The 1,153,433-nt window shown below is 42.4% G+C and overlaps 15 protein-coding genes, 1 long non-coding RNA gene and 1 pseudogene across 29 annotated transcripts; 9 read left to right on the top strand and 8 right to left on the bottom strand.

The window, feature by feature from the left end:
- Positions 1-40,457: 40,457 nt before the first annotated feature.
- Positions 40,458-42,253, bottom strand: LOC110501904 (claudin-10). The gene is made up of 5 exons (XM_021579760.3): positions 41,819-42,253; positions 41,444-41,605; positions 41,271-41,352; positions 41,000-41,107; positions 40,458-40,888 (listed from the first exon to the last, which is right to left on the bottom strand). Exons 1-5 carry the CDS (start codon positions 42,048-42,050, stop codon positions 40,687-40,689), a joined length of 786 nt encoding a protein of 261 aa, XP_021435435.2. The 5' UTR covers positions 42,051-42,253; the 3' UTR covers positions 40,458-40,686.
- Positions 42,254-46,383: 4,130 nt separating this feature from the next.
- On the bottom strand, positions 46,384-59,088 carry LOC110501905 (claudin-10). Of its 3 annotated transcripts, none has more exons than XM_021579762.3 (5): positions 58,678-59,088; positions 48,254-48,415; positions 48,094-48,175; positions 47,882-47,986; positions 46,384-47,765 (listed from the first exon to the last, which is right to left on the bottom strand). In XM_021579762.3, exons 1-5 carry the CDS (start codon positions 58,889-58,891, stop codon positions 47,609-47,611), a joined length of 720 nt encoding a protein of 239 aa, XP_021435437.1. In that variant the 5' UTR covers positions 58,892-59,088; the 3' UTR covers positions 46,384-47,608. The 3 variants fall into 3 exon arrangements, with proteins under 3 accessions (XP_021435437.1, XP_021435436.1, XP_090072373.1); XM_021579761.3 differs by lacking the exon at positions 58,678-59,088 and adding an exon at positions 56,145-56,514; XM_090216247.1 differs by lacking the exon at positions 58,678-59,088 and adding an exon at positions 56,134-56,456.
- A 106,286-nt stretch (positions 59,089-165,374) lies between these two features.
- LOC110501903 (transcription factor Sox-21-B) lies at positions 165,375-167,577 on the top strand. Its single transcript, XM_021579759.3, has 2 exons — positions 165,375-165,507; positions 165,715-167,577. Exon 2 carries the CDS (start codon positions 165,737-165,739, stop codon positions 166,460-166,462), a length of 726 nt encoding a protein of 241 aa, XP_021435434.1. The 5' UTR covers positions 165,375-165,507; positions 165,715-165,736; the 3' UTR covers positions 166,463-167,577.
- A 34,165-nt stretch (positions 167,578-201,742) lies between these two features.
- LOC110502158 (L-dopachrome tautomerase-like) lies at positions 201,743-202,690 on the top strand. The gene is made up of 2 exons (XM_090215079.1): positions 201,743-201,761; positions 202,383-202,690. The coding sequence occupies exons 1-2, from the start codon at positions 201,743-201,745 to the stop codon at positions 202,688-202,690; spliced, it is 327 nt and encodes a 108-aa protein (XP_090071205.1).
- A 10,292-nt stretch (positions 202,691-212,982) lies between these two features.
- Positions 212,983-218,708, top strand: LOC110501902 (L-dopachrome tautomerase). The gene is made up of 8 exons (XM_021579758.3): positions 212,983-213,541; positions 213,917-214,216; positions 214,473-214,573; positions 214,665-214,831; positions 216,343-216,528; positions 216,663-216,804; positions 217,800-218,001; positions 218,140-218,708. Exons 1-8 carry the CDS (start codon positions 213,223-213,225, stop codon positions 218,310-218,312), a joined length of 1,590 nt encoding a protein of 529 aa, XP_021435433.1. The 5' UTR covers positions 212,983-213,222; the 3' UTR covers positions 218,313-218,708.
- Positions 218,709-230,943: 12,235 nt separating this feature from the next.
- Positions 230,944-392,723, bottom strand: LOC110501901 (glypican-6). Of its 2 annotated transcripts, XM_036959354.2 has the most exons (9): positions 392,220-392,723; positions 362,225-362,383; positions 331,610-332,001; positions 323,914-324,079; positions 272,233-272,363; positions 270,769-270,915; positions 242,324-242,463; positions 236,026-236,201; positions 230,944-234,012 (listed from the first exon to the last, which is right to left on the bottom strand). In XM_036959354.2, the coding sequence occupies exons 1-9, from the start codon at positions 392,371-392,373 to the stop codon at positions 233,795-233,797; spliced, it is 1,683 nt and encodes a 560-aa protein (XP_036815249.2). In that variant the 5' UTR covers positions 392,374-392,723; the 3' UTR covers positions 230,944-233,794. The 2 variants fall into 2 exon arrangements, with proteins under 2 accessions (XP_036815249.2, XP_090072372.1); XM_090216246.1 differs by lacking the exons at positions 230,944-234,012; positions 236,026-236,201; positions 242,324-242,463; positions 270,769-270,915; positions 272,233-272,363 and adding an exon at positions 314,025-314,462.
- A 48,725-nt stretch (positions 392,724-441,448) lies between these two features.
- LOC149972875 (transmembrane protease serine 3-like) lies at positions 441,449-448,834 on the bottom strand. Its single transcript, XM_090215078.1, has 5 exons — positions 448,807-448,834; positions 447,694-447,794; positions 447,440-447,527; positions 446,804-446,956; positions 441,449-441,459 (listed from the first exon to the last, which is right to left on the bottom strand). The coding sequence occupies exons 1-5, from the start codon at positions 448,832-448,834 to the stop codon at positions 441,449-441,451; spliced, it is 381 nt and encodes a 126-aa protein (XP_090071204.1).
- A 4,399-nt stretch (positions 448,835-453,233) lies between these two features.
- Positions 453,234-476,046, top strand: LOC110501899 (pyridoxal kinase). Its single transcript, XM_021579756.3, has 11 exons — positions 453,234-453,793; positions 454,483-454,537; positions 467,857-467,961; positions 469,747-469,830; positions 469,954-469,988; positions 470,114-470,199; positions 471,135-471,180; positions 471,266-471,377; positions 471,464-471,600; positions 472,649-472,715; positions 474,468-476,046. Exons 1-11 carry the CDS (start codon positions 453,713-453,715, stop codon positions 474,578-474,580), a joined length of 921 nt encoding a protein of 306 aa, XP_021435431.2. The 5' UTR covers positions 453,234-453,712; the 3' UTR covers positions 474,581-476,046.
- Positions 476,047-479,794: 3,748 nt separating this feature from the next.
- Positions 479,795-508,542, top strand: LOC110501898 (1-acyl-sn-glycerol-3-phosphate acyltransferase gamma). 2 transcript variants are annotated; one of them, XM_036959352.2, is made up of 11 exons: positions 479,848-480,027; positions 492,723-492,809; positions 494,105-494,167; positions 494,745-494,976; positions 495,575-495,744; positions 495,946-496,107; positions 498,182-498,335; positions 499,690-499,792; positions 503,326-503,401; positions 503,593-503,791; positions 504,048-508,542. In XM_036959352.2, the coding sequence occupies exons 4-11, from the start codon at positions 494,799-494,801 to the stop codon at positions 504,137-504,139; spliced, it is 1,134 nt and encodes a 377-aa protein (XP_036815247.2). In that variant the 5' UTR covers positions 479,848-480,027; positions 492,723-492,809; positions 494,105-494,167; positions 494,745-494,798; the 3' UTR covers positions 504,140-508,542. The 2 variants fall into 2 exon arrangements, with proteins under 2 accessions (XP_036815246.2, XP_036815247.2); XM_036959351.2 differs by lacking the exon at positions 492,723-492,809 and having other exon boundaries at positions 479,795-480,027.
- Positions 508,543-527,385: 18,843 nt separating this feature from the next.
- Positions 527,386-538,351, top strand: LOC110501897 (major histocompatibility complex class I-related protein 1). 8 transcript variants are annotated; one of them, XM_090216241.1, is made up of 14 exons: positions 528,276-528,417; positions 529,086-529,362; positions 531,980-532,237; positions 532,336-532,614; positions 532,857-533,162; positions 533,499-533,573; positions 533,810-533,848; positions 534,089-534,121; positions 534,281-534,319; positions 534,522-534,551; positions 534,907-534,954; positions 535,963-536,020; positions 536,212-536,231; positions 536,368-538,351. In XM_090216241.1, the coding sequence occupies exons 2-14, from the start codon at positions 529,350-529,352 to the stop codon at positions 536,370-536,372; spliced, it is 1,203 nt and encodes a 400-aa protein (XP_090072367.1). In that variant the 5' UTR covers positions 528,276-528,417; positions 529,086-529,349; the 3' UTR covers positions 536,373-538,351. The 8 variants fall into 8 exon arrangements, with proteins under 8 accessions (XP_090072363.1, XP_090072366.1, XP_090072370.1 ...); XM_090216237.1 differs by lacking the exons at positions 528,276-528,417; positions 529,086-529,362 and adding an exon at positions 527,386-527,658; XM_090216236.1 differs by lacking the exon at positions 529,086-529,362 and having other exon boundaries at positions 528,166-528,417.
- Positions 538,352-543,291: 4,940 nt separating this feature from the next.
- LOC110502157 (uncharacterized) lies at positions 543,292-590,822 on the bottom strand. The gene is given in 13 exon segments (XM_036959348.2): positions 543,292-543,421; positions 543,424-543,464; positions 543,466-543,521; positions 548,166-550,425; positions 552,367-552,508; positions 558,499-558,608; positions 558,798-559,000; positions 559,312-559,442; positions 562,213-562,339; positions 564,160-564,249; positions 573,369-573,469; positions 588,085-588,272; positions 589,858-590,822. Coding segments are annotated over 13 exon segments (3,525 nt in total). The 5' UTR covers positions 589,899-590,822; the 3' UTR covers positions 543,292-543,386.
- On the top strand, positions 545,349-935,590 carry LOC149972874 (uncharacterized). 2 transcript variants are annotated; one of them, XR_016490678.1, is made up of 3 exons: positions 545,349-545,648; positions 546,017-546,078; positions 935,454-935,590. It is a non-coding gene; the product is annotated as an uncharacterized LOC149972874 (long non-coding RNA). The 2 variants fall into 2 exon arrangements; XR_016490677.1 differs by lacking the exon at positions 935,454-935,590 and adding an exon at positions 910,510-910,642.
- Positions 593,785-669,437, bottom strand: LOC110502156 (aryl hydrocarbon receptor). Its single transcript, XM_036959345.2, has 11 exons — positions 668,849-669,437; positions 644,098-644,285; positions 607,330-607,430; positions 605,097-605,186; positions 602,221-602,341; positions 601,888-602,027; positions 601,326-601,528; positions 600,964-601,073; positions 600,724-600,865; positions 598,734-600,600; positions 593,785-598,539 (listed from the first exon to the last, which is right to left on the bottom strand). The coding sequence occupies exons 1-11, from the start codon at positions 668,905-668,907 to the stop codon at positions 598,219-598,221; spliced, it is 3,342 nt and encodes a 1,113-aa protein (XP_036815240.2). The 5' UTR covers positions 668,908-669,437; the 3' UTR covers positions 593,785-598,218.
- LOC110502155 (26S proteasome non-ATPase regulatory subunit 12 pseudogene) lies at positions 678,981-679,961 on the top strand (annotated as a pseudogene).
- On the top strand, positions 680,920-692,547 carry LOC110501896 (NADH dehydrogenase [ubiquinone] 1 alpha subcomplex subunit 10, mitochondrial). Its single transcript, XM_021579753.3, has 10 exons — positions 680,920-681,080; positions 681,474-681,642; positions 681,909-682,124; positions 682,352-682,438; positions 682,672-682,793; positions 685,807-685,874; positions 685,996-686,050; positions 687,775-687,860; positions 688,025-688,133; positions 692,299-692,547. The coding sequence occupies exons 1-10, from the start codon at positions 681,006-681,008 to the stop codon at positions 692,365-692,367; spliced, it is 1,056 nt and encodes a 351-aa protein (XP_021435428.3). The 5' UTR covers positions 680,920-681,005; the 3' UTR covers positions 692,368-692,547.
- On the bottom strand, positions 753,442-793,832 carry LOC110501894 (glycophorin-C). Of its 2 annotated transcripts, none has more exons than XM_021579751.3 (4): positions 793,477-793,832; positions 790,666-790,918; positions 755,625-755,666; positions 753,442-754,498 (listed from the first exon to the last, which is right to left on the bottom strand). In XM_021579751.3, the coding sequence occupies exons 2-4, from the start codon at positions 790,745-790,747 to the stop codon at positions 754,302-754,304; spliced, it is 321 nt and encodes a 106-aa protein (XP_021435426.1). In that variant the 5' UTR covers positions 790,748-790,918; positions 793,477-793,832; the 3' UTR covers positions 753,442-754,301. The 2 variants fall into 2 exon arrangements, with proteins under 2 accessions (XP_021435426.1, XP_021435427.1); XM_021579752.3 differs by having other exon boundaries at positions 790,666-790,803; positions 793,477-793,813.
- Positions 920,493-1,049,246, bottom strand: LOC110501889 (contactin-associated protein-like 5). The gene is made up of 24 exons (XM_021579744.3): positions 1,048,748-1,049,246; positions 1,002,477-1,002,587; positions 998,332-998,525; positions 975,311-975,458; positions 967,501-967,704; positions 966,721-966,905; positions 964,803-964,946; positions 963,466-963,733; positions 962,241-962,384; positions 961,468-961,642; positions 958,272-958,378; positions 956,984-957,103; positions 956,269-956,469; positions 939,685-939,841; positions 939,312-939,439; positions 939,021-939,191; positions 936,775-936,993; positions 933,203-933,442; positions 931,919-932,143; positions 930,313-930,446; positions 924,844-924,931; positions 924,081-924,284; positions 923,647-923,706; positions 920,493-922,974 (listed from the first exon to the last, which is right to left on the bottom strand). Exons 1-24 carry the CDS (start codon positions 1,048,818-1,048,820, stop codon positions 922,733-922,735), a joined length of 3,942 nt encoding a protein of 1,313 aa, XP_021435419.1. The 5' UTR covers positions 1,048,821-1,049,246; the 3' UTR covers positions 920,493-922,732.
- Positions 1,049,247-1,153,433: the final 104,187 nt, after the last annotated feature.

The following is a 1,153,433-nucleotide window of genomic DNA, read 5'->3' as shown; positions in this document are numbered from 1 at the left end:
TATCTTGGCCAGGTCGCAATTGTAAATGAGAACTTGTTCTCAACTTGCCTACCTGGTTAAATAAAGGTAAAATAAAAAATAAATAAATACAATTGTTTGTCGTGTTTATGTCCAGACGCTGTTCCTGTTCCGTTGTGTGTCCGTCTATATTAAATGGTTCACTCCCTGTACCTGCTTCTCATTTCCTGCGTTGGGCGTTACATCATTAAAGAAAACCATCTGTGTTCTATTAGATAGATGACTCTTAATCTACAATTCTTCTTAGCATTTTCCTTCAACCAAATCATCAGTAATTTGTGTCAATGCAGTACTTGTTGAGTGCCCTGAAAGTCTGTTGTTAATTTGTTTACAGAGAAATAGCATTTTATCTGCTCATGCTGAGAACAATTTTTTTTCTCCAGACTCAGATACAAAATATGACAAATAAGAGTGGCAACATTGTCCACTACCATCCTCAGGAGCTTTCCAAGTTGTCAATACCAGGTGGTTTCTCATTATTGAGGGACAACAATCATTTTTACACCTCAACCACACTAACTTTACAGAATTCAAAATGACAATGCTTTTCTTTCATTATTAGGTATTTCATGCATGAATATGATGAGTCACAGTTTGCTTACTTTCCCTTACTTTCCCAATAAAATAGTGATTAACATAATTGGCAAAACCAAAAGGTTTTTGTGATAGATTAGCCATGTGATTCAATAAAAGATGGAGTTAAACTAGTCTTTCTGTATTATACATTGTCCTTCGTCTTGGTTTCATAGTACAATTTCTTATTCTTTTTGTGTAGTTTATACTTTCTCAGTTGACAGTAAGTTTGCAGCCATAATTATTCACCACTCCTTTTTTCTCTTCCCACCATACAGCTTTTCAATTCCTCATCGATCCACAGGGCCTTAACAGTTCTAAAAGTCTGTTTCTAAATAGGTGCATGCTTATCAATAACTGCATCAGGTGCAGCGTCTGGATGCTCCTCATTACACACATCAGACCAACAAATACTTTTTGTATCTTCAACATAGGAATCAGTACAAAACATTTTGAATGATCTCGTATACACTATTTTAGATCTAGCCTTTGGAACTTTGACTTTTCTAGATATGGCCGCTATATTGTGGTCAGTACATCCAATGGGAATACAGCTTTGGAAGCAGAGTTCCACAGCATTGGTTAAAATGAGATCAATATACATGGATGATATAGAGTGCATTCGGAAATGATTCAGACCCCTTGATTATTTCAACATTTTGTTACGTTACAGCCTCATTCTAAAATGTATAAAATAAACACAAATCATAAGTAATCTACACACAATACCCTATAATGACAAAGCAAAAGCAGGTTTTTAGGCATTTTAGAAAATGTATTAACAATAAAAACACGAAATACCTTATTTACATAAGTATTCAGACCATTTGCTATGAGACTTGAAATTGAGCTCAAGTGCATCGTGTTTCTATTGATCATCCATGAGATGTGTCTACAACTTGATTGGAGTCCACCTGTGGTAAATTCAAATGTATTGTGTGTAGATTGGTGAGGGGAAAAAATATTTAATACATTTTAGAATAAGTCTGTAACGTAACAAAATGTTGAAAAATAGAAGAGGGTCTGAATACTTTCCTAGTGCACTGTAGTTCCTGTGCTCTTTGTAAACACCCTGGTAGGTTGATTAATAACCTGAACCAGATTACAGGCACTGGTTACAGTGAGCAGTGGACAGCGGACCTCTTGAGTGGACAGCTTGATGAAAACCAGTCAACCAGAAAATAGATCTCTCTGTTAAATGTCACACACATTACCAAGCTTTACACACATATTATCCAGATAATGAATGTTAGCACTTGGTGACCCATAGCAGCACCCCAAAAGAATAGGCTTTACTGTAGATAATGATGTTAAGGCTGTATCATCAAAGGAAATAACTTAGTGAGTTTCAGAGATGGCCAATAAACAAAAAAAGGTTCAGCCTATAACACAGGGAAAACCAGCTCAACTACATAAAATAGGGGCTTACATTAGTTATTATAATTAGACTACGGTGTATAACTATTAATGTTATCTGATTTTAGCAAGTTATTGATTTGATAAACCTCATATGTAAGGCTACATATATCAATATGGTCTAATTTTAACCCTTTCTTGTGTAGCCTATCAGAGACAGACATAATATGAAGAAGACAAAAAACACACAAAGCATGACCTTGTTTGGTTAATAGTCAGTCACGTGTGTGTGTGTGTGTGTGTGTGTGTGTGTGCGTGTGCGCGAGAGAGAGAGATGTGGGGCTGAGGGAGGGTGGACAATAAGCCTGTCGTAGCACATGTAAGCAATGTTCTCTGGCAGCTTGCATGGCTTGGATAAATGCTTTCTAGTCCTCGTTAAGAAAGTTGTTGATTCACTCTTGATTCACTCTTTCTCCTCAGACACGGCCCAGTTCTATTGTGAAGACACTGGTAATGCCATCCACAACGGCATTATTCCTCCTGGATGAATCTGTTTACCCAGTCTAAGTTGATAATGAGTCATATACAGTGATGATGTCATCTCGCGTGGACTTACAGTTTGTTGTCATCTTGCTGCAAGTCTCGTTCAGGACATCCACCTCTCCCTGGGAGAACTGCAAACTGTTCTTAAGGTCTTGGGCCTCGCTGTTCAGATCGTCCATTATTTTGTTCTTTGAGTCCTTCAGTATTTGGACAAAGCTCTTGAAGCTATTTTCCTTTTGTTTCAGCAACTGCTCGTAGAACCCTTTTTGTTCATTTAAAAGATCTTCACCTGGGATTTGTATTTTTTTTATTTAACCTTTATTTAATTAGGCAAGTCAGTTAAAAAACAAATTCTTATTTACAATGAGAGCCTAGAGAAACACTGTCCTCTATGTTACTCCCACCGAATGTGGTTTGAACGCAGTTCCAAATAAGGCAGGTCGCAGAGGGCAGATGGAAACAGCAACAAACAGCATGGATTTAGACAGCCCAGGACAATCCGTGGTCCCAGCCACAAGGGCTAACTGTGTCGCGGGCTGTGTTCAAGCTTTCAGGAAACTTTGCTAGCTTGATAGCTAGTTAGCAGCTAGGCTAGCTGCTTGAGCAAAGCAGCTCTTCAGACTTTTGGTTGCCAGGATCCCTAGACCGATACAGCGGTCTCACGTTCTGTGATCCAAATTCAAAAGGTAGCTAGTAACAAAACCTTTTCAATGAAAATTGACTCAGTGGAATACATGGTGGTTCCGTTGACTCTATAAGAACACTAAAGCTTCGCCAGGGATTTAATTCACGGTATCGGCACATCACAAGAAAGAGAAGAATGACAACTCTTATTTGATGCGTGTTCATTAATTAAAAAAGTAATGATTTAATAAGGTTGACAATTTTACAAATTAGATGCGCTGAAATGATAGCAACGTCCAAAAATGAACACTCAGATTATAGGTATGTTATGGCTGATCTCGCAAACAATGTAAAGTATGTTTAGACAGGTATAATCTAGAGCCAAGCTGTGGATTTTTAATCCGAGGGTATCCTGCTTTTGACACACTTGTTAAATTATGCAAGACAACGTGACAACAACTGTAATTAATGAGGCAGTCTAGACAGTGCAGGTGAGTGCAGGTAGGGTAGACAGAGTGTTTGGTGGTTGTCGCCATGTCCCACCCCTTTATGTTAATATTTTAATATATGTAAATACACCCAGTGGATTTATGCAAATTAGGCACACCATTTTCTTTATTTTGACAAAAAAAATGTTTTAAAGAATACCTCATGCAATAACAAAATGTATATATGACTACATTCTAACAACAAAAAAGTTGAATTTAACAATAAATTGAATGCCTGAATTCCCACCTAAATCCCTGAACACCATTCATTATTAGTCCGTGCCAGTAAAATATTTTATGTGCTAAAATTCAGTCAATAACAGAGGAAATCTAAAATTTCGAAATGTCTGGAGTATCTTGAGCCATTGTCCAACTGTTGCATTAATAAAAAATTGTTAAAAAAAAAAAAAAAAACATTACAATTTCGATGACCGTTGTTACTGACACACCCTACTTGTGTGATGGGTCTCCTCACAGAATGCTTGCTGTGAGAAGTGTTTGGAGTACTTTTGAGAAAAAGTAGGACATGTGTTGCTGCACCCACTTAACCTGTCAGTTTATCATACTGATTAACATACTAGTGTCTTGTAAATATCGGTTGCTTTCAAGTCTCAGTTTCAGTTTTATACATTTTCTTAATATTCATGTCACATGCAGTTCAAGTCCCTGGTATAAAGGCTTTATTTATTGAACATTATATTTTCTCATGACAAAAATATGCTTTGACGTAGAGAGTTCTGCTAGCCATAGAACTGCCCACACACACAGTAGAGTGATGATATAGTGGATGTAGAAGAAAGTGAAATGCAGAGAGTTAAAGTTCAGCTCTGGAGTTCCTCTTGGATCCTGCTCAGTTTGTGGATGGATGGACAACACTCTGATGGTGGGGTTATCTGGTTCCAAACCGGCCCTCACCTGACTACCAATATAATAATACGTTATGGCATCTACTTTAACAAACCTAACGCAATGGTACATCTAAGGCTCAGGCCTCTATTTTAACAAACCTAACTCAATGGTACAGCTAAGGCTCAGGCCTCTATTTTAACAAACCTAACGCAATAGTACTTCTAAGGCTCAAGCCTCTATTTTAACAAACCTAATGCAATGGAACATCTAAGCGTAGGTGATAGCACTATAGGTTAAAGGGTGTGTCAGAAATATTTTTGCTATTTTCACTATCGCAATTATTGGTGCACTTGAACCCATTTGCAGTCCATGAGGTTCTAAGTTAAAAAAACATTGTCAATCAGTAAGATTACATTGATTATTGATAAGGCCTAAAAAGAAAACAAACCATTCTAATCAAATTCTAAACAAAAGAAGAAAAAATAACAGTGTTGACTTCTTTGCAATAGGCAGACAAGAAATTGCCTCAACTGAGAGGAGAGGAGGCTATGCTTGGTTATTACATGCACCAAAAGCGCATTAGGCTACTCTTGTTCCATGTGCAAATGGGCAGTGTGCCTCACCGATGGATAGGGTGCGTTTCAGCTGTCAAAACTCATGACATAAACAACTGCGTTACCGATAAAACCAGCTTTTGGTTGGTATTAAATATCCTTCTCAGCGCTGCCTGAAATTAGCACTTTGGATCATGTTTCTAAGGAAACACTTCAAATATTTCCACCCCGCCCATCTGAGCGCAAAGAGCTGATTTAACACAGGTAAATTGCCAAACCTGGCGCTAGGGCTGGGAAATGCCAGTGTTTCATTGATGAAATTGCAAACTAACATGTGTTTGACACTAGCACTTCCTTAACGCAAGACAAACATAGAGCACTATATATTTAGCAGACACTTTTGTCCAAAGCAACTTAGTCATGCATACATTTTACGAATGGGTGGTCCCAGGTATCAAATCCACTACCCCGGCATTATAAGCTCCATGCTCTGTCAACTGACCACTGAGGCACTCTGACCACTGAGGCACTCTCCCTTTCTCACTCCTGCTGTCTCACCCTCTGAATGCTCGGCCAAGAAATGCCAACTAACATTTACTCCTGAGGTGCTGACCTGTTGCATCCTCTATAACCATGGTGATTATTATTTGAACCTGCTGGTCATCTTTGAACGTTTGAACATCTTGAAGAACAACCTGGACTAAACTTGTTGGAGATAGGGGGCAGTATTTTCACTTTGGATGAATTGCGTGCCCATAGTGAACTGCATCGTCCTCTGTCCTAGATTGCTAATATATGCATATTAGTATTACTATTATATAGACAACACTCTGAAGTTTCTAAAACTGTTTGAATTATGTCTGTGAGTATAACAGAACTCATAGGGCAGGCAATCTTCCAAACAGGAAGTGAAATTCTGAATGCGGGTCTAATTTTTAGTCATTGCCTCTTCACTTCCAAATAAGAAATGGATCTGTTAGCTCTTCCTACACCTTCCACTAGATGTCCTAAATCAGTAGAACGTGGAATGGAGCCTCTGGTGTAAACTTGACCGAATTTGGAGGGGAATGAGTCACTGTCCCGACAGAATGCCATTTCCTGGTTGCGCATTTGTCTGTTGATATCACCATCGTTCCATTTGGCTGCAGATGAAAACGTATGCTCCGGTTGGAACATTATTGGATATATATGAAAATAACATCCTGAAGATTGATTCTCTACTTAGTTTGACCAGTTTATTCGACCTGCAATATATGTTTTTGAAGTTTTCGTCCGAGTTCTCCTGGACCAGCGTCAGCTTTTGGGCACGTGAGCTGAAAGTGCTAGCAAATACATCTAATTGGACACTAGTATTGGACATTATGGAACAAAACAATGATTTATTGTGGAACTAGGACTCCTTGCACTGCATTCTGATGAAAGATCATCAAAGGTAAGGGAATATTTATGATGTAATTTCGTATTTCTGTTGACTCCAACATGGCGGAGAAATATATTTACGTCTGAGCGTCGTCTCAGATTATTGCATGGTAGGCTTTTTTTGTAACGTTTAAAAAAAATCTGACACAGCGGTTGCATTAAGAACCAGTGTATCTTTAATTATACGTAGAACATGTATCTTTAGTCAAAGTTTATGATGAGTATTTCTGTTATCTGGCTCTCTGTGATTCCTCCGGATATTTTGGAGGCATTTCTGAACATGGCGTCAATGTAAACCGAGATTTGTGGAAATAAATATGCATATTATTGAACAAAACATAAATGTATTATGTAACATGTGATATGAGTGTCATCTGATGAAGATTATATATGTCATATGAGTGTCATCTGATTATTAAGATTATCAAAAGGTTAGTGATTCATTTTATCTCTAATTCTGCTTTTGTGACTCTATCTTTAGCTGGGAAAAATGGCTGTGTTTTTATTTTTTATTTGGTGGTGGTCTAACATGAATATATGTTGTTTTCGCTGTAAAACATTAAACAAATCGGACATGATGGGTAGATTAACAAGATGTTTATCTTTCATTTGCTGTATTGGACTTGTTAATGTGTGAAAGTTAAATATTTCTAAAGAATATTTCTGAATTCCCAAGCGCCACCTTTTCAGCTGAATGGGGGAACTCCTCGCCACATGGCCATGTACTCTTATAATCTCCACCGGCACATGCATAAAAGGACTGGCCACCCCACAGAGCCTGGTTCCTCTAGGTTTCTTCCTAGGTTCCTGGCTTTCTAGGGTGATTTTCCTAGCCACTGTGCTCCTATATCTGCATTGTTTGCTCTTTGGAGATTTAGGCTGTATTTCTGTAAAAGCACTTTGTGAAACAAATGTGCTGATGTACAAAGGGCTTTATAAATATATTTGATTGATTATCATGGGTCCTGCTGGAGTGGAGCGCTGCAGATGGAATTATCTGGCCTCATATTTGAGTCCACCCCTCGCCTTTCGCCCCTCCAGCCCTCAACCCTCCAGCCCTTCATAATGACAGACTTAGCACTGTGAGGCTGGCTCTTGTATGATAATGATGAAACAGTAGCAATGTGCTGGCTCTTGTATGATAATGACGAGACAGTAGAACTGAGGGTGGTTCTAGTATGATAATGAGACAAGGACAGATAGAAGTGAGGGAGAAAGCTTAGCGTTAGAGAGCAAGAGCGAGAGAGGCAAGCTCTAGCCTTGTGTGAGATGTAGAGGGCTGCAAGACAGGCTTGTGTGTGTGTGCGTATGCTTGTGTGTGTGTGTGTGTGTGTGTGTGTGTGTGTGTGTGTGTGTGTGTGTGTGTGTGTGTGTGTGTGTGTGTGTGTGTGTGAGAGAGAGAGAATAGGAAGACTTCTATTTTGTGAGAGATACAGACAAGTTGGGCAGACTATTGTTGGACCGGGAGAGAAAAATACAGGTTTCTACAATATTGTGTGTGAGAGAGGGCAGACAGATATAGACTTTCTCTCCCCTGTTAAATTCTATGCACTGGAGCCTGTGGGCTCTCTCTGTTGATGGAGTGTGGGAGGAGAGACACACTCAGAGGTGGTAATGGGTTTGCACTCAAAAGGATGTCGCACGAAGCTTACTTCATTATTCAATGTTTTAATTTGTTTTTACTGCATCAGGGATAGCGTACACAGATGTTTTGGCTTTACAGCCGTCTTCACTGTGTGGGTACAATTTTCTTTTAATTCAAAACAATATTTGTAAGTAACTACAGATGAGCAGCAGGTGGTTCTAATCAGGGTTGTCACTCACCTGCCAATCAGGGATGTGGCTTTTCTGCTATAACCGTAAACAAATTAGTCACAAAGAGATACAGAACTATAGGGTATGGGAGCGGTAATGAATCAATCCCCCCCAGGTGTCCACTCACCTAAATACATCACATCAATTCATGAGATAGCCTACCACAAAGAGAGACACACTCCCCTCATCAGCAGTCTGTTACAGAGGACGACACAGTTTGACTGACATCATTGCCCCAAGCACAGGCCCTGATTTGTTCCCACCAAATGTGCCCTGCATGATCCAATGAGTTTGGACAGTGCCTGGTTTGATAAACACATGCCTGGTCTGTCCTACTACCTATTATTTTAACAGTGTTTTTACAGTGCTTACACATGGTAATGATTTCAGTGTTTTTATACTACACACTATCAGATCACATTTAAGTTAGATTTTGCCCCTGGTATGGATATTGAATACAATCTGCATGCAGCACTTTCAACTGCATCACATTAGTGGAAACCAAGACTGTTCTCATGGCAGATCTGCCAGTTTTGACCAGCAGAAGTGACTTTTTAAAAATATTTTATTTGACTAGGCAAGTCAGTTAAGAATAAATTCTTATTTTCAATGATGGCCTAGGAACAGTGGATTAACTGCCTTGTTCAAGGGCAGAACGACAGATGTTTTATCTTGTCAGCTTGGGGATTTGATATTGCAACCTTTCGGTTACTAGTCCAATGCTTTAACCACTAGGTAAGGAGAATTAACGTGGCAAGTTTGGTGAATTAACATGGTTAAGAGAATTAGGTCAAGGTTATGAAAAGGGTTGGGGTTAGGGTCAGCTAAAATGATCCCCAACGTGTATCTAGCTATAGTATCTTGCTGCCCTGAGAACAGTCTTGATTTCCATGAATACAATGCAGCCTGCACTTCTCTTCTATGGCGGCTTCTGGGGTATCCAGTCTTCTGCAATACTCTGTTCACATGCCATGTCCAGAATAGATCCAGTTAGTCAATACATCCCAGAGGTCTTAGCCAGTTAATCAATGACTATCCCAGAGGTCTTAGCCAGTTAATCAATGACTATCCCAGAGGTCTTAGCCAGTTAATCAATTGCTATCCCAGAGGTCTTAGCCAGCTAATCAATGACTATCCCAGAGGTCTTAGCCAGTTAATCAATGACTATCCCAGAGGTCTTAGCCAGTTAATCAATGACTATCCCAGAGGTCTTAGCCAGTTAATCAATTACTATCCCAGAGGTCTTAGCCAGTTAATTCTTACTATCCCAGAGGTCTTAGCCAGTTAATCAATGACTATCCCAGAGGTCTTAGCCAGTTAATCAATTACTATCCCAGAGGTCTTAGCCAGTTAATCAATTACTATCCCAGAGGTCTTAGCCAGTTAATCAATTACTATCCCAGAGGTCTTAGCCAGTTAATACAACCGCTGTGTCAGATTTTTAAAAAACTTTACGGAAAAAGCAACCATGCAATAATCTGAAACAACTCTCAGAAAATAAATGACATTTTCCGCCATGTTGGAGTCAACAGAATACAGAAATCACATTATAAATATTCCCTTACCTTTGATGATCTTCATCAGAATGCACTCCCAGGAATCCTAGTTCCACAATAAATGATTGATTTGTTTGATAATATCCATTATTTTTTTATGTTTTTTATTACCTTTATTTAACTAGGCAAGTCAGTTAAGAACAAATTCTTATTTTCAATGACGGAACAGTGGGTTAACTGCCGGTTTACTTCCGGCGCCGACAGAGATGGCCGTTTTTCGCGACGCGGATCCTGTGTTCTGCTTTACAAACAGGACAGCGGAGTGGATCCCATGCAGCGACCCAAAAAAACTACTCCGAAAAAGAGGGAAACGAGGCGGTCTTCTGGTCAGACTCCGGAGACGGACACACCGTGCACCACTCCCTAGCATTTTTCTTGCCAATGTCCAGTCTCTTGACAACAAGGTTGATGAAATCCGAGCATGGGTAGCATTCCAGAGGGACATCAGAGACTGTAACGTTCTTTGCTTCACGGAAACGTGGGTCACTGGAGAGACGCTATCCGAGGCGATGCAGCCAACGGGTTTCTCCACGCATCACGCAGACAGAAACAAACATCTTTCTGGTAAGAAGAGGGGCGGGGGCGTATGCCTTATGGCTAACGTGACATGGTGTGATGAAAGAAACATACAGGAACTCAAATCCTTCTGTTCACCTGATTTAGAATTCCTCACAATCAAATGTAGACCGCATTATCTACCAAGAGAATTCTCTTCGATTATAATCACAGCCGTATATATCCCCCCCCAAGCAGACACATCGATGGCTCTGAACAAACTTTATTTAACTCTTTGCAAACTGGAAACCATTTATCCGGAGGCTGCATTCATTGTAGCTGGGGATTTTAACAAGGCTAATCTGAAAACAAGACTCCCTAAATTTTATCAGCATATCGATTGCGCAACCAGGGGTGGAAAGACCTTGGATCATTGTTACTCTAACATCCGCAACGCATATAAGGCCCTGCCCCGCCCCCCTTTCGGAAAAGCTGACCACGACTCCATTTTGTTGATCCCTGCCTACAGACAGAAACTAAAACAAGAGGCTCCCACGCTGAGGTCTGTCCAACGCTGGTCCGACCAAGCTGACTCCACACTCCAAGACTGCTTCCATCACGTGACCTGGGACATGTTTCGTATTGCGTCAGATAACAATGTTGACGAATATGTTGATTCGGTGTGCGAGTTCATTAGAACATGCGTTGAAGATGTCGTTCCCATAGCAACTATTAAAACATTCCCTAACCAGAAACCGTGGATTGATGGCAGCATTCGCGTGAAACTGAAAGCGCTGCTTTTAATCAGGGCAAGGTGTCTGGTAACATGACCGAATACAAACAGTGCAGCTATTCCCTCCGCAAGGCTATCAAACAAGCTAAGCGTCAGTACAGAGACAAAGTAGAATCTCAATTCAACGGCTCAGACACAAGAGGCATGTGGCAGGGTCTACAGTCAATCACGGACTACAGGAAGAAATCTAGCCCAGTCACGGACCAGGATGTCTTGCTCCCAGGCAGACTAAATAACTTTTTTGCCCGCTTTGAGGACAATACAGTGCCACTGACACGGCCTGCAACGAAAACATGCAGTCTCTCCTTCACTGCAGCCGAGGTGAGTAAGACATTTAAACGTGTTAACCCTCGCAAGGCTGCAGGCCCAGACGGCATCCCCAGCCGCGCCCTCAGAGCATGCGCAGACCAGCTGGCCGGTGTGTTTACGGACATATTCAATCAATCCCTATACCAGTCTGCTGTTCCCACATGCTTCAAGAGGGCCACCATTGTTCCTGTTCCCAAGAAAGCTAAGGTAACTGAGCTAAACGACTACCGCCCCGTAGCACTCACTTCCGTCATCATGAAGTGCTTTGAGAGACTAGTCAAGGACCGTATCACCTCCACCCTACCTGACACCCTAGACCCACTCCAATTTGCTTACCGCCCAAATAGGTCCACAGACGATGCAATCTCAACCACACTGCACACTGCCCTAACCCATCTGGACAAGAGGAATACCTATGTGAGAATGCTGTTCATCGACTACAGCTCGGAATTCAACACCATAGTACCCTCCAAGCTCGTCATCAAGCTCGAGACCCTGGGTCTCGACCCCGCCCTGTGCAACTGGGTACTGGACTTCCTGACGGGCCGCCCCCAGGTGGTGAGGGTAGGCAACAACATCTCCTCCCCGCTGATCCTCAACACTGGGGCCCCACAAGGGTGCGTTCTGAGCCCTCTCCTGTACTCCTTGTTCACCCACGACTGCGTGGCCACGCACGCCTCCAACTCAATCATCAAGTTTGCGGACGACACAACAGTGGTAGGCTTGATTACCAACAACGACGAGACGGCCTACAGGGAGGAGGTGAGGGCCCTCGGAGTGTGGTGTCAGGAAAATAACCTCACACTCAACGTCAACAAAACTAAGGAGATGATTGTGGACTTCAGGAAACAGCAGAGGGAACACCCCCCTATCCACATCGATGGAACAGTAGTGGAGAGGGTAGCAAGTTTTAAGTTCCTCGGCATACACATCACAGACAAACTGAATTGGTCCACTCACACAGACAGCATTGTGAAGAAGGCGCAGCAGCGCCTCTTCAACCTCAGGAGGCTGAAGAAATTTGGCTTGTCACCAAAAGCACTCACAAACTTCTACAGATGCACAATCTTGAGCATCCTGGCGGGCTGTATCACCGCCTGGTACGGCAACTGCTCCGCCCTCAACCGTAAGGCTCTCCAGAGGGTAGTGAGGTCTGCACAACGCATCACCGGGGGCAAACTACCTGCCCTCCAGGACACCTACACCACCCGATGTTACAGAAAGGCCATGAAGATCATCAAGGACATCAACCACCCGAGCCACTGCCTGTTCACCCCGCTATCATCCAGAAGGCGAGGTCAGTACAGGTGCATCAAAGCTGGGACCGAGAGACTGAAAAACAGCTTCTATCTCATGGCCATCAGACTGTTAAACAGCCACCACTAACATTGAGTGGCTGCTGCCAACACATTGACAATGACTCAACTCCAGCCACTTTAATAATGGGAATTGATGGGAAATGATGTAAATATATCACTAGCCACTTTAAACAATGCTACCTTATATAATGTTACTTACACTACATTATTCATCTCATATGCATACGTATATACTGTACTCTATATCATCGACTGTATCCTTATGTAATACATGTATCACCAGCCACTTTAAACTATGCCACTTTGTTTACATACTCATCTCATATGTATATACTGTACTCGATACCATCTACTGTATCTTGCCTATGCTGCTCTGTACCATCACTCATTCATATATCCTTATGTACATATTCTTTATCCCCTTACACTGTGTACAAGACAGTAGTTTTGGAATTGTTAGTTAGATTACTTGTTGGTTATTACTGCATTGTCGGAACTAGAAGCACAAGCATTTCGCTACATTCGCATTAACATCTGCTAACCATGTGTATGTGACAAATAAAATTTGATTTGATTTCAGGGGCAGAACGACAGATTTGTACCTTGTCAGCACGGGGGCTTGAACACGCAACCTTCCGGTTACTATTCCAATGCTCTAACCACTAGGCTACCCTGACATCTAGTGGAAGCCCTAGGAAGTGCAACTTCATCCATATCCCACTGTGAATTCAATAAGGCCTGGGTTGAAAATTGACCAATCTCAGATTTCTCACTTCCTGTTTGGATTTCTTCTCAGGTTTTTGCCTGCCATATGAGTTCTGTTATACTCACAGACATCATTCAATCAGTTCTAGAAACTTCAGAGTGTTTCTATCCAATACTAATAATATTACGCATATGTTAGCAACTGAGACTGAGGAGCAGGCCGTTTAGTCTCGGCACCTTTCATCCAAGCTACTCAATACTGCACCTGCAGCCATAAGAAGTTAAAACATGCTGGAAGTACAGACTCGGACAGGGAGAGGTTGAACATTTCCGTGAAGACACTTGCCAGTTGGTCAGCGCATGCTCGCATTACACGTCCTGGTAATCCGTCTGGCCCTGCGGCCTTGTGAATGTTGACCTGTTTAAAGGTCTTACTCACATCAGCTGCAGAGAGCATGATCACACAGTCTTCCCGGAACAGCTGGTGCTCTCATGCATGTTTCAGTGTTATTTGCCTCGAAGCGAGCATAGAAGTAGTTTATCTCATCTGGTACGCTCGTGTCACTGGGCAGCTCTTGGCTGTGCTTCCCTTCATAGTCTGTAATGGTTTTCAAGCCCTGTCACATCCGACGAGCGTCAGAGCCAGTGTAGTATGATTCGATCTTAGTCCTGTATTGATGCTTTCCCTGTTTGATGGTTCGTCGGAGGGCATTACAGGATTTCTTATAAGCTTCCGGGTTAGAGTCCTGCTCCTTGAAAGCGGCAGATCTAGCCTTTAGCTCAGTGATGATGTTGTCTGTAATCCATGGCTTCTGGTTGGGGTACGTACATACGGTCACCGCGGGGCTACGTCGTCGATGCACTTATTGAGGAAGCCAATGACTGATGTGGTGTACTTCTCAATGCTAAGACTCCCGGAACATATAGCAGTCTGTGCTATCAAAATAGTCTTCTAGCTTAGCATCTGCTTCCTCTGACCACTTTTTTATTGATCTAGTCACTGGTGTGCTTCCTTCTTTAATTGTTGCTTGTAAACCGGAATCAGGAGGATAGAATAATGGTCAGATTTTCCAAATGGAGGGAGAGCTTTGTATGCATTTCATAGTTTTCTGGGTCTCTATGTTTTGGTTGGATAGGTTTCTTATTTCATTTTTCAAATTTTTCAAATTTCTTTCTTAGGTTTTTGCATTCTTCATCAAACCATTTTTCATTGTTGTTAATTTTCTTATGTTGTCTACTTGAAATACGTAGATCGGATAGGGAATCTGAGAGGTCAGATATACTGTTTAGATGTTCTTCTGCCAAGTTTACATCTTCACTATTACAGTGAAACATTAATAGTGAGGACCAAGGTGCAGCATGGTATGTGTCCATATTTATTAAAATGAACACGGAAATAACAAAAATACCAAAGAGAAACGACCGAAAACAGTTCTGCCTGGTGGAGACACACAATAGAAAACAGAAAATAATCACCCACGAAACACAATAGAAAACAGGTTACCTAAATATGGTTCTCAATCAGGGACAACGATTGACAGCTGCCTCTGATTGAGAACCATACCAGGCCAAACACAGAAATAGCAAATCATAGAAAAACGAACATAGACAACCCACCCAATTCACCCCCTGACCATACTAAAACAAAGACATAACAAAATAACTAAGGTCAGAATGTGACAGAGTCTTTGGGTTGAGGTCAGTGATAAAGTAATATACAGTACTAATGTCCGAGGGATGAGCTGTAGGTGTACCTACCGTAACAGTCCCCTCAAAGCCTACCATTGACTATGTACAGACCCAGCGTGTGACAGAGCTGCAGGAGTTGTGGCCTGTTTTTGTTGGTTGTTTTCTCATAGTTGTGTCTAAGGGGACATATTTTGGAGGGAATGCTGTCACCTCCAGATAGGTGTTTGTCGCCCTATGTGCTAAGAGTGTCAGGTTCTTGTCCAGTTCTGGAATTTAGGTTGCCAAAGACTAGTACATGTTCCTAGGCCTGGAAATGGTTGATCTCCCCCTCTAGGACAGAGAAGCTGTCATCATTAAGTATGGTGATTCTGTTGGGGGGATATAGGGATATAGCACACAAGGCCATTTTTCCTCTGCTGAGATAATTTCCTTATTCATTTCTAGCCAGATGTGTTCCTGTTTTGACTAATTTAATAGAGTGGGTTAGGTCTGCTCTTTTCCAAATTAGCATACTCCCTGAGTATGTTCCCTGCTCTCTGTACTAGCTCTCTATAACCTAGAGGGCATCCAGTGGGTCCGTCTCCTTTATACCATGCTTCTTGTAGGATGACAATGTCTCTATTTCCAATTTCTTTGATGAAGTCTGTGTTCCTGCTATTTAGGCCAAAGGCAGATGACCTCAGAACTTATATTAGAGGATGAGATAGTAACATCTTTGTGTTCCATAGTGTCTACTCTCTCTCTCTTGCTCTCTCTTGCTCTCTCTCTCCCCCTTTCTCTGTCCCTCACGCTCTCTTCTGGTCTGGAGGCTCCAAGCGCCTTTTAGCTGTAATAAGCCCTCATTCTCTGAGACTTACTCCTTCCTTCCCTCCCTGTCTCTCGCTCTCCCTCCCTCTCTCTCTCCCTCCCTCTCTCTTTCTCCCTCCATCTCTCTCTCCCCTCATTCTCTTTCTTACTTTCATTTTGCTCTCTTCCTGTTCCAGAATAATGCTGCTGTCCGCCCTCTAGCACACCAAAACCCCTGTCAAGTTTTGGTTCCTCAAGAATAACCTCTCTCTCACCTTCAAGGTAACCGCCTCACGGCTTGACTCCATGCAAACTTTCTGCCTTCCTACCTTGTCGTGATAACTTTCTCCTCGCTCCAGCGCAACCCCTGGGAGAAATAGAATTGTTTGTGTTGAAGGATGAAAGGAATGGTGGGATGCCTTCTCCTCTCCTTCTTATCTGTTCCTCCTATAGGGATGAGTCCATATACATTAACGCCTACTAAGCTACATCATATGTATCTAAAATTAACAAGCCATGGGAAAGGGGGATTATTAGCAACATTTTCTGCATTTGGAGTGTTTCACTATTTATGAAATATTTTTTCAGATTCAAACTATTTAATGTCTTGAGGCCGTTGAGCTCGGTCCATGAAATGTTTATTATCAAGTGCTCAGCGTCTGTTTATATATTTCTACTGATCAAGTGTAGCCTATTTTCGAAGAATTCTGGATGTTTTTTTTAGGACCATTTCTCACAGTAATTATTTTCTAATACCAAATGGCAGCACATATTGTACATTTTCTCATACACCTGAAGAAGAACATTAATAACTTCTTCTGCAAGGGGCTATCAAATTTTCCTCATAAGAGGTTTGTGTCTACACAAATCCATACCTTACATGGCTCCAGCAGCAGACTGAGAAAGAGAGATTCTTCTGGGGATACAAGATCTTCTTCCTGGATGTTTTCATCCCCCTGGCTGTGCACAAAATCATATTTGTGGACACTGACCAGGTAACTGACGAGTGATACCAAGCTACTGCTGTACAAATAAATATATGTCACCTAGAATTGGACTTGCAGGATTTGTGCCTGTCAACCTGTTGGTTTTACTGCTGTCCTTTACTGTTGCTCCTTGTCCTCGCAGGGCAGATCTGAGAGATTTTAATCTGGAGGGCGCCACCTATGGGTACACTCCGTTCTGTGACAGCACTAAGGAAACGGAGGGCTACTGAGCTTCACACCTGGGGAACCGCACCAGGTACACAATGCTTCAATACCTACACTGTGTAAACACTGGGACTCCTGAGTGGCACAGCGGTCTAAGGCACTTCATCTCAGTGCTAGAGGCATCACTACAGACCATGGTTCAATTCCAGGCTGTATCACATCACGCGCTAGGTACGCACTGGGGCTCTCAAGTGGTGCAGCGGTCTAAGGCATTTAATCTCAGTGCTAGTGGCGTCACTACTGACCCTGGTTCGATTCCCCGCTGTATCACAACCGGCTGTGATTGGGAGTCCCATAGGGCGGGCACAATTGGTCCAGCATCGTCCGGTTTAGGGTTTGTCTGGGGTAGGCCTTCATTGAAAATAAGAATTTGTTCTTAACTGACTTGCCTAGTTAAATAAAGGTTGAATAAATAATAATAAAAAATACCTACACAGTTTGAAAATGTAATTTTGTAAGCGCTGTTGTGTGTGCCATTGAGAATGTCCACCAGCCACTGGATTTGCATTTTACAATGTTACTATTGCGTAGTAAGCACACATAATTTGATAATTCGTACCAGCTTGACAGTTATGGTATCCTCCTCTTTTTTCAAGGTATCAATATTGCACTTAAGTTATTCGCAGAAGAGATGAAGGAAAATACATTTCAAGGACAATGTGTTTCCTCTCAATGTATTCCGCAGAAGAAATGCATACATATGAAAGGTTTTTGACAGTGGCTTCTTTGAGTCGCGTATTGACTATCCAGAAAATGCATCAATTATTCCTTGTTCTTCACATAGAGTAACATCATGGTCCTCCGAGGGAAAAGTGGACGATGCAGCAGGATGAAATCGTCTCTGCATAAATGAATTATGTTTTCAGATACAACATTCCTTTTATCACAAACACTCACACCAGAATATTTACTACAGAATCACACCACTATAGTCTGCTTGGGGTTGGTCTTTGTTGACATGTTGTGTTAGTCGTTGTATTCTACGAGACGGAACCAAGAAAGCCATAGAATATGTATGTGGAGCACGACATTGAAGACACTTCCAAAAGAGATAAAATGTGTTTACTTGAGTCGCATTATTTATGGCCCTGTATCCGCATTACTGATCTATGAGGGGCAAATTCCAATTTAGGAATTAACGCCTTTCCTGCGCACTTACCAACTATGCAATTCTCAGTATTTGGTATTTGGTATTCAGAATTACTTTATTCAGCTGCATAATGCGCTCTGCAGGTGTGGCTACCTAGTGCTCTGAATACATTTCACTCAACCTTGGCCGACAGATTTTCAATCAAAAGGCTTTTCAAACACAGTGTACCATTTAGTCCCTTTAAACACAGTGTACCATTTAGTCCCTTTAAATACAGTGTACCATTTAGTCCCTTTAAATACAGTGTACCATTTAGTCCCTTTAAACACAGTGTACCATTTAGTCCCTTTAAACACAGTGTACCATTTAGTCCCTTTAAACACAGTGTACCATTCAGTCCCTTTAAATACAGTGTACCATTTAGTCCCTTTAAACACAGTGTACCATTCAGTCCCTTTAAACACAGTGTACCATTCAGTCCCTTTAAATACAGTGTACCATTCAGTCCCTTTAAACACAGTGTACCATTCAGTCCCTTTAAATACAGTGTACCTTTTAGGTAGAATTTTGTTTGACAGACTTGACTATGTGGAGAGAACGGCTTCAGAATATTAGGGAATATTAGGGATCAGTGAAAGAAAGCCATCTAAATATATGCATATTCGTCTCTCATATCCACCAATTGGTCGATTTTAAAATTACTCTGGTCTTGTAGGTTATTTAGGTTTAGGAAAGTATTTATGAATCATAAAAAACAGGTGTGGAGAGCCTTTACTGGTAATGTTGGAAGATTACTGTACATATAATTATAATAGGGACAATAGTTTACAATAGTAAGCTACAGTTCTTTCAGAAAGTATTCACATCCCTTGACTTTTTCCACATTTTGTTGTGTAACTGTTTAAAATTGATTATATTTGGATGCTTTTGACACTGGCTTACACACAATACCCTATAATGTCAAGGTGGAATTATGTAAAAAAAAAAATAATAATAATAAATAAAATAAAAAATGCATGAATTAATTTAAAATGAAAATCTGAAATATCTTATCAGTAAGTATTCAAACTGTTAGTTATGGCAAGGGTAAATTAGTTCAGGAGTAAAAATGTACTTAACAAGTCATATAAGTTGTATGGACTCACTCTGTGTGCAATAGTAGTGTTTAACCTGATTTTTGAATGGCTACCTTATCTCTGTATCCCACACACACAATTATCTGTAAGGTCCCTCAGTTGAGCAGTACATTTCAAACACAGATTCAACTACAAAGACCAGGGAGGTTGTACAATGCCTCACAAATAAAGGAACCTATTGCAGACATTGAATATCCCTTTGAGCATGGTGAAGTTATTAATTACACTTTGTATGGTGTATCAATACACCCAGCCACTACAAAGATACAGGCGTCCTTCTAACTCATTTGCCAGAAGGAAACCGCTCAGGAATCTCACAATGAGGCCAAATGTGACTTTAAACAGTTAGAGTTTAATGGCTGTGATAGGAGAAAACTGATGATGGATCAACAACATTGTAGTTACTCCACAATACAAACCTAAATGACAGAGTGAGAAGAAGGAAGCCTGTACAGAATAAAAACCCTCCAAAACATCCTGTTTACAACAATACACTAAAGTAATACTGCAAAAATGTGTTGTGTTTGGTAGCAAATCTGATACAACACATTACTGAGTACCACTCTCCATATTTTCAAGCATAGTGTTGACTGCATCATGTTATGGATATGCTTGTAATTGTTAAGGACTGGGGAGTTTTTCAGGATAAAAAATAAACGGAATGGAGCTAAGCACAGATAAAATTCTAGAGGAAGCCTGTTTCAGTCTGCCTTTCACCAGACATGTGGCCATGTAGTTCATTGTGCTGTGGCCATGTAGTTCATAGTGCTGTGGCCATGTAGTTCATTGTGCTGTGGCCATGTAGTTCATTGTGCTGTGGCCATGTAGTTCATTGTGCTGTGGCCATGTAGTTCATAGTGCTGTGGCCATGTAGTTCATTGTGCTGTGGCCATGTAGTTCATTGTGCTGTGGCCATGTAGTTCATTGTGCTGTGGCCATGTAGTTCATTGTGCTGTGGCCATGTAGTTCATTGTGCTGTGGCCATGTAGTTCATTGTGCTGTGGCCATGTAGCTCATAGTGCTGTGGCCATGTAGTTCATTGTGCTGTGGCCATGTAGTTCATTGTGCTCACCCTGAAAGTGAAAGGCAACTCTCCAGCCATGATGGATGAAGATTGAAGCCTCTCTCTTAGGGCTCACTGGTAGTTGAAGACAAAGCCTCTTTCTTAGGGCTCACTGGTAGTTGAAGACGAAGCCTCTCTCTTAGGGCTCACTGGTAGTTGAAGACGAAGCCTCTCTCTTAAAGCTCACTGGTAGTTGAAGACAAAGCCTCTCTCTTAGGGCTCACTGGTAGTTGAAGTTGAAGGGTCCAGAGTTGAAGGGGGTTTAAAGCCTTGGAATCCGCTGTGGAAGTTCTGAGGATGGTGGTGACCTGCCTGCTGGCTCTGTGTCCATGGCGTCCTCGCCATGGTCAAACGTCTGCCTCATCTCTGCACAGGCACACAGACAGACACAACAACAATGTTAAAGCTAGAATCCTTAATTGAAACAATAAAGGAGCTGTCACTCAGCCTCTGTTATGGAAAAATTGTATGATTTGGCCTGGAGAAATGTAACCAATTCCTAGACAACTCTATCAATTCATAGACCAAATTATAGTTGTAATCTTTTTTTGAGGCTATACGGTGTTTGATTACATTTACAAGTAAAACAAGATTATACTATTGTTTCTCATGAGGTGTGACAGTTGATCAAACCTCAAAGGCATTTATAAGTTATATTCTTCAAGAATCAGTGGATATATACCGTATAAAAAATAAGTCCAAATATGGATATAGCAGTTCATAGTGTCTTTCTTTATGCCGCACACCAGAGAGCATCAATGGACTGAGTGGAAATATTCAGCGTTTTAAAACTGTGAAAGTCTAGTTCAAAACACAGAGGTCGAGAGCAGTTAAGCTGCCTAGACAAGAGTCTAGACAGTTTATATGATATTAATTGAAAGGGTAGGTAGACAGCCTTGAGTCCTTACCAATAGCATGATACAAGGGTATTGCTAAATCAATACAATTCTAAAGCACAAATGAAATAACCATTGAGGTCTGACCATCCAGCAGGAAGTGGAAGAAAAGTGGTGGTTAAGAGGATTATACAATATGCAGAAAGAAGCGCTAGAAGTACACTAAAAGGGAAATTGGAATCTCATGACGTATTGGCTTGTAGATGAAGTATTAATATTTCTGCTGCTTTGAAAATGCACTATAGAGAACTAAGTAAGGAAGTAACGGTACACTTATTCCAATACGTACTGAACCCTTAAACTTGGGCCTGTACAGAGTTGTGAATGATGACCTGTGGTATATCAGATAGTCACTGGAACAGGTGTAACAGCTGCCAATGGGGAGTAACCCTGGCCCATATGACATTTACCTGGATCAGTGAGCACTACCTTGTCCTGGGCAATGACAATTAACTTCTTCTCTGCCTTCTCTTCAGAGTCATGGAAGTTGTCGGAGTGCCACTGCTGCACCATTTCCCTGTAGGCCTTTATGATCTCCTTCTTCTGAGGACTCCTGTGACAGGGTCCAACAGAGGTAATACATTTACATTCTGCTACACAGTATTTTACATGGTCTATACAGTGGTTCCCAAACTTTTTATAGTCCCGTACCCCTTCAAACATTCAACCTCCAGCCCCTGTATCGCCTCTAGCACCAGGGTCAGCGCACTCTCAAATGTTGTTTTTTGCCATCATTGTAAGCCTGCCACACACACACTATACGATACATTTATTAAACATAAGAATGAGGATGAATGTTTGTCACAACCGGCTCATGGGAAGTGACAAATAGCTCTTATAGGACCAGGCCACAAATAATAATATAATAATAATAATCAATAATTTGGCTCTTTATGTAACCATCTTACATCTAAAACCTTAATTTCTTCATTCAAAATTGTGAATAACTCAACTCAGGTGAAGGCTGTGCTTGAAAGGATGCACATAACTCTGTAATGATGGTTTGTATTGGAGAGACTCAGTCTTAAATCATTCTCTCCACACAGTCTGTGCCTGTATTTAGTTTTCATGCTAGTGAGGGCCGAGAATCCACTCTCACATAGGTACGTGGTTACAAAGGACATCAGTGTCTTAACATCGTGATTTGCCAAGGCAGGCTACTCTGAGCGCAGCCCAATCCAGAAATCTAAATACAATTTTCACAGAAACGCTTGTTGCAATTTCGATGAGGCTCTCTTGTTCAGATATCGGTAAGTGGACTGGAGGGCAGGGCATGAAAGGGATAACGAATGTGTCATCCGTTTCGGGAAAGAACCTGCGTAATTGCGCACCCAACTCAGGTGTTCGCTATATCACATTTGACATTGTCCAGAAGCTTGAGTTAATTTGCGCACCAAAAAATAATGCGATGTAAAGACCTGTGTGTTGTCCTTGTTAATGCAGACAACGAGCTCCAACTTCTTAATCAGTAGCCTCAATTTTGTCCCCCACACTGAATATAGTTGAGGAGAATCCCTGTAATCCTAGTTTCAGATCATTCAGTCGAGAAAAAACATCACCCAAATAGGCCAGTCGTGTTAGAAACTCATCATCATGCAAGCGGTAAGACAAGTGAAAATGATGGTAAGTAAAGAACATTAACCTGTTGAATCTAGGGGGCACTATTTTCATTTTTGGATAAATAACGTTCCCAAAGTAAATGGGCTATTTTGTCAGGACAAGATGCTAGAATATGCATATAATTGACAGCTTAGGATAGAACACACTCTAAGGTTTCCAAAACTGTAAAAATATTGTCTGTGAGAATAACAGAACTGATATTGCAGGCGAAAGCCTGAGAAAAATCCAATCAGGAAGGGACTCTTATTTAGAAAGCTCTGGGTTCCTATGCATCCCTATTGAGCAGTGAATGAGACATCAACCAGATTCCCTTTTCTATGGCTTCCCTAATGTGTCTAGTGTCACCATACATCGTTTCAGGCTTTTATTTTGAAAAATGAGCCTGAACGTCAACGTCAGTGGTCAGCTGGAGGCTCTCAGAACTACCACACCACACCTTTATCCACCCTACCCACCTCATCCTACCCTACCCCACCTCACCTCATCCTACCCCACCCTACCCACCTAACCCTACCCTACCCTACCCTACCCACCTAACCCTACCCCACCATACTTCACCACAGCCTACCCCACCTCACCCCACCCTACCCTAGCCATCTAACCCTACCCCACCACATACTACCCTATTCTACCTCACCCAAAATTACTCCACATAACCTTGCCCTTACCCCACCACAGCCTTCCCTACCTCACCACAGCAGACCATCCTACCCGACCACACCCTACGGTATCCTACACCACTCTAGACTAGAATTATTTACTCAATAGAAAAAAAATATATCTAATGCATTGTTGCATTGTGTTGTTATAGCCTATGTGTAATCCTTTTCCTGTTCCAGATTTTGGAGCTGTGTTCCCTGCGGGACCTGGAGTGCAGCCTGGGAAGCACACTGTCCTAGGTTACCTGTAATTTCCTAATGTCATTATAAAATGTTTTATGTTTCACCTTGAGAATAATTAATTGGGAATAGGCTATTGTCACTGCAGTATTAGGCCTAAAATGGGTTGCATACACGTCTAACTACAGTACCAGTCAAATAATATAAAACTAAATTCTAAATATAACATTGTTGCAAGTGGTCGCACAGGACAGGCGGAGAGATGAGCAAAGTGAAAAGGAAGATCCAAACTAATTGACAGTCGTTTGAAAAATGGAAATCACTTGCAAACCACTTGAGCAACGAGGCAAGCAATGACTCGATGTAAAAGGTGCTCAGGCTAAACAGAGTTTGTAGTTGAATTGCTATATTTAAATACGAGTTTTATATTATTTCTCATTACATGTCCGTTGAAGTATTATTTTCAGTTTTCACTATGACAATGAACACACCCTGAGTGTCACGTCCTGACCTTAGTTCCTTTTTTATGTCCCTGTTTTAGGTTGGTCAGGGCGTGAGTTGGGGTGGGCATTCGATATTTTTGTTCTATGTTTGGTATTTCTATGTGTTTGGCCTGGTATGGTTCCCAATCAGAGGCAGCTGTCTATCGTTGTCTCTGATTGAGAACCACACTTAGGTAGCCTGTTTTCCCACTCTTGTTTGTGGGTGGTTATTTTCCATTTCAGTGTTTTCACCATACGGGGACTGTTTCGGTTTTCCTTTATTCGCTTGTTCGTTTGTTTTCTGTGTTCTGTGAAATAAATAAGAGGAACACTTACCACGCTGCATATTGGACCGATATTTCCTACTCCTCCTCAGAAGAGGAAGACGACAACCGTTACACTGAGGCACTGAATGGTCCTGTTACCACCTTATTAATAGGCCTACAGTGTTGTAGGATGCATTAATAAGTTGATTGACAGGTGTAGCCTCCTGCTGAATGATAAACTGTCCACGGGTGTGGATGTCTGCCAGCTTTTATAATTATGTGTTATTGATCGATATAGTTATCATTCTAGTTATCGTCCTCGGTGTGGATGGATCTTGAGTATCTGCTCAAAATAATGGATCATCTGTGATCACACACGATAACTGAAATGTTAGTCACATGGGATATCTCAATTGGCCTAAGTAGGGGGGGTACTGCATCATTCGTGGGGGATGACATGTTTACTGTTGCCTTGGTTACTATTTAATTCTACATCCTTGACTAATCTTTCAATGATTTGTAGTGAGCATTTTGTAGTGAGAATTGTTTGTCTAACATAGCAGTAGAGTACATATCATGGATTTGAAAGTACACAGCTACACTGTAGCTATTCCAGAGACCATCGGTAAGGCTAATATTGACTTGTGTTCCACACAAGGACAATTCCACCCATCTTTTGGTATTTATTTCATTAGTCCGTTGTTGACATAGTCCCAAAATATTTTGTATGTCAGCTATCAAGTTGTCAAAATATGGCCTGGAGCAGATAGCTACACTAAGTGTGTGTGTGTGTGTGTGTGTGTGTGTGTGTACATGTTTTACTAGAAGAGCTGGAAGTCTTCACAAAAAATAGTAAACCAACTAAAATTCTGAGAAGTGTGGATTTTGCTGGTCCTCACTTGTAAAAAGGCTATTCTAAGTTTAGTGGTTAGGTTTAGAATTAGGGTTAGGGTTAAGATTAGGGGTTGAGGTTAGGGAAAATAGGATTTTGAATGGGAATCAATTGTTGGTCCCCAAAAAGTCCTCACAAGTAGACTAAGACATAGCTGTGTGTGTGCACGCGTGTGTGTGTGTTGGCACTTGACACTGCCACCATTGAATGGCTAGCGGCTTGATTAGCGTGTGGCTGTGCTTAACTTCAGCTGGGGAGGCAGCACAGCTATGTATCACACCAGGTTGGACTTCCTGCTTACTGGGGTCCAGACCAGAGGGGGAATGCACCCTCTGCATTTATAATGATATTGCTGTGTTTTTAACAGAAAGAAAACTAGTTAGGAGAACATTTTAATTTTATTGTATAAGCAAATCAGTGTTTCACGGATCATTTAATCCGAAATGGACGGACTACACATTCTTTCTCTGTTTCTCTTAATGGTAAAATAGTGCCCTCTACTGTCATCCTACAGAATAACGCATCTGTCTACAAACCCTAGACAACAATCAAGAAAAGCTACTGCCAAGACAATGGCGAACAGCACACCTGACAAGATTCCATTTTTGGGCATGTTGAATGGACAAGCCTCAACTAAGACAGGAAAAGGTCAGATGCCATTACATAAGAGTTGAGTTCCTCTCTTACTATTGTAAAAGTGCTTTATTAAGCAATGCAAAGTACTATATAAATCCATTAAATTATGAAATATTCATTAGATCTCACCTTCCCCGTACTGTTCATCCAGGAGGTAACCCTCAACACGTTCACATTCTGAGGGTCAGACTGAAGTACCGGACTGCACACTGTGATGGCTCTGCTCGCATCTTGCCGCCCAAACTCAGTCAAAATGCACAAATGTCTAGGTTCCACCTTATAACAATTGGTGTTCAACAATAATTATATTTCAAAAGCTTTATTGTCCTGTCAAATCTGATTTAGCTGGGATTTTCGTGACTTGAAGAGTTGGTTGAAGCTAACAGGCAGGCCAGACAGTGGAAGGTGCGCTCCTTGGTGTGACATGGTTGAAGGTGACAGGCAGGCCAGACAGTGGAAGGTGCGTGGTGTGAGTACTGGGGCACATATGGCTCTGTCTTCAGTATTGCATCTCCGTACCTACACGTGGGTTTGGGGTAAAAACAGATGTTTTAGTGACATCTTGTCAACAGAATTGCACTCTTATACAGTGTACACCGATGACATCACTACACCCACAGCTATACAGTGCGCTCGGAAAGTATTCTGACCCCTTGAATTTTTTACAAATTTTGTTATGTTATTCTAAAATAGATTAAATAGTTTTTCCCTTTTTTTTGAAAACGCATTTTAAAACACTGAAACACTCACAAGAAATGAACACTGAAATTTCACATTTACATAAATATTCAGACCCTTTACTCAATATTTTGTTGAAGCACCTTTGGCAGCAATTATAGCCTTGAGTCTTTTTGGGTATGACACTTGTCACGACTTCCGCCGAAGTCGGCTCCTCTCCTTGTTCGTTCAGCGGTCGACGTCACCGGCTTTCTAGCCATCGCCGCTCCATTTTTCATTTATCCATTTGTTTTGTCTTGTTCCCTGCACACCTGGTTTTCATTCCCCAATAAATCTACATGTAAGATTATTTGTGTTATGTGTGTATTGCGCCTGTTCACAAATCTCTGCTTTCCTCCACCTGACTTTGCTACCAGTACGCACACACCTGACAACACTAGAAGCTTGGCACACTTTCTCTGTAGATCCTCTCAAGCTCTGTCAAGTTAGGTATTTTCAGGCCTCTCCAGAGATGTTCGATCGGGTTCAAGTCTGGACTCTTGCTGGGCAACTCAGTGACATTCAGAGACTTGTCCCGAAGCCAATCCTGCGTTGTCTTGGCTGTGTGCTTAGGCTCGTTGTCCTGTTGGAAGGTGAACCTTCGCCCCAGTCTGAGGTCCCGAGTACTCTGGAGCAGGTTTTCATCAAGGATCTCTCTGTAAAAGGCACCTCGATCCTGACTAGTATGTCAGTTGCTGCCGCTGAAAAACATCCCCACAGCATGATGTGGCCACCACCATGCTTAATCGTAGGGATGGTGCCAGGTTTCCTCCAGACGTGACCCTTGGCATTCAGGCCAAAGAGTTCAATCTTGGTTTCATCAGACCGGAGAATCTTGTTTCTCATGGTCTGAGTCCTTTAGGTGCCTTTTGGCAAACTCCAAGCGGGCTGTCAGGTGCCTTTTACTGAGGAGTGGCTTCTGTCTGGCCACTCTACCATAACAACCTGATTGGTGGAGTGTTGCAGAGATGCTTGTCCTTCTAGAAAGTTCTCCCATCTCCACAGAGGAACTCTGGAGCTCTGTCAGAGTGACCTTCGGGTTCTTGTTCACCTCCAAGGCCCTTCTCCTCCGATTGCTCAGCTTGGCCAGGCGGCCAGCTCTTGGAAGAGTCTTGGTGATTCCAAACTTCTTCCATTAAAGAATGATGGAGGCCACTGTGTTTTTGGGGACCTTCAAAGTAGAAGTAATATTTTGCAGTTGTGTAAAGTACTCACAACAAGAAAAATACTTTAATGTACTACTTAAGTAGTTTTTTGGGGGTATCTGCACTTTCCTTTACTATTTATATTTTTGACAACTTTTACTGTTACTTCACCTCATTCCTAAGGAAAATAATGTACTTTTTACTCCATACATTTTACCTGACATCCAAAAGTTCTCGTTGCATTTTGAATGCTTAGCAGGACAGGAACATGGTCATATTCATGCACTTCTCAAGACAACACAGGGTCATCCCTTCTCCCTCTGATCTGGCAGTCTCTCTAAACACAAATGCATATTTTGTAAATATTGTGTGCCCAGGGCTATCCATACATTTTAAAAACAAGAAAATGGTGCCACCTGCTTTGCTTAATAGAAGGAATTTAAAATGATTTATACTTTTCCTTTTGATACTTAGGTATATTTAGAACCAAATGCTTTGAGTTTTACTCAAGTAGTATTTTACTGGGTGACTTTTACTTGAGTAACTTTCTATTAGGGTATCTATACTTTTACTAAAGTATGACAATTGAGTACTTTTCCACCACATATTTTTTGGTACCCTTTCCCAGATCTGTGCCTCGACACATCCTGTTTCTGAGCTCTACGGACAATTCCTTCGACCTCATGTCTTGGTTTTTGCTCTGACATGCACTGTCAAATGTGGGACTTTATATACACAGGTGTGTTCCTTTCCAAATCATGTCCAATCAATTGAATTTGAAAATAAAAGAGAGCTGCACACTCTAGAAGCTCAGATGCAAAAATTTAATTACCAACATTTCGACAGCCAAGCTCGTCTTCAGCTACCTGATGAAGACAGCTTGGTTGTCGAAACGTTGGTAATTAGATTGTTGAGCTCCTACAGTGTGGTTGTCGAAACGTTGGTAATTAGATTGTTGAGCTCCTAGAGTGTGGTTGTCGAAACATTGGTAATTAGATTGTTGAGCTCCTAGAGTGTGGTTGTCGAAACATTGGTAATTAGATTGTTGAGCTCCTAGAGTTTGCGGCTCTCTTTTATTTTCAAGTTTTTTACTCCTCTGGCCAACACCTCGCCTAAATAGGTGTGCGTTTCCTTTTCTTCTTGTTCAATCAATTGAATTTACCACAGGTGGACTCCAATCAAGTTGCAGAAACATCTCAAGGATGATCAAGGATGATCAATGGAAACAGGATGCACCTGAGATAATTTTAGTCTCATATCAAAGGGGGGTGAATACTTATGTAAATAGGCTATTTCCGTTTTGTTTTTTTTTAAATACATTTTAAAGAATCTGTTTTTACACTTTGTCATTATGGGGTAATGCAGGCTGTACCGTAACAAAATATGAAAAAAATGAAGGGGTCTGAATACCTCCTTGTATGTATTCTGAATAAAAATAGCAACACAACATATAAAGTGTTGGTCCCATGTTTCATAAACTGAAATATAAGATCCCAGAAATGTTCCATATGCACAAAAAGAGTGTTTTTCTCAAATTTTGTTCAAATTTGTTTACATCTGTCAGTGAGCATTTTTCCTTTGCCAAGATAATCAATCAGGTGTGGCATATCAATAAACTGCTTAAACAGCATGGTCATTACACAGGTACACCTTGTACCGGGGACAATAAAGAAAAATGTGCAGTTTTGTCACACAACACAATGCCGCCGATGTCTCAAATTTTGAGGGAGCCTGCAATTGGCCTGCTGACTGCAGGAATGTCCACCAGAGCTGTTGCCAGAAAATGTTATGTTAATTCCTCTTCCATAAGCCACCTCCAACATCGTTTTTAGAGAATTTGGTAGTACGCCCAACCGGCCTCACAACCGCAGACCACGTGTAACCACGCCAGCCCAGGACCTCCACATCTGCCTTCTTCACCTGCGGGACCAGCCACCCGGACAGCTGATGAAACTGAGGAGTATTTCTGTCTGTAATAAAGCCCTTTTGTGTGGAAAATCTCATTCTGATTGGCAGGGGCTGGCTCCTGTGGGTAGGCCTATGCCCTCCCAAGCCCACCCATGGCTGCGCCTCTGCCCAATCATGTGAAATCCATTGATTAGGGCCTAATTAATATATTGTAATTGAATGATTTCCTTATATGAAACTGTAACTCAGTATAATCGTTGAAATTGTTGCATGTTGTGTATATATTTTTGTTTAGTATACAACCTATGTACTTGAAAGACAGTAACACATTCCTTCAAAGGATGAACGCTCTATTGCAAATACACTTCCAATAACTTTAACTCTTAAAAGCTTTACCTATGATTCCTCTCCTTACTCAGTTCTGATCCCTGAACCCTTTCCCAATGATTATCTCCATCCTAATGGTCAACATCTCCATGATAGCAATCTTAGTTCATGTGACATACTTTACAAATAGAGTCGGCTATCTTATTAGTATTTTCTGCTAGCTCAGCCCTGGGAGGTGAGTGATTAATCACAGTGATGCAATAAACCATGCCTGTGTAATAGACTGCTGAGGCTGCAGGACAGCATGCACCTCTAGCCAGAGCCGTCGACATCATACTGGCAAAAATATGGTACAGATAAAACTGTACCGGTCCAAATGCATATTTCCCGGGCTCTGACTGTGACTATGGCCCAGCTCTGTGACTTTGGCCCAGCTCTAACTGTGACTATGGCCCAGCTCTAACTGTGACTTTGGCCCAGTGCCCCCCAACAGTTGAAGCATGAACATTGACTTAAATTATGAAGCTTTCAACACCTTAAACAGTCTGTTAAATCTACTTTTTACTAGTATTTTAAAATGCAGCATTACAGCAGTAGTACCACAGCATTACAGCAGCATTACAGTGGTCCCCCATTTGTACCTGCTTAGCCACCTGGAAAGTCTCTCTGAATATTCTATTTAAAGCCAGACATAAAAAAGCACGGACTATCTCCATAATTTCTATTCTAATAAAGGACATGATTTTGCCTAGTGCTACTTATTGCTTCCCCCGAATGTATCTGAAGAGGGATGTGTAAATGGAGAGGCTCTGTCCAGGAGAGACCCTGATAAACATGGCCCAATCCAGGAGAGACCCTGCTAAACATGGCCTAGGCCAGGAAAGAACCTGCTAAACATGGCCCAGGCCAGGAGAGACCCTGCTAAACATGGCCAAGAGAGACCCTGCTAAACATGGCCCAGGCCGGGAGAGACCCTGCTAAACATGGCCTAGGCCAGGAAAGAACCTGCTAAATATTGCCCAGGCCAGGAGAGACCCTGCTAAACATGGCCAGGAGAGACCCTGCTAAACATGGCCTAGGCCAGGAAAGAACCTGATAAACATTGCCCAGGCCAGGAGAGACCCTGCTAAACATGGCCAGCAGAGACCCTGCTAAACATGGCCTAGGCCAGGAGAGACCCTGCTAAACATTGCCCAGGCCAGGAGAGACCATGCTAAACATGGCCAAGAGAGAACCTGCTAAACATGGCCTAGGCCAGGAGAGACCCTGCTAAACATTGCCCAGGCCAGGAGAGACCCTGCTAAACATGGCAAAGTGAGACCCTGCTAAACATGGCCCAGGCCAGGAGAGACCCTGCTAAACATGGCCAGGAGAGACCCTGCTAGACATGGCCCAGGCCAGGAGAGGCCCTGCTAAACATTGCCCAGGCCAGGAGAGACCCTGCTAAACATGGCCAAGAGAGACCCTGCTAGACATGGCACAGGCCAAGAGAGACCCTGTTAAATAAGGCCCAGGACCGAACCTGATAAACATGGCCCATGAGAAACCCTGCTAAACATGACCAAGGGGGCTGCAGTACCTGAGCTGACACAACTGACAGTCAAACTTTACTGTAAGAGAAATTACTATATAAATGTTTTCTACCCTGGGTATACGCTATTCCCAGAGTAGTGCATGCAATATAAATAATGTAGCTAGTGCTGTGGCGGTCATGACATTTTGTTAGCCGGTGATTGGCAAGCAAATAACTGCTGCTGTCACCGTAATTGACCATTAATTAACATAAACATGTTTAGCATTTCCGGGCTTCCACACATAGCCTACAAGCCACCGATGCAGACCTACCGTACACCCACCTGAGAATACTCAGCCTGGATTCAAATAAATAAATGTAGAACTGCAATTGCATTTATCTCTTCTGGCAATGTTATGAGGCTTCGGGCAGAATGGTAATACTAATGGAAAATCTGTCAGTGATTTTAACTCTTTATCCTTAATGGGCACCTGAAAACTGTCCCTGCTGGGCAGAAGGTGAGCTAACTAGCCATCTAATTTAGCTTGAGTTGTACATGTAACTGCCAAAATAAAGGAAACATTGGCTTGCGAAAGTATTCACCCCAATTGGCATTTTGTTGCCTTACAACCTGGAATTAAAATAGATTTTATGGGGGTTCGTATCATTTGATTTACACAACATGCCTACCACTTTGAAGATACAAAATATTATTGTGAAACAAACCAGAAATAAGACGACAAAAAAACAGAAAACTCTTGGGGTATGTCTCTATAAGCTTGGCACATCTAGCCACTGGGACTTTTTCCCATTCTTCAAGGCAAAACTTCTCCAGCTCCTTCAAGTTGGTAGGGTTCTGCTGGTGTACAACAATATTTAAGTCATACCACAGATTCTCAATTGGATTGAGGTCTAGGCCATTCCAAGACATTTAAACATTTCCCCTTGAACCACTCATGTGTTGCTTTAGCAGTATGCTTAGGGTCATTGTCCTGCTGGAAGGTGATCCTCTGTCCCAGTCTCAAATCTCTGGAAGACTGAAACAGGTTTCCCTCAAGAATTTCCATGTATTTAGAGCCATCCATCACTCCTTCAATTCTGATCAGTTTCCCAGTCCCTGCCGATGAAAAACACAGTATTCCCGGGGTGATGAGAGGTGTTCGGTTGCGCCAGACATAGCGTTTTCCTTGATGGCCAAAAAGCTACATTTTAGTCTCATCTGACCAATGTACAATCTTCCATATGTTTGGGGAGTCTCCCACATGCCTTTTGGCGAACACCAAATGTGTTTGCTTATTTGGCTTTTTTCTGGCCACTCTTCCGTAAAGCCCAGCTCTGTGGAGTGTACGGCTTAAAGTGGTCCTATGGACAGATACTCCAATCTCCGCTGTGGAGCTTTGCAGCTCCTTCAGGGTTATCTTTGGTCTCTTTGTTGCCTCTCTGATTAATGCCAACCTTGCCTGGTCCGTGAGTTTTGGTGTGCGGCCCTCTCTGGGCAGGTTTGTTGTGGTGCCATATTCTTTCCATTTTTTAATAATGGATTTAATGGTGCTTCATGGGATGTTCAATGTTTCAGATATTTTTTATAACCCATCCCTGATCTGCACTTCTCCACAACTTTGTCCCTGACCTGTTTTGAGAGCTCCTTGGTCTGCATGGTGCCCCTTGCTTAGTGGTGTTGCAGACTCTGGGACCTTTCAGAACAGGTGTATATATGTACTGAGGTCATGTGACATATCATGTGACACTTAGATTGCACACAGGTGGACTTTTTTGAACTAATTATGCAACTTCTGAAGGTAATTGGTTTCACCAGATCTTATTTAGGTGCTTCATCGCATAGGGGGTGAAGAGATATGCACGGGTGAAGAGATATTTATTCAAATGTTTTTAAACAAGTTTTGGGGGGATTTCACTTCACTAATTTAGACTATTTTGTGTATGTCCATTAAATGAAATCCAAATTAAAATCAATTTAAATTACAGGTTGTAATGCAACAAAATAGGAAAAACGCCAAGGGGGAACCCCATTCTTCTACAAGGAATTCCATAATTTGGTGTTTTGTTGATGGTGGTGGAAAACACTGTTTAAGCCGCAGCTCCAGAATCTCCCATAAGTGTTCAATTGGGTTGAGATCTGGTGACTGACACACACACACACACACACACACACACCCTTTAAACCCCCTTTGCTCTTTTGTCACTGAGATCTCTGCTTTTACTGTAGCCATGGTAGTGCAAATGCATTAGGTCCATGTGTTCCAATAATTTCCCATGGGATGATGTACTTTACTATAGACTGAGCTGTTTCCACTGGACAATACTGACATCTCCTGGCTGCTGCTGCTCCTTCATTTTTCCATTGAACAAGTCACTTCCAGAGAGTGTTAATTTATATTGACATTACCGACCACTTTAATAAAACCGCTCTCTGCTTCATCTATTCTCCCCTGCTTCAGGAGTAGATTCCCTTTCCGAAGTCTGACTTGTTGGAAGAGTGAGATGACTGAGAGATGAGGTAAGTGTGTTTTTATTCTACTCTACACAAACATTCATTAACAGTTGTTTATTAACTCTAGGTTAGGGCAGCGCACAATTGGCCCAGCATCGTCCAGGTTAGGTTTTGGCCAGGGTAGGCGGTCATTATAAATAATAATTTGTTCTTAACTGACTTGCCTAGTTAAATAAAGGTTAAATAAATAAAAAAAATGTAATTATTAACAGTAATTTTTTAACAGTAGTTTGTTGTTTCTATAAGTATATGGTGCACTCACCGGAGTCTGGTTTGAGTTTAATTACTTTGTGTAGGACTCACCGATATGAAGTGTAGTTTGAGTTCAATGACATTGCTCAGGCCATGTAGTTCTTTGGGTCTCCATCTGAGGATGATCTAACACAAGCAATGGCAAAACAAAACAAGAAATATGCTGAACAAAAATATAAATGCATGTACAGTGTTGCATGTATAAAAATGCATTTAAATGCATGTATAGTGTTGTTCCCATGTTTCATGAGCTGAAATAAAAGATCCCAGAAATGTTCCATACACACAAAAAGCTTATTTCTCTCATATATGGTGCACAAATGTGTTTACATCCCTGTTAGTGAGCATTTCTCATTTACCAAGATAATCCATCCACCTAACAGGTGTGGCATATAGAAGCTGATCATTACACATTAAACATCATTACACAGGTGCACCTTGTATTTGGGACAATAAAAGGCCACTCTAAAATGTGCAGTTTTGTCACACAACACAATGCCACAGATGTCTCAAGTTTTGAGGGAATTTGTAATTGGCTTTCTGACTGCAGGAATGTCCACCAGAGATATTGCCAGAGAATTTAATGTTAATTTCTCTACCATAAACTGAGTCCAACATCGTTTTAGAGAATTTGATAGTACGCCCAACCAGCCTCATAACCACTCCATCTGACCACTTCGTTTGACCACTTCTGTATTGAGCATGTCACTGGTACTTCATGTTTGAGTTTTTGCTTATAAGCATGAATCAGGAGGATAGAGTTACACTTAGATTTGGCAAATGGATGTTGAAAGATAACTCTGTATCTGTTTCTGTGTGTGGAGTAAGGGTGATGTAAAGTTTCTTCCCCTCAGGTGACTTGCACAGGTGACAAGCTGGTAGAAATTACTTAAGACAGATTTCACTTTCCCTGCATTAAAATCACCGTCCACCAGGAGTGTCGCCTCTGGGTGAGCGTTTGCTTGTTTATTTATGGCCCTGTACAGCTCATTGAGTGTGGTCTTAGTGCCAGCATAATTTTGTGTTGGTAAATAGACAGCTACGAAGAAATATAGATGAAAACTCTTGGTAAATAGTATTGTCTAAAGCTTATCATGAGGTATTCTAACTGATGCAAGCAGAACCTCAAGACCACCTTAATATTAGAGATTGTGCACCAGCTGCTGTTAACAAAGACCAAACAAACCTCCCCCTTGAGCTACCTGACGCTGCGGTTCTGTCTTGCCGATGCATAGAAAAACCAGCTAGATATACACTACCGTTCAAAAGTTTGGGGTCACTTAGAAATCTCCTTGTTTTTGAAAGAAAAGCTCATTTTTTGGGGCATTTAAAATAACATCATATTGATCAGAAATACTGTGTAGACATTGTTAATTGTTGTAAATTACTATTGTAGCTGGAAATTGCAGATTTTTTTATGGGATATCTACATGGGTGTAAAAGAGGCCCATTATCAGCAACTATCACTCTTGTGTTCCAATGGCAAGTTAGCTAATCCAAGTTTATCACTTTAAAAGGCTAATTGATCATTAGAAAACCCTTTTGCAATTATGTTAGCACAGCTGTTCGTTCTGATTTAAGAAGCAATAAAACTGTCCTTCTTTAGACTAGTTGAGTATCTGGAGCATCAACATTTGTGGCTTCCATTACAGGCTCAAAATGGCCAGAAACAAAGGACTTCCTTCTGAAACTCATTAGTCTATTCTTGTTCTGAGAAATGAAGTGATTCTTCGAAGTAGCAACTCTTTGCATTGAGGACAGCTTTGCACACTCAAATCAAATCAAACTTTATTTGTCGCATGCGCCTAATACAACAAGTGTAGACCTTACTGTGAAATGCTTCTCTACATGCCTTTAACCAACAGTTCAAGAAGAGTTAAGAAAATATTTACCAAATAAACTCAAATGAAAAATAATAAGAAGTAACACAATAAGTAACAATAACAAGGCTATATACAGGGGGTACCGGTACCGAGTCAATGTGCAGGGGTACAGGTTAGTCGAGGTAATTTGTGCATGTAGGTAGGGGTGAAGTGACTATGCATAGATAATAGCGAGTAGCAGCAGCGTACAAAACAAATGAAGTGGGGGGTGGGGTCAATGTACTGTATATAGTCCGGTGGCCATTTAATGAATTGTTCAGCAGTCTTATGGCTTGGGGGTGAAAGCTGTTAAGGAGCCTTTTGGTCCTAGACCTGGCGCTTGCCATGCGGTTGCAGAGAAAATACTCTATGACTTGGGTGACTGACAATTTTTTGGGGCTTTCCTCTGACAACGCCTATTATATATGCCCTGGATGGCAGGAAGCTTGGCCCCAGTGATGCACTGAGCTGTACGCACTGCCCTCTGTAGCGCCGCACAGGTCAGGTCAGTTGCCAAGCAGTTGCCATACCAGGCTGTGATGCAACTGGTCAGGATGCTCTCAATAAACTTTTTAAGGATCTGGGGACCCATGCCAAATCTTTTCAGTCTCCCGAGGGGAAAAATGTGTGGCATGCCCTATTCAGCACTGTCTTGGTGTGTTTGGACCATGATAGTTTGAACTTGAAACTCTCGACCCGCTCCACTACAGCCCCGTCAATGTTAATGGAGGGCCAATTCGGCCCAGCCTTTTCCTGTAGTCCAAGATCAGCTCCTTTGTCTTGCTCACATCTTGGCATTATCTCAACCAGCTCATGAGGTAGTCATCTGGAATGCATTTCAATTAACAGGTGTGCCTTGTTAAAAGTAAATTTGTGGAATTTCTTTCCTTCTTAATAATGCATTTGAGCCAATCAGACTTGTTGTGACAAGGTAGGGTTGGTATACAGAAGAAGACCGAGTCCGTATTATGGTAAGAACATCTCAAATAAGCTAAGAGAAATTACATTCCATCATTACTTTAAGACATGAAGGTCAGTCAATCCGGAACATTTCAAGAACTTTGAAAGTTTCTTCAAGTGCAGTCGCAAAATTCATCAAGCGCTATGATGAAACTGTTCCTCATGAGGACCGCCACAAGAAAAGAAGATCCAGAGTTACCTCTGCTGCAGAGGATACGTTCATTAGAGTTACCAGACTCAGAAATCATCAATAAACTGCACCTCAGATTGCAGCCCAAAAAAATGCTTCACAGAGTTCAACAGACAAATCTCAACATCAAATCAAATCAAGTCAGATGTCATTGGTCACATACACATATTTAGCTGATGTTATTGCGGGTGTAGCAACACATTTGTGTTCCTAGCTCCAACAGTGCAACACACACAAATCTAAAAGTAAAATAATGGAATAAAGAAATATAAATATTAGGACGAGCAATGTCGGTGTGGCATTGACTAAAATACAGTAGAATAGAATACAGTATATACATATGAAATTTGTAAAGTAGTATGTAAACATTATTAAAGTGACTGGTGATTCCATGTCTATGTAAAGTTGATGTTGGAAGTTTACAAATACTTAGGTTGGAGTCATTAAAACTCGATTTTCAACCACTCCACAAATTTCATGTTAACAAACTATAGTTTTGGCAAGTAGGTTAGGACATCTACTTTGTGCGGGGGTGGCAGCATCATGTTGTGGGGGTGCTTTGCTGCAGGAGGGACTGGTGCACTTCACAAAATAGATGGCTTCATGAGGAAGGAGAATTATGTGAATATCTTGAAGCAATGTCTCAAGACACCAGTCGGGATGATAAAGCTTGGGCGCAAATGGGTCTTCCAAATGGACAATGACCCCAAGCATACTTCCAAAGTTGTGGCAAAATGGCTTAAGGACCTCAAAGTCAAAGTATTGGAGTGGCCATCACAATGCCCTGACCTCAATCTTATAGAAAATGTGTGGACAGAACTGAAAAAGCGTGTGCGAGCATGAAGGCCTACATACCTGACTCAGTTACATCAGCTCTGTCAGAACAATTGGGCCAAAATTCACCCAACGTATTGTGGGAAGCTTGTGGATGGCTGCCCGAAACGTTTGACCCAAGTTAAACAATTGAAAGGCAATGCTACCAAATAGTAATAGAGTGTATGTAAACTTCTGACCCACTGGGAATGTGATGAAATAAATAAAATCTGAAATAAATCATTCTCTCTACTATTATGCTGGCATTTCACATTCTTAAAATAAAGTGGTGATCCTAAGACAGGGAATTTTTAATAGGATTAAAGGTCAGGAATTGTGAAAAACTTCCGACTTCAACTGTACTGTATATAGGGCAGCAGGCTCTAATGTGCAGAGTTGAGTTACGGGTTGGTAGCCGGCAAGTGATGGCTGTTTAACAGTCTGATGGCTTTGAGATAGAAGCTGTTTTTCACCACTCCACCAGGTTCATTGTTGATAATCAAGCCTACCACTGTAGTGTCATCTGCAAACTTGATGATCGTATTGGAGGTGTGCATAGTCACTCGGTCATGGGTGAACAGGGAGTACAGGACAGGGCTGAGAACACACATTGTGTGGCCCTTGTGTTGAGGATCTGTGAAGTGGAGGTGTTGCTTTCGACCTTCACCACCTGGGGGCTACCCATCAGGAAGTCCAGGACCCAGTTGGACAGGGCGGGGTTCAGACCCAGGGCCCCGAGCTTGATGAGGAGCTTGGATGGTACTATGGTGTTGAAGGCTGAGCTATAGACAATGAACAGCATTCTTACATAGGTATTCCTCTTGTCCAGATGGGATAGGGCAATGTGCAGTGTGATGACAATTGTATCATCTGTGGATCTATTCGGGTTACTTCCTGTTCAGGGGAAACTCCGTGAATCAGGCATTCATGGTCGAATTGCTGCAAAGAAACCACTACTAAAGGACACCAAGAAGAAGGAGATACTTGCTTGGGCCAAGAAACACAAGCAATGGACATTAGACCGGTGGAAATCTTTCCTTTGGTCTTTGTGAGATGCAGAGGAGGTGAATGGATCTCCGTATGTGTGGTTCCCACCATGAAGCATGGAGGAGGAGGTGTGATGATGTGGCGGTGCTTTGCTGGTGACACTGTTTGTAATGTATTTAGAATTCAAGGCACACTTAACCAGCATGGCTTCAACAGCATTCTGCAGCAATACACCATCCCATCTGGTTTGTGCTTAGTGGGACTATAATTTATTTTTCAACAGGACAATGACCCCAAACACACCTCCAGGTTGTGTAAGGGCTATTTGACCAAGAAGGAGAGTGATTGAGTGTTGCATCAGATTACCTGGCCACCACAATCACCTGACCTCAACCCAATTGAGATGGTTTGGGATAAGTTGGACCACAGTGTGAAGGAAAAGCAGCCAGCAAGTGCTCAGCATATGTGGGAAATCCTTCAAGACTGTTGGAAAAGCCTTCCAGGTGACTACCTCATTAAGTCTGTTGAGAGAATGCCAAGAGTGTGCAAAGCTGTCATCAAGCAAAAGTTGGCTACTTTGAAGAATCTCAAATTCAAGATATATTTAGATTTGTTTCACACATTTTTGGTCACTACATGATTCCATATGTGTTATTTCATAGTTTGGATGTCTTCACTATTATTCTTCACTATTAAAGAAAAAGCCCTTGAATGAGTAGGTGTGGCCCAACTTATGACTGGTACTGTATATTTTATGGACGATGCACCATGCTTCCTTGTTGACTATATGACCAAGCGGCACAGATTACTGTTCAATTTGAGAAGGACGATCCTCCTTCACCGCTTTTGCCCATTCACGTCATTGACCATAGACAAATCCACAAATAGTTACAAAAAAATAGATATATTTGGCACACCAGTTGTGGGTCACTCTGATTGGACCATTTGTTGAATCCCCCCCCCCCCCCCCCCCAGAGTCGAGCCATGGCAGCAGAAAAGTAAGCAGCAGCTGCGTGTCATTCAAATATGGGCCAGAGGCTGTGTAAAGTGCACAACTGTAGCTCAGTCACAGTTCTATTTCATTGTGAATTAAAGTCTATATCACAAATTCAATATTTGCCTCTGCTGTACCCTAAACTGCTGATGATTGATTAAAGTTAATCGATTGATATGGGGGTGCAATGGAAATCAAGTATGAGGTTAGGTAGTATTTAGGTTAGGTAGGGTTTCATGACTAAAAACATAATAATTTGTTTGTGATCTTTTATTCACAAATAAAATGCAGGACAATACAAAGCAAACAATGGATAAAACAATGTAAGTACACAATTGTCAAACTTATGAGCTATGGAGCTATTATTAAATTGCAACTTCACTAACCATTCATTCACAGTCCCTTACAGTTTAAGGCTTTACACAGCAATATGGAGAGAATACAGAATAGCTTATTATGTCAAACTGTAGGCTACTTGAGCAGGTCACACATACGCGTTCAAACTGGAGAGTGTCTTGCTACTGCTCCCACTTCTCCTAGTCTCACTGCTGACTCTGCTGGTCTTGGACTCCCTGCTCTCTCCCCCCTCTGTGAGTGCTGTTGACACCGGTCTGTACGTCTGTTTAGCTGGAGGTGCCACGTCGGCGTCAGGGAGCTTGTAGACAGGCATGTGTTTATTCTTTGAGCTGTGAAGGTTGGATTGGAGATCGAACCATCATTAGATTCCCTTTATTATGCACATTAATTGAAATCTAGAGCATGTGATTTCTTATATGAAATGCATAGAAAAAACACACCTTGATTGACATGCTTCCTTCCCAGCAAATACACTGCAAATGAGGCCTCCAATGACCAGTAGGGTGGAGCCTCCCCAGCCAATGTACACAGCTACTCCAATTTCAAATCTGTCAAAATGAGACATGAAGTTGTCCCATTCATTTTCACTGTAAACACCTTACCATCCCTTATACCATAATAATTGTGAAATATTTTCATATATTACTGAATACAAAATCTAAACCCCTTTTTAAGCATTGTATCTACATAGAATTGATAAGTGTTACTCACTTTTGTGCCCTGAAATTGGGATCCTGAAATTCCGCTCTTATTTTGTTTCCATAATAAGAGAATGCAATCATGGAACACAACCCTGGAACAAGACAACTCGACTGTTAGACTTCACCCAGGAATCCAACAATCAGAATAACCACATGAACATCAAGAAAAATAAAAATGTTTACCAGACACAAGATAGTTCATCCCTCCAGCAAAAGTCACTCTTGCGTTTGCAACCTCAGATCCTCCTATCTTAGTGCACTTCATTCCGACTAGGACCAGAATGGCCCCGAAGAATCCCAAAATAATAGAGATGATGATCAGAGCCCGGCACATATGGATATCCCCTGTCCAGGAGGAGGAGGAAGGAGGTCATGGTTTGGTCATGAAAGTTTAAATTCACTTCTGCACAATACCTCATCCATTGTTCCACAGCCTTATGGTACCTGGGTACAGTTTCCTCTTGTCTCTCGAAGAACCTACTGCAGGTGTTTTATTATTTTGACATGCTGTTATAATTTTAAAAAAGACTCCTTCACCCACTTGAATTCTTCACTTACAGTTGAGTCCGAACATCGATGGGATACCCTTGCAATCGGATACTCCAGTTGAATCAGAAACGCAATCCTTCCAGAGGTTGGAGAAGTAGTTTGAACTGGTCAGAACGATGCTTTCCACCTCAGACCAGGTCCATATCTCAGTGGGCATTGTAGAGCAGACCAGGATCCATCCACTCACACAGACCACAAAGCAGCCAATCTCCATGTACATTACTACTGTCCTGTAATTCATGGCTGCCTCTGTGTGTGCAGACAACAGACAGGAGGGAGGAACGACGGCAGTAGAGCTGTTGCCTGCTCCTGTCAGAACCTAAACGGGGGAGAAATGTGAGCTAGTGTGGAGAAAGACGGCTCACATTCTACCTCCACCAACCCCCGCCCCTTCGCCACCGGCGAGTCTGTCTTTGTGTATATCATCACACCTACTTGCTCCACACTGATGGAAGAAGATGCAAGGTGTTTGCTGACCCATGTCTGACATGTTTGTTATTGGTATAATATCCAGGATCCTACCACCATAAAGTTAGTTTCGTTTATGCCTAAAAACACAGGTTGTGTTCATGTTATCGTCGTGATTTTCCATAGAGGTTTCAAGAGCCTGTACTGTATGTTTTACAAAATAGTAAGGTGACCGCAATCTCTGCATTCTTGCTATTGCATATCGAAAGGTTTATTTACATGAATTTATCAAAATCATGTACAATTTCAAACACTACATACAAAGATCACCTTTTTTTCAACCTTACCTAATCAAGTCAGTTATGAACAAATTCTTATTTACAATGCTGCCCAATGGGACTCCCATTCACGGTCAGGTGTGATACAGCCTGGGATCGAACCAGGGTCTGTAGTGAAACGTCTAGCACTGAAATACAGTGCCTGAGACAGCTGCGCCACTCGGGAGCCCCTTCTTATGTCTTGCTAGCATAGAAAGTCATTATTTTCTGGGTGCATCAACCATACAGACAGAAAACAGTGGGAAGCAATATACATTGAACTGAAAAGACAATATCAAAGTATGTACCTGGACAAAAAACTATGTTCATCATTTTCCATAATAGACTTCACGCCAATGGTATATGTGAACGACTGCCTTGATTTCGTCTTATTAGCTAAATTTGAAATTATGTTTTTGTACATTGGATAAAAGCAGAGACACAGAGCTACAAAATGATATATCATCCACTGCATTTGAGGAACAATGGGAAATAAATTCTGCTTTGAAAGTTGATAAACTTGTAAACTCACTTTTGAGAAAATGACCTTTGAATGTTGTGCTACCTACTGGAGAGCCCTTCTTTGTCTTCACCCATTCAGCATCGTTCATTACACTCTTAAGCTTTAGCCCCACCCATCTCTTTAAGGGTTGATCCGAGCGTTCTGTACTAACAACAGCAGTCAAGCACCCCAGCTAACTGCTAGCTATTTCCAAACACAGCTCACTGACCATTTTACTCGCCCTAGTGGGGCTGGTTAAGCTGTTATCCAGAACGTTGGTGACTGCAACTGTGCTTCTGGCAACAATTTATGTTTTTTTGCCAACGTTTACTGACACCAGCCATATTCAATGGGTGTTGAGCGTTCGTAAATGTGTCAGTTATTCTGCGCTCTGGCACACTCAGATGAGAGTGCTCTGAAATTGAAGTAGATAGCCAGAGCAAATTTACCAGCTACATCTATCAACGGTTTTCAGTCACATTCTACACTGCTCAAAAAAATAAGGTGATATTCTCCTCAATGCCATTGGATGAATCCCGGAACATATTCCAGTCTGTGCTAGCAAAACAGTCCTGTACCATTGCATCCGCATCATCTTACCACTTCCGTATTGAGTGAGTCTCTGGTCCTCCCTGCTTTAGTTTTTGCTTGTAAGCAGGAATCAGGAGTGTAGAATTATGGTCAGATTTGCCAAATGGAGGGCGAGGGAGAGCTTTGTATGCATCTCTGTGTGTGGAGTAAAGCTGGTCTAGAGTTTTTTTTCCTCTGGTTGCACATGGGACATGCTGGTAAAAAATGTTTACACTCTGGTATTACTGTGTAACCCTAAGCTTTAGTGTCTATCTCAATGCATGGAAAATAGCTTCCACGCCAGTCACCAAATGCTTTTGCGAATGGGAGGAAAAATTAAGGACAATGTTTAAGTTTAATTCAATAAGAGAAAAGCTGTGAAATGGAGAGTTGAAAATAAAGATAAGGAATGGCCAGGAAAACAGTGTTTAAGAAAGATTTATTGAAGTGGTAAAAGAGGATGATAGCAGTGAATACTATGTGTGATGATTGTGAAGTGTGAGGCGCTATACAAATTCAGGACTGGGCCATCAAATAGGCCTATGACACTTCAAGGGAACTGTAGCCTACTGTTCAGATGGGTTGAATGGAAACTGAAATCTGGAATCTGAATGTAGGTCTATAACCTCTCACTTAGCCTTAATATTAACTCCTGCTGAATTAAGCATTTCTTGCAGTAAAATGATACACCAAATGTATTTGTTGCAGATAGGGACCATCTGTAGAGGTGTTATCTTTATCAGCATCATAAAAGCTGATAGTATTTCAACCACAAAAAATATGTATCCAAGCCACACTGTTATCTTATCAGAAACATTTTGGGTCATTTTCTATTTCCTTAAAACCGGTTAAACTGATGTCATTTGGATATTTTGAAGAGAAAATCTTTCTTTAACTCTGGGATAGGCGTCAGTGGGACACCTGTCGACAACTTCCGGTGAAATTGGAGGGCGCGCAATTCAAAATAAATAATCATAAAAATGATGGATATTAAACATCTAGGTATATAGAAGTGTCTTATATCGGTTAAAAGCTTAAAGTCTTGTTAATCTAACTGCATTGTCCGATTTACAATAGGCTTTACAGCGAAAGCATGCCATGTGATTGTTTGAGGACGGCGCCCCACATCAAAATATTTTTCAACCAGCACAGGCTTCGTAAAATGACAAATAGCAATTAAATATTCACTTACTTTTTTGAAAATCTTCCTCTGATTTGCAATCCCAAGGGTCCCAGCTACAACATGCATGGTCGTTTTGTTAGATAAAATCCTTCTTTATATCCCAAAAAGTCAGTTTTGTTGGTGCCATCGATTTGATAATCCACTCGTTCAAATTGCAGAGAAAGGAATCCGAAAAGCTACCGCTAAACTTTGTTAAAACAAGTCCAAATACGTTTCTATTTAATCCTCAGGTACTCTAACGTGTAATTAAACTATAATATTTTATACAGAAAGAAGTATGTTCAATAGAAAAGTAAAATTAGCAAGTGGGCGTCCTCTTCGTGTCACGTCCTGACCTTAGTTCCTTTTTTATGTCTCTGTTTTAGTTTGGTCAGGGTGTGAATTGGGGTGGGCATTCTATGTTGTGTATTCTAGGTTTTGTATTTCTGTGTTTGGCCTGGTATGGTTCCCAATCAGAGGCAGCTGTCGATCGTTGTCTCTGATTGAGAACCATACATAGGCAGCCTGTTTTCCCACTATGGGTTATGGGTAGTTGTTTTCCAACTCTGACTCCCAGTACCAAAACTCAAAATCCTTCCTCATTTGGGAAGAAACAAGCCTGAAACCTTGAACATAGACTGTTGACATCTAATGGAAGCCATAGGAATTGCAATCTGGAGCTGGAATTGCATAGGACCCATAGCTTTCCATTGAAAGAGCATGGGCTCTCAAAAAAAAACAATTCCGGTTAGTTTTTCTTTGGATTTTCTCCTACCATATCAATTGTGTTATAGTCTCATACATTATGTTAAAAGTGTTTTCTATCCAACTGTACCAATTATATGCATATCCTGGCTTCTGGGCCTGAGTAACAGGCAGTTTACTTTGGGCATGTCAGTCAGACAGGAAGTGAAGAAAAATAGACCCTAGCTTGAAGAAGTGTTAAAAAATAAGTACAAATTCCCTGGTCCCCAAAAGTCTTTGCTCTGCGAAAGAAGCAGAGATGACAAGGAACTTTACCGATGTCATATAGATTGAATCATTTATTTCATTCTATCGATTCATTAAATTATTCTGCCGAGCAAGGGTTTATTTAGTCCTCTAGGGCAACATATAATGACTGAAGAGAAGCTGCATGTATCTAATTACAGACAAGTTGACAAACAAATAGACTACCAAAATGTAGGAAATTCTCAGCAGAAACATCTAAATTAGGCAAAAAACTAAAAACCCTGAACCCTCTTCAAAAAATCATTTGGCCATCTCTGACTGTAGCCTGAAGCACATTTTCTATGTTTGCGGTATAGGGTCGGGTGCGGGCCTTTTATATACATGTATATCTGGGCATTTATTAATAATTGCAGGCGGGCGCGGGTGAACAAAAAGATCACCCACGCACCACTAGTGTGCTAACCCATCACACTGCTCCTATAGGAGCTCAGGACACTGCTGCAGGATGTCTATGCTTGTTGTGATATCAGGTGTCTCTGGACTGGATGACATGATGTGTATAGAGAAGAGTGTCGATATGGGCTCTGTGTTGAAACCAAGGTGGAATCTGTTTACTGTAAACTGTAATGAGCATGGCTCCAACAACACTGACAGCTTTGAGTCGTGCCTGTTTAATCAGTTTATTTAATTATATAACATTCCAAAACAACTATTATTATAGAATGTCTATATTTAGTGTAAGAAATTTACTAAATTGTATGAGTGACATAATTTTAAATTTTTGTAATTTAGCAGACACTCATATCCAAATCGAATAATGGTGAATACATGGGGATCAAACACACAATGACCACATAATAAGGACCACATAATAATAATGATTATAATGATTATTATTATTGTTACCTTTTATTTTTACGGGGAGAGGAGTCATTCAAACAAGCAAAAAAACCACATGATTTTGTTATAGGCTAAATAAAAAACTAAATGATTCTCTGAAATAGTCACCCGTTGATTTAATTTAATAATGTGTTACCAAAATATATGAGTTACTGTAAATTGATAGCAGTTTTACACATACTTGTACTGTACATACTGTACTGCACATACTGTACTGTAGTTAAAGGTTATGGTAGATCAAAAACATGACGTGTCCAGAAATCGTTTAAATGTTTTGTCATTATTGATTAACAGCATTTTAATGAGTGTCTTAAAATTAAAGAGACGTTCAAGAGAAATAGCAACTCATATACACTTTAATGTCAAAAAACAAAATCTATTCAAGTGTGTACAAAGGGCTTCATGTTGATGCTCTATTTTAATGCTCTCACATATTGTATTTTTCAAATTAATAATATATTAAATTTCTTGCATAAAAAAAATCTAAGGGCTGGAGAAATGTAACCACTCCCAAATTCACAGACAGAGCTATGGATGACTGATCTTTAATGATAACAACAATATAGTTTTTTTACCATGTTTCGAGGCTGGGTTCTGATGGGGTTAACGACAGCTGAGCGAAGCACATGAGGCACTCAGAAGTTATTTTCTTCAAGACGTACCATTCATTTATAAGTCAAAAAATGGATGGAGCAACTGCAGATTGCTCCTTTAACTTCTGTCACGAGAATGTCAGACGAAAAATATCAGCTCTATCTCTTGTGAACTAACAAAAGGCTATGATTACCATTCAACTCTGAATGGAAATGAATTCCTTTATAAATAGGTGGACAGCAGGATCCACTCCAATATCCAGTGATTTCTCTCTGGGCAATCGTGATTTGTGACACAATGGGCCAGCCAGTCACGTAGCATATTCTTTCTCCCCTTTTAACTGGAGTGGCGATGAGTCTTCCTCTGTTCAAGATCTGCATTTTCCCTATCATCCCTTACACATAGGCATTCTTATCAAAGTGCTGTGCTCTGGAGGAGCTGCTGTATTTGGGTGGAGGCCGCTGGCTCATGGGCTGTGCATGCCCTCTAGGGTGGGAAGAGACATGGGAGGTGGAGGCAGGTCCTCCATAGGCATAGCCTGTGCGACTGGAGCTGTGAGAGAGAAAGAGTGAAAGACAAAGGGAGAGAAACTTAGTGAAGTAAACTGATAATGTAATTTACCAAATGTCAATTACATGTATGCACATCATCATTGATATGTGACTCACCTTCTAGTGGAACTATCTACTACGGAGAAGCAGAATATCCCCCCTCCCAGAACACACAGGATAGATCCTGCCCAACCAATGAACAAGGCAACTCCCAGTTCATACCTGGAAAACAGGAGACTGGTTAATGAACAGCAACATTACTTCACATCCAGGATCATGTGAGTCACTCCAATGTATGTCTGGTCCTATACGTCAAATGGGTTACTCACTTCTGAGCAACAAACATGGGGTCAAAAAACTCAGATGTTATTCTGTGTGCATACAGGGAGCATGCGGACAACGAGCAGAGACCTGCAGAGAGGAAAATAATGTTCAGTTCTGCATACTACACCATTATTGTACATCAACGGCTGTGACATGTCAAGTTACCGCTGAGTATGAAATTGACCCCGGCGAAGCAAGCCGTTCTGGCTTTGCTTTGGTCTGATCCCCCAATCTTGGTGCACTTCATTCCGACCAGGGCAAAGACGGCACCAAAGAAGCCCAGGCAGACAGCAGCGATCATCAGACCCCTGCAGGCCTGAATATAACCTGGAAGAAAGAGCACATACCATGTGAGATATATGTTACACACCTTTAGACAGGGCCGGCCCGCTCATTAGGCAGCTAGGCATCCGCCTATGGCGGCAGATTGAAGAGGGCTGCATTTTCTGATCTAAACTGACCAAGAAGCACCTGCAACAACACATTAAACCTCACATAATTATGCCCCAAACAATTACAATTTCTCTCTCAACCAGTGGCATATGAGCTTTTTAAGTGAGCGCTGATTCCGCCCTGTGATAAGCAGTGCCCTCCTTGTTGAAGGCAGAACCCCTCTCCAGGGTGCTGTTGAAGAGACAGCGCTCCACCAACATTCCATCCCAAAAAATTATCTAACATAAATCATGTACTGTAGCAGATATAGCATATGGTAGAAATAGTATTTGGCCTTTTCTGTAGCCTACAGGCTGTATGACATTGTAATGAGACAGAAACGTTTTACATCGTGCAAGTTTCTCCGATCAAAATAGCCTGATCTAAATGGTGCCCAATCAAATAAAACATGTGCTCACATGTTAAAACAAACATATCCTAATAACAGGACAGGTCAAAGTAAAATGGACAATACGGAATGGATAATCAGGCTACAATACTTCTGCATTTCCAACTGTGTAAACGCATTGCAAATGGGTTCAGGATAACTCCTCCTGATTAAGTTGGGTAGCTGATATTCAGAGCTTCAATAGCACAGGAATTAGGACTAATAAAGCCAATGCAACAAACTGTTTTACAAACGATGGGCCTACCACATGGATGGGCATTTCTAAAATTCCATTGCGAGCCGACATGGTAGGCTACACTCCAGTAAGCATGGACAGACGCTGACTTCTTTTATACAATTTATTTTGGTCCTGTCCAAACCGTCCGTCTTTTTTGTGCAGACGTCTGTGTTTAGTTCAGGTTTTGTCCGGTCTGGACCAGCCTTGATTTGGCCCAAACATACATGTCTATAAAATTTATTTTCAACTTTCATTCAGAACCCGAAAATGAACATGATTTCAATGTCGGAAAATGTGTATTTTCAAAGTCTGGAAAAATAAGTATTTTAGACATCTTTTCAAGTTAATTTTGCTTACTGGAATATTCTAGTAGAGGAGGCCATTTTTGCTCTCGCATAGGGTGGCAGAATGGCCAGGACCTGCGCTTCCTTTTAGGCAATGCTTCTTGATTTTATGTAGACCTATAGTCAGCAAAGTCTATGGTTCTAAGCATTAGCTAAATGTCCCCCAGCCATTTCCTCCAATGCCCTCCACATCTCGTTCCACTCACAAACCATACAGGATCACAAGACCTTAATTGGCTTGGCTAACTGAGCAAGCAACTAATTGGTTCAGTATGAGAAAACAATCATTTGTTATGCTAAGGTCCTCACAGTCTTGGCATTGGAGCTGCCTTTGAGACGTGATTTACAGGCACATATTAGCTTGGTGGTTAACCCCTAAAACTAGCCAACCATGGAAAATCAGCCCCAGGCTCCCAGTAAATCTAATTTATAGCCTCCCATGATGTTAGGCTAAACATTGACATCTCTGAAGGTAGATGAGTTGTCCCTGGGAGAACACTTGCATTGTGACTTCCCCACAAATCTATTAGCACTGTCAAGCTCCGAGCACTATATCTTTCCAAGTAATGAGAAATTGAAACTGTGGCGCAGTTACAGTGAGGTGGCGGATCCACTGACCCTCATCTGAGACCGACGATGAAACACTGCTAGTCTGCAGACTCTGCACTTTTGTTAACGTCTATGAAATCTAATACAACCCATGTAACACGTTTGTACAGCTAGTCCATGCCTACTGAATGCATTGAGATGTAATTGCTTGATCTACTGGATCAAAAAGTATATATTTACACAATGAGGGCGTTAGAATCACAATCATTTTCTGTTTGGTTAAGGCAAAACTGAATCGGGTTGGCTTAGAATGTTGACAGCGTGTAAGCTATATTTATTCTCCAATGTTTATTGAAAGCATAAGTAAATTTGCACAATGAGTCACGCTGGTTTCAATGATTCGGGAGACAAGCGTGCATAATGAAAGTTCCTGAGGGATCAGTGACAGTACCAACCCCCCGCCGAAGTTGTGTCAGCGTCAGACGGGCTAGTAGTAGTGGTGTCGGACGGACCATTCCCGCTGTCTCCCTTAATGGTCCATTATTCTGTCAAGCTGGTATCAATGATTTGGGAGACAGGCGTGTGTAACGAAAGTCCCGGAGGGATCCGTGAAAGAGCACTTGTTGTCTCTTAACCCTCCTCTTGTGTTCCGATCGAATTGGACCAATTTACAAGGTTTCTCTCTGAAAAATGTAGTTAATTTAATATGATTGTCATAAGGTTCCATGACTTTGTCCCCACAAGGCATCTGAACACACAAAATACATTGTGATGATTTTCTTTACATTTTGGGTTTTATTTAACTTTTGTACACCCGTGGTGTTCCAGGTCAATAATGACCGGTCATTAGAAATATAATGGGTGAGACTACAATTAGTGTATCAAATTGAGTTCAGGCACATGCCCATTCATCAGATCGACACACTTCCTCTCCCAGACTCCCACATGCATGTGTGTTTGAGCACACACACACACACACCTGCCTCCCCTTCTTGGCTTCCATGGCAACCCCCACGGGAATCTTTCACCCCATGGGAACCACACCTGTTGGCATTTTCACAAACCATCGCAGCATTGTTTCAATAATATATGGACATTTTCTCGAAGCTCTAGTATATAAAAGCTTTTTTGAGGCCTTGCTCACAATTCATTCTGTGGCAGCACATTGACCAAATTATATACTGTATGTGAGGCTCTTCATCATATCTTTGACCATGACACTGGTGAGGAGGAGAGAGGTCAGGAAACTGACAGTGAAGATGCATTAGAGAAGGAAGTGTCAGAAGTTGAAGACAACACAGAATATGATCCAGACCAAGAGACAACCGATGTGGAACCATCCAGTGATGAGGAAGAGGAACCTGCTGAGATTGTTGTTACATTCTGGTCAAAGAATGGGAATTTGTCCTGGTCTTCATCCCCATCTGAGAGGAGAGGTCGGCTGTCGGCTGAAAATGTTATCAGGGTGTCCCCAGGGCAACGAGATACGCCATATCCCGGGTTGATGACATAACATCCTGCTTCGAACTGTGCTCTGTGCTGACAGAGTCAATCAAAATTATAGTGATAAACATGACCAACTTGGAGGGGAGACGTGTTCACAAAGACAACTGGAAGGAGGTAGACCAGACACACGTCCAAGCATACGTGGGTCTCTTGATTTTGACTGGTGTGTTTTATTTATTTTACCTTTATTTAACTAGGCAAGTCAGTTAAGAACAAATTCTTATTTTCAATGACGGCCTAGGAACAGTGGGTTAACTGCCTGTTCAGGGGCAGAACGACAGATTTGTACCTTGTCAGCTCTGGGGTTTGAACTTGCAACCTTCCGGTTACTAGCCGGTTACAACGCTCTAACCACTAGGCTACCCTGCCGCCCCACGTCATGTGTGTACAGATCCAGAAACTAATCTGCCACCAGTTTATGGGATACATAGTCTGGTCGGGCATTTTTTTGTGCCACTGTGTCACTCCAGACATTTCACGTGTTGTCCCGGAGGGGTTATCTTCAACAACCGTGATACAAAACCAGACCGCTGACAACAAGACAAGCTGGCAGCAATCAGCGAGGTTTGGCCCAGTTGGTGGAGCACTTGCCACTCATCTATAACCCAAGCCCAGACATCACAGTGGATGACCGTCTGTTCGCTTTTAGTGGAGGCTGCACATTCTAACAGTACATGCCAAGCAAACCTTCTAAATATGGAATAAAGGTATGGGAAGCATGTTATTCCAGGACACGTTACGCCTGAAATATGCAGGTTTACACCAGGAAGCCTGCTGACGGTGTTTCCGAAGGGAACCAGGGGAAGCGGGTGGTCCTGGAAACGACTGCAGGTCTCCAGGGGAACAACATGACGTGACAATTTCTTCACCTCATATGGTCTTTGTCAGGAGCTGCTCCAAAAAATATATCATAGTGGGGACGGTCAGAAGGAACAAGCCTGAGTGGCCTCCTGCCTTACTCACTACCAAGGACAGGGATCGGTTTTCCTCTTTGCCTTCACCGATACACACACTCTTGTGTCCTACTGCCCGAATGTGCTCCTGATGACAACTCTGCACAGGGATGCCGCTGTGAGTACCAGGGAGGACGGGAGGCCCAACGCTGTCCTGGATTACAACAGGAGCAAAGGGGGAGTTGACAACCTTGATTGTTACTTTTTATCTCATGTACTTTTTGTTCTATTACCAGATTAGTTTTATCTGCACCATAAAAATAAGACATGTTGTTGTTTGGTGAAATGCTCATTGAATTTGTGAACAATATGGAGTCAGTTCTCTTCATTTGAATATGTAAATACGTTTTAGATGTGATAAATTAAAACACCACGTTGATGTAATTTTTCACGTTACATGCAAGACATGAAGTATCACTTGTACGTACTCATTATTGTATTTACTGATTGTTGCGCTTTGCAGGTTACTGGCACATACTCTTGTAAGAGAATGACGACACGTTGGCCCATGGTGATGTTCTTCAACATCCTAGATGTGTCGGCCTACAAGGCGTTTGTGGTGTGGATGGAGGTGAATCCACCTGGAAGCAGGGATTCTTCAAGAGGAGACTATCCCTAGAAGAGTTGGAGAAAGCCATGGTGGCACCCCTCATTCAAAGGCGCCAACACCTTCCTCCAACACCATCTTCAGCTGAAGCGATATACACGGGCCAGAAGCAAGGTCTACGGCCGCCAGAAACAGAAGATGCAGAAGGAAGAGGTGAGATCTGTGTGCACCAAGAGATGTCAAAACGAGCATTATGTTCCATAAATGTAGTGCATATATTTGCAAGGCACATGCAACAACCACCACGTAGGAGGGTTAAATACATTATTACAGTTGTACTTAGCGAATTCTAGCCATAATTGTGTTGACTTGAAATCAGTCACCGCACCTCAAAACAAGACATGGTGTTACGCCCTGGCCATAGAGAGGCTTTCATTCTCTATTTTGGTTAGGCCAGGGTGTGACTAGGGTCGGCATTCTATGTTCATTTTCTGTGTTTTATATTTCTTTGTGGTTTGGCCGTGTGGTTCTCAATCAGAGGCAGCTGACTATCGTTGTCTCTGATTGAGAACCATACTTAGGTAGCCTTTTCCCACTGGGTTTTGTGGGTAGGTAATTTCTGTTTTGTGTTTTTCACAATGCAGGACTGTTTCGGGTTTTCCCTTTGTTGGTTTTGTTAATTCAGTGTTCAGTTCAATAAAGAAATATGAACACTTACCAAGCTGCGCTTTGGTCCGACTACTCTTCCTCATCTGACGAAGAAAGCCGTTACACATGGTAACAAGAACAAGATAAAACTGGTTCTTGTTGCCAGGTGTAACATGGCAGTTACTTGTCATTGTTCTTAGCAACAGTATCTGGCCATCCAGAAACACAGCAACTCACAGACTTCTGCCCAATTGAAGCGTGCACATCGTTTTCCTGCCGTTCTCAGTTAATCCTTCTATAAGGAGTTCTTACATTTTAAAAGCTGTATTGCAGGGGTAGGCAACCCTGTTACTGAAGTGCCACAGGCACTGCAGGATTTTGTTCCAACTAGGCAGCACACCTGACCCAACTGAGATAATTGATCAGTTCAGGGATTGCCTAAATTCAACACCCCTGGTCTGCCAGGTTGGTTCAATCAAAAACATGAAGTGGCCATCCAGGACCAGGGTTGTCCCTGCAGTTTTGTAGGACAGTAGGCCAGGAGATAAATAGGCCAGTAAGCCAGTAGACCAATAGACCAGTAGACCAATAGGCCAGTAAGCCAGTAGACCAATAGACCAGTAGACCAATATTTCAGTAGACCAGTAGGCCAATAGACCAGTAGACCTATAGGACAGTTGACCAATAAACCAGTAGACCAGTAGGCAGTGGTGAAAAAAGTACCCAATTGTCAAACTTGAGTAAAAGTAAAGATACCTTAAAACCTCTTGAATCTAGGGGGCACTATTTTCATTTTTGGAAAAATAACGTTCCCAAAGTAAACGTGCTATTTTGTAAGGACAGGATACTACAATATGCATATAATTGACACCTTAGGATAGAAAACACTAAAGTTTCCAAAACTGTATCAAATATTGTCTGTGAGTGTAACAGAACTGATATTGCAGACGAAAGCCTGAGAAAAATCCAATCAGGAAGGGACTCTTATTTAGAAAGCTCTACGTTCCTATGCGTCCCTATTGAGCAGTGAATGAGATATCAACCAGATTCCTTTTTCTATGGCTTCCCTAATGCGTCTAGCGTAAAAATACATAGTTTCAATATTTTATTTTGAAAAATGAGCCTGAACGACAACATTGCGTCAGTGGTCAGCTGGAGGCTCTCAGAGTGTTTTGTGCGTAAAAGACAAATGCGGCCATTGTTTCTCTCTTTCCTACTAAGAAGCCACCTGTCCCGGTTGATATATTATCGAATAGATATTTGAAAAACACCTTGAGGATTAATTATAAAAAACGTTTGCCATGTTTCTGTCGATATTATGTATCTAATTTGGAATATTTTTTGGCGTTGTCGTGACCGCAGTTTCCGGTGGATTTCTCAACCAAACGTGAAGAACAAACGGAGGTGTTTCGGCTATAAAAATAATCTTTATGGGACAAAATTAACATTTGCTGTCTAACTGGGAGTCTCGTGAGTGAAGCTCATCAAGGGTGAACGATTTAAATTGATTGCTTTTCTGATCTTCGTGACCAAGCTGCCTGCTGCTAGCCAGGCATAATGCTATGCTAGGCTATCGATAAACTTACACAAATGCTTGTCTTGCTTTGGCTGTAAAGCATAATTTCAAAATCTGAGATGACAGGGTGATTAACAAAAGTCTAAGCTGTGTTTCAATATATTTCACTTGTGATTTCATGAATGTGAATATTTTCTAGTAATATTTTTTGTCCGTTGCGTTATGCTAATTAGTGTCAGTTGATGACAATTCTTCCGGATCCGGGAGAGGGAGTTCCAAGAGGTTTTAATAGAAAATGACTCAAGTAAAAGGGAGTCACCCAGTAAAATACTACTTGAGTAAAAGTCTAAAAGTATTTGCTTTTAAATATACTTAAGTATTGAAAGTAAATGTATTTGCTAAAATGTACTTAAATACAAATATAAATAATTTCAAATTCCTTACAGTAAACAAAGCAGACTGTCACATTTTATTTTCTTTTTATTTACGGATAGCCAGGGGCCAACTCTACTCCAACTCTAAAATATGATTTACAAATGAAGCATTTGTGTGTAGTCTGCCAGATCAGGGGCAGAAGGGATGACCAGGGATTTTGTCTTGATAAGTGTGTGAATTAGAACATTTTCCTGTCCAGCTTAGCATTAGCATTAAAATGAACGAGTACTTTAGGGTGTCATGGAAAATATATTACAGTAAAAAGTACATAATGTCCTTTAGGAATGTAGTGAAGTAAAACGTTGTCAAAAATATTAATAGTAAAGTACAGATACCCCAAAAAACAACTTAAGTAATACTAAAGTATTTTTACTTAAGTACTTTACACCACTGCCAATAGACCAGTAGGCCAGAAGGACATTAGACAAGTAAACCAGTAGGCCAATGTTGCTAAACAGAAACTATAACACACAATGACAAAAAAGTTACTTTGAGCAGACCGTCCAGTGCCAGCATGGATGGAAAGTCCTTGCAGTTGGAGACTCCTGTTGAATCAGTGACACATGCCTTCCACAGGTTGGACCAGTAGGTAGCTGTGGTGATGACTGTGCCGTCGAGAGAGGACACCTTCCAGTAATCCGTGGGTATGGTGGAGGAGATCAGGACCCAGCCAGATGTGGTCAGAATAAAGGCCAAAATCTCTGTCACCATGTCACTCATCGTGTACAGTACACTAGCGCTTACTACTGAAGTTGGTGAGTAATGCAGAGGTCACGGAAAAGTAGCGATGTGACTGACGGTCCACTGGCCAATGAAGCTTGTTGAAGACAATCTCAGGCATGGGCTCTGGAGCTGTAACTCAGGTTAAATGGCCATGGTGGGATTGATGGTTAATATGTTCTGGAATGTTTCCTATTCATCAGGGAGGGGTTTAGCCCTCGTTGTCAATGACTGACCAATGGTATCTAGCTTCCTCCACCCCCTCACTTCACACACATCACTCACTGTGATAGAGTTGATGGGAGTTAACTGTACAGAAAGGTCAAAGGTGGAGGATGCACTGTCATGATGTGTCAAAATGTGTCATGATGACTTCATATATGATGCCTCACATAACAAGAGGATAAATATACGTGATTCAGAAGATTTCGGACTTATAGGCCTAGAACTTAGATGACGTAGCACAACCAGCCTGCACATCTCAAAGGGGATCATCACATTTAGCATGGGGGACATGATACAGACACTGTCGACTCTGTTGTCGTAACAACCTGCTCATAGGGGAGTTATTAAGTATTAAATAACAAGAAAATGTGACCGAAGGTTAAAAGTAGAATAATACTGATCACTCATTAACCTGCACCATGGACTGATGCTTCAGAGAGAGAGAGAAAGAGACATAGAGAGAGATGTCATTCAATGACATGGTAGTTAAAAATGAAGTATCATCACATCTGATTTGACAAACAATGGAAAGGAACTAGTTAACAAAACAGGAAGGAACTAGTTAACATAACAGGAAAGAACTATTTAACATAACATGAAGGAACTAGTTAACAAAACAGGAAGGACTAGTTAACATAACAGGAAGTAACTAGTTCACATAACAGGAAGGAACTAGTTACCAAAACAGGAAATAACTAGTTCACATAACAGGAAGGAACTAGATAACAAAACAAGCAAACAAATGGCTATACATAGTCATAGATCCTATAGTACATAGGGATACAGAAGGAATACTTTCTTCCTAACAATTTTTTACAGTTACGTTAGTGGTCCATCTAGTGGTAAACTATTGTACATGTGCACAGTTTGAAACACCACCACATGAGGGAGTTTTGAGAGATCAACGTGCACTTGACATGCACAGAATGCAGCCTTAAAAAGGCAGTATCAAAAAGCGCTACATTTCTTAAGTCAACGTTTCCAAAGTAATGATCCAGAAACTTGGCATATGATGATTGCCTGTGTCACTGGGAATGTATCCTTTATAGTCTCTGTACTTTGGGACAACAGAGAGATATCATGGTGTCAATTCCCTTTTCAATGTCCTCAGAAGAGATTGAACGCAGCTGAATAATATATCTCAGCAATGTTATAACTACAATTACTAGTTCTTCTCAACCAAGCCTATAATGGTCACTGCATTTGGCAGAGCTATGTCTCTATTTTTACATGTTGTCCTGTACACTGGCACGTGCCTCATACAGGAGCCACTGTGATTCAGTACGTGTACCGCCTGTTCTCTCAGTCTTTCCTGAGGATTACACATTGGCCATGGCAAAATCACCTGGAACATAAATATGTAAGAACATGAATTGTTCTTATAGATTATATTTAAACTTCCACAATGTGATCAAATCCACTAGTGGTAAACTATATTTAACAAATATAACAAACTGTAACAACTGTCAAAATACTTTCTGTCAACGAAGAACAACATGCTCCAAATGGAATGATCTGATACCCTCCAAAATATTTTCCATAAGATAATGTATTTTTATCTGACAATTTGCATTTACAAAATCAGTGGCATTAAAACATATGGACAAGGACTATTGGATATACGAATGTTGCAGTTTTGTGTTACAAAATGTTGCTGTTTCATTTTAGTTTCTTCTTTTTGTAGAGCGCATCACCTGTAGGCGCAGTTTATTAATGAATAAAATGCATATTATGCACGTATCATATGATTGTCAGTCAATTCAATTTAATGTACTTAACAACTTTTGCACAGTATGATCATACTAATAAGACAGGAGCATGAAACACAGTAAAGAAAGAATACTCGTGAACCAGGATATTTTTCATTCTGTGAACCAGGATCTTTTTCATTCTGTGAACCAGGATGTTTTTCATTCTGTGAACCAGGATCTTTTTCATTCTGTGAACCAAGATGTTTTTCATTCTGTGAACCAGGATGTTTTTCATTTAGTCAACCTGCATAAAATAATGCCACAGGTCGGTCCCTTGTTGGTTGTCACCTTACATGATCTCTGTGTGATGTGGATGGAGGGACCCTCCTCACCCTACCTTCCAGTTTGAAGATAGTGTGGTGTGGTCTGCAGTGCAGGGCTCCAATGGCGTTTCCAGCACAGTTATTCCACAGTCCCTGGAGGACCCATGTGGCCGTGATGACAGAGGAGGCTCTGCTGGTGGTCCTCCATTCGTTGGACAACGTGGCGCAGAAGGTGGCACCAAGCCCAACCAGGCCGCCCAGGAAAGCCAAGATCTGGATGCCTGACATTTTGGAAAAGGGTGAATTTAAAGTTTTTTTCAAAGCCTTTCAGCAGATTAAAAAATGAGAAGAAATTAAATGCCCAGGCGAGCAAATTACACAAGGGACATGTGTTCATCAGAGATGATTTACACTGAGGACATCTAGTCTCGCACCATTTACTGAGCAGAGGGATGGACAGAGTGAAAGAGTAAATGAAGTCAACTGACAGTTAGTTATTCAGGCAGCATTTGAAAAGGTTTTCCTTTTTTTGTATCTTTTGTGCTCACCAGATTTGGTCTGGTGTCATATTAACATTAAAGAAATAAAGGACTAATCAGTAAGCCATAAGACAATCAGCAATGTGACAAAGTTCAGTTACTAGTTCAACTATTCCTGTTTACAGAGTTGGCCAATTTACGATAAAAATAGCTTTTTTTTTACCTTAGAGAAACTTTGGATGGACTATAAACTCAATCTTATACAATGTACATGTGTGACACAAAGATCCCCCCCAAAAAATGTGTTCTGGAACAGGAAACGGGAAGCTGTAGACACATACCGCAGCAGTTGTCCCAAAGACTAATCTCCCTTTTTTGTGTATTGACATCTGAACTCGACCTTAAGTATAGGTTCAAGGTATTTGACCTAGAACCTATACTCATCTTACCTAGAGTGCTTCAGCCCAACACTATCGAATGCAGTGAGAATGTTTGCAGTGGTACTTTATTTGACCCTGCTGGTCATCTGTGAACGTTTGAAAATCTTGGCCATGTTCTGTTATAATCTCCACCCGGCACAGACAGAAGATGACTGGCCACCCCTCAGAGCCTGGTTCCTCTCTAGGTTTCTTCCTAGCTTCCTGCCTTTCTAGGGAGTTTTTCCTAGCCACCGGGCTTCTAAAACTGCATTGCTTGCAGTTTGGGCTTTTAGGTTGAGCTTCTGTATAGCACTTTGTGACATTGGCTCATGCAAAAAGGGCTTTATAAATAAATGTGATTGATTGATACTTTATTTGTCACTATGTGTACAGTATTGAGGCTACAACTAGCTAGGAGGGGAAGCTGGTTCGAGTGGGGGACAGGGTTAGGAGAACTCCTAATCCACCTGTTAATTGTTAATTAAGTTCAAGCCTGTGGAAAATAAAGCTGCGTTCATACCTTAACACCTTGACTTAATCCACATTTTGTTGTGTTATAGCCTGAATTCAAAATGGATTAAATATGTTTTGCCCATCTACACACAATAACCTATAATGACAAAGTGAAAACACGTATTCAGACATTTTTGCAAATGCATTTAAAATGAAATACATGTATCTAATTTACACAAGTATTCACACTCCTGAGACAATACATGTTAGAATTACATTTGGCAGTGATTACAGCTGTGTGTCTTTCTGGTTAAGTCTCTGAGAGCTTTACACACCTGGATTGTACAATATAAGCACAGTACTCTTTTTTTAATTCTTCAACCTCTGTCAAGTTAGTTGTTCATCACAGCCATGTTCAAGTCTTGCCATGGCGTTTCAAGCTGATTTAATTCAAAATTGTAACTAGGCCACTCAGGAACATTCAGTGTTATCTTGGTAAGCAACTCCGGTGTATATTTGGCCTTGGTGAATTTGTCTCCCAGTGTCTGTTGGAAAGCAAACTGAACCAGGTTTACCTCTAGGATTTTGCCTGTGCTTAGCTCTTTTCTGTTTATTTTTATCCTAAAGATGTCCCTAGTCCTTACCGATGACAAGCATACCCATAACATGATGTATCCACCACCATGCTTGAAATTATGAAGAGTGGTACTCAGTTATGTGTTGTTTTGGATTTGCCCCAAACATAATGCTTTGTATTCAGAACATAAAGTTCTTTAGTGCCTTGTTTCAAACAGGATGCATGTTTTGGAATATTTGTATTCTGTACAGGCTTCCTTCTTTTCCCTCTGTCAATTAGAATGTTGTTGATCCATCCTCAGTTTTCTCTTCTCACAGCCATTCAACTCTATAACTGTTTAAGTCACCATTGGCCTGGTGAAATCCCTGAGCGGTTTCCTTCCTCTCCGGCAACTAAGTTACGAAGGACACCTACCGGTATCTTTGTAGTGACAGGGTGTAAAGGGTCCAAAGTGTAATTAATAACTTCACCAAGGGATATTCAATGTTGTTGTTTTTTACACCAATAGTTTTTCTACCAGTCATTGGAAAACTTCCCTGCTCTTCGAGGTTGAATCTGTGTTTCAAATTCATTGCTTGACTGAGGGACCTAATTGTATGTGTGGGGTACAGAGATGTTAAACACTATTATAACACTATTAAACTCATGTTAAACACTAATATTGCACACAGACAGTCCATGCAACTTATTATGTGACTATTACTCCTGATTTTTTTTTTTAGGATTGCCATAATAAAGAGGTTGTCAAAACTTGTAAAAAATTATAAAATGACATTATGGGGTACTATGTGTCGGCCATTTTGAATTCAAGCTGTAGCGTAACAAAATGTGTAAAAAGTCAAGGGGTGTGAAAACTTGTGGACCACCCAGAGGTGGGTGACAGTGTACTGTAGACACCATCCGCCACACATGTCCTGTCTGATCCCCTGGGAGAGCACACAGCTTCCTGTTCTGTCTTGTTTGTCAGAATAATTCAAGAGGATTATATCTCAGCGGTAGCTTCCTGAAATGGCACCCTTTCCCTTTATTTCTTTACTTCTGAACAAGGCCCATAGAGCTCTGGTCAAAAGTATTGCACTAAATAGGAAATACCTCTCGTCAAAAGTAGTGCACTAAATAGGAAATACCTCTGGTCAAAAGTAGTGCACTAAATGGTGAATATGGTGCCATTTGGAACAGAGACGGTCTGTATTAAACCAATGAGAGCTGTTAAGTTAGTTGAACACGGTGTTCTTTACAAGGTAAAAACTTTTGTCTGCTGCTTCCTCTTTGCTCCCACTGGAGGGCAGTATATATTCTCAGTTTGTCTACCTTCACACTCGGCCTACATATAAAGAGTAACTCAATGATTTTGCATGACTATTTGGGTGTATTTTAGCCCGTTAGCAGGTGCTAACATCCTGGTTCTCCTGGCCCCGGTTTTCCTCAATCTCCTGTCAATGGCTCTGCAATTACATGTGACACTAGAACATATTCACGCTATTTTAATGTTATTTTTTAAGTTGGGGTAGCTATATATTTAGCATTTTCAAAAATAGTCTAAAGTGAGAGAATAATTATTATAACTACTATAATGTGAAAGTGAGTCCTAATGTGGATTTTCATATGTATTTTCTAGATCAAATATATTCTCAAGAGCTGGTGGCTGGCTTACTGGTGAGAAATGTTTTGAATCAGTGAAAACCTATGTTCAGTTGCTGAACAAAATAATATTGACTTTCTGAACATTATAACATGTTTGCTTACAAATTAATGAAATAATTGGTCTGAAGTCGGAACCTTGTTAGAAGTCATGATTCGTTTTCTTAAATACAACAGATCAATGTTATTTCTTTAAGTTGATGATGTGTTGTCATTCAGGTTGACCCTGTATCCCGGATCAGGAACATATTGCTTTGTACTCTACATCCAGCTTCCTGCTTTCTATTGATGGAATTGGTGTTTATTTGTCCTTGTGGGTTTGATTCCTTTGTGCCGGGCAGAGCCTCTGAACAGGAGCGCCTCAATGTGACAGAGCCCATCCTCAATGACAGCAGTGCCACTCTGCAGCTGGACCTTGACCTTTCCTTGGGTGTTTACGCAGGTGAGTCACAGTGAACGCAGCTCCCTTTGTCTGCCATTGAGACTCCGCACAACCCAGCCATTCACTGAGCACATCCCCGGGCTTTGGCTGGAGCCCAAGGCCTTCAAGGCCCAGTGTCTATACTCTGTGTTTACAGGGCCTCAGCTGCTAGAAAAGATAGGAGTGCTTTTCTTGTCTTCTAGTGTTGGCTTGCTCTCAGGTCTGATGTGATTGTCTTCCCATGACTACTCACCTCTTCAGTTTCCCACTCAACCTGTGTTCACAGTCCATAGTCAACTATTGGCAGCTCAACCTTTGAGAATAAAAAGTGAATCACTGAGGGAGAGATTGATGTGGAATCTAGCCCCATTTTGAGTTTTCAGGCCCAACAATGGTACAGTGAAGTCTACAGCTGACCTACCTGGAGCAGGAAGATGGAAAAGTGTTACTGCACTCTCCTGGTATGTTTATTTCACCTTTGTTTGTTGGTATGTAGGCTTGACAGGTGCCACCATCATATTTGCCTTCCTGCATAGTCTTGTGTTCTTCAAGAACCTGCTGAGCTCAGTCCAGCCTCCACAACTGCATGTTGACCGCGATCCTCTACACCCCTGTTCGCTATTTTGACTTCATATCCAATTGGTAAGGGGCCAGGCCATGTCAATAATATACTTTCTTCATGGACACAGTATGACCACAAACCACATCTGTTGTAACCACAAACCACATCTGTTATAACCACAAACCACATCTGTTATGACCACAAACCACATCTGTTATAAAGACAAACCACATCTGTTATGACCACAAACCACATCTGTTGTAACCACAAACCACATCTGTTGTAACCACAAACCACATCTGTTATAACTACAAACCAGATCTGTTATGACAACAAACCACATCTGTTATAACCACAAACCACATCTGTCATAACCACAAACCACATCTGTTATAACCACAAACCACATCTGCTATAACCACAAACCACATCTGTTATGACCACAAACCACATCTGTTGTAACCACAAACCAGATCTGTTATGACCACAAACCACATCTGTTATAACCACAAACCACATCTGTTATAACCACAAACCACATCTGTTGTAACCACAAACCACATCTGTTAAAACCACAAACCACATCTGTTACGACAACAAACCACATCTGTTGTAACCACAAACCAGATCTTTAATGACCACAAACCACATCTGCTATAACCACAAACCACATCTGTTGTAACCACAAACCACACCTGCTATAACCAGAACATGTTAATGTTTCAAGGCCAGATAGCATCATTACTTTTTTAGTTTAACATTTACGTGTGCTTACATTTTGGTGTACTCATCTTAAATTACCATTCTGTCCACTAGAGTGCAGACTATTCCTGGGACATGCCAACTTCTGCCTTGGCAGCAGCATACCACCCTGCAGTCCACTGCTGGCTTGCCTCTGAAGCCTAGCAGGGTTAGTCCTGTATGGGAGACCAGATGCTGCTGGAAGTGGTTTTGGGGGCCAGTAGGAGGCTCTCTTTCTTTTGATCTAAGCAGACCCAATGCCCCAGGGTAGTGATTGGGGACATTGCCCTTATTTGGGTGTTGTCTTTCAGATGGCAATTTAAACAGGGGTCTTGACTCTCTGTGGTCACTAAAGATCCCATGGCACTTATTGTAAGGGGTGTTAACCCCGGTGTCCTGGCTATATTACCAATCTGGCCCTCATACCACCATGGCCACCTAATCATCCCCAGCTTCCAATTGGCTCATTCATCTCCCCTCTTCTCTCCTGTAAAAAAATGTGTTCTCAGTCAAATAACCTGGTAAAATAAGAGTTGAATTACCAATCCAGTAGACCAGATACATACTTATGTCTGTCCCCACTTAACAATTACCCTCTGCTGAGGTGAACAAAATACACCTTTAGACAATGGTTTTGCATCTGTTAAAACTCCAATAATTTCTCTATAATATATAATATACATGCACTAGTCTTAGTAATATTTGTTACCTATTTGTGTAAATAAATCATTCACCTAGTAATACACCTGCTAGAATGACAGGAATATGCAATGCTCATTTAGGACTGTAGCCCTCTCCTGCAATCAAATGACCTAGTGGCATCATGGCTGGAATGTTATTCGGATTTTTTAAAGTATAATTTCTTAATTAATAAACATAAATTATTTCAACAAACCCGCCAGAAATCCGGTGTTTCAATTTCAAACGGTTTTGTTATATTTCATTCTTCTGTGATGTATAAAGTATAATCCTGGGATGCAAACTCAAAGCATAACACATTTTAACTCCATATCTGACATGGTACAGGTGTCTTATTTTTTTAAGCCCATAACCATGTGTGTGAGCTGTATACTTTTGTTTCAAAGTAGATGTGTTTAAGACTACCAAGAAACACTCTGTGCGACCTTGATTTAGCCCAGTTCAGAAAAGGTCATAGAGTTATGTGCTACTAGTTTGATGGGTATTGTTTGGGGTTTTTGGTACAGCACTACATCGCAGAGTCCATTTAGTTTAAAAGAAGCTTCATATCAACTGAAATCATCAATCGTCGGTGAGTGTCAGAGCTCCAAGTCAATAACATGTGAAATGAATCTACTGTATATTTAGGTGTAACATCTTTTAGAAATTAGTGAGAAGAGGGTTATCTATGAACCGTGAGCCTGAACAAAAAAAGCAAACAATGGTATTGAATGAATATTGTTTGCTCTAGATCTTGGAGTAGTGTGGTATTTGAACGACAGAGCTGACCAAACACAGGTTGATTTGCCTTGTGCACTGTATCAGAAATCTTTGATTATTTCACTAGCTTTGTAGACTGTATATGTTTTGAACAGAGCGGAGTGGGCAGATGGACATGACCTTAAAACTGAACAAACAATACAAAGATGATCTGCTCTAAAGGAGACTTGTGTTTTAATTACAAGGCTGCTTCACAATACACCTCCATATTAAGGTGATTTAAACAACTGACTTCTGTCTACTTATTTATTTATTTTAATTTGAAGACGAAAATGAATTCTTCCCAATTAAATTGGACAATTCTTAAAACAATTGTTGCCATTTCTGTGGTAAAAATCTGTTTCCAAATGTATGTTTAGTTAATATGACGTCATTGTCCTTTTTCATTCATAACCCAAGTCAAATGTCAAATGGGCCTCATTGATAACTAGTGTTTTTCTAGGCCTTTGTTCACCTGTCAGCACATAATTACTCAGGCTAATCTCTCCATAGTGACATGCATGTACAGCACAATCAGCACGGTTGGGAATGTTCTCAATGAAGGACTTGGATCAACTTGGATCAGTATAGTGAGTCATAGTAAACTTGTAACAAAACTACAAGTATGATTTGAGGGTGTTCTTCGGTAGCTTGTGGTTTCTGCTGACATTAGAAGTGGGTGTAGCGTGGAGGATGTGTTTGGTTGGAGCAAACACTGTGGGTCTTAATCTTTGAGTTTTGTTTTTACTGCTGCCGTTCGGTTGTGTGTGTCTACGTTACGGCTTATCTTGCCGCGTACCTCCCTGGTAATCTACACATAGGAGGAGCACAAACAGTTTGAATAATGTAATCATCTGTTTAATAGCGCAGTAAAGGCGAGGTTTAACAGACGCCTTATCTGATTGCTGTTGTGCTGGTATCAGGAACCATTGTAATAACGGTCCAATAATTCCGTCTTCGGCCCTAGAATCCAAACACCCCACTATGTCTGACACAACAACGTCACGTCGTTTAAGAACTTTGGTTCACCTGTGGTAAAGGGCATTACAAACAAACCAAACCACAATAACAAGTATTTTTTATTTTACCCTTATTTAACTAAGCAAGTCAGTTAAGAACACATTCTTATTTTCAGTGTTGGTCTAGGAACAGTGGGTTAACTGCCAGACAGATTTTTACCTTGTCAGCTCAGGGATTCAATCTTGCAACCTTCCGGTTACTAGTCCAACACTCTAACCACTAGGCTACCTTAATGCTCTTTTGAATGGGATTCCCAAGTTTTTTTTCTCATTCTGTCATTTTATAAAACTAGGCAAGTCAGTTAAGAACAAATTCTTAATTACAATGACGGCCTACCCCGACAACTCTTGGCCAATTGTGCGCCGCCCTATGGGATTCACAGCCAGATGTGATACAGCCTGGATTCTAACCAGGTAATAGAGTGACGCCTCTTGCACTGAGACACAGTGCCTTAGACCACTGCACCACTCTGGAGCATATGTTATGTAGTTACGTAGTCTCCTGAATCATGCTTTTCTTTCCCCGTGCTGTAACTAAGAAGTGCGTACTCTCCTCGATTTAATAGAACAGGTGATACACAGAGGTATTATCATTAGGGTCATTGCCAGCTCTGCTAGTACTGCATCTCTGTTCTATTTCTTTCTCAGAGGCTTTTTTTTTTCTCAGCTAAATTTCTGTGTGACATTCCCTTGTGTTGCCAACACAAGTGTGAGTGATGCACTTGTAAATGTGCATGCGTTGTTATTTAAATATTTGAGAACTGTTTGAGAATATGGCTGCTGCTGCTGAACAGGCCCTGTGTTTGGTACGGTCTTGGCTGCCACACGGTCGGTCGTACTGGGAGTTAAATATCACCCTGTCATGCTCTAGGTTTCTACTAACAATTGAACCAATCATGGATGGATTGTGATTGATGAATAGATTTTAAAGATAGGTCCTGTAGCTCTGTAATACTATATGTTTGGCTGAATGACTTCGATGGGAGATTTTTTTTGTGTACTGCAGGAGTTATTAATTTGTTTGACAATCATAGAATTTATAGTTTGGATAGAGTTTTGTCCAGTTATGATGTGTAAAATAGGACAAATGCTACTGTATGGGAACAACCAACAGGATAATTATCAACATGTTTTGTGATTTATCACTGTGTTCCATTGGGAGCAGCAACACACAGCAGGGGATGTGTTCGGCTGACGTTGATCCCTGTAATTTAGCTAGTGTCGTTGAGTGGGCTAATCCCCTCTGAGACTGCAGGCCCGGGCCTCAGCTCATCAGCACTGTAGCATAGTGGAGTATCAGTGATCACACACATGTGCAGGCACACACACACAGACAGAGACACACACGCAGACACAGACAGACACAGACACATGAATGCACACGTGCAGGCAGACTGGCAGACACACACACACACACACACACACACACACACACACACACACACACACACACACACACCATCTTTAACCTCTGCCCTCACATATCAGCCCAGGTAGGTCACATCCGTGCCAGGTGTCAGTGTCTGTTATTGACTCAGAGAAACGGCAAAATGTATATCTAACATGTATATGTACATATATGTATATGTAACAACAATCTAATTGAGGGAATGCTTTTTAATGTCTATATTTGGACCTTCAGTATCAGTGTAGCAGAGAAGTGGTAAAAGTACCGCAGAGAGGACCAAGATATCGGAGTGTGCAAATTGAATGTGGAGATGGTGCCGTGTGTGCAGTGGGGCTGATAGGGCTCCCCTTTGCTCACCACTTCCACTATTTAATTGCATGAAAGGGAAGTGCAGGAGATTGCAGGACCCTGGTGTGTGAACGGAGAGAATGGATTTAGAATGTATTAGTATTGGCAGCAAGGTGCCTGTGGTGGGGTGGGGAGGCAGCCTTGGCCCCATGCCTCTGGGTCTTTATGAGAGTGCAGGTGAGCTGGAATCCCAGTAGCCCACCACCTCAGCATCCTCCAGCCACAGCAGCAGTCATCCTCAGTGAAAGGCTGGCCCAACAGCAACAGGGCCTATGTTATCTAGATGTTTACAGGGAACAGAGATTTGTCACAGTCCCCTGCTCCAGCTCCAGACCACACTGTTCCTCTACTTCAAGTCTGATCGCAGAGCCCTGCCTACCTAATGTCACCACCCAAGGGGCCACCTCCAACCAGGTTGGGAAGGCCTGACATTTCGGCAGCCCCCACAAAGTGGAGCAAATCACCCCCGGAGACTAACACCATGATTAATGTGTTTATATTAATGCTACTGATTTCTTGAAATGTCTATCCCCTCTACCACACAATAGGCAATATTGTTGACAGCAACCAGTGGTGATTGAAGGCATTGTCCCAGACCTGTCTTAACTCACAGACATTTCCATGACCTGAATGTCTTTGTGTAACCACATCACTGTAATGGATCCTGCCTAATAGTTTGTGGAGGGATTTTACCTGATTACAGTAGAAACAGTGAGCTGCTAGTTAAACAGCTGATGCCTCTGTGATGCTCTCTGGTGCCAACCCCTTGAATCCATGGTGTGATGTAACTTGGGGTAATGTATCCTTTACCTGTATGCTTTGTGTATTGATTCACATGGATTACAGGTCCTCTATGGTTAAGACAAATTATAGGGTCCTCCACAAACACAGTTTGACAATAACTCACTCCCTCCTGAGAGACTATACCCACACAGGAAAATAACAACCGTGAGCCGGTGTTATTCCCCTCTTGGTGAGAGGCCTCCCTTCAGGAAGGCTGCATGCTAAAGGGACACTCACACTGTGAATAAGATGAGTCTGCCCCAGTGTACAACATGCTTACGCCACTTGACTTTGAATCAGTGCTGATTTGGAAGCATTGCTGGTTTGTAAAGGGGAATAATGCTCCGGCTGAGTTTATGCAATGACTGCTTTTCCTGCATGCACATTACAGGGACTGGCAGTGGTGGTTTTGGATGAAGCTGTAAGCTGCTTACGGCCTTGGAGAGAAGTGATTACAGGGCCCACCACCATGGGACCCTCTGGGAGCCACCGAGACAACTTTTAGGTCAGCAACCTCGACTCCGCCGCTGTGCCTCCAAACACAATACCTCCACATCCTGCCAAACCTCCACTCCATCCTTCCTACCCTCCTATAGTCTCAGCTAGCTTCCTCCCCACCTTCTTATAATCTCGGCTAGCTTCCTCCCTACCTTATAATCTCATCTAGCTTCCTCCCTGCCTTTATATATTCTCATCTAGCTTCCTCCCTACCCTCCTATAGTATCAGCTAGCTTCCTCCCTTCCTTCCTATAGTATCAGCTAGCTTCCTCCCTACCTTCCTATAGTATCAGCTAGCTTCCTCCCCACCTTCTTATAATCTCAGCTAGCTTCCTCCCTACTTTATAATCTCAGCTAGTTTCCTCCCTTCTTTATAATCTCAGCTATCTTCCTCCCTTCCTTCCTGTAGTCTCAACTAGCTTCCTCCCTACCTTCCTATAATCTCATCTAGCTTCCTCCCTGCCTTTATATATTCTCAGCTAGCTTCCTCCCTGCCTTCCCATAGTCTCAGATAGCTTCCTCCTTGCCTTCCTATAGTGTCAGCTAGCTTCCACCTTGCCTTCCTATAGTGTCAGCTAGCTTCCTCCCTACCTTATAATCTCAGCTAGCTTCCTCCCTGCCTTCCCATAGTCTCAGATAGCTTCCTCCTTGCCTTCCTATAGTGTCAGCTAGCTTCCACCTTGCCTTCCTATAGTGTCAGCTAGCTTTCTCCCTACCTTCCTGTAGGATCCGCTAGTTTCCTCCCTGAGTTCCTTTAGTCTCAGCTAGCTTTCTCCCTGCTTTCCTATAATCTCAGTTAGCTTCTTCCCTGCCTCCCTATAGTCTCACCTACAGTGTTTCCTCCTTTAAAAGTGAATGAAGCCTATGGATAGAGTAGAATAGAATAACTTTATTGTACCAAGGGTGCAAGTCTTATATACATGCACTGTAGGTATTAACATGTGTGAGATCCCCACATTGTAGCCTGTACATTGAATATATTCGCATATCATGTACTCTTCCTTAAAGGTGCGGTTCAGGTATGAATCTCTGTGAGACATTATTTTTAAGTCATATCCAATACCAGGTATATCAAACTCCATTCTTTGAATGATGCTGTTTCTGCGGGTATGTATTACAATTATACACTTCAACAGTGTTTACCACCCCTGCACCTGGGACATCGATGATTACACATTGAAAGTATGCAATAAACTAGAAACATGATTTAAGTAAAGGCTGATTTGTAATTCATATACATAGAAGAAAAACAGTACACTAAACTTCCTGTGCATATCTAACTCTCTTCATCTGCGTTAATCTGAGGACACAGGATAGGTCCTCTTTTCATTTTCCTTTGGATTTGTCTTGTCTTGTATAACACCTGATTCCAATCCCATTCATTACGTGTTATGTATTTAACCCTCTGTTCCCACTCATTGTCCTTGTCGGTGATTGTTTGTTTGTAAGCTATGTGCAAGATAAGTTCTGGTGTGAGACGGGTTTTGTATTTTCGTTTTTGGAGTATTTCATCACTTATTAAACTGCTCCGTTTTATACCAAGTTCGATCTCCTGCGACTGACTTCCCTGCCACCAGCACACACCCTTACAGAAAGTATGGAGTCAGCAGGAGCAGGTAACCCGGTTATAGTGGTGGAGGAGCGCGTCCGGGAGCATGCAGCAATGTTTCACCATCTAGGCACCGCCATGGACCGCGTTGTCCAGACTATGGACCGGTGGGAGAGACAGGGAGTTCTTCCAGCGCCTCCACCAGCACAACCGGGGTCTTCTCAAAGCGTCCCTTTTCCACCTGGTTCCAGTGGGTATCATCTCTCCCTGCCCCAGTAGTACGACGGAGAGGCTGCGAACTGCCAGTTCATGCTTCAACTGGAGCTATACCTGGCCACCGTCCACCCGGCTCCATCAGGCGGGGAGAGGGTGTCCGCCCTTGTCTCGTGCCTCACCAGGAAAGCCATGGAATGGGCCAACGCCGTGTAGAGAGAGGGAGATGCGGCATTGGACCAGTTTGAGGAGTTCACCAGTCTTCGACAACACACCCGAGGGTAGAGTGGCGGGTGAGCGCCTCTTCCATCTGAGGCAGGAGACGAGGAGCGCCCAAGAGATTGCCCTGGAGTTTAGGACCATGGTTGCCGGAGGCGGGATGGAGCGACAGGGCCCTGATCGACCATCACCACTGCAGTCTGCGCGAGGATGTCTGTTGGGAGTTGGCCTGCAGAGACACCACCCTCACGTTCGAACAGCTGGTAGACTTGTCCATCCGGCTGGACAACCTGCTGGCTACCCCCGGACGTTCTGATCGGGGTCAGGTGGTTCCATCCTCCCGAGCCCCCCCTACGGTACCCCATGAGCTGGGAGGGGCGGTGCGCAGGGAGACCCACTCTTGCACCATCTGTGGCTGCAGAGGTCACACAGCCGGTCGGTGTCGGGTTGGTTCCTCTGGGGATCGAGGCAGCAGGCAGGGTGCCCTGGCGTCACCCTGGCGTCACCCCAGGTAAGCCGGCACCATTCTCACCCAGAGCCCTCTGTTGCACATATGTTTGTGTGTGTCATTTTCCCTGAGTTTTCCTCGCATTCCCAGCATAAGGCGCTCGTCGATTCAGGCACAGCTGGGAATTTTATTGACAGAGCTTTAGCTTAGTTTAGGGATCCCCATCGTTCCCGTGGATGTGCCTTTCCCCATTCACGACTTAGATAGTCAACCATTAGGGTCAGGGTTGATTAGGAAGGTCACTGCTTCTTTGGACATGGTGATGCAGGGCCGTCATACGGAGAGAATTAGTCTCTTCCTGATGGACTCGCCTGCATTTCACGTGGTGCTTGGCCTACCCTGGTTAGCTTGTCATAACCCCGGTTTTTCTTGTCCACAGAGTGCTCAGGTAGGTGTTTAGGGGTTTCCGTTGGTGCTACTACAGTGGAGAGTCCAGTCCAGGTGTCCACCGTGCGCATTCCCCGTGAATATGCAGATTTGGCTCAATTACCTCATCGACTGGGCGATTGTGTGATAGATCTCCTGGAAGACCAAGCACTTCCCAGGAGTCACGTGCAATCCCCTCTCACAGGCGGAGATGGAGGCTATGAAAACACATGCCTCCGAATCCCTGCGTCAGGGATTCGGTCCTCTACTTCACCCGCCTCCTCAAGTTTCTTTTTTGTGAAGAAGAAGGAGGGAGGTCTGCAGTGTATTGACTATCGGGGTTTAAATCAGATCACTGTGAGGTATAGTTACCCGCTACCGCTCATAGCCACAGCGATAGAGTCAATGCACAGGGCACGCTTCTTCACCAAATTAGATCTCAGGAGTGCTTACAACCTGGTGCGTATCCGAGAGGTAGACGAGTGGAAGACGGCTTCAGTAGCACCTCTGGGCACTATGAGTACCTTGTCATGCCGTACGGGTTGATGAATGCGCCACCAGTCTTCCAAGCCTTTGTAGATGAGATTTTTAGGGACCTGCACGGGCAGGATGTAGTGGTGTATTTTGATGACATTCTGATATACTCCGCTACTCGCGCCGAGCATGTGTCCCTGGTGCGCAGGGTGCTTGGTCGCCTGTTGGAGGATGACCTGTACGTCAAGGCTGAGAAATGGCTGTTCTTCCAACAGTCTGTCTCCTTCCTAGGGTATCGCATTTCCACCTCAGCGGTAAAGATGGAGAGTGACCGCATTGCAGCCATGCGTAATAGGATTTGGTCAGGTAGTGGCTCCCATTACCTCACTGCTGAAGGGGGGCCCGGTGCGCTTGCAGTGGACAGTTGAGGCAGACAGGACTTTTAGTCACCTGAGGGCTCTGCTTACCTCGATTCCCGTGCTGGCTCATCCGGATTCCTCTTTGGCGTTCATAGTGGAGGTGGATGCGTCCGAGGCTGGGAAAAAAGAGCTATGCTCTCTCAGTGCTCGGGTACGCCACCGAAGCTCAGCCCATGTGCTTTCTTAACGAAGCTCAGCCCGGCGGAGCGAAACTATGATGTGTGGGACCGGGAGTTGTTGGCTGTCATCAAGGCCTTGAAGGTGTATAGACATTGGCTTGAGGGGGCTAGACACCCTTTTCTCATCCGGACTGACCACCGCAATCTGGAGTACATCCGGGCAGCGAGGAGACTGAACCCTCGCCTTGCGAGGTGGGCCATGTTTTTCACCCGTTTTGTGTTTACCCTTTCTTACAGACCAGGCTCACAGAATGCAAAGGCAAACGCATTGTCCCTGCCGTATGACACAGAGGAGCGGCCCATGGATCCCACTCCCATACTCCCCGCCTCCTGCCTGGTGGCGCCGGTAGTGTGGGAGCTGGACGCGGACATTGAGCAGGCATTACGTGCAGAGCCCGCTCCTGTCCAGTGTCCCGCTGGGCGTCTGTACATCCCGTCTGCTGATTGGGCCCACACGTCACCCTTCTCTGGTCATCCTGGTATCGGTCGGACAGTGCGCTGTTTGAGCAGGAGGTACTGGTGGCCTACCTTGGCTAAGGACGTGAGGGTTTGTGTTTCCTCCTGCTTGGTGTGCGCCCAGTGTGCGCCCAGTGTAAGGCTCGTAGGCACCTGCCCAGAGGTAAGCTACACCCCTTACCTGTTCCAAAGTGGCTTTGGTCGAAAATCGGTGGATTTTCTTACTGATCTTCCACTCTCACAGGGTAACACCCTTGCAATTTTCTACATTGTAGAATAATAGTAGAGACATCACAACTATTAAATAACACATATGGAATCAGTTAAGAACAAATTATTATTTATTTTCAAGGACAGTTATTCTACCTCCCCTCCCCATCAGGGAATTACCCGGTCTCCCGCGTGCCCGCATTCTCTAGTACAGTCATTATTGAAGGTACTTGAGGTAACCGAGAAGGTCTGGACATGGACATGGCACTTTCCCATGTTGTAGGCTATGTTTACTTGTCAGACTGAACAGAAACCTAATAAACAAATGCACCTGGATTCGCGCTGCTCTGAGACAAGCATGGGGACTGGTCTTGATAAATCAATGAGATTTTTATTTTCACTGACTCTCCCTCCATTTTGGTTTTGGTTACTACACTACAATTCGGGTGTGGAAATGTTATGCACCTTAGATATTAATTTAGAATCCTCCAATCCTCTTATGCCCTAGCCTACACCTGACCGTCTGTTACGACTTCCTCCGAAGTCGATCCCTCTCCTTGTTTGGGCGATGTTCTGCGGTCAACGTCACCGGTCTTCTAGCCATCGCCGATCCACGTTTCATTTTCCATTTGTTTTGTCTTGTCTTCCCACACACCTGGTTTCAATTCCATCAATTACATGTCGTGTAATTAACCCTCTGTTCCCCACATGTCCTTGTCCGGTATTGTTTATTATAACTGCTTATGCACATTATGTCTGGGGTTTTTGTCCCATTGTATATACTGTTTTTGTTCACAGTGATTTTTATCATTAAACTGCATTGTTGTAACACAGTCTTTGCTCTCCTGCGCCTGACTTCTCTACCACCAGTACGCACTTCTTACACCGTCATGTTGTACAGCAACATATTTTCCATTCCATCCTAACGGAAACTCTTAGGGTTTTGTTTTTTGTTTTTCTCGGAATAGAAACACCAAAATAGTAATCAAATGAATTAAGCCAAATTTCATAAAATCAATCCCATATACTATGCTATTACAAAAAAAGGATTTAAATTCTCTGGTAATGCCAATATGGAAGACTATCAAATGCTTCTCAAAGATGCCCTCTGGTGGTCAAACTAGCACTAACTTGCATTAACAGAGAAAATGGCTACCAATTTAAATAACTTGCCACAGAATGCTGCAGCAGCCCACAAGGTGTGCTGCAGTATGAAGCAACTTTTAAAGGAGGAATCACTGTAGCTTCTTAACTGGCTGCTCTATCGGAAGTGGCAGTGTGTTTGGAGAATAAAGCTCACCCAGGGAGGTTAGGCCCTGAGCACTAGAGGCCTGTCTAGCATACACTTCATATATGAGGCAGAAAGTACTGCAGGTAGCAGCTGTCCGGCCACACTATTCAATCTAAAGGTTTCTTTCTCTATGAGAGCATGTCTGTCTGTCTGTCCGTCTGTCCGTCTGTCTGTCTGTCCAGCCTATCTGCCTGTGGCTTTGGGATAGGCTATGACTGGGCTCAGCAGTAATGTGTGTGCGTGTGGTGTGTGAGTAATCTTATGTGCTCGGGGATCAGGCTGGGGAGCCCTGCTCCCTCCGTCTTCCTCCTACTTCAGGATAATGAACACCTGAGCAGATTGGACGCAACTCTATTCAACGTCATTGACACTGGAAGTCTGGACAGAAAGGCCGGTACAGAGGTTCTGTTACCCCTTTGTTCCCAAACAAAAGGGTCCCCAACGTATTCAGTCTAGAGTAGGGCAGGCGTTATGCAACCCAGACCAAATAATGATTCATTGTTTGATTTAGATAGGCCTCTCTATTTGTCCATCTGATATCTCCCTCTCAATACACCATGCTATCATTATAGCAACCACTTTTTAACAGAGATTAATTTACATGAAAGTAGCAACTGACTGTTGAAAAAAAATTCTAAAACATTTTTGAGTAACGTCTTACATTGTGTGCAGAGTCTGAGAACAGATTAGCCCATGGATTAAAAATGTTATGCTCTTTTGATATGCGGTTTTGTTCCTCCCAATGTACGACAAGCTCACCTAATGGTGCGCTTCAACAGAAGTCGAAATGAGTCATGTGTTTGCACTCCTCCCTGTAAATATACCGACTTGGAAGTTTTAGACATGATCAAATCAAACTTTCTAATGTTAAACTGACGGGATGCTCAAATAATCAAAACACCATTTTTCCATTTTATTTTCGTTCTTGTTTTTTTAACTCTAATAATAAACAACTTCACTCATCATAGTGAAACTACAAACTACTGCACACACATGGTGCAGAATGCCTAATCTATAACCTACGTGCTCCATCTCCTGTTGTGAAAAACACTCAACTAAAGCAGGAAGTACCAGTGACTCGCTCAATAAGGAAGTGGTCAGAGGACCCAGATGCTAAGCTAAATGACTGTTTTGCTAGCACAGACTAAAACATGTTTTGGGCATCTTCCGATGGCATTGAGGAGTACACCACATCAGTCGCTGGCTTAATCAATAAGTGAATCGATGACGTCGTCCCCACCGTAACCGTAACCTTACGTACATTCCCCAACCAGAAGCCATGGATTACAGGCAACATCCGCACTGAGCTAAAGGGTAGAGCTACTGCTTTCAAGGAGCGGGTCTAACATGGACGCTTATAAGAAATCCCAGATATGCAGTCCTTCGAGCCATCAAACAGGCAAAGCGTCAATACAGGAATAAGATTGAATGGTATTACAACAGCTACGACACTCGTCTGATGTGGCAGGGCTTACAAACTATTACAGACTACAAAGGGAAGCACAGCTGCGAGCTGCCCAGTGACACGGGCATTCCAGACGAGCTAAATAACTTCTATGCCCGCATTGAGGCAAGTAACACTGAAGCATGCATGAGAGCATCAGCTGTTCCGGACAACTGTGTGATCACGTTCTCCATAGCCGATGTGAGTAAGACCTTTAAATAGGTCAGCATTCACAAGGCCACAGGGCAAGACGGATTACCAGGACATGTGCTAAGAGCATGCGCTAACCACCTGGCAAGTGTCTTCACTGACATTTTCAACCTGTCTCTGACCGAGTCTGTAATACCAACATGTTTCAAGCAGACCACCATAGTCCCTGTGTCCCAGAACTCCAAGGTGACCTGCCTAAATGATTACCAACCCATAGCACTCACGTCTGTAGCAATGAAGTGCTTTGAAAGGCTGGTCATGGCTCATATCAATACCATTATTCCAGAAACCCTAGACCCACTCCAATTTGCATACCACCCCAACAGATCCACCGATGATGCAATCTCTATTGCACTCCACACTTCCCTTTCCCACCTGGACAAAAGGAACACCTACGTGAGAATGCTATTCATTGACTAAAGCTCAGTGTTCAACACCATCGTGCCCTAAAAGCTCATCACTAAGCTAAGGGCCCTGGGACATAACACCTCTCTCTGCAACTGGATCTTGGACTTCCTGACAGGCCGCCCCCAGGTGGTAAGGGTAGGTAACAACAATCTGCCACGCTGATTCTTTCCATGGGGCCCCTCAGGGATGCGTGCTCAGTTCCCTCCTATACTCCCTATTCACCATTGAGCCAAGCATGACTCCAACACTATCACTGACAACGATGAGACAGCCTATATGGAGGAGGTCAGAGACCTGGCAGTGTGGTGCCAGGATAACAACATCCCCCTAAACGTGATCAAGATAAAGGAGATGACTGTGGACTACAGAAAAAGGAGGACCGAGCAAACCCGTTCTCATCGACAGGGCTGTAGAGGAGCAGGTTGAGAGCTTAGAGTTTCTTGATGTCCACATCACCAACAAACTATCATGGTCCAAACACACCAAGACAGTCATGAAGAAGTCATGACAAAGCCTATTCCCCCTCAGGGGACTGAAAATATTTGGAATGGGTCCTCAGATCTTCAAAACATTCTACAGCTGCACCATCGAGAACTGGTTGCATCACCACCTGGTATGGCAACTGCTCGGCCTCTGACCGCAAGGCACTACAGAGAGTGGTGTGTATGGCCCAGTACATCACTGGGGCCAAGCTTCCTGCCAACCAAGACCTCTAAACCAGGCAGTGTTAGAGGAAGGACCAAATAATTGCCAAGGACTCCAACCACCCTAGTCATAGATTGTTCTCTCTGCTTCCCCACGGCAAGCGGTACCAGAGCGCCAAGTCTACTTCCAAGTCTAGCTTCCTAACAACTTCTACCCCCAAGCCATAAGACTCTTTCTTGAACAGTTAATCAAATGGCTACCCAGACAATTTGCATTGTCACGACAGAGCCTGGGCGCGAACCCAGGGACTCCCCACCCACATTTTTATGCTGCTGCTACTCTCTGTTTATTATCCATGTATGGTCACTTTACCTCTACCTACATGTAAAATATTACCTCAAGCTAATGTGTTTTATTGTTGCTCCTTAAGTATTTATTATTTTTCTATCATATATTTTTTTTCTTAAAACTGCATTGTTGGTTAAGGGTTTGTAAGTAAGCATTTCACTGTAAGGTCTACACCTCTTGTATTCGGTGCATGTGACAAATACAATTTGATTTGATTTGATATAGGAAGAATCCTCAATAGGTACTTTAAGGATAACTGTCACCTGGACTCTGCTGCCCTGCACCTTGTGAACTTTATCCAGCTCAGTCTCATCTCACCAGGATCCTACTGCCTTTCTCTCTCTACTACTGCATGGGGAGGTTCCTACTGACTTCAATCAATCAATTAACTTCTGACTTCCTCTCACTGCTACTGCATGGGGAGGTTCCGTCTGCCTTCCTCTCACTTCTACTGCATTGGGAGATTCCTACTGCTTTCCTCTCACTGCTACTGCATGAGGAAATTCCTACTGCTTTCCTCTCACTGCTACCGCATGGGGAGGTTCCTACTGCTTTCCTCTCACTGCTACTGCATGGGAGGTTCCTACTGCTTTTGTCACGACTTCCGCCGAAGTCGGTTCCTCTCCTTGTTCGGGCAGCGTTCGGCGGTCGACGTCACCGGCTTTCTAGCCATCGCCGATCCACCTTTATTTTTCCATTTCTCTTGTCTTGTTTTCCTGCACACCTGGTTTCAATTCCCTCAGTATTAGACGTGTATATAACCCTCTATCCCCCAATGTCTGTGTGTGGAATTGTTTGGTGTTTTGTGTATGTGCACGCTAGACTGGATTGCGCTGGGTTATGTCAACCCATATTGTGTTTAGTATTCTTAGTGCCGTGTGTTTGTCTACCCAACTTCTGCTCTCCTGCGCCTGACTCCCTGACAGCCAGTTACGCATACCTAACAGAATTCCACACCCAACCATGGAGTCAGCAGGAGCAGGTACCCCGGTTATAGGAGTTGAGGAGCGCATCAGAGAACACGCGGCGATGCTACAACATCTCGGCGACGCAATGGATCGCTGAGAGAGACAGAGAGTCCCTCCAGCGCCTCCACCAGCACAACAGGGGTTACCACTACTCGTCCCTCCTGTACCTGTTCCCAGTGGGATGCGTCTTGCCCTTCCCAGGGAGTATGATGGGACGGCGGCACGGTGCCAGGGTTTCCTGCTATAGCAGGACTTATACCTGGGCACTGAGCATAACGGGCAGGTGGAGAGAGTTAACCAGGATGTGGGTAGGTTTCTGCATTCTTATTGCCAGGACCAGCCAGGAGAGTTGGCGGCGTTCGTGCCCTGGGCAGAGATGGCCCAGAACTCGCTTCGCCACTCCTCCACTAACCTCTCCCCTTTCAGTGCGTACTGGGGTACCAGCAGGTTCTGGCTCCTTGGCATCAGAGTCAGACCGAAGCTCCTGCGGTGGACGACTGGTTCCAGCGCGCAGAGGAGACATGGGACGCCGCCCAGAAAGCCAGTGCAGACCGTCATTACAGTGAGGACCTGGTGTTTGCACCGGGGGACCTGGTCGACAAGAAACCTGCCTCTCCGCCTGCCCTGCCGGAAGCTGGGTCCGTGGTTTGTGAGGCTGTTCAAAGTCCTGTGGAGACTGAACAGGTGTGTTACAGGTTACAGCTCCCCCCGATTACCACATTAACCCCTCGTTCCATGTGTCTCCCCTCAGGCCGGTGGCGCACCTCAGACTCCAGGAGTCTGAGGTGCGGGAGGTTCCTCCGACCCCTCTGGACATCGAGGGGGCCACGGTATACATCGTTCGCTCCATACTGGATTCGAGACGTCGGGCAAGGGGCCTTTAGTACCTTGTGGAGTGGGATTGGTACGGTCTGGAGGAAAGATGCTGGGTTCTGGTGGAAGACGTGTTGGACCCTTCAATGCTGCGGGATTTCCACCGTCTCTGTCAGGACCGCCCTGCACCTTGCCCTCCGGGTCGTCCCCGAGGCCGGTGTCGGCGCACTGCTGGAGCCGTGCGTCAAGGGGGGGGGGGGGGGGGGGGGGTACTGTCATGACATCCGCCGAAGTCGGTTCCTCTCCTTGTTCGGGCGGTTTTCGGGGGTCGACATCACCGGCTTTCTAGCCATCGCCCATCCTCCTTTCATTTTTCCATTTGTCTTGTCTTGTTTTCCTACACACCTGGTTTCAATTCCCTCAGTATTAGACATGTATATGACCCTTTTGTCCCTCCATGTCTGTGTGTGGAATTGTTTGGTGTATGTGCACGCTAGACTGGTTTGCGCTGGGTTATGCTTTATTGCATAGCTCATATTGCCTGACTCCCTTACAGCCAGTTACGCATACCTAACAGCTTTCCTCTCACTGCTACTGCACGGGGAGGATCCTACTGCTTTTCTCTCACTGCCTCTGCATGGGGAGGTTCCTACTGCCTTCCTCTCACTGCTACTCCATGGGGAGGTTCCTTTTGCATTTCTCTCACTGCCTCTGCATGGGGAGGCTTCAAACTGCCTTCCTCTCACTGCTACTGCATGGGGAGGTTCCTACTGCTTTTCTCTCACTGCCTCTGCATGGGGAGGTTCCTACTGCCTACACAGATTTAATACATGTGCCCAGGGAACGTGTCAGGACACCAGCAGAGTGATTGGAAGAAATAAATAAATAATGGCTACAACAGGTAGATGTGGTAGCTGTTGATGCGGTAGGAAGGGGAAGGTTGGAGGATCTCTGGAGTGGCAGAGGGAGAGTGAGTAACATCCATGTAATATGTGACGGATGGATGGATGGATGGATGGATGGATGGATGGATGGATGGACAGAGGTGCTGGAAGGAAACAGCAGAGGAGGACTGGAACAGGTCAGTCTCCTGTAATCCTGGTAGCCAAGGGCCACCCTAATGCATAGTCTAATAAAGATACTACAACCTACAACACGCCACCCTGATGCATAGCCTAATAAAGATACTACAACCCACAACACGCCACCCTGATGCATAGCCAGGTAAAGTTACCCAACGCCATCACACAGCAGCGTAACAATCATCTCCCAGGAGAGAAAGGCCCGTGAAGATGGGCCCGCTCATGCACCTAGCACCACAAAGGAGGGAATGTTCGCCACACAATCCAGTTTTGGGCAACAGACGTGGCTCCCTGGTTAGGTTCAAAGAAAGGCAACAAAGCGGGACTGAAAATGAATCCCTCCTCCACAATGCCCGAGTGATGTTTGTGGCAGATACCCATCTCACAATAGACAAAAGCCATCTTAAATGGTGAAAGCACAAAAGATCATACGCACAAAGGCTTTTTGTCCACCATAGTTTCCCCATTTTAATAACAAGGTGGATAATGGGCAGAGTAAAATAAGAACGTTGCGGAAAGCCTTTAGCACCAACTGATAAAAAAATGGTGAAGGCTAGTCTAGGTCATGACAGAACAGAGGCTGTGTCTCAATGGTTATCCATCTGTTATTGTAGAAACACAACAGAAGTTTAATTAACAATACGCAAATAACATATATTATCTTTTAATTATTGTAATTTGTTCATCATTGTTTTTGCTGTGAGAAAAATCTGTGTAGCCTAGGCAACCCATGTTAGAGCTGGGCTTTTGTTGATTTGAACTAGCTGGTCAAAACTAAGATCACATCGCAGATACTGTGCTGGTGCTGTATGTAAAAACAATGTGGTCTTTTGGTGCAATAGAAAATGGAAACTCATTGTGTGAGGGATAAAGATGGCATCATTTGGACAAAGGGATTTTGTTTGCCAGCTCTTTCTGCCCTTGTTTGCAGGTGCCTTTTATGTTTCACTCTTTAATGCTTTCAGGAAAGAAGATTTTCAGTCTTTTTCATGAAAGTATTAGCTGGACCGATAAGCTGCTGATCCTGACCATTGTTGCTCCTTCTCAGAGGGACATTTCCCCACTGTCGTTGTTTCAAATCAAATGTATTTATTTAAATTGTTGTAAGGGGGGTCATAAAGGTAAACTCCATAAACAATGGCCAAACTGGTTTATCTCCCTCTGTCGGGAGAGGCCACCTTTGTGTGGGGATTTGCGTCAGAGCCGGGTCCTTAATGGTGGACGGAGCACTTCACAACCATCAACACTCCCCCATACACTCCCTAATAGTGGGACTCCTCAACTTGGGGAAACCAGTTACATCTCAAAGCTATATTTTTTTCACAGGTCTCATTTATGCGCAATTTAGTATAGTGAAAAAAGTGCCCTTTTCTCTTCCCTCTTTATGTTAGAGGGACAAAGACAGAAATGTCAATTAAAACACCTCAGGCAGTGGGGATGGCTGGCTTTTGTGTGGACTTGACCTTCAAACCCTGGGTTGCCTGTGCTTTGAGTGAGGGGGAAGGACAATACAGGGCCTCTGAATGGACCCATTCCTTGTTAAGGCTCTTGACCAAGTTACCACTAATTGTAGACTCCCTACATTCATTGGCCGTCAGTTAAAATTGAGTTTGTCAACAGAAACCTGCTAAGAGACCAAGTCTGTTTGGACCATGGTGGAGGACTATTCCTCAAGTGACTTCAGAGGGATATTGGGCATTTAGTATGTAGATATTCTATCCCTAAATTTTGCGATGTTTGAATTTTGTCCAAATACATTTTCCAATTATTAATTTTAAAAAACATGTTTTGGGGGGGGCTGTTCCTGGTCTGACCCTGGCCTCATCCTGGCTTTACCCTGGCCTCACCAGTGTTAGTTTGAGTGAGGTTGACCTTGGCCTCACCAATGTAAGTTTGAGTGAGGTTGACCTTGGCCTCACCAGAATTAGTTTGAGCGGGGTTGACCCTTGCTTCACTAGCGTCTGTGGGGTAACAAACAGAGACCAAGGCAGCCCCATGTCATAAACTACAGCAGTGTTGGTCTGGAGGAGGGAGGAGAAGAGTCTTTCTGGGTGTAACACAAACACCCTGAAGACACACAGGGCAGTGGATGGTCATTGTTTTGAAACACTGGCGGGTGGACCGGTGATCGCTGTGTGATACTGTATATTGTGGCACATTGTGTGCCGGGCCTCTTCTGTGGCTTTGTGGGATATGACGTAACTTTGAGTACTCTGTAGGATGGGATTTCACCGGCTCTCGCTGGTGCCTTTACCAGCCGGATGACAAAGGAGGGGAAGAATGGCTCCAGGCACAACACACACCAGGTTAGGCAGAGAAACACTAGAGAAGGATCCACTATGGAAATATACATTGTTATCTGACAGGACCATTGTCTTGCTGCGCATGGTGGAAAAACACAAGAATGAGGCCAAAAACATTCAGTGAGATATCTTTTTTTGTCTTTTATTTAGTTGTTGCACTACATAAAGTCACTACACTTTTATTGTTTATATGTCTCTCTCTCTCTCTCTCTCTCTCTCCCTATCTCAATTCAATTCAAGGGATTTATTGGCATGGGAAACATATGTTAACATTGCCAAAGCAAGTGAAATAGATATTGAACAAAAGTGAAATAAACAATACAAATTAATCAGGGAAGTTACAAAAGAATAAAGACATTTCAAATGTCATATTTTGTAGAGATATGCAAATAGTTAAAGTACAAAACGGAAAATAAATATATATATAAATATATATATATGTGTGTGTCTCTCTCTCTCTCGTGGGGAGGGGGGGGGGGGGTTGTAACTCCGATCCAGCAGTGCCACTGGTGGTCATGTGATGGCGGGTAGGCACTGGCTTCCTGTGAAAAGATCCCACAATGCCTGTGTGGCCTGGGCGCCCATGGCACTGCGGTCTGGCACCTCTCCTGCCTCAGCCAACCACTGCTATGAGCCTTAGAACTCAGATCCCACACCCTAGTCTTTTCCCCTGAGACAGCTCCAACAACTCTGGAGGAGAATGACACAAATGATGGCTTTGACTATGAAGTTGCTATTTTGTTTATTGACCTGCATTGTGGTTTGCTTCCTGTTTCTAGGGAAATGCTTGTCTGTTGGAGTTTATGGGTTTATTGATGAGAGAGAGAGAGAGAGAGAGAGAGAGAGAGATGGAGAGAGAGAGTAGGTGTGATTGTATAGCTTTTTGGTGGATGTTGGTGATTTGTAGGAGAGAGAGAGAGAGAGAGAGAGAGAGAGAGAGAGAGAGAGTGAGTGAGTTTGGGGGTGAGTGTATGGGTTTTTGGTGGATGCGAGTGATTTATAGAAGAGAGAGACAGAGAGACAGAGAGACCGAGAGAGAGATAGACAGCATCAAAGCTTTTCTCTTATTTCCAAAATGGGGGGGGGGGATCAGCAGCTTGACTGAGCTCAAATAAGTGACTTCTCTTAACTTTTCACAGCACACAATGGCCTAATCCTGGGACTACTTGAGCCACCTATGTAGACAGTGACCGAGACCACCACAATATGTGTCAGGCCCCCTTCACCACACACAAAACACATTGACTGCAGCTTTATGAAGTGAAAATGGCCCAGAAAGGAGGTGTCCACAGTCATTTCAACCAAAGAAAGGCCCCAGCATCTGGGTCTTTAGGGGTAAAATAAAGGCCCAATGCAGGGCAGAATGAATTGGGTCACTCCTATTGTCTACGTGCCCTAGTGGAACGGCCTTGCTTTGTTTCAGTAGCACTGACCCCTACATGTTATTGTGCCTGTTCTATCAGGGAAACCCTAACCCTATTCTGTCAGGGAAACCCTAACCCTACTCTGTCAGGGAAACCCTAACCCTACTCTGTCAGGGAAACACTACTCTGTCAGGGAAACCCTACTCTCTCAGGGAAACCCTAACCCTATTCTGTCAGGGAAACACTAACCCTACTCTGTCAGGGAAACACTAACCCTACTCTGTCAGGGAAACCCTACTATGTCAGGGAAATCCTATTCTGTCAGGGAAACACTACTCTGTCAGGGAAACACTACTCTGTCAGGGAAACACTAACCCTACTCTGTCAGGGAAACACTAACCCTACTCTGTCAGGGAAACACTACTCTGTCAGGGAAACACCAACCCTACTCTGTCAGGGAAACTCTAACCCTACTCTGTCAGGGAAACACTACTCTGTCAGGGAAACACTAACTCTACTCTGTCAGGGAAACACTAACCCTACTCTGTCAGTGAAACACTAACCCTATTCTATCAGGGAAAAACTAACCCGACTCTGTCAGGGAAACCCTAACCCGACTCTGTCAGGGAAACACTACTCTGTCAGGGAATCACTAACCCTACTCTGTCAGGGAAACACTAACCCTACTCTGTCAGGGAAACACTAACCCTACTCAGTCAGGGAAACACTACTCTGTCAGGGAAACACTAACCCTACTCTGTCAGGGAAACACTAACCCTACTCTGTCAGGGAAACCCTAACCCTACTCTGTCAGGGAAACACTACTCTGTCAGGGAAACACTAACCCTACTCTGTCAGGGAAACACTAACCAGACTATGTCAGGGAAACCCTACTTCGTTAGGGAAACACTACTCTGTCAGGGAAACCCTATTATGTCAGGGAAACACTACCAGACTATGTCAGGGAAACCCTACTCTGTCAGGGAAACACTACTCTGTCAGGGAAACATTACTCTGTCAGGGAAACACTAACCCTACTCTGTCAGGGAAACCCTATTCTGTCAGGGAAACATTATTCTGTCAGGGAAACCCTACTCTGTCAGGGAAACACTACTCTGTCAGGGAAACACTAACCCTACTCTGTCAGGGAAACCCTACTCTGTCAGGGAAACCCTATTCTGTCAGGGAAACCCTATTCTGTCAGGGAAACACTACTCTGTCAGGGAAACCCTAACCCTACTCTGTCAGGGAAACACTAACCCTACTCTGTCAGAGAAACACTAACCCTACTCTGTCAGAGAAACATTAACCCTACTCTGTCAGAGAAACACTACTCTGTCAGGGAAACACTAACCCTACTCTGTCAGGGAAACACTAACCCTACTCTGTCAGAGAAACACTAACCCTACTCTGTCAGAGAAACACTAACCCTACTCTGTCAGAGAAACACTACTCTGTCAGGGAAACATTAACCCTACTCTGTCAGAGAAACACTACTCTGTCAGGGAAACACTAACCCTACTCTGTCAGAGAAACACTACTATGTCAGGGAAACACTAACCCTACTCTGTCAGGGAAACACTAACCCTACTCTGTCAGGGAAACACTACTATGTCAGGGAAACACTAACCCTACTCTGTCAGGGAAAGGGTGTGGTTAACTATTTTTCTACTTTTTGTTTGTGTTTTTTTCCCCAGCGGCCTTCTCTCTCTCTCTCAAAAACCCTACACACTGTCCCTAAATTACGGGAGGATGAAAAAGTGTTCTAAAGAAGCATGCATAATCCTCATGTCTGGAGGGATGTTTAATTGTCGGCAAGTGTTTATGTTCCACTGTGGAGCAACAGTCACTATCAGTGCCCAGCACAAATATAGCAATTAACTTCAATTTTCTACATTTATTTGGACATCAAAGACCTGATGGTATCACCTCCAAAATAAAGAAATTAGTGGTCAGTATAGATGTGAATGGTCTTTGGGCCCAGCAGTGTGACTGTTGGCCTGAATGGGATGCATGGCATCGCATGCCTACAGTAGCTTTTTTCTCTGGCTAAATATCAAATAAAGGTAATGCTTTATTTAAACTGTTTATATACAAAAGCTTTTATCCACTTTCATGTGCAGTGGGCTATGGCTCGCCTCGGACCGGCAGAGGAAGGGGATAGGTTTGTGGCTATGTGATGTGGATATGGACAGGGGCTTGGTGGGGAGGGTGTGGGTCTGTGCTTATCGAGGCTTATCTGTGCGTAGTTTGGGTGGGGGGGCCATAGATTTCGCTGATGATGACGTGATAAGAGGCAGACCAGGCTGAGATCAAACAGCTAGGGCCTTGGCGACAGTGTTGCCCAGGGGAGAAGGAGAGGCAGTAAGCAGGGGTCCTCTCTCTCTCTCTCTCTCTCTCTCTCTCTCTCTCTCTCTCTCTCTCTCTCTCTCTCTCTCTCTCTCTCTCTCTCTCTCTCTCTCTCTCTCTCTCTCTCTCTCTCTCTCTCTCTCTCTCTCTCTCTCTCTCTCTCTCTCTCTCTCTCTCTCTCTCTCTCTCTCTCTCTCTCTCTCTCTCTCTCTCTCTCTCTCTCTCTCTCTCTCTCACAGATCCTGCTTCATATCTCCTTCCTCTGCCTCAAATGACCCTACTGTCAGACATTCATACTAGACAGTAGTGTCCACTGGGAACAGCAGCAGTAGACCAGTAGATGTTCTTCAGACATGTGAAAAGGACTGTGTTACATGCTACTGTACATCATGACTTATCACTGTGGTGAAACACAAAAGAAAAGTTAGTTGAAATAATGGCCATGTCCGAATACCCACACTTGCATTCTAAATAGTAAGCATTTGGGGTCTTTTTATAGTTTTATAGTATGTAAAAATGTAAACATTTTAGTATGCTACGATGTCGTACATATTTCGCCGTTTCAGAAGTCGTTGCACACTGTAGCTGGCAACGTCACAGTAAGAAGTGTGCAATGGGGCAGAAGTCTGTGAGTTGCTGACCATCCATTTCCGGAGGACGTCGGGAAAGGCCTTCAAAACCGTCCACTAGGGGCAACAGTGAGCACTATTACCATCAAGTAGGCTTGGGTTTTGCTAGGGCGTTGTGGACGGGGGTGGTGGATGTAATCCCATGACTCTGGATCAGAAGCGTTTTGGGTCCCAGACGTGGATACTGTTTTTTTTAACCCTATCCTAAACCATGAAAACAAATCAAATCAAATCCAATTGTATTAGTCACATACACATGGTTAGCAGATGTTAATCTGAGTGTAGCAAAATGCATGTGCTTCTAGTTCCGACAGTGCAGTAATATCTAACAAGTAATTAAAAATGTCCCCCAACAACTACCTAATACACACAAAACTAAAGGGGTGAATGAGAATATGTACATATAAGTATATGGATGAGCGATGGCCGAGCGGCATAGGCAAGGTGCAATAGATGGTATAAAATACGGTATATACATATGATATGAGTAATGTAAGATATGTAAACATTATTAAAGTTGCATTATTTAAAGTGGCATTGTTTAGTGACTAGAGATCCATCTATTAAATGGGCCAGTGATTGGGTCTCTCAACCCTTACCTTAACCATAAGAATGCCTAAACATAACAATTAACTTTTAAATTTAAGGTTTGGAGAAATGGAACGATAGAGAGCAGCAGAAGCAACAACAACCAGTGCTTGACTTGGGCAGTACCTCACCGAACCTGAATAGCGGCACCTCAAATGTTCTACTGCTTGAGCTCCTGTTCCTCTTATAGAGTATTATCTCAAAAGTATTGTTGAGCTCCTGCACCTAAATGTAAACAACACCAGCACCCAAAATGAGTACTGGCACCTATTTCAGTCCAATTCAAACACTAACAAAAACACTTTGATAATTTGACGATTGTAGCAGCTTTGAAATGTGATGTTTAGAGAACGTGGATGAACGTCTAATTCTGCAGAAAGACTGTGGGAGCTTGTTGCCCTCCGAGTGAGTTGGTAGGGATGGCATTCACCGACTCAGTGTGAGCTTGGATAACATGGGGTAATAGTATGTGTCACTCCCATCTCACTTTGCAGTCCGGTAGCCTTCCATCACGGCCCAGATTGAAACTGATGTACTGTGAAATTCTCGGGATCAGTTGTGCTCAGTAGTTTTCACTCACTGTTTGATTGTGTGTGCTGCAGCGCGGCTATGGTGGCGCTGGTAATACCCTCTTATCTGCACTGTAAACGGAATTGAGTGGCTTTTCATCATAAAACGACATTGAAAGTGATCATGCTTAAATGTGCGCTTAAACGCCCGATAACATCCGTAATTAAGGTGCTAAATGAAATGTTCATCTGGGAGTGATAGTTTGAGACCATAGAAGGTAACAATCTGATCCTAACCTGTTCCTCTCTTAGAAGTCATCTCGGATGTTGTTTCTAATTTCAGGGAGTGAGGTTACCATTTTATCAGCAATCTAGTGAATATAAAATATGCGTTGGCAGTGTATCTTTAGGTATTAGGTCTTGAAGGACCTACTACCTCATAATTCAATCTACGGACTTAAACGGTTTAGTTAAAATGAAATTGTTTTCAGATTGAATTGTATTATTGTTTGTACTTTAAGAATACCACGATCTATGCAATGGTCATATTTGTGACTAGAGTACGGTGTACTCTATCCACAAAGTTAAAACAATGACAGTCGTCTGATACACAGTACAGCGAAATCATGCACTGCAATGCTCTCACTCTCCTGTCGTCGGCCAGAACACAGATGTGTCTGTAGCCGCCAGGGTTCCGGTGCTGCTGTGTCACCACCTGCAGTCCCTCTCGTTCATGCATCAGATTGCATATGGCCAGTGGTCTACTTGTGTCAGGTGGCCATTAACAAGAGTGACAAGTCATTGTGTGTTATTGAGGCCTATATGAGGGCTCTGCGGCCGGTGTATGCTGCTGTATCAGACACCAAAAGTGTGGTTCCCACAGCTCTCAGCCTGTCACAGTGATTATACGATGCCTACTGGCTGGGGCCACAGCAACTCGTCAAAGGAGGCTGAAACCTCAGGTGTTGAAGGGAAAGCCCCTGGGGGTTAGGGAGGTGAGTCACAGAGGAAGAACTCCCCAGATCCCCAGATAGCACATGAACATGTCGGTTGGGGCCCCCCTGGAGGTCGAGGTCCCCCCAGATAGCACATGAACATGTCAGTTGGGGCCCCCTGGAGGTTGAGGTCCCCCCAGATAGCACATGAAAATGTCAGTTGGGGCCCCCTGGAGGTTGAGGTCCCCCAAGATAGCACATGAACATGTCAGTTGGGGCCCCCTGGAGGTTGAGGTCCCCCCGAAATAGCATATGAAACCGTCATAAGCCACAGCAAAATGTGTAGAGTTGGAGGAATTAGCTTAAAAATTACAATTTTTTCTCTCAACCATGTAAAAAAAAGCTTGAGATTAGCTATAACACACAATCTCTGCCACAATCTTGGCCAGTGTTCTTTTGTTCTCCCAATTTGTAATACCTAACCATTAAATGCCGTCCGCATTACATCCTGAGAGAATTCTCTTCATCATCGTCAAGGTCGTGCATATTCCCCCTCAAGCCGTCACCGCGACGCCTCTCAAGGAACTATGGACTTAGTACAAACTGGAAACCGCATATGCTGAGGCCGCATTTATTGTAGCTAGGGACTTTAATAAAGCAAATCTGAGGAAAACACTTTTATCAATACATCTCCTGCGCTACATGCTCATTGAGAACTGTTGACCATTGTGCTTCTGCTTCGCCCCTTCTATAGACAAAAATTAAACAGGAACTACCCGTGGTAAGGACTGTTCAATGTTGGTTTGATCAATCAGAATCTATGCTTCAAGATTGTTTTGTTCTCGTGGACAGGGATATGTTCCCGGGTTGCATTTGAGAAGAACATTGATGTATACATTGACTCGGTGAATGAGTTAGTCAGAAAGTGCATAGAGGATGTTGTTCCCAATGTGATGATAGAAGACAGCATTCGCACAAAACTGAAAGTGAGAACCAGTGCATTTAACCACGGTAAGGTGACTGGGAACATGGACGAGTATAAACAGTCCAGCTATGTCCTCCGTAATATATCAAACAGGCAAAACATCAGTACAGAGACATAGTGGAGTTGCAATTAAACGGCTCAGGCACGAGAGGCAGGGACTCTCGTGCCTGGGGGACTCCAGACAATCACAATTATAAAGGGAAAGCCAGCCACATTGCGGACACCAACGCCTTGCTCCCAGACAAGCTAAACAACTTCTTCACCCGCTTTGAGGAAAACACAGTGTCGCCGACACGTGCCACCACCACTCACAAAGACTGTGACATCTCGTTCTCCGTGGCCGTCTTGAGTAAGACATTTAAGTGCGTTAACCCTGGCAACAATAGGCGGCATCCCAAGCCGTGTCCTCAGAGCATATGCAGACCAGCTGGCCGGAGTGTTAACAGACATATTACATTTCTCCCTATCCCAGTCAGTTGTCTCCACTTGCTTCAAGATGACCACCATTGTTCCTGTACCCAAGAAAGGGAAGGTAACTAAACAAAATAACTACAGCCATGAGTCAGCCATGAGTCTTTCTGGGTAAGTCTCTAAGAGCTTTGCACACCTAGATTGCACAATATTTGCATAAAAAAACACTTCAAGCTCTGTCAATTTGGTTGTTGATCATTGATAGACAGATATTTTCATGTCGATTTAAGTCAAAACTATAACGAAGCCACTCAGAAACATCAATGTCGTCTTGGTCAGCAACTCCAGTGTATATTCGGCCTTGTGTTTTTGGTTGTTGTCCTGCTGAAAGGTGAATTTGTCTCGCAGTACCTGTTGCAAAGCAGACTGAGCCAGGTTTTCTTTTAGGATTTTCCCTGAGATTAGTTCTATTCCATTTATTTTTATCCTAAAAAACTCCTCAGTCCTTTCCGATGACAAGCATACATTTGCACACACTGTATATTGATTTTTCTTTTGTGTTATTGACTGTACGTTTGTTTATCCCATGTGTAACTCTGTGTTGTTTGTGTCGCACTGCTTTGCTTTATCTTGGCCAGGTCACAGTTGTAAATGAGAACTTGTTCTCAACTGGCCTACCTGAATAATATATATTTTTTAAATACCCATGACATGATGCAGCCACCACCATGCTTGAAAATATGACAAATGTTACTGTGTTGTGTTGGATTTGCCTCAAACATAACACTTTGTATTTAGGACATCAAGTTCATTTCTTTCCAAATGTTTGCAGTTTTACTTTAGTGCCTTATGTTTCAGAATATTTTTTACGCTGTACAGGCTTTCTTATTTTCACTCTGTCACTTAGGTAGGTAGTATGGAGTAACTGCAATGTTGTTGATCGATCGTCAGTTCTTTCCTATGACAGCCACTAATCTTTTACTACAGTGGGCTAAATCATGGTCACACAGAGTGATTCTTGGTAGTCTTAAACAAATCTACTTAAAGTATACATCTCACACACATGGTTTTGGGCTTAAAAAAAGGAGACACTTGTACCATGTCAGATATAGAGTTAAAATGTAATTAATTTTGAGTTTGCATCCCAATATCCCACTTTATATACAGTACATCACAAAAGACTGAAATTTAACAAAACTGCTTGACATAGAAACATCGGATTTTCTGCTGGGTTTTTAAATAATGTATATTAATTATGAAATGATTAACAATATGAATAACATTCCACGCATGGGGCCACTAGGTCATTTGACTGCAGGAAAGGGCTAAACTTTTGTTAATTTAACTGCTTTAATTTAAAGTCACCATTGGCCCAATGGTGAAATCCCATTACGGTTTCCTTCCTCTCCGGTAACTGAGTTAGGAAGGACGCCTGTGTCTTTGTAGTGATCCCCTGGATCCTGATAGGCCAAAGGCACACAGAAGGACAGGTATGAATGTAGCCCTTTCCTTCAGTCAGTGACCAAAAGCCTCCTATTTGGCCTCTTGTGTGAAATCCTAATAATGTGTTTCAGAATTAATGAAGGATTATTTTTTTAAATTACAATGAAAATCCGATGTTTCTCTGTCAGTTTTGTTATATTTCAGTCTTCTGTGATGTATATAAAGTGTAATATTGGGATGCAAACTCAAAATTGAATACATTTCAAGTATATATATCTGACATGTACAGGTGTCTTCTTTTTTTTAAGCCCATAAACATGTGTGTTAGGTGTATACTTTTGTTTCGTGGAGTAGATTTTGTTCAAGACTACCAATAATCACTGTGTGACCCTTATTTAGCCCACTGCAGTACATTTAGTACTGAGTGGGCCTGGCTGTTTGGGGCTGTGTGGGCCTGGCTGTTTGAGGCTGTGTGGGCCTGGCTGTGTGGGCCTGGCTGTGTTGCCCTGGCTGTTGAGGCTGTGTGGGCCTGGCTGTATGGGCCTGGCTGTGTGGGCCTGGCTGTTTGAGGCTGTATGGGCCTGGCTGTGTGGGCCTGGCTGTTTGAGGCTGTGTGGGCCTGGCTGTGTGGGCCTGGCTGTGTGGGCCTGGCTGAGTGGGCCTGGCTGTTTGAGGCTGTGTGGGCCTGGCTGTTTGAGGCTGTGTGGGCCTGGCTGTGTGGGCCTGGCTGTGTTGCCCTGGCTGTTTGAGGCTGTGTGGGCCTGGCTGTGTGGGCCTGGCTGTGTGGGCCTGGCTGTTTGAGGCTGTATGGGCCTGGCTGTGTGGGCCTGGCTGTGTGGGCTTTGTGGGCCTGCTATTGTGGGCCTGGATGTGTGGGCATGGCTGGGTGGGCCTTACCCTCATTGGGATGTTCCAGTCCAGAGTCAGACAGAGAGGTGGAGAACATGGTACAAACTAATTTACTGAAACGTTGATGCGTTGACGTACCTGGTTAAAGAATAGTTCTAGAAATACAAAGATAAAACATTCAAATAATATGTGAAATGTCACTCTAGTAGTTTCTAGTCATGCTAATGTATAGCTGATCCTGTTCATGGCCACAGAATAACACTGGTTCTGTAATAATGTTCTGACTGTCCAGATGATATCAGTGGAGAGGGTGCTGGAGTACACAGAACTGGAGAGTGAAGCACCCTGGGAGATGGACAAACATCTCCCAGGGTGATTGAGCCAGGCATGGCTTCATCACCTTCGACCGGGTCAACTTCTCCTACAGCGCGGACAGTCCTGTGGTCCTGAAGAATATAGTCGCGGTCTTCAGATCCAGAGAAAATGTCCCAGGTAGCAATTTCCTGAAATGTGTCACATTTTGATGACCGTACACACACACACACACACACACACACACGCACACGCACACTCACACTGACACACACACGCACACTCACCCACACACAAAAACACACACACCAGTGTAATAGGTGTGGTGTTGTTCCTCTCTGTGTGTCATTATTTTTCAAATCAATTATTTAGGGACACCTTATTGGCCCGCTGATTCCTGGGCAATATACCCTTTGTGATTCATGGAATACAGATCATGTAATAAAGACTGGTCATTTGTTCTGATATGCATTCTAGGAGACCTGACGGTGACAACTCTTTATTCACTATATGAGAGAGAGTAGAGGAGAAGAGAGGGAGTGGAAGAGAGAGAGAGAAGAAGAGAGGGTGTGGAAGAGAGAGAGAGAGAGAGAGAAGAAGAGAGGGAGTGGAAGAGAGAGAGAGAGAGAGAGAGAGAGAGAAGAAGAGAGGGAGTGGAAGAGAGAGAGAGAGAGAGAGAGAGAGAAGAAGAGAGGGAGTGGAAGAGAGAGAGAGAGAGAGAGAGAGAGAAGAAGAGAGGGAGTGGAAGAGGGAGAGAGAGAAGTGGAGATGGTTGAGGGTGATTGAAACCCAGCGTTTAATGCAGAGGGTGTATTCTGCATGGCCACGGTTCACCAGTGTGGTTGATTTCACAATGGATGGGTTGATAAGTGCAGAGGCCTTAGGTCTGACAGCACATGGGAGGGATCCTCACCCGATGCCGCGGGCCTGAACAGGTTTTGTGCATCCTGACAGTCCCCCTGAGACAACACTTTCACAGGAAACCAATACCTATCTTTCTCCACACACGCACACGCACACACACACACACACACACACACACACACACACACACACACACACACACACACACACACACACACACACGAGGCCAGAGATACAGACTCAGAGAGACACATGATTCAGTACAGCAGGAACACACCAAAGGACTCAAGACCTTCACTAGTTGGCCTGACTCTTGACTTAATATTCTTACATTTCTTCATATACAGTTTCCATACTTGCATGTCGTGTATCCACAAGGTGATTTCTAGATTGTATTTAGATAGCTTTTTATATTCTTTGTTTCAATGTAATATTTCTGACTAGTTAGAAGCTTATCTTTGGGAATCTGAAAATCAAGCATATTGGTTATAGTGGGATGGGAATATGTGATTGATCAATGTGGAACATGGTTGATCAGACAGACACTGAAATGCATTACGTTATGGTAGCATCTTATACCATCATGTACATTTTTGCGGAATTCTGCTGTTTTAATATCATACGGCTTGTGGGGCTGTCACGTTAACAACTGATACCTACTAGACAGGAAGGAACATCTCCACAAACATAATCTTTCTCTCTCTCATTCTGCTGGAAAAGTGAAAGGCAAAGGACATAGATGATTCAGTTTACAATGACACAATGGGAAGTGAAGTAAACCTTGAATTTAGCACTTTGTTCAATGAAGTGGTAGGTCTTGGCTAATATGTGTTGAATAGTGTTATTCAAGTTCTGTAGTAGATAAATTATTTCAGAGTAAAAAAACGAATTACAACACTAATAAAATACAACACTAACTCTCTGAATGTTTGACTCTAGGTTGGCATCGTTGGGCGGCTTGGCGCTGGTAAAATCTCCCTGATACAACGCTAATAAAATGCAACACTAATTCTCTGAATGTTTGACTCTAGGTTGGCATCGTTGGGCAGCTTGGCGCTGGTAAAATCTCCCTGATACAACGCTAATAAAATGCAACACTAATTCTCTGAATGTTTGACTCTAGGTTGGCATCATGGTGCGGACTGCAATGGTAAAAGCTCCCTGAGCTGTGCTCAATTCCGCCTGGCTGAACCTGAGGGCAGGATATCCATCGAAACGTTCTTGCCTCAGAGATCGGCCTGCATACCCTGCCTCAGAGGATCATCCTTCTGGTATCTACATTGTTTGCTGCCTAGTGTAGTCTAGTTGCTAGGCAGCACTGTGTAGCACAGTTACTTCAGCATCTTCCTGTACATCCATTAGTGATCCACTTACAGTACACATGATTATGTAAGCCTTAGAATCACTAAAGCTTGTTGAATCATTATAAAGCATTGTGTAAAACAGTTCAAGGTTGAATGTGTAGTGGTTCAGGATGGTAAGGTGTATAGTGCTACTGACTTGTCTCCTAAGGTGACTTGACTGAGGTGGTCCCTGACGCATTCTATAAGGTTACATTATACAACGAAACAAGTCCTACGGGCCTTAGTTTTATCACACGGTCTACTGCCCAGTTATATGGTAATGTGCCAGAAAGAAGAACATAGGCAAATTCCAGTTGGCCCAGAACAGAGCAGCACAGCTGGCCCTTAAATGTACGCGGAGGGCTTATATCATAATAACATGCATGTCAATCTCTCCTGGCTCAAAGTAGAGGAGAGTTTGACTGCATCACTACTTGTCTTTGTGAGAGGTATTAAACGTGTTGAAAGCACCGAACTGTCTGTTCAAACAGCTAACCCACAGCTCAGACACCCATGCATACCCCACAAGACATGCCACCAGGGGCCTCTTCACAGTCCCCAAGTCCAGAACAAACTCTGGGAAACGCACAGTACTACATAGAGCCATGACTGCATATAACTCTCTTCCACATCAAGTAACTCATGCAAAAGATAAAATCTGATTTAAAAAACAGATAAAACAACACCTCACGGTACAATGCGGACTGTAAAGAGACACACACACACACACACACATTGTAATGATGTGGTATTTTTGATTTTATATTGTAAATGTGTGATATTAGAGTAAAAGTTTATTGTATGACGTATTATGTTATTGATGATGTAGTTTGTGATTGTGTTTTGATGTGATATAACCGTTTTAACCCTGTTTGGACCCCAGGAAGAGTAGCTACTGCAGCAGCTAATGGGGATCCTAATAAACACTACAAATATGTCTTTAGCATTCCCCAGACATGTTGCACAGTCACTGATTAGGTGGATTATTACAGTCGTCGGATTTTGGAAAGTGAGGCAAACGGATGCCTTGAGACAGTTTAACTTTATTTTTGCTAGTTGAAAATTATATGGATTTAGGAAAATGCCGTCCCGCGGGTAAGTGTCAGTGCTCTGCGGCGATGAGGGGAAAAGACTCCCATGGCCCAGCTCTGAGAGGAGAGCAGAGTAGAGCAAATCCACTCCCTTTCCCTTCAGTGAAAGGAGATTAGCCCTCCACCCCCGAAACATCAGCAAAGCTGCTTAGGAGACTTCTCTCTTCTTCACCACCCCCATCCTCACAGTCCCCCATATAGTCCTACCAACATCATTTAGCCCATGTGTTGAACATTTCATACACTGCAGCCAAGATGTCTCAAAGCAAGTGAATTATTAATTGAAGGTTTTTGTTATGATGGCTATGATGGGTTTTTGGTATCAATAGCCTACCAGATGAAGTTTCAATCCTGTATTAACACTGTTTTCATTTTCTGAGTGATTATGGAAGAGATGTTTTCATTTTGAGCACTGCTCTGTCTGACAGGAGTACAGGCAGTTGTATCTCCCGACCCCTCCTGTCTCAACCTCCAGTATTTATGCTGCTAGTCCGGGGGCTAGGGTCAGTCAGTTATATCTGGAGTATATCTCCTGTCTCAACCTCCAGTATTTATGCTGCTAGTCCGGGGGCTAGGGTCAGTCAGTTATATCTGGAGTATATCTCCTGTCTCAACCTCCAGTATTTATGCTGCTAGTCCGGGGGCTAGGGTCAGTCAGTTATATCTGGAGTATATCTCCTGTCTCAACCTCCAGTATTTATGCTGCTAGTCCGGGGGCTAGGGTCAGTCAGTTATATCTGGAGTATATCTCCTGTCTTATCCGGTGTCCTGTGTGAATTTACAGTGGGGCAAAAAAGTATTTCGTCAGCCACCAATTGTGCAAGTTCTCCTGCTTAGAAAGATGAGAGAGGCCTGTACTTTTCCTCATAGGTACACTTCAACTATGACAGACAAAATGAGAAAAAAAATCCAGAAAATCACATTGTAGGATTTTTAATTAATTTATTTGCAAATTGTGGTGGAAAATAAGTATTTGGTCACCTACAAACAAGCAAGATTTCTGGCTCTCACAGACCTGTAACTTCTTCTTTAAGAGGCTCCTCTGTCCTCCACTCGTTACCTGTATTAATGGCACCTGTTTGAACTTGTTATCAGTATAAAAGACACCTGTCCACAACCTCAAACAGTCACTCCAAATTCCACTATGGCCAAGACCAAAGAGCTGTCAAAGGACACCACACATTTGCCTAGCAGGGTCTTGTAGATGACCTGGAGCCAGTGGGTTTGGCGACGAGTATGAAGCGAGGGCCAGCCAACAAGAGTGTACAGGTTGCAGTGGTGGGTAGTATATGGGGCTTTGGTGACAAAACGGATGGCACTGTGATAGACTGCATCCAATTTATTGAGTAGGGTATTGGAGGCTATTTTGTAAATGACATCGCCGAAGTCGAGGATCGGAAGGATGGTCAGTTTTACGAGGGTAGGTTTAGGACCTTGAGCGTGGCTGAGGTGCACCCATGACCAGCTCTGAAACCAGATTGCATAGCGGAGAAGGTGCGGTGGGATTCGAAATGGTCGGTAATCTGTTTGTTGACTTGGCTTTCGAAGACCTTAGAAAGGCAGGGTAGGATAGATATAGGTCTTTAGCAGTTTGGGTCTAGAGTGTCCCCCCCTTTGAAGAGGGGGATGACCGCAGCTGCTTTCCAATCTTTGAGAATCTCAGACGACACAAAAGAGAGGTTGAACAGGCTAGTAATAGGGGTTTCAACAATTTCGGCAGATAGTTTTAGAAAGAAAGGGTCCAGATTGTCTAGCCCGGCTGATTTGTAGGGGTCCAGATTTTGCAGCTCTTTCAGAACATCAGCTGACTGGATTTGGGAGAAGGAGAAATGGGGAAGGCTTGGGCAAGTTGCTGTGGGGGGTGTAGTGCTGTTGACCGGGGTAGGGGTAGCCAGGTGGAAAGCATGGCCAGCCATAGAAAAATGCTTATTGAAATTCTCAATTATAGTGGATTTATCGGTGGTGACAGAGTTTCCTATCCTCAGTGCAGTGGGCAGCTGGGAGGAGGAGTTCTTATTGTCCAGGGACTTTACAGTGTCCCAGAACGTTTTTAAGTTTGTGTTGCAGGAAGCAAATTTCTGCTTGAAAAAGCTAGCCTTGGCTTTTCTAACTGCCTGTGTATATTGGTTTCTAACTTCCCTGAATTGTTGCATACCACGGGGGTTGTTCGATGCTAATGCTGAACGCCATAGGATGTTTTTGTGTTGGTTAAGGGCAGTCAGGTCTGGAGAGAACCAAGCGCTATATATGTTCCTGGTTCTAAATTTCTTGAATGGGGCATGCTTATTTAAGATGGTGAGGAAGGCATTTAAAAATAATAATAATAATTACCAGGCATCCTCTGCTGACGGGATGAGGTCAGTATCCTTCCAGGATACCCGGGCCAGATCAATTAAAAAGGCCTGCTCGCTGAAGTGTTTCTGCGAGCGTTTGACAGTGATGAGTGGAGGTCGTTTGACCGCTGACCCATTACGGATGCAGGCAATGAGGAAGTGATCACTGAGATCTTGGTTGAAAAAAGCAGAGGTGTATTTAGAGGGCAAGTTGGTTAGGATGATATTTATGAGGGTGCCCGTGTTTACTGCTTTGGGGTGGTACCTGGTAGGTTCATTGATAATTTGTGTGAGATTGAGGGCATCAAGCTTAGATTGTAGGATGGCTGGGGTGTTAAGCATGTCCCAGTTTAGCTCTGAAGATAGATGGGGGGCAATCACTTCACATATGGTGTCCAGAGCACAGCTGGGGGCAGAGGGTGTTCTATAGCAGTCGGCAATGGTGAGAGACTTGTTTTTAGAGAGGTGGATTTTTAAAAGTAGAAGTTCAAATTGTTTGGGTACAGACCTGGATAGGTAGGACAGAACTCTGCAGGCTATCTCTGCAGTAGATTGCAACACCGCCCCCTTTGGCCGTTCTAGCTTGTCTGAAAATGTTGTAGTTAGGGATGGAGATTTCAGAGTTTTTGGTGGTCTTCCTAACCAAGGATTCAGACACGGCTAGGACATTCAGGTTGGCAGAGTGTGCTAAAGCAGTGAATAAAACAAACTTAGGGAGGAGGCTTCTAATGTTAACATGCATGTCACCAAGGCTATTACGGTTTCAGAAGTCATCAAATGAGAGCGCCTGGGGAATAGGAGTGGAGCTAGGCACTGCAGGGCCTGGATTCTCCTCTCCATCACCAGAGGAACAGAGGAGTAGTAGGATAATGGTACGGCTAAAAGCTATGATAATTGGTTTTCTAGGACGTCTGGAACAGAGAGTAAAATGATGTTTCTGGGGGCGATGAAATAGCTTCAAGGTATAATGTACAGACAAAGGTATGGTAGGATGTGAATACAGTGGAGGTAAACCTACGCATTGAGTGATGATGAGAGAGATGTTGTCTCTAGAAACATCATTGAAACCAGGTGATGTCATCGCATGTGTGGGTGGTGCAACTGAAAGGTTGGATAAGGTATAATGAGCAGGGCTAGAGGCTCTACAGTGAAATTAGCCAATAAACACTAACCAGAACAGCAATGGACAAGGCATATTGACATTAAGGAGAGGCATGCTTAGTCGAGTGTTCATAAGGGTCCAGTGAGTGGTGAGGTTGGTTGGGGTCACGGCGATTAAGACAGCTAGCCGGGCCATGGGTAGCAAAGTGGCAGAGGATGGAGGTCTGTTTTTAGCCACCTTGTGCGTTTCCGTCGGTATATTAGTGGGGTTCCGTGTGGTAGAGGGGATCAATCCAATTGATATAGATATAGTTATAGTGACCCAAGAAAATTGTCCGATAGACCTATTCAGATAGCAGCCGATAAGACAGCTAACGATTAGCGGACCGCAGATGGGCGTTCGGGTAACGTCGCGACGGAGGGGCCAGTTGGATAACTCCCTCGGGCAGATAACGTCGGTATTCCAGTCGTGAAGGCCCGGTGGGGCTCCGTGTCGGCGTGGCTGATGTAACTCTTCAGCTGGCTAGCTCCAGAATAATATATGTTTGCTCCGGGGATATGCTCCGGGGATATGGAGAGAAAATAGGTCCAGTATGCTCTGGTCTGAGTCGCGTTGTACAAAACTGCCGATAGCTTTTCGAGCTAAAGGATAGCTGATGGCTAGCTTCTGGCTAGCTTCTGTTGTGGATTTCAGATTTGAGGTGAATAATACTTTTTGATATAAATAGATGAGGGGCGGGTTGCAGGAGAGTGTTTTGAAGTTGAGTTTTTAGAAGAAAAAAATATATATATAAAATATATGCGAAGAAAATATGTAAATATATATATGCAAAGGACATCTGACTGCTATGCCATCTTAGATGCAAAAAATAAAATAAATAAATTATAAATACATTTGATTGATTGATATCATGGGTAAAGCATCAAACAGGGCGGGATGGGATGGGGGGTATTAGATGACTTCTGTTCTAAACTCGTAAGTGACGTGACTTAGCTCAGAGTAGCAGCACTCCTTCTGTACACATACAGAATAGAGATGATCTATGGGTAAAGATTCTTGACTTATTTTCCTCTGTAAAAATCATTGTTTAATTAACTCAGGAACCACACCTGTGTGGAAGCCCCTGCTTTATTTTTTATTCAACCTTTATTTAACTAGGAAAGTCAGTTAAGAACAAATTCTTCTTTACATTGACGGCCTACGCCGGCCAAACCCAGACGTCGCTGGGCCAATTGTGCACTGCCTTATGGGACTCCAGATCACAGCCATTTGTGATACAGCCTGGATTCAAACCAGGGTGTCTGTAGTGATGCCTCTAGCACTGAGATGCAGTGCCTTAGACCGCTGTGCCACTCGGGAGCCCAAATATACATACTTTTATCCCTCATTTAATAATTTGTTTCCTTTATTTTTGCAAGAATAAAATACACGGAGTATGATTGGTAATACCAAGATTGGATTTATTCTGCCTATATTTACATTTTTTTACATCGTCCCTTACAAACGGAAAAGGTTGCATTTACAAATGTACATTTGAAATTAGTTTTTAATATATCAATCAAATGTATTTATAAAGCCCTTCTTACATCAGTTGATGTAATCACAGTGGCTGTAGAGGGTGCAACAGGTCAGCAACTCAGGAGTAAATGTCAGTTGGCTTTTCATAGCCGATCATTCAGAGTATCTCTACCGCTCCTGTTGTCTCTGGAGAACCCCTGCCATATCTCCTAGTATAAGTGATATTCACTCAGCCTTTCAAATAGAAAATAACTTGATATAAGATGCTTGTGGCCATGATGTGGAATCTTCAGATTCTGATATGTATTCCATAAATTGCCAATGAGGACTTTTATTATTGTCTAGCTTCCCTCAGATTCGATTATGATAAACTTGTATTAGTATTGAAAAAAAGCTGTTTTTCCAACGTAACATTGAGTATAAAACCAGCTTGAATTGGGACCTGAGCTGGCTTAATGACAAGGCTGTCTGCTGGTGGCAGGGGAAAAGCTGATTGGGAGTAGAGAGGTGGGACCATTTTCAGGGTATAGAGGGAAAGGGATGAACTCCTGAATGCTTCAAATTCACAGATCTGTTTCCAAGGGATCTGCTCAAAGTTGAACACTTACCATGGGTTTGTCAAGACTGACACAAAAGTTTGTTGACTTGTGTGTGTGTGTTTGTGTGTGAGCGCGTGTGTACATGTGTATACACAAATTCTATCTTGCCGTTTCAGGTGAACATTCTTATCTTAAAATGAGGTCAGATTAGCATCTGGAGTAAGCTTGATTTATTATGGTCTTCCCTCCACTGCATTGTGGATTGGGACAGTTTCTCACTGTCCTCCTCCCTCTCTACTGCTCCTGCACAGGCCGAAACATACTCATTAAGGGTTTTTAAATGGTCTTATGACTATTAAAGCCCCAAATACTCTGTTGTGTGTCACAGAAGAAAGCCCTAAAGTATTTTGTGATAAAATATTGAGGAAATTACCTTGTTATCTAGCCTTTTAGTGTTGGGGAGTAGTGAACTATATGTAGTTCAACTAGTAATTTAACTACATTTTGCAGTAGCTTGGAGGTAGTTGAACTAACTTCTAATCTAGATTGTGTTTTCAGTAGTTAATTTCTGTTCTACCGTGTAGTGATGTAGCTAACTACTGGCATCAGACCTCCCTAATTCTCACTTGAAACATTTTTGTGTCCCTAATTTTCACATTTTGTTTTTACTGTAATATGCTAAACTCTACATTCTGTTAACATCTGACTACAGAGTGATCTGTTTCTGCAATCTGTAGTTTATGACATTCCAGACGTACATTTTTCACTAAGTAGTTTGAAACTTGAGTTAAGTAAACTATATTTTTCTTAAGGGCAGCTTTAGTGTAGCTTGGTAGCTTGGTAGACTACAGTATATTTTCAGAGTAACTTCCCCAAAACTGCTACCTTTATAGTGTTCTGTGAATGGCCTGATGTAATTCTTATGGCTGGAAAGGAGAGTCCACTGTAAAAGTTCTGTAGATCACTTCTACATTGAAGCAGGATTTCTGAATAAATATATTCTAGGAGGCTTGACATGATTAATTACATTTAGCCATGCTCCTGTTTGCCAGGTTACAGCAAACACAAGGGCATGCTGGAACAATGCCTTCTGAGTGGCGAGCTGTTTTGACTGCATTACAATAAAGAGCTGTATTTATTCTTTTAAGGGTGATTGTACAACTGAACCTTGATACAGGTGGGTAGCTCACTGTAAACACACAGAGCTCACTGTAAATACACACAGAACTGCTCCAAGCTGCATTTTACAGCCTGGAGAAATGTCAACCAAGTGAAGGATTACTTCTTTTTACTCATGCACACGTACAGGTAACTGCCCAAATAAAGGAAAGACCAACATAAAGTGCTTTAATAGGGCGCTGGGCCACCACAATCCACGAGAACAGCGTCAATACGCCTTGGCATAGATTCTACAAGTGTCTGGAACTCTATTGAAGGGATGCGACACCATTTCACAAGAATTTCCAAAATGTGGTGTTTTGTTGATGGTGGTGGAAAACACTGTCTCAGGCCCCTCTCCAGAAACTCCCGTAAGTGTTCAATTGGGTTGAGATCTTTTAAATATATATTTAATTTGTATTTTATTTAACTAGGCAAGTCAGTTACAAACAAATGCTTATTTACAATGACGGCCTACCCCGGCCAAACCCGAATGACACATACTTTGTATCCCTCATTTACTAATTTGTGTCCTTTTTTTTGCAGCCGGTACCTGTATTTGTCAACTAAAAACAAGGGAGTTTGAAATAGGTTTTGAACTGTAATTTCGAGAGAGCATCTATCTTCGTGTGCTGTATTTGATTGAACATTGCTAATTTTCTTAATTCTATAAAATGTACTTTTGAGCCGAGATATGTTTTTTGTTTGCTTTACATTGACTACATGATGGTATAGTTTACCTTTAGGTAATTTGACAAATACTTGTAAAATGTTGTTTGATTGCAAACATTGTAGCTTGTACACTTTTCTACATCTGGATAACCTCTATGCACCCTTTACTTCCAACCAAGACCACAGCACAAACTACAGTATTCCAAAGTAAAAAGATCAACTTAACGTTGCATAGTGTGCCGGAGGCCAGCATTGAATGGGGCTCCTGAGTGTGGCACTGCAGGCTCCATTGTGAATACCTCTCCCTCACACACAGCGCTGCTCTATGAAGGCTGTCTTAACCCTTTCAAATGTCTCCCCCTAATCATTATCCTAACTGGCCGTGGCCTTCTATTTCTACATTCATCCACCCCCATGCAGGACCCGGTCCTCTTCACCTGGACCCTTTCAGTCAGCACACAGACGAGGACCTGTGGAATGCACTGGAAGAGGTGCTGCATCGTTGTGCTCAGAATGCATCCCCCTCGGCGACCCGTTGGGGGATCCCTCATTCCAGCTGCACAATGCTGCCATTCAGCCTGCCTGCTCGCCACAAGACAAGGGGGGGAAATCCCATTAGGGCCATGGGGCCATGTCAATGTGCGGCTTGTAACTGGGAGCCATTCAAAGTCCTGGGGAGAAGCTGTGTTGTGCTGTGATGTGTTGGGAGAAGGGGATGAAGGCAGGCTTCCCCCACAGTGAAGAGCTCCAGCTCCTGGTCCCCAGTCTCCCGGCTCCTCAATGGGTTTGCTGGCTTGGATAAAAGCAAGAGGTAGTGGCCAAGGTCATCCATGGACCTGGCCCTACATTGTGCCAGCTGGTTAATGGTGTGTTGGATGGCTCTTTAAAGAGATCCCCCCCGGGAGGCCTTTCTCCAGGGGTAATGGAGGGTCCCTGCTCCCTCTCATCTCTTTGAAGGTGCAGTTGAGGGCCGTCGTGGAGAAGCTACCTGCCAGGCTGGTGACGGTATTGGCTGTCAAGCGGCAACTTCAACGTGGGTCAGAGGCAGCTGGTCTGTCTGACCAGGGCCATCCTCAGTTGGAACTGGATCCTTATCATGGATGAGGCCACCACTAACATGAAACCCAGGATAGAAAACTGTTAACCTGAACCCCAGGTTAGAACACTGTTAACATAAACCCCAGGTTATGACACTGTCAACATGAACCCCAGGTTATAACACTGTCAACATGAACCCCAGGTTATAACACTGTCAACATGAACCCCAGGTTATAACACTGTCAACATGAACCCCAGGTTATAACACTGTCAACATGAACCCCAGGTTATAACACTGTCAACATGAACCCCAGGTTATAACACTGTCAACATGAACCCCAGGTTATAACACTGTCAACATGAACCCTAGGTTAGAACACTGTTAACCTGAAACCCAGGATAGAAAACTGTTAACCTGAAACCCAGGATAGAAAACTGTTAACCTGAACCCCAGGATAGAAAACTTTTAACCTGAACCCCAGAATAGAGAACTGTCAACATGAACCCCAGGTTATAACACTGTTAACATGAACCCCAGTTTAGAACACTGCTAACCAGATCCCCAGTTTAGAACACTGTTGACATGAACCCCAGGTTATAACTGGAAATACGAAACCCTGGTTAGAACAATGCTAAAATGGACCCCAGTATAGCACACTGTTAGCATGAACCCCAGCTTAGAACACTGTAAACATGAACCCCAGGATAGAACACTGTTAACATGAACCCCAGGTTATAACACTGTTGACATGGACCCCAGGTTAGAACACAGCTAACATGAACCCCAGGTTATAACACTGTTAACATGAACCCCAGGTTATAACACTGTTGACATGGACCCCAGGTTAGAACACTGCTAACATGAACCCCAGGTTATAACACTGTCAACATGAACCCCAGGTTATAACACTGTCAACATGAACCCCAGGTTAGAACACAGCTAACATGAACCCCAGGTTATAACACTGTCAACATGAACCCCAGGTTAGAATACAGCTAACATGAACCCCAGGTTAGACCACTGCTAACCAGATCCCCAGGATTGACCCTCATGTTTCTGCTTGTTGTCACTGTAATGTTGTGAGTCGTGTTGTAACTTGTGTTGTAACATTAGTCCTTCCCATACATTCCATTTTCCCTTCATATGACAAAAACATAATGAACAAAAAGATCAAACTAAAACCTTAGTGCATAAAGCTATGGCCTCTGGTACTCTGTGACAGTGTAACTCTATCCTGTGAACGTCAGTACAGCTGCACATACCTGGCTAAGGATTAGCCATTGTTTTGATGTGTGAAGTAAAATCCCTGCCCAGGGGTAATGGAAGACAGTATTGTTTCTGTGTGGATGCTGAGATATTCTCTTTCCCTGCTCCTGTAGAACTTACTGCCTCATCCAGCAGACCATTTGGGAGACTTTCAGAGAGTGTACTGTGCTCAACAACGCCCATTGACTCAACACCATCAACATTGAATGTGACCGGATCTCGGTGTGGCTTGGAATGCGTCTGCACATCTTCTTAGGCAAAGTCATAGCCCTTCTTCATCTTCACTGAGTCACTGACAGTACTGTAGATACAATTGATAGTAAATAGCTTGCAGACATTTATTCTTCCTAATGTACAATACAATATCAAAGAATAGCTCAGGGTCAGACTTTTACAATCAGCCATTTAAGCAAATTACTACACAGAGTTTGACTGTAAGTGTTTAGTTTAGTTTATTAATTGGACCATTTTAAAAAACAAGCACACATAAAACTTGAAAAAGCCATGCATGCACATGAGAAAAATCATCGAAGATAACACACAATAAAGTCTGGGACTTATGTCCATTGTGGTCATCTTAAAAATAGATGGCTAGGTAAGATCCAACATGGTTGAACACAGTATGACAGCGAGATAATAAAACATAAAAACAAAGAAGAAGAACATCTATCTTATCGTTGCGGTTATATCGCAGAGGCACAGCAGACATCAAAGAGTTTTTTTAACTTATTTTTAAGCTGCCCAGATAGGACATTGTTTTTATGGGCAGAGGCAACTCATTCCATTCTGAGTCACAAGTATATACAGTGCCTTGCAAAAGTATTCATCCCCCTTGGCATTTTTACTCTTTTGTTGTAGTACAACCTGTAATTTAAATAGGTTTTTGGGGGATTTCTTATAATGGACATACACAAAATAGTCCAAATTGGTGAAGTGAAATGGAAAAAAAAAAAAAACGGAAAACTGGTGCTTGCATTCACCCTCTTTGCTATGAAGCCCTGAAATAAGATCTGGTGCAACCAATTACCTTCAGAAGTCATATAATTAGTTAAATAAAGTCCACCAGTGTGCAATCTAAGTGTCACATGATTTGTCACATGATCTCAGTATGTATACACCTGTTCTGAAAGGCCCCAGAGTCTGCAACACCACTAAGCAAGGGGCACCACCAAGCAAGTGGCACCATGAAGACCAATGAGCTCTCCAAACAGGTCAGGGACAAACTTGTGGAGAAGTACAGATTAGGGTTGGGTTATAAAAAAATATCAGAAACTTTAAACATCCCACGGAGCACCATTAAATCCATAATAAAAAATGGAAAGAATATGGCACCACAACAAACCTGCCAAGAGAGGGCCGCACATCAAAACTCACAGACCAGGCAAGGAGGGAATTAATCAGACAGGCGACAAAGAGACCAAAGGTGACCATGAAAGAGCTGCAAAGCTCCACATCGGAGATTGGAGTGTCTCTCCATAGGACCACTTTAAGCCGTACACTCCAAAGAGCTGGGTTTTGCGGAAGAGTGGACAGAAAAAAAGCCATTGCTTACAACAACAAAAAAGAAAACATGTTTGGTGTTTGCCAAAAGGCATGTGGAAGACTCCCCAAACATATGGAAGAAGGTACTCTGGTCAGATGAGACTAAAATTGAGCTATTTGGCCATCAAGGACAACGCTATGCCTGGTACAAACCCAACACCTCTCATCACCCCGATAAATACCATCCCCATGGTGGTGGCAGCATCATGCTGTGCTGATTGTTTTTCATCGATAGGGACTGGGAAACTGGTCAGAATTGAAGGAGTAATGGATGACGCTAAATACAGGGAAATTCTTGAGGGAAACCTGTTTCAGTCTTCCAGAGATTTGAGACTGGGACGGAGGTTCACCTTCTGGCAGGACAATGACCCTAAGCATACTGCTACAGCAACACTCGAGTGGTTTAAGGGAAAACATTTAAATGTCTTGAAATTATCTAGTCAAAGCCCAGACCTCAATCCAATTGAGAATCTGTGGTATGACTTAAAGATTGCTGTACCCCAGCGGAACCCATACAACTTGAAGGAGCTGGAGCAGTTTTGCCTTGAAGAATGAGAATAAAATCCCAGTGGATAGATGTGCCAAGCTTACAGCGACATACCACAAGAGACTTGCATCTGTAATTGCTGCAAAAGGTGGCTCTACAAAGTATTGACCTTGGAGGGGTGAAGAGTTACGCACAAAAAAGTGTTTGTGTCACAATACAAAATATTTTGCGTCTTCAAAGTGGTAGGCATCTTGTGTAAATCAAATGATACAAACCCCCCCAAAAATCTATTTTAATTCCAGGTTGTAAGGCAACAAAATAGGAAAAATGCCACAGGGGTGAATACTTCCGCATGCCACTGTAAGACATTACCTTTCCCAGCATTACTCCTGAACCTGTATAAGCACACATTATCAACACCTGATCTGGTGCTGTGATTGTGTGCATCCCTAACATGGGGAAACTTTTCAGTTAGATATCTGGGCGCAAAACCATAAATACTCCTGTCAACCAAACCCAGTCTATTCTGGGACACCCTAGCCTCAACAGGTAGCCAGTTGAGTTCCTGAAAGAAGCTACTGCCTATGTGAGTATGTGGACTCACCTTCAATGAGGGCAGTGGCTAGCACTCTCATGGAGTCCTTATCAAGCAGCTTGGACTTTCTCGCCAAAAATGTAGTCCTGGCATTATCCTTCCCTAGCACCTTATTGGCCATGCCCACACCTCCCAAGCTTCCAATCAAGGATGCATCCCAGGTAGCTAACAGAGGTTTTACGTGACAGCCGGACCCATTACTTCTTTGTCATACCCTCTCTTAGTGAGGCCAGATGGGAAGAGAGGTACCCAGGCCAGCCCCCTCTTAGTGCGGCCAGATGGAAAGAGAGGTAACCAGGCCAGCCCCCTCTCAGTGAGGCCAGGCGGGAAAAGAGGTACCCAGGCCAGCCCCCTCTCAGTGAGGACAGGCGGGAAGAGAGATACCCTGGCCAGCCCGTGGCCCCTGTGCCACTTTGGCCTCTTCTAGCCCACTGCCTGCAGAAGTGCCAATTAGTGCTGTTTGTGGCAGCATTTGTTTCCTGTCTGCCAGGACATTGGCTGGCTGGCCATTGACAAGGGCGAAGAGAAAAGCTAAATGCCACTCGCCAGGGACATTTCCTCAACAATCCCCATGTCAAACGCCCCGCAGATTGTCACGCTGTTTGGTAGAACAGACTTGGGACACACCTGAATTGCCTCATCCAAATGATTAAGCTGCACCCCTGGTGAGTTTTCTTGAGTAGGAGGCCTGCATGTATTCTATGGAGCTAGCTAAGGCAGAGATACTGTGTTCTGTTGTTGATGACACTGGTTCTATGATACTATGTGTTACTGTTCCTTAATGAGTCTTAAGATGTTATAGAGTGGGCATTGTCTGTTGTACCTTGTTTAAAGGTAGCCAGCATGTAATTCTAGGCCTTTATGGACATCCTAGAAAACAAGCTACTCTTTACCTGGTTTACGCTGTGATGTCAGACACATGATGGTAATTTTCTTAAGTGTGCTGAAGGTGCGATTGTTGCCTTTGACACAGTTGAGGACCACCCTTGCGGTGCTGAAATGCATGCATGGATAACAATGCTTAGGCCTGATCTTCTGTCTGACACTCTTTTACAGCATCAACAGGGAATGTTTACAGCCCTGTCAGGCAGAAACAAACCCTGGTGTTTGGTGTTGGCGTGAGTCACATGAAATGGATGGTTCTGAGACAGTAGAGAACTACTGTTTCCCACTCACCCTCTATTGTCTGTGTGGATCACTCAGCAGTGAAACAGCTGAAATGTTTGTTTTTAAGCAGTAAAGTATATAGGCTGTGTGGCCCTCGCCCTATTACTCTCCCTTGTTTCTGATTGCAGATTCTAGATCCTGGGAGGATCCAGGACTTTGATGAGCCCTACGCTATGCATCAGAACCAGGAAGGAGTGTTATACCACATGGTCCAACAAACAGGCAAGGCAAAGTCAGCCTCCCTGGTCCACTCAGCCAACCAGGACGCAGCCTACCTGCTCCACACAGCCAAACAGGAGGCAGTCTCCCTGCTCCACATAGCCAACCAGGAGGCAGCCTCCCTGCTCCACACAGCCAAACAGGTAACCAACCCAACCAGGAGGCAGTCTCCCTGCTCCACACAGCCAAACAGGTAACCAACCCAACCAGGAGGCAGTCTCCCTGCTCCACACAGCCAAACAGGTAACCAACCCAGCCAACCAGGAGGCAGTCTCCCTGCTCCACACAGCCAAACACATTTACAGTCACACTAATGCTTGTAACATACTCAACAACTGGCCTCCATTATTTTCCCAAAACAACACAGTCAGTCATACACACAACAGTGTGTGTGTGAAAATGTTAAGCGAGCTCTATTAATATTTCTATTAAAAGTGTGTAATCGTATACTGTATATCTAGATGTATTTCTATATTCTATACTATAAGTTTATTACATGATAAAACCTAGCCTTTTTGTCATTTTGCATGACTCGTTTTACATTAATCGTCTGCTTAATCTATTTCCCAAAACTACATTTTCAAATAATTTCAGAGACCATTCCAGAAAGGCAGCTTTCTTTGCTTTAAATCTATTGAGAGATATTGGGTTTTAACTCTCTCGATTTGGGATCAACTTTCTATGGTGATTACAGTAATAGAGCAACTCCTTAAATGTGTATATATATTTCCTTTGATATTCATTTGTGATGTACAGCACCAGTCAAAAGTGTAGACACACCTACTCATTGTCACGTTCTGACCTTTATTTCCGTTGTTTTGTATTTATTTAGTATGGTCAGGGCGTGAGTTGGGTGGGCAGTCTGTGTTTGTTTTTCTATGTTTTGGGGCATTTCTATGTTTTCGGCCTAGTATGGTTCTCAATCAGAGGCAGGTGTCATTAGTTGTCTCTGATTGAGAATCATACTTAGGTAGCCTGAGTTGCACTGTTTGTTTGTGGGTGATTGTCTATGTTGATGGCTTGTTTCAGCACAGTCCATATGATTTGCTTCACGGTTGTTATTTTGTTTACTGGTTTTGTATAGTTTTCAGTGTTCACTACTTTCTTTATTAAAGATTGACCATGGACACTTACCACGCCGCGTATTGGTCCTCAGATCCTTTTCACCTCTCCTCTTCAGATGAAGAGGACGACCGTGACAGAATCACCCAACTACCAAGGACCAAGCGGCGTGGTAGAAAACAACGACGACAGCAGCAACAGCAACAGCGGCCGGTATCACAGGACTCCTGGACATGGGAGGAGATACTGAACTGAGTGGGACCCTGGGCACAGGCTGGGGAATATCGCCGCCCCAAAGCAGAGCTGGAGACAGCGAAAGCTGAGCGGCGGCGATATGAGGAGGCAGCACGGCAGTGCGACAGGTACGAGAGACAGCCCCCCAAAAAATGTTGGGGGGGGGCGCACGAGGGGTGGAGCTAAGCCAGGTAGCAGACCTGCGCTCACTCCTCGTGCTTATTATAAGCAGCGCGATACTGTGCAGGCACCGTGTTATGCCTATAGCCCGGTGCGCTATAGGACAGCCCCCCGAGAGTGTCATGCGAGTGCGGGCATCGAGCCAGGGCGTATGGTGCCTGCTCAGCGGGTCTGGTCGCCGGTATGCAGTTTTGGTCCAGGGTATCCTGCGCCGGATCTGCGTGCTGTGTCTCCGGGGCGCTGGGAGGGTGCAGTGCGTCCTCTGCCTGCGCTCCGCTCGTGTCGGGCAAATGTGGGAGTGGAGCCTAAGGGAGAGGTGCGTGTAGTAAGCACTAGATCTCCCATGCTTACCCACAGCCCGGTTCAACCTGTGCCTGCACTCCGGAGGGTCCGGGCTAGAGTGGTTATCCAGCCTGGGAAAGTGGTGCCAAGGTTGCGCACCTGAGCTCCAGTGCTCCTCCACAGCCCGGTCTTTCAGGTGCCTCCTCTTAACCCCAAGCCTCCTGAAGGTCTCCCCAGCCTGGTGGGTCCTGTGGCAGCCCCACGCACCAGGCTGTCTCTCTGTCTCCTCCCTGCAGGTGTGCCTGTCTGTCCGGCGCCGCTGCCGCAGCCTCCCGCCTGTCCGGCGCCGCTGCCGGAGCCTCCCGCCTGTCCGGCGCCGCTGCCGGAGCCTCCCGCCTGTCCGGCGCCGCTGCCGGAGCCTCCCGCCTGTCCGGCGCCGCTGCCGGAGCCCCTCTGTCCCGAGCAGCTGTCCCACCTCTGTCCCAAACAGCCCCTCTGTCCAGTGGGGTCATTGAGTAGGGTGGCCATGGTGAGAAAGCCACGGAGGCGGACAATAAGGCGGACTAAGACAATGATGAAGTGGAGTCCGCGTCCCGCGCCAGAGCCGCCACCGCGGACAGACGCCCACCCAGACCCTTCCCTATAGGTCAAGGTTTTGCGGCCGGAGTCCGCACCTTTGGGGGGGACTCCGGCTGTCACGTACTGTACTGATGTACTGTCACGTTCTGACCTTTATTTCCGTTTCGTATTTATTTAGTATGGTCAGGACGTGAGTTGGGTGGGCAGTCTGTTTGTTTTTCTATGTTTTGGGGCATTTCTATGTTTTCGGCCTAGTATGGTTCTCAATCAGAGGCAGGTGTCATTAGTTGTCTCTGATTGAGAATCATACTTAGGTAGCCTGGGTTGCACTGTTTGTTTGTGGGTGATTGTCTATGTTGATGGCTTGTTTCAGCACAGTCCATATGATTTGCTTCACGGTTGTTATTTTGTTTACTGGTTTTGTATAGTTTTCAGTGTTCACTACTTTCTTTATTAAAGATTGACCATGGACACTAACCACGCCGCGTATTGGTCCTCGGATCCTTTTTGTCTCTCCTCTTCAGATGAAGAGGACGACCGTGACACTCATTCAAGGGTTTTTCTATGTTTTTACTATTTTCTACATTGTAGAATGATAGTGAAGACATCAAAACTATGAAATAATACATATGGAATCATGTAGTAACCAAAAACATGTTAATCAAATCAAAATATATTTCATAATTTAAATTCTTCTAAATATATATACAGTGCCATGCGAAAGTATTCGGCCCCCTTGAACTTTGCGACCTTTTGCCACATTTCAGGCTTCAAACATAAAGATATAAAACTGTATTTTTTTGTGAAGAATCAACAACAAGTGGGACACAATCATGAAGTGGAACGACATTTATTGGATATTTCAAACTTTTTTAACAAATCAAAAACTGAAAAATTGGGCGTGCAAAATTATTCAGCCCCCTTAAGTTAATACTTTGTAGCGCCACCTTTTGCTGCGATTACAGCTGTAAGTCGCTTGGGGTATGTCTCTATCAGTTTTGCACATCGAGAGACTGACATTTTTTCCCATTCCTCCTTGCAAAACAGCTCGAGCTCAGTGAGGCTGGATGGAGAGCATTTGAACAGCAGTTTTCAGTTCTTTCCACAGATTCCCGATTGGATTCAGATCTGGACTTTGACTTGGCCATTCTAACACCTGGATATGTTTATTTTTGAACCATTCCATTGTAGATTTTGCTTTGTTTTGGATCATTGTCTTGTTGGAAGACAAATCTCCGTCCCAGTCTCAGGTCTTTTGCAGACTCCATCAGGTTTTCTTCCAGAATGGTCCTGTATTTGGCTCCATCCATCTTCCCATCAATTTTAACCATCTTCCCTGTCCCTGCTGAAGAAAAGCAGGCCCAAACCATGATGCTGCCACCACCATGTTTGACAGTGGGGATGGTGTGTTCAGCTGTGTTGCTTTTACGCCAAACATAACGTTTTGCATTGTTGCCAAAAAGTTCAATTTTGGTTTCATCTGACCAGAGCACCTTCCACATGTTTGGTGTGTCTCCCAGGTGGCTTGTGGCAAACTTTAAATGACACTTTTTATGGATATCTTTAAGAAATGGCTTTCTTCTTGCCACTCTTCCATAAAGGCCAGATTTGTGCAATATACGACTGATTGTTGTCCTATGGACAGAGTCTCCCACCTCAGCTGTAGATCTCTGCAGTTCATCCAGAGTGATCATGGGCCTCTTGGCTGCATCTCTGATCAGTCCTCTCCTTGTATGAGCTGAAAGTTTAGAGGGACGGCCAGGTCTTGGTTGATTTGCAGTGGTCTGATACTCCTTCCATTCTGGAGAGAGTTTGCTGCACTGAAAGTAAAGGGGCTGAATAATTTTGCACGCCCAATTTTTCAGTTTTTGATTTGTTAAAGTTTGAAATATCCAATAAATGTCGTTCCACTTCATGATTGTGTCCCACTTGTTGTTGATTCTTCACAAAAAAATACAGTTTTATATCTTTATGTTTGAAGCCTAAAAGGTCGCAAAATTCAAGGGGGCCGAATACTTTCGCAAGGCACTGTATATTTTTCACATTTATTTAACCAGGTAGGCCAGTTAGGCAAGTTCTCATTTACAACTGCCACCCTTTGCTTTGATGACAGCTTTGCACACTCTTGGCATCTTCTCAACCAGCTTCACCTGTAATGCTTTTCCAACAGTCTTGAAGGATTTCCCACATATGCTGAGCCCTTGTTGGCTGCTTTTCCTTCATTCTGCAGTCCAACTCATCCCAAACCATCTCAATTCAAAATCAAATGATATTAGTCTCATTCCCCGAATAGAACCTTACAGTGAAATGCTTACTTACAAGCCCCTAACCAATAATGCTGTTTAAAAAATACGAATAAGAAATAAAAGTAAGAAGTAGTTAAAGAGCAGAAGTAAAATAACAATAGTGAGACTATATACAGGGAGTCCCGGTACAGAGTCAATGTGCGGGGAACCGGTAAGTCTAAGTAATTAAGGTCATATGTACATATAGGTACAGTTATTAAAGTGACTATGCATAGATAATGCATAGATAATAACAGAGAGTGGCAGTGGCGTAAAAGAGGGGGGGCAATGCAAATAGTCTGGATAGCCATTTGATTTGATGTGCAGGATGTGATGTGTCTTATGGCTTGGAGGTATAATGCTGTTTAGAAGCCTCTTGGACCTAGACTTGGCGCCCCAGTAGCGCTTGCCGTGCGGTAGCAGAGAGAACAGTCTATGACTAGGGTGGCTGGAGTCTTTGACAATTTTTAGGGCCTAATTGGGTTGATTGGGTTGTCGATGCCAGGTCATCTGATGCAGTACTTCATCACTCTCCTTCTTGGTCAAATAGCCCTTACACAGGCTGGAGGTGTTGGGTCATTATGATAGTCCCACTAAGCGCAAACCAGATGAGATGGCGTATCTCTGCAGAATGCTGTGGTAGCCATGCTGGTGTGCCTTGAATTCTAAATAAATCACCAACAGTGTCACCAGCACAGCACCCCCACACCATCACACGGAGATCATCCGCTCACCTACTTTGCGTCTTTACAAAGACATGGCTGTTGGAACCAAAAATCTAACATTTGGACTCATCAGACCAAAGGACAGATTTCCACCGGTCTAATGTCCATTGCTCTTGTTTCTTGGCCCAAGCAAGTCTCTTCTTATTGATGTCCTTTAGTAGTGGTTTCTTTGCAGCACTTCGACCATGAAGGCCTGATTCATTCAGGCTCCTCTGAACAGTTGATGTTGAGTTGTGTCTGTTACTTGAACTCTGTTTAGCATTTATTTGGGCTGCAATTTCTGAGACTGGTAACTCTAATGAACTTATCCTCTGCAGCAGAGGCAGGGTTTTTATTTTTACTATTTTCTACATTGTAGAATAATAGTGAAGGCATCAAAACTATGAAATAACGCATATGGAATCATGTAGTAACCAAAAAACTGTTAAACAAATCAAAATATATTTTAGATTTTAGGTTCTTCAAAATAGCCACCCTTTGCTTTGATGAAAGCTTAGCACACTCTTGGCATTCTCTCAACCAGCTTCACCTGGAGTGCTTTTCCAACAGTCCCCAGCCACAAACTAAAATAGGTAAAATGCTGATTTCAAAGACTCAGAACACTGTCGTATTATTTGGTATCGTCTACCCCTGCACCGTAGCGGATTGGTAGAGACATTGTTCAGGCCCTTATGTCTCCTTTCTTTATTGTGGACTGCTCTCTCAAGATCAGATTACTCCACCTCCCAGAACCGTTCTCTAGCGCCACTCCTTAAGTACTGAGACGTCTCACAAACTGAGTGTGAGCTTTCTATAGTTGTCAGTCAAGTTTTAAATACATTAAATCATCTGATACCAAGCTCTCGCTCCTTTGTCCGAGGTGATTGAGAATCCCTGGGAGTATATCTGATAGTGTGGCTAACGTTGTCACCTGTTTTCCCCTCTCCTTATGCATTTGTGTTACCAAAAATACTTGGCTTGTCATAGCCTCTTTATGCCGGCTGGAACTAGATAAAAGGACACCTTTGACTCTCTGCAGAAAACAAAAACATTTATGTAGTCATGTTGAATGAGCGTTTGTATGTATCAAGTTCATCTTGAAAGTGGTTGACGTAAGCAGGATCTTCATTTAGATCGTGGATCCGTGCAGAACAGTCACGTTAAACAGCATAGAGTTGATTAGAAACCAGTGTGTTGAAGTCTACATTGTTGTTGTGATTATTTCAGAAGAATTTCAGAGTTCTTACGAGACCAAAATAACCCCTTTGCATGCTCTCATGCTCCTGTGGAAGACAAATTCCTCATTCCAGCCTGAGATCTATCCTAAATCAGCCATTCACAGATTACTCCTCGGATTCTAGTGTGGCTTGTGTCTATTTGTGACACTGCTTTCCCGATACCCTTTCGGGTACATATGAACAAAACACATTCCAATGTGACTAACTGACCGGAGTCCGTGCGAGGGGAGCTGTGTCATCTTTGAGACGGCCCTGTGACAGACCGCACACCATTGCATGACTTTTGACCCGTGTACTGTGGCCCTCTGTGCTGTCTACAACATGAGGATAATATACTGTATGCCATTTTGCAGAAGCTTTTATCCAAAGTGACTTACAGTCATTCGTGCATTCATTGTAATGTGTTGGTGGCGCCCGGGAATCAAACCCACAATCTTGTCATTTCAAGCGCCATGCTCTTCCAACTGAGCCATACAGGACCAATGATGCCTCATGCACTGTTCCAGAACTGACCAAATATCATCCAGCTCTCGATTTCACAATTCCTTGTTCAAGACATCGTAGGTGCCACGTGTGGTCGGCATAAAAAGGCGGTGAGTCTGAATAGTTTTAAGTCAAATTAATGTTGTACTCATTTTACATAATTTAGCAGACACTCTTATCCAGAGAAATTAGGGTTAAGTGCCTTGCTCAAGGGCACATCGGCAGATATGTCATCTAATCGTCTCGAAGATTCAAACCAGCAAGCTTTCGGTTAATGGCTCAACGCTCTTAACCGCTAGGCTACCTACAGCCTCGTGTTTACTTGTATTTGAAGACAAGTAAGGCCAGAGAGGATACACCTGTCTCAATGTTTTCATCATTCATTGTGCTTTGATCAGAATAGATTTATATATATATATATATATATATTTTTTTTTTACCTTTATTTAACTAGGCAAGTCATTTCAAGAACAAATTCTTATTTTACAATGACGGCCAAACCCTAACCCGGACAACGCTGGGCCAATTGGTCGCCGCCCTAAGGGACTGCATCATTCCTTTGTAATTGCACTGTGTTCATTGATTGTCTTATTAAACCAGATAGAGTAGGACTATATCGCTACCTCTTTTCTTGGATAAAGCTATTGAATGAAAAGCAGATCAAAAGTAGATGGATTATGTGCTAGCAGGAATAGCAGATGACCACTCAGAGGCTATAAAATGATGTGAAAGGCATGAATGCTTTTGAAGAAATCAAGTTTGTGACCTATCAACATGTTTTTCCCCTGATCATCATGCTGCTGTGTGTTTATAATAGAATTTCTCATCAGCTGTGGAATTTGACTCTAGGTTTGAATGGATTCTATCACTACTCTCCTCATACTGAGAACAAACGGTAATCGTAACACATTTGGAGAGGGGTGTCAGTAAACTGTTATGTCTAAATGGCGGTATTTAGCCTTGGTTAAGTAGGCTATAGAAAGCGGCTGAGACGTGGGTCGTGAACTGCAGGCCATTAGGTACTTTCAAAGCGGCCTGATTTACACAACTCATTAACGCCAGTGAAATTTCAGCCTGCATCATATTAAATGGTTACTTACTCTCAAATAGCCTCGGGGGAGTTGAATTGTTGGGTTGCAAATAGATTAAAGTTTATATTGAAAGAGAAATTGAATTGAGAGGTAATCAATAGCATAATGGGCCAGTGAGAGGAGCCGGCTGCCTGAAATGAAATTACCATATTTTTAATCTTAATTTTCCACTCTGTTTATCTGACAGTGTGGATGTGCAATCCGAACAGATAATGAGAGAGTGGGATATTGACACGGGGATCCTCTGGAGTGCTTGTTTCAGTGATTAAATGCTGTGATCTGTGATTACTTTGTGTCGGGTGTCAGGCTGGTGGCCAGGGCCCTGGGAGGGTTGAGGGAGGGCTGAGGCACACAGCAGCTGGAGCAGCCTGGCTCTGCGAAGTGCTAATACACCTGACACAACGTTGACAGCATTCGCAACCTATCTGGGACTGCAGTGCATGCCACAATGGGAATACTCAGGGCATAATCTACAATCACAGTCGGCATCTATCCTCCCTGCTCGCCCCTCGATAAGGCCTGCTGTGAGAATGGAAATAAAAAAGTTGCCACAATAAGTATTATTAACCTGATACCTTCCACGTTTCTCATAATAGGGCCACTTTAAGACATATCTGAATAGGTGGGAAAATAGCGAAGCTGTCAACATAGTGCTGATGGAGCTCCAATAAATAGCCGTCTAAGCAACATAAAGAGAAACCCAGACGGCCACGGCCACACAATGAGTGAAGAAATAAAATGCAAAATGAATCAGCACAATGGGGAAGCAACGAATGACATGATGGTTGAATTCAGACTTTTGTCAGTCTGCATTTTAAGAGACGTGACATGGTGCTGCTGATTCTTAAGAGGTGTGTGTATAAGCATTCTATTCTGTAAAAAAAAAGGTGTTTCATTATCAATTGAGTGAACACATAATGCAACGACAAGTATCCATAACGAGAGAAGGTACTGCATATTGTGAATGGTTACTTTGTTAGGGCTAATGAAGAGCTAGTCATGTGGCCCTTTTGGATTGATGGGGCAATGTTTGTTTTTTTTTTACTTTTTATTGTGCCAGCATTTTCTTTTGTGGAGGATAATGCTGTTTGACAAATGGAAACAAATTGCATGGTGTAGGGAAGTGAATGGTAGGGAGTTGTGTTGTGTCAAACTTTGTGCTGAAAGACGACGTAGCGAGAGCCGCAGGTTTTTGTGGGCGGCTCAGACCTGACTGATCCCAGCATAAAGTACTTGTTGAAGTGAGGGAGAAAATGAAAACAAGATTTCGACAGGCTGCAGTGAAATTAGGAGAAATGACTATGGGGGCTTTGTTCTTGTCTGGTGACATGGGGGAGAGATTGGGAATCTTGAGTGATTCCTCTGAGACTGTGTGCTCAGCTTTTGTAAAGCACCGGCAAAATGAATATCTGACAAGTTCCCAAGTTCCCAACATGACTGTCTATCTTTAAGAGACTTGCTCTGACACTGGATGAAATGTGATATAAAGGGGTATTATATCTTGTTAAAAATAAATCTTTGTTTTTTTTGTCTTGTAAGACTTGATTTATTACAACAAATTTGTTTCTTTTCCCTGAAAAGTTCAACTCAAGTGGAACAAAAAAAAAATGGGAGAACTATGTGACTTTGAACTTTTTCTTTATTTCTTCTGCAATCAATAAGAAAATGGTTTGTCTTCTCTCCACACTTTGAATCAAATTATTTGTATTAGTCTTGTATATAAGGAAATAGAATCCAAAAAGGTTGACAATATTGAAAAATAGTTGGCATTAACACATATTCTGACTTTATTTATTAGCCCCCAAAAAAATTGTTAATGCCACCCCTTTCCATTCTATTGGGCATATCATGCTCTCAGCAGTCCCTAGCTGACTTACTAGGAACTGGATAATAGTTACACCTCTAAGTATATAGCTGTGGCATATGTACTTGTCTGGAGTGCAAGGTAAGCTCTCTTGGCTGCTATATGTCCCATTACCCTAAACTGTCTTCAGACAGAGCCTAACTGTCAAATGAAGATTAGTCATCACAATTGCATGTAATCAATAACACATAATTGTGAAAGTCCAGGAATGCATGATTTGTAAATATACCTTCTGCTCAACATGTGAGAGATCATAATAATGACTTAATTTGACAAACATAAAAATATATTATTTGTATAATATTTTTTCTCTCCAAACTAGCCACATAAAAAATGACAAGCATCTATTAATGATCTGTTACATTTCAAATATGGCATGCCGTGTAAAAAAAAAAACAGGGAGATACTTTGGAAAAATCAACGGGCTTAGTGAGGCAGTGATCTCAAACTGGTCCTGTTGTTTTCAACTGGCTAAGCCTGTGGCAGTGTGAAAGGCCACCAGATAGGAAATCCTTTGTATGCTTTAGCTCTGAATCCTGTGCATGCTCCGTCACCTTAGCAAAATGCTGTTTGATTCCTCAGCTGCGAGATAAAAGAGCAAAGTGGAGGGCTAGACAATAGGGAGGGCTTATCTCATCAGTAAATAACGTTACTTATTGCTTAAAGCTTAAGGAGGGAATGCTTATTGGTGATGTCATCTCTTTGTCAGAAGATTGATGGAGCTTGAGGCAGGGGCCATTTGTGTGTGTGTGTGTGTGTGTGTGTGTGTGTGTGTGTGTGTGTGTGTGTGTGTGTGTGTGTGTGTGCAAGTATTTCTGTCCATGTATGCATGGCCCCATGTGTGTGTGTGTGTGTCACAGAGTACAAGTTTTCCCTGTTAAACTTGAATTGACTTTAAAAGTGTGAAATGTATTTTAACTTGCTTTTAAAATGAAAGGATTTCCTGGGGGGGAAAAAATGAAATTTACTTTAAAGTTCCATCTGTCCAGGGGGGGCTTTTATCCAGGGTCATGAGAGTGGTGATGTTCTGTGCATGTTAACGTGCAGCATTGGGTAAAGGTGCAGACATCTTGTGTCCCCCGTTATTGTTGGCCTCCATTTACGTAGGCCCAACTGCACGGTATGTCTTCTGGGGTGACTCTCTCATAATTTGTCCTGATGTAGAGACCCACAGGCATGGTGGCAGGCCCACAATGGCGTTGTTGTATGGTTACTGTCAGCTCTCTCAAATAAGGCTTCCTGTTCATCAGACCTCTTTTCTCCTCCGCACAATGTGCCGGCTTTGCTGCAATACTGAGTCAACGCCCATCTCTTCAATGCCATGTGGAGGGTTCTACATAGTGTTTATGCAAGCCATTGTTGTCTTTTGTACGGTCAGTCTTAATGCACAGTGATTCGTCTGGTTTGTTGCCTGGGATACATTATCTTGCCTGTGAGGCTTCAGATGCGTCCCTAGCCTTTCAGCCAGTAAACAGTCAGTCTTTAAGTGAACTCCCCACGGACAATAGTCTAGATGCCTGATAAAGTGGAACTGAGGATACTAACTGGGCTGTTTTGTGTTTCTCTACAGTTGCTTAAAATACTTCCGTTTGTCAATTCATTACTATTTTATACTGTGTTGTTTTGTTACGTTATCTCTTTTCGTAGGACTTCTCACATACTTATTTGTGTTTGATTTATTTGGAGAAAGATTTAACGTAGTGAATTATGTTGGTGCTTTCTTTTTTTCTTCCCACTGGAAATTACGTTTGGTTTTCTTATTCCAAAAAATAAATGTCACATTGTCCATCCTTGCTACAAAAGAAACAGTCTAAAACCTCAAATCACCCAAGGAGCTTATTGCCTGATAATGTCAAAATAGTAGTCTACATTTGTTATAAACTGAAAGTTAGAAGCTGAGAAAATGAAGTAAAGCAACAACTTAACGTTTGCTGCTTTTCTCCGACACCCGTCTTGTGTTGATATCACTTTGTGCTGTTGTTGCCAGTTGAATGACCTCCGTTTCCCCCAGTCTCCTGGGTTTGACACAGTAAACTGAACTAGCCATGTCCTCGGCTAACTTTGTTTGTTTAGCCCACAACGTGGTGGCCTGTCATCTGGGTTTGTGCGCGACACTTGGGATTTTTTTGTGCTCCTGCAGACCGGCAGTCCTATCCATTCTCTCCTCGTAGAGATTCACAAAGGCAGAAGATCTCCGCAGCACGGATGACAATATACCCAGTTCAAAAGCATTCGTTGAAAAAGTATGAGGGTGTCCCCTCCATTGAAAAAAATGCTTTTAATGCTGGCCAATGATTACAGGTGAGAGATGTAACTGATGTTCATAGCCATTATTATAGGGAGATGTGGTGTGTTTGACCCCCTGCAGCATCCTGCTGTCTGGGTATTTACAAGCTAACCGGGACCAGCCAGGCCCTGAGGAAAGAAATGTTATGATTGCTCTCAGTGACTTAATGGACACTGATACAGTAATGCCAGCATATACACCTAGTTAGTCTACTCACAATATACACCTAACTAGGCTACTCACAGTATGCACCTAACTAGGCTACTCACAGTATGCACCTTACTAGGCTACTCACAATATACACCTAACTAGGCTACTCACAGTATACACCTAACTAGGCTACTCACAGTATACACCTAGCTAGGCTACTCACAGTTTACACCTAGCTAGGCTACTCACAGTATACAACTAGCTAAGCTACTCACAATTTACACCTAGCTAAGCTACTCACAGTATACACCTAGCTAAGCTACTCACAGTATACACCTAGCTAAGCTACTCACAGTATACACCTAACTAAGCTATGCACAGTATACACCTAGCTAGGCTACTCACAGTATACACCTAGCTAAGCTATACACAGTAGACACATAGCTAGGCTACTCACAGTATACACCTAGCTAAGCTACTCACAGTATACACTTAGCTAGGCTACTCACAGTATGCACATCACATTGTATGATTTTTTAGTAATTAATTTGCATTTTATTACATGACATAAGTATTTGATACATCAGAAGAGCAGAACTTAATATTTGGTACAGAAACCTTTGTTTGCAATTACAGAGATCATACGTTTCGTGTAGTTCTTGACCAGGGTTGCCCACACTGCAGCAGGGATTTTGGCCCACTCCTCCATACAGACCTTCTCCAGATACTTCAGGTTTCGGGGCTGTCGCTGGGCAATACGGACTTTCAGCTCCCTCCAAAGATTTTATTTTGGGTTCAGGTCTGGAGACTGGCTAGGCCACTCCAGGACCTTGAGATGCTTCTTACGGAGCCACTCCTTAGTTGCCCTGGCTGTGTGTTTCAGGTCGTTGTCATGCTGGAAGACCCAGCCACGATCCATCTTCAATGCTCTTACTGAGGGAAGGAGGTTGTTGGCCAAGATCTCACGATACATGGCCCGATCCATCCTCCCCTCAATGTGGTGCAGTCGTCCTGTCCCCTTTGCAGAAAAGCATCCCCAAAGAATGATGTTACCACCTCCATGCTTCACGGTTGGGATGGTGTTCTTGGGGTTGTACTCATCTCTTCCTCCAAACACGGCGAGTGGAGTTTAGACCAAAAAGCTCTATTGTTGTCTCATCAGACCACATGACCTTCTCCCATTCCTCCTCTTGATCATCCAAATGGTCATTGGCAAACTTCAGACGGGCGCTGGCTTGATCAGGGGGACCTTGCGTGCACTGCAGGATTTTAATCCATGACGGCGTAGTGTGTTACTAATGGTTTTCTTTGAGACTGTGGTCCCAGCTCTCTTCAGGTCATTGACCAGGTCCTGCCGTGTAGTTCTGGGCTGATCCCTCACCTTCCTCATGATCATTGATGCCCCACGAGGTGAGATCTTGCATGGAGCCCCAGACCGAGGGTGATTGACCGTCATCTTGAACTTCTTCCATTTTCTAATTATTGCGGCAACAGTTGTTGCCTTCTCACCAAGCTGCTTGCCTATTGTCCTGTAGCCCATCCCAGCCTTGTGTAGGTCTACAATTTTATCCCTGATGTCCTTACACAGCTCCCTGGTCTTGGCCATTGTTGGAGTCTGTTTGATTGAGTGTGTGGACAGGTGTCTTTTATACAGGTAACGAGTTCAAAAAGGTGCAGTTAATACAGGTAATGAGTGGAGAACAGGAGGGTTTCTTAAAGCAAAACTAACAGGTCTGTGAGAGACGGTATTCTTACTGGTTGGTAGGTGATCAAATACTTATGTCATGCAATAAAATGCAAATGAATTACTTAAAAATCATACAATGTGATTTTCTGGATTTTTGTTTTAGATTCCGTCTCTCACAATTGAAGTGTAGCTATGATAAAAATTACAGACCTCTACATGCTTTGTAAGTAGGGAAACCTGCAAAATCGGCAGTGTGTCAAATACTTGTTCTCCCCACTGTAGCTAGGCTACTCACAGTATACACATAGCTTAGTTACTCACAGTATACACCTAGCTAAGCTATGCACAGTATACACCTAGCTAAGCTACTCACAGTATACACATAGCTAAGCTACTCACAGTATACACCTAGCTAATCTATGCACAGTATACACCTAGCTAGGCTACTCACAGTATACACCTAGCTAAGCTACTCACAGTATGCACCTAGCTAGGCTACTCACAGTATACACCTAGCTAAGCTACTCACAGTATACACCTAGATATGCTACTGTGGGTAGGGTCATGCAAAGATGTGCTCCCCAATCAAAAGGTTTTCACAGTAATGTCTGATTTCTCATACCAGTTAATTGAAGAGGGCTGCACTACATACTAATGCTATGTACAACTGAATAATCCCAGACAAGGATCCTGTCTCTTTTATGTCCCTCTCAAAACCCTCTTAATTACACTAAAATTAACCAATATTAATTGAAATGTGAGTACCCCATAGTTGGAAAGTATAAAATCAGTAATGTTTTGTTTTGTTCAACTATGATCTGTTATCTATGGCCACTTCGCAGATGGATCATTCTTAGTGAAGCAGATGGATCATTCTTAGTGAAGCAGATGGATCATTCTAATTGAAGCAGATGGATCATTCTTAGTGAAGCAGATGGATCATTCTTAGTGAAGCAGCAGGAATACAATAGGAAGAAAATCTCTTTACCGTGGCTACACTGAGGAGACAGTGTTTACAACCCCTGCATTGATTTGGACAGTGGCATTAATATTCACACTACTCCAGATAATCATAGGACTGTCTACTTGTTTTATTTTCATTGATTCAATTACATTTTCCCAGCTCCTCACATCATGTTTATTAATATTGTTTACATTGCTATTATTTCCGCATTAACAACAATTCCACCAAGTGGGAGAAATTACAAGACATGCAAAATAGCATCACCTCTAAGGTGGGGAAACCTATAGCTTTAATCAGAGTCACCTTTGATCCAAAATCATTATCACTTGAAACAATCTTTATAGACTTTTAGCCATATGTATGTTTGAACAGCTTGGTTTTAAAGAGGCATTACCACACTGTTAGGAGTTTGGCTAAAAGTTTTGCAAATTGCTAATCATTGGTGGCATGGCAATGAGGTCACATTGCCAAGATCACTTTGCTATGCAGGACATACTACAGCTTAGGATGCCTCACAACAGTAGTCAGCTGGTTGAAGGTTTGATTGATGCAGGTATCATGTGATATAGTATACTGGAAACAACTCTGACAGTTGTGGCTTTTGCAGTAATAGTGCACAAACAAGCACATCACGTACATGCTCCATACTGTAAAACTGTCTATGGTCTGGGAGGGAGATAGAGAGTGGGTTGTCTTTGTAGTCTTTACATCTCTGAAGGTGTTGTTCTAACATTTGTCCCAGCCTGTCTGTTGTTATTTACATCTGATATATAATTCTGACATATTCCTAAGATCAGCCTCCTACAGTGGCGCTCCCACCACCCTGCAATGATGATTAGCTGTCTAACCAGAAGACACACAAGCCTGATGTAACACAGTAAAATGCCAACCTCTTCTGAGATGTTTCTCTATTTACCCCACACAATGGAACATCCTGTTATGTTCTATCAAGGCTTATTTACCTTATGACACCTGGCAACAAGGACACATCCAATTTGTTGTTATTGTTTTGCTCCTTCCGGTCCATTCACAAACAAACAAAACGTAGCTAAATGTGAATTACATTTGTCAAAACTGTTAAATAGCATGCACAATCCTTTTTAGTTATATGTTGAGGAAAATATAGAAAAAAATGTAAACGTTTGTTTTCACATAGTATGAGCACTCGGAATCCAACGCTCATTAGCATTAGAATTCCCATAGAGAATAGCTGGCGGTGCTAGTTAGCTTTGTGGCACAACAGATTGCATATATCCTAATGTTATCTACGTAAAACATTTTGCCTTTGATATTCTGTGTCTAACAACATTGCCATTTCAAGTATTGATCTTTGATTGAAAATGGATACAGCCTGTATGGAATACCACCATTACATACAGTCTAATATGCTAAACTAGGTAACACCGCCAGTCATTTTCTATGAGAATGCTAATGCTAACGAACGTTAGCTTCCGTGTGCTACTTGAAAAGAAACATTTACATTTTTTCAATAATTTTTCTCGTCGTAAAATGAACATATTGTGCACGTTATTGAATTGTTTTGACAAATGTAATTCATATTTACCAAAGTTTTTCTTGTTTTGGAATGGGTCAGAAGGAAGAAAACAATCACGTTCGATCAGGAACTAGGTCAGGTGGGCAGGACATTATAAGGTGAATATATCAAGACTTGTATTGTTACTTTTATGCTGGAGATGTTCTTACTCCTTATAAAGTCATGGCTTTACTTTAAGTGTCATTTCCTGTGTGGCTCAGTTGGTAGAGCATGGCACGTGTAAGTGTCTGATAAAATGTAACCAAATATTGGAAGGAATTCGCTTTCCTCACAATGTCTGGCTCTTTTATCAGCAAGTCAAACGTCTATGGGTTTTCGTCACCACTTACACTGTACAGAGTAACTTGTACAGAGAGAACATATCTGTCAATATGTGTTGTGTTTTTCCATTGTAATAGATTTTTGAAAGAGGTTCTGTAAAGGTGAAACTACACCTGATTTGATCGTTTACGGTAATCTATAACAGTAATCCTTTACAATAATCGAAAGGAAACGCTTTCCTCCATGAAGGTAAAGTGTACCGGGAAGACTATCAGGGCTGTCAGAGGCAAAGTGGTTTCAGATAATCAAACGGAACCATGCGGCTTTCTATGTGTCTTAAGGAGTATCAGTAGTAGTGGTGTTGTGAGAGGCAGAAGGTTATCAGTAGCATTAGCCCCTCGTGCGTAAAGCCGACAGATTCAAGTAATCACTCTGACCTTCTGTCTGTTCAGGCTTGTTATCATTGGTCAGACCGCAATGGTTTCTATGGGGATAATGAAAAAAAGATGGCTGTGAGCTGAATACTTTAACACTCAGAGATACAGGTTGTAAAATAGACTAGCTACACACTTGCATAGGAATACAAACAATTGTGAACATAACAGGGCCACAGAAGAGCGCAGTACTATTTAGAGAGGAAGAGGCTAAAAGTGACAGCATGTACTGCATTGTGGTTTAATTACCACAGAGTAATGCATTTAAATTGTAACGTATCTTGTCTGTACTGTCTTTTTCCTTATATGTCAGACACCACAGTAAGACTAGCTGTTGCCATTGGCGTCAGCTAATGGGGATCCTAATAAATCAAATCAAGTGCACAGAGAGGATGGAATAATTCAAGTACAAATCCATATTATACAGTCTGTGTGTTCAGCGTGGTGTACTTCACCTGGTACTGACCTTATGGAGGAAACGGGTCTATCGGATCAGCCTCTGGTAGGAACGAAGACTAGCATGGCGGTAAAGGAACCTTATCATTAACATCTAAAAGTACAGAGGGTTTTGTGGGAAATGCCTCAATTTCTACTTAAAGATTTTTCCAACAGACCAAACAATCTGGTCTCCCAACTTCTAAAAGCATTGATCATCAGGGCATAGCCAATATGAAGTATAATCCATTCCAGAGTTTATTCTATGAGCTTCTTATGGAAGCATATTTGCTTAGGGCACTCATGCAAATGATTACTTACTGCCCTGTAAGCTGATAACTGAAATTAGATACCCATTAAAGTCGAACTAGGTATATAGATATTTTTTTTTAAAGATGGCAAGTGATACGTGAAAGGAACCTTGTGTCATAGTATTAAATATGCCTCATGCTTGCAAACTTTAAAAGTGGGAAAATATGTTTCTCCCTGGCACTATAGATGCATAATGGCAATTTCCAATGCACAGAGGCAGCTGCTGAGTGGAGTGTTATCACTGCATGCTTACGAATATAAATTATTATACGGCCTGGGAAACATACAACAACCAGCGACACACAATTGTTCTTAAGTCATCAACCCTGTCGATGTGCATATCCGTCCACAAGGGATAACCCTCAAAGTTCAAAATGTATCTAGTATCAGACAACCTATGTTTAGGGTTATGACACATGCACATTCTCACGCATATATTTATTGGTGTGTTCTAGTCTTGTATGTGCTTTTTGTAGAATTGACACAAATGTGTTTAGGAGAGTTTCTTAAAAGTTTCTCTTTTCCTTTGAGTTTAAGACCTGACCTGAATTCAGGTTTGAGACATGAACAATGGACCTGTTGATTGGATCCTTCCACCTGAGGGGCCTGTGAAATCAGTGCTCTCCTCTGACAGCTACACCACGACTCCACTAGGCCACCACCTGCACACAGTCACACTCCTATCAGATGTACCACTTTAATTAATGTGCCTGCTACAAGTTCTCACAGAAGTGGCTGAGTAAATGTAGCGCAGGTTTAAAAGGTGGCTGGAGATCTGGCAACATGGTACTGTGTGGTGTTAGACAAGAAGGGCCCAGTGCCTCAGGGCCTTGTGAATACTATGTTGACCTGACTGTTGTTTTATTTTCTCCCTTTTTGCTCCACTGGCTCGATGACAGTTAGGGATTCATCTTAAAGCCTCCCTTTTGTTCAAGGGACGGCGGAGTCAGCAGTTATTCTCCAATTCAAGACTTTGAATGTGGTGCTGTGAAGGTGATGAAGATGAAACACAAAGGAAAATTAAGGGTACAAAAACACTCGCCGTTGTCCCATTGTTGAGGATCAAAAATCGTTGAGTAAAAGCAACACAGCGTGGTCAAAATGTATTCGCCTCCATCCCTCTCTCCCCCCTCTATCCCTCTCTCCCCCTCTACCCCTCTCTCCCCCTCCATCCCTCTCTCACCCCTCCATCCCTCTCTCCCCCTCTCCCCCTCTCTCCCCCTCCATCCCTCTCTCCCCCCTCCATTTCTCTCTCCCCCCTCTCTCTCTCTCTCCCCCTCTATCTCTCTCCCCCCTCCATCCCTCTCTCCCCCTCCATTCCTCTCTCCCCCTCCATTCCTCTCTCCCCCTCCATTCCTCTCTCCCCCCTCTATCTCTCTCTCCCCCTCTATCCCTCTCTCCCCCCTCTCTCTCTCCCCTCTCTATCCCTCTCCCCCCTCTATCCCTCTCCCCCCTCAATCCCTCTCTCCCCTCTCTATCCCTCTCCCCCCCTCAATCCCTCTCTCCCCCCTCTATCCCTCTCACCACCTCCATCCCTCTCTCCCCCCTCCCTCCCCCCTCTCTTTTTATATTCATTAGATTCATTATAGGCCACAAAGGATTGCCAACAAAACAGCTTGTGATTTTAGTTGAATCCATCCCCCTTTGAGGCCTTCGGGGAAATTAAAGTAGGTGACTACCACTGGAGGAGGAGCAGGCTTGACACATTTGAAGCTTTCAGTGATGCTAATAGCCAAGCGTATCCAAAATACACAAGAGCTGACCCCAAACAGATTGTGGAGGTTTAAATCATTAGTTTGTAAATTAAGCAAAAAAGTAGATACGGTGAATGTAAGAGTCAGCCCCCTCTGAACCTTTGGTTAGTGTTTGTAAACTCCCCTTTCTCTTCACAGTCTCCTGCCCACACCCAAATTCACAAATTAATAAAGGAAACATAGCAACACTTTGGAGGGGAAACGCTTGCATCTCAAGCACCTGTTAAACAAATGCACTTAAGGCTGGAATCAAATTGCAGGCAGGTTCAAATTTCTGTAAAATCCTCATTTAGATGATGTCCCCCGGGCCCTGCTTATTACTTGAGATTTATATAGCATTAGTTCTGCCAAATGTGCTACCACCATTCCAACTCACTGAAATATGAAGTGCTTTGATGAAGAGCTACGACAGATTCTCTTAAAAAAAAAAAAAAAGTAAACCTTTTATAGATCCATTAATTGAACTTGTGGCGTGCAGCACTGACACGCTGAGAGCTCTCCGCCTGTGCCTTTGGGCTCTGTACAGTGTAGGATGATTCTGTTAGGAGGATGCTGTGGCTCATCTGAAGAGGATTTGGAAAGCAGCAGTAGACTGAAAATCTACAACCTCTACACTGCTCCTTGGATCATATGTCGTTGAGGCGCTTCTGTTTATCAAATAACACATCTGAAATTAGTTGCACAATTTAACTACTTTAGATACTGAGTGTGTGGCATCATACCTTCTGCTTTGTAGTCTACATTTTAAGTTTGACGCAAGAAAACGAAACAAGATTAGCAATGAACTGCTATGTTGGTGTGAGTGGCTCGATTCAGGGTGCGAAGAGTAAGGGAAGCACCATAAAGGCATTCCAATTGTAGGAGTCTCCCGATTGAGTCTGTGGGTTTCAGTCACCAATCTGTTTTGTTCAGGATTCTTTTCAATTTGTTTACATTTGGCCGCTGCCGGAGAGGGACAGTGTATTGATTTATTGTCCGTGCTTCCTGAGAGTGGGGTTAAGAGTAGTCTCTAGACCCTGCTCTGTCTCACTCCTCCTGCATTGTGTCCCAGAGAGGCCCTACCCAAGTATCACAGGGACCCCACAAGAAAAGGACCGCAAGCTATAGGCCTAAGAGAAAGTCCCCACACACAATGTAGCCAAATCTGAAAGGGAGATTCCACGGATTGTTTGCTTCCCACGGAACACTGTGTTTTCATTCTTCAGGATGGGGTTCATATAAATGCTCACACCAGAATGTGGATGTAGTAATTTGGGTTGTGTGTCTAGATTCTATAAATATATTTCTCATCAGCTATTTGTATGAACTGTTTCTGAGTTATAGTAAAAATACAAACACATGTTTATTTTATTGATAAAGGCAGCCACAGTAATAGACCTATATTATACATATTTATCCTGTGTGGTTGATATTCATATTCGATGAATATCTCCTTTCGCAGATCGATATTCACTTTGAAAAGCACCTGCCTCAAAATGGTAAAAAAACAATTTTTGAGAGTGAAAATAATCATTTCAGATGAAAGTTAAAATACTATTGTAAATTTGCCTTTTCTCTCCTCCTGCTTGAAGTTAAACAATTTCCCATGATTATACGGCAGGGTACCTATCTCTTACCAAAATCGGAACGTGTCCCATACTGAACCTGTTGTGGTCTATTAAAATAAGTCTTTCCCCGTGGCAACCATTTTGCAGGTTTCAAGTAGGTACATGTCTTCCAGGAGGGATAAGAATGCATTTCTACAAAACTGCATTAAAGAGTAAAGTTTTTCAACGACTCAGATAAAAACGTCACAGTCACAATTATTTTTTTGTGGCGGATAATGCATTTGCAATGCACAAAGCTGATTGGTCCAGTGAGGCTGCCTACAGGTTAGAAGGCCTCATTTCCAATCTCTGACAGCAATATGTGTCACAGCCCGCTTCATCCCGATTGCTCATGCTCAACACAAACCCTGGTCACTCTATATATGGAAATCACTGTCTTCAGGGCGAAAAAAATTAAAAAGGTGAGATTGGCACTTTAACCTCCATGGCTCCCTGCAAATATGTTCTAGTCTGATACATTATACTATTGCAAATTATTTATCAAGAAGATACAAGCTTGAAATTTCTCAAAAAATACTGAGATGTTCAGGTGGCAGCTGGAATGTTCTGCTCCAGCGAGTAGCATCTATGAGGTATACATGGTGGGCTGGGACACACCATGCTGAGAATGTGAAAGAGTGGAATACACTGTTTGGGTGGCATCCGACCCAAAAGTTTGGAATGAAATATTGCTTTGTGACCTCGGTTTAACTCTTTTTTTCAGAACAGAAGAAGCCAGACACATCCATGCGCTGCATTTACAATGAACGATTATCATAATTCACCTGCAATCCAGGGCAAAACATGAAGAATTAGCAACATTATTGTGGGAATACTTGTTGTGAAAGGATACTCGGGGTTGAGAATTATGAATTTAAAAGCAAAAATGTCATACACTACTTTAGAATTGAAAGGACTCCATCTAAAGATGCCTCGGTGTTAAATCTTCTGTGAGAAAGTGTTGATCGCTCACAACATGAGCAAAGCAACATAGGGATTCAAAGGTGACAAGCCAAACAAATATTGTTTTATCAAGCTGTAGTTGACAGAGACCACCTTTCAACAAAACAAATCACAAAGAAAAATCAGGAATAGCGATCAATTCACACACCTTTTGAATCCAATTGATGTGCGTTTCCCTGCAGATGATTCTGTTATAATAAGGAACCGGGCTGGCTATTGTCTTTTGGGGGACATGAGCCAGATTTGGTTGGGGGGACCCCCTACCCTTCTTGATTACGTTTTAAAGTGACATTTCTGCAGTTCTACAAATTTTGCCATGGGGTGGAGAGAAAATGTAGCAATTTTACAACAAATTACATGCAATTCTACTCATTTTGTCATCGGACATATGCAGTTTTAGAGCAAGTTTTCTGCAGTTCTAAACATTTTGCCAAGGGGGCGGAGAGAAAATGTAGCAATTTAGAAAAATGTCCTGCAATTCTACTCATTTTTCTATGGGGCAGAGATATGTTTTTGCAGTATTAAAGCACATTTTCTTTCATTCTAACAATTCTGCAATGGGATGGAGATACATTTGTGCAGTTTTTTAAGCTAATTTCATGCAATTCTACTCATTTTGCCATGACTTATGCCATGTTAATGATATCTGAGTGAGAGTGACTAACAAAATCAATGGGGCCCCCCCAAATTGTTGCAACCCCTATTACTAGCCTATTCAACCTCTTTCGTATCATCTGAGATTCCCAAAGATTGGAAAGCTGCCGCGGTCATCCCCCTCTTCAAAGGGGGTGACACTCTAGACCCAAACTGCTACAGACTTATATCTATCCTACCCTGTCTTTCTAAGGTCTCCGAAAGCCAAGTTAAGGGCCCCCTGGAGGTCAGGACCCCCGGTCAGTATCCGGCAATGATTACTGCAAGTTTAGATAACTGGCTAGACTAACTTACCAATCTAAAAAGTGTTAGCTGGCATGGCTAATTGATTGACTGTCAGTGAGAAAACTGCTGATTCATAACCAAATTTTGTACTCGCACCTTGTGTATTCTACTATTCTTAGTCTCAACAGTAAATTGAGACCCCCCGACTGAGTTCCTAATATGTATACACTGAACAAAAATATAAACGCAACATATAAAGTGTTGATCCCATGTTTCGAAAAAAATACACGTTCCATATGCACAAAAAGCGTATTTCTCTCGAATGTTGTGCACAAATATGTTTACATCCCTGTTAGTGAGCATTTCTCCTTTGCCAAGATAATACATCCACCTGACAGGTGTATCATATCAAGAAGCTGATTAAAAAGTATGGCCATTACACCTTGTGCTGGGGACAGTAAAATAGCACTCTAAAATGGGCAGTTTTGTCACACAACACAATGCCACAGATGTCTCAAGTTCTGAGAGAGTGTGTATTTGGGGCGGCAGGTAGGCTAGTGGTTAGCACATTGGACAACCGAAAGGTTGCAAGATCGAATCCCTGAGCCGGACTAGTAACCGAAAGGTTGCAAGATCGAATCTCTGAGCCGACATGGTTAAAATCTGTTGTTCTGCTCCTGAACAAGGCAGTTAACCCACTGTTCCTAGGCAATCATTAGTTAGTTAGTTAGTTAAATAAAATAAATAAAAAACTTTGCCTAGTTAAATTAAATAAAAAACTTGGCATGTTGACTGCAGGAATGTCCATCAGAGCTGTTACCAATGAATTGAACGTTAATTTCTCTACCATAAGCTGCCTCCAATGTCATTTTAGAGAATTTGGCAGTACGTCCAACCGGCCTCACAACTGCAGACCACATGTATGGTGTCGTGTGGGTGAGCGGTTTGCTGATGTCAACGTTGTGAGCAGAGTGCCTTATGGTGGCGGTGGGGTTATGGTATGGGCAGGCATAAACTACGGACAATGACGACAATTGCATTTATTGATGGCAATTTGAATGCAGAGATACCATGAGGAGATCCTGAGGCCCATTGTCATGCCATTCATCCACCGCCATCACCTCATTTTTCAGCATGATAGCACACGGCCCAATGTCGCAGGGATCTGTACACAATTCCTGGAAGCTGAAAATATCCCAGGTATTCCTTTGCCTGCATACTCACCAGCCATGTCACCCATTGAACCTGTTTGAGATTCTCTGGATCGACGTGTACGACATCGTGTTCCAGTTTGCGGCAATATCCAGCAACTTCGTACAGCCATTGAAGAGGATTATGACAACATTCCACAGCTCACAATCAACATCCTGATCAACTCAATGTCAATGAGATGTGTTGCGCTGCATGAGGTAAATGGTGGTCACACCAGATACTGACTGCTTTTCTGATCCACGCCCCTGCATTTTTTTAAAGGTATCTGTGACCAACTGATACATATCTATATTCCCTGTCATATGAAATCCATAGATTAGGGCCTAATGCATTTATTTCAATTGACTGATGTCCTTATATGAACTCAGTAAAATGAACTTAGTACTGTAACTCAGTAAAATGAACTTAGTACTGTAACTCAGTAAAATGAACTTAGTACTGTAACTCAGTAAAATGAACTTAGTACTGTAACTCAGTAAAATGAACTTAGTACTGTAACTCAGTAAAATGAACTTAGTACTGTAACTCAGTAAAATGAACTTAGTACTGTAACTCAGTAAAATGAACTTAGTACTGTAACTCAGTAAAATGAACTTAGTACTGTAACTCAGTAAAATGAACTTAGTACTGTAACTCAGTAAAATGAACTTAGTACTGTAACTCAGTAAAATGAACTTAGTACTGTAACTCAGTAAAATGAACTTAGTACTGTAACTCAGTAAAATGAACTTAGTACTGTAACTCAGTAAAATGAACTTAGTACTGTAACTCAGTAAAATGAACTTAGTACTGTAACTCAGTAAAATGAACTTAGTACTGTAACTCAGTAAAATGAACTTAGTACTGTAACTCAGTAAAATGAACTTAGTACTGTAACTCAGTAAAATGAACTTAGTACTGTAACTCAGTAAAATGAACTTAGTACTGTAACTCAGTAAAATGAACTTAGTACTGTAACTCAGTAAAACCTGTGAAATTGTTGCTTATTGCATTTATATTTTTGTGTGCTCTCCTGTGCAGTCATGTCATGTTTCATATTAGTTCCTCATAATACCTTCACAAATGTAAGACAACTATTAGAAACAGATGAACGCCTATTTGTTTATTTGTCTTCACATGTGAGAACACGTTTCTGCAGAGCTATAGTTCCCAATTGTATTATTTAACTCTTATTAAAAATGTTTTAAATAACCTGTTATCTTGTTAGACATTTTTGGATAAACCTTTTATCTTAATTGTCTCACTTCTAGTCTGATAGCCAGCTCTTGGCCCAAAACAAATATGTGCCATATATCAAAAATATCAGGCTACCATATGATACTTTTCAACTTGTTGATTTAGAACATTAAATCAAACGACGGAGAAAGAAATGTATTTTATTTCAGACAGTTTACCTTCCCTCCTTAACTGATTTCTATTCGTTTTGATTTATTTCACCCTCCCGGAAAATCCCATTGCTTTTCAGGGCCCCTTTGTTCTTGGTGAAGGGCCCTTTTATTTTGGAGAAATCTCCCATCTCAGACCAGCGCTTTGCCTTAACGCAGATCTTCATTAATCTCCCGGGCCGCTGTGGGCCTCTGTGGCAGCCAGCCGTTTTGATGGGTATTGAATTTGATACTGCTTTGTGGCTTGTAGGGATGCTCACAATGGCCTGGGTTCCTTTCTGTGTCTGAGCACAATCAGAGAGACCCAATTAAATAATTTGGTCCAATAAAGGGGGGATAAAAGGATACGCAGGCCTAAAGTGAGGCCTGCAATATTTGCATTCTACCCTGTTCTGTATCACGTTAATTAATTTGCTTTGATACCACAGGGAGAAAGTACAATGTAAAACACAACAGCTCAGTGAAAGTGGTGTATGTTATAACGGAAGATGCTTTACATTCAGGTGATGTGCTAAATCAACATTTTACATATGCTCTCTATTTCTCTGGAGGACAGATAATGCTATTGAAGTGGCACAATAAGGTATAATTTAAATGCTGTTGCTATTTGTCTGTTTATAATTTCTATGTTGCCAATGTAAGTTTTGCACTTTGAATTATCACATTAATGAAATATGCCCACATTTACAGCTTACTTTATTCATTGTCTGTTTTGTGCAGTTCTTGAGTGGTTTAAAATGGGTATTATTTGTTCGATCCAATGTCTAAGTTGGCTGGATATTCTAATTGGAAATACATGTTGTTGTGTGATAAGGTGTGGAGAGGACTTTTATCAGAATATCTGATAGTGGTAAATGATGACACATTTGGCTGTTATCATATGATCACATGTGACTGCTATCTGGAATGCCTCTGAGAAAACATGACCTAAATTATAGAATATTAATCCTGAGATAATGTTTACAGATGGTATGTGCACCCATTTGTCATCTCCAGTGAAGGCTGTATGAAGTGTAGCTATATGAATAGCCCCTGAGTGTGATAAATGTGTAGGCTACATATGTCTGTGGCCCTCTGTTAGGCTCACCTGGACCAGCCAGTGAAACTGAAAGAAATGAGCCATGGAACTGACACATTAGTACTTTCCCAAGAGACCTCATGGGGCTCAGATACAGCACACACACACACACACATATACAGTGGCTTGCGAAAGTATTCACTCCCTTTGGCATTTTTCCTATTTTGTTTCTTACATCTTGGAATTAAAATGTACTTTTTGGGGGGTTTGTATCATTTGGTTCACATGCCCACCACTTTGAAGATTCAAAATATTTTTTATAAAAAATAAGAAATAAGACAAAATAACAGAAAACTTGAGCGTGCATAAATATTCACCCCTTGAATTACAGATTCAAGTCTCTTGGGGTATGTCTCTCAATAAGCTTGGCACATCTAACCACTGCGAGTTTTGCCCATTCTTCAAGGCAAAACTGCTCCAGCTCCTTCAAGTTGGATGGGTTCCGCTGGTGTACAGCAATCTTAAGTCATACCACAGATTCTCAAATGGATTCAGGTCTGGGGTTTGACTAAGCCATTCCAAGATATTTAAACATTCCCCCTTAAACCACTCGAGTGTTGCTTTAGCAGTGTGCTTAGGGTCATTGTTCTGCTGGAAGGTGAACCTCTGTGCCAGTCTCAAATCTCTGGAAGACTGAAACAGGTTTCCCTCAAGAATTTCCCTGTATTTAGTGCCATCCATCATTCCTTCAATTCTGACCAGTTTCCCAGTCCCTGCCGATGAAAAACATCCCCACATCGTGATGCTTCCACCACCAGTCTTCACTGTGGGGATGGTGTTCTCGGGGTGATGAGAGGTGTTCGGTTTGCGCCAGACATAGCGTTTTCCTTGATGGCCAAAAAGCTCAATTTTAGTCTCATCTGACCAGAGTACCTTTTTCCATATGTTTGGGGAGTCTCCCACATGCCTTTTGGCAAACCACAAACGTGTTTGTTAGTTTTTTACTTGAAGCAATTGCTTTTTTCTGGCCACTCTTCCGTAAAACCCAGCTCTGTGGAGTGTACGGCTTAAAGTGATCCTATGGACAGATACTCTAATCTCTGTTGAGGTGCTTTGCAGCTTCTTCAGGGGTATCTTTGGTCTCTTTGTTGCCCTCCTTTTATGGTCTGTGAGTTTTGGTGGGCAGCCCTCTCTTGGCAGGTTTGTTGTGGTGCCATATTCTTTCCATTTTTTAACAATGGAGCTCTGTGGGATGTTCAAAGTTTCTGATATTTTTTATAACCCATCCCTGATCTGCACTTCTCCACAACTTTGTACCTGACCTGTTTGGAGAGCTCCTTGGTGCCACTTGCTTAGTGGTGTTTCAGACTCTGGGGCCTTTCAGAAGAGGTACTGCAATTATGTTTATTTTACCTTTATTTAACTAGGCAAGTCAGTTAAGAACAAATTCTTATTTTCAATGACAGCCTAGGCAGAGTGGGTTAACTGCCTTGTTCAGGAGCAGAACGACAGATTCTTACCGTGTCAGCTTAAGGATTTGAACTTGCAACCTTTGCGCTTACTAACCCAATACTCTACTTTAACGAATTATGTGACTTTTAAAGTTAATTAATTGCACCAGATCTTATTTAGGGGCTTCATAGCAAAGGGGGTGAATACATATGCACGCACCACTTTTCCATTTTTTATATATATAATTTTTTGAAACAAGTTATTTTTTTCATTTGACTTCACCAATTTTGACTATTTTGTTTATGTCCATTACATGACATCCAAATAAAAATAAATTTAAATTACAGGTTGTAATGCAACAAAATAGGAAAAACGCCAAGGGGGTGAATACTTTTGCAAGGCACTGTAGATTGACAATGGCTAGTTCCTGTTTACAGTAATGGGTGAACAGACGTTGCCGTCCATCCTCAGGAGGTCATCTGGCAGTTAGTTCTGTAGAAAATGCAAGAATATGATGTCATTGTTTGTCATTGTCTTTTACATGCTGTACTGTCATATTGTACATAGTAACATCAAAACTGTATTACATCTTTTTCACAGCACTATACCTATTTTTTGGTTCACTGAGGAGCATAGACCTATTATTGTAGGACTACATTGTATTGTACTGTGATGCAGAATGATGTGCAACACAAAAGAGATGAGCTTACCTGAAGTCAATTTGTAGTGCTAAGGCTCAGACTAATTGGTGTAGAAATGTTTTCATGTGTGTGCTTGGGCGTTGCCAATTTCCGGTATGTTTTGCATTTTGAATAGAAGTGTTTTCCCAATGATTGCAAGATATTTCATTTTTGACCGAAGTGTCTAATGTAAGAAACAGTGTGTAGTGTTTTTCAAGTGTGTTGCGCAATTGCAAACAAAGTGCAATGTGTGTTGCAAATTGCAAAGCAGAAAATGTGTTTGTACTTTTGATGCCTTTGTTTAAATGTATGGTTACAAAAGTTATGGTTTTGATGCTTTTGTCTAAGCATTCACTTTCAGTGTGTAAGCAATGGACAAAAACTGTATACACAACAATTATGTTGCAAGTGAGAATTAAGATGGTCTGATGCTGAAAAAGAAATAAAATTCTTCCCTACTTTTCCATTTTCTTTTATTTTTGTTCCAGTATTTAGCTATTTAGCTTTCCTGGCAAAAAAATAAGTAGTTAACTACTGAAAACACTACCAAGATTTTCATTTAGTTCAACTACCACCAATCTTCAGCAAAATGTAATAAAATGACTAGTTCAACTACATAGTTCAGTAATCCCCAACACTGCACAGTTTGCAAATTATATTAGCCCAGTAGCTTCAGCACACGTACTGGTATGGCTGGAGTAAGCCAGCTCCAACAGCACCCAATGAGAGAGAGAGAGAAAGGCAGGGCTAAAGATTCAGGACCTGGGTGGGTCTGGTGGAGGCAGGGCTAAAGATTCAGGACCTGGGTGGGTCTGATGGAGGCAGGGCTAAAGATTCAGGACCTGGGTGGGTCTGGTGGAGGCAGGGCTAAAGATTCAGGACCTGGGTGGGTCTGATGGAGGCAGGGCTAAAGATTCAGGACCTGGGTGGGTCTGATGGAGGCAGGGCTAAAGATTCAGGACCTGGGTGGGTCTGGTGGAGGCAGGGCTAAAGATTCAGGACCTGGGTGGGTCTGATGGAGGCAGGGCTAAAGATTCAGGACCTGGGTGGGTCTGATGGAGGCAGGGCTAAAGATTCAGGACCTGGGTGGGTCTGATGGAGGCAGGGCTAAAGATTCAGGACCTGGGTGGGTCTGGTGGAGGCAGGGCTAAAGATTCAGGACCTGGGTGGGTCTGATGGAGGCAGGGGTAAAGATTCAGGACCTGGGTGGGTCTGATGGAGGCAGGGCTAAAGATTCAGGACCTGGGTGGGTCTGATGGAGGCAGGGCTAAAGATTCAGGACCTGGGTGGGTCTGATGGAGGCAGGGGATAATGAGAATCTGCGCTGCAGCGAGTTAATCAGCTCATCCCTTTCCCCAACACTTCCATTTATTTGCTGTTTATTCCCCAGTCTACGGCCCCCAGGGGAGGGCTGTCTGTGAGAAAACCCCTGCAGCCTACATGCTCCGTGATTTAGGGCTGTAAACGCAGTGCCTGGAGTAGATTATGCTGGACAGTGATCAAACCTTATTTGCAATGTGATTAAACTGCTCCCTGCACTGGCCAGACTGAAGCAATCCCCCTTTAGTAATGTTATACGGCTGGCCATGGTATAAATGATTAACAGTGACGTGGCAGCCGGTCGGTCACAATATCCCTGCAGCACTGCCCGGGTCCTGGGAGTAGTCTCACTCTCTCTGATCACATCATTTATTAACTTTGTTTGGACACACTGTGTATAGATAAACTTAACTCAATTAATCTTCAGGACATTCAGAAGAAATAACATATAGTGCTATATGTGTATTGATATACATGCACATTTAAAGAGCTGTAGGCCTATTTCTTTTGGTCATATTGGTGGTTTGGAGATAAACTGTTCCCACTTCATAATCATCTCTATGCAATGTTTGGTGGATATTGTAGGCTACAGACAGGAGCAGGGAGGCAGTGGAGGCTCCTCAGAGGAGGAAGGGGAGGACCACACACACATACACACACAAATAAAAATAGTGAAACATTAAAAAGGTTTCCTTTTTACATAAAACTATACTAAATATATGCACGTCACCAAATAATTGATTAAAACAAAACTGTTGTTTTGCAATCAAGGTCAGTAGGCTCAGCAGTACTCTTAGCTGGAGGACAGCTAGCTTCTGTCCTTCTCTGGGTACATTGACTCCAAAACAAAAAATTGTTCTCACCCCCTTCCATAGACTTACACAGTAATTATAGCAACTTCCAGAGGACGTTGTCCAACCTATCAGATTTCTTGTAGCATGAACTGACATGTTGCCCACCCAATCAAAGGGTCAGAGAAGGAATCTAATACTGAAAGCATAACCTACAGCTAGCTAGCACTGCAGTGCATAAAATGTGGTAGTTAACTCAGAGAGAGAACAGTCACAATAGTTGAACAGTTCTGAACAAATTCATTTCTTCCAAAATTAAGGAAAAGAAAGAGAGGGCAAGAGAGAGAGAGAGAGAGAGAGAGAGAGCTAGCTATATTTCGTAGTATATATATATTTTTTTTCACTTACTTAGCTAGTATCAAATTAAGCTAGCTAGTTTAGCCTACTCAAACACTCGGCTCAATCAAAGAGGGATGCTATGTTAGCTGGCTGGCTATAGCTCTTCAACACTGGAACTCTTCCAAGTCAAGATAAGTTTTTAACTTTATTAATTTATTGCCACCGGGGCCCGCCGGTGTAACGGCTAAATTGATTGCTGCTGACTACACTGTTCTGCATGATTGTAGCAGGTTTACTAATGCCTTAGTTCTAGTAGCTATGTTGACGATTATGTGACAACAATGGAGGCTGTCTGTAGCAGTTAGCAGTCATGATATGAAGGTTTGGCTTGGAAAGGTCTTTTCGCCTTTTCACCGACAGCTGATTTGTTCTGCACTGAAGTCCACAAGTGAAGGGAAAAGGTGAGAGGAGGAGTGTGCATAGATAGATGCGAGAAGGAATTATATACATCACGATCTGTTTGTATGTGGCTGCTATGAAAGTGAACTGTGTTTGTATGTGATCAGGTGTGTCTTCATTGCGGCGATTCTATTAAAAAAACGTTTCTTCAACTGAAGTAAAAGGAACAAAAACGGGGATAAACATAACTGCATTTTTTCAATAGAAACTCTCATTTGCAACTGTTGGACTAATGACTACACCCTAAATCAGCTAGATGCAGCCAAGAGCTTGCAAGGCGGTCTGTCACCATGATTACTCAAATTTCACTCGACCTGTGCACCTACGTTGTAAACATTCATTCATAGGCTAGATTGTAGCAACCTCATGATGGTTACAGGGAAAATTTGAGTATCGTGTAGTAACCTAAACTTATCAATGTTACGTTGACATTCATCCAATATACTGCATTAGAAATAAGGCCATGATCATAAACAACAAAAAATTATTATTCTCTCTTAAATGGCACCAACCGCCACTGCAGGCAAGATATAGTGGGCTGCAGAGTGGAGCAGCCAGTATACAGTGGACTGCAGAGTGGAGCAGGCAGAAAACAGTGAACTGCAGAGTGGAGCAGGAAGGATATAGTGGGCTGCAGAATGGAGCAGGCGGGATATAGTGGGCTGCAGAGTGGAGCAGGCAGGATATGGGGGATTGCAGAGTTGGGCAGGCAGGATAAGTGGACTGCAGAGTGGAGCAGGCAGGATATAATGGGCTGCAGAGTGGAGCAGGCAGGATATAGTTGGGTGCAGAGATGAGGAGGCAGGATATAGTGGGCTGCTGAGTGGAGCAGGCTGGCCACCCAGTCTGTGTGTGAGAGATAGAATGACTCTCAGGGACTGGCTGAGTCAATAGGACGCTGGTCCCTTTCACCTCTCAATGCTGCTGAGACCAACTAACCTCTCACTAACTAACCTCTCACTAACTAACCTCTCACTAACTAACCTCTCACTAACTAACCTCTGATATTAGAGCACTTCCTGGGCCAAACAAAAGCACACCAAGAGGCCATTTCCAGTCAGAAACACTGAAACCTTCTTTACATGGATCCCATTGGAACAGGAGATCTTCCAGACCACGTGACCTGATTAGGAAAAACTCTGGATACTAAATAAATGAATTCCATTTCATTACAATTGGCCTATAGAGAGTCTACTGAAAACGGGCCCACAAAGTCTACTGAAAACTGGCCCAGTCTACTGAAAACTAGCCCATAGAATCCACTGAAAACATCTCTTCATGGCCACATTTTTGTTGGTAGCTGTGTTCATGTCTACCATCTCAACGACTCTAAACCTTAATAATCCTATGAGTCATTCAAAACTAATATGACAATAATACAAAGTAAAAGAGAAAAATACAAGTTATGATTTCAGCAACTGGTTCCACATAGGATGTTACATTGCATAAAGCCTGTGGTCTTCGAACATGAAGTCCCTCTTCAATACTCACTCACACACACACACAAAACCACACCACACACACACACACAAAGCAAACAATATCTCCTGTAACCTTCATATATGTATGGTGCTTAGAGGACTCTCTGCCACTGCATTCTGAACAGAAAGCACTCCAGCAATGACATAGTACAGCAGATGTCTATGCGTCAGAGCCACACAAAAGCCTTCCTCTTTCTACCCAATGATCAGGTTATCTTAAACATTTCCACTGTGCACTAGAGTCTGAATAGATACAGTGTCTAGTGCCCTGGCAAGATCTCTTTTCTTTCACCTGCCTAAAGAAGTATTAAAGAAGCAGCGTAACCTGGATCTTCACCCATAATGCCATGCAACAGTGTCCCTTCATTTCTAAACAATTTATTCCCCTAGCCGTGTTGCAAAGCGCATTTTAGAAAAGGCGCTGAAAGACGGCGAAACAATGTAGCATTATTGTGGCGGCATTATTGGGGTGGCAGGTAACCTAGTGGTCAGAGCATTGGGCCAGTAACCGAAAGGTTGCTAGAGCAAATTCCCGAGCTGACAAGGTAAACATCTGTCGTTCTGCCCCTGAACAACAGCAGTTAACCCGCTGTTCCTAGGCCGTCATTGTAAATAACAATTTGTTTTTAACTGACTAGCCTAGTTAAATAAACAAATAGAATAGAGGGTGGGTGATGTTCATCATAGAATCTGAAAGCTTTCATTGTTTCTAATTTTCTTTTCTAAATAACTTTCACTTTTCCAGATACATCCTTGGGTGAAAATAAAGTGCATTCATGCTACCTGAAAGGGGCTTTTAAAGTTGAGTACAGCTAGCGCTGGCCTGAGAATGACTCAATGTTTATAACCTTACCAATGTTTATAACCTTACCTAGAATACAAGACGACTGATAAATGGATGAATACTCTCCACCAATTAATTGAAACTGGGTCCAGAGCATATCCAGAGCATATAGTAACCAAACCACAATGCCAGATTTAGTTGGAAGTAGAATATAGGCAGAAGTGTCCTACTCATAGGGGGCACGTGCCCACACAGATTTGTCCTGTAAAATGTTTACATATGTGTGTTTTTGTTTGACTTTTCTCTGTAATATTACTAGCCACTTTATGGAGTTGGCTTTTAACTAGACCAGACAGGTTCCCAACCTCCCAACCTCATATGTAGCTACCAAGAAGTCATTTCAGGTTATCACTCAAGCTAGCTTGCCTAACTAACTATCTTAGCTGGCATACCTGCTGGCAAAATGAATAGTCTTTAGAAAAGAAAGCAATAACTAAATGTACTGAATAAGACTCCTTTCATTCCTTTCAATATTTTACCCAGATTTTAGCAGAGATGTAGAGAAGCATATTTTTTTTTTTTTTTTTTTAAAGGACCACCAGTCAGGAGGATACAGACAGCACAAGAGGTATGCTTAGATATTCAGAAAAATATACCATTTTTTTACATAGCATAATGATTATGGCTCTAGAATGTAGGGAAAAGCTGTTTCAGGTGTTTGAAAAATGCAGCCTTCCTCATGTACTTTGTGCCCCCTCCGGTATTGGGACTGCATGACACCCTTGAATAAAGGTGATTTTTACATAATTATCTTTTGGAGGGAAATCTTTCTCAAGCATATTATTGCAGTATTTTATTATTGATTTGGAAGCTGAAAAGCTATGAATCTTGAAGATGAAAGTACATTTACGATAAGATACATAGAGCCTTTTTCTCTTAGCTGTCAGCCCCCTTCCCATAGTTCACAGACCCCTTCTCACTTCATTCCGCTAACTGGTGCTCCAAGCTTCTCCGTCGCTGACCAGGCATCAGCCTCCCTGCTCTGATAAATGGGCTTATTTGAATTGATGGTAGATAATGTAGACACAGTCTTCATTTCTTGTCACTCAATTAAACTGCAATTATCCCAAGTAAAGGAGAGTAAAAAAAAAGTGGAAAGAACGGTCAAAGAATGAAGGACTGAAGCTCCCTGGGAGTCTTTCTGTCAGACACATTAGCCCAGATTGGCTCCATTCTGATAAAAGACCATTCCTCGCACTTGGCAGTGTACAGCAAGGTGCAGACTAGCAGCAACCTGCGGCTTAGATTAGAATTCCTGTACAACGTTTGTGCCATGCCTCAAAGTGGCTGGGAAGAAAAATACCTAAATGTATACAGGTTGTCTTTCAGCTAAAGCAATATGGCATTTAGATGGGAGCCCTTTGTGCCTTTAGTGAAGCTGAGCGCATCAAGGTTTTAGCCCCAAATAGTCCCCATGGACTTTTTTGTTTTATGATGCAAATGCCAGGGACACGTTGTCGGGAGCAACAAAAGTGTGTATTATGAGAAACCTTTGTCGTCACTATATAGTAAGTGACTGATCAATGTAAGAACCCTGGAGTGGACTACACAGGGGTTCACAAAACTACTCATGATCCCGGTGGCGAACTAAAATCTGCTTCGACCCTGAGTGTGCCTACTGTTCCTTCACAGAACCAAAGAGAAACTTTCTTCTTTCTGCCTGCAGATGAATCAGAAACACATGAGACCCTCCACTGGCACAAAATCTAAGCAGTAAATGAATGCTTTTTGTAATTACTGTTCCTTGTAGTAATTATCACTTGGGACAATTTATGGATCTCCTTATTGATTTGACTTGAACCTTGGCAGAGCTTAATTTGGATCACTAAGACAGACACTCTGGGGTGTCAGATGCCTTATAACAGCTCTGTGGGGCTGTAGGGAAGCTAAGCTTTATGGACGTTGCTGTCACTTGTGTATTTAGCCGATGAACATCCCAAAGGATCATTCAATGTGCTGTGTGAGGGTGCAGCTAACCCTAACCCTTCGGTGTAGCCAGCCGGTTGGGGTGTGGCTCTGCATGGGTATCGACTTTGGAAACCAAAAGGAGCGTTCATAATGACCCCACTTTAATCCTGACGCAACCGATTAGTGCTTTGAAGTCTTTGATTTGTAAATGCCCCTGTTCCTCTGCATCACAACTCCTACCTCTCAGGCTCCATAGATAAACACAAATAAACAGATTATTTAACTCATTAAGCAAACATTATCTTAACGCCCAAATACAGCCTGCCGTAGAAGGCTTAAGCAATAAGGCATATGAGAACACAAGGATTATCGTGTGACAACTCCCAACTAAGGGCTGTTCTTAGGCCCGTAGTGAAACTGAGATTACCAACATGCTTTCATTAAAAACGTTATCTTAATGAGTACATTTGTTTTATTTCATCTGTTCAACAGACTATATAGACAGGGCAAAAGCCAGTTGTTCATTCTGAGGTTCTGAAGTTGCTAACCAAACAGTGTGGTCGTTCATTCTTCAGGGATGCTTTGACCCAGTCGTTCATTGCATTCATTCCACATTGCTATGCTAAGCAAATCATTGGCATGTAGATATAGTAGTAGCTAACTAGCAAGCAGAGGTTAAATGATGACAAGAGACAAGAACTTCAATAAATAATGATTGTAAAAGTAATGTATACAGTAAATAGGCAAGAATAATTAATAAAATAATGATTTTATGAATAATGCATAAATTGGCAAAACACAGCTTACTTTCAAGTCAATAGTTGTGGAGGATAGCTAGGCTAATGTTGTTTCTCCTTTGCTACCTAGCTAGCCAACTATACCCAATCACATCAAACAGCTGAAATGACAGCAAACTACGTGCATTTTAGTTTGTTTTTTCCTTCGTTTCTGTATTGCATTTCTTAGGATATATCCATTATAAACATCCTGATAAAACCTGGCTCACATTCAGGTGCATGGCACATTGGAGATTAGAAAAACTGCAACGTCAAATCAAATCAATTTTTTTGTCACATGCTTCGCAAACAACAAGTGTAGACGATCAGCGAAGTGATTACTTTACGGGCCATTCCCAACAAGGCAGAGAGAAAGAAAATAGAGAAGTAATAGAAAAGTAAAACACGTAATAATACAAGTAATAATAAATACACAATGAGTAATAATAACACAATAACTTGGTTATACATACGGCATACCAGTACCGAGTTGGTGTGCAGGGGTACGAGATAATTGAGGTACAGTAGATATGTAAATATAACTAGGAATAAAGGGACAGATGATAAACAGTAGCAGTAGCATATGTGATGAGTCCAAACATTTAGTGCAAAAAGGGTCAATGCAGATAGTCCGGGTTGCTTATTTGGTTAACTATGTAACTAACTACTGTTTAAAAAATCCTTGGCATTTAGCTAACTAGCTAGCAGAGGTTCAATGATGATGAGACACAAGCACTTTAATAAATAATGATTGAACAAATAATTTATCGATAGTTAGTTATGGAGAATAGCTAGGTTGATTCCCAGCTAGCAATGAGGAATCTGCCCAGAAGCCGATTGAATCGGCCCAGAATCGGGTGTCGGACTCGGCCTGGAATCAAAATTAATGACCGCCCAGAATCGGCCCAAGGACATCCCGGCCAGCTACCCTTACTTGGACGATGCTTGGTCAATTGTGGGTTGCCTCATGGGTCTCCCGGTCACTGCAGGCACAGGTCTCAAACCAGCATCTGTAGCAATGCAGTTTGCACTGCGATGCAGTGTCTTAGACCGCTGTGCCACTTGGGAGGTTCTATCCACAAAGTTTTTAATGTTTATCAGTTGCCTTGCATAAAGTATCAAAAATACTTAAATACTACACAGGACTCTTAAAGAATTTCATTTAAATGTTAATTGTATTTTTTGATCACAGAAACAAATATGGAAAAATAAATAAATAATATGTTAATTTTATAAAGCAGCCCCTGTAATCATCTGCCAGAGAGTAGCCCCAATCGGCCCGACCCCCAAGTAATACATTTCTGCCAGATAACTCTCACTGGAATCGGCCCGGGCCCCAAGTAATACATTTGGGCCAGACAACTCACACCAGAATCGGCCCGAGCTCAATCCCCGCATCCTAGCCATAAGTACTACTGCCAAAGGCAGCCCAGACTCAGGCCACATGACGTCGGCCGAGTCTGACTGTCAGCCGAGGGTCCCGACTCTCAGCCGGAATCGGCCCAGATCCACTGTGCAAGCTGGGTGTTAACTTAACTTGTCCTTTGCTAGCTAGCTAACCAACAAAAGCTAGCACACAATCATCAAGCTGCTTAAATGACAGCAAACCATGTGCATTTTCATTTGTTTTACCTTAATTTCTATTGCCATTCTTTGGATATATCCATTAAAATGACCCTGATAAATTAATTTGCCTGGATCAGAGAAACTGTCAGTCTCATCACATTCATCACATCACATTCATATGAATGGCACGGTGGGCTGTGGGACAGTGGATGCACATTGATAAATCTAATGGAACTGTTAACAGGCATTACCTGTGGAATGCGGGGATTGTGGTGCTATCAACCAATCAGCATCCAGGATCCAGGATTCAAATAACCCGTTTTATCATCATAAGTATAACCCCTTCTGCCGAAAGGAACTAATAAAACTGCTGCAGTGTGTGCTGCTCTGTGCACAGTAACAGCTCCTACAGTAACAGCTTATGGAGAGGAGAGTGTACTCTGTCAAAATGTGATCAATAATTCCCATAAGTGTCTCATGTGTTTTGCATGGAGAACGGGCTGAATAAGCAACATCTGAGGGGTCTGTGTGACTGGAGCCTCTCCACTGATGTGTCCATCAATTAATGAGATCACCTGAGACAGCCACTGTCACAGCCCCTTCACACAGGACTTAGTAACAGGACACATGCCCTCCCATTGATCAAACTGTCATTCAAACCCCCCGATCCTCTGCTTAAACACACACACATGCTCTCACCCACACACACATACAGTAGCAGTCAAAAGTTTGGACACCTACTCAACCATGTTTTTTTTTTTTTTTACTATTTTCTGCATTGTAGAATAATAGTGGAGACATCAACAATATGAAATACCACAAATGGAATCATGTAGTAACCAAAAAAGTGTAACTAAATATTATAGATTTTAGATTCTTCAAAGTAGCCAACCTTTGCCTTGATGACAGCTTTGAACATTCTTGGCATTCTCTCAACCAGCTTCACTTGGAATGCTTTTCCAACAGTCTTGAAGGAGTTCCCACATATGCTGAGCACTTGTTGGCTGCTTTTCCTTCACTCTGCAGTCCAACTCATCCCAAACCATCTCAACTGGGTTGAGGTCGGGTGATTGTGGAGGCCAGGTCATCTGATGCAGCGTTCCATCACTCTCATTCTTGGTCAAATAGCCCTTACACATCCTGGAGGTATGTTGGGGCGACCCCTCCTGTCTCAGCCTCCAGTATTTATGCTGCAGTAGTTTATGTGTCCGGGGGCTAGGGTCAGTCTGTTATATCTGGAGTATTTCTCCTGTGTTATCTGGTGTCCTTTGTGAATTTAAGTATGCTCTCTCTAATTCTCTCTCTCTCTTTCTCTCTTTCTCCCTCTTCTTTCTCTCTTTCTTACATTCTTTCTCTCTCTCTCTCTCAGAGGACCTGAAAGAGGACTACCTGGCCTGATGACTCCTTGCTGTCCCCAGTCCACCTGGCCATGCTGCTGCTCCAGTTTCAACTGTTCTGCCTGCGGCTATGGAGGTGCTACATTTCCCAGACCTGCTGTATTCAACTCTCTAGAGACAGCAGGGGCGGTATAGATACTCTGAATGATCGGCTATGAAACGCCAACTGACATTTACTCCTGAGGCGCTGACCTGTTGCACCCTCGACAACCACTGTGATTATTATTATTTGACCCTGCTGGTCGTCTATGAACATTTGAACATCTTGGCCATGTTCTGTTATAATCTCCACCCGGCAGAACCAGAAGAGGACAGGCCACCCCTCATAGCCTAGTTCCTCTCTAGGTTTCTTCCTAGGTTCTGGTTTTCTAGGGAGGTTTTCCTAGGCACCCTGCTTCTACACCTGCATTGCCTGCTGTTTGGGGTTTTATGCTGGGTTTCTGTACAGCACTTTGTGACATCAGCTGATGTAAGAAGGGCTTTATAAATACATTTGATTGATTTGATTGTTGAGTCATTATCCTGGGAAAAACAAATGATAGTCCCACTAAGCGCAAACCAGATGGGATGGCGTGTCACTGCAGAATGCTGTGGTAGCTATGCTGTTTAATTGTGCCTTGAATTCTAAATAAATCACTGACAGTGTCACCAGCAAAGCACCATCACACCTCCACCTCCATGCTTCACAGTGGGAACCACACATGCGGAGATTATCCGTTCACCTACTCTGCGTTTCACAAAGACACGGCTGTTGGAACCAAAAATCTCAAATTTGGACTCATCAGACCAAAGGACAGATTTCCACTGGTCTAATGTCCATTGCTTGTGTTTCTAGGCCCAAGCGAGTCTCTTCTTATTATTGGTTTTCTTTTAGTAATGATTTCTTTGCAGCAATTCGACCATGACGGCCTTATTCACACAGTCTACTCTGAGCACTTGAAGAAACTTCCAAAGTCATCAAGGCAAAGGGTGGCTACTCAAATATAAAATATATTTTGATTTAACACTTTTTTGGTTACTACATGATTACATATGTATTATTTCATAGTTTTGATGGCTTCACTATTATTCTACAATGGAGAAATAAAAATATATCTAATCCTCTGAACGAGTATGTGTGTCCAAACGTTTGACTGGTACTGTGTATACATCAGAAATATAAACACAATGCAGCAGGTAATATAAGAAACTGTGTTGGCCTCCATGTTATAACCCAGAAAAAACATCCCAGTCTTCTCAGGAATACGTTTTGTCACTTTGTCAGGCACCATCGCTATAAGAGGTTTATCTTGAGAGATGTGACATTCAGCTGCAACAATGAGCCGTCTGCAGGAACACTCTTATTTCACTCTATTGAAAAGAGGCAGTTTTTTTCTCTCTCAATGACATGGTTATTATCATGATGATCACTTTTTCTCCTCAAATAAGATTGACTTCCATTTTCAAGCAGTGTTAGGGCAGCTCTGTTAGAAAGCATCCAGACCCTGGGAACCATAGTCAAGGTTCCAATGCATCCTCACAATTTCTTCATTTGCTAGAGGTCACAGCTACTATGGTTGCTCCCTTGACATACTGATGGCCAAACATGCAAAGGCTTTTTCATTGTTATAACTGATTGAGAAGAGCAGAAATACCTCCGCAATTCATTCCAGGAAGAGATATGGGTTTGTGTGTGTCATATAAATGCAAATTGTCTTTATTTAAGACAATCTGGTGCATCTTGATAGACATGTGGATGACAATAAGGAGATGGTCACCTTGCTATAATTCTGTGATGTTATTGTTTTACAGACAGTGGAGGTGACCATACAAATGAGCTGTTTTTGTTCTTACTTTCATTCACAATTCATTCAATTTTTGCCAAGTGACACTGGCAAGACATAATTATAAATTATGTATTTATGCTTGCAAATCCATCACAAGTTATCCTTATACATGTTATAAAATAGCTCTTGAAATGTTGTGTGCTGGATATTTTGAGTAATCGTTTGAAGTTATTGGCCTACATTAGCTTGTGAGCCATGCGTGTACATTTTTATAACATTTGTGTACCGGTCCCGTTTCAGGAAACTAAGTGTATGTCACGGGGTCACTACATTGCAGGAGAGACGTTTGAACATAAACTTTTTTTTCATCAAAATGAATTTGTTTTTGTTGCAAAAATGCCTTCCGGAACATGTGAACTTTCATGTGCCTTAATAACAAACTTGTATGCCATCTGTAAATACGAATAAAATTGTTAAATTATGAGCCTAGTTGGTTTAGCCACATAAAAACACAGCAAACTTCCCAATAGCCATTGTTCGCTGAGATAATGAGTGGGCTGGACATGCAGAGAGATGAGTTTGGATTGGCCATATAGCACGCTACTATTTATTTGAGCTGGTCAGTATGTCTAGGTAATCCTGTCTAATGCGGCTTTTTTATTTTATATATCGTAGTGTAGTAAAACTGCATAAGTTTTGCTCTCCACTTTCTGGAGGACCGAGTTTTGAAATCAGTGAAATTTGAGTGTGATAGCTAAGGAGATCGAGAAAACAGCTGTCTCCGGATTACATCTTCAAACTGAGGGCAACCATGGCATTCGACAGGAGACGCGCACCATCCATGATGTATACGGGTAATATAGTCTAACTAGCTACATTTTCAGATATTACACGCTTCTAATTTTGACAGAATGTGGTTTCATTTCAAGTTAAAGTGTACTGTTAGCTAGCTAAAGTTAGCTGGCTGGCTTGCGAGCTAACGTTACTTGTATAATCTTATTATTCGTATCTCAGAGCAATTTGCTTGACTAGCTAGCTAACATTGAAACTAGTTGGTTAACTACCTGCATATTCATGCAGGGTAGTAATGTCATGATTTTGGATTATGGTTCATTGTTTAGCTAGCTAGCTACTTGTCTTAACAAAAGACTCCACTATGCAAGTAATCATTTCGGGTGTGTTCGTAAATTCAGTCTGGACATTTACTACGATTTCAGAGCACTCGTGTCTGAGTTTGCCAGAGCGCAGAATAACTAATGAATTTACGAACGCTCAACACCCATTGAATATGGCCGGTGTCAGTAAACGTTGGCAAAAAAATTGTAATTCAATTGTTGCCAGCACCACAGTTACAGTCACCAACACTCTGGATAATATGAAAACAGCTAACCACATCTGCTAGGGCGAGTAAAATGGTCAGAGTGGGGTGTTCTCTCATTTGTGTCTGGAAGTAGCTAGCAAGCTAGCTAATGTTAGCCAGTTAGCTTGGGTGCTTGACTGCCATTGTGAGGTCAAAATGTTCGGATCAACCTTACTCATCGGCTAGAGCGTCCATAGTGGGCTCTGAACGCTCCAGGAGCGAAACGCTCTGAATTCATGAACCGACAATCTGACACCACAGTTGCAGTCACCAAAGCTCTGAATATCGTAACAGCCTAATCAGATCTGCTAGGGCGAGTAATGTTCAGTGAGCTGTTCTCTCATTTTTTGTCTTGAAGTAGCTTACAAGTTAGCTTAGGTGCTTGACTGCTGTTGTTAGTGCAGTATGCTCAGATCAACCCTTAAAGAGTTGGGTGGGGCTAATGCTTAAGAGGGTGTGAACGATGCTGAATTGGTGTAGACAAGGAAGGGCTCTCCCGTAGTAGTACCAAAACATTCAAAGGCCATTTTCTCAAAGGTGAGTTTACAAGTTTAACAACTTTCAATGCAGAAGTACTTTCCCATCGTTCCTCAACTGTAGTGTATGATATACCATTTTCTAGCTCTGTCTCTACAATTATCCAATGTAAAAAACATAATTTAAAAATGTTCTTTAAGACCGATTTGAGCCGGTCGGTCAAATTTGTTCCAATACTTTGAGTCACATCCACACATCTAGACTTAGGTAGTTTTAACTTAGGTGATGTTGTGACACATGTGAATACAGCTGTTCAAGGCTCTATTTTCAGGTCGAAAGTGATGTCAACTAAAAGTATTAATGAAACTCAAAGGTTGAACAAGAAAGATGTACTTTCAACATTTACATAGAAGTGCCAGCAGTCTCTTCTCTGCTTGCCTTTGAGCTTGTATACAGTGTCATCGATGAACAAGGTACTCACTCTCGTTTGCTGAAGGACAATGGTACAATATGAAGGCCCGAATAGCATGTCAGTGCACTGCTGCAGGTTCAAGGGGATTGGATCACTTTTTGTGTGCCGAATGGACTCAATTCTACCTCCACAGAAAAGCGGAGTGAAACTGGAAGAGAACTGAGAAAGAACAGACTTTGTGGGGGCTAAGGGAGAGGGTGGATGAAAAATTGTCTTGTTGCATTAGTTTCTCTCTGATCCCAAATGGAACTATACATGTATCTGAGAGATGAGCTGTCTAACTACAGTATGGCGGGCTGTGCTACAAGCAGCCGCTGTCTACCTACAGCATGGTAGGCTGTGCCACAAGCAGCCGCTGTCTACCTACAGCATGGCAGGCTGTGCCACAAGCAGCCGGTTTCTTCCCTGTGTGCCTGTGCTGAGCTGGCAGGACCTGGTGATAAAGCTGATGGAGGTGGTGGTATCAGGTGGCAGGTTGGATAATTACAACTCTCTATATGGGCTGTGCAGCGATCCTGGGCCCGATAAGGAAAAGGGGGCAGCTTTAATGCACCCGCTAAATGTTGGGAAATAGTGGATAATGGCAAAGTAATCTCAATGCCTGCAGGGACACAAGTGTCTTCTTATTGATTTAAAGCACAGGACTTGGCGAGAGAGAAAATGTGGGTGTTTTATTTTAAGCAAAAAAAATGGTGCCCTGTGGAAGGTTGTAGGGATATCTGACTTTATGACAAAAGGTTAAAGGTTGCTCTATAATGATTCAGGAAGTCTATTTAGCCACCGCTGTTATTTAGTTTTGCCTAAAGATGTGGAGATATCCTTCAATGAATGATTATATGTGAATCACTGACAAGACTTATCAACCTCGGAGGTCTTATCAACCTTGTCACAAGACTTGGAGGTCTTATCAACCTCGTGATTTTCTTGTGCTACAGTGGCATGCACAAGTATTCAGCCCAATTGGCATTTTTCCTATTTTGTTGGCTTACAACCTGGAATTAAAATTGATTTGGGGGTGTTTGTATCATTTGATTTACACAAGATGCCTACCACTTTGAAGATGCAAAATATTTTTTATTGTGATACAAACAAGAAATAAGACACAAAAAAACAGAAAACTTGACAGTGCATAAATATTCACCCCCCCTGCCCAAAGTCAATACTTTGTAGAGCCACCTTATGCAGCAATTACAGCTGCAAGTCTCTTGGGGTATGACTCTAAAAGCTTGGAACATCTAGCCACTAGGATTTTTTTCCATTCTTCAAGGCAAAACTGCTCCAGTGTCACGTTCTGACCTTTATTTCCTTTGTTTTGTCATTATTTAGTATGGTCAGGGCGTGAGTTGGGGTGGGCAGTCTATGTTTGTTTTTCTATGATTTGGGTATTTCTATGTTTCGGCCTAGTATGGTTCTCAATCAGAGGCAGGTGTCATTAGTTGTCTCTGATCGAGAATCATACTTAGGTAGCCTGGGTTTCACTGTGTGTTTGTGGGTGATTGTTCCTGTCTCTGTGTTTGCACCAGATTGGGCTGTTTTGGTTTTTCACATTTCTTGTTTTGTTAGTCTGTTCATGTGTAGAGTCTTTATTAAAGAACCATGAATAGAAACCACGCTGTATTTTGGTCCGCCTCTCCTTCAAGTCAAGAAAACCGTTACAGAATCACCCACCACAACAGGACCAAGCGGCGTGGTAACGGGCAACAGCAACAGCGGCGCAAAGAGGAATGGACATGGGACGATGTATTGGACGGCAAGGGTTGCTACACATGGGAGGAGATCCTGGCGGGAAAGGATTGCCTTCCATGGGAACAGGTGGAGGCAGCTAGGAGAGCAGAGGCAGCCGGAGAGAGGAGCCCGCGATATGAGGGAACACGGCTGGCAAGGAAGCCCGAGAGGCAGCCGCAAAAATGTATTGGGGGAGGCACACAGGAACTATGGCGAAGCCAGGTAGGAGACCTGAGCCAACTTCCTGTGCTTACCGGTGGGCGAGAGAGACCGGGCAGGCACCGTGTTATGCTGTGAAGCGCACGGTGTCCCCAGTGCGGGTGCATAGCCCGGTGCAGTACATTCCAGCTCCGCGTATCGGCCGGGCTAGAGTGGGCATCGAGCCAAGTGCCATGAAGCCGGCTCTACGCATCTGGTCTCCAGTGCGTCTCCTTGGGCCGGCTTACATGGCACCAGCCTTGCACACGGTGTCCCCAGTTCGCCTGCATAGCCCAGTGCGGGCTATTCCACCTCGCCGCACTGGCAGGGCGACCGGGACCACCTCCACGCACCAGCCCTCCGGGGGCAGCCCCCCGCACCAGGCTGTCTCTCCGTCTCATACTTACAGGTGCTCCCGCCTGTCCAGCGCTGCCGGAGCCTTCCTCCTCTCCAGCGCTGCCGGAGTCTCCCGCCTCTCCGGCGCTGCCAGAGCTCCCGCCCCTTAGTCCAGAGGCGCCAGAGCCCCTCATTCCAGAGGCGCCAGAGCTCCTTAGTCCAGCGCTGCCAGAGCCTTCCTCTCCAGCGCCGCCTGAGCCACCCGCCTGCCCAGCGCCGCCTGAGCCACCTGCCTGCCCAGCGTCGCCTGACCCAACCTTCTGCCCAGCGCCGCCAGTGCCGCCAGTCTGCCCAGCGCCGCCAGTGCCGCCAGTCTGCCCAGCGCCATCTGAGCTATCCATCTGCCCAGTGCCGCCAGTCTGCAAGGAGCCGCCAGTGCCGCCAGTCTGCAAGGAGCCGCCAGTGCCGCCAGTCTGCAGGGGGCCGCCAGTGCCGCCTGTCTGCCAGGGGCCGCCAGTGCCGCCAGGCTGCCGCCAGTGCCGCCAGTCAGCCAGGGGCCGCCAGTCAGCCAGGGGCCGCCAGAGCCCCTCAGCCCAGAGGCGCCAGAGCCCCTCAGCCCAGAGGCGCCAGAACCCCTCAGCCCAGGTCCCGAGCTGCCCCTCTGTCCCGAGCTGCCGCCCCTCTGTCCAGTGGGGTCATTTAGAGGGGTCACCGTGGTTAGGAGGTCACGGAGGCGGACAATGAGGCGGACTAAGACGATGGAGAAGTGAGAAGTGTCCCGCGCCAGAGCCGCCTCCGCGGACAGACGCCCACCCAGACCCTCCCCTATTAGGTTAAGGTTTTGCGGCCGGAGTCCGCACCTTTGGGGGGGGGGGGGTGGTACTGTCACGTTCTGACCTTTATTTCCTTTGTTTTGTCATTATTTAGTATGGTCAGGGCGTGAGTTGGGGTGGGCAGTCTATGTTTGTTTTTCTATGATTTGGGTATTTCTATGTTGCGGCCTAGTATGGTTCTCAATCAGAGACAGGTGTCATTAGTTGTCTCTGATTGAGAATCATACTTAGGTATCCTGGGTTTCACTGTGTTTGTGGGTGATTGTTCCTGTCTCTGTGTTTGCACCAGATTGGGCTGTTTTGGTGTTTCACATTTCTTGTTTTGTTAGTCTGTTCATGTATAGAGTCTTCATTAAAGAATCATGAATAGAAATCACGCTGCATTTTGGTCCGCCTCTCCTTCAAGTCAAGAAAACCGTTACATCCAGCTCCTTCAAGTTGGTTGGGTTCTGCTGGTGTACAGTAATCTTTAAGTCATACCACAGATTCTCAAATGGATTGAGGTCTGGGCTTTGACGAGGCCATTCCAAGACATTTAAACATTTCCCTTTATACCACTCGAGTGTTGCTTTAGCAGTATGCTTAGGGTCATTGTCCTGCTGGAAGGTGAACCTCTGTCCCAGTCTCAAATCTCTGGAAGACTGAAACAGGTTTCCCTCAAGAATTTCCCTGTATTTAGCGTCATCTGTCATTCCTTCAATTCTGACCAATTTCCCAGTCCCTGCTGATGAAAAACACCCCCACAGGACTACCTGCCACCACCATGCTTCACTGTGGGGATGGTGTTCTCGGTGTGATGAGAGGTGTTGGGTTTGCGACAGACATGGCGTTTTACTTGATGGCCAAAAAGCTCCATATTAGTCTCATCTGACCAGAGTTCCTTCATCCATATGTTTGGGGAGGCTCCCACATGCCTTTTGTCGAACACCAAACGTGTTTGCTTATTTTTTTCTTTAAGCAATGGTTTTTTTCTGGCCACTCTTCCATAAAGCCCAGCTCTGTGGAGTGTACGGCTTAAAGTGGTCCTATGGACAGATACACCAATCTCTGCTGTGGAGCTTTGCAGCTCCTTCAGGGTTATCTTTGTTCTCTTTGTTGCCTCTCTGATTAATGCCCTCCTTGCCTGGTCCGTGAGTTTTGGTGGGTGGCCCTCTCTTGGCAGGTTTGTTGTGGTGCCATAATTCCGTTTTTTTATCATGTATTTAATGGTGCTCCGTGAGATCTTCAAAGTTTCTGATATTTTTTTATAACCCAACCCCGATCTGTACTTCTCTAGAACTTTGTTCCAGACATGTTTATATAGCTCCTTGGTCTTCATGGTGCCGCTTGCTTGGTGGTGACCCTTGCTTAGTGGTTTTGCCTACTCTGGGGCCTTTCAGAACAGGTGTGTATATATACTGAGATCATGTGACAGATCATGTGACACTTAGATTGCACACCGGTGGACTTTATTTAACTAATTATGTGACTTCTGAAGGTAATTGGTTGCACCAGATCTTCTTTAAGGGCTTCACAGCAAAGAGGGTGAATACCTATGCATTCAACACTTTTCAATTTTTTTTTTTACATTTTTTTTTTTCACTTCGTCAATTTGGACTATTTTGTGTATGTACATTACATGACATCCAAATAAAAATCAATTTAAATTACAGGATGTAATGCAACAAAATAGGAAAAACGCTTGTCTTGCTCCATAAATGTGCTTTCAAACTTTAGCCATTTTGTGTTGTATCTGCCAGTTCTCAGGTCCTCAAGACATGAATTGACAAGCCCCCCCCCCCCCCCCAAAACAGGGCACATGACATTTTTAAACCCACGACAAAATATTAACTTTGCTCACATAAATTATGTATTTATTCCAAGCTCGATATGACTATTTACATGTAATGCAGGAGACCTTATTGTTGATTTGCTAAACCTGTCATTATGTATCTTGACACTTGGGGAACGTCTACTAGGCATTGTACAAACACGGAAGACATGGGACCAAATGACTTCTAATCTAAATACAACAACAAACATCTTTAAATAGTAATCAATTGGATTTTACACACGACTGAACTGTTCAAGGCATTAGCTTTATCTATGTATTAAGATACGAAACGGAAGCAAATGGTATTCAATGGATGCAAAAATGTACTTCTTTCAATAGCGTCTGGCTCAGGGGATCATGCAGAGAACATTCACTCCTCTATGTTTAATTGGATTAAATTGAAATTGAACAGCTTTCACTGCTGTCATTTTTTTTATTTTAAAATGTAAAGAATATCGTCATCATTTCTAATAGATGTTTTTTTGTCATTGTCCCGTTATTCTCAATTCACAGTAGTGCTCAATGCTTAAACCACAGAATTGGCTATGTGAGGAAAGCTGATTGAGCTCTCGTGTGTTCATGGAGAAGAGAATATCGAGCATGTTAGCACAAAGATAAGAGCTATAAAATAGGAACAATAGGGATGGTTTGAAACGGGTTAAAGAACCTGACTACCTGGTTAAAGAACTTGACTACTTGGGGTTTAATGGTTTCACCCTCCTCCTAGTGATCTACTTGGCAAGACTTGCAGTATTAATATGTCCTTAATCTCTTCCCATAGAAAGCCTGGTTCAGTCTTTAATCTCTTCATATAGAAGGCCTGGTTCAATCTGGTCCTTAATATCTTCCTATTGAAGGCCTGGTTCAGTCTGGTCCTTAATATCTTCCTATAGAAGGCCTGGTTCAGTCTGGTCCTTAATCTCTTCATATATAAAGCCAAGTTCATTCTGGTCCTTAATCTCCTTTTAGAGAAGGCATAGTTCAATCTGGTCCTTAATCTCTTCCTATAGAAGGCCTGGTTCAGTCTGGTCCTTAATATCTTCCTATATAAAGCCTAGTTCAATCTGGTCCTTAATCTCTTCCTATAGAAGGTCTGGTTCAGTCTGGTCCTTAATCTCTTCCTATAGAAGGCCTGGTTCAGTCTGGTCCTTAATCTCTTCCTATATAAAGCCTAGTTCAATCTGGTCCTTAATCTCTTCCTATAGAAGGCCTGGTTCAGTCTGGTCCTTAATCTCTTCCCATAGAAGGCCTGGTTCAGTCTGGTCCTTAGTCTCTTCCTATGTAAAGCCTGGTTCAGTCTGGTCCTTAATCTCATCCTATAGAAGACCTGTTCAGTCTAGGTGTCAGGAAGGGGGATGAAACAATAGGGCAGAAGACAGAAGGCAGGGCTGTGATCAGGCAAGCACAAAGAAAATATCACCACATCAGGTCAAGCCCCCCAGATATAGGGATTTTACTTAAGTAAAACAACCAACTTTTGCTGCTATGTCTGCAAATTATCTCACCTCTTGAGCTTCCATTTCAGACTATATTATGGCTAGGCTTTGGAGTGAACCGTATGAGATCTCTCCATAAAAATGTCCCCTGTGGGCTTGTTTTGCTGTCTGCCTTCCAAATGCATGATATTTTTCTTGTCAGCCTTATCACCAGTCAGTGTGCTGTGAAGTAGGAGGGCTCTGCTCCCTCCGTCTCAGAGGATGGACCCAGGCTTTATCACCAGGTAATTCTCCCACTCTCACCAGCCCATCTTATTCCCACTCTAACCTCAGCCCCGGGAGAAGGAAACAGAACACAACAGAAAGGGGCTGAAAAAACACTAATTTACATCAATTTATTAGATCTTAATTACATGTGTTGGCCAAGCTGGCAAATGGTGTTACTATTTCAGTAAATAGAAAAGGCAGTGAATGAATCATTGATAAATCAAATAGGAGTGAGGTTCAGGTGTGGAAATACTAATTGAATTGAGGGTTTAATCAGCAAGGCTTTATCATCAGGAAAGTCAATCTCAGGGTGCACACTATAATCTGCTGGTCATGCTTCAGCAACAGGCTATTATGAAACAGTTCTTATACACAGGATAAATGCTGCTGAGTTCAGAATTAAATGTGTTTAATTTTTTTACCCAACAAATGTCAATAGTGGGGAGTAACATTTATGAAGTTCACGATTATGAGAAGATGAAAAGCATCTATTTTTGTGCTCAATGGACTGTACACTTACTATCTACAGCTGATAACAACTTTTCCCTTAACTTATTCATATAATTCATAGCTATTTGCGTGTTTGTGTCATAAAAGGAGATGCTCTTCACAGTGATTCGCGTGGTTCTCTGCTGGAATGTTATCTAAAGCAATGACAGCCCAACAATAGGAGCACAACGTAGTGTTGAGAGAGACGCGAATACTTTCAGTTGAGGCTGCAGCTTGTCTCTCTCAAAACGTCAAGGTGCACTTGTCAATCAGCGGCCGGTCATTTTTACTCGCATCATCTCCTGACGATCAGGCTCCCTCCAAGTTGAGACAATGGAGCAGTTTCAGTGACAAGGCCACTATTTCCCGGCCGCAATGAAACAACATTAGCGTTACTCGTTTAGGCTCATCAAATTGCGAAAAGTAAATCACACCAACTAGAGGACGGACAACTACAGCAGTCAATGGAGCTGTACGTCCCATCTAAGTAGCGCATCCTATTGAGTTCATCCAATGTTCCAATGTCATTCAATCAAATAACTTGTTTTCTTCATTAATTATTTTTCCTGCATTATGTATTTTTTTGAACCTTTATTTAACTAGGCAAGTCAGTTAAGAACAAATTCTTATTTTCAATGACGGCCTAGGAACAGTGGGTTAACTGCCTGTTCAGGGGCAGAACGACATTGACATAACACATTATATCTCAACGTATCCCATCAACCCCTCCTCATCCTGTATCACTGATTATTTCAACACTGTAATGGCTGATGGGATGGCATGGGCATGAGAGTTTTCATGAGAACTAATTGAAATTACGGAAAGGCCACGACTTTAGGACAAGACCTAGTATGCGTATGCACTAATAATAGTAATACTACTACTAATATGTAATAATAATCGTCATAATACTCATACTAATATGTAATAATAATTATAATGATAATAATAATAATATAGAAAAGACGGGAGGAAGGAAGACTCAATATTGACACTGTTCAGTCGGCTACCTGTCTTACCAGCTGAGTTGTCATAAATTCATACTCAGGTACAAATGCAAATCATTCATGAAAGACGACTTTATATTTAATTCAATTTGGCATTAATTCATACACTATATCAAATTAAATGCAGGGACTACAAATCGCCATGTCAATTGTTTGATGCAGCCTTTTTTTTCACTTTTTCATTTTAATAATTATGCACAACCGAGAAGGTGCGGGAACAAACCACTTAAACAGACGATTTACTCAACGAGTCTTTCAGATAACTGTAATTGCTTAGTTGAATATTCGACAACCTAATTTCGGTTGTCGATTCTCCGCCCTTGGGAAAGTCCTTTGAAGTGAAAGTGAAAGGGGAAATTCAGGAAAATAATTAATTTCACCAAACGCGATTAGAGACACTCTACCGTCGTCAATATTTAGGCGTATTTATGACAAACTGCTTTTCACAATATCAGAAAATTAAAGAAGACATTCTTTACTTAGCTATCTTGCGTCTAGGCATGTACCATTTCTATAATACCAGTGCCACCCATGGAGCAAGGAACAGGAAAAGCCACTCAGGAAGAGATGATCGACATTATGCTGTGGATTTAAGAGCCAGTGCAGAGTAGCCTACAACAGTAGGATATTTAGATCAAATAAAAAGTAAAGACCATAGTTATTTAGAAATAAAATAGCGTGCAGTTCAAGCTTTAATGTCACATGCGCAAGTGAAATCACTTTCTTGCCAATTCCAAACCCAACAATGCAGTAATCAATATCTATGTAGCACCAACAATAATATAAGGTAGAACAAAAACACAAAAAGTAAGAAGTTATATACAGGGTCAGTTCCAATACCATATTTACAATGAGCAGTGATACTGGAGTGATAGAGGTAGGTATGCATAGGGGTAAGGTGACTAGGCATCGGGATATATGATAAACAGAGTAGCAGCAGTGTAAATGATGACTGTGTGTGTGTGTGTGTGTGTGTGTGTGTGTGTGTGTGTGTGTGTGTGTGTGTGTGTGTGTGTGTGTGTGTGCTTGAGTGGAGTCAGTATGCATGTGTGTGCATGGTATGAGTGTGTTGGAATGTCAGTGTGTGTGAGTGTGTAGAGTCATGTGAGCGTGTAGAGTCCTGTGAGTGAGTAGAGAGACTGTGTGTGAGAGTGTGTAGAGTCCTGTGAGTGTGTGGAGTCCTGTGAGTGTGTAGAGTCCTGAGAGTGTATAAAGTCCTGTGAGTGTGTAGAGAGACAGTGTGTGAGAGTGTGTAGAGTCCTGTGAGTGTGTAGAGAGACAGTGTGTGAGAGTGTGTAGAGTCCTGTGAGTTCGTAGAGACAGTGTGTGAGAGTGTGTAGAGTCCTGTGAGTGTGTAGAGAGACAGTGTGTGAGAGTGTGTAGAGTCCTGTGAGTGTGCAGAGAGACAGTGTGTGAGAGTGTGTAGAGTCCTGTGAGTTCGTGAGAGTGTGTAGAGTCCTGTGAGTGTGTAGAGAGACAATGTGTGAGAGTGTGTAGAGAGTCCTGTGAGTGTGTAGAGAGACAGTGCAAAAATAAATACAAGGGTCAACTCAGATAGAATTGGGTAGTTGGGGATGAGAGAGAAAAGAAACAGACACCATTGTCAATACAACCCATATTTATATTTATTAATTTTCCTTTTTGTACTTTTAACTATTTGACACAATATATGACATATGACATGTCTTTATTATTTTGGAACTTTTGTGAGTGTAATGTTTACTGTAACTTTTTATTGTTCATTTCATTTTTTTTTAATTATCTACTTCACTTGCTTTGGCAATGTTAACATATGTTTCCCATGCCAATAAAGCACTTACAGTGAAACATTTAAATGAATTGAGAGAGAGACAAAGTAGCCTATTGACGTTTCCATGTTCACTGCTCATTACCTCTGTCATTGGGCGGCATGTGCAATCAATTGTTTTAAAATAAGCCTTTTATTTAATTTACCCAGTGTTCGGAGAGATCTTAAACTTACTGTGCATTTTCAACGTACTCTTAAGAAAAGCCTAGACTTCTCGGGAACAGTTTGGTTACAAGCCCATTACGTTATTTAGCGTCTATACTAAAATTATATATATTTTAAATAAAGGTAGTCTTACTAATAGTATTATTAATATATTATAATATAATAATATATCGTGACAATAATAGGTTAGTCATGATGATCCATATGATAATATGCTATATAGAACTACACTATTAATTTCACTATGAAGGACATATGCCATGAGATGAGGGGATATAGCCAAATATACAGTGATGCGTTTTCTTCCTAGTCCGTCAGTGTGTGTCAGATGTACTGCGCATGCTCCTGGAGCACTTTCACTACATGCCTCTGAAAACCTTATTTCACATGGGGCAGCCCGGAGTTATCAACCATTTGAGTAAACGCTGGATTCAAGTGCTGAGTGGTGGTTAACAGTCTGGCGATAGTAGCAAAACAAGATAAGAACTTCGCTAGGCATATTGCCTTCTCTCTTCTATGCAATATTGATTTTACTCGTCGGACATCAACATGCATCAGAAAACATAACTTTTACTGAGTTTCTCATCAGGACGCAGCGCATTGCTCTTTTCCAAACGGATATCTTACAACGGTGTGATGAAGCATTGAGATTTAACGTACGTTAATGAAATATGTTATTTTAAGCATTTTATCTCACATAATTATTGTTTCTCTGCTAAATGTAATTTAATTAGATTACTTAGTTGTATCATATATGTAGACCTATGTAACTGTGATTTGCGTTGTTAGGCAACCTGAGGCTTTACTGTCACTAAATACTAGAAAGAGACTTGACATATTGTCTGTGATATTTCCTTTTTCAGACCATAAGTACTTTGTACCAACATGTCTAAACCAATGGATCACGTAAAACGACCGATGAATGCCTTCATGGTTTGGTCCAGAGCGCAGAGAAGAAAAATGGCTCAGGAGAACCCAAAAATGCACAACTCCGAAATCAGCAAAAGATTGGGAGCGGAGTGGAAACTTCTCACTGAGTCGGAGAAAAGGCCATTCATTGACGAAGCTAAACGACTGAGAGCCATGCACATGAAGGAGCACCCTGACTATAAATACAGACCTAGGCGAAAGCCAAAGACTCTGATGAAAAAAGACAAGTTTGCCTTCCCAGTGCCCTACAATCTTGGGGAGCACGACGCGCTTAAAGTTAGCGGTTTATCTCATGGAGCACTTTCCGAACACCTATTAGGGAACCCCGACAAGGCGGCAGCGGCGGCCGCAGCAGCGAGAGTCTTTTTCAACCCGTCCATGTCCACGAACCCCTATTCGTTTTTTGAGCTCGGATCGAAGATGTCAGAGCTATCCTCGCCCTCGTTTCCTTACCCATCTCTGGGCTACCCTGGTGGCACGGCTTTCTCTGGAACTGGCGGTGTCGGTGGAACTCACACCCACACTCACTCTCATCCAGCCCCGGGCAACCCAGGCTACATGATCCCCTGTAACTGTACGGGCTGGCCCTCTGCGGGTCTCCAGACACCGTTAGCCTACATCCTACTCCCCGGGATGGGCAAACCTCAACTTGACTACCCTGCATATGCAGCGGCATTATGATAGCCTATTGGACTTAGAAGAAGTTTAAATGTGAAAAAATATTCATGCAAGAGTTTATTATGCATGCACAAACTTGTACATGTGATAAAGTGCTCGTCGTCTCAGATATCACATGTGTATGTATATTGATTAATGCCTTTATCTAAGGTAGGGCCTAATGCTTATTTAGAGAACTCACGAAACTAATATTCATCTGTCAAATCCCAGAGGGACAGAACAAAAGGATTGCAGGAATACAGAGAGCAAAGGGCCCTTGTCAATGTGAATTCTAATTTGAAAGGCACCATGTCTGTTGCTAAAGCACCTGCTTTACTGGCTTGTTATCAAGTAGGCAGTTTACTACATCACACAACAAATCAGATATAAACATGAACTGGTCATACTTATCTTCATATATTTTATCTGATAATTAAATATTGTTTAAGAAATATAAATCACTTGCTTTTATATGATTTATATTGTTGGTCAAGAAGGTTTGTTCATTTCTTGTGCTTCTGGCTACGCTCGTGTTGCTTTATTGTTTCAATCAGAACGGCATAAGCCTGTAAATGTGTACAGCTAGCGTAAATGGTGGTAATATTTAATTTGCCATTTGGCTAGTATTTGAGATGTGGTCTGGAACTGACTGGGTGGTTTGGCTCAAAATCCAGTTGATATTTTAAGTTTTCAAACACTGTTTTATAGATGTCTGTAATATTTATTGTTTAGTGGGAATCATTATGCTGACCCGGTTGATTGAACAGTGGACATACCTTGTCCTGTAACATTTGCACAGGAAATATTAAGTGCTTATGGGATGTAATTTATTTAAAGGAATCACACTGCCAAGTATGAAGAGCCTAAAAGTTTTTTTTTTTTAATTCGACAACAATCCGTATCCTTTCTTTCAACATTGGCAATTCACCAAATTGTCATTTATTATTTTTTGGTTTCTTGAGACCTTCGCATTTATGTGCGTTAGGTGCAGCACTCGTTTTTACTAACTCTTAATTAATTAAGTTGTATGTTTTGTGTTTTATTTAAACACCACTTACATGTACTTTAAACTCGTAAATGCTATTATGTTCATTTGTTGAACAAAGGGTTATAATAAAGCTATTGCGGACAAACAGAAAGAATCGCGCTGTAGTTCTTGTTGAATTGCTAACAAGATTTTTTATCTGAATTGCCCTGACATGGTCAGCCCAGGTGGAGTGTAATATATCCTCCAAAGGCCGTTTTTGTTCCCGCTGTGAATATCATTACTCGGAAATCTAAATCCACCCATTGTAATCAAGAGCCAAAACCTGATTTATCACAATTTTAATCGTGAATAGGAAGGAAGATAAAACTGAGTGAGTTTCTTTAAGCCCTCCCAGTAAAAATGAGCTCTTTAAGTCTGTAGAACAGAAATCTCTATGAGGTTTAAAACAGGGCCTGAATTAGGTGTCAGCTTCCAATTACAAAACACAACTAATTGCATTGTATTTCCTGTATTTTTGTTATATATACTTTCTTCAACATTCGTCACTATGTTACGGTTTGTGTGTGTGTGTGTGGGGGGGGGGGGGGGGGGGGTGGTGCTCGTGCGCGTGTGTGTTGGTGATATCTCTGAATTTATGTTCATATTATGACATGTAATACATTGGACATGATATTTAAGCAAACTACCCCTCCTAGATTACATTAAGAAGTTAATTCATATGGATCAGAGCGATTATGCAAAACTAATTTGGACTGTCCAAGGATAATTATCATCCGACACGGTTAATTAGACCCTTTCACCATTCTGCATTCTCTATTGTAACACCCCGATCACTTCTTTCAACTGAACTTTCTGCTTAGCCCTGGAAATAACGCACAAGTGGCCTTGTTTCATTCAGTATAAAATAAAAAATATATATAAAATTCAACATTTATCCTCCCAACATTATTTCTGCGCATTTTAAAACAAACGAAGTCAACGATTCACGGGGGACTTTTCTCTGTGTCTTTGGTCCCCATTCTGACACCAGTGTTTTATAACCAGCAGTTTGGCCTTGTTGGAGAATAGCCTACATACACATCAGTAGAGTACGCTAGGTTATTATGGGATATATATTTTTTCGAAAACAGAAAGGATATTGATTTTTGATTTTTGTTTTCTTGAAGGTACCACTTATTTGATCGTTTTTGGTAGGAAGTAAAACAGAGATTGTTAAAGGGTAGTCAACAGTTGGCTGACCGAAACGCCTGAGGTCGCCAGGTTAATAAAAGAGGCGCATTACCATCTCAGTGAAAAAATCCCTCTCTTTATGTGGCCTTGTATTCTATATTTTACTTAAGAAAAGGGGGAGAAATCTGAAAGAACTGTTTCTTCACTGGGAGCGTTTAGACGGTCAAGGAGGTTTTGTCTGGGAACAAAACGTGGGTTGGGAGGTTTTTGTGAGAGTGTTGTTTGTTGAAGTGGAGCTCAGCAAAAGCGTCTGCTTTCCTTCATTGTGATGAAAGCAATCAGTGGTATTTGGAAAACTGTTAGCATTGTGCAGTTTTTCTGTGTCCATTGTGGAGGATTTCTTTTCACAAGGTTTTTTTTTTCAGCCTATCCAGCTGGCCGGAGTGAATAGCACTGCAATGTGTACACGCTTTGTCCCTCGAAGCCCTTCAAGTAGCCCACATTGAATAGAGTGAGTTGACACTGCATGACAGTGAAACAACACAATAAAAAATACATGGGCACGTGAATAGAAGCAGGAGCATAAATAAATAAAATGGGTAGCCAAAACTGGATAAACTGAATGACAAAACGGTGAAAGGAGGAACTAAAATATATTTAACACGCTAGATTAGCATTAGAATGCAATCTACAAGGCTGAACAATTGGTGAATAGGTTTACCGGCCAAGAAAGAAATGGACTAAATGCCTTTTGAATAGATAAGCCGATGCTTTTTTTTTCTCCTTGGTAGAAAAGGGGCCTCAATGGGAAAGGTGGAGATGCAACTATGCAAATAACTGGGAGAAAACTTTTTTCTTAGAATTGTTTTTTTCCAGAGTTTGATTCCAAGATAGGCAGGTCATAGAAATTCAGCCATGTCAGTGTCAGTATTGAAAATGACCAAAACCTTTTCAACAATCATGCTCATAAGCAATATTGAATTTCATGATCATTTCATTTTCATGTTTTTTATTTAAACTGGATGCATGGAGACTGAATGATGATCACTGTCAAATCCCTCAATCACATCTCAAATGTCTCTGATTGCTTTAGCCTCCTAGCCAATACCAGGGCCCCCAAAACAACATATTTGAATATTTATACTAGTAATTGAAATAAACCTTTTCACCCACACATGCCCAGGCATGTCTTGGAACATCTTAATACACATATGCTTATGGAAATGAGTGAGGTGCCTTGTGTTTTGTATTTAGTATTTATTTATTATGGATCCCCATTAGTACATGCCAAGGCAGCAGCTACTCTTCCTGGGGTTTATTATGGATCCCCATTAGTACATGCCAAGGCAACAGCTACTCTTCCTGGGGTTCATTATGGATCCCCATTAGTACATGCCAAGGCAGCAGCTACTCTTCCTGGGGTTTATTATGGATCCCCATTAGTACATGCCAAGGCAGCAGCTACTCTTCCTGGGATTTATTATGGATCCCCATTAGTACATGCCAAGGCAGCAGCTACTCTTCCTGGGGTTTATTATGGATCCCCATTAGTACATGCCAAGGCAGCAGCTACTCTTCCTGGGGTTTATTATGGATCCCCATTAGTACATGCCAAGGCAGCAGCTACTCTTCCTGGGGTTTATTATGGATCCCCATTAGTACATGCCAAGGCAGCAGCTACTCTTCCTGGGGTTTATTATGGATCCCCATTAGTACATGCCAAGGCAGCAGCTACTCTTCCTGGGGTTTATTATGGATCCCCATTAGTACATGCCAAGGCAGCAGCTACTCTTCCTGGGGTTTATTATGGATCCCCATTAGTACATGCCAAGGCAGCAGCTACTCTTCCTGGGGTTTATTATGGATCCCCATTAGTACATGCCAAGGCAGCAGCTACTCTTCCTGGGGTTTATTATGGATCCCCATTAGTACATGCCAAGGCAGCAGCTACTCTTCCTGGGGTTTATTATGGATCCCCATTAGTACATGCCAAGGCAGCAGCTACTCTTCCTGGGGTTTATTATGGATCCCCATTAGTACATGCCAAGGCAACGTCTACTCTTCCGGGGGTCCAGCAAAATTAAGGCAGTTATACAATTGTAAAAACATTACCATAGATTTCACAACAGTTTTTTAAAAATCTGATTCTACTGCTTGCATCAGTTCCTTGATGTGGAATAAAGTTCCATGTAGTCATGGCTCTATGTAGTACTGTGCACCTCCCATAGTCTGTTCTGGACTTGGGGACTGTGAAGAGACCTCTGATGGCATGTCTTGTGGGTATGGATGGATGTCTGAGCTGAGTGCTAGTTACAGTATGGTTATGGTATGGTTATGGTCCTGTCTTTGGGTTCGGGGATGACAGTTTGTGTATTGTAGCTTGTTAGCTGCTGGGAAAAAGGCCCTGCATCTTTTAGCCTTCGCATGTCTGGGATCACTGACATTTCAAAGATACTGGGACACCTGCTGTAAGAGAAAAACATATCTTCCACCTTCAATGAGGTGGTTATTATTACACACCAACTCAATAGACACTACATGTGTGTTATTCAGCATGCTTAATGTGGGTTACTGCTACAGTAGCCATTAAAAAAATAATGATTACATTTAACCTTTATTTAACTAGGCAAGTCAGAGAAGAACAAATTCTTATTTACAATGACGGCCTACACCGGCCAAACCCGGACGACGCTGGGCCAATTGTGCGCAGCCCTATGGGTCTCCTAATCACTGCCAGTTGTGATACAGCCTGTGATACAGCCATAATATATCATTTTTCATTTATATGAGTGTTAGTATGCTGGCTATTACCATTGTCTTGGGCCTAGTGGTTAACTAATGGCTGTTGGAAGTTTTGCAGGGGACGTTTTTGACAACATCTAGCATGGTGAACCTGTGCAGTAAAATGATCCCCCCTTTACTCAGAATGACACAATCACCTTGTGCTAGCAGAGTTGTATTTACGTAATTTCCACAGTGTATTTGAAATAACTATACATCTTTCCAGACGAGGGGCGGTCACACAAGATCAATACAGTAAAGCACTATGATTTCCCACAGATAACATTCATTATAGTTTACTCAATATTTAGTTTCATTTACCCATTATATAACCAATTCATTTAACCATTATATTAGTCCCATTATACATAATATTGGGAATATATATATATATATGTGTGTGTGTGTAATTGTTTGTCATTTAGCAGGCACACTTATGCAGAGTGCTTTACAGGATGTGCTCAAGGCGCATTTGAACCAAAGATGTTTCAGTTACAGCCCAACTCGCCAAACCGCTAGGCTACACCCAGCCCATATCATACACATCATATTTAGTCTCATCATTGTCAACATATGCAAATGATTTTTCTAGTTTCATATTATTTTTTTTTAAAAAGTATATAAATAATGCATCTGCGTTACAGTAGATCAAGAGGCAACGTAAAGGTTTCTCTCATGATTTCAAGCCTTGGACTGTCTCAGATTTTCATAAACCCTTTTATGTGCCTGTAAGACATTTGTAGAGGAGAGATTAGGCAAATGAACATGCACATGTAGCACTGGGTCAACTCTGACCTCGGATAGATATACAGACGTTCTACATTCCTAATTTGCTCGGGGCTACCCCACAAGGGCTTGGATTAAAGCCTGGCTTCAATGGTTTAGTTGGATCAAATTTAGCATTTTTCTCAGAGATGAATACTAATAAACCATCATCAGCTCTTTGTTGTGTTTTATTTCATGAATTTAAATACTTGGGACACATTTTTTTAAACAGATCTGTACATTTTATATTGAACAAAAAATATAATTGAACGTGCAACATTTTTAACGATTTCACTGAGTAACAGTTCATGTGAGGGAGTCAGTAAATTGAAATAAATTCATTAGGCCTTAATCTATAGATTTCACATGACTGGGCCCACCCACTGGGAAGCTAGGCCCAGCCAATCAAAATGAGTTTTTCTCCCAAAAATGGCTTTATTGGTCTCAGATGATCCTGCAGGTGAAGAAGCCGGAAGTGGAGGTCCTGGGCTGTCGTGGTTACATGTGGTCTGCGGTTGTGAGGCCGGTTGGACGTACAGCCAAATTCTCTAAAATTATGTTGGAAATGGTTTATGGTAGAGAAATGAACAATAAATTATCTGCCAACAATTTTGGGGAACATTCCTGCAGTCAGCATACCAATTGCACACTCCCTCAAAACTTGAGACATCTGTGGCATTGTGTGTGACAAAACTGTTAATTTTAGAGCTGCCTTTTATTGTCCCCAGCACAAGGTGCACCTGTGTAATGAGGTTGCTGTTCAATCAGCTTCTTGATATGCCACAACTGTCAGGTGGATTGATTATCTTGGCAAAGGAGAAATGCTCATTAACAGGGATGTAAACATATTTGTGCACCATATTTGAGAGAAATAAGCTTTTTGTGTATATGCACATTTTCTGGGATCTTTTATGTCAGCTCATGCAACATGGGACCAACACCTTACATGTTGCGTTTATATTTTTGTTCAATATAGTATGGGTGGAGAAAGAGAGATCTAATGCTATAGGGCAGGTTTCTCTGTTAAGAACCTCAAAGACATCGCTGACTTCTCCAGCTCATTTCAGGCAAATCAAAGTGTGAAAATGTCCTTTCCTGGAGCAATCTCTCCATCATCTGGTTGCGTCAAGAATGTTTATGAAGGCTATGCGCCGTATTACCTGTAATCTCCAGAGAAGGACCGGCTCCATTTCTTACTTCTCTTTGCTCACAGGAGGGGAAAATGCCCCCAAAATATCTTCATTTGCACCTTTCCGACCAAACCTCCATGTCTCATATCAAAGGCTCCAAAGCATACATGTCACTGTGCCCAAGGTGACCAGAAGAAATGAGAAAATCTCTACAGTACATTCCCATAAACATGCCACATCCTCTGAAGTCTAGCTTCACTTTCAGGAAGGTCCAAGTTTGTTTAAAAGTACATAATGCAATGGTATATGGACTCCTGCTGGGGCTCAGGGAGGCATTCTGAAATTAGGAACAGGGGGGTGAGCAGAAGGTGTCTCCTCTTGCCCAGGTGAGTGCATGGTGGAGAACATATCATTTATCACATTTCCGCTAACATTATCCACGGGTAGCTCTGAAATATTTGAAGTGTATATTTGGTCAAAGACCAAATATTACTTTTACAAATCCATATTATTGAAGGCCACCACATCATAATTACATTTTTTACTCAAATAACTGGGTTAAATTCCAACAACTTGACTTATGCCTGTGCTGTCACTGTGGTACATTTCTTTGTTGCTGCAGGAGGAAATGGTGAAACTACTTCTTCGTTCTTGTGTTTGTAGAACATTATGCTTCGGAGTCACTAAGGAAGGATATCTTAGATTATCTGTAAGTATTGTTGGCATAACTATACACAATTGCTCAGGGAAGGTTTGTTCTGCGTTTGTATGGTCATCAAATGACTCATAGTTTTCCCCCCAGGCCAAGAATTCATCCAATGAAGTCAAGCAGTTACACAAGATATTATGAGGGAGAGGACTGGGATTTCCATGTGATCTTTGCATGAAAAGGATTGAAATTGTGATCTACAGTAGATAAAGTGGTATCAGTTGTCTCAGCGGTCAGTTCTCTTGTGTTATGTGGCCTGCCAGAGAAAGCTTGCTAGGTCACATCGTAACCATTTCTAGAGAACAACTTGACTTTATTGACAGTATCAAGGATAGACTCTACCTGTAGAAAGTATTCATTACCTTTTGCGAATAGTCGTGCTACGTCACAGATAGAGTATAATTCAAAATGGTGTATTTAGTAACCCTTTCCTGGAGTCAAATAACCAAATCGTCTTATATTGGCCTCATGGATGGAATGTTGTTAATATTTTTAATAATTTCATAATTAATCATCATTATTGTTGGCTCCCGAGTGGCGCAGTGGTCTAAGGCCTTAAGGCCATCTAAGGCCATCGCAGTGCTAGCAGGCGTCACTACAGGCCCTGGTTTGATCCCGGGCTGTATCACAACCGGCTGTGATTGGGAGTCCAGTACGGCAGTGCACAATTGGCCCAGTGTCGTCCGGGTTAGGGGAGGGTTTGGCCGGGGTAGGCTGTCATTGTAAATAAGAATTCGTTCTTAATTGACTTGCCTAGTTAAATATTTCAAAAAACCTGCTGAAAATCTAGTGTTTCTAAGTCAAAGGTTTTTGTTATATTTCAGTCATCTGTGATGTATATAAAGTGTAATTGTCACGCCCTGACCTTAGAGAGCCTTTTTATTTTTCTATTTGGTTAGGTCGGGTTGTGATTTGGGTGGGCATTCTAGTTTTTCAATTTCTTTGTTGGCCGGGTATGATTCCCAATCAGAGGAGGCTGTCTATCGTTGTCTCATACTTAGGCAGCCTTTTTTCCACCTTTAGTTTGTGGGATCTTGTTTGTGTGTAGTTGCTTTCTGCACTGCATGTAGCTTTACGTTCGTTTTTGTATTTTGTTGTTTTTTCGGTGTCATTTAAATAAAATAAAAATTTACGCCTACCACGCTGCACCTTGGTCCAATCCATCTTATAACAATCGTGACAGTAATATTGCAATGCAAACTCAAAATTGAATGCATTTCAACTCTATATCTGACATGGTAGAGGTGTCTTTTTTTTGTCCATGACCATGTGTGTGAGGTGTATGCTTTTGTTTAAAATATATTTGTTTAAGACTACCAAGAAACACTCTGTGTGACCTTATTTAGCCCACTGTAGTAATAACTGTATAATAGCATGTCTAATGTCAAAATCAAGCACAAATTACTCATGGGAGTAAGAGTATTTGAACATGAATCAATTTGCCATAGCTGTTAGAGACAGGTAAGCTTTAAGATACCAGGTCTACAGATGTAGGATCTTAATTTGATCACCCTGTTGCAGGAGAACCTTCCTGCAATGCAGGAAATGTAATTTGTAAATTGTTTAGTGTATTTGAGGTTTAAAAAGTCTTCTGAAGTTTGTCATTTGCACTTACTGAAAATATATCAACCCCTACTATGTTGGTACCACTTTGCTTGACACCCAGCGTCATAACACATTATGACACTGTCATAACCATGTCATAATATGTCATAAAAGCTGACATAACTGGCCATAACCTGATATAATATGGTAATAACACTGTTGTGCCACATATATTTAAACCTGTTGTGACATTTATTATGTTATTTTATGGCTGGTAATGACACCTACATAAGACTGTCAAAACACACAAAACATACAACACAAGGCAAAACAATCCATTACAGCCTACATGTCAACAATAAGTTTATGTTTTTTTTTATATATATATATATATTTTTTTTTTTTGGAAAACCATGTTAAATTATCATTGTAATTGTGCACACATTGATGTCAGACATGTACCTACCCTCAATGCTCTGTTGCTGATGACCGGGATGAATGCAGAAGGAGATTTTAGGAGCAGGACTCTCTTTTCGACTGATAACTGATATAAGTGCATGTACGTGATAGGCTTATCCAGCTTGTATGATTCTGATGGTCACAATGCTTCTCGACAGTGTCATGAAGTGTATTTTCTTAGTCCAAGAAAGTGACAAAGGACTGTCATAATGCTTCTTGATAGTGTCATGAAGTGTATTTTCTTAGTCCAAGAAAGTGACAAAGGACTGTCATAATGCTTCTTGATAGTGTCATGAAGTGTATTTTCTTAGTCCAAGAAAGTGACAAAGGACTGTCATAATGCTTCTTGACAGTGTCATGAAGTGTATTTTCTTAGTCCAAGAAAGTGACAAAGGACTGTCATAATGCTTCTTGATAGTGTCATGAAGTGTATTTTCTTAGTCCAAGAAAGTGACAAAGGACTGTCATAATGCTTCTTGATAGTGTCATGAAGTGTATTTTCTTAGTCCAAGAAAGTGACAAAGGACTGTCATAATGCTTCTTGACAGTGTCATGAAGTGTATTTTCTTAGTCCAAGAAAGTGACAAAGGACTGTCATAATGCTTCTTGATAGTGTCATGAAGTGTATTTTCTTAGTCCAAGAAAGTGACAAAGGACTGTCATAATGCTTCTTGACAGTGTCATGAAGTGTATTTTCTTAGTCCAAGAAAGTGACAAAGGACTGTCATAATGCTTCTTGACAGTGTCATGAAGTGTATTTTCTTAGTCCAAGAAAGTGACAAAGGACTGTCATAATACTTCTTGACAGCGTCATAAAGTGTATTTTCTACAAGTTGTTTAAAATATGATGAAAAAACATGACTGTAAAGAATTTATTACGACAACAACAAAGGATTTAAGAAACAAAGTTTCAAACAAAAGGAAACTCCTTCGCAGGGGAAAAAAGATAGGGTTTTGACACTCTTATGTAGATGTCATAACCAGCCATAAAATTACACCATATATGTCACAACAGGTGTAAATATATGTGATATGACCATATGACCATATCATCACAGGTTATGACAAGTTATGTGAGCTGAAATTACATATTATGACATGGTTGTTAAATGTTACGAAACTGGGTGTCAAGTAATGTGTTACATAAAGGTCAGCATAATTCACATTTCCTATTGCTGCAGGATTATTTTCCTGCTGTAACAGACTTGTTCAAATTATGATCCTACATCTGTATTCCATTGCCTTCATTCCATTACTGTGCACTTGTGTCCCTTCTTAAACAGCACTTTGTGAGGCAAAGACTCTCCCCTGTCTTTACTGTAATAGGCTGTATAACACTAAAGCTCCCACTATGGTCTGGAAGAAATTAGTACGCTGACAATCTCTCCCATCAGAAACAGTGGAGCAGAGCTGCTTGATGATTCTAGATCAGTGGGATTCAAACTTTTTCAGTGAGAAACCCATTTTTTTTCACCAGAATTTTTGGGGGACACCATTAAAAATATATATTTTTTAATTACATTTTTGGCAAACCCATTGCAATTCCCCCCTTACCAAGACTTTGAATACCATTGTTCTAAATTGTGTAATTTAAGTTCAGGCACCACACTCGAGTAGCTTTTTTCTTCTCTTCTCTTAATCATATCACAATCAATGTTCACCTGTTGAATGTAGACACACACACACGTATTTAAATTTGTCTGAAATATTATACAAAATATGCAAATGAAGTGATGTTGTAACAGTCTTCTTCCTCCTCTGACGAGGAGCAGTAGGAAGGATCGGAGGACCAATGCGCAGCGTGGTAAGTGTCCATAATGATATATTTAATAAATCAACTGAACAAAATAACAAAAGTACAAACAAACAACTGAAACGGTCCCATATGGTGAAAACACTAACACAGGATACAACCACCCACAAAACACAATAGAAAACAGGCTACCTAAATATGGCTCCCAATCAGAGACAACGACTGACACCTGCCTCTGATTGAGAACCATACTAGGCCAAACACATAGAAATATAACAACAGAACAAAACATAGAAAAACAACATAGAATGCCCACCCTAACTCACACCCTGACCAACTAAAATAAAGACGTAAAAAAGGAACTAAGGTCAGAACGTGACAGATATTTAATTAAATAAGTCCATATTTGCATATACTGCAAATTCCTTTTTCTGGACACTGGATGCAGTCAGCCTAAACGTATTGGTTTAATGTTTGTTAAGACACTCCAGGACCGGACTTATTCAGACTCGATTATGGATAAATATGTAAGTAAAATGAATCTTTGGCACATTTTTCAAAGCAAACATTATCTAGAATATTTCTTTTTACAACGTATCAAGTCTGAAGAACATAACCACACAAACACTGGTGAATGCAGATGCTTCTGAAGCTGAGAAAAATGACGTGTGGGAAGAGTCTGTCTTTCAGGAAATGGCAGTTAAAGACAAGTACATTGAATTTAGACTCCCAGTTGCTAAATGCCTATTTTGACCCAATCGCCATCTCTTCAAAGTAAGTTACTACATATAGTCCAGTTTGTAACATTCTCTATGAAATGGGCTTTAAAATGATGTGTGATTCAATGTACTGAACTTTTAAATGATGTATATATATATATATATATATATATATATATATATATATATATCCATTTAAAAGTAGTTAAAAAGCATGAAATGTTGATGCCACTAGTATGGCAAACTAAAGAAAATATACATTCACATTATGTTTTTGACATTTTTATGTTTACATTTAAAAAAAATAGTCATATTAAAGGACCAAACTACCAAACATCTCAACATTTATAAGTAGATACAAAAATGTCATTTCATCGTGTGGTACCTGGCCTCATTTCAGTTGATGAATCCTAGTGCTTGGGTCCATGGTGCAGTATGAAAGCCCACTGACACAATGTGACTCCTCCTGAGTGACGACTCACTCTACTGGTTCACTGTAGGAATTACTGCTCGATTAGTCAATGTCTAGGATTACTGGGAATTGTCAATTCAAATGTAAAATAATGCTAATATGATAACTCTAATATGATAAGTATAATATGATAAGTATAATATGATAAGTATAATATGATAACTCTAATATGACAAGTATAATATGACAAGTATAATATGATAACTCTAATGTGATAACTCTAATATGATATGTATAATATGATTACTCTAAAATGATAACTCTAATATGATAAGTATAATATGATAACGCTAACATGATAACTCTAATGTGATAAGTATAATATGATAACTCTAATATGATAAGTATAATATGATAACTCTAATATGATAACTCTAATATTGTCACACCCTGACCTTAGTTCCTTTTTTTTATGTCTCTATTTTAGGTTGGTCAGGGCGTGAGCATTCTATGTTTTGTTCTATATTTGTATTGGGAATTCCCATACCATACTTAGGCAGCCTGGTTTCGCCCTTGAGTTGTGGGTAGTTATTTTCTGTTTAGTGTGGTTTGCACCTGACGGAGCTGTTTCGGTTGTTTCCGTTGTATTTAGTGTTCAGTTTAGTAAACTAATGTTGAATACTTACCACACTGCATCTTGGTCCTTACCTTCTTCCACCAACAGTCGTTACAAATATGATAAGCATAATATCTCTAATAACTTTAGTATGATAACTCAAATTTTATCTTAATTTAACCAGGCAAGTCAGTTAAGAACAAATTCTTATTTACAATTACGGCCTAGGAACAGTGGGTTAACTGCCTTGTTCAGGGGCAGCATGGCAGATTTTTACCTTGTCAGCTCGGGGATTTGATCTAGCAACCTTTGCGGTTACTAGTCCAATGCTCTAACCACTAGGCTACCTGCCGCCCAGTTGAATGTAGACATATATGATACCTGCCACCCAGTTGAATAATAACTCTAATATGATCACTCTATTATAATAACTCTAATATGATAAGTATAATATAATAACTAATATGATAAGTATAATATAATAACTCTAATATGATAAGTATAATATAATAACTAATATGATAAGTATAATATAACTCTGATATGATAAGTATAATATAATAACTCTATTATGATAAGTATAATATAATAACTCCAATATGATAAGTATAATATAACTCTGATATGATAAGTATAATATAATAACTCTATTATGATAAGTATAATATAATAACTAATATGATAAGTATAATATAACTCTGATATGATAAGTATAATATAATAACTCTCTTATGATAAGTATACTATAATAACTCTAATATGATAAGTATAATATAATAACTCTAATATGATAAGTATAATATAATAACTCTATGATAAGTATAATATAATAACTCTATGATAAGTATAATATAACTCTGATATGATAAGTATAATATAATAACTCTATTATGATAAGTATAATATAATAACTCTATTATGATAAGTATAATATAATAACTCTATTATGATAAGTATAATATAATAACTCTATTATGATAAGTATAATATAATAACTCTAATGTGATAAGTATAATATAATAACTCTAATATGTTCAAGATCCATACATGGTTCAGTAATATACAGAAACAATTTAGAAACTTCTATGAAGAGGTCAGTTTTTTACATTATGTGGTCTTTCACCTTAAGACATTTATAGTCAAATAAGAGTGTGATTTGGATTGGATTAAAGATGATGAAATATGATGTATTTTCTTGTGATGTGATGAGATTATCTATGATCTGACTGATGGGAGACATGACCGATAAGTACAAATGAGTTTAAAAAAATAAGATCCCTCTCATGAGCCATTTAAAAAAATATATATTACTTTTATATAACTAGATAAGTCAGTAAAGAACAAGTTCTTCTCTACAATGACGGCTTACCTCGGCCAAACCCGGAAAATGCTGGGCCAATTGTGCGCCGCCCTGTGGGACTCCCAATCATGGCCGGTTGTGATACAGCCTGGAATCAAACCAGGGTCTGTAGTGATGCCTCTAGCACTGAGATGCAGTGCCTAAGACCGCTGCACCACTCTGGAGCCAAACATGTATTTATGTAAGCACAATCCTATTGTGAGGCACAGTCAATCAATTGACAAAGTTAGACTTTGTTGAAATATTCCATTCTAATAGTGCTCAGCGTGTACCAAGAGCATCCACTCTCCCCTTAAAAAAAACCCAAAGTGTCTGGCGTGTGTAGGATTACTTTTTGAATCCATCAATAAATTAAAATAAGATGGAAGGTGTACAGTTTTAAAAAATATTCTGTCAACTGACATGACATTTTTTGTTCCATTTCCAAATGTCCGCTGGCAGAGATTGTTAGCTCTCATATTAAATTCTCAGGTTTTTAGGGCAAACTCTATCTATCAGAAAGAGAAACGATGAACTTGAAGAGCTGATGCCCTGAGGAGCAGTCACAAAGAATTATATCCTTCTTTAAGACACAGGCAGTTGGCACACACTCTGCTGCATGTGCCTATCAATAAAACAGATTATTTTCACTGGTTATTACATTGGAGATCTGGGGGGCTCCTGATTGCACCTTTAATGAGAAGGAATGATTCCTTCCCACACTCTCCACAACAACTTGAAGTGAGATGTAATGCCATTTTTTTTTCTCCATTTCTCCCTTCACTTATTAAAATGAAATCTTGCCCACATTAATGTATAGGTTTTTATTTATTCACATTTGAACAGGATTATGATATGCAAAGCTTGATTTGGGATTCACTCGGTGCATTGTGATATCATGGCTCTGCACACACATTCTGCATACTTGCTTTAATTAACAACCGCAGCAAAACAGATCATTGCCAAATGATACGTTGCTCCATGACTAATCTCAATGTTCTGAAATGTTAGAAGCCTCAGCCCCCACTTTAGTGGATGTGATAACTTTGGCTTTATCAGTGGAATGAGGTGCACCACCTGGTTTATATAGCTCCTCTGCAGAAGAGCTTCCGTCAAGATTGGATTCTAAAAAGCAAAAGGTGAATTTAATCCCGATTTCCTGATGGCTGTTTATGTTGTTATTATCTTGAATCGCTCATGGCATCATCAACAACAGCCCCATGTCTACTGTGACAGAAACACTTTAAACTATTTTCTGCCTTTACGCGGTCTCTGTAGATAGTACAGACTATTTACATATCTAATATGTAAATGTAATATCTACATGGAGGTTATCATTATTTATTTATTATAATACTTAAAATTGTATATAGATACCTTTGTACAGTGCCTTCAGAATGTATTCATACCCATTGACTTATTCCACATTTTGTTGTGTTACAGCCTGAATTCAAAATGGATTAAATATACGTTTTTTTTCTCCCTCATTTACACACCATAATGACAAAGTGAAAACATGTTTTCAGACATTTTTCCAAATTTATTGAAAATGAAATACAAAAACAGAGTATCTAATTTACTTAAATAGTCACACCCCAGTCAATACTATGTAGAATCACCTTTGGCAGCGATTACAGCTGTGAGTGTTTTTGGGTAACTCTATAAGTGTTTTGCACACCTGGATTGTATAATATTTGCACATTGTTCCTTTTAAAATTCCTCAAGCTCCGTCATGTTCATTGTTGATCATTGCTAGATAGCCATTTTCAAGTCTTGCCATAGATTTAAGCAGATTTAAGTCAAAACTGTAACTAGTCCACTCAGGAACATTCAATGTTGTCTTGGTAAGCAACTCCAGTGTAGATTTGGCCTTGTGTTTTAGGATATTGTCCTGTTGAAAGGTGAATTTGTCTCTCAGTGTCAATTGGAAAGCAGACTGAACCAAGTTTTCCTCAAGCTCTACTCCGTTTCATTTTGTCCTAAAAAAAACGCCCTAGTCCTTGCAGATTACAAGCATACCCATAACATGATGCAGCCACCAGCATGCTTGAAAATATGAAGAGTGGTACTCAGTGATGTGTTGTGTTAGATTTGTGCCAAACAATGCTTTGTATTCAGGACAAAAAGTTCATTTCCTTGCCACATTTGTTGCAGTATTACTTAAGTGCCTTGTTGCAAACAGAATGCAGGTTTTGGAACATATCCCTCTGTCATTTAGGTTAGTATTGTGGAGTAAATACAATGTTGTTGATCCATTCTCAGTTTTCTCCTATCATAACTATTAAACTCTAACTGTTTTAAAATTACCATTGGCCTCGTGGTGAAATCCCTGAGCGGTTTCCTTCCTCTCCGGCAACTGAGTTAGGAAGGACACCTGTATCTTTGTAGTAACTGGGTGTATTGATACACCATCCAAAGCCTAATTAATAACTTCACCATACTCAAAGGGATATTCACTGTCTGCTTTTTATTTTTTGACACATCTACCAATCTGTGCCCATCTTTGCGAGGCATTGAAAAACCTCCCTGGTCTTTGTGATTGAATCTGTGCTTGAAATTCACTACTCGATTGCCAATAATTATATGTGTGATGGGTTAGTCATTCAAAAGTCATGTTAATTACTATTATTGAACAGTTCATGCAGCTTATTATGTGATTTGTTAAGTACATTTTTACTTCTGAACTTATGGCTTGACACAACAAAGGGGTTGAATATTTATTGACTCAAGACATTATTTGCTTTAAATTTATGAATTTCTAAAATGTTCTATAAACAAAATTCCACTTTGACATGATGCGGTACTGTGTGTAGATCAGTGACACAAATCTCAATTTAATCCATTTAAAATTCAGGCTGTAACACCAGAAAACGTGGAAAAAGTAAAGGTGTGTGAATACTTTCTGAAAGCTCTACTCTCGCTTCCCCTCTCCGGCGCTCAACGACCGGTCCTGGCAACCCATCCTTACACACACCTGGCAATCCTCATTACCCACACCTGCGCCTCATCATGAGGCACACCTGGACTTCATCACTACCCTGATTACTTCCCCTTCATCCAGCACTCCCCAACATCCCTCTTCAAGCAGTATTGGCTCTGTTTCCTTGTCAGACGTTTCACTTGTTTTGTATCGGTCTACGTTCACTATTATTAAACTCATTAACTGTACCTGCTTCCTGACTCCCCGTGTCAACGTTACAGCTCTGTATGTCCTGTATGTGCTTCCATAGTGCATTGATGATCATAACTGTTATGGGAACAATGTCATATTCAGCAGCAAATGCACATTTTCAATCTTTAAACATGGTCAGTGGATGAAGCACAACGTTATGTTGACCTCATTGAGAGCATGACTTCATACCTTAATTGGAAAATGTCAAGGTCTTCATAGCAAATCTATTATGACTGGTCCACTCAGATTTCACGATGCCGTGTGAACAAATCGAGCACAGAGCATCTGTGGTAATGTCTGTTGCTCTTCGTGACAGAGCTTTATAGAGTCGTAACGACCTTAGTTTTTAGGTGTTTTGAAACCGTCCTGGATGTCACATGTTCATTGATTCAGCACAGGTCAGGAGGAAGAGAGAGGGATCAAAAAAAAAGGGAGAAGGAGCGAAACAAAGTAGGAGAGAAAAAGGAAGAGAGAGCGAGGGACTAATCAGAGGTCTGTCTATCCGCCCTCGTCTCATTGTGATGACTCGACTAACAGCAGCATCACAAGGCTCGACATGACATGTTAGAGGACCTGTGGACATTCCTCGTTCACGTCTCAGTCAGTGAGAGGCCCTTCATTTGTCAGAGTGAGTTGAATAATGTTCAGGCTTTTTTACATAACTTAGCCACTTGGTCTCATTCGGCCCAGGTGCGGCCTTAAAGTGAGTGTGAAATAGCTCCTATGTAAAGCTGCCAATAGTAACATGAAGGTTAGTTATTTGGGCCAATGGGAGCCTACCGAGTGGCAGAACTGCTTCTGTGGTCTGAGGCCACATATTATACTTCCCTAGGTGGAAAAGGACTGAAACTGCCTGTACACAAAGTTGTTCAAGCAAAATAGCTGTTTGTTATAATCTGAAATGGGTCTTGTGTTTTTTTAAGTGCTATTTCAATACAGGTAGAATGACTTCACGAGCAACATAACTTTTTCTTCTGAATGCTATCCATGGAAAGTGTCACGGGAGACACACAAGGAACTTGAATGAGTTCAAACCAGCTCCAGACTAGACTGACAAGATTAAGGAAGGAAGGTGTACAAAAGACACACAGTTGCCACAGAGCACTAATGTACATAGATTTATCGACACTACAGCTCAAAAGTTTGGGGTCACTTAGACATGTTCTTGTTTTTCAAAGAAAATATAATTTTTGTTTATTAAAATAACATCAAATTGATCAGAAATCCAGTGTAGACATTGTTAATGTTGTAAATGACTATTGTAGCTGGAAACGACAGATTTTTTATGGAATATCTACATAGGCGTACAGAGGCCGATTATCAGCAACCATCCCTCCTGTGTTCCAATGGCACGTTGTGTTAGCTAATCCAAGTTTATCATTTTAAAAGGCTAATTGATCATTAGAAAACACTTTTGCAATTATGTTAGCACAGCTGAAAACTGTTGTGCTGATTATGGCGGTTTTGGAGCAGTGGCTTCTTCCTTGCTGAGAGGCCTTTCAGGTTATGTCGATATAGGACTTGTTTCACTCTGGATATAGATACTTTTGTACCTGTTTCCTCCAGCATCTTCACAAGGTCTTTTGCTGTTGTTCTGGGATTGATTTGCACATTTCGCACCAATGTACGCTCATCTCTAGGAGACAGAATGCGTCTCCTTCCTGAGCGGTATGACAGCTACTTGGTCCAGTGGCGTTTATACTTGCGTACTATTGTTTGTACAGATGAATGTGGTACCTTCAGGAGTTTGGAAATTGCTCCCAAGGATGAACCAGACTTGTGGAGGTCTATAAAAAATTGTCTGAGGTCTTGGCTGATTTCTTTTGATTTTCCCATGATGTCAAGCAAAGAGGCACTGAGTTTGAAGGTAGGCCTTGAAATACATCCACAGGTACACCTCCAATTGAGTCAAATGATGTCAATTAGCCTATCAGAAGCTTCTAAAGCCATGACATCATTTTCTGGAATTTTCCAAGCTGGAATTTTCCGAGGCTCAGTCAACTTAGTGTATGTCAACTTCTGACCCACTGGAATTGTGATACAGTGAATGATAAGTGAAATAATCTGTCTGTTAACAATTGTTGGAAAAGTTACTTGTGTCATGCACAAAGTAGATGTCCTAACCAACTTGCCAAAAGTATAGTTTGTTAACAAGAAATTTGTGGAGCGGTTGAAAAACGAGTTTAAGTGACTCCAACCTAAGTGTATGTAAACTTCCGGCTTCAACTGTACCACGTTTTGTTTGTTGGTTGGTGTACAGCGTGTAGACATGTTGGAATATGTCTCTCTAATTTGATGTACAATGCATCTTGACTGCTTGGGTATTTCAGGTAGATGGATTCTTAGCACAATCAGTTTTTTCATGCAGTTTCATTCCCCCAGTGAACAACGTTGCCTACAAAATGGGTAGTAGTCATCCCATTATGTTATCAAGATGACCCTTTGACTTAGTGATCCATTCATTCATGTTCTATTTAGTCCCATATCTGTATCACTCATCTCTGACCCTATCTGACCTCTTCTTCACCCAGCCCCTTGGAACCATACAATAAATAATGTGAAGACCTATTCCACGCCCATCCTCCTGGAACAATATAGTAAATATAGTGAAGGCCTATTCCTCACCCAGCCCCCTGGAACCATACAGTAAATATAGTGAAGGCCTATTCCTCACCCAGCCCCCTGGAACAATATAGTAAATATAGTGAAGGCCTATTCCACGCCCATCCTCCTGGAACAATATAGTAAATATAGTGAAGGCCTTTTCCTCACCCAGCCCCCTGGAACAATATAGTAAATATAGTGAAGGCCTATTCCTCACCCAGCCCCCTGGAACCATACAGTAAATATAGTGAAGGCCTATTCCTCACCCAGCCCCCTGGAACAATATAGTAAATATAGCGAAGGCCTATTCCTCACCCAGCCCCCTGGAACAATATAGTAAATATAGTGAAGGCCTATTCCTCACCCAGCCCCCTGGAACCATACAGTAAATATAGTGAAGGCCTATTCCTCACCCAGCCCCCTGGAACCATAAAGTAAATATAGTGAAGGCCTATTCCTCACCCAGCCCCCTGGAACAATATAGTACATATAGTGAAGGCCTATTCCTCACCCAGCCCCCTGGAACAATATAGTAAATATAGCGAAGGCCTATTCCTCACCCAGCCCCCTGGAACAATATAGTAAATATAGTGAAGGCCTATTCCTCACCCAGCCCCCTGGAACAATATAGTACATATAGTGAAGGCCTATTCCTCACCCAGCCCCCTGGAACAATATAGTAAATATAGCGAAGGCCTATTCCTCACCCAGCCCCCTGGAACAATATAGTACATATAGTGAAGGCCTATTCCTCACCCAGCCCCCTGGAACCATACAGTAAATATAGTGAAGGCCTATTCCTCACCCAGCCCCCTGGAACCATACAGTAAATATAGTGAAGGCCTATTCCTCACCCAGCCCCCTGGAACAATACAGTAAATACAGTGAAGGCCTATTCCTCACCCAGCCCCCTGGAACCATACAGTAAATATAGTGAAGGCCTATTCCTCACCCAGCCCCCTGGAACAATATAGTAAATATAGTGAAGGCCTATTCCTCACCCAGCCCCCTGGAACCATACAGTAAATATAGTGAAGGCCTATTCCTCACCCAGCCCCCTGGAACCATACAGTAAATATAGTGAAGGCCTATTCCTCACCCAGCCCCCTGGAACAATATAGTAAATATAGTGAAGGCCTATTCCTCACCCAGCCCCCTGGAACAATATAGTAAATATAGTGAAGGCCTATTCCACGTCCATCCTCCTGGAACAATATAGTAAATATAGTGAAGGCCTATTCCTCACCCAGCCCCCTGGAACCATACAGTAAATATAGTGAAGGCCTATTCCTCACCCAGCCCCCTGGAACCATACAGTAAATATAGTGAAGGCCTATTCCTCACCCAGCCCCCTGGAACAATATAGTAAATATAGTGAAGGCCTATTCCTCACCCAGCCCCCTGGAACAATATAGTACATATAGTGAAGGCCTATTCCTCACCCAGCCCCCTGGAACCATACAGTAAATATAGTGAAGGCCTATTCCTCACCCAGCCCCCTGGAACAATATAGTAAATATAGTGAAGGCCTATTCCTCACCCAGCCCCCTGGAACAATATAGTAAATATAGTGAAGGCCTATTCCTCACCCAGCCCCCTGGAACCATACAACAAATATAGTGAAGGCCTATTCCTCACCCAGCCCCCTGGTACGATACAGTAAATATAGTGAAGGCCTATTCCTCACCCAGCCCCCTGGAACAATATAGTAAATATAGTGAAGGCCTATTCCTCACCCAGCCCCCTGGAACAATATAGTAAATATAGTGAAGGCCTATTCCTCACCCAGCCCCCTGGAACAATATAGTACATATAGTGAAGGCCTATTCCTCACCCAGCCCCCTGGAACAATATAGTAAATATAGTGAAGGCCTATTCCTCACCCAGCCCCCTGGAACAATATAGTAAATATAGTGAAGGCCTATTCCTCACCCAGCCCCCTGGAACCATACAGTAAATATAGTGAAGGCCTATTCCTCACCCAGCCCCCTGGAACAATATAGTAAATATAGCGAAGGCCTATTCCTCACCCAGCCCCCTGGAACAATATAGTACATATAGTGAAGGCCTATTCCTCACCCAGCCCCCTGGAACCATACAGTAAATATAGTGAAGGCCTATTCCTCACCCAGCCCCCTGGAACAATATAGTACATATAGTGAAGGCCTATTCCTCACCCAGCCCCCTGGAACCATACAGTAAATATAGTGAAGGCCTATTCCTCACCCAGCCCCCTGGAACAATATAGTAAATATAGTGAAGGCCTATTCCTCACCCAGCCCCCTGGAACCATACAGTAAATATAGTGAAGGCCTATTCCTCACCCAGCCCCCTGGAACAATATAGTAAATATAGTGAAGGCCTATTCCTCACCCAGCCCCCTGGAACAATATAGTACATATAGTGAAGGCCTATTACTCACCCAGCCCCCTGGAACAATATAGTAAATATAGTGAAGGCCTATTCCTCACCCAGCTCCCTGGAACCATACAGTAAATATAGTGAAGGCCTATTCCTCACCCAGCCCCCTGGAACAATATAGTAAATATAGTGAAGGCCTATTCCACGCCCATCCTCCTGGAACAATATAGTAAATATAGTGAAGGCCTATTCCTCACTCAGCCCCCTGGAACAATACAGTAAATATAGTGAAGGCCTATTCCTCACCCAGCCCCCTGGAACAATATAGTAAATAAAGTGAAGGCCTATTCCTCACCCAGCCCCCTGGAACCATACAGTAAATATAGTGAAATCCTATTCCTCACCCAGGTACCTGGAACTACAGTGCCTTGCAAAAGTATTCGGCCCCCTTGAACTTTGCGACCTTTTGCCACATTTCAGGCTTCAAACATAGAGATATAAAACTGTATTTTTTTGTGAAGAATCAACAACAAGTGGGACACAATCATGAAGTGGAACGACATTTATTGGATATTTCAAACTTTTTTAACAAATCAAAAACTGAAGAATTGGGCGTGCAAAATTATTCAGCCCCTTTACTTTCAGTGCAGCAAACTCTCTCCAGAAATTCATTGAGGATCTCTGAATGATCCAATGTTGACCTAAATGACTAATGATGATAAATACAATCCACCTGTGTGTAATCAAGTCTCCGTATAAATGCACCTGCACTGTGATAGTCTCAGAGGTCCGTTAAAAGCGCAGAGAGCATCATGAAGAACAAGGAACACACCAGGCAGGTCCGAGATACTGTTGTGAAGAAGTTTAAAGCCGGATTTGGATACAAAAATATTTCCCAAGCTTTAAACATCCCAAGGAGCACTGTGCAAGCGATAATATTGAAATGGAAGGAGTATCAGACCACTGCAAATCTACCAAGACCTGGCCATCCCTCTAAACTTTCAGCTCATACAAGGAGAAGACTGATCAGAGATGCAGCCAAGAGGCCCATGATCACTCTGGATGAACTGCAGAGATCTACAGCTGAGGTGGGAGACTCTGTCCATAGGACAACAATCAGTCGTATATTGCACAAATCTGGCCTTTATGGAAGAGTGGCAAGAAGAAAGCCATTTCTTAAAGATATCCATAAAAAGTGTTGTTTAAAGTTTGCCACAAGCCACCTGGGAGACACACCAAACATGTGGAAGAAGGTGCTCTGGTCAGATGAAACCAAAATTGAACTTTTTGGCAACAATGCAAAACGTTATGTTTGGCGTAAAAGCAACACAGCTCATCACCCTGAACACACCATCACCACTGTCAAACATGGTGGTGGCAGCATCATGGTTTGGGCCTGCTTTTCTTCAGCAGGGACAGGGAATATGGTTAAAATTGATGGGAAGATGGATGGAGCCAAATACAGGACCATTCTGGAAGAAAACCTGATGGAGTCTGCATAAGAAGGAGATTTGTCTTCCAACAAGACAATGATCCAAAACATAAAGCAAAATCTACAATGGAATGGTTCAATAATAAACATATCCAGGTGTTAGAATGGCCAAGTCAAAGTCCAAACCTGAATCCAATCGAGAATCTGTGGAAAGAACTGAAAACTGCTGTTCACAAATGCTCTCCATCCAACCTCACTGAGCTCGAGCTGTTTTGCAAGGAGGAATGGGAAAAAATGTCAGTCTCTCGATGTGCAAAACTGATAGAGACATACCCCAAGCGACTTACAGCTGTAATCGCAGCAAAAGGTGGCGCTACAAAGTATTAACTTAAGGGGGCTGAATAATTTTGCACGCCCAATTTTTCAGTTTTTGATTTGTTAAAAAAGTTTGAAATATCCAATAAATGTCGTTCCACTTCATGATTGTATCCCACTTGTTGTTGATTCTTCATAAAAAAATACAGTTTTATATCTTTATGTTTGAAGCCTGAAATGTGGCAAAAGGTTGCAAAGTTCAAGGGGGCCGAATACTTTCGCAAGGCACTGTATATAGTAAATATAGTGAAGGACAGCAGCAATTACAGAGGTAACATGAACCCTTTGATTAGGGCAGGGTTATTTTTTACATCACATGCGACCAAACTAGTCCTGACAAGCTCTGGTTTTTTCTCATCTTGTCTATTGCCCAGTTCTATGGTCAAGGTGCGTGTGGAAAAATGACCTAAAAAAGCTGCAGCTGGCCTAGAACGGAGCAGCATGTCTGGCCCTCAAATGTACGCGGAGGGCCAATGTCAATAACATGCAGGTCAGTCTCTCCTGGTTAAGAGTGGAGGACAGATTGACTGCATCACTGCTGGTCTTTATAAGAAGCAGGGTTGGGGTGGCTGTAATCAGATTACAGATACTTTTGAAAAAACAGATGATTACTTATTGTATTACTTTTAAATTCAGAGCCGATGTTTGCGAGAGAGAAAAAAAATACATGATGACACTTTTCTGTTTTCTCAATGACGTTCAAATCAGCATTGAAAAAACGCGCAAGTTCTAGTTTGTTCTGCCGTGAGAGTCTGTCCACAAGTCAGAGGCCTGTAGCGGGGGGGGGGGGGGGGGGGTTAAATACACAACAAGTAAATGAGGGAATTGAAATCAGGTGTGAGGAAAAACAAGACAAAACAAATGGAAAATGAAAAGTGGATCGACGATGGCTTGAAGACCGGCGACACCGAGCACCGCTCAAACAAGGACCCGACTTTGGAGGAAGTCGTGACAAGACCACTGTGAGGACACACAAAATGTGCTTTATGGATCCCTTTTGTCTTCTTCTAGTGTCTCTTAAGGGAAAGTAATTCAAAAGTTAATGAAAGTAATCAGATTACGTTACTGAATTTGGGTAATCCAAAAGTTACACTACTGATTACATTTTTGGACCGGTATGTAGCGGATTACATTTAGAAAGTAAACTACCAAACCCTGGAAAAAATATTGGTGTGCTGAAAGTACCGAATTTTCTGTTCAGCCAGTTAACACACAGATTCAAAACACATACATACCCCACAAGACAAGCAATCAGGGTCTGTTCACAGTCTCCAAGTCCAGAACAGAGTCTGGGAGATGTACTGTATAGAGGAGCATTGACTACATGGAATTCTCTTCCACCTCAGGTAATAATTTTTTAAAAGCGGAAAAAACACCTCAATGAACAATGCGGACTGTGAAAAGACAGACACACTACACACACATTATTCTTAGTATTTTTAATTTATTCGTTTTTCTTGTTATTTTTTTTTCAAGTGGTCATGGTGTTCTTAGTTTGGATTTGTGTTGCTGTTCCTGTCCGTCAGTGTTCTGTGTTATGTCATGTTCTGTGTTATGTCATGTTCTGTGTTTTGTCATGTTCTGTGTTATGTCATGTTCTGTGTTATGTCATGTTCTGTGTTATGTCATGTTCTGTGTTATGTCATGTTCTGTATTAGGTCATGTTCTGTGTTATGTCATGTTCAGTGTTATGTCATGTTCTGTGTTATGTCATGTTCTGTGTTATGTCATGTTCAGTGTTGTGTCGTGGTCTGTGTTACGTCACGTTTTGTATTATGTCATGTTCTGTATTATGTCATGTTCTGTATTAAGTCATGTTCTGTGTTTTGCCTGGACCCCAGGAAGAGTAGCTGCTTCTTCTTCAGCAGCTAATAAATAAATAGAAAATCTAATCCTGACTTGCTCCAGGGCTGACATTTCAAACATAACATCACTAAACAAAACATACCTTAAAGGAGAATGGCAGAGCAGGGGGTTTAAGCAGAAACCTGAAATTCAAGTTTTAGCGAAGACAGCGGACCCAAATTTCCTGCCCCTTCTTCTTGGTTACGTGCTTCTGCAAGCCTGGGCCCGGGGGGTGACATCGTATCCCTTACACAGGGATTGCCAGTGCATTTACATAGCATGGTTAATGGGAGATCAACACCAGGAAAGCGTCTGGAATATAAAGCTTTCTTGTAAAAAAGAATGAGCGAGTGATTGATCCATACTCAAACAAACCGGTTTGCTGAGTTAATACCAAAAGCAGATTAAAGCCAGTGCCAAAAAGTGCCCTGGCATGCAATGCCTTTCGCTTAGGTCTCCAAACTTGTCATCACATTAGCTCAAGGTCAAGGAGTACATCCTACCACTCTCATAATCTGCTTTCCTGCACAATTAACCTTCTATAATAAGGAAGAAAGAGGAAATCACTGAATCTTTACAGGTGACCATCTTTTAGTTCTTCAGAAACGTAGAGGCTAAGGTTATTTTTTTCCCTCTTACTTTCCCACTTGCTGTGCTGCTATTACGTGTGAAAGTTACGACAACACGGAGAAACTGCTGTTTTATTGTGCAGAGACTGCTGGCTGGCCACTGTACGTTAACGAAGCCAGACAGAAACAGACATGAAGAGATAAAGCGAGAGACAGACAGGACGACTCCAACCAGACTGGGTCTTTCCTTGCCCCAGAAATCTGATGTAAGAGAGGGTCTGGTGGCAAAAAAAAAAAAAATTCTGAATCAAATAATTTATAATTTCATTCTGACAAAGAGAGAAAACTATGGGAAAGAGGAGAAAAAAAAGCAGGACGGTATGGAGAAGTGACGGGCTACGAAAAGAATAAGGAGAATTCAGTGCTGCTTCTTCAAGGGAAAAGAAGAAAAAAAAACATTGATGACACCCGGTTCCATTCTTCCGCTCTCGCCTTTCTCTGCTCTTCGCCTCACAGCACGGCGGGCTAAGCTGGGAGCTGTAATGTCATTAAATTGCAAATGCTTTTTTTTCTCTCCATTTTTTTTTTTCATTTCCGACACACACTGTTTACTTATCTGGCAAAAACATATGTTGGAAGGAATCCGTTCAATTCTGCCCATTGCCTTGGGTGAAAGTACAATAGATATGTGCCCACTGAGCTCCTTCTGTCCTCTCCTGGTACCACTTTGCCTTATCTACAAGGCTGCTTAGCAGCAAACTGGCGAGTTCAATGAAAAAAAGGGAAGATACAGTGCTAGATAAGGGAAGAACAGTGAGGGGAGAAATGCTTGGAGAGAGAGAGAGAGAGAGAGAGGGTCATCCCATTGCAAATGATTTCACTCCCCTCCATCTGCATAAAGGACTATTTTTAAGGCATCTCCAGCTGCTGTATATTTTTCTCACTCTGCCACACATTTAATTTCGCGCCCCGTGTTCTGAATATGCTTAAATGCATATCTCTGATACACCTTTAAGACGGAGGAAAGAGGATGGGGGGGAGGGGAAAGCAAAATGAAAGATAAATGGTGTGATTTGCACTATAAGTCTATTACATTATGGCATTTACATATAGTTTACCTCTGCAATTCAAATATTTGTTCAACCACCTTCCTATCAGCATTTGGGCTTGTTAAAATATGTATAAATCTCTGTTGAGGAAAAAAATTGAATTCCCAGCTGTAGTGGAAAGTTTTTGAAAGGTGCCCCATCTTCCCTCCACTTGTCCCCCTGCTCTCACCGGTAAAACCTACGGCAGACACAATGAGGCTGGCCCCACAAAGACACAGGTATGGACCGCTTTGTGCCTCGTGAGATCCCAGTAGTCCCCCCCTCAATGTTGAGACAGAGAGGAGAGATGGTCTGGGTCTGGCTCAGAATGGTAAAGACTGGCCGTACAGCAGCATGATGATCCATCTCAATGCACCCACTGAACAGACCACACTGCAGCAACATGGTCTTACGGGTTGACATGAATAGTGTCACAAAAAATACTATCAAGTGCAATAACAGATGTACTCTATTACAGTTTCAATGCCAGCAAAGTGAAACATTCAATAGTGCCTAGATACATGTCAAATATAGCCAGGCTGTCAGATGGCTGTGTTTATTCTACAGTGTTGCAATGGGGAAGTTTGATCTGAGAGAGGAAAGCCTGCCCCTCTGAGTAAGGAAGAGGCCTTGGATTGTCCTAGGAGTGAAAGGGGGACAGAGAAGGGTATTCAGAGCATGGTTCTTCTCATTCATCATCTGGCCCCTTACATTTGAATACTCTCACCCTGTGCAGCTGAGAGAATGCTTCAGTTTTCACATTGTTGCTGAGAGAATGCTTTAGCCTTCGCATTGTTGCTGAGAGAATGCTTCAGCTTTCACATTGTTGCTGAGAGAATGCTTCAGCTTTCACATTGTTGCTGAGAGAATGCTTTAGCCTTCGCATTGTTGGCTTTCTCTTCTTTTCGATCGGCAATTAAATGCATTTCAAATTGAACAACTGTACAGAAAGCAATTATGGTGAGAGAGAAATCCATTGCTTTTAACCTCCTTTGTTAATGTTTTGCATTTTGGGGCAAATGTTTTATTATGTGAATTTCACAATCAAAAACATATTTGTAGAGAAGATTCCACACAACTTAATAAAGAGTTATTCATTTGAAATGTAAATGTTTAAAAGAAAATATCATTTTAGTCTCTTATTTCCCTTCTATTTTAAAAGCAGAGCCTGTGTTTCTTGTAGCACGGGAGGTTGGTGGCACCTTAATTGGGGAGAACGGGCTCGTGGAGCGCAATAAGTGGAATGGTAACAAATACATCAAACACATAGTTTGCAGGTGTTTGATGGTATTCCATTTGCTCCGTTCCGGCCATTATTATGAGCCGTCCTCTCCTGAGCAGCCTCCTGTGTCTTGTAGGTAACATCCGACAGTAGGCTGGTTGTCCTTTGTTGTGTCATAGTCTCCACCCGGGTCATGTGATCAGTCGATTAGCATACACTGTCATCTGGTCATTTTCAGCTTAAACACCCTCCACATGTGTAGTGTTAGCTTTATGTACAAAGCATCAACTGCAAAACCAATCTCTTCCCCCAGCCATGCATTTTTAAATAACTGTAAATAACTCCAAAACCTCTTCTTACGAGGTTTACCCCTGGAGCACTTTGTAACTTATCAGGGCCGCCTTGTGCCTCCTCTAATGCCTGCATTATGCTCAAATGGGAATCAGTAAGCTGCAGGAAGCAGTTGGGCGGGAAGCACTGGAGAAAGAATCACTGAATGGTCTAGCCAATATTCCGATTGGCATAGTGAAAAATAGTAATTTTGTTTTCAGCAGTCAATTGCAAAACAATATACCATATTTTATTCCCTTGTTATACTGTAATTGTTGAACAATTCTGTCTGCGCTTGAAAGATCCTGAGACCCGGGACAGAGGAACAGAGGTTAAATGCTTACTTAAAGAGGATCATGCGTTATAGGATTTTGACAGGGCTTGTGAGAAGAGCATTAACAGCCAAGCACTTTAACCACTCAACCCTCTTTTTCTCCCTCTATAATGCAACTTTAATATATTCTGATTGAAAAGTGCCCAAAGTCTTTTTTGTATTTCTAATTTCCATCTCTAACAGTACAAAGGGGCAGATGACTAATTAGGCCCTTTATATGCATGTAATGAGCATGTATGCTACTGTAGGTTCCCCATATACAGAGCATTCTGTATATGTCCTTATTACGTCCTTATTCTAAAATGGATTAAAAATCTATTTCCCTCATTAATCTACACACTATACCCCATGATGACAAAGCAAAAACAGGTTTTTAGAATTTCTTTCCAAAAAATAAAAAATAAATGAAATATCACATTTAAGGATTATGGTTTAAGATGTTATACTGGGCCCCTATATCTATAGGCTACGCCACCCAGTTCAATGTATAGGCAATATAGAGTAAATCATTACCTGGCATGGTTGGAATTTGACCAATTTGGCAGTTTAAGTACAAAGCTTTACATACCCAGGTTATTTCATGGTGTGTTTGGCTTGGTCGATCATGCCTCTGAACAAAGACCAGAAACACAATACTGCCCCCTGAAGTCAATTAGACGTACTGCAACCAGCCCATTAGAGGGCTGGTTCAAATCAAAGGACACAGCTGCTCCTCCAGTTAGACTGTAGGTGCTGTATTTATTATTGATCTCCATTAACTGCTTCTAAGGCAGCAGCTACTCTTCCAGGGGTCCAGCAACATTAATGCAGTTTATACAATTTCTTAAAACATTTGAAACATTACAATATTACAACACACTGTGCGCTCTCAGGCACCTACTCCACCATTACCACATATCTACAGTACAAAATCCATGTGTACGTGTGTGTATATAATGCGTATGTTATAGTGTGTGTGTATGCATGTGTCTGTGCCTGTGCTTGTGTTGCTTAACAGTTCCACTGTTTTATAAGGTGTATTTTTATCTGTTTTTAAATCAAATTTTACTGCTTGCATCAGTTACCTGATGTGGAATAGAGTTCCATGTAGTCATGACTCTATGTACTACTGTGAGCCTCCCCTAGTCTGTTTTGGACTTGGGAACTGTCAAGAGACCACTTGTGGCATGTCTTGTCTGTATATACATGGGTGTCAGAGCTGTGTGCCATTAGTTGTAACAGACAGCTCGTGCATACAATTAGTGATGAAGTCAATCTTTCCTCCACTTTGAGCCAGGAGAGATTGACATGCATATTAATAATATTAGCTCTCTGTGTACATCCAAGGGCCAGCCTTGCTGAACAGTAGTCCAGGTGCGACAAAACTAGGGCTTGTAAGACCTGCCTCGTTGATAGTGCTGTTAAGAAGGTAGAGCAGAGCTTTATTATGGACCGACTTCTCCCCATCTTAGCTACTGTTGTATCAATATGTTTTGACCATGACAGTTTACAATCCAAGGTTACTCCAAGCAGTTTAGTCGCATCAACTTGCTAAATTTCCACATGATTTATTACAGGATTTAGTTGAGGTTTAGGTTTTAAAGTAGGATTTGTCCCAAATACAATGCTTTAGAAGTTTTAGAAATATTTAGGACTAACTTATTCCTTGCCACCCACTGTAGAACTAACTGCAGCTCTTTGTTAAGTGTGGCAGTCATTTCAGTCGCTGTAGTAGCTAACATGTAGTGTTGAGTCATCCGCATACATAGACACACTGGCTTTACTCAATGCCAGTGGCATGTCATTAGTAAAGATTGACAAAAGTAAGGGGCCTAGACAGCTGCCCTGGGGAATTCCTTATTCTACCTGTATTATGTTGGAGACTTCCATTAAAGAACACTCTCTGTGTTCTGTTAGACAGATAAATCTTATCCACAATATAGCAGGGGGTGTAAAGCCATAACACATATGTTTTTCCAGCAGCAGACTATGATTGATAATGTCAAAAGCCGCACTGAAGTCTAACTAAACAGCCCTCACAATCATTTTTATCATCAATTTCTTTCAGCCAATCATCAGTCATGTGTGTAAGTGCTTGTTGAATGTCCTTCCCCATAAGCATGCTGAAAGTTTGTTGTCAAATTGTTTACTGTAAAATAGAATTGTATCTGGTCAAATACAATGTTGTCCAAAAGTTTACTAAGGGTTGGTAACAGGCTGATTGGTTGGCTATTTGAGCCAGTAAAGGGGTCATTACTATTCTTAGGCAGGGGAATGACATTTGCTTCCCTTCAAGCCTGGGGGCACACACTTTCTAGTAGACTTAAATTGAAAATATGTCAAATAGGGGTGGCGATATCATCCACTATTATCCTCAGTAATTTCCCATCAAAATTGTCAGGACCCAGTGGCTTGTCATTGTTGACAGAGAATATTATTTTTTACCTCTTCCACACTCACTTTACGGAATTCAATATTATAGTGCTTGTTTTTCATAATTTGGTCCGATATACTTGGTTGTGTAGTGTTTGTTGCCGGCATGTCATGGCTAAGTTTTCCAATCTTGCCAATGAAAAATCATTGCCTAAATTTACACTAATTACCACAGCCACAAAGTAAAAATGGTCTAAATCGTAAAAATTTATGAAAACAAAAAGTTGCTTTTTGGTCTTAATTTAAGGTTATGGAGGCATACGGTTAGCAGTGTGTTTAAGGTAAGGATTAGGTTTAAAATCAAATTTTCTGAAAATAAATTGTAGAAATATGCAAGGTTTATGACTTTGTGATTGTGGTAACTTGTGATGACCAGGCACAACTCTGATATAAAGTTGTGGTTGTTTTTTCAAAGATGCCAGGTTGTCACGCATCCTTCTTATATCAGTAGTCTTGTAACAATCTTATCACTACGAAACTTCTATTCGATCAAATAAGCCCTTAAATATTTTGTCAAACAAATTCGACACTCTCACATTGACCTCCATACAAAAACTCCTCTCTTTGGTGAAATAAAAATTTAAGAACCCCATTTGCTGGAGAAGACAGATTTTGTCCTCAGTTATCTCTCCTCTCACTTCTTCCTCTCTGTTCAGAGTGCTGGTTTAAATCAGATGATTCAGCTGCTGCTCCAATCAGTTCTTCCCGTTTTCAGACAACTGAGCTCTGTTTTCAATGAATGAAGCTGTGCTCTCCATTACCATTAGAAAAGACCCTCTTTCTCCCAACCAACACATTATATTCCTTGAAATGTGTGCAGAGCACAACACATAATATTCACATAGCCATTAAGGAAATGGGTACATTTTGCCATCAACATGGTAATGAGTAGATCATTTCACAAATTAAACACATTACCTCCTGTGATATCTTTTGAAATGTTATTAAAGGAGAATGTCAATTTGCAGCACTTCAAAGGCTGAGCAGCACTTTCCCTTCACGCAACGCTGGCCTTTCATTTGGAACTTTCCATTTTAGAACTGTGCCACTTCCATTGGGGCTGATGCAGAGGACTCTCGACACAACCGGGCAACATTGTCTCCCAAACAAAAGACGACAACACACTGCATGCATATTCCACGCCGGTGCAATTAGCAACTCGAAAAATCAACAGCGCTCAAATTGTTCTCATACAATGTCCAATCACTCAGTGCAAAATCAAAGGGTAATAATAAATTAATAATGGGAATTCGGTGGAACAAATGGAAAGGATAAAACCAATACTTCCTCATCTACAATTTTAAAGGGGATTCGCATATACACAATAGAAGCATGCTTTTTGATAGAATGGAGTATATGTATCCCAAAAAAAGATTGTGAGCAGAGGGAGACCAATATAAGGGCCATACTAGGTTTTCTCTGTCCAAATGCTTATGGAATCTTCCTTTTCATATGGCAGATGATGTTTCAATTGCACCTCCTTCTGCTACTTTTCTGCCGCAAAAAAACGAATGAAAGACACAAGGCGTGATTTTCAAGAACTGATCATTCCATTTCTAGGAATCATCATCATTCTTGTGCTCATAATAGGTCCTAAAAACACTTTCTGAGTATTCCTGTGTTTTCTTAGAATTTTGTGTAACGTCAGGACATCAGGGACAGTTTAGGTATCGGTAGGTGCCAAATCTCAGAAAAACAACGTATACAATTTAAAGTTTGAATAGAACCCATTTACCTGCATCTACTGTTACTTTCTAAAAGCTATAGGGGGTGGCAGGGTAGCCTAGTGTTTAGAGCGTTGGACTAGTAACCAAAAGGTTGGAAGTTCATATCCCCGAGCTGACAAGGTACAAATCTGTCGTTCTGCCCCTGAACAGGCAGAACCCACTGTTCCTAGGCCGTCATGGAAAATAAGAATTTGTTCTAAATTGACTTGCCTAGTTAAATAAAGGTAAAATAAAAAATAGCAGGACAAAATGACTTCATATTACCTTGTAACAATGAAGTGCTGGACTACAGTGACAAGCAGCACATAAGAATTCACTCATACCACTGTACATAACCACAAATACTTGTTTTCAAGAACACTTGCCGCCAAGGAGCTGATTCTGCCCCAAAGATGGCTCTCTAGCACCCCCATGTGGAGGCTTCGGGGGTCTATGTGACACAAAGTTCCCATTTTACGACAAGCTTCAGTCGTAATTCATTCAAAGATCTATTGAAATGAAAACCAGCAGGATTTATTGATGTTTTTTTGGGCCAAGAAAATGTGATTGTTTTTGGAGAGATATATCTTGAAACTGTACTTCTAGATGTAAGGAAATTGGTAATGCATTTATAAACAGCATATAACTGTATGAAAAGATACACAATGAGAAACATATACACACAGTCTAAAGTTGTTTTGTTAAAAAAGTGCATACCCATGGAGGTTTGAGGAAACATTCAGTTGAACACATGATTTCAAAAGAGCTCCTTAGGGTTCTATGAGAGGATTCCAGTGTGACTAGTCCCATACTGTTGTAGAGTACAGTACATTAAAGGTCAGTCATCCATTGGATGATGTCAATTGTAAAATCAAACAAACCCTTCCTCAGATATTTACATGTACAGTTCTATATGTTAAACAGTGAAGACCAGATAACAACCAGATAACAGTAAACAGAGAAAGGTAGACCTAGATGATAAAAGTTTTTTCAAACGTTCAAATTGTTTATGATGAAACTCCTACTGAATTATGCATTTTTGCAGTAAAGGCACCAAAGTTGAGGTTGAAGTTCATACCTGTTACCAGAGGGCAGTCTTAGAAAGCAGTGGTAGAGTTGAGCGTGGTGTGAATGGTGTAAAATAGCTCGCTACTGTGGTATCTCTGTGGGTGGGAATGGATATCAGATTAATGATATGAGAAAAAAAATCACAAATTGTCATGGAGGGCCAATATTTTTTTATTTTTCTGTTACTGTGCATCTCATCTGCTACAACGTGATTTTTATTTGAGGGCGAGCATTGTGCAAACATACTGACAACATTGTGATCTGGGCTCTTAAAGACACTGTGTGGGTATTTGTATCACTTGTCCCTAGAAATCTTAGTTGGATAATTATTCCGGGAAAGAGCGGTTTAATTTCTTGTAGGCCAACAGCCCACTGTCAATGCTATCTGTCATCAAACGAAATGGATCGGAAATTCCAAAGTGAACCTTGAAGTTTCATTTTCTGGAAAATGGGAAAGACAAACACCATCAACTCGAATTAGTTTAATCTCTGTGTCTTATTGGAACTTATTGACCACATCATTGCTGGGAACTGGTGTACAAATACATTTTTTAGGGTGAAAGTAGAAGATTACAGCAGTGTGAAAGAGACAATGAGAGCTCTTGTGCTAGGGTTGGTCTGTTTTGTGGCATGGCCTGGTTCTACAGAGGCTCAGTTTCCTCGAGTGTGTAGCACGGTAGAAGGGATCGTCTCAAAGCAGTGCTGCCCTGCCCTCGGGTCTGATCCTGCTAACGTGTGTGGACTTTTATCTGGATGAGGACACCAAACCCTGGGGTGGACCAATTCCAACGAGAAACTGAGATGACCGTGAAAGGTGGCCAACTACATGTTTTAATCAAACTTGCAGGTGCTTCAGTAACTAATGAAATTATAACGTTGAAAATGTTAAACTGTACACTTTTAAGATATCTGCATTTTATTACATTTCTTACACACGCATGACATTTCTAACTTCAAGTTAAAATTCAATGTAAAAAGTGTATTAGTATGTTTTGCAGTATAGCTATAAACTATGCTCTATATTCCCTCCCTGTGTCTAGGTAACTTTGGTGGCTTCGACTGTGGTCAGTGTACGTTTGGCTGGACAGGACCAAACTGTGACGTGCATAAATCCCCAGTGGTGAGGAAGAACATCCACTCTCTGACTCCAGCTGAGCTCCAGGAGTTCCTGGATGTGTTGGACCTGGCCAAGAATACCACCCACCCAGACTATGTCATTTCCACACAGCACTGGCTGGCCCTGTTGGGGCCTAATGGAACCCAGCCCCAGTTCGCCAACATCTCCATCTACGACTTCTTTACATGGCAGCACTACTACTCTGTCAGAGACACTCCTTGGGGAATGTGATCCATCACACATAAATAAACAAGCAAACACAAACAATATATTATAATGATAATCATTTTCATGTGTACAATGTTGAACAATTTAACTTCTATGGACATGATTGCACTTCTAAGACTAGAATGTTCCATCTGGATGTCTATCTGGATGTAGATCCAAGCACATTGATTCTCCCATAAAGGACCTGTCTTCATAACTTGGCACAGATACCACATACTCAGTCTGGAGAGAAACCTGCAGTTAAGAGTGTAAAGGTAAATTAATTGTTGTATTTGTCTTACAAAATATGAATATGCACTTGGGAAAATGTCAGCTTCCTTGAATGAGTGTATCTGAATAGTTTATCCTCTGCAGAGACTGACTGGCAATGAGAACTTTCCTGTTCCATTCTGGAACTTCGCCACAGGGCAGACTGAGTGTGACGTCTGTACAGACTCTCTCCTGGGGGGGCACAACGCAGATGACTCCTCCCTCATCAGTAACCAGTCCAGGTTCTCCAATTGGGGGGTGGTGTGTGACAGGTCTGGAGCAATTTGTGTCACAATATTGAATGTATGCATCTTATCTGATTACATAAATAAATGTGTGTTTTGATTGGTACTGTTTCTTAACCCAGTAATGCCAAATTCAGCGTTTCATCAAATATTTGTTTCATATTGTTTTGATACCTTAACGGGTCTTAAAATTCAAAATCAAATAGCTAGATCCTTGGTATGACCATCTTAAAACAATTCCTTATGTTAGCTTAGACTCTAGAGCACGATTTCCCAAAACTCGGTGCTCGGGACCCCAAGGGGTGCAACGTTTTGTTTTTTGCCCAAGAACTACACAGCTGATTCAAATAATCAAGATTAGATATACGAATAAGGTGTTTGGTGTTAGGGCAAAAATAAATATCTATGTGCATCCCTTGGTGTCCCCAGGACCGAGTTTGGGAAATTCTGCTCTAGAGTCTAAGCTAACATGAGGAATTGTTTTAAGATGCTCATACCAAGGATCATTTAGCTATTTGATTTTGAATTTTAAGACCCGTTAAGGTATCAAAAAAAGATGAAAAAAAAATACTTGATGAAATGCTGAATTTGGCATTACTGCTATTAGCCCATAGAAATGCATTGAATAACAGATTCACTACATTGGAACAACAAGATAGTCCTTCAACAAAAAGTTAAGGAAGTTTGTTTTGAAGTGTTTGTCCTACAGTTTATCTGAGCGATACAAGAAAGATCAGAAAACACATTATTGTAAATGTATTTAACCCCTTTTGTAGGCACTAAACTATCTCCATGTATACTTCTATTATTTTTTTTAAACGGGTACCGGGGGACCATCAGAAGAGTATTGTGAGGCTTGTGGGTGTCCTAGAGCAAAACAAATCAAAAGCACAATCAAATCAAATGTTATTTGTCACAGACATTTTTAGCAGATGTTACTGCTGGTGTAGGGAAACAGCTTTCTTACTGTAAGTAAGTATTCCTCTTGTCCAAATGGGATAGGGCAGTGTCCAGTGCGATGGCATCGTCTGTGGATCTATTGGGGCGGTAAGTAAATTGAATTGGGTCGAGGGTGTCAGGTAAGGTAGAGTTGATATGATCCTTATTAACTAGCCTTTCAAAGCATTTCATGATGACAGAAGTGAGTGCTACGGGGCGATAGGCATTTAGTTCAGTTACCTTTGCTTGCTTGGGTACAGGAACAATGGTGGACATCTTGAAGCAAGTGGGGACAGCAGACTGGGATCAGGAGAGATTGAATATGACCGTAAACACTACAGCCAACTGGTCAACGCATGCTCTGATGACGGGGCTAGGGATGCCGTCTGGGCCGGAAGCAACGCTTAAATGTCTTACTCTCGTCGGCCACGGAGGACGTGAGTCTACAGTCCTTGGGAGAGGGCTGCATCGGTGGCACCATGTTATCCTCAAAGCGGGCGATGAAGGTATTTAGCTTCTCCGGGAGCAAGACGTCAGTGTCCGCAACGTGGCTGCTTTTCTCTTTGTAATCTGTGATTGTCTGTAGGCCTTGCCACATACGTCTCGTGTCTGAGCCGTTGAAATGTCACTCCACTTTGTCTCTATTATGACTGTTTGATTGTCTTACGGAGGGAATAAATACACTGTTTGTATTCAACCATTTTCCCAGTCACCTTGCAATGGTTAAATGGGGTGGTTCGCGCTTCAGTTTGGCACGAATGCTGCCATCTATACACGGTTTCTGGTTTGGGTGGGTTTTAATAGTCACAGTGGGAACAACATCCCCTGTACACTTCCTAATGTACTCAGTCACCGTGTCCGTGTATAAGTGAATGTTGTTCTCAGAGGCTACCCGGAACATATCCCACTCCACGTGATCAAAACAATCTTGAAGAATGGATTCCGATTGGTCAGACCAGTGTTGAATAGACCTTTGCACGGGTACTTCCAGTTTGAGTTTCTGCCTACAGAAAGGGAGGAGCAAAATGGAGTCGTGATCTGATTTGCTGAAGAGAGGGCCCTGTAGGCATTGGGGAAGTAGCAGTGGTTGAGTATTTTATCAGAGTGAGTACTACAGTCAATGTGTTGATAGAACTTCAGAAGCATTTTTCTCAAATTTGCTTTGTTAAAATCCCCAGCTACAATAAATGCGGCCTTAGGATATCTGGTTTCCAGTTTGCATAAAATCAAGTGTAGGAAGCCAAGTGGTTAGAGCATTGGACTAGTAACCGAAAGGTTGCAAGATTGAATCCCTGAGCTGTCAAGGTAAAAATCTGTCGTTCTGCCCCTGAACAAGGTACTTAACCCACTGTTCCTAGGCTGTCATTGAAAATAAGAATTTGTCCTTAACTGACATTACTAGTTAAATAAAGGTTAAAAACATGTAAATGTTCCTTGAGGGCCGTAGTGGTATCGGCTTGAGGGGGAATATACACAACTGTGACTATAACAGTCATTCTCTTGTGAGGTAATACGGTCGTCATTTGATTGGGAGGTATTCTAGGTCGGGTGCACAAAAGGACTTGAGTTTCTGTATGTTACCACAATCATTACTAGTTAATCATATAAAGTTAACCAACACCCTTCTTCCCGGAGAGTTCTTTATTACTGCCTATGCAATGTACTGAGAATCCAGCTGGCTGTGTGGACAGAGACAGTGTATCCCGAGAGAGCCATGATTCTGTGAAACAGAGTATGTTACAGTCCCTGAAGTCTCTCTGGAAGGAGATCCTCGCTCTGAGCTTGTCTACTTTATTGTCCAGAGACTGAACATTAGCGAGTAATGTTCAAAGGATTACATTCGGGAAAGTCGTATTCCTAGTCTTAATGCTGGTGAGTTACCGCCGCCCTGATATCCAAAAGTTATTTCCGGCTGCATGTAATAACACACAAAAACTTTCTGGGCTAATAATGTAAGAAGTAACACACAAAAAATACTGCAAAGTTGCTTAGGAGCTAGAACCAGAGCTGCCATGTCTGTTGCTGCCATCTTACTTGTACTGACATATACAGTACTTGTTCGTGAGAGACTCACCATTCCACAGAGGTGTGTAGCCCAAAATTGTTCGGACGCTACAGACAGGAGTTGGCAGAAGAGGCTGTACCGAATTCAGATCAGTCCTGTGAAGTCTCATCTTTCCACAGAGGGGTCTGGTGGCACCTTAATTGGGGAGGACGTGCTCATAGGCTGGAACGGACAATATGAAATGGTATCGAACAATACAAACACATGGTTTCTATGTGTTTGATACCATTCCATTCCAGCCATTATTATGAGCCGTCCTCCGCTCAGCAGCCTCCTGTGCATAATAGTTTTGTAGGCCAAACTGTTCGGATGCTTCAGAAGTTTTTTTGTGAAAAGGCCAATTTTCAGTCACATGTTCTGACAAACACCGCTCTAGCGCCACCTTTCACCTCAGATGCGGAAGGGTGATATCGACTGAATTTTGTGGATTGAGATGCAACCCATGAAAAAAACTGATACACTACACGACCAAAAGTACGTGTACACCTGCTCGTCAGACATCTCATTCCAAAATCATGGGCATTAATATGGAGCTTGTCCCCCCTTTGCTGCTATAACAGCCTCCACTCTTCTGGGAAAGCTTTTCACTAGATGTTGGAACAATGCTGTGGGGACTTGATTCCACAAGAGCATTAGTGAGGTCAGGCACTGATGTTGGGCGATTAGGCCTGGCCCCGCAGTCGGCGTTCCAATTCATCACAAAGGTGTTCAATGGGGTTGAGGTCAGAGCTCTGTGCAGGCAATTTCTTCTAGACCGATCTTGACAAACCATTTCTGTATGGACCTTGCTTTGTGCAAGGGGGCATTGTCATGCTGAAAGAGGAAAGGGTCTTCCCCAAACTGTTGCCACAAAGTTGGAAGCACAGAATCGTCTAGAATGTTATTGTATGCTGTAGCATTAAGATTTCCATTCACTGAAACTAAGTGGCCTAGCCCAAACCATGAAAAATAGCCCTAGACAATTATTCCTTCTCCACCAAACTTTACAGTTGGCACTATGCATTCAGGCAGGTACCGTTTACTGGCATCCCCAAAACCCAGATTCGTCCATCGGACTGCTATATGGTGAAGCGTGACTCATCACTCCAGAAAACGTGTTTCAACTGCTCCAGAGTCCAATGGTGGCGAGATTTACACCACTTCAGCCGATGCTTGGCATTGCGCATCGTGATCTTAGGCTTGTGTGTGGCTGCTCGACCATTTCATGAAGCTCCCGACAAACAGTTCTGTACTGACGTTACTTCCAGAGGCAGATTGGAATTTAGTAGTGAGTGTTGCAACTGAGGACAGACAAAAAAATGGACAGTGCCACTGAGCTCTTCAGTAAGGCCATTCTATTGCCAATGTTTGTCTATGGAGAATGCATGGCTGTGTGCTCGATTTTATACACCTGTCAGCAACAGGTGTGGCTGAAATAGCCGAATCCACTCATTTGAAGGGGTGTTCACATACACTATATATACAAAAGTATCTCTAGCTTAAACAGATGGATTTTGATGGGGATTTATTTATTACATTAATTAGATTTCCGGGGCCTCCGGAATGGCACAGTGGTCTAAGCCACTGCAATGCTAACTGTGCCACTAGAGATCCTGGTTTGAGACGAGGCTCTATCGCAGCCAGCCGCGACCGGGAGACCCATGGGGCGGCACACAATTGGCCCAGCATTGACCGGGTTAGGGGAGGGTTTGGCCGGCAGGGATGTTCTTATGCCATCGCGCACTAGTGACTCTTGTGGCGGGCCAGGCGCAATGCACGCTGACATGGTCGCCAGGTGTACGGTGTTTCGCTGACACATTGGTGCGGCTGGCTTCCGGATTAAGCGGGTGTTGTGTCAAGAAGCTGTTCGGTTTGGCTGAGTTGTGTTTCGAAGGACGCACTGGCTCTCCCGAGTCCATACGGGAGTTGCAGCGATGGGAAAAGACTAACTACCAATTGGATACCAGGAAATTGGGGAGTAAAAGGGACACAAAAAAATCTATCAATTATTTATTTTGAATCAAAAATAAATTAAAAGTCATTAAATTAAAATACAAAACATTTAGAAAAAGTTTATTTTTATATTTTTACATAGCATAATTTGATTTACGAAATTGTAGGAGAAGGGTTAAAAATGTGTATTTGATTGTTGCTGTTTCTTAATCTACAGCAACTTTCCTGTTATGGTGTGTGGGTGTGTTGATGAAAGTTAGTTTCCTTGACTCTGCCTTTCTATGTTGTGTGTGTGTGTGTGTGTGTGTGTGTGTGTGTGTGTGTGTAACAAGTTCTGTCTCATGTTAGAATTTCTCTCAAAATGTCAAATTTCGAGGTGTCTAAGGTTAGGTTTAGCCATTAACTCCACATTTTAAGTTTAGGGTTAAGATTAGTAATTAACTCAATAATCTTAAGGTAAGGCATTAACTTAAAATGGTTAAGGTAAGGGTTAAGGTTTGGGATAGACTTAAAACTAAAATCTCAAAAAAACGTTATGTCGCTGGATTCGAACATGCAACTTTTGGCTCCAGAGGCTGATGCTTATGCCACGTGATGCATCAGAACAGCCCTTAGCTGTGGTATATTTCCTGTTATAAACTGGGTAGTTTAGGTCCTGGATGCTGATTGGCTGAAGCAGCATTTCAGCCGTGTGTCTATCAGACAATATACTGTACCACGGAATGATGCAAAAATAGTTGTTTACTGTTCTATTTATGTAGGTAACTAGTTTATAATAGCAATAAGGCACCTCAGTGGTTCACGTTACATGGACAATATACCACATCTGTATCCATGCTGTATACTCGCATTGTGTCGTGCTTAAGAACAGCTATTAGCTGTAGTATATTGGCCAATATACCACATGCCCTCGGGCCTTATTGCTTAATTCATTTCTCGTGGACAGACTATGTAAGCATACATGGTACCATAGATCTGTCATGATACAACGGGATGCGTGAGATAACGAACTGCATCAGTTCCAGGGCATTGGACAAACCAGGATTTCACAGGTGTTAGCATCTTTTGAATTTCGGAAAGGGAGGGGACATTTGGCCCATAGACTTGCCCTTAACTTGCAAAGAGAGAGTGGAGGTCTTCATTCGGGTTCTGAATAAAGCATCTGACCAATTACGCAAGACTTTAGTTGTGAGTTAACTGAGATTAATGGGCTATATACCACAAACTCCTGAGGTCCCTTATTGCTATTATAAACTGGTAAATAGAACAGTAATTTTGTATTTTTCATACCGTGGTTTATTGTCTGATATACACACAGATTAAATGCTATTTTAGCCAATCAGCATCCACAAATAAAAAAAATGATAATTAGGTCTTTTCTCCCAGCATGGATGAAAATAATCGCCTGGTCACTCTGTGTAATGGAACTAGTGAGGGACGTATAAGGAGAGGTCAAATAGGAGGACCAACATGCTGCACCAGCGAAGACAGCATGGCTTTGAACCCTTAATACAATGGAAAGTACACAGACAACTCTTGAACTAAAGCCTAACAGGAACTAACAGTAAGCCTACAGTTTCTGATTATGCCTCTATGCAATGTTCATGTTATTGTAATAAATGGTCCAACTGAGAAGATCAATTGAAACATAACTCAGGAAAGTACTGATATCTTCAACATAAAATCCTGAGGGTAGAACGTTTGAGCACAGTCATTATGTCTATCCAGCTAATAATAATAATAATAATAATAATAACAACAACTTAGGGATAAACCTATACAGAATAATGAATACATACTGATCTTTACTAAAGCTAGTGCCTGTAATTTTCAGTGCCTGTTCCATGAATGATTTCGGACAAAAATGTAGTCTGTTTGAGATTAAAGTGAATTCGACATCCTTTCATTCTATAGTATTGTCACGTTCGTCGTAATGATGTGACCAAGGCGTGATAAGAATACATTCTTCTTTAATAAACAAAGAACTTAAACTAACAAAACGACCTTGAAGTTATCATAAACCGAGTCCTGACATGCAACTACACATAGACAATAACCCACAAAACCAAAATGGACAATGGCAACCTAAATAGGATCCCCAAACAGAGACAACGATAAACAGCTGTCTCTGATTGGGAACCAATTCAGGCCACCATACACCTACCAAAACCCCATAGAATTACAAAAAAATCTAGACAAAACAAAAAACACACATACCACCCTCGTCACACCCTGACCTAACCAAAATAATAAAGAAAACAAAGATAACTATGGTCAGGGCGTGACAGTACCCCCCCAAAGGTGCAAACTCCCGGCCGCAAACCTAAACCTATATGGAAGGTTCTGGGTGGGCATCTAACCTCGGTGCCGGCTCTGGTTCTGGACACTGCCCCCTTCTTTACCCTGGGTTCGCTCTTGTAGCACTGTCCCGTGGCCCGTCGCTGGAGACCCCGGGCTGTGGCCCGTCGCTGGAGACCCCGGGCTGTGGCCCGTCGCTGGAGACCCCGGGCTGTGGCCCGTCGCTGGAGACCCCGGGCTGTGGCCCGTCGCTGGAGACCCCGGGCTGTGGCCCGTCGCTGGACGCTCTGGACTCCGAGGTGCACTGTAGGTGCACAGGGTGAGTGCGGGGAGGAGGAACAGGACGTACTGGACCCTGGAGGTGCACTGTAGGCCTGGTGCGTGGTGCCGGAACTGGTGGTACCGGGCTGGGGACACTCACCTCAGGGCGAGTGCGGGGAGGAGGAACAGGATACACTGGACCGTGGAGACGCATTGGAGATCCAGAACATAGAGCTGGCTCAATACGTCCTGGCTGGATGCCCATGCGAGGAGCTGGAATAGAGTGCACCGGGCTAGAATAGCGCACTGGAGACACCATGCGCATCTCTGCATAACACGGTGCCTGACCAGTTACACGCTGCCCACGGTAAGCACAAGGAGTTGGCTCAGGTCTCCGACCTGACTCAGCCAACCTCCTCGTGTGCCCCCCCCCACAATATTTGTATTTATTGGGGCTGCCTCTCGGGCTTCCGTGCTAGCCGTGTACTTTCATATTGTCGCTGTTCCTCTATTCTCTGGTATTTTTCCTCGTAGTATCGCCGTTACGCTTTCGCTGCCTCTAACTCCTCCTTAGGACGGCGATACTCCCCCGGCTCTGTCCAGGGTCCTGCTCCATCTAATATCTCCTCCCAGGTCCATTTCCCCATTAAGCGCTGTTCCTCCTTTTCACGCTGCTTGGTCCTGGTTTGGTGGGTTATTCTGTCACGTTCGTCGTAATGATGTGACCAAGGCGCCAGGTGATAAAATACATTCTTCTTTAATAAACTAAAAACACTTAAACAAAACAACCGTGACGCTATCATAAACCGGGTGCTGACATGCAACTACACATAGATAATAACCCACAAAAACCAAAATGGAAATGGCAACCTAAATAGGATCCCCAATCAGAGACAACGATAAACAGCTGTTTCTGATTGGGAACCAATTCAGGCCACCATAGACCTACTCCCAGGTCCATTTCCCCATTAAGCGCTGTTCCTCCTTTTCACGCTGCTTGGTCCTGGTTTGGTGGGTTATTCTGTCACGTTCGTCGTAATGATGTGACCAAGGCGCCAGGTGATAAAATACATTCTTCTTTAATAAACTAAAAACACTTAAACAAAACAACCGTGACGCTATCATAAACCGGGTGCTGACATGCAACTACACATAGATAATAACCCACAAAAACCAAAATGGAAATGGCAACCTAAATAGGATCCCCAATCAGAGACAACGATAAACAGCTGTTTCTGATTGGGAACCAATTCAGGCCACCATAGACCTACATATACCTAGTACATACTAAAACCCCATAGATAGGTCAGGGTGTAGTATATTATATATATTTCTTCATGACAATAATTAAAGGTGTTACAATGCTAGCATATTGTTTCTACGAGCTTACATTGAATTATGTAATTTTTCGATTTAGGATATTTATTTTTTCAATTCAGTTTTAGATTTAAAAAAAAGAAGAAGTTTTATCTCATTCCCTTCTGGCAGTATATGTGTGTAGCTATTGTGTGATTGGCAATGTAACTTTTCACTCACCATTCAACAGTCACATGCCAGATCATAGGTAACAGGGGGTAGGGAAAGTCTAGCTAAATGACACAAGCACAAAGCATATCAGCTATTTCTGCACTGACGTACAAAACATCATAAGTCTTCATTGATGTGTTTGGTGCTCCTCCCACAGAACAAAGAACGCTTGTTTCTCAGAGGAATTCAACAATCAGTTGATGACTTTTTCTCAGTGGAGAATGAGAAAAATTATTATTAATAAAACAGTATAGACACACGATATGATTAGGCTATCATGATTTAAATGATTTAGGATTATATGTATCATATGTCATGTGATAAAGAGGGAAGCAAACAGGAAACCAAATATCCTATCTGTAATTATGCAAATGTCTATCAATCAGTCTACTGTGGATTTAATTTCTAGCAAAAACAACCTTATGAGAAATTACTCTCAAATACTTAAAAAAAATATTATTCATGGGACTAACGTTGTGAGCTTCACATTAGATGGGTGGCAGGTAGCCTAGGGGTTAAGAGTGTTTAACCAGTCATTGAAAGGTCACTGGTTCAAATCCAGAGTCAACTATGTGAAAAATATGTTGATGTGCCCTTGAGCAAGGCACTTAATCCTAGTTGCTCTGGATAAGAGTGTCTGCTAAATGACTAGAATGTAAAAATGGACCTGTAGATAGCTGATGGTCTAACCAACACATTATGTATTTTGGCCTGAGGTATTTCTCTGTTAGGAGTCAAGCTCATAGTTGCCTGGTGTCAGGTGATTACCACGAGACCGTAATCTGTTCTGCCCAGACTTAAAGAGAGCACATGAATTGGAGGCTTTGTTAAAGTTGATGAGACCGACTGGAACACAGTCTACTCTCAGGCTGGCTCTTAGTTAACATTTATGACTGTAGCCAAATGTTGAATACACAACTTTGGAGCGTTACATATTTAATTCCTTGCGCTTTTGGAGAAATTAACTAATTAAGCATTGATGTGAACTGGTATACAAACTGATTTGCTAGTGGACAGACATGGACAGAAGAGGACCAGAGGTGTTGAAGACGATGAGGGCTCTTGTGCTAGGGTTGGTCTGTTTTGTGACATGGCCTGGTTCTACAGAGGCTCAGTTTCCTCGAGTGTGTAGCACGGTAGAAGGGATCGTCTCAAAGCAGTGCTGCCCTGCCCTTGGGTCTGATCCTGCTAACGTGTGTGGACTTTTATCTGGACGAGGAAACTGCTCCGACATCAGAGTCAGTACCAAACCCTGGGGTGGACCGTATAGGTTGAGAAATGTTGATGATCGAGAAAGGTGGCCGACCAAATTCTTCAATCAGACATGCAGGTGCTCAGGTAAGTAACATATTAATAAGGTGTTACATTTAAGTGTTAATAGCAAAAAAAGTGTTTCAAATTTAATAAAATATGTTTTGTTTAGACCACATTATAACTCATTGTTAAATTGTGATTATTAGGAAGACGTATGTAAAATATTTCAAGACTGTTGGGTGAACGTAACTTTGAGACCATTTAGTTACCCTAATGTTGGTGGCTGAACTACAGGTATTTGACAATAACATTTCATCAAATAAATGTATCATATTAATGTATTAGTTTCTAAAATGTATTCCAATAAGATTTATTTACAGAAACCACAATTCTTGGCCATTCCCATAGTCTTGACTTGGTTTGGTTTATATTTTGTTTATATTCCATCCCTGTATCTAGGTAACTTTGGTGGCTTCGACTGTGGTCAGTGTACGTTTGGCTGGACAGGACCAAACTGTGACGTGCATAAATCCCCAGTGGTGAGGAAGAACATCCACTCTCTGACTCCAGCTGAGCTCCAGGAGTTCCTGGATGTGTTGGACCGGGCCAAGAACACCACCCACCCAGACTATGTCATTGCCACACAGCACTGGCTGGCCCTGTTGGGGCCTAATGGAACCCAGCCCCAGTTCTCCAACATCTCCATCTACGACTTCTTTACGTGGCAGCACTACTACTCTGTCAGAGACACACTTTTGGGTAAAACACCAATGCATTATTTTCTGAAGTCATAAGTTTATAGATTCAAAAAATAATATCAATACATTATTAAATTATATTCAACCTTCAAACTAATTCCTTTTTGGTTGAAAATGAAAGACAAATGTTATAAATGACTCACTTGCTACGTTACTTACATGTTCTGAGTTATATATGACTCTCCATGTACTAGAAAGCTAGCAGAAGAGAACATTCAAACGTTGCTCATAAACCACCTGATTTGTTTCTTCTGTAGGTCCAGGTCGTCCCTTCAAGGCCATTGACTTCTCCCACAAAGGACCAGCATTCGTCACCTGGCACAGATACCACCTCCTTAGTCTGGAGAGAGACCTGCAGGTAAGAGTGGATTTGAAAGCTGAGGACATGAAGAACAAAATAGCTTCAAACATTGAAGAAAATAAAAGTAAAACGATCCTCTCTGCTGCAGAGACTGACTGGCAATGAGAACTTTGCTGTCCCATTCTGGAACTTCGCCACAGGGCAGACTGAGTGTGACGTCTGTACAGACTCTCTCCTGGGGGGGCACAACCCAGATGACTCCTCCCTCATCAGTAACCAGTCCAGGTTCTCCAATTGGGGGGTGGTGTGTGACAGGTGCGCTGTTGGACAGAAATGTGTTTAAAACATTGTGTGAAACAGATTAAGCCTAGTCCTGAACTAAAATGCATGTTTACTGAAGGATTTCCATTGAAAGTGCTTTTTAATCAGTTGTAATTCATGTCTCCGAAACCAGCCCAGTATGCACACTACCACTTAGAAATGTCAAATCAAATCAAATCAATTTTTGTGTTTTTGAAAGAAAAGCACATTTTTTTGTCCATTTAAAATAACATCAAATTGATCAGAAATACAGTGTAGACATTGTTAATGTTGTAAATTACTATTGTAGCTGGAAACGGTTGATCCTTTATGGAATATCTACAGTACATAGGCGTACAGAGGCCCATTATCAGCAACCATCACTCCTGTGTTCCAATGGCACGTTGTGTTAGCTAATCCAAGATGATCATTTTAAAAGGCTAATTGACCATTAGAAAACCCTTTTGCAATGATGTTAGCACAGCTGAAAACTGTTGTGCTGATTAAAGAAGCAAAAAAACCTTCTTTAGACTAGTTGAGTATCTGGAGAATGTGTGGGATTGTTTACAGGCTCAAAATGGCCAGAAACAAAGGACTTTCTTCTGAAACTCATCAGCCTATTCTTGTTCTGAGAAATGAAGGCTATTCTATGTGAAAAATTGCCAAAAAACTGAAGATCTCATACAACGCTGTGTACTTCTCCCTTCACAGAACAGCGCAAACGGGCTTTAACCAGAATAGAAAGAGGAGTGGGAGGCCCCGATGCACAACTGAGCAGGAGGACAAGTACATTAGAGTGTCTAGTTTGAGAAACAGATGCCTCACAAGTCCTCAACTGTCAGCTTCATTAAATAGTGTGCGCAAAACACCAGTGTCAACGTTTTCAGGTTCTTGGCAATTTCTCGCATAGAATAGCCTTCATTTCTCAGAACAAGAATAGACTGATGAGTTTCAGAAGAAAGTCCTTTGTTTCTGGCCATTTTGAGCCTGTAATCGAACCCACAAATGCTGACGCTCCAGATACTCAACTAGACTAAAGAAGGCCAGTTGTATTGCTTCTTTAATCAGCAAAAAAAAATTCAGTTGTGCTAACATCATTGTAAAAGGGTTTTCGAATAATCAATTAGACTTTTAAAATTATAAACTTGGATTAGCTAACACAATGTGCCATTGGAACACAGGAGTGACGGTTGCTGATAATGGGCCTCTGTACGCCTATGTAGATATTCCATAAAAAGTGTGCCGTTTCCAGCTACAATAGTCATTTACAACATTAACAATGTCTACACTGTATTTCTGATCAATTTGATGTTATTTTAATGGACAATTCATTCATTTTTTCTTTCAAAAACAAGGACATTTCTCAGTGACCCCAAACTGTTGAACAGTAGTGTATATAATATACCTGTGCTGGTTATGCTTGGTGCACGTATGCTATTTGTTATACTACTGGTTACATGTTCATCATGTGTTTTGTACCAGACTCATTGTCCTTAAATGTTGCTTGAATCTTTTCCCCTCCCCAGCTTGGATGAATATAACCGCCTGGTCACTCTGTGTAATGGGACCAGTGAGGGACGTATAAGGAGAGGTCAGATGGGAAGAGCGAGAACCAACATGAGTCTGCCGACCATGAATGATGTCAGGAGCTGTCTAAACCTCAGAGACTTTGACAACGCTCCCTACTATACTAACTCTACCTTCAGCTTCAGGCAACCTAAACTGTTCACATTGACCTGGGACCTTACACATTCACCTACATGGTGAAATTCTATGAGGTCAAGTCAAATTAACTCTCTAAATAGCATTGTTTCTGACTTCCAAATATACTTTGTCTCCTATACAGGAATGCTCTCGAAGGCTATGACAAGCCAGATGGCGAGGCAGAGCTTGACTCCACAGTTAACAACCTGCACAACCTGGTCCACTCCTTCCTCAGTGGAACCAGCGCTCGGTCTCACTCTGCAGCCAATGACCCCATCTTTCTGGTAATTATCTATTTCAAATCAAATCAAATCAAATTGTATTTGTCACATGCGCCGAATACAACAGGTGTAGACTTTACAGTGAAATGCTTACTTACAAGCCCTTAACCAACAATGCAGTTAAGAAAAATACCTCAAGAAAAATAAGAAATAAAAGTAACAAATAATCAAATCAAATCAAATCAAATCAAATGTATTTATATAGCCCTTTGTACATCAGCTGATATCTAAAAGTGCGGTACAGAAACCCAGCCTAAAACCCCAAACAGTAAGCAATGCAGGTGTAGAAGCACAGTGGCTTCGAAAAACTCCCTAGAAAGGCCAAAACCTAGGAAGAAACCTAGAGAGGAGTGGCCGGTGGGGTGGCCGGTCCTCTTCTGGCTGTGCCGGGTGTAGAATATAACAGAACATGGCCAAGATGTTCAAATGGTCATAAATGACCAGCATGGTCCAATAATAATAAGGCAGAACAGTTTAAACTGGAGCAGCAGCACGGCCAGGTGGACTGGGGACAGCAAGGAGTCATCATGTCAGGTAGTCCTGAGGCATGGTCCTAGGGCTCAGGCCCTCCGAGAGAGAGAAAGAAAGAGAGAAAGAGAGAATTAGAGAGAGCACACTTAAATTCGCACAGGACATTGGACAGGAGAAGTACTCCAGATATAACAAACTGACCCTAGCCCCCCGACACATAAACTACTGCAGCATAAATAATCAAAGAGCAGCAGTAAAATAACAATATTGAGGCTATATACAGGGGGTACTGGTACAGAGTCAATGTATGCGGACACCGGTTAGTAATTGAAGTAATATATACATGTAGGTAGAGTTATGATGTGGTTGCCTATGAGTCTATGTATTTGACTGTCATGTGAGATAATGTAAAGAATTGGTAGTTGGTCAGATCTGTGCAGACAATGCAACAATGTTTTACAGTTACATAACTCTCTCTCTCTCTCTCTCTCTCTCTCCTCTCTCTCTCTCTCTCTCTCTCTCTATAGGTGCTCCATGCTTTCACTGACGCCATTTTTGATGAGTGGATGAGAAAGTCTGTTCCACCCAACTCCAGCTTCCCAGATGAGATGGCTCCCATTGGTCACAACAGACATTATAACATGGTGCCATTCTTCCCTCCTGTGACCAACGAGGAGATTTACGTGGCTTCTGATCAACTGGGATATTCTTATGCCATTGAACTCGATGGTTGGTGATTTCACAGATAACTTTTGCAATTAAATAATCGTCATCGACTTGTGCTTGTTTTATTAGCAGGTCAATGAAATGAGAACACTTTGATAAAGATCTTGTTGCATTAAATCTCTTCTTCTCTCCCTTCCTCAGCTACAGACGGTGGAATCGTGTTTGTGATGGGCTCCAGTCTGGGTGGTGTTTTCCTGGGTGCCCTGGTTCTTCTACTCGTCCTGGTGCTCTACTTGCAACAGTGTAGGAAACATAGCTTTGAACCCCTTATCGAAGCAGAGTTCACCAACAGAAAGTACACAGAGGAAGCCTAGAGACTGTAGGTACATTTTGGCAGTGTTCTGCACAACTACATAGAGTAGGCAACCAAATAGAAAACGTAGCCAACCAGGCATCCCCGAGTCAGGGGGTCTGGGGGTGCTTGCTCTCCTGGGCTACTTTTTTTTCCCAGAAGGACCTCTATTTTGGTACATTCTAATGACTTGACTCCATCTGAAATACACAGTGAAATGATTGATTACTTTTTCGAGTTTACCTCCAAGTTGGAAAAATTAGTTGTGGTATAGACTTTTACAATTTGTATTGCTGAAAATGTATGAATTCAATGTATTGTTAGTTGTTTTGGATATTGTCTATGTCTATGTCAGAGAACATTAAAACTGTTTTAACATTCTCTTGAGATTAAAGTCGTATTTACAGTTTTGCTGCAAGATATGAATTGCCACAATGTTTGTTCTTCAAATTATATATTTCATTTAAACAGACAAATTAAGTAAATAGCCCACATTATCTAGAAAAAATAATTAAAGGTTTTGGTTTTCCAGTTCTCTTTTCCCATTTTGTTTCAGGTTTTCGCTCTCAAAATCACATTTCTTTTAACCCTTAAAGTCTAAGCCATAAATGCTACATGTAACAACTTAAAAGATTTTACTGAGTTACAGTTCATATAAAGGAAATCAGTGAATTTAAATACAGTCATTAGGCCATAATCTATGCATTACACATGACTGGGAATACAGATGTGCATCTGTTGGTCACAGATACCTTAAAAAAAGTAGGTGTGTGGATCAGAAAACCAGTCAGTATCTGGTGTGACCACCAGGCACCAACTGAGTGCCTCATGCAGCACGACACATCTCCTTCACATAGAGATGATCAGGCTGTTGATTGTGGCCTGTGGAATGTTGGCCCACTCCTCTTCAATGGCTGTGCGAAGTTGCTGGATATTGGTAGGAACTGGAACACGCTGTCGTACATGTTGATCCAGAGCATCCCAAGCATGCTCAATGGGTGACAAGTCTGGTGAGTATGCAGGTCATGGAAGAATGGTGACATTTTCAGCTTCCAGGAATTGTATACAGATCCTTATGACATGGCAGTGCATTATCATGCTGTAACATGAGGTGGTTGCTGCGGATGAATGGCACGACAATGTGACTCAGGATCTCATCACGGTATCTCTATGCATTCAAATTGCCATCTATAAAATGCAATTTGTTTCGTTGCCCGTAGCTTATGCCTGCCCATACCAGAACCCCACCATGGGGCACTCTGTCAACAACGTTGACATCAGCAAAACGCTCACCCACACGATGTCATACACGTGGTCTGTGGATGTGAGGCCGGTTGGAAGTACTACTAAGTTCTCTAAAACGACGTTGGAGGTGGCTAATGGTAGAGAAATTAACATTAAAATCCCTGGCAACAGCTCTGGTAGACATTCCTGCAGTCAGCATGCCAATTGCACGCTTCCTCAAAACTTGAGACATCTGTGGCATTGTGTTGTTTGACAAAACTAGCCACTTTAAACAGTGCCACTTTTATGTTTACATACCCTACATTACTCATCTCATATGTATATACTGTACTCTATACCATCTACTGCATCTTGCCTATGCCGTTCTGTACCATCACTCATTCATATATTTTTATGTACATATTCTTCATCCCTTTGTTGTTGTTGTGGAAGTGTTAGGTTAGATTACTCGTTGGTTATTACTGCATTGTCGGAACTAGAAGCACAAGCATTTCACAACACTCGCACTAACATCTGCTAACCATGTGTATGTGACAAATAAAATTAGATTTGAAAACTGTGAATTTTATAGTGGCCTTTTACTGTCCACAGCACAAGGTGCACCTGTGTAATGATCCGCTTCTTGATATGCCACACCTGTCAGGTGGATGAATTATCTTGGCAGGGATGTAAACAAATTTGTGGACAAAAATGTAGAGAAATATGCTTTTTGTGTGCATGGAAAATGTCTGGGATCTTTTATTTCAGCTCATAAAACATGGCAAAAACACATTACATGTTGTGTTTATATTTTTGATCAGTGTATATGGAATTGTTTTAAAATTGTCAAACCATGGACTATTTAGCTATTTGAATTGTATGACCCCCGTAAATATTATTATAATTAGTCATAAGGAATAAGGTTATGAAATGTCTCTCCTATATCTAGGAAATATAAGAATTCTCAGGAATATATACATTTTGGAACACATATTTAACCCCCTTTTTTTGATTGCACAAAACCACTTACATACTTTCATTCTTTAAACCGGTACCAGGTTACCTTCAGGCAAGTGATGCTTCTCGGGCTCCCCGACTGGCAACAGCGGGCCGAATGTGGCTTGTGGGTGGTATTACTTGGCCCCCCAAGTTTTCGGGAACAATTTTTTTATTTAATTGTACACAAAATACTCTAAAAACACCAGGAAATCAGTTACAAGTGATGTTCATTTTTGAAATCTATTCCCAAAAATTCCCACACATAATAAAGAGACACGTGATCATATACAAATGTTAGCAACATTTGAAATGATTATGTTTTAGTCAAATATTATATCTGTTTGGGCTGCTTGCGGCCAATTGGCAGTCAACAAACTATTACGTTCTGGGCCGCGACCATCCGCTCAATAATAATATCATCCCACTGCTGAATCTAGTTGATGATCCCTATTTGTAGATCAAAACAGAGAACACTATCGTGTTCATGACAGTAAGGCTCATATTAGTTTGTAGACCAAACGGTTCGGGCGTTACAGGTAGATGTTGGCACATCAGTGGTACCGTGGGGCCAAAATAGTTAATATGCTACTTTGTACACCAAACTGCTCAGACGCTACAGACGTTTCCGGGAGGAGACATATTTTGGGGATTTCTCCTGGTCTGACAAACAGTGCTGTAGTTCTGCCACATTTTTACAGCAGATATGGAAGGCTGACATAGGCGGATGCAATGGACTAAGACTCAGCCCATACAAGAAAACAGATACAGGGCCTTCAGAAAGTATTCACACCACATTTTGTTGTGTTACAGCCTGAATTTAAAATGGAATAAATTGAGATTGTGTGTCACTGGCCTACACACAATACCCCATAATGTAAAAGTGGGATGTTTAAAATAAAATAAAAATCTAAGTAATAAAAAGAAAAAAAAGAAAAGCTGGAAAGTCTCTTGGGTCAATAAGTATTCAACCCCTTTGTTACAGCAAGCCTAAATAAGTTCAGGAGAATAAATGCGCCTAACAAGTCACATAATACGTTGCAAGGATCCGCCCATTTTTTTTCCACCGAAAATGATATACCCAAATCGAATTGCCTGTAGCTCAAGCCCTGAAGCAAGGATATGCATATTATTGGTACCATTTGAATGGAAACACTTTGAAGTTTGTGGAAATGTTAAAGAAATGTAGGAGAATATAACACAATAGATCTGGTAAAAGATAATACAAAGAAAAAAAAAACTTTCTTATGTACTTTTTTTGTACCATCATCTTTGAAATGCAAGAGAAAGGCCATAATGTATTATTCCGGCCCAGGTGAAATTTAGATTTTGGCCACTAGATGGCAGCAGTGTATGCATAAACTTTAGACTGATCCAATGAACCATTACATTTCGGTTCAAAATTTTGTATCAAGACTGCCCAAATGTGCCCAATTGGTTTATTAATAACTTTTCATATTCGAAATTGTGCACCCTCTTCAAAAAATAGCATGGTATTATTTCACTGTACAAGCTACTGTAAATTGGATAGTGGAGTTAGATTAACAAGAATTTAAGCTTCAGCCCATATCAGATATGTCTATGTCCTGGAAAATGTTCTTGTTACTTTCAACCCCATGCTTTAGCCTATGTTAGGTTAACCGTCCCGTGGACGGGACAGATCCCTAATTAACATGATTTTTGAATGACTACTGAATCTCTGTACCCCACCCATAAAATTATATGTAAGGTCCCTCAGTTGAGCAGTGAATTTCAAACACAGAATCAACCACAAAGATCAGGGAGCTTTTCCAACACCTCGCAATGAAGGGCACTTATTGGTAGATGGGTAAAATAAAATAAAAAGCTGTTGAATATCCCTTTGAGCATGGTGAAGTTATAAATTACACTTTGGAAGAGGTATCAATACACCCAGTCACTACAAAGATAAAGGCGCCCTTCGTAACTCAGTTGTTGGAGAGGAAGGAAACTGCTCAGGGATTTCACCATGAGGCCAATGGTGACTTTAAAACAGTTACAGAGTTAAATGGCTGTGATAGGAGAAAACTGAGGATGGATCAACAACGTTATTGTTACTCCACAATAATAACCGAAATGACAGAGTCAAAAGAAGGAAGCCTGTACATTCCAAAACATGCATCCTTTTTTCAACAAGGAACTTAAGTAATACTGCAAAAAAATGTGGTTAAGAAATGTAATTCATTTCCTGAATAGAAAGCGTTATGTGTGGGTTAAATCCAACACAACACAACACTGAGTAGCATGGTGGTGGCTGCATCATGTTATGGTTATGCTTGTCATTGGCAAGGACTAGGGAGTTTCTTTTTTGGTTGATAAAAAAAAAGCACAGACAAAATCCTAGAGGAAAACCTGGTTCAGTCTGCTTTCCAACAGACATTGGGAGACACATTCACCTTTCAGCAGGACAATAACCTAAAACACAAGGACAAATCTACACTGACGATGCTTACCAAGATGACATCGACTGTTCCTGAGTGACATAGTTACAGTTTTTACTTAAATCAGCTTGAAAATGTATGGCAAGCCTTGAAAATGGTTGTCTACCAATGATCAACAATCAATTTGGCAGAGCATGAAGAATTTTAAAAAGAATAATGTGCAAATATTGTTCAATCCAGGTGTGCAAAGCTATTAGAGACTTACCAAGAAAGACTCACAGCTGTAATCATTGGCAAAGGTGATTCTAACTTGTATTGACTCAGGGGTTTGAATGTTCATGCAATCAAGATAGTGTTTTATTTGTCATATATTTTTTGCATATGTTTTGACATGAGTATTTTGTGTAGATCTATGACAAAGAAAAGACAATTAAAATAGTTTAATCCCACCTAAATGTGGAAAAAATCAGTGAGCAGCTCACATATCACTGCACCTGTACATAGCCCTTCTGTGAACAGCCCATCCAACTACCTCATCCCCATAATGTATTTATTTATTTATCTTGCTCCTTTGCACCCCAGTATCTCTACTTGCACATCTACCATTCCAGTGTTTAATTGCTACATTGTAATTACTTCACCACCATGGCCTAATTATTGCCTTGCCTCCCTTATCTTACCTCATTTGCACTCACTGTATATAGACTTTTCTTTTATTCTACTGTATTTTTTGACTGGGTGGGTGAATAATGCAAACGTCTAGCAACCCAAATGTTGTGAATTCAAATCTCATCACAGGCATCTTTAGCATTTTAACTAACTACCACTTTTTTAGCTACTTTGCAACTACTTAGCATGTTAGCTAACCTTTCCCTAACTCTAAATGGAGTGTGTCATGTATTTACATATAGAATAATACTAAATGCTCTGAGACCATGATGATGAGGGATCTAATCATCATATTTTGTTCCTGCAGTGATGATTCACCATCTTCATCTAATGTTTCATAGTTCATCTGCAGATAATCGCCAAAAGCCTTGGCCTACCAGTAGCCTATGCAAATTAGGGAGCCAAATGAAATCTCTCTCACCGAGCTTCGGTAGGCTATACTAGCTATGTTTCCATTAACTTGTCCAGTGATATTTTTGTCAACATCTATAAAGTTTCCATAGAAAATATATGCGACAGTCGCCCGCTAGGATGCGTTTCCTTTTAACTATCGTGTAGAAAATAACTGCTGGACGTAATTATGTCACATCTAAAAAATTCAAAAATTCACAAAAACCTACAGTGTCAAAGACATTTTTTTTGTGGTTGAAGTGTTTCCATTACTCATTTAGGCAAATTGTGTTAATTAATAAATTGCCGACAACTGTCCGCCCTCCCACTTATCAGTTTCATGTCTCAGGTAGCCCGCAAAAGCCAGAATGGATTGAATGCAATAATTTACTAATATTTGCCACATTCTAATTCTCATGTGCCTAACATATCCTGATTGGCTGTCCAGGCAAGTCCGTCCCATGTTGAAACTTGCACTTCTGGTTTACTTGCCCCGATGTGATACCACGGCATGGACGTATAACCACTTTGCATGATCCATGAATGGCAAAGGGATATGGATATTCAGCTAGCAGGATATACGCTGCACCAGCAAGATAGAACAGCACACTCTGATAAGACAAGTGGGGGCGGCGGTCTGTGCATATTTGTAAACAACTGCAGGTGCACTAAATCTAAGGAAGTCTCTAGATTTTGCTCGCCTGAAGTGGAGTATCTTATGATAAACTGTACACCACACAATTTGCCAAGAGAGTTTTCATCCATACAGGAAAAGGAGGACCGAGCGCGGCCCCATTCTCATCGATGGGGCTGTAGTGGAGCAGGTTGAGAGCTTCAAGTTCCTTGGTGTCCACATCACCAAAAAACTAGAACGGTCCAAACACACCAAGACAGTCGTGAAGAGGGCACGACAAAGCCTCTTCCCCCTCAGGAAACTAAAAAGATTTGGCATGGGTCCTCAGATCCTCAAAAGGTTCTACAGCTGCAACAGAGAGCATCCTGACTGGTTGCATCACTGCCTGGTACGGCAACTGCTCGGCCTCTGACCGCAAGGCACTACAGAGGGTAGTGCGTACGGCCCAGTACATCACTGGGGCTAAGCTGGCTGCCATCCAGGACCTCTACACCAGGCGGTGTCAGAGGTAGGCCCTAAAAATTGTCAAAGACTCCAGCCACCCCAGAACAACGTAAAACCTGCAGGTAGCACTGTAAAGTAATGAAGAACAATGTAAAACCTACTGATAGCACTGTAAAGTAATGAAGAACAATGTAAAACCTGCTGGTAGCACTGTAAAGTAACCAGGAACAATGTAAAACCTGCAGGTAGCACTGTAAAGTAATGAAGAACAATGTAAAACCTGCTGATAGCACTGTAAAGTAACCAGGAACAATGTAAAACCTGCTGATGGCACTGTAAAGTAACCAGGAACAATGTAAAACCTACTGATAGCACTGTAAAGTAATGAAGAACAATGTAAAACCTGCTGATAGCACTGCAAAGTAACCAGGAACAATGTAAAACCTGCTGATAGCACTGTAAAGTAACCAGGAACAATGTAAAACCTTCATGATAGTACTGTAAAGTAATGAAGAACAATGTAAAACCTGCCGATAGCACTGCAAAGTAACCAGGAACAATGTAAAACCTGCAGGTAGCACTGTAAAGTAATGAAGAACAATGTAAAACCTGCTGATAGCACTGTAAAGTAACCAGGAACAATGTAAAACCTGCTGATGGCACTGTAAAGTAACCAGGAACAATGTAAAACCTACTGATAGCACTGTAAAGTAATGAAGAACAATGTAAAACCTGCTGATAGCACTGTAAAGTAACCAGGAACAATGTGAAACCTGCTGATAGCACTGTAAAGTAACCAGGAACAATGTGAAACCTGCTGATAGCACTGTAAAGTAACCAGGAACAATGTGAAACCTGCAGATAGTTCCTGAATACTTTACAGTGCTATGTAAAACCTGCAGATAACACTGTAAAGTAACCAGGAACAATGTGAAACCTGCAGATAGCACTGTAAAGTAACCAGGAACAACGTAAAACCTGCAGGTAGCACTGTAAAGTAATGAAGAACAATGTAAAACCTGCTGATAGCACTGCAAAGTAACCAGGAACAATGTAAAACCTGCTGATAGCACTGTAAAGAAACCAGGAACAATGTAAAACCTTCATGATAGCACTGTAAAGTAATGAAGAACAATGTAAAACCTGCCGATAGCACTGCAAAGTAACCAGGAACAATGTAAAACCTGCTGATAGCACTGTAAAGTAACCAGGAACAATGTAAAACCTGCTGATAGCACTGTAAAGTAATGAAGAACAATGTAAAACCTGCTGATAGCACTGCAAAGTAACCAGGAACAATGTAAAACCTACTGATAGCACTGTAAAGTAACCAGGAACAATGTAAAACCTGCTGATAGCACTGTAAAGTAACCAGGAACAATGTGAAACCTGCTGATAGCACTGTAAAGTAACCAGGAACATTGTGAAACCTACTGATAGCACTGTAAAGTAACCAGGAACAATGTAAAACCTGCTGATAGCACTGTAAAGTAACCAGGAACAATGTGAAACCTGCTGATAGCACTGTAAAGTAACCAGGAACAATGTAAAACCTGCTGATAGCACTGTAAAGTAATGAAGAACAATGTAAAACCTGCTGATAGCACTGCAAAGTAACCAGGAACAATGTAAAACCTACTGATAGCACTGTAAAGTAACCAGGAACAATGTAAAACCTGCTGATAGCACTGTAAAGTAACCAGGAACAATGTAAAACCTGCAGATAACACTGTAAAGTAACCAGGAACAATGTGAAACCTGCAGATAGCACTGTAAAGTAACCAGGAACAACGTAAAACCTGCAGGTAGCACTGTAAAGTAATGAAGAACAATGTAAAACCTGCTGATAGCACTGCAAAGTAACCAGGAACAATGTAAAACCTGCTGATAGCACTGTAAAGTAACCAGGAACAATGTAAAACCTTCATGATAGTACTGTAAAGTAATGAAGAACAATGTAAAACCTGCCGATAGCACTGCAAAGTAACCAGGAACAATGTAAAACCTGCTGACAGCACTGTAAAGTAACCAGGAACAATGTAAAACCTGCTGATAGCACTGTAAAGTAATGAAGAACAATGTAAAACCTGCTGATAGCACTGCAAAGTAACCAGGAACAATGTAAAACCTACTGATAGCACTGTAAAGTAACCAGGAACAATGTAAAATCTACTGATAGCACTGTAAAGTAACCAGGAACAATGTAAAACCTGCTGATAGCACTGTAAAGTAACCAGGAACAATGTGAAACCTGCTGATAGCACTGTAAAGTAACCAGGAACAATGTGAAACCTGCTGATAGCACTGTAAAGTAACCAGGAACAATGTGAAACCTGCAGATAGTTCCTGAATACTTTACAGTGCTATGTAAAACCTGCAGATAACACTGTAAAGTAACCAGGAACAATGTGAAACCTGCAGATAGCACTGTAAAGTAACCAGGAACAACGTAAAACCTGCAGGTAGCACTGTAAAGTAATGAAGAACAATGTAACACCTGCTGATAGCACTGCAAAGTAACCAGGAACAATGTAAAACCTGCTGATAGCAATGTAAAGAAACCAGGAACAATGTAAAACCTTCATGATAGCACTGTAAAGTAATGAAGAACAATGTAAAACCTGCCGATAGCACTGCAAAGTAACCAGGAACAATGTAAAACCTGCTGATAGCACTGTAAAGTAACCAGGAACAATGTAAAACCTGCTGATAGCACTGTAAAGTAATGAAGAACAATGTAAAACCTGCTGATAGCACTGCAAAGTAACCAGGAACAATGTAAAACCTACTGATAGCACTGTAAAGTAACCAGGAACAATGTAAAACCTGCTGATAGCACTGTAAAGTAACCAGGAACAATGTGAAACCTGCTGATAGCACTGTAAAGTAACCAGGAACAATGTGAAACCTGCTGATAGCACTGTAAAGTAACCAGGAACAATGTGAAACCTGCAGATAGTTCCTGAATACTTTACAGTGCTATGTAAAACCTGCAGATAACACAGTAAAGTAACCAGGAACAATGTAAAACCTGCTGATAGCACTGTAAAGTAACCAGGAACAATGTAAAACCTTCATGATAGCACTGTAAAGTAATGAAGAACAATGTAAAACCTGCTGATAGCACTGCAAAGTAACCAGGAACAATGTAAAACCTGCTGATAGCACTGTAAAGTAACCAGGAACAATGTAAAACCTGCTGATAGCACTGTAAAGTAACCAGGAACAATGTGAAACCTGCTGATAGCACTGTAAAGTAACCAGGAACAATGTGAAACCTGCTGATAGCACTGTAAAGTAACCAGGAACAATGTGAAACCTGCTGATAGCACTGTAGAGTAACCAGGAACCATGTGAAACCTGCTGATAGCACTGTAGAGTAACCAGGAACCATGTGAAACCTGCTGATAGCACTGTAAAGTAACCAGGAACAATGTGAAACCTGCTGATAGCACTGTAAAGTAACCAGGAACAATGTGAAACCTGCTGATAGCACTGTAAAGTAACCAGGAACAATGTGAAACCTGCAGATAGTTCCTGAATACTTTACAGTGCTATGTAAAACCTGCAGATAACACTGTAAAGTAACCAGGAACAATGTGAAACCTGCAGATAGTTCCTGAATACTTTACAGTGCTATGTAAAACCTGCAGATAACACTGTAAAGTAACCAGGAACAATGTGAAACCTGCAGATAGCACTGTAAAGTAACCAGGAACAACGTAAAACCTGCAGGTAGCACTGTAAAGTAATGAAGAACAATGTAAAACCTGCTGATAGCACTGCAAAGTAACCAGGAACAATGTAAAACCTGCTGATAGCACTGTAAAGTAACCAGGAACAATGTAAAACCTTCATGATAGCACTGTAAAGTAATGAAGAACAATGTAAAACCTGCCGATAGCACTGCAAAGTAACCAGGAACAATGTAAAACCTGCTGATAGCACTGTAAAGTAACCAGGAACAATGTAAAACCTGCTGATAGCACTGTAAAGTAATGAAGAACAATGTAAAACCTGCTGATAGCACTGCAAAGTAACCAGGAACAATGTAAAACCTACTGATAGCACTGTAAAGTAACCAGGAACAATGTAAAACCTGCTGATAGCACTGTAAAGTAACCAGGAACAATGTGAAACCTGCTGATAGCACTGTAAAGTAACCAGGAACAATGTGAAACCTGCTGATAGCACTGTAAAGTAACCAGGAACAATGTGAAACCTGCAGATAGTTCCTGAATACTTTACAGTGCTATGTAAAACCTGCAGATAACACTGTAAAGTAACCAGGAACAATGTGAAACCTGCAGATAGCACTGTAAAGTAACCAGGAACAACGTAAAACCTGCAGGTAGCACTGTAAAGTAATGAAGAACAATGTAAAACCTGCTGATAACACTGCAAAGTAACCAGGAACAATGTAAAACCTGCTGATAGCACTGTAAAGTAACCAGGAACAATGTAAAACCTTCATGATAGCACTGTAAAGTAATGAAGAACAATGTAAAACTTGCCGATAGCACTGCAAATTAACCAGGAACAATGTAAAACCTGCTGATGGCACTGTAAAGTAACCAGGAACAATGTAAAACCTGCTGATAGCACTGTAAAGTAATGAAGAACAATGTAAAACCTGCTGATAGCACTGCAAGGTAGCCAGGAACAATGTAAAACCTACTGATAGCACTGTAAAGTAACCAGGAACAATGTAAAACCTGCTGATAGCACTGTAAAGTAACCAGGAACAATGTGAAACCTGCTGATAGCACTGTAAAGTAACCAGGAACAATGTGAAACCTGCTGATAGCACTGTAAAGTAACCAGGAACAATGTGAAACCTGCAGATAGTTCCTGAATACTTTACAGTGCTATGTAAAACCTGCAGATAACACTGTAAAGTAATCAGGAACAATGTGAAACCTGCAGATAGCACTATAAAGTAACCAGGAACAACGTAAAACCTGCAGGTAGCACTGTAAAGTAATGAAGAACAATGTAAAACCTGCAGATAGCACTATAAAGTAACCAGGAACAACGTAAAACCTGCAGGTAGCACTGTAAAGTAATGAAGAACAATGTAAAACCTGCTGATAGCACTGTAAAGTAACCAGGAACAATGTGAAACCTGCTGATAGCACTGTAGAGTAACCAGGAACCATGTGAAACCTGCTGATAGCACTGTAGAGTAACCAGGAACCATGTGAAACTTGCTGATAGCACTGTAAAGTAACCAGGAACAATGTGAAACCTGGAGATAACACTGTAAAGTAGAACTCCTATGTATATGTGATTCATATATATTTTCATGCTTTAGCTGTTATTCATGATAGAAACTTGAACATACTCGCACCCTGTCATACAAGACATTGTTGATGGGAATTTACAGTACAATGTTTACAGTGCTTTGCTTATACTTGCAGCTACGGGTGGCAGGTAGCCTAGCGGTTAGAGCGTTGTGCCAGTAACCGAAAGGTTGCGAGATCGAATCTCCAAGCTGACAAGGTAAAAATCTGTCTTTCTGCCCCTGAACAAGGCAGTTAACCCACCGTTCCCCCGGTAGGCTGTCATTGTAAATAAGAACTCGTTCTTAACTGACTTGCCTAGTTAAATACAATAGGTAATACAATTAAAAATGATTTAATAATAGGATACTGTCACCTAAATCTCATGAATCAGTTTTCCAATTCTAAGCAACAGATATCATGATCTTCTTTTTGTTACAATAGCCTGCAGACAGCCTGTAAGATTGACATTATCATGTCATTATATTATTATTATTATTATATTATTATGTTTTTCCCTAATCTGTTATAATATACTTAAAAAAAAAAAAATTGTATTATGCATTTCAATCATTTTTTTCTTGAAATTACAAATGTAAGTCAACAAATTCCAAAGCTGTTACAATCTTTTTAATAAATATTTATTTGCAAGAAAGAGTAACAAAACACAGATGCAACCATTTTAATTGCATTAAAAAACTGTAAGGCATTTTTGTTTGTACGGTCTTTATGTTAACTAGATCGTCAACCTTATTGGCTTGAATCAGTTTTCCAATTCTAAGCAACAGATATCATCATGATCTTCTTTTTGTTACAATAGAATGCATTTGACTGTATGATATGTTGATGAATAATGTTTCGGAAACATTTGTTTGACATTAATTTGCTGATCCATAAACATCAATTTTCAAGACAAAATATTGCAAATATATTACCATTAAAAGTGCAATGATACACAAAATAAAAAAAACAGCATCCTGCAAGATAATTATTCATATTAAAGAATCTTATTTTAAGGACACACTGACAAAGGGACAAAATGTTTTGTTCTCCATAATTTTGCACATCATAATTTTGCCTTACATTCATACAAGATGAACACTAATACTGGTTTATCAAGAGGCAACGAAGCAAGCTCACACAATTTATATGCTGCACTGAGTCCATTAAGAGACCATGATAAAAGCTGAAGGATTTTAATATAATCCTAACTCCCTTGTTATGTAAGCTTAGCTGGCCTTTTGTGGTTTACTGAGTTGACCGGCTGGCCCTCTGAGAACACCGAACACAGACTGGTTTTGTTGGCTAGCGTTTGAAGGGGGGGGAATACAGAACTCTCCTTTCAGTAATACCGATCCTCTTCCTAGTCTCTGTAGGCATGCTCTACTGCCTATCCTCACTGGAGCATTCAACCCTGTCCAGACACTCTCTACCTTCTATAATTCTAATTTCACAGGTGTCTGTGGTCGGCATTGAGCCTGTCACTGCAGATAGAACCCCTCAGGCCCCAGAGATAAATGCAGGTGTCTTTTTTGTCTTCTGCATTTTTAGCCTTCAATGTGCTTTTAACCTACTACAATTTGGCACGTCATCTTGTTGATCCTCAGTCATTATTTATTGTTTTTAGTAATGAATGAATGAATGCAGACAGTCTGGTTTGAATCAATGTTATGTGTACTGTACACGAGAAAGGGCTTGCTAGAATTTTTAGAACAAGGTGTCTTCCTGTATCAAAATGTGCCTTTATAACGACAGATGGGAAGTTCAAGACATCACATTGTTGGAAATGAAAACCCTTTGCAAGGCAGATGACCATGCAGTATTCTTATGAAGTTAAGCATGTGCAATTAAAGTTGAATTAACAATAAAAACATCATTAAAAACATAGCAATCCTGAGTTATCAGGTAAAGGTTCATATCAGAGGATATAAAAAAATAGTGACACTTAAAAGGGACTAAATGAATGTATGCCTTCAATGACCTCCCACCAATACATTTCAGGTGGATAGTTTGCACGTTTGACCGTTCTCTTACTCTTTTCAATGATTAGAAAATACATAGTGGATATCACCATAGAACATAAAGCAATATTTCTGATGAGGTTCTTTGTGATATGATAACATTTGCACTCAAAAGAATAGAACGCAGTAAATGGTATAAACTCATATCAGATATGAGCAATACACAGTGTTGGGGAGTAGTGAACTACATGTAGCTCAACTAGTAATTTAACTACATTTTGCAGTAGCTTGGTGGTAGTTGAATTACATTCTAATCTTGGTAGTGTTTTCAGTAGTTAATGACTTTATACCATGTTGTGGTGTAGCTAACAACTGGAATTACACATTACTCTTTTTGCAAGATACGGGTAGGAAATCATTTCCTTTCTTTTTCGGCATCAGACCTGACTAATTCTCACTTGGAACATTGTGCTTGTGTTTAATAGACAAAATTACACATTCCGTTAACATTTTATCCCAAGATGCAATTTGTAGTCTATGACATTTCAGATTTGCATATGATCATTCATTTTTGAAGTAGTTTGGATGCAGTGAAATACTTTTTTTTAATATAATATATTACAATATATATAGCGTTAACATTATTAGGGTAGCTTTTGTGTAGCTTAACTTCTTCCAGTTTGAAGTAATTGGTAGCTTGGGAAACTATATTTTCAGAGTAGCTTCATCAACACTGGTAATAGAATATCTTACCTTACCTGAATAACATTAACAACAAACATGTTTCATTGGTATCATTTACTGTCAATGTAGATGTAATCAATAATATTTAAAGCAGAGGAAACAAGGTAGAAACCAACAATTATTGTGACAGCCGTACTGTTTCTAATTTTTTATTTTAAATATGATTTTGTGGTCGTCTGAGGTTTGTTATTTGAATGAAGAAATGCACTTCTAACCTGTCAACAAGTAAAAGACCTGTCAACTGAGATCACCTCATAGTATAATGTGGTATAACAGTAAACCAGAGTAAACATGTTTTAGCTGTGACTCCTGGTCACCTCTAGGTGTAACCTCTCCACATACTCACAGTGAAAAAAACATAACAACCTTCTATATCATTGAGAAAAATTAAAAATAAAATAGGACCAAAAGTGCAAGGGCTTTTTCTCATGGAGACCTAATAACATCTGCCTTGTGCCAGACAAAAGTAATTCTTGAACAATGTTTAACAGGAGATCATCTGTTTCTATCTTGGAGTGACTGCAGTCATGTGAAGCCCTGCCTAAGGATGGAATCAACAACCAGACACTCTTTGGGAGGAGGAAAGGGGAACCAGGATGCATGACTGCTGTCTCCAGAGCAGAGTAGAGACCCCTCTATCTATCCGAAAGGCCAAGGCTGCCTGAATACTGTCTGCTTGACTGTAGCTCCAGTCTGTTTGGGTAGAAAAACACAGCGTAGAGAGAGATCCTACTGTCCACGTTGGGTGAGTTCCCCCAGCATTATCTCCATAGTCTGTGCAGTGCCAGGGCTGAAAGGGCCAGGCTGGCCAGCAGGGCTGCTGAGGGGGCAGGGTGTTTGGCTGCTGCTGAATCCTCCATCGGGCCACTCCCGCTCCGGTCCGCTCCCACCACCGGGGCCTCGGTGCTGGCAAAGTCAAACTCAGTGACGCAGGCCTCCGTGCAGCCGCTGCCACTGCCCGAGCCACTGCCCTCGTCGCCTGGACAACAGCACAGGAACACACAGAGCACAATGAGCAGTCCAAAGATATACAGGGAGAGGAACTGACAGAGAACAACTAACAGAAAGAGCAACTGACAGAGACTATTGATAGACAATACACTTTGAACGTTAAAATGAAAACATGAACACAGAAAAAATTATTGCAGATTTTGAATATGAAAATGTTTAATAATATAAATGTATACAGTACCGGTCAAAAGTTTCAGAAGACCTACTCATTCGAGGGTTTTTCTTTATGTTTAATATTTTCTACATTGTGTAATAACAGTGAAGACATCAAAACTATGACATAAAACATATGGAATCATGTAGTAACCCAAAAAATGTAGTAACCAAATATTTGAGATTTGCCTTTGCCTTGACAGCTTTGCACACTCTTGGCAAAGCTGTCATCACACTCTTGAACAATCTAATATATAAAATGTATTTTGATTTGTTATACACTTTTTTTAGTTACTACATGATTCCATATGTGTTATTTCATAGTTTTTATGTAGAAATGTGCAAAATATAGAAGAACCCTTGAATGAGTCGGTGTGTCCAAACTTTTGACTGGTACTGTATATACACAGTGCATTCAGAAAGTATTCAGACCCCTTGACTTTTTCCACATTTTGTTAGGTTACAGCCTTATTCTAAAATGGATTAATTTAATGTTTTTCCTCATCAATTTACACACAATACCCCATAAGTGAAAACAGTTTTTTTTAATGTTTGCAAATATATATATATATATATATATATATATATATATATATATATATATATATATATATATATATATATATATATATATATATATATATAAATACAAAAAAATACCTTATTTACATAAGTATTCAGAACCTTTGCTATGAGACACGAACTTGAGCTCAGGTGCATTCTGTTTCCATTGATCATCCTTGAGATGTTTCTACAACTTGATTGGAGTCCACTCGTAGTAAATTCAATTGATTGGACAGGATTTGGAAATGCACACACCTGTCTATATACAGTGCCTTGCGAAAGTATTCGGCCCCCTTGAACTTTGCGACCTTTTGCCACATTTCAGGCTTCAAACATAAAGATATAAAACTGTATTTTTTTGTGAAGAATCAACAAGTGGGACACAATCATGAAGTGGAACGACATTTATTGGATATTTCAAACTTTTTTAACAAATCAAAAAATGATTCTTCAGCATTGAAGGTCTAGAACACAGTGGCCTCAATCATTCTTAAATTAAATAAGTTTGGAACCACCAAGACTCCCTGCCAAACTGAGCAATCGGGAGAGAAGGGCCTTGGTCAAGAACCCGATGGTCACTCTGAAAGAGGCCCAGAGTTCCTCTGTGGAGATGGGAGAACCTTCCAGAAGGACAATCATCTCTGCAGCACTCCACTAATAAGGCCTTTATGGAAGAGTGGCCAGACGGAAGTCACTCCTCAGTAAAAGGCAAAGTACAGAGAGATCCTTGATGAAAACCTGCTCCAGAGCGCTCAAGACCTCAGACCAACAGGACAACGATCCTAAGCACACAGCCAAAACAACAAAGGAGTGCCTTCGGGACAAGTGTCTGAATGTCCTTGAGTGGGCCAAGCCAGAGCCCGGACTTGAACCGGACTACAACATCTCTGGAGAGACCTGAAAATAGCTGTGCAGCGAAGCTCCCCATCCAACCTGGCAGAGCTTGAAAGGATCGGCAGAGTAAAATGGGAGAATCTCACCAAGTTTGTAACGTCATACCCAAGAACCCTCAAGGCTGTAATCGTTGCCAAAGGGTCTGAATACCTATGTAAATGTGATATTTCCGTTTAAAATTTTTACTGAATTAGATTTTTTCATAAATACCTGTTTTTGCTTTGTCATTATGGGGTTTTGTGTGTAGATTGATGATGGAAAACTTTTAGAATAACCATTTTAGAATAAGGCTGAAACGTAACAAAATGTGGAAAAAGTCAAGACGTCTGAATACTTTCCGAATGCACTGTATACGTGGAGTGTTACTTACTTGAGTCTTGAAAGTAGATATCATTGCCATTGTAGGCATTTTTTAACTTGTTTGTCATCACTCTCAGAGCCATGATCTGCTGGCGAATGAACGTGTCCGGCCTGGTGATGTCCACGCCCACCTCAGGGTTATTCACCTGATTGGTCAATCCGTCTTTCAGAACCTCTGGGAAATACCTGCCAGGCCAGACAATAACCATTCCTTTTCATTTTCATACATATTAAAAAGAGTTCCCATAGTTACCAATGCAACTGTTTTTTAAAGAAATCATGTCTTCTGCACACCGAGGCAAACACCAATTTGTTAGACAATTAGTAGAACATTTCATGTGGAACATTGGTGCAACACAGAGACTTCGGGTGAATGAGAGTAATGGCAGAGCAGTTAATGACACTCGACAGCCTCATTATAGTCTGGTCTGGCCTCCCCTGCATGCTGTGTCTGTCAAACAGAATTCTCCGGAACTGAGGCTGTGGGCTCTGCACCCTCCAGTTGGATAAGACAGGACAGAGACAAAGGCTGGACCCGCCATGTAACTCTCTACAGTGTTGTTTTTGTCCTCTGCTCTCCTTCTGACAGGCTGGAATAGCACAGGTCTGTCAGGGGTGACCAGGGTGAGTAGAGTGAGCTCTTGAAAGGCACTTGTCTAGGGATGTTTTGACATACTTTGAAGATATTTCTCCAGGGAAATTGTTACAGGGGTCACTTGCTATTTATTATTTCACAACTCAGTCACCGGTGCCACCCATCCAAGGCTGTGCAATGTTTCCCCACATCCACCAGTCTGTGCTGCTCTGAAACAGACAGCTTCGGGTAACAACACACCAAGAGGTATACTTTTTTAAATTATTTTTTAAATCATATTTTAACTAAAACCTGATTAAAAACCTAAACTCTGAAACAAGACCTGGGCTGTTACAAAAATCTGTTCTCCTACCAATTACTAATGCAAAAAAACCAACAACAACGACATAATAATACGCTTTCTAAACATCTGACAATTTACTTGGAACACCCACACAACCTATCACAGGTTATACTGGTCAGGCAACAAAACCGACGATAGTTGACATGGTGACAGTGCCTTCAGCATCTTCAGTTATGTTTGTATCTCAACCTTTGGGTGTTCAAACCCGTAGAAAAACCAGTAAGGGGGAAGTATGTTTCCGCATCTAGACAACCTGGCATATCAAGAAAGACGGGGAAGAGATCACAATTCAAGAACGCTGGGATAAATGCAACCTCTATGTAATTATCATACACAATTAAATATTACATTCATAATGACTCATTTAGTAATGAGATAGTCACATATAATTGATCTTTAGATGGTTCTTCATATGTCTGTGATGTTAGATTTTCTAAAAAAAAACAAACAAAAAGTGAAACAAATGGAAAGAAAGAAAGTTGGATTGAATAAACCCATTTGAACTTGGTACTAGAAGGTTATATCTGCAATCCAATTACAAGCCTGAACAAATACCGATGGACCAATCCGAACACATCTTTGCCATGTCCGTCTAAGTATGGTCTAGGCTAGACTTGCCAGCAATAATGGCACGGAAGCAAAATAACAACGCAGTCAGAAATCTTAAAGTAAATGTTGTCACATCGTTGTTCAGTGATGATAGTAATTTGACTGATGATCATAATACACGGCTTAATATATTTGATGATGTGTTCGGGCTCTATCTTAGTAAAACAGTGTTATTCGATCAGTTATGCATTCAAATAGCTGCAGTAGTCTTAAAAACTGAACAATTGTCAGAAAGAACGTTATGGCTGAACACAGATTGACATTTCAGTGCCATAAGGTTGTATATGTGATTGCACCCTCCTAAAAAAAACATGATTTACAAGCATCTCAGGAGTTTGATACTCTGCACTTTAGGTACCTTTAAGGTGAGAACCTTAATGGGTTATGAAATAAGAATTCACTACAAAACAGTTTTGAGATCTGGGATGTAAAAACATTGATTCTCAATATCTCAGAACTATGCTTTGCGCAGATAGAACTTAAAGTCCTAACGTCACTAAGTAATATGCACATAAAAGTACAGGATGTATTATGACCTTGGAATAACAGTAGTTTATTAGTCTCCCCTTTTGGGACAAAGCAGAATTTAACTTCAGTTTACAAACATTTTGGCCGCTAACGCAATTAATTCCAGCAACGAGGCATTATGCTGGTTATAAAAAGACATCAAAGCAAATTAAAACCAACATTAAAAATGGAATCAGCTACTTCTAAGAGAAAAGGAAGAGAGACAAAAGACTGCTCAATCCAGAAACCAGATAATCATTGGAATTCATGTTGAAAGGTGGAGAGCATTGAAAGGTTAGAAGTGTGAAGCTGAAACTGCCACCCTTCATATGGACTGGTTTTTAGTCTACTTGCTAAATTACCTGCTAACCTTAGTGTGTGTAAAGTTCAAGCTAGCTAACATGGCTACTTAGCTAGCTAGCTAAGGTCCTCTGTATTCTGACTGTTTTGTACTCAAACTAATCTAACGATAGCTGCATCATGTAGCTACACTGCATAAACTCCACAAGATGGCCAAATGCCTTTATTTCAACTAGCTAACACTAGCTATCTAGCTAAAGCTTGATATGCAGATTGTTGACATCACAATTTAGTGGGTTTGGTTTGTAGATTATAATGATAGCTAGCTGGGTGGTAAACAGCATTTCAGGCCCAGGACCACCCCAAAAAAGTGCATCAGCTTTTACATCCGGTACAGTAACATCACAGAAACATGCATTTCTCAGGGAGATACTGGTGAAGACAATCTGATTTAGAGGGAACCTGGGGCTGTACAAGTTGTGGTGCAAACCCTAACACTGAAAGAGAGGTAAGAAATTCTATATGCATTTTTTTTTATTATGCTTCTTGATTCAATAATGATATGGTTGCTTAATCGACCAAAATAGTTAGCTATGTTTGCCTGTTCAGCACATTGCCTGCCTATATACAGCATTGATTCCTACATAGCAGTGTTGGGATTAGTTACTTGAAAAAGTTATATATTACTCGTTACATTTAACAAAAGTAACGAGTTACTTTATAATATCACTTTGTGTGGAAAATAACGCATTATATTACTTTGCATTACTTAAATGAAAGAAATCTAAATCTGCCAGAGGGAGCAATGCGAGCCATGCACACTCTACCAAACATATGCTTCTTACTAACAGAGGTTAGATCACTAGTTTCTCCTTTCATCTGTGCCGCTGCTTTCCTGCACTAGTATGCAAGTGCTGCGCTATCATGTGGGCTCCTTAATTAGCCATATACAGTACCAGTCAAAAGTTTGGACACACTTACTCATTCAAGGGTTTTTCTTTATTTTTACTATTTTCTACAGTGTAGAATAATAATGAAGGCATCAAAACTATGAAATAACACCTATGGAATCATGTAGTAACCAAAAAAGTGTTAAACAATATTTTATATTTCAGATTCTTCAAAGTAGCCACCCTTTGCCGCAATGAAAGGTTTACATACTCTTGGCATTGTCTCAACCAGCTTCACCTGGAATGCTTTTCCAAAAGTCTTGGAGTTCCCACATATGCTGAGCACTTGTTGGCTGCTTTTCCTTCACTCTGCAGTCCAACTTATCCAAAACCATCTCAACTAGTGACCATATCCCCCGTGCATCCCACAAATGCAGAGGTGTTGCTAACATTCGCGATAGCAAAATTCAATTTACAAAATAATATTAAAAAACAACAGCATTTTCGTCTTTTGAGCTTCTAGTCATGAAATCTATGCAGCCTACTCAATCACTTTTTATAGCTACTGTTTACAGGCCTCCTGGGCCATATACAGCGTTCCTCACAGAGTTCACTGAATTCCTATCAGACCTTGTAGTCATGGCAGATAATATTCACATTTTTGGTGACTTTAATATTCACATGGAAAAGTCCACAGACCCACTCCAAAAGGCATTCGGAGCCATCATCGACTCAGAGGGTTTTGTCCAACATGTCTCTGGACCTACTCACTGCCATAGTCATACTCTGGACCTAGTTTTGTCCCATGAAATAAATGTTGTGGATCTTAATGTTTTTCCTCATAATCCTGGACTATTGGACCACCATTTTATTACGTTTGCAATCGCAACAAATAATCTGCTCAGACCCGAACCAAGGATCATCAAAAGCCGTGCTATACATTCTCGGACAACCCAAAGATTCCTAGATGCCCTTTCAGACTCCCTCCACCTACCCAAGGACGTCAGAATACAAAAATCAGTTAACCACCTAGCCGAGGAACTCAATTTAAACTTGCGTAATACCCTAGATGCAGTCGCACCCCTAAAAACTAAAAACATTTGTCATAAGAAACTAGCTCCCTGGTATACAGAAAATACCCGAGCTCTGAAGCAAGCTTCCAGAAAATTGGAATAGAAATGGCGCTACACCAAACTGTCTTCCGACTAGCTTGGAAAGAAAGTACTGTGCAGTATCGAAGAGCCCTTACTGCTGCTCTATCATCCTATTTTTCCAACTAATTTGAGGAGAATAAGAACAATTGAACATGTATTTTTGATACTGTCGCAAAGCTAACTGAAAGGCAGAATTCCCCAAGAGAGGATGGCTTTCACTTCAGCAGTGATAAATTCATGAACTTCTTTGACGAAAAGATTATGATCTTTAGAAAGGAAATTACAGACTTCTCTTTAAATCTCCGTATTCCTCCAAAGCTCAGTGTCCTGAGTCTGCACAACACTGCCAGGACTTGGGATCAAGGGAGACACTCAGGTTTTTTAATACTATATCTCTTGACATGTTGATTAAAATAATCATGGCCTCTAAACCTTCAAGCTGCATACTGGACCCTATTCCAACTAAACTACTGAAAGAGCTGCTTCCTCTGCTTGGCACTACTATGTTGAAAATAATAAACGGCTCTCTATCCATCGGATGTGTACCAAACTCACCAAAAGTGGCAGTAATAAAGCCTCTCCTGAAAAATCCAAACCTTGACCCAGAAAATATATAATAAATGACCTTTTAATGGCGTCAGGCCGAGGCTCTGCATCTGTCCTCGTGCTCCTAGATCTTAGTGCTGCTTTTGATACCGTCAATCACCACATTCTTTTGGAGAGATTGGAAACCCAAATTGGTCTACACGGACAAGTTCTGGCCTGGTTTAGATCTTATCTATCAGAAAGATATCAGTTTGTCTCTGTGGATTGTTTGTCCTCTGACAAATCAACTGTACATTTCGGTGTTCCTCAAGGCTACGTTTTACGAACACTATTGTTTTCACTATATATTTTACCTCTTGGTGATGTCATTTGGAAACAAAATGTTAACTTTCAGTGCTATGCATACGGCACACAGCTGTACATTTTGATGAAACATGGTGAAGCCCCAAAATCCCCACCACCTGGAAGCCTGTGTTTTGGACATAAGGAAGTGGATGGCGGCAAATGTTCTACTTTTAAACTCGGACAAAACAGAGATGCTAGTTCTAGGTCCCAAGAAACAAAGAGATCTTCTGTTGAATCTGACAATTAATCTTGATGGTTGTTCAGTTGTCTCAAATAAAACTGTGAAGGACCTCAGCGTTCCTCTGAACCCTGATATCTCTCTTGACAAACATATCAAGACTGTTCCAAGGACAGATTTTTTCCATTTATATAACATTGCAAAAATCAAAAACTTTCTGTCCAAAAATGATGCAGAAAAATTTAACAATTTGTTTTATTTTGTTATGTAGAACAGGAGTACTTTGGCCATTTCTTATTCACTCTTCCAACTTTTCAAAAGGATGCCCAATGTAATGTTTATCCGGACTCTGGATCAGTCAGGATTGGAGTAGCCTTTTACTATTTTTTTTCCTCTTTTGTGGTCGAGCTGATTCAGATCCAAGAACCGAGGATGATGCTTCTTTCTGCTCAGGGCTAGACCCCCATGTTTTCTTTCAAAGTGAAAAAAACAACAGCAGAACTGGGGTTGCCCACAGTCTGCGAATTTCAGCTTTAAAGGGCGTCACCAGGGAAGGCATCTGTTAAGACTCTGTTTGGTCGGGTGCTTTTATGTCTCCAAACTCCTCGAACTTACGAGTGCATAGCAGTGTTTCCACTTGTTTTGCAATGCCTCAGCCAGAAATGTCAAGGCTCTCCAATAGCAAACTGCCATATTTGGGCCAGCGCAAAATACATAATCAGAATGGTTCTTAATTCAGGGACCAGACATATTGTGGAAGTAATTTAGTGCTAGTTTACCCAAGTGTTTGGGGTAAGCAGCTTGTGTTCAGGTGCGAACACTTATTGTAGTCGAATCTTACCTGCCCTTGGTGTGCCCATTCCAACACTGGTCATCATCGGTGGCATTCCCTGCTGTCAACCTGTGTGGCTTGCAGATGTCCTCAGGCAGGTTGGACCAGAACTTCTTGAACAGCTTCAGTTTCTCCTTGATGTCAATCAACTGAGCATGTGAAAGAATGAGAGGTAGATTTAACATCACACTGACTTGAGGATGATGTTACGCAAACTCATCAGGGAGGGAGGGGTACATCATATTGGGATAAAGACTGCAGTGTACACTTGCCACTTTATCATCCCATGGAACACATATATTGCAGCTAAAATAATGGTACAATTGTCAGTGTACATTCTGAGAGGATACATGTTTAAAAATGCATTTTGCCCAGAGCTCAAGGAGACAAATAACATGTGCCCTATAAAGAACTGATAAAGGCTAATGTTGAGAAAAGCTTAGTCCAGACCAGAGATACAATATTCTGTATCTCTCTCTATGGTCCAGCCCAGCACCCCACAGAGTCATCCTCAGACACATGTATATAACAACCACAACATGCTTAGTGACTTGCACCATAAACTTTGAGGGTCCTTCTAAACCACTCAAGGCAATAGAACGGCAGGACCTCAGCCATTTCACCAGCTGTCATCATTGGCAGCTCTATGGTGAGAAACATCTCGGTTCCGGGGCAAAAACCCTGTGCTACCCTGGAGCATGAGTACAGGAAATTACAAGGCATCTTCCTACCGTTTTACGACTGCTGCGGGGGGCTGGCGCTGGCGCAGTCCATGTGGGGTCAAACGGCATTAGGAGGACTAGCTCAGAACTGCTGAAAATGTTTTTTAAAGAACTGATTCTAGCTTTGAAAGATTCCAAAAAGCGGCCAATTATTTCAGGCCAGGTACCATCGCTGGGTCACGGCTGTGAAAGATTCAGCAGGCTACTGGCATTACACAGCTGGCTAAAAGGTTACTGGCATTACGCAGCTGGCTAAAAGGCTACTGTAGCTCTGTTGGTGTAGCTTTTATAGATAACTTTGTCACCCTTTGGAAACGGAGTCCATCCAAATCATCTTGGCTCATGGATCCTGTCCGTATATTTCAAGGCTGCGTTGAGACAATGACTAATCTGTGACCCAAGCCCTGCTCAGATAATCCCTAACATTGTGCCGTTGATTAGTCGTAGCGCTGCTGCAAATGTACATTGTCCCAGGGGTGTTGTCAGTCATATTGTAAGTAACCTAATGTATGTCCCTCCAACTCCCCTGAATGCTTATGTCAATCCTACAGCTATTGTCAGCAGTAATCAATCACCTACGAACCTGAGATATACTGTTAGCACTGAGGTGGTTTGCCCTTGTAGGAAGTCCACTGTCAGTCAGCTCAAACATAAATATCACTGTCATGTCTACCTCTGATAAGCCTCACAGTAAAGCAATAAAAACAATCAAGAATCGCAGAAAAGAGCTAAAAGTAGCCCACATTAACATATGTAGCCTTTAATTTACAATCTGCAGAAACTATGAGAATAGAAAGGTTCAGAACATTTGTGAAACAGCACAGTTAAAAATATATGGCAAATACAAAATCAAAACTGGATGGTATTCAGGGATAGATGGAAGGGGTTGAGTGGAGCTGAAGGATGGGACTAAAAACAACAAGATAACTAATGTAAAATATACTGTGTCCATAAAATGTATATAAGTTCAGAATTTATGTGAATCGGCACAGTAAAGAATATATGGCAAATAGAAATCAAATCTGGATGGTCTTCAGAGATGGGATTCAAAACATGCAAACGATAACTATTGTGAAATGGGGGGGGGGGGGGATAAAAATATATATATGGGGGTTGGAAATGATGCAGACAATTACATTGATGAAAGCTAATCTATCCACAATATTAAAGCTGATCTACCCACTAAAAAAAACACAGAAACATATGTAGCCTAAAAAACAAGGTCCATGAAATCGATAACTTGCTAATAACAGATAACATCATTCATCACAAAGCCCACTGATACTGCCAACTACTTGAATTATTTTTTTCCTTGGCAAGATTAGCAAATTTAGGCATGACAACAAATTCTGAACCTACACATCCATGCATAACTGACCAAATTATGAAAGACAAACATTGTAATTTTGAATTCCGTAAAGTGAGTGTGGAAGAGGTGAACAAATTGTTGTCTATCAACAATGACAAGCCACCGGGGTCTGACAATCTGGATGGAACATTACTGAGAATGATAGTGGATGATATTGCCACTCCCATTTGCCATCTCTTCAATCTTAGCCTAATGGACAGTGTGTGCACTCAGGCCTGGAGGGAAGCAAAAGTAATTCCGCTACCCAAGAATAGCAAAGCACCTTTTACTGCCTCAAACAGCTGACCAATTAGCCTGTTACCAACCCTTGTAAAAAAAAGTAAACTTTTGTGTTTGACCAGATACAATGCTATTTCACAGTAAACCAATTAACAAAAGATTTTCAGCATGCTTATAGGGAAGGGCATTTAAGATGTAACCACTTACACAAATGGCTGATAATTGGCTGAGGTAAATAATAAAACGATTGTTTTGTTAGAGTTCAGTGCAGCTTTTGACATTATTGATCATAATCTGCTGCTAGAAAAACATATGTGTTATGGCTTTACATCCCCTACTCTACTGTGGACCAAGAGTTACCTGTCTAACAGAACACTAGGTGTGTTCTTTAATGGAAGCCTCTCCAACATTGTCCAGGTAGGGTCAGGAATTCCCCAGGGCAGCTGTCTAGGCCCCTTACTTTTTTCAATCTCTTCTAATGACCTACCACTGTCTCGGAGTAAAGCCTGTGTGTCTATCTATGTATGCTGATGACTCAACACTGTACACGTAAGCTACCACAGCAAGTGAAATCACTGCAGTCAGTTTCAGAATGGGTGGCAAGAAATGAGTTAGTCCTAAATATTTCTAAAACTAAAAGCATTGTATTTGGGACAAATCATTCACTACACCCGAATTATGTGGAAATTGAACAAGTTGAGGAGACTAAACTGCTTGGTGTAACCCTGAATAGTAAACTGTTGTGGTCAAAACATACTGATGCAAAGGTAGCTAAGATGGGGAGAGGTCTGTCTGTGATAAAGCGCTGCTACAGCATGCCTTCTTGACATTGCTATCAAACAACAAGTCCTACAGGCCCTAGTTTTGTGGCACCTGGACTTACTGTCCTGTCCTATGGTCAGGTGTCACAAAGAGGGACATACGCAAATTACAATTGGCCAAGAACAGAGCAGCACGACTGGCCCTTAAATGTACACGGAGATCCAACATGAATAACATGCATGTCAATCTCCCCTGGCTCACTTTATCACATTATTTGTGAGAGGTATTGACGTGTTGAATGCACCGAGCTGTCTGTTTAGGCGACTAGCACACATGCTCAGACACCCATGCATACCCCCACAAAATATGCCGCCAAGGCCAATACACAGTACTACATAGAGCCATGACAACATGGAACATTATTCCATATCACGTAACTCAGGAAGGCAGTAAAGTCAGATATTTTTTTTAAATAAAACTACACCTTGTGGAACAGTATGGACTGTGAAGAGACACACACAGGCACAGACCCACGCGCACACACACACACACGCTAACACACGCACTCTATACACACGCACATTTGGATTTTGTATTGTAAATATGTTGTAGTAATGTGTAGGGAAGTGTAATGTTTTAACTCTGATGTAAATTGCCTTAAAATGGCTGGACCCCAGGAAGAATAGCTGCTGCCTTTGCACAAACCAATTGGGGATCCATAATAAATCCCAGGAAGAGTTGCTGCTGCCTTGGCAGGAACTAACAGGGATCTATAATAAATACAAATAGCTGGATGTTGTTTTTAAAATGTTTGGATTTACGTGTTTCACAAAAGCTGAAGGGAAACCTGATAACATCAGGGTGTTCCCATTATCTGTCTGCAGGTTAAATTGTAGTGAACCTGTAGTTGAACATGAAAAGGTGCAGAACTTACAGTGGGGTCGCCGCCACTGCTTTTGAGGTGTTCATCCTGTCACACGGATGCCAAAGCACTTTAGCAGCTCTGATACTGCTGCCCAGAGGGGTCAGGACTCCACTCAGAGCACTAACATCACTGGCCATATTTAACTACACCACACAACTGACTGCATCAGGATAGCACACTTCTGGTTACGACATGATGCCATGTGTGTTATTTCATAGTTTTGATGTCTTCACTATTATTCTGCAATGTAGAAAATAGTAAAAAAATAAAATAAAGATAAAGCCTTGAATGAGTAGTTGATCTAAAACGTTTAGTGTTTATATATCTGCGTCATTGTATGTTACAAAGGAGAGGTAAACATCGATCTCATGTGATCCCAATTGAAACAAAAAACAGAGATTACATTGACATACCACTGACTCCTCCCCCATATTAAGTGGACCACGATTCCCTTGTGACAGATGATCTGAGGAACTGAACGGGGCTGTGTTGGTGAGGGCCTGTGTGGCGAGGGGCTGTGTTGGTGAGGGCCTGTGTGGCGAGGGGCTGTGTTGGTGAGGGGGCTGTGTGGGTGGCTGGATGGTGTAAAGAGGAGATAAGAGATTAATTTTGTCCAGTCTGTATTACAGAGCTTTGACAATAAATGAGGGCTTTAGCTTTATGTTCTGTAAAACAAAAGCAATTAATGTGTTTAATGGGAGTTTAATGGCATAGACATGAAAATATGACAAGGCTCCAGATTTAACTGGCTTTTAGAGTAGTTAGATATTCTTATTGATTTAGGGGGTGATATAGTCACACAATTCAGTTTCATAACAAAATAACTGAATACATTAAGTATGTATTTATTTTATATAAATGTAAAGAGATTGCAATGTCGTATCTGTCCCATTATAGCGTCTGGGAGCATACGGGCAGTGACATTGAGGCCATCTCCATTTTGAAGTAGTCCATGTTCTTCTTCTATTACTACTTGGAGTTGGTAAACAAACTGTAAGGGTGTGCAGTATACTGCCATCTAGAGAGTGTTGTTGGAACAGGTATAAAGCCATTGTTGGCTATTTACTACCACCTGCAGTTATGGAATGTTTGCTCACGAGTATAATTCATTGGCTGACTCTGCTGATAACCGAGATGGGATTATGTAATCCTTCCTTAAACCATAGGAAGTCCCACCAAGTTGACTACTTCAAAATGGTAAAACTGGCTTTTGGGCACTAGAGTACTCTATGCATCTCTATGATTTATTGATAGCCCTCATTCTAGGAACATTTCAATATATAACTGATATTCCTACAGAGCGAACAAAGACCATCTCCAGAGAGAGAAAATGTCCTTTTATACCATCTAAATGGAATTTGACTTTTATTTTCTACCTCACCTTCAAATAATTCAGCACACCCAAGGAGTGAGAATAAATAAAGAGGAAGGGAGAGTGTGCTTTTTCACAAGTAGACCAGATGCAATTTACTTCTATAAGCTGTTTTTGGCTATCTGAGTCAGTCTCCATCTTTATTCTGCATTCCCTATGAATAAATAAAATGGTATGAGGACTGCATCAATAAGCTGATACAGGCAGGCTGGCGATATGACCACTAGATGGCAGTCCATCTCTGAGAAATTGAAGGTGTGTGTGTGGCAGTGTTTCCCAAAACTCGGTCCTCGGGACCCCAAGGGGTGGACGTTTAGTTTTTTTACAATAACACTACACAGCTGATTGAAATAATGAACTAGTCATCAAGCTTAATGCAGACAGTATTAAGCAAAAAACAAAATGTGCACCCCTTGGGTCCCGAGGACCGAGTTTGGGAAATGCTGGTGTGTGTGAGTGTTAGAGAGTGAGACCATCTAAACCTAACATACTGTACCAGACATTATATATTACTGTATACACACATGCACACACATAAACACAGGTACGCGCACACACACACACAAACAAACAAATAATCAATTTTAAAAAGTATGGATTATGCAAATGGTATTCATAGTTAATACTCATGCAGAAAAATAAACAAGACCACACTTTAAACTGTTCTGCCTCTTGCCCTGTTAATATGCCATGGGAATTGGAGTATCTGGACCAGCAAGTGATAAAGCATATGTAACCAATTTGTATTATGGCAAAAATATCTTTAGGTAAAATGCAGAGATACATAAAGATCCTCAGCATGTAAAGTAGAGCACATCATCTCAGCTCTCCATAGCGCCACAAACACTGGGGAGGAAGTTTGTATTCTCTAGTGTATGCAAAGAAAGTGGAGGCTGAGAAGCACTGACTGACAGGTACAGTATGTGCAGGTTGTCAATGAGGAGGGAATATTGAGAAGAGATAGAGAGAGAACGAGAGAGACTGTGATCGAGAGAGAGACAGAGAGACAGAAAGACAGAGAAAGACAGAGAAACTAAGATTATGTTCACAGTAGGAGATATTCCCATTCAAATCAAAAGCGTACAAACTAACATGGCAAACATCCTAGAAGCATCAGGTTGTTGAAATAGATGAAAATACCCCTTGGGAAATTAACACTTTCTGTCTTCTCTAACATCCACCACCGACAAATGTGTAGCCACAGGACATTAAAGGCGTGATTATTAAAACTGGTCCTCTGATTAGGATTGAGAAGTGATCACAGTGAAGACAGACTTATGTTTATCTACTCATTTCCTTTTATTTGCCACTTTTATGAGCACAATTACATGTTGCACTACAAAAAACGGAAAATGTGCCATTATATATGAGCTGGGTGTTAAATGGATAGCTGGCAGCATTCCCTGTCGAGGAAATAAATACAGTGCAAATCGCAGGTTGACATTTATTGTCATGAAACTTGCCCTGGAGGCAGAGCTGACTGATTTCCACTTGATGGGCCGGCTGCAGACTCAAAATTGGCTATACTGTAAAAATTCATGATATTTAAAAAAATATTTAAAAAAGTATAGCTTTTTCGTCTTAATTTAAGGTTAGGTTTAGGCATTAGGATTAGCAGTGTGGTTAAGGTTAGGGTTAAGGTTAAAATCACATTTTATGGCTTTGTGGCTGTGCTAGCTAGAGACCACTCTGCAGAGCTGCGTCTAGAACAACATTCATGATGAAAAACGCTAACCTGTGTACAAATCACTGTAGACTTCATTTGCCAACCTACAGTCTGATTTATGGTGGTAATAATGTCCAGGGTATTTAATAAAGAATATATCATAACAGTCATCAAGAGAGTACTGTTACTGTTCAGAGTTTCTGTATTTTACTAGCTAATCTCACTGTGGGGTCTTTTTTTAGGTAAAAGAAAACCCAGGACTACCCTAACAAAGAGCCTGGGCTTGTCTCTCTGCTTCTGAACTAATATGTACATTCTGTTTAATGCATCATGCCATCTATAATCCATCGCTCTTCAAAGCACAGAGCAGTCCTTTAAGCCAATGACAGAATATTTAGAATACCTCCAGAGGACACATGCGTGCTGATTGCACCGACATGCAGGGATGGCCACAGAACCTGACAAACAGGGAACAACTTCATTGGGAAATGTGAAAGTGTTTCAGGATTGCTGGGTACCGAGGCTTTCTGAATTTCAAATGACATTTCAGGTATCACTTGTTTGTATTCATATAGTGAAATAGCATACCGTTGCCACCAAGCTTTTCACATAAAGGTCATGTTAAAAAAGGAAAGTGTTATGGTTTGGACAGAATAATGTGCGAAAACATTGAAGATGAAACATGAAATTAAACAGAGAAGATCAAATGCTGCAGCAGAGTCCAGCCTTGTCTGCTGCCTACTCTCCCTCCCTGTCCTGAGTCATACATCTCTCTCTCTACAATTCTCTCTTCCACTCCCTCTCCCTGCAGCTGTCTGCAGGCAGATTACCAGTGGGAAACCAGCAGGTCTAACTAATGGATGTAAACAGCAGTACTGGGGATTAATCCAGCTGTAAACATGATTAAAAAGGAGGCTGTAATGTGCTAATGTTGGCTGTAAATAACATACACACTACCTGTCATCCAGGGACATGACTTTACTTTTAAACTCAACTAAAGTGCCTTCAAAATTCAAAGCAGTGTGTTCCAAATCAAACATGTCGTACAGACTCTATTTTCTCATTGTGGGAAATAATTGGGCGGACAGAATACTTACAGATGATTATCACTACCTAGGCTACAACGGTAAAAAAATAAAATGTAAACTTAGAATATCTGTGTGTATTGATAAAAATGACACCTGCCTTATCACTCTTCTGTCACCTCTGTTGGGGGTGTTCAGATGCCCTTGCCTCCAGATCTAAATCTGACGTTTCACCGGCTCCGAAGCCAAAGTCCCCCTCCTCCCCTGGCTGCTGTACAATGCTGCCAGGCCTCATAACCAATCTCTAAACTGTCTACTGGATGAAGAAAGACCAAGGGGACTAAACTACATGACCAAATGTCAATGTCCACTGGCTGTCAGACTGCTGAGGTCAGATGTGTTAAAAGGGGTCATGCCCTCAAGTGATTCAGCGCTGCGTTAATTAAACATATTTTCGTTCCAATTTTCTCATCTCTAAACCCTTAGTGTCTTTAATGTCACTTACAAAGTCCACATTGATGATAAATCAGCTGTTAATTATGGGTTTTCTAAATGAATAACAAAGGATGTCATCAACTGCGTATAAAAGCTATCGTTCAGTCACAACACTGCTAGTAAATGAGTCTAATCATAGCCTGTACAGAAGGTCTGGCCGCAGAAACAACAAGGGGCAGAGAACACCATGATCAAATTATTTTCCATGGCAACAGTCGCTACTGTCTGCATTTAAATAGGTTTTCATTTTAAATGCTGTATTCTAGCTGCATCTCAATTACAGTACAGAGATGACGGAGTCTGCTCTCTCTGCACCTGCTATACACATAGTCTCTGACTATGACCAACACTGAGATGGAATGGTTGCCCCCCTGACACACATATCTCTGTCCACAGCTAAATTAATATTTCAGCTTGCTCATCAGACTCTACGCTACTGCATTGGGCAACACTGCTGGTTCTATCTACCAGTAGAGACTGATTCAAGCCTGGGATAAGGGCTGAATTAGACAGCCCTGCCCTTTGACAAGGTTGCTAAAATATATATTACAGTACCTGTTACAGTACCGTATTCAACAAAAGTGAAATCTAAACAATCTTAGAAAACCATACCTATGCTTTTGAAGACTGCAGATGTCCTTGTCCCCTGTTCCCTAGTCATTCTCCATTCTCCGCCTCCAGTGTTAGAGAATGGTGGCGGTGCTGTGAGGCCCTGTGGGTGTGTGTCCCTCGACACGGCTATTTAATCACTGGTGTCTATCACCTCATAAACCCTTCCTCCTGGGCCTGGGTATCCTCATAAACAGCACAGCTTCTCAACCACGACACACCATCTGTTCCCAAACCCACTCTGCATATTAAAAATCTAGAACAAAAATAATATTGGCACCCCAAAAAATACACATACTGAGTAAATGACCTCTGTGATTGTGTTTTGAACAAGACTTTCCACAATAAGAGAGAGAGTGTGTGTGTGTGTGTGTGTGTGTGTGTGTCCTTGAAGGAGAACTGCTGTATCTGACAGGTGACAGGGTTCACTGCTTAGAGCAGGCAGTGGATGTGTGGGGCTCATTTCACCCTAATCAATAACAATCAACAGAGGGCAAATATAAACATGTTTCCCCTCTGTGACCCCTAAAATAGAACAAACAGCTGTTTATGCTTCCAGGTTATGCAGAGACAGGATGGATACACCTGAACAGTTCTTCAATCCTACTCGAGTCAGGAAATGACACGGTCACTCTTTACAGTAACTTCAAAGGGTCGTTTGTATCATAAAACTATAGCCTACTGCAGTACACTCACTTGCAAGAAACAAAATGAAACTTCCAAATCACAAAAAAACTGATGCCATTGGCAAACGGCCATCCATTATTGTAAAGAGAATATCTTGGTGAGTAATATCATAACTGTATTTCGGGAAACAATAGGGAGAAAGTTAGCTGTCATCCGCAGCATTCTGAACTTGTCGCATTGTATCAGCAGTACTCTGAAATTGGATTTGAATAAAGTGCTTCAATCAATGCCAAACTGTGGCGAATTTGTGGTACTCTGGTATACTGTTTTCCAATGGCTACAAGATAAAAGCATTTGGAAGCCATTGACTATTTATCCATGCTGCAATAGGTGGAGGCCTATCATCCTGCAGCTCCAGCCCTCTAGCTCCTGCCACACCCCCACAATTCAGTCTCAGCAGCCCAAGTCCTACCCCCCGGCTCCAGCCATGAACCCAGCTGCCCTAAATCCGAGTAGCCCCAGCCCTATGCAGCCACAGCCCTATGCTGTCTCAACCCTATGCAGCCTCAACCCTATGCAGCCTCAGCCCTATGCAGCCTCAGCCCTATGCAGCCTCAGCCCTATGCAGCCTCAGCCCTATGCAGCCTCAGCCCTATGCAGCCTCAGCCCTATGCAGCCCCATGCAGCCTCAGCCCCATGCAGCCTCAGCCCTATGCAGCCCCAGCCCTATGCAGCCCCATGCAGCCTCAGCCCCATGCAGCCCCATGCAGCCTCAGCCCCATGCAGCCCCATGCAGCCTCAGCCCTATGCAGCCCCATGCAACCTCAGCCCCATGCAGCCCCATGCAGCCTCAGCCCTATGCAGCCCCAGCCCTATACAGCCCCACCCCCATGCAGCCTCAGCCCTACGCAGCCTCAGCCCTATGCAGCCCCAGCCCTATGCAGCCCCAGCCCTATGCAGCCCCATGCAGCCCCAGCCCTATGCAGCCCCAGCCCTATGCAGCCCCATGCAGCCTCAGCCCCATGCAGCCCCAGCCCTATGCAGCCCTATGCAGCCTCAGCCCTACGCAGCCTCAGCCCTATGCAGCCCTATGCAGCCCTATGCAGCCTCAGCCCTATGCAGCCTCAGCCCTATGCAGCTTCAGCCCCATGCAGCCTCAGCCCTATGCAGCCTCAGCCTTATGCAGCCTCAGCCCTATGCAGCCCCAGCCACCCTGCCTCGGTTCCCTAGAGTCCTGATTACGTCTCTGGATTAAATCTGCCACGAGCGGAAGGCTATGATTTAACACAGAGATCCCAGCATGGGGGTGGTGTGTCCCGCCTGTGTATCATTCCAATACCTAAGAGTGATGGCACCATGCGTCTGTGACAGCCCCGTCTTTGTGACTGTTATTACAATGCTTCCCGGCAGCAGCACATACTTGACGTGAGGGCGAGAGTCTTATTGTCATTCAAATGGACCTATTATTTTGAGGTTGATTTGATTTAACTTTGGAACTGTGGGGGAAAAAAATGAAGCAGGATGTTTCTCAGTGTTACGGTTGAGAGGATAAAACAGAGACAAGCAAGGCTACAGAACAATGGACATGAAAACTGTGTTACCACTCACAAGGTCTCCACATACTGTATATCAACTCTTGGGAATGTGCAATCCTCCAGTTTCGTCAAGGGGATAGCACCCGTAGAGCAACGGTGAAACAACAACTCATATCTACAGAATAACGGCGATCGACTTTGACCATGATCCAGTGCCTCTTCAATTACAGTAGAAGAAACAAACAGTACAGTTATGACTGGTGTCAGGTGTTATTTATGGTGACAATAAACTGCTGTTTTGATTACATTTCCAAATATATATTGAATTGTGGCGTTTATTTCTAAAATACCTTGAGGAGTTTTTACTCTATTCAACACGTCAGTATACTTGCATGAGATAAATCCTTTAAACATCATTTCATGTTGCTGTGTTTCCATCTTGTTACTTCTCTAGATCCTGAAATAGCTGTGATAGTGCCGTTTCAGGGGACGCATAATTACCTGTTAATGGCTTCTCTCTCAAAGGGATCATTTGCTCAAGTTCCATCAAAGACAAATCAGCCTTCTCTCTCTGAGGGATAATTTGTTCAAGTGCCATCACAGACAAATCAGGCCGCTTCTTTCTCATCTCTAAACCTTCACGGATAGATAATAACGCTGAGAGGACAGGACAAGACCAAATGCATACTGCCTGAAGAAACCAATGCTTTACAAGGTAGTGTGTTATAGTGTACCATGTTCAACTAATGAAAGAAATACAGTATGTTTGTGCTCTGAAAATATAGCACCAAACCTACTGTATTAACATACAGTATGTCACTGTGCAGTAAACGTTGCTCTGTCCACTCTGTGTAAAGTACCCACGTTGTTCATCCCTCTTGCTTGCAGGTTCCAGGGGGAGTGTATTAACAAAGGGGGGCGAACAGGAACCAACAACCAAGTGACTTCTTTCAATTAGTTGCTGTTATCACAGCTATTTTACCCACAGTCAAATTGACCCAGCATGCCGTATTCAGAGTAGCCCCATTATACATATCCTGCCGAATACCCTGGGCTCAGTCCCTGAGCGACTAGGCAGTTAGGCAATATACTTTATCATGGTGCACTCCATTTATCAAACAGGGATCCCTTGGGGAGGTAAAATGACAGAATATTGATGAAATGGTTGTAAGTTTGTGGAAGAGATTTGCCCTAGGCTAGGACTGGAGAAGTAGTTAAGCGAGAGGAGATGATTAAAGGGAAACTCGGAGCAATCACGGGCCGTCCCTTCCCCGGCTGGGCCGTCCCTCCTCCGTCTGGGCCGTCCCTCCTCCGGCTGGGCCGTCCCTCCCCCGGCTGGGCCGTCCCTTCCCCGGCTGGGCCGTCCCTCCCCCGGCTGGGCCGTCCCTCCTCCGGCTGGGCCGTCCCTCCCCCGGCTGGGCTGTCCCTCCCCCGGCTGGGCCCGACTCCCCCGGCTGGGCCGTCCCTCCCCCGGCTGGGCCGTCACTCCCCCGGCTGGGCCGTCACTCCCCCGGCTGGGCCTTAACTCCCCCGGCTGGGCCGTCCCTCCCCCGGCTGGGCCGTCCCTCCCCCGGCTGGGCCGTCCCTCCCCCGGCTGGGCCGTCCCTCCCCCGGCTGGGCCGCCCCTCCCCCGGCTGGGCCGTCCCTCCCCCGGCTGGGCCCGACTCCCCCGGCTGGGCCGTCCCTCCCCCGACTGGGCCGTCCCTCCCCCGGTTGGGCCGTCCCTCCCCCGACTGGGCCGTCCCTCCCCCGGCTGGGCCGTCCCTCCCCCGGCTGGGCCGTCACTCCCCCGGCTGGGCCGTCACTCCCCCGGCTGGGCCGTCACTCCCCCGGCTGGGCCGTCACTCCCCCGGTTGGGCCGTCCCTCCCCCGGCTGGGCCGTCCCTCCCCCGGTTGGGCCGTCCCTCCCCCGGCTGGGCCGTCCCTCCCCCGGCTGGGCCGTCCCTCCCCCGGCTGGGCCGTCCCTCCCCCGGCTGGGCCGTCCCTCCCCCGGCTGGGCCGTCCCTCCCCCGGCTGGGCCGTCCCTCCCCCGGCTGGGCCGTCCCTCCCCCGGCTGGGCCGTCCCTCCCCCGGCTGGGCCGTCCCTCCCCCGGCTGGGCCGTCACTCCCCCGGCTGGGCCGTCACTCCCCCGGCTGGGCCGTTACTCCCCCGGCTGGGCCGTACCTCCCCCGGCAACACCATTAGTTAAGATGAAGGAATGATCCACAGATGGAGATCCAGCTAACAGGAGACCAGGAGGAACTTGGTGTGAAGATGCACCAAAATGAATCATGCCAATCTGTTCCGCCAAGTATTACATTAAATATCTGCATATTAATAGCCATATTTATTTTTCAAATTACATGCAGTTAGTTTCAAGTTATGTGCAGAGGTTATTGGTACTGTCCAATTCAGGGCCCCCTGAGTGGCACAGCGGTCTAAGGCTCTGCATCGAAGTGCTAGAGGCGTCACTACAGACCCTGGTTCGATTCCAGGCTGTATCACAACCGGCTGTGATTGGGAGGCCCATAGGGCGGCGCACAATTAACCCAGAGTTGTCCGGGTCAGGGTTTGGCCGGGGTAGGCCAACTTGTGTTTGTGGTAGGTGGGTGGTAGTGGTGGTAGTGGTATGTTTGTCTGGAGATGGGAAGGAATGTGTTATTTGGAAACACTCCTATGAGAACATAACTGTTCACATCTCCAAACAGAGTGGCATCCTGACATGGTTGTGGAGCCATGGCTGTTCAGCTGTTCACGTCTCCAAACAGAGTGGCATCCTGACATGGTTGTGGAGCCATGGCTGTTCAGCTGTTCACATCTCCAAGCAGAGTGGCATCCTGACATGGTTGTGGAGCCATGGCTGTTCACATCTTCAAACAGAGTGGCATCCTGACATGGTTGTGGAGCCATGGCTGTTCACATCTCCAAACAGAGTGGCATCCTGACATGGTTGTGGAGCCATGGCTGTTCAGCTGTTCACGTCTCCAAACAGAGTGGCATCCTGACATGGTTGTGGAGCCATGGCTGTTCAGCTGTTCACATCTCCAAGCAGAGTGGCATCCTGACATGGTTGTGGAGCCATGGCTGTTCAGCTGTTCACATCTCCAAGCAGAGTGGCATCCTGACATGGTTGTGGAGCCATGGCTGTTCACGTCTCCTAGCAGAGTGGCATCCTGACATGGTTGTGGAGCCATGGCTGTTCACGTCTCCAAGCAGAGTGGCATCCTGACATGGTTGTGGCGCTATGGCTGTTCACGTCTCCAAGCAGAGTGGCATCCTGACATGGTTGTGGAGCCATGGCTGTTCACGTCTCCAAGCAGAGTGGCATCCTGACATGGTTGTGGAGCCATTGCTGTTCACGTCTCCAAGCAGAGTGGCATCCTGACATGGTTGTGGAGCCATGGCTGTTCACGTCTCCAAGCAGAGTGGCATCCTGACATGGTTGTGGAGCCATGGCTGTTCATGTCTCCAAGCAGAGTGGCATCCTGACATGATTGTGGAGCCATGGCTGTTCAGCTGTTCACATCTCCAAACAGAGTGGCATCCTGACATGGTTGTGGAGCCATGGCTGTTCAGCTGTTCACGTCTCCAAGCAGAGTGGCATCCTGACATGGTTGTGGAGCCATGGCTGTTCAGCTGTTCACATCTCCAAACAGAGTGGCATCCTGACATGGTTGTGGAGCCATGGCTGTTCAGCTGTTCACGTCTCCAAGCAGAGTGGCATCCTGACATGGTTGTGTAGCCATGGCTGTTCACGTCTCCGAGCAGAGTGGCATCCTGACATGGTTGTGGAGCCATGGCTGTTCACGTCTCCAAGCAGAGAGGCATCCTGACATGGTTGTGGAGCCATGGCTGTTCATGTCTCCAAGCAGAGTGGCATCCTGACATGGTTGTGGAGCCATGGCTGTTCAGCTGTTCACGTCTCCAAGCAGAGTGGCATCCTGACATGGTTGTGGAGCCATGGATGTTCACGTCTCCAAGCAGAGTGGCATCCTGACATGGTTGTGGAGCCATGGCTGTTCACGTCTCCAAGCAGAGAGGCATCCTGACATGGTTGTGGAGCCATGGCTGTTCATGTCTCCAAGCAGAGAGGCATCCTGACATGGTTGTGGAGCCATGGCTGTTCACGTCTCCAAGCAGAGTGGCATCCTGACATGGTTGTGGAGCCATGGCTGTTCAGTTGTTCACATCTCCAAGCAGAGTGGCATCCTGACATGGTTGTGGAGCCATGGCTGTTCAGCTGTTCACATCTCCAAGCAGAGTGGCATCCTGACATGGTTGTGGAGCCAAGGCTGTTCAGCTGTTCACGTCTCCAAGCAGAGTGGCATCCTGACATGGTTGTGGAGCCATGGCTGTTCAGCTGTTCACATCTCCAAACAGAGTGGCATCCTGACATGGTTGTGGAGCCATGGCTGTTCAGCTGTTCACCTCTCCAAGCAGAGTGGCATCCTGACATGGTTGTGGAGCCATGGCTGTTCACGTCTCCAAGCAGAGTGGCATCCTGACATGGTTGTGGAGCCATGGCTGTTCACGTCTCCAAGCAGAGTGGCATCCTGACATGGTTGTGGAGCCATGGCTGTTCACGTCTCCAAGCAGAGTGGCATCCTGACATGGTTGTAGAGCCATGGCTGTTCAGCTGTTCACGTCTCCAAGCAGAGTGGCATCCTGACATGGTTGTGGAGCCATGGCTGTTCACGTCTCCAATCAGAGTGGCATCCTGACATGGTTGTGGAGCCATGGCTGTTCACGTCTCCAAACAGAGTGGCATCCTGACATGGTTGTGGAGCAATGGCTGTTCAGCTGTTCACATCTCCAAACAGAGTGGCATCCTGACATGGTTGTGGAGCCATGGCTGTTCACGTCTCCAAGCAGAGTGGCATCCTGACATGGTTGTGGAGCCATGGCTGTTCACGTCTCCAAGCAGAGTGGCATCCTGACATGGTTGTGGAGCAATGGCTGTTCAGCTGTTCACATCTCCAAACAGAGTGGCATCCTGACATGGTTGTGGAGCCATGGCAGTTCACGTCTCCATGCAGAGTGGCATCCTGACATGGTTGTGGAGCCATGGCTGTTCAGCTGTTCACATCTCCAAACAGAGTGGCATCCTGACATGTTTGGGAATAGAAATAGCTTTCTTCCCTCTGTCACTAGACACAGTTCTGAGAGTGCATGGTGCCATGCTGTCTTTCTGCTGTTTGGCACACAGCTCATCCCCTCCCCTCGTTTCACAATATCATCAATTAGTGGATAGCTAATTCAATAAATAAAATACAAGAAAACACCACAACTATGTTGTAGAGGAAATGATATTATATTATAAACTATTATAGAGTATTATAGAATGTGTATACATTTGACTATTTGAATTCTGAATTCTACAATGAGAGACAAAAGACTAGTATCCCCCATCTCCTCATCTCATCCTGTGATAGAAACATGGTGATAGTACCACGCTGGTAGAAACATGGTGATAGTACCACGCTGGTAGAACCATGGTGATAGTACCACGCTGGTAGAACCACGGCGATAGTACCACGCTGGTAGAACCACGGCGATAGTACCATGCTGGTAGAACCACGGCGATAGTACCACGCTGGTAGAACCACAGCGATAGTACCACGCTGGTAGAACCACGGCGATTGTACCATGCTGGTAGAACCATGGTGATAGTACCACGCTGGTAGAACCACGGCGATAGTACCACGCTGGTAGAACCACGCCGATAGTACCACGGCGATAGTACCATGCTGGTAGAACCACGGCGATAGTACCACGCTGGTAGAACCATGGTGATAGTACCATGCTGGTAGAACCATGGTGATAGTACCACGGCGATAGTACCACGCTGGTAGAACCATGGTGATAGTACCACGGCGATAGTACCACGGCGATAGTACCACGGCGATAGTACCATGCTGGTAGAACCACGACGATAGTACCACGGCAATAGTACCACGGCGATAGTACCACGGCGATAGTACCACGGTGATAGTATCATGCTGGTAGAACCACGGCGATAGTACCACGGCGATAGTACCACGGTGATAGAACCACAGCGATAGTACCACGGTGATAGTACCATGCTGGTAGAACCACGGCGATAGTACCACGGTGATAGTACCATGCTGGTAGAACCACGGCGATAGTACCACGGTGATAGAACCAAGGCGATAGTACCACGGCGATAGTACCACGGCGATAGTACCACGGCGATAGTACCATGCTGGTAGAACCACGGCGATAGTACCACGGTGATAGAACCACGGAGATAGTACCACGGTGATAGTACCATGCTGGTAGAACCACGGTGATAGTACCATGCTGGTAGAACCACGGCGATAGTACCACGGTGATAGAACCACGGCGATAGTACCACGGCGATAGTACCACGGCGATAGTACCACGCTGGTAGAACCACGGCGATAGTACCACGCTGGTAGAACCACGGCGATAGTACCACGATGATAGTACCATGCTGGTAGAACCACGGCGATAGTACCATGCTGGTAGAACCATGCTGATTGAAACATTTGCTAACTAGTCACCTGTTTTTTTCATCCTCATTTCCCTGGAAACGGCCTGGCAAATTATTTAGCATACAAGTGGCTCTAAAGGCCTTGAAGAAAACACTAAACCACTTGTGTCAAACCCATTGTGATTCGCAATATTCTGAATGCAGTCTCGGGTGGTTATCCAAGATTGCTGGTATTTGTCAGGCTACCATTTTTCAACCATTACATTTGTATGCTTGAGTACCGCCCTCCGTTCAGAGATTCCTAAATACACTGTCAAATAATAGGACTATCCATTTTTACACTGTTTATTTTCATGTGGTTTCGGTAAAAACTAACAATTATGTTAGAATCTGTGGAATCTACATAATAGCATGGCTTAGCCTAGAGTGGACAAATACAACCACTGGATATGTGGACTGGCCAACTTAGTTCCACTAAGCCGTATCCAAAACAAGAATGTTTCAGTGTCTAAGTGATTCTGGACTGCAGATGGTTTATGTATGGGTCAAGTCTTTGGAGAAGGAGAGGATGAAGGCTTCCTGGCAGTGGTATAACCCAGGCCACCACACTGGTATTTCACATGTGTTCCAATGCGTATTGGCTGCAAATAACACAGGATATGTATAGTTGTTTCAAATGAATGAGAGACTTAATTCTATGAGTTCCAATTCTACGAGAGACCTAAATCTACTATGCTTCAGAGAGAAATGGGTAAATATAAGTAATAAAATATTATTGGTATAACAGGTAGCATATAAAACACTAAGAAGAAGCAAAACTTCAGCTCAGAGGGCAGAATATAAGATTCAGCTGCATCAGACTGTTGTTGTGTTCCAAGATGATGCTCATCTAGCTAATGAAGATAGACTGTAGTGTGGTATCTATGGCACTGATCTGAAGCTATCCAATTTCTTTTACTGCACATGAGGCGCCACATCCATGCACAGCTAGAGGACTTTAGTCTCCCAAAAAGCAATCAATGAGTCAGGCACAATTAATTTACATCCACATAAATGTACTGGCGATGGAGAGCACACAGATTTGCAAAAACATGGAAATGGACATCACCCTATCGAGTTATAGAAATCTGAAGCCAAGAGTATAATTGCACAGAAATAATTTAACGGGGTTTATCAACCTGTTGCGACTTCCACATTCAGTTGTGCACCAAATTATGCAGAGACTGGAGCAATACCTAAATCCAAAATGTTTTTATGTGCATACATTTCTAACTAAATGGTTGTAAATAGCAACAAAACATTATTTTATAATTCAATCATTTAACTTTTTTGCTTCCTGCTTTTTCCTGTGATTGAAAAATTATATTGGAATAAATTTCCCATCAAATCCTGATAAATCAGGTAAACAGGTTGTGTATCCATGCAGTAAACAGGTTGTGTATCCATGCAGTAAACAGGTTGGGTATCCATGCAGTAAACAGGTTGGGTATCCATGCAGTAAACAGGTTGTGTATCCATGCAGTAAACAGGTTGTGTATCCATGCAGTAAACAGGTTGGGTATCCATGCAGTAAACAGGCTGTGTATCCATGCAGTAAACAGGTTGGGTATCCATGCAGTAAACAGGCTGCGTATCCATGCAGTAAACAGGCTGCGTATCCATGCAGTAAACAGGCTGTGTATCCATGCAGTAAACAGGTTGGGTATCCATGCAGTAAACAGGCTGTGTATCCATGCAGTAAACAGGTTGTGTATCCATGCAGTAAACAGGCTGCGTATCCATGCAGTAAACAGGCTGTGTATCCATGCAGTAAACAGGTTGGGTATCCATGCAGTAAACAGGTTGGGTATCCATGCAGTAAACAGGTTGTGTATCCATGCAGTAAACAGGTTGTGTATCCATGCAGTAAACAGGCTGCGTATCCATGCAGTAAACAGGTTGGGTATCCATGCAGTAAACAGGCTGCGTATCCATGCAGTAAACAGGCTGTCTATCCATGCAGTAAACAGGTTGTGTATCCATGCAGTAAACAGGTTGTGTATCCATGCAGTAAACAGGTTGTCTATCCATGCAGTAAACAGGCTGTGTATCCATGCAGTAAACAGGCTGTCTATCCATGCAGTAAACAGGTTGTGTATCCATGCAGTAAACAGGTTGTGTATCCATGCAGTAAACAGGTTGTGTATCCATGCAGTAAACAGGTTGTGTATCCATGCAGTAAACAGGTTGTGTATCCATGCAGTTAACAGGCTGTGTATCCATGCAGTAAACAGGTTGTTTATCCATGCAGTAAACAGGTTGTGTATCCATGCAGTCCAGACAAGAACGCGGCAAGAGAAGACACTGAATAAAACTAGACCTTAACGTATACTAAATGGTACAATAAAGGGCCGCCATATCATCAAACATCAGCCATTAAAGGCCCTCTCAGCCTGACACTCTGTAGTGTCTTCATCTCCCTTTGGACATCCAAAATATCCATTCCTCTCTCAGGACTGTGATGGCGGATGGTGACAGGATGTCAGGCAATTAAGCAGTCATTACTCATGGAGCTGGAGCCTGGAGGTATGCTGGCTCCTCAGGGCTCCCACATAAACACTGCAACGCAGCCAGACGACGACACACAGACAGAGACACTTCCGATGTCCCAGCCATCCCAGGCTCGGCTCCCATCTTTTGGTTGGCTAATTCAGCGATGAAGTCAGACACTAACTCTGAATCAAAGGACACCTTAGCTTTTCATACATGCGATATCACCGAGAGTGTAACTGATAATGATGATGATAGAGAAGTTAAAGGAGGACGGTGAGCGGTGTAACTGTGGAGGAGGCCTCCCACAGTGAACCCAGACAGCTCTGATGATGAATAAACAGACAAGAGCAGTGATAACTGCTGCATCTGTGGGAGACTGCAGCTACAGTAGGAGAAGCCACAGGATCCTAGTTAATAACTGGATGCTACTTGGCAGCTGGAGGTGGGCTGCAGCCTGGCAGCTGGAGGTGGGCTGCTACCTGGCAGCTGGAGGTGGGCTGCTACCTGGCAGCTGGAGGTGGGCAGCTACCTGGCAGCTGGAGGTGGGCAGCTACCTGGCAGCTGGAGGTGGGCTGCTACCTGGCAGCTGGAGGTGGGCTGCTACCTGGCAGCTGGAGGTGGGCTTCTACCTGGCAGCTGGAGGTGGGCAGCTACCTGGCAGCTAGAGGTGGGCTGCTACCTGGCAGCTAGAGGTGGGCTGCTACCTGGCAGCTGGAGGTGGGCTGCTACCTGGCAGCTGGAGGTGGGCTGCTACCTGGCAGCTGGAGGTGGGCTGCTATCTGGCAGCTGGAGCTGGGCTGCTACCTGGCAGCTGGAGGTGGGCTGCTATCTGACAGCTGGAGGTGGGCTGCTATCTGGCAGCTGGAGGTGGACTGCTATCTGGCAGCTGGAGGTGGACTGCCATCTGGCAGCTGGAGGTAGGCTGCTTCTGGATGAGCAGACACCCCCACAACCCCAAGCCTAATCCAAACTGCAGCAATCTACAGTATTGCCTCCTCTATCACATTTATCACGCCCCCTTCTGGATTCATATTTTCGTAGTCTGATCATTGATTGTTAAAGTTAACCCTTTACTTAGGTGGACTAAATATGGGTCACACAGAGTGTTTCTTGGTAATCTTAAACAAATCTACTTTGAAACAAAAGCATCCACCTCACACACATGGTTATGGGCATTAAAAAAGAAGACACCTGTACCATGTCAGATAAAGAGTTTAAATGTATTACATAACACAACTGTTTGACAGAGACACACTGGATTTTCGGCATATTCTTTTTTGTAATGTTCATACATTATGAAATTATGAAAAAATATGAATAACATTCCACCGATGAGGCCACAAGGTAATTTGACTACAGGAAAGGGCTACAGAATGATGCAATTACATTACCATATGTCTGCACTATATCCTTACAGTTTTTTTTTTTTTACACTGCTTTAATACCCCCTATAACTCATACATCAATGAAAATACATTCTGACATACAAAATGCATTTTGTATTCAGAAATAGATTCTTTAGCAGAAATTCATTTCTCTGTGGGCAGTGTGATTATTTTAAGACAACGTCCAGCTTCACATTTCATGCTAATGACGGGCTTTGCATAAAGAAAAGCATACCCGTGTGTCTGTTTAACATTCTGGCTCTCGCCGACACCACAACAGCTCCTTGCATTATTATCGAATGAACTCTATGGCATCATGAATCTGAGAGGACGGCTGACTATGGAAAGCTACAGTACTGTAGTAACTCAAACTTTTTATGGAGCCAGGAAGATCTATGAACCAACCAGCACAGCAGAGAACTAGACACCCCCTGACTACAGTGCACATGGATGCTCATAACGGATACCCTCATCAGGTGTCCTTGTCTAGCCGTCACATGTCCATAATCAGCCTCTGTCACTCACCTCAACATCTAAAGGGAATCTCCAAGCTGGCTAAATGCCCAGTTATTTATGAGGCAGTCTGGAGGCCTCATTTCACTCTGTCTGCCATTTGAGCAGCCACCCAGATGACGACTGCCACCCCCGGTGGTACACCTGACAACTATCTACAGCACCGGTCCTGGTGGTACACCTGACTACTATCTACAGCACCGGTCCTGGTGGTACACCTGACAACTATCTACAGCACCGGTCCTGGTGGTACACCTGACTACTATCTACAGCACCGGTCCTGGTGGTACACCTGACTACTATCTACAGCACCGGTCCTGGTGGTACACCTGACTACTATCTACAGCACCGGTCCTGGTGGTACACCTGACTACTATCTACAGCACCGGTCCTGGTGGTACACCTGACTACTATCTACAGCACCTGTCCTGGTGGTACACCTGACAACTATCTACAGCACCAGTCCTGGTGGTACACCTGACTACTATCTACAGCACCTGTCCTGGTGGTACACCTGACAACTATCTACAACACCGGTCCTGGTGGTACACCTGACTACTATCTACAGCACCTGTCCTGGTGGTACACCTGACAAGTATCTACAGCACCAGTCCTGGTGGTACACCTGACTACTATCTACAGCACCTGTCCTGGTGGTACACCTGACAACTATCTACAACACCAGTCCTGGTGGTACACCTGACTACTATCTACAGCACCGGTCCTGGTGGTACACTTTACAACTATCTACAGCACCGGTCCTGGTGGTACACCTGACTACTATCTACAGCACCGGTCCTGGTGGTACACCTGACTACTATCTACAGCACCGGTCCTGGTGGTACACCTGACTTCTAATACAATGTTTAACAGCCAATGTTGTTACAGAACACCATAAAATACAGAGGCCCCGATTAAGGTCTCAACAGCTCCAAAAATGCAATGCTTTGTAATCAAACGCAGAACACTCTGCAATAACATAAACATGTTACTTAAAAGAGTACTCTTATTGGAGTAGCTTCTGAGACAGTGGCTGAGATGGTGGCTGAGATATATACACTGCTCAAAAAATAGGGAACACTAAAATAACACATCCTAGATCTGAATGAATGAAATATTCTTATTAAATACTTTTTTCTTTACATAGTTGAATGTGCTGACAACAAAATCACACAAAAATGATCAAGGGAAATCAAATGTATCAACCCATGGAGGTCTGGATTTGGAGTCACACTCAAAATTAAAGTGGAAAACCACACTACAGGCTGATCCAACTTTGATGTAATGTTCTTAAAACAAGTCAAAATGAGGCTCAGTAGTGTGTGTGGCCTCCACGTGCCTGTATGACCTCCCTACAACGCCTGGGCATGCTCCTGATGAGGTGGCGGATGGTCTCCTGAGTGATCTCCTCCCAGACCTGGACTAAAGCATCCGCCAACTCCTGGACAGTCTGTGGTGCAACGTGGCGTTGGTGGATGGAGCCTTCAATGCCTTCCTCTTGCAGGAACTGCTGACACGCTCCAGCCACATGAGGTCTAGCATTGTCTTGCATTAGGAGGAACCCAGGGCCAGCCGCACCAGCATATGGTCTCACAAGGGGTCTGAGGATCTCATCTCGGTACCTAATGGCAGTCAGGCTACCTCTGGCAAGCACATGGAGGGCTGTGCGGCCCCCCAAAGAAATGCCACCCCACACCATGACTGACCCACCGCCAAACCGGTCATGTTGGAGGATGTTGCAGGCAGCAGAACGTTCTCCACGGCGTCTCCAGACTCTGTCACGTCTGTCACACGTGCTCATTGTGAACCTGCTTTCATCTGTGAAGAGCACAGGGCGCCAGTGGCGAATTTACCAATCTTGGTGTTCTCTGGCAAATGCCAAACGTCCTGCACGGTGTTGGGCTGTAAGCACAACCCCCACTTGTGGACGTCGGGCCCTCATACCACCCTCATGGTGTCTGTTTCTGACCGTTTGAGCAGACACATGCACATTTGTGGCCTGCTGGAGGTCATTTTGCAGGACTCTGGCAGTGCTCCTCCTGCTCCTCCTTGCACAAAGGCGGAGGTAGCGGTCCTGCTGCTGGGTTGTTTCCCTCCTACGGCCTCCTCCACGTCTCCTGATGTACTGGCCTGTCTCCTGGTAGCTTCTCCATGCTCTGGACACTACGCTGACAGACACAGCAAACCTTCTTGCCACAGCTCGCATTGATGTCCCATCCTGGATGAGCTGCACTACCTTAGCCACTTGTGTGGGTTGTAGACTCTGTCTCATGCTACCACTAGAGTGAAAGCACCGCCAGCATTCAAAAGTGACCAAAACATCAGCCAGGAAGCATAGGAACTGAGAAGTGGTCTGTGGTCACCACCTGCAGAACCACTCCTTTATTGGGGGTGTCTTGCTAATTGCCTATAATTTCCACCTGTTGTCTGTTCCATTTTCACAACAGCATGTGCAATTTATTGTCAATCAGTGTTGCTTCCTAAGTGGACAGTTTGATTTCACAGTAGTGTGATTGACTTGGAGTTACATTGTGTTGTTTAAGTGTTCCCTTTATTTTTTTGAGCAGTGGTATACCGTTGAGGCTTTAGATGTCACTGTGCTTGTTTACAACAGTAGTTGCCAGGAAATACACAACCCTATCTCGTCTGTACAGATGTCAGAACTTAATTTGATCCATCACGTCGCAGGAGGAAAATAAGATTCCTGCAGCAGGAGGATTTTAATGAATATTTAATATTTAAAATCACTATAGCAGCGTGGGCAACTAGCAATTCACTGAACAACTATCCCAAAATGGAAATATCTGACACGAATTAAACAAGCAACCAAATCGATCTCCTCAGTACACGTTAGTGTAGTCAACACAGATCAGAATAATTATCCTACGTTATAGGGTCCTCCTCTCACATATTGCTTGGTCTGCTGCTCCATCGGTGTGGACATGACAGGTAAGCTTGTATGCATGATATAATACAGGCTACGATTTTTTGAAAATAACCTATTTTACTGACTTTTTAAGAATGATTAATAGCCAGAATAGTGGTGTTTCACTGTGAAGATAATATATGTACATTTATTATTAAATGACACCAATACTCAAGATAAAATTGATTTATATTTGTTGATAACTAATATTGAAAAGTGATGAACCAGAAACTTGTGGAGACATCAACACTTTGAATAAATGCTAACATTTGTATTGTTTATTCCTATATCTGTGCATTAGTCCTTAAAACACAATCAATTGTACAAATACGTCATTCCCGAGTGAGGGACATGTCAAGGAGATGAACCTCCAACATTCATAAGTTTGTTCAGTACATGAGGGCAAATTTAATCATGACAGCCACAGTATTCTTTTTTAAAGACAGGACAGGAGTTTACAGGTTGTTGTTCCAGCCCTTCACTAACACCTAATTAAACTTATTGTAATCTAAATTTAAGATTTGCACACAGTGCAATCACCTGTGACAGAAATCAAGTCTGTATTCAAGAATGAGATTCATAGGTTACAATGTCCTGACAAACCTGCATGATAAACAATAACATGGGTAAATCTATTTCTATCTAACATTGTGATGTTAGATAGAAATATGGTGATTATCCTTGTGACTGGGAAATTCACAACAAGTTATTTACATCTGCAGGGTGTCAGGGTGGGACGTCCTTCAACCTAGAACATGCAGAGATAAGGGGGGAGGAATTAACCACACTGCTCAAATTTCTATGCTGGTTCAAGTTGCTGAAGCCACAACTACCTTCATTCAAGTACAATCGTTTTTATTACAGTTTTGCATATTTTTAAGCTTGGTCAAGTTGTAAGTGTAGAATAACTTAGGCTCTAATTTTGTTTAGTAACGATAGGGGAATGAAAAGTGGCAAGAGAAAGTTAGCTAACGTTAGATAGGCAACGTTAAACAGACACTGCTTGCAGCTAGCTAGCAAAACAGGCTCATCCTCAGAAAGCATTAATTATTTGGCTGGCTTGCAAGCCTAGATTGAACAGAGGACCGCTGGCTAAATTTCCTATGTTATTCATCAGATGTTGATAAAATGTCTTACCTCCAAAACGAGTTAGGCAGGACTGTTTTCTCCTGCCAAGCCAATGCAATGGAGTGAAACGTGACCAGGTGCCAAACTTTAGTCCATCCTCGGCGAAGGATACATTGGATTGGCCAATTTTGACGTCCCGCCTAGAAATTCTGCCTCAAAAGGTAGCATCCTTATTATCGCCAGCTGATGTCTCGTTAAACCATCAATACATGCTAAATCCATCCGCACCGCTGATCTCAATTACAACCATTACTGGTCACCTAATTACCACTTCCTAAAATATTATGTCCGTGTCCCGCCCTCTGGTTGGTATTGTCATCGCAACAACTTAGTAATTTTGAACAGACTAAGGGCGATTTATCTATACTAAACAAAAATATAAATATAATAAACACTTTCAACAATTTTATTCAAAAGTGGTATGGTCATTTCTTCTCAATATTGGGGGTAAAATAACCTTGGACTGTCCATATTTGAAACTACATGAAGTCAATCAGGAGATTTAGTTATTTGTGCCAGAAGGGCGTGGGTCGGAATCAAACCCACGCTGACAAGGTAGGCCTATATGTGCGTCCTAACCGCTAGACCACCCCAGGCCAAGATTGAACTCAATTTTGACATTTCATCTGTAAACTTCGGATACACTAGACACTTGTATGTCGTAGCCTAGCGGAGAACAATATCTATCTTGTGTTATTTAGCTATATAAAACAACGGGTGTTGATGTGTAGGGCTGCATTTCATGTTTAATTTATTTTACATTTATTTGAACGATGCAGTAATAGGACCTAGGTCTATAGCGTTTGAGCGAGTGAGAGAAAACTTTATTTTGATAGCAAGCCCTGATCCCAAAGACCTGACTGCCCCCGCATGGAGAGAAAGAGAACTGCTCATTGTCAGCCACTCAAGGCTCATTTGAATTTCAAGATGAATCAGGAAAATTCTCAGTGACAAAAGAGGGATCAAGTTAAGATCTGTAATTCTTATTTTTCAGTGACAATACATTAGAGAGTAGGGCATAGGAGACAATAACATACAATAGAGTCCCAGACAAAATTATAAATGTTAACAGTAGAATTCATAAAGCTTACACTGTGTTGCATCGCACTCCAGACAATCCTCTGGTAAGCAGCATAGAATAAGAAAGAGAAGCACTTTAATTAAATAGAGCAGGAAGAGGGAGGTACACACAAATGACATCCAAATGCATTAATCCGAAGACATCAGAGTCCTTCAAAAAGAGTTAAGAGGAGGAACAAAGTTAAGGAAAATAATAATTACTATTCATTAATTAAATAGATGGAAGAAAATGTATATTTTCTTATAATGGTATTCTGGTTTTAGCATGAAGTCATGCATAACTTCATTTTCTCAATCCAGTTATTATTTTCCTGTGTTACAAAATAGAGTTGACATTCAATTGAGTCCATAATTGAAATACCGAATGAAAGGAAGGTCTGTGCGTAAGTTGAATACTGTTCAACTTGCAGCTACAAATGTTATTCATCAAACAGACGCATATTGAATAGATAAACACATTTAGAATACATTCAAAATGAAGTGCTTGAGGATTATTGAGAGAAACACCTTTAACCTCAAGGTTTTTGTTCTCCTACAAAAATAGCACTGCACGATAGAGACAGACTTTTGAAATCGGTCAATTTGACAAGCCTTAACTCCTGGCCTTCACATTACCCTCTGCATGCAGACAAAGTGACTGGACATGTACAAATAATAAATGCAGATACATTTCTCACACCTGAATTGGACTGTCAGCTATATATTGAGCTTAGGATCCTAAAGCCTACCCTTACCAAAACACCAAGTTAATGTCACTGTGATAAAAATCAGACCATGATTCAATGATTCAAAACAAAGCTAATCTGATCGAAAGTAAAGGTTTACTTTGTACAGCAAACACCTGCCTCTGTCAATCTCTCAAATTCTATGAATCTTTTCTTTCTCATTTGTGAGATACACAAAGACAGGAAAAGCATGGGTTGCTGGACACTTCTCTTTGCACTACCGGGGTAAAGCTGATGATTTGTTAACAAACACAGATCGATAGAGAGAGGGAAAGAGGGGCCTGAACGGAGGGCGTTTTAATCAACAGTGTCAAGACAGAAAGACAAATTATGTTTACTCTGAGGCAGTGGCTCTGTGGGCTGTGTGTCTCTGCTTCTCCTTACCAGTCTGTCCAGGCTGGTGCCAGCTGCAGTGGTGGGCCGCTCCTCTGGGCTGTAGGGCCTGAAACGGGCGTTGAACACATCCGAAATGCCGCGGGTAGACCTGCCACCCATTCCTGAGGGCTTTGGCTGGCCGCAGCCTTGAAAAACCTGCAATTACACAGAGAAGGACATCGAACTGCTGGACTGCGAGAGAAGCTAGAATTACCTGGGATGTGGAAAAGATGGAAAACAAGATGTTTTGATAAGGCTTTGTGGATCCTAAAGCCTTGTGGATCCTAAAGCCTTGTGGATCCTAAAGCCTTGTGGATCCTAAAGCCTTGTGGATCCTAAAGCCTTGTGGATCCTAAAGCCTTGTGGATCCTAAAGCCTTGTGGATCCTAAAGCCTTGTGGATCCTAAAGCCTTTTGGATCCTAAAGCCTTGTGGATCCTAAAGCCTTGTGGATCCTAAAGCCTTGTGGATCCTAAAGCCTTTTGGATCCTAAAGCCTTGTGGATCCTAAAGCCTTGTGGATCCTAAAGCCTTTTGGATCCTAAAGCCTTGTGGATCCTAAAGCCTTTTGGATCCTAAAGCCTTTTGGATCCTAAAGCCTTTTGGATCCTAAAGCCTTGTGGATCCTAAAGCCTTGTGGATCCTAAAGCCGTTTGGATCCTAAAGCCTTGTGGATCCTAAAGCCTTGTGGATCCTAAAGCCTTGTGGATCCTAAAGCCTTGTGAATCCAATGGCCTTGTGCATCCTAAGGCCTTGTGAATCACGAACATGACAGTGCTCAAAGTCACATTGATCTAACCAGAGCTGATAGGTTTTTCAAATGAGCATAACCAGTTCACTTTTTAAAGGATTATGGGCAATTCACCACATATATTGTACTTTAAAGATAAACAAATTTGTATCATGAGAAAGCTATTGTAGTATTTATCCTTGAACGAGAGCAAGCATTCAACATGTAGCCTTGGACGAGAGCAAGCATTCAACATGTAGCCTTGATCGAGAGCAAGCATTCAACATGTAGCCTTGAACGAGAGCAAGCATCCAACATGTAGCCTTGAAAAAGAGCAAGTATTCAAGCCTGTGTAGACTGAAAAATCTCCTCACAACCACTTCAGTTTATTCTTGCAATGACTACAATTTTGTGGGCAAAGTAAAATGCCGTAAAACACAGGAAACACATTAACTTCTGTTAGTTGAACTAAGATTATCTAACCAATGGGGAACATGTAATTCAAATACAAAGACCTAAAATTGGATATAATGAGAATGGTTTGCAATACTCACCTAAAGCACGATTCAGTTGGTTTTAAAATATAAACTGTACCTGACAGAATACAGCTGTGCCCTACTGTCCTTACAGACTTAATATGGGAGTACAGAACAAGTAACGCCATACACTTTTAATGTGTGTTTTATTGGACTCTAGACACTTTATTTGCTTCTGGGAATCAGTTTGATTAATTTGGTTGACATACCTTGTAGGAGAGCTGGACGCTGTTGTCTTGCATATTCATGATGGCCTCTGAAATCTTCACATCAATGGGCTCCATGACAGACTCAATGTTGAAGGGTCCCTCCAGCCTCTGTGCCACCAGCAACATGGCATCTGTCACGGAATAAAGAAAGGAGAGAACTTTAGCCACAATGTCTTCCAAAAGCTTTGCATGAGTTTGAGGATGTATGGGTGTCCAGAGAAAGCAGATTATCCCCATTTGCATTCAATGCTTTACCATGGTATCAATATGTAAATTCATGTATCTCTTCAGCAAAATGTACAGCGGCGTCAGAAAATATTCATTCCCCTTAACGTATTCCACATTTTGTTAAATATATTGTTTGTTCTCACTCACCTACAGAATACCCCATAACGACAAAGTGAAAACATGTTTTTCAAAATGTTTGCAAATGTATTTATAATCTAATGCAGAAATATCTCATTTCCATGCCAAGAGTGTGCAAAGAATTTGAAGAATCTAAAATCTAAAACATATTTTGATTTGTTTAACACTTTTATGGTTACAACATGATTCCATACGTGTTATTTCATAGTTTTGATGTCTTCACTATTATTCTACAATGTAGAACATAGTAAAAATAAAGAAACACCCCAACATTTTGACTGGTACTGTTAGTATTCACACCCTTGGCTCAATACATGTTCGAATCACCTTTCGCAGTGATTACAGCTGTGAGTCTCTCTCCCTCTCTAAGAGCTTTGCACACCTGGATTGTACAATATTTGCATATTATTCTTTAATTTATCCAAGCTCTGTCAAGTTGGTTGTTGATCATTGCTAAACAGTCATTTTCAGGTCTTTCCATAGATTTTCAAGCAAATGTAAGTAAAAAACTGTAACTAGGTCACTCAGGAAAATGCAATGTTGTCTTTGTACGCTTTGTAAGCTTTCTGTTTTAGTTTATTATCCTGCTAAAAGATGAATTTTCTTCCCAGTGTCGGTTGGAAAGCAGACTGAACCAGGTTTTCTTCTAGGATATTTACTTTTTTTCAACAAAAAACCCAACCTAGTCTTTGCCAATGACAAGCATACCCATAACATGATAAAGCCACCACCATGCTTCAAAATATGAAGAGTGGTACTCAGTGATGTGTTTGCCCCAAACATAACGCTTTGTATTCAGTACATATAATGTTACTTTAGTGGCTTATTGCAAACAGGATGCAAGTTTTGGAATAGTTTTATTCTGTACAAACTTCCTTCTTTTCACTTTGTCATTTAGGTTAGTATTGTTGAGTAACTATGATGTTGTTGGTCCATGTTCAGTTTTCTTCTATCACAGCCATTAAAGGGATACTTCAGGATTTTGGCAATGAGGCCCTTTGTGTACTTCCCAAGAGTCAGATGAACTTGTGGATACCAATTTTATGTCTCTGTGGTAGTTTCGCGAGCCAATTCTAACTAACATTAGCACAATGACTGGAAGTCTATGGGTATCCAAAGTGTACAAATAGACTTCCAGTCATTGCACTAATGCTAGTTAGCAATTGAGCTAACTAGCACTAGTTAGCAACTTCCTTCAAACTGCAAGCAAAGACATAAAAATGGTATCCACAAATTCTTCTGACTCTGGGTCAGTAGATCAAGGGCCTCATTGCCAAAATTCCAATGTATCCCTTTAAACTCTAACCATTTTAAAATCCCCAATGGCCTCATGGTGTAATCCCTGAGCGGTTTCCTTCCTCTCCGGTAACTGGCAAGTAAACTAAGAAAATGGGGAAGAGAAATACATTTCAATAGTATGCAGTCTGTATTTTTGTAGTGACAGGATGTATTGATACACCATCCAAAGTATAATGAATAACTTCACCATGCTCAAAGGTATATTTAATGACTGCTTTTTGTGTTTTTACCCATCTACCAATAGGTTCCTTCTTTGCGAGGCATTGGACAACCTCCCTGGTCTTTGTGGTTGAATCTGTGTTTGAAATTCACTGCTTGAATGAGGGACCTTACAGATAATTGTATGTGTGGGTACATAGATTAGGTAGTCATTCAAAAATCATGTTAAACACAACTTATTATGTGACTTGTTAAGCCAATGTTGAATACTTTCTGAAGGCAGTATACAGAATATAGTATATACACTGAAAAATATAAACAGAAAATAGAACATTGTTATTGTTCATATAAGGAAATCAATCAATTTAAATAAATGAATTAGGCCCTAATCTAATGGATTTCACGTGAATGGGAATACATACTTTTGCCTTGCAAAAGTATTCGGCCCCCTTGAACTTTGCGTCCTTTTGCCACATTTCAGGCTTCAAACATAAAGATATAAAACTCTATTTTTTTGTGAAGAATCAACAACAAGTGGGACACAATCATGAAGTGGAACGATATTTATTGGATATTTCAAACTTTTTTAACAAATCAAAAACTGAAAAATTGGGCGTGCAAAATTATTCAGCCCCTTTACTTTCAGTGCAGCAAACTCTCTCCAGAAGTTCAGTGAGGATCTCTGAATGATCCAATGTTGACCTAAATGACTAATGATGATAAATACAATCCACCTGTGTGTAATCAAGTCTCCGTATAAATGCACCTGCACTGTGATAGTCTCAGAGGTCCGTTAAAAGTGCAGAGAGCATCATGAAGAACAAGGAACACACCAGGCAGGTCCGAGATACTGTTGTGAAGAAGTTTAAAGCCGGATTTGGATACAAAAAGATTTCCCAAGCTTTAAACATCCCAAGGAGCACTGTGCAAGCGATAATATTGAAATGGAAGGAGTATCAGACCACTGCAAATCTACCAAGACCTGGCCGTCCCTTTAAACTTTCAGCTCATACAAGGAGAAGACTGATCAGAGATGCAGCCAAGAGGCCCATGATCACTCTGGATGAACTGCAGAGATCTACAGCTAAGGTGGGAGACTCTGTCCATAGGACAACAATCAGTTGTATATTGAACAAATCTGGCCTTTATGGAAGAGTGGCAAGAAGAAAGCCATTTCTTAAAGATATCCATAAAAAGTGTCGTTTAAAGTTTGCCACAAGCCACCTGGGAGACACACCAAACATGTGGAAGAAGGTGCTCTGGTCAGATGAAACCAAAATGGAACTTTTTGGCAACAATGCAAAACGTTATGTTTGGCGTAAAAGCAACACACCATCCCCACTGTCAAACATGGTGGTGGCAGCATCATGGTTTGGGCCTGCTTTTCTTCAGCAGGGACAGGGAAGATGGTTAAAATTGATGGGAAGATGGATGGAGCCAAATACAGGACCATTCTGGAAGAAAACCTGATGGAGTCTGCAAAAGACCTGAGACTGGGACGGAGATTTGTCTTCCAACAAGACAATGATCCAAAACATAAAGCAAAATCTACAATGGAATGGTTCAAAAATAAACATATCCAGGTGTTAGAATGACCTAGTCAAAGTCCAGACCTGAATCCAATCGAGAATCTGTGGAAAGAACTGAAAACTGCTGTTCACAAATGCTCTCCATCCAACCTCACTGAGCTCGAGCTGTTTTGCAAGGAGGAATGGGAAAAAATGTCAGTCTCTCGATGTGCAAAACTGATAGAGACATACCCCAAGCGACTTACAGCTGTAATCGCAGCAAAAGGTGGCGCTACAAAGTATTAACTTAAGGGGGCTGAATAATTTTGCACGCCCAATTTTTCAGTTTTTGATTTGAAAAAAGTTTGAAATATCCAATAAATGTCGTTCCACTTCATGATTGTGTCCCACTTGTTGTTGATTCTTCACAAAAAAATACAGTTTTATATCTTTATGTTTGAAGCCTGAAATGTGGCAAAAGGTCGCAAAGTTCAAGGGGGCCGAATACTTTCGCAAGGCACTGTATATGCATCTGCTGGTCACATATACCTTAAAATGAATGTAGGGATGTGAATCAGAAAACCAGTCAGTATCTGGTGTGACCACTTTTTGCCTCATGCAAATGAAATAGAGTTGATTGTGGCCTGTGGAATGTTGTCCCACTCCTCTTCAATGTCTGTGAGAAGTTGCTGGATATTGGCGGGAACTGGAACACGCTGTCATACACATTGATCCAAAACATCGAAAACTTGCTGAATGGGTGACATGTCTGGTGAATATACAGGCCATGGAAGAACTGGGACATTTTCCAGGAATTGTGTACAGATCCTTGTGACATGGGCATTATTATTTTGAAACATGAGGTGATGGCAGCGGACAAATGGGCCTCAGGATCTCGTCAAGGTGTCTCTGTGCATTCAAATTTACATTGATAAAATACAATTGTGTTCATTGTCCATAGCTTATTCCTGCCCGTACCATAACCCCACCGCCACCATGGGACAGTCTGTTCACAACGTTGACATGAGTAAACCACTCACACACACAAAGCCATACACAAAGTCTGCGGATGTGAAGCCATTTGGACGTACTGCCAAATTCTTTAAAACAACATTGGAGGCGGTGTATGGCAGAGACATGAACATTCAATGCTCTGGCGACAGCTTTGGTCGACCTTCCTGCAGTCAGCATGCCAATTTCACACTCCCTCAAAACTTGAGACATCTGTGGCATTGTGTTGTCTGCCAAAACTGCACATTTTGGAGTGGCCATTTATTGTCCCCAGCACCAGGTGCACCTATGTAATGATCATGATGTTTAATCAGCTTCTTGATATGCTACACCTGTCAGGTGGATGGATTATCTTGACAAAGAGAAATGCTTACTAACAGGTAAATGAAACATTGGACCAACATTTTACATGTAACATTTTTGTTCAGTATATTTAGGAATCACGCAAAACACATGGTATTGGCCAAAATTCATCTGTCATACTTGACAATAGTGTCTCATCATAACAAATTGTTATGTGGGTTTGACACATTAAATGAATTACCGCATCTCATTGCAGCAACACATAATTATGTAGCATGAACACTTCTGGGAGTAAAATTGCATTTCTATGTAGATTAACTCAATAGAGTCAATATAATTTAGTTGTACAAAATAAAACGAACAGCGCTGATGAGTCATTGTTTTAATAGAATTTCTCAAAGCGAAGCACTTTGAGGTCTTACATTTACATCCGCCCAAGGCACGGACACTATAAAGTCACTGAGGTCTTACTTACAGACGTAGCCAAACGTTTTGAGAATGACACAAATATTAATTTTCACCAAGTCTGCTGCTTCAGTGTCTTTAGATGTTTTTGTCAGATTTAACTATGGAATACTGAAGTATAATTACAAGCATTTCATGAGTGTCAAAGGCTTTTATTGACAATTACATGAAGTTGATGCAAAGAGTATATTTGCTGTGTTGACCCTTCTTTTTCAAGACCTCTGCAATCCCCCCTGGCATGCTGTCAATTAACTTCTGGGCCACATCCTGACTGATGGCAGCCTAATCTTGCATAATCAATGCTTGGAGTTTGTCAGAATTTGTTATGTTTTGCTTGTCCACCTGCCTCTTGAGGATTGACCACAAGTTCTCAATGGGATTAAGGTCTGGGGAGTTTCCTGGCCATTGACCCAAAATATCAATGTTTTGTTCCCCGGGCCACTTAGTTATCACTTTTGCCATTTTTCATTCATGGCTGTGTTCTTAGGCATAATTGTGAGTAAGCCCACTCCCTTGGCTGAGAAGAAACCCCACACATGAATGGTCTCAGGATGCTTTACCGTTGGCATGACACAGGACTGATGGTAGCGCTCACCTTGAACAGCTTTTTTCCGGATGTCCCAAACAATCGGAAAAGGGATTCATCAGAGAAAATGACTTTACCCCGGTCAGCAGTCCAATCCCTGTACCCTTTGCAGAATATCAGCCTATCCCTGATGTTTTTCCTGGAGAGAAGTGGCTTCTTTGCTGCCCTTCTTGACACCAGGCCATCCTCCAAAAAGTATTTGCCTCACTGTGCATGCAGATGCACTCACACCTGCCTGCTGCCATTCCTGAGCAAGCTCTTTACTGGTGGTGACCCGATACCGCAGCTGAATCAACTTTAGGAGACGGTCCTGGCGCTTGCTGGACTATCTTGGGCGCCATGATGCCTCTTTCACAACAATTGAACCGCTCTCCTTGAAGTTCTTGATCATCCGATAAATGGTTGATTTAGGTGCAATCTTACTGGCAGCAATATCCTTGCCTGTGAAACCCTTTTTGTGCAAAGCAATGATGACGGCACATGTTTCCTTGCAGGCAACCATGGTTGACAGAGGAAGAACAATGATTCCAAGCATTCCTCCTTTTAAAGCTTCCAGTCTGTTATTCGAACTCAATCAGCATGACAGAGTGATCTCCAGCTTTGTCCTCATCAACACTCACACCTGCGTTAACGAAATAATCACTGACATGTCAGCTGGTCCTTTTGTGGCAGGGCTGAAATGCAGTGGAAATGTTTTTGGGGGATTCAGTTAATTTGCAGGGCAAAGAGGGACTTTGCAATTAATTGCAATTCATCTGATCACTCTTCATAACATTCTGCAGCATATGCAAATTGCCATCATACAAACTGAGGCAGCAGACTTTGTGAAAATGTATATTTGTGTCATTCTCTAAACTTTTGGCCACAACTGTACATCTGCCCAGAGCATGGATGCTATAGAGTCACTTTGAGATCTTATTTACATCCTCCGTGGGCACGGGCACTATAAGGTCACTGAGGTCTTATTTACATCCGCCGTGGGCATGGACGCTATAGAGTCACTTTGAGGTCTTATTTACATCCTCAGGGAGGCACGAACACTATAAGGTCACTGAGGTCTTATTTACATCCTCTGTGGGCACGGACACTATAAGGTCACTGAGGTCTTATTTACATCCTCCCTGAGCATGGACGCTATAGAGTCACTTTGAGGTCTTATTTACATCCTCCCTGAGCATGGACGCTATAGAGTCACTTTGAGGTCTTATTTACATCCTCCGTGGGTACGGACACTATAAGGTCACTGAGGTCTTATTTACATCCTCCCTGGGCATGGACGCTATAGAGTCACTGAGGTCTTATTTACATCCTCCGTGGGCACGGACACAATAAGGTCACTGACGTCTTATTTACATCCGCCGTGGGCATGGATGCTATAAGGTCACTTAATATCACTGAGTGGACTGAAACCATATGCTAACGTCTGAACTGTATAACTTCATCACAACACTGCATTTACTTACAGCACTTCAATCACTGGTCTGGAACAAAAATAACATCATGTGACCCATGAACCAAAGAGATGTCTACTTCAGAAGAATTCAGAAGAAATACACATCTCATCCTCTTTCTTATTAATTGTCTACTGTATAAGACAATATTCTGCGTGTCATTGCTGTCTAGAATCGCTTAGCGAACCAGAGATGCCCTTTAAAGTAAGAAATTGTAATTAACTTGTTAGATAAATAAAGGTTAAATAAATATTTTAAAAATATATAGATATATACAGTTGATATATATGTACAGTTGAAGTCGGAAGTTTACCAACACTTAGGTTGGAGACATTAAAACTCGTTTCGTTTTTCAACCACTTAAATTTCTTGTTAACAACTATAGTTTTGGCAAGTCGGTTAGGACATCTACTTTGTGCATGACAAGTAATTTTTCCAACAATTGTTTACACACTTATAATTCACCCTATCACTATTCCAGTGGGTCAGAAGTTTACATACACTAAGTTGACTGTGCCTTTAAACAGCTTGGAAAATTCCAGAAAATGATGTCATGGCTTTAGAATCTTCTGATAGGCTAATTGACATCATTTTAGTCAATTGGAGGTGTACCTGTGGATATATTTCAAGGCCAACCTTAAAACTCAATGCCTCTTTGCTTGATGTCATGGGAAAATCAAAAGAAATCAGACCACAGAAAAAAATGGTGGACCTCCACAAGTCTGGTTCATCCTTCGGAACAATTTCCAAAGGCCTGAAGGTACATATATATATATATATATATATATAATTTTTTTAACAAGAGCCATGGGTTATTTGTTATTGTCATGGAGCAGAGCTACTGGAGTCCTGGGGGGATATATAATGGTAATGTGGGACTGGGACTGTCTGTGGAATTACAGGAGTGGAAAATCTACAGTCACAAGGGGACCTGGCTAGCTAGCAGCCCCAGAGGCATGTTGGCATTTATAGTCATGAGTCTTGACCTGGAGAGCGGTCAATAGCTGGCACAGCCATAAAGTCAGAAAATCTGACTTTAAACCTAATTCTTACCTTCATCACTCTGATAACCCCCGATGCCTAACCTTAATTTAAGACCAAAAAGCACATTTTAATTTTCTTTTCAAGATTTAGCCAACAGCTGGCCCATCTAGTGGAAAAGGCTCAGTTCTGCCTTCAGGGCAAGTCTCATGACAATAAAAGTCAACCTGCACTCCAGAGGGGAACACTGAGACCTAAGTAACACTAGTCTAAGGCTCCCTTATCATGGAAAACTCCTCAGCCATACCAATTCAGAGTTCTTGTCTACAGCCAGTAGACCTCCCAGGAGGTCACCACACATACACAGTCAAAATTACTAGTTACTACTAATTATTAGATACGAATTAAAATTAACAATTATCATCACTCTATCATTACCACCCTACTGAATGAAGTAATCATTTAATTTAGGGATCGGAAAAAACATTGACTACTAGTAATCTGCATTAACATTGACCACTACGCTACAGATGACGCGGATGCTACGCTACAGGACTGTTTTGCTAGCACAGACTGGAATATGTTCCGTGATTCTTCCAGTGGCATTGAGGAGTACACCCCATCAGTCACTCGCACACACAGATGCGTAAACATCTCTCCCTCTATTTGGCAAATCTGACCATAATTATATCCTCCTGAATCCTGCTTACAAGCAAAAACTAAAGCAGGAAGCATCAGTGACTCGGTCAATAACAAAGTGGTCAGAGGAGACAGACGCTAAGCTACAGAACTGTTTTGCTAGCACAGACTGGAATATGTTCCAGGATTCTTCCGATGGCATTGAGGAGTACACCACATCAGTCACTGGCTTCATCAATAAGTGCATCAATGACGTCGTCCCCACAATTATTGTACGTACATACCCCAACCAGAAGCCATGGATTACAGGCAACATCAGCACTGAGCTAAAGGGTAGAGCTGCCACTTTCAAGGAGCGGGACTCTAACCCGGAAGCTATTAAGAAATCCTGCTATGCCCTCCGACGAACCATAAAACAGGCAAAGCTTCAATACAGGACTAAGATCGAATCGTACTACACCGGCTCCGATGCTCGTCAGATGTGGCAGGGCGTGCAAACTATTACAGACCAGAAAGGGAAGCACAGCCACGAGCTGCCCAGTGACACGAGCCTACCAGACGAGCTAAACTACTTCTATGCTCGCTTCAAGGAAAGTAAAAACATGTCTGAGAGCATCAGCTGTTCCGGACGACGGTGTGATCACACTCTCTGTAGCCGATGTGAGTAAGGTCAACATTCACAAGGCCGCAGGGCCAGACGGATTACTAGGACGTGTACTCCGAGCATGCGCTGACCAACTGGCAAGTGTCTTCACTGACATTTTCAACCTCTCCCTGTCTGAGTCTGTAATACCAACATGTTTCAAGCCGACCACCATAGTCCCTGTGTCCAAGAACACTATTTATTTTTTATTTTATTTTATTTCACCTTTATTTAACCAGGTAGGCTAGTTGAGAACAAGTTCTCATTTGCAACTGCGACCTGGCCAAGATAAAGCGTAGGAATTCGACACAACACACAGAAATAAACAAAACATACAGTCAATAATACAGTAGAATAACAGAAAACAAAACGTCTATATACAGTGAGTGCAAATGAGGTAAGTTAAGGAAATAGATAGGCCGTGGTGGCGAAGTAATTACAATATAGCAATTAAACACTGGAAAGGTAGATCGGCAGAAGATGAATGTGCAGGTAGAGATACTGGGCTGCAAAGGAGCAAAATAAATAAATATATACCAGTATGGGGATGAGGTAGGTAGATGGGCTGTTTACAGATAGGCTAAGTACAGGTGCAGTGATCTGTAAACTGCTCTGACAGCTGGTGCTTAAAGCTAGTGAGGGAGATGTGAGTCTCCAGCTTCAGAGATTTTTGCAATTCGTTCCAGTCATGGGCAGCAGAGAACTGGAAGGAAAGACGACCAAAGGTGGAATTGGCTTTGGGGGTGACCAGTGAGATATACCTGCTGGAGCGCGTGCTACGAGTGGGTGCTGCTATGGTGAGCTGAGATAAGGCGGGGTTTTACCTAGCAGAGACTTGTAGATAACCTGTAGCCAGTGGGTTTGGCGACGAGTATGAAGCGTGGGCCAACCAACGAGAGCGTACAGGTCGCAATGGTGGGTAGTATATGGGGCTTTGGTGACAAAACGGATGGCACTGTAATAGACTGCATCCAGTTTGTTGAGTAGAGTGTTGGAGGCTATTTTATAGATGACATCACCGAAGTCGAGGATCGGTAGGATGGTCAGTTTTACGAGGGTATGTTTGGCAGCATGAGTGAAGGATGCTTGTTGCGATATAGGAAGCCGTTTCAAGATTTAATATTGGATTGGGGATGCTTAATGTAAGTCTGGAAGGAGAGTTTACAGTCTAACCAGACACCTAGGTATTTGTAGTTGTCCACGTGTTCTAAGTCAGAGTCGTCCAGAGTATGATGCTGGACAGGCGAGCAGGTGCAGGCAGCGATCGATTTGAAAAGCATGCATTTAGTTTTACTTGCGTTTAAGAGCAGTTGGAGGCCACGGAAGGAGAGTTGTATGGCATTGAAGCTCGTCTGGAGGTTAGTTAACACAGTGTCCAAGAAGGGGCCAGAAGTATACAGAATTGTATTGTCTGCGTAGAGGTGGATCAGAGAATCACCAGCAGCAAGAGCAACATCATTAATGTATACAGAAAAGAGAGTCGGCCCAAGAATTGAACCCTGTGGCACACCCATAGAGACTGTCAGAGGTCCAGACAACAGGCCCTCCGATTTGACACACTGAACTCTATCAGATAAGTAGTTGGTAAACCAGGCGAGGCAATCATTTGAGAAACCAAGGCTATCGAGTCTGCCAATAAGAATGTTGTGATTGACAGAGTCGAAAGCCTTGGCCAGGTCGATGAATACGGCTGCACAGTATTGTCTCATCGATGGCGGTTATGAATTCGTTTAGAACCTTGAGCGTGGCTGAGGTGCACCCATGACCAGCTCTGAAACCAGATTGCATAGCGGAGAAGGTATGGTGGGATTCGAAATGGTCAGTAATCTGTTTGTTAACTTGGCTATCGAAGAAATTAGAAAGACAGGGTAAAGATAGATATAGGTCCGTATTGGTCTGGGTCTAGAGTGTCTCCCCCTTTGAAGAGGGGGATGACCGTGGCAGCTTTCCAATATTTGGGAATCTCAGACGATACGAAAAAGAGGTTGAACAGGCTAGTAATAGGGGTTGCAACAATTTCGGCAGATAATTTTAGAAAGAGAGGGTCCAGATTGTCTAGCCCGGCCTAAATTATTACCGACCGGTAGCACTCACGTCTGTAGCGATGAAGTGCTTTGAAAAGCTGGTCATGGCTCACATCAACACCATTATCCCATAAACCCTAGATCTACTCCAATTTCCAGAACACCCCAACAGATACACAGATGATGCAATCTCTATTGCACTCCACACTGCCCTTTCACACCTGGACAAAAGGTACACCAATGTGAGAATGCTATTCATTGAATACAGCTCAGCGCCCTCAAAGCGCATCACTAAGCTAAGGACCCTGGGACTGAACACCTCCCTCTGCAACTGGATCCTGAACTTTCTGATGGGCCGCTCCCAGGTGGTAAGGGTAGGTAACAACACTGATCCTCAACATGGGGGCCCCTGGGGGTGTGTGCTCAGTCCCCTCCTGTACTCCCTGTTCACTCATGACTGCATGGCCATGCACGACTCCAACACCATCATTAAGTTTGCACGCCCCCATTCTCATCGACGGGATTGTAGTGGATCAGGTTGAGAGCTTCAAGTTCCTTGGTGTCCACATCACCAACAAACTAACATGGTCCAAGCACACCAAGACAGTCATGAAGAGGGCACGACAAAACCTATTCCTCCTCAGGAGACTGAAAAGATTTGGCATGGGTCCTCAGATCCTCAAAAGGTTCTACAGCTGCACCATCGAGAGCATCCGATGGGTTACATCACAGCCTTGTATGGCAACAGCTCGGCCTACGACCGCAAGGCACTACAGAGGGTAGTGCGTACAGCCCAGTACGTCACTGGGGCCAAGCTTCCTGCATCCCAGGATCTCCACACCAGGCGGTGTCAGTTTTATTGGTATATAACTGTTATGAAAGTTGTATTGTCAATTTTGTTTTGTATTTAAAATGGCACTTTAAACATGTACATTACACTGCAACAAAATTTCCTTATGGGGACAATAAAGTCAGTAAGTAAGAAGGCCCTAAAAATTGTCAAAGACTCCAGCCACCCTAGTCATAAAATTGTTCTCTTTGCTACCACTCGGCAAGCTGTACCGGAACGCCAAGCCTTGTTCCAAGAGGCGTCTAAACAGCTTCTACCCTCAAGCAATAAGACTCCTGAACATCTAATCAAATGACTATTTGCATGCCCCCCCGCCTTCCTTTACGCTGCTGCTTCTCTCTGTTTTTTACCTAGTCAGTTTAATAACTCTACCTACATGTACATATTACCTCGACTAACCCCTTGTTAGCCTCCACATCGACTCTGTACCGATACCCCTTGTATATAGCCTCCACATTGACTCTGTACCGGTACCACCTGTATATAGCCTCCACATTGTCTCTGTACCGGTACCCCTTGTATACAGCCTCCACATTGACTCTGTACCGGTACCACCTGTATATAGCCTCCACATTGTCTCTGTACCGGTACCCCTTGTATACAGCCTCCACATTGACTCTGTACCGGTACCACCTGTATATAGCCTCCACATTGACTCTGTACCGGTACCACCTGTATATAGCCTCCACATTGACTCTGTACCGGTACCACCTGTATATAGCCTCCACATTGTCTCTGTACCGGTACCCCTTGTATATAGCCTCCACATTGACTCTGTACCAATACCCCTTGTATATAGCCTCCACATTGTCTCTGTACCGGTACCCCTTGTATACAGCCTCCACATTGTCTCTGTACCGGTACCCCTTGTATACAGCCTCCACATTGACTCTGTACCGGTACCACCTGTATATAGCCTCCACATTGACTCTATACCGGTACCCCTTGTATATAGCCTCCACATCGACTCTGTACCGATACCCCCTGTATATAGCCTCCACATTGACTCTGTACCGGTACCCCCTGTATATAGCCTCCACATTGACTCTGTACCAGTACCCCCTGTATATAGCCTCCACATTGACTCTGTACCAGTAAACCCTGTCTATAGCCTCCACATTGACTCTGTACCAGTAAACCCTGTATATAGCCTCCACATTGACTCTGTACCGGTACCCCCTGTATATAGCCTCCACATTGACTCTGTACCGGTACCCCCTGTATATAGCCTCCACATTGACTCTGTACCGGTACCCCCTGTATATAGCCTCCACATTGACTCTGTACCGGTACCCCCTGTATATAGCCTCCACATTGACTCTGTACCGGTACCCCCTGTATATAGCCTCCACATTGACTCTGTACCGGTACCCCCTGTATATAGTCTCCACATTGACTCTGTACCGGTACCCCCTGTATATAGCCTCCACATTGTCTCTGTACCGGTACCCCTTGTATACAGCCTCCACATTGACTCTGTACCGGTACCACCTGTATATAGCCTCCACATTGTCTCTGTACCGGTACCCCTTGTATACAGCCTCCACATTGACTCTGTACCGGTACCACCTGTATATAGCCTCCACATTGACTCTGTACCGGTACCACCTGTATATAGCCTCCACATTGACTCTGTACCGGTACCACCTGTATATAGCCTCCACATTGACTCTGTACCGGTACCACCTGTATATAGCCTCCACATTGTCTCTGTACCGGTACCCCTTGTATATAGCCTCCACATTGACTCTGTACCAATACCCCTTGTATATAGCCTCCACATTGTCTCTGTACCGGTACCCCTTGTATACAGCCTCCACATTGTCTCTGTACCGGTACCCCTTGTATACAGCCTCCACATTGACTCTGTACCGGTACCACCTGTATATAGCCTCCACATTGACTCTATACCGGTACCCCTTGTATATAGCCTCCACATCGACTCTGTACCGATACCCCCTGTATATAGCCTCCACATTGACTCTGTACCGGTACCCCCTGTATATAGCCTCCACATTGACTCTGTACCAGTACCCCCTGTATATAGCCTCCACATTGACTCTGTACCAGTAAACCCTGTCTATAGCCTCCACATTGACTCTGTACCAGTAAACCCTGTATATAGCCTCCACATTGACTCTGTACCGGTACCCCCTGTATATAGCCTCCACATTGACTCTGTACCGGTACCCCCTGTATATAGCCTCCACATTGACTCTGTACCGGTACCCCCTGTATATAGCCTCCACATTGACTCTGTACCGGTACCCCCTGTATATAGCCTCCACATTGACTCTGTACCGGTACCCCCTGTATATAGCCTCCACATTGACTCTGTACCGGTACCCCCTGTATATAGTCTCCACATTGACTCTGTACCGGTACCCCCTGTATATAGCCTCCACATTGTCTCTGTACCGGTACCCCTTGTATACAGCCTCCACATTGACTCTGTACCGGTACCACCTGTATATAGCCTCCACATTGTCTCTGTACCGGTACCCCTTGTATACAGCCTCCACATTGACTCTGTACCGGTACCACCTGTATATAGCCTCCACATTGACTCTGTACCGGTACCACCTGTATATAGCCTCCACATTGACTCTGTACCGGTACCACCTGTATATAGCCTCCACATTGTCTCTGTACCGGTACCCCTTGTATATAGCCTCCACATTGACTCTGTACCAATACCCCTTGTATATAGCCTCCACATTGTCTCTGTACCGGTACCCCTTGTATACAGCCTCCACATTGTCTCTGTACCGGTACCCCTTGTATACAGCCTCCACATTGACTCTGTACCGGTACCACCTGTATATAGCCTCCACATTGACTCTATACCGGTACCCCTTGTATATAGCCTCCACATCGACTCTGTACCGATACCCCCTGTATATAGCCTCCACATTGACTCTGTACCGGTACCCCCTGTATATAGCCTCCACATTGACTCTGTACCAGTACCCCCTGTATATAGCCTCCACATTGACTCTGTACCAGTAAACCCTGTATATAGCCTCCACATTGACTCTGTACCGGTACCCCCTGTATATAGCCTCCACATTGACTCTGTACCGGTACCCCCTGTATATAGCCTCCACATTGACTCTGTACCGGTACCCCCTGTATATAGCCTCCACATTGACTCTGTACCGGTACCCCCTGTATATAGCCTCCACATTGACTCTGTACCGGTACCCCCTGTATATAGCCTCCACATTGACTCTGTACCGGTACCCCCTGTATATAGTCTCCACATTGACTCTGTACCGGTACCCCCTGTATATAGCCTCCACATTGTCTCTGTACCGGTACCCCTTGTATACAGCCTCCACATTGACTCTGTACCGGTACCACCTGTATATAGCCTCCACATTGTCTCTGTACCGGTACCCCTTGTATACAGCCTCCACATTGACTCTGTACCGGTACCACCTGTATATAGCCTCCACATTGACTCTGTACCGGTACCACCTGTATATAGCCTCCACATTGACTCTGTACCGGTACCACCTGTATATAGCCTCCACATTGACTCTGTACCGGTACCACCTGTATATAGCCTCCACATTGTCTCTGTACCGGTACCCCTTGTATATAGCCTCCACATTGACTCTGTACCAATACCCCTTGTATATAGCCTCCACATTGTCTCTGTACCGGTACCCCTTGTATACAGCCTCCACATTGTCTCTGTACCGGTACCCCTTGTATACAGCCTCCACATTGACTCTGTACCGGTACCACCTGTATATAGCCTCCACATTGACTCTATACCGGTACCCCTTGTATATAGCCTCCACATCGACTCTGTACCGATACCCCCTGTATATAGCCTCCACATTGACTCTGTACCGGTACCCCCTGTATATAGCCTCCACATTGACTCTGTACCAGTACCCCCTGTATATAGCCTCCACATTGACTCTGTACCAGTAAACCCTGTCTATAGCCTCCACATTGACTCTGTACCAGTAAACCCTGTATATAGCCTCCACATTGACTCTGTACCGGTACCCCCTGTATATAGCCTCCACATTGACTCTGTACCGGTACCCCCTGTATATAGCCTCCACATTGACTCTGTACCGGTACCCCCTGTATATAGCCTCCACATTGACTCTGTACCGGTACCCCCTGTATATAGCCTCCACATTGACTCTGTACCGGTACCCCCTGTATATAGCCTCCACATTGACTCTGTACCGGTACCCCCTGTATATAGCCTCCACATTGACTCTGTACCGGTACCCCCTGTATATAGCCTCCACATTGACTCTGTACCGGTACCCCCTGTATATAGTCTCCACATTGACTCTGTACCGGTACCCCCTGTATATAGCCTCCACATTGTCTCTGTACCGGTACCCCTTGTATACAGCCTCCACATTGACTCTGTACCGGTACCACCTGTATATAGCCTCCACATTGTCTCTGTACCGGTACCCCTTGTATACAGCCTCCACATTGACTCTGTACCGGTACCACCTGTATATAGCCTCCACATTGACTCTGTACCGGTACCACCTGTATATAGCCTCCACATTGACTCTGTACCGGTACCACCTGTATATAGCCTCCACATTGTCTCTGTACCGGTACCCCTTGTATATAGCCTCCACATTGACTCTGTACCAATACCCCTTGTATATAGCCTCCACATTGTCTCTGTACCGGTACCCCTTGTATACAGCCTCCACATTGTCTCTGTACCGGTACCCCTTGTATACAGCCTCCACATTGACTCTGTACCGGTACCACCTGTATATAGCCTCCACATTGACTCTATACCGGTACCCCTTGTATATAGCCTCCACATCGACTCTGTACCGATACCCCCTGTATATAGCCTCCACATTGACTCTGTACCGGTACCCCCTGTATATAGCCTCCACATTGACTCTGTACCAGTACCCCCTGTATATAGCCTCCACATTGACTCTGTACCAGTAAACCCTGTATATAGCCTCCACATTGACTCTGTACCGGTACCCCCTGTATATAGCCTCCACATTGACTCTGTACCGGTACCCCCTGTATATAGCCTCCACATTGACTCTGTACCGGTACCCCCTGTATATAGCCTCCACATTGACTCTGTACCGGTACCCCCTGTATATAGCCTCCACATTGACTCTGTACCGGTACCCCCTGTATATAGCCTCCACATTGACTCTGTACCGGTACCCCCTGTATATAGTCTCCACATTGACTCTGTACCGGTACCCCCTGTATATAGCCTCCACATTGACTCTGTACCGGTACCCCCTGTATATAGCCTCGCTATTGTTATTTTACTGCTGCCCTTTAAATATTTGTAACTTTTTAAAAAAATATTTTTTTAGGTATTGTTCTTAAAACTGCATAGTTGGTTAAGGGCTTGTAAGTAAGCATTTCACTGTAAAGTCTACACCTGTTGTATTCGGCGCATGTGACAAATACAATTTGATTTGATTTGATAATAGTTTCTAGGCCAAACCGTTCGGACGCTACAGACGTTTTTGTAAGAAAACCGATTTTCGGGATGTCTCATGGTCTGAAACACCGCTGTAGCTCAGTCACCTTCCATCGCAGATGTGGAAGGCTGCCATAGGCAGATGTGGAAGGCTGCCATAGGCAGATGTGGAAGGCTGCCATAGGCAGATGTGGAAGGCTGCCATAGGCAGATGTGGAAGGCTGCCATAGGCAGATGTGGTGTATTGATTTTCGGGATGTCTCTAGCTTAAATTGACACATTTTTATGGCCATTTTTTTTGTGACTTAGATTGATGCATTGGTGTGTCAATAGACTCTTAAGGATTTTTGACCCTAATTTGCTCCATGGGCGCCATACTACTATGGCTGACCCTGTAAAACACCACATTTCACTGCACCTATCCGGTGTATGTGTGCACCTATCACAGTGTATCCACTGTGTGACAATACCAAAGTTATTTTTTTTATGTTTATGTTTATATTTTTTTATGCACCAGGAGTGCAACCGTCCCAACATCACAGTTCCAGTTTGTTCAAATACAATAAATATTGGTTCTATGATGTGGCTTTGTGTTGTAATTACAAACCCTGTTGGCTTGCTGCCAAAGTCTCGCCTTCATCATTCAATAAGCAATTTTTGAGAACAGTTGGCTTTTGATTGCCATGAACTAGTGCAGACAGAACAAGGGGAACAATTTGTTAATGCGTTATTGTGCATTGAAACATTGAAATTCCTCGTTTGAAAATCATAACTTGCAGGTAGAAAATTATATAGAGTGGAGCTTTGATGATTTCAAAGAATTTACAATATTTTTTTTTTTAATGTACTAATCAAACTACACACCCCATAATAACAGAGCAAAAAAACGTTTTTTAGAATGTTTGAAAAAAATGTTTTTTAAATAAAAGATCACATTTACATAAGTATTCAGACCCTTTACAGTACTTTGTTGAAGCACCTTTGGCAGCGATTACAGCCTCAAGTCTTCTTGGGTATGGCCTTACGAGATTGGCACACCTTTATTTGGGGAGTTTCTCCCATTCTTCTCTGCAGATCCACTGAAGCGCTGTCAGGTTGGATGGGGAGCATCGCTGCACAGCTATTTTCAGGTCTCTCCAGATATGTTAGACCGGGCTCTGGCTGGGCCACTCAAGGACATTCAGAGACTTGTCCCGAAGCCACTCCTGAGTTGTCTTAGCTGTGTGCTTAGGGTCGTTGTCCTGTTGGAAGGTGAACCTTCGCCCCAGTCTGAGGTTTTGAGCGCTCTGGAGCAGGTTTTCATCAAGGGTCTCTCTGTACTTCGCTCCGTTCATCTTTCCCTCAATCCTGACTAGTCTCCCAGTCCCTGCAGATGAAAAACATCCCCACAGCATGATGCTGCCCCAACCATGCTTCACCGTAGGGATGGTGCCAGGTTTCCTCCAGACGTGACGCTTGGCAGTCAAGCCAAAGAGTTATATCTTTGTTTCATCAGACCAGATAATCTTGTTTCTCATGGTCTGAGGGTCCTTTAGATGCCTTTTGGCAAACTCCAAGCGGGTTGTCATGTACCTTTTACTGAGGAATGTCTTTCGTCTGGCCACTCTACCATTGGTACTGCTGAGATGGTTGTCCTCCTGGAAGATCATCCCATCTCCACAGAGGAACTATGGAGCTCTGTCAGAGTGACCATCGGGATCTTCGTCACCTCCCCGACCAAGGCTCTTCTCCCCCAATTGCCCAATTTGGCTGGGCGGCCAGCTCTAGGAAGAGTCTTGGTGGTTCCAAACTTCTTCCATTTAAGAATGATGGAGGCTACTGTGGTCCTGTGGACCTTCAACGCTGCAGACATGTTTTTAGTACCCTTCCCCAGATCTCTGCCTCGACACAATCCTGTCTCGGAGCTCTATGGGCAATTATTTCAACCTCATGGCTTGGTTTTTGCTCTGACATGCACTGTCAACTGTGGGACCTAAAGACAGGTGTGTGCCTTTCCAAATTAGGTCTACGATTTCTTGTTAGATATTACTGCACGGTCAGAACTACAAGCACAAGCATTTCGCTACACTCGCATTAACATCTGCTAACCATGTGTATGTGACCAATACAATTTGATTTGATCAATTTAATTTACCACAGGTGGACTCCAATCAAGTTGTAGACACATCTCAATGATGATCAATGGAAACAGGATGCACCTGAACTCAATTTCAAGTCTCGTAGCAAAGGGTCTGAATACTTATGTAAATAAGGTATCTGTTTTAATGTATTTTTAATACATTTGCAAACATTTCTAAAAACCTGTTTTTGCTTTTTCATTATGGGGTATTGTGTGCAGATCGATGAGGGATAATTATTTTTTCATCCGTTTTAGAATAAGGCTGTAACGTAACAACATTTGGAAAAAGGGAAGGGGGTATGAATACTTTCAGAATGCTCTGTATAATAGTGAAACTCCCAGTGTCCCAAAACTAGGCTAGACAATTGCAGAATATGGATGACAGTGGTCTTTGGGGACTTGCTATCATTCATGGCAGGGAAAGGAGCTGAGAAATGGCTGGGCAATGTTACCTCAGTCAGTTCCGGTACCATTTCCTTTATGTCTGATGCCAGCGCTTTGACGAGTAAACTGTTTGTTTACACTGAGGCAGCAGATAGCCTGTGACGTTCTGTTAGATATCCAGCAACACAGCTGAGGCCAGGGACTAGGCTGGATCTTGTGGTTTCCTACCTCCTGTCTGTGAAGTGGCCACGAGCTCAATGAATTGTATATTGCCAAAGAAAGGGGAATTACACTGAGCACAAAATTAAGATTCAAATTGTATTTTCATATGATTATGCAGATCTGAAGACAATAACCTTGTACTTCAAAGAATGTACGTCAACAAAGATTTACGTACACATAATCCTTTATCAGACAGTGCCAGTATCCATGTTGATAATATACATACAGTATAATCTGAACGTATGCAACAGGCCTTAGGAATGTTGTAGGGACAAAAAACAATTCCAGAACTCAAAGAAACAGTTTTTCAAAAAGTGACAATTCAGGTCAGAGCAGTCAGTGGTGAGGTCCTCCTCTGATCTCTAATGCAAAGAGTGAAAGGAACTGCCGTCAGCAGCACCAGGGAAGATGGCAATCTTTCCCAGTCGTGTGGAGTTAAGATAAGTTTAATCAGATGGGCACTACAAACACAGGGAGCCCAGGATGCAGCGCCCACAGAAAGATAGAAGGAAGGTAGTGTCGAAACCTACTAAAAACCAAATCCAATACCTCCTAGACACCTTCCTGAACAAAATGTTTCCCTGCAATAGTGAAGGTGTAAACTTAGCAGTAGGAAGCCTGAACAGTATTTTTGACATATCAGCTAACATATCACATTTAAATTCAAGCAGAAAACCTAAGAAAACAAACAACAATGAAAAATGATTTGTTGAGGGATGCAAAAACCTTAGAAAGAAATTTAGAACCCTATCCAATTAAAAACACAGAGACAGAAAACCTTAGCTTACGCCATCACTATGAGGAAACACTAAGACAGTACAGATATACAGAAAAAAGAAGGAACAGCATGTCAGAAAATAGCTCAATGTGATTGAAGAATCCATAGAATGAAATTACTTCTGGAACACCCTAAACAAACAACAACAACAACAAAGGGCTATCTATCCAAAATGGAGATGTATGGATAAACCAGTTCTCCAACCTTTTCAGCCATATAACAAAGAATCAAGAGCAAAAACATACACATGATCATTACAAAACTTAGAATCAGTTATTTAAGACCACAGAACACTTTGGAATCTCCAATTACATTGGAGAATCCAAAATGTCTCACTAACTCAGAGGAGGCTGCTGCCTACATTGAGACCCAATCACTGGACACTAAATGGACCACTAGTCACTTTAAACAATGCCACTCTGAATAATGCCACTTGAATAATGTCTACATATCTTACATGACTCATATCACATGTATATACTGTATTTTATACCATATATTGCACCTTGCCTATCCCGCTCGGCCATCGCTCATCCATATACTTATATGTACATATTCTCATTCACCCCTTTAGATTTGTGTGTATTAGATAGTTGTTGGGAATTGTTAGATTGCTTGTTAGATATTACTGCACTGTTGGAACTAGAAGCACAAGCATTTCGCTACACTTGCATTAATGTCTGCTAACCATGTGTATGTGACCAATACAATTTGATTTGATGAGCAACAGGACAAAATACACACCTTCCTACCCAAAAAAGCCTGTTGTGTTAATGGTATACTAAACAAAATGATCAAATATATAGACCACTAATTCAAATGGGCTATTCTTAAACTTTTCAACATTATCCTCAGTTCTGGCATCAACTCCAATATTTGGAACCAAGGTCTGGTCACACCAATTCACAAAAGTGGAGATGTATTTGACCCCAATAATTACTATGGAATCTGCATCAACAGCAATCTCTGAAAAACTCTCTGCAGTATCAACAGCAGACTCTAACATTTCCTTAGTGAAAACAATGTCCTGAGCAAATGTCAAATGTCTTCTTACCAAACTAGTATATGACAGACCAAGTATACACCCTGCACACCCTTATTGACAAACAAACAAACCAAAACAAAAGCAATGTCTTCTCATGCTTTGTTGATTTTTTAAATTTATTTTGACTCAATTTGGCATAAGGATCTGCTATACAAATTGACAGAAAGCAGTGTTGGCGAAAACATATAACATTATAAAATCAATGTACACAAACAACAAGTGACACAAACAACAAGTGTGCATTTAAAAATTGGCAAGAAACACACAGATTTCGTTCCTCAGGGCCGTGGGGTGACACAGGGATGAAGCTTGAACCCAACGTTCTTCAACATATATATCAATGAATTGGCGAGAGCACTAGAACAGTCTGTAGCACCCGGCCTCACCCTACTGTTTTGCAGATGATCTGGTGCTTCTGTCACCAACCAAGAAGAGCCTGGGCCCTGACAGTAAAAATCAGTAAGACAAAAATAATGGTGTTCCAAAAAATTTCCAGTTGCCAGGACAACAAATTCAAATGATATTTATCTAGACACCGTTGCCCAGGAGCAGGTATTCCCAAACTGGGGTACACGCAATGCTGTCGGTGGTACGCCAAATAAAAATGTGATTCACGGGCCTCGATACTTTTTTTAAACATGAGAGTGAGTTTTTGTCACAACCCGGCCCGTGGGAAATGACAATGAGCTCTTATAGGACCAGAGCACAAATAATAATATTATAATAATCAATAATTTTGCTCTTTATTTAACCATCTTGTATATAAAAATTGTAAATAAGGGCCCCCCGGGTGGCGCAGTGGTTAAGGGCGCTGTACTGCAGCGCCAGCTGTGCCATCAGAGACTCTGGGTTTGCGCCCAGGCTCTGTCATAACTTATCCCTTTTTCTCCCCAATTTCGTGGTATCCAATTGTTTTTTAGTAGCTACGATCTTGTCTCATCGCTACAACTCCCGTACGGGCTCGGGAGAGACGAAGGTTGAAAGTCATGCGTCCTCCAATAGACAACCCAACCAAGCCGCACTGCTTCTTAAAATAGCGAGCATCCAACCCGGAAGCCAGCCGCACCAATGTGTCAGAGGAAACACCGTGCACCTGGCAACCTTGGTTAATGCGCACTGCGCCCGGCACGCCACAGGAGTCGCTGGTGCGCGATGAGACAAGGACATCCCTACCGGCCAAGCCCTCCCTAACCCGGACGACGCTAGGCCAATTGTGCGTCGCCCCACGGACCTCCCGGTCGCGGCCGGTTACGACAGAGCCTGGGTGCAAACTCAGAGTCTCTGATGGCACAGCTGGCGCTGCAGTACAGCGTCCTTAACCACTGCACCACCCGGGAGGCCCTTATTTACAATTTTTATATACAAGATGGTTAAATAAAGAGCAAAATTATTGATTATTATAATATTATTATTTGTGCTCTGGTCCTATAAGAGCTCATTGTCATTTCCCACGGGCCGGGTTGTGACAAAAACTCACTCTCATGTTTAAAAAAAGTATCGTACTGTGTGTGTGTGGCAGGCTTACAATGATGGCAAAAAACAACATTTGAGAGTGAGCTGACCCTGGTGCTAGAGGGGGTACACAGCTGGAGGTTTGAAGGGGCACGGGACTATAAAAAGTTTGGGAATCATTGCCCTAGAGCACACAAATAATTATACCTATCTCAGCCTAAACATCAACACCACAGGTAACTTGTCAGGCTGTGAACGATCTAAGAAGGCAAGAAGGGCCTTCTATGCCATCAAAAGGAACATAAAACTCGACATCCCATTTAGGATCTGGCTACAAATACTTCAAATCAGTTATATAACCCATTGCCCTCTATGGTTGTGAAGTCTGGGCTCCACTCACTAACCAAGTATTCACCAAAATTTGACAAACACCCAATTGAGACTGCATGGAAAAAATATACAATGCAAAACTAAACAATACATGCAGAGCTGAATTATAACTTAACTCACAAAATAGCTGTTCTATTCTACAACCACCTAAAAGGAAGCAATGCCCACACATTCCACAGCAAAGCCCTCACCTACAAAGAGATTAACCTAGAAAAGAGTACCTTCAGCCAACTGGTTCTGGGGCTCAGTTCACGAACACAAACAGACCCCATAGAGCCCCAGGACAGCAACACAATTAGAACCAGCCGAATTATGAGAAAGCAAAAGATACTGTAACTATTTGGCACACATGAAAGAAACAACCAAAAAACGAAGCAAATTAGAAATCTATTTGGCCCTAAACAGAGAATACACAGTGGCAGAATACCTGACCACCGTAACTGACCCAAATTATGAAAATACTTGACTATGTACAGACTAAGTAAGCATAGTCTTGCTATTGAGAGATAGCCTGTCTTCTCTTGAGAGCCAGGTCTGCTTATGTGTATACTGCCCACAAAATGAGGTGAAAACTGAGCTGCACTTCCTAACCTCCTGCCAAGGAGTGTATGACCACATTAGATATACATATTTCCCACAGATCACACAGACCCACAAAGAATTTCAAAACAAATCAAACATTGACAAACTCCCATATCTGTTTGGCAAAATCAGACAATGGGCAATCACAGTAGCAAGATTTGTGGCCTGGTGCCATGAGAAAAGGGCAATCAGTCGAGCACAAACAATATTGTAAATACCACCAATATGTATTGGTTTATTTATCTATCCCCACTATTCGTACTACAACAATTTCCACATTGCTAAAACACTATAGCTGATTATATAACACTTGAAATGTCTATCTTTGTTTAACCTTTTTGAGCTTAAATTTGTTCCTTCTCACTTTTGTTATTTTCACTTGCTTTGGCAAAGTAAACATATCTTTCACATGCCAATGAAAGCCATTTCATTTGAAATTGAATTGAAAGAGAGCGAGTGTGAGAGCGAGACAGACAGACAGAGAGGGGGTATTGAAGAGAGAGAGAGAGACGGAGAGTAGAGAGAGGAGGGGGAAGAGAGAGAGCGACTCCTGAAGCAGGCCCGGGTACAGTGCACGCTGACCAGGTCACTAGGTGCACTGTGTTTCCTCCGACACATTGGTGCGGCTGGCTTCCGGGTTGGATGCGCGCTGTGTTAAGAAGCAGTGCGGCTTGGTTGGGTTGTGTTTCGGAGGATGCATGACTCTCGACCTTCGTCTCTCCCGAGCCCATACGGGAGTTGTAGCGATGAGACAAGACAGTCTCATCGCTTTATTTAAAAAATTATAATAATAAAAAAAGAGAGAGAGACAAAGAGGGGGAGGAGAGAGAGCAGAGAGAGTAGATGGAGAGGTGGGATTAAAGAGATAGACGGAGAGTAGAGAGAGGAGAGGGAGGAGAGAGAGAGCAGAGAGAGTAGATAGAGAGGGGGGATTAAAGAGATAGATGGAGAGTAGAGAGAGGAAGGGGGAGAGAGAGCGAGCAGAGAGAGTAGATAGAGAGTGGGGGATTAAAGAGATAGACGGAGAGTAGAGAGAGGAGGGGGAGAGAGAGAGCGAGCAGAGCGAGTAGATAGAGAGGGGGGATTAAAGAGATAGACGGAGAGTAGAGAGAGGAAGGGGGAGAGAGAGCGAGCAGAGAGAGTAGATAGAGAGTGGGGGATTAAAGAGATAGACGGAGAGTAGAGAGAGGAGGGGGGAGAGAGAGCGAGCAGAGCGAGTAGATAGAGAGGGGGGATTAAAGAGAGCGAGACGGAGAGTAGAGAGGGGAGGGGGGAGGAGAGAGAGAGCGAGCAGAGAGAGTAGATAGAGGGGGGATTAAAGAGAGAGCGACAGAGAGTAGAGAGAGGAGGGGGGAGGAGAGAGAGAGCAGAGAGAGTAGATAGAGAGGGGGGATTAAAGAGAGCGAGATGGAGGGTAGAGAGGGGAGGGGGGAGGAGAGAGAGAGCGAGCAAAGAGAGTAGATAGAGGGGGGATTAAAGAGAGAGCAACAGAGAGTAGAGAGAGGAGGGGGGAGGAGAGAGAGAGCGAGCAGAGAGTGTAGATAGAGAGGGGGGATTAAAGAGAGAGACGGAGTTGAGAGAGGAGGGGGGAGGAGAGAAAGTTAAGAGAGGGAGAGATGTAAATAAGACCTCAAAGTGCTTCGTTTTGAGAAATTCTATTAAAACAATGACTCATCAACACATGCTACATAATATTGTGTTGCTGCAATGAGATGCAGTAATTCATTTCGTCTGCCAAACCCACATAACAAACCCACATAACAATTTGTTATGATGATACACTATCGTCAGTTAGTGTGTTGCATAAATATAAACACAACATGTAAAGTGTTGGTCCCATGTTTCATTTCATGAGCTGAAATAAAAGATCCCAACGTCATTTTAAAGAATTTGGCAGTACATCCAACCGGCCTCCAACCGCATACCACAGTACGGCGTTGTGTGGGCGAGCGGTTTGCTGATGTCAACGTTGTGAACAGAGTGCCCAATGGTGGCGGTGGGTTTATAGTATGGGCAGGCATAAGCTACAGATAACAAACACGTTTGCATTTTATCGATGGCAATTTGAATTCACAGAGGTATCGTGACGATATCCTGAAGGCCATTTCCGTGACATTCATCCGCCACCATCACCTCATGTTTCAGCATGATAATGTGTCACGCTAATTCTAACTTCTTATCCACACCCCTACCTTTTTTTAAACCCCCTAAGGTCGCGAACATCTAATTAGCATAATAAAAACATCTCCATAAAAATCTGTCAGTTTAAGCAAAGATATCTGTTGTTTTACATTGGATCCTGCGGTGAAAGGTGGCAAAGATAAACTCAGCAAACGTCCCCTTTTCAGGACCCAGGCTTTCAAAGATAATTAGTCAAAATCTAAATAACTTCACAGATCTTCTTTGTAAAAGGTTTAAACACTGTTTCCCATGCTTGTTCAATGAACCATAAACAATTAATGAACATGCACCTGTGGAACGGTCATTAAGACACTAACAGCTTACAGACGGTAGCCAATTAAGGTCACAGTTATGAAAACTTAGGACACTAAACAGGCCTTTCTACTGACTCTGACAAACACCATAAGAAAGATGCCCAGGGTCCCTGCTCATCTGCGTGAACTTGCCTTAGGCATGCTGCAAGGAGGCAGGGAGACAGGACGGACAGCTGATCATCCTCGGAGTGGCAGACCATGTGTAACAACACCTGCACAGGATCGGTACATCCGAGCATCACACCTACGGGACAGGTACAGGATGGCAACAACAACTTCCTGAGTTACACCAGGAATGCACAATCCCTCCATCAGTGCTCAGACTGTCCGCAATAGGCTGAGAGAGGCTGGACTGAGGGCTTGTAGGGCTGTTATAAGGCAGGTCCTCACCAAACATCACCAGCAACAACGTCGCCCATGGGCACAAACCCACCGTCGCTGGACCAGACAGGACCGTCAAAAAGTGCTCTTCACTGACAAGTTGCTGTTTTGTCTCACCAGGGGTGATGGTCGGATTTGCGTTTATCATCGAAGGAATGAGCGCTACACGAGGCCTATACTATGGAGCGGGATCGATTTAGAGGTGGAGGGTCCGTCATGGTATGGGGTGGTGTGTCACGGCATCATCGGACTAAGCTTGTTGTCATTGCAGACAATCTCAACGCTGTGCGTTACAGGGAAGACATCCTCCTCCCTCATGTGGTACCCTTCCTGCAGGATCATCCTGACATGACCTTCCAGCATGACAATGACACCAGCCATGCTGCTCGTTCTGTGTGTGATTTCCTGCCATACAGGAATGTCAGTGTCCTGCCATGGCCAGCGAAGAGCCCGGATCTCAATCCCATTGAGCACATCTGGGACCTGTTGGATCGGAGGGTGAGGGCTAGGGCCATTCCCCCCAGAAATGTCCGGGAACTTGCAGGTGCCTTGGTGGAAGAGTGGGTTAACATCTCACAGCAAGAACTGGCAAATCTGGTGCAGTCCATGACTAGGAGTTGCACTGCAGTACTTAATGCAGCTGGTGGCCACACCAGATACTGACTGTTACTTTTGATTTTGACCCCCCATTTGTTCAGAGACACATTATTCCATTCATGTTAGTCACATGTCTGTGGAACTTGTTCAGTTTATGTCTCAGTTGTTGAATCTTGTGTTCATACAAATATTTACACGTTAAGTTTGCTGAAAATAAATGCAGTTGACAGCGAGAGGACGTTTCTTTTTTTGCTGAGTTTAGAGCGGTGTTGGTTAGACCATGGGACATCCTGAAAATCGGTCTTCTCACTAAACCGTCTATAGCGTCCGAACGGTTTGGCCTACAAAACTACCATAACCCATTTATGGATCTGTTGTTCCATGTAGTGAAGTGAATATGATATGCAATGCGTTTGCATGGGCTAATAGCAGTAAGGCCCAATTTATTTTTCAAAACATTTTTGGGGGGATATATATTGTTTTTGAAACTTCAAGGGGTCTTAACATTTTAAAATAAATAGCTAAATGATCATTTGGTATAACTTTCTTAAAACAATTCCATATAGCTTAGCAAAACATGTTGATGACGGTAGTATGATAAACCAAAGAAAATATACATTTTCATACATTTTTGACACACTAATATTAATGGAGCAAATCTCAAAATTGATAGGTTGATGCAAAAATCTGCCTGTGGTGCCTGGCCTTAATACAGATCATCAAAACTCTGCTTTCACACACAATTGCATAGCCTATAGAAATGGTGCACAATGACTGGCCTTATAAGAACACTTATTTAATTTCATGCATCAAACAGCTATTTGAGGAGCTGGCTCACGCTGTGACAGTTGATATTCAGCTCAAACTCTGAATGCTCTCCAACCCTGTTCCTGAAGATCTACCCTCCTGAAGGTTTTCACTCCAAACTCAGATGTTACTAACCTGATTCCTCTTATTAACCAACTAATTACTAGCCTCACATCCAAAATGTACCAAATGGCTGTAGCTGTGTTTGAAACAAGATCTCATTTGCATTGATTTCAAAGAGATAAGAGGGACAGTAGAGCGCTGACCACCAGGCAATTAGCGACTTGAGGGCAGTTAGCAAGTTTGGTAGGCTACTGACAACCATCAGCTGTAGTGGAGCAGGTCGGGAGCTTCAAGTTCCTCGGTGTAAACATCACTAAGGAATATACATGGTCCACACACACCAACACAGTTGTGAATGAGGCTGAAAAAGACTTGGCATGGGCTTTAAGATCCTCACACATTTCTACAGCTACACCATTGAGAGAATCTTGACCTGATGCATCACCACTTGGTACGGCAACTGCTCAGCATCCGACTGCAAGGTGCGACAGAAGGTAGTGCGTACGGCCCAGTACATCACCGGGGCTGAGCTCCCTGCCATCCAGGACCTATATACCAGGCGGTGTCAGAGGAAGGCCCAAAACCCTGTCAAATACTCCAGCCACCCAAGTCACAGACTGTTCTCTCTGCTACCCCCTGCAAGCGGTACCGATGCACCAAGTCTGGAACCAGCAGAACCCTGAACAGCTTCTACCCCCAAGCCATAAGACTACCAAATAGCTACCTGGACTATCTGCATTGACCCTCTTTGCACTAACTCTTTTGCCTCATCACATACGCTGCTACTACTTATTATCTATCCAGTTGCCTAGTCACTTTACCCTTAACTATATATACATATCTACCTCAATTTCCTTGTACCCCTGCACATCGATTCAGTATTGGTACCCTGTGTACAATATATAGCCAAATTATTGTTACTCATTGTGTATTTATTCTGTTTGTTTCTATAGTTCTCTCTCTGCACTGATGGTAAGGACCCATAAGTAAGCATTTCACTATTAGTCTACACCTGTTGTTTTACGAAGCATATGACAAATAACATTTGATTTGATTAATTTGAAGAGTGCCATTTTGGAGAAGCCCAGTTACAGTGACTCAACGGTCACTTGTAATTACACTGCAGGCCTGACTGCTGGTGTGCTGGTAACGCGGTCACCGTAACAGCCCTAGTCAGGGCAGTTATCTGTTGTTAGCCACAACGCTACCTCCCTGAGGAGGAGGCAGCACGTAGAAACATTCTCTACCTACACGGAGAATGAATAAGTCTTATTTTTATGAGGAGACCACAGAATCTGGTCCACTGTGACTGAGCTGCTGCGAGCCAAGCTCAGCTCTCCCAGTCATCACCGTTGCAGTTTGGAGATAGGCCACCGACCAACAGGATGAAATCTGGTTATCATCACCACACAGCAAATCTTGTCCTATTTTGAGGCGAGAGACCAAAAATTATGATGAGGGTGCTGCTAGCGACAGTAGTTTCATTCAACATGAACAAACTTAGAAAGAAAGACGAAGTATCTTTCTGAAATTGGATGATAAACATTTTTTAGATGTCATTTAGCCAAATGTATTCGAACACTCTATTACAGTATGTTGTAATACAGCCACACAAAAAGCCCGTCCTATAGACATTCTCCTATCTTCAGCTATCGAAACGGTTGCCCTCGAAAATAGAGGCCATCTGCTATAAAACCTCCAGCAGACAAGGACAAATACGGAAAGTGAAAAGGCCCATCTACGGGTCTGAAGAAATCCCTGGGATGAAAAATGGCTCTTGTGTAATTTGGATTCTGTAAAGCATAGCTCATCTGCAGTTCACTCAGCCAACGAATGGTGCAGTATGGCACTGAAAAAAAATGGGCATATTGTTCCTTGTTCACAATTTGTCCTGATAAAAAAAAAGTCCTTGAGCACACATACTTGCACACTCTCTCTCACACACACACACTCACTCTCTCTCACACACACACTCACTCTCTCTCACACACACTCACTCTCTCTCACACACACTCACACTCTCTCTCACACACACTCACTCTCTCTCACACACAAACTCACTCTCTCTCTCACACACTCACTCTCTCTCTCACACACTCACTCTCTCTCTCACACACTCACTCACTCTTACACACAGACCAGAGATTAACAGATGAGACAATCCACTGCTCTTTTGAAACATTTATAGCTATGATACACATAAAAAAGACAAATGGATGAGTTTAATATTTTTCTCTCAAGCCTTACATGCTTTGTGCACATGGTAATTTCCTTTCTCAAACAGAAATGTATTTCCTAAAAAGCTCTCTATTCATTCACATAGTTAGTTTCCAAACGGCCACATCACACCAGAGAGTAGCATATTCCTGATACCTTTCTCTGGAGACTTGTTCTTTCTATTCTCCCAGAAAGATCAAATAACAGACAGTTCATTTTCTTTCTGATTCATAGATCTAATGAGGCAAGCTTATTTGACTTGCAAAGCATACAATTAGTCAAACAAAATGAAACATGCAAGAAAGTATTTATTGCTGGTTTACATGTACAGTATATGTCTGGAGAAGACTGAAATGCTCACATCTGATAGTGAGAACCCAAATACTGACACCACTGGCACTTGCATCATGTTCAGCTGGAGAAGCAGCCGATGTCTGACACAGCTTGCCTTTAATCTCAGGATAACACTGGGGAAATAGCCTCGTTTTAAACACTGCCTTGAATATTTAATTTACAGATAAAACGATCTGCATAGATGACGTCCTTTCCCAGCTGAACGACGAGGGGAAACAAAAGGAATTCCGACCAGAGTTAAGCGTGCATAAACATTTTTAATGCACTTTTCTCTCTTACCGTATTCTGACCTTGAATTTAAGCATGAGAATAGCGTGATATTCACCCAATATTCATTTGGGGTATAGATTTAAGAAATAAAGGTGTGTGGGAGATGTGTTTACGTAGGGCTGTCCCCGACTAAAAAAAAATCTTGGTCGACCAAGAGTCATCTGGTCTTTTGACCAATTGATTGGTCAAAGTGTTAAAACGTGTATTTTGTCATATATAGACACACCCTATCTATGTGTTTGAATAAAATCATATGTATGTAGGCTACTGAGTGATGCTTAAAGCATGGCAATTAAAAACTAAGACACAAATTACTAAAGAGGAAACCAGAGATCAATGTAGCCTAACCAGAAGAAAAAAACCTGTTCCCGACCTTCCTCCTCTTCGCAGATTCTGCTATTAAGCTCATGAAGTTGCCAGCAATAGGCTACACCAGCGGTCGGCAACCTTTTCCATTTGGAGTGCCAAGTTATCGTACCGTATCGTTATTCTACTAATCTGCATGCCAGTTATGATTTTCATATGCACATTTTCGTGGAACAGTTTCAATATTATTTATAATATAGTCTTCATACAGTATCTCAAAATCATGAGGTCAATCAAAATTCTATCTAAATGAAAACACAAACCTAAAAAGTAACTTCTATTGCCATTGCCAATATGTAAAAATAGCCTACATAAAGCCAACAAATTAAAATATTGCAGCCCACAGGTAGAAAATATCCTAATAAAAATAAACCTATAAATCATATGCCTGTCTTCAAGGAACTTGAAACATTGTATCAACTTTTAACTTGGTTGTGCTAGCAAACTTGCTACATTGTATCGACTATTAACTTGGCTGTGCTAGCAAACTTGCAACATTTTATCACTTGGTTGTGCTAGCAAACTTGCAACATTGTATCAAATATTAACTTGATTGTGCTAGAAAACTTGCAACATTGTATCAAATATTCTGGAGCCTCAGAGTTTCTCTGCCAGTGAGCTCTGGAAAGACACAGCCGTAGGCTATTTTCACAAAGGATAAGAAGTAATCAAGTAGGCCTATTTTATGACATTCCCACGGGATCAGAGCATGACATTTTTTTCCACTTTCATGCAGAGTGGTTATCGAAAGGAGCGAGCTGTAAAGATTTTTCGAATAGGCTACGTTGAGGAACTATTGTCATTCGCAATGGACGTAAAAACAGAGCCAGAACCAACGGCAGCCAGTTGGTGCATGGTGTTTCCTCCGACACATTGGTGCTGGTTTCCGGGTTAAGCGAGCAGTGTGTCAAGAAGCAGTGCGGCTTGGCAGGGTCGTGTTTCGGAGGACGCATGGCTCTCGACCTTCACCTCTCCCGAGACTGTGTGGGAGTTGCAGCGATGGGACAATACTGTAACTACCAATTGGATATCACAAAAATTGGGGAGAAAAGGGTAAAAGTTTTTAAAAAGTATAATATTGAAACTACACTATTGAAATAGTGCCATTGTAAATTAGGAACAAAGTCATTGGCATTTCACCAACTTTTCTAGCATTTACGCACAATTTATGTGAGGTTAGTTTTATCTGATAACGGATCAATAGAATAAAATTATTATGTAGAAACTGATTATACCTTTTGAGTTGTGCTATTATTTTTATGTAGTTCTTAAATATAGTCCTACGTACAGTTGAAGTCAGAAGTTTGCATAGCCAAATACATTTGAACTCAGTTTTTCACAATTCCTGACACCTAATCCTAGTAAAAATTCCCTGTCTTAGGTCAGTTAGGATCACCACATTATTTTAAGAATGTCAGAATAATAGTAGAGCAAATTATTTATATACGTTTTTATTTCTTTCATCACATTCAATTAGTATTTGGTAGAATTGCCTTTAAATTCTTTAACTTGGGTCAAACGTTTCGGGTAGCCATCCACAAGCTTCCCACAATAAGTTGGGTGAATTTTGGCCCATTTCTCCTGACAGAGCTAGTGTAACTGAGTCAGGTGTGTAGGCTTCCTTGCTCACACACACTTTTTCCGTTCTGCCCACACATTTTCTATAGTATTGAGGTCAGGGCTTTGTGATGGGCACACCAATACCTTGACTTTGTTGTCCTTTGACACAACTTTAGAAGTATGCTTGAGGCCATTGTCCATTTGGAAGACCCATTTGCGACCAAGCTTTAACTTTCTGACTGATGTCTTAAATACATTTTGATGCCATCTATTTGTGAAGTGCACCAGTCCCTCCTGCAGCAAAGCACCGTTGGGATGGTGTTCTAGGATAAAGGACTAATTTTACTGTGGACATAGATACTTTTGTACCTGTTTCCTCCAGCATCTTCACAAGGTTCATTGCTGTTGTTCTGGGATTGATTTGAACTTTTCTCAACAAAGTACGTTCATCTCTAGGAGACAGAATGTGTCTCCTTCCTGAACTGTATGACGGCTGCGTGGTCCCATGGTGTTTATACTTGCGTTCTATTGTTTGTACAGATGAATGTGGTACCTTCAGGCATTTGGAAATTGCTCCCAAATTGCTCCCATTGTTTTCTGAGGTCTTGGCTGATTTCTTTTGATTTTCCCATGATGTCAAGCAAAGATGCACTGAGTTTGAAGGTAGGCCTTGAAATACATCCACAGGTACACCTACAATTGGCTCAAATTATGCCAATTAGACTATTGGAAGCTTATGAAGCCATGACATCATTTTCTGGAATTTTCCAAGCTGTTTAAAGGTACAGTCAACTTAGTGTATGTAAACTTCTGACTGGAATTGTGATACAGTGAAGTTAAATAATCTGTCTGTAAACAATTGTTGGAAAAATGACTTGTGTATTGTGTTTTTTGTGTATTTGTATTGTGCACAAAGTAGATGTCCTAACTGACTTGTTAACAAGACATTTGTGGAGTGGTTGAGAAACAAGTTTAATTGACTCCAACCTAAGTGTATGTAAACTTCTGAATTCAACAGTAGGCGTGTATCGCCCTCATCAACACAGAACAGCAATGTATACTTCCAAACATTACACTAGTAGATTAGGATGTGCTCACATGACTGCGGAACTTATACAAAACAGGGAAATGCTGCATGCATTAATCAGATTTTTCTTAAGATCCAACATGTGATTATCACTTGTACAATAGCTGACAATAGGCATAGTTTTGCTATAGGAAACCAGTATGCTCTCTGGGGTACCTGTGAATGCACAGAGCAGCTAAGCCTAATGAAACTCTGCAGCAGAACCCAATAGTGAGGCATTCTCCAATGGATCCTGTTACTAATGGGGTGAGGGATGTCATGGGGATTGTCTTTTGATCAAAGCATCTGTCCACAGATATTTAATGCAAGCTGACAGGGTTGTTTCAATAATTTTGTCCACAAATATGTTGAGGAAATCCTTGTTTCCAGTCAACATCCATTTTCTCCTCGTAAAACCACATGTTTGGGAACACATGATGACCACAAAACCCAACATAATCTACACCCAGTCCCACCAGCTGGACTGCTCTGAAATCAGAGAAGGAATGTGACCAATGCAATGAAAAGTTTTTTTCAGACGCAATGACTACAGCAGGCACACGGCATTATGACACCCATTGATCTCTCTATATAGAAAGAGATTTTGAAGATTTGCAAAAGAGCTTCCATATATATATATATATATATATATATTAGTACCAGTCAAAAGTGTGGACACACCTACTCATTCAAGGATTTTTCTTTATTTGTACTATTTTCTACATTGTAGAATAATAGTTATTCTGCCCTTGAGTTGCGTTCCCATGCAAAACTAAAGACATCAAAACTATGTATAATAACACACATGGAATCGTGTAGTAACCAGAAAAGTGTTAAACAAATCAAAATATATTTTACATTTCAGATTCTTCAAAGTAGCGATCCTTTGCCTTGATGACAGCTTTGCACACTCTTGACATTCTCTCAACCAGCTTCACCTGGAATACTTTTCCAACAGTCTTGAAGGAGTTCCCACATATGCTGAGCACTTGTTGGCTGCGTTTCCTTCACTCTGCGGTCCAACTCATCCAAACCATCTCAATTGGGTTGAGGTCAGGTAATTGTGGAGGCCAGGTCATCTGATGCAGCACTGTTGAAAAACAAATAATAGTCCCACTAAGAGCAAACCAGATGGGATGGCGAATCGCTGCAGAATTATGCGGTAGCCATGCTGGTTAGGTGTACCTAGAATTTTAAATAAATCACTGACAGTGTCACCAGCAAGCACCCCCCATACCACCTTCTCCATGATTCACGGTGGGAACCACACATGCAGAGATCATCCATTCACCCACTCTGCGCTCACAAAGACACAGCGGTTGGAACCAAAAATCTCTCATCAGAACAAAGAACAGATTTCAACGGTCTAATGTCCATTGCTAGAGTTTCTTGGCCCAAGCAAGTCTCTTCTTCTTATTGGTCCTTTAGTAGTGGTTTCATTGCAGCAATTCGACCATGAAGGCCTGATTCACATAATCTCCTCTGATCAGTTGATGTTGAGATGTGTCTGTTACTTGAACTCTGTGAAACATTTATTTGGGCTGCAATCTGAGGTGCAGTTAACTCTAATGAACTTCTCCTCTGCAGCAAAGGTAACTCTAGGTTTTCCTTTCCTGTTGCGGTCCTCACGAGAGCCAGTTTCATCATAGAGCTTGATGATTTTTGCAACTGCACTTGAAGAAACGTTAAAAGTTCTTTTCCGGATTGACTGAACTTCATGTCTTATAGTGATGTTGGACTGTCGTTTCTCTTTGCTTATTTGAGCTGTTCTTGCCATAATATTGTCACGCCCTGACCTTAGTTATCTTTATTATTTTGGTTAGGTCAGGGTGTGACGAGGGTGGTATGTGTGTTTTTGTCTTGTCTATGGGGTTTTGGTAGTGTCTAGGTAAATGTAGGTCTATGGTGGCCTGAATTGGTTCCCAATCAGAGACAGCTGTTTATCGTTGTCTCTGATTGGGGATCCTATTTAGGTTGCCATTTTACATTTTGGTTTTGTGGGTTATTGTCTATGTGTAGTTGCATGTCAGCACTAAACTGACTTGCCAAGTTAAATAAAGGTTAAATAAAATGTTTTAAAAAAAACTACAGATAGGCTCAAAAGAATTTCCACAAAATAAACTTTAAACAAGGCACATGTTAATTCAAATCAAATCAAATGTTATTTGTCACATACACATGGTTAGCAGATGTTAATGCGAGTGTAGCAAAATGCTTGTGCTACTAGTTCCGACAATGCAGTAATATCCAACGAGTAATCTAGCTAACAATTCCCATGATCTTTTTGGCCTTCCTGTGACATAGGGTGGTGTAGGTGTCCTGGAGGGCAGGTAGTTTGCCCCCGGTGATGCGTTGTGCAGACTTCACTACCCTCTGGAGAGCCTTACGGTTGTGGGCGGAGCAGTTGCCGTACCAGGTGGTGATACAGCCCGACAGGATGCTCTCGATTGTGCATCTGTAAAAGGTTGTGAGTGTTTTTGGTGACAAGCTGAATTTCTTCAGCCTCCTGAGGTTGAAGAGGCGCTGCTGCACCTTCTTCACTACGCTGTCTGTGTGGGTGGACCATTTCAGTTTGTCCGTGATGTGTACGCCGAGAAACCTAAAACTTTCCAACCTCTCAACTACTGTCGATGTGGATAGGTGGGTGCTCCCTCTGCTGTTTCCTGAAGTCCACGATCACCTCCTTGGTATTGTTGACGTTGGGTGTGAGATTATTTTCCTGACACCACACTCCGAGGGCCCTCACCTCCTCCCTGTAGGCCGTCTCGTCGTTGTTGGTAATCAAACCTACCACTGTAGTGTCGTCTGCAAACTTGATGATTGAGTTTGAGGTGTGCATGGCCACGCAGTTGTGGGTGAACAAGGAGTACAGGAGAGGGCTGAGAACGCACCCTTGTGGGGCCCCAGTGTTGAGGATCAGTGGGATGGAGATGTTGTTACCTACCCTCACCACCTGCGGGCGGCCCGTCAAGAAGTCCAGGACCCAGTTGAACAGGACGGGGTCGAGACCCAGGGTCACAAGCTTGATGACGAGTTTGGAAGGTACTATGGTGTTAAATGCTGAGCTGTAGTAGATGAACAGCATTCTCACATAGGTATTCCTCTTGTCCAGATGGGTTAGGGCAGTGTGCAGTGTGATTGCATCGGCTGTGGACCTATTGGGGCGGTAAGCAAATTGGAGTGAGTCTAGGGTGTCAGGTAGGGTGGAGGTGATATGGTCCTTGACTAGTCTCTCAAAGCACTTCATGATGACGGAAGTGAGTGCTACGGGGCGGTCGTCATTTAGCTCAGTTACCTAAGCCTTCCTGGGAACAGGAACAATGGTGGCCCTCTTGAAGCATGTGAGGACAGCAGACTGGGATAAGGATTGATTGAATATGTCCGTAAACACACCAGCCAGCTAGTCTGTACATGCTCTGAGGACGCGGCTGGGGATGCCGTCTGGGCCTGCAGCCTTGCGAGGGTTGACACATTTAAATGTTTTGCTCACGTCGGCTGCAGTGAAGGAGAGCCCGCAGGTTTTGGTAGCGGGCCGTGTCAGTGGCACTGTATTGTCCTCAAAGCGAGCAACGCAGTTGTTTAGTCTGTCTGGGAGCAAGAAATCCTGGTCCGCGACGGGGCTGGTTTTCCTTTTATAGTCCGTGATTGACTGTAGACCCTTGACCCAAATTATTCTATATGTGTTATTTCATAGTTTTAATGTCTTCATTATTATTCTACAATGTAGAAAATAGTACAAATAAAGAAATACCCTGGAAGTAGGTGTGTCCAACCTTTGAGTGGCACTGTATATATACACATATTCAGCAACTCTCCTACAAAAGTTCACATTTTTGTTCAAAATGATGGTGAAAAAGTAATTTATTTCAGGTGAATTATGGTAATATTTGAGTAACAGGCTCACAACTACTGTTTTCACTACGTCTTTATTAAAAAACAAATGTTTCTGGTCTGCCTTCAATCTGGTGACAGATTAGGTAAATACATTTTTCAAAGGCTCAGCCTACAGTCCATCAGGAATATATTCTTAATGTATTTGGGATAATGTTCCAGCAAGGAAGGGCTCATTGCCATTTCTTCTAACAGCTTTGACTATTCAACCCTTACCTTTCCCCACACCTAGGGACATGAATGGATTCCAGGATTCTATCAACTGTGGTCACATATCACAAAGGATATAAGATGACTTATTTGTATTTGCTTAACCCTGTGTCCCTGTGTGGTGAAACCGGCCACAAAAATTTGTCCAAGAGCAAACATCCATTATAAATCCATTTAGCAGAGGTTCCAGTGGTGGGGTGGAATAGCATTGGAAAAAGACCTTGCTAAATCACACACACACACACCCCTCCATCCCTCCCTCCCCCCCTCCCCATCCCTCCCCCATCCCTCCCTCCCCCATCCCATCCATTCATCCCTCCCTCCCCACCCCCCCCCATCCCTCCCTCCCTCCCCCCATTCCTCCCTCCCTCCCTCCCCATCCCTCCCTCCCCCTGATTGCACCTTCATCTGTTTATTATTAGATACATTATCAAATTGCATGTCATTTATCTGCCTTTCTTCTAAGCAGTCAAGCTAAGACTTAGACACGCTGCGGAGTGAACAAAGCAGAGAATCCAGATAGGGAAGATTCACTTCTTCTGTCAAAAAGTCATTGTCTGCCAGATACAAAGACAATTACAACCATCATAATTATCCATTTAGTACTGCCGAGTGTTGCTTCATATTCTGCATCTGGTGCTTTTGTCTTTCATTCAGATCCATCTCAAATTATACGTGACTCAAGGTTACATTTGTGAAAACAAGAGTCAAATGGTGAACACCAAGATTGATATTTCTCTGAGCGACAGAGACATATGAAGCCTAAAGGCACAGTCATCCTATTTCCAGACAGAGACATATGAAGCCTAAAGGCACAGTCATCCTATTTCCAGACAGAGACATATGAAGCCTAAAGGCACAGTCATCCTATTTCCAGACAGAGACATATGAAGCCTAAAGGCACAGTCATAGGCACAGTCATCCTATTTCCAGACAGAGACATATGAAGCTTAAAGGGAAGGCACAGTCATCCTATTTCCCAGACAGAGACATATGAAGCCTAAAGGCACAGTCATCCTATTTCCAGACAGAGACATATGAAGCCTAAAGGCACAGTCATCCTATTTCCAGACAGAGACATATGAAGCCTAAAGGCACAGTCATCCTATTTCCCAGACAGAGACAAATGAAGCTTAAAGGGACAGTCATCCTATTTCCCAGACAGAGACATATGAAGCCTAAAAGGCACAGTCATCCTATTTCCAGACAGAGACATATGAAGTTAAAAGGGAAGGCACAGTCATCCTATTTCCAGACAGAGACATATGAAGTTAAAAGGGAAGGCACAGTCATCCTATTTCCAGACAGAGACATATGAAGCCTAAAGGCACAGTCATCCTATTTCCAGACAGAGACATATGAAGCCTAAAGGCACAGTCATCCTATTTCCCAGACAGAGACATATGAGGCTTAAAGGGACAGTCATCCTATTTCCAGACAGAGACATATGAAGCTTAAAGGGAATGCACAGTCATCCTATTTCCAGACAGAGATATATGAAGCCTAAAGGCACAGTCATCCTATTTCCAGACAGAGACATATGAAGCTTAAAGGGAATGCACAGTCATCTTATTTCCAGACAGAGACATATGAAGTTAAAAGGGACAGTCATCCTATTTCCAGATAGAGACATATGAAGCTTAAAGGGAATGCACAGTCATCCTATTTCCAGACAGAGACATATGAAGCTTAAAGGGACAGTCATCCTATTTCCAGACAGAGACATATGAAGCTTAAAGGGAATGCACAGTCATCCTATTTCCCAGATAAATAGTCTTAGAGTGACAAAAAACGTCACCCATAATATTGTTTCCCGATAAAAATTCACCTGAATTTGAGAAAATGAAACCTCTCTCTCATCTTTGACTATCAGAGAGGCTGTTTGATTTGAGAGCAGAATGTATGAAATATGATCCATAATGGAAGTTGAAGTTGAAATGGTGCTGGAATAGTGGAGGCAGTTCCTATTTTCTTTGTGACTTGAGGTAACTCTCTGTGGTTCTAAATCAATAGTTGTTTAGCGGTCTGAAAATGTTGGAAACATTAACTTACTCGACCATGCTGTAGGTCAGGCAACTGTTTGTTACATGCAAAATGCTTTGTGGACTTCACCGTACAGAGGCTGTTATCTGGTTTTGTGATGAAACACAGGTGTGGTTGAAAATATTCTGTCACTGTGTCTTCTTATTGTGTCAGCCTCAGGCCTATATATCACGGTGGCAAGGCATTTGAATTAAGAGGATGTAGGGCAAACAACGCAATTATCACAACACAGGTTGTAATATGGCTTTTTATTATTTTTAAGGGGGGGCTTGGCTACCCTAGTGATTTTACCCACGCACCGCTACTGGCTAGATAGAAGTTTGTTTTGCTCGGCAGCATTCTCGGCATGGATGATGGTGAGCCAACCCCTATTCGGAGGGAGACCTGTGATTCAGGGCAAAGAAGGATTCCCATTGGTGTATGCACATTTATGAACTGGTGACGTGACTCGTTCGACCAATAGGCTGCTCCCCCTGAACTCGTTCATTTGACCGAGGCGTTTTCACACTGGGTTTTATAGATGAGCCAACAGTTGTCATTTTTCAGACGTTATTGATTGTACTTTCACCTGGCATCCTCCACACATGACATGATGAATAACGCGAGTTTGACTGTGCCTGACCTTTAATAAAACCCTGTTGCATTAGGTCCCTACTGACGGACTTCATTAGCTGCTGTGGTGTTGAGGCAATTAATTAGATCAATGTTTAAACAAATGTAAGGAAAGGACACACAATTAATCAACAATATATTCACTATTTCAATTCCCTTTAGTGCAGTGCCTTTGCAGAAGAGGAAAATCTTTTAGCCAGTTTGTGAGGTCTAATTCTCAGCCAGTCCTTCAGTGGTGTGCTGCTGGGAGTTTCTTCCCTTCCTCTGCTATATTTTATTCATGAGGACATCTCCACAAAGGACAGGAAATGTTGTTGGTTAGAAATGTCATGAATAGTGAGGTTGTGGCTGTCTCCGGTTACCCCGGTGAAACAAATCACACAAATTAAAAATAAATTAGCAAATAAAAATCAGTGTGGTGACATACGGCCTCCAGAGAGAACAACACTAGTCAATATCACAACGAAGCCAAATAATTGAAGAGAAAACTGTGAGTCAAGGACAATGGGTGGTCTTGTTGTGTGCACTGCAGTAGTCGAGCAGGAAGGAAAATCGCTTACTATCCATCGGTTTCAACCACCTGTCAACACAAAAAAAATGATAATGTCACGTGGGGTGTAAAATAGAGAGGGCCACATTCATCACCACAGCAGGTGACGGATGTTCCAACGACATAGGCTGATCGAGACATCAATTCTCTAGGACAGCCCAACAAAAACCTCTTAAAAAAAAAAAGTTTTTTACAAAATTTGGCATTTCAAAACATTATTCAAATGAAAAGGACAATTCCCTATACAAAAATTCAAAGGCACCTCAAAGACATGTAATTATAACCAGCCAGAACACAAACTGAGTCTATGGAATTATAACCAGCCATTACACAAACTGAGTCTATGGAATTATAACCAGCCATTACACAAACTGAGTCTATGGAATTATAACCAGCCATTACACAAACTGAGTCTATGGAATTATAACCAGCCATTACACAAACTGAGTCTATGGAATTATAACCAGCCATTACACAAACTGAGTCTATGGAATTATAACCAGCCATTACACAAACTGAGTCTATGGAATTATAACCAGCCATTACACAAACTGAGTCTATGGAATTATAACCAGCCATTACACAAACTGAGTCTATGGAATTATAACCAGCCATTACACAAACTGAGTCTATGTAATTATAACCAGCCATTACACAAACTGAGTCTATGGAATTATAACCAGCCATTACACAAACTGAGTCTATGTAATTATAACCAGCCATTACACAAACTGAGTCTATGGAATTATAACCAGCCAGTACACAAACTGAGTCTATGGAATTATAACCAGCCATTACACAAACTGAGTCTATGGAATTATAACCAGCCATTACACAAACTGAGTCTATGGAATTATAACCAGCCATTACACAAACTGAGTCTATGGAATTATAACCAGCCAGTACACAAACTGAGTCTATGTAATTATAACCAGCCATTACACAAACTGAGTCTATGGAATTATAACCAGCCATTACACAAACTGAGTCTATGGAATTATAACCAGCCAGTACACAAACTGAGTCTATGGAATTATAACCAGCCATTACACAAACTGAGTCTATGGAATTATAACCAGCCATTACACAAACTGAGTCTATGGAATTATAACCAGCCATTACACAAACTGAGTCTATGGAATTATAACCAGCCATTACACAAACTGAGTCTATGGAATTATAACCAGCCATTACACAAACTGAGTCTATGGAATTATAACCAGCCATTACACAAACTGAGTCTATGGAATTATAACCAGCCATTACACAAACTGAGTCTATGTAATTATAACCAGCCATTACACAAACTGAGTCTATGGAATTATAACCAGCCATTACACAAACTGAGTCTATGGAATTATAACCAGCCATTACACAAACTGAGTCTATGGAATTATAACCAGCCATTACACAAACTGAGTCTATGGAATTATAACCAGCCATTACACAAACTGAGTCTATGGAATTATAACCAGCCATTACACAAACTGAGAGTATATTCTCATTGACGAGATTTAAGGAGAATTTTGAGAGATTCTCAAGAGGTATCGAGAGAGACGTAACTGTAATGTAAGCTGGCGTTTTCCTTACATGTAGAACGCTACCTCTGGAGGTCACGCGTGACACTCTCTGTACCTTTAAGACAGGGTGTTATTCCCCACCTTGGCTGCTCTGAGCCACCGTCCAGGCAGGATGCATGCAGCAAGAAGCTGATTAACTCACCAGGGGAATTATCAACATTATCAACTTCAGTCACAATTTTGCATTTGCCTCATATAATGACTTGTACAGTATAATGAGATATTGATGGTTTTTGTTTTAAGGTAACTTTAATACGCTGAAATTGTACTTTTATATTCATATGAGAGGGGTAAACATTCACGTTTACAGCCGCATGGGGAAAAACAAGATTAAGTCATGACAGAGGTGGGGGTGTTCGTTTAATTTAGGGGTTAGTTAAATTAGCATTATTTAAAGACCCCCCCCCCCCTCCTCCCCCCAAGTTTTCCCTTCTTGGATTTAGGGGGACTCACGTCTCATTCAGGGGGTCTGAGACCACCCTTGTGCCCCCCGTAATTTGCACTCTGTACTAAAACTTTGGTTGGTGAACGCAGCATATGTTCAGTGAGGAGTAATAAGGTGTGGACTGACAGATGTTCATCAGTTAGCTTCCTCAATGCTTCAGATATTTCATCCTATCAACAAAAAAATATACATATATAATCTCATCTAATCTTACTTCACATGACTACTCAGTTTTTCTATTACTGGATCAAATCAAATGTAATTATAAAGCCCATTTTACATCAGCAGATGTCACAAAGTGCTTATACAGAAACCCAGCCTAAAACCCCAAAGAGCATGCAACGCTGATGTGGAAGTACGGTGGCTAGGAAAAACTCAATAGAAAGGCAGGAACCTAAGAAGAAACCTAGAGAGGAACCAGGCTTTGAGGGGTTGCCAGACCTTCTTCTGGCTGTGCCGGGTGGAGAATAGAAGAGTGCATGTTCTTACTGGCGTACAATATGAACAAAGTTTTTTGTAAAACCCCTGGAGTGAAATGATTCACATGCATGCCATAATTCATAACGCAGCTTAAATAAAGGATGTCTGCCTCCTGTTTCCATCATTCATAGACTGAGCCATTCTTGTTGTTTTTTCATGCAGGGGTCAGCATGGATTTCTCCTGCAATGGGAACAAATGGATTTGACACTGTCCACTCAGTGGAACCAATATAATCCATGATGTATTGCTTCTATTTTAATTACATGATTAAGAAAAACGCCTTTAACCATTTTGCTTGAATTCAGCCGACAGATTAGCACATTTAAACATTTGTCATTTCTACTGTCTGATTCATGTTAAAACAGCGGTAGGCATATGTTCGATGTGCAGACAGGTGGCATAGATAAAAGCCTCTGAAAATGATCTTCAATGCTGTAATGTTTAATCTGATACGTTTTAACCACTGGCTTTAGTCTGGAAATGTTTTGGTGTCTAATATGTTATGTGTGTGATAACTGCATCATGACCTTTACGATTAATCAATCTCTCGTGTCTGAGCTGTTGAATTGCGACTCCACTTTGTCTCTGTGACGTTTTGCCTGTTTGATTGCCTTACGGAGGGAATAACTACACTGTTTTGTATTCAACCATATTCCCAGTCACGTTGCCATGGTTAAATGCGATGGTTTGCGCTTTTAGATTAGCGCGAATGCTTCCATCTATCCACGGTTTCTGGTTTGGGTGGGTTTTAATAGTCACAGTGGGTTCAATCAATCTTTAAAAGGTACAGCACCTTTCCCACTCAGCCCTTTTCTTAATAGTTTGAAATGCTGAAATTAAGCCGTGCTTATTTAAGCAGTGAATTCTACTAGGTTCACTGAATATTTGACATTTTGTTCTACGTGAAATAACTCAGTCATTTGTCATTCGCTTGGCCCATTTGTTTCCCGCCCAAGGCAAGAAAAGAGAAAGTGCAAACTTGCTAGTCTTACCAACTGACAGACAAATAAAACAAACAACATTTTCTTTGCATAAATAAATTACTGAAAGCAGGTTCCCGCAGGGGTATATCATTTGGGTTGGGTTGGCCGTGGGGGTTGGCTACGAACTCCTTAATAGCCATATATCTCTCCTCACCTCTCCACCTGATAGCTGATGTGTGGTCAATGCTCTGGTACAAAAATGGTCACCGTGCATCACCCAGGTGGGTGCTACATGTTGGTGGTGGGTGAGGTGAGTTTCCCCCTACTATGTAAAGCGCTTTGAGTACCTCAGTTGGAAGAAAAGTGCTATATAAATCCAATCAATTATTATTATTACATTAACACATGCAAAACCACATAACTGAACTGATTTGTAGTGCCACTCAACCACAGCCGTCTGGTGGCGCCTTAATTGGGGCGGCAGGATTGCCTAGTGCTTAGAGCGTTGGACCAGTAACCGGAAGGTTGCAAGTTCAAACCCCCGAGCTGACCCCCGAGCTGCCCCTGAACAGGCAGATAACCCACTGTTCCTAGGCCGTCATTGAAAATAAGAATTTGTTCTTAACTGACTTGCCTAGTTAAATAAAAGAAAAAAAATTATCAAAACAAATGGGTCAGGACGGGTGGATAGCAATGGCTGGAATGTGATCCCAGTATGAATCACAGTTTCCATGTATACTCCATTCCAGCTATTATGAGCCAGCCTCTTGTGCTCAACATACTAATGGTTTACAGTGCATCTGCCAAGCTTTATCTAAGCCCTTTGATATGCTAACGTTACTAGCTAAACATTTCATTTAACAGTATTTTTTTAATTATTAACTTTTAATTTGGCATGAACACAATCAGTCATGATGTTTTCATCTTCTTGTCAAGTAAATCACTTCAAAGAAACTAGGCTACCTGTGGATGTTCGTCTACTCTAACAATTGCACCTCCGCTAAGCTGATCCTCAACACGGGCGCCTGCTCAGCCCCCTCCTGTACTCCCTGTTCACCCATTACTGAGTGGCCACACACGTCTCCAACTCAATCATAAAGTTTGCAGTCGATTCAACAGAGGTAGGCCTGATTACCAACAACGACGAGACAGCCTATAGGGAGGATGTGAGGGCCCTGGCGGAGTGGTGCCAGGAAAATAACCTCTCCTTCAACAAAACCAAGGAGCTGATGAACTTTAGAGCGAGCATGCCCCCATCCAGTTGAGACGGTGAAAAGATTCAAGATCCTCGACGCAATGACAACCTGAAATGGTCAATCCACACAAACAGAGGTGCACTTGCTGTACTCACTTCATACAGTATGTACAGTTGAAGTCAGAAGTTTACATACGCCTTAGCCAAATACATTTAAACTCAGTTTTTCACAATTCCTGACATTTAATCCTAGTAAAAATTCCCTGTGTTAGAACAGTTAGGATCACCACTTTATTTTAAGAATGGGAAATGTCAGAATAATAGTAGAGAGAATGATTTATTTCGCCATTTATTTCTTTCATCACATTCCCAGTGGGTCAGAAGTTTACATATACAAACTCCAATACCTTGACTTTGTTGTCCTTAAGCCACTTTGGAAGTATGCTTGGGGTCATTGTCCATTTGGAAGACCCATTTCCGACCAAGTTTTAACTTCCTCACTGATGTCTTGAGATGTTGCTGCAATATATCCACACAATTTTTCCTCCCTAATGATGCCATCTATTTTGTGAAGTGCACCAGACCCTCCTGCAGCAAAGCACCCCCACAACATGATGCTGCCACCCCCGTGCGTCACGGTTGGGATGGTGTTCTTCGGCTTGCAAGCCTCTCCCTTTTTTCTCCAAACACAACGATGGTCATTATGGCCAAATAGTTCAATTTTTGTTTCATCAGACCAGAGGACATTTCTCCAAAAAGTACGATCTTTGTCCCCATGTGCAGTTGCAAACCGTAGTCTGGCTTTTTTATGGCGGTTTTGTAGCAGTGGCTTCATCCTTGCTGAGCGGCCTTTCAGGTTATGTCGATATAGGACTCGTTTTACTGTGGATAGAGATACTTTTGTACCCGTTTCCTCCAGCATCTTCACAAGGTCCTTTGCTGTTGTTCTGGGATTGATTTACACTTTTCGCACCAAAGTTCGTTCATCTCTAGGCGACAGAACGCGTCTCCTTCCTGAGCAGTATGGCGGCTGCATGGTCCCATGGTGTTTATACTTGCGTACTATTGTTTGTACAGATGAATGTGGTACCTTCAGGCATTTGGAAATTGCTCACAAGGATGAACCAGACTTGTGGAGGTCTACATTTGTTTTTGCTGAGCTCTTGGCTGATTTCTTTTGATTTTCCCATGATGTCAAGCAAAGAGGCTCTGAGTTTGAAGGTAGGCCTTGAAATACATCCACAGGTCCTCCTCCAATTGACTCAAATGATGTCAACTTAGTGTATGTAAACTTCTAACACATTGGAATTGTGATACAGTGAATTATAAGTGAAATAATCTGTCTGTAAACAATTGTTGGAAAAATTACTTGTCATGCACAAAGTAGATGTCCTAACCGACTTGCCAAAACTATAGTTTGTTAACAAGAAATTTGTGGAGTGGTTGAAAAACAAGTTTTAATGACTTGTGTATGTAAACTTAAGTGTAAACCTATGTGTATGACAACCTAAGTGTATGTAAACTTACGACTTCAACTGTATATACTCTATACTAGTCAAGGCTGATCCTACTGTAGTATAACTACTGCTGTGCATAACTTTTGTATCCATAATGTCTATACACACACACACCATCATATACACACAGCTATTCTGAGAAGAGATGGATATTTAAGCATTACATATTTAGCTAGCTTGACTGAATGAATGGAAGCAGAATCACAGTTGCATTGAATGAACATCTGTTTTGGACTGCTCAAGGCCGTGCTACCAGAGTCCCTCCTCTAACCCCCCACACACTGAAGATAAATGAAGGTCAGGCTGAGGGTAATGTGAATGACTGCCCTCTTGTCCAAGTTCTGTCAGGAGTTCCTATGCACGGTGTCAAAGAGTGAAATTTCCTGCTGGTGGAGTTCTATCAACGAGGAGGTGCTGAGGGAAAAATCGTTGCTATCGGGAGCTCAGCTTCCAGCTGAAAAAAGATTTTTCAGTCCTTGGTTGAATTAGCTTTTCACCTCTCCGGTATCTCGTCTAGTCAGTGGAGCAGACACTGTTGGGCTGGATAGATGCCACTGGAATCAAGATGAATATCTTTACGTACCCCTATACGGGTTGGAAAATGGCAGATTTGGACAATGATAAGCACCTACATTGTGGCTGTACAGTAATATGCTGTAATGATGTCAGAGCTCTGGCTCTGCGCTTCACAGCTCTGTATGGGTTTTGACTGACAGCCGTTGTGAACTTGAACACCACGCGTGACAGGAAGTTGCCCTTATCCCTCTAGCTAATTGGGCAACTTTTGCAAATGTTTTAATGTCCGAGTGAGGGAAATGCTGTAACTTACGAGAATTCTATGTATAAGATGAGATGTTGAGGGTTATAATAAATACTGCTTTGATGTCATACAAGCAAGCAAAAACACCCGAGAGTCCAAATGTGCACATAAAACTCATGTAATACACAGTGACAAAGTTTATAATCACGGTGTTTGATGTAGAGTTACAAAATGACATGGCGTCATACCCTGGGTTGTCCTGAACAGAATGAGCCTGTTTGTTGTATTGTGAAGAACGTTTGTCGTGGCATCTGAATGCACTCCAGTCTGCGTAGTAAAATGACCATCTGCTTCTCTGAATTGCCTTGTGAAAGCCTAACACTAAGATTCTATTTTATCATTTAGTTAGTCATGTTGGCAATAAAACAAGCTTTCAAATGATGCCCACCTGACCCATATTCCGATTTATAATGGACCGTTTAGGATTGCGTATTTTGGATTGCGTAGACAACAACAGTAATTGTGTAAAGGTGGGGATGCAGGGCTATGTTCCAAACAAAACAACAACTGTACATGTGTGCTTGTTCTAGTTCCTCAACGCCATAGCTAGGAGAGCTTAAAAAAAATAAAAAACGTATAGTTGAAGACTCTTCTTTGAGTCATAAAAGTGCATTGAAATGACTTAGGAACTGTGCCCACTTTGCAGAGGTTTATAGCCACTTGGAAACCCCAGTTAGACCCTCACTCAAACCTTTGTCGTTTTTGTGTCTTATGTTGCACCTACCCCAAATTTTCCAATAATATTATTTTAATGTTACTGAATGTATCAAGACTATTTTCAGATTTCGTTATCAACAAATGCAGCAAAAAGTACAGTAAATGTCAAAAGCACATCAAATCAACAGTGTCATGTTTGGATTCAGTCTTGTGTCAGGTCAACTGTTTTGTCCAAACCTTTAATCTCATAATTTTCTAATCTCATAATAATCTCCAAACTGTTAATTGCTACCATGGTTATGCATATGCTTTCCATATTTCTTCTGTAAAACACATTTTAATTTAGCCCTATCCATATAGGCCAATTTCCCACAAGTGTAAGGGGTTCCATGCAAGTTCCATGTCGGTCAGGGCTTTTGTGATCTATTTTCACTCAAAACCCTGTAGTCACCAGCTTCTCCCTTCTATTCACAGCAACTGGAATAGCTGGTTTTCATGTGAGTTTGATGTACATTACTACACTGTGGTCCTATTCGTGGATGGAAAAGAATGATGTATGATAATCCTACATTGGTTTGTGAGCTCGTATGCAAACTAAATGGATTTCACCATCACAGCAGAAACCATCAATGCTAGTGTTATTACAGATAGCAGTTAATTATTTGAGCAGTTTATTATTTAAAAAAAAAAATCTAAACTACTTAAAGAACAACGAGAAGCTCAGGGGACATCTGGCAGACATGCAATCACTACTGTAAGCTCTGAAAGCAGGATCGATATCTCTTTGTGGTTGGACCTTGAGCTAATTGAAAATCTTTGAGCCTATAATGAATATGAAATGTCAGAGAGCCAAAAGATATGAAACTGACATTTACTCTACACCCTGGGAACAATCCTCCATTTGAGAGTATGAGCAATTCAAACCTAGAAAAAAAAAAAGACTATTTCAGTTAGGTTGATCAACAATTTGTGCAGCAGTGTTGACCACCCAATTTCCAAATAGAAGAACATAAAAACACACCATGACGAAAGGTTTCTATAATACACTTAGACAAATCTTATAATGAAGTAGTTCAGTGACAAGTACTGCTGGACCATTCACTGTAGTGACTGATGTAGCCTACAGCAGGGAGCCTGTGAAGTGGCCGAGCACTGTATCACGGCATCAGACAGTAAAACACACACCATCAGCTTAGGCCAAGTAACAAGGTTCTAACAGTCAACCTTGATTTTTACCATTGAATATTCATCTGACGCACGTTACGCTGCTCCACCAACATCTCAGTGCGCTGTACTTTACATTGGACCTCTGCTCTTCTGACATGAAACAACTATCCAGAGAGCTGTGGCCCCGTTTCAACTGCTAGTTTCTGACAGTGGCATTCTTGACATGCGTCTCTAAAGTGCAGCTCACAGCTAGCCTGCTCTGCTTTAGATCACTCCAGCAGTCCTGACATGAAGGCTCCAAACCGAATAAGGTATTCTAATAAATAAATAACGTCCATGTTATATTCATGTTTGTAATCTCCCCGAGCTGAACAAGCTGCTGTTGAACTGCTTTTCACAAAGCTCTGCGTTCCTCATAGTGCCTAGCTACCACACTGCAAGTGCTCATTCAATACAGCACGAGCCCACCAGCCAATAAATAATGGCGTTTTCATCCAGAATAAATTGTCAAAGGTAAAAAGAAGGATTCAAACAGTAAAAAGCACCTTATCACAGCGCCCAAGTTCTGCCCGTGGAACTAAATGCAGACAAATGACAACACTGAACAACAATTCAAGACAAAATGCATTTTTTATACGAAGCAAAGTCAGAACAGTCCAAATCACAGTCAGGGAGGGAGGGAGGGAGGGCTCTTACCGATGTACTGGTTCCACTCTGGGTCCAGATCAGCCTGGTTGGCGAGGCAGCCCTTCATGACGTTCAGACAATAGTTGTTGCAGGGCTTCACGGAGGGCATGGCTTGGCAGTATGGGCAGTACATCATCTTGGTCAGAGCTCGGATACACGCTGGGGTGCTGCTCACCTAGTGGGTAGATGTGACAACAAAGGCCAGCTATACATCAGATACAACATAAAAGGCTGTTCAACACATGGAAATTAATCCAGTAAACGGTATGTTTCCATGTTTCATGTATATAAATAAATGAGCTGGCTTAAAAAGCATCTAGCTCCGCTGTAATCCATCTAGCTCCGCTGTAATCCATCTAGCTCCGCTGTACTCCATCTAGCTCTACATACAGCTTTTACATCTAGCTCCACTGTACTCCATCTAGCTCCGCTGTACTCCATCTAGCTCTACATACAGCTTTTACATCTAGCTCCACTGTCCTCCATCTAGCTCCACTGTACTCCATCTAGCTCCACTGTACTCCATCTAGCTCCGCTGTACTCCATCTAGCTCTACATACAGCTCTTACATCTAGCTCCACTGTACTCCATCTAGCTCCGCTGTACTCCATCTAGCTCTACATACAGCTTTTACATCTAGCTCCGCTGTCCTCCATCTAGCTCCGCTGTACTCCATCTAGCTCTACATACAGCTTTTACATCTAGCTCCGCTGTCCTCCATCTAGCTCCGCTGTACTCCATCTAGCTCCGCTGTACTCCATCTAGCTCTACATACAGCTTTTACATCTAGCTCCGCTGTCCTCCATCTAGCTCCGCTGTACTCCATCTAGCTCCGCTGTACTCCATCTAGCTCTACATACAGCTTTTACATCTAGCTCCGCTGTCCTCCATCTAGCTCCGCTGTACTCCATCTAGCTCCGCTGTACTCCATCTAGCTCTACATACAGCTCTTACATCTAGCTCGGCTGTACTCCATCTAGCTCTACATACAGCTCTTAGATCTAGAGCCACTGTCCTCCACCTAGCACCACTGTCCTCCACCTAGCACCACTGTCCGCCACCTAGCTCCACGGTCCTCCACCTAGCTCCAGTGTCCTCCACCTAGCTCCAGTGTCCTCCACCTAGCTCCAGTGTCCTCCACCTAGCTCCACTGTCCTACACCTAGCTCCACTGTCCTACACCTAGCTCCACTGTCTTCCACCTAGCGCCACTGTCTTCCACCTAGCGCCACTGTCCTCCACCTAGCGCCACTGTCCTCCACCTAGCGCCACTGTCCTCCACCTAGCGCCACTGTCCTCCACCTAGCGCCACTGTCCTCCACCTAGCTCCACTGTCCTACACCTAGCTCCACTGTCCTACACCTAGCTCCACTGTCCTACACCTAGCTCCACTGTCCTACACCTAGCTCCACTGTCCTCCACCTAGCTCCACTGTCCTCCAGCTAGCTCCACTGTCCTCCACCTAGCTCCACTGTCCTCCACCTAGCTCCACTGTCCTCCACCTAGCTCCACTGTCCTCCACCTAGCTCCACTGTCCTCCACCTAGCTCCACTGTCCTCCACCTAGCTCCACTGTCTTCCACCTAGCTCCACTGTCCTCCACCTAGCTCCACTGTCCTCCACCTAGCTCCACTGTCCTCCACCTAGCTCCACTGTCCTCCATCTAGCGCCACCGTCCTCCACCTAGCGCCACCGTCCTCCATCTAGCTCCACTGTCCTCCACCTAGCTCCACTGTCCTCCACCTAGCTCCACTGTCCTCCACCTAGCTCCACTGTCCTCCACCTAGCTCCACTGTCCTCCATCTAGCTCCACTGTCCTCCATCTAGCTCCACTGTCCTCCACCTAGCTCCACTGTCCTCCACCTAGCTCCACTGTCCTCCACCTAGCTCCACTGTCCTCCACCTAGCTCCACTGTCCTCCACCTAGCTCCACTGTCCTCCACCTAGCTCCACTGTCCTCCACCTAGCTCCACTGTCCTCCACCTAGCTCCACTGTCTTCCACCTAGCTCCACTGTCCTCCACCTAGCTCCACTGTCCTCCACCTAGCTCCACTGTCCTCCACCTAGCTCCACTGTCCTCCATCTAGCGCCACCGTCCTCCACCTAGCGCCACCGTCCTCCATCTAGCTCCACTGTCCTCCACCTAGCTCCACTGTCCTCCACCTAGCTCCACTGTCCTCCACCTAGCTCCACTGTCCTCCACCTAGCTCCACTGTCCTCCATCTAGCTCCACTGTCCTCCATCTAGCTCCACTGTCCTCCATCTAGCTCCACTGTCCTCCACCTAGCTCCACTGTCCTCCACCTAGCTCCACTGTCCTCCACCTAGCGCCACTGTCCTCCACCTAGCTCCACTGTCCTCCACCTAGCTCCACTGTCCTCCACCTAGCTCCACTGTCCTCCATCTAGCGCCACTGTCCTCCATCTAGCTCCACTGTCCTCCATCTAGCTCCACTGTCCTCCACCTAGCTCCACTGTCCTCCACCTAGCTCCACTGTCCTCCATCTAGCTCCATATACAGCTCTTACATCTATGTTGCTGAACAGAAGCTCAGCAACAATACAGCAACAGAAATGTTTTAGTCAATAATGCAAATATCCACACCCTTTTGTTTAAAGTCAGACTCCAAGGTAATGGCTAATGGCTTCATCTCTTTTTCAAACACAGACAGGTTCTTAAATAGTTTCTTAACCTTATTCTGTAGCTCAGCCCTCTATGAAATAGCTATTCCCTGACCATCATTTCTGTCAGTGCTTCAGTTTGCTTTCGTTTGTGTGTGTGTTTCTACATGTTTTATGCATTTTATTAAGTGTCTGAGATTCTTGTTACTCTGGCAAAAAAATCGATAACATAAAAACATTCCCATTTCATGAGAGTATTTTCCAATTAATCTCAACATCTTTAAAATAAAAAGAAAACACCTAGTCTTTGTTCTGAATTTCAAAAAATAAATGAAAGTACAATTTTACACAGGGCTCAAACTACTTTGTGTATTTCAGAACAAATCCAACAAAGGTAGAGGGAGGAGTAGGGATGTACCAGTGGGGAGAAAGGGAGTTGTCAGGTACTGGTCTGAACTTTCCAAAGTACCCAGACACTGCACGCATGAGGTGAGAGAAGAGCCGCAGCTCGGCTGGAAGTCAGTGTTTTGAGTGGCTTCTGAGCTGTCTTCATGTTTGATATGATTGGACCCCTGCTTCTCCCAACCCACCAGTGAGGATTGCTGAGGAAAAGAGGAGGTGGAGGCATCATCAGCCGCCTCCACAGAGTCAGGCTAGTAGATCAAATAATACACTACCGCCGATGGACTGATATGCCTCAAACATCTACTGCTAGCTTCCTTCGTCATTGGCTTGATTTAACACACAGCCTGATGCTGATCACACACAATGTCATGTTCCCACTGACACCCCCACAAATTCACATGTTGCGAGTAGCGAGTTTAAGCTATCAAGGGGGTAATCTCTGGTACCTGTCGTCACTATAATCTCTGGTTCCTGTCGTCACTATAATCTCTGGTACCTGTCGTCACTATAATCTCTGGTACCTGTCGTCACTATAATCTCTGGTACCTGTCGTCACTATAATCTCTGGTACCTGTCGTCACTATAATCTCTGGTACCTGTCGTCACTATAATCTCTGGTACCTGTCGTCACTATAATCTCTGGTACCTGTCGTCACTATAATCTCTGGTACCTGTCGTCACTATAATCTCTGGTACCTGTCGTCACTATAATCTCTGGTACCTGTCGTCACTATAATCTCTGGTACCTGTCGTCACTATAATCTCTGGTACCTGTCGTCACTATAATCTCTGATATCTGTCGTCACTATAATCTCTGGTACCTGTCGTCACTATAATCTCTGGTATCTGTCGTCACTATATGTGCCTTCAATATTTGTGAGATTTCTGATTGCTTTGTTCTGCATTTGCATAGAAACTGTTGGTAAACACAATTCATACATTTCACATTGACACTAAAACAATTTGTCTTTTTCAGATTCCAATTTCATTCATTTGAATCTGAGATGCACTTTATTTTAAAATACTCCACTGACAGAATCCTTAATGTGCATTTCCGTACAGTAAGATATGGTATAGCGTTGCTTCCTCCTTTTTCAATTTGCAGAACTGACACCTGACAAATGCTTTCTTCCTCCACAAATGGCTTTGGTGCAGACCAGCACTCAGTAAGTTGCCATAATGTCTGCATGACTCTCCCCTTATCTCCCTGGACTGCTGGCTTCTTTGAGTGCATTACAGCGTTTGCAGAGCATGTATTATTCTAATGATTCGAGCTCATCAAAAGAGAGTCCTATTATTAGAATCAATCAATAGCCACATCACCGCTTTCCAAAACTGAAGAATAGAAATACGCTGTGTGCCCATAATGACAATGTTGGAGCCTTGATATATCCCTGGGCATATTTTTTCATTTCAGAGGTTTAGAAAATGGGAAAACATTAGTCCATGCTGGTATTTATGCAGTAATAAGTGTAACTGAATGCCAAACTCTGATGGACCATGGATAAGCTCTGATTGACCATGGATAAGATCTGATTGACCATGGATAAACTCTGATTGACCATGGATAAGATCTGACTGACCATGGATAAGATCTGACTGACCATGGATAAGATCTGACTGACCATGGATAAGCTCTGACTGACCATGGATAAGCTCTGACTGACCATGGATAAGATCTGACTGACCATGGATAAGATCTGACTGACCATGGATAAGATCTGACTGACCATGGATAAGCTCTGACTGACCATGGATAAGCTCTGACTGACCATGGATAAGCTCTGACTGACCATGGATAAGATCTGATTGACCATGGATAAGATCTGACTGACCATGGATAAGATCTGACTGACCATGGATAAGATCTGACTGACCATGGATAAGATCTGACAGACCATGGATAAGATCTGATTGACCATGGATAAGATCTGATTGACCATGGATGAGCTCTGATTGACCATGGATAAGCTCTGATTGACCATGGATAAGATCTGATTGACCATGGATAAGATCTGATTGACCATGGATAAAACTCTGACTGACCATGGATAAGCTCTGATTGACCATGGATGAGCTCTGATTGACCATGGATAAGATCTGATTGACCATGGATGAGCTCTGACTGACCATGGATAAGCTCTGATTGACCATGGATAAGATCTGATTGACCATGGATAAGCTCTGATTGACCATGGATAAGATCTGATTGACCATGGATAAGATCTGATTGACCATGGATAAAACTCTGACTGACCATGGATAAGATCTGATTGCTGATTGACCATGGATAAACTCTGATTGACCATGGATAAGCTCTGATTGACCATGGATAAGCTCTGATTGACCATGGATAAACTGACCTGACCTGGGATATAGATAGGCAGTGTAGTAGTGTCTTAGTCATAAACTGTAAACTGCTGTGATGTGAGGTAGTGCAGCAGCTCCTGGAACTCAATAAAGCCCCTTAGCAGCACTAGGCATAGATGTCACATGTCACACCCCTCCTCTGGGGTGTCCTATTCCATTATGCTTACACCCAATCTCTCCAGATGAGTTGAGGCCCCTTGGATCAAAGGGCCGTGGCCCCGCCACATGACCCGTGTCACAGGTCCCTGGGTAATGTCAGAGTTGAGGTGGGGACACGGCGGCTGCCAGGGAATCCAGGACGTGTGTCACTACCACAGACAGTAACAACTCATCCTCATGAAGAGGGTTTCATCAGGCAGCCCTGGCTGGAGTTCACCATGCTTGCCGGTAATGAATGACCAGCAGTGGAAAGATTGAGTTTGTTCTATGTTCGGGGGTTATACATGTGATTCTCCCCTTGCAGCCTATTGCCTTGGGTTTCCTTGTGCCTTTGACCACTCATAGCTGCGCTACAATCTGCATGATACACACCCCATCGTGAATTATGGTGAACATAAACTCATTGGCCAGCAACTGTTGCAAAAGGACGCCATTTCCAAACAGTATATTTAACTGTTTACTAGCCTTGATGTCCAGGCTTCTCCTCTGACAACACAGAACAGTGTACACACATTACTATTAACACCAATAACGGAAACAAACACATACAATTCAGATAAATTGCTTGTGAGCACGAGGCTATGGAAGCAAACTTGTTCTACAAGTCTAGCCAGTGTTCTAATGTTGATATCAACCAGTGGTGTAAAGTACTTCAGTAAAAATACTTTAAAGTACGACTTAAGTCATTTTTTGACGTATCTGTACTCTACTATTCATATACTTTACTTTACTAAATTCCTATAGAAAATATTGTACTTTTTACTCCATACAATTTTCCCTGACAACCAAAAGTACTTGTTACACTTTGAATGCTTAGCGGTCGTTACACTTTGAATGCTTAGCGGTCGTTACACTTTGAATGCTTAGCGGGGCAGGAACATTGTGAAATTCACTCATTTATCAAGAGAACACGTGGTCATCCCTACTGCCTCTGTTCTGGCAGACTCACTAAACACAAATGCATCCTTGGTAAGTAATGTCTGAGTGTTGGAGTGTGCCCCTGGGCTATCCATACATTTTAAAAACAAGAAAATGGTGCCGTCTGCTTTGCTTAATATACGTCATTTTAAATTACTTACATTTTTCTACTTTTGATACTTAAGTATATTTAAAACCAAATACTTTTACTTAAGTAGTATTTTACTGGGTGACTTTCACTTTTACTTGAGTAACTTTCTATTAAGGTATCTCTACTTTTACTCAAGTATGACAATTGGGTAATTCTCCCACCACTGATATTAACTGAAAACAAGACATCTAGAAAACAGCTGTTGTTGAGTGGAGCCAATGTCAAGCATACATCTCTTGCTATGCCTTTAAATGTTCCTTTGCATACGATCGAAAGTACACAGTCCCAAGGCAATGATATACAGCAAAAGCAGCTAGCAGCATTAACATTACATCAAACAGAATACTCACAGCAAGATTAATGGGGATGGTATACAGACTTTAAAAATATTGGGTGATAGAGATACAAACATCCATAGCAAAAAAATATATATATATATTCCCATAGCTTGGAGCCAGATAGTCTTCCCATGCTTGAGAATTCCTCCTGAACAATGGGAGGCCCCACCAGAGGTCATTATAGAATCCTTGAAAAGGCAGCCCCGAGCCTTAACCCAACAGCCCATAGGCCCATACAAAGAGATGGTAGTGGTGGGAAGGCAGTGGTAAGTCAGTCAGAAGAGTGTATGATCGAAATACCAGCCTGTGGGGGATCTCCTGGGAGAAAAGAAAACCCAAAAAGCAAAACAGAGACCTTCAGCTTGTTTAAGAATGCGTTGGATACACTGTTAGATTATGTTGTACTTCTCTCTACACCAGCACAATCCATCCAGCCCCAAACACCAACAAAATACTCTGTTTTATGATCTATGAGGTTTTGAAATATAATATTGATATGTGATAATGATGGATCCAACAAAATCTGTCAATTGTTCAATTCTGGGGAAATTGTTGATATAAATTTATGACATTAATTTTACATGATCAAATTGGGTGAAAGGTTTCAGGGGAAAATTCCCATTGGGCAAGTGGTATATATTCCTTATTAAAATGACCATCATCCCCTGCTGCACAATAGCAGCAAATTAGCCCAAACTAAAATCACTCAACCCAATTTGCTTATGAATGGCAGAGACGAGGGCTTACCTTGGACACCCTGCTGGCCACCTCTCTACCGACCGAGAGGCCCTGGACGAAAGTGCGTGCCACGATGAAAGCCCTGGTAACCTGAGCCTTGAGCTTCTTGGGAACGTCTCCAAAGGGCTTGAGCTGGTCCGTGTACTTACTGATGCACTCCAGATAGTCCTCAGTGATGACGTACTGGGAGTTGAGCAGCGTGAACATGCGCTCCAGCAGCCGCGACCAGAAGTCGTTGAGCATCTCCTCCAGGTTGACGTTGCCTCCCGTGTAGTAGCGTTTCAGCTCGGCAAACAGGTTCTGGAACACCTCCGAGTTCTGCATGTACGGCTTTCCGTAGGTCCGCACGAACATCTCGTTCAAAGACTTCTCCGTGTTCTCCAACAACTCCAGGAAGAACTCTGGGTCAAGAGGAATAGGAGACAATTAAAATATTGTTCATCATAGCCTATGTAGGCCTACATCTGTCTTCAAATACGAGCACTCTGATGCTGTTAAGATGGGCATGCAATTATAATGAGATGCCTATTGACTTGAGTCAACATTTGTATTCTTTAAAATGTAAAGACACTGTACATCAGTTTTGTCTTTCATAGATGAAACCTTCCATGAGGTTTTTACATTACACTGTTGCTAAAATTAAACGGAGAACAGACAGACGTTTTCAGGTTAACACTGAGTGTTTATTCACACCAATACTACCCATCTTCATATTCTCCTCTAGACTTCAGAAGTGTTAATGATTAGTAATCCTATACTGCCAGTCACTCTTTATAGGCTGGCCCTATTCAAGCATACTTGGACTTGCTACTGTACATACTGCTTCAGCAATAAGAATCTGTATTGCTCACGTTGATTTGTAGAAATGCAGTGGAGTTGGCAGTGTGACTTTGCAGTAGAGGTTTGTATATTCATACATTCAATACAGCCATTGATATGTGATAAATGAAAAGATTGTTGCATGCAAATTGCTATAGTTACTTGTAACTATTTCTATAGTGGTGAAAATACACAATGTATTTTCCCAGATAGCTTGGTTTTGGGAATGAATAGCATTTGCTGTGGATATCAAGAATATCAGAACAACTGAAATACCAGAACAACCAGAATACCTGAACAACTAGAATATTCAAAACAAACAGAATACCAGAACAACCCGAACAACTAGAATACCAGAACAACCAGAATACCAGAACAACCAGAATACCTGAACAAGTAGAATACCCAAACAACCTGAATACCAGAACAACCTGAATACCAGAACAACCAGAAAACCTGAACAAGTAGAATACCCAAACAACCTGAATACCTGAACAAGTAGAATACCCGAACAACCTGAATACCAGAACAACCAGAACAACCTGAATACCAGAACAACCATAACAACCTGAATACCAGAACAACTAGAATACCAGAACAACCAGAATAACAGAACGATTAGAATACCAGAACAACTAGAATACCAGAACAACCAAAATACCAGAACAACCAGAATACCTGAACAACCAGAATAACAGAACGACTAGAATACCTGAACAACAAGAATATCTGAACAACCAGATTACCAGAATGACTAGAATACCAGAACAACCAGAATGCCTGAACAACTAGAATACCAGAACAACCAGAATACTTGAACAACTAGAATATTCAGAACATCCAGAATAACAGAACAACCAGAAAAACTAGAATAACAGAACAACCCAAATACCAGAACAACCAGAATACCTGAGCAACCATAATACCAGAACAACCAGAATACCAGAACAACCAGAATACCAGAACCTGAACAACTAGAATACCAGAACAACTAGAATACCAGAACAACCCGAATACCTGAACAACTAGAATACCAGAACAACTAGAAAACCTGTACAACTAGAATACCAGAACAACCAGAAGTACTAGAATGCCAGAACAACCTGAATACCAGAACAACTAGAATACCAGAGAAACCCGAATAACAGAACAACTAGAATATTCAGAACAACCAGAATACCAGAACAACCCGAACAACTAGAATACTAGAACAACTAGAATAGCAGAACAACCTGAATAGCAGAACAACTAGAATACCAAAACAACCAGAATACCAGAACAACCAGAACAACCAGAATACCAGAACAACCAGAACAACCAGAATACCAGAACAACCAGAACAACCAGAACAACCAGAATACCTGAACAACCAGAATAACAGAACGACTAGAATACCTGAACAACAAGAATATCTGAACAACCAGATTACCAGAATGACTAGAATACCAGAACAACCAGAATGCCTGAACAACCAGAATACCAGAACAACCAGAATACCTGAACAACCAGAATAACAGAATGACTAGAATACCAGAACAACCAGAAGTACTAGAATGCCAGAACAACCTGAATACCAGAACAACCAGAACAACTAGAATACCAGAGAAACCCGAATAACAGAACAACTAGAATATTCAGAACAACCAGAATACCAGAACAACCCGAACAACTAGAATACTAGAACAACTAGAATAGCAGAACAACCTGAATAGCAGAACAACTAGAATACCAGAACAACCAGAATACCTGAACAACTAGAATACCAGAACAACCAGAACAACTAGAATACCAGAACAACTAGAATGCCAGGACTACCAGAACAACCAGAATACCAGAACACCAGAACAACCAGAACAACTAGAATACCAGAACAACCAGAACAACTAGAATACCAGAACAACTAGAATATTCAGAACAACCAGAACAACCTGAACAACTACAATACTAGAACTAGAATACCAGAACAACCCGAATACCTGAACAACTAGAATACCAGAACAGCCAGAAGAACTTGAATGCCAGAACAACTAGAATGCCAGAACAACTAGAATACCAGAACAACCAGAATACCAGAACAACCAGAACTAGAATACCAGAACAACCAGAATAACTAGAATACCAGAACAACCAGAATACCAGAACAACCAGAATGCCTGAACAACACAACAACTAGAATACCAGAATAACCAGAACAACTAGAATACCAGAACAACCAGAATAACTAGAATACCAGAACCAGAACAACCAGAACAACTAGAATATTCAGAAAAACCAGAATACCAGAACAACTAGAATACCAGAACAACTAGAATACCAGAACAACTAGAATACCCGAACAACCAGAATAGCTGAACAACTAGAATACCAGAACAACCAGAACAACTAGAATACCTGAACAACTAGAATACCAGAACAACCAGAACAACTAGAATGCCAGAACAACCAGAACAACTAGAATACCTGAACAACTAGAATACCAGAACAACCAGAACAACTAGAATGCCAGAACAACTAGAATACCAGAACAACTAGTATACCAGAACCACTAGAATGCCAGAACAACTAGAAAAACATAACAACCAGAACAACTAGAATGCCAGAACAACTAGAATGCCAGAACAACCAGAATGCCAGAACAACCAGAATGCCAGAACAACTAGAATGCCAGAACAACCAGAATAACAGAACAACCCAAATACCAGAACAACCAGAATACCTGAGCAACCATAATACCAGAACAACCAGAATACCAGAACAACCAGAATACCAGAACCTGAACAACTAGAATACCAGAACAACTAGAATACCAGAACAACCCGAATACCTGAACAACTAGAATACCAGAACAACTAGAATACCTGTACAACTAGAATACCAGAACAACCAGAAGTACTAGAATGCCAGAACAACCTGAATACCAGAACAACTAGAATACCAGAGAAACCCGAATAACAGAACAACTAGAATATTCAGAACAACCAGAATACCAGAACAACCCGAACAACTAGAATACTAGAACAACTAGAATAGCAGAACAACCTGAATAGCAGAACAACTAGAATACCAAAACAACCAGAATACCAGAACAACCAGAACAACCAGAACAACCAGAACAACCAGAATACCAGAACAACCAGAACAACCAGAACAACCAGAATACCTGAACAACCAGAATAACAGAACGACTAGAATACCTGAACAACAAGAATATCTGAACAACCAGATTACCAGAATGACTAGAATACCAGAACAACCAGAATGCCTGAACAACCAGAATACCAGAACAACCAGAATACCTGAACAACCAGAATAACAGAATGACTAGAATACCAGAACAACCAGAAGTACTAGAATGCCAGAACAACCTGAATACCAGAACAACCAGAACAACTAGAATACCAGAGAAACCCGAATAACAGAACAACTAGAATATTCAGAACAACCAGAATACCAGAACAACCCGAACAACTAGAATACTAGAACAACTAGAATAGCAGAACAACCTGAATAGCAGAACAACTAGAATACCAGAACAACCAGAATACCTGAACAACTAGAATACCAGAACAACCAGAACAACTAGAATACCAGAACAACTAGAATGCCAGGACTACCAGAACAACCAGAATACCAGAACACCAGAACAACCAGAACAACTAGAATACCAGAACAACCAGAACAACTAGAATACCAGAACAACTAGAATATTCAGAACAACCAGAACAACCTGAACAACTACAATACTAGAACTAGAATACCAGAACAACCCGAATACCTGAACAACTAGAATACCAGAACAGCCAGAAGAACTTGAATGCCAGAACAACTAGAATGCCAGAACAACTAGAATACCAGAACAACCAGAATACCAGAACAACCAGAACTAGAATACCAGAACAACCAGAATAACTAGAATACCAGAACAACCAGAATACCAGAACAACCAGAATGCCTGAACAACACAACAACTAGAATACCAGAATAACCAGAACAACTAGAATACCAGAACAACCAGAATAACTAGAATACCAGAACCAGAACAACCAGAACAACTAGAATACCCGAACAACCAGAATAGCTGAACAACTAGAATACCAGAACAACCAGAACAACTAGAATACCTGAACAACTAGAATACCAGAACAACCAGAACAACTAGAATGCCAGAACAACCAGAACAACTAGAATACCTGAACAACTAGAATACCAGAACAACCAGAACAACTAGAATGCCAGAACAACTAGAATACCAGAACAACTAGTATACCAGAACCACTAGAATGCCAGAACAACTAGAAAAACATAACAACCAGAACAACTAGAATGCCAGAACAACTAGAATGCCAGAACAACCAGAATGCCAGAACAACCAGAATGCCAGAACAACTAGAATGCCAGAACAACCAGAATGCCAGAACAACTAGAATGCCAGAACAACTAGAATGCCAGAACAACTAGAATGCCAGAACAACTAGAATGCCAGAACAACTTTGTGAAAAATTAAGAAAGTCATAAGGACCGTGTTTGTGGTGAAGGTAGAAACCAATAAGGACTGTGTTTGTGGTGAAGGTAGAAACCCAAGAGGACTGTGTTTGTGGTGAAGGTAGAAACCAATAAGAACTGTGTTTGTGGTGAAGGTAGAAACCAATAAGAACTGTGTTTGTGGTGAAGGTAGAAACCAATAAGAACTGTGTTTGTGGTGAAGGTAGAAACCAATAAGAACTGTGTTTGTGGTGAAGGTAGAAACCAATAACAACTGTGTTTGTGGTGAAGGTAGAAACCAATAAGAACTGTGTTTGTGGTGAAGGTAGAAACCAATAAGGCCTGTTATTGCAGTGAAGGTGAATCGTTATGTGTTTAAATGACACCTGCCATGCTCCAAAAACTGTCCAACGCACGTTAATGGGAATGACAACGCACGTTAATGGAAATGACAACGCATGGAGCACATATTACATATTACAACAACAAAAAATTCAAGTGACGCTATAAAGAACAGAGGGAATGCTTGACCCACTCACTTATTATTCACTTCCTACTCACAGCTTATTGTTTACCGAATGGCCTCTATGGGTGGTCAGTAACAGGAATGAGGTGATTAGGTCTTCCCACCATCTGCTATGGATGATGATAGCCTTGCCTCTCAAGGAACCAGATTCAATTTGAATAGAGCTCATGCCACTCTCTCCAAATTAGGAGACAGGGTGCAACAGTTTAAGACTAATCATAGCAGACATGTCCATTACAGGCAAAATATCAAGATTTTCTTATCTTCTTAAATATAACAGTGTATGATATAGGAAGTTATACCCTGGGCAGTCTTTGGTGCAGTTCATGCTGGGTCACATGCTGTTCAGCCAGGAGCCCAGAGATGCTCTCCTCTCACTTATCAGGCCAGAATCAAAAGGGCCTTGTTCAAACTGTAATGGCTCTAAGTGTTCATTAGCGCTCTGCAAAGCTAGTGAAATTAAATTACATTAGGAGCAACACATTAGCGAGACTCTAAACACCAGAGAGAAAAGTTCTATGGGAAATCTGATCTGAAATCCTGTAATGCTGAATCGTATCTGTTTCAGTATCTCTTGCTGGAGGATGTGCTTGTCTCTTCATTCAATGCATCTGCATTTAAGAGATGCTCAAGTTGTCTTGTGTTGCTCTCTATTTCTGTCTTCCGTCATTAATGACCCAACCTGAAGATATCTAGCTCCTGCAACTCCATGTGCACCCTTCATCCAACTACATGTACTATGTTCTTGGTGCATCAAATCGACACCATTGCTCTTTTATTTTTATCAATTCAATTCACGGGGCTGTCTCACACCTGCCCGTCTGTAACTGAAGACATCCTTGATTATTTACACCCTTGTCTCTTAAAATAGATTGCTTCAGATTTACCAGCAGTTTGTTGCTACTCAACATGGCTCAGTATTTAACACATCTAAAGCCCGCTGAGAGGAAAGAGATGAGCGGTACTAAATCAAATCAAAGTTTATTGGTTGCGTACACAGATTTGCAGATGTTAATAGCAGGTGCAGCGAAATGCTTGTAAAAAAAATTAAAAAATAAAAATGTAATACTAAAATACTAACGAGGCATACAGCTGTTATCTTGGTCCAAAAGTGTATTAAGGGCTTTAGTTATACTAATAGTAATGCAGTATGCTGAAAGAGTGTGGTGGTTGACTGCTTTACACTTCTCTGAGGCATGACAGATTGAAATGTCAGAAAAGATGGGTGTTTGTACTATGGAGTGTTATTGGCATGTCTGAATTCACGTTTTCACGTTTTCAACAAATCCTTTGTTATTTCTGTTTTTTTACCAGTTCTTTAACGTTACTGCTGTTAGACTTCAGTGACATGTTTGTGTCCCATGGGACGTAATTACATCAAATTATCTTCCCAGACCTTTACCATTTACCAGTGTGACGTGTTCACAAGAAATAATCATGAGAAAGAATGGCATCATTTAATTCAGTATATTTACTTGTTTATCACTTCCTGAAATAAGTGGCACTTCCTTAGAACTTCCAAACAACTTCCTGAATTAAGTAGCATTTCCTTAGAACTTCCAAACGACTTCCTGAAAGTAAAGTTTTGTCTTCAGTGAATTATTTAAGTAAAAAGATTTGTGTTTTAAACTACTTGTCTTGTGCTTATTAGAATTGGCTTCATTAATACAACATCAGAGTCCATGGCACCCAGTGACATCCTTTCTGATTAATGACAGCTTTGAAACTGAATTGAGGATAAGAATTATCAGTGCAGTCAATTCTTCTCCCTTCCAGATAAGCTCGGCTATTAATCAAATATAAATCAACATAATTGAGGTGGGATTCATTTTAAATATAGTCTGAATATTTGATACAATGCCAAGCTCTATTTCAGTACAATTAGGAGGAATAATGAGCACAGACATTATGGGGTGACCACAACACAGTTTACATTTAGTGAAAAAGACAACTTAGTATAATTACAGAAAATCCATGAATAGGATCATATTTTTCAAAATCTGGTATTAAGGGGTATGGCAGAAACTGCAAATTCAGAGTAGATCTCACGTAAGGCCTCAATTACATAGCAGTAATTAATAGATCTACCCAAAATGAAAGGCTGTGACCCCGAGAGAACAATGAGGCAGAAATGTTCAGACTTATAACTGGCACAGAGTTCATTACTTTCAGCAGATTAAGCTCAATATGGCCACCTACTCCTCACACAGAGCACACTCTCTCTGTGTAGAGTCACTATGAGGTCAGCCAGTCTCTCGCCAAAGCATTCTGAAGAACGTCAAATCCGTTCTAACAAAATCTAAATATTTGTATAAGAGAATATACACAGAGAGAACAGGCAAAAACATGCTTTTCACAACTCTTTGGAAACTAAGATTTATTTTAGAGACGCTCAAGTGTCTCGATCTTTATTTTGAAGAAAATTGGTTCCACCATCTACCCTTCAGCAGCAGATGTGCATAGCGATGACAGTGAGCTGCTTTGGGACATTGTTCAGGGCCACAGTGTAGAGCTAGGCCCTGCGGGGCTATAGTTAATTACAGCCACTTCCCCCCGAGACATGACCAGCAGTAACTCTCACTACAGGGCTTTGTAAAACAACACAGCAGCCGTGTAATTGTGATTCATGAAAGCTACGGGACAAATCAAAATCACAGAGATTCCCAGTGATCTAAAGCCTTCTGCACAAAAAGAAACAACAAATAAAAAATATCCCCACTCTTCGAAACTACACTTGAGTTGCAGCATTCACCGAGTGACATTGTTGATCCTAAATGCAACCCAGAATGTTCTGATGTTTCTGCCGTGAGAGATTATTTGCCTTCAAGCAAATACGCAGAGTCACAAGCGTTTAAACTGACAGTCAAAATGTGGACGTTACATAATTCAGGCAACATACCTTGATAACAGGAGACTATTTCAAAAATGTCATTAATCACCATACGGCAGGTCATTTATAACAGCCTCGACGTTAAAGATATACAGCCCCTCAACATTGATCTTACATGACCATCAGTTGGCAGCATGGAGCATCAGAGTTTGAGCATGCAGAATTCACAAAGCGGGTCTCTTTGAGTGAACCTCATGACGTCCACTCACAGCAGGATGGAACAATAGATCACACCACAAAAATGATCAAAGGATCATGCTTTTCAAATAATGCTTGAATTGAATAGATCCATAAATTATCGTCAGAGTTAGCTAACAGCTGGGTATATAATAACGTTTTGGGCAGGTTTCTATCATGTGATAAAACCCCTAAATCCACACCTCATCCATAGATAAAAAAAGCTACACTCGTTCATACAAGAAAGTCATTCAAGAGTACTGTATCCACAAAGTTCCCCATTGAGTTTTATCACTTAATAAAAATAACATTGCCAGTTATTTCTGAGCATAGCACACACACCATCTTATCTCCACCTATTCTACCCTGCAGGAACAAAGCCAGTCAACAGAAGAGCTCTCTCTCTCTCTCTCTCTCTCTCTCTCTCTCTCTCTCTCTCTCTCTCTCTCTCTCTCTCTCTCTCTCTCTCTCTCTCTCTCTCTCTCTCTCTCTCTCTCTCTCTCTCTCTCTCTCTCTCTCTCTGCATGCTGGGAGTTTTTGGAGTTTGAGTGTTTGGTGTGGAAAGCTCTATCCTAACTAACTTTCTTGATTATTTTATTTACATGTTAGTTTTTTACAGACGGGCAGGTGTGAGACACGTTGTTTCGTTCAGGAGGCAAGTGTTTATGTTTCTGAACAATAATGAGCAACAGCTAAATGTGCATTTTAAAGTGGGGCATGGGGAGGGGCTCTATGCCGGTTTTGCCAGCACAGATAGTCTACGGTGTTTTGAATGTGGGGATTTGGGGCACAAGAGTTTTGCGTGCCCACATAAAGGCCATAGACAAGGTGAGGGTACAAGCGCAAGTGGGGGAAATCGAGGTCAAAATGCAGGGGGTAAGGAGATGCAGATAGCAGAGGCTGGGCATAGTCAGTCTAGAGATGGTGGTGTAGATGAGGCTGGGCCTAGTCAGGCTAGAGATGGTAGGGTAGTGGAGGCTGGGTCTAGTCAGGCTAGAGATGGTGGAGAAGCAGAGGCTGGGTCTAGTCAGGCTAGAGATGGTGGGGTAGCTGAGGCTGGGCCTAGACATGCTATGGAGGGTGGTGCAGATGATGCTGGGCCGAGTCATGCTATGGAGGGTGGTGCAGATAATGCTGGGCCGAGTCATGCTATGGAGGGTGGTGTAGCTGAGGCTGGCCCTAGTCATGCTATGGAGGGTGGTGCAGATGATGCTGGGCCTAGTCATGCTATGGAGGGTGGTGTAGCTGAGGCTGGCCCTAGTCATGCTATGGAGGGTGGTGCAGATGATACTGCGTCTAGTCAGGTTATTCTAGTGGATGAGGAGAGTATAGTGGGGAAGTGTAAGAGATTAGGGGGGGAGGAGGAGGTTGTCAGGACGAAAAGGAAAAAGGGTGTGGACAAAGGCACCATGGAAATGTTGCCTGTTGCTGTGGGTGAGGCCCTAACCAGAGAGAAAGGGCAGGTGGTCAGGGTGGGAGATAGAGAAGAGGAGGAAAGTGAGTCTGAGGAAGAGGAGTTATTTTTTTCAGACTCCTCTTCAATTGGCCCGGAGCTGACAGCCAGTCAACCAGAGGGGTCTAAGTACACGTTGAGAGAACTGACAAGGTTCCTGAATGAGACTAAGGGGAAAAAAGTTAATCTTGAGGCTTTTTTTCCTGATCCTAGAAAGTTTGTAAGATCAGTACAACATGCTATGAGAAATGAGGGGCATGGTGTCCTCTCACCCAGGAAACGGTTTAGGTTGAGGAAGTGGGTCACAACAGTGCGTAAAGGTTTACCTTCAGACACTGTTTAAATGTTTAATTTCTTACTGACACTGGGGCTTTTTGAGCTTTGCTATTGGTCTATTTCTCTGCTGCCTTTTCTCCCACGTCTTATGGAGACTCTTCGGGTAGGCTCGCTCAATATAAATGGCGCCAGAGATGCGGGAAAGAGGAGTGTGTTGGGTGAATATGTAAAACAAAAAAAAATACAGGTGTTGTTTCTGCAGGAGACGCATAGTGATGTGGTGAATGAAGTTGATTGGGGGCTCTGGTGGAAAGGGGCAAGTGTGTTGAGCCATGGGACAAATCTTAGTGCAGGGGTGGCAGTCCTTTTTGCACCGGGTCTGGCTGTAAAAATGTGCTCCTCAAAGGAGGTGTGTAGGGGTAGGTTGCTTGTTGTTAAAGCAGAAATGAACAACATGTGTTTTGTCTTTATAAATGTGTATGCGCCTAACACAGGGAGAGAAAGAGGGGTTCTATTTGGGAGTCTTAGACAGGAACTCTCACAAGTAGCGCCTGAGGAGACGCTGGTGATCGGAGGTGACTGGAACTGTACAATGGATTTTACAAAAGACAGAAATGGGGAAGAGCCTCATTCAGTGTCAGTGGGAGTGTTAAGGGATATCTTTAATCAGTTTGACCTAGTGGATGTTTGGAGAACTAAACATCCAAACACAAGACAGTATACGTGGGTGAAGGTTTTTGGGGCTAGGGTGAGTGCAGCTCGACTTGATCGTTTTTACATGTCCAGGAATCAGAGCAATAGGCTGCTGGGTGCTACCATTCTCCCAGTGGGGTTTTCGGATCACCACATAACCATGGCTCGGCTGTCTATTTCACCAGGGCCCCGGCAGGCATCTTATTGGAAGTTCAATGTAAAGCTCTTACAAGATGCCACTTTTTGCTCAGGTTTCCAGACTTTTTGGGAAAGATGGGGGCAGCGAAGAGAGGAGTATGAGTTTCTGAGTCAATGGTGGGATGTGGGGAAAGTGCAAATTCGGCTTTTCTGTCAACAGTATACTGCCCTCTCATCCTCAGAGGCTAGGAGAGTATTGGGGGAACTAGAGCGGTGTATTAGTGAGATGGAGGTAGAGATGGTGGGGCAAGGCAATGTAGGCCTCCAGGCTAACTTAGCCGAATTACGTAGGGACCTGGGCAGTTTTTTCCAGGTTAAAGCAAAGGGAGCACCTGTAAGAGCTAGGTTCTCCATGCTCAAGGAGATGGATGCCCCCAGCTCCTTCTTCTTTGGTTTGGAAAGACAGAGCAGTGAAGCCAAGGGTATGCATTGTCTACGGCTATCTGATGGGCGGGTGACCTCTGTGGTGGGGGAGATGCGGGAGCGGACTGTGGAGTTTTATACTGAATTGTATAGGGCAGAAATGTGTGATCCTATGTGTGCTCAGGTCTTGTTCGCAGGACTCCCTAAGCTCTCTCGGGCACAGAGGGATGAAATGGACATTCCTCTGTTGTCACATGAACTGGCAGAGGCAGTAACCCAGATGTCCCCCGGTCGTGCACCTGGGGTCGATGGACTTCCAGTGGAATTTTACAAAAAATTCTGGGGAACAATTGGACAGGATTTCTTTCGCGTGTTGCGTGAATGCGTCGGGGTAGGAGAGTTGCCGATGAGCTGCCGTCGGGCGGCTCTGACTCTCCTTCCTAAAAAAGGGGACTTGTGTGAACTTAAGAACTGGAGGCCTGTGGCATTACTCTGTGCGGATTACAAGATTTTTGCCAAGGTCCTCTCTAACAGACTGAAGTCCCATCTGGACTCTATAATACACAAGGACCAGACATATTGTGTACCGGGACGCTCAATCACGGACAACTTGTTCTTGATTAGGGACATGTTGAACTTGTCGAGAGGTTCTAATGTGAACTTTGGACTGGTCTCTTTAGATCAAGAGAAGGCTTTTGATAGAGTGGATCATGAGTATCTGTTTAATGTGATGTCTGTGTTTGGGTTTGGGAAGAGTTTTGTGACCTGTGTGAAGCTGTTGTATGCTGGGGCGTCATGTATGGTTAAGGTGGGAGGGGGGCTCAGTAGGCCAGTCTGGGTGAGACGGGGCATTAGACAAGGATGCCCTCTATCTGGGCAGCTGTACACACTAGCCATTGAGCCTTTTTTAGGACTGCTACGCAGGAGACTGCGGGGAGTGTGTTGGACAGGCATGGATGTGGTGACAGGAATAGCAGTCTCAGCATATGCAGATGATGTTTATGTGATGGTCAGGGATGGGCAAGATATGCAGGAACTAGAGACCAGTCTGAAGGTGTACGAGGGAGCTTCATCAGCTAAGGTAAACTGGGGAAAGAGCAAAGCTCTGTTATGTGGGGCATGAGGGGATAGGGTTCCTCCTCTGCTTCCAGGGGGTTTGCAGTGGGGTTGTGAAGGGCTTAAAGTGTTGGGGGTGTACCTGGGCTCGGAGAGGTGGGTCAGCAAGAACTGGGAGGGGCTGTCACAGGCAGTGGTGTCAAGACTGGCCAGGTGGAGGTGGCTCCTGTCCCAAGTGTCATATAGAGGGAGGGTGCTGATAATCAACAACCTGGTGGCATCTTCCTTGTGGCATAAACTGGCTGTCCTCAACCCCCCCGCCGGTCTGCTTGCAGACCTGCAACGCAAGCTGGTGGACTTCTTTTGGTCGGGACATCACTGGCTGAAGGCAGCAGTTTTGTACATGACCGTCCACGAAGTAGGACAGGGCCTGGTGGAACTGGAGAGCAGGATGGCTGCTTTCCGACTAAAGGCGGTGCAGAGACTGCTGTACCACACTGATGTTGGCTGGAGGGAACCAGCATGCGCGCTGCTGAGGAGAGCTGGCGGATTAGGGTTGGATCGGCAGCTGTTCCTCATGAAGCTGGAGAGGCTGAGTACAGCAGGTCTCTCAGAGTTTTACTCTGCGGTGCTGAGGGCCTGGCAGCTGCTAAGGCCCACACGAGAAGGGGGTGTGGAGCCTGGGCAGTGGGTGTGGGAGGAGCAAAGAGGTCAGGGGACCTCCAGTGGAGGGTTCTTCATGGAGCCCTGGCCACTAACAGCTGGTTGGCACGGGTTGATCCGGGAATTGGGCAGGGGTGTCCTTTCTGTCAAATGAAAGAAACTGTAATTCATGTGTTTTCTGTGTGCACCAGGTTAATGCCATTAATGTCTCTGTTGGAATGTCTGTGTGACAGGTTGGGGGTGGTTTTTGCTGTTGGGATGTTTATAATGGGATACAGGTATTCGAGTAAGGAGAAAGAAAAATGTGTTTTGTTGAATTTTCTGTTTGCTCAGGCAAAGTTAGCTATTTGGCTAACAAGGAGGAACAGGGTTAAAGGTGGGGGTATAACAGACCCTTTACTACTGTTTAATGGGATGGTCTCTGCGCGCCTTAGGGTTGAGTTTGAGTTCTATAAAATGATCAAATGTGTGGAGATGTTTGAGGAGATATGGTGTGTTGGGGGGGCTGTCTGTATTGCTGGGGAAGATGTTTTGGATATACGGTTGTAGGAGAGGGTTTTTGTGTATGGTGATTTGTATCATGTGGTAGAGGATATATTTTTATTTTTTATTTTAGGGGAGGGGGGGGGGGTGAGTTTTAAATGAATTGAGAATGTTTCAATAAAGAAAGACCAAAAGTCAAAAGTCTCTCTCTCTCTCTCTCTCTCTCTCTCTCTCTCTCTCTCTCTCTCTTTCTATCAGTCTCTCTCTCTCTCTCTCTTTCTATCAGTCTCTCTCTCTCTCTTTCTATCAGTCTCTCTCTCTGTCTCTCTGTCTCTCTCTGTCCCCCTCTGTCTATATCAGTCCCTCTCTCTCTATCAGTCTCTCCCTCCGCGTCGCACTCCCTCCGCGTCCCACTCCCTCCGCGTCCCACTCCCTCCGCGTCCCACTCCCTCCGCGTCCCACTCCCTCCGCGTCCCACTCCCTCCGCTTCCCACTCCCTCCGCGTCCCACTCCCTCCGCGTCCCACTCCCTCCGCGTCGCACTCCCTCCGCGTCGCACTCCCTCCGCGTCGCACTCCCTCCGCGTCGCACTCCCTCCGCGTCCCACTCCCTCCGCGTCGCTCTCCCTTTAAAGTCTCAATTTGGTGTTTGTCCCATTTTGTGAAGTCTTGGTTGGTGAGCGGACCCCAGACCTGAAGACCATAAAGGGCAATGGGTTCTATAACCGATTCAAGTATTTTTAGCCAGATCCTAATTGGTATGTCGAATTCTATGTTCCTTTTGACAGCATAGAAGGCCCTTCTTGCCTTGTCTCTCAGATTGTTCACAGCCTTGTGGAAGTTACACATGGCGCTGATGTTTAGGCCGAGGTATGTATAGTTTTTTGTGTGCTCTAGGGCAACGGTGTCTAGGTGGAATTTGGATTTGTGGTCCTGGCAACTGGACCTTTTATGGAACACCATTATTTTTGTCTTACTGAGATTTACTGTCAGGGCCCAGGTCTGGTAGAATCTGTGCAGAAGATTTAGGTGCTGCTGTAGGCCCTCCTTGGTTGGAGACAGAAACACCAGATCATCAGTAAACAGTAGACATTTGCCTTCAGATTCTAGTAGGGTGAGGCCGGTTGCTGCAGACTGTTCTAGTGCCCTCGCCAATTCGTTGATATATAAATTGAAGAGGGTGAGGCATACCTGCCTCACCCCACGGCCCTGTTTTTTGCCAATATTAACCGCACAGTTGTTGTTTGTGTACATGGATTTTATAATGTCGTATGTTTTTCCCACAACACCACTTTCCATCAATTTGTATAGCAGACCCTCGTGCCAAATTGAGTCTAAAGCTTTTTTAAATCAACAAAGCATGAGAAGACTTTGCCTTTTTTTTGGTTTGTTTGTTTGTCAATTAGGGTGTGCAGGGTGAATACAGTACGTGGTCTGCTGTACGGTTATTTGTTAAAAAGCCAATTTGACATTTGCTCAGTATATTGTTTTCGCAGAGGAAATGTACGAGTCTGCTGTTAATGATAATGCAGAGGGTTTTACCAAGGTTGCTGTTGATGCATCTCTCTCTCTATCCCAGTCTCTCTCTCTCCATCCCAGTCTCTCCCTCTCCATCCCAGTCTCTTGCTTTCAAACCCATTTTCTCTCTCTCACCATCCCAGTCTCTCTCTCTCTCTCTCTATCCCAGTCTCTCTCTCTCTCTCTCTCCGTCCCAGTCTCTCTCTTGCCATCCCAGTTTCTCCCTCTCTCCGTCCCAGTCTCTCTCTCTCCATCCCAGTCTCTCTCTCTATCCCAGTCTCTCCCTCTCTCCGTCCCAGTCTCTCTCTCTCCATCCCAGTCTCTCTCTCTATCCCAGTCTCTCCCTCTCTCCGTCCCAGTCCCTTGCTTTCAAATCCATTTTCTCTCTCTTGCCATCCCAGTCTCTCCCTCTCTCCGTCCCAGTCTCTCTCTCTCTCCATCCCAGTCTCTTGCTTTCAAACCCATTTTCTCTCTCTCACCATCCCAGTCTCTCTCTCTATCCCAGTCCCTTGCTTTCAAATCCATTTTCTCTCTCTCTCCATCCCAGTCTCTCCCTCTCCATCCCAGCCTCTTGCTTTCAAACCCATTTTCTCTCTCTCTCATCCCAGTCTCTCTCTCTATCCCAGTCTCTCTCTCTCTCTCTCCGTCCCAGTCTCTCTCTTGCCATCCCAGTCTCTCCCTCTCTCCGTCCCAGTCTCTCTCTCTCCATCCCAGTCTCTCTCTCTATCCCAGTCTCTCCCTCTCTCCGTCCCAGTCTCTCTCTCTCCATCCCAGTCTCTCTCTCTCCATCCCAGTCTCTCTCTCTCCATCCCAGTCTCTCTCTCTATCCCAGTCTCTCCCTCTCTCCGTCCCAGCCTCTTGCTTTCAAACCCATTTTCTCTCTCTCTCATCCCAGTCTCTCTCTCCATCCCAGTCTCTCTCTCTCTCTCTTCATCCCAGTCTCTCTCTCCATCCCAGTCTCTCTCTCTCTCTCCATGCCAGTCTCTCTCTCTCATCCCAGTCTCTCTCTCTCTCCATCCCAGTCTCTCTCTCTCTCCATCCCAGTCTCTATCTCTCTCCATCCCAGTCTCTCTCTCTCCATATCCCAGTCTCTCTCTCTCCATATCCCAGTCTCTCTCTGTCTCTCCATATCCCAGTCTCTCTCTGTCCTCTGTCTCTCCATATCCCAGTCTCTCTCTCTCCATATCCCAGTCTCTCTCACTCTCCATATCCCAGTCTCTCTCTCTCTCCATATCCCAGTCTCTCTGTCTGTCCATATCCCAGTCTCTCTCTCTCTCTCCATATCCCAGTCTCTCTGTCTGTCCATATCCCTGTCTCTCCATATCCCAGTCTCTCTCTGTCTCTCCATATCCCAGTCTCTCTCTCTCCATCCCAGTCTCTCTCTCTCCATCCCAGTCTCTCTCTCTCCATCCCAGTCTCTCTCTCTCCATCCCAGTCTCTCTCTCTCTCCAACCCAGTCTCTCTCTCTTATCACAGTATCTCTCTCAATTTCAATTCAATTTAATTCAAAGGGCTTTATTGAATTGGGAAACATTTACATTGCCAAAGCAATTGGAATAAACAATAAACAAAAGTGAAATAAACAAGGGGAAATATATCAGTAAACATGACACAATGTTATATGATTGGCTACCGTGTTGTAACAATGTCATATGATTGGCTACCGTCTTGTAACAATGTTATATGATTGGCTACCATGTATTAACAATGTTATATTATTGGATACCATGTTGTAACAATGTTATATGATTGGCTACCATGTATTAACAATGTTATATGATTGGCTACCGTGTTGTAACAATGCTATATGATTGGCTACTGTGTTGTATCACGGTTGTATTATTGGCAATGTTGTAACAATGTGAAAATAGTTGAAGTATGAAAGTGAAAATAAATAACAATATAAATATAGGTTGTATTTACAGTGGTGTTTGTGTTCCACTGGTTGCCCTTTTCTCATGGTAACGGGACACACATCTTGCTGCTGTGATGCACACTGCTGTATTTCTCTATCTCTCTCTCTGTCTCAATCTATCACAGTCTCTCTCTCTCTCTGTCTCTCTATCACAGTCTCTCTCTATCTATCACAGTCTCTCTCTGTCTATATATCACAGTCTCTCTCTGTCTATCTATCAGAGTCTCTCTCTATCTCATTCAGTCTCTATCTATCACAGTCTCTATCTATCACAGTCTCTCTCTATATCATTCAGTCTCTATCACAGTCTCTCTCTATATCATTCAGTCTCTATCTATCACAGTCTCTCTCTGTCTCTGTCTCTATCTATCACAGTCTCTCTATATCATTCAGTCTCTATCTATCACAGTCTCTCTCTATATCATTCAGTCTCTATCTATCACAGTCTCTCTCTCTACCATTCAGTCTCTATCTATCACAGTCTCTCTCTCTACCATGCAGTCTCTAACTATCACAGTCTCTCCCTCTATCATTCAGTCTCCATCTATCACAGTCTCTCTCTATCTATCACAGACTCTCTCTCTATCATTCAGTCTCTATCTATCGCAGTCTCTATCTCTCTCTGTCTCCATCTATCACAGACTCTCTATCATTCAGTCTATCTATCACAGGCTCTCTCTATATCATTCAGTCTCTATCTATCACAGTCTCTCTCTCTATTACAGTCTCTCTCTCTATCATTCAGTCTCTATCTATCACAGTCTCTCTATCTATCTATCTATCACAGTCTCTCTCTATATCATTCAGTCTCTATCTATCACAGTCTCTCTCTCTCTATCACAGTCTCTCTCTGTATCTATCTATCACAGTCTCTCTCTATCATTCAGTCTCTCTCTATCATTCAGTCTCTATCATTCAGTCTCTCTCTATCATTGTCTCTATCATTCAGTCTCTCTCTATCATTCAGTCTCTCTATCATTCAGTCTCTCTCTCTATCATTCAGTCTCTCTCTATCATCACTGGGGCGGCAGGGTAGCCTAGTGGTTGGATCATTGGACTAGTAACCGGAAGGTTGCAAGTTCAAATCCCCGAGCTGACAAGGTACAAATCTGTCGTTCTGCCCCTGAACAGGCAGTTAACCCACTGTTCCTAGGCCGTCATTGAAATTAAGAATTTGTTCTTAACTGACTTGCCTAGTTATATAAATTCAGTCTCTCTCTATCACTCAGTCTCTTTCTGCCTCTCTCTTTTGATCTCTCTCTCACTCCATCGCAGTCTCTCTCCATCCCAGTCTCTCTCTCTCTATCCCAGTATCTATCTCTCTCACAGTCTCTATCAGTCTCTCTCTCTCTATTAGTCTCTCTTTCTCTCTCTCTATCCCAGTCTCTCTCTCTCTCTATCCCAGTCTCTCTTTCTATCAGTCTCTCTCTCTCTATCAGTCTCTCTCTCTCTATCCCAGTATCTATTTCTGTCACAGTCTCTATCAGTCTCTCTATCAGTCTCTCTTTCTCTCTCTCTATCCCAGTATCTATCTCTGTCACAGTCTCTATCAGTCTCTCTATCAGTCTCTCTTTCTCTCTCTCTATCAGTCTCTCTCTCACTCTCTCTCTATCAGTCTCTCTATCAGTCTCTTTCTCTCTCTCTATCAGTCTCTCTCTCGCTCTCTCTCTCTATCAGTCTCTCTCTCTCTATCTGTCTCTCTCTCTCTATCAGTCTCTCTCTCTCTCTATCAGTCTCTCTCTCTCTCTCAGTCTCTCTCTCTCTCTCTCAGTCTCTCTATCAGTCTCTCAATTCAATTTGCTTTATTGGCATGACATAACAATGTACATATTGCCAAAGCTTACTTTGGATATTTAAAATAATAAGATAATAAGAATCAAAATTGTAAATGGGACAATAGTAATAACAATAGCCAAAAATAGCCAAAAATAACCATACATTAAACAATAACAATAAGTATACAGTAGAGGACATGTGCAGGTTGATTGGTATGTTAGACACTGTCCCTAACATCTTATGGCAGGCAGCAATGTAGTTCGCTGCCAACCCACAGCTCTCTGCATCCTCCCCCAAAAGGACGGGTAGCCTACTCTCATCAGAGAGGTCTTTGAATGAGGGTTTCAAATTTGGGGAAATTACACTCTCTAATTGTTTTACATTTTTGACATTTTGTCAGGAAATGCAGCTCTGTCTCAGGTTCTGCGATTTAGGCCCAGATAGTACTGCATTTTGCTTTGTGCTTCCCAATAAGCAATGTAGTTTTGTTTTGACTGTTTTGTAATTTGTTTTATTCTGATTGATTAGATGTTCTGGTCCTGAGGCCTGAGGTTCTGGTCCTGATGTTTCAGTCCCCGGACCAGCTGGATGAGGGGACTCTTTTCTTGGCTCAGCTCTTGGCATTGCAGGACTTGGTGATGATATGAGAGGGTCACTGTATTTCAGATGTTTCCTAAATGTAATTCCTATTTTTTTATGCTTATTAGTGGATATTGGCCTAATTCTGCCCTGCATGCATTGTTTGTAGTTTTCCTCTGGACATATAAGGGAATCTTACAGAACTCTGCATGCAAGGTGTCAACGGGGTGTTTGTCCCATTGGCTGAAATCTTGTTTTGCAAGTGGACCCCACACCTCGCTGCCATAAAGTGCAATTGGTTCAATGACATATTCAATTCGTTTTAGCCAAATGTCATTCACTGCATCATTAAGGTGTCCAGTTGAGCTTATTTTTAAACCTAAATAATTGCAGTGTGTGCAGTACTCCATATATTTTGTACAGAGAGAGAGACAGAGAGAGAGACAGAGAGAGAGAGACAGAGAGAGAGAGACAGAGAGAGAGAGAGACAGAGAGAGAGAGAGAGAGAGAGAGAGACAGAGAGAGAGAGAGACAGAGAGAGAGAGAGACAGAGAGAGAGAGACAGAGAGAGACAGAGAGAGAGAGACAGAGAGAGAGAGACAGAGAGAGAGACAGAGAGAGAGACAGAGAGGGAAACAGAGAGAGAGACAGAGGGAGACAGAGAGAGAGATAGAGAGGGTGAGAGAGAAAGAGAGAAAGAGAGAGAGACAGAGGAAGAGAGAGGGAGAGACAGAGGGAGACAGAGAGAGAGAGAGAGACAGAGACAGAGAGAGAGACAGAGGGAGAGACAGAGGGAGAGACAGAGGGAGAGACAGAGGGAGAGACAGAGGGAGAGACAGAGAGAGATAGAGAGACAGAGAGAGACAGAGACAGAGACAGAGAAAAAGACAGAGAGAGAGAGGGAGAGAGAGAGAGAGAGAGAGAGACAGACAGACAGAGGCAGAGACAGAGACAGAGAGAGACAGAGAGAGAGACAGAGGGATACAGAGAGAGAGATAGAGAGGGTGAGAGAGAAAGAGAGAAAGATAGAGAGACAGAGGAAGAGAGAGGGAGAGACAGAGGGAGACAGAGAGAGAGAGAGAGACAGAGACAGAGACAGAGGGAGAGACAGAGGGAGAGACAGAGGGAGATAGAGAGAGAGATAGAGAGACAGAGACAGAGAAAAAGACAGAGAGAGAGAGAGAGAGAGACAGACAGACAGAGGCAGAGACAGAGACAGAGAGAGACAGAGACAGAGACAGAGGGAGAGACAGAGGGAGAGACAGAGGGAGAGACAGAGGGAGATAGAGAGAGAGAGAGAGAGACAGAGACAGAGAAAAAGACAGAGAGAGAGAGAGAGAGAGAGAGAGAGAGAGAGAGACAGACAGACAGAGGCAGAGACAGAGACAGAGAGAGACAGAGACAGAGACAGAGAGAGACAGAGAGGGATACAGAGAGAGAGATAGAGAGGGTGAGAGAGAAAGAGGGAGACAGAGGGAGACAGAGGGAGACAGAGAAAAAGAGAGACAGAGAAAAAGAGAGACAGAGAAAAAGAGAGACAGAGAAAAAGAGAGACAGAGAAAAAGAGAGACAGAGAAAAAGAGAGACAGAGAAAAAGAGAGACAGAGAAAAAGAGAGACAGAGAAAAAGAGAGACAGAGAAAAAGAGAGACAGAGAAAAAGAGAGACAGACAGACAGACAGACAGACAGACAGACAGACAGACAGACAGACAGACAGACAGACAGACAGACAGACAGACAGACAGACAGACAGACAGACAGACAGACAGACAGACAGACAGACAGACAGACAGACAGACAGACAGACAGACAGACAGACAGACAGACAGACAGACAGACAGACAGACAGACAGACAGACAGACAGACAGACAGACAGACAGACAGACAGACAGACAGACAGACAGACAGACAGACAGACAGACAGACAGACAGACAGACAGACAGACAGACAGACAGACAGACAGACAGACAGACAGACAGACAGACAGACAGGCAGACAGACAGGCAGACAGAGACAGAGAAAAAGACAGAGAGAGAGAGGGAGAGAGAGAGCTCTCTGGAGAAAAGCATCCTAATTCCACCTGTCAATCAAAGGCTGGCATTACCGAGAGGAAAGGATCCTGCCATCAGTCTAATAGGGAGGGTGCTGTCTGAGGGACAGGAATGAGTCTGAGAGGAGGACCTCTGTTACTGTGGAGAACATGACAGCCTGACCTTTTACACCAGGCACGCCTGGGGTTTATTCCTCTGCGGTTGCTGTTGTGTCGCTGCTGGGTGAGATGGCTGTGGGAGTGGGCCCTGTCAAATCAACTGGTTCAACAAAAAAAATTGAAGAAAAATTAAACAGTTTCATATTTCCCCTCTTCTCCTTGAGTGGGTATAATTGTTGTGGCATAGTGTTCACCCGCATGAGGGGCAATGGTAACCAATATGATCTCAGGCCGGTAATATGATAGACAAACGCCTCTTAGTCTTTAAGAAGCCCAATTCAAATCACATTGACCTATTAGTGTGGAAGAGAAACACAACTGGAATAAACACTAACTCTTGACGCCATGATCACATGATGACAGACCTTTGTCAGAGCAAAGATGGTTACCACAGAGCAGACAGACCTTTGTCAGAGCAAAGATAATTACCACAGAGCAGACAGACCTTTGTCAGAGCAAAGATGGTTACCACAGAGCAGACAGACCTTTGTCAGAGCAAAAATAATTACCACAGAGCAGACAGACCTTTGTCAGAGCAAAAATAATTACCACAGAGCAGACAGACCTTTGTCAGAGCAAAAATAATTACCACAGAGCAGACAGACCTTTGTCAGAGCAAAAATAATTACCACAGAGCAGACAGACCTTTGTCAGAGCAAAAATAATTACCACAGAGCAGACAGATCTTTGTCAGAGCAAAAATAATTACCACAGAGCAGACAGACCTGTCAGAGGAAAAGGCGGTGAGGATGGACGCTACTCATCTCTATGTGTGAAAAACGAAAATGTCCAAATGTTCAGCTAAAAGCACTGCACCACAGGCATAGGGCTGTTTAAGAGTCCGCAGCTCTAGATGGAATCGATCGTACCGGTCTCACTACATTAATATTCTGTGTAGATCGGCAGCACCATGGTGTTAGTGGTCAGCGGAGAGCTAGGACATTGATTAGTAATTAAGACCCCCACCTTAGCATTTAATGAGCTTAACGGGAGAGAAATCTGCAGGCCTGTTCTTTCTCTAATTTCTCAGAGCACAACAGTACTGTTTCCCAGGGTCCTGGGATATGGATTGGAGCCAAGTCACTGAAAATTATGCTACGTGGTACGCATGCATAAATGATCCACCAGAACCGAGGAAAATCCTAATAAATCCCACTAATAGGAGCCATGTTGGTGACATGGATAGTTGAGATGATGGCCTCTATTCTCTCTTGTAGGTCTTGTGTTACAGCTGGGCTCACTGACAGAGTAGTCTAGATCTTTTGGGGGTGATGCGGGATACCTCTGCCTGGAACAGCTTGGCAGAGGATAGCGACAGTGTCCTCTCACTGTGGTGGAAGTGACACGTAGGCAATGTTGTCAAGATATGCGTAGGTTGCTTTGTCAGCTACAGTAAAGATCATGGGCCCCACTCCACACAGACTGTAAGAAATACATGAACACTTACTCTATGTGGGTGGGACTCCACAAACAGGTGTTAAATTCATGGTAAATATCATTTAAATGAGACAGCGAGCGCTGCACAGTGGTGAGGCTTACTTGTTCAGTGTCCTCCGACTCAATGAGTACGTTCACATGCACACTAATAATTTGATATTACACTGACAGTGGGCAGATTATCCAATAGTAATGTAAACACCTTACTCTGCTTCACTTAATATTGGAGTAAGGTCAAAATGGAAGTAAGCGCACACCAGGGGTGAAAGTAATCCGGTCCGGAAGCAAAATAAACAGTGGTGGTGGTACGCCGCCGTACTGGTAAAACATGAGCCTATTACAAATGTTTTTATCATCAAGAAAACTGTAGGCTATTACGCCACTATTTATCATTACATCATGTCAGAGACGTGATACATTTGCGAATGGACTTGAAAACAGGTGGTGTATTCTACGCTCCAAAATGCAATGTGGTTCCGCGAAAACACAGACATTTTTTGGCCAAGGCAGAAGTGATTTGAAGTGATTATTTGACAAATCAGATGCAAACATCATCATGGCTGGTTGTTTTTATTCCACAATAAAAAGGTCATACAATTAAAAAGTGAAATGACAAATCTTTAGGACGAGGCCCCAGAGATCCTATTAAATGAATAGGGATTCTACACTGAGTATATCAAAAATGAGTAACTTTCTAATATTGAGTTTCATCCTGGCTGGATGTCCTTTGGGTGGTGGACCATTCTTGTTACACACTGTTGTGTGTGAAAAACCTAGCAGTGTTGTAGTTCTTGAAACAAACTGGTGCGCCCGGCATACCCCGTTCAAAGGCACTTAAATCGTTTGTATTGCCCATTCACACTGAATGGCACACGTACAAAATCCATGTCTCAAGAGCTTGGATTTAACAAGAGACATCAATAAGGGATCATAGCTTTCACCTGGATTCACTTGGTCAGTCTATGTCATGAAAAGAGAAGGTGTCCTTAATGTTTTGTATACTCAGTGTGTATGTAATTCTACGATTAAGCCCATAAAAATATAGGAGGTCCTGTACCCGGAAGAAATTCATTCTACTTTCACCCGTCATGCGCCGAGCTAGCGCCAGCCGAGAGCCTCCCTCTTTAGAGCTATCGCCAGCCGAGAGCCTCCCGCTTTAGAGCTATCGCCAGCCGAGAGCCTCCCTCTTTAGAGCTAGCGCCAGCCGAGAGCCTCCCTCTTTAGAGCTAGCGCCAGCCGAGAGCCTCCCTCTTTAGAGCTAGCGCCAGCGGAGAGCCTCCCTCTTTAGAGCTAGCGCCAGCCGAGAGCCTCCCTCTTTAGAGCTAGCACCAGCCGAGAGCCTCCCTCTTTAGAGCTAGCAGCAGCCGGGAGCCTCCCTCTTTAGAGCTAGCACCAGCCGAGAGCCTCCCTATTTAGAGCTAGCACCAGCCGAGAGCCTCCCTCTTTAGAGCTAGCACCAGCCGAGAGCATCCCTCTTTAGAGCTAGCACCAGCCGAGAGCCTCCATCTTTAGAGCTAGCACCAGCCGAGAGCCTCCCTCTTTAGAGCTAGCACCAGCCGAGAGCCTCCCTCTTTAGAGCTAGCACCAGCCGAGAGCCTCCCTCTTTAGAGCTAGCGCCAGCCGAGAGCCTCCTTCTTTAGCGCGAGTGAAGTGAGTTCGGAACAACTGAACGTATGCGTCTCAGAAGTAGTTCACATATAAACTTATATGTCTGAAATCAGAATCAAATATGCTTCCCAAAAATAACATGATCGCTGTGGTAGAACCTTTATTTTGATTGGTGATTTTCAGCATTTATCAGAGCGCGATCAGGTTGCCTGATTTCAGATGTGTCCATGTTAACAGGATTTTTAGGGAAATCGTTCTTTTCCGAAGCAATTAAACGTTTAAATCAAACTATTATATTAATCTGACTATCCACAATAATTGTCTTATTGTGTGCATGTGACCATGTGGACACAATAATTGTAGCCTGGTTAAACTCTGTTCTCACCATTCAAATAAATCAAATCAGTTAAAGATACACTTATTTTTTTAATAGAAATAGTGACAGTAAAAAAAAATTACAAAACATTGTTTCACTTCAAACAAATGGTGAGCCGTTTAACCAGACTCATTTCCCTGGTGTTGACTTTTTCATCACATACTGTACAATACTTGGTCTCTGATTCCATCCTCCTAACACTAGCTGGTAAAACCCAGTGCTGTTCCTAATATACCTTGGTGTCCAGGGCGGTGACGGCTGACCTTGCCAAAACAACTCCAGAAATTCTCCAGGCTTGAACATTTCTCCAATGTGATTGAATGTATAGATAACCAACACATAAATTAAATCAGAGTCCAAACAGGAATGTCTCATGTTTCCTGTGTTGCCAGTCAGCAGAGACCCTCTCCAGACTCCGTGTCTCCTGTAAAGCTCGCAGCCAGCAGAAACCTGCACACAGCATCCATCCTGACACTGATTAAATTATGGAGAGTGGCAGGAGGCCCCTAGAGAAACGTGGGTGCCTGGAGTCATGGACGTAAGTGCTGCTGGACAAACCCCATTTACTTCCCCCATCTTCATCCTTGGAGCCCTCCTCTCTTCTCCCTAACAGAGGCCGATCAAAATATACACTTGTTTATTGATGCATGCTTGCTTCCAGGAACGGCACATGTGCTAAAGATTTTGTTTTCCTGGAAAAAAAGAACACACTGACGTTCTGACATTGAGTTTCTGTGCAACTATCCGATCATTTGAGAGTTATAGGCTGTAATTCAATAGCCCCAGATACGATGAGGAACAGTTTAAAAGGAGTGGGCATGGTGAATCATGACACTTGCTGCTGGGAATTGGGCTGAAATCCGAAAACACTCAAAGAGTTGTCTGAAGTTGCAATTATGTTTGGTTTATAAAATGTGTGAAAACAAAAAAAAAAGTGACAGTTGTCTTGAGTGAAGGTAAACTCTGGTCTTCTAAATAGAGGGCTATTGGGCTCAAAATACAGAGATTCATGCAGTTGTGTTTTCAAATCAAATCAAACTTTATTTGTCACATGCGCCGAATACAACAAGTGTAGACCTTACCGTGAAATTCTTACTTACAAACCCTTAACCAACAGCGCAGTTCAAGAAGAGTTAATAAAATATTTACCAAATGAACAATAAATAATAAATAACACAATAAAATACCAATAATGAGTCTATATACAGGGGGTACCGGTACCGAGTCAATGTGCAGGGATACAGGTTAGTCAAGGTAACTTGTACATGTAGGTAGGGGTAAAGTGGCTATGCATAGATAATAAACAGCGAGGAGGAGCAGTGTAAAAACAAATGGAGGGGGCGGTGCGGGGGGGGGGGGGGGGGGGGGGGTCAATGTAAATAGTCCTGTGGCCATTTGATTAATTGTTCAGCAGTCTTATAGCATGGGGGTAGAAGCTGTTTAGAATCCTCTTAGACCTGGACTTGGCGCTCCGGTACCGCCTGCCGTGCGGTAGCAGAGGGAATAGTCTATGACCGGGGTGACTGGAGTCATCGTGAGATTTTCAAAGAACTTAGGTTGTAGTTTACTACGGTGAGAGCAGGTTTAATGAGGACATCTCACATGGAGAGGCATTGAACTTGGTGTATTATAATAAAGTATGAGATGACAGTGGAAGAACAATATCAACAGCATAAGCATTTTACAATAAACTTGGGAAAACAGAAGCAGAAGGAAATGCATAATTTGGACTAAATTATTCATAGCTAAATATATAGCCATAAATTTAAACATTTGCTTACTCTTAACTTTTTGGGTCACCTTGCCAAATAAAGGTCAGTTGACAACAGTAGCAACAGTAAACTTGTAACGAGTTGGTAATAAAACATATTCATCGTCTTTTGTGGAATCATTATAAATATTAGCCTATACTATTTTGCTAGTGTATTCCAACAATCAGTAGTGGCCCTAATGCTGTTTGTTACTGGAGATGTGTAGTGATACTCCTACTGCATCGTATTGCATTTTCAATCGTATTGCATCGTATTTTCAATTTTCGCCTAAATTACATACCCAAATCTAACTGCCTGTAGCTCAGGCCCTGAAGCAAGGATATGAATATATTCTTGGTACCATTTAAAAGGAAACACTTTGAAGTTTGTGGAAATGTTAATTGAATGTAGGAGAATATAACACAATAGATCTGGTAGAAGAAAATATAAAGAAAAAAAAACAGCCAGTCTTTTTCTACCACCATCTATGAAATGCAAGAGATAGTTATAGCCATCACTCTGGTTGTAATTCCAATAGTGTCCACAAGATGGCAGCAGTGTATGTGCAAAGTTTCAGATGGATAACTTAAAAATGAGTGAACAATAAGACTTTTAGTGTGAAGTCCCCAGGTACATTTGGGCAAATTGTGAAGAAGACACTCGCATTCATATTCCCCTTTTCTGCAAAAATATCGCCAAATCTGTATACTTAAACTTTGATTTAGCTGTCCAAGTATTAGTAGCCATATTATAAGCTCAACATTTGCAAAACAACCAGTTTTCATAACTTCTTAACTCTGAATATCCTCATAATTTTTGTCCCAAAATGAAAAGGCATGCTGTCGTACAAAGTTAGAAGGTACATTTTATGACATATATGGTTTACGGATACTTCCGTAAAGCACAGCTCATTGGCTATCTAGCTAGCTTTGTTTGACCCCGATTGGTGCTTATTTGACAAAGATACAGTTGTTGCAAGTGATGGCCGCACGCGTCATCGGCGTGCCATGAAGGCGTCGCTCTCTGACCAAATATGGTGTTCTATAGGATATACTACACCCCTAATGAAATAGTTAAGTCTTGTTACCTTCTAGGATCTCTGAGGAATAAATACGAATGTGATCTGACTCGTTCAAAACAACGTTTCACAGATTCCTTTCTTTGAAAATTGAACGAGTGGAAATACAAAATCAATCGTGCGTGGCATATGGACCTTTTTAAGATATTAAAAATTATTTTATCTAACAAAAAGATACTTCATGTTATCTCTGGGACCCTTTGGGTGATACATTCTGAAATCTTGCTCTGATTTAAGTACACATTTCACCTTCAGAGGTGAATTTATCAAACCTATCGCGTTGAAAAAAAGTGTTTTGTTGTTAGGAGCTCTCCTCAAACAACGGCATGGCATTTTTTTCGCAGTAATAGCTACTGTAAATTGGACAGTGCAGTTATATTAACAGGAATTTAGGCTTTTAAGCTTAAGACACTTATATGTACCGACACTTGTTGTTACTCTAAAATCTGCGATCTTGATATAACGCGCTGCATGATTTTACAACTGTCCTATTGACGGAACGCAGATCCTTAAGAAACGGAATCATTATAAATATTAACCTATACTATTTTGCTAATATATTCCAACAATCAGTAGTGGCCCTAATGCTGTTACTAGAGATGTGTAGTGATACTCCTATTGCATCGTATTGCATGAAAAATGACTCTGCTTTAACTCTCAGGTGCAGATGACTGCAGCATTTAACATGCACTACTCTCCATTGAATAATTGCGGGGCCTGTATTCAATATATGCTTTTTCAGCACTGCTCTCCGATTTGAGGCACTTACTCAAGAGCTTTAGCTCATTTTTCACATCCCACACAATAAACATCAAAGCAGTGTTTGCCCTAGACATTAGATGAATGTATTTTTTCTAACAAGTGTTAACAGTCAAAAGTGTAATACTATTTAATCATAAAGCGTTTGGCTTAGTTGTGCAGAAAGTGGGGAGATTGAAGTGGAGAGAGAGAGGGAGAGAGGGAGAGAGGGAGAGAGGGAGAGAGCGAGAGAGCGAGAGAGAGAGGGAGAGAGGGAGAGAGGGAGAGAGGGAGAGAGGGAGAGAGCGAGAGAGCGAGAGAGAGAGAGATCATTGTTATTGAGAGAGAGAGAGCTCATTGTTATTGAGAAGCATTGCACTGACACTGTGGACTAATCTGTGAAAGCCCTTAGCTCCTCACACTGGAGAGAGCACTGTTGAATCAAGGCCACTGCTTGGCTTAACGTTTACAAACTCCCTGAATTCCCTGTGTTAACAGTGAGCCAACTGAAACATATCCAACCCAAAACAGAAGCACAATATGGTTTTGGTTGAACCAAATAAGGTTAAAAGAAGCCCCATCTGGAGCAGGGAGAGCCAGCACAGACACTTTCTCCACAGAGTTTCTCTAACATAAATCACATAATAAAATTATATTTTATAAAAAGCAGCTGACTGAGATGTGACAGGAGGATGGATGGCTGTGGGATGACATCCCATAATTGACATGATTTACCCCCATCTCCTCTATCTCCATAGTCCTGATGAGCAGCTGCTGCCCATACTGCTGAGGGTGCCATTGGAGAGATTTGTGTTATTGCTCATTAAACCATAACAAGCAGGGACTCACTGGGAAGAGGACGATCAGCAGGAAGTGTGTGTGAAAGTCAAGGCCGAGGCGTAAAAACAAATATATCTCCGCAAAGAGAATCTCCGGTCTCTGAGCCGAGGGCGGTCAGTAGAGGTTGTCAGAAGAGTCGCTGTGGAAGTCAGGATCCTACATACTGCCGCAGCAGACCTGCTATAGGAGATGTATTAGAGGAGGAGGATGCTCTACGCTACTGGTTCCAGCTGTCAATATGTGGTGCAAGAGGCCATGCTTGTCTAACCCAAAGGAGGTACTCACAGTCTTCATGATGATTTATAATTCAAATGCCCTTCTGAGCAAGTCAACTAAATTGCAAACACAACAGTAAGCAAAACTGAAATAGAAGTCAACAGAACAAACTTTGTTCAGGGATCCTCAAGTAGCTGTATAGAGCACAGGAGGTTGGTGGCGCCTTCATTGGGGAGGACAGGCTCTTGTTAATGGCTGGAGGGGTATGAGTGGACTTGTATCAAATACAACAAACACATAGTTTCCATGTTTTCCATGGTTCCAGGTGTTTGATGCCAATCCATTCGCTCCGTTCCAGCCATTACTGTGAGCCGTTCTCCCCTCAGCCGCCTCCTATAGGTGGCTCAAAACGAAAGAATACGTAGGTGTGCAACAATTGAGAAGAGAGTATTGCGGATAAACAAAAGCAGAGTTTTTAGAAACAACACCAGAAACGTGTCTTACCGTCAAACTTTTTATGTCTGGAGACAAAGGTGCTTCGTAATTCATGACTAGTTTCATCGACCAGGTTCTCCAACTCCAGCTTGCTCCGTTGGCCAAACTTGTCCTCCATTTCAGAGGTGCAACAGGTGCTCCCTTGAGGACATACACGAAGATGGTCGCCTGGAAAAACACAGAGATGCTATTCAGTCACACAGATCTATCATGTTATAAAACAGCAGACCAAAACTACAAACACATTTATAAATCATATTCAACTAACACAAGGAGGGTTGATTAATAAACTACGGCTCTTCTCTGACAAATGGGATGCTGATTTTACTATTTTTTTTTGTAATAGAGTAATATCAGTGATTTCTCTATAGATTGAGATCACTGATTAAAAATAGAAATACGTTTTAAAAATCCTCATCTTTAGACATCTGAAGTATTGTTGATGCTCTAACAACGCCGTGCACTTCTCGTTCACTGTCAATGTGCAGTCACTTTTCATTATTTCATTATAAAAGAAAGTCATATTTGTCAAGCTGTGCTACTCAAAACATGATAATAAAGTGTTGTCAATGTCTTTAACACAAAGGAGAGGGAGCCTAAATCCACAGTATCTCCACAGGCCAGGGGTTAGCTGCTTAAAATGACTGGATCAATTCTAATAACAGCTTTTTATTACACTGTGTTCTCAATTTGAACCAGTCTCTGCATGCAACCATTACTGAATTTAATTAAAGAGGCTGAACTGCCAGATAATTTCAGGTTTACCGGTAAGAGAATTACATTATATTTTGAGGGCCTGTAACGAAGCGCTATGAGAGTGAATAAAATACAACGATTTAACATCTAGAGGTGTTGATTCCTCTAGTGCAGGGTTACGGTTCCCCAACTGTTGGCCCGTAGGCAGAATTTGGCCCGCGGGTGATTTTATATGGCCCCCAACTTCTCTGAGCAAATAATAAATAAACATGGGGGGCATAAAATAAATCAGCTCCAATTGATTTTCATTTTGGAAATCTGTGCCAAAGTATTACCGCGTATAAAATAGTTATGTATGTGATTGTATACAAACGCAAGCTATGTTTGAAGTGATTATGTTTTGGATTTGAATTATTTAAATTATTTGTAATTATGTTCCTGCCCCCTGACCATCCGCTCAAGAAAAAATTATCCCGCAGCTGAATCTAGTCTATGATTACTGCTTTACAGTGTTTCTGTGTTTCTGTTTCAGTGTTTCTATTGACTCTTCATGTTAAATGTATTAATGTATTAAAAGGGATGAGGGGGTGCCTGTGAAATGTACTGTAGGACATTCTCCTGCAGAACAAAGTCTGTTGTGCCTGATGGGAAAGGAGAATGGGAGATACCTAGTCAGTTGTACAACTGAATGCATTCAACGGAAATGTGTCTTCCACATTTAACCCAACCCCTCTGAATCAGAGAGATGCGGAGGGCTGCCTTAAATCGACCTCCACGTCGTCGGCGCCTGGGGAACAGTGGGTTAACTGCCTTGCTCAGGGGCAGAACGACAGATTTTTAGCTTGTCAGCTCGGGGATTCGATCCCTCTATGTGAATTAGCCATGGTGCGTGACTGTGAAGCCAGCCATTAAATCATGCTACAGCACACCTCAATCCAAGGCAGCATTAATACGTGCAGCATTTATCAGCACTAGCTAGTGTAACAAAGTAAAGGCCTTGAAAACATAACCAGAAATAGTATATAACAGTAATCTTAGGTCTGGTTGGATGAGACAGTGGCAGACACGGCTTCCTATCTCTCTCACGTACACACACAGGTTTGTCAGAGTTGTTCCCTCTACCCATGCAATCATTCCGTTCTCACAACTTTCAGCCAGCTCCCTATGTTGGTAGAACACAAACAAATTAAATTAAAATTGCCAGCAGCCCAGAGATGAAATTCATGCCAGGATTAATTTATCACTTGAGGACAAAGACATGTGTTTCTCTGCTGGTTATCACCATGTTTCTCTGCTGGTTATCATCACGTTTCTCAGCTGGTTATCATCATGTTTCTCTGCTGGTTATCATCATGTTTCTCAGCTGGTTATCACCATGTTTCTCTGCTAGTTATCACCACGTTTCTCTGCTGGTTATCACCACGTTTCTCTGCTGGTTATCACCATGTTTCTGTGTTGTTTATCATCATGTTTCTGTGTTGTTTATCATCATGTTTCTGTGTTGTTTATCACCATGTTTCTGTGTTGTTTATCATCATATTTCTGTGTTGTTTATCACCATGTTTCTGTGTTGTTTATCATCATGTTTCTGTGTTGTTTATCATCATGTTTCTGTGTTGTTTATCATCATGTTTCTGTGTTGTTTATCATCATGTTTCTGTGTTGTTTATCATCATGTTTGTGTTGTTTATCATCATGTTTCTGTGTTGTTCATCATCATGTTTCTATGTTGTTTATCATCATGTTTCTGTGTTGTCTATCATCATGTTTCTGGGTTGTTTATCATCATGTTTCTGTGTTGTTTATCATCATGTTTCTGTGTTGTTTATCATCATGTTTCTGTGTTGTTTATCATCATGTTTCTGTGTTGTTTATCATCATGTTTCTGTGTTGTTTTTCTTCATGTTTCTGTGTTGTTTTTCTTCATGTTTCTGGGTTGTTTATCATCATGTTTATGTGTTGTTTATCATCATGTTTCTGTGTTGTTTATCACCATGTTTCTGTGTTGTTTATCACTATGTTTCTGTGCTGTTTATCACTATGTTTCTGTGCTGTTTATCATCATGTTTCTGTGTTGTCTATAATCATGTTTCTGGGTTGTTTATCATGGTATTTCTGTGTTGTTTATCGTCATGTTTATCATACTAGGAGAGCGTTCAGAAACATTCCTGGTGGTTTTTCCCAAAAATATTTACAGTAAATGAAGGAATCATGAGAACTGATATGACATTGGCTATAGGATTTACACTTGTATGGGACAATAGGTGATTGTCTAATGATATTTACAACTTGTCCAATGTCCTTAGATCATAATGTATTAATCAACACATTCCATGTCTTTCTGGCTTCTATTTTCTACTATTTTTCATAACGTAAATGTTAATATTGCCAATAAGTATTCTGTGTGTAGCCTGTAGAGAGAACAGGGTTATTGCCATTCAGATGAAAATCACATTACTATTGATGACATGCATGAAAAGCTGAACTGAATTACAAGTTAATGATCTACATCCCCATTCTATGTTCCATGGACAACGCTGATTCAGCTTTTCCTCTGCATGTCACACTATGACAACTGCAACATCACTTTGAAGACCAAATGTGGAGAAATATTCTAAAATCACGTGATGACGAACCAATGATTCTTGACATAAAAAATGTTGAGTGTGTTGTGTATTTTTTTTTGTTAAAAACCTAAAAGCAACCAAGCAAGTACCCCAGTCAGCCCTCTGAAAATGCGCTAATTTCAGAATTTGCCTCGCCCTCTCACTGCCCAAATAGAATTGAGATGTTATTTAGTCAGAAAAATGCAGGTTAACCAAACTTTGTGAATCAGTTCAGCTTCCTCTGGTAGGAGCTGATTTGACCTCAGCCATAAAGAAGGTGGTTATGTGAGGAGATTATGTGAGTAGGTTGACGTTTATTGGGTAAATCTCGTCCTGGAGGTGGAGCTGAGCTATTTCTACTAGATGGGCAGTGGCAAAGTCAGCGTAAACATTGATAAAGGAAAAAAAATACTTTGGGGCAATTCCACCACTTTTAAATCTAATTTTCATTATATCCAGCACAATCTCAATCGCATTCCACACTGCCCTTTCCCACCTGGACAAAAGGAACACCTATGTGAGAATGCTGTTCATTGACTACAGCTCAGCGTTCAACACCATAGTGCTCGCACAGCTCATCACTAAGCTAAGGACTCTGATACTAAACACCTCCCTCTGCAACTGGATACGGGACTTCCTGACGGGCCACCCCCAGGTGGAAAGGGTAGGCAACAACACGTCTGCCACGCTGATCCTCAACACTGGGGCCCCTCAGGGATGCGTGCTTAGTCCCTTCCTGTACTTGCTGTTCACCCAAGAATGCATGGCCAAGCACGACTCCAACACCATCATTAAGTTTGCTGACGACACAACAGTGATAAGCCTGATCACCGACAACGATGAGACAGCCTATAGGGAGGAGGTCAGAGACCAGGCAGTGTGGTGCCAGGACAACAACCTCTCTCTCAATGTGAGGTGAGCAAGACAAAGGAGCAGATCGTGGACTACAGGAAAAGGTGTGCCGGAACAGGCCCCCATTAACAACGACGGGACTGAAGTGGAGCGGGTCGAGAGTTATGTTCCATGGTGTCCATATCACCAGCAAACTATCATGGTCCAAACACACCAAGACATTTGTGAAGAGGGCACGACAAAGCCTATTCCCCCTCAGGAGACTGAAAAGATTTGGCATCGGTCCACAGATCCTCAAAAAGTTTGACAGCTGCACCATCGTGAGCATCCTCATCACCGCCTGGTATGGCAACTGCTCGGCATCTGCTGTAAGGCGCTACAGAGGGTAGTGCGTACGGCCCAGTACATCACTGGGTCCAAGCTTCCTGACATCCAGGACCAATATACTCGGGGGTGTCAGAGGAAGGCACGAAAAATTGTGAAAGACAGTTATAGACTGGTTTCTCTGCTACTGCATGACAAGCGGTACCGGAGCACCAAGTCTCGGTCCAAAAGGCTCCTTAGCAGCTTCTACCCCCAAGCCATAAAACTGCTGAACAACTAATCAAATGGCCACCCGGATTATCTGTTGGATTCTAGCTTGAAATATACTTACTCATGTCACCACACTAGAACTTATTGATTACTTTACATATATAAGGAATGTATGTGTTGGGGTCAATGGAGGGTGGATAACAACTAAGTTACAGAGTGAGACAAAGGGGAGTGCAGGAAGTTTACATTCTGTCAAAACATGTTATTGTAAAATCTCATGGCTCCTAAGGAGAGAGGCAAAGGGCAAAAGTCAGGTTTCAGTCACTGATAAGGTAGGACAGTCGTGGATTAGGGAGAAGTGAGGAATTTTTCCCGAGGTCAGGTCTGATGAAGTGAGAAGGAACAGTGGTATCCCACACACATCCACCACCTGAAAAATGTTTCTAGCGTGAGGCAGGGCCATGACTACACCAGTGAGAGGAACCAATTAAGTTCCTGACTAGCAACAGAGATGCATTGGCTGTCTAGATGTGCAAGGAGTGGACGTCACCTAGTCGGAGGGTATACATAGACATGTTTACAGAAGCACATATAGTATATGTATATTTGCAGCTGTATGACCCAGTGGGTGAATAAACTTGGTTTGAGATTTTCCTAATCGTCCGTTTGAGTTTTTACTCTGTTTGTTCAGAACCTAACAGAGTTCAGGTTAGGTCTAAAATCAGATTTTATGACTTTGTGGCTGTGCCAGCTAGTGACTACCATGCAGAGCTGCCTCCAGTACGTGAGTCATCCAAGTAAATGCCAACCTGCATTATGTGACGGCATGAGGTTTGAACCCACGCACAGTTTGTTCAGAGCTATTTTTTATTTTTATTTTTTTCCCCACAGCTTATGACTGCACCATAAACACTGCTTTTGTTTACTTCACAGGTCAAAAGAAAACTCAGCTTTAGGTAGGTCACTGACGGTCTATAAAAGGAAACATTTGACATCCAGTGTGAACACTCTAGTGAACACTTTAATGGGCCAAAGGTTGATGGGAGTCAGGGTGGTCCCATTGGTCAAAGGTCTGAGTGCAGCTCTCCATCAGCGACGTGTCACACACAAAGAGGTCCTCAAGTAGACCCAGCAGTGGGTTCCCGCAGTCTCAACAGAGAAAAACAGCACTTAAAAGGAGTCTACATCCCATAAGGAGCTTTCAAGGGACCTCTCCACTCAAACAAGGTGCCCTCTGCATGTGCTACATGGCCAAGGTTGAAACAGCACCGTGGACACAAAGATATGTTTCCGTTGGTACACAATGGAATACAATAAATTCCCCATTAGCCAGAGAAGAAAGAGTGGTACAGACGGCATACTCTTTGAATAGCCTTTATTTTTTTTAAGGCCTATCTTTAGAGGAACACAGAATATGCCAGCAGTATGATAAACACATTTATTATATTCCTTTCTGGTGAAAGGAATATATTTTTTTTAGTATTGCTGTACAGATTGCAAACTACTCTCACCGCATGTCTGACTATAGTGCAGAATACTGTTGGATGAATGTAATCGTGAGTGAACCTGGGCTCTGATGGCTGAATGTGATCCTGAGTGAACCTGGGCTCTGATGGCTGAATGTGATCATGAGTGAACCTGGGCTCTGATGGCTGAATGTGACCGGAGTGAACCTGGGCTCTGATGGCTGAATGTGATCATGAGTGAACCTGGGCTCTGATGGCTGAATGTGACCGGAGTGAACCTGGGCTTTGATGGCTGAATGTGATCCAGAGTGAACCTGGGCTCTGATGGCTGAATGTATCCTGAGTGAACCTGGGCTTTGATGACTGAATGTGACCGGAGTGAACCTGGGCTCTGATGGCTGAGGGGGACATTATTTCCTGCTAATATCCTGGCATCAAAGTGTTTCTCTGGCAGTCATCTAATATTAAGAGGGCTGTGATGGTGAAATCAAGAGATGTGTCCCAATGCAACCTCACATCAGCACTAGCCCAATCCCTGTCCACTCAGTTGGTTATCAGAGCTGTCAGGGTGCAGAACAGGGCTCCACTGCTTCCTGCTTTCCCCAGACACAGCACATTTCACACATGCATGCAAGCATCTGCTTGTCCTCACATTGTCATGTAAGTGAATAAAACAAAAAAATATATATATATATTGAATGTCATTGCAGTGATTAGCATACTGGTGAGAGTGAGTCAGATCCTGAACAATAACGTTCATGTCTGGGGAATAGGCTAAACTTACATGTTTCTTCAAAAGGCACAAACTAAAAGGTGAGTGGGGGGGGGGCATACAGATTTCTCATTGGCACACTGTAAACAGGGTTAGGAAGTTACTTTCTAAATGTAATCAGTTACCAGTGCATTACCCACACTCAGTAACGTAATCTAGTTATTTTACATTACTTTCCCTTCAGAATAAGACAGATGAATATTACCAATTGAATGACATCTATTGCAGGACAAATCCATGGATGTTGCAATTTACTTTACGTTATGGGTTATATGTAGGCTTCTTCTAACCCTTTGCCTTCTACTTCAATATAGATAATATGATTAAGCTATATCTTTACATTAAAAACAAGTCTGACAGATTTCCAGTCATTCCTATTAATTTAATACCCTCTACATCTTCAAGAATAGGACTTCGAAATACGGAAATATAGATAAGACAATTTTTTTTTACCTGATCATGACCGCAAAACCAAGGATTTATTAGCCTCTCTGTAGTTTATGATTTTGTTTTCATGGAGGGCCGATTGGGCTCATTGCTTCGAGGGGAAGAAGAAATGCTGCTCTCACGGAATGGAATGCTTTGAGCACTACCGGAAAATACTATATGCATTAGAGGTTGACCGATTATGATTTTTCAGCGCCGATACTGATTATTGGAGGCCCAAAAAAGCTGATACCGATTAATCGTCCGATTTATTTATTTATTTGTATAATGACAATTACAACAATACTGAATGAACACTTATTTGAACTTAATATAATACATCAATGAAATCAATTTAGCCTCAAATAAATAATGAAACATGTTCAATTTGGTTTAAATAATGCAAAAACAAAGTGTTGGAGATGAAAGTAAAAGTGTCATGTAAAAAAACAAAAGTTTAAGTAACTTGCTCAGAACATGAGAACATATGAAAGCTGGTGGTTCCTTTTAACATGAGTCTTCAATATTCCCAGGTAAGAAGTTTTAGGTTGTAGTTAATTTATAGGACTATTTCTCTCTATACTATTCGTATTTCAAATACCTTTGACTATTGGATGTTCTTACAGGCACTTTAGTATTGCCAGTGTAACAGTATAGCTTCCGTCCCTCTCCTCGCCCCTACCTGGGCTCGAACCAGGAACACAGCGACAACAGCCACCCTCGAAGCATCGTTACCCATCGCTCCACAAAAGCCGCGGCCCTTGCAGAGCAAGGGGAACAACTACTCAAAGTCTCAGAACAATTGACGTCACCGATTGAAACGCTATTAGCGCGCACCCCGCTAACTAGCTAGCCATTTCGCATTGGTTACACCAGCAGCCTAACCTCGGGAGTTGATAGACTTTAAGTCATAAACAGACTCAATGCTTGAAGCACAGCGAAGAGCTGCTGGCAAAACGCACAGAAGTGCTGTTTGAATGAATGCGTATGAGCCTGCTGCTGCCTACCATCGCACAGTCAGACTGCTCAATCGAATAATAGACTTAATTATAACATAATAACACACAGAAATGAGCCTTTGGTCATTAATGCAACTGCTGTGTCAGATGTCAAAAAAACTTGACGGAAAAAGCATAATCTGAGAACGGCGCTCAGAACCCAATCCAGCCAGAGAAATATCCGCCATTTGGAGTCAACAGACGTTAGAAATAACACCATAAATATTCACTTACCTTTGATGATCTTCATCAGAAGGCACTCCCAGGAATCCCAGTTCGACAATAAATTACTGATTTGTGCCATAAAGTTCCATAAAGTCCATTACTTATGTCGAAATAGCCACTTGTTGTTAACGTGTTCAGCCCAGTAATCCATCTTCATGAGGAGCAGGCACTTCGTCCAGACAAAAACTCAAAAAGTTCCATTACAGTCCTTTAGAAACATGTCAAACGATGTATGAAATCAATCTTTAGGATGTTTTTAACATAAAACAACAATAATGTTCCAACCGGAGAATTCCTATGTCTGAAGAAAAGCACTGGAACGAGAGGTAACTCTGTCGGGAGGGCGCGTCATGAGACCAAGGCACTATGCCAGATCACTGACTCAAACAAGCCTCATGAGCCCCTCCTTTATAGTAGAGTCCTCATTCAAGTTTCTAAAGACGGTTGATATCTAGTGGAAGCCGTAGAAAGTGCAACTTAACTCCATAGACACTGTGTATTCAGTAAGCCAAGCTTTGAAAAACTACAAACCTCAGATGTCCCACTTCCTGGTTGGATATTTCTCAGGTTTTTGCCTGCCATATGAGTTTTGTTATACTCAAAGACATCATTCAAACAGTTTTAGAAACTTCAGAGTGTTTCTATCCAAATATACTAATACTATGCATATATTAGCAACTGGGCATAAGTAGCAGGCAGTTTACTCATCCAAGCTACTCAATACTGCCCCCAGCCATAAGAAGTTATTAACTGACTTGCTTAGTTAAATAAAAGGTGTCCTAACATACCGATTTCTGATTGTTGTGAAAACTTTAAAATCGGCCCTAATTAAATCTCTAACCTCCACCCTACCTGTCACCCTAGACCCATTTGAATTTGCTTATCACCCCAATAGGTCCACAGACGATGCAATCGCCATCACACTGCCCTATCCCATCTGGACAAGAGGAATACCTATGTAAGAATGTTGTTCATTGACTATAGCTCAGCATTCAACACCATAGTACCCTCCAAGCTCATCGTTTATCTTGAGGCCCTGGTTCTCAACCCCGCCCTGTGCAATTGGGTCCTGGACTTCCTGATGGGCCCCCAGGTGGTGAAGGTAGGAAACAACACCTCTGCTCAACTGATCCTCAACACTGAGGCCCCACAAGGGTGCGTGCTCAGCCCTCTCCTGTACTCCCCGTTCACCCATGACTGCGTGGCCATGCACGCCTCCAACTCAATCATCAAGTTTGCAGATGACAACAGTAGTAGGTTTGATTACCAACAACGACGAGACAGCTTACAGGGAGGAGGTGAAGGCACTCGGAGTGTGGTGTCAGAAAAATAACCTCTAACTCAACATCAACAAAACAAAGGAGATGATCGTGGACTTCAGGAAACAGCAGAGGGCACACCCCCATTTCCACATCAACGGGACAGCAGTGAAGAAGGTGGAAAGTTAAGTTCCTAAGGGTACACATCACAGACAAACTGAAAAGGTCCATCCACACAGACAGTGGGGTGAAGAAGGCGCAACAGTGCCTCTTCAACCTCAGGAGGCTGAATAAATTTGGTTTGTCAACCAAAACCCTCAAACTTTTACAGATGCAAAATTGAGAACATCCTGTCGGGCTGTATCACCGCCTGGTACGGCAACTGCACCGCCCACAACCACAAGGCTCTCCAGAGGCTGGTGCGGTCTACACAAAGCATCGCCGGGGGCAAACTACCAGCCCTCCAGGACACCTACAGCACCTGATGTCACAGGAAGGCCAAAAGGATCATGAAGGACATCAACCACCCGAGCCACTTCTTGTTCACCCCGCTACCCTCCAGAAGGCGAGGTCAGTACAGGTGCATCAAAGCTGGGACCGAGAGACTGAAAAACAGCTTCGATCTCAAGGCCACCAGACTGTTAAACAGCCATCACTAACACAGAGAGGCTGCTGCCTACATACGGACTTGAAATCATTGGCCACTTTAATAAATTGATCACTAATCACTTTAATAATGTTTACAAATCTTGCATTACTCATCTCATATGTATATACTGTATTTTATACCATCTATTGCATCTTGCCTATGCCGCTCTGTCATTGTTCATCCATATATTTATTGTATTTATTCTTATTCCATTCCTTTACTTAGATTTGTGTGTATTAGGTAGTTGTTGTGGAATTGTTAGATTATATGTTAGATATTGCTGCACTGTCGGAACTAGAAAAACACAATTTTGCTACACTCGCAATAACATCTGCTAACCATGTGTATGTGACCAATAGCATCTGCTAACCATGTGTATGTGACCAATAGCATCTGCTAACCATGTGTATGTGACCAATAACATCTGCTAACCATGTGTATGTGACCAATAACATCTGCTAACCATGTGTATGTGACCAATAACATCTGCTAACCATGTGTATGTGACCAATAACATCCGCTAACCATGTGTATTTGACAAATAACATCCGCTAACCATGTGTATGTGACCAATAACATCCGCTAACCATGTGTATGTGACCAATAACATCTGCTAACCATGTGTATGTGACCAATAACATCTGCTAACCATGTGTATGTGACCAATAACATCTGCTAACCATGTGTATGTGACCAATAACATCTCCTAACCATGTGTATGTGACCAATAACATCTGCTAACCATGTGTATGTGACCAATAATATCTGCTAACCATGTGTATGTGACCATTAACATCTGCTAACCATGTGTATGTGACCAATAACATCTGCTAACCATGTGTATGTGACCAATAACATTTGATTTGATGTGAATGTCATTGGGAATACAGAAAGGTGTCAATGTATTTTTTCAGAAACACTGTTTCAGAATTTTAAAGTAATCCTAGAAGTAATCTAGTTTCTCAAAAGTATTTGTAATCTGATTACAATATTTAGCTGGTAACAGTTTACAGTTACAGTAAGTGACTCCTAATCTGTGACTGACTGGATCTTTTATTTCTGAGGCTTCGTATCCGTGAGTTCGCTAATTCTCGCAGTATCTGGGGGAATTTGCGACTTCACTCATTTTCTCATGTCGAAACCTGACAACATACATACTAGTTAAATCAGAGTTAAATGCCCAAAAAATGAACGGATTACATGCAATCCCTTACTCCCCAACCCTGACTGTAAATGTGCAAATGCAGTGGTGAAGTAATGGAGAAGGGCCTATGCATACATTCAGTGTTTCATCAACAGCTAGATGAGCTGCCTTCATGAGTTGCAATACTTCCTGTCACTCCAGTGTCTGTAATCAAGCAGTGTCAGTCAGATCACCCCTCCCATTATCTGTGCTGATGAATCCTTTCCCGGGGCCTAATACAGGAAGACATTCATATTCCACACACTCCACCACTAAAGGTCTTCTCGTCTTGACTTTGCATACTCAATACCAGGTAGTAAGAAAGCTTCTTACTGGCACTTACACATGAATTTACTCATGGATTGATTCTGATTCTAACTGTGCTATGATTTTAGTGCTCAGAAGATCACAGGTCAGCCATGACAGAAACACAGACGCCCGTACATATTAGTCTAGAAAATCATCCTGTAATCTACATGAAGACCTTTGTGCAATGTTCTTAAAAACAGTCAGCTAAAAAAGGACAGAAAATTATACTGCTAAATCAAGTCATGGCAAGTCACTGTGTAAATCAAATTTTATTCTTCACATGCTTCATAAAAATGGTTGTAGACTAACAGTGAAAGGCCCTTCCCAACAGAACAGAGCTAAAGAAAATAGAGAGTTAATAAAAAAGTAAAAGTCATAAAAAATACACAATGAGTAATGATAACTTGGCTATATACACTGGGTACCAGTATTGAGTCAACGTGCAGGGGTAAGAGGTAATGGAGATACAGTGCCTTCAGAAAGTATTCATACCGCTTCACTTATTCTACATTTTGTTAAATTACAGCTTTATTCTAAAATGGATTAAATAAAACAACATCTTCATCAAGCTAAACCCAATACCCCATAATGACAAAGCAAAAACAGGTTTTAGAAATGTTTGCAAATGTATTGAAATAAAAAACAGATATACCTTATTTACATAAGTATACAGACCCTTTGCTTTGAGACTCGAAATTGAGCTCAGGTGTATCTTGTTTCCACTGATCATCCTTTAGATGTTTCTACAACTTGATGGGAGTCCACCTGTGGTAAATTCAATTGATTGGACATGATTTGGATAAGCACACACCTGTCTATACAATTGTCTGGAGAGCTCAGAGACAGGACTGTCAGGGCAGAGAACTGGGGAAGTACCAAAACATTTCTGCAGCATTGAAGGTCCCGAATAACACAGTTTTCTCCATCATTCTTAAATAGAATTAGTTTGGAACCACCAAGACTCTTCCTAGAGCTGGTCCACCGGGCCAAACTGAGCAATTGGGGGAGAAGGGCCTTGGTTAGGGAGGTGAGCAAGAACCCGATGGTCACTCTGACAGAGCTCTAGAGTTTCTCTGTGGAGATGGGATTACCTTCCAGAAGGACAACTATCTCTGCAGCACTCCACCAATCAGGCCTTTGCGGTTAAGTAGCCAAACGGAAGCCCCTCCTCAGTAAAAGGCAAATAACAGACCACTTACAGTTTGCCAAAAGGCACCTAAAGACTCTCAGACCATGATAAACAAGATTCTCTGGTCTGATGAAACCAAGATTGAACACGTTGGCCTGAATGCCAAGCGTCACTTCTGGAGGAAACCAGGCACCATTCCCCACGGTGAAGCATGGTGGTGGCAGCATCATGTTCAGCGGCAGAGACTTGGAGACTAGTCAGGATCGAGGGAACGGAAAACACTCTGAAGTACAGAGATCCTTGATGAAAACCTGCCCCAGAGCGCTCAGGTCCTCAGCACACAGGCAAGACAGGAGTGTCTTCGGTACAAGTTTCTGAATGTCCTTGAGTAGCCCAGCCAGAGCCAAGACTTGAACCCGATCAAACATCTCTGGCGAGATCTAAAAATAGCAGTAAAGCGACGCTCCCCATCCAACCTGACAGAGCTTGAGAGGATCTGCAGAGAAGAATGGGAGAAACTCCTCAAATACAGGTGTGCCAAGATTGCAGCATCATACCCTAGAAGAGGCTCGAGGTTGTAATAGTTCATTTATTTTGTATTTTCAATACATTTGCAAAAATTTGTGCTTTGTCATTATGGGGTATTGTATGTAGACTGATCAGGGAAAAAAAATTATTAATACATTTTAGAATAAGGCTGTAATGTAACAAGGAGACTGAATACTTTCCAAATGCACTTATAACTAGGAAGAGTGACGAGGCAACAGGATAGATAAACAGTAGCAGCAGCGGATGTGATGAGACAAAAAAAGCTAGTGCAAAAAAGTTAGTGCAGATAGTTAAATAGTTAACAAATAGCTACCAGGACTAACTAACTTTAACAGTCTTATGGGTTGGGGGTAAAAGTCATTCAGGGTCCTGTTGGTTCCAGACTTGGTGCATTGGTATTGCTTGCCGAGCGGGAGTAGAGAGAACAGTCTATGACTAGGGTGGCTGGAGTCTTTGACCATTTTTCGGGCCTTCCTCTGACACCGCCTGGTATAAAGTTCCTGGATGGCAGGGAGCTTTGCCCCAGTGATGTACTGGGCCTTACACACAACACTCTGTACCGCCTTGCAGTCGGATGCCAAGCAGTTGCCATACCAAGTGGTGATGGAGCCAGTCAAGATGTTCTCAGAAGTTTTTGAGGCCCATGCCAAATCTTTTCAGCCTCCTGAGTGGGAAGAGGCGCTGACGTGCCCTCTTTACGACTGTGTTGGTGTGTGTGTAGCATGACAGAACCAACATGATGTGGACACAGAGGAACTTGAAGCTGGCGACCTGTTCCACAACAGCCCCTTTAATGTGGATGGGGGCGTGCTCAGCCCTCCATTTCCTGTAGTCCACAATCAGCTCATTTGTCTTGTTGACGTTGAGGAAGAGGTTATTGTCCTGGCACCACACGGACAGGTCTCTTACCTCCTCCCTATAGGCTTTCATCGTTGTCAGTGTTGCGTCGTCAGCAAACTTAATGATTTTGTTGGAGTTGCGTGGGTGAAAAGGGAGTACAAGAAGGGACTAAGCACGGACCCCTGTGGGGCTCACGTCTTGAGGGTCAGCGTGGCGGATGTGTTGTTGCCTACCCTCACCACCTGGGGGGGTGGCCCGTCAGGAAGTCCATGATTCAGTTGCAGAGGGCTGTGTTCAGTCCCAGGGTCCTTAGCTTAGTGATGAGCTTGGAGGGCACAATGGTGTTCAACGCTGAGCTGTAGTCAATGAACAGCATTCTAACTCTTCTCCAGGTGGGAGACGGTAATGTGGAGTGCAGTATGGGGCGGTATGCAAATTTGAGTTGGTCCAGGGTGCCTGGGATGATGTTGTTGGTCTGTGCCATGACCAGCCTTTCAAAATAATTAATGTTACAAATGTGAGTGCTACGGGGCAATAGTCATTTAGACCGGTTACCTTGGCGTTCTTGGGCACAGGGACTATGGTGGTCTGCTTGAAACATGTAGGTATTACAGACTGGGTCAGGTTGAGGTTGAAAATGTCAGTGAAGACACTTGCCAGCTGGTTAGCGCATGCTCTGAGGTTTTGTGAATGTTAACCTGTTTAGAAAGGTCTTACATCGGCTACGTAGAGCATAATCAGACAGTCGTCCGGAAACACATGGTGCATGGTTCACTGTTGCTTGCCTCAAAGCGAGCATGGCAGGCATTTAGCTCATCTGGTAGGCTGGCGTCACTGGACCGCTTGTGGCTGGGTTTCCCTTTGTAATCCGTGATAGTTTGCAAGCCCTGCCACGTCCAACGAGCATCAGAGCCGACATAGTAGGATTTGATCTTAGTACTGTAGTTGACACTTTGTCTGTTTGATCTGTTTGCTCGTCGGAGGTCATGGCGGGATTTCTTATAAGCGTCAGTATTAGTGTTCCACTCCTGGAAAGCAGCAGCTCTAGCCTTTAGCTCAGTGCGAATGTTATCTGTAATCCATAGCTTTCAGTTGGGATATGTACAGTACGTACGGTCACGATGGGGACGACGTCGTCGGTGCACTTATTAATGAAGCTGGTGACTGATGTGATATACTCCTCAACGCCATCGGATGAATCTCAGAACATATTCCAGCCGGAGTTAGTGAAACCGTCCTGTAGTTTAACATCCGCTTCATAGGACCACTTCTACATTGAGCGCATCACTGGTACTTCCTGTTTGAGTTTTTGCTTCAGGAATCAGGAGGATAGAGTTATGGTCAGATTTGCCAAATGAAGGGTGAGGGAGCACTTTGTATTTTAACCAGTTTTTCTGTGTGGGGAGAAAAGGTGATCTAGAGTTTTGTCTCCTCATGCTGGTAGAAGTAAAATACATTTCAGTTTCCCTGCATTAAAATCATCGGTCACTAGGAGCGCCGCCTCTGGATGAGCATGTTTCTGTTTGCTTATGGCCGTATACAGCTCATTGAGTGCTGTGTTAGTGCCAGCATCGGTTTGTGGTGGTAAATAGACAGCTACAAAGAATATACATGAAAACGCTCTTGATGCACCTCCGCCACACTCAAGGTACTAAACGATATCAGAACCGCCATCGATAAAAGAAGGTACTATGCAGCTGTATTCATCGACCTGGCCAAGGCTTTCGACTCTGTCAATCAAGGTATTCTTTTCGGCAGACTCAACAGCATTGGTTTCTCAAATGACTGCCTCGCCTGGTTCACTAACTACTTCTCAGATATAGTTTACCGTGTCAAATCGGAGGGCCTGTTGTCTGGACCTCTGGCAGTCTCTATGGGGGTACCACAGGGTTCAATTCTCGGGCCGACTCTTTTCTCTGTGTATATATCAACGATGTCGCTCTTTCTGCTGGTGATTCCCTGGTCCACCTCTAAGCAGACAACCATTCTGTATACATCTGTCCCTCCTTTGGACTCTGTGGTAACAAACCTCCAAACGAGCTTCAATGCCATACAACACTCATTCCGTGGCCTCCAACTGCTCTTAAACGCTAGTAAATGTTTTCAACCGATCGCTGCCCTCACCCGCCCGCCCGACTAGCATCACTACTCTGGACGGTTCTGACTTAGAATATGTGGACATCTACAAATACCTAGGTGTCTGGTTAGACTGTAAACACACCTTCAGGACTCACATTAAACATCTCCAATCCAAAATTAAATCTAGACTCAGCTTCCTATTTTGCAACAAAGCCTCCTTCACTCACGCTGCCAAACATACCCTCGTAAAACTGACTATCCCACCAATTCTCAACTTCGGAGATGTAATTTACAAAATAGCCTCCAACACTCTACCCAGCAAAACTGGATGCAGTCTATCATAGTGCCATCTGTTTTGTCACCAAAGCCCCATATACCAACCACCAGTGCAACCTGTATGCTCTCGTCGGCTGGCCCTTGCTACATATTCGTCGTCAGACCCACTTGCTCCAGGTCATCTATAAGTCTTTGCTTGGTAAAGCTCTGCCTTATCTCAGCTCACTAGTCACCAAAACAACACCCACCCGTAGCACGCGCTCCAGCAGGTATATCTCACTGGTCATCCCCAAAGCCAACACCTCCTTCCGTACAGTTCTCTGCTGCCAATGATTGGAACGAATTGCAAAAATCGCTGAAATTGGAGACTTTTATCTCCCTCACTAACTTTAAGCATCAGCTATCTGAGCAGCTTACCGATCGCTGCAGCTGTACACAGTCCATGTGTAAATCGCCCATCCAATCTACCTACCTCAACCTCATCTTGTATTTAATTACTTTTTTGCTCTTTGCACTCCAGTATTTCTACTTGCACATCTATCACTCCAGTGTTAATTTGCTAAATTGTAACTACTTCGCTACTATGGCCTATTTATTGCCTTACCTCATCACGTCATTTGCACATGCTGTCGATAGACTTTTCTATTGTGTTATTGACTGTTTCTTTATTCCATGTGGGGCGGCAGGGTAGCCTAGTGCGTTGGACTAGCAACCGGAAGGTTGCAAGTTCAAACCCCCGAGCTGACAAGGTACAAATCTGTCGTTCTGCCCCTGAACAGGCAGTTAACCCACTGTTCCTAGGCCGTCATTGTAAATAAGAATTTGTTCTTAACTGACTTGCCTAGTTAAATAAAGGTAAAATAAATAAAAATAAATAAAATGTGTTGTTGTTTGTGTTGCACTGCTTTGCTTTATCTTGGCCAAGTTGCAGAACTTGTCACTGGTTAAATAAAAGGTGGAATAAAAAATAAAAATACACAACTACCTGATAGATTTAAAGGAATGGAATAAGAATATATACCTATAAATATATGGATGAGCAATGACAAAGCGTGACAGGCAAGATGCAATAGATGGCATAAAATATAGTAAATAAATGCTTCACAGAGTTCAAGTAACAGACACATCTCAACATCAACTGCTCAGATGAGACTGCGTGAATCAGGCCTTCATGGTCGAATTGCTGCAAAGAAACTACTACTAAAGGACAACAATAAGAAGAGACTTGCTTGGGCCAAGAAACATGAGCGATGTACAGTTTATTAGACCGGTGGAAATCTGTTCTTTGGTCTGACGAGTCCAAATTTGAGAATTTATGTTTCTAACCGCCGTGTCTTTGTGAGACGCAGAATAGATGAACGGATGATCTCTGCATGTGTAGTTCCCACCGTGAAGCATGGAAGAGGAGCTGTGATGGTGCTTTGCTGCTGACACTGTTTGTGATTTATTTAGCATTCAAGGCACACTTAACCAGCATTGCTACCACAGCATTCTGCAGCGATACGCCATCCCATCTGGTTTGCACTTAGTGGGACTATCAATTGTTTTTCAACAGGACAATGACCCAACACACCACCAGGCTGTGGTTATTTGACCAAGAAGGAGAGTGATGGAGTGCTGCATCAGAAGACCTGGCCTCCACAATCACCCAACCTCAACCCAGTTGATATACTTTGGGATGAGTTGGACCACAGAGTGAAGGAAAAGCAGCCAGCAAGTGCTCAGCATGTGACCGACCGGCTCAAATCGTTCTTATGTAGAAAAATTTGAAATGGTGTTTTTTACATTTCAGAGCTACAAATTGGTATATCATACACTACAGTTGAGGAACAATGGGGAAGTAATTTTGCTTTGAAAGTTGATAAACTTGTAAACTCACTTTTGAGAAAATGGCCTTTGAATGTTTTGGTTCTACTACGGGAGAGCCCTTCTTTGCCTACTCCCATTCAGCATCGTTCATTACACTCTTAAGCTTTAGCCCCACCCATCTCTTGAAGGGTGAATCCGAGTGTTCTGTGCTAACATCAGCAGTGAAGCACCACTGTAAAGACCTTCATTATATACAGATTCAAAATAGCTAGTGATAACCAATGTGTATTTTGTGGTTGTGACCCAGAGACTCTTGACAGTTCATTTTTTTGAATATTTTTATTATAAAAGAAACTACTATTAATGTTAAAGACTCTGATAACATGTTTTATTTTGATCCAAATTAAATGGACCCTGATTAACCTTTCATTGTTAATTTGTTTATTTTTCAGTGCAGATTCTTTATCCATAAAATGAATTGGATAGAGAACAAACCACTAATTTTGAAATAATAAGTCAGTGTAAAAACAAAAAAGGAATATGTACCATAAAATTTATGACACATTGAAAATGTATCTCGATATGTAAAACCCTTGTCTGTTATGTTTATGTACTCTTGTTTGTATATTTCTGTTTTTGCATTTGTTTTGTTCATAATAATAAAATATATATAATAATAATATAACTATATATATATATATATATATATATATATATATATATATATAAAACTGACTTGCCTAGTTAAATAGGTTAAGGTTAAATATAACAATTACAAACAAAACAAAATACAGCATGCATGTTGGTACAAATGCCAAGTTAGAAAAACAATATTTTCCTGTGGCACAATATTTATGAGTGAGACAGTAAAGGTATTATGGTAAGACCAGCAAGAACAAGAGAGATTTACCACCCATTAATGTCAGAGCACTTTCCCCCTCATTTTAATATTCACACATTGCAGCAACTTCAAATGTGTCCTTGCGAATTATTAAGATGAGATACCACAACGTTCTAAATAAAGTGATTGAGGTTAGGGAGAAGGAACTTGATCGTGCCTTTTTCAGTGTTATCCCAATTCAATATGCACTGGGTGTTGGAGGTTTTAACATTTACGAAAAGTGAAAATTGCCTTCAGTGTTTTCCTCACTACCCGAGCCTCATCCTTTTTTTAACAATAACCCATGTGTTATTTAGAACAGCAGATTCTAGCTAGGACATCAATCAATACGGAATGACATTGTATTCCCCAAGCACACTAGACCATGCCAAGACTTCAGATGAGAGGGATGTCCAATGTTTTTTTTTAGGTTGGCACAGCAAACGTTTAAAAACAAACATGAGAGGAAAAAAATATATGCTTTTCATCATCAGGTGACATGGGTACGCCGCCAAACGCAATCTCCTCTGTGGTGCTGAAGGTTTCTCTCAAGAGGTATTTTGAGTATACACTGAGTATACAAAACATGGCAGAGACTGACCAGCGGAATCCAGGTGAAAGCTTTGATCGCCACTTGTTAAATCCACTTCATTCAGTGTTATAGAATGATTTTTTTAAGCCTTGAGACAATTGAGACATGGATTATGTGCCATTCCGAGGTTGAATGGGCAAGACAACAAGTTAAGTGCCTTTGAACGGGGTATGGTAGTAGGTGCCAGGCGTACCGGTTTGTGTCAAGAACTACAAGGCTGCTGGGTTTTTTCACGCTCAACAGTTTCCCGTGTGTATCAAGAATGGTCCACATTTCGACACCTTGTAGAGACCATGCCCCGATGAATTGAGGCTGTGCTGAGGGCAAAAAGGGAGGGGTACAACTCAATATTAGGACGGTGTTCCTAATGTTTGGTATACTCTGTATGTTCTTATATGAATATTGAACATGTCCTCAGAGAGAGGTAAAAGCAGCACAGTAGGTCTACACATGACAGTGTCACAGTGTACCTTCAACACAATGACATGGTGGTCTGCGTCCTCAGGAGAGTCAAATATGATGGCATATCAAAATGTTAATATCTAAACCAATGTCACAATGATGAAATGCCATTGTCGATGCATTTCAAAATTGTGCCACAAACTCGCAACTCTGTCATTGTAGGGGTGTGTGGCAAGAATAATTGATTTGTGAGCGAATTCATTCTCATTAGAATAAGATGTTTCATTGCAAGGGAAAGAAATCACCTAAGGGAATTCACACAAGCAAGAAAAATAATTTTAAATTAGGCTAGTCCCTCTGCTACTGCACAGAAATGCTGTTTCAAAGACCATATTCATGTGCCTTATTCTCAGGTGTATTTGAAAGGGGCTTGTAGGTAAATGAGCTCTCTAGCCAATATAACGCACTTTCAGGATCTGTTGATTCTGCCACATACAGAATATAGCCATTCAATGACATTTGAAATCTGGCCCAATCCATTTTTCTAAAGGCCCTCATGCTGCAGCTGAGGTGACTCGTACGTCCTAGATCGCCCTGCTGTGGACTCCCTTAAAGTTCAAGGCTAAAGGTTCACTGTCTAAAAAAAGACATCCCAAAAGTATTGTGGAAGTCACTTCAAAGTAACACAACGGGTGTAGACTTTACTGTGAAATTCTTGCTTACAAGCCCTTCCCAACGATAGCGTTTTTAAAAAAAATATTAAAATGAAAAAATAAAATACACAAGAATGAAGCTATATACAGGGAGTACCAGATCAATGTGGAGCTATGTACAGGGAGTACCAGATCAATATACTGCTATATACAGGGAGTACCAGATCAATGTGGAGCTATGTACAGGGAGTACCAGATCAATATACTGCTATATACAGGGAGTACCAGATCAATGTGGAGCTATATACAGGGAGTACCAGATCAATATACTGCTATATACAGGGAGTACCAGATCAATGTGGAGCTATATACAGGGAGTACCAGATCAATATACTGCTATATACAGGGAGTACCAGATCAATATACTGCTATATACAGGGAGTACCAGATCAATGTGGAGCTATATACAGGGAGTACCAGATCAATATACTGCTATATACAGGGAGTACCAGATCAATGTGGAGCTATATACAGGGAGTACCAGATCAATGTGGAGCTATATACAGGGAGTACCAGATCAATGTGGAGCTATGTACAGGGAGTACCAGATCAATGTGCTTCTATATACAGGGAGTACCAGATCAATGTGGAGCTATGTACAGGGAGTACCAGATCAATGTGGAGCTATGTACAGGGAGTACCAGATCAATATACTGCTATATACAGGGAGTACCAGATCAATGTGGAGCTATGTACAGGGAGTACCAGATCAATATACTGCTATATACAGGGAGTACCAGATCAATGTGGAGCTATGTACAGGGAGTACCAGATCAATATACTGCTATATACAGGGAGTACAAGATCAATGTGGAGCTATATACAGGGAGTACCAGATCAATGTGCTGCTATATACAGGGAGTACCAGATCAATGTGGAGCTATGTACAGGGAGTACCAGATCAATCTGGAGCTATGTACAGGGAGTACCAGATCAATGTGCTGCTATATACAGGAAATACCAGTACCAGATCAATATGCTGCTATATACAGGGAGTACCAGATCAATCTGGAGCTATATACAGGGAGTACCAGTACCAGATCAATGTGCTGCTATATACAGGTGGTACCAGTACCAGATCAATGTGCTGCTATATACAGGGAGTACCAGTACCAGATCAATGTGCTTCTATATACAGGTGGTACCAGTACCAGATCAATGTGCTGCTATATACAGGGAGTACCAGTACCAGATCAATGTGCTGCTATATACAGGGAGTACCAGTACCAGATCAATGTGCTGCTATATACAGGGAGTACCAGTACCAGATCAATGTGCTGCTATATACAGGGAGTACCAGTACCAGATCAATGTGCTGCTATATACAGGGAGTACCAGTACCAGATCAATGTGCAGGGGTACAAGGTATTTGAGGTAGATATGAGATAGATAATAATAAGAGTAAAATAAAGATGATTAAATGTTGGATCTGGAACCAATACCATAAATCTGACTGGGATAGCACCTCATTGGATAAGAATGTCTATGATGATACCAGAATAGCTACCTTCAACAATGATACACACAACTAGATGACATACACTGGAAATGGTAAACCTATAGAGGATCCCATAAAGAATGGTAAACCTATAGGAGGATCCCATAAAGAATGGTAAACCTATAGGAGGATCCCATAAAGAATGGTAAACCTATAGGAGGATCCCATAAAGAATGGTAAACCTGTAGAGGATCCCATAAAGAATGGTAAACCTATAGAGGATCCCATAAAGAATGGTAAACCTATAGAGGATCCCAAAACACCATGTACATTACAGTATGGAATAACAAGCTATGCATAATCAGCATACGTACAACCATGTCTGGCTTTGATATTTATTGGGGACTACAGTATGTAATAAAAGGAGTGGTGCAGGAATGGAAACACGGCTGAGGACATTTGATATTCATGGGCAGCGGGCCTAGAAGTGTGACTCTTCTGCATCAACTTGCTAACTGGAGCATGGCTAAGGACTTACAGCCAGGTAGCAGCTGGTGGCTGAGACTAGACACTAGGAAGGCCCTAAGGCCTGTACTGATCATTACCTTTCACTACTCATTTACAGCTTACTACAGTACCGCAGCTCTGGTCTTCATTAGTGCCCTGTTACTCTTCTGGTATACCTCCACTCTGTGGCCAAGTGGACTGAGAGGAGCGCTCAATACCTCCCCGATGGCCGCTTACGTAACACACAACCTCGTTGGCCCCTGCCCAGGAGCGGTGAAACGGCCCTCCTACAGGTACACATGTCTAGTCTGTTGTCAACAGGACTGACGTGACAGACATGGGGCTAAAGATAGATCCCAACGGTGACGGCTAGGTATTCAAAGGGGCTTTGTTTTTTGATGGCTCACTGTTTTGACAGGCTGAGGAGGAATAGGGAGATATAACGTATGTATGACTGAACATTGTTGCTGTAGACACGGTCCAGGTTGTTTTTGTTAATCCAAGAAGATCCACTGAGTCACCGGGGGTGTACGTAAGTGATCAGTACTATCAGAGTTGTATGAAAAGTTAAGAGTTGACTAAACGTTACACACATTTTCACTGCTGTGGGCTAAGGTGACTGACTATACGTGAGTTTCAATTTCCTAAAATAGTTCTCTTTCACATAGGTTTCATATCACTCCAATCAAATAATCTTCAACAAGATCCCCAACCAAAACCATATATTCATGTCGGATTATATTAACATGACAAAGCAATTGAATAACTTATTCTCCATAGCTTCTGGTTCTATTTTAAGTGGATAACTCTGACAGATTCTGAACGACATGGATTCCATTCCGACAGTGAAAGCATATTCTTTCAACACAACAAAGTAATGATGACTTGCGTTTCACGAGAATCACTGGTATTTCTTGTAAATATGTATGATATATATACTTAATTAAACCGTGATGAGACTGTCAGACATGTATGATTTATTAATGATGTATCATTATTAGTGCCAAGGAGCATGCCCCTCCTGACAATGTGTCAAATCAAATCAAATCATATTAGTCACATGCTCCGAATACAACAGTGAGATGCTTACTTACAAGCCCCTAACCAACAATGCAGTTTCAAAAAATACAGATAAGAATAAGAGATAAAAGTAACAAACAATTAAAGAGCAGCAGTGAAATAACAATAGCGAGACTATATACAGGGGGGGTACCGACACAGAGTCAGTGTGTTATCTTCTCTGAGATTACATGAGAGAGATGACAAGTCTAACTTAAATAATAATGAAAATAATTTAGTAAACCCTCACACTATTGGTCGAGACCTTCAAGTTCAAACAGTGACAAGGACAATTATATATATATATATATATATATATATATTGTTTTATATAAATGGAGAGACATAACCAATGACTATTAAGGGATCTATTATGGCGTGTATTCCTTATTAAGACTAATATAAAATCAACAAGTGTGCAGAGAGCCTAAAACAAAGAAAAGATGCTTAGGAAAGATACTCGAAACTTGTGCTAAAAATCAACTACAGGGGTGTAATGGTACAGAAATTAGCCTTTCATCTTCCAAGCTCCGTATCTAAAGATACCTCCTTTATAGTGTGAAGTATAATGACACTATAACCGTATCTAAAATTGTACTGTTGGGAATATGATCAAAACAGTAGCAAGCGTGAACAAACAGTGAGCTATACAGCCTAGTGGTTAGAACGTTGGGACTAGTAACCGAAAGGTTGCTTAGATCGAATCCCCGCGCTGACAAGATAAACATCTGTCGTTCTGCCCCTGAACAAGGCAGTTAACCCACTGTTCCTCGGTAGGCCGTCATTGTAAATAAGAATTTGTTCTTAACTGACTTGCCTAGTTAAATAAATTACAAATATCAACAAGAACCCTAGAATGAACAATGAAAAATAGATTGAGAATGCAGCAGTTTGAGAAATGCTCTTACTATTTACTGTACATTTTTTATTGTTTATTTGACTTTTGTTAATTATCCATTTTCACTTGCTTTGGCAATGTAAACATACGTTTCCCATGCCAATGAAGCCCTTAAATTGAATTTAATTGAAATGCTCAATTACACATTTGTATCCAATATAAAAGAACTAAAGACAAAAGTGGAGGAGAAAACAGTGTCCCCTTGACAGCTTAATTTCTTGACAAAAGATACTGGCACCAGCGTCTACGCTGCAGGAGCTTGTTGATATGCTTTGAGCTACTACCCCGTTATTCTGTTATTCTCCCTGCGAGGATGAAACAGCAGCAGACAGACCGGAGTCATTCCTCCTGATCCAAGAGAGAAACCCCGTCATGCAGCCCATTTTAGTATTCATGAGCATGATTATTGGCATGGAGATAGAAGAGGCGTTTGAGAAATCCACTTTGGAGAAAAAGACTGTTTGGGTCCCTGGCTTTCCTGACGATACATGATTAAATCTACAGTCTATAACCCCAACACCCCTACCCCGCCAACACTGCTATTTACAACACTTCCAATCACTGCCAATCCCAACAGTCCAATCAAGAACAATTCCATCACCATCCTTTTTATGAGTTGGCCATTGAAATGCAGAGGGTTACCACCACCACACCATCACATGTGATCCTTGATCCATCACCTCAACTGTGTTTAGTGGGGGGGACACAATAATCTGATAATGCAGCATAGTAATACGGATGAATCATGCCAGAGACCAGCACATTCACTTGGCTGTTCTCTCTGCTGGCCTGGCTCTCCCATTTAGCTATTTTCAATCCATTCCACACATTACACGGCTCAGCAGAGAACATTTGGCTGCTTGTATATGCAGCCATGGACCACATCAAATATCAGCACCGTTATTTCTGTCCCATTCCACTGCTGGGAACAGGAAGGCTGAGCAGGACGTGAAATGATAGGGTGGAGCTGGGACAGCTTGAGAAGTTCCACAGACACCGTTTGGACGTGTGTGTGTGTGTGTGTCTGTGTTCCTAATAACACACATCTACCAGGAAAGGTCTAGCAGTCTGTCTGACTCATCTTCCAAGTCCCCCTGTCGTCGCTTCTCGGGCATTGGGTAATTCATTGGGTCAGTGAATGGAACCTGAGACAGATCTGTCACAAGCCTGCGTGCAGGGTTAGTCTTTCACCAGGGCAGTGATGGGCTTGGATTAAGGAGGTATATAACTGAACTCACTGACCGATTTATTTATTTTTTTAATACAGAGTCAATAACCTGTAGAGGAGAGCTGGAGGAGCACCAGACAATTTTAGCTGCGCTGACAGTCCAATGATGAAGGACATAAAGTGCACTGTGCATCCGGTCCACTTTCCCAGTCTCTCTTAGTTTTTAAGCCTTCGCCACTGTACTTTCTGTCAACTTGGACCAGGGCCTATTGAAAATGCACAGGCCAGGGCCCATGGTATTACCGTTCCAACCGGGCCTGCAGGCTTTGACACATAGCAGCATTTCTGTCAATAACGCTGACACCCCTGCTGACATTCTACATGACCTGGCTGATTCTGACCACACACTCTGGTCAAAACCTGGCTGCTCCAACTGAGTCCCATAAACCCATTCCATATGAACCACTGGTCTGAAACAATAGGAGTGGAATAGCATGCTAACTGTGGATTAGACTCTCTTGAAAGTAGCTTTGAACAAGCCTAATCACTTTCAATAATCCTAAATTATCATTCACATCTTGTTTACCTTGACATTGTTAATGCTAATAACCTGTATATTCATGTTTTCACAAGAAGTTGTGCAGAGACACCACCTGGTTAAATGAAGGAATTACAATCAAATGAAGCTCTTTAAACCCCGAATGAATTATAACTAGACGTGCGATACAAAGAAACGGGGTTGAGACAGTGCCACGGACATCTTTCATTCACTCCAAAAGCAGAGCACAATATTCAGGCACTAAAGACAGTCAACAGAGCTCAATTAGCCTATACCGAATAAAAGTCACATATGTTTGCATATCAGACACCACTGAAAAAGAGTAGAACCACGTACAATATGAAGCCAAAGGGATTTTGTAAGGATATGAGGGTAATTCCGGTGCCTTCGATATAATTTGATGATGTACAATATCGTCAGTCTCTGAGGTGTCAGACATCAACCCATCTCTATTTGACCACAACTAGAAGTTGACGGGCCTCCTCTTGGGGACGTGGCCAAAAGCAACAGACCTCAACTCAACTGATTATGCAGTGAAGAGCTTTGGACAGGATTCAATCACAACGTAAAACGATACACAGAGCTTCCTGCTCTATACCACGGTTAGAATTCACATTAAATATTTGAAGGATTGGCTTCACACCAATAGGCTAGCGAATGAAAATATCAACCGGATTATACCAAATAGAGACTTGTTTTTTTTTTTTCATCTCAATTGTACATTGAATCAAAACTATAACACACTCTTAGAAAAAAGGGTGCTATCTAGAACCTAAAAGGGTTCTTCAGCTGTCCCTATGGGAGAACCCTTTGAAGAACCCTTTTGGGTTCCAGGTAGAACCTTTTTGGGTTCCATGTAGAACCCTCTGTGGAAAGGGTTCTATTTGGTATAATCCGGTTGATATTTTCATTCGCTAGCCTATTGGTGTGAAGCCTGAAACCAAAAAGGATTACACCTGGAGTTCTCCTATGGGGACAGCCAAAGAAGTCTTTTGGAAACCGTTTTTCTAAGGGCATGCTCAGCTCTGTATGGTCTGACTGGCATGCTGGTTGTACAAGGCTATTAGATGAGAAAGCGTTTTTCTAAGGGCATGCTCAGCTCTGTATGGTCTGACTGGCATGCTGGTTGTACAAGGATATTAGATGAGACACCATTTGCACCAGTGGCAGTGACACAGAGATGTTTACATCACTATTATTAATAAATAAAGGATATGTACACAATTGTGTCGGCTAAACAGACCATATGCACAGTGCACAAATCTGAAATATGCACTCTCTCAGACTTTCAGCAATCAATTTGCTGAGGTGTTGACATTGCATTAAATCAGTCATTGCCATTCCTGAAGACAAATGGGGTCAACACCCATGTGGATGTGATCACAGTGCTTCCATACAGCTGCATCACTCAGAGATGACAGACTGAGCTTTTCATTCATTTGGAGATTAGACGTCAACGACAGGAGCGTGCCGACATCAGAGGGATTAAAATCAGGTAGATCTCCAAGCCCGTCTATGAACAGGTGTGCTTGTTATCAAATACACAACCTTTCACCGGTGCCAGATTTCTGTCCAACCACAGAATTATGGGATCATGACATCATGAAATGAATGGTCTGGGCGGGCAAAGTTTATACTCATATGAGAAGGGAAAGAGGAAACAACTATTTGATTCACTTCATGCATGCAATCGATCATCATTACCTAAACTAAATAATTCAAATGTTCCTTGTGACAACTCTCCTTTTGCAAATCTACCCTTGTGAATGCTGGAGCAGAACACTGAAGCAAAAATGTAGGCTCTGACTGAGCCAGTCACAGTTTCACTTGGGTGGGTCTGAAAAATGCAAGCCTCCATGGCCTGAAATAGGAAAGTCCATATAAATATTATCTGAAGACCAGCAGGCTACCATTATGTATATGTTATACATTACATATGACAAGAACCATCATACTAGCATCATGCCAGCATTACTCTGTGGTTGACACACATATGAAGGAGAATGGATATTGGTTGGATAATTTAATTGCACTGATGTTTGCAATGACTTGAGGTAGCATTACATGACGGCTTCATTGTCACGTTATTAACAAGACAGAACTCAATCCGGTGAATGCATGGCTGACGATTCTGAATTATTTCGACACAGAGGCACAAAGAAGACAGAGACCTCTACTGGACACACCAACACATCTAACGCCAGCATGTTTATTCTGCTGCTGCCATTTACATATTATTCAGAGCGTTAGATAAACAAAGAAATTGACATTATTTAGTCAAATATTAAATGACATTATGTCCAGGGCTACTTGTATTATATTTTAATGTAGGCTAATGGATATATTTAGGATTAACTTTGAAACAATGAACGAAAGTATCACGAATGGGAACGTTATAAACTGGGCTACTGTGACATTTCTGCATTAGGCTACTTTGTTTAGGAATTAATCGAGGGTTTTAAGTTGCTACAGTTTTATTTCTAAGGGGTTTGTATTGCTCCTGAGTTGCGCAGCGGTCTAAGGCACTGCATCTGAGTGCTTGAGGCGTCACTACAGACACTAGTTCGAATCCAGGCTGTATCACAACCGGCCGTGATTGGGAGTCTCATAGGGGCGGCACACAATTGGCCCAGTGTCGTCCGGGTTTGGCCGGTGTAGGCTGTCACTGTAAATAAGAATTTGTTCTTAACTGACCTGCCTCCATTAAACAAATTGTAGGCCTAAAGTGTGTTCAGTAATATTCTGGCTACCTTTATATCACAAATGCATTTCCTTCATTAGGCAAAATCAACCACAACTTCATGGATGACAGGCGAGTATACCCTTCATTCAACAGCAACAATACTTTCATATGGCTGTGCATTATCATAATAAACAACTATATCCCTAAATAAAATGTATGTGCTTTGTAGCCTAAAGCCAAGGCGCCGGTTATCAAAATGTCCATTCACGCACTATAGTAGTCAGTGATGTAAATTAGAACATTACAGTTTTGCATAATACAGAATTACATTTGTTCTTCTTATCCACTTGATATGGTTTATTATGCCATGACTATACCCACTTAACGACTGTGTTCAATACATCATTATATTGACAGGTAGCACTGACATTTTACATTCCCTTCTTACCTGACGTTTCTTGCAGAGGAACATTTTCAAAGCTGAAGCCTTTTGCGATAGAAGCTTGTCTAACCTCACTGCAGTTATGTGCTTTAAAATCTGCTCCAGTGACAACGGACAGCGCCACAGATAAAGTCCATAGGACGGTCCGTATTCCCAACATCGTGCACTTCCGTGATTAATCCTTCTTTAATCCTCTGCAGATTCCCGTTTGTAGAGGAACTCCCACTGCAGTGCATCCGGACGTAGTAGGTACTAACAACTCAATATCTATTGGTTACCACTTTTCTACAACTGTCTATCATAACATCTTTCTCAATCAAAATCTGTTTATTTTTGCCAACGATGGTAGACGGTCCTGCGTTGACGCAAAAACAGATTGTTGTTGTGAGTCCAGGTAAAACCACATGGATCCAACAGAGAGCGGGCTCTCAACGTGTTCACTCAACTTCACTCAGAGAAAGCGCCGTTGGGTGTTATACGTTACTGTAGAAAGTCAAAATGCTCAGAACTGGAGAGGAGGGAGACACCTATGATGCGTTAGTAAATCAGAGAGGGTGGGAAAACACGGAGTGGAGTCAGTCTCGCCAGACTGTCAAACTAGATTTCACATGGCTTGGATTGCTCCTGAATGGGTGATAAAGCCTACAATTGTTTTAGTGGCAGTTAAAGGGATGTACTGTCCTGGTTTAACAGCATTTAACAGCAATAACAGCATTTCTTTCATATGTCTTTCTTCATATTACCCCATGTTATATGTTTATTACATCATTACATTGCTTGACCAACTCAACAGCCAATAAATAAACCCCATTAGTTTACTGCCTACTGTCCATGACAGTGGTTCTCTATGAGAGAACGCTCCATTTCAGAGCCTGTGTTGAACAACGGGGCTGTGCTTGTATGTGGAATCGACTGAATCAGGACAAGGTGACAATGATCGATGGATTTGGTCAAACCTGACATTGATTATCAGTAGATTTTATGACTAGCTCAGGAGTAATCTTCTTACAGCCGTAGTGTGACTGAGGTGGTACTGGTATATTGGCTGTGTTGTGTGGAGACCATGCTTGAACCTTTCAGTGCTTTAATGATTTTTTGAGCAGCTTTAGTAGCGGAGTAGATCAACAGTGGATTATCATCATGGCTGCAATAGCAGCTACACTTCCACCTCCGTTAGATGTCAGAGTTACATGTACGGTTCCATTCAGACTGACTGGCGCACAGTGTTCAGGGGTGTTAACACAGCATACTGTAGCCAATATCATTACACTTCCAGTGACAGGATATTTTCTTCATAGTCCGACGTCATTACACTTCCAGTGACAGGGTATTTTCTCCATAGTCCGACGTCATTACACTTCCAGTGACAGGGTATTTTCTCCATAGTCCGACATCATTACACTTCCAGTGACAGGGTATTTTCTCCATAGTCCGACATCATTACACTTCCAGTGACAGGGTATTTTCTCCATAGTCCGACATCATTACACTTCCAGTGACAGGGTATTTTCTCCATAGTCCGACATCATTACACTTCCAGTGACAGGGTATTTTCTCCATAGTCCGACATCATTACACTTCCAGTGACAGGGTATTTTCTCCATAGTCCGACATCATTACACTTCCAGTGACAGGGTATTTTCTCCATAGTCCGACATCATTACACTTCCAGTGACAGGGTATTTTCTCCATAGTCCGACATCATTACACTTCCAGTGACAGGGTATTTTCTCCATAGTCCGACATCATTACACTTCCAGTGACAGGGTATTTTCTCCATAGTCCGACATCATTACACTTCCAGTGACAGGATATTTTCTTCATAGTCCGACATCATTACACTTCCAGTGACAGGGTATTTTCTTCATAGTCCGACGTCATTACACTTCCAGTGACAGGGTATTTTCTTCATAGTCCGACGTCATTACACTTCCAGTGACAGGGTATTTTCTCCATAGTCCGACATCATTACACTTCCAGTGACAGGGTATTTTCTTCATAGTCCGACATCATTACACTTCCAGTGACAGGATATTTTCTTCATAGTCCGACATCATTACACTTCCAGTGACAGGATATTTTCTTCATAGTGAGCTAAAATGCGGCATTTTAACCAAATACTGCATTACTGACCCTTTGGGGTGTGATAACCAATTGTGGATATTTGACAAACGGGAGATGAACTGATTGTATCTAGGCACAGCAAAATGTTCTATGTCAACAAAGCATTGATATTACCTTGGCTTTGCTACATATTGTGTAAGACACATTCATTATTTAATTCACATGTGAGGTAGGCTATCCCCCCAGCTTATTTCCAAGGCTTAAAGGGATTCTCTGGTCCTCTTGTATACGTTTTAGCCAGCAGTTCTGAAAGTAGCACTCATGAACCAAAAGTGTTCCCCGAAAATTGTGTACTACGTCACATGTGCAGATATGTGCACCAAGTTGTTAAGCTCTCTCTCTCTATCTTTCTCTCTCTGTCCTCTCTCTGCTGTGTCCACTGAGCCGTTGAGCCAGCCCTGCAACCTCATTGGATAATGCTGGGCAGGCCTCTTGCTAACTGTCACTCAAATGCGAGGGGCTCAATTTCATTGGTTAGAACTCGAATTGCTAGGGGGCTGGCCCACGTGGGGGGGCAAATGTAGGGAAAATGTTGCGGCACAGCTTCAAGAAAACAGTCACTGTCAAATTAGGGATTTTGTGGCTAATTGAGGTAAAACGGTACTTCTACTCATAGATTATGCATGTGTGAACTACACATTGACGCATCCAGCCCAAAGCAGAAGGTTTAAAAAATGCTCAGTAGTCGCCAAAGTTACGGGAAAATGTCTTTAACAAATAGCTCTCAAAGTTTGTTTGGAAACAGTAACGACAGGAATCTTATCATAGAATATGGGAGATGGAGAAATATACGCCACAATGTATAGTGGTCTGTTGAATATATTCATTGAATGTCAAAGACAATTGCTCATGTGCTAGATGTCTTCCAGGCAACTCTCTTTTCTGCAAGAAGAGAATAGGAGTGTAAAAGCATGGTCAGAAAGTTCCCCACGTACATTCTGAGATTCCTGAGGCAAGTGAAGACATTTACAGTGCTCACCCCTCCCTCACGTTCAGGAAATTCCTCATCGTGTCAGACAAACACGTCCTTGGGGTATTTTTGACTCTGAGAAATTAAGCTACTGAATAATAAAAAGTAACAACAAACAGTATGCAAATACAGTAAGAAATAACAACTGTATTAATGTTCTCCTTGACAGACTCTGGCTTTTGATTTAATTCAATAGCAGAACAATGATATTCAATGTAGTCACGCACCAGTGGAAAACCATGGTTTAGTTGTCAAAGACAAACGGACAGGTTGAGAATTCAGATATGTTATGATAAGTGCTAAAAAATCATTACCCTTCCTGCTCTTTCTAAAAGCAAAATCTAAACTCCTCCACAGGACCTGTCAACTTTACAAACCCCAATTAGCATAATTATGTTAACAGCGATAGCATAGCAGGATCATCTGAATGTAGCCAACCCTAAGCAGGGAATTCACCTGACACAGCCTGTGGACCAGCAGCAAACAGCCTGGTGAAGCAATACAACTGGGTAGATTAGGAAATAAAAGTAAATGCACTGCCATTGCATTTTACCATTTCAATGATCTACTGTATCTCTGGAGTGCATGGGTCTGAAATAATTTAGTCATGGCTGAAATTGTTATGACATTATTGTTCAAGGATGGTAGACAAGACCCCATTACTGTGTCACGGAGGATTGCTGTTATCTAGGTTGCTGCTGTTGTAGTTTGGCTTTTATATGCACTGCGACACACACCCCCCAAAAAATCATTACTGTCTGTAAAGCTGTGATAGTCAACCACTATTTCAAAGACTTGTCGGAGATGTCTTGGGGAAAGACATCATGGATAAATAAATGTTTGTTTTTTTTAATTCATTTACATTTGCTCTGCAAGACTTCTTTCTATCTTTGTTTTTTTGCATCCTATTGTGCATCTCATGCTGACTCATCTGGCGCAAGGAGGAATCAAGGACGAAACAAGGACAAAACCAAACGCAGATTTCTGATTATAATGAACATTAAACAGTACAGACATCAAATGCAGAGAATTATACATTAAAATGTTGTACATCGGTTCGATTAGGTCCAATTGAATCATTAGCTAGATAATTGTGTAATTGTGCCAAATCTTTCAATAGCGTCACTGTGCATTTTAGTTGATTGAAATTCGATATTGTGATGTGCCTTATTGTGGTATGAATGAGTTAACCTATGCTTTGGATGCTTCAAGATAATTGTTTTTTTTTATAGTACATGACTTAACATATCTGAGAATCACTCCCTGATAAAACACAACTTTTTCCCTAGGAAGATTGAGACCTACAGTAGGGATGATACCCTGACCTCCAGACTTAATCCGCCCCGCAACATAGCATCCTGCTTGGTTTAATTCAAGCTCTGGGACCAAAAAGTATCTCACACTGGTAAATGGCTAGATTTAATTTTGTCACGTGTTCCCTTTTCAGTCCTCCAGGAATAAAGACAGGGGAAAGCATTCGTAGAATTCGGACCATGACTTAATTCATATGAATATGCACTTCTGACCTCCACATCCTCTGGCATTAGGGGATTTCTGAGTGCTTAGTATGAATGATGCCTGTGGATCAGCCACAGGGCAGTGGGAAGAAAACTGTCGATGTAAGCAATCTGCTGAATAAATATATAGGAAACATGGTGGCACATTCATTTCAGATCAAAAATGTTTTTTTGCTTTTTTCTGATTTCAAATGAAGCCACGATCTAATCACGACAATCTGCGGCTAATGGCGACAGACATTGACTCTATTTTCGGGGGAATTAGGAGCATTTGCAATACTTGTATAAGATAAGTGTTAATGAGTGGCTTTTACAATAATTACTCTTAGAACTTTATGAAGTCGTGAGACGTGATACTTTAGATCGATCCACTAATGAGTGGCCTCAAGGCAGTTACAGGCAGTTATCACATCGAGCACATTGAATTACAATGTTGATTGTAAACCTGCAGAAGAGTCATTGGGGCTTGTTCGACTTTGCACACTGATCTACAAAGAACCTTGCATCATAAATAACTACTCATTATAATTTGCAGATCAGTCACAATTTACCCATGATGCATTACGGTTTTGATTGCCTTGAACATGGCCATTATGTTGACATTCTGCACACCACTTGAAAGAGTTTCCACTGTGTCGATGCATCTAATAACCAGCGAAGGGTCATGGACAGTTGTCGCTGTCTGAAATCGTCGGCGTGACAGCATGTTGCCTGTTCTAATGAAGGATTAAAAGAAGGATTCTGGTCCTGTTGTCAGATCCTCAGACATTGAACATTTACATTTACATACCTTTCCCACAGAGTATTAGTTGTATAACAGCGAACTGCTGTATCATTCATTTTCTCCAGATGTGGGTTCTTTGATGTCTTTGTCTCTGCAGATTTCCAATGAATTTGCATGAATGTTAAACAGGACAGGTTTAACGTGCAGGCAGTTTAAGCAGCCTAAGCAGAGCCTTTAAGCTGTGAAATATATGGTCTCCCCTGTGGTTAATTTACCAACGTGGCATTAACCAATAGTCCAATCAATATATACTGCCGGAACATTGCTCATAACAGTGGGTCATATCAACCAGACAATCCTGAAACTTTTGTCAGTACATTTCTTCTAGATTTACAGTTTACAGGACTTGTTTGTGTACTAATGAATTAAGCTCTTGTTTTAAATGTCAGCAGAGTCGACATAGACATGCACTGAGCTGACTGATTGCTTAATGTCAATGGATTATAGCAGCAACAACAATATCATCCACGTAATATTCCTGAACGGATTGATGCTACACTAATCATATTCAAATGTCAGGACAATAAAACAGTACGTTGTTCAAAATCAATAGGCTTTAGGGTAAGATTAGCATGATCTCCTCTTTCCCTCTTCACACTATTTCCTGCACCGTCATAGCTGTCTGTGCACGCTCCGAGACGTGTAGTCATCATGTTTTCCGTCATAGCTGTCTGTGCACGCTCCGAGACGTGTAGTCATCATGTTTTACGTCATAGCTGTCTGTGCACGCTCCGAGACGTGTAGTCATCATGTTTTAAGTCATAGCTGTCTGTGCACGCTCCGAGACGTGTAGTCAGCATGTTTTACGTCATAGCTGTCTGTGCACGCTCCGAGACGTGTAGTCATCATGTTTTACGTCATAGCTGTCTGTGCACGCTCCGAGACGTGTAGTCAGCATGTTTTACGTCATAGCTGTCTGTGCACGCTCCGAGACGTGTAGTCAGCATGTTTTACGTCATAGCTGTCTGTGCACGCTCCGAGGCGTGTAGTCAGCATGTTTTAAGTCATAGCTGTCTGTGCACGCTCCGAGGCGTGTAGTCAGCAGTTTTAAGTCATAGCTGTCTGTGCACGCTCCGAGACGTGTAGTTAATATTTTACATCGTAGCTGTATGTGCACGCTCCGAGACGTGTAGTCGGCATGTTTTACAGTAATTCACATTAATATCGACACTTGGAAATTGTGAATGATGGAGTGATCTCAGATTTTTTTAGAGGTGAAAGAACATTTAAAATTGGTCCTAGCCGTTACTTCTAATTTAATCTAAGGTATGACACCTAGTAATTCATATGTTCTAGACAGAGTGAAAGACCAGGACATGACTCATAATATAGCCAAGTCATTTTAATGCATGTAGAGGTCAATGTTAAAAACATCAGTCTGTTAGAAAAAGTCCAAGCTTCTGGCATCTCCCAGTCAAGAGCAAGGGCGAGTAGCCAAGGGGTTTAGCTGCACCTAGCTACAGGTTTGAATCACAGATGTAGCCATTGGAAGTACCCCAGAGAAATGTCAGCCACTTTATTACTTTTTATAGACTTGGGATAAAAGAGACCATTGAATTCTGCAGTCAATACACTGACAGATTGACACACATAGAATCGCTTTTATAGGCGATACTAAACTCACCGGTAGCCTCGAGGTTAGAGAAGCGGGCCCGTAACTCGCCTGTAGCCTCGAGGTTAGAGAGACGGTTTGAACCACTGTGCGTCCTGCTGGGGAATCTGCAGGGAAAGACCCGGCTGTCGGAGGGTTACCGGCTTCAATATCCCTGTGTATTATCTACCACCGTTGTGCCCTTTACTTAAGCAAGGCACTTTACTTAAGTGTTCCAGGGGTGCTGCTCTGGGATCTATGTGTTGTGTGTCAGGTTGGTTAGTGTGACAAAAAAAAAAATAATATCCGGGCAAATGGACCAATAAAGCACTTCTAGTCTGAAGAGACAAGATCAAAGACCATGGTAATGATAACAGTCATGTCCAGCCATTAAGATGCCAGACCCAATCCTCCACACAAGAGCAGCCTGTTCCCCTCTCCTGTCCTCTAAAGGAGACCATGACTGCTTCCAAGCCATTCCCATGGCAAGTCAAGCAAAAAACGTATTTCTCATACCTCCACATGAGCTAACAGCACATAATAGCTTTTCTCAGGTTACCCCAGTATTTTTACCCTTCAACGACCACCAGGGCATCCATCCTGCTTGTTCAGTCATGAACAGGAGCCGGATAGACGGATCGATACGACCCAGTTAGAACCACTGCATTACTCAAATCAAAAGGCCCCAGTCTCATCTTTAGAATCATCCTGCTAGACAATGTGTTGTTAATAATGGATCCAGTTGTTCTGCTATCTGCTGATCACACAGTGAGACACACTACCTGCCACACTATGTGTAAATAATAATAGGCTTCCATTGTTATTTCTCTGATGCAATCAATTCTAATCTAGAGCCAGTGGTCAATCACTTGACACTGTAACAGGAAGCCTGCAGATGAGGACAGGAGAAGATGGAGGGTCAGCTTGGCATTGCTGCTGATGTCCCACAGTCCTTCTCTCTCCTTGGGGCTGGGCTGAACGCCCTGGCTCTGCTTGGTAAATAAACAATAGAAACAGGCAGACCTTCTCCTGACATCCTCCTTGGCCCTCCTCTTTAGTTTAATCTGCTTCTATGTACCTGCCAGAGACAATAATGACTTGGAGCATTCTAGGGGCCTGGAAGATGCTCTGAAAACATATTCCAAGTTAAATTACCAGAGGGACTGTGTAGGACACTGCAAACCTGATGGTGTATAAACACTGATAAGGGAAGATGGATGATGCAGAAAAAGGATGGGGCAGAGAATGGGCACAGAGACTTAAATAGTTATGGCACCGACATGGCCAGGCTACTACTGTACACCATACACTCATACACCCATATAGCACCACCAGGCTACTACTGTACACCATACACCCATATACCCATATAGCATCATCTGGCTACTACTGTACACCATACATCCATATACCCAAATAGCACCTCCAGGCTACTACTGTACACCATACATCCATATACCCATATAGCACCTCCAGGCTACTACTGTACACCACATATCCATATACCCATATAGCACCATCTGGCTACTACTGTACACCATACACCCATATACCCATATAGCACCATCAGGCTACTACTGTACACCATACATCCATATACCCATATAGCACCTCCAGGCTACTACTGTACACCATACACCCATACAGACTTTCATGATCATACGTTTTGTACTGGAGACAATCTTGTGTTGAAAAGCTAAAAGTATGCTGCGTCCCTAACCAATGACCCATGTGAACAGTACAGGGTTACTGTGAAGATATACTTTGTTCTCCATAGAACTCACTGGTATTTATCAGTAACATTTTAGCCAACTGCAGAAACATCAATCAGTTACATTACCGTAACGAAACAGGTGATCCTCTTCATGTGAGTGGTTCTAATAGCAGCTGAGTATACATGATAGAAGGGAATGAACGGGAATCGCTGGGGCCTGTTTAAAACAGTGCATCTGATCTGGGGCCTGTTTAAAACAGTGCATCTGATCTGGGGTCTGTTTAAAATGCTGCGTCTGATCTGGGGCTAATTTAAAATGCTGCGTCTGATCCGATAATAGCTGCACCATTGAGAGCATCTTGACAGGCAGCATGAAAGCTTGGAATGGCAACTGCTTGGCATCAGACCACAAGGCGCTACAGAGGGTAGTGCGTACGGCCCAGTACGTCACCACAAAGTTGGTTGGCCCTCTGTGATGTTACGTAGATTGATACATTGCTATGTTTTCATTTATAAAGCCCTGTTACAAAAAGTCCCACTACACCTAACGTCATCGCTAAACTTCATCATACATAGGAGTTACTTTTGGTCTCTACTGAGTTAGGTCAAATCAACTTTGAGTTTTCTTGCACCTTCTTTGTAGAACAAACTTCAAAATGTTCTTAAAATGTTCTGCTGCCTCTAGGTCAACTCAGAAAGCTGATTGAGGACCTTATTACTGATGAAGGTGTTTGTTATGCTGCCTCTAGGTCAACTCAGAAAGCTGATTGAGGACCTTATTACTGATGAAGGTGTTTGTTCTGCTGCCTCTAGGTCAACTCAGAAAGCTGATTGAGGACCTTATTACTGATGAAGGTGTTTGTTCTGCTGCCTCTAGGTCAACTCAGAACGCTGATTGAGGACCTTATTACTGATGAAGGTGTTTGTTCTGCTGCCTCTAGGTCAACTCAGAACGCTGATTGAGGACCTTATTACTGATGAAGGTGTTTGTTATGCTGCCTCTAGGTCAACTCAGAAAGCTGATTGAGGACCTTATTACTGATGAAGGTGTTTGTTCTGCTGCCTCTAGGTCAACTCAGAAAGCTGATTGAGGACCTTATTACTGATGAAGGTGTTTGTTCTGCTGCCTCTAGGTCAACTCAGAAAGCTGATTGAGGAGGACCTTATTACTGATGAAAGTGTTAGTTCTGCTGCCTCTAGGTCAACTCAGAAAGCTGATTGAGGACCTTATTACTGATGAAGGTGTTTGTTCTGCTGCCTCTAGGTCAACTCAGAAAGCTGATTGAGGACCTTATTACTGATGAAGGTGTTTGTTCTGCTGCCTCTAGGTCAACTCAGAAAGCTGATTGAGGACCTTATTACTGATGAAGGTGTTTGTTCTGCTGCCTCTAGGTCAACTCAGAACGCTGATTGAGGACCTTATTACTGATGAAGGTGTTTGTTATGCTGCCTCTAGGTCAACTCAGAACGCTGATTGAGGACCTTATTACTGATGAAGGTGTTTGTTATGCTGCCTCTAGGTCAACTCAGAAAGCTGATTGAGGACCTTATTACTGATGAAGGTGTTTGTTCTGCTGCCTCTAGGTCCATTCAGAAAGCTGATTGAGGACCTTATTACTGATGAAGGTGTTTGTTCTGCTGCCTCTAGGTCAACTCAGAAAGCTGATTGAGGACCTTATTACTGATCAATGTGTTTGTTCTGCTGCCTCTAGGTCCATTCAGAAAGCTGATTGAGGACCTTATTACTGATGAAGGTGTTTGTTCTGCTGCCTCTAGGTCAACTCAGAAAGCTGATTGAGGACCTTATTACTGATCAATGTGTGTGTTCTTTATGACCGTGTTTTTCTTTCTGCTTGCATTATGTATTTATATTGGATGTGGGTATTTTATGTCATTTGTCATTCAGGGCTCATCTGTAAAAGAGACATTGGTCTCAGTATGACTCCCTGATAAAATAAAGGTTAAATAACATTTAACAAATCACTGTGGCCGAGCTCCCTGACATCCAGGACCTCTATACCAGGCGTTGTCAGAGGAAGGCCCTAAACATTTTCAAAGACTCGACGGGGCTGCAGTGGAGCAGGAGGAAAGAATCAAGTTCTCTGCATCCACATCACGAAGGATCTATCATGGTCCACACACACCAACACAGTTGTGAAGAGGGCACGACAATGCCTCTTCCCCCTCAGGAGGCTGAAAAGAATTGGCACGGGCCTCAAAAACCTCTGAGAGCATCTTGACTGGATGCACCATCGCTTGGAATGGCAACTGCTTGTCATCCTACCGTAAAGCTCTACATAGGGTAATGTGTACGGACCAGTACATCACTGGGGCCAAGCTTCCTGCCAGCCAGGAACTCTATACCAGGCGGTGTCAGAGGAAAGCTCTAAAAATGGTCAAAGACTCCAGTCACCCAAGTCATAAACTATTCTCTCTGCTACTACACGGCAAGCGATACCGATTCACCAAGTCTGGAACCAACAGGACCCTGAACATCTTCTACCCCAGGCCATAAGAGCTGCATTGACCCTTTTCGCACTCTCTTTTGACTCATCACATACCCTGCTGTTACTGTTTATCTGTCCTGTTGCCTAGTCTCTTTATCCCCATCTATATGTACATTTCTACCTCAATTACCTCATACCCCTGCACATGGACTTGGTACTGGTACCCTGTGTATATAGCCAAGTTATCATTACTCATTGTGTACTTATTCCTTGTGTTATAATTTATTTATTTTTTTCACTTTTTTTCTCTCTCATTGGGAAGAGCTCGTAAGTAAGCATTTCACTGTTAGTTTACACCTGTTGTTTACCAAGCACGTGACAAATAAACTTTGATTTGATTTGAATCACTGCGGCTTGTTTAAAACACTATGTCTGTTCTGAGGCCTGTTTAAAATACTGCGTCTGATTCACTAATCACTGGGGCTTGTTTAAAATACTGCGTCTGATTCACTAATCACTGGGGCTTGTTTAAAATACTGCGTCTGATTCACTAATCACTGGGGCTTGTTTAAAATACTGCGTCTGATTCACTAATCACTGGGGCTTGTTTAAAATACTGCGTCTGATTCACTAATCACTGGGGCTTGTTTAAAATACTGCGTCTGATTCACTAATCACTGGGGCTTGTTTAAAATACTGCGTCTGATTCACTAATCACTGGGGCTTGTTTAAAATACTGCGTCTGATTCACTAATCACTGGGGCTTGTTTAAAATACTGCGTCTGATTCACTAATCACTGGGGCTTGTTTAAAATACTGCGTCTGATTCACTAATCACTGGGGCTTGTTTAAAACGTTGCATCTGACCCTGTAATCACTGGGGCTTCTTTAAAGCGCTGTGTCTGACCCTGTAATCACTGGGGCTTGTTTAAAACGCTGTGTCTGACCCTGTAATCACTGGGGCTTGTTTAAAACGCTGCGTCTGACCCTGTAATCACTGGGGCTTGTTTAAAACGCTGTGTCTGACCCTGTAATCACTGGGGCTTGTTTAAAACGCTGCGTCTGACCCTGTAATCACTGGGGCTTCTTTAAAGCGCTGTGTCTGACCCTGTAATCACTGGGGCTTGTTTAAAACGCTGTGTCTGACCCTGTAATCACTGGGGCTTCTTTAAAGCGCTGTGTCTGACCCTGTAATCACTGGGGCCTGTTTAAAACGCTGTGTCTGACCCTGTAATCACTGGGGCTTGTTTAAAACGCTGCGTCTGACCCTGTAATCACTGGGGCTTCTTTAAAGCGCTGTGTCTGACCCTGTAAACACTGGGGCTTGTTTAAAACGCTGTGTCTGACCATGTAATCACTGGGGCTTCGTTACAGCGCTGTGTCTGACCCTGTAATCACTGGGGCTTCGTTACAGCGCTGTGTCTGACCCTGTAATCACTGGGGCTTGTTTAAAGCGCTGTGTCTGACCATGTAATCACTGGGGCTTCGTTACAGCGCTGTGTCTGACCCTGTAATCACTGGGGCTTCGTTACAGCGCTGTGTCTGACCCTGTAATCACTGGGGCTTGTTTAAAGCGCTGTGTCTGACCCTGTAATCACTGGGGCTTCGTTACAGCGCTGTGTCTGACCCTGTAATCACTGGGGCTTGTTTAAAACGCTGTGTCTGACCCTGTAATCACTGGGGCTTCTTTAAAGCGCCCTCTTTGCTTGATTAACTCTGTAATCCATGAACTATCCCTAAACCCTGCAGTAGAGGATCCCCTTACCCCTGCTTTGTAGTAGACCAGAAGTGGATGATATATTGTAGGGGGCAGAGAATGCCCCCTCTAGGAGAGCTGTCAGAGGTACCCAGGAGTATGGGTGGGTGTGTATGTGTTGGTACCATAGGAGGCTGGTGAGGCTGGTGAGAGGAGGATGGCTCAGAGTAATGTCTGGAATCGAATTAATGGAATGCTATTAAACACATGGAAACTATGTGTTTGATACCATTCCATTCCAGCCATTACTTTCAGCCCATCCTCCCCAATTGAGGTGCACCAGCCACCCGTGGTGGTTACGTACGTGCCTTCATGAGTGTGTCTGTTCAGGAAGTTCAGGAAATTGAGTGTGATAACTAGATTTATTTGAACTTAGAAATGAGGGTTAATCATGGGAAAACAAGATAAACTAATAGTTTACATTAGTGGGAAATGAAACTCAATGAAGGTACACTGAACCAAAAACAACCTGTCATATTCATTCAGAAATTATTTTAAAAACAGCTACTGGTTTAAAAGCTTTGGTGCTATGTGTTGAATTAGTAATAACACGAAAACTCTCCTCCGTCATGACTGATAATATGCTGCCACCCCATTGTAAGTTTAGCTTGCTTTTTATTTGGATGAATATTTTTCGGGATATGTTTTCATTTCACCAGAGACATCTTGAAAGCTCTGTGCCACAAGACAACTGTGGCGCAGCGGTCAAAGGCACTGCGTCTCAGTGCTAGAGGCGTCACTGCAGGCGTCACCTGGTTTGATCCCGGGCTGTATCACAACCGGCCGTGATCGGGAGTTCCATAGGGCGGCACACAGTTGTCCGGGTTAGGGGAGGGTTTGGCCAGGGTAGGCCATCATTGTAAATAAGAATTTGTTCTTAACTGTCTTGCCTAGTTAAATTAAAAAAATAAAAAACTGTGAAGCACTGTCACGTTCTGACCTTAGTTCCTTTGTTTTGTCTTTAGTTTTAGTATGGTCAGGGCGTGAGTTGGGTGGGTTGTCTATGTTAGTTTGTCTATGATTTTCTATTTCTGTGTTTGGCCTGGTATGGTTCTCAATCAGAGGCAGCTGTCAATCGTTGTCCCTGATTGAGAACCACATTTAGGTAGCCTGTTTTCCATTGTGTTTTGGTGGGTGGTTGTTTTCAGTCTTTGTGTGTCTGCACCAGACAGAACTGTTTCGGTTGTTTCTTTGTTGTTTTGTTGCTTTATTAAAAAGATGAACACGTACCACGCTGCGTATTGGTCCTCACCTTCTTCCCACGACAGCCGTTACAGGCACAATAAAATGCGTTTCTCTTTCTTCAATACACAAAAGTCCAGAAGAATACCACTCCATGCAATGCACCCATGAAAACTAGCAGTGAAAAGCTATTGTAACCTCAAGTTACCTAGAAAGTCATACAGTAAGCATTTTGACACATTTCCAATATATTTCTTATTGTAAGACATTTGCACTGGTAAGACTGGATTGTTATTTCTGTAAATAACAGGGATTCACGCATGCTCCTAAGGCTTACCAAACACATTGTTTTAGGAATACTAATAATACATAACTTCTTCACAGACAAGGCATTATCGCAATGAAAGTAAATCATTTGTTTTCAGTATGCTAATTGTCGTTGACCAACCTTGCGACTTTGCCAGTGTCTTGTGAAATACAGAGCCAACCCCGAGCCTAACCCAGAAAAACAAATCAAACTGCTGTGAACAAGTCAAGAGGGGATGCTGAAACTTCTGATTAAAGAGAATTTCCATCAAGGAAGTGCCACGCTCTGAGAGTGCTGAACCGTACCACCACCCTGTAAGGGTCCCAGCACCTCAGAGACCCTTACCATTTCAGATCCAATTTCAGACATCAGACTGCTTGCAACATAAATGAAAACCCATTTGAATGAAAATCAAGGAATCATCATTCTGTTTGACAAGTTTTGGAGCCACTGTCTGATCCACTGTTCTAAGCTAACATACAGTACCAGTCAAAAGTTTGGACACATCTACTCATTCAAGGGTTTTTCTTAATGTTTTACTATTTTCTACATTGTAGAATAATAGCGAAGACATCAAAACTATGAAATAACACCAAAAACAAGTGTTGAACAAATCAAAATGTATTTTATATTTGAGATTCTTCAATGCAGTGCTGTATATGGCCATACAATTGATTGGTTGGGAGAGAAAAATGGGACATATTCGTTGCATTTTAGGAAATTGCATTATGTTTAATTCAGAAGTCATCCAGTCCTGGACAACAACAATACATTAACAACTAGATTTGTTCCCACATGTTTATCCAAGCAGGGAATTAGGGCCAAAGGCTTTATATTCTTAAGTGTACCAGGATGGTTTGAACAAATGCTTTTCTATCATACAGTACCTGTGCTACACACCCCATAAGTGCAGAGCTCAGAAATTAGACTGTGTTATCCTGTGATTTGTTGACTCAGATTTGTATAACGGTTTATTATCGTGCCATCAATTGTCCTCTTGCCAGGCAGACAAAAATGTAAATAACACTCAGTATTACGTAACAGAGTTCAGACGCAAATGTATTGTTTGTAATGAGTAGCAAACAAACAGCACAGTCCATAGAATAATGCATTCAGGAAGAATTGCTGACTGGAAAATGGAGACTGAATGTGTGATAGATGACTTTCAGCTCAGCAACTGCACTAACTGTGTATCAATGAAAAAGCACTTACAGTAGGATAATGCTTAATGAACACATGACTGATATGCTTTTTTGCACTGTCAGCCATTGTTATAATAGCTTAAACAACTGGGCAGGGAGTCAATATGGATTGGAGTAATGGCAGGGACCAGGGTGAGGGTTTGGATACAGCTGAAGCTGAAGCTAGGACACGTGTGAGTCTGATAATATAGCACCACTTCAGTCAGCGGCACACTCTCACTGACTGAAGCAGTGCTACATTATTATTACTGGGCTAAATCAGAGTGTAAAATATCTGGGTGTAGCTGGCGCAGAGGAGTCAAGCGCAGGACAGCAGAGATGAGTAATCAACATAACTTTACTCAAAATACCAAATACATGTAGTGTATACCAAGCCCACACAAATAGGACCGAAATACATAAAACAAATACACACAAAAACCATGGGAAAACAGAGGGTTAAATAATGAACATGTAGTTGGGGAATTGAAACCAGGTGTGTAAAACAAAGACAAAACAAATGGAAAATGAAAAGTGGATCGGCGAAGGCTAGAAGGCTGGTGACGTCGACCGCCGAATGCCGCCCGAACAAGGAGAGGGACTGACTTCGGCGGAAGTCGTGACACAGGGTCACACAGTGTTTCTTGGTAATCTTAAACAAATCTACTTTGAAATAAAAGTCTACACTTCACACACATGGTTATGGGCATTATGAAAAGAAGACACCTGTACCATGTCAGATATAGAATTTAAATGTATTACATTTTTGGTTTTCATCCCAATATTACACTTTATGTACATCACTTTATATACATCACAGAATACTCCAATATAACAAAAACCCGTTTGACATAGAAACCTTTTCAAATAAGAAGTTATTTAAATAGATTAGAACTAAATAGAATTGAGTAGAGTTACCAGAGGCGGGATCTGGGAGATTATGCTGTTGGGCAGGCTGTTTTGTTGGCTCTCTGTGGTGACCTCATAATTACCAGACTGATTACTGCTGCGTTATCACGGAATCCATGTAGCGAAACAGAATGTAAACTTGTCTCACAAGTTGTACGGGGTTAGTGATCTCGGTCCGGGTGGCCTGGGATTCGCTGATGGGCCAGGACCCATGACAACCGCCACAGGAAGTTGCCCATACATAGCACCATCAGATTCTCAGGCTTGGTCCACACTTTCGGTAGCCATGGAGCTACAGAGAAAAACGGGAATAACCATGGTGAAAAATACTAGTCTGATGTATCTCTCTGACATGTAGTCTTGGAATAATATAGCTACTGTATGGGCTAGTGTGGGAAGAAATTAGTCACTTTGAATAAATAAGGCAATAGTCTACATTAATATGAGAAGAAGCTTTTTTTCAATAAGTTTGTGGAGAGCCTTGGAGTCTGTTACACCATGATGCATGAGAAAAGAGTTTGCTTATTTGAATAAACACAGTCTCAGTCAACCTGACGTTGTAGCAAGTTAATAATAATATGAAAACAATGCATATTACATAAACCTATTATTGCTACTTTTTCCTATGATCTGCTGTGCATTACTTAAAGAAAAACGTATGATTTAGTCTAAATGGAGGTCTATACATCTCTATCCAATGACAGGTGCTGGGGATGAAGGTAGAGGAGATTTAAACCTTCAAGTTATCACCTGTTAGTCTAATAATTTATAGACTTAGGCTCTCATTTGAACTGGTAACATAGACCTCAGACACAATGGTTCACCACGGGAGGGAGGGAAAGTGACAAAAGAAAGTAGTAGCTAGCTAGACAATGTTACAATGTCTTACCTCCAAACCAGTTGGAAGAGTGTCCTGCCAATGGAGTGAAATGAGCGCATGTCCTCTTCACACTGTAAGAACATGTTTTGCTAGATTTGTCATTAGCTGGCTAGCAAGTTCACCAATTTAGGATTTACAAACTGTCCAGTTTTTCCTAATTTACACAATCATGAATTCACAATTAGCTAGTTAACATTATTTTAGTTGTCCATCTAAAGCCCTGATTCAGATGTGATCAGTTGCAAACTAGCTGGATCATGTCAATTGTTAGTGGGGCAAACTGGGAATTGTATGTAAAAATTAGTGCATTCAAAATTCATATGAAAATAATTAGTTGAACATTCTAACATTAATTTGGTGAGTAAATAAATGTAATACTCACATTTCATGAAGTTATTTCTCATTCTTCTGGAAATGTTTCTCAGAAGCGGGACTTACGTCCGCCATAAATTTAACGGACCTTGTTTTTTTTTAGCTAGCTAAGTCGTAAGATGTTATGGGATATCCTACATATACATATTCTAAGAGATATAAGAAATATACTGTATCTAATTTTATATCAGCTATCTTATATATTTATAAGATATTTATCTTCAATTTTTGAGGATACATTGGATGATGACTTCAGAATCGCAGGAATTTTTACGTCCTGAAATGGTGCCTCCAAAGGCAGGGTCCTTGTCGCTTGGAAAACAGCCAAAGATTCAAACCTTGTCCTAGGATCAGGTAGAGCCAGGTAACCTTCAGAACAGCCATCACAGCAGCTGACCCAATCCACAGTGATGGCTGTCTCTCTGGGGGATGAGATTGAACTTCTTCCAGCATCCAATCTGACAGCCATGACAGGTTCAGTGTCAAAACTCTGAGACCAGTAGGCCCTGTCTCCCACCTTCACAGAGTTCCCATGGAGGAGACCATGGGGCAGAGACACCGCTCACCTCTCACCTCACAAGTGTGAAGTGGATCTGTGACAGCGGATAAAAACACTGAAATAACAGGCCTATGCAGGTGCTTGACATAAAACAAGTATATGTACTTTGGAGGACAAAACCAACCTCAACACTTACAGGTTGTTGTTGTTGTTGTTGTGCATGATAATGTGTTTTCAATTCCATTGCTAATATTATTAAGGTCCAATAAATAGATATCGACTTGATTCTCATTCGAAATATGACTTAAATATCAGTGAAAATACATGATCGGTAACAGCACTTCTGGTGATGTCAGTCTTAATGAGGTTTGCCGCCACTGTCATGTTCAACATTGCCTTCAGGAGTACAAGTGTCAATGTGATCTTCTGACAGAGTCAAACCAACAATTCAACAACCGAATGAAGAATGGTGTGACAGATAATTACTTGCAGCTTTACTTTGTAAACTTCATGAGAGGATAAGGCTGAAGTTAGATATTCTAATTAATGCTGAGCTTCTGATTGTAGTCCGTGTAACACTGGCTCAGAGGGGAACCACGTGCTGATAGGGGAATTATATGCTTAACTTGGTGGACTGTAACAAGACTGGTTAACTGCCTTGGGGCAGAACAGCAGATTCTTTACCTTGTCAGCTTGAGGATTCGATCCAGCAACCTTTCGGTTACTGGCCCATCTAACTACTAGGCTAGCTACCGCCACAAACTGATGAGACCGATAGATTCGATCCAGCAACCTTTCGGTTACTGGCCCATCTAACTACTAGGCCAGCTGCCGCACCAAACTGATGAGACCGATAGATTCGATCCAGCAACTGGCCCATCTACCTACTAGGCTAGCTGCCGCCCCAAACTGATGAGACCGATAGATTCGATCCAGCAACCTTTCGGTTACTGGCCCAACTACCTACTAGGCTAGCTGCCGCCCCAAACTGATGAGACCGATAGATTCGATCCAGCAACCTTTCGGTTACTGGCCCATCTAACTACTAGTCTAGCTGCCGCCCCAAACTGATGAGACCGATAGAACGAGGAGCATCACATTAGCTGGATTGCATTTGCACATCTAGATCACACACATGAGTTGTCATTAGCTCAGATTTCAGGGTGACAAGAAAGGTCTAATGGGACTGACTTTCTGCCTTAGCAGTTTTCACACCTGATTTGCTATGTTGCTCTCTTTTCTTAAACTAACAAGGACCATACCATGTGTATTGACACTTTAATTGAATCACAGTTTCTCATCCATGAAATGGAATAGAGTGAAAATTAATATCTCAGATTCCTTCCCACTTAATTGTGGGCTTTGGTGCAGCCCCTTAGTAAATGACGCTGCTGACAGAATACGATGTTATTCAATTGAAATCACAGGATTCATTGGCGTTATTGCTCAGATTGTCCTTGCTACGCTACACATGTATTATCTGGGTGAAGAATTCCTTCCTTCGATGAACTAGTTAGGCTTATCCTGTGAGACACCTATAGTGCTTCCCTGTCTCCGCCATGGGACTAAATCACCACAGTGTTACATAACGCCTTCGCCCCCTGAGACAACCTATTAATTAATGAGAACCTGCTAAGAGGCCCCAGACTTCTTCCTCTCCTTGGATTTCCTTGCAGGAAATCAATTTTATGTCATTTTAGCTGCCAATAAATCTCACCGACAAGTTTTATTATATCCCTTCCCTCAGTGAGTCAAAGGCTTACAGTGCAGTACACAGCGCTGAGATGGAGCAGCTGAAACTGTCAGAGGATTAGGAACCACTTCCTGTCTGTTCACTTTGTTTTGAACATTCTAGCAACACTCTGAGCTTGTTGAGGCTAAGGGAGGAGGTTGAGGCTTAAGGGAGGAGGTTGAGGCTAAGGGAGGAGGTTGAGGCTAAGGGAGGAGGTTGAGGCTAAGGGAGGAGGGAGGAGGTTGAGGCTAAGGGAGGAGGTTGAGGCTAAGGGAGGAGGTTGAGGCTAAGGGAGGAGGGAGGAGGTTGAGGCTAAGGGAGGAGGTTGAGGCTAAGGGAGGAGGTTGAGGCTAAGGGAGTAGGCCCATACGGATTGTAAACCTACTCCCACACCTTCCCTCCTTATGTTAGGATCTACTCTTCACTGTGACAATGTGGCTGGCAGATGATATTCTGCTGTTAGAGAAGTTTGAGATTTAATGGAAATAAAGAGCCTGTCTCAAGAGGGCTTATGTCCTAGAAGACAAGGGATTTTCTATGCTGGTTCTGCAACAAAACAAGCTCCTTTTCCTCAGTTAGCTCTGGAGTTGTGATATGCCTCCAGTGAGATAAAGCTAAGGCTGCCATCATGGGACAACCAACTCTACTGAAATGAGCTGCCTCACCATATCAGCGGTATAAAGTAGAAATTGCTACATGATATTTGAAGAAAACAACAAAACCTTCCCAGTGAAAATCTCACTTTTAAAAGTTCAAATAATGTTGTTGACTCATACTATACTTGTATTTGTGGCCAAAGCATAAATTGGAGAAAAAACACAAACAAAATCCCCACCTCAAACTTGTATCTCAAACAGACCGTTTAAAAAATGCTTGCTATTTCCTCATTGAGGATGATGTCTCTTGCGGAGGTTCAGCTGGCCAATCAGCGGCCTACTTGCATGAATTTAGTTATTACCGGTATATGCCCACACCACTCTGTTGTTGGGGAATGCCCACACAATTCTGTTGTTGGGCCACGCTCACACAATTCTGTTGTAGGGGCACGCTAAGACACTTCTGTCATTGTGGCATACTCACACCATTCTGTTGTTGAGATATTCTCACACCATTCTGTTGTTGGGGCACGCTCACACCATTCTGTTGTTGGGGCACGCCCACACCATTCTGTTGTTGGGGCACGCTCACACCATTCTGTTGTTGGGATATTCACACACCATTCTGTTGTTGGGGTATTCTCACACCATTCTGTTGTTGGGATATTCTCACACCATTCTGTTGTTGGAGTATTCTCACACCATTCTGTTGTTGGGATATTCTCACACCATTCTGTTGTTGGGATATTCCCACACCATTCTGTTGTTGGGTTATTCTCACATCATTCTGTTGTTGGGGTATTCACACACCATACTGTAGTTGGTGCACGCCCACACCAATCTGTTGTTGGGGCACTCTCTCACTCTCACACAATTCTGTTGTTGGGGCACGCTCACACCCTTCTGTCGTTGGGGCACGCCCACACCATTCTGTTGTTGGGGCACGCCCACACCATTCTGTTGTTGGGGCACGCTCACACCATTCTGTGTTTGGGGCACGCTCACACAATTCTGTTGTTTGGGCACGCCCACACCATTCTGTTGTTGGGGCACGCCCACACCATTCTGTTGTTGGGGCACGCTCACACCATTCTGTTGTTGGGGCTATTCTCGCTTCACGTTCCTAGGAAACTTTTTTACGTGTTATTTCTTACATTGGTACCCCAGGTAATCTTAGGTTTTATTACATACAGTCTGGAGGAACTACTGGATATAAGAGCAAGGTCAACATCATTACGACCAGGAATACGACTTTCCCGAAGCGGATCCTGGTTATGCCCACCACCCAGGACAATTGATCGGATCCCAGCCAGCGAACCAAAACAACAATGCCGTAAAAGGGGCAGGCGAAGTGGTCTTCTGGTCAGGTTCCGGAGACGGACACATCGCGCACCACTCCCTAGCATACTACTCGCCAATGTCCAGTCTCTTGACAACAAGGTTGATGAAATCCAAGCAAGTGTAGCATTCCAGAGAGACATAAGAGACTGTAACGTTCTTTGCTTCACGGAAACATGGCTCACTCGAGACACGCTATTGTTGTCAGTACAGCCAGCTGGTTTCTTCACGCATCGCACCGACAGAAACAAACATCTTTCTGGTAAGAAGAGGGGGAGGTTAGCCTTATGATTAACGAGACGTGGTGTGATCATAACAACATACAGAAAAAAAGTCCTTCTGTTCACCTGACTTAGAATTCCTCACAACCAAATGTTGACAGCATTATCTACCAAGAGAATTCTCTTTGATTATAATCACAGCCGCATATATTCCCCCCCAAGCAGACACATCGATGGCCCTGAACAAACTTTATTATACTCTATGTAAAGTGGAAACCACATATCCTGAGGCTGCATTCATTGTAGCTGGGGATTTTAACAAGGCTAATCTGAAAACAAGACTCCCTAAATTCAATTAGCATATCGATTGTCCTACCCGGGCTGGTAAAACCCATTCACACCATTCTGTTGTTTGGGCACGCTCACACCATTCTGTTGTTGGGGTATTCTCACACCATTCTCTTGTTGGGTATTCTCACACCATTCTCTTGTTGGGGTATTCTCACACCATTCTGTTGTTGGGGTATTCTCACACCATTATCTTGTTGGGGTATTCTCACACCATTCTGTTGTTGGGGTATTCACACACCATTCTGTTGTTGGCGTAGTCACACACCATTCTGTTGTTGGGGCACGTTCACACCATTCTGTTGTTGGGGTATTGTCACACCATTCTGTTGTTGGGGTATTCTCACACCATTCTCTTGTTGGGGTATTCTCACACCATTCTGTTGTTGGGGTATTCACACACCATTCTGTTGTTGGGGCACTCTCACACCATTCTGTCATTGGGGTACGCTCACACCATTCTGTCATTGGGGTACGCCCACACCATTCTGTTGTTGGGGCACGTTCACACCATTCTGTTGTTGGGGTATTCACACACCATTCTGTTGTTGGGGTATTCACACACCATTCTGTTGTTGGGGTACGCCCACACCATTCTGTTGTTGGGGTACGCTCACACCATTCTGTCATTGGGGTACGCCCACACCATTCTGTTGTTGGGGCACGTTCACACCATTCTGTTGTTGGGGTATTCACACACCATTCTGTTGTTGGGGTATTCACACACCATTCTGTTGTTGGGGTATTCTCGCACCATTCTGTTGTTGGGGTATTCTCACACCATTCTGTTGTTGGGATATTCACACACCATTCTGTTGTTGGGGTATTCTCACACCATTCTGTTGTTGGGGTATTCTCACACCATTCTGTTGTTGGGATATTCACACACCATTCTGTTGTTGGGGTATTCTCACACCATTCTGTTGTTGGGGTATTCTCACACCATTCTGTTGTTGGGATATTCGCACTCCATTCTGTTGTTGGGATATTCTCACACCATTCTGTTGTTGGGATATTCACACACCATTCTGTTGTTGGGATATTCACACACCATTCTGTTGTTGGGGTATTCTCACACAATTCTGTTGTTGGGATATTCACACACCATTCTGTTGTTGGGATATTCTCACACCATTCTGTTGTTGAGATATTCTCACACCATTCTGTTGTTGGGATATTCACACACCATTTTGTTGTTGGGATATTCACACACCATTCTGTTGTTGGGATATTCACACACCATTCTGTTGTTGGGATATTCACACACCATTCTGTTGTTGGGGTATTCTCACACCATTCTGTTGTTGGGATATTCACACACCATTCTGTTGTTGGGATATTCTCACACCATTCTGTTGTTGAGATATTCTCACACCATTCTGTTGTTGGGATATTCTCACACCATTCTGTTGTTGGGGTATTCTCACACCATTTTGTTGTTGGGGTATTCACACACCATTCTGTTGTTGGGGTATTCACACACCATTCTGTTGTTGGGATATTCACACACCATTCTGTTGTTGGGGTATTGTCACACCATTCTGTTGTTGGGATATTCACACACCATTCCAACACAGAAAAGCTGCTTTTGAACATGCTCAATTCACTTTTATTTTTAAGGAAAACAATTTCACTCATATTGTGTTTAAATGTGGGTCATATTTCATAGAAATCTGGAAACACTGGACAGTTCCTTTAACCATTGGTATATTCCTTCATTTTTTTACCATGCCTTTGCTTTGTGAATGTTTCATGTTACTCCTCAAGGAAATGTCTAAGTGACCCCAAACTTTTGTATGGTAGTGTATATACGTCTAGACCATGAATGGGTGCTGAGGGATTTGGTAGGCTACATTACCATATTACTGTAGCTGTGATTGATGGCAATATCTCAAAATGTCTTATAAAAACATGGTATAAGCCCATTTACTAAACTGTGATGGATTGGCAGGTGTTAATGGAAATTCTAAAATCAACATAGTGACTCATTTGATGGATTTCAAAAAGTGATCGAAAAAGAGAGCACACGGACATAAATCTGTTCCCCAGCACTCACAATGTACAGTACTTTCATTCACCTTTATTGTGGGTTTATAACCTCTATAACCTTTATTGTGGGTTTATAACCTCTATAACCTTTATAACCTTTATTGTGGGTTTATAACCTCTATAAACTTTATAACCTTTATTGTGGGTTTATAACCTCTATAACCTTTAGAACCTTTATTGTGGGTTTATAACCTCTATAACATTTATAACCTTTATTGTGGGTTTATAACCTCTATAACCTTTATAACCTTTATTGTGGGTTTATAACCTCTAAAACCTTTATAACCTTTATTGTGGGTCTATAACCTCTAAAACCTTTATAACCTTTATTGTGGGTCTATAACCTCTATAACCTTTATAACCTTTATTGTGGGTTTATAACCATGTAATCTCGTGAAGAAATAAGAGAATAATGGCTTATTAGCATGATTTCGTACCGTTCTCAGAACTTACTGGCACTTCAATACCTGTTATAATGTTTGCCTTACGATATTTTTCGCTTGTGTTTGCCTATTGGCCTAACAGATTTTTTTTTTAAAAGGCTGCAACGATCCGTCAGTAATTATCATGTCAGTCAGGTTCAAATCTATTTTGACCCACATGGGAAAACAAACAAGCATCAGTTTTATTTAACTGAAACAGATCACTCTGAGGTGTAATTCACTGTGCCATAAGACAGTGTTCTGTGGTAACACAATGTGGAATGGTCAAACAGACTATATTTTCTACTCGTGTTATCTACTCAATGTACTGCACAGTACATGCACATAACACTTATGTTTTCCATTAAATATGAGGGAGCTTGATATTGATAGACTTATTTTCTCCACATTTCGTTCAAAAATTGGCACATAAAACATGGCCCTCATGAGTTAACATTCTCCCCTCATTTTTTCAACATACTTTAATGTCATCACATTGCATCAACCTGACTAGTTGATTGAATGAATCATCGACGTGACTGATTGACTGAATGAGTCATCTACCTGACTGGTTGATTGAATGAGTCATCGACGTGACTGATTGATTGGATGAGTCATCAACCTGACTAATTGATTGAATGAGTCATCGACGTGAATGATTGATTGAATGAGTCATCGACGTGACTGATTGATTGAATGAGTAATCTACATGACTAGTTGATTGAATGAGTCATCGACGTGACTGATTGATTGAATGAGTCATCAACCTGACTGGTTGATTGAATGAATCATCGACGTGACTGGTTGATTGGATGAGTCATCAACCTGACTAGTTGATTGAATGAATCATCGACGTGACTGATTGACTGAATGAGTCATCTACCTGACTGGTTGATTGAATGAGTCATCGACGTGACTGATTGATTGGATGAGTCATCAACCTGACTAATTGATTGAATGAGTCATCGACGTGAATGATTGATTGAATGAGTCATCGACGTGACTGATTGATTGAATGAGTAATCTACATGACTAGTTGATTGAATGAGTCATCGACGTGACTGATTGATTGAATGAGTCATCAACCTGACTGGTTGATTGAATGAATCATCGACGTGACTGGTTGATTGAATGAGTCATCTACGTGACTGGTTGATTGAATGAGTCATCGACGTGACTGATTGATTGAATGAGTCATCTACGTGACTTATTGATTGAATGAGTCATCGACGTGACTTGTTGATTGAATTAGTCATCTTTATTTAACCAGGTAGGCTAGTTGAGAACAAGTTCTTATTTACAACTGTGACCTGGCCAAGATAAAGCAAAGCAGTGCGACACAACCAACAACACAGATTCACACATGGAATAAACAAAACATACAGTCAATAGCACAATAGAAAAAAAGTATATATACAGTGTGTGCAATAGTAGCGAAATAAGGACAATTTAGCAATTAAACACTGGAGTGATAGAGACTGGAGTGATAGATGTGCAGAAGATGAATGTGCAAGTGGAGATACTGGGTTGCAAAGGAGCAAAAAAATAAATAAATAAATAACAGTATGGGGATGAGGTAGTTGGATGGGCTATTTACAGATGGGCTATGTACAGGTGCAGTGATCTGTGAGCTGCTCTGACAGTTGGTACTTAAAGTTAGTGAATGAGATATGAGTCTCCAGCTTCAGTGATTTTTCAATTCGTTCCAGTCATTGGCAGCAGAGAACTGTAAGGAAAGGCGGCCAAATGAGGAGTTGGCTTTGGGGGTGACGTGTGAAATATACCTGCTGGAGTGCATGCTACGGGTGGGTGCTGCTATGGTGACCAGTGAGCTGGGCTTTACCTAGCAGAGACCTAGATGACCTGGAGCCAGTGGGTTTGGTGACAAATATGAAGCGAGGGCCAGCCAACGAGAGCGTACAGGTCGCAGTGGTGGGTAGTATATGGGGATTTGGTGACAAAACGGATGGCACTGTGATAGATTGCATCCAATTTGCTGAGTAGAGTGTTGGAGGCTATTTTCCCATTTGCAGCAACGACCTGGGGAATAGTTACAGGGGAGAGGAGGGGGATTAATGAGCCAATTGTAATTGGGGATTATTGACCATGATGGTTTGAGGGTCAGATTGGGAATTTAGCCAGGACACCGGGGTTAACACCCCTACTCTTACGATAAGTGCCATGGGATCTTTAATGACCTCAGAGAGTCAGGACACCCGTTTAACGTCCCTTACGAAAGACGGCACCCTACACAGGGCAGTGTCCCCAATCACTGCCCAGGGGCATTAGGATATATATTTTTTTAGACGAGAGGAAAGAGTGCCTCCTACACCACTTCCAGCAGCATCTGGTCTCCCATCCAGGAACTGACCAGGACCAACCCTGCTTCAGAAGCAGGCCATCAGTGGTATGCAGGGTGGTATGCTGCTGGCAATTTTGACATAACATTGAAGGTTGTGCAATGTAACAAGAATATTTAGACTTAAGGATAAATATACCGAACGGTTCCGTATTTCACTGAAATAATAAACGTTTTGTTTTCAAACTTATAGTTTCCGGATTCGACCATATTAATGAACAAAGGCTCGTATTTCTGTGTGTTATGTTATAATTAAGTCTATGATTTGATAGAGCAGTCTGACTGAGCAATGGTAGGCAGCAGCAGGCTCGTAAGCATTAATTCAAACATCACTTTTGTGCGCTTTGCCAGCAGCTCTTCGCAAGCACAGCGCTGTGCTTCAAGCTTATCAGCCTAATGGCTGGTGTAACCGATGTGAAATGGCTAGCTAGTTAGCGGGGTGCACGCTAATAGCATTTCAAACATCACTCGCTCTGAGACTTGGAGTAGTTATTCCCCTTGCTCTGCAAGGGCCGCGGCTTTTGTGTAGTGATGGGATGTCCAGGACCAACCCTGCTTAGCTTCAGAAGCAAGCCAGCAGTGGTATGCAGGGTGGTATGCTGCTGGCATTTAAGAGCAGTTGGAGGCCACGGAAGGAGAGTTGAATGGCATTGAAGCTCATCTGGAGGTTAGTTAACACAGTGTCCAAATAAGAGCCAGAAGTATACAGAATGGTATCGTCTGCGTAGAGGTGTATCAGAGAATCACCAGCAGCAAGAGCGACGTCATTGATGTATACAGAGAAAAGAGTCGGCCCGAGAATTGAACCCTGTGGCACACCCACAGGTGAACGAGTCATCAACGTAAACATACATCTAACCTAGATTTCACAAATCATTGATGAAGTTACAAAATGTGATTTATTTCAAATTAAATTCCCATTTGTTGACAACTCAATCTCATCCCAAATTTGAGATCTATCTGACATTTTTACCCTGTGCAAAAGGAAAACTATTTTCTTGAAGCGTTAGCGGAGAAGAATGATTCTTCTCAATCCTCTTCGTGTCAGATGTCCTCTGCTCTATCAGCCTCACCATACAATGAAATGGTATAACACACTGTGCCAACAGAACGTGTTTAGCAGTTTCCACAGGGAACCCACACTGTGCTGCCCGAGGTGTTAGTTGGGCTTCAGAATAATGGTTGTACCCTCTGGCTGTTGATGCTCCAGCTGCGTTGTCCTCTGGCAGTGTTTGTTTCTCTGGGGGAGCTCAAATGAATAATGAGAATTGGGTAAAGGGAAGCTTACTAACTTCAGTTTACTGGTTTGCTGCTTTGAGAGACATGGAGAGTCAGGGGATGATTGTGCTGTGGGCTTTGTAGAGCTAATCAACCAGCACCAAAATGGGTTTGTGCACACTGAAAATGTGTGTAGCGAGAATATGAACTAATCGGAATTCACAATAACCTTAAAGTAAAGGAAATGTGTATTATGTTCCAGGACATCTGTTCTAAACCATTGTTAAGCCGTATTTGTCAGTTTAACTTGAGATTTATTTTTAATAGGTTTAGACTAAACCTAACCTTTCACTTATTCAGTATTTCTACATGTTACCTGCACAGTAAATATGGTTTTGGAATATCAGCACAACTCCCTTTTATAATTTTCTATAAGGCTGAGCACAGCCCCAGATGTACACTTTGGATGCTTTACCCTGCATAATGCTGATAAAATGCACACAGATGTCTGCCCGTCATTTGCCCGGTGTGGCCTCTCCAACATTCAGTCCCCAGAGTGAATAGCCAATTTCATCTCCACCAGAGAACCTCTTAGAAATCCATCAGGAGACAAGACTTGTTCCCCAACACTGTGCTTCAGCCAGATACATCTCCACGGCGACAGCTGCTTTATTAGATGCTGGTCCAAACTATTTGATAGCGTTGAATATCCACTGTTTAGGACCTACATTATTGATGGTAAATATTTAAATCTCATCGGGTTTCTGGATTTACCGGGACACAGTCATTTTACAGGCAAATCCCCCGCCATCATCTCTATGACATTTCTGCTGGAATTGTCTCCCTCCTGAGTGTCACGGGCCAGAACAGCTGTTGAGAGCAGTTGGTGCTTCAACATCTACAGAGCTGGAATCTCTGCCAGATTCATCTAGGAATACTGGCAGGTCCACTGGAAGTCAGTTGAACAGTTGAAAAACAATGAGGAAGGTTAGTGAGCCAGAGATAGACTGTGATTGTCTCCCTACAGAGCGTTGCTGGGTCTGAGAGACATGGGACAGCAAAAGATACAACCAAAAGATCCTCAGTCAGTGGGGACATTACGTAACACGACTGGTCAGTTATTTGACTGAATATATAGTGGCAAAAGTCTATTATCATTACTAACTTCACAAACATACATACATACACACAGACACACACACATTCACACACGCACACACGTACATACACAAACATGCTCACTATTTACTTGCAATTTCAGGACAGAAAATTCATTAAAAAATATGCTGCAAACAGAAAATCATAAATATGTGATGTTTTGGTCATTAAAAAGTCATTTTTAGCCAACCTACCAATGCTAATCAGTGTCTGGGCTTCTGTAATTCCAAATTGCTTTTTGCTCTGCAGCACTGCACACCGTACAAAAGAGACGTTTGCTTCTCTCCTGACAAAAAATAAAGGTTTTAACTCCTTTGTGGGTATGACTGCTTTATGGGATACAAAAGAGGTAAAAGAATTGTGCAGAAAATAGATTGAGAAGAGAAAGAACCCTTCACAAAGAATACTGCATTCATACTTATCGTTAGCAATCACTTCAAGATTTTACCTTGAAAACTATTTCCATTGAACTTATCTTTTAACAAATCAAAAAAGGAAAATTTAACAACTTACATAACAATAGCTTTACTTAATCATAGGAATGTCAACCTGACATGCTTGTAGCTGATCTAACGGAGGCTTTAATTGTAGTTGAGACGCAGAAGCAACTAAATGTATGAGGAGGCTGTCGAAAGGTGTCTTGATTTCTACTTAACACTTGGCAAGAGGCTTATTCCAGAGCTGCCACTTAACTTCAGCAGATAGCAGAGCAATAGGCTGTTACTGTCATGCTGAAGATGCCATCCAAAGTACAGCACGCCAGGCCGAATTTAGAGATGTATTTTAAAGTCCCTCGTTATGTTAGGTTTATGTCATAAGAAGAAAAAGAGATTTACAGGGAAACTGTTGTCATGACGTTGGCCTGGGGGTAGGTCTATGACAGATATAAATACCTCTTCCCCCGTTTTTCCTCTCTCTACCCTACTGATGTTACATTTGCAAACCCCTTTGGTTAACATAGAGATTCTGGGAAGGTGGGGGGAAATTAACTATATTCTGGTAATCCGACCAATTGAACATATGCGGTGGTACTGTACTTAATGAATATGATGTCAGTTCAGTTGTCATCTGAGACATTCTCATCAATGATAAGATGACATAAACTCTACAGTGGAAAGTCTACACATCAGAGTTATAGGATTCACATGAAATTGTTGTTCAATTTAAATGTTTGAATATGAAATTATTTGTGATGGGATGAAATGTGATTTTAGCTTCTAAAATGTGAGATTTGGGTTTTCATAAGGTTAGGGCTATGCTCAATCATAGGCTATAAAACTTTTCAAACACGCCCTCCTCTCCCTTCCTATATAAAGCCTTGACGACAATGTAACCTGTTCCGAGGATGTGAGGACGACGGTCCGATGTCAGAATGGTTCAGATAATAACTACAGAACGAAGCCAACATCAGCGTGAGCTTTGGTTGCGAATGGTATGAACTTTGAACTCTTATTCACTACAGAAGTGATACCTCCTAGCCGTTGAGTTAGCAACAGCAACTGCAAACAAGGGTTAGGAAGGAACAGACAGAGTATCCTGTCTATCACACAACGACGTTACTACAACGTACGCAATTGACCACCTTCTTCAAAGGACAAAGGACTTGGTTTGGCAAAACGCTCTTCCATCTACCACCAACCTACTGAAGAGCAGCTCAGAGTAAATATTGATTGCATTTTCCTTTTCCAAATGGGCGGTAATTTAGAATGCATAAGATACTGTATTTACGATAGCACAGCTTCTTCCCTTTGTTCCTCAGTCTTCCCGCTCTTTCACTCAAACCCAGCCCTTTTCTTTTGTGTAACAAGCTGTCATATCTGTTTCTCCCGCAAGGGACGTTTTCCTTTATGACGTAATTTGTAATCAAGTTATGATTAATTATGTGTGTGTGTGTAATTCTGTGTGATTAGTTAGGTATTTAGTAAATAAATAATTAAACCCAATTTTGGATTGCTGATTCAACTTGTTAGCCAGGGTTCGTGAAGATAACCAAGAATTTACAACTTTCAGATGAGACTGAATTAAGATGAGGATTAATATTGACTGCTATTGATGTAAAATATTACTAGGTCTTTAAGAGTTTATTCGGAAGATAACAGCTCTATAAATATTATTTTGTGGTGCCCCGACTCTCTAGTTATTTACATTTACATGATTAGCTCAATCAGGTAATATTAATTACGGATAAATTATTTTATAGAATAGCATGTCATATCACTTAATCCGGCATAGCCAAAGACACGACACTGTATAGATCCATCCAGAAACTAAATAAAATAATTAAGTAGTATTACTTTTAGTAGCCAACTACTTGTTTATTTTGAACTTCATTACATCCAACTATTGATACACAAACAGACAGAACTGGTACCATAAATCGTCTGGGGAATTTCTGACATACCAGTCCATCAGAGCGAAATGGGCCAGTCCACTAAAATACTCTGGGCCGGTGTCTGTGAAATTGGACAGCAGGCCATTAGCCAGAGAAATCATAATAACATTTCTTATCAGGCCCATTTTTTTTTACAATAAAAACATGTAATAATTCTCTACAATTTGCCCTAACTGTCCTACGGCAGGTACATTTCTGCAAACAGTTGCGAAAAGAAAGACATGCAAACCACAACTGTCAGATCAATGAACTAACCAACTCAAGTGATTACTTGCTGGAATATTAGCTACATTTGCAAGACCTTGTTTTAATCTTGGGCACACTTCCACTTGAATTCTATCCATGCCTCTGCCTCACTACCCACAAAGTCAGCTAGTGTTCTGACACAAAAGATTGTGGTAAGGGTCATTGTGAAAACTCCTAATCAACTCTCTGAGAAAATTAATTGTTTTCCATGGCTAATTCGAGGGGCATTGGCATAAATTGACAGCTGGGATGTGCCATATGCATACGTAAATTGGTGAGTTAATTTCTAGGTCGTGTGGAGTCCTAGACATTGAGGTACAGTTAGCTCACAGAGGTCAGATGAAGGAAGCGACCCCCATCAGCATGGATGCCAGCAGTGGAGTGCCACTTCAGCATCCTGGCTGATCCTGTTTGTTAGCAGAATTGCACAACCCCCTGGGACACAACATCAACACAGAGACAAGGTCCCTTCTGAATCTTTAATTAGGCCATGGAGATAAATAACCAAAGTTTACCACATCTCCACAAAATCAATGACACTCTGATAACTATGGACACCCAGTACATGACAATGCTCGCTGGTGATATAGAGCTCTTCAGGTTATGCGGGTGTGTGCTTGAGGGTATGGGTATGAGGCTGTGGCTATGAGGCTGTGTGCTAGAGACTGTGGGTATGAAACTGTGGGTATGAGGGTGTGGGTATGAGGGTGTGTGGGTGTGGGTGTGAGTATGAGGGTGTGCGTGTGGGAGTGTGGGTATGAGGGTGTGGGTGTGTGGGTGTATAAGAGTGGGTATTTTGATGTGGGTATGAGGGTGTGGGTATGTGGATGTATGAGGGTGTGGGTATGAGGGTGTGGCTATAAGGCTGTGTGCTTGAGACTGTGGGTATGAGACTGTGGGTATAAGGGTGTGGGTATGAGGGTGTGTGGGTGTGGGTATGAGGGTGTGAGTATGAGGGTGTGGGTGTGGGAGTGTGGGTATGAGAGTGTGAGTGTGTGGGTGTGTGGGTGTGAGGGTGGGAGTATGAGGGTGTATGAGAGTGGGTATTTTGATGTGGGTATGAGGGTGTGGGTATGAGGGTGTGGCTATGAGGCTGTGTGCTTGAGACTGTGGGTATGAGAATGTGGGTATGAGGGTGTGGGTATGAGGGTGTGTGGGTGTGGGTGTGAGGGTGTTAGTATGAGGGTGTGGGTGTGGGTATGAGGGTGTGAGTGTGGGAGTGTGGGTATGAGGGTGTGGCTATGAGGCTGTGTGCTTGAGACTGTGGGTATGAGACTGTGGGTATGAGACTGTGGGTATGAGGGTGTGGGTATGAGGGTGTGTGGGTGTGAGGGTGTAAGTATGAGGGTGTGGGTATGAAGGTGTGAGTATGAGGGTGTGAGTGTGGGAGTGTGGGTATGAGGGTGTGTGTGTGTGTGTGTATGAGGGTGTGAGTATGAGGGTGTATAAGAGTGGGTATTTTGATGTGGGTATGAGGGTGTGGGTATGTGGATGTATGAGGGTGTGGGTATCAGGGTGTGGGTATGAGGCTGTGTGCTTGAGACTGTGGGTATGATACTGTGGGTATGAGACTGTGGGTATGAGGGTGTATGGGTGTAGGTATGAGGGTGTGAGTATGAGGGTGTGGGTATGAGGGTGTGAGTATGAGGGTGTGAGTGTGGGAGTGTGGGTATGAGGGTGTGAGTGTGTGGGTGTGGGTATGAGGGTGGGAGTATGAGGGTGTATGAGAGTGGGTATTTTGATGTGGGTATGAGGGTGTGGGTATGTGGATGTATGAAGGTGTGGGTATGAGGGTGTGTGCTTGAGTCAAGGAATGAGACTGTTAGTAGAGATAAAGAGGAGTTTTGTTTAATTTGTGTTTAATTTGTGTTTCAATGCAGTCTTTATTTCCAATGAAACAACACTAGTTACTTTGCTATAGGTTGCAGCATTGACCTTGAAACAAAGATAACAAGAATCTAGGTCTACAGAGATAGGGAGAAAACAGAGAGCTCTTTATCCACAAATGGTCTGTCAGACTACCCATACCAAGACCTGTAAAACTGGGGTTAGAGGTTCTCCATCCCTTATGTTTTTAGTTGTTATATTTACAGATTTTCAGGAACGTCTAAACCACATTACCAAAATATATATTGAATAGTGAGCATGAATCTCCTCGCTTGCCCAATCTTCTTTGTAATTGAACAGAGTTGGTCTTTGTAGCAGGGCTAACCTTTAATAATGATGCAACCAAGTATTTCCAATCAATGGGAATCTATGAGACATGAAGATATATTGATCATTGTTGTGTTAGAGTTGTGTTATTACTCAACAGTTCTGTTAAAGTTGTGTTATTACTCAACTGTTCTGTTAGGGTTGTGTTATTACTCAAATCAAAATCAAATCAATTGTATTTATATAGCCCTTCGTACATCAGCTGATATCTCAAAGTGCTGTACAGAAACCCAGCCTAAAATCCCAAACAGCAAGCAATGCAGGTGTAGAAGCACTGTGGCTAGGAAAAACTCCCTAGAAAGGCAAAAACCTAGGAAGAAACCTAGAGAGGAACCAGGCTATGAGGGGTGGCCAGTCCTCTTCTGGCTGTGCCGGGTGGAGATTATAACAGAACATGGCCAAGATGTTCAAATGTTCATAAATGAGCAGCATGGTCAAATAATAATAATCACAGTAGTTGTCAAGGGTGCAGCAAGTCAGCACCTCAGGAGTAAATGTCAGTTGGCTTTTCATAGCCGATCATTAAGAGTATCTCTACCACTCCTGCTGTCTATAGAGAGTTGAAAACAGCAGGTCTTGGACAGGTAGTACGTCCGGTGAACAGGTCAGGATTCCATAGCCGCAGGCAGAACAGTTCAAAATGGAGCAGCAGCATGGCCAGGTGGACTGGGGACAGCAAGGAGTCATCAAGCCAGGTAGTCCTGAGGCATGGTCCTAGGGATCAGGTCCTCCGAGAGAAAGAGAGAAAGAGAGAATTAGAGAGAGCATACTTAAATTCACACAGGACACCGGATAAGACAGGAGAAGTATCCCAGATATTACAAACTGACCCTAGCCCCCGACACATAAACTACTGCAGCATACAGGGCCAAACAGGAAGGATATAACCCCACCCACTTTGCCAAAGCACAGTCCCCACACCACTAGAGGGATATCTTCGAACACCAACTTACCATCCTGAGACAAGACAAAGTATAGCCCAAAAAGATCTCCGCCACGGCACAACCCAAGGGGGGCGCCAACCCAGACAGGAAAATCACGTCAGTGACTCAACCCACTCAAGTGACGCACCCCTCCTATGGACTGCATGAAAGAGCACCAGTAAGCCAGTGACTCAGCTCCTGTAATAGGGTTAGAGGCAGAGAATCCCAGTGGAGAGAGGGGAACCGGCCAGGCAGAGACAGCAAGGGCGATTCGTTGCTCCAGAGCCTTTCCGTTCACCTTCACACTCCTGGGCCAGACTACATTCAATCATATGACCCACTGAAGAGATGAGTCTTCAGTAAAGACTTAAAGGTTGAGTCTGCGTATCTCACATGGGTAGGCAGACCATTCCATAAAAATTGAGCTCTATAGGAGAAAGCCCTGCCTCCAGCTGTTTGCTTAGAAATTCTAGGGAAATTAGGAGGCCTGCGTCTTGTGACCGTAGCGTACGTTTAGGTATGTACGGCAGGACCAAATCAGAAAGATAGGTAGGAGCAAGCCCATGTAATGCTTTGTAGGTTAGCAGTAAAACCTTGATATCAGCCCTTGTCTTAACAGGAAGCCAGTGTAGGGAGGCTAGCACTGGAGCAATATGATCAATATTTTTGGTTCTTGTCAGGATTCTAGCAGCCGTATTTAGCACTAACTGAAGTTTATTTAGTGCTTTAACCCGGGATGCTGGAAAGTAGAGCACTGCAGTTGTCTAACCTAGAAGTAACAAAAGCATGGATTAATGTTTCTGCATCATTTTTGGACAGAAAGTTTCTGATTTTTGCAATGTTACATAGATGGAAAAAAGCTGTCCTTGAAACAGTCTTGATATGTTCGTCAAAAGAGAGATCAGGGTTCAGAGTAAAGCTGAGGTCCTTCATAGTTTTATTTGAGACGACTGTACAACCATCAAGATTAATTGTCAGATTCAACAGAAGATCTCTTTGTTTCTTGGGACCTAGAACAAGCATCTCTGTTTTGTCCGAGTTTAAAAGTAGAAAGTTTGCAGCCACCCACTTCCTTATATCTGAAACCCAGGCTTCTAGCGAGGGCAATTTTGGGGCTTCACCATGTTTCATTGAAATGTACAGCTGTGTCATCCGCATAGCAGTGAAAGTTAACGTTATGTTTTCGAATGACATCCCCAAGAGGTAAAATATATAGTGAAAACAATAGTGGTCCTAAAACGGAACCTTGAGGAACACCGAAATATACAGTTGATTTGTCAGAGGACAAACCTTTCACAGAGACAAACTGATATCTTTCTGACAGATAAGATCTAAACCAGGCCAGAACTTGTCCATGTAGACCAATTTGGGTTTCCAATCTCTCCAAAATAATGTGGTGATCGACGGTATCAAAAGCAACACTAAGGTCCAGGAGCACGAGGACAGATGCAGAGCCTCGGTCTGATGCCATTAAAAGGTAATTTACCACCTTCACAAGTGCAGTCTCAGTGCTATGATGGGGTCTAAAACCAGACTGAAGCATTTCGTATACGTTGTTTGTCTTCAGGAAGGCAGTGAGTTGCTGCGCAACAGCTTTTTCAAAAATGTTTGAGAGGAATGGAAGATTCGATATAGGCCGATCGTTTTTTTTATATTTTCTGGGTCAAGATTTGGCTTTTTCAAGAGAGGCTTTATTACTGCCACTTTTAATGAGTTTGGTACACATCCGGTGGATAGAGAGCCGTTTACTATGTTCAACATAGGAGGGCCAAGCACAGGAAGCAGCTCTTTCAGTAGTTTAGTTGGAATAGGGTCCAGTATGTATCTTGAAGGTTTAGAGGCCATGATTATTTTCATCATTGTGTCAAGAGATATAGTGCTAAAACACTTGAGTGTCTCTCTTGATCCTAGGTCCTGGCAGAGTTGTGCAGACTCGGGACAACTGAGCTTTGAAGGAATACGCAGATTTAAAGAGGAGTCCCTAATTTCCTTTCTAATGATCATGATCTTTTCCTCAAAGAAGTTCATGAATTTATTACTGCTGAAGTGAAAGCCATCCTCACTTGGGAAATGCTGCTTTTTAGTTAGCTTTGCGACAGTATCAAAAATAAATTTGGGATTGTTCTTATTTTCCTCAATTAAGTTGGGAAAAATAGGATGATAGAGCAGCAGTGAGGGCTCTTCGATACTGCACGGTACTGTCTTTCCAAGCTAGTCGGAAGACTTCCAGTTTGGTGTGGCACCATTTCCGTTCCAATTTTCTGGAAGCTTGCTTCAGAGCTCGGGTATTTTCTGCATACCAGGGAGCTAGTTTCTAATGACAAATATTTTTAGTTTTTATGGGTGCAACTGCGTCTAGGGTATTGCGCAAGGTTAAATTGAGTTCCTCAGTTAGGTGGTTAACTGATTTTTGTCATCTGACGTCCTTGGGTAGGCAGAGGGAGTCTGGAAGGGCATCAAGGAATCTTTGTGTTGTCTGTGAATTTATAGCACGACTTTTGATGATCCTTGGTTGGGGTCTGAGCATATTATTTGTTGCAATTGCAAATGTAATAAAATGGTGGTCCGAAAGTCCAGGATTATGAGAAAAACATTAAGATCCACAACATTTATTCCATGGGACAAAACTAGGTCCAGAGTATGACTGTGGCAGTGAGTAGGTCCAGAGACATGTTGGACAAAACCCACTGAGTCGATGATGGCTCCGAAAGCCTTTTGGAGTGGGTCTGTGGACTTTTCCATGTGAATATTAAAGTCACCAAAAATGTGAATATTATCTGCCATGACTACAAGGTCTGATAGGAATTCAGGGAACTCAATGAAGAACTCTGTATATAGCCCAGAAGGCCTGTAAACAGTAGCTATAAAAAAAATGATTGAGTAGGCTGCATAGATTTCATGACTAGAAGCTCAAAAGACGTCATTTTTTTTAACAGTTCTGTTAGTTGTTATGTTATTACTCAACAGTTTTGTTAGTTGTTATGTTATTACTCAACAGTTCTGTTAGTTGTTATGTTATTACTCAACAGTTCTGTAGTTGTTATGTTATTACTCAACAGTTCTGTTAGAGTTGTGTTATGTTATTACACAACAGTTCTGATTGAATTTGTTGAATTTGTGAGTTCTGCTGTGTTACAACAATCGCCTTTCAAGGTGATAAACCTATTTATGGAGAGAGTGCGGATGGGGCTTCAGTGAATACAGATAAGGGAGGAATAGGTCTGTCGGGTAGAGAACACAATCAGCTGCAGAGCAGAAAGCACCAATGCCTCACTAGAGACATGCCTCCATTGTACTGTAAGAGACAAGTCTTAATTGTGCCTTTGAATGACTTGAGAAAGGCTGTCTGGCATCTGCAAAGAGACAGGCATTCCTTTCCCAAAGCCATGGCTAATAGTTTTAATGATCAGATGTCCTTTTGTTCTCTCCAAAATATTATGATATTTTCCAAAGCAACACAGTTAAAGTTTAGACTTCTATGAGCATGACATGAATGGTTTTCATCAATTCAGTGCAATTTCCCTTTATTGACTGACTGACTAACTGACTACCTGCCTGACTGACTGGCTAACTACCTGACTAACTGACTGACTGATTAACTGACTAACTAACTGACTGGCTAAGTGACTGACTGACTGACTGACTAAGTGACTGAGTGACTGACTAAGTGACTGACTGACTAAGTGACTGACTGACTGACTATGTGATTGACTGTCTGACTGAGTGACTGACTGACTAAGTGACTGACTGACTAAGAGACTGACTGACTGACTAAGTGACTGACTGAGTGAGTGACTGACTAAGAGACTGACTGACTGACTAAGTGACTGACTGAGTGACTGACTGAGTGAGTGACTGACTGAGTGAGTGACTGAGTGAGTGACTGACTGACTAAGAGACTGACTGACTGACTGACTGACTAAGTGACTGACTGACTGACTGACTAAGTGACTGACTGACTAACTGACTGACTCAGAGTCTCGTTCCTCTCTAGGTTTCCTGACTAACTAACTGACTGGCTAAGTGACTGACTGACTGACTGACTATGTGATTGACTGTCTGACTGAGTGACTGACTGACTAAGTGACTGACTGACTAAGAGACTGACTGACTGACTGACTGACTGACTAAGTGACTGACTGAGTGAGTGACTGACTAAGAGACTGACTGACTGACTAAGTGACTGACTGAGTGACTGACTGAGTGAGTGACTGACTGAGTGAGTGACTGAGTGAGTGACTGACTGACTAAGAGACTGACTGACTGACTGACTGACTAAGTGACTGACTGACTGACTGACTGAGTGACTGACTGAGTGAGTGACTGACTGAGTGACTGACTGACTAAGAGACTGACTGACTGACTAAGTGACTGACTGAGTGAGTGACTGAGTGAGTGACTGACTGACTAAGAGACTGACTGACTGACTGACTGACTAAGTGACTGACTGACTGACTGACTAAGTGACTGACTGACTAACTGACTGACTCAGAGTCTCGTTCCTCTCTAGGTTTCTTCCTAGGTTCCTGCCTTTCTAGTGAGTTTTTCCTAGCCACGTGCTTTTACATCTGCATTGCATTGGGGTTTTGGCTGGGTTTCTGTATAAACACTGTGACATCTGCTGATGTAAAAAAGGCTTTATAAATACATTTGATTTGATTTGACTGACTGACTAAGTGACTAAATGACTGACTGACTCATTGAAACAACATATTCTACATGTAGCAAATGGGGAAGAAAACAGGGGACTGACTTGAACATATTTCACTCTGAGAAAAATATTACAAGACCAAAACATTTTGGGGACAGCTTTATGTCCCTCAGCATTGAATGACATGCATCCACAACATGGCCATTACGTTTTGTTGACATCACAGTAAATAGAGGTTGTAAGAGTAATCAGCATAGTCTGACAAGCAGAAATGCTTTGTCTGGACACTTCTCATTTATCTTGGCTGTCTGATAAAGGTCAGCATTGGGAGAGGTCAGAACCCCAGTAAACAGGTCAGCTGTGTCACCACAGAAACGTTCAACGGGCGCCAATAAAATAACGAGATGACTAAACTGAGACGGTCATCAAGAATTGAAGAAAGAAAGAAAAAAAGGCTTGGTAGGTATTGCGTCACAGCAGATAAATTGAAATACGGGTTATTTTTGATACCAGTCTCTCCTCAAGCTGTATGATACAGTAGCCTATATGACCATGTATGAGTGCTGCCAGTCCTCATCCTCAATCAGCCAACCACAATTGAAAAACAAATGAAAAAGTGACAAAAAAACGTTTTTGATTAGCCTAAATGCAAATGGAAAATGTACAGAATCACACACAAACACTGTAGCCTCAGCGATAAGATGCAAACAATGTGCCCAGAAATGTGCAGTTCAAGGAAATTAATTAAAAAATACTGATTTCTAACAAATCCGGTTGAGTAAATACACCAAAGAACATGAATTAGATAAGTTTAGCCACTTTCCTTATGGAGGAGTAGACCTATCACAAAATGTATGATACCTGTATCTAATACATTTTGAATGGTCAGAACGAAGCACAGGCTCATGGCCGTTTGAGGTTTTCTTGAAACATCTCTTTAAACTGTGAATTACATTTTAACTATGTATGTGCTTCCATCTGCTGGATACAACTATAACTACATCATAACCATTCATGTGCTTCCATCTGCTGGATACAACTATAACTACATCATAACCATTCATGTGCTTCCATCTGCTGGATACAACTATAACTACATCATAACCATTCATGTGCTTCCATCTGCTGGATACAACTATAACTACATCATAACCATTCATGTGCTTCCATCTGCTGGATACAACTATAACTACATCATAACCATTCATGTGCTTCCATCTGCTGGATACAACTATAACTACATCATAACCATTCATGTGCTTCCATCTGCTGGATACAACTATAACTACATCATAACCATTCATGTGCTTCCATCTGCTGGATACAACTATAACTACATCATAACCATTCGTGTGCTTCCATCTGCTGGATACAACTATAACTACATCATCACTATGCATTCCATGTCAAACTCCAAATCAAATCAAATCCAAGTTTATTTGTCACGTGCGCCGAATACAACCTTACAGTGAAATGCTTACTTACAGGCTCTAACCAACAGTGCAAAAATGGTATTAGGTGAAAAATAGGCAAGTAAAGAAATAAAAACTACAGTAAAAAGACAGTGAAAAATAAAAGTAGCGAGGCTACATACAGTAGAGAGGCTATATACAGTAGAGAGGCTATATACAGTAGAGAGGCTACATACAGTAGAGAGGCTACATACAGTAGAGGCTACATACAGTAGAGAGGCTATATACAGTAGAGAGGCTACATACAGTAGAGAGGCTACATACAGTAGAGAGGCTATATACAGTAGAGAGGCTACATACAGTAGAGAGGCTACATAGAGAGGCTATATACAGTAGAGAGGCTATATACAGTAGAGAGGCTATATACAGTAGAGAGGCTATATACAGTAGCGAGGCTATAAAAGTAGCGAGGCTACATACAGGCACCGGTTAGTCGGGCTGATTGAGGTAGTGTGTACATGTATGTATAGTTAAACTGACTTTGCATATATGATGAACAGAGAGTAGCAGTAGCGTAAAAGAGGTGTTGGCGGGTGGCGGGACACAATGCAGATCGCACATTGGCTAAACGGGCTGGGGCAGTGGTTGGTCGGGCCAACTGAGGTAGTATGTACATGAATGTATAGTTAAAGTGACTATGCATATATGATAAACAGAGAGCAGCAGCTGAGTAAAAGAGGGGTGGGCGGGCACACAATGCAAATAGTCCGGGTAGCCATTTTATTACCTGTTCAGGAGTCTTATGGCTTGGGGGTAAAAACTGTTGAGAAGCCTTTTTGTCCTAGACTTGGCACTCCGGTACCGCTTGCCATGTGGTAGAAGAGAGAACAGTCTATGACGGGTGGCTGGGGTCTTTGACAATTTTTAGGGCCTTCCTCTGACACCGCCTGGTGTAGAGGTCCTGGATGGCAGGCGGCTTAGCCCCAGTGATGTACTGGGCCGCACGCACTACACTCTGTAGTGCCTTGCGGTCAGAGGCCGAGCTGTACTGGTTGCTCTCGATGTTGCAGTTGTAGAAACTTTTGAGGTTCTGAGGACCCATGCCAAATCCTTTTAGTTTCCTGAGGGGGAATCTGTTATGGGTGTAAGATGGCACAGTGATGCCATCTGTTGGTAAATGTTCATTACTGCAACTCTTGTGTTTTACCGGGGTGCTTCAGATACCCGGATGTGTTGTGATGTACTGAACAAGACTGGTTACTCGCATCAATGCCTCTGTCTCGTCATTTAACATTCAAACATGGTGTCAGAGTCGGATAACTAACCATGCTTTCCGCAAATTAGAGTCACCTGCTCTGGTTTACAAACAAATGCTTATTTGTGTAAAATTTCGCCCGGAATTGGCCTTAAGCTAGAGTGAGTTTGCTAGTTAGCTTCAGTGTTGTTAGCACCGGTTAGACATGGCAGCGAACATTCCCCCTCCCGCCGTTATGAAGCTCAGCGGGGATTGGAGCACGAACTGGGATACGTTTAGAGGTGAATGGGAGGACTACGCGCTAGCAACGGGACTTCTGGAAAAGGAAGATGAGGTAGTGGCTGCCACTTTGAGGACTATAATGGGAACTGAATGCCGACACGTATACAAACACAACCTGAACCTAACAGCAGCACAGCAAGGTAACGCTATAGCTATTCTTGATGCTCTTGAACATTACTTTACGCCAGCAAAGAACGTCATCTACGAGCGTTATGTTTTCGGTCATTGCAAACAGGAGGACGGGGAGTCCATTGACAGCTTTGTCACTAGGTTAAGGGAAAAGGCAGCTACATGTGACTATGGTGCTTTAAGAGATGAACTGATCAGAGATACGATTGTGCTTGGCAGAACGGATGAGGGCACCCGCAGACGTTTGCTGAGAGAACGTGACCTGACGCTGGCCTTGGCAGTGGAGACATGCCGTGCAGCAGAGCTTACTGATATACGGATGAGGTCCATGGAGCTAGAAAGGCAACATACGGACAATGTAAATGCTACATTCAGGCAGCCAGTAAAGAAATGCCCCTTTGCCACAGCTAATGCTAATACTACAGCCAACTCTGCAGTAGACAACCTCAATACATGCCGATATTGTGGCATTTCTCATGGACGAGGAAAAGAACACTGCCCAGCCTATGGAAAAATATGCAAATCCTGTGGTACAGCTAATCACTTCGCAAGGGTCTGCATGAAAAGCAAGAGAAAGGAGGGTAAAGTGCACTCCATGGAAACAAACACAGATGAATGGAACGACAGCACAGAGGATGTACATGCTAGCGAGTGCATAGGGGCAGTGAGGGCAAAAGGACAAAAGTGGTTTGTCACTCTGCTACTTAATAATAAACCACAGCAATGCCAGCTAGATTCAGGGGCCACATGCAACGTTATGAGCCTTAAAGACAAAAGGAGGCTCGCGCCCAGAGACAAACTCACACAGAGTAGCACCAAGCTGAAACTGTATTCAGGCCAGTTCATGACCTCTTTAGGCCTGTTTGTGACAGAGTGTGTTTTACGTGGCCAGAAATACACCCTTGAGTTTGAAATAGTTGAGGCTAGTCAACAGCCATTACTGTCAGGTTCTACATGCGAGCGCCTTGGACTTATTAACTTCACCATCCCAGCTGATCTTAACATTATAGACAAAGTCCAGGCTGGGCCCCTGAGCAAGGAGACACTCCTAAGCAAGTACCATGATGTCTTCAACGCACCGGTCGAGTCAGTTCCTGGGGAAGTCCACTTTGAGTTGGACGCAGCAATCCAGCCTGTCCAGTGTGCACCCCGCAATGTACCAGTGGCCATGAAAGCAGCTACGAAGGCTCAGCTTGACAAATACGAAGCAGATGGCCACATCATATCCGTCACCGAGCCTACGGACTGGATAAGTAATATGGTTATCGTCAAGAAACCAGACAAGCTACGGATATGCATTGATCCTAAACACCTCAACCGGGCTCTGCGACGTTCACATTACATTATGCCCACGTTGGAGGATGTTCTTTACAAGCTCCCAAAGGCCAGAGTCTTCACGCTCGTGGATGCCAGAGATGCCTTTCTGCAATGCAAGCTCGACGAGCCCAGCAGCTACATGACCACCTTTTGGACACCCTGGGGCAGGAAGAGGTGGTTGAAGCTTCCGTTTGGTGTCTCCGTTGCTCCAGAGGTGTATCAGTGGAAACAGCATGAGCTGTTGATGGGACTCAGTGGCGTGGAACCCATAGCAGATGACATTCTTGTAGTGGGCTGTGGGGACAGTGATGAGGAGGCAGAATGTGACCATGATGCCAAGCTGCTGGCCCTGATGGTCAGATGCAGACAGGTCAAGCTAAGGCTAAGCATAAAAAAGCTTCAGTTTAAAGTGCCAGAGGTCCGCTTTCATGGGCACATCTTGTCCTCCACCGGATTGAAGGCGGATCCTGAAAAAGTGAAGGCTGTCTTGGAAATGCCCCACCCATCTGACGTGAAGGGAGTGCAGCGCTTCGTCGGATTCGTCACCTACCTGGCCAAATTCCTACCGCGGCTCTCTGAAGTGTGTGAGCCACTGAGGAGGCTCATGGACAAGGACACCATCTGGCATTGGCTCCCAAAACATGACGCAGCGGTGAGGGAAATAAAACAACTGGTCACCCAGACACCTGTACTGCGATACTACAATGTGTCAAAACCTGTCACGATTCAGAGTGACTCAAGCCAGTATGGACTTGGCTGTTGCCTCATGCAGGAGGGCCAGCCTGTGGCATTCGCCTCTAGGGCACTCACCCCAACAGAGCAGAACTATGCCCAGATAGAGAAGGAGTGCCTCAGCATTGTGTTTGCATGCCAACGCTTCCACCACTACCTGTACGGGCGCGACAATATTACCGCAGAGACCGATCACAAGCCCCTTATTGCTATATTCAGCAAGCCTCTCCTGAATGCCCCAAAACGACTGCAGAGCATGCTACTGGCCCTACAAAACTACAACCTCAAGGTGGTGTATAAGCCAGGGCCAGAGATGTATGTGAGTGACACGCTCAGCAGGGCTACTGCATCAGGCACACACACACGCTCCATGCATGAACAACACGCAGTGTGCAGCTTACAAACAGAGCAAGTGGATGTTGAACACATCAACCAGGCTGACTACCTTAATGTTACGGACCAGCGCCTTATACAAATCAGACAGCACACAGACAGGGATGGGCAACTCCAGGCATTGAGGTCTGTGATTATGATGGGCTGGCCCGACTGCAGGGAAGAAACTGCTTTAGCCGTCAGAGAATATTGGCCAATCAAAGAGGAGCTCAGTGTTCAAAACGGAGTAATATTCAAGAGTCAGAGAGTCGTTATTCCCCGGTCTCTGCGCCCTGAGATGTTGGCACGCGTGCACTCAAGTCACATAGGAGGTGAGGCCTGTTACAGACAAGCACGTGACACACTGTATTGGCCAGGAATGCAGAGTGAAATTAAAGACTATGTCAGTAAATGCACAATCTGCAATGAATATGCCATTGAGCAACAGAGAGAGACGATGATGTCCCACGAGCTACCGATGCGCCCCTGGCAGATAGTAAGTCTAGATCTCTTCCAGCACAGTGGCAAAGACTTTCTGCTGGTAGTCGATCATTACTCAGACTTTTGGGAGATTGACCTCCTCCCCGACCTCTCAGCAGAGACAACGATCAAACGCTGCAAGGCTCAGTTTGCCCGCTATGGCCAGCCAGATAGGGTAATTTCAGACAATGGACCCCAATTCTCCGGAGTTGAGTTCCGAAAATTTGCTGCAGGATGGGAATTCGAGCACGTCACTTCATCACCACGACACCCAAAAGCTAATGGGAAGGCAGAGTCCGCAGTAAAAATCGCAAAGAACCTCTGCAAAAAGGCTCTGCGAGAGGGCAAAGATGCTTGGAAAGCAATCCTGCAGTGGCGCAATACCCCGACAGAAGGCATGGACAGCAGCCCGGCACAGCGCCTCATGGCACGGCGCTTAAAAGCAGCTCTGCCAGTAGCCAGCACTCTCCTGGAGCCATGTGTGGTGACAGACGTGCTGGTGAAGCTACGTCACAGAAGACAGGTCTCCAAGTTCATCTACGACAAATCAGCAAAAGACTTACCTGAGCTCAGGGTGGGTGAAACGGTGCGAATGAAGCCACTACCAGGGGACCGGACAGGCCTCTGGAGACTCGGATCCTGTGTACAGAAAGTGGCACCACGCTCCTACTTGGTCGAAGTGAATGGATCACTGTACCGTCGTAACAGGGTTGACCTTCGGATTGCTGAGACAGCACCTACTCAGAACCCTGATGGTCAAAGGGGTCGCATGACAAAAGACAGAACCCCAGCAAGTCACATGGGGCCTGAGGCACTGGGCGAAGAGCCAGGGGATCACAGGTCGGCCGCTCCCTCACCCATCAATTCTCCCCTTAGACATTCAGGTGACACGCCTGTGCGGGAACCCGCAGTCCTCGCAGACAAGCCCCCTGTCTTTTCACGATGCGGGCGTCTGTCCCAGCCACCAAAAAGACTTAATCTGTAGGTTTCCCATCAGGGATTGTTGACAGAGATAAAAGTGAAGAGAATATCAAAATGTGTTGTTGTTCTGGAAAAAAAAAAATAATAATACTAAACTGTTCATGTTGGAAATTGTTACTAGGTTTGTTTTGTTAGTGAATTGACACCTCCTGTCCTATTTTATTAAAGGGAAGATGTTATGGGTGTAAGATGGCACAGTGATGCCATCTGTTGGTAAATGTTCATTACTGCAACTCTTGTGTTTTACCGGGGTGCTTCAGATACCCGGATGTGTTGTGATGTACTGAACAAGACTGGTTACTCGCATCAATGCCTCTGTCTCGTCATTTAACATTCAAACAGAATCAGCTTTGTCGTGCCCTCTTCACGACTGTCTTGGTGTTTTAAGACCATTCTAGTTTGTTGGTGATGTGAACACCGAGGAACTTGAAGCTCTCAACCTGCTCCACTACAGCCCCGTCCATGTGAATGGGGGCGTGCTCAGTCCTCCTTTTCCTGTAGTCCACAATCATCTCCTCTATTCTGCCCTTCTCTGATTCACATCCAAAAAATACATTTAGCCTCTTGACATGATAAATGCCACAGGTTATGCAATATTCAGTAAATGGTTCAACAGACACCACAAACACACAACCCATGGCTCAGGTGCAAATTGTACATGGCACTATGCTGCTTGCAGTTAAAAGTAACTGCATCAAAATCAATTGAAAAGACAGGCCTATGTCATTACAGGCCTATGGTAATTCAGTCTACTCAGTAAACATGATAATTATAGATAGGAAATATTCTAGCCTACACACACATCTTATGTCAGTGTTAGGTCAGATGGATCAACTTGCTGGCAATGAGGATGCTGCTGTTTACAGGATCATTATTTTACTCTACATGTAGTTAATATGGTTATTTAATGCTTAAGTCACACACACGTTAAACGGTTTACCGGAGCACAACCACAAGACATACGGGATCACTTCTGATGTTCCTCTACTGAACAGTGTGCTGTGTGTGACTAGTTTCATTTAAGAAAACATGTTTATTACGTATTCTATGTTTTTGTATAACATTATTGAAAGTTTCAACAGACAAAAAGAATGGAAGCAAAAACAAATTGCGAAGTGTTAAAAAAAGATGACACTGAAGCAAGTTTGTACTCTCCGTTAATAAATAGTGCATTTTTTTTTTTCATTTACAGTTTTTCTCATTTGTGTTTTTTTGGAACTGTAGTTTAACGTATCAATAGCAGAACAGCCATGGTCAAATGATTAAATACATTTGTGGACTGATCATTTTCTCGCCTTTGTACCTGGATTGCATGTCTTAAACCCACTTTTGCAAAACTGTAAATACAATTGTCATCAATGAATACAAAATTCACTGTAAAGTGAATAAAGTCTAAGCCTTTGTACAAGTATTGAACACATTGACTTGAATTGTGAGGATGCTGATGAATGATTTCCTGTTGCTGCTTGCCGATGTAAAGTCTAAGCCTTTGCACAGTATTGAAAACATTGACTTGGATTGTGAGGATGCTGATGAATGATTTCCTGTTGCTGCTTGCCGATGTAAAGTCTAAACAGTATTGAACACAGACACATGAATGATTCCTGCACACAATGTGCTGATTTTCCTTTTTTTTAATGTGAAATAATATTGAATTTGATGTGTATGAAATTGTTTTGTGAAATATGCATAAAAGGTGAGCAACTTTCCAAGCTGGTTGAGAGAATGCCAAGAGTGTGCAAAGTTCTCCTCAAGGCAAAGGGTGGCTACTTTGAAGAATCTCAAATATAAAATATATTTTGATTAGTTAAAAAATTTTGGGGTTACTACATGATTCCATAGGTGTTATTTTATAGTGTTGATTCATCAATGTTGAAAATAGTTTTTAAAAATAAAATAGGTGTGTCCAAACTTTTTACTGTAGTTTTAATGAATGTATTTTGAGAACAAACTACATTTAGAAAAATGCATTTACTGTTGATAGCTGTCTTGAGAACACCTTTGAAAATCGACAACATTAGTAAAAAAAAAAAATGCTTGTTGGTGTATGAGAAAAACTGTCATCTCTTTTTCAATGCCAACACTTTGAAGTTGTATCAGTAGTCGCTTTGTTCACTTTGCATGCCAGTGTCTGAGTAGATGTGCGCACTCTGAAAATGACTGACTCCCAGGCTTTCACACAGGCCCTGTGGGAGAAAAAAAAGAGAAGCTTAATTTAAATACAAACATAAGCAGTATGTGTTTTTTTGTGGTCTCTTGTTTTTAATGGAATATTTATGTATAAAATGTTTGTTATTCAAGCTAACAGCTTTGTTTTCCAGGGTCCGATTTAAGTTTCCTAAATATTGAAGATGACAAATGCATTTTTTTTTATATACACTAACATTCAAAAGTTTGGGGTCACTTAGAAATGTCCTTGTTTTTGAAAGAAAAACGTTTTTTTTTTTGTCCATTAAAATAACATCACATTGATCAGAAATACAGTGTAGACATTGTTAATGTTGTAAATGACTATTGTAGCTGGAAACTGCAGATTGTTTAATGGAATATCTACATAGGTGTACAGAGGCCCATTATCAGCAACCATCACTCCTGTGTTCCAATGGCACGTTGTGTTAGCTAATCCAAGTTTATCATTTTAAAAGACTAATTGATCATTAGAAAACCCTTTTGCAATTATGTTAGCACAGCTGAAAACTGTTGTTCTGATTAAAGAAGCAATAAACTGGCCTTCTTTAGACGAGTTGAGTATCTGGAGTATCAGCATTTGTGGTTTCAATTACAGACTCAAAATGGACAGAAACAAAGTCCTTTCTTCTGACCGCAACACCTGTGCGTGTCTCGATTACGAGAATGTGAAACCTCTAGATGACAGAGCCAAAGCAGGTTGCTAAAAACCTCAAGCGTTTTTGAGTTACGGTCTTCCATTGTCTGTGATCTCAAGAACAAGCAATGCATGTACCGTGTTTTTTTGCAAAGTGTTGCTATGAGGAAATAGAGCTGGCCCTACCTGAAGAGAATGCACAGATTTTCATGGCAACAGCAGCAAAGGGAGAAATCAAGCAACGGGGAAAGTTTTGTGAATAAAAACAGAGATGGGCCCGTGGCTCGATCTGGTTAAACTTCAACGAGAAAAGGGATGCTCTTGTGAGGCACCACTTTAGCTGGCTGCCGAAATTATTGTTATTGCTGAAGGAATCACATTTAATCAATATTTGTGGGCAGTAGTGATGTGTCGTTCAGGGTAACAAAATACTGTCATACATTATAACACCAGTATTTTATATTAAAATACAATACATTTGTTTTGTTGGCTCAGAAAGACCAAAACAAACCTCAAAGGATGAAGCGAAAGATATTTTCATAGATTTTTACAACTCAAAACACATTTTGAGTTGTACACATGACATGTCAAATATGTGATATTCAAAATAAAATGTCATTTTTTTCTGGGTTTTTTCTAGTTATATTTTTGGCAGTCTAGGCATGGATATAAACACAGCAAAAAAAATAAATGTCCCTTTTTCAGGACCCTGTCTTTCAAAGATAATTTGTAAAAATCAAAATAACTTCCCCGATCTTCATTGTAAAGGGTTTAAACACTGTTTCCCATGCTTGTTCAATGAACCATAAACAATTAATGAACACGCACCTGTGGACTGGTCGTTAAGACACTAACAGCTTTGAGATGGTAGGCAATTAAGGTCACAGTTATGCAAACTTAGGACACTAAAGAAACCTTTCTACTGAAAAACACCAAAAGAAAGATGCCCAGGGTCCCTGCTCATCTGCATGAATGTGCCTTAGGCATGCTGAAAGGAGGAATGAGGACTGCAGATGTGGCCAGGGCATTAAACTGCAATGTCCATGCTTTGAGACACCTAAGACAGAGCTACAGGGAGACAGGATGGACAGCTGATCATCCTCACAGTGTCAGACCACATATAACAACACCTGCACAGGATCGGTACATCCGAACATCAAACCTGCAGGACAGGTACAGACAGGATGGATACAACTACTGCCCGAGTTACACCAGGAACGTACAATCCCTCCATCAGTGCTCAGACTGTCCGCAAAAGGCTGAGAGAGGCTGGACTGAGGGCTTGTAGGCCTGTTGTAAGGCAGGTCCTCACCGACAACAACGTCGCCCATGGGCATAGGACTGGACTGGCAAAAACTGCTCTTCACTGAAGAGTCACAGTTTTGTCTCACCAGGGGTGATGGTCGGATTCACATTTATCGTCGAAGGATTGAATGTTACACCGAGGCGTGTACTCTGGAGCGGGATCGATTTGGAGGTGGAGGGTTCGTCATGGTATGGGGCGGTGTGTCACAGCATCATCGGAACTGAGCTTGTTGTCATTGCAGGCAATCTCAACGCTGTGCGTTACAGGGAAGACATCCTCCTCCCTCATGTGGTACCCTTCCTGCAGGCTCATCCTGACATGACCCTCCAGCATGACAATGCCACCAGTAATACTGCTCGTTCTGTGCGTGATTTCCTGCAAGACCGGAATGTCAGTATTCTGCCATGGCCAGCGAAAAGCCGGGATCTCAATCCCATTGAGCACATCTGGTACCTGTTGGATCGGAGGGTGAGGGCTAGGGCCATTTACCCCAGAAATGTCCGGGAACTTGCAGGCGCCTTGGTGGAAGAGTGGGGTAACATCTCACAGCAAGAACGGGCAAATCTGGTGCAGTCCATGAGGAGGAGATGCACTGCAGTACTTAATGCAGCTGGTGGCCGCACCAGATACTGACTGTTACTTTTGATTTTGATCCCCCCTTTGTTCAGAGACACGTTATTCCATTTATGTTAGTCACATGTCTGTGGAACTTTTTATGTCTCAGTAGTTGAAACTTGTTATGTTCATACAAATATTTACCCAGGTTAAGTTTACTGAAAATAAACGCAAATGACAGTAAGAGGACATTTCAGTTTTTTGCTGAGTTGGGCATAAAACTAAAATGTATATTTTTTTTTAAACACTTGTTATAGTATAACACAGTGTTATACTGAATTATGTTTTACTTGGTTACATTCATATGAATCACAATAAAAAATGAATTATTGCCTTTATTCTTGAATATAACTAATATAAGTGCATAGGTGACACTCCAATGAACATAAAAAGCCTTTTAGGGAATTGTAATTGCTGTTACATTTTTTGCAACTTTTTTAAATTAATGTTTTATTTCACCTTTATTTAACCAGGTAGGCCAGTTGAGAACAAGTTTTCGTTTACAACTACGACCTGGCCAAGATAAAGCAAAGCAGTGCAACACAAACAACAACACAGAGTTACACATGGAATAAAGGTAAGACAATAAGAAGGTAAGACAATAAATAGTAAGACACATGGAAGGTAAGACAATAAATAGTAAGACACATGGAAGGTAAGACAATAAATAGGCCATGGTGGCAAAACAATTTAGCAATTAAACACTGGAGTGATAGATGAGCAGAAGATGCATGTGCATGTAGAGATACTGGGGTGCAAAGGAGAGAAAAATAAATAAATAACTATATGATCAAATCAAATTTCAAATCGAAATGTATTTATATAGCCCTTCGTACATCAGCTGATATCTCAAAGTGCTGTACAGAAACCCAGCCTAAAACCCCAAACAGCAAGCAATGCAGGTGTAGAAGCACGGTGGCTAGGAAAAACTCCCTAGAAAGGCCAAAACCTAGGAAGAAACCTAGAGAGGAACCAGGCTATGTGGGGTGGCCAGTCCTCTTCTGGCTGTGCCGGGTGGAGATTATAACAGAACATGGCCAAGATGTTCAAATGTTCATAAATGACCAGCATGGTCCAATAATAATAAGGCAGAACAGTTGAAACTGGAGCAGCAGCACGGCCAGGTGGACTGGGGACAGCAAGGAGTCATCATGTCAGGTAGTCATGAGGCATGGTCCTAGGGCTCAGGTCCTTTGAGAGAGAGAAAGAAAGAGAGAAAGAGAGAATTAGAGAGAGCACACTTAAATTCACACAGGACACCGAATAGGACAGGAGAAGTACTCCAGATATAACAAACTGACCCTAGCCCCCCGACACATAAACTACTTATGCTGCAAAAATACTGGAGGCTGAGACATATAAGGAATAAGGAATAAAAATAGCAGATCCGTACCACATTGAGTGAGGCGGGTTGCAGGAAAGTACATTTCGTTCGTAGATAGAAAGTGAGATTAAGATGTATACGATAAAGACCGGCTATTTACAAGGGATAAGACAAGGGATAAGACGAAGACAGATATACACATCCTACTCCGCTGCCATCTTGGATTGTCAATTTTTTAAAGTCTTGAAAACCTTTATGTCTTTAACCCTAAAAAGATCTATGAAATCACATGTACTGTACAAATATGAACCATGTTCTTAATTAATACCATCAATAGAATATCAAAATCCTATGTTAAAAAGGATGTTCAATGAAAAACCTTGTAACATAGTTCAATGAAGGAGTCAAATGGCTATTTAATCTGACACAGAACTGATTCATGATTAGAAAAAAAACAGACATATTTCATACAGTATCTCCATATGAGGATCACAATGCAAAAGCAAGGAAAGGGAACATCAGGATTGGATGTCGTGCAGTCTATATATTTGCTGTGCCTCCGCTGTCAGAAGATGAAAATTAACTAATCATACAGTAGCTAGCCACAGAACGCTAGCGAGGCGCTAACTTTAGCCTGCTAGCAAGCTGGCAACCTGGCAAGCTATCTTCGTCATAATACCTCAGGAAGACAAACTTGTAAAATCCTGACACCACACAAAGACATCGTTTACACTGTATGTGACCAATATTGTTATGAGTATAGTACGTTTTCAGAGGTTACAATGTCCATTGAGTGAGTTTTATACATTTAAAAAGGGGAGGGCGGGAGAGAACACAGCCTACCTCGTTCAAATGGAAATAGTTCTGAACGAGCTGGAGAGCGCAGTGCCGACGTCACACACAGAGCTCAACAAAATCAGATCTACTTTAAACCAATGTGCAACACACTGGACTTAGATACAATTGTAATGAATAGAGCTGAAATGATTTATTCCTTCATGTGTCATTTAATATCTAGCCTTGTACTTTACTGCACAGCCAGCTGCTGGACTTGGGGGATGGAAGGCACAATGTTTGAATAAAACACAGCTGTCCATCTTAGTTCATTGAATATATGGACAGGAGAACAACTGGGCTCGTGAAACGGAATTTGAAAGACAAGCAGGGGAGGCTCAAGCATTGCACTCTTTCTCTCCCTCAACCGCTGCATTGCCTATGGTTCAAGTCTCTCTGGTTCACTGTTTCAAGTAGTCTGTGCTTTGTTGAACACCCACTGAGGAATAGTTATTTGCTCCTTCATTAATTAATTATTTAATTCCAACTCTCTGGCTTTCTCCTCACTAACCCCTGATTAGAGTTCTTGGTCAGGACAAAACTCCCGCCCTTCTCATAAACCCTAAAATACCTATGCTCACTAAACCCTGCCAGCTCCAATCCCTAACCCCTGCTCCCCTTCCTAACCTCCATCTGTTTGTGGATCCACTTGAGGGACTGGGGTGACGCGAGTGTACACCCCAGGCTTGTTCCTGTCAACACGGCCCTGACCCCAGTTAATGGCCTCTACCAGCTTCCATACTGACGAGTCCTCACAGGCCAGAGGAGCCCCGCTGTTCCCTGGGGACCACAAACACAACAGTAAAAATTTTGCCAATATAAATGTGCTCAACATCCACTGAAGTAACTAGCAAGTTTACTAGATAGCTTCAGTAGTTACCGTGGTAACCAAACAAACAGGCTTGCTAGTTTAGCTAACCGAACCATCAAACATAGCTTGCTATTATGTAAAAACGAATTCAACTTTTGTTCAATTCAACTTTTGCTTTCAAAAGCAACTCAAACAAAACATTTAAAAATGAACTGTTGCCATTGAATTCTACCATGCAAAAATACAGTGCGCTGTAGGGAAGTAATACACACTCTAGAATGCCCTTCAAGCCAATCAGAAAAGAGTATTCAACAATGCCATGGTATAAGTATGTTTAACAACAACTATTTAACATTCATGAAAACATATGTATATGTATGTGTATATTTAACACCAAATTGACAGAAATGTTCCACTCTGCACTAAGGCTCACCACCATGGGCTTACAGTACCTGGGAGGAGTCTGTTTCTCCCTCCAGGTAACCTGCACAGATTATCCCGGGGGATATATTGATGGTAGACCCCTGGAGTGCTGCACACCTTAGTGGAGAGGAAAGCGACCTGGACAGAGAGTAATAAATCCCTAGCAGACTACACTCAGACAGAGCTTAAATTTATGAAAAACATTATGACTCTAAGACTGACTACTGGTCTGTAAGTGTGAATAAAGAAACAACATGTGACATGCTTAACAGCCTTGACTCACCTCCATACGAAGTGCCCCCCCCCCCCAGCCTGAGATCCAGCACATGGTCTCGTCCTCAAAGTCCTCCCCAAAGTTAGGTAGGCAGATGGGCTCCACTACACCTGGAGCAGGGAGGGAGGACAGTTCAGAGAAACAAACTAAAGTTCCCAGAAACACCTGGGTTTAAAATAGTGATAAAGTGAGAGTTCACTGAGACTATTGACTACTTACTATGGACCTGATTCTTATTCCTGGGGCAACTAACACATGGCTACTAAGCAACGCATTCAATAGTGAGAAGTGAGCTGGAGCTGAGATGCAGGGTCAAAGGGAAACAAGAGTATGGGTGTAGATGAGCCTTGTGGCCTCAATCACAGACAGACCATACACATAATGGCATGTCACTGTCAGAGCCCAAGCGACCCTGAGAGCCCAGGGGACCCTGAGAGACAGACAGGTGACCAGAGAGAAAAGGGGGTGTGTCAGTTTAAAATAAAGAGTGGGCAGTGTGGGAGAAAACCAGGGTTGGAGGGAAGGTTGATACAGAAACAAAGCCTCCATCCCTTCATAAAGACACATGGAGAGAGATCAGAGAGTATGTCTAAAGACAGCGGGGTCCCTTACCTATCATTAAAGACAGCGGGGTCCCTTACCTACCATTAAAGACAGCGGGGATGTTAAAATGGTGGACACACTCATCTCATCAGTGGATCTATAGTTCTGTTTTCCTCCTCTTTTGTTTAAGTTTGCTGTACAGTAAGAGTACTAGGTAGGGAAGGCCCGATCTCTCAAGGTGACCGCAAAACCAAGGTTAATGTATTTTAATATCTGATCATGGCAGCCTGGCCCAGACACAGTTACATAATATACAGATATTTATCTTAACAAAGTGACCTCAGTCACAGCAGTTAAAAGCTGTCTGGCAGAGAAATTTCACAGCAGGTGATTGATTGTTCAACCTTTGAACTTCCTAATGAACAAACTTCTAAGAATAATCTGCTGCTGGTAGGGAGGTCATTATCTTACAGTTTCTAGGGCCAAGAGTTTACAGGAAAAACTCTGGACCTGGTAATAACATTGGCCTCTTGCAAGAAGGCACAAGATTCTTGATATTTCATCCCATGCTTTTCTCACCTTTGGTTATCTGCTTTGAGTCTTTCATAGACAACCTCCATAGGCCTCGCAGTCGACTGCCCTGGTCCTTGTTTGTATCTGCACAGTGATAATCCATACACACAGCCAGTGTACACACAGCCAGTGTACACACAGCCAGTGTACACACAGCCAGTGTACACACAGCCAGTATAAACACAGCCAGTATAAACATAGCCAGTATAAACATAGCCAGTATACACACAGCCAGTGTACACACAGCCAGTGTACACACAGCCAGTATAAACACAGCCAGTGTACACACAGCCAGTATAAACACAGCCAGTATAAACACAGCCAGTATAAACACAGCCAGTATAAACATAGCCAGTAACATCATCATCAGGCGGGGCACAGCTGGTGAGCATCATTAGATACAAATCAATGGGCACCAGTTCCATTTTGCCATGTTGACTGCAAAGCCCCGCTCAGGGACAGTGAAGTTAGGCACGCACACTGTCCCTCGGTTTGGCCCACTCTTTTAACAGACCCACCAGCCAAATTGTGTTGTTACGGCTGTTAAAGTGCATCCAGCCCTTGATACTTGGTCGTAGTCAATGTGGTTGATAACACTCCCTTGACTCCCTTCCAGAGATTATTTTGAACCATCCTCCCCTCAGCAGCCTCCACTGCTTCCCATGTGACTAATTGTTTAAATCCAGATTAACCTGATACAGTGTTTCATGTTCAGAGATAGACCATTAGAATGCTGTAATCCTAATCCTGATTTTAGTTGGTATAATATACTTTTTTTTTTAAAATACGTTTATCAGGGAAAAGTATGGATACAGATAAACCTAATGACGTTGTTTGGGTCTGCGTATTTGTGTCAGTTTGTCTTTGACATATATACAGTAGGTGTTTGACATTGTGTGATCCAAAGGCAAAACAGTGCCTTGCAAAAGTATTCCTCCCCCTTGACATTTTTCCTAGTTTGTTGCATTACAACCTGTAATTTAAATGGATTTGTATTTGTAATTCATGCAATGGGACATACACAAAATAGTCCAATTTGGTGAAGTGAAATGAAAAAAAGAACATGATTAAAAAAAAACGGAAAAGTGGTGCCCTTAAATAAGATCTGGTGCAACCAATTACCTTCAGAAGTCACACAATTAGTTAAGTAAAGTCTACCTCTGTGCAATCTAAGTGTCACATGATCTGTCACATGATCTCAGTATATATACACCTGTTCTGAAAGGCCCCAGAGTCTGCAACACCACCAAGCAAGCGGCACCATGAAGACCAAGAAGCTCTCCAAACAGGTCAGGGGCAAAGTTGTGAAGTACAGATCAGGGTTGGGTTATAAAAAAAATATCAGAAACATTTACTATCCCACGGAGCACCATTAAATCCATTATTAACAAATGGAAAGAATATGGCACCACAATAAACCTGGCGAGAGAGGGCCGCCCACCAAAACTCACGGACCAGGCAAGGACAGCATTTAATCAGAGAGGCAGCAAAGATACCAAAGATAACCCTGAGAGCTCCACAGCGGAGATTGGAGTATCTGTCCATAGGACCACTTTAAGCCATACACTCCACAGAGCCGGGCTTTACGGAAGAGTGGCCAGAAAAAAAAACATTGCTAAAGAAAAAAATAATCAAACACGTTTGGTGTTCAAAGGCATGTGGGAGACTCTAAAAACATATGGAAGAAGGCACTCTGGACAGATGAGTCTAAAATTTAGATTTTTGGCCATCAAGGAAAATGTTATGTCTGGCGCAAACCCAACACCTTTCATTACCCCAAGAACACAATCCAACATGGAATGAGACATGGTGGTGGCAGCATCATCCTGTGGGGATGTTTGTCATCGGCAGGGACTGGGAAACTGAAGGAATGATGGTTCTCATTTACAACTGCGAACTGGCCAAGATTAAGCAAAGCAGTGCAACAAAAACAACACAGAGTTACACAGAAACAAACTTTCCATCAATAAGACAATAGAAAAATCTATGTACAGTGTGTGCAAATGTAGAAGAGATGGGAGGTAAAGGCAATAAATAGGCCATGAAGGCGAAATAATTACAATTTAGCATTAACACTGGAGTGATAGATGTAGATGATAATGTGCAAGTAGAGATACTGGGGTGCAAAAGAGCAAGAGGATAAGTAACAATATGGGGATGAGGTAGTCTAGTGTGCTATTTGCAGATTGGCTGTGTACAGGTATAGTGCTCTGACAGCTGATGCTTAAAGTTAGAGAGGGAGATGTAAGACTCCAGCTTTAGTGATTTTTGCAATTTGTTCCAGTCATTGGCAGCATAGAACTGGAAGGAAAGGCAGCCAAAGGAAGTGTTGGGTTTGGGGGTGACCAGTGAAATATACCTGCTGGCGCGCGTGCTATGGGTGGGTGTTGCTATGGTGACCAGTGAGCTGAGATAAGGCAGGGCTTTATGGAGCATAGACTTATAGATGACCTGGAGCCAGTGTGTTTGTGTGTGTGTGTGGGGGGGGGGGGAAGCTGACGGAGCTGGAACAGTTTTGCCTTGAAGAATGGGCAAAATTCCCAGTGGCTAGATGTGCCAAGCTTATAGAGACGTACCTCAAGACCTCAAGAGACTTGCAGCTGTAATTCACAATAAAAATTTTAAAAAATGGTATCTTCAAAGTGGTAGGCATGTTGTGTAAATCAAATGATACAAACCCCCCCCAAAAAATAAATTTTAATTCCAGGTTGTAAGGCAACAAAATAGGAAAAGTGCCAAGGGGGTGAATACTTTCGCAAGCCACTGTATATACATAATAAACTACAATATTTAAGAACACAGGGAAGATGAATGGTTTATCAGATCAAAAGAATACAAAGGTGGGTTATATCACTCATCATCATTCTCTGCCCACCAGACATGTTATATCACTCATCATCATTCTCTGCCCACCAGACATGTTATATCACTCATCATCATTCTCTGCCCACCAGACATGTTATATCACTCTGCCCATCAGACATGTTATATCACTCTGCCCACCAAACATGTTATATCACTCTGCCCACCAGACATGTTATATCACTCTGCCCATCAGACATGTTATATCACTCTGCCCATCAGACATGTTATATCACTCTGCCCATCAGACATGTTATATCACTCTGCCCATCAGACATGTTATATCACTCTGCCCAACAGACATGTTATATCACTCTGCCCACCAGATATGTTATATCACTCTGCCCATCAGATATGTTATATCACTCTGCCCACCAGACATGTTATATCACTCTGCCCATCAGACATGTTATATCACTCTGCCCACCAGATATGTTATATCACTCTGCCCACCAGACATGTTATATCACTCTGCCCATCAGATATGTTACAGTGCCTTGCGAAAGTATTCGGCCCCCTTGAACTTTGCGACCTTTTGCCACATTTCAGGCTTCAAACATAAAGATATAAAACTGTATTTTTTTGTGAATCAACAACAAGTGGGACACAATCATGAAGTGGAACGACATTTATTGGATATTTTAAACTTTTTTAACAAATAAAAAACTGAAAAATTGGGCGTGCAAAATTATTCAGCCCCCTTAAGTTAATACCACCTTTTGCTGCGATTACAGCTGTAAGTCTATGGTATGTCTCTATCAGTTTTGCACATCGAGAGACTGAAATTTTTCCCCATTCCTCCTTGCAAAACAGCTCAAGCTCAGTGAGGTTGGATGGAGAGCATTTGTGAACAGCAGTTTTCAGTTCTTTCCACAGATTCTCGATTGGATTCAGGTCTGGACTTTGACTTGGCCATTCTAACACCTGGATATGTTTATTTTTGAACCATTCCATTGTAGATTTTGCTTTATGTTTTGGATCATTGTCTTGTTGGAAGACAAATCTCCGTCCCAGTCTCAGGTCTTTTGCAGACTCCATCAGGTTTTCTTCCAGAATGGTCCTGTATTTGGCTCCATCCATCTTCCCATCAATTTTAACCATCTTCCCTGTCCCTGCTGAAGAAAAGCAGGCCCAAACCATGATGCTGCCACCACCATGTTTGACAGTGGGGATGGTGTGTTCAGCTGTGTTGCTTTTACGCCAAACATAACGTTTTGCATTGTTGCCAAAAAGTTCAATTTTGGTTTCATCTGACCAGAGCACCTTCTTCCACATGTTTGGTGTGTCTCCCAGGTGGCTTGTGGCTGAATAATTTTTTTAAAAAGGGGCTGAATAATTTTGCACGCCCAATTTTTCAGTTTTTGATTTGTTAAAAAAGTTTGAAATATCCAATAAATGTCGTTCCACTTCATGATTGTGTCCCACTTGTTGTTGATTCTTCACAAAAAATACAGTTTTATATCTTTACGTTTGAAGCCTGAAATGTGGCAAAAGGTCGCAAAGTTCAAGGGGGCCGAATACTTTCGCAAGGCACTGTATGTTATAATCAGAGAAGTAGCAATACTGAATGTGCAGTGTACGTTAGGCTGACCCCTGCTGACAGCCAGTGGCAGTAGCAACAGCTTGCAATATAAATTAATTTCTAGTTCAAAGGACCACACTTCTGTATCCCTGCCTTTCTATTATCATGTGTTTGACTCCGACCCTATGTAAACCATGATTGAATCAGGTTGGATGTCAGTTTACATTGGGATAGTTTGTGTGAATCATTTATTTGTACTAGAAACTTAAATCATTATCCACTTTAAGGCGCCGGTGACTTTTCTTAGGTGTCCATATAGTTGCCTGCGATATTTCAGCCAGTCCGTCTTCTTGAATCGTCAATGCTGTGTCGTGTCCTTATTGTAGCCTACAGTTGAATACAGCGGGAGTTTTCGCATACGTTCGTGTTGCCTACAGGATTGTTTGCTTAGTGAGCGTCGTTAGCTCGTGCACGGAACACATCTTATTCCACAGCCCTCGTAGCTTCATTTTTAACTTCATCCTTGAAATGGAGTGTCGTGTGTTATCTATTCAGAGTCATGTTGTCAGGGGATACGTCGGGAATAAATCGGCAACATTTCCATTGCAGGTAAGAAATTAATATGTTTACGTTACTTGCTGGGCGGGGGTTTTCAATGTATGCACGTTCGACCACTCTGATCGAATAGCCTGGCTACATGCTGAGAAAGAGGAGATACAGTATCCAAGGGTTAGGAGAGATTCGCAAAACTGATTAGATTAGCAGAATTAGCTCTATTACATGGGTGCACAGTAACCTGTAGTGTATTTAGCGAATAGAAGAGATTGGAGAAGCTCTGAATAACGTTAGTCATTCAGAATAACAATAGTGCAGCCTATACTTGTCAGAGGATTTTATTTATTTATTTTATTTCACCTTTATTTAACCAGGTTGGCCAGTTGAGAACAAGTTCTCATTTACATTTGCGACCTGGCCAAGATAAGGCAAAGCAGTGCGACAAAAACACTGGTATACTGGGTATAAACACTGGGTATAAACAAACGTACAGTCAGTAACAACAATAGAAACATACAGGATACAGTGTGTCACAAGCCTCTTATAATGGCGTGTCACTTCTCTTCCACAGACTGTTCATAGTGCCTCAACCAACCATGCAGACATAATGAATCAATGCAATGGGGTTTATGTTGTTGTACTCAAATGATTGTGTGTGTTCATGAAGAAAGATATTTCATAAACCCACAAAAGTGATGCAATATTTTCAAGCATTGTTATGATTTACTTGTCTCCCCTCACAGGTGCTTGGGTTCGAAGTGGACTCCATCAACTCAGTGCAATTCTCCAATCACACAGGTGTGTGCAGTGCAGTAACTCCGTGCTAATTTTTCAATATAACATTTGACAGAAACAGCTGAGGCAACAATAGGCTATGTATAAGAAGTACACTAGAAGAAAATGTTATCAAGAATGAAATCCTATCCCACACAATTTGGTATTATGTAGGAACATTAGAAATTGTGTTGTCTTTATATTGGATAAAAGTAAAGACCATGTAGAAAATGGTACATCATAGACTACAGTTGAGGAACAACGGGAAAGTAATTCTGCTTTGAAAGCTGATAAACCCCACTTTTTGAGAAAATGGCCCTTGAATGTTTTGGTATACCTACTGGAGAGCTCTTCTTTGTCTACACTCGTTCAGCATCGTTCACACCCTCTTAAGCCTTAGCCACACGCATCTCTTCTTAGGGCTGCAATCCCGTTAACGGGTTCGATATGACAACAGCCAGTGAAAGTGCAGGGCACCAAATTCAAAACAGAAATCTCATAATTAAAATTCCTCAAACATACATGTATTTTATACTGTTTTAAAGGTAATCTTGTTGTTAATCCCACCACATTGTCTGATTTCAAATAGGCTTTACAGCGAAAGCACCACAAACGATTATGTTAGGTCACCACCAAGCCACAGAAAAATACTCATCATAAATGTAGATGAAAATACAAGTTATACACATGGAATTATAGATCTACCTCTCCTTAATGCAACCGCTGTGTCAGATTTAAAAAAACGTTATGGGAAAAAGCAAACCATGCAATAATCTGAGACAGCGCGCAGATTATGCACAATGTTGAAGTCAACAGAAACCAGAAATAACATTATAAATGATTCCCTTACCTTTGATGATCATCATCAGAATGCACTCCCAGGAATCCTAGTTCCACAATAAATGCTTGATTTGTTCGATAATGTCCGTTATTTATGTCCAAGTAGTTACTTTTGTTAGGGCTTAGGTATACAAGTCCAAATGCTCGTGCAGGTCCCGCATAACTTCGGACAAAAACTTTTAAAAGTTATATTACAGGTCTTAGAAACATTTCAAACTAAGTATAGAATCAATCTTTAGGATGTTTTTATCATAACTCTTCAATGAAGTTCCAACCGGAAAATTCATTTGTGTGTAGAAAAGCCATGGAACGCAGGTCGATATCATGTGAAATGCGCGTGACCAGGAAATGGCTCTCTGACAGTAACCTGACTCATTCAGCTCTTATTCAGCCCCACAACACAGTAGAAGCCTCATTCAAGTTTCTAAAGACGGTTTACAGTGGAAGCCCTAGGAAGTGCAACTTTATCCATATCCCACTGTGAATTCAATAGGGGCTGTTTTTTTTTTTTTTAAATCGACCAACCTCAGGTTTCTCACTTCCTGTTTGGATTTCTTCTCAGGTTTTTTTCATCCAAGCTACTCAATAGTGCCTCCGCAGCCATAAGAAGTTACGGATTCACATGTGAGGCCATGTAATAAACAGAGTGAGTAAGGTAGTGTAGTGAACAACCAAAGATTTCAAGACTAAAGACTGATTTAATACTATGACTATCGATATGTCTGTATACAGTTGTCACAGTGACATCATGATCATTGTCGGACAACAGTAGAAAAGTATAAACACTCAAATGACAGGCTGCATGACATCAGCAGTCTGGTGGTCCAAAATAGCATATCTGGTGTATTTTAACACCAATAAACCAATCAGTTTAAAAATGAATTTAGTAAATGTCAATCTAGCAAACCAGGCAACTATAAGCATCTTTCTAAACAATGTTTTGGTTCGTTTCTAGCTTGTTAAGTTAGCTAGCCAGGTCAAATAATGACCATACCGTATAGCTGACAATGCCTTAACTTTAGATCATTTGTATTCATTATTACACACAAATAAACTCACAATAAGGTCATTATTTACAAGTTAATGGCGAGATAATTCCAGAAAATAGTTTACGGTTATGAGTGTGACAAAATAAAAGCAGGGCATTGTCTCGTTGGCCTAACGTTATATCCTAATTTCACTTTGGTGACGATCATGTTATTCTTCACATTACTGTCTCTGGTAAACGCACACTATATCAAATAAAATCTACGTTTATTTTTCACATGCACATGATACAGAAGGTGTAAACAGTACAGTGACATCATAAACATTCTTTTGAAATGGTTACTTGCATAATGGAGTCTTTTGTTTACACATCTAGCTAGCTAAACAGTGAACCATAATCCCAATTCATAACATTATTATCCTGCATGAATCTACAGGTAGCTGAAACTAACCAATCATGTTCAATGTTAGCTATCTAACATTAGAGTATAACTAGCAGTACAAATGGCTCTGAGATACGAATAATATTACTACACAGATCCTACACGTAACATTAGCTAGCTAGCTAACAGTACGCTTTAACTTGCAATGAAAATACATTTCTGACCATTTTAAACCTATAATATCTGAAAATGTAGCTAGCTAGACTCTAGCTAGATGCTTCTCCCTCTCTGTCACGGATGCCATGTTTGCCCTTAGCTTGAAGATGTAATCTGGAGACAGGTGTTTTATACAACAACTTTCTGTGAGTTCTCTTTTCGACTCCTTCTGCATATTTGCAAACAAACGCATGAATTCTCCATCCCTTTATACACTGCTTCCACTGGGCATTCCACTGATTTCAAACCTCTGTCCTCCAGAAAGTGGAGAGCATTAAACACTTTTGCAGTTCTTTGTGATATCGCTCAAAAAAGCAGCATTACAAAGGATTACTTACACATACAGCGCAGCTTGTGTTATAGACAGAGGCATGCTACATGGCAGACCAATCCAAACTCATCTCTTGGCATGTCCAGCCCACTCATTTCAGCCAATCATGGCTAGCGGGAAGATTCCTGTCTTTTTCCGTGGCTAAACCAAGTAAAATCGGCATTTAATTTGTTTTATTTGTATTTTCATATGGCATACAAGTTTGTTATTAAGGCACATTATAATTTTTATTTATTTTATTTAACTAGGCAAGTCAGTTAAGAATAAATTATTATTTACAATGATGGCCTACCAAAAGGCAAAAGGCCTCCTGCAGGGATGATACATACAGAGAGCCCTAAGACAGCAACATAGCAAGGCAACACGTGACAACAACGCATGGTAGCAACACAACATGACAACAACATGGTAGCAGCACAGAACATGGTACAAACGTTATTGGGCACAGACAACAGCACAAAGGGCAAGAAGGTAGAGACAGCAATCCATCAAGTAAAGCAACCACAACTGTCAGTGAGAGTGTCCATGATAGTCTTTGAATGAAGAGATTGAGATAAAACTGTCCAGTTTGAGTGTTTGTTGAAGTTCGTTCCAGTTGCTAGCTGCAGCGAACTGAAAAGACGAGCGACCCAGGGATGTGTGTGCTTTGGGGACCTATAACAAAATGTGACTGGCAAAGTTCACATGTTCCAGAAGGCATTTCTGCCCCCCTCCCCCAAAAAACATATATGTTCAAATGCCTCCTGTGCGGTAGTGACGTGCCTAGTTTCCTTAAACGAGTCACTTATGGAATGTATCCCTGGTTGTGGGATTCTATTTGGCCCATATCAGTAGCCAATATTATCTCGGCCCACATTCAAGATTCCAGTGACTGTATTTAGTAATCACAGTGTGTAGCACTAGCCTCACCCTCTTCATTTTTGGTGAGCCCAATTGTTTTAATCCCTCCCCCCAATTTGAGGGTTTCCACCCATCTGTTGTAAAGTTCAACAGTGTTCACTCGGAGAGAAGAATTGAGCCTTTTGTGCTTATTCAAAATGTGGTTTTGGCTCTAACTAGTGCAATCCCAAAACAATTTTTCTAAAGTTAAGTCATGAAAGACAATGTTTGGAGTGAAATGATGAGGCAGTGAACTTGTACATTACCCTGCAGTCTGTAAATAATTATTATTTCGACTTTGCATTGCATGAACTCAGAGAAAGTACTTTTGTATCTGAGCAATTGCACTTACATTAAATACAGTAAGGTGTTGGAGATAGTGCTACAGTTAATGATTGATAATCTGTTAACTGTACAGAAAGAAGGGAGATACTGAAAGAAGGGAGATACTGAACTGTTAAGTAATGGGTTCATAGAGTACATGCCATTCACTCAGAGATTGAACCCTGGGATGTTTGCATTTTATCTTCTAGTTGGCTACATGATCTACGTTAGATCATGACTTGACCTCCCAATATGGGGCTTGGTAGTGGATGAAAAGTTTTTTGTTGTTGTTGCCATGAATCCTTTGATGGTGAGACGTTAAGATCAATGTCAAGTTAGGCCTACAGCCCTCAGCCCAATCTGTTTAATGGAACAAGCTAAAGAAGGAGCCCTGTTGTTCCTCTACTGTTCCTCCCCACAGCCAATGTATTAAGAATTTAAAAAACTGATATCACATTTACGTAAGTATTCAGACCCTTTACTCAGTACTTTGAAGCACCTTTTGGCAGCGATTACAACCTGGAGTCTTCTTGGGTATGACGCTACAAGCTTGGCACAACTGTATTTGGGTAGTTTCTCCCATTCTTCTCTGCAGATTCTCTCAAGCTCTGTCAGGTTGGATGGGGAGTGTCACTGAACAGCTATTTTCAAGTCTATCTAGAGATTTTCGACTGGGTTCAAATCCGGCATCTGGCTGAGCCACTCAAGGACTTGTCCCAAAGCCCCTCCTGCATTGTCTTGGCTGTGTGCTTAGGGTTGTTGTCCTGTTGGAAGGTGAACCTTCTACCCAGTCTGAGGTCCTGAGGGCTCTGGAGCAGGTTTTTGTCAAGGATCTCTCTGTACTTTGCTCTGGTCATCTTTCCCTCAATCCTGACTAGTCTGCTAGTACCTGCTGCTGAAAAACATCAACACAGCATGATGCTGCCACCACCATGCTTCACCGTAGGGATGGTGCCATGTTTCCTCCAGACGTGACGCTTGGCAGTCAGACCAGAGAATCTTGTTTCTCATGGTCTGAGAGTCCTTTAGGTGCCTTTTGGCAAACTCCAAGCGGGCTGTAATGTGCCTTTTACTGAGGATTGGCTTCCGTCTGGCCACTCTACCATAAAGGTCTGATTAGTGGAGTGCTGCAGAGTTCGTTGTACTTCTGGAAGGTTCTCTCATCTCAAGAGGTACTCTGGAGCTCTGTCTGAGTGACCATCAGGTTCTTGGTCACATCCCTAACCAAGGTCCTTCTCCCCCAATTCTCAGTTTGGCTTGGCGGCCAGATCTAGGAGTCTTGGTGGTTCCAAACTTCTTCCATTTAAGAATGATGGAGGCCACTGTGTTTTGGTACCCTTCCCCAGATCTCTTCCTTGAGACAGTCCTGTCTCAGAGCTCTACAGACAATTCCTTTGACCTCATGGCTTGGTTTTTGTCTGACATGCACTGTCAAGTGTGGAACCTTTATATAGACAGGTGTGTGCCTTTCCAAATCATGTCCAATCAGTTGAATTCACCACAGGTGGACTCCAATAAAGTTGTAGAAACAACTCAAGGATGATCAATGGAAACCGGATGCACCTGAGCTCAATTTCGAGTATCATAGCAAAGGGTCGGAATTCTTATGTAAGTAAGGTTTTCTCTTGTCATTATGGAGTCTTGTGTGTAGATTAAGGATATTTAGATAAATAATAATTTAATCCATTTTAGAAATAAGTCTAACGTAACAAAATGTGGAAAACGTCAAGTGGTCTGAATACTTTCCGAATGCACTGTATATACCAATTATTTGATGGTCCGACCGTATTCTCTCCCCTATCAACACACTTAACTTTTGGTACCAGCGAAAATGACATAGGAAAGTAGTCAAGACGACTAGCTTCATTGAGCCTCCGCCATGTACAGTTGAAGTCGGAAATTTACATACACCTTAGCCAAATAGATTTAATCTCAGTTTTTCACAATTCCTGACATTTAATCCCAGTAAACATTCCCTGTCTTAGGTCAGTTAGGATCACCACTTTATTTTAAGAATGTGAAATGTCAGAATAATAGTAGAGAGAATAATTTATTTCAGCTTTTATTTCTTTCATCAAATTCCCAGTAGGTCACAAGTTTACATACACTCAATTAGTATTTGGTAGCATTGCCTTTAAATTGTTTAACTTGGGTCAAACGTTTCGGGTAGCCTTCCACAAGCTTCCCACAATAAATTTGGTGAATTTTGGCCCATTCCTCCTGACAGAGCTGGTGTAACTGAGTCAGGTTTGTAGGCCTCCTTGCTCGCACACACTTTTCAGTTCTGCCCACAGATTTTCTATGGGATTGAGGTCAGGGCTTTGTGATGGCCACTCCAATACCTTGACTTTGAGGTCCTTAATCCATTTTGCCATAACTTTGGAATTATGCTTGGGGTCATTGTCCATTTGGAAGACCCATTTGTGACCAAGCTTTAACTTCCTGAGTGATGTCTTGAGATGTTGCTTCAATATATCCACATAATTTTACTGATGATGATACCATCTATTTTGTGAAGTGCACCAGTCCCTTCTGCAGCAAAGCACCCCCACATCATGATGCTGCCACCTCCGTGCTTCACGGTTGGGATGATGTTCTTCGGCTTGCAAGTCTCCCCCTTTTTCCTCCAAACATAACGATGGTCATTATGGCCAAACAGTTCAATATTTGTTTCGTCAGAAAAGTACGATCTTTTTCCCCATGTGCAGTTGCAAACCGTAGTCTGGCTTTTTTATGGCGGTTTTGGAACCGTGGCTTCTTCCTTGCTAAGCGGCCTTTCAGGTTATGTCGATATCGAACTTGTTTTACTGTGGATATAGATACTTTTGTACCTGTTTCCTCCAGCATCTTCACAAGGTCCTTTGCTGTTGTTCTGGGATTGATTTCCACTTTTCGCACCAAAGTACGTTCATCTCTAGAAGACAGAACGCGTCTCCTTCCTGAGTGTTATGATGGCTGCGTGGTCCCATGGTGTTTATGCTTGCATACTATTGTTTGTACAGATGAACATGGTACCTTCAGGCGTTTGGAAATTGCTCCCAAGGATGAACCAGACTTGTGGAGATCTACACATTTTTTTCTGAGGTCTTGGCTGAGTTCTGATTTTTCCATGATGTCAAGCAAAGATGCACTGAGTTTGAAGGTAGGCCTTGAAATACATCCACAGGTACACCTCCAATTGACTGAAATTATGTCAATTAGCCTATCAGAAGCTTCTAAAGCCATGACATCATTTTCTGGAATTTTCCAAGCTGTTTAAAGGCACAGTCAACTTAGTGTTATTAAACTTCTGACCCACTGGAATTGTGATACAGTGAAATAATCTGTCTGTAAACAGTTGTTGGAAAAATTACTTGTCATGCACAAAGTAGATGTCCTAACCGACTTGCCAATACATTTGTGGAGAGGTTGAAAAACAAGTTTTAATGTCTCCAACCTAAGTGTATGTAAACTTCCGACTTCAACTGTATATCTCACTAGATCAGGATTTTTAAGACTCCATATATCCACTAGTTCCCTTATAGCCATCATATTCAGGATTTCCTAAAGTGCATAAGGGTGATAGTTTGAAGTGGGATTTCCTTTACTGTCCATTGAGGTATTTAAAACCGTATTATAATCTCCCACCATAATAATAGTCTTATGTTGCTTGAAGGCTTTATACATTATTAAATATATTTTCAAATAAGTGTGGATCATCATTATTTGAACGGTATAGATTAATGAGCCAAATCTGTTTATGGTCCAATAACATATTTAAAATAATCTATTCATCTTGCAGATTGTTTTGAACAATTTGCACATTCGGATCAAAATGATTGTTAATTAATATCATCATCTGTTTTGAGTTTCTTTGCCCGTGGGAGAGGTATGTTTCACCTCCCCCAGTCCTTTCTCCACAACTTCATCTAAAATAGTTGAATGACTTTCCTGTAAACAATAGACATTTATATTCCTTCTCTTTTAGCCAGGTAAATTCTGATAATAAGAAAAGACTATCTGCTAACCCATTACAATTATAACTGTCTATTATTTATTTCACCATTTACTATAATGATATAGAAGTTTCAATTGTATTTATCATGATATTTGTTATTACTTTAATAAAAATAACTATAGTGATATTACCATAGCTATACCATGGTATTCACACTGCTACTGAGTAAACCTCCAATTGTTCTCCACTATTCCAACCTCTAACCCCCCCCCCCCCCCCCCCCCCCCATCCCAAGTTGGATTGTCGTCCCAGTGACTGGCATACCATCCTTGTCCACCTGGATCCCAGGGCCTTCGAGAGATTGGGACCCATCCTTTATGAAGAGCGCACACAGTGCCACCCACCGAACAGAATTAACTGCCAAAAGCATTTCCAACACAGTCATCTCGATTGTATTGCATACAGTTATTTAAAAAATATATATATGCACTACCAGTCAAGTTTGGACACACCTACTCATTCAAGGGTTTTTCTTAATTTATATTTTTACTATTTTCTACATTGTAGAATAATAGTGAAGACATCAAAAACTATGAAATAACACATATGGAATCATGTAGTAACCAAAAAAAAAAAGTGTTAAACAAATCAAAATATATTTTAGATTCTTCAAAGTAGTGTTGATGTTACTCTTCAACCCCAAAGCAAATCAGGGGGCGGAAAATAGGTTTATTCAAAGAGAACAAATCATGCGGGAGGTAGATGGTAGATGTTCATGCTCCCCTGTCCTCAGTGATTCTCTCCACAGAACAAAGGGACAGTTTCATGACCAATTAGAATTCCTAGAATTAGAATACTACATATGTGTTATTTCATAGTTTGTCTTTACTATTATTCTACAATATAGTAAAAATACAAATTTAAGAAAAACCCTTGAATGAGTAGCTATATCCAGATGTTTGACTGGTACTGTGTGTATATATAAAAAAATCTTGCATATCTTATCTTATTTCCACAATTAACTAATAATATGCCTCATAATGTTGGCAGTTCATTCGAAAGATTGTTACCTATAACCAGGATTGTTACCTATAACCAGGATTGTTACCTATAACCAGGATTGTTACCTATAACCAGGATTGTTACCTATAACCAGGATTGTTACCTATAACCAGGATTGTTACCTATAACCAGGATTGTTACCTATAACCAGGATTGTTACCTATAACCAGGATTGGCATGACAAATTACATTTGGCAAGCAAATATTATTTCGGCAAACAATTATTGTGATTCATCCTGTATTGTTCCTAACATCATTACCCTTAGCAACAGATGTGGGATACACACACAAACACTCCCTGCCCTTCCCCCTCAAACAACCACAAGCTCAGATGTTCAACAGATGTTCCATCCCCAGGCCAATTCAAGAGAAGACTTGATGTGCGAATGCATATACAGTTGTAGTTGCTTGAGAAGGCATGCTAGAATGGTGAGATTTGATTAATCAATCTCAAGTTCTAGCTGATGGCGCTCACACACACACACTGGTCCCCTGTTGTGACCATTTTCCCAAGCCTCTCTGTGCAGTCAGACCTTATGATTATTTTGTGCCACTAGGGACACAATAATTTGCCCCTTCTCTGATTGTCCGAGTGTGACCCACTCCCCATGGGTTACTGCAGCTAGTGTTGCCAGCACTGACACTACCAGGGTGGGGGGCACCCCACCGGAATCCCCACCTGCTAGGTATAAGGTCATCAAGGTTCTCATTAGCAGCTTTGAGAAATTCCTCATTATGCTCACCCATCAGGGGGCTTTGGCTTTGTTGTACCAACCCTGCCAGGCAGGCTCAGACTCTTGAGAGCTAAGTACTGCTTTAGTGGGTCTCTGACAGCGTTTATCTTTCTGTCTTGGCTGCATATACTTGCAGTAGGCCTATAAAGCAGATAAGGATTTCTCCTTCGTGTATGGGTCGCTCAGGTGGGTGACGAGGGTACAGGCCTGGGGACCGCTCCATCATGATAAGACAAATAAATAAACTTTATTTATAATCTATTTTTAAATGTATATCCCATATCGGCACAACATTAAAAGCTCTCTCTGTCACAACTCCTGCTCGCAGACACACATGGGCTCTGGCATTTGCAACCATTTTCTTTTTTCACTCACTTAACTCCAGACTTTTCCAAACACAAAAACACACACCCCACCTTCCATCACAATATACCCACATACTGTGACTTCTTCTGTCCTCTGTTTGCTGTTTTTATCCCTACCATGCTGATTCCTACCTCATTTCAGGCATTTAAGTACTTTGTTTTCCTGTTCCTTATATTTGAAGATTTATTATTTCAATAATTATCCTTTCTTCTAATGCTGTCTTTTATTTATTTATAAATACTATGAATAGAAAGTCAAATATGATTTATTTGACAACATTCCCTATCTTAAATGGTATAGTGTATTTGTGACTCGTTTCAGGAAACTCTGCGTATGTTGCCCGTCACTACTTTTATATGTATGTATGAATGTAAACTTAATTTCTTTTATCAAAATGTGTTTTTTTTTGGGGGGGGGGGGCAGAAATGTCTCCTGGAACATGTGAACTTTCATGTGCCTTATTAATAACAAACTTGTATGCCATATGTAAATACCAATAAAAAATTGTTAAATTACGAGCCTAGCCACGAAAAAAGTGACGCAACCTTCCCGCTAGCCGTGGCTGACAAAATAAGTGGTCTGGACATGCCGAGAGATGAGTTCGGATTGGTCTGCCATGTAGGTAATCCTTTCTAACACTGACTTTTTTTTTTAAAGATATCATGTAGTAGAACTGTATAAGTGTTGCTCTCCACTTTCTGGAGGACCGAGTTTTGAAATCAGTGGAATTAGAGTATGATAGCTAAGGAGATGGAGAACATTCTGGCGTTTGATTGCAAATATGCAGATGGAGTCGAAAAGAGAACACACACAAGGCTTGTATAAAACACCTCTCTCCAGATTACATCTTCAAACTAAGGGCAACCATGGCATCTGCACATCAGCACAGCTACAGTCACAAATGCCATGGATAACATAAAAACTGCCTAACCAGCTCTACTAGAGTGAGTAAAATGGTCACAGTGAGCTGTCCTCTCATTTGTGTCTGGAAGTAGCTGGCAAGCTAGCCAACATTAGCCAGTTAGATTGGGTGCTTGACTGCTGCTGTTAGGTCAGAACACTCGGATCAACCCTACTCCTCAGCCAGAGCATCCAGTGTGCGCTCTGAACACTCCAAGAGTGAAACGCTCTGAATTTACAAATTAAATTTACCGGTTTATACTACGGGTGTGTTAGTAAATGTATTTTTTTCTCCATTGTCACATGTTTTTAAGTACTCGTTTCGAGGCTCTCCTTTAAGTCTTTACTGACACTGTTCAAGTATGCCCAATTTGATCATTTATTGACTTTAGCAGGTGGGTTTCCACTCTTACCGTACCAGGTGGTGAAAATCATTAGTGTCTGATGAGGAATCTCGTAGTTTTCACATGGAGTTTGGTTCTGTTTTTTTTTTTTTCATGGTTCCTCTCAGACATGTTTTGACCTCAACTGCTTCCGTAATATTTATCAATTAACTTCTCTAGCCTTGTACATTTTGGGGGGTTGTTATCCAGCTTGAATATTATTGCCAGGAGTAAATGGTGTAGTGCTACTATTTAGTTTGTTTTAGAGATGATGAATATTGAGATGTCTCATGAGGCATTCTGTACTGCCATCTTCAGTCCGCCATCACATCTGGGATGGTTGCATTTTAACTATTAGTAGGCTACATTATCAATGTTAAATAATGACTTGACCTCCCAATGTGGGGCTTGGTAGCTGATGAAAGGGCAAAATGTTCTGCCATGAATCCTTTCATGGTGAGAAGATCGATATCAAGTTAGGCCTACAGCCCTCAGCCCAATCTGTTTAATGGAACAAGCTATAGGAGCCCTGTTGTTCCTCTACTTTTCCTTTTCACCCCAGAAGTCCCCCTTATCTCTCTGTTCTTGGATCTGGGCCAAAGGGGCCTCCACTAAACTCAGTGGGAAGCCTGTGTGTTTCTTGGCTGAAACATTTATTTTTCCCCTCATGCATTCTTAATGCTGGAATGTCTCTTCATGATTCAACAAAATAGGCCTAGCTTGTGGTCACCATATTTGTTATCTTGCACACAGTGTAGTTAGTATCTAATTTGATAGTTCAGTGAGTTGCTCTCCTGTCTGTTTAATGTTTTATAGAGTTATCCGGTTATCTGGCTGAAGTGAAACCTGAATGTGTGTCAGTGAGTTCACTACCTACAGGGAGGACTAACAGAAAGATGTTGGGGAGGACTAACAGAAAGATGTTGGGGAGGACTAACAGAAAGATGTTGGGTAGGACAAGGAAGGAGTGATATTGTGGGATAAAAGCAGACAGACATTTTGTAGCCCAAACACTTCACTTTGGCCTCAATAAGGTCTGCTCAAACCTAGATTCCTTTGTGTGCAAATCACTTATTGCCATCAACAAGTGATTTGGGTAGTGGTGTAAGTGCAGCATTTTCTTGGAGTTTCACCCCACTGTGTCCCCTCCCTGTCACAAACGCTAGCACAGGCACTCTACACACGTACATGTTGTATTGTAGATATATAGTGGTGTAATAATATTACATGATGTAATGTTTTATTTTATGTGATGTAGCTGCCTTGGCAGCATTTTCATGGGAATCCCTAATAAATACAAATGACTGACCAACTGTTTAAGTCCTAGGGGGTGCTCATATTAACTATAATTTCCATTAAAATGTGTTCAACTCATGTTCAGGGTTAGAAGTGAATAAACACATTCCTTAGACGTTTGAACTTTGAAACCCGAGACTGTATTATTTTTGCCCCAGCAGGGGGTTTATTAGAATTGTTTAGAGATTAGATTCGTTGCTGGGCCTGTTTCTTGGCTTGTTTTCTTCAATGAGCTGCTATGTCCTCAGCCCAATGTCAAAGGGAGAGATGCTAGTGAATGATTGATGCACGTAAATGAATGTCTAACAATGGAGATTGTAATCAGTCTTCCTCTGTCAGCATGTTTGATTGTCTCTCAGCCTCTTTATCTCTCCCACAAATCTACCAAATCCATACCTGAATAACTGCTTGCTGACTTCTACTTCACGTTGCCTGCTGCTGGTCATAAGAAGAACTGATCACATACAGACGATATATTGATTGATGACTGAGAGATCAGTTTTTCCATAATTACCTCAGCAACCAAATCTACCTCTGGAATTCCTTACAAAAAACATCTTGCCAACTTACCAGTCTACACTCTCCCTCCATAAACAACAGCCCCCTTTGAAAATAGCAGGCATCGGCAGACTTAAGTCTGTTGAGTATGCTTTATGTCTTAAGGTGATCCCTCACCTCTGACACTTAACCTCTCTTGTTTCCAAGGTTACGCTCACTGGAAAGGGCAAGTGCTGACGGCAGAGGAGCTTAACGTTCTCTATGAGGGTATCAAACTCAACAACGTCAACCATTATGACTACATCCTCACGGGTGAGACTGTTTCTATTGTCAATAAGGTTCTGCCATTTATAAGCAGTTTTGTAAAATAACATTTCTAGGATAGTATGTATGATTGTTATGGCTGTGTTGATATTTAACCCCCTAAGGTCGATGGCCGCACCCCCGCGGAAATCAAATTAGTTTAATACAAACAAATTCCCGTAAAAATGTTTGTTTTTTTGCATTGGATGCGCCTCAATCCACCACATCCGCCTATGTTGCCCTTCCGCACCTGCGGTGACAGAGCTAGAGTAGTGTTTGTCAGACCATGAGACATCCCGAAAACCGGTCTTCTCACAAAGTCATCTGTAGCATCTTAATGGTTTGGCCCAGAAAATATAATGAACCCAAACATGATGGTGTTCTCCGTTTTGCTCTGACGCCCACAAGCGTCTTGGGACTCGTCTGAAGTCGGTACAGCCGATCTGCCAACTTCTGTCTGTAAGGTACGAACAGTTTGGGCTACACATTAATATGACCCCCTCGGTGCAAAGGTGAGACTCACGAACACATTGTTTTGCTCTAGTATGCCCACAGGCCTCACAAGATTTGTCTGATGGTGAACATATGCCAGTTCAAAACATAAATGGAAGTATAAATGGAGACTGTTTAGTATGGGATTAAGGTCTGGGGAGTTTCCTGGCCATGGACCCAAAATATCGATGTTTTGTTCCCCGAGCCACTTAGTTATCACTTTTGCCTTATGGCAAGGTGCTCCATCATGCTGGAAAGGCATTGTTCGTCACCAAACTGTACCTGGATGTTTGGGAGAAGTTGCTCTCAGAGGATGTGTTGGTACCATTCTTTATTCATGGCTTGTTCTTAGGCAGAATTGTGAGTGAGCCCACTCCCTTGGCTGAGAAGCAACCCCACACATGAATGGTCTCAGGATGCTTTACTGTTGGCATGACACAGGACTGATGGTAGCGCTCACCTTGTCTTCTCCGGACAAGCAATCGGAAAGGGGATTCATCAGAGAAAATGACTTTACCCCAGTCCTAAGCAGTCCAATCCCTGTAATTTTTGCAGAATTTCAGTCTGTCCCTGATGTTTTTCCTGGAGATTAGTGGCTTCTTTGCTGCCCTTCTTGACACCAGGCCATCTTCCAAAAGTCTTCGCCTCACTGTGCGTGCAGATACTAGGCCCCTTTAGTTCCAGTGAAGGGAAATCTTAACGCTACAGCATACAGTGACATTCTAGATGATTTTGTGCCTTTCCTGTTTCATCATGACAATGCCCCTTTGCACAAAGCGAGGTCCATACAGAAATGGTTTGTCGAGATCGGTGGGGAAGAACTTGACTGGTCTGCACAGAGCCCTAAACTCAACCCCATCAAACACCTTAGGGATGAATTGGAATGCTGACTGTTAGCCGATCCTAACCGCCCAACATCAGTGCCCAACCTCACTAATGCTCATGCCTCAATGGAAGCAAGTCCCCGCAGCAATGTTCCAACATCTAGTGGAAAGCCTTCCCAGAAGAGTGGCTGTTATAGCAGCAAAGGGGGGACCAACTCCATATTAATTCCCATGATTATGGAATGAGATGTAGTGTAGCAGTAAGGACAAATATAATTTGTCATCAAATAAGAATTATTATTACTATTATAAAAAAAAAAATTGTTACTTCAAGGGATCTTAAAATTCCAAATCGCCCAGCTTAGACTCTTACGGGTAAACCTATGCTCTGTAAAGATTGGAATACGTTTATTTATTTTTTAAAGTTTACACATGAGGTTTGTGACCTTTGTGTAACTCAGATCTCTTCTTCCCCAAGGGTACACCAGGGACACCTCTTTCTTAGAGACAGTGGTGGACATTGTTCAAGAGCTGAAGAGGTTGAATCCCAAACTGGTATATGGTGAGTAACTATTGCTACACAGATGTGTATCCCATACACTGTAGCTACGCTCAGCAAGGTTGTGGATGGGATGTAGAGCTTGGGTGTGAGTGTATTCTATATTTTCTTTCTTTGTGTTATCAGTGTGTGATCCAGTGATGGGAGACCAAGGCTCTATGGTTAGTATCCATGCTTCTATAGCACTTTTTATTATAGATTTATCCATGTGTATAGTCCATTCTTATTATTATTGTTCTAGTCCTGTTCAAACCAACCATGAACATTCTACCCTCTTCTTTTCCAGTATGTCCCTGAGAATATACTGCCTGTTTACAAAGACAAAGTCGTAGCAGTGGCTGATATCCTCACACCCAACCAGTTTGAGGCTGAGTGAGTACAGTGACTGATATCCTCACACCAACCAGTTTGAGGCTGAGTGAGTACAGTGACTGATATCCTCACACCCGACCAGTTTGAGGCTGAGTGAGTACAGTGACTGATATCCTCACACCCAACCAGTTTGAGGCCGAGTGAGTACAGTGACTGATATCCTCACACCCAACCAGTTTGAGGCTGAGTGAGTACAGTAACTTATATCCTCACAACCGACCAGTTTGAGGCAGTGTGAGTACAGTGGCTACTAGGATACATCGGGTTACATGCATTAAGTTGCTAAGTGCTACACAACATGTCATAATGTAGCTGTTACAGTAATGGGACCATCAATGCTTACTACAGTCGTACTACCTCAGAGAAAAACTTGGTTGCTGTTCTTAGCCCTTTGTAAAGTGAAGTAGTAAGGCCCAAGGGGGTGTGGTATATGGCCCATATACCACGGCTAAGGGCTGTTCTTATGCACGACTCAATGTGGAGTACCTGGATACAGTCCTTGTATGGAATGCTGACCACAGACATGGTATGTTGCCCATATCCCACAAGTCCCACGAGGGGCCTTATTGCTGTTATAAACTGGTTTCCAACGTAAGTAGACATTTTTTTTTGTCATGCCCATGGTATGCGGTCTGATATACCACAACTTTCAGCCAATCCGCATTCAGGGCTCAAAGCACCCAGTTTATAATAACTCTTATAGGTCACAAACTCTTTCTTCCCTAATGTTTTATTCATAAAGCAGCAGACCAAACCTTTCCCCAACCCTTTAAGGGAACTGTGTCCTGGTTTATGTATTCAGAATCGCACATAGCTTGACTTGATTTGCCTGCAAAATACACCCTCTGGACTAATGTGAATTACAATGGGCATGTGTGCAAGTATGTCTAGCACTTCTGTGCCTGTACTGTAACCTCTCTGAGTGTGTCTCTTAGGCTGCTGACGGGGAGGACGATCAGCACAGAAAAAGACGCTCTTGACGTGGGTTCCATTGTCCATTATAGAGCTATTACACATGATGATGGTTTTAATCTTGACTTATAATGAAGGCTTCTTGCCCTCTCAGGTGATGGAGCTGCTCCATCAGATGGGTCCTGATACGGTGGTCCTCACCAGCACAGACCTGACCTCTCCTCATGGGGACCAGTTCCTGGTGGCCCTTGGGAGCCAGAAAATGGGTAAGGCAAGGGCTGGGAGGGAGGGGGAAAGTTTAACTTGCCAACATGTTAAAGGGTAACAGACTCCTACTGTGTCCTTTCCTCAGTTAGGACAGATGGGAGCAAGTCCACCCAGAAGATTCGTATTGAGATGCCCAAGGTGGATGCAGTGTTTGTGGGCACGGGGGACCTGTTCACTGCCATGCTCCTTGCCTGGAGCCACCACCACCCCAATGACCTGAAGGTCAGTAATACCCCCAGCAGGGGGTTTATTAGAATTGTTTAGAGATTAGATTCGTTGCTGGGCCTGTTTCTTGCTCAGTTGTGAATGGCTTGTTTTCTTCAATGAGCTGCTATGTCCTCAGCCCAATGTCAAAGGGAGAGATGCTAGTGAATGATTGATGCACGTAACTGAATGTCTAACAATGGAGATTGTAATCAGTCTTCCTCTGTCAGCATGTTTGATTGTCTCTCCCAACAATGTACCAAATCCAAACCCTGAGTAACTGCTTGCTGACTTCTACTTCACGTTGACCCCTGCTGGTCATAAGAAGAACTGATGAGACTATATTGATTGACTGAGATCAGTGTTTCTATAATTACCTCAGCATCCAAATCTGCCTCTGGTATTCCTTAAAAAACATCTTGCCAATTTACCAGTCCCACACTCTCCCTCCATAAACAACAGCCCCCTTTGTTGTTGGAACTTTTTATTCAGGATAATAGCAGGCATCGGCAGACCTATCAATCTGTTGAGTATGCTTTAGGTCTTAAGGTGATCCCTCACCTCTGACCCTTAACCTCTCTTGTTTCCAAGGCTATGCTAGTTGGAAAAGGCAAGTGCTGATGGCAGAGGAGCTTAACATTCTCTATGAGCATATCAAACTCCACAACATAAAAATGTCAGTTTTAAGATAGAGATGTTTTTTTTGTGCATTGGATGGGTATCAATCCGCCTATGTCACCCTTCCGCATCTGTGGTGAAAGGTGATAGAGCTGGATAGGTCAGACTACGAGACATCCCGAAAAAACAGTCTTCTCACAAAATCATCTGTAGTGTCCGAACGGCTTGGCATAGAAAATATTATGACCTCTCTTCGGAAAGATGAGACTCTCACGAACACGATGGTGTTCTCTGTTTTGCTTTAACTACCTGAAGGTCAGTAATACAGGGGACTGGGGAGGTTATCAATGCAGAGATAAAAACCAAGCTACATTATCCTTAATAATGTAATACATGTGGTTTGATCCATGGACTAGCCTATCTTTTCTAAGATACATGTCTCTCTTAGGCTGCCTGTGAGAAGACTGTCTCAGTCCTGCACCATGTTATCAAGAGGACCATCACCTATGCCAACGGTGAGATGATATACAAGTCTCTACTTGCCTGTTTGTATGACTGTCTAATCTACACAACAAACGCAACATGCAACATTTGAAGATTTTACTGAGTTCCAGATCATAAAGAAATCGGTCAATTGAAATAAATGAATTAGGCCCTGATCTATGGCTTTCACATGACTGGGAATACAGATACGCATCTGTTGGTCACAAATACCTTCAAAAAAAAAAAAAAGGTAGGGGCGTGGATCAGAAAACCAGTCAGTATCTGGTGTGACCACCATTTGCCTCATGTAGCACGACATATCCTTCACGCTGTTGATTGTGGCCTTTGGAATGTTGTCCCACTCCTCTTCAATGACTGTGCAAAGTTGCTGGATATTGGCAGGAACTGGAACACACTGTTGTACACGTCAATCCAGAGCGTCCCAAACGTGCTCAATAGGTGACATGTCTGGTGAGTATGCAGGCCACTGAAGAACTGGGACATTTACAGCTTTCAGGAATTGTGTACAGATCCTTGCGACATGAGGTGATGGCGGCAGACGAATGGCACGACAATGGGCCTCAGGATCTCGTCACGGTAACTCTGTGCATTCCAATTGCCATTGATAAAATGCAATTGTGTTCGTGGTCCATAGCTTATGCCTGCCCATACCATAACCCCACCGCCACCATGGGGCACTCTGTTCTCAACGTCAGCAAACTGCTCGCCCACACGACGCCATGCACGCTGTCTGCCATCTGCCCGGTACAGTTGAAACCGGGATACATCCTTAAAGATCTTACTTCTCCAGCGTTCCAGTGAAAAGAGAAAGGGGGATACCTCGTCAGTTGTACAACTGAATGCCTTCAGCTGAAATGTGTCTTCCGCATTTAAGCCACATCTGAATCAGAGAGGTGTGGGGGGCTGCCTTAATCGACATCCACGCCATCAGTGCCCAGGGAACTGTGGGTAACTGCCTTGCTGAGGGGCAGAATGACATGTTTTTACCTTGTCAGGTCGGGGACTTGATCCAGCATCCTTTCGGTTACTGGCCCAACGCTCCTACCCGCCAGGCTACCTGCCGCCCCCCGTGGCCATTGAAGGAGAGCATTTGCTCACTGAAGTCGGTTATGACGCTGAACTACAGTCTGGTCAAGACCCTGGGAAGAACGATGAGCAAGCACATGAGCTTCCCTGAGACGGTTTCTGACTGTTTGTGCAGAAATCCTTCGGTTGTGCAAACCCAGTTTCATCAGCAGTCTTGGTGGCTGGTCTCAGACGATCCCGCAGGTGAAGAAGCTGGATGCTGAGGTCCTGAGCTGGCGTGGTTACACGTGGTCTGCAGTTGTGAGGCTGGTTGGACGTACTGCCAAATTCTCCAAAACGACGGAGGCGGCCTATGGTAGAGAAATGAATTACATTCTCTGGCAACAGCTCTGGTGGACATTCCTGCAGTCAGCATGCCAATTGCACACTCCCCCCAAAACTTAAGACATCTTTGACATTGTGTTATGACACAACTACACATTTTAGTGGCTTTTTATTGTCCCCAGCACAAGTAGCACCTGTGTAATCTGTCAGGTTCGGTGGATTATCTTGGCAAAGGAAAAATGCTCACTAATGTAAACAAATTTGTGCTCAACATTTGAGAGCTTTTTGTGCGTATGAAACATTTGGGGGATTTTTTAAAAATGTTCATTTCATGGGACCAAGTCTTTTTACATGTTGCGCTTTATATTTTTGTTCAGTGTATATTCCAGTCTAACATCTCTCCTCTCCATCAGAGATGGCCGGCCCTGGCAAGAGACCCAACCCTGCTCAGTTGGAGTTGAGGATGGTCCAGAGCAAAAAAGACATTGAGGACCCGGACATCGTAGTGGAGGCCACCATCTTATAACACCCAACGCCTCGTAAATAGACATATAGGACTTTTACATCATGAGGTGTCATCTTGCCTTATAGGATCTTGTAGAGAGCACTGTTTTCATGATAGACATCACACTATTTGGCCTGCACACCACACACACACTTACTTAGTCACTGCCGTGTGTCTTTACTATGACCCGAGCATTGTCACCCATTTGAAAACATAGATGGTCTTAGAGCAGGGTTGTTTAACTTTTCTCAGCTTGAGATCCAGTTGAGAAATTGACCGTCCTTCCGTGACCCAATTAATCCTCTAACGACCCAAATTAAGAATAGTGTGTGATTTTTATAGATGTATTCTCATAACCCACAACCCACCTCTCACATTACCCAGGGCCTACTTTGGGTCCCGATCCATAGTTTCAGAAACCCTATCTTAAGAGGAACACACACAGGTTGTGGATATTACCATACATCAGAATAGTGAAGTGACTGTATGGATTGGCCCTCAATACGGCATAGGTATTTTCATGGGCCCTGAATTTCCCCTGACAATGTGAGCTGACCAGGAAAATCTCTGCGCTTCGGTTATGGGTTGGTGATACATCATAGGCTTTTATCAGATCCAGTGACGCATTATATTTGTGCTACCATGAAGCATGTCATGCAGTACTAATCCACGTTTGATCATCAGATTTTCAATTGTCCATTTTTTTAAGATATTTTAGGCAGAAAGTATAATATTTCATAGATTGACAATTGTACGTTTTTGTTTTCATACTTTTTAATGATGTGAATGATACATACATGTATTGGACTATTAATGTACTTTGTCCTAATAATAATGCTTGTCATTCTTAAATGTCTTAACACATTTCTAACTGAGGTAACAATATTTGCACAGATAAACATGTTTGTTATTAATGTTAATCATTGAATGCTTTTCATGGTCTTGATTGTCTTACTATTTTCATATCGTTACTAGAACACAGGCCTGTGTTGGTATGAAAAAGTAACATTTGGCCTTAGTGGAGTCGTTTAGAAGAATACCGTTGTTGAATGTTTTCTATCTATGCCTGCAAAGGTCATGAAATAAATATTTATTATACAATGTTAGAAAGATAAGTGCCAAAGCTGAAGCTCTGATAAATGATGATGAATAATAAAATATTTTAATTAAACCCACCGGTCTCTGTAGTTGGGCCTCTATGCCTCATGTTCCTGTTGCTATGTGTCCCTTGAGTGGGATTACAGTGAGATCAGTAGTGTTCTGTTCTACAGTCCTATTAGAGAGTGTGAATAGGAGCAGGCTTTAGCTTCGTTTTGCACTATTAATTGATGCCACAGGTATTGGTGCCTGGAAATGAATGATTTATGCCACCAGTGAGTCTCTATTTTCTATATTATTTTGTTTGTGCTTATACTAATGGAAATGACGATGCCACAAAAGGTGAATGTTGGAGATGAAATAAATTGGAGGAATATTACAGAGAATCATTTTACCGTCTGGGTGGGGGCCTGTATTCTGGTGAGATTATAGGGTCAGGTTTCACAGCATCATAGTTCGCTGCACTAATCCCAATGTGGATAGCCTGCAACGACCCAAATAAACAGGCACGCCAAGTAAAGACGATCACTCTGCCTTGTCAAGGGAACTCCAACCAAAATGACGAGTCATGCTTTTTGATTGGGGTGTCTGCCCAGCAACAACACTGTCTGTAGTTACACCACCAACACCTGAGCCCCACTGGATGTAGAGGAGGTTGTGGTTAGTTACAGTAACCAGCAGAGGGCCTCTGAGACACAGTTATCTCCCTGATCCATCCCTTGCTACTCAGGCCTGGACTGTACAGAGGACCATCAATAATCATAAGGGGATAGCATGAATCTTGACTGTGGCTAACAATGAAGCAATACAATGCAACATTCCCAGAATTGTCTTTTAAAAAGTCTCTCTCCATTTGTCTGTATCTGAACTGCTGTGTCTCAGTTCATGGGAACTGCTAAATGATAGGGACCGGACAGGAAGTTTGATATCTTCTCTGCTCTTTCTTTTGAGGGAGGGATGGTGCTCTCTAGTGATGGGTCGTCGATGCTTGTCACCATTGCTTTTTATTTACACTAGATGACTGACGTGGCGCTGTTTTAAGCCACCGTGCCTCCATCTTGGCACTCTGCCATTGTAAAATAATATTTTGTAAGCTGTCGAAATGCATCTATTCATGTATACATTTGTTTTTGCCACTTTTATTCTATTACAGACACCTTAAAGCATAATTTTAAATTATATGTGAGATAAACAAAAATAGATAAACATATCTTTTTTTTTTAAGTTCTGTTACTTTCCCCCCTACTAAAAAATAAATAATAATAATTAAATACATGTAGTTTCATTTAGTTTTTTTCCCCTCTGGTTGCACATGTGACATGCTGGTAAAAATGTGGTAAAACTGATTTAAGTTTGCCTGCATTAAAGTCCCCGGCCACTAGGAGCGCCACTTCTGGATGAACATTTTCTTGTTTGCTTATGGCCTTATAGAGTTGGTTGAGTGCGGTCTTAGTGCCAGCATCGGTCTGTGGTGGTAAATAGATGGCTACGAATAATATAGATGAGAACTCTCTTGGTAGATAGTGTGGTCTACAGCTTATCATAAGGTACTCTACCTCAGGTGAGCAATACCTCGAGACTTCTTTCATATTAGACATTGCGCACCAGCTGTTATTGACAAAAAGACACACCCCCACCCCTCGACTTACCAGACGTAGCTTCTCTGTTCTGCAGAAATGCTCACTAACAGGGATGCAAACAAATTTGTGCACAAAATTTAAGATAAATACGCTTTTTGTGTGTATGGACAATTTCTGGGATCATTTATTTCAGCTCATCAAACATGGGACCAACACTTTACATGTTGCGTTTAGATTTTTGTTCAGTATACATTGATTTGCTTTGGAATGTCTAGCCAGCGTATTATGATAGCTAGCTAGATGTTGGTTTAGATAAACAAATGTAGCTCGCTAGCTAGTTAGCTAAGTTAGCTACGTTACCGCTGCTCGAGTTCTTAGCAAGGTAACCGATTAAATGTTGCCCCAGCAGCCTGTGCTTGCTTGTAGTTTGCACATCCAAGAACTGAGCACCACACCACGACTAAACTTTACTGTTATCTACACAAAAGAAAGTAAATAGTGATTCACAAACTGATGTTTTATAAACAAGTTACTGGTCCAGTGAGTAACGCTAGCTACCTGTTGACACCCATTCTCAAAGGGATCCACCTCGACAAGGGCGTTACTACGTCCTGAAAATCACTAAGAATTCTGGATATTGTGGTTTGCTTACAACCAAGAAATGTAGATTGCCCATTTCTACCGTGAGGTAGTGAGGTCTGCACAACGCATGACCTACCTGCCCTCCAAGAGATCTATCTACACCACCCGATGTCACAGGAAGGCCATAAAGATCATCAAGGACAACAACCATCCGAGCCACTGCCTGTTCACCCTGCTATCATCCAGAAGGCGATGTCAGTACAGGTGCATCAAAGCAGGGACCGAGAGACTGAAAAACAGCTTCTATCTCAAGGCCATTAGACTGTTAAACAGCCACCACTAACATTGAGTGGCTGCTGCCAACATACTGACTCAACTCTAGCCACTTTAATAATGGAAAAATGTATGTAAATATGTATCACTAGCCACTTTAAACAATGCCACTTAATATAATGTTTACATACCCTACATTACTCATCTCATATGTATATACTGTACTCTATACCACCTACTGCATCTTGCCATCTTTATGTAATACATGTATCACTAGCCACTTTAAACAATGGCAATTTTATATGTTTACATACCCTACATTACTCATCTCATATGTATATACTGTACTCGATACCAAATACTGCATCTAGCCTATGCCGTTCTGTACCATCCCTCATTCATATATCTTTATGTACATATTCTTCATCCCTTTACACTTGTGTGTATAAGGTAGCTGTTGTGAAATTGTTAGGTTAGATTACTCGTTGGTTATTACTGCATTGTCGGAACTAGAAGCACAAGCATTTTGCTACACTTGCATTAACATCTGCTAACCATGTGTGTGTGACAAATAAAATTTGATTTGAGCATCGGCTCTCGCACCAACCAGTTCCGAGACAGCTTCTACCCCAAGCCAGAAGACTGCTAAATAGCCAAACTACTAAAGAGTGAATTATTGGTACCCAAACTATCTGCACTATCTTGCACTGACCTTAAGCACACTCACTAGACTTTATATACACATTCACTTACACACACTGTCACTTCCACACACATTTAAACACTACATGCATATGGGGTGGCAGGGTAGCCTAGTGGTTAGAGCGTTGGACTAGTAACCGAAAGGTTGCAAGTTCATATCCGGAGCTGACTGTGCTTGCTTGTAGTTTGCACATCCAAGAACTGAGCACCACGACTAAACTTTACTGTTTTTCTACACAAAAGATAGTAAATTGTGATTCACAAGCTGTCGTTCTGCCCCTGAACAGGCAGTTAACCCACTCGGCTGTCCTTAAAAATAAGAATTTGTTCTTAACTGACTTCCCTGGTAAATTAAAAAAAGATATATCAACACAAGCAAACATACTTTTACACTCATCAATTGCTGCTACTCTGTTATTTATTTTACACTTCTTAGTATCTATCCTGATGGCTAGTCACTTTACCCTGCCTTCATGTACATATCTACCTCAAATACCTTATTATTATCTATCCTGATGGCTAGTCACTTTACCCTGCCTTCATGTACATGTCTACCTCAAATACCTTATTATTATCTATCCTGATGTCTAGTCACTTTACCCTGCCTTCATGTACATGTCTACCTCAAATACCTTATTATTATCTATCCTGATGCCTAGTCACTTTACCCTGCCTTCATGTACATATCTACCTCAAATACCTTATTATTATCTATCCTGATGGCTAGTCACTTTACCCTGCCTTCATGTACATGTCTACCTCAAATACCTTATTATTATCTATCCTGATGTCTAGTCACTTTACCCTGCCTTCATGTACATGTCTACCTCAAATACATTATTATTATCTATCCTGATGTCAATTTTATTTAGAAGGTCGGGGGGAGGGGGGGGGGGGGGTTCATGCAGGAACCAATGGGATGCTCGAGGAGGATGTTCATACAGGAACCAATCGGATGATCGAGGTGGGGGGCGTTCATGAAAGAACCAATGGGATGCTCGAGGGGGGGCGTTCCTGCATATGCAGGAATGCCCACATGCTTGAACGCCCCGTATTGCGGCCCGCAATCACACACTACTAGAGCTTCAACGACTAAACAATAGCAACCATCCTGAGTGAATTAGCTAGCTACAGAGAATAATTTATATAGGAATCAAGGTGGCAGCACTAGTGAAAATCCTAGCATCTGCAAAACTGAAACAAATCCGGAGATCCAACCCACGGCGAAATCAGGTAACGTCAACTTTAGCTAGCGTTTCACCCCGTATTACAGCAAGGGTTACAATTAACGTTAGCTAGCGTTGTCTTGCTGTTGGGTAGCTAGCTAACGCTATATAGTTAGAATAAAAACATGTATTGTGAAGTTGTATACCTTCCATGCTACAGCAATACAATTTCGTATTAGTTTCCTAGACGTCTAGCTAACTAGATTGGTCTCCTCATGCATCATGATTTGATGTTTGTAGTTACGTTTGCTGACCAATCATCTAGCTAGTGAGTTTCAATGCAGCTAAGGTTTTTATGTGCATTGATGAAGAATTCGCAAACTGAATATCACAAACATCTTCGTGATAAAATAATATGCAATTCCTGATACACTCTCTGGGTTCCGGTGACACGGCATGTGTTCTTCTGTGTCAGTAGCGCTGACTTGGCATGCGTACGTTGTCGTACCACCTCGGGGTTACTTTAGTGCAAACTCTCCTGCGTGCCTTTGCGGTTCTGAACGGTGTAAAAATCCCCTTTATGCTATTGCACCAGTAAAAGGAATCTCCTTGAGTGAATTTAAGAAACACATTTCAAAAAAGTGCTAACTAAGAACATTCTGTTTGTGTTTTAACTATTAGAAACATCACCATGTGGATGGATATATTCGTAAGTATGTACATATTAAAGGTACTTAGTTTTATTGGTAGTTGTAGCCCTTGATCGTGACTCTCATACTGTTTTCACATAGGATTTATGGCAATTTTGCTTTAAAAGAAATGTGGGCATTGTTTACGACACCCTTTCAAATAGGCCCATTTTTACCCCGTTCTTGCCCGCATACACATTTTTGTACCGCCCATGCCAGAATGCAGGTGCTGCTGAGTGGTAATAGTGTTGTGCAGATGTGGGTGAGTGTTTTATTTTAGTAAATCCATTTAATATACACCATCAAAAATATTAATTTGTTGTTTGTTAGGTTGCTAAGAAGGTAGGCCATCATTGCATATAATAATTTGTTCATAACTGACTTGCCTAGTTAAATAAATGTTAAATAAACATTAGGACTAATAAAATGTATTTTCGTTTTTATTGAGATTTAAATGTTCATTTCAAACAATTCAGTTAGTTAGCAAGGTGGGAAAATCATCCGTTCTGCCCTTGAGCAAGGCACTTAAGTTTAAATTAATAATTTTTATTGGTCACATACACATGGTTAGCAGATGTTATTACAAGTGTAGCGAAATGCTTGTTAAAAAACATTTTCCTAAGGACTAGAAGAAGTGAGGCAGCCCTCGGTCAGCACCATCTTCTGTTATCTTACGTAATTGTCCCAATTGGGTGACAACTATACAACCGATATACACATAACATGAAACAATGAGATCGATTAAGAAAGGATTAATCAGTCTGCAAAATTGCAGCAATAAATATGCATTTCATGTACAGATTCAGAAAATGTATGGCCTGTGGGATAAACGTGTTCCTGTATCTGTTGCTCTTGACTCGGGGAAGTCTAAACCGATGACCCGAGGGGAAGAGTGCAAAATGGTCTCGGAGAGGGTGACCAGGACAGTCTAGGATACTGTTAGCTCTCCTCACCACTTGCTTTCTGAATGAGAGCTGTGCCTGTTGCAACCCGATGACCTGGCCGGCCACCTTAACCACACCGTCCGACCTATTTCTGTCGCAAACATTAAGATTGCCAGGCCACCATCGATAACATCAATACGGATTCAATGAAACTCCTGTAACAGAGTGCCCTCATTGTCTTACTGACATAAGACAAGTTCATCTTTTAAAAAGAAAGTCACTGCTGTCCCTTACAGGTGGCATCTGTGTTCTCCTCAAACGTCAATACGTTGTCCAACACTGTTCCCAGGCACTTGTAGGTACTGACCAGCTCAATGCCATTTCCCGTAACCACAGTGGGTGTGGGGTTCAGTGGCTGCCTTCTAAAGTCATTGGCCATGTCTTTAGTTTTGGAGACATTCATTTGGAGGAGGCAGTTCTCACACCATGACACAGTCATCTACCACAGGCCATGCTCCCCCGTGACACAGTCATCTACCACAGGCCATGCTCCCCCATGACACAGTCATCTACCACAGGCCATGCTCCCCCATGACACAGTCATCTACCACAGGCCATGCTCCCCCATGACACAGTCATCTACCACAGGCCATGCTCCCCCATGACACAGTCATCTACCACAGCCCATGCTCCCCCATGACACAGTCATCTACCACAGGCCATGCTCCCCCATGACACAGTCATCTACCACAGGCCATGCTCCCCCATGTTTGCTACGCCAGTCATTAGCATGTACAGTAGAGGAGAGGGCACACAACCTTGTGGGGAACCGGTGGACACGACCCCATTTTAAAACAGGCCTAGCGTATTTTGAGTTAACTTAATTTGGATGTAACATAATTTATTTTGTTGAACAGACAAGACACACCTACCCCAATCAGTCAACACACATTTATTTTATAGTAAGAATATAACAGAATAAAATTCAAATCATATTTTTTCCCATTTAATTGTCACAAGAACGTGTGGAATCGCTGTCATATCAAAAAGTGATGTGACAGGAAGGGAGGGAAGGGTCTTAATACCGATAGAATTGCTATTCATTTCTATTTTCGAAAGCATTTGATTCCCGTGTTCATTTCTCACAACCTTCAAGGGCTTTTGGAGTTACCTACAATCACAGGCTTTTGGTTGGGAGTAGGCTAGGCTACTAAGCGACTGAGTGAAGAGCAAAATAAATCACTTGTTAAACTACATACATATGGCAAAATGTTCTGATAAATGTGCCAACATGTTTAAGGAAAACAGACGGCAGACAGTGTGCTATTTAGCTATCTGTGACTCCAAACACCTGTGTAAACAGAAGACGGACGCCACAAACGTGTTGTCACTGAAAAATGTATATTTTGCACTTGTGAAATTATTTTGATGTGATACGAAAGGAGAGGGTTTTATGTTTCTAGAACCAGAATCGATTCATGTTTAGATGGAGCATTTGGTGTTTTGGCATCCAGAGCCAATTCACCTCTAAACAGAACACATAAGGTCCTTGGACAATAAGGACTAGTGTTAGACTCCTTTAGTCCATTAATGGGCTAGCCTATTAGTAACATTTGTTGTACAACAATGTTTTGTTGTTAATCATGTATGTTGTTTTATTATTATTAGACAGTAGTTGCCATATTTTTTTCATTTGGACATGTAGCAACAGCTGTACAGTAGCAACAGCGGTATCTTAGCAACCTTCGATTTTCTGTCCCCATAATTTTAGATTACATATCTTGTTCATATGCACCTTCTCACCCCCAAAAAACTTCAAGCATCATCTACGGGCACATCGTGACGTTTTTGACACAGCAGTCTCCCCCACAGGGGCACATATGGCAGTCGGAAATAAAACAACGATTAAAAAATACTCAAATGTTTTAGGTGGAAAGGTACCTATTTCCTGACACAAAACTGATAGTACTTTTGACAAAAGTACCTCATTTGACTTTACGCTTTCAATAAAACAACTAATTTGTCCACACTTAACAGATTTCTGAATCATGAGTTCACTGGCAACGGAGCAGAGCGACGCTTGCATCCAGCAAGGGTCAGAGTGCAAACTCCACGGAACTACTTTCAATGTATGGAATCACTTGGTAGTTTCTGGATTTTGTGTACACTTCTCTTTTGACTGAAGCTACAACCTTCAGGCTATATTTCTGGGATTGCAGGGTGTGTTACACGCTGAACATGTCATGGTAGCACTGAAAAGGACTTGGCACAGAGTAAAGTAACATTGAGGGAATGTTTAATTAGTCAAACGTTTCCACTTTAGCATTGTCATTGCAGGAGAGGTGGCCGGACCTACGGAGAAGGACTTGGAGGGGGATAGTAAGACCAGGCTTAATCCCATTACCCTTGAGAAGTGAATGAATGGTGACTGGGGGTAGACCAAGGCAACTCCAAGGTCATCACTGAGCTCAGGTCCCTGGGACAGAACACCTCCCTCTGCAACTGGATCCTGGACTTACTGACGGGCCTCTCCCAGGTGGTGAGGGTAGGCAACAACACATCCGCAACACTGACCCTCAACACAGGGTGGGGCCCCCCCTCAGGGGTGTGTTCTTAATCCCCTCTTGTACTCTCTGTTCGCGCACAACTCCAACACCACCATTGTTTGCTGACTACGCAATGGGGACATAATCACCGATGACGATGAGACAGCCTGTAAGGAGGAGATCAGTGACCTGGCAGTGGTGCCAGGACAACAACTTCTCCCTTAAAACCTGTTAGATCTCTAGGGGCGCTATTTCATTTTTGGATAAAAAACGTTCCCGTTTTAAGCGCGATATTTTGTCACGAAAAGATGCTCGACTATGCATATTCTTGACAGTTTTGGAAAGAAAACACTGAAGTTTCAGAATCTGCAAAGATTTTGTCTGTAAGTGCCCCAGAACTCATTCTACAGGCGAAACCAAGATGATGCATCAACCAGGAATTAGCAGAATTTCTGAAGCTCTGTTTTCCATTGTCTCCTTATATGGCTGTGATTGCGCAAGGAATGAGCCTATACTTTCTGTCGTTCGCCCAAGGTCTTAGCAGCATTGTGACGTATTTGTAGGCATATCATTGGAAGATTGACCATAAGAGACTACATTTTCCAAGTGTCCGCCTGGTGTCCTGCGTGGAATTCGGTGCACAATTGCCAGCTGCTCGTACTTTTCCATTTGATATAGGGGAGAAACCATGTGTCCAAGAACGATGTATCAATGAAGAGATATGTGAAAAACACCTTGATGATTGATTCTAAACAACGTTTGCCATGTTTTCAGTCGATATTATGGAGTTAATTTGGAAAAAAGTTCGCGTTTTGAGGACTGAATTTTCAGATTTTTTTTGGTAGCCAAATGTGATGTATAAAACGGAGCTATTTCTAATACACAAAGAATCTTTTTGGAAAAACTGAGCATCTGCTATCTATCTGAGAGTCTCCTCATTGAAAACATCTGAAGTTCTTCAAAGGTAAATGATTTTATTTGAATGCTTTTCTGTTTTTTTGTGTAAATGTTGCCAGCTGAATGCTAATGCTAAATGCTACGTTAGCCATCAATACTGTTACACAAATGCTTGTTTTGCAATGGTTGAGAAGCATATTTTGAAAATCTGAGATGACAGTGTTGTTAACAAAAGGCTAAGCTTGAGAGCTAGCATATTTATTTCATTTCATTTGCGATTTTCATGAATAGTTAACGTTGCGTTATGGTAATGAGCTTGAGTCTGTATTCACGATCCCGGATCCGGGATGGGGAGATCAGAAAGGTTAATGTCAGCAAGACAAAGGAGCTGATTGTGGACTACAGGAAATGGAGGGACGAGCACGCTCATATCCACATTGACTGTAGTGGAGCAGGTCGAGAGCTTGAAGTTCCTCTGGGTCCACATCACTAAGGAATTAACATGGTCCACACACACACACACCAACACATTTGTGAAGAAGGCACGACAACACCTCTTCCCTCTCAAGTCTGGAACCAACAGGACCCTGAACAGCTTCTACCCCCAAGGAATAAGACTGCTAAATGGCCCGGATAGCTATTTAGTTAAATAGTTAACCATTTGCATTGCCCCACTTTTGACTCATCACATACGCTGATGGTTCTGCTTATTATCTATCCTGTTGCCGAGTCACTTTTTCCCTTCCCACACTACCGTTCAAAGGAATGGGATCACTTTGAAAAGTCCTTGTTTTTGAAAGAAAAACACATTTTTTTGTCCATTTTAAAATAACATCAAATTGATCAGAAATACAGTGTAGATATCGTTAATGTTGTAAATTACTATTGTAGATGGAAACGGCAGATTTAAAAAATAATCATAATTTAATGGAATATCTACATGGACGTACAGAGGCCCATTATCAGCAACCATCACGCCTGTGTTCCAATGACACGTTGTGTTAGCTAATCCAAGCTTATCATTTTAAAAGGCTAATTGATCATTAGAAAACCCTTTTGCAATTATGTTAGCACAGCTGAAAAATTCTGATTAAAGAAGCAATAAAACTGGCCTTAGACTAGTTGAGTATCTGGAGCATCAGCATTTGTGGTTTTGATTACAGGCTCAAAATGGCCAGAAGCAAAGAACTTTCTTCAGAAACTCGTCAGTCTATTCTTGTTTTTAGAAATGGAGGCTATTCCATGCGAGAAATTGCCAAGAAACTGACGATCTCGTACAATGCTGTATCCTACTCCCTTCACAGAACAGCACAAACAGGCTCTAACCAGAATAGAAAGAGGAGTGGGAGGCCCCGGTGCACAACTGAGCAAGAGGACAAGTACATTAGTGTCTAGTTTGAGAAACAGATGCCTCACAAGTCCTCAACTGTCAGCTTCATTAAATAGTACCCGCAAAACACCAGTCTCAACATCAACAGTGAAGAGGTGACTCTGGGATGCTGGCCTTCTAGGCAGAGTTGCAAAGAGAAATCCATATCTCAAAGTGTCTAGTAAAAATAAAAAAATTAAGATGGGCAAAAGGACACTTTCTGTACATTTGTACCTCGTACCCCTGCACATTGACCCAGTACTGATACTATAGCCAAGTTATCTTTACTCATTGTGCATTTATTCCTTGTTATTTTTCTATTATTTCTCATTATTTTCCTCTGCAAGTAAGTATTTCACTGTTAGTCTACACCCGTTGTTTACGAAGCATGTCCTTGTGGTGAATTAGAAAGCACACTGAAAGGGTGAGCCAAGACAGACAGCTAGCCTGTTCACTGCGCTCTAAGACGTAGACACACAAACACAGGGCGGGCACAATAATCCTATCGTCTCGTAACCAACAGTTATGGACAATAAAGGTAAAGACACACTCCAGCTATTTCTGAACTTTTCCTGTTTTTAAAACAATATCTCACTAATGACTACAGTAATGTGCACTATGGTGAAATCGCTCTGCCATTTCCCGGTTGCTAGCATTTTAATAGTTCGGCTATTTTCAGTTTTTGACAAAACAAGCAACCATAGTGTAGAAAATCATTGCAGCATCTTACCCGCTGTGAAATATATTTTCCATAACCAAAAATGTTGTATTTTTCAGCTGTTTTGAAGCTGGTGTACACATCTGAAAGTAAAAGACGCAAAAAATACATTTTAAGAACGGGAAATAGAGCACAGAACAGACCTACCACTTCTTAGACTTTCCTTCAATGAGTGACTGATCTATAACTCACATTTCTATGTGAATTTGATCGGGTCGCCCAAAAAGTTACGTATTTCAGCTTTCATGGCGACAGGTAGCCTAGTGGTTAGAGCGTTGGGCCAGTAACCGGAAGGTTGCTAAATCGTACCCCAGAGCTGACGAGGTAAAAATCTGTCGTTCTGCCCCTGAACAAGGCAGTTAACCCACTGTTCCCCGGTTGACCGTCATTATAAGTAAGAATTTGTTCTTATCTGACTTGCCTAGTTAAATAAAAGTGTTAGGGTAGATAAATGTTTTGAGCAAAATTAGTGTTTTTGGACACAACAGCAAGCCTCAAGGAGTGGGCCAAGGCGTTTGTCTGACAGTGCCCATCTCCCCACGTGTCCCATGTCATGAGGATAACTGAACCACCTATTGAGGTGTGCATCACATCAGTGGTACTTTGACAGGCTTTCTGTCTCTCGCCTCCTGCTTGTGTGAATCATAATTTGACACGGGTACTGTATGTTCAACCCAAGGAGTTGCTCTGCTCTCTCTGCTTAGTCTGACTATATGATGAGCCTCCTTTACTTTGAATAGCTTAGTAGGAAATCAACTGAATGTATTAGAAAATACATAAAATACATACAAGTTAATCTATTACTTTATTTAATTGACTGATTTATTGAAGTTAAATTGAAGTAAAATGTATTGAACTAAATGTGTTGAAGACATGAACAAAATGCATCAGTGATCTGTATTTTCCTGCAACTTTCTGAAGAGGTGTGGGTGTGTGTGTCTACCACGTTGTGTAGCCGTTAGCGATGATGCTAATGTCATAAACAGTCTTCTGGTAGATGGAAATGTTTCCCAAAAGCCTATGCCTACCTGGCAGAACGGAGTCATGATTATTTGCATAAAACCAGTGGTCATTTGTTTTGCAAACTCTGCAATCATATGAGTGCTACAGACATATTGCTATCCAGACCAGCCAGTCTCTGGCACAGTTGAATTAAAGGGTAACTATACCCAAAAATCAACATTTCTTACATTGGTCAACATTTCAGAAGTGGTGTCCTGATGTGGTTTAAGCATTGTTTTGGAGAGCATTTTTTTTTTGTAGAGCGGAAACCTGAAAACCGGGGGGAAAACAGACACCTGGGAGAGGAAAAAAACAGTGATGAACAGACCTACAATGTGATGCTTTGAGGGTAGTCCTGAGGCAGTGATAACCAACCCTGGTCCTGCAGATGATCCTGGAACAAGGTGTGTTACATTGTTCCCTTTCAGTCCTAGTTGACTTGAAAGACAGACTGATGGAGAGAGGGAAAGAGAAACTGGAAGCTAAAGATGCAGAAAGATCACATATAATACCCATAACCCTAGTGTGTTACACCGGGGTCTGTTACCATGGCAACTATGTGATAATATGGCCCTTTTGAGGATGTCAAAGGGGGTGGATTCTTTCAGGTGATCCAATTATTATTATTTAATTTTTTCTCACTGTAAGTGCACAAATGCACACCGGAAGCATTTTATTCCAATATTTATTGCAGCGAGTTGGAAAATAAATAGATCCAGTGGTCACACCTGAACTCTGTGTGTGAGAGAGAACGTGCTCTTTACTTTCTCTTACCTCAAAGCACATAGCCTTGTCCTTTGGTCTCAGTTGGAAGCGTTGACTACAAGGATACACAGGCAGCTCTCATTCTGATACTCTCTGGTTAATGCCCTAAATGTAGGTGATTTTTATTACTGAATTTCAATGCCTTTCTATTTTTCACCTGGTGGGACGTGGGGAGATTCCCTCCCAAATGATGTCTCTCTCAAAGTGGCTAGGAATTGACTTGTTTGGCTACCTGGTCCCAGTCTTGTGTCTATTCCCAACCACGTGCTTTCTTTATCCCACTGGTTTGACTGGCAGTTTTTCACAGATGCCCAAAATCCACCCCTACATCTGCCTGGACCATCTGGGCCTTACCACTGAGATTCCAATTTGGCCCACACACATACACACAGTCCTAATGTTTGGACACCACTGGGCTCGACCTTTCCTGTAGGCCTATATCTGAGATGATTGGGTGGGGGTAGTCCTAACCAATATGGCATTAACATGATTTTTATATAGAGCTTTTCATAGAATCTCAAAGTGCCTCGAGCATCAAAAAAACAAAGCAATACATCATGAGAGGTCAAGTCATTGAAAGCTGCATCCTCTGAAGATGGAAAGGGTCATTTCGCTAAGGTCACCTGTTGTAGTCATGAAGTCCTAACCAACTTTGTAACCCCACAGAATGTGTAAAAAGTCCATGGGTGTGCATGCTTTCTGAATACATTATCTATAGCACATGGTTTAGAAGTGTCTCAGGATTGGGGCTAAGGGATCATTTCAGACTGTGTGAGAGAATAGTCTGTCTCTGTAACAGTATCCCACCACTCTCCCTTCCTCTGGGGTCATGGTCGTAAGTCTGTTTGTTCCAGATGGTGTCTGGCCAGCCAGAGCGAGACGGGATCTTCAGATAGGCTGTGACGATACCAGTATCGCAATGTTTTTTTCCCCACGGCAAAAACGAAAACATAAAGCAACTCTCTTTTTTTTTTTTGGTTCTTTAAAACCCTGTTATATGTAAAAATATTTTGTTCTATAGCCTGGAAAATGAATAAATGTTGACTCTGGATGACAACAATGTCAGGGCTGTTTCCCTAAAGGAGTTACATATACTATGTGTCTTGTTTCCTTGACACGATGCTAAGGAATACTGCGGTACTGGCATGGGCCCGGCCCTACACAGCAGCTGTCCGGTGTAGTCCGCTAAGGAGTTGGCTCGGCTACCTCCTGTCTGAAGAGGGGGAACCAGTACCAAGATTCCTCCTAGTGCAAAGGGCCAGCTGGCTACTGATGTGAACGTAGCCTACTATTAATTCATTATGAGGAATTGAAAGTATTAAGGAATCCTATCAGTGAAGAAGCCAATCCACTATGGAGTATGTGGACTAGTCACTCAGTAGCCTATGTGAGCTGCTCACTAAGGAGTATTTTTTTTACTAGAACCCCTATTTACTGTTGGGTTATTTTATTGCCATGGTTTAAATAACGAACAGACACTTCTGGGTAGAGCAGACACACTAAATCAAATGTTAGTTATTTGTCACATGCGCCGAATACAACCGGTGTAGACCCTACAGTGAAATGCTTTGTCTTGATCACATTGAGGGAGAGATTGTTGTCCTGGCACCACACGGCCAGGTCTCTGACCTTCCTGTAGGCCTACCACTGTTGTGGCATCTGTAAACTTAATGATGGTGTTGGAGTCGTGCCTGGCTGTGTAGTCATGGGTGAACAGGGAGTACAGGAGGGGACTGAGCACGCACGCCTGAGGGTCCCCCCCTGTTGAGGATCAGCGTGGCGAATGTGTTGTTACCTACCCTTACCACCTGGGGGTGACCTGTGAGGGCACTTGTTGAATGCTGAGCTGTAGTCAATGAATAGCATTCTCACATAATGTTCCTTTTGCCCAGGTGGGAAAGGGCAGTGTGGAGTGCAGTAGAGATTGCATCATCTGTTGGGGCTGCATGCAAATTGGAGTGGGTCTAGGGTTTCTGGGATAATGGTGTTGATGTGAGCCATGACCAGCCTTTCAAAGCACTTGAGGCTACAGACGTGAGTGCTACGGACCGGTAGTCATTTAGGCAGGTTACCTTAGTGTCTTTGGGCACAGGGTCTATGGTGGTCTACTTGAAACATGTTGGTATTACAGTCTCCGACAGGGAGAGGTTGAAAATGTCAGTGAAGACACTTGCCAGTTGGTCGGAGCACACGTCCTGGTAATCTGTTTGACCCTGCGGCCCTGTGAATGTTGACTTGTTTAAATATCTTACTCACATCGTCTGTGGAGAGCGTATTCACACAGTCGTCCGGAACAGCTGATTCTCTCATGCATGTCTCAGTGTTACTTGCCACGACGTGAGCATAGAAGTAATTTAGCTCGTCTGGATAAAGATAAACTCTCTTGGTAAATAGTGTGTTCTACCTCAGGCAAGCAAAACCTTGAGACTTCCTTACTATTAGACTTGGTGCACTACCTGTTGTTTACAAATATACACAGACCACCACCCCTTGTTCTACCTTGCCGATGCAGCGTAAACCCCACAAGCTGTATGTTATTAATGTCGTTGTTCAGCCACGACTTGGTGAAAAATAAAATATTACAGTTTTTATTAATGTCCCGTTGGTAGGATATTTGTGATCGTAGTTAGTCTATTTTGATTGTGGTGTACTCTAATAGGACTGATGGTAGTGGCACATTACCCACTTTCCGTCATCCTTACAAGGCGCCCTGACCTACGTCCCCGATATCTCTGTCTCTTTCTCCTGCGAATCTCTGGGATTTGGGCCTTGTCGGGTATTTGAAGGAAATCCTTTAAACAGCCTCGTTAAAGAAAAAGAAAACGTTGTCCATTACGAGGTGAGTAGTCGCTGTCCTGATATCTAGAACCTCTTTTCGGTCATAAGAGATGGTGGCAGAAACATTATGTACAATATAAGTTGCAAATAATGCAAAAAAAACCACACACAATAACACAATTGGTTAGGAAACGGTAAAACGGCAGCCATCTCCTCCGGTGCCATTATTCACCTGTTAGTAGTCCCCTCCTGATCTACTAGAATGACAGACATTCTATTGTACATTCCACGGTATCTAGGCCTATCCCTGTGATCCAAGCTAAGCCAATTGTGAGGGTAACACTTAAGTCCCCTCCCAGACCTTTGTAAGCCACACAAAAATTAGCCTTGAGTTCCCTGGTTGTTTTGAATTTGTTTACGGGCCAAATGGCACCATGACCTGCTGCGTAGTGGACAAACCTCAACATGGAGCTTCACACTCGGTCAGTGATGTTTTTTGTTTTTTTAACCTTTATTTAACTAGGCAAGTCCGTTAAGAACAACTTCTTATTTTACAATGACGGCCTACCCCGGCCAAACCCTCCCCTAACCCGGATGATGCTGGGCCAATTGTGCGCCGCCCTATGGGACTCCAGATCACAGCCGGTTGTGATACAGCCCGGCATCGAGCCAGGGTGTCTACAGTGACGCCTCTAGCACTGAGATGCAGTGCCTTAAACCGCTCCGCCCACCCGGGAGCCGGTGGTTCAATACAGCAAGTAGACCTGCGACCTTCTCAGAGCTGTGAGAAGACAACCTGCGACCTTCTCAGAGCTGTGAGAAGACAACCTGCGACCTTCTCAGAGCTGTGAGAAGACAACCTGCGACCTTCTCAGAGCTGTGAGAAGACAACCTGCGACCTTCTCAGAGCTGTGAGAAGACAACCTGCGACCTTCTCAGAGCTGTGAGAAGACAACCTGCGACCTTCTCAGAGCTGTGAGAAGACAACCGATTCTTAGAACCTGTTTGTACTGAGGAAGGAACCGTGTTTGTGATCTAGAGACTCTGGGGTCATTTCAGCAGGCCATGACAAACCCACCATCTCAGATTGTTCTGAAATCATTTCTGTATTTAGAAGTCTGATTTAGCTGAAGCCAGGAGCTGAAGGTGATGATGATATCTCTCAGGGAAGAGGAGAGCTAGACTACGCAGCACTAGCAAGGTACTATATATATATTTTTTTATTTTTTTATTTAATGAATCCTATCATATATAATGGCCAATTTGGGTGCAGCCAGATTAATTTCTCAGAGATCTAATTATATTTAAACAGATTAATGTTGCAGGAATGTTTTATCTTGTCTGTTTCTAACAGAACAGTCTGAGATGGTGGGTGTCCCCTTTCTGATGCTTTTTGAGGTGGAATGACCATCTGCTATTTCTGCCACTCGTTCAAATGATTCTACACACGAACAGACATACATATCATCACACTTGCACACAATCTCTGTCTCTCTTCCTCCCTCTCTGGCTAGCTGGTGTTTTTCGTCCCTGAGAAATGGAGACGACATGGTTGTCCTGTCCTGTGAGGGAACAAAATACTTTTCCCCTCTCGGAGATATACTGATATACTCACTGATACACACCTTCACGCCACATTGTATCCCCTATGAGATGAGAGCATGCAGCCTCCAGGCATTGTCTGGTCTTATAACCCAAACCAGAGCTTAAACACCTCGGAGAACAGAAGGGAAAAGATGAGAGACAAGTGAAGAGATGGAGAGGTAATGGAAAGTTGAATGTGAGATTAGAGGGATGAAGGGGAGGATGAGTAGGAGTTAAGAAGTTAGTCGAATAGAGGAATGTAATATAATGAAAAGGAGAGGTGGAGTGTGCAGAGGAAGCTCTTGGTATTCAGGGTTGATCCTGTCTTCAGTGCATGAAGACTGATCTGTTTCTGATTTCAGCTGCATAATGGAATTGTCTTGGCAATGACAGGGGAGTACAAACTGATCCGGGACCAGGCTAGCCTGCACGGGAGGTCACGGTGGACTGGAGGGCTGTGTGATGTTGTGACTCAGTGCTCTGTTTGAGTGAGAGTTGGTCTAAATCACAAAGACTGATAGTCACTGTACTCACACACACACACACACACACACACCGAAACGCATGCATTTGCTGTGACACAAAATGTAATCCTCCTTGTCTGTCAAACACTCAGTCACTTCAGTCTGTGATGGACCTATACTCATACTCTTCTGTGACACGCACGCACGCACACACACACACACACACACACAATATAGCACATTCTCTGCCAGAAAGATTTAGTGAGAAACTGTATGTTTCCCCTCTGGTCTCTGATAGCTTCCAGTTCAGTAGATTCTGGTTGGTAATGAGGTTGGCTACACCAGCTTCCTGGTTACCTCTTCCTGTTGTGCAACCGTACTGTATGGTTTACAGTAGACTTTTTCTGTCTCCTGTCCTTATATTAACCTCTGACACTCTCTGTCTCAGATCTGTAATACTGACTGAAGGGCCGTGCGAGAGGGACTTATAAAAGAGAACCCACCTTGCTTGGTAAGAATAAAAGAAACGTTGATGTCTTCTCAAATCACTCTCAGAACCAACCACACACATCCTCCCTTTTTTTAAATGGATTTCTTTAATCTTCTCTCTGAGCAACCACATCTAGCAACCTGGGCTTCATTTCTGCATTTACAACCACATCTAATGTAGCAACCTGGGCTTCATTTCTGCATTTACAACCACATCTAATGTAGCAACCTGGGCTTCATTTCTGCATTTACAAACACATCTAATGTAGCAACCTGGGCTTCATTTCTGCATTTACAACCACATCTAATGTAGCAACCTGGGCTTCATTTCTGCATTTACAAACACATCTAATGTAGCAACCTGGGCTTCATTTCTGCATTTACAAACACATCTAATGTAGCAACCTGGGCTTCATTTCTGCATTTACAAACACATCTAATGTAGCAACCTGGGCTTTGTTTCTTTTTTGACCAATTTCTCCTCTTCTGTTCTTTTTTAATGTCTTTCTTTCTCCATGACACCTTTTATCTTACCTACCTTCTCCTCCCTGCCTCTCTCCTTCCTCCTGCACCCACCCTCTTCCTCTCCCCTCCCCCAGGTTGTCGTAGTGTGCAGAGGAGAGGAGTGCTCCTCAGTAGTAGTAGCAGCAGCCATGGGCCTGGTAGCTTACCTGAAGACCCAGTTTGTTCTGCAGCTCCTCCTGGGTTTTGTGTTCGTGGTGAGCGGCCTCCTCATCAACTTCATCCAGTTGTTGACGTGCGTCCTGTGGCCCATCGACAAGCAGCTGTACCGCAGGATCAACACCAGGCTCTCCTACTCCCTCTGGAGCCGTGAGTCACCACGCTGCAATTGTCCCATGTCTGTGTAAGATCCTGATGTGTTTGTGTGTGGGTGTGTGTTTGACTAGGTATTTGTGAGATCCTGGTGTTTGTTTGTGGGCGTGTGTTTGACTAGGTATTTGTGAGATCCTGGTGTGTTTGTGGGTGTGTGTTTGACTAGGTATTTGTGAGATCCTGGTGTGTTTGTGGATGTGTGTTTGTCTAGGTATTTGTGAGATCCTGGTGTGACCTCGTTAGTATGTAATGCGTTGTGTGTATAATATGAAGTCTATTTGTCACACCTCAAAGGGAGAACTTGTAACAGAATGGATCTTGTGATATTGACAACTGTGACTCAGTTGACTAGTAGAGGCAATAATTTATATTTGTGGCCTTGGAGTTGTTTGTATGAGACTGTGTAATAGAAAGCAAGTTGTGGCCTGATGTTGACAGAGTAGATTTAGTGGTGACAGAGTTCATACTGAATAACCTCCCAACTAGCACCTTTTTTTATGGACAATGTTTCGATCCAACAAGGATCTTGGTGGGGTAAAGTTGGCCAGAGAGCTGTGAATAGATGTGACTGTGTTGACCCTGTTGTCCTGTACAGAGCTGGTGATGCTGCTGGAGTGGTGGTCGGGAACACAGTGCACCCTCTACACAGATCAGGCCACGGTGGACAAGTTCGGCAAGGAACACGTCATCATCATCCTCAACCACAACTATGAGATTGACTTCCTGTGCGGCTGGACTATCTGTGAGCGATACGGAGTCCTAGGGGTCAGTAATGATCTCCAACCCTCACTGGCTCGCTCCAATTCTCTGTCACTCTATTGGCCTGTCCTGTTGACTTGTCCCTTATTTTCAGTGCAGATAAACAGGACAGTAGTTGAGTGAGCCACTGTAGACCATTGAGGTGGACCGGCGTTCTTCACATCTCTCCCTTTTTTCTGACCTAATGATCCATCTTTGTTTACCCAGAGTTCCAAGGTGCTGGCCAAACACGAGCTGCTGAAGGTGCCTCTGATTGGCTGGACCTGGTATTTCCTGGAGATCGTGTTCTGTAAGAGGAAGTGGGAGGAGGACAGAGAGACCGTGTTCAGAGGGCTAGAAAGACTCAGAGACTACCCTGAGTTTATGTGGGTGAGTATAGCTCCTTCATTATAGGGCTACATTTCTCTATCCTGGCCCAGTGTACTCAGGCTCCTTAGTCATAGGGCTACATTTCTCTATCCTGGCCCAGATTACTCAGGCTCCTTAGTCATAGGTGCTACATTTCTCTATCCTGGCCCAGATTACTTAGGCCCCTTAGTCATAGGGCTACATTTCTCTATTCTGGCCAAGATTGTTCAAATTCTTCTCATTCAGTCGGCTCTTAACAGCCATTTGAAACACTGAAAATACATTGTACATTAGGCTCAGATGGCAGTGAATCTACACATAGAATTTATCCTTGAGCACCTAGCTTCAGTCTGTTATAACAAGTCATTGGACTAGGTCCAGGAGTTCAGTCTTGTCCCGATCAGGTCTGGTTACTGTATCTCTGGTGCTATTCAACTGGCCGAGACACCACGGGAATATAGGTCAGTGTGATTCTGGCCTTCTTCCTAAAGGCCCTCTTTAGAGAGGTTTAGACACGTGCTGTCGCTCGGGCTGCAAGATTCCACGTCTGACGCTCGTTACCGGTTACCGGGAACTACCAGAGGGCTTCGGCTAATTTAGTGGTCTGATCTGATTTTTAGTGACCCCTCGAAAACCCCCCACCAACTCGACTCTGACACGGGGACAGGTCAACTTTGACACGGGGACAGGTCAACTTTGACACGGGGACAGGTCAGCTCTGACACGGGGACAGGTCAGCTCTGACACGGGGACAGGTCAACTTTGACACGGGGACAGGTCAGCTCTGACACGGGGACAGGTCAGCTCTGACACGGGGACAGGTCAGCTCTGACACGGGGACAGGTCAGCTTTGACACGGGGACAGGTCAGCTTTGACACGGGGACAGGTCAGCTCTGACACGGGGACAGGTCAGCTCTGACACAGGGACAGGTCAGCTCTGACACGTTGAGTGTTTACTGCTTCTTTGAAATGGGACACAATGACTGTCTGTCTGAATGAGGATGTCTAGTCTGTTAATGCTGTGCCCAAATGGAGTCCTTGGGTCTGTTAATGCTGTGCCCAAATGGAGTCCTTGGGTCTGTTAATGCTGTGCCCACTCTAAATGGAAGACCTTGGGTCTGTTAATGCTGTGCCCACTCTAAATTCAAATGTATTTATAAAGCCCTTACATCAGCTGAAAAACTCCCTAGAAAGGAAGAAACCTAGAGAGGAACCAGACTATGAGTGGTGGCCAGTCCTCTTCTGGCTGTGCCGGGTGGAGATTATAACAGAACATGGCCTAGATGACCAGCAGGGTCAGATGATGATAATAATCACAGTGGTTGTAGAGGGTGCAACAGGTCAGCACCTCGGGAGTAAATGTCAGTTGGCTTTTCATAGCCGACCATTCAGAGTATCTCTACAGAACCTGCTGTCTGCAGAGAGTTGAAAACAGCAGGTCTGGGACAGGTAGCATGTCCGGTGAACAGGTCAGGATTCCATATCCGCAGGCAGAACAGTTGAAACTAGAGCAGCAGCACGGCCAGGTGGACTGGGGAGAGCAAGGAGTCATCAGTTCAGGTAGTCCTGAGGCATGGTTCTCAGGTCCCCCGAGAGAGAAAGAAAGAAAGAGAGAATTAGCGAGAGCATACTTAAATTCACACAGGACACTGAATAAGACAGGATAAATACTCCAGATATAACAAACTGACCCTAGCCCCCCGACACACAAACTATTGCAGCGTTAATACTGGAGGCTGAGACTGGAGGGGTCGGGAGACACTGTGGCCCCGTCCGACGATACCCCCGGACAGGGCCAAACAAGCAGAATATAACCCCACCCACGTTGCCAAAACACAGCCCCCATGGAGATTGAGATAAGATGAGGAGTAGATTTTAATGGAGATGCACTTGATCTGTAACTCACCCTGGCCCTGCTGGGGAGTTTGATAGGGACAGAGATGAGAGGAGGCCACCTTTTAACGGGAGTGTTGTCTAAACCTGTTGTTTGCGTCTTGTCTGTTTGTATTTTTAAAACTTTGTTTCTCTTAGTGTGTTTTTTTTTTTTTTAAGCTCAATGTATCTCGCTCTCTCTTTCTTACTCTCTCTCTGTAGTTCCTGCTGTACTGTGAAGGCACTCGCTTCACAGAGAAGAAGCACCAGATCAGTATGGAAGTGGCAGAGAGTAAAGGCCTGCCCAAGCTCAAATACCACCTGCTGCCCAGAACCAAAGGCTTCACCACCGCACTCAAATGCCTCCAGGGCACAGGTGTGGCATGCATTCAAGCAAACACACACACACACACACACACACACACACACCAGGGTTCTCCCCAAAGAATGGAAGACGGGCGCCGTGCCCCCTTGTGATGTCTGGCCGTGCCCCCTTGTGATGTCTGGCCGTGCCCCCTTGTGATGTCTGGCCGCGCCACCTTGTGATGTCTGGCCGCGCCACCTTGTGATGTCTGGCCGCGCCACCTTGTGATGTCTGGCCGCTCCACCTTGTGATGTCTGGCCGCGCCACCTTGTGATGTCTGGCCGCGCCACCTTGTGATGTCTGGCCGCGCCACCTTGTGATGTCTGGCCGCTCCACCTTGTGATGTCTGGCCGCGCCACCTTGTGATGTCTGGCCGCTCCACCTTGTGATGTCTGGCCGCGCCACCTTGTGATGTCTGGCCGCGCCACCTTGTGATGTCTGGCCGCGCCACCTTGTGATGTCTGGCCGCGCCACCTTGTGATGTCTGGCCGCGCCACCTTGTGATGTCTGGCCGCGCCACCTTGTGATGTCTGGCCGCGCCACCTTGTGATGTCTGGCCGCGCCACCTTGTGATGTCTGGCCGCGCCACCTTGTGATGTCTGGCCGCGCCACCTTGTGATGACTGGCCGCGCCACCTTGTGATGTCTGGCCGCGCCACCTTGTGATGACTGGCCGCGCCACCTTGTGATGTCTGGCCGCGCCACCTTGTGATGTCTGGCCGCGCCACCTTGTGATGTCTGGCCGCGCCACCTTGTGATGACTGGCCGCGCCACCTTGTGATGACTGGCCGCGCCACCTTGTGATGACTGGCCGCGCCACCTTGTGATGACTGGCCGCGCCACCTTGTGATGTCTGGCCGCGCCACCTTGTGATGACTGGCCGCGCCACCTTGTGATGACTGGCCGCGCCACCTTGTGATGACTGGGCGCGCCACCTTGTGATGTCTGGCCGCGCCACCTTGTGATGTCTGGCCGCGCCACCTTGTGATGACTGGCCGCGCCACCTTGTGATGACTGGCCGCGCCACCTTGTGATGTCTGGCCGCGCCACCTTGTGATGACTGGCCGCGCCACCTTGTGATGACTGGCCGCGCCACCTTGTGATGACTGGCCGCGCCACCTTGTGATGACTGGCCGCGCCACCTTGTACACATTTTTTTTATTTTTATATAATTTAAGGCCAGGCACCATACCCTAATAGGTTTGGGGTTTTTTGCTTTAGATTGCAGAAAATGTCAGTTACGGCTGTTCAAAAACGCCGTACTTTGCAGCACCACCTTTTAAAAACATCCTGGGGAGAACCCTACACACACACACACACACACACACTGATGTTCTGTTCTTGTGTCTGTCATCTTCTGTTTTTAGTGTCTGCTGTGTATGACGTCACACTGAACTTTAAAGACCACCAAGTCCCCACTCTGCTGGGCATCATCAACGGCAAGAAATGCATGGCCGATATGAGAATCAGGTGGGAACAGATCAATAGATACGACCCTGTGATTATTACTGGGACTGTTTAGAATGGAAGCCCATGATGCTCTGTTAGCCCCGTTGGCACTGTTCCAAGCACATTGGTGTTTATCAGAGAGAGACAATGGACTGCTTAACTCAGCTGGAGTCTTGTGCTGCTGGGGTAGTCATGTTCTGTCCTAACCAACACACATGGGTAATGCTGCTGGGGTAGTCATGTTCTGTCCTAACCAACACACATGGGTAATGCTGCTGGGGTAGTCATGTTCTGTCCTAACCAACACACATGGGTAATGCTGCTGGGGTAGTCATGTTCTGTCCTAACCAACACACATGGGTAATGCTGCTGGGGTAGTCATGTTCTGTCCTAACCAACACACATGGGTAATGCTGCTGGGGTAGTCATGTTCTGTCCTAACCAACACACATGGGTAATGCTGCTGGGGGTAGTCATGTTCTGTCCTAACCAACACACATGGGTAATGCTGCTGGGGTAGTCATGTTCTGTCCTAACCAACACACATGGGTAATGCTGCTGGGGTAGTCATGTTCTGTCCTAACCAACACACATGGGTAATGCTGCTGGGGGTAGTCATGTTCTGTCCTAACCAACACACATGGGTAATGCTGCTGGGGTAGTCATGTTCTGTCCTAACCAACACACATGGGTAATGCTGCTGGGGGTAGTCATGTTCTGTCCTAACCAACACACATGGGTAATGCTGCTGGTGTAGTCATGTTCTGTCCTAACCAACACACATGGGTGAAGACCGGAAGGGTGAGAGGGAGAGAAAGGGTGGAGAGAGGGCAGTGAGGTCACAGAAAAGCTTCGTTGGACTAGTAACCGGAATGTTGCAAGTTCAAACCCCCGAGCTGACAAGGTACAAATCTGTCGTTCTGCCCCTGAACAGGCAGTTAACCCACTAGGCCGTCATTGAAAATAAGAATTTGTTCTTAACTGACTTGCCTAGTTAAATAAAAGTAAAATAAAAAATAAAAATAAAAAAATTCTGCAAAATTAAATGAAAATTAAATCATTAAATTAAACCATCTAAAATATAATTTCCACTTCAAGAAATGGGCCTCAATATGCATGTCAGTTCAGTGCACACAGCGTAACAGAGAAAATACAATATTTGAGAATACATTTATTTATCTCCAAACCAGTATTTTCATTGCAGATCCACACAGATCTCCAGAACCTCTCCAGAACCCATATGATGGAAATACGTTGCAGTGACGGAGAACTTTAACCCCTGCAAATGGCTCTCTGTAATCTTACAGTTTAGTCTTATTTTATTTAACCTTTATTGAGCTGAGCAAGTCAGTTAAGAACAAATTATTATTTACAATGACGGCCTACCCCGGCCCAATCACGGCCGGTTGTGATACCTCCTGGAATCGAACCAGGGTCTGTAGTGACGCCTCTAGCACTGAGATGCAGTGCCTTAGACTGCTGCACCACTCGGGAGCCCCCCAACTCCCTGTAAGAGTTGAGGTAATCTTACAGTGTAGTGGATGTTGTAACAGAAGCCTGATACCAACCCTGGTATTTAATGATGGTCTCCGACTAATTTTCATTTAATTTTGCAGAATTTTTTATTTTTATTTTTTATTTTACTTTTAAAACACAACTGAGTTTCTCAGTCCTTCATAAAAATGATCCCGGGGAAGACCCCGTGATCAAGGGACGGGAATTGGCCAAACTCGCAGTTTGATACATGCACAAAATGATCCTCTTTGCCTAAATGCATGATGGTCATGACTTCCTGACATGAAAGGGGAGGTTATTAACTTGAGCCCAGACGATTGATCTGAGATGAAGTTTTCAGTCATGGGATTTATTTTCTTCTTTCAGCCCTGCATATGTCTAATTGCGTCATGTAAAAGCAACACTTTTCAGTCATAGAAACCATTTGAATAACAACATTGAGAGACCTTCAAAGGCTCTGTTTCATTGCCTTTTTTATTAGATGGCTGATCAAGACACCTCCCCTGCATGAATGAGCCCTGTGTGAGGTTAAACAGGAAAAGTAGCCTGCATGAATGAGCCCTGTGAGGTTAAACGGGAAAGGTAGCCTGCATGAATGAGCCCTGTGTGAGGTTAAATGGGAAAGGTAGCCTGCATGAATGAGCCCTGTGAGGTTAAACGGGAAAGGTAGCCTGCATGAATGAGCCCTGTGTGAGGTTAAACGGGAAAGGTAGCCTGCATGAATGAGCCCTGTGTGAGGTTAAATGGGAAATGTAGCCTGCATGAATGAGCCCTGTGTGAGGTTAAACGGGAAAGGTAGCCTGCATGAATGAGCCCTGTGTGAGGTTAAACGGGAAAGGTAGCCTGCATGAATGAGCCCTGTGTGAGGTTAAACGGGAAAGGTAGCCTGCATGAATGAGCCCTGTGTGAGGTTAAATGGGAAATGTAGCCTGCATGAATGAGCCCTGTGTGAGGTTAAACGGGAAAGGTAGCCTGCATGAATGAGCCCTGTGTGAGGTTAAACGGGAAAGGTAGCCTGCATGAATGAGCCCTTTGTGAGGTTAAACGGGAAAGGTAGCCTGCATGAATGAGCCCTGTGTGAGGTTAAACGGGAAAGGTAGCCTGCATGAATGAGCCCTGTGTGAGGTTAAACGGGAAAGGTAGCCTGCATGAATGAGCCCTGTGTGAGGTTAAAACGGGAAAGGTAGCCTGCATGAATGAGCCCTGTGTGAGGTTAAACGGGAAAGGTAACCTGCATGAATGAGCCCTGTGTGAGGTTAAACGGGAAAGGTAGCCTGCATGAATGAGCCCTGTGTGAGGTTAAACGGGAAAAGTAGCCTGGTGTGGCAAAATCAGATGCTTGTTTTATGGCCCAGTCCTACTTTTACTGTATGAGGAACCCCCATCTGAACCTTGAGTCAGTTTGCTCCCTGGTGGTGAGATGTTGCTACAGCAGACGCTCATTCTCCTGCATTCTGTTGCCACAGCAGACGCTCATTCTCCTGCATTCTGTTGCCACAGCAGACGCTCATTCTCCTGCATTCTGTTGCCATAGCAGACACTCATTCTCCTGCATTCTGTTGCCACAGCAGACGCTCATTCTCCTGCATTCTGTTGCCACAGCAGACGCTCATTCTCCTCCATTCTGTTGCCACAGCAGACGCTCATTCTCCTGCATTCTGTTGCCATAGCAGACACTCATTCTCCTGCATTCTGTTGCCACAGCAGACGCTCATTCTCCTGCATTCTGTTGCCACAGCAGACGCTCATTCTCCTGCATTCTGTTGCCACAGCAGACGCTCATTCTCCTGCATTCTGTTGCCATAGCAGACGCTCATTCTCCTGCATTCTGTTGCCATAGCAGACGCTCATTCTCCTGCATTCTGTTGCCACAGCAGACGCTCATTCTCCTGCATTCTGTTGCCATAGCAGACGCTCATTCTCCTGCATTCTGTTGCCACAGCAGACGCTCATTCTCCTGCATTCTGTTGCCATAGCAGACCCCCCCTGCTATCTCCTGCATTGTGTTGACTGCCTGTCTCCTCTTCTCTGGCCTGCAGGCGGTTCCCTGTAGAGGAGATCCCAGAAGATGAGAAGGAGTGTGCCAACTGGCTTCATAAACTCTACCAGGAGAAGGTAAGGCTCTTTTGGTGCTTGTGGTTTAACTGAATAGTGTTAAATGTAGAGACGCTTTCTTTCCTATAGAAGTCAGACATATAAACTGATATCAGATGAGTTACACCTACTTTTATTTTGAAGTAACAGCACAATGTTTTACCAGGTTTGGTAGTAGCCACCTACTGTACCTTGACATTGTCTCTCTCCAGGATGCTTTGCAGGAGCACTACCATAAAGAGGGCACGTTCCCGGGTCCCACCATCACCCCTCCTCGCCGGTTGTGGACGCTACTCAACTTCCTGTTCTGGGCGGCCCTGCTGCTCTCACCCCTCATCAACTTCGCCTGCGGGGTGGTGGTCAGCGGCTCCCCCCTCCTCATCCTCGGCTTCAGCCTCTTCCTCATCGTAGGTGAGTAGAGGGTACACAACAGCCGCAAGCACTTCCCCTCCACTGTTACCTGGGCCTGGGACCCTGATCCAATAACAATGAGCTTTATGCAGTAGCTAACTCCAACATACACATGAATGTAACTGAAATGTTGACTAATGTGTATAATTCCTGACAACAAAGTTACATGTAAGTAAATATTATAATTTTGTGAGTGTTTTTTTCTTTGCCTCTTGAGATTTGGTCCATCTGTTTTTTTCTTTTTGGTCCACTTCAGCCTCCATAGCCATCCGGCGCCTGATCGGTGTCACCGAGGTAAAGAAGACAGGCTCCAGTTACGGCGACGAGGGGTCCAAGAAACAGAACTAGACCTCTACCTCCCCCCTGTTGGTTGCTGTACGGTCCTCCTGCGGTTCCCCTCCCTCTATTCTGTTGTCCTGCAGGTGCAGTCAGCATGCCGGGGAGGGGGCCAAACCATTACACCTAGAGATAAAACAGATCTGGATGGGACCAAACCATTACACCTAGAGATAAAACAGATCTGGAGGAGGCCAAACCATTACACATAGAGATAAAACAGATAGATCTGGGTGGGACCAAACCATTGCACCTAGAGATAAAACGGATAGATCTGGAGGGGGCCAAACCATTACATCTAGAGATAAAACAGATAGATCTGTAGGGTGCCAAACCGTTACACCTAGAGATACCACATATAGATCTGGAGGGAGCCAAACCATTACACCTAGAAATAAAATGGATATATCTGGAGGGGGCCAAACCATTACAGATAGATAAAACAGATCTGTAGGGGGCCAAAACATTACACCTAGAGATAAAACAGAGAGATCTGTAGAAAGAAAGAGAGAGAGCGTTATGACCATGGAATGAGTGTGGAGAGGGAGAGAGAAAGGAAGACGGTCTGGAGCCAGCTCTCTGTGGAGTAGGAGAGGGCAGAAGGAGAGGCTATTGACCAGGCTCTTTGCCCCCTTAACAACTCCCTCGGATGTCCCCGGCCACGCCCACCCTTCACCTCCTGACCACTGGGGTCCTCACCACCGGACAACTAGTCAGCTCACCACACAGAAACAAGCCCACTTCCTGTTCTGAGCTAACCACTTCCTTTTCCTGTCACATGCTCTGGTCCTTTTTTTTTGTTCTTTTTTTTTTTGAGGTGGTGTTACTCGTGTTCACCTCTTGTAACAACATACAGTACATCTCCCCCTCGTTTTACCAAATGACTGGACTTCAAATGGGAACCAGTTTCTTGAGGCTCAGCCTGGTTTCCACTTTGCTTTTAACCTCTAAGAAAAAGGTGTTTATTTTTTCACTGTGCTTCCTATCTCTGCTGTGGGAGCCCGCCCCCTTTTATATTTGTTGTCCAGATTCCAAATCAAATATAATGGGGCGTTTCCATGATTCTACAAGTCTATGCATTCTGGTCACTGTTGAATATTACCACGGCACTTATTTTCATCTGGGCTATGTACAACAGCAGAGATGGGACTTCCAGTGTTTTAAATACTGAGGCAGGTTTCTGTGTGTTAAGACTACAGTAAAGGGCTCTGTATTCATTAACTACACACTAATTAACTACTTACTAACATTTTGTTATCTTTGACATGATATTTGACTCCACTGTTCCAACGCCCTCAAGTTCTGACTAATTATTATTTTATATAGGCTTTTTTCCCCATTCTCCCATGCTTGCTCGCAAGTAGATGTCTGCACACACATTAACATGCCATTTTATGACTAGCCAGTTCCTGAGTGAACTTCTCTTCTTCTGTTGTCTCCGCTCTGTTTTTACACAGCTCAACCACCCCTGGTGTCTTTACACAGCTCAACCACCCCCGGTGTCTTTACACAGCTCAATCACCCACGGGGTCTTTACACAGCTCAACCACCCCTGGTGTCTTTACACAGCTCAACCACCCCCGGTGTCTTTACACAGCTCAACCACTCCCGGTGTCTATACACAGCTCAATCACCCACGGGGTCTTTACAGAGCTCAACCACTCCAGGTGTCTTTACACAGCTCAACCACTCCAGGTGTCTTTACACAGCTCAACCACCCCCGGTGTCTTTACACAGCTCAACCACTCCAGGTGTCTTTACACAGCTCAATCACCCACGGGGTCTTTACACAGCTCAACCACTCCAGTTGTCTATACACAGCTCAATCACCCACGGGGTCTTTACACAGCTCAACCACTCCAGGTGTCTTTACACAGCTCAACCACTCCAGGTGTCTTTACACAGCTCAACCACCCCCGGTGTCTTTACACAGCTCAATCACCCCCGGTGTCTATACACAGCTCAACCACCCCCGGTGTCTTTACACGGCTCAACCACCCCCGGTGTCTATACACAGCTCAACCACCCCCGGTGTCTATACACAGCTCAATCACCCCCGGTGTCTTTACACAGCTCAATCACCCCCGGTGTCTTTACACGGCTCAACCACCCCCGGTGTCTATACACAGCTCAACCACCCCTGGTGTCTTTACACAGCTCAACCACCCCTGGTGTCTTTACACAGCTCAACCACCCCCGGTGTCTATACACAGCTCAACCACCCCTGGTGTCTTTACACAGCTCAACCACCCCCGGTGTCTATACACAGCTCAACCACCCCCGGTGTCTTTACACAGCTCAACCACCCTCCATGTCAGTGTGACTCTTATAATAACCAATTCCAGTCAAAACAGACTATAACCCCACCTACCCTTTTATAGTTGAAATGCACTAGCTACTGATTCTCTCCAGCTGTAGACTCTAGTAATGTTTGCCTCTGCAAGGGTGACTGTTTGATTGGTTACTAAGTTCTCATCGGCTAAGGTGATTGTTTGAGTGGTTACACCGTTCCTATCTCTTAGGCTAGGGTGATTTGATTGGTAACTAAGATCCCGTCCTACCTCATCTCTTAAGCAAGGGTGATTTGATTGGTTACTAAATTCCATTCCTACCTCATCTCTTCCTCTACTAAAGTCTTGGTGCACTGTGGGTAGTTGAATATTCTCCATGTTAGTTCTGGCATGTTTATTAGGCCCTGATGTATGTTGACATGGTGCAGGAGCAAAAGGATCTTATTGAATTGCAATTACATGTGTCATTTAACAGAAGCTCTAATCCAGAGCAATATACAATACCGTCCCTAACAGTACTGTTCTACATCTCAGTAGCCAGCGATATGTTACTAAACGCTGCTTCCAGGTCCTGAGCTGCACAGGAAGGAGGTTTTTGCCCCGTTGTTTATTTTCTTGCTGCTATTCCCTGCATGCTACAGCACCACCCTGAGCTCAGGCACTGCAACTGCACTTGCTTTCCAACACACCTGCACTTGCTTTGAACACATCGCACATTGTTTATCTATTTACACTCCGATGAGTGTAAATGGGAGGGTGCTGACTTTCCTTTACAAACTGGGATTGGCATGAAAGCAGGTGTCAGATTACAGGTGACTGGTATTTCCTGAGTGCAACATGCAAACATAGCAGCAACACGTCGTCGTCATCCCTTGTCTGGAGACGACACCCAGTCTGTTACAACATCACCAGCTTTTCACCGTGTGTTGTTGATGTCCTTTGTTCCTATTTTATTTTATTGTAGCGTTTAAATGTTTTTTTTTTAACCAGGACAGATTCATGCAAGCCTTAACAGAGTGCAGCTTCATTATATTGTGTGAATTTAGGCAGACCACGCTTCCTCAGACCCCTTATAGTACATTTGGATTGGCAAGTGGTGTGGGAGACTGAATTAGTAAGGTTCACATACATCTGCCCTCTGTTTAAAAAATAAAAATAACTCCTGTTTATTTCTCAATATAGAATCCTGGAAACAAGTATTTTTTTGGGGGGGGGTTAATGTTAAGGCTGAAGAGATGGGGGTTCCATGAGAATCTGCTGATTGTTACAGTAATAGTTAAGAGGGCCCCATTTTTAGTAATAGACTCCGTGTCCCATGATGCTTCTGTGTTCGATACCTCTTACAACTCCTGTTAAATCTCTCAACTGTCAATACAATTGCTTCAGTAGCTTTAGAGAGATCTGGGCCCACATCCACAGAGTCTAACAGTAGGAGTGCTGATCTAGGATCTTTCCATATATTCTTATTAATTCTGATCTAAAAGGCTAAACTGATCCTATATCAGTCCTCCTGCTCTGAGAGGCTTTGTGGGTATGGGCCCTGTTCTAAGTTGTGGGGCATACGTTTTATATCATCTTCAGTGTCCTTCCCATACTGTAATTCCAAACTACAGTACCCATCAGGCACTGGTGCAGTCCCACCACTCCCTCAGGTAACTATCAGTCAACAGTGTTTACACAGGCAGCCCAATTCTGATATTTTTTCACTAGTTGGTCTTTTGACCAATCGGATCAGCTCTGAAACAGATTTGATGTGAAAAGGCCAATTAGTGGAGAAACGACCCAAATTGGACTGCCTGTGTAAACGCAGCCTATGGTGTATCTATTCCAGAGCAACAGGACAAATGCAGAGAAGTTAACACTATTTGACATTTTCTAACACTGGAGGTTTGTACTGCAAAAAAATCCCACTAATTTCTGATTTTCTTATTTTTGTTAAAGTTCTCGAAACTAAAGAAACAAGTAACGGTAGAAATTCATCACTGAAATTTGAACCTTTTTTGGCATGAAAGTTGTTAAAGTTGCATCTCGACTCAACTTACATTTGTCTTTTTTCTAAGTCTATTTGTATCTGTTGTTTCTTTAAGTAAACAATTAAGAATATTAAAGGATTTAATCAGGCAATTCTTATTCTTTCAGTTTGTTTGAATTATGCAGCAGAACCACACTGTCTTCAGACCGATGACGTCGTTCTAATGAGACAGCGGTGTCATTGTCTTAGGTCAGCTGATAGTTAATGGCAGAACCACACAGAGCAGGCCTTTTAGCTGCGTTTACACAGGCAGCTAATTCTGATCTTTTGTCCAATTGTTGGCGAAAGAGCTGATCTGATTGGTCAAAAGACCAATTAGTGGGGGGTATAAATCAGAATTGGGCCGGCCTGTGTAAACACGGCTATAATACAATATAGAGCAGAGCTCCACTGTACAGTGGCTATAATACAATATATACTGTACAGTGAATTTGGGAAAGTATTCAGACCTTTTGACTTTTTCCACATTCTTACGTTACAGCCTTATTCTAAAATTGATTAAATAAAACATTTTCCTCATCAATCTACACACACTACCCCATAATGACAAAGTAAAAACAGGTTTTTAGAAATACTTGCAAATGTATAAACAACAACTGAAATACCTTTATTTAGAGAAGTATTCAGACCCTTTGCTATGAGACTCGAAATTGAGATAATGTGCATCTTGTTTCCATTGATCATCATTGCGATGTTTCTACAACTTCATTGGAGTCTACCTGTGGTAAATTCAATTGATTGCACATGATTTGGAAAGGCACACACCTGTCTACATAAGGTCCAACGGTTGACAGTGCATGTCAGAGCAAAAACCAAGATCTGGGGAAGGGTACCAAAACATTTTGAAGGTCCCCAAGAACACAGTGGCCTCTATCATTCTTACATTGAAGACGTTTGGAACCACAAAGGGTCTTCCTAGAGCTGGCCGCCTGGCCAAACTTGAGCAATCGGGGGGGAAAGGGCATTGGGAGGTGACCAAGAACCCAATGGTCACTCTGACAGAGCTCCAGAGTTCCTCTATGAAGATGGGAGAACCTTCCAGAAGGACAACCATCTCTGCAGCACTCCACCAATCAGGCCTTTATGGTAAATTGGAAGCCACTCCTCAATAAAAGTCACATGACAGTCCACTTGGAGTTTGCCAAAAGGCACCTAAAGACTCTGACCATGAGAAACAAGATTGTCTGGTCTGATGAAACCAAGATTGAACTCTTTGGCCTGAATGCCAAGCGTCACATCTGAAGGAAACCAATGGTGAAGCATGGTGGTGGCAGCTGTGGGAATGTTTTTCGGCAGCAAGGACTGGGAGACTAGTCAGGATTGAGGGAAGATGAACGGAGCAAAGTGCAGATAGATCCTTGACAAAAACCTGCTCCAGAGCGCTCAGACTGGGGCGAAGGTTCACCTTCCAACAGGGCAACGACCCTCAGCACACAGCCAAGACAACGCAGGAGTGGCTTCGGGACAAGTCTAAATTTCCTGGGGTGGCCCAGCCAGAGCCCGGACTTGAACCCGATCTAACATCTCTAGAGAGATCTGAAAATGGCTGTGCAGAGATTCTCCCCATCCAATCTGACGCATCTTGAGAAGATCTGCAGAGATTAATGGGAGAAAGTCCCAAAATACAGGTGTGCCAAGCTTGTAGCCTCATACCCAAGAAGACTCAAAGCTGTAATCACTGCCAAAGGATCTTCAACAAAGTACTGAGTAAAGGGTCTGAATACTTATGTAAATTATGTTTCAGGTTTTTATTTTTAATACATTTGCAAACATTTCTAAAATTGTTTTTGCTTTGTCATTATGGGTTATTGTGTGTAGATTGAGGGGGAAAAAACTATTTAATACATTTCAGAATAAGGCTGTAACATAACAAAATGTGGAACAAGTGAAATGTATATGTACATTAATAAATGACTAATGACATCACACTTAAAACATGTCTATAAAGGCCTATAAACACAACATCAATATACACCTCTTAGAGAGGGAAACCAATTACTTGGAACAAATTCTTATTTACAATGACGGCCAACCCTAACCCAGACAGCACTGGGCCAATTGTGCGCCGCCCTATGGGACTCCCAATCACGGCCGGTTGTGTTATAGCCTGGAATCGAACCAGGGTCTGTAGTGAGGCCTCTTGCGCTGAGATGCAGTGCCTTAGACCGCTGCGCTTTGTGAATTATTTTATTTAAAAATATGTATTTGGATTTTTAACGGTTGTGCTGCAGCACCCTCAGCACACCCATGGTTATGCCCATAACATGAAACAGACACCCCCATACTGTAAAATATGAAGAGTGGTACTCAGTGTTGTGTTGGATTTGCCCCAAACATAACGCTTTGTATTCAGGATATAAAGTTAATTTCTTTGCCACATTTTTAGCAGTTTTACTTTAGTGCCTTATTTTAAACTGGATGCATGTTTTGGAAATGGTTAATTCTGTACAGGTTTCCTTCTTTTTACTCTGTTATTTATGTTATTATTGTGGAGTAACTTTAATGTTGTTGATCCATCCTCAGTTTTCTCCTATCACAGCCATTAAACTCTGTTACTGTTTGGCCTCATGGTGAAATCCCTGAGCGGTTTCCTTCCTCTCTGGCAACTGAGTTAGGAAGGGCGCCTGTATTTCTGTAGTGACTGGGTGTATTGATACAACATCCAAAGCCGAATTAATAACTTCAATGTCTGCTTTTTTATTTTACTCATCTAGCAATAGGCGCCCTTCTTTGTGAGGCATTGGAAAACTTTCCTGGCCTTAATGGTTAGATCAGTTTTTGAAATCCACTGCTCGACTGAGGGACATTACAGATAATTGTGTGTATGGGGTACAGAGATGAGGTAGTCATTCAAACAATCATGTTAAACACTATTATTGCACACAGAGTGAGTCCATGTAACTTATTATGTAACTTGTTAAGCATATTTTTACTCCTGAACTTAATTAGGCCTGCCATAACAAAGGGGGTTGAATACTTATTGACTCAAGACATTTCAGCTTTTCATTTTGTATTAATTTGTGAACATTCTAAAAACATTATTCCAATTTGACATTATGGGGTATTGTAACACAAAATCTCAATTTAATCGTTTTTAAATTCAGGCTTTAACATAACAAAATGTGGAAAAAGTCCAGGGGTGTAAATACATCTGAAGGCCCTGTATGTGTCAGTCCATGCAATTTGCTGTGTAAAGAAATAGTTAGATATGTGTTATCTTTAATGGAAAATAAATTATTGCATTTCTCAGCAACGTGGTTGGCGTTTATATTACAGTCAGGAGAATTTGGATCTTTGGCTATTGAACGATCACATGAAAGGACATTGAAGAGTGTAGACAAAGCTTGGGGGGTGACCGTTTCCTTGGATACTGAGCCTAAATGAATGGAAGTGATAGCCAGGTTGAATGAGTATACTTCAGGGAAGTCCAACACCAGGAGAGAGAGGGTCTAAATGGCTTCCAGACACAATGGTCAGTTACTGATTTATTTCAATGCTTTTCAGCGTATTGTTTTTAGTTGTCTCACATTGTATTTATATTTGTTTATTGTTGACTTCCTGAAGCAGAGAAGGGAACACGCCTCGATCCACATCAACGGGACTGTGGTAGAGAGTGTCAGCAGTTTTAAGTTCCTCAGCAACCACATCGCCAAGGACCTGACATCGACCAGCAACACCACTCTTGTCAAGAGGGCTCAACAGCGTCCCTACTTCCTAAGGCGGCCGAAGAACATACTACCACTGCACCATCGAGAGCGTCCTGACCGGTTGCATCACGGCCTGGTACAGGAGTTTCTCCACCCACAACCGCAAGGGTCCGTGTTCACAATGCCCTCTAGTACATCGCTGGGTCCCTGTTCACAATGCCCTCTAGTACATCGCTGGGTCCGTGTTCACAATGCCCTCTAGTACATCGCTGGGTCCGTGTTCCATCCATGACATCTACTTGAAATGGTGCCCAAGGAAGTCCCGCAACATCATCAAGGACCCCACACTCCCCAGCAATGAGCTGTTCTCTCCATTATTGGAGCATGAGGTCTGATACCAACAGGCTGAGACAGTTTATATCTACTAGCCATCAGACTGCTGAACACTTTAAACAGACTGATCACCTGCTATGATTCTTCTCACCTTAGCACACCCTAAACCTAACACTAGATCCTAACACTAATTCTAACCTTAACCCTAACTCTAATTCTAACCTTAACCCTAAACCTAACCCTAGATCATAAACCTAACACTAATTCTAACCTTAACCCTAACTCTAATTCTAACCTTAACCCTAAACCTAACCCTATATCAGAAACCTAACACTAATTCTAACCTTAACCCTAAACCCAACTGGTTGTTTTTTGACTATTCTTGTGGGGAATTCATAAGTGTAGCTAAACACTCTCACACACACACACTGGATCTCTGGGCTCTTGAGTGGTGCAGCAGTCTAAGGCACTGCATCTCAGTGCAAGAGGTGTCACTACAGTCCCTGGTCCATACCCATGATTGGGAGTCCCATAGGATAGTGCACAATTGGCCCAGCGTTTTCTGGGTTTGACCACTTGGGAGCAAAAGTACTACTTAAGTAGTTTTTTTGGGTATCTGTACTTTACTATTTGTATTTTTGCCAACTTTTACTTCACTACATTCCTAATGAAAAAAATGTACTTTTTACTCCATACATTTTCCCTGACACCAAAAAGTACTTGCTACATTTTGACAGGAAAATGGTCCAATTCACACACTTATCAAGAGAACATCCCTGGTCATCCTTTCTGCCTCTGATCTGGCAGACTCATTAAACAGAGAACATCCCTGGTCATCCTTTCTGCCTCTGATCTGGAGGACTCACTAAACAGAGAACATCCCTGGTCATCCCCTGCCTCTGATCTGGAGGACTCACTAAACAGAGAACATCCCTGGTCATCCTTTCTGCCTCTGATCTGGAGGACTCACTAAACAGAGAACATCCCTGGTCCTCCTTTCTGCCTCTGATCTGGAGGACTCACTAAACAGAGAACATCCCTGGTCATCCTTTCTGCCTCTGATCTGGAGGACTCACTAAACAGAGAACATCCCTGGTCATCCTTTCTGCCTCTGATCTGGAGGACTCACTAAACAGAGAACATCCCTGGTCATCCTTTCTGCCTCTGATCTGACAGACTCACTAAACAGAGAACATCCCTGGTCATCCTTTCTGCCTCTGATCTGGAGGACTCACTAAACAGAGAACATCCCTGGTCATCCTTTCTGCCTCTGATCTGACAGACTCACTAAACAGAGAACATCCCTGGTCATCCCTACTGCCTCTGATCTGGAGGACTCACTAAACAGAGAACATCCCTGGTCATCCCCTGCCTCTGATCTGGAGGACTCACTAAACAGAGAACATCCCTGGTCATCCTTTCTGCCTCTGATCTGGAGGACTCACTAAACAGAGAACATCCCTGGTCCTCCTTTCTGCCTCTGATCTGGAGGACTCACTAAACAGAGAACATCCCTGGTCATCCTTTCTGCCTCTGATCTGGAGGACTCACTAAACAGAGAACATCCCTGGTCATCCTTTCTGCCTCTGATCTGGAGGACTCACTAAACAGAGAACATCCCTGGTCATCCTTTCTGCCTCTGATCTGGAGGACTCACTAAACAGAGAACATCCCTGGTCCTCCTTTCTGCCTCTGATCTGACAGACTCACTAAACAGAGAACATCCCTGGTCATCCTTTCTGCCTCTGATCTGGAGGACTCACTAAACAGAGAACATCCCTGGTCCTCCTTTCTGCCTCTGATCTGACAGACTCACTAAACAGAGAACATCCCTGGTCCTCCTTTCTGCCTCTGATCTGACAGACTCATTAAACACAAATGCTTTGTTTGTAAATTATGTCTGAGTTTTGGCGTGTGCCCCTGGCTATCTGTCAAAAAATATATATATATATATATATTGTGCCTTCTGGTTTGCTTAATATAAGGAATTTGAAATGATTTATACATTTACTTTTGATACTTAAGTATATTTAAAATCAAATACTTTTACACTTTTACTCAAGTAGTATTTTACTGGGTGACTTTTCACATGTTCTAATTAAGGTTTCTTTACTTTGACTTTTTCCGCCACTGTCCACTGCAGCATAGAAGCCAGGATGTCCATGTGTCAACCAGGTCCCCGTGCCTTTGTCATGGTCATCCCTGTAAAGTCACACAAAGGCAGGGAGTGGACAGTAGAGGGCCTCCTCGAGCTTCTAAACCACAGTGTGGAGGCACATGACACTGAGGGGCAGGTCACTAGATGAGCACATAGGGAGACATGGGTTTTCTCCAGGAGATGGGGGAGAAGTGTGGAAATAGATACCATGCTATAAACACCAGAGCAATGCCTGGGACCAGTGGTGGATTTAGGTATAGGCAACATGGGCAGCTTCCCAGGGCGGCATCTTGCCGGGGGCAGCACAGGGCGCCCGCACAATTTAAAAAAAATATATATTATATTATAATATTCAGAATGGTGACATTTGCGCGATCGGTTTTCTATTGCTCATTTGCAAGTCACGTCAATGGTATCATGTCACCATGTGGGACTGTGGGTAAATTAACCTTGCCGGAGTGGACGCCCTGATTCTAGTTTGTGAGCTAGGCAGGCTACTGCCTGGGAAGGTCTCCCACTCAGAAGTACGAGATGGGGAGGGGGGCGGGGGTAGGTTGACCTCAGGTCTCCCCACTGGAAGCCCGAGGTAGGGGTAGCGGGGGATTCTATCAAATAACACACCTCTAACTTTGTACAGTACTAATGCAATTAGTTGTGATTTTTTTAAATTTATTTGTATTTTTTTTTATTTAACCTTTATTTAACCGGGTAGGCTAGTTGAGAACAAGTTCTCATTTACAACTGCGACCTGGCCAAGATAAAGCAAAGCAGTGCGACACAAACAACAACACAGAGTTACACATGGAATAACATGGAATAAAGAATAAACAAGTCAATAGCACAGTAGAAAAAAATAAAGTCTATATACAGTGTGTGCAAATGGCGTGAGGAGGTAGGCAACAAATAAGCCATAGTAGTGAAGAACTACAATTTAGCAGATTAATACTGAAGTGATAAATGAGCAGATGATGATGTGCAAGTACAGATACTGGTGTGCAGAAGAGCAGAAAACTAATTAAAAACAGTATGGGGATGAGGTAGGTAGATTGGGTGGGCTATTTACAGATGGACTATGTACAGCTGTAGCGGTCGGTCAGCTGCTCAGATAGCTGATGTTTAAAGTTGGTGAGGGAAATATAAGTCTCCAGCATCAGCGATTTTTGCAATTCTTTGCAGTCACTGGCAGCAGAGAACTGGAAGGAAAGGCGGCCAAATGAGGTGTTGGCTTTGGGGGTGACCAGTGAGATATACCTGCTGGAATGTGTGCTACGGGTGGGTGTTGTTATCGTGACAAGTGAACTGAGATAAGGCGGAGCTTTACCTAGCATAGACTTGTAGATGACCTGGAGTCAGTGGGTCTGGTGACGAATATGTAGTGAGGGCCAGCCGACTAGAGCATACAGGTCGCAGTGGAGGGTGGTATAAGGTGCTTTGGTAACAAAACGGATGGCACTATGATAGACTGCATCCAGTTTGCTGAGTAGAGTATTGGAAGCTATTTTGTAGATGACGTCGCCAAAGTCGAGGATCGGTAGGATAGTCAGTTTTACTAGGGTAAGTTTGGCGGCATGAGTGAAGGAGACTTTGTTGCGAAATGGAAAGCCAATTCTAGATTTGATTTTGTATTGGAGATGTTTAATATGAGTCTGGAAGGAGAGTTTACAGTCTAGCCAGACACCTAGGTATTTATAGTTGTCCACATATTCTAGGTCAGAACCGTCCAGGGTGGTGATTCTAGTCGGGCGGGCAGCGAACGGTTGAAAAGCATGCATTTAGTTTTACTTGCGTTTAAGAGCAGTTGGAGGCCACGGAAACAGTGTTGTATGACATTGAAGCTCGTTTGGAGGTTAGTTTGCACAGTGTCCAAAGAAGGGCCAGAAGTATACAGAATGGTGTCGTCTGCATAGAGGTGGATCAAGGAATCACCCGCAGCAAGAGCGACATCATTGATATATACAGAGAAAAGAGTCGGCCTGAGAATTGAACCCTGTGGTACCCCCATAGAGACTGCCAGAGTTCCGGACAACATGCCCTCCGATTTGACACACTAAACTCTGTCTGCAAAGTAGTTGGTGAACCAGGTAAGGCAGTCATTAGAGAAACCAAGGCTATTGAGTCTGCCGATAAGAATAGGTTGATTGACAGAGTTGAAAGCCTTGGCCAGATCGATGAAGACGGCTGCACAGTACTGTCTTTTATTGATGGCGGTTATGATATCATTTAGTACCTTGAGCGTGGCTGAGGTGCACCAGCTCGGAAACCGGATTGCACAGCGGAGAAGGTACGGTGGGATTCGAAATGGTCAGTGATCTGTTTATTAACTTGGCTTTCGAAGACTTTAGAGAGGCAGGGCAGGATAGATATAAGTCTATAGTAGTTTGGGTCTAGAGTGTCACCCCCTTTGAAGAGGGGGATGACCGCGGCAGCTTTCCTATCTCGGACGATACGAAAGAGAGGTTGAACAGACTGGTAATAGGGGTTGCAGCTCTTTCAGAACATCTGCTATCTGGATTTGGATTTGGGTGAAGGAGAAGCTGGGTGGGCTCGGGCAAGGAATTGAAGTGGGGGGGGGGGGGCTGTAGGCCAGTGTTGGTGTAGCCAGGAGGAAAGCATGGCCAGCCATAGAGAAATGCTTACTGAAATTTCCGGTGGTGATGGTGTTACCAAGCCTCTGTGCAGTGGGCAGCTGGGAGGAGGTGCTCTTGTTCTCCATGGACTTTACAGTGTCCCAAAACCTTTGGAGTTAGAGCTACAAGATGCAAATTTCTGCTTGAAAAAGCTATCCTTCGCTTTCCTTTATGTGTTCTTAACTGTTTTTTCTATTTGTGTGATATAGGATTTGTGCAATTTAGTTTTATGTTAGCAAAGGTGTATTTAAAAAAAAACTAGGCAAGTCAGTTAAACCTTTTTGGGATAGGGGGCAGCATTTTCACTTTTGGATGAATAGCGTGCCCAGAGTGAACTGCCTCCAACTCTGTCCCAGATGCTAATATATGCATATTATTATTAGTATTGGATAGAAAACACTCTGAAGTTTCTAAAACTGTTTGAATGATGTATGTGTGTATAACAGAACTCATATGGCAGGCGAAAACATGAGAAAAATCCAACCAGGAAGTGGGACATCTGAGGTTTGTAGTTTTTCAAAGCTTGGCCTACCGAATACACATTGAGATATGGATAAAGTGGCACTTCCTACGGCTTCCACTAGATGTCAACCGTCTTTAGAAACTTGAATGAGGATTCTACTATAAAGGAGGGGCTCATGAGACCTCTTTGAGTCAGTGGTCTGGCATAGTGCCTTGGTCTCATGACGCACGCTCCTGACAGAGTTACCTCTCGTTCCAGTGTTTTTCTGAAGACAAAGGAATTCTCCGGTTGGAACATTATTGATGTTTTATGTTAAAAACATCCTAAAGATTGATTCCATACATCGTTTGACATGTTTCTAAAGGACTGTAACGTTTTTGTCTGGATGAAGTGCCTGCGCCTCATGAAGATGGATTACTGGGCTGAACACGCTAACAATAAGTGGCTATTTGGACATAAAAGATGGAACTTTATGGAACAAATCAGTCATTTATTGTCAAACTGGGATTCCTGGGAGTGCCTTCTGATGAAGATAATCAAAGGTAAGTGAATATTTATGGTGTTGTTTCTAACTTTGTTGATTTCAAAATGGCCGATATTCCTGTTTTGGCTTCTGAGAGCCGTTCTCAGATTATGCTTTTTTTTTTTTATCTGACACAGCGGTTGCATTAAGGAGAAGTCTATCTTTAATTCTGTGAATAACACTTGTATCTTTTATCAATGTTTATTATGAGTATTTCTGCAAAATCACCGGATGTTTTGGAATCAAAATATTACTGCACGTAAAGCGCCAGTGTAAACAGAGATTTTTGGATATAAATATGCACATTATCAAACAAAACATACATGTATTGTGTAAAATGATGTCCTATGAGTGTCATCTGATGAAGATCATCATTTTATCTATATTTCTGCTTTTTGTGACTCCTGTCTTTGGCTGGAAAAATGGCTGTGTTTTTTTGACTTGGCTATGACCTAACATAATCATATGTTGTGCTTTTGCTGTAAAGCATTTTTGAAATCGGACACAATGGGTAGATTAACAAGATGTGTATCTTTCATTTGCTGTATTGGACTTGTTAATGTGTGAAATATTTTTGAATTTCGCTCGCTGCCTTTTCAGCGGAATGTTGTCGCCCTGCGCTAGAACAAATTCTTATTTATAGTGACGGCCTAGAAACAGTGGGTTAAATGCCTTGTTCAGGGGCAGAACAACATATTTTTAACCTTGTCAGTTCAGAGATTTGATCTAGCAACCTTTCAGGTATTGGCCCAACGCTCTAACCACTAAGCTACCTGCTGCCTGTCTTTTGTGATTGGATTTATATACTACAATTTGTTTCCATTTGTCTTTGTTACTTCTTTTTGTTATTTATGAGTCTTATTTTTGTATATTTTTATATTTAAATAGTTTAAAATGTTAGGATTATTTATTTGTGTTGTTCCACATGTCTGAATAAAAATTAGAGTTAGAGCAGAATGGTGCTTTTTTTTGGCGGAGGGAGGGGCGCTGAAAGGGGGGATTTGCCCAGGGAGCCATACAAGTTAGACCCGCCACTGCCAGGGACAATATCATCACTCAGGACCTAGAGCTGCTGAGGATGATAGATGAAATGGTGGAAGGAAACAGTGAGGGCAGTGGTCTTGGTTATGTTGTCATGAATTCAATTTTTTCAATGGCCTTTGAGGTAAAGAGATCGGCAGAGGACGAGCCTGAGACGGATGAAGGTGCAGAGACAGAGGGACACACTCAGATCTTTTTACCAGATAATTTCCCCCAAAACCTCTATCCTTACATTTTAATTGGCTCTGTGCCATATATGAAATCATGCAAATAGATTATATGAGCTGGGTCTGTGAGGGCTCCACTAAGGACAGCAACAGGGACTGCTAATGGAGCTGGTTCTGTGAGGGCTCCACTAAGGACAGCAACAGGGACTGCTATGGGAGCTGGGTCTGTGAGGGCTCCACTAAGGACAGCAACAGGGACTGCTATAGGAGCTGGGTCTGTGAGGGCTCCACTAAGGACAGCAACAGGGACTGCTATAGGAGCTGGGTCTGTGAGGGCTCCACTAAGGACAGCAACAGGGACTGCTATAGGAGCTGGGTCTGTGAGGGCTCCACTAAGGACAGCAACAGGGACTGCTATAGGAGCTGGGTCTGTGAGGGCTCCACTAAGGACAGCAACAGGGATTATTACTATATGAGCTGCAGCAGGGACTCTGCCGGGGAGTTTTCTGATATGATAGGAGGCCAGAGAGAACAGAGTGGAGTCACATTAACAAGGACCTACATGGAAGATAAACTGGGATTGAGGAATAAACATTACAAGCACAGACTCAGTTCAACATTCAATTTAATTACAAATTCAATGTGGAATAAACCAAACCAATGCAGCTGTTTTTATGTCAATATTACATCATTTCTGGGTAACAATTAAGTACCTTACTGTGATTGTTTGAATGAATTGACAAAAATGGCGAAGAATAGTTTCTCAAGCAATAGTTTTTCTAGGACTGTCTGGGAGCAATCTAGCTGTTATTGGAAGATAGGTTTGGAACTCTTTTTCTTATTGGTTTATTGACAAATTTACTGCCTGGTGATGTCACCAGGTATTTAAAAATAGGTTGAAAGGTCAGGCAGTCCTTTCAAACATCTCTTACACTAGAAGGGCATTATCATGTTCACAATTTCACAGTATTATTCCAACCTCATACTGTGGAAATATTAATAAAATCAAGTTTCTGATTGCACAGCGCCTGGAAAATACTATTGATCAATGATCAAGATGTGCATGGCATCAAATGGTGTGATTTGAGCAAACATTTATAAAATGGAGCAAATGCTTCCCATGACACTTTCAGAAACAGCACTTGGGTTTCTATGATTTAATGTACTGTGTTCAACTAATGTTTTCCATGAGATCAACATTACTTTGGATAAAATATTGTTTATTTAAAGTAATAATTTGTTTTTAACAATGTAATGACAACAAAAAAATATGACCAATAATGGCTCCATTGGTTATGATAAGAGTAAAAGTAGCATTACTTTTCATAGATATAGAAAAAAATACTCATATTCAAAATCAAAATGATACAAATCATATATTTACTGCGGGGGATGGTCCAACTCAAGGTGTCATAAAAAATAAATGCCCCCACCTCACAAAGTATTTTTTTTTCACATGACCCTCCACTTGTACTCTAAAATTAATTGAACACCCTCCCCCTCATAGAATTAACTCAAAATGATGTTTACGACCACAAATAACAATACTGTAGCGACCCTGTGTTTATAAACTTGGATATAAACTTCAACACTTCAGCATGTGTTTGTGGCACTGTCAATGCCATGCAGGGCTACAGGCCAGAAGTTTGAGGGTTTGATGACCACCACAGATGAGCTCACTCTCCCTGCCTATTTCATTACACTACGATCAGAGCCAGTTGAGGACAATGATTAGCTAGGGAGAAATCAGATTAGCTAGGGAGAAATCAGATTTTCAACATTTTGAAACCATATTTCTAATTATATCCAATATATGCAACAAAGAAAACCCCCCGCGGGCCAAATTCGACCAGCAGACCGCCAGTTGGGGAACCCTGATTTAAGGTGTCTTATAGCCAGGTTTCTATTCAATTGGCGACCGATTTTCATGTGAATATTCTAAAATCTTCATAAAAACAATATGACTGACCTTCATGTCCTTTAGTAAAAAATAGGCGCTGGACAACATGACAGGGAAGATTTACATTTACCAGACATTTGAGAATTGTAATGGACATCCACATGCATTCAGATCCAACCTGGTACAGCCTAACATAATAATTGTCCATCTCACGGTTCAGTTGTCAGTTATTTGAACACTAAAAGTATCAGAGGATTGAATGCAAAGGCCTATTGGTTTATATGCCCACTGATATTAATATTTTAATATAAATACATTACCAGTCAAAAGTTTGGACACACCTACTCATTCAAGGGTTTTTCTTTATTTGGACTATTTTCTACATTAAAATATATTTTATATAACAGTCTTGAAGGAGTTCCCACATATGCTGAGCACTTGTTGGCTGCTTTTCCTTCACTCTGCAGTCCATCTCATCCCAAACCATCTCAATTGGGTTGAGGTTGGGTGATTGTGGAGGCCATGTCATCTGATGCAGCACTCCATCACTCTCCTCACAGCATGGAGGTGTGTTGGGTCATTGTCCTGTTGAAAAACAAATGATAGTCCCACGAAGCACAAACCAGATGGGATGGCGTATCGCTGAAGAATGTAGTCGTAGCCATACTGGTTAAGTGTGCCTTCAATTCTAAATATATCACAGACAGTGTCACCAGCAAAGCACTCCCACACCATCACACCTCCTTCTCCATGCTTCACGGTGGGAACCACACATGCGGAGATAATCTGTTCACTTAATCATATTGAAGATGAGTCTTCAATAAAAACTTAAAGGTTGAGACCGAGTCTACGTCTCTCACATGGATAGGCAGACCATTCCATAAAAATTTAACTCTATAGGAGAAAGCCCTGCCTCCAGCTGTTTGCTTAGAAATTCTAGTGACAGTAAGGAGGCCTGCGTCTTGTGACCGTAGCGTACGTTTAGGTATGTATGGCAGGACCAAATCGGAAAGATAGGTAGGAGCAAGCCCATGTAATGCTTTGTAGGTTAGCAGTAAAACCTTGAAACCAGACCTTGCCTTAACAGCAAGCCAGTGTAGAGAGTCTAGCACTGGAGTAATATGATACATTTTTGGGGGTTCCAGTCAAGATTCTAGCAGCCGTGTTTAGCACTAACTGAAGTTTATTTGGTGCTTTATCCAGGTAAAGCCGGAAAGTAGAGTATTGCAGTAGTCTAACCTAGAAGTGACAAAAGCATGGATACATTTTTCTGCATCATTTTTGGACAGAAAGTTTCAGATTTTTGCAATGTTACGTAGATGGAAAAAAGCTGTCCTTGAAACAGTCTTGATATGTTCATCAAAAGAGAGATCAGGGTCCAGAGTAACGCAGAGGTCCTACAGAGTTTTATTTGAGACGACTGTACAACCATCAAGATGAATTGTCAGATTCAACAGAAGATCTCTTGGTTTCCTGGGACTTAGAACAAGCATCTCTGTTTTGTCCGAGTTTAAAAGTAGAACATTTGCCGCCATCCACTTTCTTATGTCTGAAACACAGGCTTCCAAGGTGGGCAATTTTGGGGCTTCACCATGTTTCATCGAAATGTACAGCTGTGTGTCGTCCACATAGCAGTGAAAGTTAACATTATGTTTCCGAATGACATCACCAAGAGGTAAAATATATAGTGAAAACAATAGTGGTCCTAAAACGGTGCCTTGAGGAACATCGAAATTTACAGTAGATTTGTCAGAGGACAAAACATCCACAGAGACAAACTGATAACTTTCCGACAGATAAGATCTAAACCAGGCCAGAACTTGTCCATGTAGACCAATTTGGGTTTCCAATCTCTCCAAAAGAATGTTGTATTCGATGGAATCATAAGCAGCACTAAGGTCTAGGAGCACGAGGACAGATGCAGAGTCTCGGACTGATGCCATTAAAAGGTAATTTACCACCTTCACAAGTGCAGTCTCAGTGCTATGATGGGGCCTAAAACCAGACTGAAGCGTTTCGTATACATTGTTTGTCTTCAGGAAGGCTGTGAGTTAGCTTTTTCACATTTTTTTGAATGGAATGGGAGATTCGATATAGGCCGATAGTTTTTTATATTTTGGGGGTCAAGGTTTGTCTTTTTCAAGAGAGGCTTTATTAAAAAACATCCGATAGATAGAGAGCCGTTTATTATGTTCAACATAGGAGGATCAAGCACAGGAAGCAGCTCTTTCAGTAGTTTAGTTGGAATAGGGTCCAGTATGCAGCTTGAAGGTTTAGAGGCCATGATTATTTTCATACAAGAGATATAGTATTAAAAAACTTGACTGTCTTAATTGATCCTAGGTCCTGGCAGAGTTGTGCAGACTCTCAGACAACTGAGCTTTGGAGGAATACGCAGATCTAAAGAGGAGTCCGTAATTTGCTTTCTAATGATCATGATTTCTTCATCAAAAAAGTTAATGAATTTATCACTGCTGACGTGAAAGCCACCCTCTCTTGGGGAATTCTGATTTTAAGTTAGCTTTGCTACAGTATCAGAAATACATTTTGGATTGTTCTTATTTTCCTCAATTAAGTTGGAAAAATAGGATGATCGAGCAGCAGTGAGGGCTCTTCGATACTGCATGGTACTGTCTTTCCAAGCTAGTCGGAAGACTTCCAGTTTGGTGTAACGCCATTTCCGTTCCAAATTTATGGAAGCTTGCTTCAGAGCTTGGGTATTTTCTGTATACCAGGGAGCTAGTTTCTTATGACAAATGTTTTTTGTTTTTAGGGGTGCGACTGCATCTAAGGTATTACGCAAGGTTAAATTGAGTTCCTCAGTTAGGTGGTTTACTGATTTTTGTACTCTGACATCCTTGGGTACGTGGAGGGAGTCTGGAAAGGCATCTAGGAATTTTTGGGTTGTCTGAGAATTTATAGCATGGCTTTTGATGATCCTTGGTTGGGGTATGAGCGGATTATTTATTGCGATTGCAAATGTAATAAAATGGTGGTCCGATAGTCCAGGATTATGAGGAAAAATATTAAGATCCACAACATTTATTCCACGGGACAAAACTAGGTCCAGAGTATGACTGTGACTATTATCTGCCATGACTACAAGGTCCAATAGGAATTCAGGGAACTCAGTGAGAAATGCTGTATATGGCCCAGGAGGCCTGTAAACAGTAGCTATAAAAAGTGATTGAGTAGGCTGCGTAGATTTCATGAGTAGAAGCTCAAAAGACGGAAACGTCGTTTAAAATGATTTTTTATTGAAAATTGCTATGGTAAATGTTAGCGACACCTCCGCGGGGGATATGGTCACCAGCGCAACCAGGGTATGAGGCCTCATTTAACACAGTAAATTCATAAGGCTTAAGCCATGTTTCAGTCAGGCTGATCACATCAAGATTATGATCAGTGATTAGTTCATTGAGTATAACTTTCTTGGAAGTGAGGGATCTAACATTAAATAGCCCTATTTTGAGATGTGAGATATCACAATCTCTTTCAATAATGACAGGAATGGAGGAGGTCTTTATTCCAGTGAGATTGCTAAGGTGAACACCGCGCCGCCAACTAGGATGGAGTTGTCACTCCTCAGCAGGCCAGGCTTGATCCAAAGGACAGATTTCCACTGGTCTAATGTCCATTGCTCGTGTTTCTTTGCCCAAGCAAGTCTCTTCTTATTATTGATGTCCTTTAGTAGTGGTTTCTTTGCAGCAATTCGACCACAAAGGCCTGATTCATGCAGTCTACTCTGAACAGTTGATGTTGAGATGTGTCTGTTACTTGAACTCTGTGAATCATTTATTTTGGGCTGCAATTTCGGAGGCCGGTAACTCTAATGAGCCTCTGCAGCAGTGGTAACTCTGGGTCTATCTTTCCTGTGGTGGTCCTCATGAGTGCCAGTTTCATCATAGCGATTGATGGTTGTTGCGACTGCACATGAAGAAACCTTCAAAGTTCTTGAGATTTTCCGGATTGACTGACCTTCATTTCTTAAAGTAATGATGGACTGTCGTTTCTCTTTGCTTATTGGAGCTGTTCTTGCCATAATATGGACTTGATATTTTACCAAACAGGCCTATATTCTGTATACCACCCCTACCTTGTCACAACACAACTGACTGGCTCAAACACATTAGGAAGGAAAGAAATTCTACAAATGAACAAGGCACACCTGTTGATTTAAATGCATTCCAGGTGACTACCTCATGAAGCTGGTTGAGAGAATGCCAAGAGTGTGCAAAGCTGTCATCAAGGCAAAGGGTGGCTACTTTAAAGAATCTCAAATATAAAATATATTTTGTTTTCTTTAACACTTTTTTGGTTACTGCATGATTCCATATTTCACTATTGACTGGTACTTATATATATATATATATATATATGTATATATACACTGCTCAAAAAAATAAAGGGAACACTAAAATAACACATCGTAGATCTGAATGAATGAAATATTCTTATTAAACACTTTTTTCTTTACATAGTTGAATGTGCTGACAACAAAATCACACAAAAATGATCAACGGAAGTGTGTGTGGCCTCCACGTGCCTGTATGACCTCCCTACAATGCCTGGGCATGCTCCTGATGAGGTGGCGGATGGTCTCCTGAGGGATATCCTCCCAGACCTGGACTAAAGCATCCGCCAACTCCTGAACAGTCTGTGGTGGATGGAGCGAGACATGATGTCCCAGATGTGCTCAATTGGATTCAGGTCTGGGGAACAGGCGGGCCAGTCCATAGCATCAATGCCTTCCTCTTGCAGGAACTGCTGACACACTCCAGCCACATGAGGTCTAGCATTATGTTGCATTAGGAGGAACCCAGGGCCAACCGCACCAGCATATGGTCTCACAAGGTTCTGAGGATCTCAGCACATGGAGGAGGGCTGTGCGGCCCCCCAAAGAAATGCCACCCCACACCATGACTGACCCACCTCCAAACCGGTCATGCTGGAGGATGTTGCAGGCAGCAGAACGTTCTCCACGGCGTCTCCAGACTGTCACGTCTGTCACATGTGCTCAGTGTGAACCTGCTTTCATCTGTGAAGAGCACAGGGCGCCAGTGGCGAATTTGCCAATCTTGGTGTTCTCTGGCAAATGAAAAACGTCCTGCACGGTGTTGGGCTGTATGCACAACCCCCACCTGTGGACGTCAGGCCCTCATACCACCCTCATGGAGTCTGTTTCTGACCTTTTGAGCAGACACATGCACATTTGTGGCCTGCTGGAGGTCATTTTGCAGGGCTCTGGCAGTGCTCCTCCTTGCACAAAGGTGGAGGTAGCGGTCCTGCTGCTGGGTTGTTGCCCTCCTACGGCCTCCTCCACGTCTCCTGATGTACTGGCCTGTCTCCTGGTAGCGCCTCCATGCTCTGGACACTACGCTGACAGACACAGCAAACCTTCTTGCCACAGCTCGCATTGATGTCCCATCCTGGATGAGCTGCACTACCTGAGCCACTTGTGTGGGTTGTAGACTCCGTCTCATGCTACCATTAGAGTGAAAGCACCGCCAGCATTCAAAAGTGACCAAAACATCAGCCAGGAAGCATAGGAACTGAGAAGTGGTCTGTGGTCCCCACCTGCAGAACCACTCCTTTATTGGGGGTGTCTTGCTAATTGCCTATAATTTCCACCTGTTGTCTATTCCATTTGCACAACAGCATGTGAAATGTATTGTCAATCAGTGTTGCTTCCTAAGTAGACAGTTTGATTTCACTGAAGTGTGATTGACTTGGAGTTACATTGTGTTGTTTAAGTGTTCCCTTTATTTTTTTGAGCAGTATATATATATATATATATATATATATATATATATATATATATATATATATATATATATATATATATATATATATATATATATATATAACTTTGACAACCCTCCCCTATTTTGGATCACCCCTAGTAAATTTGGATCTGTCTCTTAATTAATTGAAGTTACTTGAACATTTTGCATTAATTACTTTCAAGTAAAGCAATTGAAAACATGTTTTATTTTTTTATTAAAGTAGTTGAAAAACGCGTTTCATTTCAAGTAAGCATTTGGAAAATGGGTTTCGTTTCTTGTAAAAGAGATTAACAACGCCGTGACAGAGTGAATGTTTATGGACATGGCAGACTCTGCCTAGTTACATGTGACAATGTTAAACCCGTATTAATCATTCGCTAAATTTCTATGCGCCCAAATCTATTTTATAGGAAACGATAAGGAAATAGGTCTACACTTTGTGGATTTGGTGCAGAAGAGCCTACCCTGCGTACACCAGCGATTGCGGGTACAGTTGCTACCAACCATGGTATTCCAAATCCTGGTATTATGGTTGTGTCTCAACCTGCCTACAGCAAACTCAGGTGAGAGCCTTTCCTTAGTTTGGTTAGACTTAAAGCCCTAAATCAAACGCCGTTTTGAAAGTAAAAATAACAACCATCCAACAACGCTATTTTCGTTTCAACTTGAATGTGATAATGTAGGTTGGAGTTCCGTGGTTATCGCCAAAACTGAGTGTCAGGATCTGCAGCCAGGGAAGGGTTGATGATGATATATACAAAATAAACAAACGTAATCGTAGTTAATATGTGTTTTGTCCCAAATAGAGAAACAATATTTTATTGGGAGGCAAAACCAATGAAGAGCGTACACAAAGCAGGCTACTTTAGACCGCTAAGGCAAGCACACTCATTGTTTAAAGAAATGCACCTTTTGTTGTAGCTAAATCTCTTAACACTAGGCTACAATCACCTCCCCTGAATATCTTACTAAATTACCGGAACACAATATTACTGTTTAAAAGTCAATGTAACCTTTTTTTATATTCAGGGTCAGTATGGCGTATTGTGTCTCGTCCGTGATCTCGAAGTGACTTTCATTTATAACCTGCACCAGTACAGTCTGCCTGGATATAAGTGAGGATGTGTACAACGGGATTTTTCAGCCAATCGCGCTTGTCCAAAGTTGATCTCGTTCCCTTAGATTGTTTTTTCTTCTATTGAGGTAACCAGAAGTTACTGCTAGGCTATGTCTGATTGTTTTAAATATGTATACCGTTTCAAATAGGATTGTTCATATTTCTACCTTATTGGTAACGTATTTTATTCCCATGACATGCGCAGGTGAGTCATTTTTTTTCCACTCAGAGGGTAATATCACATCAAATATAAATATTTAACCTATGACTTGATTTGAAATAATATAATTAGGGTACCAAGGTACTGAATGTGCAATAGGCCTAGTCATTATGCCCAGTGGACATTTCAATTAATTATAATAATAGTTGATTCTTGAAGAATACAATTCTTCATAAAGTTAGTTAAACGTTACCGTTTTACCCAGATTGGCTATACCTGTACTTCAAGGCTTTGGTCCATTGTTTCCATTTGTTTTTGTAAACAAACATACCTGATATCAAAGTAGGACTCGGTTGTCAAAAGGCTAACCATCTTCACTGTTATGCTATTAGTGCTAACATGATTTTAATAAGTAATTATGCGTGTGTTTACATCCGTTTAATTCTAAAACCTAATTTTACGTCTTGTGTTCAAATAGAGAAACAGATTTGGCATTATTTATATTTTCTAAGAGGCAAAACACGGAGCGTACACGAAACAGGCTACTTTAGACTGCTAAGGCAAGCACACTCATTGTTTAAAGAAATGCACCTTTTGTTGTAGCTAAATCTCTTAACACTAGGCTACAATCACCTCCCCTGAATATCTTACTAAATTACCGGAACACAATATTACTGTTTAAAAGTCAATGTAACCTTTTTTTATATATTCAGGGTCAGTATGGCGTATTGTGTCTCGTCCGTGATCTCGAAGTGACTTTCATTTATAACCTGCACCAGTACAGTCTGCCTGGATATAAGTGAGGATGTGTACAACGGGATTTTCAGCCAATCACGTGTGTCCGATGTTTATTCATCTAGTTTCCTGGAAATTGGATTGTTTTGCATCGACTTCAGATTTTAAATGACTTCTAAAACTAGGCTATTTCTAATAGTTTCAAATATGATTGTTCATATTTGACCATTATTGGTATTCCCATGACATGCGCAGGTAAGTATTTTTTTTCTTACTCAAATGGTACCTAAAATATTGTAATATATATAGCCTACTCATTGATTTAAAAGAATTTGACCTATAAATAGGATACCAAGGTATGTGCAATACGCCTAGAACTGTAGTCTAATAGACACCTAAATTAATTGTTATGGAGAGTGAATGAGGACCCAAAAGCGAACTAACTTAAACAGAGCTTCTTTAATAACCAAACATAGGTAGGCTCAGATAGACCGGCAGATTCCGACAGGACAGGACAAGGTTACAGCAAACATGACGATAGTCTGGCTCAGGCATGAAACACAATCAAGGAATCCACGCTGGAAGGAACCTCCCGGGAGAGAATCTCATCCTTTACCTCTGCGCGGAAACCCTCCAGAAGACGAGCGAGCAAGGCCGGCTCGTTCCAGCCACTGGAGACAGCAAGAGTGCGAAACTCAATAGAGTAGTCTGTTATGGATCGATTGCCTTGACATAGGGAAGACAGGGCCCTGGAAGCCTCCTCCCCAAAAACAGATCGATCAAAAACCCGTATCATCTCCTCCTTAAAGTCTTGATACTGGTTAGTACACTCAGCCCTTGCCTCCCAGATTGCCGTGCCCCACTCACGAGCCCGTCCAATAAGGAGAGATATGACGTAGGCGACACGAGCAGTGCTCCTGGAGTAAGTGTTGGGCTGGAGAGAAAACACAATATCACACTGGGTGAGGAACGAGCGGCATTCAGTGGGCTCCCCAGAGTAACACGGCGGGTTATTGATTCTGGGCTCCGGAGATTCGAAAGCCCTGGAAGTGGCCGGTGGATCGAGGCGGAGATGGTGAACCTGTTCTGTGAGGTTGGAGACTTGGGTGGCCAGGGTCTCAACGGCATGTCGAGCAGCAGACACTTCCTGCTCGTGTCTGCCTAGCATCGCTCCCTGGATCCCGACGGCTGAGTGGAGAGGATCCGAAGTCGCTGGGTCCATTCTTGGTCGGATTCTTCTGTTATGGAGAGTGAATGAGGACCCAAAAGCGAACTAACTTAAACAGAGCTTCTTTAATAACCAAACATAGGTAGGCTCAGATAGACCGGCAGATTCCGACAGGACAGGACAAGGTTACAGCAAACATGACGATAGTCTGGCTCAGGCATGAAACACAAACAAGAATCCGACAAGGACAGGAACAGAAACAGAGAGAGATATAGGGACCTAATCAGAGGGAAAAAAGGGAACAGGTGGGGAACGGGGTGAATGGGTAGTTAGAGGAGACAAGGGACAGCTGGGGGAAAGCGGGGGAGAAAAGGTAACCTAACACGACCAGCAGAGGGAGACAGGGTGAAGGGAAAGGACAGAGACAAGACAACATGACAGTACATGACATTAATAGTATTTAATCATTGATTCTTGAACACATGCCTTGTAAGTACAACTGCCTTACCCCATTAGACTATACCTAAATAAATATAAAGTTGTCCTCCATTGTTTCCATTTGTTTTTGTAAACACAAAAATGTTCAAGGTCAAGTTTTATTTGTCACATGACACCATTCCCAACAGAAGGATTATTCAATATAAAACAAAGTATAATAGGAACATGAACATAAAACATGAGATAAACAGAAGAGGCAGCTACAGAGTCAATGCCAGTACCAAATGAACAATGTGCAGGGATACTGGAGTACTGAGGTAAATATGTACATGTAGGCAGGGACTGGGAGAAAGTGACTTGTAGCACGATAAATAATATTATAATAAACAGTATGGCAGCAGTATAAGTGGTGTGACTGATTGTGTGTAAGAGAGTCAGTCAATGTATACCTGATCAAATCTAATGTTATTTGTCACATGCGCCGAATACAACAGGTATAGATAGACCTTACTTACTTACAAGCCCTTAACCAAAAATGCAGTTTTAAGAAAAATATGCGTTCAGTAAAAAATTAATAAGTAAAAATATAAATTAAAGTAACAAATATTTAAAGAGCAGCAGTCAAACAACAATAGCAAGGCTATATACACGGGGTACCGGTACAGGGTCAATGTACAAAGTGGGGGGACACCGGTTAGTCGAGGTAATTGAGGTAATATGTACATGTAGGTAGAGTTAAAGTGACTATGCATAGATAGTAAACAGAGAGTAGCAGCAGAGTAAAAGAGGAGGGGGACAATGCAAATAGTCTGGGTAGCCATTTGATTAGCTGTTCAAGAGTCTTATGGCTTGGGGGTAGAAGCTGTTGAGAAGCCTTTTGGACCTTTTGGATATCAATGTCCCAGGTTTTAACAGTTGACCAGGTAGGTCATAAATGGCCTGTTCACTGTTATGCTACTAGTGCTACCATGATTATTATACTGTTATGCTACTAGTGCTACCATGAGTATTATACTGTTATGCTACTAGTGCTACCATGAGTATTATACTGTTATGTTACTAGTGCTACCATGATTATTATACTGTTATGTTACTAGTGCTACCATGAGTATTATACTGTTATGCTACTAGTGCTACCATGATTATTATACTGTTATGTTACTAGTGCTACCATGATTTCAGTAATTGTGTGTGTTTATGTAACAGTATTGCTTCCGTTTCCATCCATTAATTCATACCTGTGCTTGTTTTTTTTTTCTTTTCTAGCTACCCATTCCCTGAAGTATTTCTACACAGTGCTCCCACAGTCTACTGGCCTTCCAGAGTTCAGCGCTGTTACTTATCTGGACGAGGAACCAATTTATTTCTATGACAGTTCTACAAAGGAAGTGGTAGCTCGACAGGAGTGGGTAAAAGAAGCCGTGGATCCAGACTTCTGGAGAAGAAATACACAAATTCTTAAGGAGACTGAGAAGGTGTTAAAAAACAACATGGCCACTGCAAGAGATCGCTTCAACCAGACAAGTTAGTACGCCGTCATCAGAGCATGTTTTGATAGATGGCTAACCGTAAACACTCATTGAATATTGAAGGATCGATGTTACTATGTTGTTCCCTTTTAGGTGCCCGTACATTGCAGGTAATGTACAGCTGTGAGTGGGTTGAGGAAACTGGTGCTACAGAGGGACATGAACAGTATGGATATGGAGGAGAGGACTTCCTGTTATTTGATCTGAAGAATGAAAGATGGATTGCACCTGTTCGGCAGGGACACATCACCAAAATAAAGTGGGACGCTAATGTTCCTAAACTTAAAGCCAAAATTCACTATCTAACCCACACATGTAATGAATGGCTGAACAAATATGTTTCCAATCGGAGACGCATGCTGCAGAGGACAGGTATTGTTGTTATTGTTACGACTTAGTTTGTTTTTACACAATTTTAGTAGGTTTACTATTTCCACGTCTTGGAGATTCTAATTACATGTATACATACAGTTAGATCTTTCAAACAAACTTGTCCAGTAGCCTTCCTCTGGAATAGTGTACAGCCAGATAACGTCATCTGAAGAACAAAATAACACTATAGAGATGTATGTATTTGATCAATATCCTGATGTTTGTATATTTGCTTTCCACAGTCCCACCGCAGGTAACTTTGTTTCAGAAAGAACCCTCCTATCCTGTGACCTGCCATGCAACAGGCTTCTATCCGAACGCAATCATGATATTTTGGAGAAGAGATGGGGTAGAAGTCCATGGTGATGTGGCGCATGAAGAGACCCTGCCTAACGGGGATGGGACGTATCAGAAGAGAACCCATCTCGCTGTGTCCCCTGAAGACCTACAGAAGAACGACTACAAATGCACTGTCAAACACAGCGGCATTGATGTGGTTCTGTCTGCTAACAGGGACAGCATTCGTGGCAACAGCAGGAATACTCAGGGTTAGTAGTACTCCTATTATCTAAGTCAGTTTTCAAGGACCCTGGGAATTCAGGATTTTGTTTCTAAATATTACATCTAAATGTTATGTCCTAGACTTCTATATGTTATTAATCTATTAGCAAACCAGTTGTATATGGCAGCCTCTTTTCAAACGTGCATTCTTATTGGCCACTGTGAAAAGTGATGTTGTCATCCTCTGCCCCTAGAGTCTGATCAGTTTTAATCACAATTAACACAAAACTTGATTAATTGTCTCGTCAATGTCTTCACTAATAGTGTGATGTGTGTCATGAAATCAAATGTATTCACAATGAGCAATTCTTCTTTGATCTCAGGGGTCTCCATCATCATCATCATCATCACTATCAATATGGTCTTGATGTTGGTCATATTGGCCTTCATTGTTACTGGTACGTCAAGCCCTCTTCACCACAATAGACACCAGCAGACACACAAATGTGGCAACAACTTAAAACGTCCAGTGCATCAGTACATTTGAATGTCAATAATACACAACACCATAGTGTTACATGTATGTTGTTTTGTCATTGAAATGATTGAAACAGATTGATATGATTTAGATTACCAATGATGATGAGAGAAGGTATTAACTAATTGCCACATATTTTCTCTCCTATTATCCAAGTGCTTGTCTTAAAGAGAACGAGGGTCTGCAAAGGAAAAGGCACGTTCCCACCTATTCTTTTAAGCACTATGTCCCTGTTGATAATAGTGCAACATGAGGGGTTTGAAACGACTTTACTCAATTGCTGCAGTGTCTACTAAACAATACAGTGATCATTATATTGAATTTAACAAATATTCTGACATTTAACTCTTAGTTTTCAGTCTTACACGGGGAAAGGTTAGTCAGTTTTGAAATTCTGAAGCTATAATAGTGTTAATCTTTCGACTATCCTTCTAGAACCAACAACTGGAAAGGAAAAACAATGTCCAAGTGAGTACTGAACTGTGTTGTGCTGTATGAATTAGAGGAGTGAATCCTTTACGAAGGATTTCATATCAGTCAGTAACCTACTCAACTATACTCAACTTTCCTTACTGAAAAGGTGAGGTGGAAGTTATTGTGAACTGTTCTTTTTTTCCCAATTCTCAGTAAGTCGCCTGGAGAAGAATGTTCTTCTGCTCAAGAATTGTGAGTATTCAGATTTCAATTTTACTCAAATATGACCTTTCGGCAGTTAAGAAATTCAGTCTGGTAGTTGTTTCCCTTTTCATTAAGAGTATAATTTGAGGAGTTGGAACATTAAAGAGCTTTGCAAAATGTATGTAAATAATCCGTCAAGGCATTTCCTCCAATACTGATTGAAATAAAGACTATATTTATTTCCCCCTAGCAAAACCTGCTGAAATGGAGAAATCAAAATGCGAGTACTGCCAGGCAGAGTTATTGTCAGTGATAATACATTTTATATTGATAAGTGGCCCCCCCCACTCACTTGTATGTCTTCAATGTACTTTCCGTACTGAAACCTGGGAAATTAAAGCAGGGAAGTACAGACTCAGCAATATGACATCACCATACACGGTGAGGAGCCTAGATGGTCTGTGGTGGAGAGACTTCATAAGTCACCCAACTATTCTGGTGATGTCCTATCACTAAGTCTTCCAGTAATGCATTCTTGTTTAAATGTCCCCGGTGTCAGTAGGGAAAGTAGAAACCTATGTGATTTTCACAGTTTAATGTTGACATGTTAAAATAAGAAATATGTTGCTTTTCAGTGAGCCATTCAGCTGATACTCTCCAGTGCCCGACTCAAGATACGACAGGTAACAATATTTATTCCTGTATTTGTATAGCTTCATAGTTGGAGTTGAAAACGGGTTCTTCAATGAACAATCTGAAACCAGTCAATGAATGCAAAGGAATCTAAATGTCACTTTAAATGCACCAATGACTTGATGCAGACTCCCCTTCAAGGTATTTTGTGGACCTGAAGACACTGTAGAGTTTTGAGTTTATTAGTCATCCAGACCTCTTATAGGTTCTTAAAAATAGTCTGGATGGTGGCCTCCCCCCATAAATTATTTTCAGTTTGTTGTTTATTTATCCACACGTCACATGTACAAATGTAGCTCTGTTATTTTTATTTTACCGTTGTTTTACCAGGTAAGTTGACTGAGAACACGTTCTCATTTACAGCAATGACCTGGGGAATAGTTACAGGGGAGGGGAGGGGGATGAATGAGCCAATTGTAAGATGGGGATGATTAGGTGACTGTGATGGAATTTATCCAGGACACCGGGGTTAACACCCCTACTCTTACGATAAGTGCCATGGGATCTTTAATGACCTCAGAGTCAGGACACCCATTAAACGTCCCATCCGAAATACGGCACCCTACACAGGGCAGTGTCCCCAATCACTGCCCTGGGGCATGTTAGTTGCTTGTGCATGGCGTTTGCAATGCCAGGGTTGTGGGTTTGATTCCCACGGGGGAGTAGTAGGAAGAAATTATGAAAATGAATGCAGTCACTACTGTTAGTCGATCTGGATAAGAGTGTCTGCTAAAGGACTACAATGTGAAGCATAATCATGGAGGGTGAGGGAGATAAAAATCAGATAGCTTGTGGGTGGGGGGGGGGATCTTACTCAAACGCACACAATACTGTGAATTGTGTCAATAGATTATGTTAATTTACAGGATATGCTGTTTACATGCTATGAAAAATATCCAACTAATATTGTAGTGCAATCCATTGAAGTAATTAATCTTCCGCTGTTTTAAGGTGAATTTTGTTCAGGAAAGTTCAGGATGAATGTTTTCATATTTAAGGTTCCGACAGAAGCAGAACAATTTCCTCAAGCTCTTCTGATGACTCTGGAGACTCTACGTAAGTATCCATTGTGTTGTGATCCTTTTATTGAATAAAATCTGCATGTCAAGTAAATGTTTTGAATCCTGTGTGACAGATGAACTTGTGCATTGATTTTGTACATGGATATAACTTTGGAAGTGCTGTGCTTTGTTCTCTGATTTCATTAAAAAAAAAAATAATAATAATAATCTATGCTTTCCCCCTAGAACTCCTTTTGTCAAGAAACGTAAGTTGGGATCTGTTTAACATCTTATTTGCTGTATGTTCTTGAATAGTTTTAATATGTTTTAATTACACAAATCTGCTTTAATAACATATCTGCTAATAGTGCTGATAGTATATTCTCTTTCCTATGTTTTTAGTCTAGCTCGACTGCAGTTGGAAGGCTGTCTTCTTTTGTGATCTTGGACACCTGAATTATCCGTGGAGTTACAAAATAGAGTGTTTGGAATTTGTTATTTCAGTATATTGGCTACCATACAAAGCTCTCAAACTGCTAATGTATGCAAAAGGTGTGTGGGGGGGGGCAGTGTAAATTGTTAAGGACAACCAACCCAATTGGCAATTGTATCGGGACTCTGAAGTAACTCCCTGGCTATTTTAATTGAATGTTCAAATTTGACTTTGTGTGTTGTAGTGTATCATGACAACTTCAACTATAAACTGTTACAGACCTATATCCATCCTGCCCTGCATATCTAAAGTCTTCGAAAGCCAAGTCAACAAACAGGTCACTGACCATCTCGAATCCCACCGTACCTTCTCCGCTGTGCAATCTGGTTTCCGAGCCGGTCACGGGTGCACCTCAGCCACGCTCAAGGTACTAAACGATATCATAACCGCCATCGATAAAAGACAGTACTGTGCAGCCGTCTTCATCGACCTTGCCAAGGCTTTCGACTCTGTCAATCACCATATTCTTATCGGCAGACTCGGTAGCCTCGGTTTTTCTGATGACTGCCTTGCCTGGTTCACCAACTACTTTGCAGACAGAGTTCAGTGTGTCAAATCGGAGGGCATGCTGTCCGGTCCTCTGGCAGTCTCTATGGGGGTGCCACAGGATTCAATTCTCGGGCCGACTCTTTTCTCTGTATATATTAATGATGTTGCTCTTGCTGCGGGCGATTCCCTGATCCACCTCTACGCAGACGACACCATTCTGTATACTTCCGGCTCGTCCTTGAACACTGTGCTATCTAACCTCCAAACGAGCTTCAATGCCATACAACACTCCTTCCGTGGCCTCCAACTGCTCTTAAATGCTAGTAAAACCAAATGCATGCTTTTCAACCGTTCGCTGCCTGCACCCGCACGCCCGACTAGCATCACCACCCTGGATGGTTCTGACCTAGAATATGTGGACATCTATAAGTACCTAGGTGTCTGGCTAGACTGTAAACTCTCTTTCCAGACTCATATCAAACATCTCCAATCTAAAATCAAATCTAGAATCGGCTTTCTATTCCGCAACAAAGCCTCCTTCACTCACGCCGCCAAACTTACCCTAGTAAAACTGACTATCCTACCGATCCTCGACTTCGGCGATGTCATCTACAAAATAGCTTTCAACACTCTACTCAGCAAACTGGATGCAGTTTATCACAGTGCCATCCGTTTTGTTACTAAAGCACCTTATACCACCCACCACTGCGACCTGTATGCTCTAGTCGGCTGGCCCTCGCTACATATTCGTTGCCAGACCCACTGGCTACAGGTCATCTACAAGTCCATGGTAGGTAAAGCTCTGCCTTATCTCAGTTCACTGGTCACGATGGCAACACCCACCCGTAGCACGCGCTCCAGCAGGTGTATCTCACTGATCATCCCTATAGCCAACACCTCATTTGGCCGCCTTTCCTTCCAGTTCTCTGCTGCCTGTGACTGGAACGAATTGCAAAAATCGCTGAAGTTGGAGACTTTTATCTCCCTCACCAACTTCAAACATCTGCTATCTGAGCAGCTAACTGATCGCTGCAGCTGTACATAGTCCATCTGTAAATAGCCCACCCAATTTTACCTACCTCATCCCCATACTGTTTATGTATTTACTTTTCTGCTCTTTTGCACACCAGTATCTCTACCTGTACATGACCATCTGATCATTTATCACTCCAGTGTTAATCTGCAAAATTGTAATTATTCGCCTACCTCCTCACGCCTTTTGCACACAATGTATATAGACTCTCTTTTTTTTCTACTGTGTTATTGACTTGTTAATTGTTTACTCCACGTGTAACTCTGTGTTGTCTGTTCACACTGCTATGCTTTATCTTGACCAGGTCGCAGTTGCAAATAAGAACTTGTTCTCAACTAGCCTACCTGGTGAAATAAAAATAAAATAACGAATACATGCTCTATTGATCCTCACTTGTTAAGGATATGGTTGCATATGGCTCAGGTTAATGTATCTAGCCTTCCTAACAAAATACATGAGCTTTTTAACTTGGTCAACATAAATAATATTCATATTTTGGCTTTGACCGAAACACATTTAGATACATCTGTAAATGATGGGCAAATGAACATTCATGGATATAGTTTACTGAGAAGAGACAGGAATAGGAATGGTGGAGGTGTAGCACTGTATATTCAGAATCATATACCTTTTAAGAGGAGGGATGACCTTAATGTATGTCAAGTAGAGGCACTATGGGCTCAGGTACATCTGCCTCACCAGGCAGCAATATTGGTAGTGTGTGTGTATAGACCTCCTAGCTTTAAGGTGTCCTATTTGGATGACTTATGTACTGGGTTTGACCAGGCCACAGATAGCAACAGAGATGTATTTATCTTGGATGATTTTAATATAAATTGGAAGGATCACAATAATTTGAATAGAACAATTGATGAGATATGCCAAGAACTGTGGTTTGAAACAAATTATAATTAATCATTAATCATCATTAAGTAATGATACTACTAGATCATCAATTAAGTTGAGTCATCGTTCAGACACATGCATTGATCTGATTTTCTGTAATATACCATTGCGATGCTTAAAAGCCAGATCAATTCCAGTGGGCTGGACAGACCATAATATTGTGACCATAACCATGAACACCAAGATTCCAAAGAAACCCCCTAGGATTGTGGTCAAAATATTTTAAACATTTAATCATGAGTTATTTCTAAATGATTTGGCTGCTGTACCCTGGGAGCTGATTTATCTAGAGGATGATTTAAATCACACCACAGAATGTTTTATTGATTTGCTCACTGAGGTAATGGACCATCATGCCCCTATAAGAAAGAGTACAGTTGCTGCTCATCCATCTCCATGGATTGATGATGAACTGGGTGAAGCTTTTTCTCAAAGAAATATGGCAAAAATCTTAGCAGCCAAGTCAAAATTAGAAATTGATGAACAGAATTATAGAACATTACGTAATTATGCAGTTAAATTGAATCGAAGGAAAAAACGTTATTTTACAACAATGCTTTTACTGATTGTAAAAATGATTGTAAAAAGGTATGGAACACAGTTAAGGGCTTACTTACTTGGTACATCTATCTCATCATGCCCATCTAGTGTGGAGGTTGGCGGGAGAATAATAACAAAACCAGTTGATATTGCCAATCATTTTGCTGATTTTTTTACAAAGAAAATTAATTTACTGAGCAACAATGTAAACATACATTCTTCCAAACAAGCTATTGTCCAGTGGATTTATGATCATATTATGATCAGTGGAGGAGGTGTTAAACCTACTGAAGTCATTCCCTGGTGGTAAATCTACAGGTTATGGTCTTATGGACAATTTTTGGCTTCGCTGTGCTGCTCCCCAGATTGCAGTTCGGAGCTCGGAGCTTAAGAATTTCACAGTACCCTGCAATTACATATGTGACCCTGTGCATGTAACTAATAGACTCTAAACTAAAACTCCTTCCCACTCCACCCACATGGCGTTTGTTCCCCTCTGGCGGACCTCTCGCTGATCACAAAGCATCATGGTGAGTACTGTGGGCCGAGACGAGGCTCCTCAGTCTGGGTCATTCCACTATTAAAGCTGAAACAACAACAACGATAAAAGAAGCCTCGTCAGCGAACCCAAATTTATATTTTGTCTTTTGAAAAGCCCCGAACAAGCCAAGGGCTGTAGAGGCTACTGGGCACAGAAAGATGCTACACACACACAATAGAAAGCAGCATGCTCAAATATTGTAGTCAGCCCCCCCCCCACCCCCCACTCTGTCAGTGACATCTAGTAAAAACTCGTATTTTACCGAAATAATTAAAGAGGACTAGAGCCATCCTTTTAAAATAAGGGGTCTACTCAAACTTACCATGTCTGGTTTTAGGCGAGGATATGATGGGGGGAAAAAGCAGCCCTGGCCAACTCTGAACTCTTATTAAGAAGCAGAGAGAGAGCGGTCTGGCCAAATAGCAGTATGAGTATGGAGGGGAGAGGACAGTGAACAGGCCATGCCTTTAAAAGCCTGTCTGAATACTTCTAAACCATCATAAAGAGCTATTTTAGTCTGCCTCTTTCATGTGATTCATGCTTTTCATATTTGTCTCCATTGGACATAGTAATTTTTCAGATGACTCATATTATTATCATATTATAATAATAATACATGGGATTTATATAGTGTTTTCATGGACCCCAAAATGCCTACCATGCAAACTTGTATTCAAACTGTCAGACTTCATTTGGCCTAATAAAAAAATGTATCAACCCCTACAAAAATCTGCATTAATTCTAATTAATTCTAATCCACAATAATTAACATTTCCTGTATCAATGTGATTGCAAAAATCCTTTATTTCAAAGGACCAAAATAATAAATTTGAAACAAGCAGTCAAAGGCCTTGGGTCAAAATGTATCTCATAACAACTACATCGGTTCCTGTTCACATGTTAAAATAAATTCAATGTGACTGAGTAAAAGACTCAAAATAAAGTTCTCAATATGTTAAATGAATTGAGTTTCAGTAGTATGGCACCAATTTCGAATATCAGAAGAGTCCAACTTTTTTTGTGACGTGAGAGTACAAGTATTCAGACCCCTTCACTTTTTCCACATACTGTACAGCCTTATTCTAAAATGGATTAAAATGTTATCTTTCCTCATCAATCTACTCACTATACCCCATGACACAGCATAAACAGGTTTGAAAAATCACCTTTACATACTGTACCCGTCCAAAAATTTGGACACACCTACTCATTCGAGGGTTTTTCTTTATGTTGACTATTTTCTACCTTGAAGAATAATAGTGAAGACATCAAAACTATTAAATTACACATATGGAATCATGTAGTAACCAAAAAAGTATTAAACAAATTAAAATATATTTTATATTTGAGATTCTTCAAAGTAGCCACCCTTTGCCTTGATGACAGATTTGCACACTCATCATCCATTTAAGAATGATGGAGGCCCCACTGTGTTCTTGGGGACTGCCAATGCTGCAGAAATGTTTGGTACCCTTCCCCAGATCTGTGCCTCGACACAATCCTGTCTCTGAGCTCTACAGGCAATTCCTTCGTCCTCATGGCTTGGTTTTTGCTCTGACATGCACTGTCAACTGTGGGGCCTTATATAGACAGGTGTGTGCTTTTCCAAATCATGTCCAATCAATTGAATTTACCACAGGTGGACTCCAATCAAGTTGTAGAAACATCTAACGGATGATCAATGGAAACAGGATGCACCTGAGCTCAATTTCGAGTCTCACAGCAAAGGGTCTGAATACTTATGTCAATAAGTATTTTTTTGCAAACATTTCTAAAAACCTGTTTTCACTTTGTCATTATGGGGTATTGTGTGTAGATTGATGAGGGGGGAGAAAATGTCATTCATTTTACAATAAGGCTGTAACATAACAAAATGGGGAAAAAGTCAAGGGGTCTGAATACTTTCCCGAATGCACTGCACGCATAAAGCAAATGGAGTCAACACAAGAGTTCGATAAGCAGCAGTGTTTTAAAACAAGTGAAATGACGCAGAACTTTACATACCTGTACTTCTCAAAACCATTGCTGTTTGTTTACACTTAAAAAAAAAAAATCATATTGTTAATAGGCCACATCAATCATATTAAATATATCAAACATTTTAATAGTAAAAAAAGAAAGGGGAAAGAAACCAAGTTGATTCTGAAACCACATGTGTATCACATTTCAACTTAAAACACAATAAATGACAATAATGGTAATAATAACAAAAATAATGACGATAATTATTGTAACAACTACAAGGAAATCTCTTTTCAGCATCTCCATGATGAAATAATTATATTTAGCACTACTGCCCAAATGATTTAGTATTTACATAAAACATTCAACATGGTATCCTTCCAGAAGAGATCATTTGGTTTTCAGATTTGTCAGTGAACTGTCATTAGATCAACATCATAAGACTGGAATAGTTGCTGGCAACGTTTAGTATCTGACGATATACAGTACTTCCCATCTCATCAAGATGGTATGTTGTAAGGTATGTTAGAGGAATGAATCACAAATGAATAAATACTGAATTCAAAGCAGCCTTCAGCTAGTTCAGAGTCAGTTGACCTTAGTATTGGACAAACTCTCACAGAGGTACAAGATGTCAACGACAACAACAACAAAATGATAATTCAAGTGAACAAAAATATGACAATTGTACAGAAGTGTGAGGACATCAACCGATCACCTGAAATATAATACCGCAAAAAATAGAACAAAAAGACAATTGTTACAGATTTCCCAACCTCAAATATTAAAAATGTAAAAGAAGGTCCATCTCTGTATCATTTTTTAGGGGGACCTAAATAACCCTAGTTTCCCTGACCGACTACCGTATCTGCATCACTGGGTGCTTGAAATAAAGTGCAGGATATTCTAGACCTGTTTTTCCTTTACATGACTTAATGTTCCAAAACAATTAACGTTCCCCAATAAGAGGAATCTCATGAGCACTGGACGTTGCATTTGAAGGTTCCATTCCTGTTGTATGACAACTCATGACACCGATCATGATGTCACGTGTCACAACAAATCATAAATGTGATGGTGCCGTAAGCATCTATACATGCAGGGTTAGGTGGTGTCTCCATGACTACCAATGACCATGTTGTACTTCCACCAGGACTAAAAATATATATATATTTGTTTTACATTTAAAAACAGAAACAACAATTCTAAGACTAAGATCATTTTCTTCTGAGTTATTTTAAAAACAGAATAAAACTCAACTTTAGCGCTCCGACGTCATATTGTAAACAAAGGACTCAAATTATAATTATGTTATTATGAACCATCAAACCCAACCAAACAAAAGTACCAAAAATATTTAGGCCTAAGTGTTGCTTTTGTTGTCAACTAGAGTAACAAGCTGGTCCAGTGGTAGGGTGGGACCCTCCAGTCAGTTAGTGTCCCTTGGAGGTCCCCAGTCAGAGGTAAAAGCCTGAGGTCTGGGGGTCTGGAGAGTGTCAGGGCAGGGGAGTTGGCCGTTAGAGGGCACCACTCCTATTGGGCAGAACACAGCCTCCTGAGTAGGTCCCGTTAAGAATGCAGCCATTTTCCATCTGAGAAAAGAGGAAGAAGACATGGAGACAATGAAGGGAACCTGCCTTTCAGCTTGTGAATGGTATGACGTTGATGGTTGACTACCAGCAGCAGATTGACACCTGAAATACCAATGACTGCATTGTCAGCAATATTGGCAATTTTACTTCTTGGTGACAGGGGGCAGTATTTTCACGTCCGGATGAAATGCATGCCAAATTCAACTGCCTGCTACTCAACCCCAGAAGATAAGATATGCATATTATTAGTGGATTTGGATAGAAAACACTCTGAAGTTTCTAAAACTGTTTGAATCATGTCTGTGAGTATAACATAACTTATTTAGCAGGCGAAACCCCGAGGACAAACCATTCAGATTTTGTTTTGAGGTCACTCTTTTCAATGGGCTTTCATTGGGAATCCAGCTTTCTAAGGGACCTTCTTGCAGTTCCGATCGCTTCCACTGGATGTCAACAGTCTTTAGAAATTGGTTGAGGTTATTCCTTTGTGTAATGAAGAAGTACGGCCATCTTGAATTAGGGTCACTTGTAGTGTACTGTTAGATAGAGGCGCGTGACCAGAAAGCATGCTACAGTTTGTTTTCCTCCTGTATTGAACACAGATCATCCCATCTTCAATTGTACCGATTATTTACGTTAAAAAATACCTAGAGTTGTATTACAAAAGTCGTTTGAAATGTTTTGGCAAAGTTTACAGGTACAGTGCCTTGCGAAAGTATTCGGCCCCCTTGAACTTTGCGACCTTTTGCCACATTTCAGGCTTCAAACATAAAGATATAAAACTGTATTTTTTTGTGAGGAATCAACAACAAGTGGGACACAATCATGAAGTGGAACAACATTTATTGGATATTTCAAACTTTTTTAACAGATCAAAAACTGAAAAATTGGGCGTGCAAATGGTGGGGATGGTGTGTTCAGCTGTGTTGCTTTTACGCCAAACATAGCGTTTTGCATTGTTGCCAAAAAGTTCAATTTTGGTTTCATCTGACCAGAGCACCTTCTTCCACATGTTTGGTGTGTCTCCCAGGTGGCTTGTGGCAAACTTTAAACAACACTTTTTATGGATATCTTTAAGAAATGGCTTTCTTCTTGCCACTCTTCCATAAAGGTCAGATTTGTGCAATATACGACTGATTGTTGTCCTATGGACAGAGTCTCCCACCTCAGCTGTAGATCTCTGCAGTTCATCCAGAGTGATCATGGGCCTCTTGGCTGCATCTCTGATCAGTCTTCTCCTTGTATGAGCTGAAAGTTTAGAGGGACGGCCAGGTCTTGGTAGATTTGCAGTGGTCTGATACTCCTTCCATTTCAATATTATCGCTTGCACAGTGCTCCTTGGGATGTTTAAACTTGGGAAATCTTTTTGTATCCAAATCGGGCTTTAACCTCTTAGAGCTCTAGGGGCGCTATTTCATTTTTGGATAAAAAACGTTCCCGTTTTAAGCGCGATATTTTGTCACGAAAAGATGCTCGACTATGCATATTCTTGACAGTTTTGGAAAGAAAACACTCTGAAGTTTCAGAATCTGCAAAGATTTTGTCTGTAAGTGCCCCAGAACTCATTCTACAGGCGAAACCAAGATGATGCATCACCCAGGAATTAGCAGAATTTCTGAAGCTCTGTTTTCCATTCTCTCCTTATATGGCTGTGATTGCGCAAGGAATGAGCCTACACTTTCTGTCGTTCGCCCAAGGTCTTAGCAGCATTGTGACGTATTTGTAGGCATATCATTGGAAGATTGGCCATAAGAGACTACATTTTCCAGAGGTCCGCCCGGTGTCCTTTGTCTACATTTGTGCGTAATCTTCAGGTGCGGTCATTTTCTCCTGGGATTCAGGAGAGAAAGCATGTGTCCAAGAACGATGTATCAATGAAGAGATATGTGAAAAACACCTTGAGGCTTGATTCTAAAAAACGTTTGCCATGTTTTCAGTCGATATTATGGAGTTAATTTGGAAAAAAGTTTGCGTTTTGAGGACTGAATTTATGGATTTTTTTTGGTAGCCAAATGTGATGTATAAAACGGAGCTATTTCTAATACACAAGGAATCTTTTTGGAAAAACTGAGCATCTGCTATCTAACTGAGAGTATCCTCATTGAAAACATCAGAAGTTCTTCAAAGGTAAATGATTTTATTTGAAGGCTTTTATGTTTTTGTTAATGTTGCGTGCTGGATGCTAACGCTAATGCTAACGCTAAATGCTAACGCGAAATGCTAACTCTAGCTAGCTACTTTTACACAAATGATTGTTTTCCTATGGTTGAGAAGCATATTTTGAAAATCTGAGATGACAGTGTTGTTTACAAAAGGCTAAGCTTGAGAGATGGCATATTTATTTCATTTCATTTGCGATTTTCATAAATAGTTAACGTTGTGTTATGCTAATGAGCTTGCTGATAGATTTACACAATCCTGGATACAGGGGTTTTTTCATAGCTAAACGTGACGCAGAAAACGGAGCGATTTGTCCTAAACAAATAATCTTTCAGGAAAAACTGAACATTTGCTATCTGAGAGTCTCCTCATTGAAAACATCTGAAGTTCTTCAAAGGTAAATGATTTTTTTGAATGCTTTTCTGTTTTTTTGTGTAAATGTTGCCAGCTGAATGCTAATGCTAAATGCTACGTTAGCCATCAATACTGTTACACAAATGCTTGTTTTGCAATGGTTGAGAAGCATATTTTGAAAATCTGAGATGACAGTGTTGTTAACAAAAGGCTAAGCTTGAGAGATGGCATATTTATTTCATTTCATTTGCGATTTTCATGAATAGTTAACGTTGCGTTATGGTAATGAGCTTGAGTCTGTATTCACGAACCCGGATCCGGGATGGGGAGATCAGAAAGGTTAAACTTCTTCACAACAGTATCTCGGACCTGCCTGGTGTGTTCCTTGTTCTTCATGATGCTCTCTGCGCTTTTAACGGACCTCTGAGACTATCACAGTGCAGGTGCATTTATACGGAGACTTGATTACACACAGGTGGATTGTATTTATCATCATTAGTCATTTAGGTCAACATTGGATCATTCAGAGATCCTCACTGAACTTCTGGAGAGAGTTTGCTGCACTGAAAGTAAAGGGGCTGAATAATTTTGCATGCCCAATTTTTCCATTTTTGATTTGTTAAAAAAGTTTGAAATATCCAATAAATGTCGTTCCACTTCATGATTGTGTCCCACTTGTTGATTCTTCACGAAAAAATACAGTTTTATATCTTTATGTTTGAAGCCTGAAATGTGGCAAAAGGTCGCAAAGTTCAAGGGGGCCGAATACTTTCGCAAGGCACTGTAACTTTTGAGATATTTTGTAGTCACGTTGCGCAAGTTGGAACCGGTGTTTTTCAGGATCAAACAAGCCAAATAAATGGACATTTTGTATATATATCGACGGAATTAATCGAACAAAAGGACCATTTGTGATGTTTATGGGACATATTGGAGTGCCAACAAAAGAAGCTCGTCAAAGTTAAGGCATTAATTATATTTTTATTTTTGCGTTTTGTGTAAGATAATAGCATTGTTTGCTTTCGCCGAAAAGCCTTTTTGAAATCTGACATGTTGGCTGGATTCACATCAAGTGTAGCTTTAATTTGCTATCTTGCATGTGTGATTTAATGAAAGTTTGATTTTTATAGTAATTTATTTTAATTTGGTGCTCTGCATTTTCCCTGGCTTTTGGCCAGGTGGGACGCTAGCCCACATATCCCAGAGGTTAATAAAGAGCTGTTGAAAGATACATTCTCAATATCAAACATCATCAATCTAAAAAAATAATTTAAACTTACGCTTATTCATTTTGTGATTTGCAGTATTAATTATGGAAGTTATTTGTGAATGAATGGCGATTGTAATTTATCTAAACACATTGTGGCCCTGAATAGCACCTCCCGTCCTGGTGTGAACTATGGAACCTTACTGTCTCTACAGAACCCGTTGTCTTAAATTTACAATCAAATGCTTGTCAGTTCCCTTTAAATAGTGGCCATTAATTAAATGCTACTCTTAGAAAAAAAGGGTTCCAAAAGGGTTCTTCAGCTGTCCTCATAGGACCACTCTTTTTGATTCCAGGTAGAACCCTTTTTGGTTCGAGGTAGAACCCTTTTGAGTTCCATGGAACCCAAAAAGGTTCTACCTGGAACCAAAAACGGTTCTACCTGGAACCAAAAATGGTTCTACAAGGTGTCTAAAGCGTTCCATAGGGATGCTGGCCCATTTTGACCTTAATGCTTCGCACAGTTGTGTTAAATTGGCTGGACGTCATTTGGGTGGTGGACCATTCTTGATACACATGGGAAACTGTTGAGCGTGAAAAACGCAGCAGCATTGCAGTTCTTGACACAAACTGGTGCACCTGGCACCTGCTACCGTACCCCCGTTCAAACGCACTTAAATCTTCAATCCTCTGAATGGCACACACACAATTCATGTCTCAATTTGTCTCAAGGCTTAACTTTCCTTATTTAACCTGTCTCCTCCCCTTCCTCTACACTGATTGAAGTGGATTTAACAAGTGACATAAATACGGGATCATAGCTTTCACCTGGATTCACCTGGTCAGTCTGTGTCATGGAAAGAGCAGGTGTTCTTAATGTTTTGTACACTCAATGCATGAATATATAATCCCTGGGGTCTCACCTTACTGTGGTTGGGGTGGTGAGGGATGTCAGAGGTCACGATGCCATTGGCCTCCAGTGAAGAGTGTCCAACCACAAGGATCTGCTCTACTGTAGCAGAGGGAGGAGGGCACTGCACCTGAGCCAAGGGAGGGGGCAGCTTCTCCTGCTGCTGCTGCTTGTGGTTCATCCTCTGGTAGGACGAAACGGCAGCCCCGGTCCCGTGGTGCTGCCCGTTCCCCCCATATGTACATCTGTTGATGGTACAGTCCATGCCGGGAATATCAGCCATAGTGTAATTCATACAAGCGGCTACGGTGGTGTGTGTGAGGAGAGGTACCTGGCCATCGTTAAGGCAGGGGTTGCTGTTCAGGATGGTTTCCCCAGAGGGGTTGCTGTTCAGGGTGGTTTGCCCAGAGGGGTTGCTGTTCAGGGTGGTTTCCCCAGGGGGGTTGCTGTTCAGGGTGGTTTGCCCAGAGGGGTTGCTGTTCAGGGTGGTTTTCCCAGAGGGGTTGCTGTTCAGGGTGGTTTTCCCAGAGGGGTTGCTGTTCAGGGTGGTTTCCCCAGGGGGGTTGCTGTTCAGGGTGGTTTCCCCAGGGGGGTTGCTGTTCAGGGTGGTTTGCCCAGGGGGGTTGCTATTCAGGGTGGTTTGCCCAGAGGGGTTGCTGACCAGGGTGGTTTCCCTAGAGGGGTTGCTGTTCAGGGTGGTTTGCCCAGGGGGGTTGCTGTTCAGGGTGGTTTTCCCAGAGGGGTTGCTGTTCAGGGTGGTTTGCCCAGAGGGGTTGCTGTTCAGGGTGGTTTGCCCAGGGGGGTTGCTGTTCAGGGTGGTTTGCCCAGGGGGGTTGCTGTTCAGGGTGGTTTTCCCAGGGGGGTTGCTGTTCAGGGTGGTTTTCCCAGAGGGGTTGCTGTTCAGGGTGGTTTTCCCAGAGGGGTTGCTGTTCAGGGTGGTTTGCCCAGGGGGATTGCTGTTCAGGGTGGTTTGCCCAGGGGGGTTGCTGTTCGGGGTGGTTTCCCCAGGGGGGCAGTAGCTATAGTCCTGCCATTGCTGTTTGCCAGCTGGGAGATGCTCTGTGTGTGTGTTTGGAATGCCACACACTCCGTTGAGATTAGCGCCTGGATGTTTGGCATGGCTGTGAGGGAGCGGTATCTGGACCAGGGCCTGCTGCTGCTGGAGGTAGTGTTGACGTTGGTGGGCTTGCCGCCAGTGATGGTCCCCATCCGGCTCTGACGCCTTTCCATTTAACAGAGTCTGGGGGGTGTGACAGTCGTCAACCGGTACCCCTGTATTGGCTAGAATGTGTAGGGATGTCCATTCTCCGTTGTGTATTGGCTGACTCTGCCCCTGCAGTCCATTCACCACTGGATGGGGCAAGTGGTTGCTATGCTGGACCCAGTCTTGGACCGCCCTCCTTGGCTGCATGTTGAGGTGCTTCTGCATCTGCTGAACTATGGGGGCATTATGGGGAACGTACTGAGGGTACACATTGGTGGCAGAAGTGGGATTACTTTCAACAGGAGCCTTTGTTGTTTTTGTGGTGGTTTCTGGGGCATTTGTTCCTGGGATCGTGGAGGGTACCTGGTCCCCGTCCTCTGCCCCATCTGTATTTGCCTCCAGGGAGTCGTGGATGTAGGACAGGATTTCATCGTTGGTCAGCAGGTCATCCAGGGTGGGAACCCGCTCGGGGTCCATCTCCACCCGGATCATCCTCTCGTCCAACAGCAGCAGCTCCAGGTCCTCAGCGCTCAGTCCCAGGCCCTCCAAAGCCCCAAATAGTTCCCCGTTGGAACAGTTCTCCCCATTTCCTCCATCCCCATTCCGGTCCACCCCACCCCCCGGACCTCCCAGGGACAGGGAGTCCAGGGTCACCAGCAGAGGGTCGAAGCTCGACGCCGGTTCTGGAAGGCCCGTACCCACCACTCTGTTGGACGACTCATCCCAGCCCTGGAGCAGGGCGGTGGGGTCGGAGTCAGAGAAACCGACCCGGTCTCCGAACAGACTGCTGTGGAAGGACAGCTGGGGCTCCAAGGCCGGCTGGCAGACATATACAGACTCAGCCTGACTCATCAGCGCCCCCAAGAGGGAGCCCGGGTCCAGGCCATCCCTGGACACCCTGTCAATCCGGCCCTTCTTGGACTTGTTGCCGTTCTTCTCGGAGCCCTGGGTGCTGTGGTTGAAGCGTCCAATTGGATGGCTGGACTGGTAGAGCAGGGCCTCTCCCGTGGCGAAGGTAAAGGGGAGGTGCATGGAACGTTTACGTAGGTGTTCGCCTCCTTCCTCCTCCCTAAAAGGATAGGAAACAGACAGTTCTCAGACTCTTTCTCGAACCCACTACCCTGGCATTACAAGTACCATGCCTACTAACTGAACTACAGAGCACCATGTTCTACTAGAACTGCTACAGAGGACCATGTTCTACTAACTGAACTACAGAGTACCATGCCAACTAACTAAACTACAGAGAACCATGTTATACTAATTGAAATACAGAGAACCATGTTCTACTAACTGAAATACAGAGAACCATGTTTTACTAACTGAACTACAGAGGACCATGTTCTACTAACTGAAATACAGAGAACCATGTTCTACTAACTGAACTAGAGGACCATGTTCTACTAACTGAACTATAGAGGACCATGTTCTACAAACTGAGCTACAGAGGACCATGTTCTACTAACTAAACTACAGAGAACCATGCCTACTAACTGAACTACAGAGGACCATGTTCTACTAACTAAACTACAGAGCACCATGCCTACTAACTGAACTACAGAGCACCATGCCTACTAACTGAACTACAGAGGACCATGTTCTACTAACTGAACTACAGAGCACCATGCCTACTAACTGAACTACAGAGCACCATGCCTACTAACTGAACTACAGAGCACCATGCCTACTAACTGAACTACAGAGCACCATGTTCTACTAACTGAATTACAGAGCACCATGCCTACTAACTAAACTACAGAGGACCATGTTCTACTAACTGAACTACAGAGCACCATGCCTACTAACTGAACTACAGAGCACCATGCCTACTAACTGAACTACAGAGCACCATGCCTACTAACTGAACTACAGAGCACCATGCCTACTAACTGAACTACAGAGCATCATGCCTACTAACTGAACTACAGAGCACCATGCCTACTAACTGAACTACAGAGCACCATGCCTACTAACTGAACTACAGAGGACCATGTTCTACTAACTGAACTACAGAGCACCATGCCTACTAACTGAACTACAGAGCACCATGCCTACTAACTGAACTACAGAGCACCATGCCTACTAACTGAACTACAGAGCACCATGTTCTACTAACTGAATTACAGAGCACCATGCCTACTAACTAAACTACAGAGGACCATGTTCTACTAACTGAACTACAGAGCACCATGCCTACTAACTGAACTACAGAGCACCATGCCTACTAACTGAACTACAGAGCACCATGCCTACTAACTGAACTACAGAGCACCATGCCTACTAACTGAACTACAGAGCACCATGCCTACTAACTGAACTACAGAGCACCATGCCTACTAACTGAACTACAGAGCACCATGCCTACTAACTGAACTACAGAGCACCATGCCTACTAACTGAACTACAGAGCACCATACCTACTAACTAAACTACAGAGCACCATGCCTGCTAACTAAACTACAGAGCACCATGCCTACTAACTGAACTACAGAGCACCATGCCTACTAACTAAACTACAGAGTACCATGCCTACTAACTGAACTACAGAGCACCATGCCTACTAACTGAACTACAGAGCACCATGCCTACTAACTGAACTACAGAGCACCATGCCTACTAACTGAACTACAGAGCACCATGCCTACTAACTGAACTACAGAGGACCATGTTCTACTAACTGAACTAGAGGACCATGTTCTACTAACTGAAATACAGAGAACCATGTTCTATTAACTGAGCTACAGAGGACCATGTTCTACTAACTGAGCTACAGAGGACCATGTTCTACTAACTGAGCTACAGAGGACCATGTTCTACTAACTGAGCTACAGAGGACCATGTTCTACTAACTGAGCTACAGAGGACCACATAATCCCTTCCTCCATCTGTGTTGTCTGATGTCATAACTGTGTCCCTACATCTATGAGGACTGAGTATTTTCTGGCCAGGTGACCTGACAAGGAAAACGACTGTTCCTAGACAGTGACAAGGCCCAGGGGAGTGCACGTACATCAGAGGCCTCTGTGTGGCGATGATGTAGTCTGGTTTTCCATTCTTGTACACCAGCCTGGCGTTGGCCTGGACCCACTTCCAGAGGTTGTCCTTGGTGAGGAGCCTGAACACGGTCAGACCGCTCTCCCCTGTCTTCATCACTGGAACCACATGACACAGTTGTTTAGGATGGGAGGGTACACATTCACATTCAATTCAAGCTACAGCACTAGTAGGCAGATGTGGCAACGAGTACAGTAGATTAGGAATCAGGTTCATGGTTCAACTCTGAAGATATCTAACTAGGTACCATTGCCTGTTATATTTACTCTGTACTCTGGAAAGGAGTATAAGGCAATGGAGTATAAGGCAATGGTAGCTAGAATCTAGAGCAAATTCCATAAGGCAGAGGGGGTAACTAGATGTACCCTGTAATATTGTGTTGGTAACTGCACTATATATACAAAAGTATGTGATCATCCATTCTTCAAATGAGTGGATTCGGCTATTTCAGCCACACCCGTTGCTGTCAGATGTACAAAACTCGAGCACACAGCCATGCAATCTCCATAGACAAACATTGTCAGTAGAATGGCCTTACTGAAGAACTCAGTGACTTTCAACGTGGCACCGTCATAGGATGCCACCTTTCCAACAAGTCAGTTTGTCAAATTCCTGCCCTGCTAGAGCTGCCCGGTCAACTGTAAGTGCTGTTATTGTGAAGTGGAAATGTCTAAGAGCAACAACGGGTGAGCCGCGAAGCAGTAGGCCACACATCTGGTTAAAAGATTACCGTAGCTCTGTTGGAATCACTTTTATAGATACATTTGACACCTTCTGGAAACAGAAGACAGGAATGACGGAGTCCATCCAAATCATCTTGGTTGCTGGACGTATTTCAAGGCTGTGTTGAAACAATGACTTATCAATGACCCAAGACCAGCTCAGTTAATTCCTACCATTGTGACAATGAGTCGTCATAATGCTGCAGCAAATGTACATTATCCCAGGGGCGTTGGCAGACACAATGTAAGTAACTTAATTTATGTCCTCCTAATTGCCCTGAATACTGGTTTATCCTACAGCTATTGAAGGCATTAATCATGTGCCTATGAATCAGAGTTACACTGTTAGCACTGAGACGGTGTGCTGTAGTAGGAAGTCCCGTTTGCAGCTCACTGTGCACTATCAGCTCCAATATAAATAACATGAACAAGTCTACTTCTGATAAGCTTCTCAGTAAAGCATTAAAAACAAATCAAGCAACCCATAAAAGTGCTAAAAATAACCCATGTTAACATATGCAGCCGAAGAAACAAAGTTTGTGAAGTTAATAACTTACAGTGCCTTGCGAAAGTATTCGGCCCCCTTGAACTTTGCGACCTTTTGCCACATTTCAGGCTTCAAACATAAAGATATAAAACTGTATTTTTTTGTGAAGAATCAACAACAAGTGGGACACAATCATGAAGTGGAACGACATTTATTGGATATTTCAAACTTTTTTAACAAATCAAAAACTGAAAAATTGGGCGTGCAAAATTATTCAGCCCCCTTAAGGTAATACTTTGTGGCGCCACTTTTTGCTGCGATTGCAGCTGTAAGTCGCTTGGGGTATGTCTCTATCAGTTTTGCACATCGAGAGACTGAAATTTTTCTCCCATTCCTCCTTGCAAAACAGCTCGAGCTCAGTGAGGTTGGATGGAGAGCATTTGTGAACAGCAGTTTTCAGTTCTTTCCACAGATTCTCGATTGGATTCAGGTCTGGACTTTGACTTGGCCATTCTAACACCTGGATATGTTTATTTTTGAACCATTCCATTGTAGATTTTGCTTTATGTTTTGGATCATTGTCTTGTTGGAAGACAAATCTCCGTCCCAGTCTCAGGTCTTTTGCAGACTCCATCAGGTTTTCTTCCAGAATGGTCCTGTATTTGGCTCCATCCATCTTCCCATCAATTTTAACCATCTTCCCTGACCCTGCTGAAGAAAAGCAGGCCCAAACCATGATGCTGCCACCACCATGTTTGACAGTGGGGATGGTGTGTTCAGCCGTGTTGCTTTTACGCCAAACATAACGTTTTGCATTGTTGCCAAAAAGTTCAATTTTGGTTTCATCTGACCAGAGCACCTTCTTCCACATGTTTGGTGTGTCTCCCAAGTGGCTTTAAACAATACTTTTTATGGATATCTTTAAGAAATGGCTTTCTTCTTGCCACTCTTCCATAAAGGCTAGATTTGTGCAATATATTGTTGTCCTATGGACAGAGTCTCCCACCTCAGCTGTAGATCTCTGCAGTTCATCCAGAGTGATCATGGGCCTCTTGGCTGCATCTCTGATCAGTCTTCTCCTTGTATGAGCTGAAAGTTTAGAGGGACGGCCAGGTCTTGGTAGATTTGCAGTGGTCTGATACTCCTTCCATTTCAATATTATCCATTTCAATATTATTCCATTTCAATATTGCACAGTGCTCCTTGGGATGTTTAAAGCTTGGGAAATCTTTTTGTATCCAAATCCGGCTTTAAACTTCTTCACAACAGTATCTCGGACCTGCCTGGTGTGTTCATTGTTCTTCATGATGCTCTCTGCGCTTTTGACGGACCTCTGAGACTATCACAGTGCAGGTGCATTTATACGGAGACTTGATTACACACAGGTGGATTGTATTTATCATCATTAGTCATTTAGGTCAACATTGGATCATTCAGAGATCCTCACTGAACTTCTGGAGAGAGTTTGCTGCACTGAAAGTAAAGGGGCTGAATAATTTTGCACGCCCAATTTTTCAGTTTTTGATTTGTTAAAAAAGTTTGAAATATCCAATAAATGTTGTTCTACTTCATGATTGTGTCCCACTTGTTGTTGATTCTTCACAAAAAAATACAGTTTTATATCTTTATGTTTGAAGCCTGAAATGTGGCAAAAGGTCGCAAAGTTCAAGGGGGCCGAATACTTTCGCAAGGCACTGTATTTGTAACAGATGACATCCATATTCTGACTATCTCTGAAACTCACTTAGATAATACCTTTGATGATACAGTGGTAGCAACACATGGTTATAACATCTACAGAAAATACAGAAATGCCAACGGGGGAGGTGTTGCTGTTTATATTCAGAACCATATTCCTGTAAAGCTTAGAGATGATCTAATGTTAAATACTGTTGAAGTAATATGGCTACAGGTTATTCTGCCTCACCTAAAGCCCATTCTTGTGGGAAGCTGCTATAGACCACCAAGTGCTAGACCACACATGGATAACATGTGTGAAATGCTTGATAATGTATGTGATATCAACAGAGGTATATTTTCTGGGAGAGGTCATATAATACGTTTTGTGGTGATTCTTATGTTGATGATGTAAATCAAATTTGTTGGTCTGTGGTGTGTAATTAGGAGCAACCAGATGCTGCACTTGACAAATGATGTGACTAAACTAAATAGAAAGAAACTACACTATGACACAAAAATTAATTATATAAAGAATGATAGTAAAAAGCTTTGGAGCATCTTAAATAACATTTTGGGAAAACGGCAAACTCGGCTCCATCATTGATTGAATCAGGTGGCTCATTCATCACAAAACCCACTGATTTTGCCAACCACTTTAATTACTTTTTCATTGGCAAGATAAGTTAGGCATGACATGCCAGCAACAAAAGCTGACACTACACATCCAAGTATATCTGACCAAATTATGAAAGACAAGCACTGTACTTTTGAATTCTGTTAAGTGAGTGTGGAAGAGGTGAAAAATTGTTGTTGTCTATCAACAATGACAAGCCACCGGGGTCTGACAATCTGGATGGAAAATTACTGAGGATAATAGTGGATGATATTGCCACTCCTATTTGCCATATCTTCGATTTAAGCCTACTAGAAAGTGTGTGCCCTCAGGCCTAAAGGAAAGCAAAAGTCCTTCCGCTAACCAAGCCCCCTTTACTGACTCAAATAGCCGACCAACCAGCCTGTTACCAACCCTTAGTAAACGGTTGGAAAACATTTGACCAGATAAAATGCTATTTCACAGTAAACTAATTGACAACAGAATTTCAGCATGCTTTAGGGAAGGACATTCAACAAGCACAGCACTTACACAAATGGCTGATGATTGGCTGAGAGAAGTTGATGATAAAAATATTGTTGGGGCTGCTTTGTTGGACTTCAGTGCAGCTTTTGACATTATTGATCATAATCTGCTACTGGAAAAATGTATATGAACCCTTTGGAATTACCTGAATTTCTGCATAAATTGGTCATACAACTAGATCTGATCTTCATCTAAGTCACAACAATAGACACAGTCTGCTTAAACTAATAACACACAAACAATTATATGTTTTCATGTCTTTATTGAACACACCGTGTAAACATTCACAGTGCAGGGTGGGAAAAGTATGTGAACCCTTGGATTTAATAACTGGTTGACCCTCCTTTGAACCAGGGTGTCTGTAGTGACGCCTCCAGCACTGAGATGCAGTGCCTTAGTCTGCACCATTAGGGAGCCCAAAAGTGGGGAGAAGCTAAGATGGGGAGAAGTCTGTCCATAATAAAGCGCTGCTCTGCATTCTTAACAACACTATCAACAAGGCAGGTCCTACAGGCCCTGGTTTTGTCACACCTGGACTACTGTTCAGTCATGTGGTCAGGTGCCACAAAGAGGGACTTGGGAAAATTGCAGTTGGCTCAGAACAGGGCAGCACGGCTGGGCCTTACAAGTACACGGAGAGCTAACATTAATGACATGCATGTCAGTCTCTCATGGCTCAAAGTGGAAGAGATATTGAATTCCTCATGACTTGTTTTTGTAAGAGGTGTTGACAAGCTGAATGTACAGAGCTGTCTGTTTAAAATACAAGCACACAGCTCGGACACCCAGTAGCACAGTACTACATAGAGCCATGACTACATGGAACTCTATTCCACATCAGGTAACTGATGCAAGCAGTAGAATCAGATAAAATATTGTAGTATTTTGTATTGTAGATAAGTAGTGGTGTAATAATTTTATATGATGTACTGTTTTATATTTTGTTTTATATGTAATATAAGTGCTTTAATGTGTTTGGACCCCAGAAAGCAGCTAATGGGGATCCATAATAAATACAAATACACAAGATAACAGAACGGGACAGCGGAGTGCCGAAGCACGAAGCGCGTAAAAAATCACCTGTCCTCGGTTCCAACACTGACTACCAAGTTCCAAACTGCCTCTGGAAGCAACGTCAGCACAAGAACTGTTCGTCGGGAGCTTCATGAAATGGGTTTCCAAGGCCGAGCAGCCGCACACAAGCCTAAGATTACCATGAGCCATGCCAAGAATCGGCTAGAGTGGTGTAAAGCTCACTGCCATTGGACTCTGGAGCAGTAGAAACGCGTTCTCTGGAGTGATGAATCACGCTTCACCATCTGGCAGTCCGACGGAAGAATCTGGGTTTGGCGGATGCCAGGAGAACGCTACCTGCCCCAAAGCATAGTGCCAACTGTAAAGTTTGGTGGAGGAGGAATAATGGTCCGAGGCTGTTTTCATGGTTCAGGCTCCTTAACTCTGTAGCATACAATGACATTCTAGATGATTCTGTGCATCCAACTTTGTGGCAACAGTTTGGGAAAGGCGCTTTCCTGTTTCAGCATGATAACCCCATCGAACACCTTTGGGATGAATTGGAACGCCGACTGCGAGCCAGGCCTAACATCAGTTGCCCGACCTCACAAACGCTTGTGGTTGAATGGAAGCAAGTCCCCGTAGCAATGTTCCAACATCTAATGGAAAGCCTTCCCAGAAGAGTGGAGATTGTTATAGCAGCAAAAGGGGGACCAACCCCATATTAATGCCCATGATTTTGGAATGAGATATTCGACGAGCAGGTGTCCACATACTATTTGTTGTAGTGTATATGGATTATTGCTGCTGATCATATAGTGTATCTGTGGCCTATCCTATCCTCTAGCAGCTCTGCGGCTTTGCTCAATCTGCGCCGTAATCCACTGGGATTACTTGGGAAAGCTGTCCGAACTCTGTGACCACCATCTTTGACCTGGTCATACCCGGCCTCACCAATGTTTTGAGGACAGAACCAATTCAACCCAATCCAAAATAAATACTCCCATCTTTGTATTTTTAGGTAGACATAATGGAGATGAGGCTTACTTCGGACATGGTTCTCAGCGCAGTACAACATATCCGCCGCATGGATAAACTGATACCCAGAGCCTCGCACCCGAAGTTCAGCTTCAGTATACCCAAGCACAATTTTCCCCCTGCAAAAGGGATGATGTCAATAAACAATTATTTCACATCATATAATAACCAGTACTACATAACAATAGCAGTATGACTGACAAATGACAGTCTATTCAATACTATTGTAATAGTAGTCTACTTATTTTGATGATTGCAACTGTCACCACAACATTATCATAATAACAAGGAAGTCAAAGTGAGCGTACTTTGCGTCGCAGGCCATGGGGGTGAAGTCCAGCTTGTGTTTGGTTCTGAAGGTCATGTTCTTGGTCCTGATCTCCAGGATGGAGGGGGGCTGGAGAGGCGTAGCGATGGCAAACAGGGCCAGCTGGGGCGGCGCCTTGACCCTGTTTTCCTGCCGCTGGTTCTGACCACGCAGGAACTTCAGCCTGCCCTGCAGACTCAGGGCCTGGCAGGGGGGAGGGGGGGGAAAGAACACAAACATTTTGTCTTAGACATGTATCTTTTCGTCTTTGATTGTCCATGTGTTTGAATATCTGTCCAAAGTCTATCCAACAACAATCTGATTTACATCCATCAAAATTGTATTTCAACGTGTATTTCACGTCACCCTATGTCAATGTGTGAGCTTTCCTCTGAGTGAGCTTAAAATACTAATAGACCAACACTATTGGGAGGTTGTAGGCATTCGGTTGGGGTGAGGTGTCAATAACACCTACCAGGAAGCTGCAAGACTCACCAGGAAGCTGAGAGACTCACCAGGAAGCCAGAGGAGTTGTCCAGGAGGCAGCGGAAGCGACATACGAAGTTCCTCTCCAGGAAGGAGGAGTTCTCTGGTGGGAGCTGCTCAGGGTTATAGGTCACAGTGGTGCCGCTCTCCGGCTCCACATCTATGGATCAGAAGATAAGACATGTTCAGACCAGGCTTTTATCATCAAAATCATCTAACCACCTATTGCACTATATTTGGAAACGATCCTCAAGATTACAGCATACAGTTCAGTCATGTAGAAACAGAACAAAATGTGTGCAACTTCTCTAAAATGGTCATACAAACAGGTAATCAGTGACAACCCGATTATGTAATCTCATGAAATAATAATTATTTGTATGATAGTACAGGAATTCATCAACACAAAAAGCTAAATGAATAACAACATTGTTGACTGTGTGTTGACATGAATGTTTGGGCTTGAAAGAAAAGCTGACGTGAGGTGTCTGGCTTGGGTGTCTGCTGAGAGATGTGTCATGACACTTTAAACAAAGACTTATTCAATATCCCTCAGCACATTCTAAATGCTAACTGTTCTGCTTCTGTTCTTTTCTGTATTCTGTTTTGACCCGACTGTGTGTCCTGTCCTCAATGGGCGTGGTCTCCTGGCTCTGTTGAAAATACACTTATGTAATTAGCACCAGAGGCTAATGTCGTCTTAGCTCGACATGTGATGGCTTCCTCTCTTGCAGGGGAAGAACAAATGTGCAACACCACCCACTATTGGATAGTTTAAGTCAGTACAGAGGCCTGAGCCTTTCTTGAATGTTTATGAGCATTTATTAATTATAGATGTTTTATATAATGCATAATAATGAGTTATTATATACTTATGTAATGCATTACGCATACTTCATAAGGTGTTATAACTGCATTTGTAATGCATTATGCAGAGGGTATTCATAGAAAATGCTATTGAAAGTTCTGCATTAATTTCTATGATTGAATCTCTTAATGTTTTTTCATTGACGGAGGTGGTGTTTCAGGGTCTAACAGAGAGGTGGTGTTTCAGTATTCTAACACGGAGGTGGTGTTTCAGGGTCTAACAGAGAGGTGGTGTTTCAGTATTCTAACACGGAGGTGGTGTTTCAGGGTCTAACAGAGAGGTGGTGTTTCAGGTTCTAACAGAGAGGTGGTGTTTCAGTATTCTAACACGGAGGTGGTGTTTCAGGGTCTAACAGAGAGGTGGTGTTTCAGGGTCTAACACGGAGGTGGTGTTTCAGGGTCTAACACGGAGGTGGTGTTTCAGGGTCTAACACGGAGGTGGTGTTTCAGGGTCTAACAGAGAGGTGGTGTTTCAGGGTCTAACACGGAGGTGGTGTTTCAGGATCTAACAGAGAGGTGGTGTTTCAGGTTCTAACAGAGAGGTGGTGTTTCATGGTCTAACACGGAGGTGGTGTTTCAGGGTCTAACACGGAGGTGGTGTTTCAGGGTCTAACACGGAGGTGGTGTTTCAGGGTCTAACACGGAGGTGGTGTTTCAGGGTCTAACACGGAGGTGGTGTTTCAGGATCTAACAGAGAGGTGGTGTTTCAGGGTCTAACACGGAGGTGGCGTTTCAGGGTCTAACACGGAGGAGGTGTTTCAGGGTCTAACACGGAGGTGGTGTTTCAGGGTCTAACACGGAGGTGGTGTTTCAGGGTCTAACACGGAGGTGGTGTTTCAGTATTCTAACACGGAGGTGGTGTTTCAGGGTCTAACAGAGAGGTGGTGTTTCAGGGTCTAACACGGAGGTGGTGTTTCAGGATCTAACAGAGAGGTGGTGTTTCAGGTTCTAACAGAGAGGTGGTGTTTCATGGTCTAACACGGAGGTGGTGTTTCAGGGTCTAAGGCGGAGGTGGTGTTTCAGGGTCTAACACGGAGGTGGTGTTTCAGGGTCTAAGGCGGAGGTGGTGTTTCAGGGTCTAACACGGAGGTGGTGTTTCAGGGTCTAAGGCGGAGGTGGTGTTTCAGGGTCTAAGGCGGAGGTGGTGTTGCAGGGTCTAACACGGAAGTGGTGTTTCAGGGTCTAACAGAGAGGTGGTGTTTCATGGTCTAACAGAGAGGTGGTGTTTCATGGTCTAACACGGAGGTGGTGTTTCAGGGTCTAAGGCGGAGGTGGTGTTTCAGGGTCTAACACGGAGGTGGTGTTTCAGGGTCTAACACGGAGGTGGTGTTTCAGGGTCTAAGGCGGAGGTGGTGTTTCAGGGTCTAAGGCGGAGGTGGTGTTGCAGGGTCTAACACGGAAGTGGTGTTTCAGGGTCTAACAGAGAGGTGGTGTTTCAGGGTCTAACAGAGAGGTGGTGTTTCATGGTCTAACACGGAAGTGGTGTTTCAGGGTCTAACAGAGAGGTGGTGTTTCAGGGTCTAACAGAGAGGTGGTGTTTCAGGTTCTAACAGAGAGGTGGTGTTTCATGGTCTAACAGAGAGGTGGTGTTTCAGGTTCTAACAGAGAGGTGGTGTTTCAGGGTCTAACAGAGAGGTGGTGTTTCATGGTCTAACACGGAAGTGGTGTTTCAGGGTCTAACAGAGAGGTGGTGTTTCAGGGTCTAACAGAGAGGTGGTGTTTCAGGTTCTAACAGAGAGGTGGTGTTTCATGGTCTAACAGAGAGGTGGTGTTTCAGGTTCTAACAGAGAGGTGGTGTTTCAGGTTCTAACAGAGAGGTGGTGTTTCAGGGTCTAACAGAGAGGTGGTGTTTCAGGGTCTAACAGAGAGGTGGTGTTTCATGGTCTAACACGGAAGTGGTGTTTCAGGGTCTAACAGAGAGGTGGTGTTTCAGGGTCTAACAGAGAGGTGGTGTTTCAGGTTCTAACAGAGAGGTGGTGTTTCATGGTCTAACAGAGAGGTGGTGTTTCAGGTTCTAACACGGAGGTGGTGTTTCAGGGTCTAACGCGGAGGTAGGAAGTCACCTGAGGAGGACTTTCCCAGTGTGTCCATGATGGTAGGTGGGCTGAGGGCCCAGTGGAGGTTCCTCCTCAGCTCCTGCTGGTCCTCAGTGTGGACCAACTCATACACACTCTGATGCATAATATCAGTCTGAAAGAAAGAGAGAGCGAGGAAGAGGGGAGAGAGAGGGGGTACGAAAGGAAGGTGGGATTATAGAGACAAACAAAATAAAGATGGACATATCCATCACATGGAGGCAGTTAAAATAAAGATGGACATATCCATCACATGGAGGCAGTTAAAATAAAGATGGGAAGCATGCACAATACAGACACAAACAATGTCTAAACGATAGATCCTTATGTAAATTACATTATGGGAACTTCAGACACTATACTGCTACAGTGCATTCGGAAAGTATTCAGGCCCCTTCACTTTTTCCACATTTTTTAAAATGTTACAGCCTTATTCTGAAATGGATTTAAACAATCCTCATCAATCTACACACAATACCCCATAATGACAAAGGGAAAACAGGTTTTCAGAAAACGTAAATAAAACAAAAATACCTTAGACTAAAAATTGAGCTCAGGTGCATCCTGTTTCCATTGATCATCCTTGAGATGTTTCTACAACTTGAATGGAGTCCACCTGTGGTAAATGCAAAAACCTGCTCCAAAGCGCTCAGGACCTCAAACTGGGGCGAAGGTTCAGAACAAGTCTCTGAATGTCCTTGGGTGGCCCAGCCAGAGCCCGAATTTGAACCCAATTGAACATCTCTGGAGAGACATGAAAATAGCCAACCCCCCCCCCCCCCCCCCCCCCCATCCAACCTGACAGAGCTTGCGAGGATCTGCAAAGAAGAAGAATGGGGTAAACTCCCCAAATGCAGGTGTGCCAAGCTTGTAGCGTCATACCCAAGAAGACTCAAGGCTGTAATCGCTGCCAAAGGTGCTTCAACAAAGGACTGAGTAAAGGGTCTGATTACTTATGTAAATGATGATATTGGTTTGTCTTTTTATAAATTCGCAAAAATTTCTAAAAACAGAAAAAAAATGTGGAAAAAGTCAAGGGGTCTGAATACTCCGAATGCACTGTTTACTGAAGGAGTGACGTTATGAGAACATCGCTGTACTGAAGGAGTGACGTTATGAGAACATCGCTGTACTGAAGGGGTCTGTGATATCTCTCCAAGAGTGTGTTGAATTACCAGTGTCTCAGTGTGTGCTGAATTTCTCCAGAGCCTGAATGTCATACAGCAGACTGCATAATGTGTGAGAAGTGCTTCAATCCTTTGTGCCTCTTCACTATATCCCCCATCCCCCGCCATATTCCCATCCATCTCTGCAGGGTCTGTGATGCTGTGGTGCTGGTCATGGCTGCTGCCCACTGCCCACTGCCCACTGCCACGGCTGGTGGTCTCTTTCCACTAAAGGCCAAGCTATTAATAGACTGGTCTCACCCATTCTCTCTCTGTGGACCTGCTGAGCAGAATCAGACTCCTCACCAAGCAGGTAGGGCCCAGACAACGGCCCCTGACAGTTCGCAGCAGACACCGCACGCAACCCTCAAACCCAACCATAACTCCAATGAATATTATTTTAATTTAAAATCAGGTTTATACAGATTAGTCTCATTGAGATCAAATCTAACCAATTATTTGATGCCATAGCATCTATAGGCAACCGTCTTTACAGGGGATCATTCTATGTTTGTATTGCAAGCAATTAATGATAAAAACCTCAAGCAGAGATGACCATGTGTCGATGGAGGATTATGCTTTAATGTTTGCAAACATGCATGTGAATGCTGCTAGGATCAGCCAGGATCCCAGAGACGATCCAGCTGCCTCACCAGATGCCTGCTTGTCTATTATGAATGAGCTGAGGCACAGAACACCCTGGTCATGCTTTAGGAATAGAACCTTCACTGGGGGTACGGAAAGGGAGGAGGGACAATCTGTACGGTACCTGGTGGAAGCCCAGGTAATCCTGAATGGTGTGAGAGGAGTAGAAAATGGTCCCGTCATTAGTGACCACCAGGACGAAGCCGTTCAGAGCCTGTATGTCAAACATGCACAAGATAACAAAAGATTGTTATACAACACAATACAACTCACTGATGACACTGAGTCAGGAAAAAGCAGCTTTTAGTTTGTTTGCTCTCTAAAATTGGATGGTGGTGCCCCTATGGCAATTCAAATGGCAGACTGAGGACTCTTTTACTGAAGAATGTGTTTGTTTTCTATGATTGTGTTTTGCTTTTCGTGTATTGAAGTGTACTGATGTGTATATTGATGTGTACTGATGTGTATATTGATGTGTATATTGATGTGTACTGATGTGTATATTGATGTATATATTGATGTGTACTGATGTGTATATTGATGTGTACTGATGTGTATATTGATGTGTACATTGATGTGTACACTGATGTGTATACTGATGTGTATATTGATGTGTACTGATGTGTATATTGATGTGTACTGATGTATATATTGATGTGTACTGATGTATATATTGCTGTGTATAGTGATGTGTATACTGATGTGTACTGATGTGTATATTGATGTGTATACTGATGTGTATACAGGGCTCAACAGTAAAAGAGACCTTGGTCTCAGCATGACTCCCTGCTTTATATACACTTCGGTTAGGCTTAGTCTTTCCATTAGGCTTAGTCTTTCCATTAGGCTTAGTCTTTCCATTAGGCCTAGTCTTTCCATTAGGCCTAGTCTTTCCATTAGGCCTAGTCCTTCCATTGGGCTTAGTCCTTCCATTGGGCTTAGTCCTTCCATTGGGCTTAGTCCTTCCATTGGGCTTAGTCCTTCCATTGGGCTTAGTCCTTCCATTGGGCTTAGTCCTTCCATTGGGCTTAGTCCTTCCATTGGGCTTAGTCCTTCCATTGGGCTTAGTCCTTCCATTAGGCTTAGTCCTTCCATTAGGCTTAGTCCTTCCATTAGGCTTAGTCCTTCCATTAGGCTTAGTCCCTTCCATTGGGCTTAGTCCTTCCATTAGGCTTAGTCCCTTCCATTAGGCATAGTCCTTCCATTAGGCATAGTCCTTCCATTAGGCTTAGTCTTTCCTTTCTTAGCAGACCCAGTTCCACAACGGGGTAAAGGGGGCTTAGCCCCCTCAGTTGTGTCAGCACTGTGTCAGCACAATGGGCAGAGCGTGTTGCTGTGTTTGTAGGGGCGGTTATGGAAAGCCACGGGGCAGTTTGGTAGGGCTCCTTTGTGTTTCCATCTGTGGTAGGCTCAGTGAATAAAGGGATATGCCTCCGCCTGTTATTTTGTATGTATTTATAAAGGGCTGGGTCAAGTTTACCATTGAAGCTGCTTCCCTCAACTCTGCCTCACCATTACAGAGTTTAGTTAGCTTCTTAGCTAGCTGTAAAAAGCTTTAGTGTTATTAGCCTTAGCCTATTTAGCTAGCTCAAACCAGCTAATTTCACAGTGCCACAATGGATATCAAAAATTGGCTTCGCCAAAGTACCCAAACAAAAAAAGGAGAGAGATGAGCAGCAGCATCAATCCACCGAAGCCGCCACCATGCCGATGCCATGATGCTGCCGAGCGGCAGCTAGCTCTGCGGGCAGAGCCTACCCACCATTCCGCAAGGATAATGGCTCCACAGCGCGCTCCACCTCCCGATTCTTCCTAACGATCTTAGAACAAAGGAGCCAGCCCAGGTTAGCCTAGAATCATCATAACCTAGCCGCAGGTTCTCTGTCCAAAAACATTCATTAAATAGCAACTGGTTCATAGGAAGAGAGTAGCTGGAATACTCAGTTACTGCAGAATTCAATATAATTCCAATGCAAGAACCCAAATGAAGCCCCTGGGTATAGCTACATATCAGTATGTTTCATCATAGAAATAGATCCATTCTACTATGGTTTTCTTGGTAGCCTAGGGGTTTTTGTGGTAGCCTAGGGGTTTTCTTGGTAGCCTAGGGGTTTTTGTGGTTGTAAATGGTTTTTTGTGGTTGTAAATGGGGTTTTTGTGGTTGTATATGGCGTTTTGTGGTTGTAAATGTTTTTTTTGTGGTTGTAAATGGGGTTTTTGTGGTTGTAAATGGTTTTTTTTTGTAAATGGGTTTTTGTGGTTGTAAATGGGGTTTTTGTGGTTGTAAATGGGTTTTTGTGGTTGTACATGGGGGTTTTGTGGTTGTAAATGGGTTTTTGTGGTTGTACATGGGGGTTTTGTGGTTGTAAATGGGGGTTTTGTGGTTGTAAATGGGGGTTTTGTGGTTGTAAATTGGGTTTTTGTGGTTGTAAATGGGTTTTTGTGGTTGTAAATGGAACTGGACGTAATAGTAGGCTGGCATTGCTTAATTGACTACGAGTAAAATGTGATGCACAGAAATGTATTGTCCCATACTCATGAGCAGCATGGTTCTCCAGGTTGAAAGTGGGCTTATAGGCCTTTTTGTTTGGCAAGACAGCTGTGCATGGCTGTATCTCACTGTAGGAGGCTGTATCTCAGGGTAGTAGGCTGTAGGCTGCATCTCACTGCAGTAGGCTATATCTCACTGTAGTAGACTGTAGGCTGCATCTCACTGTAGTAGACTGTAGGCTGCATCTCACTGTAGTAGACTGCATCTCACTGTAGTAGGCTGTAGGCTGCATCTCACTGTAGGAGACTGCATCTCATTGTAGTAGGCTGCATCTCACTGTAGTAGACTGTAGGCTGCATCTCACTGTAGTAGACTGTTGGCTGCATCTCACTGTAGTAGACTGTTGGCTGCATCTCACTGTAGTAGACTGTAGGCTGCATCTCACTGTAGGAGACTGTAGGCTGCATCTCACTGTTGTAGACTGCATCTCAGTGTAGTAGACTGCATCTCACTGTAGTAGGCTGCATCTCACTGTAGTAGGCTGCATCTCACTGTAGTAGGCTGCATCTCACTGTAGTAGACTGTAGGCTGCATCTCACTGTAGTAGACTGCATCTCACTGTAGTAGACTGTAGGCTGCATCTCAGTGTAGTAAACTGCATCTCACTGTAGTAGGCTGCATCTCACTGTAGCAGGCTGCATCTCACTGTAGTAGGATGCATCTCACTGTAGTAGGCTGTAGGCTGTCTCACTGTAGTAGACTGTAGGCTGCATCTCAGTGTAGTAGACTGCATCTCACTGTAGTAGGCTGCATCTCACTGTAGTAGGCTGCATCTCACTGTAGTAGGCTGCATCTCACTGTAGTAGACTGCATCTCACTGTAGAAGGCTGCATCTCAGAGTAGAAGGCTGCATCTCACTGCAGTAGGCTGCATCTCACTGCAGTAAGCTGTATGCTGCATCTCACTGCAGTAGGCTGCATCTCACTGTAGTAGACTGCATCTCACTGTAGCAGGCTGTAGGCTACATCTCACTGTAGTAGACTGCATCTCACTGTAGCAGGCTGTAGGCTGCATCTCACTGTAGTAGACTGTAGGCTGCATCTCACTGTAGTAGGCTGTATCTCACTGCATTCAACTGTAGGCTGCATCTCACTGTAGTAGGCTGTAGGCTGCATCTCACTGTAGCAGGCTGCATCTCACTGTAGTAGACTGTAAGCTGCATCTCACTGTAGTAGACTGTAGGCTGCATCTCACTGTAGTAGACTGTAAGCTGCATCTCACTGTAGTAGAATGTAGGCTGCATCTCACTGTAGTAGGCTGCATCTCACTGCAGTAGGCTGCATCTCACTGTACTAGGCTGGATCTCACTGTACTAGGCTGCATCTCACTGCAGTAGGTTGTATGCTGCATCTCACTGCAGTAGGCTGCATCTCACTGTAGTAGACTGTAGGCTGCATCTCACTGTAGTAGACTGTAGGCTGCTTCTCACTGCAGTAGGCTGCATCTCACTGCAGTAGGCTGCATCTCACTGTAGTAGACTGTAGGCTGCATCTCACTGCAGTAGGCTGCATCTCACTGTAGTAGACTGTAGGCTGCATCTCACTGTAATAGGCTGCATCTCACTGCAGTAGGCTGCATCTCACTGTAGTAGACTGTAGGCTGCATCTCACTGTAGTAGACTGTAGGCTGCATCTCACTGTAGTAGGCTGCATCTCACTGCAGTAGACTGTAGGCTGCATCTCACTGTAGTAGACTGTAGGCTGCATCTCACTGTAGTAGACTGCATCTTATTGTAGTAGACTGTAGGCTGCATCTCACTGTTGCAGGCTGCATCTCACTGTTGCAGGCTGCATCTCACTGTAGTAGACTGTAGGCTGCATCTCACTGTAGTAGACTGTAGGCTGCATCTCACTGTAGTAGGCTGCATCTCACTGCAGCAGGCTGTAGGCTGCATCTCACTGCAGTAGGCTGCATCTCACTGTACTAGGCTGGATCTCACTGTACTAGGCTGCATCTCACTGCAGTAGGCTGTATTCTGCATCTCACTGCAGTAGGCTGCATCTCACTGTAGTAGACTGTAGGCTGCATCTCACTGTAGTAGACTGTAGGCTGCATCTCACTGCAGTAGGCTGTATGCTGCATCTCATTGCAGTAGGCTGCATCTCACTGTAGTAGACTGTAGGCTGCATCTCACTGTAGTAGGCTGCATCTCACTGTTGCAGGCTGCATCTCACTGTAGTAGACTGTAGGCTGCATCTCACTGTAGTAGGCTGCATCTCACTGTTGCAGGCTGCATCTCACTGTAGTAGACTGTAGGCTGCATCTCACTGTAGTAGGCTGCATCTCACTGTTGCAGGCTGTAGGCTGCATCTCACTGTAGTAGACTGTAGGCTGCATCTCACTGTAGTAGACTGTAGGCTGCATCTCACTGTAGTAGACTGTAGGCTGCATCTCACTGCAGTAGGCTGCATCTCACTGTAGTAGACTGTAGGCTGCATCTCACTGCAGTAGACTGTAGGCTGCATCTCACTGCAGTAGGCTGCATCTCACTGCAGTAGGCTGCATCTCACTGTAGTAGACTGTAGGCTGCATCTCACTGTAGTAGGCTGCATCTCACTGCAGTAGGCTGCATCTCACTGTAGTAGACTGTAGGCTGCATCTCACTGTAGTAGACTGTAGGCTGCATTTCACTGTAGTAGACTGTAGGCTGCATCTCACTGTAGTAGGCTGCATCTCACTGCAGTAGACTGCATCTCACTGCAGTAGGCTGCATCTCACTGCAGTAGGTTGCATCTCACTGCAGTAGGCTGCATCTCACTGCAGTAGACTGCATCTCACTGTAGTAGACTGTAGGCTGCATCTCACTGTAGTAGACGGTAGGCTGCATCTCACTGCAGTAGGCTGCATCTCACTGCAGTAGGCTGCATCTCACTGCAGTAGGCTGCATCTCACTGTAGTAGACTGTAGGCTGCATCTCACTGTAGTAGGCTGCATCTCACTGCAGTAGGCTGTATGCTGCATCTCACTGCAGTAGGCTGCATCTCACTGTAGTAGACTGTAGGCTGCATCTCACTGTAGTAGACTGTAGGCTGCATCCCACTGTAGTAGACTGCATCTCATTGTAGTAGACTGTAGGCTGCATCTCACTGTAGTAGGCTGCATCTCACTGTTGCAGGCTGCATCTCACTGTAGTAGACTGTAGGCTGCATCTCACTGTAGTAGATTGTAGGCTGCATCTCACTGCAGTAGGCTGCATCTCACTGTAGTAGACTGTAGGCTGCATCTCACTGTAGTAGGCTGCATCTCACTGTTGCAGGCTGTAGGCTGCATCTCACTGTAGTAGACTGTAGGCTGCATCTCACTGTAGTAGACTGCATCTCACTGTAGTAGACTGTAGGCTGCATCTCACTGTAGTAGACTGTAGGCTGCATCTCACTGTAGTAGACTGTAGGCTGCATCTCACTGTAGTAGACTGTAGGCTGCATCTCACTGTAGCAGCCTGCATCTCACTGTAGCAGGCTGCATCTCACTGTAGGCTATGTTCTGGTTATCTGGATCTCCTTTCACCTATTGTTTACTGTTAATGTTACGAGCCTAAATGTAGATTGTGTCATGTCTTAAATCTGATATGTTATTTACTAGGCCTACTACTTAGTACCGCTGCTTTATTCTGTTCTCATTCATTCGTTTGCATCACAGTTGTGTCAGTATTCTAAGCCAAACTGCTACTCAGTATGTTTGTTTCGATGCATGAATAACTCGGCTATTACTTTCAGCATTTAGTTTGCATTATTTTGGTAAGACAGCTGTGTGTACGGCTGTATTCACATAGGCACTTTGTAATATGTGAATTACCCTATCTATCCTGTAGCCTATATTCATTACCAAAACGGCGTGTGGTGTGTAGGCCGCAGTCCATTGTGCTGCTACAGATTTCGCACTATCCTGTCACTTAAAAAACACTTAACCAATGGTCTCAGAGTCTGGGCATTTGAACTTTATGTTCATTGTGAAATAAGCAGAATTCAATACAATTCCAATGCAAGAACCGATTTCAACTGCCCCCTTAGTCCCTTTATCCTGGTGCCTTGTCTGGTTCTTCCTGAGTATTTTCATATCTCTGGGTTCTGTTCCAACATGCATCTCAAACAGACTTAGATATGTTTTATATTTACTGAATTTAGCTTAACGAGAAATGTTTTGATTACTGAAGCAACATGTGACGGTAGTGGTTGTGAGGTGTCTAACAGGGATATTGGTGGACTCTGCACCCTGGAGTGGATGAGGGGTTGTCAGTGTGCTACATGCAAGAAGGGTTTGTTCTGAACTGGAGAGATAAACAAATAATGTCAGGAAGAAAAGATAGATGGATTAGTCACTCATTTGTTTTATCCCAAACAGGAACAGCTGGTCCCATGTTTCCACCCCACTAAACACACTCCCACTCCCTCGTACACAGGAACATTTTGTAAACAAATGCACAAACAGGCATACAACCATGTCTACCTTACTCAAACAAAACAGACATTAGCATGTTCATCCATCACATGATTTGTTAACACACACACGCACACACAGTGCAATGGGTGCATCCACAGAAAGTACCCCCAGTCTTCCCAGGGGCTGAACCATGACTAAGGCATGTCATGTTGCTCTTTTACTAATAATCCTTGATTCACCCCAATTATCTACAGCACATCCTCTCTGTGTGTAAGCAGTCTAGTGAAACATAAACACTATCATGTCAGCTTGGATGGTTTGTACACCATCTTGTAAGTAAATAGCCAACTTCCAGGGCCTAATGTACCAGGCAATCAGCAACTACACATTGTTGAAGTGAAATAAATGTAACAAGCCCCTAGTGGCAGATCCCATATGAACACAGTTGAACTCTTGAAATCATAGAACCACAATGTGTGCAAACTAGGTTATAGACTCTCTGGTTGAACAGAAAAGAGACCAGAATCCCAATCGCTTTGCATTTTTGCATGCTGGTACAGTACCAAAATTTACAGGATCTGTCTGCATTCTGCAGAACTACTTTCCCACATGGTGGAGGGTGTCAGGCTACTTTCACACATGGTGGAGGGTGTCAGGCTACTTTCCCGCACTGTGGAGGGTGTCAGGCTACTTTCCCACATGGTGGAGGGTGTCAGGCTACTTTCCCACATGGTGGAGGGTGTCAGGCTACTTTCCCGCACTGTGGAGGGTGTCAGGCTACTTTCCCACATGGTGGAGGGTGTCAGGTTACTTTCCCACATGGTGGAGGGTGTCAGGTTACTTTCCCACATGGTGGAGGGTGTCAGGCTACTTTCCCACGTGGTGGAGGGTGTCAGGCTACTTTCCCACGTGGTGGAGGGTGTCAGGCTACTTTCCCACGTGGTGGAGGGTGTCAGGCTACTTTCCCACGTGGTGGAGGGTGTCAGGCTACTTTCCCACGTGGTGGAGGGTGTCAGGCTACTTTCCCACATGGTGGAGGGTGTCAGGCTACTTTCCCACGTGGTGGAGGGTGTCAGGCTACTTTCCCACGTGGTGGAGGGTGTCAGGCTACTTTCCCACATGGTGTAGGGTGTCAGACTACTTTCCCACATGGTGGAGGGTGTCAGGCTACTTTCCCACATGGTGGAGGGTGTCAGGCTACTTTCCCACATGGTGGAGGGTGTCAGGCTACTTTCCCACATGGTGGAGGGTGTCAGGCTACTTTCCCACATGGTGGAGGGTGTCAGGCTACTTTCCCACATGGTGGAGGGTGTCAGGCTACTTTCCCACATGGTGGAGGGTGTCAGGCTACTTTCCCACATGGTGGAGGGTGTCAGGCTACTTTCCCACATGGTGGAGGGTGTCAGGCTACTTTCCCACATGGTGGAGGGTGTCAGGCTACTTTCCCACATGGTGGAGGGTGTCAGGCTACTTTCCCACATGGTGGAGGGTGTCAGGCTACTTTCCCACATGGTGGAGGGTGTCAGGCTACTTTCCCACATGGTGGAGGGTGTCAGGCTACTTTCCCACATGGTGGAGGGTGTCAGGCTACTTTCCCACATGGTGGAGGGTGTCAGGCTACTGTGGGACTACTTTGAGAATAAGAGGTGGTCTGAGTCTATTTTCAACAATGACAGTGAGAGGTGAAAACTCTATTTTCCCCCTCCTCTCCTGATGTAAATAATGGATGACCTCACAGCTCCTCTACAATTCACTACTAAGTGTCTGATGTCGAAACACAGAGAGAGAAATCTTCACCGCTCCCCTTCTCCGCTTCTTCCCCTAACCTCGCCTTTTCGTCCCGCCTCCCTGTCTTTTAAAATGTCCCGTGGCTGTTATCTCAATCTGAATAAAATATTTCCTCCTCCCCGGAATGAGCTTTCATGTGTTAGTAATGAGCTTCATTACTAACACATTGGAGAGATGTAGGTTTATCATAATAATAAAACTTCGCTCATAGGGCAGGGATGTCTGGCAAACTGTTTCCTCTGTTCTGCTCTGGAATTCCACTGTGCTGCACATACAACAAGGGGAACTGGACTGGAAAATCAATGACTCTGGCTTATCCAAAAGAGATCTGGCAGCCAACTAGATCACTCTCCACTCAATCACACATACAGAGAAACAAAATGAAAATAGCTCCCTAGAAATTGTGATGGGAGTATTACGGTGTATTATGGGAATCTATAACCGGAGATACAAACAAGCTGTTACATTTTTGGATTTAAGACAAAGTGAGCCCAGTGAGTTATGGGGTATATCCAACACTTCATCACTGGATATTAAACCTTGTAATTAATTACCAAAAGCAAAGACAGTTGTTTTTATCTTTTAGAAGATTCCACATGCCTTTTAGCACTGACCTGCAGCAACAGTTCTCCTTCAGGCAGCCAACTGTCCTCCAATCCTGTGGCTTTGCTGTTGTCAGCGCTGCCACCGCTGCAAGTACAGTTCTTCAGGGCAACTGCAGACAGAGAGACACAGAGAGAGAAAAAGAGAAGAGGAAAGAAGAGGGAGGGAGAGAGAGAGAGGCAAGAGGGGAGGGAGGGATAGAGAGACAGACGCTTTAGTCTTGTAATAATGTTTACAAAGCACTGCTGTGAATGTCAGAAAGCTTTATGTTCAGTGCACTGTATGCAGGACAGGATTGCAGCTCATTAAAGTTTCATCAAATAGCATCTTAAAAATTCCGATCCACATCCAGGCCTTTTATCTTTGCCTAACCTGGTTACGTCATAATGGCTTGGGAACCAACACGTCAGCAAGTCCATGTTTTAAAATAAGAATGTGAGGTCATCATGCTCAGCGTTCTAAACAGACTCTGTTCTGCGAGATGGGACCTCCTATAACAGGATGCATGGAGCTTATCGCCTATTCTTCACAGTGTGATGTTTCACCCATATGTTTTGTGGTCTTTCACCTCAAGACTCATGGTATGCCCCTACGTGGTCTGTCACCTCAAGACTCATGGTATGCCCCTACGTGGTCTGTCACCTCAAGACTCATGGTATGTCCCTACGTGGTCTTTCACCTCAAGGCTCATTTCAGTTGAATGCATTCAGTTGCATGACTAGGTATCCCCCTTTCCCTTTATGTGGTGTTACAAACATATTCAATCACTGATCTGTAACTGTTCTAAAACTAGTCTTTCAGTAGCAGCACACAACAAAAGTCTTTGGAAAATTCTAAGTCGTCCAACAGTGGGGAGTGAAATTAAATTCAAATTGAAACATCTTCAACACGCAATGATATTCAACAAACACACACTGACACCTAATTTATTGTGAATACTGTAGCAGAATTTAGAGAAAACACACACGAGAGAGAGAGAGAGCGAGCGAGCGGGAGCAAGCGAGAGAGCAAGAGACAGCGAGCGAGAGACAGAGAGAAAGAAACACAGAGAGAGACTGAGAGACAGAAAACAGCATTGCAGGAGAAACAACATACAGAGAGAGACAGATTCGCATTAACGCTGCATCAGAGTGAAATGAGGTGACAACTCCTTTGCACTTCACTGCTCGCCAAGCTAATCCCTCTCTCCCTTCTTCCCACTCCTGTGCTCCTCCTTGCCACTTCCCCTCACCCACACTCTCTCTCAGTTCATCTATCCTCATTGGCTCCAGCAGCTTAGTGGTTCCAGAACCGATCTGGAGGGGCAGAACAAGCATTAAGCACAATATGATCCATTGCAATAGCTCGCCAAACACTTGTCTCAACTCCACGGTCACATTAAACTGAAGAACCATGCAGAGAGCTTATGCAGAAAGCTGAGACACTGAGTACATTGAAGACTGCTGGGTGTGTGGTTGCGGCTACAGTAAGTTAAAACTAAAAGTCAGAATCGCTGAGCACCGTAGAACCTTTAGGTGTAAAAACTTGACATACCCAGATGCTGCCCACTTTTTTAGAAGCGATCCACCTTATTTCGCCCCTTCGCTATATTGGCATCGAACACGTCCCCCTCCCTAGGACAGGGTTGACCTTGACAATTTATTGTTAAAACAAGAGACCGCATGGATGTTTAATTTAAAGACCTTCGCTTCCTATAGTCTGAATGTTGAGTTTAATCTGAAACCATTTCTGCTATCTTTTCTAAATCAATGTGTATACTAGGCTATTTATGATGAAATTGTAGGCCATCTGTGATCATTGTATATCCATTTGTGCATTTTTTTCTCTATATTATCTGTATATTGACCAATGATATCAGGCCATAGCCGGCCATGATTATGAACACCTATCAAAACCTATAGTGCAGTGTATTCAAACCCTGATGAAGACAACTTGCTGTCGAAACGGTGGAAAATACATAATTGCATCGGAACAATTATTATGAGGTGTTTCCTTTTCATTTAAAGTACAGCTACAGTTGAACAGGTCATGACAGCTATAGATGAACAGGTCAGGACAGTTATAGATGAACAGGTCAGGACAGCTACAGATGAACAGGTCAGGACAGCTACAGATGAACAGGGCAGGACAGCTATAGATGAACAGGTCAGGACAGCTACAGATGAACAGGTCAGGACAGCTACAGGTGAACAGGTCAGGACAACTATAGTTGAACAGGCCAGGACAGCTATAGATGAACAGGTCAGGACGGCTATAGATGAACAGGTCTGTCATGTATTGTCATGTTGTGTCTTGTCTCTGTCCTTTCCCTTCACCCTGTCTCCCTCTGCTGGTCGTTGTTAGGTTACCTTTTCTCCCCCGCTTTCCCCCAGCTGTTCCTTGTCTCCTCTTGACTACCTCGTCACCCCTTCTCCCACCTGTTCCCCTTTTCCCTCTGATTAGTCCCCTATATCTCTCTCTGTTTTTGTTCCTGTCCTTGTCGGATTCTTGTTTGTTGTGTTTCATGCCTGAACCAGACTGTCGTCATGTTTGCTGTAACCTTGTCTTGTCCTGTCGGAATCTGCCGGTCCGTCTGAGCCTACCTATGTTTGGTAATTAAAGAAGCTCTGTTTAAGTTAATTCGCTTTTGGGTCCTCATTCACGCACCGTAACAAGGTCAGGACGGCTATAGATGAACAGGTCAGGACAGCTATAGATGAACAGGTCAGGACAGCTATAGATGAACAGGTCAGGACAAAGTGGGGGGACTTAGAAGTTGGCCTGACTTCTGGTCTGATAACCTCATAAGGTTTACTGTTAAGCTATAACCCTATACTTACTAGTCTTATATTCAATGGGCCATGCCATGTTCTACACATTTCTACAGAAGAGACACAGAACTGTGTTATTTCCAAGCAAAAACCATGATGTTTCAGCTTCAGAGAGCTGTCTACTCAATCAATCCATTGAGTCAGTGTCTCATTGATTTAATGACCGAACCCAACAAACAGAGAATAAATAACGGCAGAATTTAAAAGAACCCAACGAACAGAGAAGAAATGGGAGAATGAAAGAAACGTCTGGAATACTGATGATGTCATGGGAATAGGACCTTTACGACGACCCGTACTGTGACCTGCAACAACCTCTGACCGCTAAGGCGATGTCTTGACATGACTGGGTAAACGGGGTCAGGTCAGGTCTTTTGTTGTCTGAGGGGTCAGCAGAGAGCAGAGTAGGAGAGGATTGGACGCTATGCTAAGGCCAGACACCTGATGGGGCTTGTCCCCATCACACGGGGCTTGGGTGGAGGGCGTTGAGTGGACACCCTGACCTAATTCCCAGACCAATCTCTCTATCAGGGGTTTGACATATCATATCAGACATATTATCGGGACTGTGAGTATTTGTGAGTTTAAAATATGTCAGCTACAGTATATCTCGTCTCAGTAGTTCTGGCCAATGGCCACGCCCTAGATTTTGTTGCGTTACTGTACCAACTCAAACGAGCATCCATTTACCCTAAAGACAAATAGTCTAAGTCCACTGTCACATCAACGCTACAAACTTGCTTGCAGAAAGTAGAAAGCATCTCCTTCCATAATACGTAACCATACATTGATATTCAGACCTTGAGCAATAGTAGCCTTTCATGGTCTGTTGACATCCATTGCGTAATGGAGCGTCTCAGTATGTGGCCAGTGGTATTACCCCAGGTCAGTGTCGTGTCCTTTGGCCTGAGCGATATTTTGCCAGCCAGTCTGCTAGGGTAAGCTTTGTTGTTATTGATCCCATTGTAGTAGGTCACTGCGCTTTCTGGTACTGGTCCGTCACGTGGTCCATCCAACGCATCCATGAGGAAAAAGGTACGCCTCCAAACTGATTACTGAAGCCCTACTGGTGTTGCCTGGGATTTGTTGTCACTGATGAACTCAGAAATTATAGATCAACTCAATAGATTGACATTTGTATAGCGCTCCAGCAATACCTGAGGGCATGAATTTAGCCGAAGCTGAATGTAACAGCTCAGCTTGGCCAAATACACTTAACTGAGCATAATGGAGAAATAATGTATTTAGACATAAGTGAAATGTTCCATTTATTGATAAGACAAGGAAACAAGCAATAAAAACATAAAAATACATGCTTCATATTTCACAGACTGCCCAGTCCTACCACTGCCCAGTCCTACCACTACCCAGTCCTACCACTGCCCAGTCCTACCACTGCCCCGTCCTGCCACTGCCCCGTCCTGCCACTGCCCCGTCCTGCCACTGCCCCGTCCTACCACTGCCCCGTCCTGCCACTGCCCAGTCCTGCCACTGCCCAGTCCTGCCACTGCCCAGTCCTGCCACTGCCCAGTCCTACCACTGCCCAGTCCTACCACTGCCCAGTCCTACCACTGCCCCGTCCTACCACTACCCAGTCCTACCACTGCCCAGTCCTACCACTACCCAGTCCTACCACTACCCAGTCCTACCACTGCCCCGTCCTACCACTACCCAGTCCTACCACTACCCAGTCCTACCACTGCCCAGTCCTACCACTACCCAGTCCTACCACTACCCAGTCCTACCACTACCCAGTCCTACCACTGCCTTGTCCTACCACTGCCCAGTCCTACCACTACCCAGTCCTACCACTGCCTTGTCCTACCACTACCCAGTCCTGCCATTGCCCAGTCCTACCACTACCCAGTCCTACCACTGCCTTGTCCTACCACTACCCACTACCCAAGTAAATTATTACTTGTTTTAAAAAAAATAGCCAATAGTTAACCTGTAATGCAAAGAGCACTGGCGGTAGCGTGGAGAGCCCTACCCAGTCCTGCCACTGCCTCGTCCTATCACTACCCAGTCCTGCCACTGCCTCGTCCTACCACTACCCAGTCCTGCCACTACCCAGTCCTACCACTACCCAGTCCTGCCACTGCCTCGTCCTACCACTACCCAGTCCTGCCACTGCCTCGTCCTACCACTACCCAGTCCTGCCACTGCCCCGTCCTACCACCGTTTCCACCCAAAACCATTGAAGGATCTCCAGATGAGTGTCTGTGCTTTCTTTGAGAGGGACACATTACAACCACTACTACTTGATATTTCCGTGCCTTATGAATAAATGGAACATTTCAGTTAAGTCAAAATACATTATTTTAAGCTTAAATCAGAATATGAATTATTGATTGGCTGTCAGACTTATGGCTCCACCAATGTACTTCGGAGGCACTAGCGATAATGATGCAGCACTTACAACACTACCACTGAATAGAAATGCTCCTTTGGAACGGTAAACTGCTGCTGAGCCAAACTGCACAAACCCCGCAGCCTTCTTTTATAAAACTGTCTCTGGGGAAGTTCTCATTTTTAAAGCCTATAGGCTACAGCAATACTAGACAGAACCGGCCTTCTATCGCCACCCTCTCCTCATGTGTGAGGCTGAGGCAGGCTGAGAATTTGATGAAGCAAACCTGACAAATAAGCAGTGACCCTGAAAATCTGACAGCTTGTGAAAGGGCAATGGACTCTTAACTTGTGTGGTAGGAGAAGGGGGGTGGGGGGTGGGAAGTGGGTTGAAGTAGTGGTGAGAGCAGCGAGGTAGAAATATGGTTCTATACTGCTGAGGTACCTGGGACTGAGAGACGAGCTCCAACTATGGGCATCAAACATCCCCTCCCCCATCCCCTCTCTGGACTGATGGGTAGAAGCCATATTGGGAGCGATCCAAGCCATCCGCAGGGAGGCATCACATTGCTTACTGACACTTTCTGTGGGAGAACAGCTCATGACCTGATCCAGCTATGTTGTTTGGGATTTGTCCGACAGAGAGGCAGGCTTGCTTGCAGCAAAACCGTAGGAACCCATTTCAAAACACCAACAATATTTAGCAAATGTTTGACGATTTTTAATGAGCTATTTACAAGTGGATGATAGGGACGTTGTATTAGTCGTATATACGGGATATGCATGATATACAGTACCAGTCAAAAGTTTGTTTATTTTTAATTTATTTTTGACTATTTTCTAAATTGTAGAATAATAGTGAAGACATCAAAACTATGAAATAACACATATGGAATCAGGTAGTAAGCAAAAAAAAGTGTTAAACAAATCTAAATATATTTGACATTTTAGATTCTTCAAAAAAAACACCCTTTGCTTTGATGACAGCTTTGCACACTCTTGGCATTCTCTCATGAGAATGCATTGAAATTAACAGGTGTGCATTTTAAAAGTTAATTTGTGGGAAAGAAAATGCATTCTTAAAACCTGTTTGGGAAAGGCTAGTGGGACACCTCGACAACATCCGGTGAAATTTTAGAGCGCCAAATTCAAATTACAGTATTATAAATATTTAACTTTCATAAAATCACAAGGGTAATATTTCAAAAGAAAGCTTAACTTCATGTTACTCCAGGCCCTGTGTCAGATTTCAAAAAGGCTTTACGGCAAAAGCAAACCATGCGATTATCTGAGGACAGCGCCCAGCACACAAAACCATATAAACATTTTCCAGCCAAGTAGATGAGTCACGAAAGTCAGAAATAGCAATAAAATAAATCACTTACCTTTGATGATCTTCATATGGTTGCACTGACAAGACTCCATGTTACAAAATAAATGTTTGTTTTGTTCAATAAAGTCCCGCTTTATGTCCAAAAACCTCTGTTTTGTTGGCGCGTTTTGTTCAGTAATCCATTGGCTCAACGGCGGTCACAACAGGCAGAGGAAAAATCCAAATAGTACCAGTAAAGTTCGTAGAAACAGATCAAACGATGTTTATAATCAATTGTCAGGTTGTTTTTTGTATATCCTAGCTTCTGGGCCTGAATAACAGGCAGTTTACAACCCAAGCCATAAGACTGCTGAACCACAAATCAGATGGCTACCCAGACTATTTGCATTACTATTTGCTGTTTATTATCTATGCATAGTCACTTTACCCCTACCTACATGTACAAATTACCTCAACTAACCTGTACCCCCGCACATTGACTCGGTACTGGTACTCCCTGTATATAGCCTCATTTTTTATTTTATTGTGTTACTTATTTTCAATGTTTACTTTAGTTTATTTAGTAAATATTTTCTTAACTCCATTTTCTTAAAACTGCATTGTAGGTTAAAGGGCTTGTAAGTAAACATTTCACTGTAAACTCTACTACACCTGTTGTATTCTGCGCATGTGACAAATAACATTTTGATTTGATTTTAAATCAAACACATTTCAGTACAGATGTAGCCTATAGCAACACGTGAAGCAAAAGCGCTGACCTAATCCATATTGAACTCATTTCAACTGTTTACATACAGCAGCATAGAATTCTACTAACTACTATTTTAAACGAGAATGCATACTACACGGCTATCCCATTGGAGGATATGGCTATGATCTGGATCTCTGTCCTGATCCATGGAGAGTCGCATAACGTCCTCCTAGTTCTACATGTCCATTAGTATTGCTGCCTGTGTCTATTTCTATACTAAAGCCACTCTAAGCTTGTCTTTGGATAGAATGGGCCACCTACATGGACATGTATTTGATATCCTCTCAGCCATTCATTTATTGTTTTCTCATGGTTTACCTATCTAGGGAAGGGGAAAAGGGGGATACCTAGTCAGTTGTACAACTGAATGCATTCAACTGAAATGTGTCTTCCGCATTTATCCCAACCCTTCTGAATCAGAGAGGTGAGGGGGGCTGCCATAATCGGCATCCAAGTCTTCGGCGCCCGGGGAACAAGTGGGTTAACTGCCTTGCTCAGGGGCAGAACGACAGATTTTTACCTTGTCGGCTCGGGGATTCGATCCAGCAACCTTTTGGTTACTGGCCCAACGCTCTAAGCACTAGGCTCCCTGCCGCCCCTATCTACATACTGAATGTAAACTCCTGTATTTTTGCTCCAAAAAGAGGGAGAACTGAACACATGACTTTATTTTTCAAGCATTATTTTCCGGCGCGATCCACTAAGCAACAGACCAGGATTCAAACCTATCCTACTCAATAGTACTTGACATCTCTTTCCTTCACACTACTATGCTGAATCAGAGGCGAATAGTTTTATTTATATAACTGAGAGGATATTAAGGAGTAAGGCCTTTGACATCAATCAGAACCTTTCGCTGTGGTGAACATAGGAATGACCTCAATAAGAAAAAAATAAAAGAATTGCGGCCGTTCAAGAGAGACCCTCAAGATATTCTTACTAACCCCCCCCCCCCCCCTTTTCTCATTGTTGAAAGTTGAGATAATGATTTTAAAAGTAGTGATTGAGAAGCGATGCATGGAGCAGAAGTAACTTGCTAATCCAGTATTAGTCTGAACAAGCTGGCGAACAACCCTCCAAAGCAAACAGAACCATTTCAGAATTCACAGAGATGATTCATTCTAATCTCAAATCTATATATACAGCAATTATAGGCCAAAGGTCAGAGTGCAACCATACATATCCCTATGATATTGTAATTGGATTGCATCGGTTATCCTGAACCTGCATACCTAACACACATGTCTCTTTAAGCAGATTTTGATAAGAAACAGCTAATTGTTGAGATGTGTAAATTGCACATTCCATTTTAGATTTATGAGTGTTGGTCATGATGTCAAATGACTACACTGCACATAAGGCTCTCCAGAGGGTGGTGTGGTCTGCCCAACGCATTACCGGGAGCAAACTACCCGCCCTCCAGGACACCTACAGCACCCGATGTCACAGGAAGGCCCAAAAGATCATCAAGGACATCAACCACCCGAGCCACTGCCTGTTCACCCCGCTATCATCCAGAAGGCGAGGTCAGTACAGGTGCATCAAAGCTGGGACCGAGAGACTGAAAAACAGATTATATCTCAAGGCCATCAGACTGTTAAATAGCCATCACTAGCACATTAGAGGCTGCTGCCTATAGGCATAGACTAGAAATCACTGGCCACTTTAAGGAATGGAACACTAGTCACTTTAATCATGTTTACATATCTGGCATTACTCATCTCATATGAATATCCTGTATTTAATACTATTCTACAGTATCTTAGTCACTTAAGGTTTACAAATCTTGCATTACTCATTTCAAATGTATATACTGTATCTTAGTCCGTTCCGCTCTGACATCGCTCGCCCATATGTATATAGTCTTAATTCATTCCTAATTAGATTTGTGTGTATTGGGTATATGTTGTGTAATTTGTTAGATATTACTTGTTAGATATTACTGCACTGTCGGAGCTAGAATCACAAGCATTTCGCTACACCTGCAATAACATCTGCTAATCACGTGTATGTGACCAATAACATTTGATATTACTAAGCTTCACAGTAAAAATCACATGACTCCATTTAAAAAGGGACTGGGTCATTAGCTAGCTATGGACCAGGAAGTTGCGCAACAGAGAGCAAATGGTAGGAAGAAAAGGAAGAGGGCTCATGCTTCCTGGTTGGTTGCTGGTAAAGACAGCTCTTCCAGGAATCCGAGGAGCGCTCTTATTAGCTTAGTTATTGGCATTTTCCACCTCACAGGAGAAACGTGGTGATAAAGGTGGCACCTTTCACCCTTCCGTCTTTACAACAGAATAACTCACAATGGAAGGGCCATTCCTCGCTCCCAGGGGGCCCCTAAACCTCTTTGTAAAAATGAAGAGAAAAAAAAAAAGAAAAACATTGAATGATGGAATGAACAAAACTGTGGTGGAAGCAAATGTAGGGCATTGTGTTGTTAAATAGTGTCATACAAAATGTGGAGGGCGGTTTCTAATGCTGGGGGTTGATACACTGGGGGGTTGTGTAATGTCAACAGAGTTAATCAGCCTTCTATATAGTTCAGCCTTCTTATTGTACCATCTAAATGAAGGGCTTACACTTTTACATTGCACAAAATATTATGAGTGCATTGGATTTGTGTCCTCATCTATGTTTATAATCTGACTGCCTGCCAGCCAGAGGGAAACACAACTGGAGCTTGGCTTGTCTGTGGTTGTTAGTGTGGGGACCTCCATCACAGAGGGAGTGGCCCATTAACAGAGGAAACACTGGCAACATTAGAGACCAGAGCCAGAGCTCTGAGAGGGCTTCTTTCAGAACAGATACACACTTCTTATCGCTGCATTCTTACAGCAGCCGTGGAAAGCCATAGTGTGTTTTTATGTTACTGTGTGTCACAATGATTCCCTCCCCCACACATGTGGGAAAAGTATGCAATTGTAATTTTTTTGTAAAATGTTGATTTTAATAGCAAATGACTCAAGTAAAAGTCACCCAGTAAAATAATACTAGAATAAAAGTCTAAAAGTATTTGGTTTTAAATATACTTAAGTATCAAAAGTAGAAATAATTTCAAATTCCTTACATTAAGCAAACCAGACGGCACTATTTTCTCGTTTTATTAATTTATGGATAGCCAAGAGCACATTCCAACATCATTTACAAACGAAGTGAGTGAGTCCGCCAGATCAGAGACAGTAGGGATGACCAGGGATGTTCTCTTGATAAATGGACCATTTTCCTGTCCTGCTAAGCATTAAAATGTACGAGTAGTTTTGGGTGTCAGAGTAAAAAGTACATTATTTTCCTTAGGAATGTAGTGAAGTAAAGTACAGACACCCAAAAATCTTAAGTAGTACTTTAAAGTTAATTGTATTTAAGTACTTTACACCACACACACACACACACACACACACACACACACACACACACACACAGGGGGAAAAGATTGCACAATAGCTGACTAATAAGCATATAATTGATTCTCCAGGGTGAATTATCCACAACAATAATACACACAGACGCGAAGTTTCCAGCTCGAATAGAGATTTGACCTCCCTGAAAAAAAAAGTTCCAAAGCCACCAGCAAAACTATGACAGTATGAGAGTGAAGCGTTTACGTGTCACGAATACCACCGAAGGTGGCTCCCCTTCTTGTTCGGGTGGCGCTCGGCGTCGCCGGTCTACTAGCTGCCACCGATCCTTTGTTCTGTGTTCGTTTGGTTTTGTCTAATTGGTTTCACCTGTTCATTGTTTGGTCGTTAGGGTGGGGTTATTTAAGTTCGTTTAGCCCGCTTCTGTTTGTGCGGGCTTGTTCTTCTGTATTTGTGAGAGGTGTTAGTGTTTTGTTGGGTTTTCTCGCTGTCCTGGTATTTTACCTAAGGGTACTATTTTGTTTTTATAGTTACGCCTGTGTTGGGTTAATACTATTTTGTTCCTTTGATTTTTTGGACATTAAAGCGTGTTTTTTCCCGCATCCTTTGCTCTCTGCGCCTGACTCCACACCCATTCACTCATTGAGCGTTACATTACGCTGCAGTAAATATCTAGCACAAGACAATGCCATCAACAGAAGTGCATGACACATTACACAGAAACACATTCTGTGGACACTAACATTCAAACAAAATCCTGATTACCGAACATACCGACTACACTGGTCACGCACGTTGATTTTGTCTGTCCCCACCAGACGCGATCATCACACGCAGGTTAAACTATCAAAACCAACTGTGAAACAACTATACTAATTTGGGAGCAGGTCGAAACACACATTTAGCTAGCTTGCTGTTGCTAGGAGATGAACATTGGGTTGTTCTTCTACTTGACATTCATATGGTCCTTTTTTTATCTGGTTCTTTGTAGAATGTTGACCCAGAGTCATACAAAATGTTGTGTTGATCTACTCCGACGATTAATCCACAGATAAAAAGAGAAACCTAGTTAGTTATCTTTAATTATTCTCACCTCGTTGGTCTTTCAAGTATCCACGTGGGTCTGTATCTTCCTGATATCCAATAGAGGACTTGCAGAACGGCTCAAACAGAACCCAGTTATATTTTAGCGCCTGGCTACGCAGACGCTCGTTGACGCAGACGAGCGAATGGCTGAAATAATTTAACAACATTTATTTTGCAACGTTCCCGCACCCAACATTTGCGCGTGAGGCCGCCATGGTGTGTCACATGGACCCCAGGGTCACAGAGCTCACACAGGTAGCATGCCAAATGGCACCCTATTCCCTACATAGTGCACTACAAGGCCCATAGGGCTCTGGTCAAAAGTAGTGCACTACATAGGGAATAGGGTGCCTTGTTGGACACAGAACAGCCTACCCACTGGACACACACACGGTTGAATCAACGTTGTTTCCACATAATTTCAATGAAATTACGTTGAACCAACGTGGAATAGACATTGAATTGATGTCTGTGCCCAGTGGGCAGCTGCCTCCCATCAGAGACCAGGATGTTATAGCCTCCCATGATTCCCTGTGATGAGATCCTGATGGTTGTATAGTGCTCATTCCCGGGTTACTGATAATCCTGAGAGTGAATTGTTGTACATGTAACCGGCTAAGTACAGGGGGCATGGTGCAGGATAGAATCTCCTCCTGAAGCACCCAGGACATTTGGACCAGAACATAGAGTGATGTCCTTGTCTGAGGCATTAGCATGGAACAAACCAAATACTGTCTAATGTGGCTTTGCCTATCGGGGAGAAATGCCTATGCATACTGTACAATTATCTGGTATTTACTGTGCTTTAGGTTTTAGGCACTCCTGCTCTCATTCCTTCAGGTTGGCAGAGGACGGATGCCTGTAGGCCTGAAGACGAGGAGGAGAGGAGGCAGCTGGGATGGATAATATTGTCAGACGGATTAAACAGGCTCTGATAGGCTTTGTTCAACTTGTACAAGACATGTAATTCCACACAGAGCAACAACACTGGCCTATGGTACAACACACCCAGATAAATAAAGAGACATATTACAATAGAGGGCATCTGAAGTATTCTTAAAAAATACAGAACATAGTGTCCCTACCAGAGCACAATGCTAGTTCACTCCGGTTGTTAAACCAACACTACACAGCATTCGGTAGGCAAACTCAGCTAATTAACAGCAAGTGGTTGGGTAATGATGGTGGTGGCTAAATGGCCTACTAGCCACCATAGAGACAGAGACCTGGACGGTTAGGCAGAGCTGAGCCACCTCTTCATAAATCACCCGTCCAACACTGTACCAGGGCCTAATCCCAGCGCACTGAGCAGCAGCTCTGTTTACATACAACAAATGATGATGGGAGACACAGAGACGGAGGCCATGGGCCCGCCCTCAGGCAGTCAGACAGGCAAGCAGGCATACATGATGGGCTGATAGGGGTGTTGATGAGGCTGCAGGTTAAGGCTCACTGTCTCATCATGTACTTCCTGAACGTGAGGCCTGTTAATTACTCACTGTTTGTGCAGTCAGGGAAGGAACTAGGCTAATGCAGTAACACAACAAGGACACGAGGGCTTGGCAGGACACTTTGACCTGTGACGCTGCAATACAATATAAACAATATATTTTGACAGGGTGACGAGATTTGTTAACACAAAAATCAGTTATATTCATAGTGCCAATCATGAGATTTCAAAATCAAGCAAAGTCACACAATTTCAGAGACGAATCAACCCTTCGACGACCCAAGAAATTACTACATTTATCAAGGTTAAAATGTAAAAACAAAGTAATATATATATATATATATATATATATAATAAAAATAATATAGTCCCATAGAACTAAAGACTGGATTCTCCCCCCACCCCTTTCCAGCATCTCCATTCCTCCCCACAGAGTATTTGTACATGTCCTCTCTCTTCACACCAAAAAAAGCCACGCATTTGCAATATCTCCCCCCAACACACTGGTATCACGGGCCCCGGATCTAGTACGGCGCACCCCAAACAGCCATTTCAAGAAGCCACAGTCTTAAACAAACACTGTCCTCCCTCCATTTCATAAATTCTTTAAACTCTGGGGTTTCTCTTAATTATTAATGCTTCGAGAGTATCCAACGGCCGCATTGCAGCATTCTCTTTTAAAGAGCACTGCCTAAAATAACGTATTTTCCCCACAACATAGGAGAGAAAAAATACAAATCCGTCCTCTTTGCACGCAATTATTTTGTTCCCAAACACACTCTCCTCTGTTTTTAACGGAGCCCTTGCTTTCTCTTCCATCCTTAACTACAAATGAAGGCAGAGTCACAGCCTCTATGACAAAATTGAGGCCCCTTCTTCTCCAGGATGAAATAATGGGCTGGCTGACTGAGGCTGTCTGGCTGAGTGAAGTTGGCTGGCTGGCTGGCTGGCTGACTGACTGACTGAGGCTGGCTGAGTGAAGCTGGCTGGTTGAGTGAAGCTGGCTGGTTGAGTGAAGCTGGCTGGTTGAGTGAGGCTGGCTGAGTGAAGCTGACTGGTTGAGTGAGGCTGGCTTTCACAGCTGATTAAATGTACTTTGAAGGTGTCAGGAAACACAGGCCATGAAAGACGTAGGTTCTCTACTGTTTTGACATCTTCATAAGAGTTCTAGGGATGGAAGCTTGGCTTATAAAGTCCCAGTGGCTCCTCACAGTGCTTCCCATGACTATGCATAGCAACTACCATACTGCTCTGTTCCATCTACTAACTGTACAGACAAGTCAGCACAGGGATGCTAGAAGGGGATCAGGCTAACTGCTTTGATAGCTCCCTGCTCCTCTTTAAGTAGAGCATATTTTTAGGATAGGCTTCAGCTACATACTGTACTGGCCGTCTGCTATGCTAACACACCCTTGTGCTGTACACAGTGAGGGATTATTGGACCTCTGTTTACAAAACAAGGACCTTATGTCTACACAGGAAGCACAACATTTCAGGAAGCACTCTATTGAGGACCTCAAACTAAGGGCCCTATTCAAGCAATAGTTCCAGAGCAATAATAGGGTTCTTTGTGGACCACTTCTTACCGGTGAAGAAGTTCTTGGCCCGGAGGTAGCTGACACTAAGGCGGAGGATGGAGAGTTTGTCCAGGCTGGTGGTGACCTCCTCAGGGAAGGGGAGGAGGCTGGCCAGCCTCTCCAGCTCTCCATTCAGACGGTCCCGGTGGCGCTTCGAGGGGTTCGACTTGGCCCCTTCTGATTGTGGCGGTTTTACGCTGCAAGGAGAGAAGAAATCATTATTTTTAACTTGACATTTTTACATAAAACTCAAGGGTCTTCGGTTGATTATAGTTCTCATTCATTATAGGCATTATTACTACAAAAGTATAATTTGTAATGATACCTGTAATATAGGTAAATTAATCATTAATAAAATACTTCAACAAGTAGAGTAAAATTGAAACGATTATAACAGCCAAAAAATAAATGCTAAATTTAAAACCTGATTTGTGTCATGAGAATAACACCATGTTTTTTTATTTTATTTTAAATTGTAAATATGTTTTGAGTCATAATTTATAGAACTCCTTCAACAATTCACTCATGAGTTAACAAATCATGCCAATAAATGCCCCAGAGCACTGAATGCACTTCTGGCATTATGTCATAAACATACACATTCTCCACTGACAACATACATACTGTTGGTTTAACAAAGATATATTTATGTAAACACATGTTAGATACATTTTCACTAGTGAATTAGAAAATTATAAAATAGGCTTATTTCAAAATAATAATACACAGGCTAAAAATGAAAATGTAATAATAATACTATAATTATTACATAATAATACTTCAAAGCCGTTTGTTTTGAACATTTTAATGGTTTTACATCCGTCCAGTGTCCTTTCAGCAAGTGCAAGGTGATTGCGCTCAAATATCAGAAAGTGTTGGCCTTATGCACCTGCGACCCACCAAACATTGGACACAGTCCCAGCCATTTGTTTAATTCAAAAATGTCTGTTACACAGTCAATAAAAGGGCGTGTTGACTAACCTAAAATGGCGCAGCATATTTGCGGCTATGTGGTAGAATTGCATTATCAACCAATTGGATGTATAAACATGATTTCAAAATGCAAATGTTTACGTTGGTTTAAATTGAACAAAAATAATGAAACGACGTTAACAGTAAATTCTGGCTTCACGTGATAACGAAATAACAAACACAGCAACTATTTTTGACGACAAGTGCAACTTTGGAGCGCACGCAACTTACTGCGAAATAATTTTTTAAAACACGATCACACAATAGTTGTACTATTGATTTAAGGTAGCCTATATATATATATATATATATATATATATATATATATATATATATATTTATATTATTTCACAAATTAATAATCTTATAGTCAAATAAACTGTTTTACAAACAGGGCGCGAAGGAACTAGTTCATCCACAGATGGGTAACTTCAGTCCTCCGGGGCCGGAGTGGTGTCACACTTTTTCTCCATCCCTAGCAAACACAGCTGATTAAACTAATTGCATACTAAACTGCATATCATGATTAGTTGATTTTTGAAAGTCAGGTGTATTAGCCTGGCTTGGGCAAGTGTGATACCAATCAGGCCCCTGACGACTGGAGGTGTCCCACCTGAATATGTGTCCTATCGTGTGTCATCGACATTATCAATTTAATTCAGGTGAAATATGCTATTTAAATTTGCACAAATATAAGATGAGTGGTTGAGCGATAAAAGGGGCGAGCTGGTGGGGATGCAGGGCTTTGAACATTTGGCTATTTCTGTTTGCGAAAAGGCCTTTCAATTCATGTAAATAAACTGTACTTACGCTCTCTGGACTGGTTTTCTCCTTTTACGTCCAGCATACATGATATGGCTTTTTTGCAAGTCCGATGAATCTCCCCAAAAATATTGGTGAAGGCTACAGTTCCCTTCGAGCTACATAGGCTACAGTCGACAGTTAAACTAATCCATCAGATGAAACACGTAAACACATTAGCGAGAGGACAACGACAAAAACAACAAATAGTCGCACTTTTAGTTTATTTTATCCTTCAGCTGTGCGGAGATCCAGAGATGGGCTAAGAAATATAATTTATATAAATGAATGGCATTGTTGCGTACTCAGAATATCATCCGTTGAAATGCATACAATTTGCAATACTGTTTACAGTCCATCGAGATGCTAAATTAGTCTGCAAAACAATGCTTCAACCCAATATAAAACCCAAGTAATTAATCTCATCGTCTAGCGGAATGGTGGTCTAGATGTGTAGTGCCGGTGCGTTTTGCAAACCGCAATCCCCTTCCATGGTAGCTTGCACCTTTCCAATTCTTCCCAGGCTATTTTTTCATATTTTACCCTGACAATAATGTGACAAACGTTTGGACAATTATTGTATCTACTGTATTAGTCCTATGCTTAACGTCCTCTTTTCCCAATTATCTCGTCAAATTCGGCCACGCGCATCTCCCTGCTTGAGTCCAGATTTGGGCGGGCACGCGCACCAGAGGTCAACGGGGAACCGAAAATCTCCTGGAAACACATGGGAGCGCGGCAATGTTTGCGAGTTCCCGAGCGGCCCGTTTCGTCCAATCAGAGTGGAAATGAGAGCGGTTTCTGTTGAGCCTTGTGTCCTCTGCTGTATGTGGGTCAGAGGTTAGAATTTTAAATAATGAAACCATTCTGTTCTAAATTAATGGTTTAGCATACCCTGGTGTTGAAATGAGTTTTTAATAGTTTTTTTCGGCCATACACGTTTGTGCTCTATAGCCTACATTTGATTAGGAGGGCTACCAGGACCCCTCTTTAACGCTGCAGCTACTCTCTGCCTACTTGTACATAATGCTATTGTTATTTTACTGCTGCTGTTTAATTATTTGTTACTTTAATTTTTAATTTTATTTTTTTACTTAAAAAAACTATTTTTCTTAACTTCTTTAAGCGTTGTTGGTTAAGGGGATTGTAAGTAAGCGTTTCACTGTAAAGTCTACTACACCCGTTGTATTCCGCGCATGTGACAAATACAATTAGAATAGGCTACGGAAATGGATACAGACCTGCTGATACATGACAAAACCTAAACATAGGCCTACCTCTTTGCATATATATATATATATATATATATATATATATATATATATATTATTTACAAGGCTGCAATCATGGGACACACACAGTATGGATAAATGATCAGTAGTCGACAGGATATAAATAGCACTCCCACAGCAATTTTCCATAATTCTGGTGTATAATATACTAACAAAAAAAACTATAAAAATGTCTATCAAGTCATTGTGATCGTATAGTTGATTTAACAATTTCTAATAATGAATCATTTACTAGTAATAAAAATATAATTGTTTCCATGTGTAATCTCATATTTACAACATCAGAATATACTATCACCCATTTTAGTATTCAAAATATATCGAATTAACCTGAAAAATTACTCAATGTCACACTCTTGTGGCAAATAAATATAATACATCTACAACGCACCGCATATTTAAACTAGGCTAATGCGCTGGTTTGTGCTCATGAGATTAAAAAACATATACTTTATACATTTGTCATAAATTACCTGCAATGACGGGACACACACACACAGTATGGATGAATGATCAGTACTCGACAGGACATAAATAGCACTTCTAAAGAAGATGCATTTTTCAGTTAGCTAACTGTTACCAACTTCAAAGAGAGAACTTTAGCTAACATAAAACCCACATGAAAAACTGAGATTCGGCAAACCCAGACGCTAAACCAACAACGGTAGTTACTAATAACATAAGCTGATAATGCACAATGTAAAATGTGGATTTTATGATGTAATGTCCACTTTATACATTTCTATCCTGGGACCATTCCATTTTCAACTCACCCACAGCATTTCTCCATAAATCTACTGCGGATTACCCAAAATCCCATACCTTTATCACTGAGTGTATTAGACAATGTAAACACATGAATCTACCAGGAGGTGGCATAATATCTGTTTTATGCAGGAATTTAACAGTTTATTTACACCGTTACATATATTCATGATTCATCTGATTACTATTCTATTTTTCTATTGTACACGTTTGTAATAATTTGCCAGGAACTGTGTCCGAATAGGCCCTTTTAAAACACTGTTACTGCTGAAAGTCAGTTGACTCTCACAATATAAACAAAACATATGGCTCAAGTGAATGCTCTCACACAGTAGACAAAGGGAAATGTATACAACTATGATAATGCATACATGAAGTCGTGTGACAGTTGAGCCCACAGGGCTCTATATCCTATGCTGGGAGGGAGCAGGGCCTATATCCTATGCTGGGAGGGAGCAGGGCCTATATCCAGTGGTGGAAAAAGTACCCAATTGTCATACTTGAGTAAAAGTATAGGTACCTTAATAGAAAGTTATTAAAGTAAAAGTGAAAGTCACCCAGTAAAATAGTGCTTGAGTAAAAGTCTACAAGTATTTGGCTTTAAATATGCTGAAGTATCAAAAGTAGAAGTAAAAGTATAAATAATTTAAAATTGCTTATGTTAAGCAAAGCAGACGGCACCATTTTCTTGTTTTTAAAATGTATGGATAGCCCAGGGTACACTCCAACACTCAGACATGACTTACAAAGGATGCATTTGTTTTTAGTGAGTCCGCTAGGCCAGAGGCACATGTTCTCTTGATAAGTGAGTGAATTTGACAATTTTCCTGCCCTGCTAAGCATTCAAAATGTAACAAGTATTTTTGGTTGTCAGGGAAATTGTATAGGGTAAAAAGTATAATATTTTCTATAGGAATGTAGTGAAGTAAAAGTAAAAGTTGTCAAAAATGTGAATAGTTAAGTTCAAATACCTTAAAAAACTACTTAAGTAGTACTTTAAAGTATTTTTACGTAAGCACTTTACACCACTGCCTATATCCTGTGTTATGTGAAGAAGACAGAGACATATAGGATCATGTATGTGGGGGGGGGGGGGGGGGGGGTCTGTTTTGTAACAATACCCTCTCTCTAAATTCAATTGAATGGCTTTATTGGCATGGGAAACGTGTTAAAATTACCAATACAAGTGATGTATATATTAAACAAAAGTGAAATAAACTCTCTCTAAATTACATTTTTCAATTGAATGGCTTTATTGGCATGGGAAACGTGTTAAAATTACCAATACAAGTGATGTATATATTAAACAAAAGTTAAATAAACTCTCTCTAAATTACATTTTTCAATTTAAGGGTCTTTATTGGCATGGGAAACATATGTTTACATTGCCAAAGCAAGTGAAATAGATAAGAAACAATATCTCTCGCTCTCTGTGATTAATGACTGAGTAGTAACTAATAGTCAGAGCCTGCACCGGGACTGTAATGTGAGTGGTACCTACGGGCCGGGCCGGATAGCCCTGGTTGGTATGGTATGATTGACATTGGCTGTGTGCCAACCTGTGGCTGCAGTGCCATGGAAATCTCATCAAAACCGGCTATCTCTGTTTCTTATGTCTCTGCCACAGCACAGAAGCCCTTATCCCTTCATTATAAAACCATACCTGCACTAATTCACTGATTGATGATAGAAGTCCTTTCGCTGTAAATTCAACTCACGCAGATCCATAAAGAGGGGTTTTGGATGGGCAGTGTGGGGTGATATTTGTTTACATAGGTAATTGAGATTATATTATTCAGTCAGCAGTAAAAAACAAATATGTGCCCTCCAGTGTCCAACAGAAGTATTGCACTTTAATAATGACCAAGTAACACATTAGTAAGTTATTAGAAATCTTTTTTTATATGAGAATTAATTTTACAATTGAGAATATAAGGTAACAAACATAAGCTGGTAAATATCACTACATTGCATCCGCTATACTTGCCTAAATACAAGTGAACTACACTAAATTAAATATTTATGTGGAGACAAATATTTCCAAGGAGAACAAATGTCTAACAGATGTTTTAAGGCCACGAGACATAATAACAACATGAAATAACCAAACATACGACAAACAAATGCAAAAAACTGAAATATTCATAATATATTGATGCTGATCTCTGCCACTGCCTGATGTCGGAGACCGTTGAAGAGTAAGCTTAACGAATAGATATACAGCAGGGGGTGGATTAGGGTGGCAAAATTCTGGGAACTTTCAATAAATTCCCAGGTTTTTCCCTGAAATCCCAGTTGGAGGATTCCCGGAATCAGGAAGGAATAAGCAGGAAATCTGGAATCCTCCAACCACGATTTCTGGAAAACCAGGAAATGTATTGAAAGTTCCTGGAGTTTTGCAACCCTAGAGGTGATATATAATGTATACCCTTCCCTTTCTTTCATATCAACTTTGATACAAGGAACTTTATTAACATTTCAAGGCAGGCGCTTTGAAAACTTGCCACCCATTATATTATAAATCAGCTCGGTGAAGCAAAACGCATGAGAAAAGTTGCTAAATATAATTCAAAAGCAAAGCTAAATGTGAATAAACCCAATACATATAACAGCTCCCTTTGCTATGTGTAACTTCCTCTGCCTTATTGAGCTGAGAGAACTGAATCAGTGAGAGCAGTTTGGCAGGAGAGGCCCTCTAGTTGGCCGGGTTTAGTTTCCGCCATATAGGAGAATATGGCGGAAACCTGCCTTGTCTTTTCATATGAGCAGAATGAGGAAATAGGTCAAGGGAAATAAAAGGTGGGCAGCCATATTGATTTAGCCTCAGATGCCTTTGAGGGAGGAGTCGGAGTGATGACGGGAGACTTCAGTGTCAGGGGGCTTTTACAACGGGAGGACCTGCCATGTTACTGTAAATCATCAACTGACATGGGACTAAATGGGAAGTTCCATTTGTCGAATATGCTGATCAACATGTGGACTCGTGGGAAGTTCTACTTCCAGTCCCATGTCTATAGTAACCATGGTTACTACACTAGACTTCTAGGACCTACAGTGCCTAGTGAAAGTCTGCACACTCCATCACATTAAAATGTTATCTAAAAATTGCATTACACACTTTTTCCTATTGATGTACACAACCTACGCCACGTTTTCAAATTGAAAAAATAAATATAGAAATGTTCCTAATTAATTACAAATAAAACAAAGATGTCTTGATTGCGTATGTCTTCACATCACAGAGTTGGTAATTGGTGGAAGCACCTTTGCCAGCCATTAAAGCTGTGAATAAGATTCTACTACTCTTAGGGCAACATACTGCATATCCATTGTTTTTGTCAAAATTGCTCAAGCACAGTACATTGAGGTGGGAATCATTGATGCGCAGCAATATTCAAATCTTGTTTCTGATTTGAGCAGGTTTAAGTCAGGACTGAGACTGGACCATTCAGGACCACTCAAGACCTATTGGAAAGGCATACTGGTGTGTCTTTGGCATTTGACTTGTCATGGCAGAAATGTTAAAATCTATCCCAGGGTTAGGTATTCAGAAGACTGAGGCTGGTTTTCCTCTAGCTTTTTACCTGGGCTTTGCTCCTTTTATATTTATTTTGATCCTGACAAACTCCCCAGCCACTGCCATGACAAGCATACCCATAACATGATGCTGCCACCACAATACTTGAAAATACAGAGGATCAACGACATTACATTCACTCCACATTACTGGCCTGTATGATAAGGTGAAGAGAAGGAAGCCTGTGTTACAATATCCATTACAAATCATCCATTCTGGTTGCAACAAGGCTCTAAAGTAATACTGCAAGACAACACGGCAAATAAATCACTTTTTGGCCTCAATAAAAAAAACTACAGGCTTTTGTCAAATCCAATATAAACCGTCTGTATTTTCAAGTATTGTGGTGGAAGCATCATGTTATGGGTATGCCTGTCACTAGTAGGGACTGAGGAGTTTGTCAGGATCAAAAGAAACATGAAAAGAGCAAAGCCTAGGTAAAAAGTTGAGGAAAACCCTGGAATAGAGTTTTATTTTCAGCGGCACAGTTAGAAAAATGTTAATGCCAAAGACACCAGAATGGCTTGAGTGTACTTGAGTGTTTCTTAGCCTTGACTTAAATTTGCTTGACAATCAGAGACAAGGTTTGAATATGGCTGCCGATCAATGACTCCTGAACAAATTTACTGACCTTAAGCAATTTTGACATAAACAATGAAAATATGTTTCTCTAAAAGTTGGTATAATCTTTTTCAAAATAATTCACAGCTGTAATGACTATCAAAGGTGCTTCCACCGGAGACTCCCAAGTGGTGCAGTGGTCTAAGGAACAGCATTGCAATGCTGAGGCGTCACTACAGCCTCGGTTTCGTTCCCAGGCTGTGCCACAGTCAGCCGTGACCGGGAGACCCATGAAGCAGCGCACAATTTGCCTAGCGTCGTCTGGATTAGGGGAGGGTTTGGTCCAGTGTCGTCCGGGTTCGGGGAAGGTTTGGCCGGCTGGGATTTCCTTGTCTCATCGTGCTCTACCGACCTCCTTGTGGGAGGTAGGGCACCTGCAAGCTGACATCGGTCGTCAGTTGGAAGGTGTTTCCTCCGACACATTGGTGTGGTTGGCTTCCGGGTTAAGCGAGCAGTGTGTCAAGAAGCAGTGCGGCCTGGCAGGGTCGTGTTTTGGAGGACGCATGGCTCTCAACCTTTACCTCTCCCGAGTCCATAGGGGAGTTGCAGCAATGAAACAAGATTCTAACTACACATTGGATACCACGAAATTGGGGAGAGAAAAATTACAACAAAAAGGGGTCTTCCATCAAGTATTAACCCGTCGGCTGCGAAGATCAAAACATCTTTGTTTCGTATTTCTTTTTTCTACATTTTTCTTTCACTTTGAAAATGTTGTTTAGATCGGTAGGAAAAAAATCCCTTTTCAGATTTTAAGGTAGCAAAATGTGAAGACTGTGCAAGTGGTGTGTCGACTTTCACTAGCGACTGTATGTCTCCTGAGTCTCCTTAACATGCAGTACACCTTCCTCCACAGATGATATTATGAATGAAAAACTAAAGTAAACAAATTGCCACAAGTTAGCATATGGCTCAGTGAAGTTTAGATAAAACAAAGAAACAACTATAAATGGATTGAATACTATTGATATAGCATTATCAACGTACTTTAACAGACTATTGTTAAATTGTAATGACATTTGGATACCAATAGCATTACAAGGAGTACAATCTGAAAGCACATAATTTGGTTTTTGATAGCCTACTCTGCAACCAATGCAGACATTTCAATGAAATAAGTTGCTTTTTCCTCAGAAATTCTATTTGTACACTGCTTCATTCATTCTTCAGAACAAGCAAACACAAACAGGAACACACCCCGTGTGCACACAGTCATATTCATCACAGCCATAACACACTCACATAATAAAAACAATAATATCTTTATAATAATATAGAGGCCATTTCTGTATTTACACTTCATTAGGGTTGCAGGAACATTCAATAAATTCCCTGGTTTTCCCTGGTTGGAGGATTCTGGATTTCCTGCTTATTCCCTGATTCCTGATTCAAGGAATTCTCCAACTGGGATTTTGTAAAAATTAGGAAATGTATCTAAAGTTCACAGAATTTTGCAACCCTACACTCCATATATAAATTGAGGATGCTATGCCTTTATTTTTAATCTCTGAGTACAATATCAGTTTTTTGTTTGTTTCTCCACGAGTGAAAACTTGAATGGTGTCCTGTCACCATCCAACTATAATGTAAGAAGAAACAAACGTAAAAAGAAATGAATATGGCCTGCTTCATTAATATATTATAAATTCATTTTGGGAATTGGGCATGACCCTAAAAAGCCATTATAACACAAGCCAAATTCACCGGTGAGGATTCAAACTTCATTCATATCATTGAAGTTGTGACAGATACTGTTTTTCCACAGTAATAAAACCAAAGACAAGGCAACAACAAACAAAAACAGAAGACAACCCAACAAAAAAAGAAAGAAAACCAGTTCCATGTAAAGTTGCTGCTTTTTTGTTCCATTGCTGACAGAAGTGACAAGTGCTTAATCAAAAGAGTCCTTGTATTTCCTGTAAACACTGATATGCGGAGATGAATGGTGTGTCTGACTAGGGGATGGCTTGTCATCACGACACCCTCCCTGAGGCAGCTCTTAAGGCAGTGTGTTATCTTTGAATGTGTACGGATGGATGGATGGATGAACAGATCCATGGATGGCTTCCTCCTCTTTTTGTCCATAATGTTTACAGAGTAACGTGTGACTCGTGTTTAGAAGTCGCAATAGTTGGTTTGGTTGTGGTCTGTAAAGCACATGGTTCCATTGACAAGTGGGGCTGAGGAGAATGTTCCATTGACAAGTGGGGATGAGGAGAATGTTCCATTGACAAGTGGGGATGAGGAGAATGTTCCATTGACAAGTGGGGATGAGGAGAATGTTCCATTGACAAGTGGGGATGAGGAGAATGTTCCATTGACAAGTGGGGATGAGGAGAATGTTCCATTGACAAGTGGGGATGAGGAGAATGTTCCATTGACAAGTGGGGATGAGGAGAATGTTCCATTGCTGTCTACTACACAGAGGCTTGGGATCTGTTGGGGGAAAAGTATGACAAATAGACCCTGGCTTGTTTCATAAAGTAACAATTAATAATATCAATAAATTACTTCATAATTAGTTAGGGCCCTGAGTTTTCCTAACCACGTGACTTGACCAGTAGAACCAGGTTATGTGGTAAGGAAAAAGTCAGTGCTCCATCCACAACAGAGAGAGGGGACATAGTTACCTGTGTCTGTCCGACTCTGTTGCGTCCAGAAAGGTACTGCTGCATGGCCAGTAGGCTCTCGGGGGTGGTGATGTTGGCCACAAGCGGGCGAGCCGGGAAGCTGATTCCGGTGTTGTCCTGGATGATGGCTGACGTGTCCACCACCGGCTCACTGGGGCCCCACTGCAAGTAGCTCTGGTCCTGGGGGTCCACCATCCTCCTCTGGCATACAGACAAGGGGGGAGGCAGAATGGTGCCATCCACGTGGCTGTTTCGGTTCGGGAGGGGGGGTGAGACGTTCTCAAACATACAGCTGCCGGATGGAGCAGGCTGGCCGTTGGCCAATCGCCTCTGCTGGGGTTGGTGGTACAATCCGTTGGTGTTCTGTGGCCAAAGGCCTGTGAGAGGGACTCTTTGGGTCTCTGTGGCTTGACTGTGACAGTCTGGGATTAATTGGTGTCCATTTTTCATTGTGCTGGCGGGTGGTGGTAGCTGATGCTGCTGGTTCTGGGGCCACTGCTGCACTTTCTGGGTTTTTAGTGACTGAAATGGTGCACTGCAGGCAATCTGGGGTGAAACAAAGCCATTACTGGGAATCAAAGATGGCCAAGCATCCACCAGAATAGGTGGTAGATGTTTGGACTGTGGAACAGAGATCTCCTCTGGTCTGTTTGGTTCCATTGCAGCTGGCAAGCCATTATGAGGGAAACACTGTGGAGGTGGCTGGTTAGATTGGACCTGGCCAGCGATGATCTGAGGGCTTCCCATGTGGTTGTTTGGTGCCTGAGCACAGGATCCAGCCATGCTAGTGCTTAACGTGACAGACTCATTCTGGCCTGAGCTATGTGGGTTACTGAGCTCGGGGAGCTCCAGAGAGGGGGTGAAGATGTCGTTGAGCTGTAGCTGCTGCAGGATGGGGATATTCAGGCCCGTCTGAGGAATCTGGGGGCCGAAGTGGGAGAGCCTCTGGGTGCTCTTGAACACCTGCTGTGGTCCTGCCTGGTTCTGTCCTCCATGGTTCTGTCCTGTCTGGTTCTGTCCTGCCAAACCAACTACTCTGTTGCCTGTTACCTGACTGTGGCTGATACCATTTAGATCGTTCCCTGGGGAGCCATTTTGGACAAAGCTGAATTTGTCAAGCAACCCGGGCTTGCACTGTCCGGCACCTGTAGGGCTGACCACTCCTGTGAATGGTCCACCCTGGTTGTTGTTGTCGAGCACCCCTGTGAACAGGTTAGGGTCGTTGTTGACCATGGTGGAGCAGTTGGGCTCGTTACCGCTCCCCTCGCTGCTCTCCTTGAACAAGGCTTCCTCCACGTAAGAGAAGATGTCGTTGGTCATGATGTCATCCAGCTCTAGGGAGGTGTCCCCGCTCCCGGTCCCATTGGAGTTCTGGCTCAGCCTGAGGAGGGTGTTCTCCCACTCCATCAGCTCCGCCGTACCCACGTCCATCCCCTGCAGAGCCGCACACAGGTCCCCATCCTGCGCCATCTTCTCCAGGGCATCGATCATGGCTACCAACGCCCCCTCGTGCTTGACCTCCCTGGGGCTATCACCATCATCAACCCCGTCGGGCCCCTGGGGCTCCACGCTACTCTGCCAGGAGTTACAGGCCACGTTGGTGAGCGCTCGGCTGTCCATGAACACCTGGTCTATGGGTAGCTGAGGCTCCTGGGGCTGGGTGTAGACGGATTCGTCCTGCTTTAGTAAAGAGCCCAGTAGAGACTGGGGGTCCAGAGACTCCACCTTGCAGATTTTTGGGGGGTTGGTTTGGAACTCCGTGGCATCCAGAGTGGGGCCGGTCTCGTACAGCAGGGCCTCCCCGGTGGTGAAGCTGAAGGGCAGCTGCATCTTCCTCTGGCGTAGATTCTCCTCTCCCTCAGAATTACTAAAGGGATACAGAGAGAGAAAATCATATGAATGAATGATACAATCATATATTTTGAGACGCAATGAAATGACAGTCAATGATGATGCAGACAGATTGTACATTCAGATATGAATTACTCACAGTAAAGCTCTCTGGCGTGCGATGATGAAGTCAGGTCTTCCTCCTTTGTAGACAAGCCTGGCATTGGCCTGGACCCAGACCCAGCACCCAGTCTTCTGCAGCAGTCTGAACGTGGTCAGACCACTCTCTCCTGTCTTAATCACTGAGGGGAAAATATTCATATTATTAGATAATCATACAAAAAATAATGATCAAACAAATAATTGCTAAATAGTTATTATGAACCCATTGTAAACATACTTCTGACATGGCTATCTGCACAGTACATCATATCAGCTGCGTGGATGAACTGATACCCAGAGCCTCTCATACACAACTCAATCTCTGAGTATCCCAGGACAACCTTCCCCCTGTAGAGAGACAGGCCACACCATGTTAGCGTTAGTGGAAAGTACAGCACATTACACATCATGTTCACTTGTGAAGTCATCCCTCAAACATGTTGAATAGAAAAGTGAAATAAAAACAGTTCCATTTTGATCAAGTCCTACATTTGATCAAGGCACTTAGATTAAATGGTAGCATATTTCCTTCCTAAATGTAAGCCTGACAACAATTTTTTTTGGACCCAATGAGAATTAGTTTCAGGCCTTTAGAGTCACCTGGCATCGACACCCGTGGGGGTGAAGTCAAGCTTGTGTTTGGTCTGGAAGAAGATCGTCTTGTTTCTGATCTCCAATATGGACGGGGTGTGGACAGGGGTGGCGATGGTGAACAGGCCCAACCTGGGCTGGCTGTGCGTCCCGTCATCCCCCAGCATGCTCTGGCAATGGAGGAACTTCAAACGCCCCTGGAAGTTCAGAGCCTGGATATGAGAACAAAGGTATGTTAGACTCTTAAACTTAGCTAGTGATTGATCTGAAATGTAGCTAGTGATAGTGATTGATCTCAAACTTAGCAAGTGATTGATCTGAAACGTGCCTAGTGACTGATTGTATAAAAAGTTTTGCCAAACTTTGCCAAGATCCACCACTCACATCGTACTGTCAAATTAATCAACAGTGCTGGTATGTGTTCATTTGACACAATACAGTGTATGAAGTACTTTCTGGTGACAATACAAAGTGGATGTTTTCTCTACAGCCCTATAGATGAGAGACTCACCAGGAAGCTGAGAGACTCACCAGGAAGCTGAGAGACTCACCAGGAAGCTGAGAGACTCACCAGGAAGCCAGAGGAGTTGTCCAGGAGGCAGCGGAACCGACACACGAAGTTCCTCTCCAGGAAGGAGGAGTTCTCTGGTGGGAGCTGCTCAGGGTTATAGGTCACGATGTTCCTGGTGATGTCACTGCTGCTCGCCATGCCTGAACATAGAAATGTGGTGAAAGATCGTAAAATGAGAGCTTATCATCAAAAAACATGGGCCAAATCATAAATTGAAATAAACACACCTAGCTCGAGCATGCTCCCATTGACATCAATCGATGACTTCCACTAAAATCCACTGAAAAAAAATGACCCAAACTGTCCACAACCCCTTCCCTCGAGGTCACTCACCATCTCCTCCCTGCTCTGGGTCAAAGGGCTTGGGGTTGAGGGCAAAGTGAAGCTGTCGTCTGAACGTGGCTCTGTCGTCTGTGTGGATCAGCTCAAACACACTCTGGTGGACCACGTCTGACTACAGACAGACAAAGAGACAGGGCAAACCAAAGTTAAATCTAGTTTATGACTATGGCTGTAGCCTCCATTGTTATTGTAGAGGCATGATAATAATGGTGTCTACAAGCCGTATCAGGGCTTCTTAATGACATGGGTACTTCACTTGTAGCCTCCATTGTTATTGTAGAGGCATAATAATAATGGTGTCTACAAGCTGTATCAGGGCTTCTTAATGACATGGGTACTTCACTTGTAGTCTTCACTGGAATGGACAACTAATAGGACAACTAATAGAACAACTAATAGGACAACTAATAGGACAACTAATAGGACAACTAATAGAGCAACTAATAGGACTTTAGTAGGACTTGCAACTGTGTTGCCCACCCCTGAAAAACTATAACGACAATGTAATGGACCGGAGCTTATGAAGTCTTACAAAAGCATGTGTGTGACTAAGCAAACCAACCCTGAAGCCACAAGTCTGAAGTGGGCCCTGGACACTGTTTGTTCCTGGTTTCATGTGATTCACTTGTTACTTAGAAGTTTCTCTCAGAACAAAAGGAACTATGAGGTTTGTGGTCAAAGCCAAAGCGGACTCTTGGAAGTTGGGACCCGACAGAGTAACATCACATTGCCACATAGCCCATCAGTCAGACGGCACTCATACATTTTGCCTCGGTCAAACTGTATTAACTGAAACAAATGAGCGAACCATAACCCTAACTATAATCTAACAACTATAAACACTGTTTGCCTTGTGATTTATGGCCTAAGTGGGAAACACAGTAAGCTCTGGGTGTGTCTGTTGTGCTGATCACCCGGTGGAGACAGTCCATGAGTGACAACTCATAAAGGGTCAAAGTAAACTACAAAGCAGGGTATGAAAGACACATAGTTACCTGTTAGCACTGAAAATACCCTATAGTGTATAACTGTAATGAAGGGGACAACCCCAGAATTATATGACGTCCAACTGGCATGATGACTCCTTGCTGTCCCCAGTCCACCTGGCCGTGCTGCTGCTCCAGTTTAAACTATTCTGCCTGCGTCTATGGAACCCTGACCTGTTTACCGGACGTGCTACCTGTCCCAGACCTGCTGTTTTCAACTCACAGATGTGATGTTGTGTTATGTTACAGATGTGGTGTTATGTTACAGATGTTATGTTACAGATGTGATGTTGTGTTATGTTACAGATGTGATGTTACGTTATGTTACAGATGTGATGTTGTGTTATGTTACAGATGTTATGTTACAGATGTGATGTTGTGTTATGTTACAGATGTGATGTTACGTTATGTTACAGATGTGATGTTGTGTTATGTTACAGATGTGATGTTATGTTACAGATGTGATGTGATGTTGTGTTATGTTACAGATGTGATGTTGTGTTATGTTACAGATGTGATGTTGTGTTACAGATGTGATGTTGTGTTATGTTACAGATGTTATGTTACAGATGTGATGTTGTGTTATGTTACAGATGTGATGTTACGTTATGTTACAGATGTGATGTTGTGTTATGTTACAGATGTGATGTTGTGTTATGTTACAGATGTTATGTTACAGATGTGATGTTGTGTTATGTTACAGATGTGATGTTACGTTATGTTACAGATGTGATGTTGTGTTATGTTACAGATGTGATGTTATGTTACAGATGTGATGTGATGTTGTGTTATGTTACAGATGTGATGTTGTGTTATGTTACAGATGTGATGTTGTGTTATGTTACAGATGTGATGTAATGTTGTGTTATGTTACAGATGTTATGTTACAGATGTGATGTGATGTGATGTTGTGTTATGTTACATATGTTATGTTACAGATGTGATGTGATGTTGTGTTATGTTACAGATGTGATGTGTTATGTTACAGATGTGATGTAATGTTGTGTTATGTTACATATGTGATGTTGTTACAGTTGTGTTACAGATGTGATTTGATGTCCCATTTGGCTCAGTTGGTAGAGCATGGTGTTGGTGTTGGTAGAGCATGGTGTTGGTAGAGCATGGTGTTGGTAGAGCATGGTGTTGGAGTTGGTAGAGCATGGTGTTGGTAGAGCATGGTGTTGGAGTTGGTAGAGCATGGTGTTGGTAGAGCATGGTGTTGGAGTTGGTAGAGCATGGTGTTGGTAGAGCATGGTGTTGGAGTTGGTAGAGCATGGTGTTGGAGTTGGTAGAGCATGGTGTTGGAGTTGGTAGAGCATGGTGTTGGAGTTGGTAGAGCATGGTGTTGGTGTTGGTAGAGCATGGTGTTGGTAGAGCATGGTGTTGGAGTTGGTAGAGCATGGTGTTGGAGTTGGTAGAGCATGGTGTTGGAGTTGGTAGAGCATGGTGTTGGAGTTGGTAGAGCATGGTGTTGGCAGAGCATGGTGTTGGAGTTGGTAGAGCATGGTGTTGGCAGAGCATGGTGTTGGCAGAACATGGTGTTGGAGTTGGTAGAGCATGGTGTTGGTAGAGCATGGTGTTGGAGTTGGTAGAGCATGGTGTTGGCAGAGCATGGTGTTGGCAGAACATGGTGTTGGAGTTGGTAGAGCATGGTGTTGGTAGAGCATGGTGTTGGAGTTGGTAGAGCATGGTGTTGGTAGAGCATGGTGTTGGTAGAGCATGGTGTTGGAGTTGGTAGAGCATGGTTGTGGGTTCGATTCCCACAACCCTGGCGTATGCACTCACTACTATAAATCGCTCTGGATAAGAGTGTCTGATACATGACTAAAATGTCAAACGTAAACGTAGTTACAGTTATGTTACAGATTATATTGTAGTTACCTGATGGAAGCCCAGGTAGTCTTGGATAGTAGGAGAGGAATAGAACACATGTCCCTCAGCTGTGACCACCAGCACAAAGCCATTCAGAGCCTGCAAGACCAGATACAGTGTTAATACAGTAACGCACACTCTCACTATATAACATTTAATTTCACTGCTCCAGACGAGCTTCAAAAACAAACGCATTAATGACAGGGTTGCATTAAAGATGACATTTTGTTCATCTGGGGGTATTATAATCTGGCAACCTGTTTATTATGGGGTATTATAATCTGGCAACCTGTTTATTATGGGGTATTATAATCTGGCAACCTGTTTACTATGGGGTATTATAATCTGGCAACCTGTTTACTAGGGGGTATTATAATCTGGCAACATGTTTACTAGGGGGTATTATAATCTGGCAACCTGTTTACTATGGGTTTATTATAATCTGGCAACCTGTTTACTATGGGGGTATTATAATCTGGCAACCTGTTTACTAAGGGGGTATTATAATCTGGCAACCTGTTTACTAAGGGGGTATTATAATCTGGCAACCTGTTTACTAGGAGGTATTATAATCTGGCAACCTGTTTACTAGGGGGTATTATAATCTGGCAACCTGTTTATGACGTGGGTATTATAATCTGGCAACCTGTTTACTATGGGTTTATTATAATCTGGCAACCTGTTTACTATGGGTTTATTATAATCTGGCAACCTGTTTACTAAGGGGGTATTATAATCTGGCAACCTGTTCACTACAGGGGTATTGTAATCTGGCAACCTGTTTACTACGGGGGTATTGTAATGTGGCAACCTGTTTACTACAGGGGTATTGTAATGTGGCAACCTGTTTACTACAGGGGTATTGTAATGTGGCAACCTGTTTACTACAGGAGTATTGTAATGTGGCAACCTGTTTATGACGGGGGTATTATAATCTGGCACCCTGTTTACTATGGGGGTATTATAATCTGGCACCCTGTTTACTATGGGGGTATTATAATCTGGCAACCTGTTTACTATGGGGGTATTATAGTCAGGCAACCTGTTTACTACATCGGTATTGTAATCTGGCACCCTGTTTACTACAGGGGTATTATAATCTGGCAACCTGTTTACTACGGGGGTATTATAATCTGGCAACCTGTTTACTACGGGGGTATTATAATCTGGCAACCTGTTTACTACGGGGGTATTATAACCTGGCACCCTGTTTACTACGGGGGTATTATAACCTGGCACCCTGTTTACTACGGGGGTATTATAATCTGGCACCCTGTTTACTACAGGGGTATTATAATCTGGCAACCTGTTTACTACGGGGGTATTATAATCTGGCAACCTGTTTACTACCGGTGTCACGCCTGCTCCAGCTCCCCGGCACATGAGGGCACCAGGCTACACAGCATTGTGCACTCCTGCCATCATCATTACACACACCTGCCTTCTCCCCGTCACGCACATCAGTGATTATTGGACTCAATAACCTCTGTCATTACCTCCCCTATATCTGTCTGGTTCCCCGCTCTGTCCCCTGCTTCTGCATTGATTGTCATATGTCCTTGTTTACCCGTGTGCTGACGCTGTTCCTCATTAAAATGTTCAACTTCTCGTACCTGCTTCTCAACTCCGGCGTTGGTCCTTACAAAGGGGATATTATAATCTGGCAACCTGTTTACTGTCTATCACAGTTCCCTCTGCATTGACTGATGATCATACCAGCCTCCATCTTGAGAGAGGAATCTCAAACATGCCAGTCATCGCTTGGTGTGAAAATGTACCTGACATCTGAGAATGAGAAAACAGCGTGCTAGAGCACTGGGGGAGCGTTCGCTTTGTTAAGCGTAGTAAACCGTGACCAGGCCTTGGCATGAAGTACCAGGACAACCTATTTCACCTGTCAAAACTTCCTGCTAAATGGATGGTCCTGGATTATAACTCAATCCACCTGGATTAACAAACGCATGAACAGTGTCTGGGTCTTTACCTACTCGTCTGCCAGCCAGTAGTCTCTCATGACTTTTAACATTCAAAACTGGCCCAGCGCCCACAGAAGATTTGGTTCCGGGAGCTGAAATGTCTGTCAGTCAATCAAGACATTTAGACACTATGGGCCCATCCCAAACTGCTCTGTCTGTCTGTCTGTCTGTCTGTCTGTCTGTCAGTCAATCAAGACATTTAGACACTATGGGCCCATCCCAAACTGCTCTGTCTGTCTGTCTGTCTGTCCTGTGCCATGTTGTACCTGGAGAAGTAGGTCCCCCTCGGAGAAGGTTGGGGCGTTCATCCCATTCATGTTCAGGCCACCCCCCCCAGGAAACAGGACACTGCTTTTCTTCATGGTTGCTGCAGACAGAGAGGGAGAACAACAAGCTCACATCAGCACGCTATACTGAAAGCAATACACACAGGAATCTGGGGTTTCTGGGGTCTGGATATTTGGAACTTTCATCTGCCAACTCTTCTGAGTTTATGTTCCCATCAAGTGGCCTAGCCAATCACCAGACCTGAACCCAATAGAACATCTTTGGAGGGAGCTGAAAGTCCGTATTGCCCAGCGACAGCCCCGAAACCTGAAGGATCTGGAGAAGGTCTGTATGGAGGAGTGGGCCAAAATCCCTGCTGCAGTGTGTGAAAACCTGGTCAAGAACTACAGGAAACGTATGATCTCTGTAATTGCAAACAAAGGTTTCTGTACCAAATATTAAATTCTGCTTTTCTGATGTGTTAAATACTTATGTCATGCAATAAAATGCAAATTAATTACTTAAAAATCATACAATGTGATTTTCTGGATTTTTGTTTTAGATTCCGTCTCTCACAGTTGAAGTGTACCTATAATAAAAATTACAGACCTCTACATGCTTTGTAAGTAGGAAAACCTGCAAAATTGGCAGTGTATCAAATACTTGTTCTCCCCACTGTAGGTAGCACACAGGAGGACATTTTTCTGTTTAGATCATTTCCTTTTGAATTTCAAGATAAATGTAAAATGTTCCTGTTTTGATTAATTTAATAGAGTGAGTTAGGTCTGCTCTATACGAAATTAGCATACCCCCTGAGTCCCTTCCTTGTTTCACACCTGGTCGTTTTTGTGGATGGGACTACCAGCTCTCTGCAACCTAGAGGGCAACCGGTGGGTCCGTCTCTTCTATACCATGTTTCTTGTAGGATGACAATGTCTGTATTTCTGATTTATTTGATGAAGTCCAGGTTCCTGCTCTTTAGGCCAAAGGCAGATGACCTCAGGCTTTGGATATTCCAGGATGAGATAGTGAAGGCTTTGTGTTCCATAAAGTGTCCAATATTGTTGGTCGGGTGGTTTGGCCTCATGCCAGTAAGTGTGAGCAGAGCCTGCTGAGCATCTGGTATATTCCATTAGCTTGGGCTAGTGTAAGAGTAGGGCCTGTTTGCCCACTCACGGCCTGGGAGTATGTGTAACTTTCATGTTGAGGCACTCTTTGCGGGAGTAGGGGACATGGGTGGGCAGGAGGGGCATAGGACTGATCTGAGGAGGCCTAAATGGGGTGTAGGCATGGTTGACTTGGGGGGGGGGGTGTTGATTGGTGGGGGTGGGTGGACCTGGTCGTAAAAAATCTGAAATCCACAATAGAAGCTAGCCAGAAGCTAACCAGAAGCTAGCCAGAAGCTAACCAGATGCTAGCCAGAAGCTAACCAGAAGCTAGCCAGAAGCTAACCAGAAGCTAGCCAGAAGCTAACCAGAAGCTAGCCAGAAGCTAACCAGAAGCTAGCCAGTTTACTGGCTAACGTTAGTATTCAGCTAACCACGGTTTGTGGTCATCAGCTATCCTTTAGCTCGAAAAGCTATCGCTAGTTTTGTACAACGCGACTCAGACCAGAACATACCGGACCTATTTTTCTCTCCATATCTCCGGATTTCAACCGCAAGCTCTGGACATTTACACCTGGATCTCGCAGCTAGCTAGCTGCTATCCGTGTGACTATTGGCTTACGTCGATCCCGGAGCAAACATCAATTATTCTGGAGCTATCCAGCTGAAGAGTTCCATCAGCCACTCCTGGGCTACAATCACCTATCCGGACCCGTTTTACTGCCGACGCGGAGCACCACCGGGCCTTTACGACTGGACTACCGACGTTATCTGCCCGAGGGAATTATCCAACTGGCCCCTCCGTCGCGACGTTACCTGAACGCCCATCTGCGGCCCGCTAATCGTTAGCGGTCTTATCGGCTGCTATCTGAATAGGTCTATCGGACAATTTTTTCTTGGGTCAGTATAACTATATCTATTTTGCCAATTCGATTGATCCCCTCTACCACAGGGAACCCCACTAATCTACCGACGGAAACACACGAGGTGGCTAAAAACAGACCTCCATCCTATGCTAGCTTGCTACCGATGGCCCGGCTAGCTGTCTGAATCGCCGTTACCCCAACACACCTCACTACTCACTGGACCCTTATGATCACTCGACTAAGCATGCCTCTCCTTAATGTCAATATGCCTTGTCCATTGCTGTTCTGGTTAGTGTTTATTGGCTTATTTCACTGTAGAGCCTCTAGCCCTGCTCATTATACCTTATCAAACCTTTCAGTTCCACCACCCACACATGCGATGACATCACCTGGTTTCAATTATGTTTCTAGAGACAATATCTCTATCATCATCACGCAATACCTAGGTTTACCTCCACTGTATTCACATCCTACCATACCTTTGTCTGCACATTATACCTTGAAGCTATTTTATCGCCCCCAGAAACCTCCTTTTACTCTCTGTTCCCGATGTTCTAGACGACCAATTCTCATAGCTTTTAGCCGTACCCTTATCCTACTCCTCCTCTGTTCCTCTGGTGATGTAGAGGTGAATCCAGATGACTTCTGTAACCGTATTAGCCTTGGTTTCATGCATGTTAACATTAGAAGCCTCCTCCCTAAGTTTGTTTTATTCACTGCTTTAGCACACTCTGCCAACCCGGATGTTCTAGCTGTGTCTGAATCCTGGCTTAGGAAGACCACCAAAAATTCTGAAATCTCCATCCCTTACTACAACATTTTCAGACAAGATAGAATGGCCAAAGGGGGTGGTGTTACAATCTTGCAAAGATAGCCTGCAGAGTTCTGCCCTACAGAGGTCTGTACCCAAACAATTTGAACTTCTACTCTTAAAAATCCACCTCTCTAAAAACAAGTCTCTCACCGTTGCCGCCTGCTATAGACCACCCTCTGCCCCCAGCTGTGCTTTGGACACCATATGTGAACTAATTGCCCCCCATCTATCTTCAGAGCTCGTGCTGCTAGGCGACCTAAACTGGAACATGCTTAACACCCCAGCCATCCTACAATCTAAGCTTGATGCCCTCAATCTCACACAAATGATCAATGAACCTACCAGGTACCACCCCAAAGCCGTAAACACGGCCACCCTCATAGATATCATCCTAACCAACTTGCCCTCTAAATACACCTCTGCTATTTTCAACCAAGATCTCAGCGATCACTGCCTCATTGCCTGCATCTGTAATGGGTCAGCGGTCAAACTACCTCCACTCATCACTGTCAAACGCTCCCTGAAATACTTCAGCGAGCAGGCCTTTCTAATCGACCTGGCCGGGGTATCCTGGAAGGATATTGATCTCATCCCGTCAGCAGAGGATGCCTGGTTATTTTTATTTTTTTAAATGTCTTCCTCACCATCTTAAATAAGCATGCCCCATTCAAGAAATTTAGAACCAGGAACAGATATAGCCCTTGGTTCTCTCCAGACCTGACTGCCCTTAACCAACACAAATACATCCTATGGCGTTCTGCATTAGCATTGAACTGCCTCTGTGATATGCAACTTTTCAGGGAAGCTAGAAACCAATATACACAGGCAGTTAGAAAAGCCAAGGCTAGCATTTTCATGCAGAAATGTGCTTCCTGCAACACAAAGTTCTGGGACACTGTAAAGTCCATGGATAATAAGAACACCTCCTCCGAACTGCCCACTGCACTGAGGATAGGAAACACTTTCACCACCGATAAATCCACTATAATTGAGAATTTCAATAAGCATTTGTCTACGGCTGGCCATGCTTTCCACCTGGCTACCCCTACCCGGTCAACAGCACTGCACCCCCCACAGCAACTCGCCCAAGCCTTCCCAATTTCTCCTTCTCCCAAATCCAGTTAGCTGAAATCTGGACCCCTACAAATCAGCCTGGCAAGACAATCTGGACCCTCTCTTTCTAAAATTTCTGCCGAAATTGTTGCAACCCCTATTACTAGCCGGTTGAACCTCTCTTTCATGTCGTCTGAGATTCCCAAAGATTGGAAAGCAGCTGCTGTCATCCCTATTTTCAAAGGGGGAGACACTCTTGACACAAACTTCTACAGACCTACAGTATTTCTATCCTACCCTGCCTTTCTAAGGTCTTCGAAAGTCAAGGCAACAAACAGACTACCTGTCATGTACTGTCATGTTGTCTTGTCTCTGTCCTTTCCCTTCACCCTGTCTCCCTCTGCTGGTCGTGTTAGGTTACCTTTTCTCCCCCGCTTTCCCCCAGCTGTCCCTTGTCTCCTCTAACTACCCATTCACCCCGTTCCCCACCTGTTCCCTTTTTCCCTCTGATTAGGTCCCTATATCTCTCTCTGTTTCTGCTCCTGTCCTTGTCGGATTCTTGTTTGTTTGTGTCATTCATGCCTGAACCAGACTGTCGTCATGTTTGCTGTAACCTTGTCCTGTCCTGTCGGAATCTGCCGGTCCATCTGAGCCTACCTATGTTTGGTAATTAAAGAAGCTCTGTTTAAGTTGATTCGCTTTTGGGTCCTCATTCACGCACCGTAACAGAAGAATCCGACCAAGAATGGACCCAGCGACTTCGGATCCTCTCCACTCAGCCGTCGAGATCCAGGGAGCGATGCTAGGCAGACACAAGCAGGAATTGTCTGCTGCTCGACATGCCGTTGAGACCCTGGCCACCCAAGTCTCCAACCTCACAGAACAGGTTCACCATCTCCGCCTCGATCCACCGGCCACTTCCAGGGCTTTCGAATCTCCGGAGCCCAGAATCAATAACCCGCCGTGTTACTCTGGGGAGCCCACTGAATGCCGCTCGTTCCTCACCCAGTGTGATATTGTGTTTTCTCTCCAGCCCAACACTTACTCCAGGAGCACTGCTCGTGTCGCCTACGTCATATCTCTCCTTATTGGACGGGCTCGTGAGTGGGGCACGGCAATCTGGGAGGCAAGGGCTGAGTGTACTAACCAGTATCAAGACTTTAAGGAGGAGATGATACGGGTTTTTGATCGATCTGTTTTTGGGGAGGAGGCTTCCAGGGCCCTGTCTTCCCTATGTCAAGGCAATCGATCCATAACAGACTACTCTATTGAGTTTCGCACTCTTGCTGTCTCCAGTGGCTGGAACGAGCCGGCCTTGCTCGCTCGTCTTCTGGAGGGTTTCCGCGCAGAGGTAAAGGATGAGATTCTCTCCCGGGAGGTTCCTTCCAGCGTGGATTCCTTGATTGAACTCGCTATTCGCATTGAGCGACGGGTTGATCTTCGTCACCGAGCTCGTGGAAAGGAGCTCGCGCTCTCCGTCGCCTCCCTCTCCGCATCACTACCATCTTCCTCTGCCGGCTCGGGTGCTGAGTCCATGCAGCTGGGAGGTATCCGCATCTCGACTGAGGAGAGGGAACGGAGAATCACCAACCGCCTCTGTCTCTATTGCGGTTCCGCTGGTCATTTTGTCACTTCATGTCCAGTAAAAGGCCAGAGCTCGTCAGTAAGCGGAGGGCTACTGGTGAGCGCTACTACTCCTGTCTCTCCTTCAAGATCCTGCACTACCTTGTCGGTCCATCTACGCTGGACCGGTTCGTCAGCTTCCTGCAGTGCCTTAATAGACTCTGGGGCGGAGGGCTGTTTTATGGACGAGACCTGGGCTCGGGAACATGACATTCCTCTCAGACAGTTAAAGGAGCCCACGGCCTTGTTCGCCCTGGATGGTAGTCCTCTCCCCAGGATTCAGCGTGAGACGCTACCTTTAACCCTCACTGTTTCTGGTAATCATAGTGAAACCATTTCTTTTTTAATTTTGCGTTCACCTTTTACACCTGTTGTTTTGGGCCATCCCTGGCTAGTTTGTCATAATCCTTCCATTAATTGGTCTAGTAATTCTATCCTCTCCTGGAACGTCTCTTGTCATGTGAAATGTTTAATGTCTGCTATCCCTCCTGTTTCCTCTGTCTCTTCTTCACAGGAGGAGCCTGGTGATTTGACAGGGGTGCCGGAGGAATATCACGATCTGCGCACGGTGTTCAGTCGGTCCAGGGCCACCTCTCTTCCTCCACACCGGTCGTATGATTGTAGTATTGATCTCCTTCCGGGAACCACCCCCCCCCCGGGGTAGACTATACTCTCTGTCGGCTCCCGAACGTAAGGCTCTCGAAGATTATTTGTCTGTAGCTCTTGACGCCGGTACCATAGTCCCCTCCTCCTCTCCCGCCGGAGCGGGGTTTTTTTTTGTCAAGAAGAAGGACGGGTCTCTGCGCCCCTGCATAGATTATCGAGGGCTGAATGACATAACAGTGAAGAATCGTTATCCGCTTCCTCTTATGTCTTCAGCCTTCGAGATCCTGCAGGGAGCCAGGTTTTTCACTAAGTTGGACCTTCGTAACGCTTACCATCTCGTGCGCATCAGGGAGGGGGACGAGTGGAAGACGGCGTTTAACACTCCGTTAGGGCACTTTGAATACCGGGTTCTTCCTTTCGGCCTCGCTAACGCTCCAGCTGTCTTTCAGGCATTAGTCAATGATGTCCTGAGAGACATGCTGAACATCTTTGTTTTCGTTTACCTTGACGATATCCTGATTTTTTCACCGTCACTCCAGATTCATGTTCAGCACGTTCGACGTGTCCTCCAGCGCCTTTTAGAGAATTGTCTTTTTGTGAAGGCTGAGAAGTGCACTTTTCATGCCTCCTCCGTCACATTTCTCGGTTCTGTTATTTCCGCTGAAGGCATTAAGATGGATCCCGCTAAGGTCCAAGCTGTCATTGATTGGCCCGTCCCTAAGTCACGCGTCGAGCTGCAGCGCTTTCTCGGCTTCGCGAACTTCTATCGTCGTTTCATCCGTAATTTCGGTCAGGTGGCAGCTCCTCTCACAGCCCTTACTTCTGTCAAGACGTGCTTTAAGTGGTCCGTTTCCGCCCAGGGAGCTTTTGATCTCCTCAAGAATCGTTTTACATCCGCTCCTATCCTTGTTACACCTGACGTCTCTAGACAGTTCGTTGTCGAGGTTGACGCGTCAGAGGTGGGAGTGGGAGCCATCCTTTCTCAGCGCTCCCTCTCTGACGACAAGGTCCACCCATGCGCGTATTTTTCTCATCGCCTGTCGCCGTCGGAACGTAACTATGATGTGGGTAACCGCGAACTGCTCGCCATCCGGTTAGCCCTAGGCGAATGGCGACAGTGGTTGGAGGGGGCGACCGTTCCTTTTGTCGTTTGGACTGACCATAGGAACCTTGAGTACATCCGTTCTGCCAAACGACTTAATGCGCGTCAGGCGCGTTGGGCGCTGTTTTTCGCTCGTTTCGAGTTCGTGATTTCTTATCGTCCGGGTTCTAAGAACACCAAGCCTGATGCTTTGTCTCGTCTCTTCAGTTCTTCAGTAGCCTCCACTGACCCCGAGGGGATTCTCCCTGAGGGGCGTGTTGTCGGGTTGACTGTCTGGGGAATTGAGAGGCAGGTAAAGCAAGCACTCACTCAAACTCCGTCGCCGCGCGCTTGTCCTAGGAACCTTCTTTTCGTTCCCGTTCCTACTCGTCTGGCCGTTCTTCAGTGGGCTCACTCTGCCAAGTTAGCCGGCCACCCTGGCGTTCGGGGTACGCTTGCTTCCATTCGCCAGCGTTTCTGGTGGCCCACCCGGGAGCATGACACGCGTCGTTTCGTGGCTGCTTGTTCGGTCTGCGCGCAGACTAAGTCCGGTAACTCTCCTCCTGCCGGCCGTCTCAGGCCGCTTCCTATTCCCTCTCGACCGTGGTCTCACATCGCCTTAGATTTTGTCACCGGACTGCCTTCGTCAGCGGGGAAGACTGTTATTCTTACGGTTGTCGATAGGTTCTCTAAGGCGGCTCATTTCATTCCCCTTGCTAAGCTTCCTTCTGCTAAAGAGACGGCACAAATCATCATCGAGAATGTTTTCAGAATTCATGGCCTTCCGTCAGACGTCGTTTCGGACAGAGGTCCGCAATTCACGTCTCAATTTTGGAGGGAGTTTTGCCGTTTGATTGGGGCTTCCGTCAGTCTCTCTTCCGGCTTTCACCCCCAGTCTAACGGTCAAGCAGAACGGGCCAATCAGACTATTGGTCGCATCTTACGCAGTCTTTCTTTTCGCAACCCTGCGTCTTGGTCAGAACAGCTCCCCTGGGCAGAATACGCCCACAACTCGCTTCCTTCGTCTGCGACCGGGCTATCTCCTTTTCAGAGTAGCCTCGGGTACCAGCCTCCGTTGTTCTCATCTCAGTTCGCCGAGTCCAGCGTCCCCTCCGCTCAGGCTTTTGTCCAACGTTGCGAGCGCACCTGGAAGAGGGTCAGGTCTGCACTTTGCCGTTATAGGGCGCAGACTGTGAGAGCTGCTAATAAGCGTAGAACTAAGAGCCCTAGATATTGTCGCGGTCAGAGAGTTTGGCTCTCCACTCAGAACCTTCCCCTTAAGACGGCTTCTCGCAAGTTGACCCCGCGGTTCATTGGTCCATTCCGTATCTCTCAGGTCATTAATCCTGTCGCAGTGCGACTTCTTCTTCCGCGATATCTTCGTCGCGTCCACCCGGTCTTCCATGTCTCCTGTGTTAAGCCCGTTCTTCGCGCCCCCGCTCGTCTCCCCCCCCCCCCTCCCATCCTTGTCGAGGGCGCACCTATCTACAGGGTCCGTAAAATCTTGGACATGCGTCCTCGGGGCCGTGGTCATCAGTACCTAGTTGACTGGGAGGGGTACGGTCCTGAGGAGAGGAGTTGGGTTCCCTCTCGGGACGTGCTGGACCGTGCGCTGATTGATGATTTCCTCCGTTGCCGCCAGGTTTCCTCCTCGAGTGCGCCAGGAGGCGCTCGGTGAGTGGGGGGGTACTGTCATGTACTGTCATGTTGTCTTGTCTCTGTCCTTTCCCTTCACCCTGTCTCCCTCTGCTGGTCGTGTTAGGTTACCTTTTCTCCCCCGCTTTCCCCCAGCTGTCCCTTGTCTCCTCTAACTACCCATTCACCCCGTTCCCCACCTGTTCCCTTTTTCCCTCTGATTAGGTCCCTATATCTCTCTCTGTTTCTGCTCCTGTCCTTGTCGGATTCTTGTTTGTTTGTGTCATTCATGCCTGAACCAGACTGTCGTCATGTTTGCTGTAACCTTGTCCTGTCCTGTCGGAATCTGCCGGTCCATCTGAGCCTACCTATGTTTGGTAATTAAAGAAGCTCTGTTTAAGTTGATTCGCTTTTGGGTCCTCATTCACGCACCGTAACACTACCGACCATTTTGAATCCCACCATACCTTCTCTGCTATGCAATCTGGTTTCAGAGCTGATCATGGGTGCACCTCAGCCGCGGTCCTAAACGATATCTTAACCGCCATCGATAAGAAACAATATTGTGCAGCCGTATTCATTGACCTGGCCAAGGCTTTCGACTCTGTCAATCACCACATCCTAATCGGCAGACTCGATAGCCTTGGTTTCTAAAATGATTGCCTTGCCTGGTGTCGTGGCAGAATCAGAATTCTTTAGGTAACATTTATAAATAAGATATTTTATTCATTTTCATAACCATGCTTATGTGGTAAAAAAGTTGCTTGGGCCCAGAGAGGGGAGAGGTCGGATTAGTCTTATCTGTGAATGTGTCTGTAAACTATTCCTAAACCATGTGAAGGGACGGTGAGATTAATGGGGAACCCGTTAGGTGGCTCCACAATGTCTGTGTGCCAGTCACATCGCTCTGTGATCTTGTCCGGGGGGGGGGGGGGGGGGGGGGGGTGTATTTGATATATGCCATTGGATGAGGTAATGTTTTTGGTCCTAAGTGGTACCAAGAACGAGATAGGAACTTAGTTTAGGAGACCAAACTGAACGATCATTTATAGCCAATGATGTCTGGCTATGTGTGTCTTTGCTATAAAGGATCTCAGTTGCCAATATGTAGGCACTTTCGGAGAATTCATTTATAGACACTGAATTGATCTGAGAGTCACAGGGCTATGGTGAAGCTCATATAATTAAAGATGGACTTTATGATAACTCTGACTTGTGTGTGGTTTGCTCTCTCATGATTTGGTAATACAGGACATTTCCACGACACTGGTTCACCAACTACTTCTCTGATAGAGTTCAGTGTGTCAAATCGGAGGGCCTGTTGTCCGGGCCTCTGGCAGTCTCTATGGGGGTGCCACAGGGTTCAATTCTTGGACCGACTCTCTTCTCTGTATATATCAATGATGTCGCTCTTGCTGCTGGTGAGTCTCTGATCCACCTCTACGCAGACGACACTATTCTGTATACTTCTGGCCTTTCTTTGGACACTGTGTTAACAACCCTCCAGACGAGCTTCAATGCCATACAACTCTCATTCCGTGGCCTCCAATTGCTCTTAAATACAAGTAAAACTAAATGCATGCTCTTCAACTGATCGCTGCCTGCACCTGCCCGCCCGTCCAACATCACAACTCTGGACGGTTCCGACTTAGAATATGTGGACGACTACAAATACCTAGGTCTCTGATTAGACTGTAAACTCTCCTTCCAGACTCACATCAAACATCTCCACTCCAAAGTTAAATCTAGAATTGGCTTCCTATTTTGCAACAAAGCATCCTTCACTCATGCTGCCAAACATACCCTTGTAAAACTGACCATCCTACCGATCCTCGACTTCGGCGATGTCATTTACAAAATAGCCTCCAATACCCTACTCAATAAATGTTATGCAGTCTATCACAGTGCCATCTGATTTGTCACCAAAGCCCCATATACTACCCACCACTGCGACCTGTAAGCTCTCGTTGGCTGGCCCTCGCTTCATACTCGTCGCCAAACCCACTGGCTCCAGGTCATCTACAAGACCCTGCTAGGTAAAGTCCCCCCTTAGCTCGCTGGTCACAATAGCAGCACCCACCTGTAGCACACGCTCCAGCAGGTATATCTCTCTGGTCACCCCCAAAACCAATTCTTCCTTTGGCCGCCTTTCCTTCCAGTTCTCTGCTGCCAATGACTGGAACTAACTACAAAAATCTCTGAAACTGGAAACACTTATCTCCCTCACTAGCTTTAAGCACCAGCTGTCAGAGCAGTTCACAGATTACTGCACCTGTACATAGCCCATCTATAATTTAGCCCAAACAACTACTTCTCCCCCTACTGTATTTATTTATTTATTTTGCTCCTTTGCACCCCCTTATATCTATCTCTACTTTGCACATTCTTCCACTGCAAATCAACCATTCCAGTGTTTTACTTGCTATATTGTATTTACTTCACCACCATGGCCTTTTTTTGCATTTACCTCCCTTATCTCACCTCATTTGCTCACATCGTATATAGACTTGTTTATACTGTATTATTGACTGTATGTTTGTTTTACTTCATCTGTAACTCTGTGTTGTTGTATGTGTCGAACTGGTTTGCTTTATCTTGGCCAGGTTGCAATTGTAAATGAGAACTTGTTCTCAACTTACCTACTTGGTTAAATAAAGGTGAAATAAATCAAATAAAAAGGCTGTTCAAGTCCAGGGTGGAGTGGTGGGCCAGGAAAAAATGTGGTTGTCAGGCACAGTCACGGGAATACTTGCGTTTACCCGCTGTATGGTAGCAGGGTGGAAGTATTTTCGTGGTAGCAGGGTGGAGATAACCACTTGTGCGTTGGGGAAAGTAGAAGCTTTTTCTATCACTCCCTTTCCTGCTGTGCTCTCAGGTCGTTTGTGCCTGTGTGTATTATTATGTGGCTAGGTTAACCTAGTTGGTCCTCAGACAGAAGGTCTAGGGTGAGCTGGATGTTTGGACACCAGAGTTTAGACACTGTGTTAGGGGAAAAGTATTTTTTCTTGTATATATTTTCCCGTTTGAGTCCGTAAGGAGAACAATCTGTGTCTTGTGTATGTCCTCAGTGGGTGTGTGTGTGTGTGTGTGTGTGGGTTGGGGGGGGTTGTCAGGAGGGCTATCAGGGTGGCTGACGGGGGGGGGGGGGGGGGGGGGGGTTCAGAGGGGGTGAGATCCCCTGGGCTTGGGGTTCTTCATTTGTCTGTACCAGCTGTGATTTTGAGGCTATGGTCAGGGGTGGACTGTTCTGCTATGGTGTCAAGACTTTTGTCGGGAGCTGAGATGGGCTGTTCTGCTGGCTTCTCTGTGGGGGTGGCCACCTCTCTAGTAGGTTGTTCTCTGTCACAAGCCATCCCCCACACGAGTTTTGGAATTGTTAGTTAGATTACTTGTTATTACTGCATTGTCGGAACTAGAAGCACAAGCATTTCGCTACACTCGCATTTACATCTGCTAACCATGTGTATGTGACAAATACAATTTGATTTGATTTGACACCCTCTCCTCCAGCAGTCTGATCCTCTCCTCTAGTGCTCTGTTCTTCTCCTGATCCTGCTCTTTCTCCTGTTGAAGTTGTCTCACCTCAGTCCAGAGTGCAGATATGTCTCTCTCCACCTCCAGCTCTCCAGATCTAGTTAAGGGGGTGTTGTTGTGCTGGACCGTTGTCTGGATCTGTGCTGACTGGAGTGTAATCACCTGCTGTTCCAGCTCCACCTGCCTTACCTCCAGCTGGGTGAATTTATCCTTCATTTCAATGAGGGAGTACTAATCTGTGCTGTGAGGTTGACTTTCCACTTGGGTTGCTCGTCTGTGGGGTTATATAATGAAGAGGTCTAGTCTGACCCGCTTAGGATTGGGGTATCTTTCTCAAGGGAGAGCTTTTCCAGCTGAGCTAATTATTTGATTAGGTGAAAGTCCACCTGAAACTGTTTGGGGTTACCAATACTGTTCCAGATTTATAGAGATTTATATTTCTGACTCAGAGTCCTCATTGTTCAATATCCTGAGTTTCCACCCCTCGTTAACACCCCCCCCCCCCCCTTAACAGAGGGGTAGTGTGTTAATATAACACTGTGCCATGCCAGGGGATGGTCTGTGTTAATATAACACTGTGCCATTCCAGGGGATGGTCTGTGTTAATATAACACTGTGCCATGCCAGGGGATGGTCTGTGTTAATATAACACTGTGCCATGCCAGGGGATGGTCTGTGTTAATATAACACTGTGCCATGCCAGGGGATGGTCTGTGTTAATATAACACTGTGCCATGCCAGGGGATGGTGTGTGTTAATATAACACTGTGCCATGCCAGGGGATGGTCTGTGTGGAAGATTAAGTTGCTAATGTTCCCAATTTTTTAACAGTCAGCTAAAAATATCTCTTGATTTTCCATAATGAGCTCCATTTTGTACTCTTTTCTTAGCTTATCATTTTTTTATATACCGAGGGTACTGTATTCTAATGACCTCTGATCAGTGGGAGGCAGCTTCAAAGGCCTCTGCATTTGGTTTGGAGTAGCCGGTTTGATTCTCCTGCCGTTGTTGGGCTAAAGGGATCTGACTCCTCTCATCTGACACGTCAGTGCTAGTTGAAGCTGTATCTCCTTGTCCTAGCAGGCTTGGTAGTCCATCTCCTTGTCCTAGCAGGCTTGGTAGTCCAACTCCTTGTCCTAGCAGGCTTGGTAGTCCAACTCCTTGTCCTAGCAGGCTTGGTAGTCCAACTCCTTGTCCTAGCAGGCTTGGTAGTCCAACTCCTTGTCCTAGCAGGTTTGGTAGTCCATCTCCTTGTCCTAGCAGGCTTGGTAGTCCATCTCCTTGTCCTAGCAGGCTTGGTAGTCCATCTCCTTGTCCTAGCAGGCTTGGTAGTCCATCTCCTTGTCCTAGCAGGCTTGGTAGTCCATCTCCTTGTCCTAGCAGGCTTGGTAGTCCATCTCCTTGTCCTAGCAGGCTTGGTAGTCCAACTCCTTGTCCTAGCAGGCTTGGTAGTCCATCTCCTTGTCCTAGCAGGCTTGGTAGTCCAACTCCTTGTCCTAGCAGGCTTGGTAGTCCAACTCCTTGTCCTAGCAGGCTTGGTAGTCCATCTCCTTGTCCTAGCAGGCTTGGTAGTCCAACTCCTTGTCCTAGCAGGCTTGGTAGTCCATCTCCTTGTCCTAGCAGGCTTGGTAGTCCAACTCCTTGTCCTAGCAGGCTTGGTAGTCCATCTCCTTGTCCTAGCAGGCCTGGTAGTCCAACTCCTTGTCCTAGCAGGCTTGGTAGTCCAACTCCTTGTCCTAGCAGGCTTGGTAGTCCAACTCCTTGTCCTAGCAGGCTTGGTAGTCCAACTCCTTGTCCTAGCAGGCTTGGTAGTCCAACTCCTTGTCCTAGCAGGCTTGGTAGTCCAACTCCTTGTCCTAGCAGGCTTGGTAGTCCAACTCAGTATTCAGTCCCCATAAAGTAAAATATATCATTGTAATGTATTTTTCTTCTTGGCTATTTAATATCAAATCTAGCTTCAGACTAAACATTACTCACTTAGTTCCAGGTTGGATGGTGTTTTCAGTTTGTTTGCCAGAGCATTTGCTGTATAGCTTGGGCCTTTCAGGTAACTCAGTAATGGGACCCTGACGAAAAATCTAAGTTTATCTAACTCCAAATCTATATTTTTCCAAGAACATGCCGAAAGATGCAAGAGCTCATCTGCTCATGACCTCTCTCCCTCCCTCTCACTGGCCCAACTCCCCCTCTCCCGCTCACTGGCCCAACCCCTCCTCTCCCTCTCACTGGCCCAACTCCTCCTCTCTCCCTCTCACTGGCCCAACTCCTCCTCTCTCCCCCTCACTGGCCCAACTCCTCCTCTCTCCCTCTCACTGGCCCAACTCCTCCTCTCTCCCTCTCACTGGCCCAACTCCTCCTCCCTCCCTCTCACTGGCCCAACTCCTCCTCCCTCCCTCTCACTGGCCCAACTCCCTCCTTCCCTCTCTCTCACTGGCCCAACTCCCTCCTTCCCTCTCACTGGCCCAACTCCTCCTCTCTACCTCTCACTGGCCCAACTCCTCCTCTCCCCTTCACTGGCCCAACTCCTCCTCCTCCCTCCCTCTCACTGGCCCAACTCCTCCTCTCCCCCTCACTGGCCCAACTCCTCCACCCTACTCCGCTCAGCTATTCTACTGGTTTCCTTCCCCGTCATACCTGCTTCACTCATCTGCCAATCATCTCTCTCTCATGGCCTGTTCTGTCCTTCTCTTTTTGTCAATTCTCTACTCTGTCATTACTCATTGAGCCACCACACACCCCTATCTATGTCCTGTCCTCTACTGGACAGAAACACAGAGTTGGTCTCTAAAACGAGGCTTTACGTGATTCTACAGGACGCAATAATTCCTGTCTCGTATTGCTCTTCTGTCCCTGCAGTGTATTTCTTCATGTCATCCCTACCCAATCCCTGTCCCCGTCGGATCCCTGTGCCTATCCCATTCCTATCCCTGTCCCCGTCCCATCCCTGTCCCCGTCGGATCTGTGTCCCCGTCTGATCCCTGTACCTATCCCATTCCTATCCTTGTCCCATCCCTGTCCCCGTCCCATCCCTGTCCCCGTCTGATCCCTGTGCCTATCCCATTCCTATCCCTGTCCCATCCCTGTCCCCGTCTCAACCCTGTCCCCGTTTCATCCCTGTCCCCGTCTGATCCCTGTGCCTATCCCATTCCTATCCCTGTCCCTGTCCCATCCCTGTCCCCATCCCATCCCTGTCCCCGTCCCATCCTTGTCCCATCAATGTCCTTGTCCCCACCCCATCTCTGTGCCAGTCCCCGTCCCATCCCTGTCCCATTCCTGTGCCAGTCCCTGTTCCCATCCCATCCCTGTGCCATCCCATGCTAGTCCATGTCCCCATCCCATCCCTGTCCCCGTCCCATTCCTGTACCCATCTCCGTCTTATCCCAGTCCCATCCCTGTGCCAGTCCCAGTCCCCGTCCAATCCCTGTCCCCATCCCATCCCTGTGCCAGTCCCTGTCCCATCCCTGTGCCAGTCCCTGTGCCAGTCCCTGTGCCAGTCCCCATCCCACCCCATCCCTGTGCCAGTCCCCATCCCATCCCTGTGCCAGTCCCCATCCCATCCCTGTACCAGTCCCCATCCCATCCCTGTACCCATCCCATCCCTGTGCCAGTCCCTGTCTCCATCCCATCCCTGTCCCCATCCCATCCCTGTGCCAGTCCCTGTCCCATCCCCGTCCCTGTACCACAGCCAAACATTAGGAGACGCAGAGTGAACAACTGGCATGTGTAAGATCACGAGAGATGGTTCTGCTCTCACTCGATGGGTTTGAAGCCTTGCCACTGACTAAATCTACTTTTTTCTAAATTACAATATTGGCTGCCAGTTCGTACCAAAAACATGGGCTATTTATGTTCAGTCTAACTCCTTGTTAAAAATACCTTGATCAAAAGGTTGAACAAGTCAACTCGCCAGGTTTTCACTGAAAAACAGATGGACACCAGCTTTAAGGAGAATGCCTCTCTTTACAATATTAATTATGAATATTTTGTAACAGGCTTTATGGAACTGTGTAATATTGATGCAAGACAAAAGCGCTCATGATTTTATTGCAGCATGCTTGTGCACATTATAGGTGTAGCATCCCATTAGAAAGACAGACTGAAGAGTTTAATAATCCATATCAGATCAGAGCATAATTCATCACTGTAAAACTAGTTGATTTCTATGAAAATCCTTTTCCATTAAATAAATGGAACTGTGAAGCACCTGCTGTTGCTACAAAACAACTCCTCATATTTCTGGGGCTTCACAGATATGTTGACTTGCTTCTGGCAAAACATGTAACCCTATACAAACGACTTTTATTCTACGCAATTAAAATGAAAGAGAACATACAGTAATAAACTGTAGAGAGGGTATTCCCAAGATCGCCAAACAGATAGGGCATGTTTACATAGAGGCTAGCAGTTATAATGATCACAGTTGTGGATACGCTCTCTGTGTGAAAGGGTTCTTCTTTAGACAACATGAAACACAACCAGTCGAACCGGGCATTCTTCTCAGAGAAGAATCGTTCACAAAAACACAGCAGCAGATTCCCAACAGGAAAAATACTAACACATTAAACTGTATATCAGTGTTTGAAAGGGGTTAAATATGCGTAAAAAAATATAGTATGTGTATTTATTTACATGACAATGAGAATGGTATGATTGATGTGTGTTGACTGACTGTATGTGGCAAACGGCTTTTAGGCTCTCGGATGAACATTCCCTGGCTTTACCCTACCCTACCCTACCCTACCCTTACCTTACCCTACCTTACCCTACCCTACCTTACCCTACCCTACCTTACCCTACCCTACCTTACCTTACCCTACCCTACCCGGGCAGACTTTCAGAAGAACGAGAACTAAACAGCCCAAATATGCCATTCGTATGGTTAAAAAATACATGAAGGGTTTCATGACATGATCACCGGTCTGGCTGCAGTTTTACATTTAATCCTGAAAGGAAAAGCTTTGCATTGGTGTAAAATGTTGGAAGCACTTCTAGCAATGGGAAAATCAAAAGCTATTGTACCTGTGGATATTGGGTAGTATCGTATAATCCAAGTCAAATATTTGACAAATAAACCTTAAATGTATTTTTTATTGTGTAGAATTAAAACTTTTACAGACAAATGTCTCAGATCGCTTTTATGAAAGGTGTCTACGACATTCTATGCCATCTTTTTCACATCATTATTTGAGGAGTCAGACTGTAGCAGTGTTTATCTGTGGGTACACATTGACTAACATTCTAGGGGATTATTCAGACAGAATGTACCCCTCTTGAAACTGTAATCACTCTTCATTTACACAACCAACGAGGTTGATTGACAGGTGATGTGAAATGGGAGTGATGCCACTGGTCTGTACCTGGAACACTGTGTGTCATCGCCGAAGAGCTACGAAGCCTGTTTAGACAACCACTTCCATTGAAGGGATTATAAAAGACGGGTTTTGGCACAGCCCCAGTTGTAAAAGGAAGGCTGAGATCCCACTGCTTATGTTGCTAATGGTACACATAACGCCTCGGGCGAGAGGCAGCAGGGAGTGTGTAACTATTTTATTACTGCACAGCGCCTGGCATTTATGGAGAAGAAAGAGAGAGAGAGAGACAGTCTTTACCAGGCTCGACTACTGGCATTTATGGAGAAGAGAGAGAGAGACAGTCTGTGCCAGGCTCATCTACTGGCATTTATGGAGAAGAGAGAGAGTCTTTACCAGGCTCGACTACTGGCATTTATGGAGAAGAGAGAGAGACACTCTGTGCCAGGCTCGTCTACTGGCACTTATGGAGAAGAGAGAGAGAGAGAGACGGTCTGTGCCAGGCTCGTCTACTGGCACTTAGCTTGTCTGTTTGCTTTGGCTGTGAGATTTATGGAGGAGCGAGAAAGATGCCCCCTTTGCCAATGTGAGTGAAGCGCTCCATCGGGAAGTTGAAAAGCTCTCAGCAAGATGGTAGACCACTGAAACTTGCCTCATTTTCCACCTTTGATCGTCTGACTGTGGTATTATACGGTGAAAGCTGTCGCGCCAATTTGTCACTTCATGTCATTGTTTCAAAGAAAATGAGAGAAGCTCACTTTGTCTGTGGTTCCAACTTGTTGTCACGTTCACTGTCTTCAAACTCCCTGTCATAGATGAGCCAAGGCGCAGCGTGCATTTAATTCCACCTTTATTTTAATCGTAATGAAACCTTCACAAAAAGAACAGGTAAACAGAAACAAACATGACGCAACCGTGGTGCACACAAACACACACAGAAAATAATAATTACCCACAACCTTAGGTGGGAAAAAAGGCTGCCTAACGATAGACAGCTGCCTCTGATTGGGAACCACACTCAACCAAAAAAAAAGAAATAGAAAACATAGAATGCCCACCCAAATCACACCCTGACCTAACCAAATAGAGAAATAAAACGGCTCTCCAAGGTCAGGGCTTGACAGTACTCCCCCCAAAAGGTGCGGACTCTGGCCGCAAAACCTGACTCTATAGGGGGGGGGGGGGGGGGGTCCGGGTGGACATCTATTCTCGGTGGCGGCTCCGGACTGCAGACCACCGCTGGAGGCTTCATGCCATGGATCATCACTACAGGCTCCAGGCCATGGATCATCACTGGAGGCTTCATGCCATGGATCATCACTACAGGCTCCGGGCCATGGATCATCACTGGAGGCTTCATGCCATGGATCATCACTACAGGCTCCGGGCCATGGATCATCACTGGAGGCTTCATGCCATGGATCATCACTACAGGCTCCAGGCCATGGATCATCACTGGAGGCTTCATGCCATGGATCATCACTACAGGCTTCAAAAAATGTTTTTGGGGAGCTGCCTCTCGGGCTTCCGTGACCGGGTCTTGTCTCCTGCCATAATCTCTTCCCCGTCCAGCTCGTCCTCCAAGTTGGCGCACACTGCTTGGTCTTTTTGTGGTGGTTAATTCTGTCACGATCACCGTCTTCAAACTCCCTGTCATAGATGAGCCAAGGCACAGCGTGCATTTAATTCCACCTTTCTTTTAATCGTAGTGAAACCTTCACAAAAATAACGGGTAAACAGACACAACCGTGACGCAACCGTGGCGCACACAAACAGACACAGAAAATAATAATTACCCACAACCTTAGGTGGGAAAAAAGGCTGCCTAAGTATGATTCCCAATCAGAGACAACGATAGACAGCTGCCTCTGATTGGGAACCACACTCGGGCAAAAAAAAAAAGAAATAGAAAACATAGAATTCCCACCCAAATCACACCCTGACCTAACCAAATAGAGAAATAAAACGGCTCTCTAAGGTCAGGGCGTTACACTTGTAATATTTTCTTGTCACACGTCCCCGTCTGCAAAGGGCATCGTCTTCAAAACAGAGCCCAATCTATTTCCGTCTTTCCCCTAAAAACATGCCCAATCCTAGTGACACACACGCTCACACACACGCATGTACTGTACGCACACACACACCTCAGCCCTCCTGAGCCCACCCAATCTGTGTGAGTTCAAAGCAAGTAAATCCCCACAGCTGAATGGAGTTTTGGTTTCTCCCTTGGTGTCTGAGTGGCGTGCATCATCAGTCGATAAGCAGGTTCTGACCTGCAGAACAGCTTTAGAGAGAGAGAGAGAGAGAGAGAGAGAGAGAGAGAGAGAGAGAGAGAGAGAAAAGGGGGAGTGTGAGAGAAAGGGGGGAGTGTGAGAGAAAGAGAGAACGAAAAGGGGGGGAGGGGGGAGAGAAAAGGGAGAGAGAGCGAGAGAGAGCGATCTAGCACTACTATGTGTGATATGAGTTGTAGTAATATACTGTGTACTCATGTGCTGCACAGCATGTCTGAGTGAATCAGCATAGGAGTTAGAATAGGACAAGATCACAGTTTACTACAATGACTGTTCCCTTTCTGGGGAAGCATATTAAACCTTGTTTGTTTTTCTTTGAGGTGGTTTTTCCAGCATTAGGGCCTGCAGCGTTCTTGTGTAATCTAAACTACTGTATATTTACGGATGTCCTGAAACATATGGGCCTTTGGACTCATACAGTATAATATTATCCAGCCTGGTCCTATTGGGTTCACTGGGGGACTAGCCTAGTCCTATTGGGTCTGGTTCACTGGGGGTTAGCCTGGTCCTATTGTGTTCACTGGGGGTTAGCCTGGTCCTATTGGGTCTGGTTCACTGGGGGACAAGCCTAGTCCTATTGGGTTCACTGGGGGGGGCTAGCCTGGTCCTATTGGGTTCACTGGGGGTTAGCCTGGTCCTATTGGGTTCACTGGGGGTTAGCCTGGTCCTATTGGGTTCACTGGGGGGCTAGCCTGGTCCTATTGGGTTCACTGGGGGTTAGCCTGGTCCTATTGGGTTCACTGGGGGACTAGCCTAGTCCTATTGGGTCTGGTTCACTGGGGGGCTAGCCTGGTCCTATTGGGTTCACTTGGGGGCTAGCCTGGCCCTATTGGGTTCATTGGGGGACTAGCCTGGTCCTAGTGGGTTCACTGGGGGTTAGCCTGGTCCTATTGGGTTCACTGGGGGGCTAGCCTGGTCCTATTGGGTTCACTGGGGGACTAGCCTGGTCCTATTGGGTTCACTGGGGGACTAGCCTGGTCCTATTGGGTTCACTGGGGGACTAGCCTGGCTCTATTGGGTCTGGTAAACTAGGGGACTAGCCTGGTCCTATTGGGTTCACTGGAGGACTAGCCTGGCACTATTGGGTCTGGTTCACTAGGGGACTAGCCTGGTCCTATTGGGTTCACTAGGGGACTAGCCTGGTCCTATTGAGTTCACTGGGGGGCTAGCCTGGCTCTATTGGGTCTGGTTCACTAGGGGACTAGCCTGGTCCTATTTGGTTCACTGGGGGACTAGCCTGGTCCTATTGGGTTCACTAGGGGACTAGCCTGGTCCTATTGGGTTCACTAGGGGGCTAGCCTGGCTCTATTGGGTCTGGTTCACTAGGGGACTAGCCTGGTCCTATTGGGTTCACTGGGGGACTAGCCTGGTCCTATTGGGTTCACTGGGAGCTAGCCTGGTCCTATTGGGTTCACTGGGGGCTAGCCTGGCCCTATTGGGTTCACTGGGGGACTAGCCTGGTCCTATTAGGTTCACTGGGGGACTAGCCTGGCTCTATTGGGTCTGGTTCACTAGGGGACTAGCCTGGCCCTATTGAGTTCACTTCGGGTTAGCCTGGTCCTATTGGGTTCACTGGGGGGGGCTAGCCTGGTCCTATTGGGTTCACTGGGGGGCTTGCAGTGTGTGTTTTGGATGCTCCAGATTTAGCCTTGGATTGGCCTGTCTTGCAGTGTGTGTTTTGGGTGCTCCAGATTTAGCCTTGGATTGGCCTGTCTTGCAGTGTGTGTTTTGGATGCTCCAGATTTAGCCTTGGATTGGCCTGTCTTGCAGTGTGTGTTTTGGATGCTGATGATCTGGTGTTTTGTCTGTTTGGTTGTTTGACACACTGCTTTTTTTTGCCTGGGAGTTTGTTCAGAGACTTGAGCCTGAGCAGCGTTCAGTATGTGTGTGTGCTTGTTAATGTCTGTTTCTAGATATGCATGAATTTGTGTGAGCGTGTTTACATTCACCTATGTGTGGTGTGTGTGTGTACTGTGTAGGCGCTTGCCAAGAGGAGTCAGGCAGGGGGGTGTGAGTTCCCCCTAAAAGCATTGCGTGACTAGAGTGGATGGACGGCCTGGGGAGAGGCCACATCCTGGGATTTTCCTGCGGCGGCTGCTCAGATAAGGGAATCGTTCTTGTCGGTATTGCTTACAAAAGCCCTAGGGGCCCATGAGTGAGGAGGGTGTGTGTGTGTGTGTGTGTGTGTGTGTGTGTGTGTGTGTGTGTGTGTGTGTGTGTGTGTGTAAGCTGCTATATGTTTGCAATACGAAAACCTGTCTTTGGAACAGACTCAAGGTTTAACACAATCAACAGCCGACACTGCCAGATCGGCTGGACTGTTTGGTGGTCATCCAGATAGTTCCAGAACCTCACAGCTCCTACACTGTTCTCTCTGTATTTGTTATTTCTCAGTTCAGCAGTCATTACAAAATGATGTACTACGAATACATGTAGGGAATGCAGGAGATTTAAAATGTGTAGTGTATTTTGAAGTTTCAAAAGGATTCTGAAGTTTCTGAAATTACCACTTCCACATTTCCCTTATGAAAAATGTATCAACTCCTACAAAAATGTCCATGAATTATAATCCACATAACAATTCACATTTTCTGTTGCTGTAGGATTATTTTCCTGCTGTAGCAAACAGTCTCAAATTAAGATCCTACATCTGTAAAAGACATGCATTTTCATGCTGTAAAAAACCTACATTGATTACTGATAGGACTCTTATCCTTCACACAGTCAGCTGGTTATGCAACACCTTGCCATAATGCCAGCATTCTCTTTTACGATCACAGACGAGCCATGAAACAAAGACAAGCTCGCATCAATTTTCTCATGAAAACTTTGAACAAAACCCACAGCTGATTTGAAGACAGAGGCTTTTCAAAGAGCCTGAATGGGGCCTACATAAGGCCTCTATTATCTACAAGGAAAAGCAAAAGACGTCTGTTCACAGTCCATTATATATGTTTACTCAGTATACACCTCAATTCACAGCCCCTGGTTCATTCCTGTCAGCATACATTCATGCGTACTACCAGGTGATTCCGTTTATATAACAGTAAGCAAATACATGATTAAGTTAAAGGTTTGGGCAGCAGTTAGACCGTAGAATAGCTAACAAATAGCTAACAAATCAATCTCCCTTTCCACCCTCCAAGCGTTACTAAAACAAGCAGCAGAAGTGTCTGATTTGAATCCATATGTTTTATGAGTATATCTGATATCATCATCCACCCAATGACATTTGACTAGAGAGAATAGGATGTTTTGACCCTATTCTACCATGGCTGATTGTCCATGTCAGTGTTTTTCAGTATGCCTGGCTATGAAACCCGACGCCGCTCTGAGAGAGCCTTAATAACTAGCAGCCCACTGTGGCCTCCTCTGTCTGTCACAAACACCATTAGAGGATTCTAGAACTGTAGAACAAGCTTTTGATGTTTGATGTTTCCTCGATGTGATTCCCTCCAGGCAAGAGGAGTGACTTCCTTTCATTCAGAGTAGAATGAACTGCCGTAGCCCTTATAGAAGTTGACATATTTTCAACAGTATTTAATTAACTGAAAGAGGGGGAGGTAATACAGCTGGTTTGGCTATTTAGGAGAGCTACAGATCTACAGTGTATTATGTACATGAAAGACATGACTTAATAGCCCATCAAGGTAGTGCATTGTGTTCCCTGAATACACTGATTTCATACTTAAATCTGGACCTCCGAGATAAGAAAGTAGATTTATGTAAGAGAGACGGTGCTAGCCAGAAAGAGAGACGGTGCTAGAAAGAGAGACTGCGCTAGCCAAAAAGAGAGACTGCTCTAGCCAGAAAGTAAGAGGGTGCTAGCCAGAAAGAAAGAGGGTGCTAGCCAGAAAGAAAGAGGGTGCTAGCCAGAAAGAAAGAGGGTGCTAGCCAGAAAGAAAGAGGGTGCTAGCCAGAAAGAGAGATGGTGCTAGCCAGAAAGAGAGACCGTGCTAGCCAGAAAGAGAGACCGTGCTAGCCAGAAAGAGAGACCGTGCTAGCCAGAAAGAGAGACTGCGCTAGCCAGAAAGAAAGAGGGTGCTAGCCAGAAAGAAAGAGGGTGCTAGCCAGAAAGAGAGAACGCGCTAGCCAGAAAGAGAGACCGCGCTAGCCAGAAAGAGAGACCGCGATAGCCAGAAAGAGAGAGCGCGATAGCCAGGGAGACCGTGCTAGCCAGAAAGAGAGACCGCGATAGCCAGAAAGAGAGACAGCGATAGCCAGGGAGACCGTGCTAGCCAGAAAGAGACACTGAGTACCAGCTCTTACAAGACTGAAAGGAGCTCTAAAATAGAGAATAACAGAGAAAATGTTTAATGCAGTTGACAGTCAGATGAAAGTCAGATTGTGCAAGAAAGTGAGTTACTGAGAATAAAGGAAAGTGCAATATGTTGTCATAGAGACAGAGAAGGGGCTGGCAGTGTAGTGGGGGGAGGGGGTTGGCGGCACAGCGTCAGAAAGAGGGAGAGAAATGAAACCATGCCAGCTATGCATACGGGAATATTATCTTGATTTGAAAACATTTAGTTCTAGCAAATCTAGAACACAGATCTCTCTATTCTCACGTAGGTGTGCAGGAAAGGGTGGGTATAACGACACAGAGAGAGCCAATGGTGTGAGCCAGCTTCCCTATAAGGCCATCCCTCATTCGTTCACTTGATTAATGTTCCTGTTACTTCCTGTTATGACGGGAGGGAAAGGAAACATCTTCTGTTACTTCCTGTTATGACCGGAGTGGAGGAAACATCTTCTGTTACTTCCTGTTATGACCGGAGGGAAAGGAAACATCTTCTATTACTTCCTGTTATGACAGGAGGGTAGGAAACATCTTATGTTACTTCCTATTATGACAGCAGGGAAAGGAAACATCTGTTACTTACTGTTATGACCAGAAGAACATGAATCATATTTTGTTATTTCCTGTTATGACTGTAAGGGAAGGAAACATATTCTGCCTTTTATCACAGTGGCGTATAGTCCTTGACTTTTTCCACATTTTGTTATTTTGCAGTCTTATTCTAAAATCTACACACAAAAACCCCATAACGACACAGCAAAAACGGGTTTTACATTTTTTTTTGCAAATGTATTAAAACTAAAAACAGAAATACCAGAACTATTCAGACCGTTGCTATGAGACTCGAAATTGAGCTCAGGTGCATCCTGTTTCCATTGATCATCCTTGAGATGTTTCTACAACTTGATTGGAGTCAACCTGTGGTAAATTCAATTGATTCGACGTGATTCGGAAAGGCACACACCTGTCTATATAAGATCCCACAGTTGACAGTGCATGTCAGAGCAAAAACCAAGCCATGAGGTCTAAGGAATTATCTGTAGAACTCCGAGACAGGATTGTGTTGAGGAACAGATCTGGGGAAGGGTACCAAAACATTTCTGCAGCATTGAAGGTCCCCAAGAACACAGCGGCCTCCATCATTCTTGAAAGGAAGAAGTTTGAAACTCCCAAGACTCTTCCTAGAGCTGGCCGCCCAGCCAAACTGAGCAATCGGGGGAGAAGGGCCTTGGTCAGGGAGGTGACCAAGAACCCGATGGTCACTCTGACAGAGCTCGAGAGTTCCTCTGTGGAGATGGGAGAACCTTCCAGAAGGACAATCATCTCTGCAGCACTCCAGCAATCAGGCCTTTATGTTAGAGTGACCAGACGGAAGCCACTCTTCAGTAAAAGGCACATGACAGCCCGCATTGAGTTTTCCAAAAGACATCGAAAGACTCTCAGACTATGAGAAACAAGATTGTCTAGTCTGATGAAACCAAGATTTAACTTTTTGGACCGGAATGCCAAGTGTCACGTCTGGAGGAAACCTGGCACCATCCCTACGATGAAGCATGGTCGTGGCAGCATCATGCTGTGGGGATGTTTTTCAGTGACAGAGATTAGTCAGGATCGAGGGAAGGATGAATGGAGAAAAGTACAGAGAGAGCCTAGGGGGCGGCAGGTAGCTTAGTGGTTATATCGTTGGGCCAGTAACCGAAAGGTTGCTAGATCGAATTCCCGAGCTGACAAGGTAAAAATCTGGCATTCTGCCCTGAACAAGGCGGTTAACCCACTGTTCCCCGGTAGACCGTCATTGTAAATAAGAATTTGTTCTTAACGGACTTGCCTAGTTAAATTGAAAAAAATAATCCTTGATGAAAACCTGCTCCAAAGCAATCAGGACCTCAGACTGAGGGCAACGGTTTGGGACAAGTCTCTGAATGTCCTTGGGTGGCCCAACCAGAGCCCGGACTTGAACCCAATCGAACGTCTTTGGAGAGACCTGAAAATAGCTGTGCACAACACTCCCCATCCAACCTGACAGAGCTTCAGAGGATCTGCAGAGAAGAATGGGATAAACTCTCCAAATAGAGGTGTGCCAAGCTTGTAGGGTCATACCCAAGAAGACCCGATGCTGTAATCACTGCCAAAGGTTATTCAACAAAGTACTGAGTAAAGGGTCTGAATACTTATGTAAATGTGATATTTAAGTTTTTAATTTTTAATAAATTAGCAGAAATGTCTAAAAACCTGATTTTGCTTTGTCATTATGGGGTATTGTGTGTAGATTGATGAGGGATAAAAGCAATGTAATTCATTTTAGAATAAGGCTTTAACGTAACAAAATGTGGATAAAGTCAACGGGTCTGAATACTTTCCGAAGGCACTGCATATGTCCTGTCTACATTTAGCCCCTCTGATCAGATTGTGATGGTGGTGAGTAATAGTGGTTGATGCTTGATAGGGTGTGAGTGGTAATGGTGGTTTATATTCCTTCTGTGACCTTCCCTTTCAGAGAAGAGAATGGGGTCAATGTGAGCCATGTTAGATTGTTACATTTACATTTTAATAATTTAGCAGATGCTCTTATCCAGAGCAACTTACAGGAGCAATTAGAGTTCAGTGCCTTGCTCAAGGGCACAGACAGATTTTTCACCTAGTCGGCTTGGGGATTCAACCCAGCGACCTTTCGGTTACCTGCCCAATAACCTTAAATAGCAGGCATAAATGCCTGAAACTAGATCCCCTACATACTGGTCTTGACCAGAAGAAGAAAAAAAAACTGTCAGGGGAGGTTCTCTTCAGCACTGTTTGAACCAATCCGGTAAATGTGGAGGAGGAGCTAAGATGGAGTGTCACCTTGTTTAATGTCCATAAGCGGAAGTCAAGTCACAGGCCTGTTTTCCATTTTCCATGAAAACCGGAACATTGTTGGGCACTCGGCAGAGGCTACTGGCCCAACGCTCTTAACTGCTACGTAAACTCCGCGACCTCCATGGCACCCCCACAGCCACATCAGACAAAATATAACCATTCTCCCAAAACAGGGTCTCCTTGTTATGTCATGCTTGTTAGCATCACAAAATGTTGTTTGTTTTGTTCTGAATTCTTTGCTGTTCTAAAGGAGGGGGAATTGGTGTCATCTTGCCTAGCTTGTATTTTGTTGTTGATATTTCACAATTCTTCAATGCCCTGAGAGATATGACTCACAGAAAGACTAATGCATCCTCCATGTTTCTCATTGCCTGACAATTCTCTATAAAGCTCTGAATTGGGTCATAGTCTGTTGATTATAGCTTTAAAAAACAACAGAGTGATCATCAGTGGAATTTGTTAAATGTCAGAGTATAAACCATGGTAGCAGGCCAGCCTTGAAAGAGCAAAAAACAACACACAGGCAGACAATGAGAGGGTGAAGGAGGACAACGGCAGTGAGAGGGTGAAGGAGGACAACGATAGTGAGAGGGTGAAGCAGGACAACGATAATGAGAGGGTGAAGCAGGACAACAGCAGTGAGAGGGTGAAGGAGGACAACGGCAGTGAGAGGGTGAAGGAGGACAACGATAGTGAGAGGGTGAAGGAGGACAACGATAGCGAGAGGGTGAAGCAGGACAAAGGCAGTGAGAGGGTGAAGCAGGACAAAGGCAGTGAGAGGGTGAAGCAGGACAACAGCAGTGAGAGGGTGAAGCAGGACAACAGCAGTGAGAGGGTGAAGGAGGACAACGACAGTGAGAGGGTGAAGCAGGACAAAGGCAGTGAGAGGGTGAAGGAGGACAACGGCAGTGAGAGGGTGAAGCAGGACAAAGGCAGTGAGAGGGTGAAGGAGGACAAAGGCAGTGAGAGGGTGAAGGAGGACAACGGTAGTGAGAGGGTGAAGGAGGACTACGACAGTGAGAGGGTGAAGCAGGACAAAGGCAGTGAGAGGGTGAAGGAGGACAACGGCAGTGAGAGGGTGAAGCAGGACAAAGGCAGTGAGAGGGATCCAAAAAAAAGGCAGAAAAAGGGGGTATGGTGTCAGCAGTGGGATCAGAACACCAAATTCGGTTAGTAGAGATGAAAACATAATTAAAACGATGGATTCTCATGCTATACTGAAAGGCAAACCACCGAGTGAGTGGAATAAAACCTGTCACTTCAATAAAATGGCCTCTCTTGGATATGTTGATATTGGGTTGACAGGTGAATTACAACTGGAGTTTAAAGAGTTTTACACAAATCAGGACTGGACTGATGATCAGTTAATCATGATTCAATAACAAACGACAAGACCTCTCCAAAACAAAGGCTCTTGTCTCTCCCACGTAGCAGGCCTTTAGAGGTCACAGGTTCTTGCCTCGCCCAAGTAGCACATTTTGTTATGTTAGAGCCTTATTTTGAAACAGATTAAATAATCCCCCCCCCTCATCAATCTATACACAATACTCCATAATGACTAAGCAAAAACAAGGTTTTTCAAAATTTTTGCAATTTATAAAAAAAAAACAGAAATACTTTATTTACATAAGTATTCCGACCCTTTGTATGAGACTCGAAATTGAGCTCGGGTACATCCTGTTTCCAGTGATTATCTTAGAGATGTTTCTACAACTTGGGAGTCCACCTGTGGTAAATTCAATTGATTGGACATGACTTAGAAGAAAGGCACACACCTGTCTAAATAAGGTCCCACAGTTGGCATGTCAGAACAGTTAACTAGTCCAACGCAATTAACGACCTGCCTCTCTCTCATTGCACTCCACAAGGAGACTGCCTGTTACACAAATACAGTAAGCCAAGGTAAGTTGCTATCTAGCATTAAACTTATCTTGTAAAAAACAATCAATCATAATCACTAGTTAACTACACATGGTTGATGATAGTACTAGATATTATCTAGCGTGTCCTATGTTGCATATAATCTGACTGAGCATACAAGCATACAAGTATCTAAGTATCTGACTGAGCGGTGGTAGGCAGAAGCAGGCACGTAAACATTCATTCAAACAGCACTTTCGTGCGTTTTGCCAGCAGATCTTCGTTGTGCATCAAGCATTGCACTGTTAATGACTTCAAGCCTATCAACTCCCGAGATGAGGCTGGTGTAACTGAAGTGAAATGGCTGGCTAGTTAGCGCGTGCTAATAGCGTTTCAAACGCCACTCGCTCTGAGCCTTAGTGTGGTTGTTTCCCTTGCTCTGCATGGGTAACGCTGCTTCGATGTGGTGGCTGTTGTCGTTGTGTTGCTGGTTCGAGCCCAGGGAGGAGCGAGGAGTGGGACGGAAGCTATACTGTTACACTGGCAATACTAAAGTGCCTATAAGAACATCCAATAGTCAAAGGTTACTGAAATACAAATGGTATAGAGGGAAATATAATAACTACAACCTAAAACTTCTTACCTGGGAATATTGAAGGAAAGGGAACCACCAGCTTTCATATGTTCTCATGTTCTGAGCAAGGAACTGAAACGTTAGCTTTCTTACATAGCACATATTGTACTTTTACTTTCTTCTCCAACACGTTGTTTTTGCATTATTTAAACCAAATTGAACATGTTTCATTATCTACTTGAGGCTAAATATATTTTTATTTATGTATTATATTAAGTTAAAATAAGTATTCATTCAGTATTGTTGTAAATGTCATTATTACAAATTAAAAAAATAATAAATCGGCCGATTAATCAGTATCGGCTTTTTTGGTCCTCCAATAATCCGTATCGGTATCGGCGTTGAAAAATCATAATCGGTCGACCTCTAATCTGTATACTACATGTATGCCTCACTATTGTGCTCCTGCGATGCTAAGATAAATATATTATATAATGTTGTATTATATAATGGTGCCATGTGTAATGTTTTCACCAGAAAACATACAATGAAAACGGCTCATGATTCTTTTTGCTACTGTTCTAAGTGCATACTCTTCTGTGATCGCTGACCCCTTTGAGATATCCAACTACACTACATAACACAATACAATACCGCGGTCTCTGGGAATTCAACCCGTCCGACGGAAACATAAGACAATGAACGACATCACAATGAACGACATCACAATGAACGACATCACAATGAATGATATCACAATGAACGACATCACAATGAACGACATCACAATGAATGATATCACAATGAACGACATCACAATGAACGACATCACAATGAATGACATCAAAGCTCTTTGGTTACTTCACAGCTGGGACCATAAGACAGTGCGATGTGCGATGATGTAATCTGATATTGCCAAGTGTATAAATGACCTTGCGTCCATTGTTCTCTCATATCAAATTAAGAATGAAAATCAATGCAACCGAGACCCTTTGAGCTCTGATTAAAAGTTGACCAGCCTGGTCGTTAAAACACCATGTCATGCAAGGCTAAATTGGCATGGACACTATGCTCTTTAAACTTGTTGACCGGCTGGGGCTGAGACAGGTGTGCTTCGTTTCAGGTGTAGCTTGTCCACAACCTGTGGATGAAATAGGAGGGTCAAAGTGTTTGGGGTAACATTGGCATGTGCTGTATGACCATAAACATGCCACTCATAGCAGTATGGGAATGCCGCTGCATCGCTGTGGTGTCACCATCTGTCTGTTCCTCCAGCAATGATAATAACGGGGAAGTAGCCTCACAGTGTCAGGAGAAAAAGAACCTGACCGTTATATACGGGACGGGTCCAGTGCCCTTGAAGCTGCTATTGCACAAATGTATGCTGACATTGGATGTGTGTGTGTGTGTGTTTGTATGTGTGTGTGTGTGTGTGTGTGTGTGTGTGCTTATCTGTCTGTGTCGTTGTGTGTGTGCTGTAAAAGATCCTCCCCGTGGACGAAGGCACATAGTGCCAGTAGAAGTGTGTAGGGCGTTGTGGGTCACACAGTGCCAGTAGGAGTGTGTAGGGAGGCGTGGGTGACACAGTGCCAGTAGGAGTGTGTAGGGAGGCGTGGGTCACACAGTGCCAGTAGGAGTGTGTAGGGAGTTGTGGGTCACACAATGCCAGTAGGAGTGTGCAGGGAGTTGTGGGTCACACAGTGCCAGTAGGAGTGTGTAGGGAGGCGTGGGTGACACAGTGCCAGTAGGAGTGTGTAGGGAGGCGTGGGTCACACAGTGCCAGTAGGAGTGTGTAGGGAGTTGTGGGTCACACAATGCCAGTAGGAGTGTGCAGGGAGTTGTGGGTCACACAGTGCCAGTAGGAGTGTGTAGGGAGTTGTGGGTCACACAGTGCCAGTAGGAGTGTGAAGGGAGGCGTGGGTCTTTCATCCAGTCACATTACTATTTAGGGAGCAGAGTGTGCAGGAGGAACCCACACAAACACGTCTATCTTGGCATAACTCTGATTTGACAAAGAAATATCAGCTAGCTATCATTAGATAGGCTAGCCAGCTGCAGCTAGCTATTATCCTAGCTAGCGGCTGTCAGCTTGGTAAACACAAGGTCAGCGCCGGCTTAACTTTCTGTTAACTTCTTATTCTCTACTTTAGCCCACATATAACCGAATTAGCTATTGTTTGGTGTGATGGAATGGCAAAGACACACCCCAAAATACCACCCACATGAAACCACATCCCAAAGACAACTCTTGTTTGCCCTCAGTCATGGCCGCTAGCAACTTTTAAATTAGCACTGATGAAAAACGAGGCCAAATCAGGAAGTGCAGTTCTACTTTAAAAAAGTGAAAAAGAAATGACAGAGGAACAACACACCTCAGAGACAGACAGATAGATAGAGAGACAGATAAAGAAAGAGAGAGAGAGAAAGAGATAGGGCATAATCTCCCTCACAGACATATTTATCATTCTCCTCTCTATCCACCTCAACAGACCAGAATCATACTTCAATCCTTCATAGCTCATCTGTGAAATTAGACATGACTAGACATGTATGAATCACCAAGTCACACACTTACCCTATGCAAAGGTGAGATAAGAACTTGTCTCTGAGAATGAGCCTGTTGGCGTGACTGTCTCTTGTGTGGGAGCGAAAGGGGTGAGAGGGCACTAAGATGTATGGGCAGGAGTCAACTATCTTTAGGAATGTAATCTCCTCTGGTTGAAGATGAGCTGAGCTGCACTCGTTCAACACTAGCGACGCCTACCCATTCTTAACATCAGCAAAGCCTTGTGCTGTACACAGCCCAGGCATATTTCTGAGCTAAATACAGTGTGGGAAGAGAGGGATAGTTCTAACACCTCGTAAACCATTGCCCAGCCCCCTTCAGCACCTCATGTTGGTGCCTATGGCAGTAGAGGTTGAGTTACTGAGGATTCAATGAGAATGTGAATAAACAAGCCATTGGTTGTTTGTACAGATATAACTGCCCATATACAACATCGTCTAGAGTTGTGCAGGGTTGAGAGTGGAAAAGGACATGGAGACTGAGAGGATATGGTGGCGGTGCCAGAGGTGCCAAGATAACTGACTCAGCAAGTCATCTGCCAACACTCCGGCTTTGATGTCTGTTAACCCTTAATGGCTGACATGTTGAGGGTGTTGGAGTTGGTTTTTCAACGATGAGTCATCTTATGAGTCACTGGACATTGTTCTGTATAATTTAGAACCAAACATTTGGTTTATGTCAGTGTCTTGGTCCTAGTCACAGGATAAGTGTGTGTGTTTATGGGGGGGGGGGGGGGACAACAACGACATGGAAGGGTCACAAAAGGGTTCTTCAGCTGTCCCCATAGGAGGACCCTTCTTGGTTCCAGGTAGAACCCTCTGTGGAAAGGAACCCAAACCCATACCTAGTACCAAAAATAGTTATACAAAGGGTTCTCCTCTGGGGACAGAGGACTTTCTCCTATCGATTATCATCAACCGCAACAACACATGGTAAAAAAAAAAAAGAGTTAAAGATTTGATGATCGGAAATTCATAGAAATGGTTAGATAGAAGGACCATTAAGACATGGTTAACCATGTAAATAAAAAGCATCATATTTTGTGGTCTACTAACCAAGTGCATTACTGGAGACAAGTTTGTTGTGGTCTGATTTGAAAGTAAAAATGAACCCAGAGGCTCCAAACATTTGGGTGACTCAGGTTAGACACCCAACATCTTGATGTATCCCTTGTGTCTTAAGGGTCAAAAAATAACCCACCACTATGTGTAACAGCAGAGAAAACCCCCTAAATAATATTTTTTCAACTTGAAATTTGATGACTTTTCCTAGAGGGTACAAAGATTGTCTAACACGGAACCCAAACCGGCTGCGAGCGTGCGCCATCGTGTGCCATCGTGAATACATTTATTTTGTCCCCACCACACCAAATGCGATCACGACACGCAGGTTAAAATATCAAAACAAACTCTGAACCAATTACATTAATTTGGGGACTGGTCAAAAAGAATTAAACCTTTATGGCAATTTAGCTAGCTAGCTTGCACTTGCTAGCTAATTTGTCCTATTTAGCTAGCTTGCTGTTGCTAGTTAATTTGTCCTGGGATATAAACATTGTTATTTTACCTGAAATGCACAAGGTCCTCTACTCCAACAATTAATCCACACATAAAACAGTCAACCGAATCATCTCTTGTCCTTCTAGGCCTTTTCTTCTCATGACTTAATATTGCGATTGGCAACTTTGATAAATTAGGTGCATTACCGCCACTGACCTTGTTTGTCTTTCAGTCACCCATGTGGGTATAACCAATGAGGAGATGGCACCTGCTTCTATAAACCAATGATGAGATGGAAGAGGCAGGACTTGCAGCACAATCTATCTATTTTATCCCTTGGCAATGCAGACGCTCGTTGGTGCGTGCGAGCAGTGTGGGTGCAATCATTTAATAATATAGATTTCTACATTTATTTTGCAACGCTCGTGCATGCTACTTGAGTGGTGTAGTATGCCTGTTAGGGTAATTTTTGACCAGGCAGTTATAAAATCATTCACACACCACAAAAACCACAGACACACACACACACATGAGAAATTGAGATTGTGTGCGCTACTGATTGAAATCAGACAAAACTAATGTGCAGCATCTCCCCTCCACGACCCCACACATGACTCAAGTTCACAGACAAAATAAACAAAATGTCAGACAAAATAAATATTTATTGAAAGCATTGTTTACTAATGGGGAATGCAGTCAGAGACTATAAAGGTGCTGCAGATGACAGTCCCCCCAGTTCTCTCTTTGCTGAAGCAATGAGTGCATGTTTCAGTGCCCAACAGGTTGTAGATCTGATTTATTCAGATGTCCAGGAGGAAAAAAAGAGGACAATGATTTTGAAGAGGAGGAGGTATTTGAAGAAGAAGATGGGGAAGAATACAACCCAGAGAACAATGCATCATCTTCAGATGAAGAAGAAATAACCCAAGCTGAAAGAGAGACATTTTTGAAAAAGAACAGCATAACAACATGGTCCTTGTCACCATATGACAACCAAGGCAGGACGGCAGCACAAAATGTCATAAGGATGACCCTAGGGCCCACAAGACATGCATTTGCCCATGCCCAGGACATCGACTCAACATTTTACATGTTCATCACACCAGCCATCAAAAGAATAATCCTAGAGATTACAAATTTGGAGGGTTTAAATAAATATTTAATAAATGTGAGTCAAGACCTGCAAGACGTGTGAGAGACAAACTGGCGGCCATAAGAGAGATCTGGGAGAAGTGGGTGGAGCTTCTGCCATACCTCTACAACCCTGGGCCTGAAGTAATGGATGAGCAACTGGTTCCATTCAGAGGTAAGTTTTTATTTTCATATCTGTAATGTAAGTGATTTATGTGATTGTTTTTTGTGACACGGATACTCCCTTTCTGGGAGTATATGCCCAGCAAGCCAGCGAAGTATGGCATCAAGATATGGGTGGCCTGTAATGCACAATCCAGCTACGCTTGGAAGATGCAAGTCTACACAGGGAAGCCGACCAGCGGAGGCCCGGAGAAGAACCAGGGGATGCGGGTTGTGCTTGATGTGACAGATGGACTGAGGGAGTCACGTATGACAATTTCTTCACCTCTTATGAAGAGGAAGATCACCATGGTTGGCACAGTTAGAAAGAACAAGCCTGAGCTCCAACCTCTCAACAAGGGGGAGAGAGGCCTTTACAGCTGGGAAAGGCACTTTCAAAAAAGGGAGCGCCTTGCCCGCACAGCAGCCTCTGCAACGCTTGTGAAAGCTATTCAGGGAGCTGAATCTTGTCCTTATCCACCTGAGGCTGCAGCTGGGGCATGCAAGAGGAGGAGATGCCAATTCTGCCCCCCAAAGAAGCACTGTAAAACAAACACTATGTGCTGCACGTGAGGAATATATCTGCAAAGTTCATGCACACACACACTTGTATACTGTCCTACATATGCTAAATAGAGTTGATTGATTTATGTTCAGCATGTTTTTGTTTTGTATCTATTATCTTATTTTATTCTTATTTATTGTTGTTGTTTATTAACCTCGTGGGTGGGGGCAATGGTTCAAAAAATGTGAGAAGACTAGTATTTTGTAGTTGGATTCCTCATTGTACAGTATATAAGAATATATCACAATGTTGTCAAAAAGTACAAGACTTATTGTTTCCCTTCAATAAAATGAATTAAAAACAACTTTTTTCACATTTCTGGTACTTTCTTAGGCTATACAAGTGCTATCTCTTGCCTAAAAATGTATGTTTATATCTATGCAGTGCCTTGAGCAATAATAATAATAACAATAATAAAGTAATAGGAAAGAAAACAATTATGACGGGTGTGTTGTAATAAAAATGAGTGGTGTCCACTGATTAAATGCATTCTTTCTGCATTGTGAAGAGTGAAAACCCAGATATTTACAAAGTTTGTGACGAACGACAGGTTGTTTCTTCATGCAAAATAGATTTGGGGTTTAAAATTCAATTAAGCTGCTTTATTTTAGGGTTTTAGTGAAGGCGGGCCATTTTTTACCCTTAGGACAAGGGGAGTATGCAGAATGCTAAGACTACACAAGGGTTATTCATGTCTGCGCTCTGTTGCTGTCCTGCTGCCCACCCACTTGTCATTGTTGTCATGTTTACATGTCCTGGGTCAGCTGATGCTCTGCTAAATACTGTAGTCTACTACACAACATTTCCTCAAGAGGCTTTAGTTTCTTACTGCATCTGTCTATTCTCTTTGGGTTATTTTGTCACTGACAGGACATACTGTACACAACACCATTTATTCACCAAGTTCTCTCCTTAACTGCTTTGTAATCCGTAGACTGCACTGATCTTTGATGAGAATACAAGTTGTTAATTGCCTGGTTGATTAACTTCTCTAGGGTAGGGGGCAGCATTGGGAATTTTGGATGAAAAGCGTGCCCAAATTAAACTGCCTGCTACTCAGCCATAAAAGCTATAATATGCATATACAGTGGATTTGGATAGAAAACACACTGAAGTTTCTAAAACTGATTGAATGATGTCTGTGAGTATAACAGAATTCATATGGCAAGGAAAAACCTGAGAAAAAATCCAACCAGGAAGTGGGAAATCTGAGGTTTGTAGTTGTTTTGAATTTGGCGCCCTATAGTTTCACTGGCTGTTGACGAGGTGGGACGCTACCATCCCACGTACCCTAGAGAGGTTAATTTGGTACTTGACTGGTACTTGATATGAAACTCACTTTTGAAGAAGCTCTTCACCTTCAGGTAGCCGACGCTGATGCGTAGCACAGAGAGTTTGTCCAGGCGAGAGCGCACATCCTCAGGGAATGGTAGGAGGCCTGTCAGCCTGTCCAGCTCCCCATTCAGCCGATCCCGGTGTCGTTTGGATGGGTTCGACTTGACCACATCTGGAGCAGGAGATTTCTTGCTGAGGGGAAAGGAGACAAGATTATTATGGTTAGTTAGACAATAGGTACTTATTGTGCTGATTCTAAATTACTACAGTGGTCTCTGTAGAAGGAAATCTGATTGTGATCATTATTGTTGAGAGATGATGTACCTTGTTGTAAAATGAATGTGTATACCAGCATTACAGGTAAACAATCTTTGGATGACAACACTTTACTGGATGACAAGCTGCATACTGGACCCTATTCCAACTAAACTACTGAAAGAGCTGCTTCCTGTGCTTGGCCCTCCTATGTTGAACATAATAAACGGCTCTCTATCCACCGGATGTGTACCAAACTCACTAAAAGTAGCAGTAATAAAGCCTCTTGAAAAAGCCAAACCTTGACACAGAAAATATAAAAAACTATCGGCCTATATCGAATCTTCCATTCCTCTCAAAAATGTTAGAAAAAGCTGTTGCGCAGAAACTCACTGCCTTCCTGAAGACAAACAATGTATACGAAATGCTTCAGTCTGGTTTTAGATCCCATCATAGCACTGAGACTGCTCTTGTGAAGGTGGTAAATTACCTTTTAATGGCGTCAGACTGAGGCTCTGCATCTGTCCTCGGCTCCTAGACTAGAGGTCGACCGATTAATCGGATAAAAAAAAAAAAAAATGTATACCTTTATTTAACTAGGCAAGTCAGTTAAGAACACATTCTTATTTTCAATGACAGGCCTAGGAACGGTCCGTTAACTGTCTCGTTCAGGGGCAGAACGACAGATTTTCACCTTGTCAGCTCGGGGGATTCAATCTTGCAACCTTACGGTTAACTAGTCCAACGCAATAACGACCTGCCTCTCTCTCGTTGCACTCCACAAGGAGACTGCCTGTTACGCGAATCTTGGCCATGTTCTGTTATAATCTCCACCCGGCACAGCCAGAAGAGGACTGGCCACCCCTCATAGCCTGGTTCTTCTCTAGGTTTCTTCCTAGGTTTTGGCCTTTCTAGGGAGTTTTTCCTAGCCACCGTGCTTCTACACCTGCATTGCTTGCTGTTTGGGGTTTTAGGCTGGGTTTCTGTACAGCACTTTGAGATATAAGCTGATGTAAGAAGGGCTATATAAATACATTTGATTTGATGACAACACAACAGCAACAAAGACTGGACACATCATAACTTTAGACAGCTTAGCCACAATATGGGTCTGTGACCTAATGCTATTATAGTTACAGTTCATTAGCTTGTAATGCTTGTAACGCCTGTTAAGAGTGACATCCACTGAAATAAGAAGCCTGCATCATGTAACAATGGAATAATTTCCTAACACTGAAAGAAGCAAAGGGGAACAGGAAGTTTTTAAAACCATGCTACAGACTCCAGTCACCCAAGTCATAGACTGTTCTTTCTGCTACCACACGGCAAGCGGTACCAGAGTGCCAAGTCTAGGTCCAAAAGGCTCCTTAACAGCTTCTACCCCCAAGCCAGAAGACTGCTGAACAAATGGCCACCTGGAATATTTACATTGACCCCCCCACTCTCAATTTTTTAAAATTGCATTGTTGGTTAAGGGCTTGTAAGTAAGCATTTCACGGTTGAATTTGGCGCATGTGACTAATAAAATTTGATTTGAACCCAGGCTGAATCACTTCAGTCACCCTGGCTAGCAGGCCCTGCATGAGCATGGCTTCCTCTGAGTTGGGTTTATGACACACGCTAATAAAAACATGAATGGTTTCGAAACCCAGTGAGCAATAATGGTGCACCGCTTACAGTACTGAAACTCCAGCTTGAACGCAGGAAAGACGAGGCAACTCGTAAACATGACTAATAAACACAGTGAAGCACACTGTTTTCTAGGGGAATCATTATACACGGCTCAAAAAAATAAAGGGAACACTTAAACAACACAATGTAACTCCAAGTCAATCACACTTCTGTGAAATCATACTGTCCACTTAGGAAGCAATACTGATTGACAATACATTTCACATGCTGTTGTGCAAATGGAATAGACAACAGGTGGAAATTATAGGCATTTAGCAAGACACCCCCCAATAAAGGAGTGGTTCTGCAGGTGGGGACCACAGACCACTTCTCAGTTCCTATGCTTCCTGGCTGATGTTTTGGTCACTTTTGAATGCTGGCGGTGCTTTCACTCTAGTGGTAGCATGAGAGTTTACAACCCACACAAGTGGCTCAGGTAGTGCAACTCCTCGCATTGATCTGCCATCCTGGATATGTGGCAAGAAGGTTTGCTGTGTCTGTCAAAGTAGTGTCCAGATTATGGAGGCGCTACCAGGAGACAGGCCAGTACATCAAGAGACGTGGAGGAGGCCGTAGGAGGGCAACAACCCAGCAGCAGGACCGCTACCTCCGCCTTTGTGCAAGGAGGAGCAGGAGGAGCACCGCCAGAGCCCTGCAAAATGACCTCCAGCAGGCCACAAATGTGCATGTGTCTGCTCAAACGGTCAGAAACAGACTCCATGAGGGTGGTATGAGGGCCCGACGTTTGGCATTTGCCAGAGAACACCAAGATTGGCAAATTCGCCACTGGCGCCCTGTGCTCTTCACAGATGAAAGCAGGTTCACACTGAGCACATGTGACAGACGTGACAGTCTGGAGACGCCGTGGAGCACATTCTGCTGCCTGCAACATCCTCCAGCATGACCGGTTTGGCGGTGGGTCAGTCATGGTGTGGGGTGGCATTTCTTTGGGGGGCCTGACTGCCATTAGGTACCGAGATGAGATCCTCAGACCCCTTGTGAGACCATATGCTGGTGTGGTTGGCCCTGGGTTCCTCCTAATACAAGACAATGCTAGACCTCATGTGGCTGGAGTGTGTCAGCAGTTCCTGCAAGAGGAAGGCATTAATGCTATGGACTGGCCCGCCCGTTCCCCAGACCTGAATCCAATTGAGCACATCTGGGACATCATGTCTCGCTCCATCCACCAACGCCACGTTGCATCACAGACTGTCCAGGAGTTGGCGGATACTTTAGTCCAGGTCTGGGAGGAGATCCCTCAGGAGACCAGCCGCCACCTCATCAGGAGCATGCCCAGACGTTGTAGGGAGGTCATACAGGCAAGTGGAGGCCACACACACTACTGAGCCTCATTTTGACTTGTTTTAAGGACATTACATCAAAGTTGGATCAGCCTGTAGTGTGGTTTTCCACTGTAATTTTGAGTGTGACTCCAAATCCAGACCTCCATGGGTTGATACATTTGATTTCCATTGATAATTTTTATGTGATTTTGTTGTCAGCACATTCAACTATGTAAAGAAAAAAGTATTTAATAAGAATATTTCATTCATTTAGATCTAGGATGTGTTATTTTAGTGTTCCCTTTATTTTTTTTGAGCAGTGTACATTATTAGCCAAAGGAGATAGGAATCAGTGGAGGCAGTCGCAGCATCTGAGGCCAGAGGGATTTCCTGCTTTGAGGAGCAAAGTGTACAAAGCGCTACAGTCCGGCTGCTAGCATATACTATACATCACTCCTATCTACAGTTTCTCCAAGACTAAACTTTCTGCAATAGAAAAAGCCTGTATAGTGAAAAAAAATATGTAAATAAAATGGACATATGTTAATCTGTTAACAAATAATGTCTGTAAACGTTCACATCTATAGAATAAACACAATGCTCTTTTGTAAATGTTCACTGTCAAAACCGAGTATTTTCAGGCACAACGGAGGCTATCAGAGGTCTTTGTTTTGTTTTGCTCCCTGTGGTATTTCACTTCACAGGCAACTGGGTGATAATGTCTTGGGATAAAACTCTTGTTGAAGGCCAAAGTCAAGTTTATGAGTCTCTTGCAGACACATGTCATTAACTGCAAATCAGACACACGTGCTCAGGCTTAAGCCAAGCTTGCTGGGACTGTAGTCCGGAGGCTCTAACTCCCCTCGCACCCGCTGGAGCAAGAACAGAACCCAGGCTCATTTCTGAACTCAAGTGCACGACTTCAATACACCATTTCACTTTTTCAAATGTGGGTTAAGGGTTGGGGGACTGGCAGCTGCTATTTATCTCAAGGGCATTGTTTAAATGGCATCTGTTCCAAAGTTTGAAGTTTAATAGCAACAGGATACAACAGCTGTAAAACAGTATAGTGAAAATGTTAACCTTGAGAGCTCTTTCCCTACACTGCAGTGATAGTAATAACTATAAAATAATTAAATTAATTAAAATAAAATAAAAAACACACAACAAGTACGCTATAAGCTGAAGAAACACAAGAATACAAGTATATTCAGGTCAGTGTCAGTACCTTTTTCAATGTGCAGGGTTACTGGAGTATGTTTATTCATAAAAATATGAGTAATGGTGACCGGTAGCAGGATAAATAGATTAGCTACTAATGGTAATGGCAAACAATAATCAATGAACAGCAGTGTAATGCTATTAATACATCTAATCATCAATCAGTATAACAGCAGCGTAGATGTGAGGTGGTGTAAGTGTGTGTGGTCAGTAATGAGTGTATGAGTGAGGGTGTATGTGAGTGTGTGCATGAGAAATGTGTGTTTGCGTGTGAGTAAGAGTGACAGATAAAGTGTGTGTGTGTGTGTGTGTGTGTGTGTGTGTGTGTGTGTGTGTGTGTGTGTGTAGAGACCCGTGGATGGGCATAGAGTCCGTATGGACAGTTTGTAGGAGAGGGAGAGCAGTACCTGTTAGCTATTTAACAATCTTATGGCCACAGCTTGGGACACAAGCTGTTTAGGAGTCTGTTGGTCTGAGCCTTGATGAATGGTTCCGGCTGCCGGACGGGAGCATGGAGAACAGTCCATGTCTTGGGTAGCTGGAGTCTTTGGACATTTTTCGGGCCTTTATCAAACGCCGCCTGAGATGTACGTCCTGGTTTGCTGGGAGCTGTTCCCCAGTGATGCGCTGGGGCATCCGCACCACCCTGTGAAGGGCCTTCCGGTCGAGGTCGGTGCAGTTGCCATACCAGACGGTGATACAACCAGTCAGTATGCTCTCGATGGTGCAACTGTAAAAGTTCCTGAGGATCTGAGGGGCCATGCCAAATCATGTCAGCCTCCTGAGGGGGAAGAGTGCCGTCTTCACAACTGTGCTGGTGTGAGAGGACCAGGTTAAGTCCTCAGTTATGTGGACACCGAGTAACTTGAAGCTCCACCACGGCTCCGTCGATGTGGATGAGGGTATGGATGAGGGTGTGGATGAGGGTATGGATGAGGGTATGGGTTCGTTATTTTTTTGCCAAAAGAGCACTATTTGTGTCCTCTGGTACATTCTAATGACTTGACTATCAGAAATACACAGCTATATGATTGAATACTTTAATGAGTTTATTGAGAAAGATGTGACTTTACATGTGACTTTACAATTTCAAAAAATATTGTTAGTTGTTTTAGATAGGCCTATATGATCAGGACTTTTATCTAAGAGAACATTAAACGTTTTTTAACATTTAACCTGTTTTGGGATTAGTCTTATTTACAGTTTCACAGCAAGATATGAGATGCCACAATGATGTTTGTTCTTCAAATTATGTATTTTATTCAAACAGAAAAATTACGTTAATAGCCCACATTATTAAAGTTTTGTTTTTCCAGTTTTTCCCAGGTTTTGACTCTCAAAATCACACTTTTTAAATATAAAAACAACTACATTGGATGTTCTAAGTTCACAACAATACTTAAACCACATCAGGAGACCACTTTTGAAGTCTGGGAAATTTAGATTTTTGGGTGTAGCTATTCTTTAATTCAAGTGCACACCTAGCAAGAGCCTGTTGTTTAGCTGTGTTTATGTAGCATACGTGATGGTAGAGCTTGCAAAACAAATATCCACTGGATTGATTCAAAATAATTATAATATCATTCTGCCAGGTAAGCATAGGCTAGTTAACATATAATTGAGAAGGTTTTTGGGAAGGGAGTGGCTCCTAATCGGTGACTGGATATTTTATGTCTGAGGCTCCATATCCGTGAGTGTGCAAATTCTCACAGTATCTTGTGAGAATTTGGGACTTCAATCATTTTCTCATGCCGAAACCAGACAAGATACATAAAACCCCAAAATATGATATTCACAAACGTCACTAAGCAAAAAATATATATAAAAAGCCACTATAATTTCAAAACATTATTTTGTCATGAGTTCAGTACCATTTGCTTGATTTTGGGAACCTACGATTATAGAGTATCGTTATTACAAATATTTTTCTATAACTAACCGTCATTGTTCTATGTGGTCATTAGCTAGCTATCGTTAGCATGCTAGTGTTAGCATGTTACAAACTCTGTGCTAGCTAGCTAGCCAGCATTAGCTACCTAGCTAACCAGCCTAGTAAACTCTAGTCCAGGGACAAAATTCACAAAACCTTCTTAAGAATAAATGTATTCTCAAGGCAATTTTTTCCCTTCACTATCGACTTATGAAGAAAGTTCAGCAAAGTTGCTATTCCTCACAAAGGTTTTTGGAAATGTTAGTGTTATTTCTTATGTTTCTCCTTAAGCAAAAATAAAATAAAGCTCTTGGATTTGTTCTTGGAAATGTTCTTAATTCCAAGATAGCTGTTCCCTTGTCTTAAACTCAGGGCAGTGAGAGAATAAGCTAATAAAAGCAATTTAACATTTAATTCACTCAAGTTTAATCTGACATTTTTAGTATTGATTATTTGAAACCCAAGAACATGTTTTTGAACAATAATCTCAGTATGAAATATGCTAACATGATTGCCATTAATAGCTAGATAGCTAGCTAAATTGGCTGCCTAGCGACAACCATCTTAAGAAGATATTTAAGAAGTTTGTAAGAAGAAATTTAAGAAGTCTGTAAGAAAATCATGAAATCTGAAGATATTGTTGAGGAATTGCACTTACAGTATATTAGCGCAGCTGAAAACTGTTGAGAGGCAATACAACAGGCTTCTTTAGACTAGTTGAGTATCTGGAGCATCAGCATTTGTGGGTTCAAGTACTGGCTCAAAATGATCAGAAACAAAGAACTTTCTTCTGAAACTCGTCAGTCTATTCTTGTTCTGAGAAATTAAGGCTATTCCATACGAGAAATTGCAAAGAAACTGAAGATCTCGTACAACGCTCTGTACTAAACCCTTCAGAGAACTGCGTAAACTGGCTATAACCAGAATAGAAAGAGGAGTGGGAGGCCCCGGTGCAGAACTGAGCAAGACGACAAGTACATTAGAGTGTCTAGTTTGAGAAACAGATGCCTCACAAGTCCTCAACTGGCAGCTTCATTAAATAGTACACGCAAATCACCAGTCTCAACATCAACAGTGAAGAGGCGACTCCGGGATGCTGGCCTTTTAGGCAGAGTTGCAAAGAAAAAGCCATACCTTCTACTGGTCAATAAAATGAAAAGATTAAGATGGGCAAAAGAACACAGACACTGGACAGACCAATCTTGAGGTGTTGGATCACGAAGAAGAACATTCGTGAGATGCAGAAGAAATGAAAATATGCTGGAGGAGTGCTTGACACCATCTGTCAAGCATGGTGGAGGCAATGTGATGGTCTGGGGGTGCTTTGGTGGTGGTAAAGTGGGAGATTTGTACAGGGTAAAATTAATCTTGGAGAAGGAAGGCAATCACTCCATTTTGCAACACCATGCCATACCCTATGGACGGCGCTTAATTGGAGCCAATTTCCTCCTACAACAGGACAATGACCCAAAGCACAGCTCCAAACTATGCTAGTCCTATTTAGGGGAGAAGCAGTCAGCTGGTATTGTGTCTATAATGGAGTAGTCAGCACAGTCACCGGATCTCAACCCAATTGAGCTGTTGTGGGAGCAGCTTGATTGACCAAATGGTATTTTATAGGAAAATATATATTTTTTTTTATTAATTAGTATATTTCAGTTTAACCACAACATTTGTTGTATTATTTGTTCTAAGGCTTGTTTAAAAAATGATGATATTTTGGAGATTATTACGTTTTCAAATAGCCGAAAGTGAGCCGTTGTAATCTGAAAAAAGGGAAAAAGGCCATTCTTGAACATGGGGTGAGACATTCTTACTTTTGTATGATGCCTTTAGTGAGAGGTCTAATGCTTTAATATTTAATCATTTCAGCCCTCCGAATTCATATTCGTTATATAAATAGGTAATGTTAATATAATTTAAAAAACAAGTCTCTAGGTGTAGGCAACACCATAAGCAAATAGGTAAACTGTGATATGACTAAAGAGTTAAATCAGGGTGATTTTTCCACAAATAGACATGTATTTTCCTTTCCATGGTAGCAAGATCTTATCTATTTTTGCTAACTTTCTATAAAAAAGAAATAAGTTCTTTCTTTCAGGACATGTATACCGAATATGTCCACATCCCCGTCAGACCATTTTATTGGTAAACTACACGGTAATGTAAAAGTTGTCTTTTTTTGTGATACAATATATGATATAGTACACTTATTTTCATTTGGTTTTAATCCAGAGAGGTTAGAAAAAGTATCTAGATCCTCTTTGAGGCTGTAGAGGGATTCAAATTGTGACTTTAAAAGAAAACATGAATCATCAGCGTACAACGACACATTTGTTTTTAAGCCACAGATTTCTAATCCCTTAATATTACTGTTGGATCTAATTTTAACAGCTAACATTTTGATGGCAATAATAAATAGATATGCCGATAGTGGACAACCTTGTTTTACTCCTCTTGACAGTTTAAAACTTTCTGAGATGTAGCCATTATTTACTATTTTACACCTAGGGTTACGATACATAACTTTAACCCATTTTATAGAGATTCTCCAAAGTTTAAATATTCCAGGCATGTATATATAAACTCCAGTCGTACTTTAACAAAAGCCTTTTCAAAATCAGCTATGAAAACCAGGCCTGGTTTCCCCGATATTTCATGGTATTCTATTGTTTCCAGTACTTGTCTTATATTACTTACAATGTATCGTCCATGTAAAAAAAACTGTCTGATTAGGATGAATAATATCTGACAAAATCTTTTTAATTCTATGCGCCAAGCATTTTGCTAGGATTTTTGCATCACAGCACTGAAGTGTAAGAGGCCTCCAATTTTTTTAATGGACTGGATCTTTATATATACCACTTGGATCCCGTTTCAGTAATAATGATATCAGACCGTCTTGTTGCGTGTCCGATAATCTACCATTTATATAGGAGTGGTTAAAGCGTGCTAATAATGGTCCTCTGAGTATATAAAAAAAAAAGTTTGGTATTCCTCCACTGGTGTGCCATCCAGTCCATGAGTTTTCCCGGACTTAAAGGCTTTAATTGCATCAAGAAGTTCCTCCTCTGTAATTTGGCCTTCACATGAGTCTGTCTGTACAGATGTTAATTTGACATTATTAATAGGAAAACAAATCCATACAATTAGCTTCGGTTAGTGGAGATAGAGGACACTGAAACGAAAACATATTCTTAAAGTACTTTACTTCCTCTTTCAAAATATTGTTCAGTGAATCATGAGTGACTCCATCATTTGTGACAAGTTTCAAAACATTTTTTTGGTAGCATGTCTATGTTGAAGATTGAAAAATCATTTGGTGCATTTTCCCCCATATTCAATCCAGTTCGCTTTATTTTTTATAATATATTACACTGGATCTTTCTTGAATAAGTTCCTCCCTTTCTTTTTTCCTCAAACTTATTCTGTGCCTCTATGGTACAGTTTTTATTGCTATCTATCTGTACTATTAGTCCTAGAACACTGTCCCAATTTATTTTGTTAATATGGACTCTTGACCTAAATTGCCTTTGTTTTATAGAGGAGTACTGAATGGCATGGCTGCTAAAGGCACATTTAAAAGTGTCCCATACAATAACGGGATCTGCTGTACCTATGTTATGTCGGAAAATGTCCGTTAGAAATTATTCTGTCCTAGTTAAAAAAACATGTATCATCCAGTAGGCTTTGATACATTTAAACTTTTAAATAAAAAAATAGCCTAGTTAATATGGAGTGGAAAATGTAGCCGGCTGAAAATGACTCTGTAACCGTCTGATTACGGCCGACAGCCGGCGTTAAATGACTCTGTAACCAGCTGATTAGCCGACAGCCGGCGCTAAATGTTAAACACGGATGATAATGAATTCTCAGGGGACAGAAATCATATTCACACCAACTAGATAAAAACCATGATAAGGGGAACCTGATGAGGGGAACCTGATAAGGTTTCAATTCATTTCAATACAACAGACCAATTTAATCCCAGAGACCCAACCCAATGTACTGGTAGACTTTAGCTTAGTGAACAGTAGGGGCTAACAGCTGTTGGTCAAGTTCAACAACCACAGAAACCACACCATTTCTCCCAGAGCTGTTTCTTCCATACTTTGTGACTTTCCCATTACAGGCTTTCCCAATTGCTGATGATAATAGGCATTGTTTTTTTCCTCTTCCCTATTGAATTGCCTGCAGGGAATTCAGCCATAACTCAATTCCCGGCATTAGACCCAAGCAATAACTTCCCAGAAATAGAGCAAGACTGACCTCACTTTAAAAAAAATGCCTGCGGAAACAAAAGCCAGTATTCAGACCCATTTTTTCCATCTTTGGTTGCAGTGCATCACAGGGCTTCATGCACAGACATCAGGGTAGTCATTGTTAGAGTTAGAACAAACTAGGTTTACCTCACCTCTCATCTCTCCCTCTTTCTCTCAGGGTCTGGCCGAACCCAAAGACCCTTCACTCTGATTCAAAGGGAATCAAGTTGCACTGAGTACGTTGTAATGCCATTGGCATGCTTTTGTCTGCTCAAAGTGGTTGGGGATCATGAAATGAAAAGAGTATTTTCAACAGGCCGAGAATACATCCAAAAAATGTGTAGGCTACACCCTTAACTACAATCATATCGAAAGACATTGAAACCATGGACTTATTCAGCCACATAGTGGACTGGACAGACTCAAATTGCAATAGTGGCTACTGAAACACTGTACTGAAGGATCGCCTACTACACTACAGAAAAACTGAATGATAGCCTACTACACTACAGAAAGATAGCTTGGTACACTACTGAAGGATAGACATTACCGAAATACTTTTTAAAATGTAACCTTTATTTAACTAGGCAAGTCAGTTAAGTAATTCTTATTTACAATGACAGCTAAACCCGGACGACACTGGGCCCATTGTGCACTGCCCTAGGGATTCCAAATCACAGCCGAATGTGATACAGCCTGGATTTGAACCAGGGACTGTAGTGACACCTCAACAGCCTTGCAGTGCCTTAGACCACTGCGCCACAAGGGAGCTTGGTACACTACAGAAAGACTGAAGGATATCTTGGTACACTACTGAAAGACTGAAGGATATCTTGGTACACTGCTGAAAGACTGAAGGATATCTTGGTACACTACAGAAAGACTGAAGGATATCTCGGTACACTACTGAAAGACTGAAGGATATCTTGGTACACTACAGAAAGACTGAAGGATATCTTGGTACACTACAGAAAGACTGAAGGATATCTTGGTACACTGCTGAAAGACATCTTGGTACACTACTGAAAGACTGAAGGATATCTTGGTACACTACAGAAAGACTGAAGGATATCTTGGTACACTACAGAAAGACTGAAGGATATATTGGTACACTACTGAAAGACTGAAGGATATCTTGGTACACTACTGAAAGACTGAAGGATAGGCTGCACACACAAACCCGAGAGCTCCTTCATTTCACAATATCCTCTCTCCATCGTCTCTTTTTCTCTGTGTGTCCTGAGGTGAACTCTGAACATTCCTTCCACCTCAGCTCTCTTAGTCACGGCTGAAAATGGATTGATCTACTTCCTCTGCTCCGGCTCCACACCACCACCCATGCCATATACACCCCACTTCAAGGTCTCCTGCAGCCAGCCTGAAGGGCATCTCTCCTGGGCAAGGAAACCCCCAGGGGGCTGCAGCCTGATCAGCTGAATCCCACCACTGTACAGAATGACGGCTGCTGCCTGTCTGAAAGAGAAAGACTGGCTATGAAGGCTGGTATCACCATGATATCACCATCCATGTTACTCTGTTTAATAGAATGGTTTCTTGTCTCAAACTAAAAACCCATTCCCCAGATTAGGCTGGGCAACCTAAGAGACAATGTAGATTTCTAAATCATTTTTTTGAGTTAAAAGTACATTTTATTTTACCACATAAACAACCGTAGCACACTCAGGTACATTATTCCTTTACAAGTTTGTTCAAATCTGTCTTTGGTCTGACATCCACTTAGGGTACTGTTAGAATAAACTGATCCTAGTGCACTTCTATTGTAGCCAGAGTTCAGCTGAGAACACTGACTTGTTGAGGCTGTTGTGGTGGCCTAACCTGTAGAACACTGACTTGTTGAGGCTGTTGGGGAGGCCTAACCTGTAGAACACTGACTTGTTGAGGCTGTTGGGGAGGCCTAACCTGTAGAACACTGACTTGTTGAGGCTGTTGGGGAGGCCTAACCTGTAGAACACTGACTTGTTGAGGCTGTTGTGGAGGCCTCCCTGTAGAACACTGACTTGTTTAGGCTGTTGTGGAGGCCTCCCTGTAGATGAGACAACTATAGAACATTGAGCCACTATGTTGTTGTGTAGTATGTTTGTTTTGGCTTTGTGCCACGCCTCCATTAGCTACACTGTTTTGTTCTTCTATCCTCATGGGGACATAAAATGTATTTCCATTTCAAATCATATTTTCCCTAACCAATAAACTTAACCCTAACCCTAAACCTAAACTGTAACCAAAAAACTAAACCTAACCACTAAACCCTTACCCTAATTCTAACCCCAATTGTAACCCTAAACCTAACCCCTAAGCTTAACATAACCTTTGTACTCAAGGGTACGTGGGAAATGTCCCCACAAGGGAGACTTTTCCTTGTTTTACTATCCTTGTAGGGACGTTTGGGAATTTTAGGTAGAAGAACAAACACACACACTTCTCCTATTGTTAGCTAGTAGAGACATACTAATCCCCCTACCTCACCGTTGGCCAAAAATAATGTTGACACCAGCAGAACTGGTAAGCACTCTCATAGTGAGCATTTTATCGCTTTCTGAAATAAATTAACAACTAGAGTTGCACATTTTGGGGAATATTCAGAGGTCAAAACTTTCCGTGGGAATTAACTGGAATATATGGGAATTAACGGAAATATGTACAAATTAATATGACCACCATTTAAATGTAGATGTTTTTGCATTGGATACATTTACCATATCATATGGAGACAGAAACATAAACCTTTACCTTATCATAAGTAGACATAATTGCAAATGATTAAATCCTTCCAATAAAAAAAATATTTTTTAGTTACGAAATTACATTTAATTAAATGAGTTGACTCTTCACATGGGATGATCTCACTGAACAACAAAAGAAAGGGAACATTGAATGATCCCCAATGATCCATCGCATCTCCCAAAAATGTTTTCAACATACATCTGTAAAATTACAGTCTAGAAACTAAAGCTTTGGTTGTCTTCCTCTCAGGCTTCCAAGTCTTCTCCCTGGACCTCCTCAATGTCCACCTCTTGAACATCAGACTCTGAGGCCTCATCGTCACTGTCACTTTCCAACCTTGTTGAGGATGTCTCGTTGACAGGCTCAAAAAGCCTCAATTTTGTCCAGATGACCACCAATTTTTCAACCCTTGTATTGGTCAGCCTGTTGCGTGCTTTGGAGTGTGTGTTCCCAAACAAGGACCAGTTGCGCTCTGAGGCAGCTGATGTTGGTGGGATTTGGAGGATGAAGGCAACAGGGGAAGCACCTCAGATCCACAAAGTCCCTTGGCTGATGAGATATGTTGGCACGACTGCCATATTGCATCTCCATCCCAAAGCCCTTGCTTGGAAGTGTACTTCGCCAGACTGCCAAGAACCTTGTCCTCATCCTGGCCAAGGTGGCGAGACACGGTAGTGATGACACCATAGGCCTTGTTGATCTCTGCACCAGACAGGATGATCTTGCCAGCATACTTGGGGTCCAACACGCTGCGGCGTGTATGGGCTTCAGGCAGAAGTTTTCACGCTTTTTAATGTATTTCAGAACTGCAGGTTCTTCCGCTTTGAGCAACAGTGAAGTGGGCAGGGAAGTACGGATTTCTTACATCTGCAAGCAGAGTCTGAACATCAGACATGATGGCCTCTCTCAATCCGTGCAATGGCTATTTCTATAGGTTTCAGGATTTTCAGGCTGCTTTACCACTCTCTCCGAAAATACATCATCCAGGAGAATCCTCTTGATGGGGCTGTCCATATTGGCAGACTGTGATATGGCCATTTCTTGGAGAGACTACTTCCCCTCCAAGAGACTGTCAAACATGACAACACCACCCCAACGGGTGTTGCTGGGCAGCTTCAATGTGGTGCTTTTATTCTTCTCACTTTGCTTGGTGAGGTAGATTGCTGCTATAACTTGATGATCCTTCACATACCTAACCATTTCCATTGTTTTCAGTGCCATGATGTCCTTGAGGAGCAGATTCAATGCATGAGCAGCACAGCCAATGGGTGTGATGTGAGGGTAGGACTCCTCCACTTTAGACCAAGCAGCCTTCATGTTTGCAGTATTGTCTGTCACCAGTGAAAATACCTTCTGTGGTCATTGATGACTGCCTTCAGCTCATCTGCAATGTAGAGACCGGTGTGGCTGTGCCCTCGTAGAATACTGGTTGAGGGGTGGAGATTATGTAGTTAATTATTCCTTGCCCACGAAAATTCGACCACATAGCAGAGATGATTGCAATACAGTCTGCTTTCTCTATGATTTGCTTGAGCTTCACTTGAACTCTGTTGAACTCTGCATCCAGAAAATTAGTAGGTAAAGCATGTCTGGTTGGAGGGGTGTATGCTGGGCGAAGAACATTCAGAAATCTCTTCCAATATACATTGTCTGTGAGCATCAGAGGTGAACCAGTTGCATACACAGCTCGAGCAAGACATTCATCAGCATTTATCTGACTACGTTCCTCCATTGAGACAGAAAAAAACTTCTGATTCCAGGAGGACCATGAGCTGTTGCTATTGATAAGGTGTCTGATTCATAATTTTGACCTCGCATAGAGATTAGAGGTCGACCGATTAATCAGAATGGGCGATTAATTAGGGCCGATTTCAAGTTTTCATAACAATCGGAAATCGGTATTGTTGGACACCGATTTTGCCGATTTTTTAAAAATTATTTATTTTTATCTTTATTTAACTAGGCAAGTCAGTTAAGAACACATTCTTATTTTCAATGACGGCCTAGGAACGTTGGTTTAACTGCCTCGTTCAGGGGCAGAACGACAGATTTTCACCTTGTCAGCTCGGCGCATCCAATCTTGCAACATTACAGTTAACTAGTCCAACGCAATAACGACCTGCTTCTCTCTCGTTGCACTCCACAAGGAGACTGACTGCCTGTTACGCGAATACAGTAAGCCAAGGTAAGTTGCTAGCTAGCATTAAACTTATCTTATAAAAAACAATCAATCATAATCACTAGTTAACTACACATGGTTGATGATAGTACTAGATATTATCTAGCGTGTCCTGCGTTGCATATAATCTGACTGAGCATAAAAGCATACAAATATCTAAGTATCTGACTGAGCGGTGTTAGGCAGAAGCAGGCGCGTAAACATGAATTCAAACAGCACTTTCGTGCGTTTTGCCAGCAGCTCTTCGTTGTGAGTCAAGCATTGAGCTGTTCATGACTTCAAGCCTATCAACTCCCGAGATGAGGCTGGTGTAACCGAAGTGAAATGGCTAGCTAGTTAGCGCACGCTAATAGCGTTTCAAACGTCACTCGCTCTGAGCCTTGGGGTGGTTGTTTCCCTTGCTCTGCATGGGTAACGCTGCTTTGGGGGTGGCTGTTTTAGTTGTGTTAATGGTTCGAGCCCAGGGAGGAGCGAGGAGAGGGGCAGAAGCTATACTGTTACACTGGCAATACTAAATTGCCCATAAGAACATCCAATAGTCAAAGGTTAATGAAATACAAATGGTATAGAGGGAAATAGTCCTATAATTCCTATAATAACTACAACCGAAAACTTCTTACCTGGGAATATTGAAGACTCATGTTAATAGGAACCACCAGCTTTCATATGTTCTCATGTTCTGAGCAAGGAACTTAAACGTTAGCTTTCTGACATTGCACATATTGCACATTCTTCTCCAACACTTTGTTTTTGCATTATTTAAACCAAATTAAACATGTTTCATTATTTATTTGAGGCTAAATTGATTTTATTGATGTATTATATTATGTTAAAATAAGTGTTCATTCAGTATTGTTGTAATTGTCATTACTACAAATATATATATATATTTAAATCGGCCGATTAAATCGGTATCGACTTTTTTGGTCCTCCAATAATCGGTATCGGCGTTGAAAAATCATAATCAGTCAACCTCTAATAGAGACAGAGGGACTTTTGTCAGAAGTTGCTTGTTGTGAGCGCTGAGGGAACTTTATGCACTTGGACAGATGATTCTGCATCTTTGTTGCATTCTTCACATATGATTTGGCACAGTATTTGCAAATGTACACAGCTTTTCCTTCTACATTAGCTGCAGTGAAATGTCTACACACATCAGATAGTGCCTGTGGCATTTTCCTGTAAAGATTATAAATTTTGTAAAAGAAACCCAAATACAACTCCATGTGCAGATAAATATTTAAGCAGTTAAACAACTCCTTTGTAATATAAAATGTTTAAAAATTAAACATGTATGGAAACAGGTGAATTAACACTCCTCAGTTAGCACGCTCAAGCAAGCTAAAACCCACATGGTGGCAAAATCTAACTAGCAGAAATTGTTAAGTTAAAAATGATTTAAATACACCTTGCTGTAGGCTACTATTTACTAGTTAACTTCTTGACGCACCCATCCCTTTATCGGGATCATTTTCATGAACACCCGCTGAATTGCAGCGCACCAAATTCAAATGAATTACTAAAAATATTTAATTTTCATGAAATCACAAGTGCAATATAGCAAAACAAAGCTTAGCTTGTTAATCCACCCGGCGTGTCAGATTTCAATACAGCTTCTCGGCGAAAGCATAACAAGCGTTTATGTAAGAACATCTCTCTCAGTAGACAAAATATTACAAACACTAGCAGCCAAGTAGATTGGTCACGAAAGTCAGAAAAGCAATAGATTAAAATCACTTACCTTTGATGATCTTCGGGTGTTTGCACTCACGAGACTCCCAGTTACACAATAAATGTTCCTTTTGTTCCATAAAGATTATTTTCATATCCAAAATAGCTCCATTTGTTTGCCGCGTTATGTTCAGAAATCCACAGGCTCGAGCGGTCACGACATCGCAGACAAAAATTCCAAATAGTATCCGTAATGTCAACAGAAACATGTCAAAGTTTTTTATAATCAATCCTCAGGTTGTTTTTAAAATATATAATCGATAATATATAAACCGGGACTGTCGCTTTTTCAATAGGAGAGGGAGAGACAATGGCTGCCCCACTCTGTTGCGCAAGCAAAACTCTACGAACACCCAGCTATCCACTGACGCGATGTTATCTTTCTTGCTCATTTTTCAAAATAAAAGCCTGAAACCATGTCTAAAGACTGTTGACACCTTGAGGAAGCCATAGGAAAATGAATCTGGTTGGTAATCCCTTTAAATTGAGGCAAGGCATCCAATCGAAACAGAGAGCTTTCAGGAAAAACAGCTCTTCCTGGTTTGATTTTCCTCAGGTTTTCGCCTGCAATATCAGTTCTGTTATACTCACAGACAATAATTTGACAGTTTTGGAAACTTTAGAGTGTTTTCTATTCTAATCTGAAAATTATATGCATATTCTAGTTTCTGGGCCTGAGAAATAGGCCGTTTCAAATGGGTACGTTTTTTAGCCAAAAAATGAAAATCTTGCCCGCTACACTCAAGAAGTTAACAAAAAATCATGTATGTCATATAAAATATATTCACCCCACCCAGTATTGTAATCAAAACTTACCAGAAAGCATGTAGTCCTTGGCTCAGACAGTGTAGTAGTGTGGGCTCAATAGCATCTCATTAGTAAGCAAGATCTTTAGAATCAGCTGTACAGTCGTAGCCAAAAGTTTTGAGAATGACACAAATATAAATTTTCACAACGTTTGCTGCTTCAGTGTCTTTAGATATTTTTGTCAGATGTCACTATGGAATACGGACGTATAATTACAAGCATTTCATAAGTGTCGAAGGCTTTTATTGACAATTACATCAACTTCTTATGGCTGGGGGCAGTATTGAGAAGCTTGGATGAATAAGGTGCCCAGAGTAAACTGCCTGCTACTCAGGCCCAGTTGCTAATATATGCATATGTTGGATAAATAGCGTGCCCAATTTCCACTTTCTGCTACTCATGCCAATAATATATGCATATTATTAGTAGATTTGGATAGAAAACACTCTGAAGTTTCTAAAACTGTTTGAATGATGTCTGTGAGTATAACAGAACACAAATGGCAGGCAAAACAAAAAGGAGGTATTTGGACATAAATTATGGACTTTATCGAACAAATCAAACATTTATTGTGGAACTGGGATTCCTGGGAGTGCGTTCTGATGAAGATCATCAAAGGTAAGTGAATATTTATAATGCTATTTCTGACTTCTTTTGACTCCACAGCATGGCGGATATCTGTATGGCTTGTTTTGTTGTCTGAGCGCAGTACTCAGATTATTGCATGGTGTGCTTTTTCGGTAAAGCTTTTTTGAAATCTGACACAGCGGTTGCATTAAGGAGAAGTTTGTCTAAAGTTCCATGCATAACTTGTATTTTCATCAACATTTATGATGAGTATTTCTGTAAATTGATGTGGCTCTCTGCAAAAATCACTGGATGTTTTGGAAACAAAACATTACTGAACGTAACGCTCCAATGTAAACCGAGATTTTCGGATATAAATATTAACTTTATCGAACAAAATATACATGTATTGTGTAACATGAAGTCCTATGAGTGTCATCTGATGAAGATCATCAAAGGTTAGTGATTAATTTTCTCTCTATTTCTGCTTTTTGTGACTCCTCTCTTTGGCTGGAAAAAGTGTTTTTCAGTGACTAGGTGAAGACCGAACATAATCGTTTGGTGTGCTTTCGTCTTTCGCCTTTTTGAATTCGGACACTGTGGTGGGAGTAACAACAAGTTTATCTTTAAAATGGTGTAAAATACTTCTAAGTTTGAGGAATTTTAATTATGAGATTTCTGTTGTTTTGAATTTGGCGCCAAAATATTGATGTTTTGTTCCCCGAGCAACTTAGTTATCACTTTTGCCTTATGGCAAGGTGCTCCATCATGCTGGAAAGGCATTGTTCGTCACCAAACTGTTCCTGAATGGTTGGAAGACGTTTCTCACGGAGGATGTGTTGGTACCATACTTCATTCGTGGCTTGTTCTTAGGCAAAATTGTGAGTGAGCCCACTCCCCTTGGCTGAGAAGCAACCCCACACATGAATGGTCTCAGGATGCTTTACTATTGGCATGACACAGGACTGATGGTAGCGCTCACCATGTCTTCTCCGGACAAGCTTTTTTCCGGATGCCCCAAACAATCGGAAAGGGGATTCATCAGAGAAAAATACTTTACCTCGGTCCTCAGAAGTCCAATCCCTGTACCTTTTGCAGAATATCAGTCCGTCCCTGATGTTTTTCCTGGAGAGAAGTGGCATCTTTGCTGCCCTTCTTGACACCAGGCCATCCTCCAAAAGTCTTCGCCTCACTGTGCGTGCAGATGCACTCACACCTGCCTGCTGCCATTCCTGAGCAAGCTCTGTACTGTTGGTGCCCCGATCCCGCAGCTGAACCAACTTTAAGAGACGGTCCTGGTGCTTGCTGGACTTTCTTGGGCGCCCTGAAGCCTTCTTCACAACAATTGAACCGCTCTCCTTGAAGTTCTTGATGATCCAATAAATGGTTGATTTAGGTGCAATCTTCCTGGCAGCAATATCCTTGCCTGTGAAGCCCTTTTTGTGCAAAGCAATGATGATGGCACGTGTTTCCTTGTAGGTAACCATGGTTGACAGAAGAAGAACAAGGATTCCAAGCACCACCCTCATTTTGAAGCTTCCAGTCTGTTATTCGAACTCAATCAGCATGACAGAGTGATCTCCAGCCTTGTCCTCGTCAACACTCACACCTGTGTTAACGAGAGAATCACTGACATGATGTTAGCTGGTCCTTTTGTGGCAGGGCTGAAATGCAGTGGAAATGTTTTTTGGGGATTCAGTTCATTTGCATGGCAAAGAGGAACTTTGCAATTAATTGCAATTCATCTGATCACTCTGATCACTCACATTCTGGAGGATATGCAAATTACCATCATACAAACTGAGGCAGCAGACTTTATGAAAATGTATATTTGTGTCATTCTCAAAACTTTTGGCCACGACTGTACATGTGATGTAAGAATACACTGTGCATGCAGACGATTGCAATTCCATTGAATTGGGGATAGTTTAAATAAAATATGCCACAATACCTGGAATTAATTGCCTTATGTGTATCCCACAAAAAAAGGTTCACTGTTATAAGCTAACTTTTTTGATGAATTTAAGCTAAATTCCCCAAATTCCGGGGCTTAACTTCCCATTAAAATTTCCGGAAGAATTCTTGAAAATTACTGGAAAGTTTCCGACCCTGTGCAACCCTATTAACAACTATAACACCATATACATAATTGCAATTGCCAAAACTTTCAAATGCAATATTATCTCAGAGAAGCTCAGAGGAGAAGCTCTGAGGAGAAGCTCAGAGGAGAGGTTCAGAGGAGAAGCTCAGACGAGAGGATCAGAGGAGAAGCTCAGACGAGAGGCTCAGAGGGGTTGTGTGTCTCTTTGTTAACAACAGCTGGTGCGCAATCTCTAATATTAACTAATACGTAATAATATTGGATGATAAATAACCTAGCAGTGGCAGCTATTGGTCTACTATAGGGCGAGACGGCTTGGTTGGTTTCTGGCTCATCTCTCACTCCATCCTCCCTGCTCCTTGTGTCACTCGCTCACTCACAGTAGCCTACACACACAGCACGCACGGCTCCTGCTAGAGCATCACCTCTATCTACGTCCTCTCCCTGGCGCTTTATCAGCTCTGGTTAATAAAGTAGATTAAAAATGAACTTTTCTGGTGCTTCTTTCACTCTGATCAGGTCTGGATCCGATCAGGTCTATACAGAACGGGACTAGTTGTCCTCTGGTCCGTTTGAGACGGGTCTCTATATTATGCATATCGGGTCCGGGTGGAAAAAGGCCGTGGTCCATTTCAGAACGTGAAGGCCTCTACTTTTCATGCTTACTAAATGTTTGCACTTTTGGTGACTTGACATACATTGCAAACTCTATGAATATGAACATAACGCATTATGCATTACCTTTATTGGAGGGTGATTCTTATGTTATTGCCAGCAGTAAGAGTTTAGTTAAATTTCAATTTACTGCCCTAAACTTGCCAGGCCCTAGACAGCGCCAAAAACAACTAATCAGAGTTTAACGGGTTAAATCTTAACCATCTGTAACTCTCTCACACTCATGTACAAACAAACACAAACACACATGCATACATACTACTTAAGCATGGACGCACCCACCAACACACACCTTCCCACAATCTTTCCCACAAGGACTTTAATGACCCTTAGGAAATAATTAAGCCATATTTTCACACAGTTGGCTCTGGGAGTAATCCCAACAAGATGTAGAAAAGTCTCAGATCTGTTAAACACTTTACATCAGCTACTGTGTCAGTTGTCCGTGTACTGTTCAATTGTATATTTTATAGGCCTAACAGAAAAAAAAAGTAATTTATATGGAAAGAATAGTTACCGGTACTAAAAATAAAATATCAGATACCTTTACTGTAATCCACATATTTGGTCTAACATGATTAGGCCTAAAACAACTTGGAAAATGCTTTAACTTACTGCACATACGTGGCCAGAAACTTCTGAAGGCATAGGCCTACCTGGGCTGATAGGTAGCCTAGTGGTTAAGAGTGTCTGGCCAGTGAACGAAAGGTTGCCAGTTTGAATCCCTGAGCTGACTAGGTAAAAAAAATAAAAATCAGCCTATGTGCCCTTGAGCAAAGGCACTTAACACGAATTGCTCCTGTAAGTCACTCTGGATAAGAGCATCTGTTAAATTACTCAAATGTGAATGTGCATAAGCAAGAAGAAAAATAGAAAGAGATAATTAAATGGACTGAACCATATTGGAATGCTATGATGGTGTCAGTCTCAATGTTTGTCATTGTAAATAAGAGTTTGTTCCCTAACTGACTTGCCTTGTTAAATAAAATAAATGGTGCCTTGGCTGTCCAGGAATCCTCAGGCCACATCTTCAGAAACACAGAGAAGTATTTCTGCACAGGCCTAAAGTTACTCTTTTTTCATTTGGGGATTTATACTGGGAAAGTTATATTTGAAAAAGCTGTATATGATTTCATTCCAGTGGTGGTCGGTGCCATTTAAGATGAGGTAGGACAATATATTTTTTTATAAGTGTAACAGTATAGACTTTACGTCCGTCCCCTCGCCCACGACCTGGGCGCGAACCAGGGACGCTCTGCACACGTCAACAGTCACCCTCGAAGCATCGTTACCCATCGCTCCACAAAAGCCACGGCCCTTGCAGAGCAAGGCGAACCACTACTTCAAGGTCTCAGAGCAAGTGACGTCACCGATTAAAACGCCACTAGTGCGCATCACCGCTAACTAGCTAGCCATTTCACATCGGCTACATAAGCATGGACTTATTTCTATTACAGCATATTGGATGACTGCCATTCATATTCCACTCAAACTAGCTAGCTGCATTCGCTAGCTAAGTAAGTGAAAGTGATTTTTTCGAAAAAAAAATATAAATACTACAAAATCTCTCGCTTGCTTCTTCTCCATTTTTGAAGAAATTAATTTGTTCAAAACTGTTTAACTATTGTCTTTCTCTCTTTTTGAGTCAACTCCTCACCACATTTTATACACTGCATTGCTGGTTAGCTGTAGCTTGTGCTTTCAGTACTAGATGAATTCTCTGATCCTTTGATTGGGTGGACAAAATGTCAGTTCATGCTGCAAGAGCTCTGATAGGTTGGAGGACATCCTCCGGAAGCTGTCATAATTACTGTGTAAATCTATAGAAGGGGGTGAGAACCATGAGCCTCCTAGGTTTTGTATTGAAGTCAATGTACCCAGAGGAGGACGGAAACTAGCTGTCCTCCTGCTACACCATGGTGCTACCCTACAGAATGCTGTTGAGGCTACTGTAGACCTTCATTGCAAAACAGTGTGTTTAATAAATGATTTGGTGATGTGAATATATTTAGCATAGTTTTATCTAAAAAGGATCACTTTTTGAACTTTTCACAATTTATTTGTATGAAATTCACTGAGGATGAGCCTCCACTGTTTCGCCTCCACTGTTTCACTCACAGGGACAACATAAGACACATGCAAGCGCACAAACTGTACACACACACACACACACACTGTACACACACACAGCTGTAACATTCCATCAACTCTAGGTTGTTTACATTGAACATACATTTTGTCTGGTTGCTTGACAAATCCTACATGTAGTGTAAAGAAAATGTATTTAGAATTAGAATGCATAAAAATAACTACATGAATATTGTTATAAACCGACGTGAACCTGGTAATATCAGGTTTTTTTATTTAGAAAAGTATATATTATAGTAAGCAAATACTTATTATGGTCTTATTAATTACAAATGCAAGTGACACATTCTCAATACTTTGTTGGAATCCTTAAAATGTTTGTGGAAAAAAAACGTAAAAGTAATAGCATAGATTACAACAAACCCAAAACCGTTGCATTACTTGAATTTCCTATAAGGGAAAACGTTTTCCTCAGCTATGCTATTAGTAATTCTTACTTAGTTGTGAAAAACTGCATTACAAAATATATGTTTCTTTCGTAACTAGGTTGTGCAATAAAGTGAAAAAAGTAGGAAAAGATGCAGAAGTGTGTTTTCATAATGAGAACCGTATCAGATTACAATAACATACCTCATGCCAGCAATCCCCCGCGCGCCCCGCCCTCCTGTAAGCATCGCGTGAGAGTGCAGCAGACTCTCAAACTTGATTGTGATTAATGCAAGAGTACTTACTATTCCATGCCAGACATAAACTATACACGAAGAGAGATTCTTAAGGTGACCGGGATAAAGACAAACGGGAGGCACGAGAACTTCTGGTCAGGCACAAATGTACAGTTGTGTACAACACATCAATACTGCACACATGCTCTTACGAGCCGTGCATGCGTACAATGAGACTTTGTCCTCTGTGCAGAAAGAAACCCAGTTACCCCAGAAGAAAGCAGGAAAAACAAACTAGCAATAAATCAAAACCAATAACAATTTATGAAGAAAATAATCCAACAACACGAAGTGAATGATTGGTTTTAGATGCCTTACGTAAAGGATCAAATAGGCTAGGCTTATGTATAGGCTAGGCTTATGTATAGCCAAGAATGCTCAACTCCATGATACGCGATGGGACTCGATATGCAGCACATTATCAAATCAAGCGCCATTCTGTATCCAGCTCATGCTAGACTTAAATCGAACTTCCCAAAACATTTATTGTCAGGTCAAACAGGTTTAAATTACATTCTTACGTTTTTTGAACGGGCTTCTTCCGCTTCTTGACAGCATAGACTCCAGTGTTACTCAACATGTTGACGCTTCTGCTGTATTAGTTGGTACAAAATGTTCAAAAACACGAACACAATAACATCCACTGTCTTCCTCAGAGACCGTTCTCAAATTAACAAGGGAAGTTAATATCCAGACATGCGTGAATCCCTTCAAATAGAGCGGTCTCTCCGTAACGCAGATCCCCCGCGACGTTAACTTGACAGACCCAAGCGGTCAAAGTCACTGGCAAAGTCGACCGTAATAGACTTGCGGCGTAAATCCAGAAGTGTTTGGGGGATGAAGCAAGTTTCGGAAAGTTCCCCCGATCAACAGAGTAAATCATATGTGCGTGATCACAGCAAATTTCCCTTCCTGTTCTTTTTGTTCATGAGAAGTCTCTCTAGAGACCCTCAAACAAACCACAAAATAGTTATTCTAAAGGGGTAGATTTTACTGTATACAACCCAACGCTCGGAACAGTTTCGGAACTGCTCTCTTGCAGCAGGTAAAATGTGTCTATCGTTCCTGGCATGGGGCGTTTTCAGGAAATCCGATAACCTATGAGCTGTTTTTTTTTAACCCTACCAGTCCCGAGTCCCAGCGTTTCATACATCTGATTTTCATTTGTCTGCATCTCCAGCAGCCCATGTAATTAGCCTCACAATTAAGTGTTTTGCAATTTTATTTTCAGGACAACCAGAGCTACAAGTAGAACACCAAACTATTTGTCATAAACATTTGCACTCAAATGTCAATAACAAAAAAAAGTCCAGAAAATAAACAACAAACAAATTATAAATGCAAGTACAGAAATTGTTTGCTCGGTGGGGAACAAAACTAGTCAGTGACAACCTTGTGGAGTTTGGGGTTTGTGACAGCAACTACAGTATGTGAGTTTATTACAGTATTATAGACACTATCTAAATGTTTAAAAACATGTTTATTTTACCAGGTAAGTTGGTTGTGGTTGGTAAATGTTTTTCCTATGACCTTCTAACAACTATTTTGTAGCGTGTGAGCATCATAGAGCAAAACATGATAGCTTTTAGTAATTTGTAGCTCAAAGCATTCTGACACTAGACAATTTTGGTTTAAGACCTGGCCCGGGCCCCTTCGGGTCTGCCTTTATTTCACAAACGTCGCTGCTCTGTCTTCTAAGCCATTTCAGTAGGAGTTACTGTATCCAGGAGTTGGTGTATCGAGGTGCTCCAGCAGCATAATCATGGGTGACATGTCTGGCTAGGGGTAACCCCAGCTTAGCTAGTCGAGTTCGTGCAGATGTTTTTGGTGGATCTGTGCCTGTATTTGTGAAATACAACTATTAATAGTTTACTAGTATAGTATAAACAGTAATAACATAATAATAGCAATAACAGTAATAACATACCTACTGAATCACAATACATTCGTTTCTGACTAGTGGGGTATTGATGGTGGGCTGAGGTATGCAACAGGATCAGCATCAGGTTGGTGCAAGCCTGACGTACAGGCTGGAGAGTGAGAAAGATTGATAAAAAGTTCAACTTAGCCCATTCAAAATCCTAATGGATGTCTATATGTTGACTAGAAAACCCTGTTACACTTCCTCATAGTGTGCCCGTAATTCGGACAGTGAACGCCATTCACCTCCTGCTCTATCAGTAAAAGTAGGCTACTATTGCCTTGCACAAACAAAAGACGAACAGACATTGCTCACGATCTCATAGCTACACTCGTGATCTACCACACAGGGTCATGATTGAGAGGTAATTGAGTGGGGCTCTACCTGCATGTATAGAGTATCTTCCATGTCTGTCAATGGGAGAGGATACATTCTGCCCTAGGGACATGTAAATTGTTTCCCTAACAACTAAACAAATGGTGATGGGAGTGAAAAAAAATAGGGCGAGAATTTGTGGTTGTGCCAAACGTCACGACGTTCCAACAGTCACCTGCTTTTCAGGTCTGGCTTCTCTTTTACCAGTGCAAGCCCATTACCTGTTACCTGGATTCAAGCTGTCATTACAAAACATCACAGGGTGGTGGGAAACGACTGTATTAAACACAACCGTGAGAGTTGTAGACGAGTGAGTGTTTTTGTCAAATTGTATTTTTCCAACATTTAATCTTATGTCAAACTCCTGTTGCCATAATGCTGCAGGCAGGCCAAGCATCTCTCTCTCTGCTCTGCACTGTGGCCAGCCAGCTTGCCTCACATTTCAGCAGAAGTCCAGTAGTAATGGAGGCAGATTAACAATTCAGACAGAGTTCTATTCAGACTGTGGGAGCTGAGCAACATGGTTGCTGTCCTCGCCACAGAATTCTGACCGTGGTGGTGGAAAGAGAACCAGCATGCAGCTGTTCCCATGGACTTAATTCATTATGCTCGTTTGCTTATGCTGCCACGCTACATTCCTGCGTGACAGCCACTGGTGCAGGGCAATCACCACCGTGGCAAAGATGTATTTTTTAGACAGATTCGGTCTGAAGCGAAGCTACATGGCTGGCTGACTGAGTTTTTGTGGACATGCAGACAACCTCAATCACTATATTTTATTACGGCTCTCCCACTCCACTGGTGCTCTCCCACTCGGCTGCTGCTCTCCCACTCGGCTGCTGCTCTCCCACTCCACTGCTGCTCTCCCACTCGGCTGCTGCTCTCCCACTCCACTGCTGCTCTCCCACTCGGCTGCTGCTCTCCCACTCCACTGTTCTCTGTTACTGACAGTATGTTGGATATACAGTTCAGTATGTTTGATATACAGTTCAGTATGTTTGATGTACAGTTCAGTATGTTTGATGTTCAGTATGTTTGATGTTCAGTATGTTTGATATACAGTTCAGTATGTTTGATGTACAGTACAGATATTATTTTCAATTTTTTATTTAACCAGGCAAATCAGTTAGGAACAAATTCGTATTTACAATGATGGCCTACCCCGGCCAAACCCTAACCAGGACGACGCTGGGACAATTGTGCGCCACCCTATGGGACTCCCAATCACGGCTGGTTGTGATACAGCCTGGAATCAAACCAGGGTCTGTAGTAATGCCTCTTGCACTGAGATGTAGTGCCTTAGACCGCTGCGCCACTGGGGAGCCCCAGATATATATTATCCATATTATTTTAAGCACAGCAATGTTAAGTGCTGTATCTTGTAGTGAACAACGGGATGCTACTTTACGAGGTTAATTTAAGTATGACTTGGAAGCTTGTTTTTTTCACAGGGGCGCAGGCTTCAACCACATGCATTACATCCAGGGCTGATAAACTTGTTCTTCCAATTGCATACTGGTTTGAGTCTCATGAAGGCCTACAACTGGAATTGAATAGTAAAGGAAATGCCTGGAATGCACGATGCATAAATGTACAGTACCGTGCTGCTGATATAGAAATCTTTACTCCAGCCTCTGTGTTCAATGCAGACTCTGTGCAATGCAGACTCGTATGGAACCCTAGTCTATACACACTGGGGGAAGCGGGAGAGAAAACATGATGCTAGCTATTCCTGTGTAACGGTTGTCATATGGAGGAGACAAAGGCGCAGCGTGCTAAGCCTACATACTTATTTAATTAAATAAATAACACTGAACAAGCTATACAAAACAACAAACTGTGACGCTAATATCGCTAGTGTAGACAGGCAACTAAACATAGAATAAGAACCCACAAGATACCCAAGGAAAATGGCTACCTAAATATGGTCCCCAATTAGAGACAACGATAAACAGCTGCCTCTGATTGAGAACCAATCGAGGCAACCATAGACATATAAACACCTAGACTTACAAAAAACCCTAGACATACAAAAAACCCTAGACAATACAAAAACGAAACAAACCACCCTCGTCACACCCTGACCTAACCAACATAATAAAGAAAACAAAGATAACTAAGGTCAGGGTGACATCCTGTGGGAAGACAGTAGCATGTGAAGGCTGCACATGCATTATGATAACACCTCAACTTGTGACTCAGTCTCAATATAGACTGTAAAACTGCTACTCCATTACCATCAGGTCATATAATGTGTCCAGGGAGTGTCATGGTTTCTGCCCATTTGGACTGCAACGGGCGAGCTGTAAATGGTGATGTTAATAGCTAATTATGGCAATCGCTTCTGTGTGTTCTGAGTTGGGGAGAAACCACAATGTCTGTCATGCAGGGAAGAGAGGACCATAATTGTTGTCCCATTTTTTGTGGTCTTTTCCCCGCCCCTCGGTGTTCACATCTTCCTCTGCTCTCTGGAGAAGAAACAGATTGTGGGGTCAACTACCAGCTCTACCTTCTCCTCTCGCATGAAATCTTTGATTTAGAACAAAAAATGTTCTATACTGAAAAACTATCAAATATACTATGTCTGTTTCATTAAACAGAAGCAAATGTACTGTATCTTTTTCCTATTATAGGTCAGCAATATAAATAGTATGAAATGAAAGCATGCAGATTGATTACACAGATCAGATAAAAACAGCTATGCAATATTTGGCAAATGAATATAAATCACTTCCATGAAGTATCTATTTTCAGTGAAGTACCGGGTTGAATGCTAAAAACCTACTTTTGTTGCCATGGATGTCCAGTTGTTTAATGATAAACAAAGCAGGCAAATTGCCTCCCTATTGGCACTGTAAAATCCACTGAGCTGCAGAAAAGTGAAATAAAACCTGCCATAAACTAGAGGAAATTCGTCAGAGATGCGTTGCCAAATGCCACAACTGGCCTCACAGGGTTTGAGCCGTGATACCTGAATATTGTTGTTTTACTGCGCTGGACTTTATTCACTAATTACCCTGGTTCCTGTAGATAAGTGAGTGTGTGTGTGTGTGTGTCTGTGTGTGTGTGTCTCAAGACGCATGTGTGTGTGGATGAATGGGGTGTGGTTGTGTGACCTTGGGTGCACTTACATGTGTCTATGTAGGGTTGTGGGTATTGATGAGCTTGGTGGATGGGTGTTTCTATGCTCTGTGTGTGTCTTACATGTATGTGCATGTGCAGCCTATCTTTAAACGGAAGCACAAATTGCACACTAGATGTTTTGAAGATCGCCCCTTTTGCATTGGCCTCAGCAACTGTCAGCCAGCATCTATGTTACTTTACTTTCAGTCCATCTTCATTCACAGCTTTCTGTGAACTATCTTTCATAAAGCGAGGCCTAAACCAATATTAGTCTTCAATCTCTGTAAGATGTGATGAGGTTTGCCAACTATGTAATACGTGATGAGGTATGTAATCTCTGTAATACGTGATGTGGTTTGAAATGTCTGTAATACATGATTAGGTGTCTCTTGGTTACTGGAGGGTCCTTTACTTTAGTTTTTCCAAACCTTTTCTAACCAAGTCTTGGCAAGTAGTCACATACGTTGACCTTTTTTCTCTTGGTGCATTCTTTTTCCAGAAATTAAGTGAGAAATATTAGCTTGAAGTCGGAGGAATGAAATATAGAAGATTGAGGCTGACAGTAGGCCATGTTCAACATTCATGGTCTCCAGGACAACAGGGGAAACGGACGCCAAGTCATGACCTTGAGCTGACAGAAAGGAAGTGTAATGGACCAGGGAGCTACAGGTGTTACTCCAAAGCAATAAGAGAGCTTTTGTATTCAAGGCTACAATTACTTATATCAAATGTTTATTTGTCACATGCACCGAATACAACAGGTGTAGAGTAGACCTTACAGTGAAATGCTTACTTACAAGCCCTTAACCAACAATGCTTTAAGAAGTAAAAAAAAAAATATATATAAAAAAAGTTAAGTTAAACATAGATAAGTACATTTTTTTTTCTTCTCCCTGGCAGATATGTTCTGTCCAGGATAAGATGCGATGACAGTAAACTTACAATGGATTCGAAACGAATTTGGACCCCTTGACTTTTTCCACATTTTGATTTACGTTACACCCTTATTCTAAAATGGATTAAATAAATGTTTTCCCTCTTCAATCTACACACAATAGCTCATAATGACAATGAGAAAACAGTTTTTTAGACATTTTTGCAAATGTATTAAACATTTTTACATAAGTATTCAGACCCTTTGCTATTAGACTCAAAATTGAGCTCAGGTGCATTCTGTTTCCATTGATCGTCCTTGAGATGTTTCTACAACTTGATTGGAGTCAACCTGTGGTAAATTCAATTGATTGGACATGATATGGAAAAGCACACACCTGTCTATATTAGGTCCCACAGTTGACAGTGCATGTCAGAGCAAAAACCAAGCCATGAGGTCGAAGGAATTGTCTGTAGAGCTCCGAGACAGGATTGTGTCGTCGCACAGATCTGGGGAAAGGTACCAAAACATTTCTGCAGCATTGGAGGTCCCCAAGAACAAAGTGGCCTCCATCATTCTTAAATGGAATAAGTTTTAACCACCAAGACTCTTCATAGAGCTGTCCGCCCGGGCAAACTGAGCAATCGAGGGAGAAGGGCTTTGGTCAGGGAGGTGACCAAGAACCGATGGTCACTCTGGCAGAGCTCCAGAGTTCCTCTGTGGAGATGGAAGAACCTTCCAGAAGGACGACCATCTCTGCAGCACACCACCAATGAGGCCTTTATGGTAGAGTGCACCTCATCAGTAAAAGTCACATGACACATGACCGCTTGGAGTTTGCCAAAAGGCACCTAAAGAAACAAGACTCTCTGGTCTGATGAAACTAAGATTGAACTCTTTGGCCTGAATGCCAATTATCGCATCTGGAGGAAACCTGGCACCATCCCTAAGGTGAAGCATGGCAGCATCATGCTGTGGGGATGTTTTTCAGTGGCATGGACTGGGAGACTAGTCAGGATCGAGGGAAAGATGAACGGAGAAAAGTACAGAGAGATCCTTGATGAAAACCTGCTCCAGAGCGCTCAGGACTTAAGACTTAGGTGAAGGTTCACCATTCCAACAGGACAACAACACTAAGCACACAGACAAGACAATGCAGGAGTGGCTTTGGGACAAGTCTCTGAATGTCCTTTAGTGGCCCAGCCAGAGCCCGGACTTTAACCCAATCGAAATTCTCTGGAGAGAGCTGAAAATAGCTGTATAGCGACGCTCCCCATCCAATCTGACGTAGCTTGAGAAGATCTGCCTGCAGAGAAGAATGGGAGAAACTCCCCAAATTTTAGGTGTGCCAAGCTTGCAGCCTCATACCCCAAAAGACTTGTGGTTTTAATCGCTGCCAAAGGTGCTCCAACAAAGTAATGAGTGAAGTGTCTGAATACTTATGTAAATGTGATATTTCCTTCTTTTTTGATACATTTGTAAAGAAATTCTGTGTAGATTGATGAGGGTAAAACACAATTTAATCCATCTTAGAATAAGTCTGTAAAGTAACAGCATTTTGAGAAAAAAAATCAAGGGGGTTGAATATTTTCAGAATGCACTGTCCGTTTTTCAAATACGCCTAACTAATTGTCCCCAATTTTATATAGCCTACCGCAGCCTAATGTATCCAGTACAGTAGGTATTTTAAGCTACCGTGGCAGCATAATAGCCTACAGGGTCAGTTGGATCCATCTACTGGATTAAGAGTAGACCCTGTGTTGAAATCAACTCTTCAAGGAGCAGGAGAACAAACAGTATTACAATGTAGATGGATATACTTAAAGTAACTGTCCACAGTGTCCATAGCTGCAGCAAGTAGGGGTGCTGTGGGTGCTGCAGCACCCTCTGAAAAATCGGAATAATAAAATAAATTAAATCACAAAAGTAAGTATTAGGCCTTTGCCAGTCCTGTATTAGCGGATCAATAAAGCAGTCTGTATCTCGGGCAACAACAAAAAAATAGTCTATGACAGTGTCCAGTGAACATCGGACTATTTAAAGTGAATATTCTGTTAAAGCTGCAATATGTAACTTCTTGGGCGACCTGACCAAATTCACATAGAAATTAGTGTTACAGATCTGTCAGTCTCATTGAAATCAAGTCTAAGAAGTGTCTGATCTGTTCTTTGTGCTCTATTTCTATGCTTCCTGTTATTCATTTTAGTGTTTGCGTCTTCTCTACTTTCAGTTTTGTACACCAGCTTCAAACAGCTTGAAAATACAATATTATTGGTTATGGAAAATATATTTCACAGCAGTTTAGATGGTACAATGATTCTCTACAAAACTATTAGAATTTTTAACACCAGAAAATGGTTGGAGCGATTTCGGGCATAGTGCAGTTTCAACTCATACCAAAATAACGTTGTTGACTCATCCTATACTGGTATTTGTGGTCAAAACATAAATTAGCGGGGGGGGGGGGGGGGGGGGGGGGGGAGCACTTTAAAAAACCCCGCCATCTGTGGAATGAGTTTAACACCCCTGGTTTGTTTAGAGCAGGCGAAAGTAATTAGTGTCTATGGATGGTGTAATTTTGATCACATCTGCTGAAGTGTCAATTCTGTTCGTTTGAAGTACTGTTGTACTTATAGACCAACAGCAGTGGTGTAAAGTACTTAAGTAAAAACATTTTAAAGTACTACTTAAAACCTCTTTGGGATAAGGGGCAGCATTTTCACTTTTGGATTAATAGCGTGCCCGATTTCAATTTCCTGCTACTCATGCCAAGAATATATGCATGTTATTAGTAGATTTGGATAGAAAACACTCTGAAGTTTCTAAAACTGTTTGAATCATGTCTGTGAGTATAACAGAACTTATGTAGCAGGTAAAACCCTGAGGACTAACCATTCAGATTTTTTTATTTTTTATGTCACTGTCTATTCAATGAGTTTTCATTGGGAAACGAGATTTCTAAGGCACTTGTTTGCAGTTCCTACCACTTCCACTGGATGTCACCAGTCTTTGGAAATTGGTTGATGTTATTCCTTTGTGTAATGAAGAAGTACGGCCGTCTTGAATTTGTGTCATTTGAAGTGTACTTTTTGAGAAGGCTCTTGACTGGAAAAGTAGCGTGAGTTTGTTGACTTCCTTTGTTGAATACAGATTGTCCCGTCTACAATTTGATCGATTATTAACGTTTAAAAATACCTAAAGTTGTATTACAAAAGTAGTTTGAAATGTTTTGGCAAATTTTACAGGTAACTTTTGAGACATTTTATAGTGACGTTGCACAAATTGGAAGCTGTTTTTTTCTGGATCAAACCCGCCAAATAAATGGACATTTTGGATATATATCGACGGAATTAATCGAACAAAAGGACCATTTGTGATGTTTATGGGACATATTGGAGTGCCAACAAAAGAAGCTCATCAAAGGTAAGGCATGATTTATATTTTATTTCTACGTTTTGTGTGGTGTCTGTAGGGTTGAAATATGCTACTCTCTCTTTGTTTACTGTTGTGCTATCATCAGATAATAGCTTCTTATGCTTTCGCCGAAAAGCCTTTTTGAAATCTGACCTGGATTCACAACGAGTGTAGCTTTAATTTGGTATCTTACATGTGTGATTTAATGAAAGTTTGAATTTTATAGTATTTTATTTGAATTTGGCGCCCTGCATTTTCCCTGGCATTTGGCCAGGTGGGACATTTGTGTCCCGTCTATCCCAGAGTTAAGTAGTTTTGGGGGGTATCTGTACGTCACTATTTATATTGTGGACAATTTTTCCTTTTACTTCACTACATTCCTAAAGAAAATATGGTACTTTTTTACTCCATACATTTTCCCTGACACCCAAAATGACTCATTACATTTGTAATGCTTAGCAGGACAGGAAAATGTTCCAATTCATGCACTTATCAAGCGAACATCCCTGGTCATCCTAACTGCCTCTGATCTGGCGGACTCACAAAACACAAATGACTTCATTTGTAAATTATGTCTGAGCATTGGTGTGCCCCTGGCTTTCCGTAATTAAAAATATATAATATAAGGAATTTTAAATTATTCATACTTTTACTTTTGATTCTTAAGTATATTTTAACAATTACATTTACTTTTGAGACTTAAGTATATTTAAAACCAAATACTTTCAGACTTTTACTCAAGTAGTACTGTATGGGGTGACATTCACTTTTACTTGAGCCATTTTCTATTAAGGTATCTTTACTTTTACTCAAGTATGACAATGGCTACTTTTTCCACCGCTGACCAACAGCATAACCTTGGTGTGTGCATTGTTGAAGTTAGAAAAAAGCTCTTAGCACTTAGCAGACATTTCACTTGTCAATTCGCCGTAGTATTCAACTTACGATGTCGGAAAACATGTCAGCAGAGGTGGAGCGATCAGAAAGATCAGATGGCAAGCTTGTGAAGATGGAGATTGACTACAGTTCAACTGTAGATACACGTCTATCGGAGTGTGCCAAAATGGCAAAAGAAGGTAGGCTGCAGGAGGCCGTTGAAAGCCTCTTGTCGCTGGAGATACAAACAAGAACGGCGTTTATCCTGGAGCAAATGAGACTGTGCATCGCTGTCAAGGACTACATCTGCTCCCAGATCATCAGCAAGAAGATCAACACCAAGTTCTTTACAGAGGATGGCACCGAGGAGTCTAAGCTGAAGTATTACAATCTGATGATCCAAGTAGACCCGGACGAGGGATCCTACTTGTCCATGTGCAAACACTACTGTGCCATCTATGATACCCCCTGCATTCTGGAGGATAGCTCCAAATGGCAACAGGCCCTGAAAAGTGTTGTTCTGTATGTGATACTGGCTCCCTACGACAACGAGCAGTTAGACCTGGTGCACAGAATCAACGAAGACAATAAATTGGAAGAAATACCCAAATACAAGGACCTCCTGAAGCAGTTCACCACCATGGAGCTAATGCGTTGGGCCTCCCTGGTGGAGGATTATGGGGAGGAGCTGAGGGAGGGCAGCACGGCCACCGACGTATTCAACTTCTCAGAGGAGGGCGAGAAGAGGTGGAAGGACCTCAAGAATAGAGTGGTGGAGCACAATATAAGAATTATGGCCAAATATTACACAAGAATCACAATGAAGAGGATGGCTGGCCTCCTGGACCTCTCCAACCTGGTGGTGAACAAGACCATCTACGCCAAGGTGGACAGGCTAGCCGGCATCATCAACTTCCAGAGGCCGAAGGACCCCAACGGACCTGCCCAACGACTGGTCCCACAAACTGAACTCCCTCATGTCCCTGGTCAACAAAACCACACATCTCATCGCCAAAGAGAAGATGATACACAACCTGCAGTGATGAGGACCGAGTGCATTGTTTTCATAAAAAAATCAAATGTTCTTCTGAATTTATATTGATGAATGAACCATTTACAATAAACAAGTCTTACATGTTCTTATATGTTGTTACTATCTCTTGTCCCACTGATGTAATGTAAATTACATTGTTTAGAGTGGTCTCCCAATTGTATCTACTACAACAATCTGTACTTTGTTCTAGAACCTAGACCACAGAGGGGCATACACTGTTAATGTTCTCTCCTGTTCCAACTCTCTTTTTCATGTAACCGTCATAAGGGATTTAGTGTTAGAGCATTTGCGTGCAACTTGCTGTATTAAAACATTTACTGTAAAAAAAAGAGAGAAAAGAGACAGTAGCTTCTTCTTCTTTGGTATCATGGTGTTCGCACGTTTTGTTTGTCCATGCCGCCACCTACTGGTAGTGTGTTCGATCACGTTAGATTTGTGATACAAAAATAAAAAGGAAGGGGGAAAAATAAGAAATTGCACCACCAACCAACCCTACACCTATATAACACGATTTCATCAAAATAAAAAAATCTCAAAAACATCTTATAACTCTTCTGCGGTAAAATATCATACACCCATACTTCTCAGCTGCCACCTACGTTCATTAAAAACCCACTACAGACTACACCATTCCACTACTTTGATCCTATCTGCTCCTGCACCATGTCAACGGCCGGGGAGGACGGGATACCACCCGTTAACACACCCTGTAACTCTTCTAAACGAGACAGTAAGTAGATCATGTTGAACATTTGAAATTCCTCTTTTTCTTTCAGGCAATTCAATTGCACACTATTGATGACGTCAATATTAAGCGACTACGGGCAAGACCCCCTCCCCCACTATTGAAAACGGCAATATTAAGCGACCACGGGCAAGACCACCCCCCCACCCCCGCTCACACACACACCCACCGAAAACGTCAATGTTACGCGACTACGGGCACACACAAAATACTCCCGACGCGTTATTGTCGCGCCTCGAAGGACTATCAAATAGAGCGATTTTGGAGACGATTTGTGGTTCTGGTGGTAAATAACCATGGCGGTACGGGTGCTCCAGTTGGTCCTCCCCTCGGGGATAGCCGTGTTCAAAATAGGGACAACTATTCGGACGGTAAGGTTGTAAAACGAATTGCAGAAATGCTCTCTCGCGCAACGAAGGGCATCAAGTTCACAAGCTTTGGTACAAGGACACAAGAACAACAATCCTAATGCTAACAGATGTGTGTTTTGCATCTGTCAACAACTATTCTGCAATAATGTATTGTAAATAATTAACAGCTAGCTTCATTTAACTAAAAAAAAGATGTCTAGCTAGCTAAATTAATTAGCTAATGATTACTAGATGAGCTCAAAAGGTTGCCTGGTGGACCAGCCATTACCGGTTGATTTTAGTCAGGACAGGACAGAAGCATGACATTCACATGCTCATTCTATGGACACTGAGGACATTTCAATATTTGATTTGTGAACTACTGTTCATTGATAAACATATTCTGTATTTTAGGCTGGTATTCACACAAGCTCAGTAAGGAACCTGCGGTACGGTTGGTGGGCATATGCACTGGGCGAGAGGACTACTCCAAGGTTCAAGGAGAACAGCAAGATAATCTCCATTGATGGCAACCTGGCCTCGGGAAAGGGGGCGCTGGCCCAGAATCTGGCTGAAAAGCTGGGTAATGATCAGGCAGTTATAAACTACTTGTTTATTAGGCTTTATATGTTGGTAGGTTAGAAGTTGATAACGCTAATCATCTGGATTTTTAGGACTCATTTAAAGCACATATCAATGTGGCGTAGTTATGGTATTCTCTGGTAGTACCAACAATTTTCTTTTTTTAAATCCCTTTCCTACCTGCTGGGACAAAACAGAAGGGCACAATGACCCCCCCCCCCCCCCATTGTAGATTGACAACATTAACACGTTGCCTGATGTCTGTAGGGATGCTGTACATGCCCGAGCCTGACACGCACTACTTGGACAAGATGACAGCGGAGAAGGTGCCTCTGCCAACCGCCTTTAATGGTAACTGCAGCCTGGAGAAGTTCTACAGAGACCCCAAGGCTGCTGACGGGAACTCCTACCGGCTGCAGGCATGGATGTACCTCATGAGGCTCCTGCAGTGGTCAGACGCCATGGAACACCTGCTCACCACAGGTATGGCTGGTTGGCTAAGGAATGCGCTCACATATCACACAAAAAAATGACAGCAAGATTGTGTTAGGCTATTGGGGGAAAAACAACAGACATTTAGCTCTTGACCTCTTGACGTGTTTCTGTAGTTAAATTAATGCCTAGTGCTATTCTAAATGTCTGTTTGCATTTAGATCTTTAACAAACAGTATTCTATTCATGTTCTTGTCATGAACTTTCTCTCGCTCCAGGCCAAGGTGTGGTCTTAGAACGCTCCCCCTACAGTGACATGGTGTTTGTGGAGGCCATGTTCAAACAGGGTTACATCAGAAAGCAGTGTAAGTACTGAAATCCCTATAACAAGGGTGGAACAGATCTGAATAATCTTTTTGTATTGTTATGAATCGGATCTGGTTTAACACCAACTTGACAATGCCATGATATTGAAAGGTCATTCATGTTTTCAGTAAATAAACGGGGTGAAGAAGCTTTTTGCTCTATGTCACCATAAATAACATGGGGGCATTTTACATTGCCGAGGTTGATGAATCTTGTATGTTCTGTAATGCAGGTGTTGACCACTACAATGAAATCAAAGGTATCAGCATCTGTGAGTTCCTTCCCCCCCACTTGGTCATTTATGTGGACATGCCAGCAGAAGAAGTGCAGAAGAAGCTGAAGGCATCAGGCAAGGTAGTGAGAGAAAAAATATCAGCCATACTAACCTCTTCTTGACATATCGTCTGTTTGTGTGAAAGACCATCCATACTATCCTCTTCTTGACATATTGTCTGTCTGTGAAAGACCATCCATTATGTAGAAGCTGTGGAATGTGACTGAACTTGTTTATTTAACCGATTTTGAGACCTGTCCAAAAAGTATTGTAAATTGTGTGAATGAATGGCACTGCTACAAGTTTTTCATATATTGAATTTCACTTCAATCCAATCAGAGACCCACAACTTTGGAAAACTGATCTAAAGCATGAATCAAATCACGCAAGTTGAAAATAGCCTAGGTTTTAAGCACTGATGACTTGTCGTTAACACTACTCTTAAGACTCCATATGTAACTTGATTTGCCCCGGATTCCTCCAACCCTCCGTGATTATCTTTAAAGACGGGATTATTGCTGGGGCCTCAATGCTAATAACTACCAGGCTTTGTGAGGCTCGACCGCCTGCCTGCCCGCCTGCCTGCCAAGTGTGAGAGGTGCTAAATAGGCAGCGCAGGATGGAAAGCCACAACTCATTTCTGTAATTGTGACTGATTACCAGAGGCATTTGGCAAATTACAAATTCAAATTAAGAACATCATTCTCCGTTTGTGACAGGCTGAGCATAGTCTTTTTCTGTTTATGAAATGGATCACAACCACTGTAGACTTTGAGACCAGTTTAAAATGCCTTTAGTTTAAAGCCCCAACAACATCACATGTTCAGGCTAGAGGTGCTATATGGGTGTATGGTGTACAGTAGTAGCCTGGTGGTATATGGATTAAAGGTCGACCGATTATGATTTTTCAATGTTAAGTTCCTTGCTCAGAACATGAGAACATATGAAAGCTGGTGGTTCAATATTCCCAGTTCTTCAATATTCCCACTTTTACTTTGTAGTTATTATAGGATTGTAGTTATGGAATGGTTATGGGATGATGCTCTAACCTAGTGGTTAGAGCGCCGAGCTGACAAGGTAGAAATCTGTCATTCTGCCCCTGAACAGGCACTGTTCCTAGGCTGTCATTGAAAATAAGAATTTGTTCTTAACTGACTTGCCTAGTTAAATAAAGGTTTAAAAAAAAAAAAAAAAAATATATATATATATATATATATATATATATATATATATATATATATATATATATATATATATATATATATGGATTATGACATGTCAACCATTTCTCTCTATACCATTTGTATTTCATTTACCTTTGACTATTGGATGTTGTTAAAGGCACTTAGTTGATAGGCTTGAAGTCATAAACAGCGCTGTGCTTCAAGCATTGCTGCTCGCAAACGCAGTAAAATGCTGTTTGAATGAATGCTTACGAGCCTGCTGTTGCCTACCACCGCTCAGACTGCTATATCAAATCATAGACTTAATTATAATAAACAAACAGAAATACGAGCCTTTGGTCATTAATATGGTAAAAATCCGGTAACTATCATTTTGAAAACAAAACATTTATTCTTTCAGTGAAATATGGAACCATTACGTATTTTGGCGAACAGGTGGCAACCCTAAGTCTAAATATTGCTGTTACATTGCACAACCTTCAATGTTATCTCATAATTATGTACAATTCTGGCATATTAATTACGGTCTTTGTTAGGAAGAAACACAGTTCGCAACAAGCCAGGCGGCACTAAGTGTTGCATATACCCTGACTGTGCTCGCACTAAACGCAAGAGAAGTGACACAATTTCCCTAGTTAATATTGCCTGCTAACATGCATTCATTTGAACTAAATATGCAGGTAAAAAAATATATACTTCTGTGTATTGATTTTAAGAAAGACATTGATGTTTATGGTTAGCTACATTTGTGCAACGAATGTGCTTTTTTCGCGAATGTGCTTTTGTTAAATCATCACCCGTTTGGCGAAGTTGAAGTAGGCTGTGATTAGATGATACATTAACAGGCACCGCATTGATTATATGCAATGCAGGACAAGCTAGTTAACCTAGTAATATCATCAACCATGTGTAGTTAACTAGTGATTATGTGAAGATGAGTTAGAAACTTAGCTAGAAACTTACCTTTGGCACCTTGCAGCCACAAGGTCCTTTTTGACGCTGCACTCGTGTAACAGGTACTCAGCCTGCCACGCAGTCTCCTCATGGAGTGCAATGTAATCGGCCATAATCGGCGTCCAAACAGGCAGATTACCGATTTTGTTATGAAATCGGCCCTAATTAATCGACCATGCTGATTAATCGGTTGACCCCTAGTTATGAAATCGGCCCTAATTAATCGACCATGCTGATTAATCGGTTGACCCCTAGTTATGAAATCGGCCCTAATTAATCGTCCATGCTGATTAATCGGTTGACCCCTAGTTATGAAATCGGCCCTAATTAATCGACCATGCTGATTAATCGGTTGACCCCTAGTTATGAAATCGGCCCTAATTAATCGACCATGCTGATTAATCGGTTGACCCCTAGTTCAGCCATCAGTTTTAAAGCTGTTAAAAAAAGCAAATGTATGCTGTGTATGAACTTATGCTATTCAATGTTTCGGATGCATGTTAAATAACCTAATGTCTTGTTCAGGATATATGCCCAAAAGCTGCACTGTGTTTTAGGGTTTAAGCTTAATAGTGGTCAATACAGGAATGAAATCAAACTGAAGCCTGGATAGGAATACGAGGGTTTGTCCTTGGCATAGATCTGTATCCGTTCCCACGGAACCATTTGATAGCGTGTGCCAAGAGTATTCTCAAGTTAAGGCCTCATTACCTTTCTGCTCTACAAATCAGATCATTGAAGGGTGAGAATGTGTTTCAACAGCCGTTCCAAACCCTTCTTCTGCTTGTTGACCACTTTGGGTGTTTCACTTGTTAACTTCAATCCATGTAAGGCACTTACACTAAGCCAGTGAATTGTGTTGAATGTGGTGTAGTTATTTAAACTTTTCAAATAGCCTATTTACTAATGTGTGTTGTTCCTTGTCTTTTATTCACCTATCCTGTCTTACCCTCAGGATGTGCCCCTACCCTATCTGAAGAGCATTGAGGACGCGTACAAGAAGACCTACCTTCCCAAAATAAGGTTGGTGGACTACAAAGCTGTCTATTGAAGGGAATACTATGCTCGAGACCTCTGCGATTTACCCATGGATGGCTCATCATGCTGTTTAACCTTTTTTTGAGATAGTTTTTCTGTATTTCAGTGAGAATGCAGAATTGCTTGCTTATGATGCAACGCAGGCACAAGACATCGAGAGGGTAAGAAAATACAAAGTGTTGACTAGAGGCCAGGGATTGCTATCTTTCCCTTGTCAAGATGACTTGATGTGTATCTATACTGAACAGAAATATCTGAATGCAACAATTTCAACGAATTTACTGAGTTACAGCTCATATAAGGAAATCAGGCAATTTAAATAAATTCATTAGTCCCTAATCTATGGATTTCACATTACTGGGTCCTGGGCTGTTTTGGTTACACGTGGTCTACGGTTGAGGGCAGTTGGATGTACTGCCAAATTCTCTAAAATGACATTGGAGGCAGCTTATGGTAGAGATGGGAACATTCAATTCTCTGGCAACAGCTCTGGTGGACATTCCTGCAGTCAGCGTACCAATTGCACATTCCCTCAAAACTTGAGCCATCTGTGGCATTGTGTTATGTGACAAAACTGCACATTTGTGGGGGCCTTTTATTGTTCCCCGCACAAGTGTAATGGCCACGCTGTGTAATGATCATCATATCGATCCCGTTAGCGGGATCTAAGCCATAAGATTAGTCTGCTCCTTAATATGCCACACCTGTCAGGTGGATGGATTATCTTGGTAAAGGCTAAATGCTCACTAACAGGGATGTAAACAAATTTGTGCACAAAATTTGAGAGAAATAAGCTTTTTGTGTGTATGGAACATTTCTGGGATCTTTTATTTCAGCTCATGAAACATGGAACCAACACTTTACATGTTTCTTTTATATTTTAGTTCAGTAATAGATACATGGGCTCTGATACGATACAGGAACGAAACGTTTTAGTATCGTTTAGCACTGACAGTTGTTGCATTGACACATTCATTTTTCCATTCTGAGTTAAAATCTGCTTCTGATTGAGGGGCTTCTCTGAGCTGGATTTGTGTATGGTGTGTGTAGTCACCTGAGCCATAAGGGACACTGGGCATCTAACACTATCAGTTAAGGGGGCGACAATATTTAGCTTTTTGTCCTCCACTACTTATGCTCTGAAATCACCATCTTGCAGGACAGGCATGCAGATGCAAGCAATTAGTTCATGATGTTGTGACGTCATTCCTTACAAAGCTGTCCCACAGCTTCACCACAATATTGCATCGGCACCGAAGTATGGCAATAATATTGTATCGTTGAGGTCCCTGGCAATTCCCAGCCTTATTACATTGGTTGTCACTCAAAAAAAATAAAGCCTAATATCGCACAAGCCATTTCGCCCACATTTGAATGCTGAAGGTGACCTGCAGATGTGCCAGATCAGGAATAGGCTTACCTCTCATTGGTCAGTGCACACGAAGCTGCGTGCAGATTGACTATGATACAAATATTCCCTGGGGTTGTTCGGCATGGAAAATGACTTGTAGATCAATGGCTGACAAAATAATTACATGCTTAGTTTAACGCTGAAGGAGAGGACACCGTTGTCACAAAATATGAGGGAATTTCCAAAGGTATAGAGAAGGTAATTTGAGCATTTAAAAATATTTTTTGCGATGCATAACATTTTAATCGATTTTTCTGAACAATGCATGCTATGTTTGGATCTGTTTGGGTTTACACAGACCGATGCACTCATATCTTAAACATATAAAATGGGACCGATATGAATCGCTGCATCCCTATTGGAGACATGAGAACACAAACATACTGTTGATGTTATTTTATAGGCCTATCCAATCCCTCACAAAATCCTATTGTCAAAATAGACTTACATTCTTTTTGTTTATCTCATCTACAGATTGCAGAGGACATTGAGGACTTGAAGTTCGAGAAAGGACCTTGGGTAGAACAGGATGACGTCACATTACACTACATGAGAATGCTGTAAGTAGATCCACTTCATTTGTTCCCTAGATGTGTAGCCCTGAAACTAAGTGTTGTCGCTACATTCCTGTCACATTTAGTACATGGGTAGGCCTATATAGTATATTTTGGAGCTCTATAGGCCTTCTCATCAGCCTGCTGTTTTCCTGCCTCTCTCTCCCCAGGGTGGAAGACAAGATGAGGGTGGCAGACCTGGCCCTTGTACCCAACTTCCTCCCTGAGGTCACCATCGGCGCTCACGAGTATGACGCAGGCTACTATGCCTTCAAATCGGTAAGGGAGAAAAGCACTCTACTTATCTTATGATATACGATGACCTGATATAACCAGACCACTTCTCTAATTTTTTTTAATTTTTTTATACCTTTATTTAATTCAGCTAGTCCGTTAAGAACACATTCTTATTAATAATGAGGTCCTACCTGGGAACAGTGGGTTAACTGCCTTGTTCAGGGGCAGAACGACAGAATTTTACGGGGATTCGATCCAGCAACATTCACAACGCTCTAACCACTAGGCTACCTTCCGCCCCTCTTATGACGTTGTGGTGCTAGATCACCTGATATATCTACACTATGAGAGAAGTGGAGAATAATGAGATTGGACCTTAACCGTGCTGGATAATGAGGTTTGGGCCTTAACCGTGCTGGATAATGAGATTTGGGCCTTAACCGTGCTAGATCATGAGATTGGACCTTAACCGTGCTGGATAATGAGGTTTGGGCCTTAACCGTGCTGGATAATGAGGTTTGGACCTTAACCGTGCTGGATAATGAGGTTTGGGCCTTAACCGTGCTGGAGAATGAGGTTTGGGCCTTAACCGTGCTGGATAATGAGATTTGGGCCTTAACCGTGCTAGATCATGAGATTGGACCTTAACCGTGCTGGATAATGAGGTTTGGGCCTTAACCGTGCTGGATAATGAGGTTTGGACCTTAACCGTGCTGGATAATGAGGTTTGGGCCTTAACCGTGCTGGAGAATGAGGTTTGGGCCTTAACTGTGCTGGAGAATGAGGTTTGGGCCTTAACCGTGCTGGATAATGAGGTTTGGACCTTAACCGTGCTGGATAATGAGGTTTGGGCCTTAACCGTGCTGGATAATGAGGTTTGGACCTTAACCGTGCTGGAGAATGAGGTTTGGGCCTTAACCGTGCTGGAGAATGAGGTTTGGGCCTTAACTGTGCTGGAGAATGAGGTTTGGGCCTTAACCGTGCTGGAGAATGAGGTTGGGCCTTAACCGTGCTGGAGAATGAGGTTTGGGCCTTAACCGTGCTGGAGAATGAGGTTTGGGCCTTAACCGTGCTGGATAATGAGGTTTGGGCCTTAACCGTGCTGGATAATGAGGTTTGGGCCTTAACCGTGCTGGACAATGAGGTTTGGGCCTTAACCGTGCTGGATAATGAGGTTTGGACCTTAACCGTGCTGGATAATGAGGTTTGGGCCTTAACCGTGCTGGATAATGAGGTTTGGGCCTTAACCGTGCTGGAGAATGAGGTTTGGGCCTAAACACTACTCCTTTTCACCCTTTTTATTTGAGTTTTTTTTTTGTGTAGTATTTTCCTTCTCCCTCTCTTCTGGCTTGTGTCTGTCCACAATGTTTTTTCCTCCATTTTTCCTCCATCATAAACTGAAATGTATAGAATGATAGAGATGCCAGATGTGGAATATTCTCATCTCTCTAATAGTCATTTCTATCATTGTTGCAGGAAAACATTCTGTTCTGACCTTTAAAGTTTATTGACTGGAGATGAGTTGTCTGGCTGCTGTAAAGTGGGGGTATAAAATGTGCTACAGGGTCTTTTGGGCTGACGTTTTGTATGGTGTGCATTATCATACTAGAACAAGTGGGAGGATAAGCATGGGGTAATATGAACTATGGCGAGCTTAGGTTGTCAATATTTTCTCCTCCGTACTTTTGTGTTGACAAAGTTCACTTCTGCTAAAGTGCAGGGTAGGATTCTGCAATAGAGCATGTACTGTGTTTGACAAAACTAGGAATCGATAGGGGCTTGTCTGGGGATTCATTTAGGTTTCGGCAGGTAAAAAACTTGAGTTGAACCGCAGATGCCAAGAACTCAAAGTAAACAAAATAACTTGAATTCCTCTCCAATATTGATATTTGCAATCAAACACAACTTCTCCAATCTTCAATTGTATTTGAAGCTGTAAAAAAATGTATTTTATTATTAGCTTCTTTGGCTGTCTGATAACAGTACTGGATAAGAGAAGCCGTGTAGGACTCTGTTAACACTAGACTCTTTTTATTATTATTTTTTTTACTCATACTCACAAGACTCATGGTGTAGCGTGGCCCGGGTGACAGAGAGCGGCGTGGCTGTATTACATTAGCAGTAACTAATACAGTAACTTATCACATTAGCAGTGACTAATGCAGTAACTTATCACATTAGCAGTGACTAATGCAGTAACTTATCACATTAGCAGTAACTAATGCAGTAACTTATCACATTAGCAGTAACTAATGCAGTAACTTATCACATTAGCAGTAACTAATGCAGTAACTTATCACATTAGCAGTAACTAATGCAGTAACTTATCACATTAGCAGTAACTAATGCAGTAACTTATCACATTAGCAGTAACTAATGCAGTAACTTATCACATTAGCAGTAACTAATGCAGTAACTTATCACATTAGCAGTAACTAATAAAGTAACTAATCACATTAGCAGTAACTAATGCAGTAACTTATTACATTAGCAGTGACTAATGCAGTAACTTATTACATTAGCAGTGACTAATGCAGTAACTTATCACATTAGCAGTAACTAATAAAGTAACTAATCACATTAGCAGTAACTAATGCAGTAACTTATCACATTAGCAGTAACTAATGCAGTAACTTATCACATTAGCAGTAACTAATGCAGTAACTTATCACATTAGCAGTAACTAATGCAGTAACTTATCACATTAGCAGTAACTAATGCAGTAACTTATCACATTAGCAGTAACTAATGCAGTAACTTATCACATTAGCAGTAACTAATGCAGTAACTTATCACATTAGCAGTAACTAATGCAGTAACTTATCACATTAGCAGTAACTAATGCAGTAACTTATCACATTAGCAGTAACTAATGCAGTAACTTATCACATTAGCAGTAACTAATGCAGTAACTTATCACATTAGCAGTAACTAATGCAGTAACTTATCACATTAGCAGTAACTAATGCAGTAACTTATCACATTAGCAGTAACTAATGCAGTAACTTATCACATTAGCAGTAACTAATGCAGTAACTAATCACATTAGCAGTAACTAATGCAGTAACTAATCACATTAGCAGTAACTAATGCAGTAACTAATCACATTAGCAGTAACTAATGCAGTAACTAATCACATTAGCAGTAACTAATGCAGTAACTAATCACATTAGCAGTAACTAATGCAGTAACTAATCACATTAGCAGTAACTAATGCAGTAACTAATCACATTAGCAGTAACTAATGCAGTAACTAATCACATTAGCAGTAACTAATGCAGTAACTAATCACATTAGCAGTGACTAATGCAGTAACTTATCACATTAGCAGTAACTCCTACCGTGCTGTTTTCCAAGTCTCTGGGGTGATGGATTGCAATGTCGCCCCCAGTGACACAACACTTTGCTTTACCATTAGTCTTTACTATCATCCCATGTCCAAGGGATAGATGAGTCTTGAGTGGCTAGTTCTTCAAAGCTTAAGGGAGTAAGTAGGCCCGGCTCCTTAAATCATAGAACTCTTAAACATGCCCAAGTGTCCTGTGGAATCTCACTTGTCTCTTCTTACCCAAACAATTCCCACAACTGATTTTGGACTTATGATTATTGAAAACCCCTTTGCTTTGGCTTATTTTTAATGATTTGTTTTGTAAAGTGTATGCTATGACTTTCCCCCTTCAGAGGATTTCAGAACATGTCAACTATCACCCAATTGATTTAATTCCATGCTCAGTATTAAAGGGATACTTCGGGATTTTGGCAATGAGGCCCTTTATCTACTTTCCCAGAGTCAGATGAACTCATGGACACCATTTATTATGTATTTGCCTGTGGTTTGAAGGACGTTACTAACTAGTACTGGTGCAATTGCTAACTAGCGTTAGCTAATGCTAGTTAGCGTTGGCTCGCGAAACTACCTCTAACTTCCTTCATACTGAACACGGAGACAAAGAAAATGGTATCCACAAGTTTATCTGACTCTGGGGAAGTGGATAAAGGGCCTCATTGCCAAAATCCTGAAGTATCCCTTTTAAGTTGTTTAATTTTAGCCAACCTGTCTGTTTCTCACTTACATTTTCTTGCGATATATTTTGCCAACTATTCCAGGTAATACAGCCCAGATGTGTTAGGAAGCCTAATAGGCTATTTCCCCTGTCACTTCTCTCCATATAATTCAATTCACAAATGTTTCTTTTCTCTCCAAAAGCTCCTGGGAAAGAAGTATGCTGAAGGTTATAACGCAGATATCGGAGATAAGAACATCTGGCTGAAGTGATTGCGTGGACCTGACTTTCTCCGGAGCTGATTGGTGTAGATGAATGTTTCCTGCCTCATTCCCTCCCTCACGCACCTGCTCACTCCTCCCTATGGGCAGAGAAGTCTAAATATGGGCTCATCCATTTCATCCGATCAGCAATGTTCTCTTCTGTCTATGTATCAATGTACGCATTAAAAACTTTAAAATGGCAATGTTCCTTCATGTTTAAAATATGCATCTAGCTTTTTCAAGAACGATAATAGCAATTGGGATGAAAGAGGAGATATTTCAGCTCATCCTAAGTCATATTACTGACTTTTATTCAGGAAACTTTCAAGTTTGCTGTCCCAGTTTAAGCGACATGCATCGTTATAATGTGTCCTTTTAGTCTTTTCTTTAGCAGATGCTTCAGTGACTGACTCGGTGCCAATTGAGGTGTTACAACCCCATAGGGGCTCTGGAAGCAGGTAGCCAATTCGACAGGACTTCAGTGTGCCTGTTGTACCAAACGTGTCTGTTGTAATGAAGTGGCTCACAAACCATATCATATCAGTTATAAATAACGTGTATAAAATGTGCCTCGGCAGTTATGATATATGCGTTAAGGACAACATATACTTTTGCTTGCATTTCATGAATGGGAAGGATTGTGTTTCATTCAGATGACGGTTCAGGTGCTTCTCATTTCAGTCTCGTGGTATTGTTAGGTTCTTAGAGTAAAAACTCACCGATGATAAGTAAAGCTCAAACCAAGTTTATTCACACACTGGGTTATACAGCTGCATACGACAAAGACATGGTTCCACCAGCACAAATATATATATATACCCCAATTTTGGGGAAGTATCCTCCTTTCCTCTAAACATGACATCTTTATTGCTAGGCAGAACTTTAGTGATATCTGTTCCTCACTTTATCTGACCTCAGCCCCAAATTCCTCACTTCTCCCAATAGGATCCCTGATGTCTACCGATAACATATTCTGACCATGTAAATGTTCCACATTCCCCTCTCTCCCTCAGTGACATGAATAGGGATACTTCATATTTTCAAGTTTAGAACTCGGAACCCATCAGTGTGGATCAGATAAAGGGATTATCCAGAGGGCTTAACATGGTCAAATTGACTCAGCCAAAAACATATCTAAATTCAGATGTATTATTGAACCAGAACATCAATTGTTATTTCTGATTGTTTATCAAAGTTAGCTGGCTAAATAATTGATCCTGAGATATAGTATACCCCTCTGTTGTTCAGGTAAAAAAAAAAAACACGAACAATTCCTCTCTCTTTTCACAGATTGACTTTAAGAGCCTGATTGCTATTAATTTACCACCAGCTGACTTCAGCATTTACTCCCCCCTATCTCTCTCTCTCTCTCACACACACACACACACACACACACACACCCAGCAGTATTTACACACCTACACCACTGTAACTCAGTGCAGACAGACGACAGGGGGCTGTTACTCTCTAACAGAGAGGAGCAGAGCCGTAGGCTGGGGCAATTCCACACTGTCCTCTACCGAAGTGTTAATTGAAAAGACGACATTAAGAATGTTAAAGGAGCCCTTGTCGACCTCACCTTAAAAGTGTCACTGTAATCTGTTAGTGAAGCTCTGCTGCTCTTTCCTGTGCAAATGGTTCTAGCAGGTGAAACCTTTCAATGAACAAATGCCTCCCTCCCCTGAGTCCATTTTCACATGGGCCACTTTGAAATCAATCGACAGTAGGCTAGTGATTTTCACAGCTCATGAGAGAAGCAAGAGTTTGGTAATTGCCGTTATAAAATGAGTCTCATGACTTGTTATAGGATGTCACGGTCACAGTTGAAATCCGTTTTTACAGAACTCTCTTATGGCGGCTCAGACGGATCATTTTACAAAGCTAGACACCAACCATGTGGCAAGAATTGGAAAACACATTCAAAAGGGCAACTGGAGGACGAAGAGTAAGCTGCATCATGACGATAAAAAAGAAGTTAAACTTCTAGAAGGTTATGGCCTACTTCTTCAGTACATTTTATCTGGGGCCATAAACCATTCAGCTGAAAATGTATTTAATTAAGTCCAACTCTGAAAACTGAGCAGCACAGTTCATGTGGTAGTTCAGTTTGATCGTTTCGCCATATGATGCCATCTTCGGCCAGTCTGGACTCTGGAGTCAGTTTTTGGTCCCACTGGCTCGGTTGTCTAAGCCTGAACACACTGACCAAATCTGTAGAAATCGCTCTGGCTCTGCGAGAGAAGCAGTGAAAATGTATCTTTATTTTGTCAGCTGGAGGAGCTAGCGTCTCGTAGTAACTCATCAACTCCTGATTGCCAGTACTGATACAGTACTGTGAGACAAGGGGAAGTTTCCAATTACGCACATCCTGCTGATAGATCCCAACGGCATTCTTGGGTCTTGGACTTCATATGATACTTTCTCCCAATTGAATTAGTGTAATCGGCAGTTTGAATCAAAGAAACCAACGTTTCTTGGTCCAATGCTAAAATGCTCTCTGGTTTCAATGGTTTCTATTTCAAAGTTTTCTTATGTCAGTAATTTCTTTGGATTTGTGAAACATGGAACTGCATTTTTCAATTTTTTCTCGTCTTTTCAATTTCTTTGTCAGTTGACTGCGAGGGAGATTTAGGATTATGAAGCACAAACCAGATTAGGTGCCGTGGCCTCAGTCGAGATGGTTTGCAGTTGCACTGTAGGAGAGGAGGCTCAGTTTCAAAAGGGGGCACTGTTGTGCCACTGCAACAGTACATTTTCTGTCTTTGATATGCATACTGTGGTGTGTCGTTTTGAGTCTCCGTGCTTTTGTCCTGGGTGCAGTTGATGTCAAGAAGCTTCTATTATGACATCAGCATTTTAAGAATATACATTTTTAATGTCCTCAGAGGGACTTATCCAGCAGTTGTTGTTGGAGGTTCTTTAGTCTTTGATTGGAGAGAATATTCAGGATGCTAATATATGATATACATACTAATATGCCTGCTGCCAGTAAAATAGGCTATAATAGCAGAGGTATATGATATTATCAGAATCTATAAATTGTAATTAATGTAATAAACAATGCAATTAATTGAAAAGTAATACAACATTGATTTAATTAACATCTGTCCAGAGCACTTAAATGAACAATATTTTCCATGATCATCCATCAATGCTCTTTAAAAAACAAAATCATGCCAACAAATCAATATTGGTCACGTGTTGTAGTTTAAGGATAAATACTACTTTCTTGGGATCCACCAAAGTGATTCTTCTGAATGGACTAAAATCTGTTAGTTGTGTAAGTCAGAATGAGTCACTCATAATGATTGGAAAAGCTTTACATCTCTGCTGATATAAAACATTCCAAACAGATTTGTGCTGACCCTCGTTTAAAACAGCAGTCACATTGACAGTCTACGTCAACCTCAAGGAAGTTTATTCGCCTGAGACCCCATATTCCTTCACTTACAATTTGGATCCAACAGACTCTATAGTATGTCTACAGTGCATTCGGAAAGTATTCAAACCCCTAGACTTTTACAAATGTTGTTCCATTACAGCCTTTTTCTAAAATTGATTCAATTGTTTGTTTTCCTCATCAATCTACACACAATACCCCCATAATGACAAAGCAAAAACAGTAGTTTGTTGAAGCACCTTTGGCAGTGATTACAGCCTCAAGTCTTCTTGGGTATGACGCTACAAGCATGGCACACCTGTATTTGGCGAGTTTCTCCCATTCTTTTCTGCATATCCTCTCAAGCTCTGTCAGGTTGGATGTAGAGCATTGCTGCACAGCTATTTTCAGGTGTCTCCAGAGATGTTCGATCGGGTTCAAGTCCGGGCTCTGGCAGGGCCACGCAAGGACATGCAGAGACTTGTCCCAAAGCCATTCCTGCATTGTCTTGGCCGTGTGCTTAGGATCTTTCTGTACTTTGCTTCGTTCATCTTTCCCTCAATCCTAACTCGTCTCCCAGTTCCTGCCTTTGAAAAACATCCCCACAGCATGACGCTGCCACCACCATGCTTTACTGTGCCAGGTTGGTGCGAGGTTTCCTCCAGACGTGACACTTGGCATTCAGGCCAAAAAGTTAAATCTTACTTTCATCAGACCGGAGAATCTTGTTTCTCATGGCCTGAGAGTCCTTTAGGTGCCTTTTGGCAAACTCCAAGCGGGCTGTCATGTGCCTTTTACTGAGGAGTGGCTTCAGCCTGGCCACTTTACCATAAAGGCCTGATTGGTGGAGTGGCAGGGAACTGAGCGATTGAGCGATCACCAACAGGACAAGGGGAAGGGAACTGAGCGATCACCTCTAGGAGAGTGAGAAGGGAACTGAGTGATCACCCCCAGGACAAGGGGAAGGGAACTGAGCGATCACCTCTAGGAGAGGGAGAAGGGAACTGAGCGATTCTCTAGGAGAGTGAGAAGGGAACTGAGCGATTGAGCGATCACCAATAGGACAAGGGGAAGGGAACTGAGCGATCACCTCTAGGAGAGTGAAAAGGGAACTGAGCGATCACCCCCAGGACAAGGGGAAGGGAACTGAGCGATCACCTCTAGGAGAGGGAGAAGGGAACTGAGCGATCACCTCTAGGAGAGGGAGAAGGGAACTGAACGATCACCTCTAGGAGAGGGAGAAGGGAACTGAACGATCACCTCTAGGAGAGTGAGAAGGGAACTGAACGATCACCTCTAGGAGAGTGAGAAGGGAACCGAGTGATCACCCCCAGGACAAGGGGAAGGGAACTGAGCGATCACCTGTAGGAAGGGATTCCGAAGGCAGAGGACAAGGTAGATGCAAGCCACCAGGGGTTGGAGAACATAATGAGCAGATCAAAGCATCTGACACAGCAGAGTAGCAGGGTGTCAGAAGAACAGTCTAGCAGTGTAGCATGGTAGCAGGGTGTCAGAGGAACAGTGTAGGAGGGTAGCATGATAGCAGGGTGTCAGAGGAACAGTGTAGCAGGATAGCATGGTAGAAGGGTGTCAGAGGAACAGTGTAGCAGGGTAGCACAATAGCAGGGTGTCAGAGAAACAGTGTAGCACGGTAGCAGGGTGTCAGAGGAACAGTGTTGCATGGTAGCAGGGTGTCAGACGAACAGTGTAGCAGGGTAGCACGATAGCAGTGTCAGACGAACAGTGTAGCAGGGTAGCACGGTAGCAGGGTGTCAGAGGAACAGTGTAGGAGGGTAGCATGATAGCAGGGTGTCAGAGGAACAGTGTAGCAGGATAGCATGGTAGAAGGGTGTCAGAGGAACAGTGTAGCAGGGTAGCACAATAGCAGGGTGTCAGAGAAACAGTGTAGCACGGTAGCAGGGTGTCAGAGGAACAGTGTTGCATGGTAGCAGGGTGTCAGACGAACAGTGTAGCAGGGTAGCACGATAGCAGTGTCAGACGAACAGTGTAGCAGGGTAGCACGGTAGCAGGGTGTCAGAGTAACAGTGTAGCAGGGTAGCACGATAGAAGAATAGTGTAGCAGGGTGTCAAAGGATCAGTACCTCTTAAATGTGAATGAGATGGACAGCTGCCACCGCTGGGGCGGGGGACATGGGAGGTCTCAATGACAAGTCAATCATGAAACCAACACATTTCAAATGACATGCTCCCTCCCCTTTTTACAGCCCCTCCTGCACTGATTGTTAGGGAAACCTCATCATTCAGGCTGGTTCCACTATATAAAGACTTGAAGAGAAGATTTACTCCACACGTGTGGGTAGCACACATTGGCATGCATGCACAGATCATCTTCTGAGAAGAGCTATTGTATATTCAGAGCCAGTTATTATTAGTAGGAACAGTGTAGCAGGGTGTCAGAGGAATAGTTAGCAGGATAGCACGGTAGCAGGGTGTCAGAGGAACAGCGTAGAAGGGTAGCAGAGTGTCAGATGAACAATGTAATTTGGTAGCACGGTAGCACGGTGTCAGAGGAACAGTGTAGCAGGGTTGCACGGTAGCAGGGTGTCAGAGGAACAGTGTAGCAGGGTAGCACGGTAGCAGGGTGTCAGAGTAACAGTGTAGCAGGGTAGCACGATAGAAGAATAGTGTAGCAGGGTGTCAGAGGAACAGTGTAGCAGGGTAGCACGGTAGCAGGGTGTCAGAGGGACAGTGTAGCAGGGTAGCACAGAAGCAGGGTGTCAGAGGAACAGTGTAGCACGGTAGCAGGGTGTCAGAGGAACAGTGTAGGAGGGTAGCATGATAGCAGGGTGTCAGAGGAACAGTGTAGCAGGCTAGCATGGTAGAAGGGTGTCAGAGGAACAGTGTAGCAGGATAGCACAATAGCAGGGTGTCAGAGAAACAGTGTAGCATGGTAGCAGGGTGTCAGAGGAACAGTGTAGAATGGTAGCAGGGTGTCAGAAGAACAGTGTAGCAGGGCAGCACGATAGCAGGGTGTCAGAGTAACAGTGTAGCAGGGTAGCACAATAGCACTGTGTCAGAGGAACAGTGTAGCACGGTAGCAGGTTTTCAGAGGAACAGTGTAGCAGGGTCGCATGGTAGCAGGGTGTCAGAGGAACAGTGTAGCAGTGTAGCACGGTAGCACGGTGTCAGAGGAACAGTGTAGCAGTGTAGCACGGTGTCAGAGGAACAGTGTAGCAGGGTTGCACGGTAGCAGGGTGTCAGAGGAACAGTGTAGCAGGGTAGCACGGTAGCAGGGTGTCAGAGGAACAGTGTAGCAGGGTAGAACGGTAGCATGGTGTCAGAGGAACAGTGTAGCAGGGTAGCATGGTAGAAGGGTGTCAGAGGAACAGTGTAGCAGCGTAGCACAATAGCAGGGTGTCAGAGAAACAGTGTAGCAGGGTAGCATGGTAGAAGGGTGTCAGAGGAACAGTGTAGCAGGGTAGCACAATAGCAGGGTGTCAGAGAAACAGTGTAGCACGGTAGCAGGGTGTCAGAGGAACTGTGTAGCATGGTAGCAGAGTGTCAGAGGAACAGTGTAGCAGGGTAGCACGATAGCAAGGTGTCAGAGTAACAGTGTAGCAGGGTAGCACAATAGCACGGTAGCAGGTTGTCAGAGGAACAGTGTAGCAGGGTCGCATGGTTGCAGGGTGTCAGAGGAACAGTGTTGCAGTGTAAGACGGTAGCACGGTGTCAGAGGAACAGTGTAGCAGGGTAGCACGGTAGCAGGGTGTCAGAGTAAGAGGGTAGCACGATAGCAGGGTGTCAGAGGAGCAGTGTAGCAGCCAAATAACCCTTTTTTCTAAGAGTGTAACAGCGGCAGGGGGATCTGGGGGATTTGCCTGGCTACCGAGTGTAGCAGTGTAGAAAGGTATCATGGTGTCAGAAGAACAGTGTAGCAGGGTAGCAGTGTAGCAGGGTGTCAGAGGAGCAGTGTAACAGGGTAGCACGGTAGCAGGGTGTCAGAGGAGCAGTGTAGCAGGGTGTCAGAAGAGCAGTGTAACAGGGTGTCAAAGGATCAGTACCTCTTAAATGTGAATGAGATGGACAGCTGCCACCGCGGGGGCGGGGGACATGGGAGGTCTCAATGACAAGTCAATCATGAAACCTACACATTTCAAATGACATGCTCCCTCCCCTTTTTACAGCCCCTCCTGCACTGATTGTTAGGGAAACCTCATCATTCAGGCTGGTTCTACTATATAAAGACTTGAAGAGAAGATTTACTCCAAGCTTGTGGGTAGCACACATTGGCATGCATGCACAGATCATCTTCTGAGAAGAGCTATTGTATATTCAGAGCCAGTTATTATTAGTAGCTATTTCTTTGAAATATGAGCAAAACATATTTGCCCATGAAGCAAAACAGGCTTAGTTATTCAATATTATTTACAAATCTCACTGTAGAGACAGTTATATTTTATTGTTCCCTGTGTTTCACTTGTTTCACACATCATTTCATCACATTGTATGTTTCTCCAGGGTATGGCAATGCTGACATACTTAATGTTTAATCGTGCTTGAAATGTTCATGTACCAAAGGCTTGTCTCAGTCATTCACTGAAATGTTTATTTTGTTTTGATTCGATTATGGATTTGAATTGCATGGAATGGGATTGAACGGTGGCCATTTTAACGCCTATCTGCTCAATGTAAAAGAACATCCAAACAACAACGTATTTGTCTCCAACCTGATTCTTTACTTGTTTCAGACCTACACTCTTAGGAAATAAGGTGCTATCTAGAACCTAAAAGGGTTATATGACTTTCACAATAGTAGAACCCTTTGAAGAACCCTTCTTGGTTTCAGGTAGAACCCTTTTGGTTACAAGTAGGGGGCAGCAGGGTAGCCTAGTGGTTAGAGCGAGCGTTGCTACACCGAGTGTAGCAGTGTAGAAAGGTATCATGGTGTCAGAAGAACAGTGTAGCAGGGTAGCAGTGTAGCAGGGTGTCAGAGGAGCAGTGTAACAGGGTAGCACGGTAGCAGGGTGTCAGAGGAGCAGTGTAGCAGGGTGTCAGAAGAGCAGTGTAACAGGGTGTCAAAGGATCAGTACCTCTTAAATGTGAATGAGATGGACAGCTGCCACCGCGGGGGCGGGGGACATGGGAGGTCTCAATGACAAGTCAATCATGAAACCTACACATTTCAAATGACATGCTCCCTCCCCTTTTTACAGCCCCTCCTGCACTGATTGTTAGGGAAACCTCATCATTCAGGCTGGTTCTACTATATAAAGACTTGAAGAGAAGATTTACTCCAAGCTTGTGGGTAGCACACATTGGCATGCATGCACAGATCATCTTCTGAGAAGAGCTATTGTATATTCAGAGCCAGTTATTATTAGTAGCTATTTCTTTGAAATATGAGCAAAACATATTTGCCCATGAAGCAAAACAGGCTTAGTTATTCAATATTATTTACAAATCTCACTGTAGAGACAGTTATATTTTATTGTTCCCTGTGTTTCACTTGTTTCACACATCATTTCATCACATTGTATGTTTCTCCAGGGTATGGCAATGCTGACATACTTAATGTTTAATCGTGCTTGAAATGTTCATGTACCAAAGGCTTGTCTCAGTCATTCACTGAAATGTTTATTTTGTTTTGATTCGATTATGGATTTGAATTGCATGGAATGGGATTGAACGGTGGCCATTTTAACGCCTATCTGCTCAATGTAAAAGAACATCCAAACAACAACGTATTTGTCTCCAACCTGATTCTTTACTTGTTTCAGACCTACACTCTTAGGAAATAAGGTGCTATCTAGAACCTAAAAGGGTGATATGACTTTCACAATAGTAGAACCCTTTGAAGAACCCTTCTTGGTTTCAGGTAGAACCCTTTTGGTTACAAGTAGGGGGCAGCAGGGTAGCCTAGTGGTTAGAGCGTTGGACTAGTAATCGGAAGGTTTCAAGTTCAAATCTCTGAGCTGACAAGGTGCAAATCTATCATTCTGCCCATCAACAGGCAGTTATCCCACTGTTCCTAGGCAGTCATTGAAAATAAGAATTTGTTCTGAACTGACTTGCCTAGTTAAATTAAAAAGAACTGCTTTGGGATCCATGTTGTACACTTTCCACAGAGGGAAAGAAGAACACTTTTTTCTAAGAGTGTAAATATATTATTTTGTCTTCCTTCCTTATTTTGTCTTCCTGTCCTTGTCACAGCAGCAGGTAGCATACCGTCTGCACAACGTCTATCCACTGAGCCTGCGAGATTTGCCTGGCTACCCAGACTCCTTGCTCTGGCCAAATGCTACGCCACGCCCACGGACGTTCGTTTCTTCTCCACAAAGACTCTGGATCTGAGTACCTCCCTGACTTTTCACTGAATGCGAACACACTTGGATCCGTCTGATTGCTCCAGAAATCGATGGATTGGGCCACTGCCAGAACACACTGGTAAAGCGGCGGTTTGAAAACTCTGATTGGTTAGATACTGTCCAATCGCTGATGACTTGTTTTGTACAACACCTCTTGTCACCACAAATGCCTTCAACGATGGAAGTCTCAGACTAAAGTATGGACCGAAGACAGAGCATCGGAATCATTTAGTGTGAGTCCAGGCTACCGCGGGATAGGATTTTCCCAGACACTTGAAAAGTGCCTCTGTCCTTTTCTCAGCATCTCTTGTTTTTTTTCAATTTAATCTAATTCATGTTCAATGACTTTCTTGCTGTGGAAATGTGAATGACAAACAAGTTAGCCTAAAGGCGAGATGAGTACATGTTCTTCTCAATTCAATGTCAGATAATGACAGACTGTAAAGAAATGACAGGGTAGCTACATCTTAACACCAGTGTTGTACTGTGTCTAGCTACGTCTTAACACCAGTGTTGTACTGTGTCTAGCTATGTCTTAACACCAGTGTTGTACTGTGTCTATATCACAGTGTAGAGGGGTGCTGCAAGCCTCGGGATGCCTCTCCGTTTTTAACTGTTCATCTTCTAACTCTAACGCCCACTCTCTATGAGGAAGGAGTCTGCTATGATTTAGCTTCATCACCCTGTCTATGTTTTACTGCCAACTTTAGCAGAAAGCATATCAATCATTTAGGTTGCCAAATTGCACCCAGTAGAAATTTGTGCAGAAATGCATACACTATCTCAGTCAATGAAGAGCAATTTCTTCAGTTTGTGAAAAATATTCAGTCCCATCCTCACCAGCTGCGCTGTAATCTCAGTTGGAAACTACATTTAGAAAAGGGAAAGTGGCTTTCAAAAACGTATTTGACTTCACAAGATATATAGTGTTTGCCCCTGAATGTTTTGGCAAAGGAGTCGTCTTGACAGCCTGTGAGTGGTGGACTCCATTGAAGTATGTGTGACTCTTTGAGGCCATATTTTGAAACGCAATCATGTCCAACACCATGTAATTTTCCACTTGAGATCACGTTTATTTACCCGTTTGTCTCTCATTTCCCCCCAATACTCTATTATTTGCAGTGTGAAAAGGATTTCATTGGTTAATGTTATTCGACTAGGAAAATGAAGTGTGTAATGTACACTGTTGTCCCCAGTTATCTCTATGTTGTAAACATAGGCCTGCTTTGCATGGTGGGAAACGGTGTTGAAAGACGATATTAAAAATGGCTTTTCCAGTTACATTACTAACACGCAATCCCTTTTCCTACAGAGACAATATCAGTTATCAGTCTCTTCCTAACTGTTGGGTTATTCCCCCAGGCCATGTAGCAATGGCTCAGGATGTTATCCACAATAACAGGTTGCTGTGCCACTTGGCGGGAAATACAAGCATGTGACTCAACAACTCATTGCCGTGGAAAAGGAGCAAAGCTAAGCCAATGGCAATGAGACAGCGCAGGCTGCCAGTGTTAGCATCTGCCCAGTCCTCTGCCTTGGGATGCTTTACATAACTTATCACTTTTAACTCCTCTGTTTATAGAGCTAGAGATACTCAGAGCCAATGCAGATTTTTATTAAGGCTCTCGCTCAAGGGTGTAAAATTGGCATCGCCTCAAAACATGGTTTGTAACTTCCTCCTGGCCATAACAACAACTCAAAGTTGCCACCCAAGAAAACATTATTTTCCATAGAATATACACTGATATTTACAACATTTGCAATAAAGGGCCTGGATTTGTTGGATAATCTGACGGAACAAACTTTAAATATAGTTTATTCAGAATTCCATATGTAACACACATCGAGGGGGAAACTGTGAGGTGAAAATAATTAACTTGAAATCCAGTTAATTTGTTCCCTGGCCCAAAATTAAGCTGGCAGCTTTCATAAATTACCATTTTATTAAAATTCAGAAGCAAAACATTTAAATATTCACGTGTTGTCTGGCACTCTAGACTCATGTCTGATTAGATTTTAATTACATGACTTTGTCTTAAACAAACGAGGAGCGGTAGCATAAAGGCCTATTTGTCTTAGCTGATAATGAGTGCTCCTGAAAGGTACCTCTGCTGAAAGGAGCGTATCCTTCATGAGCAGGAACGGAAAACCCCCTTTGGCTCCTCTCTGCTTCCTGTTGTTTACCTTCCATGGAATGTAATGAAACCCAGGCTCTCCAAAACCCAGACCCAGAGGACAACATTTCACACTTAGTCACCGAGTGTCAGAACCTATTCTCTCTCTCTCACCTCACCTCCTCTCTCCTCCCAGTTTTCTGTCCCTGTTACTTCAATGTCATTACTTTTCACAGCTCTATTCAATAGCTCTATCCAACAGCTCTATTCTACAGATCATATTCAACGGCTCTATTCAATAGCTCTATCCAACAGCTCTATTCAACAGCTCATATTCAACAGCTCATACTCAACAGCTCTATTCAACAGCTCTATTGAACAGCTCATACTCAACAGCTCATATTCAACAGCTCTATTCAACAGCTCATATTCAACAGCTCATATTCAACAGCTCTATTCAACAGCTCTATTCAGCAGCTCATATTCAACAGCTCTATTCAACAGCTCTATTGAACAGCTCATACTCAACAGCTCTATTCAACAGCTCATATTCAACAGCTCATATTCAACAGCTCATATTCAACAGCTCATATTCAACAGCTCTATTCAATAGCTCATATTCAACAGCTCATATTCAACAGCTCTATTCAACAGCTCTATTCAACAGCTCATATTCAACACCTTGCTCAGATGGAGTGATCAAGGTCAATTGTTGTTCTTTTGTTGTGAGTTCTTGGCGTGTTCGTTTTTGTAACTGTGTGCGTGTGTATTTCTATAATTTTTTTAATTTAACATTTATTTATCCAGGTGAGTCAATTAAGAACAGAATCCGTATTTAAAATGGCGGCCTGGCTAACACGTGCACCTATGTGTGCACAGTGCACGTGTGCATGTCTGTAGATGTATGACGGGCTACTCTATGCAATCTCATCATTATGTGGTTGGATGCAGAACCTTTGCTTTCCCTCCTTGGCACGCTTGACACCAGCTTCAATGTGTAAATGGTTTTACAAGGCCGAAGAACACCTCTCCTGCTTTGATACATTAGCTCTCTTCCAGGGGAGAGACACCATGATAACAAGTACCAGGTGACTGAGAAATTATGATTTCCCCCCAGTCTATGAGGCTTCCATCTGCCATGTTCCGCTACTCCTGTAACATGCCCCATAATCCCATTCCAGAGGTGCTGTAGAGGAAAGCATGTTGTTTCTAAATTGTAAAACATGCAAATTGAACCATGTCCAATGAGTGTAGGTTCTTCTGTCATCTCTTGAGTCATGCATTCAAACGGACTCCATAGCAACACATGCATATCAAATCCATTTATTTTGTCACATTTGCCGAATACAACAGACCTTACAGTGAAATGCTTACTTACAAGCCCTTAATCAACAATGATTTAAGAAGTTTTAAGAAAAAAAAGTGTTAAGTAAAAAGTAGATAAGTAAAAAATTGAAAATAAATGTAACAAATAATTAAACAGCAGCAGTAAAATAACAGTAGTGAGGCTATATTACAGGGGGTACCGGTACAGAATCAATGTGCGGGGGCACCGGTTAGTCGAGGTAATATGTACAGTGGGGAGAACAAGTATTTGATACACTGCCGATTTTACAGGTTTTCCTACTTACAAAGTATGTAGAGGTCTGTAATTTTTATCATAGGTACACATCAACTGTGAGAGACAACACATTGTATGATTTTTATGAAATTCATTTGCATTTTATTGCATGACATAAGTATTTGATCACCTACCAACCAGTAAGAATTCCGTCTCTCACAGACCTGTTCGTTTTTCTTTAAGAAGCCCTCCTGTTCTCCACTCATTACCTGTATTAACTGCACCTGTTTGAACTCGTTACCTGTATAAAATACACCTGTCCACACACTCAATCAAACAGACTCCAACCTCTCCACAATGGCTAAGACCAGAGAGCTGTGTAAGGACATCAGGGATATAATTGTAGACATGCACAAGGTTGGGATGGGCTACAGGACAATAGGCAAGCAGCTTGATGAGAAGGCAACAACTGTTGGCGCAATTATTAGAAAATGGAAGAAGTTCAAGATGACGGTCAATCACCATCGTCTGGGGCTCCATGCAAGATCTAACCTCGTGGGGCATCAATGATCATGAGGAAGGTGAGGGATCAGCCCAGAATTACACAGCAGGACCTGGTCAAAGACCCGAAGAGAGCTGGGACCACAGTCTCAAAGAAAACCATTAGTAACCCACTACGCCGTCATGGATTCAAATCAGGCAGCGCACGCAAGGTCCCCCTGCTCAAGCCAGCGAATGTCCAGGCCCGTCTGAAGTTTGCCAATGACCATCTGGAGGATCCAGAAAAGGAATGGGAGAAGGTCATGTGGTCTGATGAGACAAAAATGTAGCTTTTTGGTCTAAACTCCACTCGTCGTGTTTGGAGGAAGAAGAAGGATGAGTACAACCCCAAGAACACCATCCCAACTGTGAAGCATGGAGGTGGAAACATCATTCTTTGGGGATGCTTTTCTGCAAAGGGGACTGGACAACTGCATCATATTAAGTTCTGCTTTTGCAATAAAATGCTAATGAATTACTTAAAAATCATACAACGTGATTTTCTGGATTTTTGTTTTAGATTCCGTCTCTCACAGTTGAAGTGTACCTATGATACAAATTGTAGACCTCTACATGCTTTGTAAGTAGGGAAACCTGCAAAATCGGCAGTGTATCAAATACTTGTTCTCCCCACTGTACATGGTAATTCCTTATATTAACATATTGTGGTAAACCTTGGGGTGTTGGGTTGAGCGTGCAGAGATTGACACAGAGACAGGGAGGCTTTAGTCTGCAAAAACAACTTTACTAAGACAGAAAATAAACATAACAAAGAAAATCACTTAGGTTTGGCTCGGTCCTTCTTCTCTACTGTGGCTTGGTCTCGGTCTCTCCACATTCTCTCCCGCGGTGCTCCTTTTATTTGGCCTCCACGGCTGGTTGGCACTTTCCTCTAATTACCTCCACTTAGAGCTGTTCGTGTCGGGGTGTCCAGCTCCCATATTTCCAGCAGAGGGAGCCAACATCGCCTCACATACCTCCCCTCTATTACCATCCCCCGGGGTAGACTACCTGGGATACCCCCCCCCCCCCCTTAGCCCTGACTGGGAGGGAGGCATGCTAAGGGCTAGGTTTGCATCCCTCCAGGATAGGGCGTCCGCATTGCCGTGCTGGGCCCCCGACCTGTGGATGACAGAGAAAGAGAATCGCTGTAAGGAAAGGAACCAGCGGATGACAGGGTCATTCGTGTCCTTACCTCTTGCCATCCAAACAAGGGGGGCATGGTCAGTGATCAGGGTAAACTTCCTCCCGACGAGGTAATACTTGAGGGTATCCAGTGCCCACTTCACGGCGAGGCACTCCTTCTCGACAATTGAGTATTTCTTCTCCCTCGGGAGGAATTTCCTGCTGACATACATGATGGGGTGCTCCTCGCCTTCCTGCTCTTGGGACAAAACGGCCCCTACCCCTGTGTCAGACGCATCTGTCTGGACCAGGAGGTTTTTGGAGAAGTCCGGGGTGACGAGTCCCGGGTGGGAACATAGCGCATCCTTCAGGGCCTGGAACGCTGCCTCTGTGTCCTCCGTCCATTGCACCGTCTGGGGTAGCCGTGCCTTTGTTAAGTCTGTAAGGGGAGAAGCTATTGAGGCAAAGTTAGGTACAAATCTACTATAGTACCCTGCTAACCCCAGGAATGACTTCATCTGCCTCTTGGTTCTGGGGAACGGCCATCCCCTAATGGCAGCGATTGTTTTCTTGGGGTTTCACATTTCCCTTCCCGATCTGATAGCCCGGGTACTCCACCTCGGCGTAGCCCAGGTGCACTTGTGGGGGTTCGCGGTCAGACCTACATCCCTTAGCGCATCCACCACTGCCTGTAACCTACAAAGATGTGACCCCCAACTGTCACTGTCCACAATTATGTCATCCAGATAAGCAGCGGCGTACTCACTGTGCGGCCGCCAGGACGCGGTCCACTTCCCTCTAATTACCTCCATTTAGAGCTGTCCATGTTGGGGTGCCCAGCTCCCGTATTCTCAGCAGAGGGAGCCAACGTCGCCTCACAAAACTCCCCTCTATTACCATCCCCCGGGGTATACCTCCTGGGATACCACAATATGTATACTGTACATGCAATCTAAACTCAGCAAAAATAGAAACGGCCCTTTTTCAGGACCCTGTCCCTCTAAGATAATTTATAAAAATCAAAAAAACTTCACAGATCTTCATTGTAAAGGGTTTAAACACTGTTCCCCATGCTTGTTCAATGAACCACAAACAATGAATGAACATGCCCCTATGGAACGGTTGTTAAGACACGAAAATCTTACAGATGGCGTTGTCGTGTCTTTGGCTATGCCGGATTAAGTGATACGACATGCTATTCTATAAAATTAATATCACCTGATTGAGCTAATCATGTAAATGTAATTAACTAGAGAGTCGGGGCACCACAAAATAATATTTATAGAGATGTTATCTTCTGAATAAACTCTTAAAGACATAGTAATATTTTACAATTCAGTCTCATCTGAAATTCTTGGTTATCTTCAGAAACCCTGGCTAACAAGTGGAATCAGCAATACAAAATTGGGTTTAATTATTTATTTACTAAATACCTAACTAATAACACAGAATTACACATACACATAATTAATCATAACTTGATTACAAATTACGTCATAAAGTAAAAAGTCCCTAGCGGGCGGAACAGATATGACAGCTGGTTACACAAAAGAAAAGGGGCTGGGTTTGAGTGAAAGAGCGGGAAGGCTGAGGGACACAGGGAGAAGCTGTGCTGTCGTAAATACAGTATCTTATGCATTCTAAATTACCGCCCATTTGGAAAAGGAAAATGCAATAAATATTTACTCTGAGCTGCGCTTCGGTAGGTTGGTTGTAGATGGAAGGACGTGTTGTTGTGTGGTAGACGGGATACTCTGTCTGTTCCTTCCCAACCTGCATTTGCAGCTGCTGTTGCTAACTCAATGGCTAGGAGGTATGACTTCTGTAGTGAATAAGAGTTCAAAGTTCATACCATTCGCAACCAAAGCTCACGCTGATGTTGGCTTTGTTCTGTAGTTATTATCTGAACCATTCTGACATCGGACCGTCGTCCTCACATCCTCGTAACAGATGGTTATATTGGAAGGGAGAAAAGGGGTGTGTTTCATAGTTTACAACCTATGTCTCTTCACGTGGGGGGGGCACTGAGTCGGGCCTAATGAAAACCCAAATCTCACATTTTAGAAGCTAAAATCACATTTCATACCATCACAAATAATTTCATATTCAAACATTTAAATTGAACAACAATTCCATGTGAATCCGATAACTCTGATGTGTAGACTTTCCACTGTAGAGTTTATGTCATCTTATCATGGATGAGAATGTCTCAGATGACAACCAAACTGACATCATATTCATTAAGTACCACCGCATATGTTCAGTTGGTCGGATTACCAGAATATAGTTCATTTTCCCCCACCTTCTGAAGTTCCCAGAATTTTTATGTTAACCAAGATGTTTGCAAATTTAACATCAGTAGGGTAGAAAGAGGAAAAAGAGGGGGAAGAGGTATTTATGACTGTCATAAACCTACCCCCAGGCCAACGTCATGACAGTGGGCAATGAAGGTCACTATTATGAAAACTAAAGAGGCCTTTCTACTGACCCTGAAAAACACCAAAAGAAAGATGCACAGGGTCCCTGCTCATCTGCGTGAACGTGTCTTAGGCATGCTGCAAGGAGGCATGAGGACTGCAGATGTGGCCAGGGCAATAAATTGCAATGTCTGTACTGTGAGACGCCGAAGACAGCGCTACAGGACGGACAGCTGATCGTCCTCGCAGTGGCAGACAGGATTGGTACATCCGAACACCACACCTGCGTGACAGGTACAGGATGGCAACAACAACTGCCTGAGTTACACCAGGAACGCACAATCCCTCTATCAGTGCTCAGACTGTCCGCAATAGGCTGAGAGAGGCTGGACTGAGGACTTGTAGGCCTGTTGTAAGGCAGGTCCTCAAAAGACATCACCGGCAACAACGTTGCCTATGGGCACAAACCCACCGTCGCTGGACTAGACAAAAAGTGCTCTTCACTGACGAGTCGCGGTTTTGTCTCACCAGGGGTGATGGTCGGATTCATGTTTATCGTCGAAAATGTGCACAGACGTCAGTTCAAAGTCTAGTTTGGATTTACATTTTTGCTGAGTTGTCAACTAATGTGAATCAACAAAAAAAATCACCATGTCAATGGATTTAGGTTAAAAGGGGGGTCCCTTACGTTGATGACCTTTTTCGATTCCAATCGTTGATTCAACATCATCGCATTGACATTTTTGGTTGAAATGACGTGGAAACAATGTTGATTCAATTAGTTTTTGCCCAGTGGGTAGCTATCGTTATGCTAAAAATGTTGAATATCTCATGTTTTTCTCCAGCATTAGATGTGTTGAGTCATTATTCTTCTTATGAGGGGGCATCTCACACACCATCTCCCTATATGCCTGTGGGAAGGACAGTGTAATGATCCCCGATAATGATCTCTGTAAAATCAGGAAGCTGGGTTTTGCCCATGTAAGCAGCATGTGGTCCCTTATGGACCTGTCTAAGCTGGAGGACTGGCCTTACTAATTCATTTTGGCTAATAGCCCCAGAGTTGGGCTCCCTCCCTCCCTCCCTCCCTCCCTCCCTCCCTCCCTCCCTCCCTCCCTCCCTCCTCTTTCTTTTACCATCTGTTCCATCCGGACTGGCCTTACTAATTCATTTTGGCTAATAGCCCCAGAGTTGGGCTCCCTCCCTCCCTCCCTCCCTCCCTCCCTCCCTCCCTCCCTCCCTCCCTCCCTCCCTCCTCTTTCTTTTACCACTGTTCCATCCGCCAATTAGAGCCCAGTGATGAATGTTAATGAGGCGAGGTGTTTGAAAAGGGACTCTCAGACATGGCCAATTGTCCGGGGGCCCTGAGGTCTGACATTACAGGACTCATAAGGTCTGCAGGCTTTATGCTATCCGCTTTCTGAGAGTCCTATGGTTCTGTCCTCTTTATTACCTGGTTTTCATTTTTATATATAACTATTAGATTCACTGAGTGTGATTAAAGGATTCTCAAAGGATTTTGAAAAGCTATGTAGGTGACCTTGTGTTGATGTTGATTGTGAGACCTTAATTGTCTATTTAATCAATAAGGCCCGGGGGGGTGTGGTATATGGCCAATATACCACGACCAAGGGCTGTTCTTATGCACAACACAACACAGAATGTCTATTGGCAATGTACCACAGACACTAGAGGTACCTTATTGCTATTATCAACTGGTTGCCAACATAAGTAGAGCAGTAAAAATACATGTTTTGTCATACCCGTGGTATATGGTCTGATATTCCACAGCTGTCAGCCAATCAGCATTCAGGGCTCATACCATCCAGTTTACAATCTACTGTACATGACGGTTACTTCTGGTTCATGTGTGTATTATGACTCTCAACCTCTAGTGGTGAGGGGTGGAAACTGCAGTGCTATATTACCCCAAGGCAGAAAAGTCGATTTTGACCCACTCAGCATGGTAACAAGCTGTCCATTCCCACCTCAAGGCTAACAACTTAATGGTACTCACCAGGGGCAACACCTGGAGCGAAACCCACTGTTGTTGTTGCTGTGAACATGCCAATGTTTTCACTTCCAAAGCAATTAACCTTGTGAAAAATATATGCTACCTGCTGAGCTTTTCATTCTAAGGTCAGTTGCCTAACGATGTTTTTCAGTGAGTTCTTCATTGGTATCCGACTGTATTTGAGCACCATCTCCTCTATGAAAGAATGTACAGGAAATGAGTTCAGTACGAGCACAATAAATGTCAATGACCCACTGTAATATATTAATGAACCATATTCAGATGTATTAATAATGTCCACTTGTATTAACATCGTAATCATGTCACTTAGTCACCAGGTACCAACCATCAAACGTCAGCAGACAACTGCGCCATTCTTTTGTCAGTAGCCTGTTTGCTGTGTAACGTGATCCATTGGGAGAGAGAAGACAGAAATAGCTGCTGTACAGGATTATCTCATTAACAAGGACAATATTGTGCCATTAATATAATTTCAGGTCCTCACAGCTCCCTATTCCCCAACTGAAAGCTGCTGCTGAAATGGGCCCTGGTTGTGAAATACCCAGACCAGACAAATTAGGATAAATAAGCGCTTTCTTCTGATAATTGTGCCTTCAGGGGATTGATGGTTTGTAGATAATTGCCCCTCTGAAACACCCGGAGTCTGTGTGGGGCTGAATCAGGGCCTGAGTCAGCACTCAGACACTCAAGGCTGTGGGAGTCACTTCTACTGTTCTGGTTCCAGAAGTACAATACATCTTAATTCCTTATTCTATAGTTCCATACATTATGCAGTTATGGCTCTTTATACATCCAATTACATATTACCCAATTCTGTGAACCGTCTTGCCATACAGCCTACTTGGAAATGTCATCAAACAGGTCCAGTCGTCAATGAAATATATCTGACTTTGACACCATGAAAAGCCATAGTTGTCCAGGCCTAAAGAGGCTTAAAGAGAATCATTGTTGTGTCATGTTTACTTATGAAAAAAATAAGATTTTGAATGAGCTTGAGAGCTGAACTCCCTCCCCCCAAAAAATATGCAAACGTAAAAGTTTTTGCATTGCCTGCACACCTCCCATTGCAAAAGTAACATTTCATTTAGCATGCACAGGAAATCATGTACAAGAAAGGACTCTCTCCCCATCCTGCGTAATTCTTACATGTAGTACATAATTTACATCCTATGGTTTTGAATGAAAATAATGATTTCACATGCCTTTGAACTTCTTATGATAACTCCTCATGCTTTGACTCCTTTACCTTTAATGCCGGGGCACAAGGTACGGCTACACAAAAGGCCTGAGTAATAAGGCCATTGCCTCTAAGAGGACAAATTGTAGTCCTTTGTAGCGAATGTGATCCATTGTAATGAAATGAAGGCGAGTGGAACCGGCACTGGTCACAGAGACTTGAATCCAGAGCAGTAATGAAGACATCCTTTCAGATACAACAATGTGGCATCTCATTGCCTTTGAAGGTGGCCTGGGGAAGTAGATGTCATTTCAAAAATAATTTCCTCTCCAATATGTCCCTGGTATAGATAGAACAAAAAAAGCCATGTAAGCAGTTTACAAAATGTTCTCTCTCTACCTCCCTCTCTTAATGAGTGAACACTGAGTTCAATGGTGCGTCGACAGACTGCAGAGTCCTTTATTATTTTGGCTGACGCTCAAAATACTATGAAGATGGATACAGGGGGGTGAGAGGGTTAGGGTTAGACTATGACAATGGATACAGGGGGGTGAGAGGGTTAGGGTTAGACTATGACAATAGATACAGGGGGGTGAGAGGGTTAGGGTTAGACTATGACAATGGATACAGGGGGGTGAGAGGGTTAGGGTTAGACTATGACAATAGATACAGGGGGGTGAGAGGGTTAGGGTTAGACTATAAAGATGGATACAGGGGGTGAGAGGGTTAGGGTTAGACTATGACAATGGATACAGGGGGTGAGAGGGTTAGGGTTAAACTATGACAATGGATACAGGGGGGTGAGAGGGTTAGGGTTAGACTATGAAGATGGATACAGGGTGGTGAGAGGGTTAGGGTTAGACTATGACAATGGATACATGTGGGTGCGAGGGTTAGGGTTAGACTATGACAATAGATACAGGGGGTTGAGAGGGTTAGGGTTAGACTATGACAATGGATACAGGGGGGTGAGAGGGTTAGGGTTAGACTATGAAGATGGATACAGGGGGGTGAGAGGGTTAGGGTTAGACTATAAAGATGGATACAGGGGGGTGAGAGGGTTAGGGTTAGACTATGACAATAGATACAGTGGGGTGAGAGGGTTAGGGTTAGACTATGACAATGGATACAGGGGGGTGAGAGGGTTAGGGTTAGACTATGAAGATGGGTACAGGGGGGTGAGAGGGTTAGGGTTAGACTATGACAATGGATACAGGGGGGTGAGAGGGTTAGGGTTAGACTATGAAGATGGATACAGGGGGGTGAGAGGGTTAGGGTTAGACTATAAAGATGGATACAGGGGGGTGAGAGGGTTAGGGTTAGACTATCACAATAGATACAGGGGGGTGAGAGGGTTAGGGTTAGACTATGACAATGGATACAGGGGGGTGAGAGGGTTAGGGTTAGACTATGAAGATGGATACAGGGTGGTGAGAGGGTTAGGGTTAGACTATGACAATGGATACAGGAGGGTGAGAGGGTTAGGGTTAGAATATGACAATGGTTACAGAGGGGTGAGAGGGTTAGGGTTAGACTATGAAGATGGATACAGGGGGTGAGAGGGTTAGGGTTAGACTATGACAATGGATACATGTGGGTGCGAGGGTTAGGGTTAGACTATGACAATAGATACAGGGGGGTGAGAGGGTTAGGGTTAGACTATGACAATCGATACAGGGGGGTGAGAGGGTTAGGGTTAGACTATGACAATGGATACAGGGGGGTGAGAGGGTTAGGGTTAGACTATGACAATGGATACAGGGGGGTGAGATGGTTAGGGTTGGACTATGACAATGGATACAGGGGGGTGAGAGGGTTAGGGTTAGACTATGACAATGGATACAGGGGGGTGAGAGGGTTAGGGTTAGACTATGACAATGGATACAGGGGGGTGAGAGGGTTAGGGTTAGACTATGACAATGGATACAGGGGGTGAGAGGGTTAGGGTTAGACTATGACAATGGATACAGGGGGGTGAGAGGGTTAGGGTTAGAATATGACAATGGATACAGGGGGTGAGAGGGTTAGGGTTAAACTATGACAATGGATACAGGGGGTGAGAAGGTTAGGGTTAGACTATGAAGATGGATACAGGGTGGTGAGAGGGTTAGGGTTAGACTATGACAATGGATACATCTGGGTGCGAGGGTTAGGGTTAGACTATGACAATAGATACAGGGGGTTGAGAGGGTTAGGGTTAGACTATGATAAGGGATACAGGGGGGTGAGAGGGTTAGGGTTAGACTATGAAGATGTATACAGGGGGGTGAGAGGGTTAGTGTTAGACTATGACAATGGATACAGGGGGTGAGAGGGTTAGGGTTAGACTATGACAATGGATACAGGTGGTGAGAGGGTTAGGGTTAAACTATGACAATGGATACAGGGGGGTGAGAGGGTTAGGGTTAGACTATGAAGATGGGTACAGGGGGGTGAGAGGGTTAGGGTTAGACTATGAAGATGGATACAGGGGGGTGAGAGGGTTAGGGTTAGACTATGACAATAGCTACAGGGGGTTGAGAGGGTTAGGGTTAGACTATGACAATGGATACAGGGGGGTGAGAGGGTTAGGGTTAGACTATGAAGATGGATACAGGGTGGTGAGTGGGTTAGGGTTAGACTATGAAGATGGATACAGGGTGGTGAGAGGGTGAGGGTTAGACTATGAAGATGGACACAGGGGGGTGAGAGGGTTAGGGTTAGACTATGACAATCTATACAGGGGGGTGAGAGGGTTAGGGTTAGACTATGACAATGGATACAGGGGGGTGAGAGGGTTAGGGTTAGACCATGACAATGGATACAGGGGGGTGAGAGGGTTAGGGTTAGACTATGAAGATGGATACAGGGGGGTGAGAAGGTTAGGGTTAGACTATGAAGATGGATACAGGGGGGTGAGAGGATTAGGGTTAGACTATGACAATGGATACAGGGGGGTGAGAGGGTTAGGGTTAGACTATCAAGATGGATACAGGGGGGTGAGAGGGTTAGGGTTAGACTATGACAATGGATACAGGGGGGTGAGAGGGTTAGGGTTAGACTATGAAGATGGATACAGGGGGGTGAGAGGGTTAGGGTTAGACTATGACAATAGATACAGGGGGGTGAGAGGGTTAGGGTTAGACTATGACAATGGATACAGGGTGGTGAGAGGGTTAGGGTTAGACTATCAAGATGGATACAGGGTGGTGAGAGGGTTAGGGTTAGACTATGAAGATGGATACAGGGGGGTGAGAGGGTTAGGGTAAGACTATGAAGATGGATACAGGGGGTGAGAGGGTTAGGGTTAGACTATGACAATAGATACAGGGGGGTGAGAGGGTTAGGGTTAGACTATGACAATGGATACAGGGTGGTGAGAGGGTTAGGGTTAGACTATGACAATGGATACAGGGGGGTGATAGGGTTAGGGTTAGACTATCGAGATGGATACAGGGTGGTGAGAAGGTTAGTGTTAGACTATGAAGATGGATACAGGGGGGTGAGAGGATTACGGTTAGACTATGACAATGGATACAGGGGGGTGAGAGGGTTAGGGTTAGACTATGAAGATGGATACAGGGGGGTGAGAGGGTTAGGGTTAGACTATGTCAATAGATACAGGGTGGTGAGAGGGTTAGGGTTAGACTATGACAATGGATACAGGGTGGTGAGAGGGTTAGGGTTAGACTATGACAATGGATACAGGGGGGTGAGAGGGTTAGGGTTAGACTATGACAATGGATACAGGGGGGTGAGAGGTTTAGGGTTAGACTATCAAGATGGATACAGGGTGGTGAGAGGGTTAGGGTTAGACTATGAAGATGGATACAGGGGGTGAGAGGATTAGGGTTAGACTATGACAATGGATACAGGGGGGTGAGAGGGTTAGGGTTAGACTATGAAGATGGATACAGGGGGGTGAGAGGGTTAGGGTTAGACTATGACAATAGATACAGGGGGGTGAGAGTGTTAGGGTTAGACTATGACAATCGTCAGGTGGGTGAGAGGGTTAGGGTTAGAATATGACAATGGATACAGGGGGGTGAGAGGGTTAGGGTTAAACTATGACAATGGATACAGGGGGGTGAGAGGGTTAGGGTTAGACTATGAAGATGGATACAGGGTGGTGAGAGGGTTAGGGTTAGACTATGACAATGGATACAGGGGGGTGAGAGGGTTAGGGTTAGACTATGAAGATGGATACAGGGTGATGAGAGGGTTAGGGTTAGACTATGACAATGGATACAGGGGGGTGAGAGGGTTAGGGTTAGAATATGACAATGGATACAGAGGGGTGAGAGGGTTAGGGTTAGACTATGAAGATGGATACAGGGGGTGAGAGGGTTAGGGTTAGACTATGACAATGGATACAGGGTGGTGAGAGGGTTAGGGTTAGACTATCAAGATGAATACAGGGGGGTGAGAGGGTTAGGGTTAGACTATGAAGATGGATACAGGGGGTGAGAGGGTTAGGGTTAGACTATGACAATAGATACAGGGGGGTGAGAGGGTTAGGGTTAGACTATGACAATGGATACAGGGTGGTGAGAGGGTTAGGGTTAGACTATGACAATGGATACAGGGGGGTGAGAGGGTTAGGGTTAGACTATCAAGATGGATACAGGGTGGTGAGAAGGTTAGTGTTAGACTATGAAGATGGATACAGGGGGGTGAGAGGATTACGGTTAGACTATGACAATGGATACAGGGGGGTGAGAGGGTTAGGGTTAGACTATGAAGATGGATACAGGGGGTGAGAGGGTTAGGGTTAGACTATGTCAATAGATACAGGGTGGTGAGAGGGTTAGGGTTAGACTATGACAATGGATACAGGGTGGTGAGAGGGTTAGGGTTAGACTATGACAATGGATACAGGGGGGTGAGAGGGTTAGGGTTAGACTATGACAATGGATACAGGGGGGTGAGAGGGTTAGGGTTAGACTATCAAGATGGATACAGGGTGGTGAGAGGGTTAGGGTTAGACTATGAAGATGGATACAGGGGGTGAGAGGATTAGGGTTAGACTATGACAATGGATACAGGGGGGTGAGAGGGTTAGGGTTAGACTATGAAGATGGATACAGGGGGGTGAGAGGGTTAGGGTTAGACTATGACAATAGATACAGGGGGGTGAGAGGGTTAGGGTTAGACTATGACAATCGTCAGGTGGGTGAGAGGGTTAGGGTTAGAATATGACAATGGATACAGGGGGGTGAGAGGGTTAGGGTTAAACTATGACAATGGATACAGGGGGGTGAGAGGGTTAGGGTTAGACTATGAAGATGGATACAGGGTGGTGAGAGGGTTAGGGTTAGACTATGACAATGGATACAGGGGGGTGAGAGGGTTAGGGTTAGACTATGAAGATGGATACAGGGTGATGAGAGGGTTAGGGTTAGACTATGACAATGGATACAGGGGGGTGAGAGGGTTAGGGTTAGAATATGACAATGGATACAGAGGGGTGAGAGGGTTAGGGTTAGACTATGAAGATGGATACAGGGGGTGAGAGGGTTAGGGTTAGACTATGACAATGGATACATGGGGGTGAGAGGGTTAGGGTTAGACTATGAAGATGGATACAGGGGGGTGAGAGGGTTAGGGTTAGACTATGACAATGGATACTGGGGGGTGAGAGGGTTAGGGTTAGACTATGAAGATGGGTACAGGGGGGTGAGAGGGTTAGGGTTAGACTATGACAATGGATACAGGGGGGTGAGAGGGTTAGGGTTAGACTATGAAGATGGATACAGGGGGGTGAGAGGGTTAGGGTTAGACTATGACAATGGATACAGGAGGGTGAGAGGGTTAGGGTTAGAATATGACAATGGATACAGAGGGGTGAGAGGGTTAGGGTTAGACTATGAAGATGGATACAGGGGGTGAGAGGGTTAGGGTTAGACTATGACAATGGATACATGTGGGTGCGAGGGTTAGGGTTAGACTATGACAATAGATACAGGGGGGTGAGAGGGTTAGGGTTAGACTATGACAATGGATACAGGGTGGTGAGAGGGTTAGGGTTAGACTATGACAATGGATACAGGGGGGTGAGAGGGTTAGGGTTAGACTATCAAGATGGATACAGGGTGGTGAGAAGGTTAGTGTTAGACTATGAAGATGGATACAGGGGGGTGAGAGGATTACGGTTAGACTATGACAATGGATACAGGGGGGTGAGAGGGTTAGGGTTAGACTATGAAGATGGATACAGGGGGGTGAGAGGGTTAGGGTTAGACTATGTCAATAGATACAGGGTGGTGAGAGGGTTAGGGTTAGACTATGACAATGGATACAGGGTGGTGAGAGGGTTAGGGTTAGACTATGACAATGGATACAGGGGGGTGAGAGGGTTAGGGTTAGACTATGACAATGGATACAGGGGGGTGAGAGGGTTAGGGTTAGACTATCAAGATGGATACAGGGTGGTGAGAGGGTTAGGGTTAGACTATGAAGATGGATACAGGGGGTGAGAGGATTAGGGTTAGACTATGACAATGGATACAGGGGGGTGAGAGGGTTAGGGTTAGACTATGAAGATGGATACAGGGGGGTGAGAGGGTTAGGGTTAGACTATGACAATAGATACAGGGGGGTGAGAGGGTTAGGGTTAGACTATGACAATCGTCAGGTGGGTGAGAGGGTTAGGGTTAGAATATGACAATGGATACAGGGGGGTGAGAGGGTTAGGGTTAAACTATGACAATGGATACAGGGGGGTGAGAGGGTTAGGGTTAGACTATGAAGATGGATACAGGGTGGTGAGAGGGTTAGGGTTAGACTATGACAATGGATACAGGGGGGTGAGAGGGTTAGGGTTAGACTATGAAGATGGATACAGGGTGATGAGAGGGTTAGGGTTAGACTATGACAATGGATACAGGGGGGTGAGAGGGTTAGGGTTAGAATATGACAATGGATACAGAGGGGTGAGAGGGTTAGGGTTAGACTATGAAGATGGATACAGGGGGTGAGAGGGTTAGGGTTAGACTATGACAATGGATACATGGGGGTGAGAGGGTTAGGGTTAGACTATGAAGATGGATACAGGGGGGTGAGAGGGTTAGGGTTAGACTATGACAATGGATACTGGGGGGTGAGAGGGTTAGGGTTAGACTATGAAGATGGGTACAGGGGGGTGAGAGGGTTAGGGTTAGACTATGACAATGGATACAGGGGGGTGAGAGGGTTAGGGTTAGACTATGAAGATGGATACAGGGGGGTGAGAGGGTTAGGGTTAGACTATAAAGATGGATACAGGGGGGTGAGAGGGTTAGGGTTAGACTATCACAATAGATACAGGGGGGTGAGAGGGTTAGGGTTAGACTATGACAATGGATACAGGGGGGTGAGAGGGTTAGGGTTAGACTATGAAGATGGATACAGGGTGGTGAGAGGGTTAGGGTTAGACTATGACAATGGATACAGGAGGGTGAGAGGGTTAGGGTTAGAATATGACAATGGATACAGAGGGGTGAGAGGGTTAGGGTTAGACTATGAAGATGGATACAGGGGGTGAGAGGGTTAGGGTTAGACTATGACAATGGATACATGTGGGTGCGAGGGTTAGGGTTAGACTATGACAATAGATACAGGGGGGTGAGAGGGTTAGGGTTAGACTATGACAATGGATACAGGGTGGTGAGAGGGTTAGGGTTAGACTATGACAATGGATACAGGGGGGTGAGAGGGTTAGGGTTAGACTATCAAGATGGATACAGGGTGGTGAGAAGGTTAGTGTTAGACTATGAAGATGGATACAGGGGGGTGAGAGGATTACGGTTAGACTATGACAATGGATACAGGGGGGTGAGAGGGTTAGGGTTAGACTATGAAGATGGATACAGGGGGGTGAGAGGGTTAGGGTTAGACTATGTCAATAGATACAGGGTGGTGAGAGGGTTAGGGTTAGACTATGACAATGGATACAGGGTGGTGAGAGGGTTAGGGTTAGACTATGACAATGGATACAGGGGGGTGAGAGGGTTAGGGTTAGACTATGACAATGGATACAGGGGGGTGAGAGGGTTAGGGTTAGACTATCAAGATGGATACAGGGTGGTGAGAGGGTTAGGGTTAGACTATGAAGATGGATACAGGGGGTGAGAGGATTAGGGTTAGACTATGACAATGGATACAGGGGGGTGAGAGGGTTAGGGTTAGACTATGAAGATGGATACAGGGGGGTGAGAGGGTTAGGGTTAGACTATGACAATAGATACAGGGGGGTGAGAGGGTTAGGGTTAGACTATGACAATCGTCAGGTGGGTGAGAGGGTTAGGGTTAGAATATGACAATGGATACAGGGGGGTGAGAGGGTTAGGGTTAAACTATGACAATGGATACAGGGGGGTGAGAGGGTTAGGGTTAGACTATGAAGATGGATACAGGGTGGTGAGAGGGTTAGGGTTAGACTATGACAATGGATACAGGGGGGTGAGAGGGTTAGGGTTAGACTATGAAGATGGATACAGGGTGATGAGAGGGTTAGGGTTAGACTATGACAATGGATACAGGGGGGTGAGAGGGTTAGGGTTAGAATATGACAATGGATACAGAGGGGTGAGAGGGTTAGGGTTAGACTATGAAGATGGATACAGGGGGTGAGAGGGTTAGGGTTAGACTATGACAATGGATACATGGGGGTGAGAGGGTTAGGGTTAGACTATGAAGATGGATACAGGGGGGTGAGAGGGTTAGGGTTAGACTATGACAATGGATACAGGGGGGTGAGAGGGTTAGGGTTAGACTATGAAGATGGGTACAGGGGGGTGAGAGGGTTAGGGTTAGACTATGACAATGGATACAGGGGGGTGAGAGGGTTAGGGTTAGACTATGAAGATGGATACAGGGGGGTGAGAGGGTTAGGGTTAGACTATAAAGATGGATACAGGGGGGTGAGAGGGTTAGGGTTAGACTATCACAATAGATACAGGGGGGTGAGAGGGTTAGGGTTAGACTATGACAATGGATACAGGGGGGTGAGAGGGTTAGGGTTAGACTATGAAGATGGATACAGGGTGGTGAGAGGGTTAGGGTTAGACTATGACAATGGATACAGGAGGGTGAGAGGGTTAGGGTTAGAATATGACAATGGATACAGAGGGGTGAGAGGGTTAGGGTTAGACTATGAAGATGGATACAGGGGGTGAGAGGGTTAGGGTTAGACTATGACAATGGATACATGTGGGTGCGAGGGTTAGGGTTAGACTATGACAATAGATACAGGGGGGTGAGAGGGTTAGGGTTAGACTATGACAATGGATACAGGGGGGTGAGAGGGTTAGGGTTAGACTATGACAATGGATACAGGGGGGTGAGAGGGTTAGGGTTAGACTATGACAATGGATACAGGGGGGTGAGATGGTTAGGGTTGGACTATGACAATGGATACAGGGGGGTGAGAGGGTTAGGGTTAGACTCTGACAATGGATACAGGGGGGTGAGAGGGTTAGGGTTAGACTATGACAATGGATACAGGGGGGTGAGAGGGTTAGGGTTAGACTATGACAATGGATACAGGGGGTGAGAGGGTTAGGGTTAGACTATGACAATGGATACAGGGGGGTGAGAGGGTTAGGGTTAGAATATGACAATGGATACAGGGGGTGAGAGGGTTAGGGTTAAACTATGACAATGGATACAGGGGGTGAGAAGGTTAGGGTTAGACTATGAAGATGGATACAGGGTGGTGAGAGGGTTAGGGTTAGACTATGACAATGGATACATCTGGGTGCGAGGGTTAGGGTTAGACTATGACAATAGATACAGGGGGTTGAGAGGGTTAGGGTTAGACTATGATAATGGATACAGGGGGGTGAGAGGGTTAGGGTTAGACTATGAAGATGTATACAGGGGGGTGAGAGGGTTAGTGTTAGACTATGACAATGGATACAGGGGGTGAGAGGGTTAGGGTTAGACTATGACAATGGATACAGGGGGTGAGAGGGTTAGGGTTAAACTATGACAATGGATACAGGGGGGTGAGAGGGTTAGGGTTAGACTATGAAGATGGGTACAGGGGGGTGAGAGGGTTAGGGTTAGACTATGAAGATGGATACAGGGGGGTGAGAGGGTTAGGGTTAGACTATGACAATAGCTACAGGGGGTTGAGAGGGTTAGGGTTAGACTATGACAATGGATACAGGGGGTGAGAGGGTTAGGGTTAGACTATGAAGATGGATACAGGGTGGTGAGTGGGTTAGGGTTAGACTATGAAGATGGATACAGGGTGGTGAGAGGGTGAGGGTTAGACTATGAAGATGGACACAGGGGGGTGAGAGGGTTAGGGTTAGACTATGACAATGGATACAGGGGGGTGAGAGGGTTAGGGTTAGACTATGACAATCTATACAGGGGGGTGAGAGGGTTAGGGTTAGACTATGACAATGGATACAGGGGGGTGAGAGGGTTAGGGTTAGACCATGACAATGGATACAGGGGGGTGAGAGGGTTAGGGTTAGACTATGAAGATGGATACAAGGGGGTGAGAAGGTTAGGGTTAGACTATGAAGATGGATACAGGGGGGTGAGAGGATTAGGGTTAGACTATGACAATGGATACAGGGGGGTGAGAGGGTTAGGGTTAGACTATCAAGATGGATACAGGGGGGTGAGAGGGTTAGGGTTAGACTATGACAATGGATACAGGGGGGTGAGAGGGTTAGGGTTAGACTATGAAGATGGATACAGGGGGGTGAGAGGGTTAGGGTTAGACTATGACAATAGATACAGGGGGGTGAGAGGGTTAGGGTTAGACTATGACAATGGATACAGGGTGGTGAGAGGGTTAGGGTTAGACTATCAAGATGGATACAGGGTGGTGAGAGGGTTAGGGTTAGACTATGAAGATGGATACAGGGGGGTGAGAGGGTTAGGGTTAGACTATGAAGATGGATACAGGGGGTGAGAGGGTTAGGGTTAGACTATGACAATAGATACAGGGGGGTGAGAGGGTTAGGGTTAGACTATGACAATGGATACAGGGTGGTGAGAGGGTTAGGGTTAGACTATGACAATGGATACAGGGGGGTGAGAGGGTTAGGGTTAGACTATCAAGATGGATACAGGGTGGTGAGAAGGTTAGTGTTAGACTATGAAGATGGATACAGGGGGGTGAGAGGATTACGGTTAGACTATGACAATGGATACAGGGGGGTGAGAGGGTTAGGGTTAGACTATGAAGATGGATACAGGGGGGTGAGAGGGTTAGGGTTAGACTATGTCAATAGATACAGGGTGGTGAGAGGGTTAGGGTTAGACTATGACAATGGATACAGGGTGGTGAGAGGGTTAGGGTTAGACTATGACAATGGATACAGGGGGGTGAGAGGGTTAGGGTTAGACTATGACAATGGATACAGGGGGGTGAGAGGGTTAGGGTTAGACTATCAAGATGGATACAGGGTGGTGAGAGGGTTAGGGTTAGACTATGAAGATGGATACAGGGGGTGAGAGGATTAGGGTTAGACTATGACAATGGATACAGGGGGGTGAGAGGGTTAGGGTTAGACTATGAAGATGGATACAGGGGGGTGAGAGGGTTAGGGTTAGACTATGACAATAGATACAGGGGGGTGAGAGGGTTAGGGTTAGACTATGACAATCGTCAGGTGGGTGAGAGGGTTAGGGTTAGAATATGACAATGGATACAGGGGGGTGAGAGGGTTAGGGTTAAACTATGACAATGGATACAGGGGGGTGAGAGGGTTAGGGTTAGACTATGAAGATGGATACAGGGTGGTGAGAGGGTTAGGGTTAGACTATGACAATGGATACAGGGGGGTGAGAGGGTTAGGGTTAGACTATGAAGATGGATACAGGGTGATGAGAGGGTTAGGGTTAGACTATGACAATGGATACAGGGGGGTGAGAGGGTTAGGGTTAGAATATGACAATGGATACAGAGGGGTGAGAGGGTTAGGGTTAGACTATGAAGATGGATACAGGGGGTAAGAGGGTTAGGGTTAGACTATGACAATGGATACAGGGTGGTGAGAGGGTTAGGGTTAGACTATCAAGATGGATACAGGGTGGTGAGAGGGTTAGGGTTAGACTATGAAGATGGATACAGGGGGGTGAGAGGGTTAGGGTTAGACTATGAAGATGGATACAGGGGGTGAGAGGGTTAGGGTTAGACTATGACAATAGATACAGGGGGGTGAGAGGGTTAGGGTTAGACTATGACAATGGATACAGGGTGGTGAGAGGGTTAGGGTTAGACTATGACAATGGATACAGGGGGGTGAGAGGGTTAGGGTTAGACTATCAAGATGGATACAGGGTGGTGAGAAGGTTAGTGTTAGACTATGAAGATGGATACAGGGGGGTGAGAGGATTACGGTTAGACTATGACAATGGATACAGGGGGTGAGAGGGTTAGGGTTAGACTATGAAGATGGATACAGGGGGGTGAGAGGGTTAGGGTTAGACTATGTCAATAGATACAGGGTGGTGAGAGGGTTAGGGTTAGACTATGACAATGAATACAGGGGGGTGAGAGGGTTAGGGTTAGACTATCAAGATGGATACAGGGTGGTGAGAGGGTTAGGGTTAGACTATGAAGATGGATACAGGGGGTGAGAGGATTAGGGTTAGACTATGACAATGGATACAGGGGGGTGAGAGGGTTAGGGTTAGACTATGAAGATGGATACAGGGGGGTGAGAGGGTTAGGGTTAGACTATGACAATAGATACAGGGGGGTGAGAGGGTTAGGGTTAGACTATGACAATCGTCAGGTGGGTGAGAGGGTTAGGGTTAGAATATGACAATGGATACAGGGGGGTGAGAGGGTTAGGGTTAAACTATGACAATGGATACAGGGGGTGAGAGGGTTAGGGTTAGACTATGAAGATGGATACAGGGTGGTGAGAGGGTTAGGGTTAGACTATGACAATGGATACAGGGGGGTGAGAGGGTTAGGGTTAGACTATGAAGATGGATACAGGGTGATGAGAGGGTTAGGGTTAGACTATGACAATGGATACAGGGGGGTGAGAGGGTTAGGGTTAGAATATGACAATGGATACAGAGGGGTGAGAGGGTTAGGGTTAGACTATGAAGATGGATACAGGGGGTGAGAGGGTTAGGGTTAGACTATGACAATGGATACATGGGGGTGAGAGGGTTAGGGTTAGACTATGACAATGGATACAGGGGGGTGAGAGGGTTAGGGTTAGACTATGACAATGGATACAGGGGGGTGAGAGGGTTAGGGTTAGACTATGACAATGGATACAGGGGGGTGAGAGGGTTAGGGTTAGACTATGACAATGGCTACAGGGAGGTGAGAGGGTTAGGGTTAGACTATGAAGATGGATATAGGGTGGTGAGAGGGTTAGGGTTAGACTATGATAATGGATACAGGGGGGTGAGAGGGTTAGGGTTAGACTATGAAGATGAATACAGGGTGGTGAGAGGGTTAGGGTTAGACTATGAAGATGGATACAGGGGGGTGAGAGGGTTAGGGTTAGACTATGATAATGGATACAGGGGGGTGAGAGGGTTAGGGTTAGACTATGAAGATGAATACAGGGTGGTGAGAGGGTTAGGGTTAGACTATGACAATGGATACAGGGGGGTGAGAGGGTTAGGGTTAGACTATGACAATGGATACAGGGGGGTGAGAGGGTTAGGGTTAGACTATGAAGATGGGTACAGGGGGGTGAGAGGGTTAGGGTTAGACTATGACAATGGATACAGGGGGGTGAGAGGGTTAGGGTTAGACTATGAAGATGGATACAGGGGGGTGAGAGGGTTAGGGTTAGACTATAAAGATGGATACAGGGGGGTGAGAGGGTTAGGGTTAGACTATCACAATAGATACAGGGGGGTGAGAGGGTTAGGGTTAGACTATGACAATGGATACAGGGGGGTGAGAGGGTTAGGGTTAGACTATGAAGATGGATACAGGGTGGTGAGAGGGTTAGGGTTAGACTATGACAATGGATACAGGAGGGTGAGAGGGTTAGGGTTAGAATATGACAATGGATACAGAGGGGTGAGAGGGTTAGGGTTAGACTATGACAATCGTCAGGTGGGTGAGAGGGTTAGGGTTAGAATATGACAATGGATACAGGGGGGTGAGAGGGTTAGGGTTAAACTATGACAATGGATACAGGGGGTGAGAGGGTTAGGGTTAGACTATGAAGATGGATACAGGGTGGAGAGGGTGTTAGGGTTAGACTATGACAATGGATACAGGGGGGTGAGAGGGTTAGGGTTAGACTATGAAGATGGATACAGGGTGGTGAGAGGGTTAGGGTTAGACTATGACAATGGATACAGGGGGGTGAGAGGGTTAGGGTTAGAATATGACAATGGATACAGAGGGGTGAGAGGGTTAGGGTTAGACTATGAAGATGGATACAGGGGGTGAGAGGATTAGGGTTAGACTATGACAATGGATACAGGGGGGTGAGAGGGTTAGGGTTAGACTATGACAATGGATACAGGGGGGTGAGAGGGTTAGGGTTAGACTATGACAATGGATACAGGGGGGTGAGAGGGTTAGGGTTAGACTATGACAATGGATACAGGGGGATGAGAGGGTTAGGGTTAGACTATGACAATGGATACAGGGTGGTGAAAGGGTTAGGGTTAGACTATGACAATGGATACAGGGGGGTGAGAGGGTTAGGGTTAGACTATGACAATGGATACAGGGGGTGAGAGGGTTAGGGTTAGACTATGACAATGGATACAGGGGGGTGAGAGGGTTAGGGTTAGAATATGACAATGGATACAGGGGGTGAGAGGGTTAGGGTTAAACTATGACAATGGATACAGGGGGGTGAGAGGGTTAGGGTTAGACTATGAAGATGGATACAGGGGGGTGAGAGGGTTAGGGTTAGACTATAAAGATGGATACAGGGGGGTGAGAGGGTTAGGGTTAGACTATCACAATAGATACAGGGGGGTGAGAGGGTTAGGGTTAGACTATGACAATGGATACAGGGGGGTGAGAGGGTTAGGGTTAGACTATGAAGATGGATACAGGGTGGTGAGAGGGTTAGGGTTAGACTATGACAATGGATACAGGAGGGTGAGAGGGTTAGGGTTAGAATATGACAATGGATACAGAGGGGTGAGAGGGTTAGGGTTAGACTATGACAATCGTCAGGTGGGTGAGAGGGTTAGGGTTAGAATATGACAATGGATACAGGGGGGTGAGAGGGTTAGGGTTAAACTATGACAATGGATACAGGGGGTGAGAGGGTTAGGGTTAGACTATGAAGATGGATACAGGGTGGAGAGGGTGTTAGGGTTAGACTATGACAATGGATACAGGGGGGTGAGAGGGTTAGGGTTAGACTATGAAGATGGATACAGGGTGGTGAGAGGGTTAGGGTTAGACTATGACAATGGATACAGGGGGGTGAGAGGGTTAGGGTTAGAATATGACAATGGATACAGAGGGGTGAGAGGGTTAGGGTTAGACTATGAAGATGGATACAGGGGGTGAGAGGATTAGGGTTAGACTATGACAATGGATACAGGGGGGTGAGAGGGTTAGGGTTAGACTATGACAATGGATACAGGGGGGTGAGAGGGTTAGGGTTAGACTATGACAATGGATACAGGGGGGTGAGAGGGTTAGGGTTAGACTATGACAATGGATACAGGGGGATGAGAGGGTTAGGGTTAGACTATGACAATGGATACGGGGTGGTGAAAGGGTTAGGGTTAGACTATGACAATGGATACAGGGGGTGAGAGGGTTAGGGTTAGACTATGACAATGGATACAGGGGGTGAGAGGGTTAGGGTTAGACTATGACAATGGATACAGGGGGGTGAGAGGGTTAGGGTTAGAATATGACAATGGATACAGGGGGTGAGAGGGTTAGGGTTAAACTATGACAATGGATACAGGGGGGTGAGAGGGTTAGGGTTAGACTATGAAGATGGATACAGGGTGGTGAGAGGGTTAGGGTTAGACTATGACAATGGATACATGTGGGTGCGAGGGTTAGGGTTAGACTATGACAATAGATACAGGGGGTTGAGAGGGTTAGGGTTAGACTATGACAATAGATACAGGGGGGTGAGAGGGTTAGGGTTAGACTATGACAATGGATACAGGGTTGTGAGAGGGTTAGGGTTAGACTATGACAATGGATACAGGGAGGTGAGAGGGTTAGGGTTAGACTATGAAGATGGATACAGGGTGGTGAGAGGGTTAGTGTTAGACTATGATAATGGATACAGGGGGGTGAGAGGGTTAGGGTTAGACTATGAAGATGAATACAGGGTGGTGAGAGGGTTAGGGTTAGACTATGAAGATGGATGGAGGGGGGTGAGAGGGTTAGGGTTAGACTATGACAATGGATACAGGGGGGTGAGAGGGTTAGGGTTAGACTATGACAATGGATACAGGGGGGTGAGAGGGTTAGGGTTAGACTATGAAGATGGATACAGGGGGGTGAGAGGGTTAGGGTTAGACTATGACAATGGTTACAGGGGGATGAGAGGGTTAGGGTTAGACTATGAAGATGGATACAGGGTGGTGAGAGGGTTAGGGTTAGACTATGAAGATGGATACAGGGGGGTGAGAGGGTAAGGTTTAGACTATGACAATGGATACAGGGGGGTGAGAGGGTTAGGGTTAGACTATGATGATGGATACAGGGGGGTGAGAGGGTTAGGGTTATACTATGTAGATGGATACAGGGTGGTGAGTGGGTTAGGGTTAGACTAAGAAGATGGATACAGGGGGGTGAGAGGGTTAGGGTTAGACTATGAAAATGGATACAGGGGGGTGAGAGGGTTAGGGTTAGACTGTGAAGATGAATACAGGGGGGTGAGAGGGTTAGGGTTAGACTATGACAATGGATACAGGGGGTTGAGAGGGTTAGGGTTAGACTATGACAATGGATACATGGGGTTGAGAGGGTTAGGGTTAGACTATGAAGATGGATACAGGGTGGTGAGAGGGTTAGGGTTAGACTATGAAGATGGATACAGGGTGGTGAGAGGGTTAGGGTTAGACTATGAAGATGGATACAGGGGGGTGAGAGGGTTAGGGTTAGAATATGACAGTGGATACAGGGGGGTGAGAGGGTTAGGGTTAAACTATGACAATGGAGACAGGGGGGTGAGAGGGTTAGGGTTAGACTATGAAGATGGATACAGGGTGGTGAGAGGGTTAGGGTTAGACTATGACAATGGATACAGGGGGGTGAGAGGGTTAGGGTTAGACTATGAAGATGGATACAGGGTTGTGAGAGGGTTATGGTTAGACTATGAAGATGGATACAGGGGGTGAGAGGGTTAGGGTTAGACTATGAAGAATGATACAGGGGGGTGAGAGGGTTAGGGTTAGACTATGAAGATGGATACAGGGTGGTGAGAGGGTTAGGGTTAGACTATGACAATGGATACAGGGGGGTGCGAGTGTTGGGGTTAGACCATGACAATGGATACAGGGGGGTGAGAGGGTTAGGGTTAGACTATGGAGATGGATACAGGGTGGTGAGAGGGTTAGGGTTAGACTATGAAGATGGATACAGGGGGGTGAGAGGGTTAGGGTTAGACTGTGAAGATGAATACAGGGGGGTGAGAGGGTTAGGGTTAGACTATGACAATGGATACAGGGGGTTGAGAGGGTTAGGGTTAGACTATGACAATGGATACATGGGGTTGAGAGGGTTAGGGTTAGACTATGAAGATGGATACAGGGTGGTGAGAGGGTTAGGGTTAGACTATGAAGATGGATACAGGGTGGTGAGAGGGTTAGGGTTAGACTATGAAGATGGATACAGGGGGGTGAGAGGGTTAGGGTTAGAATATGACAGTGGATACAGGGGGGTGAGAGGGTTAGGGTTAAACTATGACAATGGATACAGGGGGGTGAGAGGGTTAGGGTTAGACTATGAAGATGGATACAGGGTGGTGAGAGGGTTAGGGTTAGACTATGACAATGGATACAGGGGGGTGAGAGGGTTCGGGTTAGACTATGAAGATGGATACAGGGTTGTGAGAGGGTTATGGTTAGACTATGAAGATGGATACAGGGGGTGAGAGGGTTAGGGTTAGACTATGAAGAATGATACAGGGGGGTGAGAGGGTTAGGGTTAGACTATGAAGATGGATACAGGGTGGTGAGAGGGTTAGGGTTAGACTATGACAATGGATACAGGGGGGTGCGAGTGTTGGGGTTAGACCATGACAATGGATACAGGGGGGTGAGAGGGTTAGGGTTAGACTATGGAGATGGATACAGGGTGGTGAGAGGGTTAGGGTTAGACTATGACAATGGATACAGGGGGGTGAGAGGGTTAGGGTTAGACTATGAAGATGGATACAGAGTTGTGAGAGGGTTAGGGTTAGACTATGAAGATGGATACAGGGTGGTGAGAGGGTTAGGGTTAGACTATGAAGAATGATACAGGGGGGTGAGAGGGTTAGGCTTAGACTATGAAGATAGATACAGGGGGGTGATAGGGTTAGGGTTAGACTATGAAGATGGATACAGGGGGGTGAGAGGGTTAGGGTTAGACTATGAAGATAGATACAGGGGGGTGAGAGGGTTAGGGTTAGACTATGACAATGGATACACGGGGTGAGAGGGTTAGGGTTAGACTATGAAGATGGATACAGGGGGGTGAGAGGGTTAGGGTTAGACTATGACAATGGATACAGGGGGGTGAGAGGGTTAGGGTTAGACTATGAAGATAGATACATGGGGTGAGAGGGTTAGGGTTAGACTATGAAGAATGATACATGGGGTGAGAGGGTTAGGGTTAGACTATGAAGATGGATACAGGGGGTGAGAGGGTTAGGGTTAGACTATGAAGATAGATACATGGGGTGAGAGGGTTAGGGTTAGACTATGAAGATGGATACATGGGGTGAGAGGGTTAGGGTTAGACTATGACAATGGATACAGGGGGGTGAGAGGGTTAGGGTTAGACTATGAAGATGGATACATGGGGTGAGAAGGTTAGGGTTAGCCTATGAAGATGGATACAGGGGGGTGAGAGGGTTAGGGTTAGACTATGACAATGGATACAGGGGGGTGAGAGGGTTAGGGTTAGACTATGAAGATGGATAGATGGGGTGAGAAGGTTAGGGTTAAACTATGAAGATAGATACATGGGGTGAGAGGGTTAGGGTTAGACTATGAAGATAGATACATGGGGTGAGAGGGTTAGGGTTAGACTATGAAGATGGATACAGGGGGTGAGAGGGTTAGGGTTAGACTATGAAGATGGATACAGGGGGGTGAGAGGGTTAGGGTTAGACTTTGAAGATAGATACATGGGGTGAGAGGGTTAGGGTTAGACTATGAAGATAGATACATGGGGTGAGAGGGTTAGGGTTAGACTATGAAGATGGATACAGGGGGGTGAGAGGGTTAGGGTTAGACTATGAAGATAGATACATGGGGTGAGAGGGTTAGGGTTAGACTATGAAGATAGATACATGTGGTGAGAGGGTTAGGGTTAGCCTATGAAGATAGAAACAGGGGGGTGAGAGGGCATCCTCTTCACATTGAAATAACTAACAGTGGCTGTTTATCAATGAAGGTTGATAACTTCCAGTTAAGAGGTTATTTATTGATGTGACTAGGCTTTACATAGTTTGATTCACAGACCGTACGAGCACTTTGCGAGATGAAGTCCAGTAATAACTAAGCACAGTACTGTAGGTTTCAGAGCACATTTTGGATGGGAACTTGGATTGATTTACAGGTAGTGAGAGACAATACTTAATACCAATGACTAGATCAGACATTTGTCATATATTTCTAAATACTTGAGCTTTACTTGATTTAGTTTGCCTAATACAATGGGACCGAAAGACTAGTCTCAAAGATGCAATTGGGATAGAATTAAAATTGCCTTAATAATAACAAATAATAACAATACAGAATCATAATGTGTACCAGTAAGTAGTATGACGTTCATTAATCTAAGCATTGATTAAACACTCTCTGTGTGCTCTATTGATGTCTGATCTGAGTTTGATTGGTTATACCTAGGAATTGCTATAGGTGTGTATGGGGCTTCCCAGCTCACTCATTACAAGTGATTTCTCCTGTGTGATTTATTTATATATTTCCCCCTTTCAGGTATGAATGCGATTTCAAAGGTTTTTTGTTAATGTCAAATTGTTACAGATGTCACTGTGTGTTATTTAGTCAGCAGCAGTCAAAACAGTATATGTGTTATTGTATGGTTAGTCCACTTCGAAATTAGCCGTTTCGCTAGCGAGATTGCTAGAAGGCTCACTTGCACGAGGTGACTTGGTGATCAGAGCGTGCCCGAGAGAGACCTCGCGCACAGCTCCTGTGTGTGTGGGTGAATGGGCACGATGGCAATCTTTCGGGAAATGTGAATGTTGTTCTAATCTAAAGCACTGAATACCAATTAACACAAGGTTATACACCTTTTTTTTAATATTAGGATGAGTTTACACACTGATAGGAATTAATACATACAGTCGGTAATATAGGAACAGTATATATAAATAGGTAATTAATGGTGATAATAAATAGTGGGAAACGTGATGCATTTAAAAAGGTTAGAAGGTTTGTCATTGCATTTCATAGTGTCAATTCAAAGAGGGATAATAAAGGACTCTTTGAGCCATTGTAATGTATTGTATTGTAGTATTGTATTGTAATGTATTGTATTGTAGTATTGTATTGTATTGTAATGTATTGTATTGTAATGTATTGTATTGTAGTATTGTATTGTATTGTATTGTAGTATTGTATTGTAATGTATTGTAGTATTGTATTGTAATGTATTGTATTGTAGTATTGTATTGTAATGTATTGTAATATTGTATTGTAATGTATTGTATTGTATTATTGTATTGTAATGTATTGTATTGTAGTATTGTATTGTAGTATTGTATTGTAATGTATTGTATTGTAGTATTGTATTGTAATGTATTCTATTGTAGTATTGTATTGTAATGTATTGTAGTATTGTATTGTAGTATTGTATTGTAATGTATTGTATTGTAGTATTGTATTGTAATGTATTGTATTGTAGTATTGTAGTGTAATGTATTGTAGTATTGTATTGTAGTATTGTAATGTATTGTATTGTAGTATTGTATTGTAATGTATTGTATTGTAGTATTGTATTGTAATGTATTGTATTGTAGTATTGTATTGTAATGTATTGTATTGTAGTATTGTATTGTAATGTATTGTAGTGACCTGGCTAAATGAACACATTTCCAGACAGATGGTTGCTTTTGCGAATTCCTGGTTCATTAACCCAAACAACGGGGACCCATCTCTTGGTAAGACCAGACGCAAAGAGGGAGAACAATGGTTAACTATGGTCTTAAACTTACGGTGCTCCACCCCCCTTCTTATCCACCCACCTCTCCACCAACCACAAGGATGCCTGCCACAGGAACATTCCAGGCATTCCCGTGGTTGGCAGATAGCAGTTTGACTGGCATGTCGGACCCTGAAAACGCTGGGTACTGGTAAGTACAACGCAACAGAGGAACAGCATAACTCATAACACATAGCTGTCTGTGCGGGTTGCTGCAGTATAAATGAGACAATACTGCTTTATAGAACAATTGTAACAGCTATGTGATTTGAGAGAATATATTTTGTGCATTTGTGAAACATATTTTATAGTGAGGTAAATGGTTGATGGTTTTATATGAAAAAGAACCTGAAGCTACATCTCCCTGTGATTGATTTATTTATATATTTACCCCTTTCAGGGGTTTAACACAATCCCCAAACAAAACCAAACAATTATAATCAAACACATCCTCCTCTGTTGATCCTCAAGTCAGTCATTCCCCTCTGGCAGAGTGCTAATCTCCATGTCTAAGAATACCTTCAGTAGCCCTGGCATACCATAATAACAGAAGTGACGTACGGCCCGCCCCCTCCTGTGATGTCACAGAGGCAGCAGGGGAGAGAGGACAGCTCTCCAAAAAAATGACCCTTCATATCTCTTGCAAGTGAAGTAATCACTTCTAAAACTGGTAGGCAACATTTTTTTATTTATTTATTGATGACGCACACAAACTTCAAAAGAAAATGTTGATGGAAATTCAAAGCACAAAAAAACTTTGCATCAAATGTCCCTACTGTATGTGTACAAAGTAAAACTCAATACTCAAATTGTACCTAATTGTTTAACTTCTCCTATAAATTGACTACCAGTTATTTAAAATGTAATATAAATTGTCATTTTCTACGGACATGGGCAATGTGCTCCTGAGTGGCGCAGCGGTCTAAGGTACTGCATCTCAATCCTAGAGGCGTCACTACAGACCCTGGTTCGATACGGTGCTGTTTCACAACCGGCCGTGATTGGGTGTCCCATGGGGTGGCTCACAATTGTTCCAGTGTGGTCCGGGTTAGGCGAGGGTAAAATAAGAATTTGTTCTTAATTATCTTACCTGCCTAGTTAAATAAAGATTTTTAAAAAATATGTCCATAGAGATGTAGAATAATCATCAATGTCGCAATTTTAAATTTCATTTTTTTTTTATAGCAACTCCTGGCGCCAGTTGTCCAGTGGACAGCAGCCATTTCACACCAGAGTGCTTACCACACATCAGCTATTAAAATGGATTGAGTGGTAACTATTTACTTCTGATTCACAAACTATCTATAAACTAAAACATGCACAGTCTTATATCCACTGCTAATTAACATCTTCCTGGTAACCCAAGACAAGTCATTACTGTGTAAACTATCTAAATTAGTATAGTTGTCACACCCTGACCATAGTTTGCTTTGTATGTTTCTATGTTTTGGTTGGTCAGGGTGTGATCTGAGTGGGCATTCTATGTTGGATGTCTTGTTTGTCTATTTCTATGTCTGGCCTGATATGGTTCTCAATCAGAGGCAGGTGTTAGTCATTGTCTCTGATTGGGAACCATATTTAGGTAGCCTGGGTTTCACTGTGTGTTTGTGGGTGATTGTTCCTGTCTCTGTGTTTTGCACCAGATAGGACTGTTTAGGTTTTCACATTTCATTATTTTGTAGTTTATTCATGTATAGTTTTCTTTTATTAAACAAACATGAATCATCACCACGCTGCGTTTTGGTCCGCCTCTCCTTCACCGCAAGAGAACCGTTACAATAGTACTCCCTTTGATGATGATCTCAATATTCTCCTGAGTTTTATATATCGGCTGCTTCAGTGTAGTGACGTTGTGCCACTCTTGCTTAATTCATTATCTGAACAACAACAAAGCACATGAATCTGCTTGACCAGCTCTTTCTCCCCATGTCCTTTTTGATGCATAGTTAAGTAAGTTATAACAATTCGCCCCCCCCCCCCCACTTAAGCTTTGTGAAATTTTATGTTACACTTCGTTAAGTCTTATTGAGTTTATATTATTCATAATTGAGTTTATATTATTCATAATTATCTGCTAACATTACATTCATATTAGATAACTAATTATAATTTTTGATACACAGCAATTTCCTGGGTGCTGCAACAATGAATTCTCAATGTCATTCTCTTGACACAGTAGCCCTTTGCAGATATGAATCTATGAGTAGCCTAATTACATTTTAGATTTTAGTCATTTAGCAGACGCTCTTATCCAGAGCAACTTACAGTTAGTGCATTTATCTTAAGATAGCTATAGTGCTGTGAAAAATGGGTCCCATTATGACTGATGAAAACCAAACACTGCCTTCCACAGGAAGAACTTCCTACCAACGCTGAAGCATGGTGGTGGTTGTGTGATGGTTTGGGGATGCTTTGCTGCCTCAGGACCTGGACGACTTGTCTTTATTAATAGAAGGAACCATGAATTCTGCTCTGTATCAGCAAATCTACCGGAGAATGTCAGGCCATCCGTCTGTGAGCTGAAGCTGAAGTGCAGCTGGGTCATGCAGCAAGACAATGATTCAAAACACACAATCAAGTCTACATGAAAATGGTTAAAAAACTACAGGGAGAGTACATCAACATTGCCTTTGAACAAAGGCGCATAAACCCCTGGGTGATCAAGGTAAATCAATGTTAAATCCCAAACACAAGCTTTGGACAAAAGAGATTAGCTTGAACTTTTGTCTACTTTGACTCACACACAAAGCAGTCATTACACATGAATAACAATTTTTGCTGGTGGGGCAATGTTCTCATGAAAAATAGCTTAAATTCTCCCAGTTGAATCTTGACTTTGATATGACAATCCCCAGCACACCATGTCACCACACGGCGACACAAAGAACAAATCAAACAGCACGCTAAGCCTTCATCACAAAGGAGAACACTGAAATGCATTTTCTCCCCCCCCTTATCTTGCTCACTCTTAGAGAAGGGGATGTTGTAGAGTTTTATGTTATTCTAAAATGAACTTCAAGAAAGCAATTTGTCTTTGGCAAGAGTTTGCTGTGCGTCACCAAAGTCCAAGGGAGATTCAAAATACACAGTCTCAAAAGGCAAGGCTGGGGAGGGGGGAGCGTTCATCAATCTGTGTAGTTTGTGTAAATCCCAAAGATGAATACTTCTGGGACTTGTATTGGGGCTTCACAGCTAAATTAAATGTCCTTGCTTCACATGTGACGGTGCAGAACAACCCAGGGACTCTCATAAAAATACAGCTGCTTCTCTCTCTCTGTCTCTCTCTCTCTCTCTCTGTCTTATTGGCTCTGGTCCCTGCTTGCTGAGGAGTTTCAAGCTCGTGCCACACATTTTCAAAGTGTGAAGTTAGTGGCGGCCTGAGAAGTGAACTGACAAGAAGTGTCCTACGGCCATGTCTGTTAGACCACACTGTGAGTTATTGACAGTGATTCTCTTTTCCCCGGAGAGGAGAGATCAATCGAGGCAACCGTCTGGGTCATAACTCTTGTCTGAGACCTGTCGAATCAAACTGACCTTATTGTGTCTCTCCACATGGGTGACTTCAGAGCTTGTTTTTATGGGGGCAAGGCCGGCTCTAGCCTTTTAGGGGCCCTAAGCGAGATTTGGTTGGGCCCCCCCCCACCCACCCCCACCAAGTGGGCCTCCCTATGCATTTTAAAGTACATTTCCTGTAGTTCTACACATTTAGCCATTGTCACGTATGCCTGGAACCGGCCCTGATGGGGGGATAAACCAGACTGAAGTATGGCCATCAGATTTGCCACCAATGCTTCTCATAGGACACATCACTGCGCTCTATACTCCTCTGTTAACTGGTCATCTCTGTATACCAGTCACAATACGCACTGGTTGATGCTTATTTATAAAAACCCTCTTAGGTCTCACCCCCCCCCTATATATACCTATTGTAGCCCTCATCCTCCACATACAACACGCGTTCTGCCAGTCACATTGTCACGTGTGCTCCCTCTCTGGCCTCTAGATCACCAGGCTGCTCGTTCTGGCGCACACCTGTCACCATCGTTACGCGCACCTGAAATTTGTGGAGTGGTTGAAAAACAAGTTTTAATGACTCCAACATAAGTGTATGTAAACTTCCGACTTCAACTGTAAGTGCCAAATAAAGTTACAGGGTTGACCGTAACAGGGTTGACCTTGTAACAAGGGGAATGGAAGCTTGTTGTGTGCAACAGGGAGTGGCAATTGGGTAACAGGGTTGACGTGTGCAACCCTATCAGTTTTCCACCACAAAACACAAGCAAATGGCAAATCAAAAGAACCAGCTCACCTGCATTTACACTATTATTTGACTATGTTCAATGTTTTTTGTTGTTGTTGTTATATTAAACAATGTGTAGTTTCACCACATTAAAAAAAGGAGTTCAGTTCACTTAAAGTTCACTTATTTGACCTTAAAATGAGTTACATACGTAAATGAATCACTAATCACATGAAATAAATCATAATCTTCAGAAATGACTTTGTCAGACAGAGCAACATAATAACTAGAGCTTTACAATGATGTTGAAACTTGGAGACATTTTGGGGTGAAGTGGGTTAAAATGTTTCTAAAAGTCTTTAGTCTATATTAAAGGGCACTTCATTTCATATAACATGCTTTTATTGATTTGGACATCAATATTGGTGCACCATTTCTACTATCTAAGGAACATAAAAAGCACTCATTTTGTGGAACGACCCATACAGCATGTCATTTTCAAAAACGGTTTCGAAAACTTGGAAATAGTACGTTTGACTCGGAAATGCCTTTTATTTGCTTTTAGTTTAATTTACCTCGAAGGAAATGAATAAAATATTTGAGCTCCAAAATAATTTGTCAGCATTAATATTTCACCAGTTTTTTTTTTTGTGTTGAAGGGGACTTAGAATAAACTCCTCCCGCATGAATCCGGTTATCCCGCAGAGCAAAAGAAACCAAGTAATATTTTCTTTCTTACTGCTGCTGAGGCTAGCTGGGATCTTTCTGCTCTATTTGTCAATGTCAGTTAAGAATGGAACAAATAAATGAAATGGAGGGTCGGATGGAGAGCTCTCTGTTTGAAAGCATTTATTACTGTATGCAATACACTTACAGTGAAAGTCAATGGAATGGCCTATTGCAAAGAGGGCGAAAAGCAAACAGATGAAGCACAATTCTGGGATAAATCTACAGTTATGTAAGAGCTTTTGCTACAGTTCCTTCGGAAAGTATTCAGACCTCTTGACTTTTTCCACATTTTGTGACGTTACAGCCTTATTCTAAAATGGATTACATCGTTTTTTTCTCTCGTCAACCTACAAACAGTACCCCATAATAACAAAGCAAAAACACGTTTTTAGAAATGTTTGCTAATTTATAAAATAAAAATGAAATACTACATTTACATAAGTATTCAGACCCTTTACTCAGTACTTTGTTGAAGCACCTTTGGCAGTGATTACAGCCTTGAGTCTTCTTGGGTATGACGCTAAAAGCTTGGCAGACCTGTATTTGGGGAATTTCTCCCATTCTTCTCTGCAGATCCTATCAAGCTCTGTCGGGTTGAATGGGGACCGTTGTTGCACAGCTATTTTTAGGTCTCTCCAGAGATGTTCGTTCAGGTTTAAATCCGGGCTCTGGCTGGGCCACTCAAGGATATTCAGAGACTTGTCCCAAAGCATTTCCTTCGTTGTCTTGGCTATGTGCTTAGGGTTGTTGATTACCTGGTGGAAGGTGAACCTTCGCCCCAGTCTGAGGTCCTGAACGCTCTAGAGCAGGTTTTCATCAAGAATCTCTCTGTACTTTGCTCCGTTCATCTTTGCCTCGATCCTGGCTCATCTCCCAGTTGCTGCCGCTGAGAAACATCCCCACAGCATGATGCTGCCACCACCATGCTTCACCGTAGGGATGGTGCCAGGTTTCCTCCAGACGTGACGCTTGGCATTCAGGCCAAAGAGTTCAATCGTTGTTTCATCAGACCAGAGAATCTTGTTTCTCATGGTCTGAGAGTCTTTAGGTGCCTTTTGGCAAACTCCAAGCGGGCTGTCATGTGCCTTTTACTGAGGAGTGGCTCCTGGAAGGTTCTCCCATCTCCACAAAGTAACTCTAGAGCTCTGTCAGAATGACCATCAGGTTCTTGGTCACCTCCCTGACCAATGCCCTTCTCCCCCGATTGCTCAGTTTGGCCGGGTGTCCAGCTCGAGGAAGAGTCTTGGTGGTTTGAAACGTCTTCCATTTAAGAATGAAGGAGGCCACTTTGTTCTTGGGGACCTTCAATGCTGCAGAAATGTTTTGGTACCTTTCCCCAGATCTGTGCCTCGACACAATACTGTCTCTGAGCTCTACGGACAATTCCTTTGACCTCATGGCATGGTTTTTGCTCTGACATGCACTGTCAACAGTGGGACCTTATTGACAGGTATGTGCCTTTCCAAATCATGTCCAATCATTTGAATTTACCACAGGTGGACTCCAATCAAGTTGTAGAAACATCTCAAGGATGATCAATGGAAACAGGATGCACCTGAGCTCAATGTCGAGTCTCATAGCAAGCGTCTGACTACTTATGTAAATAAGGTATTTCTGTCTTAAACATTTAATACATTTGTAAACATTTGTAAAAACCTTTTTTCGCTTTGTCATTATGGGGTATTGTGTGTAGATTGTTGAGGATTTTCTCTTTTTTTATTACAATTTAGAATATGGTAATGTAAGAGTATGTGGAAAGAGGACTTGGGGACTGTAAAGAGACCTCTGGTGGCATGTCTTGTGGGGCATGCATGGGTGTCCGAGCTGTGCACCAGTAGTTCAAACAGACAGCTCGATGCATTCAACATGTCAATACCTCTCATAAATACAAGTAGTGATGAAGTCAATCTCTCCTCCACTTCGAGTCAGGAGAGGTTATCGTCCATATTATAAATATTAGCTCTCTGTGTACATCCAAGGGCCAGCCGTGCTGCCTTGTTGTGAACCAATTGCAATTCTGTGGCACCTGACCACATGACTGAACAGTAGTCCAGGTGCGACAGAACTAGGGCCTGTAGGACCTGCCTTGTTGACAGTGCTGTCTAGAAGGTAGAAACTAGGGCCTGTAGGACCTGCCTTGTTGACAGTGCTGTCAAGAAGGTAGAAACTAGGGCCTGTAGGACCTGCCTTGTTGACAGTGCTGTCTAGAAGGTAGAGCAGCACCTTAACATGGACATAGTTCTCCCCATCTTAGCTACTGTTGTATCAATATATTTTAACCATGACAGTTTACAATCCAGGGTTACTCCAAGCAGTTTAGTCACCTCAGCTTGCTCAATTTCCACATTATTTATTACAATATTTAGTTGAGGTTTAGGTTTTAGTGAATGAATTGTCCCAAATACAATGCTTTACGTTTTAGAAATATTTAGTACTAACTCATTCCTTGCCTTCTACTCTGAATCTAACTGAAACTCTTTGTTAAGTGTTTAAGTAATTTCAGTTGCTGTAGTAGCTGTCTTGTTTAGTGTTAAGCAATTTCATAAATGTGTCAAGTGCATTGTCTGTTTGCTCCTCATGACACACCACGGACCAACAGATATTATATACATCAATAACATAGGCATCACTACAAAACTTTGTGTATGACCTCTTCTACACTATATTAGGCCCAGCCGTAGAAACGTTGGTTTTCCTAGATATGGCTACAATATTGTGATCACTACATCCAATGGATCTGGATACAACTTTAAAGCAAATTTCTGCCGCATTAGTAAAGATGTGATCAATACATGTTGATGATTTAATTCCTGTGCTGTTTTTAACTACCCAAGTAGGTTGACTGATAACCTGAACCAGGTTTCAGGCACTGGTTACATTTTGAAGCTTTTTCTTGAGTGGGCAGCTTGATGAAAGCCAGTCAATTTTTAAATTACACAGAAAATATCTGTTTGTTGATATCACATACATTATCAAGCATTTCACACATGTTATCCAGATACTGACTGTTAGCACTTGGTGGTCTATAGCAGCTTCCCACCAGAATGGGCTTTAGGTGAGGCAGATGAACCTGTAGCCATATTACTTCAACATTATTTAACATGAGATTCTCTCTAATCTTTACAGGAATGGGGTTCTGAATATAAACAGCAACACCTCCACCATTAGCATTTCTATATTTTCTGTTCTAACCTTGTATGGCTACCAGTGTATCATCAACGGTTTTATCTAATTGAGTTTCAGAGATAGTCAGAATATGAATGTCATCTGTAACTAGCAAATGATTGATTTCACAAACATTGTTTCTTAAGCTAAGTATGTTAACGTGGGCTAATGTGAGCACTTTTCTTCTGGGGCACTTACTTGCTTTCATTGCTTTACTGGGAAGCTTAGCAGCAGTAGATGTGCTCATGTTCTTTATGTTAGTGCAGGGTGAGCTGCTCACAGTGGACTTCCTACTAGGGCACACCGGCTTAGTGCTAACAGTATAAATCTGGTTCATAGGTACATGATTACTGCATACAACAGCTGCAGGATCAGTAGAGGCATTCAGGGCAGTTAAATGGACATAAATGAGGTTGTTTGTATTGTGTCTACCGACGCCCCTGGTGTAATGTACCTTTGCTAAAGCATTATGACAACTCTGAGTCACAATGGTAGGGATTAGCTGAGCTGGGCTTGGGTCATTGATAATGTACATTTGCTAAAGCATTATGACAACTCTGTGTCACAATGGTAGGGATTAGCTGAGCTGGGATTGAGTCATTGATAAATCATTGTCTCAACGCAGCCTTATAGTGCTGTGAAAGGATCCAGGAACCTGCGTCACAATAGTAGGGATTAGCTGAGCTGGGATTGAGTCATTGATAAGTCATTGTCTCAACGCAGCCTTATAGTGCTGTGAAAGGATACAGGATCCCAAATGATTTGGGTGGATCCCATCCTCCTTATAAAACCTGTTTTATTTCCAAAAGGTATCAACATTTTCAACAAATTTACATCTATTGAGCTGCAATAATCATGTAGCCAGTTGTGAAGAGAAAGAATCCTGCTAAAGCGTTCAATGCCATGATTCAGAGATGGCAGAGGGACAGATATGATGGGTCTTTTGTTAATGTCTGGCAGAGAGCCAATCAACTCTTTAAAATCCAAATTTTCAGAACTGCCCTTCATAATGTCATTTAAACCCACATGGACTACGATAGAATCGATTTCCATGTCCTGGCGTAGAACGTTCGGGAGCAACTTAGTAATGTAATTTACTCGAGCTCCGGGATAAGACATTACGGTCACATTTCTTACCATGGAGGTGCCCAGAATCACGGCTGGCGAGAAGTACAAGAAAATACGCCCACTCCCACGCTTCTCAGGATTCAGAAAACCCTTTATGGATGGGCGAGAGGCATGGCTATGCCATAGCAAAGCCATGCATCGTCTTACTACAACTCTTTGAATTTTTTAAATCCTGTGTTAGGAAATTTCTAGAGAGAATTTCATTATCTTCAGCAGAGATGAAAAAGATTTCGGTCGCAGGTGTCCTACGCTCCACTTAACGTGTGATCTAAAAAAAAATGGCCGCCCTGTGGAGAGTGAATTACTATATTGTCATGCGTGTGTGTCGTATACATGTTTGCAGAGAGCTAATCATACCTGCATCAGCACTAGTTATCAAAGCTAAATGTGCAGAGGAACCATCTCGCTTTTTTGGTCTCTAACAAGCCTGCTGTTTGAAGTAAGACGACTCATTTCTTTTCAAACTTGGCAATTACGGAGACAAAGAAAAGTTCTGCAGAGATTTCACATTAATCATAGCCAACAGAGAATAGAGGGGTTGGGAAATTAAAATGAGTTTTGGAGCTTGGGGGTGTATTTCCTGTTTCCATTTCCACCACAATAGAATTAATTGACAAAAAAAGAATTTCCTGTGTTCTCGTTTTTGTTTAGTATCGTCCTGCCAGAAAGTCAAAAAACAATATCTAATGATTGGAGATGTTCTTTCACTGAGTCAGGGCAGCTATATCTATAAATGAGGTGTACTTTAATATTGTTTATTTTTTTTGCAAGGCAATTTAAAAAAAGCATCATTACAATGTTCCAAGAAATAATCCCACAAATAGTTCCACAAACAGGGTTACAGCACTTATCCATCCTCAGACATTTGTACAGGACTCTCCAGCTCTGACATACTCATCATTGAGTTGTGCACCAATCCCCCCCCAAAATTTGAGTCTGTAATGTCCATTCAAAACATTTTATGGACACAAACCACACAGTACTTGAAGAATCAATAATGCATTTTTTTTTGTTAGTAATGTTGAGGTGTAAATTATTAGGCCCAAATCAGGATGGGGAGACCACAATATTTTTTTAGTTTTCTGTGGCTATCCAAAGAGCATGTCAATTTATACCTGGAATTGACCTAAGTCAGTGGACAGGCTGCTAGTGGGAAAATGCAATTAGGAACCGGTCTGATCCCTGGTTCTCCCTGTCTAGGACAGAGCATCCCTTTGGCCTTCACAACTAACTCCATCAGGGTAGGCCTTCCTGCATTTTCATAGTGCCATCAGAAAGTATTCAGACCCCTTAACTTTTTCCACATTTTGTTGTGTTACAGCCAGTTTAAAATTGATTAAATTGAGATTGTTTTGTCACTGGCCTACACACAATACCCTATATTGCCAAAGTTGAATTATGTTTTTTTTTTTTTTCTTTGTTGGCACTCCTATATGTCCCATAAACATCACAAATTGGTATTTTTCCCGATTAAATCCGTCCATGTATGCCCAAAATATCCATTTGTAACGCCTGTCTGCTTCAGGAAAAAAGCTCTCTTCCAACACGCAACGTCATTTTTAAAAATTATATAAGTTAACTATATTCTTTGACAAAACACTTCAACCTACTTTTGTAACCCAACTTTAGGTATTTGTAAACGTTAATAAGCGATCAAATTGATCACTGGGCGATCTGTATTCAATAGCAGCTACTAAAGAAAACAATGTCCATTTTTCAATCTTCCAAAATCGATTGTTGTAGGCTGGATGGAATGACGGATCTATTGATAATGTCTCAAAGGATTTTTGTCAATGAAAATGACGTTTTTGGCGACATCGTGTGGAAGCTGTAGGAATTGCATCTGTGTCCATATTAAATTTGGTGTCCTTTAAACAATACATGAAAGGGGCGCATGGATACTTTTTTCAGCTTTCAGTGACCAGTTTTTCTTGCGCTTTTCGATGAAACACATGCTCTGTTATAGTCACAGCCGTGATTTAACCAGTTTTAGAAACTTCAGAGTGTTTTCTATCCACACATACTAATCATATGCATATACTATATTCCTGGCATGAGTAGCAGGACGCTGAAATGTTGCGCGATTTTTAACAGAATGTTCGAAAAAGGAGGGGGTAGGATGAAGAGGTTTTAATTAAGATGATTTTTGAATGACTACCGCATCTCTGTACCCCACACATATAATTATTTATAAGGTCCCGCAGTCAAGAAGTGAATTTCAAACACAAATTAAACGACAAAGACTCGGAAGGTTTTCCAATGCATCGCAAAGAAGGGCACCTGTTTGTAGCTTTGAGCATAGTGAGTGTTAAAAACGGACAGCTTCAGTCAGCTGATTCTAGCCATCCTTTATGGTTAGTTCTAGTTGGGCAGCTTCAACCAGATACTTACAGTATCACCACCTCTCGTTCAGCTTATCAGCAGCCTTGATTCCCGGGACTTCAGTTTCAGTTGGTCCATGACCCCAGCACGCTGTGTGGTCATAAACATGCTTTCCTGCTGAACTATTCCTCCTGTGGATTGAATTCCTGAACCACATAGTTAATGTCAGTTCTCACTGGACATGATTCTCAGTTATCTGAACCGTGAGTGGTCAGATGTGTGTGTGACGTGTGAATGTGGACATCTTCTTCCAGTAAACTCCCCTTAACCTGGACATCCTCCTTATCCTTGTTCTGACTGGACATTCTGTAGTGGTTGCTACCGGCCTTAAGCCAGCACCTAAGACTTCTTATTATATTCATGGTCCTTCGATTCTCTACCACCCTAACCCAATTTTTCAGTGAGGTTATTAATTACGCTTTGGATGGTGTATCAATACACCAAGTCACCACAAAGATACTGGTGTCCTTTGTAACTCTGTTGCCTGAGAGGAAGGAAATCGCTCAGGGATTTCAACATGAGACCAATGGTGACTTAAAACAACTACATAGTTTATTGGCTGTGATAGGAGAAAACGTAGGATGGAAGTTGGAACATCCTAATTGACAACGTGAAAAGAAGGAAGCGTGTACAGAATAAAATTATTCCAAAACATGCATCCTGTTTGCAACAAGACACTAAAGTGATACTGCAAAGCAATTGGGCAAAGCAATTCAATTTTTGCCCTGAATACAAAGTGTTATGTTTGGGGAAAATCCAATACAATACATTACGGAGTACTACTCTCCATATTTTCAAGCATAGTGGTGGCTGCATCATGATATGGGTATGATATTAATCATTAAGGACAGGGGAGTTTTGTCAGAGTAAAAAAATCAAATCAAAATCAAATCAAATCAAAATGTATTTGTCACATACACATGGTTAGCAGATGTTAATGCGAGTGTAGCGAAATGCTTGTGCTTCTAGTTCCAACAATGCAGTAATATCCAACGAGTAATCTAGCCTAACAATTTCACAACAATTACCGTATACACACACAAGTGTAAAGGAATGAATAAGAATATGTACATAAAATAATATTTGAATGAATGATGGTATAGAACGGCATAGGCAAGATGCAGTAGATGGTATAGAGTACAGTATATACATATGAAATGAGTAATTTAGGGTATGTAAACATGATATAAAGTGGCATTGTTTAAAGTGGCTAGTGATACATTTATTACATCAATTTTTCCAGTGGCTGGAGTTGAGTCAGTATGTTGGCAGCAGCCACTCAATGTTAGTGATGGCTGTTTAACAGTCTGATGGCCTTGAGATAGAAGCTGTTTTTCAGTCTCTCGGGTCCCTGCTTTGATGCACCTGTACTGACCTCGCCTTCTGGATGATAGCGGGGTGAACAGGCAGTGGCTCGGGTGGTTGTTGTCCTTGATAACCTTTTTGGCCTTCCTGTGACATCGGGTGGTGTAGGTGTCCTGGAGGGCAGGTAGTTTGCCCCCTGTGATGCGTTGTGCAGACCTCACTACCCTCTGGAGAGCCTTACGGTTATGGGCAGAGCAGTTCCCGTACCAGGCCCGACAGGATGATCTCAATTGTGCATCTGTAAAAGTTTGTGAGTGTTTTTGGTGACAAGCCGAATTTCTTCAGTCTCCTGAGTTTGAAGAGGCGCTGCTGCGCCTTCTTCACCACGCTGTCTGTGTGGTTGGGCCATTTCAGTTTGTCCGTGATGTGTACGCCGAGGAATTTTAAACTTTTTAACCTCTCCACTACTGTCCCGTTGATGTGGATAGGGAGGTGCTCCCTCTGCTGTTTTACTGAAGTCCACGATCATCTCCTTTGTTTTGTTGACGTTGAGTGTGAGGTTATTTTCCTGACACCACACTCCGAGGGCCCTCACCTCCTCCCTGTAGGCCTTCTCGTCGTTGTTGGTAATCAAGCCTTCCACTGTAGTGTCGTCTGCAAACTTGATGATTGAGGGGGCCCCAGTTTTGAGGATCAGTGGGGTGGAGATGTTGTTACCTTCCCTCAATACCTGGGGGCGGCCCGTCAGGAAGTCCAGGACCCAGTTGCACAGGGCGTGGTCGAGACCCAGGGTCTCGAGCTTGATGACGAGTTTGGAGGGTACTATGGTTTTAAATGCTGAGCTGTAGTCAATGAACAGCATTCCCACATAGGTATTCCTCTTGTCCAGATGGGTTAGGGCAGTGTGCAGTGTGATTGCGATTGCATCATCTGTGGACCTACTGGGGCGGTAAGCTAATTGGAGTGGGTCTATGGTGTCAGGTAGGGTGGAGGTGACTTCATGATGACGGAAGTGAGTGCTACGGGGCGGTAGTCATTTAGTTCAGTTACCTTAGCTTTCTTGGGAACAGGAACAATGGTGGAGGGAATAGCTACACTATTTGTATTCGGTCATGTTTCCGGTCACCTTGCCCTGATTAAAAGCAGTGGTTCGTGCTTTCAGTTTTGCGCGAATGCTGCCATCAATCCACGGTTTCTGGTTTGGGAATGTTTTAATAGACGCTGTGGGTACGACATTGCCGATGCACTTGCTAATAAACCCGCTCACCGAATCAACCTATTCTTCAATGTTGTCGTTCGCCGCAATGCGGAACATATCCCAGTCCACGTGATCGAAGCAATCTTGAAGCGTGGAATCCGATTGGTTGGACCAGCGTTGAACAGACCTGAGTGAGGGAGCTTCCTGTTTTAGTTTCTGTCTATAGGCTGGAAGCAACAGAATGGCGTCGTGGTCAGCTTTTCCAAAAGGAGGGCGGAGGAGGGCCTTATATGTGTCGCGGAAGTTAGAATAACAATGGTCTAGGAATCGATATGCTGATAGATTTTAGGGAGCCTTGTTTTCAGATTAGCCTTGTTAAAATCCCCAGCTACAATAAATGCATCCTCAGGATATGTTTTTTGCAGTTTACATAGAGCCATACGTAGTTCGTTCAGGGCCATCGATGTGTCTGCTTGGGGGGGGAAATATGCGGCTGTGACTATAATCGAAGAGAATTCTCTTGGTAGATAATGCGGTCGGCATTTGATTGTGAGGAATTCTAAGTCAGGTGAACAGAAGAACTTGAGTTCCTGTATGTTGTTATGATCACACCACGTCTCGTTAATAATAAGGCCCCTCTTCTTACCAGAAAGATGCTTGTTTCTGTCGGCGCGTTGCATGAAGAAACCAGCTGGCTGTACCGACTCCAATAGCGTGTCTCGAGTGAGCCATGTTTCCGTGAAGCAAAGAACGTTACAGTCTCTGATGTCCCTCTGGAATGCTACCCTTGCACGGATTTCATCAACCTTGTTGTCAAGAGACTGGACATTGGCGAGTAGTATGCTAGGGAGCAGTGCACGATGTTCCCGTCTACGGAGCCTAACCAGAAGACAGCTCTGTCTGCCCCTTCTAAGGCGTCGTTGTTTTGGGTCACTGGCTGGGATCCGATCCATTGTCCTGGGTGGTGGGCAAAACAGAGGATCCGCTTCGGGAAAGTCGTATTCCTGGTCGTAATGTTATTGAGTTGATGTTGCTCTTATAACCAATAGTTCCTCCCGACTGTATGTTATAAAACCTAAGATTACCTGGGGTAACAATGTAAGAAATAACACAAAAAAACAAAATACTATATAGTTTCCTAGGAACGCGAAACGAGGCGGCCATCTCTGTCGGCGCCGGAAGTGTCAACGGAATGGAGCTAAGCACAGGCAAAATCCTAGAGGATAACCCGGTTTCATCTGCTTTCCACCAGAGACTGGGAGATGAATTCACCTTTCAGCAGGATAAGAACCTAAAACACAAGGCATAATCTACACTGGAGTTGCTTACCAACAACACAGTCTAATGATGTTTTGTATTATGTAATTCTGTATTATGTTTCATGTTCTGTGTGGACCCCAGGAAGAGTAGCTGCTGCTTTTGCAACAGCTAATGGGGATCCTAATAAAATGCCAAATGTTTCTGAGTGGCCAAGTTACAGTTCTTAGTTAAATATGCTTGAAAATCTGTCAGGACCTAAAAAAATGGTTGTCTAGCAATGATCAAGAACCAATTTGACAGAGCTTGAAGAATTTAAAAAGGAATAATGGGCAAATGTTGCACCATTCAGGTGTGGAAAGCTCTTAGAGACTTACCCAGAAAGACTCACAGCTGTAATCGCTGCCAAAGGTACTTCTACAAAGTATTGACTCAGGGGTGTGAATACTTATGTAAATTAGATATTTATGTATTTAACTTTCAATAATTGTGCAACATTTTCTAAAAACATGTTTTTACTTTGTCATTATAGGGTACTGTGTGTAGATTGGTAAGAAAAAGACAGATTGAATCCATTTTGAATTCAGCCTGTAACACAACAAAATGTGAAATAAGTCAAGGGGTATGAATACGCTCTGAAGGCACTGTAGCTGGTTTAGCGCTCTCGTTATCTCTTTGTGTATGTAATTAACTAGTTATTAACCAATGACAAATGCGTTCCCTTGAAATTGGTAATTCACAAATTGACATTCACATTCCAAACAAAGTTATTCAAAAGTAATTCAGGGAGCAACGAGTCATATTCAGTATGTTGGTAAGGGCACATTGGTGATTAAATTCGTACAGTCAGAGTTGCTTCCTTAGACATCGTTTGTTCTATGTTTTCCTCTGTCAGTTCACTTGAGAGCAGAGGAAGAATTTGAGCTTGCTGACAAATTTGACAATTTGTTGAGAAGTTTCTTCATTCCAGAATATCTTTTGTTACAGTAAGTCAATACAGTTTGTTTTGTGAGCTTGCAGAGAACTTCTGTGTCAGTTCACTTCCTTTACTTTCTAAATAGCCACTTTCGCTGTTTGTGAATTCCAATTCTGTATTCCAGGAATGCTTTTTCCACAGAAGGCATAGCTATGGTTTCTTAGATCCTCATGAGATGCTTTTTTTTCTGACAGGTCCCCAAAGGCAGATGTTCCGCATGACAGATTAAGAGCTTCTTTCAAAAACGAAATATATCCATTTTCAGAAATGTTGGAAAATGAGCATTTACTGTTAAAATAAATGATGAAAGAGATTGGTGTTTTTTCACAACTCAATATTAGGAAGGTGTTGCTAATGTTTGGTATACTTAGTGTTCTGTTTCAAATGTATCACTTGATTGTTTCATTTCAGAGAAACAAATAATGTATTTTTTTTTTAACGTTTTACACGGTCAAATGTAACAAATAGCATATTTTTTTTAAATAAAGAACTATACAAATGATACATTTGAAACAATATTTATAGTCTATTCACACACCTGTGCGTCAGTCTAATTAACATAAGAAAATCAAAATCAGTCAGCTATAGTTCGGCTGCATCTCAATCCACTGTATCTACCATGTCGGCCTTTCGCATCTGCGCTGGAAAGTGGCAGAGCTACGGCGCTGTTTGTCAGACCAGGACACGTCCCAAAAATCGCTCTTCTCGTGAAAACGTTTGTAGTGTCCGAACGGTTAGGCCTACTAACTAATATAACCAAATAGAAATATGTAAAGATGAGACTCTCACGAACACCATGGTGTTCTCCTCTATGACCCACATGGGGACTCATCTGAAGTTGGTACCGCCAATGTGCCAACTTCTGTCTGTAGCGTCCAAAACATTTTGGCTACAAACTATGGACACAAGTGCCATGGGACTCGTCTGAAGGTCACCAGGTACTGGTTAAAAAATGAATGAAAGTATGGAGGTAGTTTTGTGCCAACAAACAAATAAAAGGGGTAAATACAGTAACTTGCGAAAGTATTCGGCCCCCTTGAACTTTGCGACCTTTTGCCACATTTCAGGCTTCAAACATAAAGATATAAAACTGTATTTTTTTGTGAAGAATCAACAACAAGTGGGACACAATCATGAAGTGGAACGACATTTATTGGATATTTCAAACTTTTTTAACAAATCAAAAAAAAAAAAAATTGGGCGTGCAAAAAAAAAAATTGGGCGTGCAAAATTATTCAGCCCCTTTAGTTTCAGTGCAGCAAACTCTCTCCAGAAGTTCAGTGAGGATCTCTGAATGATCCAATGTTGACCTAAATGACTAATGATGATAAATACAATCCACCTGTGTGTAATCAAGTCTCCGTATAAATGCACCTGCACTGTGATAGACTCAGAGGTCTGTTAAAAGCGCAGAGAGCATCATGAAGAACAAGGAACACACCAGGCAGGTCCGAGATACTGTTGTGAAGAAGTTTAAAGCTGGATTTGGATACAAAAAGATTTCCCAAGCTTTAAACATCCCAAGGAGCACTGTGCAAGCGATAATATTGAAATGGAAGGAGTATCAGACCACTGCAAATCTACCAAAACCTGGTCGTCCTTCTAAACTTTCAGCTCATACAAGGAGAAGACTGATCAGAGATGCAGCCAAGAGGCCCATGATCACTCTGGATGAACTGCAGAGATCTACAGCTGAGGTGGGAGACTCTGTCCATAGGACAACAATCAGTCGTATATTGCACAAATCTGGCCTTTATGGAAGAGTGGCAAGAAGAAAGCCATTTCTTAAAGATATCCATAAAAAGTGTTGTTTAAAGTTTGCCAGAAGCCACCTGGGAGACACACCAAACATGTGGAAGAAGGTGCTCTGGTCAGATGAAACCAAAATTGAACTTTTTGGCAACAATGCAAAACGTTATGCTGCTTTTCTTCAGCAGGGACAGGGAAGATGGTTAAAATTGATGGGAAGATGGATGGAGCCAAATACAGGACCATTCTGGAAGAAAACCTGATGGAGTCTGCAAAAGACCTGAGACTGGGACGGAGATTTGTCTTCCAACAAGACAATGATCCAAAACATAAAGCAAAATCTACAATGGAATGGTTAAAAAATAAACATATCCAGGTGTTAGAATGGCCAAGTCAAAGTCCAGACCTGAATCCAATCGAGAATCTGTGGAAAGAACTGAAAACTGCTGTTCACAAATGCTCTCCATCCAACCTCACTGAGCTCGAGCTGTTTTGCAAGGAGGAATGGGAAAAAATGTCAGTCTCTCGATGTGCAAAACTGATAGAGACATACCCCAAGCGACTTACAGCTGTAATCGCAGCAAAAGGTGGCGCTACAAAGTATTAACTTAAGGGGGCTGAATAATTTTGCACGCCCAATTTTTCAGTTTTTGATTTGTTAAAAAAGTTTTAAATATCCAATAAATGTCGTTCCACTTCATGATTGTGTCCCACTTGTTGTTGATTCTTCACAAAAAAATACAGTTTTATATCTTTATGTTTGAAGCCTGAAATGTGGCAAAAGGTCGCAAAGTTCAAGGGGGCCGAATACTTTCGCAAGGCACTGTATGTGTCCAAAAAACAAAAATATTTCCCAAGCTTTCTTATATCGCCTACATTTAGGACAGACTCTTCAAAACCTTATAATTTAAAACCTTATAACTTTTTTTGCAATTGATGATGATGTTATTTAATGAGTCTCCATGGGCTGTAGTAGTAAAGATCAAATTAAATATTGTATCATATATTTTTTTAACATATTTTTGGGGGGATGCCTACAGGGATCCTAAAAAATTAAAATCCAATAGATAAATGATCCATGGTATGACATCTTAAAACAATTCCATATGTTTACATTTGACATTTAAGTAATTAGGCAGAGTCTCTTATGCAGAGCAACTTACAGTAAGTGCATTAACCTTAAGATAGCTAGGTGACACAACCACATATCACAGTCAAATAAACAGGATATGAACACTCCATTCTAGCTAAACAATTGATATGTAGCTTTTAGCAAAAAGAAACACATTTTTATACACATCTAAAATCAATGAATAAAAACATCTGAGAACAGTAATATTTTACACACACATGTATAAGCAATCATTTCTGATGAAAAAACACAAATGTGAAAAATTGGTGGATATAACATTTTGGAAATCAATTCTTCAAATATAGCCTCCTAATAGCAAAGTCAATATTATGTATCTATCTGTTTCGTGATATGCCAAATATATTAAAGAGGAAAACTGGTAGGGGGGGGGGAAGAATACTGAATTAATATTATTGTTATTAAGATGCATCTTTGGTAAATTGTTGTCTATTCAGTCACTGATCAGAGTCTCATCAAGTGCCAGTCTCATCAGGAAAAGAGACCTTTAGCCAGTCTCATCAGGAAAAGAGACCTTTAGCCAGTCTCATCAGGAAAAGAGGCCTTTAGCCATAGAAGCATATCATCTTTAACTGAAAGGGCACTATTCACTTAAGTACAGCAAGGTCATTTTCATCCAGTCTCCAGACTTTCCATTCTCCAACCCCAAAATACCTAGGGTCCATAGCCTAAAGTCCACTGTAAACAGCAGGGGACGCCACTGCTCAGATAAAGTACTCCTTCTTGCTCTCGTCCATGGCATCCTGCAGAGCCGGGTCACCCCGGAGCGCCGCATCCGCTGTTTCGGCAAACTCAGTGCCCTTGGCCTCGTTGGTGTGGTAGGTGCCCTTGTGCCGGTACATATAGCGAATTACTACAACCGCCAGGCACACCAACACCAGGACCACAGCAGCAATGACAGCTGCAAATAGAGATGAGAATGTTATAGCAAGGACTTTTGCCTCACAATGACAATGGCAAAATACAATGGGGATGGTTTTGACAATAGCCCACGATTCTGCACAGGTAGGACTTTGACCTTGAAGTGTCATTGATCTTTGAAATGGCAAGGTCATTGGAATGTATGTGGATCAGGAGAAGACTGCTCCTTGATTAGTTGGTAAACACCAACCCAAAAGGGATATACATCTCTAAAATACACATCAAGCTCCAACCTGCCAACAGAGTGCAGTGCAAAACAAAGTTTGTTTTGTAGTGTTCAGAGATTACAGGCCTAACCAGAGTGTACAGGCCTAACCAGAGTGTACAGGCCTAACCAGAGTGTACAGGCCTAACCAGTGTACAGGCCTAACCAGGGTGTACAGGCCTAACCAGGGTGTACAGGCCTAACCAGGGTGGACAGGCCTAACCAGAGTGTACAGGCCTAACCAGAGTGTACAGGCCTAAACAGCTGTTTCTCTGTTATTTTCAATTAAGAATTGTTCAATCAAAGTTCAACGTGATGGTTTGCCAACAGTGAATATTAGCAGTCCTCTGATAGGAGAGACAGTTTGTCCTACAGTGAACCGTTAAGTTTGAAAGAACTGCCTGAGGCAGAAAACCACAACTTGTGAAGATGTTTTGTGACTTAATTGTCTATTTTGTGGAATGCCAGTCTCTTGATAATAAAAAGGCAGTTTCAGGCTAGATTCTGATTTGAACACATTACTGGCAGAAGAAGAACAGTGTCTTTTTAAATGCATATTTCGTGGTCTGTTACAGCTGTTGGCAGACAACGGCCATATTTTGTGCCATAAAAATAACAGTAGCATTACATTTTAAATTTGGCCCGTTGGTTGACTGACTTCAAAAAATGGCTTTATATAGCTCTGTTCCGAAACATTTAGCAGACTCTGCTTGCTATCTGAAAGAAAGAGAAAAGAGATGTCTTTGTGTTGCATGCATCACCATCATTAAATTTAGGGGGATGTCTGCCTCCAGCATCAAATCTATCAGCAACATCGATGTGGATGAGGTTTGCAGAGGGAGGCAAGGCATGGAAGGCCTTTGAATGTTCTGAACATGAGAGGAGCTCTATTATAACTCACCGCCTAGTATGGCATCCAAGTATCCATCGTCCACATCGTAATCTAAGAAGGCAAAAAGAAAGGGTGTTTTCAGATCATGTGCTAATATACTTTAGGTTACATACATAAGTTACATACAGTACAGTGTGTCGTTATTTATGCCATGTATCTTGAACCGCATTCATATTTCTTTTCCCCAGACTTTCTTTTAACATGTGACTCTTTCAGGAGAGTTGTTATAGACAGCGGTCTCCCTGGTGTGTGTGCAGAGAGGTTTTTTGTATCTGTCACCAGGGGACAGACAAAACTCTCATTGGAGAAAGTGATTAAAGGTCATCATGAATTATAGCGCATGCAACATCTGCCCGCCTTGACTTGACTTTCTCTGAAGGACAGTGAAAGAGTCAGTCTGCCAGAGACGAAACTATGTCATCTATAAAAACGCAACGTGAGATCCAAAATGGAGGTCGATCCTCGCAAGCTTGAGAGAGCGCTATAGCTAAAGAAATATATATATTTTTCATTACATCCCCGAAGTGCGCAAATAAAAGGCAGCCTCATTAATGCCTAATCACCCAAAACATCTAGGTGTTCGCCCACTCATTAGATCCTCATCACGATGCAATGTTTACAATGTGGACATATTCTCAGCAAATAAAGGGGCATTACAGAACCTGTCCATTTGGGACGAAGGGAGAGAAATTAAACAACAGATCCCAGTGTGTACTGTAGTTACAGCCTAAGCGAAGCAGCAATGCATGCTGGGAAAGGGACAACTCTAAACATGACCATGGGTGTGGCTCTTTCAGAAACTAAATCACAATATTTTTCTTCAATTCAGTAAAAAAAAACGAAGAGCTTTAGGACTACGGACATTGACAAATGCTTGCCTGTTCCAGGTGGCCTCGATATGCATGTATGAATCCCAGAACCGTCATTAACTCTTGATTGGCTATTTTAGATGCAGACTCACAGACCCTCTCTGCTCCCTGGACTGCATAACATTATTCAGAATGCGAAAACTCAAAACACATAATCGAAAAATGAACCCACCACTAGCAGTTATGAAGGCTGCTACTACTGTACACTCAGACCTGTGAATGTACTGGAATAGCAGGCAGGACTTGGTTGTGGAATGCAGAGCAAGAGTAAGAAGACAATATTACTTTCACTCCAGAAACGTTTAGTCTCCTCACTGTCTTACTTCTGTAGTAATAGTTGCTGAAACAATATTTTTTTTACATAATTACACAACAGGTATAACTGATATACTTCTTACAAAATGGAGGTAGGCAATATTGCTCAATATTTCGTTACAAAACTGCACTCTTTCAACGTACCCAGAAGGACTGTAACAACTGTAATCGCTGCCAAAGGTGATTCTAACATGACTCAAGGGTGTGAATACTTACAGTACCAGTCAAACGTTTTAGAACATCTACTCATTCAAGGATTTTTCTTTATTTCTACTATTTTCTACATTGTAGAATAATAGTGAAGACATCAAAACTATGAAATAACACATATGGCATTGTGTAGTAACCAAAAAAGTGTTGAACTAATCAAAATATATTTGGGATTCTTCAAAGAAGTCCCCTTCGCCTTGATGACAGCTTTGCACATGCTTGGCATTCTCTCAACCAGATTCATGAGGTATTCACCTGGAATGCATTTCAATAAACACGTGTGCCTCGTTAAAAGTTAATTTGTGGAATTTCTTTCTTTCTTATTTTTTTGAGCCAATCAGTTGTGCTGTGGCAAGGTAAGGGTGCTATACAGAATGCAGCCCTATTTGGTAAAAGACCAAGTCCATATTATGGAAGAACAGCTCAAATAAGCAATGAGAAACGACAGTCCATCATTACTTTAAGACATGAAGGTCAGTCAATCTGGAAAATTCCAAGACCTTTGAAAGTTTCTTCAATTGCAGATGCAAAAACCATCAAGTGCTATGATGAAACTGGATCTCATGAGGACACCCACAGGAAAGGAAGACCCAGAGTTATCTCTGCTGCAGAGGATAAGTTCATTAGAGTTAACTGCACCTCAGATTGCAGCCCAAATAAATGCTTCACATTGTTCAAGTAAGAGACACATGTCAACATCAACTGTTCAGAGGAGACTGAGTGAATCAGGCCTTCATGGTCGACACCAATAATAATAAGAGACTTGCTTGGGCCAAGAAACACAAGCAATGGACATTAGACCGGTGGAAATCTGTGCTTTGGTCTGATGAGTCCAAATATGAGATTTTTGGTTCCAACCACCGTGTCTTTATCAAAGTTGCTCATCCCTGGTAACTATCCAGTGTTTCCAGATTTTTATGAAATATTACTTATAATTAATTACAATATGAGTGAAGGAGTTTTCCTTCCAAATGTGTATTTACTAAGTATGTTAAAAAGCTGCTTTTCTGTGTTGGAATGGTGTAGGCATACCCCAACAACAGAATGGTGTGGGTGTATACTGGTAATAAAAAAATAACAATATTCATGCGAGTAGGCTGCTAATTGGCCAGGTCATCCTCCTTTACTGATGAAATAGCAATCATTTTTTAAATGGTCTGTTTGAGATACAAGTTTGAGGTGGGGTTTTAAAAGTGTTTATTTCTCAAATTTGTGCTTTGGCCACACATACGGCTATAGGATGAGGCAACAACATCTTTAGTTAACAGAATATGAACTTTTAAAAGTGAGATTTTCACTGGACAGGTACTTCACGTTGCCACTAAGATGCTTGGTGAAATTCAGAGGCAGGCAGGCAGCCTCTCCTATCCTATTTTAAAAGCAAAAATATATTAACTCTCCATAGCCAATGTGAGTAAGACCTTTAAACAGGTTAATATTCGAAAGGCCGTGGGGTCAGACTGAATATCAGGATGACCAACTGGCAAGTGTAATTTTCAAACTCTCCCTGACTGTCTGTAATACCTACGTGTTTCAAGCAGACCACCATAGTCCCCGTACCTAGAAACAACTAGGTAACCTGTCTAAGTGATTATCGGCCCGTAGCACTCACATCTACAGCCATGAAATGCTTTGAAAGGCTGATCATGGCTCACATCAACACCGTCATCCCAGACACTCTGGACCTACTACAATTCGCATACCGCCTCCTCAGATGACGCAATCTCTATTGTATTCCACACTGCCCTCACCCACTTGGATAAAATTAATACATATGTAAGAATGTTGTTCATTGATTACAGCTCAAGATTCAACACCAAAGTCCCCTCCAAGCTCATCACCACGCTCAGGACCCTGGTACTAAAAACCTCCCTCTGCAATTGGATCCTGGAATTCCTGACGGGCCGCCCCCCAGGCAGTGAGGGTAGGTAACAACACATCCGCCATGCTGCCCATCAACATTGGGGCCCCTCAGGGGTGCGTGCTTAGTCCGCTCCTGTACTCCCTGTTTACCCACGACTGCGTGGCCACACATGACCATGACACCATCATCAAGTGATGGTGGTTGGACTGATCATTAGGGATTAACACTGGGATTGTCCTGGGACCACTATTCACATTTCCTGAAAATATTAAATGACAAGACCCAGGAAATTACATAGCCCGAGCCCAGGCCTAGTCCAACATTACAGAAATGAAATGAGCCTGAACACGAAAAAAAGCCACATTTCTAGAAAACAATAGGCTATAGGTATTTAAACTGGTGCCACCTCAGCTGGCAGCGGAGTGAGGAGATGAAGAAAAAGCTCAGAGAGAGGAAAACTCACTTTAGTTATGATCAACTGAATGATTAAGATATTGAATAACGGGGGGGGGGGAGACTTTACTTTCGAAGGACTCATGATTCAACCTTTGCCTCTCCTGAGCCCGTTGGGGAGTTGCAGCGATGAGACAAGATCGTAATTGAAATTGGGGTAAAATATAAAAATAAAAAAAAATATTGGAATAAATTAGGCTAATGCAATTGAAGTCATGTATAACATTTTTGATTATACTGAAACTTACTGTCATATAAAACCACTATACTAATTTAAAGTTGTGTGTGGTCACCTAGATGATCATTTCAGTACCATTTTGATTGAGACAGCGCCATCTCACTGCTTTCGGACAACTATGTGTGTGTGGCGGGGGGAGGGGGGGGGGGGGGGGGGGTTGAAAAATCAATAAATTGATAAATCAATCATTGTCAGATTTTTGTTTTCACTGATTCTCCGTTTTGATATTTGGTAACAGTTAGGCTGAGGAAATGTTAGATAAATTGAGGTGAGTGCTAATGATCATCTTTATTCTAGTTTGCTTATATATTAGCTGATCAGAACATTGTGCTAGCATGTTATACAAGTGGATTTTTCTCTTCAGCCTGTCCTACTCCCTACTAAAAGCCTGTGTCTGATAATCAATCAATGTTATTTTATTTCACTTAATCTCTTTGTATATTTGGTTAATTAACCTTTGGCTGGACAAGTGGAAGTGGTAGCTAATTTATTTGTTTGCTCATCTATCACTGATCAGAAACATTTAGCATGCTAAAATGTAGCCTGAATCAAGTGTATTTTGTATCTATTGAGTCACGTGGTAGCTTTACTGTATATAGCCTTATATAGAGCCTGGGCTATTTTCCTATTGTCCCAATCCCACTAAAACTCCAAATACTAACTCCTGTGTTGCACGACAATTCCTAACTTTGTAACATGTAATTCATACATACTATGCATGTCAAAATACCACTGTAACATGTCCACCTCCTCATATTGCTGCCCATAACATGAGAGCTTCGGTAGAGAATGTGTGATCATAAAACTGTATGAGACTAGATGTGCATATAACAGAGTTGGTCCCTGATACTTTGATATTTTTTTACTGTTTCCACTTTTCATCTTCCCGTTATCTGTATAATCATCAACTTGATTTTGCCAAGTGGGAGATATTCTGTCATTCGTTAGAGGTTATCTATCAAGCATAGCAACTTTTGTTTGACTGCCATTAGAAAGTTTGAATGAATCGGCAACGCTATCGCCTACACAGGGTGCGCTCTGTGCGTCCTGTGTGTCGAGATAGCCTAGGCCTACAGCTGAAAATGTGCTGAATTAATTGAGTAACATGATAACGCTCGGAATGAATGGCTTGTTTCGCAATTCACAACATTGTCATTGGCGATCAAATGTACTCTTATTACTAAATATTACTTTCACTTTATCAATCTTTACATAGTGGCGCAGCCAGCAATGTGGTGCAGCGACAATCTTATTTGGGAAGAAGCCTGGCATAGTGCCCATATCTTGGTTTTAAACGCTTTAAATGACTCTGTGCACACACACTGGAGTCTAACCACATGCCTACACATACATAACATGCACACACATGCATAATGACGCCACACACACACTTTCACACTCACCACGTGCGCTGATGCTACTGCTCCAATGTGGAAGACACATTTCAGTTGATTGTATTCAGTTGTACAGTGTATTCGGAAATTATTAAGACCTCTTGACTTTTTCCACATTTTGTTACATTACAGTCTTATTCTAAAATTGATTAAATACATGTTTTTCAATCCACATACAATACGCCATAATGATTTACTCCCTGTATATAGCCATATTATTAACCGGTACTTCCTGTATATAGCCATGTTATTACCTATTACTTCCTGTATATAGCCATGTTATTACCTGGTACTTCCTGCATATAGCCATGGTATTACCTGGCACTCCCAGTGTATGTCCATGTTATTACCTGGTACTCCCTGCATATAGCCATGTTATTACCTGGCACTCCCAGTGTATGTCCATGTTATTACCTGGTACTCCCTGCATATAGCCATGTTATTACCTGGTACTCCCTGCATATAGCCATGTTATTACCTGGTACTCCCTGCATATAGCCATGTTATTACCTGGCACTCCCAGTGTATGTCCATGTTATTACCTGGTACTCCCTGCATATAGCCATGTTATTACCTGGTACTTTCCGTATATAGCAATTGTATTACCTGTTAATCCCTGTATATAGCCATGTTATTACCTGGTACTCCCTGCATATAGCCATGTTATTACCTGGTACTTTCCGTATATGTAGCCATGTTATTACCTGGTACTCCCTGCATATAGCCATGTTATTACCTGGTACTTTCCGTATATGTAGCCATGTAATTACCTGGTACTCCCTGCATATAGCCATGTTATTACCTGGTACTTTCCGTATATGTAGCCATGTTATTACCTGGTACTCCCTGTATATAGCCATGTTATTACCTGGTACTTTCCGTATATAGCAATTGTATTACCTGTTAATTCCTGTATATAGCCATGTTATTACCTGGTACTCCCTGCATATAGCCATGTTATTACCTGGTACTCCCTGTATATAGCCATGTTATTACCTGGTACTTTCCGTATATGTAGCCATGTAATTACCTGGTACTCCCTGTATATAGCCATGTTATTACCTGGTACTTTCCGTATATGTAGCCATGTAATTACCTGGTACTCCCTGTATATAGCCATGTTATTACCTGGTACGTTCCGTATATGTAGCCATGTAATTACCTGGTACTCCCTGTATATAGCCATGTTATTACCTGGTACGCCCTGTATATAGCCATGTTATTACCTGCTACTCCCTGTATATAACCATGTTATTACCTGGTACTTCCTGTTTATAGCCATGTTATTACCTGGTACTTCCTGTATATAGCCATGTTGTTTTTGACTCATAATTGTTATTTGTTATTCACTGTGTATTTCACTATTTCTATCTTTAACTCTGCCTTGTTGGTACTGGACCCGTGAGCATGTCACTGTTAGTCTACACCTGTTGTTTACCAAGCATGTGACAAATTACATTTGACTTTATTTCATTTGTAGATCTGGGAGCCGAGGAGAGAGTTCAAATCCCTGATAAATTTGCCAAATTTGCCCGGAGTTGTCTCCTCATTAGCCTCAGATCCAAGATCCGCTCGCCGCCGCAACATGGAGAGCGGCACCGCCTGATGGGGACAGCTGAGCCACACCCAAGGGCAGATTTCTCTTCCCATCACCATTACCCAAAGGGGCTGACAGGCAGGCCAAGGCATGTTGGAGGGTGTTGGAGGGTGGTGGTGGGTATCGGGTGCCACAGAGCATGAGAGCACCATCATTCATCCCCTCCTCCTTCTTTCACTTCTTTCACACATTTCGCCAACACATCCGCAGAAGACCTTGCCCTGGGAGCGAGATACACTGCTTTCATCGCATTCCCAGAAGTGGCGTTAATCTTGCCGAAAGCCGACTGTGAAGCAGGGCTGGTAAGTGTCTCCCTGTAGGAAGGAAGAGGGAACTGGAAGCCAAATTAATTCCACCCTGCAGGTCTATGGCTGACACCGGGCTGATATGGTATTCCCAGGAAATAAATAAAGCCTGGCTGCAATCTAGCTCCAGTGGCTCTTGGTCCCTAAATGGTGGTCCAATTTCAAGTTTCAAGTTTTCAAGTTTTATTCTTCACATGCGCAAGTACAGTGAAATGCTTAACTTGCAAGCCCTTCCCAATAGCGCCGTCTACAAACAACAACAAGAAAAATTAGGAAAAAAAAGATTGTAAGCTGTATACAGGGCCAGACCCAGTACCAATTTAGTGGCCATTGTAAAGAAAAGTAAATCATATTAATTTAAATGTTAGATACTGTGAGAAGCAAGATGGAAGCCTATCACACTGCATGGATCAATCTTCATGAAAATTATATTGCGTACTGCAGTTGGTTCTCTAATGTAGTTTCTAGTATGGGAGTATGGCAGTGGGACAGTCCATTTCCTGGTTCCCTCTCTGGGGCAGCTGGCACAGGGCATGTCATTAATATACTATTGTATATTATTGTGATAAGTCTTGAGAGGTAACCATGACAATAACAACACTCTTGGTTTTCTGGCAGCAGTCAATGAGGCCATCAGTGCTGTGGCAACACAATAATGTTTAGAAATCAAATCAACAGTCGTCACGTTGTTGGTAAGTTGTACTTGTTGGGTGAGTTGAGATGTTCATTTTGTTAGTTTATTGGCCCCAATAAAGTGGCAGAAGGAGTTTGGGAATAATCTTCATCTCAGTCTGAGAAGTAGGGCCTATCAAACAACATGAGTTTGGGAGACTAACATCAGAAGCGTTAAACATGCAGGCGATAGATATGAATTCTGCTAAAACTGCAAGGGGAATGGAAATATAAAAAATAAAAACTCTTCAGTACTTATTTCGAATTTCAAGGATAGACAGACAGAGGTCAAAGACAGATTTCATAGTTTCACCGTGTCTCGGTGGGTTAAAAATAAATCATTGAAAGTGCGTTTCTTTCTACCGTATTTCCCACCTGTTGTTGTCTGGTGGATGTGACGGACTCCTGATTTCCTTCAGCAAACAGCCGTGGGCCGCTGCCTGTGCCTAACTTAGGTTGAAAACATCCACTAAATGCTGGGCTAAACACCACTCTCTCTCTCTCTCCCCATCTCTCTCGGCTCTTCCTCTTTGGGTGACGTTCCACAGAGATGGAAGCTCGTCTTGTATTATTTAAGACACGGAGGGCAGCTGTCTAAAAATAAAAATACTAAGTGTTCTTTAAAATGAAATGCACACCTTTGGAGGTGTGGAGCAGGTTGAGAGGCTTTACCTTCGTTAAACATAATCGCATTGCAGTTCCTCTGGTGCTAAGAGTTATTTCTTTATGTATTTCTTTATTTATTTTACTGTGTACTTCATTTTCAGAATATGTAAATACTGCATGTCGAGAAAGCCTACTGCATGTTCAATATACAGCATTTGTGCTTGTGGATGTGCTAAGCACCAACCATTATTAACACCGCAATTCTTAGTTATATGTTACACAAGTAACCATGAACAATGATAACCACTCACACCAAATACTCCTCTGGTATTGAGACTGCAAGTCTTCCATAAAAACAATGAACTTCCTCCCAGCGTCAGGGTTGCAGAAAGCATTAAGATAATGCTCCTGAGGAAAACGTTCAATGTTAAAATTTGCCTGCCAAAGGAAAATCATCAGCGCAGATGAGTTTTAATGTGCAAAGTTCGCATCGTCTCTCCCCCTCAGACTCATTTCCTGGGCTCCAAAACATATTTGACTTTTGAAAAACTTGAATCTATAATTAATGTACATGTGATCTGAACCCTGCATCTCCTGCACACTGCTCATTAATTTCCCTTGTTACATCACATGTCACATTTCTTATTTATCCCCTGCAGTAAGAACACGTCAGAGTAAGACTGGTATGGCACCGTACAACTAAAATAATATCGTAATGATTAGGTAACAAATTGCTGAGTGAAAAACATAATTTAATTTCATCACCAGAGTCAGCAGTTCAAAGCTCTTTTTGAAGAACTGAAAGGCTGAGCTTACTGCTTCCATTCCATTAACTTCTGGAGAGGCTAAACAAAGGTCAGAATGGACAGGCATGTATGAGTGTGTACAATGGACTGCAATCCAGTCTCACTCCATTTTCTTAGTTGCATAAACTTTGTTGTCAGAGAAAACAATCGTAGCCCCATTAATCAAAATGACTACTTTGTTTGAGCTGACCAAAGCATCCTTTTCTCTGTCACGTCCGAGACACATTTTTTTCCACCCCTCAAATATTATATTCATGCACTGACCTCCATGTCACCTTGTGATAAGGATATGGAGGAAATGAAGGGTAGGGGTGGGAGGGAGGCATCTTATCAGCTCTAAAACCATGCGCACATGCAATTTTAAAGGGGATTCATATGAGAGGTTTGATTTGCCTCTGTGAGTTCATTAGCTAAATACAGATCCCTAACGGGAATCACCATTTCACGTTTTCTTTATACCGCCAATTAACAATGTGAATGCTAGTTACTCTGCTTTAGGACATGCCCCTGACAGCACTGACAGTGGACAGTATCTTCCCTGATGAACTGTACATGTTCACTATTACCAGAAAGCATTGTGTTGATGCAAAACACAGTTGAAGCTGCATGGCAGGCATTTAGGCTAGATATAGTCTTGCGTTGCTATAGCTCCAAAATCACCTCCCAAGCCTGGTTCTCGACGAGGCTAAGCTAGATATTGGTGTTCTAGTGCGTTCTGTATCAGTGATGCAGGTTGATCATATTTTTATTTAACTAGGCAAGTCAGTTAAGAACAAATTCATATTTACAATGACCGCCTACCCCAGCCAAACCCAGACAACGCTGAGACAATTGTGGGCCGCCCTATGGGACTCCCAATCACGGCCGGATGTGATATAGCCTGGATTTGAACAAGGGACTGTAGTGACTCTTGCACTGAGTTGCAGTGCCTTAGACCGCTGCGTCACTCGGGTCTTGGTAATAGAGGTTAATGACCGACTGAGGGACGAAGCAGCAGAACGACTTCACATTTGAATAAAGTTATCTCTCTGAAAACGGCCTGCCAGGCATAACTAATCAACGCATTCTAATGAGTTTCTTTCTTCTGCTGCTTTAGACTGAGTTGATTGGGAGGAGCAATAGTGCAATCTCTTTTCAATAGCAGTAGGATTCTTTGATGAAACGCAAGCAATGCCAGTGTAAAGGACATCACGCTGCTTGCTTAGTGAGTACCACTTCCTCCTGATTCGGCTCACACCGAAGCTTGAACCCAGGAAGCTTCTTAACACCAGCTGATGTCACGAGAAAAGAAAGCTATTCGCTGGCACAAGTGGGGACACTTCAGGCTGAGAAGTACCTTTCACTCATCCCCATGTGTTACACCAGTGCAATCTAGCAATAGGGGAACATCGTTAATGAACTTGCAATGAGGTCTTTACAAACTACCGCAAAGCAATTATCAGAATAGTTCTGTCTACATGGGCAGAGAGAGAGAGGGAGGCAGTTTAAAGAAAAAAGCTTCAAGGTTTCAACACAGTGTACAAAACAACTCATCTTCTTTTACTCAATCCATTTTGCAGATACATGAGGGTATTTTCTATATGTGGGATCAAAACAGCCAGCTGTTATGAGTGAATTAGGGTCCACTGAACAAACACAATTATCAGTAACCTTAGTCTAGAAACAGTAGATAATGCACTGTCTGTGTTTAAGGTAAATTGGGATGTCGTCTGAGGTCTTGTAATTGTGCCAAGGTTACTAAGTGAAGCTAATTTGTCGAGTGAAATGATGTATACAGAGGAAGGCCAGGCCTCATTGTAGCCTTGAGGGGAGTGGAGTAAAAGCCGAATTTATCATCCAGTTAGTGGGTGAAGTGTTGGGTTGGAGTTTATTGCTTGTCAGACACCTTTTTGTGTTAAACTGCACAGACTTCACAAACCTGTATTTTCAGTGTTGAAAACTTTTTATTATCAGGCCTCCGATCAACCTGGGGCGAAAAGCATATTTCTTCTGGCGTGATTGTAAGAGAGATCCTATCAGAAAATGTGTCCTTGAGGGAGCACTTCTTGGGACCTGAGGTTGGGACCTGACCATGTTATGTGTTGTTCTGTAGCAAGTTAACTATTCTCAATGTTGGTTTCTGGAAACCTACCCATGTGCCACGATCATCCAAAATGCCCCTTTTCCTTCCATGGCTATTTCCCTACTCATTGCTACCCTGACAACCCTTATCCGTTTTCAGACAGAGGATCAAATGCTGATCAGAATCAGAATTCTCAATGAAAACATTTCAATCACAGCTCTGTAAGGAAGCAAGTGAGCGAGTAGGCCAACAGCTGACAGTGTGAGGGAAAGACAGCTGACAGTGTGAGGGACAGAAGGCTGACAGTGTGAGGGATAGAAGGCTGACAGTGTGAGGGATAGAAGGCTGACAGTGTGAGGATAGAAGGCTGACTGTGTGAGGCAAAAAAAGCTGACTGTGTGAGGGAAAGACAGCTGACAGTGTGAGGGAAAGACAGCTGACAGTGTGAGGGAAAGAAAGCTGACAGTGTGAGGGAAAAAAATCTGACTGTGTGAGGGAAAGACAGCTGACAGTGTGAGGGAAAGACAGCTGACAGTGTGAGGGATAGAAAGCTGACAGTGTGAGGGAAAGAAATCTGACAGTGTGAGGGATAGAAGGCTGACAGTGTGAGGGATAGAAGGCTGACAGTGTGAGGGAAAGAAAGATGACAGTGTGAGGGATAAAAAGCTGACAGTATGAGGGATAGAAAGCTGACAGTGTGAGGGATAGAAGGCTGACAGCGTGAGGGATAGAAAGTGGAAGAAATGAAGAGGAATATAGGAAGAAGAGGACAAAGAGATGAGCTTGTAAGTATATACAAAGACAGGGAGAGGAAGAGTGCAAGGTAGAGAGGAAATAGAGGGGTGGGGCTTCCGTGCTGAGGCTAAAAGGAATTGGCACAACCGCTTGTTTGTCATCCAGTGGGCTATACTGCACCCTTCCACTCCCCTCCACACACTCCCCAGAACCATTACACTGAACCGTTACACTGTGTCTCAAATATTTGGCATTACTCTCCCTTTTCACTTATCTTGCTTCTCCCCCACATCCTCTCTGTGCTTTCCTTTGTCTGTATCCAGCTGTGTTCAGGCTTTCCTCTCGCTATCTCTCTCCCACTCTCTTAGACTCCCTAGGCTCCATCTGCTAGTTCTGTTGCAAGATCAAAGTTCTCCTCCTACAATGATCGATGGCAATGTTATCATCGGACTGCCATGGAATACTCTAAAAGTAATTAACCCTGTTGAGGAAGCCTCTAGATTGGCATCTGATCATTTACGATGCCACCATGAGGACGGCTCTCAATAAAACATTGGACCCAACATCACAGCACTGACTAAGATAAAACAAATGATCTTTCTTCCCCTTGTAGCTTCACTTCTCTGGGGTGTGCCCCAGATCCCCTCTCCGAGACCACCAGGAGCCATCTAACCTATCCAGTAACCTTACATTTTAGGTCAAAACCTCATGGGAAGCACAGTGGTAACTTCATATAGTTGTGAGAAGGATAATAACAAAATGAATAATTTCATGATAATTATATCCTGTATATTCCAAACATTGTAATATATCTAAAAGTGTAACATATATTCCTTGTTGTCAGAAAACGCCTTGTCAAAATCCATGTGTAATTAAAAATAATAACAGTCATAATAGTCAGTGGCCTGAGTGACCAGTTAAAGATTGATATATAACACTGTGGACACACATACTTCCTGAGTCAATGGGTGAAGCAGGGCTGTCCCCTTGCCCATCTTGATGACAACGTCCAATATCACACGTCAAAACAACAAATTAAGTCGTTGTAAGAAAAAAAAGAAACAAGAGGAACTTGTTTACCAAGCACAAGGCCAGTTTAAAAGTGTTATCCAAGCACAAGGCCAGTTTAAAAGTGTTATCCAAGCACAAGGCCAGTTTAAAAGTGTTATCCAAGCACAAGGCCAGTTTAAAGTGTTATCCAAGCACAAGGCCAGTTTAAAAGTGTTATCCAAGCACAAGGCCAGTTTAAAAGTGTTATCCAAGCACAAGGCCAGTTTAAAAGTGTTATCCAAGCACAAGGCCAGTTTAAAAGTGTTATCCAAGCACAAGGCCAGTTTAAAAGTGTTATCCAAGCACAAGGCCAGTTTAAAAGTGTTATCCAAGCACAAGGCCAGTTTAAAAGTGTTATCCAAGCACAAGGCCAGTTTAAAAGTGTTATCCAAGCACAAGGCCAGTTTAAAAGTGTTATCCAAGCACAAGGCCAGTTTAAAAGTGTTATCCAAGCACAAGGCCAGTTTAAAAGTGTTATCCAAGCACAAGGCCAGTTTAAAAGTGTTATCCAAGCACAAGGCCAGTTTAAAAGTGTTATCCAAGCACAAGGCCAGTTTAAAAGTGTTATCCAAGCACAAGGCCAGTTTAAAAGTGTTATCCAAGCACAAGGCCAGTTTAAAAGTGTTATCCAAGCACAAGGCCAGTTTAAAATAGTGTTTACCAAGCACAAGGCCAGTTTAAAAGTGTTATCCAAGCACAAGGCCAGTTTAAAAGTGTTATCCAAGCACAAGGCCAGTTTAAAAGTGTTATCCAAGCACAAGGCCAGTTTAAAAGTGTTATCCAAGCACAAGGCCAGTTTAAAAGTGTTATCCAAGCACAAGGCCAGTTTAAAAGTGTTATCCAAGCACAAGGCCAGTTTAAAAGTGTTATCCAAGCACAAGGCCAGTTTAAAAGTGTTATCCAAGCACAAGGCCAGTTTAAAATAGTGTTTACCAAGCACAAGGCTAGTTTAAAAGTGTTATCCAAGCACAAGGCCAGTTTAAAATAGTGTTTACCAAGCACAAGGCCAGTTTAAAATAGTGTTTACCAAGAACAAGGTCAGTTAAAATAGTGTTTACCAAGCACAAGGTCAGTTTAAAATAGTGTTGACCAAGAATACGGTCAGTTTAAAAAAGTGTTTACCAAGAACACCAATGTCACAAATACCACTGAAGGTGGCTCCCCTTCCTGTTCGGGTGGTGCTCGGCGGTTGTCGTCGCCGGTCTACTAGCTGCCACCGATCCCTTTTTCCTTTTCGTTTGTTTTTGTCTAATTGTTTTCACCTGTTCCTTGTTGGGGTTTTGGGATGGGTGTTATTTAAGTTCGTTTAGCCCGCTGGTGTTTTTGCGGGCTTGTGGTTATTTTACGTTAGTGGTGTTTGTGTAATTTTGGGTTTTCGCTGTCCGGTATTTTGGTAACAGTGGGTTTGGGTTTTGTTGCGCCTGTGTTTTGGGATTCACCCATGTTTGTACCTGTTACTGTGCTTGAGGACATTAAAGCGTTTTTTCCCGTCTACCTTCTGCTCTCTGCGTCTGACTCCACACCCATCACTCTCCCAACGTTACAACCAAGGCCAGTTTAAAATAGTGTTTACCATGACTATGGTCAGTTTAAAAGAGTAGTTACCAAGCACAATGTCTATTTAAAGTGTTTACAAAGCACAATGATTGTGAGAATAGTGTTGACCTAGAATAAGGTCACTTTAAAATAGTTTTATTCAATAATATGGTCAGTTTAAAATAGTGTTTACCAAGCAAAAGGTAAGTTAAAATAGTGTTTACCAAGCAACAGGTCCGTTTAAAATAGTGTTTATCAAGCACCAGGTCAGTTCAAAATAGTGTTTATCAAGCACCAGGTCAGTTCAAAATAGTGTTTACCAAGCAAAAGGTCAGTTTAAAATATTGTTCACCAAGCACAAGGTCAGTTTAAAATAGTGTTTATCAAGCACCAGGTCAGTTCAAAATAGTGTTTACCAAGCAAAAGGTCAGTTTAAAATATTGTTCACCAAGCACAAGGTCAGTTTAAAATAGTGTTTACCAAGCAGAAGGTCAATTTAAAATAGTGTTTACCAATTACAAGGTCAGTTTAAAATAGTGTTTACCAAGCACAAGGCCCGCTTAAAATAGTGTTGACCGAGAATAAGGTCAGTTTAAAATAGTGTTTACCAAGCACAATGTCAGCTTAAAATAGTGCTTACCAAGAACAAGGCCAGTTTAATATACACTTTACCAAGAATAAGGTCAGTTTAACATTTTAGTTACCTAGCACAATGTCAGTTTAAAGTGTTAACCAAGCACAAGGCAAGTTTAGAATAGTGTTTACCAAGCACAAGGTCAGTTTAAAAGAGTGTTTACCAGGAATAAGGTCAGTTTAAAATTTTAGTTACCTAGCACAATGTCTGTTTAAAGTGTTAACCAAGCACAAGGCCCGCTTAAAATAGTGTTGACCGAGAATAAGGTCAGTTTAAAATAGTGTTTACCAAGCACAAGGCCAGTTTAAATAAAATAAAATAAATTTATATAGTTATTCGTACATCAGCTGATATCTCAAAGTGCTGTACAGAAACCCAACCTAAAACCCCAAACAGCAAGCAATGCAGGTGTAGAAGTACGGTGGCTAGGAAAAACTCCCTAGAAAGGCCAAAACCTAGGAAGATACCTAGAGAGGAACCAGGCTATGAGGGGTGGCCAGTCCTCTTCTGGCTGTGCCGGGTGGAGATTATAACAGAACATGACTAAGATGTTCAAATGTTCATAAATGACCTGCATGGTCAAATAATAATAATCACAGTAGTGGTCGAGGGTGCAGCAAGTCAGCACCTCAGGAGTAAATGTCAGTTGGCTTTTCATAGCCGATCATTAAGAGTATCTCTACCACTCCTGCTGTCTATAGAGAGTTGAAAACAGCAGGTCAAAAATAGTGTTTACCAAGCACAAGGTCAGATTAAAATAGTGTTTACCAAGCAGAAGGACAGTTTAAAATGTTAGTTACCTAGCACATGGTCTGTTTAAAGTGTTAACCAAGCACAAGGCCAGTTTAGAATAGTGTTTACCAAGCACAAGGTCAGTTTAAAATGTTAGTTACCTAGCACAATGTCTGTTTAAAGTGTTAACCAAGCACAAGGCCAGTTTAGAATAGTGTTTACCAAGCACAAGGTCAGTTTAAAATGTTAGTTACCTAGCACAATGTCTGTTTAAAGTGTTAACCAAGCACAAGGCCAGTTTAGAATAGTGTTTACCAAGCACAAGGTCAGTTTAAAATGTTAGTTACCTAGCACAATGTCTGTTTAAAGTGTTAACCAAGCACAAGGCCAGTTTAGAATAGTGTTTACCAAGCACAAGGTCAGTTTAAAATGTTAGTTACCTAGCACAATGTCTGTTTAAAGTGTTAACCAAGCACAAGGCCAGTTTAGAATAGTGTTTATCAAGCACAAGGTCAGTTTAAAAGAGTGTTTACCAAGAACAAGGTCAGTTAAAATAGTGTTTACCAAGCACAAGGCCAGTTTAAAATAGGGTTTACCAGGCACAAGGTCAGTTAAAAATAGTGTTTACAAAGCACAAGGTCAGTTTAAAATTGTGTTAATCAAGCACAATGTCTGTTAAAAGTGTTTAACAAGCACAAGGCCAGTTATAAATAGTGTTTACCAATCAAAAGGTCAGTTCATAATAATGTTTACCAAGCACAAGGCCAGATTACAATAGTGTTTACCAAGCACAAGGCCAGATTACAATAGTGTTTACCAAGCAGAAGGACAGTTTAAAAGAGTGTTTACCAATCACAAGGTCAGTTTAAAATAGTTTTTACCAAGCACAAGGTCAGTTTAAAATAGTGTTTACCAAGCACAAGGTCAGTTTAAAATAGTGTTTACCAAGCACAAGGTCAGTTTAAAATAGTGTTTACCAAGCACAAGGTCAGTTTAAAATAGTTTTTACCAAGCACAAGGTCAGTTTAAAATAGTGTTTACCAAGCACAAGGTCAGTTTAAAATAGTGTTTACCAAGCACAAGGCCAGTTTAAAATAGTGTTTACCAAGCACAAGGTCAGTTTAAAATAGTGTTTACCAAGCACAAGGTCAGTTTAAAATAGTGTTTACCAAGCACAAGGCCAGTTTAAAATAGTGTTTACCAAGCACAAGGTCAGTTTAAAATAGTGTTTACCAAGCACAAGGTCAGTTTAAAATATTGTTTACCATAGTGTTCAAATAGCGTTCAAATAGTACCAAGCACAATGTTAGTTTACAAGTGCATGAAGGATTTAAAAAAAAAAATCTTTTAGAGAGGTAGAAATAGAGGAAATGTATTGTTAATTACTGTGAGATTTGACATGTAGAAGATTGTGAATGACCCATTGGTCACCAGGTTACATATATAGTTTTTAGCGACTGGGATAGAATATTATGTTTCAGGGAGATCATATTGGAAAATGAAGCTAGAAGGGAAGCGATGGCTGGATAGCCCACGGGCCTACGTTTGATGACCTAGGATCTAATGAAGGTTTGGGATGATTTTGTGTTGGACACATGCAGTAGTAGCAGCATTGTTCTCCTGTTCCCTCATCCTTTCCCTTTCTCCTTTGCTTTGTTACAACATGGAATGAGGAATAGTGACAGAATAGATGTAGAAAGTCACACAACTTTAGAGAAAAAGGTGGTGCCCTAAATACTTGCCAATCATCAACCTCAAACAAATAGACACCCCAATAAACATGATTTAGTTAGGCAGACCAGATTACAATTCCACTATGTTCCGAAATCCTTACTTGACCTAACTGACCAAAGTGAACAAATCCCCATGCCAACAGCTTTGCCCAGCCCCCACAGTTGTTAACTGAAATTTAGGCTATTCATTCCCAACTTAACACATGTCCCTCGGCTGAGACACTTATTAGCCTTAAATCAGACACTGTCACCTGGAGACATTGCCTCAGATATTTCCTAAAAGATTGATATTTGACTAATTAAATCACTCCAGATCCTTTCAATTACCTCAGTGCTCTCCTGCAGGTTCAATAGCAGAGCCACACTACATCATTATGAAATCACACAGAGGGGAAATAAATGTAGGCAATGGGTTACTGGCAGCAGTAAGGAAGAACTCTCCCCCTGTGAATTATAGGAACGCAAGTAGTTGCATTATGTTTAGAGACGGAGTGGCGTATGAACAATAACAAGGATCTGTTTTATTTTGGAGAACAGCCACTGGCTGCACCATGCACTGTACAATCTAAAATAGGCAATATACACAATAATGAAACGTTAGGGTTCATGAACTTTGAACATTTACATTGTTTGAGACCATGGCGACCCAAAACGTTATGTAAACCTGTCTGTCATTAAATATTCTATCCTGTTGAGTTGTTCTAGTCTGGGAACTGTTGTTAATGAAAGATGAACAATGTGTGTTTCATTGACTTCTTCTCAAGAGGGTTATATTTGCCAATTTCTTTTGCAATATTGCTTTAGTGCCTTGTTGCAAACTGGATGCATGTTTTGGAATATTTTGTATTCTGTACAGGCTTCCTTCTTTGATCTCTGTCAATTTTGGTTAGTATTGTGGAGTAACTACAGTGTTGTAGACCCATCCTCAGTTTTCTCCTATCACAGCCATTAAACTCTGTAACTGTTTTGAAGTCACAATTGGCCTCATGGCAAAATCCCTGAGCAGTTTCCTTCCTCTCCGACAACTGAGTTAGGAAGGATTCCTGTATCTTTGTAGTGACTGGGTGTATTGATACACCATCCAAAGTGTCATTAATAACTTATTATTTGCCCTTCTTTGTGAGGCATAAGAAAATCTCTCTGGTCTTTGTGGTTGAATCTGTGTTTGAAATTCACTGCTCGACTGAAGGACCTTACAGATAATTGTATGTGTGGGGTAAAAGAGATGAGGTAGTCATTCAAAGTAATGTTAAACACTATTACTGCACACAGAGTGAGAGGCCATGCAACTTAATAGCCATACCCTTATCCTACTCCTCCTCTGTTCCACTGGTGATGTAGAGGTTAACCCAGGCCCTGCAGCCCCTAACTCAACTCCCATTCCTCCAGGCGCTCTCATATATTGACTTCTGTAACTGTAAAAGCCTTGGTTTCATGCATGTTAAAATTAGAAGCCTCTTCCCTAAGTTTGTTTTATTCATTGCTTTAGCACACTCCACCATTCCGGATGTCCTAGCCGCGTCTGAATCCTGCCTTAGGAAGGCCACCAAAAATCCTGATTTCCATCCCTAACTATAACATTTTCCGACAAGATAGAACTGCCAAAAGGGGCGTAAGTTGCAATCTATTGCAGAGTTCTGTCATACTATCCAGGTCTGTGCCAAAACAATTCAAGCTTCTACTTGTAAAAATCCACCTTTCCAGAAACAAGTCTCTCACCATTGCCGCTTTATAGACCCCCGTCAGCTCCAAGCTGTGCCCTGGACACCATATGTCTGCTGTCTTCAACCAGGATCTCAGCCTCTTTGCCTGCGTGCGTAATTGGTCCGTTTCAAATGCTGTGAAACGCTCCCTAAAACACTTCAGCGAGCAGGTCTTTCTAATCGACCTGGCCATCCTGGAAGGATATTTATTTTAATTTTATTTATTTTACCTTTATTTAACTAGGCAAGTCAGTTAAGAACAAATTCTTACTTTCAATGATGGCCTAGGAACAATGGGTTCAGAACGACAGATTTGTACCTTGTCAGCTCGAGGGTTTGAACTTGCAACCTTCCGGTAACTAGTCCAACGCTCTAACCACTAGGCTACCCTGCCATCCCTAAGATTGACCTCACCCCGTCAGTAGAGGATGCCTGGTCACTCTTCAAAAGTGCTTTCCTCACCATCTTAAATTGTCATGCCCCATTCAAAAAATGTAGATCTAAGAACAGATAGCCCTTAGTTCACCCCAGACTTCATTGCCCTGGAACAGCAAAAAAAGCATCCTGTGGCGTTCTGCATTAGAATTGAATAGCCCCCGTGATATGCAACTTTTCAGGAAGGTCAGGAACCAATATACTCTGTCAGTTAGGAAAGCAAAGGCTAGCTTTTTCAAACAGAAATTTGCATCCTGTAGCACTAATTCCAAAAAGTTTTGGGACACTGTGAAGTACCTCCTCCCAGCTGCCCACTGCACTGCAGATTGTCACCACCGATAAATTCAACGATAATCGATTAATTCAATAAGCGTTTTTCTACGGCTGGCCATACTTTCCACCTGGCTACTCCTACCCTGGCCAACATCTCAGCACCCCATGCAGCAACTTTCCCAAGCCCCCTCCCCCATTTCTCCTTCACCCAAATCCAGACAGCTGATGTTCTGAAAGAACTGCAAATTCTGGATCCCTACAAATCAGCTGGCTAGACAATCTGGACCCTCTCAACCTAAAAGTATCTGCCTATATTGTTGCTACCCCTATTACTAGCCTATTCAACCTCTCTCTTGTATCGTCTGAGACGCCCAAAGATTGGAAAGCTGCCGCGGTCATCCCCCTCTTCAAAGGGGGAGACACTCTAGACCCAAACTGTTATAGACCTATTATATCCATCCTGCCCTGGCTTTCTGAAATCTTCGAAAGCCAAGTTAACAAACAGATCACTGCCCATTTCGAATCCCACCGTACCTTCTCCACCTTCTCCATATAATCTGGTTTCCAACCTGGTCAATGGTGCACCTCAGCCATGCTCATGGTCCTAAACGATATCATAACCGCCATTGATAAAAAACTGTGCAGCCGTCTTCATCGACCTGGCCAAGGCTTTCGACTCTGTCAATCCAGGCATTCATATCGGCAGACTCAATAGCCTTGGCTTCTCAAATGACTGCCTCGCCTGGTTCACAAACTACTTATCAAATCAAATCAAATAAAATGTTATTGGACACATACACGTTTTTTTTTTAACCTTTATTTTACTAGGCAAGTCAGTTAAGAACAAATTCTTATTTTCAATGACGGCCTAGGAACAGTGCCTGTTCAGGGGCAGAACGACAGATTTGTGCCTTGTCAGCTCGGGGATTTGAACTTGCAACCTTCTAGTCCAACGCTCTAACCACTAGGCTACCCTGCCACCCCACATGGTTAGCAGATGTTAACATTTATATAATGTAAACATTATATAAAGTGACATTGTTTAAAAGTGACTAGTGATACATTTATTACATCCAATTATTAATTATTAAAGTGGCTAGAGATTGAGTCTGTATGTTGGCAGAAGCCAATCAATGTTAGTGATGGCTGTTTAACAGTCTGATGGCTTTGAGATAGAAGTTGTTTTTCAGTCTCTCGGTCCCTGCTTTGATGCACCTGTACTGACCTCACCTTCTGGATGATAGCGGGGTGAACAGCCAGTGGCTCGGGTGGTTGTTGTCCTTGATGATGGCCTTCCTGTGACATCGGGTGGTGTAGGTGTCCTGGGGGGCAGGTAGTTTGCCCCCGGTGATGCGTTGTGCAGACCTCACTACCCTCTGGAAAGCCTTACGGTTATGGACGGAGCAGTTGACGTACCAGGCGGTGATACAGCCCGACAGGGTACTCTAAATTGTGCATCTGTAAAAGTTTGTGAGTGTTTTTGGTGACAAGCCACATTTCTTCAGCCTCCTCCTACCCTCACCACCTGGGGGCGGCCCGTCAGAAAGTCCAGGACCCAGTTGCACAGGGCGGGGTCGAGACCCAGTGTCTCGAGCTTGATGACGAGTTTGGAGGGTACTATGGTGTTAAATGCTGAGCTCTAATCGATGAACAGCATTCGTACATAGGTATTCCTCTTGTCCAGGTGGGTTAGGGCAGTGTGCAGTGTGGTTGTGATTGCGTCGTCTGTGGACCTATTGGGGCGGTAAGCAAATTGGAGTGGGTCTAGGGTGTCAGGTAGTGTGGAGGTGATATGATCCTTGACTAGTCTCTCAAAGCACTTCATGATGACGGAAGTGAGTGCTATGGGGCGATAGTCATTTATCTCAGTTACCTTAGCTTTCCTGGGAACAGGAACAATGGTGGCATCTTGAAGCATGCGGGAACAGCAGACTGGGATAGGGAGTTATTCAATATGTCCATAAACACACCAGCCAGCTGGTCTGCGCATGCCCTGAGGACGCAGCTAGGGATGCCGTCTGGGCCGGCAGCGGTGAAGGAGAGCCCACAAGTTTTGGTACCGGGCCCTGTCAGTTGCACTGTATTGTCCTCAAGCGAGCAAAGAAGTTGTTGAGTTTGTCTGGGAGCAAGACATTGGTGTCGGCGATGGGGCTGGTTTTCTTTTTGTAGTCCGTGATTGACTGTAGACCCTGCCACATATGTCTCGTGTCTGAGTCGTTGTCTCTATACTGACGCTTAGCTTGTTTGATTGCCTTGTGGAGGGAATAGCTACTCTGTTTGTATTCGGTCATGTTTCCGGTCGCCTTCCCATGATTAAAAGCAGTGGTTCGCGCTTTCAGTTTTGCGCAAATGCTGCAATCAATCCAAGGCTTCTGGTTGGGGAAGGATTTATTGGTCACCGTGGGTACCACATCACCGATGCACTTGCTAATAAACTCGCTCACCGAATCAGCGTAAACATCAATGTTATTGTCCGATGTTATCTGGAACATATCCCAGTTCAAAGCAATCTTGAAGCATCGAATCAGATTAGTCGGACTAGCATTGAACAGACCTGAGCATGGTTGTTTCCTGCTTAAGTTTCTGTCTATAGGCTGGGAGTAACAAAATGGAGTCGTGGTCAGATTTGTCCGAAAGGAGGGCGCGGGAGGGCTTTGTATGCATCGTGGAAATTACAGTAGCAATGATCCAGGGTGTTGCCAGCTCGGGTCGCGCATTCGAAATGCTGATAAAATTAAGGGAGCCTTGTTTTCAGATTAGCCTTCTTTAAATCTCCAACTACAAAAAATGCAGCTTCAGGATATGTGGTTTACAGTTTCTTTCAGGGCAGTCGAGGTATCTGCTTGGGGGGGGGGGGGGGGAGTAATCGAAGAGAATTCTCTTGGTAGATAATGCGGTTGGCATTTGATCGTAGGGGATTCTAGGTCAGGTGAACAAAAGGACTTGAGTTCCTGTATGTTGTTATGATCTCACCACGACTCGTTAATCATAAGGCTTATACCCCCACCCTTCTTCTTACCAGAACGATGTTTGTTTCTGGAGGCACGATGCGTGAAGAATCCGGGTGGCTGTACTGACTCTGAAAACGTATCCCGAGTGAGCCATGTTTCCGTGAAACAAAGAATGTTACAATCTCTGATGTCTCTCTGGAAGGCTACCCTTGCTCGAGTTTCATGTACCTTGTTGTCAAGAGACTGGACATTGGCGAGTATACTTGGGATAGAGTTCAGTGTGTCAAATTGGAAGGCCTGTTGTCTGGACCTCTGGCAGTCTCTATGGGGGTGCTACAGGGTTCAATTCTCGGGCTGACTCTTTTCTCTGTATATATCAACGATGTCGCTCTTGCTGCTGGATATTCTCTGATCCACCTCTATGCAGACGACAGCAGACATACTTCTGGCCCTTCTTTGGACACTGTGCTAACAAACCTCTAAACGAGCTTCAATGCCATAAAACAATCCTTCCGTGACCTCCAACTGCTTTTAAATGCAAGTAAAACTAAGCGCATGCTCTTCAACCGATTGCTGCCTGCACCCTCTCGCCCGACTAGCATCACTACTCTGGACAGTTCTGACTTAGAATATGTGGACAACTACAAATACCTAGGTGTCTGGTTAGACTGTAAACTCTCCTTCGAGACTCACATTAAGCATCTCCAATCCAAAAATAAATAATCCAAAAATAAATCTAGAATTGGCTTCCAATTTCGTTCCAGTTCTCTGCTGCCAATGACTGGAATGAATTGCAAAAATCACTGAAGCTGGAGTCTTATATCTCCCTCTCTAACTTTAAGCATCAGCTGTCAGAGCAGCTTACCGATCACTGTACCTGTAAACAGCCAATCGTAAATAGCACACTAGACTACCTCATCCCCATATTGTTACTTATCCTCTTGCTCTTTTGCACCCCATTATCTCTACTTGCACATGATCTTCTGCACATCTATCACTCCAGTGTTAATGCTAAATTGTAATTATTTCACCTCCATGGCCTATTTATTGCCTTACCTCCCTACTCTTCTACATTTTCACACACTGTACATAGATTTTTCTATTGTGTTATTGACTGTACGTCTGTTTCTGTGTAACTCTGTATTGTTGTTTGTGTCACACTGCTTTGCTTTATCTAGGCCAGGTTGCAGTTGTAAATTATGTTCTCAACTGGTCTACCTGGTCAAATAAAGGTGAAATAAAAATAAAATAAAAAAATAAAATAATGTGACTTGTTTATGAAAATATTTACTGCTGAACTTATTTAGGCTTGCCATAACAATGTGGTTGAATACTTATTGAATCAAGACATTTCAGCTTTTAATTGGTAATTCATTTGTAACGTTTTGAAAAAGATTAGTCCACTTTGACATTATGGGGTATTGTGTGTTGGCCAGTGACCAAAAATCTAAATGTAATCCATTTTAAATCCATTTAAATTCAGGTTGTAACACAACAAAATGTGGAAAAAGTCGAGGCGTGTGAATCCTTTCTGAAGGCGCTGGACGTCCACACCCTTTCCTGTGTCTTTCTCCTCTTTCTTCCTGGTTTGCAGAGAACTCATCGCTCTCTTTACTGGCTGCCTTGGAGGGTCATATCTGGCTGGAATATAAAATGGAGACTCTATCGCTTCCCACCATATGGCACTGGCAACTGTAGAACACTGCTTTCCCTTTTCCCGTTTCCTGTTCTTCCTTGCCTTGTCGTGTAAAGGCAGCAGTTGTACCGTTGCGGACCAGGTAAAGGGGGATTGGGAAGGGTCTGCGCCAGTTTTTTAATGGCTATGAAATCTTATGACAGGATCAGATGACTTGCTTCAGGCATGGTTGAAGCTGATTAGGGACAGATGGTGCCTTGTCCCGTGCTCCACGTTGCCTTACCGCCTATGGGGATGTGTAAAGAGGTTTGTTCTCTGCCGGGCTAACTGTTGTAGACACAAACAGACAGACAAGTGAATCAGAGAGAGAGAGACTGAGACAGATAAATAGATAAACAGAACTGTCTAGACCGTGGCAGATAGGTTCAGTGCCTGGCAAAGGCTTTTGCTTTTTCAGAGAAAAGCCTTAAAAGTTTGCTGCCATGGTTTAGACCTATTTAACTGTTTCTCAACTCTGCACCCGTGGAGAACCCTTTTCATTTGATTGGGATTTACATATATATATATATATATATATATATATATATATGTGTGTATTTGTGTGTATTTGTAACTCAAATCTGAACCAACTTTTAGTTATAACTAATAACATTTAGTTTGTGTTTAGATAGTGATGTGAGTGACACTTCGCAGTGGGATTTACACTGCATGGGAGTGCTATAAACATCTCAGTTGTCTCTTTTTACCATGGCTGGAATCAATTAAACACCTCTCCTGTCTCCAGAAACTGGCAGACGGACACTCCAAGGGAATTGGAAACTTAGTGGACAGCTATCCTCCAGGACCAGCATCCAGCCTCCCTGCCAGGCCCCTGATTGGTTCTCCCTGGTGTGAAGCTAGCAGCAGCGTGAGGCAAAGAGGGAGAGTGTGAGGTAGTTGGTGCTGCTGGGGGCAGCACATCTGTCCTGTTATCTCAGGAGCATTGAGCTGATGGGATTGGGGGGGATGGGGGAGGAGACTCTGGGGGGGCTAAGATAAACAGACACTACAGAGATGCCTCTCTGGGATTGTTGTTGGGACTCTCCCGTCTCGCGACACTGGGTTAGAACTCCCCCATCTCTCCTCAATTCCCTTTTGGACAAATACATCCAACCCCTGCGGTTCCAAAGCCAACATCCTGCTCCAAGAAGATAGGAAGGGTTATTTACTGTTTACTTTTACTCCAGTTATATTCATTTATTATGTTATTGATTTCTCCAACTACCCCATACATCCAAGCCTCAATCTACAGCTAAATAAAGGAAACTCCAAAATACAGTAAAGTGTCTTAATAGGGTGTTGGACCATCACAAGCCATCAGAACAGCTTCAATGAACCTTGCCATAGATTCTACAAATGTCTGGAACTCTATCGGAGGGATAGGACACCACTGTGTATCCGAAATGTACTCACGTTTCCTTTATTTTGGCAGTTACCTACAGTTGAAGTCGGAAGTTTACATACACCTCAGCCAAATACATTTAAACTCAGTTCAATTCCTGACATTTAATCCAAGTAAAAATTCTGTGTCTTAGGTCAGTTAGGATCACAACTTTATTTTAAGAATGTGAAATGTCAGAATAATAGTAGAGAGAATGATTTATTTCAGCATCACATTCCCAGTGGGTCAGAAGTTTACATACACTCAATTAGTATTTGGTAGTATTGCCTTTAAAATTGTTTAACTTGGGTCAAACGTTTCGGGTAACCTTCCACAAGCTTCCCAAAATAGGTTGGGTGAATTTTGGCCCATTCCTCCTTACAGAGCTGGTGTAACTGAGTCAGGTGGGTAGGCCTCCTTGCTTGCACACGCTTATTAAGTTCTGCCGACACATTTTCTATAGGATTGAGGTCAGGGCTTGTGATGGCCACTCCAAAACCTTGACTTTGTTGTCCTTAAGACATTTTGCCACAACTTTGGAAGCATGCTTGGGGTCACTGTCCATTTGGAAGATCCATTTGCAACCAAGCTTTAACTTCCTGACTGATGTCTTGAGATGTTGCTTCAATATATCCACATCATTTCCCCCTCCTCATGATGCCATCTATTTTGTGAAGTGCACCAGTCCCTCCTGCAGCAACGCACCCCCACAACATGATGCAGCTACCCCTGTGCTTCACGGTTGGGATGGTGTTCTTCAGCTTGCAAGCCTCCCACTTTTGTTCATTATGGCCAAACAGTTCTATTTTTGTTTCATCAGACCAGAGGACACTTCTCCAAAAAGTAGGATCTTTGTCACCATGTGCAGTTGCAAACCGTAGTCTGGCTATTTTATGGCGGTTTTGGAGCAGTGGCTTCTTCCTTGCTGGGCAGCCTTTCAGGTTATGTCAATATAGGAATTATTTTTACTGTGGATATAGATATTTTTGTACCTGTTTTCCTCAAGCATCTTCACAAGGACCTTTGTTGTTGTTTTGGGATTGATTTGCACTTTTCGCACCAAAGTACGTTCATCTCTAGGAGGCAGAATGCGTCTCCTTCCTGAGCGGTATGACGGTATGATGGTGTATATACTTGCATAATATTGTTTGTACAGATGAGCGTGGTACCTTCAGCCGTTTGGAAATTGCTCCCAAGGATGAACCAGACTTGTGGAGGTCTACAATTCTGTTTCCTGAGGTCTTGGCTGATTTCTTTAGATTTTCCCATGATGTCAAGCAAAGAGGCACTGAGTTTGAAGGTAGGCCTTGAAATACATCCACAGGTACACCTCCAATTGACTCAAAGGATGTCAATTAGCCTATCAGAAGCATCTAAAGCCATGACATCCTTTTCTGGACATTTCCAAGCTGGTTAAAGGCACAGTCAACTTAGTGTATGTCAACTTCTGACCCACTGGAATTGTGATATATTGAATTATAAGTGAAATCATCTCTCTGTAAACAATTGTTGGAAAAATAACTTGTGTCATGCACAAAGTAGACATACTACATTCCGTCTTAAATGTTATCATTTATTTACATATTAGGGTACCTGAGGATTGATTAGTAACGATATTTGACTTGTTTGAACAAAGTTTATTGGTAACTTTTGGGATTCCTTTGTCTGTATGTTGAACGAGTGGAACGGGTGAATTACTGAATCAAACTCGCCAACTAAACAAACTTTTTGGGGATATAAAGAAGGACTTTATCGAACAAAACAACCATTTGTTGTATAGCTGGGACCCTTGGGATTGCAAACAGAGGAAGATCTTCAAAGGTAAGTGATTTATTTTATCGCTATTTCTGATTTTTGTGACACCTCTGCTGGTTTGGAAAATGTTTTTAATGCTGGTGTATGCGTTGCCCTGTCCTCAGATAATCGCTTTCACCTTCAAGCCTTTTTGAAATCTGACAAAGTGGTTTGATTAACACGAAGTTCAGCTTTTAAACAATGTAAGACATTTGTTTTTTCACGAATGTTTAATATTACGATTTTTGTATTTTGAATTTTGCACTCTGTAATTTCACCGGATGTTGTCGAGCTGGGGCACTAGCGGCACGTCCAAAGAGGTTTTAACAAGACATTTGTGGAGTGGTTGAAACAAGAGTTTTAATAACTCCAACCTAAGTGTATGTAAACTTCTGACTTCAACTATATATCTCTGCAGCACTCTCGTGGTAGTGGAAAAAGTAGCAAATTGTGATACCTGAGTAAAAATATTGATACCTTAATAGAAAGTTAAAAAACTACTTGAGTAAAAGTCTAAAAGTATTTGGTTTGAAATATACTCAAGTATAAAAAGTAAATATAATTGTTAAAATATACTCAAAAGAAAAAGCAAAAGTAGAAGTATAAATCGCTTAAAATTCCTTAAATGAAGCAACGTAGACAGCACCATTTTGTTTTAAAAATGTACGGATAGCCAGGGGCACACTCCAACACTCAGACATCATTTACAAATTATGCATTTGAGTTTAGTGAGTCAGCCAGATCAGAGGCAGTAGGGATGACCACGTGTTCTCTTCAAAAGTGCGTAAACTGGACATTTTTCCTGTCTTGCTAAGTATTCAAAATGTAAGGAGTACTTTTGGGTGTCAGGGAAATGTGTGGAGTAAAAAGTAGATTATTTCCTCTTGGAATGTAGTGAAGTAAAAGTAAAAGTTGTCAAAAATATGATAAGTAAATTAAAGTACAGATACCCCCTTAAGTACTTTACAACACTGCTTTCTCTCAGCCTCGCTTGCACTGTTCCCCTCTGTTACTCTCTGATTCTCTATCTTTGTCTGACTAATTCTCTCACTCTCTCTCTCTCTCCTCTCCCTCACTCTTTCTCCCTCTCCCTCTCTCATCTCCTTTCTCACTCTCTCTCTCCCTCTTTTCACCTGTCTTTTTTTCTTTTGAAAGTAGAGTATTTGTATTTATTTGCTTTGTATTTGTATTTATTTATTTTTATCAGACTTATTTGTCATACTTTTTGTCTCATCCCTCTCTACCATAAAATGCTTCAATTACTCAAGGAGATTTATTTAGATTTTATCGTTTTTACAGTCATTTTCTTAATTAGTGCATGCTGTGGCAGACGGCAGGGAGAGGTGACGGGAGTGGTAATTAAGCGATATCTTGCAGGTAGCTGGCTCCGCCCCCGGGCCTTATATGGATTTCCTGTCCCATCGAGGAAAGGCTGTGAGTCATTAATTAAGCCAGGGAGTGCTTGGGGATAAAGGAAGAAGCAGCCTGCATAAAGGGGCAGAGGTGGTGAGAGAAACAAGAGCGGTATGAAGAGTGAGAGAAACAAGAGCGGTATGAAGAGTGAGAGAAACAAGAGCGGTGTGTCGAGTGAGAGAAACAAGAGCGGTGTGTTGAGTGATAGAAACAAGAGCGGTATGAAGAGTGAGAAACAAGAGCGGTGTGAAGAGTGAGAGAAACAAGAGCGGTGTGTTGAGTGATAGAAACAAGAGCGGTATGAAGAGTGAGAAACAAGAGCGGTGTGAAGAGTGAGAGAAACAAGAGCGGTGTGTTGAGTGATAGAAACAAGAGCGGTATGAAGAGTGAGAAACAAGAGCGGTGTGAAGAGTGAGAGAAACAAGAGCGGTGTGTTGAGTGAGAGAAACAAGAGCGGTGTGAAGCGTGAGAGAAACAAGAGCGATATGAAGAGTGAGAGAAAAGAGAGTGAAATCTGTGTGATTGCCCGTTGTGACCTGGACTGTTGGACCCGAGTGTGAAGATTACCCCTGGAAAATGGCACAGACAAAGAGAACGGCTTGTGGACTGTGAGGTGATTGGTGAATTCCCCCTTCTTTCCCCATGTATGAACATACCTAATAAACTTCCCCTTTGCATCCTATTTGTGCTACTGGTGCCTATTGTTGTTATTGAACTTGGTGATGTGTAACCCCACACCTTTGATCTTGCTACAATGCTTATTAGTAACTGGAATAAGCAATTTCCTAGATGTGTCAAGTGCAGCGTCTGGTTGCTCCTCATTACAGACAAGCAAATATTCTTTACGTCATCAACATATGATTCACTACAAACCTTATTGTATGACCTCTTAAACTATATTAGGCCCAGCCTTTGGAACTTAGGTTTTTCTACAGTAAAAACCCTGAAGGTCAAAGTAGAGGAAGGGGGAAAATCTCCCTCGCTAGCGCCACGGCTGAACACACTGCTCCAGCAGCCCAAACAATTCAAGGTCCGCTCTGCTGTCATCTCTCAGCTCCTTTGAGACGCATGCTTTCATGCTAAAAATGGAGAGTCTCCATTTTTTCTGTGTCCTTTCCTTATTCTGTCTGAGATGCTACATAAAGGTCTCTGAACTACAACAGGGGTTAGTGTGCGGGGTTAGTGTTCGGGGGTATAGCACTATCTCCACGTCTGGGGAAAATGATGGCTGCCGTTTTAGGGCCTCCAAACCAACTGTGTTTTTTCACATTTTATTAACTTATTTTGTACGTAATGTTGCTGCTACGGGGACAGATGGATTACCAGGACGTGTACTCAACATGCACAGACCAACTGGTAAGTATATTCACTGACATTTTCAACCTCTCCCTGACCGAGTCAGTAATGCCTACAGGTTTCAATTAGACCATCATAGTCCCTGTGCCAAAGAAAACAAAGGTAACTTGCCTTAATCGCTACCACCCCGTAGCACTCACGTTGGTAGCCATGAAGGGCTTTGAAAGTCTGGTCATAGCTCACACCAAAACCATCTCGGAAACCCTAGACCCACACACATTTGCATACCTCCACAGATGATGCTTTCTCAATCGCACTCCACACTGCCCTTTTCCACCTGGACAAAAGGAACACCTATGTGAGAATGCTTTTCATTGAGCTCAGCGTTTAACACAAAAATCATCACTAAGCTAAGGATCCTTGGACTAAACACCTCCCTCTGCAAATGGATCCTGGACTTCCTGATGGACCACCCCCAGGTGGTAAGTGTAGGTAACAACACATCTGCCACGCTGATCCTGAACAAGGGCACCCTTGGTGCGTGCTTAGTCCCCTCCTGTAAAGCACAAGCACAACTCCAACACCCTCTTTAAGTTTGTTAATGACACAACAGTGGTAGGCCTGATCACAGACAACTATGAGACAGCCTATAGGGTGGAGATCAGAGACCTGGCAGTGTGGTGCCAGGACATCAACCTCTCCCTCAACATGAGCAAGACAAAGGAGATGATCGTAGACTACAGGAGAAGGAGGGCCAAACATGCCCCCATTCACATCGATGGGGCTGTAGTGAAGTGGGTCGAGAGTTTCAAGTTCCTTGGTGTCCACACCACCAACAAACTATTATGGTTCAAACACACCAAGACAGTTGTGAAGAGGGCATGACAACACCTTTTCCCCCTCAGGAGACTGAAAAGATTTGTCATGGGTCCCCAGATCCTCAAAAAGTTCCACAGCTGCACCGCCGAGAGCATCCTGACGGGTTGCATCACAGCCTGGTATGGCAACTGCTCGGCGTCTGACCGTAAGGAGCTACAGAGGGTAGTGAGTACGGCCCAGTACATCACTGGGTCCAAGCTTCCTGCCATCCAGGACCTATATACCAGGCGGTGTCAGAGGAAGACCCAGAAAATTGTCAAAGACTCCAGTCACCCAAGTCATAGACTGTTCTCTCTACTACAGCACGCCAAGCAGAACTGGATCGCCAGACAAGTTTAGGTCCAAAAGGCTCCTTGACAGCTTCTACCCCCAAGCCACAAGACTGCTGAAACATTAAAGGGCCGCCCGGACTATTTACACTGACATGAATATTCGCTTTACTATGCATAGTCACTTTACCCCTACCTACATGTACAAATTACCTTCTTTAACCTGTACACCCGCACATTGACTCTGTACCGGTACCCCCTGTATATAGCCTCTATTACTTTACTGTGCTACTTTTTTACTTTTTATTTTTCACTAGTATATTTAGTAATTATAATTCTTGAATTCTTGAACTGCATTGTTGGTTAAGGGATTGTAAGTAAACATTTCACTGATGTATTTGGGGCATGTGACAAATAACATTTTATTTGATTTAATGTTTCCATGTCTGTTCTTTGTTGCAAAAAGTTAGCATGGTACAGTACCTACGTGCACCAATAACACACATAGAGGGCCTCTTTTCTATAGTAGGCTAGTGAGTACTGAGAGCCACCAGACCAGCTGACTGACAGCCACCGGACCAGCTGACTGACAGCCAGCAGAGCCGTTTCTGCAAACAAAAAACATCAGGCACTGGCTGCTTCACAGACACTGCTTTTGTACAACTACTACCAGCTGGTTGCAAAACAGATCATTATTCTTCAACACCTATTCAATGTGGCCTGGCCCACAATTGGTGCTTGTTGAGCAAATGGATTGTTAACAGTCCTGCATACATATAGACGATCAAACGTACATACACCTTCGTGTGTGGTTAAATCAACCTTGTATTCAGGGTTGTGTGTGCAGTCAGGGAGTTATAAACTCAAAGCCTTACGTAAAAAACAACAGAATGCTTCACTCTCCTAGTTGTTTATTTGACCTCAGCAACAAGATGTCCCTACAAGGTCATATTGCAGGTGAAGGATACATCACATCACGACACAAGGATGACTCCAATGCAATGTTATGACTGCCACACACATCTACTTAATTTGAGGTTCACAAACGTTACCCTGTGCTATAGGTAGGGAATGATTCAACCTGTAGGCATGGTGGCATGTAATTGTCAATTAACATTAAAATTTGCCCCATAGCACTTTAGGAACATCAGCAGCCAAGCTTGATGGCACATTTTATGCTCGCTTAATCATGATCATTTCACATCCTCACTCAAAAGTGACAAGTGAGTCTCTAAAGTTGGGTCTTTTTCCCGTGGATTTTGAAATAACCGGACTTCTTTTGCTTCAACTTCCTGTCAGTAGTTACTGTACTGACTTTCTGTCAGTAGTTACTGCACTGACTTCCTGTCAGTAGTTACTGCACTGACTTCCTGTCAGTAGTTACTGCACTGACTTCCTGTCAGTAGTTACTGCACTGACTTCCTGTCAGTAGTTACTGCACTGACTTCCTGTCAGTAGTTACTGCACTGACTTCCTGTCAGTAGTTACTGCACAATATCAAATTAAATCTTAAAGCCCTCAAATATTATTTTACAGATTTTTTTTTTTTTGGGGGGGGGTGGGGTGTGCTGAGTAAAATGAATCTGTTACGAGGATAAATAATAAGTTGTGCACAGGTAAATCATGTAATGTAGCGGAAGCCCATTATATTTGCTGCTGTCGCTCCTCTGTTACCAAAATGAAGTTTAAAAAAATGCATCAACAGAAAATAGGAACAGTCAGGTCCTGAAAGACAGATTTATAAACTCTAAAGGCGCTTGCTTCCCTCTCTCCTTGGCCTATAGCTGCCTCTGTCATTGTGTAGCCTACAGGTGTATTGTGTGATAAGACTTGCTATTACTTTATTACCTTAAATGTTTGAGAGTACGATGTATGGAGAGAAAACGGGATCTAAGCACTGGCTGGAGAGACACTAACTAAAGCCAATGGCAGACGGTAGTGTTCTCCACATGCCAATCAAAGCCTCCCTTTGTGGTTCCACCATTTATCCTGAAACCCACAGAGATGGATATACACGGTAACTGGCTACTACATTTTCAACCAGGGATGCTAGGGCACAAGCCTGAGAAATTTGCTTTGCTTCTCATATCTAGTCAGATTAACTGTTTGTTTGTCATTACATCGCTAATGAGAGTGTACATTTTTTCTCATGATGCGATTGCGCCTTGTTAAATCAGAGATAAAAGTCCCATTAAACAGCAGTGTTAAAGTGCCTGGTTGTGAGAGCTGTTTTTATCCTGCAGGTTTCTAGTTGCCTCTCTGGCAATGGGTCCCTTGCTGTCAGGCCAGGGCCCGGGGATCTGAGAAGGTCTATATTCACACCTGTCATATCGCCTGGCTGCTCCTTCTCCCCGACACCCGAGGAGACAACAGTAGAATGCACAAGGGACAGCATAGCTGGAGTCTCCCCTGACTTTGAAAAGTGAAAGCATTTCTAACAGACAAGCATCTACCTCCTTTCCCCCCATATTTGTGTGCCTCAGGTATTTTTCTATACATAACCATACACTTCCAGCATCTATTTGGTCTGATAGCAGGTGGCAACCTGTCTGTCAAAGCATATTCAATGATTAATTCAGTTTAACAATTGTATCATTCTTTTTCCTGCTCTGTCAATGTTTGGCCACTTTACAAGGCAACTCTTGACAGGAAACACATGGGTGGAGTAAAAAAAAAATGAACAAAAAAAACCCCCTGTCAAATTCAACTGAACAATGCAAGACGGAGTAAAATAAAACAGCTGCTTGCTGTCGTTCATTTTCTTTTTCTTCCTTGATTGCAACACTCCTGACCTCCCAGTTATACGAGCAGCACTCAACATGCCTCTTGGACCACCACGTGTTGGATACGTGTTATGCTTCAGGAGTTTTCTCTCTCAGGGGTCAACAAGGTCAGTGGTCATGTGCTTTACAATGTGGAGTATGGGGGTTGTCAGGAGTGACAGTACAGCGAGTCTGTTTCAGTACTTCTACTCCAAAACTCTTCTCCTTTCTGTTTTACAGTGCAGGGGCAGAAGATGACACAGCAGTCGGTCATTGAGGAATGTCACGCATGCTTAGGGATTATTCTGATCTGCAAGACCCAGGCCACCAGGCAGCTCAGACAGGTAAAGAGTGGTGTGGTGTGTGGTGGTTCAACGGTACCAGACCTGACCGTGGAAGAATACTCACTGGTTGGCATGAGTTGTGTCATGGCTTCTGGTTTCGCTTGGTCCGGGGTCGCGTTAAAGGCCACAGCCGTGGAGTTCTCCATGTCCAGCAGAGCGGGTGTCAGGCAGGACTTCAGGAGAGGGGGATTGAGCGGGACAGCTGACAGGGAGAGGAAGAGAAGGAGAAAGAGAGAGAGAGCAATAGAGAGACGGAATTTGGAGGGTAAAGGGGGATCCTGAAGGAGGAGTGTTGATCGGTTCTCTGTATCAAATCTCTATAAGAATGGAGGAAATAGTATATTAATCTCTCAATCCCTCTTAGCCTGTTTGGTATAGGTGAAATAAACTTCTACTGAACACACACACACACACACACACACACACACACACACACACACACACACACACACACACACACACACACACACACACACACACACCATGGACTGTTGCGCTGTTGCACTTACTAGATCATGCTGTTCTGTCCCAGACTTAGGTATATGAATAACAGATCACACCTCTCATTTCTAAACAGACAATATCTAAGAAGTTTTGCAAGTATCTCACTCCAAACTGTCAATCAAATCACAGTGGGTCGTGGCTCACCAAGAATCTGAGGCTACCTATCCTATTCCATTCCCTTGGACGTAGTCCATAATCCCTCCTCCCTCCCTCTGCTTCCCTGTATCTGCAGCCTGCTGCTGACCCAACACCTTTCTAACAAACAGAGGAAGTGCAGCTTTGAGGAAGCATGGAGCCCAGTCTTATCACAGTCAAACAGTCAGATATACAGTTTACTCTTGGGAGCTGAATAACTCTCCACTTACCCCCCTCACCCCTGTCTGTCCTGTCTGCCGTCTCCCCTGTCTGCCGTCTCCACTGTCTGTCCTGTTTGTCGTCTCTCCTGTCTGTCCTGTCTGTCGTCTCTCCTGTCTGTCCTGTCTGTCGTCTCTCCTGTTTGTCCTGTCTGCCGTCTCCCCCGTCTCCCCTGTTTGTCCTGTCTGTCGTCTCCCCTGTCTGTCCTGTCTGCCGTCTCTCCTGTCTGTCCTGTCTGTCGTCCCTCCTGTTTGTCCTGTCTGCCGTCTCCCCCGTCTCCCCTGTCTGTCCTGTCTGCCATCTCTCCTGTCTGTCGTGTCTGCCGTCTCCCCTGTCTGTCCTGTCTGCCGTCTCCCCTGTCTGCCGTCTCCACTGTCTGCCGTCTCCCCTGTCTACCGTCTACCGTCTCCCCTGTCTGTCCTGTCTGCGGTCTCTCCTGTAGGTCCTGTCTGCCGTCTGTCCTGTCTGCCGTCTCTCCTGTCTGTCCTGTCTGCCGTCTCCCCTGTCTGTCCTGTCTGCCGTCTCCCCTGTCTGCCGTCTCTCCTGTCTGTCCTGTCTGCCGTCCCTCCTGTCTGTCCTGTCTGCCGTCTCCGCTGTCTGCCGTCTCCCCTGTCTGTCCTGTCTGCCGTCTCCCCTGTCTGTCCTGTCTGCCGTCTCCCCTATCTGTCCTGTCTGCCGTCTCCCCTGTCTGTCCTGTCTGCCGTTCCCCCTTGTCTGTTGTCTCCCCTTTCTGTCCTGTCTGCCATCTCCCCTGTCTGTTCTGTCTGCCGTCTCTCCTGTCTGTCCTGTCTGCCGTCTCCCCTGTCTGTCCTGTCTGCCGTCTCCCCTGTCTGTCCTGTCTGCTGTCTCCCCTGTATGTCCTGTCTGCCGTCTCTCCTGTCTGTCCTGTCTGCCGTCTCTCCTGTCTGTCCTATCTGCCGTCTCCCCTGTCTGTCCTGTCTGCCGTCTCCCCTGTCTGTCCTGTCTGCCGTCTCCCCTGTCTGTCCTGCCTGCCGTCTCCCCTGTCTGTCCTGTCTGCCGTCTCTCCTGTCTGTCTTGTCTGTCCTGTCTACTGCTCTTCCTATGTTACTCAGTCAGCCTCTCTTATGTCACAATAGACGATCTTCTGTGTGATCAAGCTTCCTCTGTTCAAAGGAATAATGAATGTGTCTAACGGTCTAATATTTTGGCCTTTGTGCTTTGAAAGTAAGAGCGGATGCGACTACAGAACATTAGGTTCAGCACGCACGGCAGGTGTGATGCTCTGACATCACCATGGTTACACAGAAAATGTCAGGAACAGTAATCAACTTGATTGGGACCGAATGTCCTGGATCATTTTATCTCAGAACTTCTGTGTCTTGGAGAGTCTTGCAGTACCCAACCAACGTTAGTAAACAATCAAAATGTTTTGACTCCAGGGTCTCTTGTAGAATCCAAGCATTAATTCTGAACTTAATTTACCACAGAAGTAATTTTGAACAACGTTTTCAGTGTCTGGTGTCTAACGGCTGACTGGGTGCCACTACGAGGACCAGATGTCAAACCCAGCTGCACTGTCACATGAGCTGAAAGGGCAGTTTGACTTTCGTTTTCATAAAAACGCAGACTACTGCATCATAGATGCATAGACCTATGTAGGTTATTGTACACACCACTGCCTGCCTCCATTATAACTTAACATAAGTGTATTATGTGAGGAGACACAGGCACACTTTGACCGATGTTGAGGTGAGAAAAGAGTCTTGTGGATGTCACAAACCTCCAAATGGAAATGGCAGCTTGTGTGAGTAAACAACCAATCAACAAGTTGCCTCATCATTTCCTCCTTCAATAATAGCTATGATGTCACCGTATAGTATATCTCTGCTTTCACCGGCTCTTTTATTATGACATCTGTCAAGAGCTGTCTCAGACCGTTCTCACTCGGCCCCTGTCCACATGATCCTCTAACAGCACTAAGACAACGCTGAGAAGAAAATAAAACATACTTTAGAAGTGGTTTTCACAAAGGACCTTAAAAGGAGCATGCACTCACCAAATTTCCAGAGCTGCACAGCACCACGTTTCCAAGAATTCCTGCCTACACTCTCTAACTCCACTCTCCAAGAAGAAACTGTTATTCAGAACAGAGCAACATAATATTCAAAGTCAGTCAGTCCTCCCTCTTCACCAATCTTTCACCTTATACCGTTCACTCAAATACTGTCTGTAGACAACACTCCTTTTTTAAAATCTCACCCTGAAAACCGGGTGTGCTGTGCAGCATGTGAACTGTACTTTTCCCCCCCAGTGCCTGTAAACTCAATCCCCTAACTAATGATCTCTTCTGCTCAACCAATGGACCGAGAGGCCCCTCCCAGCAACAAGCAAATGATTCCCAAGTTTCATTTAGGCCAGGGTAGGCTAGAGGGAGGAGACAGGAAGAGGGAGGAGAAGAAGGGGTAGGGCATTGACTATCCAAAATGTTGTCTGTGAAGGACTGCCGTTGACTGTTAAGGCTGTGGACCGAGCAGAAACACATTCATCATGGGAGTTATGTAGTCCAAAACCCTGGGATCGATTCGGGGGCAAGGTTTGATCAAACTGACTTAAAGGAGCAATAACAAAGGGTCACTCCACTATTGTTTTGGTAAACAGCTGAGGGATATGACTGGAACGTTTGAACCTCTCTCAAATTCATCAAACAGAGCTATGGATCCAAGGACTGACAACACATGATATCAACATTATACTTTTAACCATGTTTTGAGGGTTTACAGTTTCTTTACATTTTTTTTTTGACAAACAAAGAAAAGCAAAGCTCATATTTGGGTTCCGATGTGGTACAACTGTTGAACAAAACTCTTGAGGCATTCGTAAGTTGTATTTATCAAGAATCAATGGGTCAATAATTAATTTAAAAGTCAAAAAATTGATGTACCAATAGCAGATTGCCCCTTTAACAGAGAGGATTTTGAGCCTATAGGGAATTAAATCCAAGGCTCTAGAGTTACAGTTGCGTGGAATGAGGGAGAGCGATGAGAGAACGGGACAGGAATTTGAACAGCTGCACAATAATTAGGGAGTGTTCATCCAAAAGCCATCTCCAGTTGCACTACACAGGACATGTAGCAAGAACAGTGCAAACCATATCTGCCTCTGTTACCATTCTGGAAAATATTCTAAAGAATTCTTGAGGTGTTCTAAAACTAACGAGGGATATTATCCAACCAGATTATTAAGACTTAATGCACACTCCCTACAGCAGATGTCGACTTTCGTTTGGTCTGATGTTTCAAGTCTGTTGTCAACACGGCAATTTAAACATGCTATTCACTCAGTGTAACAATCGTTGAAAAGTATATTCATGTAACATATAATACGTTAGCTCCAACTCGAAGCCAGAATCCTTTTTAATGGCCATGCTTGGCTCATTATGCGCGGTCAACTTTCACCTCAGCAAGACTCGATTGTGAACATAACCAATCCATGACTGAATGACAAAGAGGTGGGAGATATGTATCTGATCTCCATGTGTCAGTTCATTCTCATTATTCCTGACTTCTGCAGAGATCCTCTGCCAAGCTTGAAGCTAATCTCGTCCTTCTCTATTCATGTTCCACGTTCCACAGACTACATAGAACCTAGGTGTCTTTCATCTCTGCACAAGGACCCAACTATACGATTCTGAGATTACTGAATTATGCATAGAAAATTGGCATGATTACACAACAATACCCTCAACACAGCAAAACATGTTTTGAAAGGATGACGTCATCTTTTCATGATCAAAGTAGGAAGGTAGGCTACTGACTGTCAATGAGGCAATAGACTGCATATATAATTTTAGCTTGAGCCAAGAATGCTATACCCATGAATGCATCAATGATGGCTTTGTTACATCTACTCAATAAACACTAACTGACAATTCTTGTTTAATCTTGTTTCGTTAAACCACCATTTCAAACATTTATTTTATTGTCCTTTGCTCATATTTAGAAAACATTTCCTCCGGCGCATTCATCTGGTTAGTGGCAGAGAGAAACGTTGAGGGGTCAGAAAAGGCAGGTGTTTGGTGTTGTTTGGTTCAGGTGCCCTGAACATGTGGGATCTGTGTCTGTGAATCTAGTGGCACTACCACTAGGTGTAGATGGGGACAACTTCAATAGGTTTCCTGCTTCATGACACATTTTTTTTTTTTTTAATCTTGTGCCGTTCCAAGCCTAAGATAATAAGATTATATGTTAACATTGTTTTAACATGTTTGTACTAAAATAAGAATTGACAATGCACCACCTCCACATCTTTTTCAGGGGATGTCTGAACTCATTGTCTCGGTTTACAGTTGACACACATCTTTGTTCCTCCCTGTCTGACTTTCTAGGGTGTTTGTTTTCTGGGAGCGATAATATTGCTTATTCAACAGCATTATATTCATTTTGACATATACATGCAGTGGGATTGCTCATCATCTGGCCATATATCTAAGATGTCTTGCACTCCATAAAATACTTCTCTCTGGCTCTACTTTCACACCGACACACACGATTTGACTAAACCGTTCTGGCAAAATCTTAAATCATCATGACCCAATCTTCCTATCTAGGTTTGCTCAAGTGCCTCTTGATTGCCACAACACAACTTCACTTCTGTCTTGCTGAAGCATTGTTGTCAACTTCAACTCTGTGTTCCTGAAGCATTGTTGTCAACCCAACCTGGTAAATGGTAAACAATTTTTTTTATTTTATTTTATTTTATTTGATCAGGTTGACTGAGAATACATTATCATTTGCAGCAACGACTTGGGAAATAGTTTCAGGAAAAAAGACCATTGGAAACTGGATGTGATTGTTTTACCTGTAATACATTTCATGTTTAGTTTGTAATGAAATAAAGACCATCAGGAAACACAATGGAAAAGAACTGGGAAGTAAAGAATCAGTAACTAACAGAGAAGGAAAGATCACCCCCATGTCTTTTAATCACATACTGTACCTTTGAAAAACGGATTTATTTTCTCTGTAGCTGAGGAATAGTATCTAAGAAACAAGCCTCAGACTCATCGATGGACAGGAAAATATCTAATACTATGGGGTTCACAACCTGCTTATATACAAAATAATAGTAATAAACAGAAATACAGGCCAAATGTAATTTATCCTGAAATAAGTGAATCGAGGCTGTTTAAAGATAAAAAGTGAGTTATATTGTACACATCACCCATTGAGCGGAGAGTGTTGCGGGGGTCCTTGACACATTGATGGACTGCAATTTAAATAAAGCTTGGCTAGCTGGAACTGAATAGCTTTTTAATTGCAGCCATTTTCTTTAAAAAATGGGGGTGACTGGTGACTGTCAGGGACTACAGATGCCAGGCAAACAGTTTTTATACTCGTCTTGGTGGCACCAGATGTTTGCCTGCCATTTTAGCTATTACATTAATTACCTAGAAAACTCATTGTTTCACTGCATGCATTGAGTTACTGAAGTGGTGATACTAAACATGAGCATAAAAGCTCATTTATTTGCATCACCTACCCTCGTGAATTTACACAGTCACAGAGCATGGCATGCTAAGTGATAAGAATAACACATATCAGTCATATCATATGCAGTGATGAAGTGTCTGCATACTGTAGGTTCCTGTAGTAGTCTGATATTTACAGTAGCTAACACCATATAACCCCACAACCCTGCTATATACCTAACCCAATATAATAGCCTGATATATACCTGACCCAATTTAATAGCCTGATATATACCGAACCCAATTTAATAGCCTGATATATACCTGACCCAATTTAATAGCCTGATATATACCTGACCCAATTTAATAGCCTGATATATACCTGACCCAATTTAATAGCCTGATATATACCTAACCCAATATAATAGCCTGATATATACCATCACTGGGGCCAAGCTTCCTGCCATCCAGGACCTCGAAACCTCTATTAAAAGGTGTCAGAGGAAGGACCTAAATATTGCCAAAGACTCCAGCCACCAGCCACTCCAGCCAACAGTCATAGACTGTTCTCTCTGCTACAGCGGAGCAATCGGTACTGAAGCGCCAAGTCTAGGTCCAAAAGGCTTCTTAACAGCTTCCACCCCCAAGCCATAAGGCTTGCTGAACAGCTAATCAAATGGCTACCCGTACTATTTACATTGAACTCCCTTTTTTATGCTGCTACTTGCTGTTTATTATCTATGCATAGTTACTTTAACTCTACCTACATGTACATATTACCTCAATTACCTTGACTAACCTGTACCCCCGCACATTGACTCGGTACCGGTACCCCTGTAAATAGCCTCGCTGTTGTTATTAATTTTTTTTTATTTTTTACTTTAGTTTATTTAGTAAATATTTTTATTAACTCTTATTCTTCTTAAAACTGCATTGTTGGTTAAGGGCTGGTAAGTAAGCATTTCACAGTATGGTCTACACCTGATGTATTCGGCGCATGTGACAATGTCATGGATCCCTCTGGAACTGTGTCATTACACACACCTGGTCCCCATTTTCCTGATTGTAATTGTATAAATGTGCCCTTTGTTTCATCATTGGGCTGTCGATTATTGTTCCAATGTCCGTTGGTCGTGTGAGTACCTGTGCTGTGTTGTTTTGGCTTTCGTGCTGCATGTATTGTGCAGATGATTACGGATCTCGTCCCGTGTAAGATCATTGAGCGCGCGTGTGTTACTGGTCTCGCCCCAGTGTATTTATTTGGGGAACTCCTCGCTCTTTTGTTTGGGTTTCTACCCTGTGTTTTGTATATGTATTTGTTTGTTCTTCGTCCTAGTGCATTTACAGTAGATGGCACACTGTAATTTTGGTAAATAAAAAAACCCTATTACGCATTCCTGTGCCTGTCTCCCGATCCCTTTAAACTGATGTGACAGACAAATAAAATTTGATCGGATTTTAATTTGTTAACCTAACACCAAATAACCACTTATAATAGCCTGGTCTATACCTAACCTCAACACCCCATCAACCCTAGAGATGTGTAGAAATAGACCCATGTGAGCTAAATTGTATTTTTTTTTAATTATTCAAAATCAGCATTCTCTGGTTACTGTATCTTCATCTCTAGTGAAGGTGTTGCTTCCCTGTTTAGTAAAACCCAGATCTCTGTTCCATTAGTGAGATGGGCTAGTTGTCGTTTAAGTGATAATGCCCAAGAAGCCGGTGTTCGGAGGATGTTTTCAGGCCTGAGACGAAGTCCAATATGTCCTCCAAACACCGGGCATTATCACTTTTATTCAACGGGTTACCAACATATCCAAATAATGATTGACATATTTTCATTAAAAACTTTATTTTTATTAATTTATTCATACTATTTCATCCTTCCAAAAGATATAGTCCCGAAACAAATCTACGGTTGCTACCCAAGCCCGCTGGTTGTTTGTTCTATTGATTCAGTTGAAAGAGACCTATGGACGCGTTTGTTCTAAATGTTACACTGCCATACTGGCTGGCAACATTCTTATCCCTTGCTTGCTAGCTAGCCAACTACGGCTAACTTACAGACACTTCAGACAGAATAACAACAGTAGCTGCATTTGTTTAAGCTGTTTTCTAGTGACAATAATTTGGATACATCCATAACAATGAGCTGATGACGCACGATTTCACCTGGATTAGAAAATGTACTCTCTCGCCAGGACACTGTTGTTCAGAGGATCTAGCCAACAACACAGCTAACACAATAACTTCAAACTGAAGCTGGAAAGACTGCAAACTAGCTGCACTTCATTTTGTTGTACATATATTTTGTTATATATATATATATATATATCCATAAAAATGATGCCAGCTGATTCATGATTTTGACTGGCTGAGAAACGCTGCCTGCCTCTCTCTCTCTCGTCCTGACTCCTGACCCCTACATGTTCATTACTGGACAGTTGGAGATCAACTTTCAATATTGAAACAATGTTGCAAATGTCGGAGAGACCAGACAGCAAGGTTTATACAAATCTCCGCTGTTGAGAACTAAATGTTAGTCTAAAAGAAACGTGAGGTAATGTCTAGATGCTTTTTATAGTGGAGATCAAGTTTATAACTTCCCTGCCTGGGCTGATGAGACAGGGGATTGCTCAGTCAGATGGAACAGAGTAAATAGGAATTTTAACGTAGTGACGGTAGTAACTTGTGGAATAGACACCGGCTGGAATGCACTTTTAACCAATCAGCATTCAGGATTAGACCCACCCATTGTATAAAATTTGTGAAAACACTGCTCCATTTACACAGACAGGCCGGTCCAGGAAGACTTCTGATGATTGGTTCTGGAGACACACACACACACACACACACACACGATTCGGGAGTAAATTGAGCAAACTATGATTCAACGGTGTTATTGCGTGTGAAAGTGTAATCGCTGCGAATATATTTCTCATCTCTGTTCCCATGGTGATGCTGACTAAACATGGAGAATAGTTTTGTCAGTATTCTTCAAAGGATACATTTTCTGAACTAATGCATAACACCACTGTAACAGCCCATCACATCACAGCATCTCGCTAACGACCATGCTTGTTTTAACATACAGTACTCACAAGTTTAAAACTCCTCCCATGTACTTACATCCACTTCAACGTACTAATTTCTTCTATCTTCATTTTGGGGATTGAATCTGTTATTCTCTTAATTACTTCACGCCAACCCTCTCTCAATTCCCTCTGTCCATGTGCAATTGAACAAAGTGTATCCTGTGCCTAATTCAACTTTGTACTGTATGTCCTTATTTATTCTAATTTTAAAACATATTTAATAAGTGTCTAATTTAATCAAAATACAAACTCAAAGGACACAGCTCTAATGGGTTTTTTTATTTTTTATTTAACGAGGCAAGCCAGTTAAGAACAAATTATTATTTTACAATGATGGCCTACCGGGGAACAGTGGGTTAACTGCCTTGTTCAGGGGCAGAACGACCTATTTTTACCTTGTCAGCTCGGGAATTCGATCCAGCAACCTTTCGGTTACTGGCCCAACACTCTAACCACAGGCTACCTGCCGCCCCGATGGGGTTCAGCTCTAATGGGGTTCAGCTCTAATGGGTTTCAGCTCTAACGGGGTTCAGCTCTAATGGGGTTTACCTCTAATGGGTTTCAGCTCTAATGGGGTTCACGTCTAATGGGTTTCAGCTCTAACGGGGTTCAGCTCTAATGGGGTTTATCTCTAATGGGTTTCAGCTCTAATGGGGTTCACGTCTAATGGGTTTCAGCTCTAACGGGGTTACCATCTTTAGTGGTAAAAAAATAGTTTTTAGCAAAACAATAACTTCAAGGAGTTGGTCTGAAGGTGCCCTCTGATGTCACCCCCCCCCCCCAACACTTGTCCCATGTCATGAGGTGAAAAGAAGGACTGGACTGCTACTTTAAACAGTGGATCACATTTATTTTAAACAGAGATTTATTTCACTAGAGGAAGACAAAGATGACATCATCACATGCAGAGTTCTGTGTTAAGTTTTCATTATTATTTTTGTGAGAAACTTGAGATAATGGCAGGATGTGTGATAGGTGACACAGACAGTATACCCAGTGGGGATTCTCAGTGTTGGCATTTGGGGCTTGACAGTACTAGTGTCAGGTGCCAGAGGCCGATACCAGATAGAGAAATGAGGAAGGTAAAGCACAGTAAGATGGAATAGAACTGATGTCAAGCTTGAAACCATAGAAATACAATTCTATTTCTATACCTGAAGCAGTGGGAGGTGGAAAATTACAGGCATCATTTCTCTGAGTACAGCCCTTCTGTTTCAAAGTTAAATCTGTTTAAAATGAGAGTAGTTAGCAACGTTTTCCTGATTTCACGTTGACTATATAATTGAGTTTCAGCAGTCTCCTGCAAAATGAAAATGCACATTCCATATAGTAAGATTTACAAATATACAATTTGAATAGAAAAAACGTTACCATTTAAATCACCATTCCCTGGTGGGTGTACCAGTGACCATCTTTGAATTACAATTCAGAAAATTCAAAATAATTATACAAAATCTTAATTTCTCCCCCCTCTTATTGTTATTGAGGTGACATGATTAACTCTTACTAATCAACTCTAGATGAACAACACACATATATAAAGAGAGATGTTACAGTCCACTTTGCAGGGAAGGACCCATTTCCACCAATAACTAGCTATCTCCTACCCCCATCGCCCAACACTAGCAGGTCATATACTGTACTCTAGGATCCTGCTTCTGCCAGTCACAGGCAATCAGTCAGTTACGTGACCTGTTATATCTTATGGCCGATTGAAACCTGTGATTCCTACTTTACTCGTAACATGACTGTCCGTTACATTCGTTGAAAAATATTCTCCAACTTTGTCTCACTCGTCAAAATGTCCTTGATTCGTGGTAGGGAGTGGGGGCAAATAATTTGAAAGCTGCACGCTCACAATTAGTACGGGGAGACTGGGGGAAGTAACATATTTGGTATTTTCGTCTACTATAGACCTGTTAGGTTTATCTTCGTTAGGTTTATATTTAGCCCACGTCCCCGCAGGATGCCTTTTTGTCTCCTGGTAGCACATCATTGTAAATAAAAATTTGTTCTTAACTGACTTGCCTAGTTAGATAAAGGTTATATAAAAAATGTAGTGACTCTCTATTTGCCTTCAGCATGCATTGCTTAATGTCTAAAGAATCCACATGTTCCACTGAAATATGAGAAATTGGACACATTTACAATCATGGTCTAAAATTTAACTCACATTTTTCTGGTCTCGGTATTGACAAGGTCTCAACCCCCTCCTCCTGGTCTCGTATTGACCCAGTCTCGAGGGGGGGGGGGGTCTTGTATTGACCCCCCCCCCCAGTCTTGGTCTTGAATTGGCCTCGCTTTAGGTGGTCTCACACACAACACTAGTCAGCCATGCCAAACTGCACCAGTTCCCAATTATCAGTTTCATTGGGTCTATTTTGCTGGTGTTTAAACCTTATCAGAGCCACAGTCTGTTCTGTGCTTTGTGCTTAATTGGAGAGCTATTCTTGATTAAAGCTTGTGCACGATTCGCTCAGAATAGGCTGAGGCTTCCTGGGAGCAGTCATGCAGGAGTGTGAGAATATGTTGTGGTTGAGTCACGATCACCATAATACTGACGGCCATTTATGGCCAACATTATATGAAAACAAATAACACTCTCATTATGTTGTCTCTTTTTGACTACACTAAAGAAATGGATGTTTAGCGAAAATAATGGAAGTAAGAAATAATAGGTAAAACAATGATTTTTCATCTGAGAATAGAGTATAATCAAAAAGTATTATGCCCATGTACCACGCACGTACACACGCACACGCACACACGCACGTACACACGCGCACGCGCACACGCACACACACACGCGCACACGCACACACACACAAACACACACACACACACACAAACACACACACACACACACACACACACACACACAGATATATGGCTATTTCCTCCTACATGCCACTTTCAACTTTTTACTTTCCTTATCATCTTCTTTTAGTTCTATGGAACAAAAACTGCTTTCAGGCGGCAGTGGAGTAGTGCCACAGTACCCAAACCAACCAATAAGAGGAGCTCTGGCACTTACTTATCTGACCACAGAGAAGACTGTTGTTCATCAGTGTGATGGTTTTCATCACTTTCACACTCCTCCTTTAGTTGGATCTTTGTAAGGCCTCTAATTACGGAAATTCTTGGCATCATCTTGCACAATATGTCCCTCAGAATAATCTCCTTTGCCATTCACTTAATGCAGTATGAATGTCTTTCTCATTAGAAGTATTGACAGTGCCTTCTATGGTCTCCCTCCCTCAGATCTGTGTTGCTGCCACGCTTATTCTCTAACCAGATGCCAACCCTCTCTTATTCTTTATTTTTTCTCCATCCTCTTCTTTCTGCTCCACCCACTCTCTCCTTTCTCACTAGTGCCCCTGCTTTCTCTCTTTCCCTTGCCCACCTCTCCTTCCCCCTCTTTCTCCCTCCCCTGTCCGCCTCTCCTTCCCTCTCTCTCTCCCTCCCCTGCCCACCTCTCCTTCCCTCTCTCCCTCCCTCCTCCTTGCTCTGTGTCCTGTTCATGGCTCAGATCAGCATGAACGAGAGTGAGTGAGCCAGTGGATGCGGGCGGGAGTCAGAGGCTAATGCCAGACGACTGGAAATCTATGACGCTTGGTTTGGCCCAGGGGGTGGGCGACAGCAGCCAATACAGTGTGTGTCCCAGATATAGTCTGATGGAAGAAGAGAAACATGGCTAACTAAAGCAAAGATCACGGGGAGAGAGAGTGTGTGTGTGTGTGTCAGTGGGTGTCGCAGTCGGTCAACCATATAACCACCAACACATCCCATAGGGCTTTTGTCAACCAGTGGCCACCCTCTTGTGAGAGAATCTGTGTGAAGAAGAAAAAGGAGGAGGAAAAGAAGAAGGAGGAAAAGAAGAAGGAGGAGAAGAAGGAGGAGGAGGAGGAGAAGAAGGAGGAGGAGGAAAAGGAGACGAATGAAAAAGGAGTAGGAGGAGAAGAAGGAGGAGGAGTAGAAGGAGGAGGAAAAGGAGAAGAAAAGGGAGTAGGAGGAGAAGAAGGAGGAGGAGGAGGAGAAGGAGGAGGAGGAGGAGAAGGAGGAGGAGGAGGAGAAGGAGGAGGAGGAGGAAAAGGAGAAGAAAAAGGAGTAGGAGGAGAAGAAAGAGGAAGAAGAGGAGGAGAAGGAGAAGGAGAAGATGGAGGAGGAGGAAAAGGAAGAGAAGAAGAAGGAGAAGGAGAAGAAGAAGAAAAAGGAGTAGGAGGAGAAGGACGAGGAGGAAAGTAGGAGAAGATAAAGGAGTAGGAGAAGAAGAAGGAGGAGGAGGAGGAAAAGGAGAAGAAGAAGAAAAAGGAATAGGAGGAGGAGGAGGAGGAGAAGAAGAGGAGGTACAGTACCAGTCAAAAGTTTGGACACACCTACTTATTCAAGGGTTTTTCTTTACTTCTACTATTGTCTACATTGTAGAATAATAGTGAAGACATAAAAACGATGAAATAACACATATGTAATCCTGTAATAACCAAAATGTTTTTGGTTCTTTGTGAGACGCAGAGTAGGTGAAAGGATGATCCCTGCATGTGTGGTTCCCACCGTGAAGTGTGATCAAATCAAATGTATTTATAAAGCCCTTCTTACATCAGCTAATATCTCAAAGTGCTGTACAGAAACCCAGCCTAAAACCCCAAACAGCAAGCAATGCAGGTGTCGAAGCACGGTGGCTAGGAAAAACTCCCTAGAAAGCCCAGAACCTAGGAAGAAACCTAGAGAGGAACCAGGCTATGAGGTGATGGTGTGGGAGTGTTTTTCTGGTGGCACTGTCTGTGATTTATTTAGAAATTAAGGCAGATTTAACCAGCATGGCTACCACAGCATTCTGCAGTGATACGCCATCCCATCTGATTTGCGCTTAGTGGGATTATAATTTGTTTTTCAACTGGACAATGACCCAACACACCTCAAGGCTATGTAAGGGCTATTTGACCAAGGAGGAGAGTGATGGAGTGCTGCATCAGATTACCTGGCTTCCACAATCACCTGACCTCAACCCAATTGAGATGGTTTGGGATGAGTTGGACCGCAGAGTGAAGGAAAATCAGCCAACATGTGCTCAGCATATGAGGGAACTACTTCAAGACTGTAGGAAAAGCATTCCAAGTGAAGCTAGTTGAGAGAATGCTGAAAGTGTGCAAAGCTGTCATCAAGGCAAAGGGTAGCTACTTTGAAGAATCTCAAAAATAAAATATATTTTGATTTGTTTAACACTTTTTTGATTACTACATGATTCCATATGTGTTATTTTATAGTTTTGATGTCTTCACTATTATTCTACAATGTAGAATATAGTAAAAATAAAGAAAAACCCTTGAATGAGTAGGTGTGTCCAAACTTCTGACTGGTACTGTAGAAGAAGAAGAAGAAGAAGAAGAAGAAGAAGAAGAAGAAGAAGAAGAAGAAGAAGAAGAAGCTGGTGACCTCCTGAGGGAAACGGCATTGAAGTGTTATTGCCTCATTAGACAGGAACCAGTGTGAGTCTATATGTGGTTCCTGTACCTGCTGTGTGTGTGTCTCTGTCTGTCTGTCTGTCTGTCTGTCTGTCTGTCTGTCTGTCTGTCTGTCTGTCTGTCTGTGTACATTTTGCCTGTTTCTGCTGTTCTATGTGAGTAGAGCGTACACCATGGGTTTCTCTCTTTAATCCATCATCCTTCCTCAGGACCATTTTTATCAGGGTTTACGTTTTGAGAGGCTACAATAAAGCTGAGATGAACACCTGCATGTGCATACCACACATCTCCATGTGTGTGTGTTTGAGAGGCATTCTGGTCTATCATCCTGTGTCTGTGCGGTCATTGATTTTACATCCCCCTGTGGATTTTGGGACCGTGCGTTTAATCAGCTGAGAAGAGAAGAAAGCATAGATATGGTAATATATCTGCAGCAGCTCAGTAAGCCATGTCTGAGCCTCGCCAATCGTGGTTAAATCAATTACCCTGTGTGTTTGCTCTTCCCAGCATGCTTTTGTCACACGTCTCTGACCTTGTAGAAACATCCTCTGAGCGGGCTTGAGCTAAACAAGAAACAGCACTAATCACTGAAATGGAAATGTCCCCCCGATCGGCAGGGAAACATCAATCGACGACGGAAGAACTTGTGCTGGCAGATAAAAAATGCTGTGACCATGGTAAACTGTGGATGCGATATCCATAACTGGGACAAAACAACTACCCCTGCAGAATCTTGATGCACAGGCTGCAAATCTCTTTGTGGATAAGAAATGCACAGGTTATTCTCCCAATTTATTTCAGCAGTTCTGAAGCCTCTCCCTGCCTGAATCTGATTGTTTTGCATCACAATAGCCATTAATAACATCATAGTGCCTCTCATTGAAGAGGGAAATGACTGTGGGTGTTAGGGTTAGGTTGCTGCCGCGAGAGTGAAACCTTTCATTAATGATGCACGGCATCCTGGGTAGCTGGTTAACCTGCGGTTGAAACCCTGACTTCAGCGTTTAGTCACTGACTCAGAACATCTCTCATGAATGATGGACTGAATGGAGAAATCAAACCAATCAGTCTCTTTGTGATCGCTGTGCACCAAGCTAACCCCCCCCCCCCCCCCCCCCCCCCCCCAAAGTGCCAACTTAAGGTGTGTGTGTGTGATTGGAATCTGATTTTTCAACAGGTGATTTCACCATGAAATACAGGCAGTAGAAAAGTTAGAATGGTTGGCGGAATGAAGGGTTGAAAGTTGGAAGGGTTGGAAGCATTGAAGGCGTGAAGAGTTTAAGTTTTGAAAGTTTGAAGGGTTGGAAGGGTTGAAGGGTTAGTAGGGTTGAAAGGTGTGAAGGGTTGAAAAGTGTGAAGGGTTGGAAGGTGTGAAGGATGGAAGAGTTGGAAGGATGGAGAGATTGGAAGGTTTAGGAGGGTTATAGAATGAAGGGGTGGAAGGGTTGAAAGGTTGGACATGTTGAAGGGTTGAAGGGTTGGAAGGTGTGAAGGGTTGGAAGAGTTGGAAGGGTTGAAGGGTTGAAGAGTAGGAAGAGTTGGAAGGATAGGAAGAATTGAAAGGTTGGAACGTTGGAAGGGTTGAAGGGTTGGAAGGTTTGGAATGGTTGGAAGAGTTGGAAGGGTAGGATTGGTTGAAGAGTTGGAAGGGTTGAAGGCTTGACGAGTTGGAAGGGTTGAAGGGTTGAAGAGTAGGATGAGTTGGAAGGGTTGGAAGGGTTGAAGGATTGGAAGGGTTGGAAGGGTTGACAGTTTGGAAAGTTTGAAAGGTTGTAGGGATTGTAAGGCTTGAAGAGATGGAAGGTCTGAAGGGTTTTAAGGTGTGAAGAGTTGGAAAGGTTGAAAGATTTGAAGGGTGGGAAGGTTTGAAGGCTTGAAGGATTGGAGGGTTGGAATGGTTGGAGGGCTGGAAGGGTTGCACAAATTAAAGACATGAATAGTTGGAAGGGTTGAAAGGTTGAAGATCTGAAGGGTTGGAAGGGTTGAAGGCTTAACCTCTCTTGGGTAAGGGGCAGTATTTTGACGTCTGGAAGAAAAGTGTGTCCAAAGTAAACTGCTGGTTACTCAGGCCCAGATAGGATATGCATATAATTAGTAGATTTGGCTAGAACACACTCTACAGTTTCTAAAACTGTTAAAAGTATGTCTGTGAGTATTACTATTTTCAATGGCTATCACTTTAATTATAAGGCCAAGTCCTCCCAGATTGCAGTTCCTAGGGCTTCCACTAGATGTCAACAGTCTGTAGAAAGAGTTTCAAGCTGGCTTTTGGAAAAATGAGCCAGAAATTTTAGTTTTTCTAGGTGGCTCCCATTTTGGCTGTAGTGTTTCCAAGCGCGTGGAAGAGAACGCGTTCTTTGGTATTTTTCTCCGGTAAAGACAATAACGATTTTCAGTATTAAATTTGATTGTTTATTTATGTATAAGGGTCCCTAATGTTTGATTCTAAACATTGTTTGACTTGTTTGGAAAAGTTTATTAGTAACGTTTGGGATTCATTTTGTATGCATTTTGATGGAGGGAAACTGGGTGGATTATTGACTGAAGCGTGCCTGCTAAACTGAGTTTTTATGGATATAAAGAAGGACATTATCAAACAAAAGGACACATTTTGATGTAACTGGGACCTTTTGGAGTGCCAACAGAAGAAGATCACCAAAGGTAAGGCATTTATTATATCGCTATTTCTGACTTTCGCATTGCACCTGCCTGGTTGAAATATGTTTTTCATGACTTTGTATGCGGGGCGCTGTCTTCAGATAATCGCATGGTTTGCTTTCATCATAAAGCCTTTTTGAAATCTGACACTGCGGCTGGATTAACAAGAAGTTAAGCTTTATTTTGATGTATTACACTTTAGATTTTATGAAAGTTAAATATTTATAATAGTGGAGTTTGAATTTCGCGCTCTGCAATTTCACCGGATGTTGGCCAGGTGGGACACTACCGTGTTGGAAGCGTTGAAAGGCTGGAATGGTTTGAAGGTTTGGAAAAGTTGAAAGATTGGAAGGTTGAAGGGTTGTAAGAGTTGAAAATATGACGAGTTTGAATGCTTGAAGAGTTTGAAGGGTTGTATGGGTTGAAGGAATCAGGGGTTGGAAGGGTTAAAGGGTTGGAAGGTTGGAAGGCTTAAAGGGTTGGAAGAGTTGAAGGAGTGAAGAGTTGAAAGGTTTGAAGGGTTTGAATGTTTTGAAGGTTTTGAAGGGTTGGAAGGTTTGAAGGTTTGGACTTGTTTGAAGTGTTGGAAGGGTTGGAATAGTTGAAAGGTTGGAAGGTGTGAAACATGGAATAGTTGGAAGGATTGGAGGGGTTGGAAGGGTTAGATGAATGAATGGTTGGAAGAGTTGAACAGTTTTAAGGGTTGGAAGGGTTGGTTGAAGGGTTTGACGGTGTGAAGGGTGAAAAACTTGGAAGGGTTGAAGGGTTGAAAGGTTGGAAGGGTTGAAGTGTTGAAAGGTAGAAGGGTTGAAGGGTTAAAGAGTTGAAAGGTGTGAAAGGTTGGAAGGGTTGGAAGGAATAAAGGTTTGAAAGGGTAGAATGGTTGGAAGGGTTGGAAGGTTTAAAGGTGTGAAGAGTAGGAAGGATTTAAGGAGTGAAGAGTAGGAAGAGTTGGAAGAGTTGAAGGTTGGAAGGGTTAGAAGGATTGGAAGAGTTGGAAAGGTTGGAAGGGTTGGAAGGCTTGAGGGCCTGAAGGTTTGGAAGGTGTGAATAGTTGGAAGGGTTGAAGGTTTTGAAGAGCTGGAAGAGTTGAGAGTTGAACATTTTAAGGATTGGAAGGTTTGAAGGCATGAGGAGTTGGAAAGAATTAAGTTTTGAAGGGTTGGAAGGGTTGAAGGGTTGGAAGGGTTGGAAGGTTTAAAGTGTTGGAAGGCTTGAAAGGTTGGAATGGTTGGAAGGGTTGACTTGTTGGAAATGTGAATGATGGAAGAATTGGAAGGTTTGGAAGGGTTGGAAGTGTTGGATTTGTTGAAGAGTTGGAAGGGTTGGAAGGTTTGGAAGCTTGGAAGGGTTGGAAGAGTTGAAGGTTTAATGGTTGGAAGGATTGAAGGGTTGGAGGGTTGGAAAGGAAGAATGCTTGAAGAGTTGAAGAGCTGGAAGGGTTGAATGTTTGAAGGGTTTGAAGTGTTGGAAGGTTTGAAGGCTTGGAGGGGTTGGAAGGGTTGAAGGGTTTGAAGGTGTGAAGGGTGAAATAATTGGAAGGGTTGGAAGGGTTGAAGGGTTGAAGGGTTGAAGGATTGGAAGGATTGAAGGTCTTAAGAGTTGGAAGGCTTGAAGGAGTGAAAGGTTGTAAGGGTTGAAGAGTTGAAGAGTTGGAAGGTGTGAAAGGTTGAAGGGATGGAAATGTTGGAAGGTTTGAAGGGTGTAAGGGTTGGAACAGTTGTAAGGGTTAAAGGGATGGAAGAGTTAAATGGTTGGAAGAGTTAAAGGGTTGGAAGAGTTAAAGGGTTGGAAGGGTTGAAAGGGTAGGAATGTGTGAAAGGTTGGAGGGTTGAAGGATGTAAGGGGTAGGAGGCTTGGAAAGTTTGAATGTTTGAAGGGTTGGAAGGATTGGAATGTTTGGAAGGGTTGGAAGGATTGGAATGTTTGGAAGGGTTGAAGGTTTGAAGAGTTGGAAGAGTTGAGGGTTGAACATTTGAAGGGTTGGGTAGGAAGGCTTGGAAAGTTTGAAGGGTTGGAAGGGGTGAAGGTGTAACAATATAACTTTAGACCGTCCCTTCGCCCATACCCGGGCTCGAACCAGGGACCCTCTGCACACAGACAACAGTCACCCACGAAGCATCGTTACCCATCGCTCCACAAAAGCCGCGGCCCTTGCAGAGCAAGGGGAACCACTATCGTCAGAGCAAGTGACGTCACCGATTGAAACGCTATTTAGCGCCCACCACCGCTAACTAGCTAGCCGTTTCACATCCGTTACAAAGGGTTGTACGGTGTGAATGGTTGAAAGGGGTGAAGGGTTGGGAGGGTTGAAGAGTTGAGGGGTTGGAAGGTGTGAAGAATGGAATAGTTGGATGGATTGGAGGGGTTGGAAGGGTTAAATGAACGAAAGGTTGGAAGAGTTGAATGGTTGGAACGGTTGGTTGAAAGGTTTAAAGTTGTGAAATAGTTAGAAGGATTGTAAGGGTTGAAGGGATGAAGGACTTAAGGGCTGGAAGAGTTGGAAGAGTTGGAAGGGTTGGAAAGGTTGAAAGGCTTGAAGGATGGAAAGGTTGGAAGGGTTGAAGGTCTTAAGAATTGGAAGGCTTTAAGGTTTAAAGGTTGGAAAGGTTGAAGGGTTGGAAGAGTTGAAAGGTTGGAAGAGTTGAAGGATGGAAGGGTTGGACGGAATAAAGGTTTGAAAGGTTTGAATAGTTGAAAGGGTTGGAAGGTTTGAAGGTGTGAAGGGTTGGAATGGTTGGAAGGGTTGGAATGATTGGAAGAGTTGGAACGGTTGGAAGGGTTGGAAGGGTTGAGGGCTTGAAGGGTTGGAAGGTGTGAATAGTTGGAAGGGTTGAAGATTTGAAGAGTTGGAAGAGTTGAGGGTTAAACGTTTTAAGGGTTAGAAGGTTTGAAGGCATGAGGGGTTGGAAGGGTTGGAAGATTTGAAGGTGTGAAAAGTTGGAAGGCTTGAAGGTTTGAATGGTTTGAAGGTTTGAAGGTTTGGTAGTGTTGGAAGGGTTGGAAAGGTAAGAATGGTTGAACGGTTGGAATGGTTGGAAGATTTGAAGGGTTGGAAAAAGTGAATGATGGACGAATTGGAAGGATTGGAAGGTTTGAAAGGCTTGAAGGATAGGATGGGTTGGAAGGGTTGAAAATTTGAAGAGTTGGAAGAGTTGAGGGTTAAACGTTTTAAAGGTTGGAAGGTTTGAAGGCATGAGGGGTTGGAAGGGTTGCAAGTGTTGAAGGTGTGAAGAGTTGGAAGGCTTGAAGGTTTGAATGGTTCAAAGGTTTGGTAGTGTTGGAAGGGTTGGAATGGTTGGAATGGTTGGAATGGTTGAAGGTGTGAAGAGTTGGAAGGCTTGAAGGTTTGAATGGTTTGAAGGTTTGAAGGTTTGGTAGTGTTGGAAGGGTTGGAATGGTTGAAGGGTTGGAAGGTTTGAACGGTTGGAATGGTAGGAAAATTTGAAGGGTTGGAATGATGAATGATGGACGAATTGGAAGGATTGGAAGGTATGAAAGGCTTGAAGGATAGGATGGGTTGGAAGGGTTAGCGGTTTGGAAGGGTTGTAATGGTTGGAAGGGTTGTAGGATAGACGGGTTGGAATGGTTGAAGGATGGAAGGATTTATAGGTTGGAAGGTGTGAAGTGTTGGAAGTGGTGGAAGGGTTGAAAGGTTGAAATGGTTGGAAGGGTTGAAGGGTTGGAAAGTGTTAATGATGGAAGAATTGGAAGGATTGGAAGGGTTGAAAATTTGGAAGGGTTAGGAGGTTTGGAATTGTTGATGAGTTAGAAGGTTTGGGGGGCTTGGAAGTGTAAGAAGGGTAGGATTGGTTGAATTTTGGAAGGGTTGGAAGTTTATTTTAATTTAATTTATTTCACCTTTATTTAACCAGGTAGGCTAGTTGAGAACAACTTCTCATTTGCAACTGCGACCTGGCCAAGATAAAGCATAGCAGTGTGAACAGACAACACAGAGTTACACATGGAGTAAACAATTAACAAGTCAATAACACAGTAGGAAAAAAAGAGAGTCTATATGCATTGTGTGCAAAAGCCATGAGGAGGTAGGCGAATAATTACAATTTTGCAGATCAACACTGGAGTGATAAATGATTAGATGGTCATGTACAGGTATACAGGTAGAGATATTGGTGTGCAAAAGAGCAGAAAAGTAAATAAATATAAACAGTATGGGGATGAGGTAGGTAAAATTGGGTGGGCTATTTACCGATAGACTATGTACAGCTGCAGCGATCAGTTAGCTGCTCAGATAGCAGATGTTTGAAGTTGGTGAGGGAGATAAAAGTCTCCAACTTCAGCGATTTTTGCAATTCGTTCCAGTCACAGGTAGCAGAGAACTGGAACGAAAGGCGGCCAATTAGGTGTTGTCTTTAGGGATGATCAGTGAGATACACCTGCTGGAGCGCGTGCTATGGGTGGGTGTTGCCATTGTAACCAGTGAACTGAGATAAGGCGGAGCTTTACCTAGCATGGACTTGTAGATGACCTGGAGCCAGTGGGTCTTGCGACAACTATGTAGCGAGGGCCAGCCGACTAGAGCATACAGGTCGCAGTGGTGGGTGGTATAAGGTGCTTTAGTAACAAAACGGATGGCACTGTGATAAACTGCATCCAGTTTGCTGAGTAGAGTATTGGAAGCTATTTTGTAGATGACATCGCCAAAGTCGAGGATCGGTAGGATAGGCAGTTTTACTAGGATAAGTTTAGTGGCGTGAGTGAAGGAGGCTTTGTTGCGGAATAGAAAGCCGACTCTAGATTTGATTTTAGATTGGAGATGTTTGATATGAGTCTGGAAAGAGAGTTTACAGTCTAGCCAGACACCTAGGTACTTATAGATGTCCACATATTCTAGGTCGGAACCATCCAAGGTGGTGATGCTAGTCAGGCGTGCGGGTGCAGGCAGCGAACGGTTGAAAAGCATGGATTTGGTTTTACTAGCATTTAAGAGCAGTTGGAGGCCACGGAAGGAGTGTTGTATGGCATTGAAGCTCGTTTGGAGGTTAGATAGCACAGTGTCCAAGGATGGGCCGGAAGTATACCGAATGGTGTTGTTTGCGTAGAGGTGGATCAGGGAATCGCCCACAGCAAGAGCAACATCATTGATATATACAGAGAAAAGAGTCGGCCCGAGAATTGAACTGCACCCCCATAGAGACTGCCAGAGGACTGGACAGCATGCCCTCCGATTTGACACACTGAACTCTGTCTGCAAAGTAGTTGGTGAACCAGGCAAGGCAGTCATTAGAAAAACTGAGGCTACTGAGTCTGCCAATAAGAATAAGGTGATTGACAGAGTCGAAAGCCTTGGCATGTTCGATGAAGACGGCTGTACAGTACTGTCTTTTATCGATGGCGGTTATGATATCGTTTAGTACCTTCAGCATGGCTGAGGTGCACCCGTGACCGGCTCAGAAACCAGATTGCACAGATTCAAGATGGTCAGTGACCTGTTTGTTGACTTGGCTTTCGAAGACCTTAGATAGGCAGGGCAGGATGGATATAGGTCCGTAACAGTTTGGGTTCAGGGTTACTCCCCCTTTGAAGAGGGGGATGACTGCGGAAGCTTTCCAATCCTTGGGGATCTCAGACGATATAAAAGAGAGGTTGAACAGGCTGGTAATAGGGGTTGCGACAATGGCGGCGGATAGTTTCAGAAATAGAGGGTCCAGATTGTCAAGCCCAGCTGATTTGTATGGGCCCAGGTTTTGCAGCTCTTTCAGAACATCTGCCATCTGGATTTGGGTAAAGGAGAACCTGGAGAGGCTTGGGCGAGTAGCTGCGGGGGGGGGGGGGGGGGGGGGGGCGGAGCTGTTGGCCGAGGTTGGAGTAGCCAGGAGGAAGGCATGGCCAGCCGTTGAGAAATGCTTGTTGAAGTTTTCGATAATCATGGATTTATCGGTGGTGACCGTGTTACCTAGCCTCAGTGCTGACTGCGTGTATTGGTTCCTGACTTCCCTGAACAGTTGCATATCGCGGGGACTATTCAATGCTATTGCAGTCCGCCACAGGATGTTTTTGTGCTGGTCGAGGGCCGTCAGGTCTGGAGTGAACCAAGGGCTATATCTGTTCTTAGTCCTGCATTTTTTGAACGGAGCATGCTTATCTAAAATGGTGAGGAAGTTACTTTTAAAGAATGACCAGGCATCCTCAACTGACAGGATGAGGTCAATATCCTTCCAGGATACCCGGGCCAGGTCGATTAGAAAAGCCTGCTCACAGAAGTGTTTTAGGGAGCGTTTGACAGTGATGAGGGGTGGTCGTTTGACTGCGGATCCGTAGAGGATACAGGCAATGAGGCAGTGATCGCTGAGATCCTGGTTGAAGACAGCGGAGGTGTATTTGGAGGGCCAGTTGGTCAGGATGATGTCTATGAGGGTGCCCTTGTTTACAGATTTACGGTTGTACCTGGTGGGTTCCTTGATGATTTGTGTGAGATTGAGGGCATCTAGCTTAGATTGTAGGACTGCCGGGGTGTTAAGCATATCCCAGTTTAGGTCACCTAACAGAACAAACTCTGAAGCTAGATGGGGCGCGATCAATTCACAAATGGTGTCCAGGGCACAGCTGGGAGCTGAGGGGGGTCGGTAGCAGGCGGCAACAGTGAGAGACTTATTTCTGGAGAGTAATTTTTCAAATTAGTAGTTTGAACTGTTTGGGTATGGACCTGGAAAGTATGACATTACTTTGCAGGCTATCTCTGCAGTAGACTGCAACTCCTCCCCCTTTGGCAGTTCTATCTTGACGGAAAAGGTTATAGTTGGGTATGGAAATCTCTGAATTTTTGGTGGCCTTCCTGAGCCAGGATTCAGACACGCTAACATCAGGGTTAGCAGAGTGTGCTAAAGCAGTGAGTAAAACAAACTGAGGGAGGAGGCTTCTGATGTTAACATGCATGAAACCACGGCTTTTTTGATCACAGAAGTCAACAAATGAGGGTGCCTGGGGACATGCAGGGCCTGGGTTTACATCCACATCACCCGCGGAACAGAGGAGGAGTAGTATGAGGGTGCGGCTATAGGCTATCAAAACTGGTCGCCTAGAGCGTTGGGGACAAAGAATAAAAGAAGCAGATTTCTGGGCATGGTAGAATATATTCAGGACATAATGCGCAGACAGGGGTATGGTCGGGTGCGGGTACAGCGGAGGTAAGCCCAGGCACTGGGTGATGATAAGAGAGGTTGTATCTCTGGACATGCTGGTTGTAATGGGTGAGGTCACCGCATGTGTGGGAGGTGGGACAAAGGAGGTATCAGGGGTATGAAGAGTGGAACTAGGGGCTCCATTGTAAACTAAAACAATGATAACTAACCTGAACAACAGTATACAAGGCATATTGACATTTGAGAGAGACATACAGCGAGGCATACAGTAATTGCAGGTGTTGATTGGGAGAGCTAGCTAAAACAGTAGGCGAGACAACAACAGCTAATCAGCTAGCACAACAACAGCAGGTAAAATGGCGTTGACTAGGCAGAGAGGGTCGGATTAACCACACACAGAGCCTGAGTGCGGCTGGGGCCGACAGATAAAAACATAAACAAACAGAATGGAGTACCGTGATTAATGGACAGTCCAGCAGGCATCAGCTATGTAGCCAAGTGATCACAGTGTCCAGCAGGCATCAGCTATGTAGCCAAGTGATCACAGTGTTGAAGAATGGAAGAGTTGTAAGGTTTGGAAGGGTTGGAAGGTTTGAAGAGATAAAAGGTTGGAATTGTTGAAATGTTGTATGGGTTGAAGGGTTGGAAGGTTTGAAAGGTTGGAAAGGTTGAAGGAAGGAAGGGTTGGAAAGGTTGAAGGACTGAAGGTTTGGAAGGGTTTGAACGAGTTGAAGGTTTAACGGTTGGAAAGCTTGAAGGCTTGAAGGGTTGGAAGGGTTGTAAAGAGTTGAATGTGTGAAGATTTGAAAGGGGTGGAAGGTGTGAAGGGTTGAAGGGTTAGAAGGTTGGAAAGGATGAAGTCTTTAAGGGTTGAAGAGTTGGAAGGTTTGAAGGGTTGGAAGGCTTGGAAGTCTTGGAAGGATTGAAGGGTTTGGAAGTGTTGAAGGGTTGATGGGTTGGAAGGGTTGAACAAGGTAAAGGGTTGGAAGAGTTGAAAGGGTTAGAAGGGTTGGAAAGGATAAAGGCTTGAAGGGTTGAAGTTTTGGAAGGGTTGAAGGTTTGAACATTTGGAAGGTTTGAACATTTGGAAGGGTTGGAATGGTTGGAAGGGTCTGAAGGGTTGAAGGAATGAGGGGTTGAAGGTTTGGAAGGGTTGGAAGGGTTTGAAGAGATGAAGGGTTGGAATTGTTGAAAGATTGGAAGGGTTGGAAGGTGTGAAAGGTTGGAAACGTTGAAAGATGGAAGGGTTAAAGGACGGAAGGGTTAGAAGGCTTGAAAGAATGAAGGGTTGGAAGGGTTGGAAATGTTGGAAGGTTTGAACGGCTTGAAGGGTTGGAAGGCTTGAAGGGTTGGTAGGTGTGAAGGGTTGGAAGGTGTGAAGGTGTGGAAGAATTGTAACAGTTGAAAGGTTGGGAGGCATTTAAAGGTTGGAATTGTTGGAAAAGTTGAAGGTTTGGAAGGTTTGAATGATGGAAGATTTGGAAGGTTTGAATGTTTGAAGGGTTGAAAAGGTTTGAAGGGTTTGACGGTTTGAAAGGTTGGAAGGGTTGGAAAGTGTGAAGGGTTGGAAGATTTGGAAGGATTGGAAGGGTTGGAAGGATTGAAGTGTTTAAGTGTTGAAGGTTGGAAGGGTTGGATGGATTGAAGTGATGGAAGGTTTGAAGGATGGAAGAGTTGAAAGTGTTGGAAGAATTTAAGGGTTGGAATGGTTGGACGTGTTGAAGGGATCCCCCACTTCCAAGAAAATGTATAACATTTAAGCGTATTTATTGCAGTTCTACACAATTTAAAAAACAAAAAATGCATTTGAGAACGGTATAAACAAGCAACATTGACTCCAGCCATTATCACCTTGTTGCTTTAGCTTAGTTCACCTCAGTCAATAGGGGACTTAACACTACAAACACGTCATACAATAATTAGCTATACCATCTACTAAAGCCATGTCTACCTCTACACTGTTGAGCTGTTATCTTCAGCTGTGTTGGTGCACTCTCCATAAAGGGAGTCAGCCATACAAACAGCCTTCCCTCCCACTCCCAGGTGTCCAAATGGTCCTAAAGTAAGCCTCTATCATTGCTAAACTGCATTGACATTTAATTGGGATTGGAATGATTTTAGTAGCCTATTTTCAATGGTTGTTGTTGAGCTTGGGCATGGTGACTGCCAAACCTTGCCATACCCAATTAACGCCACTGAGTCCTACATGAAGTTACCAAGGAGGGGCTGACTGACTGTGTGTCATTGATTTATAAGCCCATGGGACCTAAAACCTCCTGGTCTCTTCCATCTCCCTCCACGTGAGGCATTCTGCTCATCGATCCATAAGCCGATCAGAGAATCTCCCTGGAGAGACATCTTCCTCCCTCTAATGATTTCAGAAGCACAATCACGGTGGTCTTATCATGAACTCTCCTTGTGTCGTAGGAAGAGGTGTTTCCTTCTGAGGACTATAAAGCTGAGACAATACAGCCTCTTGTTAAAAACAACATCCAATGCATGCATTCCTGATTACAATTTCTGCTTCAGAGAGCACTAATGCAAAAGTGCATAGATGAAATAGCTCCATGTCGTTGTCATCGAGTAACATGCAAACACCTAGAAAAATTCATTTTCTAGATCTGCAGGGAGACCAAAAGCCAGAAAGCAGACAGTGTGAAATGTGATTCCTCCTGCCAACCTGCATAAAATTGGACGATTTTGTTTCTTATTTTTTCAAAGCCTGTCTTTGTTATTCTTCTGTTATTTTTCCAAGTTTCACTTAGCAGCGTTGATAATAAGTAGGTACCCAAATGAATGGCTCCCGACATCATAAACAGAAATCAATACTGTTACTTCAATTAGCTTTTTGGCATGGCCTGTTGGTGTATAAGCAATTCACTCTATGAAAGTTGGCAGTGAGTGGCAAATACATTTTTGCTTGTCGATACCCTAATTAACATCAAATAAAAACAGATACTCTTTAAAGATGTTTTACTGTATTTTCAAATCTCTGTTAAGTTATTGTTTCACTAATGCCTTTAAATAGTGTATAATCCCTAGAAAGACTACAGTAATTTTGTGTCTTAGTTTATATTAGTAACAGTTTGAGAACTCCATCAGCAGTCCCAGAGAAGGAGCGGGTAGAATTCTTATGTAGCCCAAGAAAGATTTACATTTCAATATTTTATACAGCCAATAAAAGACACATAACTGGAGTTTTGTGTTATTACAAACCAGTTCTGCTTCGTAAGCAATTGTGAGATTATGCCCCATTACCCAAGAAAGTAGGTTCCCTTTACGGTCATGGTGTTGTTACCGTGTGGGCTGGTGGTAACCAGAGAAGAAAATGAGAAGTGAGTGTCCCTCACATCATTGTACTGTACATTGTACTGTGTTATGAAGGTTAGGATCCTTGTACTGTAAGTGAGTTCTCATGACTCTCAGTGGGCTGGCTATTGCTATTACATCCAATTTTGTAAGGAAGTTGAATGGTGATCTACAACTGAGGGAAGGACATGTGTTATTGGAAAATAGTCTATTCAATTTGGCAGAGGTGAGTCAATAATGCCATAGCACTTCCATAACTACACATAATGAAGCCTGCGTATATTTTTCTAAATATGGTGTTGACATTTATATATATACATTTTCAGAGTGCTAAAAAAGGACGTTGCACGTTACAGTACCGGGTGAATATCTGACAGATGACTATAATGAATAATTGATTTTCACTTCAGTGTGGTTCACCAATGTACCTGTGCTGCATGTTTGATATGACACCTGCATGTGGTACAGTGGAAGTGTGACATTTTTGAAGGTTATGCTATGAATATCGTTATAGAGATGTAGAATCTTAATTTGAGCCAGTTTGATACCGCAGGATAATAATCCTGCAACTGATAATGTGAATTGTTATGTGGATTACACACTGAACTCAAATATAAACAAAACATGTAAAGTGTTGGTCCCATGTTTCATGAGTTGCAATAAAAGAGCCCAGCAAATGTTCCATATGCACAAAAAGCTCTTGTTTACATCCCTGTTAGTGAGCATTTCTCCTTTGCCAAAATAATCCATCCACCTGCCAGCTGTGGCATTTCAATAATCTGATTGAACAGCATGATCATTACACAGGTGCACATTGTGCTGTGGGACAATAAAAGGCCACTCTAAAATGTGAGTTTTGTCACATAACAACAAGGCCACAGATGTCTGAAGTTTTGAGGGAGCGTGAAATTGGCATGCTAATTGCAGGAATGTCCACCAGAGCTGTTACCAGAGAATGTAATGTTCCTTTCTCTACCATAATCCGCCTTCAACGTTGTTTTAGAGAATTTGGCAGTACGTCCAACTGGCCTCACAACAGCAGACCATGTGTAACTTGTAAGGGTTTTGAATACAAAAACAATAAATGTGAAACGAACGAAAACCGAAACAGTACCGTGTGGTGAAAAAAACAGACACGGAAACAAACACCCACAAACCTAAGTATGATTCTCAATCAGAGACAACTAACGACACCTGCCTCTGATTGAGAACCATACTAGGCCGAAACATAGAAATCCCCAAATCATAGAAAAACAAACATAGACTGCCCACCCCAACTCACGCCCTGACCATACTAAATAATGACAAAACAAAGGAAATAAAGGTCAGAACGTGACATACAGTAACTACTCCAGCCCAGGACCTCCACATCCGGCTTATTCACCTGCAGGATCATCTTAGACCAGCCACCTGGACAGCTGATGAAACTGTGAGTATATACAACCAAAGAATTTCTGCACAAACTGTCCAAAACCGTCTCAAGGAAGCTGATCTGCGTGCTCACCAGGGATAATATATATATATATAAACTTCACCTGTGACAAATGCCGTGAACTAAATGCTGCCACGAACTAAATGCTGCCAAGAAGTGGATCATTACTTTACTTGAGGAAATAAAACTTCTGGAAGAGTGTTTAATTTTGATTAAGGACTCCTCAAGTTTAACCTCATTTGTTGATGTCTCTTTACAAAGAGACGACTGTAATGGAACTTTCATGGATCTTGAGCATTTCCCTACCTTACGGCCAAAAGTCGACTGCTATCAGCTCTATCCCTGGCGGGTGTGAACGGAGTGTGATTGGACCCAGGAGGAGGAAGAGATCCGCACACCAGCGGTCCGTTTTTTTTCTCAGCTTCGTGACATTAAACTCTAATCGTTTTGAGCCACTGTCCCCACTGTCTTCCTCAGGGCGTATGGACACCGGGTACGCAAATGCTGTAGCTTCTACACCGACGACCACCTGCACTATGGGCTCTCGTGTTCAGGGTGCTGGGTGGCTGGCGACTCCTCCCCTGGAAATCAGGATCTACGTGGCCTTCACCCCAAATTATTTCTGCGGCTCCTTTTGCTGATTGGAGATTCGGTAGTGACCGGCGCTCATCATTGGAAGCTCAATGGTAAGGAATATATCCTTGCCAGATATTAGAACCCTATGATATCCGGGTGCAACAGTAAAGGATATGACTACGCTACTTCCTGAAGCCATAAGCCCAAATTCAAAGACCCATACTGTTACAGTACATGTGGGATTCACTGACACTAAGTATGTGAGCTCTGAACTTCTTAGAAGTGACTTCATGGAACTAATTGCAAAACGGAAATACCTAAACAAGTGTCCCATTATATCAGGTCCCATACCCGCGACGAGACGTGGATACGGTAGATTCAGTAGGTTGCTTTTGCTTCAGGTCTTGCTAAAGAGCTATTGTAACTCTAACTTTTCACTTCAGTGTGGTGTATCATTGTACTTGTGCTGCATGTTTGAGATGACACCTGAGTGTGACATTTTCAAAGGGCTATTTTGGGTATGCTATGAATATCATCATACAGATGTAGAATTTGAACCAGTTTGCTACGGCAGGATAATAATCATGCAACAACAGGAAATGTTAATTATTATGTTGATTATACACTGAACTAAAATATAAAGTACATGTATTTTGGTGTGTTTGTGATCGTTGTCCCATAGCCTGTGTTAGAGATACTAGACAACAAAATTCTGTTCCCCTTATTAGTAGGAAGAGACATTATAAAAAGTTTTCTCCCCAAGCGTTTATGCTTGACTTATACTTTTCTGAACAGTTTATACTAGACCCTGAATTAGCTCTTGAGCGTTTCTCATCTATTTTTATATCACTGGCAGATTAACACTCTCCTTTTAAACGCTTTAGACTAAAAAACAGATTAAATCCCTGGTTTTCTACAGAACTTTCAGATATCTTTAGAACAATAAATCATGCCTGGACCAAAGCTTAACTAACAGATGTTGTTATGGACTGGCAGCTTTTCCGACAACTGAGAAATAAATGCACGTCCTTAGTAAAAAAAAAAAAGCTAAATAAAGCTACTTCCTAAGTTCTATGGCTGACTGTGCTGGTGATCCATCTACATCAAGTAAACAGTTAAGGTGCTGAAGCGTGGAAATTCATCTCATTCCTTACCCAAGCAATTTATACTGAGCTCTGACATCATTATTGAAAAAAATTAGATAGGTCATGCTTTTAATCAACATTTTACGTCCAACAGGTTTTTTGTTTGAAATAAATCTTGTTTTAATAGACCCGGGTCAGCCAGTAAACTGCTCGTCCCTCTCCCAGCCACAAGTCAACTTGATAGAGGACCAGACAAGCCCTAGTGAATCCTTGTTCTCTCTGGAGCAACTGTCTTCTTCTGATGTATTGGAACACCTACTTATGATTGATGCTCCCTCAATGTGAGCAAGACAAAGGAGTTGATCGTGGACTACATGAAAAGGCGGGCTGTACAGGCCCCCATTAACATCGACAGGGCTGTATTGGAGCAGGTCGAGCGTTTCAAGTTCCTTGGTGCCAACATCACCAATGTACTATCTTGGTCCAAACACACCAAGACAGTCGTGAAGAGGGCACAACAAAACCTTTCCCCTCTCAGGAGACTGAAAAGATTTGGTATGGGTCCCCAGAAACTCAAAAGATACTCAAAGTTCTACAGCTGCACCCTTGAGAGCATCCTGACCGGTTGTATCACCGCCTGGTATGGCAACTGTTCGTCGTCTGACTGGAAGACGCTTCACAGGGTATTGGGTACGGCCCAGTACATCACTGGGGCCAAGCTTCCTGCAATCCAGGACCTATATACTAGGCGGTGTCAGACTGAGGAAAGCCATTAAAATTGTCAGAGACTCCAGTCACACAAGTCATAGACTGTTTTCTCTGCTACCACATGGCAAGTGGTACCGGAGCGCTAAGTCTAGGACCAAAAGGCTCCTAAACAACTTCTACCCCCAAGCCATAAGACTGCTGAACAATTAATCAAATGGACACAGGACTATTTACAGTTGAAGTCGAAAGTTTACATACACTTAGGTTGGTGTCATTAAAACTCATTTTTCAACCACTCCACAATTTCTTGTTAACAAACTATACTTTTGGCAAGTCGGTTAGGACATCTACTTTGTGCATGACACAAGTAATTTTTCCAACAATTGTTAAAACACTGATTATTTCACTTATAATTCACTGTATCCCAATTCCAGTGGGTCAGAAGTTTACATACACTAAGTTGACTGTGCCTTTAAACAGCTTGGAAAATTCCAGAAAATTATGTCATGGCTTTAGAAGCTTCTGATAGGCTAATTGACATAATTTGAGTCAATTGGAGGTGTACCCAATTGAAGGCCTACCTTAAAACTTGACATGGGAAAATTAAAAGAATTCATGTAGACCTCCACATGTCTGGTTCATCCTTGGGTGCAATTTCCAGACACCTGAAGGTACCACGTTCATCTACAAACAATAGTATGCAAGTATAAACACCATGGGACCATGCTGCCGCCATACCACTCAGGAAGGAGACATGTTCTGTCTCCTAGAGATGAACGTACTTTGGTGTGAAAAGTGCAAATCAATCCCAGAACAACAGCAAAGGACACTTTTAAGATGCTGGAGGAAACAGGTACAAAAGTATCTATATCCACAGTAAAACGAGTCCTATATCGACATAACCTGAAAGGCCGCTCAGCAAGGAAGAAGCCACTGCTCAAAAACCATAAAAAAGCCAGACTACAGTTTGCAACTGCACATGGGGACAAAGATTGCACTTTTTGGAGAAATGTCCTCTGGTCTGATTAAACAAAACTATAACTTTTTGGCCACAATGACCATCGTTATGTTTGGAGGAAAAAGGGGGATGCTTGCAAGTCAAAGAACACCATCCCAACCCTGAAGCACATGGGTGGCAGGATCATGTTCTGGGGTGCTTTGCTTCAGGAGAGAGTGATGCAAATCACAAAATCGATGGCATCACGAGGAAAGAAAAGGATGTGGATATATTGAAGCAATATCTCAAGACATCAGTCAGGAAGTTAAAGCTTGGTCACAAATGGGTCTTCCAAATCAACAATGACCCCAAGTATACTTCCAAAACTGCAATCTTTAAGTCATAACAAAGATTTTCAATTGGAATCAGGTCTGGGCTTTGACTAGGCCATTCCAAGATATTTAAATGTTTCCCCCTAAACCACTCAAGTGTTGCTTTAGCAGTATGCCTAGGGTTATTGTCCTGCTGGAAGGGGAACCTCTGTCCCAGTCTCAAATGTCTGGAAGACTGAAACAGGTTTCCCTCAAGAATTTCCCTGTATTTAGCACCATCCTTCATTCCTTCATTTCTGACCAGTTTCCCAGTCCCTGCCGACGAAAAACATCTCCACAGCATGATGCTGCCACCACCATGCTTCACTGTGGGGATGCTGTTCTCAGGGTGATGAGAGGTGTTGGGTTTGCACCAGACATAGTTTTTTTCTTGATTGCCAAAAAGCTAATTTTTAGTCTCATCTGACCAGAATACTTTCTTCCAAATGTTTGGGGAGTCTCCAACATGCCTTTTGGTGAACACCAAACATGTTTGCTTACTTTTTTCTTTAAGCAATGGCTTTTTTCTGGCCACTTTTCCGTAAAGCCCAGCTCCTTGGAGCGCACAACTTAAAGTGGTCCTATGGACAGATACTCCAATCTCCACTGTGGAGCTTTGCAGCTCCTTCAGGGTTATCTTTGGTCTCTTTGTTGCCTCTCTGATGAATACCCTCCTTGCCTGGTCTGTGAGTTTTGATGGGCGGCACTGTCTTGGCAGGTTTGTTGTGGTGCCATATTCTTTCCATTTTTAATAATGGTTTTAATGGTGCTCAGTAGGATGTTCAACATTTCTGTTTTTTTATAACCCAACCATAATCTGTACTTCTCCATAACTTTGTCCCTGACCTGTTTGGAGCGCTCCTTGGTCTTCATGGTGCCGCTTGCTTGGTGGTGCCCCTTGCTTAGTGTTGTTGCATACTCTGGGGCTTTTCAGAACAGGTGTATATATACTGAGATCATGTGACAGATCATGTGACACTTATATTGCACAGAGGTAGACTTTACTAATTTACTAATTTACTAATTATGTGACTTCTGAAGGCAATTGGTTGCACTAGATTGTATTTAGAGGCTTCATAGCAATGGGGGTTGAATACATATGCACACACCAATTTTCCGTTTTGTATTTTTTTGAATTGTTTTAAATTTGGACTATTTTGTGTATGTCCATTAATCTAAATCCAAATAAAAATGTATTTAAATTACTCGTTGTAATGCAACAAAATAGGAAAAACACCAAGGAGGGTGAATTATTTTGCAAGATACTTTACCAATTTATTTAACATCATTGTTAAAATATAGAAACTGGGATTACAACACTTGATCACTGGGTTGTACAGTTTGTTTGGCAGGTAGCCTAGTGGTTAGAGCATTGGACTCCTAACCAAAAGGTTGCAAGATCAAATCCTTGAGCTGACAAGGTAAACATCTGTTGTTCTGACCCTGAAAAATACATTTAACCCACCGTTCCTAGGCCGTCATTGAAAATAAGATTTAGTTCTTAACTGACTTGCCTAGTTTAATAAAGGTAATATTAAAAATGCTGGATACTCCACAGATCTTCTTTTTCCTACCAGGACCTTATCATGTGGAATAATTTAGAAGTAACATTTTATTTGGATATGTTGTTTTCTCTGAGTCAGTTTAGGAAAAAGGGATTTTTATATTGATAAATGTGTTTGATTGTATATTGTGTACATAATATTTGCTATTCATTTAATTTTGTGTTTTAAATTGTGTATAATTTTATTTTCTGTATTGTTCCCAGGGCATATTTGCAAATGAGACCCAGGTCTCAATGTATTTTTCCCTGGTTAAATAAAGTTTATTAAATTAAATTACATTTAATTTTGCTCATTTTCTTATATGAACTGTAACTCAGTAATATGATATGATAAATGCATGCTGCATTTATATTTTTGTTCAGTTTAATTAATGAACATGTTTTAACTTAAAAACTTCAGAAGCCTATTTAACCCTTTAAACATTCAATAGTTATGCCTTATCTTCCAGATTAGATCAGGCTGGAAACTCTGCTCAAATCTCTAAATCTCCGGAGACAATAATAGATGTTATGTGGTCTTTGGTGACAGATCTGGGTGACAGACCTTCGACACTAGGCATAGGCTCTTCAATGGCTCTAAGAATTCAAGGTATGAAAAAGCACATCACTCCTTTTAAGCGAATGAGACTTTGCAGCTTGGGGCCACAGTAATGGCATTGCCCACAAACCCAGGTACATAGCATGTGGCCTTTCGTGAGTGACCTGAAGACTAGAGAGCCTTGGAGAGCAGACTCCAACCTGGATGTCAGAAAGTAGTCTCTTTCACCTGCCCCGGCCCACTGCAATCTAATTTCATGGTCGTTTCACCATTAAACCCACTGGCTCCATGTCATCTACAAGACCCTGCTAGGTAAAGTCCCCCCTTATCTCAGCTCGCTGGTCACCATAGCATCTCCCACCTGTAGCACACGCTCCAGCAGGCATCTCTCTAGTCACCCCCAAAACCAATTCTTTCTTTGGCCGCCTCTCCTTCAAGTTCTCTGCTGCCAATGACTGGAACGAACTACAAAAATCTCTGAAACTGGAAACACTTATCTCCCTCACTAGCTTTAAGCACCAACTGTCAGAGCAGCTCACAGATTACTGCACCTGTACATAGCCCACCTATAATTTAGCCCAAACAACTACCTCTTTCCCTACTGTATTTAATTTATTTATTTATTTTGCTCCTTTGCACCCCATTATTTTTATTTCTACTTTGCACATTCTTCCATTGCAAATCTACCATTCCAGTGTTTTACTTGCTATATTGTATTTACTTTGCCACCATGGCCTTTTTTTGCCTTTACCTCCCTTATCTCACCTCATTTGCTCACATCGTATTTAGACTTGTTTATACTGTATTATTGACTGTATGTTTGTTTTACTCCATGTGTAACTCTGTGTCGTTGTATGTGTCGAACTGCTTTGCTTTATCTTGGCCAGGTCGCAATTGTAAATGAGAACTTGTTCTCAACTTGCCTACCTGGTTAAATAAAGGTGAAATAAAAAAATTAAAAAAATAATAAACATGGCTTTCACCTGATATATACAGTGAGCTCCAAAAGTATTGAGAGAGTGACACGTTTTTTGTTGTTTTGGCTCTGTACTTTGGATTTAAATGACGAAGTGCAGACAGTCAGCTTTAATTTGAGGGAACCATTTAGAAATGACAGCACTTTTTGTGCACAATCCCCCCATTTTAGGGAAACAAAAGTATTGGGACAAATTCACTTATATATTTAGAATTTTTACCTTTATTTAACTAGGCAAGTCAGTTAAGAACAAAATCTTATTTTCTTATATTCATAACACGCAATGACTACATCAAGCTTGTGACTCTACACATTTGTTGGATGCATTTGCTGTTTGTTCTACATTAATGTGGATGTTTCCATGATTACGGATAATCTTGAATGAATCGTGAATAATGATGAGCGAGAAAGTTACAGACGCACAAATATCATACCCCCCACCCCCAAAATGCTAACCTATGTGTATCTGTAACTTTCTCACTCATCATTATTCACGATTACCTTCTGACATCCAGGTTGGAGTCTGCTCTCCAAGGCTCTCTAGTATTCACAGCATCCACATTAATGTTCAAGTGTTTCGAAACATATGCCATTCTTATTTACAATAAAAGCGACTCCAAAATGACAAAATACAGTACATTATTTACCATTCATATCTATTGGGCACAAAATAATCTGAAACACCACCAAACAAACAGCAAATGCATCCAACAAGTTTGTAGAGTCACAAGCTTTACTTAATCATTGTGTGCTAGGAATATGGGAACAAATACTTAACTTTTGACTACTTCAATACACCATATAATGAATTTGTCCCAATAGTTTTGGTCCGGTAAAATGGGGGGACTATGTACAAAAAGGTGCTGTAGGCATGACGACATTACATGGAAACATTCCAAATAGAATCAACAACTCCGTAGAGAAAACTACAGTTCGTTTCAAACGTATTGGGACAGTGACACATTTGATGTTGATTTGGCTCTTTACTCCAGCACTTTGGATTTGAAATGATACAATGACTAATTTGTTGGCATTTTCGTCCATATCGTGTGAACCGTAGTTTATATGACAGAACAAATCAGCATTTGTATTTTGGATGGTTTGGCACAAAGGTGTCACATTCAGCCGGACTGTTTAAGGAAAATGATCTAGATGTTCTGAATATTTGCACAGATTCACCAACAAAGTTACAGTTTTTGTTAGATCATTATTTATAGAGACGATAATGACATGACGAGTTGTGATGAACAATTATATACTGAAGGCTAGATTGGGGAAGTATTGATATACAATAAAGTCACTTTATACTAGAAGTGAATCTAGAGGTCGTGTGAAAGACAGATCACAACACCAGAATACTCCGTCTTTTCTCTGTACCACACTGATGATGACCAAACTCTCTTCAAGTGCACCCATGCTACCAGAGAAATAAAAGTATCACAGGCGGGCCGATCAATAGCCAATGATTGCTACAAGATATTTCATTCATCCATCCAGTTAAGTGACGGTAAAAAAAAGCTGAAGTCTGGACACAGATCTTTTTTATTCCATCACAGAGCCTTATAAATTGACCCTGAAGAATATCCCATTGCTTTGGTGAGCAAACCACCCAGAATGTCAGTTTAGCTAAATTGATTCAGCGTTGAGTTCTCTGTAACCCCCTCCCTGCCCAACATATGAAAAGACGTTGGTGAGCATGGGGAAATATAGTTTCTGCACATGTGCAATCATGGTATTCACAAGCCTGTGTTTCCATTCTATACCTGGGTTTGCTCAGTCCAATTGTTATGGTTGGAGGCCATTGTTATGAGCTATATAATTATTGATGTAAGCAGAAAATGGACAGTGAGCTGTGGTCTTCCATGTAATGTTCCCTTAAAGAAAGCAATCATCCCAATTAGGTGCCTTTTTTGAGTAGTGTAAATTGGTGAAATAAAAAACTGTTTTATTTCCCCTAATTTTAACATTGTGTCCTAAAGAGCACATGTTCAAGTTAATGAAAAACACCTTGTCCATTGTCAAAATGTTAAATAAAAAACGTGACTATAGTAAGTGCCTAATATGTGCCAAATAAAGTAACAGGGTGTCACGCCCTGACCTTAGATATCTTTGTTTTCTTTATTATGTTGGTTAGGTCAGGGTGTGACGAGGGTGGTATGTGTTTTTTTTCCTTGTCTAGGGTTTTTTTGTATCTCTATGGAGTTTTGGTATTGTCTTGGTAAATGTAGGTCTATGGTGGCATGAATTGGTTCCCAATCAGAGACAGCTGTTTATCGTTGTCTCTGATTTGGGATCCTATTTAGGTTGCCATTTCCATTTTGGTGTTGTGGGTTATTGTCTATGTGTAGTTGCCTGTCAGCACTCACGGTGTTGTTTGTGTAGTGAAATAAGAACGTATTCTTATCACGCTGCGCCTTGGTCTCCTCGTTATGACGAACGTGACAGAATAACCCACCATAACAGGACCAAGCAGTGTGAAAAGGGGGGGCAGACGTTATGGACTTGAAGAGATTTTGGACTGAAAAGGATCCTGGACATGGGAGGAAGTACTAGATGGAGCAGGACCCTGGACGCAGCCTGGGGAGTATCGCCGTTCTAAGGAGGAGAAATACCAGAGAATAGAGGAACTGTGACGATATGAGGGTACACGGCTAGCACGGAAGCCAGAGAGGCAGCCCCAAGAAATGTTTTGGGTTGGGGACACGAGGAGATTGGCTGAGTCAGGTAGGAGACCTGAACCAACTCCTCGTGCTCACCGTGGAGAGCGTGTTATGCAGAGATGCGCACAGTGTCTCCAGTGCGCTATTCTAGCCCGGTCAGTTCTGTTCCAAAATGGGCATCCAGCCAGGACGTATTGAGCCAGCTCTATGTTCTGGATCTCCAATGCGTCTCCACGGTCCAGTGTATTCTGTGTCTCTTCCCCGCACTCGTCCTGAGGTGCGTGTACCCAGCCCGGTACCACCAGTTTCGGCACCACGCATCAGGCCTCCAGTGCGCCTCCAGGGTCCAGTACGCCCTGTTCCTCCTCCCCGCACTCACCCTGAGGTGCGTGTCCCCAGCCCGGCACCACGCACCCGGCCTACAGTGTGCCTACAGGGTCCAGTACGCCCTGTTCCTCCTCCCCGCACTCACCGTGAAGTGCGTGTCCCCAGCCCGGCACCACGCACCCGGCCTACAGTGCGCCTCGGCAGTCCAGAGCGTCCGGCGACAGTACCCAGTCCAGAGCGTCCGGGGACAGTACCCAGTCCAGAGCGTCCGGCGACAGTACCCAGTCCGGAACCTTGAACGCCGGGCACAGTCCGGGGTCTCCAGCGACGGTCCCCAGTCCAGAACATCTGCCGATTATCCACGCGGCGAGGGTCCCCAGCCCAGGGCCTACGGAGAGGATCCGCAGTCCAGAGCATCCAACGATGATCAGCGGGTCAATGCTACAAGAGCGGAGTCAGTGTAAAGGGGGGCGGCATCCAGAACCAGGGCAGCCACGGAGGTTAGATGCCCACCCAGACACTCCTGTTTAGGTTTGTGGCCAGGAGTCCGCACCTTTTTTGGGGGGGGGGGGGGGGGGGTACTGTCACGCCCGGACCTTAGTCATCTTCTTTTTCGTAATTTTTTATTTTATTTTTTCTTTTGATTTTGGTTAGGTCAGGGTGTGATGAGGGTGGTATGTCAGTTTGTATTGTCTAGGGTTTTTTGTGTATCTATTGGGTTTTTGTATGTCTAGGTATATGTAGGTCTATGGTGGCCTGTAGTGGTTCCCAATCAGAGACAGCTGTTTATCTCTGATTGGGGATCCTATTTGGGTTGCCATTTTGGTTTTGTGGGTTATTGTCTGTGTAGTTGCCTGTCAGCTTCACTTTCGTTTTGTTGGTTTAGTGTTCTTCGTGTAATAAAATTGTCACGGTTTTCTTTATGTGAAAGAGAGTCAGACCAAAATGCGGTGTGGCTATTGCGATCCATGTTTAATAGGACAAAGTAAACACGATCAAATACAAAAACAAAGAAACAGAACACGAAAACCGAAACAGCCTAAGACTGGTGCAAGGTAACACAGCGACAGAACAAGGACATCAGGACACTAAGGACAATCACCCACAAAACCCAAAACCAAACAGGCTACCTAAATATGGTTCCCAATCAGAGACAATGACGAACACCTGCCTCTGATTGAGAACCATATCAGGCCAAACATAGAACTTGACAAACTAGACATGTAACATAGAATGCCCACTCAGCTCACACCCTGACCAACCAAAACATAGAAACATACAAAGCAAAACATGGTCAGGGTGTGACAAAAATAATGTATTATCACGCTGTGCCTTGGTCTCCTCGTTATGACAAACGTGACACAGGGTTGATGACTTAATCTTAAATCAGCCATAAATCCTCATGTGACAGGGGTAATGGAAGCTTGTTGTGTGCAAAAGGGAGGGGCGCTTGAATGCAAGCTTCACTAAATTGTTAACATTTGTAATCTGTCTATGGGTAACAGGGTTTACGTGTTATGCTCAGTTTCCACATAACATCAGCAAATGACCAAACATACTAGAAGCAGCTTACCTGCGTTTAAGCTATATGATTCGACTATATCTTCAATGTTTCTTTTGAAAAACATATTTAAAAAGGAGTTTCCCCATGTTAAAATGAGAGTTCAGCTCGTGTAACAGGGTTGACTTTAAACTGAGGGACAGGTTGTTTTTTTTACCTTAAAATGAATCACTTACAAATTCTAATCTTCAGAAGTGACTTTGTCAAAGTAACAACATAACCAGGTTGCTGGTGAAAAATGTAGAGACATTTTGCAGTTAAGTGGGTAAACATTTTCCTAGAAGTCAGAGGGACAAGCAAACATTTAGGCTATTCATATTTTAAAAAAATCAGATTAATTGAATTTTCCATGTGGTCTATATTAAAGGGTCTATATTAAAGGCACACATTTTATGGAACAACCCAGATGTGTTAAGAATACTCGAAATGCCAAAACATTGAGTTGAATAGGACAATATGTTGTGTATGAATCACAACGGACGGCCTCTAACGCTGGCCTACTACACAAGACTGGAGAATAACTCATTAAAGGCAGGAATTTGTGATTGTCAGATTGACATCGGGGCATTTTCTCTCTGACAATGGCACTTGGTCCCTGTTCTTTAGAGGTGTTGTGTCCTAGCCTTGCGCATTGGACTATAAGAATGAACACTAGAGTGGCTATTTCAGGAACCACATAAAGTTATCTCTATAATGGCCAAACTTGTTTTGGAGAGAGCTCACACCAGTGTTGTGCCTCACATAACTATTAAATCAATCGAAATACTAAAACAAACCTGTGGGAAATGATGTAGTCCTTTCTGCTCAGTCCTTCAGTGTCATCCATTGATCCCTCCCCCTTTGGAGGCTGTCAGACAGAGAAGAGGAGTATGAGGGAACAAAGAGACAGAGAGAAAGAGGATGAGGGAACTAAACGAATCGGCATAAGCAAACAACCGAACCCTTTACACTTCTCCCTGAAGGTGTGAAGACACATTTACGTATAAAACTTTTCTTCCTCTGGCCTCGGCGGGTTTGCATCTTCAGTGAGACGGCACCAGAGCTCAAAGTGATGAGGAGGACATGATGTTGTCCCATTTGATGATTCAACTGACTCTTAGGAATTAAGTAGATGTATAAAAACGTTTAGGTCTGAAATCTGTTAATAACTTGTGTTTCTTTCCCTCTGGGAAGCGTCTTCACATTGTTGTGTTGTTAAAGCTCAGCCAGGAATGTTGACTGCTTTTAGATTTCCACCCTGAGACCGCCATCAGTCAAGGAAGTTTTCCACTACAACTCAGGAGATAAGGGATGTAGCAACACAATTCCAAAGAGGAAGTAAATAAATCTCAGCGCTATGCTGTGACAAAAAAATGCTCACCTACCCAATCATAGTTTTTGCTGTAGTATATTTGGAAATCAAAAGAAAAGTTGAACCAGGTGAAGCATTCCATCTTCTTAACATCCGAACACCACATTTAGTCTGCTCTCTGAATCACATGGTTCATGTCTGAGCAAGATCTAGTCACTGAAAATCCCTTAGCGAGAACATTTTATATTTAGTTGTAACACTTACAATGAGATATCAGATTTGCAATAGACCTCATCACATTGTTCCCACAAGTGAGAACAACGTGTGATATAATACAATGTATTGCCTACTCGACATCTGCCAATTGTGGCACACTGAATATATATGTGAAATTCTCTGCAGGTACATATGGTATAGTTTTGTTGTTATTTCACTCTCTCACATCAGTCTTTATGAATCATTTGGTGCTTATTTATCACTAATTAGAACAACAGTTGGTACAGATCATCACTAAATAGTTGGGCATGCTCAGAAACTTTTAGCTCTGTTGATAACACTACATCTGTCTTCCGAAAACCAACTAAACAGTTAATAGACAGGAACGCTTCATTCTCAAACTGTTTATATTCCAATACAACAAAAAATAATGACTTCATTTCAGCATTTGAAAGGAAATCACAATAGAATCTGACACTCAGACAGTAGAAAGAAGAATCAATGGAGATGTGTTAACCCACTGTACACTTTTGGAGAACCTTTACCACATGAATACCTATACAAGGGCATTCAATTTCATATGGCTAGAAAACAGGTAGGCTTACATAGTTTCCCTCCTCATCTTCCGACTGAGGACACATTGGTTGAATCAACATTGCTTCCACAACATTTAAATTAAATTATGTTGTTCCAACATGGAATAAACATTGATTTGGAGATGATTGTAGGTTACAGGAAAAGGAGGACCGTGCATGTCCCCATTCTTATCAACAGGGCTGTAGTGGAGCAGGTTGAGAGCTTCAAGTTCCTTGGCGTCCACTATCACCAACAAACTAACATGGTCCAAGCACACGAAGACAGTCATGAAGAGGGTACGACAAAACCTATTCCCTCTCAGGAGACTGAAAAGATTTGGCATGGGTCCTCAGATCCTACATCTACACCATCCTGACCGGTTGCATCACCACCTGGTACGGCAACTGCTCAGCCTCTGAACGCAAGGCACTACGTACATCTCAGTACACCACCGGGGCCTAGCTTCCTGCCATCTATTGTTTTTTTCAGGTTTTTTTACATTCAACCAGGCAAGTCAGTTAAGAACAAATTCTTATTTACAATGACGGCCTAACCCGGACAACACTGTGCACCGCCCTATGGGATTCCCAATCACAGCCAGATGTGATACAGCCTGGATTTGAACCAGGAACTATACTGACACCTGATGCCATGCCAGAGACCGCTGCGCCACTCAGGAGCCCTCTATACCAGGTGGTGTCAGAGGAGGGCCCTAAAAATTGTCAAAGACTCCAGCCAACCTAGACAGACTGTTCTCTCTGCTACTCGCACGGCAAGCGTTACCGGAGCGCCAAGTCCAGGTCCAAGAGGCTTCTAAAACAGCTTCTACCCCCAAGCCATAAGACTCCTGAACATCTAATCAAATGTCTACCCAGACTATTTGCATTGCCCCCCCTCTTTTTTACGCTGCTGTTACTCTCTGTTATTATCTATACATAGTCACTTTAATTACTCTACCTACATGTACATATTACCTCAATTACCTCGACTAACCGGTGCCCCCGCACATTGACTTTGAACTGTAAGTAAGCATTTCACTGTAAGTGTTCGGCGCATGTGACAAATATAATTTGATTTGATTAGATTTTGAATTGATGTCTGTGCCCAGTGGTTTATTGTGAGTCATGAGAACAGGTCTGGGAACAGTTTATCTCAGGGATCACCATGCACAGCACCCATTATATTTTTTCCTTTGATTTGCAGATCTACAGAATAAGCCACAATATTACCTACATACCAACGCTACTGAATTCCCTTTTAATTATTTTGCTGAGTTTCACCATGAGAAAGGAGAAAAATAAAATAGGTGGAAAAACAACTTTCTCTGCTGGGATTTCTATAACAAGAATTTTCTGAGAGTCAGAAACAGTGAGGAGGTGGACATGGCAGGAGATAGAGCATCACTTTGGGAGACCCTTTACTATCTCATGAAGAAAGTCCCCTTTAAAAAAAAAGGTCGTCTAACTTTAGTACCAGTCAAAAGTTTGGACACACCTACTCCTTCAAGGGTTTTTATTTTTATTGTACTATTTTCTACATTGTAGAATAATAGTGAAGATAGCATGAAATTACACATATGGAATCATGTAGTAACCAAAAAAGTGTTAAACAAATATATTTAATATTTAAGATTCTTCAAACTGCCTTGATGACAACCTTGCACACTCTTGGCATTCTCTTAACCAGCTTCTTGAGGTAGTCAGCTGGAATTAATTTAAATTAACAGGTGTGCCTTGATAAAAGATAATTTGTGAAATTTCTTTCCTTCTGTCATGTACTGTCATGTTGTGTCTTGTCTCTGTCCTTTCCCTTCACCCTGTCTCCCTCTGCTGGTCGTTGTTAGGTTACCTTTTCTCCCCCGCTTTCCCCCAGCTGTTCCTTGTCTCCTCTAACTACCCATTCACCCCGTTTCCCACCTGTTCCCTTTTTCCCTCTGATTAGGTCCCTATATCTCTCTCTGTTTCTGTTCCTGTCCTTGTCGGATTCTTGTTTGTTGTGTTTCATGCCTGAGCCAGACTATCGTCATGTTTGCTGTAACCTTGTCCTGTCCTGTCGGAATCTGCCGGTCTATCTGAGCCTACCTATGTTTGGTTATTAAAGAAGCTCTGTTTAAGTTAGTTCGCTTTTGGGTCCTCATTCACTCACCATAACAGAAGAATCCGACCAAGAATGGACCCAGCGACTTCGGATCCTCTCCACTCAGCCGTCGGGATCCAGGGAGCGATGCTAGGCAGACACGAGCAGGAAGTGTCTGCTGCTCGACATGCCGTTGAGACCCTGGCCACCCAAGTCTCCAACCTCACAGAACAGGTTCACCATCTCCGCCTCGATCCACCGGCCACTTCCAGGGCTTTCGAATCTCCGGAGCCCAGAATCAATAACCCGCCGTGTTACTCTGGGGAGCCCACTGAATGCCGCTCGTTCCTCACCCAGTGTGATATTGTGTTTTCTCTCCAGCCCAACACTTACTCCAGGAGCACTGCTCGTGTCGCCTACGTCATATCTCTCCTTATTGGACGGGCTCGTGAGTGGGGCACGGCAATCTGGGAGGCAAGGGCTGAGTGTACTAACCAGTATCAAGACTTTAAGGAGGAGATGATACGGGTTTTTGATCGATCTGTTTTTGGGGAGGAGGCTTCCAGGGCCCTGTCTTCCCTATGTCAAGGCAATCGATCCATAACAGACTACTCTATTGAGTTTCGCACTCTTGCTGTCTCCAGTGGCTGGAACGAGCCGGCCTTGCTCGCTCGTCTTCTGGAGGGTTTCCGCGCAGAGGTAAAGGATGAGATTCTCTCCCGGGAGGTTCCTTCCAGCGTGGATTCCTTGATTGAACTCGCTATTCGCATTGAGCGACGGGTTGATCTTCGTCATCGAGCTCGTGGAAAGGAGCTCGCGCTCTCCGTCGCCTCCCTCTCCGCATCACTACCATCTTCCTCTGCCGGCTCGGGTGCTGAGCCCATGCAGCTGGGAGGTATCCGCATCTCGACTAAGGAGAGGGAACGGAGAATCACCAACCGCCTCTGTCTCTATTGCGGTTCCGCTGGTCATTTTGTCACTTCATGTCCAGTAAAAGGCCAGAGCTCGTCAGTAAGCGGAGGGCTACTGGTGAGCGCTACTACTCCTGTCTCTCCTTCAAGATCCTGCACTACCTTGTCGGTCCAGCTACGCTGGACCGGTTCGTCAGCTTCCTGCAGTGCCTTAATAGACTCTGGGGCGGAGGGCTGTTTTATGGACGAGACCTGGGCTCGGGAACATGACATTCCTCTCAGACAGTTAAAGGAGCCCACGGCCTTGTTCGCCCTGGATGGTAGTCCTCTCCCCAGGATTCAGCGTGAGACGCTACCTTTAACCCTCACTGTTTCTGGTAATCATAGTGAAACCATTTATTTTTTAATTTTTCGTTCACCTTTTACACCTGTTGTTTTGGGCCATCCCTGGCTAGTTTGTCATAATCCTTCCATTAATTGGTCTAGTAATTCTATCCTCTCCTGGAACGTCTCTTGTCATGTGAAATGTTTAATGTCTGCTATCCCTCCTGTTTCCTCTGTCTCTTCTTCACAGGAGGAGCCTGGTGATTTGACAGGGGTGCCGGAGGAATATCACGATCTGCGCACGGTGTTCAGTCGGTCCAGGGCCACCTCTCTTCCTCCACACCGGTCGTATGATTGTAGTATTGATCTCCTTCCGGGAACCACCCCCCCCCCCGGGGTAGACTATACTCTCTGTCGGCTCCCGAACGTAAGGCTCTCGAAGATTATTTGTCTGTAGCTCTTGACGCCGGTACCATAGTCCCCTCCTCCTCTCCCGCCGGAGCGGGGTTTTTTTTTGTCAAGAAGAAGGACGGGTCTCTGTGCCCCTGCATAGATTATCGAGGGCTGAATGACATAACAGTGAAGAATCGTTATCCGCTTCCTCTTATGTCTTCAGCCTTCGAGATCCTGCAGGGAGCCAGGTTTTTCACTAAGTTGGACCTTCGTAACGCTTACCATCTCGTGCGCATCAGGGAGGGGGACGAGTGGAAGACGGCGTTTAACACTCCGTTAGGGCACTTTGAATACCGGGTTCTTCCTTTCGGCCTCGCTAACGCTCCAGCTGTCTTTCAGGCATTAGTCAATGATGTCCTGAGAGACATGCTGAACATCTTTGTTTTCGTTTACCTTGACGATATCCTGATTTTTTCACCGTCACTCCAGATTCATGTTCAGCACGTTCGACGTGTCCTCCAGCGCCTTTTAGAGAATTGTCTTTTTGTGAAGGCTGAGAAGTGCACTTTTCATGCCTCCTCCGTCACATTTCTCGGTTCTGTTATTTCCGCTGAAGGCATTAAGATGGATCCCGCTAAGGTCCAAGCTGTCATTGATTGGCCCGTCCCTAAGTCACGCGTCGAGCTGCAGCGCTTTCTCGGCTTCGCGAACTTCTATCGTCGTTTCATCCGTAATTTCGGTCAGGTGGCAGCTCCTCTCACAGCCCTTACTTCTGTCAAGACGTGCTTTAAGTGGTCCGTTTCCGCCCAGGGAGCTTTTGATCTCCTCAAGAATCGTTTTACATCCGCTCCTATCCTTGTTACACCTGACGTCTCTAGACAGTTCGTTGTCGAGGTTGACGCGTCAGAGGTGGGCGTGGGAGCCATCCTTTCTCAGCGCTCCCTCTCTGACGACAAGGTCCACCCATGCGCGTATTTTTCTCATCGCCTGTCGCCGTCGGAACGTAACTATGATGTGGGTAACCGCGAACTGCTCGCCATCCGGTTAGCCCTAGGCGAATGGCGACAGTGGTTGGAGGGGGCGACCGTTCCTTTTGTCGTTTGGACTGACCATAGGAACCTTGAGTACATCCGTTCTGCCAAACGACTTAATGCGCGTCAGGCGCGTTGGGCGCTGTTTTTCGCTCGTTTCGAGTTCGTGATTTCTTATCGTCCGGGCTCTAAGAACACCAAGCCTGATGCTTTGTCTCGTCTCTTCAGTTCTTCAGTAGCCTCCACTGACCCCGAGGGGATTCTCCCTGAGGGGCGTGTTGTCGGGTTGACTGTCTGGGGAATTGAGAGGCAGGTAAAACAAGCGCTCACTCACACTCCGTCGCCGCGCGCTTGTCCTAGGAACCTTCTTTTCGTTCCCGTTCCTACTCGTCTGGCCGTTCTTCAGTGGGCTCACTCTGCCAAGTTAGCCGGCCACCCTGGCGTTCGGGGTACGCTTGCTTCCATTCGCCAGCGTTTTTGGTGGCCCACCCGGGAGCATGACACGCGTCGTTTCGTGGCTGCTTGTTCGGTCTGCGCGCAGACTAAGTCCGGTAACTCTCCTCCTGCCGGCCGTCTCAGGCCGCTTCCTATTCCCTCTCGACCGTGGTCTCACATCGCCTTAGATTTTGTCACCGGACTGCCTTCGTCAGCGGGGAAGACTGTTATTCTTACGGTTGTCGATAGGTTCTCTAAGGCGGCTCATTTCATTCCCCTTGCTAAGCTTCCTTCTGCTAAAGAGACGGCACAAATCATCATCGAGAATGTTTTCAGAATTCATGGCCTTCCGTCAGACGTCGTTTCGGACAGAGGTCCGCAATTCACGTCTCAATTTTGGAGGGAGTTTTGCCGTTTGATTGGGGCTTCCGTCAGTCTCTCTTCCGGCTTTCACCCCCAGTCTAACGGTCAAGCAGAACGGGCCAATCAGACTTTTGGTCGCATCTTACGCAGTCTTTCTTTTCATAACCCTGCGTCTTGGTCAGAACAGCTCCCCTGGGCAGAATACGCCCACAACTCGCTTCCTTCGTCTGCGACCGGGCTATCTCCTTTTCAGAGTAGCCTCGGGTACCAGCCTCCGCTGTTCTCATCTCAGTTCGCCGAGTCCAGCGTCCCCTCCGCTCAGGCTTTTGTCCAACGTTGCGAGCGCACCTGGAAGAGGGTCAGGTCTGCACTTTGCCGTTATAGGACGCAGACTGTGAGGGCTGCTAATAAGCGTAGAACTAAGAGTCCTAGATATTGTCGCGGTCAGAGAGTTTGGCTCTCCACTCAGAACCTTCCCCTTAAGACGGTTTCTCGCAAGTTGACCCCGCGGTTCATTGGTCCGTTCCGTATTTCTCGGGTCATTAATCCTGTCGCAGTTCGACTTCTTCTTCCGCGATACCTTCGTCGCGTCCACCCGGTCTTCCATGTCTCCTGCATCAAGCCCGTCCTTCGCGCCCCCGCTCGTCTTCCCCCCCCCCCCCATCCTTGTCGAGGGCGCACCCATCTACAGGGTCCGTAGAATTTTGGACATGCGTCCTCGGGGCCGTGGTCACCAGTACCTCGTAGATTGGGAGGGGTACGGTCCTGAGGAGAGGAGTTGGGTTCCCTCTCGGGACGTGCTGGACCGTGCGCTGATCGAGGATTTCCTCCGTTGCCGCCAGGTTTCCTCCTCGAGTGCGCCAGGAGGCGCTCGGTGAGTGGGGGGGTACTGTCATGTACTGTCATGTTGTGTCTTGTCTCTGTCCTTTCCCTTCACCCTGTCTCCCTCTGCTGGTCGTTGTTAGGTTACCTTTTCTCCCCCGCTTTCCCCCAGCTGTTCCTTGTCTCCTCTAACTACCCATTCACCCCGTTTCCCACCTGTTCCCTTTTTCCCTCTGATTAGGTCCCTATATCTCTCTCTGTTTCTGTTCCTGTCCTTGTCGGATTCTTGTTTGTTGTGTTTCATGCCTGAGCCAGACTATCGTCATGTTTGCTGTAACCTTGTCCTGTCCTGTCGGAATCTGCCGGTCTATCTGAGCCTACCTATGTTTGGTTATTAAAGAAGCTCTGTTTAAGTTAGTTCGCTTTTGGGTCCTCATTCACTCACCATAACACCTTCTTAATGTGTTTGACCCAATCAGTTGTTTTGTGACAAGATAGACTATACAGAAGATAGCCCTCTTTGGTAAAAGACAAAGCTCAAATAAGAAAAGACAAATGACAGTCAATCAACCAAACGACAGTCAATCAATACTTACGTTTCTTCAAGTGCAGTCGCAAAAACCATCAAGTGCTATGATGAAACTGGCTCTCATGAGGACTGCCACAGGAAAGGAATACCCTAGTTACCTGTGCTGCAGAGGATAAGTTCATTAAAGTTACCAGCTTCAGAAATTTCAACCCAACTAAATGCTTCACAGAGTTCAAGTAACATACACATCTCAACATCAACTGTTTAGAGGAGATTGCATAAATCAGGTCTTCATGGTCGAATTGCTGCAAAGAAACCACTACTAAAGGACACCAATAATAAGAAGAGACTTGCTTGGACCAAGCAACACAAGCAATGGACATTAGACCGGTGGAAATCTGTCTTTTGGTCTGATGAGTCCAGATTTTAGATTTTTGGTTCCAACCGCCGTGTCTTTGTGAGACGTAGAGTAGGTGAACGGATGATCTCCACATTGGTGGTTCCCACCATGAAGCAGGTAGGAGGAGGTGTTATGGTGTGGGGGTACATTTCTGGTAACACTGTCAGTGATTTATTTAGAATTCAAGGCATACGTAACCAGCATGGCTACCATAGCATTCTGCAGCGATATGCCATCCCGTCTGGTTTGCGCTTAGTGGGACTATAATTTGTTTTTCAACAGGACAATGGCCCAACACACCTCCAGGCTGTGTAAGGGCTATTTGACCAAGAATGAGAGTGATGGAGTGCTGCATCAGATGACCTGGCCTCAACAATCACCCGACCTCAACCCAATTGAGATGGTTTGAGATGAATTGGACCGCAGAGTGAAGGAAAAGCAGCCAACAAGTGCTCAGCATATGTGGGAACTCCTTCAAGACTGTTGGGCAATTGTTCCAGGTGAAGCTGGTTGAGAGAATGCCAAGAGTATGCACAAATATCATCAAGGCAAAGGGTGGCTACTTTGAAGAATCTAAAATAGAAAATATATTTTGATTTGTTTAACACTTTTTTGGTTACTACATGATTCCATGTGTTATTTCATAGTTTTGATGTCTTCACTATTATTCTACAATGTAGAAAATAGTAAAAAATAACGAAAAACCCTTGAAGGAGTAGGTGTGTCCAAACTTTTGATTGGTACTGTATGTTACTGTTACTTTTCCCCAAATGTCACAAGCAATGAAATGTTCCTATGATTCAGTCATCTTCTACAGTGGGAAAAGTTGTTGAAAATAGATATTGAAAAACTGCCATAATGTCTTGGCCTGAATCTGAGAAGGAATCATGATAGCCTCGTTGTTGCGTAATCCCACAAAATAGCCACAGTACAGTGACTTGCGAAAGTATTCACCCCCCTTGGCATTTTTTCCTATTTTGTTGCCTTACAACCTGGAATTAAAATGTATATAATACGATTTTCACAACATTCCTACCACTTTGAAGATACAAAATATATTTTATTGTGAAATAACAAAAAAAACTTGAGAGTGCATGACTATTCACTCCCCCAAAGTCAATACTTTGTAGAGCCACCTTATGCAGCAATTACAGCTGCAAGTGTCTTGGGGTATGTCTCTATTAGCTTGGCAAACAGGTTCCCCTCATGAATCTCCCTGTATTTAGCGCCATCCGTCATTCCTTCAATTCTGACGAGTTTCCCAGTCCCTGCTAATGAAAAACATCCTGCTGTTTTTCTCGGGGTGATGAGAGGTGTTGGGTTTGCGCCAGACATTACGTTTTCCTTGATGGTCGAAAAGCTCCGTTTTAGTCTCATCTGACCAGTGTACCTTCCTCCATATGTTTGGGGAGTCTCCTAAGTGCCTTTTGGTGAACATCAAACATGTTTTCTTATTTCTTTCTTTAAGCAATGGCTTTATTCTGGCCACTGTTCCGTAAAGCCCAGCTTTCTGGATTGTACGGCTTAAAGTGGTCCTATGGACAGATACTCCAATCTCCGCTGTGGAGCTTTGCAGCACCATCAGGGTTATCTTTGGTCTCTTTGTTGCCTCTCTGAGTAATACCCTCCTTGCCTGGACTGTGAGTTTTGGTGGGTGGCCCTCTCTTGGCAGGTTTGTTGTGGTGCCATATTCTTTCCATTTTTTAATAATGGTTTTAAGGGAAGTCAGGAACCAATACACAAAGGCCAGCTTTTTCAAGCAGAAGTTTGCATCCTGTAGCTCTAACTCCCAAAAGTTATTGAACTTCAACAAGCATTTCTCAACGGCTGGCCATACATTCCTCCTGGCTACTCCAACCTCGGCCAACAGCTCCGCCCCCCCCCCCCCCCCGCAGCTACTCGCCCAAGCCTCTCCAGGTTCTCCTTTACCCAAATCCAGATAGCAGATGTTCTGAAAGAGCTGGAAAACCTGGAACCGTACAAATCAGCTGGGCTTGACAATCTGGACCCTCTATTTCTGAAACTATCTGCCGCCATTGTCGCAAACCCTATTATCAGCCTGTTCAACCTCTCTTTCATATCGTCTGATATCCAAAAGGATTGGAAAGCTGCCGCAGTCATCCCCCTCTTCAAAGGGTGAGACACCCTGGACCCAAACTGTTACAGACCTATATCCATCCTGCCCTGCCTATCTAAGGTCTTCGAAAGCCAAGTCAACAAACAGATCACTGTCCAACTCGAATCCCACCGTACCTTCTCTGCTGTGCAATCTGGTTGCACCTTAGCCACGCTCAGCCACGCTCAGCCACGCTCAAGGTACTGCACGATATCATAACCGCCATCGATAAAAGACAGTACTGTGCAGCCATCTTCATCGACCTGGTCAAGGCTTTCGACTCTGTCAATCACCATATTCTTATCGGCAGACTCAGTAGCCTCGGTTTTTCTAATGACTGCCTTGCCTGGTTCACCAACTACTTTGCAGACAGAGTTCAGTGTGTCAAATCATGTTGTCTGGTCCTCTGGCAGTCTCTATGGGGGTGGCACAGGGTTCAGTTCTCGGGCCGACTCTTTTCTCTGTATATATCAATGATGTCGCTCTTGCTGTGGGCGATTCCCTGATCCACCTCTACGCAGACGACACCATTCTGTATACTTCTGGCTCTTCCTTGGACACTGTGCTATCTAACCTCCAAACGAGCTTCAATGCCATACAACACTCCTTCCGTGGCCTCCAACTGCTCATAAACGCTAGTAAAACCAAATGCATGCTTTTCAATCGTTCGCTGCCTGCACCCGCACGTCCGACTAGCATCACCACCTTGGATGGTTCCGACCTAGAATATGTGGACATCTATAAGTACCTAGGTGTCTGGCTAGACTATAAACTCTCCTTCCAGACTCATATCAAACATCTCCAATCTAAAATCAAATCTAGAGTCGGCTTTCTATTCCGCAACAAAGCCTCCTTCACTCACGCCGCCAAACTTACCCTAGTAAAACTGACTATCCTACCGATCCTCGACTTCGGCGATGTCATCTACAAAATAGCTTCCAATACTCTACTCAGCAAACTGGATGCAGTTTATCACAGTTCCATCCATTCCAAAGCACCTTATACCAGCCACCTCTGCGACCTGTATGCTCTAGTTGGCTAGCCCTCGCTACATATTCGTCGTCAGACCCACTGGCTCCAGGTCATCTACAAGTCCATGCTAGGTAAAGCTCCGCCTTATCTCAGTTCACTGGTCACGATGGCAACACCCACTCGTAGCGCGCGCTCCAGCAGGTGTATCTCACTGATCATCCCTAAAGCCAACACCTCATTTGGCTGCCTTTCCTTCCAGTTCTCTGCTGCCTGTGACTGGAATGAATTGCAAAAATTGCTGAAGTTCTAGACTTTTATCTCCCTCTCCCAATTTACCTACCTCATCCCCATACTGTTTTTATTTATTTACTTTTCTGCTCTTTTGCACACCAGTATCTCTACCTGCACATGACCATCTGATCATTTATCACTCCAGTGTTAATCTGCAAAATTGTAATTATTCGCCTACCTCCTCATGCCTTTTGCACACAATGTATATAGACTCTTTTTTTTCTTTTTTCTGCTGTGTTATTGACTTTTTTATTGTTTACTCCATGTGTAACTCTGTGTTGCAGTCTGTTCACACTGCTATGCTTTATATTGGCCAGGTCGCAGTTGTAAATGAGAACTTGTTCTCAACTAGCATACCTGGATCCTGTTAAAGAGGCTGCAAATTTTTGCAGCTTTTTGTTAAAAATCGTGCAACATTTCAACGTCCTGCCACTCATGCCAGGAATATAGTATATGCATATGATTAGTATGTGTGGATAGAAAACACTCTGAAGTGTATAAAACTGGTTAAATCATGTCTGTGACTATAACAGAACGTGTTTAGCAGGAAAAATCACAAGGAAAACTGTTCACAAAAAAAAAAATATATATATCCCTCCGCCAGTCTCTGTATTGTCTATGGCAGTTTACAATGCCCTCAGCTTCCACACGATGTCGCCAGTACTGTCAATTGATTTTAAATTTATCCTTGGTAAAATGAGGAATAGGCACTTCCTGTCGTCGAGTACACCAGAGGAAGTTATGAAAGAGAGAATGTGGATCATGATTTCAAAACGTGCTGCTATTGAATACAGATCGCCCCGTGATCAATTTGATCGATTATTAACGTTTACTAATACGTAAAGTTGGATTACAAAAGTAGTTTGAAGTGTTTTGTCAAAGTTTATAGGTAACTTTTTTAATTTAAAAAAATTACGGTGCGTTTTGGAACGGTGCTTTTCCATGGATCAGACGGGCTTCATAAATGGACATTTTGGGTATACATGGACGGATTTAATCGAAAAAAAAGACCCAATTGTGATGTTTATGGGACATATAGGAGTGCCAACAAAGAAGCTCGTCAAAGGTAATGAATGTTTTATATTTTATTTCTGCGTTTTGTGTAGCGCCGGCTACTCTAATTATTTTGTTTACGTCCCCTTTGGGTATTTCGGGGGTTGCATGCTATCAGATAATAGCTTCTCATGCTTTCGCCGAAAAGCATTTTAAAAATCTGACATGTTGGCTAGATTCACAACGAGTGTAGCTTTAATTGAGTACCCTGCATGTGTGTTTTAATGAAAGTTTGAGTTGTATCGAGTACTATTAGTTGTCACTCTGAAATTTCCGCTGATGTTGATCCCTGTACAGGGACAGCAGCCGTAAAAGGTTTTTAATAAAGGTGAAATAAAAAAAATAAAATTAAATAAATAATGGTGCTCAGTAGGATGTTCAAAGTTTCTGTTTTTTTTTATAACCCAACAATAATCTGTACTTCTCCATAACTTTGTCCCTGACCTGTTTGGAGCGCTCCTTGGTCTTCATGGTGCCGCTTGCTTGGTGGTGCCCCTTTCTAAGTGTTGTTGCAGACTCTGGGGCCTTTCAGAACAGGTGTACATATACTGAGATCATGCGACAGATCATGTGAAACTTTGATGGCACACAGGTAGACTTTACTTACCTAATTATGTGACTTCTGAAGGTAATTGGTTGCACCAGATTTTATTTAGAGGCTTCATAGCAAAGGGGGTGAATACATGTGCACGCACCAATTTTCAATTTTTATTAAACAAGTTATTATTTTATTTTCACTTCACCAATTTGGACTATTTTGTGTATGTCCATGACATGAAGTTTAAATAAAAATCAATTTAAATTACAGGTTGTAATACAACAAAATAGGAAAAACATCAAGGGGGATGAACCTTTTGCAAGGCACTGTACTAAATCCTGCAATTATGCACCATTGTGCAGATTGAGACAGGTCGGCTGAAAGTACTTTGTGATGTTAAAGTCATTAAGATGAAAATACCATTTTGGTAAGAATACTGGTATAAATACATTATTCTCTTTCGTTGTCGTTGCTCACACTGCCAGCTACAGGGATACTTTACATGTTTAATTCAGCCACAGGCTTTCATTCGTGTTCTGGTTTAATTGGATAATTCATTCAGACTAATTCAGTTAGTAATTACTGTTGTGCCTCACTTCCTCCTACCAATGTGTGAGGAACACCACTGATTCACTCTCAGTTGTTTGGAAGGAGCTGTATGTCTCTGTCCATAGACATATGGGAAGATGGATTGTGTGCACTTTTTGTTAGAAACATTTTTCCTAAGTGACATTCAAGAAGTAATTGCACAGTTGAACACATGGTGAAACATGATTGTTATAACCAACGATACACCCCAAACTATGGTTGACATGCCTTCTCCAGGAAGATCGGCATTTAAAACCAACTTTAATTGAACAATTCTCCACATGACCACCATTTTACCTGATCTGATAATATGGAGGCACCAATAGAAGCCATATTGAGAGTCAATTCTTGACTTGTGTCTTTGGATTAGTTTGTTCCTCAACTAGCACATGGAAAGCAGTATTTAAAGACACAGGGCGATAAGGAAACGTTATGTAGGTGTTTCTGATTCGTTGTTTTGGATTCTACTGGGTAAGCTAATGTTTCTCTTGTATTTTGTTGGCAATCGGGGACATCCTCCGACACACCATATGTGCGTATTAGCCCACTGTAGAGGGGGTCATGGTTGAGAAAGCTGGTAACTGTGACACCCATTTCAAATTCCTGACTGACTCTGGGTTGTGAGAGATTAAAAGAGTGATGGAATGTCACTCAGACTTTCAGTATATGATCTCACTGGGGGCCAGGCTCAGAGGAGACGGAACAGAACAAGATGCTAGCTTTGATGTTTTGATGTATGCAATGTGGCTGGAAACTTTTTTTGTTGTTTTGCTGTAGAATATAATCTGATCCCGGAGCTTGGTGATACATTTTTTTCAATGTATTTTAAAAAAATGTGTATGGAGAGATCAAATCAAATCAAATGTATTTATATAGCCCTTCGTACATCAGCTGATATCTCAAAGTGCTGTACAGAAACCCAGCCTAAAACCCCAAACAGCAAGCAATGCAGGTGTAGAAGCACGGTGGCTAGGAAAAACTCCCTAGAAAGGCCAAAACCTAGGAAGAAACCTAGAGAGAAACCAGGCTATGTGGGGTGGCCAGTCCTCTTCTGGCTGTGCCGGGTGGAGATTCTAACAGAACATGGCCAAGATGTTCAACTGTTCATAAATGACCAGCATGGTCCAATAATAATAAGGCAGAACAGTTGAAACTGGAGCAGCAGCACGGCCAGGTGGACTTGGGACAGCAAGGAGTCATCATGTCAGGTAGTCCTGAGGCATGGTCTCAGAGAGATGTAAGATTCAAAACGATAGAATGATTGTAATTCTTCATGTAAGACCTATGGTCGACTAAATTCATCAGAATGCTCTTAAGCTTGACTTTCAGAGAGAACCCTTGATTCTCGGTCCTACAGTATCTGATGAAATTCTCCTGTCTTACAGTATCTGGTGCAATTATCCTGTGCTATCTGGTGTAATTATCCTGTGGTGAAATTCTCCTGTCCTGTCTGGAGTAATTGTCCTGTCCTGTCTGGAGTAAATCTCCTGTCCTATCTGGTGTAATTCTCCTTTCCTATATGGTGTTATTCTTGTGTCAATCAATCAATCAAATGTATTTATAAAGCCCTTTTTACATCAGCCGATGTGTGTGAGTGATGATCTATTATTTAATAGTCTAATGTTACTATCTCTCTCTCTCTCTCTTTCTACTATCAATCAATCAATCAAATTGATTTACATCAGCAGATGTCACAAAGTGCTATACAGAAACTCAGCCTAAAACCCCAAACAGCAAGCAATGCAGATGTAGAAGCACGGTGGCTAGGAAAAACTACCTAGAAGGGCAGGATCCTAATGTCATGACTGTCCTGACCAGGTCAGGTTACAGGAGACCACAACCCTACAGATTATCTCTCAACCCTAACAGAGGAGGAGAGATCTAGGGGTCTGAAGACGTGAGGGGTTTTATGACCCCTCACGCCCCTGGTAAATCTCAGGCCACAGACAAATTCCTTTGTCCTGTTACTATGGAGAACCAGCCTCAGAACATTAAACATGAAATAAAGGGACTTTGGAACAATGGTTTCCGTCAGCCACAATGGTGGTCATGACGATAGATGGAATATGAAAATGTATGTCATTTTTGCTTTGTTATTAAAGGTTAATAGATGACGTTATTACGAAAACATTGTAATGTGAATAGTTTTCCTAGTATATGTTTGAAGTTCATACATTGTACGTTGTATGGAAAATATCAAAATCAAAGAGAATGTTTTGGGGAAGATGAAATGTTAAGTTAGTTGTCTAAAATTGGATTTGAATCAAATCTAGACCTTGCCTCATTAACTTGGTATGCCCAGAGAACTGTCCTAAAGGCGGTTACGCCACTTCTGACCCAAGGGTCATATAACCTGTGAGTATAGAATTTACAGGGAGACTATGTGACCCAAGCTGCAGAAAGGTCTAAAAAGTCAACGAACCCAGAACGCAACGCAAGTTTGAAGACAAAGAAATCCTTTTCTACCCAAGCTACGGATGAGTAGCTGTGTCTAAGCGGGTGAATTCAAGTCGAACCACCTAGCCTCCACCTCTCATCGAATCGTGGTATCTAAAGGGTTTCATTCCTATGCTGTGAGCTCTGAGCTACAGAGCTGTCTGTCCTCAGAGGACCCCATTCGAGAGCAATGGGTGAGGGAACAGACTCCTAAGCCAAAAAGGACACTGACATCGGGAGGACGTTCAGAGAGGTGCGCCGGAGTAGTGCGCCATCGAACAGCTGAAGGCCCACGCAGAGAATCCTCGGAGATCATCCCCACGTAATTACATCATTATATTCTGACCCATAAGAGCAGCAGTTTGGGGCAAGGCTAGGGTTAGAATAGCATAGCTGACAAATTCACTCAAATGTATATTTCTCTTGTGTACTTTCTTTTTTCTCTCTCTTTTGAAATCCCCATTGTGGGTAACACACGCCATAGTGTGTTGGCCCGTTATACTAAGTTCTAATCAATAGCCTATAATGTGTTTTGTTAATGTGTATCTTTTATCATCATTTTAGCTTTTTAGTAAATAGATATTAAACTAAGATTGGTTTGGTACGAATTCATTGGTGAGACCCGGGTCCGTGCAGATTCACGGGCTATACGACGTTCAGAATGAGATTGTAGAGGAAACTGGTTAATTAGCGGCTGTTGTAAAATTGATATTCTGATATTCTTTGAGTTAATTTGGGAAATAGAAACTCAATAAAAACGAGTTTTCCCATGGTGCCCCAGGTTAATGAGTTAATAATTGCTTGATTCAGTTAATCACGCAATTAGAAACTTTAATAATTCGATGAACAACAGTCGTCACATTTTTTTTATTTTTTATTTTTTTATTTTTTTTACCTTTATTTAACCAGGCAAGTCAGTTAAGAACAAATTCTTATTTTCAATGACGGCCTAGGAACAGTGGGTTAACTGCCTGTTCAGTGATGTGGAGGTTAATCCAGGTCCTGCAGTGCCTAGCTCCACTCCCATTCCACAGGCAATTTCATTTGTTGACTTCTGTAACCATAAAAGCCTTTGTTTCATGCATGTTAATAACATTAGAAGCCTCCTCCCTAAGTTTGTTTTATTCACTGCCCTAGCACACTCTGCCAACCCGGATGTCCTAGCTGTGTCTGAATCCTGGCTTAGGAAGACCACCAAAAACCCTGAAATGTTCTTTCCTAACTATAACATTTTCAGACAAGATAGAACTGCCAAAGGGGGTGGAGTTGCAATCTACTGCAGAGATAGCCTGCAGAGTTCTGTCTACTATCCAGGTCTGTGCCCAAACAATTTGAACTTCTACTTTTAAAAATCCACCTCTCCAGAAACAAGTCTCTTACCGGTGGCGCTTGCTATAGACGACCTTCTGCCCCCAGCTGTGCCCTGGACACCATATGTGAATTGATTGCCTCCCATCTATCTTCAGAGCTCGTGCTGTTAGGTGACCTAAACTGGGACATGCTTAACACCCCATACTACAATCTAAGCTTGATGCGCTCAATCTCACACAAATGATCAATGAACCCACAAGGCATAACGCCAAATCCATAAACACGGGCACCCTCACAGATATCATTCTAACCAACCTACCCTCCAAATGTACCTTTGCTGTCTTCAACCAGTATCTCAGCGATCACTGCCTCATTGCCTGTGTCCGTAATGGGTTTGCGGTCAAGCGACCACCCCTCATCACTGTCAAACACTCCCTAAAACACTTAAGCGAGCAGGCCTTTCTAATCAACCTGGCCCGTGCATCCTGGATTCTTTAAAAGTGCTTTCCTCACCATTTTAAATAAGCATGCCCAATTCAAAAAATGTAGAACCAGGAACACTCCAGACCTGACTGCCCTTGACCAGCACAAAAACATCCTGTGGCATACTGCATTAAGAAAGCATATCAATCATTTAGGTTGCCAAATTGCACCCAGTAGACATTTGTGGATTAGCATAGAAAAGCCCCCGCGATATGCAACTTTTCAGTGAAGTTAGGAGCAATTATAATCAGGCAGTTAGGAAAGCCAAGGCTAGCTTTTTCAAACAGAAGTTTGCATCCTGTAGCACTAACTCAAAAAAGTTCTGAGACACTGTAAAGTCCATGGAGAATAAGAGCTTCTCCTCCCAGCTGCCCACTACACTGAGGCTAGGAAACACTGTCACCAGCGATAAATCCACGATAATCAAGAATTTGAATAAGAATTTTTCTACGGCTGGCGATGCTTTCCACCTGGCAACCCCTACCCCAGTCAACAGCCCTGCATCCCTCACTGCAACTTGCCCTAGCCTCCCTTTTCTCCTTCACCAAAATCCAGACAGCTGATGTCCTGAAAGAGCTGCAAAATCTGGACTCATACAAATCAGCAGTGCAACTCCTATTACTAGCTTGTTCAACCTCTCTTTCGTATCATCTGAGTTCCCCATAGATTGGAAAGCTGCTGCGCTCTTCCCCCTCTTCAAAGGGGGAGACACTCTAGACCCAAACCGCTACAGACCTATATCTATCCTACCCAGCCTTTCTAAGGTGCAGTTGTATTCATCGACCTGGCCAAGGACTTCGACTCTGTCAATCACCACATTCTTATCGGCAGACTCAACAGCCTTGGTTTCTCAAATGACTGTCTCGCCTGGTTCACCAACTACTTCTCTGACAGAATTCAGTGTGTCAAATCAGACGGCCTGTTGTCCGGACCTCTGGCAGTCTCTATGGGTGTGCCACAGGGTTCAATCCTCAGGCTGACTCTGACGGTAGCGCCCCACCTTGCCAACATCCGGTGAAATTGAGTGCGAAATTCAAACCACAGAATTATAAATATTTAACTTTTATAAAATCACAAGTGTAATACATCAAAATAAATCTTAACTTCTTGTTAATCCAGCCGCTGTGTCAGATATCAAAAAGGCTTTACGGCGAAAGCACACCATGTGATTATTTGAGGACTGCGCCCTGCATACAAAATCATGAAAAACATATTTCAACCAGGCAGGTGCCACACGAAAGTCAGAAATAGCGATATAATAAATGCCTTACCTTTGATGACCTTCTTCTGTTGGCACTCCAAAAGGTCCCAGTTACATCACAAATGGTCCTTTTGTTCAATAATATCCTTCTTCATATCCATAAAAACTCAGTTTAGCTGGCGCGCTTCAGTCAATAATCCATCCAGTTTCCCTCCATCAAAATGCATACAAAATGAATCCCAAAAGTTACTAATAAACTTTTCCAAACAAGTCAAACAATGTTTATAATCAAACCTTAGGAACCTTGATACGTAAATAAATGATGCAATTTAAGACGGAGAATCATTATACCGGAGGAAAATACCAAAGAACGCGCTCTCATTCACGCACTTGGAAACACTACAGCCAAAATGGGAGCCACCTAGAAAAACTACAATTTCTGGCTCATTTTTCCAAAAACCAGCCTGAAACTCTTTCTAAAGACGGATGACATCTAGTGGAAGCCCTAGGAACTGCAATCTGGGAGGACTTGGCCTTATAATAAAATTGACAACCATTGAAAATAGGCTGAAATAAAAACAATTGAATGGTTTGTCCTCAGGGTTTCGCCTGCCATATCAGTTCTGTTACACTCACAGACATTATTTTAACAGTTTTGGAAACTGTAGAGATTCTATCCAAATCTACCATTATTTTAACAGTTTTGGAAACTGTAGAGATTCTATCTGAATCTACCAATTACATACATATCCTAGCTTCTGGGCCTGAGTAATAGGCAGTTTACTTTGGGCACGCTTCTCATCTGGACGTGAAAATACTGCCTCCTACCCAAGAGAGGTTAACTCACCTCCAAACGAGCTTCAATGCAATACAACTCTCCTTCCGTGGCCTCTAACTGCTCTTAAATGCAAGCAAAACTAAATGCATGGTCTTCAACCGATCGCTTCCCACACCTACCCACCTGACTAGCACCACTACTCTGGACGGTTCAGACTTAGAATATGTGGACAAGTACAAATACCTAGGTCTCTGGTTAACTGTAAACTCTCCTTCCAGACTCACATTAAGCATCTCCAATCCAAAATGTAAAGTTAGAATCGGCTTCCTATTTCGCAACAAAGCATCCTTCGCTCATGCTGCCAAACATACCCTCGTAAAACTGACTTTCCTACTGATCCTTGACTTTGGCGATGTCATTTACAAAATAGCCTCCAACACTCTACTCAGCAAATTGGATGCAGTCTATCACAGTGCCATCCATTTTGTCACCAAAGCCTCATATACTACCCACCACTGCGACCTGTATGCTCTCGTTGGCTGGCCCTCATTTCACATCTGTTGCCAAACCCACTGGCTCCAGGTCATCTATAAGTTGTTGCTAGGTAAAGTCCCGCCTTATCTCTGCTCACTGGTCACCATAGCAGCACCCACCCGCAGCCCGCGCTCCAGAAGGTATATTTCACTGGTCAACCCCAAAGCCAACTCCTCCTTTGGCCGCCTTTCCTTCCAGTTATCTGCTGCCAATGACTGGAACGAACTGCAAAAATCACTGAAGCTGGTGACTCATATCTCCCTCACTAGCTTTAAGCACCAGCTGTCAGAGCAGCTCACAGATCACTGCACATGTACATAGCCAATCTGTAAATAACCCATCCAACTACCTCATCACCATACTGTTACTTATTTTATTTATTTTGCTCCTTTGCATCCCAGTACCGTTACTTGCACACTCATCTTCTGCACATCTATCACCCCAGTATTTAATTTGCCATACTGTAATAATTTCACCACTATGGCCTATGTATTGCTTTACTCCCTTATCCTACCTCATATGCACACACTGTATATAGACTTTCTCTATTGTATTATTGACTGTATGTTTGTTTATTGTCATGTGTTATGTGTAACTGTGTTGTTTGTGTTGCACTGCTTTGCTTTATCTTGGCCAGGTCGCAGTTGTAAATGAGAACTTGTTCTCAACTAGCCTACCTGGTTAAATAAAGGTGAAAGAAAAATGTCTATGTACTCTGATAGAGTACTGGCCAGCCCTCAGAGCCTGGTTCCTCTCTAGGTTTCTTTCTAGGTTCCTACCTTTGTAGGGATTTTTTTTTTGCCCCTGTGCTCCTGCATTGCTTGCTGTTTGGGGTTTTAGGCTGGGCTTCTGTATGATGTAAGAAGGGCTTTATAAATCAATTAGATTGAAATTGGATTGATTCTTACTCAAACATCACACAAAGTATTTCACTTTTTTCTTCATCGCATAACTTTGCTGGCAATCTGCCCTTCTCCATCTCTCCTTTTGTCTAAAAGTGCATAAGCTCATAAGTAAGACTTTATTTTGTGACTGTCATTCCTCTCCTTTATCAATAGATTGGTATTAAACCTTGTGCGTCCTACACCTCAGGGTCAAACGCCTTTTCAACAGATTCAAAGAGACTTTTCTTGCTTGACATCAGTGTTCAGAGACTAAGCCACAAAGGAATATGCCATGCAGTTCAGTTTGATGAAATGAACAAAGAGAGAGAGCGAGAGCTTTCACTAAACTAAATCACACTTCTCCTCCATGCTTGCCAAGGAGTTCAATGTGAGGGAAAAATACTTGATGCAAACCACATGTACACAATGACTTTATTTACTGTCAAAAATAAACATTATTTTATGTGTTTACTATTTCTGTGACATAAAAGTATTGGAATTACACACTTGCAAGCCAGTGGCTGTATATTGTGTACAGTATTAATAAGTGATCTACTAACAGCTGAACGAGCCTCTCAGAGGTATTGATCTAAATATTGGACGACCACTGACTGAATAATTAGAGTGCATTCGGTGCTTGTGTTTAACTTGGTAGAAATATGTTGCAAAAGCAATGCATCTACTGCTTCAATCCCCTGGGCTAAACTTTATAAAGTCTCAGAGATAGAAAGACAAGTTATATTCTTGGAGATAAACTCACAACCCAATAATTTTTAAAATCTTGCCATAGGACCAATTTTCCATTTTGGTTTGAAATCCTCCCACAGATCTGCCTAAGCCCGAGGTAATGGGTTCTGGAAGTACGGACAAAATAAATGTGTTCTGCACAGCATATTGAACAGCCGTTTTGCTTGTGGTAATGGATGACAAATACTTGTCACTTTCCCATTGAATATTCCACATCCTTGCAATAACAATTTTCTAATTCAGGAAAAATCTATTCCTCTGGCTGTTCTGTTCTAGAGTACAAGGTGCAAACAGGGGGACTATGCATCATGTAATTGATCCATTCTTCACCCCCTCCCTCTGAATAATTCTGTTACTGAGCCCAGAGGATGTTCTGATTGATGTACGCCCAAATTACAAGGACGGTTTCATTCGATTTGCTAGCTTTTGTCTGACATGCTATTTATGTGCATTGCTCTTTGAAATAGATATGCAGCTCAACAAGAAAGGTCAGAATTGTTTGCTGTGGCTGGAATAGGAGCGTGGCTCGACTGCCCTGAGGGCATCCATGTTCATCCACGCCAGGTCTAGTGAGGTCGAGTTGAGGCTTGAGATGAGTCCATATCATGTCTAGTGAGGTCGAGATGAGGCCTGAGATAAGTCCATACCATATCTAGTGAGGTCGAGATGAGGCCTGAGATGAGTCCATACCATGTCTAGTGAGGTCAAGAGGAGGCCTGTGATGAGTCCATACTGTATCTAGTGAGGTCGAGATGAGGCCTGAGATGAGTCCATGCCATATCTAGTGAGGTCGACTTGAGGCCATGTCTAGTGAGGTCGAGTTGAGGCCATGTCTAGTGAGGTCGAGTTGAGACCATGTTTAGTGAGGTCAAGTTGAGGCCTACAGATGAGCCATATCTGAACCAAGTCAGCCAACATCTTAATTAGGGCAGAAGAATGCTCTTCAGAGAAACGTCTTGTCTTGTTTTCATAGACAGACAGAGCGTTTCTGAAATTGTTTCATCATCCAACCTGCAGTGTTATTGCTCAAGAGCATAGCTGTTCAAAGTGCGTCCCATGGGACAAAGTTTGCCCATGACAACCTTTGTTTGAGAAAAGTGAATTGGACTTAGATAAAAATTGAAGCGGGAGTACAATAACTGTATTCTCTGAAAGACCACTAGACTTAGGACGATCATCACCTTTGCTACACATTATAATGAAATCACTTCTGCCTTGAACAACAAACTATTTCACAATGTTGAGAATTCTCTGTTATGGCATGCTTCTCTCCCATGATTTCATAGACATATGTCCAGTACTAACTGTCCTCAGGTGTCCTGGTTACCATTGAGCCCTGTGATTGTATTGTTTATTTGGTGAAAGTGCACCCAAAGGGTAATGAATCATTCATTGGTTCCACCAGATCAGCGACGAATGCTCTGCCTCCTCCCCTAATATCCTGAGAAATTGACCCACTGTGTTTTCCTCTCCTTCATAGCCAACAACATAAACTTAGTTTTATGGATCAAGACATTCTTCAGTGGAGACGAGATTAATCATCACAATCAGTGACAGATATTTTGGGAAGAACAAATTATGTGCTTGTAGTTGGACCCTGAGTGCAGAGATAAAAAGAGACGCATGTATTTTGCTATTTATGACAGGCTTTGGTTTTATCATGGAGAGGACACTCCATATTGCATGAACTAAAATGATAAATGAATACCAGACGTTAATCCTTCCCCAATCTACAGGTATGCAAAGGATTAGTTCACTGTCTGAAAACACAGTTGGGTTGCAATGGGAGTGGCAGATCATTTAGAATAGAGACTTGAGCGGGATAACCCTGACTTTGGTAGAGAAGCAGCCAGATGGAATACAGATACTTAAAGTACAAATGACAAGGAATGCAGCACTATGACAGGCTGAATGACAGGCACAAGGACAGAATGAATGTCCAGCTGAATGACAGACTGAATGACAAGCTGAATGACAGGTTGAATGACAGACATAATGACAGGCTGGAAGACAGGCACAAGGACAGGCTGAATGACAGGCACAATGACAGAATGAATGTCCAGCTGAATGACAGACTGAATGACAAGCTGAATGACAGGTTGAATGACAGACATAATGACAGGCTGGAAGACAGGCACAAGGACAGGCTGAATGACAGGCACAATGACAGGTTTAATGACAGGCACAATAACAGGCTGAATGACAGGCACAATGACAGAATGAATGTCCAGCTGAATGACAGACTGAATGACAAGCTGAATGACAGGTTGAATGACAGACATAATGACAGGCTGGAAGACAGGCACAAGGACAGGCTGAATGACAGGCACAATGACAGGCTTAATGACAGGCACAATAACAGGCTGAATGACAGGCACAATGACAGGCACAATGACAGGCTGGACGACAGTCTGAATGTCAGGCTTAATGTCAGGCTTAATGACAGGCTTAATGTCAGGCTTAATGACAGGCTTAATGACAGGCTGAATGACAAGCTGAATGACAAGCTGAATGACAGGCTGACATGCTCTTGCAGATGTTGGATCAGATTGTTTACAGTGTGATCTGGTTGTGAGTGGTACCGAGACAGGTGTAGCGATTGGATATGCAAATCCTGTGTGTGAAAGATGCTGAGAAATCGCTCTCTAATGATGATGTGGATGATGTGGATGTCATTTAGCTCACTGCAACAATATGGCAGCTCAATTGTCATTTACCTCACTACCCATGTTTTTGACATGCCACCTGGGGTCAGGGGTGGCCCTTGCCGTATAACAACTGCTAGCGCAAAATTGTATAGTATCTTTAATATTTTCAAACCCTATGAATATGCGAAATGTGGTAACATATTATATTAGCCAATACAGGATTTGGGTATGCTTAATAGACATGATCATATATAACATCCAGGAAATGTGAACATTGATCATTTTATAATATTCTGAATTCCCTCCATAGCAAAAGGTGCATTTTTAAATTGATTTTTATTTCACCTTTATTTAACCAGGTAGGCTAGTTGAGAACAAGTTCTCATTTGCAACTGCGACCTGGCCAAGATAAATCATAGCAATTCGACACATGCAACAACACAGAGCTGTACACATGGAATAAACAAAACATACAGTCAATAATACTGTAGAACAAAATAAAACAAAAAGTCTATATAGAGTGAGGGCAAATGAGGTAAGTTATGAAAATAAATAGGCCATGGTGGTGAAGTAATTACAATATAGCAATTAAACACTGGAATGGTAGATTGGCAGAGGATGAATGTGCAGGTAGAGATACTGGGGTGCAAAGAAGCAAAATAAATAAATACCAGTATGGGGATGAGGTAGGTAGATAGATGGGCTGTTTACAGATGGGCTATGTACAGGTGCAGTGATCTGTAAGCTGCTCTGACAGCTGGTGCTTAAAGTTAGTGAGGGAGATGTGAGTCTCCAGCTTCAGAGATTTTTGCAATTTGTTCCAGTCATGGGCAGCAGAAAACTGGAAGGAAAGACGACCAAAGGAGGAATTGGCTTTGGAGGTGACCAGTGAGATATATCTGCTGGAGAGCGTGCTATGAGTAGGTGCTGCTCAGGTGACCAGTATGCTCAGATAAGGTGGGGCTTTACCTAGCAGAGACTTGTAGATAACCTGTAGCCAGTGGATTTGGCGATGAGTATGAAGCGAGGGCCAACCAACGAGAGCGTACAGGTCGCAGTGGTAGGTAGTGTATGGGGCTTTGGTGACAAAACGGATGGCACTGTGATAGACTGCATCCAGTTTGTTGAGTAGAGTGTTGGAGGCTATTTTATAGATGACATCACCGAAGTCGAGGATCGGTAGGATGGCCAGTTTTACGAGGGTATGTTTGGCAGCATGAGTGAAGGATGCTTTGTTGTGATATAGGAAGCCGATTCTAGATTTAACTTTGGATTGGAGATGCTTAATGTGAGTCTGGAAGGAGAGTTGACAGTCTAACCAGACACCCAGGTATTTGTAGTTGTCCACGTATTCTAAGTCAGAGCCGTCCTGAGTAGTGATGCTGGATGGGCGGGCAGGTGCGGGCAGTGATCGATTGAACAGCATGCATTTAGTTTTATTTGCGTTTAAGAGCAGTTGGAGGCCACGGAAGGAGAGTTGTATGGCATTGAAGCTCATCTGGAGGTTAGTTAACACAGTGTCCAAGGAGGGGCCAGAAGTATACAGAATTGTATCATCTGCGTAGAGGTGGATCAGAGAATCACCAGCAGCAAGAGCAACATCATTGATGTATACAGAAAAGAGAGTCGGACCGGGAATTGAACCCTGTGGCACACCCATAGAGACTGTCAGAGGACCGTACAACAGTCCCTCCGATTTGACACACTGAACTCTATCAGAGAAGTAGTCATTTGAGGCAATCATTTGAGAAACCAATGCTGTCGAGTCTGCCAATAAGAATGTTGTGATTGACAGAGTCGAAAGCCTTGGCCAGGTCGATGAATACGGCTGCACAGTAATGTCTCTTATCGATGGCGGTTATGATGTTGTTTAGAACCTTGAGCATGGCTGAGGTGCACCCATGACCAGCTCTGAAACCAGATTGCATAGCGGAGAAGGTATGGTGGGATTCGAAATGGTCAGTAATCTGTTTGTTAACTTGGCTTTGAATACCTTAGAAAGACAGGGTAGGATAGATATAGGTCTGTAGCAGTTTGGGTCTAGAGTGTCACCCCCTTTGAAGAGGGGGATGACCGCGGCAGCTTTCCAATCTTTGGGAATCTCAGACGGTACGAAAGAGAGGTTGAACAGGCTAGTAATAGGGGTTGCAACAATTTCGGCAGATATTTTTAGAAAGAGAGGGTCCAGATTGTCTAGCCCGGCTGATTTGTAGGGGTCCAGATGTTGCAGCTCTTTCAGAACATCAGCTATCTGGATTTGGGTAAAGGAGAAATGGTGGGGGCTTTGGCGGGTTGCTGTGGAGGGTGCCGGGCAGTTGACCGGGGTAGGGGTAGCCAAGTGGAAAGCATGGCCAGCCGTAGAGAAATGCTTATTGAAATTCTCAATTATAGTGGATTTATCGGTGGTGACAGTGTTTCCTAGACTCAGAGCAGCGGGCAGCTGGGATGAGGTGCTCTTATTCTCCATGGACTTTACAGTGTCCCAGAGTTAGTACTACAGGATGCAAATTTCTGTTTGAAAAAGCCTTGCCTTAGCTTTTCTAACTGCCTGTGTATATTTGTTCCTAACTTCCCTGAAAAGTTGCATATCACGGGGCTATTCGAATATCACGGGGCTAATGCAGGACGCCACAGTATGTTTTTGTGCTGGTCAAGGGCAGACAGGTCTGGAGTGAACCAAAGACTATATCTATTCCTAGTTCTAAATGTTTTGAGAGGGGCATGCTTATTTAAGATGGTGAGGAAGGCACTTTTAAAGAATAGCCAGGCATCATCTACTGACGGGATGAGGTCAATGTCATTCCAGGATACCCCGGCCAGGTCGATTAGAAAGGCAGGCTCGCAGAAATGTTTCAGGGAGCGTTTGACAGTTAGCAGGCCGGGGCCAGAAACTAGCAGTTAGTAGGCCGGTGCAAGCTAGAAGTTAGCAGGGGCTAGCAGTTAGCAGACCGGGTTAGCAAGCAAGCAAGCAGTTAGCAAGGGCTAGCAGTTAGCAGACCGGACAGGCAAGCTAGCAGTTAGCAGACCGGGTTAGCAAGCAAATAAAATAAAATAGAACCAAATGTATTTCTATAGCCCTTCATACATCAGCTGATATCTCAAAGTGCTGTACAGAAACCCAGCCTAAAACCCCAAACAGCCAGCAATGCAGGTGTAGAAGCACGGTGGCTAGGAAAAACTCCCTAGAAAGGCCAAAACCTAGGAAGAAACCTAGAGAGGAACCAGGCTATGTGGGGTGGCCAGTCCTCTTCTGGCTGTGCCGGGTGGAGATTATAACAGAACATGACCAAGATGTTCAAATGTTCATAAATGACCAGCATGGTCAAATAATAATAATCACAGGCAGAACAGTTGAAACTGGAGCAGCAGCACGGCCAGGTGGACTGGGGACAGCAAGGAGTCATCATGCCAGGTAGTCCTGAGGCATAGTCCTAGGGCTCAGGTCCCCCGAGAGAGAGAAAGAAAGAGAGAAAGAGAGAATTAGAGAGAACATACTTAAATTCACACTGGACACCGGATAAGACAGGAGAAGGACTCCAGATTTAACAAACTGACCCTAGCCCCCTCCAACATAAATACTGGAGGCTGAGACAGGAGGGGTCAGGAGACACTGTGGCCCCATCCGATGACACTCCCGGACAGGGCCAAACAGGAAGGATATAACCCCACCCAATTTGCCCAAGCACAGCCCCCACACCACTAGAGGGATATCCCACAACCCAATGGCGGGCGCCAACCCAGACAGGAAGATCACATCAGTGACTCAACCCACTCAAGTGACGCACCCCTCCTAGGGATGGTATGAAAGAGCCCTAGTAAGCCAGTGACTCAGCCCCTGTAATAGGGCTCTAACCCTAAGAGAATCCCAGTGGAAAGAGAGGAACCGGCCAGGCAGAGACAGCAAGGGCGGTTCGTTGCTCCAGAGCCTTTCCGTTCACCTTCACACTCCTGGGCCAGACGACACTCAATCATATGACCCACTGAAGAGATGAGTCTTCAGTAAAGACTTAAAGGTTGAGACCGAGTTTGCGTCTCTCACATGGGTAGGCAGACCATTCCATAAAAATGGAGCTCTATAGGAGAAAGCCCTGCCTCCAGCTGTTTGCTTAGAAATTCTAGGGACAATTAGGAGTCCTGCGTCTTGTGACCATAGTGTTCGTGTAGGTATGTACGGCAGGACCAAATCGGAAAGATGGGTAGGAGCAAGCCCATGTAATGCTTTGTAGGTTAGCAGTAAAACTTTGAAATCAGCCCTTGCCTTGATAGGAAGCCAGTGTAGGGAGGCTAGCACTGGAGTAATATGATCACATTTTTTGGTTCTAGTCAGGATTCTAGCAGCCGTATTTAGCACTAACTGAAGTTTATTTAGTGCTTTATCCGGGTAGCCGGAAAGTCGAGCATTGCAGTAGTCTAACTTAGAAGTGACAAAAGTATGGATACATTTTTCTGCATCATTTTTGGACAGAAAGTTTCTGATTTCTGCAATGTTACCTAGATGGAAAAAAGCTGTCCTTGAAACAGTCTTGGTATCTTCTTCAAAAGAGAGATCAGGGTCCAGAGTAACGCCGAGGTCCTTCACAGTTTTATTTGAGACGACTGTACAACCATCAAGATTAATTGTCAGACTCAACAGAAGATCTCTTTGTTTCTTGGGTCCTAGAACAAGCATCTCTGTTTTGTCCGATTTTAAAAGTAGAACGTTTGCAGCCATCCACTGTGTGTCATCTGCATAGCAGTGAAAGTTAACATTATTTTTTCGAATGACATCCCCAAGAGGTAAAATATATAGTGAAAACAATAGTGGTCCTAATCTGGAACCTTGAGGAACACTGAAATATACAGTTGATTTGTCAGAGAACAAACCATTCACAGAGACAAACTGATATCTTTCCGACAGATAAGATCTAAACCAGACCAGAACTTGTCCGTGTAGACCAATTTGGGTTTCCAATCTCTCCAAAAGTATGTGGTGATCGATGGTATCAAAAGTAGCACTAAGGTCTAGGAGCACGAGGACAGATGCAGAGCATCAGTCTGATGCCATTAAAAGGTAACTTACCACCATCACAAGTGCAGTCTCAGTGCTATGATGGGGTCTAAAACCAGACTGAAGCATTTCGTATACATTGTTTGTCTTCAGGAAGGCAGTGAGTTGCTGCGCAACAGCCTTTTCAAAAAAAATTGAGAGAAATGGAAGATTCGCTTTATTACTGCCACTTTTAGTGAGTTTGGTACAGATCCGGTGGATTGAGAGCTGTTTATTATGTTCAACATAGGAGGGCCAAGCACAGGAAGCAGCTCTTTCAGTAGTTTAGTTGGAATAGGGTCCAGTATGCAGCTTGAAGGTTTAGAGGCCATGATTATTTTCATCATTGTGTCAAGAGATATAGTACTAAAACACTTGAGTGTCTCTCTTGATCCTAGGTCCTGGCAGAGTTGTGCAGGCTCAGGACAACTGAGCTTTGAAGGAATATGCAGATTTAAAGAGGAGTCCATAATTTGCTTTCTAATAATCATGATATTTTCCTCAAAGAAGTTCATGAATTTATTACGGCTGAAGTGAAAGCCATCCTCTCTTGGGGAATGCTGCGACAGTATCAAAAAGGAATTTCAGATTGTTCTTATTTTGCTCAATTAAGTTGGAAAAATTGGATGATCGAGCAGCAGTAAGGGCTCTTCGATACTGCACGGTACTGTCTTTCCAAGCTAGTTGGAAGACTTCCAGTTTGGTGTGGCGCCATTTCCGTTCCAATTTTCTGGAAGCTTGCTTCAGAGCTCTGGTATTTTCTGTATACCAGGGAACTAGTTTGTTATGAGAAATGTTTTTAGTTTTTAGGGGTGCAACTGCATCTAGGGTATTGCGCAAGGTTAAATTGAGGTCCTCAGCTAGGTGGTTAACTGATTTTTGTCCTCTGGCGTCCATGGGTAGACAGAGGGAGTCTGGAAGGACATCAAGGAATCTTTGTGTTGTCTGTGAATTTATAGCACGACATTTGATGTTCCTTGGATGGGGTCTGAGCAGATTATTTGTTGCAATTGCAAACGTAATAAAATGGTGGCCCGATAGTCCAGGATTAAGAGGAAAAACATTAAGATCCACAACATTTATTCCATGGGACAAAACTAGGTCCAGAGTATGACTGTGACAGTGAGTAGGTCCAGAGACATGTTGGACAAAACAGTCAATGATGGCTCCGAAAGCCTTTTGGAGTGGGTCTGTGGACTTTTCCATGTAAATATTAAAGTCACCCAAGATTAGAGTATTATCTGCTATGACTACAAGGTCCGATAGAAACTCAATGAGGAACGCTGTATATGGCCCAGGAGGCCTGTTAACAGTAGCTATAAAAAGTGATTGAGTAGGCTGCATAGATTTCATGACTAGAAGCTCAAAAGACAAAAACGTCATTTTTTTTTTGTAAATTGAAATTTGCTATCGTAAATGTTAGCAGCACCTCCGCCTTTGCGGGATGCACGGGGGATATGGTCACTAGTGTGGCCAGGAGGTGAGGCCTCATTTAACACAGTAAATTCATCAGGCTTAAGCCATGTTTCAGTCAGGCCAATCACATCAAGATTAGGATCAGTGATTAGTTCATTGACTATAATTGCCTTTGAAGTAAGGGATCTAACATTAAGTAGCCCTATTTTGAGATGTGAGGTATCATGATCTTTTTCAGTAATGACAGGAATGGAGGTCTTTATCCTAGTGAGATTGCTAAGGCGAACACCGCAATGTTTAGTTTTGCCCAACCTAGGTCGATGCACAGACACGGTCTCAATGGGGATAGCTGAGCAATTAAACTGACTGTGCTTGTGGCAGACTCCACTATGCTGGCAGGCTGGCTAATAGCCTGCTGCCTGGCCTGCACCCTATTTCATTGTGGCGCTAGAGGAGTTAGAGCCCTGTCTATGTTGGTAGATAAGATGAGAGCACCCCTCCAGTTAGGATGGAGTCCGTCACTCCTCAGCAGGTCAGGCTTGGTCCTGTTTGTGGGTGAGTCCCAGAAAGAGGGCCAATTATCTACAAATTATCTACATATGGGAGGGGCAGAAAACCGTTGTCAACCAGCGATTGAGTTGTGAGACTGCTGTAGAGCTCATCACTGCCCCTAACTGGGAGGGGGCCAGAGACAATTACTCGATGCCGACACATCTTTCTAGCTGATTTGCACGCTGAAGCTATGTTGCGCTTGGTGATCTCTGACTGTTTCATCCTAACATCGTTGGTGCCGACGTGGATAACAATATCTCTATATTCTCTACACTCGCCAGTTTTAGCTTTAGCCAGCACCATCTTCAGATTAGCCTTAACGTCGGTAGCCCTGCCCCCTGGTAAACAGTGTATGATCGCTGGATGATTCGTTTTAAGTCTAATACTGCGGGTAATGGAGTCGCCAATGACTAGAGTTTTCAATTTGTCAGAGCTAATGGTGGGAAGCTTCGGCGTCTCAGACCCCGTAATGGGAGGAGTAGAAACAAGAGAAGACTCGGCCTCTGACTCCGACTCGTTGATTAATGGGGAAAACCGGTTGAAAGTTTCTGTCGGCTGAATGAGCAACACCGGTTGAGCATTCCTACAGCATTTCCCTCCAGAAACCGTGAGAAAGTTGTCCGGCTGCGGGGACTGTGCCAGGGGATTTATACTAACGTTACTATCTGTACTTACTGGTGGCACAGACGCTGTTTCATCTTTCCTACACTGACATTACCCGTGCCTAACGATTGCGTCTGAAGCTGGGCTTGTAGCACAGCTATCCTCGCCGTAAGGCAATCGTTCTCCTGTATATTATGAGTACAGCGACTGCAATTAGAAGGCATCATGTTAATGTTACTACTTAGCTTCAGCTGTTGGAGGTCCTGACGAACCATGTCCAGATAAAGCGTCCGGAATGATAAAGTTGAATGAAAAAACAAAAATATAAACGGTAATTAAAAAGTAAAAACCGTAAAGTTGTCAGGTAGCAAAGTAAGCAGATAGCAGAGGCTAGAAAGTTAGCCTTTGGGGGACGTCGCGATGGGGGTAAGTCTGTTTTTACCTCTTCGTGCGGTGATGTCGATAGACCAGTCGTGGAATTAGTAGGGTTCCAAGTAGCTCTAGGTAGCTAGCAGGCCTAGCTGGTTAGCATAATGGGCCTTCAGCGGGCGTCGCGCCTGAGGGGCCTGTTGGGAGTCCTTGGGCAGATTATGTAGGTATTCCAGTCGTAGGGGATCTGCGGGTTTCCATGCCCCGTGCCGGCTGTAGAAGGGGTCCAGATATTGTAGCCCAGGAGTATACTTCGGTGGTAGCACAGGAGCCCTGGCTTTGTGCTTGCTCTGGGATGGAAACGCTAGCCAGGAGTAGTCATCTGGGATTGCGGTTAGCTAGTTGTGAAGATCCAGATGAAAATGTTCAGTTTGCGGTAGGAATCCGATGATAAAAATAACAGGTCCGTTATGCGCTGGTTAGAGTCACGTTGTTCGAACTGACGAGAGCTTTCCGGGCTGAAGGTTAGCTGATGACCGCTGGCAATGGTTTGCTGACTGATAGCTGGTAGTTAGCTGGCTTGCTTCAGTTGAGGGATTCCAGATCCGAAGTAAATATAAATACTTTAGGAAAAAAAAGTAGATCCACGCCACATTGGGTGAGGCGGGTTGCAGGATAGTATTTAGATGTTGAGGTTATGCAAAATATTTTAAAGAATACGCGACGAAAAAGATGTAAAACGATATATACATGGGACACGACAGGACAAAGCCATCTTGGCGTAGCATCATTAAAGATGGTGAATATGAATCTAAAAACCAGGCAACATCTTTTGCTGCCGTGGAGACGAGAAAGCAGGCCAAATAGCTGGTATCAAGGGACAGTGAGTGAAAACATCAGAAGATCACATTAGAATTATAAGGCTCTTTGACTAAATGGCAGTCCACAGAAGGTCTGTCATGTAATGAGACATCCATTACTGTGCCTCTGAGGGATTCATTTCTAGTCATCTTCCTAACATCAAATAATCTGTTTTACTGATGATTTACGTTGCACAATCCAAAATCTAAAACTGAATAAATATAAATATATATTATAATATTATAAATAAAAAAGCAAAGCCAAGATTGTAACTGCTGTCCTTCGTTACTTAAAATATGTATTTATTTGGATTTTTCATAGCTGTCAACTTATTTAGACATAGACAATGAGAATAAATCAGGATTTTCATCATAGACAGTCTCTTTTCTCCTGGATGTTATCTCCATCAGCAGCCCACTAATAACATATTTTGACCATAGCATTTACTCAATATAGTTTCTACATCACCTTTACCCACAAAAGTAATGTGGACACACACTACCATTCAAAAGTTTGAGGTCACTTAGAAATGTCCTTGTTTTTTAAAGAAGAAAAAAAAGTCCATTAAAATAACATAAAATTGATCAGAAATATAGTGTAGGCATTGTTAATGTTGTAAATGACAATTGTAGCGCGAAACAGCTGGGGCGGCAGGGTAGCCTAGAGTGTTGGACTAGTAACTGGAAGGTTGCAAGTTCAAATCCCTAAGCTGACAAGGTACTAATCTGTCATTCTGCCCCTGAACAGGCAGTTCCTAGGCTGTCATTTCAAATAAGAATTTGTTCTTAACTGACTTGCCTAGTTAAATAAAACTTTAAATGGAATATCTACATAGGCGTACAGAGGCCTATTATCAGCAACCAATGGCATGTTGTGTTAGCTAATCCAAGTTTATGATTTTAAAAGGCTAGTTGATCATTAGATCAAAACCCTTTTGCAATTATGTTAGCACAGCGGGAAACTGTTGACCTGATTAAAGAAGAAACAAAACTTGCCTTCTTTAGACTAGTTGAATATCTGGAGCATCAGCATTTGTGGGTTCGATTACAGGCTCAAAATGGCCAGAAACGAAGAACTTTCTTCTGAAACTCGTCAGTCTGTTCTTGTTCTGAGAAATGAAGGCTATTCCATTTGAGAAATTGCCAAGAAACTAAAGAAGTCGTGCAACGCTGTATACTAATCCCTTCACAGAAGAGCTCTAACCAGCTCTAACCAGAATAGAAAGAGGAGTGGGAGGCCCTGGTGCACAACTGAGCAAAAGGAAAAGTACATTAGAGTGTCTAGTTTGAGAAACAGATGCCTCACAAGTCCTCAACTGGCAGCTTCATTAAATAGTACCCACAAAACACCAGTCTCAACGTCAGCAGTGAAGAAGCGACTCCGGGATGCTGTCCTTCTAGGCAGAGTTCCTCTGTCCAGTGTCTGTGTTCTTTTGCCCATCTTAATCTTTTCTTTTTATTGGCCAATCTGAGATATGGCTTTTTCTTTGCAACTCTGCCTAGAATACCAGCATCCCCCGAGTCTCCTCTTCACTGTTGACGTTGAGACTGGTGTTTTGCGGGTAACTATTTAATGAAGCTGCCAGTTGAGGACTTGTGAAGCGTCTGGTTCCTTGCACCTTGTTGTGTGCTGTTAGTAACAGTTAGTTCTGAGTTGCTGCCTAGTCATAAATAAGAATCCCCGGACACCTAACATGGATATTGTACAGAAGGGTTGGAAGGTCACTAGTATCCACACTTCTGCACTGAATATAGAATCCACACCAATACATTTGCTGTTTGGTTTCAGAGTATAAATAAGGGTAACTTTTAGATGGTTAGATGTGTAACTGGAAAGTTCATAATGAGAGGGCTAATAGGTCCAGCTTCAACATAAGAAAGCAATAACTATGGTTCTGTGGGAATCAGGACCCCACAGAGACGAATGACGGATGCCAACTTGTCCACTGTGACCGGGCAGGCTGCCCAAACTTGTGCCTGTCCGCAGAAGGGCTCCCTTGCCATTTTAATTATGTGGAAATAAACTCTTTACAGGTAATTACAACAACAATTATGCTGTTGAATGGTTAATTATGCCTCCTACCAGAAGTCTATTAAGAGCAGATTATAGGGAGGTAGAAATAAATCCCAATGAGTTTAGACCCACTATGGAGGCCCGGAACAGGACTGATTATAACAATCACTGGGTGATTCATGTGTACTGTGTAGATGCAAGGTCAACCCCCCCCCCCCCTCCCTCCCTCCCTCCCCTAGATTCAGGTCAATCATTTAGTACATTTAGTTTGGTAAAAAGTGCCTTCTCAACTCCTTTGGTGTCATTTTAGTAAGCACTCTTATCCAGAGTGACTTACAGTAGTGAGAACATACATTTTTGTACTGGTCCTCCATGGGAATTAAACCTACAACTGCAGCATTGCAAGTGACTTGCTCTACCTACTGAGCCACACGGGACCCCCAGCGGACACTATATGGGGGTACCAGTGAAAGGATGAAGCAAGGTTGGCGAAATAGGATCATCTCACTTAAATCCAAGTAATACTAGAAAATATACAGTTGTTCAAGACCACAGGAGGCTGCTGAGGGGATGGATGGTGAATGGAATGTATTTGATACCACTCCACTGATTCTGCTCCTGCCATTACAAAACTATGTCCTTACTATAGCAGGTGAACACTGGCAAGCCCTAGAACTTATAATTTCATGTTCATGAATCAGTCCAGTTAATTGTGTTGTTTTCAATTCAAACTGTGTTAAATTTAATGGAGGTCATGTTTATTGTCAATGTGAAATTCAGGCAATTATATGATGGTAAAACAAGTTGTGAGGAAAAGTTTTCTCAAATTAAGTTAATCAAGTTTGTAGAAAAATATACTGGAAAGTCAAAACAACCAGACAAGGGGACCTGTAAGAACAAATATAAAAACGATGCACTCACTACTGTAAGTCACTCTGAAAAAGAATGTCTGCTAAAATGTAAAAGTAGTATTCTGTTACTTGGAGTGCATTTATTTACACTTGTAACAAGGTTACAGTTCATTCTGCATCTTACTCATATGTATGGGTCTGTAATCATGATTCCTGCCAAATAAATGAATGAATAAATCACAAATGTATATTGTTTGGTTGGAGTATTATACTCACTCAACGCTGTATACTATTCTTAATACAGGCTATTAATATTGATGCAGCTTACTTCTAAATTCAAATATTACATCTGGCAGGTAGCCTAGTGGTTAGACTGTTGGGCCAGTAACTGAAAGGTTGCTGCATCAAATCCCAGAGCTGACAAGGTAAAAATCTGTTGTTCTGCCCCTGAATAAGGCAGATAAGTCCCTGTTCCATGGTAGGCTGTCGTTATTAATACGAAATTGTTATTAATTGACTTGCCTAGTTAAAAAAATGTGTTGCAAAGAGCAGGCTTTTTTAAGCCCTCGGATCCATACAACATTTTCAGTGAACTACAGTATATGGAAAAGCTACAAATGTAAATCTCCAGAATAACTTTGAAATGGTCTTGAGGGCTCGAGGGCCTTTCAATTTGTATCAGGTTCAAACCTTGTGGAAATGCAATGATGGAAAACATGTTTTCTGTGACATTTGTAACATCACGTGATCTTCAAGCAAAGGCTCCTCAGAATATTGATTTACATTTTATATTATACTTGATTAATAAGTATATATAAATATTTATTGATTTAATATTGGTGGAGTGGTAGGTAGCCTAGCTTTTAAGAGCATTTGTCCAGTAACTGAAAGGTTGTTGGTTTTAGTCGACTAGGTGAAAAATCTGTCTGTGCCCATGATCAAGGCACTTCACCCTAATTGCTCCTGTAAATCGGTCTGGATTAAAGGGTCTGCTAAAGGAGTAAAATGTACATTTAATTTGGAGTATATACAGTGCCTTGCGAAAGTATTCGGCCCCCTTGAACTTTGCGACCTTTTGCCACATTTCAGGCTTCAAACATAAAGATATAAAACTGTATTTTTTTGTGAAGAATCAACAAGAAGTGGGACACAATCATAAAGTGGAACGACATTTATTGGATATTTCAAACTTTTTTAACAAATCAAAAACTGAAAAATTGGGCGTGCAAAATTATTCAGCCCCCTTAAGTTAATACTTTGTAGCGCCACCTTTTGCTGCGATTACAGTTGTAAGTCGCTTGGGGTATGTCTCTATCAGTTTTGCACATCGAGAGACTGACATTTTTTCCCATTCCTCCTTGCAAAACAGCTCGAGCTCAGTGAGGTTGGATGGAGAGCATTTGTGAACAGCAGTTTTCAGTTCTTTCCACAGATTCTCGATTGGATTCAGGTCTGGACTTTGACTTGGCCATTCTAACACCTGGATATGTTTATTTTTGAACCATTCCATTGTAGATTTTGCTTTATGTTTTGGATCATTGTCTTGTTGGAAGACAAATCTCCATCCCAGTCTTAGGTCTTTTGCAGACTCCATCAGGTTTTCTTCCAGAATGGTCCTGTATTTGGCTCCATCCATCTTCCCATCAATTTTAACCATCTCCCTGTCCCTGCTGAAGAAAAGCAGGCCCAAACCATGATGCTGCCACCACCATGTTTGACAGTGGGGATGGTGTGTTCAGCTGTGTTGCTTTTACGCCAAACATAACGTTTTGCATTGTTGCCAAAAAGTTCAATTTTGGTTTCATCTGACCAGAGCACCTTCTTCCACATGTTTGGTGTGTCTCCCAGGTGGCTTGTGGCAAACTTTAAATGACACTTTTTATGGATATCTTTAAGAAATGGCTTTCTTCTTGCCACTCTTCCATAAAGGCCAGATTAGTGCAATATACGACTGATTGTTGTCCTATGGACAGAGTCTCCCACCTCAGCTGTAGATCTCTGCAGTTCATCCAGAGTGATCATGGGCCTCTTGGCTGCATCTCTGATCAGTCTTCTCCTTGTATGAGCTGAAAGTTTAGAGGGACGGCCAGGTCTTGGTAGATTTGCAGTGGTCTGATACTCCTTCCATTTCAATATTATCGCTTGCACAGTGCTCCTTGGGATGTTTAAAGCTTGGGAAATCTTTTTGTATCCAAATCTGGCTTTAAACTTCTTCACAACAGTATATCGGACCTGCCTGGTGTGTTCCTTGTTCTTCATGATGCTCTCTGCGCTTTTGACGGACCTCTGAGACTATCACAGTGCAGGTGCATTTATACGGAGACTTGATTACACACAGGTGGATTGTATTTATCATCATTAGTCATTTAGGTCAACATTGGATCATTCAGAGATCCTCACTGAACTTCTGGAGAGAGTTTGCTGCACTGAAAGTAAAGGGGCTGAATAATTTTGCACGCCCAATTTTTCAGTTTTTGATTTGTTAAAAAAGTTTGAAATATCCAATAAATGTCGTTCCACTTCATGATTGTGTCCCACTTGCTGTTGATTCTTCACAAAAAAATACAGTTTGATATCTTTATGTTTGAAGCCTGAAATGTGACAAAAGGTCGCAAAGTTCAAGGGGGCCGAATACTTTTGCAAGGCACTCTATACTGGACCAACATTATTAATATTCAAGAATGTCACATGCTTTGCTGAAATGACAGTGCATGTAGGGCAAGCCTGTGGATATGCCTTCAGGGGAATCTCAGTAATGTATCAACCAGTGCAGAGTCTATGTGTGGCTGAAATTACAATAGATATACCATGGTAAATATTTGTCCCAGTTTCTCCACCACATCCTCCACGTTGTGCCAAAGCACACACATTGGTTTTGCTAAGACATTATGACCTTCAGTATAGATAGATTGGATTGTATAAGTGCAATGTACTGTTTTACTTATCTTGAGATGTTCCAACAGGAGCCAGGCCTAAAGGACAAGCTAGCAGTGTCTTGCACTTTGGCACGGACTTTGATATCTGGAATGAATTTGAATGACCCATTTGTTGCTCCCTCATCGTGAAATATCAGTAATTAAAAAAAATATGATCTTTGCTTAGTGTTTGCTAAATTTGTGCGTCAGGGTGGAGCTAGATTAATCACATTGTTTTAAAGGCGTACTGTAACAATGAGATAATCACATACTTGCAGTAAACAACAGACCAGAGGGCAGGACATTTAACAGGAATATAGCGACCCAGACTTTGCAATAATCAATCGCCCCCTTCTCGTGTCTCCACCTACACTCATTTCATATTGGAAGCACGTTTGTATTTGAAGCTTGAGGGCACTTCTATTGGAAGTGATTTCCTTTGAATGGATCAGTCTGGATGGTAAACAGAGTCCAGAGATATTTCTGATATATTTTATAACTTTTTTGGGATTATGTGTGTATTGTTATTGTATTGCTCGGTATTACTGCACTGTTGGAGCTAGAAACATAACATCTGCAAAGCTGCTGACCAATACACTTTTATTTGCTTTGACACTTTTAACGTATTTTTTCAAATGTATTTAACCTTTATTTAACTAGGAAAGTCCGTTAAGAACAAATCATTTTTTACAACGACAGCCTACTGGCAAAAGGCCTCCAGTGGGGATGGGGGCTGGGATTCAAAATACAAAATATAAATATAGGACAAAACACACACCATGACAAGAGAGATAACACAACACTACACTACATAAAGAGACACCTAAGGCAACAACATAGCCAGGCAGCAACACATGACAACACAGCATGGTAGCTACACAACATAACAACATGGTACTGTAGGAACACAAAATGGTAGCAGCACAAAACATTCTTGGGAACAGACAACAGCACAAAGGGCAAGAAGGTAGAAACAACAATACATCGCACAAAGCAGCCACAACTGTCAGTAAGAGTGTCCATGATTGAGTCTTTGAATGAAGAGATTGTGATAAAACTGTCCAGTTTGAGTGTTTGTTGCAGCTCGTTCCAGTCGCTAGCTGCAGCGAACTGAAAAGAGGAGCGACCCAGGGATGTGTGTGCTTTTGGGACATTTCACAGAATGTGTCTGGCAGAATGGGTGTTGTATGTGGAGGATGAGGGCTGCAGTAGATATCTCAGATAGGGGGGAGTGTGGCCTAAGAGGGTTTTATAAATAAGCATATGCATTGGTGGCAAATCTGATGGCCAAATGGTAAAGAACATCTAGCCGCTTGAGAGCACCCTTACCTGCCAAGCTATAAATTACATCTCCGCAATCTAGCATGGGTAGGGTGGTCATCTGAATCAGGGTTAGTTTAGCAGCTGGGGTGAAAGAGGAGCAATTACGATAGAGGAAACCAAGTCTAGATATAACTTTAGCCTGCAGCTTTGATATGTGCTGAGAGAAGGACAGTCTACCGTCTAGCCATACTCCCAAGTACTTGTATGAGGTGACTACCTCAAGCTCTAAACCCTCAGAGGTAGTAATCACACCTGTGGGGAGAGGGGCGTTCTTCTTACCAAACCACATAACCTTTGTTTTGGAGGTGTTCAGAACAAGGTTAAGGGCAGAGAAAGCTTGTTGGACACTAAGCATTGCATCTTCTCAGACCAGAATCCCTAGTGAACCCAGTACAGCGGTGGGCTCAAGGCAGAAGTTAGACTTGTCACTGTAATTCCAGGCTCATTGCAGTACATGCTCAGACTTATTGGTTATATTAGCCAGTAAGACCGAAAAAGTGTCTGATATCAACTCTCCTGAGCCGAATTAAGACATTTGGAAACATTAGCAGTGCATTATTAAGATATATTCACAAATAGACACACATTAGAAAGCTGGATGCTTACTTGTTTGGTCCCTTGTATACATTACATAAAGGACAATTGTACTCTGAGGAATATCACAAATGTGAAATGATCGAATTACTGCTGACTCATTTAATAATTTAACACATTTCACATCACTAACAAACAAAAACACAGGCATTTGCTAGTCTCAGGAAGGACATTTCACAGCAGAATGCTAAATGTAGCTGCCTGCGACTTGCTCCCCAGCATCAGAGTGCCTCTTTTTTTCATTTTCATATTTTCATTTATTGATTTGGGGGAAAAAGGGAAAAAGACATGTTGAAGCAAAACCTAAAAAAAACAGAAATGGAGGTACTGTATGCCTCCTTAAAGGGAAATTTACTAGTTTAACGTTAGGTCTTTTTAACTATGTAACAAATCAAATCAAAGTTTATTTGTCACGTGCGCCAAATACAACAGGTTCTCAACCTTACAGTGAAATGCTTACTTACAGGCTCTAACCAATAGTGCAGAGAAAAAAAAAGTATGTGTGTAGGTAAGTAAAGAAATAAAACAACAGTAAAAAGACATTTGAAAATAAGAGTAGCAAGGATATATACAGAACTTGTTAGTCAGGCTTATTGAGGTCAAATGTACATGTGGGTATGGTTAAAGTGACTATGAATATATGATGAACAGAGAGTAGCAGTAGCGTAAAAAGAGGGGTTAGCGGGTGGTGGGACACAATGCAGATAGCCCGGTTAGCCAATGTGCGGGAGCACTGGTTGGTCGGTGAGAATGGGGACGTGATCGGTGCTCCTTTCCCTGTAGTCCACAATCATCTCCTTAGTCTTGGTTACGTTGAGGGATAGGTTGTTATTCTGGCACCACCCGGCCAGGTCTCTGACCTCCTCCCTATAGGCTGTCTCGTCATTGTCGGTGATCAGGCCTACTACTGTTGTGTCTTCAGCAAACTTTATGATGGTGTTGGAGTCGTGCCTGGCCATGCAGTCATGGGTGAACAGGGAGTACAGGAGGGGACTGAGCACGCACCCCTGGGGAGCTCCAGTGTTGAGGATCAGCGTGGCAGATTTGTTGCTACCTACCCTCACCACTTGGGGGCGGCCCGTCACGAAGTCCAGGATCCAGTTGCAGAGGGAGGTGTTTAGTCCCAGGTTGCTTAGTTTAGTGATGAGCTTTGAGGGTAGTAGCGTGTTGAACGCTGAGCTGTAGTCAATGAATAGCATTCTCACATTGGTGTTCCTTTTGTCCAGGTGGGAGAGGGCAGTGTGGAGTGCAATAAAGATTGCATCATCTGTGGATCTGTTTGGGCGGTATGCAATTAGGAGTGGGTCTAGAGTTTCTGGGTTAATGGTGTTGATGTGAGCAATTTACCAGCCTTTCAAAGCCCTTCATGGCTACGGACGTGAGTGCCACGGGTATCTAGTCCTTTAGGCAGGTTGCCTTTGTGTTCTTGGGCACAAGGACTATGGTGGTCTGCTTGAAGCATGTTGGTATTACAGACTCAATCAGGGACATGTTGAAAATGTCAGTGAAGACACCTGCCAGTTGGTCAGCACATGCCCGGAGCACACGTCCTGGTAATCCATCTGGCCCCGCAGCCTTGTGAATGTTGGCCTGTTTAAAGGTCTTATTCACGTCGGATATGGAGAGCGTGATCACACAGTAATCTGGAACAGCTGATGCTCTTATGCATGCCTCAGTGTTGCTTTCCTCGAAGCGAGCATAGAAGTGATTTAGCTTGTCTGGTTGGCTCGTGTCACTGGGCAGCTCGTGGCTGTGCTTCCCTTTGTAGTCTGTAATAGTTTGCAAGCCCTGCCATATCCGACGAGTGTCGGAGCCGGTGTAGTATGATTCAATCTTAGCCCTGTATTGACGATTTGCCTGTTTGATGGTTCATCACAGGGCATAGCGGGATTTCTTGTATGCTGCCGGGTTAGAGTCGCGCACCTTGAAAGCGGCAGCTCTACCCTTTAGCTCAGTGCGAATGTTGCCTGTAATCCATGGCTTCTGGTTGGGGTATGTATGTACAGTCACTGTGTGGATGAAGTCCTCAATGCACTTATTGATAAAGCCAATGACTGATGTGGTGTATTCCTCAATGTCATCGGAAGAATCCCGGAACATGTTCCAGTCTCTGATAGCAAAGCAGTCGTGTAGTTTAGCATCTGCTTCATCTGACCATTATTTTATAGACCGAGTCACTGGTGCTTCCTGCTTTAATTTTTGCTTGTAAGCAGGAATGAGGAGGATAGAGTTGTGGTCGGATTTACCAAATGGAGGGCGAGGGAGAGCTCTGTACGCATCTCTGTGTTTGGAGTACAAGTGATCTAGAATTTTTTTCTCTCTGGTTGTACATTTAACATGTTGATAGAGATTTGGTAGAACTGATTTAAGTTTCCCTGCATTAAAGTCTCCGGCCACTAGGAGCGCTGCCTCTGGGTGAGTGGTTTCCTGTTTGCTTATTTCCTTATACAGCTGGCTGAGTGCGGTCTTAGTGCCGGCATCTGTCTGTGGTGGTAAATAAACAGCCCATCTAAAGTATAGCTGAGAACTCTCTCTGCAAGTTGTGTGGCCTGGAATTTATCATAATATACTCTACTTCAGGCAAGCAAAATCTAGAGGCTTCCTTAGATTTCGTGCACCAGCTTTTGTTTACAAACATGCACAGACCGCTCCCCCTGGTCCTACCAAAGTGTGCTGTTCTATCCTGCCGGTGAAGCGTGTATCCTTCTAGCTGAATATCCATGTTGTCATTCAGCCACAAACATGGGATATTACAGTTTTTGATGTCCCATTGGTAGGATATTCGTGATCGTACCTCATCTAGTTTATTGTCCAATGATTGCACGTTGGCGAGTAATATTGACGGTAACGTTCCTAGTTGTCTTCTGCGGGTCCGGACGAGGCATCTGGCTCTGCGTCCTCTGCATCGCTTCCTTTTGCGAATAATTGTGATGTCTGCCCTGTGGGGTGTTTGGAGATTGTCGTGTGAATCCTGCATGCTGCTGCTGTTGTTGTTGTTGAAAACTCTTCGTCTAACCCGAGGTGAGTGATCGCTATCCTAATATCTAGAAGCTCTTTTCTACTGTAAGATACGGTTGCAGAAACATGTACAAAAGAATGTACAAATATTGCGAAAAAACCCACATAATAGCACAATTGGTTAGGAGATCGTAAAAATGGCTTGAATAGCTAACTGTAAAAAAAAAACGATCATGGAAAAGCAACCAATGCCAGGGACAGTTTCATCACTCCCAATGCCAGTAACCCCCTTGGCCTTGCATATCCCAAATCCAGGCTCCAAACGGTATCTTGTAATTTACATAATTGGCCATTGAACATAATTATATTGTTGAACCCTCTTTTCTTGATAACCCTACTTGTGGTGTACAATGGTCAACATTATTCCAGGGTTGTTGAATAACAGGGAAAGGACCCTTTCAGGGTAATGGGAGTGTCACGACTTCCACCAAAGGTGGCTCCCCTGCCTGTTTGGGCTACGCTTGGTGGTCGTCGTCACCAGTCTACTAGCTGCCACCAATCCCTTTTTCCTTTTCTGTTTGTTATGTCTGTATTGATTTCACCTGTTCCTTGTTTTAGATTTGTTTTAGGAGCTATTTAAGCCGGTTAGGCCCGCCTGCTTTTGTGCGGGCTTGTTTTATGTTTGTCTGTGGATGGTTGCGTGTAGTATGTTCTCGGACGGTTTTGGTGTCCTGTTTTGGGTCGGTCATATTGTGTTCGCCTGTTGTGTTGGCGTTGACCACTTACCCGTTTACAGAAATAAAGTTGGTTTTCTATGAATCCTCCGCTCTCTGCGCCTGACTCCGCAGCCACCACTCCTAGCTGTGTGACAGGGAGACATAAAGAGAGGAATGACATAGTGGTGACTTTTTGCTGTTTGTGCATATTGAGGAATAAAATATTGCCTTTTTGGAAAGTTTTCTGGGAGTTTTTTGTTGACCAGGACATCAAGTGTTGTGTCGCACATCAATTCTGCCATTCTTCTGTATAGGAAAAGAAGAGGATATACTGTATGTTTGATGGTGGATGTGTCTCTCTGACTCATGAGGGATTACTATTACATCTGGTACATGAAATAAAGGCACACTTCATATCTGACATAACAGTATTACAACATTTCCTCTCTTATTTAAAGAAGGTTGCACAGTGGATTAGGTTTTTTGTACGCGTTGCAAGACTATGTGTGCATAGAACCTAAGATAGTGAAAATAATAACATATCAAGCTTTTGACAATATATTTATTGACTATATTTGATTTATTTACAGGTCATGACACATCAAACAAATCAATATTGGTCTTGTTGTAGGAAGGGAGGTTAGGTACATGTTTAACAAGGTTCCACACATTTTCATGAGAAAATGGACCCCTGCATGTAAATTATCTTACTTGCTTCACATTTACAAAGACATCCACACTGTCTCTACATATCAATGTTTAAGATACTGTACATTGTCCATAACCATATTTAACTAACATACAGGCAGAAATGACATGGATCTATCACTAGCTGGCCACAACAAACCTATATCAAAATGCTTTCCAGAGGATATTTTGTATAACATTGGATGTGCATCAATATACAGTTGAAGTCGGAAGTTTACATACACCTTAGCCAAGTACATTTAAACTCATTTTTTCACAATAACTGACATTTAGTCCTAGTAAAAATTCCGTCTTAGGTCAGTTAGGATCACCACTTTATTTTAAGAATGTGAAATGTCAGAATAATAGAAGAGAGAATGATTTCTGATTTTATTTCTTTCATCACATTCCCAGTGGGTCAGAAGTTAACATACACTCAATAAAGTATTTGGTAGCATTGCCTTTAAATTGTTTAACTTCAAACGTTTTGGATAGCCTTCCACAAGCTTCCCACAATAAGTTGGGTGAATTTTGGACCATTCCTCCTGACAGAGCTGGTGTAACTGAGTCAGGTTTGTAGGCCTCCTTGCTCGCACACACTTTTTCAAATCTGCCCACACATTTTATATAGGATTGAAGTCAGGGCTTTGTGATGACTACTCCAATACCTTGACTTTGTTGTCCTTAAGCCATTTTGCCACAACTTTGGAAGTATGCTTGGGGTCATTGTCCATTTGGAAGACTCATATGCGACCAAGCTTTAACTTCCTGACTGATGTCTTGGGATGTTGCTTCAATATATCCACATAATTTTCCTCCCTCATGAAGCCATCTATTTTCAGAGGTGCACCAGTCCCTCCTGCAGCAAAGCACCCCCACAACATGATGCTGCCACTCCCGTGCTTCACGGTCGGGATGGTGTTCTTCGGCTGGCGAGTATGCCCCTTTTCCCTTCAAACATAAAGATGGTCATTATGGCCAAGCAGTTCTATTTTTGTTTCATCAGACCAGAGGACATTTCTCCAAAAAGTACGATATCTGTCCCCATGTGCAGTTGCAAACCGTATTCTGGCTTTTTTATGGCGGTTTTGGAGCAGTGGCTTCTTCCTTGCTGAGCAGCCCTTCAGGTTATGTCGATATAAGACGTGTTTTACTGTGGATATCGATACTTTCGTACCCGTTTCCTCCAGCATCTTAAAAGGGTCCTTTGCTGTTGTTCTGGGATTGATTTGCACTTTTCCCACCAAAGTACGTTCATCTCTAGGAGAGAACGCATCTCCTTCCTGAGCTGTATGATGGCTACGTGGTCCCATGGTGTTTATACTCTTGTACTATTGTTTGTACAGATGAACGTGGTACCTTCAGGCATTTGGAAATTGCTCCCAAGGATGAACCAGACTGAACCAGGTCTCCAATTATTTTCTGAGGTCTTGGCTGATTTCTTTTGATTTTCTCATGATGTCAAGCAAAATAGGCACTGACTTTGAAGGTAGGCCTTGAAATACATCCACAGGTACACCTCCAATTGACTCAAATGGTATCAATTAGCCTATCAGAAGCTTCTAAAGCCATGATATAATTTTCTGGAATTTTCCAAGCTGTTTAAAGGTACAGTCAACTTAGCGTATGTAAACTTCTGACCCACTGGAATTGTGATACAGTGAATTACAAGTGAAATCATCTGTCTGTAAACAATTGTTGTAAAAATGACTTGTGTCATGCACAAAGTAGATGTCCTAACCGACTTGCCAAAACTATAGTTTGTTCACGAGAAATTTGTGGAGCGTGTTTTAATGACTTCAACCTAAGTTTATGTAAACTTCCGACTTCAACTGTACATGTACTAGTGTATTTTAATTAAGCTGTAATTCCTTTTTCATTTAAAACTTCTTGTAGTTACTTTTTGTACTTCAAGCTTATTAACTGATGTTGGACTCAACCTTTAGTGATTTAGGACAGATCTAACCTTTTTCAAAAGATCAATTGCTTTCCCCCTGAACAGAGGTTAGCCAAACTCCAGATTGACAGTGGTACCAATCGAAAAGTGAAGTAATCACATCATAGCACATCTTTATTATATGTATTGTTTTGGCGTCAAGCAGGTCTATGATGAGGTTGGAAGCAACAATCCAGAGGGAAAAAACTGTCTGAACAAAACCCCTCGTCTGGAACTGCTCTCCTGCACTGTATGTCTGGCTCCCCAGGAGCCTGCCGACATCACAATGATGCTTAGCAACATGGATGTATTGAAATGAGTCACAGATGGGAGCCCACATGTCAACAGTGTCATTGTCACTAGAGTGTTGGAAATTAAACTCAATCACAGGATGTAAGTATTTACACATTTAGCGCTTACATTTCTGTACTGGTCCCCCATGGGCATCGAACCCACAAGCCTGGTGTCACAAGCAGCTTTTCCAACTGAGCCACACAGGACCTAGGTATTAATTTATACAAAGTTCCGGGTCGGCAGTCAAGGCACAATCTATAACTGTTTTTCCTCAACCGGATGAGGTTTGGGACGATCTGGTTTGGGACGATCTTTGAGTAGTAGAAGATGCTGATCCATACGCATGAGGACCTGCTCCACAATGTTGAGTACATGAAAGAGCAATGTTGACTGTTGTGTTTGGTGGCAAAAAGCTGTCCTAAATGGACCAGAAAGTTGCCATTTGAAGAAGGTAATTGAATGCCAAACATTTGTAGCCTTGCACAAGCCTATCTCTTGTTTCTGTAGCGTGAGGCAGCTTGATGTACAAGTACACCCCCTGGACAAGCCACTAGTCTATGGCAGGGCCTTACCCCCAATCTACAGTACCAGTCAAAGGTTTGGACACACCTACTCATTCAATGGTCATTCTTAATTTGTACTATTTTCTTGTAGAATAATAGTGAACACAAAACCATGAAATGACACATGGAATCAATGAGTTCATGTAACCAAAAAAAAGTATTATACAAATCAAAATATATTTTATATTTGAAATTCTTCAAAGTAGCCACCTTTTACCTTGATGGCAGCTTTGCACACTGTTGGTATTCTCTCAACCAGCTTCATGTCACCTGGAATGCATTTCAGGTGTAACTTGTTAAATTTGTGTAATTTCTTTCCTTCTTAATGCGTTTGGGCCAATCAGTTGTGTTGTGACAAGATAGGGGTGGTATACAGAAGAGAAGCCCTATTTTGTAAAAGACCAAGTCCAATTTATGGCAAGAACAGCTCAAATAAGCAAAGAGAATTTACAGCCCATCTTTACTAAGACAGCCCATCTTTACTAAGACATGAAGGTCAGTCAATCTGGAAAATTGCAACAACTTTGAAAGTCTCTTCAAATGCAGTCACAAAAACAATCAAGGGCTATGATGAAACTGGCACTCATGAAGACTGCCACAGGAAAGGAAGACCCAGAGTTACATTCATTAGAGTTAACTGCACCTCAAATAAATGCTTCAGGCCTTCATGGTCAAATTGCTGCAAAGAAACCACTACTTCAAGGGCACCAATAAGAAGACTTGCTTGGGCCAAGAAACATGTGCAATGGACATCAGACCGGTGGAAATCTAGAAGTTCCAACCGCTGTGTTTTGTGAGATGCAGAGCAAGTGAACAGTTTAATTTGGCATGTCTGGTTCCCACCGTGAAGCATGGAGGAGCTTTGCTAGTGATACTGATTAATTTAGGCGGCACACTTAACCAGCACGCTACAGCACAGCGCTCTGCAGCGATACGTCATCCCATCTGGTTTGCGCTTAGTTGGACTATCATTTGTTTTTTAACAGGACTGTTAAGCACGCCTCTTGGAAGGGGGAACGCAACACCCTGCTACACTCAACTCCCCGTGGAGTGAAAGAGGTATGGGACTGCAGGTGCGGGTAAGGATGACAAGGGCAGATAATTTTACCATTAACAGGGAATTTATTCCTTCATGGTAATTTGGGGGAAATGGGGCTGGACGGAACCAAAGCAAAGAAAGTAAAAGTTAGAGTCAACTCTCCTACCCACAACTTACCTAACTAGCACCAACCGGAACACTAATCAAAATACAAGGGATGTACCGCCTAGGTCTTAGCTAGTGTGCATAGATAGAGTACATACTACAGGTATGCCTGCATGCCTCTTGCCTAAGCACTCCCAAAGTGCCTTCACTTTCCCCCCTGGGAACAAAAACAGAATAATTACAACCATAAGTAAACAATTTCAATAATCAAAAACAGTCCTTTTGACATACACATCTGCAGAACCGGCTACAAAATATTTTACAAAACCTGTCTGAGCACCAACCAACATAGGACATCCAATAAGCTCTCTGAGCAACAACCAATACAGAACATAGCCAGAAGCCCGCTCTCAGCAACAAACAGTACTGGGGCATATTCAGACATGTCCTCTGCACACCAACCACCACAGGACATACCAATAAGCTCTCTCTGAGCAAAGGAACACTGGCTTTTATAGAGCTGGAAAAGGAGTCTGTAATTGCAGACAGCTGTATCCCCTGACAAGAGGGCGGGATCAGCTCCAATCGGCAACAGCGCTGACCAATCAGCTGCTTGGGGGAATCCAGGAAGCCATTTCCTGAAATACATACACATACATACAAACCCACAACAACACAGAAACTCGGGAACGTAACAAGACAATGACCCAACACACCTCCTGCTGTGTAAGGGCAATATGACCAAGAAGGAGTGTGATGGAGTGCTTCATCAGATGACCAGGCTTCCATAATCATCCGACCTCAACCCAATTGAAAATGTTTGCGATGAATTGGACTGCAAAGAGAAGGAAAAGCAGCCAACAAGTGCTCAGCATATGTGGTAACTCCTTCAAGACTGATGGAAAAGCGTTCCTCATGAAGCTGGTTGAGAGAATGCCAAGAGTGTACAAAGCTGTCATCTGGGCCAAAGGTGGCTACTTTGAAGAATCTAAAATATATTTGGATTTGTTTAACACTTTTTTGGTTACTACTTGATTCCATATGTGTTATTTCATAGTTTTGATGCGTTCACTATTATTCTACAATGTAGAAAATAGTACAAATACAGAAAAACCCTTGATATCCTTAATACTGAGTGCACATCAGGTACCTTTTTGAGTATATAGTATGACTACGCCAGGGATTGAACTCACAACCTTCTAATCTTAGGGATGACGCTCTAGCCATAAGGCCATTGAGGTGGGAAAAAGGAAAAGATAAGAGTTAAATGTGCTCGTTTATACCTCGTGATCACAATACAGACAAATAGCAAAGAACGTGATCAGAAATATGTGAACAAATAAAACCAACCCCATTATTATTGTATGTACTAAACCCACCACAAATCTCTCTTGTCTCTGAAAGTTGAGTATTTCACACATTTCTCCCATTTTTTCAATTTCAGTATAGTTGGCTTTTGAAGTTTGGTTTTGCTTAGTTAATGCTGGTACCAGAGGATGGGTAAATAACACTCAACAACATGAGGACCAAAACAAACACTGACCTATAGGTATATTTAGCCCGGGATTCAATCCCTAACCACAATGCACCGACAGCACTTTGCGTTTGCGTAAATGTTGCGGTTATTGGCTTCAAGAGTAAATTACCTTTAAAAGTCAACTGCATTGTGATTTGTTTGAATCTCAGCCTTGGCCTCCACCAAAACCAGGTTTATATAATGTTTGCTAGCTAGTATAGATGTTATGTAAACACACTGTGTTATTTACATTTTGCTTTCCCCAGAAGATGTTGTCTTACGTGCTTGTTTGCTCTGTTGATTTTGTCTTCAACAGACCATATCTAGCATGCAGGGTCCATGCAAATCATGTGCTGTGCAAACAACAAATACTTTTGCTTTGCCTAATGGATATTATGCATGACAATAGTAGGCATTGATTGAAGCTCAATGTTAAATTAAAATCTCCCTACCATCATGTCTAAGCCAATATGACACCAATGTTGTAGAAAAATTGCAAATCATATTGGAGGTACACAACACACTCCTTGCCTCTCATCATGAGCCGCCCCGGAGTTTACTGAGAACCACAAACCTGATTTTTAACAGGGTCATTAGCATTAGTAAAAAAATACTATTTCTTGCCCAGACTTAGCTCAATTAATAGGTGTCGGATAAGAACGAGACTGCAGAGTCCATAAAGTGACCATTGAACTTGCCACCTGTCGGACTGAATAAGTTTGTAGAAGCAACTGTTTTGATTACATTTATAATTTATCGCTCTCACGTGCTCATCTTTGTCCATTAAAATAAGAACCAACGATGTGCTACTTTTTTGTAGCATTTCTGACAATGCTAACATCTTTTTTAGCCGAAGCTCAGAGTTCTAACACCGGGTCCAGCAACTTGTTTTTTTTGTCAACACAGCTGCTTTCACCAGGCTGCCAGTCAAAAGAAGTGTATGCGAACAAACATTGGCTACCGTAGATAGCTAATTATATGTTGGTTTTCAAGCTGAAGTTAACATTCCCTAAGTGATCTATTCCTGTAGTCACTACCTGTAGAACACGGAATGAGGGAGAGCTCAGTTTGTTGTTTAGTACAGTTTTCTAAGTCTCTGAAAAAGAGTTCTATTGAAAAAGTATGGTTAATAGCTAGCTACCTTTTGAGTTTGGATCCCGCAATGCAGTTGGCATTGGTTGATGGGACCGCCGCTATCTGTCCAGGGATCCTGCCGACCAATTGTGTGATGAGCTGCTTGGCATAGCAGCTAACCTAGCTGCCACTGTTAGCAGCCTATCAAGCTAGCAGGGGTTCCTTGAGGGTTGGAACGCAGCCCAACAACAAGAAAATAGCTTCAAATGTTGTGTCCAAATACTGGTGGAGTCAACTAATAAAATAATGGACAGTTTGCAGTTCTCCCAGGGTCAGCTCGATGAGTTTAAACAGGAAAACGGCAAAATGACAGCAATCTGTCAGTCATTGAGAGAGGACATCAGTTCTGTAAGTGAATCCATGATAACAATGACAGAGAAATCAGATTATCTCGAGGGACAATCAATGCGGAACAACATTGTTGTGGTCGGAAATGCAGAATCTCCACATGATACCTAGACAGAGTCTGAGGACAAAGTTAGGGAAATTATCTCGGAGAAACTGAAGATGAACCACAGGACTGGAAAACTCACCACCGGCCCAGGTGACAGGCCCATGTCAATAGTGATCAAGTTCTTGAGGTTCAAGGACAAGGTAACTGTTCTAGAAAGAGCCAAGAACTGGAGAGGGACGTACAGTACATCTTCCTCAATGAGGACTATCCTGAAGCTGTGCGCCAGAAGAGAAAATAACTTATCCCAGCCAGGAAAGCTGCCGGAGCGTGTGGGAACATTGCTTATATCCGCTATGACAGGCTCATTGTCCATTCTCCCTCCGAAAAGCCTGGAAGGGATGAGAGAGCCAAGCCTATGGGTTCAACCAATGATGAGCTATACGGAGCCCTCTGCATTATTACCAAATTTGAGAGGCCCACAGTGATGTGGTATGGAGCTCAATTTGATGCCTCCCATCACATTTTTGGATTAAGCATGAATTGGATCTAAAACACAACAAATTGACTGCTGAATGTGTTTGTTTTTTTCTCTTGCTTTGTTTTTTCTTTTCCATATTATGTCTATCTCTGATAAGCTACCCAGGAAAGGGCTGAAAATAGCCCATGTTAATATATGTAGCCTTAGAAATAAAGTTCATATATGTAGCCTTAGAAATAAAGTTCATGAAATCAATAACTTGCTAACATCAGACACCATTCATATATTAACCATTACTAAGACTCACTTAGATGATTCCTTTGATGACACAGCAGTATAAATACAAGGATATAACATCTATGGAAGTGATAGGAATGCTTATGGGGGAGGTATTGTTATATCCTGTCTAGGACTGGGGTTCCGCTAGCCAGTGAAAGTGCAGGGCACCAAATTCAAAACAACAAAATCTCATAATTAAAATTCCTCAAGCATACAAGTAATTTACACCATTTTAAAGATAAAATTCTCGTTAACTTTTTGACACACCCATCCCTTTAGCGGGATTATTTTCATCAACACCCGCTCAATTGCAGCACGCCAAATTCAAATTAAATTACTAAAAATATTAAATTTTCATGAAATCACAAGTGCAATATAGCAAAACACAGCTTAGCTTGTTGTTAATCCACCTGGCGTGTCAGATTTCAATACAGCTTTTCGCAAAAGCATAACAAGTGTTTATGTAAGAACATCTCTCTCAGTAGACAAAATATTACAAACACTAGCAGCCAAGTAGATTGGTCACGAAAGTCAGAAAAGCAATAGATTAAATCGCTTGCCTTTGATGATCTTTGGATGTTTGCACTCACGAGACTCCCAGTTACACAATAAATGTTCCTTTTGTTCGATAAAGATTATTTTTATATCCAAAATACCTCCATTTGTTTGGCACGTTATGTTCAGAAATCCACAGGCTCGAACGGTCACGACATCGCAGATGAAAATTCCAAATAGTATCCGTAATGTCCATAGAAACATGTAAAGGGGCTGAATAATTTTGCACGCCCAATTTTTCAGTTTTTGATTTGTTAAAAAAGTTTGAAATATCCAATAAATGTCGTTCCACTTCATGATTGTGTCCCACTTGTTGTTGATTCTTCACAAAAAAATACAGTTTTATATCTTTATGTTTGAAGCCTGAAATGTGGCAAAAGGTCGCAAAGTTCAAGGGGGCCGAATACTTTCGCAAGGCACTGTAACTTCTTTCTGAAGCTATATCCATACCCATTGAATGCAGTGATCACAATATAGTGGCTATATCCAGGAAAGCCAAAGTTCCAAAAGCTGGGCCCAAAATAGTGTATACAAAAGATTTTGCTGTGGCACTTATGTGGATGATGTTAAAAATATTTGTTTATTCTAATGTTTTTAATAAGGACCATCCAGACGCTGCGCTTAATGAATTTATGAAATTGCTCCTTCCAATTATTGAAAAACATATACTTGTTAAGAAACTGAGTGTTAGAACTGTTAAGGTTACATGGATTGAGGTAGGATTTGAAAAACTGTATTATTGAAAGAGATCGGACCAATAATTGGCTAATAATTCTGTCTGTACATCTGACTGGCTGACTTACTACAAATTGAGAAATGATGTGACTAAACTGAACAAAACAAAGAAAAAAATGTATTAGAGATCAATTATATAAAGAATTATGGATTTTTTTTAAAACTCCATCTTTCATTGAATCAGATTACTTATTAATCACAAAACCATTTGATGTTGCCAATTATTTGAGTGATTAATTAATTGGCAAAGTGAGAACTTGAATAGGAGGGTCATCGTATTCGTGCATAAAAAAATAAATAAGAAAAGAAAAGCATTGTAAGTTTCAATTTAAGTAAAGTTAGTATGGGAGAAGTGGAAAAATTATTGCTATCGACCCATAGTGGCAAACCTCCTGGAACTGACAACTTGGAAAGCTACTGAGGATGACTCTATAGCCACTCCTATCTGTCATATCTATAATCTGAGCCTAGAGGAAAGTCTTTGTACTCTTTGGCCTGGTAAATTGGTAAAGTGGCCTTTACTGCTTCGAACAGTAGACCCATCTGCTTGTTGCCAACTGTTAGGAAACTGTTGAAAAAAATGGTGTTTGACCAAATACAATGCCATTTCTCTGTAAACAAATGAACTTCTTCTTCTAGGGTAGGGGGCAACATTGAGATTTTTGGATGAAAAGCGTGCCCAAATTAAACTGCCTGCTATACAACCTGGAATATGTATATAATTAGTAGATTTGGATAGAATACACTATTAAGTTTCTATAGCTGTTTGAATGATGTCTGTGAGTATAACAGAATTCATATGGCAGGCAAAAACCAGAGAAAAAAATCCAACCAGGAAGTGGGAAATCTGAAATGTGTAGTTTTTCAACTCTTGGCCTATCGAATACACAGTGTCTATGGGATCATATTGCACTTCCTACGGCTTCCACTAGATGTAAACAGTCTTTAGAACCTTGTTTGGTGCTACTACTGTGAAGTGGGGGCGAATGAGAGGGGAGTGAGTCAGAGGTCTGCCAGAGAGCAATGAGCTCAGTCTCGCGCGTTCACGTGATAGTTATCTTGCATTCCATTGCAATTCGACAGACAAAGGAATTCTCCGGTTGGAACATTATTGAAGATTTATGTTAAAAACATCCTAAAGATTGATTCTATACTTCGTTTGACATTTTTTCCACGGACTGTAACGGAACTTTTTGACTTTTCCTCTGCTCCTAGTGATCGCGCATCATGAATTTGGAATCCTGGGCTGAACGCGCTAACAAAAAGGAGGTATTTGGACATAAATTATGGACATTATCGAACAAAACAAACATTTATTGTGGAACTGAGATTCCTGGGAGTGCATTCTGATGAAGATAATCAAAGGAAAGTTAATATTTATAATGCTATTTCTGACTTCTGTTGACTACACAACATGGCGGATATCTGTTCGGGTTGTTTTGGTCTCTGAGCACTGTACTAAGATCATAGCATGGTGTGATTTTTCGGTAATAAAAAAATAAAAAATCTGACACAGTGGTTGCATTAAGGAGAAGTGGATCTAAAATTCAAAGCATAACAGTTGTATCTTTTAGCAATGTTTATTATGATTATTTCTGAACATTTTTATTTTTCGTGAAGTTATTTTTCGTGGAGAAGAAGGACAAGACCCTGCATCCATGCATTGACAACCGGGCACTCAATGACATCACTGTGAAGAACCATTATTCGCAACCACTCATTTCCTCGGCCTTCGAGCCGCTCCATGGGGGCCTCGATCTTCTTCAAGCTGGATCTACGAAATTCCTACCACCTGTGCAAATACGAGAAGGTGACGAGTGGAAGACTGCCTTCAACACAGCTAGAGGCTACTACGAATATGTGGTCATTCCCTTTGTCCTCACCAACGCCCCTGCCGTATTCCAGGCTCTGGTGAATGACGTTCTCTGCGACATGCCTTAACTGGTTCGTCTTCTTCTACCTTGATGACTTCCTCATCTTTTCCCGTTCCCCCCATGAACATGTGCTCCATGTCCGTCAGGTTCTCTCGCACCATCTGGAGAACCAGTTGTCCATTAATGCAGGAAAGCACAAGTTCCATCGCTTCACCATTCCCTTTCTGAGCTACATCATCTCTGCTGGGAGTGTCCAGATGGATCCAGAGAAGGTGAAAGCGGTGGTGGATTGGCCTCAGACTACGTCCAGGGTGCATCTGCAACGCTTCCTGGGGTACTCCAACTTTATCGCCGCTTTCCCGGGGTTACAGCACCCTGGCCTTCCCCCTCGGAGGCCGATGCTTTGGATGTCAGAGTGGGGGCTGTCCTGTCCCAACGTTCTGCTCTGGACCTTAAGCTGCATCCTTGTGCCTTCTTCTCCCACCGCCTCAATGCCACTGAGAGGAATTACGATGTGGGAATCGGGAGCTTGTCACGGTGAAGATGGCAAATGGAGGAATGTAGGCACTGGCTCGAAGGGATGGAACATCTGTTCATTGTGTGGACTGACCTCAAAAACCTGGTGCATCTCCACACTGCCAAGCGCCTCAACTCCAGGCAGGCGAGATGGACCCTGCTGTTTACCCGGTTCAACTTTTCCCTCTCCTACCGACTGGGGTTCAAGAACGTCAAGCCGGATGCCCTGTCTCGGCGCTATAACCCCAAGGCTACCACCCCAGAGCCTGAGACAATCTTTCCTACCTCATGCGGAAAACAGGTCTGGAAGGCGCAGCGGTCCCCATACAACCGGATAATCATGCCTGACGCTGTCCGCTCCGCAGTCCTGGACTGGGCCCATTCCTTCAGGCTTGCCTGCTACCCGGGCTTCCGGCGGACACTGGCCTACCATGGTTCCGGACATTGCCGCTTTTGTCGTCGCCTGCACTGTCTGTGCACGGCCCCTAAACAAGCTCCAGCTGGCCTCCTCCAACCTCTGCTCGTCCCTCATTTCCCCTGGTCTCACATCTCCCTGGACTTTGTTACGGGTCTCCCCCTGTCTGATGGTAACACCACCATCCTGACCATGGTGTGTCACTTTTCCAGGGCCACCCACTTTATTCCTATCCTCAAGTTACCCTCTGCCAAGGAGACGGCCCAGCTCATGGTGCAGCACGTCTTCCGGATCCATGGACTGCCTGTGGACATGGTCTCCGAACACAGCCCTCAATTCTCATCCCGGTTCTGGAAGGCGCTCTGCACCCTCATTGGGTCATTGGCCTGTCCTCCGGGTTCCACCCCAGTCTAACGGCCAGTCGGAGTGAGCCAACCAGGACATCGAGACCGCTCTGCCTGATCTCCGCCAACCCCAACACCTGGAGCCAGCAGTTGGTGTGGGTGGAATATGCCCGCAACACCCTTACCTGCTCTGCCAAGGGCCTATCACCTTTTGAGTGTTTCCTGGGATATCAGCCCCCGCTCTTCCCTGAGCAGGAAGAGGAGGTTGGCATACCTTCTGCCCAGATGTTTGTCTGCTGCTGTCGTCGTACCTGGAGGAGAGCCCGGTCGGTCCTCCTCAAGACCTCGGCTCCCGGGATCGTCTCGGGCAGATGGTATGGCTATCCAGCTGCAAACTCTCCTCCCGGTTTATCGACCCGTTCCCCATCTCCAAGATCATTAGCCCCTCTGCAGTTTGTCTTCTTTTGCCCAGTGACCTTTGCATCCCACCGTTTATGTGTCCAGAGTCATACCCATGTCTCACAGCCCTTTGTCTCCTGTTTCTGGTTTTGACCCTTGCCTGTCCTGACTCCGAGCCTGCCTGCCTGACCACTCTGCCTGCCCCTGACCCGGAGCCTGCCTGCCAACCTGTACCTTTGCTCCCCACTGGATTTTTGACCTCTGCTTATCCTGACCCTGAGCCTGCTTGCCGTCCAGTACCGTTGCCTCACCTCTGGTTCACTGACCAGTTCATGCCTTAACATGTATATTGCCTGCCACTATTGGATCGTTAAACTATTGGGTCTTACCTTCATACCTGATACAGACAGTCATTGAGGCATTCAGTTACTGTTCGATTAAACGTTAGAATGGGCAAAATATGTGACCTAAGTGACTTTGAGCAAGACAACAAGAGCTGACCTTGACACAGAAGGTAGCTAATGTTAGGGTTTTGTCTAGGCTTTACCGAGAACGGTGCGACAAACCAAAAACATCCAGTCAGCGGCAGTCCTGTGGGTGAAAACAGCTCATTGATGAGAGGTCAGAAGAGAATGGCAAAAATCGTGCATGCTAACAGGAAGGCCACAAACAGGCAAACAATGGCGCAGTACAACAGTGGTGTGCAGATAGTAATTTCGGAACGCACAACTCATCGGTCCTTGTCACAGACGGGCTATTGCAGCCTACAACCACACTGGGTTCCACTCCTATCAGCTAAAAAGTGGAAAAACATTGCCTGGTCTGACATATCCAGATTCCTGTTGCGTCATGGTGATGGCAGAGTCAGGATTTGGTGCAAGCAGCGTAAGTCCATGGCCCCATCCTACCCGGTGTCAATGGTACTGGCTGGTGGCAGGGGTGTAATGGTTTGGGGAATGTTTTCCTGGCACACATTAGGTCCCTTGATAATAATTGGGCAATGTTTCACTTAAGAATTCAGGTTGTTCTGGAGGCAAAGGGGGGTCTGACTCGGTACCAGATGGGTGTACCTAATAAACTGATTATATAAATGTATTGGATGCATAACTCTGCAATTCTTTAGGCTGAAAACAAGCTGTAAAAGGCACAAGAAAGACGCGGCTCTAGTGTAATTGGAGATATCTTTGTTTAGTCTCTATGGCTGAGGTACACAACCTTCAAAAGTTAATGATTTAAAAAGGTTTCATTTTATTTTGCTTTCATTGGGATTTGAGTCACAATAAATTTAACTATTCACCTTCTGAAAACTGCAGACAATTACCTTTACCTATGCATGGTAAATTCTACACATAGATTAATAATTAGTTCAAAACAGATTTTAGCTTTGAAAGGGAAACAGCCAGCAGACCAGGGTTTAAACCAGCAACCCTTGCAGTTATGCCATCACTCCACCTGTGCCATTAAGGCCCAGACCTTTAGGCAAAAGCCAAATGTAAGGTTACAATAACAATGCCAATGACAGACTTTTGGCTCACTCCGACTGGCATGTGGAAATGTTGTATAATACACATCTAAAGAGTAACAACATGGTGTGGTCAAAAACGTAGTAACTTAATAATAGTCACGATCTGGTTACCTATAAATACAAACGTAGTTATCTTTTTGGGTTATTACATATTTATTAACTTATTCAAGTTATATTCCAAACTAACCAATATGCACTATGTAAATATCTTGCAAGCTTCATAGCAAGCTGCTCTTGGTGAAGTAATTCAATTTCGAGCTAAATTAAAAAATATATAATAATTAGAAGTTGAAAAAGGAACAGAATTGAATGATATAAATGGTTATTTATTTATTTGTTTTCAAAATGGTTCAGAACTTCATTTTGCTGGTCGGAACAGTTGAACAGAACAATCATATTAGGTCCTGTTTCTAACAATTGGAAAATCATTTCAGTTCCTAATATTGAACAAACCAAACTAAAGGCCTTATATTATACATTATATAACATTCTAATTAAACCAAACTAAAGGCCTTATATTATACATTATATAACATTATAACCAAACCAAACTAAAGGCCTTATATTATACATTATATAACATTCTAATTAAACCAAACTAAAGGCCTTATATTATACATTATATAACATTATAACCAAACCAAACTGAATACATTACATTATACATTTTATAACATTCTAATTAAACCAAACTAAAGGCCTTATATTATACATTATATAACATTATAACCAAACCAAACTGAAGACATTACATTATACATTATATAACATTATAACCAAACCAGACAGAATACATTACATTATACATTATATAACATTATAACCAAACCAAACAGAAGACATTACATTATACATTATATAACATTCTAATTAAACCAAACTAAAGGCCTTATATTATACATTATATAACATTATAACCAAACCAGACAGAATACATTACATTATACATTATATAACATTATAACCAAACCAAACTGAATACATTACATTATACATTATATAACATTCTAATTAAACCAAACTAAAGGCCTTATATTATACATTATATAACATTATAACCAAACCAGACAGAATACATTACATTATACATTATATAACATTATAACCAAACCAAACTGAATACATTACATTATACATTATATAACATTATAACCAAACCAGACAGAAGACATTACATTATACATTATAACCAAACCAAACTAAAGGCCTTATATTATACATTATATAACATTATAACCAAACCAAACTAAAGGCCTTATATTATACATTATATAACATTCTAATTAAACCAAACTGAATACATTACATTATACATTATATAACATTCTAATTAAACCAAACTAAAGGCCTTATATTATACATTATATAACATTCTAATTAAACCAAACTGAATACATTACATTATATATTATATAACATTCTAATTAAACCAAACTGAATACATTACATTATACATTATATAACATTCTAATTAAACCAAACTAAAGGCCTTATATTATACATTATATAACATTCTAATTAAACCAAACTGAATACATTACATTATACATTATATAACATTCTAATTAAACCAAACTGAAGACATTACATTATACATTATACATTATAACCAAACCAAACTGAAGACATTACAATATACATTATACATTATAATCAAACCAAACTGAAGACATTACAATATACATTATACATTATAATCAAACCAAACTGAATACATTACAATATACATTATACATTATAATCAAACCAAACTGAAGACATTACAATATACAGTGCCTTGCGAAAGTATTCGGCCCCCTTGAACTTTGCGACCTTTTGCTACATTTCAGGCTTCAAACATAAAGATATAAAACTGTACTTTTTTGTGAAGAATCAACAACAAGTGGGACACAATCATGAAGTGGAACAACATTTATTGGATATTTCAAACTTTTTTAACAAATCAAAAACTGAAAAATTGTGCGTGCAAAATTATTCAGCCCCTTTACTTTCAGTGCAGCAAACTCTCTCCAGAAGTTCAGTGAGGATCTCTGAATGATCCAATGTTGACCTAAATGACTAATGATGATAAATACAATCCACCTGTGTGTAATCAAGTCTCCGTATAAATGCACCTGCGCTGTGATAGTCTCAGAGGTCCGTTAAAAGCGCAGAGAGCATCATGAAGAACAAGGAACACACCAGGCAGGTCCGAGATACTGTTGTGAAGAGGTTTAAAGCCGGATTTGGATACAAAAAGATTTCCCAAGCTTTTAACATCCCAAGGAGCACTGTGCAAGCGATAATATTGAAATGGAAGGAGTATCAGACCACTGCAAATCTACCAAGACCTGGCCGTCCCTCTAAACTTTCAGCTCATACAAGGAGAAGACTGATCAGAGATGCAGCCAAGAGGCCCATGATCACTCTGGATGAACTGCAGAGATCTACAGCTGAGGTGGGAGACTCTGTCCATAGGACAACAATCAGTCGTACTTTGCACTAATCTGGCCTTTATGGAAGAGTGGCAAGAAGAAAGCCATTTCTTAATAAAGATATCCATAAAAAGTGTTGTTTAAAGTTTGCCACAAGCCACCTGGGAGACACACCAAACATGTGGAAGAAGGTGCTCTGGTCAGATGAAACCAAAATTGAACTTTTTGGCAACAATGCAAAACGTTATGTTTGGCGTAAAAGCAACACAGCTCATCACCCTGAACACACCATGCCCACTGTCAAACATGGTGGTGGCAGCATCATGGTTTGGGCCTGCTTTTCTTCAGCAGGGACAGGGAAGATGGTTAAAATTTATGGGAAGATGGATGGAGCCAAATACAGGACCATTCTGGAAGAAAACCTGATGGAGTCTGCAAAAGACCTGAGACTGGGACGGAGATTTGTCTTCCAACAAGACAATGATCCAAAACATAAAGCAAAATCTACAATGGAATGGTTCAAAAATAAACATATCCAGGTGTTAGAATGGCCAAGTCAAAGTCCAGACCTGAATCCAATTGAGAATCTGTGGAAAGAACTGAAAACTGCTGTTCACAAATGCTCTCCATCCAACCTCACTGAGCTTGAGCTGTTTTGCAAGGAGGAATGGGAAAAATGTCAGTCTCTCGATGTGCAAAACTGATAGAGACATACCCCAAGCGACTTACAGCTTTAATCGCAGCAAAAGGTGGCGCTACAAAGTATTAACTTAAGGGGGCTGAATAATTTTGCACGCCCAATTTTTCAGTTTTTGATTTGTTAAAAAAGTTTGAAATATCCAATAAATGTCGTTCCACTTCATGATTGTGTCCCACTTGTTGTTGATTCTTCACAAAAAAATACAGTTTTAAATCTTTATGTTTGAAGCCTGAAATGTGGCAAAAGGTCGCAAAGTTCAAGGGGGCCGAATACTTTCGCAAGGCACTGTATAACATTATATAACATTATAACCAAACCAAACTGAAGAAATTACAATATATAACATTATAACCAAACCAAACTGAAGACCTTACATTATACATTATACATTACAATCAAACCAAACTGAAGACATTAAAATCAAATCAAATCAAATGTATTTATATAGCCCTTCGTACATCAGCTGATATCTCAAAGTGCTGTACAGAAACCCAGCCTAAAACCCCAAACAGCAAGCAATGCAGGTGTAGAAGCACGGTGGCTAGGAAAAACTCCCTAGAAAGGCCAAAACCTAGGAAGAAACCTAGAGAGGAACCAGGCTATGTGGGGTGGCCAGTCCTCTTCTGGCTGAGTCGGGTGGAGATTATAACAGAACATGGTCAAGATGTTCAAATGTTCATAAATGACCAGCATGGTCGAATAATAATAAGGCAGGACAGTTGAAACTGGAGCAGCAGCACAGTCAGGTGGACTGGGGACAGCAAGGAGTCATCATGTCAGGTATTCCTGGGGCATGGTCCTAGGACTCAGGTCAGTTGAAACTGGAGCAGCAGCACGGCCAGGTGGACTGGGGACAGCAAGGAGTCATCATGTCAGGTAGTCCTGGGGCATGGTCCTAGGGCTCAGTTCCTCCGAGAGAGAGAAAGAGAGAAGGAGAGAATTAGAGAACGCACACTTAGATTCACACAGGACACCGAATAGGACAGGAGAAGTACTCCAGATATAACAAACTGACCCTAGCACCCCGACACATAAACTACTGCAGCATAAATACTGGAGGCTGAGACAGGAGGGGTCAGGAGACACTGTGGCCCCATCCGAGGACACCCCCGGACAGGGCCAAACAGGAAGGATATAACCCCACCCACTTTGCCAAAGCACAGCCCCCACACCACTAGAGGGATATCTTCAACCACCAACTTACCATCCTGAGATAAGGTTGAGTATAGCCCACAAAGACCTCCGCCACGCACAACCCAAGGGGGGGGGGGGGGGGGGGGCGACCCAGACAGGATGACCACATCAGTGAATCAACCCACTCAGGTGACGCACCCCCTCCAGGGACGGCATGAGAGAGCCCCAGTAAGCCAGTGACTCAGCCCCTGTAATAGGGTTAGAGGCAGAGAATGCCAGTGGAAAGAGGGGAACCGGCCAGGCAGAGACAGCAAGGGTGGTTCGTTGCTCCAGAGCCTTTCCGTTCACCCTCCCACTCCTGGACCAGACTACACTCAATCATATGACCCACTGAAGAGATGAGTCTTCAGTAGAGACTTAAAGGTTGAGACCGAGTTTGCGTCTCTGACATGGGCAGGCAGACCGTTCCATAAAAATGGAGCTCTATAGGAGAAAGCCCTGCCTCCAGCTGTTTGCTTAGAAATTCTAGGGACAATTAGGAGGCCTGCGTCTTGTGACCGTAGCGTACGTGTAGGTATGTACGGCAGGACCAAATCAGAGAGATAGGTAGGAGCAAGCCCATGTAATGCTTTGTAGGTTAGCAGTAAAACCTTGAAATCAGCCCTTGCTTTGACAGGAAGCCAGTGTAGAGAGGCTAGCACTGGAGTAATATGATCAAATTTTTTGGTTCTAGTCAGGATTCTAGCAGCCGTATTTAGCACTAACTGAAGTTTATTTAGTGCTTTATCCGGGTAGCCGGAAAGTAGAGCATTGCAGTAGTCTAACCTAGAAGTGACAAAAGCATGGATTAATTTTTCTGCATCATTTTTGGACAGAAAGTTTCTGATTTTTGCAATGTTACGTAGATGGAAAAAAGCTGTCCTTGAAATGGTCTTGATATGTTCTTCAAAAGAGAGATCAGGGTCAGAGTAACGCCGAGGTCCTTCACAGTTTTATTTGAGACGACATTACAATATATAACATTATAACCAAACCAAACTGAAGACATTACCTTATACATTATAATCAAACCAAACTGAAGACATTACATTATACATAATAACCAAACCAAACTGAAGACATTACATTATACATAATAACCAAACCAAACTGAAGACATTACAATATATAACATTATAATCAAACCAAACTGAAGACATTACAATATATAACATTATAATCAAACCAAACTGAAGACATTACAATATATAACATTATAACCAAACCAAACTGAAGACATTACAATATATAACATTATAACCAAACCAAACTGAAGACATTACAATATATAACATTATAACCAAACCAAACTGAAGACATTACATTATAATCTAACCAAACTGAAGACATTACATTATAATCTAACCAAACTGAAGACATTACATTATAATCTAACCAAACTGAAGACATTACATTATAATCAAACCAAACTGAAGACATTACATTATAATCTAACCAAACTGAAGACATTACATTATAATCAAACCAAACTGAAGACATTACATTATAATCAAACCAAACTGAAGACATTACATTATAATCAAACCAAACTGAAGACATTACATTATAAACAAACCAAACTGAAGACATTACATTATAATCAAACCAAACTGAAGACATTACATTATAATCAAACCAAACTGAAGACATTACATTATAATCAAACCAAACTGAAGACATTACATTATAATCAAACCAAACTGAAGACGTTACATACCTTACTGATCTCAACAGATTATCATTATTGTTAACAGAAAGTCTACACATGCATACAAGAGCAAAAAAGTACTCATATTAAATTCAACTAATTTAAATGTATTGTTTACACAACAATATGTTCTATATTCTATACGTCAATGTATCAAATTGATTATCAAAGGTTTTGCACATTTAATGCAACGTATTGACTTAGGCATCAATATCCGTGATCCATATATTTTTGCAAAAGGTTCACAATTTGATGCCAATGAACTGATACCAGCCTCCAAAGAAATATAGCCACCAACTTTTTTGTTGTTGTTGAATAAAAACTAATTGAGACACATAACAGATAACTAATAGCAGTGCATGTAAACACAAGGACTGTATAAAATGTCAAAATAATGCAACAACACATTTCTCATTCACTTAGCTGTAGAAATCCAAGCGCCCGTGAGGCTTTCTCAAAGAGAGCAGTAAACCTTTGTCTGAATACAGATTGAGAGAACCCAAGACACAGAGAGTTACAAAGGCCAACGACAGAGGAAACTGTGCATGCTATTAACCCATCTTTATCTAGTTGTTGGTAGAAGTCCAATTCAAATAGAAAGACGACTATTACTGTCCACATACAGCTGAGTAGGCAGAGAGCAGCCTGTAACATGGCTGTTACAGTGACCATCATCTGGCTTTGAAGCTGGGGCTGGGAGAAAGGACTGCTACTCTCCTCCATCCTCTTCATGTGCCTTCGCAGGTAGATGTAGGTGCTGCCGGAGGAAAATATGATTGACGCAAGAAGCCGGGTGAAATATAAACATTGTGCTGTCAAAGACACAATATACAGATCAGTCCATTCACCATCACCTGGGGTTACAGTTGTATTGAGGGAGTTGTTGGTGAACCAGTTGTTAACTACCATCCCATATTCCATGTAAGTGCTTGACCCACACAGAAGTAAAGTTCCATCTAAGACAAGACCGGAATAAATGACTCTATCAATGTGTTTTTTCATCCAGATGAAAATCGCATGACGCTGTGGGACAATCATGAGGTGATAAAACATACTAATCCAAGCAGTACAGGAGAAGATGGCGCAGTAGCTAAAGTAACCAATAGAGTTTATAATATAGAAAACCGCAGTGGTGCGATTATAAACTAAATATAACCAGATCGAAAGCAGATTTTCAATTTGGTGGACTGAGGTGCTTAAAACCACCAAGCCCAGCAGGATCCTCAGAGGCAGATGTCGAGTAACACCACTCTCTCTCCGTGGAAGCATCAGGCAAACTATAAAAAATAGATTCAAAATGGTGGCTGCAGTAGCAACAATTCCGCAAGAAATGGCAAACTCTTTGCTGTCCATCGCTAACCCTTTTAATTAGTGACACAGCAGTCCTGATCGTAAGGCTGTACTCTTTTCTTCCACTACAGTGACTCGTGATGACCAATGTCATACCACACTGGACTTTATTGAGAAAAACGGCTGGCTTGTTGGGTCCTCTGAAATGGACCATACCCAGTGTGCATAATATATCATGCAAACCACAGAGTGAGTCAGAAAGAACGCTGCACTTTGGAGAAAAAAACACACATTGTTCCCGCTGCTGCCAGAATAGGCTTGTAGGAAATATGGACATTGTAAACATTTACTAGGTGAAAGAGAGTTAGCACCAATTTCACAAATGGTATTTAGTTCACAATAATGTCATTGCATTTATCTACATAATTTTAAATAAACTGTTTCACTTCATGTTGACTGAAGAGAAGACAGTTTGAGAGAAGGCACAGGAAGAGAGAACAGAGAGATCACAGTGGCCTGTATGTGTCCACAGGGATCCACGTCACCATAGAAGTCCTTTCTCTAGACGCATATTACAGTGATCTGGAGTGTCTGCATCATGCATGTCACAGTGAACCTCATCTGGCTTTGCAGAGCTGTAGCTGGGGCTGCTGCTGCTCTCCGCCATCTTTTTGTATGTGCCTTCACAGGTACACGAAGATCCTGCCCCAGGACAATATCATGGTGCCGAAACCCAGGAATAGAGTTAATTCCTTGGGGACTGATGGTGGTGAAATAGAGTATGCATATCCAGCCAGGCACACGAGGACAGGTTACCACAAGTTGTTGCATTAAATTTGCTGCATCCTTGACTACAAGGATTTTCAAGAACCCTCGGGAGAAGTGCAAGGAAGAAGTATTGTTGTGTGATAGATGGTGCTTCACTGTGGTCTAGATATAAGGGGGAATCTCAAAGGCTGGTGTAGTGTCTTCCCCAAGTAACCTTTTTGGACACATCAGAAATAACTAAATAATATCAAAAATTATGTTCTACGCGGTGGTGGTAAAATAAATGTGTCCCCAAAATATCTGCAAACACACTATAATCCATATTTGAAAACATTCCCTTTAACTGTACATTCACGCTTGAAAACATTCCCTTTATCCCTTTAACTGGACATTCACACTTGAAAACATTCCCTTTAACTGGACATTCACGCTTGAAAACATTCCCTTTAACTGGACATTCACGCTTGAAAACATTCCCTTTAACTGGACATTCACGCTTGAAAACATTCCCTTTGACTGGACATTCACACTTGAAAACATTCCCTTTAACTGGACATTCACGCTTGAAAACATTCCCTTTAACTGGACACTCACACTTGAAAACATTCCCTATATCTGAACACTCACACTTGAAAACATTCCCTTTAACTGGACACTCACACTTGAAAACTTCCCTTTAACTGGACACTCACACTTGAAAACAAATCTTTCAACCCTATCTTGTGCAGCTCAAATGAATCTGGAGCACTCCATTTTGCATGGACATTAAAACGTTGTTTTCTCAGGTGGTTTTCTGCCTCATTTATGTTTTGTGATAAAAAGATCATCTGCTACCTAGCAACATGCAAAGTGGTTAAGGTGAAAGTAAACTTCCTTGACCTTACCTGGTCACGCCACTAAAGCCACTGTGCATTTCATGGAGACGTCATGTTATCTTGATTGATAGAACCAGGTTACAATAGAAACAGGGGAATACAACTGGGTCCTACATTACAGTACAGCTAAGATGCAATTCATTAAATAAAAATGTAATGTATTTTTTAATTGGATGAATAAGAATATCTCCCTGTGTTGTAATATTTGACTAACCTGGGCCCCGGTTTCCCAATAGCGATGGTATTTAGTTTTAAGAGTGTTTTAACGCTCACAAGTACATTGTTGAGGCATGTGTCGATACTGATATGATCGAATCTCCATTCAAATTTGAACCCCTTACATTCATGGAAATAGGCCTGCAGTTGACGTCAGACGTTTACGTACACTAAGGTTGGAGTCATTAAAACTTGTTTTTCAACCACTCCAAACATTTATCGTCAACAAACTATAGTTTTGGTAAGTCGGTTAGGACATCTACTTTGTGCATGAGTAAAACATTTAAACGTGTTAACCCTCGCAAGGCTGCAGGCCCAGATGGCACCCCCAGCCGGGTCCTCAGAGCATGCGCAGACCAGCTGGCTGGTGTGTTTACGGACATATTCAATCAATCCTTATCCCAGGCGGCTGTTCCCACATGCTTCAAGAGGGCCACCGTTGTTCCTGTTCCCAAGAAAGCTAAGGTAACTGAGCTAAATGTCTACCGCGTGCTGTACAGAAACCCAGCCTAAAACCCCAAACAGCCAGCAATGCAGGTGTAGAAGCACGGTGGCTAGGAAAAACTCCCTAGAAAGGCCAAAACCTAGGAAGAAACCTAGAGAGGAACCAGGCTATGGGGGTGGCCAGTCCTCTTCTGGCTGAGCCGGGTGGAGATTATAACAGAACATGGTCAAGATGTTCAAATGTTCATAAATGACCAGCATGGTTGAATAATAATAAGGCAGAACAGTTGAAACTGGAGCAGCAGCACAGTCAGGTGGACTGGGGACAGCAAGGAGTCATCATGTCAGGTATTCCCGGGGCATGGTCCTAGGGCTCAGGTCCTCCGAGAGAGAGAAAGAAAGACAGAATTAGAGAGAGCATATGTGGGATGGCCAGTCCTCTTCTGGCTGTGCCGGGTGGAGATTATAACAGAACATGGCCAAGATGTTCAAATGTTCATAAATGACCAGCATGGTCAAATAATAATAAGGCAGAACAGTTGAAAGAAACTGGAGCAGCAGCACGGCCAGGTGGACTGGTGACAGCAAGGAGTCATCATGTCAGGTAGTCCTGGGGCATGGTCCTAGGGCTCAGGTCCTAGGACCTGGCAGAGAATCCCAGTGGAAAGAGGGGAACCAGCCAGGCAGAGACAGCAAGGGCGGTTCGTTGCTCCAGAGCCTTTCCGTTCACCCTCCCACTCCTGGGCCAGACTACACTCAATCATATGACCCACTGAAGAGATGAGTCTTCAGTAGAGACTTAAAGGTTGAGACCGAGTTTGCGTCTCTGACATGGGTAGGCAGACAGTTCCATAAAAATGGAGCTCTATAGGAGAAAGCCCTGCCTCCAGCTGTTTGCTTAGAAATTCTAGGGACAATTAGGAGGCCTGCGTCTTGTGACTGTAGCGTACGTGTAGGTATGTACGGCAGGACCAAATCAGAGAGATAGGTAGGAGCAAGCCCATGTAATGCTTTGTAGGTTAGCAGTAAAACCATGAAATCAGCCCTTGCTTTGACAGGAAGCCAGTGTAGAGAGGCTAGCACTGGAGTAATATGATCAACATTTTTGGTTCTAGTCAGGATTCTAGCAGCCGTATTTAGCACTAACTGAAGTTTATTTAGTGCTTTATCCGGGTAGCCGGAAAGTAGAGCATTGCAGTAGTCTAACCTAGAAGTGACAAAAGCATGGATTAATTTTTCTGTATCATTTTTGGACAGAAAGTTTCTGATTTTTGCAATGTTACGTAGATGGAAAAAAGCTGTCCTTGAAATGGTCTTGATATGTTCTTCAAAAGAGAGATCAGGGTCCAGAGTAACGCCGAGGTCCTTCACAGTTTTATTTGAGACGACTGTACAACCATTAAGATTAATTGTCAGATTCAACAGAAGATCTCTTTGTTTCTTGGGACCTAGAACAAGCATCTCTGTTTTGTCCGAGTTTAAAAGTAGAAAGTTTGCAGCCATCCACTTCCTTATGTCTGAAACACATTCTTCTAGCAAGGGCAATTTTGGGGCTTCAATCAATCAATCAATCAAATTTATTTTATATAGCCCTTCGTACATCAGCTGATATCTCAAAGTGCTGTACAGAAACCCAGCCTAAAACCCCAAACAGCAAGCAATGCAGGTGAAGAAGCACGGTGGCTAGGAAAAACTCCCTAGAAAGGCCAAAACCTAGGAAGAAACCTAGAGAGGAACCAGGCTATGTGGGGTGGCCAGTCCTCTTCTGGCTGTGCCGGGTGGAGATTATAACAAAACATGGTCAAGATGTTCAAATGTTCATAAATGACCAGCATGGTCGAATAATAATAAGGCAGAATAGTTGAAACTGGAGCAGCAGCACAGTCAGGTGGACTGGGGACAGCAAGGAGTCATCATGTCAGGTATTCCTGGGGCATGGTCCTAGGGCTCAGGTCCTCCGAGAGAGGGAAAGAAAGAGAGAATTAGAGAGAGCATATGTGGGATGGCCAGTCCTCTTCTGGCTGTGCCGGGTGGAGATTATAACAGAACATGGCCAAGATGTTCAAATGTTCATAAATGATCAGCATGGTCGAATAATAATAAGGCAGAACAGTTGAAACTGGAGCAGCAGCACAGCCAGGTGGACTGGGGACAGCAAGGAGTCATCATGTCAGGTAGTCCTGGGGCATGGGCTTCACCATGTTCGATTGAAATGTACAGCTGTGTGTCATCCGCATAGCAGTGAAAGTTAACATTATGTTTTCGAATAACATCCCCAAGAGGTAAAATATATAGTGAAAACAATAGTGGTCCTAAAACGGAACCTTGAGGAACACCGAAATTTACAGTTGATTTGTCAGAGGACAAACCATTCACAGAGACAAACTGATATCTTTCCGGCAGATAAGATCTAAACCAGGCCAGAACTTGTCCATGTAGACCAATTTGGGTTTCCAATCTCTCCAAAAGAATGTGGTGATCGATGGTATCAAAAGCAGCACTAAGGTCTAGGAGCACGAGGACAGATGCAGAGCCTCGGTCCGATGCCATTAAAATGTAATTTACCACCTTCACAAGTGCCGTCTCAGTGCTATGAGGGGTTCTAAAACCAGACTGAAGCATTTCGTATACATTGTTTGTCTTCAGGAAGGCAGTGAGTTGTTGCGCAACAGCCTTTTCTAAAATTTTTGAGAGGAATGGAAGATTCGATATAGGCCGATAGTTTTTTATATTTTCTGGGTCAAGGTTTGGCTTTTTCAAGAGAGGCTTTATTACTGCCACTTTTAGTGAGTTTGGTACACATCCGGTGGATAGAGAGCCGTTTATTATGTTCAACATAGGAGGGCCAAGCACAGGAAGCAGCTCTTTCAGTAGTTTAGTTGGAATAGGGTCCAGTATGCAGCTTGAAGGTTTAGAGGCCATGATTATTTTCATCATTGTGTCAAGAGATATAGTACTAAAACACTTGAGCGTCTCTCTTGATCCTAGGTCCTGGCAGAGTTGTGCAGACTCAGGACAACTGAGCTTTGAAGGAATACTCAGATTTAAGGAGGAGTCCGAAATTTGCTTTCTAATAATCATAATCTTTTCCTCAAAGAAGTTCATGAATTTATCAATGCTAAAGTGAAAGTCATCCTCTCTTGGGGAATGCTGCTTTGCGACAGTATCAAAAAGGAATTTCGGATTGTTCTTATTTTCCTCAATTAAGTTAGAAAAATAGGATGATTGAGCAGCAGTAAGGGCTCTTCGGTACTGCACAGTACTGTCTTTCCAAGCTAGTCGGAAGACTTCCAGTTTGGTGTGGCGCCATTTCCGTTCCAATTTTCTGGAAGCTTGCTTCAGAGCTCGGGTATTTTCTGTGTACCAGGGAGCTAGTTTCTTATGATAAATGTTTTTTATTTTCAGGGGTGCAACTGCATCTAGGGTATTGCGCAAGGTTAAATTGAGTTCCTCAGTTAGGTGGTTAACTGATTTTTGTCCTCTGGCGTCCTTGGGTAGACAGAGGGAATCTGGAAGGACATCAAGGAATCTTTGTGCTGTCTGTGAATTTATAGTACGACTTTTGATGATCCTTGGTTGTGGTCTGAGCAGATTATTTGTTGCAATTGCAAACGTAATAAAATGGTTGTCCGATAGTCCAGAATTATGAGGAAAAACATTAGGATCCACAACATTTATTCCATGGGACAAAACTAGGTCCAGCGTATGACTGTGACAGTGAGTGGGTCCAGAGACATGTTGGACAAAACCCACTGAGTCGATGATGGCTCCGAAAGCCTTTTGGAGTGGGTCTGTGGACTTTTCCATGTGAATATTAAAGTCACCAAAGATTAGAATATTATCCGCTATGACTACAAGGTCCGATAGGAATTCAGGGAACTCAGTGAGGAACGCTGTATATGGCCCAGGAGGCCTGTAAACAGTAGCTATAAAAAGTGATTGAGTAGGCTACATAGATTTCATGACTAGAAGCTCAAAAGACGAAAACGTCATTTTTTCTTTTTCTCGAGGCCATCAGACGGAGTGGCTGCTGCCAACATACTGACTCAACTCCAGCCACTTTAATAATGGAAATTTATGTAAAAATATATCACTAGGCACTTTAAACAATGCCACTTAATATAATGTTTACATACCCTGCATTACTCATCTCATATGTATATACTGTACTCTATACCATCTACTGCATCTTGCCATCTTTATGTAATACATGTATCACTAGCCACTTTAAACAATGCCACTTTTATGTTTACGTACCCATCTCATATGTATATACTGTACTCTATACCATCTACTGCATCTTGCCTATGCCGTTCTGTACCATCACTCATTCATCTATTTTTATGTACATATTCTTCATCCCTTTACACTTGTGTGTATAAGGTAGTTGTTGTGGAATTGTTAGGTTAGATTACTCGTTGGTTATTACTGCATTGTCGGAACTAGAAGCATAAGCATTTCGCTACACTTGCATTAACATCTGCTAACCATGTGTATGTGACAAATAAAATTCGATTTGATTTGCTTTGCATGACACAAGTAATTTTTCCAACAGTTGTTTACAGACAGATTATTTAACTTATAATTCGCTGTATCACAATTCCAGTGGGTCAGATGTTTACATACACTCAGTTGACTGTGCCTTTAAATAGCTTGGAAACTTCCAGAAAATGAAGTCAGGGCTTAGAAGCTTCTGATGGGCTAATTGACATAATTTGAGTCAATTGAAGGTGTACCTGTGGATGTATTTCAAGGCCTACCTTCAAACCAGTGCCTCTTTGCTTGACTTCATGAGAAAATCAAAAGAAATCAGCCAAGACCTCAGACCTCCACAAGTCTGGTTCATCCTTGGGAGCAATTTCCAAATGCCTTAAGGTACCATGTTCGGCTGTACAAACAATCGTACGCAAGTATAAACACCATGGGACCACACAGCCGTCATACCGCTCAGGAAATAGATGCATTCTGTCACCTAGAGATGAATGTACTTTGGTGCGAAAAGTGCAAATCAATCCCAGAACAAGAGCAAAGGACCTTGTGAAGATGCTGGGGGAAACAGGTACAAATGTATCTATATCCACAGTAAAACGAGTCCTATATCGACATAACCTGAAAGGCTGCTCGGCAACGAAGTAGGCACTGCTCCAAAACCACCATCAAAAAAGCAGACTACGGTTTGCAACTGCACATGCGGACAAAGATTGTATTTTTTGGAGAATATCCTCTGGTCTGATGAAACAAAAATAGAACTGTTTGGCCATAATGACCATCGTTATGTTTGGGGGAGGTTTGCAAGCCACAGAACACCATCCCAACCGTGAAGCACGGGGGTGGTGGCATCGTGTTATTGTGGTGCTTTGCTGTTTGCTCTCAGAAAGTTAAAGCTTGTTTGCAAATGGGTCTTCCAAATGAACAATGACCCCAAGCATACTTCCAAAGTTGTGGCAAAATGGCTTAAGGACAATAAAGTCAAGGTATTGGAGTGGCCATCACAAAGCCCTGACCTCAATCCTATAGAAAATGGGTGTGCTGAACTGAAAAATCCTGTGCGAGAAAGGAGACCTACAAACCTGACTCAGTTATACCAGCTCTGTTAGGAGGAATGGGCAAAAATTCACCCAACTTATTGTGGGAAGCTTGTGGAAGGCTACACTAAACGTTTCACCCAAGTTCAACAATTTTAAGGCAATGCTACCAACTTCTAATTCAAATAAAATCAAATCAAATTTATTCATAAAGCCCTTCTTACATTAGCTGATATCTCAAAGTGCTGTACAGAAACCCAGCCTAAAATCACAAACAGCAAGCAATGCAGGATATGACCCCATCCACCCACCTTGCCAAAGCACAGCCCCCACACCACTAGAGGGATATCTTCAACCACCAACTTATACAACTGAGACAAGGCGGAGTATAGCCCAAAAAGTTCTCAGCCAAGGCACAACCCAAGGGAGAGCGCCAATCCGGACAGGAAGATCACGTCAGTGACTCAACCCACTCAAGTGATGCACCCATCCTAGGGACGGTATGGAAGAGCACCAGTAAGCCAGTGACTCAGTCCCTGTAATAGGTTTAGAGGCAGAGAATCCCAGTAAAGAGAGGGGAACCGGCCAGGCAGAGACAGCAAGGGCAGTTCGATGCTCCAGTGCCTTTCCGTTCACCTTCACACTCCTGGGCCAGACTACACTCAATCATAGGACCTACTGAAGAGATGAGTCATCAAGAAAGACTTAAAGGTTGAGACCGAGTCTGCGTCTCTCACATGGGTAGGGAGACCATTCCATTGAGCTCTATAGGAGAAAGCCCTGCCTTCAGCTGTTTGATTGAGTGTCTGTAAACTTCTGACCCACTGGGAATGTGATGAAAGAAATAAAATATGAAATAAATCATTCTCTCTACTATTATTCAGACATTTCCCATTCTTAAAATAAAGTGGTGATCCTAACTGACCTCAGACAGAACATTTGTACTAGGATTAAATGTTAGGAATTGTGAAAAACTGTTTTTAAATGTATTTGGCTAAGGTGTATATAAACTTCTGACTTCAACTGTATATGGATAGGACCAAATTGAAATGTTTCTGACAGAAGAACTGCAAAAAGCATAAGCATGACCATGGTAGCAATTGAAAAATAACACTTTGGAGATTATTGGGATTATAGAGAAATTATCAGGCCAAAGGTGAGGAGACAACAGTTCTGTTACGGTGAGTGAATGAGGACCCAAGAGCGAATTAACTTAAACAGAGCTTCTTTAATAACCAAACATAGGTAGGCTCAGATAGACCGGCAGATTCCGACAGGACAGGACAAGGTTACAGCAAACATAACGATAGTCTGGTTCAGGCATGAAACACAACAAACAAGAATCCGACAAGGACAGGAACAAAAACAGAGAGAGATATAGGGACCTAATCAGAGGGAAAAAGGGAACAGGTGGGAAAAGGGGTGGATGAGGTAGTCAGAGGAGACAAGGAACAGCTGGGGGAAAGCGGGGGAGAAAAGGTAACCTAATACGACCAGCAGAGGGAGACAGGGTGAAAGGAAAGGACAGAAAGACACAACATGACAATACATGACAAGTTCACCTGACACAAGACTGAATCCAAACATTATTGTTGTTTTTTAAGTGCATTTTTACATTTACTGTACTAGTCACAGCACTTGTCAATAACGGAATCTGAAAATACTCTGGATACGTTCAGTAACATAATAATAATATTGATTGACATTTTGGAGTAGGTGCGAAAAAATGATTAAATGGGTTTGAGTTTGCTGTCTCCATGCGGTCACACACCTCTCTAAACTGCGCACTGTTCCTAAGTAATTTCAATGCACTTTTATGACTCAATGAAAGATCCTTCTGCTATAAGGTGATTTTTTTTAGCTCTCCTAGCTTTGCCATTGAAGAACTCAAGCAAGCTCACTCGACCTGGCCCGGGTGTCCTGGAAAGATATGGACCTCGTTCCGTCAGTAGAGGATGCCTGGTTATTCTTTAAAAGTGCTTTCCTCACCATCTTAAATAAGCATGCACCATTCAAAAAATTAACGAACTAAGAACAGATAAAGCCCTTGGTTCACCCCAGACTTGACTGCCCTTAACCTGCACAAAAACATCCTGTGGCATACAGTACTACCCATCATTGCGACCTGTATGCTCTCTTTGGCTGGCCCTTGCTACATATTTGTCGCCAAACCCACTGGCTCCAGGTCATCTATAAGTCTTTGCTAGGTAAATCCCTGCCTTATCTCAGCTCACTGGTCACCATAGCAGCACCCACCCACAGCACGTGCTCCAGCGGGTATATTTCACTGGTCATCCCCTAAGCCAACTCCTCCTTTGGCTGCATTTCCGTCCAGTTCTCTGCTTTCAATGACTGGAACGAATTGCAAAAATCACTGAAGCTGAAGTCTTTTATATCCCTCACTAACTTTAAGCATCAGCTGTCAGAGCAGCTTACCGATCATTGCACCTGTACACAACCCATCTATAAAATGCCCATCCAACTACCTCATCGCCACATTGTTATTTATTTTTTTGCTCCTTTGCACCCCAGTGTCTCTACTTGCACATTCATATTCTGCATCTTCTGCACATTCATCTATATCTCCAATCTTTAACTGCTAAATTGTCATTATTTTGCCACTATGGCCTATTTATTGCCTTACCTCCCTAATCTTACTTCATTTGCACACACTGTAAATAGATTTTTCTATTGTGTCATTGGCTGTACGTTTGCTTATCCCATATGTAACTCTGTGTTGTTTGTGTCGCACTGCTTTGCTTTATCTTGACCAAGTCTTAGTTGTAAATGCGAACTTGTTCTCAACTGGCCTACCTGGTTAAATACCTTTTGGGGCTTCATAGCAAAGGGTGTGAATACATACGCATGCTATAGAAGAAAAATAAATGCACACCTATTAAGACGAGGTGCTGGCTAGCGGAGTAGAACACTTGAAAATAAAAGAGAGCCGCACACTCTAGGAGCTCAGATGCAAACATTTAATTATCAACGTTTCGACAGCCAAGCTGTCTTCATCAGGGTACATACGCATGCACCACTCTTCCGTTTTATTTATTTTTTTACATTTTTTGAAACAAGTTATTTTTAATTTCACTTCACAAATTTCACAAATCACAAATGGACGATTTTCTGTATGTCCATTACATGAAAACCCCCCAAAATCTATTTAAATTAATTGCACACCTCACAGGTATGATTGTATGAATCAACAGATTTGAAGTCAAATGGCGAATTGTTCACCTTGCAATGGAATCGGGGGCTCTGACCTATGCGGAGAAGTGGATCAGCATCTACCCAGACCTGAGTGCCTAACTGCTAAAACAGAGTGTGATCTACAATGAGGTGAGATTCCAGCTACGCAAACTAATATGATGCAGCACTCAGCATAAGAAAATAATGAGGACACACCTTCAAGTGAATACAAGGAACATTATTACTATTATTGCTAAGTATTGGACTCTGCTATTATTATATTGCCTAACACAGTGATGACACCGCACTAAGTAATGAACAATGGAAAATATATTGAGGTGTCACATGGACTGGGGCAGCTCCCTTTTGGGGTTACTAGCTACTGCTAAGGAGAGATGGACCGTCCCATATGACTGCACAATTATAAATGTTTTGCTTGATCACTGTCCCCCTACGTTTAAGCTCTTCAATTTATCTCCCAAGGAGGACAGCCTATAGCCTATGATGAATGATTGTAAGATCTAAAATATAGACTACATTTCTTGCAAATACCCTCTTATTTTTTGTAAATAGTATGGGGCACTTAACTTCTTATGGCTGGGGGGCAGTATTGAGTAGCTTGGATGAATAAGGTGCCCAGAGTAAACTGCCTGCTACTCAGGCCCAGAAGCTAAGATATGCATATAATTAGTACATTTGGAAACACTTTGAAATTTTCTAAAACTGTTTGAATGATGTCTGTGAGTATAACAGAACCCATATGGCAGGCAACAACCTGAGAAAAAAATCCAACCAGGAAGTGGGAAATCAGAGGTTTGTAGGTTTTCAAGTCTTTGCCTATCCAATATACAGTGTACAATTTGGTCCGATTGCACTTCCTAAGGCTTCCACTAGATGTCAACAGTCATTAAACCTTGTTTCAGGCTTCTACTGTGAAGGGGGAGAGAATAAGAGCTGTTTGAGTCAGGTGTCTGGCAGAATGCCATGAGCTCAGTCTCGTGTGCGCCCGTGAGAGTTAGCCTCGTTACTTTTCCTTTCTAAAGACAAAGGAATTGTCCGGTTGAAACATTAATGAAGACAGTATTGATTAAAAACATCCTAAAGATTGATTCTATTCATCGTTTGACATGTTTCTACGAACTGTAATATAACTTTTTTGACTTTTCATCTGAACTAAGCAATCGCGCATTGAGCATTTGGATTACTGGGCTAAACGCGCTAACAAAAAGGAGGTATTTGGACATAAACGATGGACTTTATCAAACAAAAAAAACATTTATTGTGGAACTGGGATTCCTGGGAGTGTATTCTGATGAAGATCATCAAAGGTAAGTGAATATCTCTAATGCTATTTCTGACTTCTGTTGACTCTACAACATGGCGGGTATCTGTATGGCTTGTTTTGGTCTCTGAGTGCTGTACTCAGATTATTGCATGGTGTGCTTTTTCTGTAAAGCATTTTTGAAATTGATACAGCGGTTGCATTAATTCCATGCATAACACTTGTATATTTTATCAATGTTTATTGTGAGTATTTCTGTAAATTGATGTGGCTCTCTGCAAAATCTCTGGATGTTCTGGAAGCAAAACATTACTGAACGTAACGCTCCAATGTAAACTGAGATTTTTGGATATAAATATTAACTTTATCGAACAAAACATACATGTATTGTGTAACATGAAGGCCTATGAGTGTCATCTGATGAAGATCGTCGAAGGTTAGTGATTCATTTTATCTCTATTTCTGCTTTTTGTGACTCCTCTCTTTTGTTGGAAGAATGGCTGTGTTTTTCTGTGACTTGGTGCTGACCTAACATAATCACATGACATGCTTTCGTCGTAAAGCCCTTTTGAAATTGGACACTGTGGTGGGATTAACAACAAGTGTATCTTTAAAATTGTGTATAATACTTGTATGTTTGAGGAATTTTAATTATGAGATTTCTGTTGTTTGAATTTGGCGTCCTGCACTTTCACTGGCTGCTGTCATACCGATCCCGTTAACGAGATTTCAGCCCGTTAACGATCTCTTTTATAATATTATCTACACCTTGTAATTGACAGCCTACAGCTGTCAAATTAAATTTAAGAATCTCCTAAAAGAGCCACAAGATGGCATTTCAATGTTTCATTACTACAAAATTCTACATTCTGTGATCAATTTGAAATTAAACTAAACTAATTCGTAATTATCACTACAAATTTGGTCGATAACCCCCGGATTCTATAGGATGCTACTGAACTTTCTACTAAAAACTATGCAACTGCATTTGCATCTGGCTTGTCAAAATCACATTTAAAGATCAGAACAGAATTCACAAGGCTATCCAATTTCTCTTTTGCTATTTTTATTTTATTATCCATGGAACCCCGGCCGAGGCAATTCGTCAATTGAAGGAAACAATACACATTTACCTAAAACCTACTGATCACTTAATCTCATTATACAAGGATCATATTTTACAATATCTAGACAATGTATCTCAATTGCTCAATGTAATAAACAATGTAAATTCACCTTAATCTCAAGTTACAAAATGTATCTAACCATATCAGCCCTACTTCCTCTCAAGACCCCGATGGAGGACTCCATCTCTACTTATGGAATCCCAAATCTTTCCCATTTTAAATATTTGGGAGTAGATATATTTCCTTCATTAGATTAAACCTTTGCCAGAAACTTTAACAGAACGCTCAAATCAATTCAATCCGACCTCAGTAGATGGACTAACACCCTAGTTGCTTTAACAGGCAGAATATGTATTGTCAAAATGAATATATTGCCAGGGCTGCATTTCTGTAGTTCAATGGTATTTTTGGTATTTTATTAGGATCCCCATTAGCTGTTGCAAAAGCAGCAGCTACTCTTCCTGGGGTTCAACACAAAACATGACACATAATACAGAATGACATAATACAGAACATCAATAGACAAGAACAGCTCAAGGACAGCACTACATACATAAAAAAAGGCACATGTAGCCTACTGTACATATCAATGTATACTCTCCTCAACTCTTAGCCAAGAGAGACTGGCATGCATAGTATTTATATCAGCCCTCTGATTACAATGCTTCCCATGTCTCCCACATCTGGTTATTGGGATAAAATCCATAGTGCGGTTAAAAATGTATTTGGCAAGGTAAGTGATCCCAGTTAAAATGAACAAACTTACAAAGAGGCAAAGACGTAAGAGGACTATCCATACCAAACCTTAAATTGTATTTCCAGGCACAAGAATTCTGCCCCATCCTAAATTGGTTTAGACATGATTCATCCGTTCCCTGGCTAAGTATATTTAGAAATGAGGTGTTTCCTATTGCCCTGAAAGAGGTGGTCTTCAGATATATCCCTTAAACAATGTACACTACACTTTGGTCCTATTATTGCTCCTACAATCTCTATTTGATGCTTTATTTGAAAAACTATGTAAATTAGAACAAAAATGGCACATGCCCATACTCCAACATTTCCCAATAATGCCTCAAGATCTGGAGCGCGGCCTTTTGCATCTCCTCATCTGATCCAAATGTGGAATCTGTACCTTTGCAGATATCATGGACAGTAATGGTTTATTCCAAGATTTGAAAGACACACACATTTCCAGGCAACACCTATTTTCTATATTTACAACTTAGGTCAGCTATGCTGGCCTATGGAGTCCCTTGGGGAACCCAATTACTGAACCACTTTGGAAAGCTCGCATTTCGAGCTAGCCAAAACTCTTAAGGATCGGACCCTTTTTTTCAATTTTCGCCTAAAATGACATGCCCAAATCTAACTGCTTGTAGCTCAGGCCCTGAAGCAAGGATATGCATATTCTTTGTTTGTGTAAATATGAAAGGATTTTGTATTTTTTGTACCATCATCTTTGAAATTCAAGAGAAAGGCCATAATATATTATTTCAGCCCAGGTGTAATTTAGATTTTTGTCACTAGATGGCAGCAGTGTATGTGCAAAGTTGTAGACTGATCCAATTAACAATTGCATTTCTGTAAAAAATGTTGTATCAAGACTGCCCAAATGTGCCTAATTTTTTTATTAATATACCTTCTCAAGTTCCAAAAATGTGCACTCTCCTCAAACAATAGTATGGTACTCTTTCACTGTAATAGCGTAGTTAGGTTAACAAGAATCTAAGCTTTCTGCCAATATCAGATATGTTTATGTCCTTGGAAATGTTCTGACTTACAACCTCATGCTAATCTCATTAGCCTACATTAGCTAAACCGCCCCATGGGGGACCCACCGATCCTGAAGAAGACTTACTAAAAAAGTATGGTCCATAGATCTAAATTAATCTTTATACCAAGATGGCGTAGCAGTGAAGACGTGTTTTGTTTGTGTCTCGTGTACTTCTGTATTTTTCGTATTTTTTTGTATATATATATACAATATATATATATATATATATTTCAATTTTATTTTAAATCTCTTTTCTATTTTTAATTCGATTATACCTTCCGGTAACCTGCCTCACCCAATGTGATACGGTATCGCTATTATTTTTAATTTTAGAACCCATTCAAGAACCTCCAGAAGCTAACCAGCTAATTAGCTATTCAGTCATTGTTAGCCACTGCTAGCGGCATTTACCTTCTGCACAGATACCAGCCCTGTTCTTAGCCTGGATAATACTAGCCAGTCTACTAGTATCGGACTGTCTCTCCACAACAACGCCAGATTCCTGCCGTAATCCCTGGACCACTACTTCTGATCTTTACAGCTAACAGCTAGCTAGCTCACCGTGGCACCCAGTACCGAAGCTATCCCTGAGGCCCACCTTCCGGCCTACTCAGCTGTTCACCCGAACCCCACTCATACACGGCTAGAGCCCGATACTCCACCGGATCCTTGCTGTAAACTCTGGACCTTGGCACCGGATCACCGCTGCTACCGATTGGCTATAGTGGCTAACGCCAATGCCACGAAGCTAGCACCAGTTAGCCGTGAGCCAGGCGCATCTCCCGGCCAGCAAACTAAATTCTACAATACCTCTTTCTCCATCTGGCTTGGATTCTCTGTCGACACGGCGCCCCGCCGCACCACCACGACTGGTCTGCCGACGAATACTCCATCCGCTGTGCCTTCAACCGGCATCCGTCGGAGGGCTACTAACTTTAAACGCATTGTCGCCTGCTAGCGTAGTGGTGGGTTCCCTGTTCCATCTACTGCTGCCCCATGGACACTATGATCACTTGGCTACATAGCTGATGCCTGCTGGACGGTCCAATAATCACGGTACTCCTTTCTGTTTATTTATTTTTTATCTGTCGACCCCAGCCGCAAACTCAGGCTCTGTGTGTAGTTAATCCGACCCTCTCTGCCTAGTCAACCCCATTTTACCTGCTGTTGTTGATTTAGCTGATTAGCTGTTGTTGTCTCACCTGTTGTTTTAGCTAGCTCTCCCAATCAACACCTGCAATTACTTTATGCCTCGCTGTATGTCTCTCTCGCTGTATGTCAATATGCCTTGTATACTGTTGTTCAGGTTAGTTATCATTGTTTTAGTTTACAATGGATCCCCTAGTTCCACTCTTCATACCCCTGATACCTCCTTTGTCCCACCTCCCATACATGCGGTGACCTCACCCATTACAACCAGCATGTCCAGAGATTCAACCTCTCTTATCACCCCACCATACCCCTGTCTGCGCATTATGCCCTGAATATATTCTACCATGCCCAGAATTCTGCTCCTTTTATTCTTTGTCCCCAACGCTCTAGGCGACCAGTTTTGATAGCCTTTAGCCGCACCCTCACACTACTCCTCCTCTGTTCCGCGGGTAATGTGGAGGTAAACCCAGGCCCTGCATGTCCCCAGGCACCCTCATTTGTTGACTTCTGTGATCGAAAAAGCCTTGGTTTCATGCATGTCAACATCAGAAGCCTCCTCCCTAAGTTTGTTTTACTCACAGCTTTAGCACACTCTGCCAACCCTGATGTCCTTGCCCGTGTCTGAATCCTGACTTAGGAAGGCCACCAAAAATTCTGAGATTTCCATACCCAACTATAACATTTTCCGTCAATATAGAACTGCCAAAGGGCGAGGAGTTGCAGTCTACTGCAGAGATAGCCTGCAAAGTAATGTCATACTTTCCAGGTCCACACCCAAACAGTTCGAACTACTAATTTTAAAAATTACTCTCTCCAGAAATAAGTCTCTCACTCTTGCCGCCTGCTACCTGTTAGGTGACCTAAACTGGGATATGCTTAACACCCCGGCAGTCCTACAATCTAAGCTAGATGCCCTCAATCTCACACAACTCATCAAGGAACCCACCAGGTACAACCCTAAATCTGTAAACAAGTGCACCCTCATAGACATTATCCTGACCTACTGGCCCTCCAAATACACCTCCACTGTCTTCAACCAGGATCTCAGCGATCACTGCCTCATTTCCTGTATCCGCTACGGGTCCGCAGTCAATCACTGTCAAACGCTCCCTAAAACACTTCTGCGAGCAGGCCTTTCTAATCGACCTGGCCCGGGTCTCCTGGGAGGATATTGACCTCATCCCGTCAGTTGAGGATGCCTGGTCATTCTTTAAAAGTAACTTCCTCACCATCTTAGATAAGCATGCTCCATTCAAAAAATGCAGAACTAAGAACAGATATAGCCCTTGGTTCACGCCAGACCTGACTGCCCTCGACCAGCACGAAGACATCCTGTGGCGGACTGCAATAGCATCGAATAGTCCCCGCGATATGCAACTGTTCAGGGAAGTCAGGAACCAATACACGCAGTCAGTCCTGAAAGCAAAGGCCAGCTTTTTCAAGCAGAAATTTCCTGTAGCTCTAACTCCTAAAAGTTATGGGACACTGTAAAGTCCATGGAGAACAAGAGCACCTCCTCCCAGCTGCCCACTGCACTGAGGCTAGGTAACACAGTCACCACCGATAAATCCATGATAATCGAAAACTTCCACAAGCATTTCTCAACGGCTGGCCATGCCTTCCTCCTGGCTACTCCAACCTCGGCTAACAGCCCCCCCCCCCCCCCCGCAGCTACTCACCCAAGACTCCCCAGCTTCTCCTTTACCCAAATCCAGATAGCAGATGTTCTGAAAGAGCTGCAAAACCTGGACCCGTGCAAATCAGCTGGGCTTGACAATCTGGACCCTCTATTTCTGAAACTATCCGCCGCCATTGTCGCAACCTCTATTACCAGCCTGTTCAACCTCTCTTTCATATTGTATGAGATCCCCAAGGATTGGAAAGCTGCCGCAGTCATCCCCCTCTTCAAAGGGGGAGACACCCTGGACCCAAACTGTTACAGACCTATATCCATCCTGCCCTGCCTATCTAAGGTCTTCGAAAGCCAAGTCAGCAAACAGATCACTGGCCATCTCGAATCCCACCTCAGCCACGCTCAAGGTACTAAACGATATCATAACCACCATCGATAAAAGACAGTACTGTGCAGCCGTCTTCATCGACCTGGCCAAGGCTTTCGACTCTGTCAATCACCTAATTCTTATCGGTAGACTCAGTAGCCTCGGTTTTTCTAATGACTGCCTTGCCTGGTTCACCAACTACTTTGCAGACATAGTTCAGTGTGTCAAATCGGAGGGCATGTTGTCCGGTCCTCTGGCAGTCTCTATGGGGGTGCCACAGTGTTCAATTCTCGGGCCGACTCTTTTCTCTGTATATAGCAATGATGTTGTTCTTGCTACGGGCGATTCCCTGATCCACCTCTACGCAGACGACACCATTCTGTATACTTCTGGCCCTTCCTTGGACACTGTGCTATCTAACCTCCAAATGAGCTTCAATGCCATACAACACTCCTTCCGTGGCCTCCAACTGCTCTTAAAAGCTAGTAAAACCAAATGCATGCTTTTCAACCGTTCGCTGCCTGCACCTGCACGCCCGACTAGCATCACCACCCTGGATGTTTCCGACCTAGAATATGTGGACATCTATAAGTACCTAGGTGTCTGGCTAGACTGTAAACTCTCCTTCCAGACTCATATCAAACATCTCCAATCTAAAATCAAATCTAGAGTCGGCTTTCTATTCCGCAACAAAGCCTCCTTCACTCACGCCGCCAAACTTACCCTAGACTTTGGCGATGTCATCTACAAAATAGCTTCCAATACTCTACTAAGCAAACTGGATGCAGTTTATCACAGTGCCATCCGTTTTGTTACTAAAGCACCTTATACCACCCACCACTGCAACCTGTATGCTCTAGTCGGCTGGCCCTCGCTACATATTCGTCGCCAGACCCACTGGCTCCAGGTCATCTACAAGTCCATGCTAGGTAAAGCTCCGCCTTATCTCAGTTCACTGGTCACAATAGCAACACCCACCCGTAGCAAGCGCTCAAGCAGGTGTATCTCACTGATCATCCCTAAAGCCAACACCTAATTTGGCCGCCTTTCCTTCCAGTTCTCTGCTGCGGGTGGGTTTTGCAAAAATCGCTGAAGTTGGAGACTTTTATCTCCCTCACCAACTTTAAACATCTGCTATCTGAGCAACTAACCAATCGCTGCAGCTGTACATAGTCCATCGGTAAATAGCCCACCCAATTTACCTACCTCATCCCCATACTGTTTTTATTTATTTACTTTTCTGCTCTTTTGCACATCAGTATCTCTACCTGTACATGACCATCTGATCATTTATCACTCCAGTGTTAATCTGCAAAATTGTAATTATTCGCCTACCTCCTCATGCCTTTTGCACACAATGTATATAGACTCTTTTTTTCTTTTTTCTACTGTTATTGACTTGTTTATTGTTTACTCCATGTGTAACTCTGTGTTGTTGTCTGTTCACACTGCTATGCTTTATCTTGGCCAGGTCGCAGTTGTAAATTAGAACTTGTTCTCAACTAGTCTACCTGGTTAAATAAAGGTGAAATAAAAAATAAAAATATAATACAAAAATCTGAAAAACCCTTTAACTGGAGCAGGATATGTAAAAATATTACCTTGGCGTCCCGTAATCCGAATCATCAAGCTCTAAATTTTAAGTTTAGTTGGCAGCAGCTAGCCTAGTGGTTAGAGCGTTGGAATAGTAAACAGAAAGTTGCAAGATAGAATCCCTGAGCTGACAAGGTAAAAATCTGTCGTTCTACCCCTGAACAAGGCAGTTAACCTACTGTTCCTAGGCCATCATTGAAAATAAGAATTTGTTCTTAACTGACTTCCCTAGCTAAATAAAGGTTAAAAAAAAATTTGCAGAGTGTATATAACACCAAGGAAACATTTTACGATAAAATTGGCCCCAACTCCTAACTGGCGACTGTGTCCCCTAAATCAAGTAAGCACATTTCTTCCTATGATGTGAGTGTCCTGCAGTTGCATATTTCTGGGACAGAGTTACAAAATTCATTTTGAAGTGCATGAATGTAGATATTCACATGTTGGATGGATGGATGGATGGATGGATGGATGGATGGATGAATGAATGGATGGGTGGGGTTGGATGGATGGATGGATGGGTGGGGTGGGGTTGGATGGATGGATGGATGGATGGGTGGGGTTGATGGATGGATGGATGGGTTGGGTTGGATGGATTGGTGGGTTTGGATGGATGGATGGATGGATGGATGGGTGGGGTTGGATGGATGGATGGATGGATGGATGGATGGGTGGGGTTGGGTGGATGGATGGATGGGTGGGGTTGGATGGATGGATGGATGGATGGATGGATGGGTGGGGTTGGGTGGATGGATGGATGGGTGGGGTTGGATGGATGGATGGATGGTTGGGGTTGGGAGGTTGGCTCTCTTATTTTAGTTTATTTTCCTTTACATACTAAATATAAACTCTTTAATACAATCATAATGATCAATACTGTCCTTTTTTTCTAAATGTTTTATTTTCTTTTGGAGTGGCAGCCTACAGGTAAATACGATATTAACTGAGTAGCAAATTATGTGTCGGTTGTCCCTTTAACCCCCCACACACCCAACAAAGAAATCACAGAAAAATATATAAATGTGGTCACAAAAAAAAAGAGACACAATAAAATGTTCCACAACTACAGTTCTGACATCGAAGCAATTTAATGTTCTGGCTTTGTGATTGAATTAGGTCAGATTCCATTTTGTACCCTATTTACCATAACAACGTTTGGAGGAAGACGGGACGTAGTTTCACACCACGTAATGAATGTTTCTACTTCATCAGAATACACAGCACCACCCATCCTTGGTCTGTACATGCTTATACACACATGTACCAACAAATGCAAACACACATACCGTATTCAAAGCCCCAAAAAATGTGTGTGAACGGAAGAAAGAGAATGGTTGTGATAGAGGTTATGTAGCACGGAAACATCTGGAAAATATGAATTATTTTTCAAAAAGAATGTTTGGTTTTATTAAACATATATTCATAATATACCTGTACAATTATAGCCATACAAAATTGGCCCTCAAAGTAATCACAATATCAACAAGTACAAATAGGAGTCTCAGAGGTGAATTATAACTTGCTTTCAAGGACACTTTAATTTGAAAGAAAAATGTTTTCAGGCAATACCTCAGCCAATCTTATTATTTTGTGACGGTGTGTATATGAATTGTTGCTCATGAAAGAGTTTTACGTATGAATTTTCATTCTCTGTTTTTATTGTTTCTAAACTGTCAAACTGGGTAATTTTGCACTGATGATACTTTCCCTCTTCATTTTAGGTGGAAAATAAAACTAAGCTGAGCATCCACATCCATCATCCAATACCAGTAAACACTAATCACCTTATAATGTAGATCTAACATAGGGATACTGTTGACAATCAGTACAAAAGCAATGAATTACAAACTTCAAATAAGAAATAAGATATAAAATGGTCACCAATGCATGACCAGGATCAAAGGTGTGCCAGAACAAATGGCTGCTTGAGGAAGCAATCCAAACGAAACAATGAAAAGTACCAAGAAAAGACAAAGAGCTTATGAGAAGATGAGGAACAACTAAAGCTTTGTATATGGCAGCTCTTTGAAGACTCTTCTAACCCTTGGCCGGCAGCCACTTGAGTGGGATGTGATGGGTTGGTTCTCTTGCTAGGGGACAGCTAGCAGATGTTCCAGTCAGCTGGGTTCTTTTTACATTCTCTTCCTTGCAGCAATACAAAGCATCCTAGCCTACGGCATAGAAACCTCAAGAACATTGGGCAGAAAGAACAATGATTTTCAATTTTCCAAAGAAAAATGTAGGAAACCGGTCCAGGCACCTGTCTCTTGTATTGATGTAATTTTTAAATGGCTTTATTTATGGATTTAATGAAATTTAAATATATAACTTTTTGTATTTAATCTTAATTAATCACTGCATTATCAAGATCAGTAAAACAATACTTATCTTATTCCAATGTGTCATTTAATATTATGTTATCTAAGAAGGCCTTTGCATTGAGCCTTTTCAACCATTCCCAGAGCACTGCACTGCGGTACTGTAATTACCATCAAAATGGTGGCTGAATAGTCTCCCTGCCCTCTGAAGGCAACCCACTCTGTATTGACCCTCTGTATTACATCAATGGCACAGATGTGAAAGCTGTTGAACTTCTCGTCCTTTTCGTAAGTATTTGAAATGGAGTAAGTGCATCTGTGTGTAGTTTCTGTGCGTCGGGAGATTTCTTCCCCACACGACAGTGGGATAGTTTAATCTTGGCCATCTACACCATTGTGGCTTTTTCCCATAACATTGCCCACTCTTCCCATAACATTGACCACTCTTCCATAACATTGACCACTCTTCCCATAACATTGACCACTCTTCCCATAACATTGCTCAATCTTCCATAACATTGCTCAATCTTCCATAACATTGCTCACTCTTCCATAACATGGCCCACTTTTACCATAATATTGACCACTCTTCCCATAACATTGACCACTCTTCCATAACATTGCCCACTTTTACCATAACATTGAATATTCTAATCTTTCCAGACTCTTTGTATTTCTGTCATTGGATAAATCCATTGCACCATATCCATATGCTTCAATCTCTTATGGCACTGTTTTCCTGTCCCATCACCACCATTTGTGAGCCGGCCGGTCAACATATTTGCAGCTACAAGTCCCGTCCTACGGAGTATCTACACAGAAACGGGAAGAAATTCCCCATCAGGATATTCCCACAGTTCCCTAAAGGAGAAGGAATTCTTAATTTCTACCCCAGAGGAGGGAGGAAAAAGGCTGCCTCCTCCTGTGCAGACAGCTAGACAAAACAGAAGAGAGGTAAGCGGCGATGGCTAGAAGGCTTGGCTGGACACTGTGGTCAGATATAGTACTCCCTGTTGTCCCTGAGGGTGGAGCTATGACTGTCATGGAGGTGGCACTCTGTCCTGTAGGCTGGTTCTGCCTGGTAGGCTGCTTCTCTCCGGCAGGCTATTTCCAGGTTGGTTTGGTGCTCCTTCTCCTTGATGCTGGCGTCTCTCCGGGCCTGCCGGTGCTGGTACAGGAAACGGGTCATCACCACCACTACACACAGAGTGATGAAGATTACTGCTGACACCACACCTGCGGGGGAGCAAGGGCAGCCATTTTAGTTATAACATCTGAGGGGGGCTGGGGTCATGACTCATATCATGGTACGTCTCAATTTATTAGAAATAAGTTATCCTGGACTTAAAAATGCACTATGCAGAAATCGCTGCGCCATTACCTGGTTGCTAAAATTTGAATAGTTTGCTTAATAGTCCCATTGCACTGTTTATTCCCCCCTATTTTTCTACATGTATATAGCTAGTTGTGTGTCCAGCACTTTTGAACTGTATATGTGACAAAAACAAGCAATTATAGTGTATCATCATTGTACCATCTACACTGCTGTGAAACCTATTTTCCATAACCAAAAATAATTGTATTTTCAGCTGTTTGAAGCTGGTGTACAAAACTGGAAGTAATAGATGCAAAAACGTAACGAAAGAATGGGAAGCATAGAAATAGTGCACATAGAACATATCTACCAGTTACACATTGCAGCTTTAACAATGAGGAACCCAATTCACAAAACACTTCAGAGGGACAGCCATTGTGAGGTAAGAGAGTGAGAGAGAGAGGAAGAGAGAGAGAGGAAGAGAGAGAGAGGAAGAGAGAGAGAGGAAGAAAGACAGTGAAACAAAGTGACATCTGGGACTAGTTTCATATTAACACCGAAACAATAAATTAAGATAAAATAGAGAAACAAACCTCCTATGACTGCCGAGTCATGCAGGCTGATATTATCTTTGTTTGTTTTCGCAGCTTGATCTGGCAGGGAAGAAAGGCCCATTCATTATCTTTCAGTAATGAGTGAACGAGCTGTGCAGCAAAATGGATGTTCCTCAACAGGGTGTATGTGGCAGAAGATAACTTATTTGTTTAACTGCGTAAACAATGAAAAACAAAAGTTCCATCAGGCTGGCAGGCTTCAGCTCATTGTCGACTCATTCGTGATTCATCTGAAATGTAATAATGATGCTTTAAGCAGGAGGCAAGACTGGGAACATCCACAATCGATTCCACACAGCTCCAAATGGCTTCCGCTGTGAAAGCTGAACAGCTGTGGCAGAGTAAAGGAACTAATTTACTTGTTTTATCCAGTTAGCTGAGTGGAGACTGTGTTTTACAACAGCAGCACTTACCTGAGAGTGGGTGTGAGGTTGTTGAGTCAGCCGGAGCCCCACAGTTAGACTCCACCAGGTGACCCCGTACACTGACCAATGAGCTGCCACGGTTCAGTAGCGCTGCCTTCAGTGGAGCCATGTGATTGAACTGGACGGACGACAGGCAGCCAATGAAGCCCTTAGATCCTGCCTGCATCACTTCCTCATCAACATTTTCACCTCCTGTTATACAGAATTAACATTGAAGCATTATAGCAGCAGTCTCCCACTAAAAACTACAAAACATACTTCATGATGTACAAATGAGTCATTGGGGAAGATATGTATGAAGAGCATTTTTAATAGATCTTCATTAGAGCGGGAAAGAGAGGGAGAGGAGGTGAGAGAGTTTGCTTTCTGTCTAGGTTATTGTTTAAGACATTTCTGTGTTTTAGGTCCCATCAATTAATCTTTATTCAGCCTTTATTAGGTTCACCATTATTTCCCTCCGGAATTAAATATACATGTTTCTATGGCAACAGCAGTGAGGGATATAAAAAATAATCATCCTTCAGCAATGATGGTCAAAATCTTTAAATCTGCAATTACAAAAGCTGTTCTGAGACGGGGTATGAACATTTTGGGAAATTGTTATGAGCATTTGAACATTAAGTCAAAAACAGAACATGTGAAAAACCTAAACTTCTTCAGTATCATAGTATGGTTCCACTAAATGGTCCTCCACCTTCCATTATTCAAAATAGCTCCTTGCATGGCAGTAGAATTTAATTGGAAGGCTTACCGACGACTATGCCCAAAGTCAAGGATCTGATTAAGATCAACTCTGCATCAGATGACAGGGTGTACTTCCTGTGGATGTCCTGGTCGATCTGGTGGGAAAGTGAAAGATAATCAAATAATAAGGAGGATTACAGGAATTACAAATCCATTTTACATTTCAATACATTATGGATTGAGTATTCTTTCATTTAAATGGCTGCCGTTTACTGTAGTACCAATGCACTCTCATAGGGGTATACATTTGTTAAATGTTTTTATTTAAACTTTATTTATCAGGGAGTCATACTGAGACAAAGTCTATTTTACAGATGAGCCCTAAATGACATAGATGACAGAAAATATACACATCAAAATGTAAATACAAAAATGCAAGCAGAAAGAAAAACACGGTCATAAAGAACAAACACATTGATCAGTAATAAGGTCCTCAATCAGCTTTCTGAGTTGACCTAGAGGCAGCATAACAAACACCTTCATCAGTAATAAGGTCCTCAATCAGCTTTCTGAGTTGACCTAGAGGCAGCAGAACAAACACATTGATCAGTAATAAGGTCCTCAATCAGCTTTCTGAGTTGACCTAGAGGCAGCAGAACAAACACATTGATCAGTAATAAGGTCCTCAATCAGCTTTCTGAATGGACCTAGAGGCAGCAGAACAAACACATTGATCAGTAATAAGGTCCTCCTCAATCAGCTTTCTGAATGGACCTAGAGGCAGCATAACAAACACCTTCATCAGTAATAAGGTCCTCAATCAGCTTTCTGAATGGACCTAGAGGCAGCAGAACAAACACCTTCATCAGTAATAAGGTCCTCAATCAGCTTTCTGAGTTGACCTAGAGGCAGCAGAACAAACACCTTCATCAGTAATAAGGTCCTCAATCAGCTTTCTGAGTTGACCTAGAGGCAGCATAACAAACACCTTCATCAGTAATAATGTCCTCAATCAGCTTTCTGAATGGACCTAGAGGCAGCATAACAAACACCTTCATCAGTAATAAGGTCCTCAATCAGCTTTCTGAATGGACCTAGAGGCAGCAGAACAAACACCTTCATCAGTAATAAGGTCCTCAATCAGCTTTCTGAGTTGACCTAGAGGCAGCAGAACAAACACCTTCATCAGTAATAAGGTCCTCAATCAGCTTTCTGAGTTGACCTAGAGGCAGCAGAACAAACACCTTCATCAGTAATAAGGTCCTCAATCAGCTTTCTGAGTTGACCTAGAGGCAGCAGAACAAACACCTTCATCAGTAATAAGGTCCTCAATCAGCTTTCTGAGTTGACCTAGAGGCAGCAGAACAAACACCTTCATCAGTAATAAGGTCCTCAATCAGCTTTCTGAGTTGACCTAGAGGCAGCAGAACAAACACCTTCATCAGTAATAAGGTCCTCAATCAGCTTTCTGAGTTGACCTAGAGGCAGCAGAACAAACACCTTCATCATCAATAAGGTCCTCAATCAGCTTTCTGAGTTGACCTAGAGGCAGCAGAACAAACACCTTCATCAGTAATAAGGTCCTCAATCAGCTTTCTGAGTTGACCTAGAGGCAGCAGAACAAACACCTTCATCAGTAATAAGGTCCTCAATCAGCGTTCTGAGTTGACCTAGAGGCAGCAGAACAAACACCTTCATCAGTAATAAGGTCCTCAATCAGCGTTCTGAGTTAACCTAGAGGCAGCAGAACAAACACCTTCATCAGTAATAAGGTCCTCAATCAGCTTTCTGAGTTGACCTAGAGGCAGCAGAACAAACACCTTCATCAGTAATAAGGTCCTCAATCAGCTTTCTGAGTTGACCTAGAGGCAGCAGAACAAACACCTTCATCAGTAATAAGGTCCTCAATCAGCTTTCTGAGTTGACCTAGAGGCAGCATAACAAACACCTTCATCAGTAATAAGGTCCTCAATCAGCTTTCTGAGTTGACCTAGAGGCAGCAGAACAAACACCTTCATCAGTAATAAGGTCCTCAATCAGCTTTCTGAGTTGACCTAGAGGCAGCAGAACAAACACCTTCATCAGTAATAAGGTCCTCAATCAGCTTTCTGAGTTGACCTAGAGGCAGCAGAACAAACACATTGATCAGTAATAAGGTCCTCAATCAGCTTTCTGAGTTGACCTAGAGGCAGCAGAACAAACACATTGATCAGTAATAAGGTCCTCAATCAGCTTTCTGAGTTGACCTAGAGGCAGCAGAACAAACACCTTCATCAGTAATAAGGTCCTCAATCAGCTTTCTGAATGGACCTAGAGGCAGCAGAACAAACACCTTCATCAGTAATAAGGTCCTCAATCAGCTTTCTGAGTTGACCTAGAGGCAGCAGAACAAACACCTTCATCAGTAATAAGGTCCTCAATCAGCTTTCTGAGTTGACCTAGAGGCAGCAGAACAAACACCTTCATCAGTAATAAGGTCCTCAATCAGCTTTCTGAGTTGACCTAGAGGCAGCAGAACAAACACCTTCATCAGTAATAAGGTCCTCAATCAGCTTTCTGAGTTGACCTAGAGGCAGCAGAACAAACACCTTCATCAGTAATAAGGTCCTCAATCAGCTTTCTGAGTTGACCTAGAGGCAGCAGAACAAACACCTTCATCAGTAATAAGGTCCTCAATCAGCGTTCTGAGTTGACCTAGAGGCAGCAGAACAAACACCTTCATCAGTAATAAGGTCCTCAATCAGCGTTCTGAGTTAACCTAGAGGCAGCAGAACAAACACCTTCATCAGTAATAAGGTCCTCAATCAGCTTTCTGAGTTGACCTAGAGGCAGCAGAACAAACACCTTCATCAGTAATAAGGTCCTCAATCAGCTTTCTGAGTTGACCTAGAGGCAGCAGAACAAACACCTTCATCAGTAATAAGGTCCTCAATCAGCTTTCTGAGTTGACCTAGAGGCAGCATAACAAACACCTTCATCAGTAATAAGGTCCTCAATCAGCTTTCTGAGTTGACCTAGAGGCAGCAGAACAAACACCTTCATCAGTAATAAGGTCCTCAATCAGCTTTCTGAGTTGACCTAGAGGCAGCAGAACAAACACCTTCATCAGTAATAAGGTCCTCAATCAGCTTTCTGAGTTGACCTAGAGGCAGCAGAACAAACACATTGATCAGTAATAAGGTCCTCAATCAGCTTTCTGAGTTGACCTAGAGGCAGCAGAACAAACACATTGATCAGTAATAAGGTCCTCAATCAGCTTTCTGAGTTGACCTAGAGGCAGCAGAACAAACACCTTCATCAGTAATAAGGTCCTCAATCAGCTTTCTGAATGGACCTAGAGGCAGCAGAACAAACACCTTCATCAGTAATAAGGTCCTCAATCAGCTTTCTGAGTTGACCTAGAGGCAGCAGAACAAACACCTTCATCAGTAATAAGGTCCTCAATCAGCTTTCTGAGTTGACCTAGAGGCAGCAGAACAAACACCTTCATCAGTAATAAGGTCCTCAATCAGCTTTCTGAGTTGACCTAGAGGCAGCAGAACAAACACCTTCATCAGTAATAAGGTCCTCAATCAGCTTTCTGAGTTGACCTAGAGGCAGCAGAACAAACACCTTCATCAGTAATAAGACATAGAAACATAGAAATGTATCAACCTACGTGATATCAAAGAGGGCCAACCAACTTTCTGGTAGAGAATGCAGTGATGAGTACTAAAACTGTTTCCCATAAAAACATAGAAATGTATCAACCTACGTGATATCAAAGAGGGCCAACCAACTTTCTGATAGAGAATGCAGTGATGAGTACTAAAACTGTTGCCCATAATAAAGCGCAGAGCGCTATGATAAACGGCTTATCAATACTTTAATGCAGTGGCAGATGACGTCGCCATAGATGATGTCGCCATGTTGACTGAATAATCTGCTTTCTACTATTTAACGAGAGGCAGGACCTATTTCCATAGAAGCCCAATTTAATTCTCAGCTTCCTAACTCATCAATATGCATTATAAAATACAATTTGTATCAGTAGATACACAATGAGTTCTATTTGTCAAGTAATTTTTAGACAATTTACATGCAGCCTGGTCTAAGCCAATTGAGGAAAGCTTGTGAATTAGTAGTGAGTGATCAACAGTATCGAAAGCATTTGACAGGTTCATGAAGAAGGGCAGCACAATGTTGCCTTTTATCCATAAAGTCAACCACATCATTTATAACTAGGGATGCATAGAGATAGTGCTATGACCTGGTCTAAAACCCGACTGATGTACAATTGAAATGCATTTCAAAGATAAGTAAGATCTTAGCTGAGAGTTAATCAAGGACTATAATATTTTAGCTAAGTTTAGAAATAGGGCAATAATGAATTAGGTCACAAAGGTCACCTTTCTGAAGGGGGAGTACATGGTCCGTCTTCTAAGCCTTGGAGATAGTACTAGATATAATTGTCAGGTAAATCATATGGGTTAATGACGGAGCAATCAGGCATGTCAGCCCCAGTTAATAATTCACCAAAAGTAAATTGTTGAAATGAAAACAAAGATTCACTAGAAGTTGATGATTTAACCATCCAGTCAGCTAGAGGCTGGCAGATAGAAGAGCAGTTAATTGACTGTCCAGGGTCAATTAAACCACAGTTTCTCTCAAATAAAAAGCCTGCCGAGATAAAATTATGACTAAAAATACAATTTATCCCATTCTTCTCTGTTATGATGCCAGAGTCAGATAGAACTTGCTTAGGCAGGGAAGAAGATGAATTTATATGCTTCAGTGCATTTACTGTTTTCAACATTTTAGAAGGATCCCCAGCAGAGTCAGAGATAGAGCTAAAAAAGGTGGCTTGATTTAGCTTTCTTCATCAAGATAGTACATTTGTTTCTCAATTGCCTGAAAGATTGCGAGTCTACTACAGATTCAGTTTTCCTTGCTTTGGCCCAGGCCTGATTATCTCATTTGAACGAGCTCAGAGAGCGCCGAAGAAAACCAAGGATTGGATCTTTCTTTGACTCTGAATTTTTTTAAAGGGGTGTGTTTATCTGCCAAAGCAATACATATGGAGGATACATTTTTCAGGGACAGGAATACAGGAGATAGTGGCTAAATCAGAGCAGAACATGTCATTTAAAAACCCTTTAGGAGAAAACTTTTTAAAATGTCTCCTCTTAAATAAACGAGGATCAGTATTTTGCTGTTTTGTATCTCTAATACCCTCAAACTCTGGACCTCGAAGCTAGTTCCACTGCGTTTTTTTCATTGTTGCTAATCAGGGACTGGTTTAGACCGGGAACACAAGGTGGGTGCAATTAATTATCTGATAGAACAGAAAACCAGCAGGATACGGACCTCAAAGGGTAATAATCGAGTACCCCTGCTCTAACACATACTCTGGGACAAGGATCACTGAGATCATATGCAAATACTCCACTAGACAAATATTTATGGGGGTTATTAATGAGGATTGACATGCCTATATGTAGTGATGGAATTAAAATGCACAGGATCTACACCTTTTGTAAATGTATTCATTGCTCACCTGTAGGTAGACGTCTTTTCCCTCACGGTGGATTCTGATACGGTGGAGGTGTCCGTCTGCCAGGCTGGAGGGTCTGGGACTGAACACATCTGGCCTCCTGTCCACATGGAGATGGTACCAGATCTGTAGACTCCCTATAGACCACAACACAAACTGGGTGAAAACTATGCACTGAAAGATCTTAAACCTACATTAAAGGTTGTTGACTATTGGACTTGTTAAAGTCACGCATTGAAGTCAATGTGAGGACTGTTCGAATATCTCCAGTTACCATTTGGGCTAAAGTATGCGCCAACATGAAATCATATTTTGAAATAATTGAAACAATTGCCCTCATGGTGATTTGTAAACAATATTGCCTTGTTCTTTGAATACAGCCATTATCCATGAGCTGTGCCGATGAGATTGTCCCAAGCTGGAGGCTTGAGAATAACATTTAAATAGCTAAACTTATCTCATGATGTGGCTCACCTCACCTTCACCTACAAACCTTTATTTTAAATTCATATCAATCAATAGAAATGAGTTTGGAATTAAGATAAGCTTATTAACAAAAATAGCATTTTGACTGAAATACAATGAAGAGTGTTGGCAGTTTATTTATAAATAGACTTCTCTATTGAAGCCCCCACAGTTACCTCTTTAGACATAAATATGTATCCTGGAGCAGCCTAAACTCTTTGCCCTGTGTTGAATATGTCAATATGCACCAAATGTTCCTCCCACACACATACCACACTAGATCAGAGAGGCAGAGAGCTTTCCATTATCAAGTGAAGTTGGGTCAATATTACAATTCCAGCACGGTTGGTGAAGGGATTTATATTGTGTTTGAGAACCCCCTGACAGTGCCCGGGTGCCTGAGATTACTGTGGATGAAGTGTCCTCCTGATCCTCCCATATTTACAAAGGTGTGATTCATCCACGCGTTCTGATTGAACAAAAGAGCAAAGACTTAAAGAAACACAGGGCGTCACTCAACACGATGCTGATGGGCTTTCTGTACACCTTGGAAGGCTGTCAGATTAGAGGTTAAGGTGCGTGATCAAGGCTTCGTTATGGATGCGGCAGAATAGGCTTAGACGCGCCATTGAACTTGGATCTGTCAAGGTTAAATTCGTTTTTTTTTTTTATTCCTGTCTGTTATGTGATGGATGGAAATATTCTAAACATGACACATTACTTGTTCCATACTTGTCAAGGGATTATAAATCCATCTTTCTATGAAACTAATTGCATTCTTTGTGTTGAAAGGTGTGCAAGGCAAAGTGTTTTTTTCAGCTCTTTGCTGTGCAGTACAATGGGAGAGAACACTCAGCTGGAGTAAATAGTACGCAATAGTTAGCACTCTCTTCCATATAATGAGATTACATTCTGATTTTAGAGTTGCCCTCTGCCAGCTAATGGAGTCATTATAACACCCTTCACTAAAGCCTTGGTGGAGTCCCAACTTCTTCCCGTCAGAGTCCAAATACAAATCTGGAAATATGTTTGAAGCATATTGAATTTCACTCATATTACCAAATGCAATGAGGTGTAAATGTACACCTCAGAAATTATTAAATTATTTGTAATACTGACAAATGAGTAGTAGAGGTGTCCCTACCGTTGCGTGCCAGGATGACTGCTATGTACTGCTGGCTGAAGGTGCTGACAGTGAGCAGCATGGCAGGGCTCTGTGTGGTCATGAAGATGAAAGCCATGTTCTCTCTGGCCCTGCTGTTCCCTCTGTAGACACTGGAGGCCTGGAAGCTCCTATTCTGCATCACAGAGAAAGGCTCCTGGAAGGTGTAGGTCACCGACGACTCTCTGTTAAACGACACAGACACCTCTGTAGGGACAGGGAGAGAGGATGGATCATTTGGACAGACATACTGCAATACACTGAATTCAAAAGATAAATTGTTGAGAGCAAATAATGTCCATTAAATTGTAGCTGTTTTCTAGCTAAACCAAAGCAACAGTCAGAAGAAAGATTTTAAAAAACATTCTTGATGAATGCACGTTCTGTCAATTTCATTGGACAAAATAGAACAAAATGTACATCCTATAAGAAACAGACCACCCTTTGTCAAAGACGTGTCTGCTCCATGATAATGGAGCACAATCTACACTCTGAAAGCCACTGATCTCAACACCTCCACTTCAAGAGCAAAGTGAATACCCCTCAAAGCATTCTGTTATTTTCTCTTCTCCCGTTCTCCTCAAAATTAATTAATGGGAAATATATATATTGCATAATTATATAGCAGTCTAAGCACAATCTCAGCGAGTTTTATTTTTTTTATAACTAAGTTTCATAATAAGTCATCATGACTTAGTGGAAAGAGAATAAATAATTGAAGGCTCTCTACCCACACAAGAGCAGATGCTGGAAATAAAGGAGCATCTACAGAAAAGGGTTAAGATTGGTCAATATTGCTTTTTTTCTTAAGAATGATTGAAGGTAAGAATTTCCTTAACATGCAAGTGGCTCAGGTACAAGTATATCCAGTAGTTCAGAGAAAATGAAGCTAAGAACCATATTCAAGAATCCCACACATGCGGCAGTGGATACACAAATCTTTTTGCTCAAGAGTTGCACTTTTTGTTCTAGATTGTGGAGGGCTCAAAACCTGGCAAGGAAAAAAAAAAAGACCCAACACTTTTCGGCAGGGGAGTGGAGAGCTATACAGTACCGGTTGCATATGAATGTCATCATTCTACTGTATAATACATGAAGTATGACGAGGACCTTAGATACATGATTAATCTTCATTTGGAAATGTAAGCCTTTTCTTATGTCTTAATCATTGTGTCAAGTGTTTTTTCCATTCAATAATTAATCAAACAACAATATCATGAGTGAACCCATTTACATCTAGTTCTTGGGGGGCATATCATCACACACCTTCCTTGCAGGAGGGCCCCCCATAGGCAGACTGAGAGCAGTCACAGACGTAGCCGCTGTTCTTCTCAATGCACCTCCCGCTGTTGTGGCAGAGACTGCTGGAGCCACTGCAGTGGCCGGGGCAGCCAGCGCTCACCCCCGGGGTCATCTTAGCCCGCTCCTCCAGGTTAAAGGTCACACCGTTTATAGTCAGAGTTCTGATGCAACCCAAGAAGCCCCTCTGCCTAGCCGCCGTTCCCCCTGGAGGAGGGACGACAGGTTATAACTAGTTCATATGTTTATTACAGTGTTATAACACAATTAGTATATAACGCATCACATTCTACTGAGTACTAGCTGCTGTTCCCCCTGGAGGAACCACAGGTTATAACTAGTTCATAATGCCTATAACAATGTTATAACACATTTGTAGTCTAGTTGTGATACATAATAACTCACCGGGAGGCTAAAGAAGCCCACTGCTTTACTGCAACCCTTGATTTAAGTATGTAAGACATGTAAGAGCTCATTAAGACTAACTATATGCAAATATGGAAGAATAGCTATTAGGATGAAGTGTTGGGCAGACCTTTGCAAACATTATAAGCAGAAGAAACAGTAATGCGCCTGAAAGACAAATCAAGATTTATGGCCAACCAAAGGTTTAATCTCAGGGAAAGCTTATAGGTAATGTCTTATAGGAAACCCATTCATGTGTGTAATGCCTTGGTATAAGCAGAAAGTGACTGTGAAATAATCATAATGAATATGATCATTCATACTGTGACCTATTGTCTATTTGAGGCTATCATAAATCCTAAAATAGCAAATGTACCGAGACAATAGTATATCTCTGGTGGAACTTGTCAGGGGAAAGGCCACTGTTAAAGTCTGCGTATTGAAATAAATTATTTCCTAAGAGGGGTTATATTATATTACTAAGGCCAGCCATACCCGCAAACAGCTGGCTATTGAGACTGAAACTAAGGCTATGAGAAAGGCAGTCCTACCCACAAACAGTTGGCTGTTGAGACTGAAACTAAGGCTATGAGAAAGGCAGTCCTACCCACAAACAGTTGGCTGTTGAGCGTGAGACCAAGGCTATGAGACCAGGCCAGTCCTACCCACAAAGACTGTTTTAAGGGCAGCTTTTTTCCATCTACGTAACATTGCAAAAATCAGAAACTTTCTGTCCAAAAATGATGCAGAAAAATGTATCCATGCTTTTGTTACTTCTAGGTTAGACTACTGCAATGCTCTACTTTCCGGCGACCCGGATAAAGCAGTAAATAAACTTTAGTTAGTGCTAAATACGGCTGCTAGAATCTTGACTAGAACCAAAAATGTTGATCATATTACTCCAGTGCTAGCCTCCCTAAACTGGCTTCCTGTTAAGGCAAGGGCTGATTTCAAGGTTTTACTGCTAACCTACAAAACATTACATGGGCTTGCTCCTACCTATCTTTCTGATTTGGTCCTGCCGTACATACCTACACGTACGCCACGGTCACAAGACGCAGGCCTCCTAATTGTCCCTATAATTCCTAAGCAAACAGCTGGAGGCAGGGCTTTCTCCTATAGAGCTCCATTTTTATGGAACGGTCTGCCTACCCATGTCAGAGACGCAAACTCAGTCTCAACCTTTAAGTCTTTACTGAAGACTCATCTCTTCAGTGGGTCATATGATTGAGTGTAGTCTGGCCCAGGAGTGTGAAGGTGAACGGAAAGGCTCTGGAGCAACGAACCGCCCTTGCTGTCTCTGCCTGGCCGGTTCCCCTCTCTCCACTGGGATTCTCTGCCTCTAACCCTATTACAGGGGCTGAGTCACTGGCTTACTGGTGCTCTTTCATGCCGTCCCTAGGAGGGGTGCGTCACTTGAGTGGGTTGAGTCACTGACGTGATCTTCCTGTCTGGGTTGGTGCCCCCCCTTGGGTTGTGGCGGAGATCTTTATGGGCTATACTCGGCCTTGTCTCAGGATGGTAAGTTGGTGGTTGAAGATATCCCACTAGTGGTGTGGGGGCTGTGCTTTGGCAAAGTGGGTGGGGTTATATCCTTCCTGTTTGGCCCTGTCCGGGGGTATCATTGGATGGGGCCACAGTGTCTCCTGACCCCTCCTGTCTCAGCCTCCAGTATTTATGCTGCAGTAGTTTATGTGTCGGGGGAGCTAGGGTCAGTTTGTTATACCTGGAGTACTTCTCCCGTCTTATCCGGTGTCCTGTTTGAATTTAAGTATGCTCTCTCTAATTCTCTCTTTCTTTCTCTCTCTCGGAGGACCTGAGCCCTAGGAACATGCCTCGGGACCACCTGGCATGATGACTCCTTGCTGTCCCCAGTCCACCTGGCCGTGCTGCTGCTCCAGTTTCAACTGTTCTGCCTGCGGCTATGGAATCCTGACCTGTTCACTGGACGTGCTACCTGTCCCAGACCTGCTGTTTGCATCTCTCTAGAGACAGCAGGAATGGTAGAGATACTCTCAATGATCGGCTATGAAAAGCCAACTGACATTTACTCCTGAGGTGCTGACTTGCTGCACCCTCGCCAACTACTGTGATTAATATTATTTGACCATGCTGGTAATTTATGAACATTTGAACATCTTGGCCATATTCTGTTATAATCGCCACCCGGCACAGCCAGAAGAGGACTGGCCACCACTCATAGCCTGGTTCCTCTCTAGGTTCCTTCCTAGGTTTTGGCCTTTCTAGGCAGTTTTTCCTAGCCACCGTGCTTCTACACCTGCATTGCATGCTGTTTGGGATTTTAGGCTGGGTTTCGGTACAGCACAGCGGATGTACGAAGGGCTATATAAATACATTTGATTTGATTTGAACAGCTGGCTGTTGAGACTGAGACTAAGGCTATGAGACCAGGCCAGTCCTACCCACAAACAGCTGGCTGTTGAAACTGAAACTAAGGCTGTGAGGCCAGGCCTACCCACAAACAGCTGTCTGTTGAGACTGAGACTATGAGGCTAGCCCTACCCACAAACAGCTGGCTGTTGAGACTGAGACTATGAGGCCAGTCCTACCCACAAACAGCTTGCTGTTGAAAATGAGACTATGAGGTCAGTCCTACCCACAAACAGCTGGCTGTTGAAACTGAGACTATGAGGCCAGTCCTATCCACAAACAGCTGGCTGTTGAGACTGCGACTATGAGGCCAGTCCTACCCACAAACAGCTAGCTGTTGAAACTGAGACTATGAGGCTAGTCCTACCAACAAACAGCTAGCTGTTGAGACTGAGACTATGAGGCCAGTCCTACCCACAAACAGCTTGCTGTTGAAAATGAGACTATGAGGTCAGTCCTACCCACAAACAGCTGGCTGTTGAAACTGAGACTATGAGGCCAGTCCTATCCACAAACAGCTGGCTGTTGAGACTGCGACTATGAGGCCAGTCCTACCCACAAACAGCTAGCTGTTGAAACTGAGACTATGAGGCTAGTCCTACCAACAAACAGCTAGCTGTTGAAACTGAGACTATGAGGCTAGTCCTACCCACAAACAGCTAGCTGTTGAAACTGAGACTATGAGGCCAGTCCTACCCACAAACAGCTGGCTGTTGAAACTGAGACTATGAGGCCAGTCCTACCCACAAACAGCTGGCTGTTGAGCCGGAGGCGGAGGAGTCCCTCAGATGGAGCTTCCAAGAAGCGCAGGGGCAGCTGGTCCACCTGCAGCGAGGCCTCCTTCACGCTGCGCTCTGCCCTCACATAGTGCCACTGCCTGTCATTCAGGGGCACGTGGGACTTGACGGCCAGGTCCACCGGCCTGTTTCCCACGTCAAAGGAGAACGTCACCACGGACGGAGCTGAGGCAACAGAACAGGGACACAAGCTGACAGTCAGGTCGCAGAGAACTCATCCTTCAAACATTCATTCTCTCTCTCTCTCCCTCTCTCTCTCAATTCAATTGAAGGTCTTTATTGGCATAGGAAACATATGTTAACTTTGCCAAAGCAAGTGAACTAGATAAACAAAAGTGAAATAAACAATACAAATGTACAGTAGACATTACACTCACAAAGGTTGAATAAAGACATTACAAATAACATATTATGTGCAAATAGTGCAAAAGGGGAAATAAATAAACATAAATATGGGTTGTATTTACAATGATGTTTGTTCTTCACTGGTTGCCCTTTTCTTGTGGCAACAGGTCACAAATCTTGCTGCTGTGATGGCACACTGTGGTATTTCAACCAATAGAAATGGGACTTGATAGAAATTGGGTTTGTTTTCAAATTCTTTGTGGATCTGTGTAATCTGAGGGAAATATGGTCATACACGTGGCAGGAGGTTAGGAAGTGCAGCTCAGTTTCCACCTCATTTTGTGGGCAGAGTGCAAATAACCTGTCTTCTCTTGTGAGCCAGGTCTGCCTACGGCGGCCTTTCTCAATAGCAAGGCTATGCTCACTAATCAAAGCTTTGCTTAAGTTTTGGTCAGTCACAGTGGTCAGGTATTCTTCCACGGTGTACTCTCTGTTTAGGGCCAAATAGCATTTTAGTTTGCTCAGTTTCTTTGTTAATTCTTTCCAATATGTCAAGTAATTATCGTTTTGTTATCTCATGATTTGGTTGGGTCTAATTATGTTGCTGTCTCTCTCTCTCTCTCTCTCTCTATTTCTCTAGGCACATGGCTTATTTTCTGATGTCTATTTGATTACCTTGTTGTTCGTGGAATTATAAGTTTCTTTTCAAAGCTAAGTTGACAGCTTGATGATATAGTGCTGTAGCTAAGTTGACAGCTTGATGATATAGTGCTGTAGCTAAGTTGACAGCTTGATGATATAGTGCTGTAAATAAATTGACAGCTTGATGATATAGTGCTGTAGCTAAGTTGACAGCTTGATGATATAGTGCTGTAGCTAAGATGACAGCTTGATGATATAGTGCTGTAGCTAAGTTGACAGCTTGATGATATAGTGCTGTAGCTAAGTTGACAGCTTGACGATATAGCGCTGTAGCTCATTTGACAGCTTGATGATATAGTGCTGTAGCTAAGTTGACAGCTTGATGATATAGTGCTGTAGCTAAGTTGACAGCTTGATGATATAGTGCTGTAGCTAAGTTGACAGCTTGATGATATAGTGCTGTAACTAAGTGGACAGCTTGATGATATAGTGCTGTAGCTAAGTTGACAGCTTGACGATATAGCGCTGTAGCTCATTTGATAGCTTGACGATATAGTGCTGTAGCTAAGTTGACAGCTTGATGATATAGTGCTGTAACTAAGTTGACAGCTTGATGATATAGTGCTGTAGCTAAGTTGACAGCTTGATGATATAGTGCTGTAACTAAGTTGACAGCTTGATGATATAGTGCTGTAACTAAGTTGACAGCTTGATGATATAGTGCTGTAGCTAAGTTGACAGCTTGATGATATAGTGCTGTAACTAAGTTGACAGCTTGATGATATAGTGCTGTAACTAAGTTGACAGCTTGATGATATAGTGCTGTAACTAAGTTGACAGCTTGATGATATAGTGCTGTAGCTAAGATGACAGCTTGATGATATAGTGCTGTATCTAAGATGACAGCTTGATGATATAGTGCTGTATCTAAGTTGACAGCTTGATGATATAGTGCTGTAACTTCGTTGACAGCTTGATGATATAGTGCTGTAACTAAGTTGACAGGTTGATGATATAGTGCTGTAGCTAAGTTGACTGTAATTGTACTTTATTATACATGGATTATCAAGTGTAAGTCTGTTTGGAATGTGTGTGTGTGTGCATGTATGCGTATGAGTGTGTGTGTGTGTGGGAGTGTGTGTTTTGTGTCTGTGTGAGGCATTCTCATGCTTGTGTGAGTGTGTGTGTGTGGTCCACAGACTCACAGCTGAGCTCCACTCTGATGAAGTCCTTGAGGCCCACGTTCTCCAGGAAGACTCCTGAGGGAGCGCTGGTCTTGAAGTAGAAGGAGATGTCAGCGCTGAGCTCTGCCTGGAGGGTGGGGAAGTGCAGGTAGGATGACTCCTGGTAGAAGGACGCTGCATTCCACACAGACTCTAGAAAACAGGAAATACACGTATTTTCTAAGTTTGAACACAGTCAATATTTACTCAGCATGTTGTTCAAAAGGACCATCTGTAAGATAAAAATTTTACAAAATAAAACAGTTCACCTACTGTCGCCATAACAACGCAGCGGGCCGATTCTGTAGAGCGCCTCAGAGCCAGTTCTGTTGGTGTCTCCAATCACGATCTCACTCACTGGTAAGTGCTCTTTGTAAGAAAGTACTCCTGTGTCATTAGCCCTGCAATAGACAGACAGGAGAGTATGCTCTCTGTGGAAGGAATCAAACAATGATGAACCCCTCCCATCACTGTCATGACCCACTTAAGCTGATACATTTGGTCTCTTCCAGAAAATCTCCATCTGACACAAGGTAATATACTGAATATTGCTAAAATGTAGAAATATAGATGGACAAGCACAAGAAAATTTGTAGCTAAATCATTTTGAAGGACAGTAGACAGAGAGACATATTTGCCTAGTTACCATGAGTCTGTGTCAGCATCACAGTTGCAGAAGTAGTTCATGTCCATGCAATTCTCCTCCAGGCTGCAGGAGCACTGCTGAACACCTGGCAGGAAGCCTCCCCAGTAGGTCCGTCTCTCTCCACCCTGGTCCACCCACCAGGACAGAGGGCTGCCATCTGGACCAGTCACAGGATTACAATTAGGTCCACATGTAGAGAAACAGAATCTGCACAGTGAATGTGATTAGAGCCCTGGGCATCTTTTGGTATCCCATGGCATTGTGTCAATGAGTCCTCAGTGATGTCAGTTAGACTCGCAGGGCTCATTTCCTGGAGCATCTGTAAGTGGCCCTGCTACAGTCTTCTGTCCCACAACATGACTCTGCCTGAGAGACACTACAGGCCTGCAGAAAGTGTTCTCTCAGCCCTCTGCATAGATATAGGCTTCTATCAACACAACATGACTCTGCCTGAGAGACACTATGGGCCTGCAGGGAGCAGCCTCTCAGCTCTTAGACTGTACTTTTAACACAGGAGGGTGGTGGGAGGGTGGGGACCATATAATGGGATGTAATGAGTAATGTAATGAGAGTAATTTGAAGTGTGGTCATGGGGGGGTTGTGACAGTGGTGCTATTCAAGTCACACTGCCTGACTCTGACAGTGTATTTTGTGGGATAACGGATCACACAGCATCAAAGCTTAATATCCAGTATTCTTCTGCCTTTGTTCATCATGTCAAATTTACATTGTTACTCAATTGAAACAAAGCTGGATAGAATAAAAATGGTTTAGGGAATAACAAATTATATGGAAATAAGATGAATTGTTTGGGAGGAAATGTCGATGTACATTCGCAAATCAACTTGATGCCTTGGCTCATGAGCTGTGCGGCCGTTACCCTGAACCGGATTTTTAACAGGGTCGTTAGAAAAAATGATAATTGCCGTGACCTAGCTCAATATCTAGGCGCCAGATAAGACCGAGACTTCAGCTTCCATAAAGTGACCATTGGACTTTCCATCTTTCGGACTGAATAAGTTTGTAGGGGCAACAGTTTTGATTAAATGTACATGTACATCTTATCGCTCTTACATGCTAATTTGTGTCCATTAAGAACCAATGATGTGCTACCTTTTTGAAGCACTTCTGACAATGCTATCATCTTTTCAGCTAAATCTCAGAGTTCTAAAACCGGACCAGAGCACTTGGGTTGTGCAGCAACAGCGCTAGTAGCTAGCTAACACCAGTCGGTTGAGAGGCAAGCTACAAGCAAAGGAAGCTAGCTATATTTTGTTATGGAAAGTTTTTCACATGGCCCTCTGCACACAGAATGCCTCACAGCATTGCTTCCATCCCTCTCCTCGATGCTTCGAGGGTGACTGTTGTTGATGTATGCAGAGGGTCCCTGGTTCGAGCCTAGGTAGGGGCGAGGAGAGGGAAGGAAGCAATGCTGTTACATTCCCAGCCAACGCACCAAATGTAATAGTGCTCCGTCCCTCTCCTCGCCCCTACCTAGGCTTGAACCAGGGACACAATGCACACATCAACAACTGACACCCTCAAAGCATCGTTACCTATCGCTCAACAAAAGCCACGGCCCTTGCAGCGCAAGGGAAACAACTACTTCAAGGTCTCAGAGTAAGTGACACGTCACCGATTGAAAGGATATTAGCGCGCACTAGCTAGCCATTTCACACCAGTTACACAATCTAATCGTAGTCGCTGTACTCATAATATACAGGATAACTATTGGCTTATAGTGAGGATAGCCATGTTGCAAGCACAGCTTCAGATGCAATTGTTAGGCAAGGGCAATTTAAGTGTAGGAAAGGATGAAACAATGTCTGTGCCAAAAGTAAGTACAGACAGTAGTATAAATCACCCCCGCAGCCGGACAATTTTCTCAAGGCTTCTGGAAAGAAATGTTGTCTGCATACTCAATCGTTGTCGCTCATTCAACCGACAGAAACTTTCAACCGGTTCTCCCCATTAACTTCTTAAGGTATAGGGGGCAGCATTTCCCTTTTGCATAAATAGCGTGCCCAATTTCAACTTCCTGCTACTCATGCCAAGAATATAAGATATGCATATTATTAGTAGATGTGGATAGGAAACACTCTGAAGTTTCTAAAACTGTTTGAATCATGTCTGTGAGTATAACAGAACTTATGTAGCAGGCAAAACCCAGAGGACTAACCGTTCAGAATTAGTTTTTTTTTAGGTCTCTGTCTGTTCACTGGGCTCTCATTGGCAAACGATATTTCTTAGGAACTTGTTTACAGTTCCTACCGCTTCCACTGGATGTCACCAGTCTTTGGAATTTGGTTGAGGTTATTCATTTGTGCAATGAAGAAGTAGGGCCAACTAGGAACTGGGTAACACTGTTGAGAGTTTCCTCTCGCCCTCTATTGAAAACAGATAGACCCGTCTTCAATTTGATCGATTATTAACGTTTAAAAATACCTAAAGTAGTTTGAAATATTTTGGCAAAGTTTTTTGGCAACTTTTGAAATATTTTGTAGTGACGTTGCACATTTTGGAAGCTGTTTTTTTCTGGATCAAACGCGCCAAATAAATTGACATTTTGGATATATATGGACGGAGTTAATCGAACAAAAGGACCAATTGTGACGTTTATGGGATATATTGGAGTGCCAACAAAAGAAGCTCGTCAAAGGTAATTCATGTTTTATATTTTATTTCTGAGTTTTGTGTAGCGACTGCAGGGTTGAAATATGCTACCCTCTTTGTTTACTGCTGTGCTATCATCAGATAATAGCTTCTTATGCTTTCGCCAAAAAGCCTTTTTAAAATCTGACATGTTGGCTGGATTCACAACGAGTGTAGCTTTAATTGAGTATCTTACATGTTTGATTTTTATATCAATTTATTTGTATTTGCCGCGCTGCATTTTCCCTGTTTTTTGGCCAAGTGGGACGCCATACCATAAGAAGTTTGGTAAGTTTTAAGCAACGAGTCAGAGTCAGAGGACAAGCCTTCTCAGGTGTCTCCTAAAACCCGTTATGGGGTCTGAGCCGCCAAAGCCTCCCACCATTAGCTCTGACAAATTGAAAACCCTAGTCATTGGCGACTCCATTACCTGCAATATTAGACTTAAAAAAACAATCATCCATACACTGTTTACCAGGGGGCAGGGCTACCGACGTAAAGGCTCATCTAAAGATGGTGCTGGCTAAGGCTAAAACTGGTGAGAGTATAGGGATATTGTTTAACCATGTCGGCGGAGGAGATCTTCATGGGCTATACTCAGCCTTGTCTCAGGGTAGTAAGTTGGTGGTCTGTTGATATCCCTCTAGCAGTGTGGGGGCTGTGCTTTGGCAAAGTGGGTGGGGTTATATCCTGCCTGGTTGGCCCTGTCTGGAGGTATTGTTGGACAGGACCATAGTGTCCCCTGACCCACCCCTGTCTCAGTCTCCAGTATCTATGTTGCAATAGTCTATGTGCTGGGGGGCTAGGGTCAGTCTGTTACATCTGGTGTAAATCTCCTGTCATATCTGGTGTTTTGTTTGAATTTAGGTATGCACCCTCTAATTTTCTCTCTCCTCCTCCTGGCTGTCCCCAGTCCACCTGGTTGTGCTAGTGCTCCAGTTTCAACTGTTCTGCCTGCGGCTAGAGAACCCTGACATGTTCACCGGATGTGCTACCTTGTGACGGACCTGCTGTTTTTGACTCTCTCTATCGCTCTACCACACCTGTTGTCTCGACCTCTGAATGCTCAGCAATGAAAAGCCAACTGACATTTACTCCTGAGATACTGAGCTGCCAACTGACCTGCACCCTCTACAACCACTGTGATATTATCTGACCCTGCTGGTCCCCCTGCTGGTCATCTATGAACGTTAGAACAAAGGACTGGCCACCCCTCAGAGCCTGGTTCCTCTCTAGGCTTCTTCCTAGGTTCCTGCCTTTCTAGGGAGTTTTTCCAAGTCACCGTGCTTCTACATCTGCATTGCTTGCTGTTTGGGGTTTTAGGCTGGGTTTCTGTATAGCACCATTTGATTGATTGATGAACACCAAACTTTGGGAAATGCCATGTTGCTAATGTATAATACATGCAATGGGCATTGATTATTTTGCATTGCCTTTAGCTAACGTTACTCCATATAAAGTGGCTTGTGAAAGTATTCACCCCCCTTGGCATTTTTCCTATTTTGTTGCCTTACAACCTGGAAGTAAAATTGATTTATGTGGGGGTTTGTATCATTTGATTTACACAACATGCCTACCACTTTGAAACAGACAAGAAATAAGACAAAAACTGAAAACTTGAGAGTATATAACTATTCACCCCCCCAAAGTCAATACTTTGTAAAGCCACATTTTGCAGCAATTACAGCTGCAAGTCTCTTGGGGTATGTCTCTATAAGCTTGGCACATCTAGCCATTGGGATTGTTGCCCATTCTTCAAAGCAAAACTGCTCCAGCTTCTTCAAGTTGGATTGGTTCCACTGTTTGACTAGGCCCTTCGAAGACATGTTAATGTTTTCCCTTAAACCACTCAAGTGTTGATTTAGCAGTATGCTTAGGGTCATTGTCCTGCTGGAAGGTGAACCTCAGTCCCAGTCTCAAATCTCTGGAAGACTGAAACATGTTTCCCTCAAGAATTTCCCTGTATTTAGCGCCGTCCATCATTCCTTCAATTCTTATCAGTTTCCCAGTCCCTGCTGATGAAAAACACCCCCACAGCATGATGGTGTTCTCAGGGTGATGAGAGGTGTTGGGTTTGCCTCAGACATAGCGTTTTCCTTGATGGCCACAAGCTCAGTTTTGGTCTCATCTGACCAGAGTACCTTCTTCCATATGTTTGGGGAGTCACCCACATGCCATTTGGCGAACAACAAACGTGTTTGCTTATTTTTTTTTTTAAGAAATTGCTTTTTTCTGGCCTCTCTACCTTAAAGCCCAGCTCTGTGGAGTGTATGGCTTAAAGTGTTTCTATGAACAGAACAGATACTCCAATCTCCTCTGTCGAGCTTTGCAGCTCCTTCAGGGTTATTTTTGGTCTCTTTGTTGCCTCTCTGATGAATGTCCTCCTTATTTGGTCTGTGAGTTTTGGTGGGCGGCACTCTCTTGGCAGGTTTGTTGTGGTGCCATATTCTTTCCATTCTTTAATAATGGATTTAATGGTGCTCAGTGGGATGTTCAAAGTTTCAGATATTTTTTTATAACCCAACCTTGATCTGTACTTCTCCACAACTTTGTCCCTGACCTGTTTAGAGAGCTCCTTGGTCTTCATGTTGCCACTTTCCTGGTGGTGCCCCTTGCTTAGTGATGTTGCAGACTCTGGGGCCTTTCAGAACGTCCTTTCACTTCCTCAATTTGGACTATTTTGTGTATGTACATTACATGAAATACAAATAAAAAACTATTTAAATTACAGGTCGTAATGCAACAAAATATGAAAAATGCCAAGGGGTGTGAATACTTTCGCAAACCTCTGTACTAGTCAACCTGGCTTGCTTAGCAATGTAGCTAGCTAGAGTTACAGCCCTTACCTTATGCATTGATTCAGTATGCTCCCTCTGTTAATGCAATTTCTCTTCTGACATCAAATCAAATGTTATTTGTCACATGCACTGAATACAACAGGTGTAAGACCTTAAAATTAAATGCTTATTTACTAGCCCTTAACCAACAATGCAGTTCAAGAAAGAGTTAAGAAAATATTTACTAAATAAACTAAAGTAATAAAATAAAATGAAAAAAGTAACACAATAAAATAACAATAACAAGGCTATATATAGGTGCTACCAGTACCGAGTCAATGTGCGGGGGTACAGGTTAGTCAAGGTAATAATCCACATTTGCGCTGACCGATGAATACAGTACAGTAAAAGTACAGTAATACAGTAAAAAGTAGCCAGGGGTGTGCGGGTGAACATTCTTGCATTCAACACCAACATCTTTGCTTGCGTTGACCTTTGCACATTCAAAAGAAAACACCATGCTTGCTAACCTGGTTAGCAACGTTAACGTTTTCAACACAACATTGTTTTTTTTCTACCAAGCTAAATAAATAAACTTTCAATCAGTACTGGGTGAATGAACAACAACAACAAAATATTCCTGTCATCTCCAGACTTTCCATTAAATAGAGTGTCAAGACAAATGTGTTCATGACAGGGTAAAACATAAAATCATGGGATCTGAAGGTCCTGGGTTCACCTCTCGGAGAATACATTTCAACCATTCTCTTTGACACCTCCATCCTTGTCCTGACACACACACACACCGGCCCGCACGTTGTGTGCTTATCTTTTTTCTATTAGGTGGCTCTTAAAAGAGCATTGTTAAGTGGCAATGGACGGGGACTGTGGTGTGTGTTCTACTGTGTGTGTCTTGTTACTACGGAGATGGTGGAGACTAAAGAGACCAACTCTCAATACTCAATGAATACATCATTGCTCTCATCAGTCAGATGCATTCCAACCCCACGGTACATCCCAGGGACACACTGCTTAATGGTAGGGTGGCGGATTGTGTGTCCCTGAAATGCATGCACCAGCTGATTGAGGGAGTGCAGGAACTTGTCTATGCACTTGTTTATATTCTGGTCCCAATGGAGACCACCACTGTCCCGGGAAATATTCAGATGACCACGTCAAACCACTTCTAAATCCGCACCTCTGCCACACCAGTGCCATCCCCTTGGTGTATCACATGTTGTTTTCACTGAGGTGGATGACTAGGATGTCAGAGGGAGAAACAGCACAGTCCCTCTGCTGGCGCAAAACACAGAGCAATTTGAGCCACTTCATGCCTTGCTCTCCAGGCTACCTAATGTGACAATCAATAATGTAAGTAAATAGTTAATGGGTAGGCTATATGTTGAGTATTTGTGTATTTTCCAGAAGCTTGTAAAAAGGTTTCCCCAGTTTTCTCCAAATTGTCTTAAATGGGTTTCTGTTTTTTCGCTTGCTTCTGTGTCACGCCCTGACCATAGAGAGATGTTTTATTTCTCTATTTGATTAGGTCATGGTGTGATGTGGGGTGGGCATTCTATGTTTTGTTTTCTATGTTTCTTTATTTCTATGTATTGGCCGGGTATGGTTCTCAATCAGGGACAGCTGTCTATCGTTGTCTCAGATTGGGAATCATATTTAGGTAGCCATTTTCCCTCCTTCAGTGTGGGTAGTTATCTTTGTTAGTGGCACTAATGTCCTGTTAAGCTTCATGGTCATTTTGTATTATTTATTGTTTTTGTTGGCGACATTATTAAAATAAAAATAAAATGTACCGTCACCACGCTGCTCTTTGGTCTACTTCTTACGACGCCCGTGACATAACTACCCACCACCAAAGGACCAAGCAGCGTGGTAAGGGGGACTGATGGACTTGGGAGGAAATCCTGGACGGTAAAGGACCCTGGAGGCAGGCTGGGGAATATCGCCGTCCCAAGGAGGACCTGGAGGCAGCAAAGACGGAACGGCATCGTTGCAAGGGAACACGGCTAGCAAGGAACCCCGAGAGGCAGCCTAAAAAATGGGTGGGGCACACGGGGAGTTTGGCTGAGTCAGGTTAGAAACCAACTACCCGTGCTTACCGTGGCGAGCGTCGTACTGGTCAGGCACCGTGTTATGCAGTGGAGCGCAGTGTGTCTCCAGTGCGCGTTCACAGCCCGGTGCGCTACCTTCCAGCTCCCTGTATCGGCCGGGCTAGAGTCGGCATCCATCCAGGTCGGAGGGTGCCGGCCCAGCACATCTGGCCGCCAGTATGTCTCTACGGCCCAGGATATCCTGCGCCGGCTCTGCGCACTGTGTCTCCGGTGCGTCTGCACAGCCCAGTGTGTCCTGTGCCTGCGCCCCGCACATGCCGGGCCAAAGTCACCATCCAGCCAGGACGGGTTGTGCAGGCTTTACGCTCGAGACCTCCAGTGCGCCTCCACGGCCAGTGTATCCTGTGCTCGCACCCAGAACAAAGCCTCCAGTGAGACAGAGCTGAGTAGTTGTTCACATCGCAATACATATTTGTTTTGGGCACGAAGCCTCCAGTGATGATCCATGGCAAGAAGCCTCCAGGGATGATTCATGGCGCGAAGCCTCCAGTGATGATCCATGGTGCGAAGCCTCCAGTGATGATCCATGGCAAAAAGCCTCCAGTGATGATCCATGGCAAGAAGCCTCCAGTGATGAGCCATGGCACGAAGCCTCCAGTGATGATCCATGGCAAGAAGCCTTCAGGGATGATCCATGGCACGAAGCCTCCAGTGATGATCCATGGCAAGAAGCCTCCAGTGATGATCCATGGCACGAAGCCTCCAGCGAGGAGTCATGGCACGAAGCCTCCAGCGACGGCCTCCAGTCCGGAGCCTCCAGCGACATCCTTCAGTACGGAGCCTCCAGCGACAGTCTCCAGTCCGGACCCTCCAGAGACGTCCTCCAGTCTGGAGCTTCCAGCGACGTCCTCCAGTCTGGAGCCTCCAGAGATGGTCTCCTGTCTCAGGCAGTGATGCAACCATGCTCTCGATGTTGCAGCTGTTGAACCTTTTGAGGATATCAGGACACATGCCAAATCTTTAAATTTCCTGACGGGGGAATAGGTTTTGTCGTGCCCTCTTCACCACTGTCTTGGTGCGTTTGGACCATTCTAGTTTGTTGTTGATGTGGACACCAAGGAACTTGAAGCTCTCATCCTGCTACACTACAGCAATGTCGATGAGAATGGGGTTGTGCTCAGTCCTCGTCTTCCTGTAGTCCACAATAATCTCCTTGGTTGGTTACATTGAGGGATAGGTTGTTATTCTGGCACCACCCGGCCAGGTCTCTGACCACCTCCCTATTGGCTGTCTCGTCGTTGTTGGTGATCAGGCCTACCACTGTTGTGTCTGCAAATGTAATGATGGTGTTGGAGTCATGCCTGGCCATGCAGTCGTGGGTGAACAGGGAGTGCAGGAGGGGACTGAGCACGCACCCCTGGGGAGCTCCAGTGTTGAGGATCAGCATGGCAGATATGTTGCTACCTACCCTCACCACCTGGGGGTGGCCCGTCAGGAAGTCCAGGATCCAGTTGCAGAGGGAGGTGTTTAGTCCCAGGTTCCTTGGCTTAGTGATGAGCTTTGAGGGTACTATGGTGTTGAACGCTGAGTTGTAGTCAATGAATAGCATTCTCACATAAGTGTTCCTTTTGTCCAGGTGGGAAAGGGCAGTGTGGAGTACAATAGAGATTGCATCATCTGTGGATCTGTTTGGGCGGTATGCAAATTGGAGTGGGTCTAGGGTTTATGGGATAATGGTGTTGATGTGAGCCATTACCAACCTTTCAAAGCATCATGGCTATGAACGTGAGTGCTACGTGTCTGTAGTCATTTAGGCAGGTTGCCTTTGTGTTCTTGGTCATAGGGACTATGGTGGTCTGCCTGAAACATGTTGGTATTACAGACTTAATCAAGGACATGTTGAAAATGTCAGTGAAGACACCTGGCAGTTGGTCAGCACATGCCCGAAGCACACGTCCTGATAATTCGTCTGGCCCCGCAGCCTTGTGTATGTTGACCTGTTAATAAAGGTCTTACTCACGTCGTCTACGGAGAGCGTGATCACACAGTCGTCCAGAAGAGCTAATGCTCTCATGCATGCCTCAGTGTTGCTTGCCTCGAAGCGAGCATAGAAGCGAGCATAGAAGTGATTTAGCTCGTCTGGTAGGCTCGTGTCACTGGGCAGCTCGCGGCTGTGCTTCCCTTTGTAGTCTGTAATAGTTTGCATAGTTTGCAAGCCCTGCCACATAAGACGAGCGTCAGAGCCGGTGTAGCATGATTCAATCTTAGCCCTGTATTGACGCTTTGCCTGTTTGATGGTTCGTCACAGGGCATAGCATGATTTCTTGTAAGCTTCAGGGTTAGAGTCCCGCACCTTGAAAGTGGCAGCTCTACCCTTTAACTCAGTGCGAATGTTGCCTGTAATCCAGTTAGAGCACTGATTATGCTTTTGGGTCCTACTGTCTCTGACAATGAATGGGCGACATAAACCTAAATAGAAACTGACAATTGTGCACAACTACAGGATTACTTACTAAAACTGTTGTTACACTAATGTTTTTTTATTTTGCTCTTACTGTAGTACTGTAGCCCACTCCTGACCAGTCCTGTTGTACACTGAGTGGTGCAATGGGCTAAGACACTGCATCAGCAGTGCAAGCTGTCTTGCTACATATGCTGGTTCAATACCTGGGCCCGGCCTTGACTGTCATCCATGAGATGACTGTAGTGTTTTTCTTTCTCTCCCACTAAAAACATAAATAATTCTAAATAACTAAATGGCTTTATTTAAAAATTAGTAACAATGACTCACCCCTTGTTCAAGAATGTCCCCCCCCCCTCGCTCATTTTACGTTATTTGAAAAACTAAATCTCCAAAATATTTGTATTTTTTAAACAAGGTGATTATTATTATTATTATTATTATTATTATATAAAATCCCCTTGGATATTCACAGATATACTCTTAATTTCTTATACACTGCTCAAAAAAATAAAGGGAACACTTAAACAACACAATGTAACTCCAAGTCAATCACACTTCTGTGAAATCAAACTGTCCACTTAGGAAGCAACACTGATTGACAATAAATGTCACAAGCTGTTGTGCAAATGGAATAGACAACAGGTGGAAATTATAGGCAATTAGCAAGACACCCCCAATAAAGGAGTGGTTCTGCAGGTGGGGACCACAGACCACTTCTCAGTTCCTATGCTTCCTGACTGATGTTTTGGTCACTTTTAAATGCTGGTGGTGCTTTCACTCTAGTGGTAGCATGAGACGGAGTCTACAACCCACACAAGTGGCTCAGGTAGTGCAGCTCATCCAGGATGGCACATCAATGTGAGCTGTGGCAAGAAGGTTTGCTGTGTCTGTCAGCGTAGTGTCCAGAGCATGGAAGCGCTACCAGGAGACAGGCCAGTACATCAGGAGACATGGAGGAGGCCGTAGGAGGGTAACAACCCAGCAGCAGGACCGCTACCTCCACCTTTGTGCAAGGAGGAGCACTGCCAGAGCCCTGAAAAATGACCTCCAGCAGGCCACAAATGTGCATGTATCTGCTCAAACAGAAACAGAAACAGGCTCCATGAGGGTGGTATGAGGGCCCGACGTCCACAGGTGGGGGTTGTGCTTACAGCCCAACACCGTGCAGGACGTTTGGCATTTGACAGAGAACACGAAGATTGGCAAATTTGCCACTGGCGCCCTGTGCTCTTCACAGATGAAAGCAGGTTCACACTGAGCACATGTGACAGACGTGACAGAGTCTGGAGACGCCGTGGAGAACGTTTTGCTGCCTGCAACATCCTCCAGCATGACCAGTTTGGCGGTGGGCTAGTCATGGTGTGGGATGTTGCAGGCAGCAAAACGTTCTCCACGGCGTCTCCAGACTCTGTCACGTCTGTCACATATGCTCAGTGTGAACCTGCTTTCATCTGTGAAGAGCACAGGGCACCAGTCCAGTCCAGGTCTGGGAGGAGATCCCTCAGGGGACCATCCGCCACCTCATCAGGAGAATGCCCAGGCATTGTAGGGAGGTCATACAGGCACGTGGAGGCCACACACACTACTGAGCCTCATTTTGACTTGTTTTAAGGACATTACATCAACGTTTGATCAGCTTGTAGTGTGGTTTTCCACTTTAATTTTGAGTGTGACTCCAAATCCGGACCTCAATGGGTTGATACATTTGATTTCCATTGATAATTTTTGCGTGATTTTGTTGTCAGCACATTCAACTATGTAAAGAAAAAAGTATTTAATAAGAATATTTCATTCATTCAGATCTAGGATGTGTTATTTTAGTGTTCCCTTCATTTTTTTGAGCAGTGTATATTGTATATTGGAGTAGCACACAATGGGATTGCCTTGCAGTTCTCCTGCTGTATCCACTGAAAGCGAGCGAGGTTCAAGGCACAAGGGAAAGGAGGAAGGGTGGAACTCCACCCTGATTAGCACAGTGTAACACTTTAAGGGGCATTGCAATAATAATGGCACTGACTAGGGAAACGTTCCTGCTGTTCTTGGTGCCAGTCTGCACGTTCATACCAAAACAATGTAACTAATGGCATATTTATGCTTTTGTTAATAAAATAATTATAAAAATACTCTTTCAAAATGCCGATGTGTATTTAGTTATGGATCCATAACAAATTACTATGGGAATAAATATCACTGAATTAAAGAAATATCCTCCAATGTAATTATTATCTATCTAATTATTGGCGGAGAGTCACGTCATATTTTTCGATATACTGTAGGCAACATGAGTCTCACCAGTGTTGAGTAATGTGCTGAAAAGCGTAGGTCTTGTAAATGTATAGAGCATATTGAAGTTAGAAGCAATAGCCTCCAACTATTTTAGCACAGTTTCACGTTATTCTTTGACAAGCATGGTGACTGGTCTTGATAAATCAATGCGATTTCTGTTTTGACTGAATCTCTGTTTGTGTACTGGTTTGACTACAATTATAGTGTAGAAATGTTATGATCTTTGTGCAACCTTTATTTAACTAGGCAAGTCAGTTAAGAACAAATTCTTATTTATAAGGACAGCCTACTCCTTCCTCCCCGTCAGGGAAATGAACCCCGGTCTCCCACGTGCCTGCACAACATAGGGATTCTTTAGCTAAATAGCCAAGTACTATAGCCTACTCCCGACCGTCATGTGGTACAGCGCCATATTTTCCATTCCATCTTAAAGGAAACTCAGAGGGTTTTTCATTTTTCTTGGAATAGAAACACCATAATATTAAGCAAATTAATATCAAACTATAAAAGTAATTGGAAAGGTAGATAAAAATGAATTGTGACATTGTGGTTACAATAAAGGATGTAAACAAGATGCTGTGTTTTTATTTATAGTACTGATGGACAGCTGGTGGCATTTTGAAAACAGGTTTTCAAACATTTTTAGCCCGATAAGCAGGACAATAGACTATTTATAGTCCGGCTACTGTAGGTGTGAACATCCCCCCTACCTGCAAAAAATGAGATTGCGACCAAAGAAAAAAGACAAAGTGGACATAGTTTTCATCAAACCAGCTTCTTTCTATGGTGCTACCCGTTCCAGGGTTAGGACCCCAAACACGAGAGGACTTTAAAATGAGTCGGAGGATCACAAAAACGAAAGGTATTTTTTTGGTTTCAGTGTATTTCTTTATTTAAAAAAAATGTATATAGCCCATCAATGTGTAGGCATACTGTGTAACAAAATCTATAATTAAATAAAGGTTCAATAAAAATAGATTGTGTACTAAAATTGTGAATATATTTTTGCAGAGCATACAAACATACCGACAACCATCCGTGGAGTTCAGTGGACAAAGAGCTGGACAACGGGCTGCACTGAAAAAAATGCATGGTTGCCAAGAAAGTGGTTAGTGTTGCTAGATTCTTAAAATGTGTACGCAGCATTTGTGTGTTGGAGTCATTTTTAATTCTTAATTGATCTACTGTTTCCATCATAGGTCACTGTAATCGATGGGGGCTCAGGGCGGTACCATTCTGCTCATCTGATGAAGGTGCACATGGATCAGATTCAAACTTTGAAGACCGAGATCGAGTCATTGAAGGCAGACCAGCAGAAAGAGAAACATTATCGGAGGGCAGAGATACAGGTGACAGCTGATGCATTGGCCCAGAGCCAGGCGGCATTGGCGGAGAATAACGTGTTGAAGTGGGAGATGAACGATCCATGCCAGGCACACCTGTTAGCTCTGGAACTCCACCTCCAACAGCCAGAGTCAACATACCTGGCGGGTTCATCATGTCGTTGGTTCACCCTGACATTTCCATTCATCTTCTGACAACAGAACTTGACCAACTGCTCACCAGGCACAGCTAGGGCCGTCCGGACCGTTATGCTGTTCTGCTATAGCCTAATAAACAGTTGACTTATATCTTCAGAATGCTGTATTATCCAAATGTAAAAGCATAAACAGTACAGTACCGTATTTCTTCATCAGCATCTTTATGCTTTTGTTCATAAAATAATGTTAAAAATACTCGTTCAAAATGCCAATATTTATTTAGTTATGGATCCATAACGAATTACTATGTGAATAAATATCACTGAATTACAGAAATATTGGAACAAAGTTGTCTAATGAAGGTAAACAAATTGTTGCTTACTGGAAAATACTTTTTTCACACAGACATGATCACGTTGTTCAGCGCCATTATGGCTACTGGCAGGTAGCTGGACAATAGACTTGCCTAGAAGGAGGGTAGGGGGATAATTCTATATTCAAATGCATTTCTTAGGTTGGCTGTGATTGGTTGCAAGGCAGCCCTTGCTGTCTCTGCCTGGCCGGTTCCCCTATTTCCACTGGGATTCTCTGCCTCTAACCCTATTACAGTGGCTGAGTCACTGGCTTACTGGTGCTCTTTCATGCCGTCCCTAGGAGGGGTGCATCACTTGAGTGGGTTGAGTCACTGATGTGATCTTCCTGTCTGGGTTGGCGCCCCCCATTGGGTTTTTCCGTGGCGGAGATCTTTGTGAGCTATACTCGGTCTTGTCTCAGGATGGTAAGTTGGTGGTTGAAGATATCCCTCTAGTGGTGTGGGGGCTGTGCTTTGGTAAAATTGGTGGGGTTATATCCTTCCTGTTTGGCCCTGTCCGGGGGTATCATTGGATGGGGCCTTAGTGTCTCCTGACCCCTCCTGTCTCAGCCTCCAGTATTTATGCTGCAGTAGTTTATGTGTCGGGGGGCTAGGGTCAGTTAGTTATATCTGGAGTACTTCTCCTGTCTTATCCGGTGTCCTGTTTTGAATTTAAGTATGCTCTCTCTAATTCTCTCTTTCTTTCTCTCTCTCAGAGGACCTGAGCCCTAGGACCATGCCTCAGGACTACCTGGCATGATGACTCCTTGCTGTCCCTAGTCCACCTGGCCGTGCTGCTGCTCCAGTTTCAACTGTTCTGCCTGCGGCGATGGAATCCTGACCTGTTCACCGGACGTGCTACCTGTCCCAGACCTATTATTTGACCATGCTGGTCATTTATGAACATTTGAACATCTTGGCCATGTTCTGTTATAATCTCCACCCGACACAGCCAGAAGAGGACTGGCCACCCCTCATAGCCTGGTTCCTCTCTAGGTTTCTTCCTAGGTTTTGGCCTTTCTAGGGAGTTTTTCCTAGCCAACGTGCTTCAACACCTGCATTGCTTGCTGTTTGGGGTTTTAGGCTGGGTTTCTGTACAGCACATTGAGATATCAGCTGAAATACATATGATTTTATTTGAATTTCAGTAAGATCCACCAGAGAACAGCACATTGAGATATCAGCTGAAATACATTTGATTTTATTTGAATTTCAGTTTAATCCACCAGAGAAGACAAAACAAATAATACAACAAAAAGTATTATTATTATGTATTATTATTATTATGTATCACATCCGACCATGATTGGGAGTCGCTTATGGCAGCGCACAATTGCCCCAGTGTTTCTCTCCCTCTAAAAACAGAAATAAAAAGTTTTGGCCTTTACAAAATTTTATTTTGGCCTTTATTCAGATTACAATCGCTTACTTTAGTTTTTTTGAAAACGAAATAACCTCCAAAATATCTTTATTATCAGGTTGATGGCACAGTCATATAGCCCTACATAAAGCTGAGTGACTGTTCTTGTCTATTAATGTTCTGTATTATGTCATGTTTCATGTTTTGTGACCCCAGGAGGAGTAGTTGCTGATTTCGGCACAGCTAATGGGGATTCTAATAAAATACCTCTCCCTCAACATCAACAAAACGAAGGAGCTGATTGTGGACGTCAGGGTTAGGGTTAGATTTGCGGGGCCGCAGTGGAGAGGTTGAAAAGCTTCAAGATCCTCGGCGCACACATCACTGACAACCTGAAATGGTCCTCCCACACAGACAGTGTAGTGAAGAAGGCGCAATAGTGCCTCTTCAATCTCAGGAGGATGAGGAAATTTTGCTTGGCCCCTAAGACCCTCACAAACGCACCATTGAGAGCATCCTGTCAGGCTGTATCACCACCTGGTACGGCAACTATACCGCCCACAACCGCAAGGTTCAATTTGATGTAGCATGAGATGTAGCATGAGAATATAAGACATATTTCATACAGCAGGACAAAAAGAGCATCACCGTGACAATGTAAGGGGCATATTTTGTTTGCAAGTCCAATTATAGTGATCTGTGTTTTTCTTTCGACAGCTGTGGTTTCGGAAGCATTCAAGTAAACAATGAAAGCAATTATGTTTTGTTCATATCTACTGGGCCTGAAAATAGCTAACTTTTATTTTTAATGATCTTGTTCGGGCATAAAACACTTGTTTATTGTCTGCGGTGACACTGCACCTCAGAGAAATCTGACTACATACATATTTCATAAATGATGAACCTATAGTTGGGTCTCCCCAAGCGATGAGAGAACTAACTAGATGGAGTCTTCAAGTCCCCATGCGATGGCACACAAACAATGTTCAATAGAACCCATACAGCATGGAATATACAAACGCTATATAGACAAACAATTGGTATTAAATTGGTTGTGCTTGAGATGCCTACTTAGTGAAATGTGCAAAATATCTGTCACTGAAAGTTTCAAACATGTTGCAAGTCAATACTGGAAAGGCTCACCCCACGTGTTGAAGAGGCGGGACTTCCTGCAGCTGTATACTACTTCCTGTTGACACTGCTCTGACCTGGCCACGAGGGCCATCAGTTGTTCAGGTGAGGCGCTGTAGTTAAACTTCATCATGTAGGGCTTCTGTAGTGTAGAACCCTGGACCCTGACTGGATCTGTGCTGTTGTGGGTCACTACTGTCCACACCTTGTTCTCTACAACACGGAGCAGATAAAAAACAGGTTTTAGTTTAGTTTTTTTGGACACTTGTCTGTAAAAAGGCACAGAGTCAGAATCTGAAAGCACAGTACATTGAGGAGTGATTTGAATATGATTATGCATGATCCTGTACCAAGCTGGGAGGTAGTTACATATTTGACAGTCCCCTTAATTACCAGTCAGTCTCGGTGAACCTCACTAGAGTGCATTGTGATTTTACAGATATGAAGTGGTCTAATGTGGCTGCTTCCCAAATAAAGGCACAAAGGGAAAAGGAAAATGCATGTAATCCAGAATGTTCTGACCTTAAATGAAGCCCCTGAATACTATAGGATGAAGATCTACGAGATATACTGAGATTGATTATCACAATACTGTTGGATTATCATCAACGGCAATCCGATTAAATACATAATTCTGTCTGTAAACCTAGATTAGTCTGACAAAAAGATCCTAAAGGCCATCAGTTTAAAAATGTATGTAGGGTAGAGGGCCAGGGTGGCAGCTCACCTGTCATGTTGCAGTAGACCTGTGTGGGCCCCAGAGGACCACTGCCATCTGGATCAATGGAGAAGAGGCCTGAGGAGCTGCCAGTCAGCCGGTAGGCCTCACATGATGCCTCATAGATGGCTACAGAGGAACACAGGGAAACATCATGACTCATAGATGGCTACAGAGGAACACAGGGAAACATCATGCCTCATAGATGGCTACAGAGGAACACAGGGAAACATAATGACTCAGATGGCTACAGAGGAACACAGGGAAACATGACGTCTCATAGATGGCTACAGAGGAACACAGGGAAACACCATGCCTCATAGATGGCTACACGTTGATGTATGGCTACATGTATGGCATGTATGGCATGGCTACACCATGCCTCATAGATGGCTACAGATAGCACACGTGTGAGGGGAGAATGAGAATACTATGACAAATGTAATAAAATATGTTACTAAAATAAAATAGCTTGCAGGAACTTCAGAGTTAGATAATGGGGTGGTGTATATTCCTATCAGAGTTTGATAATGGGCGGTTAAGAGCGATGAGCCAGTAACCGAAAGGTCGCTGGTTCGAATCCCCGAGCCTACTATAAGTCGCTCTGGATAAAAGCGGCTGCTTAATGATGTAAATGAAAACAATTGGGGTGGAGTATCAGGCTCTGATAACGAGGTGGTGTATATTCCTATCAGAGTTTGAGGGTACATATTGATAACGGGGTAGTGCATATTGATTACGGGGTGGTGCATATTGATTACAGGGTGGTGCATATTGATTACAGGGTGGTGCATATTGATTACGGGGTGGTGCATATTGATTACGGGGTGGTGCATATTGATTACGGGGTGGTGCATATTGATTACAGGGTGGTGCATATTGATTACAGGGTGGTGCATATTGATTACAGGGTGGTGAATATTGATTACAGGGTGGTGCATATTGATTACAGGGTGGTGCATATTGATTACAGGGGGGTGCATATTGATTACAGGGGGGTGCATATAAGTGTCAAAGAGAGAGGTTATTACCATTTCAAATGTGATGGTGGCCTAGCAATAACTACAGAGTCGCATATCTCACCAAACAATCAATGGCTAAGCACTACAACAACATATTAGATATGGAAATAGTGAGAATAAATTGTTTATTTAAATTAAACAGTGTATATTGCATGGTCAGGGTCAATTCCATTTAAATTCAAGTCAGAAAGTATACCAAAACTTGACAAGCATTGAAGAAAATTGGAATGGGAATTTCACTTCCTGAATTGACTGAAGAGCAGGTGGGGACTCACAGTTGTGGCAGGTGGCTCCAGTGTATCCTGTGCCAGAGCAGTCGCAGTAGAAATGGCTCCAGGACTGTGAACACTGCCCTCCATGTTCACAGAAGTTGGGCAGACATCTGGAGAGACAGGGAAGATCAGACAGTGGGAAGGAGTACAAGTAACCTAGTACCAGAGAGGCAAAGCCATGGAGACAGCGATGCTAAAACAATGTGGTTGCTCCCACTCTGACCTAAATGAACTAGCTGGAGTCAACGGTTTGATGACACTACAACATACACACTAGGGCTGCAGGTAGTCAATTGGTTAGAGTGTTGGGCCAGTAACCTGAGCTGACAAGCTAAAAATCTGTCATCTGCCACTGAGCAAGGCAGTTAACCCACTGTTCCCCGGGTTCCCGAATAAGTGGATGTTGATTATGGCAGCCTTCCGCACCTCTCTGATTCAGAGGGATTGGGTTAAATGTGGAAGACACATTTCAGTTGAATGCATTCAGTTGTACAATTGACTAGGTATCCCCCTTTCCCACTTGACTGACAATGACAGGTGTTGTGATATCTACTTAACAACAAAACAGCTGTAATTATTCATGACAGACTAATCTCACAGGGAGCTGTTTAAAGATCAGAGCATCTGCATACAAAACTCCTTAGTGTCTGAAGATTTTACCAAACAGAATATTGAGTTTACTGTTCGGATTTTCATAACATGTTGGTTATTTTCCTTTTTGGTGGCGTCTCAAATTCAATTGAACCAGCCAAACTGATTTCAGTGTAAGTAAGGCAGGTGTTTGTGCAGGCATTAGTTTGTAAACAAAGTCACTGCATAAACATGCATGGCTATGGTAGGTGTCAGCAACCCAACCCCCTCTCCTCACCCCTCTCCCTGTTAACAATATGCAGAAGCATTCCCAGTGAAATGTCTGATTGGCTAATGAAAGACACTTCGATTAATAGTGCCTTCCTCATACCTCTCGAACTTCCAAAATTACTATCATTTTTTAAATAGTATTATTTAATTCAGCTTTAATTGTGAATCCTGTCCCAGGGGGAGCTCTGATTTAGTGGGGGTTGTGCATACAACACAGCCTTTCCAAATTCCATTTACCTATTTAGCTTTACAAAGGGAGTCAACTGTTTTCCGGATAATGTTCAGGTGATGGTTAAATTATTGCTATGTTATTTTTATTCATGCACATTGAAGGGGCTTTCGTGGACCATATAATGATGCTGCTCAACTTTCAGAACTGTTTCTCCGCGATACATCGGTCAGTGAAGTTTGTGGTAAAGGTGAATGGCGAGGAACGCTCTTGTTCAACAAAATTAGCAATATTCTGAGAGCTTTCTGTTTTACGTAATTAGGTTCATCGGTGACAAAGAAATGAATTGCTTTTGTGTAATATATGTCACAGGCCAAAGCGATGGGTTGGGCATGTCTCCTAATGGCTATATTGAAGAGTCAGAGGGACCCTTGGCCTCCTCTCCGAGGTGGCACATGAAAGCTGTGGTCTGCCAGTCAACCTGCACTGGCTGTTAGGGGACAATCAACCTAAACCTGGCACGGTCCTGGAGGATGACAGCTGCTCATGAATGTTTTAAAGCTGGAGAATTGGTGATGGAGAGAGAGGGAGGCCTAGATCTGCTATGTTTTACTATTAATAAACAGGAAGAGTGTTGAGCAGCAGGAAGGATCAATCACTGTTTTGAAACATTCTGAAAAGGTAAAAGGATAGAGAGAACAACTGCCAGGATGATGGAGTAATCTTGTTTGATTGTAGTGATTAGTCCATTACTGTGGAGGTTGCGCAATTATAAGTAGGTAAGCATTATTGAAAAGGTTGAAGACGGAAATGGAAGAATGTATTTGATTGTGTTGATTACTGGAACTTCACAAGCATAAACAGTGCTTAATCCTCACCACAGGAAGAGAATACAAAGTCCTTCAGAAATGGGCGCTTTATCTCTGTTTAAATCTCCAGCTTCCCTAAAACACTCCATGTGGCAGATCCTGAAATAGTGACTAAACTATTTAAAGTATTGTTTTGCATGTAGACATCAGATTATTCATGTGGTGCTTGCTGTAACTAATGTATTGGGTCCTAGTTGCCACATACTGTATTTGACAGATACAGTTGAAGTCGGAAGTTTACACACACCTTAGCCAAATACATTTAAATTCAGTTTCCAAAAACCTGACATTTAATCCTAGTAAAAATACCCTGTCTCAGGTCAGTTAGGATCACCACATTATTTTAAGAATGTGAAATGTCAGAATAATAGTAGAAAGAATTATTTATTTCAGCTTTTATTTCATTCACCATATTCCCAGTGGGTCAGAAGTTTACATACACTCAATTAGTATTTGGTAGCGTTGCCTTTAAACTGTTTAACTTGGGTGAAACATTTTGGGTAGCCTTCCACAAGCTTCCCACAATAAATTGGGTGAATCTTGGCCCATTCCTCCTGACAGAGCTGGTGTAACTGAGTCAGGATTGAAGGCCTAGTTGCTGGCACACGCTTTTTCAGTTCTGCCCAAACATTTTCTATGGGATTGAGGTCAAGGCTTTGTGATGGCCACTCCAATACCTTGACTTTGTTGTCAAGGTATTGCAACATTGTCACATCACTTCAAAATTCAAATACTGTATGCAGTAATTCACTGGTCATCCTAAAAGCCAACACCTCCTTTGGCCGCCTTTCCTTCCAGTTCTCCGCTGCCAATAACTGGAACGAATTGCAAAAATCACTGAAGCTGGAGACTTATATCTCCCACTCTAACTTCAAGCATCAGCTGTCAGAGCAGCTTACCAATCACTGTACCTGTACACAGCCAATCTGTAAATAGCACACCCGACTGACTACCTCATCCCCATATTGTTATTCATCTTCTTGCTATTTTGCACCCCAGTATCTCTACTTGCACATCATCATCTGCACACTATCACTCCAGTGTTAATGCTAAATTGTAATTATTTCGCCTCTATGGCCTGTTTATTGCCTTACCTCCCTACATTTGCACACATGGTACATATATTTTTTTATATTGTGTTATTGACTGTACGTTTGTTTGTGTGTAACTCTGTTGTGTTTTTTGTCGCACTGCTTTGCTTTATCTTGGCCAGGTCGCAGTTGTAAATGAGAACTTGTTCTCATCTGGCCTACCAGGTTAAATAAAGTTGGATATTTATTTTTATTTAAAAAGGTGATACCTGTCATGGATGCCACATGTGTCAAACTGCAGCTCCTTGTAGTCTCCTAGTCGTCCTTGGTGCACCAGGTTCAGGTCCATGGGCTGGCTGTTGATGGAGAAGAGACGCATGCACCCCTGGAACGCCAATGTGGGGTTCTCACAGTACGAGTCACTGGAGGACGAGGAGGGGCAGCCTAATGGAACACACAGCAGAGGGATGTTTACGTAACCAAACATCTGCCAAATCAGCTTCTACTGTAATAATGCAACAAAAGAGGCTTACACAAATATGTTAAGATGCTAAGAGGGTGGTGTGCTGACTGATTTACTGACTGGAGGCATACAAGTAGAAATTACGAAAATGGAAATGATTTAAACAGTACATGCACATTAATATAGTTTTTTTCATCTTCAGTGTGACAATCCTGTACAGTTTTTTAATCTCCGTTATGGCTGAGAGAGAAGTTGCCCCCCCCCACCCCCCCCCAAGAAAAGAGAGCAACTTTAAACCTGTCAAGACATGCCACTATGCAAGTTGAAGCTTTTTAAAAGCAGCTTAATAAAACACCAGCTATCAGAAGATTTTAGATTCACATGTTCTGGGAAGCTAAAGTTTGTACAGGGATGTATTACGTCAATCTCTGCCTACAAGGCAATGTCAACTCCACTAAGGGATTGAAGTGATGATAACAAAGAGTGAGACTTCGTAGGTATTACAGTCCACAGATGTATCAAGTCATACCCAAGCATATTTTAAAATGTAACTTTTAGTCATACTACCTGTCCTCTTACCTCCGAAGTAAAGGCTGTCTCCTGCCTCCATGTGGTCTCCCAGCTCCATAGTTGAGGACGGCTCATTGTCCAGAGTCATGGTGACCTGGAGACCTCGGGAGCTAAGACTCGCAGAGTGCCACAGTCCATCATTCACTCTGTGACCTGTGGACACATGGGGTCAGTTATGAGATAAACCGTTTATAAAGACACGATCAATCTCTGCATATGACTGTGGTTTTACAATAGTAACTACACTGTTACAAAAGCATTTTAAGAAAACAATTTTAGAGTACATTTTTTATATTTATATTTCTAATCTTGTTTGTCCGCAACAAAGCTCTGCATTCAATCTGTTGCTGGTGTTGACTTTATGGCTCTCCCTACACGCTACACACACATTTCATATCGTTTCCCCCCACACTATCAAATAAACAAAGGATCACCCACAACCCCCAGTCTGTTGTGTTTGTGGTTCCATTTTGAGAAGGAACCAATGGAAAAACCTCAGAGGTATAATCTTTGCTTTTTGATTTAATTAAACTCAGGCTTTTACAGTGAAGGGCATCCAAGCTGTGTGTCTACAATCCCCTCTGTGCTTGCCATCTGCCTGCAGTGTTAGAGTGAAGTTGCAGGCTAAGAGAATTACCATGGAACGCGATTAAATGCGCTATATTTCAAGCAGTAAATAGTTTGAAACAAACAAACGAAAATCACACCTGGTGCAAACGTTGACTGAAAAGCCTCTGACATGCAATAGATTGGAGGACGACCTCAGCATGTTCTTTCTGATCACATCTGGATTACGTTGCAGTGATTGAGATCAGTCCAAAATGACACAAACCTAACTATGTCTGTCTGCATGGAGAGATTCTGTGTTTTTGGATTTAGTTATTTCTACAGGATTAGCGAGACAGAGCATATTTCATTTCCCCATAGTGGGAAATGGACAAAACCAAATGCTTCTCATTGTGTGTGAACTCAAAAGAGATAAGCACAGAGCCAGCTGAATGGATTCTCTCTTATAATCTTTTCTCATAATCTTTACTATCACTATCAGACTATTTATGTGGAAAACCACAAACATTCAGAGTCACAAATGCCTTCTCTGCAATAATAAAATGGGTTTCTCATTGTCTGCCTGCTTCACTGGAACAAAGAGCCTTTTCTACTCTGAGTCCCCATAGACAGAACCACTGATTCCAGCATAGAGTGGGTCTGGGTCAGCTAGACTAGGGGCCCTCACCGGTGGAGACCTCTTCTTTCTGCTGGGCTGACATGTGGTGGGTCAGGCGCAGCCGACTGTTGCTGATCTGCAGCTCCAGTCTCTGGGGCTCCAGGGCCAGCCGGGTAGAGAGCAGTAGCCCATCTGGGTTCCACGTTCTGAACTGGAAACGCACAGCGAAGCCCCCCGAAGCAGACAGCGTGGCCGGGAGCGACAGGAAGCTGCTGCTGGAGCTCAGGAAGGTAGTGGACACCAGCTGAGGCTCAGAGCACGAGAAGGTCACATTGCCCTGGTGACACAAATGGAACACAGTCTTACAGTCACCTTGCCCTGATTCACATCAACTCTCAACATTTCAGGGTTAATTAAACAATTATGCCAACTCTGTAAGTCTAGTGCTGCTATTAATTACTACAAACACTCCCTCCCTTTCTAGAAAGGAGAGAGAGATGGAGAAAGAGACAAAAACAAGTAAGTATTGAGAGAGATAAAGAGACGAAGAGAAAGAGTATGAGGGGAATAATACAGAAAGAGATAGAGTGGGAGAGAGGGAGAACGAGGGAATGAGAGAGACAAAATTAACTCTACAGGGAGCAGGGTTAAATGTCACTACCAGCCCAACTGTGACTCCTAGGGACAGGAAGAGCCAGTACAGAGGACATGAGTTCCTGTACACAGGAAAAGGTCAGAGCAGTGTGGGGATGAACACATCATTGATCGCGGTGACATGGAATGGCAGCAACTAAACCTTTCACAGGGACTCTTCCATCAACTCCACCAAACTTGATTTCAGAGTGATTCTGTTTCAATAGGCTGACACTGAGACACAGGATTATTGTGTTCAGGAATCATTGATAACTTTAGTTCTATTTCAGTGTTAGTGGATTTATTGTTAGAGGTAAGGTGAGATTTATTTGTGTTTGGGGCTCTAACAACACTGAGCCAGAAGGTTACTTAAAGTTCATATCCATTGAAGATGTAATTTAGGGTCTGCACTAGACCCTGACATATAGCTTAAATAATGCAATCTACCTCTATCCTACTAATAATACTTCTACAGCTCCTGCTCCCCCTCATCACTGAGCCCGGATCTCTTTTCCAAAACAAGAGGTTTTCTCAGCTAAGAGTGGTTCTCGCCACGCACTCTGTAAATCCCTGCTTCCCTATCTGCAATCTGACGGTTTATTACTCAACAAATGTTATGGTCCTTTGGCTCTCTAAGGTTATGTGTTGTTAACCTCCACTTCTAACAAAATGGAGCATTATCACATACATAAGTGAATATATTGGTAATGCAGTGTAAAATAAACTTGGGCCTTGGCCTATTCATAAAAAATGTATAGTTGAAAAGCTCTTACCACGCTGTAGATCTGAGGCTTGCGTCGCTTGGCTAGGTCGATGATGTTGATCCCATTGTAGTAGAGGTTCTCAATGCAGCCATGGAAGTTCTTCCTCAGGAAGGTACCAGGCTTACCTGGCAGTGGGATGCCCCCAAAGCTGAGCTATGATGACGAAAGAGGGTGAAGTATAGACATGTTAGAACGAAAAAGAAGAAAAGTCCTTTGAGTGTTAGGTGTCACGTTGAAAAGAGATTCTAAAGAGATATACCAAGGGCTCTATTTTCGTTAAAGGGGTGCTAGCGTCAAGCGCACGCTAGTTTTTAATTTCATCATGTAAAAACTGCCACGCTGGCATTTTCCAGCCCTAACGCCAGGTTCGGCAATTTACATGTCCTATATCAGCTCGCTTGCACTCAGATGACGGGGTGGAAATATTTGACGTGTTCCCTTAAAAACAAGATCCAAAGTGCTAATTTCAGGCAGTGCTGAGAGGGATATTTAAGAGCGGTAACGCAGTTGAGCTGGTTGAGGCATGGCGTGGGAGCCTGCCGAGCCAACCGAGACATGTGAACCTCTCGAACCAGCTGAGGATTGCTTCGGCAGCGGCACCCGGACCCAACATCACCAAAAAAATTAATAAATTGTAGTGTCTGCATTCTATAACGGTTCCGTAACCACAGATGCTGGGGGACGGGAAACAAGTACAGGGTGAGGATTTAATATGAAATAAACATGAAACTAAACAAGACCAGCGTCTGGACAAGAGAAACAAAACAACATCAATGCAGACATGGGGGATGAAACTGAGGAAGTGACAGATATAGGGTAGGCAATCAATGACGTGATGGAGTCCAGGTGAGTCAGATGAAGCGCTGGTGCGCGTAACGATGGTGACAGGTGTACGTAATGATGAGCAGCCTGGCGACCTTGAGCGCCAGAGAGGGGGAGCGGGAACAGACGTGACAAGCACAGCCTTCCCTCCTCTCAATTAAGGCTTTTTTTTTGTCTGCCCAATGCAATCGTGAAGTAGTCAATAAAGGGTTTGGCTCCTGAGGCCGCTTGGAAAATAAATCTTAATCACCAAAGCAGGCCCACATTATTTCAAACATGCAGGTCCCGTTTTGGATGTGTGTAAAACCCTCCATAGTCTGAATTGTTTTAATAGTATATGCCAACGGGGAGAAATGATGGTGCTGTAAGAGTGATCAAGCCTATATAAAACAAGATATTGTTTCATTTTGTTTAGAATTTGATTAGAATTATTTGTTGTCTTTTTAGGCCTTATCAAAAATGAATTGAATCTTGCTTATTGACAATCTTTGGTATGCCCATGCACAGCCATAATGCAATTTACACTAGGCCTAGCCCCTATATCAGCATGAACGCTATTGAAGCCTTGCAAATACTTAGAATAATGTGGACTGCAAATGGGTTCAAGTTAACCTATTTAGCAAAGATGGGATAGGTCTACATTTTCTTATTTCGTTTCTGTAAACCATTTAACAAACTATAACCGATTAACATTGGAATTGGAGTTGACTCCAACACAATGCATAAAAGACAGTAAATAAAAAAACTGAAGAAACCACATATTTTGCCATGTAGCACATTCTGATTGGCCAGTGAGGGGCCAAGTCTCGACACATGCACAACTTGCTTATTCATCAAAACCCAGCACTTTCACGTCAACGCCAGAAAGAAAACCGATAATTGTGATAGTGAAAATCAAAAAAAATATCACACACTTCCGAAGCTATAGTGCTATTGCCAAGCGTTTAGACTTACCATTGCGTTAAGTTTGTTAAAACAGAACCCCAAGTATTACTCTTAATCTTACCATGGCATAAGTTTAAAGTGTTTTTCTGACTGGGTGCTGGTGGTGTAATCTTTTCAGACCTACTGTAAAGGAATATTCTGGATGTTTGGATAGACACACCTCATAGTCCACCTCCAGGGAGTCTCCTTCCCCCTTGGTCCTGAAGTGCTGTGTGTGGGTGTCCACGGTGAGGTTGACCTGCTTGTTGAAGCGCTCGATGAGGACAGAGTGCCAGTGCTGGTCGTCCAGAAGACTGCTGAGAGTGACCGCAACACGACCACTGCTGAACCGCAGCCTTGTGTCATCTGAAGACAGAGAACAGACAGAGAGCAAGATTATATGGTTAGTTTGATATAGATCATAAAACAGTCCAGTATATTGAGGAAAGAAGAGGTCTGAAAGAATGTGCTCACAAGACAATCCCAAAACGGAGTACTAGAACAGTCTTCCCCAGACTCAGATGTTCACAATGTGGATCTTTATGGTTGCCATAGGGACCATTTGATTTGATTTGTATTGAAAGAAGAGGTTCTCTCATAGGAAATGCAGACAAGATAGTCATTTAAGAATCCTCTTTCCCAGCTCAGCTGCTCTCAATGCGGATCCTTAACAGTCTGAGTCTATCTTGTAAATGGAGCTCAGCAGCAGTGGTAACTGGAAGGGTATCGGAACACAAACATCCAGTTACCCTCCCAGACTGCTCCCCAGTCTGCTTTTAAATGGTTCAAAATACTATTTTATCTGCAGTCCGAGTTCCTTGTGTCCTATTACCAATGACCTCTAACCTCTAAACCCTGAGTTATGTGAGCCAAGTTGAGGTAGAGGGCCAACCTGCCCCGGTGTGATTAACTCACCCAGGTTGAGGTAGAGGGCCAACCTGCCCTGGTGTAACTAACTCACCTAGGTTTAGGTAGAGGGCCAGCTTGCCCCGGTGCAGCTCCAGTGTGATGTAGTCGCCCCTCTGTCCCTCTCCATGGAGCAGCACCCCCTCAGCCTGGCGGCTCTTGAAGCTCAGCGAGATCACATCCTTCACCGTGCTCATGGACTTCTGGTTAAACCGGTAGAGTAGCGAGCTTCTGCCATCAAAGTCTGCCACATACGATTCTAGGGGATTGAGAGAAGATCAAAGAATCATCGTGTTTTCAAAAATTGCCCCAACGATAGCTCTCTCTGTCACATCTGAGCTGTGAGTTTTCTGTTGCCACTAATTTTGAGGGGAATTCAAGTGGCAAGTCCCATTTCTCTCAACAGTATAACATTTTCACCACAACTTTTGATTGGAAGTACATGTCAAACTTGCAATTTTTTTGACATACTTTTATCACAATTCTCTAGCTCTGTCTAATAGATTCCCTAACACTGTGTCTCTGCTCAGTGCTCAGTTCATGTGGATGGGCCTGAACTGAAGACATAATGTAGTAAGTTACAGCAGCAGGGGAAACGTTGAATTCCTGTTTTTTAAAGCCTGGATGCATTATATTTTCTGTTGGGATTCAGTTTGTGTAAGTAAAGCTGTCTGAGTAAATAATGAAATCTCTAAAATGCACCTGCTATTCCAATGCAGAACAGAAGAAGGGTGATGTGCCTAGAGAAACAAGGGAAGCTATGAGTAGAAGACATGTTTGGGCAAGCTGTTCAAAAAAGGTTTGCTTTACATTGTATCATATGCAAATACCTTTTGGAACTATCACTTAATTTAAAGAATGTCCAACACAGTCATGAACACACAAACAACATGCTAGAATTCCCCTTGTTTTTTCAAATGGTTTACTCAATCTAATGAGACAGTATTGTGTTTCAGTGGAAGTCACCGTGTGATAAAGAAGGTTAGGATTCATTTAAACTCCAAGGTTTTTACCCATATGTATATACCCAAATATGAAAAGTTAATAACTTAGCTGGTATGAGATGATTATACAGGTGAAGTCGGAAGTTTACATACACTTAGGTTGGAGTCATTAATACTTGTTTTTCAACCACTCCACAAATGTCTTGTTGACTTCTGGAGGTAATTGGTTGCACCAGATCTTATTGAGGGCCTTCATAGCAAAGGTGATGAATACATATGCACGCACCACATTTCAGTTTTAATTTTTAATTTATTTTTTTAAGTAATTTTTTTCTCATTTCACTTCACCAATGTTGACTATTTTGTGTATATCCATTACATCTAATCCAAATAAAAATCTATTTAAATTACAGGTTGTAATGCAACCAAATAGGAAATAATAATTTTGCAAGGCACTGTATGTATGTATGTATGTATGTATCAATGAGACATTAAGATAGTTATAACTATTAGTTATTTATTGTGTAGGGTGCTATCCTACTTGAAATAAAATTATGTGAGAGAAAAAAATGGCCACGTTAGCTACCGTAGGCGACACGGCCGTGATACACAAAAAGGAAGAACCCTCAGGTTGGCAGCCATGACAAACCGTCTTGAGAGGCAACAAATCTCCCCAATTAGCTGATTCGCTTTTCAAACATCCACTCCTTTCGACACACCTACTCGCCCATACTCCTCCATCTACAGTGCCTTGCGAAAGTATTCGGCCCCCTTGAACTTTGCGACCTTTTGCCACATTTCAGGCTTCAAACATAAAGATATAAAACTGTATTTTTTTGTGAAGAATCAACAACAAGTGGGACACAATCATGAAGTGGAATGACATTTATTGGATATTTCAAACTTTTTTAACAAATCAAAAACTGAAAAATTGGGCGTGCAAAATTATTCAGCCCCCTTAAGTTAATACTTTGTAGCGCCACCTTTTGCTGCGATTACAGCTGTAAGTCGCTTGGGGTATGTCTCTAACAGTTCTGCACATCGAGAGACTGAAATTTTTTTCCCATTCCTCCCAGCTCGAGCTCAGTGAGGTTGGATGGAGAGCATTTGTGAACAGCAGTTTTCAGTACTTTCCACAGATTCTCGATTGGATTCAGGTCTGGACTTTGACTTGGCCATTCTAACACCTGGATATGTTTATTTTTGAACCATTCCATTGTAGATTTTGCTTTATGTTTTGGATCATTGTCTTGTTGGAAGACAAATCTCCGTCCCAGTCTCAGGTCTTTTGCAGACTCCATCAGGTTTTCTTCCAGAATGGTCCTGTATTTGGCTCCATCCATCTTCCCATCAATTTTAACCATCTTCCCTGTCCCTGCTGAAGAAAAGCAGGCCCAAACCATGATGCTGCCACCACCATGTTTGACAGTGGGGATGGTGTGTTCAGCTGTGTTGCTTTTACGCCAAACATAACGTTTTGCATTGTTGCCAAAAAGTTCAATTTTGGTTTCATCTGACCAGAGCACCTTCTTTCACATGTTTGGTGTGTCTCCCAGGTGGCTTGTGACAAACTTTAAACTACACTTTTTATGGATATCTTTAAGAAATGGCTTTCTTCTTGCCACTCTTCCATAAAGGCCAGATTTGTGCAATATACGACTGATTGTTGTCCTATGGACAGAGTCTCCCACCTCAGCTGTAGATCTCTGCAGTTCATCCAGAGTGATCATGGGCCTCTTGGCTGCATCTCTGATCAGTCTTCTCCTTGTATGAGCTGAAAGTTTAGAGGGACGGCCAGGTCTTGGTATATTTGCAGTGGTCTGATACTCCTTCCATTTCAATATTATCGCTTGCACAGTGCTCCTTGGGATGTTTAAAGCTTGGGAAATCTTTTTGTATCCAAATCCGGCTTTAAACTTCTTCACAACAGTATCTCGGACCTGCCTGGTGTGTTCCTTGTTCTTCATGATGCTCTCTGCGCTTTTAACGGACCTCTGAGACTATCACAGTGCAGGTGCATTTATACGGAGACTTGATTACACACAGGTGGATTGTATTTATCATCATTAGTCATTTAGGTCAACATTGGATCATTCAGAGATCCTCACTGAACTTCTGGAGAGAGTTTGCTGCACTGAAAGTAAAGGGGCTGAATAATTTTGCAAGCCCAATTTTTCAGTTTTTGATTTGTTAAAAAAGTTTGAAATATCCAATAAATGTCGTTCCACTTCATGATTGTGCCCCACTTGTTGTTGATTCTTCACAAAAAAATACAGTTTTATATCTTTATGTTTGAAGCCTGAAATGTGGCAAAAGGTCGCAAAGTTCAAAGGGGCCGAATACTTTCGCAAGGCACTGTATATTGCTGCAGTGACCCATACTCCGCCATCTATATTGGGCTGCAGTGACCCATACTCCTCCATCTATATTGGGCTGCAGTGACCCATACTTCGCCATCTATATTGGGCTGCAGTGACCCATACTCCGCCATCTATATTGGGCTGCAGTGACCCATAGTTGGATGATGAGGGCCAGCTATGCAAAAGGTATTACAAAGCAGTGCAGTGCAATGGAGGTTTAGTGCAAAATGACATAAAAAAAACTATTTTACACATAACATTTGCATTGTAACATAATTCTACTCGCAACTAAATTCAGAAAATATATTTATTGACAATGACATGAATGTAGTGGAAAATAGAGAGCGAACAAATGTCAACGATAATGAAGGCCAGTGATGAAGATGCCTCTAATGACTTGCTGGCACAGAGGCCCAACGTGATGATTCAATCATGATTTATGGCATTGTTTGAATGGCAGACCATCCATGGGCTATCATAGGGGTCAAACACACCTTATCTGTGGTAATCTCGATGAAGAGACATTCCCACAGAAGTCCTAGGGTCACTGAATCCAGGAGAGGTGTGAAGACTGATGAAACTTGAAACGACGCAATGAATGTTACTGTGTGAATTAAATTGTCATGGTTGGATTGTTTCATGAGTTCATAAAGAACTTTGAATTTTGATATGATTCATTGTACTTACTGTAAGTGCTATGGATGTATCGTTACAGTGTTATCCAGTTTGTGGAATGGCGGATAGGCGGATGGCGGATAGTTCAAAGAGGAGCAACACAGAGGTGTGCTCCTATCAAACAGTGTATCATGTAACATACATAAAGTAGAGAATGCGTGTGAAGTGTTATGCCTTTTGTTTAAATGTTTTGGGCCATTCAAAGTGACGTTAATTAGACGATGGGAGACACTAGGATTCGGTGCTCTTGGAAGAATAAATGTTGGTTTAAAATGTCAATCATGGAGTAATTTGTAAACCGATCCCCTGATGTACAGTTGAAGTCGGAACCTTATATAAAACCCGTTTTTCAACCACTCCACAAATGTCTTGTTAACAAACTATAGTTTTGGCAAGTCGGTTAGGACATCTACTTTGTGCACTTTGTGTCATTTTTCCAACAATTGTTTACAGATAGATTATTTCACTTATAATTCACTGTATCACAATTCAGGTGGGTCAGAAGTTTACATACACTAAGTTGACTGTGCCTTTAAACAGCTTAAAAAATTTAAGAAAATGATGTCATGGATTTAGAATCTTCTGATAGGCTAATTGACATCATTTGAGTCAATTGAAGGTGTACCTGTGGATGTATTACAAAGGCCTACATTCAAACTCAGTGCCTCTTTGCTTGACATCATGGGAAAATCAAAATAAATCAGCAAAGACCTCATAAAAAAAATTGGAGACCTCCACAAGACTAGTTCATCCTTGGGAGCAATTTCCAAACTCCTGAACATACCTCGTTCATCTGTACAAACAATAGTACACAAGTATAAACACCATGGGACCATGCAGCCGTCATACCGCTCAGGAAGGAGACACGTTCTGTTTCCTAGAGATGAACGTACTTTGGTGCGAAAAGTGCAAATATATCCCAGAATAACAGCAATGGACCTTGTGAAGATGCTGGAGGAAACAGGTACAAAAGTATCTATATCCACAGTAAAACGAGTCCTATATCGACATAACCTGAAAGGCCACTCAGCAAGGAAGAAGCCACTGCATCAAAACCTCCATAAAAAAGCCAGACTACGGTTTGCAACTGCACGGGGTCAAAGATCGTAATTTTTGGAGAAATGTCCTCTGTTCTGATGACACAAAAATATAACTGCTTGGCCATAATGACGTTTGAAGGAAAAAGGAGGAGGCTTGCAAGCCAAAGAGCAGCATCCCAACCGTGAAGCATGGGGAGTGGCAGCATCATGTTGTGGGGGTGCTTTGCTGCAGGAGGGACTGGTGCACTTTACAAAATAGATGGCATCATGAGGAGGGGAAATTATGTGGATATAGTGAGGCAACATCTCAAGACATCAGTCAGGAAGTTAAAGCTCGGTCGCAAATGGGTCTTCCACATGGACAATGAGCCCAAGCATACTTCCAAAATTGAGGGAAAATGGCTTCAGGACAACAAAGTCAAGGCATTGGAGTGGCCATCACAAAGCCCTGACCTCAATCCCATAGAAAATTTGTGGGCGGAACTGAAAAAGCGTGTGCGAGTAAGGAGGCCTACAAACCTGACTCAGTTAGTTACACCAGCTCTGTCAGGTGGAATGGGCCAAAATTCACACAACTTATTGTGGGAAGCTTGTGGAAGGCTACCCGAAACATTTGACCCAAGTTCAACAATTTAAAGGCAATGCTACCAAATACTAATTGAGTGTATGTAAACTTCTGACCCACTGGGAATGTGATGAAAGAAATAAAAGCTGAAATAGATCATTCTCTCTTCTATTATTCTGACATTCTTAAAATAAAGTGGTGATCCTAACTGACCTAAGTCAGTGCATTTTTACTAGGATTATATGTCAGGAATTGTGAAAAATGGAGTTTAAATGTATTTGGCTAAGGTGTATGTCAACTTCCGACTTCAACTGTACATAACCATGCTATCAATTACAACAGGGCACTGTCAATGATGGGGAATGCTCAGAACAGTAGTGACAACAGTTCAAGTGATTATTAGTGAAAACAACTCCGATTTGTGGACCCTTTATCAATCAGAAGTGTGAGGGTGCAGGTGAACGAAAACCAAAATGAGATAAACATGGGATAGACATGGACTTGAGTCTACAGATTCGTTTTTCTCCAGATGTTTTATACAAATAAAGACTTGCTAAATTGTGAACATTCTTCATTTTTACATGTTCCTCTGTGACTTTGAGGAAGATCCCAACATTTATTAACATTTTCACAGTCATTGTAAAGGCCTTGTTATTTTGTTGCTTTGACAAAGTCATTGCTGTCGATTATTATTCATTTAAAGGTTAAAACAAAAAACTACAAAAAAATCACTTGCTAATTGAAATGCATTTCAATTTGTATTTATTATGGATCCCGATTAGCTGCAGCATCTACTCTTCCTGGGGTCCAGCAAAATGAAGGCAGTTTGCAAAATGAAGGCAGTTTGCAAAATTAAGGCAGCATTCCAGGTGACTACCTCATGAAGCTGGGTGAAAGAATGCCAAGAGTGCGCAAAGGCAGACAGTGGCTATTTGAAGAATCTCAAATATAAAATATATTTAGATTTGTTGAACCCTTTTTTGGTTACTACATGATTCCATATGTGTTATTTCATAGTTTTGATGTCTTCACTATTATTCTACAATTTCAAAAATAGTAAAATAAAGAAAAACCTTTGAAAGAGTAGGTGTGTCCAAACGTTTGACCGGTAGTGTATAGATATATACATTTTTACAGTACTTAAACGGTGTAACAGCCCATAAGTGGGAGTTTGCCATCTATGACATGTTCAATGGTAACATATGGCTCTTCATTTGCTTGCTATTAGAGCACCCTGGAGTTACATTTTTTGCAGTTTAAGTGAAATGAGGTGCTGGTGAAGCTGCATGTATTAGCAGAGCACACATTCATCCAACATGAATACAGGGATCATGCTGTGGTACCATTCGGCATTATTTGAAAGTGCTCGCTCGGGAATAATTATAACTGTCATAGTGCAGTATTTCACTGGCTGATCCAGTTAGTGCTACTTCAGAATGTATGTGAAAGGCGTCCCAGTGAATCCCCTTTATTTATTTAGCATTACCCAGGCAGGAACCGGCTCTTAACTGGCACGCCTGCCTGGCTGTCGCTGTCTACCTCTATTAGCTGGTAGGATTGTGTTTCGGTCAGCATTTTCTTTGATCTCGTTTGAAGGAAAAATGTCTCTTCACCTTGCAGACACTATACAGTATCTCTTTAAATAGTGTGCGAAACAGGATGGTTACAGGATGGTTACATAATCATTACAGGATGGTTACACAATGATTACAGGATGGTTACACAATGATTACAGGATGGTTACACAATGATTACAGGATGGTTACACAATGATTACAGGATGGTTACACAATGATTACAGGATGGTTACACAATGATTACAGGATGGTTACACAATGATTACAGAATGGTTACACAATGATTACAGGATGGTTACACAATGGTTACAGGATGGTTACACAATGGTTACAATGACATAATGCTATTTTCTAATGGAAACCACTGTCAACAAGGGGATACAATCAGCCCCATGATAGATGAAATGCTTAAACAAGCCTCAATGTCATCCGTAATAGATGTTAGAGTCTGCACAGGTCTGACCGCACTCTTGTTAGAACATGTTTCCTTGTAGTCCAGGAGTCCCCCAAATTACCACATGGGTTGGAATCATGGCAGAATAGGATGATATTAGCTGAACGTGTTTGTGTTCTGTAAGAGCTGGGGGTCACTTTAATGTAGTCACAGCCTATATGGTCTGAATGTAAGGGCTGGTGGTCTGATCACTCACTGTAGGCACAGCCTATATGGTCTGAATGTAAGGGATGGTGGTCTGATCACTCACTGTAGGCACAGCCGTAGACCTCCACTCTGAGTCCCACCCAGCCACTGGGGTTCCAGTCCAGGGGGACGAAGCGCAGGAAGCGGCTTCTGATAGAGTGAGACAACTTGTGGTGGACGACACCGTCAGCGTTCACGTTCCCCGCAAACCTCTGCAGACAAACAGAGGAGGAAAACAAGAGGGAGAGCAGGGGGAGAGAAGAGGGAGAGAACAGGTTTAATAAGATGTAACAAGTTTCTCAGCGTTCATGCAGTGTCACTACATTTACCCTGTTGGGTGAGGTTTATGACCACCCCATAAATACCTTTCCCCCTTTTCTCTCCACTAGACATAATGGACTCTTGGAATGCTCTATGTTAACGTAGAGAGAGTATGGTAACATTAACAGTTTTGGGAAAGGTACAATATTTCAGTAATCCAACCAGTTGAAAGTGTCCATTGGTACTTAAAGAATATGATGTCAGATCAGTTGGTGTCTGGGACATAATATCTGATGATAGGATGACATAAATTGTATCTTGGAAAGTCTACACATTATATTTATCAGATTCACATGGAATTGTTGTGCCGCAGCTCTATAAACACACCCTGTGGTGCCCCAGGTTATTAACGAGTTAATTGTTGCATGGTTTAATTCAATCACGTAATCAATCAAACGTTAGGTAATCAATTTGATAAAATGCCTGTCACATAATTTAATCAGTCAGAGACACGACAATGGTAAAGGTCAAAATTACAGTACACCTACTGTAATATTAATACGACATCAAAGCAAGTACTGCGTAATAGAATACACAATACAATAAACGCTACCATGATCAGAATGAATGAATGAAATGCATTGAGGAGAGGGGTTTGTATTTCACAGTATTTTACTGTAATTACAAGGGCTTGGTCCAAGCAGATTGGCTGCTGGGTAAAGTGTTTACACATTACAGCACATTAATTCATATTTGGTGTATTATATATTTTGCATATATAATATATATAATTTGCATATTTTATATATTTAGCTTACAGAGAGCTCAGTGGTACAAGTACAATTCTGTATTTAATATTACAGAACACCTGCTGTAATATGAATACGGTATCAAAGCAAGTACTGTATAATGACACACAGTACAATATTGTAAAATGTACTGTGTTATGCTGTAAAAAATTAATTGCTGCCATAATCAGAATGAATGAATAAATGAATACATGAAATTCATTGGCGGGAAGCGGTTTGTATTTCACAGTATTTTACTGTAATTACAAGGGCTTGGTCCAAGCAGATTGGCTGCTGGGTAAAGTGTTTACACATTACAGCATATTAATTCATATTTGGTGTATTATATATTTTGCACGTCTAGCGGCCTTAACAAAGGCTTCCAAACTGGCAGTGACAATAGGGCAAAACAGACCAAAAGGAAATGGCAAAATGTTGAACCATTTCAGGTTTAAGACTTGCTGCCACTCCAAACCATCCACTATACATTTTAAATTAGTGGGGCACTATAACCACATAGGAGTTCAATTGGTACAGCCTTCTCACTCATGGGTGCAACAAATATAGCCTCTTAAAAGGCACGCCTCCAAATATGTTAATGACTCAGAAACAACGATATCATGAGCCCACTAGTGATCAAAAGTGTTTTGGAGCTCCAAAGATACGGTACGATAATGTATTCTGTAAAATGGAATTAAGGTAGCATTCGATAATTTCCAGGATGTGTCAGAGTATTTTACTGTTGATAATGACCCAAATGACCTTATAATTACATTTTTCAGTTCATGTCCACAGAAAGTGTACCTTTAAAAATGTATGTTTAATTAAACCTGCTCATCATGTAAATGACGTCATCGACTCCACTGTGTGTGCCCTAACTGAACATTCAGGAATTCACAAAGCAAACATTGAAAGCAATAACAAATGGTCAAAAGTAACCAAACAACGAATAAGAAAGGTCCTTCATTGTTCTTTATCCATTCCATTCTGAACAACAGGTGTTGTGTTACATGGTCACTCCATAGAGACTAAGGACACTAGTGATGGGGGAAGAATCAATACAGTTACATAACGCAGTATATTTTCTGATGATATTATATCGATATTTGACTCCAAGTAATCTAATTTATTTTGCTACTGTAGGTAGCGTTGCTTAGCGCTAGTCAGCTGCACCTGCGCCAAAACTCAAGTATTTTTCACCCTATAGTTTGTTCTCTATCCTTTTTTTTTTTTTTTTACCTCTTTTGGTATTAGTTTCATTAATCCTTTATTGATATAGTCCCACAATGTTTTGCATGTCAGCTATCAAGTTTTTAAGATATCTAACTTTCAAAATACAGAAATACAGCCAGTATGATGCATTTTGAATCATATGACGCTGCGTTTTGTTGTTTTGGGATGGAATTTTACTTTAAATAGTGAGCCAACATATTTTCAGCACATTTATTTCCTTGATTGACCAAAACTCATTTTCTCACACTCTCTCTTCTCTCTCTGCAGAAGACACATAGTGAGCAATATGTTTGGAACATCAAATCGCAATAAAATAAGTATCGTGATAATATTGTATGGCGAGGTCCCTGGCAATTTGAAGTCCTTAAGGACACCTGTCCTGCACATTGTGATGCACTGTGGCTTCTGTTGTACACTGTTGTTTACTTCATTAAAACACTTTGACAAAACAACATGAATAACATGGCCAAAGCTATTTAAATGTTTCATTTGCATGAAGTCATTAGCATTCTATTTGAATTAGAATGCCCTGGAAACATATACTGTACCCTGCATGGTGCAATTTAACAATTGTTTTCCCATTTCTGTTTTCCACAGCAGGTGTCAGCTTTCATAGTATTGGATTTTCTTCCCCCTTTTATTAGGATTTATATAGCAGGGTTTATTTATGAATGTATCTTTTTGAAGGCTTTTCCCTGACTAATATAAAACTGCAAAACAATAATTTTTTTGCTATCTAATTTATTGATATTAAAAATCCCCCTCATGGCCAATAGCGTTCAATTATCTTCTCATCAACAGTATATACGCTAATGCCTCACTAGAAGGAAAATGATATAAAATGCAGGTAATAATCAAATGAAAACAATTTATCAGTGTTATCTGCTGTTGTCATTACATTCTTACATCAATAGGATGGGTGTGCCACACTGATCTGTAATTTTCTCCCTCTAACATTTCTCTCTCTTTTCAAAATGACTTATTTTGATTCAACCCAACTGTCAAGCCCAAATATACGTGTTGAACTGGGTAAGACCTAGAGTCAGCATCTGAAGACTGCAAGAATCATGGTTCAACTCTATTCAGTGAGAGAAAGTGAGTAGACATGGAAGAAGTACTGTTTTTTCTTCTATATAACATATTAACAGTTCAAACACATGGAGACCTTTGGAGGTCATATAAATCACCATGATAAATGACATCTCTTTCTCTCAAATGAGTCATATACAGCAAACCTAAGACCAATTTTTTTGTGTGTTTGGGCCTAAATTGATGAGTGCATGGTGTAACCTTGGAAACACATGTATAACAAGTGATTCAGCAGGGACAGTGACCTCAAGCTTTGCAGCTTGCTTTTAAAAAGCCCCAGCAGTCATCTTGCATCATGTCAGGAAGATTGTTCTCCCATATGAGTGATCTATTTTAAAGCACAATGGAAACCAAACCCTGTCTCAGAACAGCCATTGTTATTCCAGATCGGAAAAAATGGCGACAGCGCATCCATCCAATTACTGTGCAGATGTGAACCAGAGTATCTGGAACCCTGAAGGGAGCCGAAGACCTCCCATTGGACGACAGAGCTTCATGTTAGGCACTCTCTACATAAACAGCTCAACCCCACAGTGACTTCATTCATTCTATTTCTGTATCCATCCTGAACCGACGGTCTCCCTCCCTGTTCATTAGGACTCTTTACTCTTCCTCTCTCATGACGAGGTCCCTAATGTCAAATACATCAGCTGAACACACACAAGCCCCTGGGTACACCGATTCACGCCCCTGCTGTATGCTATGCTGCTACTGCTAAGATATATTCTCAGTATATGAGAATTCAAGATAACAAAATTATTAGACTATACACTGAGTATACAAAACATGAAGAACACCTGTTGTCCTGTAGTCCAATGGGAGGTCTTCTCCTCCCTTCAGGGTTCCAGATACTCTGGTTCACATGACATAGACTGAACAGGTGAATCGAGGTGAAAGCTATGATCCCTTGTTGATGTCACTTGTTAAATCCACTTCAATCAGTGTAGATGAAGTGGGAGATATGTTAAAGAAGGATGTTTAAGCCTTGAGAGAATTGAGATGGATTGTGTATGTGTGCCATCCAGAGGGTGAATGGGCAAGATTAAATATTTAAGTGCCTTTGTTGAACGGGGTATGGTTGTAGGTGCCAGGCGTACCAGTTTGAGTGTATCAAGAACTACACTTCTGGGTTTTTCACACTTAACAGTTTCCTGTGTGTATCAAGAATTGTCCACCACCCAAAGGAATTCCAGACAACTTGACACAACTGTGGGAAGTATTGGAGTCAACATGGGCCATCATCCATGTAACACACTTTAGACACCCTTGCAAAAAGATGACTTAGCTACGTGTCAAGCACAAAGAGCACCTGAGAGCCATGGTTGCTGGGCTTACGGGGGAGGCTAAGACAGCTAAGCTCTCCAAGGGGGCCTACGCCAAGCACTTTGTTATCTCACTGCAGTGGATGCTACTCTACACATCCACATTGGTAAACATTACAGACAATCTATTATTTACTCTGTTCAATGAGGAAGAAAACACAGAATAGCATCTGGGATGGAAAACTTTGACAAAATATGATTTCCATCATTCATCACAATACAATACATTGTCCATCATGAAGATATGAATATGACAAAGGCAGACTTGTATATACTGTATATTCTCTGATATGGGAGAAATACGAGCTAATAATCACAGACGCTGTGATCTTATGAGATCTTTGTTTACTTTGTTTACATACTGTAAATAAATATTTTCTGTTTGATTTACTTGAAAGGATGCTGGTATGTCTCCCATATTGATGTGTACAGAATTAAGCTCTGGCTCTTCTCAGAACTGCCTTTGACACAATATTGATACAACAATGGAGACAATAAATTAAACACATTGATGCAGTAACCAAATATATGCACTACTACTATAACACAAGAAAAGCATCTTTCTTAGATTTACAAGAAGAACCTGATGAAGCCCATGTCTGGAACAAGAGTAACGGATGAAGCCCATGTCTGGAACAAGAGTAACGGATGACGCCCATGTCTGGAGCAAGAGGAGCAGATGAAGTCCATGTCTGGAACAAGAGGAACGGATGAAGTCCATGTCTGGAACAAGAGGAGAGGTTAAAGCCCATGTCTGGAACAAGAGAAACGGATGAAGCCCATGTCTGGAACAAGAGGAGAGGTTGAAGTCCATGTCTGGAACAAGAGGAACGGATGAAACTCATGTCTGGAACAAGAGGAACGGATGAAGCCCATGTCTGGAACAAGAGGAGAGGTTGAAGCCCATGTCTGGAACAAGAGAAACGGATGAAGCCCATGTCTGGAACAAGAGGAGAGGTTGAAGCCCATGTCTGGAACAAGAGGAACGGATGAAGCCCATGTCTGGAACAAGAGGAGAGGTTGAAGCCCATGTCTGGAACAAGAGAAACGGATTAAGCCCATGTCTGGAACAAGAGGAGAGGTTGAAGCCTATGTCTGGAACAAGAGGAATGGATGAAGCCCATGTCTGTTAAAAAGAGGGATAGATGAAGCCCATGGCTGGAACAAGACATGGAATACCCTATGAAGATATAACATTTCCTGTTGTCATAATATGAAAACTAGTAAGGTTACAAATATATATTATTCGGGGGAGTTACTTGCTCAGGCAGTAGGAAGCTCTCTCATCCATTTATATGCAGATGATACAGTCTTGTACTCAACTGGGCCCACCCCAGTTGTGTGTTACACGCTCTACAACAAGCTTTCTCTGCCCTTAACCTTGTTCTGAACACCTCCAAAACAAAGCTCGTATGGTTGGGTAAGAAGAATGCCCCTCTCCCCACAGTTGTGATTACTACCTCTGAGGGTTTTGTAGCTTGAGGTAGTCACGTCGTACAAGCACTTGGGAGAATGGCTAGACTGTACACTGTCCTTCTCTCAGCACATATCAAAGCTGCAGGCTAAAGTTAAATCTAGACTTGGTTTCCTCTATCGTAATCGCTCCTCTTTCACCCCAGGTGCCAAACTAACCCTGACTCAGATGACCATCCTACCCCTGCTAAATTATGGAGATGTAATATATAGATCAGCAGGTAAGGGTGCTTTCGAGCGGCTAGAGGTTCTTTTCCATTCAGCCATCAGATTTGCCACCAATGCTCCTTATAGGACACATCACTGCGCTCTATACTCCTTTGTCAACAGGTCATCTCTGTATACCCGTCGCAAGACCCACTGGTTGTTGTTATTTACAAAACCCTCTTAGGCCTCACTCCCCGCTATCTGAGATATCTACAGCAGCCCCCATCCTCCACATACAACAGCTGTTCTGCCAGTCACATTCTGTTTAAGGTCCCCAAAGAATACACCCTGGATCCCTTGTCTTTACAGTTCACTGCAGCTAGCGACTGGAACGATCTGAAACAAACACTCAAAATGGACAGTTTTATCTAAATCTCTTCATTCAAAGACTCAATCATGGACACACTTACTGACAGTTGTGGCTGCTTGCGTCATGTATTGTTGTCTCTACCTTCTTGCCATTTATGCTGTTGTCTGTGAATTACATGGGCTTGCTCCTCCCTATCTTTCTAATTTGGTCCTGCCGTACATACCTACATGTACGCTACGGTCACAAGACGCAGGCCTCCTAATTGTCCCTAGAATTTCTAAGCAAACAGCTGGAGGCAGGGCTTTCTCCAATAGAGCTCCATTTTGATGGAATCGTCTGCCTACCCATGTGAGAGACGCAGACTCGGTCTCAACCTTTAAGTCTTTACTGACTCCTCACTTCAGCGGGACATATGATTGAGTGTAGTCTGGCCCAGGAGTGTGAAGGTGAACGGAAAGTCTCTGGAGCAACGAACCACACTTGCTGTCTCTGCCTGGCCGGTTCCCTTCTCTCCACTGGGATTCTCTGCCTCTAACCCTATTACAGGGGCTGAGTCACTGGCTTACTGGTGCTCTTTCATGCCGTCCCTAGGAGGGGTACGTCACTTGAGTGGGTTGAATCACTGATGTGATCTTCCTGTCTGGGTTGGCGCCCCCCCCCCCCCCCCCCCCCCCCCCCCCCCCCCCCCCCCCCCCCCCCCCCCTTGGGTTGTGCCGAAGCGGAGATCTTTGTGGACTATCCTCGGCCTTGTCTCAGGATGGTAAGTTGGTGGTTGAAGATGTCCCTCTAGTGGTGTGGGGCTATGCTTTGGCAAAGTGGGTGGGGTTATATACTTCCTGTTTGGCCCTGTCCGGGAGTATCATCAGATGGGGCCACAGTGTCTCCTGACCCCTCCTGTCTCAGCCTCCAGTATTCATGCTGCAGTAGTTTACGTGTCGGGGTCTAGGGTCAGTTAGTTATACCTGGAGTAATTATAATTCTCTCTTTCTCTCTTTCTTTCTCTCTCTCTGAGGACCTGAGTCCTAGGACCATGCCTCAGGACTACCTGGCATGATGACTCCTTGCTGTCCCCATTCCACCTGGCCGTGCTGCTGCATCAGTTTCAACCGTTCTGCCTGCGGCTATGGAATCCTGACCTGTTCACCGGACGTGCTACCTACCTGTCCCAGACCTGCTATTTTCAACTCTCTAGAGACAGCAGGAGTGATAGAGGTACTCTTACTGATCAGCTATGAAAAGCCAACTGACATTTACTCCTGAGGTGCTGACTTGCTGCACCCTTGACAACTACTGCGATTATTATTATTTGACCATGCTGGTCATTTATGAACATTTGAACATCTTGGCCATGTTCTGTTATAATCTCCACCCGGCACAGCCAGAAGAGGACTGGCCACCCCTCATAGCCAGGTTCCTCTCTAGGTTTCTTCCTAGGTTTTGGCCTTTCTAGGGAGTTTTTCCTAGCCACCGTGCTTCTACACCTGCAATGCTTGCTGTTTGGGGTTTTAGGCTGGGTTTCTGTTGAACACTTTGAGATATCAGCTGATGTACGAAGAACTATATAAATACATTTGATTTGATTTGATTTGTGTCCAACAACGTTTGTACCCTATTTTGTGGTGCTGCCATGTTGTGTTGCTAACATGTTGATGTTACAGTATGTTGTGTTGCTACCATGCTGGGTTGTTATGTGTTGCTGCCATGCTATGTTGTCATCTTAGGTCTCTCTTTATGTACTGTTGTATTGCCCCTCTTTTATTGATGTGTGTTTTGTCCTATATTTGTATTTAATGTATTTTTATTTTTAATCATCCCTGCAGGAGGCCTCTTGCCTTTTGCCTTTTGCCTTTTGCCTTAGGCTAACCAACGTAGCCAGGTGCACGGTGTTTCCTCCGACACATTGGTGCGGCTGGCTTCCCCGGTTGGAGGCGCGCTGTGTTAAGAAGCAGTGCGGCTTGGTTGGGTTGTGTTTCGGAGGACGCATGGCTTTCGACCTTCGTCTCTCCCGAGCCCGTACGGGAGTTGTAGCGATGAGACAAGATAGTAATTACTAACAATTGTATACCACGAAATTGGGGAGATTGGGGGGTAAAATAATAAAATGTTGACCTTGTCATAATTTGAAAACTAGTAGGTTACAAATACATACTATTCCAGGGAGTTACCGCTACCATAGTAATTTCAAGTCACTAGCTGCAGGCTGAAAGAAACATTCCATCATATACGTTGCATAGAAACCCAAATCCAACCATGTAGATAGATAGGTGTGTGTCATGTATGCTAGAATGGAGGTTTTAAAGCGACAGCTGCATGTGCATTTTATCCAACACATATGGCATAGCATACTTTGCAATACAACATTCTTTAAAAGCAGTTGTACGATGTGCTCTGCAATAAGAGTTGGATTTCTAAACCAGACGGGTTCTCAAAAAACATGCCCAATACCATAGTGGGCATGCATAATGTTGGATGCATTGGACTGTAAGACTATACAAAAATCAGTTGGGAAATTAATGTCTGAGTCTGAAATACAAAATATTCAGTGAATGTGAGTATATTGGCAACTAGGTAGACTTCCCACTCCTTGCCAGAGGGTAGTGCTTGTCAAGCGGGAGCAAAGCGCCCTGTGTCCTGGTGTTGTTGCCGTTCATGCCCTCCCCATTTAGTATTACACTGTATATACAGTGGCTTGCGAAAGTATTCACCCCGCTTGGAATTTTCCTATTTTGTTGCCTTACAACCTGGAATTGAAATTGATTTTTCGGGGGTTTGTATCATTTGATCGACACAACATGCCTACCACTTTGAAGATGCAAAATATTTTTCATTGTGAAACAGACAAGAAATAAGACAAAAAAATTAAAACTTGAGAGTGCATAACTATTCACCCCCCCCCAAAGTCAATACTTTGTAGAGGCACCCTTTGCAGCAATTACAGTTGCAAGTCTCTTGGGGAATGTCACTATAAGCTTAGCACATCTAGCCACTGGGATTTTTGCCCATTCTTCAAAGTAAACCAGCTCCAGCTCCTTCAAGTTGGATGGGTTCCGCTGGTGTACAGCAATCTTTAAGTCATACCACAGATTCTCAATTGGATTGAGGTCTGGGCTTTGACTAGGCCCTTCCAAGACATTTAAATGTTTCCCCTTAAACCACTCGAGTGTTGCTTTAGCAGTACACTTAGGGTCATTGTCCTGCTGGGAGGTGAACGTTCGTCCAAGACTCAAATCTCTGGAAGACTGACATGTTTCCCTCAAGAATTTCCCTGTATTTCCCTGTATTTAGCGCCATCCACCATTCCTTCAATTCTGACCAGTTTACAGTCCCTGCCGATGAAAAACACCCCCGCAGCATGATGCTGCCACCACCATGCTTCACTGTGGGATGGCGTTCTCGGGGTGATGAGAGGTGGTGGGTATGCGCCAGTGTTTTACTTGATGGCCAAAAAGCTCAATTTTAGTCTCATCTGACCAGAGTACCTACTTCCATATGTTTGGGGAGTCTCCCACATGACTTTTGGCAAACACCAAACTTTTTTTGCTTATTTTTTAGTTGAAGCAATTACTTTTTCCTGGCCACTCTTCCGTAAAGCCCAGCTCTGTGGAGTGTATGGCTTAAAATGGTCCAATGGACAGATACGCCATTATCTGCTGTGGAGCTTTGTATTTGTATTTATTATGGATCCCAATCTTCCTGGGGTCCAGCAAAATTAAGGCAGTTAATACAATTTTAAAACATTACAATACATTCACAGGTTTCACAACACACTGTGTGCCCTTAGGCCCCTACTCCACCACTACCACATATCTACAGTTCTAAATCCATATGTATGTATAGTGCGTATGTTATTGTGTGTGTGTGTGTGTGTGTGTGTGTGTGTGTGTGCATGTGTCTGTGCCAATGTTTCTGTTGCTTCACAGTCTCCTCTGTTCCATAAGGTGTTTTTTTTATCTGTTTTTTTAAATCAAATTTTACTGCTTGCGTCAGTTACTTGATGTGGAATAGAATTCCATGTAGTAATGGCTCTATGTAGTACTGCATGCCTACCATAGTCTGTTCTGGACTTGGGGACTGTGAAGAGACCTGTTGTGGCATGTCTTGTGGAGTATGCATGGGTGACCGAGCTGTGTGCCAGTAGTTTAGACAGACAGCTCGGTGCATTCAACATACCTCTCATGAATAAAAGTAGTGATGAAGTTAATCTCTCCTCCACTTTCAGACAGGAGAGATTGACATGCATATTATTAATATTAGCTCTCTGTGTACATCCAAGAGCCAGCCGTGCTGCCCTGTTCTGAGCCAATTGCAATACAGAACTACTCATTATAAAAATTCAGAAAAGATACAACTATTTTACATTGGTTTAAAGATGAACGTCTTGTGAATCCAACCACGGTGTCAGATTTCAAAAATGCTTTACGGCAAAAGCATACCTTACGATTATTTGAGAACATAGCCAAGCAGACAAATCATTAAAAACAGTAACCAGCCAAGTAGAAGAGTTACACAAGTCAGAAATAGAGATCAAATTAATCCCTTACCTTTGATGATCTTCATATGGTGGCACTCAGAAGACATTAATTTATTCAATAAATGTTCCTTTTTTTCGATAAAGTCTCTCTTTATATCCGAAAAACTCAGTTTTGTTCACGCATTTTCTTCGGTAATCCACAGGCTCAAACGAAGTCACAACAGGCAGACAAAAAAATACAAATTGTATCCGTAAAGTTCATAGAAACATGTCAAACAATGTTTATATTCAATTCTCAGGTTGTTTTTAGCATAAATGATCTATAATATTTCAACCGGACAATAACGTTGTCAATATAAAAGGTAAACAAGAAAGGCACTCTCTCTGGTCGCGCGCATGAAAAAGCTCTGTGATACGGCAGGGTCCACTCATTCAGACTGCTCTTACTACCTCATTTTTCAGATTACAAGCCTAAAACAATTTCTAAAGACTGTTGACATCTAGTGGAAGGCATAGGAACTGCAATTTGAGTCCAAAGTCAATGGATACTGTAATGGCATTGAATAGAAAACTACAACAACAAAAAATCCTACTACCTGAATGGATCTTTCTCAGGTTTTTGCCTGCCAAATCAGTTCTGTTATACTCACAGACATTATTTTAACAGTTTTGGAAACTTTAGAGTGATTTCTATCCAAACTTACTAATTATATGCATATCCTATCTTCTGGGCCTGAGTAGAAAGCTGTTTAATTTGGGCATGCTTTTCATCTAAAATGCCAAATGCTGCCCCCTACCCTAGAGAAGTTAAGAAAGCAGAACATCACTTTATTATAGACAGACTTCTCCCCATCTCAACTACTACTGCATCAATATGTTTTGACCATGACAGTTTACAATCTAGTGTTACTCCAAGCAGTTTAGTCATCTCAAATTTCCACATTATTTATTACAAGATTTAGTTGAGGTACCGGGTTTAGTGAGTGTTTTGTTACAAATACAATGCTTTTAGCTTTAGAAATATTTAGGGCTAACGTATTCCTGCCACCCACTCTCAAACTATTTGTTGAGTGTTGCAGTCATTTCACTCACTGTAGTAGCTGACGTGTATAGTGTTGAGTCATCGGCAAACATAGAAACTCTGATTTACTCAAAGTCAGTGGCATGTCGTTAGTAAAAATTGAAAAAAGCAAGGGGCCTAAACAGCTACCCTGGGAAATTCCTGATTCTAAATGGATTATATTTGATAGGGTTCCATTAAAGAACACCCTCTGTGTTCTGTTAGACAAGTAACTCTTTATCCACATTATAGCAGGTGGTGTAAAGCCATAACACATAAGTTCTTCCAGCAGCAGATTATGATCAATAATGTCAAAAGCTGCACTGAAGTCTAACAAGACAGCCCCCACAATCATTTTATCAACAATTTCTCTCAGCCAATAATCAGTCATTTGTTTAAAACCTGTTGATGCCAGGAGTTCCTCTGGAGGAACACCCTCCCCCCCGTTCAGCTCAAACGGTGGCGCATGGAACGCAAAAATATTCTTAAAAATATTTAACCTCCACACATTAACAAGTCCAATAGCTCAAATGAAAGATAAACACCTTGTTCATCTACCCAGCATGTCAGATTTTTAAAATGTTTTACGGCGAAAACACACCACACATTTATATTAGACCACCACCGAAACAAAGACAAGCGGCAGCCATTTTGTCCCAGAAAATATAAAATTATAAAAGCAGGATTAAAAAATAAATCGCTCACTAACCTTTTGAAAATCTTCATCAGATGACAGTGATAGGACATGTTACACAGTACATTTTTTTTTTTTCAATAATATGCCATATATATCCATAAATGTCCATTTACAGTGTACTCATGTTCAGAAATTACTCAAAAATGCCCGCAGGAAACCTAGGTAGCTCGGCAAGATAACGTAAATAGACATCATAAACTTTGGCTAAATATACATGTTCTACATATAGTTAGAAAGATACACTGCTTCTTTATGCAACCGCTGTGTTAGATTTATTTTTAACGTTACAGAAATCGCACACTATTTCATATGCTGAGGCAGCGCTCAGTTCCAAGCTACATTTCCACGTAATGTTGGAGTCAACAGAAACACAGATTTAAGCATAAATATTCCCTTACCTTCGATGGTCTTCGTTCAGAATGTTCTGGAAGGGTTCATACTTACCCAATACATCGTTTGGTTTCAAGTCTTGCGTCTTTGTATTAGCTACTGCTAATAACATCAGCTGAAATGCACCCAAAACGTCCTCCGGTCCGGATAAGTTGCGCATCAAAACTTCAAAATTACACATTATATGTCGACTAAACAGGTCAAACTAAGTGCAGAAGCAAGCTTTATGATGTTTTAGACGTGCAAAACAAACTTCAATTCAATCGGCCATCGTCTGCCCTTCTCCTGAGTGCTGGAACAAAGGAATGGCTGTGACCAATTCGCGCCCTAACGCACAGGTTTTTTTATCGCGACACTTACTCCAATCACTCCTATAGGGCCAATTCTCGCGCGATTTGAACGATTGAACGCTCCAAAGAAAGAGGACATCTAGTGGAAGAGATGGAAAGTGTCCCCAGATCCATAAGTGGTCGGGAAGGGTGGGGGCATGACGTCAAAGTTGCTCCAACTTTCATGGCCACAAAAACTAGTTTGGAAGAATGCATGCCCTGTGAGTTCTGCTATACTTACAGACATAATTCCAACGGTTTTAGAAGCTTTAGAGTGTTTTCTATCCAATAATAATTATTATATGCATATATTAGAAATTTTTTATATATTTTTTTCAGTTTACTAGGGGTACCCAATTTCTCCAAAGGGGGCGTAAATCTGCCATGCCCTCAAAAGGGTAAGTGCTGTGCTTGTTGAGTGTCCTTCCCTATAAGCTTGCTGAAATTCTGTTGTCAAAATGTTTACTTTAAAATAGCATTGTATCTGGTCAAACACAATTTTTTCCAGAAGTTTACTAAGGGTTGATACGTCGGCTATTTGAGCCAGTAAAGGGGGCTTTACTATTCTTGGGTAGTGGAATGACTTTATTTTTCCTCCAGGCCTGAAGGCACACGCTCTCTTAAATTGAAGATGTGGCAAATAGGAGTGGCAATATCGTCTGCTTTTATCCTCAGTAATTTTCCATCTAGATTGTCAGACCCTGGCGGCTTGTCATTTTGATTAGACAACAATTATTTTTTTCACCTCTTCCACACTGACTTTACGGAATTCAAAAGTACAATGCATGTCTTTCATAATTTGATCCGATATATTTGGATGTGTAGTGTCAGCATTTGATGCTGGCATGTCATCCCTAAGTTTGCTTATCTGAAAAAGTTATTAAAGTAGTTTGCAATATCAGTGGGCTTTGTGATGACTGAGCCATCTGATTCACTTCAATGGAGGAGTTTTTTTCCCCAGAATCTCATTTAAGGTCCCCCAAAGCTTTTTACTATCATTCTTAATGTAATTTATCTTTGTTTCATAGTGTAGTTACTTTTTATTTTTATTTAGTTTAGTCACATGATATCTTAATTTGCAGCACATTTGCCAAACAGAAAAAAACTAACTGCCAGACTTAATTGCCATACTGTTTGCCTAATCCCTCTCAACCATACAATTTTTAAATTCCTCATCAATCCAAGGGGATTTAACAGTTTGTACAGTCATTTTCTTAATGGTTGAGTGTATATTAGTTACTGGAATAAGTAGTTTCATAAATGTGTCAAGTGCAATGTCTGGTTTCTCATCATTACACACCACAGAACAGCAAATGTTCTTTACATCATCAACATATGAATCACGACAACACTTCTTGTACCTCTTGTACACTATATTAGGCCCATACTTTGGAACTTTGGTTTTCCTAGATATGGATACTATATCGTGATCACTACATCCTATGGATTTGGATACTGCATTAGTATTCCCCACATATTATCCAGATACTGACTGTTAGCACTTGGTGGTCTATAGCAGCTTCCCACAGGAACGGGCTTTAGGTGAGGCAGATGAACCTGTAGCCATATTATTTCAACAGTATTTAACATTAGATCATCTCTGCAACGGTATTCGTCATCGGAAGAAGAGGAATTTGGACCAAAGTGCAGCGTGGTAAGTCTTCATGCTTGTTTTATTAAAACAGAACACTATAACAAAAATGAACTAGAGAATAACCGAAACAGTCCTGTAAAGTGAAAACACTAAACAGAAATTAACTACCCACAAAAACCATGAGGGAAAAGATAACTAAGTATGGTTCCCAATCAGAGACAAAGATAGACAGCAGTCCCTGATTGAGAAACATACCCGGCCAAAACAAAGAAATACAAAAACATAGAAAAAGGAACATAGAATGCCCACCCGAATCACACCCTGACCAAACCAAAATAGAGACATAAAAAGCTCTAAGGTCAGGGAGTGACAATCTCTAAGCTTTACAGGAATGTGGTTCTGAATATAGGCCGCAACACCGCCACCGTTTTTTTTTTTTTTTTTTGGCATTTCATTTTTGTGAACCAGGAAGTGGGTATGTTTCTGTGGTCTTATTGCCAGGACCGGCCAGGGGAGTGGGCGAGATACATCCCCTGGGCCGAAATGGCCCAGAACTCACTACGCGACTCCTCTACTAACGCAGAAAAGGAGTGCTGACCCCCACCGCAGTGAGGCCCCCGTGTTTGTACCGGGGGAAAGGGTCTGGCTCCCGACCCGAAACCTGCCCCTCCGCTTTCCCTGCCGGAAGCTGGGGCTGCAGTGTGTAGGGCCCTTCAAAGTCCTGAGGAGAATAAACGAGGTGTTTTATCGATTACAACTCCCTTCCTATTATCGTATTAACCCCTCGTTTCATGTGTCTCTCCTCAGGCCGGTGGTAGCTGGTCCCCTGCAGGACAGTAAGGTGCCGGAGGTCCCTCCTCCCCCTCTGGACATCGAGGGGTCCTCGGCGTACACGATACGGGCCATTCTGGACTCGAGATGCCGGGTGAGGGGCCTACAGTACCTCGTGGACTGAGAGGGGAGGTGTTGGGTACCGGTGGGGGACATTTTGGATCTGTCAATGTTGAGGGATTTCCATCGCCTCCATCCGGATTGCCCTTCGCCTCGTCCTCCGGGTCGACCTCGAGGCCGGTGCCGGCGCGCTGCTGGAGCCGTGCATCAGGGGGGAGGGGGGGGGGGGGGGTACTGTCACGACTCCGACTGAAGGTGGCTCCCCTTCGGGTGGCGCTTGGCGGTCGTTGTTGCCGGCCTACTAGCTGCCACTGATTATTTCCTCCCCCTCCTTATGTGTTTATTGTTTACACCTGTTTTGAGTTTGTTGTAATTAGTTGGGCTTTATTAGTCAGCCGGCCCGCCCGTTTCTTTGTGCGGGATTAATTATTGTCATCTTTGTGTTTGGTGCAGACGAACGTGTTTGTTTATGTTCGTGGAGTTCGCTGGACAGTTTTCGTCCCCCGTGTCTGGGGCATTTGTTTTGAGCACCCAGTGTTTCGTGGGGTGGCCGTTGTTCACCGTGTGTGCATTAAAAGAGCACTATATTGAACTATCTGTTTCCTGCGCCTGACTTCCCACTCACGACACCCAGAATGTTACAATTGTTGTCATTTTATATCAGGTGATGATCAGCAGAAATAAGGGAGTACTAACTAACTCTCATAGTTGTAGATGTGAGTTTCTCTTTTAGAGTTTCTCTTTTAAACAATCGCCTGGCTTTGTACACAGCTAATAGCATTCGCCAGAGCAAGCGAGCTACAATCAAAAAGCCTGTGTGTGTTCTGTTATTCATCTGGGTGATGTGATCAATCCATTTATTACAGGGGGACAAAGATCATACATCATTTTTGGAGAAATATCCTCTGGTCTGATGAAACAAAAATATAACTGCTTGGCCATAATGACCATCGTTATGTTTGGAGGAAAAAGGGGGAGGCTTGCAAGCCGAGGAACACCATCCCATCCGTGAAGCATGGGGGTGGCAGCATCATGTTGTGGGGGTGCTTTGCTGCAGGATGGACTGGTGCACTTCACAAAATAGATGGCATCATGAGGCAAGAAAATTATGTGGATATATTGAAGCAACATCTCAGGACATCTGTCAGGAAATTAAAGCTTGGTCGCAAATGGGTCATCCAAATGGACAATGACCCCAAGCATACTTTCAAAGTTGTGGCAAAATGGCTTTAGGACAACAAAGTCAAGGTATTCGCGTAGCTATCACAAAGCCCTTACCTCAATCCTATCATAAATTTGTGGGCAGAACTGAAGAAGTGTGTGCGAGCAAGGAGGTCTACAAACCAGACTCAGTTACACCAGTTCTGTCAGGAGTGTGTTTGACCCAAGTTAATGGGAATGCTACCAAATACTAATTGAGCGTATGTAAACTTCTGACCCACTGGGAATGTGATGAAATAAATAATTCCCTCTACTATTATTCTGATTTTTCAGATTCTTAAAATAAAGTGGTGATCCTAACTGACCTAAGACAGGGAGTTTTTGACTGAGTTTAAAAAAAAAAACTGAGTTTAAATGTATTTGGCTAAGGTGTATGTAAACTTCCTACTTCAACTGTAGGTTTTGTATGTCATAGTGGAGACGCAAGACTTGCAACCTTGGCTATACCCAGTAGATACTATTATGGGCCTATAACCTTCACATACTAATGGAGTCAGATAGTGAATCATATTGGGGTCATAGACATTCCACATTGACCATTAGACCATGCTCTTAAGCTAACCAATTTCCACATGGTAATAGACTACATATTGAATGGCCTGTGGGCTGCTCAAGCCTGCATGTAATGGAAGACTAGAGTAGCTGGAAATAAGGGATGAACAGAAGTAGAGGGAGCTTGTGTTCTGATGTATATGGTCATGTGTTCAATCAGGGGTAATGAGAGCCTGCGAGCAGCACTCGGCACTAATAGGTTTGTTAGTCTGTTTATCGTCGCACTTTAAACCAAGTATAACTTATGAATGCTTAATGAAACCTTTCATAAGGCCTCAATGAATGCTTAACAAATCTCCTATTACATAATATGTTACCTGTTAATCAAGGTTCAAAACAAATGTGTGACCTAAACTGTGAGATAAAAGATGGCTTTTAAGAAGCGTAGGTTTTAACTAAGCACAACCTTTTTACGTCTTTATTTCCTCCACATGTGTATGCAACAACGGCAATGGTGCAGCTGTTCTGGCCTCTCAGCGTCTTTGATCCTGGATACCTGGTGACAATTACCAGCAGCATGTCAATGAATACCATTCTCAAAAAAAAATGTGCCCTGTCTGATTCACAGGAGAGAATAAAAGTTTCTGAAAAGTGCCGTGTGCCCGAGATCAAAAGAATCAGTGACACCTTTCATGGAGAATAAAGAGCGGGTTGAACCTCGGAAACCTTTACAGCACCATGGTTTGAATGAGAGTGACATTCACCTCATCTTTATTAAGGGCAAAGTCTCTCAGAGAACGGAAGAACAAACCTCATGAGATTTACTGGTGGAATAAAGGTTCAATGAAAAATAAATGTTAAATGTTACGGTTATCAGCACTTTTAGAACTTTATAGTACATAATATAATTGATGTCGCATTAACCCTTTCAAACATGCCCAGTAGGCAGAATTAGCCTGTGACCTATGCTACAAGGTTAGCATTTAGAAACAAAGTGAATCATTTCTAATCTCAATGTCAAATAGATTAACACAGTGCCTCCTTCTCTGTGGCCGACATGAGTAAGACATTTAAGTGTGTTGACCCTCGCAAGGCTGTCGGCCCAGACGGCATCCCTAACTGAGTCCTCAGAGCATGTGCAGACCAGTTGCCTGGAGTGTTTAACAACATATTCTATCGCTCCCTATCCCAGACCACTGTCCTAACATGCTTCAAGATGTCCACCATTGTTCCTTTACCCAAAAAGGTAACTGAACTAAATGACTATTGCCACGGAGCACTCACTTCTGTCATCATGAATTGCTTTGAGAAACTAGTCAAGAATCATATCACCTCTGCCTTACCTGACACCATACACACACTTACATTTGCTTACCTCCCCAATAGATCCACAGACGATGCAATCGCCATCGCACTGCACACTGCCCTTTCCCATCTGGACAAGAGGAACACCTATGTAAGAATGCTGTTCATTGACTATAGCTCAGCATTCAACACCATAGTACCTCCAAGCTCATCATCAAGCTCGAGGCCCTGGGTCTAATCCCCACCTTGTGTAACTGGGTCCTGGACTTCCTGACGGGCTACCCCCAGGTGGTGAAAGTAGGAAACAACACCTCCACTGATCCTCAACACTGAGGTCCCACAAGGATGCGTGCTCAGCCCCCTCCTGTACTCACTGTTCACCCATGACTGTGTGTTCACGCATGCCTCCAACTCAATAATCAAGTTTGCAGATGTTGTTACAGTTGTAGGCCTGATTACCAACAATGATGAGACAGCCTAGAGGGAGGAGGTAAGGGCCCTGGGAGTGTGGCGTCAGGAAAAATACCACTCACCTAATGTCAACAAAACAAAGAACCTGATCGTGGACATCAGGAAACAGCAGAGGGAGCACCACCCTATCCACATCGACGGGACCGCAGTGGAAAAAGTGGAAAGCTTTCTCCACTGCGGTTCCTCAGCATACACATCACTGACAAACTGAAATGGTCCACCCACACAGACAGTGTGGTGAAGAAGATGCAACAGCGCCTCTTCAACCTCAGGAGACTGAAGAAATTTGGCTTGGCACCTAAAACCCTCAAAAACTTTTACAGATGCACAATTGAGAGCATCCTGTCAGGCTGTATCACCGCCTGGTACGGCAAATTTTACAGATTTGATAACCGCCAAACAATTACGATGGAACTTTTATTGCAGAAATGTAGTTTGTTTTGTTAGAACAATTTCATTTTCAGCTGCTTTGTATGTAATGGCTGACCAAAAATACCAATCATTACCCTGATCTATTTGTTTAATAAGAGTTAGAAACATATGATGCGCTCTCCAAGTTAAAGATTTTCAAGGCTATTAACAAGGCTATTATTGTGAAATTATTGTGGCAATTTTCTTGGGCAAAGCAAGTTTAACGTTCTATCCCTGTCTTTGAATGTCAATACTTTTATGAGACACAAAGTACACGCATTCCCTTCTAGCAAAGTACATCTGAGAATAGACTATGGCACTATGCTCTTGAAAACTATCATTGAGATGACAACTTATGATGCTTTAAAGTGTCAAAAATGCATTTATTTGGGGAGAAGATATGCAGCGACAGTAATAATTGTGTACTGATGAACACTCTACTATGATTCCTCATATCTTACCACTATGAGGAATCAAGGATCACCTGCCATTAACCTCTAGCACTTAGCCATCCCGGAACCGGGATCGTGAATACAGCCTCAAGCTCATTACCATAACGCAACGTTAACTATTCATGAAAATCGCAAATGAAATGAAATAAATATGCTAGCTCTCAAGCTTAGCCTTTTGTTAACAACACTGTCATCTCAGATTTTCAAAATATGCTTCTCAACCATAGGAAATCAATCGTTTGTGTAATAGTAGCTAGCTAGAGTAGCATTTAGCGTTAGCGTTAGCATTCAGCAGGCAACATTTTCACAAAAACCAGAAAAGCATTAAAATAAAATAATTTACCTTTGAAGAACTTCAGATGTTTTCAATGAGGAGACTCTGTTAGATAGCAAATGTTCAGTTTTTCCTGAAAGATTATTTGTTTAGGAGAAATCGCTCCGTTTGGTGCGTCACGTTTGGCTACCAAAAAAAAACGAAAATCCAGTCATCAAAACGCCGAACTTTTTCCAAATGAACTCCATAATATCGACTGAAACATGGCAAAGGTTGTTTAGAACCAATCCTCAAGGTGTTTTTCACATATCTCTTCGATGATATATCGTTTGTGGAAGTGTGCTTTCTCTCCTGAATCCCAGGAGAAAATGCTGGCACCTGAAGATTACGCACCAATTTAGACAAAGGACACCGGGCGGACCCCTGGAAAATGTAGTCTCTTATGGCCAGTCTTCCAATGATATGCCTACAAATACGTCACAATGCTGCAGACATCTTGAAGAAACGACAGAAAGGGCAGGCTCGTTCGTGGTGCATTCACAGCCATATAAGGAGACAATGGAAACAGAGCTTCAGAAATTCTGCTCATTTCCTGTTTGAAGTTTCATCTTGGTTTCGCCTGTAGCATGAGTTCTGTGGCACTCACAGATAATATCTTTGCAGTTTTGGAAACGTCAGACTGTTTTCTTTCCAAAGCTGTCAATTATATGCATAGTCGAGCATCTTTTCGTGACAAAATATTGCGCTTAAAACGGGCACATTTTTTTTTATCCAATAATGAAATAGCGCCCCCATAGACTCAACTGGTTTTAAGTGACAAAAGCTAGGAGATAAAAATAGATTATCCACTGGACACAGACGTCAGTTCAACGTCTAGTTTTGATTTACATTTGGTTGAGTTGTGAACTCAAGGTGAAATCAACAAAAAACCTCACCATGTCATTGGATTTAGGTTAAAGTTTGGGTGAATTTTTTTAAACAATACATTAATTACTTTTTGCAAATCGAAATCAGTTTTCCACATTGATTCAACATAATCACAGATGTTTTTTGGTCGAAATGACATGGAAACAATGACATTGATTCAACAATTTTGTGCCCAGTGGGATGGGTGTGGAGTGATATGTGTCCATGTCAGCTCCATAAGAGCCCCAAGCTGGCTTGTCAGCACAGTTATGTCCAATACTCTCAATCTAATGGCTCCTACTCCTCTCACACAAACAACAAAAGTGCAAGGTTTATGTCTGCTTGGTTACAAGTGACAGCACCTAATAGAAAGGTCACTGGAATTGCTGTGGCATCCCCTGCAACACCTCAACGACCAGAAACAGAAGTGTTGTTGACCTATGGTTGGGCCTAGCCATTATGACTACTACGTGAGTATCAGGTAGGCTCAGAATGACTGTACCGGGAAAATAAAAGGAGTAGTCGGGCTAAACTCTTTCACCCATCTGTTTCTGAGAGTGTGAGTAATGAAAAGTTCACACCTCCAGGGTGAGACATGGCATCCATTTTGATGAGGCAATAAAGGGACTTGATAAGTAAATCAATCTTTCCTCCTCCAGAGTGTGACTTTTCAATGACACTGCATCTGTGTGCGGAAAATGGACAGAGAGCCAACTGCACCATATCTGAATCGTGTGTGGACATGAATAACCTTATTATTCCACAACCTGGAATGGTGTGATAGAGGAACATGTGTTTAGGCCTGTCCAGGGGGTTGTAGTTGCCTGAAGAGTTGCAACATGCAGTATTGTTTGTCCAGGGGGTTGTAGTTGCCTGAAGAGTTGTATGTGCATCTGCAAAACCATCCTTTGTTATGATTTTAAACCACAGGAACAAAAACAAGTCTAGAAACCTTGATAACCGTTTGTCTGTCCCTCATGGCAATACTAAACAGAAGTAAAGACTTGAAAGAGTGGATTAAAACTTCCTTTTATCCGGCGGAAGGAAGATGTAGAGCTCAGATGCTGAGTCACACGTTTCTTATCCAGAAGTAGTATTTAGAAGTGCCATCTATTCTTCCATACGTTCAGTCTGATTCAAATCTACTTCAGCAAACCCAAACATTTCTGTCAGCATGTGCCTCTGAGTTGACAGGTAGAAGGCAAACTAGCTAGCTACGTATATCCCCAAGGATGTCTGTCGTTACTGTCAGATATAACGCCTCTTCGGAGCATTGTCATGAGGAGGACAGTTGTCACGAGGAATGCCAGTTATAGAATTGAAGCTCTCGCATATAAATGAACAAGCTTGGCAAAGTTAACAGCCTGATTTTTTTTAAAGGATTAAAATAGAGAACAGAGTCTTGTACGGTAAATAAATCATCAACGAGGAGACTCACCCCCACCCCGTCCTCCTGTCGGTACTGCTTCCAGGCTCGGCCTGTGTCACTGAACAGGAGCAGGTAGCCGCTGACCCAGTCTGAGCCTCCGTAGCGCCCCTGTGTGGCGACGGCCGTCACCTCCATCCTGTCCCTGAGGTCCAGCTGCAGCCAAGGCTGTCTGTCTGTCACCTGGGGAGACCAGCCTCCCGCTCCTCGGGAGACCAGAGAGAGAAAACAGCTCAGAACAGGAAGGTGCAGAAAGTGACCTAGCATGTGACACAGCAGGAGTAGAACACACACACACACACACACACATACACAAGCAGATGCGTAGTCCAGACAGCTAGCGCCAGTGCAAAATATTATTTTCCTTAAAACTCCAGCCGATTCAGAGAATATCGAATGTGTGCGAGAGAGTGGGATTGTATCTGGTGACAGGTCACTGTGGCAGTTATAATGACTACAGAGGTGTGAGTCTGCTTTGTCAGACAGGAATAATAAGGCATCATTCAGCTGGGCATTTGGATTAATTAATTCAGACTCCCTGGCTGTACTCTACTATAGGTTAGAATGATCTAAACCCTGTTTAAAAGCAAATACAATTGAATTTGATTTGATTTAATGTAGCCTTATTGGAGGTGATTTGGACAGTGCACTGTAAAAGGGTTACTGTCAATTCAACAGTAGCTTACAGAGAGCTCAGTGGTACAAGTACAATTCTGTATTTAATATTACAGAACACCTGCTGTAATATGAATACGGTATCAAAGCAAGTACTGTATAATGACACACAGTACAATATTGTAAAATGTACTGTGTTATGCTGTAAAAAGCGGTTTGTATTTCACAGTATTTTACTGTAATTACAAGGGCTTGGTCCAAGCAGATTGGCTGCTGGGTAAAGTGTTTACACATTACAGCATATTAATTCATATTTGGTGTATTATATCACTTGGACGTCTAGAGGCCTTAACAAAGGCTTCCAAACTGGCAGTGACAATAGGGCAAAACAGACCAAAAGGAAATGGCAAAATGTTGAACCATTTCAGGTTTAAGACTTGCTGCCTCTCCAATCTGTCCCCTATACAATTTAAATTGAAATAACCACATTGACTGGACTTCGCTAAACACCCGCAGATCTCTACATTACTCCCATTTTGTTCACAAAGCCCTTCTTCATAAACATCCATCTTATCTAACTTTGCTGTTTAATTTTTTAAATATATTTTTTAATTTTTACCTTTGTTTAACTAGGCAGGTCAGTTAAGAACAAATTCTTATTTACAATGACAGCCTAGGAACAGCGGGTTAACTGCCTTGTTCAGGGGCAGAACGACACATTTTTAGCTTGTCAGCCAAGGGATTTGATCTTGCAAACATTTAGGTACTGACCCAACGCTCTATCCGCTAGGCTACCTGCTGCCCCACTATGTCACGGCCTGGCCATAGAGAGGCTTTTTATTCTCTATTTTGGTTAGGCCAGGGTGTGACTAGGGTGGGCGTTCTATGTTCTTTTTTCTATGTTTTTGTATTTCTTTGTTTTTGGCCGTGTGTGGTTCTCAATCTGGGACAGCTGTCTGTCGTTGTCTCTGATTGAGAACCATACTTAGGCTGCCTGTTTTCCCACTATGGGTTGTGGGTAGTTGTTTTCCATTTCAGTGTTTGTGCCATACGGGACTGATTTGGTTTTAATTTAGTCTCTTGTTCTTTTGTATATAGTGTTCAGTTAATTAAAGGCAATATGAACACGTACCACGCTGTGCTTTGGTCTACTCCTTCTTCCTCAGACGAAGAGGATCGTTACACACTATATAGACATCTGAGTTGTCTAACCCATTCACAGGTTTGAACTCTTGAGGTCCCTAGGGTCTCCACAAAGCTGAAGGTCAATCTGCTTTTGTTTTTGTGCACCGTATTGCTGGAACAGAATTCAAAATACATTTAATCTTGAAGTTCTGGTGCCGTTCCGGCAATTTAAAGTATAGTTTAAGGACTTATTTGTGGAGGAACGTAACTGTTTTTCAGGATGATTTGTGATGTTTTATTTATGCTTCCCATGACTGTGTTTTTGTATTTTAATGTGTGTGTATGTATACAGTAGTGTCTGCATAATGTGTCTACATTGTATTATACAGGGTGAATTTGGAAAAGAGACCTAGGTCTCATGTCTTTCTGTAAAAAAAAATAATAATAATATATATATATATATATATATATATATATATATATAATTAGGCACTTCTGCAAAATCACTTCTAAATTGGAAATCTAGTAACTATAAGACTCTCAAGACTGGTTGGTTCTAGAGGTTTTGCGGGTCTCCTCTGAGTTAGGGAAGACTGCCTTAAGTTACTGTGCCCCTCATTCTTGGAATGACCTACAGGTCACTCTAAAACTTGATTCTTAAGTCTCATAAGGTAAATTTAGCACTGATTTAAAAAATGTGACCATTGAAAACTGCACGTTTTGATTTATTGTATTTGTTTTTACTGCGCTTTTAAATTTAACACTATGAAATTCTAACTAACTTTGTAAGGATCATTGTTGTTCACATTAGATATGTTGTTTTCAGAGAAACATTGGAAATTAAACTGGTTAAATAAAGGTTCCTAAAACGTATTAACAAACTACAATGTGCTGCAGTAAATTGTTTTACTGTTGATAATACCAAAAACGTGTGTGTATATATGCCAGTTTTCCGTTACAGTGTGGTATAAGGCTATGCCTTATATCAGTCTTGGTAGTGCGCTAGACTAATCCTTCCAGCCGGATCTGAACTAATTTGAGTTTTTCTTTCTTGTCTTTCTGGTAGTGAACCATTAATGGCTTCAATACTGTAGGTCTTCCTTGGAAAAACAGAGTAAACATGAAACCAAAACAACTAACAATAGGCTTTGAACCTAGTCTGATATTGGTATTCAGCATTCTGTTACACGCAGTGTCGTTACTCTTAAATATGAACAGTCTTGATAACCCTTAGCTTGCAAACCTCCCAGATAAACTAACAGAGAAACAGACACGCTAGCAGAGAATGAGTAGTCTGTCATTGAGATGCATATATACTGGTATGTTTTTTCCTAAGCTTGAAATTACTTTCTTTTTTAACTCTCCATTTAAGCTATGCATTTCCAGTATATGGGAAGCTTGTCGAAGCGTTAGGTGAGAAGTAGATCTAATGTATTTTGGTGATAGAAACCCCCCCACTATTTTGTTTGTGTGTCTGTCCATTGAATTTCTAATTTAATTTCAAGATTTACTGAGGGAAACACATTGCCCAGTCCATCTCCATCATATATAGCACTGTTATGAATTCAGTGGCTAAGATTCCACAGGGGGTGGAGATATTGTAAAGTATGGTGTGTTTTTTTTTAAAGATGAGTTTAATCCCCACAGCTACTCAGTCGTTGAGCGGAAGAAGACAGGTTAGCTCTGGCAGAAAGGTTCATTACTCAGCTGCTGAAGGCTGGTACACACCACCATGGGAGCAGATGAGTGCAGCATATCAAACCAGAGTCTGAGCAACAGAGGAAGCATCGTTTATGGTTGTTACAGACACACGTAGGGTGGTTGGCCGTGGCTAAAAATAACCCAGGGTACAGTCAGCGTTTGATGGACAGGGTGTGAAAAATAGATGTGCATATCTGCTACCCTGGAAGATCTGTGGTGGTTATATTTTTATAAGCATGTTAAAGGACATACAGTGAAGAGCAGTTTAGAAGGCAGGCAAGAATGTGCACTTCCAGCAACTCTACGTTGTTGCCACATTGACTACGAACCAGACTGAGGAGTATGGATTACATGGGACAATTAGGTTGGCCTTTGAGTTGATCAATACTTTGACACGTTTTAATTTACACGAGTGAGAGCCACTGATGTTTAGTGATCAGACGCAGGTAGCTGACTCTAAATGAAACAGCTGACAATTAATCTAACTGCTCACAACCATAGAATTAAATGACAAGAAATTGTTGTTTACAATCCATTGATCAAATAATTTATAGCTATACACTGAAAAAAGTATGTTTATTAATTAAGCTACATGTGGAAATGAAATGTTAAACAAACATACTCGGCACGTGATGTTCATGGGAAGTAGGCATCATGAGGATCATTATTACTGATATGTCTACTCGGTGTTGAGCATGGTCTTGGTCTTTACTCACCATCTCGTCTGTTGAGCTTGGCGAAGTGTGGAGCGTTACTGATGGAGGACTGCGAGGACCTCTCAAAGGAGGCCTGAAGAAGATTTGATACCAAAGGGCCATCACAGTTATCTAAAAAGACCAAAACCAGAACACTCAGGTCAGTAAGATCATAAAATAGTCTGAAAACTGTAGCAAATATGCTTTCCACATACATTTTATAACATTGAAATTATCCTATTTCCTGTGATCTCCTTGAGCATGTATTATACTGTCTTCAGTGAATGATTGACGACATTCAAGTGAGGTTCACTGGCTCCAGTATCTGCCAAATGACAGTGTATTGTATATGCAGACAAACGTGACAACCAACTCATTAAACTCTGATGGCATTGGACACAAAAGATGGGAAAGACAAATGGTTCTGAGAAGGGTTACACCTAATGCTTCATTTCAAAGTCATGCACAGGCAGATGAAATATGAGTTCTCCTAACTTTGTCTCTTCGTTTACCAAGCTTTACCGTTCTTTGTGGACTGGGAAACTTAACTAATTACATGTCTCATAAATTAGTCAAATATTTTGGCATTTGTGATGGAGCACCACAGTAAAAATTAATTTACCCCTTGTTGTTATAGTCATTGATACAAGAATGATGGGAAATACAATTATTCTCATTATAAATGATCAGTCATGTGTCATTTATCATTGATTCATAGTGGATAATACATGGTTTCCAACATTCTGAAGCTAGCCCTCTTCATCTAGGAATGTGCACCATTTTGTTTACGTTTGTCTCTAGAGAATATGGACAGTTTGATGATGAGTTATGCAGAAAGTACAGAGACCTTCAAATGACCGACAACAAACCGCCTGGAACAGGGATCATCAAAGGCGGGCCCATTTGATGATGAGTTATGCAGAAAGTACAGAGACCTTCAAATGACCGACAACAAACCGCCTGGAACAGGGATCATCAAAGGCGGGCCCATTTGTTCAATGGCGGCCCATTTTTTCAACGGCGGCCAATTTGTTCAACGGAGGCCCATTTGTTCAATGGAGGCCCATTTGTTCAATGGAGGCCCATTTGTTCAATGGAGGCCAATTTGTTCAATGGAGGCCCATTTGTTCCATGGAGGCCCATTTGTTCAACGGCGGCCCCATTTTTTCAACGGCGGCCCCATTTTTTCAACGGCGGCCAATTTGTTCAATGGAGGCCCATTTGTTCAATGGAGGCCAATTTGTTCAATGGAGGCCCATTTGTTCAATGGAGGCCAATTTGTTCAATGGAGGCCCATTTGTTCAATGGCGGCCCATTTGTTCAATGGAGGCCCATTTGTTCAATGGAGGAACCCATTTGTTCAATGAAGGCCCATTTGTTCAATGGAGGCCCATTTGTTCAATGGAGGCCCATTTGTTCAATGGAGGCCAATTTGTTCAATGGAGGCCCATTTGTTCAATGGCGGCCCATTTGTTCAATGGCGGCCCATTTGTTCAATGGAGGCCCATTTGTTCAATGGAGGCCCATTTGTTCAATGGCGGCCCATTTGTTCAATGGCGGCCCATTTGTTCAATGGCGGCCCATTTGTTCAATGGAGGCCCATTTGTTCAATGGCGGCCCATTTGTTCAACGGCGGGCCCATTTGTTCTTGAGTGGATGGTCGGGGGACTGGAATGTAATGACAAATAATTTGTAGACTGCAAATTTACTGCAAGAAGCTCAAACAGATATAATCTTTGGCTAAAACATAATAATTTCAAACCTTGCTTACATTTGTATACGATCACGTGTCTCTATATTATGCGTGGGAACACATTTCCAAAAATAAAATCACATGGAATTGATTTCCTGGTGTTGTTACAGTCTTATGTCCAGCAACTAAAATAAAATAAAAAATAATTTTTTTAAAATGTTTATTTATTTTTTGCTCAGAAAACTTGGAAAGGGGGCAAATAAAACCACGCAGGGTCCAAATTTCGCACCACAGGGCACCAGTTTGGGAACCGTGGCCTAGAACTTGTTTGAAGTTATCTGTCCTGGTCCAAGTGGGTACAAGCCTCTTTAATCTCTCATTGTTGGGATGAAGTCATTTTCAGTTTAGAGGAAATCATCAAGAAATCGTGTTTTCAATTGTGGCATCAAAGAGCATCAGCACAATATTTGATGAAGATGCTGCCAGGCTTTTATATCACATAACGAGCACATATCACTCCTCTCTTCTCTCTTCTCACATTCTTATGTTCCTTCTATTCTTACAGTGCATTCGGAATGTATTCAGACCGTTTCCCCTTGTCCACATTTTGTTACGTTACAGCCTTATTATAAAATTGCTTAAATAAAAAATGGCACTCATCAATCTACACACAATACAACCGTAATGACGAAGCAAAAAAGGTTTTTAGAATTTTTTGCAAATGGTTTAAAAATAAAAAACTGAAATACATTATTTACATAAGTATTCAGACCCTTTACTATGAGACTTGAAATTGAGCTCAGGTGAATTCTGTTTCCATCGATCATCCTTGAGATGTTTCTACAACTTCATTAGGGTCCACCTGTTGTAAATTCAATTGACTTGACATAATTTGTAAAGGCACACACCTGTCTATATAAGGCCCCACAGTTGACAGTGTATGTCAGAGCAAAAACTAAGCCATGAGTTCGAAGGATTTGTCCGTAGAGCTCCAAGACAGGATTGGGTCGAGGCACAGATCTGGGGAAGGGGACCAAATCATTTCTGCAGCAGTGAAGGTCCCCAAGAATGCAGTGGTCTCCATCATTCTTAAATGGAAGACATTTGGACCCACCACCCGGCCAAACTGACCCATCGGGGAGAAGGGTATTGGTCAGGGAGGTGACCATGAACCCGATGGTCATTCTGACAGAGCTCCAGAGTCCCTCTATGGAGATGGGAGAACCTTTTAATCAGGCCTTCATGGTAGAGTGCCCAGACGGAAGCCGAAATGCCAAGCGTCACATCTGGAGGAAACCTGGCACCATCCCTACGGTAAAGCATGGTGGTGACAGCATCATGATGTGGGGATGTTTTTCAGTGGCAGGGACTGAGCGGCTCGTGAGGATCCAAGGAAAGATGAATGGAGAGCACTCAGGACTCCAGGTGAAGGTTCACCTTCCAACAGGACAACGACCGAAAGCACACAGCCAAGACAATGTAGGAGTGGCTTCAGGACAAGCCTCAAGGCTCCCCATCCAACCTGACAGAGCTTGAGAGGATCTGCAGAGAAGAATGGAAGAAATTCCCCAAATACCGGTGTGCCAAGCTTGTAGTGTCATACCCAAGAAGACTCGAGGCTGTAAACGCTGCCAAAGGTGGTTCAACAAAATACTGATTAAAGGGTATGAATACTTATGTAAATGTGATATTTCCGTTTTTTTTTTTTAAATACATTTGTAATAATTTCTAAAAACCTGTTTTTGCTTTGTCATTATGGGGTATTGTGTGTAGATTGATGAGTGGAAAAAAATCATTCAATCCATTTTAGAATAAGGCTGTAATGTAACAAAATGATGAAATAGTCAAGGGATCTGAATACTTTCCGAATCCACAGTATGTCTATCTCTTAGACCACATCTGTCCAATTCATTCCACGGAGGACTGAGTGTCTCTGGATTTCCCTCCTCCCTTGTACTTGATTGTTGAATTAAGGTCACTAATTAGTAAAATAACTCCCCTCACCTGGTTGTCATGGTCTTAATTTAAAGGAAAAAAAGAAAAACCCAAACACACTAGGCCCTCCATGGAATAAGTTTGACACCTCTTAGACTTTCTCTCTTTCCCTGAGGCCAATTAGTAGATTACATCATTGATTCAGTAGTACCTCATTGACCTGCTGAGACCTGCTGCTTTCCACTGCACCTTATTGCCACTCACCATAGCGATGCTGAGAACAGTTTGTTTACAGACTGGAGAGAATGCCAGCGTGAGACTCAGCTCCACAGAGAAGTATGTGGTATATATCTCCTTTTCATAGTCCTGTATTCTCTCTGGCTCCCTCTTCTATTTCCTTGCATTTCTCTCTTACTCCTCTCCTCTCTGAACACTTGCCCGCCCCCAGCTCAACTGTCTCTCTCTTTCTCATTAGAGCATATTTCCTCTCATCTTCTCTCCTCTGTGATTGCTGGGGACAGCTTTTTCCCTCGTCAGCTGGATGAGGCTTTGCCCTCAGATTGCAGTTTGGGACCTGTCACTGACCCCCTCCCCCTACCTCCTCCCCTCAGAGGAATGCAGAGGAAGACTGTGTCTACTCTATACACTCTCCAGGGGCCTGCGGTTTTAGTTGCCAAGCGGTAGCTAAGCTGATTATTCAGCTAATTAACCTTTTCACGAGTCTGCTCAAAAAGACACACATAAAAAAGATGGCTCCAGGTTTTATGAATTGATTTCCAACAACATCATGAGAGGGAAAGAGATGCGAGAGTGACAGCAGGAAGAAGAGACATATGTTGAAAGCAGGGAGATAGGGTACAAGGTGGCGAGGGCGGTCCTTGAGAGTGTCAGATGCAGGGTGGAGAGGGGTCCTGCAGAGTGAAGGATGCAGGGTGGAGAGGGGTCCTGGAGCATGCAGGGGGCAGGATGGAGAGGGGTCCGGCAGTGTGCAGGGTGGAGAGGGGTCCGACAGGGTGCAGGATGCAGGGTGGAGAGGGGTACGGGACATACAGGATGCAGGGTGGAGAGGGGTCCGGCATGGTGTGGAGGCCCCTCTGGTTAACACTCAGTGTGATTCGTTTCCGCTAAGATACGTCAGAGACAGACAGAGTAGCCTTTACATTCTGTTAAAAAACAAGAAGAAGAAAGGTTGGAAGATGTGATTCTGTGGTTCTAAGCTGTGAGGCTGTAGTGGCCAGGGAATGATATGATACCCAATGAGAGCTCTAAGTACCTAAAGGAAAGGACAGTAGCGAGGCTCCAATCTGCTCAGAAACATACAGGGTATACTGTAGAATCACTGGGATATCCCCAAGCCTTAACCGCTATGGATTGGAGAACAAAACATTTAGAAATTCACACATATCACAGATTTTGTGGTGTTATTTGCAGCACAATTCTTTAAAACAAATTATAACAATCTAAGCAAGAAGCGAAAATGAGGTAGGTGTCCCTTGCCTTCTCTGCATTGGTCACCTTCCGGTTCTCTTTGTTAAAAGACCTCAAGCAGTTTGCCTACCATGTCCTTTAGCTGCCCACACACTGTCCTTTGTGGCAGTCACATCTGCAATAAGCCTCAAGGTTGTTGTCCACCGTATTGGACTACACAGTCTTTGAAAGCAAGGAGAGCCTTGAGTGCAATCCAATTGACTCCTCTTATTGATCTGCTTAATTCCTATGGCTAGGGGTTCCGCTAGTGGCACCCCTCGACAATATTCCGACAACATTCCGCTTAAAAGGCATCGTGGGAAATTAAAAAATATTTTTTTGAATATGTAACTTTCACACATTAACAAGTGCAATACACCAAATGAAAGATAAACTTCTTGTTATCTACCCATCGTGTCCAATTTTAAAAAGGTTTTACAGTGAAAGCACAACATATGATTATGTTAGGTCAGAGCCAAGTCACAAAAACACACACAGCCATTTTTTTAGGAGTCACAAAAAGCAGAAATATCGATAAAATTAATCACTAACCTTTGATGATCTTCATCAGATGACACTCATAGGAAATCATGTTACACAATACATGTATGTTTTGTTCATATTTATATCCAAAATTCTCAGTTTACATTAGCGCGTTAAGTTCAGTAATGTTTTTGCTTCCAAAACATCCGGTGATTTTGCAGAGAGCCACATCAATTCACAGAAATACTCAAAATAAACATTGATAAAAGATACAAGTGTTATTCACAGAATTAAAGATAGACTTCTCCTTAATGCAACTGCTGTGTCAGATTTTAAAAAAACTTTACGGAAAAAGCACACCATGCAATAATCTGAGTACGGCGCTCAGACGATAAAATCAGCCCAAAAAATATCCGCCATGTTGGAGTCAACATTAGTCAGAAATAGCATTATAAATATTCACTTACCTTTGATGATTTTCATCAGAATGCACTCCCAGGAATCCCAGTTCCACAATAAATGTTTGATTTGTTCGATAATGTTCAGCATTTATGTCCAAATTCCTCCTTGTTGTTAGCGCGTTCAGCCCAGTAATCCATCTTCATGAGGCGCGAGCACTACATCCAGACACAGTCCAAAAGTTCCGTTACAGACCGTAGAAACATTTCAAACGATGTATAGAATCATTCTTTAGGATGTTTTTAACATAAATCTTCAATAATGTTACAACCGGAGAATTCCTTTGTCTGTAGAAAAGCCATGGAACGAGAGCTACCACAGAGTTTGTGGCACTCTGCCAGACCACTCACTCAAAGAGCACTTATGAGCCCCTCCTTTATAGTAGAAGCCTCAAACAAGTTTCTAAAGACGGTTGACATCTAGTGGAAGCCTTAGGAAGTGCAAAATTACCCCATAGACACTGTGTATTTGATAGGCCAAGCTTTGAAAAACTACAAACCTCAGATTTCCCACTTCCTGGTTGGATTTTTCTCAGGTTTTCGCCTGCCATATGAGTTCTAATATACTCACAGACATCATTCAAACAGTTTTAGAAACTTCAGAGTCTTTTCTATCCAATACTACTAATAATATGCATATATTAGCATCTGGGAATGAGTAGGAGGCAGTTTACTCTGGGCACACTTTTCATCCAAAAGTGAAAATGCTGCCCCCTATCCAAAACAGGTTTTAATATTACACAGTAAATTGTCATATCTTGATTATATAAGCACTTTCTCTCTCCCTCTCTCTCTCCCCTTCTCTCCCCCTCTCTCTCTCTCTCTCTCTAGCTTTCCTTCACACGCTCTCTTACTCTCTCTCTTTCTAGCTTTCCTTCACACTCTCTCTTCCTCTCTCTCTTTCTCTAGCTTTCCTTCACTCTCTCTCTTATTCTCTCTTTCTCGAGCTTTATTTCTCCCTCTATCTCTCTCATGTTTAATGTGATAATATAAGTGATCAATTGTTTCTACTTCTGAGGTATGAGGCTTAGTCATGCATAGTAATTAAATCAGGGCCACCTGCTATGTGTGTGGCATATGCCAAACTACATTACATTTATCTGAAATGTAATTCATGCATTACCTACCCCTTACATTGTCAAAAACATTATTGTATCTTGCATGTCAATTAATCGGATTTCCATTCCATTTAAATTCACATCACATACAACTCCTTAAACACTGTTGGGTACCAGCTACCTGGCGATAGTTGCTAGTCCATTGTCCAATTTTTGTTGAGGATCTATGAGAAAACATGACATGACTGGTTTCAGTTGAGGATAGGTCTAAAGAAGATCTACAACCATCTTCTCTCAACCGTGACCTTCAGTGCAGACATTTCTATCAGATGCAATATCGTAAGGTACTTCAGGGGAGCATAAACACCTATACAACATACAACTGGGGTTCTACAGCCATAATAACAGAGGTCAATGTCATCTCCATGGCAACAGCCTTTAGCCACACAGAGGGTATAAATGGCCCAAATATCTCTTATGCACCTATCCTCTGCACCTTGACAGGTGATGTGTAGAATATTAGATGATTGAATTGGCATGTGAATATTGTAGTAATGAAAAACAAAAACATTCCACAACTTGGAATACAATCGTGAGTTATGAAAGCCCCATCCACGTCAGTACGAGACAGCGAGAGAACTGCCTGTGGACTCAATAACACTGAGGGCAAGCTGCGCAGCATGGCTTTTCAGGCTCTGACACGCGGTGGATCATCGGCTCTCTTTAAAACGAGGGCCTATTCTGGCACTGTCAGCCAGGCACTTCTCTCTCAAGGTCTCAGCCCATTGTGAGCAGAGAGAAAACACAGGTTTCCACTGCATATTCTGAATAAAATAACTCAACTTGTCACACCCTGACCATAGTTTGCTTTGTATGTTTCTGTTTTGTTTGGTCAGGGTGTGATCTGAGTGGGCATTCTATGTTAGATGTCTAGTTTGTCTGTTTCTGTGTTTGGGCCTGATATGGTTCTCAATCAGAGGCAGGTGTTAGTCATTGTCTCTGATTGGGAACCATATTTAGGTAGCCTGTTTTGTGTTGGGTTTTGTGGGTGATTGTCTATGTTAGTTGCTTGTGTCAGCACAGGTCTCATTTATAGCTTCACGGTCGTTATTTGTTTTTGTATAGTTTGTATTCAGTGTTCAGTGCTTTCTTTTATTACATTTTCATCATGAACACATACCACGCCGCATTTTGGTCCTCCGATCCTTCTCGCCTCTCCTCTTCAGATGAAGAGGAGGACGCCCGTGACACAACTGAATCAGTATATACAGTATTCTGTAGAATAACTAAACTGACTCTGAATATATTGTATTCTGTAGAAAAACTCAACTGAATCAGAATATACAGTATTCTGTATAATGGTTCTTCTGTGTTGAGTAATAAAAAAAAACATGTTTTACTTTCAGTTCTCTGTCTTAGCATATTACTTTGCCGCACAGATGAAAAGCTGATATAGCTTATGACATTAACTACTGTAAGGTTTGACGTTTCCTGGCCTTTCTGGGGAATTTGCATGTAATTGCAAACACATTTCCACTAAGCTCTCAGCAGCTCACGGTGGCAGCTGCCTCTGAGTCTACCAATCTCACAGGAGTCAATGGCCTTGAGAAAGAAAAAGAAAAAGATAATATAATATCAATATTTACTCAAGGGAATTCTTGGTCAACCCAGGCCACTGTTGCTGCATGTCATGAAACCAAATTACATTTTAATACAGTCAAATGTTCCCTTATCCATTTTAATACATAGTACCAGTCAAAAGATTGGACACATCTACTCATTCAAGGGTTTTTCTTTATTTTTTACTATTTTCTAAATTGTAATATAATGGTGAAGACATCAAAACTATGAAACAACACATATGTAATCATTTCTTAAGCAAAACAGTGTTTTTGGAGATTATTTGAAGTAGCCACCCTTTGCCTTGATGACACCTTTGAACACTCTTGGCATTCTCTCAACCAGCTTCATGAGATAGTCACCTGAAATGCATTTCAATTAACAGATGTGCCTTGTTAAAGGTTCATTTGTGGAATTTCAATCCTTCTTAATGCGTTTGAGCCAATCAGTTGTGTTGTGACAAGGTAGGGGTGGCATACAGAAGATAGCACTATTTGATAAAAGACCAAGTCCATATTATAGTAAAAACAGCTGAAATATGCAAAGAGAAATGACACTCCATCATTCATTTAAGACATGAAGGTCAGTCAATCCAGAACATTTCAAGAACTTCTAAAGGTTTTTAAGTTCAGTCTCAAAAACCATCAAGCGCTATGATAAAACTGTCTTTCATGAGGACCGCCACAGGAAAGGAAGACCCAGAGTTAACTCTGCTGCAGAGGATACGTTTATTAGAGTTACCAGCCTCAGAAAGTGCAACCCAAAGGAACAGAGTTCAAGTAACATCTCAACATCCGAGGAGACTGTGTGAATCAGTCCTACATGATCAAATTGCTGCAAAGAAACCACTACTAAAGGACACCAATAAGAAAAGACTTGATTGGGTCACGAAACACAAGCAATGAACATTAGACTGATGGAAATCTGTCCTTTGGTCTGATAAGTCCAACATTTTGATTTTTGGTTCCAACCGCCATGTCTTTGTGAGATGCAGAGTAGGTGAAAGGAGGATCTTCACATGTGTGGTTCCCACCGTGAAGCATGGAGGAGGAGGTGTGATGGTGTGGAGGAGCTTTGCTGGTGACACTGTTTGTGATTTATTTAGAATTCAAGACACCCTTAACCAGCATGGCTACCGCAGTATACTACAGCGATACGCCACCCATCTGGTTTGCCCTTAGTGGAAATATCATTTATTTTTCAACAGGACAATGACCAAACACACCTACAGGCTGTGTAAGGGATATTTGACCAAGAAGGAGAGTGGTGGAGTGCTGCATCAGATGACCTGGCAGATGACCAATCCCCCATTCTCAACCAAATTGAGATGTTTGGGATGAGATGGACCACCAGCGTGAAGGAAAAGCAGCCAACAAGCAGCCAATCAGCAGCCAATCAGCATATGTGGGAACTCCTTCAAGACTGTTGGAAAAGCCTTGCAGGTGAAGCTGGTTGAGAGAATGCCAAGAGCGTGAAAAGCTGTCATCAAAGCAAAGGGTGGCTACTTTGAAGAATTTAAAATAAACTTTAATTTGTTTAACACTTTTTTGGTTACTACATGATTTCATATGTGTTATTTCATAGTTTTGATGTATTCACTATTATTATACAATGTAGTAAATGGTAAAAATAACACAAAAAATGGGAATGAGTAGGTGTGTCCAAACATTTGACTGGTACTGAAGTCAAATGTTTCCTTCCACGCAGTAGTTTCTCTTGCAAAGTTTCACAAAATGTCCAACAGAGTTTTATTGGAAACAATTACTTTTCTGATTAAAAACATATCTTGGACCCTGGGGTGTATTTAATTTCATTACCAGAAAACATTGTTATATCTTCCTATCTGCATAGATTTAAGACAAAGGCAAACTAATGCTGTTGATGCGACACAAACCAAGGTGAAAGAAGAGAAGATACAAAGACATTATAAATAACAAACCAATCATCTTTTGCTGAACTTCCATTGTTATTCAGGAGTAGCTGAATATCTCCTCCATGTATTTACAAGAAAAAACAGTGTAGCAAACAAGTATTTAGTCAGCCACCAATTGTGCAAGTTCTCCCACTTAAAAATATGAGAGAGGCCTGTAATTTTCATCATAGGTACACTTCAACTATGACAGACAAAATGAGAAGAAAAAAATCCAGAAAATCACATTGTAGGATTTTGAATTAATTAATTTGCAAATTATGGTGGAAAATAAGTATTTGGTCAATAACAAAAGGTTATCTCAATACTTTGTTATATACCCTTTGTTTTGCAATGACAGAGGTCAAACGTTTTCTGTAAGTCTTCACAAGGTTTTCACACACTGTTGCTGGTATTTTGGCCCATTCCTCCATGCAGATCTCCTCTAGAGCAGTGATGTTTGGGGCTGTTGCTGGGCAACACGGACTTTCAACTCCCTCCAAAGATTTTCTATGGGGTTGAGATCTGGAGACTGGCTAGGCCACTCCAGGACCTTGAAATGCTTCTTACGAAGCCACTCCTTCGTTGCCCGGGCGGTGTGTTTGGGATCATTGTCATGCTGAAAGACCCAGCCACGTTTCATCTTCAATGCCCTTGCTGATGGAAGGAGGTTTTCACTCAAAATCTCACGATACATGGCCCCATTCATTCTTTCCTTTACACGGATCAGTCGTCCTGGTCCCTTTGCAGGAAAACAGCCCCAAAGCATGATGTTTCCACCCCCATGCTTCACAGTAGGTATGGTGTTCTTTGGATTCAACTCAGCATTCTTTGTCCTCCAAACACGACGAGTTGAGTTTTTACCAAAAAGTTATATTTTGGTTTCATCTGACCATATGACATTCTCCCAATCTTCTTCTGGATCATCCAAATGCTCTCTAGCAAACTTCAGACGGCCTGGACATGTACTGGCTTAAGCAGGGGGACACGTCTGGCACTGTAGGATTTGAGTCCCTGGCGGTGTAGTGTGTTACTGATGGTAGGCTTTGTTACTTTGGTCCCAGCTCTCTGCAGGTCATTCACTTGGTCCCCCCGTGTGGTTCTGGGATTTTTGCTCACCGTTCTTGTGATCATTTTGAAACCACGGGGTGAGATCTTGCGTTGAGCCCCAGATCGAGGGAGATTATCAGTGGTCTTGTATGTCTTCCATTTCCTAATAATTGCTCCCACAGTTGATTTCTTCAAACCAAGCTGCTTACCTATTGCAGATTCAGTCTTCCCAGCCTGGTGCAGGTCTACAATTTTGTTTCTGGTGTCCTTTGACAGCTCTTTGGTCTTGGCCATAGTGGAGTTTGGAGTGTGACTGTTTGAGGTTGTGGATAGGTGTCTTTTATACTAATAACAAGTTCAAGCAGGTGCCATTAATACAGGTAACGAGTGGAGAACAGAGGAGCCTCTTAAAGAATAAGTTACAGGTCTGTGAGAGACAGAAATCTTGCTTGTTTGTAGGTGACCAAATACTTATTTTCCACCATAATTTGCAAATAAATTCATAAAAAATCCTACAATGTGATTTTCTGGATTTTTTTTCTCATTTTGTCTGTCATAGTTGAAGTGTACATATGATGAAGATTACAGGCCTCACTCATCCTTTTAAGTGGGAGAACTTGCACAATTGGTGGCTGACTAAATACATTTTTGCCCCACTGTAAATATTTGTCTAGAATACACATTTTCCAGTACTCAGTAGGTTACTATAACCAAATACGAGGCATCCAAGTAAAGTTACAGTAGTTTGTGGATTCATCCATAACTACATCTAACCTTTTAAATCAATGAGTGGGTAAATGACATCCAACTATTTTCTACACCCATTAAATCCTGAGATTGATTTTCTCCACTGGTTCTACAAATCCCCCATCGGTTTTGATTAGCCTATTACCTGCGTTGTGAGGCATGAAAATCCTCTAGGGATTAATACCTGAAACAGGACCTGATGAGTCTTCCTTATAAAACTCCAATTCCCATGGCGATTAGATAACGAGATCATTGCCCAAAGATAAACAAATGAGGACATTAATTGTATCATTCATTCAGATTGCGGCTTGCACGTTTACTGAATAACATATCCAAATTGAGTTGAGTTATAGGCAAAACCTGCACGAACACTTGTCATGTTCCCCTAATCCATCAGTGTGAGATTAGAGCACTTCCACCAGGCAGAAGGAGATTAAGAGGCCAGTGATCTGAGCGTGTCGGCCTCATCTTCCACTTATACAGCCCTGCCCGCCAGGCCCCAATAAGAGCAGTGAGCAGGGTAGAGCTCCTTCACTGCACCACAAATCTTCTTTGTTTTTCCACAGAGCAGTGATCACTCCTGGATCATCACCGTGTAGCTGCTTAAGAGGATCCCAGGCCATAATAAGAACTGGCAACATCTTGATTACAATAATCACTGTAGTCTGTCCGTCAGTTACTCATTCATGGATTTCTCTTTATATAATTTTTCTTTGTGGATGCTGTCTCTATGTTGGAGCTCTCCTCCTGGAAATTTCTGCAGTGTCTAATGACAATTTATTTGGTAGACAACGACATCATGTAAAAAAATAGACAGCAGCAATAAGCCTGTTTGCGCTACTTTAGCTGACTTATCTTATCTGACCTGATTTGACGACCATAAAATCGCTCGCCAGAAGATGTCTCTGACTCTAAGTGATTCAATACATTTTTTAAGACCCAGATACGGTCGGGCAGTGAGATACACTACATGGCCAAAATCATGTGGACACCTGCTCGTTCGAACAGCTTATTTCAAAAATCATTAATATGGAGTTGGAACCCCATTTGCTGTAACAGCCTCCACTCTTCTGGAAAGGATTTCCACTAGATGTTGGAACATTGCTGTGGTGACTTACTTCCATTGAGTCATAAGAGCATTAGTGAGGTTGGATACTGATTTTGGGCAATTAGGCCTGGCTCGCAGTCGGCATTCCAGTTCATCCAAAAGGTGTTCGATGGGGTTGAGGTCAGGGCAATGTGCTGAAACAAGGAAGGGCATTCCCCAAACCATTGCCACAAAGTTGGATGCACATAAACATGTACAATGTCATTGTATGCTGTAGCGTTAAGATTTCCCTTCATTGGAAATAAGGAGCCTAGCCCAAACCATGAAAAACAGCCCCAGACAATTAATGCTACTCCACCAAACTTAACAGTTGGCACTATGCATTGAGGCAGGTAGCGTTCTGCTGGCATCCACCAAACCCAGATTCACCTGGGTGGCTATGGGGAGGGAGGCTGACTGATTAATCACTTCAGAGAACACGTTTCCACCGCTCCAGAGTCCAATGGCGGCGAGCTTTACACCACTCTAGCAGATGCTTGGCATTGCGCATGGTGATCTTAGGCTTGTGTGCGGCTGCTCTGCCATGGAAACCCATTTTATGACTTTACCAATGACAAGTAATTGTGCTGACATTGCTTCCAGAGGCTGTTTGGAACTCGGTAGTGAGTATTGCAACCGAGGACAGGCGATTTTTACGAACTACACACTTTAGCACTCAGAGGTCCCATTCTGTGAGCTTGTGTGGTCAACCACTTTGCGGCTGAGCCGTTGTTGCTCCTTGACGTTTCCACTTCACAATAACAGCACTTACAGTTGACCGGGGCAGCTCTAGCAGGGTATAAATTTGATGAACTGACATGATGGAAAGGTGGCATCCTACGACGGTGCCACACTGAAAGCCACTGAGCTCTTCGTAAGGCCAATCTACTGCCATTGTTTGTCTATGGAGATTGCATGGGTGTGTGCTCGATTTTATACACCTGTCAGCAATGGGTGTGGATGAAAGAGCCAAATCCACTAATTTGAAGTGGTGTCCTGCCAATGTACATTACGAAAATCACTACAGCAAATTCCAATGTGCTCTGAAGAGATTTTGATGTTGGCGTTCGCTTCTTTATTCTGTGGTATGCTGCAGGCTGCTGTGCATGTTGGCGGTTTGCTTTCTGTCCTTGCCTATCTCACTCTCTGCCCCTTCTTCTCCCTCTGCTACTCTCTAAGCAGACATGTAAAACCCTGCAGAGCATGCATCTTTACATCAATATTATGTATGGTAAGAGGATCAAGGTTTAAAGATTTAGGGTTCTTGCGTCATCAGGAATGATTAATATTTAACTTTAAATAGATTGGTACTTGCTATTGTTCTATGATTATCAAGCACTAGCAAACCAGCAGACGTGGGACAGCACGTAGGCCTACAGTTGACCTGAATGGATTACGTCGCTAACAACTTTAGCAAGACTTCACTATTCCTATTACACAAGTGGAATAGGGAACAGTTTTTATTCCACTTGTGTAATAACAAAAAGCATTGTTCATAAAACATTGTTACAATAGTCGGTGGTCACATAATGACATTTCCCTGCCGTCAGCAGATTAAGTCTGCTTGCTACTGTTGGAAAGAGGCTGGCTGATGGAGGAAGGCTGGTTGATGGAGTGAGACTGGCTGATGGAGGAAGGCTGGCTGATGCAGGGAGGCTTGCTGATGGAGGAAGGATGGCTGATGGAGGGAGGGAGGTTGGCTGGTGGAGGGTGGGAGGTTGGCTGGCTGATCGAGGGAGGCTGGCTGACCGAGGTAGGGAGGCTGGCTGATGGAGGAAGGATGGCTATGTGGAGGGAGCCTGGCTGATGGTATGAGGCTGGCTGATGGTGGAAGGCTGGCTGATGGAGGGAAGCTGGTTGATGGAGGGAGGCTGGTTGGTGAAGGCTGGCTGATGGATGGAGGCTGGCTGATGGAGAACGGCTGGCTGATGGAGAAAGGCTGGTTGATGGAGGAAGGCTGGCTGATGGAGGGAGGGAGGGAGGCTGGTGCAGGGAGACTGATGGAGAGAGGCTGAAGCATTGTACTGTAATAGAAGGTTTTAGGCAGCAGAACTTGGCTGGGCAGCACTGGGCTGTGCTATTCTCCTCTGCATGTTTGACCTGGAAAAGGAGGCTTGGTATTAATCTAAATCCCAAATTACAATCCCTTCTCTGAATAAAGGCTAATGAGGGGTTTCGCTATACTCTATTCTGACTCTTGAATTTTAGCCAAAAGGGGAGTTGTTGAGTTGACATAATCCAAAAAGCAAACAGATTAAATGGGTTGATAGCTAAACAGGAATTTGATGGATTATTTATGACCATCTTCAGATACAGTATAAGTAGCCTACTCCACCTGAGATGTGATTTTACCGCCAAGTCAAGTTTTGATGCAGTCAAACAAATCCCTGAAAACATAATCTCAAATACAGTCTGATAGCCTGAAAAGAGCTGTCTGAAGTATAATAGACATATTCCTGAGGGCAAACCATGGTTATATGAACTCACCAGTAATGAACCAAACACAGACAGAAGGGTATAGAGACTTCAGGTCGTTTGCGAGCTGAATACTAAATAGATATACCGATCTTAATTTCAGCCAGTTTCGTACAGCAGGACAGTAATCCTGCAGCAACAGGGAATGTGAATTATTATGTGGATTATAATTAAAGGACGTTATTGTAGGGGTTGATAAATTTTCCCTAAGGGAAAACCAAGTCTGATATTTCAAAGTGGAAATTACAAACTTCAGAAGATTTTTTAAACCTCAAATACACTACAAATTAAACATTTCCTGCAACAGGGTCAATGGTCAATGTAGATATGTAGATCCTACATCCATACTAAATGAGTCATTGAGATACACTAGCATATATACATTATCTTCTGGGGTTGAGTCAATAGGGCATCCTCAATCCCCTCCCCACAATTATTTATAATAACCTCATGTTACATAAGATTGGTAACATACATAGAAACCAGTCATGTTTGTTTCATGACAGCTCACCAAATCATGTTCTATTGGCTGCACAGGGATATTTCAGATGGTATACAATGGTAAACACAGGTAAAGGCTTCAATGACTCACGATGATATGCCAACTACACAGTTTTTTAAATTATATTACTGGCCTACATTCAACAAGGAGAATATTGCCAAGTAGTTTAAGTGGCTGAAATAAATGTTGTTTAATAAATGTTAGGTCCAATTTTTTTTAACCAATGTTAGCCCATTACTGTCTTTGGCCCCAGGTCCCTTATCTGTGAAACATGTCCTGGTGACTCCTGATTTTCATGTCGTCTGTCTGACACTGCCTTAAAATAACACATCCTCAACTCTCTGTGCTCACTGGCAAGCTTCTTAGATACCACACAAACATAATTGGCCTACAATGAAACCAGACTCATTTACGTAACAAATTGCCCTATTTTCCCAGGATAGCTGAGTTTCAAATTGTCCTTGTTTTTCCTTCTCTTCTACAGCCTATGTGCCAACTTGGGATTTCGATACTTAACGTTTATATCAGTTCACCCAAACTCAGCAGCCTGGTCACACCAGATTTACTGCTATATTAGAAGTTTGTCCAGGTCCCCAGTCAATTTCAACAGGCGCCGGTGCAACATAACAGGCCTACTTTACTGTTAAAATGGCGTCGGAAGAAATGGCAGCGGTTTTACAGGCACCCAAACAATTGGGTTATTTGTAACTTATTTTGGACATAATGTTTCTGCAACCGTATCTTACGGATTAGACAAAGATTTTTTCTTCAACAAGCAGGACGCCCACGACATTCTCCAAACACCCATCAAGACATCCCAGTTATTGGCAGGACGAAGGGACGCAGGTACAGAGGACACAGAGCGGGGTGCCTCGTAAGGGTTCGCAGAAGGCGAGTGGGAAAGCTACCATTACCGTCAATATTACTCGCCAATGTGCAATCATTGGACAATAAATTAGACGAGGTACAATCACGAATATCCTACAAAAGGGACATCAAAAACTGTAATATCTTATGTTTCAAGGAATCATGGTTGAATGATGACATGGATATTCAGCTAGCAGGATATACGTTGCACCGGCAAGATAGAACAGCGCACTCCGGTAAGACGGGACGGGACGGGTTCTGTGCATATTTGTAAACAACAGTTGGTGCACGAAATCTAAGGAAGTCTATAGATTTTGCTCGCCTGAAGTTTTCTTTATTTTATTTTTTCATTTCACCTTTATTTAACCAGGTAGGCTAGTTGAGAACAAGTTATTATTTCCAACTGTGACCTGGCCAAGATGAAGCAAATAAGTTCCAAACATACAACAACACATAGTTACACATGGAATAAACAAACATACTGTACAGTCAATAATACAGTAGAAGAAGTCTATATACAGTGTGTGCAAATGAGTTAGGATAAGGGAGGTAAGGCAATAAATAGGCCATGGTGGCGAAGTAATTACAATTCAGCAGTTAAACACTGGAGTGATAGATGTGCAGAAGATGAATGTGCATGTAGAGATACTGGGGTGCAAAGGAGCAAGATAAATTAATAAATACAGTATGGGGATGAGGTAGTTGGATGGGCTATTTACATATGGGCTATGTAAAGGTGCAGTGATCTGTGAGCTGCTCTGACCGCTGGGGCTTAAAGCTAGTGAGGGAGTTATGACTCAAGCTTCAGTGATTTTTGCAGTTCATTCCAGTAATTGGCAACAGAGAACTGGAAGGAAAGGCAGCCAAAGAAAGAATTGGCTTTAGGGTAACCAGTGAGATATACCTGCTGGAGCGCGTGCTACGAGTGGGTGCTGCTATGGTGACCAGTGAGCTGAGATAAGGTGGGACTTTACCTAGCAGAGACTTATAGATGACCTGGAGCCAGTGTGTTTGGCGGCAAGTATGAAGCGAAGGCCAGCCAACGAGAGCGTACAGGTCGCAGTGGTGGGTAGTATATGGGGCTTTGGTGACAAAACGGATGGCACTGTGATAGACTGCATCCAGTTTGCTGAGTAGAGTGTTGGAAGCTATTTTATAAATGACATTGCCGAAGTCGAGGATCAGTAGGATGGTCCGTTTTACGAGGGTATGTTTGGCAGCATGAGTGAAGGATGCTTTGTTGCAAAATAGGAAGCCGATTCTAGATTTATTTTGGATTGGAGATGCTTAATATGTCTGGAAGGAGAGTCTGGAAGGAGAGTTTACATTCTAACCAGACACCTAGGTCTTTGTAGTTGTCCACATATTCTACGACAGAACAGTCCAGAGCACGGGTGGGCAGGTGCGGGCAGCGATGGGTTGAATAGCATGTATTTAGTTTTATTTGTATTTAAGAGCAGTTGGAGGCCACGGAAGGAGAGTTGTATGGCATTGAAGCTTGTAGAGTATCTTGTGATAAAATTCAGACCACACTATTTGCCTAGAGAGTTTTCAGCTACACTTTTCGTGGCTATTTATTTACCACCACAGATGGATGCTGGCCCTAAGACCGAACTCAGTCAGCTATATAAGGAAATAAGCAAACAGGAAACCGCACACCCAGAAGCGGCGCTCCTAGTGGCCGGAGACTTTAATGCAGGGAAACTTAAATTGTTTCTACCTAATTTCAATCAACATGTTAAATGTGCAACCAGATAGGTAAACATACACAAGGCTGCAGGGCCAGACGGATTACCAGGACGTGTGCTCCGGGCATGTGCTGACCAACTGACAGGTGTCTTCACTGACATTTTCCACATGTCCCTGATTGAGTCTGTAATACCAACATGTTTCAAGCAGACCACCATAGTCCCTGTGCCCAAGGACACGAAGGCAACCTGCCTAAATGACTACAGACACGTAGCACTCATGTCAGGACCAATGAAGTGCTTTGAAAGGCTAGTAAAGGCTCACGTCCGTAGCCATGAAGTGCTTTGAAAGGCTGGTAATGGCTCACATCAACACCATTATCCCAGAAACCCTAGACTCACTCTCCATTGCACTCCACGCTGCCCTTTCCCACCTGGACAAAAGGAAAACCTATATGAGAATGCTATTCATTGACTACAGCTCAGCATTCAACACTATAGTACCCTCAAAACTCATCACTAAGCTAAGGATCCTGAGACTAAACACTTCCCTCTGCATCTGGATCCTGGACTTCCTGACGGGCTGCCCCCAGGTGGTGAGGGTAGGTAGCAACACATCTGCCACGCTGATACTCAATACTGGATCCACTCAGGGGTGCATGCTCAGTCCCCTCCTGTACTCCCTGTTCACCCACGACTGCATGGCCAGGCACGACTCCAACACCATCATTAAGTTTGCAGATGACACAACAGTGGGAGGCCTGATCACGGAGAACGACGAGACAGCCTATAGGGAGGAGGTCAGAGACCTCGTTGTGCCAGAATAACAACCTATCCCTCAATGTAACCGAGACTAAGGAGATGATTGTGGACTACAGGAATAGGAGGAGCGAACACGCCCCCATTATTATCGACGGGGCTGGAGCGGAGCAGGTTGAGAGCTTCAAGTTCCTTGATGTCCACATCACCAACAACCTAGAATGGTCCAAACACACCAAGACAGTCGTGAATAGGGCTCCACAAAGCCTATTCCCCCTTAGGAAACTAAAAAGATTTGGCATGGGTCCTCAGATCCTCAAAAGGTTCTACAGCTGCAACATCGAGAGCATTAGTCCATTAGTCCATTAGTCCTGACCTTTAGTCAGCCCTATGTGGGGCATCGTGCAAAACAAGCACGTCTGAGGAGCTGCGCAATTTCTGAGGTGTACCTGTACGCCCGAGCTCACTCGTAGCGCATTCCATCTCTTAACATACAACGCCGTGAATAATGCAGGCTGTTGTGAAGGCAAAAGGGGGCCCTACCCAGTACTGGTTGCGTCACTGCCTGGTACTGTAATTGCTCTCTCTACTACCGCATGGTAAGCGGTACCGGAGTGCCAAGTCTAGGACAAAAAGGCTTCTCAACAGTACATCCATGTACATACTACCTCAATTGGCCTGACCAACAAGTGCCCCCGCACATTGGCTAACCTGGCTATCTGAACTGTGTCCCGCCACCCACCAACCGCCAACCCCTCTTTAATGCTACTGCTACTCTCTGTTCATCATATATGTATAGTCACTTTAACCATATCTACATGTACACACTACCTCAATCAGCCCGACTAACCGGTGCCTGTATGTAGCCTCGCTAATGTAATTTTTCAGTCTTTTTTACTGTTGTTTTTATTTCTTTACTTACCTATTGTTCACCTAATACCATTTTTTGCCAGTAAGCCAGTAAGTAAGCATTTCACTGTAAGGTGTTACAGGTCCTGTTGTATTCGGCGCACGTGACAAATAAACTTTGATTTTCATTAGCCAAACATCTTTGGCAGTAACGGGTTGTAATTGTAGATGGGCCTGAAACCATGCTTGCACCCTTGAGCATGATGGAACCTGACAGTATCCCACACAATGTCATAGGTCATGCCATCAGCTGCCCTCCTGAGATTTTTACGCACTACAGTCTCTAGCGTTTACAGAGAATGGTGCGATAAACAAAACACATTCAGTGAGCGGCAGTTATGTGGGCAAAAACACCATGTTAATGAGAGAGGTCAGAGGAGAATGTCCAGACTCATTCAAGCTAACAGAAAGGCCACAAATGCTCAAATAACAGCCGTTTAAAACAGTGGTGTGCAGAAGACCATCTCTTAACATACAACACCGTGAATAATTCAGGCTGTTGTGAAGGCAAAAGGGGGTCCTACCCAGTACTAGATAGGGGTACCTAGTAAAGTGTACCTAATAAAGTACAGTAATGTCAAATCTGAAAACATGGTCTGCGAAAAGTGGTACATTGGACCATAGAAACAGTGTCTGATAAAGAATGATGATGAAATATTACATCCATAGATAATGTAGTCCAATTGGTTCATGTTCCACGGTAATTGGTGTCAATGGATCTCCTTATCCTGAAACTTTAATGATCTAAACATGGAATATTGTTTGTCAGTTTCCATGAAACTGCATTAAGAGTAATGCAACAGTTACTTATCATTTTGAGCAGTTGTATCAATTGATAGTTAGATCATTGTAATGAAATAAATAGACAGTCATCTCAGATGTAATGTGTGAATTGCATTTTGAAATGGTAATACTTTGATGTTAAGTTGTGTCATTTCGAACAGGTCATTTTAGTTCAATGAACAAATGATATTAGCTTGATGTGTATTGTAGCCAAGCAATTGGAAAAAGTGTTAAGAGTTTTGAAAAATGTGCATTTTGATCATCGGTTGTGAGTTTTGTGTCGAGAGATTTGAAAAATGATATCAAGGTTCTGAAATTAGTGCCAAAGTGATTGTAAAAAACTGTAATAGGATGTAGGAAGGAATATCACAAAATATCAGAGAAGTTCTATTTTTACAATTCTATTGCCATAGTCACAATCATTGCACGGTGGTAATTCCATTCATATTGGACACTCCAGGTGATCCCGCCTCACCGCTGCTGAATGGCCCTAGTGCTGAGAAACAATCTGGATCTGTGTCGGTCCTAAGTGACCCCACACAGGTTTAATCATTAGCCCTCACTAGAAGTCAGCAACAAGGGGTTTGGGGCTGATTATAGCCCCCAATTGAAAACCCGACTGGAGGAGAGGGATTCCCATTGGAGGAGAATCATGTATCCCAGCAGCCTCAGATGGTGCGTCCGACACTACAGCCCTCTCTGTTTCCTGTAGAAATGTCACCCAGCACACTCACATTTAAATACCCTGGAATAATATCACAGATATTATCAAATAAATGGTGCTAGTATTATGTGGTATATCATGTACTGTATGTGAAGTATTAAGCTGTAAATCATGTATCTGAAGTATTAAGCTGTAAATCATGTATGTGTAGTATTATGTTGTGAAGTGCACATTAATCTATATATAAAAACAGGATGTGCCGGTCCATTTTCACCACCAAAGGCATTGAGGTTAGGGCTGGGCGATATATCCTGAATAATGGTATGGCGGTATGGATTCACATAGCGATACTGGTATGGATTTTTACAGTACTGATATTTTGATAGTGTTGAATTTTATGAAAAGTTCTACAAATTGGACTACTTCCCTGTCAGTTTTGTCCTAGTTTGGTTGAGGGTAAAACCATCAGAATGTAGAACGCCCATTTTAACCACTTAGAATTAATTTACTGGAACGAATAACAAAGTCTTTAATTCTGCTTAGATCTTTTAAAACCCACGACTGCGTGGCCATGCACGCCTCCAACTCAATCATCAAGTTTGCAGACGAAACTACAGTGGTAGGTTTGATTACCAACAACAACGAGACGGCCTACAGGGAGGAGGTGAGGGCCCTCGGAGTGTGGTGTCAGGAAAATAACCTCACACTCAACGTCAACAAAACAAAGGAGATGATCGTGGACTTCAGGAAACAGCAGAGGGAGCACCCCTCTATCCACATCGACGGGACAGTAGTGGAGAGGGTAGAAAGTTTTAAGTTCCTCGGTGGACAAACTGAATTGGTCGACCCACACAGACAGCGTGGTGAAGAAGGCACAGCAGCGCCTCTTCAACCTCAGGAGGCTGAAGAAATTTGGCTTGTCACCAAAAACACTCAAACTTTTACAGAAGCACAATGGAGAGCATCCTGTCGGGCTGTATCACCGGCAACTGCCACGCCCACAACCGTAAGGCTCTCCAGAGGGTAGTGAGGTCTGCACAACGCAGGGGGCAAACTTCCTGCCCTCCAGGACACCTACACCACCCGATGTCACAGGAAGGCCATAAAGATCATCAAGGACAACAACCACCCGAGCCACTGCCTGTTCATCACGCTATCATCCAGAAGGCGAGGTCAGTACGGGTGCATCAAAGCAGGGACCGAGAGACTGAAAAACAGCTTCTATCTCAAGGCCATCAGACTGTTAAACAGCCATCACTAACATTGAGTGGTTGCTGCCGTACATGCAATACATGTATCACTAGCCACTTTAAACAATGCCACTTCATATAATGTTTACATAACCTACATTACACATCTCATATGTATATACTGTACTCTATACCATCTACTGCATCTTGCCTATGCCGTTCTGTACCATCACTCATTCATATGTCTTTATGTACATATTCTTCATCCCTTTACACTTGTGTGTGTGTATAAGGTAGCTGTTGTGAAATTGTTCGGTTAGATTACTTGTTGGTTATTACTGCATTGTAGGAACTAGGAGCACAAGCATTTCGCTACACTCGCATTAACATCTGCTAACCATGTGTATGTGACAAATACAATTTGATTTGATTTGATTTGAGACAGGCCTCTACAATGGATTAGTCCACTCAGACAGAACTCTACAATGGATTATTCCAGTCAGACAGGCCTCCACAATAGATTAGTCCACTCAGACAGACCTCTACAATGGATTAGTCCACTTAGACAGGCCTCTACAATGGATTAGTCCACTGAGACAGGCCTCTACAATGGATCAGTCCACTCAGACAGGCCTCTCTACAATGTATTAGTCCACTGAGACAAGCAGGAGTTAGACAGGTGTCTCATGTGACATAAAATTGTCTATGTATTTGCCACTGCTCTATACAAAACAAATATTGGTTGACCAACAGCCTATCAACCAAACAAAATATAATTTGGGGTCAGCCCTACTGTCCACACATGCAAATTGCTAAAGTTGATGCAAGTGGATAATTTATTTTCAGGCCACTATATTTGTAGCGATTCATCGTTAGACATTATCGGATGAGAAACACCAGCTTAATGAGAAAACACAACCGTGGGTGAGATGACTTAAAAGGATCTGAGCGGACCTAAAGCGTCATTTTTCACATATTGGAAAATTAAGAAAGCTTTCGAAAATTGGAAAATGAAGAAAGCTAATTTAACTGGAAACAGCTCATGTCCCCCACTACCACTATGCATATTACTCAGACTGTGGCAACTTGAAGACAGCTATTTAATCAAATGAATTGGCTGCGGACCGACTTTTCCAAACCTTTCCTCCCGACAGCTAAAGGTCCCGAAGCCCCTGCACATGTGCAGGACCCTCCACTCCACACAGTCTTTGCTCCAGAGAACAGGCTACTCTGGCGAATGGTTCGAGATCACATATAACACAACTGAATATAATAGCAGAGTATAACGTTATTTTAAGACAAATGACACCATCTCATTTCTTATGAGATTTTAGGATGACTGTGTGAATGGTCACATTTTTATCTCATGTGGTCTCAACTCAACAGCGTGCCTCACTAGGAAAAATATGTGCTTTGATTGAAACTAAACACAGGTAGACTATGCTAAAGTTTGTTAAAAGCATCTGCTCTAAAACTCACCCATTGTACATAATTCAAAACAACACTGTAGGCTACTATGAAACTGTAGGCTACAACTCAAGAAGATCTAAATGTGTAAGAACCGACGCTGATGATGAGAAGCAGGTACAGAGAGTGAACATTTCATTAAGAACGGACATGGAACAGGACTGGAACAGCGTCAGAACAAGGTAACACAATGACAAACGACAATTAATGCAGAAGCGGGGGACAACCTTGGGAACAGACCGATATAGGGGAGGAAATAAACAAAGGTGAGTGAGTCCAGGTGAGTGTAATGAATCGCTGATGCACGTGACGAGGGGAGCAGGTGTGCGTAATGACGGTGGCAGGAGTGCGTAATGCAGGGCAGCCTGGCGTCCTAGTGTGAGGTAGAGCGGGAGCAGGCGAGACATAAATGCATATCCCCATGAAAACCGATTGAGATCAAATGGTTGATGCTGCATAGCTGTTTCATAGGTAAGATTTGTGAGGAATTAGATGTGATGGAGATTTTTAGAGGGTAATTCAGACCATGTTTATGGCTCAAAGTTGCTTTTACATACATATACAGTGCATTCGGAAAGTGTTCAGACCTCTTCCCTTTTTCCACATTGTGTTACGTTACAACCTTATTCAAAAAATTTAATTTTTTAAAATAAATCCTCATCAATCTGAACACAATACCCCATATTTACAAAGTGAAAACTGCTTTTTAAACTATTTGGGAAATGTATTAAAAATAAAACAAAACATAAATACCTTATTTACATAAGTCTTCAGACCCTTGAGAATGAAATTTGAGATCAGGTGCATCCTGTTTCCATTGATCATCCTTAAGATGTTTCTAGAAATTGATTGGAGTCCACCTGTTGATTGGACATGATTTGGAAAGGCACACACCTGTATATATAAGGTTGACAGTGCATGTCAGAGTAAAAACCAAGCCGTGAGGTCAAAGGAATTGTCCGTAGAGCTACAAGACAGGATTGTTTCGAGGCACAGATCTGGGGAAGGGTGCCAAAAACATTCCTGCAGCATTGGAAGTCCCCAAAAACACATTGGCACAAGTTTGGAACCACCAAGACTCTTCCTAGAGCTGGCCGCCCGGCCATACTGAGCAATCGTGTAGAAGGGCCTTGGTCAGGGAGGTGAACAAGAACTCGATGATCACTCTGACGGTGGTTTCTCTGTGGAGATGGGAGAACCTTCCAGAAGGACAACCATCTCTGCAGCACTCCACAAATAAGGCTTTTATGGTAGAGTGGCCAGACGGAAGCTAGTCCTCAGTAAAAGGCACATGACAGCCCACTTGGAGTTTGCCAAGATGCATCTAAACAAGATTCTCTGGTCTGATGAAACCAAGATTGAACTCTTTGGCCTGAATGCCAAGAGTCACGTCTGGAGGAAACGTGGCACCATCTCTACGGTGAAGCATGGTGGTGGCAGCATCCTGCCGTGGGGATGTTTTTCAGCGGCAGGGACTGGGAGACTAGTCAGGATCAAGGGAAAGATGAATGAAGCAAAGTACAGAGATCATTGATGAAAACCTGCTCCAGAGCGCTCAGGACCTCAGACTGGGGCCAAGGTTCCATTTATAACGTGACAATGACCCTAAGCACACAGCCAAGACAACACAGGAGTGGCTTCGGGACAAGTCTCTGAATGTCCTTGAGTGGCCCAGCCAGAGCCCAGACTTGAACCGATCTAACATCTCTGGAGAGACCTGAAAATAACTGTGCAGCGACACTCCCCATCCAACCTGACTGAGCTTGAGAGGATCTGCAGAGAAGAATGGGAGAAACTCCACAAATACAGGTGTGCCAAGCTTGTAGAGTCATACCCAAGAAGACTTGAAGCTGTAATCACTGCCAAAGGTGCTTCAACAAAGTACTGAGTAAAGGCTCCCCTCGTCACGTGCATCAGCGATTCATTACACTCACCTGGACTCACTCACCTGTGTTTATTTCCTCCCCTAAATGTGATATTTCATATATTTTATGGGGAGGGGATACAATTTCAAAAAACGGTTTTTGCTTTGTAGTTATGTGTTATGTGTGTAATCCCTTTTAGAATAAGGCTGTAACGTAATACAATGTGGACATAAAAGGACACTAGTTTGAAAAAAAAGACACCACAACTATTATAAAATAGCTCATAGCAATGAACATGTAAATGCTCTTTTGTATGTGTGGGTCATTGTGTTATACAGACAAATTGCATTTTAGTCTTGACACTTCAAAACCATTAGACCCTTACCATCCAGTGTGATAAAACAGAATAACAGAACAGCAATAAGACTCTGCCCTGCAGACCTATTTTAAAGAATGAACAATTTACTTGAGTGTGAGTCATACTGTATGACACAATGTATCAAACCACATTCCAAAAACCTACGGTAAATCAAAGCGGACCAGGCACTAGCAAAAACATAACACTAATTTGATCAGGAGCTCATGGGGAGGAAGAACAACCTTTTCCCTCTACCTCTCTTTGCCTTAGTACTCAATTCACCCAGAACACCTGAGGTGCAGAATGAGGTGAGGTTCAGAACAGCCACGTTGTCATCAGTACAAAAAGCAATGGTTTACACAGTGTGGCCTGAACAAGATAAGTCTGGTAGACATTACGGCTGTGTGTTTATCCAGAACAGTTGTGCTTGTAATGAATTCCTATAGAAACCCCTTCAGGATAAAGACAGCTATATTGTCCCTGTGCGAACTGTGTATCATTGCCCTGTCCTCAGTGTCTTGCCAACTCAAACATTTTAATGCCCTCTAAGTCTCACCAGGGCATATCATAATCTGTATTATCTGTGATCCTGGCAGAGCGCTAAGCATGGTGAGTCAGACTATCATGATCCTGATGATGATAACGGTTTATCCCAATGTCCTCTTCAGAGCAAGTCAACAGCTGATTATCATTTTGGAAATATAGCATATCAGCTGATAAGACTGGCCCCATCGTAATTAAACAACAACCCAACAACATCCCTCGCATAAATTATAGTGACATTTTGTCCTCCTCCTAACTCCCTGATCTCTGAATGGATCTCATCTGTCTTGGAGATCTGAAGAGAGACAAGGGGCGAGTGATGGTGCTTTTATCCAGGGCATTTCAGACCATGTCTTTCTCTTAAAGATGCTTCAGTCATCTCTAGATTCACCAATCACTCCCTGGTCTAAAATGATCCCCTATAGAAAAACCTGGAATAATTTAGTCTGGGGCAAAGATGAGAATTATGATCATATGTCACTGCTATTGCATTTGTCTTCCCTCCCAAGTTCATTCATACTGTAACTACGCTCGTTGTGTGGTCAATCTACAATAAGAGCTATCCATTTACATTTTCTAGGGTTTCAACGGTTGGATGGCTTGCAATGTTTGACAGTCTTGTGTGTGTCCCCATGCACACGCTTTGGTGTGTGTGGGAATGTAGGAGTGTAGGTGTATGTGTGTAGGTGTGTGTCTGTAGGAGTGTAGGTGTGTCTGTGTGGGTGTGTATATGTGTAGGTGTGTAGGTGCGTGTAGGTGTGTTATGTGTGTGTGTGTGTGTGTAGGTGTGTGAGTGTAGGTGTGCAGGTGTGTGTGTGTAGGTGTGTGTGTGTGTGTGTGTGTAGGTGTGTAAGAGTGTAGGTTGTGTGTGTGTGTAGGTGTGTGTGTGTAAAGAGTGTAGATGTGTAGGTGTGTGTGTGTAGGTGTGTAAGAGTGTAGGTTGTGTGTGTGTGTGTAGGTGTGTGTGTGTGTAGGTGTGTAAGAGTGTAGGTTGTGTGTGTGTGTGTAGGTGTGTGTGTGTAAAGAGTGTAGATGTGTAGGTGTGTGGGTGTAGATGTGTAGGTGTGTAAGATTGAAGGTGTGTAGGTGTTCTGTGCGATAAATAAATATTCCAAACATAGTCCGGGACAGTTGTGGGATATGGATAGATCTCAAATTAATACAGCGACTGGCATCAAAAAGTAATAATTTTAAGTAATATGCTTGACGCAACAGATGAGATAGTTTAGCTTAAAATGTTGTTAAATTGTTTGGCTGTTTCTTCACATTATGAGCGCAGCAATGTGCACAAGGCAGTGGGCTACAGTGCCTTGCAAAAGTATTCATCCCGCTTGGCGTTTTTCCTATTTTGTTGCATTATAACCTGTAATTTAAATTGATTTTTATTTGGATTTAATTTAATGGGACATACACAAAATAGTCCAAATTGGTGAAAAGAAATGAAAAAAAATTGGTGTGTGCATATGTATTCACCCCCCTTTACTATGAAGCCCCTAAATAAGATCTGGTGCAACCAATTACCTTCAGTTAAATAAAGTCCACCTGTGTGCAATCTAAGTGTCACATGATTTGTCACATGATCTCAGTATATATACACCTGTTCTGAAAGGCCTCAGAATCTGCAACACCACTAAGCAAGCGGCAACATGAAGACCAAGGAGCTCGCCAAACAGGTCAAGGACAAAGTTGTGGAGAAGTACAGATCAGGGTTGGGTGAGAAAAAAATATATAGAACTTTGACCATCCCACGGAGGACCATTAAATCCATTATAAAACAATGGAAAGAATATGGCACCACAACAAACCTGCCGAGAGAGGGCCGCCCACCAAAACTCACGGACCAGGCAAGGAGGGAATTCATCAGAGGCAACAAAAAGACCGAAGATAACCCTGAAGGAGCTGCAAAGCTCCACAGCGGAGATTAGAGTATCTGTCCATAGAACCAGTTTAAGCCATACACTCCACAAAGTTGGTCTTTACAGAAGAGTGTTCAGGAAAAAAACATTGCTTAAATAAAAAAATAAGCAAACATGTTTGGTGTTTGCCAACAGGCATGTTGGAGACTCCCCAAACATATGGAAGAAGGTACTCTGATCAGATGAGACTAAAATGTAGCTTTTTGGCCATCAAGGAAAACTCTATGTCTGGCGCAAACCCACCACCTCTCATCACCCTGAGAATACCATCCCAAGCAATACCAAGCATGGTGGTGGCAGCATCATGATGTGGGGATGTTTTTCATTGGCAGGGACTGGGAAACTGGTCAGAATTGAAGGAATGATGGATGATGCTAAATACAAGGAAATTCTTGAGGGAAACCTGTTTCAGTCTTCCAGAGTTTTGAGACTGGGACGGACGTTCACCTTCCAGCAGCAAAATGACACTAAGCATACTGCTAAAGCAACAATAGAGTGGTTTAAGGGGAAACATTTAAATGTCTTGGAATGGCCTAGTCAAACAGTGGAACCCATCCAACATGAAGGAGCTGGAGCAGTTTTGCCTTGAGGAATGGGCAAAAATCCCAGTGGCTAGATGTGCCAAGCTTATCGCTAGAATAACTATGCACTTTTTGCCTTAAGCTGGGCATCATTCACAAGTTATAGACTAATATTGTCACAAAATGTAATTTTGTCTTTACATATACTAAATAATATATGTGTGAAATTTGTTTGATTTAGAATGGACCATTATCATGCACCTGTCTCAACAAGGGCAGCGGAAAAAAATCTACGTCATCTATGTGCTTAATAACCTCTTGGTGTTAGGGGGCAGTATTTTCAAAAAATAACGTTCCCAAAGTAAACAGAATATTTTGTCAGGACAAGATGCTAGAATATGCATATAATTGACAGCTTTGGATAGAAAACACTCTAATGTTTCCAAAACTGTAAAGATATTGTCTGTGAGTATAACAGAACTGATGTTGCAGGCGAAAGCCTGAGAAAAATCCAATCCAGAAGTGCCCCAGGTTTTGAAAGCGCTGCGTTCCAATGACTCCCTTTTCAGCTGTGAATGTACCATCAGCGAGCTTACGCTTTCTACGTATTCCCCAAGGTGTCTACAGCATTGTGACGTAGTTGTACGCATTTCTGTTGAAGAATAGACATAGGCGGCCACATTGCGTAAGTGGTCACATGGTGGCTCCGAGAGAGATTCTTGCGTAAAATACAGAGGTAGCCATTATTCCAATCGGTCCTAGTGAAAAACAAATTGTCCCGACGGATATATTATTGAATAGATATTAGAAAAACATCTTGAGGATGGATTCTAAACAACGTTTGCCATGTTTCTGTCGATATTATGGAGCTAATTTGGAATATTTTTAGCCGTTGTGGTGACCGTAATTTCCGGGCGATTTCTCAGCCAAGCGTGAAGAACAAACGGAGCTATTTCGCCTACAAAAATTATCTTCTGGGAATAAAATGAACTTTGGCTGTCTACCTGGGAGTCTCGTGAGTGAAAACATCTGAAGTTCATCAAAGGTAAACGATTTAATTTGATTGCTTTTCTGATTTCCGTGACAAGGTTGCCTGCTGCTAGCAAGGCATAATGCTATGCTAGGCAATTATAAACTTACACAAATGCTTGTCTAGCGTTGGCTGTAAAGCATATATTGAAAATCTGAGATGACAGGGTGATTAACAAAAGGCTAAGCTGTGTTCCAATATATTTCACTTGTGATTTTCATGAATAGGAATATTTTCTAGGAAGATTTATGTCCGTTGCGTTATGCTAATTAGTGTCAGATGATGACAACGGTCCCGTTCACAGGAGGATTAACCTGAGCTCATGGGCTCTCATGAAGTGTTTGATGTGATTTTCAAATACATTTGCATTGATGTTAGAGTGATTAGAGGGACAATAGAGTGCTGAATACCAGACAGTTAGCACGTTTGGTAGACAACTAATGACCATCAGAGAGCATCAGAGCTTGATGAAGCCTAATAACGTGACTAAACGTTCACATGGAATTTGACTGCCATCATGACTTGTGACCACCGGTATGGCGGTAATACGGTCACAGTAACAGCCCTACATGTGTAAGAGTGCAGGTGTGTATGTAGGTTTGTGTGTGTAGTAGTGGTAGGTGTATGTGTAATAGTGTAGGTGTGTGTGTAGTAGTGTAGGTGTGTGTAGGAGTGTAGGGGTCTGTGTAGGTGTGTATCTAAAAATCAAAGTCAAATCAAATTTTATTGATCACATACACATAGTTAGCATATGTTATTGCGAGTGTAGCGAAATACTTGTGCTTCTAGTTCCGACCATGCAGCAATATCTAACAAGTAATCTAACAATTCCACAACAACTACCTACTACACACAAATATACTTAAGTGAAGGAATGGAATAAGAAAATATACATGTAAATATATGGATGAGCAATTACCAAGCGGCATAGGCAATATGCAATAGATATAAAATACAGTATATATATATATATATACAGTGCCTTGCGAAAGTATTCAGCCCCCTTGAACTTTGCAACCTTCTGCCACATTTCAGGCTTCAAACATAAAGATATAAAACTGTATTTTTGTGAAGAATCAACAACAAATGGGACACAATCATGAAGTGGAACGACATTTATTGGATATTTCAAACTTTTTTAACAAATCAAAAACTGAAAAATTGGGCGTGCAAAATTATCAGATGGTGATTCAGCCCGACAGGATGCTCTCGATTGTGCACCTGTAAAAGTTTGTGAGGGTTTTAGGTAACAAGCCAAATTTCTTCAGCCTCATTAGGTTGAAGACGCGCTGTTGCGCCTTCTTCACCACACTGTCTGTGCGGGTGAACCGTTTCAGTTTGTCCGTGATGTGTACGCAGAGGAACATAAATCCTTCCAATTCTCCACTGCTGTCTCGTCGATGTGGATAGGGGTGTGCTCCCTCTGCTGTTTCCTGAAGTCCATGATCATCTCCGTTGTTTTGATGACATTGAGTGAGAGGTTGTTTTCCTGACTCCGAGTGCCCTCACTTCCTCCCTATGTAAGTGTGTGTGTAGGAGTGTAGGTGTGTTTGTAAGAGTGTAGGTGTGTGTAGTACTGTAGTTGTGTGTGTTCGTGTAGGAGTGTGTGTAGGAGTGTAGGTGTGTGTCTAATATGTGCTCTTGAATAAATCCCTTTGACTCTGTGTGGGTCGTCAAGGCACATTTTCCTATGGTATTGACAGGATCATTTCCCCATGGTACTGACAGGATCTGGAGCAGTATGCTGGAGCCAGACCCTAGGGAAGTATGTCAGAGGTTGTACTATAAGTATGAGCTTTTGTAATGAAACCCCCCTTGCTGTTCCTAGCCCAAGGCAACCTTCACAACCCTACTCTCCCTCCCAGCAGGGTGACTTCATTAAAACTCCTCACATGATTGACCTCATAAAACACTTGAGGTAAAATACCTTATCACACTAATGCTCTGGTCAAAAGTCCACAATCCCCCACAGAGAGTGGGGATGTCTTAGGAATGTGAAATTAGGAGGCCCTTACTGGCCCGGCTGTAAAATTTGCCACCAAGAGGGCAATGAATTATGGATGCAAATGTATGTCTTTGATTTATGTAGATCCACTTGTCATAAGCCCTAATACATGATCTATCACAGCTCTCGACAGCTGCTTTCATAAATACAGTGAATCCCTTTACATATAATGTTTTAACCTTTTGAGTGCTTCTGTCAGAATAAAATCCTCTCCTTGTTTTAACTCTTTAGCTACACGACTATCATACAACTTTTTAATTTCCCAGGCATTTGTGGTGCATCAATCAGTACCAGTTCTAGTAGAAATAAGTTAATATGAGACGGTTGTTTACTCTCTTGCTAGTGTGGCAGCCCTAAACAAGATAATGTTGTACCACGGATTGTCCCGGGTTTGTGGCTGTCTAGATCTCTGCTGTTTGTTGTTTTCAATCTTTCCTGTGACCCACCCTGTCTGGAACTGCGAAGAGCAGCAGCGTAACCTACGTTGCTAGCTACCATGACAAAGACCAAAGCTGGCGGGAGTACCGTTGAGGACAGTGATGTCTGTCTATCACAGGTGAAGGATATTTTAAACAAACAAAAAGAGTTGTTACAACAACACGAAAATAGTTTCAAGTGTTTTTTCCAAATACTCGTGGATTCTACTAATAAAATAATGGACAACCTATCTAGGACCTGAAGAACAGTTCAATGAGTTGAAACAGGAGAACGGCAAGATGACAACAATCTGTAAGTCATTGAGAGAAGACAGCAGTTCTGTGTGTGAATCCATGATAACAATGACAGATAAATCAGACTCTCGAAGGACAATGAAGGCGGAACAACGTGGTTGTGGACGGAATTGAAGAATGTCCACATGAGACCTGGACTGAGTCTGAGGACAAAGTGAAGGAAATGATCTCTGAGAAATTGAAGATGGACCACAGGAAGATTGAGGTGGAACACACCCACAGGACTGGAAAACCCACCACCGGCCCAGATCATAGGTCCAGTCCGATAGCGGTCAAGTTCCTGAAGTTCAAGGACAAGGTAGCTGTTCTGGAAAGAGGCAAGAACTTGGGAGGAACGTATATCTTCCTCAATGAGGACTATCCTGAAGCTGTGCGCTCGAAGAGGAAAGAACTTATCCCAGCCATGAAAGCTGCCTGAGCGTGTGGGGACATTGCTTACATCCGCTATGACAGGCTCATTGTCCACCCTCCCTCCTCGAAGCCTGGAGGGGATGATAGAGCCAAGCCTATGGGTTCGTAGCGTCAATCCCGCAGCACACACACACACACCAATTGATTAATGTCCTGCTGAATGCATATTATTTTCTCTTGTTTTGTTTGCTCTTTTGAGTATTACATCTATCTCTGATAAGCCCCACAGGAAAGGGCTGAAAATAGCCCATATGAATATATGTAGCATTAGAAATAAGGTTCATGAAATCAATAACTTGATAACATCCGATACCATTCATATATTAGCCAATGTTAGAGGTTAACAAAGAGTTGCAGTCTGTTTTGGAATGGGTGGCCAGTAATAAACTGGTCCTGAACATCTCTAAAATTAAGAGCATTGCATTTGGTACAAATAATTTCATAAGTTCTAGACCTCAGCTGAATCTGGTAATGAATGGTGTGGCTGTTGAACAAGTTGAGGAGACTAAATTACTTGGTGTTACCTTAGATTGTAAACTGTAATGTTCAAACCATACAGATTCAATGGTTGTAAAGATGGGGAGAGGTCTGGCAGTAATAAAGAGATGTTCTGCTTTTTTGACACCACACTCCAAAAAGCTACTTCTGCAGGCTCTGGTTTTGTCTAATCTTGATTATTGTCGAGTCCTGTGGTCAAGTGCTGCAAGGAAAGACATAGTTAGGCTGCAGCTGGCCCAGAACAGAGTGGCACGTCTTGCTCTTCATTGTAATCAGAGGGCTGATATAAATACTACGCATGCCAGTCTCTCTTGGCTAAGAGTTGAGTAGAGACTGACTGCATCACTTCATATTTTTATGAGAAACATTGTGTTAAAAAAATGCCAAATAGTTTGCATAGTCAATTTACACACAGCTCTGACACACACACGTATCCCACCAGACATGCCACCAGGGGTATTTTCACAGTCCCCAAATCCAGAAAAAAATTCAAGAAGGCGTACAGTATTATTTGGAGCCCTTATTGCATGGAACTTCCTTCCATCTCATTATGCTCAAATAAACAGAAAACTTGGTTTAAAAAAACAGCTTAAGCAACACCTCACGGCATAGCACCTCTCCCCTATTCAACCTAGATAGTATGTATGCATTGATATGTACAGTTGAAGTCGGAAGTTTACATAAACTTTGGTTGGAGTCATTGAAACTCGTTTTTCAACCACTTCACAAATTACTTGTTAAAAAACTATAGTTTGGACAAGTCGGTGAGGGGCACTGAACGCTGCAAAATATTTTATTCAAGTTGGTGTGGTTGAAGGCAAATGTTTCCAGTACAATGGTGTGCAGGTGGTAGATAACATCCAAAACATACACTGCAGCATTTGAGGGGGAGGGGGGCACACAATGCAAATAGTCCAGGTAGCCATTTGATTACCTGGTCAGGAGTCTTATGGCTTGGGGGTAAAAACTGTTGAGAAGCCTTTTTGTCCTAGACTTGGCACTCCGGTACCGCTTGCCATGCGGTAGTAGAGAGAACAGTCTATGACTGGGGTGGTTGGGGTTTTTGACAATTCTTAGAGCCTTCCTCTGACACCGCCTGCTATAGAGGTCCTGGATGACAGGAAGCTTAGCCCCAATGATGTATTGGGCCGTACGCACTACCCTCTGTAGTGCCTTGCGGTCGGAGGCCAAGCAATTGCAGTACCAGGCAGTGATGCAACCAGTCAGGATGCTCTCGATGTTGCAGGTGTAGAACCTTTTGAGGATCTCAGGACCAATGCCAATTCTTTTTAGTGTCCTAAGGGGGAATAGTCTTTGTGGTGCCCTCTTCACGACTGCCTTGGTGTGTTTGGACCATTCTAGTTTGTTGGTGATGTGGAACACCAAGGAACTTGAAGCTCTCAACCTGCTCCACTACAGCCCAGTCGATGGGAATGGGGGCATGCTCGGTCCTCCTTTTCCTGTTGTCCACAATCATCTCCTTAGTCTTGGTTACGTTGAGGGATAGGTTGTTATTCTGGCACCACCCGGCCAGGTCTCTGACTTCCTCCCTATAGACTGTCTCGTAATTGTCGGTGATCAGGCCTACCACTGTTGTGTCGCCTGCAAACTTAATGATGGTGTTGGTGTCGTGCCTGGCCATGCAGTCGTAAGTGAGCAGGGAGTACAGGAGAGGACTGAGCACGCACCCCTGGGGAGCTCCAGTGTTGAGTATCAGCGTGGCAGATGTGTTGCTACCTAATCTCACCACCTGGGGGCGGCCCGTCAGAAAGTCCAGGATCCAGTTGGAGAGTGAGGTGTTTAGTCCCAAGATCCTTAGCTTAGTGATGAGCTTTGAGGGTAATATGGTGTTGAACGCTGAGCTGTAGTCAATGAATAGCATTCTCAGGTAAGTGTTCCATTTGTCCAGGTGGGAAAGGGCAGTGTGGAGTGCAATAGAGATTGCATCATCTGTGGATCTGTTTTGGCGGTATGCAAATTGGAGTGGGTTTAGGGTTTCTGGGATAATGGTGTTGATGTGAGCCATTACCAACCTTTTAAAGCACGTCATGGCTACAGACGTGAGTGCTACGGGTCTGTAGTCATTTAGGCAGGTTGCCTTTGTGTTCTCGGGCACAGGCACTGTGGTGGTCTGCTTGAAACATGCTCGTATTACAGACTCAATCAGGGACATGTTGAAAATGTCAGTGAAAACACCTGCCATTTGGTCAGCACATGCCCAGAGCACACGTCCTAGTAATCTCACGTCGGCTACAGAGAGCGTGATCACACAATCGCCTGGAACAGCTGATGCTCTCATGCATGCCTCAGTGTTGCTTGCCTCGAAGCGAGCATAGAAGGGATTTAGCTCATCTGGTAGGCTTGTGTCACTGGGCAGCTCACAGCTGTGCTTCCCTTTAGTCTGTAATAGTTTGCAAGCCCTATTTGCTTATTTTCTTGTACAGCTGACTGAGTATAGTCTTAGTGCCAGCATCTGCCTGTGGTGGTAAATAAACAGCCACGAAAAGTATAGCTGAAAATTCTCTAGGCAAGTAGTGTGGCCTGCAATTTATCACAATATACTCTAATTCAGACGAGCAAAATCTTCCTTAGATTTTGTGCACCAGCTGTTGTTTACAGATATTCACAGACCGCAGGTCCTCTGTACCTGCGTCGCTTCCTCTTTCAAATAACGGGGATGTCGGCCCTGCCGGGTGTTTGGAGGATGTCTTGTGCGTCTTGTTTGTTGAACAAAAAATCTTTGTCTAATCCGAGGTGAGTGATCTCTGTCCTGATGTCCAGAAGCTCTTTTTTGCCGTAAGATACGGTTGCAGAAACATTATGTACAAAATAAGTTACAAATAACGCGGGATAAAAACACATAATAGCACAATTGGTTGGGCGCCCGTAAAACTGCTGCCATTTCTTCCGGCACCATTTTCATTTACACCAGCTCTGTCAGGAGGAATGGGTCTAAATTCCCCCAACTTATTGTGGGAAGCTTGTGGAAGGCTACCCAAAACGTTTGACCCAAGTTTAACAATTTAAAGGCAATGCTACCAGATACTAATTTAGTGTATGTAAACTTCTGACCCACTGGGAATGTGATGAAAGAAATAAAAGCTGAAATAAATAATTATCCTACTATTATTCTGACATTTCACATTCTTAAAATAAAGTGGTGATCCTAACTGACCTAAGACAGGGAATTTTTAAATGTTAAATGTCAGGAATTGTGAAAAACTGAGTTTAAATGTATTTGGCTAAGGTGTATGTAAACTTCAGACTTCAACTGTAGGCTGCATGTGCCTTTAAAAACAAAATATGAGGTTCTGTCCTTGAGCTGTTCTTGTTTATTGATGTTCTGTATTATGTTTCATGTTTTGTGTGGACCGCAGGAAGAGTAACTGCTGCTTTTGCAACAGCTAATGGGGATCCTAAAAAAATACCAAAAATACCAAAGCAACAGAGTCTATGTAGAGTCCCATTACACAAAAGTATAAACTTGCTTCTATCACAACCACAGTTCTCTCTCTCTCTCTCTCTCTCTCTCTCTCTCTCTCTCTCTCTCTCTCTCTCTCTCTCTCTCTCTCTCTCTCTCTCTCTCTGTCTACATAAAAGGCTTGGAATTATTATTTCAATGTTATTTCACTGTTCAAGACACAAACTGTTCACAGCCCTCTTGTTGGTGGAGAGAATTTAGGTTTAATGCTTATTTCCTGCAATTCTACACATTTTGTCATTGGGCGCAAAGAAAATGTTGCAGTTTTAAAGCACATTTTCTTGCAATTCTATACATTTTGGCATGTCTAATGTGTATTCATGTGATATTTCAGTGGCAAAAAAATTACACCCTAAACCTAACCCCTAACCCTAACCCTTTTCACTGGGTTAGCCAAAGAGTGTACCCTAAACCTAACCCCTAACCTAACTCCCAACCTTAAATTTAACCCTAACCCTTTTAACTAGGTTGGCCAAACAACATACCTAACCCTAAAATGAACCTTAACCCTAGACCTAAAACAAACTCTAACCCCTAACCTTAACCTAACCACTTATATATGTGTTTATAATTATGTTATATATATATATATATGTGTGTACTATATAAGCATCTATCCCTTGATCCCTTGTATATTTTAATATCTTAGTCACTTCATGGTCATAGATAAACAGTCAGACGATCATTTTAGAAACAATATTAACCTACCCTAACCCTAACCCTAACTGCTAACCCCTAACCCCTAATCATAACCCCTAAACCTAACCCTAACCCTAAACCTAATCCTAAACCTAACCCTTTTCACTAGGTTGGCCAAACAGTGTACCTTAACCCTAAATCCTAACCCTAACCGCTAACTCTAACCCCTATCCCATAACCCCAACCTCTAACCCTAAACCTAACCCTAACCCTTTTCACTAGGTTGGCCAAACAGCGTACCCTAACCCTAACCCCTCAACCTAACCCCTAACACTAAACCTAATCCTAAACCTAACCCCTAAAAAACTAACCATTTTCACTAGGTTGGCCAAACAGTGTACCCTAACCCTAACTCCTAACCGCTAACTCTAACCCCGAACCCATAACCCCAACCCCTAACCCTAACCCCTAACCCTACCTCTTTCACTAGGTTGGCCAAACAGTGTACGCTAACCCTAACCCCTAACCCTAAGCGCTAACTCTACCACTAACCCATAACCCCAACCCTTAACCTCTAAACCTAACCCTAAACCTAACCATAAACCCTTTCACTAGGTTAGCCAAAAAGTGTACCCTAAACCTAACCCCTAACCCTAAACCTAACCCCTAATCATAAACCTAACCCCTGACCCTAAACCTAACCCCTAACCATAAACCTAACCCTTTTCACTGGGTTAGCCAAAGAGTGTACCCTAATCCTAACCCCTAACCTAACCCTAACCCTAAACCTAACCCTTACCCTAACCCCTAACCCTTAACCCTTAATCCTAAACCTAACCCTAACCCTTTTCACTAGTTTAGCCAAACAGTGTTCTACAAAAGTAAGAAGAAAAGTCAGCCTTTACCTGTCGAGGAAATTGGATTACTTCACGGACGTTGGGTGGAAATGTTTTCCTGTAACGGATTACAACCACCACTGAATCTTTTGGCTTCCGACGAACATGAGGAAGAAAAACAAATCTTCGGAGCCAAAATGCATGAATGATTGGCAGATCAACAGACCGTACAGTACGTGCACATGGTCAAATGGTTCATTGTGGAAGAAGTGTTTTACTGGAAATCACTATCTATGTTATGTCTTTTAGACATTTGCTATACCTATTTATAACTTTATAAACTAAATACAGAAACGAACAGTAAACCATCTTGTGCTACTTATGAATCCTTAATTGCTAGAACAAAAGGTGATTGAATGGAAATGTCACGTTTCATGCTTCAGGCCGATGCAGATAGTTGACTCAAGACCAAATCCTTTAACTACAGGATGAGAAGATCAGGAGTTATCACAACTGATGTACGAGGTCATTGAACTGTTAGGCCATGAAATTAAATTAGCCACACACAAATGCACACCAACAGTACCCATGCATGCATGCAACCAGTCAGTAACTCACACACACACACAGAGAAAGGGTAAACAGTAAAGTGAGTGTTCTATTTTTGTCATCTGTTAGACATCCTATAACATAACACCCCGTAATATAACACCCTGTAAGTATAACACCCTGTAAGTATATCACCTTGTAAGTATAACCTACTATAAGTATAACCTACTGTAAGTATAACCTACTGTAAGTATAACCTACTGTAAGTATAATCTACTGCAAGTATAACACCCTGTAACTATAACACCCTGTAAGTATAACCTACTGAAAGTATAACCTACTGTAAGTATAACACCATGTAAGTATAACACCCTGTAAGTATAACCTACTGTAAGTATAACATACTATATGTATAACATACTGTATGTATAACCTGATGTAAGTATAACAGACTGTAAGTTTAACCTATTGTAAGTATAACCTACTTACAGTATAATCCAATGTAGGGATAACACCATGTAAGTATAATACCCTGTAAGTATAACACCCTGAAAGTGTAACCTACTGTAAGTATAACCTACTGTAAGTATAACCTACTGTAAGTATAACACCCTGTAAGTATAACATACTATAAGTATAACCTACTATAAGTATAACCTACTATAAGTATAACCTACTATAAGTATAACACCCTGTAAGTATAACACCATGTAAGTTAACCTACTGTAAGTATAACATACTTTAATTATAACTTACTGTAATATAACACAATGTAAGTATAACACCATGTAAGTATAACCTACTGTAAGTATAAAACCATGTACGTATAACCTACTGTACGTATAACACCATATAAGTATAAAAGCATGTAAGAATAACATACTGTAAGTATAACCTACTGTAAGTATAACACAATGTAAGTATAACACCATGTAAGTATAACCTACTTTAAGTATAACACCATGTAAGTATAACCTACTGTAAGTATAACACCATATAAGTATAAAACAATGTAAATATAACTTACTGTAAGTATAACCTACTGTAAGTATAACACCATGTAAGTATAACCTACTGTAAGTTGACCTACTGTAAGTATAACCTACTGTACGTATAACATACTTTAAGTAAAACATACTTTAAGTATAACTTACTGTAATATAACAGAAAGTAAGTATAACAGACTATAAGTATAACCTACTGTAAGTATAACCTACTGTAAGTATAACAGTCTAAGTATAACACCCTGTAAGTATAATCTACTGTAAGTATAACCTACTTTAAGTATAACATATTTAAGTATAACCTACTGTAAGTATAACACCATGTAAGTAGAACACCCTGTAACTATAACACCCTCTAAGTATAATACCCTGTAATTATAACATAATGTAAGTATAACCTACTGTAAGTATAACACCATGTAAATATAACACCCTGTAAGTATAACATACTGTAAGTATAACACCCTGTAAGTATAACACCCTGTAAGTATAACCTACTTTAAATATAACATAATTTAAGTATAACACCCTGTAAGTATAATCTACTGTAAGTATAACCTACTGTAAGTATAACAGACTATAAGTATAACCTACTGTAAGTATAACACCCTGTAAGTATAACACCCTGTAAGTATAACCTACTTTAAATATAACATAATTTAAGTATAACCTACTGTAAGTATAACACCCTGTAAGTATAACACCCTGTAATTATAACATACTGTAAGTATAACCTGCTGTACGTATAACACCCTGTAAGTATAACCTACTGTAAGTATAACATACTGTAAGTACAACCTACTGTAAGTATAACCTACTGTAAGTATAACATACTGTAAGTATAACAGTCTAAGTATAACACCCTGTAAATATAATCTACTGTAAGTATAACCTACTGTAAGTATAACAGACTATACGTATAACCTACTGTAAGTATAACACCCTGTAAGTATAACAACCTGTAATTATAACACCCTGTAAGTATAATCTACTGTAAGTATAACCTACTGTAAGTAAAACAGACTATAAGTATAACCTACTGTAAGTATAATCTACTGTAAGTATAACCTACTGTAAGTAAAACAGACTATAAGTATAACATACTGTAAGTATAATCTACTGTAAGTATAACCTACTGTAAGTATAACAGACTATAAGTATAACCTACTGTAAGTATAACACCTTGTAAGTATAACCTACTGTAAGTATAACACCCTGTAAGTATAACATCCTGTAATTATAACACCCTGTAAGTATAATCTACTGTAAGTATAACCTATTGTAAGTAAAACAGACTATAAGTACAACCTACTGTAAGTATAACACCCTGTAAGTATAACCTACTTACAGTATCATCTACTGTAAGTATAACCTACTGTAAGTAAAACAGACTATAAGTACAACCTACTGTAAGTATAACACCATGTAAGTATAACCTACTTACAGTATCATCTACTGTAAGTATAATACCCTGTAGGTATTACATCCTGTCAGTATAACATACTCCAAGTATAACCTACTGTAAGTATTACATACTTTAAGTATAACACCCTGTAAGTATAACCTACTGTAAGTATAACACCCTGTAAGAAGCACTGACCAAGACATGGACATTTTCATATCAGATCCATCAGTCTTTTAAGCATTCTGTGCTGAGTTGAGTTCATTCCTTTCCTTGAGTTTTGAGGTTTCAAATTTGGGGAGAAGGATAGTGAGAATGACCCATAATGATCAGAGCACTGCCTGGGAGGAGGACCGTTCAACAGAAGCTTAACTTGATAAGACTGACCCTAACAGAGGAGAGCAGCAGGCCGGTCAAACTGAGGCACTAACACCCCCCCCCCCCCCCCCCCCCCTTCAGGATGCCTTCCAGCACCACGGAGAGCAACAGCAACACAGTTACTGTCTGACGGGAGACATTCAACTGCTGCTGATGATGCCTTCAATCCCAGCTAGCTAGTTTGTGCTGGCTCGTGGCTTGCTGGCAACAACAGCAGCATGGCGCTGTTTCTTGTAAAAGAAAGTGATGTTTATTTCGATGGACGAGGGAGAAAGTAATATTGGTCACCATCTGGATGTCACCGTGACGTGCCAATTAGCTAACGTAACAACAGGCCGCTGCAAACTAAATGTGAATGACCAGTACAATGGTGTTGTATCGAGGTGGTTGCCGACAAGTTGCTTCAAACCAGGCAGCTCTAGTCTGTCACGTGTCTCCGGCAGTAGCTAATGTGGCCAATTTGTTCCATCCCATTTGATTATATTTTTGATAGTAGGATAGCAGCCGAAACGAGAAGAAAAATTGTAATGTTGGTACTCATCTGGGTGTCACCGCGATACAGTCTACTGCTCAATGGGGAGTTTCACTGTGATATAGTCTTCTGCTCAATGGGGAGTTTCACTGTGATACAGTCTACTGCTCAATGGGGAGAGATTCACCGTGATACAGTCTACTGCTCAATGGGGAGAGATTCACCGTGATATAGTCTACTGCTCAATGGGGAGAGTTTCACCGTGATACAGTCTTCTGCTCAATGGGGAGTTTCACCGTGATACAGTCTTCTGCTCAATGGGGAGTTTCACTGTGATACAGTCTACTGCTCAATGGGGAGTTTCACTGTGATACAGTCTACTGCTCAATGGGGAGAGATTCACTGTGATATAGTCTACTGCTCAATGGGGACACAACAACACAGGCCAGTGTGCTTTGCTCCCCAGTAAGGAAAGAGAAGTAGCTAGATAGTGTAGTCAATATAAGGCCAGTAAGGAAAGAGAAGTAGCTAGATAGTGTAGTCAATATGAGGCCAGTAAGGAAAGGGAAGTAGCTAGATAGTGTAGTCAATATAAGGCCAGTAAGAAAAGGGAAGTAGCTAGATATTGACTACACTATAAGGCCAGTAAGGAAAGGGAAGTAGCTAGATAGTGTTGTCAATATAAGGTCAGTAAGGAAAGGGAAGTAGCTAGATAGTGTAGTCAATATAAGGCCAGTAAGGAAAGGGAAGTAGCTAGATAGTGTAGTCAATATGAGGCCAGTAAGGAAAGGGAAGTAGCTAGATAGTGTAGTCAATATAAGGCCAGTAAGAAAAGGGAAGTAGCTAGATATTGACTACACTATAAGGCCAGTAAGGAAAGGGAAGTAGCTAGATAGTGTAGCCAATCTCAGGCCAAGGTGACAGCTAAAGCACATTTATTGTACTGATTCTCACCCAAAATGTACAACTATGGCATTAACGTCTACATTTTAGTTAAAAAAAAATAGAAATTACAATTACAATTAAAAATTGAATGATTCTGAACACTCACAAGTTTCAAAATCTCTTTGAAGTTTCTACTTTTTAGCTACAAGCCTTAGCTAGCTAGCTGGGAAGGGCTCATCAAGACGACTGACTGAACTAGCTAGCTGGGAAGGGCTCATCAAGACGACTGACTGAACTAGCTAGCTGGGAAGGGCTCATCAAGACGACTGACTGAACTAGCTAGCTGGGAAGGGTTCATCAAGACGACTGACTGAACTAGCTAGCTGGGAAGGGCTCATCAAGACGACTGACTGAACTAGCTAGCTGGGAAGGGCTCATCAAGACGACTGACTGAACTAGCTAGCTGGGAAGGGCTCATCAGGATGACTGACTGAAGCAAATCCGTTCGACTCCACTTGACTCTTGCTGCGTGACAGCCGTCATCAATTTGGGCACTAGTCGTGTCCGTATAGCTAAACAGGTGCCAGGCACTAACATTAGCAGCAAAGCCCAATACACAGCAGTATTTTCCTTAACCTTAAACAAGGTTATATTGCATTCAATAATGCCATTTAGACAACATCTCCCTGTTTGAAACAAGGTTTCAAAGAATTGCACAGAAACAGTAAAGGGATTTAGAACTCCAGTGCTACCAAATCAATATCAGAAATTGATTACTAATTTAATTGCATTTATTTATCAAGTCTGAAATAAGCTATGAATTATGAATTGATATTATTTCTACTGAATACTGAACCTTTTATGTTGACAACTCTTTGGTGACGTCTGTCATATTGTACAGCAGTATTTTCAACTCCAGTCCTCAAGTACCCCAACAGTACACATTTTTTTTTTTGTTGCTGTAGCAAGGACTTGATGATGAAGTAGAATCAGGTGTGCTTGTTCGAGGCCACAACAAAAAAGATGTGCTGTCGGGGTACTTGAGGAGTAAGATTGGAAAATACTGCTGTACAGTATACTGTTTAGATGAGGCTCTTTCATGTTGTACTATATGCTGTTTAGATGAGGTTCTGGCATACTGTCTACTATACTGTTTAGATGAGGGAACATGTCATACTTTTCTTAGCTTTGAGAACATACAGTAGTGTTCAGAACTGTATCATTCCACTTCAAAATGATCAATTGTATCCTCTGTTCAAAGCTAATTCTGACCTCTAGTGACAGCGGAAACATTCTAACACCGATTGTAGCCTACATACAGTATTTGCGCTTGACAAGCATGGCATGCTGCATGTGCTTCTCTGGCAGCATAGCCGTCCAGTCGAATTGGGTTCACATTACAGGTAGTAGGTATAGCGCTCTAGTGCGGTCCCTAAAATAAACCGTAGCCTACAAAAAAAAAAAAAAAACAGAAACATTGCTGCCTTTTCGCAAGGGCTTCACAAATCCAGAGGTAGAAAAGTGCTGTTGAAAACTTAAATTCAAATGTAGGCCCACAGATCCGTTAATAGAGAACTATGTTCACTACCAATGTGAGAAAGATGGATCTATGCGACACATGTCATGTCCATTCAAAATGACATGTTTCACAACATGTCTCCCAAGAACATGAAGTGTAGGATATTCATTGATCTGAACAATCGATAAGTCGTCCACAAATGCACGAATAATCAGTTTAAATACACTGCAATTGTAGAGACAACGGCACGTTATGGAAAACCTCTCTGAAGCTTGTGTGACTGAGTAGTCAGTCATACAGTATGTTGGGGGCGGACGTGGCATTATTGACATTTCTGCTGATTTAGAATTGCCAGAAAAAAAAACGACCATACAAACTTAGAAAACAGAACCAACTCTCTTTTTACAATATATGTTGTAGTTTTGTCAAGTTACTTACAATGACTGGCCGCCAGCGCAGTACTGAGGACGCCGAGCACGGTGAGATTGAAGGCGATGGCCAGAGATGACATTTCCACCTTGCTCGCCACAGATATCCAGGCTTCTGTATATCCGCAGTCTTTGAGTGAAAATAACTCCGATGGTGCCTCCGTGCAGTGTGGTATAATTCCAGCTGCTTCGACTTTACCTCTTAACTACAGAACCATCAAGAGGCAGGTCTGCCAGCGCGCGCACAACATCCTTTCCTAGTGCGCTTACTCTGCTGCTGTTGCTGCCAATGCTCCGTCACATCGGTGCGTCTCTCTCTCTCTCTCTCTCTCTCTCTCTCTCTCTCTCTCTCTCCTTCTCTCTCTCGCTCGCTCTCTAACTCTCTCTCATAAAAGCCTTTAATCAATTTGAGTTTATGTTTGCACATTCTGCACGATTTAGCAATGGTATAGCAAGATTTACATATTTTGCATTAGTTATGACAGTTTTTGAAGGTTGCAAAATATTTCAGAGGGACTGGGGAGGAGTGAGGGAATGGGGAGAGAGAGACTGGGGAGGGGAGAGGGAGTGAGGAGGGGAAAGGGACTGCGGAGGGGAGAGGGACTGGAGAGGGGCTGGGAGGGGAGAGGGACTGGGGAGTGGACAAGGGAGTGGGGAGGAAAGAGGGAGTGGGATTGGGGAGGGGACATGGGGGACTCTTCTTTACCAGAAACAACAATATCATGCACTCACTAGCGGTCAAAAGGTTTTTGGTGCTCCAAAGATACGGTATGGTATTCTGTGGGGTGGAATTACAGTACAATTCGAAATTAAGCCATTTTTTTCACCACCAACAACATTTTCTCACAATGCACCATCATTTACAGTATACTAGAGTAAGACATTTCAGAGTATTTTACCGTTGCTAATACCCCAAAAATACTGTAAAAATAACAGCTTTCCTTTACAGTGAATACCAAGCTGCTAGCAGACCTGGCTCAAATGAAAACTTCATACTTCAAAACTACGTCTACCAACTTGTTTGGCTTAATATTGCAGTTTCTCTCAAGATATTGTGCCAAAGGCTGTGTGTTTTAAATGTTCAGACTGCACAGACTACAGAGACGCTACAAAGAAACACAGGCAGTTTTCTCTTCTCTCAGTTTATTTACTTCTACCCTCAGTGATTGCCCACAGGCGGTCACCAAATTACCACAGCGGTGAATAACATCCTGTCTTGCAGTGATTACTGTCTCTATTATCGTATCTAGAAACATATTTCCTTTTTGGATGATAATGAAAAACAATATTGTGATCTATGGGCAAAGACTGTTTACGAAATGGTAGGTGGGGTGATATAAGCTCAGAGTCATTCATTTCAAGGTAACACAATTGTGAAGAAAATACCTTCAACACAACAGGTCTTTTCACACACACACACACACACACACACACACACACACACACACACACACACACACACACACACACTGTTCCCCTATGCTTCCATATTGCTGTAATCCGTCCATTCATCTATAAGCAGTAATATTTTCTATTATCACAGTTTAGATTTTATTGGCCACCTTTTGGACATAGAATGAGACAGTCCTCTCAAATGTATATATATATATAAAAAAAAACTTTAAATGAGAAGTAGGCATTGGTACTGTATGAAGCTGAAAGAGAAAGGAAATTCACATGAGCACCACAATGCCTACTCCACACATGCTCTACCAATGGCTTCTAGCACAAGGTTTTGTCCTACTGCAGTAGCGATGTTGGTCTACTGTACTTCTAACAATGTGTTTGCAGGTTGCTTAGGATTCAAACCTTCTCACTGCGTGGCAGTTTTCCCAAAGTTTGGTGTATTTAACTGGCAATAATAGCAGCCAAGGATGTTCACTAATGTATTTGTTTGTGCTCTGATTACACACAAGTGTACAAGTCAGCAGTTTCCACAGACATATGAGAAACCTTCTGTAGCAAAATATACCTACTTAGCTAGCTACTTTCCTTTTGCTTCTCATCCAACTGGTGTTAGCTAGCTAAAGCTGCTAGCCTTCTACTAGCTAGCTGCTACTGTTGCACTCGAGCTGTTTAGATTTGGCTGAAAATATGTTAGCATTGTCAGAAATGCTACAAAAAGGTAGCGCATCGTTTATTATCTGGCCGAAATGTGCACTTGAGAGTAATAAAATGTGAATTTAATAAAAACTGTTGCATCTAAAAACGTGTTCAGTCCAAATTGATCTAATGGTCGGTCACCTTATGGACGCTGTAGCCTCGTTTTAATCCGACGTCTAGAATTTGAGCTAGGTTTGGGAAAAACATTGTCTGATGACCCTGCTGCTATGAGTTCTACACTAAAGTGATTACAAGGGCCATATTTGACACCTTTCTCGGGCAAACAAAATACGGCCCCAGGTTCAACATCATTTTCACTTGACAAGTGCCCCATGAAAAATGTATACTTTCTTTCAAGTCTCCAAGGTTGGAGCAAATTGAACATTTAACGAGACAGAGTAAAAAGTACTTACATCCAAAAAGCCCGAAAATCAGCACGTGTTTGTTCCGTTCTAAAATACAATAGGCAGGCTTTAGTGTTAAATCAACTCTACTGATCTGAAAATGTTTTTCTCATTTCAAGGAGTTAATACATAACTTTTATGTTTCGATTGACTTATTGATTTATTGAAAGGCTGATTAGTTGTGATTTGTTTGGTTGATCATTGACTAATGGATAGAGAAAATTAAAGTTTGTTGTTGCAGTGGTGTGTCGAACTAATGACAGTGACTCATTTCACAATGCCTGCAATGGTTATTAGTGAATGACTGTTCTACTGCAATAGAAATTGAAAGACCTAATACTGAATACAATAACATGGTACCCTGAGTACCAGCCACATAATCAGAGAGATGGCTATGGACGTGATTTCATTTGATCTTCACAATAGTCAAACATTAATAAACCCATTCGTCATTTGTGCTCTGCTCTGGTTGGAAGCAGAGGGTGTTGTTGGAAGTGTGGAGAGGATCCATCTGCTCTCTCTTGCTGATGTCGTTGTACCCACTGGAAACAGCCACCCCCACCTGTCCTCCACCGCTCCTTTCTAAGTCACTTTATCGCCTTGCTGCAGATAACTTGAGTCTGGTATAATCAATGCATAGCCAAGAGTAAGATATGTCCTACATGTGCTTGACATGTTAGTGTGGTATTATTTAAAGAACAGAATGTGTTGTGTCAGGTTGTCCACTTAATAATAAAGTTGTGAGCTGTGAGATGCTAAAAAAATGCCATGCATTGACAATTATTATAGTTACATGGCAGTCTACAACATTGTATCATTTAGCAGCTTTCATTAGCAGCCTGTTTACAATGTTTGTGTCTAAATGCACCTCAATGCTACTCTTCCTTGGATTAGACCATAACGGAAATTGGCCATCTAAGTATTAACAGAGCAGGGTGCAGCATTAGGAACACAGTACATTAGCAAAGACTGCCATGTCCTTTGCATTCAAGGTGTTTTGTAGTACTGTTCAAACATGAGATGTTAAATTACAAAGATGCTAGCTAGAAATGTTATATCTGCCATAAATATAAGTCAAAGTTTCTAACTCAGGTGGAGAAAGTGCACTAAGTCACCAAGTCACTAAATTCGCTGCACTCACCAAGGGCAAGTGTGTTCGTTTACTTAGTTTGAAAATCTCATTTTACGGCGCTAGTCAATACAGAAGACAGTTGACCGTTAAAGTTTGCTCAATAACCTTAAACCTCCCAGATGCGTGGTCTAGAGTGTTGCCAAGGTGTAATGTTAAACTGTACTAATGGACTCACTTGATGAAATCTGCAGATAATGAAAATGTGAGGAAAAGATCAAGAGAAAAATGCAGATGAAACAAAATAGAAACTGCTGAAATATTATTCCTGATCAATAATTGAGCATTTCATGGATGTTCTTCTTATTTCCAGAAGTACATTATCTACAATATTCTCCATAGTGTATTGTTTTACTGAGATAGTGATACTGGAATATACAGGAAATGCTAGCCTCAACATTTGAATTCCGGAGTAAAAATCATTGATTTATGGATGGATGGTCTCCCAAGGTACATACTGTGGCTAGTATCATGGTGGTGGTATGCGTTCAAATAAGAAATAGTGGCAATATCAGCAATAGTTTGGTGAACAATGGCACCAAGTACATTATTGTTGAAGGAAAGGATCAAGGAAGTAACAGACATCCTAGTGCTCTTAATTTCTCAGAAAAGGCAAAGTGGAACGACATTAGTTTCCAGGTTATCAGCCAAAATCACTTAGAGACCCCATCTATATCCTGGCCAGAGCATGTGAGCGGAGTTGCGGGGTTGGAAACTCTTCTCTCATGGCCTTTCTAACCGCTCCGCTAAAAACCACTCAGCGCAGGAAAAAACTGCAGCTCCAAATTCGCTCCATTCATTAAAATCACAATTTAACCAACACCCATCTATTTTTGTGACTAACTGGACGTACCATATGGTTTTTAAGTATTGACACCAAACCATATGAATTTGAATTAAAGTATTTGAATAAACATGAAAATGTGACTGTAGGAAGCCCACATCAATTCAAGTTGCGGTGGCAGGTAGCCTAGTGCGTTGGGCGTTGGGCTTGGAACCGAAAGGTTGCAAGAACTAATCCCTGAGCATGGCAGGAGATTCCCTGAACATGGCAGTTAACCCACTGTTCCTAGGCCGTCATTGAAAATAAGAATTCGTTCTTAACTGACTTTCCTAGTTAGATTAAGATAAAAAATAAATAATAGGCTACATGTAATTTTAAACAGCATATAAACACTCTAAATAGGTCATTATTTCAAGGCCTAAAAAAATATACATTGTGTTTTGTGCGACACAATAGGCTAGTTGGGACATACAGCGCTCAACATTTCATTTAATTGCATGAAATGACAAATTCATTCATATTTATCTACAAATTGTGACTTAATTGTGACCTAAATACAAATTAAACGAAAAATTACTTATTAGTGCCTCTGAATTCATTTTTAGAAACGCGAGTCTGTCCAGTCTGTGACTTCAGGCTCATGCGATTGTGCCTGGAGAGCAGGCCAGCAGTGGAGAATATCCTCTCCACACTTGCAGAGCCACTGGGGATAATAAACACCTCTGTGGCCACTATTGGCAGGCAGGCACAGTTGTTTTTTTCTCAATATTTTTTATAGGTGGGCCTAAAGGTTTTTAGGCTAAATAACCCAATCAAAACGGAAAGCTCATTGAACGTGATATGCCAGGCATATTGGGCCAAAGTCTAATAGATAATAGAACGAAAATGAACAAAACTTTAAGAGATCAGATTTTTGGTTTATAAATACTTTATTAAAATGACACACTTAGCTAGCCACCCACCTCTTCCTTTTTGTTAGCAAGTTCACGTAGTAAATACACCATCATGCTTTCGGGATACACGTCTTTTCAGATTACACAATGATTCTTTAGTTGCGGAAACTACATCACCACACTCCCTCTCTTGCTCTTGGTCCTCATCTTTGTAAATCACCTTGATTTAGCATCTGTGTGTTTTATCAGTTTCATTATTAAAATATTTATCAAACTCCATGACAGTAGCTAAAGAAAGGGGCTATAGCAGCACACGAGTAGACTACAAATGCGTGCTGGGCCGGGCATGCCCCGAGCTCCTGAAGTGAGCGCTACTGGAGCGAAATTGGAGCGGGAATGGGCGACACTCCAGCCTTTGGGAATCTCGCTCCGTGTTCCATTAAAATTGGGCACGCTCTGCTCCAGCTCCGCTCTGCTCACATACTCTGATCCTGGCTTTTCCTTTTAGAGGCAGGCAGGATCCTATAGCCTATCTGCAGGTAGGATCCTATAACCTGCAGTATAAGCAAGCAGGATCCTATAACCTCTCGGTATCATATAACCTATCAGCAGAAATAGATTATTGAAATAGACATGTGCATGAAACCGCTATGTAGACTTGTGTAAAATCATTGGCATAATCTGGTGAACACTTTCACCTGAAAATACATTTCATTCTGGGACTCATAGATCACCTAGAGATTCAACACCTCTCTATTTGTTGCATTCTCAGGTTCTCCTCTCCATCACATCACTCTTCTGTGAACACCCTCAGATGGAGGCACGGTGGAGAATTTAATTTGGGAAACAGAGACACCTTAAAGTTCCACTCATATGGATGATGGATGAGGCTGAGATCTCAGATGCAAAGAACTCTCACATTTAGGGCTGAATGATTCTGATGACAATGCCCTTGAGCATTTCTCAATTACCACAGGCCTCTCTATTGAAAAGCTCTAGCATTGGGAAAGTGCTTTTTAACGAATGCTGCCATAAGAAGTCAACAACCCTCTGGCCACAGTGTTACTCATCTCTGTTTCTCAAATGCTCTATCAGTTGTCTGTGTTCCATTTGTTGTCATCTCTGTGTTCTGCTCCTTTGATCTCAATTACAGTGTGGATGCATTGTGGCATCCACAGAACCCGAAACAAATATTGAGGAGAGATCTGAGTCACAGAGTTCTTCAAATGTCATATTAGCTGCCTGGCTTCAAAACTACGATACAATAACCCTTCATTTCTTGCCGTTAGATGTATTTGCAACGATATCAAGGCAATATGAGCTATCTGCTTTTGTATTACCTAGAGACGGGGGCAGATTTGTCATTTAATCATGGCTGCATTAGCCTTTTCATATTATCTCTTGTCCTCTCCCTCAGCTGAAGTAATAGTGTTACCAAGGCAATAACTGACAGGGTTCAAGGTGGGTGTGCGTTTCCATGGCGTTAGGTTTTGTCAAGCAAACCCTCCCAGCAACCCAGGCACAGAGCATAAAACTGGTAGGTGTCATCAGAGGAGAGTGAAGTTGGGAATGTCCTGACTTTAACGATGACGTCGTTACGCAGCCTGATCAATTTACAACTAAATGTTGTTTTTGTCGCTGTTCAAAAACAATATTAGGTTAGCATATATATAGCCTCTTAATTACACTGATAGTGTACATGTATAAAACACGATTGACAGGATGACAAATAAAACACATTCCTCTAGTACACTTGTTTGTTGATGGTGGGAGGATGGAGCTGACATATAGATGTACTGTAGTCTACATATAACATATTCTACATATAACACATATCATATTCTACATATAACATTCTACATATAACATTCTACATATAACATATTCTACATATAACATATTCTACATATACCATATAACATGTTCTACATATAACAAAATAAATTCTACATATACAGTAACACATTCTACATATAACACATATCATATTCTACATATAACATATTTTACATATACCATATATTCTACACATAAAATATATTCTACATATAACACATTCTACATTTAACATATTCTACATATATGGTATTAAACATATACTGTAACATATTCTAAATGTACCATGTAATATATTCTACATATAACATAGCATATTCTAGAAATAACACAATCTACATATAACATATTAAAAATAACATATTCTACATATAACACATTTTACATAAAACATATTTAATGTAAAACATAGTCTACATGTAACATATTCTACTTATAACATATTCTACTTATAACACATAACATATTCTACTTATAACATATTCTACTTATAACACATAACATATTCTACTTATAACATATTCTACGTATAACACATAACATATTCTACATATAACATATTCTACTTATAACATATTATACGTATAACACATAACATATTCTACATGTAACACATAACATATTCTACATATACAATATTCTACATTTAACATATTCCACATGTAACACATTCTACATATAACATTAAATATTCTACATACAACACATTCTACATATAAAGCATTCTACATATAACACATTCTACATATAACATATGATCCATATAACAAACAACATATTTTATAAATACCATATCCCAGGGGCGTAACTTTGGTTTTAGAAGTGGGGGGGACATCACTTTTTCATTTTTTTATGTTGCAGATAGATAGTTTCTTCCAGTCAAAAGTTACAGAACACCTACTCATTCAAGGGTTTTTCTTGACTATGTTCTACATTGTAGAAAACTGGGGAAGACATCAAAACAATGAAATAACAAGTAGTCATGGAAAAACACATGGAATCATGTAGTAAACAAAAAAGTGTAAAACAAATCAAAATACATTTTATATTTGAGATTCTTCAAAGTAGCCACCCTTTGACTTTGCACACTCTTGGCACTCTCTCAATCAACTTCACGAGGAATGCTTTTCCAACAGTCTTGAAGTAGTTCCCACATATGCTGAGAACTTGTTGGCTGCTTTTCCTTCACTTTGCGGTCTGACTCATCCCAAACCATTTCAATTTGGCTGAGGTCGGGGGATTGTGGAGGCCAGGTCATCTGATGCAGTTCTCCATCACTCTCCTTCTTGGTAAAATAGTCCTTACACAGCCTGGAGGTGTGTTTGGTCATTGTCCTGTTGAAAAACAACTTATAGTCCCACTAAGCCCAAACCAGATGGGATGGCGTGTCACTGCAGAATGCTGTGGTAGCCATGCTGGTTAAGTGTGCCTTGAATTCTAAATAAATCACAGACAGTGTCACCAGCAAAGCACCCCCACACAGTAACACCTCCTCCTCCATGCTTCACGATAGGAAATACACATGCGAGATCATCTGTTCATCCACACCACGTCTCACAAAGATGTGGAACCAAAATCTCAAATTTGGACTCCAGAACAAAAGACACATTTCCACCAGTCTAATGTCCATTGCTTGTGTTTCTTGGCCCAAGCAAGTCTCTTCTTCTTAATGGTGTCCTTTAGTAGTGGTTTCTTTACAGCAATTCGACCATGAAGGACTGATTTACACAGTCTCCTCTGAAGAGTTGATGTTGAGATGTGTCTGTTACTTGAACTCTGAGAAGCATTTATTTGGGTTGCAATTTCTGAGGCTGGTAACTCTAACGAACTTATACTCTGCAGCAGAGATAACTCTGCGTCTACCATTCGTGTGTCGGTCCTCATGAGAGCCAGTTTCATCATAGCGCTGGATGGTTTCTGCAACTGCACTTGAAGAAACTTTCAAAGTTCTTGAAATGTTCAATATTGACTGAACTTCTTGTCTTAAAGTAATGATGGACTGTCATTTATCTTTGCTTATTTTTAGCTTTTCTTGACATAATATGGACATGGTCTTTTAGCAAATAGGGCTATCTTCTGTATACCCCCCCCCCCCCCCCCCTACCATGTCACAACTCAACTGACTGGCTCAAACACATTAAGAAGGAAAGAAATTCCACAAATGATCTTTGAAGATGCCACATGTCTTAATTGAAATGGTTCTTGCTGATGTTGGCTGATGTTGGCTTAGATCTGTAGATGATCTTTGTCCTTTCAACGTGGGGACTGACAGTCCAGACGTCCTTGGAACAGAAAGTTACATTTTCGTCAAAGGGCTTATATAGGATTGGGAGAGAGGGTGGTGTTTCATAGTTTACAACCAATGTCTGTTCACATGGGCGGGGCCACTGAGTTGGCAGAGTTTACTCTAGGACAAACCGTTCTCTCGTTAAGAAGCTAAATTACATTTAATATTTTCACAAATAGTTTCATATTTAAATTGCACAACAATTCCATGTGAATCTGATAACTATAATGTGTAGACTTTCCAAGATACAGTTTATGTCATCCTATCATTAGTAATAATGCATCAGATGAAAACTGATCTGGCATCATATTCTTTAAGTACCAACACATATTTTCAGCTGGTTGGATTACCAAAATGTGGTTCCTTTCCCCACCCTTTTGATGTTATAAGACTCTCTCTATGTTAACAAAGGACTTTCCAAGAGTCACTCTGTAGAGTAGGGAGAGAGAAAGGGGAAAGGTATTTATGGGGGTCATAAATACCGAAAAACAGAGATGCTTGTTTTAGGTCCCAAGAAACAAAGATATCTTCTGTTGAATCTGACAATTAATCTTGATGGTTGTACAGTCATCTTAAATAAAACTGTGAATACCTCGGCGTTACTCTGGACCCTAATCTCTCTTTTGACGAACATACCAAGATTGTTTTAAGGACAGCTTTTTTCCATCTACGTAACATTGCAAAAATCAGAAACTTTCTGCCCAAAAATAATGCAGAAAAATTAATCCATGCTTTTGTTACTTCTAGGTTAGACCACTGCAATGCTTTACTTTCCGGCTACCCTGATAAAGCACTAAATAAAATTCAGCTAATGCTAAATATGGCTGATAGAATCCAGACTAAAACCAAAACATTTGATCATATTACTCCAGTGCTAGCCTCCCTACACTGGCTTCCTGTTAAGGCAAGGTTTTACTGCTAACCTACAACGTATTACATGGGCTTGCTCCTACCTATCTTTCTGATTTGGTCGTGCCGTACATACCTACACGTACGCTACGGTCACAAGACACAGGCCTCCTAATTGTCCCTAGAATTTCTAAGCAAACAGCTGGAGGCAGGGCTTTCCCCTATAGAGCTCAATTTTTATGGAATGGTCTGCCTACCCATGTGAGAGATGTAAACTCGGTCTCAACCTTTAAGTCTTTACTGAAGACTCATCTCTTCAGTGGGTCATATGATTGAGGGTAGTCTGACCCAGGAGTGTGAAGGTGAACGGAAAGGCTCTGGAGCAACGAACCGCCCTTGCTGTCTCTGCCTGGCCGGTTCCCCTCTCTCCACTGGGATTCTCTGCCTCTAACCCTATTACAGGGGCTGAGTCACTGGCTTACTGGTGCTCTTCCATGCCGTCTCTAGGAGGGGTGCGTCACTTGAGTGGGTTGAGTAACTGACGTGATCTTCCTGTCTGGTTTGATGCCCCTTGGGTTGTGCCGTGGCGGAGATCTTTGTGGGCTATACTCGGCCTTGTCTCAGGATGGTAAGTTGGTGGTTGAAGATATCCCTCTAGTGGTGTGGGGGCTGTGCTTTGGAAAAGTGGGTGAGTTATATCCTTCCTGTTTGGCCCTGTATCATTGGATGGGGCCACAGTGTCTCCTGGCCCCTCCTGTCTCAGCCTCCAGTATTTATGCTGCAGTAGTTTATATGTCATGGGCTAGGGTCAGTTTGTTATATCTGGAGTACTTCTCCTGTCTTATCCGGTGTCCTGTATGAATTTAAGTATGCTCTCTCTAATTCTCTCTTTCTCTCTTTCTTTCTCTTGGAGGATCTGAGCCCTAGGACCATGCCTCAGGACTACCTGACATGATGACTCCATGCTTCTACACCTGCATTGCTTGCTGTTTGGGGTTTTAGGCTGGGTTTCTGTACAGCACTTTGAGATATCAGCTGATGTAGGAAGGGCTATATAAATACATTTGATTTGATTTTGATTTGGTCATAAACCTCCCCCATCAGACAGATGTTACTATGGAATACTGAAGTATAATTACAAACATTGCATACATTTTTATTTATTTAATTTGACCTTTATTTATCTAGGCAAGTCAGTTAAGAACAAAATCAGATTTTCAATGACGGCCTAGGAAGGGGCAGAAAGACAGATTTGTACCTTGTCTGCTCAGGGGTTTGAACTTGCAACCTTCCGGTTACTAGACCAACTAGGCTACCCTGCCGCCCAAGTGCAAAGGCTTTTAATGACAATTACATGAAGTTGATGCAAAGAGTCAATATTTGCAGTGTTGACCCTTCTTTTCCAAGACCTCTGCAATCCGCCCTGGCATGCTGTCTGTCAATTAACGTCTGGGCCACAGCCTGACTGATGGCAGCCCATTCTTGCATGATCAACACTTGGAGTTTGTCAGAATTTGTGGGTTTTTGTTTGTCCACCAGCCTCTTGAGGCCTCTCAAGTTCTCAATGGGATAAAGGTCTGGGGAGTTTCCTGGCCATGGACCCAAAATATATATGTTTTGTTCCACTTAGTTATCACTTTTGCCTTATGGCAAGGTACTCAATTAGGCTGGAAAAGGCATTGTTCGTCACCAAACTGTTCCCGAATGTTTGGGAGAAGTTGCTCTCGGAGGATGTGTTGGTACCATTCTTTATTCATGGCTGTGTTCTTAGCCAAAATTGTGAGTGAGCCCACTCCCTTGGCTGAGAAACAACCCCACACATGAATGGTCTCAGGATGCTTTACTGTTAGCATGACACAGGACTGATGGTAGCGCTCACCTTGTCTTCTACGTACAAGTTTTTTTCCGGATACCCCAAACAATCGGTAACGGGATTCATCAGAGAAAATGACTTTACACCAGTCCTCAGCAGTCCAATCCCTGTACCTGTTGCAGAATATCAGTCTGTCCCTGATGTTTTTCCTGGAGAAAATTGCCTTCTTTGCTGCCCTTCTTGACACCAGGCCATCCTCCAAAAGTCTTCACCTCACTGTGCGTGCAGATGCACTCACACCTGCCTGCTGACATTCCTGAGCAAGCTCTGTTCTGGTGGTGCCCCGATCCAGCAGCTGAATCAACTTTAGGTAACGGTCCTGGTGCTTGCTGGACTTTCTTAGGCGCCCTTAGCCTTCTTCGCAACAATTGAATCACTCTCTTTGAAGTTCTTGATGATCTGATAAATGGTTGATTTAGGTGCAATCTTACTGGCAGCAATATCCTTGCCTGTGAAGCCCTTTTTGTGCAAAGCAATGATGACGGCGCATGTTTCCTTGCAGGAAACCACGGTTCACAGAGGAAGAACAATGATTCCAAGCACCACCCTCCTTTTGAAGCTTCCAGTCTGTTATTCAAACTCCACCAGCATGACAGAGTGATCTCCAGCCTTGTCCTCGTCAACACTCACACCTGTGTTAACGAGAGAATCACTGACATGATGTCAGCTGGTCCTTTTGTGGCAGGGCTGAAATGCAGTGGAAATGGGGATTCTTTGGGGATTCTGTTCATTTGCATGACAAAGAGAGACTTTGCAATTAATTGCAATTCTTCTGATCACTCTTCATAACATTCCGGAGTATATGCAAATTGCCATCATACAAACTGAGGCAGCAGACTTTGTGAAAATTAATATTTGTGTCATTCTCAAAACTTTTGGCCACAACTGCACATTATTCCATATGTGTTATTTCATAGTTGTGATGTATTCACTATTATTCTATAATGTAGAAAATAGTAAAAATAAAGAAAAACCCTTGAATGAGTAGGTCTTCTGAAACTTTTGAACGGTAGTGTACATTTTGCAGACACAGCATATTTTACAATAGTTGTCTTTTGTTTGTTTTTAGTCCCAACCTTCAGCTCCACTTAACCGTTCCCATCTATCTCTGAACACTATCCAGTTTTGATTTCTATTTGCCATATATTTTTCAACTGTGCTGAGATGTTTCCCAAAAGTTCTGAACCTTTCTATTTTCATAGATTCTACATAGTGTAAATTAAATATATATTTTTGCTAAGAGTATTATTATATTATTGATCGATTGACTATGACTTTATAAATCACACAGCATTACTATTTGCAGAGAGGGACATAACTTGGCAGGGGGTCTGAGGTCCTCCCATTTTTGGGGGCATCTAAAGCACATTTCCTGCATTTCTACATAATCTAATATGACCCATGGCTCTTGTACTCATCTCTATTTAGGGCAACAAAAAGCAGGCAAAAATGCCCACATTGAGGTAAGAGCTCGGTAAGAGATTATGAACTAGGTTTAAGGGATTGATAAGACTTAATTCAATAATCAATATTGTGTTGCACCTTTAACCAACAGCCTAACAAACCAACAACTCTTACAAATAAAGTACATAGACAACTTTTGATTGTCTTTAAGACATCCTCTAAATCAAATTTCAGCCAGACCCCTCAGCCAACCTGAGCCCCCTACACGCCCAACCCACACCAGTCTAGTCAATAACTCCTCTCTCCCAACACAACTTCCTTCCCTTCTTTTTTTAATGTCTCAGGGGAAAGGTTTGGAAAACAAAAGTTGAAAAAACCCCACACATACATTGACAGAAACAGTACAAACTCCATATAATTCATACCATAGGCCTAAGTGTTACGGTGCGTGAATGAGGACCCAAGAGCGAATCAACTTAAACAGAGCTTCTTTAATTACCAAACATAGGTAGGCTCAGATGGACCGGCAGATTCCGACAGGACAGGACAAGGTTACAGCAAACATGACGACAGTCTGGTTCAGGCATGAATGACACAAACAAACAAGAATCCGACAAGGACAGGAGCAGAAACAGAGAGAGATATTGGGACCTAATCAGAGGGAAAAAAGGGAACAGGTGGGGAACGGGGTGAATGGGTAGTTAGAGGAGACAAGGGACAGCTGGGGGAAAGCGGGGGAGAAAAGGTAACCTAACACGACCAGCAGAGGGAGACAGGGTGAAGGGAAAGGACAGAGACACACAACATGACAATACATGACAGTACCCCCCCACTCACCGAGCGCCTCCTGGCGCACTCGAGGAGGAAACCTGGCGGCAACGGAGGAAATCATCAATCAGCGCACGGTCCAGCACGTCCCGAGAGGGAACCCAACTCCTCTCCTCAGGACCGTACCCCTCCCAGTCAACTAGGTACTGATGACCACGGCCCCGAGGACGCATGTCCAAGATTTTACGGACCCTGTAGATAGGTGCGCCCTCGACAAGGATGGGGGGGGGGGGGGAAGACGAGCGGGGGCGCGAAGAACGGGCTTAACACAGGAGACATGGAAGACCGGGTGGACGCGACGAAGATATCGCGGAAGAAGAAGTCGCACTGCGACAGGATTAATGACCTGAGAGATACGGAATGGACCAATGAACCGCGGGGTCAACTTGCGAGAAGCCGTCTTAAGGGGAAGGTTCTGAGTGGAGAGCCAAACTCTCTGACCGCGACAATATCTAGGGCTCTTAGTTCTACGCTTATTAGCAGCTCTCACAGTCTGCGCCCTATAACGGCAAAGTGCAGACCTGACCCTCTTCCAGGTGCGCTCGCAACGTTGGACAAAAGCCTGAGCGGAGGGGACGCTGGACTCGGCGAACTGAGATGAGAACAACGGAGGCTGGTACCCGAGGCTACTCTGAAAAGGAGATAGCCCGGTCGCAGACGAAGGAAGCGAGTTGTGGGCGTATTCTGCCCAGGGGAGCTGTTCTGACCAAGACGCAGGGTTGCGAAAAGAAAGACTGCGTAAGATGCGACCAATAGTCTGATTGGCCCGTTCTGCTTGACCGTTAGACTGGGGGTGAAAGCCGGAAGAGAGACTGACGGAAGCCCCAATCAAACGGCAAAACTCCCTCCAAAATTGAGACGTGAATTGCGGACCTCTGTCCGAAACGACGTCTGACGGAAGGCCATGAATTCTGAAAACATTCTCGATGATGATTTGTGCCGTCTCTTTAGCAGAAGGAAGCTTAGCAAGGGGAATGAAATGAGCCGCCTTAGAGAACCTATCGACAACCGTAAGAATAACAGTCTTCCCCGCTGACGAAGGCAGTCCGGTGACAAAATCTAAGGCGATGTGAGACCACGGTCGAGAGGGAATAGGAAGCGGCCTGAGACGGCCGGCAGGAGGAGAGTTACCGGACTTAGTCTGCGCGCAGACCGAACAAGCAGCCACGAAACGACGCGTGTCATGCTCCCGGGTGGGCCACCAGAAACGCTGGCGAATGGAAGCAAGCGTACCCCGAACGCCAGGGTGGCCGGCTAACTTGGCAGAGTGAGCCCACTGAAGAACGGCCAGACGAGTAGGAACGGGAACGAAAAGAAGGTTCCTAGGACAAGCGCGCGGCGACGGAGTTTGAGTGAGTGCTTGCTTTACCTGCCTCTCAATTCCCCAGACAGTCAACCCGACAACACGCCCCTCAGGGAGAATCCCCTCGGGGTCAGTGGAGGCTACTGAAGAACTGAAGAGACGAGACAAAGCATCAGGCTTGGTGTTCTTAGAGCCCGGACGATAAGAAATCACGAACTCGAAACGAGCGAAAAACAGCGCCCAACGCGCCTGACGCGCATTAAGTCGTTTGGCAGAACGGATGTACTCAAGGTTCCTATGGTCAGTCCAAACGACAAAAGGAACGGTCGCCCCCTCCAACCACTGTCGCCATTCGCCTAGGGCTAACCGGATGGCGAGCAGTTCGCGGTTACCCACATCATAGTTACGTTCCGACGGCGACAGGCGATGAGAAAAATACGCGCATGGGTGGACCTTGTCGTCAGAGAGGGAGCGCTGAGAAAGGATGGCTCCCACTCCCACCTCTGACGCGTCAACCTCGACAACGAACTGTCTAGAGACGTCAGGTGTAACAAGGATAGGAGCGGATGTAAAACGATTCTTGAGGAGATCAAAAGCTCCCTGGGCGGAAACGGACCACTTAAAGCACGTCTTGACAGAAGTAAGGGCTGTGAGAGGAGCTGCCACCTGACCGAAATTACGGATGAAACGACGATAGAAGTTCGCGAAGCCGAGAAAGCGCTGCAGCTCGACGCGTGACTTAGGGACGGGCCAATCAATGACAGCTTGGACCTTAGCGGGATCCATCTTAATGCCTTCAGCGGAAATAACAGAACCGAGAAATGTGACGGAGGAGGCATGAAAAGTGCACTTCTCAGCCTTCACAAAAAGACAATTCTCTAAAAGGCGCTGGAGGACACGTCGAACGTGCTGAACATGAATCTGGAGTGACGGTGAAAAAATCAGGATATCGTCAAGGTAAACGAAAACAAAGATGTTCAGCATGTCTCTCAGGACATCATTGACTAATGCCTGAAAGACAGCTGGAGCGTTAGCGAGGCCGAAAGGAAGAACCCGGTATTCAAAGTGCCCTAACGGAGTGTTAAACGCCGTCTTCCACTCGTCCCCCTCCCTGATGCGCACGAGATGGTAAGCGTTACGAAGGTCCAACTTAGTGAAAAACCTGGCTCCCTGCAGGATCTCGAAGGCTGAAGACATAAGAGGAAGCGGATAACGATTCTTCACTGTTATGTCATTCAGCCCTCGATAATCTATGCAGGGGCGCAGAGACCCGTCCTTCTTCTTGACAAAAAAAAAAACCCCGCTCCGGCGGGAGAGGAGGAGGGGACTATGGTACCGGCGTCAAGAGCTACAGACAAATAATCTTCGAGAGCCTTACGTTCGGGAGCCGACAGAGAGTATAGTCTACCCCGGGGGGGGGTGGTTCCCGGAAGGAGATCAATACTACAATCATACGACCGGTGTGGAGGAAGAGAGGTGGCCCTGGACCGACTGAACACCGTGCGCAGATCGTGATATTCCTCCGGCACCCCTGTCAAATCACCAGGCTCCTCCTGTGAAGAAGAGACAGAGGAAACAGGAGGGATAGCAGACATTAAACATTTCACATGACAAGAGACGTTCCAGGAGAGGATAGAATTACTAGACCAATTAATGGAAGGATTATGACAAACTAGCCAGGGATGGCCCAAAACAACAGGTGTAAAAGGTGAACGAAAAATTAAAAAAGAAATGGTTTCACTATGATTACCAGAAACAGTGAGGGTTAAAGGTAGCGTCTCACGCTGAATCCTGTGGAGAGGACTACCATCCAGGGCGAACAAGGCCGTGGGCTCCTTTAACTGTCTGAGAGGAATGTCATGTTCCCGAGCCCAGGTCTCGTCCATAAAACAGCCCTCCGCCCCAGAGTCTATTAAGGCACTGCAGGAAGCTGACGAACCGGTCCAGCGTAGATGGACCGACAAGGTAGTGCAGGATCTTGAAGGAGAGACAGGAGTAGTAGCGCTCACCAGTAGCCCTCCGCTTACTGACGAGCTCTGGCCTTTTACTGGACATGAAGTGACAAAATGACCAGCGGAACCGCAATAGAGACAGAGGCGGTTGGTGATTCTCCGTTCCCTCTCCTCAGTCGAGATGCGGATACCTCCCAGCTGCATGGGCTCAGCACCCGAGCCGGCAGAGGAAGATGGTAGTGATGCGGAGAGGGAGGCGACGGAGAGCGCGAGCTCCTTTCCACGAGCTCGGTGACGAAGATCAACCCGTCGCTCAATGCGAATAGCGAGTTCAATCAAGGAATCCACGCTGGAAGGAACCTCCCGGGAGAGAATCTCATCCTTTACCTCTGCGCGGAAACCCTCCAGAAGACGAGCGAGCAAGGCCGGCTCGTTCCAGCCACTGGAGACAGCAAGAGTGCGAAACTCAATAGAGTAGTCTGTTATGGATCGATTGCCTTGACATAGGGAAGACAGGGCCCTGGAAGCCTCCTCCCCAAAAACAGATCGATCAAAAACCCGTATCATCTCCTCCTTAAAGTCTTGATACTGGTTAGTACACTCAGCCCTTGCCTCCCAGATTGCCGTGCCCCACTCACGAGCCCGTCCAATAAGGAGAGATATGACGTAGGCGACACGAGCAGTGCTCCTGGAGTAAGTGTTGGGCTGGAGAGAAAACACAATATCACACTGGGTGAGGAACGAGCGGCATTCAGTGGGCTCCCCAGAGTAACACGGCGGGTTATTGATTCTGGGCTCCGGAGATTCGAAAGCCCTGGAAGTGGCCGGTGGATCGAGGCGGAGATGGTGAACCTGTTCTGTGAGGTTGGAGACTTGGGTGGCCAGGGTCTCAACGGCATGTCGAGCAGCAGACAATTCCTGCTTGTGTCTGCCTAGCATCGCTCCCTGGATCTCGACGGCTGAGTGGAGAGGATCGATCCGAAGTCGCTGGGTCCATTCTTGGTCGGATTCTTCTGTTACGGTGCGTGAATGAGGACCCAAGAGCGAATCAACTTAAACAGAGCTTCTTTAATTACCAAACATAGGTAGGCTCAGATGGACCGGCAGATTCCGACAGGACAGGACAAGGTTACAGCAAACATGACGACAGTCTGGTTCAGGCATGAATGACACAAACAAACAAGAATCCGACAAGGACAGGAGCAGAAACAGAGAGAGATATTGGGACCTAATCAGAGGGAAAAAAGGGAACAGGTGGGGAACGGGGTGAATGGGTAGTTAGAGGAGACAAGGGACAGCTGGGGGAAAGCGGGGGAGAAAAGGTAACCTAACACGACCAGCAGAGGGAGACAGGGTGAAGGGAAAGGACAGAGACACACAACATGACAATACATGACACTAAGGGTCCATGGCCCTGCAGCGCCCCAACCGAAAACACCCAACTCAGATTTCGGATATTAGTGAAACATGTATTATTGGTTTCAGGTGTGTTAGGCCAAGGCCAGAGTGACAACCAACAGCAGACACCCAGGGACCAGGACTGAGCAGACCAGCAGCTAGGGATTGCCTAAATAGGTCTCTCCCCTGACTTGGTCATGTTTTCAATACCGACTAATTTTGTCGTACAGTATTCCATATAAGTTATCCAGAGCTTGTGAAAGTTGCACAGTATACCCTTAATCTTAAAACAAATCTAGTGATACTGTACATAACCTGAAATTTATTCCATATATTGTGGGAGGATAACCTACCTTCCAAATAATGGCAATGCATTTATTAGCCACTATAAATGCTAGGTTACACAGTTTCTTCTGATAACTGTCTCCAGTATCAACATTTCCAAGTTAACAAAAACAGGGAGAAGGGAGAATCTGTAGACATGCTGAGATAAAAAAATGTAGTCTTTGCCAGAATTTAGCCAGCTTTGACAAGACCACAACATATGTAAATACAGTGCATTCGGAAAGTATTCAGACCCCTTGACTTTTCCACATTTTGTTACATTACAGCCTTGTTCTAAAATGTATTAAATAAAATAAAATCCTCATCAAGATACACACAATACTCCATTATGACATTTTTGACATTGTATTACAAATGTATTACAAAAAAAAAACTGAAAAACATTTCTGCAGCATTGAAGGTCCCCAAGAACAAAGTGGCCTCATTTTTAAATGAAAGAAGTTTGTAACCACCAAGACTCTTCCTAAATCTGTCTGCCTGGCCAAACTGAGCAATCCGGGGAGAAGGGTCTTGGTCATAGAGATGACCAAGAACCCGATAGTCACTCTGACAGATTTCCAGAGTTACTCTGTGGAGATGAGGGAACCTTCCAGAAGGACAACCATCTCTGCAGCACTCAACCAAGCAGCCCTTTATGGTAAAGTGGCCAGACAGAAGCCACTCCTCAGTAAAAAGCACAAGACAGCCCACTTGGAGTTTGCCAAAAGGCACCTAAAGGACTCTCAGACAATGAGAAACAAGACTCTCTGGTCTGATGAAACAAAGATTGAACTCTTTGGTCTGAATGCCAAGCGTCAAGTCTGAAGGAAACTTGGCAAAATGTCTTCGGTGAAGCATTGTGGTGGCAGCATCATGCTGTGGGGATGTTTTTCAACAGCAGGGACTGGGAGACTAGTCAGGATCAAGGGAAAGATGAACAGAGCAAAGTACAGAGAGAACCTTAATGAAAACCTGCTCCAGAGCGCTCAGGACCTCAAAGGCCGTAATGTACCAAAATGTGGAAAAAGTCAAGGAGTCTGAATACTTTCCGAATGCACTGTATGTCCCCTTTGGTGCTTCACACCTCCAACAGAATAATACAATTTCTGAGTGCATGATATTCAGTTTCACTGGCGTATGGCACATTCTGTGGATGGCCTTAAACTGCAGTCATTTCTGTCTGAGATTATATGAACATGACTGGGCATTCTAACATATCTGTATCCATTCATCATCATCAATAGTGTCTCCCAGGTCTTCCTCACATTTTTGTTTGACATGTTTTGTGTAATCGGGAAAAGCCTCTATCAACCCTTGATAGAGTCTGTAAATCAACTTTGGAAGTGTGTCAGACTGCATCTGGCTTGTCCAGTGTATGCTGGACAGAGAGACGACCATGTTATATCTGCAATAATTCACCTCACCTCTGTCACAGACTGGTCTTCCCTGGCTGTCTGACCCTGCTGAGACCCGTGTCACCATAGGATCCTCCTAAAATGAGGAATGACAAATAATTAATTTGGTGTACATTTATACATTATATTATCCAAGAACAGAACCAATGGTTCAATAATTGAAATGACCATTATTCCCAGATTCCAGACTGTAGATTTAAGCTTCTGTCCTGTAGATACTTTAGGTCTATCCATCAATTCAAGATGGAACTTTGTATCATTCACTGAATATACTGCAAAATGAACTTGAGCTCCGTAGACTGGTCTTCACTGGCTAGACGTCTGACCCTGCTGGGCTCCCTGTCACCATCTGATCCTGCTAAAACATGATGAGCATAGTGTTGTGTACTGACTGCACTAGAGGGCTGCATTCCCTTGGGATGCCTGCAGGACCTGCCGGTCCCAACAGAGATCTTTGCAGTGTTGTCTGCATTTTTCATGCTGCAGGCAGGAGCGAGCGGTCAGACAGACGACTTTGTGATTCAAATATTTTTGTAGTCCCGCAGATTATTTTGAATCTGTCCTCTTTTTAATATGTATGCGTTTGCCTACCTATTGTATTAAAAGCACATATTTTTTCACGTTAATCACACACTCAGAATTCGCTGCAGTAGCCTATCTCTCCTAGTTGGGTGTGAGAGTTCAAGTGCGCCTAGTACATGTAGTCTCATTAAAATAGAGTAGGCTGCCTACATGGGCGGAGAATCACACGGCAGTTAACTTGAATATGAAATGAACTTAAATATGTTTAGACTGTAGTTTACTACAGTGTCATATTGATAATGGAGGGTGCTCTACCAACGTGAGTCGAAGTGCAATCAAAACATGTAATCACGATTGAAAAGTAAAAGGCACAATGCGCACATAGGTTAGGTAACTATGGTGACCATAGGTTAGGCTAATATGGTGACCATAGGTTAGGCTAATATGGTGACCATAGGTTAGGTTACTATGGTGACCATAGGTTAGGTTACTATGGTGACCATAGGTTAGGCTAATATGCTGACCATAGGTTAGGCTACTATGCTGACCATAGGTTAGGCCTCTATGGTGACCATAGGTTAGGCTACTATGGTGACCATAGGTTAGGCTAATATGCTGACCATAGGTTAGGCTACTATGCTGACCATAGGTTAGGCCTCTATGGTGACCATAGGTTAGGCTAATATGGTGACCATAGGTTAGGTTACTATGGTGACCATGGGTTAAGTTACTATGGTGAACATATAGGTTAGGCTACTATGGTGAACATATAAGTTAGGTCACTATGGTAAACACATAGGTTAGGTCACTATGGTGAACACATAGGTTAGGCTACAATGGTGAACATATGGGTTAGGCTACTATGGTGAGACAGCGTTGCGCCTTTTCATTCTCAATAAGTATGGATTTCCCATTTACTTTTCTCTGCCTGCAAATCGTCCTGCTAAAAGGTAGGCTATATCCTATAGGACTATGCAAAACGTAGCAAGTGTCAATGGCATCATTCTTGCTGCTACCAGTTCAGTAATCATACCTGCAAGACAGGTACTCATGTGGTCTTAATTAAACAGTGTAAGCTATAGCCTATGTATACATGGGTGGCACAGGAGGTTGGTGGCACCTTAATTGGGTAGGACTGGCTCGTGGTAAAGACTGGAGCAGAATAGGTTTAATGCCATTCCTTTACTCCGTAACAGCCATTGTTATGAGCCGTCTTCCCCTCAGTAGCACTGATGTGAGGAGAACCAAGGGGGAAGTTATCTATAGAAGGAAATGTATTTCCTAAATAGGCCTATTATTAGGCTATAGTTTACTACATTGTCTAGAATTAGGACTAAATAATGATCACACATATTTCTCCATCTGAAAATCTTCACCATCCTAAAAGGTAGGCTATAAAAATAGCTTCGAGAGAAAGTGCAAGTCTCTCCAACTTTGATCTCTTCAAACTAGCATATTGGCTGATATAACCCAGTAATACAATGTAAGGGCCATGTGAGAATCTCTGGTCATTGAATCTATTTCTTCAATTATTTTTGTGCGTTTCATATTGCCTATAGGGAACCAAATTGCTGGGACCATGGCTGGCAAGTTATCTGCGTCACATACGCCTAAAATAACATTGCGGGACTGCTGTTGGGTTCGGGACCAGTTCTTGCTGTAGCGTGTGGGAGGCGGGAACGGGATAAAGAAATCGGCCCTGCACAGACCTTACTGTGCCTGTCACTTTGGAGCTGTTAATTACTGTGTCAGTGTGAAAAGTAGGTAATTAGCTAGGGAAGGTGACGAATCAAAAACGTTACACTGATATTGCGTGTAACTTGCACCCCTGACATACTCTACATATAATATATTCTACATATAACACAACATATTCTACATGTAACTTATTCTACATTTAACATATAATATATGCTAAATGTACCATATTCTACATGTAACATATCATATTCTACATATAACATATTCTCATATTCTACATATAACATATTCTACATAATGCATATCATATTCTACATATACCATATGATCATATTCTACATAGGGTCATATTCTACATATAACATATTCTACATATAATATATCATCAAATTCTACATATAACATATTCTACTATTCTACATATAACATATTCTACATATAACATATTCTCATATTCTACATATAACATATTCTACATGTAACATATCATATTCTACATATAACATATTCTCATATTCTACATATAACATATTCTACATATAACATATTCTACATATAACATATTCTCATATTCTACATATAACATATTCTACATATAACATATTCTACATATAATATATCATCAAATTCTACATATAACATATCATATTCTACTTATAACATATTCTCATATTCTACATATACAGTGCCTTGCGAAAGTATTTGGCCCCCTTGAACTTTGCGACCTTTTGCCACATTTCAGGCTTCAAACATAAAGATATAAAACTGTATTTGTTTGTGAAGAATCAACAACAAGTGGGACACAATCATGAAGTGGAACGACATTTATTGGATATTTCAAACTTTTTAACAAATTAAAAACTGAAAAATTGGGCGTGCAAAATTATTTAGCCCCCTTAAGTTAATACTTTGTAGCGCCACCTTTTGCTGCGATTACAGCTGTAAGTCGCTTGGGGTATGTCTCTATCAGTTTTGCACATCGAGAGACTGACATTTTTTCCCATTCCTCCTTGCAAAACAGCTCGAGCTCAGTGAGGTTGGATGGAGAGCATTTGTGAACAGCAGTTTTCAGTTCTTTCCACAGATTCTCGATTGGATTCAGGTCTGGACTTTGACTTGGCCATTCTAACACCTGGATATGTTTATTTTTGAACCATTCCATTGTAGATTTTGCTTTATGTTTTGGATCATTGTCTTGTTGGAAGACAAATCTCCGTCCCAGTCTCAGGTCTTTTGCAGACTCCATCAGGTTTTCTTCCAGAATGGTCCTGTATTTGGCTCCATCCATCTTCCCATCAATTTTAACCATCTTCCCTGTCCCTGCTGAAGAAAAGCAGGCCCAAACCATGATGCTGCCACCACCATGTTTGACAGTGGGGATGGTGTGTTCAGCTGTGTTGCTTTTACGCCAAACATAACGTTTTGCATTGTTGCCAAAAAGTTCCATTTTGGTTTCATCTGACCAGTGCACCTTCTTCCACATGTTTGGTGTGTCTCCCAGGTGGCTTGTGGCAAACTTTAAACGACACTTTTTATGGATATCTTTAAGAAATGGCTTTCTTCTTGCCACTCTTCCATAAAGGCCAGATTTGTGCAATATACGACTGATTGTTGTCCTATGGACAGAGTCTCCCACCTCAGCTGTAGATCTCTGCAGTTCATCCAGAGTGATCATGGGCCTCTTGGCTGCATCTCTGATCAGTCTTTTCCTTGTATGAGCTGAAAGTTTAGACGGACGGCCAGGTCTTGGTAGATTTGCAGTGGTCTGATACTCCTTCCATTTCAATATTATCGCTTGCACAGTGCTCCTTGGGATGTTTAAAGCTTGGGAAATCTTTTTGTATCCAAATCCGGCTTTAAACTTCTTCACAACAGTATCTCGGACCTGCCTGGTGTGTTCCTTGTTCTTCATGATGCTCTCTGCGCTTTTAACGGACCTCTGAGACTATCACAGTGCAGGTGCATTTATACGGAGACTTGATTACACACAGGTGGATTGTATTTATCATCATTAGTCATTTAGGTCAACATTGGATCATTCAGAGATCCTCACTGAACTTCTGGAGAGAGTTTGCTGCACTGAAAGTAAAGGGGCTGAATAATTTTGCACGCCCAATTTTTCAGTTTTTGATTTGTTAAAAAAGTTTGAAATATCCAATAAATGTCGTTCCACTTCATGATTGTGTCCCACTTGTTGTTGATTCTTCACAAAAAAAATACAGTTTTATATCTTTATGTTTGAACCCTGAAATGTGGAAAAAGGTCGCAAAGTTCAAGGGGGCCGAATACTTTCGCAAGGCACTGTAACATATTCTACATATAACATTTTCTCATATTCTACATATAACATATTCTACATATCATATATTATCATATTCTACATATAACATATCATATTCTACATATGATCATATTCTACATATAACATATTCTACATGTAACATATCATATTCTACATGTAACATATTCTAAACATATAACATATCATATTCTACATGTAACATATTCTACTTATAACATATTCTCATATTCTACATATAACATATTCTACATATAACATTTTCTACATATAACATTTTCTCATATTCTACATATGATCATATTCTACATATCATATGTTATCATATTCTACATATAACATTTTCTACATATAACATTTTCTCATATTCTACATATGATCATATTCTACATATCATATATTATCATATTCTACATATAACATTTTCTACATATAACATTTTCTCATATTCTACATATGATCATATTCTACATATCATATGTTATCATATTCTACATATAATATATCATCAAATTCTACATATAACATATCATATTCTACATATAACATATTATCATATTCTACATATAACATATTCTACATATGACATATTATCATTTTCTACATTTAACATATTCTACATATAACATATCATATTCTACATATAACATATCATATTCTACATATAACATATCATATTCTACATGTAACATATTCTAACCATATAACATATTATCATATTGTACATATAACGTACGATCCTATTCTTAAGACCTTGCTGAAGATGCTCTAGCCCCTGGGGACTTTTTCACCACCCACAACACATATTTTCTCTCCTCCACGACGCAACCTATTTTCTCACTTTTTTCCTCTCTCATTTCACTTAAAATCCTGTTTATTCTAAATCCATATAAGTTTGGAATTAACTAGAAGCCAAAATCTTACAAATCCTGTTAATAAGCATGGAAGATGACTGTCATTATAAATTATGAACTTTCACAAGGATCCTTGACTTGATGAATTGATCCATAGCTCGACACCTCACCCAGCCTTACTGTGAGACTGGGTATAGCTTTAGATTTAATGAATCCTACCAGCCTTCATAACCATCTCTACTGAAATTGATCAAAAGAAACCTCTGTCAGATGTCCTCATTGTGAACCATGCTGATATCTGTACTTTGCTGAAGGGCAGAAGTGAAGAATGAATGGGTTATCTTATTAAATACGGAGGAGGAGGTTTTATCGCTGGTTAAATGGCACGCCTCATCTCCTCTGATGTATCACCCTGAGCCCGGGGGGACTATGTGTGTGTGTGTGTGTGTGTGTGTGTGTGTGTTTGTGTGTGTGTTTGACAATGCCCTTCACTGGCTGCGCCCGGAGCTAATGTTGAGACAACGAGAATGCTCTCCTCCATCTCCTCTTCTCACTTATGTTTAAGAGTCTGTTTGTCTTTTTTTTACTGACGGTCATTCAATCAGTCCAGGCACATTAAATCATTAGATCCTCACTGTGTTAGCTGGCTGTTCTGTTCAAAATACCTTTAGGAGATTATCAATGCTCAGTTAATTCTGAACACATGACTTACTGTAGCTGGCTTGATAGCACTCACCCGGGGCTGTTTTTCCACTGAGCAATATAGTGTATATGTCTCAGTTGGCAGAGGACCCCTGTCCTGTCTGGCTCAGTCTGTTTGAAGTCTGCAGTGTATGCCTCTCCTCTCTGGCTGTCGCAGATCAGGCAGGGCCAGACAGAGACAGAGAGACACGTTATGGTATTGAAAGGTTCCGTCTCCAGCTCTGAAGCAGTCACTGGGTCACAGAAAGAGAGGGCATCCCTCTTTTATCGCTAGTGTTGTACTCCGATATGGGATATTATGCTAGGTTCATGTGAAAAAACACTCTAAGGTTGGGCAAGTACACAATACTGTAGGAGTAAATCCTTTAAAGTAGCACAGGTTAGCACATTTCTGTTTTCTGCTCCTTGTAATGTTTTTCTATGAATGCATTGGTGTAGAAATGATTAGTTATTTGACTGAAAATGAATCCTATCCCTAAGTAACGCTCAAGGGACAATCCTCTTCCCTCACCCACAACTACAACTGTGCCAAATGTGAGGTTCTAGTGCTCCCATAAAAACTTGTTTCTCCTCTGAATGCCACGCTGCTCCCCAAAGGGAGGCCCATCTGCAGACAAAAGTTCACTTTAAAACACAGGGGTGGGACAACAGAGCCATGATTGAGGAGCCAATAAACTCTGACATGACATCCTTTGTGTGCCAATGGGATGAAAGCACTATTATTGAGTTTTGACATGGGGAGGCATTAACCGTGGCTGATTGGAAGCCCCCATTTGACCTGACAGGCTGTTAGAACTTCAGAGTTATCACACCAAGGATTAGAACCGGGTATGAATGTCATGGTTGATGTACTCTGAGTGAGGGTTCCTACTAACGGCTATCTTCTGCCTGTGGGCTGAAGAGGTGGGTGGGTTTAGGTTCCATCACACAAATGAAACGTTACAAGACTCCCACATTGATGGTGCCTGTGCGTCGTATGCAATCTTAACGAGGACGTTGGTATTTCAATCTGCACTAGAGAGGGAAACCGCGGTTGGTGGCGGTTGGTGCCGTTTAAGACGAGGGAGGACAATTTTTTTTTCTATTACAGCATATTGGATGACTGTCATTCATATTCCATTCACCGAGCTCAATGTAACATAGAAAGGTTCAGTGTACTACTTGATACTCAACATTTTCCTTTCAAGAGGTTGCTACTGCATAGCCTATACATTTAAGTTTACAACGTAGGTGCACAGGTCGAGAGAAATGAGAGTAATCAAGGTGACAGACTTTGACACATTTAATACCACCTTGGACACTCTTGCCTGCATCTAGCTGATCTAGGGTGTAATCATTAGTCCAACAGTTGCAAACGAGAGTTTTTATTAGACAAATTCAGGTGTTCATCCTCGTTTCGTTCAATTTGCTTCTGTTTAAAACAGGATCGTCGGAATGAATACACCCCTGATCACACGCAAACACATTTCACTTTCATAGCAGCCACATACAAATGGCATGATCCCTTTGATCATTGTGTTCCTTCTAGCATTGAAACACTCTCCTCCTCTCACCTTTTCTCTCCACTTGTGGACTTCGATGCACAACACAACAGCTTTCTGTGACCAGGTGAAAAAACCTTTCCAAGCTAAACTTTGATGTCATAACCGCTAAGCGCTACACACGTCCTACATTGTTGTCACCATATTAATGCCGTAGTCAACATAGCTACTAGATCTAACGCATTAGTGTACAGTCAGTAAGCAGTTTAGCAGTTACACCGGCAGACCCCGGTGGGAATAAATAATAAAACCAAAAGCCTACCTTGACTTGGAAGAGTTCCAGTGTGATAGCCATAATCAGCTAGCTAACATAGCATCACTTACTGTTCGGGCCAGGTGTTTGAGTAGGCCTAACTAGCTAGCTGCATTCGCTAGCTAAGAACACACACACACACATATATATAGCTATCTCTCTCTCAAAACTAATTTGTAACAAAAAAATCAACTGTTGTCTTCTCTCTCTTTGAGTCAAACACTCACCACATTTGATGTACTGCAGTGCTAGCTAGCTGTAGTTTATGCTTTCAGTACTAGATTAATTCTTTGATCCTTTGATTGGGTGGTCAACATGTCAGTTCATGCTGCAAGAGCTCTGATTGGTGGGATGATGTCCTCATGAAGCTGTCATAATCACTGTGTTAACCTGTCTACGATACTGGTTCCCAATTGGGAATCAACCCTCCCACGTTCAGCTGAAACGGTGGCGCATGGAACGCAAAAATATTCTTAAAAATATTTAACCTCCACACATTAACAAGTCCAATAGCTCAAATGAAAGATAAACATCTTGTTCATCTAGCCAGCAAGTCAGATTTCTAAAATGTTTTACGGCGAAAACATAGCACATATATATGTAAAACCACCACCAGACACAGCTCATTTCAATAGCCAAAACATGCAATCAACAAACGCAGGATTAAAAAATAAATCGCTCACTAACCTTTTGAAAATCTTCATCAGATGACAGTAATATGACATATTACACAGTACATATTTTTTTTTTCAATAATATGCCATTTATATCCATAAATGTCCATTTACAGTGAGTTCACCTTCAGAAATTACTCAAAAATGCCCGCAGGAAATCTATGTAGCGCGGCAAGATAACGTAAATAGACATCATAAACTTTGACTAAATATACATGTTCTACATATAGTTAGAAAGATACACTGCTTCTTTATGCAACCGCTGTGTTAGATTTATTTTTAACGTTACAGAAATCGCACACTATTCCATATGCTGAGACAGCGCTCAGTTCCAAGCTACATTTCCACGTAATGTTGGAGTCAACAGAAACACAGATTTAAGCATAAATATTCCCTTACCTTCGATGGTCTTCGTTCAGAATGTTCTGGAAGGCTTCATACTTACCCAATACATCGTTTGGTTTCAAGTCTTGCGTCTTTGTATTAGCTACTGCTAATAACATCAGCTGAAATGCACCCAAAACGTCCTCTGGTCCGGATAAGTTGCGCATCAAAACTTCAAAATTACACATTATATGTCGACTAAACAGGTCAAACTAAGTGCAGAAGCAAGCTTTATGATGTTTTAGACGTGCAAAACAAACTTCAATTCAATCGGCCATCGTCTGCCCTTCTCTTAAGTGCTGGAAACAAAGGAATGGCTGGGACCAATTTGCGCCCATACGCACAGCCTATTCTCTCGTGGCACGAACTAATTTCACTCCCATAGGGTCAATTCTCGCGGGATTTGAACGGTTTGAAGCTCTAATGAAAGAGGACATCTAGCGGAAGAGATAGAAAGTGTCCCCAGAATCATAGCTGGTTGGGAAGGGTGGGGGCCATGACGTCAAAGTTGCTCCAACTTTCATGGCCACAAAAACTAGTTTGGAAGAATGCCTGCCCTGTGAGTTCTGCTATACTTACAGACATAATTCCAACGGTTTTAGAATCTTTAGAGTGTTTTCTATTTATTTTTCTATTTATTTGCATATATTAGCAATTTTTGACAGATTTTTTTTCCAGTTTACTAGGGGTACCCAATCTCTCCAAAGGGGGCGTATGTCTGCCATATCCTTAACAGGTTTTAATCTATGGAAGGGGGTGAGAACCACGAGCCTCCTAGGTTTGTATTTGTATTTGTATTTATTATGGATCCCTTGGCAGCAGCTACTCTTCCTGGGGTTTATTATGGATCCCCATTAGCCAAGGCAGCAGCTACTCTTCCTGGGGTTTATTACGGATCCCCATTAGCCAAGGCAGCAGCTACTCTTCCTGGGGTTTATTATGGATCCCCATTAGCCAAGGCAGCAGCTACTCTTCCCGGGGTTTATTACGGATCCCCATTAGCCAAGGCAGCAGCTACTCTTCCTGGGGTTTATTACGGATCCCCATTAGCCAAGGCAGCAGCTACTCTTCCTGGGGTTTATTATGGATCCCCATTAGCCAAGGCAGCAGCTACTCTTCCTGGGGTTTATTACGGATCCCCATTAGCCAAGGCAGCAGCTACTCTTCCTGGGGTTTATTATGGATCCCCATTAGCCAAGGCAGCAGCTACTCTTCCTGGGGTTTATTACGGATCCCCATTAGCCAAGGCAGCAGCTACTCTTCCTGGGGTTTATTATGGATCCCCATTAGCCAAGGCAGCAGCTACTCTTCCTGGGGTTTATTACGGATCCCCATTAGCCAAGGCAGCAGCTACTCTTCCTGGGGTTTATTATGGATCCCCATTAGCCAAGGTAGCAGCTACTCTTCCTGGTGTTTATCATGGATCCCCATTAGCCAAGGCAGCAGCTACTCTTCCTGGGGTTTATTATGGATCCCCATTAGCCAAGGCAGCAGCTACTCTTCCTGGGGTTTATTATGGATCCCCATTAGCCAAGGCAGCAGCTACTCTTCCTGGGGTTTATTATGGATCCCCATTAGCCAAGGCAGCAGCTACTCTTGATGGGGTCCGTCAAAATGAAAGCAGTTATACCATTTTAAAAACATTACAATATATTCAATACAGAATTCACAACACAAGAAGTGTGCACCTTCAGGCCCATACTCCACTACCACATATCTACAATGCAAAATCCATGTGTACGCATGTGTATAGTGAGTATGTTATCATGTGTGTGTATGTATCTGTGCCTATGTTTGTGTTACTTCACAGTCTCCGCTTTTCCACAAGGTGTATTTATACCAGATTTTTAAATCTGATTCTACTGCTTGCATTAGTTACCTGATGTGAAACAGAGTTCCATGTAGTCATGGGTCTATGTAGTACTGTGCACCTCCCATAGTCTGTTCTGGACTTCATTATGGACATACTTCTCCCCATATTAGCTACTGTTGTATCAATACATTTTGACCATGAGTTTACAATCAAGGGTTACTCCAAGCAGTTTAGTCACCTCAACATGCTCAATTTCCACATAATTCATTTCGAGATGTAGTTGAGGTTTAGGGTATAGTGAATGTTTTGTCCCAAATACAATGCTTTTAGATTTGGAAATATTTAGGACCAACTTATTCCTTGCTACCCATTCCTAAACTAAATGCAGCTCAAGTGTTCATTTCAGTCGCTGTAGTAGCTGATGTGTATAGGGTTGAGTCATCCGCATACATAGACACACTGGCCTTACTCAAAGCCAGTGGCATGTCATTAGTTAAGATTGAAACAAGTAAATGGGCCTAGAAGCTTCCTGCTTCTACCTGGATTATGTTTGAGAGGCTTCCATTAAATAACACCCTCAACCTTTGGACTTCCTAGATATGGCTATTATATTGTGTACATCCTAAGGATTTGGATACTGCTTTAAAGAAAATTTCTGCAGCATTAGTAAAAATATGATCAATACATGTTGATGATTTCATTCCTGTGCTGTTTGTAAATACCCTGGTAGGTTGACTGACAACCTGAACCAGGTTGCAGGCACTGGTTACAGTTTCAAGTTTTTTCCTGAGTGGGCAGCTGTAACAATGTGCGCTGAGAGTTAGGAACCAAGTTCAGGGAGTGAGTGTTTTAATGAATAAACAGAACATAATACAAAACAAGAACCTTGAACAACGCACAGACATGAAACAGAAACAATGACGCCTGGGGAAGGAACCAAAGGGAGTGACATATATAGGGAAGGAACCAAAGGGAGTGACATACATAGGGAAGGAACCAAAGGGAGTGACATACATAGGGAAGGAACCAAAGGGAGTGACATATATAGGGAAGGAACCAAAGGGAGTGACATATATAGGGAAGGAACCAAAGGGAGTGACATATATAGGGCAGGTAGTCCAGGTGAGTCTGAAGATGCGCATGTGAGTGTAACGATGGTGACAGGTGTGAGCCATAACGAGCAGCCTGGTGACCTAGAGGCCGGAGAAGGAGCACATGTGACAGCAGCTTGATGAGAGCTAGTCAATATTTTAATTACCCAGAAAATATACAGTACTTCTCTGTTGATATCACATACATTATCAAGCATTTCACACATATTATCCAGATACTGACTGTTAGCACATATGAACCTGTAGCCATATTACTTCAACAGTATTTAACATTAGATTGTCTCTAATCTTTACATGAATGTGGTTCTGAATATAGACCACAACACCGCCACCGTTGGCATTTCTGTCTTTTCTGTAGATGTTATAACCATGTATTGCTACCACTGTATCATCAAAGGTATTATCTAAGTGAGTTTTAGAGATAGTCAGAATATGGATGTAATCTGTTACATGCAAGTTATTGACTTCATGGACCTTGTTTATATGGGCTATTTTTAGCACTTTTCTGGGTTGGTTGATTGTTTTTAATGCTTTACTGGGAAGCTTATCAGAAGAAGACTTGATAGTGCAGGGTGAGCTGCACAAAGTGGTCTTCCTATTAGGGCACACCGCCTCAGTGCTAACAGTGTAACTCTGGTTCATAGGCTCATGATTACTGCATCCATTAGCTGTAGGATTAACAAAGGTATTCAGGGCTATTAGGGGGATGAAGTCAATGTTCCCAGAGGAGGACGGAAACTAGCTGTCCTTCGGCTACACCATCATGCTACCGGCAGAGTGCTGTTGAGGCTATTTCAGACCTTCGTTGAAAAACCGTATGTTTTAATCAATTATTTTGTGACGTGAATATTTAGTATCTATTTCTCTAAAAAGGATTACTTTTTTAAGGTTTTGCTTTTTCTTTTCTCTGAAGTTCACTGAGAAGGATGATCCTCCCCTTTCACCTCTCAGGAGCCTCCACTGGTTCAAACTGACTGTCAATGATCTAACACCTGCCTGCATGATCTTTCCCCGTATTATTAGTCATTGCTTTAAAATATGACACTGTTCTACAAAATCAGCTTTTGTCTAACATTATTATAAAAGACTGGGTTGTTTTTGCCATCTCAAAGGCAGTTCCATATCCTTATGACTTTATGATGTATATCCAGGTAATGTACCATACACGATGAGAGAAAAGCCGCAAGCACATTCGTTTTTGTTGTCTTGGACTTAATCATTAGAGTGTGACAGAATTCAGAGTAATCTGTACACCTGCTTCTGATTGTCTGTCTGTCTCCTCTGAGCACCACTCGGCCTCTGTAGCGGTGCTTCTGATTTGCTGTGTGTCTCTTCTGCGTTTCACTCAGTCTCTGTATCTGTGCTTCTGATAGGCTGTCTGTCTCAACTCAGTTCCACTCAGTCTCTGTATCTGTGCTTCCGATTGGCTGTCTGGCTCAACTCAGTTCCACTCAGCCTCTGTGTCTGTGCTTCTGATAAGGTGTCTGCCTCAACTCAGTTCCACTCAGCCTCTGTATCTGTGCTTCCGATTGGCTGTCTGGCTCAACTCAGTTCCACTCAGCCTCTGTATCTGTGCTTCTGATTGGCTGTCTGTCTCCTCTGTATCTCTGGTGCTAGAGAGAAAACAAAGCCGACAAACCGGTGACAGGATCTGTAAGTAGCTAAAGCTCAATTACCCTACAGAGGCAATCAGTAGCTGATATGGTATGCTCCTGTCTACCACAGCCAGATGCTTACTCCTGTCTACCACAGCCGGATGTCTATGAAAGATGATGGATGGGAATGTTTCTCTTATATTTCAACAGTGCCTTGATTAGACATTTTAAAAATAATAGCCTTTGTTAAGTTCATGAAGTTCCTGATATATTGTAAGTGGATGCAGATGCGTCATTCTTAAACGGAGAGGTAGTGCTTTCCCTACAGAGTGTGCACCTAAACTCCAATAAGGGAGTGAACTTTATTTATAACAAGGGATACATGGAGAAAACTGGACTTCTCTGAAATTAAAATGGATTGCTCTCCCTTCAGCAAAATATATTTTACCTAAACCCTCCCTGAACGCCTGAAAAAATAAAAAGTGACCCTTCCCTATACCCCCCCAAAATAATGAAAACAAAGTGGATAGCAGACAACATGTCAGTTTAGCCTCATTTATTGGAGACCAGAGCCTTAGATATGCAGTTATAGAAACTGTTCTTCATCCTGTTAGCATTAGATGGCAACGTGGGAATGTTGATAGCGCACAGGGCTGCGGGCCAGAAGGTTGTGGGTTCTCAGAGTAGGGGTGGAAAAAGCCCTTTACAGACTCATGCAATGCTTTTACTATCAGCGTATCTGCAGGTCCAAGACAAAATAGCTTTTCAGAGGTATTTCATGCAATTCTACGTAATTTTACATATTAGCGTAATCTATATTTTATACCACACAAATTACCAGAATTACAGGCTAAGAGATACAGAGAGATAGGCCTATGTGTTCATTGATAAAAGACAGTACTGTGCAGCCGTCTTCATCGACCTGGCCAAGGCTTTCGACTCTGTCAATCACCGTATTCTTATCGGCAGACTCAATAGCCTTGGTTTCACAAATGACTGCCTCGCCTGGTTCACCAACTACTTCTCAGACAGAGTTCAGTGTGTCAAATCGGAGGGCCTGTTGTCCGGACCTCTGGCAGTCTCTATGGGGGTACCACAGGGTTCAATTCCTTGGCCGACTCTTTTCTCTGTATACATCAATGATGTGGCTCTTGCTGCTGGTGATTCTCTGATCCAACTCTACGCAGATGACACCATTCTGTATATGTCTGGCCCTTCCTTAATACCCCTCAATTTGAGTCTTGGTTTTAACTTGACAGTCCTTCCCCGACATGGATGTAGGCTATTTTAAGAGTGCATGGTTGGTGGAGAAATTGACCGACAAATCTATGGATATAGCAGCCTATAGCCTAATTGAATCTGGCCTACCTCTTATTTCTTAGAAAGGAAGAAATAGGCTCCAACACAAAGCCCTCGTTGTTAGTAAAGTCTAATTAAAATTAAGATGGTTCAAATGAATTATGCCTACTCAAATTTTCCTATTGATTGTGCTGCAACTGCTGCTTCAAGTTTCAGCACCACAATGTAAATTACTCAAATCTGGCTTATTGTGAGGTCAATAAAGTACATCATGGACAATAAACATATTGTTTTTAATAAAATCTATTATAGTAGTAGCAAGCTATCAAAGTTGATCTCCGCTCCTCCTCATCTTCGCCCCCTCCTTCTCAAACTGAACAGAACATAGTCTGTAAGCTAGTCCGATGCAAGATGGTGATTTTTTTTTATTAGAAACGTTTGACTCTCCTCCTGAAATGCCACTGTAGCCTTACAAAGCACAACCATTGGTTAAGCAGCACACAAAAAAAGGTTTTGATCAGCAAGAGCAGAGCAGGCCAGGCTTCAGGGTTGGAATATCCATTGCACAGCCTCCCGAGTGCCTCAAGCATCACAGTGCTTGAGGCATCACTACAGCCCCGGGTTTGATCCCGGGCTGCGTCACAATCGGCCGTGACCGGGAGACCCATGAGGCGGTGCACAATTGGCCCAGCGTCATTCGGGTTAGCGGAGGGTTTGGCCGGCCTTGGATTTCCTTGTCCCATCGCACTCTGGAGGCGCCTGCAAGTTGACTTTGGTTGTATGGTGTTTCCTCCGACACATTGGTGCTTCTGGGTTAACTGAGCAGTGTGTCAAGAAGTAGTGTGGCTTGACAGCGTTATGTTTCAGAGTACGCATAGCTCTTGACCTTCGCCTCTTCAGAGTCCGTACTTGAGTTGCAGAGATGGGACAAGACTGTGACTACCAATTGGGGAGAAAAAAGGGTTAAAAATAAAACATTTGATTATTCATTGCAGTGGGAAATGCAGCCTAGTTTTATTCACAACATTCCTGCAGCTATCTTAGAAATATAACTTTGCTCTGTGCTTCTCTGAGCATTCACTTTATAGCCTATTGTCTATACATTTGATTAATACCACACTAAATAGTCCATAGGTGCACTTTATATTGTGTGAATCAGAAGATATATAGTCTAGTAAGCAACTAATTCCTAAACACTTTGAATTTTTTACATTTCATCAATTAAAAATGACATGACCCTCCCATGGACTAGGTTTAAATAATACTAAACCCTCTCCTAAAAAAAAACCATGACCTTTCACTATTTTCCTCCAGGTAACCAGTCTGTGAATTTCGATGCGTCCCTAAGGCACAAAGCTTAACAAAAGTGCATATTTCTCACTGAAGAATAGGCCCTCGAAAGTTACTTATGCTTAACTAATGGTTTATATTATAATGGTTTATATCAGGAATGTGCAACCGACAGCACTCTAGCAATAGAAAAAGAGCATGCAGTCATATCACATGGGCCCAGTTCACGGCACCCTGTGGGGTGAGTAGCTGTGAATTCTGCCTGGATCCTCTCTGTTTATTTGCTCTGGAGTGAGATGACAGAGTCAGCGCCACTGCATGGAGCTGCCCGGAGGGGAGGGCTGCAGTCACTCTGATGGATGGGGAAAAAAGCAGGGAGCATAACTGACGAGACTGGGGATCACATTTCTCCATACGTCTTCAACAGGGTAAATATGATGAATATTTATCCATCCCACGGCACTGGCCAAGCCCTGGCCCAGCTCCACTGCCAACCCTGAATATCATGGCCTCTACACCCAGGGGGATCGCCACATAGACACTTGCACTGGGACGCACAGATACATATAGAGAAAGTATTGTAATTCTAAATCATTACATGCCCAGAAAAAGAAACAAAAATATATTCTAATCAAGAGCAATTTCTCATGCAAGAGTTTAGCTAAGATTGCCTGCGAGTGGTCTGAGTGGGGAGGGGAAAACTGTAAACTAGTTGTTATTGGCAGAGAGGTTTTGAACTCTCTTTCTTATTAGTTTATTAACTATTTTACCACCTGGTGATGTCACCAGGCAGGCCAAAACTCCATCCCGCCAAAACAGGTTGAAATTTCGGGCGGTCTCTTCAAACAGCTCTTACACTAAAAGGGCATTACCATAATTTTCCCAGGTCCACTATACCAACCTTATAGTGTGAAAATACATATGAAACAGAAGAAAATCATGTTTTTCACTGCACTGGGCTCGTCACACTCTTTTTGTACTGCTCTGACAATGCAGATCTCTGTTTGTTTTAAAAGTGAAAAATATAAATGGAGATACTGGTCATTTTACCTGGGCTTGAACCAATATGAAATCTACATCTTGATGTCAAAACATAATCAGGATAAGTGGAACACTACACTTCTATACATAATATAAAAATGCAAGGGAATAGGGAAATCGCAATTTACTGTATTTTATAAACCATATCACTGGTAACAAATTCCCTACATGCAGTCAGTTCAAGTCCCTTTAGAGATCCAGTCAGCAAAACTTCATCAATATTTAACAATCAGTGTTGTGAAATGTATGTTCAATGTAAAAAACAGTAATAGATTTTACGCCCTGCCCCTCTGGTATGTATATTAATGTACAGCCATTTCTACTTCACCGACTGTAGCTACATTATACTGGACACTACTCTACTACTGTACTGTCTGAATCCATACTGTACATCAATCATGCAATATGTTTTATCCACATGAGCCCTCCTGTTTTCAATGGTGTGGCTTCGATGATTCACATGTTTATTCAATAATGTCTCTGTAATAGAGACCCGTGTCTGTGACAGCTTTCAATTGAAGATCGTTCAATAGATCAGATTCTCAGGACATAACTCAATGAGGTTATTTAACTCTTTTAAAGAGCGAGTAGAGAAACGGTGGAGTCTCACTGCATACACCTGTCAATCAAACCTTATACAGCCAACGCCATGACGACAGGTTCAGACAGTTACTCAATACAGCGGTCATGTGACCTGTCAAGGGATATGCCATGGGTGACAGGGTGGTAATATCAGTGTTGAGAGAGGTAGAAAGCTGGTTACAGCCTCCAAGGTGGCAAGAGAACAGAAAGCAGGTAGTCTACACGAACATACAGTAATGTGCATGTGTTGTCGGCACTGGTTGGAGCTAAAACAAGGTAGTAAACTATTGTTTTTACCAACAAATACATTGAACTGAGTGATAACACAATACACAAAAACAAAACAATAAATTGTCACTTTTTCTTCTTCCAAATTCAGACCTGAAGTGGCCCACTAGTCTTCCTCTTAGACTTGAAGTGGCCCACTAGTCTTCAGATGCATTGCACGGTAAGCTCTCACTGTCAAGGAGATTAGTCATAATACCTTGCTGGGCCAGACCCATTCAGTTGTTGTAATACCCTGCTGGGTCAGATCCATTCAGTTGTCATAATACCCTGCTGGGCCAGACCCATTCAGTTGTCGTAATACCCTGCTGGGTCAGATCCATTCAGTTGTCATAATACCCTGCTGGGCCAGATCCATTCAGTTGTCATAATACCCTGCTGGGTCAGATCCATTCAGTTGTCATAATACCCTGCTGGGCCACATCCATTCAGTTGTCGTAATACCCTGCTGGGCCAGACCCATTCAGTTGTCGTAATACCCTGCTGGGTCAGATCCATTCAGTTGTCATAATACCCTGCTGGGCCAGATCCATTCAGTTGTCATAATACCCTGCTGGGCCAGATCCATTCAGTTGTCATAATACCCTGCTGGGCCAGATCCATTCAGTTGTCATAATACCCTGCTGGGTCAGATCCATTCAGTTGTCATAATACCCTGCTGGGCCAGACCCATTCAGTTGTCATAATACCCTGCTGGGCCAGATCCATTCAGTTGTCATAATACCCTGCTGGGCCAGATCCATTCAGTTGTCATAATACCCTGCTGGGCCAGATCCATTCAGTTGTCATAATAACCTGCTGGGTCAGACCCATTCAGTTGTCACAATACCCTGCTGGGCCAGATCCATTCAGTTGTCATAATACCCTGCTGGGCCAGATCCATTCAGATGTCATAATACCCTGCTCGGCCACATCCATTCAGATGTCATAATACCCTGCTGGGCCAGACCCATTCAGATGTCATAATACCCTGCTCGGCCAGATCCATTCAGATGTCATAATACCCTGCTCGGCCACATCCATTCAGATGTCATAATACCCTGCTGGGCCAGACCCATTCAGATGTCATAATACCCTGCTGGGCCAGATCCATTCAGATGTCATAATACCCTGCTCGGCCACATCCATTCAGATGTCATAATACCCTGCTGGGCCCTTTGTTGAAAATGTTGGTGGGGGCTATTGATGTGTTAGTATACAGTAATTCATCTTTATATTGCAATAAACAACAACAACTCAGAAATAGTGAAATGCTTTTTTTTTTTTTATTATAAAACAAAATCCCTTTCCTAGGTGGATAATGCTATACAGTGAAATTATAGGCTGATATCGGCCTACCAGTAGTCCGTGCGTTATATACGTAATATAATTGTCAGCTGAAATATAAATGTCCCAGATATCAGTAATGGTTTTTCATATACACACTTACCCCCCCCCACCCGTGGCTGTTTATGCAGTAGAGGCTGCTGGGTAAATTGATATGTTGAGTGGTAGGTTGGGTTTGTGCATATATCAGCATGCTTTGCGTGGGTAAAGGTACAGCACTGAGAATAGAGCAATCTATGTAATGATTTTCTTCCCTGTAGCTATTCAAACAGTTGTATGTAGCAGCAATTACCCTTCATGGACATTTCCCCATGTTTTCATATTGCTTTTGATTGGAAATGCAAATGAGAACTTATGAATTTGGCAATGAGAAAAAATAAATGTCTGTGATATCTCCATTACGCACAACAAGATAACCGTACTTTCATAGTATACTTAACTGAAAGCAAAAACATGCTTGCAAATGTGTAATCATTCCAAGTCATTGAAGCCTTTGTGTCTTTCTTTTGATTTCTGTTTGAATCTGAGCAAATGCTTGTTATGGGTACCAGATAAGCCACATGGCTGGATTTAAATGCCAGATTACATCATAAACGGCACATCAGAAATACTATAAGGGATACCAGAAACAATTCCCCAACATCAAAAGTATCATTAAAAAGCATTTGGCAAAAATGTTATCTGGTGCTTTTTCAGCTGATTGGTTTGGTTTGATAAATATATATATTTTTAAACGTGAGGATTTTGTGATTATAGCCCAATTGACTAAAGGAAATCGACATCAAATGGGGGCAAACTTCTATCATCAGAGACCCAGCTGACTACAGTGTCACCAACAGGCAGTGAGATATCTCTCTCTCCTCCTAAGCATCCTCACTCTTATCCAGACAGGCAGGCTGGCTAATTTCACTCAGGAGAGCCAATACTGTCATTCAATGAGCTAGTCTTTCTATAGTCCATTAAGGAATTACCCATCCATGCCCACAGCAGCACTTCCTGGGGGCTAATAAGGATGATATCAGCTTTATTGAACATGTAAATGTTGCCAGTGTTACACTCTATTCTTCGGACTGACTGTTATGTGCTCCCAATTCTTGGAACAGTTTATTCCACTGGGCACATACTTAAGTTCGATTAAGGTCCTGAATATTCTCACTAATTCCTCTTTAATGGTCAAAACAAGAAAGATGAATAGGCTTATGTTATTTGATTTTGATGCAAATAGGACAGATTGGCCATTTAAAAGAGCAGTCATAACAGAACAGCTTTTATTTAAAGTATAATCTGTGTACGCATCTTAAATAGGAAAAATGAAATATCAAAACCCTTACTATAAATGCTGTTTAAGATCTATCACTATGCAACTCAAAGACTGAGAGTATAGCATAGACTGTGCATTACTGGCAGAGGAGGTTGTTCTTCAGTGATTGACTCCCTGTGTGTTGCGTTAGGAGGGTGGAAGCTGAACATGTGCTTTGTCTGCTTGCTTCCATTAGCTTAATGTTCCATTTGTTCCTGATAAGTGCTGAGGTGAGCGTGACTCCACGTGAAATAATGAAGCCTACAGTGAATCAGAAAGAAAGGGAGAGAGAGAGAGAAAGGTGGAGGGAGAGATGCAGTGTGTGTGTGAGAGAGAGAGACGAATAGATTGTAATTGAGAAACTTTAATTTGTTTGTCTTTCAGTTAAACAACTTCATTGTAGTTTTAACATAATAACAATCTACTTCTTGGATCCCTCTGGGAAAAATGTTGTTAACTAATAACCCACTCTGACATACAAATCCATCATGAAACTAGTGGATAGAGAGGGTGGGGTCAGCATCTGGCTGCCTCACAGCAACAGCTGGATCAGCGAATACTCCTGCTGCTGCATTGCCTGAGGACGTAAATCAGTTCCTAGCATACATGCAACATACCGTAAAAATGGATGCTGTAGGTAGTAACCAATTAATATCAACCACATAGAAAATGCACAGTAGGCTACGGTCAGAGTCAGCGGAACAAGTGTTTGACAGGGGGTCCAGGATTTTTTTAGATATGTTTCTGCTTATAATTTTATAGGCTATTTGTTAGTCAACCTGTCTATAATTAGATATATTTAGCTTCTCATTATACACTACCGGTCAAAAGTTTTAGAAAAGTTTTACTCATTCAAGGGTTTTTCTTTATTTTTACGATTTTCTACATTCTAGAACAATAGTGAAGAAATCAAAACAACGAAATAAGACATATTGAATCATATAGTAACCAAAAAAGTTTAGACAAATCAAAATAAATTATATGTTTGAGAGTCTTCAAATAGCCAACCTTTGCCTTGATGAATGCTTTACACACTCTGCAGCTCACACTCACGCTCTCAACCAGCCTCATGAGGTAGTCACTGGAATGCATTTCAATTTACAGGTGTACCTTCTTAAAAGTTAATTTGTCTATCCTTCTTAATGCTTTTGAGCCAATCAGTTGTGCTGTGACAGGGGGGTGTATACAGAAGATAGCCCTATTTGCTAAAAGACCAAGTCCATATTATGGCAAGAACAGCTCATATAAGCAAAAAGAAATGACAGTCCATCATTACTTTAAGACATGAAGGTCAGTCAAGATGGAACATTTCAAGAACTTTGAAAGTTTCTTGAAGTGCAGTCACAAAAACCATCAAGCGCTATGATGAAACTGGCGCTCATAAGGACCGCCACAGGAATGGAAGACCCAGAGTTACCTCTGCTGCAGAGGATAAGCTATTTAGAGTTACCAGCCTCAGAAATTGCAGCCCAAATAAATGCTTCGCAGAGTTCAAGTAACAGACACATCTCAACATCAACTCTTCAGAAGAGACTGTGTGAATCAGGCCTTCATGATCGAATTTCTGCAAAGAAACCACTACTAAAGGACTCCAATAAGACGAAGAGACTGTCTTGGGCCAAGAAACCTGAGCAATGGACATTAGACTGGTGGAAATTTGTCCTTTGGTCTAAATTGAAAATTTTGGTTCCAGCCGCCGTGTCTTTGTGAGAAGTGGTGTGGGTGAACGGATGATATCTGCATGTGTTTTTCCCAACGTAAAACATGGAGGAAGAGGTGTTATCGTGTGGGGGTGCTTTGCTGGTGACACTGTGATTTATTTAGAATTCAAGGCACGCTTAACCAGCATGGCTACCACAGAATTCTACAGCAATACACCATCCCATTTGGTTTGGGCTTAGTGGGACTATCATTTGTTTTTCAACAGGACAATGACTCAAAACACCACCAGGCGGTTTAAGGGCGATTTTACCAAGAAGGAGAGTGATGGTGTGCTGCATCAGATGACCTGGACTCCACAATCCTCCAAACTCAACCAAATTGAGATAGTTTGGGATGAGCTGGACCGCAGAGCGAAGGAAAAGCAGCCAACAACTGCTCAGCATATGTGGGAACTCCTTCAAGCCTGTTGGAAAAGCATTCCAGGTGAAGCTGGTTGAGAGAATGCCAAGAGTGTGCAAAGATTTCATCAAGGCAAAGGGTGGCTATTTGAAGAATCTCAAATATAAAATATATTTTGGTTTCTACATGATTCCATGTGTTATTTTACAGTTTTGATGTCTTCACTATAATTCTACAATGTAGAAAATAGTAAAAATAAAGGAAACCATTCAATGATTAGGTGTTCTAAACCTTTTGACCGGTAGTGTATGTTGCCCCAGAAGATGCTTGCTCACCAGAATAAAACGCTTGCTCACCAGAATAATGTCATAAATCGATAGAATGAATGCTTCAATCTATTTGGTAAAGTTTCTCTGTCATCTCTTCTTCTTTCAAGGAGCAAAGACGTTTACGGACCATGTAGAAAATGCAATAGGCTTAACAAAATAAAAAAGGACTCATTTTCTGTGAAAACGGCCCAACATGTTTCTGATAAGATAACAGTTCGGCTTGTATGCATATTTTATGTGGTTCACCTCTACACCTCTACAGACGGTATCTAACTGCACATTCACATTCTCTCAAAATGCATTTTGACTCCTGTTTTAACAAGTCAAAATGCTGCCTAATTTTGATGCATAATTTTATTGCATGAAATGCTTAATTCAGCAAGAGTGAATATATGAGAGGTTATAACCCTACAGATTCCGGGTTCCAGATTTCACATCTGAACAATAGGCTAAAGTTCCCTTGACGTGCCATAGGCCTATTTGAAGTTCCCATCTTGTGACTGTCGAATTTGTGTAGCACCTCACAATCATCACACATAACACTGCTATCATCCTCTTAGACCACTTCACCAACTCTCCGTTTCGCAACATTTTGCCTCTGTGGATTGATGTTAACTTTTCTGCCTGTTCCCAAAAGGATTTGGTAAATGGTGTGTAGGCTATTGGGCCCACATACAGTTAGGCCCTAAAGCTTAGGCTGAAGCACTAATGCCAGATTAAAATAATTAACTATTTTTATAGGTATTATTTTCTCTTTTTTCAACCTGCCACGCCACCCACCCATCCTTACAATATTTCATGACCCTAAACCCACCCGCCTAGCGAATAGGCTATAACCGCTGGGACTGCAGGTTATGAGTCAGCCCGGGCATCACTAATGTGCAGTACTGCATTGGGAATTCTAGTAGTGTCTAGAAGGAAAGAATACATAAAAAATTGAGAATGACTGGGTTGGCTTGATGAGTTAAATCTCCACATGCCAGGGTTCACAACCAACAAGACTGGCATCTATGACAGGGAAAGACCTCTGCTTCTTTGGCACTAGATGAGCATAGCCTACAGTATTAAGTTTGGGTAAAATAACATTATTTTCTATGGCGATTAGGTATTCATGAGGTTCAGCTTCCACTGCCAGATGGTATTAACTATAGGAAAAATATGAAAAACATGTACACCTGTCAATGATGGTGCCAAACTCAAAGGCTGCTTTTATGCAGGCAGCCCAATTCTGATATTTCTTCCACTATTTGGTCTTTTGACCAATCAGATGAGCTCTGAAAAATAACTAATGTGAAATGATCTGATGTGATCGGTCAAAAGACCAATTATTTGAAAAAATATCAGAATTGGGCTGCCTGTGTAAACGCAGCCAATGTGTGATTGCTTATTGAATATTGTCTATGTGATTGCTTATTGAATATTGTCTATGTGATTGCTTATTGAAGCTGATGTTATTATTTTTAATTTTTTTATTTAACCTTTATTTAACAAGGCAATCAGTTCTTTGACTGTATAATGAAATGTTGTCACGAATAAGACCTTTATTGGGGAAGAAGCATCTTCAAGGCCCTGTAGATAAATGTCAATCTAAACGTCAAGAAGATTAGACAAAAATATGAATTAGGTTAATTTGGATTGGCTCAGTGACTCATTACATATCTTTTCAGTGAGTTATTAGTGACTGAAGTCTTATCCCACACTCATTTCTGTGGTATACGTGGCATGTTCTAAGGTATTGTAGTTGTATAGCTGCAGAAGTGCCACTGAAGGAACACTGACACTGGACACGAATGTTAAGTTTCACATAGAAACATTGTACCATAAATGATTCAAAGCATATTTCACCATATTATGTTCATCATTGGATCAATAGGTACATGAAAAAAGCCAGGATGTAGAGACGTAACTTTGAAAGTTCAATGACAGCTCTGTGGGCCAAAAATACAGCCGAGAATAAACCGGTTTTCAGGTCCTCGTGGTTGGTGGTGTGAAAACGGAGCAGGTTAATGTAGAGATAAATGAAAGGTCCCTTGGAGTGAACAGAGGAGTCTATGTATCGAGCGTCTAAAGCCAGTCTTAGAGCAAAGTTCGATTAGGTCAAGCAGAAGACCAAAAAAATCTTTGGAGGAAGAAGTTTGGAGAGGATAAAAAGTTTGTAATGCCATCAGAGGCCAGACTTAGGCTAAAATGCCAGCAGAAGCCTGAAGAATTGGAACAAGAAAAGAAACACACATTCCAGTTAATTTTTTCCTTTCTTAATTTTTTTTTTTTACCCCCTTTTCTCCCCAATTTCGTGGTATCCAATTGTTAGTAATTACTATCTTGTCTCATCGCTACAACTCCCGTACGGGCTCGGGAGAGACGAAGGTCGAAAGCCGTGCGTCCTCCGAAACACAACCCAACCAAGCCGCACTGCTTCTTAACACAGCGCGCATCCAACCTTGCAGTTCTTAATGCATTATTTAATCCAGTTTGTATTAATTTAATCCAGTATGATCTGATCATTCCATATCAAGCTGATTAGCGAAAGGCTAGTAAATGCACAAGAGCTTTTGAAGCACGGTTTCTTGTGGAGTTTCATGTGGATTGGTAACAAAGTACTTCTTATCTAGTTCACCTAGTTATGAAGAGGTACAGTGGAGAGGTACAGTGGTTTATTTAATTAAACAGTGTTTAATGGTTTGGGGTTTTCAGATTATTTGATTATCTCCACTTTAATAACCATATCTGTTGTTAATAAAATGAGTCAAGTTCATTGCAGAAAGAGACCCCTTTGCTTTTGTTGAGGTATTGTCCAATAAGCTTAATTACTTAGATGTTATATACAGTTGAAGTTGGAAGTTTGCATACACTTAGGTTGGAGTCATTACAACTCGTTTTTCAACAACTCCACACATTTCTTGTTAACAAAAACTATAATTTTGACATGTCGGTTAGGACATCTAATTTGTGCATGGCACAGGTCATTTTTCCAACAATTGTTTACAGGCAGATTATTTCACGTATAGTTCACTGTAGCACAATTCTAGTGGGTCAGAAGATTACATACACAAAGTTGACTGTGCCTGTAAACAGCTTGGAAGATTCCTGTAATGGGAGTCGTCGTCTGAAGAAGAGGAATCGGACCAAAGCGCAGCGTGGTAAGTGTTCATGACTTTTTATTTAAACTGAACACTAAACAAAAATAACAACGTGAATAACTGAAACAGTCCTGTCAGGTGCAAAACACTAAACAGAAAACAACTACCCACAAAAGCCGTGTGGGAAAAGGCTACCTAAGTATGGTTCCCAATAAGAGACAAGGATAGACAGCTGCCCCTGATTGAGAACCATACCCGGCCAAAACAAAGAAATACAAAAACATAGAAAAAAGAACATAGAAAGCCCACCCAAATCACACCCTGACCAAACCAAAATAGAGACACAAAAAGCTCTCTAAGGTCAGTGCGTGAAAATTCCAGAAAATTATGTCATGGCTTTAGAAGCTTCTGATAGGTTAATTGACATAATTTGTGTCATGCCCTGACCTTAGTTATCTTTGTTTTCTTTATTATGTTGGTTAGGTCAGGGTGTGACAAGGGTGATATATGTGTTTATTTGCCTGTCTAGGGTTTTTGTATGTTTATGGGATTTTTCCAGTCTAGGTGTTTTTATATCCATGGTTGCCTAGATTGGTTCTCAATCAGAGGCAGTTGTTTTTTGTTGTCTCTGACTGGGGACCATATTTAGGTAGCCATATGCATTGGAAAGTTTGTGGGTTACTGTCAATGGTTAGTTGCATGTCAGCACTCGTTATATATAGCGGCACGGTTTAAGTGTTCTTCGTTTTCATTATAGAAGAATGTATTCATATCACGCTGCGCATTGGTCTCCTCTTTACGACGAACTTGACAATTTGAGTCAATTGGAGGTGTACTTGTTGGTGTATTTCAAGGCCTACCTTCAAACTCAATGCTTCTTTGCTTGACATCGTGGAGAAATCTAAAGAAATCAACTAAGACCTCAGAACAAAAATTGTATACCTCCACAAGTCTGGTTCATCCTTGGGAGCAATTTCCAAACGCCTGAAGGTACCACGTTCATCTGTACAAACAATAGTACGCAAGTATAAACACCAAGGGACCACGCAGCTGTCATACCGCTCAGGAAGGAGACCTGTTCTGTCTCCAAGAGATGAACGTACTTTGGGGCGAAAAGTGCAAATCAATCCCAGAACAACAGCAAAGTACCTTATGAAGATGCTGGAGGAAACAGGTACACAAGTATCTCTATCCACGGTAAAAACGAGTCCTATATCGACATAACCTGAAAGGCCGCTCAGCAAGGAAGAAGCGACTGCTCCAAAATCGCCATAGAAAAGCCAGACTACGGTTTGCAGCAGCACATGGGGACAAACATCATAGTTTTTGGATAAATGTCCTCTGGTTTGAGGAAACAAAAATTAGGACTGTTTGGCCATAATGACCATTGTTAAATTTGGAGGAAAAAGGGGGAGGCTTGCAAGCCGAACGAACACCATCCCAACTGTGAAGTCCGGGGGTGGCAACATCATGTTGTGGGGGTGCTTTGCTGCAGGAGAGACTGGTGCACTTCACAAAATAGATAGCATCATGAGGGAGAACATTTTTGTGGACATTGAAGCAAAATTTCAAGACATCAGTCAGGAAGTTAAAGCTTGGTCGCAAATGGGTCTTCCAAATGGACAATGACTCCAAGCATACTTCCAAAGTTGTGTTAAAATGGCTTAACCTGTCTAAGATATTGGTTCCCAATTGGGAATCAACCCTCCCACGTTCAGCTGAAACGGTGGCGCATGGAACGCAAAAATATTCTTAAAAATATTTAACCTCCACACATTAACAAGTCCAATAGCTCAAATGAAAGATAAACACCTTGTTCATCTAGCCATCTAGATCTAGAACCGTAGAACATCTAAAATGTTTTACGGCGAAAACATAGCACATATATATGTCAAACCACCACCAGACACAGCTCATTTGAATAGCCAAAACATGCAATCAACAAACGCAGGATTAAAAAATAAATCGTTCACTAACCTTTTGAAAATCTTCATCAGTTGACAGTAATAGGACATGTTACACAGTACATTTTTTTTTTCAATAATATGCCATTTATATCCATAAATGTCCATTTACAGTGAGTTCACGTTCAGAAATTACTCAAAAATGCCCGCAGGAAATCTAGGTAGCGCGGCAAGATAACGTAAATAGACGTTAAACTTAAACTTTGACTAAATATACATGTTCTACATATAGTTAGAAAGATACACTGCTTCTTTATGCAACCGCTTTGTTAGATTTATTTTTAACGTTACAGAAATCGCACACTATCCAATATGCTGAGACGGCGCTCAGTTACAAGCTACATTTCTACGTAATGTTGGAGTCAACAGAAACACAGATTTAAGCATTAATATTCCCTTACCTTCGATGGTCTTCGTTCAGAATGTTCTGGAAGGCTTCATACTTACCCAATACATCGTTTGGTTTCAAGTCTTGCGTCTTTGTATTAGCTACTGCTAATAACATCAGCTGAAATGCACCCAAAACGTCCTCTGGTCCGGAAAAGTTGCGCATCAAAACTTCAAAATTACATATTATATGTCGACTAAACAGGTCAAACTAAGTGCAGAAGCAAGCTTTATGATGTTTTAGACACACAAAACAAACTTCAATTCAATCGGCCATCGTCTGCCCTTCTCTTGAGTGCTGGAACAAAGGAATGGCTGGGACCAATTCGCGCCACTACGCACAGCCTATTTTCTCGTGGCACGCACTAATTTCACTCCCATAGGGTCAATTTGAACGATTCAAAGCTCTACTGAAAGAGGACATCTAGCGGAAGAGATAGAAAGTCTCCCCAGAATCATAACTGGTTAGGAAGGGTGGGGGCGATGACGTCAAAGTTGCTCCAACTTTCATGACCACAAAAACTAGTTTGGAAGAATGCCTGCCCTGTGAGTTCTGCTATACTTACAGACATAATTCCAACGGTTTTAGAATCTTTAGAGTGTTTTCTATCCAATAATAATTTTTATATGCATATATTAGCAATTTTTGACAGATTTTCTTTTCAGTTTACTAGGGGTACCCAATCTCTCCAAAGGGGGCATATGTCTGCCATATCCTTAACAGGTTTTAAGGACAACAAAGTCAAGGTATTGGAGTGGCCATCACAAAGCCCTGACCTCAATCCTATAGAAAATGTGTGGGCAGAACTGAAAAAGTGTGTGCGAGCAAGGAGGCCTACAAACCTGACTCCATTACACCAGCTCTGACAGGAGGAATGGGCCAAAATTCACTTACTGTGGGAAGCTTGTAGATGGCTGCCTGAAACGTTTGACCCAAGTTAAACAATTTAAAGGCAATGCTACCAAATACAAATTGAGTGTATGTAGACTTCTGACCCACCGGCAATGTGATGAAATAAATAAAAGCTGAAATAAATCACTCTCTATTATTCTGACATTTCACATTCTTAAAATAAAGTAGTGATCCTAACTTACCTGAAACAGGGAATTTTACTAGGATTAAATGTCAGGAATTACGAAAAACTGAGTTTAAATGTACTTGGTGAAGGTGTATGTCAACTTCCAACTTCAACTGTATATACACTACTGTTCAATAGTTTGGGGTCACTTAGAAATGTCCTTGATTTTGATTGAAAAGCACGTTTTTTGTCCATTAAAATAACATCAAATTGATCAGAAATACAGTGTAGACATTGTTTATGTTGTAAATTACTATTGTAGCTGGAAACTGCAGATTCTTTTATGGAATATCTACATACAAGTTTATGATTTTAAAAGGCTAATTAATAATTAGAAAACTATTTTGCAATTATTTTAGAACAGCTGGAACTGTTGTTCTGATTAAAGAAGCAATAAAACCTGCCATCTTAAGACAAGTTGAGTATCTGGAGCATCAGCATTTGTGGGTTTGATTACAGGCTCAAAATGGCCAGAAACTAAGAACTTTCTTCTGAATCTCATTACTCTATTCTTATTCAGAGAAATGAAGGCTATTCCATGCGAGAAATTGCCAAGAAACTGAAGATCTCGTACAACACTGTGTACTACTCCCTTCACAGAACAGAGCAAACTGTCTCTAACCAGAATAGAAAGAGGAGTGGGAGGCTCCGGTGCACAATTGAGCAGTTTGAGAAAGAGATACTTCACAAGTCCTCAACTGGCAGCTTAATTGAATAGTACTCATAAAACACCAGTGTAAAGGTCAACAGCGAAGAGGCGATGCTGGCCTTCTAGGCAGAGTTGCAAAGAAAAAGCCATATCTCAGACTGGCCAATAAAAAGAAAATATTAAGTTGAGCAAAAGAACACAAACACTGGACAGAGATATTCTTACCACGAGAAATGTGTAATTTATCACAGGGTCTAGCAGAATGCATTGCATGGTGCCGTTGCCAGAGATGTTATAGAAAAGAGATAGGAATCCAATGCATGGAGGAACGGATAACGCCCCACCCAGCAGACTGTCGACCAATCTCATTCACGTTGTCATGCTGCATCATGTGGTTGCTAAGCTAATTGTCACGCAAACAGGTAAAATAAAATTGTATTGGTCACATACACATGATTAGCAGATATTATTGCGGGTGTAACAAAATGCTTGTGCTTCTAGCTCAGACAGTGCAGTAATATCTAACAAGTAATATCTAAGAAATTACACAACATAATCAAGTTGATGATTGTATTGGAGGCGTGCATGGCCACGCAGTTATGGGTGAACAGGGAGTACAGGAGTGGGCTGAGCACACACCCTTGTGGGGCCCCAGTGTTGAGGATCAGCGGAGTGCAGGTGAAGTTTCCTATATTCAGCACCTGGGGGGCGGCCTGTTAGAAAGTCCAGGACCCAGTTGCACAGGGCAGGTTCAGACCCAGGATCTCAAGCTTAATGATGAGCTTGGAGGGTACTACGGTGTTGATTGCTGAGCTGTAGTCTTGCTGAACAGCATTCTTACATAGATATTCCTCTTGTCCAGATGGGATAGGGCAGTGTGCAAAGTGATGGTGATTGCATCGTCTGTTGATCTATTGGGGCGATAAGCAAATTTAAGTGGGTCTAGGGTGTCAGATAAGGTAGAGGCTATATGATCCTTAACTAGCCTCTTAAAACACTTCATGATGACAGAGGTGAGGAAAAATGTTTGCCATCTTGAAGCATGTGGGGACAGCAGACTGGGATAGGGAATGATTTAGTGTGACTGTAAACACACAAGCCAGTTGGTTTCTCTGGAAAGAAATCCTTGCTCTAAGTTCATCAACTTTGTTATCCAAAGACTGAACATCGGCCTCTGACCTCAATGCACCACAGAGGGTAGTGCGTACGGCCCAGTCACTGGGGCTAAACTGCCTGCCATTTAGGACCTTTACACCAGGCGGGGTCAGAGGTAGGCCCTAAAAATGGTCAAAGACCCCAGCCACCCCAGTTCTCTCTACTACCGCATGGTAAGCGGTACCAGAGTGCCAAGTCTAGGACAAAAAGGCTTCTAAACAGTTTTTACTCCCAAGCCATAAGACTCCTGAACAGGTAATCAAACAGTTACCCAGACTATTTGCTTTGTGTGCCCCCCCCCAACCCCTCTTTTTACACTGCTGCTACTCTCTGTTTATCATATATGCAGAGTCACTTTAACTATACATTCATGTACGTACTGCCTCAATTGGGCCGACCGTCCAGTGCTCTCTATTGATTTTGTTCCAGCCATTATTGTGAGCCATCCTCCCCTCAGCAGCCTTCTGTGGTACTCAGTGACACTCACAGAACACAGCAGTGTAGAGTATTGACAAATATTGACAAATATACACAAATATTGAGTAGACCAACATAGCTGGTGTAGTAAGTCAAAGCTGTGTTTTGGGGAAATAGGCATTGTGGTGCTCGTGAAATTCCTGTATTTATCCCCTTCAGACCAATGCATACTTCTCACTTAAAATGTAGTTTTTTGTTTTTAATATTCTGTTAACATACCCAAATTATGTTGTTCACTCATCCTATACTGGTATTTGTGGACAAAGAATAATTTGGAGAAGAAAACATTTAAAAACAAACACCTCAAACTTGTAACACAAACAGACCAAAATGATTTTTTCTCTTATAGGATTATGTCATCATCCTGAGGAGGATGAGCTGGCCAATCAGTTTTCTCGCATGAAAAATTGTAATGACCGGTATACGCCCACACCATTCTGTTGTTGGGGTATTCTCACACCATTCAAACACAGAAAAGCTGCTTTTAAACATATTCAATTACCATTCTTGGGAAGGATAACTATTCCACTCATATTATAATTAAATATAGGTAATATTTCATAGAAATCTGGAAAACCACCCACTCAGCAGGCCTGTCCACTCCTCCCTCCACAGCTTCACCACGACCAAAGAGGCAGGGCTCCATGCGAGCAGCTCCACATGGGTTAGGGCACTGCCCTTGTCATCCCTCAGCCTTGGAATCATCTGTCACAGCCTCTGAAGAACTGTAGGGATCAGCACAGAACAATACTTTTCACCCACTCTTATCCCAGTATGTCCTCGACAATTTGCTTTATAGTATGTCTATGGGGAGGGGATTCAGAAATATATTATTTCAAGGTTTCTGCTATATTACAGAAAAGTTCTCAAGCGATGATGAAACTGTTATGTTATGGGCACCTTTATCTCAAATGGAATGTTTTGAATTGAATATGTATTTTTCCAGAGCACAGCATTATTAGGACGTACAGTAGGAGTAGGAGTACTGTAGGAGAACATAAGGTGACCTTGTGACATTAGCTAGAGCTGAAATAACTTATTCTTATTTCAGGGAGCTCTAACATAAAGATGGAAAGACTACCAAGCAAAAGTGTATGCTTTTGTATGTGTACTGTATGTCCTGGGAGGAAAAGTGTCACTAGCACTGGTGTGTCACAACACAGACAATCTTCCTGTGTTCAAATCAAGTTGTATTTGTCACATGCTTGGTAAACAACAGGTGTAGACCAACAGTTAAATGCTTTCTTCCAAGCACTGCAGACAGAGAAAAAAGAGAAATAGTAGAAAAACAACAAAAATAATAACACATGGAATAAATACACAATGAGTGACTTCTCTCTTTAGTGTGATCAAACTGACTGTGCTTCCTCTTCCGTGCAGTAGGCCTACATGCTGATGTCTTATGGACAGGCTGTCGACCTCACGCAAAGTGGGGAGAACACCACACATGGCTGGATCAGACTCTTTTCTCTGAGTCTAAAAGCTCATGTTATATAACATCTTTATTACATTTATGATAGAAGAGTATTATTCTCTTTCCTTTATCAAAGAAAATAACAGGAAAATTATAATGTGTTTTGTCTAAACTTGGAATATGAAGACTTGCAATGTCATTAAGCAAGTAAGGTCATCTGAAATGATGGAACAGCAGAACACTCTGCACCCAGAGGATAGAGTGTGCCACCCGGCGTATCTGTCATCACTGGAAGTGCTGAGACTGTGCATGCTGCCAATAACCAGGGTACAGAGTGCACCGTCTGTACAATAACATAGTGTCAACAAACATGTACTCTCCCATTATGGGACAGTCAGAGGATGACAACAATACAACAGTTTTTTAAAAACGTGAGATAACGTCAAGATAGCTCAACAGATGTATTGTATTGTATGTCTCTTAACCCTGAGGCTCCTCAGAGGAGGAGGGGGAGGACCATCCTACTCAGTGAATTCCATAAAAATAAAAATAGTGAAACATTAAAAAGGTATCCTTTTTAGATAAAACTATACTAAATATATTAATGTTAAATAACTTTTTTTGCAATGAAGGTCTACGGGTAACCTCAGCAGCACTCTGTAGCGTAGCACCATGTTGTAGCTGGACAGCTAGCTTCTGTCCTCCTCTGTGTACATTGACTTCAATGCAAAAACCTCGGACGATCATGGTTCTCACCCCCTTCCATAAACTTACACAGTAATTATGACAACTTCCGGAGGACATCCACCAACCTATCAGAGCTCTTGCAGCATGAACTGACATGTTGTCCACCCAATCAAAGGATCAGATAATTAATCTAGTACTGAAAGCATAAGTATAAGCTTACTAGCACTGCAACACTGGAACTCTTCCAAGTCAAGGTAAGCTTTTGGTTTTGTAAAGCAATTGCCATCGGGGCTCTCTGGTGTAACTGCTAAATTGCTTGCTGTACACTGTACCTCATGATTGTAGCGGGAAGAATAACGTGTTAGTTCTAGAAGCTAAAGCATGCCTTCAGATTGTATTCATACCTCTTGTCTTAGTCCGAATTTTGTTGTGTTATAGCCTGAATTCAAACTGGATTCGATAGATTTTTTCTCTCACCCATCTAGTGGAAACTGTAACTTGGCCACTCAGGAACATTCACTTTCTTCTTCATGAGCAACTCCAGCGTAGATTTGGCCTTGCTGAAAGGTGAATTCATCTCCCAGTGTCTGGTGGAAAGCACACTGTGCTTGACTCCATTCCGTTTCTTGTCATCCTGAAAAGCTCCCCAGTCCTTAACGATTACATGCATACCCATAACATGATACAACCACCACTACACCTGAAAATATTGGAGAGTGGTACCCAGTTATGTTTTGTGTTGGAGTTGCCCCAAACATAACACTTTATAGTCAGGACAAAAAGTGAATTGCTTTGCCACATTTTGTTTTGCAGTATTACTTTAGTGCCTTGTTGCAAACAGGATGTATGTTTTGCAATATTTTGATCTATACAGGTGTCCTTAAAGTCACCATTGGCTTTTCCGGTATCTGAGTTAGGAAGGACACTTGTATCTTTGTAGTGAACAGGTGTATTGATACACCATCCAATGTGTAATTAAGGGATAGTCAAGGTCTGCTTTTTTTTTTTTTACCCATCTACCAATATTTGCCATTCTTTGTGAGGCATTGCAAAACCTCCCTGTTCTTTGTGGTTGAATCTGTGTTGTTAATTCACAGCTTGACTGAGGGACCCTACAGATAACGGTATGTGTGGGGTACAGAGAATAGGTAGTCATTCAAAAGTCACTTGAGACTTGACTTTTTTTAAGCACATTTTTACTCATGAACGTATTAAATCTTGCAACAACAAAGGGTTGAATACTTATTGACTGATGACATTTCAGCTTTTAATTTGTAATACAAATTGTAACATTTCAAAAAATATATTTCCACTTATAGTTTTTGGGGAATTGTGTGTAGGCCAGTGACAAAACAATTTAAATGTAATCCATTTAAAATTCAGGCATTAGCACAACTAAATGTATAAAAAGTCAAGGGGTGTGAATAATTTCTGAAGGCGCTGTATGTTCACTGTGATGTTATTATGGTGAGAATATGCAGGCGGTGTGTAGCGGTTAGGTTTTGTGGTATCAAAGTTTGGCTTGGAAAGGTTTATTTGCCTGGCCAAAGGTGAGAGGAGGAGAGAGCTTAGATGAAAGAAGGAATTATATGCACAGCGAGCAAAGTGATACATTGGTTTATACAGTGGGGCAAAAAAGTATTTAGTCAGCCACCAATTGTGCAAGTTCCCCCACTTAAAAAGATGAGAGAGGCCTGTAATTTTCTTCATAGGTACACTTCAACTAGGACAGACAAAATGAGAAAAATAAATCCAGAAAATCACATTGTAGGATTTTGAATGAATTTATTTGCAAATTAAAGTGGAAAATAAGTATTTGGTCAATAACAAAAGTTTATCTCAATACGTTTTCTGTATGTCTTCACAAGGTTTTCACACACTGTTGCTGGTATTTTGGCCCATTCTTCCATGCAGATCTCCTCTAGAGCAGTGATGTTTGGGGCTGTTGCTGGGCAACACAGACTTTCAACTCCCTCCAAAGATTTTCTATGGGGTTGAGATCTGGAGACTGGCTAGGCCACTCCAGGACCTTGAAATGCTTCTTACGAAGCTACTCCTTCGTTGCCCGGGCGGTGTGTTTGGGATCATTGTCATGCTGAAAGACCCAGCCACGTTTCATCCTCAATGCCCTTGCTGATGTTAGGTTTTCACTAAAAATCTCACGATACATGGCCCCATTCATTCTTTCCTTTACACGGATCAGTTGTCCTGGTCCCTTTGCAGAAAAACAGCCCCAAAGCATGATGTTTCCACCCCCATGCTTCACAGTATGTATGGTGTTCTTTGGATGCAATTCTTTGTCCTCCAAACACGACGAGTTGAGTTTTTACCAAAAAGTTATATGTTGGTTTCATCTGACCATATGACATTCTCCCAATCTTCTTCTGGATCATCCAAATGCTCTCTAGCAAACTTCAGACGGGCCTGGACATGTACTGGCTTAAGCAGGGGGACACGTCTGGCACTGCAGGATTTGAGTCCCTGGCGGCGTAGTGTGTTACTGATGGTAGGCTTTGTTACTTTGGTCCCAGCTCTCTGCAGGTCATTCACTAGGTCCCCCCGTGTGGTTCTGGGATTTTTGCTCACCGTTCTTGTGATCATTTTGACCCCACGGGGTGAGATCTTGCGTGGAGCCCCAGATCAAGGGAGATTATCAGTGGTCTTGTATGTCTTCCATTTCCTAATAATTGTTCCCACAGTTGATTTCTTCAAACCAAGCTGCTTACCTATTGCAGATTCAGTCTTCCCAGCCCGGTGGAGGTCTACAATTTTGTTTCTGGTGTCCTTTGACAGCTCTTTGGTCTTAGCCATAGTGGAGTTTGGAGTGTGACTGTTTGAGGTTGTGGACAGGTGTCTTTTATACTGATAACAAGTTCAAACAGGTGCCATTAATGCAGGTAACGAGTGGAGTACAGAGGAGCCTCTTAAAGAAGAAGTTACAGGTCTGTGAGAGCCAGAAATCTTGCCTTTTTGTAGGTGACCAAATACTTATTTTCCACCATAATTTGCAAATAAATTCATAAAAAATCCTACAATGTGATTTTCAGGATTTTTTTTTCTCATTTTGTCTGTCATAGTTGAAGTGTACCTATGATGAATTACAGGCCTCTCTCATCTTTTGAAGTAGGAGAACTTGCACAATTGGTGGCTGACCAAATACTTTTTTGCCCCACTGTATGTGGCTGCTAGTTCTGTTTGCATGTGATCAGGGGTGTATTCATCCAGCAAACAGAACAAATGGGGATAAACCTACCTGAATTTGTCCAATCAAATCTGTCAATTGCAACTGTTGGTCTAATGATTACAACCTAGATCAGCTAGATGCAGGCAAGAGTGTGCACGCCTGTATTTAATGTGTCACTGTCTATCACCTTGTTTCCTCAAATGTTTTTCAACCTGTGCACCTGCCTTGCAAATTTTCATACGTAGGCTAGGTTCTAGCACCTCATGATGGGCATAAGGACAATTTGAGTATCATGCAGTAGCCTAAACCTATCGATATTACATTAAACTGGGTGAAGGGAATATGATTGACAGTCATCCTATATGCTGTAATAGAAATAAGGCCATGCTCATGTATATATATTTTAATTGTCCTCCTTAAACGGTACCGACTGCCACTGAACTAGACCATGTACATCTTTCTCACTGAAAACCCTAAGCAATGTAGTCTGAAATGAGAATAGTCTCAATTGTCAGGCAAATGCAATGTTCTGAATAGGGTCAGAGCAGTTATATATGCTACATACAAACCAGAAGTTACATTTTAATAAATGCAACACTGTGGAGTACTGTACATTTGTTGTATGTGGATAAGCAAGGTCATCCTATATGAAGTGACCAGTGCATTCAGTATTCTGACCAATTTATCTCCCAATAAAAACTTTTATCCAAGGTTTCATGCCAGCGCTGTCCCTGGCATATGTAACACCCCTGGCCAAAAACAACACACATTTACACAACCCTGTTGCCAATGCATTAAATATGACTCCTATTGTCACCCCCAGGCAGTAGATGCCCTGTGGAATGCTCAAAGGCCTCTGTATGAGACAGGGGATACCAGCTAATATGTTATTGCTCACATGACACAGGTGGCCAATTTTATGTATGGTCTCATAGCCTCACTCCAATCCCCTGATGTTGCTGTGTGGTTATGGGCAATTCCATGGTTACAGAATGACACTGAGACTCCAAATGTTCTCTTAAAATGTGTGCCCCATTTTTCATTTTAGTCATTTAGCAGATGTTCTCTTCCAGAGTGACTCACAGGAGCAACAATGACTAAGTGACTTGCTTCAGGGTACATCAACAGATTTTTCAACTTGTCAGCTCAGGGATTTGAATCAGTGACTTTTCAGTTACTGGCCCAATACTTTTAACCGCTAGGCTACATGCCGCCAAATTTGCAAAGTTAAACAAACCCTACAACTCAATGAACAAGGACTCATTTTAAAGGTCCCGCGCAGTTATTCTATTTCCCAAGTAAAAATTGCCTTTGAATAACCAAAACATCACCTTTAATATTTTTATGCTATTAAAATGGTCAGAATTTAAGAAACTGTAACTTCTCTCTCACCTCTAACTATCAGGATGCCTGAAAGAACAGTCTTGAGTGGGCGGGGAGCTTATATTCATGAGATCACCTTGACTGACAGCTCTATAAAACGCCCTTGTTGTCGTTGCCAGGTAACAAGGGAAACAATGGGCTTTTTGTAATTGATGACAAGTTACACAATGGGTGACATGTAATTGATGACAAGTTAAACAATGGACCTCATGTCATTCCAAGCCTAAATAGCATGCCTCAACCCATTTTCTCTGCTAAATGCTCTCATGGTCAACAGAGCTGATCATGGACTGTTGGATATCAGACAAAAAGCATCAATACACAATTTAATTTCAATTGTAGTGTAACTAATTACAGAATACAGTTCAGAGTTCTGACACACTTCTTCACCAGAATTAGTAAAGCCTGTATTGATCCGACATTTATTTGCTTTTTTAAAATAGGCCATCAAAGCCAAAATATTGATCAACATGAACACTCATGAGAAATAAAGGGGAGAAATATAAGTGAGAACTTATATACAACTCCAGCTATAACTTCCTCCTTGTCAGGACCCGTAAACTGGGCAAACAGGGGTCCTGGGATGGACAGCTCGCACAGCGTCCTCACATACGATGTTTGATCAGGGGTGACCCCGTTGAAGTGGAGATCCAGGAGCCAGTCTGCTTAGCCTGAAATGTTTTTGAAAATTGAAATGTTTGTTAAATGGTTAGTGAATTTAATTTCCTTTCATTTACAGTTCTGAGTTATGATGCTATCAATTCATTGATGTAATGACCTACTCACTCTACTATGTGTTTTCTGGTGTTTTTGAAGTACTCTGGTTTTCTGGTGTTTTTGAAGCAATATTTGGTTGAGCACTTTTTCAGGGGCAGATTGGCCATTTGGGGATTCTGGCATATACCAAATGGGCTGGACAATTTGTTTGATGGGTGGGCTGGTTGAAATTACAACACAATTTTATTTTATTTCATATAAAAATTCTACAGTAAAAAAAGGTGACATGGCCGGTGTCCAAGATTTGTGGGTAATTTCTCTGTTATACTAATCTATAATGAGCCTTGCTGATCAGTGGTCAACAGCTGGTCCCCCAACCAAAATGGGCCAGCCAGATTTTTTGCTATGCTGAGCTGCGGTCCCGCAAACTCACATTCAAAGTCGAACCAGCATCAGCAAAGACCTGCTCCGACAGTCATCAATTAAACAGCCAAGATCACAGCTTGGTCTCATAGACTAGACGTAACATTGTAGACACATATATGGGACACTCAAATTAGTATGATACAGTTGAAGTTGGAAGTTTACATACACTTAGGTTGGAGTCATTAAAACTCATTTTTCAACCACTCCACACATTTCTTGTTAACAAACTATAGTTTTGGCAAGTTGATTAGGACATCTACTTTGTGCATGACACACATAATTTTTCCAACAATTGTTTACAGACAGATTATTTAACTTATATTTCACTGTTTCACAATTCCATCTACACACACTAAGTTGACTGTGCCTTTAAACAGCTTGGAAAATTCTAGAAAATGAAATCATGGCTTTAAAAGCTTCTGATAGACTAATGGACATAATTTGAGTCAATTGGAGGTGTACCTGTGGATGTATTTCAAGGCCTACCTTCAAACTCAGTGCCTCTTCACTTGACATCTTGGGAAAATCTAAAGAAATCAGCCAAGACCTCAGAAAGTCTGGTTCATCCTTGGGAGCAATTTCCAAACACCTGAATGTTCCACGTTCATCTGTACAAGCAATAGTACGCAAGTATAAACACCATGGGACCACGCAGCGGTCATAACGCTCAGGAAGGAGACACTTTTTGTCTCCTAGAGATGAACATACTTATTAGATTAATGTACTTTGGTGCGAAAAGTGCAACTCAATCCCAGAACAACAGCACCTTGTGAAGATGCTGGAGGAAACAGGTACAAAAGTATCTATATCCACAGTAAAACGAGTCCTATATCGACCTAACCTGAAAGGCCGCTCAGCAAAGAAGATGCCACTGCTCCAAAATCAGCATAAAAAAGCCAGAATACGGTTTGCAACTGCATATGGGGACAAGATCATACTTTTCGGAGAAATGTCCTCTGGTCTGATGAAACAAAAATAGAACTGTTTGGCCATAATGACCATTGTTATGTTTGGAGGAAAAAGGGGGATGCTTGCAAGCCGAAGAACGCCATCCCAACCATGAAGCTCGGGGGTGGCAGCATCATGTTGTTGGGGTGCTTTGCTGCAGGAGGGACTGGTGCACTTCACAAAATAGATTGCTTCATGAGGTAGGAAAATTATGTGGAAATATTGAAGTGACATCTCAAGACATCAGTCAGGAAGTTAAAGCTTGGTCACAAATGGGTCTTCCAAATGGACAATGACCCAAGCATACTTCCAAAGTTGTAGCAAAATTGCTTAAGGACAACAAAGTCAAGGTATTGGAGTGGCCATCACAAAGCCCTGACCTCCATCCTATAGAAAATTGGTGGGCAGAACTGAAAAAGCGTGTGTGAGCAAGGAGGCCTGAAGTGCTTTGAAAGGCTGGTCATGGCTCACATTAACACCATTATCCCATAAACCTAGACCCACTCCAAATTGCATACCGCCCCAACAGAACCACAGCTGATGCAATCTCTACTGCACTCCACACTACCCTTTCCCACCTGGACAAAAGGAACACCTACAGTGAGGGAAAAAAGTATTTGATCCCCTGCTGATTTTGTATGTTTGCCCACTGACAAAGAAATTATCAGTCTATAATTTTAATGGTAGTTTTATTTGAACAGTGAGAGACAGAATAACAACAAAAAAATCCAGAAAAACGCATGTCAAAAATGTTATAAATTTATTTGTATTTTAATGAGGGAAATAAGTATTTGACCCCCTCTCAATCAGAAACATTTCTGGCTCCCAGGTGTCTTTTATACAGGTAACGAGCTGAGATTAGGAGCACACTCTTAAAGGGACTGCTCCTAATCTCAGTTTGTTAACTGTATATAAGACACCTGTCTACAGAAGCAATCAATCAATCAGATTCCAAACTCTCCACCATGGCCAAGACCAAATAGCTCTCCAAGGATGTCAGGGACAAGATTCTAGACCTACACAGGGCTGGAATGGGCTACAAGACCATCGCCAAGCAGCTGAGTGAGAAGGTGACAACAGTTGGTACGATTATATATATTTTTATTTATTTCTTTATTTTTCTGTATTTTTTTTAAACTGCATTGTTGGTTAGGGGCTCGTAAGTAAGCATTTCACTGTAAGGTGAAATCATCCACCTTTTGTATTCGGCACATTTGACTAATACAATTTTCTTTTCTTTTATATGAGCTACAGTCATTTTTCATACTTGGGTCACCCTACGTTGAACTGGTTTCATCCAAATATCATCCATTTTTGATGAGAAACATGATTTTCATTTCCTGATCTCTCTTATATCTCTCAAATATACAGAGCATTCAGAAGGTTTTCGGACCCTTTGACCTTTTTGTTATGTTACAGCCTGTTTCTAAAATGGTTTAAAGTGTTTTTCTCTCCTCATCAATCTACACACAATGACAAAGCAAAAACAGGTTTTCAGAAAATGCAGTTAATTTATATATTTTTGAAACACTGAAATATCACATTTCCATACGTATTCAGACCCTTTACTCAGTACTCAAATCTTCTTTGGTATGACACTACAAGCTTGGCACACCTGTATTTGTATAGTTAAGAATTCAATAACCATAGCAAACAAGTATGGGGAAAGAGTGTAACCCTGTTTAACACCTCTAACAATTCATAATTCTCAGAGAAATAACCATGAATTGTAAATTTACATAAAGGACTGTTACACATTACTTTTATACATTTTACAACAGATTCTCCAAAGTTGAAATAATCCAGTCACTTAGAAATAAATTCTAGCTATACTTTATCGAAGGCTTTCTCAAAATCTGCTATAAAGATTATCCCTGGTTCCTGTGTAATTTCAAAGTTTTAAATACTTTAGATTAATTGTCTAATGCTAATATTGTCTCCAATACATTGTCCTTTTGTGAGTCCTGTGTGATCATGGTAATATACGGTAAGACTTTTTCAATTCTATGAGTATGGCTGTGGTGGTCACAAAATTTTGTCAGCCAGTAAATGTCAAGCAAACAAATGCCGCGGTAACTGACTGCTAATTAACATAAACACATTTAGCATCTCCTGGTTTCCATACATAGCCTACAAGCCACCGATGCAGACATTTAGAAGATTTGTGTTTTAAAAGGTAAAGAAATCCCTGTAATATAGCCTACACCTTCACAATAAATCCATTATTTGACATGATATGAAGAAAATGTAGTCAATTTTAGAAGAACAGAATAGCATACTCTGAGCTGTCCTTATGTTAGGTCCTGACCTGGCTATGCCAAATGGCTGTGGGCTACACTAGTTCATTTAGCAGATGAGATTTGCTTCGAATTCCATGGCATTATTTTATAGAATGAGGAATACAACTGAACAAAGGTGAATAAAATAGAAAGGATGTTTTCTGCAAACGATATGAGGGAACGCGCACATGTGGCTAATCTGTGTGGAGCAGTTAACAAAGAAACAGGTACTCCTACATGCTTAATTTATAGTTATTAATGTAGCTTTAGTTGTTCTACAAACGTTGGGACGTATATTATGATTATTAATACATTGAAAGGCTGCATGACGCGACTCTAACGATGATTTGAAAAACGTTCTGCTTAGTTTTTTTTTTGCGTAGGCTGTACACACTTCACCCGTCTCTCATTCACAATTTGACAAGCTCTTGGTAATGTCTCGAATTTCCCAGTGGCATAATAACATTTGTGTGGCCCCCTTCAAAATAATCCATATATTTTGTGACCAGTGGCCACTGTGATCTTGCGCTAAATATATTAATTATAATTCCCTTCTCCCTGAGTGCAGCGTGCGCCGAAGCACCTCTCACTCAAATGGTTCGCCATCAAGTGATCGAGTCTTTCTCACAGGCTACAAGTGAAGACAGACACATCGGGGATGCAAGTGCACACGTCATTATCCAATTCCGAGGTGCATATTGACGATATTAGAAGAACTGTGCACATTTACTTTTAATCAGCCAACAAGACGAGTAGGCCTAACGAACAGCAAAAGCACTAGCCTACAGCAATCTACCATCCGCGATAGTACAAAAGTTTACCTATTGTATTCTGTGCCAGACATAAATATTCCAAACATAGTGGGATGCAATCGATTCCAAATTAATACAGCCACTAGCATCTAAAACAATTTTTTTACGCAATGGCGCAACAGATCAGAACGTTTAGCTTAAAATGTTATAAACTATTAGGCTATTTCTTCACATTATAAGTGCAGAAATGCGCATTAGCGGGGAAATACCATGATCAAAGGTTACCTCAAAATGCGATTATGCATGTAATGCTTTTATTAAAAAGGTGAATTTTTATGGTGAAAAATATCTTCCCCAAACTTGAAACTCACACTCTGCTTATGTATGCCAGTGAGGCTCTATACCAGTTGTAAAGCGGATTAACGTGCTTCATTTTAAGAAGTTATTTGGCCACTTTAGTTGCGATACAAAACCTATCAAAACATATAGGCCTATGGGCTAGGCTACATTGTTTCTTGCATTACGCTGGGCATCATTCACAAATTATATTACAGTATATAATTCACAAGTGATTGGCTAATATTGTCACCCATCAGACTATTCTTGATTTAATCTTGTCTTTACATCTATTAAATAATATACACTACCGTTCAAAAGTTTGGGGTCACTTAACAAATTTCCTTGTTTAGGCGTACAGAGGCCCATTATCAGCAACCATCACTCCTGTGTTCTAATGACACGTTGTGTTAGCTAATCCAAGTTTATCATTTTAAAACGCTAATTGATCATTAGGAAACCCTTTTGCAATTATGTTATCACAGTTGAAAACTGTTGTTGCTGATTAAAGAAGCAATAAAACTGTCCTTCTTTAAACTAGTTCAGTATCTGGAGTATCAGCATTTGTGGGTTCGATTACAGGCTCAAAATGGCCAGAAACAAAGGACTTTCTTCTGAAACTAGTCTAGTTTGAGAAACAGATGCCTCACAAGTCCTCAACTGGCAGCTTCATTAAATAGCACCCGCAAAACACGAGTCTCAAAATCGACAGTGAGGAGGTGAGTCCGGGATTCTGGCAAGCTAGTGGTGGATTTTTCAATAATTCACTAAAATGTTTGATATATTTTTATTGAAATCCCATCAAGGCCAGGGGTTTTTCCAGTCTGAAAGGAGTCATGTGCCAACCGTAGTTCGTCCTGTGTAAATTGCCCTTCACAATAATTGTTTTGTTTTGAAGACAGTTTAACCAGATTTTTTAAGGAAAAGGATATCATAACGCTCTTCAACATGTAAAGTTGAAGGAACTTGAAAGGACTTTTTCTTCAAAATGTCAGACAATATTTTCACCATCATTTGTAAATATTTCATGTAGGTTCGTTATGGTCGCATTTCTATGTTGTTGGTTGCATTCTACATCCAAATGGCTCATTATTGAAAAATAAATTAAACCAGATCTTTCCCGAATAAGTTCCTCAAATTCCTTTTGTTTTGTCTCTAAACTATTCAGTTTTTATATAGAACAATTATCATGTAATGTTAGTTCTTCTATTTTTGCTAAAAGTATTTTATCTCTCGACCAAATTTGTTTTGGTTTTTGGCATGACAATTGAATTCAATGGCCTCTAAAACACTCTTAAAAGCATCCCATTCTATAAGTGGATCTGATTAACCTATATTATGCAAGTAGAAACCTATTATAAACTACTTAGTTTTCTTCAAAAAATGTATGGTCTGTCAATAAATTCTGATTAAATGTCAAATATCCCCAACCTCATGGAAAGTCTGTCATAGTTACATGGAGGGCTATAGGCTGATGGTCTGATCCCATTCGGTCCTCAACCCATACCTTTTGCACTTTTGGCACAATAGGAAAGGATACCAGAATGTAATCAATACGACTAGCTTGATTCAGCCTCGTCCAAATGTATCTTACAAGGTACTGGTTTTAAAGCCTCCATATATCGAAGTTTAGATAATCATAATAAAATAGCCTTATTCTATTTTTTTTTAATGTTCCCCTCATCAATCTACAAACAATACCCCATAATGACAATGTGAAAAAAATGTTTTTTAAAACAATTTTGCAAATGTATAAAAACATTTTTTTTTTAACTTTATTTACATAAGTATTTAGACCCTTTGCTATGAGACTTGAAATTGAGCTCTGGTGCATCCTGTTTCCATTGATCATCCCTGAGATGTTTTTACAACTTGATTGGAGACCACTTGTGGTAAATTCAATTGATTTGACATGATTTGGAAAGGCACACACCAGTCTTTATAAGGTCGCACAATTGACAGTGCATGTCAGAGCAAAAACCAAGCCATGAGGTCAAAATAATTGTCCGTAGAGCTCTGAGACAGGATTGTTTCAAGGCACCAAGAACACAGTTGCTTCCATCATAGAAATTTGTAATGACCAAGACTCTTCCTAGAGCTGGCCGCCCGGCCACTCTGAGCAAACTAAGCAATCTGGGAAGGGGCCTTGGACAGGGAGGAGAACAATAACCCGATGGTCACTCTGACAGAGCTCCAGAGTTCCTCTGTGGAGAGGGTAGAAAATTCCAGTAGGACATCCATCTATGCCTTTATGGAAGAGTGGCCAAGATTCTCTGGCCTGATGAATACCAAGCATCTCATCTGGAGGAAATCTTGCACCATCCTTACAATGAAACATGGTGGTGGCAGCATAATGCTCTATGGATGTTTTTCAATGGCAGGGACTGGGAGACTAGTCAGTATTGAAGGAAAGATGAACAGAGAAAATTACGGTGAGAACCTTGACAAAAACCTGCTCCAGAGTGCATATTATTATACTCTCATAACACAATTATAAGTACTGGACAACAAAATACACTATATATACAAAAGTACTTGGAAACCCTTTCAAATGAGTGGATTTGACTATTTCAGCCACACCTGTTGCTGGCAGGTGTATAAAATCGAGCACACAGCCATGCAATATCCATATACAAACATTGGCAGTAGAATGACATTATGTAAGAGCTCAGTGACTTTCAACGTCGCACCATCATAGGATGCCACCTTTCCAACAAGACAGTTTGTCAAATTTCTGCCCTGCTAGATTTACCCCGGTCAACAAGTGCTGTTATTGTGGAGTGGAAATGTGTAGGCCGCACAAGCTCACATAACGGGGCCGCGTAAAAATCGTCTGTCTTCAGTCGCAACTATCACTACCGAGTTCCAAACTGCCTCTGGATGCAGCATCAGCACAATAACTGTTTGTTGGGAGCTTCATGAAATGTGTTTCCATGGCCGAGCAGCTGCACAGAAGCCTAAGATCATCAGTTGCAATGCCAAGTGTCGGCTGGAGGGGTGTAACCCTCGCCGCCATTGTACTCCGGAGCAGTGGAAACACTTTCTCTGAAGTGATAAAACATGCTTCACCATCTGGCAGTCCGATGGACGAATCATGCCAGGAAAACGCTACCTGCCCCAATGTATAGTGCCAACTGTAAAGTTTGGTGGAGTATGAATAATGGTGAGGGCTGTTTTTCATGCTTCGGCTATGCTGCTTGGAAATCTTGATGCTACAGCATACAATGACATTTTAGATCATTCTGTGCTTCCAACTTTGTGACAACAGTTTGGGGAAGGCCCTTTCATTTTTCAGCATGATAATGCCCTCACAGAAATGATTTGTCGGGATCAGTGTGGAATAACTTGACTCGCCTGCACAGAGCCCTGACCTCAACCCACCCAATCGAACACCTTTGGGATGAATTGGAATGCCGACTGTGAGCCAGGCCTAATCGCCAACATCAGTGCCCAACCTCACTAATGCCCTTGTGGCTAAAAGGAAGCAAGTCCCCACAAACGGGTGTCCTGACTCTCTGTGGTCACTAAAGAGCCAACGGCACTTATCATAAGAGTAGGGGCGTTAACCCCGGTGTCCTGGCTACATTCCCAAGCTGTCCCTCATACCATCACGGTCACCTAATCATCCCCAGCTTACAATTGGCTCATTCATCCCCCTCCTCTCCCCTGTAACTATTCCCCAGGTCGTTGCTGTAAATGAGAATGTGTTCTCAGTCAACTCACCTGGTAAAATAAACAATAAAAAAATTATCCAGCATCTAGTGGAAAGCCTTCCCAGAAGAGTGGAGGCTGTTATAGCAGCAAAGGGGGGACCAACTCCATATTAATGACCATGATTTTGGAATGAGATGTTCGACGAGCAGGTGATAAAATATTTTTGGTCATGTAGCGTATATCAAATATTTTTTTATGTGCTCAAAGGTCCGCTATTAACAGCAATAAACAAAAACACTCCATACTTTATTGTATAGTGCTGGGCATACAACATACACAACAAACTATACATTATTCAAAGGGAAAGTGGTAGTCATCACCATACAGTTTATTTTAAAAAATTATAATATTAATCCCCCTCCAAGGCCTTTCAAATACAAAAAAAATATTTTGTAGCCTCACAAAACAAAATAAAAAATAAATTGTAGCACTCAGAATACAATTATAAGTCTTGGTCAACTAAGTACCATTATAAAATGGGGTCTTTACCCGTAACCTAACATAATACACATTCTCCTATACATAGGGGAAGGGAGCATCTCTCCATTTAAGTTATTAGCCTCAATTTAAAAGGCAAAGAGAAAACAAATAAACCCCCTAGGCCTTTCGCACAGAAAATACAACTTATTATCGTCCTCAGATGAATATAAAAGTTTGGTCATAAATTAATCCATTGACTGCGGTAGAAGTTTAAGAAGGCTGGAATAAACACACTGGTTTTATTTAGATTTTTAAAATGTGTGGATATTAGTAGTATAGTATACTAGTCTGCATGATTACTAGTTGCATTATGCCTATTCATGATGATCATATAACTAAACATGTAGATTAACGAAGCGTTTTCTGTGTAGACTAGTATCAGTTTATTACACCAGCTATAACTAGTACAACAGCTGACAGAACAGTATGTTCTGTTATAATCTCCACCCGGCACAGCCAGAAGAGGACTGGCCACCTCTCATAGCCTGGTTCCTCTCTAGGTTTCTTCCTAGGTTTTGGCCTTTCTAGGGAGTTTTTCCTTAGACACCGTGCTTCTACACCTGCATTGCTTGCTGTTTGGGGTTTTAGGCTGGGTTTCTGTACAGCACTTTGAGATATCAGCTGATGTAAGAAGGGCTATATAAATACATTTGACTTGATTTTTGTTTGGAATTAGGATAAACACATCAAAGTTAGGCTATACAGTCCAGTAGCAGTCTTTTGGCATATTGGCCGTAAAAGTAAACTCCAAGGAAATTATGGTCTATCGTTTCAGTCTTTTGGGTCATAAACCTTAAGGCAACAAGCTCAAATGCTTTACCCAACTGTTCACATACCCTGGTCACCTTCCAGTTATCAGCACTTTCCGGTAGAGGCAACACCTCACAACCTTTAAATGAGGAGTTCTATAATATCCATTGTCCTGTTTTCCATTGAGCTTTCCTGTATGCTCACAAAAGTAAAGTTCATTACAACTATCATCGTATAAAACCATCATGCACCCAAGTTGTTCTGCATTAGGGCTTGGTTCAGCTCCATTTCAATGAACATGTAACCTTTATTTAACAAGGCAAGTCAGTTAAGAACAAATTCATATTTACAATGACGGCCTACCCCAAGCCAACACTGGGCCAATTGTGCGCCGCCCTGTGGGACTCCCAATCACAGCCGGATGTGATGCAGCCTGATTCAAACCAGGGACTGCAGTGACGCCTCTGGCATTGAGATGCAGTGCCTTAGACCGCTGAGCCACTCGGGAGAGCGAATAAACCAATTCACTTCTTTTTCCAATTCCAGCGACAGTATTGTTTTCATTCTATGTGATTAATTCCAGAAAGAAGAAGAGTATCCGTCAGTACGTTGTAATAAACTTTAGTGAACTATTTTCAAAATAACACACATAGAAGCAGTCACCATTGTACGCCAGGATGCCTTTCGACTGCCAGCCTTCCTCAGCTGGCGTAGCAATTAATTCATAAACAATCGGATTAATTGGATCTATGTATCAATATCACATACTAATAAACAATATCATACGTGGATACATTTCTGTACATTTGTATAGCAATTCACAAGTCACATTACATTACATTCATAATTATCATATCTCAGTACATTTTACAATGTGTGTCCTTCCTAACAATCAAGTGGGGAACTCGACTCTAACAAAATGAACTGTCACGATCGTCGTAGTTAAGAGACCAAAGCGCAGCATGATGTAAATACATACTTTTGATGTAACACGAAGTACACTAAACAAACAATCACCACAAATTACCCAAGGAATATGGCCGCCTAAATATGGTTCCCAATTAGAGACAACAATAAACAGCTGCCTCTAATTGAGAACCAATCTAGGCAACCATAGACATACAAAACACCTAGACTAGTCCCTACCCCATAAACATACAAAAACCCTAGATAGGACAAAAACACAACAAACCACCCCTTGTCACACCCTGACCTAACCAAAATAATAAAGAAAACAAAGATAACTAAGGTCAGGGCGTGACAGGAACACAATGTTTAAGTAGCCTAGCCTATGTTTAAAAATAACCTGAACAGGATATTTACTAAAATATTGCACATCTGTATTTAACATCTAGCAAGGGCTAAATTAGACTAAACTCATTTAAAGTTAATCCTTAACGCAAGTCACATTAAATGGTATTATGAGAGACAGGTCTGTTTTTCTTCTCCTGTGGTGTGACAAATTCATGCAATTAGAGCAGCTGTTGGCCAAGTAGATGTGTTGGTGTGAATAGTGGAGGATGTTGGTGTGAATAGCAGCATGGAGGTTGTGTAAATAAGAGCACAGCCATAGATGGCCGAAGGTTAGGGTTGCTAAGGGAGGGCATATTACCAGTAATTACCAGTAAACTACCAGAATGTTGATAACTTTTAAGGAATATATAAACCATCAACTTAATGAATACCACCCGTGTTTAATAAGAGAGTTTCGGGCATGAAATCATTCGGAAAGTAGTCAGACCCCTTGACTTTTTCCACATTTTGTTACGTTACAGCTTTATGCTAAAATTGATTAAATCGTTTTTTTCCTCAATCTCATCACAATGCTCAATAATGACAAATAATAAAAAAACAGGTTTATATACATTTCTGTACATTTTGCAAAGTTACAAAAAACTTAAATATCACATTTACATAAGGATTCAGAACCATTACTCAGTACTTTGTTGAAGCACCTTTGGCAGCGATTACAGCCTCGAGTCTTCTTGGGTATGACGCTACATGCATGGAATATCTGTATTTGGGGATTTTCTCCCACTCTTCGGTGCAGATCCTCTCAAGCTCTGTCCGGTTGGAATGGTATCATCGCTATACAGCTATTTACAAGTCTCTCAAGAGATGTTCGATCAGGTTCAAGTCCAGGCTCTGGCGGCCTCTCAAGGACATTCAGAGGCTTGTCCCGAAGCCACTCCTGCATTGTCTTGGCTTTGTGCTTAGGGTTGTTATCCTGTTGGAAGGTGAACCTTCACCCAAGTCTGAGGTGATCAAGGATCGCTCAAGGATATATATATATATATAGTTGAAGTCGGAAGTTTACATACACCTTAGCCAAATAGATTTATAACATATATAACCCACTTTATTTAAGAATGTGAAATGTCAGAATAAAAGTAGAGAGAATTATTTATTTCAGCTTCTATTTCTTTCATCACAATCCCAGTGGGTCAGTCTACATACACTCAAATAGTATTTGGTAGTATTGTCTTTTAAGTGGTTTAACTTGAGGCAAACGTTTCGGGAAGCCTTCCACAAGCTTCCCACAATAAGCTGGGTGAATTTTGGCCCATTACTCCTGACAGAGCTGGTGTAACTGAGTCAGGTATGTAGGCCTCCTTGCTCGCACAAACTTTTTCAGTTCTGGCCACTCCAATACTTTGACTTTGTTGTCCTCACGCCATTTTGCCACAACTTTGGAAGTATGCTTGGGGTAATTGTCCATTTGGAAGACTCATTTGCGACCAAGCATTAACTGACTGATGTCTTGAGATGTTGCTTAAATATATCCACATAATTTCCCTCCTCATGACGCCATCTATTTTGTGAAGGGCACCAGTCCCTCCTGCAGCAAAGCACCCCCACAACATGATGCTGCCACCCCCGTGCTTCACGATTGGGATGGTGTTCTTCGACTTGCAAACATCCCACCTTTTCCTCCAAACATAACAATGGTCAATATGGCCAAACAGTTCTATTTTTTGTTTCATCGGACCAGTGGACATTTCTCCAAAAAGTACGATCTTTGTCCCGATGTGCAGTTGCAAACCGTAGTCTGGCTTTTTTATGGCGTTTTTGGAGCAGTGGCTTCTTCTTTGCTGAGCGGCCTTTCAGGTCATGTCGATATAGGACTCGTTTTACTGTGGATATAGATACTTTTGTACCTGTTTCCTCCAGCATCTTCAGAAGGATCTTTTTCTGTTGTTCTGGGATTGATTTGCACTTTTCGCACCAATGTACGGTCATCTGTAGGAGACAAAACGTGTCTCCTTCCTGAGCAGTATGATGGCTGCGTGGCCCCATGGTGTTTATCATGGCTTTTGGAAATTGCTCCCAAGGATGAACCAGACTTGTGGAGGTCTACAATTTTTTTCTGAAGTCTTGGCTGATTTCTTTAGATTTTCCCATGTTGTCAAGCAAAGAGGCACTGAGTGTGACGGTAGGCCTTGAAAAACACCCGCAGGTACCCCTCCAATTGACTAAAATTATGTCAATCAGCCTATCAGAAGCTTCTAAAGCCATGAAAACATTTTCTGGAATTTTCCAAGCTGTTTAAAGGCACAGTCAATTTAGTGTATGCAAAGTTCTCACCCACGGGAATTGTGCTACAGTGAATTATAAGTGAAATCCTCTGTCTGTAAACAATTGTTGGAAATATTACTTGTGTCATGCACAAAGTAAATGTCATAACTGACTTGCCAAAACTATAGTTTGTTAACCAGAAATTTGTGGAGTGGTTGAAAAACAAGTTTTAATGACTCCAAGTTGAACCTTCTGACTTCAACTGTATATATATATACAAAAGACAAATGTTGGAAGCATTTCAGAGTTATGCCATTGTTGATTAGATACTTTTCTTTCATTAATTAGGATATTTTCTCTCTTCTATCCAATAGAAAGTAATTGACAATATGGACACAGATATTTAAAAAATGAATACTATATATGAATACTTTAAAAAAAAGTTTCCATAAGTTGCTATAGACTGCCTGTTAATTAACAAAATTACAGAAGATTCCAGGAACATTACCGGTAGCTTGGCAACCTGGTTGTCCAAGCCAATTATTCATGCAAAAAGAACCATGTTGTGGAGGTCACCCAGGTCACCCAGAAGAGAAGCCTTTAGGGAACAACAATATGTGTTATAGGTTTGGTCATTTGGGCTGCTCTCAAATGCTGCAGTGTATGTTTTGGATGTTATCTACCACCTGCACACCATTGTACTGGAAACATTTGCCTTCAACCACACCAACTTGAAAAAAATATTTAGCAGCGTTCCGTGCCCCTAAAATACCTTCCCTGTATGAATCATACTTTTCATAATTTTGATTGTCCATGTGATTGTTTGATATTGTTATCCAAAATACATTGCCAACTAGGGAGAATCTCAATTGCATTCTGAATGCGTCCTCTCTCACACCTCGCCACCTTCTCAAAACCCATTGGAGAAGGACATAGGGGTGTGACTTCTGGCTTTCACAGCCAATGGGTTTTAAGAAGGAGGAGAGAGGATGCGAGGAGTATACAAGTGAGATTCACCCTAGGTTGCATTTGAATATTTCACGTATGTGGACCTACGGTATTCAGTATTTTCACAAGTGTATCCTTTTCACCATAACTTTATGAAAAGGTACACAAACTACTTCTAAGAGGTCAGATATCACCCAAGCACACAATTTGTTGCCTATTCATCCATCTGAAGGGTCTGACTCTACAGCCTAATCCTTGTCAATTATATTGATGAGGAGAGAATTTGTCATCCATTTGAAGGTTGTGTGGTGGTGCACTCAGACCCCCCTTCTACATCCACTCAGACCCCACTTATATTTCCATTCAGACCCCTCTTATTCCTGTAACCACAATGAAGCTATGCACATGACCTTCCCACCATCTTCTCTCTGAACACTGAAAGCCATTGATTCTAATTAATTGCAGGTTTCAAACATCAAAAGGCAAGTGCACATCCTTGAATGCGAGACAGAAACAGCCAATGGACGATAGATGTTTCTTAAAATCCTGTATGTAGAAGTAAGATAGAGAGGAGATTTAAAAAGCGAAACACGTTAGAGTCATCATGAGGAATGCAGTAAACATGTTGACTTTTAATTCAGTAATTTGTTTAAAGTTATTTGAATATAATGCCAGATATTTCTAAAATAGCACAGTATGAAAAGAGACTTTTCATTAAAGCACAGCTATTTGTCAATCCTCAACATAAATGTATTAGTCTGAGGACATACTGTGCACTGCCTTTGAGTGTAAAAATCAAGGCTAGCAAGCAAACAAAACCAAAACAAACAGCAAATAACCATTCTATTAAATTGTGTAATAATCAATAGTTTCCCAATAGCACAATAATCCACAAACAAGTCAATTTCCAATGTTCTCAGTCAAGACAAAATGTGAAAAATATTACCGGGTGCTGCTGTTTACACTGAGCCACTGAGATGGAACATCCCTGGCTAGAGAACAGCTGTTGTCATACCGTAGAGGTCCTCGTGAAGAGCTGAATATGGGAATGTCCCCCAGCTGCTAAATCCCACTGTGATGGGGAATGTGATTTAATCAAACCCAAGAGACAGCTCAGCGCTTAGTTCCTTTGCTCTAATACAAGCCTGATATGAAGTGAACCCTCCCTGGCAGCTACGGAAAAAGAATGCAGTATGTTACTGTATGTCAAAGGAAGGTAATGCAGTTTGTTGAAGACTTTTTGAAAGACTCAACAAAGTTACTTAAGTTCATACACATTTGTATTGTAAAAAGTTTGTTGCACTGTTTACTTAAAACCTCTTAGAGACATGTGAGATGCTAGCGTCCCACCTAGTCAACAGGAAATGGAAGTGCGCAATGCCAAATGCTAATAGTACTCGATAAAACTCAAACTTTCATTAAAACACACATGCATGGTACTGAATTAAAGCTACACTCGTTGTGAATCTAGCCAACATGTCAGATTCTTAAAATGCTTTTCTGCAAAAGCACGAGAAGCTATTATCTGATAGCATGCAACACCCCAAAATACCTGAAGGGGACGTAAACAAAATAATTAGCGTAGCCGGCGCTACACAAAACGCAGAAATAAAATATAAAACATTCATTACCTTTGACGAGCTTCTTTGTTGGCACTCCTATATGTTCCATAAACATCACAATTGGGTCTTTTTCCCGATTTAAATCCGTCCATGTATACCCAAAATGTGTATTTATATAGCCCGTCTGATCCATCCAAAAGCTCTGTTCCAAAACGCAACGTCATTTTTTAAAATTAAATAAGTTGCCTATATTCTTTGACAAAACACTTCAAACCACTTTTGTAACCCAACTTCAGGTATTTGTAAACGTTAATAATCGATCAAATTGATCACTGGGCAATCTGTATTCAATAGCAGCTACTCTAGAAAACGTTGTCCTTTCTCTCTCTCCCAAAAGTCTCTTCCTGTATACTGGACGAAAGGAAGGACCTACTTCTCATTCGACAAAGGATTTAAACCAATGACAATCCCAGTACTGGCGACATCGTGTGGAAGTTGTAGGAACTGCAAGCTCAACGTTATATATTTTTGCTTGCAATAAACAATTCAGAGACTGGCGGATTAATACTTTTCTGTGGTTTTTGTGACCAGGTTTTTCTTGGGATTTCGCTTGCTGTTCACGTTCTGTTATAGTCAGACATTATTTAACCAGTTTTAGAAACTTCAGAGTGTTTTCTATCCACACATACTAATCCTATGCATATACTATATTCCTGGCATGAGTAGCAGGATGTTGAAATGTTGCGCGATTTTTAACAAAATGTTGAAATATTTCAGGGGAGCTTTAAGAGGAAAACCAATTAAATTTGATGAAATTCCAAAGTGGAAATTCCAAACTTCAGAAGCCCTTTTAAACCTCAAATAAAGTAGCTTAACATTCCTTGAAACACGGTGATCAAATTAAATCCTATGTCTGTGGAGTATACATTTAAAAGACACAGACAGACACCTTAGGCACAAGAGAGCCATAAAAATAATTTCTCAAGAGTGTGACTATTTATTTAACCATGTGAAATTATACAATGGAAACTCACAGTACAGTGTGAAACCTCTTAAGAGTCCGCCCCCTTTGTAAAATATTTGCCTAAAATGACATACCCAAATCTAACTGCCTGTAGCTCAGGACCTGAAGCAAAGATACTCTTGACACCATTTGAAAGGAAACACTTTGAAGTTTGTGTAAATGTGAAATTAATGTGGGAGAAAATAACACATTAGATCTGGTAAAAGATAATACAAAGAGGAAAACATGATTTGTTTTTTGTACCATCATCTTTGAAATGCAAGAGAAAGAACATAATGTATTATTCCAGCCCGGGCACAATTTAGATGTTGGCCACTAGGTGACAGCAGTGTATGTGCAAAGTTTTAGACTGATCCAATGAACCAATGCATTTCTGTTAAAAATGTTGTATCAATACTGCCCAAAAGCGCCTAATTGGTTTATTAATAACTTTTCAATTTCATAACTGTGCACTCTCCTCAAACAATTGCATGCTATTATTTCACTGTTATAGCCACTGTAAATTGGACAGTGCAGTTAGATTAACAAGAATTTAAGCTTTCTGCCAATATCAGGTATGTCTATGTCTTGGAAAATGTTCTTGTTACTTACAACCTCATGTTAATTGCATTAGCTTACGTTAGCTCAACCATCCCGCGGGTGAGCCACCGATCCTGTAGAGGTTTAAAGCAAAGTATGTCCACCACCAATAGTTACTGGTATGTTTCCTGATTACCTGAGCGCTGAATTCACATCCAACCTAATCCACTAATCTTCAAATACACCCCTTAAAGCTCCCATGCAGTCTTTGTAATTGTATGTTTAAATAATCACTGACTAATAAATCACTCTGTGTTAATTTAATTTCATTAAAATAAAGTGATTAGTTCCCTCAGCCTCCTTTGGCCCTTGAAATGCTCCATCCGATCATGTGGGCATTAGGAAACACATGTCAATGTATTTACATTGACAGCCCTGATTGGCAAATAGGCTGGTCTAGAGCCCATCCCTTACCCAGATGAACAGTCATTGGTCTATTATAATCAGATCACATTGTGATGGTATGATGTGGGCCAAAAGTTCCACCCCACCTGAACAGGCTGAAATTCCAGGATTTTTTTTCAAACAGCTCCTACACAAAAAGGGCATTATCATGATTTTTCCAAATTTCAGAGTGTTATTTCAACTTCCTTGTAGAAACAGGAAATATAACATTTCACGTTTTAACTGCACTGCCCCTTTAACAATACAAGCCCTGATCTGTAAGCTAAACATTTCATGACATGGGTGGTGCCATCAGCACAGTAAATTAACCATTTCCACTAATGTCACCCCAAGGCTGTGGAACCAGCAACAACCCAAATGTCTGAAGTCAACCTAGAGAGAGATGGCTCATTTAGCTAACAAGCATGCTCTCTGTCTTCTTGTGGACATTATACATTCAGTAGCCTGTTAATGGTGACATTAAAACCTTATGTATCTAATATCTGACTGAATACACCACTAAATGATCAAGAAACCCTCAAGAGAGAATCCAAACTACTAAGAGAGAATCCAAACTACTAATGAAAACCAGGAAAAAACATTTGAAAAAGTCATTTTTAAGAGATCCACACAGCTCTCAAATCAAATCAAAGTTTATTTGTCACGTGCGTCGAATACAACAGGTGTAGTAGACCTTACAGTGAAATGCTTACTTACAGCCTCTAACCAAAAGTGCAAAAAAGGTGTTAGGTGAACAATAGGTAAGTAAAGAAATAAAACAGTGAAAAGACAGGCTATATACAGTAGCGAGGCTATAAAAGTAGCGAGGCTACATACAGACATCGGTTAGTCAGGCTGATTGAGGTAGTATGTACATGTAGGTATGGTTAAAGTGATTATGCATATATGGTGAACAGAGAGTAGCAGTAGTGTAAAAGAGGGGTTGGCGGGTGGTGGGTGGGACACAATGCAGATAGCCCGGTTAGCCGATGTGCGGGAGCACTGCTTGGTCGGCCCAATTGAGGTAGTTTGTACATGAATGTATAGTTAAAGTGACTATGCATATATGATAAACAGAGAATAGCAGCAGCGTAAAAAGAGCATGCTATGAAAGGGTTTCTACCACTGCGGTGCATGCTAAAGTGTGCATTGTTAGTATCCGTAATCTGTCAAATAATGTTGTGTTCTTGAGCAGTGTTCAAATGCAAAGCAACTGTTGCTAATGAGGAGGAAGTCAAGACTTGATAAAGAGTCAAATGTTGCAATCTGGCTTCTATAATTAAATCAAATCAAATTGTATTAGTCGCATACACATTTTACAGCATGTATAAAAGGTGCAGTGAAATGCTTGCATGCTAGCTTCCTCAATTTCGCAGTCCAAATGGTAGTATGCAAAGTAATAAACTTACACAGTAGGATATACAGTATAGATTAGATTATGAATGTGCTATGTCAACGATGACAGCATTTACACATATAAAGTGAGTAGTGATTTGGTCACGCAGTTAAATAAATAGTAAAAAAAAAAGAAATCTGTCATCAATCTAATCTGTTTATTAGTAAAATACCTTTTAAAACCTCAACATCCCAATGTCTGACATTAGGACAACTTTCCCTTTGGACTTCATGTCGTATACTGCTGGGTGTGCCACACAAAGTACTGGAGGACTCTTGAAGAAACTTTGCTTCAAAGGGGGCTTCCTTGTTAGAAGGAGACCAAGGTGCAACGTGGTAGGCGTATATTATACTTTTATTTTAAATGACACCAAAAAAAGAACAAAATGCAAAACGAACGAAAAGGTACGTATATGCAGTGCAGAAAGCAACTACATACAAACAAGATCCCACAACTGAAGGTGGTTACTTTGAAGAATCTTGTGTATAATATATATTTTGATTTGTTTAACACTTTTTTTGGTTACTACATGATTCCATATGTGATATTTCATTGTTTTGATGCCTTCATTATTATTCCACAATGAGTAAATATGTATGATGCATGTTGCTGTATATTCATATTTGTGGAGCGGACCTCTCTGACATAGCTATGCATTTGATGACCTCTGAAGCTCAACATTTCTCATCCATGCACAGTCAAATAGAAACATGTCCCTGGAGGAAACAGAAAGCAAATGGAGTGGAATCACACTAAGATGAGCTAAGAGCTTTCAAAACATGTGAGATAGTGACCATAGAGAAATGTACTCTACAAGACCAAAAGCAGACTCCTGCTTGCCCAAAATAATGGGCATTAATATGGAGTTGGTCCCCCCTTTGTTGCTTTCCACTAGATGTTGATACATTGCTGCGGGGACTTCCATTCAGCCACAAGAGCATTAGTGAGGATGGGTGATTAGACCTGGAGCGCAATCGGCTTTCTAATTCATCCCAATGTCGTTCGATGGGGTTGAGATCAGGGCTCACTTTGTGCACGTGGCACTGTCATGCTGAAACAGGAAATGGCTTTCCCCAAATTGTTGCCACAAAGTTGGAAGCACAGAATTGTCTAGAATATCATAGTATGCTGTAGCCTATGATCCCCCTTCACTGGAAATAAGGTGCGTGGCCCAAACCATGAAAGTCAGCCCCAGACCATTATGCCTCTTCTACCAAACTTTACAGTTGGCACTATACAGTCGGGCAGGTAGTGTTCTCCTGGCATCCGCCAATTCCAGATTCGTCCGTCGGAATACCAGATAGTGAAGCGTGATTCATCACTCCAGAGAACGTGTTTCCACTGCTCCAGTGTCCAATGGCGGTGAACGTTACACCACTCCAGCCGATGCATGGTGATATTAGACTTGTGTGAGGCTGCTCAGCCATGGAAACCAATTTCATTAAGCTCCCGACAAACAGTCATTGTGCTGAAGTTGCTTCCAGAGGCAATTTGGAACTCGGTGGTGAGTTGCAACCGAGGACAGATGAATATTTACACGCTACGCGCTTCAGCACTCAGCGATCCCGTTCTGTAAGCTTGTGTGGCCTACCACTTCCAACTGAGCAGTGGTTGCTCCTAGACGTTCCCACTTCACAACAACAGCACTTACAATTTACCGGGGCAGCCCTAGCAGGGCAGAAATTTGACAAACTGACTTGCTGTAAAGGTGGTATCCTATGATGGTGCCTCGTTGAAAGTCACTGAGCTCTTCAGTATGGCCATTCTACTGTCTTACTCTATTTGTCTATGGAGAGTGCATGGCTGTGTGCTCGATTTTATACACTTGTCAGCAACGGGTGTGGCTGAAATAGCCGAATCCACTAATTTGAAGGGGTGTTCACATACTTTTGCATATATATATGTTGTATGTTTTACGCCTTTTCAAGGCCAATTTTCAAGGCCAATTCTACTGCATTTTATCTAACAAAAAAAGTCAAAGTAATTTGTTGATTTACTTTCTGATTAACTAATAGAGTAGTACATAAGATCAAATGCTTCTTTCACCACTCTCACCTATTTGATGCTCACCAATTAGCAACACATACACGGCATCAATGTCACTAATTGAATTGATTGATGCTGATTGTCGCTCTTAGGGTCACCAGGAGGACACAGCATGCCTAGAAAAGCAATGACATTTTGTCTGTAGCTTCACCATGCCTTTGAACTACTGTAGTTAATTCACTCCCTAACACAAATGACTAGACTTCAAAGATAATGGCAATCTAATGACAGTAGGACTGGTCTAGACAAGGTCATTAACGATACAAGACGAAGTGATGACATGTTATGTACACAAATATACAATATTTGTGTACAATTAATTAGAGAATAATTTACAGTTCTGCAAGTATTGAATTTGTTTAATTAAATTGCAGTATTGAAAGTGACTCATTTTGTCATGCACTGATCTTTTTCACCTGTCCTTGTGATTGTCTCCACCCCCTCCAGGTGACGCTTATTTTCCCCGGTGTATTCTTCTCTTGCCTGCCCCTTGGAAACTAATAAATATCAGACACTCAAACCATCTGCCTCCCGTGTCTGCATCTGGGTCTCGCCCTGTGCCCTTATACAGTTGTCATTATGCAAAGATATCGGTCCTAATTCGCCTACATTTGATTGATTCTGAGCACTTCATAAATCGCTTGTAGGTGTGTTGGAGGTACAGACATCCTGGACACATTCTTTGACGCATCTATTTGTCCAGGATCCGCCCATAGCAGCCACACGCCTGTGTGCTAGATGGGAGCTGCGCTATAGACAAGACAACAAACTGAAAACTGTTATTCTCACAAAAACGTCTCAAGTCTGATCAGTTTGCGCTCCAGACTATTACAACCCTATCAAGGAAAGCTCAGACTCACACAAACACACACAGGTTTTTCTACATAGAAGATCATAAAGACGTATTGCATTGTGATTATTCTTGATGTTTTCCTGAGCTTTCAGACTTCAAACACTCACGGACAGATCACAGACATGGATATAAGGCAAAGGGGGATGTGTTGTGGCTATAACATCAAATGTAATCAATTTACACCCAGGAAATAGTGTCTAAAACTTTGTAATAGACTATAGTTGCTGTCACAAACTCCACACAGTTGTGACTATTTCAATATTAATTTCCCACTGAACCAACATTGCCCTTACCTTTTTAGAACTGGGTTTTGTTTGGCGGACCTCATTTTTGTAGGGACATTAGTCAATAAAACCCATGAATGTAACTTTGTTTCAAATTGTTTTCCATTCTACTTGTAGCCCTGCTTTTCCAGAAAATAACACAGTAAAACACTTCAATATGAGGGTACACAAGCAGATACATGAAATTAGTGAGAAAATGGAACTGAAGGGGCTGATTTCGCTTGGGACAGATAGGACGAAAAAATGCAGACTGCAGTTACCATAATTAAGCTCTTCATATGTTCAATGTAGTGACTACTATAGTAGAGAATCAAAACTGCATTGAAAATGAAATTCTCTCTGAAAGTAATTAGCATTTAAATTATTCGAGGATTATATACACTGCTCAAAAAAATAAAGGGAACACTTAAACAACACAATGTAACTCCAAGTCAATCACACTTCTGTGAAATCAAACTGTCCACTTAGGAAGCAACACTGATTGCAATAAATTTCACATGCTGTTGTGCAAATGGAACAGACAACAGGTGGAAATTATAGACAAATTAGCAAGACACCCCCAATAAAGGAGTGGTTCTGCAGGTGGGGAACACAGACCACTTCTCAGTTCCTATGCTTCCTGGCTGATGTTTTGGTCACTTTTGAATGCTGGTGGTGCTTTCACTCTAGTGGTAGTATGAGACGGAGTCTACAACCCACACAAGTGGCTCAGGTAGTGCAGCTCATCCAGGATGGCACATCAATGTGAGCTGTGGCAAGAAGGTTTGCTGTGTCTGTCAGCGTAGTGTCCAGAGCATGGAGGCGCTACCAGAAGACAGGCCAGTACATCAGGAGACGTGGAGGAGGCCGTAGGAGGGCAAGAACTCAGCAGCAGGACCGCTACCTCCGCCTTTGTGCAAGAAGGAGCAGGAGGAGCACTGCCAGAGCCCTGCAAAATGACCTCGAGCAGGCCACAAATGCGCATGTGTCTGCTCAAACGGTCAGAAACAGACTCCATGAGGGTGGTATGAGGGCCCGACGTCCACAGGTGGGGGTTGTGCTTACAGCCCAACACAGTGCAGGACATTTGGCATTTGCCAGAGAACACCAAGATTGGCAAATTCGCCACTGGCGCCCTGTGCTCTTCACATTTGAAAGCAGGTTCACACTGAGCACATGTGACAGACGTGACAGAGTCTGGAGACGCCGTGGAGAACGTTCTGCTGCCTGCAACATCCTCCAGCATGACCGGTTTGGCGGTGGGTCAGTCATGGTGTGGGGTGGCATTTCTTTGGGGGGGCCGCACAGCCCTCCATGTGCTCGCCAGAGGTAGCCTGACTGCCATTAGGTACCGAGATGAGATCCTCAGACTCCTTGTGAGACCATATGCTGGTTTGGTTGGCCCTGGGTTCCTCCTAATGCAAGACAATGCTAGACCTCATGTGGCTGGAGTGTGTCAGCAGTTCCTGCAAGAGGAAGGCATTGATGCTATGGACTGGCCCGCCCGTTCCCCAGACCTGAATCCAATTGAGCACATCTGGGACATCATGTCTCGCTCCATCCACCAACGCCACGTTGCACCACAGACTGTCCAGGAGTTGGCGGATGCTTTAGTCCAGGTCTGGGAGGAGATCCCTCAGGAGACCATCCGCCACCTCATCAGGAGCATGCCCAGGCGTTGTAGGGAGGTCATACAGGCACGTGGAGGTCACACACACTACTGAGCCTCATTTTGACTTGTTTTAAGGACATTACATAAAAGTTGGATCAGCCTGTAGTGTAGTTTTCCACTTTAATTTTGAGTGTGACTCCAAATCCAGACCTCCATGGGTTGATAAATTTGATTTCCATTGATAATTTTTATGTGATTTTGTTGTCAGCACATTCAACTATGTAAAGAAAAAAGTATTTAATAAGAATATTTCGTTCATTTAGATCTAGGATGTGTAATTTTAGTGTTCCCTTTATTTTTTTGAGCATTGTATATGGCATTAACTGGGTGGTTCCAGCCCTGAATGCTGATTGTCTGAAAGCTGTGGTATATCAGATCGTATACCACAGGTATGACAAAACATTACTTTTTGCTCTTCTAATTACATTGGTAACCAGTTTATAATTGCAGTAAGGCACCTCGGGCGGTTGTGATACCACGGCTAAGGGCTGTATCCAGGCACACAATCAAGTTTACATTAAAATCGCTAAAAAGCTACAAATATGAAGTCCAGACCTAATCCCAATTGAGATGTGGCAGCACTTGAAATGAGCAGTTCATGCTTAAAAACTCACAAATGTCTCTGAGTTAAAGCAGTTCTGCATGCAAGAGTGGGTCAAAATTCCTCCACAGTGATGTGAGAGACTGATCAACAACTACAGGAAGCATTTGGTTGCAGTCATTGCACCTAAAGGTGGCACAACCAGTTATTTGAATGTAAGGGGGCAATTACTTTTTCACACAGGGGAATTGGGTGTATTATAACTTTGTTAATTAAATTAATATATATATATATAATATTTTTATTTTACTCTGGTTCCTTTAATCTGATAGTTAAAGAACTTTCAGTATCAAAAAATAGAGAAAATCAGAAAGGGGGCAAATACTTTTTCGCAGCACTGTGCTGCATATCCCTGTAACAATCAACATTCCTTGGTTTCTCCTCCTACATTCAGAAGAAAAGTCCCCTGGGTGTGCTGGCTTGGAATGCCATAACTTTAACAGCATGACGATACAATAATATTTTGTTCGTAATTTTTGATATTTTTACGCCACAACATCTGGAACCTAGCGACCCTCTTCACTTTAACAGCTGGCATGGAAGTGCTTCGTCTTGGAGAAAATAACAGTTTGAAAACCTTTGCCACTTGCAATACAGAACTGAAGAGCTAAAGAAGTGAAACTCAGTAGAAGTGTTTTATGGTGTAAACTTTTGAATAACCCCACGCAAGGTTTTTCGGGACATAGAGCATTTTCAGGGGAGACAATTCCACAATGGAATAATCCACTGGTTTAATATTTTTCCATGAACAAAGCAGCTATATTCTGAATAAATTCTTAAAGATTACTAAAATTGTATTTATTATTATTTTGCCTGAGTGAGGAAATACAGAGTAAAATATTGTAATTATACTTCATTGAGATCCAAACCCACCGGATTCAGACGTACACATTGTTATGTTCCCTAAAAAAACTACCAAAAATATTGACTTTTTTGGATTTGATGTCAGACAAACTAAAATAAATAAACCCACACCACTAAGGACAGGGAGTACCAATGGATATGAAGAAAAACTAATATGTCACGCCTGCTCCCGCTCTCCCTCCCTGGCGCTCGAAGGCGCCAGGCTGCCCTGCTTTACGGACTCCTGCCACCATCATTACGCACACCTGCTCCCCTCGTCACGCGCATCAGCGATTCATTATACTCACCTGGACTCAATCACTGTGTTATTGCCTAACCTATATCTGTCTGTTCCCAAGCTCTGTTCCCCGCTTCTGCATTAATGTTCGTTTGTCATTGTATACCCGGTTCTGTTGCTGTTTCTGTCCTGTTCCATGTCTGTGCTAATTAAATGTTCAACTCTCCATACCTGCATCTCATCTCCAGCATTGGGGCTGGGAGGGTGCCTTAGCTGGCTTGTTAGGCTCTGGCTGGCTTGAGAGGTTTCCTGGCCCCAGTTGGCTTGGCAGGCGACCATCCCAAGTCAGGCCTCAGCCGCCAGACTCCCATGCCTCTGCCAGTTCGTTGGGCTTCCACGCCTCAGCCGGCTGGTCCAGCACCCATGCTTCATCGCTATCTAGGGTACTGCCCCCCGGGTGGTGCCCATAGAGGGGAGGGGGGTACTGTCGTGCCTGCTTTCCAACTATATCGAGCCGGAATCAGTCGATACTTGTAAAAATGTCCATTATTTTATGCGTAACTTGTACCTGTGTTTGTCCTGTGTAGTTTCATTATTTTCTTTGGGGCCTACAATCTGTAGTTTAAAAAAAATAAAATTAGCATTTAGATTTTACATTTGAGTCATTCAGCAGAAGCTCTTATCCAGAGCGACTTACAGACACAGGATCTTAATTTGATCACTATTTCGTTGCTGAGAATTTTTCTGCACTCCATGAAATGCAAACTTGTAGTGTATTCAAGGTTTTAAAAGGCTCATAAAGTTTGTAGTTTTCACTTTAATGTCAAAATTGACTTACCCTAATGAAAAATTTATCAACCCCTGCTTTCTTTGTTTTCTGTAATCCATACTTTTTCAATAAACATTAATCAAATACAACCACTGACTATCCTGGTTGAGATTCAAGTGGCACATGCACATTTGCACTGATTTGCCATCTTAGATCAACAGCAATGAGGAAGCAGTCAATGGTTGTATTTCATCAATGTTTATTGAAAAATTATGGATTTCACAAAAACAAAGAGAGACATGCAACTACACAGGATAAACATAGGCACAAGGTTAACATCTCATAATTTACCATTTTTTAAGTATTGATCTTGGACTAATCCGGAGCTGAATTCCACAAAGCTTGGTCTCTGCTCTACTCCATTGGTGTAGTTAATCATAAACATCATTCACCATGGAGTGGAGTTAAGTCAGCTATACTCTTTCAACATTTACCACACAAAAGCAAGACAATTATGTCACATAAAGAAATCATAAGTACTTGAAGTAATACTCAGAAGTGTATTCTAATTGCTTCCCAACACCCTTCATCATTTGAATTGGGGACGACATCCTCATTGCTTGATGGGAATGATTTGGTCCTTTCAATTATTGTTCCACTCCAAAGTGTGTCCTGGTAGAGTTTTTTTTGTGACCGAGGTTTCCTCTCAGAAATGTCAGACATCTTTTTCTAAGAAAGAGTTGGATAGCGCCTTACTCAACTAGGAGGGAAAGAGAGGCACTGTTTGAAAAGAAAATAGACATCAACCTGCTAGCTACTTCCTGTTTCCTCTGAGGCTTTGCTTTAGGCTTGTATGTCTAGCTTTGTCGCTAGCCCATACTCATCTTCCACTTCTATTTTTGCATATACAACTTGAATTTATTTATTTTGGTGAGCATTACTTTGTTAGGGTAGATGAATGGATGCTGAGACGTTGACGGAAAGCCTTGATATTTGAGTTTTTCTGCAGAGGAAACTTTTTCCTTCCGAGTAAATGGCACACTTTGCCTTCCTTGCATGTTACAAACCAATGAGCTCTGGACCCAGAGAAGTAAACCATGTACTGTTTGTACCTTTATTCAATGTCAGATGTTGATATTCAGATTTATTTAAAATTATAATTATACATTGGGAGAAATTAGTTCTATACTTTAACAAATTGTTCAGTTTTCCTATTTTTTAAAATTTGAACCCAAGGGCTTATCATGTTATGTGCTTTTCTGAATAGAGTTGTTGTTTATGTTGTCTTCAACCCTCCACAGAGACTAGACTACTCCTCCCATCTAATAAGAATATTTACTTTCTCTATCTCTCTGAGAATGTATACATTTAGTTACCCCACAGATACACACAATGTGCAAAACATGAATCCCCAAACCCACTGAGCGGCCTTTAGGGTAACAGACTACAGCTGAGTAATGAACAGAGCCAGGTTATCGCCAATCAAGTCATCCTGGCTATTTTAATTAATGTGCTTTTCAAACTGTAAATAAGAACTCTGGTGTAATTAAATGCAACACATATCAAGAGAGCTCTATGGGCTTCAATGGAATACATTATGAAGCAGATATACTGTAAAAGCAATACTGAGGAGGAAATACAAGGCTGCTTGGGACACCGTTTTGTATTCTAGGTTCAGAATCTTAAACAATAGGGAAAACACTGTCCTTAATGCTCTCAACTCCCCCTGAGATATAATTTTTTTCAGAACAGAAAAAGGCCAAAGTTAAATCCAAATGGGAATCATCCAATAGAGAAAAGCTTTTGAACTTGATGCACCTATTCATAGTTGATCAAAGCTGAATATAACATTGGTTTCTGGGCAATATAGGAAAGTAATAAACTCTCTAATTTCCTTATGTACATTCTAGTATCATATTGGGGTATTTGTTGATTATAGTCCATATAAAATACCTATGCTGTAAAACAATCCATGGGCTCTATCTTGTCTGGTATCAAGGTAAGACCCAGTTGAAGACCGTGTCAAAGTAACAATGTTTATTACAACAACAGGGGCAAAGGTACAGGAAGGCAGTCAGGCTCAAGGTCAGGGGCAGGCAGACTGGTCAGGCAGGTGGGTACAGGGTCAGGACAAGCAAGGGTCAAAAACCAGGAGGACGAGAAAAACAGAGACTGGGGGAAAGCAGGAGCTGACACAAAAGCGCTGGTTGACTTGACAAACAAGACGAACTGACTACAGACAAACAGATAACACAGGTATAAACACACAGGGGATAATGGGGAGATGGACGACTAATCCAAAACCCAGACATTTTGTTGTTGCATGATTGGATAGTTTTTTCTCTTCAGTGTTAACCCTTTCCTTTCCAAAAAAACCTGAAAAGATTAAATTACAAAACCATTAAAATTAATAATATAATTATTATTATATTATTACAATAATGACTTAAGTCCTTTGCTCTTCTGAAGGTGTAGAAGGCCCATTTTCCCTACTGTGTTTGGGTTAGTAATAATTTGTATAGTGGCTCTATTTTTTGTCAGCATGCATTTTTTTACTATTCTGAATCCATATGTTTTGTGGAATATGAACACAGAAATACTGGACATGTTGAACTCTTATTATGATTTGACAAAATAACAATCATGGTCTCGGTCCCCTTGTCCCCCTCCCGGTCTCGATGTGGACTCGGTCTCACCATCCCCCTGGTCTTGGTCTTGACCTGGACTCGATTTGCTCCATTCTTGGTCTTGAATTGGTCTCACTTTAGGTGGTCTCAAACACAACAATGGCAATTATATAACTTGAAGCAACCACATATTTAGCCATAGAGGGCTGTAAAGTGGGCAGTGAGGGGTCAAGCCTAGACACACCTAGAATATATTTATTTATCCAAAACCCAGCCCTTTTGTGTCACCGCCAGCTACTGCACCCATAATTCCCACAGGTGAAAATAGCACAAATATTTCTGACATACCTCTGGACATGAAGCACTCTAAAATAAAGCCCCATGTGTCAAATAACCCTGCTCATTGAAAGGAAATTACGAAAGAATAGTGTTTTATGGAGCATTACAGAGAAAAGGAAGCACAGGGAGTCTGAAACTTATTTCCTTTCTATCCAACAAAGACACCCTTACTGCAACACATTCTCATGGAACACAGACCTCCAACAGTGCAGTTTTCTGTGCAATGCTTTCCTGTTATTCACATTGCAGACCAGGGCTTCAGTTCTCCATGTGATTTCCCTCTCAACGATTCAGAATAGCAAATTGAATGCAACTTACCACTGTTGCACTAAAAGCAAGTCACAGATTTGACATTCTTCCACATACATCTGCACCTTTCAATAGCAATGGCTTTGCCCAAACCATCAACTTGGAGATTTAATCTGTGCATTTAGAGCTGTCTGGCCAAATAGAATACAGTAAACTATGATCTTTTATAATATCAAATCTGGAAGGAATCTGAACAACAACAAAAAATGTTTTTTTTACACAGAGGATGAAGAGGTAAAATAGTGCTGAGCATACTGACAGCATAACCCACCAAATTGGGGCCACAGGTATCCGAGTGGTTAGAGCATTGGGCAAGTAACCTAAAGTTTTCTAGATCGAATCCCTGAGCTGTCAAGGTAAAAATCTGAAATCCCCTGAACAAGGCAGCTAACCCACTGTTCCTAGGCTGTCATTGTAAATAAGAATTTGTTCTTAACTGACCTGCCTAGATGAATAAAGGTTCCAAAAAAATGCTAACGACCAACCCTGATGTTGCCACTGTTTACACTTAATTAAAGTGTGAGGTGCAGAGAATACATTTCCCTCACATTAATTAATCCAGAGAATATATTTGACACAAAATTAGTTAATCCATAGAATATATCCGACTCACATTAATAAATCCAGAGAATGTATTTGTCTGAATATTAATAAATCCAGAGAATACATTTGACTCAAATTAATTAATGGAGAGAATATATTTGACTCACATGAATTACTCCATAGAATATATTTGACTCTTAATTCAGAGAATAAAGTGTTTCCTTTCAAATGGAACCGATATGCATATCCTTGCTTCAGAGCCTGAGCTACAGGCAATTAGATTTGGTTCTGTCATTTAGGCGAAAAAATGAAAAAGGGGGCTATCCCTAAGAAGTTTAAAAATGTTTTTTGCACATAATATATTTTACTCACATTAATTAATCCATATAAAATGTTTGACTCACATTAATGAATCCATATAACATGTTTGACTCACATGAATGAATCCATATAACATGTTTGACTTACATGAATTAATCCATAGAACATGTTTGACTCACATTAATTAATCCATATAACATGTTTGACTCACATGAATTAATCCGTAGAACATGTTTGACTCACATTAATTAATCCATATAACATGTTTGACTAAAATTAATTAACCAAGATAATATATTTGACTCACATTAATTTATCCATAGAATACATTTGACTCACATTAACTATCCCATATAATACAATGGACTCACATTGATTAATTCAGAGAATACATTTGACTCAAATTAATTATTCCATATAATACACTGTACGCACATTAATTAATCCATAAAATATTTGACTCACATTAATTAATCCAGAGAATATATCTGAATTACATAAATTAATTGAGAGAATATATTTGGCTGAAATGAATTACTCCATAGAATACATTTGTCTGAGATTAATTAATCCATAGAAAACATCTGACTCACATTAATTATTCATTTAAAAAATATATATTGTATTTATTTCACCTTTATTTAACCAGGTAGGCCAGTTGAGAACAACTTCTAATTTACAACTGTGACATGGCCAAGATAAAGCAGAGCAGTGCGACACAAGCAACAACACAGAGTTACACATGGAATAAACAAACGTACAGTCAAAAACACAATAGAAAAAACCTATATACAGTGCGTGCAAACGAAGTAAGATTAAGGAGATAAGGCAATAAATAGGCAGTAGTGGCAAAGTAATTACAATTTAGCAATTAAACACTGGAGTGATAGATGTGAAGAAGACAAATGTGTAAGTAGAGATACTGGGGTGCAAAAGAGAAGGAAAAAAAACAATATGGGGATGAGGTAGTTGGGTGGGCTATTTACAGATGGGCTATGTACAGGTGCAATGATATGTGAGCTGCTCTGACAGCTAACACTTAAAGTTAGTGGGGGAGATATGAGTCTCCAGCTTCAGTGATTTTTGCAATTCGTTCCAGTCATTGGCAGCAGAGAACTGAAAGGTGGCCAAAAAGGAATTGGCTTTGGGGGTGACCAGTGAAATATACCTGATGGAGCGTGTGCTATGGGTGGGTGCTGCTATGGTAACCAGTGAGCTGAGATAAGGCGGGGCTTTACCTAGCAGAGACTTAGATGACCTGGAGCCAGTGGGTTTGGCGCCGAATATGAAGCGAGGGCCAGCCAACGAGAGTATACAGGTCGCAGTGGTGGGTAGTATATGGGGCTTTGGTGACAAAACGGATGTCACTGTGATAGACTGCATCCAATTTTCTGAGTAGAGTGTTGGAGGCTATTTTGTAAATGACATCGCCAAAGTCGAGGATCGGTAGGATGGTCAGTTTTACGAGGGTATGTTTGGCAGCGTGAGTGAAGGATGCTTTGTTGTGAAATAGGAAGCTGATTCTAGATTTAATTTTGTATTGGAGATGCTTAATGTGAGTCTGGAAGGAGAGTTTTTTCGTCTAACCAGACACCTAGGTATTTGTAGTTGTCCACATATTCTAAGTCAGAACCGTCCAGAGTAGTGATGCCAGTCGGGCGGGCGGGTGCGGGCAGCGATTGGTTGAAGAGCATGCATTTAGTTTTACTAGCATTTAAGAGCAGTTGGAGGCCACGGAAGGAGTGTTGTATGGCGTTGAAGCTCATCTGGAAGATTGATAACACAGTGTCCAAAGAAGGGCCAGACGTATACAGAATGGTGTCATCTGCGTAGAGGTGGATCAGAGAATCACCAGCAGCAAGAGCGACATCATTGATGTATACAGAGAAAAGATTCGGCCCAAGAATTGAACCCTGTGGCACCCCCATAGCGACTGACAGAGGTCTGGACAACAGGCCCTCTGACACACTGAACTCTGTCTGAGAAGTAGTTGGTGAACCAGGCGAGGCAGTCATTTGAGAAACCAAGGCTGTTGAGTTTGCCAATAAGAATGTGGTGATTGACACAGTAGAAAACCTTGGCCAGTTCGATGAATACGGCTGCACCATATTGTCTTTTATTGATGGCGGTTATGATATAGGTTAGGACCTTGAGCGTGGCTGAGGTGCACCCATGATGCACCCAAATAGTCGGTGACCTGTTTGTTAACTTGGCTTTCGAAAACTTTAGAAAGGCAGGTTAGGATAGATGTAGGTAAGTAACAGTTTGGGTCTAGAGTGTCTCCCCCTTTGAAGAGGGGGATGACCATGGCAGCTTTCCAATCTTTGGGGATGTCAGATGATAGGAAAGAGAGGTTGAACAGGCTAGTAATAGGGGTTGCGACAATTGCGGTGGATAATTTTAGAAAAAGAGGGTCTAGATTTTCTAGCCCAGCTGATTTGTAGGGGTCCAGATTTTGCAGCTCTTTCAGAACATCAGCTGTCTGGATTTGGGTGAAGGAGAAATGGGTTGGCTTGGGCAAGTTGCTGTGGGGTGTGCAGAGCTGTTGACCAGGGTAGTGGTAGCCAGGTGGAAAGCCTGGCCAGCAGTAGAAAAATGTTTATTGAAATTCTCAATAATCATAGATTTATCGCTGGTGACAGTGTTTCCTAGCCTCAGCTCATTGGGCAGCTTGGAGGAGGTGCTCTTACTCTCCATGGACTTTACATTGTCCCAGAACTTTTTGGAGTTAGTGCTACAGGATGCAAATTTCTGTTTGAAATAGCTAACTTTTTTCTTTCCTAACTGCCTGTGTACATTGGTTCTTAACCTCCCTGAAAAGTTGCAAATCGTGAGGGCTTTTGGATGCTAATGCAGTACGCCACAGGATGTTTTTGTGCTGGTCAATGGCAGTCAGATCTGGAGTGTTCCTGGTTCAACATTTTTTTGAATTGGCATGCTTATTTAAGATGGTGAAGCACTTTTAAAGAATACCAGGCATCCTCTACTGACAGAATGAAGTCAATATCCTTCCAGGATACCCGGGCCAGGTCGATTAGAAAGGCCTGATAGCTGAAGTGATTTAGGGAGTGTTTGACAGTGATGAGGGGTGGTCGTTTGACCGCAGACCCATTACGGAGGCAGGCAATGAGGCAGTGATCGCTGAGATCCTGGTTGAAGACAGCAAAGATGTATTTAGAGGGCAGGTTGGTCAGGATGATATCTATGAGGATGCCCATGTTTACAGATTTGGGGTTGTACCTGGTAGGTTCATTGATAATTTGTGTGAGATTGAGGGCATCTAGCTTAGCTTGTAGGACACTTGTTAAACCTGTTGAAGCCAGGGGTTCTCCTCAGGGAATGCCACCCCCCCCCCCCTCCCCGTTCAGCTGAAACGGTGGCGCAGGGAATGCAAAAATATTAGTAAAAATATTTAACCTCCACACATTAACAAGTCCAATACCTCAAATTAAAGATAAACACCTTGTTCATCTACCCAGCGTGTCAGATTTTTAAAATGTTTTATGGCGAAAACACAGCACATATTTATGTTAGACCACCACCAAAACAAAGACAGCCATTTTGTCCCACAAAATATAAAATGATAAAACAGGATAAAAAAAAAATCATTGACTAACCTCTTGAAAATCTTCATCAGATGACAGTCATATGACATGTTACACAGTACATTTATGTTTTGTTCGATAATATTCATTTTATATCCATAAATCTTGGTTTACATTGACGCCATGTTCATAAAATTATCAAAAATGTCAGATAACAGAAATACTCATCATAAACTTTGACTAAAGATACATGTTCTACATATAATTAAAAAGATACACTGGTTCTTAATGCAACCGCTGTGTCACATTTTTAACGTTATGGAATTACCCTATCAAGCAATAATCTGAGACGGCGCTCAGACGTAACAATATTTCTCCGCTATGTTGGAGTCAACAGAAATACAAAATTAAAATATAAATATTCCCTTACCTTTGATGGTCTTCGATCAGAATGTAGTGGAAGCAGTCCTACTTCAAGAATAAATCATTTGGTTTCATAATGTTCAATTCTAGTGTCCATGTAGCTGCATTTGCTGCCACTTTCAACTCAAATGCCCAAAAAATTACTTCTGGTCCAGCATCAAAACTTCCAAATTACATATTACAGGTCGACGAAACTGGTCAAACTAAGTGCAGAATCAATCTTCAGGATGTTATAAATGTACAAAACGAATGGCATTCCAACAGGACAATCCTAGCTCTTTTCGTGCTGATTGGAAAAGAGGGAGCACACAAAACGCATATGTGCTTTGAAGCACATGAATCTTCTGGGACACTGTGGTAAATTCCTTCCCATTAGGTCAAAGTTCACAGCAAATGCCTGATTACACTTTCTACTGAATGAGGACATCTAGTGGAAGACATAGGAAGTGTTTCCAGATCCATAACCTTTTGGGAAGGGAGGGGGCGATGACGTCAAATTTGCCCCAACTTTCAGGATTCCAAAACTAGTTTGGAAGATTGCCTGCCCTGTGAGTTCTGTTATACTCACAGACATAATTTAAACGGTTTTAAAAGCTTCAGAGTGTTTTCTATCCAATAATAATAATACTATGCATATATTAGCAATTTAGGATAGATTTTGATGCAGTTCACTATGGGCACGCAATTCATCCAAAGGGGAAATACTGCCCCCTATCCTGAACATTAAGCATGTCCCAGTTTAGGTCACCTAACAGTACGAGCTCTGAAGATCAAGATCAATCAAGTCACATATGGTGTCCAGGGCACAGCTGGGGGCTGAAGGTGGTCTATAACATGCGGCAATAGTGAGAGACTTGTTTATGGAAAGGTGGATTTTTAGATGTAGAAGCTTGAAATGTTTGGGGACAGACCTGGATTGTATGACAGAACTCTGCAGGCTGTCTCTGCAGTAGATTACAACTCTGCCCCCTTTGACAGTTCTATCTTGTCGGAACATCTTATAGTTAGGGATAGAAATTTCAGGATTTTTAGTGGCCTTCCTAAGCCAGGATTCAGACACGGCTAAGACATCCAGGTGTGCTAAAGCGGTGAATAAAACAAACTTAGGGAGGAGGCTTCTAATGCTTGAAACCAAGGCTTTTACTGTTACAGAAGTCAACAAATGAGAGGGCCTGGGGAAAGGGAGTGGAGCTAGGTGCTGCAGGGCCTGGATTAACCGCTTCATCACCATAGAAACAGAAGAGGAGTAGGATAAGGGTACGGCTAAAGACTAATAGAACTGGTCGTCTAGTGCGTTCGGAACAGAGTAAAAATAACAGGTTTCTTGGCGTGAAATAATAGATTCAAGGCATAATGTACAGACAAGGGTATGAAATGTTAGCCAGGAGTAGCCACTCGGATAGCAGCTAGCTAGCTGCGATGATCCAGGTGAAAATGTTCAGAGCTTGCGGTAGGGATCCGGAGATGTGGAGATTTGGTGGAGAAAAAGCAGTCCGGTATGCTCTGGGTTGAATCGCACTGTGCAGACTGGCAGGAGTTGAACAGGTTAAGGTTAGCTGATGCCCGCTAGCAGTGGTTAACTGACTACTAGTTAGTAGCTAGTTAGCTGGCTAGCTTCTGTTACGGGTGCTGGTTCTAAAGCATAGAAAATAGCAGACCCATAACACATTGGGTGAGGTGGGTTGCAGGATATTATGTTGATATTGAGGTTAAAAATATAAAACATATATACGAAATATATACGAACCAAAAAAATATATATACACCGGTCACAAGAAGACAAAGACGTCTGAACTGCTTTGCCATTTTGACTCACATTAATTATTCTATAGAACATATTTTACTCACATTAATATACTGTATCCATAGAATACAGTTGACTCACATAAATGAATCCATAGAATACATTTGACTCACATAAATGAATCCATAGAATACATTTGACTCACATAAATGAATCCATAGAATACATTTGACTCAAATAAATGAATCCATTGAATACATTTGATTCACATTAATTCATCCAGATGCATAATAATACATGACTGAACAGATACAATGTGTCATATGAGGTTACATTATGCTGGGTAGTAATAGAATAGACATCTGGAGTTTGATTAAAGACCTTGTGTGTCTCAGACAGGGGTTAGAGGTTGAGCTGCTAACGGCAAGACGAGCTGACTGGCACACAATGCACATCCTTCCTGGCAGGGCTCTAGCTCTCCTCCCTGACCGACAACATGAAATATAAATAAATAAAGGTCATATAGTGAACCAACATGTTCTCCTGCTATTATGCCTTCCCCTCCAAATGTCTTAAAATACACACAGACGAATGTCATGCTTCTGGAAGAGAAAGATCACAGGGTCCGGTGATGGAGAGGCAGAGTTTAGATGGAGGGAAACAACATATTCATTCCAGTATTATATTAACTAATGGTGTAATGCCTGAAGTGGGCTCATATAATATGCTCAGGTAATAGTCAATACAAACCAGTAAAGGGAGGGTTTACTCTAGCCTACGGTGTGTAGCCCCTAGCTAAAACATAGCAAACTGATTCAGGGATGTTTACCCCTATCTCTACTAAATCGATTTGGAGAGATTCAGCAACCCTGGTTCCTAAAATATACTTCTGCATATCAAACTGCAGTCCCAGTGCAAACCCATCCTCACAGCTCTATGTGCAGCACTATGGAACCAAAACTTACGATTCAGCAACTTGGACAGCGACACTGTTGTGTTGCAGCTACAGTATTTAGGACCATGGACAGACAGATTGCTTTACAGTAACTCTGTCCTCTCAACTCTGTCCTCTCAACCCTGTCCTCTCAACTCTGTCCTCTTAACTCTGTCTTCTTAACCCTGTAACTGTCAAGAATGTGAAAAAAAACATTGGTTTGTACTTGTAAATGTGATAAACAGAAACAGAGGTGCCAGGGATGTAAAGAACATTAAAGCAGACATTTCAGTAGCCACCTTATCCACACTCCAGGGCTTATCCACACAATAATAGTGACTGCTATCCATGGTCCTGAATAGGTTACTAGGACAGAGTTGAGAGGACAGAGTTGACAGGACAGAGATAAGAAGAGGTGGTACTTGATCATACACAAATAAAGGTTCCTTGACTACATTCTTGTTTCGGTCCTTATCATAATTGCAGGAAGCTGCATAACCACACAGTTACACAATAGAATGAAAACAATGGCAGCTGTTCATGAATCACTTATCTTACTCCCACTTTGATGGAAAGGCCTGCGTTGCCTAGCACCATTACAAAAATACTTAGCTAGGCCCCTCTTGCCAAGTCATAAATGGAAGCCATTTCGAGAATCTGTGTTGATTTATTAATATGATTTTCTTAAACAATCTCTGCCATTATAATGCACAATGCGATGTTTCAACCTCAATGTGAGGTAGAGGTGTCATGCACCCCAAAAATCAGAGGAGGCACAAAGTACGTGAGGAGGGCTATGGGGTGGTCCGGTGGGAGGTTATGTCCGTAAAATTTTTGAATTTATTTTATTAAACACCCAAAACAGCTTTTTCCTGCAATCTGGAGCCATAATCCTTATGCTTAATTCTATGTTAAAAAAAAAAAGATGTACAGTACTAGTCAAAAGTTGGGACACACCAATTCATTCTTTATTTGTACTATTTTTCTTTATTTTTTACTATTATCTACAATATATAATAATAGTGAAGACATCAAAACTATGAAAGAAAACATATATAGTAGTCATGTACTAACCAAAACAGTGTTGAACAAATCATAATATATTTTATATTTCAGATTCTTCAAAGTAGTCACCCTTTGCCTTGATGACAGTTTTGCACACTCTTGGCATTCTCTCAACCAGCTTCACCTGGAATGCTTTTCTAAAAGTCTTGAAGGAGTTCCCACATATGCGGAGCACTTGTTGGCTTTTCCTTCACTCTGAAGTCCAAATCATCGCAAATCATCTCAATTGGGTTGAGGTCAGGGGATTGTGGAGGCCAGGTCATCTGATGCAGTGTTCCATCACTCTCCTTCTTGGTCAAATAGCCCCTACGCAGTCTGGAGGTGTTTTGGGTCAGTGTCCTGTTGAAAAACAAATGTTAGTCCCACTAAGCGCAAACCAGATGGTATGGCGTATCACTGCAGAATGCTGTGGTAGCCATGCTTGTAAAGTGTGCCTTGAATTCTAAATAAATCACAGACAGTGTCACCAGCAAAGCACCCCACACCATCAAACCTCCTCCTCCATGCTTCACAGTGGGAACTACACATGCCTCTGCAGCAGAGGTAACTCAGGGTCTTCCTTTCCTGTGGCTGTCCTCATGAGAGCCAGTTTCATCGTAGCGACTCCACTTGAAGAAACTTTCAAAGGTCTTGAAAGTTTCCGTATTGACTGACGTTCATGTCTTACAGTCATGATGGACTGTCACTTCTCCTTGCTTATTTGAGCTGTTCTTGCCATAATATCGACTTGGTATTTCACAGCCCTATCTGGTGTAACAAACACAAAGACAGGAACAATCACCCACAAAACCCAACACAAAACAGGCTACCTAAATATGGCTCCCAATCAGAGACAATGACTAACACCTGCCTCTGATTGAGAACCATATCAGGCCCAAACACAGAAACAGACAAACAAGACATCCAACATAGAATGCCCACTCAGATCACACCCTGACCAAACAAAACAGAAACATACAAAGCAAACTATGGTCAGGGTGTGACAAATAAATTCATTAAAAATCCTACAATGTGATTTTCTGGATTTCTTTTCTCATTTTGTCTGTCATAGTTGAAGTGTACCTATGATGAAAATTACAGGCCTCTCATCTTTTTAAGTGGGAGAACTTGAACAATTGGTGGCTGACTAAATACTTTTTTGCCCCACTGTACATATGAGATGAGTAATGTAGGGTGTGTAAACAAAGTGGCATAGTTTAAAGTGGCTAGTGATACATGTATTACATAAAGATGTAGTAGATGATATAGAGTACAGTATATACATATACATATGAGATGAATAATGTAGGCTATGTAAACATTATATTAAGTAGCATTGTTTAAAGTGGCTAGTGATATATTTTACATCAATTCCCATAAATTCCCATTATTAAAGTGGCTGGAGTTGAGTCAGTGTGTCGGCAGCAGCCCCTCAATGTTAGTGGTGGCTGTTTAACAGTCTAATGGCTTTGAGATAGAAGCTGTTTTTCAGTCTCTCGGTCCCTGCTTTGATGCACCTGTACTGACCTCGCCTTCTGGATGATAGCGGGGTGAACAGGCAGTGGCTCGGGTGGTTGTTGTCCTTGATGATCTTTATGGACTTCCTGTGACATCGGGTGGTGTAGGTGTCCTGGAGGGCAGGTAGTTTGCCCCCGGTGATGCGTCTTTGCATCTCTGCTCAAATCTGGGTAAAAGATTGAAAGGAATCTGATTCTTATTCAGTATATTTATCTTGAGAAAAAATATAAACTTGAGTTATGAGGTTAGGAGATTGGGAACTTATCTGGACTCCCTAAAGCTAACCTCATAACATGTCTACGTTGCTAGTAGTATTACAGAGACAAATCTAACAAAAATGACTATTATTGTTATTTATTTTTAAACAGGACACATCTGAGGGTGCAAGTGCCCCTGTGACCCCTATGGTCATGACACCTCTGATGTGAGGTAATGGTACGTGTGAAGTAAACCCAATATAAACACAATAAATAGCATATGGGTTTGTCAATAAATGTATTATATAAAAGCATGGCATTTATTGGAGTAAGATAGCAACATACATAATCGATGCACTTGAGGATTAAATGGCAACAGTTGATATCACATTAAAGGTATAATTTACATGCATGTAATATTAACGTAGAGGAGAGTGGAACAGGTTTTTACATTCAGCATCACTCGGTCAAGGAAAATATAGTATTCTTTCTAACAAAGATTTCTACATGTATTTCAGGAGGTTGTGTATCCATGGAAATAATCAGAATTCACTTCAACAAAACATAGTTTGTCCAAAAAAAGTGTTCTCCCGGGTATGGGGTAGGTTGAGCTGTGGGACAGGGTAAGTTAAGCCGCCTACCAATTTCTGAACTGAATGAAATATTATCACTACTTGTGTTTTTCCCAAACACAATTCAAGACAATAAATGTTTTGTCTTTTAATACGTTTTAGCATGTTTTAACACAGGCTTAACACCTAACCAAGACTTCGTATTTAAAAAAAAATACTTTTAACATATTCCAGACCCTGTTGTTACCTCATATCCCAGCAATAATGCCTTGCATTACACCATGAAAGAAAACACTTCAATTGGCTCAACTTGCCATTTGCTCAACCATTGGCTCAACATACCACATTGCCATTGGCTCATTTTACACCAAGGCAAACATTTGTCCGATATTAAAACTTCTTAGGGATAGCACCCTTTTTTTTTCAAATTTTCGCCTAAAATGACATACCCATATCTAACTGCCTTTAGCTCAGGCCCTGATGCAAGGACATGCATATTCTTGGTACCATTTGAAAGGAATCACTTTGCAGTTGGTGGAAATGTGAATATAGGAGAATATAACACAATAGATCTGGTTGAAGAAAATACAAAGAAAAAAACAACCGTTTATTTCTACCACCATCTTTGAAATGCAGCAGAAAGGTTCGTTCTAGCCATCACTCTGGTTGTAATTCCAATAGTGTCCACAAGATGGCAGCAGTGTATGTGCAAAGTTTCAGACAGATGACTTTAAGTATGAGCTAACTACATAACATTTAATGTGAAGTCAACCAGGTAAGTACATTTGGGCAAATCGTGAAGGAGACATTTGCCTTCATATTACATTTTTTTCTACAAGAATTTCGTCAAATCTGTATACTTGGACTTTGATTTAGCTTTTCCAGTATTAGTAGCCAGATTATAAGTTCAACATTTGCAAAACAACCAATTTTCATGACTTAATAACTCTGAATATTCTTATAATTATTGTCCAAAAGGAAAAGGTATGCTGTCGCACAAGGTTAGCAGGTACATTATGCAACAGATACTCCCGTAAAGCCCAGCTCATTGGCTATCTAGCTAGCTTTGTTTGACCCTGAGTGGTGCTTATTTGACAAAGTTAGAGTCGATCAAGTGAAGACCGCCCGCGTCATCGTGGTGCCTTGAAGGCTTCGCTCTCTGACCAAATTTGGTGTCCTATAGGATATACTACACCCCTAATGATATAGTGAAGTCTGGTTACATTCTAGGATCTCTGAGGAATACATACGAATGTGATTTGACTGGTTGAAAGAACATTTAGGGTTAGATTTTCACAGATTCCTTTCTTTGAAAATTGAACGAGTGGAAATACAAAATCGATCGTGCTATATGGACCTTTTTAGGATGTGAAAAAGTATTTTATCTAACAGAACAACACTTCATGTTATCTCCGGGATCCTTTGGATGATAAATCAGAGCAAGATTTCAGAATGTAAGTACACATTTCACCTTAATAGAGGTAAATTTATCAATGCTATCGCGGTGGGGGAAAAAAAAAAGTTTTATTGATAGGAGTTCTATTCAAACAATAGCATGGCATTTTTTCGCAGTAATAGCTACTGCAAATTGGACAGTGCAGTTAAATTAACAAGAATTTAAGCTTTTTATATGTACCGACATTTGTTGTTTCTCTAAAATCTGCGATCGTGACACATGGCGCTGCATGATTTACAAATGTCCCGTGACGGGACACCTATCCCTAAGAAGGAAAACACTTCAATTGGCTCTACTTGCCATTGGCTCAACATTCCACATTTCCATTGGCTCATTTTACACCAAGGCAAACATTGGTACTATATTAACCTCTAACACAATAAATGCATTTGACTTAGTGAAAATCAGTTTTTTGGACCTAACTTGCTTAGCACTTTTTTTCCATGTGGTTTCTTCCTTCAAAGACTCATGAATGAAATGAAATGACAACTTCTTTCTAAATATTGAATCAAATTATTAATTTTGTGTATGATTTCCTAGAAACAATGGTGGCTTACCCCTTTGGCTCAACTTACCCAATTCTCCCTTACAAGAATGTCTCTTGTGTTACCAGAGTGTTCCACAACCATCAACCATAATGTATTGATTTTGTCTCTGTTATTTTCAACCTTTCGCTCCTGTAATGTGCAGTGTGTTTGCTTTTGACAGGGGAGAGAAGGGCATGAAACAATAGTTGTTGCTCTGTAATCACATCTGAAAAGGTCTTTAGTCACAGAAGGGCCGCCCTTTGTGGTGTATCTGTTAACACCACCTTGGTTGTACACCTGCCCATTCCTATCGAGACAAAGAGAGTGACAGTTGTCCTTTCTGTGTTGTTTAATAGTTTACAGTATCAACAAATGTTGACACCTAGCCATGTGGATGTTGTACGTTTTACTGAGGGGGGGGGGGGGGGGGGGGGGGGGGGGTTGTAGGGAGAGAGACAGGGGAGAGAGAGAAAGAGAAAGAGAAAGAGAGAGAGAGAGATCTAAGCTAGCTACAGGAGTCATATGGATTAAGCAAAGGAAGATGTTCCATCATGTGATTCTGATAAAGACAGACGTGACACTGGCAGAGGGAACTTTGTTTTCCCTCAGGGGCACACCAGGAAGATCTTGCAAACACATGATATGCTTTCATTCCCCATTGAAAATGGCATGCTGTTAGAGTAGATACTGACTTGGAAGAATTATGGCATATTTTTTCACCTATTATCACCCATCTGCAGTGTTGGAGATTCAGGGACCTCTGACCATATGAACAATTTACCTTTCATGATGAAAAGTCTGATAGTGCTGCAACATTCATAAAAAAAGAGGAAAACAGTTTGACATGGACCGAGTAGCAAATGCAAATTCCAGATTAGCATTATTTGGACTGCAATTTCTGAGGCTGGTACCTCTAATGAACTTATCCTCTGCAGCAGAGGTAACTCTGGGTCTTCCTTTCCTGTGGCGGTCCTCGTGAGAGACAGTTTCATCGTAGCGCTCAATGGTTTTTGTGACTGCACTTGAAGAAACTTTCAAAGGTCTTGAAAATGTGCGTATTGACTGACGTTCACGTCTTAAAGTAAGGCTGGAAATGAGCTGGTTCTTCACATAATCAATTGAAATAATGCTGTGGTTACTTCAATACAACAAGCCTGTGATCCCAGCAGCCTGCTCTGCCTCCTCTACCGCTCCATAAAACAGAGGCCAAGGAAGAGAGAGAGAGAGAGACAGGGAGAGAGAGAGGCAGCCTACGTGTCGGGTGCAGACCTGACACCATTGGTGTGAATTCTAAAGCTGACACTTTCGGAGGGACCCCTGCCACCCAGGGCATCACAGGTCAAGCAGGGGACGAAGCAGGTGACACTGACGAAACAGGGAACACTTTATGTGGTCAGAGCCTCTGATGACAGTCCCGTTATACCCGAGCTTGTTACCCTCAGAGCAGCAGTCAGCTAATATAAAGACATGACTCTAACTACAAACACAAAACCAGCGATGTGAGCTAAATTCAGCTAAATTCAGCTAAATTCAGCAACTACAATCACATTCAAAAGAGGCTAATCATTTCAATCCCTTTTGCAAATGTGTTAATATCAAAGGATGACACTGACTGTATAAAACATTAGGAACACCTTCTTAACATTTAGTTTCAGCCCCTTTTTGCCATTAGAACAGCCTCAATTTGTCAGGGCATGGACAGTGCATCCACAGGGATGCTGGCCCATGTTGACTCCAATGCTTCCCATAGTTGTGTCAAGTTGGCTGGATGTCCTTTCGGTGGTGAACCATTCTTGATACCACAGGCGGTTGGTGTAACCTTAATTGGGGAGGACGGGCTTGTGGTAATGACTGGAGAGGAATTAGTGGAATGGTATCAAATACATCAAACACATGGTTTCCATGGTTTCCATGTGTTTGGTGCCATTCCATTCGCTCTGTTCCAGACATAATTATGAGCTGTCCTCCCCTCAGCAGTCTCCACTGCTTGATACGCATGGGACACTGTTGAGCATGAAAAACCCAGTAGAGTTACAGTTCTTGACACACACCATACCCCGTTCAAAGGCACTTAAATCTTTTGTCTTGTCCATTCATCCTTTAAATTGCACACATACACAATCCATGTCTCAATTGTCTCAAGGCCTTCTTTAACCTGTCTCCCCCCTTCGTCTACACTGACTGGAGTGGATTTAACAAGTGATATCGATAACGGATGATGGCTTTCAGCTGGATTCACCTGGTCAATGCACCTCATGGAAAGAGCAGGTCTTCTTAATGTTTTGTACACTCAGTGT

This window comes from Oncorhynchus mykiss, chromosome 22 (assembly GCF_057628025.1).
Source record: "Oncorhynchus mykiss isolate SJ-2025 chromosome 22, ASM5762802v1, whole genome shotgun sequence".
Lineage (NCBI taxonomy): Eukaryota > Metazoa > Chordata > Actinopteri > Salmoniformes > Salmonidae > Oncorhynchus > Oncorhynchus mykiss.
The sequence above is the reverse complement of the archived record's forward strand: the minus strand, read 5'-3'. Positions and strand labels throughout refer to the sequence as shown.

What these genes read in the sequence shown, in the direction of transcription:
- LOC110501902 (XM_021579758.3), top strand. Translation starts at nt 213,223, where the DNA reads ATGGACAGAAGAGGACCAGAGGTGTTGAAGACGATGAGGGCTCTTGTG. An exon ending in TCAGACATGCAGGTGCTCAG is followed by an intron (nt 213,542 to 213,916) that starts GTAAGTAACATA and finishes CCCTGTATCTAG; the next exon opens with GTAACTTTGGTGGCTTCGAC. An exon ending in GTCTGGAGAGAGACCTGCAG is followed by an intron (nt 214,574 to 214,664) that starts GTAAGAGTGGAT and finishes TCTCTGCTGCAG; the next exon opens with AGACTGACTGGCAATGAGAA.
- LOC110501898 (XM_036959351.2), top strand. Translation starts at nt 494,799, where the DNA reads ATGGGCCTGGTAGCTTACCTGAAGACCCAGTTTGTTCTGCAGCTCCTC. An exon ending in CTCCTACTCCCTCTGGAGCC is followed by an intron (nt 494,977 to 495,574) that starts GTGAGTCACCAC and finishes TGTCCTGTACAG; the next exon opens with AGCTGGTGATGCTGCTGGAG. An exon ending in ACTACCCTGAGTTTATGTGG is followed by an intron (nt 496,108 to 498,181) that starts GTGAGTATAGCT and finishes CTCTCTCTGTAG; the next exon opens with TTCCTGCTGTACTGTGAAGG.
- LOC110501889 (XM_021579744.3), bottom strand. Translation starts at nt 1,048,820, where the DNA reads ATGTCATCTCTGGCCATCGCCTTCAATCTCACCGTGCTCGGCGTCCTC. An exon ending in GACAGGAGGACGGGGTGGGG is followed by an intron (nt 975,459 to 998,331) that starts GTGAGTCTCCTC and finishes GTTTGTCTGCAG; the next exon opens with AGGTTTGCGGGGAACGTGAA. An exon ending in CAACAGCCAGCTGTTTGTGG is followed by an intron (nt 933,443 to 936,774) that starts GTAGGACTGGCC and finishes TCCCTCCTCCAG; the next exon opens with GGGGAACGGCGGCTAGGCAG.
- LOC110501904 (XM_021579760.3), bottom strand. Translation starts at nt 42,050, where the DNA reads ATGAATTACAGGACAGTAGTAATGTACATGGAGATTGGCTGCTTTGTG. An exon ending in GATGAACTATCTTGTGTCTG is followed by an intron (nt 41,353 to 41,443) that starts GTAAACATTTTT and finishes GTCTTGTTCCAG; the next exon opens with GGTTGTGTTCCATGATTGCA. An exon ending in AAGGAAGCATGTCAATCAAG is followed by an intron (nt 40,889 to 40,999) that starts GTGTGTTTTTTC and finishes CAACCTTCACAG; the next exon opens with CTCAAAGAATAAACACATGC.
- LOC110501903 (XM_021579759.3), top strand. Translation starts at nt 165,737, where the DNA reads ATGTCTAAACCAATGGATCACGTAAAACGACCGATGAATGCCTTCATG.
- LOC110501897 (XM_090216236.1), top strand. Translation starts at nt 528,342, where the DNA reads ATGTATACCGTTTCAAATAGGATTGTTCATATTTCTACCTTATTGGTA. An exon ending in CCCGACTCAAGATACGACAG is followed by an intron (nt 534,955 to 535,962) that starts GTAACAATATTT and finishes TTCATATTTAAG; the next exon opens with GTTCCGACAGAAGCAGAACA. An exon ending in GATGACTCTGGAGACTCTAC is followed by an intron (nt 536,021 to 536,211) that starts GTAAGTATCCAT and finishes CTTTCCCCCTAG; the next exon opens with AACTCCTTTTGTCAAGAAAC.
- LOC110501896 (XM_021579753.3), top strand. Translation starts at nt 681,006, where the DNA reads ATGGCGGTACGGGTGCTCCAGTTGGTCCTCCCCTCGGGGATAGCCGTG. An exon ending in TAGGGACAACTATTCGGACG is followed by an intron (nt 681,081 to 681,473) that starts GTAAGGTTGTAA and finishes TCTGTATTTTAG; the next exon opens with GCTGGTATTCACACAAGCTC. An exon ending in ACCTACCTTCCCAAAATAAG is followed by an intron (nt 685,875 to 685,995) that starts GTTGGTGGACTA and finishes TCTGTATTTCAG; the next exon opens with TGAGAATGCAGAATTGCTTG.
- LOC110501899 (XM_021579756.3), top strand. Translation starts at nt 453,713, where the DNA reads ATGGAGTGTCGTGTGTTATCTATTCAGAGTCATGTTGTCAGGGGATAC. An exon ending in CCCAACCAGTTTGAGGCTGA is followed by an intron (nt 470,200 to 471,134) that starts GTGAGTACAGTG and finishes TGTGTCTCTTAG; the next exon opens with GCTGCTGACGGGGAGGACGA. An exon ending in CAGAAAAAGACGCTCTTGAC is followed by an intron (nt 471,181 to 471,265) that starts GTGGGTTCCATT and finishes TTGCCCTCTCAG; the next exon opens with GTGATGGAGCTGCTCCATCA.
- LOC110502156 (XM_036959345.2), bottom strand. Translation starts at nt 668,907, where the DNA reads ATGTTGAGTAACACTGGAGTCTATGCTGTCAAGAAGCGGAAGAAGCCC. An exon ending in ACTACCTGGGCTTCCATCAG is followed by an intron (nt 602,342 to 605,096) that starts GTAACTACAATA and finishes GTCTGTCTGTAG; the next exon opens with TCAGACGTGGTCCACCAGAG. An exon ending in CCCAGAGCAGGGAGGAGATG is followed by an intron (nt 602,028 to 602,220) that starts GTGAGTGACCTC and finishes TTCTATGTTCAG; the next exon opens with GCATGGCGAGCAGCAGTGAC.
- LOC110501901 (XM_036959354.2), bottom strand. Translation starts at nt 392,373, where the DNA reads ATGTTGGGAATACGGACCGTCCTATGGACTTTATCTGTGGCGCTGTCC. An exon ending in AATGGGCACACCAAGGGCAG is followed by an intron (nt 236,202 to 242,323) that starts GTAAGATTCGAC and finishes CTGGCCTGGCAG; the next exon opens with GTATTTCCCAGAGGTTCTGA. An exon ending in TATCTACTTTCAAGACTCAA is followed by an intron (nt 234,013 to 236,025) that starts GTAAGTAACACT and finishes GCTGTTGTCCAG; the next exon opens with GCGACGAGGGCAGTGGCTCG.
- LOC110501894 (XM_021579751.3), bottom strand. Translation starts at nt 790,747, where the DNA reads ATGGAGAACTCCACGGCTGTGGCCTTTAACGCGACCCCGGACCAAGCG. An exon ending in GACACAACTCATGCCAACCA is followed by an intron (nt 755,667 to 790,665) that starts GTGAGTATTCTT and finishes TTGCCTTCTTAG; the next exon opens with ATTACGATGTGGACGATGGA. An exon ending in CTTGGATGCCATACTAGGCG is followed by an intron (nt 754,499 to 755,624) that starts GTGAGTTATAAT and finishes CTCTATTTGCAG; the next exon opens with CTGTCATTGCTGCTGTGGTC.
- LOC110501905 (XM_021579761.3), bottom strand. Translation starts at nt 56,364, where the DNA reads ATGAGTGACATGGTGACAGAGATTTTGGCCTTTATTCTGACCACATCT. An exon ending in ATCCATGCTGGCACTGGACG is followed by an intron (nt 48,416 to 56,144) that starts GTCTGCTCAAAG and finishes TCTTTCTTCCAG; the next exon opens with GTTATATTCAGGCCTGCAGG. An exon ending in GGTCAATTTCATACTCAGCG is followed by an intron (nt 48,176 to 48,253) that starts GTAACTTGACAT and finishes TCCTCTCTGCAG; the next exon opens with GTCTCTGCTCGTTGTCCGCA.
- LOC149972875 (XM_090215078.1), bottom strand. Translation starts at nt 448,834, where the DNA reads ATGAAAGACTCAAAGCAGATAACCAAAG. An exon ending in CTCAAAGCAGATAACCAAAG is followed by an intron (nt 447,795 to 448,806) that starts GTGAGAAAAGCA and finishes TCCCTGCTCCAG; the next exon opens with GTGTAGTGGAGCCCATCTGC. An exon ending in GGGGGGCACTTCGTATGGAG is followed by an intron (nt 447,528 to 447,693) that starts GTGAGTCAAGGC and finishes CTCTCCACTAAG; the next exon opens with GTGTGCAGCACTCCAGGGGT.